This window comes from Pseudophryne corroboree, chromosome 11 (assembly GCF_028390025.1).
Source record: "Pseudophryne corroboree isolate aPseCor3 chromosome 11, aPseCor3.hap2, whole genome shotgun sequence".
Classification (NCBI taxonomy): Eukaryota; Metazoa; Chordata; class Amphibia; order Anura; family Myobatrachidae; genus Pseudophryne; species Pseudophryne corroboree.
Window position 1 is genome coordinate 219,641,675 of NC_086454.1, and position 905,000 is coordinate 220,546,674.

General features: G+C 45.3%; 3 protein-coding genes and 1 pseudogene across 9 annotated transcripts in view; 2 read left to right on the forward strand and 2 right to left on the reverse strand.

Annotated features, from left to right (window-relative positions):
- Nucleotides 1-61,371: 61,371 nt before the first annotated feature.
- LOC134969348 (dipeptidase 2-like) lies at nt 61,372-711,029 on the reverse strand. Of its 5 annotated transcripts, none has more exons than XM_063945260.1 (11): nt 710,970-711,029; nt 493,191-493,363; nt 384,078-384,204; nt 321,161-321,290; nt 247,941-248,082; nt 230,830-230,899; nt 212,615-212,791; nt 175,426-175,510; nt 143,317-143,392; nt 139,850-139,985; nt 61,372-62,633 (listed from the first exon to the last, which is right to left on the reverse strand). In XM_063945260.1, exons 2-11 carry the CDS (start codon nt 493,340-493,342, stop codon nt 62,445-62,447), a joined length of 1,284 nt encoding a protein of 427 aa, XP_063801330.1. In that variant the 5' UTR covers nt 493,343-493,363; nt 710,970-711,029; the 3' UTR covers nt 61,372-62,444. The 5 variants fall into 5 exon arrangements, with proteins under 5 accessions (XP_063801330.1, XP_063801333.1, XP_063801332.1 ...); XM_063945263.1 differs by lacking the exon at nt 710,970-711,029 and adding an exon at nt 616,708-616,794; XM_063945262.1 differs by lacking the exon at nt 710,970-711,029 and adding an exon at nt 616,351-616,454.
- A 7,795-nt stretch (nt 711,030-718,824) lies between these two features.
- Nucleotides 718,825-718,943, forward strand: LOC134971456 (5S ribosomal RNA; annotated as a pseudogene).
- Nucleotides 718,944-772,141: 53,198 nt separating this feature from the next.
- On the forward strand, nt 772,142-806,957 carry LOC134969349 (protein piccolo-like). Of its 3 annotated transcripts, XM_063945266.1 has the most exons (8): nt 772,142-772,208; nt 777,291-777,566; nt 787,814-788,089; nt 789,530-790,016; nt 792,879-793,154; nt 804,927-804,995; nt 805,071-805,283; nt 806,203-806,957. In XM_063945266.1, the coding sequence occupies exons 5-8, from the start codon at nt 793,028-793,030 to the stop codon at nt 806,661-806,663; spliced, it is 870 nt and encodes a 289-aa protein (XP_063801336.1). In that variant the 5' UTR covers nt 772,142-772,208; nt 777,291-777,566; nt 787,814-788,089; nt 789,530-790,016; nt 792,879-793,027; the 3' UTR covers nt 806,664-806,957. The 3 variants fall into 3 exon arrangements, with proteins under 3 accessions (XP_063801336.1, XP_063801335.1, XP_063801337.1); XM_063945265.1 differs by lacking the exon at nt 792,879-793,154; XM_063945267.1 differs by lacking the exon at nt 789,530-790,016.
- A 93,542-nt stretch (nt 806,958-900,499) lies between these two features.
- Nucleotides 900,500-905,000, reverse strand: part of SMCO3 (single-pass membrane protein with coiled-coil domains 3) — an 8,370-nt gene continuing 3,869 nt past the window's right edge. Inside the window, exon 2 of the mRNA XM_063944219.1 lies at nt 900,500-901,560. Coding sequence (XP_063800289.1) covers nt 900,862-901,560 — 699 coding nt within the window. The 3' untranslated portion in view covers nt 900,500-900,861. The remainder of the gene's footprint in view (nt 901,561-905,000) is intronic.

Here is a 905,000-nt window from a genome sequence, read left to right on the forward strand (position 1 = left end):
TACGATAGTGTCCCTTATTCACATTACATCACACAGTAGTACCACTTTACCTTATATACGTTACTCCTCACAGTAGTGCCCCTCATTCACATAACATCATACTGAATTGCTCCTTATACACATTACACCACACCATATTGCTCTTTATTCACATTAGGCCACACCATATTGCTCTTTATTCACATTAGGCCACACAGTAGTGCCCTTTCTATACGTTACGCCACACAGTAGAGCACCTTATACACATAATGCCACACATTGGTAATGCAGCTATACACATAATACCACACAGTGATGCCCCTTACACATATGACACACATTATTAATGTCCTTATAAACATAATGCGCCTTACACATCATGCCAACCCTTATTAATGCCCTTATAAACATAATTTCCCTTACACATATGCCGCACATTGTTAATGCCCTTTTACACATAATGACACACATAATGTCCCTTACACATATGCCGCACATTATTAGTGCCCCTATACACATAATGACACACATAGTGCCCCTTACACATATGTTACACATTATTAATGCCCTTATACACATAATGACACATATAGTTCCTGGCGTGAGTCAACTGGCAGCTCTGCTAACGTCGGGTGCCTATTTTTTATGAAAATGCATCTTATTTGCATTGCTATGTGGCTAGGATGCACAAGCAGCTTCTGCTGATTAAAAGGATATGCGGCGTGCCTATATACTGTGTGCGACTGTGGCTGTATCTGCATACAAAATGCTACACACAGAATATAGGCATGCCGCATATCATTTTAATCAGCAGAAGCTGCTTGTGCCCCTAGGCATACCAGATGCCCTAGGCAATTGCCTAGTTTGCCTATGCCTAGGGCCGGCTCTGGCTGTGAGGACGGAGATGCTGCTGCTGGGTGTATGACGGAGGGGAGCAGCCGGGCACACAGCGGGAGGGGGGAGGAACGGGGGAACCTGGCACACAGGGGGAAGGGGGATGCTGAGCACACTGTGGGGGGGGAAAGCTGTCAGACCTCACCCAGCGCTGCGCAGCTCTGGCTCTCTCCTCCCGCTTCATGGTCCTCAGAGCCTCACACCCAGGGAACCGCTGACTGTCCTCCCGCCGCCTGCAGGTCCGTCTATAAAAGCTCTCCCCATCCTCCACGAGACTCTCTCACTCTCTCTCCTCGTGCCCAACTGCCAGTGTATGGGCTACTAGAGCCTTCCATCAATGACAGAGACAGATGCACAGCATCGGCCATCTTGGTACATCCAACTTCATGAACCTACTCTCTGTACACCCCCTGCTGGCGGCCACTGCGCAGCCGCAACAAATTGAAGAGCCCTATCTTTAAAATGGGGCATATTTTACTAAATTAAAAAAAAATATATAACTTTCTGAACAACCACAACCCCAAAAGGCACTACACTGGGACATACTCTATCTAATAAAACAAACCCCAAGTCTTTCTTTGTCCTCTACCCTGAGTTATGCCTTCCCAAAAAGCTTTCCATAGACTATATGGGAAAACCATCCTCAAAAGCCACACAGGAAGTCGCAGAAAAAAACTGACAGTTGAAACTTTAGGTTACTCCCAATTCCTCATTTTATATTATTTTGGCCTGAAATTGCAGCACCGGGTGATGATTCTACGCGTCCATGCCAAATTTCAGCTCAGTACGTCCAATCACTTTTGAGGTGTAGCCCCTCAAACACCATGCCCCCATCTCAGAAGTTCCCTAAGGGAGAATTCCGATTGTTCGATTCAGCCTTAATATAAGGGCACGACTGTGCCCTTATAATATATATATATATATATATATATATATATATACATACACATACATACATATATACACATACACACACACACACACACACACACACACACACACACATACATACAAAGGGGAGGGATAGGGGTACCGGTGACAAGTGTAGCTAAAACAATATTTTAAAGTGCTAAAAATTTAAAAAATACAGGTAAAATTACTTTTTTCATATAAAAGACCATATGAAAACCATATTAAAAGGATAGGAAATCAAACTTAGCTTAAAGTCAGTAGAGCGTCAGTACAGGAAATCCAACGCGTTTCGTCTCATCAGACTTCAAGGGGTAGGGACAGAATGAAGCTGCATGTCTATTTATACCCCTGGTACTTAATTTATGGGTTGTGACATCATACTAGATCATGTGGTATAATTATGCAATCCATATTATAAAAGTATTATAAAAACTATATATTATAAGGGCACGGTCGTGCCCTTATATTAAGGCTGAATCGAACAAACGGAATGCTCCCATAGGGAACTTCTGAGATGGGGACATGGTGTTTGAGTGGCTACACCTCAAAAGTGATTGGACGTACTGAGCTGAAATTTGGCATGGACGCGTAGAATCGTCACCCGGTGCTGCATGCCAAATTTCAGGGCAAAATAATAAAAAATTAGGAATTGGGAGTAACCTAAAGTTTCAACTGTCAGTTTTTTTCTGCGACTTCCTGGTTGGCCTTTGAGGATGGTTTTCCCATATAGTCTATGGAAAGTTTTTTGGGAAGGCATAACTCAGGATAGAAGACGAATTCAGACTTGGGGTTAGTTTTATTATATAGAGTATGTCCCAGTGTAGTGCCTTTTGGGGTTGTGGTTTTTCAGAAAGTTATAGTTTTTTATTTATTTAGGAAAATATGCCCCATTTTAAAGATAGGGCTTTTCAATTTGTTGCGCCTGCGCAGTGGCCGCCAGCAGGGGGTGTACGCAGAGAGGCTTCATATGGGTATAAAAACATGGCCGACTTTGAAGCCAGCCCAAACCCCTTGGTTAACTTAGACGGAACCCGCAGCCGCCAGCATGCTCAGTTACAGTCTACACAGCGGCAGCTTTCAGACTTGAGGAGCGGAGCGGGGAGAGAAGGTGCACAGAGGGACCCGCAGCCGCCGGCATTCCCTGTTATACTAATGATGATTTAGTGACTCATAGTGCACCGAAGCCAGCCACAGGCAGTAACAATGAGGGAAGTGGAGAAATTAGGCAGCCTGGCCAGTCTCCTCCGGCCATAGTACTGCTTAATTTCTCTGCGTCCCTCATTGTTACTGGCCGCGGCTGGCTTCGGTGCACTATGAGTCACTAAATCATCATTAGTATAACGGGGAATGCCGGCGGCTGCGGGTCCCTCCGTGCACCTTCTCTCAGCTCCGCTCCTCAGGTCTGAAAGCTGCTGTGTCCTCCTGTATGCAGCAGTGGGCGGGCACCTGTTTTCTATAATACAGGCGCTGGTGAGGAATCTGTGTATGGAGTAGTGATGGGAAATCTAGTTCAGTTCGGTGATTAGTTCATTATGATCTAGTTCACTGAAAAGATTAGTTCAGAAGATTAGTTCATCTAGTTCATTTAGTTCATCATTTCACTCACTGACTCTGAGACTGAAAGAAGTGATTAGATTTAGAACTAGTCTAGACTATTACACATAGAGTAGGCATTTCTAATACTAGCTCATTGTAGGAGTTATAATCTTTTTCAAATGATCAGATGTGTGTAATATGTCAGATTTTTTATTTTTAAGAAAAGCAATAAGTTATATAGCAACCTTATACTGACATATGTATCTCTGCAATATTAATCCCATTGTTGGTACTCCTTTTTACTTCATAATAGGCAAGTGAAAGACCCAAATCCAGAGTAATGTCATAAATCACTTTTAGTTTTTTCTGCTTTTAAAATATAGTAATTAAAAGAAAAAGTCCCTTTGCCCCAATGTAACAGACCTTAGAGAGATAAAGTGGAGATGTTGCAAAGCAACCCATCAGCTTCTGTCATTTATGTTCAACAGTATATAAAGTGACAGAAGCTGATTGGTTGCTAGGGGCAACTGCTCAACTTTATGTCACTTGAAGGTTCATAGTACATATACCCCTGTGTCTTGTGTGGAGTAATCATACCCTACAGAAGGCATGTCCAAACTGCGGCCCTCCAGCTGTTGTGAAACTACATATCCCAGCATGCCCTGACACAGTTTTTCCGTCAGAGAATGCTAAAGCTGTGTCAGGGCATGCTGAGATGTGTAGTTTCTCAACAGCTGGAGGGCCGCAGTTTGGACATGCCTGCGCCTACAGGATAGCATGCAGCACTCAGCACTGTGTCTTTAGCTGATTGGGAGTGTAGCTTGTCACCTAATATACTGGAGGAATGAATCATGGCTATATGCAGTTCAGCATCAGCTCCATACAATGCATATGCCTGAGCACAGCAGTGCCACACATGGTAGCTGAGAAGTACTGCACTGACTCGTATGGCTGTATGAGTCATTGAGTCAGTGAACTGATCAGTGAACTGTAATGAATCACTGAACTACTGAACTACTTGCTGAACTACTGAACTACTTGCAAGGAGAATGACTCACGAGTCGTCAGGACAATGCAGTTCAATCAGCTTCATAGAGTCCACCACTGACTCCATGAGCACAGCAGTGACCCCTGTGGCAACTGAGGTAAACTGACTCATGAGAATTCAGTATTCACTCACACACACACACACACACACACACACACACACACACACACACACACACTGGTTGCTATGGGCAACATCACTTCTATAGAACTACCTAAGTATATGTACCATCATATTTTTAATTATTTCAAGACTGAAGGTTCATCAGACAGACATACATATCCCCCTATGTCTTGTGTAGAGTAATCAGTCCCTACAGCAGGCATGTCCAAACTGCGGCCCTCCAGCTGTTGAGAAACTACATATCCCAGCATGCCCTGACACAGCTTTAGCATTCTCTGACATCTGACAGCAAAACTGTGTCAGGGCATGCTGGGATATGTAGTTTCACAACAGCTGGAGGACCGCAGTTTGGACATGCCTGCCCTACAGGATAGCATGCAGCACTCAGAATTTGTCTTTGGTTGATTGGTAGTGACAGTGTACCTTGTGACCACCTAATATGCTAGGTGAATGAATCATGGCTATATGCAGTTCAGTATCAGCTCCATACAATGCATATGCCTGAGCACAGCAGTGCCACACATGGTAGCTGAGAAGTACTGCACTGACTCGTATGGCTGTATGAGTCATTGAGTCAGTGAACTGATCAGTGAACTGTAATGAATCACTGAACTACTGAACTACTTGCTGAACTACTGAACTACTTGCAAGGAGAATGACTCACGAGTCGTCAGGACAATGCAGTTCACTCAGCTCCACAGAGTGAGTCCACTCCATGGCCCTCATTCCGAGTTGTTCGCTCGTTCTTTTTCATCGCATCGCAGTGAAAATCCGCTTAGTACGCATGCGCAAAGTTCGCACTGCGACTGCGCCAAGTAACTTTACTATGAAGAAAGTATTTTTACTCACGGCTTTTTCTTCGCTCCGGCGATCGTAATGTGATTGACAGGAAATGGGTGTTACTGGGCGGAAACACGGCGTTTCAGGGGCGTGTGGCTGAAAACGCTACCGTTTCCGGAAAAAACGCAGGAGTGGCCGGAGAAACGGTGGGAGTGCCTGGGCGAACGCTGGGTGTGTTTGTGACGTCAACCAGGAACGACAAGCACTGAAATGATCGCACAGGCAGAGTAAGTCTGGAGCTACTCTGAAACTGCTAAGTAGTTAGTAATCGCAATATTGCGAATACATCGGTCGCAATTTTAAGAAGCTAAGATTCACTCCCAGTAGGCGGCGGCTTAGCGTGTGTAACTCTGCTAAATTCGCCTTGCGACCGATCAACTCGGAATGAGGGCCCATGTCTGAGCACAGCAGTGACCCCTGTGGCAGCAGAGATGTACTGACTCATGAGTACTGCTGAGTGAGAGCTGAATAAAAACAGTGCTGCAGCAGCACCTACACAACACCCAGCAGAATATTTAGCACAGCAATATGCACAGGAACCAGTAGTACCAGAAGTAGCAGCAAGTGTTTGGACATCTGGACTAATAGGACAGTGATTGTATCACAGAAAGGTGAGCAGCATGACCACACATGCTCACTCACAGACACACATAGGGGTAAATTTACTAAGGTGGGAGATTTTTAGAACTGGTGATGTTGCCCATGGCAACCAATCAAATTCTACTTACCATTTATCTAGCTGCTTCTAGCAGATAATAAATATAATCGGATTGGTTGCTATGGGCGACATCACCAATTCTAAAAAATCTCCCACCTTAGTAAATTTACCCCATACACTTTGGCTAGGCAGTGCAGATGCTATTTTTTATTAGATCTGATTGCTGGGCTGTGTTGTACTTTTAACTTTCATTTCACAGCATCAGATTCAGGAAGTGAAAATCCAGTGAATGAGACAGTGAGAAGCCTAATGCTGGCTCTATTCTGTCTGTGTCTGACTCCTCCTTCCTGATGAACTAATCTTTGCCAAAGCTGTGAACTGAACGAACTAGTTCACTTTGAAGATTAGTTCATTTTGAACTAATCATTCATGAACTACCCATCACTAGTATGGAGGAGCGTGCTTGTTCTGCCTGAAGGGACTGAGGGCATCTGATCATCAGTGTGCCTGTGTTGAAGCCGGCGCTTAGTGTGTCTGGAATTCACTGCAGCGTGGCCGGTCCCCCGACCACCCACCATGCTCAAATGCTGCCGACCGCCGTAAGCTGTGCTGGACAACCGCTGCTATATGATGTAGACACAGGCGCTTCCACTTGATAAAGGCCATTCAGGTCAGTGCCAAATGAGGTGAGAGGGCTAGCAAGGGTTGGGGCTCAGTAATATAGTGACTGACAGACCCTGTGCATAACCCACTGTCACCCCATGTGCATGACCCACCACTGCTACCCAGTGTTCATAACCCACTGTGACCCTATGTACATATGTCCCACTGTCTTACTGTGTGCCCAGCTCCCCCCCCCCCAGTTCTGTGTGCCCGGCTCCCCCCCCCATTCTGTGTGCCCGGCTCCCCACCCATGCTGTGTGTCTGGCTCCCCCACTCCTCCCCGTGCTGTGTGCCCGGCTCCCCTGCTCCTCCCCCACGCTGTGTGCCCGGCTCCACCGCTCCTCCCCCGTGCTGTGTACCTGGCTCCTCCCCCTGTGCTGTGCCTTACTCCCCTGCTCCTCCCCCGTGATATGTGCCCGGCTCCCCCGATCCCCCCCCAACTCCCCCCGTCCTATATGCCTGTCTCCCCCGCTCCTCCCCCTGTGCTGTGTTCTCTGTTCCCCCGTGATGTGTGCCTGGCACCCCTGTGCCTCCCCCGTGCTGTGTGCCCGGCTCCCCCTCCGTTCTGTGTGCCTCGCTCCCACTCCCCCCCCCCCCCCCCGCTGTGTGCCCGGCTTCCCCGCTCTACCCCCCTTCCTGTTCCGTGTGCCCGGCTCCCCCCGTGCTGTTTTCTCGGCTCCCTCACTCCCTCCCGTGCTGTGTGCCTGGCTCCTCCGCTCCACCCCCCCGTGCTGTGTGCTCGGCACACCCGCTCCACCACCCCATGCTGTGTGCTCTGCACCCCCGCTCCACCCCCCATGCTATGTGCTTGGCTCTCCCGCCCCACCCTCGTGCTGTGTGCTTGGCTCCCCTGCTCCACCACCCCCTTTATGTGTGCCTGGCTCCCCCGCTCCACCACCACCCCACCATATCCTGTGCCTTGCGCATCGCTTTCCCACGGCACTGTCCCCTGCGTGCCACCCCCACACACACACGTACAGTCCCCTGCGTCCTGAATGTCACCCTACCCCTGTACAGTCCCTAGTGTGTTGCCCCCCCACCCATACAGAATTCTGTACCCTGCCTGTCACCCCCGTACAGTTCCCTGTGCCCTGCATGTCGCTTTCACCCAGTCCTGTGCCCCCCCAGTTCTGTGTTCCCGCCCCCCCCCCCCATTCTGTGTGCCTGGCTATCCCCCCATTCTGTGTGCTCGGCTCCCCCACTCCTCTCCCGTGCTGTGTGCATGGCTCCCACGCTCCTCCTCGTGCTGTGCCAGCTCCCCCCTCCATACTGTGTGCCCGGCTTCCCCCTCCATTATGTGTGCCTCGCTCCCCCCCTGCTGTGTGCTCAGCTTCCCCGCTCTACCCCCCACCCTGTTCTGTGTGCCCGACTCCCCCACTCCTTCCCCCAACCCCCCCCATTCTGTGTGCCCGGCTCCCCTGCTCCTCCCCCAGTGCTGTGTTCTCTGCTCCCCCGTGTGCCTGGCTCCCCTGCGCCTCCCCCGTGCTGTGTGCCCGGCTCCCCCCTCCATTCTGTGTGCCCGGCTCCCCCGCTCCCCCCTCCGTTCTGTGTGCTTCGCTCCCCCCCTCCTGCTGTGTGCCCGGCTTCCCCGCTCTACTCCCCCCGTTCTGTGTGCCCGGCTACTCCCCCTGTGCATTGTTCTTGGCTCCCCTGCTTCCCCCCGTGCTGTGTGCCTGGTTCCTCCGCTCCACCCCATATGCTGTGTGCCTGGTTCCTCCGCTCCTCCCCCACGTGCTGTGTGCTCAGCACCCCTGCTCCACCCCCCCATGCTGTGTGCTCGGCTCCACCCCCTCGTGCTGTGTGTTTAGCATCCCCGCTCCACCCCCCAGTGCTGTGTGCTCGGCATCCCTGCTCCACCACCCAGTGCTGTGTGTTCGGCACCCCCGCTCCACCCCCCCCCCGTGCTGTGTGCTCCTCCCCGTGCTGTGTGCCAGCTCCCCCCTCCGTTCTGTGTGCCCAGCTCCCCCCTCCATTCTGTGTGCCTCGCTCCCCCCCACTGCTGTGTGGGGCAGGGGGGGGGAGCGAGGCACACAGAATGGAGGGGGGAGCCAGGCACACAGAACGGAGGGGGGAGCTGGCACACAGCACGGGGAGGAGCACACAGCACGGGGGGGGGGGGTGGAGCGGGGGTGCCGAACACACAGCACTGGGTGGTGGAGCAGGGATGCCGAGCACACAGCACTGGGGGGTGGAGCGGGGGTGCCTAACACACAGCACGAGGGGGTGGAGCCTGCCCCACCCCCCGTGTTGTGTGCTCGACACCCCCGCTCCACCCCTCCCCCGTACAGTGTGCTCGGCTCCACCCCCCTGTGCTGTGTGCTCGGCTCCACCCCCCATGCTGTGTGCTCGGCAACCCTGCTCCACCCCCCAGTGCTGTGTGTTCGGCACCCCCGCTCCATCCCCCGTGCTGTGTGCTCCTCCCCGTGCTGTGTGCCAGCATCACCCCTCCGTTTTGTGTGCCTCGCCCCCCCCCTTCCCTCCCGCTGTGTGCCCGGCTTCCCCGCTCTACCCCCCCCCTGTTCTGTGTGCCCGGCTCCCCCGCTCCTCCCCCCATTCTGAGTGCTGTATGCCAGCTCCCGCCCTCCATTCTGTGTGCCCGGCTCCCCCGCTCCCCCCTACGTTCTGTGTGCCTCGATCCTCCCCCACGTGCTGTGTGCTCGGCACTCCCGCTCCACCCCCCCATGCTGTGTACTCGCCAGTCCTTCACCACTCCTGCTCCACCCACCCCCCGTGCTGTGTGCTCGGCTCCACCCCCCGTGCTGTGTGCTTGGCTCTCCCGCTCCACCCCCGTGCTGTGTGCTTGGCTCCCCCGCTCCCCCCGTTCTGTGTGCCTGGCTCCCCCGCTCCACCACCACCCCACCATGTCCCCTGCATGCCACCCCCCTACACGTACAGTCCCCTGCGTCCTGAATGTCACCCTACCCCTGTACAGTCCCCAGCGTGTTGCCCCCCACCCATACAGTACTCTGTACCCTGCCTGTCGCCCCCCGTACAGTCCCCTGTGCCCAGCGTATCGCTTTCCCCTGGTACAGTCCCCTGCGCCCTATGTATGTCACCCCCACCGTACAGACCCCTGCGTCCTGCGCGTTGCCCACCCCTGTACAGACAGTCCCCTGCACCCTGCATGTTGCCCCCTTCAGTACAGTCCCCTGCACACTGTGTGTTGCTTTCCTCCGGTACTGTCCCCTGCGCCCTGCTTGGCACCCCCCCCCCCTGCACAGTACCCTGAACCCTGCGTGTTACCTCCCGTACAGTCCCCCGTGCTCTGCATGTCACCTCCCCGTATAGTCCCCATGTGCCCTGCGTTTCCCCCCTCACTGTAAAATCCCCCGCGCCCTCCGTGTTGCCCCATGTACAGTCTCATGCACCCTGCGTGTCACCCCCCCACACAGTCCCCTGCATGCTGCTCCCCCGTACAGTCGCCCCTTCAGTACAGTCCCCTACACCCTGAGTGTCGCTTTCCCCCGGTACTGTGCCCTCTGTGATGCTTTCCCCTGGGACTGTCCCCTGCACTCTGCGTGTCACCACCCGTCAATCCCCAGCGCCCTGCATGTCGCCCCCTTCAGTACAGTCCCCTGCGTGTTGCTTTACCCCCGGACCCCCGAGCCCTTCAAGTCACACACACACTCCCGTGCAGTCCCATGCATCCTGCATGTCGCCCTACCCCTGTACATTCCCGTGCGTGTTGCCCCCCCCTTCCCCCGTCCGTACAGTCCCCTGCAACCTGCTTGTCGCCCCCGCCTGTACAGTCTTCTCCGCCCTGCATGGTGCCCCACTTACAGTACCCTGTGTGTTGCTCTCACTGTACAGACCCCTGTACCCTGTGTGTCGACCCCTTTAGTACAGTCCCTTGCACCCAGCATGTAGCTTACTCCCGGTACTGTCCCTTGCACCTGTGTGTTGCACCCTGTACAATCCCCTGTGCCCTGCGTGTTGCTCCACTGTACAGTCCCCTGTGCCCTGCATGTCACCCCCTGTACAGTCCCCTGTGCTTTGCGTGTCACCCCCTGTACAGTCCCCTGCGTCCTGCGTGTCGCCCCCTGTACAGTCCCCTGCGTCCTGCGTGTCGCCCCCATACAGTCCCCTGTGCCCCACGTGTTGCTCCCCTGTAAGTCCCCTGCACTTTGCATCTCGCCCCCACTCTTACAGTCCTCTGCGTGTCCCCCCCGTAAGTCACTGCGCCCTACATGTTGCCCCCCGTACAGTACCCTGCCCCTTGCCTGTCTCACCCCTCCCTAACAGTCCCCTGCACCCTGTGTGTCAACCCTTACACAGTCCCCTGCACCCTGTTTGTTGTCCCCCTGTATAGTCCCCTGCGCCTTATGTGTCATCCCCCCGTATAGTCCCGTACCCTGAGTGTCGATCCCCCACACAGTCCTGTGCCCTGCGTGCCGCACCCCCCTGTCCAGTCCCTCCACCTTGCTTGTTGTCCCCTTTAGTACAGTCCCCTGTGCCCTGAATGTTGCTTTCCACTATATATATATTTATATCTATCTATCTATCTATCTATCTATCTATCTCTGACACACACACACACACACACACGCGTACGTACACGCGCGACACCTGACACACACGCGTACGTACACGCGCGACACCTGACACACACGCGTACGTACACGAGCGACACCTGACACACATGCGTACGTACACGCGCGACACCTGACACACATGCGTACGTACACGCGCGACACCTGACACACACGCGCGACACCTGACACACACGCGTACGTACACGCACGGCACTTGACACACACGCGTACGTACACGCGCGACACCTGACACACACACACACGCGTACGTACACGCGGGACACCTGACACACACATGCGTACGTACACGCGGGACGTCTGACACACACACATCTACTTACACGCGCGACACCTGACACACACACACGTCTACGTACACGCGCGACACCTGACTGACACTCACACACACGTCTTCATACACGCGCGACACCTGACACACACGTCTACATACAAGCGCGACACCTTACATACACGCGCGACACCTGACACACACACACACACACACACGTGTACGTACATGCACGACACCTGACAAACACACACACACGTGTGTACGTACACGCGCGACACCTGACTCACACACGTTTACGTACACGCACGACACCTGACTCTCACACACGTTTACGTACACGCGCGACACCTGACTCACACACACGTGTTTATACACGCGCGACACCAGACACACACACGCGCGCGACACCTGACCGCACCCACCCCCACACACAAGTGTACGTACACGCACGTCGCCCCACACACACAGACACACACACACACGTGTACTTACATGCGCGGCACCAGACACACACACACGTGTATGTACATGCACGGCACCTGACACACAAACACGCAGCACCTGACACACACACACAAGCACAGCACCTGACACACACACACACACACACACACACACACACACACAGACACACACACACACACACACAAACACAGCACCTGACACACACAAACACGCAGCACTTGACACATACACAAAAACACGCAGCACCTAACACACACACAAAAACACGCAGCACCTGACACACACACACACAAACACCCAGCACCTGACACACACACATAAACACGCTGCACCTGACACACACACAAACACGCAGCACCTGACACACATACATAAACATGCAGCACCTGACACACACACATACACAGAGCACCTGACACACATATACACGCGGCACCTGACACACACACATATACATGCGGCACAAGACACACACACACATACACGCGGCACCTGATACACACACATATGTACACAGCACCTGACACACACACATACACGCAGCACCTGAAACACACACCCACATAGCATTTACGCAGCACCTGGCACACATGCACTTATACACAGACGTAGCATTTAACAAACACACACACATGTACACGTGCGGCACCTGACACACATGCATGTATGTACATGCGCGGCCCCTGAAACACACATATATACGCGCGGCACCTGACCACACATATATACGCGCGGCACCTGACACACACATAAATAGGCACGGCACCTGACACACACACATAGATACGCGCGGCACCTGACACAGACATATCTATACGCACAGCACCTGACACACACATATATACCCGCGGCACCTGAAACACACACATATATACGCGCGGCACCTGAAACACACACACATATATACATATATATATACATATATATATATATATATATACACGCAGCACCTGACAAGCACATATATATATATATATATATATATATATATATATATATCCACGCAGCACCTGACACACACACATACACGGCTCCTCACACATACACGCAATGCATTTTACACATGCCTCCAGCCTCAGTCACAGGCTGCTGCCGCCTACTCCCTCCCTGCATCATTCGCAAAGGCAGCAAAGTATTTTGACCAAAGTTAAAAGTATAACAATTCTGTTTGGTAAATACAATTATTTTTGCATTTTGCACAGAACAGTGATGTTATACGAACATTTTCATTAAACATTTAAAAAATCAAATGTTTATTCTTACAGTGACATTTTTACATTTCTGAATTTAAAAAAATAAATTGAAAAAAAGCTATGAAATTCCATAGACAAAAAACCTTACGGTTTCACATGTCCCATTGAGGATTCTTACACATGATCTGGCATTTCAGAAACCTGTTGTAACACTTCCACTCAAACTACAAAAAGCAATGAAATTCCGATCATTAAGGCTGACGCCTTAATGGACGTGTTCCTTGCGCAATACATATATGGTATGCCATCACAGCCTGTGGGTAAGTGCAGATTCAGCACTCTCACAGAGTGAGATTGCTGTCACTCACACAATGGTGGAGCTGCTAATTCACAGATTTGTGTGCTCATTGGAATACACACATGCAGTCTATGCAACTGAAGGTCTGAGCAGTTATGTGGTGCTCCCATCACACACAGTGCCCACAACCATCCCTGTTAGGATCTCCTGCTCTGTGCTGCCACTTCGCCATGGCAACCGGGAGGCAAGTGTTAGCGAAGTAACCTGAGCGCAGCTGATACTCCGGTCCGGGTTTTTACTGTGTAGTGGTTACAGGCTCTGTGCACGGCAGGGAATCCGGCGCTGGTTTTGTGCTCACAATCTGTGAGGTCTGAGTGGGGCGTGGACAGCACCTGCTATATAAACCATCCTCTCAGGCTAGGCAAATGCTGCTGAATCTTTGTTTGTTAGTCAGTTCCAGAGAGTTAGCTAGTACTGTGTGACTTTGTATTTACTTGTTGCTTACTGCGAATAGGCCTTGGGATTCGGTACTTCATTCTGCCAATCCGGACCTAGCAGTAAGACTGGAGTCAGTTGTTTGACCTGCTGGGGTTCTTTTGCTATTCTGTGAACCCAGCAGGTTTGCGGCTGTACTCTCAGACCTGCTTGCTTAATCCTCCCTCACTGTGCAGGGCGTCTAGGTGTCAGTTTAGTGGCAGTAAGCTGAACCTGTGCCCTGCAAGTGGGGGTTAGGATTGTGGATACTCTCCTTGTGTCTATATTTCTATCTCTGACCAAGGAGTTTATTCCCACACCCGTTGGTAACCCTTTGGGGTTTTTTCTGTTGCTCTTAGCAACATCATTTCAGGTGCTCCACATGTTAAATCACTACACCTCGCTTCATTGTCCGCTCTATTCCATCTGAGCATTCCTGACACTAGGGAGACACCCAATTCCTGAGCCTTTGGGCTTCTCCGTTCACTTTGTGTTTATTAGTAATTCCATCACCTCCTGTGTATGTTATGTTATACTGTCTGTGAGTTCGTTTGCTTCGCTTCCCTCTCTGTTCATACACCGGTATACTCCTGTTAGCACTGGTGTGCGTAACAATCCCATTCAGTCACCACAACAATCCCACCTTGTTACAACATCCTTCTAACTCCATACATCCATCTCATTTAGTATACACATTAAGCTCCCTCAAACATCTTGGTTAATTGCTAAAACTATAATACCCCATCTACGGTCTATGCATCCACACTTACTTCCCCTATACACCCCCATGCTACTCTGTCTCCCCCAATCCCTACTGCTGTGTTCTCCCATCTGTGCTAGTCTGTACTAACTTATCTGTACCATCTGTCTTTTTCCATCTGTGCCTTGTCTGTACCTCCATTTCCTTCTCTCTGTGCTGCTCAGTGTTTCCCTCTTCAACGTCACTCTGCCTCCTCCAATACATGGCAGACTGTCTTCTCTCCCATCTGCACCAGTTTTCTACCCATCCGTGCCAGTGTTTTCAACCCATCTGCATTGTTTCCCCCATCCGCACCACTGTCTCCCTTCCCATACTTGTTTCTTAATCTACCGCCTATCCACACCACTCTTACCCTATTCATGTAGCTGACATCCTGAAGGTACGTTTTGTGGGTCACTATTGGGTGGGTTGGATAGGGCAACCCCCCTTCCCCCCAAGGATTAGGTCTAGCTGCCACCCCCCAAGGGAAGGTAAAAATACTTATCCCCTCCGATGTTGGGAATGTATTCCCCTCATCCATGCTGCTCTGCCTTCCTCATCCGTGCCATTTCTTTCCATCTGTACTCCTCTTTCCCCCTCATCCACGCGGCACTGTCCACCCATCCACACAGCTCTGTCTCCCCACCATCAGTGCCATTGTCTTTCCCCCATCTGTTGCACTCTGTCTTATCTCCCCCCATCTGTGGTGGTAAAAAAGAGTTGATCGTAGATGTGCTATTCTACGATCATTTACTCTGACATGCGGGGGGACGCACAGGGCTAGTCCGCCCTGCTTGTCAGGCCCTCCCCCCCACAGTTATAAAAGCATTGCACGGCGGCAATGCTTTTGTACCTGACAAGTTGCTCCCTGGCAGCGCAGCTCCTGCGTACTTGGCAGGAAGATAACCGCCGCAGCCCGCCCCTCCAATGATCTGGAAACGCCTCCGTTGTGCAGACCTTGCTCCGCCAACGGCATTCTAACGCCGTTGGCATGCCTCCCTCCTTCCCCGCAACCGCCTCTGCCTGTCAATCAGGCAGGGTGATTGCAGCCAGGGAGATGCTGATAGCATCTCACTGGGCTCCCGGGGTACGCACGCGCAGTGCGGCCATTGCGCATACGCACCCCACAAACTAATTCAGACTGCGATCGCTGCCGCTGCAGTCTGAATTATCCCCTGTGTTTCTTTATCCCCCCATCAGTGCTGCTTAGTGTTCCCTCTATCCACACACTTCTGTTCCCCCATCCACACTGCTCTGTCTTCTCCCTCCAACCAACTCCACTCTTACCTCATCCGAGCAGCTTTATCTTCCACTCAGACCTTCAATTGCATAGACTGCATGTGTGTATTCCAATGAGCACACAAATCTGTGAATTAGCAGCTCCACCATTGTGTGAGTGACAGCAATCTCACTCTGTGAGAGTGCTGAATCTGCACTTACCCACAGGCTGTGATGGCATACCATATCTGTATTGTGCAAGGAGCACGTCCATTAAGGCGTCAGCCTTAATGATTGAATTTCATTGCTTTTAGTAGTTTGAGTAGAAGTGTTACAACAGGTTTCTGAAATGCCAGATCATGTGTAAGAAGCCTTAATGGGACATGTGAACCGTAAGGTTTTTTGTCTATGGCATATATATATATATATATATATATATAGATAGAGAGAGACAGACAGACAGACAGACAGACAGACAGACATCAAAGCTCTGATGGATTTAGAATTAGAATTGCAGCATTGTGGCTAATGAGATTCCAGGTCAGGTGTTACTGTTGTTCATGGCTGAGAAGCAGTTGATTTCAGGCAGTATGCTAAAGAGGTTCCAGGCACAAAGGATCAAGGCTTCTGATGGTGACTAGCATACAGAAGGGAAGGTGGGGACGTTAGGGCCACTGAATCTGTACTAAGGGGAACCTGTACTGCGATGAACTTGTACTGCTATGAACCTGTACTAAAGTAAACCTGCACTGCTATGCTGAAAGATTCCTATGCTGTCCTGCCTAACAAAGAAATAAAGGAACTGGTGGAGTTTATCTGGTCTGTGCGATTACTGTCACATTTGGCACCTGAACAGGGACCCTTGCTGGATGCTACTAGACAGCAAAGGACTCAAGAGAAAGCAAAGTCTGGCAGTAGGAGTAAAATGGCAGTGTTTTGTAGGTTAAACAAGATTACTTTTATTTTTGTTTTGCATATGTGGCTGGAAAGCCAGAAAATGTGTACATTTCTTTATTTATGTTGGAGTGGTCAGTAGAACTGGCACACCAGAATGTGTTAATTAAGCCTGATAAATTTATCCACAGTGTGGAGAAGCAGAGAAAAATTGAAGATTTATTTAAAGTAATGGCTAATTTAGCAGCTGGGCAACTGACTCAGATTGCTGGGCAGCAAACTCTAATTCAGTTAATGCATGCTAGATTAACAGAAATAAGAAAAGGTGGGCAGGAGTGAGAGGTGCTACCTCAGCAGATGACACGGAAGCATATTTGAACACCTTTGAATGCACTGCTGCATGGTAAAAATTAGAGATGAGCGCCGGAAATTTTTCGGGTTTTGTGTTTTGGTTTTGGGTTCGGTTCCGCGGCCGTGTTTTGGGTTCGACCGCGTTTTGGCAAAACCTCACCGAATTTTTTTTGTCGGATTCGGGTGTGTTTTGGATTCGGGTGTTTTTTTAAAAAAACCCTAAAAAACAGCTTAAATCATAGAATTTGGGGGTAATTTTGATCCCAAAGTATTATTAACCTCAAAAAACATAATTTACACTCATTTTCAGCCTATTCTGAACACATCACACCTCACAATATTATTTTTAGTCCTAAAATTTGCACCGAGGTCGCTGTGTGAGTAAGATAAGCGACCCTAGTGGCCGACACAAACACCGGGCCCATCTAGGAGTGGCACTGCAGTGTCACGCAGGATGGCCCTTCCAAAAAACCCTCCCCAAACAGCACATGACGCAAAGAAAAAAAGAGGCGCAATGAGGTAGCTGACTGTGTGAGTAAGATTAGCGACCCTAGTGGCCGACACAAACACCGGGCACATCTAGGAGTGGCACTGCAGTGTCACGCAGGATGTCCCTTCCAAAAAACCCTCCCCAAACAGCACATGACGCAAAGAAAAAAAGAGGCGCAATGAGGTAGCTGTGTGAGTAAGATTAGCGACCCTAGTGGCCGACACAAACACCGGGCCCATCTAGGAGTGGCACTGCAGTGTCACGCAGGATGTCCCTTCCAAAAAACCCTCCCCAATCAGCACATGATGCAAAGAAAAAGAAAAGAAAAAAGAGGTGCAAGATGGAATTATCCTTGGGCCCTCCCACCCACCCTTATGTTGTATAAACAAAACAGGACATGCACACTTTAACCAACCCATCATTTCAGTGACAGGGTCTGCCACACGGCTGTGACTGATATGACGGGTTGGTTTGGACCCCCCCCAAAAAAGAAGCAATTAATCTCTCCTTGCACAAACTGGCTCTACAGAGGCAAGATGTCCACCTCATCTTCACCCTCCGATATATCACCGTGTACATCCCCCTCCTCACAGATTATCAATTCGTCCCCACTGGAATCCACCATCTCAGCTCCCTGTGTACTTTGTGGAGGCAATTGCTGCTGGTCAATGTCTCCGCGGAGGAATTGATTATAATTCATTTTAATGAACATCATCTTCTCCACATTTTCTGGATGTAACCTCGTACGCCGATTGCTGACAAGGTGAGCGGCGGCACTAAACACTCTTTCGGAGTACACACTTGTGGGAGGGCAACTTAGGTAGAATAAAGCCAGTTTGTGCAAGGGCCTCCAAATTGCCTCTTTTTCCTGCCAGTATAAGTACGGACTGTGTGACGTGCCTACTTGGATGCGGTCACTCATATAATCCTCCACCATTCTATCAATGTTGAGAGAATCATATGCAGTGACAGTAGACGACATGTCCGTAATCGTTGTCAGGTCCTTCAGTCCGGACCAGATGTCAGCATCAGCAGTCGCTCCAGACTGCCCTGCATCACCGCCAGCGGGTGGGCTCGGAATTCTGAGCCTTTTCCTCGCACCCCCAGTTGCGGGAGAATGTGAAGGAGGAGATGTTGACAGGTCGCGTTCCGCTTGACTTGACAATTTTGTCACCAGCAGGTCTTTCAACCCCAGCAGACCTGTGTCTGCCGGAAAGAGAGATCCAAGGTAGGCTTTAAATCTAGGATCGAGCACGGTGGCCAAAATGTAGTGCTCTGATTTCAACAGATTGACCACCCGTGAATCCTTGTTAAGCGAATTAAGGGCTGCATCCACAAGTCCCACATGCCTAGCGGAATCGCTCCGTGTTAGCTCCTCCTTCAATGCCTCCAGCTTCTTCTGCAAAAGCCTGATGAGGGGAATGACCTGACTCAGGCTGGCAGTGTCTGAACTGACTTCACGTGTGGCAAGTTCAAAGGGCATCAGAACCTTGCACAACGTTGAAATCATTCTCCACTGCACTTGAGACAGGTGCATTCCACCTACTATATCGTGCTCAATTGTATAGGCTTGAATGGCCTTTTGCTGCTCCTCCAACCTCTGAAGCATATAGAGGGTTGAATTCCACCTCGTTACCACTTCTTGCTTCAGATGATGGCAGGGCAGGTTCAGTAGTTTTTGGTGGTGCTCCAGTTTTCTGTACGTGGTGCCTGTACGCCGAAAGTGTCCCGCAATTCTTCTGGCCACCGACAGCATCTCTTGCACGCCCCTGTCGTTTTTTTAAAAATTCTGCACCACCAAATTCAAGGTATGTGCAAAACATGGGACGTGCTGGAATTGGCCCAGATTTAATGCACACACAATATTGCTGGCGTTGTCCGATGCCACAAATCCACAGGAGAGTCCAATTGGGGTAAGCCATTCCGCGATGATCTTCCTCAGTTGCCGTAAGAGGTTTTCAGCTGTGTGCGTATTCTGGAAAGCGGTGATACAAAGCGTAGCCTGCCTAGGAAAGAGTTGGCGTTTGCGAGATGCTGCTACTGGTGCCGCCGCTGCTGTTCTTGCGGCGGGAGTCCATACATCTACCCAGTGGGCTGTCACAGTCATATAGTCCTGACCCTGCCCTGCTCCACTTGTCCACATGTCCGTGGTTAAGTGGACATTGGGTACAGCTGCATTTTTTAGGACACTGGTGACTCTTTTTCTGAGGTCTGTGTACATTTTCGGTATCGCCTGCCTAGAGAAATGGAACCTAGATGGTATTTGGTACCGGGGACACAGTACCTCCAACAAGTCTCTAGTTGGCTCTGCAGTAATGATGGATACCGGAACCACGTTTCTCACCACCCAGGATGCCAAGGCCTCAGTTATCCGCTTTGCAGTAGGATGACTGCTGTGATATTTCATCTTCCTCGCAAAGGACTGTTGAACAGTCAATTGCTTACTGGAAGTAGTACAAGTGGGCTTACGACTTCCCCTCTGGGATGACCATCGACTCCCAGCGGCAACAACAGCAGCGCCAGCAGCAGTAGGCGTTACACGCAAGGATGCATCGGAGGAATCCCAGGCAGGAGAGGACTCGTCAGACTTGCCAGTGACATGGCCTGCAGGACTATTGGCATTCCAGGGGAAGGAGGAAATTGACACTGAGGGAGTTGGTGGGGTGGTTTGCGTGAGCTTGGTTACAAGAGGAAGGGATTTACTGGTCAGTGGACTGCTTCCGCTGTCACCCAAAGTTTTTGAACTTGTCACTGACTTATTATGAATGCGCTGCAGGTGACGTATAAGGGAGGATGTTCCGAGGTGGTTAACGTCCTTACCCCTACTTATTACAGCTTGACAAAGGGAACACACGGCTTGACACCTGTTGTCCGCATTTCTGGTGAAATACCTCCACACCGAAGAGCTGATTTTTTTGGTATTTTCACCTGGCATGTCAACGGCCATATTCCTCCCACGGACAACAGGTGTCTCCCCGGGTGCCTGACTTAAACAAACCACCTCACCATCAGAATCCTCCTGGTCAATTTCCTCCCCAGCGCCAGCAACACCCATATCCTCCTCATCCTGGTGTACTTCAACACTGACATCTTCAATCTGACTATCAGGAACTGGACTGCGGGTGCTCCTTCCAGCACTTGCAGGGGGCATGCAAATAGTGGAAGGCGCATGCTCTTCACGTCCAGTGTTGGGAAGGTCAGGCATCGCAAACGACACAATTGGACTCTCCTTGTGGATTTGGGATTTCAAAGAACGCACAGTTCTTTGCGGTGCTTTTGCCAGCTTGAGTCTTTTCAGTTTTCTAGCGAGAGGCTGAGTGCTTCCATCCTCATGTGAAGCTGAACCACTAGCCATGAACATAGGCCAGGGCCTCAGCCGTTCCTTGCCACTCCGTGTGGTAAATGGCATATTGGCAAGTTTACGCTTCTCCTCCGACAATTTTATTTTAGGTTTTGGAGTCCTTTTTTTTCTGATATTTGGTGTTTTGGATTTGACATGCTCTGTACTATGACATTGGGCATCGGCCTTGGCAGACGACGTTGCTGGCATTTCATCGTCTCGGCCATGACTAGTGGCAGCAGCTTCAGCACGAGGTGGAAGTGGATCTTGATCTTTCCCTAATTTTGGAACCTCAACTTTTTTGTTCTCCATATTTTATAGGCAGAACTAAAAGGCACCTCAGGTAAACAATGGAGATGGATGGATTGGATACTAGTATACAATTATGGACGGACTGCCACGGTTAGGTGGTATAAAAAAACCACGGTTAGGTGGTATATATTATAATAATAATACAATTATGGATGGACGGACTGCCTGCCGACTGCCGACACAGAGGTAGCCACAGCCGTGAACTACCGCACTGTACACTGGTTGATAGAGAGATAGTAGTATACTCGTAACAACTAGTATGACACTATGACGGTATAAAGAATGAAAAAAAAACCACGGTTAGGTGGTATATATTATAATAATAATACAATTATGGATGGACGGACTGCCTGCCGACTGCCGACACAGAGGTAGCCACAGCCGTGAACTACCGCACTGTACACTGGTTGATAAAGAGATAGTAGTATACTCGTAACAATTAGGATGACACTATGACGGTATAAAGAATGAAAAAAAAACCACGGTTAGGTGGTAGGTATATAATAATAAATAATACAATTCTGGTCGGACGGACTGCCTGCCGTGTGCCGACACAGAGGTAGCCACAGCCGTGAACTACCGCACTGTACACTGGTTGATAAAGAGATAGTAGTATACTCGTAACAATTAGGATGACACTATGACGGTATAAAGAATGAAAAAAAAACCACGGTTAGGTGGTAGGTATATAATAATAAATAATACAATTCTGGTCGGACGGACTGCCTGCCGTGTGCCGACACAGAGGTAGCCACAGCCGTGAACTACCGCACTGTACACTGGTTGATAAAGAGATAGTAGTATACTCGTAACAATTAGGATGACACTATGACGGTATAAAGAATGAAAAAAAAACCACGGTTAGGTGGTAGGTATATAATAATAAATAATACAATTCTGGTCGGACGGACTGCCTGCCGTGTGCCGACACAGAGGTAGCCACAGCCGTGAACTACCGCACTGTACACTGGTTGATAAAGAGATAGTAGTATACTCGTAACAATTAGGATGACACTATGACGGTATAAAGAATGAAAAAAAAACCACGGTTAGGTGGTAGGTATATAATAATAAATAATACAATTCTGGTCGGACGGACTGCCTGCCGTGTGCCGACACAGAGGTAGCCACAGCCGTGAACTACCGCACTGTACACTGGTTGATAAAGAGATAGTAGTATACTCGTAACAATTAGGATGACACTATGACGGTATAAAGAATGAAAAAAAAACCACGGTTAGGTGGTAGGTATATAATAATAAATAATACAATTCTGGTCGGACGGACTGCCTGCCGTGTGCCGACACAGAGGTAGCCACAGCCGTGAACTACCGCACTGTACACTGGTTGATAAAGAGATAGTAGTATACTCGTAACAATTAGGATGACACTATGACGGTATAAAGAATGAAAAAAAAACCACGGTTAGGTGGTAGGTATATAATAATAAATAATACAATTCTGGTCGGACGGACTGCCTGCCGTGTGCCGACACAGAGGTAGCCACAGCCGTGAACTACCGCACTGTACACTGGTTGATAAAGAGATAGTAGTATACTCGTAACAATTAGGATGACACTATGACGGTATAAAGAATGAAAAAAAAACCACGGTTAGGTGGTAGGTATATAATAATAAATAATACAATTCTGGTCGGACGGACTGCCTGCCGTGTGCCGACACAGAGGTAGCCACAGCCGTGAACTACCGCACTGTACACTGGTTGATAAAGAGATAGTAGTATACTCGTAACAATTAGGATGACACTATGACGGTATAAAGAATGAAAAAAAAACCACGGTTAGGTGGTAGGTATATAATAATAAATAATACAATTCTGGTCGGACGGACTGCCTGCCGTGTGCCGACACAGAGGTAGCCACAGCCGTGAACTACCGCACTGTACACTGGTTGATAAAGAGATAGTAGTATACTCGTAACAATTAGGATGACACTATGACGGTATAAAGAATGAAAAAAAAACCACGGTTAGGTGGTAGGTATATAATAATAAATAATACAATTCTGGTCGGACGGACTGCCTGCCGTGTGCCGACACAGAGGTAGCCACAGCCGTGAACTACCGCACTGTACACTGGTTGATAAAGAGATAGTAGTATACTCGTAACAATTAGGATGACACTATGACGGTATAAAGAATGAAAAAAAAAACCACGGTTAGGTGGTAGGTATATAATAATAAATAATACAATTCTGGTCGGACGGACTGCCTGCCGTGTGCCGACACAGAGGTAGCCACAGCCGTGAACTACCGCACTGTACACTGGTTGATAAAGAGATAGTAGTATACTCGTAACAATTAGGATGACACTATGACGGTATAAAGAATGAAAAAAAAACCACGGTTAGGTGGTAGGTATATAATAATAAATAATACAATTCTGGTCGGACGGACTGCCTGCCGTGTGCCGACACAGAGGTAGCCACAGCCGTGAACTACCGCACTGTACACTGGTTGATAAAGAGATAGTAGTATACTCGTAACAATTAGGATGACACTATGACGGTATAAAGAATGAAAAAAAAACCACGGTTAGGTGGTAGGTATATAATAATAAATAATACAATTCTGGTCGGACGGACTGCCTGCCGTGTGCCGACACAGAGGTAGCCACAGCCGTGAACTACCGCACTGTACACTGGTTGATAAAGAGATAGTAGTATACTCGTAACAATTAGGATGACACTATGACGGTATAAAGAATGAAAAAAAAACCACGGTTAGGTGGTAGGTATATAATAATAAATAATACAATTCTGGTCGGACGGACTGCCTGCCGTGTGCCGACACAGAGGTAGCCACAGCCGTGAACTACCGCACTGTACTGTGTCTGCTGCTAATATAGACTGGTTGATATTTAAAGAGATATTAGTAGTATACAACAATACTATACTGGTGGTCAGGCACTGGTCACCACTCCTGCAGCAAAAGTGTGCACTGTTAATTAATATAATTGTACTCCTGGCTCCTGCTAACAACCTGCAGTGCTCCCCAGTCTCCCCCACAATTAATTATAAGCTTTTAATTTATACATTGATGACTGTGCAGCACACTGGGCTGAGCTGAGTGCACACAGACTGAGTCACACTGTGTGACTGACTGTGCTGTGTATCGTTTTTTTTTTCAGGCAGAGAACGGATATAGCAGAGAGAAGTGAACGGATATATTATATTAAATAAAAGTTAACTAGCAACTGCACTGGTCACTGACTGTGGTAAACTAACTCTGTCTGCGACTCTGCACAATCTCTCTCTATCTAATCTATCTATCTCTATTCTAATGGAGAGGACGCCAGACACGTCCTCTCCCTATCAATCTCAATGCACGAGTGAAAATGGCGGCGACGCGCGGCTCCTTATATAGAATCCGAGTCTCGCGATAGAATCCGAGCCTCGCGAGAATCCGACAGCGTCATGATGACGTTCGGGCGCGCTCGGGTTAACCGAGCAAGGCGGGAAGATCCGAGTCGCTCGGACCCGTGGAAAAAAAAGTGAAGTTCGTGCGGGTTCGGATTCAAAGAAACCGAACCCGCTCATCTCTAGTAAAAATGGCCTGAGGAGGAGTGGGCTGTCAGATAGCTCCCTATCTCAAAGGGGAGTCACAGAGAGCCCATGTTGATTGAAAGGTGTCTGGGACCAGCTTCTATTCTTGCTTGAAGGGGGCTATACTCAGAAGGATTGGGGTGATGTACACCAGCAAATCCCAAGAATTTCATGACTGAACATCCAAGGATCCAACTGGCAAAATTGACCAAACTGAGCAAAGTCTGGCAACAACTGGATAAAAACTCTGTTCAGCGGGTATTGTTAGTTTTGGCTCTAGACCAGGCTATATGAGTATTAAACAGTGGTGTACAACACTGAGCCCTGCAGGCTCACCCCCAGACATTTGAGTAATTAGCAGTGGTGATTGAGAGGTTCTTGACCCTGGGAAAACTGAATAAAGCCAAGAAAGAGATACAGCCAGTATCTAAGCCCAATCCCAGGTCCCTGTTGTTTGACTTAACACCCTGCCTCCAGCTGTATGTTTTGAGTGCGGTGAGCCTGGTCATATACTGTATGATGGGACTGCCCAAAGCAGGGTGAGCAGATGGATTGCAGTGCAGGGAAATATGCACAACCTGTAGTCAGCATTGTGGCTGGAAGTATCTCCCCAGCTGAAACCACCCTGTTTCGTCTGATGGTACAGATTGAAGTCCGGGATATATAGGCCTTGGTTGATACTGGTAGTGAATTATCCATCATCTCTGATAACCTTGTTCCTCCTGGGTCTGACCAGGTAAAGATGCTGTATATACATGGGGACATAGACAAATGCCCACGAGTGCACCTGCCAGTGGTGATTAAAGGACAACCAGTAAAAACGGTATCCACAGTAGCATCCAAATCTCCTTTCAGGTAATCCTGGTCCAGGACTTCTCGCTGTAAAAATAGGTGGTTACCTGTCATGTCATTGGCAGACAGAGGCTGAGCTGTCCCAGGGGCGAAGATCTACTGGAGGCCAAGGTTGTATGTCTGTTAAGCTCTCTCTTGCCAGTGAGCAATAGGGAAAAAGAGATATTAAGGCACATTGGTCCCCCATTAGTGAAAGTGTGTCTTTGCATGACTTTGTGCGAGACCAACAGAATGATGGCAACTTATCCAATGCTTTTAAAAACGTGGTATTGGTAAATCGTAACCTGATCTCTGCTTTACCAACTTAATGTGTACCTTATTTTGTGGTGAAAAATTATATGTTGTACCGTGAAACTTATTTGCAAGGTAAAAGGGTAGACCAGTTGCTGGTTCCCTGAAAACACTATCAGCTGGTATTGAGGGCAGCTCACATGTATTTATGAGATGGCAATTTATGGGAGGAGAATACTCTCCAGTGTATCCAGCTACAGATTTTCTGGGAAGGCATTCATGCAGAATTTAGGGCACCCTTGGTTTCCCTCACTATCATTTCCATGCCTTTTGAGTGAATTTGTATGGATCTGATAGGGCGAGTGAAAAAAATCTGCTTATGCGCATCAGTATATACAGTATTGGTGACGGTGGACTATGGCTTCACATACCCGGAGGCTATACCACAACGTAACATGAAATCTAGCACTATTGCCGGGGAGTTATTGATGCTGTATATCCATCTGGGAAAATCAAAAAAGAGGTCCTAATGGACCAGCCTTTTGTGTCTAAATTTATGAAAGACCGGTGTAGTCTGTTAAAGGTGGATAGAATTTCCAGTTCAGTTTACCACCTGCAGACAGACTACTTGGTTGAACGCTTTAACCAAACCATTAAGCAGATGATAAAAAGGGCAGTATCACATGAGAAGCGAGATTGAGATCTACTGTTACCTTATCTAATGTTTGCAGTTCGAGAGGTACCCCAAGCCTCTATGGGGTTTAAGCCCTTCGAACTCCTCTATGGTAGACAAACCAGAGGGAGATCTATTAAAAGAAGGGTGGGAACAGCAAACATCCCAAGAGTTTAACATCGTTCAGCTTGTGTCCCAATTGTATGGCCGTCCATGGCAAATTGTGCCACTTCTGAACGAACATCTGGAAAGGGCTAAACAGCATTAAAAATGCAGTTATGACGTTATCGCTATCAACTAGAGATGAGCGGGTTCGGTTCTCTGAGAACTTCATGTCCCGAGCCCGTATCAGAGTCCGGCTCGGGACTTCCCGCCAGACTCAGAAACCAGAACGAGGCAAAGGGTCATCATCCCGCTGTCGGATTCTCGCGGGTTTTGGATTCCATATAAGGAGCAACGTGTCGCCGCCATTTTCACTCCAGTCCTGGAGAGTGTAGCAAGAGGACGTGTCTCTCTCCTCAGTGTCTGTCTGTGCGGGAAAGTGGTGTGGCGACCTTCTCTTATGTGTCATTCCAGTTCTGTCTTGTGCTGCATCAGTCCAGTCACAGTGGTGTGTCCTGTGCTGCCATAAGTCCAGTGCTGCTGAAAAAGTCCAGTGCAGTGGTGCTGTGTTGTGCTGCATCAGTCCAATAGTGGTGTCCTGTGCTGCCATAAGTCCAGTGGTGGTGTCCTGTGCTGCCATAAGTCCAGTGCTGCTACTGTATAAGTCCAGTCCAGTGGTGGTGTCCTGTGCTGCCATAAGTCCAGTGGTGGTGTCCTGTGCTGCCATAAGTCCAGTGCTGCTGCTGTATAAGTCCAGTGCAGTGATGGTGTCCTGTGCTGCCATAAGTCCAGTGGTGGTGTCCAGTGCTGCCATAAGTCCAGTGCTGCTACTGTATAAGTCCAGTCCAGTAGTGGTGTCCTGTGCTGCCATAAGTCCAGTGGTGGTGTCCTGTGCTGCCATAAGTCCAGTGCTGCTACTGTATAAGTCCAGTCCAGTGGTGGTGTCCTGTGCTGCCATAAGTCCAGTGGTGGTGTCCTGTGCTGCCATAAGTCCAGTGCTGCTGCTGTATAAGTCCAGTGCAGTGATGGTGTACTGTGCTGCCATAAGTCCAGTGGTGGTGTCCTGTGCTGCCATAAGTCCAGTGCTGCTGCCGTATAAGTCCAGGGGTACTGCCGTATAAGTCCAGTCCAGTGGTACTGCCGTATACGTCCAGTGGTACTGCCGTATACGTCCAGTGGTACAGCCGTATATGTCCAGTGGTGCAGCCGTATACGTCCAGTGGTACAGCCGTATATGTCCAGTGGTACAGCCGTATAAGTTCAGGGGTACTGCCATATAAGTTCAAGGGTACTGACGTATAAGTCCAGTGGTACTGCCGTATAAGTCCAGTCCAGTGATGCAGCCGTATAAGTCCAGGGGTACTGCCATATAAGTCCAGTCCAGTGGTACTGCCGTATTCGTCCAGTCCAGTGGTACTGCCGTATACGTCCAGTCCAGTGGTACTGCCGTATACATCCAGGGGTACTTCTGTATACGGCCAGGGGTACAGCCGTATACGTCCAGGGGTACAGCCGTATACGTCCAGGGGTACAGCCGTATACGTCCAGGGGTACAGCCGTATACGTCCAGGGGTACAGCCGTATACGTCCAGGGGTACTGCCATATAAGTCCAGGGGTACTGCCGTATAAGTCCAGTGGTACTGCCGTATAAGTCCAGTCCAGTTGTGCAGCTGTATAAGTCCAGGGGTACTGCTGCATGTCTGTGTCAGTGATCATAGCTGTGCTAAATTTAGCACAGCTACGATCAGGTCAGAATGACCACCATTGTTCTATAACTCCATCCAAATAAAAGGGTTATTATTATCCAAATGATTTTTTACAGGCTTTGCCGTGTGTGTGGTTTAGGGGTACGCTCTTCTGTGCCGCATATTGTTATGTAACTCCTTCCAAATAAAAGGCTTATTATTATCCAAATAATTTTTACAGAATTTGCTGTGTGTGTGTGTGCGTGTGCGTGCGTGCGTGCGTGCGTGCGTGCGTGTGTGTGTGTGTTTTAGGGGTATGCTCTTCTGTGCTGCATATTGTTATTTAACTTCATCCAAATAAAAGGGTTATTATCCAAATTATTTTTACCGGCTTTGCTGTGTGTGTGTGTGGTTTAGGGGTACGCTCTCCTGTGCCACCAATATTGTGCGCGTATTACATCTGTGCAAATTCCTGCACATCCCATGTTTTGCACATACAATTAATTTGGTGGCGTATACTTTTTTGAGAAATGAGAGGGACGTGCAGGAGATGCTGTAGGTGGCCCGAAAAATTGTGGGCCACTTTCGACATTCAGCCACTGCAGTGCCAGGTGTTTGTGCCGCACACTTGTGTCGCTTAGCTTATACATACAGCAACATCGGTGCACCTTTTCTTCTTCTTTGCATCATGTGCTGTTTGAGGACTGGTTTTTTTAAGTGCCATCCTGTCTGACACTGCAGTGCCACTCCTAGATGGGTCAGGTGTTTGTGCCAAACACGTGTGTCACTTAGCCATCCAGCTACCTCATTGCACCTTTTTTTCTTCTTTGCATGATGTGCTGTTTGGGGCCTATTTTTTTAAATCTGCCATCCTGCCTGCCACTGCAGTGCCACGTCTAGATGGTCCAGGTGTTTGTGCTGCCCACTTGGGTCTTTTAGCTTAGTCATCCAGCGACCTCGAAGTTCATGCAAAGAAATAAAAGCAAGAAGACATGTGTAGAACAGTTTCAAAGGACCTAACTTAATTCCTCATCATTTCCATCAAATAAAAGAAAGGGCGTACCCCACTCACACAGAAACAAGTAAGTGGGTACCCATAAAGGTATCTTTACTGACGTCTATGTCAAAATGAGCGGAAAGGGAATGGGTTAATAAGCCCTTTTTAATATTCCTAATGTGTTCCCCTAGATGGACTTTCAATGCTCTAGAGGTACGTCCTATGTAAAATAAATCACAACTGCATTTGATAGCGTATATAACATTTTTACTATCACATGTAATAAAGTCTTTGATACTGGCTGTTTTTCCATTAATTTTCATATTCTCAATTTTGCTTTTTCCTTCACTTTTAATGTATCTGCACCCCATACAGTTGCCACATCTATAAAACCCTTTAGAAACTATCCTTGATGTGGCTTTTACAGAGGGTAACGCGCTAGAAACCAAATAATTTTTTAAATTGGGAGCTTTACGTTAAATGTGAATGGGCCTCTTAGGAACAAGAGTTCCAATCACGGGGTCCTTCCTTACAATGCTCCAATGCTTCTTTAATACTTTTTCAATTTCTTTGTGGTGTTGGTTATATTAAGTTATGAAGGCCCATTCGTAATTATCTGTATTGGTTTTCACTATTTTATTATTTAGAAGTTCCCTACGATCAATAGATCTCACTTCAAGTTGGCTTTTGTCCTTATTATAGCCACATACTTTGTCATTTCTTTAGCCTGAAGTTCAAAAATATTCTCCGTACAGTTCCTTCTTACTCTTTTCAATTGACTAATTGGAATAGAGTTCCTTCAACACGGCAAGTGAGGATTTTAAAAAAGATTGGGAGAATAGTGAATACCATTAATTATTGTTCCCTATCTTTAATGAAACTAGTCATTAAGGAAAGGAAAAGGGAACTTAACAGATTGGATGTCGAGATTGGGGAATATAAATCCCTACCTTCACCCTTTTCCCAATCTGAAGAATATAGAGTTTTGGAAAAGGAAATTGAAATGAAATTAAAATGAGCACAAGAACAACTCATAGAAAAAAGTTACGGACATTTAATAGAGATAAATCTGAACAAACGCCACCCATTGACCGAGAGGATGAAATAAAGGATATCCCTGGAAATTCGAGGGACCCCTCCACTCTGTACAATGAGGTAGTTCAGCAGACAAAACCCGTAAGGAGAAAATTATCAAGTAATCATTTTCTCGATAAAACTAGAAGGAAAGACAGGAATAATAGTATTGCCCCCGTTCCCCCTAGATTTCCCCATCCTCCAAAGGATGGTGGTAGGAGATTTAGGGAAATGACACCAGAATGGAGAGGAGCTCCCCCTAGAGATCTGAGGAATAGATACTCCCATATTGAGAGAACACCTGTATGGTCATAGAACCGGTTCTCTCCATTGGGAGGAGCTAAAGACTCAGAGCATCATTTTTTAGGGAACAGACGATACCCAAATCGATACTGATACATGCTATTTAAGTTTGGAGGGGAAAAAAGAGGTGGAGTTCATAAATCCCATGAACTGAAGGGTTTTATAGATGTGGCAACTGTATGGGGTGCAGATACTGTACATTAAAAGTGTAGGAAAAAGCAAAATTGAGAATACTGTATCAAAATTAATGGAAAAACAGCCAGTATCAAAGACTTTATTACATGTGATAATAAAAATGTTTCATATACGCTATCAAATGCAGTTGTGATTTATAGATCATTGAAAGTCCGTCTAGGGGAACACATTAGGAATATTAAAAAGGGCTTAATTAACCCATTCCCTTTCCGCTCATTTAAATCCCAACATAACAGTTCTGTTTCTGAAATATCAGGTTTCCATGGGATCAAACACATTAAGGGTAACGGACGTAATTAAGACCTTACATCCCAACTTGCTAAATTGAATTGTATTTTTACATATGACACTTTGAGCCCTCAGGTCTTAAATTGTGATTTTGAGCTCAAATGGTTTCTTTTACATATTCGTTGTTGTTTCCATTTACATCTTTGCAGAACTATCATTAAGTGGAATGTTTGGATTTATTCTTTCCTTTCATTGTCATGCCAGTAAAAAACTACCGGGGGAACATGTATTATAATTCATGAAGGAAAAAATCCGTATAATGTTGCCAAGGAAACCATTTAATGAAAGATCACATGTAGCATGGTGCCGTGAGAACCTCTACCAGCGGATTCCGTTTCACTACAAATCCCATGATTCACTGACTCGGAAGTAAGGGTAGCGATACGTCACTTCTGCTGACCCATTCTGAAATGGAACTGATGGCCAGAAGTGATGGGGACGGCGCTGATACGGAGCATCCGGCGGAAACACCATATATGGACACAAGTAGTTCCGAATGGGAACTACAGTTCCCACAATGCTGGACCCGTTTTATTAGTATTGTTGAATTATGTATAGAAAATGTCTTATGCTGCTAGTATCTTTATGTATTGTATTACAGGTGATCTTGGTTTATGTTTGTTGTGATTTTAATATTTAGAAACCGTAATTTTATATTGGGACATTTGCTTTGTTTAATTTACAATGTCATTTCCTGCTACTCACACATTGGATGTTCATACTATAAATATGAAGGCTCCCCACAGTAAAGACAGTTCTTGATAAAGGTCCATTTAAGACTGAAACGCGTCAGACAACTGTACTGTGAGTAGCTTTTTAAAAAGTAGAATTGAGACCATATCCCCTGCTTTTGGATCTTCTTGCCCTTATTGGAATTGTTTTTTTTTTGTTTTTTTTAAATTGCATGTATTTTTTAAATATTTTTTTTATTGGTTTCACCAAATATATATGGTGGCACTTTTTTGCACAATTTGGACTGTTTGGAATAAATTCTTTTATACATATAAAGAAGAAATCAGTTAAATTTTTTCCTGTTTGTTTCGGAGAAAAATATTCTTTTAATTCCAAAGGAAGAAGTATGCAGTTTCATGATAAAGATACCTTTATAGGAGTCATCTAATTTTGATCGAGTGAGTTGGGGTACGCATATGGGGGGTCATTCCGAGTTGTTCGCTCGCAAGCTGCTTTTAGCAGCTTTGCACACGCTAAGCCGCCGCCTACTGGGAGTGAATCTTAGCTTATCAAAATTGCGAACGAAAGATTAGCAGAATTGCGAATAGACACTTCTTAGCAGTTTCTGAGTAGCTCCACACTTACTCGGCATCTGCGATCAGTTCAGTCAGTTTCGTTCCTGGTTTGACGTCACAAACACACCCAGCGTTCGCCCAGACACTCCTCCGTTTCTCCAGCCACTCCCGCGTTTTCCCCAGAAACGGTAGCGTTTTTCGCACACACCCATAAAACGGCCAGTTTCCGCCCAGAAACACCCACTTCCTGTCAATCACATTACGATCACCAGAACGAAGAAAAAACCTTGTAATGCCGTGAGTAAAATACCTAACTGCATAGCAAATTTACTTGGCGCAGTCGCACTGCGGACATTGCGCATGCGCATTAGTGACTAATCGCTCCGTTGCGAGAAAAAAATAACGAGCGAACAACTCGGAATGACCCCCATGATTGTGTTTGCAAAAGATACCTTTATATGAATTTTCCATCCCCTATTTGTGTAAGTTGGGGTATGCATCCAGTTTGGTTTTAAAGATACCTTTATGAGATTTTATCCTCTACACCTTGTGTGAGTTTCGAATATGCACAGTCTTTTAAATCAGAAGAAATTACATAGACGTCAGTAAAGATACCTTTAAGGGTACCCACTTACTTGTTTCTGTGTGAGTGGGGTACGCCCTTTCTTTTATTTGATGGAAATTATGAGGAATTAAGTTAGGTCCTTTGAAACTGTTCTACACATGTCTTCTGGCTTTTCTTTATTTCTTTGCATGAACTTGGAGGAACTCACGATATATTGAGAGGAGATCGTTTCAAATGAAAAATATTGACTCTTGCCTTGCTCTGCAACTAGAGGGAATCATTCATCTTTATTAACAAGGGATGTATTATATTTTAGGTTTCATTTTATGTATGCGCCCTGGACATAGATTAATATCACTTCTCTATTCTGTATATTGTTTTGTAAAAGTGGTGATTTTTACTTTGATATTTTCAGTGGACGGGCAGCTTTGCGCAATATAGGTGAACCTTCCATATCTTCCTTTATCCAGCGACCTCGGTGCAACCTTTTGGCCTAAAAACAATATTTTGAGGTGTTCAGAATAGACTGAAAAGGAGTGGAAAATAAGATTTTAAACCTACCGGTAAATCTATTTCCCCTAGTCCGTAGAGGATGCTGGGGACTCCGTAAGGACCATGGGGTATAGACGGGCTCCGCAGGAGACATGGGCACCTAAAAAGAACTTTGCCTATGGGTGTGCACTGGCTCCTCCCTCTATGCCCCTCCTCCAAACCTCAGTTAGAGAACTGTGCCCAGAGGAGATGGACAATACAAGGCAGGATTTAAAATCCAAGGGCAAGATTCATACCAGCCCACACCAATCATACCATGTAACCTGGAACATACATAACCAGTTAACCGTATGAACAACAACAACAGTGACGGTCCAAGAACGACTCCAACTGTTTTATAACCCTTATGTAAGCAACAACTATATACAAGTCTTGCAGAGTTTCCGCACTGGGACGGGCGCCCAGCATCCTCTACGGACTAGGAGAAATAGAGTTACCGGTAGGTTTAAAATCTTATTTTCTCTTACGTCCTAGAGGATGCTGGGGACTCCGTAAGGACCATGGGGTTTATACCAAAGCTCCCAATTGGGCGGGAGAGTGGGAATGACTCTGCAGCACCGACTGAGCAAAAGCTAGGTCCTCTTCAGCCAGGGTATCAAACTTGTAGAATTTAGCAAAGGTGTTTGACCCCGACCAAGTCGCCGCACGGCAAAGCTGTAATGCCGAGACGCCTCGGGCAGCTGCCCAAGAAGAGCCCACCTTCCTAGTGGAATGGGCCTTAACCGAATTTGGAACCGGCAATCCAGCCGTAGAATGAGCCTGCTGAATCGTATTACAGATCCAGTGAGCAATAGTCTGCTTCGAAGCAGGTGCGCCAATCTTATTAGCAGCATACAGGACAAACAGTGCTTCTGTTTTCCTAATTCTAGCCGTTCTGGCTACATACATTTTCAAAGCCCTGACCACATCCAGGGACCTGGAATCCTCCAAGTCACTCGTAGCCACAGGCACCACGATAGGTTGGTTCAGATGGAATGCAGAAACCACCTTAGGCAAAAATTGAGGGCGTGTCCTCAATTCCGCTCTATCCACATGAAAAATCAAGTAGGGGCTCTTGTGTGACAAGGCCCCCAATTCTGACACTCGCCTTGCCGATGCCAAGGCCAACAACATGACCACCTTTCAGGTAAGAAATTTCAACTCAACCTTGTTAAGTGGTTCAAACCAGTGTGATTTTAGGAACAACAACACCACATTCAGGTCCCACGGTGCCACTGGAGGCACATAAGGAGGCTGGATGTGCAGCACTCCCTTTACAAACGTCTGGACTTCTGGAAGAGAAGACAATTCCTTCTGAAAGAAAATCGAAAGGGCCAAAATCTGTACCTTAACAGAACCTAATTTCAGGCCCATATCCACTCCTGTCTGCAGGAAGTGGAGAAAACGCCCCAAATGAAAATCTTCCGTAGGCGCGTTCTTGGTTTCACACCAAGACACATACTTTCGCCAGATACGGTGATAATGTTTCACGTCACCTCCTTCCTAGCCTTTATTAAAGTAGGGATGACCTCCTCCGGAATCCCCTTTTCCGCTAGGATTCGGCGTTCAACCGCCATGCCGTCAAACGTAACCGCGGTAAGTCCTGGAATATACAGGGCCCCTGTTGCAACAGGTCCTCCCTCAGAGGGAGAGGCCAGGGATCTCCTGTGAGCATCTCTTGAAGATCTGAGTACCAGGCCCTTCGAGGCCAGTCTGGAACAACGAGTATCGTCTGTACTCTTCTTCGCCTTATGATCCTCAACACTTTTGTGATGAGAGGAAGAGGAGGAAACACGTAGACCGAGTGGAACACCCACGGCGTTACCAGGGCGTCTACTGCTACTGCCTGAGGGTCCCGAGACCTGGCACAATACCTCCGAAGCTTTTTGTTGAGGCGTGACGCCATCATGTCTATTTGAGGAATTCCCCAAAGACGTGTTATGTCTGCAAAGACTTCTTGATGAAGTCCCCACTCTCCTGGATGGAGATCGTGTCTGCTGAGGAAGTCTGCTTCCCAGTTGTCCACTCCCGGAATGAAGACAGCCAACAGAGCGCTTACGTGATTTTCTGCCCAGCAAAGAATCCTTGTGGCTTCCGCCATCGCGACTCTGCTTCTTGTCCCGCCTTGGCGGTTCACATGAGCCACTACTGTGACATTGTCTGATTGAATCAGAACTGGTAGGTTTCGAAGAAGAACTCTCCGCTTGTCGAAGGCTATTGTATATGGCCCTGAGTTCCAACACATTGATGTGTAGACAGGACTCCTGGTCTGACCACAGTCCCTGAAAATTTCTTCCTTGGGTGACTGCTCCCCATCCTCCGAGGCTCGCATCTGTGGTTACCAGGATCCAGTCCTGAATTCCGAACCTGCGACCCTCCAGCAGGTGAGCACTTTGCAGCCACCATAGGAGAGACACCCTGGCCCCTGGGGACAGAGTTATTTTCTGATGTAAGTGCAGCTGCGACCCGGACCATTTGTCCAGAAGGTCCCATTGAAACGTCCTTGCATGGAACCTGCTGAAGGGGATGGCCTCGTAGGCCGCCACCATTTTTCCCAGAACTCGAGTGCATTGATGAACTGACACCCTTTTCGGTTTTAGCAGGTCTCTGACCATGTTCTGGATGTCCTGGGCTTTTTCCAACGGGAGAAAAACCTTAATTTGTTCCGTATCCAGTATCATACCTAGGAACATTAGTCGAGTTGTCGGAATCAACTGTGACTTCGGTAGATTCAGAATCCAACTGTGTTGCTGGAGAACTCTCAGAGAGAGCGTTACACTGCTCAGTAATTTCTCTCTTGATCTCGCCTTTATCAGGAGATCGTCCAAGTATGGGATAATTGTGACTCCATGCTTGCGCAGGACAACCATCATTTCCGCCATTATCTTGGTGAAAATCCTTGGGGCCGTGGAAAGCCCAAACGGCAACGTCTGAAATTGGTAATGACAATCCTGTACAGCGAATCTCAGGTACTCCTGATGGGAGGGATATATGGGGACATGAAGGTACGCATCCTTTATGTCCAGTGACACCATAAACTCCCCCTCCTCCATACTGGCTATAATCGCCCTGAGCGATTCCATCTTGAATTTGAATCTTTTCATGTACAGGTTTATGGATTTTAGATTCAAATTAGGTCTTACCGCATCGTCCGGTTTCGGGACCACAAAGAGGGTTGAGTAGTAGTCTCTTCCCTGCTGGTTCAAGGGAACCCTGATAATTACTTGCTGTAGACACAGCGTTTGAATTGCACTACATTCCGTTCTGGTGTAGAAGCTGGTAATGCCGACTTGAAAAATCGGCGCGGGGGCACCTCTTCGAATTCCAGTTTGTAACCCTGGGAAACTATTTCCAACACCCGAAGATTCAGGTCTGAGCTGACCCAGGCCTGGCAAAAAAGTCGAAGACGTGCCCCCACCGGTGTGGACTCCCGCATGGGAACCCCAGCGTCATGCTGAGGGTTTTGTAGTAGCCGGGGAGGACTTTTGTTCCTGGGCACCGGCCGAAGCGGGTGCTCTTTTCCCTCTAGCCTTACCTTTGGCAAGGAAGGAGGACCCTTGACCTCTTCTGGACTTTTGCGACCGAAAGGGCTACATCTGATACGGTGGTATTTTCTTTTGCTGTTGGGGAATAAATGGTAGCTGTGGAAACCAGGTCCGTCAGCCCATCCACAAACAATACGTCTCCCTTATAGGGTGGGACTTCCATATGCTTTTTTGAATCCGCATCACCCGTCCATTGGCGAGTCCATAAGGATCGTCTCACTGAGATAGACATGGCATTGGCTCTGGAAGCCAGCAATCCAATATCCCTTTGAGCATCTCTCATAAACAAGACTGCATCTTTAATATGGGCTAGAATTAACAATACAGTATCTCTATCCATGGTATCCAATTCAGCCGTCAGATCATCTGTCCATGCTGAAATTGCGCTACATACCCATGCCGACGCAGCTCCAGTATGCAAATAAATAGACTTTAAAGTAGTCTCCTGCCTGCGATCCGCAGGATCCTTGAGGGCCGCTGTGTCTGGAGACGGTAGCGCCACTTTCTTGGACAGGCGCGTTAAGGCATTGTCCACAGTGGGAGGTGATTCCCAACGCACCCTGTCCTGTTTAGGGAAGGGGTATGCCATATAAATTCTTTTGGGGATCTGCGGTCTCTTTTCCGGAGTCTCCCAAGCCTTTTCAAAGAACTCATTTAGTTCATGAGATGTGGGAAAATGTATAATCTGTTTCTTTCCCTTAAACATGTGTACCCTCGTGTCAGGAACAGAGGGTTCATCAGCAATATGCAACACATCCCTTATTGCCACAATCATACACTGAATGCTTTTCGTCACCTTAGGGTGCAATTTTACTTCATCATAGTCGACACTGGAATCAGAGTCCGTGTCGGTAGTAGTGTCCACAATTTGTGCTAAGGGACGTTTTTGAGACTGACGGGCCCTGTGAGTCGGTCTTATCCGAGGATTGACCCCCTGATGCCTCCCCTGATTCAGCCTTATCAAGCCTCTTATGTAAAGATGCCACACTTGCATTCAACATATGCCACATGTCCTTCCATTCCTGAGTCGGCACAACTGACGGGGACACACCACTCATTTGCTCCACCCCCTCCTTGGAGAAGCCTTCCGCCTCAGACATGTCGACACACACGTACCGACACCCCACACACACAGGGATAAACCTATAAGGGGACAAGACCCCAACCAGGCCCTTAGGAGAGACAGAGAGAGAGTATGCCAGCACACACCCAGCGCCTAAATAACACTGGAAAAAAATGACCAGATAGCGCTTTTTTATATATACTATCCAAATTCCCACTCACTGCGTTACCAATGTGCCCCCCTCCTTTTTCCAGCCTGTAAAGTGTTCAGCAGGGGAGAGACCGGGGAGCCAGCGTTCTCATGCAGCTTCTGTGGAGAAAATGGCGCTGGTTAGTGCTGAGGATCAAGCTCCGCCCCCCCAACGGCGGGCTTTGGTCCCAGTGCAATTGTAATAAAATGGCGGGGGATCTGTGATTTACTGCCTCCGCAGCCTAATCATACTCTATTGTGCCCAAAATTGAGGATTATTGCTGCCCAGGGCGCCCCCCCTGCGCCCTGCACCCATCAGTGCTGCCTCTGTGTGTTGTGTCTGGGAGCAATGGCGCGCAGCGTACCGCTGCGCGCCTTACCTCATGAAGATCTGAAGTCTTCTGCCGCCTGAGATGTCTTCTATCTTCTCATACTCACCCGGCTTCTATCTTCCGGCATCTGTGAGGAGGACGGCGGCGCGGCTCCGGGACGAACCCCAGGGTGAGACCTGTGTTCCGACTCCCTCTGGAGCTAATGGTGTCCAGTAGCCTAAGAAGCAGAGCCTATCAGTTAAGTAGGTCTGCTTCTCTCCCCGCAGTCCCACGATGCAGGGATCCTGTTGCCAACAGGACTCCCTGAAAATAAAATACCTAACAAAATTATTTTTCTACAGAAAACTCAGGAGAGCTCTCTGCAGTGTACCCTTTCTCCTCTGGGCACAGAATCTAACTGAGGTCTGGAGGAGGGGCATAGAGGGAGGAGCCAGTGCACACCCATAGGAAAAGTTCTTTTTAGGTGCCCATGTCTCCTGCGGAGCCCGTCTATACGCCATGGTCCTTATGGAGTCCCCAGCATCCTCTTGGATGTAAGAGAAATGAATGTTATTGAGGTTAATGATCAAAATTACCCCCAAATTCTGTGATTTTAGCTGTTTGTGTTTTTTTTTTCAAAAATCATCCAGATCCAAAACCAAAACCTGAAAGGGTGGTTTTGGCAAAATTAATCCAGATCCAAAACACGAGTGAGGATTCAGATCCAAAACCAAAACACGAAAAGTGCTCGCCGCACATCTCTACTATCAACCGGACCTTTAATCCGGGTGATAAGGTACTGGTACTCTTACCTACTACTGAAAGTAAACTGTATGCCCAATGACGAGGACCTTATGAGATCATAGAGGTGGTGGGACCTATGAACTATAAGGTAGTAGGGTAGAAGGAAAGGTAGAAGGAAAGGAGGGTAGAAGGAAAGAGGTAGAAGTTTACCATGTTAATTTGTTGAAGCCTTGGAAAGAAAGTGCCAGTCAGCCCTCTTTAGTGGTCGCGAAAACCTTAAAATGTCAGGTACCCATTGAGGTCACCTTGAGTCCTAGCCAGAAACAAGAAGTGGTAAACTTAGTAGCATGGTACCAGGATGTGTTCTCTGCTATCCCAAGGGGAAAACACAAATCATACAGCATGATATTGTTACTCCACCCGGGGCGGTGATAAAACAAAGGCCATATCATATACCTGAAGCCAAATGGGCAGCAGTAACATGGGAAGTGGAAGAAATGCTGCATCTAAGGGTCATAATGGAGTCAAACAGTGAATAGAATAATTCCATTGTTTTAGTTCCCTAGCCTTTGGAAGCTTTTATGGAGCAATTCAATTGTTGCTCCACCTGGGGGCGATGGCCGCTGAAGCCTGCATTTCAGCTTGCAGCTCCCGGGGGTGGCGAGATGAAATACATGAAAAGGGACCCATTTGGGTGTCCAAATGGCACTATTTGCGGTTGTGCCATTGGTTGGGTTTAGCTGTTTTTCAGTGCTAAACCCAACCTTTATGGGTGCAATCAGCGCAAAAAAAAAAAAAAACCCAAATGAATTGTGCCCTTAGATTTTAGATGAATTGTGCCCTTAGGAACTAAAATGAAGTTTCTCAGTTTGATTTCTATCCTATGATCCGGGTTGACAAACTGATAGAAAGTTTAGCAACAAGCCAGTATATCACCATGGCAAATTCCTCTGACAGAAGCTGCCAAAACAAAGACAGCTTTCTTTACCCCAGCAGGTTTGTTCCAGAATAAAGTGCTTCCCTTTGGTTTGCATGGCGCCTCTGCAACTGTCCAGAGAGATATGGATAAATTACTCTGGCCGCACAGGGAATAAGCAGCAGCAAACGTAATTTTTAGCTCTGGCTGGGAGTTGCACCTTTCAGGTGGAGACAGAGTTAAGGTCTCTACAGGCACACGGGTTCACAGCTAACCCAGAGAAGTTTGCCATCAGAATGGTGAAGGCAAAGTATCTGGGGTATATTGTAGGCTGAGGGCAATTAAAACCTCAACCCAGCAAGGTGGAAGCAGTCCTCACATGGCCTAAGCTAAAATGTAAGTCACAACTGAGGACATTCCTTTGTCGGGTAGGCTATTATTGAAGGTTCATACACGATTCTGCCACTAGGACGGCACCTTTAACTGAATGTCTGAGGAAACAGTCCCCAGACAAGATACATTAGTATGGTCGCAGAGACTGCTTGGCAGGATTTAAGGCAAGCTTTGTGCACCGAGCCTGTATTGCAAGTTCCTGATTTCAGATAGCAGTTTGTGTTGCAGACTGATGCCTCTGAGACAGGGTTAGGAGCAGTCCTTCCCCAAGAGGTAGAAGAGGTAGAGAAAGCCATCCTCTATCTTAGCCAGAAATTGCTGCCCAGAAAACGCAAGTGGAGCAGGAGTGCTTGGCGATTAAATGGGCAGTGGAGTCACTGAGATACTATTTGTTGGGGTGAGAATTCCGGCTAGTCACTGGCCATGCACACTTATAGTGGATGAACAGAAACAAGGAGGTGAATTTGAGGTGCAGCATCATCCAGGTAAACAGCACCTCAATGCAGATGCCCTTTTCCAGAAAGTTTATGGGTACTGATCCTCATACAGTAGACCCTGTGGTGAAGATAGGGGAGAAGGAGGAGGGTGAAGAAGGGGATCTGTAGAAGCTAGTTGAGAGGTGTTTTCCCCGAGAAGTGGCACAAATATATGTAGGCAAGGTGGAAAGCTCTCCTGGAAAACTCTTAGCTTCACCAGGGTAGTTGCATCTAAGGGGGGAGGAGTGTGGCAGAGACAGCGCAAATCTGACATGGATTAAGAATTGCAGCATTGCGGCTGATGGGCCTAATTCAGAGTTGATCGCAGCAGCAAATTTGCTAGCAGTTGGGCAAAACCATGTGCACTGCATGGGGGGGGTGATATAACATGTGCAGAGAGAGGTAGATTTGGGTGGGTGTGTTCAAACTGAAATCTAAATTGCAGTGTAAAAATACAGCAGCCAGTATTTACCCTGCACAGAAACAAATTAACCAACCCAAATCTAACTCTCTCTGCAAGTGTTATATCTGCCACACCTGCAGTGCACATGGTTTTGCCACACTGCTAACAAATTTGCTGCTGCGATCAACTCTGAATTACCCCCAATGAGAATCCAGATCAGGTGTTACTGTTGCTCATGGTTGAGAAGCAGATGATTACAGGCACTTATAAGAGTGTGTTAAAAGGGTTCCAGGGACGGGATCCCGACAGGCGGTCAATTGACTACCTCCCCCAGGGGCAAGACTTCTGAGGTTGACTAGCATCTAGAAGGGGGTGTGGGGACGTTAGGACCACTGGACCTGTACTAAGGTAAACCTGTTTCGCTATGAACTTGTACTGTTGTGATCCTTTACTGCTATGAACTTGTACTGATGTGATCCTGTACTGCTATGAACTTGTACTGATGTGATCCTGTACTGCTATGAACTTGTACTGATGTGATCCTGTACTGCTATGAACTTGTACTGATGTGATCCTGTACTGCTATGAACTTGTACTGATGTGATCCTGTACTGCTATGAACTTGTACTGATGTGATCCTGTACTGCTATGAACTTGTACTGATGTGATCCTGTACTGCTATGAACTTGTACTGATGTGATCCTGTACTGCTATGAACTTGTACTGTTGTGATCCTTTACTGCTATGAACTTGTACTGATGTGATCCTGTACTGCTATGAACTTGTACTGATGTGATCCTGTACTGCTATGAACTTGTACTGATGTGATCCTGTACTGCTATGAACTTGTACTGTTGTGATCCTTTACTGCTATGAACTTGTACTGATGTGATCCTGTACTGCTATGAACTTGTACTGATGTGATCCTGTACTGCTATGAACTTGTACTGATGTGATCCTGTACTGCTATGAACTTGTACTGATGTGATCCTGTACTGCTATGAACTTGTACTGATGTGATCCTGTACTGCTATGAACTTGTACTGATGTGATCCTGTACTGCTATGAACTTGTACTGATGTGATCCTGTACTGCTATGAACTTGTACTGATGTGATCCTGTACTGCTATGAACTGGTACTGATGTACTGTAAACCTTCACTGCTATATGGAAGATCACTGTGCTGTCCTGCCTAACAAAGAAATAAAGAAACTGGTGGAGTTTATCCAGTCTATGTGATTCCTGTATATATAAACAGAAAATTATCTGATTCTTAATCTGACCTGTGAGTTGCACATTTGAATAGGAGAGCTGGTTTTGTACATAATGAAGGTTTATTAAAAAAAAGTAAGAATTTACAAAGGGTTCTCCATCTCACTGGAGCAGTTTTCAGTTATTTTGAAGTTATTGCCAAGGCTAACGTAAGGATATAATAATTGCTGCTAACCATTTGGAAGATAAACATATTATTAATTTGGATTTACACATATTTTTATAAACACACTTGAGGAAGTCATTATTGATGAAATGCGTTGTTTGATGTGATATCAAGTGGGCTGAACCAACAAGTCTACCCGTATAAGGGTCAAAAAAATAAGGGTCAAAAAATCTTCAGTGTTGAAATGAACATGACATACTGTACTATGGGGGTAATTCAAACCTGATCGCTAGGCTGCATTTTCATACAGTGGGCGATCAGGTCTAAACTGCACATGTGTATGCACCGCATTGCGCAGGTGCGTGGCACGTGTACAATGCAGCATGCTTACTTGCATGAAAACTGCTAGGTCGGACGGATAGATGAGGACAGGTGAGTATTTTTATTTTTCGACATTATGACTTATTGTTTAATGTTGTAACTGGTGAAGGAGGATGGGGCAATGGTCAGTAAATTGTGGTAGTGGAGGTGGGGTGAAGGTGACATCAGAAAACTCCAATATGAAGGGAGAGTGACATGATGAGTGGGGGCGACTGATTATGTTGTGCCTAGGGGGTGACCCCTATATTCTACCCTGGTTAGGGGGGCAGGTGTAACACATAATCACAGCCACCGTGTAAAATTGTCAGTGCATCTCTTCAGACCCTGCTGCCACTGGGATTATACAGATGTAGAAGCAAATAAAAAAAGCTGGCAACTGGAAAAAAAAACATGTTGCACTGCAGGCGGGGCAGATGAAAAATATGCAAAGATTTAGATTTGGGTGGGGTGTGTCCAGGGGCGGATTGGGATTCCAAACCAGCCCGGGAGACTTCTGAAGGAAGCCCTAAATAGGGGGTGGGGTTAGGGCTTTGAAGAGCGGATATGCATCAAAGTATTGGTGGTGCGTAACCAAATATGAGGAAGCTTGGCCACCACCCTCAATAAAATGTAACATTCCCCATCACCAGCAGCCTGCTCCCCACATGCCCTGTGTGCCCACAGAAATTCCAACATTCCCCTTCACCATGCATCCCCATATGCCTGGTGTGCCCCCAGTCTCCCTGACATTCCCAATCACCCTGCTTCCCCTCATGTGCCCCGGGTCATCCTGATATACCCCATCGCCCTGCTCCCCTCATGCTCCCCTGTGTGCCCCCAGAGTCTCCCTGACATTCCTCATCACCCTGCCTCATGCCATTTGTTTGCCCCAAGAGTCTCTCTGACATTCCCCATCACCCTGCAGCTTCCCCTGATGCCCCCTATTTGACCCTAGCATCTGGGGACAAAAGGAAGAAGAAGTGATCTCAGATAATTAACTGTACAGGCGACACGTGCTGCAGGGGGCCCGTGCTGTAACTAGGCTGTACATGGAGTACAAGTGAAGAGGCATATTAAACTTCTGCGCACCAGGGTCCCTGCCATCACAGGCTGAGGTGAGGTGGGAACTATCAGATGCAGCAATAATAGGCAGCATGGTCTCCACCATGAGCTGAGCTATGGATCTGCCCGTGCGGCTGACATTAGCTCAGTTATTACCACGGCCTTACATACACCGCTGTCTAACCTGACCCTGTGCAGCAGCCAGCAACAGCACACTTGCCTCTCCTCCGGTTGACCAGTCAGAGTCTGGCTGGTGCGCTGTCTGCAGTGTCGGACTGGGGCATGCAGGGCCCACTGGGAAAATGCAGTGGTAGGGGCCCATGTTAGGGGTGTGGCCTGACACCTCATTGGTTTGGCTAACCATTAGAGTGCGCAACGTCTGGTCCCCTTCATAAATATATACAGTAAATTCATCTGCTGCATGCATGATCATTTACCTCATTATAACAGCAATGCATTGTAGAAAATACACCATAGTCCAGTAAAAGGTAACATGTAAAATGTATAACTTAAGTGCACAGTCTAGAACCTGATCCTTTGAGCAGGAGGAGGGCCCCCAGGCAGTGGGGCCCACCGGTGGATTCCCCTGTACCACTGTGGGCCAGTCCAAGCCTGGCTATCTGTCACTCCGTCCTTCCCCTGGAGAACAGGGAGAGGCCCTGCCCTTTCTGCATCAGTGCATAGGTGATGGATGAGGTGGGTGGGCTGAGGCAGGCACCAGACACATTTCCCTCTCCACGGCCCTACTATACTTTCCTACTGCCAGCGCAGCCTAACAGTGAGCCTGCCTGCCCTGGTTGTTGTTCTGTGGACGCTGCAGCCGGGCCAAAGAACACATTAGTAGTGGCGGCACTGGTCACCCCCTGTCTGTGAGGAGAGAGGGAGGGGGTGTCATGGCACAGCAGAGATCTACTCATAAAAGTTGCTGCGAACCCGGTGGAGGAGTGAGTGTAGGCTATTTAAGGGACAATGGACCGGCCAACCAGGGGCTGTACCGGCATCCCGGTGGGCCGATCCACCCCTGGGTTTGTCCAAACTGAAATCTAAATTGCAGTGTAAAAATAAAGCTGTCTGATATTTCTGGGCTACATGCAAAAGCAGCCATAATTACCGTGCACAGAAAAAAAATAGGAATTTAATACCTACCGGTAATTCCTTTTCTCGTAGTCCGTAGTGGATACTGGGGTGACATTAGTACTGTGGGGTATAGATCGGGTCCTTTGGAGTCTAGCACTTTAAGAAATCAATAGTGTTCTGGCTCCTCCCCTCTATGCCCCTTCTGCAGACTCAGTACAGGAAAACTGTGCCTGAGGAGATGGACATACTTTGAGAGAAGGATATAAACACAAACAGTGGTGAGGTATCGGACCAACACAACAATAACAAGATAGGAGAGCTAACCAAAACAGCAGGGCCGGTGTAAGGTTTCCTGGCTCCCTAGGCAAAACTTCAGCTTACCCCCCCCCCCCCCCCTCCCTACACACACAGCAATACCCTCTTTTCAGCCCCTCGCATGAATCGGTGGTTGTGGTGTCTTAGAAGTTCCATAGCCACCATCTGCATTAACTGCAACAAGGGTACCTCTCAGAGACATCCTTCATTTTGTGACAGCCAGACTTGGGGGAACCCCCCAGGATCCCCGCACCCTATGCAACTATGTAAAGCTGCCTAAAGGTGGGATCAGCCCTGGCCTCTATGGATACATCTCTATGACTATGGTGTCAGGAGTCAGTGCTATCCCTGTGCAGACATCTCTATGACTGTGGCGCAAGAATCAGTGCTGTCCCCGTACATACATCTCTATGACTATGTGGCAGAGACCACTGCTGTCACTGTGCATAACACTTTATGACTATGATAGCATGGATTATTGTGTTCCTGTGCATTTTATTACAGAGTCATGCTGCTGTTAGTGACTGGCACACTACTACAGATCTCCTTAAGATAATGGACCACTATGATCCACAGGTGAAACTAATATTTTGTGGGCCCCATTGCAAAATCTTGAAAGTCCCCCCCATCATTGTCTTTACAATGCCCCTTAGGAGAGAGAGAGAGAGAGAGAGAGAGAGAGAGAGAGAGAGAGAGGGAGTGAGAGACAAAGAGGGTATCAGGGGGAGAGAAGGAGAGAGAGGAGCGAGAGAGAGGGTGTCAGGGAGAATGGGGTTGAGAGGGGATAGAGAGAGATGGCATCAGAGAGACAGAGAGAAAGGGGGGAGTGCGAGCGGGAGTGAGAGAGAAAGTGTCAGGAAGGGAGGGAGAGAGAAATAGGGAAGAGAGAGTGAGTTTCAGGGAGAGAAAGAGGTAGAGACAGGGAGTCAGTGAGAGAGACAGTGTCGGAGAGAGAGAGAGAGGAAGAGAGGCAGTGTCAGGGAGAGAGAGAGAGAGAGAGAGAGACAGTGTCGAGGAAAGAGATAGTGTCAGGGAGAGAGAGACAGTGTCAGAGAGAGTCAGGAAGAAAGTGAGGGTGAGAGGGACAGTGTTAGAAAGAGAGAGAGGCACAAGAGATGGATAGATGGATGGGGTGCGTAGATGAACAGACAGAGCACCATATGGGTCATAGACGGACAGACGGACAAGGGGGCATAAACGGACGGACGGAGCACCATATAGGGGCATAGATGGAAAAATGGACAGGGTGGGCATAGACGGACAGAGTACCACATGGGAGCATAGATGGATAGATGAACAGACGGACGAGGGGCTGGCATAGATGGATGGTGGGGGGATCATAGATGGACACAGTACTATATGGGGGCATAGATGGATAGATGGACGTGGGGGCATAGATAAAAAAACCATATGGGGGCATAGATGGATGATAGGCTGGGCATAGACGGACGGTGGTGGTGGTGGTGGTGGGGGGGGGGGGGGTTATAGGTAGATGGACAGATGGAAGTGGGGTGGCATAGACAGAACACCAGAGCATAGACGGACAGACAGATGGGACGGGTGGTAGGGGAGGGGGGCTCACCGTCAGTGATTCTGTGTGGCACTGTCCAAACACAATCTGTCTGTCACCTATGCAGCGCTATTGCAGATACTGTATGCCTCTGGGTTCCCTCAAGCGGCGCCAGTCACACATTGAGGTTAGCTCTGCACCCTGCCTCCCACCCTCCCTTCCAGGAAGTAAACTGCCGAGTCCCGAACCCGATGCGTGGCAGTACTAATTAAAAAAATATATTTTTTCCCCAAAAGGGTGCAGTGGGATCAGGGCCAGATTAAGTCTTTGGGGGGTCTGGGGCACTTAAGATAGGGGGGCCTCTCCCTCATGTCACCACGGCACCCCTGACTGTGCCCACTGTACCACCTCCCCATTTGCAGGAGATTATATATATATATATATATATATATATATATATATAAAACCTGTTCCATGTGTCTGGAACTCGCAAATGGTGACAGGGTTGGTAGACCCAATAGATGCAAAGAGATGACAGGTTGCACTCAGCAGACTTGTTAATAGTTTACAAAAACGATTTTGGGCTTGTGTCCATCATTGGGCACAATATAATGCCTGACAATGGGCGCTAACCCGAACCATAGGAATATAGGACGTTTTTGAAACTATTAACAAGTCAATAGACTGCAACCTGTCACCTCTCTGTACGTATGTTTGTATGTATGTATGTATGTATATGTGTGTGTGTCTCTCTCTTCCCCTTCCCAGCAACTCATCACATCCACCCCTTATATATTTAATGACACCTCGCATCCATTATATATAATCCCCACCTCTTCAATATTTGATGATCACACCTCATCCCCATCTTGTAAATATTAGTTAACTGCGCTCAATTCCACTTTAGAAAATATATTTAACGGCCCGCCCCCCCCCCCCCCCCCCAACCACCAAGCACACACACACACATAACTTTATACACTGACCTCTGCGGGTACAGATATACTGTAGGTGCAGCAGGGCAGGCAGACGATCCAACTGTTCGCTAAGCTCCGCCGTCAGCAACAGCTTCTGCTGCTGCGCTGTTGCTGGGAGGCTGCTGCTGATGTTGAAGCATGAAGAGAAGTTGAACCGTCACTGTACAGCAGCTCCGGCCGGGGGACCCCATTAGAGACTGGGGCCCGGGGTACTCCCCCCCCCCCATCTTAATATTGCTCTGAGTGGGATTGCTTGCTGGCTGGGCAATATAGCAGTTGTTTCCCCTGCACCCTCTCTAGTTTTGCCACTGCATATCCATGCCGCACAGTGCTGCAGACTTTTATCACCTAAGGGAGGGCGTGCCACCACCTGGTTCTTCCTGATACTAGAGCCCTAAGTCAACTGTGATTGCTCAGGTATTATACGCTGATGAGTCATACCCAGAGGCAGAACTCTGGGAGGCAACGGAGTCACTGCCGCCGGGCTCCTGCTTTGAAGGGGGGCACCTCTCCTCCTGTTCCATGTGTTCAGCGACATTAATCAATTAAGTTAATTGACAGCAGCCGGTATCTCTTCCGTAGCTGACTTCCCCACTAGTCACTACACCTTACAAATCACACCCACTTTATTATAGATACACTGGAAGCAGACACCTTACTGATGAAGCTATTTGCTCCTATAAAGGAAGCATGAGAATTCTAACTATATGAAGTTATTTCTCAGACAATTACACGTAACTTCATATAGTTAGAATTCTCACACTTCCTATACAAGAGCAGATATCTCCATCAGTAAGGTGCATGCTTCCAGTGTAAAAGGTTGTGGGTTCTAATCCTGGATGTCACTTGCAGAGAAATAATCAGCATTGGGATTGACTGAGCAGATCTATGTAGGGTGTGGCTGGACCCCTACATAGAACTGCCTAGTTGCAACGGTTTTGTAGTAGCTTCATATAGGGGGTCATTCCGAGTTGTTCGCTCGTTGCCGATTTTCGCTATATTGCGATTAGTCGCTTACTGCGCATGCGCAAGGGTCACAGAGCGTATGCGCTTAGTTATTTTACTCAAAAGTTAGGTATTTTACTCACGGCATAACAAGGATTTTTCATCATTCGGGTGATCGTACTGTAATTGACAGGAAGTGGGTGTTTCTGGGCGGAAACTGGCCGTTTTCTGGGCGTGTGCGAAAAAACGCTGGCGTTTCTGGGAAAAATGTCTGAAGAAACGGGGGAGTGTCTGGGCGAACGCTGGGTGTGTCTGTGACGTCAAACCAGGAACGAAACTGACTGAACTGATCGCAATGTAGGAGTAAGTCTGGAGCTACTCAGAAACTGCTAAGAATTTTCTATTCGCAATTTTGCTAATCTTTCGTTCGCAATTCTGCTATGCTATGATACACTCCCAGAGGGCGGCGGCCTAGCGTGTGCAATGCTGCTAAAAGCAGCTAGCGAGCGAACAACTCGGAATGAGGGCCATAGTTAGAATCTGCAGGCTTGCTATGCAGGAGCAAAGTGTGTGTGTGTGTGTGTGTGTGTGTGTGTGTGTGTGTGTGTGTGTGTGTGTGTGTGTGTGTATATACATATATATATATATACACACACACACACACATATATATATATATATTTATATAGGGGGGCACCAATATTTTCCTTGCCTCCGGGCACCTGGGCCAAACTTACGCCACTGGCATACCTGAGTCTTCTCTGAAATCCATTACCCTATGGAGGTGTTCACTGGATGGTGTTCTCCTGGTCAGAGGCGTCACCTGGACCTGGTGACATCTGGAGCACACCCTATTATCCCCCTTGTGCCGACCACGGGTGGAAAAGGGGGCGTGACCTAAGTTAAAGGGGCGTGGTCTCATTTACACTACTGATTACATCCCTCCCTCCAGCAGCCTGCAGCAGCCCAGCGTCCCTGGAGATTGGGCTCCTCCTGTCACCACTTCCCCTGCTCCTCTTCTTCTGCTGGTACTGGGTTGCACACAGGGCTCTGCTGTCAGACGCATGGCTCTCTGCTGCCACTGCGCTGCTGTACTGCTTCCACAACCTCACACTGCCCCCTTGTGCCCAACACCCCACAGGACAGCCAGCAGCACAACTGATGGGTGTCAGCACTGCCGGTGGTGAGGGTGACAAACAGCGGCGGCTGCAGCTGGCTGGCTGGTCCCGCGCCTCGGCCGCTGCAAGAGCAGCTTAGGAAAACATAATAAAACAGATTCAGTGGGAGCGTGCCGCCCTCCAGTGGCCGGCGCCCATAGGCAGCTGCCTAAAGCTGCCTAATGGTGGCGCCGGCCCGGCAAAACAGGGGAAAGCAACGCTAACTATAATAAAGGATAGCAACGCTAACCAAACATGGAACAGGGACAGCAACAGCAGACCCAACCAAGAATTCTTACTACCAGGTAAGCAGGAGTACAAAACACTGAGGTGGGCGCCCAGTATCCACTATGGACTAGGAGAAAAGGAATTACTGGTAGGTATTAAATTCCTATTTTCTCTAACGTCCTAGTGGATAGTGGGGTGACATTAGTAACGTGGGGAAGTCCCAAAGCTCCCAGAACTGGTGGGAGAGTGCTGAGACCCCTGCAAAACCGCCTGACCAAATTGAAGGTCATCTCTGGCCAAGGTGTGGAACCTGTAGAACTTTACAAACGTGTTCGAACCAGACCAAGTAGCTGCACGGCACAACTGTAAGGCCGAGATGCCCCAGGCAGTTTCCCAGGAAGAACCCACTGCCCTTGTGGAGTGGGCCTGGATAGAACTCGGCAACGGTAAGGCTGCCGAAGAATAGGCTTGCTGAATGGTCAACCTGAGCCAATGAGCAGTGGACTGCTTAGAAGCAGGACGACCAATTTTGATATCGTCATAAAGGACAAAAAGTGAGTCAGATTTTCTATGACGAGCAGTCCTCTTGACGTAAATATTCAAAGCCTTCACCATGTCCAGGGACTTTGGAGCAACTGATCCGTTAGACAACGCTGGAACTACAATTGGTTGATTTACGTGAAAAGCAGACACCACTTTCGGCAAAAACTGTGGTCGAGTCCTGAGTTCCGCCCTAAATTCGTGAAATATCAAGTACAGGCTCTTACAGGATAAGGCACCCAATTCTGATACACGTCTTGCAGAGGCCAAAGCCAGCAACATGACTGTATTCCAAGGGTTCAAACAAGTCTGACTGGAGAAAGGTCAAGACCACATTGAGATCCCACGGAGCCCTGGGAGGGATAAAGTGTGGCGGAAAATGTGAAGAACACCCTTTAGGAAAGTTTGTACTTCTGGTAGTACTGCTAGTTGTTTCTGGAAGAAGATAGAGAGCCAAAACCTGAACTTTAATGTAGCCTAATCGTAGGCTCTTATCCACACCTGCTTGCAGGAAAAGCATAAAACGGCCAAGTCGAAACTCAGCAGGAGGATATTTTCTACCCTTGCACCACAAGACATATTTCTTCCAAGTACGGTGGTAATGTTTGGATGTGACCACCTTATGGACTTGGACCATAATTGAGATAAGCTTGTAATGGAGACCTTTCCTACTTAAAATCTCCCTCTCAACTTCCAAGCCATCAAACATAGCCTCAGTAAGTCTGGATAAACAAACGGTCCTTGTTGAAGAAGGTCCTTGAGTAGTGGCAGAGGCCAGGGTTCCTCCAGAGACATGGTCAGGAGGTCCGCATACCAAGCCCATCGAGGACAATCTGGGGCAATTAGAATTGCCTGAACTCTTTCCCTTTTGAGTCTTTTTAGAACTCTTGGAATGAGAGGGATTGGAGGGAACATGTACACGAACTGGTAAGTCCACTGTGCCATCAGAGCGTCCACCACTGTTGCCTGCGGGTCCCTCATTCTGGCACAGTAAAGACGGAGCTTCTTGTTAAGATGAGAAGCCATCATGTCTATTTGTGGACAGCCCCAACGGTGAACCAGCTGTTGAGGGTAAAAGGCCCCATTCCCTTGGATGAAGGTTGTGCCTGCTGAGGAAGTCCGCTTCCCAGTTGTCCACTCCTGGATTGAATATGGCTGAGATGGTGCTTGCATTGGCTTCCACCCAGAGGAGTATCCTTGACACCTCTCGCATTGTGGCCCTGATTCTTGTTCCTCCCTGTCAGTTGATGTATGCCACCGCCGTGGCATTGTCTGACTACACCTGGATGGCCTGATTCCAACGGAGATAGGAGGCTTGCAGAAGAGCATTGTAAATTGCCCTGAGTTCCAGAACATTTATTGGAAGTGCAGATTCCTGACTCGACCAATTCCCCTGGAACTGGGTCAATTGGGGCACAGCACCCCAACACCGGAGGCTTTCATCCATTGTCAGTAGACTGGGTACTGAAAATCTGACTCTCCACAAGGTGAGAGACTTGCAGCCACCATAACAGGGAGATCCATGCTTTTGGAGAAAGAGTTATACTCTGGTGCATGTACAGGTGAGATCCTGACCACTTGTCCAGCAGATCAAGCTGGAACGGGCGCGCATGAAACTTCCCATACTGTATTGCCTTGTAGAAGGCTACCATCTTGCCCAGCAAGCTGATGCAAAGATGAACTGAGATCGTGCGGGGTATGAGCACCAAGTGGACCATAGCCTGGATAGTCAAGGCCTTGTCCATTGGAAGGAATACATTCTGAGATACCGTATCCATTATCATTCCCAGGAAGTTAGTTCTCTGAGACTGTTCCAGGTGAGACTTCTGGAAATTTAGGATCCATCCATGGTCCGTAAGTAGGCGAGTAGTCAAGTTGATGCTGTGTAGCAGCTGTTCCCTGGACACCACCTTTATCAGTAGATCGTCCAAGTATGGGACTATGTTTACTCCCATCATGCGCAATTGTAGCATCATCTCCACCATGGCTTTTGTGAATACCCTTGGAGCTGTGGAGAGGCCAAATGGTAATGCCTGAAACTGGAAGTGGTGGTCCAGTACATCTGAAGAGGGGGCCATATTGGGATATGTAGGTATGCATCCTTGATGAACAGAAATACCAGGAACTACCCCTCTTCCAGACCGGAGCTCACTGCCCTTAGGGATTCCATCTTGAATTTGAATACTTGAAGATAAGGGTTCAGGGATTTGAGGTTCAAGATGGGCAGTACAGAGCCGTCCGGCTCTGGAACTACAACGAGACTTGAGTAAAATCCCTTTGTCTGTAGCGGAGGAGGTACTGGAACAATAACTCCTGTTGAGAGCAGTTTTTGAATGGCTTCTTGCAAGGTAACTCTTGCTACAGGTGAAGTTGGTAAGCCTGACTTGAAGTATCTGAGAGGAGGTAGTTACTGAAATTCCAGCAGGTATCCTTGGGATATGAGATCCCTCACCCAAGGATCCCGGCAGGACTGTGCCTACATATGAAGTGTTGAAGGTGAGCACCTACCTGGAAGTTGCCTTGCTGCTGGGGCCAACCATCACGCGGAGGGCTTTGTGGATGAGGATCCGGAGGCCTGGTCCAGAGTTCCAGCAGCCGCTGGTTTACGGGACTTACTGCAAGTTCCTCTGGCAGCATTGGAGGCACCTCTGGCTCTGTCTCTGAATCTGGCCACACGAAAGGACTGCAGAGAGCCGTAGCCTGAGATATCCACTTTTTCAGTTCTTCCCCAAACAAGGCCTCCCCTGTAAAAGGAAGGTTCTCTACACCTTTTTTGGAATCAGCATCTGCTGACCATTGTCGCAGCCACAGGTCTCTGCGAGCCGAGACTGCCATAGCAGTTTTACGGCCATTAATGAGACATAATTCCTTAACTGCCTTATTCATAAAATTTGCAGCATCCTGGATATATTGCAGTAGTATAATGATCTCATCCAGAGGTAAAGAGTCAAACCCCTTAATAATATTATCAGACCATTTTACCATGGTTCTTGAAATCCAGCCGCAGGCTATAGTGGGGCGTTGGGCTTCGCCCACTGCAGTATAAATTGATTTGAGTGTAGTCTCAATTTTGCGGTCAGCTGGGTCTTTGAGAGAGAGAGCCCCAGGTACAGGCAGCACAATTTTACGTGGCAGCCTGGACACTGATGTATCCATGGACAGTGGGTATTCAAACTTTCCTATCCTCAGCAGGGAAAGGAAAAGAATTTAGTAACCTTTTAGGAGTAATACATTTCCATACCCTCCTTTTTAATAGGTACAGTACCTTTTTTTGTCATGGTCTGTACCGATTTTTGGCTCTCCAAACTTCCATTGAAAGTATAGGAAAAGGAGCGTGACCACGCCCCCTTTACCCGTGACCACGCCCCTTTTTCGGATTTGTACCGATTTTTCTGTGTAAAATGTTGGAGGGTATGCATTTTTTGTCAGGATTCACCAACACTTCTTTAGAGAGGGAGATTAATTCCTTTGAAATCGGGAAGGTGGCAGGGGATTTTGGTTTCACATTAAAAAACAATGGCCCTCATTCCGAGTTGATCGGTCGCAAGGCGAATTTAGCAGAGTTACACACGCTAAGCCGCCGCCTACTGGGAGTGAATCTTAGCTTCTTAAAATTGCGACCGATGTATTCGCAATATTGCGATTACTAACTACTTAGCAGTTTCAGAGTAGCTCCAGACTTACTCTGCCTGTGCGATCATTTCAGTGCTTGTCGTTCCTGGTTGACGTCACAAACACACCCAGCGTTCGCCCAGGCACTCCCACCGTTTCCCCGGCCACTCCTGCGTTTTTTCCGGAAACGGTAGCGTTTTCAGCCACACGCCCCTGAAACGCCGTGTTTCCGCCCAGTAACACCCATTTCCTGTCAATCACATTACGATCGCCGGAGCGAAGAAAAAGCCGTGAGTAAAAATACTTTCATCATAGTAAAGTTACTTGGCGCAGTCGCAGTGCGAACATTGCGCATGCGTACTAAGCGGATTTTCACTGCGATGCGATGAAAAATACCGAGCGAACAACTCGGAATGAGGGCCAATACCTCTTCTGGCTGTTTCCTTATCCAGTATGTTGAGGACTTTTCTAATAGCATAAATCAGGGCCTCAACCCCTGGGGACAGAGAATTGTCATCTTCCACCTCCAGTTCTCCCTCATCTAGCTCTGGTATTTCAGTATCAGAGTCAGACTGGAGCACCTGTGGGAGCGTACGTTTAAGAGACCACCAGAGGGGGATGAAAAGCCTGTCTGTGGTCAGCAGTCTTAATCAAGAAATCATCCACAGACTGTTTCAGGGTCTGCCTTTCTTGCTTTGTGGTAGCTAACTCTGAATTTATATTAGTAATCATTGTCTTACATTATTCTAGCCACTCAGGTTCCTGCAAGCTACTACCTTGTGAAGGCAGAAAGCACTGGGTACACAGGAGAGACCCTTGTGGAGAAGGTGTAAATTTAGGGGGTCATTCCGAGTTGTTCGCTCGGTAAAAATCTTCGCATCGCAGCGATTTTCCGCTTAATGCGCATGCGCAATGTCCGCACTGCGACTGCGCCAAGTAAATTTGCTATGCACTTAGGAATTTTACTCACGTCTTTTTCTTCGTTCTGGCGATCGTAATGTGATTGACAGGAAATGGGTGTTACTGGGCGGAAACAGGCCGTTTTATGGGCGTGTGGGAAAAAACGCTACCGTTTCCGGAAAAAACGCAGGAGTGGCCGGAGAAACGGGGGAGTGTCTGGGCGAACGCTGGGTGTGTTTGTGACATCAAACCAGGAACGACAAGCACTGAACTGATCGCAGAAGCCGAGTAAGTCTGGAGCTACTCAGAAACTGCTACGAGGTGTGTAATCGCAATATTGCGAATACATCGTTCGCAATTTTAAGATGCTAAGATTCACTCCCAGTAGGCGGCGGCTTAGCATGAGCAAATCTGCTAAAATCCGCTTGCGAGCGTACAACTCGGAATGACCCCCTTAGTGTTACATGAGGGACACACAGACTTTTTCCCAGACATGCTTATAGCAGAAAATACAGAGTTAAATGAGTGCAGTGCAATGTGAACATGTTAGTGAGACAGCACAATAAGCCTAGACATCCCTGAATGGAGTGACACAGAGAGGATTGGGACCAGCACACAATAGCTCAGTTCAGAGCAGCGCTCCGCTGCGTATATTTATATGTGTTTTAACAGCACAGCAGTGTAACCACTGTGTATATGTTCCCCCCTCTCTATAAGATCCCCTGGTACCAGTACAATTGGTGATTCAGTGGGTTCTGTGGAAGAGCAGTCTCAGCGTGCAGCCTGTAGTCAGCAGCAGGAAATGGCACCTTTCAGCTTCTGGTCCCACTCTCAAGGAAGCCCCACCCCTTCAATGGCGTGCGGTCCCACATAGATTATACTGGCTATAAATGTCATAAGAAAAAGGAGATTAAAATCCCCCTTTTTTACGTCAGCGCCAGTTTGGGTCTTCAGCGGGCGCCGCAGCTCGTAGCCCAGTGATCGCTGTGCCCTAATGCCGCCATTGTCACTGGGGACCCGCTAACCAGGACCTCGGTGTAGTAACTCACCGCACAGTGTCTACTTCAGCATCTGTTAGGGGTGGCGGCATGATGCCGGTGTGGGCTTACACCCTGGGGGCATGAGAAACAGTGCCTCAGCAGCTCAGAGTCCGGTCAGCGGGGATACGAACCATTAACTCTATAGGAAGTTGGCTCGGTTCCCCCCCTAAATCCCACAACGCAGGCAGACTGTTTGCCGACAAGTGCTGCCTGAAAATAACAAACTAAATAAAAGAATGAAGAAAACTCTGGAGCTCCAGAGGAATGCACCGGTTCCTTGGGCACATTTTTCTAAACTGAGTCTGCAGGAGGGGTATAGAGAGGAGGAGCCAGCACACACTATTGATTTCTTAAAGTGCTAGGCTCCAATGGACCCGATCTATACCCCTAATGGTACTAATGTCACCCCAGTATCCACTAGGACATTAGAGAAAACCTAAATGTATTTCCTCCCTTTGCATTGCAGAATGGCTTGTCCAGATAAGTTTCATGCTCTCTCTTCCTTGCTTCCAAATCCAAATCAGGCCCACTTTCCCTTGTGTAACCTCTTCTGTCTGCAATCTGTTCTCCAGTTAGCTCTTTGCTTCCATGTGTCTCTCTTCTTTGTCTACTAATATTACTGTACTCTGACTGATGTCACTTTCTGTGTTCCTCTTTATCTCTCTCTGTGCTTACACACCCTCTCTGAATTGTATTCTACCTGCACTGTACTCTGAACGGTTGGCACTCCCCGTATGAATGGACAACTGCTCCGGTGCCTTCCTTTTGGAGATATAATAGGTGGTGAAACAGCATATTGCCTTGAAAAAAGCGCCCTGCGCGGCGCTGATACGTCGGCCATGATATGCCACCTATTTGACTCACTTACTTAATACAACAGCGTTTTCACCAGTCCTTGGAGTGCCGCCTGTTCTTTCACTATTGGGAGTGGGTTGTAGTACACCCCTCTCTAGAAGGTCATTTCTTTTTTTGTATGTATGTATGTATGTATGTATGTATGTATATATATATATATATATATATATATATATAATACAGAGTACATCCACATAAAGTGGAAGACAGATAGCACTCTCCAGACTTGTGTACTTAATGCCGAAAAACAGTTTATTCAAAAAATATGGTTCCTTAGGCTTCCAATCAAAGAAAGAAAAGGAAAGGGCCCCCTTCCTATTTAAGAAATATAGAGAGGGGATTATTTTCATTCATCCCTCTGGGGGAGATAGTGTCCAACCGATGAATCCAATAGCTCTCCTTCTTTTTTAATGCCAGGACTCGGTCACCTCCCCGGGTGAGTGGGGGCACCCAATCGATCAGTTTACACCGAAGGTTGGATACTTGATGTTGATGTGACAGGAAATGTCTCGGTACCGGTTGTTCCGCTGTTTTAGTTGTAATCGCCTGATGCACATTCCAACAAGATCAGCAGTGCCCTCAGGAAGAGGTGGCCTATCATCACATCCGATACTCAACTCAAGATGAAGAATTCAAGACCACCCATGATGGCATACCGGAAAGCTCCCAACCTCAAACAACTACTATTAAGACCTACAGTATGCCCCACTGCACCCATCAAGACCACCTGGTTACAGGAGCAGAAACCGGGTTGTTTCAGATGCAGTGGTTGTACCACATGTAGGAGTATGCTTACCGGCCCCACGTTTCCCCATCCTCACTCGGGACGTCCTATTAAGATTAAGTATAAACTACATTGTTTAATGGACCATGTTATCTATATACTCACCTGCCCTTGCGGACTATACTATGTCGGCATGACCTCTCGACGATTTCGTGACAGGATGGCGAACCACAGAACGAACATCCATCAGGCGATTACAACTAAAACAGCGGAACAACCGGTACCGAGACATTTCCTGTCACATCAACATCAAGTATCCAACCTTCGGTGTAAACTGATCGATTGGGTGCCCACACTCACCCGGGGAGGTGACCGAGTCCTGGCATTAAAAAAGAAGGAGAGCTATTGGATTCATCGGTTGGACACTATTTCCCCCAGAGGGATGAATGAAAATAATCCCCTCTCTATATTTCTTAAATAGGAAGGGGGCCCTCAATTATGACTATTGTGATTTGTATACCCGTGGGTTTGCGGCACTCTGGAGAGGAGGGCACAAGGACAATACACCACCCTCTAGGTGTTATTTATATCATAGTGGACATGCCAGTAGATGTGACATTATAACCACTACCACCTCTATCAAGGGGTGAGATAGTGGCTTAATATGAAAAACTGACACCTTTTCTGTCAACGGACCACATTTATGACCTGGCTCCCCTGAATGTTTTTGTGGGATTCTTTTTGGTCCTTTTTGTTTTTTTCTATTTTTTGGTTGTTTAAATTTTTGTTTATACTCCTATTGTGGCTGTGTCTTTCTATTATGTATGTATCTCTCTGCCTAAATTACTTCTACTTAGTCTGTGGATAAGGTACAGGTCCATACTGTGTTAAATAGATTGCACTTTGTTTCTGTCCCGGGATTACTTTGAGCGCTAACCAGGTCTCCAATATACCACATAGTATACTGGTAAAAATAGGACCGGTATACTATCCATACACGCTGATGCAGCCCCATGTATACAGTGACGTTACCATGGTAACCGCCACTTCCGGTATTACCGGAAGTGACGTAGCGGCCATTGGACGTTGGTATTATGACACCGATGCACTCGTACTGTGTGTGATAACCTAATCATGGGGCATGGATTGCACCGCCTAATGCTTTCTAAGCACATACGATGCGCCTAATGTGTTGAAACGCAGGACGGACTCTGGCGCACGGTTACTTCCGGTCTTGACCGGAAGTGACGCTGCCGGACACGGCTGTCCTAGCTCAGTTGATATTACCGGAAGTGACGTAGCGGCCTTAGGACTCGTTATAATGACATGAATACCGGTGCACTCGCAATGTATGTGATATCATTAATCTAAACATGGGGCATGGATTGCACCACCTAATATTTCCAAAGCACATACGATGCACCTAATGTGTTGGAACACAGGACGGACTCTGACGCACAGTCACTTCCGGTCTTGACCGGAAGTGACGCTGCCGGATGCGGCCGTCCCAGCTCAGTTGATAGAATCAGTAGTGGGTATATATAGGGGACCTGGGAGGCGCATTACAGTGCTCCTGGTTCCTTTTGTGCCTAACTGATGACGCTGTTATTGCATTGGACTTTATACTGATTGGCAACTACCTTGAAAAAGGTCCCGATATGGGACCGAAACGTTGGTGAGCCCTTTCCTTTTCTTTCTTTGATTGGAAGCCTAAGGAACCATATTTTTTGAATAAACTGTTTTTCGGCATTAAGTACACAAGTCTGGAGAGTGCTATCTGTCTTCCACTTTATGTGGATGTACTCTGTATTGTACTATGAGTTTGACCCCTCATTGGGCCAGGCTTTGATTTGCACCCCAGCAACTACCTTTGTTGGGTGAGAGTGTGGAACTTCCATATTTTATATATATACATATATTTATTATAAACCAGACAAAATTATTAAGTACACACACACACTTTATCTCTACCACTCATCCTCAACTTACCTATCACAGGCTTGCCGGAGATGTAGCGGCCTGGTCCCATGTAGCTCCGCCCTCCCCTTTTTGTGTAGCCCTGCCCCCTTTTCATGACCGATATCTGGCACTGTCACAGGAGAGGGGAGAGTACGCTGCAAACTTCTTTTGAAAAGTCTGTGCCAAAATGGGCACCGCCTCAGTGGAGACAGTTATTAAAGATACTAGAGGAGCCTCCTCTAGTATCTTTAATAACTGTCTCCTCTGAGGCGGCGGCCATTTTTGGAGGGACGTTTACAATAGAGGCTTTCAGCATCCTCTCCCCCTCCTTTGACAGCCAGAACTCGGTAATGAAAAGTGGGCGGCGCACGGCCACATGAACGGGCCGGGCACTCTGTTCTTTGTTAGAGAGGCTGGGCCCGGGACATCTGTGCCCGCAGCACCCCCCTGATGGCGGACCTGCTTTCCCATCTACATTATCAGCCAATTATGCCCTACAGCTACCTCCTCTCCCTGGCCCTGTCTTATGATCTCCTTAATTGATCCACATACTGTGCTATTGTCACAGCACTATGCTACTCTGACTCTCACCCACTACTGTGTCCTTACCACTTACCCTGCACTCTATACTGTACCCTTAACCCCTAACCCTGAACCCACTACTATTTGCTTACTACCCCTGTCACTGCACCCAATACGGTGTCCTTACCCCCCAACCCTTCACTCACTACTGTACCCTAACCCCTTAACCCTGTACACACTGCTGTACCCTTATCCCCCTAACCCTGCACACGTTACTGTACCCTTATCACTTATTTTACAACATATTGCATGTTACATTTCAAAAAATTAAACACTGCAGAGATCCATTTCTAAAGGACATATTTGTAGGAGAGTGCAAATTAATACTTTGCAGGGGATACCCTAGACCCAGCCTTGGTTGGTACAGTACATTATCTTTCTCTCTCAAGCTTTGATAAATCTAATGTATGGAATTCACTGACAACATTGTAGACTGTATTATGAAAAACGTTCAAGTAATTCCAACAGTAATGTTGCTTTTTCCAAAAACCTCCAGGAACTAATGATATATTATGTACAGAGGGAGAGAGCATAAATAATGGAGTTCAGTAGTTATTTTGATTTCACACTTTATTAAATCTTTAAAAGACATCACCACAAACATCATTCAATAATTTTTTTTTTTATAATATAGTATCTTCAAATACTTTAAGCTTAGAACATTCCTAGTTTAATAGATTACCTGCTGTCTACAATGCAATGTCAGCAATCTTATCTCCACACTCCCTACTTTCTGATGAGTAATACTGTATGATCATTTTGATGTGAATGAATGTAGTTAGATAATTACGCAAGTTTATACTATATAAATTACTCTAGTTCTCTATATACAGTAGCTGCAGTGTCACTTTCGGTTCAATTCAGTGCATGAGTAGATGTTACTCCCATTTTACGCAACTGACATCCAGATCAGTTATCAGGTCAGCATCGCAGCAGTTGGGATCCTGGCAGTCAGAATACCAACACTGGAATTCCTACTACTCGGAATGCCAGGACGGGCATCCCGAATAGGATCATCAGCCCAGTGCTGGAATCCCAAACGAGTATCCGCCCACCTGCCGGCGAGGTAAGCCATGGAGGGTGGGAAATTAGGTTTAGGCTGAGAGAGGGAGGGTTAGGCTGTGGCTGCGGGGAGGGGGGGTTAGGTTTAGGCACCCCCAGGGAGGGTTAGGCTGCGGGTGCGGGGAGGGGGAGGGTAAGGTTTAAGCTGCTAGAAGGGAGTTTTAGGGTTAGGGGGCCAGTGGGGGAAGGTACAAATACTTATATTACCCTGTCAGAATTCTGATCATTAGGATGCCATTGTTGGTATTCCGACCGCCGGCATCTCAACTGTCGGCATTTCAATCCCATCCCATTGAACCTACTTTCCTACATGTTGTTATTTTCATAGGAGTACATGCTGGAGATGTAATAATACTGAGAACTACTTACCAAAGGCTCAAGCAACATCTAAATAAGCACTGCTATTTGTATTCTAATGTCAGCAGTTATGACTCAATGATTTTCCCTTGGTACCAATGCATACCGTACTATTTGTGCTATCATTTGGATCTTTATACTTAAATATAAAACCTGTTTTAGAATTGTTGAGTATGCATACATAATTCTAAAAATATTTCATGCTATCATAAATGTATGCAGAAGAATATACAGGCTGTCAATATAGGAACTGAAATGCTTCTTTCTTGAATTCCAGATATCGCCATGCTTTTTGGTGGCACAAATTTTCGGAGACTTAAGCGACAAGCAGCACTCAGCTCTTCTTCTGGAATTTCTTCCTCAGACGGTTTCAAGGACAGCTGGTCATCTCTAACCTAAAATATTTAGGCAAATTTACATTAAATAGTGCAGTAACTGCTTAATGCCATTTTAACTTCTATATATAATATATTACTACACGTACATATTTTCTTTATTGGTTTAAATTTACAATGCTTAAAAGTTTATAGGCAGTACTAAACCATGAATATTACTTTGTTTTGCAGGGGTGTGGTCAGAGGCATAACTAAGGGGAGTTGAGCATGGCACGTGCCCTGGGCATCATGGCAGGCGCAGCAGAAGGGGGCGCCACCGGCCAGGGCATCGTTCCTGCTCAAACCTCCTAAGTTACCTCGCGCGCCGTCATTGTGCTGCTGCCATCCGCCCTCCGCACTGCGCTGCCGAGCTAGACCCATGGACGTGGTGCTCGGAGGCGATTGAGCCGCAGCAGCATCCAGTCTCCTGCTGCTGGGAGGGAGCATGACTGCCACCGCTGCTCCGGACTTGCAGACTCCCAGGCTCCCTGGCTCAAGGCTTCCCGGCTCCCAGCTGAAGGTAAGTGGGGGTTGGGGGTAAAATAACACAGACATACAAAGACACACACTCACTCTCTCTCTGAAGGGGGGAGGGGGACACAGAGACACAGGAGAGGTGCCACAGTGATAGTATTACAAGGGGGGGAGGTGACACAAAAGAAGGGGTTAGAAGTGTGTGTGGGGGGGTACACACACAGAGAGAGACACAGTGCAGTGGCGTGCTGAATGATGATGCAGGGGGAGGTGATGGTGTGCTGAGTTACGTCAAAGGAGGGGATAATGGTGTGCTGAGTAATGATGCAGGGGAGATGATGGTGTGCTGAGTAATTACGCAGGGGGAGATGGTGTGCTGAGTGACAACGCAGGGTGGGAGATGATGTGCTGAGAGACAACATATGGGGGAAGGTGACGGTGTGCTGAGAGACATCGCAGGAGGAGGTAATGGTGTGGCTGAGAGATGATGCAGGGGGAGGTGATGGTGTGACTGAGAGATGACACGAGGGGGAGATGATAGTAGCTGAGAGACGCAGGGGGCAGGATGCGAGTCTTGTTGAACCGCTGTTGAATGATGCTGTCCTTGTTAATTTTCCTGCACAAACAGGCATCTTCTGGACAATGGGATCTCCTACATGAATAGCGAATACTGACTGAAGATGCCGTTTGCCTTAGAGGATACAGTTCTTCAGAGGTTCTATATTATGAGAAACCATCATACAGGTAAGGTGCATGCTGATTTGGAAAGAATGATCCCAGTGTGACGTGAAACAGGTGGCGTGTCATGTCGGCACGCCCCATTTTTTGTGGCCACGCCCCTTCATGTATGCAGCCATGCCCATTTTTTGGGCGTGTGCACACGGTTGCTTTATAGGTCGTTTTTTTTTTTTTTTTTTAATGGGGGCGCCATTCCTAATCTTGCCCTGGGCTCCAAAAACCCTAGTTACACCTCTGGGTGTGGTATAGTTAGACTTTCATAGTGTTGACATGCAGAATGTCTACATTGACCACATCTGCCCTAGTGAAATGTTCACATGCTTAGAATGTAAGAAAAAAAAAATAGTTCTTGGTGGTCTAGCAGTGACTTACCTTGTATGGCGGGGACAGCGGCAGCGTTCTAATGACTTCCAGCAGATTGTGCGGTGCTTCCGACAGTGAGTATGCCTAACCCCTAACCTCAACCCTCTCCATAATTACTAACACTAGCCCTCTGCTGCCGTAGCCTAACCTTTACTCCCAGTCGACATTTCACGTGTTGATATTGTGAACATGTTGACATTCTAGAGATGACATTCTAGAGATGCTGACATTTCAACAATGCATACATCGTAACATTGTGAATGTTAAAATTGTAAATGTTAACTTTATTTCTGCATCCCATTTTGCAGTGCTAAATTAGTTTCACTGAACAAATCAGAACCACTGTAATACAGGAGAGTAGATTGTGGTTGTATAGGCATACATGGAACAAAGTAATGTTTAACACACAAATTTACAGATGAGTCCTCATACAATGTGGCTCCATTCGCACCAGTTCATGATGTATTGGCTCCTGCAAGCATCGTTTTCACTCAAAATACAGGTATCACAGAAATAAAACAAGTGGAAACAACAAAACTACTTTGCTAGATTACACTGATCAATTTGTTGTGTAACATTTGTATATTTGTGTCCAAATGAGTCTGAATTTGTGTATAAAGTACTACAATGCAGTGACTGCTGCTTTTTTCCCCACATCATTTTCCATTGTGCTTTATCTGCAAATGTATGTATTTGGTTAAAGTCGCAGCCAAGTGTGTCTAGTACAGTTTTAGTAGTGTTTAGCTGTGTCTGCTAAGCCAATCAGATACAACATTTAAAGAAAAAGATGGTGTGCTATACCTCTTGGGACAGCTCAGTTGCACTGAGTATCTTGCACCATATGGCGTATTGAGGCAAGGTGTATAAGGAGGACATATCTGTAAAGTTCCCCTGAGTTTGGGTAGCACATCTACTGTACATGTCATTTGGAATGGAAATATGGCTGTACAGTCAGCTCTGTTGCCAGTGGAAGCTCTAGAGGTGGAGCTGCAGCACAGTCCAAAGTTCAAATACGTTAGACACACCAACTGCCACCAAATGTCATGCCAAATTGATTCATTGGCAGTTGGTGTGGCTCCCCTATTTGCACTTTATACTGTGCTGCAGCTCCACCTCTGGAGCTTCCACTGGTAACAGAGCTGGCTGTACAGCCGTATTTCCACACCAAATTCTATGTAGATGTGCTACCCTAAGAAAACAGTGACTTACAGTTAAGGACAATACAGGACAAGTACAGGGTACATAAATATATCTGCATCAGCAGGCGACACTGAAATAAGTATCAGGGTGGCAGAAAACTGACAGATTGGGTGCAGTTTATGCAAAAAGAAAGACTCTGTGTTGGGGCACTCTTATTGAAAATTAGTAGACGTTAAAACTTAACTTTTAATGTTTTCTTTAAAATAAATGTGACATCATAAACAAATTGATGAAAAAATTCTTATACTCATTGTATTCATTAATTCATTGTAGTACATATAAAATTGAACTACATAGCGCCTAGGTGAAAATATAATTAAAATATAGTTGTGGGAACCAGTCAGTCTTAATACAATTATTTGACTGGTTATTACTCCCACCAGGAGGTGCCTTTATGTTGGTCCCTAATACAGTATAGAAATGTTGCCTATATTGGTTTGAACACCCTTTGCTCTAATATTGGGCACTGGTGTTACCATAAGGCATTTTACCGCAGTTGCTATTTCATGTGTAGAAAAAGGCAAATACCAGATGTCTGATATTATTACACTTTGGTTAGGTTTTTGAACCTTTATGTTGGTTGGCTTGATCTGTTTAAGCCAAACCACAGATAGAATGCTTGTAAATATGAATATGAAACAGGAATCAGGAGAGTAAACAGTAGAAAAATAAGAATTTACTTACCGATAATTCTATTTCTCGGAGTCCGTAGTGGATGCTGGGGTTCCTGAAAGGACCATGGGGAATAGCGGCTCCGCAGGAGACAGGGCACAAAAGTAAAGCTTTTACAGGTCAGGTGGTGTGTACTGGCTCCTCCCCCTATGACCCTCCTCCAGACTCCAGTTAGGTACTGTGCCCGGACGAGCGTACACAATAAGGGAGGATTTTGAATCCCGGGTAAGACTCATACCAGCCACACCAATCACACCGTACAACTTGTGATCTAAACCCAGTTAACAGTATGATAACAGAGGAGCCTCTGAAAGATGGCTTCCTAAACAATAACCCGAATTAGTTAACAATAACTATGTACAAGTATTGCAGATAATCCGCACTTGGGATGGGCGCCCAGCATCCACTACGGACTCCGAGAAATAGAATTATCGGTAAGTAAATTCTTATTTTCTCTATCGTCCTAAGTGGATGCTGGGGTTCCTGAAAGGACCATGGGGATTATACCAAAGCTCCCAAACGGGCGGGAGAGTGCGGATGACTCTGCAGCACCGAATGAGAGAACTCCAGGTCCTCCTTTGCCAGGGTATCAAATTTGTAAAAATTTACAAACGTGTTCTCCCCTGACCACGTAGCTGCTCGGCAGAGTTGTAATGCCGAGACCCCTCGGGCAGCCGCCCAAGATGAGCCCACCTTCCTTGCGGAATGGGCCTTAACAGATTTAGGCTGTGGCAGGCCTGCCACAGAATGTACAAGTTGAATTTTGTTACAAATCCAACGAGCAATCGACTGCTTAGAAGCAGGTGCACCCAACTTGTTGGGTGCATACAGTATAAACAGCGAGTCAGATTTTCTGACTCCAGCCGTCCTTTAAATGTATATTTTTAAGGCTCTGACAACGTCCAACAACTTGGAGTCCTTCAAGTCGTCTGTAGCCGCAGGCACTACAATAGGCTGGTTCAGGTGAAACGCTGATACCACCTTAGGGAGAAAATGCGGACGCGTCCGCAGCTCTGCCCTATGTCGAATGGAAAATTAAATAAGGGCTTTTATAAAACAAAGCCGCCAGTTCAGATACTCTCCCGGCCGAAGCCAGGGCCAGTAACATAGTCACTTTCCATGTGAGATATTTCAAATCCACATTCTTTAGTGGTTCAAACCAATTGGATTTGAGGAAATCTAAAACTACATTTAGATCCCATGGTGCCACCTTAGGCACCACAGGAGGCTGTATATGCAGTACTCCTTTGATAAAAATCTGGACCTCAGGGACTGAGGCCAATTCTTTTTGGAAGAATATTGATAGGGCCGAAATTTGAACCTTAATAGATCCCAATTTGAGACCCACAGACAATCCTGATTGCAGGAAATGTAGGAAAACGACCCAGTTGAAATTCCTCCATCGGAGCACTCCGCTGCTCGCACCACGCAACATATTTTCGCCAAATACGGCGATAATGCTTCGCGGTGACTTCCTTCCTTGCCTTTATCAAGGTAGGAATGACTTCTTCTGGAATGCCTTTTCCTTTTAGGATCTGGCATTCAAACGCCATGCCGTCAAACGCAGCCGCGGTAAGTCTTGAAAAAGACAAGGACCCTGCTGAAGCAGGTCCCTTCTCAGAAGTAGAGGCCACGGATCGTCCGTGACCATCTCTTGAAGTTCCGGGTACCAAGTCCTTCTTGGCCAATCCGGAGCCACTAGTCTTACTCCTCTTTGCCGTATAATCCTCAATACCTTTGGTATGAGAGGCAGAGGAGGAAAAACATATACCGACTGGTACACCCAAGGTGTTACCAGCGCGTCCACAGCTATTGCCTGCGGATCTCTTGACCTGGCGCAATACCTGTCCAGTGTTTTGTTGAGGCGAGACGCCATCATGTCCACCATTGGTTTTACCCAACGGTTTAATAGCATGTGGAAAACTTCTGGATGAAGTCCCCACTCTCCCGGGTGAAGGTCGTGTCTGCTGAGGAATTCTGCTTCCCAGTTGTCCACGCCCGGGATGAATACTGCTGACAGTGCTATCACGTGATTCTCCGCCCAGCGAAGGATCCTGGCAGCTTCTGCCATTGCCCTCCTGCTTCTTGTGCCGCCCTGTCTGTTTACATGGGCGATTGCCGTGATGTTGTCCGACTGGATCAACACCGGTCTTCCTTGAAGCAGAGGTTCCGCCTGGCTTAGAGCATTGTAGATTGCTCTTAGTTCCAGAATGCTTATGTGAAGAGACTTTTTCAGGCTCGACCACACTCCCTGGAAATTTCTTCCCTGTGTGACTGCTCCCCAGCCTCTCAGGCTGGCATCCGTGGTCACCAGGATCCAATCCTGCATGCCGAATCTGCGGCCCTCCAATAGATGAGCCTCCTGCAACCACCACAGACGGGATACCCTTGTCCTCGGCGACAGGGTTATCCGCAGGTGCATCTGAAGATGCGACCCTGACCATTTGTCCAACAGATCCCTTTGCATGGAATCTGCCGAAAGGGATTGCTTCGTAAGAAGCTACCATTTTTTCCCAGGACTCTTGTGCATTGATGTACAGACACCTTTCCTGGTTTTAGGAGGTTCCTGACCAGGTCAGATAACTCCTTTGCTTTTTCTTCGGGAAGAAAAACCTTTTTCTGAACTGTGTCCAGAATCATCCCCAGGAACAGCAGACGAGTTGTCGGCATTAATTGGGATTTTGGAATATTCAGAATCCATCCGTGCTGCTTTAGCACCTCTTGAGATAGTGCTAAACCCATCTCTAGCTGTTCTCTGGACCTTGCCCTTATTAGGAGATCGTCCAAGTATGGGATAATTAATACGCCTTTTCTTCGAAGAAGAAATATTATCTCGGCCATTACCTTTGTAAAGACCCGAGGTGCCGTGGACAAACCAAACGGCAGCGTCTGAAACTGATAGTGACAGTTTTGTACAACGAACCTGAGGTACCCCTGGTGTGAGGGGTAATTGGAACGTGGAGATACGCATCCTTGATGTCCAAGGATACCATAAAGTCCCCTTCTTCCAGGTTCGCTATCACTGCTCTGAGTGACTCCATCTTGAACTTGAACTTCTTTATGTACAGGTTCAAGGACTTCAGATTTAGAATAGGCCTTACCGAGCCATCCGGCTTCGGTACCACAAAAAGAGTGGAATAATACCCCTTCCCTTGTTGTAGAAGAGGTACCTTGACTATCACCTGCTGAGAATACAGCTTGTGAATGTCTTCCAAAACCGTCTCCCTTTCTGAGGGGGACGTTGGTAAAGCAGACTTCAGGAAACGGCGAGGTGGCTCTGTCTCTAATTTCAACCTGTACCCCTGAGATATTATCTGCAGGATCCAGGGATTTACCTGCGAGTGAGCCCACTGCGCGCTGTAATTCTTGAGACGACCGCCTATCGCCCCCGAGTCCGCTTGCGAAGCCCCAGCGTCATGCTGAGGCTTTTGTAGAAGCCGGGGAGGGCTTCTGTTCCTGGGAAGGAGCTGCCTGTTGCTGTCTCTTCCCTCGTCCTCTGCCTCGTGGCAGATATGAATAGCCCTTTGCTCTCTTATTTTTAAAGGAACGAAAGGGCTGCGGTTGAAAGGTCGGTGCCTTTTTCTGTTGGGGAGTGACTTGAGGTAGAAAGGTGGATTTCCCGGCCGTAGCCGTGGCCACCAAATCCGATAGACCGACCCCAAATAACTCCTCTACGCATCGCCTGTCCACTGTCGTGTCCATAAAGCTCTTCTGGCCGAAATGGACATAGCACTTACCCGTGATGCCAGTGTGCAGATATCTCTCTGTGCATCACGCATATAAAGAAATGCATCCTTTATTTGTTCTAACGACAGTAAAATATTGTCCCTGTCCAGGGTATCAATATTTTCGATCAGGGACTCTGACCAAACTACCCCAGCACTGCACATCCAGGCAGTCGCAATAGCTGGTCGTAGTATAACACCTGCATGTGTGTATATACCTTTTTGGATATTTTCCATCCTCCTATCTGATGGATCTTTAAGTGCGGCCGTCTCAGGAGAGGGTAACGCCACTTGTTTTGATAAGCGTGTTAGCGCTTTGTCCACCCTAGGAGGTGTTTCCCAGCGCTCCCTAACCTCTGGCGGGAAAGGGTATAAAGCCAATAACTTCTTTGAAATTAGCAGTTTTTTATCGGGGCACCCCACGCTTCATCACACACGTCATTTAATTCTTCTGATTCGGTAAAAACTACTGGTAGTTTTTTCACACCCCACATAATACCCTGTTTAGTGGTACCTGTAGTATCAGCTAAATGTAACATCTCCTTTATTGCCAAAATCATATAACGTGTGGCCCTACTGGAAAATACGGTTGATTCGTCACCTTCACCACCGGAATCAGTGCCTGTGTCTGGGTCTGTGTCGACCGACTGAGGCAAGGGGCGTTTTACAGCCCCTGACGGTGTTTGAGGCGCCTGGACAGGCACTAATTGAGTGTCCGGCCGCCTCATGTCGGCAAACGACTGCTTAAGCGAGTTGACGCTATCCCGTAATTCCACAAATAAAGGCATCCATTCTGGTGTCGACCCCCTAGGAGGTGACATCCTCATATTTGGCAATTGCTCCGCCTCCACACCAATAACGTCCTCATACATGTCGACACACACGTACCGACACACAGCAGACACACAGGGAATGCTCTATACGAAGACAGGACCCACTAGCCCTTTGGGGAGACAGAGGGAGAGTCTGCCAGCACACACCAAAAAGCGCTATATATGACAGGGATAGCCTTATGATTAAGTGCTCCCTTATAGCTGCTTTTATATTAATATATTGCCATTTATTTTGCCCCCCCTCTCTGTTATACCCTGTTTCTGTAGTGCAGTGCAGGGGAGAGACCTGGGAGCCTTCCTGACCAGCGGAGCTGTGACAGAAAATGGCGCCGTGTGCTGAGGAGATAGGCCCCGCCCCTTTTTCGGCGGGCTCGTCTCCCGCTATTTAGTACATTTAGGCAGGGGTAAATATCTCCATATAGCCTCTGGGGCTATATGTGAGGTATTTTTAGCCTTTTTAAAGGTTTTCATTTGCCTCCCAGGGCGCCCCCCCCCAGCGCCCTGCACCCTCAGTGACTGCCGTGTGAAGTGTGCTGAGAGGAAAATGGCGCACAGCTGCAGTGCTGTGCGCTACCTTAAGAAGACTGCAGGAGTCTTCAGCCGCCGATTCTGGACCTCTTCTTGCTTCAGCATCTGTGAGGGGGCCGGCGGCGTGGCTCCGGTGACCATCCAGGCTGTACCTGTGATCGTCCCTCTGGAGCTTCATGTCCAGTAGCCAAGAAGCCAATCCATCCTGCACGCAGGTGAGTTCACTTCTTCTCCCCTCTGTCCCTCGTTGCAGTGATCCTGTTGCCAGCAGGAATCACTGTAAAATAAAAAACCTAAGCTAAACTCTCTAAGCAGCTCTTTATGAGAGCCACCTAGAATTGCACCCTTCTCGGCCGGGCACAAAAATCTAACTGGAGTCTGGAGGAGGGTCATAGGGGGAGGAGCCAGTACACACCACCTGACCTGTAAAAGCTTTACTTTTGTGCCCTGTCTCCTGCGGAGCCGCTATTCCCCATGGTCCTTTCAGGAACCCCAGCATCCACTTAGGACGATAGAGAAATAAAGAGATAACTTTCTTCTGCTTTTCAGCTCAATGTTTACTGCACCTGGTATTCATTGACAGTCTCCCAAGCAATTACTAACCAGGCCTACCATTGATTTGCTTCCAAGATCGGACGAGATTGGGCGTACCCTTATGGAGTATGGCAGTAATCTGCTGAATGAGAGAGTACTGGTATCTGGAAATAAGAAATGTGCTTCTGCTGTCCAGGAGAAGGGATATTCTGGTTCCAAGTGGAATTAATTCTGGATGAGAGAGCACATTGATAGAGAAGAAAAGGGTTTGAGCATAGTTAAGGAATATAAAGTTTATAGATAAGCAGATGCGCAGTAAGGTCCGCGGAATAATTGGACTGGTAAGTCAAGTAGATTGTATTTTACAGCAACGGATCAAGATGGTGCTATGCGTTTGATATCCATTCAAAATATAATTATTATGTTAATATACCCTTGATGCCAAACAAAATTATCCTAGCCACTTGAGTTTGTGCCAGAGTACTGCTCGCAGCCTACAGATTGTTATAATTAAATATCAGTGATTAACAATATAGATACATTCGGACAAGATGGTTCTGCCTGTCAACCATAATGAGGATATTATCCTTCCATGTAAAAACCGATGTGTATGTAAATAGCTTCTTTATAAGAATCATCAAACAAAAGGTATTTGCATCAGGCTAAGTAAATGTTTCTCAGTTGTTCAAAATTCTAAATAATAAACTCTTATATGTAAATTATGATATAAAAAGGAGAAAAAAAGGCAGTAAATAGAAATATCAGGCCCAAATGGGCGCTTACTGGACCCGGCTTCCTCCTCCGTGGGTCTGGGCTGCACACGGCCCTGCACCCACACTGACCAAACGGACCGTTTCACCTCTCTGAGGCTTGTTCACTGGTCGAGGTCTATATCCCATAATGGGTATTTCTCTAACGTCCTAGTGGATGCTGGGGACTCCGTAAGGACCATGGGGATAGACGGGCTCCGCAGGAGACATGGGCACTTTAAGAAAGAATTTAGGTTCTGGTGTGCACTGGCTCCTCCCTCTATGCCCCTCCTCCAGACCTCAGTTTGATACTGTGCCCAGACGAGCTGGGTGCTTTTCAGTGAGCTCTCCTGAGTTCGCTGAGAGAAAGTATTTTAATAGGTTTTTTATTTTCAGGGAGCTCTGCTGGCAACAGACTCCCTGCATCGTGGGACAGAGGGGAGAGAAGCAGCCCTACTCTCTGAAGCTAGGTCCTGCTTCTTAGGCTACTGGACACCATTAGCTCCAGAGGGATCGTACGCAGGATCTCACTCTCGCTGTCCGATCCCAGAGCCGCGCCGCCGTCCCCCTCGCAGAGCCGGAAGACAGAAGCCGGGTGAGTATGAGAAGCAAGAAGACTTCAAATCGGCGACAGAAGACTCAGTTCTTCACTGAGGTAACGCACAGCACTGCAGCTGTGCGCCATTGCTCCCACACACCTCACATACTCCGGTCACTGTAAGGGTGCAGGGCGCAGGGGGGGGGGGGGGCGGGGCGCCCTGGGCAGCATTTGGATCCTTTTTTTGGCAAAAGTAAACATATATACAGTTGGGTACTGTATATATGTATGAGCCCCCGCCAAGAAAATGCATATTTATGCGGGACATAAGCCCACCGTCGAGGGGGCGGGGCTTCTTCCTCAGCACTCACCAGCGCCATTTTTTCTCCACAGCTCCGCTGAGAGGAAGCTCCCCAGGCTCTCCCCTGCAGATTCACGGTAGAAGAGGGTAAAAAGAGAGGGGGGGGGCACATAAATTAGGCGCAAAAACACAAATAAACAGCAGCTACTGGGTTAACATTAAGTTACTGTGTTATTCCTGGGTTATAGCGCTGGGGTGTGTGCTGGCATACTCTCTCTCTGGGGTTTATTTACTAAGATTCGTAATTTCCGAAAAAAGGTCAAAGTTCAATCACGAATGACATCGACAGTGTAAAACTGCAACTTTTTGAATGGATTACGACTAATTTACTAAGCTGTCGTATTCGTGTTTTTCTTTGCTTCCGATGTCGATGTCATTCGTGTTTTTTTACCTAATTTAACGGCAGTGATTAGCAAAACACTGCCGTTTTTTTTTACAATCAATCTCGGCCGGATTTGTGTGATCCGTGCTGGGTTTTTTTTTTTTTTTTTTTAAAGTAAACAATGTAATTTTTTCAAAAAAAATGCGTGGGGTCCCCCCTCCTAAGCATAACCAGCCTCGGGCTCTTTGAGCCGATCCTGGTTGCAGAAATATGTGGAAAAAAATGACAGGGGTTCCCCCATATTTAAGCAACCAGCATCGGGCTCTGCGCCTGGTCCTGGTCCCAAAAATACGGGGGACAAAAAGAGTAGGGGTCCCCCGTATTTTTAAAACCAGCACCGGGCTCCACTAGCTGGACAGATAATGCCACAGCCGGGGGTCACTTTTATACTGCGCCCTGCGGCCGTGGCATCAAAAATCCAACTAGTCACCCCTGGCCGGGGTACCCTGGGGGAGTGAGGACCCCTTCAATCAAGGGGTCCCCCCCCCCCAGCCACCCAAGGGCCAGGGGTGAAGCCCGAGGCTGTCCCCCCCCATCCAATGGGCTGCGGATGGGAGGGCTGATAGCCTTTGTTGAAAAATAAAAGATATTGTTTTTAGTAGCAGTACTACAAGTCCCAGCAAGCCTCCCCCGCATGCTGGTACTTGGAGAACCACAAGTACCAGCATGCGGCGGAAAAACTGGCCCGCTGGTACCTGTAGTACTATTACTAAAAAAATACCCAACAAAACACAAGACACACACACCGTGAAAGTATAATTTTATTAAATACATACACACATACATACATACTTACCTTAAGTTCCCACGCAGGTCGGTCCTCTTGTCCAGTAGAATCCAAGGGGTACCTGTTGAAAAAATTATACTCACGAGATCCAGTGGTCCAGGCTCCTCGGCAAATCCAGGGTTAATCCACGTACTTGAATAAAATAAAAAAACGCTGTCACGACCACGAACTGAAAGGTGACCCATGTTTGCACATGGGTCACCTTGCCCCGAATGCCAGAAACCCACTTTGCCTTCTGGCTAAGTGGGTTTCTTCAGCCAATCAGGGAGTGCCACGTTGTAGCACTCTCCTGATCGGCTGTGTGCTCCTGTACTGAGTGACAGGCAGCACACGGCAGTGTTACAATGTAGCGCCTATGCGCTACATTGTAACCAATGATGGGAACTTTCTGCCCTGCGGTTGACCTAAAGTGACGTCACCGCTGAGCAGAAAGTTCCCATCATTGGTTACAATGTAGCGCATAGGCGCTACATTGTAACACTGCCGTGTGCTGCCTGTCAGTGAGGACAGGAGCACACAGCTGATCAGGAGAGTGCTACAACGTGGCACTCCCTGATTGGCTGAAGAAACCCACTTAGCCAGAAGGCAAAGTGGGTTTCTGGCATTCGGGGCAAGGTGACCCATGTGCAAACATGGGTCACCTTTCAGTTCGTGGTCGTGACAGCGTTTTTTTATTTTATTCAAGTACGTGGATTAACCCTGGATTTGCCGAGGAGCCTGGACCACTGGATCTCATGAGTATAATTTTTTCAACAGGTACCCCTTGGATTCTACTGGACAAGAGGACCGACCTGCGTGGGAACTTAAGGTAAGTATGTATGTATGTGTGTATGTAATAAAATTATACTTTCACGGTGTGTGTGTCTTGTGTTTTTTTGGGTATTTTTTTAGTAATAGTACTACAGGTACCAGCGGGCCAGTTTTTCCGCCGCATGCTGGTACTTGTGGTTCTCCAAGTACCAGCATGCGGGGGAGGCTTGCTGGGACTTGTAGTACTGCTACTAAAAACAATATCTTTTATTTTTCAACAAAGGCTATCAGCCCTCCCATCCGCAGCCCATTGGATGGGGGGGGACAGCCTCGGGCTTCACCCCTGGCCCTTGGGTGGCTGGGGGGGGGGGACCCCTTGATTGAAGGGGTCCTCACTCCCCCAGGGTACCCCGGCCAGGGGTGACTAGTTGGATTTTTGATGCCACGGCCGCAGGGCGCAGTATAAAAGTGACCCCCGGCTGTGGCATTATCTGTCCAGCTAGTGGAGCCCGGTGCTGGTTTTAAAAATACGGGGGACCCCTACTCTTTTTGTCCCTCGTATTTTTGGGACCAGGACCAGGCGCAGAGCCCGATGCTGGTTGCTTAAATATGGGGGAACCCCTGTCATTTTTTTCCCCATATTTCTGCAACCAGGATCGGCTCAAAGAGCCCGAGGCTGGTTATGCTTAGGAGGGGGGACCCCACGCAATTTTTTTTAACAACAAAAAACACTTTCCCACCCCTTCCCATTGATATACATGCACGGATCTCATGGATCCCTGCATGCATCTCAAATCACGAATAAAAAAAGCAGGTCTGTTTTTTTTTAGGACTTTTTTGCGAATTGTAATTTTTCACGGCAGTGTTTTGTGTTTTTTTGCTTAGTAAATGACCGAGATTCGTATCTAAACAGGCGTAATTTGACCGATGGTGTATTCATTCGTAATTTTTTACCTGAACTAGCAAAAAATTACGAATGCCCTCATCACTGCCGTGATTAGTGTTTAGTAAATGACCGAGATTGACCGAGATGACACTTTGATGAAAAAACGGCATCTCGGTCAAAATCGGGAGCTTAGTAAATATACCCCTCTGTCTCTCCAAAGGGCCTTGTGGGGGAACTGTCTTCAAAAAGGGCATTCCCTGTGTGTGTGGTGTGTCGGTACGCTTGTGTCGACATGTCTGATGAGGAAGGCTATGTGGAAGCAGAGCGGGAGCAAGTGAATGTGGTGTCTCCGCCGACGGCGCTGACACCTGATTGGATGGATATGTGGAAGGTTTTAAATGATAATGTTAATTCCTTGCATAAGAGGTTAGATAAAGCTGAAGCCTCAGGACAGTCAGGGTCCCAACCCGTGCCTGATCCTATGTCGCAGAGGCCGTCAGGGTCTCAGAAGCGCCCACTATCCCAAATTGTTGACAAAGATACCGACACGGATTCTGACTCCAGTGTCGATTACGATGATGCAAAGTTACAGCCAAAGTTGGCTAAATCACTCCGATATATGATTATAGCAATTAAGGATATTTTGCACATCACAGAGGAAACCCCTGTCCCTGACACAAGGGTTTATATGTATAAGGGAAAGAAAACTGAGGTAACTTTTCCCCCCTCACACGAACTGAATGAGTTATGTGAAAAAGCTTGGGAATTTCCAGATGAAAAAATGCAGATTTCCAAACGGATTCTTATGGCGTATCCTTTCCCACCAATGGACAGGTTACGATGGGAATCCTCCCCTAGGGTGGACAAAGCTTTAACACGCTTATCCAAAAAGGTAGCCCTGCCGTCCCAGGATACGGCTACCCTCAAGGATGCTGCTGATCGCAAACAGGAGGGTACCCTGAAGTCCATTTATACACATTCAGGTACCTTGCTCAGACCGGCAATCGCGTCGGCCTGGGTCTGTAGTGCAGCAGCGGCATGGACTGATACCTTATCAGAGGAGTTGGATACCCTAGATAGGGATACTGTTTTATTGACCCTGGGGCATATTAAAGACGCTGTCCTTTATATGAGAGATGCTCAAAGAGACATTAGTCTACTGGGTTCTAGAATAAATGCTATGTCGATTTCTGCCAGAAGGGTCCTGTGGACTCGGCAATGGACAGGTGATGCCGACTCAAAAAGGCATATGGAGGTTTTACCTTATAAGGGTGAGGAATTGTTTGGGGAGGGTCTCTCGGATCTGGTCTCCACAGCTACTGCTGGAAAGTCAAATTTTTTGCCATATGTTTCCTCACAGCCTAAGAGAGCACCGTATTATCAAATTCAGTCCTTTCGGTCACAGAAAAACAAGAAAGTCCGAGGTGCGTCCTTTCTTGCCAGAGGCAGGGGCAGAGGAAAGAAGCTGCACAACGCAGCTAGTTCCCAGGAACAGAAGTCCTCCCCGGCCTCTACAAAATCCGCCGCATGACGCTGGGGCTCCACAAGCGGGGCTAGGCCCGGTGGGGGCACGTCTTTGAAATTTCAGCCACAAGTGGGTTCACTCCCAGTTGGATCCCTGGGCAATAGAGATTGTGTCTCAGTGATACAAGCTGGAATTCGAGGAAATGCCACCTCACTGATACCTCAAATCAGCCCTGCCAGCTTCCCCCCACGAGAGGGAAGTAGTGTTAACTGCAATTCACAAATTGTATCTTCAACAGGTGGTGGTCAAGGTTCCCCTCCTTCAACAAGGAAGGGGTTATTATTCGACCATGTTTGTAGTCCCGAAACCGGACGGTTCGGTCAGACCCATATTGAATTTAAAATCCCTGAACATATACCTGAAAAGGTTCAAGTTCAAGATGGAATCGCTGAGAGCGGTCATCGCAAGCCTGGAAGGGGGGGGGGGGGTTTATGGTGTCTCTGGACATAAAGGATGCATACCTTCATGTCCCCATTTATCCACCTCATCAGGTGTACCTCAGATTTGTGGTACAGGATTGTCATTACCAATTTCAGACGTTGCCGTTTGGTCTCTCCACGGCACCGAGAATATTTACCAAGGTAATGGCGGAAATGATGGTACTCCTGCGAAAGCAAGGAGTCACAATTATCCCATACTTGGATGATCTCCTCATAAAAGCGAGTTCGAGAGAGCAGTTGCTGATCAGTGTAGCACTTTCTCTGGAAGTGTTACGGCAACACGGCTGGATTCTAAATATTCCAAAGTCGCAGTTGGTTCCTACGACTCGTCTGCCTTTCCTGGGCATGATTCTAGACACAGACCAGAAAAGGGTTTATCTCCCGATGGAGAAAGCTCAGGAACTCATGACACTGGTCAGGAACCTATTAAAACCAAAACAGGTGTCAGTGCATCACTGCACTCAGGTCCTGGGAAAGATGGTGGCATCATACGAGGCCATTCCCTTTGGCAGGTTCCATGCGAGGACCTTTCAATGGGACTTACTGGACAAGTGGTCCGGATCACATCTTCAGATGCATCGGTTAATCACCCTATCCCCCAGGGCCAGGGTGTCACTCCTGTGGTGGCTACAGAGCGCTCACCTTCTCTAGGGCATTCAGGACTGGGTAATGGTGACCACGGACGCAAGCCTCCGATGTTGGGGTGCAGTCGCACAGGGAAGAAATTTCCAAGGTCTGTGGTCATGTCAAGAGACTTGCCTTCACATCAACATCCTGGAACTAAGGCCAAATACAACGCCCTACGTCAAGCGGAGACCCTGCTTCGCGACCAACCGGTTCTGATTCAGTCAGACAACATCACTGCAGTAGCTCATGTAAACCGTCAAGGCGGCACAAGGAGCAGAGTGGCGATGGCGGAAGCCACCAAGATTCTTCGCTGGGTGGAGAATCACGTAAGTGCACTGTCAGCAGTGTTCATCTCGGGAGTGGACAACTGGGAAGCAGACTTCCTCAGCAGACACGACCTACACCCGGGAGAGTGGGGACTTCATTAGGAAGTCTTCGCACAGATTACAAGTCGGTGGGAACTGCCACAGGTGGACATGATGGCATCCCGCCTCAACAAAAAGCTACAGAGGTATTGCGCCAGGTCAAGAGACCCTCAGGCGATAGCTGTAGACGCCCTGGTGACACCGTGGGTGTTCCAGTCGTTCTATGTATTTCCTCCTCTTCCTCTCATACCCAAGGTGCTGAGGATAATAAGAAAAAGAGGAGTGAGAACAATACTCATTGTTCCAGGTTGGCCACGAAGGACTTGGTATCCAGATCTGCAAGAAATGCTCAAAGAGGACCTGTGGCCTCTTCCTCTAAGACAGGACTTGTTGCAACAGGGGCCCTGTCTGTTCCAAGACGTACCGCGGCTGCGTTTGACGGCATGGCGGTTGAACGGCGGATCCTAGCAGAGAAAGGCATTCCGGATGAGGTCATTCCTACGCTGATAAAGGCTAGGAATGACGTGACAGCTCAACATTATCACCGTATATGGCGAAAATATGTTGCTTGGTGTGAGGCCAGGAATGCTCCTACGGAGGAATTCCAGCTGGGCCGTTTCCTTCACTTCCTACAGTCCGGAGTGAATTTGGGACTAAAATTGGGTTCCATTAAGGTCCAGATTTCGGCCCTATCCATTTTCTTTCAAAAAGAGTTGGCTTCTCTACCTGAAGTTCAGACGTTTGTAAAGGGAGTGCTGCATATTCAGCCCCCTTTTGTGCCTCCAGTGGCACCTTGGGATCTTAACATGGTGTTGAGTTTCCTGAAATTCCACTGGTTTGAACCACTCAAAACGGTGGAGTTGAAATATCTCACGTGGAAGGTGGTCATGCTATTAGCCTTGGCTTCGGCTAGGTGTGTGTCAGAGTTGGCGGCTTTGTCACATAAAAGCCCCTATCTGGTTTTCCATGCGGATAGAGCAGAATTGCGGACCTGTCCACAATTCCTACCGAAAGTGGTTTCATCCTTTCATATAAACCAACCTATTGTGGTGCCTGTGGCTACTACTGACTTGGAGGATTACGAGTTACTTGATGTGGTTAGGGCTTTGAAGGTTTATGTAGCCAGAACGGCTAGGGTCAGGAAAACAGAGTCTTTGTTTATCCTGTATGCTTACAACAAGCTTGGTGCTCCTGCTTCAAAGCAAACTATTGCTCGCTGGATCTGTAACACGATTCAGCAGGCGCATTCTGCGGCTGGATTGCTGCTGCCAAAATCAGTTAAGGCCCATTCCACTAGGAATTGGGCTCTTCTTGGGCGGCTGCCCGAGGGGGCATTATCGGCGTGTAGCACGCGCCTCACAGGCATTCACCTCCAGCGATACGTCACGTCCGGATCCACGTCCGGACCTTGGTTGGCAAAATGGCTGCTAACATCAATACGTGCGCCAACCATATCCCGGGGGTGCGCCTCGTACATCCTGGAGGAACACTCTCCGTCCCCTTTGGTTGGCAATGAGCCGCCATGTTTACTTACACATGGTTGGCATAGTTGGTTTATATACCAGGAAAAAAGGGTAGATTTTATTAGTTTATATTGTTTAAAGTATTCATTAGATTAAGTTTAAAAGTTATTTAGAGAAGAAAGTATCTTGTTGGATGAAATGAGTACCTATAGTCTAAAAAATTTAAGACATAATGAGAACAAAGTATTACTAAATAATTAGGGATCTCAGTGATATACATATTGTTCAGACTGGGTGATAGACCTGATTCTTTGGAATTTCTAAAATTCATAGTATTATTATTTTAATTTCTTGTATAAAGGAAACTAGGGGGAGATGGATGAATACAAAGGGATTATATGGATGGGTATACTGTTCGATGCAATTAATTTAGGATAATTGCTGGTTTCATTTATGCCTTTCAAATATTAATTGAGGGTTAAAAATTATTGTTAAGGGTGAATACCCATATCTTAGGACATAGGATCAGAAAAAGGGAGGGGGAGGGGGAAGGGAGAGGGTTTGTGATGGTCAAATGAAGTGAAAAAAACACTGCAACAAACCACACTAACAACAGACTCACTTGGTGAAGGTGAGGGATAAGCTTGAGGTGCAGATATAGTGTATGTGACAGATACATGTATATCTGTGATAAATAGCATGATTAAAAACCAACATATGGTATAGTGTGTGTTGAGACGTAAATAATAAGTGCACCTTGTGTTTTTGGTGGTATATAATTTACATTAATGGGCTTAAATTGTAAAGGACAAGGTCAAAGAGGGGGACTGTGATTGTGATTATTCAGTTAAATAGGGTGTATGACACAGATAGGTATATATCTGTGGTGGATGGCATAGTCGAGAAACCGTATTATGATACAGTGCGTATTGAAGGATGAATAGTGAACGTGCCTAGTATAGATTTAATGTCAATGATCTTAGGACAAAAATAAAGATAATAATAATCATGGAGGTAAATAGTAAAATTAAAATAATTAAGGGGGAGGGCTGAAAAGAGTGACAATGTGATCGTGAAAAGTGGTTGTATATTCCAGAGTAGTTGGGTACCCGTGGTGACTAAAGATAGGTAATAACATTGTCTCATCAGATAAACACCCCAAAATTGATATATTCATTCCTTGGGGTGTTACGCTGTTTAATTGTAAGTCCACTCCGACTCCCTTTTCAAAAGTTTGTGTGTTAAGTCTCCACCTCATATCCCTAATTTCACTTGTTCCAGACCGAATGCCATTAGGTCCTTGGGGTTATTCTCGTGGTGACGATGGAAATGTCTTGCCACTGATGTGAGTTTCCTCATTCTTACGAGGTCAGTTGGAATGTTTCTGATGGTTCCAATGTGTTCCAATATCCATTGTTTGAGGTTCCTTGTTGTCATCCCTACATATTTTTGACCACAGGGGCAGACTAAGCAGTATATTACACCCGCTGAATTACAATTTATAAATTGGTTGATTGTCCTCACATTTCCATATCTGTCTGTGACACTTTTAGTTTTCATCATGTGGGGACATGCTCTGCAGTTTCCACATGGATAGGAACCAGTGATAGCTGGAGGTCGTCTTCGATGTTTGGTGAAATGGCTGGATACTAGTTGGTCTCTTAGGTTATTGCATCTTCGCCAGCTCATTGCTGCCTTAGAATCTAAGTTCTTGGATAAGTCTTCATCTAGTATGAGGACTGGCCAGTGTTTCTGGATTGAGTCATTTATCTCTTGCCATTCTCTACAGAAGGTTCCTACAAACCTCAGTTTGTTTTCCGATGTTTGTTTGGCTTTTCTCTTGTCACTATTTGGAAAGATGAGAGAATCCCTTCCAGTTGCCATTGTTAGTAGTTTGGCCTTTTTGATCAATCGTTGGCTGTAACCTCTCTCACGGAGTCTTAGGGATAGATCCTCGCTTTTCTCCTTGAAGACTGTAGCATCCGAGCAATTCCTCTTGAGACGGAAGAGCTCCCCTTTTGGAATATTTTCCACTGTTGGAGGAAAATGTGCGCTTGTTTGGTGCAATACACTGTTAGAGGCAGTTTCTTTACGGAATAATTCTGTATGTATTACTCCTTTGATGTCCTTGTAAATGGTCAGATCCAGAAATGTGATTGACTATTCGCTGATATCGTATGTCAGTTTCAAGTTGATATTGTTGTGATTAAGTTCTTCAATAAATTTAAGCAGGGATGTTTTATCTCCTTCCCATATTAGCAGAATATCGTCAATATATCTCCACCATGCTGATATGAATTGGGTATATTGTTCATTTTTGGGGCTGTGTACTATTTCCCTCTCCCACCAGCCGAGATAGAGATTGGCGTAGGTGGGTGCGCATGCTGCCCCCATTGCTGTACCTCTAGTTTGCAGAAAGAAGCGATCATCGAATGTAAAATAATTCTTTGTGAGAACAAAAGTTAGAAGTTGGATCAGAAATGTATGAAAATCATCCTGACCTTCCATATCCAAGAAGTATTTGACCGCTTGTATTCCCATGGTGTGATCAATACAAGTATATAATGACTCAACATCCAAGGTTACCAAGAGGTGTTTGTCATCCAATTTCACATCGTGTAACTTTTGTAAGACATCCATGGTGTCCCTAAGGTATGACGGTAGTGTTAGCAGAGGCGTCGGAACTGGGGGGGCAAGGGGGCAGCTCGCCCCCCCCCAAACCCCAAACATAGAGAGGCGCCGATCATTTACAGAAGGAGCGATGTGCGGTCAGGTGAAAGACCGCACATAACATCCTCCGCTCAGCGCTACCCCCCCCACAAGGTCTGCAAAGCAGGGAGGCGCTGTCCCTGCTCTGCTACCTTGCTGATATGCAGTGTTGCTGCCGGAGCTGCGCCTGTCACACTGACAGGCAGCGCGCCGGCAGCATGAGCAGAAGCTCTTCACACTCTGGTCTCCCACCCACTGCACGCTCCTCCCCGCTGCACTAGCCAAAACAGGCAGCAGTGTCGGCCCTCCAGTCCTCCCTCCCCTCCCCACTGAAGACACAGCAGTCTTCAGCAGCACTCACCCCTCCCCTGCTATCAGCGGTGGGTTCACTTACGGGACAGCAATGCACAGACAGGAAGTCATGTGATGTACACCTGACTGGAGGAACCAGCAGCCACAGGAAGAGGAGCAGCCCTGTTAGTGCACTATCTGCCAGCCACACAGAGGGACAAAGACTCCGCAGAGGCTCAGGTACTGTAGTTCTGCTTCAGATAATTAAGGGGAGAGAGGGGAGGAGAGAAACTATCACAATAATGTGTGTTGGGGAGAGGGGGTGTCATAATAATGTGTGCTGGGGAGGGGGGGGGTCATAATAATGTGTGCTGGGGAGGGGGGTCATAATGATGTGTGCTGGGGAAAGGGGGGTGTTATAATAATGTGTGCTCGGGAGGGGGGTCATAATAATGTGTGATGGGGAGGGGAGGGGGGGTCATAATGTGTGCTGGGAAGGGGGGTAGTGTGATATTAATGTGTGCTGGGGAGGAGGGTAGTGTCCTATTAATGTGTGCTGGGAAGGGGGGTAGTGTCATATTAATGTGTGCGAGGGAGGGGGGGTAGTGTCATATAAATTTGTGTTGGGGAGGGGGTAGTGTCATATTAATGTGTGCTAGGGAGGGGGGTTGTGTCATATTAATGCGTGCTGGGGAGGGGGGGTCATATTACGGATTGCTAATGAACATTAAGGGGTGAGAGGGGAGGAGAGAAACTCACATTAATGTGTGTTGGGGGGAGGAGGTGTCATAATAATGTGTGCTGGGGAGGGGGGGGTCATAATAATGTGTGCTGGGGAGGGGGGTCATAATAATGTGTGCTGGGGAGGGGGGTCATAATAATGTGTGCTGGGGAGGGGGGGGGTCATAATGTGTGCTGGGGAGGGGGGTCATAATAATGTGTGCTGGGGAGGGGGGGTCATAATAATGTGTGCTGGGGAAAGGGGGTGTTATAATAATGTGTGCTCGGGAGGGGGATCATAATAATGTGTGATGGGGAGGGGAGGGGGTGTCATAATGTGTGCTGGGAAGGGGGGTAGTGTGATATTAATGTGTGCTGGGGAGGAGGGTAGTGTCATATTAATGTGTGCTGGGAAGGGGGGTAGTGTCATATTAATGTGTGCGAGGGAGGGGGGGTAGTGTCATATAAATTTGTGTTGGGGAGGGGGTAGTGTCATATTAATGTGTGCTAGGGAGGGGGGTTGTGTCATATTAATGCGTGCTGGGGAGGGGGGGTCATATTACGGATTGTTAATGAACAAAAGAAACTGGGTCACTGCGCATATGTAACAGAAACCTAATGCAGCATCTTTCTATTCCACGGAACCTTCACCATGGTTCCAACAACAATTAACCAATAGAAAAAAAGGAGTAATAGAAAATTGCGCAATCATCTCTTACCACACGTTCTCACTTATTAAAATGCATAGAAAAAACATGTAATCACTCTTGTAAATATGTTGTAATTTCCTCATATTGGCCCTCATTCCGAGTTGTTCGCTCTGTAATTTTCTTCGCATCGCAGCGATTTTCCGCTAATTGCGTATGCGCAATGTTCGCACTGCGACTGCGCCAAGTAAATTTGCTAAGAAGTTTGGTATTTTACTCACGGCATTACAAGGTTTTTTCTTCGTTCTGGTGATCGTAGTGTGATTGTCAGGAAGTGGGTGTTTCTGGGCGGAAACTAGCCGTTTTATGGGAGTGTGTGATAAAACGCTGCCGTTTCTGGGAAAAACGCGGGAGTGGCTGGAGAAACGGGGGAGTGTCTGGGCGAACGCTGGGTGTGTTTGTGACGTCAAACCAGGAACGACAAGCACTAAACTGATCGCACTGGAAGAGTAAGTCTCGAGCTACTCAGAAACTGCACAGATAAAGCTTTTCGCAATATTGCGAATCTTTCGTTCGCAATTTTGCAAAGCTAAGATTCACTCCCAGTAGGCGGCGGCTTAGCGTGTGCAATGCTGCTAAAAGCAGCTTGCGAGCGAACAACTCGGAATGAGGGCCATTGTCTGTAAGTTCATAGGATATTGCCAATATAGGGGATCATTCCGACCTGATCGCACACTGCAGTTTTGTCTAACGTCCTAGTGGATGCTGGGGACTCCGTAAGGACCATGGGGAATAGCGGCTCCGCAGGAGACTGGGCACAGCTAAGAAAGAATTAGGACTACCTGGTGTGCACTGGCTCCTCCCACTATGACCCTCCTCCAGACTTCAGTTAGAATCCTGTGCCCGGCCGAGCTGGATGCACACTAGGGGCTCTCCTGAGCTCCTAGAAAGAAAGTATATGTTAGGTTTTTTATTTTACAGTGAGATCTGCTGGCAACAGACTCACTGCAGCGAGGGACTAAGGGGAGAAGAAGCGAACCTACCTAACTGGTGGTAGCTTGGGCTTCTTAGGCTACTGGACACCATTAGCTCCAGAGGGATCGACCGCATGGAACCGGCCATTGGTGTTTGGTCCCAGGGCCGCGCCGCCGGCCCCCTTACAGAGCCAGAAGCAAGAAGAAATCCGGAAAATCGGCGGCAGAAGACATCAGTCTTCACCAAGGTAGCGCACAGCACTGCAGCTGTGCGCCATTGCTCCTCATACACACTTCACACTCCGGTCACTGAGGGTGCAGGGCGCTGGGGGGGGCGCCCTGAGAAGCAATAAATACACCTTGGCTGGCAAATATATCACAATATATAGCCCCAGAGGCTATATATGTGATAAATACCCCTGCCAGAATCCATAAAAAAGCGGGAGAAAAGTCAGCGAAAAAGGGGCGGAGCTATCTCCCTCAGCACAATGGCGCCATTTTCTCTTCACAGTGCAGCTGGAAGACAACTCCCCAGGCTCTCCCCTGTCGTTTTCAGGCTCAAAGGGTTAAAAAGAGAGGGGGGGCACTAAATTTAGGTGCAATATTGTTTATACAAGCAGCTATTGGGGGAAAAATCACTCAGTTATAGTGTTAATCCCTGCATTATATAGCGCTCTGGTGTGTGCTGGCATACTCTCTCTCTGTCTCCCCAAAGGACTTTGTGGGGTCCTGTCCTCAGTCAGAGCATTCCCTGTGTGTGTGCTGTGTGTCGGTACGGCTGTGTCGACATGTGGGATGAGGAAGGTTACGTGGAGGTGGAGCAGAGGCCGATAAATGGGATGTCGTCCCCTGTGGGGCCGACACCAGAGTGGATGGATAGGTGGAAGGTATTAAATGACAATATCAACTCCTTACAAGGCTGGATGACGTAAAACAGCTGTGGGACAGCAGGCTTCTCAGCCCGCGCCTGCCCAGGCGTCTCAAAGGCCATCAGGGGCTCAAAAAAGCGCCCGTTACCTCAGATGGCAGACACAGATGTCGACACGGAGTCTGACATCGACGAGATTGAGACATATACACAATCCACTAGGAACATCCGTTACATGATGTCGGCAATAAAAAATGTGTTACGCATTTCTGACATGAACCCAAGTACCACATAAAAGGGGGTTTTATTTTTGGGGAGAAAAAGCAGCCAGTGTTTTGTTCCCCCATCAGATGAATGAATGAAGTGTGTAAAGTAGCGTGGGTTCCCCCAATAAGAAACTGGTAATTTCCAAAAAGTTACTGATGGCGTACCCTTTCCCGCCAGAGGATAGGTCACGTTGGGAGATATCCCTTAGGGTGGATAAGGCGCTCACACGTTTGTCAAAAAAGGTGGCACTGCCGTCTTAGGGTACAGCCACCTTGAAGGATCCTGCTGATAAAAAGCAGGAGACTATCCTGAAGTCTGTATATACACACTCAGGTTATATACTGAGACCTGCAATCGCCTCAGCATAAATAGTGCTGCTGCAGCGTGGTGTGATACCCTGTCAGATAATATTAATACTCTAAGACAGGGAAAATAGTTTGCTAACATAGAGCATATTAAAGACGTTGTCTTATATATAAAGGATGCACAGAGGGATATTTGCCGGCTGGCATCCAGAATTAATGCAATGTCCATTCTGCCAGGAGGGTATTAGAAACCCGGCAGTGGACAGGTGATGCTGCCTATAAAAGGCACATGGAGACAGGTGCGGTAGGGGCGCGTCTCGGGAACTTCAGGGACCAGTGGGTTTGCCCACAGGTGGATCCCTAGGTTCTGCAAATAGTATCACAGGGATACAGGCTGGAGTTCGAGGCGACTCCCCCTCGCCGTTACCTCACCTCAGCCTTGCCTGCTGCCCTCGGAGAAAGATAGTACTGGCGGCAATTCACAAGCTGCACTTCCAGCAGGTGAAATCTAGGTACCCCTCCTTCAACAAGGCCGGGGTTACTATTCCAAAATGTTGTGGTACCGAAACCAGACGGTTCGGTGAGACCCATTCTAAAATTGAAAGCCTTGAACACTTATATACGAAGGTTCAGGTTCGAAATGGAATCGCTCAGGGCGATTATTGCAAGCCTGGAGGGTATCACTGGACATCAAGGATGCTTACCTGCATGTCCCTATTTACCCTTTTCACCAGGAGTACCTCAAAATTGTGGTACAGGATTGTCATTACCAATTCCAGACGTTGCCGTTGGTCTGTCCCCGGCACCGAGGTATCAAGGTAATGGCCGAAATAATTATCCCGTACTTGGACGATCTCCTTATAAAGGCGAGGTCCATGGAGCAGTTGTTCGGCGGAGTAGCACTATCTCGGGAAGTGCTACAACAGCACGGCTGAATTCTGAATATTCCAAAGTCGCAGCTGGTTCCTACGACGCGTCTACTGTTCCTGAGTATGGTTCTGGACACAGAACAGGATAAAAAGGGTTTCTCCCGGAAGGAGAAGTCCAAGGAGTTGTCGTCTCTAGACAGAGACCTCCTAATACGTATACAGGTGTCGGTGCATCAATGCACGCGAGCCCTGGGAAGGATGGTAGCTTCTTACGAAGAAATTCCATTCGCCAGGTCCCATTCAAGGATTTTCCAGTGGGATCTGTTGGACATGTGGTCCGGGTCGCATCTTCAGATGCATCGGCGGATAACCCTGTCTCCAAGGGCCAGGGTGTCGTTGTTGTGGTGGCTGCAGAGTGCTCATCTTCTAGGGGGCCGCAGATTCGGCATACAGGACTGGGTCCTGGTGACCACGGATGCCAGCCTTCGAGGCTGGGGGGCAGTCACACAGGGAAGAAACTTCCAAGGCTATGGAAAAGTCAGGAGACTTCCCTACACATAAATATTCTGGAACTAAGGGCCTTTTACAATGCCCTAAGTTAGGCTAGACCCCTGCTTCAACACCGGGCGGTGCTGATCCAGTCAGACAACATCACGGCGGTCGCTCATGTACACGACAGGGCGGCACAAGAAGCAGGATGGCGATGGCAGAAGCCACAAGGATTCTCCGATGGGCGGAAAATCATGTGTTAGCACTGTCAGCAGTGTTCATTCGCGAAGTGGACAACTGAGAACCAGACTTTCTCAGAAGACACGACCTCCACCCGGGAGAGTGGGGACTTCATCCAGAAGTCTTCCAAATGATTGTACACCGTTGGGAAAGGCCACAGGTGGACATGATGGCGTCCCGCCTCAACTAAAAGTTACAAAGATATTGCGCCAGGTCAAGGACCCTCAGGCGATAGCTGTGGACGCTCTGGTAACCCCGTGGGTGTACCAGTCGGTGTATGTGTTCCCTTCTCTGCCTCTCTTACCCAGGGTAATGAGAATAATAAGAAGGAGAGGAGTAAGAACTATACTCATTGTTCAGGGTTGGCCAAGAAGAGCTTGGTAACCAGAACTCCAAGAAATGATCTCAGAGGACCTATGGCCTCTGCCGCTCAGACAGGACATGCTGCAGCAGGGGGCCTGTCTGTTTCAAGACGTACCGCGGCTGCGTTGACGGCATGGCGGTTGAACGCCGGATCCTGAAGGATAAGGGAATTCCGGAGGAAGTTATCCCTACGCTATTTAAATCTAGGAAAGAAGTGAACGCTAACCATTATCACCGCATGTGGCGGAAATATGTTGCGTACTGTGAGGCCAGGAAGGCCCCAAAGGAGAAATTTCAGCTAGGTCGATTTCTGCACTTCCTACAGTCAGAGGTGACTATGGGCCTACAATTGGGTTCCATTAAGGTCCAGATTTCGGCTCTATCGATTTTCTTCCAAAATGGAACTGGCTTCACTGCCTGAAGTTCAGACATTGTCAAGGGAGTGCTGCATATTCAGCCTCCTTTTGTGCCTCCAGTGGCACCGTGGGACCTCAGCCCGTTGGGTTTCCTAAAGTCACATTGGTTTGAGCCACTCAAAACCGTGGATTTAAAATATCTCACGTGGAAAGTGGTCATGCTTTTGGCCTTGGCTTCGGCAAGGCGGGTGGCAAAATTGGCGGCTTTGTCATGCAAAAGCCCCTATTGGATTTTCCATATGGATAGGGCAGAATTGAGGACTAGTCCCCAGTTTCTTCCTAAGGTGGTATCAGCTTTTCACTTGAACCAACCTATCGTGGTGCCTGCGGCTACTAGGGACTTGGAGGACTCCAAGTTACTGGACGTAGTCAGGGCCTTGAAAATTTATGTTTCCAGGACGGCTGGAGTCGGGAAGACTGACTCGCTATTTATCCTGTATGCACCAAACAAGATGGGTGCTCCTGCTTCAAAGCAGACTATTGCTCGCTGGATTTATAGCACAATTCAGCTTGCGCATTCTGTGGCTGGCCTGCCGCAGCCTAAAAGCATTCTGTAAAAGCCCATTCCACGAGGAAAGTGGGCTCTTCTTGGGCGGCTGCCCGAGGGGTCTCGGCTTTACAACTTTGCCGAGCTGCTACTTGGTCAGGGGCAAACACGTTTGCAAAATTCTACAAATTTGATACCCTGGCTGAGGAGGACCTTGAGATCTCTCATTCGGTGCTGCAGAGTCATCCGCACTCTCCCGCCCGTTTGGGAGCTTTGGTATAATCCCCATGGTCCTTACGGAGTCCCCAGCATCCACTAGGACGTTAGAGAAAATAAGATTTTACTCACCGGTAAATCTATTTCTCGTAGTCCGTAGTGGATGCTGGGCGCCCGTCCCAAGTGCGGACTGTCTGCAATACTTGTATATAGTTATTGTTAACTAAAAGGGTTATGGTTGAGCCATCTGTTGAGAGGCTCTGTTATGTTCATACTGTTAACTGGGTATAATATCACGAGTTATACGGTGTGATTGGTGTGGCTAGTATGAGTCTTACCTGGGATTCAAAATCCTTTCCTTATTGTGTCAGCTCTTCCGGGCACAGTATCCTTACTGAAGTCTGGAGGAGGGTCATAGTGGGAGGAGCCAGTGCACACCAGGTAGTCCTAATTCTTTCTTAGCTGTGCCCAGTCTCCTGCGGAGCCGCTATTCCCCATGGTCCTTACGGAGTCCCCAGCATCCACTACGGACTACGAGAAATAGATTTACCGGTGAGTAAAATATTATTTTTCGCAGCGCAGCGTTCAGGTCACTACTGCACATGCGTATACACTGCAATGCGCAGGTGCTTTGTACGGGTACAAAGAGGATCATTGCTGAGCAATGGATTTAACAAAGAATCCATTCGCACAGCCGATTGCAAGGAGATTGACAGGAAGAAGGCGTTTGTGGGTGGCAACTGACCGTTTTCTGGGAGTGGTTGGAAAAAGCTGCCGTGTCCAGGCCTTTGCAGGGCGGGTGTCTGACGTCAATTCCAGGACCAGACAGGCTGAAGTGATTGCAGCGGCTGAGTAAGTTCTGACCTACTCAGAAACTGCATAAAATGGGTTTGCTGCGCTCAGCTGCACAGTCGTTCGCACACTTGCAAAGTGAAAATACACTCCCCCGTGGGCGGCGACTATGCGTTTGCACGGCTGCTATAAACAGCTAGCGAGCAATCAACTCGGAATGACCCCCCATAGAGAGATCCTTCAATCCCTTATGTTGTGCAATTCATAAGGTGAATTCACATTTCCACAACATATAGTGATTCTCATAAAAGAGAAAGAAAGACCAGCAGTGTAAATAACTCAAGATTATTGGCTCCAGTGTCTGAATGCGCTTTGTGTTCCAGCGTGCGTTGCACCTATGTGCGCACAACCGGAAGTTAAGTCTTTCCAGGTTCCTTATCATACCAATGGAAAGACTTGACTTCCGGTTATACGCACATAGGTGGAACGCATGCGGGAACGCAAAACGCAATCAGACACCAGAGGCGATCGTACATTCTGCATTGCTTAACACTTTATAATGTTTAAGTGTGAGCACCTGCTCCCCATTAGAAAAGGTATAAAACCTCGATCAATGTCACTAGCCACCAGACGCTTCTGAGGAAGAACCGCAAGGTTTGAAACGCATTAAGCGTGAGTGGCTTCTAACACTGACCAACTGAGTTATACTACCCTGAGCTTGGATACCACGTTTGGGTTGCTGGAGTGTCCGGGCACCTTTTTTTCCTACCGATTACCATTAGGTCCAGTTGGGTTATGAGATGAACCATCGCCAGTCGGGTGTTTTTTACATGCTTGTGTATAATATATGAAATGTGAGTGCTATATACATTAAATTTGTCCAATTACCTTTTAGTTATCTGCACTGCTGGTCTTTTTTTTCCTGTTGTGGAAACTTGTGGAAACGGGAATTCACCTTATGAATTGCGAAACTCATTTTATGGACATTTAAGGATCTCTTTATATTGGCAATATCCTATGAACTTACAGACAATGGGGGTCATTCCGACCCAATCGCACGCTGAGCTTCTTTGCAGCCGTGCGATCGGGTCGGAAATGCGCAGCGACGCCTCCAACAAAGAAAGCTGTTGCAGCGGTGACCGCAAGAAGAATGACAGGAGGAAGGCGGATCCATCAACTCACCGTTTTCGGGGCGTGGAGAGCCGAACGCAGGTGTGTCGAGGCGTTTGGAGGGCGGATGTCTGACGTCAATTCCGGGTCCTGCAACGCTGAAGTGATCGCACAGGGTAAGTAAGTCTTACCCTAGTCTATTTCTGCACAAAACTTTTCTTGCATAGCAGGGCTGCTCAAGCAATCGCAGCCTTGATATACAAAAATCCACTCCCCCCATAGGCGGTGTCTACTTGATCGCACTGGCAGCAAAAAGTTGCAGCATGTGATCAGGTCAGACGTTCCGCTAGACGTTCACGGCGCGCTGTGAGGAAGTCTGCCGGCAGACATCACCATCTCCCCCAGAGAAGGACGATCACCATCAAGGGACATCCGGGCATTCGGAACGCACCACGGAGGAGGTAAGGAATTCATCCAAACCTCACTCTGTACAGAGCAGCTATACGGGTAATACAGTATACCCACACATCATACCAATTGCCACACGGGACTTTTGCCTAATTAAGGACGCGGTTTATACATGGGCTAATCCCACACATTGGGTAATCTAGGGACATCACCTAACCGGTTCAGTAAAGCTTTACCTATTACAACGGCAGATAAGAGTAAGACGCAGCATAGCGCTTCACACTGCCATTCACATAGGTTGTTTGTATATGTTTGTGTTCTGTCTTTGTCTCTGACACTATATGTTTGTTTGTCAAGTGTACCGGGACTAGGATTGTACACTATCATTCCTATTCCCTATATACTTATATAGGAACCACCCATTCATATATCACTTCCATAGCCCCCCATGGCCATTCCAGTAGAACGGGCACATGCTACGGGTACATGAGTACTTTATATTTTATTCCTGTTGGGTAGTGCGCAGGGAGCAACCACCAATGTTTTCCTCCCTCTAACTCCCCTGTCAGCATCCCTGCCCTCACCCTCCCTCTAACTCCACTGTCAGTGCACCCGCCCTCACCCTACCTGTAACTCCCCCCCAGTGCCCCTTCCCTCACCCTCCCTGTAACTCCCCCCTCAGTGCTCCTCACACTCCTTCTAGCTCCCTTTAAGCATCCCTGCCCTCAGCCTCCCTGTAACTCCCCCTCAGCATTCCTTCCCTCACCCTCCCTGTAACTCCCCCTCAGCATTCCTGCCCTCGCCCTCCCTGTAACTCCCCCTCAGCATCCCTGCCCTCACCCTCCCTGTAACTCCCCCTCAGCATCCCTGCAACTCCCTCTCCGCATCCCTGCCCTCGCCCTCCCTGTAACTCCCCCTCAGCATCCCTGCCCTCACCCTCCCTGTAACTCCCCCTCAGCATCCCTGCAACTCCCTCTCCGCATCCCTGCCCTCACTCTCCCTGTAACTCCCCCTCAGCATCCCTGCCCTCACCCTCCCTGTAACTCCCCCTCAGCATCCCTGCCCTCGCCCTCCCTGTAACTCCCACGGCCACTACAATCAGTCACCCCGGCGCCAGCACTGCACTGGTCACTGCTAGTGGTTGATCTACTCTCCCTGCTACATGGGGCATATGGTGGGAAACTAGAGGGACATGGGAGAGCTGAAGTGACATCATACAATCAGACATTCTGGTCTCTAATTACAGATGTTGCCACGATGCATATGCATGGGCATATGCATCGCAGCAAGCTGCAGCGTAGGCTGTGCTGCAACTAGTCACAGCTGGTGATTGCACCATTGAAGTCTATGGCGTGCATGCCATAGATGCGGGAACACTAGCCACGCCATCCATGTCGTGATGAGAAGCGTGGTTACATCTGTACATGAGGCAGCCAAAACAATAGTATGCTTTTCTGGGTGTGGGAATTTAGTGTGGATCTGGCCTTCTCGATGTATTTTATGTGGATCTGGCCTTTAGCGATTCAGCAATGTAGGGGCGCCAAAATGAGATTATATCTTGCCCCCCCCAACCTAAAAACGTTCTGCGCCCCTGAGTGTTAGTACATGTTTCCTTAGGTGGAGATCTAAAAATGAACTTGGTTTCTCCAAGAGGCCTCCTTGGCCAGAAACTATTGGTCTGCCTGGAGGTATGGTGATATTCTTGTGGACTTTTGGTAAAAGATATAATGTTGGTGTCTTCGGATTCTCAGTTTATAATCCAGTTCTTGATTTGTGATTATCCCTTCCGAGAGTGCACTGCTTAGAATCCTCTTCAATTCCACTTTAAAGTTGTTTGTTGGGTTGAAGAGTACGGATTTGTAACACTCTTGGTCTCCCAGTTGTCGCATAGCCTCTGTAGTGTACATTTCAACTGGCCACAATACAATATTTCCACCTTTATCCGATGGCTTAATCACCACGTCACTCCATAGTCTAATTTCTGATAATGTAAGTCTTTCTTATTTGCTTAGGTTGTCGACTGCATGCGGTCTCTTCCTGGATTTGATATGTATGCAATCCAGGTCTCTAGAGACTAGCTCTTGAAACACAACCACCTCTGGACAGATGTTTTCTGTGGGAAAAAAAGGTCGATTTTTTCTTATATATGGGTCTCCCTCCTTGATTGGATTCTTCTGCTTGTAGCTCTTCTAATATTGCTAGAGCTTCTAGATCTTCCATGGTCATATGTTCATCAATGTCTGTCTCCAGAGGTGTGGCATGATCTTGTTTCTTCGCAAATAATTTTTTTAGGCGACACTGAAATAAGTATCAGGGTGGCAGAAAACTGACAGATTGGGTGCCATCAAAGGGAGTGCGAAGTGGAAAATATTTTTAGTAAGAGAAGGAAATGCACATGAGGGAAGAGGGTCCCTGCTCATAAGAGCTTACATACTAAAGGGGAGGGTCAGACAGAGAGGAGTAGACAGTGAGCATGAAACAGAGGGTTAGGATGAGAGTTGGCTGGTTTTGGTGAAGAAGTGGTTCTTCAGAGCCCATTTGAAGTTTTGTAGAGAGATGGAGAGCCTGCGATGGAGAGAATTCCAGAGAAAGGGAGCAGCAAATGAAAAATCTTGGCAGCAGGAGTGGAAGGAAGTAATCAGTAGGCAGGAGAGGCGGTGTGCATTACCAAAGCAAAGAGGATGGGTGGGAGTGTAAAGGGTGATAAGGTCAGAAATGTAAAAGGAAGAAGAGTGGGTGAGGTCTTACAGAATTACAATACATACATGATAACCTAAAAATGTTCACAATTATTAAAAAGCTGATACAAATACTATATACTGTAGCATGATACAGATGTGTTCACATTTGCCTTTGCTCGCAGAATTTATGATTAAACATGCATAGCGTTCCACCAGAGACTTTGTCTCAAAATATGCATCTTATTTGCACCACAAATGTGACAAAAGTACAATGCTAGGGTACACTGCCATTTCAAATTCTTCTGTATGTGACTCTGTATTTTGTCTTTTTACCAAGATTAACTAGTTGCGATACGAGCGGCTGCATCATGCCTTGTGGTCATGTATTGTTATACTTAATGTGTAACTTTAGATCAGTTCCTTTGTCACAAAATACAAAATAACTCATCTAGTGTCCCAGTATACTATAAGTGACTTTGAATGTTTATAGAATACGAATAAGATGCAATATTTAGGAAAATCTATAAATTGCAACCCGTGGCAGAACATCTAAGTCATGCCAAGCCTTCGTACCATATGGAGTAAAAATGATATGTGAATAAGGACACATCTGTACAAGCTAATACTTTCTTAGAGCTGAGCAGGTTCAAAGGTATTATCAGCAGTTTTACGAAGAAAAAGTTCACAGGCAAACTTAGGGCCCCATTTAAAAAGAAAACAAATGGACGCAAGATAGCACCAGGTCTCACTGCCACTTGCAGTGCTGTCTAGGTAACTGCTGTGGATATTTAGCACTACTGTGCCATTGTTAGAAATTAAATAATCACAGTTTAGCAGCTCCTGGTGAGGCTGGCTGTGGTACTGTAGCTTCAATCAGTGTCCTGGCAACCAGTCAGCTGTGCAGACTAGATATCATTGCGCTGGGTTGTGTTCTGACTCTTCATTGCTGCAGCTGACTTCAGAGCGTTGTTTGGTTTCTAGAATTGTGATGATTGGTTATTCAGCCCTGATAGGAATTTCTTTCTGATACAGTGGCAGATCTACTTTACTTTTAAGTGGGGGCCGTTTAAGAATGAATGTGGACTCCTCCCACTTACAGTTCTTTCCCTACCATTTTTAAAAAATATTGAAAAAGTAAAACAAACAGTATATAACATAATTATCCCACACCCACATGTCACCCACTACAGTGTGGCATATTGTGAACTTGGGTTGGGAAGAAGGAGTGGGCCAAAAGTATATTTTTGCATCTGGGCCCACTACTGGTTCCTCCACTGGTGTAGTCAGAGCTTTCAGTACCTTGAGACAATGTAAATTAAGATAATCAGAGCTTTCTTGCAAATGATTTGCTTACCATCACTGTACAGTGATAATAGAGCTCATCTTTTATCTCATGTCACATCTGTTCTTTGAAGAACTTACGGAATATGTGACTGACCCAAAATGCTTGGACAACAGCTTCTAGCCACAACCAGGCTATATTAAATGAACAGCAAAAAACACAACTTATTCAAAGCATGTTATATAACTTTTACTGACAGCAATCTAACAAGATACCTATTTGGAGTCACACTGTGTATCAGCACTGTGACCCTTACAGAGTATAATACACAATACATGTGATGGGAAGCAGTCACAAAATACAGACACTGGATCCCGACTTGTGGCCACTATGCCGACATCAGAATGCCGATGAGGGGGAGAATCATGGCATCAAAATACTGACGCCGAAATCCCGGTTGTCCTCTCACTGGGACACACTGGCGTTCTGCCGCGGGGGTGGGGGGAGGTTAGGTTTAGGCAGGTGAAGGCGGGTTAGGGTTATGGTGCATGGCCGGGAAGGTTAGGGTTAGGGACTGGGAAGGGAGTGTTAGGTTTAGGCACATAGAAGGGAGGTTAAGGTTAGGCACCAAGTGGGGACGGTTAGGTTTAGACAGTGGAGAAGGGAGGGTTAGGTACCCGCAGGGAGGGTTAGGGTTAGGCACCCTCAAGGGAGGGTTAGGGTAGGGGACAGGAGAGGGTCAGTGTCTTAACTACGGGGCTGTCTGGATTTTGATGGCCGGGTTGCCATTGTCAGTATTCTGACCAACGGAATCCCGACCATCTCAATTACATTCTGAAAGCCATGTGATAGTGTTATGGAGCAGTGAGGGTGCCCTTGTGAGCAGAGCTGACAGAACCCGCTCAGCAAAGGGATGCAGTGCAGGGAGGCGCAAGGCAGGAGAGGCACTCTCCCTACTCTGAATCCTTGTGCTGTGCGCTGTTGCTGCCAGCTGCTGCTGCACCTATCACTGTACAAGCAGCGGCAGCTAGCAGCCCGGATTGCGGCTCCTCCAGTCCCCACTCCAGCCATGCCAAAGATGTCATCTCCTCCCGTCCTGTGTCAGTGCAGTGACACTAGCAGGAGGAGGTGTGGGGGCGGGACTGACTCCGGGAGCAGAGAGCTGCAGTAACTGCTGACTGCAGTACTGCCAGGAGTCACTAGATGCCCACATCTCCATGGATGGAGCTATCTCATCACCTGCCAGGACTCAAGAACAATAGAGAGACTGCCCAGGACCAGCACAGAGGAACTAAGTGAGTTTTCTTTTAATGTGTGATTGTCTATCTATCTATCTATCTATCTATCTATCTATGTGTCTATTTTTCTGTTTATCTATCTATCTATTTGTCTATCTATCTATCTATTTATCTATCTATCTATCTGTCTATCATCTATCTATGTGTCTATCTATCTATCTATCTATCTATCTATATGTCTATTATATATCTATCTATCCATGTGTCTGTCTGTCAGACGGACGGATGTACGGAGTCTGTTGCCACAGCACTGGGCTCCAGTCCAGAAGGGAGTACTTCCTCCATTGTCCCCTGTTCCATTTGTACCCATTCTGCAGTTGCTGTAGAAGAGGAGCCACCGAGTGCAGCGTCTATCATTAGCGGCACTAGCTCCTCCTCTGTGACTGTCTCGGTGCTCTAGCCTGCAGACATCATGTGACATCCGACAGCAACCCAGAGTGAGGAGCCAGTGATGTAAGGAGGTCATGGCTAAACCGGAAAGCACCAGGAACACATCGGTGTCCCTTATACATAGGCGTTGCCTGGCTGAGTAGCCCAGGGTCCGGAGGCTGTACACGCAGCCTGCACTGAGCTGGCGTCCCTTCTTCCGGATGTCAGCATCTGGGTTCCTGCTTTCTCCATGCTGTGGTGCGGCCGCATCTCTCACTCCCTCCACACTCCGGGTGAAGTGCCTGTGTGAGGCAGTTACCCTTCTTTGCTGCGAGACCCAAGGGATCGTGCTGCACAGTGAGGAGCCGACCGGGACACCGTGCAGGTGAGCAGTGTGGGGCTGTCACTGACTGGGGAGTGTGCACGGGAATCCAGTCTGCAGTGTTAAGTGTATGTCCTATTGGGGGAGGGGGGAAGGTTGGTTCTATATCGGAGTGGGAGAAGGGACCTTGTGACGTACCTAGGGGAGGAGACACGTCACCAGGGGGAGGAGCTACGGGCAAACAGGGTACCCGAAAAGTACCCTCGCGGGCTCGCTTCGCTCGCCACCTGATTACTAAAGGTAATAGTTGGTGGCGTGGATAGTAGAGGAACTATCCCGCTGGCCTAGCTCCTCCCCCCTTGCATCGTAACTCCTCCCCCTTACGGAAAAGGTCCCTTAGCCCACTTGATTCTAGCATCTGCAGAGGGGGGAATGGAGGGGGGGAGCCAAAATTTGGTGCACACTGTCCCTTTATTAAGTATGGGAGGGAGGGCGCAAATTTATAGTTTACAGGGGGGTGCCAAACACCCTTGCACCGGCCCTGCTTATGAGAAGTCAGACCCCATTTGTATACACAGGCTTTGACCCCAGTCACTGACTGTCCCTCACTCTCCATTGTTACCTGGTGTCTGCCTCCCATTGGCTGCGACCGCTGTCCATCACTCACGCTGCTGCTGTTATGTACTGCTACTGATAACCGAGGTTCTAGGTGCCCAGAACCGTGCAGTGTGCTCTGCGTTGCAGCCTGCCTAGTTACCGGCTCCACGCCAGCGAGTCCCAGCGACAGAGTAATTAGTGGGCAAGGTTTAGGGCTGTGTGTGTATGGGGGCCTCCCAATGGCTATGACCATTGTCTGTCACTCGCCATGCTGCTGACTGTTATGCGCTGCTGGGGGTTCCCGGGTCCATGTATTGTGTTTTGCGCTCCAGCCTGCTTTGTTACTGGTACCACGCCAGTGAGTTCCGATGCCAGAGCATTAAGTGGGCGGGGCTTTGGGCTGTGTGTACGGGGGGCGTTCGCCTTTATCGATCCTCCCCAAGTCCGCCACTGCACTGATACTCCTTTGTGAGTTGTTATGAGTCTGATTCTGTTAGTCCTGGTAACTACATGGATAACAACTCTGTGTTGCTCGGTGTAGTTCACTTATCTTGGAAGATCGTTCAGTATTTCTCCACAGTGCAACTAACTTGGATTATTCAGATCTACCCTGCACCTCTTTACTGGGTAGACCTGGTCGGCATCTCTCTATTGTGCAATTATCTGTGCTATTTGGAAAAACCTGTCACCTGTCAGCATTACTTTATAGTGCAAATTACCTACAGTACTGTAAATTATTTGGAAGATCTGTTCAGCATTTCTCCACAAGTACTATTATCTGTGCTCTTCAGAAAACATGTTACTTGCTAGAATTCTCCACAGTGCAAATAATTAATCTGTTCAAGAGGTCTGTTAGCATTTATATACTGTGCAAATCACCTTTACTATTTGTATCTGCCCAGCATTCCTCTGCAGTGCAACTATCTGTGCGATTTAGAAAATTTGCTAGCATACTCTTCAGTGTCAATTACCAGTTCTATATTGGAGATCTGTTTTGCTCTTTTCTATGTATAGTTTTAGTACTAGTTTGTTGTCATATTAGGAAGTGCATTTTGTTTCATGTGACACCATGTTAAATGGTACATTTACCTAGTACTTTAGGGCTCTATGGGTCTAATTCTGAGTTAATCACAGCAGCAAATTTGTTAGCAGTTGGGCAAAACCATGTGCACTACAGGGGAGACAGATATAACATGTGCAGAGAGAGTTAGATTTGGGTGGGGTGTATTCAAACTGAAATCTTAATTGCAGTGTAAAAATAAAGCAGCCAGTATTTACCCTGCACAGAAATGAAATAACCCACCCAAATCTAACTTTCTCTGCAAATGTTATATCTGCCCCCCTGCAGTGCACATGGGCCCTCATTCCGAGTTGATCGCTCGCAAGGCGATTTTAGCAGAGTTACACACGCTAAGCCGCCGCCTACTGGGAGTGAATCTTAGCTTCTTAAAATTGCGAACGATGTATTCGCAATATTGCGATTACAAACTACTTAGCAGTTTCAGAGTAGCTTCAGACTTACTCGGCATCTGCGATCAGTACAGTGCTTGTCGTTCCTGGTTTGACGTCACAAACACACCCAGCGTTCACCCAGACACTCCCCCGTTTCTCCAGCCACTCCTGCGTTTTTTCCGGAAACGGTAGCGTTTTCATCCACACGCCCATAAAACGCCGTGTTTCCGCCCAGTAACACCCATTTCCTGTCAATCACATTACGTTCGCCGGAGCGAAGAAAAAGCCGTGAGTAAAAAAACTATCTTCATAGCAAAATTACTTGGCGCAGTCGCAGTGCGAACATTGCGCATGCGTACTAAGCAGAAAAACGCTGCGATGCGATGAAATTTACCGAGCGAACAACTCGGAATGAGGGCCATGGTTTTGCCCAATTGCTAACAAACTTGCTGCTGCGATCAACTCATAATTACCCCCAATGTACTAACAGGAGATAAGAGTCCAAAATGAAAAAGGCAGAGAAAATCCCTGTTCACACAGATGTGGCCGTGAGACTCTGATAATGTCAGATGTCTTTCTTGCATATTTTTTTGCATCTTACACACAATACTAGAACACACCAGGATACTATGCTGATTAATTTGATATGCAACACTTGTATATCTGTGTACAACTGAGCCTCTGAATCTGCTTATCAAATGCTATGATGCCGTGGCCATGGCTTTTGCCACACCAAGTTCTGTTGAGCTTTATACACAGACTCAGTTGCACACAGATATACAAGTATTGCATATCAAATTAATGAGCACAGTCTCCTGGTGTTGCTCACTGTGACAGGCATCTCCCACTGGTGTATGGAGGCTAGATGAGGACACATCTGTATCACTTCTCAAAATGTACTAAAGGGTATTTTCTGCCTTTAGCATGCTAGTGCTAATAGCTACAATATTACGCTGACATAAACTCCTATGGCAGCACTAAGTGAGCCAGCTGTTACTAAGATGGAGATACCACTTATCATCTGCTGTCTTCTCCAACGCCATCTTTGTAACATGTACCTGCCGGTATCTGCTTCTTCTCACTGGAGAAGCAGTAAGTGAGCTCTGTCACTTTCACTGGCTGTCAATAAAGTTTGTTTAAAAATATTCTCCCAAACCAATAAATAATTTGCAAACAAATTTCTCCCTACTGCAGCTGTCAGCTGTCTCGGAAGAGAGGTGAGTCACACAGAGTGCCTTGGCAGAATGTATATGTGCAGTCACAGCTGAGGGAGTTATTTTTCATTCACTATCCTTGGTGGTCCTATTTCTGGTTACTATAGCGGTAGCCGCCTCCTGTTTCACACCGATTACAGTTGAAGCAGGAGCTGCATTACCTCCACGCTAGTGATGTGCACCGGACATTTCTCTGACGTCCTAGTGGATGCTGGGAACTCCGTAAGGACCATGGGGAATAGACGGGCTCCGCAGGAGACTGGGCACTCCAAAAGAAAGATTAGGTACTATCTGGTGTGCACTGGCTCCTCCCTCTATGCCCCTCCTCCAGACCCCAGTTAGAATCTGTGCCCGGCCAGAGCTGGGTGCTACTAGTGGGCTCTCCTGAGCTTGCTAGAAAAGAAAGTATTTGTTAGGTTTTTTATTTTCAGTGAGATCTGCTGGCAACAGACTCACTGCTACGTGGGACTGAGGGGAGAGAAGCAGCTAGCTTGTGCTTCTTAGGCTACTGGACACCATTAGCTCCAGAGGGTTCGAACACAGGGCCTGACCTCGATCGTCCGTTCCCGGAGCCGCGCCGCCGTCCCCCTTGCAGAGCCAGAAGACAGAAGAGAACGACGAAAACGGCGGCTGAAGACTCCTGTCTTCATTAAGGTAGCGCACAGCACCGCAGCTGTGCGCCATTGCTCCCACAGCACACCACACACTCCGGTCACTGTAGGGTGCAGGGCGCTGGGGGGGGGGCGCCCTGGGCAGCAATTATAATACCTTTTGGCACTAAATACACATAATACAGTCTGAAAACTGTATATGTGTAAAAACCCCCGCCATTAAGTTATATAAAATGCGGGACAGAAGCCCACCGCTGAGGGGGCGGGGCCTTCTTCCTCAGCACACCAGCGCCATTTTCCCTTCACAGCTCCGCTGGAAGCAGCTCCCCAGGCTCTCCCCTGCAGTATCCTGATACAAGAAGGGTAAAAAAGAGAGGGGGGGCACATAAATTTAGGCGCAAATAAGATAATTAAGCAGCTATTGGGAAAAATCACTCATTATAGTGTAAATCCCTGTGTTATATAGCGCTGTGGTGTGTGCTGGCATACTCTCTCTCTGTCTCCCCAAAGGACTTTGTGGGGTCCTGTCCTCAGTCAGAGCATTCCATGTGTGTGTGCGGTGTGTCGGTACGGCTGTGTCGACATGTTTGATGAGGAGGGTTACGTGGAGGCGGAGCAGGGGCAGATAAGTGTGGTGTCGCCCCCGACGGGGCCGACACCAGATTGGATGGATATGTGGAAGGTCTTAACCGACAGTGTCAACTCCTTACATAAAAGGTTCGATGATGCAGCAGCCTTGGGACAGCCGGGAACTCAGCCCGTGCCTGCCCAGGCGACTCAGAGGCCATCAGGGGCTCATAAACGCCCGCTAGCTCAGATGGTAGACACAGATGTCGACACGGAGTCTGACTCCAGTGTAGATGAGGATGAGACAAATGTACAGTCTACAAAGGCCATCCGATGCATGATTACTGCAATGAAAGATGTATTGCACATTTCTGACGTTAACCCGGTTACTACCAAGAAGGGTATTATGTTTGGGGAGAAAAAGCAGCCAGTACCTTTTCCCCCATCTGATGAATTAAATGAATTGTGTGAAGAAGCGTGGAGTTACCCTGATAAAAAAAACTAGTGATTTCTAAGAGGTTACTGATGGCGTACCCTTTCCCGCTAATGGACAGGTTACGTTGGGAAACATCCCCTAGGGTGGACAAGGCGCTCACACGCTTATCAAAAAGGGTGGCACTGCCGTCTCAGGATACGGCCACCCTAAAGGAGCCTGTGGATAGAAAGCAGGAAGCTATCCTGAAGTCTGTGTATACACACTCGGGTACTATATTGAGACCTGCTATTGCTTCAGCATGGATGTGTAGTGCTGCAGCAGCATGGACTGATACCCTGTCAGACAGCATTGATTCCCTCGACAGGGATACTATTTTGCTAACCATAGAACATATAAAAGACGTCGTCTTATATTTGCGGGATGCACAGAGGGACATTTGCCTGCTGGCATCTAGAATTAATGCAATGTCCATTTCTGCCAGGAGAGTATTATGGACTCGGCAGTGGACAGGTGATGCTGATTCTAAAAAACACATGGAGGTTTTGCCTTATAAGGGTGAGGAATTGTTTGGGGACGGTCTCTCGGACCTCGTATACACAGCAACAGCTGGGAAGTCGACTTTTTTACCTCAGGTTCCCTCACAGCCTAAGAAAGCACCGTATTATCAAATGCAGTCCTTTCGGCCTCAGAAAGGCAAGCGGGTCAGAGGCGCATCCTTTCTGGCCAGAGGCAGGGGTAGAGGAAAGAAGCTGCACCAGGCAGCCAGTTCCCAGGAACAAAAATCCTCCCCCGCTTCCACTAAGTCCACCGCATGACGCTGGGGCTCCACAGGCGGAGCCAGGTGCGGTGGGGCGTGTCTCCGAAACTTCAGCAACCAGTGGGTTCCCTCACAGGTGGATCTCTGGGCTGTACAAATTGTATCTCAGGGATACAAGCTGGAGTTCGAGGCGACTCCCCCTCGCCGTTACCTCAAATCAGCCTTGCCAGCTGCTCCCAGGGAAAGGGAGGTAGTACTGGCGGCAATTCACAAGCTGTACCTCCAGCAGGTTATAATCAAGGTTCCCCTCCTTCAACAGGGACGGGGTTACTATTCCACAATGTTTGTGGTACCGAAACCAGACGGTTCGGTGAGACCCATTCTGAATTTAAAATCCTTGAACACTTATATAAAGAAGTTCAAGTTCAAAATGGAATCGCTCAAGAAGTTCAAGTTTAAGTGCAAAATGGTTATTGCAAGCCTGGAAGAGGGGGATTTTATGGTGTCGCTGGACATCAAGGATGCTTACTTGCATGTCCCCATTTACCCACCTCACCAGGAGTACCTCAGGTTTGTGGTACAGGACTGTCATTACCAATTCCAGACGTTGCCGTTTGGTCTGTCCACGGCACCGAGAGTATTTACCAAGGTAATGGCCGAAATGATGATACTCCTTCGGAAGAAGGGAGTTATAATTATCCCGTACTTGGACGATCTCCTTATAAAGGCGAGGTCCAGAGAGCAGTTGTTGGTCAGCGTAGCACTCTCTCAGGAGATGTTGCAACAGCACGGCTGGATTCTGAATATCCCAAAGTCGCAGCTGATTCCTGCGACGCGTCTGCTTTTCCTGGGCATGATTCTGGACACAGAACAGGACAAGGTGTTTCTCCCGGTGGAGAAGGCCCAGGAATTGTCATCTCTGGTCAGGGACCTCCTGAAACCAAAACAGGTGTCGGTGCATCACTGCACGCGAGTCCTGGGAAAGATGGTGGGCTTCTTACGAAGCAATTCCCTTCGGCAGGTTCCATGCAAGGATCTTTCAGTGGGATCTGTTAGACAAATGGTCCGGATCGCATATTCAGATGCATCGGTTGATCACCCTGTCCCCGAGGGCCAGGGTGTCTCTGCTGTGGTTGCTGCAGAGTGCTCATCTTCTCGAGGGCCGCAGATTCGGCATACAGGACTGGGTCCTGGTGACCACGGATGCAAGCCTCCGAGGATGGGGGGCAGTCACTCAGGGAAGAAACTTCCAAGGACAGTGGTCAAGTCAGGAGACTTCATTACACATAAATATACTGGAACTAAGGGCCATTTACAACGCCCTGAGTCAAGCAGAGCCCCTGCTTCAGAACCAACCAGTGCTGATTCAGTCAGACAACATCACGGCGGTCGCCCATGTAAACCGCCAGGGCGGCACAAGAAGCAGGATGGCGATGGCAGAAGCCACAAGGATTCTTCGATGGGCGGAGAATCACGTGCTAGCACTGTCAGCAGTGTTCATTCCGGGAGTGGACAACTGGGAAGCAGATTTCCTCAGCAGGCACGACCTCCACCCGGGAGAGTGGGGACTTCATCCAGAAGTCTTCACACAGATTGTAAATCATTGGGAACTGCCACAGGTGGACATGATGGCGTCCCGCCTCAACAAAAAGCTAAAAAAAATATTGCGCCAGGTCAAGGGACCCTCAGGCGATAGCGGTGGACGCACTAGTGACACCGTGGTTGTACCAGTCGGTTTATGTGTTCCCTCCTCTTCCTCTCATACCCAAGGTACTGAGGATAGTAAGAAAGAGAGGAGTAAGAACAATACTCATCGTTCCGGATTGGCCAAGAAGAACTTGGTACCCAGAACTACAAGAAATGATCTCAGAGGACCCATGGCCTCTGCCTCTCAGACAGGACCTGTTACAGCAGGGGCCTTGTCTGTTCCAAGACTTACCGTGGCTGCATTTGACGGCATGGCGGTTGAACGCCGGATCCTAACGGAAAAGGGCATTCCAGATGAAGTGATTCCTACGCTGATAAAAGCTAGGAAGGATGTGACAGCAACGCATTATCACCACATATGGCGGAAATATGTTGCTTGGTGTGAGGCCAGGAAGGCCCCAACAGAGGAATTCCAGCTGGGTCGATTTCTGCACTTCCTACAGTCAGGGGTGACTATGGGCCTAAAATTGGGGTCCATAAAGGTCCAGATTTCGGCCCTATCTATTTTCTTTCAAAAAGAACTGGCTTCACTGCCTGAAGTTCAGACGTTTGTTAAGGGAGTGCTGCATATTCAGCCCCCTTTTGTGCCTCCAGTGGCACCTTGGGATCTTAACGTTATGTTGGATTTCCTGAAATCCCACTGGTTTGAGCCACCTAAGACCGTGGAGCTAAAATATCTCACGTGGAAAGTGGTCATGCTATTGGCCTTAGCTTCGGCTAGGCGTGTGTCAGAATTGGCGGCTTTGTCATGTAAAAGCCCTTATCTGATCTTCCATATGGACAGGGCAGAATTGAGGACTCGTCCCCAATTTCTCCCAAAGGTGGTATCAGCGTTTCATTTGAACCAACCTATTGTGGTGCCTGCGGCTACTCTGGACTTGGAGGACTCCAAGTTACTTGATGTAGTCAGGGCTTTGAAGATCTATGTAGCCAGGACGGCTGGAGTCAGGAAAACTGACTCGCTGTTTATCCTGCATGCATCCAACAAGCTGGGTGCTCCTGCTTCAAAGCAAACTATTGCGCGCTGGATCTGTGACACGATTCAGCAAGCTCATTCTGCGGCAGGATTGCCGCATCCGAAATCAGTGAAAGCCCACTCCACAAGGAAGGTGGGTTCTTCTTGGGCGGCTGCCCGAGGGGTCTCGGCTTTACAGCTTTGCCGAGCTGCTACTTGGTCGGGTTCAAACACGTTTGCAAAATTCTACAAGTTTGATACCCTGGCTAAGGAGGACCTTGTGTTTGCCCATTCGGTGCTGCAGAGTCATCCGCACTCTCCCGCCCGTTTGGAGGCTTTGGTATAATCCCCATGGTCCTTACGGAGTTCCCAGCATCCACTAGGACGTCAGAGAAAATAAGAATTTACTCACCGGTAATTCTATTTCTCGTAGTCCGTAGTGGATGCTGGGCGCCCGTCCCAAGTGCGGACTCTCTGCAATACATGTATATAGTTATTGCTTAACTTAAGGGTTATTGTTATGAGCCATCCATTGAATGAGGCTCAGTTATTGTTCATACTGTTAACTGGGTATAGTTATCACAAGTTGTACGGTGTGATTGGTGTGGCTGGTATGAGTCTTACCCTGGATTCCAAATGCTTTCCTTGTAATGTCAGCTCTTCCGGGCACAGTTTCCCTAACTGGGGTCTGGAGGAGGGGCATAGAGGGAGGAGCCAGTGCACACCAGATAGTACCTAATCTTTCTTTTGGAGTGCCCAGTCTCCTGCGGAGCCCGTCTATTCCCCATGGTCCTTACGGAGTTCCCAGCATCCACTACGGACTACGAGAAATAGAATTACCGGTGAGTAAATTCTTATTTTTTCGGGTTTTGTGTTTTGGTTTTGGATTCGGTTCCGCGGCCGTGTTTTGGATTCGGACGCGTTTTGGCAAAACCTCACCGACATTTTTTTGTCGGATTCGGGTGTTTTTTTACAAAAAACCCTAAAAAACAGCTTAAATCATAGAATTCGGGGGTCATTTTGATCCCATAGTATTATTAACCTCAATAACCATAATTTCCACTCATTTCCAGTCTATTCTGAACACCTCACACCTCACAATATTATTTTTAGTCCTAAAATTTGCACCGAGGTCGCTGGATGGCTAAGCTAAGCGACACAAGTGGCCGACACAAACACCTAGCCCATCTAGGAGTGGCACTGCAGTTTCATGCAGGATGGCACTTCAAAAAAATAGTCCCCAAACAGCACATGATGCAAAGAAAAAAAGAGGCGCACCAAGGTCGCTGTGTGACTAAACTAAGCGACACAAGTGGCCGACACAAACACCTGGCCCATCTAGGAGTGGCACTTCAAAAAAATTGTCCCCAAACAGCACATGATGCAAAGAAAAAAAGAGGCGCACCAAGGTCGATGTGTGACTAAGCTTAGCGACACAAGTGGCCGACACAAACACCTGGCCCATCTAGGAGTGGCACTGCAGTGTCAGGCAGGATGGCACTTCAAAAAAATTGTCCCCAAACAGCACATGATGTAAAGAAAAATTAAAGAAAAAAGAGGTGCAAGATGGAATTGTAGATGGAATGTAGATGGATAGTATACTTAATGACGACACAGAGGTAGGTACAGCAGTGGCCTTCCGTACCGTACTGCTATATATATAGTATACTGGTGGTCACTGTGTCAGCAAACTGCAAAACTAAAATGCACCACAGGTATAGAATGTAGATGGATAGTATACTTAATGACGACACAGAGGTAGGTACAGCAGTGGCCTTCCGTACCATACTGCTATATATAGTATACTGGTGGTCACTGTGTCAGCAAACTGCAAAACTAAAATGCACCACAGGTATAGAATGTAGATGGATAGTATACTTAATGACGACACAGAGGTAGGTACAGCAGTGGCCTTCCATACCGTACTGCTATATATAGTATACTGGTGGTCACTGTGTCAGCAAACTGCAAAACTAAAATGCACCACAGGTATAGAATGTAGATGGATAGTATACTTAATGACGACACAGAGGTAGATACAGCAGTGGCCTTCCGTACCGTACTGCTATATATAGTATACTGGTGGTCACTGTGTCAGCAAACTGCAAAACTAAAATGCACCACAGGTATAGAATGTAGATGGATAGTATACTTAATGACGACACAGAGGTAGGTACAGCAGTGGCCTTCCGTACCGTACTGCTATATATAGTATACTGGTGGTCACTGTGTCAGCAAACTGCAAAACTAAAATGCACCACAGGTATAGAATGTAGATGGATAGTATACTTAATGACGACACAGAGGTAGGTACAGCAGTGGCCTTCCGTACCGTACTGCTATATATAGTATACTGGTGGTCACTGTGTCAGCAAACTGCAAAACTAAAATGCACCACAGGTATAGAATGTAGATGGATTATATACTTAATGACGACACAGAGGTAGGTATAGCAGTGGCCTTCCGTACCGTACTGCTATATATAGTATACTGGTAGTCACTGTGTCAGCAAACTGCAAAACTAAAATGCACCACAGGTATAGAATGTAGATGGATAGTATACTTAATGATGACACAGAGGTAGGTACAGCAGTGGCCTTCCGTACCGTACTGCTATATATAGTATACTGGTGGTCACTGTGTCAGCAAACTGCAAAACTAAAATGCACCACAGGTATAGAATGTAGATGGATAGTATACTTAATGACGACACAGAGGTAGGTACAGCAGTGGCCTTCCGTACCGTACTGCTATATATAGTATACTGGTGGTCACTGTGTCAGCAAACTGCAAAACTAAAATGCACCACAGATACAGAATGTAGATGGATAGTATACTTAATGATGACACAGAGGTAGGTACAGCAGTGGCCTTCCGTACCGTACTGCTATATATAGTATACTGGTGGTCACTGTGTCAGCAAACTGCAAAACTAAAATGCACCACAGGTATAGAATGTAGATGGATAGTATACTTAATGACGACACAGAGGTAGGTACAGCAGTGGCCTTCCGTACCGTACTGCTATATATAGTATACTGGTGGTCACTGTGTCAGCAAACTGCAAAACTAAAATGCACCACAGGTATAGAATGTAGATGGATAGTGACGACACAGAGGTAGGTACAGCAGTGGCCTTCCATACCGCACTGCTATATATAGTATACTGGTGGTCACTGTGTCAGCAAACTGCAAAACTAAAATGCACCACAGGTATAGAATGTAGATGGATAGTATACTTAATGATGACACAGAGGTAGGTACAGCAGTGGCCTTCCGTACCGTACTGCTATATATAGTATACTGGTGGTCACTGTGTCAGCAAATTGCAAAACTAAAATGCACCACAGGTATAGAATGTAGATGGATAGTATACTTAATGACGACACAGAGGTAGGTACAGCAGTGGCCTTTCCGTACCGCACTGCTATATATAGTATACTGGTGGTCACTGTGTCAGCAAACTGCAAAACTAAAATGCACCACAGGTATATAATGTAGATGGATAATATACTTAATGACGACACAGAGGTAGGTACAGCAGTGGCCTTCCGTACCGTACTGCTATATATAGTCTACTGGTGGTCACTGTGTCAGCAAACGGCAAAACTAAAATGCACCACAGGTATAGAATGTAGATGGATAGTATACTTAATGACGACACAGAGGTAGGTACAGCAGTGGCCTTCCGTACCGTACTGCTATATATAGTATACTGGTGGTCACTGTGTCAGCAAACTGCAAAACTAAAATGCACCACAGGTATATAATGTAGATGGATAGTATACTTAATGATGACACAGAGGTAGGTACAGCAGTGGCCTTCCATACCGTACTGCTATATATAGTATACTGGTGGTCACTGTGTCAGCAAACGGCAAAACTAAAATGCACCACAGGTATAGAATGTAGATGGATAGTATACTTAATGACGACACAGAGGTAGGTACAGCAGTGGCCTTCCGTACCGTACTGCTATATATAGTATACTGGTGGTCACTGTGTCAGCAAACTGCAAAACTAAAATGCACCACAGGTATAGAATGTAGATGGATAGTATACTTAATGACGACACAGAGGTAGGTACAGCAGTGGCCTTCCGTACCGTACTGCTATATATAGTATACTGGTGGTCACTGTGTCAGCAAACTGCAAAACTAAAATGCACCACAGGTATAGAATGTAGATGGATAGTATACTTAATGATGACACAGAGGTAGGTACAGCAGTGGCCTTCCGTACGGTACTGCTATATATAGTATACTGGTGGTCACTGTGTCTGCAAACTGCAAAACTAAAATGCAACACAGGTATAGAATGTAGATGGATAGTATACTTAATGATGACACAGAGGTAGGTACAGCAGTGGCCTTCCGTACCGTACTGCTATATATAGTATACTGGTGGTCACTGTGTCAGCAAACTGCAAAACTAAAATGCACCACAGGTATAGAATGTAGATGGATAATATACTTAATGACGACACAGAGGTAGGTACAGCAGTGGCCTTCCGTACCGGACTGCGATATATAGTATACTGGTGGTCACTGTGTCAGCAAACTGCAAAACTAAAATGCACCACAGGTATAGAATGTAGATGGATAATATACTTAATGACGACACAGAGGTAGGTACAGCAGTGGCCTTCCGTACCGTACTGCTATATATAGTATACTGGTGGTCACTGTGTCAGCAAACTGCAAAACTAAAATGCACCACAGGTATAGAATGTAGATGGATAGTATACTTAATGACAACACAGAGGTAGGTACAGCAGTGGCCTTCCGTACCGTACTGCTATATATAGTATACTGGTGGTCACTGTGTCAGCAAACTGCAAAACTAAAATGCACCACAGGTATAGAATGTAGATGGATAGTATACTTAATGACGACACAGAGGTAGGTACAGCAGTGGCCTACTGTACCGTAATGCTATATATTGTATACTGGTGGTCACTGGTCAGCAAAACTCTGCACTGTACTCCTCCTATGTAATATTAATTATACTGGTGGTCCCCAGTCCCCACAATAAAGCAGCACACTGAGCACAGATATGGAGTGTTTTTCAGGCAGACAACGTATGCTGGTGGTCACTGTCAGCAAAACTCTGCACTGTACTCCTGCTATATAATACAGCTGCTCCCCAGTCCCCACAATTAAGCAGTGTGAGCACAGATATATGCAGCACACTGAGCACAGATATGGAGCATTTTTTTCAGGCAGAGAACGGATAACTGGTGGTCACTGATCAGCAAAACTCTGCACTGTACTCCTCCTATATTATACAGCTGCTCCCCAGCCCTCCCCACAATTAAGCAATAATGCACAATCAAGTTCAACAATAATGGAGAGGACGCCAGCCACGTCCTCTCCCTAACATTTCCAATGCACGAGTGAAAATGGCGGCGACGCGCGGCTGCTTATATAGAATCCGAATCTCGCGAGAATCCGACAGCGGGATGATGACGTTCGGGCGCGCTCGGGTTAACCGAGCCATACAGGAGAATCCGAGTATGGCTCGGACCCGTGTAAAAAGGGTAAAGTTCAGGGGGGTTCGGTTTCCGAGAAACCGAACCCGCTCATCACTACTCCACGCTAAGAGGCAGTTTAGTACATGGACCACTTCATTTCTTATGCCTTTCAGTCTTTCCAAAGTGCACAAGAAAAAAGGGGGTTGTATCTGTAAGGTGCACACTGTATTTAAAATATCACTTTTATTAATTTCCTTAAAATTCCATCTAGTGGATACTTATACAGTAGTGAAATAATAGAGTTTAAAACCGACTGCAAATTAAACTAATAGTGCTCAGAGATAGAAAAGTGTGAAAGAATAAAAGAAAAAAATGTCTGCTCCCTCTGTTTTATCTTTATTTCTCTACTTTACTTTTTCACTTTGTAATCACAGGGGTACAAAATTCTATTCCCTCGTTGGTATTGTATGTGTGTACATGCCCTTCACAATTTTGTAAACAATGTTCTATCTTACACAACTAAATAAATTGCTATCCCAAATAAAATATGTGTGTTTATTAGGTGTTATCAGTAATTCTATTCACAATAGGTATATAGGTGATGTGAATTACTAAAGATTCTTCCTATCTGTTCAATATTCATATAAAATGTCTGGTGATGTGTAAGAAAACAGAAACTAGACATGTATACGAATACAATGTTTCAAAGTTAAATACTGTTTCCGTTTATTGTAACTTGTTATGGAAGGGTAAACATACTGTATGTTGACCGATTGACACTTTGGGGTATATTCAATTGAATTGGTTCCGACCTATTCAATATAACTCCAAATTATTCGACAAGTCGAGGAATATGACTTGTCAAAAAGCACGTGGATCGCTGGAATAGCTGCCGATCCGCGTGCTTCTGTCGAAAACGGGGCCAAAATCGACAGGTTTTGGCTAGAGATGAGCGGGTTCGGTTTCTCTGAATCCGAACCCACCCGAACTTCATGGTTTTTTTCACGGGTCCGAGCAGACTCGGATCCTCCCGCCTTGCTCGGTTAACCCGAGCGCGCCCGAACGTCATCATGACGCTGTCGGATTCTCGCGAGACTCGGATTCTATATAAGGAGCCGCGCGTCGCCGCCATTTTCACACGTGCATTGAGATTGATAGGGAGAGGACGTGGCTGGCGTCCTCTCCATTTAGATTAGAAGAGAGAGAGAGAGAGATTGACCTGATTTACTGGAGCTTAGGAGTACTGTAGAAGTGTAGAGAGTGCAGAGTTTACTAGTGACTGACCACAGTGACCACCAGACAGTGCAGTTTTATTTAATATATCCGTTCTCTGCCTGAAAAAAACGATACACACAGTGACTCAGTCACATACCATATCTGTGTGCACTGCTCAGCCCAGTGTGCTGCATCATCTATGTATATATATCTGACTGTGCTCAGCTCACACAGCTTATAATTGTGGGGGAGACTGGGGAGCACTGAAGTGCCAGTTATAGGTTATAGCAGGAGCCAGGAGTACATATTATATTAAAATTAAACAGTGCACACTTTTGCTGCAGGAGTGCCACTGCCAGTGTGACTGACCAGTGACCTGACCACACTGACCACCAGTATAGTTAGTAGTATACTATATTGTGATTGCCTGAAAAAGTTAAACACTCGTCGTGTGACTTCACTTGTGTGGTGTTTTTTTTTTTATTCTATAAAAAACTCATTCTGCTGACAGACAGTGTCCAGCAGGTCCGTCATTATATAATATATACCTGTCCGGCTGCAGTAGTGATATATATATATTTTTTATATCATTATTTATCATCCAGTCGCAGCAGACACAGTACGGTAGTTCACGGCTGTAGCTACCTCTGTGTCGGCACTCGGCAGTCCATCCATAATTGTATACCACCTACCCGTGGTTTTTTTTTCTTTCTTCTTTATACATACATACTACTACATCTCTTTATCAACCAGTCTATATTAGCAGCAGACACAGTACAGTACGGTAGTCCACGGCTGTAGCTACCTCTGTGTCGGCACTCGGCAGTCCGTCCATAATTGTATACCACCTACCCGTGGTTTTTTTTTCTTTCTTCTTTATACATACATACTACTACATCTCTTTATCAACCAGTCTATATTAGCAGCAGACACAGTACAGTACGGTAGTTCACGGCTGTAGCTACCTCTGTGTCGGCACTCGGCAGTCCGTCCATAATTGTATACCACCTACCCGTGGTTTTTTTTTCTTTCTTCTTTATACATACATACTACTACATCTCTTTATCAACCAGTCTATATTAGCAGCAGACACAGTACAGTACGGTAGTCCACGGCTGTAGCTACCTCTGTGTCGGCACTCGGCAGTCCATCCATAATTGTATACCACCTACCCGTGTTTTTTTTTTCTTTCTTCTTTATACATACATACTACTACATCTCTTTATCAACCAGTCTATATTAGCAGCAGACACAGTACAGTACGGTAGTTCACGGCTGTAGCTACCTCTGTGTCGGCACTCGGCAGTCCGTCCATAATTGTATACCACCTACCCGAGGTTTTTTTTTCTTTCTTCTTTATACATACATACTACTACATCTCTTTATCAACCAGTCTATATTAGCAGCAGACACAGTACAGTACGGTAGTCCACGGCTGTAGCTACCTCTGTGTCGGCACTCGGCAGTCCGTCCATAATTGTATACCACCTACCCGTGGTTTTTTTTTCTTTCTTCTTTATACATACATACTACTACATCTCTTTATCAACCAGTCTATATTAGCAGCAGACACAGTACAGTACGGTAGTTCACGGCTGTAGCTACCTCTGTGTCGGCACTCGGCAGTCCGTCCATAATTGTATACCACCTACCCGTGTTTTTTTTTTTCTTTCTTCTTTATACATACATACTACTACATCTCTTTATCAACCAGTCTATATTAGCAGCAGACACAGTACAGTACGGTAGTTCACGGCTGTAGCTACCTCTGTGTCGGCACTCAGCAGTCCGTCCATAATTGTATACCACCTACCCGTTTTTTTTTTCTTTCTTCTTTATACATACATACTACTACATCTCTTTATCAACCAGTCTATATTAGCAGCAGACACAGTACAGTACGGTAGTCCACGCCTGTAGCTACCTCTGTGTCGGCACTCGGCAGTCCGTCCATAATTGTATACCACCTACCCGTGGTTTTTTTTCTTTCTTCTTTATACATACATACTACTACATCTCTTTATCAACCAGTCTATATTAGCAGCAGACACAGTACAGTACGGTAGTTCACGGCTGTAGCTACCTCTGTGTCGGCACTCGGCAGTCCGTCCATAATTGTATACCACCTACCCGTGGTTTTTTTTTCTTTCTTCTTTATACATACATACTACTACATCTCTTTATCAACCAGTCTATATTAGCAGCAGACACAGTACAGTACGGTAGTTCACGGCTGTAGCTACCTCTGTGTCGGCACTCGGCAGTCCGTCCATAATTGTATACCACCTACCCGTGGTTTTTTTTTCTTTCTTCTTTATACATACATACTACTACATCTCTTTATCAACCAGTCTATATTAGCAGCAGACACAGTACAGTACGGTAGTCCACGGCTGTAGCTACCTCTGTGTCGGCACTCGGCAGTCCGTCCATAATTGTATACCACCTACCCGTGGTTTTTTTTTCTTTCTTCTTTATACATACATACTACTACATCTCTTTATCAACCAGTCTATATTAGCAGCAGACACAGTACAGTACGGTAGTTCATGGCTGTAGCTACCTCTGTGTCGGCACTCGGCAGTCCGTCCATAATTGTATACCACCTACCCGTGGTTTTTTTTTCTTTCTTCTTTATACATACATACTACTACATCTCTTTATCAACCAGTCTATATTAGCAGCAGACACAGTACAGTACGGTAGTCCACGGCTGTAGCTACCTCTGTGTCGGCACTTGGCAGTCCGTCCATAATTGTATACTAGTATCCATCCATCTCCATTGTTTACCTGAGGTGCCTTTTAGTTGTGCCTATTAAAATATGGAGAACAAAAATGTTGAGGTTCCAAAATTAGGGAAAGATCAAGATCCACTTCCACCTCGTGCTGAAGCTGCTGCCACTAGTCATGGCCGAGACGATGAAATGCCAGCAACGTCGTCTGCCAAGGCCGATGCCCAATGTCATAGTACAGAGCATGTCAAATCCAAAACACCAAATATCAGTAAAAAAAGGACTCCAAAACCTAAAATAAAATTGTCGGAGGAGAAGCGTAAACTTGCCAATATGCCATTTACCACACGGAGTGGCAAGGAACGGCTGAGGCCCTGGCCTATGTTCATGGCTAGTGGTTCAGCTTCACATGAGGATGGAGGCACTCAGCCTCTCGCTAGAAAAATGAAAAGACTCAAGCTGGCAAAAGCAGTAGCACCGCAAAGAACTGTGCGTTCTTCGAAATCCCAAATCCACAAGGAGAGTCCAATTGTGTCGGTTGCGATGCCTGACCTTCCCAACACTGGACGTGAAGAGCATGCGCCTTCCACCATTTGCACGCCCCCTGCAAGTGCTGGAAGGAGCACCCGCAGTCCAGTTCCTGATAGTCAGATTGAAGATGTCAGTGTTGAAGTACATCAGGATGAGGAGGATATGGGTGTTGCTGGCGCTGGGGAGGAAATTGACCAGGAGGATTCTGATGGTGAGGTGGTTTGTTTAAGTCAGGCACCCGGGGAGACACCTGTTGTCCGTGGGAGGAATATGGCCGTTGACATGCCTGGTGAAAATACCAAAAAAATCAGCTCTTCGGTGTGGAGGTATTTCAACAGAAATGCGGACAACAGGTGTCAAGCCGTGTGTTCCCTTTGTCAAGCTGTAATAAGTAGGGGTAAGGACGTTAACCACCTCGGAACATCCTCCCTTATACGTCACCTGCAGCGCATTCATAATAAGTCAGTGACAAGTTCAAAAACTTTGGGTGACAGCGGAAGCAGTCCACTGACCAGTAAATCCCTTCCTCTTGTAACCAAGCTCACGCAAACCACCCCACCAACTCCCTCAGTGTCAATTTCCTCCTTCCCCAGGAATGCCAATAGTCCTGCAGGCCATGTCACTGGCAATTCTGATGATTCCTCTCCTGCCTGGGATTCCTCCGATGCATCCTTGCGTGTAACGCCTACTGCTGCTGGCGCTGCTGTTGTTGCTGCTGGGAGTCGATGGTCATCCCAGAGGGGAAGTCGTAAGACCACTTTTACTACTTCCACCAAGCAATTGACTGTCCAACAGTCCTTTGCGAGGAAGATGAAATATCACAGCAGTCATCCTACTGCAAAGCGGATAACTGAGGCCTTGGCATCCTGGGTGGTGAGAAACGTGGTTCCGGTATCCATCATTACTGCAGAGCCAACTAGAGACTTGTTGGAGGTACTGTGTCCCCGGTACCAAATACCATCTAGGTTCCATTTCTCTAGGCAGGCGATACCGAAAATGTACACAGACCTCAGAAAAAGAGTCACCAGTGTCCTAAAAAATGCAGCTGTACCCAATGTCCACTTAACCACGGACATGTGGACAAGTGGAGCAGGGCAGGGTCAGGACTATATGACTGTGACAGCCCACTGGGTAGATGTATGGACTCCCGCCGCAAGAACAGCAGCGGCGGCACCAGTAGCAGCATCTCGCAAACGCCAACTCTTTCCTAGGCAGGCTACGCTTTGTATCACCGCTTTCCAGAATACGCACACAGCTGAAAACCTCTTACGGCAACTGAGGAAGATCATCGCGGAATGGCTTACCCCAATTGGACTCTCCTGTGGATTTGTGGCATCGGACAACGCCAGCAATATTGTGTGTGCATTAAATATGGGCAAATTCCAGCACGTCCCATGTTTTGCACATACCTTGAATTTGGTGGTGCAGAATTATTTAAAAAACGACAGGGGCGTGCAAGAGATGCTGTCGGTGGCCAGAAGAATTGCGGGACACTTTCGGCGTACAGGCACCACGTACAGAAGACTGGAGCACCACCAAAAACTACTGAACCTGCCCTGCCATCATCTGAAGCAAGAAGTGGTAACGAGGTGGAATTCAACCCTCTATATGCTTCAGAGGTTGGAGGAGCAGCAAAATAGCCTATACAATTGAGCACGATATAGGAGGTGGAATGCACCTGTCTCAAGCGCAGTGGAGAATGATTTCAACGTTGTGCAAGGTTCTGCTGCCCTTTGAACTTGCCACACGTGAAGTCAGTTCAGACACTGCCAGCCTGAGTCAGGTCATTCCCCTCATCAGGCTTTTGCAGAAGAAGCTGGAGACATTGAAGGAGGAGCTAACACGGAGCGATTCCGCTAGGCATGTGGGACTTGTGGATGGAGCCCTTAATTCGCTTAACAAGGATTCACGGGTGGTCAATCTGTTGAAATCAGAGCACTACATTTTGGCCACCATGCTCGATCCTAGATTTAAAGCCTACCTTGGATCTCTCTTTCCGGCAGACACAAGTCTGCTGGGGTTGAAAGACCTGCTGGTGAGAAAATTGTCAAGTCAAGCGGAACGCGACCTGTCAACATCTCCTCCTTCACATTCTCCCGCAACTGGGGGTGCGAGGAAAAGGCTCAGAATTCCGAGCCCACCCGCTGGCGGTGATGCAGGGCAGTCTGGAGCGACTGCTGATGCTGACATCTGGTCCGGACTGAAGGACCTGACAACGATTACGGACATGTCGTCTACTGTCACTGCATATGATTCTCTCACCATTGAAAGAATGGTGGAGGATTATATGAGTGACCGCATCCAAGTAGGCACGTCACACAGTCCATACTTATACTGGCAGGAAAAAGAGGCAATTTGGAGGCCCTTGCACAAACTGGCTTTATTCTACCTAAGTTGCCCTCCCACAAGTGTGTACTCCGAAAGAGTGTTTAGTGCCGCCGCTCACCTTGTCAGCAATCGACGTACGAGGTTACTTCCAGAAAATGTGGAGAAGATGATGTTCATTAAAATGAATTATAATCAATTCCTCCGTGGAGACATTCACCAGCAGCAATTGCCTCCACAAAGTACACAGGGAGCTGAGATGGTGGATTCCAGTGGGGACGAATTGATAATCTGTGAGGAGGGGGATGTACACGGTGATATATCGGAGGATGATGATGAGGTGGACATCTTGCCTCTGTAGAGCCAGTTTGTGCAAGGAGAGATTAATTGCTTCTTTTTTTGGGGGGGTCCAAACCAACCCGTCATATCAGTCACAGTCGTGTGGCAGACCCTGTCACTGAAATGATGGGTTGGTTAAAGTGTGCATGTCCTGTTTTGTTTATACAACATAAGGGTGGGTGGGAGGGCCCAAGGACAATTCCATCTTGCACCTCTTTTTTCTTTTATTTTTCTTTGCGACATGTGCTGTTTGGGGAGGGTTTTTTGGAAGGGACATCCTGCGTGACACTGCAGTGCCACTCCTAAATGGGCCCGGTGTTTGTGTCGGCCACTAGGGTCGCTTATCTTACTCACACAGTCAGCTACCTCATTGCGCCTCTTTTTTTCTTTGCGTCATGTGCTGTTTGGGGAGGGTTTTTTGGAAGGGCCATCCTGCGTGACACTGCAGTGCCACTCCTAGATGGGCCCGGTGTTTGTGTCGGCCACTAGGGTCGCTAATCTTACTCACACAGCTACCTCATTGCGCCTCTTTTTTTCTTTGCGTCATGTGCTGTTTGGGGAGGGTTTTTTGGAAGGGACATCCTGCGTGACACTGCAGTGCCACTCCTAAATGGGCCCGGTGTTTGTGTCGGCCACTACGGTCGCTAATCTTACTCACACAGCTACCTCATTGCGCCTCTTTTTTTCTTTGCGTCATGTGCTGTTTGGGGAGGGTTTTTTGGAAGGGACATCCTACGTGACACTGCAGTGCCACTCCTAGATGGGCCCGGTGTTTGTGTCGGCCACTAGGGTCGCTAATCTTACTCACACAGCTACCTCATTGCGCCTCTTTTTTTCTTTGCGTCATGTGCTGTTTGGGGAGGGTTTTTTGGAAGGGACATCCTGCGTGACACTGCAGTGCCACTCCTAAATGGGCCCGGTGTTTGTGTCGGCCACTACGGTCGCTAATCTTACTCACACAGCTACCCTCATTGCGCCTCTTTTTTTCTTTGCGTCATGTGCTGTTTGGGGAGGGTTTTTTGGAAGGGACATCCTACGTGACACTGCAGTGCCACTCCTAGATGGGCCCGGTGTTTGTGTCGGCCACTAGGGTCGCTAATCTTACTCACACAGCTACCTCATTGCGCCTCTTTTTTTCTTTGCGTCATGTGCTGTTTGGGGAGGGTTTTTTGGAAGGGACATCCTGCGTGACACTGCAGTGCCACTCCTAAATGGGCCCGGTGTTTGTGTCGGCCACTACGGTCGCTAATCTTACTCACACAGCTACCTCATTGCGCCTCTTTTTTTCTTTGCGTCATGTGCTGTTTGGGGAGGGTTTTTTGGAAGGGACATCCTGCGTGACACTGCAGTGCCACTCCTAAATGGGCCCGGTGTTTGTGTCGGCCACTAGGGTCGCTTATCTTACTCACACAGTCAGCTACCTCATTGCGCCTCTTTTTTTCTTTGCGTCATGTGCTGTTTGGGGAGTGTTTTTTGGAAGGGCCATCCTGCGTGACACTGCAGTGCCACTCCTAGATGGGCCCGGTGTTTGTGTCGGCCACTAGGGTCGCTAATCTTACTCACACAGCTACCTCATTGCGCCTCTTTTTTTCTTTGCGTCATGTGCTGTTTGGGGAGGGTTTTTTGGAAGGGACATCCTGCGTGACACTGCAGTGCCACTCCTAAATGGGCCCGGTGTTTGTGTCGGCCACTAGGGTCGCTAATCTTACTCACACAGCTACCTCATTGCGCCTCTTTTTTTCTTTGCGTCATGTGCTGTTTGGGGAGGGTTTTTTGGAAGGGACATCTTGCGTGACACTGCAGTGCCACTCCTAGATGGGCCAGGTGTTTGTGTCGGCCACTAGGGTCGCTTAGCTTAGTCATCCAGCGACCTCGGTGCAAATTTTAGGACTAAAAATAATATTGTGAGGTGTGAGGTATTCAGAATAGACTGAAAATGAGTGGAAATTATGGTTTTTGAGGTTAATAATAATATGGGATCAAAATGACCCCCAAATTCTATGATTTAAGCTGTTTTTTAGGGTTTTTTGAAAAAAACACCCGAATCCAAAACACACCCGAATCCGACAAAAAAAATTCGGTGAGGTTTTGCCAAAACGCGGTCGAACCCAAAACACGGCCGCGGAACGGAACCCAAAACCAAAACACAAAACCCGAAAAATTTCAGGCGCTCATCACTAGTTTTGGCCCCCTTTTTGACCATCTCAATCAAACTTTAAAAGCAGTCGGTTTGAGATGAGGGAGCCGAGAGGAGGAGAGGGGGGAGAGCCTCGGGCAGACGGGGGAGAGCCGCAGGCAGACGGGGAGAGCAGCGCTACAGCAGCGTAGCCGGAGGATGTGTCACAGCCGCCTCTCACAGCAGCGTCCACCCAGCTCCAGCAAGCGAGACCTGCTGGAGCCGGGTGGACGCTGCTGTGAGCGGCGACTGTGACACATCCTCCGGCTACACTACTATAGCCGCTGCTGTAGTGCTGCTCTCCCCCGTTTGCCCGCGGCTCTCCCCCGTCTCAGCTCCCGCATCTCAATTCATCTTTTTTTAAAGTTGAATTGAGATGGCATTAAATAGCCCTTGTCAGATCCATTCCGACAAATGAATGTCGGAATGGATCCGACTTCAATTGAAAATACCCTGTCTCTATGTCTCAAAGTGGTCTCCTTACATTGTTTGTAATTGTTCATATATTGTAGTTGGATTCCTGCTTGACTGATAAGTGTGTATTCACTATATATGGTGGATATTGGGGCTAATTCAGTAAGGATAGCAAATTCTGCTAATCAGCAGAATTTGCTATCCTTTGGATCACATGCTGGGGGCCGCCCATCGCTGGGCAAGGCCGCCCAGCCTCCCCCCTTAATGAAGCAGAAATTGTGAGCGCCTCGCAATTTCTGCTTCATCGTAAAAAAAATCTTGAAGCCTCCTGCCGGTGCAGAAGAGACCCGTCACCATCTTACCCATTACGGCGGCTGCTTGTAACATCACGCAGCTGCCGCGGCCACGACACCCCCCCATTTGCGCTGCACCACCCACTGTTCGTGCCGCCCGCAAAACACTCGGTCTCCTCCCTGGAAACGGAGCATTGCCGCCCCCCCCCCCCCCCCCCCCCCGCGACCACCTCTGCCTGATTGACAAGCAGAGGCGATCGCTTTTTCTGTGGCACCCCCGCAGAACATGCGGGTGCATGCGCAGGACGGGTGCCGCGCATGTGTCCGTGGGGCCACCGTAAAATTCCAGTTGGATCGCTATTTGCGATCCAACCTGAATTAGCCCCATTGTCAGCAAATGCACTTGATTATATTATCCTAGGTTCCCATATCAGTGTTGTCATATATTGATCCTACGTATATTAATGCACTCCTCTCAAGATACTGTATATCCCTATGTTCAAGCTTAACTAGCTTGCTCACACCGGGTGCAATTCATAACAATATTGAGGGTCATTCCGACATGATTGGTGCTGTGCGTTTTCGCACAGCAGCCAATCAGGTTGGAACTGCGTATGCTCCGATCAGGTCAGAACTGCATATGCTCCAGATTGACAGGCAGAGGTGTTCGCTGGGCGGGAGGGGGCGGCACAGTGGCATTTGCCTGCCATTTTGCAGGCGCGGTATGGCCAAAGCAGGCGTGGTCGGACCATGTCGGGGGATCCTCTAGTACAAAAGCATTGCCACTGTGCGATGCTTTTGTACTTGTGCGGGAGGGGGTGACCTGACATGTGGGGTGGACTAGCCCTGTGCTGGGCATCCCCCTGCATATCAGGGAAGATGATCGTAGCTCTGCTAAATTTAGCACAGCTACGATCAGGTCGCAATGACCCCCATTGTACTGACAGTTCAAGCGGATCCACTGCTATGTAGTTTGAACACTGAACAGATATTACAGGTTTTTTAATTAGTTTACTCACACCGGGTATGATTTGAAATACAGTTCTACTGATAGTACAGGCGGATCCACCGCTACGATGTTTGAACACTAAACAGGTATTGCAGGTTTTTTTCTGGTGTGAATTGTATAAATATAAATAACAATTCATATGCAGTTGCATCTTTATTGTTGATTCACTGTGCTCGGTGTAATTGGAAGGTATGTGTGTTACTGGGAACTGATATAATTATGGAAAGATTCCCATCCAGACCACAGTGTCAGGTTTATTGCAGATGTTAAGCATCAAAGCAGTAATTACAAATCTGGCTGCAATACACATGTATATAATAATAATAATAATAATAATAATAATAATAATAACATTTTTAGTTATATAGCGCTCTTTCTCCAATAGGACTTAAGGCGCTTAACAGGTACATAGCATAATATACATAGTACAGAAAATAATGAAGTACAGAACAGCTTTTCATAGAATACAGAAGAATGTAGATACTAAAGGGACATTATGGAAATGTTTGAGTAAACAGGAAAGTCTTGAGTCTATTTTTGAAGGATTCTATAGCTGGGGCCTCTCGCACTATGCGTGGAAGTGAGTTCCATAGAGTCGGAGCCGTATGACTAAAAGCTCGACCCCCAGATGAGTTACGGGAGATTCTAGGTACTGCTAAAAGTCCTTCATCTACAGATCACAGTAATCGAGTGGGGCAGTATGGGGTCAGAAGCTGCTTCAGGTACCTTGGGCCCTGGTCATGTAGTGCTTTGAAACTCAGTAAGCCAATCTTGAAGATGATTTGCCATCTTGCAGGCAGCCAGTGATGGGAGTAGAGGATGGGTGTTATGTAGATAGAGTGGGGCTGGTTGGTTAATGGCCTGGCAGCTGCGTTTTGCACCAGCTGTAAGCAGTGCAATTCTTTTGCTGGGAGACCAAAGTAGAGGGCATTACAGTAGTCTAATCGAGATGATACAAATGCATGGATGACTTTTGGCAGATCATCTGAGGGAATTAAGTGCTTGATTCTGGCTATGTTCCTCAGGTGAAAGAATGAGGATTTGATTGTGGCTGATATCTGATGTTTAAGTGTCAAGCCACCATACAGGACAACGCCAAGATTCCGCACACAATCAGTAGTTTGTTATTCTGAATCCCCAAGTGTAAGTCCAGTTGGTTGGCTATGCTGCAGTCTTGTCCTTTGATGTTGCGGTCCTATCATAAGGACCTCTTCCACTCCTGGAGCTCAGCTAGACAGCCATTTAGGGTTGATATTGGGTTATCAGTGCCTGGAGCAAAGTACAAGTACAGTGACAAGTAGACCAGGCCGTGGCGCCTGATTATTTCACCCAGTGGGAGCATGTATACTGCTAAAAGCATGGGGGATAGTATAGAACCTTGTGGGACGCCACATGGCAATGGCAATGATGGTGATGAGTATACTCCAGACGATACTCTCTGTGACTTGCCTGTGAGAAATGATTTGAACCAGCTTAAGACTGTCCCCCAAATGTATCAGTCGCTCGATCAGAAGCCCATGGTCCATGGCATCCAGAGAGAGATCCAGAAGGATTAATATTGAACAGTCACCTCTGTCTCTTATATGGACCCCTGGCAAACATATACAGTATGTTTGTATCACCAATGTGATCATTTAAGAATCATAGCATTCAACAGTGGTTAATGAGATTGTATGCAGGCAGACTACACAGAAGTCCCCGCTAATCAAGCAGACTCTGCAGTAACCCCCCCCCCATTCACTGTGGGTATTGAATAACAAATACTCATGATGTAATATATTATAAATGCAAATAGAATAAGCAATCATATATAGTGATTGTTTGTAAGGGACACCCGTATGTATGGTATTAAAGAAAACCTGACACTGTGGTCTGGATGGGAATCGTTCGATTATTATATCTGTTCCCAGTAACACACATACCTGCATTACAATTACAATGAGCACAGTGAATCAACAATAAAGATGCAACTGCATATTAATTGATATTAATATTTGTACAAAGCACATCAGACAAAAACCTGCAATACCTGTTTAGTGCTCAAACATCATAGCGGTGGATCTGCCTGTACTATCAGTAGAACTGTATTTTAAGTCATACCCGGTGTGAGTAAACTAATTAAAAAAACCTATATTATCTGTTTAGTGTTCAAACAACATAGCGGTGGATCCGCTTGTACTGTCAGTACAACAGAGTTATGAATTGCACCCGGTTTGAGCCAGCTAATTAAGCTTAAACATACTGTAGGCATATATCTTGAGTGGAGTGCATTAATATATGTAGGATCAATATATGACAACATTGATCTGGGAACCTAAGATAATATAATCAAGTACATTTGCTGACAGTAGCCACCATATATAGTGAATATGCACTTATCAGTCAAGCAGGAATCCAACTATGGGCTTAATTCAGACCTGATCGCTAGGGGGCATTTTTTGCATCCCTGCAATCAGGTAATCGCCGCCTGCAGTACGGATGGTGTAATGGTTAGCATTACTGCCTCACAGCACTGAGGTCATGGGTTTGATTCTCACCATGACCAAACTGTGTGGAGTTTGTATATTCTCCCCGTACTTGCGTGGGTTTCCTCCCACAATCCAAAAATATACTGGTAGGTAATTGGATCCCAACAAAAATTAACCCTAGCGTGAATGTGTGTGTGTGTGTACATGTGGTAGGGAATATAGATTGTAAGCTCCACTGGGGCAGGGATTGATGTGAATGGCCAAATATTCTCTGGAAAGCGCTGCGGAACATGTGTGCGCTATATAAATAACTGGTAATAATAATAATAATACAAGGGGAGGGGGAAATCACTGTGCAGGGGTGCGAACGCATGTGCAGGAGAGCTGCACATACAAAAGTTTGTGCAGTCTCTACACAGCCCAGGACTTACTCAGCAGCTGCGATGATCGGGGCCGGAGATGATGTCAGGAATCCTCCCTCCAAACACCTGGTCCCTCCTACGTTTTTCCAGACATTGCTCAAAAATGGTCAGTTGCCACCCACAAACGCCCTCTTCCTGTCAATCTCCTTGCGTTCGCCGGTGCAATGGGATTTTTCGAACCATCCCGTCTGCGGACTGTCACACCTGCGCATTGCGGTGCATGCGCAGTTCCGACCTGATCGCCCGCTGTGCGAAAACGCACAGCAGTGATCAGGTCTGAATCAGCCCCTATATGAACAACTAAATTATGAACAATGTAAGGAGACCACTTTGAGACATAGGGGTGTATTCAATAAGAGTCGGAAGCTGCCGTCTTGTCGGAAAGATGGCAGCTTGTAACTGATTTAGGTCAGAAGGGGTTCTGACCTACTCAATAGGGGCTGATTTTTTTCGACAAGTCAGGAATTCCTGACTTGTCGGAAAACACGTGGATCGACAGAATTTGACCCCGTTTCCAACAACCGCAATCTGACTTTTCAAAATTGGAATTGAGGTGAGGAGACAGGGGAGCGGGGCGAGGCAGAGAGAGAGTGCTTACCAGCAGGCATGGCTCCCTTCAGCGTCACCCTCCATCGTGTCCCTCCAGCGGCACCTTCCGGCGTTTCCCTTCAGTGTCACCCTCCGGCTTGTCCCTCTGGCGGCTCCCTCCAGCTTGTCCCTCCGGCGTGTCCCTTCAGCGGCTCCCTGAGAAATCACACACGGGGAGCTGCTGACAGCAACAGCAGGGACAGAGCACAGGGAATGGCCAAATCCGACAGTCGGCTTTGACTCAACTCAAATGCATGTCGGAAATGGATCCGACTCTTATTGAATACACCCCATAGAGAAAAAATGTCAATTGTCAACATATGTTTACACTTCCATAACAAGTTACAATAAATGGGAAACCGTATTTAACTTTGAAACATTGTATACGTATCCATGTCTCGTTTCTGTTTTTTTACACATCACCAGACATTTATTGTATGAAATATTGAACATATAAGAAGAATCTTTAGCAAATCACATCACCTATACCTGTATTCCTACTGTGAATAGAATTACTGATAACACCTAATAAACACATATTTTATTTGGGATATCAATTTATCCAGTTGTTTAAAAACATTGATCATGAAATTGTAAAGGGTATATACACACATACAATACCAAAGAGGGAATAGAATTTTGTACCCCTGTGATTACATAGTAAAATAGAAAAATAGAGAAAAAAAGATAAAACAGAGGGAGCAGATTTTTTTTCTTTCTTTTATTCTTTCACACTTTTCAATCTCTGAGCACTATTAGTTTCATTTACAATCGGTTTTAAACTCTATATTTCGCGTAAAAATCCGCTAGATGGTATTTTCAGGAAATTAATAAAAGTTATATTTTAAACACAGTGTGCACCTTACAGATACAACCCCCTTTTCTCATATGTCCTAGAGGATGCTGGGGTCCACTTTAGTACCATAGGGTATAGATGTTTCCGCATGAGCCATGGGCACTTTAAGACTTGTTCAGACTGTGTACTGGCTCCTCCCTCTATGCCCCTCCTCCAGACCTCAGTTTAGAAAACGTGCCCAGGCAGACTGGATGCACACTAGTGGAGCTCTACTGAGCTCTGCTAAAATACTTTATTTAGGGTTTTTATTTTACAGTGAGACTGCTGGCAACAGTCTCCCTGTTTCGTGGGACTTAGGGGGAAGAAGTAGGAACCAACTTCCTAAAGAGTTTCATGAAGGGAACTGATCACTAGCTGCGGCTATGCGCTCACTCCCACAGCACGCCGTCACCCCACTAACGAAGTCAGAAGACTGGTGAGTAGTGTTACTGGAGATTGGCTGAGAGGACCTCCGGTCATCGTGATGGCTTAAGGTACCGCGCAGCTCTTCCCCTGAGGGAGCCATGTTAGGGACACAGAGTTGTAATGTGATGGCGCTGCCGTCGCACCATGAGCCTGAATGGGTGAAAGAATTACGTGATAGTGTGAATCATACCAGTAAGAGATTGGTTAAGTCTGAGTCTCATGCAGAAAACTGGAGAAAATCCGTGGAAGATGTGATTTGTAATAGTTCTGCCTTTTCATCCACAGGGGACCCCTCTAGTTCACAAAAAAGGTCATTTGCACAAGTGGTACAAACTGATACCGACACAGACTCTGATTCCTGTGTCGACACTAGTGATTCCAGGGGAATAGATCCGAAGTTAGCAAAAAACATTCAATACATGATTGTTGCTATAAAGGAGGTGTTAGAAGTTACAGAGCCCCCTCCTATACCTCAGGAGGAGGCTTACTTTAATAAAGAAAATAAATTAATGCAACTTTCCCTCCATCTCATGAACTAAACAGTCTCTTTGAGGGAGTCTGGACAAACGCTGAAAAGAAATTTCAGATTCCCAAAAGAATTCAGGTAGTGTACCCTTTCCCTGCAGAGGACAGGAAAAGGTGGGAGTCACCCCACGTTTTAGACAGTGCCCTGTCACGGTTAACAAAAAGGTGATTCTCCCAGCACCTGGGACAGCTTCATTAAAGGAGCCGGCAGACCGCAAGTTAGAGACTACGTTTAAATCTATGTGGCCATTGCCTGTGCGTGGGTGAGTAGTGCTATTGAAAAGTGGTCAGAAAACCTGTCATCAGACATTGACACAATAGATAGAGACGAGATACTCCTAACGTTAGGTCATATCAAAGACTCTGCTGCATACACGCTGGAAGCCATGAAAGATATTGGTCTCTTGGGATCAAGAGCCGCTACCATGGCGATCTCAGCACGTAGGGCGTTGTGGATTCGCCAGTGAAATGCTGACGCAGATTCCAAAAGGAATATGGAGGCTCTCCCGTATAAAGGCGAGGCCTAGTTTGGAGATGGGCTGGATGCCTTAGTTTCTGCGGCTACCGCAGGTAAGTCGACATTTTTGCCTAATGCCCTGCGCCAGCGAAAAAGACTCATCACTCTCAGATGTAGTCCTTTCGGCCCAATAAATACAAAAAGGGTAAAGGTTCCCCTTTCTTTGGGGAAAAGGAAAAAATCCACAGCCTCTCCTGGATCTCAGGAGCAGAAATCAACCTCTGCTTCTGCCAAATCTTCAGCATGACACTGGGGCTCCCTTGCGGGAGTCTGCTCAAGTGGGGGCACGTCTGAAACTCTTTAGTCAGATTTGGGTTCAATCTGGCCTGGACCCTTGGGTCTTACATGTAGTGTCCCACGGGTACAAGCTAGAGTTTCAAGACATTCCCCCATGTCGATTTTTCAAATCGGCCTTAGCAGCTTCTATCCCAGACAGGGAAGTGGTATCAGCAGCAATACAAAAGTTGTGTCAGGATCAAGTGATTGTCCTGGTTCCCTTGTCGCAACAAGGAGAAGGGTTTTATTCACGCCTTTTTGTTGTTCCAAAACCGGACGGCTCGGTCAGACCAATTCTAAATCTGAAGACACTGAATCTCTACCTGAAAAGGTTCAAATTCAAGATGGAATCTCTGAGGGCAGTGATTTCCAGTCTGGAGGAAATGGACTTCATGGTGTCAGTGGACATAAAAGATGCCTACTTACATGTTCCTATCTATCCTCCACATCAAGCTTATCTGAGATTTGCAGTGCAGGATTGTCATTACCAATTTCAGATGTTGCCATTCGGACTCTCCACGGCACCGAGGGTGTTCACCAAGGTGATGGCGGAGATGATGGTCCTCCTTCGAAGCAAGAAGTCAATATAATTCCGTACCTGGACGATCTCCTGATAAAAGCGAGGTCCAGGGAAAGGTTGATGCAGAACATTGCACTCTCCCTGACAGTACTTCATAAATTTTCCAAAGTCACAGTTGGAACCGATGACAAGATTATCGTTTCTGGGGATGATACTGGACACAAAAGTACAGAGGGTATTTCTTCCAGTAGAAAAGGCTCTGGAAATCCAGAGAATTGGCAAACAAATTCTGAAACCAACAAGTGTGTCGATTCATCAATGCATTCGGTTGTTGGGGAAGATGGTAGCGGTCTACAAGGCCATACAGTTTGGCCAATTCCATGTGAGAGTATTCCAGTGGGACCTATTGGACAAGTGGTCCGGTTCACATCTACACATGCATCAGAGGATAATCCTGTCTTCCAGAGCCAGGATTTCGCTCCTGTGGTGGCTGCACAGTTCTCTCCTCCTGGAAGGATGCAGGTTCGGGATTCAGGACTGGGTCCTAGTAACCACGGTTCAAGTCTGCGAGACTGGGGAGCAGTCACACAGGGGGAAAGCTTCCAAGGAAGATGGTCAAGGCAAGAAGCCTGTCTTCACATAAATGTTCTGGAGTTGAGAGCCAATTACAATGGCCTTCTACAAGCGGTACATCTTCTTCAAGATCAACCCATACAGATCCAGTCGCACAATGTAACGGCAGTAGCGTACATAAACCGTCAGGGCGGAACGAAAAGCAGAGCGGCAATGGCAGAGGTGTCAAAGATCCTCCTCTGGGCAGAAAGACATGCAAAAGCTCTGTCGGCAACTTTCATTCCAGGAGTGGACAACTGGGAAACGGACTTCCTCAGCAGACACGATCTCCATCAAGGAGAGTGGGGCCTCCACCAAGAAGTCTTCGCAGAGGTGACAGGTCTTTGGGGAGTTCCTCAAGTAGACATGATGGCATCTCGTCTCAACAAGAAGCTTCAGAGATATTGTTCCAGGTCGAGAGACCCTCATGCAATAGCAGTGGATGCACTAGTGACCCAGTGGGTGTTTCGGTCGGTGTATGTCTTCCCTCCACTTTCACTGATACCAAAAGTTCTCAAAATCATAAGAAGAACAAGGGTTTGAGCGATCCTCATTGTCCCAGATTGGCCAAGGAGGGCGTGGTATCCAGATCTTCAGAAGTTACTCGTAGAAGACCCTCGGCCTCTTCCTCTTTGCGAGGACCTGCTGCAGCAGGGGCCGTGCGTGTATCAAAACTTACCGCGGCTACGTTTGATGGCATGGCCGTTGAGCGCCGGATACTAGCCCGAAAGGGTATTCCCAAAGAAGTGATTCCCACTTTTATTCAGGCCAGGAAAGGGGTAACATTTAAACATCACCACTGTATTTGGAGAAAATATGTGTCTTGGTGCGAATCCAAGAAAGCTCCAATGAAACATTTTCAGTTAGGACGTTTTCTCCATTTTCTTCAGGCAGGTGTGGATGCTGGTCTACGATTGGGTTCAATCAAGGTCCAGATTTCGGCCTTGTCCGTTTTCTTTCAGAGGCAATTGGCCTCCCTTCCAGAAGTTCAGACGTTCGTGAAAGGGGTACTGCACATCTAACCTCCATTTGTGCCTCCTACGGCACCGTGGGATCTTAACGTGGTATTGCAGTTCCTTCAATCAGATTGGTTTGAACCTCTTCAGGAGGTAGAGTTGAAGTTTCTCACTTGGAAAGTGGTCATGCTGTTGGCCTTGGCATCCACAAGGAGGGTGTCTGAGTTAGCGGCCTAGTCTCACAAGAGGCCTTATTTGATATTCCATGAAGATAGGGCTGAACTAAGAATTCGTCAGCACTTTCTTCCAAAGGTGGTTTCTTCTTTCCACGTAAACCAACCTATTGTGGTGCCAGTGGCTACTGACACCTTCGCTGGTTCGAAGTCTCTGGATGTGGTCAGAGTTTTGAGAATTTATATCGCGAGAACTGCTCGAATATGGAAAACAGAGGCTCTGTTTGTCCTGTATGCTCCCAGATTGGGGGTCCTGCTTCTATGCAGACGAATGCGCGCTGGATCAGAGGTACGATTCAGTACGCTCATTCCACGACAGGGTTTCCGATGCCAAATTCGGTGAATGCCCACTCTACACGGAAGGTGGGGTCATCCTGGGTGGTTACCCGGGGGGTCTCGGCATTACAACTTTACAGAGCAGCCACTTGGTCAGGGACAAACACGTTTGCTAAGTTTTACAAGTTTGACACCTTGGCCGCTGATGACCTAAAGTTTGGTCAATCGGTCCTGCAGCGCCATCCGCACTCTCCCGCCCGTACTGGAGCGTTGGTATAACCCCATGGTACTAAAGTGGACCCCAGCATCCTCTAAGACGTATGAGAAAACAGGATTTTTATACCTACCGGTAAATCCTTTTCTCCTAGTCCGTAGAGCAGAGGTTCTCAAACTCGGTCCTCGTGGGCCCACACAGTGCATGTTTTGCAGGTAACCCAGCAGGTGCACAGGTGTATTAATTACTCACTGACACATTTTAAAAGGTCCACAGGTGGAGCTAATTATTTCACTTGCGATTCTGTGAGGAGACCTGCAAAACATGCACTGTGTGGGCCCACGAGGACCAAGTTTGAGAACCTCTGCCGTAGAGGATGCTGGGCACCCAGCCCAGTGCGTACTTTACCTGCAGTAGTTATTTTGTTATAAGTTTTACACAGGTTGTGTTAAAGATTTTCTTCAGCTCGTTGCTGTAATGTTTATGCTGGTTAGCATGTGTTATGTTGAATGCCATGTTGTGCGGCATGGTTGAAGTGTGAGCTGGTATGAATCTCACCATTAACTTAAAAGTAAATCATTTACTCGAATTGTCCATCTCCCTGGGCACAGTTCCTATACTGAGGTCTGGTGGAGGGGCATAGAGGGAGGAGCCAGTTCACACTGTGAAAAAGTCCTAAAGTGCCCATGGCTCCTGCGGAACTGTCTATACCCCATGGTACTAAAGTGGACCCCAGCATCCTCTACGGACTAGGAGAAAAGGATTTACCTGCAACTGACAAGAGAAGATTCAGCGCAGAGAGCTCAAAGAGGGGGGTGGAGAGGAGGATTACAGCCTACAGAAGCACCAGCAGGCATGCAATGGCTCACAACAGTGAGTCTTTGGTATGCAGTCAATAATGAGGACTCTGTGGCATGAGATGCCAATCCGATGGGGTGCGATCCCTGTATTAAATCCCGGCAGCAGCGAGGTGGTGCTAGGGGGAATCATGGCATGGTCACTGCAGCCATATTCATTGAGCGGTCTGAAAAGAATGAATAGCACTGAGACTGAGCAGATCTATGTAGTGTGTGGCTGAAAGGTATTGGATGTGTGGCTGCTACATAGATCTGCTCAATTGCAATGCTGATTATATTTTTACAAAGTACCAGTAGCTTCATATTGGGTTCATCATTTTTATGAAGGATCAAATAGCTCAACGAATAGGGTGTTTGTTTAGAATTCAACCGGTTATAGGTTTGAATCCTGGGTATGGCATTATATTGAAATGTGTTATTTAATAAAGGGTATTGTAACTGAATAACAACAAGCTCTTAAGTTAAGTGCCTGAATGTGGTAGAAAGAGAATTTGCATCCAAATCCATTTTCTTGAATTGTTCTAAATATATATATATATATATATATATATATATACTGTGTATATGTATAAAATTATATAACTATAAAGTCTGGGATCAATCTTGTCACGCCCCTTCCCCGCGGGGCATGCGCCTTATGTCCCTATTGGAGAAATGGAGGGGGGGGGGGGTTCTCTCTCTGGCACAGTGTTGAAAAACCCAGTATACATACAGAGGCTGGTGTGTATGACTCCTATCAGTATCAGTCCAGGGTTGCTCTGTCATCTGGTGTATCTGACAAGTGGTGCTCTGTCTACCTAGGGGGTGATCTGCATGTCTATCTAGGGGATCAGTACAAAATCCTGCTGAACAGGATCCTGGTGGTCGAAATACCGACACCGGAATCCCAACCAGCACAATCCTGATAGGGGTGGCGAGCGGAACGCAGCCCCTTGTGGGCTCGCTGCGCTCGCCACGCTGCAGGCACGGTGCCTCGCTACACTCGGCACACTATTTTATTCTCCCTCTATGGGTGTCGTGGACACCCACAGAGGGAGAATATGTCGGGATTGTGACGGTTGGGATTCCAGTGTCGGTATTTCGACCACCGGGATTCCGTCCGGCGGGATCTTGACCACATCCCCTACCCAGGAGCTCCGCCCCAGTGTTAAATTAAAATAACAAAAGCTAAAAAGCCTAAAATATAATTATAAAAAATATATATACTTTTTTTTTGTTTGTGCTGTACTATACAAGTTTTATTTTATATTCATAATTACGGTGACACTGACAGACTGCAGTATATTATTATTTTGTACTCATACATGTATTGTGCGACACTGTTGGTGAAATTAGACAGCAGTGTTTGATTACTAATCCTGACTCATACACGTATTGTGTGACACTGTGGATGAAGGTGGTACCACATTAATATATTTTTGTACTCATCGCATACACGTATTGTGCGACACTTGTTGAAGGTGCTACCACAGTAATATATTTTCGTACTCATCTCATACACGTATTTATTGTGCAACACTGTTGGTGAAATGAAACTGCAGTGTTTGATTACTATTCATGACTCATACACGTATTGTGACACTGTAAATGGTACATTTTTTGTACAAATTGCGGTGTGTGCTGTAACCCACTTTGTTCATGTTTGTGGATAGATATGAAGGATAAACAATTAAGAGGAGATCAGGAAGCACATACTAGTGGTGCAGGAGTTGCCACCAGTCATGATGATACAAGTCTGTCAACGTCATCTACTAAGGCTGATGCCCAAGGGCATAGACGGCTTAAGACAGGGCATGTAAAATCAAAGAAGCAATATCATTTTACAGTGGCAAAGAAAAAGACATCAAAAATAAAGTTGCTATAGAGAAAGATAAAATTGGCAATATGCCATTCACCACATGAAGTGGCAAGGAAAGGCTAAGGCCTTGGCCTTTATTTATGAGTGGTGATTTCTTATGATGATCTAAGCCCTTCTCTCTGTAGAAGTGTCAAAAAATGAAACTCGTTAAGGCACAGGAACCAACTGTGTGCTCAGAAAAATCACAAATTCTCAGGAGAGCCTAAGAGGGTAATTTGGACCTGATCACTGCTGTGCAAATTCGCACAGCGGGCGATCAGCGATTAACTCTGCATGCATATGCACCGCAATGCACACGCGTGTTGGCAAGCAACAACAGGCATCACCAAACAGTGACAGGCTAGTGCCAAAATTCTAATCACACTAGCAATTCACATGCTGATTGACAGGAAAGGGTCATTTTTGGGTAGTAACTGACCGTTTTCTGGGCGTGTCAGGGAAAATGCAGGCATTCACAAGCTTTTTCAGGGAGGGTATGTGATGTCAGCTCCAGACCTGATCAGCCTGTTCTCATCACATTGGAGGAGTAAGTCCTGGGCTGCGCACAGACTGCACACACTGGTAAAAACCATTCACTGGTGAGTGTGTTGCGAACAGATTTGCAGCTTCTCACTGACTGAGGGTTTGTTTAGCATTTCGGTGTACACATGCGATCACACACTTGCATGACAAATATACACTCCCCTTGGGTGCCAACTGTCTGATCACCGGACAAGAATTTTAGCAGCCCAGCGATCAGGTCTGAATCACTCCCTAAGTGTGTCCGCTGGTGTAATGTGTGAGCCTTACCTTTCCAATGCTGTACTTGAAGAGGAGGCTCCTTCCACCATTTGTGCTCCTCTACAAATGTGGAGATGAGCAGTATATGCTGACATACAATTTGAGGATGCTACTGTAGAAGAGCACCAGGATGGGAAGTATATTTGTGTGGCTGACGCTAATTAGGATGTTGATGATAAGGATGTTGTTTGTGTAAATCAGGCACCAGTGGAAACAGTTGTTGCCCATGATATGGAAAAGCCCATTGTCATGCCTGGGCAAAAGACAACAAAATCCACCTCTTCCGTGTGGAATTATTTTTATCCAAATCCGGACAACAAGTGTCAAGCTATCTGTAGCCTTTGTAAAGTCATAGTAAGTAGAGGTAAGGACGTTAACCACCTAGGAACATCCTTCCTGTGACGTCACTTGCAGTGCATTCATCAAAAGTTACTGTCAAATTCAATAAACTTTGGCTTAAAAAAAGTGACAGCCAGTCCAGCATCATCTAGTTGCTCCCTTCTACCTGTTAGATCCAAGGACCTGCAATATCCACCACCAACACCTTCATTATCAACATCCGCAGTCAGGATCAGAAGTAGTCCTGCATCCAATCTCATAAGCATGGCTGACTCCTTTCTCATCTGGGCTTCCTCAGAAGCATCCTTTAGTGCTATACCTGCTGTTGTTGCTGCTTCTGTTGTCCGGAATGGGACCAGGAAGACTACTTGTAGTAGTTTAATTAAACAATTGACTGTTAAAATATTAAACACCCAGTTGCACAGCAGATTACTGACACCATAATAACAATGCTGGTATTAGATGTGCATCCAGTATCCACCATTAATGCAGCAGGTTTTAGACAGTTGATTGAGGTACTGTGCCCAGTACCAAATCCCATCTAGATTCCCCATACATAATTAGTGTCTTCAGAAATGCTGTTGTACCCACTGTCCACGTAACCACAGATATGTGCACAAGCGGAACAGGGCAAACTAAAGACTACATGGCTGTAACAGCCCACTGGGTAGATGTGTTGCCTTCAGAAGCACCAACAGCAGCAGCAGCATCTCACAAATGCCAGCTCATTCAGAGGCAAGCTACTCTGTGTATCACCAGTTTCACTAAAAGGCATACTGCCGACAATCTCTTAGAAAAACTCAGGGAAGTAATTGCAAAATGGCTTACCCCACTTGGACTCCTTCGGATTTGTGATATATGACAATGGGGGTCCTTCTGACCCATTCGCTCTCTGCGTTTTAACGCAGCAGAGCGAATGGGTCCCTACTGCACATGCGCCGGCACCGTAGTGCGCCAGCGCATGCCAGTTGGCCGAATGCCGTAGCAGGGATGCGATCGCCTCTGCCTGATTGACAGGCAGAGGCGATCACTGGGCGGGAGGAGGCGGAACGGCAGCGTGTGGCTGCCTTTTCGTGGGTTTGAGCCGGCCAACGCAGGCGTGGCCGGACAGAACGGGGAGGGAGGGGGAGCGATGAGTAGCTCCCGACCAGCACGCTAAAGCTGCGCTAGCCGGGAGCTACTCTTGAAGTGCAAAGGCATTGCCGCTGTGCGATGCCGTTGCACTTCTGCGAGGGGGGGCCGGACTGACATACGGGGCGGGATAGCCCTGTGCTGGGCATCCCCCCGCATGTCAGGGAAGAAGATCGTAGCTGTGCTAAATTGAGCACAGCTACGATCAACTCGGAATAACCCCCAATGCCACCAATATTGTGAGAGCATTACATCTGTGTGAATTACAACACGTCCCATGTTTTCTCACAATTAACTTGGTGGTGCAATTTATTTTTTTAAACAACAGAGGTGTGCAGGAGATACTGTCCGCGGCCCCAAAAACTTTGGGACATTTTTTCCATTCTGCAAGTGTATGTATAAAGAAAGTAGCACTTGCAAGAAATTTTGAATTTGCCCTGCCATCAGCTGAAGCAAGAGGTTGTAACGAAGTGGAATTCAACCCTCTATATGCTTAAGCGTATGGAGAAGCAGCAAAAAGCCATCCAAAGCTACACATTGAACTATGACATAGGGAAAGGAGCAGGAATGCACCTTAGTCAAATGCAATGGAGAATAAAGCTTCTCAAACCCTTCGAAGGTACCACATGTGAAGTCAGTTCAGACACTGCCAGCTTGAGTCAGGTCATTTCTTTTAATAGACTCTTAGAAAAGGAGCTGGACAAATTGAAGGAGGAGCTGAAAGGAAGAGAGTTCGCTAAGCATGTCGGACTTGTAGATCAAGCACTTCATTTGCTTCACCAGGATTTAAGTGTTGTCAATCTCTTGAAATCAGATTGCTATACCACATTGATCCTAGGTTTAAGTCCTAAATTGTATCTTTCTTTCCAATGGACACAAATCTGAAGAGATGCAAAGAGCTGTTGATGAGCAAATTGTCAGATAAAGTGTCACATGACATGGCAACACCTCCCCCTTCATTTTCTCTGGCAACTGCGGCTGTGAGGAAAAAACTCAATTTTCCTAAGAGACACACTGGCAGTGATGCAGATCAGTCAGGAAAACTTTTCACATCTGTTCCAGACTGAAGGCACGGCCTACAATTTCTGAAGACTATTGTCACTGCATATGATCCGGTCACCGTTTAAAGAATGGTTGAAGATTATTTCAGTGATAGCAGCCAAATAGACCTGTCAGACAGTCTGTTTCAATACTGGCAGGAAAAAAGGCAATTTAGAGGCCCTTGCACAAACTGGCTTTGCTCTACTTTAGTTGCCCACCCTCCATTGTGTACTCAGAGAGAGTTTTCAGCGCATCCGGGAACCTTGTCAGGGATCAGCATAGGAGGTTACTTCCCAAAATGTGGAAAAGATGATGTTCATCAAAATTAATTACCAATTCCATGAGGAAGATCTTTACCAGCAATTACATCCACAAAATAAAGATGAACCCAGCAGAGACAAATTAATATTTTGCGAAGATGATGTACACACTGATGGGGATGAGGAATCAGATGCTGATAATGACATCTTGCCTATGAAGAGCCAGTTTGTGCACTATCCATTGCCAGCTTGTTTTGTGGGAGCCCAAACAAACCAAAAATTTCAGCCACAAGTGACAGTCCCTGTCACTGAAATGATTGGTTTGTTAAACTGTGCATGTCCTGATTAATATATACAACATAATGGTGGGTGGGAGTGCCCAAGGACAATTCCATATTGCATCTCTTTTCTTTGCATTATGGGCCTTATTCAGGTTGCATCGCACGCGGGATGCAGCCACAATTTTTGAGATTTCCCTCAGCAGGTCCCATCCTGCACGTGCAGTTAATGTCATTTGCTCGCATTACCTGTGAACGCCTTTGCCTAATTAACAGGCAGAGGCATTCTTGGGGCGGGCGAGGGGCATTTACGGACCAGTGCGGGGGTGGCGTGGGGAAAATGGATGTGGGTCAACCCAAGGACAATTCCGTCTTGCACCTCTTTTCTTTGCATAATGTGCTGTTTGGAGCAATGCTGACAACAAACATTTGTATAGTTTATTAAACTGCCACCCTGTCTTCCACTGCAGTGCCATTCTGTTTCTTAGATGTGCCATGTTGGAAGTTTAAGTGCCACATGTTTGTGCTGCCCACTTCTGTCACTTAGCTTAGTTATCCAGCTACCTTGGTGCAACCTTTTGGCAATATTGTGAGCTGTGAGGTGGTCACAATTGAATGGAAATGAGTGATTGAGGTTATTAATACTATAAGCTTTTTTATGTTTTTTTTTTTTTTAAATACAGATCCAAAACCTGCAAGGGTGGTTTTGGCAAAACCAAAACAGATCAAAAACATGAAGGAGATACAGATACAGATCCAAAACCAATACCCCAAACTCAAGATTTAGGCTGGCGCACATCTCTAATACCATGTTGACATAATGACTGCATACCCATATGACATTTTATCATTCATTCTCTGTTCCACACATAATGTAGTAACCACAATAAATAAATAAACTGGTTTCCACATTTAAAATAATTTTATATACTGTGTATTGTACATTGTTTGTCACTTACATTCTCCACCTCTTTAAATACTCGCAGTAAGTTTTCTCTTAATACTCCTTTTATTTCTGTGTCTTGCCATCCACGGTTTAGCAATTCCTTAATCAGTAGTGGATATTTTGACACATCCTCAAGACCATCAGGAAACCTACAAATCAAAAATATTACGGAACTAAAAATGTAATTGAAAAATGACTACTGTATATGCCATTTTTAATTACTCATCTTCCCATGGATATTCCTCACACTCTCTACCATGTGTTTTATAGATTATTTTTGATAGGGAATAACCCATACTTAGTTTTCCATTTGCTGCTGCCAAGTGAACTCTTTCCGGTTGCCAAATATCGTGCTGAAATACAGTCCCATTAAGTACATAAGACACAAACAGTAAGTTACACAATGTAAGAGCATCACCCCAGTCTTGCAATTTTATTAAAGAATTGTTCTCTAGTATTTGTCACTAGTTGGATAAACCCTTAGGACTGAAAGTTACTATTGGAATAATGTTCCTTTGTGGATATGTAACAATGACCATGGAACCTCCTCTGTGAAGATACTCGACTCAGATCTTGTCCCAATGTGTCACTACCTCACTTCACTGTTATACTTCTTCATGCAAAAACATGCACCATATCAGGTGTATATAGGAACATGAGGTACAGAAATGTAGTTACTCACTGGATAGTACAAGTAGATTTGTGATGTCTGTTCCTCTGTTGTAGCGTGTCCAGGGCCGTCTTTTCGTATGGGCTCAGTGGGCTCTTGCCCAAGGGCCCCAGGAATATAAGGGCCCTAGGCTGATAACTGTGTGTCTGCTCTTTCCAGGATACCAGATTTTTGAAAATCGGACCTGGGGAACCGGAGATATCCGACTTGAAAGCAGTGGTCCCCATCCAAGCCTGTTAATTGCTCTTCCCAGCCAGATATCTTAGGTTCTGCTTGACTTAGAGTTTTCTGAGGGTATACTCCAAAAGCTGGCACTCTCTCCTTTTGGTGGACACTGGCAGCTTGTCTCTACTATGCCCAGAACCAGAGATATCAGCCTTCCAGCAGCCGGTCCCTGCTCCAGCTCCACATGCCTGGGATGCAGTTTTAGATTTTCATTGGTGAATTTCTCTGGCTCCTGAACTCTGATCCCCAAATTCCCAGTATCTCCTGACAGGTGTCCCCAGTACTTCCTGAAAGGTGTCCCCAGTACCTCCTGAAAGTTGTCCCCAGTACCTCCTGAAAGGTGGGACTCTCTAGTGTTTTATCCCATTCAAAGCTAAGAAATATATTTTCAGGAACTTGAGATATTGTCAGTCAAGCAAGCTGCCCTCCCATCAAAAAATGATGAATATTAAGCCCACTCGACTATCCACCCCTCCCATACGTATTAAACACCCCTTCCCACCATGGAAGTTGTGTACCAATGACCGTTCATTCAGCTCAATGTCCCTTCTACAGTTTAGTATTCTCCCTCCTGCCCCATCTCCCACCATCTGTGCAGTAAAGGAGTAATTAGGAGAAATTACTGCTCCAGGTCCTACATGCTGTGCGGAAGATAGAACACCCCCTTCCACCCGCCGGACATCAACGCTGCCGCTGATAGCACCGCCTACCCCTACCGCTGGAGGATGGGTAGGGTACCCAGTGCATTGCTGTGCCCAGGAGCCTACACTGCTGTTAAGATAGCTCTGAGTGTGTCCCTGTGCCTGGGGCCCACACAGCACACCTTTCCTCTATGGAGTCCCACATTCGCACTGCTGCTGCAGCAGAAGTCACTTGGAAAATTATTTGGCTGCCGTTTTCACAAAGGTTTGAGCGTGCACAGTACGGATTTGTGTCTGAGAACATAGCGGGCGCCATGTTTTCAGAGACATGTGTATGCACACTAGAGGTTAGTCTGCCATGTTCTCAGAGTCTATGACATCATAGAGAGGAGGTGGCCCACACAGAGACTGCACACGGGCTCCCTCCTGTCTTAAATTGCCCCTATGGGAAGGAGTATGCAGGGAGATGAGGTGGGAAATGTAGGGAGCAGTGGAGTTATAGAGGGCCTTTTACATGATGTATCTGAAGAAGACAGTGTGATATTCGGTGGAATATGGGAGAACATAAAAGGCTTGATTAAAAGTGGTCGCTGTGGTGGCATCAGCTGATGTTTTACTTTTAAGTCATCACCGGTATGCGGTCATGATGCCGGCTGCCAGAATCTCAGTGCCAGAATCCCGATCATGGCCACAATTGTACGTATGTGGCCCCCCCAGCATCCCGATTGTACGTATGCAGCTTACTGTTAGCATTAGCCTGCGGGAGGGAGGATAGATTTAGGCACCCCTGGGAACAGTTAGGGTTAGGATTCCGGGGAAAAGGAAGGTTATGGTTAGGCTGCGGGGAGGGGTGAAAAGGTTTAAGCACCCCTGTGGAGGTTTCAGTTTAGGCACCAATGGGGAGGGTTAGGGTGAGCCTGTTGGGGGGGGGGGAGTAGGGGGGGTAAGGTTTAGGCTGCGGGGAAGGGAGGGTTAGGGGGTATTGGCAGATGCAAATTTCTCATTAGGCACATGCCTAGGGACAGCACTTGGATGCTTGTGTTGGTACAGTCAGCCTGAAATGTACCAGTAGCTGCAAAGTATTTCCACTGTACTGTACCATCTGCCATCTTGATTAAAAGTGTACATGCACATACTGCCCCTGTAAACTGTTCTATTCAGTAAATACATATACATACAGCAATTAAAAAGAAAAAAATCATAGTGCCTTTTTTATTATTCTATTAAACTGGCTATCATAAAATGAGAGCTAATAATCAGTCAATGGAAATAATAATATTGGAAAGTGGGGGTAGGGGGAGGCTGTTACTGATGTGCCATGTTGTGCCTTGACCCCTAAATCCGCCCCTGGGTATTGGGGAATGGTAAGTACCTGCTCCCTGTTGGGATTCTCTACATTTTGGATGCCGCAGTCTTCCAAAAAGCCGGTAAAGTGTATCACACCCTGTGCCCGAGTCTCACTGTGTATGCGTCTCAAGGTTACTGCATAAAGACTTGCAATTTTGATGGGCATTTCTGGGTGGTTACTAGGGGCATGACAAGCCAGGTGTGGACGTGACATGGTCAGCGACTGCCTCTAAAGATGCAGCAGCATTGGCATCGAAAGTCATGTTCAGATGGATTCTGTGCATCCATATCGCTGGTGCAATCAATGGTGCATCTTAATACACACAGCAACAGGTTAGCACTGCAGCCAGTGGGCATCTCGGAAGAAAGACCATTGGCTACAGTATTAGCCTAACGACACAGTTGCTGCTGCATAAAAAGATGCAGTTGTGATTGCAATTGTGTCCACCTCTAAATCAGGTCTATAGTAACTTGCCATTTTAAGCAAGATTAATAGAGAAAATAAATAAATGTATATGCCGATATTAACTGTTGCTGATGTGGAAGCAAATCACAAAGTTTTCCATGTAAAACTTTTAAATAAATGGGGTAACTCACCCATTTACTCCATCATAGTCTCCTCCAATTCCAACAGACTCTGCACCTGCCAATTTCCTAATGTAGTCAAAATGGTCTGCAGAGAAAAAGTGCATAAGTTCTGTCTAGAATACTTTATTACACTACAAAAATATATTTCCATGAATGCCCTCTCCTGCTGCCTTAATATGTTTATTTTATGAATATGAGTAGCATTTGAAAAAAATGTTAACTACTGTATACTATAATACTGAAACCACGACTGTGTGCATTTTTTGTGCAGTTTTCAATTAGCAATGCTAATAATTTCCAAACACAGATAAACCCTGAAAATGTTTTCCACTACCTGCCAACTGTACAGCGTAATGTGATTATAAATATTGCAAAAGTGGACAAATATCACAAATCATTCTAATAGGTGCTGACATTATAGTGTTTTGTTTACAAATTTTACATTTTGGATAATTTTATATATTTTTTAATGAGGCATTTGTATAAACTGTTATTGGAATATAAAGGTGTATAAATACATAAACGCACATTAAAGAAAAACATGAAGACATCACTCACCATTTCACAATATACTGTACGGTACATAACGGATATTGGGGGTCATTCCGAGTTGATCGCTCGCTGCCGATTTTCACAGCGCAGCGATCAGGTGAAAAATCAGCATTTCTGCGCATGCGTATGGGCGCGTCGTACGGGTTCAAAGTCCGTTGTGGTTGTGCACAGGTTGTTGCGAAGTTTTCAGTCGCATTGACGGCCGCTTGAAGATTGACAGGAAGGGGGCGTTTCTGGATGTCAACTGACCATTTTCAGGGAGTGTTTGCAAAAACGCAGGCGTGTCTGAAAAAATGCAGGCGTGGCTGGGCGTTAGCTGGGCAGGTGTATGAGGTCAAATCCGGATACGAATAGGCTGAAGTGATCGCAAGCGCTGAGTAGGTTCAGAGCTACTCTGAAACTGCACAAACTGTTTTTGCAGAGCTTGGCTACACAAGCGTTCGCACTTTTGCACTCCCCAGTGGGCGGCGGCATAGCGTTTGCATGGCTGCTAAAACTAGCTAGCGAACGATCAACTTAGAATGACCCCCATTGGACCTTATTCAGGTCGCATCGCACACATTCTCCCGCTTTCGAGGCCATTGCGCATGTGCATGTCCCGTTCTGCACGTCTGCAGCCGGGAGAATGCAATTGCATCACACTGCCACGAACGCCTCTGTCTTATTGACAGGCACAGGAGTTTACGGGTGGTGTTGCAGCGTTGGGAGGGTGTGATGTGGGAAACGGGCAGGTTTGGGATGGCCACGTGACATCACACACGCCTGCTGCAACCAGAAAAATGTCTGATCAGCGCCTGTCTTTTCAGCCTGGCTGCGGAGGCAGGGGGGCTTCCACAAATCAGCGATGCCAGATATTTGCATGCTGGGCGGCCATGCCCTGTGCTGGGTGGCCCCCAGCATGAGATTGCAGTCAGTTGCAGTTTTGCTAACCTCCAACTGAAGCTGAATAAGATCCATACTGTAGAAAAAAACATTGACAGAGTAGATTTATAGCATGGCAACAATAATACACATTGCTTGCCAGGACGGTTGCAAATAATATCACAGATATGGTAGCACATACTATTCTAGTCGCCAAGAAAAGGTAGTGCAGAGGATCACCAATAGGTGGCCTTCTACCCAACAGCATAACGATATCAAGCCACTTACACCAAATATTAGATCAAACTTCAACATTATTGTTAACCAATTTAAACCAGTGTTTCATCCTGAGGTCCCTTTCCAGCTATCCATAATCTAGCAATTAATGCCTTGGGCAGCATGAACAATTTAGTGATAGATAACAGCATTGATTTATAGAGCATGTTGTCAAGGTATTCCCCAAACACGCATGTACTGTAGCTCTAGTCTATAACAGTTCTAAAACTCCAGGCCTGCTGATACTATGCCAGGCCTTCTATGATCTCACACCAAAATCTCTGGACTATAGAGCATTGCCATAAAACAGCAGTTTTCAAACTTTTTTTGAATCCCGGCACCATAGAGTATCAGAATTATTTTCACAGCACCCTTATGTCAAAAGTTTTTCAGAAAAAAATATTAAATTAAGTAAATTGTGTTTGTATGTCAGCCTTAGGTTTAATTATGTGGTGATAGACAAGATTTGCTTCTGTTTGTGTACATATTTTATGTCTGACAGCCACAAGCACTGGTTTTGCCTATTATATTGACCATAAATAATTTGACTTGGTCCTGGACTACCAATCCAAGGCTCCCTTGCACATATCCCAGACACACAGTCTGGGAACTACTGCCATAAAAGCTGATTAAATGTGCCAGATACAGATCCACCTAAGGCGCTATGAGAAACATGACTACCACCAAATTTTGCTAAATAGGTGACAGACATGCTGTTAATTATATTGGTTATATTTTTAAGGACAGAGTAAAGTAGCACCTGTATTGGAGTTGCTAAACAAGTAACAATATAAAACTATATAAAACTATATATATATATATATATATATATATATATCTTTGTGATTTAGCTGGCACTCAGTTATCACAGCATATGAACGGGGTGCCCTCCTTCAAGTATGCACAGTCAAAGGCTTGCAATGGTGGGGGACAGATGTCCACTGACCCCGTATCACAAAACCAGGCGGCACTCCACGGATTTAGTGAGAAGCAAAAAAGTTTTATGAATAAAACAACATGAAGGTCCGACGTTTCAACACCGCGACGGGTGTTTTTTTCAAGGACACATGGTGAAGCAAACAGTGATTAAAACATTTCTTACCTTAAGTACTTTACACACGCCACTGCTGCCACACGAGCGCAGGGGGCGGGAGCGTCTCCGGCGATCCCGGGGTCCGGCCACGAAGGATGATGTCACCGTTGCCAGGCAACCGGACAACACTCCGCCCGGCGCATCCCGCAGATGCAGTGGGATGTTCAGCACTAAATGGCAATAAAGTGCAATGTGCATGGAAACTGTGACAGATACATGTGTAACAATTAAATCTCTAAGGGAAACCAAATACCGTTTCCGGAAAGTGGAAGTGAAAGTTAAAACAAGCTGTATCTTACAAACCCTGGGAATAAACTCGATATGCAACCTTATGATAGGATCGCTATAAATCTACATATAATCAAAGCCTACAAGGACACTGATGACACATTGTGAAAAATAATGCTCGCACATCCTGCAACAGTGACCTGTGCTAAACTACACAGTAAATAATGAGAAACCCATAGAGCACTAGACCCATGATATTAAATGACACCCATGTAACATTAAAGAAATATACTCCATGCTACTTTTTCATTAAGTCCGTGCGGCGCTGCAGTGTTCAGCCGGACAATCCACCGTGTTTCACACTGTAACAGTAATTTCTGTCTGTAGCCGCCTCTAGTAGAAATGGGAATGTGGTCCACTATTTGATATTTCAAACTAGATAATGGATGTTGGCAGAGTTTGAAATGGCGTGCGACAGGCTGGTCATTGTCCTTCCCTTCAATGGCGGCCTTAATGGACGATCGGTGGAGGGCCATACGTTCTTTGAACGTTCTGATTGTCTGACCGACGTACAGCAGCCCGCAAGGGCAGATGATAACATAAATGACGTATTGTGAACTGCACAACTTCTGTTGTTGAAGTTTGTTGTGTGGATAGCCTCTAGCTTTGAATTTATCCACCACCTGTGTCAATGCCATGTCCAACTCATCCGGATTGCTGGTGATCCGTGCCACCCTAGTCATCTAGGACTTTGGTAAACCTGCTTTCAAGGCCGGCGGATGGAAGCTTGAATGCTCCAAAAGCGTATTCCGATCAGTTGGTTTATGAAAGACGACGGTATGGATGTGACAGTCTTTGATGGAGATTGAGACATCTAGATAGTGTATCACTTCTGTGCTGTATTGGTATGTGAATCGAATTGGCGACTCAACCAAATTGATGGACGACAGTAGTTGTTTCAAACTCTGCTCATCGCCTGTCCAGAACAGGATCAGGTCATCAATATACCTCTTGTATAGGAAGATGTTCTTGCTGATCAAAGGATTTGAAAAGAATAACTCATGTTCTTTGGCGAACATGTAAACATTTGCCAACGACGGAGCTATACAAGAATCCATCGCACAGCCGGTTATTTGTTCATAATATTTCCCATTGTGCAAGAAATAATTTAGTTGAAGTGTCAATTTGAGCAGCGTGATAAATAAATCAATATCTAATGATTGAAAGTTATTATTCTCTAGGAAGGATTTCATGATGGCCAGCCCTTCCATGTGTGGAATCACAGAGTACAAATTCTTTACATCCATTGTACACATAATTGTGTTAATGGGGAGGTTATCCATGGCTGTAAGTCTATTCAAAAGATCTGTTGTATCTCTCAAGTGTGTAGTTTGCTTAATCACCAAAGGTTGCACCATAAGATCAAGGAACTTAGAAATCGGGTGATATAAGGAGTCCCTGGCAGAAATGATTAGTGATGTGCACCGGAAATTTTTCGGGTTTTGTGTTTTGGTTTTGGGTTCGGTTCCGCGGCCGTGTTTTGGGTTTGGACACGTTTTGGCAAAACCTCACCGGAAATATTTTGTCGGATTCGGGTGTGTTTTGGATTCGGGTGTTTTTTTCAAAAAACACTAAAAAAACAGCTTAAATCATAGAATTTGGGGGTCATTTTGATCCCATAGTATTATTAACCTCAATAACCATAATTTCCACTCATTTTCAGTCTATTCTGAACACCTCACAATATTATTTTTAGTCCTAAAATTTGCACCGAGGTCGCTGGATGGCTAAGCTAAGCGACACAAGTGGCCGATACAAACACCTGGCCCATCTAGGAGTGGCACTGAAGTGTCAGACAGGATGGCTGATTTAAAAAAATAGTCCCCAAACAGCACATGATGCACAGAAAAAAGATGTGCACCAAGGTCGCTGGATAGCTAAGCTAAGCGACACAAGTGGCCGACACAAACTCCTGGCCCATGTAGGAGTGGCACTGCAGTGTCAGGCAGGATGGCACTTAAAAAAAATAGTCTCCAAACAGCACATGATGCAAAGAAAAAAAGAGGCGCAATGAGGTAGCTGTGTGAATAAGCTAAGCGACCCTAGTGGCCAACACAAACACCTGGCCCATCTAGGAGTGGCACTGCAGTGTCAGACAGGATGGCACTTGAAAAAAATAGTCCCCAAACAGCACATGATGCAAAGAAAAAAAGAGGCGCAATGAGGTAGCTGTGTGACTAAGCTAAGCGACCCTAGTGGCCGACACAAACACCTGGCCCATCTAGGAGTGGCACTGCAGTGTCAGACAGGATGGCACTTGAAAAAAACAGTCCCCAAACAGCACATGATGCAAAGAAAAAAAGAGGCGCAATGAGGTAGCTGTGTGACTAAGCTCAGCGACCCAAGTGGCCGACACAAACACCTGGCCCATCTAGGAGTGACACTGCAGTGTCAGGCAGGATGGCCCTTCAAAAAAATACTCCCCAAACAGCACATGATGCAAAGAAAAATGAAAGAAAAAAAGAGGTGCAAGATGGAATTGTCCTTGGGCCCTCCCACCCACCCTTATGTTGTATAAACAGGACATGCACACTTTAACGAACCCATCATTTCAGCGACAGGGTCTGCCACACGACTGTGACTGAAATGACTGGTTGGTTTGGGTCCCCACCAAAAAAGAAGCAATCAATCTCTCCTTGCACAAACTGGCTCTACAGAGGCAAGATGTCCACCACATCATCATCGTCCGATTCATCACCCCTTTCACTGTGTACATCCCCCTCCTCACAGATTATTAATTCGTCCCCACTGGAATCCAGCATCTCAGGTCCCCGTGTACTTTCTGGAGGCAATTGCTGCTGGTGAATGTCTCCATGGAGGAATTGATTATAATTCATTTTAATGAACATCATCTTCTCCACATTTTCTGGAAGTAACCTCTTGCGCCGATTGCTGACAAGGTGAGCGGCTGCACTAAACACTCTTTCGGAGTACACACTGGAGGGAGGGCAACTTAGGTAGAATAAAGCCAGTTTGTGCAAGGGCCTCCAAATTGCCTCTTTTTCCTGCCAGTATACGTATGGACTGTCTGACGTGCCTACTTGGATGCGGTCACTCATATAATCCTCCACCATTCTTTCAATGGTGAGAGAATCATATGCAGGGACAGTAGACGACATGTCAGTAATCGTTGGCAGGTCCTTCAGTCCGGACCAGATGTCAGCACTCGCTCCAGACTGCCCTGCATCACCGCCAGCGGGTGGGCTCGGAATTCTTAGCCTTTTCCTCGCACCCCCAGTTGCGGGAGAATGTGAAGGAGGAGCTGTTGACGGGTCACGTTCCGCTTGACTTGACAATTTTCTCACCAGCAGGTCTTTGAACCCCTCTGTTTTAGCTCCTCCTACAATGTCTCTAGCTTCTTCTGCAAAAGCCTGATGAGGGGAATGACCTGACTCAGGCTGGCAGTGTCTGAACTGACTTCACGTGTGGCAAGTTCAAAGGGTTGCAGAACCTTGCACAACGTTGAAATCATTCTCCACTGCGCTTGAGACAAGTGCATTCCACCTCCTTTGCCTATATCGTGGCCAGATGTATAGGCTTGAATGGCCTTTTGCTGCTCCTCCATCCTCTGAAGCATATAGAGGGTTGAATTCCACCTCGTTACCACCTCTTGCTTCAGATGATGGCAGGGCAGGTTCAGGTATTTTTGGTGGTGCTCCAGTCTTCTGTACGCGGTGCCTGAACTCCGAAAGTGGCCCGCAATTCTTCGGGCCACCGACAGCATATCTTGCACGCCCCTGTCGTTTTTTAAATAATTCTGCACCACCAAATTCAAAGTATGTGCAAAACATGGGACGTGCTGGAATTTGCCCAGATGTAATGCACGTACAATATTGCTGGCGTTGTCCGATGTCACAAATCCCCAGGAGAGTCAAATTGGGGTAAGCCATTCTGCGATGATCTTCCTCAGTTGCCGTAAGAGGTTTTCAGCTGTGCGTATTCTTGAAAGCGGTGATACAAAGCGTAGCCTGCCTAGGAACGAGTTGGCGTTTGCGAGATGCTGCTACTGGTGCCGCTGCTGCTGTTCTTGCAGCGGGAGGCAATACATCTACCCAGTGGGCTGTCACAGTCATATAGTCCTGAGTCTGCCCTGCTCCACTTGTCTACATGTCCGTGGTTAAGTGGACATTGGGTACAACTGCATTTTTTAGGACACTGGTGAGTCTTTTTCTGAGGTCTGTGTACATTTTAGGTATCGCCTGCCTGGAAAAATGGAACCTAGATGGTATTTGGTACCGGGAACACAGTACCTCAATCAAGTCTATAGTTGGCTCTGAATTAACGATGGATACCGGAACTACGTTTCTCACCGCCCAGGCTGCCAAGGCCTCAGTTATCCGCTTTGCAGCAGGATGACTGCTGTGATATTTCATCTTCCTCGCAAAGGACTGTTGCACAGTCAATTGCTTACTGGAAGTAGTACAAGTGGTCTTCCGACTTCCCCTCTGGGATGACGATTGACTCCCAGCAGCAACAACAGCAGCGCCAGCAGCAGTAGGCGTTACACTCAAGGATGCATCGGAGGAATCCCAGGCAGGAGAGGACTCGTCAGACTTGCCAGTGACATGGCCTGCAGGACTATTGGCTTTCCTGGGTAAGGAGGAAATTGACACTGGGAGTTGGTGGTGTGGTTTGCAGGAGCTTGGTTACAAGAGGAAGGGATTTACTGGTCAGTGGACTGCTTCCGCTGTCGCCCAAAGTTTTTGAACTTATCACTGACTTATGATGAATGCGCTGCAGGTGACGTATAAGGGAGGATGTTCCGAGGTGGTTAACGTCCTTACCCCTACTTATTACAGCTTGACAAAGGCAACACACGGCTTGACACCTGTTGTCCGCATTTGTGTTGAAATAATTCCACACCGAAGAGCTGATTTTTTTTGTATTTTGACCAGACATGTCAATGGCCATATTCCTCCCACGGACAACAGGTGTCTCCCCGGGTGCCTGACTTAAACAAACCACCTCACCATCAGAATCCTCCTTGTCAATTTCCTCCCAGGCACCAGCAACACCCATATCCTCATCCTGGTGTACTTCAACACTGACATCTTCAATTTGACTATCAGGAACTGGACTGCGGGTGCTCCTTCCAGCACTTGCAGGGGGCGTGCAAATGGTGGAAGGCGCAAGCTCTTCCCGTCCAGTGTTGGGAAGGTCAGGCATCGCAACCGACACAATTGGACACTCCTTGGGGATTTGTGATTTTGAAGAACGCACAGTTCTTTGCTGTGCTTTTGCCAGCTTAAGTCTTTTCTTTTTTCTAGCGAGAGGATGAGTGCTTCCATCCTCATGTGAAGCTGAACCACTAGCCATGAACATAGGCCAGGGCCTCAGCCGTTCCTTGCCACTCCGTGTCGCAAATGGCATATTGGCAAGTTTACGCTTCTCCTCAGATGCTTTTAATTTTGATTTTTGGGTCATTTTACTGAACTTTTGTGTTTTGGATTTTATATGCTCTGTACTATGACATTCGGCATCGGCCTTGGCAGACGACGACGATGGCATTTCATCGTCTCGGCCATGACTAGTGGCAGCAGCTTCAGCACGAGGTGGAAGTTGATCTTGATCTTTCCCTATTTTTTTTACTTCCACATTTTTGTTCTCCATATTTTAATGTGTGGAATTATATGCCAGTATCAATAGCAATGGCCTACTACTATATATACTGCGCACAACTAAAAGGCACCACAGGTATACAATGTAGATAGATGGATAGAATACTTATTATTGGATGACGAGTGACGACACAGAGGTAGGTACAGCAGTGGCCTACCGTACTGCTATATACAGTATAATAAATGGACCTGGTGGACACTGTCAGCAAACTGCTAAACTAGTGTAAAAAAAAGCCACCACAGGTATACAATGTAGATGGATGGATAGTATACTTATGGATGACGAGTGACGACACAGAGGTAGGTACAGCAGTGGCCTACCGTACTGCTATATACAGTATAATAAATGGATCTGGTGGACACTGTCAGCAAACTGCTAAACTAGTATGAAAAAAGCCACCACAGGTATACAATGTAGATGGATGGATAGTATACTTATGGATGACGAGTGATGACACAGAGGTAGGTACAGCAGTGGCCTACCGTACTGCTATATACAGTATAATAAATGGATCTGGTGGACACTGTCAGCAAACTGCTAAATTAGTATAAAAAAAAGCTGCCACAGGTATTCAATGTAGATGGATGGATAGTATACTTATGGATGACGAGTGACGACACAGAGGTAGGTACAGCAGTGGCCTACCGTACTGCTATATACAGTATAATAAATGGACCTGGTGGACACTGTCAGCAAACTGCTAAACTAGTATAAAAAAAAGCCACCACAGGTATACAATGTAGATGGATGGATTCTATACTTATGGATGACGAGTGACGACACAGAGGTAGGTACAGCAGTGACCTACCGTACTGCTATATACAGTATAATAAATGGACCTGGTGGACACTGTCAGCAAACTTCTAAACTAGTATAAAGAAAAAAAGCCACCACAGGTATACAATGTAGATGGATGGATAGTATACTTATTAATGGATTACGAGTGACGACACAGAGGTAGGTACAGCAATGGCCTACCGTACTGCTATATACAGTATAATAAATGGACCTGGTGGACACTGTCAGCAAACTGCTAAACTAGTATAAAAAAAAAGCCACCACAGGTATACAATGTAGATGGATGGATTGTATACTTATGGATGACGAGTGACGACACAGAGGTAGGTACAGCAGTGACCTACCGTACTGCTATATATAGTATAATAAATGGACCTGGTGGACACTGTCAGCAAACTTCTAAACTAGTATACAGAAAAAAAGCCACCACAGGTATACAATGTAGATGGATGGATAGTATACTTATGGATGACGAGTGACGACACAGAGGTAGGTACAGCAGTGGCCTACCGTACTGCTATATACAGTATAATAAATGGACCTGGTGGACACTGTCAGCAAACTGCTAAACTAGTATAAATAAAAAAAGCCACCACAGGTATACAATGTAGATGGATGGATAGTATACTTATTAATGAATTACGAGTGACGACACAGCGGTAGGTACAGCAGTGGCCTACCGTACTGCTATATACAGTATAATAAATGGACCTGGTGAACAATGTCAGCCAACTGCTAAACTAGTATAAAGAAAAAAAGCCACCACAGGTATACAATGTAGATGGATGGATAGTATACTTATGGATTACGAGTGACGACACAGAGGTAGGTACAGCAGTGGCCTACCGTACTGCTATATACAGTATAATGGACCTGGTGGACACTGTCAGCAAACTGCTAAACTAGTATTAAAAAAAAGCCACCACAGGTGTACAATGTAGATGGATGGATAGTATACTTATTAATGGATGACGAGTGACGACACAGAGGTAGGTACAGCAGTGGCCTACCGTACTGCTATATACAGTATAGTGGACCTGGTGGACACTGTCAGCAAACTGCTAAACTAGTATTTAAAAAAAAGCCACCACAGGTATACAATGTAGAGAGATGGATAGTATACTTATTAATGGATGACGAGTGACAACACAGAGGTAGGTACAGCAGTGGCCTACCGTACTGCTATATACAGTATAATGGACCTGGTGGACACTGTCAGCAAACTGCTAAACTAGTATACAGAAAAAAAAGCCACCACAGGTATACAATGTAGATGGATGGATAGTATACTTATGGATGATGAGTGACGACACAGAGGTAGGTACAGCAGTGGCCTACCGTACTGCTATATACAGTATAATAAATGGACCTGGTGGACACTGTCAGCAAACTGCTAAACTAGTATAAAAAAAGCCACCACAGGTATACAATGTAGATGGATGGATAGAATACTTATGTATGACGAGTGACGACACAGGTAGGTACAGCAGTGGCCTACCGTACTGCTATATACAGTATAATAAATGGACCTGGTGGACACTGTCAGCAAACTGCTAAACTAGTATAAAAAAAAGCCACCACAGGTATACAATGTAGATGGATGGATAGTATACTTATGGATTACGAGTGACGACACAGGTAGGTACAGCAGTGGCCTACCGTACTGCTATATACAGTATAATAAATGGAACCTGGTGGACACTGTCAGCAAACTTCTAAACTAGTATAAAGAAAAAAAGCCACCACAGGTATACAATGTAGATGGATGGATAGTATACTTATGGATGACGAGTGACGACACAGAGGTAGGTACAGCAGTGGCCTACCGTACTGCTATATACAGTATAATAAATGGACCTGGTGGACACTGTCAGCAAACTGCTAAACTAGTATAAAGAAAAAAAGCCACCACAGGTATACACTGTAGATGGATGGATAGTATACTTATTAATGGATTACGAGTGACGACACAGAGGTAGGTACAGCAGTGGCCTACCGTACTGCTATATACAGTATAATAAATGGACCTGGTGGACAATGTCAGCAAACTGCTAAACTAGTATAAAGAAAAAAAGCCACCACAGGTATACAATGTAGATGGATGGATAGTATACTTATTAATGGATTACGAGTGACGACACAGAGGTAGGTACAGCAGTGGCCTACCGTACTGCTATATACAGTATAATAAATGGACCTGGTGGACAATGTCAGCAAACGGCTAAACTAGTATAAAGAAAAAAAGCCACCACAGGTATACAATGTAGATGGATGGATAGTATACTTATGGATTACGAGTGACGACACAGAGGTAGGTACAGCAGTGGCCTACCGTACTGCTATATACAGTATAATGGACCTGGTGGACACTGTCAGCAAACTGCTAAACTAGTATAAAAAAAAAGCCACCACAGGTGAACAATGTAGATGGATGGATGGTATACTTATTAATGGATGACGAGTGATGACACAAAGGTAGGTACAGCAGTGGCCTACCGTACTGCTATATACAGTATAATGGACCTGGTGGACACTGTCAGCAAACTGCTAAACTAGTATAAAAAAAGCCACCACAGGTATACAATGTAGAGAGATGGATAGTATACTTATTAATGGATGACGAGTGACAACACAGAGGTAGGTACAGCAGTGGCCTACCGTACTGCTATATACAGTATAATGGACCTGGTGGACACTGTCAGCAAACTGCTAAACTAGTATAAAGAAAAAAAGCCACCACAGGTATACAATGTAGATGGATGGATAGTATACTTATGGATGATGAGTGACGACACAGAGGTAGGTACAGCAGTGGCCTACCGTACTGCTATATACAGTATAATAAATGGACCTGGTGGACACTGTCAGTAAACTGCTAAACTAGTATAAAAAAAGCCACCACAGGTATACAATGTAGATGGATGGATAGTATACTTATGGATGACGAGTGACGACACAGAGGTAGGTACAGCAGTGGCCTACCGTACTGCTATATACAGTATAATAAAGACCTGGTGGACACTGTCAGCAAACTGCTAAACTAGTATAAAAAAAAAGCCACCACAGGTATACAATGTAGATGGATGGATTGTATACTTATGGATGACGAGTGACGACACAGAGGTAGGTACAGCAGTGACCTACCGTACTGCTATATACAGTATAATAAATGGACCTGGTGGACACTGTCAGCAAACTTCTAAACTAGTATAAAGAAAAAAAGCCACCACAGGTATACAATGTAGATGGATGTATAGTATACTTATGGATGACGAGTGACGACACAGAGGTAGGTACAGCAGTGGCCTACCGTACTGCTATATACAGTATAATAAATGGACCTGGTGGACACTGTCAGCAAACTGCTAAACTAGTATAAAGAAAAAAAGCCACCACAGGTATACAATGTAGATGGATGGATAGTATACTTATTAATGGATTACGAGTGACGACACAGAGGTAGGTACAGCAGTGGCCTACCGTACTGCTATATACAGTATAATAAATGGACCTGGTGGACAATGTCAGCAAACTGCTAAACTAGTATAAAGAAAAAAAGCCACCACAGGTATACAATGTAGATGGATGGATAGTATACTTATGGATTACGAGTGACGACACAGAGGTAGGTACAGCAGTGGCCTACCGTACTGCTATATACAGTATAATGGACCTTGTGGACACTGTCAGCAAACTGCTAAACTAGTATAAAAAAAAGCCACCACAGGTGTACAATGTAGATGGATGGATGGTATACTTATTAATGGATGACGAGTGATGACACAGAGGTAGGTACAGCAGTGGCCTACCGTACTGCTATATACAGTATAATGGACCTGGTGGACACTGTCAGCAAACTGCTAAACTAGTATAAAAAAAAAGCCACCACAGGTATACAGTGTAGATAGATGGATAGTATACTTATTAATGGATGACGAGTGACAACACAGAGGTAGGTAGAGCAGTGGCCTACCGTACTGCTATATACAGTATAATGGACCTGGTGGACACTGTCAGCAAACTGCTAAACTAGTATTAAAAAAAAAGCCACCACAGGTACACAATGTAGATGGATGGATAGTATACTTATTAATGGATGACGAGTGATGACACAGAGGTAAGTACAGCCGTGGCCTACCGTACTGCTATATACAGTATAATGGATCTGGTGGACACTGTCAGCAAACTGCTAAACTACTAGTATAAAAAAAAAAAGCCACCACAGGTATACAATGTAGATGGATGGATAGTATACTTATTAATGGATGACGAGCGACGACACAGAGGTAGGTACAGCAGTGGCCTACCGTACTGCTATATACAGTATAATGGACCTGGTGGACACTGTCAACAAACTGCTAAACTACTAGTATAAAAAAAAGCCACCACAGGAGTGTTTTTCAGGCAGACAAACGTATACTGGTGGTCACTGTCTGCAAAACTGTGCACTGTACTCCTGCTATAGCTGCTCCCCAGTCCCCACAATTATTAATTGTTAAGCAGTGTGAGCACTCAGCACAGATATATCATGCAGCACACTGAGCACAGATATGGTATGGAGCGTTTTTTTCAGGCAGAGAACGGATAAAAAACTGGTGGTCACTTATCAGCAAAACTCTGCACTGTACTCCTCCTAACAGCTGCTCCCCAATCCTCCCCACAATTATAGTAAAATAAAACAAGCAATCAGATCAACCAACTGTCTCGTATTAGTACGGAGAGGACGCCAGCCACGTCCACTCCCTATCAATCTCAATGCACGTGTGAAAATGGCGGCGACGCGCGGCTGCTTATATAGAATCCGAATCTCGCGAGAATCCGACAGCGGGATGATGACGTTCGGGCACGCTCGGGTTAACCGAGCCATACGGGAGAATCCGAGTATGGCTCGGACCCATGTAAAAAGGGTGAAGTTCGGGGGGGTTCGGTTTCTCGGAAACCGAACCCGCTCATCACTAGAAATGATAGGTCTTATCTGCGGTTTTTTGGCATCCTTGTGGATCTTTGGCAAAGAATAGATCACAGGAACCTTGGGAAACTTTTGTATTAAATCATTCTTACTTTTCTCGTCGATTTTGCCTTGGTTATGGGCTAATGAGAGAAGTTTGTCCACTTCCAGTTTATACCGGAATGTCGGATTGCCATGGAGTCTCCTATACGCGGTGTTGTCAGATAGTAAATGATCAAGGTCTTTAATGTACTGTATTTTATCCTGGATGATGATGGCACCGCCTTTGTCGGCTGGACGAACTATGATGGTAGGATCTTCTGATAGTGTTTTTAAAGCAATCTGTTCGCCCATGGGAAGATTTGGAAAAATCTTAGGTTTTGCCATCTCATATCTGTCGACAGCACTATCCAGCAGCCTTGAGAATGACTTGATTGAAGCGTTTGTACTCTGTGGATTGAATGTGGATGTAGATTTGGTGAATGCGACCTTCTGTGGGCCTTCACTGGGCTGATGTTGAAAAAATTCACGCAGTCTTAGTGACCTTTCAAAACGGTACTGTTCAGTGCGCCATTTAAAGGTGTCGTGTTTATTGGTGGGTATAAATGACAGTCCTCTGTTTAACAACCTAGTTTCATCGGAGGATAGCGTTCTAGATGATAAATTAAAATTTAAGTTGGTGTTTTCTTTTTGTTTTTGTTGCCGGCTGGTGGTTTTGTAGATCCTCTGGTTCTGCTGCCCCCTTCGTGTGTTCTGGTGGGAGGGGTGTCGGCTTTTGTCCGGGCTACTGCTCGAGGAGTGGTTCTGTTTGGTGATTTTGCGTCATCCGAATCCTGGACTAAAAAATCACTATCACTGTTGTCTGAGTCCTGTCTTTTGGGATTCTTATATGATTTATTTCTCCAGGACTGTCGTTTGTTCATGAACCTTGGATTCGTGGTTTCTGAGCCATGTAACCAACGGTACACCTTATGTTCTTCATAGTCTGCTAACACAACTTGTAGTTTGTTCTTCTTATACTGAATCAGCTTGCGCTTGTAATTGTTTACTTGAACAATCAGCTTATCCCATTGGGCCTGATATGAAGCGTCATCGAGTAATGATCTATTAGCCGTTTCATATGATGCAATATTGGACAGATACTTGTTGAGTTCCTTCCCCGATTCCTCTATTACGAGGAGCATCAGGTCCATGCTGCATTTGTTTAATATCGAAGTCCATTTCCTACAAAAATCTGTGTTACTGTGACCAATGTTTGGAATGTTTTTAACCCGGAAGCCTTGTGGGATCTTTTTGGCACGATAATAATCAGATAGTGAAGTTCCGTGCCACAAATAATCCGTCTCCTTTTTCTTAAGACGTAGCAGATGATGGTACACTTCATCTGCTGAGATATTATCCTGATTGGTGAGAAAATCTTCTTTAAACAAGATAGCTGAAGCTTCAGCATCTTTGTAACTAAGAACGCGTTCCGAGTCCGGTGTGCTGGTGTGCATAGATTCCAGGGGATCCATGTTGCTCTCTTGGGGGTCGATTCTATTCGGCAACTAATGAATAGCGCCGGGAATTAGCTCCCGACGCTATTCAATTCAGCAACTAATTACTTGCAATTGTCGGGAATTCTTCTCTCATCCCCGGGGGATGAGAAGAGAAACCCGACAAAAGTGCTGCCTCGCGGCCGGCGCGAGGCTGATTCTGTCGGGAATCAGCCTCGCGCCGGGGAGTTAAGTCGGAGAATGCCCGCTCTCCCGACAATTCAACCTGTTTTGTCGGCGAGAACGGGCCATCGCCGACGTAACTAGTTGCTGAATTGAATAGCGTCGGGAGCTAATTCCCGGCGCTATTCATTAGTTGCCGAATAGAATCGACCCCTTGGTATTCCCAAAATGTGGAATGTCACAGCAAGGTAGAAAATAGAAAAACCAATGCTTACTTTGCAATAGTGCAAAAAATAAATAACAGTCAATCCATGTACTAAAAATAAATGATGCGGTGCCACACTTCTTTAGGGCTGGTAGCACAACCCAATTGTATATCTTTGTGGTTTAGCTGGGACTCAGTTATCACAGCATATGAACGGGGTGCCCTCCTTCAAGTATGCACAGTCAAAGGCTTGCAATGGTGGGGGACAGATGTCCACTGACCCCGTATCACAAAACCAGGCGGCACTCCACGGATTTAGTGAGAAGCAAAAAAGTTTTATGAATAAAACAACATGAAGGTCCGACGTTTCAACACCGCGACGGGTGTTTTTTTCAAGGACACATGGTGAAGCAAGCAGTGATTAAAACATTTCTTACCTTAAGTACTTTACACACGCCACTGCTGCCACATGAGCGCAGGGGGCGGGAGCGTCTCCGACGGCCCCAAGGTCCGGCCACGAAGGATGACGTCACAGTTGCCAGGCAACCGGACAACACTCCGCCCGGCGCATCCCGCAGATGCAGAGGGATGTTCAGCACTAAATGGCAATAAAGTGCAATGTGCATGGAAACTGTGACAGATACATGTGTAACAATTAAATCTCTAAGGGAAACCAAATACCATTTCCGGAACGTGTAAGTGAAAGTTAAAACAAGCTGTATCTTACAAACTACGTGGAGTGCCACCTGGTTTTGTGATACGGGGTCAGTGGACATCTGTCCACCACCATTGCAAGCCTTTGACTGTATATATATATTAGCAAATAGAAAACCACAGCACTCGCCACCCCAGAAGCGGGGTGCAGTATCCGCACTTGCCACTAATAGGGTGGGGTGCATGTAGCCCATGGCCACTTACTCAAAAATATAGAAACAAAAAGTTCAGCACTCACCAAAATGAGCTCACTTATCCTCACAACATCAATGAATAAATGAATAAATGATGGGGGTTTAGTTAGTGAATTGGCCAATGCACAGAAGCCTGCATACCGCTCGCCAAGGCACCCCACCTTCATGCAGGTCCTACACTATCACAAAATCATAAAAATTAAAACCTGGCAACTGTATCACATAATATAACTGCAAATATGCCCACTTGGTGTAAGGTGTAGCTGCCATGAACTGCATAGCTTTTAAATGGTACACTAGTCACCTGACACTGGCTGATAAATTACTAAAGGGCAGCTGACACAGGTTTAAGATAATTGGGCTACATGAACAAAGTTTGTGGCCACAGTTAATGAGTTAACCAAGGATTAACCCTGAAATATACAAGCAAATAGAAAACCACAGCACTCGCCACCCCAGAAGCGGGGTGCAGTATCCGCACTCACCACTAATAGGGTGGGGTGCATGTAGCCCATGGCCACCTACTCAAAAATATAGAAACAAAAAGTTCAGCACTCACCAAAATGAGCTCACTTATCCTCACTACATCAATGAATAAATGATGGGGGTTTTATATAGGTGCGCATGTCGCAATGAGGGATGTGGCCTCACAAGGAAGGTGTGTGGCCACACAAAAGTACCCCTAATTCAAAATAATGCCTCACAGTAGCACAATCTTATTCACATTGCCACCCCATATGCTAGTGCCCTTTACATACCCAGTGCCCACAATAGCAGAGCCACTTACACACACAATGCCCACAGCAGTGCCCTCCCCCTCCTAATTTTAGATTTGATTCACAATATAGCAGTACATGTTGAACAACCTTTGCTCACCTCTCTTATGTCTTCTAGTGTATGTGTCCCTTCTGCTTTCTTGTTTCCTTTGTCTATCACTCTCCTCATGTGTCCATATCTTCATCCTAGGTATCCCATACTCCCTATATGCTCTCCTTTGTGTCTAATCATCTGAATCTTTCCTTTTCTTACCCTCTACACCTCTCACTCACTGTGCCTCACTCCCCCATCTCACCCCTGTACGTCTCACTCCCTGCGACCCTTTCAGCCTCTGCTTCTATCTCACCCCTGCTCCTCTCACTCCCCCATCTCACCCCTTGCTTCTCTCACTCCCCCATCTCACCCGCTGTTCCTTTCACTCCCCCATCTCATCCTAGCGCCTCTCACTCCCCCATCTCACCCACTGCTTCTCTCACCCCCTCCCCATCTCACCCTGGTGCCTCTCACTCCCCCATCTCACCCCCTGCTCCTTTCACTCCCCCATCTCACCCCCTGCTTCTTTCACCCCCTCCCCATCTCACCCCCTCCCCCAACTCACCCCATGCTTCTTTCTCACCCCCTGCATCCTGAAAGCCTGGACTCTGGAGCATCGGGTCTCCTGCATCAGTGACTGTGGCCTGGATCATCAGGTCCTGGCTGCGGTGTAAAGCTGGCAGTGGCTGCCAGATAGTCCTGGCTCACGGACCAGCTGCTATTCAAAAGAAGCGAGGCTGCACTTTGAATCTGGCGCCAATTGTGCCCCATTCATGGCTCTCGGACCTCCAGCTAATGAGAAGCTGCCAGTCCACAAGCCGTGATTGGCTCATGCCAGATTTTGAAATAGCCGCCCCTTCTTTTGATTGGTGCTGCAGCTGGTCCGCGAGCCGAGATTGGCTGGCGGCCACTGCCAACTTTACAATGCAGCCGGGACCTGATGTTGTGACTGGGTGGAGGCGGAACTACAATTAGAGGTGACGGAACGCAGTTCCGCCCTATTCCGGACAACTTTAACTACGGTCCCAAAGCATGGTACACAGTTGAGAACCACTGCCCTAGTCACTGCTGCTCCCAGCTCACACTTTATATCAGTTTTGTTTAATTTGTCAGCTAAGCAGATCCATAACCTGACCTAACACACCCCAATCCACCATTCCTTCATTAATACCTCAGCAGCACCCACACTCCTCATTCATTAAAAACACCCCAAAGCACCCACACCCTCATTCATTGATCAAATACCCAGAGCACCCACACCCTCATTCATTAATAAAATCCCCAGAGCACCCAAACACCCTCATTCATTAATAACACCCAAAGCACCCACACTCTCATTCATTAATAAAATCCCCAGAGCATCCAATACCCTCATTCATTAATAATACCCCAAAGCACCTACACCCTCATTCATTAATCAAATACCCAGAGTACCCACACCCTCATTCATTAATAAAATCCCCAGAGCACCCACACCCTTATTCACTAATAACCCTTGAAATCCTCAATGAGTACTAACAACACCCCCCCCCCCCCCCAAAAAAAAAAATTTGAAAAAAAACCCCTAAACCTCGGAATACTATTTAGAGACATGTGATATAAGTAGAACCCCCACCCCCATACCTCCCTTCTCCCTTCAGTATTGACTCACTGTACCTGTGGGCTGCTGTGTGCTCTGTGTGCACCTCCCACAGCCAGAACAGAGTGGGTGCAGCTGCGTGTAAGGTAAGGGCTGCTTGAGTAATCCTATATGCGTACCCGCTCCTAATCTGCGCACCGGCGGCACACTTTCCACCTAGCAAGTCCTCCAGGTCCTCTGCTCTCTCTGTGCAGCTTCGTGCCACTGGGAATGAGACAGACGTCGCTTCATGACGTCACTGCGTCTCATTCCCAACCTGCCATAGGAGGGGGGAGGCGGGCCATGTCACTTTAGTGCCGCCTGCCTCCCTCATCTATTTAGATATGCAGCGCGGCTGATCTCCAGCAGCTGTTCGGGTATAACCAGGGGAAGGTGGGCTGGCGGAGGCGTTAACCCCTGTGTATATCTATATATCTATATATCTATATATCTATATAGTATATTAATGCAAAAGCCCTCACTCACTCACTGACAGACTGACTCATCACTAATTCTCTTCCAGATATGCTAGGAAGCTGAAATCTAACATAGGTATTCTTAAGGTGGTAATAGGAAAACTACTTAATTCAAATTTTAATAAACCTCCCCTAAGGGAATGAAAAGGGGGTTGACATAATGACATCATTACCGATGCATGGCTTGCGTTATGTGAACAATAACGCCCAAATGGCCAATCAGATCCAAATTTGGATTGCACCTCCAGTGTGTAGAATTTAATAAACTACAAAAATGTGAAAGCCCTCACTCACTCACTCACTCACTCACTCGTCACTAATTCTCTTACTTCCACATATTTTAGGAAGATTAAATTTAACATAGGTATTCTGCAGGTGGGAAATAGGGAAATTACTTAATTAGAATTTTAATAAACCTCCCCTAAGGGGTTAAAAAGGGGGTTGACATAATGACATCATTACCGATGCATGTTTTGCATTGCGTGAATGATAATGCCTAAACAGACAATCGGATAAAAATTTGGATTGCACCTCCAGTGTGTAGAATTGAATAAACTACAAAAATGGTCCTGTCACTTTTTACCATATTTGCTCCTCAGGTAATGCCAAGAACCATGGATTAATATTTACTTACATTAAGTAATCTCAAATTTACATCTTTATAGATTTACCAAAGCACTCATATATAACCATGAAAAATCAGAAACTCCCATGCGGAGTACAGATAGAACAGCTAGTATTTTGTAGACCTCATTAAGAAGCCATGGACGAGAACCAAATAAAAGGTGTTGCCTCATTGAAACATTCTGAATTAAATAATACCCCTTTCACACTGCACAAATAACCCAGTAAATTGTCGGGTCGACGGGGGTCAATTTGACGTTGTGAAAGGGTTAAGTTACGAATTCCCAAGTCACTAAACCTGGTATTTCAACCCAGGAATAAAGCAGGGTTATTACTGGGTCAGGTGCAGCGTGAACGGGTTGCCAGGTCGATGCGACCGGGACCTGTTCACAGTATAGGTAAAGTTAGAAGGACAGGTGGTGCTTGGAGATGATCTGATTTCCAGGCGCCACCTCTGCACATGTCACCACTGATGTCACCAACCCGGAAATTTGCTGGGTTGGTGCAACCAGTCTGAAAGGGGTCTCAACTGGGTCGCACCTGGGAAGGACCCATGTACAATTCCTGGGTGCGATCCAGTATAGAGATGGATGTGAAAGCGGTATTAATGTACAGTATACAAAAGTGAAATGTTATCAGCCAAAAGGTTACCAAGCACATTACATTGTTATGTAATAGAAAAACACTGAAACCAGATGACTGCAGAAAATACCACAGTATATATGGCACCAGTGATACTCTAATTTATAACCTTTTTCCACTTCTAATAAAGCTGTAAAAAGTCTATATAGTTCAAAATCTTTCATATTCTTTTATCCTTGTTGTAGTTTTCATGATAAATGTAAATGAGAAGAAAATGATACAATATAGTATTATTGTCACTATGGTAACACTAAATGAATGGAAAAAATTAAAAGTGACCCTAGAAATAAGTTCCTTAGGGTGATCAAGATTCCATACACTTGGTTAAATACAGAAACTACTTGCTTATCGGATAAAGCTGGGGGTATACCTTCTACAGGTATTACTCTTACAAGGCAGCCTGTAATGATCAGCATTAAATAAAAGCTATAAGCCGCAACACTCAATCTTATAATCAAGGCAGACCCTCATTTTCAATTACATAAAATGTAAACAAAAAAAGGTTTCCAGCTGTGTATTACATATAAAATACATGCATGGATTTATTACATGAAATACATAAAAATGGAAGAAATCCTGTTGTATTTAATATTAAAATAATGATTCATATATCACAGCATTACTTTAGATTCACTGCATAATAGAACTTAAAAGAACTACAGTAATGTATATCTGAATAATTTGGTACTCTTCTGGGTTGAAACAAAACCATGTGTCTGAAAAAATACATTGGTTCCTTCATAGTTTTAGCCTTTCCTATACTTTTGGCTACCTTGAATTCCTTATTGGATATTGTATGTTAATTAATATTTCCCAGCATGCGTATTACTTTTAGAATTAATATTTCTTTCTATGGCCCACTGCCAAATGTACAAGGCTTCCATACAAAGGAACATTCAATGATTTCCTGCATGCTGTTTAGGACATAGCTGCCATACTGTCCAAACAGAGAATTGTGTGGCACGTGCATTAAGCCTGGAGAAGTGATAAAGAAGTGATAAGTGAAAGGTGATAACACACCAACCAATCCTAATGGTCATTTTTAAATGACTGGTTGAAATAACTTCCAGTTATTTCTGCTTTATCACTTCTCCAAGCTTAATACATCTGCCCCTGTGTATCTTGGGAGACACAAGAGATTGAATTGATCTATTTTGTTAGCTCTCAGAGCCAAACTCTGTATTACTGTTCATTTCTCTGGAGAAGTCTGGCCCCAATATTCAATGTATGCATAAGAAGGAGGGTTGGACTCACAAAATTCTAACGTTGGTTCTTGGGGTTTATTTGTAAAGCGTTGGGTTGTAAAATCCAGGGTTTCTGATTGAGTTTATGCCTGTAATTAAAAAGGAAAATAATTTACAGATGGAGCCGCATCTAGTGCTGCTCCATCACAGATATGCACTCCCGGTGCCTCGCCCCACTACGAGAGTGCACAGAGATGCTCCCATTGTAGTGAATGGGGCGCGTGCACGTCACGGGCATGCAAGCGCCCCAGACGCTGCGATGGGCGCCAGACACAGACGGAGCCACGATTAGCGTGGTTCCATCTGTAACTGTGTTTTGCTAGTAGCATCATTGACCTTTTAATTTTCAGGCATAAACACTATCAGAAGAGCCGGGTTTTACAACCTATTGCTTTATACATAAACCACTTAATATTTAGGCACTAATTTGAAATACCTAATATAACATATTCTTATACAAAATAATGATTTATTGTATCTAAATCTGTTGCAGTAACCTTTCCATACGTCAATGGATACTTTTTAAAAACCACTTCACTAGTTAAAAATAATGGTGGTGTTGTCATGGCAGAAGATATTGTTTCAACCAAGACATGTATTTAAATAAAATATTAACCATTTCATGACAAAATTACACAAACATATTGAATACACAGTACTGTGTTGAAATCACATTGAAACATTTGGCCTAATTCACGTTTGTATGCAAATGCATTTTGCGATTGTCTTTGCTATGGAACTGCTAATGTTAGCAAGTGAAGCTGCCGTCCAGAAATGAAAAGAGATTCCCACCAGAAAATCATTCTCCATTGTATACACATTTGCAGCCTATACGCAAAAATGAGTGACAACAGGTGAAAGGGTTGGTATATGACTATGCAGAATAGACACAGCAGTAGTGGTACAGGTGACATTTTTTTTTTCTAAAAGAACTTTTTATTAGGCAGATCACAAAAAACATACATCGTATAAATAACAAAAGCAGGGGAACATTGAAATGTAGGCTAATGTTGATGTATTTGCTATAAACATACAATAACATACCATAAATGTGACCCCATTTTGCAAGAAGGAAAGAGAGCAGTGTGTGCCTTCTCAAAGTCACTAACAAAAAGAAGTAAAAGAGAATTGAAAGTGGAGAATGGATAGGAAAGAAGAGTCGTAGGAAAGAGAAAGGAGTAGAACACTTGGGAAGGACCGTGGATAGAGGTTATAGCAGTGAAACCAGGTAAGAAAAATCAGCTACGAAACGGAGATGGGGCATTCTGAGTGGTCAGCCAGGGGCCCCAGACTTTATCAAATGAATTAGAAGAATGGTTAAGTATACTGGTCATATATTCCATTTTATGAACATACCAAATCCGTGACAGAATTGACTGCATGGGTGATGGAATAGGTTTTTTCCAATCTATAGCTATCTGACGTCATGGCGGCAGAGATATGTCGCAGTAGTTTATTTTGGTGCTTGGAGAGGGTGGGGAGGTTAAGAGGAAGTAGAAAAAATCTGGGGTCGGAAGGGATGGGAACCCAGAATAGGTATGAGAGGAGGGCGATGACCTATTTCCATATTGCAGAGATCTGAGGACAGGCCCACCATATTTGTAAGAAGGTGCCTTCTTCTGAGCAACCTCTCCAACACCTATCTGAGATGTCCGGAAACATGGTTTTCAACCTGGAAGGTACATAGTACCACCGGTATAGAAGCTTATAAGTGTTTTCTTTAATTTTAACGCATATGGAGCTGGAAGCAGCATTATCCCATATTTCCGACCATTCCTCAGAATCTAAGTTGGATCCCAGATCCCTCTCCCATGCCAACTCATGGGAATCCCGCGCAGGGGACTCATCTTCAATAAACAATGTATATATCTTAGAGATTAGTCCTCTGGTTGAAGATTGCCCCCAGCAAATAGATTCGAAGGAGGACAAAGGCCTTCTTGTTAATATGGACTTAATCTTGGAATGGAAGTGGCGTATTTGTAAAAACCGGAAAAAATCCCAGCAGAGATTGCTACATGTTCCTGAATATCCGAAAATTGAGGGAAGGTGTCATTGACAGCAATATCATTTAAATACAGAATGTTCCCTGCCTTCCAGAGATTGAAAGATGACTTACACATGCCGGGGGGAAGTCAGGATTATGAAATAGTGGGATAAGGGGAGATGGGCCCACAGACAATTTAAACCGCCTGTTAGTAAAATCCCAGATAGCTAATGAGCGAGAAACTATAGGATGAGAGGACACAGTCTGAGGTTGGCGAGTCCTGGGGAGCCACAGGAGGGAGGAGAGCGTTGATAAGCCCGGCTCCTCAGCCTCAATGTTAACCCAGACCTTCCCCACATCAGAAGCGCACCACTGCACACATTGCGATAGCTGCGCAGCGTAATAGTATTTCCGAAAATCGGAAATACCAAGCCCGCCACCTTGGGAGGGACGCTGAAGCAATTTCAGTTTAATCCGGGGACGTTTATAAGCCCATATATATTGGGAAGATTGGAATTGCAAAAATTTTAAGACATAAGGAGGAATATATATTGGTAAGGTTTGGAATAAATATAATAGCCGGGGAAGTACGTTCATCTTTAAGGAGTTTATTCTACCTATCCAAGAAATAAAATACCCAGACCACAAGTGAAGGTCTGATTTAATGTGGTCCAAAATACGGGGATAGTTGGCTTGAAATAATTGATGGTGTCGGTGAGTTAAATAAATGCCTAGGTACTTAATTTTCTGTTTATGCCATGTTAAGGGGAATGAAGCTTCCAGAGCATGTTTAGATGAAGCAGGGATATAAAAATCCAGTACTTCAGTTTTATTAGTGTTGATTTTATAACCCGAGTATTGGGAGTATAACTCTATCTCGGAGAGGAGAGGTTGTAGAGATCGGGTGGGGTCAGAAAGAGAGATCAGGACATCATCCGCATACAATGCTATTTTGTGTTCAGTGACCTGTTGACACACCCGATATGTGAGTATTACAGCGAATCCGTGCCGCCAAGGGCTCCATAACTAGGGCAAATATCAAGGGCGAAAGAGTGCAACCTTGTCTGGTGCCATTGGTGATTCCGAAAGTAGTGGAGGTAACAGTGTTAACAGATACCCTTGCAGTCGGGGAGCAGTAGAGTGCTGAAATTCCATCATAGAATTTACCAGAGAATCCCATTTTACGGAGGACTTCAAAAATAAAAGGCCACGATATGCGATTGAATGCTTTTTCAGCATCTAGGGCTAGGATAAGAGAAGGGAGTTTCTGTCTATGAATAGAGTTAATATGGTCTATGGCTCTCCTGGTGTTGTCAGAGGCCTGGCGTCCCGGAATGAAACCGACTTGGTCAGGGTGGATTTAACCAGGTAGGAGCAAAGTCAGACGAGAGGCTAGAATTTTGGCATATATTTTCAGGTCCACATTTAATAATGAGATAGGTCTATAGTTGAGGCATTGAGTAGGATCTCTATCGGGTTTTGGAATTACCACTATGTCAGCCAATGTTGTGGCAGGGGCGAAAGACGCACCGTCAAGAATGTCGTTAAAAAGAGAGGTGAGATGTGGTGCTAACTCTTTTGAAAATACTTTATAATATTGGGCTGAAAATCCATCAGGGCCCGGGGCGACAGAGGACCTCATTGATTGTATGACGGCCATAGTCTCCTCCACCGAGATAGACTCATTGAGAGTTAATAACTGGGATTCCGATATACACGGCAAGGGAGTAGATGACAGGTATGAATGCACCTCCCTAAGCCTTGAAGAAGACACCGCAGAATGGGCGGGGAGATTATAAAGGGAGCTATAAAAAGATCTAAATTCCTCAACTATTTCCTCTGGATCGTGAGGGAGTTCAGTTTATGAGAATAGAGTTTGTCCACCATACCCTTAGCTTGTTTCCGTCTGAGCTTGTTTGCCAACATTGAATCGGTTTTATTAGTTTTGTCATAAAAGCGTTGGCGGAGCATCTGCAAAACAAGTGCGGCGCGGTGAGACAAAAGTGTATTCAATTGCCCTTTTAAACATTCAATTTGAGACAGTAGGGAGGGGCAGGGAGATGTCTTGTGTTGGGTAGTCAATACAGAAATCTGTGCCTCGAGAGACAAAATATCCTGTGTAGCTTTTTTCCTAATAGCAGAGGTTTTTTCCATGATGAAACCCCTAATATTGGCATTATGAGCCTCCCAGAGTATACTGGGGGAAATTTCAAGAGATACATTTTCATCAAAGTATTGGGACATTGCTATTTTAATATCACGCAACACCGAGGGGTGTTGCAGGAGAGAATCATCCAGATGCCATTTACGAGTTCTACGAGGGGATTTATAGACATCAATTAAAATATATGTCCCTGCATGATCAGTCCAGGTAAAAGGCGTAATACCAGCATCTTCAATCAGTGAAGAGATGGAAGAGGAAACATGAATCATGTCGATCCTCGAGTAATGTTGGTGCGGGGCTAAATAATGGTTGTAGTCCCTAGTCTGTGGATATTTGAGGCGTAAGGAATCACAAAGGCCATAGTGCTTAAGAGAGGCAATAAGAGTACGGGAGGCCCGAGGGATGCATGTATGGGTGATAGGGGCGGGGTGGGGGGGGGGGGGTTAGAGCTATCCAACTGAGGGTCAATAATAGTGTTAAAGTCCCCACCTAGAATTTTATGTCCCTGCGCCGCCCTGTCTATGTGACGGAACAAAGAATTGGGGTTGGTCTTGATTGGGAGCATATACCGAAATCAGTGTAAAAATTTCAGAACAAAGCGTACCCATTACCATTAAGTAGCGTCCCTTTGGATCCACCACAGTTTTAATGTGAACAAACGGAATGTTGCGGTGAATTAATATAGCAACACCACGTTTCTTGCAATCAACCGATGCAAAGAAGGTCTGAGAAAACTGCCTACCTTGAAGCCGGGAATAGGAACCAGTGAAGTGCGTCTCCTGGAAGAACACAATATCAGCCCTCTCCCTCCTGCAGGCGCCCAGGACAACTGTGCGTTTCTTAGGGCTGTTGAGCCCATTTACATTTACAGATAACAATATAAGGGACATAAGGAAACAGAGAAAAGGACAATATATGCATGATATGAAATGACCCTGGAGAGTATGCAACGTACCGGGCGGTCCAACCAAAGAGAAGAAAGTAGTAGCAGAGAAAGAAGAGTGAAAAAGAGGAAAAATACAAAGAGTGCCCGCGAGGGCAAAAAAACCTTGAGAAATGGGCCCCAATTAGGGTCCGCCAGTGAAACACATAACATAAAAATAAGTACAATCAATAAAGTGAGCATGGGGTAGTGAAGGAACTGAATAACATGGCAAGGGCTGCCTGGGCCCTAAACAAAACCTTGGCATTAGCCAAAATATTTAAAACAAGTCCCAAAAAGTGGGACAATATACCTGTGTGAAATGTATAGTAAAAAGGGAAGGGGGATGAGGAAGAGAGAGAGAGAGAAAAGGGGGGGGGGGGGGGGGTGAAGGCGGTGGTGGAGGGGGAGGAGATGTAAGGAGGAAAAAGGGGGTGGAGAGCAAAGGGAAGTAAATATGAACATAGTGTAACCAGTAACCAGCAAAATTCAGAGCAGTGACCAAATATTACAATAAGTAAATAATCGTCTCTGAAATAAAAACCCAAAAACAATAGAGTAGACGGATCTTCTCAAAACCCACGAAGGGCAGAAGGAGGTGAGAAATCCCAGGTATGGAAAAGCTGTGGGAGACCTACTAGGATCAAGTGGGTCCCCGTCTGCAATCCGACGATGTGGTACCTTAGACCAATCAGGCGAAGGAGGTTTGGAGCGCTGCGAGTCCGAAGTAGAGGCAGCAGGGGGAGCAATGGAAGTCGGAGCAGGAAGGAGATCAAACTTTTCCAGAAGCTCTTGACCTTGGGTAAGGGTTTTGACAATGTGGACAGAGTTATTCAAAAATATTTGGAGCATGAAGGGGAAACCCCATCTATATCGAATTTGACGATTGCACAGAAACCTAGTGACTGGTTGAAGGTCCTTGCGTTTTTGTATCATGGAAGGGGCTAAATCTTGGAAAATTTGTAGGGGCATGTCTTGAAAAGTGGTCACGGGAGAATCTCTAATTGACGACATAATCTTTTCCTTAGAGCGGAAGTAATGAAGGCGGACTATCACATCCCTGGGTGGTTGAGAGGACGGTTTGGACCGAAGTGCCATGTGCACCCTATCACATAGACAGTCCTCATTGGTGAGATCAGGCACAAGGTGTTGAAATAGGTCCTTCAGAAATGAGGGCAGTGAAGAGCTTTGAACCGATTCTGAGATGTGACGAATTCGTAGATTATTTCGATGGGAGCGATTTTCCTGGTCTTCTTGCTTTTCCTTGAGAGTTTCAATTCCGTTGTGGAGTCTAGATAGCTCTTTGTCCAAGCGGTGTTGAGAGCGACAGAGATCATCAGTTTTGGTTTCTAGATCATCCGTTCTAGAGCCAAGAGACGCTATTTCAGATTTAAAGTCAGATACCGCTTTAGACAGTTCTTGTTTTAAAGCAGACTGCACTCCTTCCAAAAGGCCCGCCATCATTGCTTGGATTTTGGGGTCAATGCCCTCATTGGATGTGCAGGGTGAGGAAGGGGATGCAGCTTGTGACATTTGGGAACCTTTGGGTTTATTCCCGAAAAAATTAACGGAGGGTTGTTGAGATTTCTTATTCCTCTGAGACATATTTGGTATATAAATGAAGGGCAGAACAGCAATGGAAACACAGTTGCATAAAAAAAAACCACACAGGAGTCCACGGATAGGTACCAGGCAGAATGCGTAACGTTGTCAGGTCGACATCAGTAGAGCCGGTGCCGCAGAGGGCCCAGTGGCTATCACTGCACCATAAAGGATCCTCCTAAAATGTGGGCAATGAGAGTACACACCACTGCAGCCCGCAATCACACAAAGCACATTAAAATAAGTTGAGCACTTCAGGAAACAATTGTAATGCCCTGTTAAAGTAAAGGGGACAGCCAGACTGTCAATGATCACCAAGTAACAGGGGCAGGCTGAGCTGAGAGACACCCTGCTCCAATGATGCAGCAGCCCCTCACCACTCAGCGCTATCCACATAGGCCACAGGCAGGGATGGCAGAGTAGAGCCCCGCGTTCCCCGCAGAACTGGGAGCTATGCCGTCGGAGCGGGACCCAGCGCTATAGGAGAAGCGGGGAGCAGGTCCAGCCGGACGGGTTATGAGTGAGATTTGAAGGTAAAATGTCCGCCGCCAGTGATTCTGGAGCAGCAGAGAGAGGGCAGTGCTTTCCGCACTTGAGAACAGGCACCAGGTAGCTGCAGGCGTTCCAGACCCCCGCTGACCAGGGGACTCCGTTGGCCGCAGGTAATTGTGGCGGTGTCCATGCCCCGGGTCCCGCCACCTGGACACTGTGATCGCTGCAGCCCCTGACTTCCGGCGATAGAGACCGGGACGCAAACCAGCAGGGTGAGCGCCCGAGTCCCGCGGTCCCTCAGCTGTAGGTCGGATTCAGCCCGTGGACACCAGGCGGGGAGCGCAAGACGCCAGGCGGGAGAAGCGCTGATCGGTTTAAGGAACAGCCGCTGAAGACTTCCGGTCCGGTCCCCGTGGAAATCAAGGCCCCTGCTTTTCACCCGGCGTAGGCCGCAACCCGCACGAGCACTTAGAGTGACCGCCGGCTCTGCAGAGCACACCGGACAGCTGCAGCAGGGCACCAGGGGCGGCAAGAGACTGTCGTGACCCCCAATAGATAGCTCAGGTGAGCGGATGTAGAGATTTAATGCAGGAGTCACGGAACAACACATCTGACCCTGTTCACAGTCAGGCCACACACCCCGACATGTTTTATTTTTAATAGAGTAACATTTTTATTCAAAAATAAGTATCAGATACAGATAACAAGTGTGCAAGTAAGCAATAACCGTATAGAGTACTCATTAATGACACATGGCGTCATACCATCAGTTCAACAACCACAGAATATATATTCTTGGTGTAATAATAAGAACTGCAAACAATATATAATAGCAATAAGAAAATCTGTATACAAGAATATCAGAGACCAACATTTATTTTCTAATACAACCTGGGTAGAAAAAAAAAAGTATAATACAATACAATATAATTTGAGTAAAATAAAGTGCACTGCATATCAGGAGAGAGTGGGCGCAAAGAATAAGCAGTGCAAGGCCAAGCTCTACAGTAAAGGCACACCCCTTGTGATGCCACTGCTCAGAAACACCCCTGCGTGTGACACTGTAGGAGTTGACTTTCAAAAAAACATAAATTGCTGCAATGGCAACACTGGACAAGGGTGATAAATTTAATGCTTTGCATGTGTGAGCTGGGCTAGGTACTTTATGCAGGAATAAGGCAGTATTTTTTTTAAATGACATCTATAAAAGGAACAGTACATGTATTTACACTACATTCATTGATTGAACAGGGAGCATCTATTTCTCTCCCACTCCCAGGATACTGCCAGGCACAGTGCAGTTCCTGCTTCTCCCTGAACCCCTTACACTGGACAAACCAGCAGGAACTGTTCCTGCTCAGCCCCTCTTGTTGGCTCTCACTACTTTCACAATCTCTTTTGTAGAGGAGCTGCCTCTTATGGCTACCTGGAGCTGTTTGTACACACGGATTGCTTGTTACCTCCTGCACTACTCCGCGCTCCTCTCTTGCCAAGCACTGACTCTTCTTTCTTTTCCCATTCACCAGCTCTTGCCAGTGCTGCCATCAGCAGACTGAGATCCCTGCAGCCCACTCCTTACCTCCCAACTGTCCCGAATACAGCAGGACAGTCCCGCTAATTGGACACTGTCCCGCTGTCCCTCTCACGGGTCGCTGTGTCCCCTGCAGTGGGGGAGGCAGACTGGGACAGCCAGTAATCACCGCTGCTCTGCAAAGCAGCCAGTTATCACTGAATAGATGCCGTGCGCATGCACACAGCATCTATCAGTGTGGGGTGGTTTAGCTGGGGGCTATTCAGATGCTCAGGGAGCACTGGGCATGCCCCCAAAATGACAAAAAAGGGGGTTGCCACGCCCCTCCACCCGAGGCCACGGCTACTCCTTCTGAGTCCACGACCCTTTTTTCTGCCACGGTCATGCCTTCGGCACAGCAAGTCCCTCTTCACCTTCGTCAAAATTTGGGAGGTATGCCGCTCTGCTCTTTAAGATGCCATCTCAAGCTGTCAAAGATATCTAATTGCCAGGGCTTGTAGGCCTCAGTGACTGACATTCAACACAGTACTGTTCCTTGTGGCTTCTCAGAGCTGTAGCTATCCACTTTAGTGCTTTAGGCAAGAGAGAGACCCAGCACTCCCCCCTTCTCTCTCCCATCCCCTGTCTCCAGTATGATTGCTACAATTTACTTACTTTCTTATAGTTATGAAAATATCCACCTGAGAATGCTGAATATCCATGTAGCAAAAGTGTATTATCGCACATTCTGGATTTCCTAAAGTTTTACATGATAATTCTGTCTTATGAGAAGGCATGGAAAATAAAAATAATGAAATACAGACCTGCTAATGTAGATATGTTTGCTGTCTTTTTGCATGCAACAAAATCTGAATGAAAATTCACCATTACCAATCCTCTATTCTTTTTCTGAAAACAAACACACAAATATAAAAAGCTAAATTGAATATTATTATTATTATTATTATTATTATTATTATTATTAGTTCGTTTGTTTGTTATTCACGACATCATTTGACCACTGTTAGTTTTTACTTTTTAGAAACAATGTTGGTGTATTCTTCTTAATGCGTATAGTGTTGCATGAAACCTGATAAACATTATTGGAAAAAAAAACTGACTGAAAAATTAATAGTAATATTTATAAAGCATTGTATTATTTGATAGGAATTTGATATCAATGTAAAATAGATACAGTACGTGTATATATCTTCATTGGAGGGTTTGCATTAGTGTTAGGGAAGTGTAGACGGCAATAATATACTGTAGAAAAAGCCTTAATAAAGAAAGGTTTCTATAAGAGATGTGTGCTGTCTTGGTTTTGTATTCATCTAAGTGTTTTGGTTTTGGTTTTACAAAACCACCCTCACATGTTTTGGTTTTGAATCTGTATTATTTTTTTTTAAATTGATAAAAACAACTAAAATTATGTATTGTGAGCCTGTTCCTACAGTATTATTAACTTCAATAACATTAATTCTCAAGAAAAATACAGGTATGACTCCGATCTGTGTCCACGGATGCTGTACATATATAGTAAATATTTGGAAAAAAATTATTATTCTCAATACAATACTTTCCTTTTGTATAAAGTAGGAGGTGCTCCACTTGTTACTGTTTTCTCCAGGTGTTTAGAAAGACTTCATAGGCTCATGTGATATATAGTAATAAAATAGAAGAACCGATGTGTAATAAAGTCTTTTTAGGAAATTAGTAAGAACAATGACTATGGATTTATCAAAGGGTAATTCAGCGTACCCCACTTACACTAAAATAAGCATATAAAATTGTATCAAGGTATCTTATGGGGTGGTCAATTCCCTTATTTCTTAGACCCATTCGCAATAAGGAATGCAGATCAAGATGTTTTGAAGAGTAACGGTAAATTGAAGCATTAGGCATACCCAAAACTCACACAGTAATGTGGATAGAACACACATCAAGGTATCTTTATGTAAAAAAGAAAAACAATCAGCGCATTCCAGGCTTATGTGGTGTGAAGGGGGGTATTGATGGGAGAGATGTGTGCTGAGCGATCTTAACACAGACCGCTCAGCACACATCTCTCCCCCTGCTCAGAACAGCGCGATCTGCTGAGCTAGCGGGGGGCAACTACGGGGGGCCGTTCACTTCACACAGCGCTGAGCGACCCGCTAGATTGAGCCTGCATGCAGGCTCAATCTAGCACTGGCGACAGACCCGCACATCGCTATCGCTGGGGGGCATACACACGGCAGATCCGTGCTTAAAATCTAAGCAATCTAGTCAGATTGCCTAGATTTTAAACACGGATCTCTCCGAGTGTACCCCCCTTGACTCAGGTATGGTAATGAGGCTAATTACTAGTACAACTGAACAACAACACAATAAACTTGGAATTTACATGAAACATTAGCAAAGAATCAATCAACTTTCCAGAACTGACTATTATAACCAGCAACAGTAAAACAGAAACCAGAACCTATATCAAATGCACAGACTGCAATAGCTATCTTAATGCAACCAGCAATCTCCACAAGAACTGGATTAAAAACATCCCGGGGGGACAACTCAGATGGACACTTTTCAGGTTTTGGGGGTCATTCCGACCCATTCGCACGCAGCGTTTTTTCGCTGCGGTGCGAACGGGTGCGGAATGCGCATGTGCAGCGGTCGCTGCGCATGTGCGCGACATTGCCCGGCGACAGCGGTTGCCGGGTTACATCATGGCTTCCAAAAGAAAGCGGTCGCAGTGGTGACCGCTAAGAAGATTGACAGGAAGGAGGCGTGGATGGGCGGCTGTATTTTAGCTTAGCAGGGCTGTACAAGTGATCGCAGCGCTGCTAGCTAAAATACACTCCCCCATAGGCGTGGACCGTTGATCGCAGCAGCAGCTAAAAGTTCCTGGCTGCGATCAACTCGGAATGACCACCTTTGTGTTTTGGTTTTGGATATGGATCTCCGCTCATGTTTTGGATCTGGGTTGGTTTTGCCAAAACCACCCTTTTGGGTTTTGGTTTTGGATCTGGATGTTTTTTGAAAAAAAAAAAAGCTAAAATCACAAAATTTTGTGGGTACTTTTGATCCTGCGGTATTATTAACCTCAATAACATTCATTTCCACTCATTTCCTGTCTATTCTGAATACCTCACACCTCACAATATTGTTTTTAGGCCAAAAGGTTGCACTGAGGTAGCTGGACGACTAAGCTAAGCGACACAAGTGTGCGTCACAAACACCTGGCCCATCTAGGAGTGGCACTGCAGTGGCAGACAAGATGGAAGTTTTAAAAACTAGGCCCCAAAGAGCACTTAATGCAAAGGAAAAAAAAGAGTCGCAAGATGGAATTGTCCTTGAGCTCTCCCACCCACCCTTATATTGTTTAAACAGGACATGCACAGTTTAACAAACCCATCATTTTGGCTACCGGTGGTCCCCCTGGAAAAAGCTTGCCAAGTTCTCCGACTTGTAGCTAGCTACAAATATACCACCTCCATATTTGATGACTTTTCACATTATGAGGAGAGGCAAGAGGAAGAGGACAGTGTCAAGAAGGTGATTAAAAATTAGAGAGGCACACACAATTAGGAACAACACACAGGCTTTCATCTCCACTCCTATATTGGTGTGGAATGGAAAGAACTTCAACCAAGCAAATATATAATTATCACATTACAGGACAAACTGAAAAACTATCGGCCAAAGCTTCCGAATTTGTACCCCCTTCTCCATTTCCAGGGATTAAGATAATCTCGGATGTAATGCTGGGATGCAAATAAACTAGTGTATACCACAGAATCAAGATTGGATATGTTCCCCTCCATAGATTCTGGAGACTTATTTTGTAAAAATCTCATGGGTTACTTTTTTCCATTTTTTTATTGCACTTTTATTTACAGATTTTGTGGCAGATGCCTTATTTTTGTTTTTCACAGCTCCCAGTTAAATGCATGTGAGCATACCTGTGTGTCCCAGTTACACGCATGTGACCATACCTGTGTGTCTTGTTTTTTTTCATTTTAATTTTTAAATAAAGCAGCCCCTTAGATGTTTTTGCAGCCCCTACTGAGCCCCACAGTTGACCCGGATGAAGCAAGTTGAGTTCGGGTGGGTTTGGTACAGTACTAAGCAGGACTGTGCAGTGAATTGTTTTTATTGAGCCCCTGCCTTAGTGGAACTTACCACTCTACAGTCGAAAATCATTTCATAGTATTAGTAGGACTGCGGGAGGAAGCAATGCTAACCTCTGTGCCTACAGCATTCTTCAGCCTGGCAAGCCAGACATCTTCCTGGCTGCAAGCCACCATGAGAATCCATACTAGGCCTTATTCATTAACTGTTTGTGCCTCACAGGAGCTCCATCTAGTGCTGCAGTGCAATGGAAATCTGATGCAATGCAAGATCACTGAAACTCTGTTCTTCTAACACCGCAAGGTCTTGCAATAACCCTACGCATCCCTTGGGAAAAGAACCCTGTACAAAAAATTCGCATCTTGTAAATAACTAATCCCAAAATGTGGAACAGTAATAATTAATCAAAATTAAGGTTGACTAATTGGAGCCATTCATTTGAGTGAGTCTCTAACATGAAATTAGATGTGCGGCTGGCACTTTTCGTGTTTTGTGTTTTGGTTTTGGTTCTAATTCCAATTTCATGTTTTGGTTTTGGCTTGGTTTTGCCAAAATCACCCTTTCGGGTTTTGGTTTTGGATTTGGATGACTTTTGAAAAAACATGAAAACACAGAATCTGAAGGTAATTTTGTGCCTACGGTATTATTAACCTCAATAATATTCATTTCCACTCATTTCCAGTCTATTCTGAACACCTCACACCTCACAATATTGATTTTAGGCCTAAAAGTTCCCCCGAGGAGGCTGTATGACTAAGCTAAGCGACATAAGTGTGTGGCACAAACACCTGGCCCATCTAGGAGTAGCACTGCAGTGGCAGACAAGATGGCACTATTCAAAAACTAGACCCAAACAGCACATGATGCAAAGAAGAAAAAAAGGTGCACCAAGGCTGCTGTATGACTAAGCTAAGTGACACAACCACCTGGCTCATATAGTAGTATCACGCAGTGGCTGAATGTCAGTTGTTTGGTCCACTGACAGCATCTCCAGCACGACCCTGTCATTTTTTTTTTAAATTCTGCAATTGTTGGACTTATACGTAAGTACCACAAAACTAATACAGCAGTACCTCAGGACTTATACGGCAGTGTCAGACAGTATGGCACTTTTCAAAAACTAGCCCCCAAACAGCACCTCATGCAAAGATGTCAAAGAGGTGCAATGAGGTAGCTGTATGACTAAGCCAAGCGACACAAACAATTCCCACTGGAATTATACATCCAAATCACTGGAATTATACATCCAAATCACTGGAATTAAATGGCAAAATCACTGGAATTATACATCCAAATCATTGGAATTAAATGGCAAAATCAATGGAATTAAATAGCAAAATCACTGGAATTATATGTCCAAATCACTGGAATTAAATGGCAAAAATCACTGGAATTATACATCCAAATCACTGGCATTATACGTCCAAATCACTGGAATTAAATGGCAAAAATCACTGGAATTATACGTCCAAATCACTGGGATTATACGTCCAAATCACTGGAATTAAGTAGCAAAATCACTGGAATTATACGTCCAAATCACTGGACTGAAATGGCAAAATCACTGGAATTATACATCCAAATCATTGGAATGAAATGGCAAAATCAATGGAATTCTACATCCAAATAACTGGAATTAAATGGCAAAATCACTGGAATTATACGTCCAAATCACTGGAATTTCACGTCCAAATCACTGGAATTAACTTGCAAAATCACTGGAATTATATGTCCAAATCACTGGAATTAAATGGCAAAATCACTGGAATTATACGTCCAAATCACTGGAATTAAATGGCAAAATCACTGAGATTATACATCCAAATCACTGGAATTAATTTGCAAAAATCATTGGAATTATACGTCCATATCGCTGGAATTAAATGACAAAATCACTGAAATTATACGTCCAAATCACTGGAATTAAATGGCAAAATCACTGGAATTATACGTCCAAATCACTGGTATTAAATGGCAAAAATCATTGGAATTATACGTCCAAATCACTGGAATTAAATGGCAAAATCACTGGAATTAAATGGCAAAATCACTGGAATTATACGTCCAAATCACTGGTATTAGGCCCTCATTCCGAGTTGTTCGCTCGCAAGGCGATTTTAGCAGAGTTGCTCACGCTAAGCCGCCGCCTACTGGGAGTGAATCTTAGCATCTTAAAATTGCGAACGATGTATTCGCAATATTGCGATTACACACCTCGTAGCAGTTTCTGAGTAGCTTCAGACTTACTCGGCATCTGCGATCAGTTCAGTGCTTGTCGTTCCTGGTTTGACGTCACAAACACACCCAGCGTTCGCCCAGACACTCCTCCGTTTCTCCGGCCACTCCTGCGTTTTTTCCGGAAACGGTAGCGTTTTTTCCAACACGCCCATAAAACGGCCTGTTTCCGCCCAGAAACACCCATTTCCTGTCAATCACACTACGATCGCCTGAGCGAAGAAAAAGCCGTGAGTAAAAATCCTAACTTCATAGCAAATTTACTTGGCGCAGTCGCAGTGCGGACATTGCGCATGCGCACTAAGCCGGAAAATCGCTGCGATGCGAAGATTTTTACCGAGCGAACAACTCGGAATGAGGGCCTTAAATGGCAAAAATCATTGGAATTATACGTCCAAATTATTATTATTATTATTATTAAATTTTATTTATAAGGCGCCACATGTGTTTCGCAGCGCCGTACAAAGGACAGTACAGGGGACAAAACATTGCATTACAGTAAATAAATAACAGAAATAGAGTACAGGTAACAGAGCACCACACATTCTCAAGACATAGTACAGCTAAGATGTAAGTATTGAGGGAGTGTTCATCGTACTACTAGAGGCTGGTGATCATAGATGGAGATGAACCTTTACTAGCAGGATAAAAATGGTCGTTGAGTAGGGGAGAGCTGTGAGTGAAATGTGTTGAGACGAGGGCTTAGATAACAAGAGGAAAGAGGGCCCTGCTCTGAAAAGCTAACAATCTATTGGGGAGGGGCGACAGACAGATGACAAGAGGTGCAGGCAAGCGGGAGGTAGCCTGATGGCAGTATGCAAGCAAAGCTGAGATGTTCACGGCATGAGGCAGGGGGTGGAGGCGCGGCTTCAGCTCTGGGTTATGCATTAGAAGGGTACGCTTTGATGAATAGGTGGGTTTTTAGAGCCCGTTTGAAGCTTTGCAAGGTTGGGGAGAGTCTAATGGAGCGGGGGAGTGCGTTCCACATCACTGGAATTAAATGACAAAATCACTGAAATTATACGTCCAAATCACTGGAATTAAATGGCAAAATCACTGGAATTATACATCCAAATCACTGGAATTAAATGGCAAAATCACTGGAATTATACGTCCAAATCACTGGAATTAAAGGGCAAAATCACTGGAATTATACATCCAAATCACTGGAATTAAATGGCAAAAATCATTGGAATTATACGTCCAAATCACTGGAATTATACGTCCAAATCACTGGAATTAAATGGCAAAATCACTGAAATTATACGTCTAAATCACTGGAATTAAATGGCAAAATCACTGGAATTATACGTCCAAATCACTGGAATTAAATGGCAAAATCACTGCAATTATACGTCCAAATCACTGGAATTAAATGGCAGTACCAGTGTCAGACAGGATGGCACTTTAAAAAAAATAGTCCCCAAACAGCACATGAGGATAAGAAAGGTGCAAGATGGAATTGTCCTTGGGCCCTCCCACCCACCCTTATGTTGTATAAACAGGACATGCACACTTTAACAAACCAACCATTTCAGCGACAGGGTCTGCCACACAACTGTGACTGAAATGACTGGTTTGTTCGGGCCCCCACCAAAAAAAGAAGCAATCAATCTCTCCTTGCACAACTGGCTCTACAGAGGCAAGATGTCGACCTCATCCTCCGATTCCTCACCCCTTCACTGTGTACATCCTCACAAAGTATTAATTCGTCCCCACTGGAATCCACCATCACAGGTCCCTCGGTACTGTCTGGAGGCAATTGCTGGTAAAGGTCTTCCTGGAGGAATTTATCATTCATTTTGATGAACATCATCTTCTCCACATTTTGTGGAAGTAACCTCCTACACCGATCGCTGACAAGGTTACCGGCTGTACTAAACACTCTTTCGTAGTACACACTGTAGGAGGGGGGGGGGGGGGATGGCAACTTATGTAGAATAATACCAGTTTGTACAAGGGCATCCAAATTGCCTTTTTTTCCTGCCAGTATACATACAGTCTGTCTGACATGCTTACGTGGATGCTGTTACTCATATAATTCTCCACCATTCTTTCAATGATGACAGAATCATATGCAGTGACAGTAGACATGTCAGTAATCATTGGCAGGTCCTTCAGTCCGACCAGATGTCAGCTTTTACTCCTGACTGCCCTGAATCACCGCCAGCGGGTGAGCTTGGTAATCTTATCCTTTTCCTTGAGCCCCTGTGGCGGGAGAAATTGAAGGAGGAGCTGTTGATGGGTCATGTTCTGCTTGAATTAACAATTTACTCACCAGTAGCTCTTTGCACCTCTGCAGACACGTGTCTGCTGTAAAGAGAGATACAACGTAGGCTTTAAACCTAGGATCGAGCATGGTGGCCAAAATGTAGTGCTCTGATTTAAACAGATTGACCACCCTTAAATCCTGGCAAAGCGAATGAAGGGCTCATCCACAAGTCCCACATTCTTTGCGGAATCGCTCCGTATTAGCTCCTCCTTCAATTTCTCCAGCTGCTTCTGCAAAAGCCTGATGAGGGTAATGACCTGACTCAAGCTGGCAGTGTCTGAACTGACTTCACGTGTGGCAAGTTTAAAGGGTTGGAGAACCTTGCACAAGACAGAAATCATTCTCCCCTGCGCTTGAGTCAGGTGCATTCCCCTTCCTTTGCCTATATCGTAGGTGGATGTATAGGCTTTAATGGCCTTTTGCTGCTTCTCCATTCTCTGAAGCATATAGAGTGTTGAATTCTTCCTCGTTACCACCTCTTGCTTCAGTTGATGGCAGGGCAGGTTCAGGAGTGTTTGCTGTTGCTCCAGTCTTCGGCACGCGGTGGCAGAATTGCAAAAGTGGCCCCCCAATTTTTCGGGCCACCGACAGCATCTCCTGTACGCCCCTGTCATTTAAAAAGAAAATCTGCACCACCAAATTAATTGTATGTGCAAAATATGGGACGTGCTTGAATTTGCCCAGATGTAATGCACGCACAATATTGGTAGTGTTGTCCGATATCACAAATCCCCAGGGGAGTCCAATTTGGTTAAGCCATTGTGCGATGATGTCCCTTAGTTTACGTAAGAGGTTGTCAGCTGTGTGCCTCTTATGGTAAGCTGTGATACATGATACCTTAGTCTGCCCTGTTCCACTTGTACACATGTCCGTGGTTAAGTTGACACTGGATACAACCACATTTTGTAGGACATTGGTGACTTTTTTTCTGACGTCTTTGTACAATCTCGGTATCGCCTGCCTAGAGAAGTGGAACCTAGATGGGATTTGATACCAGGGACACACTATCTCCATCAATTCTCTAAGTCCCACTGAACTAATGGCGGATACCGGACACACGTCTAACACCAACATAAGTGTCAAGGCCTCAGTTATCCGCTTTGCAACATGATGACTGCTGTAATATTTCACCTTCCTCACAAAGGGCTGTTGGACAGTCAATTGCTTACTGGAAGTAGCACAAGTGGTGTTCCGACTTCCCCTCTGGGATGACGATCGACTCCCAGCAGCAACAACAGCAGCAGCAGCAGCAACAACAACAACAGGCATACCATTCAAGGATCCCCTGGAGGAATCCCAGTTAGGAGGGGACTCCTCAGTCTTGACAGTGACATGGCCTGCAGCAATACTGACGTTCCTGACTGAGGAGGAAGTTGACGTTGAGGAAGTTGGTGGTGTGGCTTGCAGGAGCTTGGGTACAGGAGGAAGAAGGGATTTAGGTGTCAGTAGACTGCTTACGCTTTTACCCAAAGTTTCACAACTTGACAATGACTTATGATGAATGCACTGTAGATGACGTATAAGGGAGGATGTTCCTAGATGGTTAACATCCTTACCCCTACTTATTACAGATTGACAGAGGCAACACACGGCTTGACACCTGTTGTCTGGATTTGTGGAGAAATAATTCCACACCGCAGAGGTGACTGTTTTGGTAGTTTGCCCAGGCATCACAATAGGCTTCTTCATCCCATGGACAACAGATGTCTCCCCCAGTGCCCGACTTAAACAAACCACATTACCATCAGAATCCTCATCGTCAACTTCCTCCTCAGCGCCAGCAACACCCATATCCTGGTGACATTTTCAATTTCAATATCCGGAACTGGACTGTGGGTGCTCCTTCCAGCACTTGCCCGGGATGTGCAAATGGTGGAAGGAGCCACCTCTTCCCATCCAGTGTTGGGAAGGTCAGGCATCGCAACCGCTGACACACTTGGACTCTCCTTGGGGATTTGTGATACCATCTCAGAACGCACAGTTCTTTTCTGTGCTTTTTCCAGCTTAACTCTTTTGTTTTTTCTAGCGGGAGGATGAGGGCTTCCATCGTCATGTGTAGCTGAACCACTATTCATGAACATAGGCCAGGGCCTCAGCCGTTCCTTGCCACTCTGTGTCGTAAATGGCATATTGGCAAGTTTACGTTTCCCCTAAGACCATTTAAATTTCTTTTTTTGGGGTCTTTTTACTGAACATTTGCTTTTTGTATTTTACATGCCCTCTACTATCACATTGGGCATTGGCCTTGACAGATGACGTTGATGGCATTTCATCGTCTATGTCATGGCTAGTGGCAGCAGCTTCAGCACTAGGAGTAAGTGGTTTTTGATCTTTCCCTATTTTATCTTCCAAATTTTTGTTCTCCATTATGTTTCTGGAGTTATACAACACAATATGCAGCACAGGAATGGCTGATGGCCAGGACACTGGTCTGATGCAGCACAACACAGCAACACTGTGAGGGACTTGTTATTATTATTATTATTATTATTAATATAATACTGTAGCAGTGGACATATAACAGCAGCGTATACCACTGTGACTGCCTGGTCACTGGAATGACTGATGGCCAGGGTACTAGCACTGGTCTGATGCAGCACAACACAGCAACACTGTAAGGCACTTGTTGTTTTTATTATTATTATTATTATTATTATTATAATACTGTAGCAGTGTACATATAGCAGCAGCGTATACCACTGTGACTGCCTGGTCACTGGAATGACTGATGGCCAGGACACTACCACTGGTCTGATGCAGGACACCACAGCAACACTGTCAGGGACTTATTATACAGCTGCACTGGTCATATGGCAGCAGAGGACACCACCACCACCACCACCACTGTGAATGGTCACTGGATTGACTGATGAACAGGACACTAGCACTGGTCTGATGCAGGACAACACAGATAATTATACAGCAGCACTGGGCATATGGCAGCAGATGACACCACCACTGTGAATGGTCACTGGACTGACTGATGCCCAGGACACTACCACTCGTCTGATGCAGGACAACACAGGACATATGGCAGCAAAGGACATCACCACTGTGACTGATGTAGTTCAACACACCACCACTGAACTGATGCAGCACAACACAGCACCACTGGGCAGCACTGGACATATGGCTGCCCAACACACCACTACTGTGACTGATGCAGCACAACACACCACCACTAAACTGATGCAGCACAACACATCACCACTGGACAGCACTGGACATATGTTAGCAGAGGACACAAGCACTGTGACTGGACAGATTCATTACAAGCCACGGACACTGAGGACACTGAGGGAACGGAGACATGTTCTCTCTGTACACTCTCCAATGCCTGAGTGAAAATGGCGGGGACGCGCAGCTCCTTATATGGAATCCAAATCCCGCGAGATTTCGACAGCGGGATGATTACTTTTTGCCTCGTTCGGGGTTCCGAGTCAGGCGGGAAAACCCCAGCCTGGCTCGGAAACGGACTCGAATGGTAAAGTTCGGTACGGTTCGGTTCTCTGAGAACCGAACCCGCTCATCTCTAGAAATAATTGAGAAGAACCTCTCTCTATTGCTCTGGCAGAAAATCTCTCTTTTACCTCTCCGACAGTTGCGCTGGATTATGATTTTGTCTCTTCTGAGATTGACTGACTTTGTCCACAAATGTGGTCTCATTGGAAAACACTTTCCATTGCAATTTCCATTTCCACCTTTGCGGCTATGTTTTCACAAATCTGTTTGTGATGTTGAAGCATGTTTCATATCTGCTCTAGGTTTTAATTTAAACCAAGTATCAAGTACAGCAGCACCCCTGGAATTATACGGCAGCACACTTGGATTTATACAGCATAGGCAGCACCCCTAGAGAATTACACAGCACAGTAGACAGGCAACAGCACCCCTGGACTTTAACAGCAGTGGGGCATCACCCCTGGACTGATAGGGCAGAGGGGCAGCACCCCTGAAAGGAAGTGGCAAAGAAAAGATGTGCAACATGGAATTGTCTTTGGTCTCTCCCACCTACCCTTATTTTGTATAAACAGGACATATACACTTTAACAAACCAATCATGTTAGCTACAGGGTCTGCCACACGACCATGGCTGAAATTATTGTTTTGTTTGGGCCCCCACCAAAAAAGAAGCAATCAATCTCTCCTGACACAAACTGGCTCTACAGTGGCAAGATATCGTCCTCATCCTCCCCCCCCCCCGTTCAGTGTTTACATCCCCACAGAGAAATAATATTCAAACAAACCACATAATTTAGTTGTCAGTGGACTGCTTACGCTGTTACCCATAGTTTCTGAACTTGACAATGACCAATGACTTATGATGAATGCGCTGCAGGTGACGTATAAGGGAGGATGTTTCTTGGTGGTTAATGTCCTTACCCCATTTTATTATGCATTTACAAAGACAACAGATGGCTTGACACCTGTTGTCCAGATTTGTAGAGAACTAATTCCACACCGAAGAGGTGGCTCTTTTTTTATATTTTGCCCAGGCATGACAATGGGCTTTTTCATCCCATGGACAACAACTGTCTCCACTGGAGCCTTATTCAAGCAAACCACATCCCCATCAGAATCCTCATCGTGAACTTCCTCCTGAGTGCCAGCTATACCCATATCCTCCTCATCCTGGTGTACTTTTACAGTGACATCGTCAATCTCAATATCAGCTACTGGACTGGCGGTGCTCCTCCCAGCACTTGTAGAGGGTGTGCAAATGGTGGTAGGAGCCTTCTTTTCCCATAGAGTGTTGTGAAGGTCAGGCCTAGACATCGCAACCGCGGACAGTGCTAGCACTCCTGTATTTTCACAACACCCCTGTAATTTTACAGCATACAAAACAAGGCCAGTGTACATTTATTTTCTCTGCACCCCTGTATTTTACAGCATACAGGGCAAGTTTACTTTTATTTTAGCAGCAGCACCCCTGTATTTTTTACAGCATACAGGACCAGTGTACTTTTATTTTAACAGCAGCACTCCTGTATTATCACAGCATACAGGATCAGTGTACTTTTATATTAACAGCAGCACCCCTGTATTTGTACATTTGTACAGCATACAGGACCAGTGTACTTTTATTTTAACAGCAGCACCCATGTATTTTTACAGCATACAGGCCAAGTTACTTTTTTAACAGCAGCATTCCCGTATGTTTACAGCATACAGGGCCAGTTAACTTTTATTTTTACAGCAGTACCCCTGTCATTTTTACAACATACAGGACCAGTGTACTTTTATTTTAACAGCAGCACCCCTATACTTTTACAGCATACAGGACCAGTGTACATTTATTTTAACAGCAGCACCCCTGTATTTTTATAGCATACAGAACCAGTGTATTTTTATTTTAACAGCCACACCCCTATATTTTATACAGTATACAGGATCAGTGTACTTTTATTTTAACATCCTAAATCTCATCCTAAACCTCTGTTTCACGCTCTCTATGTACCCCATCTGTCTCACCCCTGTCTGTCTACCCCTCCCCTTTAGAATGTAAGCTCTCACGAGCAGGGCCCTCTTCCCTCATGTGCTTACCCTTTTCTTACTTTAATAATCTTCAGCTGCACCAAATCCATCAGTCTTCTGCCACCTGATACTTATTCCAGTGTCATCTGCTGATGTAGCTATGTTTATTTACCCTGTACTTGTCCTATATTGTCGTCAACTGTAAGTTGCTGTTTTCCTGTTTGATTATTTGTTTATGTACTCTGTAATTGGGCGCTGTGGAACCCTTGTGGTGCCATATAAATAAAGGATAATAATAATAATAACAACAGCAGCACTCCTGCATTTTTACAGCATACAGGACCAATGTACTTTTATTTTAATAGCAGCACCCCTGTATTTTTACAGCAAACAGGACCGGTGTACATTTATTTTCACAGCAGCACCCCAGAATTTTTACAGCATACAAGACAGATCTAGTGTACATTAATTTCTACTGCACCCCAGAATTTGTACAGTATACAAGACAGGGCTAGTGTACATTTATTTTCACAGCAGCACCCCAGAATTTTTACAGCATACAAGACAGGACCAGTCTATATTTATTTTCACTGCACCCCAGAATTTTTACAGCATACAAGACAGGGCCAGTGTACATTTATTTTCACAGCAGAACCCCAGAATTTTTACAGCATACAAGAAAGGGCTAGTGTTCATTTATTTTCACTCTACCTCAGAATTTTTACAGCAGTGTATGCAGAATGTTTACAGCCAGCACCCCTGTATTTTTACTACATACAGGAGGACAGTGCCTCAGCCCTTTTGCACAACACAGTGACAGCCAGGACAGAAACACCCATGTACAGTTGCAGCACCCCTAACAGCACATGAAACACCAGTGATAGCCAGGACAGCACCGATAACAGCATAGGGACACCACAGTGACAGGAACAGCACCCCTACAGAGCACACACTGACTCCAGCTGACGCCACCACCCACAGAGAGAGACAGAGGTCTGTCTCCCTTACTCTCCAAGTCCAGAGTGAAAATGGCGATGATGCACAGCTGTTTATATAGAATTCAAAACCTGCGAGAATCCAACAGCAGGATGATGACATTTTTCCTCATTCTGGTTTCCGAGTCTGGCGGGAAGTCCCAAGCTGGACTCGGATCTGGGCTCGGAGTGTGAAGTCTGGGAGGGGTTCAGTCCTCTAATAAGAAGGAACTGCTCAAGATCAGTGTACTTCGAAGCAAACAGTATGATGGAGAACTTCAAGGAAAAGAATTATGATCTAGAAGATCTCCAAAGGGAAAAATAAAAAACATGGAACATACAGAGAAACGAGCTATGCAAATATAGATATAAAACCATGGAAAACCCAAAAGACATTCAATTTATTTCAGAATACTTGACACAGTACAAACTACTGGAGAAGATCATAAAGAAGCACTGGCACATTCTACAGATGAAGACCTAAATGATATTCTCCCTTAATATCAACAAATGATATATAGAAGAGCACCAACAATCAAAACATCACTGGTAAGGAGCCACCACAGTACACACAGAACAGAACCATGACAAAGGAATTATGGTTTCTTAAGGTAAGGTTTTTGCACAGCATGCAAGAAGATGAGACAAAAATCAACAAAGACAATGGGGGTCATTCCGAGTTGATAGCTAGCTGCCGTTGTTCACAGCGCAGTGATCAGGCTAAAAATCGGCATTTCTGCGCATGCGTATGCACTGCAATGCGCACGCACGACGTACAGGAATAAAGCCCATTGTGGTTGTTCACAGGTTCTAGTGAAGTTTTCAGTTGCACTGACGGCCGCAAGAAGATTTACAGGAAGGGGGCATTTCTGGGTGTCAACTGACCGTTTTCAGGTAGTGTTTGCAAAAACACAGGAGTGTCTGAAAAAACGCAGGCGTGGCTTGGAGTTCACTAGGCGGGTGTATGACGTAAAATCCGGACATGACTAGGCTCAAGTGATTGCAAGCACTGAGTAGGTTCAGAGCTACTCAGAAACTGCACAAACTGTTTTTGCAGAGCTAGGCTGCACATGCGTTCGCACTTCTGCTAAGCTAAAATACACTCCCCATTGGGTGGCGGCATAGCATTTGCATGGCTGCTAAAACTAAAAGTGTCATCACTTCTAGGGGTGGACTATTCCACCCTGGGTAATCCTACGCTGAGCGCCCAAGATGGCTGCCGCACCTGGTACCTTGTGAGGGTGGAATACACAACCCTTGGAAGTTATTACCCAAAATGCCTGCACCAATCCTGCGTTATGCTTTCTGTGGGCTTAAGGTTTTCTTTTATGTCTGTGTTGCTTGTCTATTGTTGTATTACTCAAATCCTCTGTATCATGTGTATTGTTTTTGATGTCTGTAAAGCGCCTTGAGTCCTGTTGGAGAAAGAGAGCTATATAAATAAAATTATTATTATTTATTATTAAAACTAGCCAGCGAGCGATCAACTCGGAATGAGGGCCAAAATAAGAGAACATCTCTTTCACGAATAAGAAGAATTTCTTCATTAAAGAACAAATTGACAGTCATACAGCAGGGGGGGGGGGGGGGGGGGGGGGATCTAAATGCTCTGGTGTCCATGTGAACTACAATATGTAGGAAAAACTTAAAGAAAACTACACATACGGATACAGGAGCACCTGTGCAATATTAAGATTCAGCGAGACAATCACAGTGTACCCATACACATTAAGGAAGAACACATTTGGGACCCAAGCCTTCTACAATATGTTGGTATAAAAAAAAAGTAACAAGACCATGGAAGGGAGGCAATATGGATAACATCCTCTCCAGAGAAGAAACAAAAATTATATATGAATTGGGCACTCTGACACCATGGGGTCTAAATATTGACATAGAAATAACAAAATAAAAGAAATGACAACCAAGAACCCTTAGTCATTACTTTCTGCAATTTTGTTTTTAACCCATTTACGCTATTGATATATATTGTTTATATTTAACAGTGCCATAACTACGTGTGTGCCAGGTGTGCCCTCATGCCAGCATCCACAGCGGCGGCGGCCAGCCAATGCGGAAGGAGAGGGACTGCTGCAGTGGCCCCGCTGTCAATTACAGTGCGCTGCTGTGGCTCCTCCTCCCCCTCCCTCCTCTTCCTTCTCCCCTGCCACCCTGAGCTGCCAGCACCGAGGAGCCTGACTGCCGGAGAGATGGTAAGTATCATCTATTCTATTCTATCTGTCTGTCTGTCTGTCTGTCTGTCTTATCTGTCTGTCTATCTATCTATCTATCTATCTATCTATCTATCTATCTATCTATTTATCGGTCTATCTACCTAATGTGTAAAAGGGGGATGCTGTCTGCCGTAATGTGTAAAAAGGGGACGCTACTTGCCGTAATGTGTAAAAAGAGGACGCTGTCTGCCGTAATGTGTAAAAAGGGGACACATCCTGCCGTAATGTATAAAAAGGGGACACTGTCTGACGTAATGTGTAAAAAGGGGACGCTGTCTGCCGTAATGTGTAAAAAGGGGGACACTGTCTGCCATAATGTGTAAAAAGGGGACGCTGTCTGCCGTAATGTGTAAAAAGGGGGACGCTGTCTGCCGTAATGTGTAAAAAGGGGACGCTCCCTGCTGTAATGTGTAAAAAGGGGGGCGCTGTCTGCCGTAATGTGTAAAAAGGGGGACGCTGTGTGCCGTAATGTGTAAAAAGAGGACGCTGCCTGCTCTAATGTGTAAAAAGGGGACACTGTGTGCCGTAATGTGTAAAAAGGGGGACGCTGTCTGCCGTAATGTGTAAAAAGGGGGACACAGTCTGCCGTAATGTGTAAAAAGGGGAAATGTCTGCTGTAATGTGTAAAAATGGGACGCTGCCTGACGTAATGTGTAAAAAGGGGACGCCACCTACCGTAATGTGTAAAAAGGGGACGCTGTCTGCCGTAATGTGTAAAAAGGTGATGCTGTCTGCTGTAATGTGTAAAAGGGTCTCTACCTGGTGTAGTGGCACTACTGTGCGACATAATTTGAATAATGGAGACTACTATAATATGTAATATGAATTGGTATTATTTTGTGTCCACACCCCTTCCCCTATAATTTTTGTGCGCACTGCCCCTGTTTTACATAGAGGGGAGAGGGGGAGGGCGGGCGCCGATGCCCTATCTTGCACACAGCGCTAAAATGTTTAGTTAAAGCACTGATATATTTTCTACACCATCATCTATATTTATTTATTATCTTTCTGTTGTCCATTATCCTCATCCATTATGGTTCATCTAATTATATCTACATTTTTAAGTCATTTTTTTTGCTGGTTTATTAGCCTTTTGTATGAAAGCAATTATCATTACACTTTTGATCCAATACACTAGTCCAGTGGTTGTTAAATTGTGTGCCGCGGCTCCCTGGTGCCTCAGAGTACTTGCAGGCAGGCCCGGCGCTACCCGCTCAGCGAAGGGATGCAGTGCAGGGAGGCGCTGGGACGGATAGGCGCTCCCCCTGCTCTGCATTCCTTCCCTGCTGCGCCGTCCTGTCCCCCCTGCTGCTGGTGCAGCTGCCAGTGCTGTGTCTGTCACTGTATGACAGGCACTGGCAGCGGGCACCTGCAGCATGAAAAGCCTCCTCCCTCCCCTCACCTGTGGTGTGACACCACCGAGTACGGGACAGAAGGGGGCGGAGCTACACGGGGTGGAAGGGGCGTGGCTAAACGGTTCAGAAGGGGCGGGGCTAAACGGACCAGGCTGCTCATGTACAGAGGGAGACTGGCTTAGGTAAGTGGAGGGTGAGAGAGAAGTGTGTGTGTATATGGTGGGTGTGTATGTGTGTGTATATATGTGTGAAGTGTGTGTGTGTGAGGTATGTCTGTGCACGCGCTTTATGGACGCTACTACTGGGGGGGCATTACGTATAACGACGCTACTACTGGAGGGGGCATTACATGTAAGAACGCTACTACTACTGGGGGGGGTCATTATGTATAAGGACGCTACTGCTACTGGGGGGGCATTACGTATAAGGACGCTACTACTACTGGGGGGGGGGCATTACATGTAAGAACGCTACTACTACTGGGGGGAGGGCATTACGTATAAGGACGCTACTACTACTGGGGGGGGGCATTACGTATAAGGACGATACTACTACTGGGGTGCACTACGTATAAGGACGCTACTACTACTGGGGGGCATTACGTATAAGGACGATACTACTACTGGGGGTGGGGGCGTTACGTATAAGGACGATACTACTACTGGGGGGGCATTACGTATAAGGACGCTACTATTACGGGGGGGGGGCATTACGTATAAGGACGCTATTACTACAGGGGGGGGCATTACGTGTAGCAACGCTACTACTGGGTGGGCCATTACGTGTAAGGACGCTACTACTACTGGGGCTGGGGGCATTACGTATAAGGACGATACTACTACTGGGGTGCACTACGTATAAGGACGCTACTACTACTGGGGGGGGCAATACCTATAAGGACGATACTACTACTTGGGGGCATTATGTATAAGGACGCTACTATTACTGGGAGGGCATTACGTATAACAATGCTACTACTGGGGGGAGGGCATTACGTATAAGGATGCTACTAGTGCGCAGAGCATTATGTATAAGGACGGTACCACTACTGGGGGCGCATTACGTATAAGAACGCTACTACTACTGGGAGGGCATTACGTATAAGGACGCTACTACTACTGGGGGTGCACTACGTATAAGGACGCTACTACTACTGGGGGGTATTACGTATAAGGACGCGTCTACTACTGGGGGTGCACTACGTATAAGGACGCTACTACTACTGGGGGGCATTATGTATAAGGATGCTACTACTACTGGGGGGGCATTATGTATAAGGACGCTACTACTACGGGCGGGGGGCATTATGTATAAGGATGCTACTAATACTGGGGGGGATTATGTGTAAGGATGCTACTACTACTGGGGGGGCATTATGTATAAGGACACTACTACTACTGGGGGGCATTATGTATAAGGATGCTACTACTACTGGGGGGCATTATGTATAAGGATGCTACTACTACTGGGGGGGCATTATGTATAAGGACACTACTACTACTGGGGGGCATTATGTATAAGGATGCTACTATTACTGGGGTGCATTACATATAAGGACGCTACTACTACGGGTGGGGCATTACGTATAAGATTAATAAGATTGTGCTACATTGTGGCGTAATTTTAAATGGGGGTACTATTGTGTGGCCATGCCCCTTACTTGTGAGACCACACCCCTTTTCCCGGCGCGCGCCAAAGGAATATGGGAGGGCGCAAATTTATAGTTTGCAAGGGGCGCCGAACACCCTAGCACCGGCCCTGCTTGCAGGGGTGTCCTGGGTTGGTGGTCCAGGACCAATTCAAATTATTTATGGTCAATGTAATAGGCAAAACTAGTGCTGGTGGCTTCCAATCATTAAATATATATGGACAAACAGAAATGAGTCCTGTCCCTCACCACACAGATAAACATACGGATGACTTATAAACACAATTTACTTAAATTTTTTTCTAAATTTCACAATAAGATGCTTTTGGCCTAGGGGTGCTATAAAAATATTCAGATATTTAAGGGTACCATGACTCAAAGTTTGGGAACCACTGCACTAATCATTAGTTTACTAACAAAGTGTACCGATGGTATAATGGTTAGCATTACTGCCTCACAGCACTGAGGTCATGGGTTCAATTCCCACCATGGCTCTAACTGTGTGGAGTTTGTATATTCTCCCGTACTTGCATGGGTTTCCTCTGGGTACTCTGGTTTCCTCCCACAATCCAAAAATATATGCAGGTAGGTTAATTTGATCCCAACAAAATTAACCCTAGTGTGTGTGTGTACATGTGTTAGAGAATATAGATTGTAAGCTCCACTGGGGCAGGGACTGATGTGAATGGCAAAGTATTCTCTGTAAAGCGCTGCGGAATATGTGTGTGCTATATAAATAACTGATAATAATACATTTTATTTTATGTATGTCTTTATATGTTTGTACAATGTGCCCTAGTACTGCTAAGGGCTAGGATGCAGCAGGAACTATGGAGGTCATTCCGAGTTGTTCGCTCGCAAGGCGATTTTAGCAGAGTTGCTCACGCTAAGCCGCCGCCTACTGGGAGTGAATCTTAGCATCTTAAAATTGCGAACGAAGTAATCGCAATATTGCGATTACACACCTCGTAGCAGTTTCTGAGTAGCTTCAGACTTACTCGGCATCTGCGATCAGTTCAGTGCTTGTCGTTCCTGGTTTGACGTCACAAACACTCCCAGCGTTCGCCCAGACACTCCTCCGTTTCTCCGGCCACTCCTGCGTTTTTTCCGGAAACGGTAGCATTTTTTCCCACACGCCCATAAAACGGCCTGTTTCCGCCTAGTAACACCCATTTCCTGTCAATCACATTACGATCGCCAGAACGATGAAAAAGCCGTGAGTAAAATTACAATGTGCATAGCAAATTTACTTGGCGCAGTCGCAGTGCGGACATTGCACATGCGCATTAAGCGGAAAATCGCTGCGATGCGAAGATTTTTACCGAGCGAACAACTCGGAATGAGGGCCTATCTTTGAAAAGAGTGGATGTTAACATATGCCGCATTTTGAGGCAATATGCGCGAATTGCGGAACATATCGGTCCTGCTCAGTGTCCATGAAGGCACTACTACTGCACTGACGGCAGACTACAGTCATCCCCGCTATACCGGTAAGGAGAGGAAAAGGAAGAACACACTCATCTCACAGACGCGGGAGTCGTGAAGCAGGACACAAGTAAGCTGCTTGTTATTTACCTACTACTCAAATAGGACTGCACCAGTGGGCGGTGATAAACTATAACCCTTGGAGGGACTGGAGCACACACTCTACAGAGACCTGTCTATATTATACTGCACAACATCCAGTGGGATAAAACTCTGAAAGCGAACCAACTGCTAAAAAATTTTGAAGCTACTATATAGGCATGTTATGTTATATGTTTTCTGTCCTTTCTGTATACCGGTATTAGGTTACAATACTCCCATCACACATAGCTGCACACAATATATCAAGCTTTATATATTATATTTGAATTATATTTTATCAAAAAGAAACTTTGTATATTTTAAAATACACTTGGTGTGCAGTTGCATTATTACTTTTATTGTCATCATTGGTATTTATATTGGTACTTGTATTGATTATTATTAGTGATGTGCACCGGAAATTTTTCGGGTTTTGTGTTTTGGTTTTGGGTTCGGTTCCGCGGCCGTGTTTTGGGTTCGAATGCGTTTTGGCAAAACCTCACCAAATTTTTTTTGTCGGATTCGGGTGTGTTTTGGATTCGGGTGTTTTTTTTCAAAAAACCCTAAAAAACAGCTTAAATCATTGAATTTGGGGGTCATTTTGATCCCATAGTATTATTAACCTCAATAACCATAATTTACACTCATTTTCATTCTATTCTGAACACCTCACACCTCACAATATTATTTTTAGTCCTAAAATTTGCACCGAGGTCGCTGGATGGCTAAGCTAAGCGACCCAAGTGGCCGACACAAACACCTGGCCCATCTAGGAGTGGCACTGCAGTGTCACGCAGGATGGCCCTTCCAAAAAATACTCCCCAAACAGCACATGACGCAAAGAAGAAAAAAAAGAGGCGCAATGAGGTAGCTGTGTGAGTAAGCTAAGCGACCCTAGTGGCCGACACAAACACCTGGCCCATCTAGGAGTGGCACTGCAGTGTCAGGCAGGATGGCCCTTCCAAAAAATACTCCCCAAACAGCACATGACGCAAAGAAAAAAAAGAGGCGCAATGAGGTAGCTCTGTGAGTAAGCTAAGCGACCCAAGTGGCCGACACAAACACCTGGCCCATCTAGGAGTGGCACTGCAGTGTCAGGCAGGATGGCCCTTCCAAAAAATACTCCCCAAACAGCACATGACGCAAAGAAGAAAAAAAAGAGGCGCAATGAGGTAGCTGTGTGAGTAAGCTAAGCGACCCTAGTGGCCGACACAAACACCTGGCCCATCTAGGAGTGGCACTGCAGTGTCAGGCAGGATGGCCCTTCCAAAAAATACTCCCCAAACAGCACATGACGCAAAGAAGAAAAAAAAGAGGCGCAATGAGGTAGCTGTGTGAGTAAGCTAAGCGACCCTTGTGGCCGACACAAACACCTGGCCCATCTAGGAGTGTCACTGCAGTGTCACGCAGGATGGCCCTTCCAAAAAATACTCCCCAAACAGCACATGAAAGAAAAATGAAAGAAAAAAGATGTGCAAGATGGAATTGTCCTTGGGCCCTCCCACCCACCCTTATGTTGTATAAACAGGACATGCACACTTTAACCAACCCATCATTTCAGCGACAGGGTCTGCCACACGACTGTGACTGAAATGACTGGTTGGTTTGGGCCCCTATCAAAAAAGAAGCAATCTCTCCTTGCACAAACTGGCTCTACAGAGGCAAGATGTCCACCTCATCATCATCGTCCGATTCATCACCCCTTTCACTGTGTACATCCCCCTCCTCACAGATTATTAATTCATCCCCACTGGAATCCACCATCTCAGATCCCCGTGTACTTTCTGGAGGCAATTGCTGCTGGTGAATGTCTCCATGGAGGAATTGATTATAATTCATTTTAATGAACATCATCTTCTCCACATTTTCTGGAAGTAACCTCGTACGCCGATTGCTGACAAGGTGAGCGGCGGCACTAAACACTCTTTCGGAGTACACACTGGAGGGAGGGCAACTTAGGTAGAATAAAGCCAGTTTGTGCAAGGGCCTCAAAATTGCCTCTTTTTCCTGCCAGTATATGTACGGACTGTCTGACGTGCCTACTTGGATGCGGTCACTCATATAATCCTCCACCATTCTTTCAATGGTGAGAGAATCATATGCAGTGACAGTAGACGACATGTCAGTAATCGTTGGCAGGTCCTTCAGTCCGGACCAGATGTCAGCATCAGCAGTCGCTCCAGACTGCCCTGCATCACCGCCAGCGGGTGGGCTCGGAATTCGTAGCCTTTTCCTCGCACCCCCAGTTGCGGGAGAATGTGAAGGAGGAGATGTTGACAGGTCGCGTTCCGCTTGACTTGACAATTTTCTCACCAGCAGTTCTTTGAACCCCTGCAGACTTGTGTCTGCCGGAAAGAGAGATCCAACGTAGGTTTTAAATCTAGGATCGAGCACGGTGGCCAAAATGTAGTGCTCTGATTTCAACAGATTGACCACACGTGAATCCTGGTTAAGCGAATGAAGGGCTCCATCCACAAGTCCCACATGCCTAGCGGAATCGCTCTGTTTTAGCTCCTCCTTCAATGCCTCCAGCTTCTTCTGCAAAAGCCTGCTGAGGGGAATGACCTGACTCAGGCTGGCAGTGTCTGAACTGACTTCACGTGTGGCAAGTTCAAAGGGCAGCAGAACCTTGCACAACGTTGAAATCATTCTCCACTGCGCTTGAGACAGGTGCATTCCACCTCCTTTGCCTATATCGTGGGCAGATGTATAGGCTTGAATGGCCTTTTGCTGCTCCTCCATCCTCTGAAGCATATAGTTACCACCTCTTGCTTCAGATGATGGCAGGGCAGGTTCAGGTTTTTTTGGTGGTGCTCCAGTCTTCTGTACGCGGTGCCTGCACGCCGAAAGTGGCCCGCAATTCTTCTGGCCACCGACAGCATCTCTTGCACGCCCCTGTCGTTTTTTTAAATAATTCTGCACCACCAAATTCAAGGTATGTGCAAAACATGGGACGTGCTGGAATTTGCCCAGATGTAATGCACGCACAATATTGCTGGCGTTGTCCGATGCCACAAATCCCCAGGAGAGTCCAATTGGGGTAAGCCATTCTGCGATGATCTTCCTCAGTTGCCGTAAGAGGTTTTCAGCTGTGTGCGTATTCTGGAAAGCGGTGATACAAAGCGTAGCCTGCCTAGGAACGAGTTGGCGTTTGCGAGATGCTGCTACTGGTGCAGCCGCTGCTGTTCTTGCAGCGGGAGGCAATACATCTACCCAGTGGGCTGTCACAGTCATGTAGTCCTGAGTCTGCCCTGCTCCACTTGTCCACATGTCCGTGGTTAAGTGGACATTGGGTACAACTGCATTTTTTAGGACACTGGTGAGTCTTTTTCTGACGTCCGTGTACATTCTCGGTATCGCCTGCCTAGAGAAGTGGAACCTAGATGGTATTTGGTAACGGGGGCACACTACCTCAAGAAATTGTCTAGTTCCCTGTGAACTAACGGCGGATACCGGACGCACGTCTAACACCAACATAGTTGTCAAGGCCTCAGTTATCCGCTTTGCAACAGGTTGACTGCTGTGATATTTCATCTTCCTCGCAAAGGACTGTTGGACAGTCAATTGCTTACTGGAAGTAGTACAAGTGGTCTTCCGACTTCCCCTCTGGGATGACGATCGACTCCCAGCAGCAACAACAGCAGCGCCAGCAGCAGTAGGCGTTACACTCAAGGATGCATCGGAGGAATCCCAGGCAGGAGAGGACTCGTCAGACTTGCCAGTGACATGGCCTGCAGGACTATTGGCTTTCCTGGGTAAGGAGGAAATTGACACTGAGGGAGTTGGTGGTGTGGTTTGCGCGAGCTTGGTTACAAGAGGAAGGGATTTACTGGTCATTGGACTGCTTCCGCTGTCGCCCAAAGTTTTTGAACTTGTCACTGACTTATTATGAATGCGCTGCAGGTGACGTATAAGGGAGGATGTTCCGATGTGGTTAACGTCCTTACCCCTACTTATTACAGCTTGACAAAGGCAACACACGGCTTGACACCTGTTGTCCGCATTTCTGTTGAAATACTTCCACACTGAAGAGCTGATTTTTTTGGTATTTTCACCAGGCATGTCAATAGCCATATTCCTCCCACGGACAACAGGTGTCTCCCCGGGTGCCTGACTTAAACAAACCACCTCACCATCAGAATCCTCCTTGTCAATTTCCTCCCCAGCGCCAGCAACACCCATATCCTCATCCTGGTGTACTTCAACATTGACATCTTCAATTTCACTATCAGGAACTGGACTGCGGGTGCTCCTTTCAACACTTGCAGGGGGCGTGCAAATGGTGGAAGGCGCAAGCTCTTCCCGTCCAGTGTTGGGAAGGTCAGGCATCGCTACCGACACAATTGGACTCTCCTTTGGGATTTGTGATTTCGAAGAACGCACAGTTCTTTGCTGTGCTTTTGCCGCAAGTCTTTTCTTTTTTCTAGCGAGAGGATGAGTGCTTCCATCCTCATGTGAAGCTGAACCACTAGCCATGAACATAGGCCAGGGCCTCAGCCGTTCCTTGCCACTCCGTGTCGTAAATGGCATATTGGCAAGTTTACGCTTCTCCTCAGACGCTTTTGATTTTGGGTCATTTTTTTACTGATCTTTTGTGTTTTGGATTTTACATGCTCTGTACTATGACATTGGGCATCGGCCTTGGCAGACGACGTTGATGGCATTTCATCGTCTCGGCCATGACTAGTGGCAGCAGCTTCAGCACGAGGTGGAAGTGGATCTTGATCTTTCCCTATTTTTTTAACCTCCACATTTTTGTTCTCCATATTTTGCGCACAACTAAAAGCCACCACAGGTATACAATGTAGATGGATGGATAGTATAGTATTACTTATACTTATGGACGACGAGTGCACTGACGACACAGAGGTAGGTACAGCCGTGGCCTACCGTACTGCTGCTTAGTGCTTATATATATAATATACTGTATAACGGACCTGGTGGACACTGTCAGCAGACTGCTAAACTAGTATGAAGAAAGAAAAAAAAAACACCACAGGTATACAATGTAGATGGATGGATAGTATAGTATTACTTATACTTATGGACGACGAGTGCACTGACGACACAGAGGTAGGTACAGCCGTGGCCTACCATACTGCTGCTTAGTGCTTATATATATAATATACTGTATAACGGACCTGGTGGACACTGTCAGCAGACTGCTAAACAAACTAGCATGAAGAAAGAGAAAAAAAACACCACAGTGTTTTTCAGGCAGACAAACATATACTGGACTGGTGGTCACTGTCAGCAAAACTGTGCACTGTACTCCTGCTATAACTGCTCCCCAGTCCCCACAATTAGGCAGTGTGAGCAGAGCAGTGCACTCAGCACAGATATATCATGCAGCAGTGCAGCACACTGAGTGAGCACAGCCACAGATATGGTGGAGCGTTTTTTTTCAGGCAGAGAAACAAAGCATTAAAATCACTGGTGGTATAATCAAAACCCTGCACTGTACTCCCTAACAGCTGCTCCCCGTCCCCAATCCTCCCCACAATTATAACAATGTCACTCTTAGTCTTTTCTATTACGGAGAGGACGCCAGCCACGTCCTCTCCCTATCAATCTCAATGCACGTGTGAAAATGGCGGCGACGCGCGGCTCCTTATATAGAATCCGAGTCTCGCGAGAATCCGACAGAGGGATGATGACGTTCGGGCGCGCTCGGGTTAACCGAGCAAGGCGGGAGGATCCGAGTCGCTCGGACCCGTGTAAAAAAAAGGTGAAGTTCGGGCGGGTCGGATTCCGAGGAACCGAACCCGCTCATCACTAATTATTATATACTGTAATCTCAGTACCATACCTGAGTCACACCACATAAGCCTGGAATGCGCTGATTTTTTTATTTTTCATATATATATTCACCTTAGTGGGGCCCTATAGTGCATCCACATGTTTTTCAGCGGCAGCTGGCCTATACAGCTCTACACAGGACTAGCATAGTTCTTTCTGCTTGCCATTTAATCTTTATACGAAAACCTAGCACATAATGGCATATTCAAACTCACACGTGATGTTTTACTGTGACTCCTATAAAGGTATTTGTTTAGACGGCTCCTGGAAGTCTTGTGATTTCACTTAATGGTGGTCATTCCGAGTTGTTCGCTCGCTAGCTGCTTTTAGCAGCATTGCAAACGCTAGGCCGCAGCCCTCTGGGGTGTATCTTAGTTTAGCAGAATAGCGAACGAAAGATTAGCAGAACTGCTACTAAATAATTTTCAGCAGTTTCTGAGTAGCTCCAGACCTACTCCTAGATTGCGATCACCTCAGTCCGTTTAGTTCCTGGTTTGACGTCACAAACACGACCTGCATTCGGCCAGCCACTCCCCCGTTTCTTCTGCCACTCCTGCGTTTTTACCTGGCACGCCTGTGTTTTTTAGCACACTCCCTGAAAACGGCCAGTTTCCGCCCAGAAACACCCACTTCCTGTCGATCACACTACGATCACTCGAGCTTGTGTAAATCTACTAAGTTTTGTGTTAAATTACTAAGCGCATGCGCGCTGCGTACCATGCGCATGCGCATTTTCTACCTAATCGCTTCGTTGCGAAAAGCGGCAATGAGCGAACAACTCGGAATGACCACCAATATCTTTAAATGTGGTATACAAACTTGGAATCCAATCGAGTTTAAAAAAATGTATTCCATAGATCCAAATGGATGTTAAAACACATCAGATTATTACCCCAATGGCAAGGTTCTTTTTTTCCATTAAAAATGAAAAACACAAGATGATAAGAGAGCTAACAAAAAAGAAAAAAAAGAAAGTCTTTTGTAAAAACATATCTCTTGCAACAGATACAGTTTCCATAAGGTTACTCACAGTCCAGGTGTCAACACACTTCTATTTTTCTATGTATCACATAAGCCTATGTAGTCTCACTAAACACCTCGAGAAAACAGACCCTTCCATCATATCAAGTAACAAGTGGAGCACCTCTTACTCTATACAAAGGAACGTATTATATTGAGAATAATTAATTTCCAAATATTTTCTGTATATGTGCAGCACCCTTGGACATATCTAGGTGTCATACCTGTATTTTTGTAATTTGTGTAAATGTAGTGACATTTATTTTTTGATACATGTGGTGTACAGGCAGTGTTGCACCATCTTTGTCTTACCATTAATTGTCAGTCAATTCCAGTCAATTTCGACCACCTCACAGCTCACAATATTGTTAACCTATAATGGTCAAAGGCTGGTTGGCTACATGAAGAAACAGAGCAGTGGCACAAACACATGGCAGTTTAAAAGACTAGAGTGACAAAGTTCTGTGCCAGGACCCCTGTGCCCCACATGGGCCACCATCTTAACTCAGTGCCTATATATAAGCGGTTTGACCTGCCAATTTGTGTTACCATGTTCAAAAAAATAAAATAATTGCTATTTTTTATACAAACTATGTGTGCTGTACTCCCCAGCGCCTTTGTTGACATAATAAATATGAGCATTTTGACTTTCCACTTTGTGCTGTCATTTAAAAAAAATATTGTTTTTATATAAGCTATGTGTGCTGTATGCCACTGTACCATGACATAATAAATATAAGTGCTGTTTTTCACCACTGTGAGTTGTCATTTACACAAAAAGAAAAAATATATTTTTTTTTACAAGCTGTGTGCGCTGTACACCTCTGCACCTTTACTGACATAATCGATATTATCAGTTTGACACCCAGCTTTGAGTTGTCATTTAAAAAAAGAAATAATTGCTTTTTTATATAAGCTGTGTGTGCTGTACCCCACTGCACCTTTGTTGACATAATAATAAATATAAGAATTTTGACTCACCACTTAGTGTTGTCATTTAAAAAAAAATCTCTTTTTATACAAGCTGTGTGCACTGTACATTTTACTGACATAATAAATATGAGCACTGTGATTCTGCGTTGTGAGTTGTCAAGAAAAGTAAAAAAAAATGTATTTTTTTATACAAGCTGTGTGCACTGTACCCCACTGCACCTTTGTTGACATAATAAATGTAAGTGGTGTATCTTGCAGCTGTGAACTGTAATTTTCAAAAAGAAAGTAAAAAATACTTTCTCTTTTTTATACAAGCTGTGTGTGCTGTACCACAAGGCGCCTTTGTTGACATAATAAATATAAGCAGTGTGACTCACCTCTTTGAGTTGACATTTCTAAAAAGGTTAAAAATAATTGCTCTTTTGTTTGCACAACTTGTGTGTGTTGAGTTTATCGATATAGATAACAATCAGTCAAGAGAAGAGCAGCAGCAGCAACCAACTACTAGCACTGCAGCTACTGTCAGTCATAATAGTACAACATCTATTTATGGTGGCCCAGGGGGCATAAAGTTTAGGAAAGGGCACTTGAAAACAAAATTTTTAAAAAGATGTAGAGGTGTCACTTTTAAAAGCAACAAATTAGTGCTAAAAAAAGAACACTAAGGCTCAAACTGTGTTCAGAAATCCCTGAGTAGATGTTATGTTCTCTGTACCTGGAACTGAGAAGACAGGGTGGCAGCAGAGGAGTTCCCAGTACAGAAGCGTGGTGCTGCAGTTCGAGTAGAGATTAGCAGCAATCCCTATAGGAAACCCTGACTCCGTTGTCTCTCCCAAGTGGTCGGTCAACACCTGCGAGACCATGGTTTCTTGGGCCCACGGCAGCCATGTTTGACGGTCGGATTAGGTCTGCCCGACTCCGATTTCCCCAGGCTTAGTGAGTGACAAGACGTTAACCGAGGCCGAGAGAGAACAAGGGGAAAACTAACTAAGACAGGAAAACAAGAAAGGGGAAACTACTGAAAACAAATAACCTAATTTATGTGCAGCGCAGCCGCCAAGAAAAACCTTATCAAAAGTAACGTTGGCCAAACGCTGAACCCGACTTCGTCGCAGCTTGGCGAGGACAACAGTGGTGGAAACCTCTGCAGAAAACACAAAGGCAAGAATGAAAGAATAATACAGCCGAAAGCCGTATGATGCGGCAGAGCCGCTACTCATGACACCGGTAAGGGTGTATGCAGAAGGTACTGGACCCAAAGGCTGTAGATAAAGGGTCACTAGACTGAAGGCTGGATAAGATTCCAAGCATCAGGCTCTGGACACCACGACACAGGACACAGGATACAGGAATGAACTGGCTGCATAGGAACACTCCATAGCCAAGACTCAGCTCCACAGGAAACTGCTGACAGAGACTAGGAACAAGCTAGCAGGAAGCTATCACCGGCAGGGATGGCCTGTCCTGACTCTCATAAAAAGGCCCTGTGGGCCAATGATAAGAGACTTGGCAGCCCAGCACCCTGGATCCTAATTATTCAAACTGTCCCTAGCGCGTGGCGCACCGCATCCCGGCCGCCTAGCAACAGCCGGGATCGCAGTGCAGGACAGCCCCCTGTCATCCCCGCTTGCCAAGCAACCAGCCGTGGATGGAGAGCCTGGGGCGGAAGTGATGCACCGGCCCCACTGCCTAGCAACGGCCATGACCCGGCGCGTCCCGGTGCCTCTAACAGTACCCCCCCTTGAGGAGGGGTTAAGGAACCCCTAAACCCTGGTTTATGAGGAAATTCCTGAAAGAACATCTTCTTTAGTGTAGGGGCATGCAAATCTGTGTCCCGAACCCAAGATCTCTCCTCTGGGCCGTACCCCTTCCAATGGACCAGAAAGTACCGCAGACCATGGGAAAATTCTGAATCCAGAACCTTTTCTACCAGGAATTCCTGTCGGTCCTGAACATCCACAGGACATCTACCCTGGATAATTCTCAGAGAAAATTTTCTGGAACTGACACATGGCTTGAGTAGAGAACAATGAAAGGTCTTTGAAATTCTAAGTGATCTTGGCAATTGCAGCCGAAAAGAAACTGGATTGATTATTTTTGATAATAAGAAATGGCCCGATGAACCCGGGTCCCGATTTAGCCGAAGGTTGTCTGAGTTTGATGTTACATCGACGTCGGAACCTATCCGAAAAAAAATTCTCCCAGAAGGTAGCTTTCTTCAAAGCAAGGTGTACCTTCTTCCAAATAGGTCTGAGGCAGGAAGTTAAGGCCAAGGAAGAAGATGGCCAGTTGGGAGTAAAGGAAGTGGCTCTAGGATGAAAGCCAAGGACCGAAAAGAATGGAGACACCTTGGTGGATGAATTACAGCTGTTATTGTAAGCAAACTCGGCCAGGGGAAGATAATCCAACCAATCGTTCTGAAGCTTGCCCGTATAAAGACGCAAATACTGTTTTAGTGATTAGTTCACAGGCTAAGTCTGCCCATTGGACTGTGGATGGTATCCTGAGGTTAAAGTGAGTCTCATGTTTAACGAGGCACAAAAGAGCTTCCAGAAACGAGCCACAAACTGCGGTCCCCGGTCCGAGACAATATCCACAGGTAATCCATGGAGCCTGAAAACATGGCGGAGTAATAAGACAGCCAAAACCTGAGCGGACGGCAATTGGGGTAAAGCAATGAAATGGGTCATCTTGCTAAAATGATCTACGACCACCCAGATCACCTGAAAACCTGAAGAGAGTGGAAGATCCACCACTAAGCATGAGCTGCCCAATGGGCTGAGACCGGGACACCTTGTGCCCAGCACAATATTGACAAGAGAGAACAAACTCCCTAACATCCTTGGAAAGATTAGGTCACCACACCGAGCGAGAGAATAACTCCAACATTTTAGCAACACCAGGATGGCCAGCAACCTTGCTATCGTGAAACTTGGCAAGGACACTGCCTCTCAAGAACTCTGGGACAAAGAGACGACCAAGAGGAGTGTTACTGGGAGCCTGCTTCTGAAGCAGAACCAACTGTGTGTGTGTATCCTGTGTGAGGCCGGTCTGGATAGACGATGCTGGGATAATGGGAGTAGCGGGAGACTGGTTATCGTGAACAGGAAGAAAATGGGGATGGAGAGCCTGGGGCGGAAGTGTCGCGCCGGCCTCGCTGTCTAGCAACGGCCGGGAGCCGGCGCATCCCAACGCCTCTAACAGAAGAGTCTAGGGCTGTCCATGTTAGCTATGTGTATATGGGTGTACTGTATGATGATATTGATGATGTTGTTTATATAAGTCAGCCACTCGTGGCAGCAGTTCTTTCCATGATAAAAAATAATGCCATTGTGATTCCTGGGCCAAAAAAGCAACCTCTTGGGTGTGGGATTATTTTTACCCAAATCCTGTCAATGTTTGTGAATGCAACTGCTTTATTTGTGATGCCAAATTTAGTGGAGGTAGAGACGTTAAACATCTAGGCACTTCCTCCATGTTGTTATTTGCAGCAAGTTCATGAAATTTATTTTACAAAATTAGAACAATTTGTTGTAATTAACACTTTCATCATCAACCTCCTCTTTAGTGATCAGTAGTAGTACCAAAAAATTGTTTTGTGGGGACCCAAACAAACAAGCACTAAAGCTACAAAAGTGTCAGTCTATGTCACTGAAGTGGTTGAACTGTTAATCTGTGCAATTCATTTTTAACATCCAACATAAGGGTGGGTGGGAAGCCCTAAGGACAATTCCATTTTGCACCACTTTTCTGCCACTGCTGTGTGGCAAAGTTTCATAGGGGTGGTCTTCAGTTTGCTGGAGGCCGAGCTCCCGACGGCCAGCATACCGTCGCCGGAACCCCGACTGCCGGCATACCGACACCTTTTCTCCCTCTTGGGAGTCCATGAACCACCTGGAGGGAGAATAGATATAGTGGCGCTCCACCGTGCCCACAGCATGACGAGCGCAGAGAACCCACAAGGGGCTCATTTGCGCTCACCCTGCTGTCGGTATGCCGGCAGTCGGGATTCCGGCGCCGGTATGCTGGCCGCCGGGAGCCCGGCCGCCGACATACCATAGTACACCCGTTTCATAGATATGCTATAAACTGCCATGTGTTAGTAACTAGAGATGTGCACTGACCCCCGTGTATTGTTTTTGTGATTGGCTCTATATCAACTTTGTGTATTAGATCTGTATTTGATTCTGCTAAAACCACCCTTACGTGTTTTGGTTTTGGATCTGTGATTTTTATTAATGTATTAAAACTGCTAAATCACATAATCTGGGCCTTTTTTGTTCCTACAGTATCATCAGTATTATAAATCTCATTAACATTCATTTTCAGTCATTTCCATTCAATTTTGAACACCTCACAGCTGACGATTTTGTTCACCACCATAGGCCAAAGGCTGGCTGGGTAAACAAAGCAACGGAGCAGTGGCACAAACACAAAGCAGTTATTTCTGTTTAAAAATGTTTGGAAAATTAGTAATGTATTAGCAATAACCAATCGAACTACTTAGCGTTTGCACGGCTGCTAAAAACTGTCAGCGAAAGATCAACCCGGAATGACCCCCATAGTGTGGGATGAATACAGTGCAGGTTGGATATAGAGTTGTTCAGATACAGTGCGGAATAAAGTGTAGGATGAATACAGTGCGGGTTCGATACAATCCGGGTCAGATACAGTGTAAGTTGGATAAAGTGCAGGTTGGAAACAGTGTGGTTTGGATACACCAATAGTGCACTTACTGTGATGGTGGTATCGGCAATGCCAGCGGTGTCCTCAGTGCGGAGAGTGATAGTGGTGTCCTCAGTGCGGAGGGTGATAGCAGTGTCCTCAGTGCAGGAGTGCCATCTGTGTCAGCATAGCGGTGGTGCCGGCAGTGCCGGAGGTGTTGGTGTGTGGGTGCTGGTGGTGTCCTCTGGGGGTGCTGTTGGTGTCCTCAGTGCAGGGTTGCCATTTGTGTCGACAGTGCGGGGTTGCTGACGGTGTGCTTACAGGGGGGCAGTAGTGCAGGGGTGCCTTTAGTGTCCTTCGTTCAGGGTTGCTAGTGATGTCGGCAGTGCAGGGGTGCCGGCAGTGTCAACGTGCCATTGGTATCCTTAGTGCAGGGGTGTCGGCGGTGTTGACATAGTGGGGGTGCTAGTGGTGTCAGAAGATCGGAGATGCGATTAGTGTTGGCATTGCAGAGTTGACATCAGTGTTGGCAGTGTGGGGTTGCTGACGGTGCCCTCACTGCAGGGGGTCAGAAGTGTGGGGGTGCCATCAGTGTCCTTCATGCAGGATTGCCAGTGCTGTCAGCCATGTGGGGTTGCCAGCATTGTCCACAGTTTGGGGGTGTCGGCAGTGTGGGCTGCCAGCAGTGTTGACAGAACAGGGTGCTGCCAGTGTCCTCAGTATGAGGGTGTGGCGGTGTCCTCTGGGTGGGGGTGCCGCATGCATGAGGGGAGGCGCAGCAGCAACTTCAGCAGGGGTGGTGGCGGTGTCTCTGCGGGAGGTCGGGCGGCAGACACTGCACTCTTCCCTTTTTCAAAATCCCATTGAATTTAATGGGTTACCGCTGATTCGCTGAGTGCTGCAACAGACAGCTCTCTCAGCCTAACAGTGGTAAGACTGTTGTATTCAAAGGGACTTTGCAAACTGGCGCCTGAGACAAAACTGCGAGATCCGAAAGCAGGATCTCATGGTTTTGCCTTGGGTAGGGATCCGAGGCAGGCAGAGAGATCTAAGCTGTGTCTTGGATCTCTCCAGATCACGGAAGTTCAGGTGGGCTAGATTCCCAGAGAACTGAGCCCACTCATCTCTATTAGTAACCAGCCAGCTCACTGCAGTCATTGGCCTAAACTGGATGAAAACAATATTGTGAGTTGTGAAGTGGTCAAAATTGAATGGAAATAAGTGGAAATTAATGTTATTGAGATTAATAATACTATTGAAACAAAAAAGGCCCAGATTATGTGATTTTAGCTGTGTTTATTATTTTTTTAAAGAAAAAAAAATACAGATCCAAAACCAAAACGTGAGGGCAATTTTGGCAAAACCAAGACATGCGGCATGATGTACAGGAGCCCAAAATCATCAGAGGTGCAGGATACTGGCAGATCTCGGACATTTTTTTAAAAGGTCAATCACTGACACGGTATGGTTTTGCCTTGTAAATGTTGGCCCATTTAAAATTACGTCCGAGATTGCCGACACCTCCAGCGTTCTCGGACTCCTTTACATCATGCCGATGAAGTTAATACAGACCCAGTCTGAAGTATTACATACACTGCACTTTGCATGCCTGGGGTTCGGTATATTAACTCATCAGTCACCATATCAATATTCATAATGTTGACATGAGATTATCGACACTGATGAAATGTTGACAATGTCGACAAGTCATTTTAAGGTACCCCTAACCCTAAACAATACGCTAATGTCGACATTTTTACTATAATGACATTTTGCCAATGTTGACATTTCAACCATGTGGACATCATAACATTCAACATTTTGATGTCGACAGCCTGATTGCATACTTTTCAGACAAACATAGGGCCTGCAAACACAGTAAGTCATGAGATGCGGCAGTAGGGTCAGCCCGCCAGAGCTGATAGGTGTATTTTTCACGATGTAGGTACAATTCCACAATCAAAGTCTCCTGATGTGCAAAACATTGGAGCATGTCCAAGAGTCTTTATGGAGTGGCACAAGAACCTAGCACCAGCCCAGGACATATACAGTATGTACTGTATGTACACATTGGCCTCCATGTACCTTGGATAGTGTATGTAATATAGTATTAATAAGTAACACTACAGATAGTGTCTAGAATAAGGGAAAGAGTCTAAAAAAAAAGTTTCTGTATGAAACATATTTATCTCATATGAATGGCATAAGTAGTCAGGAAAGGGAGACAGAACTGAGTTTTCTGAGTACACACACCGCACCATTAAAATGACTGTCCTGTCTTGTTGCCTTGTTGCTGTTCTCTGGTTTAGTGTGCTAATTCAGTGCTAAGATTCAACAAACATAGCAGACCAGTCAGGAATATCTGCTGTCATGGGGCATGTGCAGCCGGTCCATTCCGTCCCTTATACTGCATGCTGTGAGGTGACTGCCTGCATTTTCCCTGGATTCATACAGCACTCCACATTTTTATTTAATAAATAGCATTAAACTCACTTTAAATGATATATATATATATATATATATATATATATAATTATCAGTGTTGAACTTGATGTTACGTTATATAAATCAGCAGTATTCAGCGGATGGCTTTCTAGATGTTGTTGAACATTGAGGCATTCTGGGATTTGTATTTCAGCAAATTGAGGTCCACAAGTTGTTTGAGTTTATGTTGTCTACGTATCACATGTTGCAATGGCTGCCAATGCTGTACACATAACCATAAAGCCAATCAACTGCATACTGTATGTAATCACCTGTCCCCAACAGTATAAGGCTGCTGCGTCATACAGTCTCTCTCAGTCTAACCATTCTCCTGGTAGAAGTGGCCAAATCAGAAACGGATCATGGGGGTAATTCCAAGTTGATCGCAGCAGGAAATTTTTTAGCAGTTGGGCAAAACCATGTGCACTGCAGGGGGACCAGATATAACATTTGCAGAGAGAGTTAGATTTGGGTGGGTTATTTTGTTTCTATGCAGGGTAAATACTGGCTGCTTTATTTTTACACTGCAATTTAGATTGCAGATTGAACACACCACACCCAAATCTATCTCTCTCTGCACATGTTATATCTGCCTCCCCTGCAGTGCACATGGGCCCTCATTCCGAGTTGTTCGCTCGGTATTTTTCATCGCATCGCAGTGAAAATCCGCTTAGTACGCATGCGCAATGTTCGCACTGCGACTGCGCCAAGTAACTTTACTATGAAGAAAGTATTTTTACTCACGGCTTTTTCTTCGCTCCGGCGATCGTAATGTGATTGACAGGAAATGGGTGTTACTGGGCGGATACACGGCGTTTCAGGGGCGTGTGGCTGAAAACGCTACCGTTTCCGGAAAAAACGCAGGAGTGGCCGGGGAAACGGTGGGAGTGCCTGGGCGAACGCTGGGTGTGTTTGTGACGTCAACCAGGAACGACAAGCACTGAAATGATCGCACAGGCAGAGTAAGTCTGGAGCTACTCTGAAACTGCTAACTCGTTTGTAATCGCAATATTGCGCGTACGTCGGTCGCAATTTTAAGAAGCTAAGATTCACTCCCAGTAGGCGGCGGCTTAGCGTGTGTAACTCTGCTACATTCGCCTTGCGAGCAAACAACTCGGAATGAGGGCCATGGTTTTGCCCAATTGCTAACAAACTTGAAGCTGCGATCAACTCAGAATTACTCCCCATGTACCAGGATTAGAACAAGCCCCTTTGTTAAAAGAAAATTATCCACAATACTTACAATACTTCTCAGAATATCATCCGGAACATTACGATTTATTGGACACAGAGCAAAGGCAGCTGAGTGACTAAATATAACTGGTGCTTTAGATACTGTTAAGGCTTCTCGAGACGTTCTGAAGGATGTGTGAGAGAGATCAACGATCATTCCTATCCTGTTCATTTCCTTCACCACTTCCTAAAATATAAAAACATTTGGAAAATCTCAGGGTCTTTACTTGATAGTTAATAATGAGACCATATGTTCTGCATTTACAAAGAATAGTCACCAATCGATGGAAGATGAAAATTGTTAAGGCACTTTGAGAACATTGAGTATGGTGGCAGTGGGTCTGGGACTCCAGATCGACACCAAAAAGGTCAACACACTTTAGGTCGATACCAATTGGTCGACACACCTTAGGTCGACACCTGAAATAGGTCGACATGGGCAAAAGGCCGATATGAACAAGGTCAACATGGAAAAAGGTTGACATGAGTTTTTTATGTTTTGCTGGTGTCATTTTCTTCGTACAGTGACTGGGTACCCCAATTAGTGCACCGTGTTCCCTGGCATGGCTCGGTTCGCTCGCCATGCTTCGGGCAAGGTGCCTCTCTCCACTACCACTGCGCTCGGCACAGGTTACCGTTCCCAATTGTAGTCCACGTGGATTGTAAAATATGAAAAAGTTTAAAAAATGGGGAAAAAAATGTGAAAAACTCATGGCGACCTTTTTCCATGTTGACCTTGTTTATGTCGACCTTTTGTCCATGCCGACCTATTTCAGGTGTCGACCTAATGTGTGTCGACCAATTGGTGTTGACCTAAAGTGTGTCGACCCTTTTGGTGTCGACCTGGAGTCCGGATACCAGTGGCAGTATTGGCTATGACTTAAGGGACACCAGCTAAAATCTTGCTTAGGGCACTCAATTTGTCAGGGAAAAGCTCTGTATCCACCTTGCCCGGGCCCCCGACCAAAGTGAGTAACTTGTTCCATCTATGCAGCCACCTCCACCTTGACCCATTCAACAATTACTTGGGAGTGCAAATAAGAACAGTAGCACAAAAAATAAGATTTTGGTAACCTACCGATAAATTATTTTCTCGTAGTCCGTAGAGGATGCTGGGGTCCACATTAGTACCATGGGGTATAGACGGGTCCACCAGGAGCCATTAGCACTTCAAGAGTTTGAGAGTGTGGGCTGGCTCCTCCCTCTATGCCCCTCCTACCAGACTCAGTCTAGAAACTGTGCCTGAGGAGGCAGACATCTTCGAGAGAAGGATTATACACAGATAGTGGCGAGATTCACACCAGCTCACACATACAAGGCACATCAAGCCAACTAGCTTGAAAACTCAGCAACCGGTGAAACATTACTTACCAAGTAACAATGCAGTACGTAACCAAAACAAAGTTGTACTGAACTAGATAAGGATTGCAGGGAAATAAAGCGCTGGCCGGGCGCCTAGCATCCTCTACGGACTACGAGAAAAGGATTTACCGGTAGGTAACCAAAATCCTATTTTCTCTTATGTCCTAGAGGATGCTGGGGTCTACATTATTACCAAGGGGATGCTCCCAGAACGGGAGGGAGAGCACGGAGGCTCCTGCAGAACCGATAGACTAAACTTCAGGTCCTCAGAGGCCAAAGTATCAAACTTGTAGAACTTTGCAAACGTGTTCGACCCAGACCAAGTTGCTGCTTGGCAAAGTTGTAACGCCGAGACACCCCGGGTAGCCGCCCAGGTAGACCCCACCTTACGAGTAGAGTGGGCCTTAACAGACATAGGATACGGCAATCCTGCCGTAGAATACGCATGCTGGATAGTGAACCTGATCCAGCAAGCAATAGTCTGCTTAGAAGCAGGACACCCAAGTTTCTTGGGATCATATAGGACAAATAAAGAGTCCGATTTTCTGTGACGAGCAGTCCTCTTCACATAGATTTTCAGAGCACTTACAACATCCAAGGACTTTGACGAAAATGAGGAGTCAGTAGTAACTGGCACCACAATAGGTTGGTTGATATGAAATGCCAGCACAACCATTGGAAGAAACTGCTGAGGTGTCCTGGAACTCAGCTCTATCTTCATGGAAGATCAAGTATGGGCTTTTACAGGACAAAGCCTCAAACTCCGACACACGTCTAGCAGAAGCTAAAGCCAACAAAGTGACAGCCTTCCACGTACGAAATTTGACCTCAACCTCCTGTATAGGTTCAAACCAGTCAGATTGGAGAAACTGCAACACCACATTAAGATCCCATGGTGCCGTAGGCGGTACAAAGGGAGGTTGGATCTGCAGAACTCCCTTCAAAAAGGTCTGAACCTCAGGGCGGGCAGCCAATTGTTTCTGGAAGAAAATTGATAAGGTCGAAATCTGAACCTTCACAGATCCCAGCCTCGGGCCCATATCCACCCCTGCTTGCAGGAAGAGGAGAAACCATCCCAGTTGAAACTCCACTGTAGGAAACTTCTTGGACTCGCACCAAGACACATATTTTTTCCAAATACGATGGTAATGTTTAGACGTTACTCCTTTCCCAGCCTGTATCAGGGTAGGAATAACTTTGTTCAGAATGCCCTTCCGAGCTAGAATCAGGCGTTCAACCTCCATGCCGTCAAACATAGCCATGGTAAGTCTTGATAGGTGAACGGCCCCTGCTGCAGCAGGTCCTCCTGAAGAGGAAGAGGCCTCAGCTCTACTTGCAGTAGATCCAGAAGGTCCGTGTACCAATCTCTTCTTGGCCAGTCTGGAGCAATGAGGATCTCTTGAACCCTTGTTTTCCTTATGAGCTTTAGAACTCTTGGGATAAGTGGAAGAGGTGGAAACACGTACACCGACTGGAATACCCACGGAGACACCAGGGCGTCCAGTGCCACTGCTTGTGGGTCCCTCGACCTGGAACAATAATGCCAACGTTTCTTGTTGAGAGGAAAGGCCATCATGTCTATTTGGAGTACCCCCCCAAGGGTCTGTTATTTCCTTGAACACCTCCGCATGGAGGCCCCACTCCCCTGGATGGAGATTGTGTCTGCTGAGCAAGTCTGCTTCCCAGTTGTCCACTCCCGGAATAAAGATTGCTGAGAGCGCCAACGTGTGTTTTTCTGCCCAGAGGATGATTCTTGTCACCTCTAACATTGCAGCTCTGCTCTTCATTCTGCCCTGTTGGTTTATGTAAGCCACTGTCGTTACATTGTCCGACTGTACTTGAATGGCCCGATTTCTTAGAAGATGGGCCGCCTGAAGAAGACCGTTATATTTGGCTCTTAGTTCCAGAATGTTGATCGGTAGGCCGGCTTCCAGATTTGACCACCTTCCTTGGAAGGTTTCTCCTTGGGTGACTGCGCCCCAGCCCAAGAGGCTTGCATCCGTCGTTAGAAGGATCCAGTTCCGAATCCCAAACCTGCGGCACTCCAGAAGGTAAGGTAATTGGAGCCAAAAGAGGAGTGAAATCCTGGCCTCTGGTGCATGTGAACATGAGATCCTGACCACTTGTCCAGAATGTCCAGCTGGAAGGACCGAGCATGAAACCTCCCATAAGCTTCGTAAGAGGCCACCATCTTTCCCAGAAGGCGAATGCACTGATGAACCGACACCCGGGATGGCTTCAGGACATCCCGGACCATTGTTTGTATCACCAACGCTTTTTCCTGTGGAAGAAACACCTTCTGTACTTCTGTGTCGAGGATCATTCCCAGAAAGGACAACCTCCTGGTTGGTTCCAAATGTGATTTTGGAAGGTTCAGAATCCAACCATGGACTCTGAGCAGGTGGGTCGTGAGAACAATGGACTGCAACATCTTCTCCTTGGACGATGATTTTATCAGCAGATCGTCCAGATATGGAATGATGTTTACCCCTTGCTTGTGGAGGAGAAACATCATCTCCACCATTACCTTGGTGAATACCCTTGCTGCAGTGGAGAGGCCGAATGGCAGGACCTGGAACTGAAAATGACAGACCAACAATGCGAAGCGGAGATGAGCCTGATGCGCCAGCCAAATCGGAATGTGGAGGTACACATCCTTGATATCCAGGGATACCAGGAATTCCCCCTCTTCCAGAGCTGATATCACTGCCCTTAGAGACTCCATTTTGAACTTGAACTCCTTCAGAAAGGGGTTTAGCGATTTTAGGTTCAGAATGGGCCTGACCGAACCATCCGGTTTCGGTACCATGAAAAGGTTCGAATAGTAATCGTTGTTTTGCATATGAGGTGGTACTGGCACAATTACCTGTGCATCCACCAACTGCTGGAGGGAGATTTTTAAATTCCAGCCTGTACCCTTGGGACACAATATCTCATAGTAACATAGTATCTAAGGTTGAAAAAAGACAATTGTCCATCGAGTTTAACCTATTTGTGGTCTCCTATGCACGATTATTTTGTATAAAATTTTGACTGAAGTTGATGACTGCCGTTACGTTTTACCCCTCTTTTTTATAATAACCATAGTGCGTGACTATGCCCCGTAACCCTGGATATCCTTATCCATTAGGAATTATTCTAACCCATTCTTAAAGGTGTTGACTGAGTCGGCCATTACAACTCCCTCAGGCAGGGAATTCCAAACACGTATCATCCTTACCGTAAAAAAGCCTTTACACCATATTGTGCGGAATCTCCTCTCCTCTAACCTGAGCGAGTGTCCACAAGTTCTCTTTGTTGATCTAACCAAAAACAGGTCCTGCACAAGATCTGTATATTGTCCCCTTATATATTTGTAAATGTTGATCATGTCCCCTCTTAATCTCCTCTTTTCGAGTGTAAACATGCCTAGTCTTGCAAGCCTTTCCTCGTATTCAAGCGTCTCCATACCCTTGATTAGTTTGGTTGACCGCCTTTAAACCTTTTCTAGCTCCAGGATATCCTTTTTGTAGTAAGGTGCCCAGAATTGTACACAGTATTCAAGGTGTGGCCTCACAAGTGATTTATATAACGGGAGTATAATACTCTTGTCCCTAGCATCAATTCCCCGTTTTATGCATGCTAATATCTTATTAGCCTTCTTTGCTGCAGTCCTACTTTGGGTACTACTGCTTAGTTTGCTATCTATGAGGACACCTAAGTCCTTTTCCAGTACAGAATCCCCTAATTTTAACCCATTTAGTAGGTAGGTGTTATTTTTGTTTTTGTTACCACAATGCATTACCTTACACTTGTCTGTATTGAAGCGCATTCTCCATTTTTCTGCCCAAGCTTCTAATTTAACTAAGTCTTTATGAAGCAACTCAGCATCTCCCTCCGCATTTATAACTATGCTCACCATGCTCTCTAGACCTTCTGTTAGGTCGTTAATGAAAATATTGAACACTAGCGATCCTTATACTGAGCCTTGCGGCACACCACTTAGCACTTCAGTCCAAGTTGAAAAAGATCCATTAACCACAACGCGCTGCTCCCTATTATCTAACCAGTTTTTGACCAAAGTGCATATTGTGCTTCCTAGCCCTGTTTCTTGTAGCTTGTAGATAAGTCTCATGTGTGGTACAGTGTCGAATGCTTTGGCAAAATCTAAAAAGATTATATCCACCTCTTTACCCTGATCTAGGTTTGCGCTTACTGTTTCATAAAAGCCAAGTAAGTTGCACCCATGGGTCCAGGCCGGACGACACCCAGACGTGACTGAAATGCCTGAGTATTGCTCCCACCGGCCCCACCTCCGGGGCGTGCAGTCCACCATCATGCGGAGGACTTTGGTGTATCTGAAGCAGGTTTCTGTTCCTGGGAACCTGCAGCAGCAGGTTTCTTGACTTGGGACGACCTCCCCGAAAGAAGGTGTTGGATGGCCTGGCTTTTCTAGGTTTGGCATCCCGAAAGGGCTGTGCAGTAGAAAAAAGTGTTTCTTTGGAGCAGGTGTAGCTGAGGGAAGAAAACGTCCTCGACGAGCGGAGATAGACATGGAAGAAATTCCTGCAGCCATGGAACCCAGGTCTTTCATGGATTCCACCAGAAATCCTGCCGAATCCTGATTGTGACGCAAAAACAATTCAACATCACATTTATCCATAGTATCCAAATCTTCAAGTAACATGCCTGACCACTTTACTATACTGTAGCTTTGGCAATCCAAGCACTGGCAATAGTGGGATGTAGTATTGCCCCTGAAGTTGTGTACATGGATTTGAGCGTATTATCAATTTTACGATCAGCCAGCTCTTTCAAGGCTGTAAATCCTGGAACAGGTAAGACCACCTTTTTTGAGAGTCTGGATACAGACGCATCAACAATGGGTGGGTTTTCCCATTTTTTCCTATCTACCTCAGGGAAAGGAAACGCCACCTGGACCCTTTTAGGGATCTGGAATTTTTTCTCAGGGTTTTCCCAAGCCTTTTCAAAAATAGCATTTAATTCCTTTGACGCAGGGAAGGTTAGCGATGCTGCCCACCGAAACACATCCCCGTCACCTTCCACAGTGTCAGAATCGGTATTCGTGTCATCTTGCATGAGCTGTGCAAGAGCACGTGTTTGGGAATATACAGCGGGGGGACCTGAGGTACCAGAATTGGGCCAGACTGCCATAGAGTTCTGTAAAGCCTGAGTTGCATATTAATTTTGTGCAACCTGTCAAAGTCGAAAAATATTGTAACGCATACACCATGTACTAACCACATACACATGCCCGCTGCGCATGCACTTATTCCGCTGTGCGTGCACATATCCGCAATTTGCGTAGGATCGATCCTGCGATCATGCGCGTGGTATGGGTATTTACGGCTGAGTTTATGAGCGCATAGAGCAGTGTTTCCCAACCGCGGTCCTCAAGGCACACTAACAGTCCTGGTTTTTGTGATATCCAGGCTTGAACACAGGTGACTTAATTAGTACCTCAGTTATTTTGATTTAACCATCTGTGCTGAATCCTGGATATCACTAAAACCTGCACTGTTGGTGTGCCTTGAGGACCGTGGTTGGGAATGCCTGGCATAGAGGGTTATCAGAACATTACATATTTAACCCAAATAGTGCACATTGTACACATAGCCCCCTGCACCACATCAGAAAGAAATAGCAGTTTAAAATGGTTACAGAACAAGGGGATTCACCTTTACAGGATAGGAGGGGACAGAACAAGGTTACAAGGTGGTGTTTGTTATCCAGCTGTAGGGTATTTTAAGGGAAACATTCTGGTGTTGGTTTGAGGAAGATCGCATGTTCTTGAGGATAGTTAGATGCAGAAGCAGAATATAGGTTTAAACTGTATTTACTGTATATTATGTATGCGGGGGGAATCCAGAGGAGACCACCCACAAGAGCAGTTAAGAAAGACATCGCCCACCTATTCAAACAGACCTATGACCTCTCCTGTACTGTAAATGACCATCCCTGTGTCCAATGAACAAAGAGATTACAGTATCCATTGTGTTATGTTTTGTATGAAGTGAATAAAGAGAGCTTGCAGCAGGCTTGGTCACACAAGGCTCTGAACGCTTTCTACCTGATAAGCGGAGGACCGGCCGGGTTGCGCAAGCGAACATTCTCACGTATGTATATTGACTGTAGCGATTATTCTGTTGTAGATTTATCTTGTTAGCCTGTAGTGTATAATTTGTACTGTTTTACCTTTTGAATAATCCACTGTGGCCTTAGAACCCTGTGGTTCAACTACATATCGGTGTTGTGTCCTCATTTCCCTGCTAGGGTTTAAAGCGTATTTAACTGTATAAGGTTTATAAGTATTGATATGGTGTACGCACTGCGGGTACTTTATACCATCAGCGCTACTTAAGGTTTAAGGTATAACATCATTGCAGTGCTTTGCTGCATAAAGGTTTAAAGTGTAACCATATTATTACATTGTATGACTAAAAAAAGGTTTAAAGGTTATCAATTGTGTGTGCGCGCGCTGTGCGTACTCTGTACACTCAGCGCAGCGTGTGTACGCCAAGTACGTTCCACGTACGGGACTCTGTACGCAAATAGCGTACAAAGTGCGTAGCGCGTGTATTCAGTCTAGCGGCCATAGCGGCTCCACGGTAAAAGTGTATCTAGAGGTATAGCTTTATGGTTTAAGATAATATCGACATTATCAATTGGAAAGGTCTCACGGGATATCACGTTCTTAATGATACACTCTACATTACAAATGCAGCTGTAATTGACAGGCTAATGATGGACGCATCGCAATATGCTGACGAAAAAAACATCCACGTTAATGTATTGTTGTGGTATCAGTAAGATGCTGATATGAAATTTAAGGGACAATTCGTTTCTCATAATATTTAAGATGCTAAAAAAATTTTTATTGTTGCAAAACAAGGTTCAAAGGTCATATTGTGTTTGATTCAGATTGGATTGTTTATCTGTTTAAGTAGGTTTAAAAGTATATTTAAAAGTTTGCATAGCTTTGATATAGTTTTATTTTTAACTCAGGCCTAAAATAACTTCAGGGGCTTGCATGGTGTGTGATTTCTTTGTGACAAAGGAAGCTGCATGGTTTGTCCTCCATTTTGGACTAACCACATGGCCTGTCCACCATTTTGTGTAACCCTCATGGATGTGGAAGGGGGAGGAGCAGCGGCCATGTTGGGAAGGTCATTTTTCTAAATGGCTGATTTTCACTGCCCGGAATAATCAGCTCTCCCCGGTCACAATCAATCACCATTTATGAGTTACCAATGCATTTATTTAACCCATGCCAAAGTCAATTACAAATAGTTTCAGATGGGGCTTATTGAAAGTTAATAGTAAGATGAATACTTGATGTAAGAACCACACACATATATATATATATATATATATATACAAAGTTTTTTTTTCTTTTACCTCTAAGATTCAGTTAACTCTGATTGCTATAAGATAGCCATTGAAATGCAAATTAACCTGTGTAACTGCTTTTTCCTAGCAGTGAAAAAAAACCACCTTTACAGGCAGCCAATAGCACATAGCATTCATATGCAAATTAGAAGCACTTAATGGGTAAATGAGTCTCAGGATACCAGTGAATGGTACATATATATACAGGTTGAGTATCCCATATCCATATATTCCGAAATACGGAATATTCCGAAATACGGACTTTTTTGAGTGAGAGTGAGATAGTGAAACCTATGTTTTCTGATGGCTCAATGTACACAAACTTGTTTAATACACAAAGTTATTAAAAATATTGTATTAAATGACCTTTAGGTTGTGTGTATAAGTTGTATATGAAACATAAATGAATTGTGTGAATATAGACACACTTTATTTAATGCACAAAGTTATAAAAAATATTGTCTAAAATTACCTTCAAGCTGTGTGTATAAGGTGTATATGAAACATAAATGCATTCTGTGCTTATATTTAGGTCCCATCACCATGATATCTCATTATGGTATGCAATTATTCCAAAATACGGAAAAATCCCATATCCAAAATACCTCTGGTCCCAGGCATTTTGGATAAGGGATACTCAACCCGTAATATTATAATTATGTGTGTGTTTATATCAATGTATGTTCTGCAAGATAGCTATCCAATCTGAATCATACCATTTGAATTATTGATGATTATTATATTCATTTCGACCTGTGCTGAGAAATTTGTTGCTATTTAGTTAAAACATAGACTAGATATTAAGGGAGTAAAACGTAAAAACACAAATACAGTCTGGCCTAGTTAAACAGTTTTATACAGAAAGATACTGTGTTGTGTTAAGTAAACGATTATAGGTAATATCGCTTACATTTATAGAAGTGTGGGATTTGTACTATTGCGGATGTACGGTCTTTTGTATACGTGTCTCGGACAAAGTACGGGACTGCGTACACAACGTAAAGACGTACGCACGATCGCGTGCTTACGCAACGTGCGTAAGGATACGGCCGCTAAGTACAAATTACACAATAAGCATTGTTTAGTTTAGACGCAAAACGGTAGCCACACGATAATAGCACAAATTGCTCAGTGTCCAAGATTTAGTTTAAACAAAACCTTTTTTACTGCATTACCTCTGGTACTAAGACTGTTCACCTGAATGAAAGTTAATTTTCTGTACAGAAAAAACAAAAAGTGTATTTGAGTGAACGAACGTGAGTGTGCAAACAATAAAGGTTTTGTGGACCCAGGGAATTCGGGATCCCGTAGGAGACCACACCAGGTGAGTGGACACTTGGTGGCGTGAGACTGGCTTGCTCACGTTAACATTGATTAAGGTACAAAGGAGCAAGGTAGCAGATACAGCAGACCTGAAGGTCAGCGAAGGTTTAGAGTACCGCAGACCAAAAGGTCAGCGAGGTTTTGTTTAGGTACCGCAACCAAAAGGGGTTAGCGAAGAAACCCATATAGGCCATTTGATTGAAACGCTCCGGCTGAGGTTTCGCAGCCTGAAAAATGATTCCATTGGTCGTACGGCGGATAAGTAACAGTTACTTATACGCTGTGCGATTGTACCGCGCGTTCGTGAGTGCAATACTTAGCGCAATGTGATACCCTTTTTACGAGCTTTGCGTAAAATCGCGGGATCATTAGCGCTGGGTGTAGCATACGCAAGCGTGATTTGTGTAAAAATTTTTTTTTTGTTTTAAGGGAGTTTCGCTGGTCACTCAGGAAATCTCCAACAACCAATATTTACTGGGAAGTGTAAGTCACTCCAATATACTTCCAGTAAATAGAGGTTACACAGGGGCCCTAGGTTGGGTACTAACTTCGCTGACGACAGCATTTGGTAGTATTGGCCAACGTGGGCGTGAGTGGGTGAGAGCACTCGTTGAACTTTCACCGTTGCCTTATATTGAGTATTTTGTTTTTTTGTAGGAATTAGCTGAGAAGGCAATACCTGCAAAATATGGGGGCCAGTTGCTCAAGTAAGGGACGTTCAACCAGGGTTCAGGTTGATGTTCCGCGGCCCAGAGCGTCAGCGAGGTACATAATGTGTGAGAAGTATGGATCACACACAGAGGTTTTATGCAATGAATGGGAACGTATGACTGCGGAAGATAGGGAACCATTACCTAGGGTAGGCAGTTTTGAACCAGAGGTGTTGCAGAATTTAAGGTTTAGGATATGCCTGATAAAATCCCGAAAACAAAGGGTCAGACACACAAACTGTTTAAATTTATGGCAGCAAGAAGGCGATATGCAAGGGAAATTAACATATGCAGCCGGTTCCAAACCTAGCGGGAATGAGAACACAAACACACCATTGTCGACACAGGTCGAAGGGGAACAGGAGGCTACAGTCAATGATACATCCGTAAATGATAGTAATATGAAAGAGCAATGTATTAACCCTAACTTTTGCAAAATGTATCCTGTTTTGAAGTCTCTCCAAGGTTTTAGGTCACAGGAAGATGAAGGATTCAGCCAAATCGCAGCTCTCCTCCAAGCAGTCATGTTGCAGGAAACTCAGGTGGGACCTGTCCAACCAGGTAGTGCAGTAACAATATTCCCCAATGAAAGAACGGGTGAGGTCAAAGCTACCGGTAAGTATGAGACAGTTCATTGCACAGAAACAACACCACACAGTAAACAGATTAGGAACGGAATGGTAGGATTACACCCTGTCTTGGGAATAGAAGCTCCCAATGGGGAAACCGATAGACAGGAAGTAGTCCTCACCAGGAATAATGCAAGGTATTGCCCGTGGCCCAGAGTTGAGCTGCGATCAATCATTTCAGGATTCCCCGACCCTCGGAAGCATTTAGCCAGATGTCAGAAATTTATCAGAGATCTGGGTAATGTGTATGAACCAACAAACCAACATTGGCGGACATTTTTGAAAGCATGCCTACCCCCTAATATTGACACCCAAAAATTCACCACTGATTGTAGATTACAGTCGGATAGTCCTATGACTGACAGAAACAATCAGGAAAATATAAAACGAATTAATAAGCAACTAGAGTAGTGTTTTCCCACTGAGTGGAGAAGAATTTTCTCCATAAAACAGAGGGAAAATGAAATGACATCTAAATATTTCCACCGAGCACTGCAGGAAATGGACAGCTACATGGGGGTATTAGATGCAGGGAATGATACGAATTACTGGAAGGTAGCTGTGTCTGTGCTAATGGACGGACTCGATAAGACAGTGAGGGACAGAGTACAAACCTCTTTGCCTGGTTGGAGAGGGGTTACAGTAGCTTGCCTTAGAGAGTGCGCAATTGAACACCATAGGAATATTGCTAGGCGTAGAAAACTGCGAGAGGAGAGGCTGAGGATTGAAAGAATGCAGGCTCTTACACCAAAGTCTCATCAGCCCAAACCCCAAAACCCTAGTAGTAACAAAAGACCTAAGATATGTTACATTTGTAAAAATGAAGGACATTTTGCTAGAAATTGTAGGAGTAGTGGAGCACATAGCCAATATAGACCCCTAGACAGAATAAATAAGCCACATTATTAAACACATAGACAGGATCAAGGGACATATAGTAAGGAATCACGATACAGTATAGAAAAACACAGATTCGGTTAATGGGAAGAACAGAATAAATGCAACTTTACCCTTTTGACAGAACATACGGAGATTAGGAGGAGGCTTCTAAACTTCTGCTTCTCTCTCTCTAGCAGAAGTGACCTCTAAGTAATTTAACAGGAGTTTTGTTAGAGATGGTATACATATAGAGTGCTCCCACCCAGGAAGCACAAAATATGTTAAATACCCACGGAGACTAATATTGCATTTCACTGTTTTAGAAGCATGTCCATAACAGGTAGAGGAAATTATCTCAAAGATACCGGGTTCCGAATGGACAAGACACTAGATTGATGGCTGGGATAGTCCCAGTAGAGATATAACACACATAGAATTTTTTTTTAAGGGAGCAGCCTGATTAGGGAATCATTCCCCGTAGTGCCCAATCCAGATGTCAAACTTTGTAAAATCTTCTTTGTTACTAAACTCTGTGAGTTGCCTTCAAAGTTTCCTCTTCATCTCTGATGTTCACCGACAGAATTACAGCTCAAACGTCACATGTCTACTCGGTCTTTTCAGAGGTCTGCCCAAACCCAGTATATCTCATCAGCATCACTGTGCCTGGCCATGCACAAAGGGTGGAGAGTGGAAATACTGGTGAAGGGAGACTGTGCATAGATACTGATAGACATGATGGTGTGACAGCCTGATGGTGAACGCAAATCTGATAAATTTTCTTTTTATTATTCTCTCTCTCTTTTTCACTTTCCACGGATGGTTTACTTCACACAACTGATAATACACAACAGTTAAACACATTGTAATGCAAGATTTATGTTCCCAATAGAAAGGTCGCTGACTCGGAGAGAACATCGTATCACTGGAGTGTCTGTTTCGGGAAGGCTGAGAGGCAGGACTGCGGTCACGGCACCTGAGCGTGGAGAACAACAAGATCAGAGGCGGTTGTCGCACCAGTTTTCTTTTTCCTTTTTATTATTTTCTCCATCTCCCATTACCTTCCTTTCCTCCCCCTTCTTGTTCCCTTTCTCTCCCCTTAACAAGATGGACTTACCCCAAGAGACTGCATTCCGGGTTTTCCTGTTAATCCTGTTGTTGACGAGAACAGTCTGTTTCGGTGAGAGTACCAGAGAGGTCGAGAAAGGATCTGGAATGGGTTCTGATGGCAAGGATGGATTTGTAGAATTCCAAGAGCAACACATCCATTGAGCACAGGGGAGTATCAGAAAACGATCTGGTAGTCTAGAAGCTAGGAGGCAATGTGAAGGGTTATTGGCTGAGGAAGATTGCATTTGTAGGAATTGTGAAAACATAGTTAGAGATGCCAGTCCAGCATTAATATCAACATGGACCGTCATCCATTGAGTGATTACCACTCACTAGTGGGTAAGGTCTTAAACCAGACAGAATGATGGGTGTGCTCACAAGTACCTCAAGGTCAGAGCAAGTCAGGATTAGTACCGTACCCTTTAGCAATAGATGAGGTACTCGAATTACGAGGTGGGAGACCGGTGGACAAGAAATTTAATATTTCTAGGCCCCCTAGTTTGAAGCTCCACCAGTACCATGTAGATATATCCTTAGTATGTTTCAACATTTCCAATTCCCGAAAGCCGGGAAATTGGGAGGTGACATGGAATAACCAAACCATGGCATTTTCGCACAGAGCTGATAGGATACCCGTAGACTCTGAACTTATACGCCAAATAGCCAACAGTGGAAGGTATTTTCGGTATAGGTATACTCAAGGAAGTAAGACCATGCGGGTTGGAGAAGTACCACCAGGGTACTGGGCACATATCATACAGCCTGATACGTGTACTGAACAGATGAGAGAGATAGGGATAGGATTTTTCACTTGGAAAGTTTGCAACATGGTAATGTAATATTCTGTCCCATATGTTCTCCCTGATGATGCTTATTTCATATGTGGGAGGAAGGCGTATAAGTGGCTTACCCCAAACTCAGAGGGATTGTGTTACATTGGAAGAGTGTTGCCAGAGGTTATGACCATAACCCATGATAAGATGAAAGACGTTCACCGCAGTGCTCAAGCTCCTTATACTCATACTCATTATGAACACATCGTTAAGAGACACCTCTTAGATAGGACAGAGCACGTAGCCTCTGATTTGATACACGAATCCACCGGGATTCAATTCCTTCTCGCATTAGATATCACCCGTACTGCCAGAGGAATTATAAATTATAGGTACATCCATGCACTAGCGAACCTGATAGATAATATCACTGAGATGTATGACGACACCTTCAGGTATACGGGAAGGGAGTTGCAAGCTTACAAAACGGAACTGATCCAGCACAGGATGGTCCTCAATTATATCACAGCCGTGACGGGAGGGTACTGTGTCACACTGGCAGCTCAATATGGTGTGAAGTGCTGCACGTATATTACAAACAGCACTGATGACCCAACCGAGACCATCGATCAAAAGATGGACGATATCTTGCAGTTGAAGTGGGAGTTCCGGAGGAGACACAACCTTACGCTGACCTTGTGAGTAATGAACTGACCGGCTGGGTCTCATGGTTGAACCCACGCAATTGGTTCTCAGGTTTAGGAAAATGGGCTCAAAATGTCATTATGAGTATAGGAAAGTTTCTCCTTTGTATCCTGGGAGTCGTCATAATTATTGGCTTGATATTTAGGTGTGTTCGAATTTTAACGTGGCACAAGCGCAGTACAAAAGTGATGAGTTTAAGGAGCAGGAGCATTGGTACAGCAGCAGATTTAATTTATGACACATCTATAGAAACGATGTTGTGATAAGGATTGCAAATGAATTCCACGGCCCGTTTCTTTCACCCGTTTTTTCCTGTGTTTCTCCCTCAGCAAAAATACACCCATCTGGAAGAGACTTCGATCAACACCCAAGAATGATTACGCAAATGTTATGTGAATGTATTGTACATATGTGTCTTATCTTCATCTCTACAACCTTCAGGTAGTGACACACATAGTCGACAGGTGATATCCACATATATAAGCATTCACATATATTCCCCCTCCATGTATCATCATCTAAATGTGCACCCCATTTGTTGGAACAAGAAGCCGAAAAGAGCTCGGCAGTGTTTGTTGGCCCACTTACAGACCCTTAATACAGGATAAGAAGGATTTAATGTATACTTCACAATACCTCGAAGCTTATCTAGAACATATACAGCACGATGATACATGCCCCTCAAACATGGATTCATATATACATGCTTTTACTATCTCACTAGGTCATACATTTCCCACCTACACCTCTCCTCATACCATCCAATCATCTGTAGATATTGTATTGTATATTTTTCTGTTTAATGTTTAGATAGTGGCAGTTATTGTTGACTGCCAAAGGGTGGACTGTCAAAGTCGGAAAATATTGTAACGGATACACCATGTACTAACCCCATACACATGCCCGCTGCGCATGCACTTATTCCACCGTGCGTGCACATATCCGCAATTTGCGTAGAATCGCTCCTGCGATCATGCGAGTGGTATGGGTATTTACGGCGGAGTTTGTGAGCGCATAGAGGGTTATCAGAACATTACATATTTAACCCAAATAGTGCACCTTGTACACATAGCCCCCTGCACCACATCAGAAAGAAATAACTGTTTAAAATGGTTACAGAACAAGGGGATTCACCTTTACAGGATAGGAGGGGACAGAACAAGGTTACAAGGTGGTGTTTGGTATCCAGCTGTTGAGTATTTTAAGGGAAACATTCTGGTGTTGGTTTGAGGAATATCGCATGTTCTTGAGGATAGTTAGATGCAGAGCAGAATATAGGTTTAAACTGTATTTACTGTATATTATGTATGCGGGGGGAATCCAGGGCAGACCACCCACAAGAGCAGTTAAGAAAGACATCGCCCACCTATTCAAACAGACCTATGACCTCTCCTGTACTGTAAATGACCATCCCTGTGTCCAATGAACAAAGAGATTACAGTATCCATTGTGTTATGTTTTGTATGAAGTGAATAAAGAGAGCTTGCTGCAGGCTTGGTCACACAAGACTCTGAATGCTTTCTACCTGATAAGCGGAGGACCGGCCGGGTTGCGCAAGCGAACATTCTCACGTATATGTACATTGACTGTAGCCATTATTCTGTTGTAGATTTATCTTGTTAGCCTGTAGTGTATAATTTGTACTGTTTTACCTTTTGAAATAATCCACTGTGGCCTTAGAACCCTGTGGTTCAACTACATATCAGTGTTGGGTCCTCATTTCCCTGCTAGGGTTTAAAGCGTATTTAACTGTATAAGGTATATAAGTATTGATATGGTGTACGCACTGCGGGTACTTTATACCATCAGCGCTACTTAAGGTTTAAGGTATAACATCATTGCAGTGCTTTGCTGCATAAAGGTTTAAAGTGTAACCATATTATTACATTGTATTACTAAAAAAAGGTTTAAAGGTTATCAATTGTGTGTGCGCGCGCTGTGCGTACTCTGTACACTCAGCGCAGCGTGTGTACGCCAAGTACGTTCCACGTATGGGACTCTGTACGCAAATAGTGTACAAAGTGCGTAGCGCGTGTATTCAGTCTAGCGGCAATAGCGGCTCCACGGTAAAAGTGTATCTAGAGGTATAGCTTTATGGTTTAAGATAATATCGACATTATCAAACCCTATTAGAAATCTGAGAAATCATAGTTTTGATAGAGGATAACCACTCAGGCTCCCTTGCTGGTATCTGTGCTAAACCAGTGCAATCCTGATTACATGGAATGGGATCATCCTGAGAGGACATATCCTCTGCAGCATATGACACAGAGTCCCTGGACATAGCTTAATGGAGACCACAGACACTCCACACACACACAGGGGAGGACAGACAGAGTTTCACCACCAAGAATGGCAAGAGAGACTGGAGACAACCCACACACAGCGCTTTTAAGGTAAAGGGAGATGCCCTACCAGCGCTGACTGTGCACCTTAATAGGTTACACAGTCTTTATGCAGCCTCCCTCCCTTCTACAACCCCCTGGTACCGTGAGAGATAGCTAGAGTTGCTGTAGAGGAACTTGCTCTTCCTGGACAGCGCTGTGCAGGCAGGAAAATGGTGCTGAACGCTTCTGCCCTCTGAGGAGAAGCTCCGCCCCCAAAATGGAACAGTCTTCTCGCTCTTCACAAGGATTATATGGGCCTGAGGAAAATGCTGGCCGAGATCCATGGACCCCGACAGGCTTGCTGACTAGTGCAGGGTACAGGCGCTGGCTCAGGGCGCCCCTCACAGCGCCACACTAAGTACCGCTAAGCCTCCGGAGCGCAGTTAGCCATCTTCACATCGGCCCCCCACTTGCTAGGAGGGTTGGTGACTCACTCGCCACTGATATTCTGGCTCTGTAAGGGGGTGGCGGCATGCTGCTGGGGTGAGCGATCCCCTGTGGTGGGGAAAGATCTATCCCCTCAGGAGCTCAGTGTCCTGTCAGCAGAGATAGTGGCTCAGACCCTGCAGGGCGGACACTACTCCCCCCTTAGTCCCACGAAGCAGGGAGGCTGTTGCCAGCAGCCTCCCTGTAAAATAATAAACTCTAAAAAATCTTTTACTAAAGAAGCTCTGTAGAGCTCCCCTAGCTGTGACCGGCTCCTCCGGGCACATTTTCTAAACTGAGTCTGGTAGGAGGGGCATAGAGGGAGGAGTCAGCCCATACTCTCAAACTCCTAAAGTGATAATGGCTCCTGGTGGACCCGTCTATACCCCATGGATTTAATGTGGACCCCAGCATCCTCTAGGACGTAAGAGAAAGAGTACTTAACATCACCAAACAGCATTTTCAATGCACATCTACTGTATATTTTCTACAGCTTTTAAATCAGGTACTATTGTATACAAAAATATAAACTTACCTTGCCAAAATCTGTCAAGCCTTTTCTTCCTTTGTAATATGTATGGGTCTTTTCATCAGATGTCTCTGCCCTGTAGATGAATAAAACATGCAACAATTTATGATTTCGAATAATTGGACTATTAAATCAATAAAGCATACTGAAGTAGTTAATTCAGCAGAATATTGGTAATTAATAAAAATTTAATTGGGGCAATAGTCTGAATGGACCTCCACAGAGGCAGAACTCTGGGAGGCAATGGAGTCATCTGCCGCCGGGCTCCTGCTCTGAAGGGGGGCACCTCTCCTCCCATTCTGTGACACCATTGAATTAAGTTAATTGATAGCTGTCGCTGTTTTTTCAGTGGCCGACTTTCTCACTGGTCCTTGCACTTTACAAATCACACCCTCTTTATTATACTGAATATACTCATTTTACAAGTATCACACCCAGGATTAGAAGCCACAACCTATTACACTGGAAGCAGACACCTTACTAATGAAGCTATTTGCTCCTGTATAGGAAATATGAGAATTTTAACTATATGAAGATACTTCTCTGACAATTACACATAACTTCATATAGTAAGAATTCTCATGCTTCTTCTACAGGAGCAAATAGCTCCATCAGTAAGGTGTCTGCTGTCAGTGTAACAGGTCATGGGTTCTAATCCTGGGTATGACTGCTAAGAAATGTGTGATATACAATTAAATAATAATATAATAATAATTTTATTTATATAGCGCTCTTTTTCCAATAGGACTCAAGGCGCTTAACAGATACATAGCATGATACAGTACAGAAAATAATGTAGTACAGAACAGATTTTCATAAAATACAGAAGCATGGAGATACTAAAGGGACATTATGGAAATGCTTGAGTAAACAGGAAAGTCTTGAGTCTACTTTTGAAGGATTCTATAGTTGGGGTCTCTCGCACTGTGCGGGGAAGTGAGTTCCATAGAGTCGGAGCCCCATGACTAAAAGCTCTACCCCCAGATGAATTACGGGAGATTCTAGGTACTGCTAAAAGTCCTTCATCTACAGATCGCAGTAACAGAGTGGGGCAGTATGGGGTCAGTAGCTGCTTCAGGTACCTTGTGCAATGGTCATGTAATGCTTTGAAGCTCAGTAAGCCAATAAATGTATAAATACAGTATATAAATTGTTTTCAGAACACTCCATACACACACACACACACACACACACACACACACACACACACACATATATCTACACACGCACACATACATACATATATTTATCTTAATATAGGAAATAGGGGGGCACCAATATTTATCTTGCCTTCGGGCGACTGTGATGAACTTACGCAACTGGACCTCCATATTGGTAGATCTACAGTGGTGATAAGATAAGCAGTGGGCCTGCCTAGGCACAAATCTATATAAGGGGCTTGAATTTTTGTAATTGGTTGAATTTGTTATCTGTTGCTAGGCAGATCAAGGTTTGTAGTGAGTTGTAATTGGTTAGGGCCAGCCTATCAGTGAGTATAGGGGCAGGGATGTTATTGTATGTAAGGAATAGCTTAACAGGACCCTTCCTCTTGTCGGTTTGGAAGGATAAGTTCAGGCTGTGTTACTCCTGTCTGTCTCTTTCATTCATTCTCCTCTTGGGTTTCTTGCTCTTTCCCAGTTTTTTTCCTAATCTACTCCTCTCTATTCTCTTTGTATTCTCTCTTTATTCCCTTTTTCTTAATTTCTCTCTTTTTACCTTGTCCTCCTATCTCCTTCTTAGCTTCTCCTCTACTTTCACTTCCCACCCAACTCCCTGTATTCACAGCCCAGCTGCCATTTGTCCCCCCATTCACTATGCCCAGTCCTAAGAGCTCTGCTTCCCGGCACTGACAGATGCAGGTTCCCCGCCGGGTGCTGTGCGCAGCCGCCGCCCTGATGCTCTCCCCACCAGGCTGGCTTCAGGCTCCGATGCAGGAGTTGCAATGGTGCATGATCCGTCAGTGTCTCGCATCTCTGGGGCTACAGCAGTGCTGGGTGGCTCCGTGCGTCCCACTCCCAGCGGGTCTAACACAGTGGCCACCGGTGCTGGGGGTCAGGTGCTGCACGGTGCGAATTGAGCTCCCCTGGCCGCGCTGATTACTGTTACTTCAGCGCCAGCCGGCTCTGTGTGTCCTGTGGTCAGCGAGACTGACAAATTGGCTGCCGGCGCTGGGATGAGGAGGTCGCATGGCAGGTATTGGGCACCCCCGCCCATGCTGATGACTGGTTTAGGGGCAAGTGCGGGCGCAGCTTTTTTTCCTAGGTATCTCTGAGTTTTACGGCTAACCTGCTTTTATTGGAACTGTTTCTGATAACTGTGGCAATGGAGTTGTGGGCCTCCGAGTTGGCGAACCAGACAATTGTCTTTTAGTGCGACAATTTGGGGGTAGTGCAGGTGGTGAACAATCAAAGTGTATCATCGCCACAGGCTTTGCGGCTGTTGAGATTTTTGGTGTTAAAATGTCTCCGGTTTAACATCAATTTCACGGTGAGGCACATGCCAGGGGTCGAGAACGGCATAGCTGATGCACACTGTCGCGTTTTGACTTTGCAAGGTTTTGCGCACTAGCCTCCAGGGTGGATGCCCTGGGCTTGACATGTCCGCATTATGTCTGACACATTATTGAACAGGCATAGTGGATTTGGCATTAATCTCCTTGGCACCTTCTACCTGTCGGGCATATTCTGCAGCATGGCATGATTGGCAAGTGCACCAGCTTAGGTTTGGAGCCAAGGGTAAGTCAGAGGAAGATGTTTTGTTGGCCTTTGTTTGGGATTGTTACAACAGAAGTAAGTCCAAGGCATCCATGTGTATGGCTTTGATGGGAATTTGCTTGGTTGCAGCATGGGGCTGACCCCACCAATTAGTTTGCTTTATCCATGGAGCTTAGATGCTGGGCAAAGTTAAGTCTGTCCCCGGCAGATATATGCTGGACCCATCCAGCTCCTGCTGAGTCTGTTGTTTCAGCAGGAGCAGCATTGTGGGTGTCCCATTGGATAATACTGCACCTGGGTGGTAATGATGTAGATCACTTTAAGGGTATAGATCTTATCCTTAGGATTAAGGTGGATTTGGGTGAATTTAGCTTGCTTTGGCCTGATGTACATTTAGTTTGGTCTGACATTATTCCTAGGTTTGTTTGGAGGGGATCCCAGAATGTCACAGCACTTGACAAGGTTAGGAAGAAGACTAACTTTCCTGTGTCGTGATTTCTGTTGGCTGCTGGTGGTTTGGCGGTTGGTATCTGCTATTGGTGCTGCAGAGTCCTTTTTATTTTAGGCAAGATGGTGTGCATCTCTCCCATGTTGGGATTGGAATTTTTCTGAGGGGTCTTTTTTCTTGTTTGGATTAGTTTGCCCTGTTTGCACTTAAAGATAGGGGTTGTTCTTGTGAGTTTTTTCTTGTATGTTTAGTTTAGTTTAGTTGGTTTCAATTTTCATATTGGGGTGGCAGGCTGCATTGTAACATTTACACATGAGCTTGTGTAGCCGTCACCAGGTGTCGTGGCCGCTGTGTATTTTAGATAGTGAAATGATACGCTTCTGCAGCATTGCCCTGATTCATGTAGGCCCTGTGTGCATATTTCTATTGAATGTGAGGGTATATTGCAATAGATTTTTTTTTTAAATAAAGGGTCAGGGAAAAAAAGGCATTCGCACTTTAGGAATCGAACCCGGGATTCCGAGCATGGGGAGCGACACACTTCACCACATGGACACAGCGCCTCATGACAGATACACAAGCTCAGTGATCCTGTCCCATTGGTTTTTGATTATGCCCTAATGGCTATGGGACTTGGATGCTCACATACTGTACTGTATCCCTAACTTCAATAGATCATAGCTTTAACATGTTCTTTTGCATCTGTATACACTATTTTTATTTATTGGTTTGTCTACGGGAACTCATTGCCACTGGGTATTTGAAATAGCGAAATATGACGCTCCTACAGCATTGTTCTGATTCATGCAACACTTATGCCAGCGCTTGCTCCATAGCTGTGGGCTTCCACGAAGCACTGGGTCACGAGTGGCAGACATTTTGTGAACCTGCTGTGTGATTGAGTCTGGCCTTCTACAGTACTGTATGTGTACCGTATGGCGCATAGAGCTTGCTTATATCCATAGCCACTGTGTATTTTACGTAGCGGAATGAGACGCTCCTACATCTCTGTGCATATTTTAATTTAATGTGAAGATATATTACAATACTAAAAAAAAATAAAGTGTCAGAAAAAAAAGGCACTTGCACTTTGGGAATCGAAACCTGGGCTCTGAGCATGGGGAGTGACACTCCACCACTCGGACACGACACCTCATGACAGATACACAAGCTCATGTGTAAATATAAGCAGTGATCCCTTCCCATTGGTTTTGAGTCTGCTGTAATAGCTACGGGATTTGGATGCTCACATATCCCTAACATCAATGGACAATAGCTGTAACACGTTCGTTTGTGTCTGTATACACTACTAATTTTATTTGTTGGTTTGTCTGTGGGACTAGGATGCTCACATAACCCTAACGTCAATGGACTATAGCTATATCACGTTCATTTGCGTCTGTGTAGACTGTACTACTTTTATTTATTGGTTTGTCTACGGGACCTAATTGCCTCAATGTATTTGAAATTCTGTAGCGTAATGAGACGCTCCAGTAAAGTAGTTCTTGCACTGTAGTGTACAGTACTGTATTTCAATGGAGACCACACACATGCACAATGGTGATTTTAAAAAGCGACATCTGGTGGATGATCGCAGGTATTACACTCACTGGTAATGACAAACGCCATGCTAAGCTCTGTGCACCTTTCTACGACTAGGCAAGCCTCCTTGCACCCAGGTACGCTGCGAAACCATGATCGCGACTAAAGCCACAGACAGCATAGATGAGTGAGGCTCCATCTGTACACAGGTAACTTCAAGTAAAGAAAAAGACAAAAAAAAACTAACATTCTTATGGTGAGGTCTTAAACAGACAGATGGAAGCACTCCTAGCCTGGAATGCTCTCCCTTAAAGAGTGAACACCTAGCAGTGTGTGCTGCTGGGTCATATAGTATCACAAGCCCCTTCCTTCAGTAACCCCACCCTCCAAGCTGAGCAAGGAAATCCTTTGTTTACACAAGGTTTGCTTAGATTTAAATCTAAGGGGACCAGTACTCATATATCTTTTGGGAGGATTCTGGATTCCTTCACCCCTAATAAGTTTTATGGCAGGAAGACACTCTGATAGCTTGTTTGTCTGTGTCTCTGGCCAGAGCAAGGGCTTCCCCCACTGTGAAAGCAAGGTCACACCTCATCAAGGCTTATAGAATGCAGTCATAGTTGTAACATTAGCAAAACAGAAGTATACATTTTGGGAGCCCACTTATGGTTTCCATACTGTGATAACACATTATCACAGTTTAACTAGGATACACAGAATGCATACAGTCATGTTATGTGACTTTGAGGAATCACTGTAACCCATCGCAATGCCACATCACCCTCCTAAGAATGGCACAGGGAGGTGGTGATCATCCATTACATACTTCCCTGTGACAAGGTGACTACCTCGTCAATAGAGAATTATAAAAAAATGACCATATATTAAAATAAAGTTAATCAGGCACTCCCAACAATATATAAACCCCAAATAATTTATGGGCCACAATAATACTGCAATAGTTAAAATATAGTGGCAGCTCCTATAGGGTCTTCTGGTAACCCCAATTCAAACACTAATTCCTATAATAATATATACATATGAATATACTGTATATTGAGAAGGAGCGCACATAAACTTAAGAAAATGTTTCACAATTTATTTAAAAATACTTTAAGATAGTATCAATTAAAACCGCACATATAAAAAATTCAATATAGTGATCACTTTAGATATATAAATGAATTTTCACATAAAAGTGCATTCATATTCAATTTGAGACACACTTTGTATCTTGTGTGCACAGTATAGAGTTTGTATGTGAGTTCCACTATAATATTGGGAAAAAAAGGTGCTCTAGTATATAAATGAGGCACGGCCACACAGAGTCCTGTTACTGCACACAAAGTAGCTTTCAAAGAAATCGTTGTTGTAACATCTTATATGTCAGCAGTAGAGGTAACTTTGATCTTCCAGAAGCACGTGTTTATGCTACGACCCCCCAGCCACCTCGTTGTTTCGCTCACCACTCTAGTTGAAATTGTCCTGCAATGTCAGATGACTTTGGATGGTGCAATGCTAGTGGGAGCGGCGTGATTTGATGAAACTCCCGGGGAGGGAGGACGCGGCTCAACGCTGATCCGGCAATGCAGGCAGTCTGTGATGCTGGTCGACTTTGTAATAAGCTCAGTTGAAACTTAGTGACAATATAGTTGTTGTGCAATATTGGTGTCACTGTAATGAGCACAGCCGATGGGAACTTACAATAGTGCGGTCAGGATCTCCTTGACACGTTTCTCTGGCGCAGAAAAGCAACGGTTTCCTCAGAAGGTGATCCAGGTAAGTATCCAAAGCAGTATGTAAAAGACTTAATGGCCAATGGGTTTAGTCCATCAATCAAATCATTAGATCTCTAACAGGTGAATATCACCATACTTTCTGTTGTGCGGTTCAGCATATAGAAAACATATCAAAAACATTTGTATTAAAAGAACTTATTTTACTATCCAAAAACGCAAGAAACAACTAAGAAATAAAGGGTTATTTAACCTTTCCTCTCGTATTCTTACAGAGAGTGAAAAGGCAGTAATAGCAAAAGGCCTTAAATTCGCCCCTGCACCAAAACCTGACCTTTTCGGCCAATTTATTGAATTAAACAGATACACTAGGGACTTGTGCAGAAAATTATATTTCGCACAGAAAAACTTGAAGAAACACTATGAAATAGGTACCTTTATCATTCTAGATTCTACAGATATACCTGATCTAAACATGTTATTCGAGTTAGAAAAAGAAAGCAGTATGGTTGAGGCCTACACAATTAAACTCTTTGATTCTAGTAATACTACAGAGAAGAAGGAAATATTTAAGAATACATCAGAATTTTATCCTACACAGTATATGAGTGGAAATATAGAGGCTTTCTATAATATCACTCATAATGATTTTCAATCTCTGTGTGACAAATCTAAATCCAGACACCATAGAAAAGATAATTGACATCCTCGTGAGAGACTGGCTCTTAATAATCTTATTAAAGACAAAGCGATCATTATAAAAGGAGTGGAGAAAGGGGGAGGCACTGTAATGCAAGATCACGATGATTAGTTGATGGAAGCTTACAGACAATTAACAAATACATTGTTTTATACTGTTTTAAGATCAGATCCTACCACTGAATATCAGTTGGAACTTAAGTCAATCTTGGATCTAGCTTTGGTGGATGGAGCAATATCTAAAATGGATCATGCTTTTTGTTTATTAAGTACCCTATAATCCTCACATATTACCACCTTCCTAAAATTCACAAGTCTCTCCAATCACCTCCTGGTCGTCCTATAATTTTGAGTGTTGAGTCCCTCACGTCTAATGTATCTGCGTTTGTTGATTCTTTTTTACAACCTCATGTTATTAAACTGAAGTCTTATATTAGAGACTCTTAACATTTTTTAAATCTGATAAAAAATATAAAATGGACAAATAAATATTTGTTTATGACATGTGATGTCGAATCCTTATACACTAATATACCTCATAAACAAGGTTTAGGAGCAATTGAGTCATATTTGGGGCTAGATGAGTCTCTAAATAATTCATTACATCAATTTATCGCTGATGGTATTCAATTTATTTTGTCTCACAATTATTTTATATTTGCTAATCACTTTTATTTGCAGGGCCTAGGTATGGCGATGGGCACCAGGTATGCCCCCAGTTTTGCCAATCTCTATATGGGCCTACTTGAAGAATCATTGATCTGGTGTGGCCCATTTGGGTCGAACCTGGTGATTTATGGTCGCTACATCAACGACTTGTTTTTTATTTGGGATGGAGACCTTCACTCCACATCATTATTTTTGTCACGTTTGAATTCTAATAAGTTTGGACTACACTTCACTAGCACTACACATGTATCAAATATTATTTTTTTGGATATTGCTCTATCCATCAATAATGATAAAATTGTTACTTCCATCTTCCGTAAAAGGTGGATACAAACAACTTCCTCAACTACCGTAGTTGCCACCATCGCCCATGGCTGAATAATATTCCCAAAAACCATTACTATAGTATCAGTCGTAATTGCTCTCAACTTGAACATTTTGAGATACAGGCTTCTGAGTTAACATTATCGTTTAAAGAACAGGGATATACTGGTAACATTTTAGAGGAAGCCCTACAAGGAGCTCATAATAAGGAAAGAGATTCACTTTTGGTTTCTAAAGGGTCTACTGATCCTCATCATTATAATGATACGCAACAACCTAAGTTTATTACCAAATTTAACACCCATTCAAAAGAATTAAGAAAGATCATTTGTAAAATGTATCCAATTTGAAAACCGATAGAATTTTATCAACTATTCTTGACAAAGACCCGTGTATTACATTTAAGAAAGCTGCAAATTTGAAAAACTACTTAGCATCTAGTCATTATAAATCTTTGGCAGCTAATACTATAGGGAACAAAGGTACTTGGCTACAAAAGTATGAAAAGCATAAGGCTATAAATGTATGAAAAATGGTTGCATTACATGTAATGTTATTATTGACAAGACTAATAAGACACAATCATTCTTTTATGGAACCCATTTTGACATACAAGGGGTGATCGACTGTCATACCACGTATGTTATCTACATTATTAACTGCATATGTGGAGTTCAATATGTGGGTCGGATGACTCGCATGTTACATGTCAGACTTCTCAAGCATAAAAACAACATTCTTAGAGGAACTAGTAGACATGGTCTTGTACAGCATATGATTGATAAACATAAGGGAGATTTGAAGTGTTTAAGATTACACGGTGTTGAATATATCCAGCTCACCAGCAGAGGAGGCGATAGATATAACCTCTTATGTAAACGGGAAGCTTTCTGGATTCACACCCTGAGCCCTTTATTAACAAATGGCCTGAATGATTGTTTCAAAATTAACATCTAATCCTTATTAGTGTATTTAAAGAAGTTCTGTCTAAGGAAAATAATTGTGACCTATTAGATTCTTCTTTGTTAGAAGGTCTAAGAGGAGCGGTTGCATATTTTTTTCCTTTACTTCCTCTGTTTTCTTAACTTCTATTCATTACTTATAATGAGTAGTACAATATCTGGGATTAATTAGAAACTGCTCAATCTTGTAAGTGCTATGTCTGAGCAACAATATTATTGGTGTTCTGAATGGTATTTAAATTATAGAAGACAAATTGTTTGTTCATAAAGATGATATTGTGTGTCATTGTTTTGAGAAAATGTCCAATGGTGTAAAGTTGTTTGGTTGTAACCCCTCTTGAGTTAGGTCATTGTAGAGGTTATCTACTATATAATAGCGAAAATGTGTCCTTTTGTCCTTCTGTCTTTCTATACAAATCTACAGTTTACAAGCTATGATCGTGACATTTTACATACAATTAGAAATCCCTAGCACCACTAGGGGGGAGACAGCAGCACAGAGTATATCAGGAGACAGCATAACGCTGGAATTGTTGGAGCAATATACTCAAAATGTGGGACACATATGCTTTGCAATCTGGAAACATACACTGTGTGTGTCTGTGTGTGTGTGTGTGTGTGTGTGTGTGTGTGTGTGTGTGTGTGTGTGTGGGGGGGGGGGTACACCCCTAGCACCCCTAGGGGTGAGGCCACAGCACTGAGTATTTCAGCAGACAGCATAACTCTGGAATGCCTGCAGCAATTTACAACAAACTTGGTACACATATGACTTACACTCTGGAAACAAACACTGTGGGGGTCAGTCACCCCTAGCAACCCTAGGGGTGGGACTGCAGCACAGAGTATGTGAGCAGAAAGCATAACTGTGGAAGGCCTGGAGCAATTTACACCAAACTTGTTACACATCTGACTTACAATCTGGGAACAAACTCTGTGGGGGTTAGACACCCCTAGTGGTGGGACAGCAGCACAGAATATTTCAGAAGGCAGCGTAACTCCCGCATGCCTGGACCAATTTACAACAAACTTACTACACATATGAATTACAAGCTGGGAATAAACACTGTGCATGTAAGACACCCTTAGCATCCCTAGGGGTGAGGCAGCAGCACAGAGTTTTTCAGCAGATAGCATAACTCTGGAATGCCTGGAGCAATTTACACCAAACTTGCTACACATATGACTTACACCCTGGGAACAAACACTGTTGGGGAAGACACCCATAGCACCCCTAGGGGTGAGGCAGCAGCACAGAGTTTTTCAGCAGGCAGCATAACTGTGGAATGCCTGGAGCAATTTACACCAAACTTGCTACACATATGACTTACACTCTGGGAATAAACACTGTGGGGGTAACACACCACTAGCACCCCTAGGGGTGGGCCAGCACCACAGACTATATCAGGACATGCATGATATATCAGTGATGACAGGGCTGCATGTGACAGGGCCAGTGACATGATGTGAAGAGGGGAATGGAGGTAGCACGAACCCACACACTGACAGTTAGATAGCGGAAGTAGCATGGCCCCCCAGCAGCACAGAGTATATCAGGAGATACATAATGTGCTACGTTATATAAGAAACTAAATAAATCGATAAATTCACAGGGGCACTCACATGATGTGAGGGGGGGTGGGGAATGAAGGCAGCAGAAAGCCACAGACTGAGAGCTGTATAGTGGGAAAAGCAGGGTCCCTTGGGGGAACAAAAAGGGGTCCGGCCACTACACAAAGTGCGTCAGTCAGGGTAGCAAGATATGGCTATATACTAGATCTCCAACCAACGTAAATTAACAAACAACCAACATTCTAATTTACCATCCTCATCCCATAGCGAAGCATGGGTATTCAGATATCTACAATGTTATTTTTACTATGTGTTAAATATTTACATTTATTTTTGTAAACAGACATTCTTAAAATCCTGGGCAATGTCAGGTACTCCAGCTAGTTTTATATATATATATATATATATATATATGTGTGTGTGTGTGTGTGTGTGTGTGTGTGTTATGATCATTAGCTTTAATATTAAAAGTAGACGCTAGGCCTCTGAATAACAAATAGTTTTGAATATGAACCATATTATCATTATTAAATTATCTGAATAATGAAGACATGAGATTTAGTGATTCTTGGTTGTACAGTTTAATATGGAGTAATAGTGGTTAGTTTCCTGGTATTTATATATAGAAATAGTTACAATGAAACCAACAATGAATAAATTAAAATTAAAATAATAAATTAAAAATATATTATGAATCTCACGCCAGACTCGAACCCAGGACTCTTTGTTTAGTTGTCTCTGCTGTTTGTGTGTTGAGTTACAGTAGCACTATCAGTGTAAATTCGTCCGTCTTGAGGAAGTCTCCGGTTGCCTAGGAGACGAAACGCGTTGACGCCCACTCCACGTTGGTTCTCTGTTTGGCTCAATTGGTCTATAGAGCGGTCCTGCTATCCCACACCGCCTCAGCACAAAATTGTATGCTGTACGCAGGGCGCTCCAGCCGGCGATTACCCGTTGAAAACCTTGCAGGAGACTCTGACAGTACACGCCTGCACGCTGCACGCCGGGCGCTCCAGCCGGCGACTACCCGCTGACAACCTCGCTGGTGATTCTGACAGGTGCCCAGAGCCGGCGGCACCCCGCAACGTCTACCGTTAAAAGGCTTACTACTGACATCAAAGCCAGCAGATACCAGCTGATCACTGCTCACGGCCGTTCATAGCCGCCTCAACTACATCCAGGATGCCATCTGCTCACATTGGTTATTCACCGCTGTCCTCCGCTGTGGGGTCTATTGCCTGTGACGTGGAAATAGTTACAGAGGTTTCCTGATAAAGCTAACAATCAGGGTGAGCTTGTGCTGATACCATATTGATTACCTGCATATGTGCATTATTTTACAAAACGGACTCTGTATCTAATTACTCCAGGAACCAGCACATGGGTAATTATATGCTGCAATTTCTGTAAGTTATTTATTAAGAGACTGCATCATTATATTGCGGGACTTTCTTCTATCTAACTGAACACTGGGACGCCAGAGTTTAGTAATTTAATTCCAACCAAACAGAGCCAACTAGTTATTTTTTAAATATATTGTATATTTTTACATTTCTTACCTAGAGAGCAAGTTATTGCTACAAAGTGTTTGTTATATATGTGTGTCTTATTGTGTCAATTTTAACAGACCAAATATAAAAGTGGTTACATAGATCTGAAGTTGTATTGAGTCAATTACTACACATGACAGACTGCACACTATGGTTTTGTAAAGTGTCTTTTGGCGCAGAGTAAATTCTTTTCCTGCTAGGCCTCTGAATAACAAATAGTTTTGAATATGAACCATATTATCATTATTAAATTATCTGAATAATAAAGACATGAGATTTAGTGATTCTTGGTTGTACAGTTTAATATGGAGTAATAGTGGTTAGTTTCCTGGTATTTATATATAGAAATAGTTACAATGAAACCAACAATGAATAAATTAAAATTAAAATAATAAATTAAAAATATATTATGAATCTCACGCCAGACTCGAACCCAGGACTCTTTGTTTAGTTGTCTCTGCTGTTTGTGTGTTGAGTTACAGTAGCACTATGAGTGTAAATTCATCTAAAGATATTTTTGACTCCTTTCTACTCTTTTTTGTAAACAATGCATCTTATCCACCCTCTCTCCGTGATGCCTCATTTCGATTAACTGAATCAATAATGTTTAGTTTGTATATTAAAGGTTTTATATGTCTTTTGTGAGTAAAATAAGTTCTTTTAATACATATGTTTTTGATATGTTTTCCGCACAACAGAAAGTATGGTGATATTCACTGTTAGAGATCTAATGATTTGATTGATGTACTAAACCCATTGGCCATTAAGTCTTTTAAATACTGCTTTGGCTTTGGATACTTACCTCAATCACCTTCTGAGGAAACCATTGCTTTTTTATGCCAGAGAAACGCGTCAAGGAGATCCTGACAGCACTATTGTGAGTTCCCATCGGCTGTGCTCATTATAGTGATGCCAAAATTGCACAACAACTATATTGTCACTAAGTTTCAACTGAGCTAATTACAAAGTTGACCAACATCACAGACCGCCTGCACTGCCGGATCAGCGTTGATCAGCGTTGAGACGCGTCCTCCCTCCCCGGGACTCTCATCAAATCACTGCCGCTCCCACCAGCATTGCACCATCCAAAATCATCCTACAATTTCAACCAGAGTGGTGGTAGAGGACTGGATGCTCATTTCCCTGCCCATCCACTTGACTGAGGACTGCTCCCAGACCATAGTTAGAGGCATCAGTCTGCACAATAAATATACTTTTAAAATCTGGGGCTTGCAGCACAGGCAATTGAGCTAGGGCGGACTTCAGAGCTCTGGAGGCCTGCTCACAACATGCCATCCATGTAACCAGATTCAGATGCTTCTTTTGGGTCAGGTCAGTAAGGGGTTTAATTTACAGTAGTATCCTGCAGTCCCCAAAAATTACCTGACTTGTTTCTTATCCAGAGGGGTAGGACATACTGTGATAGCCTCCATTTTTATCAGTTCTGGGTACCTCTCTGTACACCTTGTCCCAGGTACTGCACCTCACTCATGCCAAGTTGGTATTTTTATGGCTTGATTTTGCTGGCCAAACACAGAAATGTCGAATAGATTCACCACAGCATGTCCGCACTTGCCTTTCAGTAGGTTGTTAACCAGACTCTGGAAAGATTCAGAGGCATTTTTCATCCCAAAGGGCGTGATCAGGAATTCAAAACTGACGAAATGGGGTGATAAATGCAGACTGCTCACAGGCCTCTGGTAACAATGGGATCTACTGAGATCCATGATAGTGATGTAGCATACCTGAGCAAGCTGAACTAGCAATTCATCTATCCTAGGCATAGAAGAGGCATCAAATATAGTGGCATAATTTATCTTTCTATAGTCCACACAGAACCAGGTGCATCCACATTTCTTTGGGACTAGTACTACTGGGGTGACCCAAGTGATATGGGACTCAGGGTCGACACCAATTAGGTCCACACCCATTGGTCGATAGTAGCTAGGTAGACAACAGAAATAGGTTGACACAGCCATTAGGTCGACATATTTTTTTGGTGTAGTTTTGTCCGTCAAGTGACCGGGAACCCCAATTAGTGCACCGCGTCCCCTTGCATGGGCAAGGTGCCTCACTGCACTTGGTGCAGGTTACTGTTTTCAATCTTCGTCCACGTGGATCGCAAAGTATGAAAAAGATCCCCCAAAAAAGTTAAAAACTCATGTCGACCTTTTCCATGTTGACCTTGTTCATGTCGACCTAATTGTCGTGTCAATCTAATTCTAGTGTTGACCTAGCCACTGTAGACTAATAGGTGTCAACCTAAATGGTGTCGACCCAGAGTCCGGATACTAACCCAAGAACTGTTGTACCTCTGAATCATCTCCCGCTGCAGCATCTCATCAATCTTTCTTTTTATAGATGCTAGTACTTCTGGGGAGGTTTGGTAGGCTGCCTGTCGCAAGGGTGTCTGATTGTGTGTGTTCACATGATTTGTCACTAGTTCCATTTTTGACAGGCTTCCCTGTAAAATGTGCCTGATATGGGTGTAGTGTGTCAGCTAGCTGAACTAGCTGTACTGCTGACAGCGTTTCACCTCGTTGCACATCTGTCAGTGCTCCTCCATCCTTGGCAGCCATTGCCAAGTCTACCAAGGGGTCAGATTTGTGTTCATTTTCAGGCAAGCTACACACAGCTGAAACACAAGCTTCCCTGTCATGATACACTTTGAGCATGTTAACGTGGTAGATTTTCTGTCTTTTCAGGCCCGCCTCTTGAGCCACTACATAATTCACATTATTGAGGTACTGCTGTACTGTGGTGTAGAGACCTTGCCAGGCTGCCTGCAACTTGTTAATCCACAGAGGTTTTAGGACCAGTACCCAGAGCCGGCCCTATGCATAGGCAAACTAGGCAACTGCCTAAGGCATCTGGTATGCCTAGGGGCACAAGCAGCTTCTGCTGATTAAAATGATATGCGGCATGATTATATTCTGTGTGTAGCATTTCGTATGCAGATACAGCCACATTTGCACACAGTATATAGGCATGCCGCATATCATTTTAATCAGCAGAAGCAGCTTGTGCATCCTAGCCACATAGCAATGCATATAAGATGCATTTTCATAAAAAATAGGCAACCAACGTTAGCAGAGCTGCCAGTTTACTCACGCCAGGAACTATATGTGTCATTATGTGTATAAGGGCATTAATAATGTGTAACATACAGTATGTGTAAGGGCACTATGTGTGTCATTATGTGTATAAGGGCACTAATAATGTGCGGCATATGTGTAAGGGACATTATGTGTGTCATTATGTGTATAAGGGCATTAACAATGTGTGGCATATGTGTAAGGGAAATTATGTGTATAAGGGCATTAATAAGGGTTGGCATAATGTGTAAGGCACATTATGTTTATAAGGACATTAATAATGTGTGTCATATGTGTAAGGGGCATTACTGTGTGGTGTTATGTGTATAAATGCATTACCAATGTGTGGCATTATGTGTATAAGGTGCTCTACTGTGTGGTGTAACGTGTAGAAAGGGCACCACTGTGTGGTCTAATATGAATAAAGAGCAATATGGTGTAGTATAATGTGAATAAGGAGCAATATGGTGTGGTGTAATGAGAATAAAGAGCAATATGGTGTGGTGTAATGTGAATAAGGAGCAATTCAGTATGATGTTATGTGAATGAGGGGCACTACTGTGTGGTGTAACGTATATAAGGTAAAGTGGTGCTACTGTGTGATGTAATGTGAATAAGGGACACTATCGCATTATAAATCGTGAGTAAAGTTGCACTACTGTGAGGCATAAGTTGAATTGGGGGTACTATTGTGTGGCCATTCCCCTTGCCAGCAAAAACACATACTTTTTGGGCTGTGTGCCGAATGTGCACACTGTTCTTATTTACATTACAGGGGGCAGAAAAAAAAAAAAGGGACTGCTATGGGTGGGGGATGATGGTGCTGGGAAAGGGGTGCAGGGTCAGAGGCAGAACTAGCGGTGGTGGCAGGGGGCACCAGCCAAAATCTTGCCTAGGGCATCATATTGATTAGGGCCGGCTCTGCCAGTACCTTCTGCCCTACCTCAAGTATGTGTTCTCTCGCGTTGTGATTGTACCACCTCTTTTGTTTCACCTGTGCAGTTTTCAAATTATCCTGGCCATCCCCATCAGGGATTGCAGCTTCTCCCTGAACTGTACTACATAGGGGTGGCTAGCTTACCTTCCCACTCTTCTCTGATCAAATCTAAAGAGCCACGCACATGGCGCCTATATAGACGTTCAAATAGTTGCTAATAAGCAAGACGTACAATTATGATATGCATAGTCAACTTTAAGTAAATAAAAATAAAACGTCAGAAAAACCTAACTACAGTATCTTACGCTGAGGTCAGGTCATCTGAGTGGAGGGAGACCACTGGAAAGCAGAAACATGTAAGCACTCCTAGCCTGAAAGCTCTCCCTTGAAGAGTGAACACTCAGCAGTTTATGCTGTTGGGTCATGTAGTTCCACAAGCCCCCTCCCTCAGTAGCCCTCACCCTCCAGGATGATCAAGGAAATCCTTTATTCACATAAGGCTTGTTTTAGATGTTAATTAGGCTGGCCTCTGGGACCACTATTCATATATCTTTTGGGTGGACTCTGTATCCATTAAACCTTAATAGGTTTAATGGCAGGAAGACACTGACAACTTGTCTGTCTGTGTCTCTGACCAGAGCAAGGGCTTCCCCCACACAAAGTATGCATATATGTAATTTTGAGGAATTACAGTAACTCATGGCAACACCACAGACCTATATTACTATCTTGGGATATTAAGGCTACAGATATATCTTTGTTTCCACTGACTGGGAACTTTTTTGATCACAATTAATTTTCTGAATCAATCTGTAAGTTTAAAACTGCAATGCTGTACTCTGAGAAATGTAAAACCCTTCAGTATACATTACCATGGAGTATTGCACGTGTGTGTCAGAGTCATGTATCTGGCTCCAAGATCATAGAACATCCGGAGGGCAGCCAGGCTGCTGTCTATGATGTGACCGCCTTCCAACCCAATTAGACAGGCGATCTTTATGGTGTCCTCAATACCTGAATCATGGAAAAACCAAGTGCAACATTAAATAACAAATCTACAAAATCATAATTTTATTTTATGTACTTATTTATGAAGCACAGACTGTACTGCTATGTATGCAGCGGGATAAAACAAATGAAAAGATGTTTTTTAATTATTTCCTGCTCTCAAACATATGTTTTTTCTATTTTCTATGCATGGTTCACTTTATTTTATTGTTATAAGTCATCTTAGATTTGTCATTTGTATTACACTAGCAATAATTTTTAATAAGTATACAGAGTGCATGTATTTGCATAACAGACCGCTCCCATGACTACATGTTGAAAAAGGGAACATTTATTTCTATCTCATGGTGGGTACACACTATGCGAGACGCTGACATAGTGCATACACACTATGCGATATCGCATAGTGACGTCATGCCGCAGCTGGCCAGAACATGCAGGATCTGACAATATAGGCCCTCATTCTGACCCGATCGCACGCTGCACTTGCTCGCAGCGGTGCGATCGGATCTGGAATGTGCATGCGTGGCATATGCATTGCGCACGCGCTGCGTTGCCCGGCGACAGCGGTCACTGGTCAACGACGCTGACAGCGGGGAAAGCGGTCGCAGTGGCAGGAAGGCGTTCCAGGCCGTCAACTGACCGTTTGAGGCCGTTTTCAGAGAGTGGTAAGAAAAACGCAGGCGTATCCAGGCGAACGAAGGGTGGATGTCTGACGTCAAAGCCGAGCCCATCATCGCTGGATCCATCACACAGGGTAAGTATGTCCAGGGCTGGTCTTGATTTATGTGAAACTCTTTTAGCATAGCAGGTCTGCACAAGCGATCGTAGCCCTGCTATGCTAAAATACACTCCCCCATAGGCGGAGATTAGTTGATCGCACCAGCAGGAAAAAGTTGCTTGGTGTGATCATCACGGAATGAGGGCCATAGTCAGATTGAGCTGCATGTACTGGCGACACAGGGAGCACGCATTGGCCATCGCTGGTAGCATACACACAGGAGGGTAAAAATGATTGTTTACAAAATCCTAGTGTGTACCCACCATTAGTATTTTTTGGATAGTTCCATTTTTTGAAGGCTGATACTGTTTAGGACAGAGAACAAGTACATTCAAAGGCGTATCTATAATGGGTACATAGCAGTGGCGTGCAGTGAGGTCAGTTGTTGGTGAGGCACTGGCTGGTATCAGAACCAGATTTACACACACATATACTATGGACGCGAAAGAGGTACCTTAACGCCAACATTCAATTGGCAGGTTGCCTAAGTACATACATTTTCCTGTATCTCAATAGGATTTACAGCACAGGAATACTCAAAGCCAACAGCACAATAACTAGAAATACATTCACCTGTATATGAACAACACAAGATTTATTGATTTTTGTAATAGGTGGTTATAGTCATGTAAATAATCTAATTTATTCCAGTTAAGAACAAACAGTAAACATATTTAAATGAGCGTACAGGTTTATAAATGCAGTTCCACTATTCATAGTCATTCAACTGAAAAACATACATTGTATGGCCTGACCTTTAATTGTAAATGAAGTCCATTTGCCTATCCTTCTGGATAAAGGTATCAGTGACTTTGTTGTAGAAGTCCTCCCTATTTTCTTTTACTTTTAAAAGTCTCTCCGTCTGAATAGAGATGATTGCCAGGGATGAAAGTCGCTCTTGATCAGTCTTATTCCTAGTGTATGTTTTGAGTAGTTTCAAAGTAGAGAATGATCTTTCAACGGATGCTGTTGTTGCTGGTGTAGTAAGCACCAGTTGGAGTAACTTTGTCACTTCGGGAACTGTTTGCACGAGAATATTCTCGGTCACAAAGCTGAGGAGCTGGGTGGGTGAATTGCATTCGTTCCTCACCATTTCTGAGCTATACTGTGCTGCATCTGTCCAGTGGCAGTGTCCTGTGCATCAGTCATCAGTCATTCCAGTGACCAGGCCGTAACAGTAGTTGTGTCCTCTTGCTGCCATATGTCCATTGCTGCTATGTTGTGCTGCATCAGTTCAGTGGTGGTGTATTGTGCTACATCAGTCCAGTGGTAGTGTCCTGTGCATCAGCCATCAGTCATTCCAGTGACCAGGCAGTCACAGTGGTATACTCTGCTGCCATTTGTCCAGTGCTGCCGTATAAAAATAATAAGTCCCTTACAGTGTTGCTGTGTTGTCCTGCATCAGACCAGTGGTTGTGTCCTGTGCATCAGTCATCAGTCATTCCAGTGACCAGGCAGTCACAGCGATATACTCTGCTGCCATATGTCCAGTGCTGCCGTATAATAATAATAACAAGTCCCTTACAGTGTTGCTGTGTTGTCCTGCATCAGACCAGTGGTAGTGTCCTGTGCACCAGCCATCATTCATTCCAGTGACCAGGCAGTCACAGTGGTATACTCTGCTGCCATTTGTCCTGTGCTGCCGTATAATAATAATAAGTCCCTTACAGTGTTGCTGTGTTGTCCTGCATCAGACAAGTGGTAGTGTCCTGTGCATCAGCCATCAGTTATTCCAGTGACCAGGCAGTCACAGCGGTATACTCTGCTACCATATGTCCAGTGCTGCCGTATAATAATAACAACAAGACCCTTACAGTGTTGCTGTGTTGTCCTGCATCAGACCAGTGGTAGTGTCCTGTGCACCAGCCATCAGTCATTCCAGTCACCAGGCAGTCACAGTGGTATACTCTGCTGCCTTATATCCAGTGCTGCCGTATAATAATAATAACAACAAGGCCCTTACAGTGTTGCTGTGTTGTCCTGCATCAGTCCAGTGGTAGTGTCCTGTGCATCAGCCATCAGTCATTCCAGTGACCAGGCAGTCACAGCGATATACTCTGCTGCCATATGTCCAGTGCTGCCATATAATAATAATAACAAGTCCCTTACAGTGTTGCTGTGTTGTCCTGCATCAGACCAGTGGTAGTGTCCTGTGCACCAGCCATCAGTCATTCCAGTGACCAGGCAGTCACAGTGGTATACTCTGCTGCCATTTGTCCTGTGCTGCCGTATAATAATAATAAGTCCCTTACAGTGTTGCTGTGTTGTCCTGCATCAGACAAGTGGTAGTGTCCTGTGCATCAGCCATCAGTCATTCCAGTGACCAGGCAGTCACAGCGGTATACTCTGCTACCATATGTCCAGTGCTGCCGTATAATAATAACAACAAGACCCTTACAGTGTTGCTGTGTTGTCCTGCATCAGACCAGTGGTAGTGTCCTGTGCACCAGCCATCAGTCATTCCAGTCACCAGGCAGTCACAGTGGTATACTCTGCTGCCTTATATCCAGTGCTGCCGTATAATAATAATAATAACAACAAGGCCCTTACAGTGTTGCTGTGTTGTCCTGCATCAGTCCAGTGGTAGTGTCCTGTGCATCAGCCATCGGTCATTCCAGTGACCAGGCAGTCACAGTGATATACTCTGCTGCCATATGTCCTGTGCTGCTGTATTATAATAATAATAATAATAATAATAATAACAAGTCCCTTACAGTGTTGCTGTGTTGTCCTGCATCAGTCCAGTTGTAGTGTCCTGTGCATCAGTCATCAGTCATTCCTGTGACCAGGCAGTCACAGTGGTTGTGTCCTATTGTTGCCATATGTCCATTGCTGCTGTGTTGTGCTGCATCAGTTCAGTGGTGGTGTATTGTGCTGCATCAGTCCAGTGGCAGTGTCCTGTGCATCAGTCATCAATTATTCCAGTGACAAGGCAATCACAGTGGTTTACTCTGCTGCCATATGTCCATGCTGCTGTATAATAGTAATAACAACAAGGCCCTTACAGTGTTGCTGTGTTGTCCTGCATCAGTCCAGTGGTGGTGTCCTGTGCACCAACCATCAGTCATTCCAGTGACCAGGCAGTCACAGTGGTATACTCTGCTGCCATATGTCCAGTGCTGCTGTATAATAATAATAATAATAATAACAAGTACCTTACAGTGTTGCTGTGTTGTCCTGCATCAGTCCAGTGGTAGTGTCCTGTGCATCAGTCATCAGTCATTCCAGTGACCAGGCAGTCACAGTGGTATACTCTGCTGCCATATGTCCAGTGCTGCCATATAATAATAATAATAATAATAATAATAATAATAATAAAAACAACAACAACAACAAGTCCCTTACAGTGTTGCTGTGTTGTCCTGCATCAGTCCAGTGGTAGTGTCCTGTGCATCAGCCATCAGTCATTCCAGTGACCAGGCAGTCACAGTGATAAACTCTGCTGCCATATGTCCTGTGCTGCTGTATAATAATAATAATAATAGCAACAGGTCCCTTACAGTGTTGCTGTGTTGTCTAGCATCAGTCCAGTGGTAGTGTCCTGTGCATCAGTCATTCCTGTGACCAGGCAGCCACAGTGGTTGTGCCCTATTGCTGCAATATGTCCATTGCTGCTGTGTTGTGCTGCATCAGTTCAGTGGTGGTGTATTGTGCTGCATCAGTCCAGTGGCAGTGTCCTGTGCATCAGCCATCAGTCATTCCAGTGACCAGGCCGTAACAGTAGTTGTGTCCTCTTGCTGCCATATGTCCATTGCTGCTATGTTGTGCTGCATCAGTTCAGTGGTGGTGTATTGTGCTACATCAGTCCAGTGGAAGTGTCCTGTGCATCAGCCATCAGTCATTCCAGTGGCCAGGCAGTCACAGTGGTATACTCCGCTGCCATTTGTCCAGTGCTGCCGTATAATAATAATAAGTCCCTTACTGTGTTGCTGTATTGTCCTGCATCAGACCAGTGGTTGTGTCCTGTGCTTCAGCCATCAGTCATTCCAGTGACCAGGCAGTCACAGCGATATACTCTGCTGCCATATGTCCAGTGCTGCCGTATAATAATAATAATAACAAGTCCCTTACAGTGTTGCTGTGTTGTCCTGCATCAGACCAGTGGTAGTGTCCTGTGCATCAGCCATCAATTATTCCAGTGACCAGGCAATCACAGTGGTTTACTCTGCTGCCATATGTCCATGCTGCTGTATAATAATAATAACAACTAGTCCCTTACAGTGTTGCTGTGTTGTCCTGCATCAGTCCAGTGGTGGTGTCCTGTGCACCAGCCATCAGTCATTCCAGTGACCAGGCAGTCACAGTGGTAAACTCTGCTGCCATATGTCCAGTGCTGCCATATAATAATAATAATAATAATAATAATAATAATAACAACAACAACAACAAGTCCCTTACAGTGTTGCTGTGTTGTCCTGCATCAGTCCAGTGGTAGTGTCCTGTGCATCAGTCATTCCTGTGACCAGGCAGCCACAGTGGTTGTGTCCTATTGCTGCCATATGTCCATTGCTGCTATGTTGTGCTGCATCAGTTCAGTGGTGGTGTATTGTGCTGCATCAGTCCAGTGGCAGTGTCCTGTGCATCAGCCATCAGTCATTCCAGTGACCAGGCCGTAACAGTAGTTGTGTCCTCTTGCTGCCATATGTCCATTGCTGCTATGTTGTGCTGCATCAGTTCAGTGGTGGTGTATTGTGCTACATCAGTCCAGTGGTAGTGTCCTGTGCATCAGCCATCAGTCATTCCAGTGACAAGGCAGTCACAGTGGTATACTCCGCTGCCATTTGTCCAGTGCTGCCGTATAATAATAATAAGTCCCTTACTGTGTTTCTGTATTGTCCTGCATCAGACCAGTGGTTGTGTCCTGTGCATCAGCCATCAGTCATTCCAGTGACCAGGCAGTCACAGCGATATACTCTGCTGCCATATGTCCAGTGCTGCCGTATAATAATAATAACAAGTCCCTTACAGTGTTGCTGTGTTGTACTGCATCAGACCAGTGGTAGTGTCCTGTGCACCAGCCATCAGTCATTCCAGTGACCTGGCAGTCACAGTGGTATACTCTGCTGCCATTTGTCCTGTGCTGCCGTATAATAATAATAAGTCCCTTACAGTGTTGCGGTTGTCCTGCATCAGACAAGTGGTAGTGTCCTGTGCATCAGCCATCAGTCATTCCAGTGACCAGGCAGTCACAGCGGTATACTCTGCTACCATATGTCCAGTGCTGCCATATAATAATAACAACAACAACAAGACCCTTACAGTATTGCTGTGTTGTCCTGCATCAGACCAGTGGTAGTGTCCTGTGCACCAGCCATCAGTCATTCCAGTCACCAGGCAGTCACAGTGGTATACTCTGCTGCCTTATATCCAGTACTGCCGTATAATAATAATAACAACAAGACCCTAACAGTGTTGCTGTGTTGTCCTGCATCAGACCAGTGGTAGTGTCCTGTGCACCAGCCATCAGTCATTCCAGTCACCAGGCAGTCACAGTGGTATACTCTGCTGCCTTATATCCAGTGCTGCCGTATAATAATAATAATAAAAAGTCCCTTACAGTGTTGCTGTGTTGTCCTGCATCAGACCAGTGGTAGTGTCATGTGCACCAGCCATCAGTCATTCCAGTCACCAGGCAGTCACAGTGGTATACTCTGCTGCCATATGTCCTGTGCTGTTGTATAATAATAACAAGTCCCTTACAGTGTTGCTGTGTTGTCCTGCATCAGTCCAGTGGTAGTGTCCTGTGCATCAGCCATCAGTCATTCCTCTGACAAGGCAGTCACAGTGGTTGTGTCCTATTGTTGCCAGATGTCCATTGCTGCTGTGTTGTGCCGCATCAGTTCAGTGGTGGTGTATTGTGCTGCATCAGTCCAGTGGCAGTGTCCTGTGCATGAGCCATCAGTTATTACAGTGACCAGGCAATCACAGTGGTTTACTCTGCTGCCATATGTCCATGCTGCTGTATAATAATAATAACAACAAATCCCTTACAGTGTTGCTGTGTTGTCCTGCATGAGTCCAGTGGTAGTGTCATGTGCATCAGCCATCAGTCATTCCGGTGACTAGGCATTTTCAGTGGTATACTCTGCTGTCATATGTCCAGTGCTGCTGTATAATAATAACAACAAGCCCCTTACAGTGTTGCTGTGTTGTCCTGCATCACTCCAGTGGTAGTGTTCTGTGCTTCAGCCATCAGTCATTCCTGTGACCAGGCAGTCACAGCGGTATACTCTGCTGCCATATGTCCAGTGCTGCCATATGATAATAATAATAACAACAACAACAACAACAGCAAGTCCCTTACAGTGTTGCTGTGTTGTTCTGCATCAGTCCAGTGGTAGTGTCCTGTGCACCAGCCATCAGTCATTCCAGTGACCAGGCAGTCACAGCGGTATACTCTGCTGCCATATGTCCAGTGCTGCCATATAATAATAATAATAATAATAATAATAATAATAATAATAATAATAACAACAACAACAACAACAACATCAAGTCCCTTACAGTGTTGCTGTGTTGTTCTGCATCAGTCCAGTGGTAGTGTCCTGTGCACCAACCATCAGTCATTCCAGTGACCAGGCAGTCACAGTGGTATACTCTGCTGCCATATGTCCAGTGCTGCCATATAATAATAATAATAATAATAATAATAATAATAATAACAACAACAAGTCCCTTACAGTGTTGCTATATTGTCCTGCATCAGTCCAGTGGTAGTGTCCTGTGCACCAACCATCATTCATTCCAGTGACCAGGCAGTCACAGTGGTATACTCTGCTGCCATATGTCCAGTGCTGCCATATAATAATAATAATAATAATAATAATAATAATAATAATAACAACAACAACAACAACAAGTCCCTTACAGGGTTACTGTAATGTCCTGCATCAGTCCAGTGGTAGTGTACTGTGCATCAGCCATCATTCATTCCAGTGACCAGGCAGTCACAGTGATATACTCTGCTGCCATATGTCCTGTGCTGCTGTATAACAATAATAACAACAAGTCCCTTACAGTGTTGCTGTGTTGTCCTGCATCAGTCCAGTGGTAGTGTCCTGTGCATCAGCCATCAGTCATTCCAGTGACCAGGCAGTCACAGTGGTTGTGTCCTCTTGCTGCCATATGTCTATTGCTGCTGTGTTGTGCTGCATCAGTTCAGTGGTGGTGTATTGTGCTACATCAGTCCAGTTGTAGTGTCATGTGCATCAGCCATCAGTCATTCCAGTGACCAGGCCATCACAGTGGTTGTGTCCTCTTGCTGCCATATGTCTATTGCTGCTGTGTTGTGCTGCATCAGTTCAGTGGTGGTGTATTGTGCTACATCAGTCCAATGGTAGTGTCCTGTGCATCAGCCATCAGTCATTCCAGTGACCAGGCAGTCACAATGTTATACTATGCTGCCATTTCTCCAGTGCTGCCGTATAATAATAATAAGTCCCTTACAGTGTTGCTGTGTTGTCCTGCATTAGACCAGTGGTAGTGTCCTGTGCACCATCCACCAGTCATTCCTGTGACCAGGCAGTCACAGTGGTATACTCTGCTGCCATATGTCCAGTGCTGCCGTATAATAATAATAACAACAAGACCCTTACAGTGTTGCTGTGTTGTCCTGCATCAGTCCAGTGGTAGTGTCATGTCCATCAGCCATGAGTCATTCCAGTGACCAGGCAGTCACAGTGATATATTTCTAAAGGTTATTAGTGTAGACCACTAGTGGGTACTACACCAAAAAAAGAGCTTAGTGTGTGGCGCACTTTTTTGAAATGATTATAAATTAATAAAATGTAACTTTTATTTCATAATTTAAAAGGAATCTCTATAGCCAGGCATATTGGTATACATGATTGCTATTGCAATGTTTTTCTCTAATTATCACTACTGTCTTTTCATTTTCAAGCACACTATATTTTAAATCCTTTAGTCATTTTCATATTACCTATGAATACAATGAAATTATCACTCTTTTATTTTCATTCTTATTCTCGATATCACACTATACTACCCATAATGTAACCTTTTTATTTTATAATGACATCTGTTCCGTTATTACAGTTCTTGTGAGACCAATTCTAATCTCACTGCACATATAATATACACTTATGCACTTATATTTCACTTAACGCTTACCTTTGTCTATCCCACATTTCACAATTTAATTTCTTTTTAGTTCCCTCTTATAGGTTTTTATTACTCCTATGCCTTTGATTATCTGCCTTTATATAAATAGCAGGGCTCATACAGATATATAGCATATAGGGATAATAGAATACACATTAGGATGAATTTACTCAAACAATTTCTATTATATATTAAATACACCAGCAGGGTATGAATATAAAGACCTATCCATGTGAGATTAAGTGTCCCACCCCACAATAACAGCTGATAAGGGTGTTTACGGTAATAACACTTGCTTCATATAGGACAATCATCAAATCACTCTAATATGATTCCATCCATTGATAAAAGAAGAATTGCTTACTGAATTAATGGGATAATCAATCATTAATTCTATAATAATCTCCATTCTACCCTTTAGTTTAATCTAATTTTATGTGCATAGAGGACCACAACTATGACACATTTATTAATTCTATAATAATCTCCATTCTACCCTTTAGTTTAATCTAATTTTATGTGCATAGAGGATCACAACTATGACACATTTATTTTGACTGTGTACTAGTTGTGGATGAATTTACTCAAACAATTTCTATTATATATTAAATACACCAGCAGGGTATGAATATAGAGACCTATCCGTGTGAGATTAAGTGTCCCACCCCACAATAACAGTTGATAAGGGTGTTTACGGTAATAACACTTGCTTCATATAGGACAATCATCAAATCACTCTAATATGATTCCATCCATTGATAAAAGAAGAATTGCTTACTGAATTAATGGGATAATCAATAATTAATTCTATAATAATCTCCATTCTACCCTTTAGTTTAATCTAATTTTATGTGCATAGAGGACCACAACTATGACACATTTATTTTGACTGTATACTGGTTGTTAGGGTTAATTTGGTGTGAACACATGTATACAATTAATAACATTAATATTGCCTTTGTTGTTTTATGTGGTGATTAATTGAGGATTATCTCTCTAAATTGAGTGAAATCTAACCAATCAATGTACGGTATCTGCTTTAAATACTGCCCACCTCCATATGGCGTCACTGATGTGACCAAGCTTTATGTGAAACATACGTCATCATTAGCGGGACGAGGACGTACAGAACTCACGGAGGTACGGGAATTACACCCGACGCGGCGTCCTTTAGAAAAATATATTATAACCTTAGCTTAGTGGCGCACCTCCAACCCATTATAATCTTGTTTTATTCAAATAAGAAAGTACCATTAATTTCTCTTATTGGTTGGTTTTCTCTCAATTATATTGATAATTGTGTTGTGACCTGTGCATTGTCCCATAGACTTTTTGTCTTTCCCTAGAGAGTAACAGTGATATACTCTGCTGCCATATGTCCTGTGCTGCTGTATAATAATAATAATAATAATAATAATAATAATAATAATAACAACTAGTCCCTTACAGTGTTGCTGTGTTGTCCTGCATCAGTCCAGTGGTAGTGTCCTGTGCATCAGTCATCAGTCATTCCTGTGCCCAGGCAGTCACAGTGGTTGTGTCCTATTGCTGCCATTTGTCCATTGCTGCTGTGTTGTGCTGCATCAATTCAGTGGTGGTGTATTGTGCTGCATCAGTCCAGTGGCAGTGTCCTGTGCATCAGCCATCAGTCATTCCAGTGACCAGGCAATCACAGTGGTTTACTCTGCTGCCATATGTCCATGCTGCTGTATAATAATAATAACAACAACAACAAGTCCCTTACAGTGTTGCTGTGTTGTCCTGCATCAGTCCAGTGGTAGTGTCATGTGCATCAGCCATCAGTCATTCCGGTGACCAGGCATTTTCAGTGGTATACTCTGCTGTCATACGTCCAGTGCTGCTGTATAATAATAACAAGTCCCTTACAGTGTTGCTGTGTTGTTCTGCATCAGTCCAGTGGTAGTGTCCTGTGCACCAGCCATCAGTCATTCCAGTGACCAGGCAGTCACAGTGGTATACTCTGTTGTCATTTGTCCTGTGCTACCATATAATAATAATAATAATAAGTCCCTTACAGTGTTGCTGTGTTGTCCTGCATCAGTCCAGTGGTAGTGTCCTGTGCATCAGTCATCAGTCATTCCTGTGCCCAGGCAGTCACAGTGGTTGTGTCCTATTGCTGCCATTTGTCCATTGCTGCTGTGTTGTGCTGCATCAATTCAGTGGTGGTGTATTGTGCTGCATCAGTCCAGTGGCAGTGTCCTGTGCATTAGCCATCAGTCATTCCAGTGACCAGGCAATCACAGTGGTTTACTCTGCTGCCATATGACCATGCTGCTGTATAATAAAAATATCAACAAGTCCCTTACAGTGTTGCTGTGTTGTCCTGCATCAGTCCAGTGGTATTGTCATGTGCATCAGCCATCAGTCATTCCGGTGACCAGGCATTCTCAGTGGTATACTCTGCTGTCATATGTCCAGTGCTGCTGTATAATAATAACAAGTCCCTTACAGTGTTGCTGTGTTGTTCTGCATCAGTCCAGTGGTAGTGTCCTGTGCATCAGTCACCAGTCATTCCTGTGACCAGGCAGTCACAGCGGTATACTCTGCTGCCATATGTCAAGTGCTGTCATATGATAATAATAATAATAATAATAATAATAATAATAATAACAACGACATCAAGTCCATTACAGTGTTGCTGTGTTGTTCTGCATCAGTCCAGTGGTAGTGTCCTGTGCACCAGCCATCAGTCATTCCAGTGACCAGGCAGTCACAGTGATATACTCTGCTGCCATATGTCCTGTGCTGCTGTATAATAATAATAACAACAACAAGACCCTTACAGTGTTGCTGTGTTGTCCTGCATCAGTCCAGTGGTAGTGTCCTGTGCATCAGCCATCAGTCATTCCAGTGACCAGGCAGTCACAGTGGTTGTGTCTCATTGCTGCCATATGTCTATTGCTGATGTGTTGTGCTGCATCAATTCAGTGGTGGTGTATTGTGCTGCATCAGTCCAGTGGCAGTGTCCTGTGCATCAGCCATCAGTCATTCCAGTGACCAGGCCATCACAGTGGTTGTGTCCGCTTGCTGCCATATGTCTATTGCTGCTGTGTTGTGCTGCATCAGTTCAGTGGTAGTGTCCTGTGCATCAGCCATCAGTCATTCCAGTGACCAGGCAGTCACAATGGTATACTATGCTGCCATTTCTCCAGTGCTGCCATATAATAATAATAATAATAATAATAATAAGTCCCTTACAGTGTTGCTGTGTTGTCCTGCATCAGACCAGTGGTTGTGTCCTGTGCATCAGCCATCAGTCATTCCAGTGACCAGGCAGTCACAGCGGTATACTCTTCTGCCATATGTCCAGTGCTGCCATATGATAATAATAATAATAATAATAAAAACAACAAGTCCCTTACAGTGTTGCTGTGTTGTTCTGCATCAGTCCAGTGGTAGTGTCCTGTGAACCAGCCATCAGTCATTCCAGTGACCAGGCATTAACAGCAGTATACTCTGCTGCCATATGTCCAGTGTTGCTGTATAATAACAATAATGATAACAACAAGTCCCTTACAGTGTTGCTGTTTTGTCCTACATCAGCCCAGTGGTAGTGTCCTGTGCACCAGCCATCAGTCATTCCAGTGACCAGGCAGTCACAGTGGTATACTCTGCTGTCATTTGTCCTGTGCTGCCGTATAATAATAATAATAAGTCCCTTACAGTGTTGCTGTGTTGTCCTGCATCAGACCAGTGGTAGTGTCCTGTGCATCAGCCATCAGTCATTCCAGTGACCAGGCAGTCACAATGGTATACTCTGCTGCCATTTGTCCAGTGCTGCCGTATAATAATAATAAGTCCCTTACAGTGTTGCTGTGTTGTCCTGCATCAGACCAGTGGTTGTGTCCTGTGCATCAGCCATCAGTCATTCCGGTGACCAGGCATTCTCAGTGGTATACTCTGCTGTCATATGTCCAGTGCTACTGTATAATAATAATAACAACAAGTCCCTTACAGTGTTGCTGTGTTGTTCTGCATCAGTCCAGTGGTAGTGTCCTGTGCATCAGTCACCAGTCATTCCTGTGACCAGGCAGTCACAGCGGTATACTCTGCTGCCATATGTCCAGTGCTGCCATATGATAATAATAATAATAACAACAACAAGTCCCTTACAGTGTTGCTGTGTTGTTCTGCATCAGTCCAGTGGTAGTGTCCTGTGAACCAGCCATCAGTCATTCCAGTGACCAGGCATTAACAGCGGTATACTCTGCTGCCATATGTCCAGTGTTGCTGTATAATAACAATAATGATAACAACAAGCCCCTTACAGTGTTGCTGTTTTGTCCTACATCAGCCCAGTGGTAGTGTCCTGTGCACCAGCCATCAGTCATTCCAGTGACCAGGCAGTCACAGTGGTATACTCTGCTGTCATTTGTCCTGTGCTGCCGTATAATAATAATAATAATAAGTCCCTTACAGTGTTGCTGTGTTGTCCTGCATCAGACCAGTGGTAGTGTCCTGTGCATCAGCCATCAGTCATTCCAGTGACCAGGCAGTCACAGCGGTATACTCTGCTGCCATATGTCCAGTGCTGCCATATAATAATAATAATAATAATAATAACAACAACATCAAGACCCTTACAGTGTTGCTGTGTTGTTCTGCATCAGTCCAGTGGCAGTGTCCTGTGCACCAGCCATCAGTCATTCCAGTGACCAGGCAGTCACTGTGATATACTCTGCTGCCATATGTCCTGTGCTGCTGTATAATAATAATAATAATAACAACAACAACAACAACAACAACAAGACCCTTACAGTGTTGCTGTGTTCTCCTGCATCAGTCCAGTGGTAGTGTCCTGTGCATCAGCCATCAGTCATTCCAGTGACCAGGCAGTCACAGTGGTTGTGTCTCATTGCTGCCATATGTCTATTGCTGATGTGTTGTGCTGCATCAATTCAGTGGTGGTGTATTGTGCTGCATCAGTCCAGTGGCAGTGTCCTGTGCATCAGCCATCAGTCATTCCAGTGACCAGGCCATCACAGTGGTTGTGTCCTCTTGCTGCCATATGTCTATTGCTGCTGTGTTGTGCTGCATCAGTTCAGTGGTGGTGTATTGTGCTACATCAGTCCAGTGGTAGTGTCCTGTGCATCAGCCATCAGTCATTCCAGTGACCAGGCAGTCACAATGGTATACTATGCTGCCATTTCTCCAGTGCTGCCGTATAATAATAATAAGTCCCTTACAGTGTTGCTGTGTTGTCCTGCATCAGACCAATGGTTGTGTCCTGTGCATCAGCCATCAGTCATTCCAGTGACCAGGCAGTCACAGCGGTATACTCTGCTGCCATATGTCCAGTGTTGCTGTATAATAACTATAATGATAACAACAAGCCCCTTACAGTGTTGCTGTTTTGTCCTGCATCAGCCCAGTGGTAGTGTCCTGTGCACCAGCCATCAGTCATTCCAGTGACCAGGCAGTCACAGTGGTATACTCTGCTGTCATTTGTCCTGTGCTGCCGTATAATAATAATAATAAGTCCCTTACAGTGTTGCTGTGTTGTCCTGCATCAGACCAGTGGTTGTGTCCTGTGCATCAGCCATCAGTCATTCCAGTGACCAGGCATTCTCAGTGGTATACTCTGCTGTCATATGTCCAGTGCTGCTGTATAATAATAACAACAAGTCCCTTACAGTGTTGCTGTGTTGTTCTGCATCAGTCCAGTGGTAGTGTCCTGTGCATCAGTCACCAGTCATTCCTGTGACCAGGCAGTCACAGCGATATACTCTGCTGCCATATGTCCAGTGCTGCCATATGATAATAATAATAATAATAATAATAATAATAATAGTAATAATAACAACAACATCAAGTCCATTACAGTGTTGCTGTGTTGTTCTGCATCAGTCCAGTGGTAGTGTCCTGTGCACCAGCCATCAGTCATTCCAGTGACCAGGCAGTCACAGTGATATACTCTGCTGCCATATGTCCTGTGCTGCTGTATAATAATAATAACAACAACAAGACCCTTACAGTGTTGCTGTGTTGTCCTGCATCAGTCCAGTGGCAGTGTCCTGTGCATCAGCCATCAGTCATTCCAGTGACCAGGCAGTCACAGTGGTTGTGTCTCATTGCTGCCATATGTCTATTGCTCATGTGTTGTGCTGCATCAATTCAGTGGTGGTGTATTGTGCTGCATCAGTCCAGTGGCAGTGTCCTGTGCATCAGCCATCAGTCATTCCAGTGACCAGGCCATCACAGTGGTTGTGTCCTCTTGCTGCCATATGTCTATTGCTGCTGTGTTGTGCTGCATCAGTTCAGTGGTGGTGTATATTGCTACATCAGTCCAGTGGTAGTGTCCTGTGCATCAGCCATCAGTCATTCCAGTGACCAGGCAGTCACAATGGTATACTATGCTGCCATTTCTCCAGTGCTGCCGTATAATAATAATAATAATAATAAGTCCATTACAGTGTTGCTGTGTTGTCCTGCATCAGACCAGTGGTTGTGTCCTGTGCATCAGCCATCAGTCATTCCAGTGACCAGGCAGTCACAGCGGTATACTCTGCTGCCATATGTCCAGTGTTGCTGTATAATAACAATAATGATAACAACAAGCCCCTTACAGTGTTGCTGTTTTGTCCTGCATCAGCCCAGTGGTAGTGTCCTGTGCACCAGCCATCAGTCATTCCAGTGAACAGGCAGTCACAGTGGTATACTCTGCTGTCATTTGTCCTGTGCTGCCGTATAATAATAATAATAAGTCCGTTACAGTGTTGCTGTGTTGTCCTGCATCAGACCAGTGGTAGTGTCCTGTGCATCAGCCATCAGTCATTCCAGTGACCAGGCAGTCACAATGGTATACTCTGCTGCCATTTGTCCAGTGCTGCCGTATAATAATAATAAGTCCCTTACAGTGTTGCTGTGTTGTCCTGCATCAGACCAGTGGTTGTGTCCTGTGCATCAGCCATCAGTCATTCCGGTGACCAGGCATTCTCAGTGGTATACTCTGCTGTCAAATGTCCAGTGCTGCTGTATAATAATAACAACAAGTCCCTTACAGTGTGGCTGTGTTGTTCTGCATCAGTCCAGTGGTAGTGTCCTGTGCATCAGTCACCAGTCATTCCTGTGACCAGGCAGTCACAGCGGTATACTCTGCTGCCATATGTCCAGTGCTGCCATATGATAATAATAATAATAATAATAACAACAACAAGTCCCTTACAGTGTTGCTGTGTTGTTCTGCACCAGTCCAGTGGTAGTGTCCTGTGAACCAGCCATCAGTCATTCCAGTGACCAGGCAGTCACAGCGGTATACTCTGCTGCCATATGTCCAGTGCTGCCATATAATAATAATAATAATAATAATAATAACAACAACATCAAGTCCCTTACAGTGTTGCTGTGTTGTTCTGCATCAGTCCAGTGGTAGTGTCCTGTGCACCAGCCATCAGTCATTCCAGTGACCATGCAGTCACAGTGATATACTCTGCTGCCATATGTCCTGTGCTGCTGTATAATAATAATAACAACAACAACAACAAGACCATTACAGTGTTGCTGTGTTGTCCTGCATCAGTCCAGTGGTAGTGTCCTGTGCATCAGCCATCAGTCATTCCAGTGACCAGGCAGTCACAGTGGATGTGTCTCATTGCTGCCATATGCCTATTGTTGATGTGTTGTGCTGCATCAATTCAGTGGTGGTGTATTGTGCTGCATCAGTCCAGTGGCAGTGTCCTGTGCATCAGTCACCAGTCATTCCTGTGACCAGGCAGTCACAGCGATATACTCTGCTGCCATATGTCCAGTGCTGCCATATGATAATAATAATAATAATAATAATAATAATAATAGTAATAATAACAACAACATCAAGTCCATTACAGTGTTGCTGTGTTGTTCTGCATCAGTCCAGTGGTAGTGTCCTGTGCACCAGCCATCAGTCATTCCAGTGACCAGGCAGTCACAGTGATATACTCTGCTGCCATATGTCCTGTGCTGCTGTATAATAATAATAACAACAACAAGACCCTTACAGTGTTGCTGTGTTGTCCTGCATCAGTCCAGTGGCAGTGTCCTGTGCATCAGCCATCAGTCATTCCAGTGACCAGGCAGTCACAGTGGTTGTGTCTCATTGCTGCCATATGTCTATTGCTGATGTGTTGTGCTGCATCAATTCAGTGGTGGTGTATTGTGCTGCATCAGTCCAGTGGCAGTGTCCTGTGCATCAGCCATCAGTCATTCCAGTGACCAGGCCATCACAGTGGTTGTGTCCTCTTGCTGCCATATGTCTATTGCTGCTGTGTTGTGCTGCATCAGTTCAGTGGTGGTGTATATTGCTACATCAGTCCAGTGGTAGTGTCCTGTGCATCAGCCATCAGTCATTCCAGTGACCAGGCAGTCACAATGGTATACTATGCTGCCATTTCTCCAGTGCTGCCGTATAATAATAATAATAATAATAATAATAATAATAAGTCCCTTACAGTGTTGCTGTGTTGTCCTGCATCAGACCAGTGGTTGTGTCCTGTGCATCAGCCATCAGTCATTCCAGTGACCAGGCAGTCACAGCGGTATACTCTGCTGCCATATGTCCAGTGTTGCTGTATAATAACAATAATGATAACAACAAGCCCCTTACAGTGTTGCTGTTTTGTCCTGCATCAGCCCAGTGGTAGTGTCCTGTGCACCAGCCATCAGTCATTCCAGTGAACAGGCAGTCACAGTGGTATACTCTGCTGTCATTTGTCCTGTGCTGCCGTATAATAATAATAATAAGTCCGTTGCAGTGTTGCTGTGTTGTCCTGCATCAGACCAGTGGTAGTGTCCTGTGCATCAGCCATCAGTCATTCCAGTGACCAGGCAGTCACAATGGTATACTCTGCTGCCATTTGTCCAGTGCTGCCGTATAATAATAATAAGTCCCTTACAGTGTTGCTGTGTTGTCCTGCATCAGACCAGTGGTTGTGTCCTGTGCATCAGCCATCAGTCATTCCGGTGACCAGGCATTCTCAGTGGTATACTCTGCTGTCAAATGTCCAGTGCTGCTGTATAATAATAACAACAAGTCCCTTACAGTGTGGCTGTGTTGTTCTGCATCAGTCCAGTGGTAGTGTCCTGTGCATCAGTCACCAGTCATTCCTGTGACCAGGCAGTCACAGCGGTATACTCTGCTGCCATATGTCCAGTGCTGCCATATGATAATAATAATAATAATAATAATAATAATAACAACAACAAGTCCCTTACAGTGTTGCTGTGTTGTTCTGCATCAGTCCAGTGGTAGTGTCCTGTGAACCAGCCATCAGTCATTCCAGTGACCAGGCAGTCACAGCGGTATACTCTGCTGCCATATGTCCAGTGCTGCCATATAATAATAATAATAATAATAATAATAATAATAATAACAACAACAACATCAAGTCCCTTACAGTGTTGCTGTGTTGTTCTGCATCAGTCCAGTGGTAGTGTCCTGTGCACCAGCCATCAGTCATTCCAGTGACCATGCAGTCACAGTGATATACTCTGCTGCCATATGCCCTGTGCTGCTGTATAATAATAATAATAACAACAACAACAAGACCATTACAGTGTTGCTGTGTTGTCCTGCATCAGTCCAGTGGTAGTGTCCTGTGCATCAGCCATCAGTCATTCCAGTGACCAGGCAGTCACAGTGGATGTGTCTCATTGCTGCCATATGCCTATTGCTGATGTGTTGTGCTGCATCAGTTCAGTGGTGGTGTATTGTGCTGCATCAGTCCAGTGGCAGTGTCCTGTGCATCAGCCATCAGTCATTCCAGTGACCAGGCCATCACAGTGGTTGTGTCCTCTTGCTGCCATATGTCTATTGCTGCTGTGTTGTGCTGCATCAGTTCAGTGGTGGTGTATTGTGCTACATCAGTCCAGTGGTAGTGTCCTGTGCATCAGACATCCGTCATTCCAGTGACCAGGCAGTCACAATGGTATACTATGCTGCCATTTCTCCAAAGCTGCCGTATAATAATAATAAGTCCCTTACAGTGTTGCTGTGTTGTCCTGCATCAGACCAGTGGTTGTGTCCTGTGCATCAGCCATCAGTCATTCCAGTGACCAGGCAGTCACAGCGGTATACTCTGCTGCCATATGTCCAGTGTTGCTGTATAATAACAATAATGATAACAACAAGCCCCTTACAGTGTTGCTGTTTTGTCCTGCATCAGCCCAGTGGTAGTGTCCTGTGCACCAGCCATCAGTCATTCCAGTGACCAGGCAGTCACAGTGGTATACTCTGCTGTCATTTGTCCTATGCTGCCGTAAAATAATAATAATAAGTCCCTTACAGTGTTGCTGTGTTGTCCTGCATCAGACCAGTGGTTGTGTCCTGTGCATCAGCCATCAGTCATTCCGGTGACCAGGCATTCTCAGTGGTATACTCTGCTGTCATATGTCCAGTGCTACTGTATAATAATAACAACAAGTCCCTTACAGTGTTGCTGTGTTGTTCTGCATCAGTCCAGTGGTAGTGTCCTGTGCATCAGTCATCAGTCATTCCTGTAACCAGGCAGTCACAGCGGTATACTCTGCTGCCATATGTCCAGTGCTGCCATATGATAATAATAATAATAACAACAACAACAAGTCCCTTACAGTGTTGCTGTGTTGTTCTGCATCAGTCCAGTGGTAGTGTCCTGTGAACCAGCCATCAGTCATTCCAGTGACCAGGCAGTCACAGCGGTATACTCTGCTGCCATATGTCCAATGCTGCCATATAATAATAATAATAATAATAATAATAATAATAACAACAACAACAACAACAACAACATCAAGTCCCTTACAGTGTTGCTGTGTTGTTCTGCATCAGTCCAGTGGTAGTGTCCTGTGCACCAGCCATCAGTCATTCCAGTGACCAGGCAGTCACAGTGATATACTCTGCTGCCATATGTCCTGTGCTCAGGGCCGGTGCAAGGTTTCTCGGCACCCTAGGCAAATCTTAAACCTACCCCCCCCCCCCTCAATTCAGGTTGTGTCACACAGTAGTGCCCCTTATTCACAGTAGAGACCACTAACGCTAAACCACACAGTAGAGCCCATTCACATTCTGGCAGAGCCCATTCATGTCTTGACACACAGTAGGACTGCCCCTTATAACATTATATGTCGTACAGTAATGCCCTTATAACATTTTGCCACACAATAGTAATGCCCTTACACATTATGCCACATCAAAATTGGCTGGCGGTCTGTGAACTCCGATTGGCCCGCGGATGGCTCCAGATTCAAAATTAAGAAGTCACTGTCTATCACATGGCTGAGAGGACGTGTGCCAGCTGTAATCATCTCTACAGAAGTCCGCAATGGGCAAACAGCAGTAGATCAGCACACCACCTCTTAGAGAAGTAGAAAAACAGAGCATTCTTTAATTTGCAACGGTGCAATAACCGAAACGGGCTGTAGGGATAGCCATCTGCCAATATGCTGACTGCATCCATGATATTCAGATGAGTATAAATGCTGCTATGTTTTGTTGAAGGCCTGAAGCTATTAACAAATTAAAGAATGCTATTTTTTTTCTACTTTTCTAATGGGTCCTACACACTGCGTGATCCACCACCGAGCTGCCCGACAGTGGATACGGCCGACGGGCGACCCGGCGGCGGGGGGGCAGTGATGGGGGGAGTGAAGTTTCTTCACTCCCCGCATCACCCGGCTCCATAGCAGTGCAGGCAAATATGGACGAGATCCTCCATATTGGCCTGCATGCACAAGCGACGGGGCACCAGCGATGAACAAGCGCGGGGCCGCGCACCGTTCATCGCTGGTGCCTCCACGCTGAAAGATATGAACGGTATCTCGTTCTTTAATGAACGAGATCGTTCATATCTTTCAGTAATATCGCCCAGTGTGTAGGGCCCATAAGAGGTGGTGTGCTGGTCTACTGCTGTTTGTCCATTGCGGACTTCTGTAGATTACTGGATGTATTTGACTGAGCACCCAGGATTCATTCACTCTAAGTGGGTGCGAACTTGTACTATATATAAATACACCATCATTTCACATATTTTCAAGTCTCCAGAGTGCTGCCTTATTACAAAATGGATATATACAGTGGTCGAAGTGGAAATTTTGAAGTGGGGGTATGCAAAAGTCAAGGACGGCGCGCGCGCTCCAGAAAAGGGGGCGTGGTCACCCAAAAAGGGGGTGTGGACACCCAAAATGGGGCATGTCCAGTGTAGTAGAACCCCTTATACTATCTAGTACTGGTGCCCCTTTCACCCTATAGCACACAGTACGAGCTGAAATTCACCTTATAGCACACGGTATGAGCCAAAATTCACATTATAGCACACGGTACGAGCCAAAATTCACATTGTAGCACATGGTACGAGCCGAAATTCACATTGTAGCACACTGAATGAGCCGAAATTCACATTGTAGCACATTGAATGAGCCGAAATTCACATTGTAGCACACTGAATGAGCCCAAATTCACATTATAGCACACTGAATGAGCAGAAATTCACCTTGTAGCACACTGAATGAGCCGTAATTCACATTGTAACACACTGAATGAGCCGAAATTCACATTGTAGCACACTGAATGAGCCGAAATTCACATTATAGCACACAGAATGAGCCGAAATTCACATTATAGCACACAGAATGAGCCGAAATTCACCTTGTAGCACACTGAATGAGCCGAAATTCACCTTGTAGCACACTGAATGAGCCGAAATTCACCTTGTAGCACACTTAATGAGCCGAAATTCACATTGTAGCACACTGAATGAGCCTAAATTCACATTATAGTACACTGAATGAGCCGAAATTCACATTGTAGCACACTGAATGAGCAGAAATTCACCTTGTAGCACACTGAATGAGCCCACATTCACATTATAGCACACTGAATGATCCCTAATTCACATTGTAGCACACTGAATGAGCCGAAATTCACCTTGTAACACACTGAATTAGCCGAAATTCACATTGTAAGACACTGAATGAGCCGAAATTCACATTGTAGCACACTGAATGAGCCGAAATTGTGACAGCAGGGACAGCCAGAGTGACAACAGGGAGAGAGAGAGTGACGACAGGGAGAGAGAGTGACGACACGGTGAGAGTGACGACAGTGACGACGGAGAGAGAGTGACAACAGTGACGACGGAGAGAGTGACGACAGAGTGGCGACAGTGAGGACATAGTGGCGACAGTGAGAGAGAGTGGCGACAGTGAGAGAGAGTGGCGACAGGGAAGACAGGGAGAGAGAGTGACGACAGGGAGAGAGAGTGACGACAGTGACGACAGGGAGAGAGAGTGACGACGGGGAGAGAGAGTGATGACGGGGAGAGAGAGTGACGACAGGGGCAGAGAGTGACGACAGGGATGACAGGGAGAGAGAGTGACGACAGGGAGAGTGACAACAGTGACGACGGCGAAAGAGTGACGACGGAGAGAGAGAGAGAGTGACGACAGGGAGAGAGAGTGACGACAGGGGAACATTACCTAATTTGTTGCTGGTGGCTGGCAGCGGTGAGCGGTGGGCTGCTGGCGGCGGCGGGCGACTGGTGGCTGGCGGTGTCGGGCGGCTGGCGGTGAGTGGCTGTGAGCTAATACAGCGCTCTACACAGCCGCCGGCCGCCGCGCAGGGACGGGGAGCACAATGTGCAGCAGGATGGCCACTTCCCTCGCCTCCTGCTGCACTTTCAGTTCTGCATTTCTGGGTCAGTGGAAGAAGTGGCGGTATACCATACCGCCGTATACCGCCCCACTTCGACCACTGGATAGATAGATATATATATATATATATATATCTGCCAGTGTATAAGATAGAAAGCAAGAAAGTGCTATTTTAGGTCAAGAGGTCATGTTGCTTCCGGGAAAATTGTGTCCCAAAAGAGACTCCCCCCACAGTGCAGGGCAGCTTTTAAGGGTTAAAGTAGCTGGTATGTAAGGCTGTAAATCTCTTGGTGCAGCGCCTCATACCTTCCAATGTGATTACTGTTCTTTTCAGCAGTCTCCTATCACCAGTGTGCAGGCTCCCTCCTCCTTCGTATTGTGCTGGCATTCCGGAGGCCCGTCAGCTGTCCTGTGGTGATGAAATACACTCCCTCACTGCAGCCTGCCTGCCTGAGATAATGCCCGTGTAGCTGCAGTGGTGAAGGGGAGCCGCAGCTGTTTCTGCTTGCTGCTGGGCCGGCCGGTTGTTTCCGGGAGCAAGTGGAGGGGGGGGGGGGGGGGTGCAGCAAACCCTTTACTTATGCACCCCTGGCTGGGGGTGAAGATGACTGATAATGGTGGTTGCGGCTGGCCAGACCTGCGCCACGACCACTGCTAGGCTAGCATAAATAAATGTTTTAAAGTAAATCTTATTCAGCAGGAGTGTGCCGCCCTCTAGTGGCTGCCGCCCATAGGCAGCTGCCTAAAGCTGCCTAATGGTAGCGCCGGCCCTGCCTGTGCTGCTGTTTAATAATAATAATAACAACAACAACAAGACCCTTACAGTGTTGCTGTGTTGTCCTGCATCAGTCCAGTGGTAGTGTCCTGTGCATCAGCCATCAGTCATTCCAGTGACCAGGCAGTCACAGTGGTTGTGTCTCATTGCTGCCATATGCCTATTGCTGATGTGTTGTGCTGCATCAATTCAGTGGTGGTGTATTGTGCTGCATCAGTCCAGTGGCAGTGTCCTGTGCATCAGCCATCAGTCATTCCAGTGACCAGGCCATCACAGTGGTTGTGTCCTCTTGCTGCCATATGTCTATTGCTGCTGTGTTGTGCTGCATCAGTTCAGTGGTGGTGTATTGTGCTACATCAGTCCAGTGGTAGTGTCCTGTGCATCAGCCATCTGTCATTCCAGTGACCAGGCAGTCACAATGGTATACTCTGCTGCCATTTCTCCAGTGCTGCAGTATAATAATAATAAGTCCCTTACAGTGTTGCTGTGTTGTCCTGCATCAGACCAGTGGTTGTGTCCTGTGCATCAGCCATCAGTCATTCCAGTGACCAGGCAGTCACAGCGGTATACTCTGCTGCCATATGTACAGTGTTGCTGTATAATAACAATAATGATGACAACAAGACCCTTACAGTGTTGCTGTTTTGTCCTGCATCAGCCCAGTGGTAGTGTCCTGTGCACCAGCCATCAGTCATTCCAGTGACCAGGCAGTCACAGCGGTATACTCTGCTGTCATTTGTCCTGTGCTGCCGTATAATAATAATAATAAGTCCCTTACAGTGTTGCTGTGTTATCCTGCATCAGACCAGTGGTAGTGTCCTGTGCATCAGCCATCAGTCATTCCAGTGACCAGGCAGTCACAGCGGTATACTCTGCTGCCATATGTCCAGTGCTGCCGTATAATAACAACAAGACCCTTACAGTGTTGCTGTGTTGGCCTGCATCAGACCAGTGGTAGTGTCCTGTGCACCATCCACCAGTCATTCCTGTGACCAGGCAGTCACAGTGGTATACTCTGCTGCCATATGTCCAGTGCTGCCGTATAATAATAATAATAACAACAACAACAACAACAACAACAACAACAACAACAAGACCCTTACAGTGTTGCTGTGTTGTCCTGCATCAGTTCAGCAGTAGTGTCATGTGCATCTGCCATCAGTCATTCCAGTTACCAGGCAGTCACAGTGATATACTCTGCTTCCATATGTCCTGTGCTGCTGTATAATAATAATAATAATAATAATAATAATAATAATAACAACAACAACAACAAGTCCCTTACAGTGTTGCTGTGTTGTCCTGCATCAGTCCAGTGGTAGTGTCCTGTGCATCAGTCATCAGTCATTCCTGTGCCCAGGCAGTCACAGTGGTTGTGTCCTATTGCTGCCATATGTCCATTGCTGCTGTGTTGTGCTGCATCAGTCCAGTGGCTGTGTCTTGTGCATCAGCCATCAGTCATTCCAGTGACCAGGCAATGACAGTGGTATACCCTGCTGCCATATGTCCATGCTGCCATATAATAATAATAACAAGTCCCTTACAGTGATGCTGTCCTGCATCAGTCCAGTGGTAGTGTCATGTGCATCAGCCATCAGTCATTCCAGTGACCAGGCAGTCTCAGTGGTATACTGTGCTGTCATATGTCCGGTGCTGCTGTATAATAATAACAACAAGCCCCTTACAGTGTTGCTGTGTTGTCCTGCAACAGACCAGTGGTAGTGTCCTGTGCATCATCCATCAGTCATTCTAGTTACCAGGCAGTCACAGTGGTACACTCTGCTGCCACATGTCCAGTGCTGCCGTATTATAATAATAATAATAATAATAATAATAACAAGCCCCTTACAGTGTTGCTGTGTTGTCCTGAATCAGACCAGTGGTAGTGTCCTGTGCATCAGCCATCAGTCATTCCAGTGACCAGGCAGTCTCAGTGGTATACTCTGCTGTCATATGTCCAGTGCTGCTGTATAATAATAACAACAAGCCCCTTACAGTGTTGCTGTGTTGTCCTTCATCAGACCAGTGGTAGTGTCCTGTGCATCATCCATCAGTCATTCCAGTGACCAGGCAGTCACAGTGCTATACTCTGCTGCCATATGTCCAGTGCTGCCATATAATAATAAAAACAACAAGTCCCTTACAGTGTTGCTGTGTTGTCCTGAATCAGACCAGTGGTAGTGTCTTGTGCATCAGCCATCAGTCATTCCTATGACCAGGCAGTCACAATGGTATTTTTGGATGCAAAATTGAAAAAAATCCTACCGCACCCTCTGGATTGCTGCGATGGGTGTGTAGAGGGAGATGTCACACAATCTCCAAGGGGGCAAATGGACAAAGAGAAAGGTACTACCACCTATACGCGCTACCCAACACAAAGGTATACTCTGCTGCCATATGTCCAGTGCTGCTTTATAATAATAACAACAAGTCCCTTACAGTGTTGCTGTGTTGTCCTGCATCAGACCAGTGGTAGTGTCCTGTGCATCAGCCATCAGTCATTCCTGTGCCACATATTGTGTTATATAAGTTCAGAAAAATAATAGAGAACAAAAATTTGGAAGATAAAATAAGGAAAGATCTAGAACCACTTCCTCCTAGTGCTGAAGCTGTTGCCACTAGCCATGACATAGACAATGAAATGCCATCAACGTCGTCTGCAAAGGCCGATGCCCAATGTGATAGTAGAGGGCATATAAAATCCAAAAAGCCAAAGTTCAGTAAAAAGACCCAAAAAAAGAAAGTTAAATGGTCTGAGGAGAAATGTAAACTTGCCAATATGCCATTTACGACACAGAGTGGCAAGGAATGGCTAAGGCCCTGGCCTATGTTCATGACTAGTGGTTCAGCTTCACATAACGATGGAAGCCCTCATCCTCCCGCTAGAAAAATGAAAAGAGTTAAGCTGGAAAAAGCACAGAAAAGAACTGTGCGTTCTAAGATGGTATTACAAATCCCCAAGGAGAATCCAAGTGTGTCGGCGGTTGCGATGCCTGACCTTCCCAACACTGGACAGGAAGAGGTGGCTCCTTCCACCATTTGCACGCCCCCCTGCAAGTGCTGGAAGGAGCACTCACAGTCCAGTTTCTGATATTAAAATTGAAAATGTCACTGTTGAAGTACACCAAGATGAGGATATGGGTGTTGCTGGCGCTGAGGAGGAAGTTGACGATGAGGAGTCTGATGGTGATGTGGTTTGTTTAAATGAAGCACCGGGGGGAGACACCTGTTGTCCGTGGGATGAAGAAGCCCATTGTGATGCCTGGGCAAACTACCAAAAAAGCCACCTCTTCATTGTGGAATTATGTCTGCACAAATCCGGACAGCAGGTGTCATGCTGTGTGTTGCCTGTGTCAAACTGTAATAAGTAGGGGTAAGGATGTTACCCACCTAGTAACATCCTCTTTTATACGTCACCTGCTGCACATTCATCAGAAGTCAGTGTCAATTTGTGAAACTTTGGGTAAGAGCTTAAGCAGTCCACTGGCACCTAAGTCCCCTCTTCCTCTTGTACCCAAGTTCCTGCAAGCCACACCACCAACTCCCTCAATATCAACTTTCTCCTCAGCCATGAACGTCAGTAGTCCTGAAGGCCATGTTCCTGGCAAGACTGACGAGTCCTCTACTAACGGGTATTCCTCGGGAGGATCCTTGAGTGGTATGCCTACTGCTGCTGTTGTGCCGCCACTGCTGTTGTTACTGCTGGGAGTCGATCGTCATCCCAGAGGGGAAGTCGGAAGGCCACTTGTACTACTTCCAGTAAGCAATTGACTGTCCAACAACCCTTTGTGAGGAAGATGAAATATGACAGCAGTCATCCTTTTGAAAAGCAGATAACTGAGGCCTTGACAGCTATGTTGGTGTTAGACGTGCCTCTGGTATCCACCATTAGTTCAGTGGGACTTAGAGAATTGTTTGAGGTACTGTGTCCCCAGTATCAAATCCCATCTAGGTTCCACTTCACAAGGCAGGCGATACCGATAATGTACACAGACGTAAAAAAAAGTTTCCTCAGTGTCCTACAAAATGCAGTTGTACCCACTGTCCACTTAACCACGGACATGTGGACAGTGACAGCCCACTGGGTATATGTATTGCCTCCTGCAGCAACAACAACAGCAGCAGCACCAATAGCAGCATCTCGCAAACGCCATCTCGTTCCTAGGCAGGCTACACTATGTATCACCACTTTCCATAAGAGGCACACAGCTGACAACCTCTTACAGAAACTGAGGGACATCATTGCACATTGGCTTACCCCAATTAGACTCTGCTGGGGATTTGTGATATCGTACAATGCCACCAATATTGTGCATGCAATACATCTTGGCAAAATGCAGTGCATCCCATGTTTTGCACATACTATTAATTTGGTTGTGCAGAATTTTTTTTAAAAATTACAGGGGTGTACACAGGAGATGCTGTCGGTGGCCCGAAAAATTGCGGTCTTCATTTTCGGCATTCGGCCACTGTGTGCCGAAGACTGGAGTGCCATCATACATGCCTGAACCTGCCCTGCCATCACCTGAAGCAAGAGGTGATAACAAGGTGGAATTCAACACTCTACAAGCTTCAGAGGATGGAGGAGCACAGAAGGCCATTCAAGCCTATACATCCACCTACGATATAGGCAAAGGCGGGGGAATGCACATGACTCAAGCGCAGTGGAGAATGATTTCTGTCTTGTGCAAGGTTCTCCAACCCTTCGAACTTGTCACACGTGAAGTCAGTTCAGACACTGCCAGCTTGAGTCAGGTCATTCCCCTCATCAGGCTTTTGCAGAAGCAGCTGGAGAAATTGAAGGAGGAGCTAAGACGGAGCGATTCCGCAAAGTGTGGGACTTGTGGATGGAGCCCTTCATTCGCTTTGCCAGGATTCAAGGGTGGTCAATCTGTTGAAATCATAGCACTACATTTTGGCCACTGTGCTCAATCCTAGGTTTAAAGCCTAAGTTGTATCTCTCTTTCCGCAGAGGTTCAAAGACCTGCTGGTGAGAAAATTGTCAACTCAAGCGGAACGTGACCCGTCAACAGCTCCTCCTTCACTTTCTCGCGCACTTGTGTCGCTTAGCTTAGTCATACAGCTACCTAATTGCACCTCTTTTTCATCTTTGCATGTTTGTGGCCTTTTTTATATCTGCCCTCCTGTCTGACACTGCAGTGCCACTCCTAGATGGGCCAATTGTTTGTGTCGCTTAGCTTAGTCATACAGCTACCTCATTGTACCTCTTTTACTTTTTTGCATAATGTGCTGTTTGTGGCTTAGTTTTTTTAAGTGCCATCCTGTCTGCAACTGAAGTGCCACTCCTAGATGGGCCAGGTGTTTGTGCTGCACACTTGTGTCGCTTAGCTTAGTCATCCAGGTACCTCATTGACCTCTTTTTCTTCTTTGCATCATGTGCTGTTTGGGGACTAGTTTCTGAATAGTGCCATCTTGTTTGCAACTGCAGTGCCACTCCTAAATGGGCCAGGTGTTTATGCCGCACACTTTCGTCGCTTAGCTTAGTCATACAGCCACCTCGGTGCAACTTTTAGGCCTAAAAACAATATTGTGAGGTGTGGAGTGTTCAGAATAGACTGGAAATGAGTGTAAATGAATGTTATTGAGGTTAATAATACCGTAGGAGCAAAATTACCCCCAAATTCTGTGATTTTAGCTGTTTTTATGTTTTTTCCCCAAAAATCATCCAGATCCAAAATCAAAACCAAAACACGAAAGGGTGGTTTTGGCAAAACCAAGCCAAAACCAAAACACGAAAGTGGAATTAGAACCAAAACCAAAACACAGAACACGAAAAGTGCCAGCAGCACATCTCTATCCAGAATATTATAAAACATTATTTTCCTCTCATCTCTAATCACCTGTTACTTCGGGCATTGTCCGTCAGGCCAAGGGTGACACATTTCTGCTTAAATCAGTTATAAAAACTGTCAAACTCTTGTCTCTGGTGTTCTACTGCTCTCATTGTGTCGCGGATTCGTGCACAGCAGAATCCAATGTCCATTATTTTATTCTGCAGCCCACGAAAGAGTGCATCGGTTTCATTGAAAATGCCCTCATATGCCATTATGAAGAAGCATATGGATGCTTTTGACAGCCAGAGATCACATCCATTGGCTATGTACAGAGTGTCATTGTCCCAGTCTCGAGGATTTTCTTTCATAATCTTAAACACAGCACGTATATCAGATTGGGACATGCTGATCGTCTGCACTAGTCTGGAATTTGAGCTCCATCTCGTGGGCACTGCTCTTGGTAAACATCGCTTCACAACATCATTAAGTAGGTGAGTGCACTTGGTTGACTTAATAAAAAATCCAGAAAGTCCCTCAAGTGTTTTTAAAAAAGTGTTACACTGAGGCATGCATTTTGCTGAAGCAAAAGAACCAGATTTAATTTGTGCGCATAACAACAGATACACATAGCTTCAAGTATCTTCTCTTTAATCTTGGCCTGCACCCCATTGAGATCTGATGCCATAACAGAGGCTCCATCATAAGTCTGAGCTACCAGCTTTTTAACACAGTTGTATTTCTCCAACACTCCTAAAAGATATTCAGCAATAGCTGGTGCTCATCTCTCTTCACTCACATCATCGAAACCCAAAAACGCCTCCTTCACCTTATTTTTAGCAACATAACGCAAAATCACAGAGAGCTGGGCTTTGCTTGTGACATCTGTTGTCTCATCTACTTCAACTGCTACAAACGGGGCTGCATTAATCTCTTTCATATCATTTCGGATCACATCACCAATTGCTTCAATTAAATCATTCTGGATTCTGTTTGATAAGCCAGAAAACACTTTGGATGTCTCTAAATGCTTAGCTACCTACTCATTTTCCTCAGCAAAAGCATGTAATAGCTCCACATAGGGAGTCACGCCTGTGCAGCAGAGCGCCTGCAAAAATATTTTGTGCAAAACAAGACCAGCACTGGACTTACTCTTCGTGTGCGTTGATTCTAACGTTGGAGGGACAGCTTTTGACGTCACACACCCGCCCAGCGTTCGCCCAGCTACGCCTGCGTTTTCCCTGGCATGCCTGCGTTTTTCCAAACACTCCCAGAAAACAGTCAGTTGACACCCAGAAACGCCCCCATCCTGTCAATCTTCCTGTGTTGTGCCGTGTGACTGAAAGCTTTGCTAGAACCTGTGCAAAACCACAAAGGATTTTGTACCTGTAAGTCGCGCGTGCGCATTGTGGTGCACACGCATGCGCAGAAATGCTGATTTTTTTGCCTGATCGATGCGCTGCGAACAACAGCAGCTTGCGATCAACTCGGAATGACCCCCATAGTTGCCATGATTAAAAGAGCTTGCACTCTCATCAATTCCACGAAATGCTAACTCCTGTTTGGCTAGGAAACAAGTGGCATTAATAAGGGATTTTAATATCTCCCTGTTTTCCTTTACCTTAGCATTGTGCATGCTATTTAATCTCCGCTGTTCACTCAAAGCCAGATCTATCCTTGAGATTCCAAAAGTCTTTAAGGTAATTTGGCTTTGGATATGAATTACAGACTTTTCATGTTTGCTGAAGCTCCTTGGCAGATTGTTCAAGTTACAAAATCCAGTGTTAGTCCAAACATTGTCGACTGTGGAAAACAGAAGGCAGGGAAAGCAGAAAAGGCAATTCCTCGTAGCACAGCCGCACAACCAGTCTTTTTGTTGGTACCACTCCTCTTGGAATGTCCGTGTTATTTTCTTCCATCCTGCTGTTTGAAGTAGGCCCTTAAACTCAGGCATTGGTCTTCCATTAGTTATCAGTCCCCGTTTTACCTGAAAGTCCAACTTGGAAAACTGTTTAAGGTTTGCTACGATGTCGTTTTCCATTTTTACAAGCTAGCTTGAAGTCAGCTATCAAATCTAACAAAAAGGAGAGAGCGCTGATATAGGACATGTGCATTTACTAGAAAGTTATATAAAAAATAAAAATATACACTATATCCAGAATGAAAAAATTACATGTACGCACACATACATCTATGGGGTCAATCCAAGTAGGTTCAAGTAGCCTTGTATGAGCTGCGATTTTCTCTGAAAATTTGCATTGCAAATTAATTTTGCAATCCAATTAGGAACTTTGCACTTAAGCAGAGTAAACTCACATTTTTTTGTTCACTACCCTGAGGTTTAAAATCTTTATTTCATGGTAAAAATGTCAGGACTTGCTTCAGAACCTCTTGGATACTCCCCTATCCCCATGATTAGTTAGGCATTTTGGAAATATTTAAATTAGCTTAATTGAGCCAGTAATTACATTACAATTTTTAGAATAATAACATGGCCTCAAACCCTTTTTCGTTAAATCATGCACCCACAATTTCATGAAATTATTAAATAAAATAAAAATATCAAACTACCCCAAAAGCATTTTTCCTTTTGGCATTTCCATTTAATGCCTTTATATTTAAAGGAAATTCATTTGCTTTAGATTTTTTCTTAATTTAAAGAAACAAATGCAAAAACTTACACATTTGACACCTTTTAAAAGTGTCCAGTACTTTCCTTATCCCCACTTAAAGACTTCTATATGATTCCACTTTTTTGGGATCTATAAAAGTCTCCCCACTTTTCTCACATCGCATTTGGCATAGTTTGCAAACCCTAGCTGCAGGTGAGCATAATTATGTGAAGGCTGCAAATTATTTGCAGACTCGCACATCAATGGATTGACCCCTATATGGTTTTAACAAAAACTGTGTATGATTTTGAAAACTACTAAGTCAGTCTGCAAAGGAAAGGGGGGGGGGGGCAACATGAGGTATCCCATATTTCCTAATGACCAGCACCAGGCTGAACCAGCCAGGGTGATAATACCATAGCCGTGGGAACACACAGCATAGACGTCCCTTGCTATTACATTAACCAGACCCAAGCTAGTTCCCAGGGCTGGAATTTCCTTAAAAGCGGGGTCTCAACATAGGATCCCCACCTCCCAAGCAATAACCTTTCAGCCGTGTGCTATGCCCCGCACCCCTGGATGGCAGTAGGTAGATGCACGTTTTATGATATAAAAGTGTTAAGGTGGGTACACACCTAGAGATATATCTGCAGATCAATCTGCGGATATATCGGTTGTTGAGGACATTGGAAAATTAATATACAGTATTTGAGTGTGTATGCATGTATACACAGCGAACATATACTGTATAATTGACGAAGTCTGTGACGAAACGCGTTAAGACAGAGTCTGCTGACGCAACTGAGTCTCTGATCCTTGGCGCCCTGGACACCCGATGCTCGGCAGCTGTGATCCTACCTGCAACGGTATCCGAGGCCAGAGTCCGGTAACAGGGTTGAGGTATCCTGCTCTGCTGAGAGGAGTGTTACAGTAATTGCCTTGGTATTATGTGTGGAATCATGTGGTAACCAGCCCACACTGGTTACTTATTGGTACAGGCAATATTATTTGCTTTTAATTGCATTTTTCCATAAAAACTTTAAAATAAAAAGACGGGTTTACACTATACAGCGCATCCTCTATTTGCTTTCTTAACAGATAAATATACCCGGAGGATTACAGATTGGATAAGGAGAGAGCAGCGGCCCAGATATTTAAAAGGGTCTAGTGTTTTTATACACAAAAATGGTGTGTATTTCTCACTTTTCTGAGCCATACATATGCTATTATTTGATGACCGTATCTGTAACAATAAGCGCGGTTTCTGTTGTTATATATATATATATATATATATATACACTGCTCAAAAAAAATAAAGGGAACACTAAAACAACACAATGTAACTCCAAGTCAATCACACTTCTGTGAAATCAAACTGTCCACTTAGGAAGCAACACTGATTGACAATCAATTTCACATGCTGTTGTGCAAATGGAATAGACAACAGGTGCAAATTATAGGCAATTAGCAAGACACCCCAAATAAAGGAGTTGTTCTGCAGGTGGTGACCACAGACCACTTCTCAGCTCCTATGCTTTCTGGCTGATGTTTTGGTCACTTTTGAAAGCTGGCGGTGCTTTCACTCTAGTGGTAGCATGAGACAGAGTCTACAACCCACACAAGTGGCTCAGGTAGTGCAGCTAATCCAGGATGGCACATCAATGTGAGCTGTGGCAAGAAGGTTGGCTGTGTCTGTCAGCGTAGTGTCCAGAGCATGGAGGCGCTACCAGGAGACAGGCCAGTACATCAGGAGACATGGAGGAGGCCGTAGGAGGGCAACAACCCAGCAGCAGGACCGCTACCTCCGCCTCTGTGCAAAGAGGAACAGGAGGAGCACTGCCAGAGCCCTGCAAAATGACCTCCAGCAAGCCACAAATGTGCATGTGTCTACTCAAAGATCAGAAACAGACTCCATGAGGGTGGTATGAGGGCCCGACGCCCACAGGTGGGGGTTGTGCTTACAGCCCAACACCGTGCAGGACATTTGGCATTTGCCAGAGAACACCAAGATTGGCAAATTTGCCACTGGCGCCCTGTGTTCTTCACAGATGAAAGCGGGTTCTCACTGAGCACATGTGACAGACGTGACAGAGTCTGGAGATGCCAAGGAGAATGTTCTGCTGCCTGCAACATCCTCCAGCATGACCGGTTTGGCAGTGGGTCAGTAATGGTGTGGGGTGGCATTTCTTTGGGGGGCCGCACAGCCCTCCATGTGATCGCCAGAGGTAGCCTGACTGCCATTAGGTACCGAGATGAGATCCTCAGACCCCTTGTGAGACCATATGCTGGTGCGGTTGGCCCTAGGTTCCTCCTAATGCAAGACAATGCTAGACCTCATGTGGCTGGAGTGTGTCAGCAGTTCCTGCAAGATGAAGGCATTGATGCTATGGACTGGCCCGCCTGTTCCCCAGACCTGAATCCAATTGAGCACATCTGGGACATCATGTCTCGCTCCATCCACCAATGCCAAGTTACACTACAGACTGTCCAGGAGTTGGCAGATGCTTTAGTCCAGGTCTGGGAGGAGATCCCTCAGGAGACCATCCGCCACCTCATCAGGAGCATGCCCAGGCGTTGTAGGGAGGTCATACAGGCACGTGGAGGCCACACACACTACTGAGCCTCATTTTGACTTGTTTTAAGGACATTACATCAAAGTTGGATTAGCCTGTGGTGTGTTTTTCCACTTTAATTTTGAGTGTGACTCCAAATCCAGACCTCCATGGGTTAATACATTTGATTTCCATTGATAATTTTTGTGTGATTTTGTTGTCAGCACATTCAACTATGTAAAGATCAAAGTATATAATAAGAATATTTCACACATTTTTGGGTGCCCTACTGAGATAATGACATATATATATATATATATATATATATATATATATATACACATTATATATTATGTGTATATATAGATATATTATATAGACATATATTATATACAGTATGTATATGTTTCATTATCTCAGTAGGGGAACCAAAAATGTGTGACTTTTAATTTTGGATAAGCGAAACTCAACCTGTATATACATATTTTTTTTCTATATATATTCGGTGCACATAGCAGCAGCATTCTCAGGTCATTATCATACAAATGAACGGGCTAACATCCCATTGATGCAATGTTTTGGTTTATTTCAACCATCGTCAGGCATTTTTCAACTTTGCATCAATGGGACGTTTGCCTGTTCATTTGTATAATGATCTGAAGAGTGCCGCTGCTCTGTACACCGTATATCCTGCATACTGTATCTTTGCTGCTGAGGGCACTAGGCAAGCTGTAATACTAATTGAATAAGCGGAGTGCTGAGTATATCTTCACTTGGGAATTTTTGAGCCATTCCTGGTTAAAACTACATAAAAAAACAAAACATATAGGGGTCCCCCCTATTTGATGGACCAGCACCGGGCCCTAGGAGCCAGCCTGGTTCTAAAAAAAATGGGGGAAAAAATTGTATGGGTCCCCCATATTTTTAGAACCAGCACCAGGCTCCACCAGCAAGGGAGGGTAATGCCACAGCCAGGGGACACACTTTACGGGGTCCCGTGGCCAAAGCTATCAGGCCCCCCCTAACTAGTCAGCCAAGGCCAGAGGTTCCTAGGGAAGAGGGGACCCCCCCAATACAGGGGTCCCCCTCTCCAGGGTACCCCAGGCCTTTGCTGAAGCCCCAGGGCTATCCCCCACACCCCTGGGTGGTGGGTGCAGGGTTGATTGTGCAAAAAGCAATATTGTCCTTTACAATGGGACTACAAGTCCCAGCAAGCCTACTGGTACTTGGAGAACCACAAGCATGCAATGCATTAAAGGCCCGCTGGTACCTATAGTCCCCCTGTAATGGGAATATTAAAATAAAAACACAACACCAGCTTTTTTAATATTTTATTTATCTGCAGCTTCGCCTGGCAGGTTGGCGGCCATATAGCTCTTTTGCGTGGCCACCAACCCACCAGGGCTTCTGCCGTCTTCGCCTGGGTGGCAGCAGCCTGTAAGCTCTTTTTCATGGCTGCTGCCCACCCCAGGGCTTCTGACGTCTTCTCTTCACCTAGTGGGTGGCAGCCTTTAAGCTCTTTTGCATGGCCACCGCCCACTAGGACTTCAACTCTCTTCTTTCTTCTGGAGCTCTTCTCTGCTCCTACCCGGCCAATGAAATGATTGCCATGGCTCGTGCTAGCTTCTATAAGCCACCCCCGGGGGGGGAAGGAGGGCAATGAGGTGGCGAGCAGTGATTGGCTCGCGGCAGCCATCTTGGATTTAAAAAATTTATTCGCAGCGCCATTTTTGAGATTGGAAATGCCTTCACTGTGGTTCCCTAATGGCTGCAGGGACTGGATCCAGAAGGCCTCCAGAACCACTGACAAATCCCAAGGAGCCAAAGATGGGACATAGGGAGGTTGAATCCGCAACACACCTTGAGTGAATGTAATATCTCGAGATATTAAGTATAGACAGAGTCATTCGAATATTTATTTATTAAGTCAAATATTTTCACCTAGGCAGTTATTCACTACCAATGATAACTCCGATTATGTGGTTTTAATTATGCAAAATAAATTGGTAATTTGCAAATGTACATAAAACAACCCTTTGAAGTAGTGTGCTGTTTAAACTCATTATTTTAATATTGAATTAAAAGTTAAGTTTTACTGTCTGACTACAATCATAAGAGTGCCCCAACACAGAGTTTTTTTCTCTTTCCTTTTTGTTGTGAATGTATGAACATCAGGCAGATTCACAATTTTTCTCTGAAACCAAACCGACAAGGCAGAAATATGAACCAAGCAAAGTAATAATTCCAGACCCTATGATAAATCCGAGCAGAAGACGGTTTCTGGGCCTTCAACATGGTTTGAATGACCGCCTCAGAAAATCCTTTGGCCCTCAGAACTGAAGCTTCAAGAGCCACGCCGTCAAAGCTAGCCGAGCCAAATCCTGGTATACACAAAAGCCCTGAACGAGGAGGTCTGGGCATTGCGGTAGTAGAAGGGGACACTCTATGGAGAGACCCTGTAGGTCGGAGAACCAATGCCGTTTGGGCCACGCTGGGGCGATCAGAAGCAGGATTCCTCCTTCTTGTTTGAACTTCCGTTTCACCCTGGGTAGAAGTGACACTGTAAGGAACACGTACGGCAGCCGAAAGTTCCATTGAATTGCCAGTGTGTCCACAAACGCTGCTTGAGTATCCCTTGTCCTTGCTCCGAAGACTGGAACCTTGTGATTGTGTCGAGATGCCATCAGGTCTACATATGGTAGGCCCCACTTGTCGACTAGTAGTTGAAATACTTCTGGATGGAGGCTCCACTCTCCGGCGTGTACATCCTGATGACTGAGGAAGTCCGCTTCCCAGTTTAGGACCCTCGGAATGAACATTGCCGATATGGCTGGCAGATGGCGTTCTGCCCACTGAAGAATCTTTGACACTTTCATCATTGCCATGCAGCTTTGAGTGCCGCCTTGATGATTTATGTACACCACCGTGGTGGCGTTGTCTAACTGTACTTGAACAGGCCTGTTCTGTATCAGATGCTGGGCCAGGTTCAGAGCATTGAACACTGCCTGCAATTCCAGAATGTTTATCGGGAGGAGAGACTCCTCCTTGGTCCACCGACCCTGAAGGAAGTGTTGCTCCAACACCGCACCCCAACCCCTCAGACTGGGATCTGTCATGAGAAGTACCCAGTTGGAGATTCAGAAGGGACGACCCCTGCTCAATCGTTGGTCCTGGAGCCACCAGTTCAGTGACAGATGAACCTCCGGAGACAATGAGATCATGTGAGACCTGATCCGGTGAGGCAGGCCATCCCACTTGGCAAGAATCAATCAGGAATAAAATTGAGCGTACTCCACCATGTTGAAAGCCGACACCATGAGGCCTAGTACTTGCATCGCTGAGTGAATCGACACTCGTGGACAAGAGAGGAAGCATCGAATTCTGTCCTGAAAGGTTCAGGACCTTCTTCTGAGACAAGAACAACCGCTGGTTGTTAGTGTCCAACAATACCTCTAGGTGCACCATGCTGTGAGCAGGGACCAGGGAAGATTTCTTCCAGCTGATGAGCCACCCGTGGGCTTTCAGAAACTGGACCATCAGATCCAGATGACAGAGGAGAATTTCTGGGGAATTCACCAGGATCAGCAGGTCATCCAGATACGGTAGGATCCTGACACCCTGACGGCGGAGTAAATCCGTCATTACCACGATAACCTTCGTGAAGACTCGCTGAGCCATGGTCAAACCAAAAGATAAAGCCCAAAATTGATAATGGAGGTTGCCAATAGCAAACCGCAGGTACTGCTGATGCAACATTGCAATTGGAATATGGAGGTAAGCAACCTGTATGTCCAGGAAGACCAAATAGTCCCCAGGCTCCAAAGCCAGAACAATAGAGTGAAGAGTTTCCATACGAAACTTGGAGACTCCCACAAATTTGTTCAAGGACTTGAGGTTGAGAATGGGCCATTCGGGTTCGGGACTAGGAACAGCGGTGAATAGTACCCCTTTACTCTCTGAGCCAGAGGTACCTGTGCTACCACTCCTTTGTCCAGGAGGGATTGTACCACCAAATAAAGAGCTTTTGCCTTCACCTGATCCGAAGGGATGTCCTTAAGGAAAAATCAGTGAGGGGGACGATTCTTGAAGGATATGGCGTATCCGTGAGTGACAACTTCCCGTACCCAGGCGTCAGAAGTGGTCTTCAATGATTCCTGGGTAAACCTTAGAAGTCGGCCTCCCACCCTGGGATCCCCCAGTGGGAGGCCCATCCCGTCATGCAGTAGGCTTGTCTGATTTGGAAGCAGGCTGATGGGCAGCCCAGGCACGTTTAGGTTTGGGCTTAGTGGTTTTGGAAGTGCGAGCCTGTTTTGGGTACGCCTGACCCTTTGCTTTACCTGGAGGATGAAAGGATCGAAAGAAGGTACTCTTAACCTTCGGGACAGAAGAAGCAGTACTAGGAAGACACGCCGTCTTAGCAGAAGCTAAGTCAGCCACAATCTTGTTGAGATCCTCACCAAAAAGAATGTCTCCCTTTAAAAGGGAGCACCTCCAGGGTTTTCTTAGAGTCCAGATACACAGACCAGGACCGTAACCAGAGAATCCGACGAGCCAAAATGGACATAGTAGAAGCCTTGGCCGCCAGAATACCAGCATCAGAAGCCGCCTCCTTAATGTAATGAGATTCTGTGACAATATACGAGAGACATTGTCTAGCATTATCAGAAAAATTGGACGGCAGCTCTGCTTCCACCTCCTGAGCCCATGCTTCAATAGCTTCTGCAGCCCAAGTAGCTGCAGTAGTGGGTCGATGCACAGCTCCTGCGAGGGTGTAAATAGCTATTAAGCAACCCTCCACATACTTATCCATCGTTTTTTTCAGAGAGGTGACGGTAGTTACAGGCAGTGCAGAAGACACCACCAGCCGCGCCACTTGCGAATACAAATTCTTAGCGAGCCAGCATCTACTTGTGAGGTGTGAATTTCTTTCCTGGATTTTCCCAGGATTCCTGACGTATGTCAACTAAGTGGTCAGAATGAGGTCAAACTTGTTTAATAACCTTCTGATGTTTAAGTATATCTGGTTTCTTAGAGGTAACAACAGGTTCTGGGTCATAATCAATTTGAAGAATCAGCCTGATAGCTTCCAATAGGTCAGGAACATCACCTGTGAAACAGATCCCCCATCAGAAGCATCTAGATCAGTGTCTGAGGGGTCAGTATATACGCCATCTTCATCAGACGAAGTGTCTGGAATATGGGTGGATTGTGAGGAAGTAATGGCCCACTTAGAGGACCCCTTGGTTTTAGGCGGGCAAAGGTTAGGTTTTTGTTTGTTCAGTGAGTGGTTTAATTGCTGTAACTGAGTGGTGTTGACATATAGGTAATTGTCCGCACTCAATATAATATTAGGGCAATGGATGTTGTCTAAATCAAAATATAATTCATTATAAATAGGCAATGTAACCATAGTGAACAGTATACTGGATATATATAGTAAGGAATAGATATGAAATAAGTTTGAATGTATGAGGTAATGTGTAGCTGATTTAAGAAATTAGGTTTGTATATGTGTTTATATATTTAACTGTATATTTGTGTTTTACTGCAAGATGGTGTAGGGAACAGGTTTATTCTGCTCTAGCCATAAATAAGGCTAGAGAGGTCACAGTAAGATCAGGAGTCATTGTAGAGAAAAGGTATTAGGCCATAAATGATAATAGGTGTGTGACAGAGCTCTGTTGGTCATTGGAATTCACAGGCGTGCTTACAGTAGATCAGAATCAAGATTCGCAATACCTTTAGCAATTATAAAACTGGTTTGTCTATTGTCCAGTAGAGGTTAAAGCTAGGGACCATAAATTAACTACTATGAAAAGAGATCACATCCATTGATAAAACATGGTGTAACCCACCCCAGGAAAACTTGTCAATACAACAGAACTTTGGATGAAAAGACATTCCAGATTTTACAATACTATACTTGCTTAAGGCAGTGTGGACACCACACTTTTATGACACCATGCCTCCGTGAACAGGACACGACAGCCCAGTTCAATGTTTGTTTTATTACACCTTGGAATCTGACAAACCTATAATTACCTATTCCATTGGAAACTATGAGAATATGATAGTTTGAATTGGTAAAATATGGGATAAAAGGAGCAGGCTTTTTAGTTAGGAGTTAGGAGAGGGAAAAAGGAGAAGGAGAGAAGGAAGGAAGTCAGTCAGGAGGAGAAGTCATGGAGAACATGCAGAAGGAATGATTCTTGGGATGGCAATCTTTAACTTGCAAGTATACATTTTATGTTAGCAATTGAAACTGTTTGTGAAACTTATGTCATGTTGTTTTATGTTATATAAGGAAGCATAGCATAGCTTAATATAATAATTAGTATATATATCACTACTGTGTATATCTTATTCTGTACGATTTGATCTGCCTGTAAATAAAGAATCATATAAAAAGAGCGGTAATATTCAAGCTTGAACTCTCTTTAAGGAATCTTAACTTCATAATTTCATAAGTCATATATATAAAAGGACTGCATATATTTATCAGCCAATTAATTAGTAAGCCTGACATAATATATTTGCAGATATATATGATAACGCATATTAATTTAAATATATCCATATATTAATAACCATATATGTTATATTAAATATTAATATTCATAAATATGATTCCATAAATCAATATTGGCGACCACGAATTGGACTTGTTATTACTGAATCTGATTATCTGATTTATAATATTTATGAGGAGTAGCAAATGCTATAAGCTGGCTACCAAATCTGCAGAATCAAGGTGGGGATGTATCTATGAAAATTTATTACCATTGTGTAATGTCAATTTTGTATTCTGTATAACCTAGGATAAATGTGTTAGTGCAATATACGTTATTTTAACTAACATAATATCTATTAGGAAGCAGCACCAATGGCTGTAAGCCTGCTGGCAAAGTACAAGATCACAGTGGAATAGGTTACAAATGAGAATAAAGAATTTAAAGGTCTAGAATAGAAAATGTGCACAGTGGAAATGAGTATTTCCAAATAAATGTATAAATGTACCAGGTATTAGAGTTTAACCTTAAGACACCGGTCAATCTTAAGGAGAGGATACCTTCAGTACTAAAAACAAAGAATATATAAATTTAGCATTGCAATGTTAAATATGCAAAAAGTTGCAGCAGCATTAGGAAAAATGCGCAGAACTGCGGCTTTAGAAGCCAAACAGAAATGTAAAGAAGAATCAGGTTCACGTCTTCGTAAGGCGTGCCTGACCATTAATGCAAAAATGCATTCATTATTTAAGTTCCTTAAACAGGAAAATAAACAGAAAAAGATTAAGTCAAAAGCAAAAAGTCTGGCAGTTTGTAATCAAATTGTCAAGATCTTTCATGAAGAGATAACATCCAGCAAGCAAGCTGAGGTTATGGAAACACCTAACAGAAATAGTGTAGTATGTGAGACACTGTCTACAGGATTCAGAAATGACTTAATCAGTCAAGATCCTAAAATGAATAAAAGTTACATGTTGCAGGACTGCATCAATGTGCAGCGCATGGAGTCTGTTATGGTCACACAGACCACAAGCAGAACAGCCTCTGTGGTAAATGAAGAAAGTAGCAATGTGCCGGATGTGTCTATCATCAGACAGCACATTAATGTAAAGGAGGTAGCAGCAATAGGAGATGTCCCCTATACTGTTTCTACTAAAGGGGAAGATTATTGTAACTCAGATTATGAGTATTCTGCTGAATACACTCTCAGAGTTCCCAATGTAAATGAAGAATTTGTTATGCCCTTAGGCAAAGGTGAATTGTCAGCAGATTTAAACACTGATAGCTGCAGTACAGTGCACACAGGGGTGGAGAAGTTCCCCATGGTGAAAACTCCCATGGCAACCAGAGTTGCAAACCTTGAAATGTATTCACCTGGAAACATGTTTAAAGGGAAAATCCATGAAATTAATTCAGGAATGCATGTTTACAAACAAAGTTCCCAAACTTATGTAACCCCCACCGAGCACTCAGAGACTTCTAGTGATGGTGCAAATGTTTGCATGCTCTCAGAGAGACCACATGCAGAGTGTCATTCTGCAAACCACACACCAATTAACAATGACACAAAGTATCACCAGGATGAGAATCTTTTTATGCCCTGGTGCCATAACTATTTTATTACAGGTGTGGAAAGACAGAAAGCCCTGGGACCTGCAATACATATTTGGCAAAGTCTAACAAGTTTCTCTCCCCACAAGAATATTTTTCAGGAAATACAAGATGCTTCAAGACCAAGAAGCCATGCCAAGCAGCAAACGCTATGGTTGGAGACAGTCTGGGACCAGGCTGCGTCACAAGGGAGTATGGTCACAAGTGAATACGGTAGTATCATTCCTTTACTTGTTAGATCCAATGTAGCCATTGTTTGCTTTGATGTTCAAACAGCCACAGTTTCCAAATTAAACCTGCATCATATCTGCAGCGACAATTGTGCTGTCATTGACACAAAATGTGACAGGAAAGATTGGCACAGGCCAGAAACAATTGTTTGTTTGTTATTCAATCTTTAAAGACACATTTGTAAATTCTGTACCTGATAACATGCAGCAGATAGGACAGAATGCATAGCAAGCTATGTTAAATCACTGTATAAATATCTGTGATATTCATTGTATGTCTTTTTGTTTAATTCATAGTAATCCTAGCAACCTGTATACAGAATGGTGCAAGACTCCAAAAAGACTCTAATTTACAAGGGAAAAGGTCTTCATTAACCCTTTCATCGCTGCTATCCAGCAAAATCTACATAGCATCCCTAAAGACTGATATATGGACAAATCCTCAAGGAGTTTTCCAGTTTCACAAGAAAGGGGAAGGTTTTCATTAACCCTTTCATCACAAGTAATCATTACTTGTCTTTCAAACTACATGTACACCCCCATAACAGTGTACAGCACATCTCATCACTGTGATTATACAGAACTGTCTCATCCCTTCATATACCTTAATCACATATATGTAAACATTTGTCTGATATATATATATATATATATATATATATATTATATCATTGTATTATATACCTTGTAAATATTTTATGTTTTTTTTATATTACACAGTAGATACTACCTATGCTTCCTTCGTAAAAGCTTCAAAAATAATTCAATATCTAATACAGGATGGTATACCGTGTTATAACAAATTGGGCCGAGATTATTAAGTGGGATGAATAATTCTCTTAATAAAGACTGTAACAAGTCTAAGAGAATTATTTGTAGCATAACAGGGTCACTGTATATGCACATGGCTGCATATAAAATAATATTGGATGGAATTAGATATATTTAAAGCCATTCTTAAATGATATTTAATATCTGTTTGAAGCAAAATTATATTCATTTATTGTATTGATAGGATGTTACTATATACACATCAAAAGCATTTTAAATAATTATTAGTCAAAATATAGGTAGGATAGAAAACGCCTTTATATGGGTTAAACTGGTATAAGTTTATTTAAGATTGAGATGTATAAATAGGTTCAAGGTAGAATAAGGAGACTTAAGACTGCATGGTAATTTATTCAGTGAGGAAATACAGTAAACAGAGTAGGTGTACTACTCGCAGCCATTTGTGGTACTATTGCCCGAAGACAATTAAGACCTACTATTAACAAGGAAAGAAAGAAAGAAAGAAAGAAAGAAAGAAAGAAAGAAAGAAAGAAAGAAAGAAAGAAAGAAAGAAAGAAAGAAAGAAAAAAAAAAAGACTGGTTCATACTGTATATGCCTGTTCTATTCAAAATCACAACCTGTTTTGTGCAAAGCAATATGGACACTGGTCACAACTGCGGTATTGGATAAACGCAAAGGAAACAGAACTGCTAAGGACTGTATAAAGACTATTACTATTACCGAGGGTCATCACAAGTACTGAGTTGCAAACTCAAGATCATAGTACGCAAAATACACAGCACTGGACGTACACAGCCCTCTGCCTCAAACAGCGAAATGGCAAGCAAAGGAGCAGCTGCTATGAAGAATTCTACTTCAACTGCCTCCATAATGCAAACGCAAGGCGTCTCCAATTGCAAGCAAACCACGCAGATGACAGTCTTATCCCAGCAAATTGCTATAGCCAAGAACAGCAAAAATGTCCGAACGTACTGATCCAGATACAGAAAAAAAGGTCTACAATTGGGCTATGGTATTCCAAATGTCTGTAGAAATTAGTTTTCCTCATGAATACTGAATAAAAACCTCAGTCTTGTCTGCTTTAGTTAAAAAGTAGAATAAGGTTAGGTAAGCTAAGAATTTTTAGAGATTTTCAAAATCATAATGGTTATTATTATTACACTTATGGTTTATATTATGGTTACAACAAAAGTTATGTTTTGAAGAAATATTTTGAAAGTATTTGGAAGCAATTACGCTAGTTTAATGTGTGGCCAATCAAAATAATTTATCATGGCCACAAGGGGGCGACTGTTGACATATAGGTAATTGTCCGCACTCAATATAATATTAGGGCAATGGATGTTGTCTAAATCAAAATATAATTCATTATAAATAGGCAATGTAACCATAGTGAACAGTATACTGGATATATATAGTAAGGAATAGATATGAAATAAGTTTGAATGTATGAGGTAATGTGTAGCTGATTTAAGAAATTAGGTTTGTATATGTGTTTATATATTTAACTGTATATTTGTGTTTTACTGCAAGATGGTGTAGGGAACAGGTTTATTCTGCTCTAGCCATAAATAAGGCTAAAGAGGTCACAGTAAGATCAGGAGTCATTGTAGAGAAAAGGTATTAGGCCATAAATGATAATAGGTGTGTGACAGAGCTCTGTTGGTCATTGGAATTCACAGGCGTGCTTACAGTAGATCAGAATCAAGATTCGCAATACCTTTAGCAATTATAAAACTGGTTTGTCTATTGTCCAGTAGAGGTTAAAGCTAGGGACCATAAATTAACTACTATGAAAAGAGATCACATCCATTGATAAAACATAGTGTAACCCACCCCAGGAAAACTTGTCAATACAACAGAACTTTGGATGAAAAGACATTCCAGATTTTACAATACTATACTTGCTTAAGGCAGTGTGGACACCACACTTTTATGACACCATGCCTCCGTGAACAGGACACGACAGCCCAGTTCAATGTTTGTTTTATTACACCTTGGAATCTGACAAACCTATAATTACCTATTCCATTGGAAACTATGAGAATATGATAGTTTGAATTGGTAAAATATGGGATAAAAGGAGCAGGCTTTTTAGTTAGGAGTTAGGAGAGGGAAAAAGGAGAAGGAGAGAAGGAAGGAAGTCAGTCAGGAGGAGAAGTCATGGAGAACATGCAGAAGGAATGATTCTTGGGATGGCAATCTTTAACTTGCAAGTATACATTTTATGTTAGCAATTGAAACTGTTTGTGAAACTTATGTCATGTTGTTTTATGTTATATAAGGAAGCATAGCATAGCTTAATATAATAATTAGTATATATATCACTACTGTGTATATCTTATTCTGTACGATTTGATCTGCCTGTAAATAAAGAATCATATAAAAAGAGCGGTAATATTCAAGCTTGAACTCTCTTTAAGGAATCTTAACTTCATAATTTCATAAGTCATATATATATATAAGGACTGCATATATTTATCAGCCAATTAATTAGTAAGCCTGACATAATATATTTGCAGATATATATGATAACGCATATTAATTTAAATATATCCATATATTAATAACCATATATGTTATATTAAATATTAATATTCATAAATATGATTCCATAAATCAATAGTGAACAGAAGATCTGCCCATGGCGGATTAACCGCAGGGACAATATGTGGCTGTACTGGCACGTGAGGTCCCATAGGGGGCGTAAGTCTAGTTACCAGTATATTTAGTAGAGTAGAGAAAGTAGCCCAAGGTGGGTCATTATGGACCCCCATTGCTACAGCCCTACTGGAGGGTAGTGAACCCCCAGAACCTGAACCCTCTGCTGCTATGTTTTCCTCTAATGTGTCTGCAGCATCACCACCATGCATTGTGGGATCAGCCACAGCACCGTCACCCCTTGAAGCTGACATATCTGAAAGCATAAATCACGGGCAACACAGTACAATATCAGCAGTATAATACCTTACCAAGAACCCCCTGTACAGTGTGAAATCACAAACAGAGGATACAAGAGACATACAGTGACTGAAAATCACAGAGAAAAATACACAAAAAGTATATCCTGTGAAACACCTATATCAAATAATGACCCTGACACACTTAGCCCCCTTCAGGGTACAGAATATAGCATACCTCCCAACTTTTCATTTTTGTAAAGAGGGCGTGGCCTAAGAAAAAGGGGCATGGCTTCGCGGGAGGACACGCAATCGCAAGCCATGCCCCCGTTTTCGTCACTGAGGGGGCATGCCCTGCGCTCTGTGAGCCGCTGGCATGCCCCCTCTCCCTCTGACTCCAGTGAATAGACGCTGTGCGCATGTGCACAGCGTCTATTCACTGCTGCTCTGCTAAGCAGGGCAACGGTAGACAGAGCCTCCCAACTGCCCCCCCACCGCGGGACACTGCGGCCCGCGGGTGGGACAGCGGGACAGTCCTCAAAAAACAGGACTGTCCCACGAAAATTGGGACATTTGGGAGGTATGATATAGGGATAGCAATCTGAATGAGATACATGGAGTAGAAATCTCGCAGCAGCTATATGCACACACACACACAGTCACATGTACAATGCAGGAATTATGACGAACAATAAAACTGCACTGGACTAGCATACTAACTAAGTAAAGCTATACATAGTAATAGATATAACATTGCACAGTAAAGACTGGATGTATATCACAGGGTACTAGTACTACATAACTCTGAAGTAATGCATTGTTTCTTAACTAACACTGTCAACAGACATATAGAATACTTAAGTGTCCTGTAAAATGCACAGCGCTGATAATGCAGGCGGCTTTACAGAGGAGGCTTTGCCCAAACAGTCCCAGGATCAGCTCAGCATGTGAAGATGGCGATCAAACGCTGACAGGGAGTGAGGGAGAGAGAGAGTTGCAGCTCCAGGGCGGGAACATTTACTCTAAATGGTGCCCTGTGGCTGGGGGAGGGGCTACAGGTCAGAGTCTTATCCCCTTGCTGGACTTCACCATCAGATACTGTGGGCCATATGAAAACGTTTTTTAGTAGAACCGACATGTGCCCCTGCCCTGGTGGTCTAGTGGGGTCCCTGTACTGACACAGTGTCCATGCCAGCGTGTGCGGGCCTCCTCCTAATGGCTGCACCGGATCGCGATTTTCAGCGGGTCCCGTCTGGGGGACCCTCTTACCTCCTCCCTGAATGCGGCCACGCGATCCCGGAGAGCTGCGGCTGGTGTGTGTGCCTGAAGTAGAGAACCGGAGCCTCTGCTGTAAGTACCCAGCAACCAGGGACACTGGATTATACAACGCCGCTGGGGGAGGTGAGGGAGCTGCAGCAGGAGATTCAAAATGACATCTAGCACAGACACTGTCCTTGAAGTCTTCTATCTTCACTTTTAAAAGCTCTTTTCAGGGCTGCTGGAGCAGCCCTGCCTGTTAGCTACCTGCACTGCAGGCATCAACTTACAAACTGAGCTCCTGTGCATGGAGGCGGGGTTATAGAGGAGGTGGCACTGAGCATCTTGGGAACAGTCAAAGCTTTAGCCTGTTGGTGCCTCGGATCAAGATCCTTCTCTACACCCTGATGTTATCCCTGTGGAACCCAGTGTACCCCGCTGCAGAAACTCATGTTTAGCAGCACATCTAGAGAGGGAAGACTCAGCCTGAAGCATGCTGAGAGATGTAGGATCCAGTCAAGATTCCAGTGGTCGGGATCCCAGCAGTCAAAATACAGACAGTGGAATCCCAACACTACTAGAATTGCTGGCACCAGGATCCTGACAATGATCACTATCTTTCCCGGCCACTGGGATCCCAAGCAAGGATTTGTGGGTGGAAGGTTAGGTTTAGGCTACATGGGGAAGGGGTTAGGGTTAGGCTGGGGGGGAGGGTTAGGGTTAGGCTGCGGGAAGGGAGAGTTAGGCACCCCCGGCAGTGCCGTAACTAGACATTTTAGCGCTGTGTGCAAGATGCAGCATCGGCGCGACCCCTCCCAGTATTTAAAACAAAATAATACCAATTCATATTACTCAGCACATTAGTCTCCATTATTCAAATTACTCCACAGAGTAGCGTCACTTACACACATTACGCCAGGTAGGGCCCCCTTTTACACATTATGACAGGTAAAGCCCCCTTTTACACACTGCGGAAGGCAAAGCCCCATTTACACATTTTGACAGGTAGAGTCCCCTTTTTACACATTATGGCAGCAGAGCCCCCCTTTTTACTCATTACAGCAGCAGAGTCCCCTTTTTACACATTAAGGCAGCAGTCCGCATTTTTACACATTACGACAGCAGATCCACCTTTTTACACATTACAGCAGCAGAGTCCGCTTTTTACACATTACGGCAGCAGTCCCCTTTTTGCACACTACGGCAGGCAGAGTTCCCTCTTTTTGCACATTACGGCAGCAGAGTCCCCCTTATTACACATTACTGCAGCAAAGTCCCCCTTTTTACACATTATGGCAGCAGAGTCCCCTTTTTTGCACATTACGGCAGCAGAGTCCCCCTTGTACACATTATGGCCCTCATTCCGAGTTGTTCGCTCTGTAATTTTCTTCGCATCGCAGCGATTTTCCGCTAATTGCGCATGCGCAATGTTCGCACTGCGACTGCGCCAAGTAAATTTGCTATGAAGATTGGTATTTTACTCACGGCATTACAAGATTTTTTCTTAGTTCTGGAGATCGGAGTGTGATTGACAGGAAGTGGGTGTTTCTGGGCGGAAACTGGACGTTTTATGGGAGTGTGTGAAAAAACGCTACCGTTTCTGGGAAAAACGCGGGAGTGGCTGGAGAAACGGAGGAGTGTCTGGGCGAACGCTGGGTGTGTTTGTGACGTCAAACCAGGAACGACAAGCACTGAACTGATTGCACTGGAAGAGTAAGTCTCGAGCTACTCAGAAACTGCACAGAGAAGTCTTTTCGCAATATTGCGAATCTTTCGTTCGCAATTTTGATAAGCTAAGATTCACTCCCAGTAGGCGGCGGCTTAGCGTGTGCAATGCTGCTAAAAGCAGCTTGCGAGCGAACAACTCGGAATGAGGGCCTATGACAGAGTTACCTTTTTACACATTATGGCAGCAGAGTCCCCCTCTTTACACATTACGGCTGCAGAGTCCCCCTTTTTACACATTACGGCAGCAGACCCTATTTTTACACATTACGGCTTCAGAGTCCCCTTTTTATACATTATGCCAGCAAAGTCCCTCTTTTTACATGTTACAACAGCAGAGTCCCCATTTTTACAAATTATGGCAGCAGAGACCCCTCTTTACACATTACGGCAGCAGAGTCCCCTCTTTACACATTACGGCAGCAGTCCCTATTTTTACACATTACGGTAGCAGAGTCCCCTTTTTACACATAAGACAGCAGAGTCCCCTTTTTTGCACATTATAGCAGCATTGTACCCCTTTTTACACATTGCGGCAGCTGTCCCCATTTTTACATATTACGACAGTAGAGTTGGGGGGAGGGGTAGAGAGAGAATGAGAGTGTGTGTGAGGTGGCACTGTTAAGGACTTAGAAATCACAACTAAAGCAACGAAAGAGCCAGCACACACAGCAGTCAAAGAGAGCCCCCCAATCTGCCAGCCCAGCTACCTGTTTTTCTGGGGTGGGCTGGAGAATATGGTGACCTAGCTCACAGATGATGTCACAGCACGCTCCCCGCTGGGGATCTGATACCACGATCTCTCTTCCTTGGTGGCTGCTGCAGGTCTCAATTGGGAGGAGCCAAGTGTGGGGAGGAAAGGATCCCCCCTCCTCTTCTAGTGCTGGAAATCTTCCTCCGTTCTGTCTTCAGGCTGCGACTATCCACAGCACACTTTAATGACAACTTGAAGCTGGCGGCAGCGGCAGTGCTCCCTGGCAGCGTCGGCGGCTGGCGGGAGTGAGTGTCAGTGTACCAGCGGCCGTGCGGGTGTGCTGCTAGATGGTGCGCCCTCAGTGCATTTGCGCTGTGAGAAAGGCACCATTGGCACACAACTAGTTATGGCCCTGACCCCCAGGTAGGGTTAGGGCTAAGCCACAGGGGAGGGAGGGCTAGGTTTAGGGTGAGGGAAAGGATGGTCTATCTATCTCTTTTTTTAATAGCTCCACCCCAGACCCATAGCTCCTGAACCTATTTGTCCAGAAAAGTAGTACTGCTTACATGATTCTCTACTTTGCGATGCTGGTGTCGGTCATATGACTGCGGCATCGCAACAGCCAAGTCATCTCTGGGCTGATCTGTGCTGCACATCTGATAAACTGGCTGGTCCCCGGGGTGGGACCAGACTACGTGAAGCCCAAAACCTGTCTAATCATGTCAGTGGAGGGGACGGGCCCCCTCCTCTTCTCCTTCCCTGTGTGTGATGGCCCGCGGTGGGGCATACTATACTAGTGACTGGCTTAGCTGTCATCCACCGGCCTACATAATGCCACCAGTCGCAGGTCCCTTCATTGTGGTGGGCCTGGGCCATTTTTCCTTTCAAATAATGCATTTCTATTTTTTTGGTTTAGTGAAAAAATCTTGTTTGTCTACAAAAGTGCTTATTTATAACATACATTTTATATCAGTGAGCCATCAATGATCATTTTGCTAATTTTAAGGCCTTGTTATATATGTATGCTCTCATGCTGCCTGGAGACATTCCATTATTTGCTATTTGTTTTTGGATGATAAAAATGCCTGATATTACAATTTTTAATTGATGGTCATTATTGTGGTATCAAATTAGAGGCCATTTTTATCGGCCGAAAAACGTACACGTTATCGTGTGATAACACATGGGATCTGGGATAAGTTCCCATGCCAAGATATATCACGGATCCAACAGTCGCTTATCGCGGATTATGCTTCGGGTGACTGATACATCTGAAGCATAATCCCTGAAAAGTGCTGTCATTGAGGGGAGGAGTGTTCTACATCAGGGGCTAATTAAATGTGGATACAATGTGGTGTGTATTACATATTGATTTCCTGAATTACTTGGACTGTTGGGAATGTTTTCAAAATCGATATTTTTGCATCTAGTTACAATGTTTTCTTGCATGGAGCAATGCTTTATTCTATACACAGTAAAATAATGATGATATTGTAGAGTTCCCTCAGGAGTACAGATCAGTTATTTTATATAACTACTGTATTGTGACAATTGCATATGTGTGTAAATAAATATATATATATATATATATATATTAGAATAATTTCTTTAGGGGGCACCTAATAATAATAATAATAATAATAATAATAAATAATAGAATTCTTGGTATCAGTGCCCTTTGGATTTATATTAGCAGTACAAACAATTTTTTTCCTTTTAAAAAGCTGTTCAGTGAGTGCAACCACATATAATGTTCTTAAAATACACATATATTTATTAAAATACTTTCTTAAAATGCTTCATAAAAATATTTAATCAAAACAATGAAACCTTAAACCAAGACAAGTATTGTACACATCAGTTTTTCAACAGAATTTTGGTAGATATCTTTCTTTTGTGACTCCAGAGAATAAATCACCCATTAAGGTTAATGGTGCTTGTGCAATTATGTGATATTGTTATGTGTTTGTGATAATACTCTGTGAAATCTGTAATGGTAATTGGAACATTAGACAACCTGTAGTATAGCATTTCTGGTATACATTTGTGGATGGTGATTTATAACAGATTGTAGTGGTTTTATATAGTGTATCTTGCTGAAATATAGAAGTCGACACATACTTCCTTTTGTTACTGTGGTCATGTGCTTGTAGCAATGGCATGCTGGTATTTGTGGTTACTTGGTGATCTGGTCTTGTGATGATTCCTATAACATGGACAGCATGCAATGTTGGTCTTGGAAGGCTGGAATAAGTTAGCATAAAGGAGGATGTGTTTGTCTCAAAGGTACTGACCGGAATTGGTATATAATTACTGTCTACATTATATAGCATAGCAAGCATACAATATGCTCTGGTTATTGAGATACTGTGTTAGCTTGGAATTGTGAAATCAGCACATATGTAATGTTGTTCAAGATGGTTATTGCCATGTGCTTGAACCTGGAAACAAAGGATGGTGGCATTGTTATAGTTTTGTGATGTGATAACTATAACCATATGCTGACATCAGTGTTTTTGGATTGGACATGGAATATAATTAGTTGGATTGAAAAGTGTCTGAATGAGTTAGTTAATTCATACAAAAATGGTTGCTGCCATGCGGCTTATGGCATACCCTTTTGAACCATGTGTTGCAGACTTTGGAGTCATGGGAGTTTTCCCAAAATGGAGTCTAGTTTCTGTCCCATGCGGTCTGTGGACCATGCAGTCACATGCTGCCCCTCCCCGGCATACACTCACGCACACACATACATAAACCAAAACCAATCCCCTTAGATGTTTCTTCAGATAGATATTTTTCCATTATCTATCAATAAATCTAGGGTTTCATTTTATGGAACCTGTGATTTAGCCGAGTGCTTCGAGAAATATCTCCCCAGTAATAAATATACACACACACACACACATACATACATTTCTGCTGCAGGGTACACTGGGCTCCACAAGTCTGGACAATGGGGTGTAGAGTAGGATCTTGATCCGAGGCACCAACAGGCTCAAAGCTTTGACTGTTCCCAGAATGCACAGCGCCGCCTCCTATATCACCCTGCCTCCCAGCACAGGAGCTCAGTTTGTCAGTTGGTGCTGCAGTAAGCAGGCACTTAACAGAGGGGCTGCTCCAAGCAGCCCTGAGAAAAGCTTTTTATGAGGTAAAAAGTGAAGACTTCAAGGGCAGCAGCGGTGGTAAATGTCTTGTGACATTCTCTGCTGCAGCTCCAGCTCTCCCCAGCGGCGCTGTACACTCCCGAGCCCTGGTTGCCGGGTACCTACAGCGGAGGCTCCGGGTTTCTTCATGTTAAACACACACGGCTGGGGCTCTCCAGGATCGCGTGGCCGCGCTTCGGGAGGTGGTAAGTGGGTCCCGCTCGCGGGACCCGGTCTTTATCGCCATCCGGCGTGGTCAGTGGGAGGCGGGCTGCACGCGCTGGCGGTGGACACTGTGGACACAGGGGATCCAACTAGATCACCAGGGCATGGGCGCAGGTCAGGTTTTCTCTTAAAACCGATTTTAATATCTCCCACAGTACCCGGTGGTTTTGCAAGAAAGGGGGATAAGGCTTAGACCTGAAGCCCCTCCCCCAGCCCCAGGGCGCCATTTCCAGCAAGTGTTCCAGCCCTGGAGCTGCATCTCTGTCTTTTCCTCACTCCCTGTCAGTGTCTGCGGCGCCATTACTCCTCAGCTCACTGTTCCTGGGACTGCTTGGGCAAATCCTCCTATGTAAAGCCGCCTGGTTGTCAGCGCTGTGCCTTTACATGACACTTAAGTATTCTACCTGCCTTTTTAGTCAGTGTTAGTAAGAAAGAGTGCATTTAGACAGGGGTTTATAGTACAATTACCCTGTGATATACATCCAGTTTCTTACTGTGTAGTGTTATATCTATTGACTATATAGCTGTGTAAGCTAGTCCAGTGCAGTATTATTGTCTGTAATAACCTCTGCATTGTACAAGCTGTGACTATCTGTGTGTGCATTGATAGCTGAGTGGTGTCCATCTCGTGTCTTTCACTCAACTTGCTATCCCTATATTCTATAACCTGAGGGGGCTTGGTGCGTCAGTTGTTATTTAATATAGGATTTTCACAAAGATATACTGTATTACGTATTTTTCTCTGTGATTTAGTCACCATATCTCTCCTTTATCTCTGCTGATGCTGACTACACTGCGCAGGGGTTTGTGTTTAGGGATATAGTGCTGCTAATAATTGTACTGTGTTACCTCATACTGCAAGTTATATCATGTCTGCTTCTGAGGGTAACGGTTCTGGGACGGAACACACTGCTGGTGTTGCTGAAGCCACAGGCACATATGGGGAGAATATAGCAGCTGTGAGCTCTGGTTCTGGGGGCTCCTTGCCCCCCAGTGGGACTGTGGCAACGGAGGCAAATACTGATCCTCCGTGGGCCGCTTTTTCCATGCTGCTGCATATGCTAGTTCATAAACTAACACCCCCTATGGGACCCCCAATGCCGGTACAACCATATGTGGTCCCCGCAGCTAACCCGCCGTGGGCGGACGATTTATCTGCTCAAATAAAGAAGTTGAACCAGTCTCTGACTACTAAAAAGTTTGACCATCGCTCGCCTAAGTCCAAGAGGTCCTCTAAGCAAGCGCTCGTCTCCTCACAATCCACTGCTGTCACTGACACCTCGTCTGATGAAGACAGCACATACACTGACCCCACAGGTTCTGACTCAGATACGGCTGATGGGGAGGGTAGTTCACATGTGGATGTTCCTGATCTTTTGGAGGCTATTAAGTTAATTCTGCAGATTACGGATGATCCCGAGCCATCCGTTCCTCCTAAGAAACCAGATAGGTTCAAGCATCAGAAGGTGATTAAACAAGTTTTACCTCACTCTGACCACCTAGTGGATATACGTCAGAAACCCTGGCAAAGCGCTGGTACGAAGTTTGTGCCTCAAAAGACGATGCTGGCTCGCCAGAGCTGTCTAAGAATTGGGAAATGCCTCCTCCAGTAGACTCACATGTGGCTAGGATGGTGGTTTCCTTTGCTCTACCTGTCACTACCGTCACGTCTCTAAAAGAGCCTACGGATAAACGTGTCGAGGGTTGTCTAAAAGCAATTTACACCCTCACGGGTGCTGCACAAAGGCCCACTATTGCAGCTACATGGGCGGCAGAGGCTATTGAAGCATGGGCCTTGGAGTTAGAAGCTGAAATCTCCTCTGACCATGCTAGACAATGCTTGTCATATATTGTCACAGCTTCTCACTATATTAAAGAGGCGGCTTCTGATGCCAGTATCCTAGCAGCCAAGGCCTCTACTACGTCAGTCCTGGCTCACAGGATATTGTGGCTGAGATCCTGATCTGTGGATCTGGACTCTAGAAAAACCCTGGAGGTACTCCCTTTCAAGGAGGATATTCTGTTTGGGGAGGACTTAAATAAGATAGTGGCTGACTTGGCTACTGCCAAAACTGCCTGTCTGCCTAATACAGCTCCTTCTGTGTTGAAGGCCAAAGGCACGTCCTTTCGCCCCTTTCGTCCTTCAGGTAAAGCAAAAGGTCAGGCGTACCATAAGCAGGCCAGCACTTCCAAACCTGGTGAGCCGAAGCCCAAAAGAGCCTGGGCTGCCCGTCAGCCAGCAGCCAAGACCGATAAGCCTGCCACATGATGGGGCGGGCCTCCTCCTGGGGGATCCCAGGGTGGGGGGCCGGCTTCTAGGGTATACCCAGGAATGGTTGAAGACCACTTCAGATGCCTGGGTACTGGAAGTCGTCACTCGAGGTTACGCCATAGCCTTCAAAAACCGACCCCCTCATCAATTTTGCCAGACAGACGTCCCGTCGGACCAGACAAAGGCAAACACTCTGCATTCGGTGGTACAGACCCTCCTGGATACAGGAGTCGTAGTACAGGTGCCTCTTGCTCAGAGGGGCCGGGGGTACTATTCTCCGCTGTTTCTAGTCCCGAAACCGAATGGGTCCTCCCGGCCCATTCTCAACCTCAAGGCACTGAACAAGTTTGTGAAGGTTTCCAAGTTCCGTATGGAAACCCTTTGCTCTATAGTTCTGGCCTTGGAACCTGTGGACTACATGGTCTCCCTGGACATACAGGATGCTTACCTGCATATTCCTATAGCAGTGTCACATCAACAATACCTGAGGTTCGATATTGGCAACCTCCATTACCAGTTTCGGGCGTTACCTTTTGGTTTAACAACGGCTCCGCGATGTCACGATCCGGGTATCTGGACGCCATTACTTACCCTTCAGATGCCTCCTAAGGCTGGCTCAGCGTTCCAGGACCGGATCCCGCTGTTCCTGAGTTTCCACATGCAGAATGTCAGAGTGGTGATTTCATCAGCCGCGGCCTCCGCTGTGCCCGCGTGGTTAAATGTGCGCTTGTCAGTCTGGCGTCTCCTGTCTCCTGTGGCCGGCGTCGCCATTACTGTTTCAATTCTCACATGGATTACAAACCAAACTTCCCTCCAAGTGTCTGCATGGGCGCAGCCATCTTGGATTTTGTCATCTGATTATTTCCACCAATCTGCTGTCTGTATTGTTGATTTGCATAATTGCCTAGCCAACCCCTTCCTTGCTGCAGGTATAAGTATGCTGTGCCTGAGCAAGGAAGGCGTCAGTGCTTTGGTTGTCTAACCTAGTTCCAGTTTGTCTCTCTCCTGTGGTTGTCTTCCAGGTTCCAGCTCCTGTCTCCAGACTTCTGCTATAGAGACCCGCACCAGCATTCCATCTGCGGTGTAGCCTGACTCTCCGATCCATTCTGGACTCACCTGTTTCCAACTACAACAATCACCTGCTTCCAGCCCAGCTTCCAGCAGTGTACAGCTTCTCTTAAAGGGCCGGTGTCCTTTCTGCAGTTTACCACTCTCCACCGGTATTATTATTTCACCGCTCTCAAACAATCACCTGCTTCCAGCCCAGCTTCCAGCAGTGTACAGCTTCTCTTAAAGGGCCGGTGTCCTTTTCTGCAGTTTACCACTCTCCACCGGTATTATTATTTCACCGCTCTCAAACAATCACCTGCTTCCAGCCCAGCTTCCAGCAGTGTACAGCTTCTCTTAAAGGGCCGGTGTCCTTTTCTGCAGTTTACCACTCTCCACCGGTATTATTATTTCACCGCTCTCAAACTCCAAACTTCATTATTATTTCATCGCTCTCAAGTTCGTTTATTATTTAACTGGTTCCAGCCAGTATCCACTCCGTACCAACAACAGTCTGGTTCCAGCCAGTATCCACAGCAGCCGTTTTACCTTCAGCAGCCCAGCCTTTCCTGGAACATCAGCTGGTACGATCCTGGGTTCTCTCCATTGCTACAGTCAAGCCTGGTAAGGACTTTCCAACTAGAAGATTATAAGAACTGTCTCACACTACCAGTGCCTGTGGCCCTTGCCACCCTGTAGTACCCAGGAATTGTATTTATCCTCTGTTGACTTTTATGTTTCCTTTTACTGCTGCTGTGTTACGGAGTTTGTCATAATAAACATCATTGACTTTTATCCTGGTTGTCGTGGTCACGCCTTCGGGCAGTTATTCTACATGTTACTTACATGTCTAGGGGTCTGATACAACCTCCCAGGTTCCGTTACATCTCAGCCCCTACAACTGAGGCTGCCTCTCGTCAGCTCAGACCCTCAGTTGTGACAGTAAGCACTGACCTAATGAATCCAGCCGGAGACCAGGATCAAGCGGCCAGGCCGATGCAAGAACTGGCAGCCCGACTTGAACATCAGGAGGCTGCACAGAGCCACATCATCCGCTGTCTCCAGGATCTCTCTACACGGCTGGATGGTATTCAAACGACCCTCCGTGGACCTGGCACGTCCGGTGCGTCCACTACAGTGACACCAGCTGTAACCCCACCCACCTTACCCATTTCCAGTCCACATCTTCATCTTCCAACGCCAGCAAAATTTGATGGATCTCCAAGGTTCTGCAGGGGATTTCTCAATCAATGTGAAATCCACTTTGAGCTTCTACCTGGCAATTTCTTCAGTGACCGTACCAAAATTGCCTATATCATCACCCTTCTCAGTGGCTCAGCCCTTGACTGGGCATCACCTTTATGGGAGAAGTCTGATCCCCTGCTATCCTCCTATACTGACTTTGTAGCTACATTCAGGCGCATCTTCGACGAGCCAGGCCGGATAACATCTGCTTCATCTGAGATTCTCCGTTTACGCCAGGGAACACGTACTGTGGGACAGTATCTTATACAGTTTAAAATCCTGGCATCCAAACTGGCATGGAACGACGAGGCCCTGTATGCTGCATTCTGGCATGGCTTATCAGAACGCATCAAGGATGAGTTAGCTACCAGAGACTTGCCCTCTAAGTTGGATGAGCTAATTTCTCTTTGCACGAAGGTTGATCTACGTTTCAGAGAGAGAGCAACCGAGCGAGGAAGATCATCTACTCCTAAATCTTCTGCTCCTCCTCCTCGTCAACCATCTCCATCCAAGGATGAGCCTATGCAAATTAGTCGTTCCCGTCTATCTCCCGCTGAGCGCCGAAGACGTCTCTCTGAGTCTCTCTGTCTCTACTGTGCAGCTCCGTCGCACACTATCAATGCCTGTCCCAAACGTCCGGGAAACTCCAGATCCTAGCTCGCCAAGGAGAGGGCCGGCTAGGAGTAATGATCTCCTCTCCATCTCCTCATGACTGTAACCTCCCAGTGTCGCTCCAAATTGCTCAACGTTACAGGAACGTCATTGCCCTCCTTGATTCCGGAGCAGCTGGGAATTTCATAACCGAAGCTTATGTTAAACGGTGGCCCCTACCCACCGAGAGACTGTCCTCGTCCATCTCTTTGACTGCCGTGGATGGCAGCAAGATTTTTGATGCAGTCATTTCCTTAAGGACTCTTCCAGTTTGTCTGAGAGTGGGAGTTCTTCATTCTGAGTATATTTCTTTTTTAGTGATTCCAAGAGCCACACATCCAGTGGTTTTAGGCCTTCCATGGCTCCGTCTCCACAACCCATCAATTGACTGGACGACTACGCAAATACTGGCATGGGGTCCCTCCTGTGCTGAGACTTGTTTAGCCAAAGTTCTTCCTGTTTGTTCTTCCTTCCCCAGGTCATCTGATGTTCCGCCTCCTCCATATCAAGACTTCACGGACGTGTTCAGTAAAGCCTCTGCTGATATCCTTCCTCCTCATAGAGAATGGGACTGCCCAATCGACCTCATTCCAGGGAAGGTACCACCGCGAGGCCGAACTTATCCGTTGTCTCTGCCTGAGACACACTCCATGGAAGAGTACATCAAAGAGAACCTGGCGAATGGTTTCATCCGACCATCTTCTTCTCCAGCCGGCGCAGGCTTCTTCTTCGTTAAGAAGAAAGACGGTGGTCTGCGTCCGTGCATCGACTACAGAGGTCTGAACGACATTACCGTCAAGAACCGATACCCTTTACCCCTGATTACCGAGCTCTTTGATAGAGTTAGTGGTGCAACTATTTTCACAAAGCTGGACTTGAGGGGTGCCTACAATCTCATCCGAATCCGTGAGGGTGACGAGTGGAAGACCGCCTTTAACACCCGTGACGGACATTATGAGTACCTCGTCATGCCCTTCGGATTGAGCAATGCTCCAGCAGTCTTCCAGCACTTCGTGAATGAGATTTTCAGGGATATCTTGTACCGCCATGTCGTGGTTTATCTAGACGACATCCTCATCTTTGCTAATAATCTCGAAGATCATCGTTTCTGGGTAAAAGAGGTTCTTTCCCGTCTCCGTGTCAATCACCTCTATTGTAAATTGGAGAAGTGTGTGTTTGAAGTTAAAACCATTCCGTTTCTAGGTTACATTGTGTCCGGTTCCGGACTAGAGATGGATCCTGAGAAACTCCAAGCAATCCAGAATTGGCCTATACCCTTAAGCCTCAAAGGGGTCCAGAGGTTCTTAGGGTTCGCCAATTATTATAGAAAATTTATACGAGACTTTTCCACCATTGTGGCGCCTATCACTGCATTAACCAAGAAAGGTGCTAATCCGCCCAAGTGGTCCGAGGAAGCTACGCAGGCCTTTCACCTTCTGAAGCAACGGTTCATCTCTGCACCAGTTCTGAAACAGCCCGACGCCGACTCTCCTTTTATCTTAGAGGTGGATGCCTCCTCCGTTGGAGTAGGAGCAGTGTTATCCCAGAGGGCCAAAGATGGACATCTACATCCTTGCAGTTTCTTCTCCCGGAAGTTCTCCCCAGCTGAGCGCAACTATGCCATTGGCGATCAGGAGTTGCTAGCCATCAAGCTCGCTCTGGAGGAGTGGAGATACCTGTTGGAGGGAGCTTCCCACTCAATCACCATACTTACCGACCACAAAAATCTTTTATATCTCAAAGGCGCACAATGTCTGAATCCTCGTCAGGCCAGATGGGCACTTTTCTTCTCTAGGTTTGACTTTAAACTCCAGTTCTGTCCGGGTTCTCAGAATCGTAAGGCCGATGCCCTTTCCCGCTCATGGGAGCAAGAAAATGAGTCCGAGTCTGCAGACAAGCATCCTATTATTAATCCGTTGGCATTCTCCACGGTAGGGATGGACTCTACGCCTCCACCAGGGAAAAGTTTTGTTAAGCCAGTTCTAAGGAAGAAGCTCATGCATTGGGCCCATGCTTCCCGTTTTGCTGGACATACAGGCATTCAGAAAACCCTTGAATTTATTTCTAGGTCCTACTGGTGGCCAACTCTGAAGAAGGACGTTATGGAATTTATTGCCTCCTGCCCAAAGTGTGCCCAACACAAAGTCTCCCGCCAGTCGCCTGCGGGGCAACTGGTTCCATTATCTGTTCCCCGTCGACCTTGGACCCATTTGTCGATGGACTTTGTTTCCGATCTACCTATCTGCAACAAGTTTAATACCATCTGGGTGGTAGTTGACCGGTTCACCAAGATGGCACATTTCATCCCTCTCACCGGTCTTCCGTCAGCTTCCAAGTTGGCTCAAGTGTTTATACAAGAGATCTTCCGACTTCACGGTCTTCCTGAAGAGATCATCTCGGATCGTGGAGTACAATTTGTAGCCAAATTTTGGCGAAGTTTGTGTCAAGCCCTCCAAGTCAAGTTAAAGTTTTCCACGGCTTACCATCCTCAGACCAATGGTCAAACCGAGAGGGTGAATCAGGACTTGGAGGCCTTCCTCCGTATATATGTGTCTTCCTCTCAAGATGACTGGGTTCAACTCCTTCCTTGGGCCGAGTTCAGCCACAACAATCAATACCATTCCTCATCTTCTTCTACACCATTCTTCATTAATTATGGATTCCACCCTAAAGTCCCAGAATTCCAACCGCTTCCCGCAACTTCTGTTCCAGCAGTGGATGTCACCGTGCGTCAGTTTTCAAATAACTGGAGGAACGTCCGCGCAGCCCTGCTTAAAGCCTCATTCAGGTATAAGAAGTTTGCCGATAGGAAGCGTAGAGCGGTTCCTGCTCTCAAGGAGGGTGATCGTGTGTGGCTGTCCACGAAGAATTTGAGGTTGAGAGTTCCCAGCATGAAATTTGCACCTCGCTACATCGGACCCTTCAAGATTGAACAAGTCATCAATCCCGTTGCCTACAGGTTACAGTTACCATCCTTCTTGAAAATACCCAGGACATTTCATGTTTCTTTGTTGAAACCGCTGATCCTGAATCGGTTTCATTCCGCACTTCCTCCAGCTCCCAAAGTTCAGACTCAACAGGGAGTCGAGTACGAGGTGGCCAAGATTTTGGACTCACGTTTCCGTTACGGTCAGTTACAATACCTCATTTACTGGAAGGGCTATGGTCCTGAAGAAAGCTCTTGGACCAATGCCTCAGACGTCCATGCTCCTGCCTTGGTCTGAAATTTCCACGCAAAGTTTCCTTTAAAGCCTAAGAAGTGTCCTGGGGCCACTCCTAAAGGGGGGGGGGGTGCTGTCACGATCCGGGTATCTGGACGCCATTACTTACCCTTCAGATGCCTCCTAAGGCTGGCTCAGCGTTCCAGGACCGGATCCCGCTGTTCCTGAGTTTCCACATGCAGAATGTCAGAGTGGTGATTTCATCAGCCGCGGCCTCCGCTGTGCCCGCGTGGTTAAATGTGCGCTTGTCAGTCTGGCGTCTCCTGTCTCCTGTGGCCGGCGTCGCCATTACTGTTTCAATTCTCACATGGATTACAAACCAAACTTCCCTCCAAGTGTCTGCATGGGCGCAGCCATCTTGGATTTTGTCATCTGATTATTTCCACCAATCTGCTGTCTGTATTGTTGATTTGCATAATTGCCTAGCCAACCCCTTCCTTGCTGCAGGTATAAGTATGCTGTGCCTGAGCAAGGAAGGCGTCAGTGCTTTGGTTGTCTAACCTAGTTCCAGTTTGTCTCTCTCCTGTGGTTGTCTTCCAGGTTCCAGCTCCTGTCTCCAGACTTCTGCTATAGAGACCCGCACTAGCATTCCATCTGCGGTGTAGCCTGACTCTCCGATCCATTCTGGACTCACCTGTTTCCAGCTACAACAATCACCTGCTTCCAGCCCAGCTTCCAGCAGTGTACAGCTTCTCTTAAAGGGCCGGTGTCCTTTCTGCAGTTTACCACTCTCCACCGGTATTATTATTTCACCGCTCTCAAACAATCACCTGCTTCCAGCCCAGCTTCCAGCAGTGTACAGCTTCTCTTAAAGGGCCGGTGTCCTTTTCTGCAGTTTACCACTCTCCACCGGTATTATTATTTCACCGCTCTCAAACAATCACCTGCTTCCAGCCCAGCTTCCAGCAGTGTACAGCTTCTCTTAAAGGGCCGGTGTCCTTTTCTGCAGTTTACCACTCTCCACCGGTATTATTATTTCACCGCTCTCAAACTCCAAACTTCATTATTATTTCATCGCTCTCAAGTTCGTTTATTATTTAACTGGTTCCAGCCAGTATCCACTCCGTACCAACAACAGTCTGGTTCCAGCCAGTATCCACAGCAGCCGTTTTACCTTCAGCAGCCCAGCCTTTCCTGGAACATCAGCTGGTATGATCCTGGGTTCTCTCCATTGCTACAGTCAGGCCTGGTAAGGACTTTCCAACTAGAAGATTATAAGAACTGTCTCACACTACCAGTGCCTGTGGCCCTTGCCACCCTGTAGTACCCAGGAATTGTATTTATCCTCTGTTGACTTTTATGTTTCCTTTTACTGCTGCTGTGTTACGGAGTTTGTCATAATAAACATCATTGACTTTTATCCTGGTTGTCGTGGTCACGCCTTCGGGCAGTTATTCTACATGTTACTTACATGTCTAGGGGTCTGATACAACCTCCCAGGTTCCGTTACATCTCAGCCCCTACAACTGAGGCTGCCTCTCGTCAGCTCAGACCCTCAGTTGTGACACGCGAGTCTTCACCAAAGTTATGGCGGTGATGACGGTGGTACTCCGCCGTCAAGGGGTCAGGATACTGCCGTATCTGGACGACTTGTTAATCCTGACAAATTCCCCAGATCTTCCCCTGCGTCATCTGGATATGACGGTCCGGTTTCCACAAGCCCACGGGTGGCTCATCAACTGGAAGAAATCCTCCCTGGTCCCTGCTCAGAGCATGGTGCGCTGTTGGACACTCACAACCAGAGGTTAAACATAGAAACATAGAAACATAGAATTTGACGGCAGATAAGAATCACTTGGCCCATCTAGTCTGCCCCTTTTTTATTTTATCCTTTAGGCAATCTCAACCCTTTTTTAACCTTAATTCTTTGTAAGGATATTCATATGCCAGTCCCAAGCATGTTTAAATTGACCTACAGTCTTAGCCTCTACCACCTCTGATGGGAGGCTATTCCACTTATCCACTACCCTTTCTGTGAAGTAATTTTTCCTTAAATTTCCCCTGAACCTCCCCCCTCCAGTCTCAATGTATGCCCACGAGTTCTAATACTTCTTTTCCTTTGAAGAATGTTTCCCTCCTGAACTTTGTTAAGACCCTTGATATATTTGAAAGTTTCTATCATGTCCCCCCTTTCCCTTCTCTCCTCCAAACTATACATGTTAAGATCTTTTAGCCTTTCCGGGTAAGTTTTGTGATGTAGGCCATGCACCATTTTAGTTGCCCTTCTTTGTACACTCCCTAATGTATTTATATCCTTCTGGAGATAGGGTCTCCACAACTGGACACAGTATTCCAGATGGGGCCGTACCAATGACCTATACAGTGGCATTATCACTTCTCAAGTCACTTGAAATAGTGACTCCTAAATCTCTTTCCTCCTCAGTAGTTTCCATTATAGTACCCTTGATACTATACTTAGCCTTTGGGTTTTTGAGACCCAAGTGCATGATTTTGCATTTTTTAGCATTAAACTGTAGTTGCCACGTTCTTGACCATTTCTCAAGCCTACCTAGGTCATTAATCATTTGTTTGACCCCTCCCGGTGTGTCTACCTGTTGCATATCTTTGTATCATCTGCAAAAAGGCATATCTTCCCTTCAATACCATCTGCAGTGTCACCAACAAAGATATTAAAGAGAACTGGACCAAGTACAGATCCCTGGGGTACTCCACTTTTAACATTTCCCTCCAAAGATTGCACTCCATTAACTACGACTGTCTGTTTCCTATCCTGCAACCAGGTTCTTATCCATTTAACTGATTTATAATCCACCCCCAGGCTTTCAAGTTTATTTAGCAGTCTGCGATGTGGGACAGTGTCAAATGCCTTACTAAAGTCTAGATATGCTACATCTACAGCTCCCCCTTGATCTATTATTTTCATCACAGAGTCAAAAAAGTCAATAAGATTTGTTTGGCATGATCTCCCACCAGTAAATCCATGCTGTTTTGGATCCTGTAAGTTGTTTGATTTAAGATATTCCACTACTCTTTCTTTTAATAGTTTTTCCATTACTTTCCCTACTACTGATGTAAGGCTTACTGGTCTGTAGTTACTTGCTTCTTCCTTGCTTCCACTTTTGTGCAGTGGAACTACATTTGCTCTTTTCCAGTCCTCTGGAATAGCACCTGTATTTAGTGACTGGTTAAATAATTCTGTTAAAGGTGTAACCAGCACATCTTTTAGCTCTTTGAGTATCCTTGGGTGTATCCCATCTGGTCCCATTGATTTATCCACTTTTAGTTTTGAAAGTTCTGTTAGGACCTTCTCCTCTGTAAATGTATTTTCATCTACCTTATTTTTATGAATGTCCTTGCAACTTAACTGTGGCCCCGTCCCTTCTTCTGTAGTAAATACTGAGCAAAAATAATTATTTAGGTGACCTGCTATTGCCTTGTCTCCCTCCACCAAATGCCCACTCTCTGTCTTAAGTCTAATTATTCCTCCATTTGATTTTCTCCTTTCACTTATACACTTAAAAAAAGTTTTGCCCCCTTTATCTACTGACTGGGCCATTTTCTCCTCAGCTTCTGCCTTTGCACGTCTGATCACTTTCTTAGCATCCTTCCGTCTGTCCAGATACACCTCTTTGTCGTTATTATTTTAGGTTGTTCTTGCTCAGGAGAAAGTCCTGAAACTTCAGGACAGGATTAGTTGCTTCCTTTCTCGTCCGCAAGTGTCGATACATTCGGCAATGCCGTGCTGGGTCTCATGGTTTCAGCATTCGACATGGTGGAGTATGCTCAATTCCATTCTCGCCCCCTCCAGAAGCTGACTCTAGCCAAGTGGGACGGCCTGCCTCACCGGATCAGGTCTCAAATGATCTCTTTGACTCCGGAGGTCCGTCTGTCGCTGCTCTGGTGGCTCCAGGACCGACAATTGTGCAGAGGCCGTCCCTTCTGGATATCCAACTGGGTCCTGTTGATGACAGATGCCAGTCTAAGAGGTTGGGGCGCAGTGCTGGAGCAGCGCTCCTTGCAGGGTTGGTGGACCAAGGAGGAATCTTTCCTCTCGATCAACATTCTGGAATTGCGGGCGGTCTTCAATGCGTTGAACCTAGCCCAGCATTTGATTCAGAACTGTCCTGTTCAAGTACAGTCGGACAGCGCCACCACAGTGGCTTACATAAATCATCTAGGCGGCACTCGAAGCCGTTTGGCAATGAAGGAAGCCTCACGGATTCTACGTTGGGCAGAACGCCATCTACCGGCAATATCGGCAATATTCATTCCGAGAGTCCTGAATTGGGAAGCGGACTTTCTCAGTCGTCAGGACGTGCATGCTGGCGAGTAGGGCCTCCATCCAGAAGTGTTTCAACTCCTCGTGGAAAGGTGGGGTCTTCCAGATGTGGATCTGATGGCGTCTCGACAAAATCACAAGGTTCCGGTCTTCGGAGCAAGGACAAGGGATTCTCAAGCAGCATTCGTGGATGCGCTGGCAGTGCCATGGAGGTTTCGGCTGCCGTACGTGTTCCCTCTGGTGTCACTCCTGCCCAGGGTAATTCGGAAGTTCAAGCAAGAAAAAGGAAATCTGCTTCTCATAGCTCCGGCGTGGCCCAGACGGCACTGGTTCTCAGACCTGCAAGGCCTATCGTCAGAGCGTCCACTTCTACTTCCACAACGCCCAGACCTCCTCGTTCAGGGCCCCTGTGTCTACCAGGACCTAGCCCGGCTGTCTTTGACGGCGTGGCTCTTGAAGCTTCCGACTTAAGAGCTAAGGGTTTTTCTGAAGAGGTCATTAAAACTATGTTGCGGGCCCGGAAACCGGCCTCTGCTCTGATTTACCATTGGGTCTGGCATTCCTACTTTGTTAGGTGTGCATCTAACTATTATGACGCTTCCAAGTTTAGTACAGCCAAACTTTTGGCTTTTCTACAGCAGGGCCTAGATTTAGGCCTGTGTCTGGCCTCCCTCAAGGTTCATATTTCTGCCTTGTCGGTGTGGTTTCAGAGAAAAATTGCGACTTTACCTGATGTTCATACTTTCACTGTGTGTTGCGTATCCAACCTCCCTATGTCCCGCCTGTGGCTCCTTGGGACTTGTCGGTGGTTTTGGAGGCATTGCAGGAGCCTCCATTTGAACCTCTTGGTTCAGCTGACCTTAAGTGGCTTTCCCTTAAGGTGGTGTTCTTGCTGGCTATTGCCTCTGCTAGAAGAGTGTCGGATTTGGGTGCCTTGTCTTGTAGTTCCCCATATCTGATTTTTCACCGTGACCGGGCGGTTCTTAGGACTCGTCCCGGATATTACCTAAGGTGGTTTTTTCGTTCCACCTTAATCAGGAAATTGTGGTTCCAGCTTTTGTCTCTCCTGATTTGTCTACCAAAGAGCAGTCTTTGGATGTGGTACGGGCTCTCCGTATCTATGTGAAGAGAACTGCTTCTATTCGAAAGTCTGATTCTCTCTTTGTTTTGTTTGGATTTCACAAACGTGGCTGGCCTGCTCACAAGTAGACCCTGGCCAGGTGGATTAGAGTGGTGATTGCGCATGCTTATGTGAAGGCTGGTCTGTCAGCTCCTGTTCATATTACGGCCCATTCTACTCGGTCTGTTGGACCTTCTTGGGCGGCCCAACGTGGTGCGACCCTTGATCAATTGTGCAAGGCGGCTACGTGGTCCTCCGGGAACACGTTCATAAGGTTCTATGCCTTCGATACTGCCGCTTCCCAGGATGCTTCCTTTGGATGCTGGGTTCTTGTGCCCACTACAGTGCATCCCCTCCCATAAGGAACTGCTTTAGGACATCCCCATTGTCCAGACTTGTGGAGCCCAGTGTACCCCGCAGCAGAAAATGAGTTTTATGGTAAGAACTTACCCTTGTTAAAACTCTTTCTGCGAGGTACACTGGGCTCCACAAGGCGCCCACCCTGACGCACTTAGCTTCTTTGGGTTGATATGGCATTAGCCGCTGACACTTCTCTTGTCGTGAGAGTGTGGTGTATGTGGCTACTAACCGTTGTCGTCTCATTTGCTGCTACTGCATTGGGCTGGTTAACTAAACTGCGCTCCTGTGCTGGGAGGCAGGGTGATATAGGAGGCGGCGCTGTGCATTCTGGGAACAGTCAAAGCTTTGAGCCTGTTGGTGCCTCAGGTCAAGATCCTACTCTACTCCCCATTGTCCAGACTTGTGGAGCCCAGTGTACCTCGCAGAAAGAGTTTTAACAAGGGTAAGTTCTTACCATAAAACTCATTTTCTCATACTTCTTTCATACAATTCTTTTCTTATATAGTTTGAACTTGTGAAAATATTCTATGGTGACTTGCATTGTATTTGACCAATACTGTTTAATGATAAAAGTGAATTCTATGAGTAGCAATTGTTTGTTGAAATACATCCTTACGATTTACATTCTATATGACTATCGTGCATTCTTCCATATATAGAATATTTCTAATGATTTAAAGATATATATGTCTAGATGCAACCTCTGCGGTTTGTTATTAAAAGGTATATAATTAGTGATTAATGATTATCATAAATCACTAAAAGGTTAAAATTATACATTTGCTTCAAAGATATGAAGTATAGTAATATAATACAAACAATTAGGTCAAACAGAGAAAAGGAGTAGGGGATAGAAGAGGAATAAATAACCCATTATCGCAAGTGTAATTTTACTATTTGTCCACTGTATAGTGTCATTTTAATTAAAAAAACTTTTGTGCACTAGGAGCGCCCCCTATATATGCTTTATTGATATATATATATATATATATATAATGTACAGTAGGTCCGACACTCCAATAACCTCATTGTCTAAAGTCCCTGGTGACTTCACGATCCGCAAGGTATAAATGATGAAAGTAAAGTACGGCACTCAGGTGTAGGAGGAATAATGCTACCACAGCAGTAACGCTTTCAACGTTTCAATTTTACTATGAAAATTGTCATCAAGAAATATACAATAATGTAAAAATCTTACCTTATATCCCCCACCATTGTGCAATGTGCGTGTGCTACCCAGTATGTATATTGAAGAGGATTAGTCCCAATGTTGTAACATGTGTAAAAAATGCTTACTAATAGCTGGAAAAACATAAAATAGAACAACAGAAGTCAGGTCCAGAGAGAAAAGAAGAGAGAAGAAGCAAAAAAAGCAAAAAGAAACAATAAAGAGAGCCAAAGGAATACAAATGGAAAATTGCTGAAACATGTTGCCTGTAACACTACAGTTACGTTACAACTATGTGGTATCTGTAATTGTCTCTATTTATCTTGTAAGACTAGATGTCAGCAGCATACAGCACACACATTTGACTGCATTCTATCATACTCTATCCAGGAGTGAGATACCGGGTTACTATGGTGATGGGTCACAGATGACATGCACAGCGCAATACGCAATGACGTCATCACTTTGCACCTCTCTTGCCAGACGAGTCCCGCTGGATACGCGTTGCACATTGCACAATGGTGGGGGATATAAGGTAAGATTTTTACATTTTTGTATACTTCCTGATGACAATTTTCATTTCTAAAATTGAAACGTTGAAGGCGTTACTGCTGTGGTAGCATTATTCCTCCTACACCTGAGTGCCGCACTTTACTTTCATCATATATATATATATATATATATACATACAACAAAAGGTGAGCTGGCGCCTGAGGGTTGAGTCAACACCCTGTGTTACAAAAGGCACTTATGATTCACACCTTTAAGAGTCAAAACATGGTGGCAACATGTTACATCATAAAATTTATTATATATACAGAAAAATAAGTTCAAAGTCCATGAATCATTTGTAAAAGGAGTAATAAGTCGCTCCACACTTAGTGTATTTCCATTTAAGATGTCGAGGACAATAGTAGGTGAATCTCTACAGTCTCCTCTTATTCTTCAGTATATAATCAGAGGTGACATCATAAAGGAAGAACAAGAATACATATACAGGTTGAGTATCCCTTATCCAAAATGCATGGGACCAGAGGTATTTTGGATATTGGATTGTTCCGTATTTTGGAATAATTGCATACCATAATGAGATATCATGGTGATGTGACCCAAGTCTAAGCACAGAATTCATTTATGTTACATATACACCTTATACACACAGGCTGAAGGTCATTTTAGCCAATATTTTTTATAACTTTGTGCATTAAACAAAGTGTATCTACATTCACACAATTCAATTATGTTTCATCTACACCTTATACACACAGCTTGAAGGTCATTTAATACAATATTTTTAATAACTTTGTGTATTAAACAAAGTTTGTGTACATTGAGCCATCAAAAAACAAAGGTTTCACTATCTCACTCTCACTCAAAAAAGTCTGTATTTCGGAATATTCCATATTTAGGAATATTTGGATATGGGATACTCAACCTGTATATATAGTGGGGCAAAAAAGTATTTGGACAGCCACCGATTGTGCAAGTTGACCCACTTAAAAAGATGAGAGAGGTCTGTAATTTCCATTATAGGTACACTTCAACTGTGAGAGACAGAATCTGAAGGGGAAAGAAACAGGAAATCACCTTGTATGATTTTTAAACAATTTATTTGTATATTCTTGCAGAAAATAAATATTTGGACAATCAAAAAGTTTAACTCAATACTTTGTATTATAACCTCGGTTGGCAATTACAAAGGTCAAATGTTTCCTGTAGTTCTTGACCAGGTTTGCACACACTGTAGCAGGTATTTTGGCCCACTCTTCCATGCAGATCTTCTCTAGATCTGTCATGTTTTGGGGCTGTCGCCTGGCAATACGGACTTTCAACTCCCTCCACAGATTTTCTATTGGGTTGAGGTCTGGAGACTGGCTAGGCCACTCCAGGACCTTGAAATGCTTCTTACGGAGCCACTACTTAGTTGCCTGGGTGGTGTGTTTGGGATCATTGTCATGCTGGAAGACCCAGCCACGTTCCATCTTCAATTCTCATACTGAGGGAAGGAGGTTTTTGCCCAAAATCTCACGATACATGGCCCCATTCATCCTCTCCTTAATACGGATCAGTTGTCCTCTCTCCTTTGCAGAAAAGCAGTCCCAAAGCATGATGTTTCCAACCCCATGCTTCACAGTGGGTATGGTGTTCTTGGGATGTGTTACGTTCGCAGTATTTGATACCCAGGGTGGACAAGCCCCAAGCACTGGAATGCAAGCTGCAGTATAAACGGAGCTTGACAGCACCCCCAAGGAGCCCTAACTCCATTGTCTCACCCTCGTTGTCAGCCTATGCCTGTGTGGCTATGGTTTCTTGGGCCCACGGCAGCTGCGTTTGAAGGGCGGATTATGTCTGCCCAACTCCAATGCCCTCCGGTCTTAGTTGGAGAAAAGGCATAGACCGAGATGGGGCGATAACAAGGGGAACGTATTACTAAAGAAGGAAGTACCTAGTTAGGTGTGCTACAGAACTAAAATAAAGTATGTGCGGCGCAGCCGCCAAGACAAAAACTACAACAAAGGCAGTGCTGTTCCCACGCCAACACAACACCGTTGTGTACTGGCGAGGACAGCATACACAGAACCCTCTGCAGAAAATGTAAAGCAAATACGACAGGTAGCTACAGCCTAGGCTGAGGAACGCGGCAAAGCCGCTACTCACGAAACCGGTACGAATACTTGCAAAAGGACAGGAGCCCCCAAAGTAGCAGACACAGGCTCTCAAGAGCGGAGGACAGGCAGAATTCCAACGACAAACCAGTGGACACCAAGAAACAGGCTACTGGATCAGGAACAGGCAAAGCCACAGGACTCCTGGACAGGAACGCTTCAAGGCAGGAAGCAGCTAGACAGAAGCTATCACCGGCGTCTGTGTCAGGTAGTGAGGGAGAATATAACAAGGAATTCCTCCAATCACAGCAGAGACCCTAATTAATTATGTTGTGCAGCTAACCTGCTGCACGACTCCAAACTGACAGGTGCGATTAGTTATATGGCAACGGGGAACGCAGTCAACTGTGGCGTCCCCGTTGACAAGGACCCGGCGGCTCAGTACGCTCAGCGTCCTGGCGCTGCTAGGCGCCGAGCAGGAGAAGGCACGGCAGACGTGATGCGCTGGGACCGTTGCTTAGCAACGGTCGGGCGCTGGTGCGAGCCGACGCGCCTAACAGGATGCCAGTCATCATTCTCCCTCCAAACATGGCGAGTGGAGTTTATACCAAAAAGTTAGATTTTGCTCTCATCTGACCACATTACATTCTCCCAATCCTCATATGGATCATCCAGATGGTCACTGGCAAACTTTAGACGGGCCTGGACATGTGCTGGTTTAAGCAGGGGGATCTTCCCCGGTGCTGCAGGATTTCAATCCATGACGACGTAGTGTGTTACTAATGGTAACCTTTGTGACTGTGGTCCCAGCTCTCTTGAGGTCATTGACCAGGTCCCCCTGTGTAATTCTGTGCTGATTCCTCACCGTTCTCAAGATCATTGATACCCCACGAGGTGAGATCTTGCATGGAGCCCCAGGTCGAGGGAGATTGTCAGTGATCTTGTATTTCTTCCATTTTTTAATAATTGCGCCAACAGTTGATCTCTTCTCACCAAGCTGCTTGCCTATTGTCGAGTAGCTCATCCCAGCCTTGTGCAGCTCTACAGTTTTGTCCCTGGTGTCCTTAGACAGCTCTCTGCTCTTGGCCATGGTGGAGAGTTAGCAGTCTGACTGTTTCAGGGTGTGGACAGGTGTCTTTTATACAGATAACCAGTTCAAACAGGTGCCATTAATACAGGTAACGAGTGGAGGATAGAAGAGCTTCTTAAAGAAGAAATAACAGGTCTGAGAGAGCCAGAAATCTTGCTGCTTGGTAGATGTCCAAATATTTATTTTCCACAAGAAAATTGTTTAAAAATCATACAATGTGATTTCCAGGTTTTTTTTCCTTCAGATTCTGTCTCTCGCAGTTGAAGTGTACCTATGATGGAAATTACAGACCTCTCTCATCTTTTTAAGTGGGTCAACTTGTACAATCGGTGGCTGTCCAAATACTTTTTTGCCCCACTGTGTTTGTAAATATATATATATATATATATATATATATATATATATATATATATATTTTTTTTTATTTATATTTCACTGTTATATGTTAAAAACAATGTCTATGAATGTAGCAAAGCTTTATCATAATATGGAATAAGCTTAGGTTAAAAACACATACAGTACTGTATATGGTAAAATTACTGCTTCAAAGTATATGGTACTGCTACAGTAAATGGTAATAATAAATGCTTCAAAGTGTGAATTGTATCCCACGCATTACCAGAGCAAATTACTTTTTTGCTTGCACCTTTGGCGGGTGCAAGCAAAAATTTAAGCACGCAATATTTTTATATACAGTATTATGTAATTTACATCTAACCTTTTGCTGATGTTACCAATTCCAGTTCCTTATATTTGCTGCACATTCTTTTGATGACATCGATCTGCTCTAAGGCCAGCCTTATGGCATCTTTGTCTTGAGCATTGCACAGAACATATGCAGACCAGAACTAGGGAAAACAAAACATGTTTATAATTTGAAGTATACAATTATGAACATAGGTTCTCAATAGTGTACATGTGATAGATTAAAGGTAAATGTCCAGTATGACATGATTATTACTACCAAATTTTACCAAATGTCTTACAAAGTAGCATAGTATTTGAGGTTGAATAGAGGCAAATTGCCCATCGTGTTCAACCTATTTTAAGTTGTGATGATTCTACATACTTGCTAAATAATGTTTTATGACTAGTTAGCTACTATAACTCATGTTACCCCCGGATTAACCACTGATAATGTCGATATTACCTTAAAACACAAAGCTATACCTTAAATCACACCTTTACCATGGAGCCACTGCGGCCGCTAGACTTAATACTCACGCTACGTACTTCGTATGCTATTTGCGTACAGAGTCCTGCACCGTGTACGTACTTTGCGTACAAACGCTGCGCTGGGGGTACAGAGTACACACAGCGCGTACACACTCAATTGATATACTTTAAACCTTATTAGTAATACAATGCAATGATATGATTACACTTTAAACCTTATGCAGCAAAGCACTGCAATGATGTTACACCTTAAAATCTTATGCAGCGCTGACGGTACAAAGTACCCGCAGCGCGTACACACCTTATCAATACACTTTTAAACCTTATACAGTTAGGTAATGTAATACGCTTTAAACCTTAGCAGGGAAATGAGGACACAACACCGATTTGTAGTTAACCGCTGGGTTCTAACGCCACAGTGGATTATTTGAAAGGGGATAACAATACAAATTATACACTACAAGGCTAACAAGATAAATCTACAACAGAATAATGGCTACAGTCAATGTACATACGTGAGAATATTCACTTGCGCAACCTGGACCAGTCCTCCACTCATCAGGTAGATAGCGTTCAGAGTCTGTGATAGTGACCTGGCCTGCAGCTCGCTCTTTATTCAGTAGATCAAAACATAATACAATAGACACTGTGTGCTCTTCTTCCATTAGTTTGGGGGTGGGACATATCCTGTGCACCGGGGACCATTGGTCAGTTCAAGAAGTGGGCGATGGCTAGGACTTGAGATGTGGTTTCTGTTGTTTACATCTGAGTTCCCGCCCCATGACCAGTTAAACCCATCACATTAAACATACATAAATCTGGTATTATTAATAACTTAATGAGGTAATATATAATAATGTTCTTATTCCCACCAGATTAATGTTTACGTGACTCTGAACAATATGATCCCACACATGATATGATTATCTATTTCAATCCTCAAGATATACATATATCCACATATATCTATATACTCATATATATATATATATATATATATATATATATATATATACACACACACACACACACACACATACTCCTGCTATTACAATTTGTTAGGAATTATATATATACATATATATATATATATATATATATATAAAAACACCCACATCTCCATGAGTTTTAGACTATGAATGTTAATATCTTATATTTCTAACTGTCTGGTCTTGTGTTTTGGTTAGCTATTGTTAATTGATTTTCTTAAACAGCTTCAGTTCCTGGGTATTGTCTCTTCGTTTGTTTTTGCCTTCAGGTGAGACAATGACAATCCAGTACTCATTGTTTAAAATAGAAACTCGGCTCTCCTAGTAAACAAAGGTGTTTGCCTTCATAGAATTTCAAAGCTTAGTGTAAATATGGCCATTGTATTTTAGTCTCTGGGAGTTTTAATTTATGTGTGACTGACCTTCATGCTATTTAGAAGAAAGATCAGACAGTGTGGGATTTTTACAATATATATATTAGATCTATGATATATATTTGTGGCTTTTCCATGAGAGTACAAATTCCACTGTAATTACTCGTACCACTCTCTAATGCGCCGGACCGCGGGTGCGACCATACGCAATTTGCGGATATGTGCACGCATGGCGGAACAAGTGCACGCGCAGTGGGCATGTGTGTGTCGTTTGTACGTGATGTGTGTACTGCAATATTTTTCGACTTTGACAGTCCAACCTTTGGCAGTCAACAATAACTGCCACTATCTAATCACTAAACAGAAAAATATACAATATCTACAAAAGTTTGGATAGTCGGGAGAGAGGAGAAGGTAGGAAATGTATGACCTAGTGGGATAGTAAAAAGAATGTAAGTATGAATCCATGTCTGAGGGGCATGTATCATCATGCCGTATATGTTCTAAATATGCTTCGAGGTATTGCGAAGTATACATTAAATCCTTCTCATCCCGTATTAAGGGTCTGTAAGTGGGCCAACAAACACTACCGAGCTCTTTTCGGCTTCTTGTTCCAACAAATGGGGTGCACATTTAGTTGATGATACATGGAGGGGGAACATATGTGAGTGCTAATATATGTGGATATCACCTGTCGACTATGTGTGTCATTAACTGAAGGTTGTAGAGATGAAGATAAGACACATATCTAAAATACATTCACATAACATTTTCATAATCATTCTTGGGTGTTGATCGAAGTCTTTTCCGGATGGGTGTATTTTTGCTGAGGGGGAAATAATTCATTTGCAATCATGTCTTATCACAACATTGTCTCTATGGATGGGCCGTAAATTAAATCTGCTGCTGTAACAATGCCCCCGCTCCTTAAACTCATCAATTTTGTGCCGTGCTTGCGCCGCGTTAGAATTCGAACACACCTAAATATCAAGCCAATAATTATGACGACTCCCAGGATACAAAGAAGAAACTTTCCTACACTCATAATAACATTTTGAGCCCATTCTCCTAAACCTGAGAACCAATTGCGTGGGTTCAACCATGAGACCCAGCCAGTCAGTTCATTACTTCACAGCATTCAGGGTAAGGTTGTGTCTCCTTCGGAACTCCCACTTCAACTGCAAGATATCGTCCATCTTTTGATCGATGATCTCGGTTGGGTCATCAGTGCTGTTTGTAATATACGTGCAGCACTTCACACCATATTGAGTTGCCAAAGTGACACAGTACCCACCCGTTATGGCTGCGATATAATTGAGGACCATCCTGTGCTGGATCAGTTCCGTTTTGTAAGCTTGCAACTCCCTACCCGTATACCTGAAGGTGTCGTCATACATCTCAGTGATATTATCTATCAGGTTCGCTAGCGCCTGGATATACCTATAGTTTATAATTCCTCTGGCGGTACGGGTGATGTCTAATGCGAGTAGGAATTGAATCCCGGTGGATTCGTGGATCAAATCAGAGGCTACGTGCTCTGTCCTATCTATGAGGTGTCTCTTAACAATGTGTTCATAGTGAGTATGAGTGTAAGGAGCCTGAGCGATGCGGTGAACGTCTTTCATCTTATCATGGGTTATGGTCATGACCTCTGGCAACACTCTTCCAACATAACACAATCCCTCTGAGTTTGGGGCAAGCCACTTATACGCCTTCCTCCCACATATGAAATAGGCATCATCGGGGAGAACATATGGGACAGAATATGACATTACCATATTGCAAACTTTCCAAGTGAAAAACCCAATCCCTAGTTCTCTCATCTGTTCAGTACAAGTATCAGGCTGGATGATATGCGCACAGTACCCTGGTGATACTTCTCAAACCCGCATGGTCTTGCTTCCTAGAGTATACCTATACCGGAAATACCTTCCACTGTTGGCTATTTGGCGTATAAGTTCAGAGTCTACGGGTATCTTATCAGCTCTATGCGAAAAGGCCATGGTTTGGTTATTCCATGTCACCTCTCAATTTCCTGGTTTTCGGGAATTGGAAATGTTGAAACACACTAAGGATCTATTTACATGATACTGGTGGAGCTTCAAACTAGGGAGCCTAGAAATATTAAATTTCTTGTCCACCGGTCTCCCACCCCGTAATTCGAGTACCTCATCTATTGCTAAAGGGTACGGTACCAATCCTGACTTGCTCTGACCTTGAGGTACTTGTGAGCACACCCAGCATTCTGTCTGGTTTAAGACCTTACCCACTAGTGAGTGGTAATCACTCAATGGATGACGGTCCATGTTGATATTAAGGCTGGACTGACATCTCTGGATGCACCCATCCTCAACTATGTTCTCACAATTCTTACAAATGCAATTTTCCTAAGCCAATAACCCTTCACAGTGCCTCCTAGTTCCCTGACTACCAGATCGTTTTCTGATACTCGCCTTTGCTCGAGTGATGTGTTGCTCTTGGAATTCTACAAATCCGTCCATGCCATCAGAACCCATTCCAGATCCTTTCTCGACCTCTCTGGTACTCTCACCGAAACAGACTGCTCTGGTCAACAACAGGGTTAACAGGAAAACCCGGAACGCAGTCTCTTGGGGTAAGTCCATCTTGTTAAGGGGAGAGAAAGGGAACAAGAAGGGGGAGGAAAGGAGGGTAATGGTAGATGGAGAAAATAATAAAAGGGAAAAAGAAAACTGGTGCGACAACCGCCTCTGGTCTTGTTGTTCTCCGCGCTCAGGTGCCGTCTCAACAGTACTGCCTCCCAACCTTCCCGGAACAGACACTCCAGTGATACGATGTTCTTCTCCGAGTCAGCGACCTTTCTAAAGGGAACATAAATCTTACATTACAATGTGTTTAACTGTTGTGTATTATCAGTTGTGTGAAGTAAACCATCCGTGGAAAGTGAAAAAGAGAGAGGAAATAATAAAAAGAAAATTTGTCAGATTTGCGTTCACCATCAGGCTGTCACACCATCATGTCAATCGGTATCTATGCACAGTCTCCTTTCACCAGTATTTCCACTCTCCACCCTTTGTGCATGGCCAGGCACAGTGATGCTGGTGAGATATACTGGGTTTGGGCAGACCTCTGAAAAGACCGAGTAGACATGTGACGTTTGAGCTGTAATTCTGTCGGTGAACGTCAGAGATGAAGAGGAAACTTTGAAGACAAATCACAGAGTTTAGTAACAAAGAAGATTTTACAAAGTTTGACATCTGGATTGGGCACTACGGGGAATGATTCCCTAATCAGGCTGTTCCCTTAAAAAAAATTCTATGTGTGTTATATCTCAACTGGGACTATCCCAGCCATCAATCCAGTGTCTTGTCCATTCTAAGTTCATAGGGAACCCGGTATCTTTGAGATAATTTCCTCTACCTGTGATGGACATGCTTCTAAAACAGTGAAATGCAATATTAGTCTTCTTGGGTATTTTAACATATTTTGTGCTTCCTGGGTGGGAGCACTCTATATGTATACCATCTCTAACAAAACTCCTGTTAAATTACTTAGAGGTCACTTCTGCTAGAGAGAGAGAAGCAGAAGTTTAGAAGCCTCCTCCTAATCTCCGTAAATTCTGTCAAAAGGGTAAAGTTGCATTTATTCTGTTCTTCCCATTAACTGAATCTGTGTTTTTCTATACTGTATCGTGATTCCTTACTATATGTCCCTTGATCCTGTCTATGTGTTTAATAACGTGGCTTATTTATTCTGTCTAGGGGTCTATATTGGCTATGTGCTCTACTACTCTTACAATCTCTAGCAACATGTCCTTCATTTTTACAAATGTAACATATTCTCGATCTTTTGTTACTACTAGGATTTTGGGGGTTGGGCTGATGAGACTTTGGTGTAAGAGCCTGCATACTTTCAATCCTCAGCCTCTCCTCTTGCAGTTTTCTACACCTAGCAATATTCCTATGGTGTTCAATTGCGCACTCTCTAAGGCAAGCTACTGTGACCCCTCTCCAACCAGGCAAAGCGGTTTGTACTCTGTCCCTCACTGTCTTATCGAGTCCGTCCATCAGCGCAGAGACAGCCACCTCTCTGTAATTTTCATCGTTCCCTGCATCCGATACCCCTATGTATCTATCCATTATGTGCAGGGCCCGATGGAAATATTCAGATGCCATTTCATTTCCCCTCTGCTTTATGGAGAAAATTTTCCTCCACTTATCAGTTGTGGGGAAATACAACTCTAGTTGTCTGTTAATTCATTCTATATTTTCCTGATTGTTTCTGTCAGTCATAGGACTGTCCAACTCTAATCTACAATCAGTGATACATTTTTGGGTGTCAATATTAGGGGGTAGGCATGCTTTAAAAAATGTCAGCCAATGTTGGTTTGTCGGTTCATACACATTACCCAGATCTCTGATAAATTTCTGACATCTGGCTAAATGCTTCTGAGGGTCAGGGAATTCTGAAATGATTGATCGCAGCTCATCTCTGGGCCACGGGCAATACATTACATTATTCCTGGTAAGGACTACTTCCTGACTATTGGTTCCCCCATTGGGAGTTACTATTTCCAAGACAGGGAGTAATCCTACTGTTCCGTTCCTAATCTGTTTACTGTGTGGTGTTGTTGTTTCTGTGCTATGAACTGTCTCATACGTACCGGTAGCTGTTACCTCACCAGTTCTTTCATTAGGGAATATTATTACTGCGCTACCTGGTTGGACAGGCCCTACCTGAGTGTTCTGCAAAGTGACTGCTTGGAGGAGAGCTGCGATTTGTCTGAATCCTTCATCTCCCTGTGACCTAAAACCTTGGAGAGACTTCAAACAGGATACATTTAGCAAAAGTTAGGGTTAATACATTACTCTTTCATATTACTATCATTTACGGATGTATCATTGACTGTAGCCTTCTGCTCCCCTTCGACCTGTGTCGACAATGGTGTGTTTGTGTTCTCATTCCCGCTAGGTTTGGAACCTGCATATGTTAATTTCCCTTGCATATCGCCTTCTTGTTGCTATAAATTTAAACAGTTTGTGTGTCTGACCCTTTTCTTTTGGGATTTTATCAGGCATATCCTGACCCTTAAATTCTGCAATACCTCTGGTTCAAAACTGCCTACCTTAGGGAATGGTTCCCTATCTTCCGCAGTCATACGTTCCCATTCATTGCAAGAAACTTCAGTGTGTGATCCATGCTTCTCACACATTATTGTCCTCGCCGACCCCCTGGGCCGCGGAACATCAACCTGAACCCTGGTTGACCGTCCCTTACTTGAGCAACTGGCCCCATATTTTGCTGCGGTACTCTAAAACCTCGCTGACCTTTGGTCTGCGGTACTCTAAACTTCGCTGACCTTCTGGTCTGCGGTATCTGGTACCTTGCTCCTTTGTACTTCAATTTATATTAACATGAGTCAGCTGCCTCACGCCACCGAGCCTCCACTCACTCGGTGTACCACTTCTACGGGATCCCGAATTCCCTGGGTCCACAAAACCTTTATTATGTTTGCACACTCACGTTCGTTCACTCAAATACACTTTGGTTTCTCTGTACAGAAAATTAACTTTCATTCAGATAAACAGCCTTAGTACCAGAGGTAATACAGTAAAAAAAGGTTTTATTTAAACTAAATCTTGGACACTGAGCAATTTGTGCTATTATCGCGTGGCTACCATCCCGCCCCTAAACTAAACAATGCTATTGTGTAATTTGTACTTAGCGGGCGTACCCTTACGCACGTTGCGTAAACACGCGACGTGAGTATGTCTTTACGTTGCGTACGCAGTCCCGTACTTTGTCCGAGACACGTGTACAAAGACCATACATCCGCAGTAGCACAAATCCCACACTTCTATAAATGTAAGCGATATTACCTATAATCGTTTACTTAACACAACACAGTATCTTTCTGTATAAACCTGTTTAACTAGGCCAGACTGTATTTGTGTTTTGCGTTTTACTTCCTTAATATTTAGTCTATGTTTTAACTAAATAGCAACAAATTTCTCAGCACAGGTCAAAATGAATCTAATAATCACTACTTATGGCAGCAACGCGAGCAGGTATACAAAGTACAGGTGTATGCTTGTGTTGTGTGTGCATTTGGCGCCAAATAGAAATTCACAGATTTTTTTAAAATAGCTTTGCGTATTTACCTTCCGGATCCCACCAGCATCCCTACAAACCAGAATGGAGAATGGAGAATGGCAGAATGGAGAACCAAAGTGACTTCTAACACCCATAACAACAGTGGCGCATGTTACTGTATATCTACCAGACATCAACAATTACAATGGATAACATGCAGATATAATTCACAGGAGTTTATAGGTTAACTTGGCTTGTGTTTTATAATAGTGGTAAAAAGCGATCTATTTAGCTTTATACGTTTAACAACCTTACCAGGGATGGATTATATAGTTAAACAGTCCCACTGCCTTGTATAACAAGAACTAGTTTCTCATTGTATACCCATTCAGATAAACCACCAATGCCATATGAAATCTGAAAAGATAGGATTAGAATACAACCCCTATGAACTAAATTTCCAATGCCAGATTTATAGGTAAGCCCTTACCTGTGACATTTGTTATTTTTTTCATGGTTTCCAATACTAATACTGGTAGCAAATTCAAATGGGTCTATCAACATGGAAGATCCCAGAAGGATAAACCACAGTAGTGTGTGGGAGCTGCATATACTATACCACAGCCCTGTGTAGAAAACAAATATTTCATTTTACAGCTAATCTTTTATTAATATTATTAAGTGTTTTGAAAGTAAATAGGGGAAGTCTAAGACGTATGACTAATACCTAAGCCTGCTGAATGCTGGAACTGTTTATCAAAAGCTACCAAGACTGTGCCCTTCCTCTGCATAGAGACAATCGATAATGAGTGTGTTCTACCAGCCGCCTTATTCTCCAGCCTAGAGGAGGCTGGGTACACCAACCTCACAGGGGCACGAAACAGTTTATCCTTCCTGACAAAAGCATAGTGATGCTCTTATCAATGAGTAATACGGAATATTATTATTATTATTATTATTATTATTATTAGCACCAGCACACAGCCTGAAGCCAGTACCCCTCCTTACCCACCCCCAACCCTGGGCATAATATGGTTTCCTGCCCGTATCATCACATGTTTTATCGCTATGGGACACAAACACTAAGATGTACAAACACGGCATAAAGTGGGTGTACTACATTATACCAACACTTGGGATCCCGACATCCAGCATACTGACATCTATTCTCCCTCTTTGGGTGTCCACGACACCCCTGGATGGAGAAAAAATAGTGTGGTATGCAATGCACCGCACCGCGCCCGTGGCATGGCGAGCGCAGCGAGTCCGCAAGGGGCTCTTTTGAGCTCTCCCCGCTGCTGGCAGTCAGGTTTCCAACACTGGTATGCTGAGCGCCGGCATTCTGACAACCGGCCTATCAAATGCCGCTCCATAAAGTTTGAAATTATAGCAACATCTATTCAATAATAAAGGCAAGCTGGGGAGGGGGAGGAAGGGGGTGGTGGTGGTGGAGGGGGGGAGCGGTAGTGTCAGCTCATTTGTGGTCAGTGCCCGTCTGGGTATAAAATACATCAATCTTCTTCTAAGTTGCAAATGTTAGTTACTGCACAACATGATCCATTCAATATTAGTTGTAGTATGGTGTGTAAAGAATATTGGACCTGGATATTAATATATCATATTGGGATAATGTAAACCTCAGACATGTTTAGTATAGGTGTGTAACGTGTGAAATAATGCACATAAAGTTTCAATTATTAATCCTTTAAAAATTGTGGATGCAATCAGCTTCACAAAACAATACCACCCTATGGGTTTTCTTTAAACCCAGCAATGTGTTAACTATCAGTCCGATTTGCTGGTAAATCCCATTTTAAGAATTCTTTGTATGACCAAATACTTCTGCCACTTTACAAATGTATTCTACTAAGCCCACTACTTCAGTTAGCCCTTTCCATTCATTGTACTAATCCTGTACTGGTTTAATTTTACACTAAAATTTATGCGTAGAGGAAAAATACAAGCAAGCTTTCCCACGCATTGGAACAGTCAGGGTAAGGGGAGCAATGCAAGTCATTGTATTGGGACTTCAAATACATTTTCTATCTAGGGGAAGAAAATCCCTTCAGCCAGCAGTGGAGTCTCCTAACAACCTGAGGGTGAGTGAAAAGTTACCCAAAACTCGGAATGTTTAAAAGCCATCATGATATTACACTGGCAGGTTCACAAGCATCCCCACCTCCCACTTTTACATGCCACTGAATGTATGGCCAAGCCAAAGTCTAAACAATCAAGTAACAAGTTTTTAATTACAATAATTTGGTCCCTCTGTTCATTTTTGAAGGATTAATAACCTGGCACTTTAGGTGTCTCCCAAAAATACAAGACAATCTCAAAATATGATCAGACCAAACTATGGGGGTAATTCCAAGGTGATCGCAGCAGGAATTTTTTTAGCAGTTGGGCAAAACCATGTGCACTGCAGGGGGGGCAGATATAACATTTGCAGAGAGGGTTAGATTTGGGTGGGTTATTTTGTTTCTGTGCAGGTTAAATACTGGCTGCTTTATTTTTACACTGCAATTTAGATTGCAGATTGAACTCACCCCACCCAAATCTAACTCTTTCTGCACATGTTGTATCTGCCTCCCCTGCAGTGCACATGGTTGTTTCAATTAAATGTTATTTATTTTTTATTTTACATTTTTTATTCCCCCCCCCACATTGGTTAAACAGAAACGTTGGCTTTTAGCTCCACTCTCAACGCATGTGGCTAGTGCCGCTGCGCTGCTTTGGCAAAATGTTTTGGTTAAATTGCATCTTCTCTACATGATTGGGAATATTTTTTTATGAGTTTTAAAGTCTGCAGTTCAGAGTTTTGGCAAGATTTTTCCTTGCAAACTCGATGTTTAAAAGCTTATTACTGTACATTTTCTTTATTATTATTATATATATATATATATATATATATATATCGGAAACATGTCCAAAAATAACCTTAATTTAAACATGTCATTTGTGATTTTACAACGTCAAAGCTTAAGTTAAGTCAGTTCAAGAACAATAAAAAAAATCCAGGAGGTCTGATGCTATGTATACAAAAATATTTGTTACGCGCTGGTGTATAATATAAATTCGAATTTTCAAAATGCTGTTTAATTCATAATAAAATCAAAATGTCTATGTAGTTTTGCTTGTAATTTCCCAATTCGCAGGGGCAAGTTATATATATATATATATTTATATTATGTATGTGTATACACAGCCTGTCTGTCAATATACATTGTCAGAAAAGTTTGAGAGATAGATTACAAGCGCTCCACAGATAAACCAGTTCACCAATTTCCTCACCACAATAATAGAAAGGGAACAATACTGTCTTTGAAAGATATATTAAATCCACAATTATCTGGTAGTGTTCCAACTTATTTCTTTGCAGGTAATCTGTAACAGGCTTGTGTCCCCTTCATAAGAGAGCCCCTCTAATTCAATAAAAAATATCATAGTGCAATTTACAGTATCATTAAAAGCATATCAGATTTAATAACAGGTTACACTTACAAACATAGAAGATAAAATTGCATGTTCAAAAATCCCTTAAGGCAATAGCAGCAATGGTTTGGAGAAATCCTGAAAGTCACCTGGTGAATCTGGGTCAACTGTACCAAGCTCCGGAACAAGATATGTCCTTCTGATGAAGGACATAATAGTCTGAAACGCGTTAAGCGTTCTGCTCTCCCTATCTTCATCCATCCCGTTGGAAGGCTACTGTTTTGGTAATCCTGCACTGCTATCTTGTTCCGGAGCTTGGTACAGTTGACCCAGATCCACCAGGGGACTTTCAGGATTTCTCCAAACCATTGCTGCTATTGCCTTAAGGGATTTTTGAACATGCGATTTTATCTTCTGTGTTTGTAAGTGTAACCTGTTATTAAATCCGATATGCTTTTAATGATAAATTGCACTATGATATTTTTTATTGTGTTCCCCCTATGAATTAGAGGCGCTCTCTTATGAAGGGGACACAAGCCTGTTACAGATTACCTGCAAAGAAATAAATTGGAACACTACCAGATAATTATGGATTTAATATATCTTTCAAAGACGGTATTGTTCCCTTTCTATTATTGTGGTGAGGTAATTGGTGAACTGGTTTATCTGTGGAGCGCTTGTAATCTATCTCTCAAACTTTTCTGACCTTGTAATCACTTATAGTGCAGTAGGGAAAGCACTATTGGATTTGAATTGTAGCTGCACCACAGATTAGATTGCGCAGATTGTCTCTGGATATTCTTTCCATTTGTCAATATACATTTAAATAATTTTAAAACATGGGGTGGGAAACCTTCAGACCTCCAGCTATTGTTGAACTACACATACCAGCATGCCCTGCAACAGTTTTGCTTCATTGTTGGTGTAAGCATTTTGGTACACTGTATATTCACTAAGCAGGGAGAACCCTACTCAACCAAATTTACCAAAATGGTTAAAACAGAGAAACCATAATATATAATAAACAGTAACTAATATACACCCCATCAATTTGTTAACTAATTATGCACCAGAGGCATGTAGTGCCTCATGGCTCATTGAGGTCATTAGTTCCTAGATCATCTTTAAGACATGGAGTGGGGAACCTTCAGACCTCCAGATGTTGTTTAACTACACATACCAGCATGCCCTGCAACAGTTTTGCTTCATTGTTGGTGTAAGTATTTTGGCATAGATTCACTAAGCAGGGATAACCCTATTCAACCCAATTTACCAAAAGGTAAGAAACCATCTAAGTCAGAGGTTCCCAAACTGTGTGCCGTGGCTCCCTGGGGTGCCTCGGGACACTTGCAGGGGTGCCCTGGGTTGGTGGTCCAGGACCAATTCAAATTATTCATGGTCAATATAATAGGCAAAACCAGTGCTGGTGGCTGCCAGTCATAAAATATGTGGCCAAACAGAAGCAAATCTTGTCCCTCACCACACAACTGACATAGTAACATAGTAACATAGTAACATAGTATCTGAGGTTGAAAAAAGACAATTGTCCATCGAGTTCAACCTATTTGTGGTGTCCTATGCATGATGATTTGACTGAAATTTCTGACTGATGCTGCTGTCAGCCATTGCATTTTATCCCTATTTATAGTAACTATAATGCATGACTATGCACCATACCCCTGGATATCCTTATCCAATAGGAATTTATCTAACCCATTTTTAAAGGTGTTGACAGATTCCGCCATTACAACTCCCTCGGGCAGGGAATTCCAAACACGTATTGTCCTTACCGTGAAAAAGCCTTTACGCCGTATTGTGCGGAATCTCCTCTCCTCTAACCTGAGCGAGTGTCCACGAGTCCTCTGTGTTGATCTAACCAAAAACAGGTCCCGCGCAAGCTCTGTGTATTGTCCCCTTATATATTTGTAGATGTTGATCATATCCCCTCTTAGTCTCCGCTTTTCCAATGTAAACATGCCTAGTCTTTCAAGCCTTTCCTTGTATTCCATCGTCTCCATGCCCTTAATTAGTTTGGTCGCCCTCCTCTGTACCTTTTCAAGCTCCAGGATATCCTTTTTGTAGTACGGTGCCCAGAACTGTACACAGTATTCAAGGTGTGGCCTCACTAGTGATTTATATAACGGGAGTATAATACTCTCGTCCCTAGCATCAATACCCCGTTTTATGCATGCTAATATCTTATTAGCCTTCTTTGCTGCAGTCCTACTTTGGGTACTACTGCTTAGCTTGCTATCTATGAGGACACCTAAGTCCTTTTCCAGTACAGAATCCCCTAATTTTACCCCATTTAGTAGGTAGGTGTAATTTTTGTTCTTGTTACCACAGTGCATTACCTTACACTTGTCTGTGTTGAAGCGCATTCTCCATTTGGCTGCCCATGCTTCTAATTTAACTAAGTCGTTCTGAAGAGACTCGGCATCCTCCTCTGTATTTATAGCCTTACACAATTTGGTATCATCTGCAAAAATTGACACCATGCTCTCTAGACCTTCTGTTAGGTCGTTAATGAAAATATTGAACAATAGCGGTCCTAATACTGAGCCTTGCGGCACACCACTTAGCACTTCAGTCCAAGTTGAAAAAGATCCATTAACCACAACGCGCTGCTTCCTATTATCTAACCAGTTTTTGACCCAAGTGCATATTGTGCTTCCTAGCCCTGATTCTTGTAGCTTGTATATAAGTCTCATGTGTGGTACAGTATCGAACGCTTTGGCAAAGTCTAAAAAGATTACATCCACGTCTTTACCCTGATCTAGGTTTGCGCTTACTGTTTCATAAAAGCCAAGTAAGTTGGTTTGACAGGATCTGTCCTTCATAAACCCATGTTGATTCCTTTTAATGACCTTATTGGTTTCAAGGAACTTCTGAATACTATCTCTTAGAATACCTTCCAATACTTTCCCCACTATAGATGTAAGACTAACTGGTCTATAATTACCTGGTTCAGCTTTACTTCCCTTTTTGAATATAGGCACTACTTCCGCTATACGCCAGTCACCCTAAGGATGACATATAAACGGGATCTACTTAATGTAATATTTCTTTCTAAATTTCTCAATAAGAAATTTGTGGCCTAGGGGTGCCATGAAAAAAATTCTGATATTCTAGGGCGCCGTGATTCAAAAAAGTTGGAAACCACTGATCTAAGTGATATGTTTTAATTGTAATAAACAGTAACTAATATTCACCCCATCAATTTGTTAACTAGTTATGCAACAGAGGCATGTGGTGCCTCATGGCTCATTGAGGTAATTAATTCCTAGATAACTGAAAGGCTGAATTCTTATCAGTACTGGCAAAGCAGAGATAATGGCTGCTGCAGCAAGCAGCAAAGAGGTACAATTTAATAATAAAGAACATGTAATAATAAGCTTTTTAAAAAAACACCAAGTTTGCAAGAAAATATCTTGACAAGACTTTAAACTGCGACTTTAAAAATCATCAATACATGGCCCAAATCTTGAGGAAAAGATCCAATTTAAGTTGCAAATATCTGTGCTCAGTGTGCTGCAAATATCTGTGCTCAGTGTGCAGGGCCGGTTCAAGGCCGCTCTGCGCCCCGGGCAGGAAATGGGGCGTGGCCTAATACAGGGGGCATGGTCAGTTACGCCCCCTGTACATTACTAGCGCCGCTTGAATGCTGAGCGGTGCGCGATGACGTCATCGCGCACCGCACAGCAAAAGGTCCTCTCCACGAAGGGAAACTAGACGCGTAGCGTCTAGTTCCCTTCGTGGAGAGGACCTTGCTGTGCGGTGCGTGATGACGTAATCGCGCTCCGCTCAGCAAAAGTACTCTCCACGAAGGGAAACTAGACGCGTAGCGTCTAGTTCCCTTCACAGGAGACGGAGACACAGCGGGCCGGGCAGCGGGCAGCGGAGGCGGACGGGGGACACAGCGGGCAGCAGTGGCGGATCTTGCCACGGTGCGGCGCCCTCCGGATGGCGCCAGCGCCCTCCGGAAGGCGGCGCCCCGGGCAAAAGTCCTGCTTGCCCGTGGCAAGATCCGCTACTGTCAGTGTGCTTGCAAATATCTGTGCTCAGTGTGCTGAAAATATATACGTTCTCTGCCTGAAAAACGCTCCATATTTGTGCTCAGTGTGCTGCAAATATCTGTGCTCAGTGTGCTAATTGCTTTATTGTGGGGGCTGGGGACCAGCAGTATTATATAGTAGGAGGACAGTGCAGAAATTTGCTGACCACCAGTATAACTATATATATATAGCAGTACGGTACAGTAGTCCACTGCTTTACCTCTGTGTCGTCAAGTATACTATTCCATCCATACCTGTGGTGCATTTCAGATTTGCACAGTTTGCTGACCACCAGTATATAATATATAGCAATATGGTACAGTAGGCCACTGCTCTACCTACCTCTGTGTCGTCAAGTATACTATCCATCCATACCTGTGGTGCATTTCAGTTTTGCACAGTTTGCTGACCACCAGTATATAATATATAGCAGTACGGTACAGTAGGCCACTGCTCTACCTAGCTCTGTGTCGTCAAGTATACTATCCATCCATACCTGTGGTGCATTTCAGTTTTGCACAGTTTGCTGACCACCAGTATATAATATATAGCAGTACGGTACAGTAGGCCACTGCTCTACCTACCTCTGTGTCGTCAAGTATACTATCCATCCATACCTGTGGTGCATTTCAGTTTTGCACAGTTTGCTGACTACCAGTATATTTAATATATAGCAGTACGGTACAGAAGGCCACTGCTCTACCTACCTCTGTGTCGTCAAGTATACTATCCATCCATACATGTGGTGCATTTCAGTTTTGCACAGTTTGCTGACCACCAGTATATAATATATAGCAATACGGTACAGTAGGCCACTGCTCTACCTACCTCTGTGTCGTCAAGTATACTATCCATCCATTCCTGTGGTGCATTTCAGTTTTGCACAGTTTGCTGACCACCAGTATATACTATATAGCAGTACGGTACAGTAGGCCACTGCTATACCTACCTCTGTGTCGTCAAGTATACTATCCATCCATACCTGTGGTGCATTTCAGTTTTGCACAGTTAGCTGACCACCAGTATATACTATATAGCAGTACGGTACAGAAGGCCACTGCTCTACCTACCTCTGTGTCGTCAAGTATACTATCCATCCATACCTGTGGTGCATTTCAGTTTTGCACAGTTTGCTGACCACCAATATATAATATATAGCAGTACAGTACAGTAGGCCACTGCTCTACCTACCTCTGTGTCGTCAAGTATACTATCCATCCATACCTGTGGTGCATTTCAGTTTTGCACAGTTTGCTGACCACCAGTATATAGAATATATAGCAATACGGTACAGTAGGCCACTGCTCTACCTACCTCTGTGTTGTCAAGTATACTATCCATCCATACCTGTGGTGCATTTCAGTTTTGCACAGTTTGCTGACCACCAGTATATAATATATAGCAGTACGGTACAGTAGGCCACTGCTCTACCTACCTCTGTGTCGTCAAGTATACTAGCCATCCATACCTGTGGTGCATTTCAGTTGAGCGCAGTATATATAGTAGTAGGCTATTGCTATTGATATATTACTGGCATATAATTCCACACATTAAAAAATGGAGAACAAAAATGTGGAGGGTAAATAGGGAAAGATCAACATCCACTTCCACCTCGTGCTGAAGCTGCTGCCACTAGACTTGGCCGAGACGATGAAATGCCATCAACGTCGTCTGCCAAGGCCGATGCCCAATGTCATAGTAGAGAGCATGTAAAATCCCAAAAAATAAAGCTCAGTAAAATGACCCAAAAATCTAAATCAAAATCGTCTGAGGAGAAGCGTAAACTTGCCCATGTGCCATTTACTACACGGAGTGGCAAGGAACGGCTGAGGCCCTGGCCTATGTTCAAGGCTAGTGGTTCAGCTTCACCTGAGGATGGAAGCACTCATCCTCCTGCTAGAAAACTTAAAAGAGTTAAGATGGCAAAAGCACAGCAAAGAACTGTGCGTTCTTCTAAATCACAAGTCCCCAAGGAGAGTCCAATTGTGTCGGTTGCGATGCCTGACCTTCCCAAAACTGGACGGGAAGAGGTTGCGCCTTCCACCATTTGTACGCCCCCTGCAAGTGCTGGAAGGAGCACCCGCAGTCCAGTTCCTGATAGTCAAATTGAAGATGTCACTGTTGAAGTACACCAGGATGAGGATATGGGTGTTGCTGGCGCTGGGAAGGAAATTGACAAGGAGGATTCTGATGGTGAGGTGGTTTGTTTAAGTCAGGTACCCGGGAAGACACCTGTTGTCCGTGGGACGAATATGGCCATTGACATGCCTGGTCAAAATACAAAAAAAATCACCTCTTCGGTGTGGAATTATTTCAACAGAAATGCGGACAACTGTTGCCTTTGTCAAGCTGTAATAAGTAGGGGTAAGGACGTTAACCACCTAGGAACATCCTCCCTTATACGTCACCTGGACCGCATTCATCAGAAGTCAGTGACAAGTTCAAAAACTTTGGATGACAGCGGAAGCAGTCCATTGACCACTAAATCCCTTCCTCTTGTAACCAAGCTCCTGCAAACCACACCACCAACTCCCTCAGTGTCAATTTCCTCCTTACACAGGAAAGCCAATAGTCCTGCAGGACATGTCACTGTCAAGTCTGACGAGTCCTCTCTGTCACGATCCGGGTATCTGGACGCCATTACTTGCCTTTCAGATGTCTCCTGAGGCTGGCTCAGCATTCCAAGGCCGGATCTCATCTGTGTCCGCATGCTGCATATCCCTCCTGTCACGCTGAGATGCTGTCACAGCGGCGCCATGTTTGAATCCTGCATGGCGTCTCCCGTCCTCCGCGGCCTCCGCCGCCACTCCTGTGTTATAAGTGCAGGTTGTCAGTGTGGTGTTCCATGCCTGCCGCGGCCTCCGCTGTCATCCACGAGTCTCAGCATACATTATCAGTCTGGCGTCTCCTGTCCTCTGCGGCCGGCGCCGCCATTACAGTTATGTTTCCACATGGATTCCCAAACCAGTTTTCCCTCCAAGTTCTAACATGGGCGCAGCCATGTTGGATCCAATCACATGCTTCAGTTCCTCCAATCCACTGCCTGGAAATCTGCATAATTGCCCAGCCAATACCTGCATTGTTGCAGGTATAAGTATCCTGTGCCTGGGCAAGCAAATCGTCAGTGCTTTGTTTGTCATACCTTGTTCCAGTCTCTCTCCTGTGGTTGTTTCTCCAGGTTCCAGCTCCTGTCTCCAGCATCCACTAAAGAGACCCGCACCTGTCTACCATCCTGCGGTGCAGCCTGACTCTGCAGTCCTCCGTGGCTGATCCAGTTTCCAGCTTCCAGCTAATACATCTGCTTCCAGCAATATCCACTACCACCGGTAACCATCCTTCAACTCCTCTGTTTCCACGCTCCCTAGCATCTTACTATATCCACTCCGTGTTTCATCACCTGGCTGGTTCCACCCAGCATTCACTCAGTGACTTTATCATCTGGCTGATCCCATTCCGCATCCATTCCGTGTCTTACCACCTGGCTGGTTCTATCCAGCAAATACAACAGCTGATTCAAGTTACCAACTTCATCTGTTCCATCTACTGGCATGTTCCTCGGATATCTTCACTACTACAGCCAGGCCTGGTAAGGTTATTCCATCTAAGGACTTTAACAGCTGTTCTTAACCTACCAGTGCCCTGTGAAACCATTTCATGGTCAGAGTGCTCCAGGAATTATATTATTTATCATTGCCATTATTAACCTTGAATGCTGTCTGTTTACACGGAGTCTGCTAATAAACTTTTATTTTGACTTTTACCTGGTTGTCATGGTCACACCTTCGGGTTTCATTTTAACACTTACATGTCCAGGGGTCTGATTAAACCTCCCCGGTTTAAGTTCCTCTCAGCCCCTACAACTGAGGCTTTCTCCTGTCAGCCAAAACCCTCAGTTGTGACAGTAAGCACTGACCATATGAATCCAGCCGGAGACCAGGATCAAGCGGCTAGGCCGATGCAAGAACTGGCAGCCAGACTCGAACATAAAGAGGCTGCACAAGGCCACATCATCCGCTGTCTCCAGGATCTCTCTACGCGGCTGGATGGGATTCAAACGACCCTCCGTGGACCTGGCAGGTCCGGTGCGTCCACTACAGTGACACCAGCTGTAACCCCACCCACCTTACCCATTTCTAGTCCACGTCTTCATCTTCCAACGCCAGCAAAATTTGACGGATCTCCAAGGTTCTGCAGGGGATTGCTCAACCAATGTGAAATCCACTTTGAGCTTCAACCTGGCAATTTCTTCAGTGACCGTACCAAAATTGCCTATATCATCTCCCTTCTCAGTGGCTCAGCCCTTGACTGGGCATCACCTTTATGGGAGAAGTCTGATCCCCTGCTGTCCTCCTATACTGACTTTGTAGCTACATTCAGGCGCATCTTCGACGAGCCAGGCCGGGTAACCTCTGCTTCATCTGAGATTCTCCGTTTACGCCAGGGAACACGTACTGTGGGACAGTATCTTATACAGTTCAAAATCCTGGCATCCGAACTGGCATGGAACGACGAGGCCCTGTATGCTGCATTCTGGCATGGCTTATCAGAACGCATCAAGGACGAGTTAGCTACCAGAGACTTGCCCTCTAAGTTGGATGAGCTAATTTCTCTTTGCACGAAGGTTGATCTACGTTTCAGAGAGAGAGCAACCGAGCGAGGAAGATCATCCACTCCTAAATCTTCTGCTCCTCCTCCTCGTCAACCATCTCCATCCAAGGATGAGCCCATGCAAATTGGTCGTTCCCGTCTATCTCCCGCTGAGCGCCGAAGACGTCTCTCTAAGTCTCTCTGTCTCTACTGTGCAGCTCCGTCTCACACTATCAATGCCTGTCCCAAACGTCCGGGAAACTCCAAATCCTAGCTCGCCAAGGAGAGGGCCGGCTAGGAGTAATGATCTCCTCTCCATCTCCTCATGATTGTAATCTCCCAGTTTCGCTCCAAATTGCTCAACGTTACAGGAACGTCATTGCCCTCCTTGATTCCGGAGCAGCTGGGAATTTCATAACCGAAGCTTATGTTAAACGGTGGTCCCTACCACCGAGAGACTTCCTTCGTCCATCTCCTTAACTGCCGTGGATGGCAGCAAGATTTGTGACGGAGTTATTTCTCTAAGGACTCTACCAGTTCGTCTGAGAGTGGGAGTTCTTCATGCAGAATTTATTTCCTTCCTAGTGATTCCAAGAGCCACACATCCAGTGGTTTTGGGCCTTCCATGGCTCCGTCTCCACAATCCGTCGATTGACTGGACGACTACGCAAATACTAGCATGGGGTCCTTCCTGTGCTGAGACTTGTTTGTCCAAAGTGCTTCATGTTTGTTCTTCTTCCCCCAGGTCGTCTTATGTTCCACCTCCTCCCTATCAAGACTACACGGACGTGTTCAGTAAGGCTTCTGCTGATATCCTTCCTCCTCATAGAGAATGGGACTGCCCAACTGATCTCATTCCAGGGAAGGTTCCACCTCGAGGCCGAACTTACCCGTTGTCTCTGCCTGAGACGCACTCCATGGAGGAGTACATCAAGGAGAACCTGGCGAAAGGTTTTATCCGACCTTCTTCTTCTCCAGCCGGCGCAGGCTTCTTCTTCGTTAAGAAGAAAGGCGGTGGTCTGCGACCATACATCGACTACAGAGGTCTGAATGACATTACCATCAAGAATCGATATCCTTTACCCTTGATTACAGAGCTCTTCGATAGAGTCAGCGGAGCAACCATCTTTACTAAGTTGGATTTGAGGGGTGCCTACAATCTCATCCGGATCCGTGAGGGTGACGAGTGGAAGACCGCCTTTAACACCCGTGATGGACATTATGAGTACCTCGTCATGCCCTTCGGATTGAGTAACGCTCCAGCTGTCTTCCAGCATTTCGTGAATGAGATCTTCAGAGACATCTTATACCGTCATGTCGTAGTATATCTAGACGATATCCTCATCTTTGCCAATAATCTAGAGGAATATCGTTACTTGGTAAAGGAGGTTCTGTCCCGTCTCCGAGTCAATCATCTCTATTGCAAATTGGAGAAATGTGTTTTTGAAGTTAAATCCATTCCGTTTCTAGGTTACATTGTGTCCGGTTCCGGACTAGAGATGGATCCTGAGAAACTACAAGCAATCCAGAATTGGCCGATACCCTTAACCCTCAAAGGGGTCCAGAGGTTCTTAGGGTTCGCCAATTATTACAGAAAGTTTATACGAGACTTTTCCACCATTGTGGCGCCTATCACTGCATTAACCAAGAAGGGTGCTAACCCGTCCAAGTGGTCTGAAGAAGCTACGCAAGCTTTTCATCTTTTAAAGCAACGTTTCATCTCTGCACCAGTTCTGAAACAGCCCGACATCAACTCTCCTTTCATCTTAGAGGTGGATGCCTCCTCCGTTGGAGTAGGAGCGGTGTTATCCCAGAGGGCTAAAGATGGCCATCTACATCCTTGCAGTTTTTTCTCCCGGAAGTTCTCCCCAGCTGAGCGCAACTATGCCATTGGCGACCAGGAGTTGCTAGCCATCAAGCTCGCTCTAGAGGAGTGGAGATATCTGTTGGAGGGAGCTTCTCATTCAATCACTATACTTACCGACCACAAGAATCTTTTATACCTGAAAGGCGCACAATGTCTTAACCCTCGTCAGGCCAGATGTGCACTATTCTTTTCCAGGATCGACTTTAAACTCCAGTTCTGTCCGGGCTCTCAGAATCGCAAGGCCGATGCCCTTTCCCGCTCTTGGGAGCAAGAAAATGAGTCAGAGTCTTCAGACAAGCATCCTATTATTAATCCATTGGCATTCTCCACGGTAGGGATGGACTCTACGCCCCCACCAGGGAAAAGTTTTGTGAAGCCAGTGTTGAGGAAGAAGCTCATGCATTGGGCCCATGCTTCCCATTTTGCCAGACATACAGGCATTCAGAAAACCCTCGAGTTTATCTCTAGGTCCTACTGGTGGCCAACTCTGAAGAAGGTTGTAAAGGAGTTTATTGCCTCTTGCCCAAAGTGTGCCCAACACAAAGTCCCCCGCCAGTCTCCTGCGGGGCAACTGGTTCCATTATCTGTTCCCAGTCGACCGTGGACCCATTTGTCGATGGACTTTGTTACAGATCTGCCTATATGCAACAAGTTTAATACCATCTGGGTGGTAGTTGACCGGTTCACCAAGATGGCACATTTCATACCCCTCACCGGTCTTCCGTCAGCTTCCAAGTTGGCTCAAGTGTTTATCCAAGAGATCTTCCGACTTCACGTTCTTCCTGAAGAGATCATCTCTGATCGTGGAGTACAATTCGTAGCCAAATTCTGGTGAAGTTTGTGTCAAGCCCTCCAAGTCAAGTTAAAGTTTTCTACAGCTTACCATACTCAGACCAATGGTCAAACCGAGAGGGTGAATCAGGACTTGGAGGCCTTCCTCCGCATTTACGTGTCTTCCTCCCAAGATGACTGGGTTCAACTCCTTCCTTGGGCCGAGTTTAGCCACAACAATCAATACCATTCCTCATCTTCTTCAACACCATTCTTCATCAACTACGGATTCCACCCTAAAGTTCCAGAATTCCAACCGCTTCCAGCAACTTCTGTTCCAGCAGTGGATGTCACCTTGCGTCAGTTCTCAAATAACTGGAAGAATGTCCGCGCGGCTCTGCTTAAAGCCTCATTCAGGTACAAGAAGTTTGCAGATAGGAAGCGTAGAGCGGTTCCTGCTCTCAAGGTGGGTGATCGTGTATGGTTGTCCACGAAGAATTTGAGGTTGAGAGTTCCCAGCATGAAATTTGCACCTCATTTCATCGGTCCTTTTAAAATTGAACAGGTCATCAATCCCGTTGCTTACAGGCTTCAGTTACCTCCCTTCTTGAAAATACCCAGGACATTCCATGTTTCCCTGTTGAAACCGCTGATCCTGAATCGGTTTCATTCTGCACTTCCTCCAGCTCCTAAAGTTCAGACTCAACGGGGAGTCGAGTATGAGGTGGCCAAGATTCTGGACTCATGTTTCCATTACGGTCAGTTGCAATATCTTATTGACTGGAAGGGCTATGGTCCTGAAGAACGCTCTTGGACCAATGCGTCAGATGTCCATGCTCCTGCCTTGGTCTGGAATTTCCACTCAAAGTTTCCTCTAAAGCCTAAGAAGTGTCCTGGGGCCACTCCGAAAGGGGGGGGTGCTGTCACGATCCGGGTATCTGGACGCCATTACTTGCCTTTCAGATGTCTCCTGAGGCTGGCTCAGCGTTCCAAGGCCGGATCTCATCTGTGTCCGCATGCTGCATATCCCTCCTGTCACGCTGAGATGCTGTCACAGCGGCGCCATGTTTGAATCCTGCATGGCGTCTCCCGTCCTCCGCGGCCTCCGCCGCTGCTCCTGTGTTATAAGTGCAGGTTGTCAGTGTGGTGTTCCATGCCTGCCGCGGCCTCCGCTGTCATCCACGAGTCTCAGCATACATTATCAGTCTGGCGTCTCCTGTCCTCTGCGGCCGGCGCCGCCATTACAGTTATGTTTCCACATGGATTCCCAAACCAGTTTTCCCTCCAAGTTCTAACATGGGCGCAGCCATGTTGGATCCAATCACATGCTTCAGTTCCTCCAATCCACTGCCTGGAAATCTGCATAATTGCCCAGCCAATACCTGCATTGTTGCAGGTATAAGTATCCTGTGCCTGGGCTAGCAAATCGTCAGTGCTTTGTTTGTCATACCTTGTTCCAGTCTCTCTCCTGTGGTTGTTTCTCCAGGTTCCAGCTCCTGTCTCCAGCATCCACTAAAGAGACCCGCACCTGTCTACCATCCTGCGGTGCAGCCTGACTCTGCAGTCCTCCGTGGCTGATCCAGTTTCCAGCTTCCAGCTATTACATCTGCTTCCAGCAATATCCACTACCACCGGTAACCATCCTTCAACTCCTCTGTTTCCACGCTCCCTAGCATCTTACTATATCCACTCCATGTTTCATCACCTGGCTGGTTCCACCCAGCATTCACTCAGTGACTTTATCATCTGGCTGATCCCATTCCGCATCCACTCCGTGTCTTACCACCTGGCTGGTTCTATCCAGCAAATACAACAGCTGATTCAAGTTACCAACTTCATCTGTTCCATCTACTGGCATGTTCCTCGGATATCTTCACTACTACAGCCAGGCCTGGTAAGGTTATTTCATCTAAGGACTTTAACAGCTGTTCTTAACCTACCAGTGCCCTGTGAAACCATTTCATGGTCAGAGTGCTCCAGGAATTATATTATTTATCATTGCCATTATTAACCTTGAATGCTGTCTGTTTACACGGAGTCTGTTAATAAACTTTTATTTTGACTTTTACCTGGTTGTCATGGTCACACCTTCGGGTTTCATTTTAACACTTACATGTCCAGGGGTCTGATTAAACCTCCCCGGTTTAAGTTCCTCTCAGCCCCTACAACTGAGGATTTCTCCTGTCAGCCAAAACCCTCAGTTGTGACACTCTCCTGCCTGGGATTCCTCCGATGCATCCTTGAGTGTAACGCCTACTGCTGCTGGCGCTGCTGTTGTTGCTGCTGGGAGTCGATCGTCATCCCAAAGGGGAAGTCGGAAGACCACTTGTACTACTTCCAGTAAGCAATTGACTGTCCAACAGTCCTTTGCAAGGAAGATGAAATATCACAGCAGTCATCCTGCTGCAAAGCGGATAACTCAGGCCTTGGCAGCCTGGATGGTGAGAAACATGTTTCCGGTATCCACCGTTAATTCACAGGGAACTAGAGACTTGATTGAGGTACTGTGTCCCCGGTACCAAATACCATCTAGGTTCCATTTCTCTAGGCAGGAGATACCGAAAATGTACACAGACGTCAGAAAAAGAGTCACCAGTGTCCTAAAAAATGCAGTTGTACCCAATGTCCACTTAACCACGGACATGTGGACAAGTGGAGCAGGGGAGACTCAGGACTATATGACTGTGACAGCCCACTGGGTAGATGTATTGCCTCCCGCAGCAAGAACAGCAGCGACGGCACCAGTAGCAGCATCTCGCAAACGCCAACTCGTTCCTAGGCAGGCTACGCTTTGTATCACCGCTTTCCATAAGAGGCACACAGCTGACAACCTCTTACGGAAACTGAGGAACATCATCGCAGAATGGCTTACCCCAATTGGACTCTCCTGGGGATTTGTGACATCGGACAACGCCACCAATATTGTGCGTGCATTACATCTGGGCAAATTCCAGCACGTCCCATGTTTTGCACATACATTGAATTTGGTGGTGCAGAATTTTTTTTAAAAATGACAGGGGCGTGCAAGAGATGCTGTTGGTGGCCCGAAGAATTGTGGGCCACTTTCGGCATTCAGCCACTGCGTGCCGAAGACTGGAGTCCTGAACCTACCCTGCCATCATCTGAAGCAAGAGGTGGTAACGAGGTGGAATTCAACCCTCTATATGCTTCAGAGGATGGAGGAGCAGCAAAAGGCCATTCAAGCCTATACATCTGCCTACGATATAGGCAAAGGAGGGGGAATGCACCTGACTCAAGCGCAGTGGAGAATGATTTCAACATTGTGCAAGGTTCTGCAACCCTTTGAACTTGCCACACGTGAAGTCAGTTCAGACACTGCCAGCCTGAGTCAGGTCATTCCCCTCATCAGGCTTTTGCAGAAGAAGCTGGAGACATTGAAGGAGGAGCTAAAACAGAGCGATTCCGCTAGGCATGTGTGACTTGTGGATGGAGCTCTTAATTCGCTTAACCAGGATTCACGGGTGGTCAATCTGTTGAAATCAGAGCACTACATTTTGGCCACCGTGCTCGATCCTAGATTTAAAACCTACGTTGTATTTTTCTTTCCAGCAGACACAAGTCTGCAGAGGTTCAACAACCTGCTGGTGAGAAAATTGTCAAGTCAAGCGGAACGTGACCCATCAACAGCTCCTCCTTCACATTCTCCCGCAACTGTGGGTGCGAGGAAAAGGCTAAGAATTCCGAGCCCACCCGCTGGCGGTGATGCAGGGCAGTCTGGAGTGAGTGCTGACACCTGGTCCGGACTGAAGGACCTGCCAACGATTACTGACATGTCGTCTACTGTCACTGCATATGATTCTGTCACCATTGAAAGAATGATGGAGGATTATATGAGTGACCGTATCCAAGTAGGCACTTCAGACAGTCCGTACATATACTGGCAGGAAAAAGAGGCAATTTGGAGGCCCTTGCATAAACTGGCTTTATTTTACCTAAGTTGCCCCCCCCTCCAGTGTGTACTCCGAAAGAGTGTTTAGTGCAGCCGCTCACCTTGTCAGCAATCGGCGTACGAGGTTACTTCCAGAAAATGTGGAGAAGATGATGTTCATCAAAATGAATTATAATCAATTCCTCCGTGGAGACGTTCACTAGCAATTGCCTCCAGAAAGTACACAGGGACCTGAGATGGTGGATTCCAGTGGGGACAGGGATGGAGGAGGGGGATCTGTGAGGAGGGGGATGTACACAGTGAAAGGGGTGAGGAATCGGACGATGAGGAGGAGGTGGAGATCTTGCCTCTGTAGAGCCAGTTTGTGCATAGAGAGATTGATTGCTTCTTTTTTGGTGGGGGCCCAAACCAACCAGTAATTTCAGTCACAGTCGTGTGGCAGACCCTGTCGCTGAAATTATGGCTTTGTTAAAGTGTGCATGTCCTGTTTATACAACATAAGGGTGGGTGGGAGGGCCCATGGACAATTCCATCTTGCACCTCTTTTTTCTTTAATTTTTCTTTGCATCGTGTGCTGTTTGGGGACTATTTTTTTGAAGTGCCATCCTGCCTGACACTGCAGTGCCACTCCTAGATGGGACAGGTGTTTGTATCGGCCACTTGTGTCACTTAGGTTAGCCATCCAGCGACCTTGGTGCACCTCTTTTTTTCTTTGCATCATGTGCTGTTTGGGGACTATTTTTTAAATCTGCCATCCTGTCTGACACTGCTGTGCCACTCCTAGATGGGCCAGGTCTTTGTGTCGGCCACTTGGGTCGCTTAGCTTAGCCATCCAGCGACCTTGGTGCACCTCTTTTTTTCTTTGCATCATGTGCTGTTTGGGGACTATTTTTTAAATCTGCCATCCTGTCTGACACTGCAGTGCCACTCCTAGATGGGCCAGGTGTTTGTGTCGGTCACTTGGGTCGCTTAGCTTAGTCACACAGCGACCTCATTGCGCCTCTTTTTTTCTTTGCATCATGTGCTGTTTGGGGACTATTTTTAAAATCTGCCATCCTGTCTGACACTGCAGTGCCACTCCTAGATGGGCCAGGTGTTTGTGTCAGCCACTTGGGTCGCTTAGCTTAGTCACACAGCTACCTCATTGCGCCTTTTTTTTTCTTTGCATCATGTGCTGTTTGGGGACTATTTTTTTGAAGTGCCATCCTGTCTAACACTGCAGTGCCACTCCTAGATGGGCCAGGTGTTTGTGTCGGCCACTTGGGTCGCTTAGCTCAGTCATCCAGCGACCTCTGTGCAAATTTTAGGACTAAAAATAATATTGTGAGGTGTGAGGTTTTCAGAATAGACTGAAAATGAGTGGAAATTATGGTTATTGAGGTTAATAATACTATATCAAAATGACCCCCAAATTCTATGATTTAAGCTGTTTTTGAGTTTTTTTTGTAAAAAAACACCCGAATCCAAAACACACCCGAATCCGACAAAACATTTTCAGGGAGGTTTTGCCAAAACGTGTCCGAATCCAAAACACGGCCTCGGAACCGAATACAAAACCAAAACACAAAACCCGAAAAATTTCCATTGCACATCACTAATTTGTATGAACTAGAAAAACTATAGGAACCATGTTTTAATCAAATTACACATTTTATCAAAACTGGTAATATACTACATACTTCTAATAAAGCCTACATGTGGTTTCACACAATGAGAGCTTTATGGTATCAATTTCATATATTGACCTCTATACTCAAAGATGGATAGATTACTTTGCTAATTAAGTGTCAGGCCTCAGGCCCTATCCCAGGAAACTGACCCCCCGTGACCATTTGCAGCACAAGCTATTCATACACGTTTTTTTTCCTTTAGAAAAAAAAGAAACCTTTCACTATTTTAATTACAGCTACAATTATACGTAACCGGATATTACAACATATGCCAAGCCATTGTTGAAGCACAAATAACTATCTTCTCATCAGATAAACTCAAATCGATTATCATTTGATATCAGTTTTATATCAAACACAATTAAAAAGGGGCGGAAACCATAGGAGTTAAAAAGGGGCGTGTCGACCTGTCAAAATAGTTTGACGAAAAGCTCTTTCTACTATCTTGGCAATCTTATATTATTAGTAAATATATAAAACCGAGGGCTGCTATTTGTCCATATGTGAAATAAGTGTTTGGGCTCTGGTTAATTAAAATCCTAAACAGTATGTACAAATTTACTTCTTTCAAATATAGGCAATATTAGGCAATATACATTGAAAATGCTATCAATCCAATACCAATTAAAACAATTTCATTAAGTCTAATCTCATAGTAGATGTCCCAGTTAAAAGCAATGTACAGTATAATATAGTCTGTCTTGTCAAAATGGGATTATTGTGACGGCACTTACTTAATGTAAGGTATAGTAGTCCCTTGTGAGTACTATGTTGGGTACCATGCTGCTCCAGTGTCCGATGTGGGCCCTCCATTAGTGATCTGGAGGTGGGTGATATGCAAGTGGATCGCTGCAGTCAATGAATGGACTGTTCTCTCACTCCCAGTGCAGCTTCATACTGCACGGCCGCCGTTAACCCTCGATTCGTCCAGGTGACAAGTCTCTCTTTCCTTTCTATTCCCTCTGGGCTGTGTGCCTTTCTTCCCAACTGCATGGGCTCACTGCTCAGCACTGGGGAATAGAGCCGTCCTTCCCCGTGTCTTCCTTGCTCAGGGCCGAATTCAGCATGTATCGTAGATGTGCGAAAAATTGCACATCTACAACCCATTACAATCATAGGCGAAACTAGACATTTGGTAATGGGTGGTTCCAGTGCAATTTTTGTAGAAAAATAGGTTCAGGAACATATTATGCCCCTTACACATTATGCCACATGCCATAATGCCCATTACACATTGTGCCACACCCGTAGTGCCCATTATACATTATGCCACACCCGTAATGCCCATTATACATTATGCCACACAGCATAATGCCAATTACACATTATGCCACACATCGTAATGCCCATTACACATTATGACACACACTGTAATAGGGGTTTCGAGCTCATTGCCAGGGGTCTCATGCTCAGGTCAGGGAAAACATGCTCGTTGCCAGGGGTTTTACACACAACATCGGTGACCCCATATACTACAGACAGCTTTGCTGACTATATACTAGAGGGAGCACAGTAGCAGATTATCCACAGGCTCTGACAGCTGGTGCAGTATGGCCGCAGCCAACGCCTTGCAAGAGGACAGCGCGGGAGGGGGAGGGGCCCTGTTCTTCCTACCTGAGTCACTGGCATTGTGTCACAGCCTGTGATGTGCCAAGACTTTAAAGGAATCAAAACAGTCAGACACATGGGTGGGAGTGGGAATCCAGGGAGGACAGCAGCTTTTCACCAGAGTCACTGGTTCCTGGGCGGCCTGTACTGTTTGTAATGGTCCTGTCCTGGGCAGCCACTAGCTGGTATCTGCACTGCACTTCCGCAGCAGCCAGACAGACATGCGGGCGAAAAGCCGCAGGACTACACTCAAGGAAGATCCCCCTTAGAGGCTCTGGCTTACAGCCAGGCGGGCGAGTGTGGCGTGACATCATCATGTCATGATGCAATAGAATTTAATTGGTTGCTAACACAGGGGCGGGCGGAGCCAGGGAGCTGCAGCATGGGTATCTTTCTCCTAGTCAGCAAATGCATTCCTGACCGGGAGGACACTAATTAAACTAATACATAAATAAATCGGGTTTTCGGCTAATGCACCCCCGGAACAACCCCCAGTATCGCCTATGATTACAATGACATGCGGGAGGACGCCCAGCACGGTGCAAGACTGGCCCGCATGCCAAGTTCTGCTTCTCCCCCTGCAAATATGTGAAAGCATGGCACAACGGCGATGCTTTCGCATGTTTAGGGCTGCCTTTTGCCTACGCAGCCTAGCTGCTAAGGCAGACAGCAACCCGCAATCTTTTGGGTTGCAGCAGCTGCATGTGACACGCAAAATGGTCTGGACACATCTGCTCTGTCTGGACCATGCCCCCTCCAATGCTGCAGCGACACCCCCTCCTGCCCCGTGAACGCCTCTGCCTGTCAATCTGGCAGAGCCATTCGCACATGTGAGATGCCGTTACAACTCACTGTGTGCGCACGCGCAGTGTGGTTTCTGCGCTTACGCACACTGTACCGGGCAGCAGCATGCGAATACTGCCGCAGCAGCAATCCATGCTGAATTAGGCCCTCAGTGCCTTCCTTTCCCGATGTGTGGGTTTGCAGCTTGACACCCAGAGTGCGCACTGTACTGGTGCCTCCAGTTATCTATTAGCCGGCTTTCTGAGAGGCAGGGTGCCGGGTGTTGGTAGGTGAAGCTAACACATTTCTCCCATAGTGGACTTCATCAGGGCATGCCTGGGTTAACAATGGGTTTATTGAGGGTTTATGGCGGCCATGCAGGACAGGGCAGCACTGGGAGTGAGTGAGAGAACAGTCCATTCATTGATTGCAGAGCAAAAACACCTAACTCCAGATCAATAATGGAGGGGCCAGCACCGGACACTCGAGCAGCAAGGTACCCAACATAGCACTCACAAGGGAAAACTGTACCCCATATTAAGTAAGTGCCGGCACTATAATCCCCTTTTAACAAGACAGACTTTATTATATATTGCTTTTAACTGGGACATCTACTATGACATACCCTCCAACTGTACTTTTTTGGCAGGAACAGTACCTTTTTTCTATGGTCCGTATCTGCCAAGAAGGGCTTTGTACCGGTTTTTAATCCTCCAAACTTCTATTGAAAGTAAAGGAAAGGGCTTTCCCTGTGACTATGCCCCCTTTCTTAATTTGTACCGGTTTTTATGTATAAAATGTTGGAGGGTGGGGGCGTGGCCACGGCGGCAAGAGGGTAGGACTCGTGGTGGATGAGCTCCTGGGACAGCGGCAGCCATCCTGTTTAAAGTATCCTGTGCTCGGCTTCCGATCCTATCTCTGCCCACCTGTATTGCCCAGTGTCTGCTGATGTTGGAGGTGCTGCCTGCTGCCCTGCCCGATTGCCGAATCGCCCACTAGCAGCTCCCGGTGCATGCAGCCTGGCTGGTCGAAGGACGCCGCGGCCTCACTTCACTTCTGGCACTGCCCTGCATGGAACGCACTGCCCTGCACGGATCCTCTGCAGCAGCTGGCGGCGGGAGTCTGGGAAGACGAGCGGTGAGTGGAGGTTGTGTGTCCCCACTGTTACACTGCTCCCAGCGCCCAGTCCCTGGTTCCTTGTGATTTGGAAGGGGGGAGACTGAGGGAGCGGTGGCCATCTTTATTTGCAATCTCCTATAGTACACATACAGTAGAAAGTGTTTCTCTGCCCATTTACACAGTGCACATTCCCTATATCACATTTATAGTGCCTTTCACAGTTTCCACTGCCAAATATGGTGAGGCATCACCACCAGTCTGCAGATGCTAAGCTGGAGAAGTTTGCAAGGCACAGTACAGCTCAGGCTCCTGCAACTCATGCTGCTATTAGTAATCCGCCTGATACGGGTGACTTATACCCCTTTCACATCGCACTAAAAACCCGGTATCGACACGGCATATTGCCGTGTCGAAACGGGTCAGTGTGCGATGTGAAAGGTTCTTTTCAGAATTAGCGGGTCGCCTGACCCGGTAATTCAACCCGGTAAAAAAGAAGGGTTCTAACCGGGTTGATTACAGGGTCAGGCGCAGTGTGAATGGGAGCCGTTCCGATGCGACACGGCTCCCATTCACAGCATAGGCAGAGGCGGCGCAGGAGATGAGCTCATCTCCCGGCGCCGCCTCCACCCCCGCCCTCCGCTGCTATGGCAACCGACCCGGTATATTGCCGGGTCGGAAAGCCAGCAACGGAGCGCAAATGCCGGATCCCACCCGGTAAGTACACGTTTCTCTTACCGGGTAGGTTCCGGCATTTGCGATCTGAAAGCGGCATCAGATATTTTGCAAGACTCTGCTCCTACCATTCCACCTCTGCCACAAATATCTCAGTAGCAAGTGCTAGAGGCTATTGCAAACTCAGAGCAGACATTATCCGATAAAATTGAAAAAGTACAGTCAGTGCCGTAACTAGGCATTTTAGCGATGTGTGCAAGAAACGACAGTGGCGCTTCCCCCCCCATGTAAGATAGGGGCAGTGCGCGCCGTCGGCGGGCGTAAAATATATAGGGGCGTGGCCACAAAATAATAGCAATTCATACTACGGTGCACAGTAGTCTACATTATTCAAATTACGCTGCACAGTAGCGCCACTACACCAGATAGAGCCCCTTTTATACATTACAGCAGACAGCGTCCCCTTTTTTACACATTACAGCAGACAGTCCCCCTTTTTACACATTGCGGCAGACAGCGTCCCCTTTTTTACACATTACAGCAGACAGCGTCCCCTTTTTTAACATTACGGCAGACAGCGTCCCCTTTTTACACATTACGGCAGACGGTGTCCCCGTTTTTACACATTACGGCAGACAGTGTCCCCCTTTATACACATTGCGGCAGCCAGTCCCCCTTTTTACACATTGCGGCAGCCAGTCCCCCTTTTTACACATTGCGGCAGCCAGTCCCCATTTTTACACATTGCGGCAGCCAGTCCCCCTTTTTACACATTGCGGCAGCCAGTCCCCATTTTTACACATTGCGGCAGCCAGTCCCCCTTTTTACACTTTGCGGCAGCCAGTCCCCCTTTTTACACATTGCAGCAGCCAGTCCCCCTTTTTACACATTGCGGCAGCCAGTCCCCCTTTTTACACATTGCGGCAGCCAGGCCCCCTTTTACACATTATGGCAGACGGTGTCCCCCAGAGAGAGAGAGAGAGACATACTTACCATCTCCCCGCTGACAGGCTCCTCGTGCAGCTCCCTCGGTGCAGGCAGGTGAGAAGGAGGAGGAGGGAGGGGGACTGGAGTCGCAGCAGCGCTATTTCATTGGTAGTAAGCGCCACTGAAGCATCCCCCTCTCCTTCCATATTGGCTGCCCGGCGCTGCTGTGGATGCTGGGATGGAGGAACCGCATCCCAGCATCCACATCAGCGCCGGGCAGCCAATACGGAAGGAGAGGGGCATGCTGCAGCGGCGCTTACTACCAATGAAATAGCGCTGCTGCGGCTCCAGTCCCCCTCCCTCCTCCTCCTTCTCACCTGCCCGGCGCTGCTGACTTCTCCCTCCACAGCGCGGTGCACGGCGCAGACTTCAGAGGCGGCATGTAATGAGTCAATTTGACTCATTACATGCCGCTGGCCGTGCGCCCTCAGGGCAACACACGTAGTTACGGCCCTGAGTACATTGTGATGTATCTTTGCTACGACAAGATGTGCAATGTATTTGAGAGTGGGTTGGTGAAGCGGAGACACATATTTCTACTATGGAAGACGCATATAACCGGCTAAAATCTTTTTTTTTTCTATCTCAACAAGTTTCTAATATGCAAACTAAGCTTCTAGATATGGAGCGGCGTCTGCGCAGAAACAACGCACGTTTTGTTGGTCTACCGGAAAGGGAGGAAAGTTCCTCTCCAAAAGCATTTCTAGAATCCTGGCTACTTGAAATGTATGTCAAAGACTCCTTTACCCCCCACTTCACTGTGGAGAGGGCCCATAGGATTCCAACTCATCCTTTGCCACCTGGCGCACCCGCTCGCACCTTTATTGCGAAGTTCCTACACTACAAGGACCAAGATACTGTTCTGAGACTCAGCCGCACTAAAGGTCCCCTGATGAAAAATGGGGTGCAGATTTCCACCTTCCCAGATTTTGCCGCTAACGTCCAAAAGGACCAAACTCAGTTTGTTCCGATCGAGCGTAGGCTCCGTGAACTTAATTTGTCATACTCTATGCTATTTCCGTCCAAGCTGTGGGTTGTCACAGATGGTGAGACCAAATTTTCAACACCCCATGGGAGGCGTCTGTATGGTTGGATCGTTTTGCTCCTAGTGGTCACCAATTGGCTCCGGACTGATCCTCATTTCTCTCCGTATAGCTACAGTATAACTGCTCTGTGTTTTTTTTTCTTTATGGCTTTAGTCGATGTACCTCATATTTAGTTCCTCAATGATTGCCACTGCTTACAGCATGGGGAATATGGTGCTCTGTTTGCTATGTTACTGTTCAAGTATTGGGCCACTCTCATATATGACAGGGAACTGGGTAGTTCTTTAAAATTCGCTAACTGTTCCCGGCGAGTTCTCTTGCATTGGTGGTCATACATATCCATTGCCTCTACATTTTTTATGGTTAGCTATTAGTTTGGTTCACAGCTGATATCAGCCGGCTCTCCCTCCAGCACGAGAGCGGCGTGTCCCACCAACACAGAGGACGTCTCCCGCTGCAACCTGTGATTTGCTCCAGTGGATGTGTCGCATGCCCATCTCCATTGTCAGCACACGAGTGGTCATTTCAGTGGACTTCACCTGGGGACGCCAGCCACGAGAGAGGTAAATCCACTCTATTTGCCACCTGCTCCAATGGTTGATTGCCGGGATCTACACCACAATTAGCGGACTATCACTGCTGCCTTTGTACAGTATATAGAGAGAGGAGTTCCTCTGTGATTCACAATTATTTACATACAGAAAGTATCCTCATTTGGGACACATTGTAACCATTATTAGTTACAATGGAAACATATGTTATAGTTGCCAGATTACCAGCTTTTCCATCTACTACAGCACTGAGCCTTTATCAGCAAAGTATCTATCTGGGGATTACATTGTGTACGGACACTATTGTCACTTTACTTTCATGGTGACCCAGTGAATTGTCCATATTTACTTCTGTATATTTCATTACAATTTTTATTCAGGTTTTCTATCAATAATTGATAAATGTGATAATTAATAAATAATTTTAAAGTAACAGTTACGTCAGCTCTCCTATATGGAGAGAGAAATTACTGCATAGGAATGGAAAGAGTTAAACATCCTGTGAGGGGTGGACCTAGCTGTGAGGAAAGTACAGCCTTTGGAAAAGGGGGAGGGTTAATATATATAGGGAATGCTAGGCCAGCTTGGTCTCTCTTGCTGCTGAATTGCCTGGGTGAGTGCTGCATAGCAGAGTCTCCTCATTGTTTGGTCTTTGTACTAATTTAGCATTATTACAAGCCTCTTCCCTACATTACACTCCATTGTTATCATGGCTGCTTCTCGCCCTCGCCGTTCCGCCGGGACCCCAGCCCGTTACCGCTCACCTGGCGGTGGGTCTGGGCCCGAGGATGGGCTGGCTAGCCCTACGGACGGCGTCGCGTCCCCTGGAGCCTACACGGGCTCTGGCATGGGCGGAGAGCGGCGGACTCGGTCATCCTGGCCGCTGGGGGCCGGGCCGGTTTTACCGGCCGGGCGCGGGTGGTGGGGAGGGCCGGGGGTGCAGGCAGGACGCCCGGAGGTGGACGGGCAGCGGCCCTCACCTCCGAGTGCAGCGGGGGAAGCCTCAGTGCCGGGCACCCGCGGGCGCGCACATGCGCGCCATGGTGGGCGGCCGTCGATGGAGCCGGAATCGTCTCCAGTCTCTTCCCCCTCGTCGCGGCCGCGAAGCGGTGCCAGGCGAGGGGGGCTGAGCAGACGGGAGGTGGCGGTTAGCCGGACGAGGCCCATCGCAGGGTCTCGTCCGGTGGATTCACAAGGCGGCACGGGCAGGGGCTTGATGGCGGGAAGAGGCGGGATGCGCCGCTGGTCTCCCTGTCTCCCCAGATCACTCCCTTGCAGCCGGAGTCCGGCGGGGAGCATGGGAGGGGGAGAAACAGAGTGTGGGTCAGGGGCAGCAGTGCTGCTCAGGGCAGGGGGGAGTCACGCCGCGGCACCCTCCCAGCGGGCGGAGGGAGCTCCGGCCTGCGGGGGGAGGGTGCGCGCGGGGAGTTTGAGAGAGGAGGCAGCGCTGGCACCAGAGGGCAGTCCCAAGGGGAGAGCAGAGACTGGTGGAGGACCGGGCCGCTGGTGGTCAGGGGCGCTGCCGGTTCCCCACCGGGCTAGTCTGGGCTCCGGATGTCGGGCGTCGGGCAGGAAGGCGCGCGCCGACACCGGCTGGGGAACCCACGGGGGACGACAACGAGTTTTGGGGTGGTCAGGACCCCTCCGGAACACTGGCGTCGGCCCTGGCAACGGTGGTGGCGGCATTGGGGCCGCTGGCCGCAGCCGCATCCCCGGGGGTGGCAAGCCGTTCCGGCACGCATGCAGTAGCAGGCGGGTCCGGTACGCGGGCGGTGTCGACGGCGCAGCGAGTTGCTCGCGCCTGCCGGGAGCTCGGGGCGGCCGCGGCGCAGCTGGATCATCGTGCCGTGCGGGACGAGCAGGGGCGCGAAGCGGGGACGCCTGCGCCCCGGGGTGCTAGGCATGCGCCGCGATTGTTTTCTGGGTCTTTTGCTCCGTCTTCTTCTTCAGGTGATCGCGGAGAAGTGGAGATGGTGGGGAGCGAGGAAGAGGATGTTGCGTTCGCCACACCGGAGGATTCCATGTCCGAGCAGTCGACGACATCAGGTGAGGTGGAGCAGTCGGGGTTGGGCTCCAGCACGCGCTCTAGTTCTCGCAGCTCTTCCTCTTCTTCTTTTCTGTCGTCGCCGGCATCCGAAGTCAGTAGCACGACTAGGGCAAAAAAGCGCGCGACGAAATACGCCAAGAGGGCGGCGGGTCAGCAGGAGAGACGGAAGAGACGTAAGCGGCTTAGCGAGGACGCTAGCAGGGCCAAGAAGTGCCGCGATTTGCCTGGGGTAGTCCACTGCGATTACACTGCCGTGATGCGGGGACTGAGGGACAGCTGCCTTAGGAAAATCTGCAGGGGGGATTACGTTGATATGTTCGTCTTGACGAAGGACGCAAAGAAGGACTATAAGTCGGCGTCAGCGAAGAAGGGCATCGGGGCCGAGGCTTTCCGTACCTTCGACAACTGGCTGGCCGGTTTTTGTGTCTTCGCGGCTTGTTACCTAGAAGATAGGCCGGACGAACATATGAACGTCATTAGGTACCTGCATTTAATACACGATATGCAGCGCACATCGTCGGGCATCGAATGGCGGATGTATGACGAGAAATTCCGGGAAAAGCAGGACTGCATGCAGGTGATAGACTTTGGATGCAAGGACGTGGAAGTCTGGCTCCAAGTCACCCGGGCTTCTCAACAGGCTAGGGAGCCCCGGAATCCGGGGGCAGATGGGCACCGCGCAGGGTCGTCCGCCCAAGGGACCGGCGCGGACGGCGGATCGGGCAAGACAGGTAGGTCGGCCGTCCGTGGAGGGGGGCAGGCCGCCGCAAAAGGGAAGTGCTTCACGTTTAACAATGCGTCCTGTTCCTTCGGCAAGCAGTGTCGGTTTCGACATTTGTGCTTGCAATGTGGCGGCTCCCACCCAGCCTCTACCTGCTTTAAAGGCAGTCGCCAGGGTGCCCGGGATAAGCAAAATTACCCAAGACCTGGCGCAAGCGGGAGCGCTCCGCAGAGCTTCAACGCCAATTAATTTGGATACAATGCCCAAGTGGTTGGATTGGTATCCAAATAGGGCGGACGCGCAGTTTTTGTTTTACGGTTTTCGGTTTGGTTTTCGCTTGCCTGTTGCGAGCAAGGTGTCGGTTCGGGCCCAACGGAATCTCCTGTCTGCTCGTGCCTTGCCGTCGGTTCTGCGGGAGAAAGTGGATAAGGAGGTTAGGCTGGGTAGGATGGAGGGACCGTTTATCTCACCCCCGGTGGATGACTTGGTCATCTCCCCAGTGGGGGTGGTTCCCAAGAAGACTCCAAGTGCTTTTAGGCTCATTCAGCATCTTTCTTACCCGTCGGGGTCGTCGGTCAACGACGCGATACCGCCGGCTCATTGCTCGGTGGTGTATCAGTCGTTTGACGAGGCGCTAGAGCTGGTCCGTAGTTACGGGCCTGGGGCCCTCATGGCTAAGATAGATGTGGAATCCGCGTTTCGGCTGCTGCCGTTGCATCCGGACTCATTCCGTTTTATGGGTTTTCGGATTGGAGCGGAGTATTTCATCGACAAGTGTTTGCCGATGGGATGTTCCGTTTCCTGCTCGTTTTTCGAACGGTTTAGCACATTCCTACATTGGTGCGTGGAGTCTTCGTCAGGGGGTCACGGGGTCGCCCATTACCTCGATGACTTCCTGTGTGTGGGTCCGGCAAATTCACCACGGTGCGGCGACTTGCTGTTCAGCATCCGAGCTCTGTTTTTTCACTTCGGCGTTCCCGTGGCCGAGGATAAAACAGAGGGACCGGTCTCCTGTTTGTCATTTTTGGGGATAGAAATCGACACGGTGGCGGGATCGTGTCGACTGCCTCCGGACAAGGTTGTGAAGCTCCGCGAGGCTATCTGCCGGTTCGAAAGGTCGCGTAAAGTCACTCTGCGGCAGGCGCAGTCCTTGCTGGGCATTTTGAACTTTGCTTGTCGGGTAATCCCGATGGGCAGGGTTTTCTGCCGGAAGCTGGAAAGGGCGACTGCGGGGTGTGCCAGACCACATAATTTCGTGCGCTTGTCCTCCGAGATTAAGAGGGATTTGGCCGTATGGGCCTCGTTCCTGGAGGACTTCAACGGGGTGTGTATATGGCAGGCCCCAACAGTCGACAGCGCTGGGCTGCAGCTGTTTACCGACGCGACGGGTTCCTCTGGGTTCGGTTGCTATCTGGAGGGATCTTGGTGCGCGGCCTCGTGGCCGGCGGAATGGCATTGCGAGGGTTTAACTATGGACCTTTTGCTGCTGGAGCTTTTCCCCATTATGGTGGCGCTGGAGGTTTGGGGCGATCGTCTGGCGCATCGCAGCATCTTGTTTAGATGTGACAATCTGGGCGTGGTGCATGCGATAAATAACCAAAGGGCGAAGTCGCTGGTGGTCCTGAGGGTGCTGGGGCAGTTGCTGTTGACATGCTTGCATAGGAATGTGTGGTTCCGCGCGCAGCATGTGCCTGGGCTGGAGAACGGAATTGCCGACGCATTGTCACGAGGTCAGTGGGAGAGGTTTTGTTTGTTAGCACCCGAGGCCGATGAGCAAGGTTTTCAATGTCCCGGTTATGTCTGGCAGGTGATCGGGCCGGACTGGAGGGTCTAGCGATGCGGTCAGTCGCTCCGAACACGCTCAAGGCTTACGGACAAGCTTGGAGCGAGTGGGAGGAGTTTGTCCGAGGACGAAGTCAACAAGGTAAGAGCGGGCATCGGATGATGCTTTCTTTTATTTGGCAGCTGTTTGTTACGGGTAGGTCCAGAGCGGTGGTATCCCGGTACTTGGCTGGTATTTCGTTCTTTAGCAAAATCAAGGGTGTCCCTGACGTGACAAAGAGCGGGATTCTGCTTAAGGCGGTGAAGGGATGGGCGCGCGTGGCGCCGATGCCGCCTGATAGGAGGCGGCCCATTGATGCGGCCTTGCTTCCGGCTGTCATCATGGCGGTTGGCGGTATCGCGTCGTCCATGTTTGAGTCGCTGCTGTTCATTTTGGCGTTCTCAATGGCTTATCACGGTGCCTTTCAGGTTTCGGAGCTGGTGGCGCCTTCTAAGCGAGCAGATTCGCGCATGCTTCTCGAGGACGTGGTGGTGGGTGAGAGGTCCTTGCTGTGCAGATTGCGTCGCTCTAAGACGGACCAAGTAGGTAGAGGTCGATGGGTCACCTTGGTTCCGGCGCTCGAGGAGAACATTTGCCCAGTGAGGTTGGCAGTTCAGTATGCGGCAGTACGGCCCGATGGTCGGGGGTCGTGGTTGCTTCATTATGACGGTCTGCCAGTGACGAAATATCAGTTTCGTTGGATGCTGGGTCGCTGTCTGGCGAGCTTGGGCCTTCCACCCGCTGCTTTCGGGACGCATTCCTTTCGCATCGGGGCTGCGATGTCGGCTGCGTCGGCAGGGTTTTCCGTGGCTGAAATCCAGGCGGTGGGGCAATGGAAGTCATCAAGTTACAGACGATATATTCGCCCCGTTGCATGAGATGTTTGCTTGCATGTGGTTTTGTTTATTTGTAGTTGTTATAAGTCATGTTGTACAGTTCAGTACGTCCTTGTGTTGTGTGTCTGTTTGTCTCGGGCTCCCCGGTTTATCCTACTCAGGGATTAGCCACTCGCCGCTGCTGGCAGTGGGGGTCTGGAGTTCTTTTGCGATTTTTTGCCTGACTTAACGGACTGAATTCTAATCCACAATTCGGCTGATCAGTTCTAATCAAAGTCCCTCAGCAGGTTTATACGCTTTCACCTCCAGCTGAGTTCTTACATGTTTTTCCCATTTTATACCCCCCCCCCCCACCCCGTTTAATTTCTTATTTTAATTTTGATTTTCCCATTGTGTGTGGGCAGATCCTTCAGGTTAATGCATTTAATAACACTGCTATAGATACTTAGTAACCAATTTTTACCCCTTTCCTTCTCTTCAGGTTGGGTAGAAGATGATTTGGCTATCTGGGTGGTTGGCCACTCTTATGTGTACTGGGCAGCCAGGTTTTTGGCCTCGGAGGGGGCACAGATGTTTCCGAGGGCCCATGGCGTTCGTTGGCTTGGTTGGCGGGGGATGATGTGGAGAGATCTGAAGAGTAGATTAGTCAGTCAGGCCAGTGAGCATGGAGTCCCTAGGGTGCTGGTTGTCCATTTAGGTGGCAACGACCTGGGGAAGAGGACATCTTTGGAGCTGCGGTGGGCCATGATGAAGGATCTGGCCAGTGTGGCCGCAGCATGGACCAATTGTGTCTTGGTGTTCTCTTTGATGGTGCCAAGGTTGAGTTGGCGAGGTGTGGCGGACGGTCGCCTGATTGATGAGGCCAGGCAAAAGGTGAATGGGGCGGTGGCGAAGTGGGTGTTGTCCCACGGAGGCAAAGTGGTTCGCCACCCTAGGATTCGGTTTCGTGACAGTCACCTTTTTCGGCCTGATGGTGTGCATCTGTCCAATGAGGGGATGATGCTTTTCCTGGAGGATCTGTTTTTGGTGTTGCAGGAGTTAGGTTGAGGTTATGGTGGCGGTGCGAAGACTCTGGGGAGGAGTTGTTCGCTGTTGGCGGAAAAGAACGGCTGGTTGTAGTTTGTCTTGTTAGCTGTAGTGATTTACAGTTTGGTGTGGTTTAGGTGCACTCACCTCCATCGACTTTTAAGGCCACTCGACCACCCGTCCGGGGGCAGCGGCAGGCACCCATCAGGGTGGGTAGTCACCGTGGGGGATGAGTTGGGCACCTATTACCGATTTTATAGTTTGTATTTAAATTAGGATAGTTTTGAATTTTAACATTTTTAAGGTTAGTGTCAGTTCAATAGAGCCGTTTTTTTTTCTGCCACCATATGCCGGCTGAATCGGCATGTTAACAAAATTTTCAATTTACAGGTTTGCTAATGGTTAGGGTACAATAAATAGCTAGCAATTTTCTGCCAAATTCAAGTCTCCGTGTCATTATTTCTTGGTATTAGAGGTAATGAATGCTTTACTTTGAATGAAGGGGTCCACAGAGTATCATTAGGATGTTTAGGAGAGAGAAATGACTGCATAGGAATGGAAAGAGTTAAACATCCTGTGAGGGGTGGACCTAGCTGTGAGGAAAGTACAGCCTTTGGAAAAGGGGGAGGGTTAATATATATAGGGAATGCTAGGCCAGCTTGGTCTCTCTTGCTGCTGAATTGCCTTCCCGCCCGGTTGGTAGAGGTTCTGGCATGGAGTGCCTTGGCGTTGAATTGTTGGCTGTTTTTATCGTTGGCTATTTTGTTGGCGGAAAAGAACGGCAGGTTGTAGTTTGTCTTGTTAGCTGTAGTGATTTACAGTTTGGTGTGGTTTAGGTGCACTCACCTCTATCGACTTTTAAGGCCGCTCGACCACCCATCCGGGGGCAGGTGGCAGGCACCCATCAGGGTGGGTAGTCACCGTGGGGGTTGAGTTGGGCACCTATTACCGATTTTATAGTTTGTATTTAAATTAGGATAGTTTTGAATTTTAACGTTTTTAAGGTTAGCGTCAGTTCAATAGAGCCGTTCTTTTTTCTGCCACCATATGCCGGCTGAATCGGCATGTTAACAAAATTTTCAATTTACAGGTTTGCTAATGGTTAGGGTACAATAAATAGCTAGCAATTTTCTGCCAAATTCAAGTCTCTGTGTCATTATTTCTTGGTATTAGAGGTAATGAATGCTTTACTTTGAATGAAGGGGTCCACAGAGTATCATTAGGAGGTTTAGGAGAGAGAAATGACTGCATAGGAATGGAAAGAGTTAAACATCCTGTGAGGGGTGGACCTAGCTGTGAGGAAAGTACAGCCTTTGGAAAAGGGGGAGGGTTAATATATATAGGGAATGCTAGGCCAGCTTGGTCTCTCTTGCTGCTGAATTGCCTTCCCGCCCGGTTGGTAGAGGTTCTGGCATGGAGTGCCTTGGCGTTGAATTGTTGGCTGTTTTTATCGTTGGCTATTTTGTTGGCGGAAAAGAACGGCAGGTTGTAGTTTGTCTTGTTAGCTGTAGTGATTTACAGTTTGGTGTGGTTTAGGTGCACTCACCTCTATCGACTTTTAAGGCCGCTCGACCACCCATCCGGGGGCAGGTGGCAGGCACCCATCAGGGTGGGTAGTCACCGTGGGGGTTGAGTTGGGCACCTATTACCGATTTTATAGTTTGTATTTAAATTAGGATAGTTTTGAATTTTAACGTTTTTAAGGTTAGCGTCAGTTCAATAGAGCCGTTCTTTTTTCTGCCACCATATGCCGGCTGAATCGGCATGTTAACAAAATTTTCAATTTACAGGTTTGCTAATGGTTAGGGTACAATAAATAGCTAGCAATTTTCTGCCAAATTCAAGTCTCTGTGTCATTATTTCTTGGTATTAGAGGTAATGAATGCTTTACTTTGAATGAAGGGGTCCACAGAGTATCATTAGGAGGTTTAGTGTTTATTCTCATTCCCATGAACGCAGCCTTTTTCTGTTCTCTTTGTCTTGCCTTACGGCAGCCACATGGGAATTAGAATATACTATTTCCTTTTTTTTTTTTACTTAGGAGCTATATAGCAGTAATTTGTTTTAGTTGATTATGCCACTGTTGGGAAAGGTATATGGGGTGGGGGGTAGTGGTGTTTTTTTCATGTTTGTACTTATTTCTTTTTTGTTTTGTTTTTATTTTCTAGATTATCGTATTACTGTTTGGTATTTTTGGTGTGCACAGCTATTGTATTTTAGTAAACGGGGATGCTCTGATGGGGTCGACGCCCATTGCCACTTGATTACAGCTGAGGTATTAATTATTAGGTCCTTTAATATGTTGGGTATTCTGTGTAATTATTTGCATTATGTGGCTATGTTTGCAGGAGATACGGTCATTAGGTCGACAACACTTAGGTCGACAATCATTAGATCGACCACTATTTGGTTGACATGCATTAGGTCAACATGGTCACTAGGTCGACATGGTCACCAGGTCGACATGAGTTTTTCCCTTTTTTTTTTTTTTTACTTTTTCATACTTTACGATCCACATGGACTACAACTGGTGCCGAGCGCAGCAAGGCACCTTGTCCAAAGCATGGCAAGCAAAGTGAGCCATGCGAGGGAACACTGTGCACTAATTGGAGTGTGGTCGACCTAATGACCCATACCCATTTGCAGCTTTGGTTAGCTACTACAGTGTTCCTTACAGCCACGTTATGGTCCCATGCTGTCCGCTATGGACGATTATAGTTTGTTCCTTTTATTTTTCCCATGGCTATATTGTCATTGCTGTTACTCGGCTAATGAGGAGGACCTGTACCCTTATTATCCTACGGAATATTTTTGCCTTCTGGCCTTATGTCTGATTTGAAATTTCTGGCTTGGAATGTCTGTGGCATTAATAGTAAAGTTAAACGCTCTCTAGTTATAAAAATGATTAAGAAATATGACCCAGACATTGCATGTCATAGCGAGATGCATTTGGAAGATAATAGACTATAAACACTCCGTAGACCATGGGTGGGTTGGGCCTACCATGCCTCCCATTCTTCCTTTTCCAGAGGAGTCTCGGTATTGATAGAAAAAAACTGTTCAATTAGAAATGCTCTTGGTTAATACAGACCCGTATGGTGGATATGTATTTATTGACTGCAAACTATGTTTGCAATCCTTTTTTATTTTGATGGTTTACATCCCTCCCTCTTTTACCTATGAGGTTTTGCAAAAAGTTGCTACCTTTATTGCCTCTTCTCCTCACACCCCTGTCATTTGCTTAGGGGATTTTAATAATACTTTAGATGTTTCCTTGGCTAAATGGAGGGCTCCCCTTGTCCCTATGCCTAGCGGCGGCCCCACAAAATTTGCTGATTATGTTGGTAGTTTGGGGTGGGTGCACGCTTGGAGGGATCATCATCTCGCACTCCAACAGTTTTCCTGTTTTTCCAAGACACATGTCTCTTTCTCCAGAATCAACCTAGCCCTAGTGTCCCCTTCCCTTTTACCCAAGCTTACTGATGTTCACTAGGGGTATCTCTGACCACTCCTCCTTGCTTTTGTCGCTAGATGTTAAGTACCAGAGGGGACAGTCTTATTGGAAGCTGCACCCGTCTTGGTTGTCTCAATTGGGCGCTGACCCTGCTTTAGAGAAATAGTGGGAGGATTACTTTGCTATTAATAATGGTTCTGCTCATGTCACTGTACTATGGGATTCATTTAAGGCCTATAGGAGGGGTACGCTCATTAAACCAATAGCCACCCTTAAGCTTTCTCACAGGAAAACTGAGCAAGAATTAGAGCCTGCTTTTTCGACCTTTAGAGTTGCAATTTTTAAAAGATGGATTGCCTACTACCAAAACTGTTGGCTGTTAGCCCAATCTGAGTGGTTAGCTCATCTCTCTGTCAAAAACTCTTGGTCCCTTATGTTTTGTGCTAACAATATGTATATGCAAGCGGATAGACCCGGTAGCCTGTTGGTTCACTTGCTACACTACGATTGCCCTGGGACCGCAGTTATGCAGATAGTTGACCCTGCCGGTACTACCATCGTCACAACACCAAAAATTGCACAGACTTTCAAGCTATCTTATACTGGAGACCCGTTTAACATGTTCAGATCAAGAATTGTTCAGATCATATAGTGAGAATTGTCTCACTATTTGTTGACCATTGCTTTCCCTAAAGTCTCTTCTGAGGCCTGTACCTTTCTGGAGGCACCTATACCTATGGACAAGGTAACAGTGGTTATTAATTTGAACTATACAAACAACACATTAAAACTCTTGCTCCCATGTTACACAAACTGTTCCTAGATCTTTATGAAGAAAATGTACTTCCCCCTTCTATGTCCGAGGCCATTATTTTCATGATACCAAAGCCCGGAAAGGACCCCAGGTTTCTGGCATCCTATAGGCCAATTTCTCTTATCCCCACCGACGCCAAGATCCTGGCAAAAATCTTACCTGTTATGCTCAATGCTGTTATTAAAACTATAATCCACCTGGACCAGTCTGGCTTTATGCCTGGCATGTCCACTTCTGTTCATCTACACCACTTGTACACTGTTCTCCAAGCTCCACATGACCTCCCTTCTGCTTCGGTTGTTGTCTCTTTAGATGCAGCCAAAGCTTTTGACAGTGTAGAGTGGCGTTACTTCTGGGAGGTTATTCATTGCATGGGTTTCGGCTGGAACTACATACACTAGACTAAACTGCTTTATCAACAGCCTAATGCCAGGATCCCGGTGAACGGATATATCTCTTCCTTTTTTTCTCTATCTTGCAGTACTCGTTAGGGCTGTTCTCTCTCTCCTGCGTTGTTTGCTATTGCTATTGAGCCTCTGGTGTGCATCGTCAGGTCACACCCTGGTATAATATGGATAAGTACTGACATTAGATCCGACACAGTTGCCCTCTATGCGGATGACCTGATATTGTTTTTGCAGGATTACGCAGTATCTATGCATGTACTTTTACAAGCGACAGGGGAATTTGGTGGCTTTTCTGGCCTTCGAATCAATTGGTTGAAGTCATTTATAATGCCAGTTGTTGGCCCTCTCCCTGCTTTCCTTAAAATCCCCTACCTCTTTGTTGGACTACCCAATTTAAATATCTACGCATCCAAATTACAAATGATCCATCTGACATTATTCCATTAAACTTAGATCTGTTAATGCAGCTAATTACTCATAAATCCAGGTCTTGGTGTAGGCTCCCACTGACGGTGACCAGCAGGGTCAACCTTATTAAAATATTGTTATTGCCCAAGATTCTCTATATCCTTTTACAGTCTCCAGTTTATATATTTCCTGTATTTTTTAGGAAGCTAAACAGTGTTCTGTCTTCTCTAATTTGGGCTAACAGGCGACCTAGAGTTCAGTTCAATGTTCTCACTAGAACTAGGACAGATGGGTTGGCGCTCCCCAATTTGCAATTATATTATTATGCTGCTCAGATTGTACACATGAGAACTTGGCTGCAGGATACTGATGTGTGCTCCTTGCATAATGTATTTATCCACTGTTACTACCCTGGTTTCTCACCTATGCAGGTTGTGCTTAGTGGTAATATTTCTAAGTTTCCTCCTCCCATTGTTATTCAGGCTGCCAATATTTGGAAGGCACTACGGCAGGAGTGGTTCTAGGCACGGGCAAGCAGGGCGGGCACCCGGGGCACTGTGGCCCGGGGGCACGGCCGCAGTCACCCCGCAGGTGGCCGCCACCCACCCCGCATCCCAAATCCCGCTCCCGAGCTGCAGCAGGCACCGTGGGCTGGATGGGCGACCGCTGCAGCCGGCGCCACTGTCAGACACTAGAGGTCATAATAAACCTCTAGTGCCTGTGCGTCACTGCTATGGAAGGGACGTCATGATGTCTCTCCCATAGAGTTGAGCCAGCGGCCAGAAACGGAGGACAGTACAGCAGCGCAGCAGCAGTCGGGAAGAAGTAGCGGGGCTGGTAAGTATTGTGTTTTTTTTGTGTGTGTTTGTAAGCAGCGTTACTGGGGGCACAGCTACAGGGGGCAAATCTACAGGGGGCACAGCTACTGTGGGCCAGTGCTGTAACTAGGCACGGCGCCCCCCCTACGTGGCTTCATGGGGAAGGGGTGTGGCCACAAAATAATACCAATTCATACTACAGTGCACAGTAGTCTCCATTATTAAAATTATGCTGTACAGTAGCGCCACTACACCAGGTAGAGCCACTTTTTACACATTACGGCAGACAGCGTCCCCCTTTTTACACATTATGGAAGACAGCGTCCCCCTTTTTACACATTACAGCAGACAGCGTCCCCCTTTTTACACATTGTGGAAGACAGTGTCCCCCTTTATACACATTACAGCAGACAGCATCCCCCTTTTTAAACATTATGGCAGACAGTGTCCCCTTTTTACACATTACGGCAGACAGTATCCCCTTTTTACACATTACGGCAGATAGCGTCCCCCTTTTTACACATTACGGCAGACAGCGTCCCCCTTTTTACACATTATGGCAGACAGCGTCCCCCTTTTTACACATTACGGCAGCCAGCGTCCTCCTTTTACACATTATGGCAGCCAGTCCCCCTTTTTACACATTGTGTCAGAAGAGAGAGAGAAAGAGATAAAGAGAGAGATACTTACCATCTCTCCTCGCTGGCAGTCAGGCTCCTCGTGCTGGCAGATCCCGGGCAGCCGCAGGGGAGAAGGAGGAGGAGGGAGGCTGTCTGGAGCTGCAGCAGCGCTGTCATTAGTAGTAGCGCCGCTGCAGAAGCCCCCTCTCCTTCCGCATTGGCTGCCCCCCGCTGTGAATGCTGGGATGAGGGAACTGTATCCCAGCATTCACAGCAGCACCAGGCAGCCAATACGGAAGGAGAGGGGAGTGCTGCAGCCTCGCTACTACCAATGACATAGCGCTGCTGCGGCTCCAGTCCCCCTCCCTCCTCCTCCTTCTTTGCCTCTGGCACCGCTGCTCTCCCCCAGCGCGGCGCACGGCAAAAAAATGGCGGCTTCTAATGAGTCAATTTGACTCATTACAAGCCGCTGGCCGTGCGCCTTCAGGGTAACTGCGCTGTGTGCCAGGCACACCTGGCACACAGATAGTTACGGCGCTGCTGTGGGCACATCTACTGGGGGAAAATCTACTGGGGGCACAGCTACTGGGGTAAATCTACTGGGGGCACATCTACTAAGGGCACAGCTACAGGGGGCACAACTACTGGGGGCATAACTGTGGCCACACCCCTTCCCTATGAAGCCATGCCCCCTTTTTTGTGGGGGGGCAAAGGAAACTTCTTGATCCAGAACCTCCCCTCTGGTACTCTTGTTAGCTTCCTGAACTACAGTCCTTAGACGGACGTCGAGTGTGCTCTCCCAAGTCTGTAGTATCATTATCCCAATTATATTGTGAAGGTACACTGAAATCCTTTCAGAACTTGAAAGACGAGTTTAATATACCCAAATCTTATTTTTATTGTTTCCTCCAACTTAGGCATGCATTGCAGGCACAATTTGGAGACGCACCACCTACACTCCTTCCATATCCTATTAAGTCCTTTGTCATTAACGTGGGCCAAGCCAAAGTGATCCCGGTTGCCTACCTATAACTCCTTGCTGACCCGCTTTCCAGACTTCGTGAGAGGTGGGAGGGTGATCTAGGTCCCAGTGACGAAGAGGAGTGGGATTGTGCTCTGGAATACCCACACACTGTTACACGGTCTATTAAATTCCAACAGATTCAGTTTTTCATATTTCATATTTCATAGGTCTTATGTGACCCTGGCTAGGTTTGTTAAGATAGGGAATAGTAGTTCTGGTATTTGCCTTAAGTGTGCTACTGCTACTGGCACTTTTTGGCATCTCCTTTGAGAATGTCCATCCATACAGGAGTTTTGGTCCCGGGTCCGGTCGGCTCTGGAGAATACTGGTATACCCATGTGTGCACTTACACCACGGCTATGTGTTTTGGGGATAGGGGTTCTGACTCATTAAATGGGAGATGGGAGAAGTTGTACACTCACAACATACAGTAAGTGCTTTGGCCAAGGTATGCATTGCTCGACTGTGGATGGCCCATACAAGCCCTACCTTCCCCATTTTCAAGGCACTAATGAATGATTTTATTTCTAAAGAACATTATGTTTACATGCAAAATAATGCAAGTCACAAATAATGCAAGTCACAAATTTGAAAAACTATGGTCCCCCTGGCTAGGGTCTGTTTATTATTCCTCCCTTGATCTCTCCATATAACACTCCTGTGCTTTATTTTATGTTCCTTTGCACTTCCCTCTACTGCGTAACAGGTCTGCAGGTTGTGTGATCAACGCTTTGCGGATTATACGCACCAGAGTTCGTCTCTGCTGATCCCTTTGTTATCTTAGCTGTGCCTCCCCCCTCCCCCTCCCCCTTATTAGGTTTTCTTTTCTTTTTTTATTATACCCCTTTTCCACTAGCTGTGTACAATCTGTTGTATTTATATAGCGGTTAGGTTAGTTTAGTTAGTAAAGTTAATTATAAAAATATGTAATGATTGATGATGCATTCAACTACAGATTTACAGTATGCTTGTTTATTGATTTGCAAAATTGTGAATACTTTGTACAGATTTGTATTTTTCTTATATATTGGATTGTTAACACTCTGATATATGCTTGCACTTTCATGTACGCACTGTACTTTGATTCCTGCATTTTCTATAATCTGTAATTGTCACTTTTCCTCTTTGAATAAAAATCTACTTTATTAAAAATAAAATGTTGGCGGGTATGCTATGAGATTTGACTTAATGAAATTGTTTTAATTGGCATTGGCTTTATATCATTTTTAATGTATATTGCCTATATTGAAAAGAAGTAAATGGAGAAATATTTTTCAGGATTTTAATTAACCAGAGTCCAAACACTTATTTCACATACGGACACATAGCAGCGCTGAGGTTATATATATTTATATAGACATAGGCCCTCATTCCGAGTCGTTCGCTCTGTATTTTTCATCGCATCGCAGTGAAATTCCGCTTAGTACGCATGCGCAATATTCGCACTGCGACTGCGCCAAGTAATTTTACAATGGAGATAGTATTTTTACTCACTGCTTTTTCATCGCTCCGGCGATCGTAGTGTGATTGACAGGAAATGGGTGTTACTGGGCGGAAACAGGCCGTTTTATGGGCGTGCGGGAAAAAACGCTACCGTTTCCGGAAAAAACGCAGGAGTGGCCGGGGAAACGGGGGAGTGTCTGGGCGAACGCTGGGTGTGTTTGTGACGTCAAACCAGGAACGACAAGCACTGAACTGATCGCAGATGCAGAGTAAGTGTGGAGCTACTCTGAAACTGCTAAGTAGTTGGTAATCGCAATATTGCGAATACATCGTTCGCAATTTTAAGAAGCTAAGATTCACTCCCAGTAGGCGGCGGCTTAGCGTGTGTAACTCTGCTAAAATCGCCTTGCGAGCGAACAACTCGGAATGAGGGCCATTGCTCCTTCTTTTGGGAGGGAACTACCGTTTAAATACCCCACTGACAGCAGCTCTACACAAATTATTAGTTTACAAGGGGAATTCCAGGTTTTCTATATGTATATTTATTTTCTTATTGCTGTGGTAAGAGGAGATCAGAAATTCTGATTCTCGAGTATAAAACCTGGTAATAAATGTGCCCTAAATGTTACCTGCAGCATTTACTGTAACTTAGAATGACTTTGTGTCTGCAACCTTTATGGACATACATTAGGGGGAGATTTATCAAAACTTAGAGATAAAGTGGAGAGAGATGGAGACAGTTCTAACCAATTTGATGTCCTAGCCAAGATTTTTGCTGGTGTCCCCTAACACTGGTACTAGCTCTGCCTATAACCCCCTAGCACTGGTACTAGCTCTGCACCTCTCTTCCAGCACAGCACCCATCACACAGCAGCAAGAAACACCCATCACCCCTCACCCATAACAAGCCTCATCCATAGAGTCATAAGTAAGCATTCTGGTGCCCTGTGCCAGTAAGAGCATTGGCACTGCCATATTTGAAATAAGGATAGCCTTTGGCATGTGCCTCAAAATAGGGGAGTTTTCTTGATGGGAAGGAACATGGCCGCACTAGTACCCCCAATTCAAATTATGCCACACAGTGTTGTAACCTTATTCACATTACATCACATGACAGTGTCCCTTATTCATGTTACATCACACAGTAATGTATGCTACATGACACGTAGTGTGAATACATTACGCCACACAGTAGTGCCCATTATTCACGTTATTTATACACATTATACCTCACCACCGTATTGCTCCTTATTCCCATTACACCATCAAGTAGTACCCTTTATACATGTTACGCCACACAGTTGTGACCGCTGGCATCGTGGCTGTCGACTGCTAATTACATCCCATACAAGATAGCACCTGTAATACATTTATTCTAGATACACAAAATATTTGCACTATTTAACAAACCCTAATTAACATTAGGTCATGTAAAGCTGAGTGTGCATCAAATTGGCAACATATACACATATAAAATATACTGTATATTAGAGATGAGCGGGTTCGGTTTCTCTGAATCCGAACCCGCACGAACTTCATGTTTTTTTTCACGGGTCCGAGCGACTCGGATCTTCCCGCCTTGCTCGGTTAACCCGAGCGCGCCCGAACGTCATCATGACGCTGTCGGATTCTCGCGAGGCTCGGATTCTATCGCGAGACTCGGATTCTATATAAGGAGCCGCGCGTCGCCGCCATTTTCACACGTGCATTGAGATTGATAGGGAGAGGACGTGGCTGGCGTCCTCTCCATTTAGATTAGGAGAGAGAGAGAGAGATTGACCTGAGGCTGATACTGTAGAAGAGAGTGCAGAGTTTAGTGACTGACCACAGTGACCACCAGCAGTGCAGTTGTTTTATTTAATATATCCGTTCTCTGCCTGAAAAAAACGGTACACACAGTGACTCAGTCACATACCATATCTGTGTGCACTGCTCAGCCCAGTGTGCTGCATGCCTGCATCATCTATGTATATATTATATATCTGACTGTGCTCAGCTCACACAGCTTATAATTGTGGGGGAGACTGGGGAGCACTGCAGTGCCAGTTATAGGTTATAGCAGGAGCCAGGAGTACAAGACAGTCACATACCATATCTGTGTGCACTGCTCAGCCCAGTGTGCTGCATCATCTATGTATATATTATATATCTGACTGTGCTCAGCTCACACAGCTTATAATTGTGGGGGAGACTGGGGAGCACTGCAGTGCCAGTTATAGGTTATAGCAGGAGCCAGGAGTACATATTATATTAAAATTAAACAGTGCACACTTTTGCTGCAGGAGTGCCACTGCCAGTGTGACTGACCAGTGACCTGACCACACTGACCACCAGTATAGTTAGTAGTATACTATATTGTGATTGCCTGAAAAAGTTAAACACTCGTCGTGTGACTTCACTTGTGTGGTGTTTTTTTTTTTATTCTATAAAAAACTCATTCTGCTGACAGACAGTGTCCAGCAGGTCCGTCATTATATAATATATATACCTGTCCGGCTGCAGTAGTGATATATATATATTTTTTATATCATTATTTATCATCCAGTCGCAGCAGACACAGTACGGTAGTTCACGGCTGTAGCTACCTCTGTGTCGGCACTCGGCAGTCCATCCATAATTGTATACCACCTACCCGTGGTTTTTTTTTCTTTCTTCTTTATACATACATACTACTACATCTCTTTATCAACCAGTCTATATTAGCAGCAGACACAGTACAGTACGGTAGTTCACGGCTGTGGCTACCTCTGTGTCGGCACTCGGCAGTCCGTCCATAATTGTATACCACCTAACCGTGGTTTTTTTTTCTTTCTTCTTTATACATACATACTACGACATCTCTTTATCAACCAGTCTATATTAGCAGCAGACACAGTACAGTACGGTAGTTCACGGCTGTGGCTACCTCTGTGTCGGCACTCGGCAGTCCGTCCATAATTGTATACCACCTAACCGTGGTTTTTTTTTCTTTCTTCTTCATACATACATACTACGACATCTCTTTATCAACCAGTCTATATTAGCAGCAGACACAGTACAGTACGGTAGTTCACGGCTGTGGCTACCTCTGTGTCGGCACTCGGCAGTCCGTCCATAATTGTATACCACCTACCCGTGGTTTTTTTTTCTATCTTCTTTATACATACATACTACTACATCTCTTTATCAACCAGTCTATATTAGCAGCAGACACAGTACAGTACGGTAGTTCACGGCTGTGGCTACCTCTGTGTCGGCACTCGGCAGTCCGTCCATAATTGTATACCACCTACCCGTGGTTTTTTTTTCTTTCTTCTTCATACATACATACTACGACATCTCTTTATCAACCAGTCTATATTAGCAGCAGACACAGTACGGTAGTTCACGGCTGTGGCTACCTCTGTGTCGGCACTCGGCAGTCCGTCCATAATTGTATACCACCTAACCGTGGTTTTTTTTTCTTTCTTCTTCATACATACATACTACGACATCTCTTTATCAACCAGTCTATATTAGCAGCAGACACAGTACGGTAGTTCACGGCTGTAGCTACCTCTGTGTCGGCACTCGGCAGTCCGTCCATAATTGTATACTAGTATCCATCCATCTCCATTGTTTACCTGAGGTGCCTTTTAGTTGTGCCTATTAAAATATGGAGAACAAAAATGTTGAGGTTCCAAAATTAGGGAAAGATCAAGATCCACTTCCACCTCGTGCTGAAGCTGCTGCCACTAGTCATGGCCAAGACGATGAAATGCCAGCAACGTCGTCTGCCAAGGCGATGCCCAATGTCATAGTACAGAGCATGTCAAATCCAAAACACCAAATATCAGTAAAAAAAGGACTCCAAAACCTAAAATAAAATTGTCGGAGGAGAAGCGTAAACTTGCCAATATGCCATTTACCACACGGAGTGGCAAGGAACGGCTGAGGCCCTGGCCTATGTTCATGGCTAGTGGTTCAGCTTCACATGAGGATGGAGGCACTCAGCCTCTCGCTAGAAAAATGAAAAGACTCAAGCTGGCAAAAGCAGTAGCACCGCAAAGAACTGTGCGTTCTTCGAAATCCCAAATCCACAAGGAGAGTCCAATTGTGTCGGTTGCGATGCCTGACCTTCCCAACACTGGACGTGAAGAGCATGCGCCTTCCACCATTTGCACGCCCCCTGCAAGTGCTGGAAGGAGCACCCGCAGTCCAGTTCCTGATAGTCAGATTGAAGATGTCAGTGTTGAAGTACACCAGGATGAGGAGGATATGGGTGTTGCTGGCGCTGGGGAGGAAATTGACCAGGAGGATTCTGATGGTGAGGTGGTTTGTTTAAGTCAGGCACCCGGGGAGACACCTGTTGTCCGTGGGAGGAATATGGCCGTTGACATGCCTGGTGAAAATACCAAAAAAATCAGCTCTTCGGTGTGGAACTATTTCAACAGAAATGCGGACAACAGGTGTCAAGCCGTGTGTTCCCTTTGTCAAGCTGTAATAAGTAGGGGTAAGGACGTTAACCACCTCGGAACATCCTCCCTTATACGTCACCTGCAGCGCATTCATAATAAGTCAGTGACAAGTTCAAAAACTTTGGGTGACAGCGGAAGCAGTCCACTGACCAGTAAATCCCTTCCTCTTGTAACCAAGCTCACGCAAACCACCCCACCAACTCCCTCAGTGTCAATTTCCTCCTTCCCCAGGAATGCCAATAGTCCTGCAGGCAATGTCACTGGCAATTCTGACGATTCCTCTCCTGCCTGGGATTCCTCCGATGCATCCTTGCGTGTAACGCCTACTGCTGCTGGCGCTGCTGTTGTTGCTGCTGGGAGTCGATGGTCATCCCAGAGGGGAAGTCGTAAGCCCACTTGTACTACTTCCAGTAAGCAATTGACTGTTCAACAGTCCTTTGCGAGGAAGATGAAATATCACAGCAGTCATCCTGCTGCAAAGCGGATAACTGAGGCCTTGACAACTATGTTGGTGTTAGACGTGCGTCCGGTATCCGCCGTTAGTTCACAGGGAACTAGACAATTTATTGAGGCAGTGTGCCCCCGTTACCAAATACCATCTAGGTTCCACTTCTCTAGGCAGGCGATACCGAGAATGTACACGGACGTCAGAAAAAGACTCACCAGTGTCCTAAAAAATGCAGTTGTACCCAATGTCCACTTAACCACGGACATGTGGACAAGTGGAGCAGGGCAGGGTCAGGACTATATGACTGTGACAGTCCACTGGGTAGATGTATGGACTCCCGCCGCAAGAACAGCAGCGGCGGCACCAGTAGCAGCATCTCGCAAACGCCAACTCTTTCCTAGGCAGGCTACGCTTTGTATCACCGGTTTCCAGAATACGCACACAGCTGAAAACCTCTTACGGCAACTGAGGAAGATCATCGCGGAATGGCTTACCCCAATTGGACTCTCCTGTGGATTTGTGGCATCGGACAACGCCAGCAATATTGTGTGTGCATTAAATATGGGCAAATTCCAGCACGTCCCATGTTTTGCACATACCTTGAATTTGGTGGTGCAGAATTATTTAAAAAACGACAGGGGCGTGCAAGAGATGCTGTCGGTGGCCAGAAAAATTGCGGGACACTTTCGGCGTACAGGCACCACGTACAGAAGACTGGAGCACCACCAAAAACTACTGAACCTGCCCTGCCATCATCTGAAGCAAGAAGTGGTAACGAGGTGGAATTCAACCCTCTATATGCTTCAGAGGTTGGAGGAGCAGCAAAAGGCCATTCAAGCCTATACAATTGAGCACGATATAGGAGGTGGAATGCACCTGTCTCAAGCGCAGTGGAGAATGATTTCAACGTTGTGCAAGGTTCTGATGCCCTTTGAACTTGCCACACGTGAAGTCAGTTCAGACACTGCCAGCCTGAGTCAGGTCATTCCCCTCATCAGGCTTTTGCAGAAGAAGCTGGAGACATTGAAGGAGGAGCTAACACGGAGCGATTCCGCTAGGCATGTGGGACTTGTGGATGGAGCCCTTAATTCGCTTAACAAGGATTCACGGGTGGTCAATCTGTTGAAATCAGAGCACTACATTTTGGCCACCGTGCTCGATCCTAGATTTAAAGCCTACCTTGGATCTCTCTTTCCGGCAGACACAAGTCTGCTGGGGTTGAAAGACCTGCTGGTGAGAAAATTGTCAAGTCAAGCGGAACGCGACCTGTCAACATCTCCTCCTTCACATTCTCCCGCAACTGGGGGTGCGAAGAAAAGGCTCAGAATTCCGAGCCCACCCGCTGGCGGTGATGCAGGGCAGTCTGGAGCGACTGCTGATGCTGACATCTGGTCCGGACTGAAGGACCTGACAACGATTACGGACATGTCGTCTACTGTCACTGCATATGATTCTCTCACCATTGAAAGAATGGTGGAGGATTATATGAGTGACCGCATCCAAGTAGGCACGTCACACAGTCCATACTTATACTGGCTGGAAAAAGAGGCAATTTGGAGGCCATTGCACAAACTGGCTTTATTCTACCTAAGTTGCCCTCCCACAAGTGTGTACTCCGAAAGAGTGTTTAGTGCCGCCGCTCACCTTGTCAGCAATCGGCGTACGAGGTTACATCCAGAAAAAGTGGAGAAGATGATGTTCATTAAAATGAATTATAATCAATTCCTCCGCGGAGACATTGACCAGCAGCAATTGCCTCCACAAAGTACACAGGGAGCTGAGATGGTGGATTCCAGTGGGGACGAATTGATAATCTGTGAGGAGGGGGATGTACACGGTGATATATCGGAGGGTGATGATGAGGTGGACATCTTGCCTCTGTAGAGCCAGTTTGTGCAAGGAGAGATTAATTGCTTCTTTTTTTGGGGGGGGTCCAAACCAACCCGTCATATCAGTCACAGTCGTGTGGCAGACCCTGTCACTGAAATGATGGGTTGGTTAAAGTGTGCATGTCCTGTTTTGTTTATACAACATAAGGGTGGGTGGGAGGGCCCAAGGACAATTCCATCTTGCACATCTTTTTTCTTTTCTTTTTCTTTGCGTCATGTGCTGTTTGGGGAGGGTTTTTTGGAAGGGACATCCTGCGTGACACTGCAGTGCCACTCCTAAATGGGCCCGGTGTTTGTGTCGGCCACTAGGGTCGCTAATCTTACTCACACAGTCAGCTACCTCATTGCGCCTCTTTTTTTCTTTGCGTCATGTGCTGATTGGGGAGGGTTTTTTGGAAGGGACATCCTGCGTGACACTGCAGTGCCACTACTAAATGGGCCCGGTGTTTGTGTCGGCCACTAGGGTCGCTAATCTTACTCACACAGTCAGCTACCTCATTGCGCCTCTTTTTTTCTTTGCGTCATGTGCTGATTGGGGAGGGTTTTTTGGAAGGGACATCCTGCGTGACACTGCAGTGCCACTCCTAAATGGGCCCGGTGTTTGTGTCGGCCACTAGGGTCGCTAATCTTACTCACACAGTCAGCTACCTCATTGCGCCTCTTTTTTTCTTTGCGTCATGTGCTGATTGGGGAGGGTTTTTTGGAAGGGACATCCTGCGTGACACTGCAGTGCCACTCCTAAATGGGCCCGGTGTTTGTGTCGGCCACTAGGGTCGCTAATCTTACTCACACAGTCAGCTACCTCATTGCGCCTCTTTTTTTCTTTGCGTCATGTGCTGATTGGGGAGGGTTTTTTGGAAGGGACATCCTGCGTGACACTGCAGTGCCACTCCTAAATGGGCCCGGTGTTTGTGTCGGCCACTAGGGTCGCTTATCTTACTCACACAGTCAGCTACCTCATTGCGCCTCTTTTTTTCTTTGCGTCATGTGCTGATTGGGGAGGGTTTTTTGAAAGGGACATCCTGCGTGACACTGCAGTGCCACTCCTAGATGGGCCAGGTGTTTGTGTCGGCCACTAGTGTCGCTTAGCTTAGTCATCCAGCGACCTTGGTGCAAATTTTAGGACTAAAAATAATATTGTGAGGTGTGAGGTATTCAGAATAGACTGAAAATGAGTGGAAATTATGGTTTTTGAGGTTAATAATAATATGGGATCAAAATGACCCCCAAATTCTATGATTTAAGCTGTTTTTTAGTGTTTTTTTAAAAAAACACCCGAATCCAAAACACACCCGAATCCGACAAAAAAAATTCGGTGAGGTTTTGCCAAAACGCGGTCGAACCCAAAACACGGCCGCGGAACCGAACCCAAAACCAAAACACAAAACCCGAAAAATTTCAGGCGCTCATCTCTACTGTATATGCATACGATATACTGCAAATACAAGGTATATTTTTATTCATGTTATTATAATCTGCCTGGTGCAGAGCTTGGAAAGATATTATATACCCCATACTGCATGATAAATAGGGCTGCAGTAGCCTGCACAGAGCCGGCCTTAGCTATAGGCAGGCTAGGCATTTGCCTAGGGCATTCAAGCATGTCTAGGGGCATCCAAGCATGTCCCTGCAGTATCTCATGCTGAGAGGGACAGTCCGCAAACTAACTGTTACTTTCCAAATGTATTCAATCAGTACTTGTATACACTGCTGTTTACATTTGTCAAAAAAAATGCACACTGTGCCTTAAACTTCCTCTGACATGCTTGAATGCCCCTGACTTGTGAGACCTCAGACAGACAGCAGAAGCCAAGTAACTGCAATTCTTGGACCTGTGACATTCTTACTGACTATATAAGGTTATTACTGGATGGCTTCTTATGATAACACATGTGTATTTTGGAAGACTGCTTCACAGAAACCTGACATCACCTATACTGCTTGTGCACATGGGGGAGGGGGACCCTGCCATCCTGTGTGTGTCCCTTATCCCTGTGCAAACCCCAGGTGTCTGCAGGGACATAACATGGGCAGTGTTCTCCCCACACTTTATTTCCTAGTCAGTCCATACCGTAAAATTCCCCTGCCATCTAGCACTGTAACGTGGTCAGTAAGTTGCGTTGTGCTATTTCTAAACATCAGTGCAGCGTGACTTTTGGACACATCAGACTGGAGAGCAGAACATTTAGCTCCCACAGTATAAAGTAAAGTGCATGCAGTTAACGGGAGTAACAGACACCAGCAAACACACTGAATAGTGAAGAGAATGGACAGTTTCTACATGTTTGATACTGATCTTTTTGTATAACCAGCAAGTGTGGCAGTATCTGTGGCAGTATATGTGTATTATGGGCATTACTAATGTGGGGCATATGTGTAAGGTGCATTACTGTGTGGAATTATGTGTATTATGGGCATTACTAATGTGGGGCATATGTGTAAGGTTCCTTTACTGTGTGGAATTATATGTATTATGGTCATTACTGTGTGGCATTGTGCAGAGTTGAACTGGCCCACAGGGTAACCCCCCGGTGGGCCCCACTACCTGAGCGTTGCAGGTACAGATGCAGAACTAGCGGCGGAGCTAGGGGGCACCAGACAAAATTTTGCCTAGGGCATCAAATTGGCTAGGGCCGGCTCTGAGCCTGCACCATGTAACAGATGTATAATAGATGTGTTTAGCAGTCTGTCAGAGCTGTGTATGATCCCTGGTGGAGGCACCTATAGTAGAGAGCAGGGAAAGGGGGATATTGAACCAGTTGTCTATGGGATGAGATATGCAGAAATTATAATAAGTGTGCACCAGAAGTCAACACATGCTTTCAATTGCTGTAGAACTACAAGCTGTCAATGTGTTTCACTCTCTCAGAGCTTTATCATCCTGGTTCCACCACTGCCCGCTACTAGCTGAGTCGGCCCTAGCATGTCCCTAGGCATTCCAAATGTCCTAGGCATTTGCCTAGTTTCCCTATGCCTAGGGCTGGTTAGAGAGATACAAAGTTCCAACCAATCTGCTACTAATTACCAGAAGCTGATTGGTCCATACTTTATCTCTCTCCACTGTATCTCTCTACAAGTTTTAATAAATCTACCCCTAGGCATTGACTAGAGACACTGGTGTAAATGATAACTTTACCCCATAGCAAGATAGGGACCACTGCTCTGCCCTTACTACTTCTGAGGGCACATTCATTGTTAAAATCACACTGTACCCCAACAATGTGATCCTCATCACTAATACTCAACATGTCAACCCCCCAACATTTCTTTTTGCAGCGATCATGACTGTTACTTTGTGGGGGCATATTACAATATTTAATAATATGCCACAAATTAAGCTGTACATTTTTTGAAAACAGCTAGTGATTCTGTGATATAAAATCACACTGGTAAGGTGTCCAGAGGGGATCCGTTCAGGATACCGGTGTTCGACATCCCAACACTGATTAGATGCTAATTTTGGCATCCCAACATGGATGGAAATTTAGGTGCTGGGATCCCAAATGCTGGAATCTTGATCGAGCTCTGCCAGGACTCCTGCTTGGTAAGCCACAGCGGTCTGTAGGGAGGTTAGGTTTAGGCTGTGGGGGACAGTTTAGGGTTAGGCTACAGGGGGGAAGTTTAGGGTTAGGCAGTGAGGAGGTAGTGTTAGGCTCTCTGGGTAGGGTTAGGGTTAGGCTGCGGGGTGGGAGGTATATGTTTAGGCTGCGGGAAGGGGGGTTAGGTTTATGCACTACTGGGGAAGGTTAGGATTAGGCTGCGGGAAGGGAGGGTTAGGGGGTAGTGGGGTTTGGTAAACATACTTACCTGACCCCTGTCGGGAAACTCTGCTTCGGGATGTCGGTGTCGGTCATATGATTGCCAGCATCCCATCCACTGAGATATTGTATGTATCTTGCCAAGAGTTTTTCTTGTAATTTCTTTCCAAACTCCACTGGCCATACCCCTTAAGTCAGCAGGTCACCTCCCTTTCAGTGATGCACAGTCACACTCCAGCAGGTCTCTACCACTGGATACACCTGGTGTGCCCTGCATGCCCTAGTCTGTCACTAGTAATTTGTTTGTGCTGACATCATACATTTCTATAATTACAGTATTATTTTTAAATTGAAAATTTCACAACTAGAATTTATAGTACTTGAATTTTATGGACCCTTGTCTTTTTTAGATTTCATTATGGGCCTGATTCAAATGTGGTCGGAGCTACACTTATCATCACAATGAACCAATTTTTAATACTTTATGCATGCACAGGACCCCAATCGGTCCTGCAACACAGGATTCACAGCGGCAGCAGACTGTCATTGATTGACAGTCTGCTGCCATCTGGGGGCGGGGAATGGATCACAGCAGTCCCCATTTCTGAAAATTGGAGGCATGTTGCCGCGATTTAAGGGGAGGGAAGAGGCCAGAGATCTCTGTCATAAGACAGAGATTTCCTGGCATCTGCATAGGGCGACTTGCGCAGCATCATAGGTACAAAAAGCCACCTGATCATAAGTCAGGGGTCTGATACTGCAAGCTAGGATGCAGGTTGGATCACTACTGCAGCAGGAAGCATCAGCTCAGGGGCATTATAACAGAGGAAGGGGCCCCTGTGTAGATTATGGGTGTGCCCCCTCCTTTGCACAGCACGGTAGTCTCCAGCATTGTGCCTGAGTCTACTGCATGCGCACGTCTCTGGACACATTGTGCCCACCATGTTCCGGAGACCAATTTCACTACAGCACGTGCACGATGGCCATCTTGGGTGTGATTTTTGCATTTGCTGCCACACCCGATGCGGGACTCTGGAAAGGTAAGTATTAAAATATGGGTGCTGTGCATAGTTGCCTACCCTCCTGCATTCTGCAGAAGACTCCCTGAAAAAGCAGCAAGCTCCCTGACTCCCTGAATAGTCCAGCGATCTCCCTGTTTGCACCTTATACTAATTATGCAGCTGTTACATTCTTGGAAAAAAGAGAAACCAGAGATACACACATTAAAATGGGTTCATCAGTGCCATTTCCCTGCATTGGTTAAAAGGCACAATGATCCCTATGACTACATGCATTTCAAATAAGGTTCCTTGTGGCCACTTATAGTATACAGTATAGAACCTCTTGTAAAACACAATACATAAACAAATCCTGAAAAATGTGTCTTTTCTTCAACAAGTAGATCTTACTAACTCTGGGGCTCATTTACATCTGGATGTAAGTCATTTTTATGACACACTTCTCAGATGTAGCAGTACACGTCCGCACTGATAGGTGTTACTCTCACAATCTCCCTGAAATGCTTTTTCAAAAGTAGGTAAGTATGATGCAGTGTGTGGGAAGTGGGGTGTGGTCCCATTATAGAAATGCCAATGCATCTGCTTGTAATAGCTGTGTAATAGGGTATCCGGTTGATAGATAGACAGTGTCTAGTTAGACAGTCAATAGATAGACCTTTTGTACTTTCTACCTTTTTCATGTCGACCTTTTGACCATGTTGACCTTTTGACCCTGTCGACCTAATGTCTGTCTAACATATGGTGTCTATCTATTGATTGTCTAACTAGACACTATCTATCTTTTATACCACACCCGTGTAATAGATGCCTCTTGCTGCATCACCATACAGCAGTATCACTACTACTGCTTCCAATGAAGCAGCAGTGATAGCAACTCCAAACACATCTCAATTAAGCTTTACATGTTTTATATGTACTACAGTACATCGGTGTGTTATAAAACAGTATTATATGGATTTGCTACAGGGTAGGGTACCTGAGCTCCCACATGACCACTTTGCAGTTTTTTCATATTGGTTCTCGTGTCATTTAAAGTGAACAAGTCAATGTTTGATATCCTGTTATTGTAGAGCCTTCTGAGTTGCAGGGCAAAGTCATTGTGTCTAGAAGAAATGAAATAAAGAATTATAAAACCATAGAAACATAAAATTTGACAGATAAAAACCACTTGGCCATCTAGTCTGCCCCTATTTTACAATATTTTTAACTCAAACCTTATTTGATCCTTATTTATTTGTAAATATATCCTTATGTGTATCCCATGCATGTTTAACTTGCTCTCCTGTCTTAGCCTCTACCGCCTCTGATGGGAGGCTATTCCACTTGTCCACTACCCTTTCTGTGAAGTAATTTTTCCTCAAATTTCCCCTGAACCTACGTCCCCCTAGTTTCAGTGCATGCCCTCATGTTCTAATACTTTTCTTCATTTGACAAATGTTTCCCTCCTGCACTTTGTTAAACCTTGATATATTTGAAAGTTTTCTAGATGAGGCCGTACCAATGACTTATACAGTGGAATTATTACTTCTTTCTTTCTGCTTATCTGACATGAATACTTGTTAAGTGATCTCTCCTGGAATATTTACATTTAATTAAGCAATATAAGGGGTACATTTACTAAAGCTTCTAAAACAGAGAATTGGTAATGTTTTTAGAAAATGATAGCATCTGATTGGTTGCTATGGGCGACATCACCAGTTCTCTGTTTTAGAAGCTTTATTAAATGTACCCATAAGTGTAAGCTCTTTATTGAATACACTGTTTAAGTGCAAAATGTCCTATACATTTTACGTGCGCTAAGTGCCGGCTGCAAATTTAGCTAATTCACGTTCTTGGCCAGGTACAATAACAACAATTCATAGGAAAGGCACAATGGGGACGATGCAATTCAGCACGCTGCTAATAGCACCGGGACGGAGGCCCCAGATCTATTCAATTCCGTGTGCTTTTAAGTCCAACTGCAGGATTTCTGCTCACTCCCCTCCTGAGGTGCAAGCAGAAATCTGACACAACTAATGCCGCAATGCTATTTTGTGCCTTAGCGTGGCACAAATAACATCATGGCAGTGCACTTAAGTCAGAAAATGCCCATTGTCGTGACTAACGCCTTGTTCAAGGTGCGAGTAGAAGCATTCTACGACATAACAGTTTGCTGAATTTCATAGCTCTGGGACCTTCTTCCCAGCGCTATTCACATTGTGCTGAATTGAATCAACCCCATAGAGTTTTTTTCTGTTATGACTGGACTACTGTACTTACAAGATTTAGAGCATGCATGATTAGAGTAGTTCAAAGATCTTGGGGTTTATATACAGTACTAAGCATAGGGGTCAGGGTTGGACTGGCCCACAAGGGTACAGGGGAAATCATGGAGGGCCCCACTGCCTGGAGACCCACTTCCTCCACTAGGGATCAGGTTCCAGGCTGTGCACTTGAATTATTTTAATATGAGCTACAGCAAATTTGAAATACTGCACTGACAAACCCCATAGCATTGTCCTCCTCAGGTGCACTATTCTGCTCTAGCCAAGTGGAGGACAGTCAGGAGACACCGGCCAGTACACAAGCTACCCTTCTGCCCTCACAATTCAGTCCACCATCACCGTTCATATAAACAATGCGGGAAATAGTGGGATGGATTCATCCATGAACAATGACAGCATCAGTGCCACTATAGAGGGGGTAGCTAAAGCAAGCTCCAAGATGGAGCATACAAAACAGACCCTTACACTACATTTTAAAAGTGAGTATAAAATTAGAAAAAAAAAATTTAAATGTAAAAAAAAAACACATTGCACACACACTCAATTCACTAGTGGGGGTTATTCACATTTGTTAGCAAACCAAAAAAGTTAGCAATTGGGCAAAACCATGTGCACTGCAGGTGGGGCAGATGTAACATGTGCAGAGTGATTTAGGTTTGGGTGGGGTGTGTTCATACTGAAATCTAAATTGCAGTGTAGAAATTCAGCAACCACTATTTACCCTGCTGTGCCAGGAGAGGTACTTTGCCACCTGTAAGCTACACACAGGGTCCTGGGGGTGGATGGAAAGTGTGGATGGACCGGGTTCCCATCCATTTGGCCCAGACCAGGTCTTATAGGCTTCTTAGCCCAAGAAGCTGCTATATCAGCCAGCACTCTCCCATGAGTCAGGGCTCCTGGAGGCAGTTAGTGTCCAGGTGATAGGTCTGCTAGGGACAGTGGGATCCGAAGGGGTGGGCCACTAGTGTAAGGATGCCGGGACCTGAAGGGTTCCTTATTTAGTAAGAGGGAGTGAGGCAGGGCCTAACCTCCCTGGTTGTTTATACTAAAGACAGTGATCTTTGTTTTATGTGTATCTTTGTTTTTGAGCAACCTGAATAAAGGGTATCTGTTGCTTTTGCACAAGCCTGGAGTCGGTTGTTGGTGGAATTTTTTGTAGCAGAGTGCATTCTAGCAAGACTCCTGTTACAAATGGCGCCCAACGTGGGGCCCTTCTGCTAGTCGTGTCACATGTGGCGGAGGACACAACAGCCGCAAGGTAGTGGCACACATATCAGCGAACGCCAGACCAAGCTGAACTCGTGGGCATCAGTACCAGACCAAGGGTGTTGTGAGTAGTGGTTAAAACCAACCCCACGGGGTAAAAATAATGATATGTTTTGTTTAAATTGAATGTGTTTGATTTTGGTGCAAAGGTTTGCATTGGCAGCAAAGAGGTTAAACAGTTTGCCTGGACTGTTCTGTTTTCCTGCTTTGCACCATTCATTGAAAGTAGCTGTGTTGATTTGCTCTAAGAGGTTGCAAACAGCTGATAATTTATGACTGAATTTGTTTTCCAAGCTTATATTTACCTATGCCTGCAAAACCTGGTATTGGGAGTCTGGTGTCCCTGTTAATTAGCTCATTAAGACCAATCAAGCAAAGTTGAAACCTTTTATAAATGTGGTTCTAATTAAATAGAGAAATTTTGTGGCACTATGTATCCCAGTAATCCCTGAGTTCTAGTTTTAAGAGCCTGAAGGGAGAAGTTGTTTATTTGCACCAGTGTAAGGTATTTGTGACCACTATGTACATGCTACCTTTCAGTGCTTTGCTAAAAGCTTAATCTGTCCTAAAAAAATAATAATAATAATATTTTTTTATTTCCCCTTTCACTTACAGTTTTCAAAGGTAACAGGGTGAATAAAGACTTCCAGATATACAGCATATTCTGAAGTGTTTCTTCAACTGGGTGACAAAAAGAGAATTCATGCTAAAAATACAAAAGGGGTGACAGCTCTAACACCTCAGGTCAGGAACTTATGTGACCCTATTAAAGCCCCACAGTTGGAGAGTGAAGTGGAGAGTTTATTGGGGAGTAATCCAGATCTTGGGGAAGATATTAGCATGGAACCTTTTTTTTGGTGTCACATGATAAGTGACCTTGAAAGCAATGTCCAATTAAAGGACCAGGAGCAAGTCATGGCTAAGCTAGTTGCAATACAGGAGTCTACTTCCGAAGTCATCCGAGAACCTGCTTCGGAAGGAGTTTCAATCGTGTATGAGGAGGATAAAGTGCAAGATTTCGATCTTGGGATTGTTGCATCCACCACGGGAGGCTCAAGATCTAACTGCTGAACTGGGACAGTTCATAAAGGACACACTAAGTAAGGAGCAAGAACCTGTCTCAGAGGAATCGGTGCAGAGTCCCATTTCTGAGGTTGCTCTACCCAGGGAGAGTTCTTGATATGAGACACAAGAGCTGGAAACTTTGAGGGGAGAGTTCCAAAAGCTGGCCCTAAGTAACAGCCAGCTAAAAGAAACAGTGAAGGAGATTCCTAGACTATAGAGTCGAATAGGGGACCTGGACAAGAGACTCAAAATGGGTTATGTGCCAGTCATAGAACGGCAGGAGTCGGTGACTAGGGTCAAAGATGGGAGATCGGAGAACGAAGCAGTCCTGTTAATGAAGGAAATGTTACCAAAGCTGGAGAGACTGAAGGAAGCACTAAAAGTTCAACAAATGAAATAACTTTCTGAGACTCGGGACCAGTGCCTCACTCTGAGGGAAAAGGTGGGGGCAAAGTTGGACCATGACCTCAGAACAATTAAAGTCAGGGCAGAGACTAGGTGTTACTGGTGCCAAGAGCTTGGCCATAAAAGGTAGAATTATCAATATAGGTCAAGACCAGTGAGGGCTGGGGTGACTACTAGGCCCAGAGTGAACTTAAAAACCTTCCCCAGTTCTTGTCTAGGTGTCATAAACACCTAGACAAGAATGAAGCGACTTCCTTAGTAGCCAGTAAATCTGAGCCCAATAAGGGAAACATCCCTAAAGGTGGAAAGATGAATAGGAGGGGAAGTTTAGTGGGCAACGGGAAGTTGTCCAATAAAACGACCACTTTGGCCACTATGCCAAAGTGGAGGGAAAGGGAAGGTGGCACAGTGGAGTCGGTGCCACCAACCTTTAATGGAAATAGATTCCAAGGCCAGTTAAAATGGTCTCGGATGTGTACTTGGGAGAGGAACTTGGGACCCAGGTGTATGGGCCCAAGTTATGTCCCAAAGATTTGTCAGCCCAAAATAATTGGAAAATGTGAAACCTTGCCATTGTCACATGTCGCTTTTCTGAGCCCTGAGAAGCTGAGGGAAAGAGCATGTGGCAGGAGAGGTACTTTGCCACCTGTAAACTACACACCAGGTTCCCATCCATTTGGCCCAGACCAGGTCTTATAGGCTTCTTAGCCCAAGAAGCTGCTTCATCAGCCAGCACCTGGGTGCTGGGTTTAAAGCAGAGTCTCTCCCAAGAGTCAGGGCTCCTGAAGGCAGTTAGTGTCCAGGTGATAGGCCTGCTAGGGACAGTGGGATCCGGAGGGCTGGGCCACTAGTGTCAGGATGCCGGGGCCTGAAGGGTTCCTTATTTAATAAGAGGGAGTGAGGCAGGGCCTAACCTCCCTGGTTGTTTATACTAAAGACAGTGATCTTTGTTTTATGTGTATCTTTGTTTTTGAGCAACCTGAATAAAAGGTATTTGTTGTTTTTGCACAAACCTAGAGTCGGTCATTGGTGGAATTTTTTGTAGCAGAGTGCATTCTAGCAAGACTCCGTTACACTGCACAGAAACAATATAACCCACCCAAATCTAAAGGTGCATACACATGGTGAGATAAATCTGTAAGATTTTGACCATATAGTCAAAATCTTTTAAGGAAAATTAGTGCATACAGTATCTCAAGGTGTTTGGCAGCTTTTGATCCTGATTCGATCCCGATGCGCGGCCCTAGTATGTCGGTATCGCAAGGATAGATAGACTGTGCAGGCAAGTCTATCTTAACTGCCCCAGAACCCAAATAGCACAAATTTTGACTATATGTACTTTCGATTTTGTCTATATATATACGATTTTGACTAAGTGCCAATTTTGACTATACTTTGTACTAGATAGTACAAAGTATAGTCAAAATTGGCACTTAGTCAAAATCATATATACACAAAATCAAAAGTACAGATAGTACAGATTTTGACTATCGGTACTTTTGATTTTGTATATACATGATTTTGACTAAGTGCCAATTTTGACTATACTTTGTACTAGATAGTATAAAATATAGTTAAAATTAGCACTTCAAAATCATATACAGGTTGAGTATCCCATATCCAAATATTCCGAAATACGGAATATTCCGAAATACGGACTTTTTTGAGGGAGAGTGAGATAGTGAAACCTTTGTTTTTTGATGGCTCAATGTACACAAACTTTGTTTAATACACAAAGTTATTAAAAATATTGTATTAAATGACCTTCAGGCTGTGTGTATAAGGTGTATATGAAACATAAATGAATTGTGTGAATGTAGACACACTTTGTTAAATGCACAAAGTTATAAAAAATATTGGCTAAAATGACCTTCAGGCTTTGTGTATAAGGTGTATATGTAACAAAAATGCATTCTGTGCTTAGATTTAGGTCCCATCACCATGATATCTCATTATGGTATGCAATTATTCCAAAATACGGAAAAATCCCATATCCAAAATACCTCTGGTCCCAAGCATTTTGGATAAGGGAGACTCAACCTGTATACAAAAAATCAAAAGTACTATCTGGGCTCTGGAGGAGTTCAAGGGAAATCAAATCACATAGTCAAAATCGGGCATACTGTAGCAACTATGTCACCGTGTGTATGGACCTTAACTCTCTCTGCACATGTTGCATCTGCCCCACTTGCAGTGCAACATGGTTTTGCCCAAATGCTAACTTTTGTGGTTTGCTAACAAGCCAGAATAACCCCCAGTAACTGTTGCACATTGTTGCTAGCATGCAAGTGGGAGAAGACCACAAGCACATGTACTGTACTAAAACACCACTGCTGTTTTCATACACGTTCCCTGCTTATTCTAATTTGTTTTTTCTCCCATGTGCAGTCTACAACGTACCACCAAGAAAGAAACCAAATAAGTCAGAGTAAGCTGCTAGAGCGATGATGTCCATAATTGTCGAGCATCTGTGAATTGAACTCTGACATGCAGGCCCAGGAGATTGCTTGCATGGAGAGGTTTCTAGAGTCAGAAAGGCAAATGCAGCAGTGATTTATGTTGCAGCTAATGGCTGTGCAGGACAGACAAATGGCCTTTTTGAGCGCATGTTTGGTCTTGCTTCAAGGAACCACACACAACAAATACTCCAGGCCTCAGCCTAATACACGTGGCCAGTAAAGAGTTTGTAATATTACTACAACCCTTGCAATAGTACTACCACACCACCACAATAATCACCAGATTATCAGGGGTATTCAGTAGGCAAAGTAATTGAGATGCTATCGCATCTCCCACTGACCTCCGCAGTGCGCATGCACAGGACCCACTCTGTGCGTGCGCGGGCAGGGAGATGTGGTCGCATCTCAGTTATGCGAAAGCCTCTGCCTGACTGGCAGGCAGAGGTGGATTGCGGGGTGGCGATGTGGCATTGCAGGGGGCGGTGATGAGGCATTGAGTGGCCATGGCGTTGGAAACAGGGCAGGTTTGGGGTGGCCACATGATGTCACACATAGTCGCTGTGACCCGGGGATGGCTGCCCTGCACCTGCCTTCGCAGCCTGGCTGCGGAGGCAGGGGGCATCCACTAATCAGCGATGTGATCACAGTTGAATTGTGACCACATTGGTGCCAGCCATTAAAGAGCCTTGTCCTGTTCTAAGTGGCCCCAGCATGTAATTTTATCATTAGCATTTTTCCTAAGATTGCAAAACTGCTGATTTAATAAACCTGAATGAAGTCCAATGCAATGTATAGGCAATTGCCTTAAACATGTCTGAAAAAAATCCATTAATGGACCTTTATTGTTTTAATATTATATTTTATATTGTTACACTTTGAACAGTTTAAAAAGGAGATTTATGGTAAGAACTTACCTTTGTTAAATCTCTTTCTGCGAGGTACACTGGATTCCACAGGGAATAACATCGGGGGTGTAGAGTTGGAGTTTGATCCAAGGCACCAACAGGCTAAAAGCTTTGCGTGTTCCCAAGATGCATAGTGCCACCTCCTCTATATCCCCGCCTCCAGGCCCTGGATCTCAGTTTTGTTAACCAGTCCAATGCAGTAGCAGGTAAAAGAGACGACAACTATTAGTAGCGCATACATTACATTCTCACGACAGGAGAAGGTACCAGTGGCTAATGCCATACAAACCCAAAGAAGCTAAGTGTGTCAGGGTGGGCGCCCTGTGGAATCCAGTGTACCTTGCAGAAAGAGATTTAATAAAAAGGTAAGTTCTTACCATAAATCTCTTTTTGTGCAGCGGGGTACACTGGTATTCCACAGGGAATAACATCAGGGATGTCCTAAAGCAGTTCCTCATGGCAGGGAACGCACTATAGTGGGCACAAGAGCCCGGCGTCCAAAGGAGGCATCCTGGGAAGTGGAAGTATCGAAGGCATAGAACCTTATGAACGTGTTCACTGAGGACCACGTAGCCGCCTTGCACAATTGTTCAAGGGTCGCACCATGGCGGGCAGACAGACCGAGTAGAATGGGCTTTGATGGTAGCAGGAGCTGGAAGGCCAGCCTCTACATAAGCATGTGCAATCACCATTCTAATCCATCTGGCCAAGGTCTCCTTTTTAGCAGGCCAGCCACGTTTGTGAAAACCAAAGAGAACAAAGAGAGAATCAGATCTCCTAAACGAAGCTGTTCTCTTCACATAAATACGGAGAGCCCGTACCACATCCAAAGAATGCTCTTTGGAGGATAAACCTGGAGCGGTAAAGGCCGGAACCACAATCTCTTGGTTAAGGTGAAAAGACGACACCACCTTAGGTAGATAACCAAGGCGAGTTCTAAGAACCGTACGGTCATGGTGAAAAATCAGAAAGGGTGACCGACAGGACAAGGCACCCAAGTCTGAAACCCATCTAGCAGAGGCAATAGCTAGCAAAAAAAGACCTTAAGAGTAAGCTACTTAAGGTCCACAGACTCAAGAGGTTCAAACGGAGACTCTTGTAATGCATCCAGAACAACCGACAAATCCCAAGGAGCCACAGGAGGAACATAGGGAGATTGAATCCGTAAAACACCCTGAGTGAATGTATGAACATCAGGCAGAGTCGCAATTTTTCTCTGAAACCATATCGACAAGGCAGAAATATGAACCTTGAGGGAGGTCAGACGAAGGCCTAAGTCCAGGCCCTATTGCAGGAAATCCAAAAGTTTAGCAGTACTGAACTTGTATACAGTACAGTACATTATAATTCTTAGCCGCACAGGGTGAAGTCAGAATTCCAGACCCTATGATAAATCTGAGCGGAATCCGGTTTACGGGCCTTTAACGTAGTTTGAATGACCGCCTCAGAAAAGTCTTTGGTCTTCAGAACTGAAGCTTCAAGAGCCACGCCGTCAAAGCCAGTCATGCCAGATCCTGGTAGACACAAGGGCCCTGAATGAGGAGGTCTGGGCTTTGCGGAAGTAGAAGAGGACGCTCTATTGAGAGACTCTGTAGGTCTGAGAACCAATGCCGTCTGGGCCACGCTGAAGTGATTAGAAGTAGTATTCCTCCTTCTTGCTTGAACTTCCGTATTACCCTGGGCAGTAGTGACACCGGAGGGAACACGTATGGCAGCCAAAAGTTCCATGGAATTGCCAGTGCATCCATGAACGCTGCTTAAGGATCCCTTGTTCTTGCTCCAAAGAAAGGAACCTTGTGATTGTGTCAAGACGCCATCAGGTCTACATCTGGAAGGCCCCACTTGTCCACGAGGAGTCGAAAGACCTCCGGATGAAGACTCCACTCTCCGGTGTGTATGTCCTGACGACTGAGGAAGTCCCCTTCCCATTTGAGGACCCCCGGAATGAACACTGCCGATATGGTTGGCAGATAGCATTCTGCCCAAAGAAGAATCTTTGACACTTCCATCATTGCCATGCGGCTTTGAGTGCCGCCTTGATAATTTATGTACGCCACCGTTGTGGTGTTGTCAGACTGTACTTGAACAGGCCTGTTCTGTACCAGAGGCAGGACCAGTTTCAAAGCATTGGACACTGCCCACAACTACAGAATATTTATTGGGAGGAGAGATTCCTCCCTGGTCCACTGACCCTAAAGAGAGTGTTGCTCCAATACCGTGCCCCAACCCCGCAGACTGGCATCCGTCATTAGGAGGACCCAGTTGGAGATCTAGAGACGACGACCCCTGCTCAGTTGCTGGTCCTGTAGCCAACAGGTAAGAGACAAGTGAACCTGGAGGGTTAAGGAGACCATGTGAGTCCTGATCTGGTGAGGTAGGCCATCCCATTTGGATAGGATTAACCTCTGCAGAGGGCGGGAATGAAATTGAGCGTACTCTACCATGTCGAAAGCCGACACCATGAGGCCTAATACTTGCATCGCCGAGTGTATCAACACACGTGGGTTAGACAGGAAGCATCTTATCTTGTCCTGAAGTTTAAGGATCTTCTCTGGAGACAAGAACAACCATTGGTTGTGTGTCCAATAATGCTCCCAGGTGCACTATGCTCTGAGCAGGGACCAGGGAGGATTTTCTCCAGTTGATGAGCTACCCGTGGACTTGCAGAAATTGGACCATCAGTTCCAGATGATGGAGGAGAACCTCTAGAGAGTTCACCAGGATCAAAAAGTTGTCCAGAGATGGCAGGATCCTGATACCCTGATGGCGGAGCAGAGCCGTCATGACCATCATGACCTTAGTGAAGATTCTCGGAGCCGTGGTCAGACCAAAAGGTAAGACCTGGAATTGATAATGTAGGTTGCCAATAGCAAACCGCAGGTATTGCTGATGCGACATGGCAATAGGTATATGAAGGTAAGCATCCTGTATGTCCAGGGATACCATATAGTCCATGGGCTCCAAGGCCAGAACAATAGAGCAAAGAGTTTCCATACGTAATGTGGATACCTTCACAAATTTGTTCAAAAACTTGAGATTGAGAATGGGCAAGGAGGACTCATTTGGTTTTGGGACTAGAAACAACGTTGAATAGTACCCCCTGCCTCTCTGAGACAGAGGCACCGGCACTATCACTCCTGTGTTCAGGAGGGATTGAACCACCAAATGCAGGGTTTTTGCTATTACTGGATCTGAAAGGATGTTTGTTGAGCAAAACTGATGAGGGGGACGTTTCTTGAAAGAGATGACGTATCCGTGAGTGACGACTTCCCTTACCCAGGCGTCTGAAGTGGTCTGTAACCATACCTGACAAACAGAAGAAGTCAGCCTCCCACCCTAGGGTCCCCCAGGGGGAGGTCTGAACTGTCATGCAGCAGGCTTGTCTCTTTTGGAAGCAGGCTTACGAGCAGCCCAGGAACGTTTAGGTTTGGGCTGAGAGGTTTTGGAAGGATGCGCCTGTTTCGGATACGCCTGACCCTTTGCTTTACTTGGAGGTCGAAAAGAATGAAAGGTGGTACTTTTAGCCTTTGGAGCTGAAAGGTTAGTACTAGGCAGACATGCAGTTTTAGTAGATGCTAAGTCAGCAACAAACTTGTTCATATCCACCCCAAAAAGGATGTCTCTCTTAAAGGGGATCACCTCCAAGGTCTTTTTAGAGTCCAGAATCACAGACCAGGACCGCAACCACAGAATCCGTCGAGCAAGAATGGACGTAGTAGATGCATTGGCCGCCAGGACACCGGCATCAGATGCCACCTCCTGAATATAATGAGAAGCTGTAATAATATATGAAAGACACTGTCTGGCATTATCAGAAAAATTAGAAGGTAGCTCTGCTTCAACTTCTTAAACGCAGGCTTCAATAGCTTTTGCAGTCCAGGAAGCCGCAATAGTGGGTCTATGCACAGCACCTGCAAAATGGTAAATAGGCTTCAAGCAACCCTCCACATGCTTATCCGTCGGTTCCTTCAGAGAGGTGACGGTAGTGACAGGCAGAGAAGATGACACCACCAGGCTCGTGACATGTGAGTCCATCGGCGGAGGTGTTTCCCAATTTTTACTGAACTCTGCTGCGAGGGGCTAATGAGCTACAGATGTAGCCTCCGTTATCTTGACTGGCTGAAACGTTAGTCCCGATCGGGCATACGCAGCGTACCGGGGCGCAGGGAGGCGCGCCTAGTCACAGAGAGGCGTGCCCAATCGCACGGAGACAGACAGAGCGTTTGGCATTACCTTTACCTGTAATAACTGCGATCATCCACGAGATGTCGCTTTTTACAATCACCACTGCGCATGCGTATGGTCTCCCGTAAAATACAATATTGAAATATATAGTAAGGACTACTTTACTAATGCGTCTCATTACGCTGCATACAGTAAATATAGCGTCTCATTACGCTGCATTATTTAATACAGTATATACAGTACAGACGCAAATAGTACAGCATATATGATCCATTTACAGTACTTTAGGAATATGTGAGCGTCCAAGTCCCGCAGACAAAGCAACATAAAATCAGTAGTGTACACTGACGCAAATGGACGTGTTAGAAGTTCACTATTACCTATTGAGATTAGGTATATTGTACAGTATGTTAGCGTCCTAATCCTGTAGACATTACAGCATAATCAAAACCAATGGATTAATTCATCTGTCTGTGGCGAAGTGGTGAAGTGTTCCGCTTCCTATACTTGTCCTGGGTTCGATTCCTAAAGTACCAATGCATGTCAGTTTTTTCCAGACACTTTATTATTTTTTTAATTCACATAAACCAGCGCAAAGCTGCAGGAGCGGTTCTACTGTTAAGGTTCTATGCACCGTACAATTCTGTAGCAGGGCAGACTCAATTGAAATGGCTACCATCTGTGACTCCTTGCCCCATGGAGGCCCTCGGCTACGGAGCAAGTAACAGCACAGATTTTGCAGGCTATGGGGCAATGCTGAAGGAGCGTCACAATCCCCTAGCTAAAATAACAGTACACAGAGGCAATGAGGTCCCGTAGAATGATCAATTAATAAATGCTGTATGATGTACAGTATACAGACCCAAAACAAGGAGTTTAAGCAACAGTGTGGTCTATTAAAGTCAGGGATATGGTACAGTACAGTAAGTCAGCGGCCAAGTCCCCTAGCCATTAGGGCTTAATATAAAACCAATGGCAAGGGATCAATGCTTACTGTACATTTAGACATGAGCTTGTGTACAGTATCTGTCATGAGGTGTTTCATTCACTGACAGTATTATTTTTTCTATTGCAATATACAGAGCTGGCAAACTAGCTAAACGGGGCACAATCAGCTTCTGATGAATAAAATGAAATGCTACATGCCTATATTCTGTGTGTGACTGCGGCTCTATGAAATGAAATATGAAAATTGAAATATGAAATGCATTACTAATGTGCGGCATTATGTGTATAAGGTGTACTACAATATTTTCTGACATAACATAAAGAAAGGGCACTACTGCATGGTCTAAGGTGAATAAAGATCAATGTGGTGTGGTGTAATGTGAGTAAGGGGCAATACTGTGAGGAGTAATGTGGTACTATCATATGATGTAACGAGAATAAGAGACACTATTGCATGATATAATGTGAATAAATTTGCAGTACTGTGTTGTGTCATTTCAACTTGGGGAATTATTATGTTGCCATGCCCCTTCCCAGCAAGAACATGCACCGTTTTGGGCTGGCACTAAATGTGCACACTGTTCCTATTTAAAATATAGGGGGTAGGAGCACCAAAATGGGTGATGGTGCTGGGAAAGGGGTGCAGGGTTAGAGGCGGAACTAGCATCTGTGCAAGGGGACATCAGCCAAAATCTAGCCTAGGGCATCATGTTGGTCAGGTACGGCTCCGGTAATACTGTATACTGTACTGTTACTGTACTTTGCATTCAATAGAGATACTGTTTGCACGCAGGTTTTACATAAATCATTGGCAATGCTGCAGGAGTGTCTCATTAGGCAATCTAAAATATACCACGACTATGGGTGGGGATACAGTAGGTAAGTTCTGTCACCATAAGCTGTCTGCTGTGTATAGCAGATTTCCGTCTGGGATGCATTTGTGTGTTTGTAATAAAACGAAAAAAATGACTGTACATTTAGTGTATACAGTATTTCTCCCCCATAACGGCACATCATACTGTACATTTACCACATGTACTGTACCATACCATACTGTATAATGGAAAATTTATTGGAAAAGCATCAATATTGGGTACTCGGATGCTCATACTTGCATTTCAAAAGCACAGTATTTTCCACCGCCTCTCGCTAGCCCATCGCCCTTCCCCCCCTGGGAGCCTGCAAAGGTCATGCAGTAGACAGGGAGGAAGTTCAGGTTATGTACAATACACAAACGTCGAAGATCTACAGTACTGTTTTGCTCAGTCAGAATACATTCCTTTATACTCATTACCGCTGTGTATTTGCATTTAGCGTAAAGAATCGCTCCTGCAGATTTACTCTGATTTATGTGAAACTTGTGTGCATCCTTCCATTGACTGTCTTACAAAGAAAAAAAAATATGTACTGTAAGTGAATGTCACGGGAACACATAAAAAAATGGCACTTCAGGACGCGAACCCTGGACCCCCAGCATGGGAGGTGGGAGCCTTCATCGCTAGCCCACGACGCCTCATGAGAGATTCACAATTTCATGTGTAAAAGTACTGCAAAGAGCGACCCCAACCCATTGGTGTTGGTTTATGCCTTAGGGGACTCGGACACTCATACTTGCATTTCAGAAGCATGGTATTTTCCACCGCCTCCCGCTAGCCCATCGCCCTTCCCCCCTGGGAGCCTGCACAGGTCATGCAGTAGACAGGAAGGGAGTTCAGGTTATGTACAATACACAAACGCAGAAAATCTACAGTACTGTTTTGCTCAGTCAGAATACATTCATTTATACTCATTACCGCTGTGTATTTGCATTTAGCGTAAAGAATCGCTCCTGCAGATTTACTCTGATTTATGTGAAACTTGTTTGCACCCTTCCATTGACTGTCTTACATAGGAAAAAAAATAATATGTACTGTAAGTGAATGTCATGGGAACATATTAAAAAAAAAGGTTGGAATCCCCTCCCCATTGGTGTTGGTTTATGCCTTGGGGGACTCGGACGCTCATACTTGCATTTCAAAAGCACAGTATTTTCAACCGCCTCCCACTAGCCCATCGCCCTTCCCCCCTGGGAGCCTGCACAGGTCATGCAGTAGACAGGGAGGGAGTTCAGGTCATGTGCAATACACAAACGCCGAAAATCTACAGTACTGTTTTGCTCAGTTAGTTGCGTCAGAATACAATCATTTATACTCATTACCACTGTGTATTTGCAGTTAGCGTAAAGAATCGCTCCTGCAGATTTACTCTGATTTATGTGAAACTTGTGTGCACCCTTCCATTGACTGTCTTACAAAGAAAAAAAAATTATATGTACTGTAAGTGAATGTCACGGGAACACATAAAAAAATGGCACTTCAGGACTCGAACCCTGGACCCCCAGCGTGGGAGGTGGGAGTCTTCATCGCTAGCCCACGACGCCTCATGAGAGATTCACAATTTCATGTGTAAAAGTACTGCAAAGAGCGACCCCTCCCCATTGGGGTTGGTTTATGCCTTAGGGGACTCGGACGCTCATACTTGCATTTCAAAAGCACAGTATTTTCCACCATCCCCATTATGCCTTAGGGAACTCAGACGCTCATGTACATGTATTTCAAAAGCACGGTGTTTATGCATTGTACATTCATCCTTTTCCACAATTAGTTGCGTCTCCATACACAAACTTGCATCTGCATACACAAGTGTTTTAACATGTTCGTTTGTGTCTGTATAAACTACAGGATTTACAGTATATTGAAAACTCTCACCGTCTGACCATTGGTCACCATCTATTAACATTACAGTCATCACTGACCAATTGTCAGAGCTGTAGATAAGTCTGCCACTATACGATCGAAAGTACTGGATTAGTGGAGCATTAGCCACCCAGTGGTGGAGATGTGTAATGCATGCTGAGTATCTAGTATCGCCTCAACGCGCCTGCCCGTGATTAAACTCAGCAAGTTAAGCTATCGCCTTAGCGTGACTAAACGTCCGTCTAAGCGGAGAAACAGTCAAGATAACGGAGGCTACATCTGTAGCATCTTCTTAGACAGGGAGAATTTCTTTCCTGGAGAATCACAGGATTCCTGACATATGTCAACGAAATGGTCAGAATGGGGCAAAACTAATTTAGTAACCTTCTGACGCTTAAACTTATCGGGTTTCGTAGATGTACCTGGAGGTTCAGAGTCATCATCATTTTGAAGAACCAGCCTGATAGCCTCCAAGAGGTCAGGAAAATCCACCTGTGTAATAGATTCCCCATCAGAAGCATCTGCATCAGTGTCTGAGGGGTTCAGTGTATACGCCATCTTCATCGGATGAAGTATCTGAAACATGCATTGATTGTGAGGAAGTAATGGCCCGCTTATATGACCCCTTGGTCCTAGGAGGGTTAGGGTTAGGTTTTTGTTTAACCAAAGACTGATTTAATTTCTGTAACTGAGTGGACAGAGTATCTGCCCATGGCAGATTAACTGCAGGGACAATATGTGGCTGCAATGGAACAGGAGGTCCCACAGGGGGCGCAAGTTTTGTTACAAGCGTAGTCAGTAGATTCAAAAAAATAGTCCAAGGTGGGTCCTGATGTGGCACCAGTGCTGCAGACTAATTGAGGGGTATAGAACTCCTGGTACCTGGACCCTCAGCTGCGATATTTTCCTCAGAGAAATCCGTGGCATCAGCACTGCGTGACGCATGATCAGCCACAGATCTACCGCCCTGTGTAGCAGACATTATTTGGAAATGTAGCCATAGGGGCATAATAGTACAATATAGCCAGACAAAGTACCTAACAAAAAACCCCTGTGGAGTGTGACTGCAAATGCAGAGCACAAACAGAGGATTTAAGAGCTAAATACGAAAAGTGGGGGCTAACTGGCGCTGTATGGGATCTGAAGCAAGCCGTGAGGGAGGGTATGGGGGTCCCGTATAAGACTCCCTTGGGAATAGACAATAGCAAAGAGATGTAACCACTCCCTAATAGGCGCTAGATCCGTATAAATATGATATCTCCAATATAGATGTCAAATGAGGTATCAAAATATGATAAAATATTTAAGAAAATGAACATAAAATATGACAAAGATAGAAATATAAAAACACATGTGGTGAATCACAATGAAGGCAGGAAGGTGATCGTACCCTTATATTTGGTGGGAGCCACAGGTGTTGAGAAAGCAGAGTACCCCGGGAAATACCCTGCTATAGGCTCCAGAGATTTAATTCCCAAATGACCGTCCACGTGACCCACAGCATGCAGAGGTTGTCCATCTTGATAATGGAATAAGGCACAGCAGGGCAAGTCCAACGCGTTTTGGGACTATGCTGTCCCTTTTTCAAGGCTGATTGCCCCCTGCGCAGTTTTCCATGCCTTTATCCTGGTGTAGATCCTATCAGAGGTTGCCACATGTGCACTTCCTGCTCACTTCCGGTCTGGAAGTACCGGAACCGGAAGTGACGTCATATGCGTTCCAAAGGGTTGTTTGCGTTCCATTGACAGGAAGTGGCCTGTGTTGCACTTTATAGAAGGCAGTTCACATGTTTATTTTAAAGTTCCATGTTCAAAAAACATTATAATGATGTCCTGAATATGTTGATGGTGATTCCTAATGATGGTAAGTTATTCATATGGGTGTAGCAAAGAAAAGGTACAATCTCACTTTTTGCGCTCCAATTGTCCCTTCACTTGAGTTGTCCTCACACCAATATCAGGGTTTACATGGAACAAAGAATTAAACATATCATAGTGTAATACTGTGTATAAACAAAGTTCTTTCCACTGTGTTGACGAGGAATAAAGTGATGGAAAACAGTCCAAGAAGAGATCAGACGTCCACCTTCTTATAGGGTCACCAAAGTGATGTGATGGGGACTTGACAGATTTCTTACATTCATGCTTACTTGTATCATGTAGTAGAACACCCATAAAGGTTTCTTTAATGAAGATGATGTTCTTCTTAAACCATATGATGCAGATGGATACCACTCATGCAGTATTATGTGAAAATTAAAAAAGGGAGGCCAAGTAGGGCAAACCAAACCCTTTTTATTTCTTAAAAAATACAAACAGACAAACAGTCATACCCAAATTGGGAAACAGAGATGGACTTCAGCTGACAGAGTGCAGTCTCTCACATAGGGTCAGCTGACCCTATGTGAGAGACTGCACGCCAGTGTTAAACACACTGTCTAATATTGATAAAGACTCCGCCGTGCGTCGAAATGCGTTGATACAGTGTTACATTGATGTTTTAATACCAGCATATCCACTGAGGGGAACATATGGCATTGTATTTTCCGGATTTTACTCTGTCAGCTGAAGTCCATCTCTGTTTCCCAATTTGGGTATGACTGTTTGTCTGTTTGTATTTTTTAAGAAATAAAAAGGGTTGGTTTGCCCTAATTGGCCTCCCTTTTTTAATTTTCACATAATACTGCATGAGTGGTATCCATCTGCATCATGTGGGGCTGGTCTCTTCCAAGTGCTGCTGGGATTTCTAAGTGTGAGTTGGAAACAGTAAAAAGGTGAGTTAGAATACAGAAAAAGGTGAGTTCTATAATACACAATCAGGAACACACATTTACAGTACCATTAAACTTCTGGTGAGGCTGCAAGGGGCTGACCTTGTGAGTGAGTGAGAGGGTCTCTTACTTGGAGTAGCAGAGGGGCTGTGATTGTGCGGGTGTGAGGGGCATTTTTTTTTCTTCTTAGCAGGAGCTGGAAGCCGAGTGAAAAGGAGGAGCAGTGAGCTGGAACAACTGCAACTGCTAAGTGGAGTATAGGTGCCGCAGGAGAGAGTACTACGGCTGCATAAAAGTGAAGGACCAAGAACCGCACAAAGATAGATAAGTATAAGCCAGCTTAATTTATTGTATAAGTGATATTGCTTGTCTTCTATTTTTTATTTTTGCTGCTTTTTCTTTGAGTGTAACAGGGAGTTAGACCTTGCAAACAATACGGGAGGGGCTGTGATTGAGGACCTCACTCAGTGCATGTCATGCAAGATGTATGCACACCTGGAGCTACCGGCCCAGTGTGAATACATCTGCACGAGGTGTGTGCGAACGGTTACCCTGGAAGCCCAGGTAACTGATCTAGAGCAAACCGTTACGCGACTGAGGGAGATTCACAATCTCGAGCGTAGTTTAGACAGAACGGTGGAGGAGTTGCGGGAGGAGTCACTGGTAGAAGAGGATGATGATCAGGTAGCCAGTTGGGTCACAGTTAGAAGGAAGAAAAAGAGGGGGAGGCACGACATCTCCGAACTATCAAACCCGAACAAATTTGCCCGATTGGACGAGGAATCGGAGGATGATAGTGAAGAAATGACGGTGCCGGAGGAGACTGCTCCCTCTAGCATCCAGAGGTGCGGTCCCTCTGGCGCGGTTGGGATAAAAGATAGAGAGGTACCTAGTCAAATGGTGGTGGTAGGGGATTCTATCATCAGGAAGGCAGATAGGGCAATCTGCTACCGGGACCGTGATCGCCGTACAGTCTGTTGTCTCCCGGGTGCTCGGGTACGGCACATCGCGGACCGGGTAGATAGATTGTTGGGAGGGGCTGGCAAAGACCCGGCAGTCTTGGTGCACGTTGGCACCAATGACAAAGTTAGTGGAAGGTGGGATGTCCTTAAGAAAGACTATAGGGACTTAGGAAAGAAACTGAAGGCAAGGACATCTAAGGTAATATTCTCGGAATTATTACCCGTGCCACGCGCTAGTCCAGGGAGGCAGAGGGAGATTAGGGAGGTAAATGTGTGGCTTAGGGATTGGTGCAGGAAAGAGGGGTTTGTGTTCCTGGAACACTGGGCGGACTTCTCAGTCAGGCGCCATCTCTTTTGTCGTGACGGATTGCACCTGACTGAGGAGGGGGCAGTGGTGCTGGGGGGAAGGATGGTTAGAAGGTTGGAGGAGATTTTAAACTAGGAGCCTGGGGGGAGGGTTTAGCTAGAAACTACGGGTCATGCAGTGAGAATAGTGGGGATGGCGGTAGTAAACGAAATGGGGGAGAAGTTGGGGGGAGGGTAAGAGCAGGCAGTAAGGTTACTAACATGGGTACTAAAAGGGATTTTACCAAAGCACTAACCAATGACGATTACAGGTCATCCTTGCCACATAAGGTGAAAGATGTCCCTAACGCAAGGGAAAATACTTATCTTAGTTGTATGTATGTAAACGCCAGAAGCATTACTGGTAAAAAGGGTGAACTAGAAATACTTGCAGCAAGCAAACAGTATGATATTATAGGCATTACTGAAACTTGGTGGGATGAATCTCATGATTGGACAGTCAATCTAGAGGGCTATACACTGTTTAGGAGAGACAGACTAAATAAAAAGGGTGGAGGGGTGTGTCTGTACGTAAAGCCGTTTTTAAAACCTAATATATGGGAAGATATTCAGGAGGGGACTGTAGACACTGTTGAGACATTATGGGTAGAAATTGCATGCGGGGAAAAAGGAACAAAAAAGTTCGTATTGGGTGTATGCTATAGGCCGCCTGGTATCAACGCATCTGATGATGAATTGTTACTAAAGCAAATTGAAAAAGCAGTAGGAGTAGGAGACATAGTAGTGATGGGAGATTTTAACTATCCAGAGATAAACTGGAAAAACGATTCATGTGATACTGCTAGGGGCAGTATGTTTTTAAACACACTAAATGATAACTACCTAGTCCAACTAATTGAGGAACCAACTAGGTACAATGCAATCTTAGACCTGGTATTAACAAACAATCAGGATTTGGTATCGGGTATTATAGTAGGGGAACCCATAGGAAACAGCGACCACAATATGGTCACATTCAATATCAGTTTCTACAAACAGCCCTATACTGGCTCAACTAGGACTTTAAACTTTAGCAAAGCAAATTTTGAAAAGATGAGGGTATTTTTCAGGGATATTGAATGGGAAGGTTTGTTTTTAGGAAAAAATACTACGGAGAAATGGGAGGTACTAAAATTCCTGCTAGCTAAAAATACACTCAAATATATTCCTATGAGTAGCAAAAAAAGGAATAAAAATCATAAACCGATGTGGCTTAACAAAAAGATTAAGGAACTTATGGGCAAGAAAAGGCGAGCATTTAAAAAATACAAATCTGACGGGGAAGCAGAGTCATTTCAGCACTATAAGGAATGTAACAAAAATTGCAAAAAGGAAATAAGAGCGGCTAAAGTAGAAACTGAAAAACTAGTAGCAAAGGAAAGCAAAGCGAATCCCAAAAAATTCTTTAAATACATTAATAGCAAGAGATTAAAAAAGGAGAGTATAGGCCCTTTGAAAGACAAGTTGGGAGTCTTAAGCAAAAATGATAATGACATAGCGGACACACTAAATGAGTTTTTTTCAACAGTATTCACTAGAGAGGACCCAATTCAGGGACTGACACACAATCTCAATAATGACAATATCACACTGATAGGTACTTATTTAAGCGAGGAAGTAGTCTGTGACCGATTAAAACATTTAAAGATTAATAAATCACCAAGGCCCGATAGTATTCATCCAAGGGTTCTAATGGAGCTTCACTCTGAACTGGCAAAACCGCTATCTTTGATCTTTGAGGATTCAGTTATATCAGGTATGGTTCCCAAAGACTGGCGTATAGCGGAAGTAGTGCCTATATTCAAAAAGGGAAGTAAAGCTGAACCAGGTAATTATAGACCAGTTAGTCTTACATCTATAGTGGGGAAAGTATTGGAAGGTATTCTAAGAGATAGTATTCAGAAGTTCCTTGAAACCAATAAGGTCATTAAAAGGAATCAACATGGGTTTATGAAGGACAGATCCTGTCAAACCAACTTACTTGGCTTTTATGAAACAGTAAGCGCAAACCTAGATCAGGGTAAAGACGTGGATGTAATCTTTTTAGACTTTGCCAAAGCGTTCGATACTGTACCACACATGAGACTTATATACAAGCTACAAGAATCAGGGCTAGGAAGCACAATATGCACTTGGGTCAAAAACTGGTTAGATAATAGGAAGCAGCGCGTTGTGGTTAATGGATCTTTTTCAACTTGGACTGAAGTGCTAAGTGGTGTGCCGCAAGGCTCAGTATTAGGACCGCTATAGTTCAATATTTTCATTAACGACCTAACAGAAGGTCTAGAGAGCATGGTGTCAATTTTTGCAGATGATACCAAATTGTGTAAGGCTATAAATACAGAGGAGGATGCCGAGTCTCTTCAGAACGACTTAGTTAAATTAGAAGCATGGGCAGCCAAATGGAGACTGCGCTTCAACACAGACAAGTGTAAGGTAATGCACTGTGGTAACAAGAACAAAAATTATACCTACCTACTAAATGGGGTAATATTAGGGGATTCTGTACTGGAAAAGGACTTAGGTGTCCTCATAGATAGCAAGCTAAGCAGTAGTACCCAAAGTAGGACTGCAGCAAAGAAGGCTAATAAGATATTAGCATGCATAAAACGGGGTATTGATGCTAGGGACGAGAGTATTATACTCCCGTTATATAAATCACTAGTGAGGCCACACCTTGAATACTGTGTACAGTTCTGGGCACCGTACTACAAAAAGGATATCCTGGAGCTTGAAAAGGTACAGAGGAGGGCGACCAAACTAATTAAGGGCATGGAGACGATGGAATACAAGGAAAGGCTTGAAAGACTAGGCATGTTTACATTGGAAAAGCGGAGACTAAGAGGGGATATGATCAACATCTACAAATATATAAGGGGACAATACACAGAGCTTGCACGGGACCTGTTTTTGGTTAGATCAACACAGAGGACTCGTGGACACTCGCTCAGGTTAGAGGAAAGGAGATTCCGCACAATACGGCGTAAAGGCTTTTTCACGGTAAGGACAATACGTGTTTGGAATTCCCTGCCCGAGGGAGCTGTAATGGCGGAATCTGTCAACACCTTTAAGAATGGGTTAGATAAATTCCTATTGGATAAGGATATCCAGGGGTATGGTGCATAGTCATGCATTATAGTTACTATAAATAGGGATAAAATGCAATGGCTGACAGCAGCATCAGTCTGAAATTTTAGTCAAATCATCATGCATAGGACACCACAAATAGGTTGAACTCGATGGACAATTGTCTTTTTTCAACCTCAGATACTATGTTACTATGTATGTTACTATGTTACTATGATCTCCTTTTAAAATGTGCCAGTGTTTTGCAAATTATTTTTTCGAAGTGTTTATGAACGGAGTCGTAAGAAGAAAGAAAAGCCCAATTTATATCTTTTTTGGAGATGGAGGCAATGTTCTGTTGTTCAGTGATGAGTTGTTCTCTTTCAATCAATGACGTTTCCTGTATTGCTGTATTTACCGTTTCCATTTTATATCCTTTTTTGAGGAATGATTTTTTGTAGATCTGTATCTGTTCCTCACATATGGTTGGTTCACAGCAGTTCCTTTTAATTCTTTTGAATTGCCTTTTTGGAATCCCTTTTAACCAATTTTGGTGATGTTCACTGTAGGTGGAGATATGATTATGAGTGTCCGTGGGTTTGGAATAGATCTTGGTTTGGAATGTAGAGTCCTTGATATAGATGGTCAAGTCAAGAAAGTTCACTTCTGCTTTACTTATGGTAAATGTCAAATGTATGTTGATGGTATTTAATGATGAACAAAAACAATCGAGGGCCTCTCTTTCTCCTCTCCATATAAAGATGATGTTGTCTATGTATCGTCCCCAGTCTTTCAGCTGTATGCCCCAAGTTACGCCTGTGAAGATGGTTTTTATGTTCCCAGAATGCCATGAACAGGTTGGCGTAACTTGGGGCAAAGTGTGTACCCATCGCTGTACCCTTTTGTTGTAGATAATAATCTCCATTGAAGAAGAAGAAATTGTTAGTAAGTATGAAACTGATGGAATCTATGACGAATATCTTCCTTTCTCCACTCATCTCAGTTTGCTCTAAGAACCATTCTATGGCCTCTAATCTACCCTCATGATCTATTATCGTATACAGTGAGGATACATCGGCTGCAATTATATGGGTATTCAAATCCCATTCAAATCCTTGTATCTTCCTGATGGCGTCTTTTGTATCTTTTAGAAATGCTGGAGTAATGCTGACCAAGGGTTGGAGCAGATGATTGATCAATTCGGATAGATTTGAGGTGAGGCTCCCCGTTCCAGTTATGATGGGTCAGCCTAGGGGGTTAGAAAGGCTTTTATGTACCTTGGGTAGGACATATATGGTCGGGGTAATATGGTCTTCTATGTTTAGAAAGCCAAATTCATTTTCAGTAATTCCTCTTGCCGATAGATGTTTAGTTAGAAGTTTTACAAAATTATTTTTGATACGTGATGATGGATCATTTTTGAGTTTGGAATATGTTTCTGTATCAGCAAGTTGTCTAGATATCTCTGCAATATAGTCTTCTGTGTTTAGAATAGCAATTCTGCCTCCCTTATCACACGGCTTGATAATTATGGATTCATCTTTACTAAGATCTGTGAGTGATTGATGTTCCTTTTTGGCGAGATTGTTTTTGGGTTTTATGTTTTCAAATTTTCGGAAATCTTCTGTCGTTAGTTTCTGGAAAGTGTCAATGAAACTTCCTTTGATGTGAGCAGGGTAGAAAAGGAAAATTCTTTTTGAACCGTGAATTATGTGGATCTCATGGATTCGTGGAGTTTTCTTCAATGGATGGATTGGTGCTTGTAGATGAATTCTTTATTTCAAAAAACTTTCTTAAAGTGATTTTTTTGGGTAAATTTGTGAAGGTCCACGAATTTGTCAAAGGCATTCGAGATGGTAGATGGTGCATATTTAAGGCCTATTTGAGTACTTTTTCCTCTGTTTCTGAAAGGGGTCTTCGGCTCAGATTGAAGATGATTCTTTTTTCTTCTACTTCTTCTATTTCTGTGTTTACTGCAGGAGATGTAGTGAGTTTCTTTTTCGGTTTCTTTCCTGCCCTTTTTCCCCTTTTCCTATATTTCTTAGTTTTTCGGGAAGTGGGTTAGCTGTTAATGTTTTCTTAGGGCTTTCCTTTCTTTCTGAGACGGTGCTTCCTTTGGACCGGTGTGATGTGTTTCCCTGGTAGGGCCGCTTGTAGATGGTCCAGCTTCTTCTGATTGAGCCGCTCTGTAATCTTTCCTCAGAGTCTGGGTGTTCTTGGATGGTGTAGTAGGCCAACGATCAATGGTCCATTCCTTTTCATGTGATGAAGGTCTTCTTCTTGAGGTACTTCTGTAGGCTCTTGTATTTGTTCTCTCTCTGTCTCTATTTCTTAGTGTGTACCTTGTTGTGTGGGTGTTTCTGTCATAACTTCTGTCCCAATGATCTCTTCATGGAAGTCTTCTCCTGTATCATTCTGTTTGAGTAGGTGGGAAATGACTTTCCTTTCTTAAGGTGGTTCTCTTAGTATCATAATGATGGTAATTTCTTATGGGATATGGATTTCTATTTCTCCACATTACTCGTTCGGGTCGATTTCTGTTGAATGTTTCCCTCCAGTTGTGATCTATATTCTTTTTGAATGTAAGATTTCTTTCCTTTGCTTCCCCCATAATATTCTCCATTCCTCTCTTCCATCCTCCTTGATGTTGTCCCATCATTGGGTGGCGCATTGGTCTGTTGTGGTTGTGGCTGTTTGGGTTTCGTGATACCAAACCTGTAGAAATCACAGTCTCTTTGAAGCTTTTTCTGTTTTTTCTTAATAAGTTCTTTAGTGTTCTGTTCCATTTTGATGGATAGATCTTCTTCTAGTTCCTTAAATCTTGAGAGTTTGGTAAACGGTTCTATTATGGTTTGAAAGGACTCAGCCCTTTCCTTTGTGTCTTTGAGTTTATCAGTTCTTTCTTTAATAATGATATCAATGACGGCAAAGGAACAAGTATCGAGTATGGTGATCCATTCTTTCGTAAAGTTTTCTGATGCATCTGAGAAAGGGGTATTTTTCTATTCTTAAACCTTTTGGGATCAGCTGCTCTGTCTTGTATTTTTCCAGGGTGTCTATTTCCCTCCAAAGCCTGTTTTCCTTTAATAGCCAGTCATTAATTGTGTGCATAACAGTTTTGAGATTTTCATTGTTGGTGACAAATTTGTCTTTGGAAAAGTTCACATTGAACGCTTCTTTCAAGTTTTCTTCTGTATTAATGTGTTGCAGCATACTGCAGCCCTAAAGCACCCCAAAATAGGTGAAAGTTCAAACTAAATACGAAAAGTGGGGGCTAACTGGCACTGTATGGGATCTGAAGCAAGCCGTGAGGGAGGGTATGGGGGTCCCCTATAAGACTCCCTTGGGAATAGACAATAGCAAAGAGATGTAACCACTCCCTAATAGGTGCTAGATCCACATAAATATGATATCTCCAATATAGATGTAAAATGAGGTATCAAAATATGATAAAATATTTAATAAAATGAACATAAAATATGACAAAGATAGAAATATAAAAACACATGTGGTGAATCACAATGAAGGCAGGAAGGGGATTGTACCCGTATATTTGGTGGGAGCCGCAGGTGTTGAGAAAGCAGAGTACCCCGGGAAATACCCTGCTATAGGCTCCAGAGATTTCATTCCCAAATGACCGACCACGTGACCCACAGCATGCAGAGGTTGTCCGTCTTGATAATGGAATAAGGCACAGCAGGGCAAGTCCAACGCGTTTCGGGACTATGCTGTCCCTTTTTAAAGGCTGATTGCCCCCTGTGCAGTTGTCCATGCCTTTATCCTGGTGTAGATCCTATCAAAGGTTGCCACATGTGCATTTCCTGCTCACTTCCGGTCCGGAAGTACCGGAAGTGACGTCATATGCGTTCCAAAGGGTTGTTTGGTTTCTGTTGACAGGAAGTGGCCCTTGTTGCACTTTCTAGAAGGCAGTTCACATGTTTATTTTAAAGTTCTATGTTCAAAAAACATTATAATGATGTCCTGAATATGTTGATGGTGATTCCTAATGACGGTAAGTTATTCAGATGGGTGATCCTCAAAGAAAAGAGATAATCGATGAATAATAATGAACACAGAAATAGAAGAAGTGAAGATGATTCTTTTTTCTTCTTCTAATCTGAGTCGAAGACCCCTTTCAGAAACAGAGGAAAAAGTACTCAAAAGGGGCCTTAAATAGGCACCATCTACCACCTCGACTGCCTTTGACAAATTCGTGGACCTTCACAAATTTACCCAAAAAATCACTTTAGGAAAGTTTTTTGAAATAAAGAATTCATCTACAAGCACCAATCCATCCATTGAAGAAAACTCCACCAATCCATGAGATCCACATAATTCACGGTTTAAAAAGAAATCCTTTTAATACCCAGCTCACATCAAAGGAAGTTTCATTGACACTTTCCAGAAACTAAAGACAGAAGATTTCCAAAAATTTTAAAACAAAAAACCCAAAAACAATCTCACCAAAAAGGAATGTCAATCACTCACAGATCTTAGTAAAGATGAATCCATAATTATCAAGCCGTGTTATAAGGGAGGCAGAATTGCTATTCTAAACACAGAAGACTATATTGCAGAGATATCTAGACAACTTGCCGATACAGAAACATATTCCAAAATAAAAAATGATCCATCATCACGTATCAAAAATAATTTTGTAAAACTTCTAACTAAACATCTATCGGCAGGAGGAATTACTGAAAATGAATTTGGCTTTCTAAACATAGAAGACCCTGTTACACCGACCATATATGTCCTACCCAAGGTACATAAAAGCCTTTATAATTGGAAATAGCAAAATGAGGGAAGATCAAAGGCGATACTAGTGTTGAAAAATAATATAAATATACATCACATATGTTAAGAAGTCCCGGATCATATGTTGTTTTTCCTTATATAGCTCAAAGAATTCCCAAATGTGGCATATGAAAAAACAAGAAAATGCACAAAAATGTGTAGAAGAGTTTCAGCACAATAATATAAAGAAAAGTCCTGTGAGTTTTCCTGGAAACAGAGGTGTAGGATTAATCTTGTTAGATCAGGATAGTTTCTCACCACCACTTCACAGTACAAAGCAACGTACCAATAACTCACTTAAGTGAAGCTATCAACATGCATGTAAAGGTATCTTTCATACTCCATATGACCAACAGTATAGACAGAATTTTGGCGTTCAGATGGTGGGTTTCCACATATAAAGGTATCTTTCATACGTTTTATAGCCAACAGCCTAATGAGGAAAGATATAGTGTTCAATTGAACGTACCACACTCACTTCTTAGTGGGTAGAATCCAACACGTAACGGTTTCTTTAAAATCGATGACAGAACTTCTCTCAAAAATGAATTTATTTACAAATGACAAAAACAAATATCATACAATCTAAAAATTCTCATCATCTAATTCCAAAAAAGGGGTACAATGGAGGTGGTAAGTCTGATGGAAAATGACATGCACAGGTGAGTGCCGGATTTTTACCTGTGTGACCAAAAACCCATGTACCTTAGGAATGATGGTGGAGAGAGCAGCTGCTAGATAAAAAGAGAATCACTGTCTGGAAGCACCAACGCCGTTTCGACCAAAGGTCTTTATCAAGGTGTATCCTCAGACAATGAAAGACAGGATATTTATGTCAGTAGACAGGAAGTTGAAAAGCATCATGGGTAAAATTCTATAAAAAGTCATATGAATACTATTTCATCTTCTACAATAAATGCTACACTTTATAAACACTTATAAAACATAATTAATATACATTTGATCATCCTAAAGTCTTATATAATAAGAAAGTCAAGCATGCACCGTGGATGCAGCTTCTTCTACTTCCGCGTTCCACAGAGTCGAAAGTGACGCGCGCCTGTATTATGGTGCGCGTCCTCAGTTCTACAGTGCATCGCGGTCGCTAAATGGAATTAATACCGCGTACCGCAATGTATTTTGGCTCCTAAAGGCGCCTCGTGCGCCTGTATGATAAGGTCTTTTGTTCCTAGATGAAGTGGTTATTATGGGATACATCGTGGTCATGCGGAAGTAAACTTACCATGTTCCACGATGCGTTCCAAAAGCCAGAAATGTTGATTATATCTTTACACTACTGCACTCTTCCCAGCAGAATTTTAACTAGTCCAGAACACAATAAATTACAATACATGAATAAACATAATACTAACTGATAATACTAGATACACAGTATTTCATAAACACCAAGACTGATACATTAAATGAATGAATAAATAATAAAATCGACAAACAGGACTATTTACACACAAGATGAATGTTTACACTTGAAACGGGATTTCGATATCTAGACTCTTACATAAACCATTTAAGCTCGAAATCAGAGTTTAGACCACAGGGGATAAGAGTTTTTAGTTTAAAAATCCACTGCATCTCAGCTTTTGCAAGGTTACTCTCCGTATCTCTATCTCTCCAATTTGGTCTAATCTGTTGGATACCCATAATGGATGAAATTTTGGATGTTGAACAATTATGTTTTTTTGCCAAATGTTCCGAAAGCGAGTGTGTCTGCACACCGTTTTTCACATTTCGTATATGCTCTGCAATCCTGGTCTTTAGGGCCCGCCCTGTCCTGCCCACGTATAACAGACCACAGTCACATTTTATTACATAAATAACATTTGTTGTATGGCAGGTGATAAAAATTTTAATTTCATATTTGATATTAATAACATCAAATATGAAATTAAAAATGTTATCACCTGCCATACAACAAATGTGGTCTCACCTGTGCATGTCATTTTCCATCAGACTTACCACCTCCATTGTACCCCTTTTTTGGAAATAGATGAGGAGAATTTTTAGATTGTATGATATTTGTTTTTGTCAATTATAAATAAGTTCATTTTTGAGAATAGTTCTGTCATCGATTTTAAAGAAACCGTTACGTGTTGGATTCTACCCACTAAGAAGTGAGTGTGGTACGTTCAATTGAACACTATATCTTTCCTCATTAGGCTGTTGGCTATAATACGTATGAAAGATACCTTTATATGTGGAAACACACCATCTATGAAGTGAGTGGGGTACATTCATTTGAACGACAAATTCTGTCTATACTGTTGGTCATAAGGAGTATGAAAGATACCTTTACATGCATGTTGATAGCCTCACTTAAGTGAGTTATTGGTACATTGCTTCGTACTGTGAAGTGGTGGTGAGAAACTATCCTGATCTTCTACCAAGATTAATCCTACACCCAGGGTCTCTGTTTCCAGGAAAACTCACAGGACTTTTCTCTATATTATTGTGTTGAAACTCTTCTACACATTTTTGTGCATTTTCTTGTTTTTTCATATGCCACATTTGGGAGGTCTTTGTGCTACATAAGGAGAAACAGCATCTGACCCGGGACTTCTTAACATATGTGATGTATATTTATATTATTTTTCAACACTAGTATCGCCTTTGATCTTCCCTCATTATGCTATTTCCAATTATTTGTTTTGATCTGATTTTGGGCAGATCAGTTGAGGAGTAAGGTTGGGCTGACACTATTAGTGCACCAGAATCCACACTTATTGTCATATTTTGTCTTGTTTTTTCCCATGCGGTGTGTATTTAGGCAGCAAATATGTTTAGACATCTTAAAGAGAGACAAGAGTCCATAAAAGAAGTGTTCAAATTAGACTGCTGTATAGACAATGAGGAATTGTCTGATGATGACTTATACCCCTTTCACATCGCACAAATAACCCGGTATCGACACGGTATATTGCCGTGTCAAAACGGATCAGTGTGCGATGTGAAAGCACCTTTCCCGAATTAGCGGGTCGCCTAACCCAGTAATTCAACCCGGTTTAAAAGAAGGGTTATTACCGGGTTGAATACCGGGTCAGGTGCAGTGTGAATGGGAGCCGTTCCGATGCGACACGGCTCCCATTCACAGCATAGGGAGAGGCGGTGCAGGAGAGGAGCTCATCTCCCAGCGCCGCCTCCACCCCCACCCCTGCTGCTGCTGCGCCCCCCGCTGCTATGGCAACTGACCCGGTATATTGCCGGGTCGGAAAGCAAGCAGAGGAGAGCAAATGCCGGATCCCACCCGGTAAGGACACGTTTCTCTTACCGGGTAGGATTCGGCATTTGCGATCTGAAAGCAGCATAAGAAACAGCAATGAATAAGCTTGGATCTCTCTTAATAAACGAAAACTCACTATGGTAGGAAGTAGCAACCCTTGAAAAATATCAAGCGGATGATATCATACCGAAAGGGTTGAGAATTAAGAAAGCACCAAGCTTTTCAGACTCCAGTGAACAGTTTAAAAGAGAGTGGGAAAACATTATAGAGACAAGTTGATTATAAAAGAAAGGCGAGATAAATTATTAGATCTCAATGAAAAAAATAAAGACCCTACAAACAATGGTTTAACCGTACCAACAACTACCAGAATTTGTTATATTAGATAAAGAATTGGAATAAAAAATTAGCAAACATGCCAAAGAATTAATAGATAAAAAACAAAAGAAATTAAAAAGGGATCATAAGTTTTATAGAAATGGAGGCAATGATGGAAAGAGAAAAACCAAAAAGAAAAAGGAAAAAGTCAGAGAGTACGTAATTCTTTCTCCTTCCAACTTTAAAGACACAAGAACGAACTGAAAGAAAAAGTTTTCCAGTGATATAGAAGACCATGAAAACCAGGATATACCATTTATGAAGATTATCCTTGACAACAAGAATGATATCTGCCCAGGACCAGGGATGAGGGACAATCCCAGCCGAATAATTGGATATATCCAAGGAGATTCGTTAGAAGAGACTACAGATACAATAGATGGAATAGGAGACCTCCAGTTCACACCAATAATAGGTTTGAAGCATTTCAAAATTATAGAGAAGATCGTGGGCCTTTTTTAGGGCATCGAGACAACAGTGCGAATATGAGATACTGAAACCTAAAAGTCAGGGCAAGAGGGGTGGACAAAAAAAGAGAAGAAAGAAAAAGAAAAAAGAATCAAGTATGATAAAAGATGGAAATGTGGGACATGAAATAAAGATATTTAATCTAAGTTCGAGAACATTAATGGAAGATGAAGAAAGTATTTTGAAGAAGGGATTGAAATTTGCTCCAACATCAAAAACGGATGCGTTTGAGGCTCACATTGATATACAGAAGTTTTCACGAAAATTAACCCTGAAGAAATTCTTTGCTTCCAAGACAGAAATCAAAACTCCTGATAAAGATCCAGCGGACACCACTCCTTTTAAGAAAAAATCCACCTTTTTTCCATCTCATATAAAAGGTTGCATGATTGAAAGTTTCACTAAATCAGTCCTAGAAGATGTCCTAAAAATGAAAACTACTAAAACAAAAAAATTTCATCAGAAACAAAATATCACTAAGAATGAGAGGTTAGCAATAAAATCCCTTAAGGAGGATGAGAATATAATCATTAAACCTTGTGATAAGGGTGGTGGTATAACAATTCAGGATAAGGCCGACTATATTAAAGAAATTATGACACAATTGAATTCAAATGGCACTTATTAAAAATTAAAATCCGACCCAACATCAAGAATTAAGAGTAATTACGTAAAACACATCACTAAATATCTGGAGAAAGGTGTACTGACGAAAAAGGAGTTTAAACTCCTTTATATTGAGCATCCGAAAACCCCCACCATCCTCACTCTCCCAAAAGTTCACAAGAACCCCACACACCCCACTGGACGCCCCATAATCTCTGGTGTGGGGAGTTTAACCACTAATCTTTCAGAGATGATAGATTTCTATCTCCAACCGTTGGTGAAAAAAGGAAAATCTCATTTGAAGGATACAACGGATACCTGTTATGCACACCAGTGCCAGCAGGAATGTACTGGTGTCTGAACGGTGAGGGATGCAAAACAAATGAACTCACAGACAGACTGGGGAATATGACATTACATACACAGAAGGTGATAGGGTAACAAAATAAACACAAAGTGAACAGAAAAGCCCAAAGGCTAAGAAACTGGGTGTCTCCCTAGTATTAGGAATGCTCAGATGGAAAGAAGCGAGATGTAGTGATTTAATACGTAGAGAACCCGAAATGCTGTTGCTAAGGGCAACAGCAAAACCCTAAAGGGTTACCAACGGGTGTGGCAGTAAACTCCTTGGTCAGAGATGGAATAATAGACACAAGGAGAGTCTCCACAATCCTAGTCCTCACTTGCAGTGCACTGGTTCAGCTTACTGCCACTAAACTGACACCTGAACACCTTGCACAGTGAGACAGGATTTTGGCAGGCAAGTCTGAGAATACAGCCGCAAACTTGCTAGGTTCACAGAGTAGCAAAAGAACCCCAGCAGGTTAAACGACTGACTCCAGTCTTACTGCTAGGTCTGGATTGGCAGAGTGTAATACCAAATCCCAAGGCCTATTTGCAGTAAGCAACAAACAAATACAAAGTTTACACAGTACTAGCTAGCTTTCAGGAACTGACTAACCAACAAAGATTCAGCAGCATCTGCCTAACCTGAGAAGAGGGTTTATATAGCAGGTGCTGTCCACGCCCCACTCAGACCTCACAGACTGTGAGCACAAAAACCAGCACCGGATCCCCTGCCGTGCACAGAGCCTGTAACCACTGCACAGCAAAAGACCCGAACCGGAGTATCAGCTACGCTCAGGTTACTCCGCTAGCACTTGTCTCCCGGTTGCCATGACGACGTGGCAGCACAGAGCAGGAGACCCTAACAGTACCCCCCCTCTGACGAGGGGTCAAAGAACCCCTACCACCGGGTTTATCGGGGAACTGCGAGAAGAAAGAGCGTAACAGTCTGGGGGCATGAAGATCACAACTGCGCACCCACGACCGCTCCTCCGGGCCATACCCCTTCCAGTGCACCAAAAATGACAGCCGACCCCGAACCATCTTGGAGTCAAGAATCCTTTCAACAACAAACTCCCTCTGGCCACGTATCAGAAGAGGGGAAGGTCTTCCACTGGAAGAAGGATTACTAATCGCCCGTTTCAAAAGGGAACAATGAAATGTTTTATTGATACCCAAAGAACGGGGTAGATCTAACTGAAATGCCACCGGATTGATAACCCTAGTGATCTTATAAGGACCGATGAACCGGGGGCCTAACTTATGAGATGGCTGTCTCAACTTCAAATTCTTGGTAGACAACCAGACGAAGTCTCCTAATTTGAAGCTGCAGGGTCTTTTCCGCTTATCAAAAACCCTTTTGGTCACTAATGACACAGACACAAGGGCTTTCTTCACTTTCCTCCAAATACCTCTAAGGACTGAAACCACAGAGGAACCACCAGGCGTGGAGTCCAGGGGGTCAAAAGAATTGGCCTTAGGATGATGCCCATACACACAAAGGAAGGGAGAGATCCCTGTAGCAGAGTGAGCCGTGTTGTTATAGGCAAACTCCGCCATGGACAGATGAGCCACCCAGTCAGTCTGACACTTGGAGACATAACACCTGAGGAACTGCTCCAAGGACTGGTTCACCCTTTCAGTCTGCCCATTAGACTGCGGATGGTAGCCTGACGACAAGCTGACAGAAATCTGGAGATCGGAACAAAATGCCCTCCAGAATTTTGCCACAAACTGGGATCCGCGGTCAGAGACCACATCAAGTGGCAACCCGTGGAGGCGCACAACATGCAGCATAAATAATTCAGACAGGCATCTGGCCGATGGCAGCCCAACCAATGGAACGAAGTGCGCCATCTTCGAAAACCTGTCAACGACAACCCAGATGGCTGTCATCCCCGAGGATTTGGGCAAGTCCACCACAAAATCCATTGAAATGTGGGTCCATGGCTTAGATGGAATAGAGAGTGGATGTAATGGGCCAACAGGAACCCCTCTAGGAGTCTTATTTCGGGCACAGATGTCACATGCCCGAACCCACTGATCCACATCCCTAGCCACCGAGGGCCACCACACCGCCCTAGATAGCAACTCCCGAGTTCTGGCAAAACCCGGGTGACCTGCCGACTTCTTGGCATGGAATTCCAGGAACACTCGCTGTCTTAACCTAGGAGGCACAAACAAAAGACCTACCGGAAGGTCTGGAGGAGCCTGCTCCTGTGCTCTAAGGACTAATGACAAGATATCCTGGGTAATGCCCACTTTAATACATGATGGGGACACAATGGGCAATGGCTCCTCGGTAGTCTCCTGGATTGGAGCAAAACTCCGCGAGAGCGCATCAGCCTTGATGTTTTTTGACCCAGGGCGATATGATATCAAAAAATTAAAGCGAGCAAAAAACAAAGCCCATCGTGCCTGCCTGGCATTGAGGCGCTTCGCTGACTCTAAATATGCCAAATTCTTATGGTCGGTGAGAATTGAGACCACAAACTTAGCCCCCTCAAGCCAGTGTCTCCACTCCTCGAGTGCATCCTTAATAGCCAACAATTCCCGGTTACCCACGTCATAATTCATCTCGGCAGGCGGAAATTTATGGGAAAAGTAAGCACAGGGATGAAGGCGATTATCAGACACCCCCATCTGAGAGAGCACTGCCCCAATACCCATCTCAGAGGCATCCACCTCCACCACAAAAGGACGCTCTGGATCTGGGTGTCGCAGCACCTTGGCCAAGACAAATGCCCTTTTGAGACGGGCAAAAGCCGCTTTGGCCTCACAAGACCAGTGAGCAACATCCGTCTCTTTCTTAGTGAGTGCCACCAAGGGCACCACTATAGACGAAAATCCAGCGATAAATCGTCTATAAAAATTTGCAAAGCCCAGAAAACGCTGAAGCGCCTTCAAACTAGTGGGCTGCACCCAATCCAGGACTGCCTGTACCTTGGAACCCTCCATTTGGAAACCTTCTGGGGAGATAATATATCCTAGAAATGCGATTTGCTGAACTTCAAATTCGCACTTCTCCAGCTTCGCCCCAAGCCGGTGGTCTCTGAGTTTCTGGAGGACTAAGCGTACATGCTTCCGATGTTCCTCCAGGGAATGGGAGAAGATTAGGATGTCATCTAAGTATACAACTAAGAATCTATCCAAATATTCCCTGAGCACATCGTTCATGAAGTCCTGGAAGACTGCCGGGGCATTACAGAGCCCAAAAGGCATCACCAAATATTCATAATGCCCTGAGTGGGTATTAAAGGCAGTCTTCCATTCATCCCCCTCTCTTATTCGGATTAGATTGTACGCACCGCGTAGGTCAATCTTAGAAAAAATGGTGGCAGTACGAAGCTGGTCAAACAAGACCGAAATGAGAGGCAGTGGGTATGAGTTTTTAATCGTGATACGGTTCAATTCCCTGAAGTCGATGCAGGGTCGCAACGAACCGTCCTTTTTACCCACGAAGAAGAACCCCGACCCAACTGGAGACTGTGAAGGTCTGATAAATCCCTTAGCCAAGTTCTCCTGAATGTACTCTGCCATAGCCTGAGTCTCAGGACGTGACAGGGAGTACAACCTGCTCTTGGGAAGCTTAGCATTCGGCAACAAATCAATGGCACAGTCATAGGGGCGATGGGGAAGTAGTACCTCTGCAACTCTTTTGGAGAACACGTCCGCAAAATCTGCATAACATCCTGGCAATCCTGGCAAACTTAGCTGCGAAAGCCTGACTGGAAGGCTCAAGCAACTCCTGAAACAATCAGTACCCCAACTAAGAATCTCCCCAGAGACCCAGTCAAATTGAGGCTTGTGGGCCCTTAACCAGGGTAACCCCAACACCAATGGGGCAAAAGTACAGAGAGTCACATAAAAGGACAATTTTTCAGAGTGTGTGGCTCCAATAAACAAAGAAATCTGGCTAGTGCAAGAGGTAATTTTTCCCTGGGATAATGGTTCCCCGTTTAACCCACAAATCTCAATTTCCGATGCCAAGGGTACTAAGGGAACAGAGTGTTTCAGGGCGAATTGGCGGTCCATAAAAACCCCGTCGGCCCCACTGTCCACAAAGGCCTCAGTCTTGACAGTTTGACCGAGGATCTTCAAGGTCACCGGAATGATAAAAGTCTTCTTGGGAAATTCCGACTTCTGACCTGACAGGATATTTCCCATCACCCTCAGGCCCTGAAGTTTTCCGGCTTTTCTGGGCATGATATTACCACATGACCTTTATTCCCACAGTACAAACATAACCCCTGCTGTCTCCTCCGCGTCTTCTCACGCGAGGAGAGGCGGGTAGCCCCAATCTGCATAGGCTCCTCGGAAAATTCCTCAGAGTCTGAGGTTCCCTTAGGAAAGAAGGAAACCTCGGTCTCCCTTTCAAGCCTGCGCTCTCTCAGCCGTCTATCCACCCGAATGGATAACTGCATGAGCTGATCCAAGCTACCAGGCAAGGGATATTGTACCAGTTGGTCTTTTAACTGGTTAGAAAGACCTCTTCGGTACTGGTGTCTCAGGGCTGGGTCATTCCACTGGGTATCATGGGCCAACCTCCAAAACTCCGTACAATAAACCTCAACTGGCCTTCGCCCTTGCTTAAGGATCGAAATCTGAGCCTCGGCTGAGGCCATCTTGTCAGGGTCATCATACAACATGCCCAGTGCCGTAAAAAAAGCATCAACACTTTTAAGCGACGGACAGTCAGGCTGCAACCCATATGCCCAGACCTGTGGGTCTCCTTGTAGCAAGGAAATCACTATGCCCACCCGCTGAATCTCCGACCCAGAAGACTGAGGCCTAAGCTGGAAATATAGCTTGCAGCTCTCCTTGAAACAAAAGAACTGCGAGCGATCTCCAGAAAAACGATCCGGGAGATTTACTTTCGGCTCCTTAACCCCTGAAGGTACTGCTGCTGCGGGAGCTCCGCCAGCGGCCTGCGAGGTGTGCATTTTAATGGAAAAATCATTAAATTGTCAAGTCAGGACCTGCACCTGATCGACCACCTGTTGCAAAGTATTTTGAGGGGTATGCTCCATATTCCCACAAAATTTCAACAGGAGTATTGGGCTGCTGAATATGTTATGCACACCAGTGCCAGCAGGAATGTACTGGTGTCTGAACGGTGAGGGATGCAAAACAAATGAACTCACAGACAGACTGGGGAATATGACATTACATACACAGAAGGTGATAGGGTAACAAAATAAACACAAAGTGAACAGAGAAGCCCAAAGGCTAAGAAACTGGGTGTCTCCCTAGTATTAGGAATGCTCAGATGGAAAGAAGCGAGACGTAGTGATTCAATACGTAGAGAACCCGAAATGCTGTTGCTAAGGGCAACAGCAAAACCCTAAAGGGTTACCAACGGGTGTGGCAGTAAACTCCTTGGTCAGAGATGGAATAATAGACACAAGGAGAGTCTCCACAATCCTAGTCCTCACTTGTAGTGCACTGGTTCAGCTTACTGCCACTAAACTGACACCTGAACACCTTGCACAGTGAGAAAGGATTTTGGCAGGCAAGTCTGAGAATACAGCCGCAAACTTGCTAGGTTCACAGAGTAGCAAAAGAACCCCAGCAGGTTAAACGACTGACTCCAGTCTTACTGCTAGGTCTGGATTGGCAGAGTGTAATACCAAATCCCAAGGCCTATTTGCAGTAAGCAACAAACAAATACAAAGTTTACACAGCACTAGCTAGCTTTCAGGAACTGACTAACCAACAAAGATTCAGCAGCATCTGCCTAACCTGAGAAGAGGGTTTATATAGCAGGTGCTGTCCACGCCCCACTCAGACCTCACAGACTGTGAGCACAAAAACCAGCACCGGATCCCCTGCCGTGCACAGAGCCTGTAACCACTGCACAGCAAAAGACCCGAACCGGAGTATCAGCTACGCTCAGGTTACTCCGCTAGCACTTGTCTCCCGGTTGCCATGACGACGTGGCAGCACAGAGCAGGAGACCCTAACAATACCATTAATAGATTGACCGGAATTGAATGGAAACAAGATGCATTTTTGGTTACAGCCGATGTCACTTCGCTTTATACCATTATTGATCACAATGATGGTCTTAATGCAGTAAAGTGGCATCTGGAAAGGTCTGATTTGAATACTGAAAAAATAGATTTCATTTTGGAGATTATCCAATTTGTGCTTGGGAACAATTTTTTCTTTTTTAATGGAGAGTACTTTCTCCAAAAAATTGGCACAGCCATGGGCACCAAGTTCGCACCGAGCTATGCAAACCTCTTGTCAAGATGGGAGGAAGATTTTGTGTGGAACAACATGCTGGCCGGTGCGGACTTGGTGTCATGGTATAGATACATTGACGATATTGTCTGTATGGAAAGGAGAACGTCAAAATCTGGATGATTTCTTTCCAATCTAAATTCAAATGATAGAAACGTAAAATTAACATTCAGCATAAGCCAAGAAGAAATCAATTTCCTCAACCTAACTATATGTATTAAGGATAACACCATCCATACTAAAGGGTATACGAAACCCACTGATTCAAATAGTTTAATTCCATTCACAAGTCAACATCATCCGCACTGGCTTAGGGGAATTCCAAAGGGGCAATTCCTCAGGCTCAAGAGGAACTGTAGTGAAAATCTTAAGTATCAAGATCAAAAGAAAGTTATGAAAAACAAATTTTTAAATAAAAGATACAAATTGGAGCTTATAGAAAAAGCGAAGGAAGAAGTAGAAAGAATAGATAGGAAAGAGATTTTAAAAAAGGAGATCATAAAATCCACTAACAATCACACAGAAAGGGCCTTTATATCTGGTTTTGGAGCCGATTATAAAAAAACAAGAATGGATCATCAAACAGCACTGGCATCTCCTTTTAAGAGATCCAGTGCTAAAGAACATCATTCCGGGCCCAACCAAAATTCATTTATAGGAGAGGAAGAAATTTAAAAAACTCACTGGTAAAGAGTGCACTGCCTTTCGATTCAAATAACCCTATACGCACGAAGGATTTTCATAGGTGGGCACATGCATTGCTTGCAGAATTATACCATCGGAAACATCTAAAATCACATTTTTTATGGTTAATAACATCAAATATGAAATTAAAAATGTTATGACCTGCCATACAACAAATGTTGTTTATGTAATAAAATGTGACTGTGGTCTGTTATACGTGGGCAGGACAGGGCGGGCCCTAAAGACCAGGATTGCAGAGCATATACGAAATGTGAAAAAAAGGTGTGCAGACACACTTGCTTTCGGAACATTTGGCAAAAAAACATAATTGTTCAACATCCAAAATTTCATCCTTTATGGGTATCCAACAGATTAGACCAAATTGGAGAGATAGAGATACAGAGAGTAACCTTGCAAAAGCTGAGATGCAGTGGATTTTTAAACTAAAAACTCTTATCCCCTGTGGTCTAAACTCTGATTTTGAGCTTAAATGGTTTATGTAAGAGTCTAGATATCGAAATCCCGTTTCAAGTGTAAACATTCATCTTGTGTGTAAATAGTCCTATTTGTCAATTTTATTATTTATTCATTCATTTAATGTATCAGTCTTGGTGTTTATGAAATACTGTGTATCTAGTATTATCAGTTAATATTATGTTTATTCATGTATTGTAATTTATTGTGTTCTGCACTAGTTAAAATTCTGCTGGGAAGAGTGCAGTAGTGTAAAGATATAATCAACATTTCTGGCTTTTGGAACGCATTGTGGAACGCGGTAAGTTTACTTCCGCATGACCACGATGTGTCCCATAATAACCACTACATCTAGGAACAAAAGACCTTATCATACAGGCGCACGAGGCGCCTTTAGGAGCCAAAATACATCGCGGTACGCGGTATTAATTCCATTTAGCGACCGCGATGCACTGTAGAACTGAGGACGCGCACCATAATACAGACGCGCGTCACTTCCGGCTCTGTGGAACGCACTGTGGAACGCGGAAGTAGAAGAAGCTGCGTCCACGGTGCATGCTCGACTTTCTTATTATATAAGACTTTAGGATGATCAAATGTATATTAATTATGTTTTATAAGTGTTTATAAAGTGTAGCATTTATTGTAGAAGATGAAATGGTATTCATATTACTTTTTATAGAATTTTACCCATGATGCTTTTCAACTTCCTGTCTACTGACATAAATATCCTGTCTTTCATTGTCTGAGGATACACCTTGATAAAGACCTTTGGTCGAAACGGCGTTGGTGCTACCAGACAGTGATTCTCTTTTTATCTAGCAGCTGCTCTCTCCACCATCATTCCTAAGGTACACGGGTTTTTGGTCACACAGGTAAAAATCCGGCACTCACCTGTGCATGTCATTTTCCATCAGACTTACCACCTCCATTGTACCCCTTTTTTGGAATTAGATGATGAGAATTTATAGATTGTATGATATTTGTTTTTGTCATTTGTAAATAAATTCATTTTTGAGAGAAGAAGTTCTGTCATCAATTTTAAAGAAACCATTACGTGTTGGATTCTACCCACTAAGAAGTGAGTGTGGTACGTTCAATTGAACACTATATCTTTCCTCATTTGGCTGTTGGCTATAAGACGTATGAAAGATACCTTTATATGTGGAAACCCACCATCTATGAAGTGAGTGGGGTACGTTCATTTGAATGCCAAAATTCTGTCTATACTGTTGGTCATATGGAGTATAAAAGATACCTTTACATGCATATTGATAGTCTCACTTAAGTGAGTTATTGGTACGTTGCTTTGTACTGTGAAGTGGTGGTGAGAAACTATCCTGATCTTCTACCAAGATTAATCCTACACCCAGGGTCTCTGTTTCCAGGAAAACTCACAGGACTTTTCTTTATATTATTGTGTTGAAACTCTTCTACACATTTTTGTGCATTTTCTTATTTTTTCATATGCCACATTTCTCCCATTTCTCTGAGCTACATAAGGAGAAACAACGTCTGACCCGGAACTTCTTAACATATGTAATGTATATTTATATTCTTTTTCAACACTAGTATCGCCTTTGATCTTCCCTCATTTTGCTATTTCCAATTATTTGTTTTGATCTGATTTTGGGCAGATCAGTTGAGGAGTAAGGTTGGGCTGACACTATTAGTACGCCAGAATCCACAATTATTGTCAAAAGCCTTTATAATCCTCCGGGCCGACCCATCATAACTGGAACGGGGAGCCTCACCTCAAATTTATCCGAATTGGTCGATCATCTGCTCCAACCCTTGGTCAGATTGGTCAGCACTACTCCAGCATTTCTAAAAGATACAAGAGATGCCATCAGGAAGATACAAGGATTTGAATGGGATTTGAATACCCATATAATTACAGCCGATGTATCCTCACTGTATATGATAATAGATCACAAGGATGGACTAGAGGCCATAGAATGGTTCTTAGAGCAAACTGAGATTAGTGGAGAAAGGAAGAAATTCGTCATAGATTCCATCAGTTTCATACTTACTAACAATTTCTTCTTCAATGGAGATTATTATCTACAACAAAAGGGTACCGCGATGGGTACATGCTTTGCACAAAGTTATGCCAACCTGTTCATGGCATTCTGGGAACATAAAACCATCTTCACAGGCATAACTTGGGGTATACAGCTGAAAGACTGGGGACATTACATAGACGACATCATCTTTATATGGAGAGGAGAAAGAGAGGACCTCGATCGTTTTTGTTCATCATTAAATGAGAATACCATCAACATATATTTGACATTTACCATCAGTAAAGCAGAAGTGAACTTTCTCGACTTGACCATCTATATCAAGGACTCTACATTCCAAACCAAGATCTATTCCAAACCCACGGACACTCGTAATCATATCTCCACCGACAGTGAACATCACCAAAATTGGTTAAAAGGGATTCCAAAAAGAAAATTCATAAGAATTAAAAGGAACTGCAGTGAACCAACCATATGTGAGGAACAGATACAGAGCTAAAAAAAAATAATTCCTCAAAAAAGTATATGAAATGGAAACGGTAGATACAGCAATACAGGAAACTTCATTGATTGAAAGAGAACAACTCATCACTGAACAACAGAACATTGCCTCCATCTCCAAAAAAAGATACAAAATGGGCTTTTCTTTCTTCTTATAACTCCGATCATAAACACTTCGAAAAAATCATTTGCAAACACTGGAACATTTTAAAAGGAGATCCTATGCTGAAGAACATCATTCCGGATAAACCCCAATTCATATACCGCAAAGCCCCTAATATTAAAAACCGTCTAGTATGCAGTGCCTTACCCATCAAAAGCACCAACCCTATTAGAACAAAGGGCTTCCATCGCTGCGGAATGTGTCTAGGATGCAGACAGATATGAACAAACAAAGTCAAATACACTGAAGTCACTATCAATGGGACCACCTTCAAAATTCATGATTTCATCACCTGTCATACTACTAATGTATATCTAATATCCTGTACTTGTGGCAAATCCTACATTGGCAGGACATCGAGATCAATCAAACCCCGAATTGGGGAGCACTTGCGTAATATCCGCAAAAGGCCTTACGACACACCACCTTTCGTAGCACTTTAGGCAAGAACATCAGTGCTCCACAAGTGCCATCACTGAATTTATGGGACTAAACATAAAAGCTTCCTGGAAAAACAGGAATGTAGAGAAATTGCTGGCCAAAACAGAAATGAAAACCATTTTCAATCTGAAAACCCTTGCTCTCAATGGCCTGAATCAGGATTTTGAAATTAAATGGTTTCTTTAAATACCCCCCTTTTCTCCTCACAATGTGTTCCATATCCACCTTTCATATCAGTCTATATGCCTTATAACAATTTTTACTAAAAAAAATAATTATTTACTAATTTTTTCATTGTATTATTATTCATCGATTGTTATCTCTTTTCTTTGAGGATCACCCATCTGAATAACTTAGGAATCACCATCAACATATTCAGGACATCATTATAATGTTTTTTGAACATGGAACTTTAAAATAAACATGTGAACTGCCTTCTATAAAGTGCATCACAGGCCACTTCCTGTCAATGGAACGCAAACAACCCTTTGGAACGCATATGATGTCACTTCCGGTTACGGTACTTCCGGACCAAAAGTGAGCAGGAAATGCACATGTGGCAACCTCTGATAGGATCTCCACCAGGATAATGTCACGGAAAACTGCACAGGGGGCAATCAGCCTTGAAAAAGGGACAGCATAGTCCCAAAACGTGTTGACCTTGCCCTGCTGTGCCTTATTCCATTATCAAGACGGACAACCTCTGCATGCTGTGGGTCACGTGGACGGTCATTTGGGAATTAAATCACTGGAGCCTATAGCAGGGTATTTCCCGGGGTACTCTGCTTTCTCAACACCTGCGGCTCCCACCAAATATATGGGTACGATTACCTTCCTGCCTTCATTGTGATTCATAGAAACATAAAAACATAGAATTTGATGGCAGATAAGAGCCACTTGGCCCATCTAGTCTGCCCCTTGTCACCACATGTGTTTTTATATTTCTATCTTTGTCATATTTTATGTTCATTTTATTAAATATTTTATCATATTTTGATACCTCATCTGACATCTACTGTATATTGGAGATATCATATTTATACGGATCTAGCGCCTATTAGGGAGTTGTTACATCTCTTTGCTAGAGGATGTAAGAGGTATATGGTGACTGAAATACACAGAGAAAAATACAACTGTAGTATATTTTGTGAAATTCTATATTATGAAAACCCTGACGCACTTAGCCCCCTTCAGGGTAAAAAATATAGGGATAGCAATATGTGTGAGATACATGGAATAGAAACCACACAGCAGCTATGGGCACACACACAGTCACATGTACAATGCAGAAATGATTACAAACAACAATAAAACTGCACTGGACTAGCAATATAAAGTAAAGCTATATATATATATGTGTATATATAAACATGTGTTGAGAGGCACTCTGTAATGCTCTGCAGCTGCCGAGGTGCCGTTCCTACGAGAAATCCACAGCAAATCCCATATGTATGGGAAGGATGGCACTCCACGGGCTTCTTAAATAGAGTATTTGTCCAGCAAGGGGCTACAGGTCAGAACCTTATCCCCTTGCTGGACTTCACCACCGGGTACTGTGGGGCCTATTTGAAATGGATTTTAAGAAATCCAACCTGTGCCCCTTGCCCTGGAGGCCTAGTGAGGTCCCTGTACGGCCACAGTGACCACGCCAGCGACGCGTTCCATCTATGGAGACCACACTGAATCGCAATTTCGGCGGGTCCTGCCTGGGGGACCCTCTTACCTCCTCCCTTGAACATGCGGCCATGCAATCCAGGAGAGCAGCGGCGGTGTGTGCATAAAGTGACCAGAGCGCCTTCACTGTAAGTACCCGGCAACCAGGGCGTGGGAGTATACAGTGCCGCTTGGGGAGGTGAGGGAGCCGCAGCACGAAATGTCAGACTGACATATAGCACTTCTAAGTGCCTGTGCCCTTGAAGTCCTCTTTCTTCTAAAAAAGGTCTTTTCAGGGCTGCCTAGTGCAGTTCTCGCTGTTAGCAGCCTGCACTGCAGACACCAACTGACAAACTCAGCTTCAGTGCCAGGAGGCAGGGATATAGAGGAGATGGCGCTATTCATCCTGGGAACAGTCAAAGCTTTAGCCTGTTGGTGCCTTGGATCAAGATCCAACTCTACACCCCCAATGTTATTCCCTGTGGAATACCAGTGTACTCCGCTGCAGAAATAGTGTTTACTTCATGATGTATGCCACTGGTTCCCAAACTGCATCCTCAAGGCAGCCTAACAGACCAGGTTAAAAGTTTATAAGGTGAATTTAACTGGCAATAACCTGGTCTGTTAGGCCACCATCTAGACCAAGTTATGGTAACCTCTGATTTATGCTTTTTTTAATGTGTTTTTTTTAATGTTGACAAGCAGCTATTCCACAAGAGAAACACAACAGATGCTCCAAAGAGTATTTTTATACTACGCCCTTTTCTACAGTTTTATTGTGTAAAGGCACTTTTTTAATGTTTTATATAGTGTGTGACTAAGCACCATTTCATATTGTGCCCCGGGATCTCCGCCTTGCCTGGCCAAACAATTTTTGGCACTTATGTTTTAATGTTGTCTGTACTTTTTTTTTTATAGTGTGTAGTTTGTAATGTTGTGTGCAGAGATCTGCTTATATCTGCCTACATGATAGTGTTCAGGATGCTGATTAGTGAGGAGGTCATATTTTAATTCTGTTAGGCCTAATTGTAGATAGTATGTACCTCTACAGCAACCGTAGCTCTATATGTTATATCTGGTGCTTAAATACAGATGGGTCCATGGTTATCTTGGCTAGTTTGCTGCACCTAGGCACAACATGGTTTATTAACATAAACCCTTTAGCTATTGTTCTCAGCTGCAATACAATACAGAGAACAATACAGCAGGGGATTAAGTCATTACAGCAGGGGATTAAGTCCAACTGCCCTGGCTCAATTTATCCTATTAAATGTCAAGATATATATGGACCCAGGGCCGGATTAAGCCATGGGGGTGCCCGGGGCACTTTAGACAGGGGGGCCCCTGTGGAGGGAGCAGGGGCTGTATATAATTGTGCATACCTCCCAATAAAACCCATTCCAGGAGAGACAAATGCTCTTTACATGGACTTCCCTCTTAATATATGATTGGTGTCACCTATGTTGAACTACAGTATTTAATTGATAAGAAAGGTGTTTTAACACAGGTATTGCAATCATAACTTAAGAAGGAAGTCCAGGTAGAGAGCACATTATCCCTCCTGGAATGGGTCGTGGTGTGAGGTATGTATTGTGTATATTAAATGTAGCCCAATGGTGTATATTAGATTTTAACTAATAGTTTAATAATGTCAGGGTGCTGTTTATAGCTCCACCTAGTTGAAAGACAACTATTTTATAAAATGTTCTTGTAGTGGAACAAAAACAACTTACACAACCTTAAAACACACATAAAAATAAAATCTATAATTTATCTTGTCACATGAAAGAATAGCAGCAGCCTCTGTACTACTTACACACTGGGACAGGACTCAGGAGGACTCTTTGTGTGTTTCTCTCTAGACCCTCATTAGATAACAAGTTATACAGGACTCAGACACCCAGGTGTGGAGAGAGCTGTAAGTGACACAGGGAGCCCACCCTGTGTCACTTACAGCTCACTCCACCACACTATCTCCCCTCTGTTCATAAAAGTTCCGTCAATAGTTCATGAAATCTGATACTTCTGTGTCTCTACCTGCACTGTATACTGTCCTGCTCACATGCTGTCTGGATTGCTGCTGCATTAGAGGGAAAGCTACTGATGTCAGTGTGCTCTGGGCGGGGCCCTGTCAGAGGGGGGCCCGGGGTACAGTATGCTCTGCATCCCCCCTTAATCTAGCTATGCATGGACCCATCTGTATGTCCCACTCACAATTAGCAACCTGGACCTACAGTGAATGCTACATGATATCAGGCAATCATTATGTTGAGTATTATTGGAATAGACAACATTCTATGAATGTGAGAAACATTTGTATTAGAACAACTATAATATATATATATATATATATATATATATATATATATATATGTATACACTGCTCAAAAAAATAAAGGGGACACTAAAATAACACATCCTAGATCTGAATGAATGAAATATTCTTATTAAATACTTCGTTCTTTACATAGTTGAATGTGCTGACAACAAAATCACACAAAAATTATCAATGGAAATCAAATTTATTAACCCATGGAGGTCTGGATTTGGAGTCACACTCAAAATTAAAGTGGAAAAACACACTACAGGCTGATTCAACTTTGATGTAATGTCCTTTAAAACAAGTCAAAATGAGGCTCAGTAGTGTGTGTGGCCTCCACGTGCCTGTATGACCTCCCTACAATGCCTGGGCATGCTCCTGATGAGGTGGCGAATGGTCTCCTGAGGGATCTCCCCCCAGACCTGGACTAAAGCATCTGCCAACTCCTGGACAGTCTGTGGTGCAACAAGGGTTGATGGATGGAGTGAGACACGATGTTCCAGATGTGCTCAATTGTATTCAGGTCTGGGGAATGGGCGGGCCAGTCCATAGCATCAATGCCTTTGTCTTGCAGGAACTGCTGACACACTCCAGCCACATGAGGTCTAGCATTGTCTTGCATTAGGAGGAACCCAGGGCCAACCGCACCAGCATATGGTCTCACAAGGGGTCAGAGGATCTCATCTCGGTACCTAATGGCAGTCAGGCTACCTCTGGCGAGCACATGGAGGGCTGTGCGGCCCCCCAAAGAAATGCCACCCCACACCATTACTGACCCACTGCCAAACCAGTCATGCTGGAGGATGTTGCAGGCAGCAGAACGTTCTCCTTGGTGTCTCCAGACTCTGTCACATCTGCCACATGTGCTCAGTGAGAACCTGCTTTCATCTGTGAAGAGCACATGGCGCCAGTGGCGAATTTGCCAATCTTGGTGTTTTCTGGCAAATGCCAAACGTCCTGCACGGTGTTGGGCTGTAAGCACAACCCCCACCTGTGGACGTCGGGCCCTCATACCACCCTCATGGAGTCTGTTTCTGATCATTTGAGTAGGCACATGCACATTTGTGGCTTGCAAGAGGTCATTTTGCAGGGCTCTGGCAGTGCTCCTCCTGTTCCTCCTTGCACAAAGGTGGAGGTAGCGGTTCTGCTGCTTGGTTGTTGCCCTCCTACGGCCTCCTCCACGTCTCTTGATGTACTGGCCTGTCTCCTGGTAGCGCCTCCATGCTCTGGACACTACGCTGACAGACACAGCAAACCTTCTTGCCACAGCTTGCATTGATGTGCCATCCTGGATGAGCTGCACTACCTGAGCCACTTGTGTGGGTTGTAGGGAGGTCATACAGGTACATGGAGGCCACACACACTACTGAGCCTCATTTTGACTTGTTTTAAGGACATTACATCAAAGTTGGATCAGCCTGTAGTGTATTTTTCCACTTTAATTTTGAGTGTGACTCCAAATCCAGACCTCCATGGGTTAATAAATTTGATTTCCATTGATAATTTTTGTGTGATTTTGTTGTCAGCACATTCAACTATGTAAAGAACAAAGTATTTAATAAGAATATTTCATTCATTCAGATCTAGGATGTGTTATTTTAGTGTTCCCTTTATTTTTTTGAGCAGTGTATATATATATATATATATATATATATATATATTAAGAGTGCAGTAATTGGAACAACACCACTGTTGTGCTGAATAAAGCTTATGAGTGAACCCATACCATAGAGTAACAATTTCAAAAAGTTACCTCATGTACTTTGCTGGTCCACAAAGAATCACTGACAGAATCCAATATACACATACAATATAAAATAGAATTAAAAAACACATAGTGTAATCCACTTTAAAAACAATGGTATATACAACCAACTGAGTGCCCGTACATCAGAAAAAGAATGAACAGCTTATTTGAATGTCCGCATACAGCACGACACCCATAAAGGGAGAATCACCGACCTCACCAGTATACCGGCAGCGGCATGGTGCCCCAGTCGGGATCCTGGCTTCGGTATTGTGACAGCCGGGATCCCGAAGAGCGGTATGCTGAAATTAGAGAAACTGATTGCCAGAGAAACAAATATCTGGCAGGATGCACACATTTTAGAATAGTACTATATCCTGAAAGGGCTCATCATCAATAAAGCTCCCTCACATTTCAACAACAATTCCACCTTTATGAACAAATCGAAATGTACCCTCACTAACACCCCTTTCACATCACCTGAGGTGGGTTGCACCCAGGAGCCTGACACGGGAGCCCCCAGGGTGGGACCCGCCTCAGGCGTGGGCAGCGCTTGGAGATCACATGATCTCCAAGTGCCGCTTATAGACACCGGTATCATCTTCTATCTGAATTATAACGGGACGATTGCCAACTATCCAGTAATATTGCTGCTTACTTCAGTGATACAGCTAATTATGGGAGAGTCCTAGCCAGAAATGTGGAACTGATATAATAATCCCAAGTGGCATTTTACTTAGTTATCGGCACAGTTACCATGTGGCTTTTTTATGCTTTTTAACTTTTTAGGATTTTTTTTATTGTTATCTCTGATCAATAAAGGTGTTATTATTTACAAGCCATTCTACTGTTTATCAATAATCTACCTGCCAGCACAGGTATTTCTTTCTTTCTTTCTTTCTTTCTTTCTTTCTTTCTTTCTTTCTTTCTTTCTTTCTTTCTTTCTTTCTTTCTTTCTTTATGAAACAGGACATGCCCAGTTTAACAACCCAATCATTTCAGTAACAGGGACTGTCACTTGTGGCTGAAATTATCTGTTTGTTAGTACTCCCACTACTCAATTTTTTAGAAGGACTACCTCTGATAAGTAATGACTCTGAGGATGTTGATGATGAGGTGTTAATTACATTATAATCTTGTACAATAAATTTGATGTCTTCGCCGCAAATGACGTAACATGGAGGAGGTGCCTAGATGGCTAACATTCCTACAGTACCTCTACTAACTTTTGGCCTCACAAATGAAGCAGATGCTTTCACAAACATTGTCAGGATTGGGGTAAAAATAATCCCACATCCAAGAGGTGGCTTTTTAGGTCATGTACCCAGGCATCGAAATGGCTTTCTTTTTATGGTCAACAACTGCAGCCACTGGTGGCTGACTTACACAAACAACATCATCAAAATCCTCAATGTCAGATAGTAGTAGTACACACATATCGCCCTCATCCTGTTGCACTTTCACACACGAATCCTCAATTTCTATTATGTCCTCATCATCATCACCGTCTTTACTTGTACTGCTCCTACATGTGCAGATGGTTCAGTAATGGTGGAAGCAGGTGAAAGGCTTCTCTATGAGGACAGTGTGAGAAATATCACACACATAGCTGATGTTTACACCTCTAAACGTTCCTCAAAAAGGTCTGATGGTTCCGATTTTAAATGCACAGTTTGTCTTACTGCCTCTGAAGCTTACTTTCCTTTTGATGTTTTTTCTTTACCACTGTAAAATTAAATGATTTTACATGCCTGACTTAAGCCCCTGGTCATCTGCCTTAGTAGATGATGCTGATGGACTTGTATCGTCATGACTGGTGGCAGCACCTGCACCACTAGTATGTGCTTTCTGCTTTCCTCTCAACTGTTTGTCCCTTATATCTGTCCACAAACAAGAATGAAGTGGGGTACAGTACACACTACAATTTGTACCAAAAATTTAACACCTTCATTGTCGCAGAATACAAGCATAAGTCAGAAATAGTAATCAAACACTGCAGTTTAATTTCACCAACATAGTCGCAAAAATAGGTGTATGAGTACGAAATAATAATCAAAATCTGCAGTTTAATTTCACCAACAGTGTCGCACAATACGTGTATGAGTAGGAAATAAAATTACTTTGGTAACACCTTCACCCACAGCATCACATAATATGTATGTGCATCAGAAATAGTATTCGAACACTGCGGTTGACCTTCACCAATAGTATCGCACAGTACATGTATGAATGCGAAATAATAATATACTGCGGTCTGATTGGTAGTGTCACAGTACTTATAAAAATTAAAAAAATGTACAGCACACTGGGGAACAGCACAAACCCCCTGAAATTTGTACTGTAGATCGTCGGCGTTAGAGAATCTGTGTTGTACATTATAAGCTGCCACTCTATGTTACAAGCTGTTCGTGCTAATTAGTACACTAGTAGTCTACTAAATAGCACAAACAGCTTGTAACGTAGAGTGGCAGGTTTAATCTTTCTATGTATAATGTAGAGAGATAAAAGCTCCTCCCTAAGTTCCTGGATGCCAAATCACCGTACTTAGTATCTCTGTACAGTATGTTCTATTAGGGTACTAATTAGCTGTTCGTGCTAATTAGTACACTACTAGTGTACTAATTAGCACGGACAGCTTGTAACAAAGAGTGGCAAGTTTAATCTTTCTATGTATAATGGAGAGAGATAAAAGCTCCTCCCTAAGTTCCTGGATGCCAAATCACTGTCCTTAGTATCTCTGTGCAGTATGTTTTATTAAGGTACTAATTAGCTGTTCATGCTAATTAGTACTCTAATAGAAAATACTGTACAGAGATACAAGGACAGTGATTTGGCATCCAAACATCTGGCATCCATACGTTAAAAGCTGTTCGAGCTAATTAGTACACTAATAGAACATACTGTACAGAGATACTAAGGACGGTGATTTGGCATCCAGGAAGTTAGGGAGGAGCTTTTATCTCTCTCCATATTACATAGAAATATTAAACTTGCCACTATGTTACAAGCTGTTCATGCTAATTAGTAGTAGTTTAATCTTTCTATGTATAATGGAGATAAAAGCTCCACCCTAAGTTCCTGGATGCCAACTCACTGTCCTTAGTATCTCTGTACAGTTTTTTCTATTAGAGTACTAATTAGCACGAACAGCTTATAATGTACAACACAGATTCTCCCAACACAGATTCTCTAACGCCGACGATCTACAGTACTGTGTTGCTTGAATAGTTAGTTGCGTCAGAATACACTAATTTATATTTACTGGTATGTCTATAGGTGCTCATTTCCGCTATGTATTTTAGATAGCAAATGAGTCACTCCTGCAGATTTACCCCGATTTGTGTGAAACCTGTGTGCACCCTTCCTTTGAATGTTATACAATGGATTACATAGAAAATAATAATAATAAAGTGAATGTCATGGGAACACACACAAAAAAAAAAAAGATTGACACTTTGGGAATCAAACCCGGGACTCTCAGCGTGGCAGACTGGAGCCTTCATTGTTAGCCCACAGCACTGCATGGAAGATTCTCAAGTTCATGTGTAAAACTACTGCAAAGAGCGATTCCTTCCCATTGGTGTTTGTTTATGCCGTTAGGGGACTCAGACGCTTATTTAGTGCACTGTGCATACTGTAAAGTCAATGAGATACATTATTCCTTTCACACATTAGTTGCATCTGCATACACAAGTGTTCACACATTATTTGTGTCTGCATACACAAGTGTTTTAACACATTCATTTGCATCTGAATAAACTATTTTTTTGTACTCTGTCCGTCTGACCATTGGTCACCATCTGTGTGTACACTATGCAGTACAAGACTGTATATTAACATTACAGGCATCACTGACCATTTGCCAGAGCTTTTACTGTAGATCAATCCGCCGCTATTCAAACTAAAGTACTGGATTAGTGAAGCATTAGCAACCCAGTGGTGGAGATGTGTGTTGCATGATGAGTATCTAGTCATGCCTCAACGTGCCTGTCCGTAATTAAACTCAGCAACCTAAGCTATCACCTAGGCATGACTAAACCTCCGTCTAGGTGCAGAAACATTCAAGATAACGGAGGACCCATCTGTACTTTGAGACAAGTTTGGATTCATCCACTGATACCATCACACAAAGTACACACATCAACAGCTCCAAAACCCACAACTATCTCTCACCCACACACACAGCCACAAAAGCAACTGAAACAAGCAATACACCAATCTACAAAAAACAACAACTCACCTACTGTATCAGCAGTACAAAGTCCAAAATCCACAATGTACAAACCATACCTGCAATCAACACAAAAACTTCAGAACACCCAATTTCGGGTACAGACACCAACTCTGATATTGAAACCTCATTCACAATAAACAACATAGAGGAATAAATAGACATTGTCCATTATGACACCAGAGCTAGATATTCGGTTGTACACGGTTGGATGAACACAGCCAGAAGAACAAAGACTAACCTAAAACCGCCAGCACACCAGTAAATCACTAGCACGCAATCACAGTGACACAAAGACACAGACACAAGGACAATGCGCAGATACAGTTTTAGAAGCCGGAATCTGATCCTGAAAGTAAAAGGGGTTCACACAAAACAGATTGAAATAAAAATTAGACTAATATAAGAGATTGCAAAAGAGACACAAACCCACCACAGCCACAAACCCCAACACCACATCAACAACCAAAGGCATCTTCAACCTCATCAACCACACACTAAAAGAGGGTTACACTTAAGAACTCAAGGGACCCAAACCATAGCCTCAACAAGTTTGAAACTTACTTAGACCTCAACTTATTTGTAAGAAACTCACACTCAAAAGATCCATAGCACAATATCCACCAATAATGACAACAGACACATAAAGACACTACTCCCTGAGACCACCATCACAATTTTCTGGCAGCCACATTAAAGGACACCTCATATATTTGAAAAACTAGTTATGGATGACATCAATAAAATACCAACCCCCAGAAAGCACACAATGAACAACCTCCACGCCAAAGAGCAGGCATCCCTGACCCAACTATATGATAACCACAGCATCATCATTGTCACTATCCTGACCTCTTTCATCCATATACTAAGTGTTCCTTGTTCCTCTCCTCCTTTACTCATCTCAAAATATTTCCCTACCAGACCTCTCCGCTCTGCACAAGATCTGCGTCTCTCATCCACATGTATTACCTGTTCCCACTCAAAATTACAGGACTTTACCCGGGCTTCACCCACTCTGTGGAATGCACTCCCACGCACAATAAGACTCTCCTCTAGTCTCCAAACCTTTAAACGTTCTCTGAAAACTCATCTCTTCAGACAAGCCTACCAAATTTCAGACCCACACACATAACCTTAACAGCTTCCCTATCAAGTTACATCCCCTCTGTACAGTCCACATAAACTCACATTTTGTCTTCCAACATTGCTGGGTGATCATATCATATACAACCCATTAAGAACCTAGAAACCTGGGGAACCATTATGTAACAGGTAGCATCTATCCTTGTGTATCAATGCCTATTTGCCTCTAGATTGTAAGCTTGCGAGCAGGGCCTTCCTACCTCTGTCTGTCTGTCTGTCTTTGCCCAGTTTTGTTCTATAATTGTTGTTCTAATTGTAAAGCGCAATGGAATATGCTGCGCTATATAAGAAACTGCTAAGAAATAAATAAATATTACACAGTATTAAAACTGGGTAGTTTTAGCGGTATTGATAAATATTATGGTTCAGTTAAAAATACATTTAAACGATCTGACGTAAGAAAGTGGTTACAAGAATAAGATGCATACACATTGCACAAACCGGCAAGAAAAAACTATAAAAGGAACATGATTTGTGTATTTGGTATAAATCAACAGTGGCAATGCGATTTGCTTTCACTCATAGATCTGTCAAAATACAACGATGGTATTAAATACATATTAACCGTCATCGATATATTCAGTAAGAGGGCCTGGGCTGAAAGTCTGACTGCTAAGAATGCCGCAACAGTCGCTAATGCTTTTGAAAAAATATTCAAGCAGGGGGAGATGCCGAAGAAACTACAAACCGATAACGATAAAGAGTTTCTAAACGGGATCCTAAAAAATGTATTAGAAAAATACGGTATAAATCATTTCACAACCAATAACGATGTGAAAGTGGCGGTTAAAGAGCACTTCAATAGGACTTTAAAAACACAAATGTTGCGCTATTTCACGGCAAAGAATACCTACAGATATATAGACGTTTTACAAGACTTCATACACAGTTATAATAACACATACCATAGAACGATTAAGCGCGCTCCAAACAATGTGAATGACTCTAACACTTTGAGTGTCTTCAAAGCGACCTACGGTGATTACTTTAGAAGTAAGAAAACACCTGTTAAGGAGTTGGTGACCATGTCCATATTTCTAAATTTAAGGACATATTTCAGAAAGACTACGAATAGAGTTTTTCTGAGGAGATATTTGTAATACGAGGCATGAACACAAAAGGTCTTAAGCCACTTTACATGTTGGAGGATCTCTACGATAAGACTATTACAGGCAGTTTTTATCCTGAAGAGCTTCAAAGCATACCAAAAAACTATAACAGGGTTTACAAAGTGGAAAAGATTTTTAAAAATAAGATGGTCAGAGGTCGGAAATACACGTTAGTCATGTGGCGGGGGTACCCTGCAAAATTTAACAGTTGGGTCGCGGCATCGGAGATAAAAGATATATACACAAAGAGGACGATGGATGATAAATCGTTCTACATAACACTGCTGAGTAATGCCTCAGCAGCCACATTTCCACAGAATAAGATTTCTAACTATACGACAAAGTTGGCTAAACCGATAGACTTAAATGGTGAATGGGAAGTGGCTGTTAAAGAGATACAATACGCTCACACGTGGAATACTTTGGATATACAAGACTGTAGGCTACAAATAACACAGGACGGCACATTTTCCAAGTCAGTTGTGGATTTCACAACCGTGTGCGTTAAACCCAGTATTTATAAAACAATTGATGCGCTACTGGACGTAATCAATGCATAAATTGGGTGGCATAAACTGAATGGTGGATTAAGACTAAGGTACGATCCGCTTGAACGCATTGTAACATGCGACAGTAAGCAGCTGTATCAATTTATAGCCGGTGATAAACTGACAAGGATCCTTAGTTTACAACCTAAAACTAAGATTTCTAAACCATCAGAGGTGGCCAATATACACTGCACGTGCCTGGAGTAGGCAAAACCCCAAGTGAAGAACACAGCGGGCAATAACGGAAAAGAAGTCATCGGACAAGCTACAACGGCCGTTGTGAATAAATTACACGAGGCAAACTAAGCGAAGCAAGATGGTTTCGGATTAATTTATATGTGGAAAGGGGCGGTTAAAAGAAAACGGAACCATTCAACGCAACTTCCACCTTGGTGCATACCCCTTTTAAACAAAAACCAAGGCAGGCGCAACTTAAATAAAAAAAAGGAATCCGAAGCGGACAGTTGGTGATATATTTTAAGCATGTTTTTCATACATAACGAATCCATGGAATGCACAACATCTGAGCTTGATCTTTTTGATGTTTCCCCGACACAAACCAGCGTAGAGAAAAGTCTATACATCGAAGTTCAACCTTTAGCAGCGTTATCTGAGACAGCTCTGCTTGAATTCTATATAGCGGCCAGCAGTGAGCTGTACTACGATCTGAACAACACGCAGCTGTACGTAACCTGTAAGATCATATGTACTGATAACAATCCGATACCGCAAGGGGCACGGGAAGCCCTTACTAATTATCCCATAGCAACTTTATTCAACCAGGTGGATGTTTCTTTGGGCGATAGACTCATATCACAATCCAATAATCTTTACGCTTATAGGGCCTACATAGAGACCATACTGAATTATAGCTCAGATGCATTATCCACAAAACGCACAACAGGATTATTTTACAAAGATGTGACTGGAGAACACAACACCAGGGTGCTGGATGGGCTAAACACCGGATTTATAAAAAGAGCAAACGCAAAGGTGCAAAGTCGAACAGTGTAATTGCTAGGACCACTACACTACAACCTTTTCCATCAACATAAGCTAATCTTAAACGCTGTTGATTTGAAGAAAAAACTCACCAGAAACGAAGACTCATTCTGCTTAATGTCGGCGGAGGCGGACGCCTTTAAAATTCAGATTGTCGCGGTGCCCCTGTTTGTGAAAAGAGTTCAGGTATCACCAGCTGTCCGGATCGGACACGCTCAGGCCTTGTTAAATGGCAATGCAAAATACGTGATTGATCGTGTTGGTATGAAAATATACAGCGTACCAACGGGAAGTAGGGTATTTAATTTAGAAAATCTGTTTTTAGGCCAAGTACCAAAAACAGTTATAGCTGCGCTTGTAGACAACAAAGCGATTTCAGGAGCCTATGACAGGAACCATCTACGTTTTGAACATAAAAACGTAAACTTTGTGTCCCTTTACCTGGATGCCTTTACCTTTACCCGCATTCAGCCAAGCCATTTCAACCCAACTTTGAACACGGTAATGCTGTTCGTGAGTACATGTCATTCATACAGATCACAAATAAGCAGAAATCAGATTCAGGTATACTAATTGACCGTGAAGAGTACCTCGGCGGTTACACGCTATTCGCTTTTGATCTTCCACCTGAACAGGAATGCGCTGAGCACCTCTTGCTAATCAGAATGGGGAATCTACGTGCCAAATTCCGTTTTGCTGAAGCGTTATACCGGACAGTCAATGTGATAATATACACAATATTTGATAATATCATCAAAATTAATCAAAGGTGTGATATGCTGTATGATTATCTATAAATGAAACAAATAATTTTAATATTTATTGCATATTTTAACATATTTATCGCATATTTTAACAAACAGCATTACGCAACAGCAAGATGAACACATTACAGATAAACTGCATACTGTATGCAGATACAATGATGCGACTAATTTTTAAAGGTACCTTTCCATGCGATATGTTACCGACCGGTAAACTGTTGCAATACCCCTGCGCATTTGTAATCAATACGCATAGCAGCAGGCAGCTGGGTGAGCACTGGTTGGCCGTTTATTTTAACGAACAGCGTGAATGTTACTTTTTTGATTCTTACGGGCTAGCCCCTGAGAGCACCCTATTCCCAAAGGCTATAATACAATTTTTAAACTTGAATTCAAAAAATATTTATCACCAAAATATACAGTTGCAAAATTTTAACAGCACCGTTTGCGGGCAATATTGCGTATACTTTATATTTTCCATGTGTAAAAATTACAAATATGCAGATGTACTGGCCCGTTTTAGTGTTGACACAAAACATAATGATCATTTTGTTTAAAATTTTGTAAGATGTCTCCCAAGAAGTCATTGTCTGAGTCATTATGCGGATAGATATATACAGACTTGTGTAACTTGTAACCAACATTGTGTGTGAAGCATTTTATGTACAATGCTGTATTGTTTGTGTAACTTGTAATCAACATTGTGTTTGAAGCGTTTTATGTACAACTTGTCATATCTATGATGCTTTTCTAATAAACAATGTTGTTTATTAAACTTTATATCGCATGATTGAGATTTCTTCCGTGTATATCAATTAGAAACAAAGAACAAAAAGCTGTTTTATAAATCATTAGTATATTTTATTGGTATATGCAAATTATAGTTACAGAAATATAGGCATTGAATAACACGGTAAAAATTCACATTTAAAACATTACATAAAATATTATTGACACAATACAAGTTAAACATTTTGGTGCAAAATACCCACACAAAATACAGTGTATAAAAATAGTATAAATTAGTTATATGTTATAGTTTCAGCCACTGTGGCTCCTGAAATAGATTTACAGGTATATATTCCTAGGTAGTAAGTAGCCGTGCGGCGTTGTTAATCCTGGTGAACTTAAAACATTTATTCGCCTTTTGTTAAAGGTTTGTAGCGACATGTGCAATGTTACAGCGCCATCAGAATTGTCCTGTTTCTCGGCTTTTAAGTGATCTAGGTACATTCTATATACCGCATTGCCAATGATGGTGGAGGGAATATTTAATTCAGACATAGCCTGCATAAATTCAAACCAACCTTTCAGTGTATTACGACTCGACACACCGTGGCTTTGCGTAATGCTTCTTATTAAATCTAACATGTTGGAACCTGGTACAGCGCTGCCTTTATACAGAAACTCCCCTTTACTGTTCCAGTCTGTGATGTGTTTAGAGCGTGTCATTTTACTCAATAGTATTTCACAGTTTTTTTTATACCTAGCATTAACACCGCGCAAAATCTCATGATAAACAGCATCGGTAGCAACCGGCTGTGCCGTGTTATTTGATTCATCAACAGGTTTTACAACTGGGGATAAAAGAGCTAAAGTTTACATTTCACTATCAGCCTGTTTACTCAACGCCAGATACCTCTGCAACAATGCTGTATATCGCTTTGCCTTTTCATATTCTGATAAATCGTTATTCTGTAGTATTTTCACGATCTCTACATCTAGACCGTGCGTGGCTGTTTTACGTATGTCGTCGCTGTTCAGCTTGTTATGTAAATGGTCTATCTGATTCTGAGGCAGATAGATCATTTACATAACAAGCCGAACAGCGACGACATACGTAAAACAGCCACGCTCCATCAGTGATTAGACAATAGTCCTGTAATTAACGGTATAGCAAAACCAAGCAACGAACCGATAAAACCGCTTCACCAACCTCTTCTTTTTTCCAATGGCGCATTTCTTATTACAAAGCGATTTTATAAACGCTCGCTTCTTTTTAAGGTAGTTCAACTGTCATTGAGACAATACCTTTAATACACTGCCAAAAAATAAATGGGGTGATTAAACAACAATATCCGTGAATGAACATAATGAGATCAATGCATTATCTATATTACACCCCCTATCTGTTATAGGTACCAATATCCATTAATAAAAACAATTAATTTGTGTGGTGAATTTATTACAAAAATAAAGATTATTCCTATATCTTGGACATCTAAAATCATCCTTTTAAGTAATAGCAACAAATTGCTTAAAGTGAGGATGTCTATAATCCTCCTTTTAGGTAGAAACAACAAATTGCTTAAAATGACAATAAACTGATTGATAATCAAAGCCAATGTTCCAGAAATATTTTCCAGCATAGAAATTTCTATATTAATCACCGCTACACCATGTATCTATTGCAAGATCTACTGTCTAACATATTTGACAGTTAAATACAGCGTTATTTCATTTAGCATGGTGGGTACAGATAGTGTTTGAAATACAAGTTATACTAACTGTACCCACCATGCTAAATGAAATAACGCTTGTATTTATCTGTCAAATATGCTAGAAAGTAGATTTAACTTTAAGCAATTTGTTGCTATTACTTAAAAGGACGATTATAGACGTCCAAGATATAGGAATAATCTTTATTTTTGTAATAAATTCACCACACAAATTAATAGTTTTTATTAATGGATATTGATACCTATATCAGATAGGGGGTGTAATATAGATAATGCATTGATCTCATTATGTTCATTCGCGGATATTGTTGTTTAATCACCCCATTTATTTTATGGAGGTGTATTAAAGGTTACATTTTATATTAATATAATCATGTCAAATCAATTATACAATTTATTTCAAAAGAGTGCTCCAAAAAAGCAATCTACTTCCTTTGTTGGCTTTTTTCCAACAAGCAATTACTAGTATGTTTAGTTCATGATTGCGAGAGCACCTCCAGCTTTTTGAATTATTACAATCCCGAATCAGGGTATATAATCCTAGCTGGTTTTCTAAAATAGTCTTTGACAAATAATCCAAAATCACTATATGTTCAGTGCACAAAAGTGCATTTATATCCTGCAAAATAATAGGGACTGCAAGAAATAGTTGTGACCCATTTTTATTGCATTTTTATTGCATTGTGTGTTTATGTGTATTTACAAATAAATGTGTGTTTTAAAGTAACATAGTAACATAGTATCTGAGGTTGAAAAAAGACAATTGTCCATCGAGTTCAACCTATTTGTGGTCTCCTATGCATGATGATTTGACTAAAAGTTCTGACTGATGCTGCTGTCAGCCGTTGCATTTTATCCCTATTTATAGTAACTATAATGCATGACTATGCACCATACCCCTGGATATCCTTATCCATTAGGAATTTATCTAACCCATTCTTAAAGGTGTTGACAGATTCCGCCATTACAACTCCCTCGGGCAGGGAATTCCAAACACGAGCAAGTGTCCACGAGTCCTCTGTGTTGATCTAACCAAAAACAGGTCCCGCGCAAGCTCTGTGTATTGTCCCCTTATATATTTGTAGATGTTGATCATATCCCCTCTTAGTCTCCGCTTTTCCAATGTAAACATGCCTAGTCTTTCAAGCCTTTCCTTGTATTCCATCGTCTTGATAAAGCTAAATATTTATCGTATATAATACCCTTTATGAGGTCTAAGAACACTGTACGCTAACTACGTATGAAGTACCGCAAGGGTACGCACGTTGCGTAACGATCGCTTAGCCGTGGTCGAGACGCTCAAGCGTTATGTTCGCTCACGGCCAAGAGATCACTGGCAGGCACGTTATTGGCTGCCGACTACCATAATGATTCGCTATAGCGATGCGACCGCTCGAGACCACGAGGAGATCAACAGCGGCGCATACACTCACAATGTAAAACCTTTATATCTAAACCATAAACAGTGTATTATGCAGTAAACCCTTTGTGTAGTGATATGGTGTAAAGGCAACACAGTATAACCTTACTAGCTTAAAAGCAGTTTGAGCGTCACCGACGCTCTGAGAATACTTAACTCTATAAGAAATACACAGATACCTGGGCTTAGGGTCCAACGCCTAATATATATATATTTTGAATGATATACTTGCAAAAGAATTAATACAAATACAAATCATACACTACAATATAACATAGACTAACTAACCAGGTAACTACACAGTAAATACAATACAATTAAGTTTAAGAGAAGAATGAGAGAAAGAGAAGAGAGAGAAAGATATGGCCCATAATAACAAGAGAGAAACAGTATGATTACGGAGAAAAACTTACGCACAAAGGAAACGATCGCATGCGCCTCTGGACATCCAGCTCCCGATTTTCAGCAATGATAACCGTTGAAGAGTGAGAGCTGGATGTGATCGGCCTTTCTATTTATGCCCCACACACAATGCAATTCAATGGTCCCTACAATCTCATTGTTCATTGGACACAGGAATTCGGCCTTGCATCATAACAAAAGGTCATAAGTTGATTCATACAGGTGGGCTGTGACTATTTCCAACAGCTCAGGTGGGAGGGAAACTGGGTTTCCCGCCGCATGGGTAATAAAGTGCAAATAAAGTAAATGTTCATAAACTTCTTATGTCCATAACTATTCGCACGAGCGATTGATCTGCTTCAAACCAACACCGGAATATTTCTAATTAAATATTCTTCCGATGGATACTAAACACCACTGTATTACTCCTGTCTGACCCTTCGTATCAAACAAAGAGGGATTTCTCTGTTCATGAACATTCTATATTAACCAAACTTTCAGAATCTATCAAAGGGACCATGATCTACAAAATACATTATATAGTGAAAACATGTAACGATTGAGTCGCACGCTATGATCACATAAACTCTACCGTAAATACGCATACCGTGCGCCTGCGGGTGCCCGCGACTGTGAGTATGCGCACGTACGGGAGAGCGTACGCATGCGCAGCACGGACCTGTGTGAGGTGCAAATATGGTAGTGTGCATAGAGATATTTTTCTGACTTTGACAGTCCACCCTTTGGCAGTCAACAATAACTGCCACTTCCTGAAAACATTTCAAAAAGAGAAAAATATATGTTAGGGGTTAATACATTTACATGGTTGGGTAAGGGAGGAGAGGAGATGGTAGGAAAAGGGTATGACCTAGTGAGATAGCAGAAGCATGTGTGTATGAATCCGTGCTTGGGGGTCATGTATCATCGTGCCGTACGTGTTTTAAATCAAGCTTCGAGGTATTGCGAAGTATACATTTGAATTCCTTCTTATCCCGTGGTACGGGTCTGTGGATGGGCTGTCAAACTTTACCGAGCTCTTTTCGGCTTTGGTTGTAACAAAATGGGGGAGCACATTTTAGTTGATGATACATGAATGGGGGAGATATGTGATTGCTGATATCTGTGCCTGTATTCCCTATCGACTATGTGTGTCATTACCTGAGGGTTGTAGAAATGAAGAAAAGACATAATTACGGTAAATGCGGTGGTATTCTATGTCAGGTAAATGTACATTCGTAGATTGAGGTCTTGTTTGGTGTCTGTTGAATGCAGTCTTCTTTGTGCTTTTGCTCATAAGGTGCGAGCAAAGCTGTCAATGTCCATAGATTTACAAAAGTGTTGGGCTAGCGTAATTTTAAAATTTCTAGGGAAACTGGGGATCCATGGCATAGTTCATCAAAAATCTGTGTATCAGGTTGTCAAAACTTCTTCTTTAATCCCTCTGTTGTCTGTATATCGGCTCATCAAATTCCTCGTCCAAGTGGGTCTTGTTACCTTGGAGAAAACGGAAAAACAGGTGAAAGAAACGGACCGTAGAAATCGCATTTTCATCACATCATTGTTTCTACATTTGGGTCATAAATCAAGTCCATTGGAATTACAGTTTCCTCACTCCTTAAACTCATTACCCTAGTACGATGATTGCACTTCATTAAAGCCTGACCGCATCTAAATATCAATCCAATCGATATGACAACACCTAAGATACATAGGAGAAACTTCCCAACATCCATTATGACTCCTTGAGCCCAGTCTCCTAAACCAGAAAACCAATTTCGCGGGTTCAACCATGACACCCAACCAGTCAGCTCATTACCTACAGCAGCAAGAGTGAGATTGTGTCTCCTGCGAAATTCCCACTTCAATTGGAGAATATCGTCCATCTTTTGGTCTATGACCTCGACCGGATCCTCGGTGCTATTCGTAATATATGTGCAACATTTCACGCCGTATTGTGTTGCCAGTGTGACACAATATCCGCCTGTCACTGCTGTGAGGTAATTGAGAACCATTCTATGCTGTACCAGTTCTGTTTTGTAAGCTTGAAGTTCCCTTCCAGTATACCTAAATGTGTCATCATACATTTCAGTGATATTGTCTAACAAATTTGCGAGTGCCGATATGTATTTATAATTCAGCACTCCTCTAGCGGTGCGGGTGAAATCTAACGCGATTAAGAATTGAATCCCGGTGGATTCACTTATCAGATCAGAGGCCGGATGCTCTGTCTTCTCTATCAGGTGCCTTTTAACAACGTGCTCGTAATGGGTGTGAGTATAAGGAGCTTGGGCACCACGGTGTATGTCTTTCATTTTGTCATGTGATACAGTCATTACTTCAGGCAGTACTTTTCCAATATAACACAATCCTTCAGAGTTTGGGGCAAGCCACTTGTACGCCTTTCTCCCGCATATGAAATATGCATCATCGGGGAGAACATATGGGACGGAGTAGGACATAACCATATTACACACCTTCCATGTGAAATCTCCTAACCCTAATTCTTCCATCTGCTTAGTACACGTATCAGGTTGTATGATATGTGCACAGTATCCTGGTGATACCTCTCCAACTCTAGTAATCCTATTTCCTAAGGTATACCTATACCGGAAAGATTTTCCTCTACTGGCTATGTGGCGTACAAGCTCTGTATCTGTAGGCATTCTATCTGCTCTATGCGAAAAGGTCATGGTTTGGTTACTCCATGACACTTCCCAATTTCCCGGCTTTCGGGGATTGGAGATGTTGAAACATAATAGGGACCTATCCACATGGTATTGGTGGAGCTTCAAACTAGGAGGACTGGAGATATTAAACCTTCTGTCCACCGGTCTCCCACCACTTAACTCAAGTACCTCCCCTATCGTTAAAGGAAATGGTACTAGCCCTGATTTGCTATGACCTTGAGGTACTTGAGAGCATACCCAACAATCTGTTTTATTTAACACACTACCCACTAAGGAGTGATAGTCACTCAATGGATGCCGGTCCATATGGATATTAAAACTGGATTGGCATTTCTTTATGCACCCATCCTCAATGACATTGTTACAGAGCCGACAGATACAGTTTTCTTCAGCTAACAATCCTTCACAATTCCTTCTATGGTCAATGCTATCGGATCGTTTTCTGATACTCGCCTTTGCTTGTTGATTATGTTGTTCTCGGAAAACTACGCCTCCATTTCTGTCATCAGAACCCATTCCAGAACCTCTCTCGACCTCCATGGTACTCTCGCCGGAACAGACTGCTCTGGTCAACATCATGGTCAACAGGAAAATCCGGATCACAGTCTCTTGAGGCAAGTCCATCTTAGGAGGAGACGAAGAAGAATGAGAAGGGGGGGGAAATAATTTGAGGGAGAGGGGATGGGAAGTGGAGAAAAACAATAAAAGGGAACAGGGGATCGACAACTGCTTTTGATCTTGTGGTTCTCGATGCTCAGGTGCCGCCTTAGTCCTCCTGGAACAGACACTCTAGTGATACAACCTCTACCGTCTGTTCCTTATCACAGGACTTCTCTGGATCAACGACCTTCTTACAGTGGGACGAATGAACCCAAGTCTCTCTCTCAGCAACCTTCAATGCTGTAGTGCTAGTCAATAAGACCTGGTATGGTCCTTCCCATCTGTCAATAAGGCAACCTGAGCGTAGAAAATTCCGTATCATTACATAATCCCCAGGTTCAATGTCATGACAATTACTATCTGGTAAATCAGGAATCACTAACTTCAGATTATCATTTTGATTCCTTAACTGTTTACTCATGTTAATCAAGTATTTTACACTTCAAATCATCCTGAGGGTTAATCATGACATGCGGTTGTCGACCAAACAAGATTTCAAAGGGAGACAGATTAAGAGGGGACCTGGGAGTGGTTCTGATGCTGTACAGTACAATGGGTAAAGCTTCTGGCCATGTCAATCCTGTCTCTGCCATCACTTTACTCAGTTTATTTTTAATAGTGCTGTTCACTCTTTCCACTTTCGCACTCGCCTGTGGACGGTATGGAGTGTGCAGCTTGCTATCAATTCCCATCAATTTACACATTCCTTGAAAGACATCACCTGTAAAATGGGTACCCCTATCACTTTCGATAATTCTAGGGATACCATATCTACATACAAATTCCTGCACAATTTTCTTAGCAGTAAACATAGCGGTATTTGTGGCCGCCGGAAATGCTTCGACCCAATTTGAGAAAACATCTATACAAACAAGTACATATTTCAAATTTCGACAAGGGGGTAATTGAATAAAGTCAATCTGTATTACCTGGAAAGGGCCGCCGGCAGGTGGGATATGGGATGGTTCTGTAGGTATTGCCTTTCCAATATTCTTTCTCAAACAGGTAAGGCATGACATGGCTCTTTTACTCGCATGAGAGGAGAATCCTGGGGCGCACCAATATGCTCTTACCAACTTGCACATCCCTTCCTTGCCTAGATGAGTAAGCCCGTGAGCTGCTTCAGCCAAACACGGAAGATATGCTCTGGGGGCCACTGGTTTACCATGTCCATCCGTCCAGAGTCCTGAGGACTCCTGGCCATATCCCTTTGCCTTCCAGACTGCCTTTTCCTGTGTGGAACACAAATTTTGCATCTCACACAACTTCTGTGTGTTGATGGTATTAAATACCATCAGTTGTGTGGTGTCTGTCTGTCTGGGGGTAGCAGCTGCTAATTTAGCCGCTTCGTCTGCTCGGCTGTTACCAAGCGATACTGGGTCTTGGCTATATGTATGTGCTTTACATTTGATAACAGCCACTCTGTCGGGTTCCTGTATCGCTGTTAGAAGCCTTTTTATGTGAGCTGCATGCGCTACCGGTGTACCAGCTGCCGTCATGAAATTTCTGAGGCGCCATAGGGCTCCGAAATCATGGACTACCCCGAATGCGTATCTAGAATCGGTGTAGATATTGGCTGATTTTCCCTTAGCCAATTCACATGCTCTGGTTAGGGCGACCAGTTCAGCAACCTGGGCTGAGTGAGGTGGGCCTAGCGGTTCCGCTTCTATGGTGCCTTGGTCATCTACGACTGCGTATCCAGTACACAAGTCTCCCGAGTCTGACTGTCTATGACAACTACCGTCCGTGTAGAACGTAAGTTCTGCATCTTCCAGTGGGTTGTCACTGATGTCAGGCCTTGCGGTAAAATTTTGGGTCAAATATTCCATACAATCATGAGTGTCTTCCTTTGTATTAAATCCTCCTTCCCCACCACTCTCATCCTCCACCCTTTGTGCCTGTCCAGGCACACCTGGGAGATATGTTGCAGGATTTAATGCACTGCATCTCCTTATGGTGATGTTTACGGGGGCCATTAGTGCCAATTCCCATCTTGTAAACCGCGCTGATGAGACGTGCCTGGTTTGGGAAGAATTTAACAAGGCTGACACTGCATGTGGTGTATGAATTGTGAGGTTGTGACCTAGCACGACGTCTTCGCTTTTCGTTACTAGCAATGCTATTGCAGCAACGCTTCGCAAGCATGTGGGGAGGGATCGCGCTACCGTGTCTAGCTGAGCGCTGTAATATGCTACTGGCCTGCTGGCATCACCGTGCTTTTGGGTTAGTACGCCTGCCGCGCAACCAGCACTTTCTGTTCCGTATAGTTCAAAGGGTTTCCCATAGTCCGGCATACCCAATGCTGGTGCCTGCGTTAGGCACTGTTTAAGTCTCTCAAATGCTGCCTCAGACTCGTCTGTATGCGAAATCCGATCAGGTTTGTTTGAGGAGACCATCTCCTGCAAAGGTAACGCTAAAATGGAAAACCCTGGGATCCAATTACGGCAATACCCACACATTCCTAAAAATGTTCTGATCTGTTGCTGGGTTTGTGGCAGAGTCATGTCTCTAATTGCTTGAATTCTATCAGCGGTCAGGTGTCTCAGTCCTTGTGTTAAACAGTGTCCCAAATATTTTACCTTAGTTTGGCATAATTGCAACTTGTCTTTGGAAACCTTGTGTCCTGTGTCTGAAAGATGAAACAGGAGCTGTTTCGTATCCTTCAGGGATGCCTCCAATGAATCAGAACACAGTAGTAGATCGTCCACGTACTGTATTAATACTGATCCACTCACTGGTTGGAAAGACTGCAAACAATCATGCAAAGCCTGAGAAAATATACTTGGGCTATCTATGAATCCTTGTGGTAATCGAGTCCATGTGTATTGGACTCCTCTGTATGTAAATGCAAACAAATATTGACTGTCAGGGTGCAGAGGTACCGAAAAGAAAGCGGAGCAGAGGTCAATAACAGTGAAAAATTTCGCAGTGGGAGGGATTTGCATTAGGATGACAGCTGGATTTGGCACTACGGGGAACTGACTCTCAACTATTTTGTTAATCCCCCTTAGATCCTGCACTAGCCGGTAACCCCTCCCCCCACTCTTTTTAACAGGGAAGATGGGACTATTGGCAGTGCTGGACGTTCTTACCAGAATGCCCTGTTGTAGCAAGCGCTCTATTACTGGGTAAACTCCTAACTCCACCTCTGGCTTCAGAGGGTACTGTGGGATTTTTGGAGCTATCCTACCATCTTTTACTTGTACAACTACCGGAGCTACGTTTGCCATTAATCCAGTGTCCTGTCCATCTTTTGTCCAAAGTGACTCTGGTATCTGAGATGTAATTTCTTCTACTTGGGAGGGAGTCCTATTTGTCATAATGGTATGTGACATTAATTTTGACGGGGAGTCTAACATGTCTCGCACTTCCTGAGCGTGATTCTCAGGTATGTCCAAGAATACACCTTCAGGAGTACAATAAATGACGCACCCCATTTTACACAGTAAGTCTCTTCCCAGGAGATTGGTCGGTGCCGATGCAGCCAGCAAAAAGGAATGCTTGGTATGTAAAGGCCCTATTGTAATCTCTGCTGGTTTGCTAACAGGGTAATGCTGGACTACTCCTGTTACTCCTACGGCTGGAATTGTCCTACCAGTGGTCCTCATGCCCACTGTCGAATTTATCACTGATTTGGCCGCCCCTGTGTCTACAAGAAAGTTTAATGATTTACCAGCTACATTGATTGCAATTTCTGGTTCACTTCCAAGACTTGCAATCAATTTTACTGGCTGCAGATTACAGGTATGGCCACACCCCTATTGGGTATGGTGACCTCCCTGAATCCCGCTGGCAGCAACTACTTGTGAGGGAGTTAGCTGGGAACTACCAGAGGTTTGCCAATCTCTGTTTGGGGGGTATCTTTTTGTTTCCCCTGCATGTGGCTCATAACTCCGTTTCTGCGGACCCTGCTCCCAATGTCGTGTGTCGTGTCGTTGTCTAGGGGGTTGATAAGATTTTTGTACATTTCTCGATCTACAGTCTCGTGCAAAGTGTCCCTGTCTGTGACAAAAATAACATGTTACCACATTTGACTTACCCACAGGGTTTGGTGATGTTAACACAGGCTGTTTTGTGGTCAGGGCCTGTATACTTACTGCCATTAACTTATCACTTTGTTGTTCCCTGTGTCTGGTGATGTTCCTATCGTGATCAATAGCAGCCTCTCTCAAAGTAGCCACAGACAGACCTCGCCAACATGGTTGTGTGGTCTGTACCCTAGTCTTTAATGATTCTTTTAAACCATCCATCAGTACCGATACTGCTACTTCTCGATGGTTTATGTTTGTTTTAATGTCCTCTATGCCTGTGTATTTTGCCATTTCTGATAATGCTCTGTGAAAGTACTCTGCAGCTGTTTCTGACTCCTTCTGTTTAATGGAGAATATTTTGTTCCATCTGACTACCGCTGGGAAATACTCTTTTAACTGTAAGTTTATTCTTTTTACATTATCTTTGTTGTACACATCTGTAAGAGGTACATCCTGATCTAATCCGCAATCAGCTAAAAATTGAGTTGCGTCAACATTGGAGGGTAAACATGCTCTCAGCAATATCTGCCAGTCTTTATTGTTGGGCTCTACAGTGTTACCTAAGTCTCTGATGTATTTTTGACTGGCAACTAAGTCTTTTCTAGGGTCAGGGAATTCAGACACTATGGTCCTTAATTCCATTCTGGAAAATGGACTATACATGGCAATGTTCCTCACAGGGGTGACTCCTGATGTGCCAGTTTTCCCATTTGGAACAGCTATTACCCTAACAGGAGTAACTCTAACAACATCACTCTGTGTGGGTTCTACAGCCTGTGGTGAAATGGCTTCAGCATAGTGTATGGTGCCGTACTTACCTGTAGATACGACCTCACCTATCCCTCCGCTAGGGGCCCTTGTTACTAATCTCGTGGGTGGAGCTGTGCCTACTGTGGTCTCTGCTATGGTGGCTGCTAGAGAGAGCGCTGAAATTGTTGCCGATTCGTCTTCTTGATCACACTCCTGAGGAAAGTTCAAAACAGGGTACAACTTGCACGGGTTAATACTTGCATTGGTTAATTATTATCTTTAACATTTACACAGTTGCTAAGTGTTTGTGTGTTACACCTTAGTGCGTCATTCTCCGCAACCAATTTCTCTCCCGATATATATGGTGGCGGTGGGGCCGTGGCTATCAGTTTTCTGATTGAGCCAGATCCCGCCGCCTGAGCCAATCCTCTCTGTATGTCACCCTCCTGTTGCCACAACTGCAAATAATCATAATGCTTGATTCGTCTCTTTGCTGATTTAATGAGACATATCCTTCTCCTTAAATTCGTTAACACTTCTGTGCTGAAGCTACCTACTCTTGGGAATTTCTCCCCGTCATGTACTGTCATTCTCTCCCATTCATCACATAAAGCTTCTGTGTGACTTCCGTATTTCTCACACATTACATACCTTGCCGACCCAATTGGTCGGTTCACTGAATCAACCCGAACCGAGGTTGATCGCCCCCTACCTGAACAAGTGGCCCCCATAGTTCGAAGGTGTTGCTTTATTCAACCAACCCTTACGCAAACCAAATGTCCAAAATAGGCTGACGGTGGCGGTTTACCGAGTACCCCACTCACTCGCCCACGCCGACCAATACGACCTGATCACACCGATATGGTGCTGGCGTACTCGACCTAGGGCCCCTGCGACCTGAACCTCTATTTACTGGAACCTGTGAGGGTGCTCCGAAGAACACTTACTCTTTCCAGTAACTATTGGTTGCTGGATAGTTCCTGAGTGAGCAGCGAACTTCCCTTAAAATAAAAAAAATTACACAAATCACGTTAGAATGTACAAATAGCGTTTATGACCTTCGTACACAAATAGTACCGGTCAGGTTGACTAATGTACACAATTACGTGCGGTACAGTCGTTCAGCACATAAGCAACTAATCTTATGTACGGAGCGACCAGTGGAATCGAAAATTGCGGCTGCGAATTCCTTCAGCAAGAGCTTGTATGGCCTATATGGGTGTTGCACCAACCCTTTCTTGGTGTTGTGCCTGTGGACTGTATAGCGGACTTCCTTGTCTGCTGTACCTGAACCTGCTGGTCTGCTATGACCTCCTGGTCTGTTACAGTATGACCTCCTGGTCTGCTACACTCTAATGCTCAAATTGTATGTTTTAACCAGGGATGCCTCCCTAGCCACCATGTACGTCACTTACACGCATGTACCTCACGAGAACTCGACTTTTCTTGTGGTTCAACCTGTAAAATTGTATACAACACACTCACTCACCACATGTACACTTTTGTTTCTATTTCTATTTCTGCGCAGAAATTTCTCTTTAGACCAGATGTGTTACAAATTAGGAGAAGGATCTATTAATTTAAATTTCGAATTTAAAAAAAAAATAGATTTGCGCGATTTATCGCCTGGCGTTATTTACCGCGTGGCGCTACTTATCGCGTTGAGAGGAGAGAAAAAAAAAACTTGTGATTTGAGTTACGTGGGCGTACCCGTACGCTCCGTTGCGTAATATACGCTGCGTGCGTCGGCCCTTGGATTGCGTACGCAAGTCTCAGTCTTTTGTTAGAGACACGTGTACGCAAAGCAAAGATCCACCGTAACACAATTTATACGTTTATCAATGTAGATGATCCTTGATCATCTACCGCACACCACACTGACTTCGCCTTATCTCCCAGGCAAAACTGTGTGTTTGTCTATACTTTAACTATGTTACCTTTACTCTTAAACTATAAAATAGTGACAAATCTTTCTTAGCACGTTTATCAACTATAAAACTGGCAAACAGAAGAGTGACATACGAAAATACACAAATGAAAAAGAAATGCAGATGGGGCGTGGCTTGGAGGCTGTAGGAGCAGGCTGCGTTTCTGGTGAGCTCCCAGGGACCTGGGAGTTTCCTTATTAAATCACAGCCTCAACGCTATAATTACTAGCCATAAACACCTGGTATACATCCCTACAGTGTTGGTGTAGGTGGCGAGTACGAGCTGCGGAATCGGGGAGCCGGTTTCCTGGCTCCCGCGGATTGCGGCCTACTCGTCGCCCAGAAGCCGGGGCCTAAATTTTCATGCTGTCCCCCAGCTGAGCGGTCGGCCTGCTGGAGACGTCAGACGGACCTGCTCTCCCCGGTTCTTCACAGGAGCATCGCTACAGGCTCCCCGGGGGTCCCAGCTGGCGGACGGGAGGAGGCCTGAGAGTGGACAGGAGCCGAGAAGCGCGCTCCGGAGTGCGAGCGGCGGCCATCTTAGAAGACGGAGAACGGGAGGAGAGGTGGCGGAGGTTCAGAGGAGACACCCGACGGCCTGCAGAGGTGAGCGGTTTGCAGCGTCCACCCCACTGAAGTGGCTGCTCGTCTCCCCCCCCCCCCCCCCCGAGTGCCGGGAGATCGGCCTGTCCGGAACGTTCGACGGACCGGCCACTATCACACCCCTTGCAAGGGCATCTCGGAGGACTCACCGGAGGTCCCCGCTGGCCGGCGGGAGGAGGCCCAGGCTCAGATAGAAGCCGAGAAGCACATGACGAGATACGAGTGGCGGCCATCTTGGAGACAGGAGAACGGGAGGCAGGACGGCGGAGGCTCGGAGGAGACATCTGGCGGCCCTGGAGGTGAGCGGATAGAAGGGTCCGCTCCATAGCAGTGGCTGTTCGTCTCCCCCCCTTGGTGCCGGGTCCCTTTACCAGCTACCAGCGGCGCACTGCTCCGGACGGGACTCCCCCCTCCACCCCCTGCCTATCAGAAAGTGTGCAGCCAGAATAAAATAAAAGGAGCGCTCTCATTCATCTATGCTCTGGAGGCGCCGGGACATACTCAGCGGTGCGGGTCCCCATTAAGCGACAGACGAAGTCCCCCCCTCACTCACCTCATCAGTGCACACCGAATTTACCTGTGGATACTGGGAGAACCTGTGTGTCCCCGACCCCTCTGCAGATACACCCACGGCTGTGGGTGGCCCATTAGAGGGAACAGGAGGGAGAAGCAGAGTCCTGCGACCCACGGGTCCCTCATATTAGATCCTGGAGCTGTGCAGAGAGTGCTCAGGAAGCACGGCAACTAAATCAGACCAAACCTTACAATACAGCTCAGCAGACGAATCCCCCATCTAACGGGACCTCTCTTTTGCAGCAGTGCCACACTCCTGGCCCTACACTTGGTGCCACCAAGAACCTTCCCTCGGCAAGGTAGTATTATCCGTCCGGGTGGCCTTGGGCTTTATCCTGACCCTCTGCAAATTGCGTCCTAACCCTAAGTGTACCTGGGCGACCTGGAGTGCGGGACAGAAGTTCCCCCCAACGACACATAGGCACAAAGAAGAGGATGGCTAGTTACATAGCCTTGCAAGCCTTGCTCATGCCAATGTAAAGCGAGCAGTACCCCCTACCCTTGCCAATATCTACATGACATCTTGGTAATACCAGAGACAGCAGAGCCTCAACTTTCCATATCTTACGTGATCAGAACTGCCGACCTCTCTTACCCTGGCCTTAGCATGCCTTCCAGACGCAGCAAGCCGTCTAAGCCCGCGCAGCAGCTTTCATTTTTCAAGTCATCCCCTAAGTTGCCGGGCCCTAAACCCACTGGATCCTCTGTTACAGAAACAGTACCGCAAACTCCCCCCTCTCGGGAGATACCTCCGCTTGCTTCCATAGCCGCTACAAGCCTGGATAAAGTTGGAGATGGAGATGCTCTGACTGTGGGCACTATGAAACTCCTTCTATCTCGCTTTAAAGACGAAGTGGCAGCGGAGTTCCGTACCACTTTAACAGCGTGTCAACAATCCATAGATGACCTAGGGGGACGTACTGACCATTTGGAAAATAAAATGGAAGAGGTCGTGGGGTCCCATAACGGCCTACTAGACTCCCATGACGCCTTGGAGGCAGAAGTGAAGATTCTGCGAGACAAAGTCACAGAGCTGGAGGACAGATCACGACGCAGCAACCTTAAATTGCGGGGAGTCCCCGAATCTGTGTCACATAGCAGTCTACACGATTACGCTGTGGCCCTATTCAAAGCTCTATTACCCCAGTCCCCTTCGGCAGATTTCATTATTGACCGAATACACCGATTGCCAAAGGCGAGAGCGGCCCCAGGAGACGCGCCTAGAGATGTCCTGATGAAAATGCACTACTTTCACGTAAAGGAGGCATTACTGAAAGCATCAAGACCGACGTCGGACAACTCTTCAGCCCTTAAGGGACTTCAGCTTTTCGGGGACTTGTCAGCAGCTACTCTTTACAAACGGCGCTCCTTTCACCCCATTACGGCAGCTCTCAGGAAGGCGGATATCCCTTACCGCTGGGGCTTTCCCACCAAGCTACTGGTCCATCGAGATGGCTCCACTGTCTCTATTTCTACAGCGGATGAAGGAGCAAAATTGCTCAAATCCTGGAACATTGCGGAACCCTCAGCGGACTCTTCACCCCGTCGACTTCAGCAGGACTGGTCCGCGGTGAAGTGAGGCGGCATGCTCGGAATCGGACACCGTCCGCAGAGGCTATCTCGGTAACGTAATGACTCTAGTGACTCTCCAGTTATGGGTATTGGAGTTTGAGGTATAAGATGAGTTGCTGGAGAGATCCTAACGACACCTCTGACGGCGGTGCCAGTCTATGTGCCTTGTGTCCAGACTGGACAGTTTTTGTTAAGTAATGTTTGTTCCTCATGTTCTATTTACATGCATAAGTCCCTATATGCCTTAATATTACCGGGATGATTATGTTTCTGTTTATGTTTCTGTTTATGTGTTCAGTATAGAATGCAGTATAAAATATGGCAGCGGGTAGGCGCTACGCCACTAACCCCCCCCCCCCCCCTTAGCCTACACAGCCGCCTTATCATGGCGACTGGTTATGATCTCAAGGGAGATCAATTCAGTTTTGTTTTTTTTGTTTTTTGTCTGTCTGTCCTCCCACCCCCGGAAATGTTTCCCTTCCCCTATCAGGTATATCAGCTTAAGCACGGAAATCGGTCATCGGAACTTTTAGCTCTTTTTGTAAAGGACTATGGTTAACATAGTTTCTATCAATGCCAAAGGGCTCAATTCCCCTCACAAACGAAGAGTTGCCCTAAACTGTTTTTATAAACTTAAAGCACATGTGGTGGCGGTGCAGGAGACACACTTCCAGAGCCAAAATCCCCCCTTATTTACTAACACACGTTACCCCCTCTGTTACATGGCAAATGGGCCCGCCAAGAAAGCTGGCGTGGCTCTCCTTATAGCACAACATTGCTCGTTTGTTCTGTCCGATAAATATGAAGACCCAGACGGGAGATATTTAATCTTAGTGGGTAAATTGGATAATGTAGAGACTACCTTGGTCTCCTGTTATGCGCCTAACGCCAAACAAATCCCATTCCTTAGAACCTTCTGTAGAACTCTCAAAGAACGTATGAAGGGAGCCCTTTTGATTTTAGGGGACTTCAATATGGTACTGGATCCCGTTGTTGACCGCTCCCGTCCGACCCGGGCCCTCCGTAACAGCCCGCCTCAGGACCCCTCAGGCAAATTTGGCCAACTATTGGCTGAGTACGCGCTGTATGATGTCTGGAGGGCTAAACACCCACGAGAACGAGATTACACTTTTTATTCCCATGTCCATAGTTCATACTCTCGTATAGACTTAGCATTAGCGGATAGATGGACATTAGCGTCTATTAGCAAAATAGACATATTACCTATGTCTTGGTCTGACCACTCTCCGATCATTGTTGTTTGGGATATTAGTAAGAGGGTGGTTCCCCACGGCCCATGGAGAATGGGCCAACACCTGTTGGCTCACCCTGAGGCTCACCAGGCCATTCAGCAATATCTGGACCTATATTTGACCACCAATTGCCCCGGAGACACGTCTGTTTTTACCCATTGGTGTTCCCTGAAGGCCGTGATTAGAGGCTCTGCAATTCAAATCGCAGCTAGACTTAAGCGCGAATACAGGAGGAGACACGAATCAGCCGACAGAGAGGCTGCGCGGTTGGAAGCGGCACATAAAATAAACCCCGACAATAAATCTCTTTATAAGCAACTCCTTATTGCTCGAGACAAGGTGAACGCCTTTGCCTTAACCGAAGTACATCGCAACCTGCAGCGGCTAAATCAAAATTATTATAGGCTTGGTAATAGAGCAGGAAGGTTATTGGCGCGCAAATTAAGAGGACGCAGAGCCAAGGAACGCATACATGCTGTCCATACATCTTCAGGAGTCAAAGTAACTGACCCGGTCGAGATAGCGAACGCGTTTGCTGAATACTACTCGCAGCTGTATAACCTCAAAGATGACCCTGACACCCCCCAGCCCACGTTAGCAGACATCAAAGGTTTCTTAGACGGGCTATCGCTCCCCACTATAGACGCCCAGACCCGTGAATCCCTTAGCGCCCCCTGGTTAATTGACGAAGTCATAGCAGCCATAGATTCCTGTCCAATAAATAAGGCCCCTGGCCCAGATGGGTATCCCTCCAACTTCTACAAAACATTTAAACTAACCCTTGCTCCACTCTTATTGTCAGTATACAATGAAGCCTCTGATTCCACATGCTTCCCGAGAGAGATGTTGGAGGCCAGAATAGTCACCATCCCTAAACCAGGAAAATCCCCTACAGTGGTTCAGAACTACCGCCCTATAGCATTGCTGAACACTGACCTTAAATTGTTCGCCAAGATGGTTGCAAATAGGATCGCCCCTCTCCTGCCAAGTTTGATTAACTCAGACCAGGTAGGTTTTGTTCTGGGCAGACAAGCGTCGGATAACACACGTAGAGTTATTAACTTAATTGACCGCTGCCAGGCCCGGAACGAGCCTCTCCTGCTTTTATCTCTGGATGCAGAAAAAGCATTCGATAGGATCCATTGGGACTACCTAAGGGTTACCCTGGGTCATTTTGGATTTGCGGGTAGAATACTCGATTCTATATTGGCTTTGTACTCCTCACCCTCGGCTTCGGTTTTCACCAATGGGTACAACTCCTCCACATTTAATATTACTAATGGGACCCGGCAGGGTTGCCCATTATCACCCCTTATTTTTGTGCTAGCGGTGGAGCCCCTGGCGGAGCAAATTAGGATGTCAGATTCAATTATAGGCCCAGAAGTGGGGGGGATGCCGCATAAAATCTGTCTTTTTGCGGATGATATTCTGGTATGTCTTAGAGAGCCTGAAGCGTCCTTACCCCATCTACATACTCTATTAGACTCATATGCAGTGGTTTCCTACTACAAACTAAACACTACTAAGACCGAGGCCCTCCCCTTGAATATCTCCGACAGCACTCTTAGTCGTCTAAAGAATGATTATAAGTATGCGTGGCAACTTAGATCACTTAAATATCTGGGTGTTCATATATCTAGGGGGCGGGACTTAATAGGATGCAACTATGACCCTCTTTATCGTACGTTTGAATTGATGATTAAAGATTGGATGATGCAGGAGGTCTCCTGGGTCGGACGGGTGGCGGCGGCAAAGATGGTCCTTTTGCCAAAGTTGATGTACCTGTTTCGCACCATCCCAAGAGCTTTCCCCAAAGATGTTTGTAACAGATTCAACCGGCTTTTGACTAAATATATATGGGGGGGCTCGAAGCCGAGAATAGCGAAATCCACATTGACGGCACCTAAATGGGACGGGGGTGTCGCGTATCCAGATCTAGAGAGATACCATATCGCTTGTTTACTTACACAGGCTAAAGACTGGTTCACTCAGAGCAAGTCTAAACCATGGGTGTCCCTGGAGCAAGACGCGATATCCCCCTTCACATTATCAGATTTGTTGTGGTTGCCCACCAACTCAGTTCCAACCAGAGTTGCTGAATGCCCAGCAGTACACACAACCCTGATGGCATGGAAAGAAGTAATTAGATCTCTCCCTCCTGGTGCTATCCCCTCCCCCCAGTTGTCCCTCCACACTATAGCCCTACTGATACCAGATATGCAATTATACCATTGGCAGGACTTCGGTCTCACTACTCTAAAGGATGTCCTCCGGGACGGCACCTTAGTTTCCTTCTCCCTGCTCCAAGAACAGTTTCAGATTCCCAAACAGGACTTTCATAAATATCTACAACTGCGACATTGGCTTCAAAGTTGCTTGCCACATCGAGTTCCACATACTGAGTTCCCTAAACTACTGATGTCACTCCTTACACCCAGCGGAAACAGAGGAGGCATATCACGATGGTACCAGTATCTTGTGACAGAGGCCCATCATGGAGTTTTCCCTGCACAGACCAAATGGGAAAGGGATCTCCCTGCAGCCTTCACTGAAGATGTATGGAGAGATATCTTTAAATCTTGTTTTAGAATTTCTAAATGCGTGAATCATTGTGAAATGTATTACAAATTGGTCCATAGGGTATATCTAACGCCAGATCGCCTGCACAAAATTTGGCCTGATGTCTCCGCTAGTTGCTGGAGAAACTGCGGGATGGTGGGGGATATCCTACATATATTTTGGTTGTGCCCAATAATTCGGGCGCTATGGAGGGAAGTATTTCTACTTATTTCCCACGTACTGGGAGTGGTACTTTTGCCCGAACCTCTCTTGGCGCTTTTCCATTACTATGGGAAGGAAATGTCCAGCGGAGATAGATACCTATTGGGCCATATCCTTATAGCCTCTAAGGCCGCCATCGCCTCCAAATGGAAATCAGCAGCTGTCCCCACTATTTCTATGATAGAAAATAAAGTCCATCAACACTATGTTTTCGAAACAGCACAGGCCAAGTATTCCTCAGGAAATACCTCTATTAGCAAGAAATGGATTAAATGGTCCCTTTACAAGGAGGGTTCGGGCCAGATAGGTGCCCCTTGGGCTTCGATTTCTACTCCAGACCTCTCCGTACTTCGCTCCCCCAGTCCATTCCAGACATTAACAGGGTAAAGTGAAGTAGACCTTTTGTTTTACACTCTACTGTGTTCTCATTGTTACATTATGATACCCCTGATATGTACTTCCCCCCCCAATGTCTTTAATGTCTTTATTAGTTTTGTATTATGTATGTCTCTTCACCCTCATCCAGATTGTTTATACCAATTTACATATACATATTTATGTAATCTGTGTGAAAATTCAATAAAAATTTAATATAAAAAAAAAAAAAAGAAATGCAGATATATATGTGCGTGCGTGTGTACGCAAGACAGAAAAAAAAATAAACAGTTTTAAAAAAAACACTATTGTTTTGTTCTTACCTCCGGTTCCCGGATTCCTTCAGCACCCTTTACTAAGAGAAGCAGACGCTTATCCAAACAGCACTACGAGGAATATGATCTCCCGCCCTTTGCTGCTGGATAATGTCTGCTGAAATTACCTAGTGTAGATATGTGAAGGACAGGACGATCCCGCAATTGATAAAGCTAAATATTTATCGTATATAATACCCTTTATGAGGTCTAAGAACACTGTACGCTAACTACGTATGAAGTACCGCAAGGGTACGCACGTTGCGTAACGATCGCTTAGCCGTGGTCGAGACGCTCAAGCGTTATGTTCGCTCACGGCCAAGAGATCACTGGCAGGCACGTTATTGGCTGCCGACTACCGTAATGATTCGCTATAGCGATGCGACCGCTCGAGACCACGAGGAGATCAACAGCGGCGCATACACTCACAATGTAAAACCTTTATATCTAAACCATAAACAGTGTATTATGCAGTAAACCCTTTGTGTAGTGATATGGTGTAAATGCAACACAGTATAACCTTACTAGCTTAAAAGCAGTTTGAGCGTCACCGACGCTCTGAGAATACTTAACTCTATAAGAAATACACAGATACCTGGGCTTAGGGTCCAACGCCTAATATATATATATTTTGAATGATATACTTGCAAAAGAATTAATACAAATACAAATCATACACTACAATATAACATATAGACTAACTAACCAGGTAACTACACAGTAAATACAATACAATTAAGTTTAAGAGAAGAATGAAAGAGAAGAGAGAGAAAGATATGGCCCATAATAACAAGAGAGAAACAGTATGATTACGGAGAAAAACTTACGCACAAAGGAAACGATCGCATGCGCCTCTGGACATCCAGCTCCCGATTTTCAGCAATGATAACCGTTGAAGAGTGAGAGCTGGATGTGATCGGCCTTTCTATTTATGCCCCACACACAATGCAATTCAATGGTCTCTACAATCTCAATGTTCATTGGACACAGGAATTCGGCCTTGCATCATAACAAAAGGTCATAGGTTGATTCATACAGGTGGGCTGTGACTATTTCCAACAGCTCAGGTGGGAGGGAAACTGGGTTTCCCGCCGCATGGGTAATAAAGTGCAAATAAAGTAAATGTTCATAAACTTCTTATGTCCATAACTATTCGCACGAGCGATTGATCTGCTTCAAACCAACACCGGAATATTTCTAATTAAATATTCTTCCGATGGATACTAAACACCACTGTATTACTCCTGTCTGACCCTTCGTATCAAACAAAGAGGGATTTCTCTGTTCATGAACATTCTATATTAACCAAACTTTCAGAATCTATCAAAGGGACCATGATCTACAAAATACATTATATAGTGAAAACATGTAACGATTGAGTCGCACGCTACGATCACATAAACTCTACCGTAAATACGCATACCGTGTGCCTGCGGGTGCCCGCGACTGTGAGTATGCGCACGTACGGGAGAGCGTACGCATGCGCAGCACGGACCTGTGTGAGGTGCAAATATGGTAGTGTGCATAGAGATATTTTTCTGACTTTGACAGTCTCTATGCCCTTAATTAGTTTGGTCGCCCTCCTCTGTACCTTTTCAAGCTCCAGGATATCCTTTTTGTAGTACGGTGCCCAGAATTGTACACAGTATTCAAGGTGTGGCCTCACTAGGGATTTATATAACGGGAGTATAATACTCTCGTCCCTAGTCTTCCAAATTGTATTGACAAGCACGCAGCCACTTAATATATACATTTATTACAGATTATAAGAAGTGCAGTGTTTTATTGTAATAAACTTTTCCTATTTAGCTGGAGACCCTAACCAAGTCTCTAAACACACACAATTTAATTAAAATTATATAGCGCCGGGAGGGAGGTGCTGGCTCACCACTAGAAAGTCTCTTTCTGTTCTTTGCTTCTTTGTACAGTCTCTAATGTAGATATGGCCTCCAGAACTGAACACAGTATTCGAGATGACACCAGACCAATGATCTATACAGTGGCATTATTCCTTATTTTTCCCTGCTACTGATTCCTCTCCCTAGTACATCACACCAATCACATACACACCCTATAGGGGAAACATGTTTATTTAGGCTACTGAAGAAAGCCACTTTTGTCCCATTATTGTAGTAGAGCTTGGGTGGAGGCACTAAAGGTGAAATCACCCTCCTTAGTGGATAAAAAAGATGGGGGAAGGTTACAATATGAACTGTGAGACTAATACAGTGTGTGTTAGCTTTATATCGGAAGCACAGAGAATATCATGGGGCCTATTGGGATGGTATGGTGGGCACAGATATAGTTTCCACAACAGGGTGAGAACTATCAATGATGTAGTAGGGGCACTGAGGACTAAGGGGCCCACCACTGCCCAGACCAGCAACGAGTTTTCCCATGGTCCACCTAACCATTTTCATCAGTATCGGACCACTGACCCAGCACTGGAAGCAGGATGGGCTCCACCACCTGAGGGACTTGCCCCTTATATGAGGGAGGTGGATCTGATCTTGTCTGTGTGAATCCACCACATCAGTCTGCCATCTGAGCTAGACTGATAAAGGAGTCCTGCTGACTATCAGCATAAATGATCGCTAACGACTATCAGCATTGATGCTTACTGCTGTGTACTGTACTGCTTCTAATTCACAGACTGCTGTCTGTAAATTAGAGACAGCTCATGGCCATTTTAACTGGTGATGCCAGAAGCCTGCCTAAATAAGTGTTGATCTGAGGGAAGCACAGGGGCAGGGCCACCTATCATAGACAGAGCAGAGGCTGCTGTGTTACAGCCCCCACCAAGGTTCTTTGCACTGTGCATGAATGTGTACTTTTACCCATCACCCACTCCCTCTACCTGTCACCCACTGTCTCTCCGTTTCACCCTCTGCCTCTCCACCCTCAGCAATGTGGCATATTACGTACTTAGAGTGGAGCAGTGGAGCAGGGCCCAAAACAGATTTTGTACCACAGGCTCACAGGTTCTGCCACTGTTCCGCTGTTTAGGCACTATCACATCCACACTATAATCATTATAGGGCAATTATTGCCATCACAGAACTAATTTGTCACTGTGCAGCCACTGTAAAATGACTGTGAATACAATGCATAATTACTGTATGCGCACATCTGCTGTAAAGTCACTACTACAAAAAACAACATTGCTGCCATTGTTCTCATACTACTGCATGCATTAATTACAGACTGATAGATCCACTATTTATATACCACTATAACTGCTGAAATACTAATTGCTAAGGCCATGTTTGTATAGCCAGTAAGCAACAGTATGTACTGCGTCACCAATATTTACACACTTATAGTCATTATGCAATTTCAGTACAGCTACTATACATCTACTACCACCTTTGTTGTTTAGACATAATTGCACTAAATGTATAGACAGACACTACTGTATAACCACTATATAAAACCATAGAAAATATGCACCATGATCACTCCAAGTTGTGTTCTAACAGATAACATATTAAAACCATTTAATAATTTACAAATTGCTTTATTCCTTGAACAAAGTATGTTTTAAAGTATGGAAGAATTCTTTTTTAAATATTTAACTTTTTAGTAAATTTTTAGCATTAAACTTTTTTTTTTTACAACCTTAGTGGAAATGAAGGGTTAACCTTTATGGCTTTGTATCATTATCAGTCATATATTTTTGAGACTATACAATTTTTTGCTAGAGGTCTATACAGGTACTAGTATAATAAGAGACCATATATTATTAGTCTTGCAATTAAATAATGTATTTATATATGTATATATCGTAGATTTATTCAAGCTTCTCACGTGGATGGAGAAGTAAAAGCAAAGCAGGCCAACAAGACTACCAGCTGTAAAGCAGTTGGATTGCGGTCAATGACACCTTTGTCAGTGTCTGTGGCTCTTTGTGGTTCTTGAATTGTAAAGCACACCATGTCCTGCCAGAGGTGAAGCCATAGTTTACACAGCTATACAACCAGGAACATGATAAACTTAATGTGGAACTTCAGCTATACTCATGGTACCTAAAACCATCTTTAGAGATGGGTCACTGTTCTTGCACTATGGGTAGGATGTACTAAGCATCGCTTCCGTGATGCGTTACATACCATCACTTATCCGGTACATACCAGCATTATTAATGCCAGTATTTACTGTACATTAAAATCACAAATGACAGCTCTCTCGATAAGAGCTGTCCTTTGCGATAGAGGGACTTCTGGGTTAAGAACCTGGTAGCCCTACTGCACATGCGCAGAAGCATGCCACCAAAGGGGTGGTGGGAGGGATCCAATTTGTTATCACCGTGTAAAGATGGCATTACCCACTGTATCCTAGCTTCAGAATGGATTGCTGGGATTGGTAAAAACTTAATATGGGAATGTGGCCAAAACTCCAGACATTGTATTTTAGGAGTTTTGACCGCATTTTCGGCTTTAGTATATCACACTTTATATGGTATGTGCTCTCCAGGCTAAAATGTAACATTCCTCTCGGGGCAGAGTCCAGCTTGTGCATTGTAGTTGGCTAAATATAGCCTTCCTTGTTCAATTACATGTGTTCTGTTTGCTGGCCACTACCATCTGGCGGCTGCTCACACCCTTCATCTAAGTGTGTGTGTACAAATGGTAAGGATTATAGATTGTAAACACCACTGGGGCAGGCACTGATGTGAAAGGCCAAATATTCTGTAAAGTGCTACGGAATATGTTTGTGCTATATAAATAACGTAAAATTAAATTGTTATATATAATTAAAATAGAAAAAGCATATTTACATTTATTAAAAGTTGCTGTATTACTTGATTGCGATTAGATGAAGACTCATCCATACTATAATCTACCATTTATCTAAGGATATTGTCAGAATGTCAGCAGCTGCACTTAGTGTATTATTGTCTATATCCTGACTGTCAACATTCATAATCAGTGGATTGTGCTGCCAGTGGGCTGCAGTACAGACCACAAATAGAGGCGGGGGGCAGGATAAAACATAAGCCTTTTAGTACCTTTAATGTTGTTTTTGAAACATGCTATGGCTGCCTGTCCCCTGAGACCGATAGCACTCTAGATCAATGCTGCTGCACCCGGGAGGCAGCACTCAGCTTCAGTTTTCCTTCCTGTATAAGCTGGCCACCCAGACTCCTGTGTAAGTAGCCAACGGGAGTCTGGGGGGCAGGCATATACAGGATGGATTACTAAGGCCGGGTACACTTCAGGACAATTTGTTCCCAGCCAATCTGCCAGCTGAAGGGCCAACATATCATGCCACCCATACGCACTGCATGATGCAGTGGTATGACAGTGCTGTATTCGGCAGCATGGCATCATACATAGAGATAAGCAGGCTTGGTTTTCAGAAAACCTAGCCCACCTCAGCTTCAGGGATCCAAGTGAATCTGAGCCGTGGCTCTGATTTTCTTGCAGGCTCAGATTCCAAGAAGAGGCAAAATGTCCTCTTCCTGGGCATCAGATCTCGTGTGTTTTGTATTCAATTAGAGATGAGCGGGTTCGGTTCTCCGAGAACCGAACCCCCCCGAACTCCACATGTTTTACACGGGTCCGAGGCAGGCTCGGTTGTTCCCACCTGACTCGGAAAACCCGAATGAGGGAAAACTTCATCATCCCGCTGTCGGATTCTCGCGAGATTCGAATTCCATATAAAGAGCCGCGCGTCGCCACCATTTTCAATCGTGCATTGTAGAGAGAGCAGAGAGGACGTGGCTATGTTCTCTGAGTGGAAAATCTCAATATCAGTGCTCAGTATCAGTGCTTACTTATTGCTGCTCAGTAATTCTAGTAGTGTGTCTCTCTTGTGTTGCATCTTGCTGCTCAGTGTCAGTTCTCAGTAGTATCCTCATCAGTGCTCAGTATCACTGCTTATTGTCTTGTGCTGCATTGTGGTGTTCAGTAATACTACAGTACATTACTAATATACTAGTCCAGTGTCTTGTGGTGCATCTTGCTGCTCAGTGCAAGTTCTCAGAATTATCATCATCAGTGCTCAGTATCACTGCTCATTGTCTTGTGCTGCGTTGTGGTGCTCAGTAATACTACAGTACATTACTAATATACTAGTCCAGTGTCTTGTGCTGCATCTTGCTGCTCAGTGTCAGTTCTCAGTATCATCATCATCAGTACTCAGTATCACTGCTCATTCTCTTGTGCTGAATTGTGGTGCTCAGTAATTCTACAGTACATTACTAATATACTTGTCCAGTGTCTTGTGCTGCATCTTGCTGCTCAGTGCCAGTTCTCAGTAGTATTCTCATCAGTGCTCAGTATAACTGCTCATTGTCTTGTGCTGCATTGTGGTGCTCAGTAATACTACAGTACATTACTAATATACTAGTCCAGTGTCTTGTGCTGCATCTTGCTGCTCAGTGTCAGTTCTCAGTATCATCATCATCAGTACTCAGTATCACTGCTCATTGTCTTGCGCTGCATTGTGGTGCTCAGTAATACTACAGTACATTACTAATATACTAGTCCAGTGTCTTGTGCTGCATCTTGCTGCTGTAGGGTGCTGTGGTAGTGTCCTGTCACTGTGCATAGGTCATCATCATTCCAGTCACAGTGGTATCTGGTATCTATCTAGTGGTATCTAATTCCAGACATTACCACCGTCTAATTTCAGATATATTACTTGCATATAATTCCACATATTAAAAAATGGAGAACAAAAACGTGGAGGGTAAAATAGGGAAAGATCAAGATCCACTTCCACCTAGTGCTGAAGCTGCTGCCACTAGTCATGGCAGAGACGATGAAATGCCATCCACGTCGTCTGCCAAGGCCGATGCCCAATGGCATAGTAGAGAGCATGTAAAATTCAAAAAGCAAAAGTTCAGTAAAATGACTCAAAAATCTAAATTAAAATCGTCTAAGAAGCGTAAACTCGCAAATATGCCATTTACGACACAGAGTGGCAAAGAACGGCTAAGGCCCTTTCCTATGTTTCTCATGACTAGTGGTTCAGCTTCACATGATGATGGGAGCACTCATCCTCCCGCTAGAAAAATTAAAAGAGTTAAGCTGGCAAAAGCAAAGCAAAGAATTGTGCGTTCTAAATCACAAATCCCCAAGGAGAGTCCAAATGTGTCGGCTGGTGCAATGCCTGACCTTCCCAACACTGGACGGGAAGAGGTGGCTCCTTCCACCATTTGCACGCCCCCTGCAAGTGCTGGAAGGAGCACCCACAGTCCAGTTTTTGATATTCAAATTGAAGATGTCACTGTTGAAGTACAGCAGGATGAGGATATGGGTGTTGCTGGCGCTAAGGAGGAAATTGACGAAGAGGACTCTGATGGTGAGGTGGTTTGTTTAAGACAGGCACTTGAGGAGACACCTGTTGTCTGTGGGATGAATAAGGCCATTGACATGCTTGGTCAAAATACCAAAAAAATCACCTCTTCGGTGTGGAATTATTTCAACAGAAATGCGAGCAACAGGTGTCAAGCCGTGTGTTGCCTTTGTCAAGCTGTAATAAGTAGGGGTAAGGATGTTAACCACCTAGGAACATCCTCCCTTATATGTCACCTGGAGCGCATTCATCAGAAGTCATTGACAAGTTCAAAAACTTTGGGTGACATCGAAAGCAGTCCACTGACAACTAAATCCCTTCTTCCTCTTGTACCCAAGCTCCTGCAAACCACACCACCAACTCCCTCAATGTCAATTTCCTTCTTAGACAGGAACGCCAATAGTCCTGCAGGCCATAGAACTGGGAAGTCTGATGAGTCCTCTCCTAACTGGTATTCCTCCGATGGATCCTTGAGTGTAACACCTACTGCTGCTGGCGCTACTGTTGTTGCTGCTGGTCATCCCAGAGGGGAACTTGGAAGACTACTTGTACTACTTTCAGTAAGCAATTGACTGTCCAGCAGTCCTTTGTGAGGAAGATGAAATATCACAGCAGTCATCCTGTTGCAAAATGGATAACTCAGGCCTTGACAACTATGTTGGTGTTAGACGTGCATCCGGTATCCACCGTTAGTTTACAGGGACTTAGAGAATTGCTTGAGGTAGTGTGTCCCCGGTACCAAATCCCATCTAGGTTCCACTTCTCTGGGCAGGCGATACCAAGAATGTACACAGACATCAGAAAAAGAGTCACAAGTGTCCTATGCAGTTGTACCCACTGTCCACTTAACCACGGACATGTGGACAAGTGGAGCAGGGCAGACTAAGGACTATATGACTGTGACAATCCACTGAATAGATGTATTGTCTCCCGCAGCAACAACAGCGGCGGCACCAGTAGCAGAATCTCGCAAACGCATTCCTAGGCAGGCTATGCTTTGTATCACCGCTTTCCATAAGAGGCACACAGCTGAAAACATCTTACGGAAACTGAGGAACATCATCGCAGATTGGCTTACCACAATTGGACTCTCCTGGTGATTTGTGATATCGGACAACGCCACCAATATTGTGCGTGCATTACATGTTTACAAATTCCAGCACGTCCCATGTTTTGCACATACAATTAATTTGGTGGTGCAGAATTTTTTTTAAAACGACAGGGGGGTGCAGGAGATGCTGTCAGTGGCCTGAAGAATTGCGGGCCACTTTTGGCATTCAGCCACCGCGTGCCAAAGACTGGAGCGCCAGCAAACACTCCTAAACATGCCCTGCCATCAGCTGAAGCAAGAGGTGGTAACGAGGTGCAATTCAACCCTCTGTATGCTTCAGGGGATGGAGGAGCAGCAAAAGGCCATTCAAGCCTATACATCTGCCTACGATATAGGCAAAGGAGGGGAAATGCACCTGACTCAAGCGCAGTGGAGAATGATTTCCATGTTGTGCAAGGTTCTCCAACCCTTTGAACTTGCCACACGTGAAGTCAGTTCAGACACTGCCAGCCTGAGTCAGGTCATTCCCCTCATCAGGCTTTTGCAGAAGCAGCTGGAGAGATTGAAGGGGGAGCTAAAATGGAGCGATTCCGCTAGGCATGTGGGACTTGTGGATGGAGCCCTTCATTCGCTTAACCAGGATTCATGGGTGGTCAATCTGTTGAAATCAGAGCACTATATTTTGGCCACCGTGCTCGATCCTAGGTTTAATGCCTACGTTGTTTCTCTCTTTCCGGCAGACACAAGTCTGCAAATGTTCAAAGACCTGCTTGTGAGACAATTGTCAAGTCAAGCGGAACGTGACCCGCCAACAGCTCCTCCTTCATTTACTACCGCCAATGGAGCTGTCAAGAAAAGGATAAAATTTCCAAAGCCACCCGCTGGCGGTGATGTAGGGCAGTCAGGAGCAAATGCTGACATCTGGTCCGGACTGAAGGACCTCCCAACGATTACTGACATGTCATCTACTGTCACTGCATATGATTCTGTCACCATTAAAAGAATGGTGGAGGATTATATGAGTGACAGCATCACTGTAGGCATGTCAGACAGTCCGTACATATACTGGCAGGAAAAAGAGACAATTTGGAGGCCCTTGCACAAACTGGCTTTATTTTACCTTAGTTGCCCCTCCTCCAGTGTGTACTCCGAAAGAGTGTTTAGTGTAGCCGGTCACCTTGTCAGTGATCGGTGTAGGAGGTTACTTCCAGAAAATGTGAAGAAGATGATGTTCATCAAAATGAATTATAATAAATTCCAGTGTGGAGAAATTTACCAGCAATTGCCTCCAAAAAGTACACATGGACCTGTGATGGTGGATTCCAGTGGGGACTAATTAATACTCTGTGAGGAGGAGGAGGATGTACGATGTACACAGTGAAAGGGGTGAGAAATCGGGGGATGAGGGTGAGGTGGACATCTTGCATCTGTAGAGCCAGTTTGTGCAAGGAGAGATTGATTGCTTCTTTTTTGGTGGGGGCCCAAACCAACCATTCATTTCAGCCACAGTCATGTGGCAGACCCTGTCGTTGAAATGTTGGGTTTGTTAAAGTGTGCATGTCCTGTTTATACAACATAAGGACAATTCCATCTTGCACCTCTTTTTTTGTTTAATTTATCTTTGCATCATGTGCTGTTTGGGGACTATTTTTTTTAAGTGCCATCCTGTCTGACACTGCAGTGCCACTTCTAGATGGGACAGGTGTTTTGTGCCGCCCACTTGGGTCATTTAGCTTAGTTATCCAGCGACCTCAGTGCAAATTTTAGGACTAAAAATAATATTGTGAGGTTTGAGGTGTTCAGAATAGAGTGGAAATTATGGTTATTGAGGTTAATAATACTATAGGATCAAAATTACCCCCAAATTCTATGATTTAGGCTGTGTTTCAGGGTTTTTTGAAAAAAAGACATCCAAAACGCATCCGAATCCAACAAAAATTTGAAAGGGAGGTTTTGCCAAAATGCGTCCAAATCCAAAACACAACCGCAGAAACGAATCCAAAACCAAGACACAAAACCAGAAAAGTGTCCGGTGCACATCTTTAGATTCAATATAAGTCCATCCTGTGGTGAGTCAGGCCCTATTTCATACAGGATACTGGACAAAGAGCACACTAGTCTGCCAGGGCAGCAAATTATCAATTCTGTATACTGGTTCACACAGCCCAGACCTCCTATATAACACAGGACAGCATTTCATTAAGCATCATTAACTCTAACGAGACCAGGACATTTATCTTTTTCACAAAATAATATTAGTACAGTTTTCCTGCAAATGTGTCTTTCTCTTCTCTTTCTTCTTACACGGTACTTCCACCCCACTGTGTGCTATTCCCGTAATGTGTACCTCCATTGGTTGCACACCCTGCCAGCAGTAACCTATGCAGTGCGCCCCACATGGCTGCCTCGGATGGTTCGTCCGTGGGTGGGGTGTGCTTCATTTGGATCTTTCCATGCAGGGTATAGCATACTCCTACAAACGTGTCAGTTCTCCCATACATGCATTTGGCCCCTGTATGGCTCATCTCCCACTGTGTAACCTTTGTAGTGCGCCCAACATGGCTGCCTTATCTGGTGCGCTTGTGGATGGGATGAAAAATGCGTGGACCTGATGTTTTTATTGGAACCCTACTCTGAACTTAAGGACTCTGCAATCTCCCCATTTTGTGTTCTCTTCTAGGGGTGGACTATTCCACCCTGGGTAATCCTACGCAGTTCGCCTAAGATGGCTGCCGCACCTGGTGCCTTGTGAGGGTGGAATACACAACCCCTGGAGGTTATTACTCAAAATGCCTACACCAATCATACATTATTCTTTCTGTGTCTTTGTCTGTGTGGGTTATCTTTTGATGTAATACTTAAATCTTCTGTATTATGTGCATTGTGTGAGTTCTAGTTGGCGCCGCGGATGGCTGCCTCGGTGCTGCTCTGCCAAGCAGCCTTAGTTTTTAGTCTTAAATGTATAATATGTCTACTGTACAGTTGCATATGTGCAGTATGAACTCATATGTGTAATGTTTGTAATGTATGCTACGTTTTTCCTCCTTCATGTTGCTGCTTGGCGATGCATTGTACCACAAAGAATTCCTAGTGTACGTGAGTACACCTGTCCAATAAAGCTGATTCTGATGATTCTTTATTGGTGCACAGACACAGTCACACTAGTGTTGCTGGGCATGTAACTGCCCACGGTGCAGCCCAGAGTTCCTACCGCAGGTCAACACTGACCATTAACTGGGGCACAACTGGTGCAGCCAAGAGCTCCCACAGTGCAGCCCAGAGCTCCATTTTTGTTTTTGTTTTGTACCATTATTACTATAAGAGCAGGGATTCGCAGCAGTGGGTATAAAAATAATTATAAAAAAACTTCAGTGTTAAGGGTCAGGCAGTGGCACTGTGTTACAATAATGCTCAGTAGGTGATGTGCCACCACCTTAATAATATAAGAGCTGTGAGTTGGTATGGATCACAATCAGTCGATAGAAGAGCAGGAACAGCAACCAAGTACTAGTGCTGTGGCTGCTGTCAATCATTATGATCATGATATTAGTACTTCAACATCTGTTAAAGCTGGTGCTCAAGGGCATAGAGATTTTAAAAAAGGGCACCTGAAATCAAAGCAAGATTTTACAATATTAAAGAAAAAAAATCACACCTCCAATACAGAGAAAGTTTACTGCACACCCCCCCCCCCCCAAAAAAAAAAAAAAAAAACACAACAATAAGATTGCTACCATACCATACACCACATGCAATGAAAGGCTTTGTTTGTGATTGGTGGGCCTAGAACTACTGTCAAACAGGCATCTTCAATACCTCAATAAGTCTAGAAGTGGTAGCAAATGTAAAACAGGCAAAGCAGTGCAGAAAAAACCCACTAAAGCTGAAGGACAAACTGTGTGTTCAAAATGTTACAATTCCCTGAGGGGAGTCTAAGGGCGTCCATGTTAGCTATGTGTGAGTCTGACATTTATGATACTAATAGAGAAGCCTCCACCATTTTTGCACCCTCAGCAAATGTGGGGATGAGCAACACAAGTATATCTAATGACATAGAAATTTAGGATGCTACTGTGGAAGTGCAACATGATGAGGGGGATATTTGTGGAGCTTACATAGTTAATGAGGATGTTGATGATGAGGATGATGTTTGTGTAAATCAGGCACTAGTGGCATGATAAAAGGAAGGCCAAAGTCATGCGTGTTCATACGACCAAAAAATCCACCTCATGTAAATTATGCAGATTTCTTTTTACCCATATCCTGACAATTGTCAAGCCACCTGTAGTGTAAGTAAAGCCAACATAAGTAGAGGTAGGGACATTAACCATCAAGGGGGATACCGTCGTTAGGTCGACACAACGTAGGTTGACAGTCATTGGGTCAACCACTGAAAGTCAACATGGGCATTAGGTTGACATGTACTAGGTCGACATGTATTAGGTTGACATGTACTAGGTCGACAGGTCAAAAGGTCGACATGAGTTTTTCACATTTATTTCCACTTTTTGGACTTTTTCATATTTACGATCCACGTGGACTACAGTTGGGAACGGTAACCTGTGCCGAGCACAGCGGTAGCGGAGCAAGGCACCTTGCCCGAAGCATGGCGAGCAAAGTGATCCATGCGAGGGGACAAAGTGCACTATTTGGGGTTCCTCGTCACTTGCATGTGCAAGTCACTGCCAACACTTTAACCATCAATCTCCACATTAATGATCAGATATAGTCGGCTTGCATCCAATTTGGTAAGGCTGAGTCCTCCCCTATCCAGGATTCCTCAGCAGAATCCTTGAGTGCTAGGCCTGCTGCTGCTATTGGGGATGAACATTCATCCCAGAAGGGGACCAAAAAGACTACTAGTAGTTTCAAACAACAATTGACTGTAAAACAATCGTTTGCAAGAGGAAGCAAGTATGAAAGCTGCCATTCAGTTGCACAGCAGATCACTGAAGCCATGACAGCTATGTAGTGGCATCACAAGTGGAGTGCAGGCCGCACCTGGATGTGACTCTTCCAGGATGTAACCCCAAAATGCCAACTCCTCCACATTGACAGGAGCCATGTACTGAAGTGTGACATCAATCTGCAGTACTCAGCTCCCGTCGCTGAGAAGAAGCCAGCGATGCTGGAAAAGTCCCTGGGCAACCTGCATGCCCCTAGAGTGAGGTAATTGGGGGCTTCCTCTGTAGTGATGTAAGCATGGCTCCCACGAGTACATGCCCCCTTTACTTGAAGCCAGGTCCTTATTTGGGTATGCATGCCAAAGACACAGGAGGTCTTTTGGCTGCACCAGGTGTCACGGACCCTGGTGCCACCACTGTGCCTATGCATTAGCGCATCTGGTTTAATATAATTAATTGAGATCCTGTGTCCCCACTACCAAATTCCATCTCTTTTCCATTGTACCCGAAAAGTAATTCCTCACTTATACCAGGATGTTGAAAAGACTCAATCTTGACCTACAAAATATCATTGTACCCACTGCCAATTTAACAACTGATATGTAGACTAGCGGTACTGGTCAGACTAAAGATCACATGACTGTGCAACCCACTGGGTGTATGTAGTGCCTTCAGCAGCAGTATGTGACACAAAGTGCCAGTTCATTCACAGACAGGCTACTCTCTGTATCACCAACTTTCCTAAAAGGCATACCAGTTAGAAAATGTAAGTATGAGTACACATTAGGACGATTTCGTCCCGATGGCCCTGATTTCGATGCATCGTGCAACCGATTGGATGGGAATCGTTGCAGAAATTTACCTTTTCTGCTAACGATTTCGATCCGATGCTCGTACCCGCCGCTCGCACGTCGGATTGGAGATCTTGACTGCTGCAGTTAAGATCACCCGATCCAATGCACAGTGAATACATGTCCCAGTGCATCGGATCGGTATCGGGGGATCCACTCTCTGCTACCCGTGTCCATCGGCAGCGCATCGGGAAGCAGGGAGATCATGGGGGGATCAGACCACGATTATCTAGTGATCGTGGTCTGAGCTGCATCACGCTGATGTGTAGTCACGCTTAGGGATGTCATAGCAAAATGGCTTACCATTTCTGATAATACCAGTAACATTGTGAGAGCATTATAACTGGGTGAATTTTAACATGTCCCATGTTTTGATCATGCAATCAGCTTGGTGGTACAGTATTTTATATTAAAGTTACAGGTGTGTCTATGGGTCATAAAATGTTGGGACATTTTCATCATTCAGCAACAGCATGTAGGAGTTTGCAGCAACTGCAAGAACAGTTCAATTTGCCATACCGCAAACTAAAGCTAGAGTTAGTAACAATGTGGAATTCCATCCTTTATACAGTATGCTTCAGCATATGTAGGATCAGTAACAAGCCATCTAAGCATACACAACAAGTCATGACATACAGTAGGGAGAAGGGTGATGTACCTTAGTCCAGTACAGTGGAGAATACTTTTCATTTTATGCAAGGCACTGAAACTATTCAATGTAGTAACTGATGAAGTGAGTTCAGACACTGACAATATGAGTCTGGTGATTCCCTAAAGGCCCATACACGCTGGGTAATTTTGAGCTGAAAGCAGCTCACTTTTGGTGTTTTAAACAGCTTTCAGCTCAAAACCCCCCAGTGTGTATGCACTGGGCGACGAGCGATGAGTGCTGATGCACGCTCCCGCTTCATTGCCGGCGGCCGCTGTTCATCTGCTGGTATTTAAAGAAAGGGTTTGTCAGTTCCGCACTAGCTGTGTACTGTAAAGCCACAAATAGATATAGTAGAATCTGAAAATAACCAATATAAATAGTGCTAATGCCCAATTCTTTAGATAGCACCTTATCTATTGGTGGTGCTCCCAAAAAAACTTTTGTAGTTTAACTACACATAAAGAGGAAAGGACAAGACAAAAGAAATCCTTTTTGGGAGCACTCTTATTGAAATTAGTAATGATAATCAATCAGTATACAGTGAGATGATGTAATGATGGATGATCTAAAACTTAACTTTTATTCTGTTCCATTAAAATATCAACCTATATGGTCCAAAGTATATTTAAAATGTCTAATTAATTATTCAAATTAGAAATAGAAAGAAAGGTGAAATATAGGATGGGTTGAGAGTAAGCAGAATAGAACTGCTCCACCAGTGTTTAACACATGGAAATATAGGTGATCATCTCGATGATATCCACAGTGCCTGGTATTCCTAAGCGGTCCCCCTTCAAAGTACTAGCCAGGTCTATCCTATCAGCTTCCGAGGTATAGGATCGGGCTACTCTCAGGATAGTACGACCTTGAATGGTAAAGATGATATATGAAGGAAGAGAGAACCCACTTCTGCTGTCTGTACTCTGCCTGTTATACGTCACTAGATGAATTGGCCCCAGGCTTTTCCAGATGAGAGAGTGTTGGAAAGGAGAACTATTACCAGTTTCTAAGTGGAGTAGATCAGAAATTAATTATTCTACTTCCACTTAAGATAAGGCAGAAAAGAGAAAGAAAACACTTCTGCTTTCTGTTGTGACAGCCAAATGTACGCTGATAAGGGCAAACCCCTTGCCAGCACAGCTGTCAGCCAGATGAGAGAGTGCTGAGAAGAGATAAAGTTCCAGTAAAATATGGAAATAAACAGGAATTTAATCTCCTCCTATGCTCCTCTATCAATATGCATAGGGGTATTGAAAATCAATTAGAGTTCACATACTTTAGGTGTGCTAATATCCTGAGTATTATTTAATTAATCAACATATGCTAATATTTTTGTTGAGAAATAATTAAACAGGAATGGTATACTGTAATGATTATATATACAAAAAATCTAATAAAGTTCACACACTTTGGTTATGTTTTATCCTTGATGACTTGACGTCATCAAGGGACGTCGTACGGCCACGCCCCCCGCTTCGATGTCGGGTGGCCGTAGCACCTAACAGTGAGACACGTATGAGTTGTGTGGGGAAAGCAGGAACGGGCTGGGTAGGATATACGGAGATGAAAGAGTAACGCCGGCATCCATAAACTGCTGGAGCGGCGTTTGATTACACTTTGGTTTATATCTAAACAAAGTACCCACGGTCTCCACTTTCCCTTCTCCCCCCCAAGCCCCCCCACCCCCCACCCTTTCCCCTTGCCGTGCGCTGTGTGTTGACGCTTGGGGATTACCAACGGGGATTCTTGTGTACAGGGTGAACGGTACGCGAGGGGAGGTGGGAGCAGGCCGGGTCAGAATTTTGGAGGGGATTGAGTGATGCCGGCATTGAAATCGGGCTGGATATATGACTGATTAATCCTGTTTTATACCTTTAAACAGATTTTTACCACAGCCCTATTCATCACATCTCCCCCTCTCTCCCTTCTCTTCCCCCACCTTATATGATAAACCATTGAGGTGCATGAGTTAAATATCTCATTAACATGTTTTGTTCAGCATCCTCATTATTTTAAATTACTCATTGTTGTCTTCATTTAATGCATAAAAACGAAAGCATTAAAAAGGTGCATTTACTGCATAATAATCTTTGTATGCTTATGAGATACATTGTTGCATTTGATTCATGTGATGTATATTATTTTCAGCTATGTGGTTTATTTTCATGTTTGAACAGCCACAGGTTCAATACATTAATCAATGAGATTTTATAAGTGAATTGGCAGACACCTTGCACGCTTATGCTATCAAAAGACTTTGCTACACCTGATATTCATGCTGCATGACTTTTCTATATATATGTGGATTCTTTACCTTTTATAATTGTTTAAATTAAATTGAACTTGCTGATTTCTTGTATTTCTTGTGTTAGCAAAGGATAACAATTTTTTGGTACCAATTAGTATAACAAAGTTTGATTATACTTTTATTGCAATATTTGGCGATATAATGAATATAAGTGAACTATTTTTGAATTAATTAGTGTATTATAGTGTGCTATTAAAAGAGCCTACATAACTATTCACACTTGGGACCTCTCCTTTTGTTACAAGTTTAGGATGTAGTTCTCTCTCTTTTTTTGCCCCACTGCTGAATTGTTACAAATCTAATATACTCACTAACTGAATTTGTAGATTTACTGCGGGAGAATTTTTCTGCAACATTGTTTCTTTTAATAGTTCCAATGTGAGAGATCAGAAATATGTCTGCTTACACTTATCTTAGATGTTTTAGGTCAGGCATTCCCAACCACGGTCCTCAAGGCACACCAACAGTGCAGGTTTTAGTGATATCCAGGCTGCAGCACAGATGGTTAAATCAAAATAACTGAGCTACTAATTAAGTCACCTGTGCTGAAGCCTGGATATCACTAAAACCTGCACTGTTAGTGTGCCTTGAGGACCGTGGTTGGGAATGCCTGTTTTAGGTGATAATAATCGTGTGAAAACTACCACAATGTGCCATCTCTGTCTCAATAGAATCACTAGTACATGTTGATTGATTAATTAATACTCAGGATAAAACATAACCAAAGTGTGTGAACTTTATTAGATTTTTTGTATATTTAATCATTACAGTATACCATTCCTGTTTAATTATTTCTCAACAAAAATATTAGCATATGTTGATTAATTAAATAATACTCAGGATATTAACACACCTAAAGTATGTGAACTCTAATTGATTTTCAATACCCCTATGCATATTGATAGAGGAGCATAGGAGGAGATTAAATTCCTGTTTATTTCCATATTTTACTGGAACTTTATCTCTTCTCAGCACTCTCTCATCTGGCTGACAGCTGTGCTGGCAAGGGGTTTGCCCTTATCAGCGTACATTTGGCTGTCACAACAGAAAGCAGAAGTGTTTTCTTTCTCTTTTCTGCCTTATCTTAAGTGGAAGTAGAATAATTAATTTCTGATCTACTCCACTTAGAAACTGGTAATAGTTCTCCTTTCCAACACTCTCTCATCTGGAAAAGCCTGGGGCCAATTCATCTAGTGACGTATAACAGGCAGAGTACAGACAGCAGAAGTGGGTTCTCTCTTCCTTCATATATCATCTTTACCATTCAAGGTCGTACTATCCTGAGAGTAGCCCGATCCTATACCTCGGAAGCTGATAGGATAGACCTGGCTAGTACTTTGAAGGGGGACCGCTTAGGAATACCAGGCACTGTGGATATCATCGAGATGATCACCTATATTTCCATGTGTTAAACACTGGTGGAGCAGTTCTATTCTGCTTACTCTCAACCCATCCTATATTTCACCTTTCTTTCTATTTCTAATTTGAATAATTAATTAGACATTTTAAATATACTTTGGACCATATAGGTCGATATTTTAATGGAACAGAATAAAAGTTAAGTTTTAGATCATCCATCATTACATCATCTCACTGTATACTGATTGATTATCATTACTAATTTCAATAAGAGTGCTCCCAAAAAGGATTTCTTTTGTCTTGTCCTTTCCTCTTCATCTGCTGGTATTACCAGCAGATGAACGGCAGGGTCGATGGCTTTCCATAGCGTCCTGCAATGGAAATCCGTTGACCCCCGCTGACATCGCTGGGCAGGGGGGAAAATCACTCAGTGTGTATGCACTGAGCAATTATCAGCCCAGCAATGTCAGCCATCATCACTGTGCATACACGCTGGGCAAAAACGCCCAGTGTGTATGCACCTTTAACTAGACTAAGGAAGAGATTAAACAAAGTGATACCACTAAGTATTGTATATTGGACTTGCAAATCAAGTTCTTTATTCGCTTCTCCATGACTAAAGAGTTTTCAACATCTTGAAATAAGATCATAAAATTTTTGCAACCATAGTTGATCATAGGTTTAAGACATACATAAAGGGGGTTATTCAGAGTTGTTAGCATACAACAAAAATTAGCAATTAGGCAAAACCATGTTGCATTGCAGGTGAGGCAGATGTTACATGTGCAGAGAGATTTCGATTTGGGCACGGGTAAGATGGACATAGAGGCAAAAAGGCAATAGTCTAGTAGTTCTTTTAAAACACACAATTTAATTTACATATTGCACTTGCAACATTAAAAAGAAAGCAAGCAGGATATCAATCCCCAGTGGCACACTGCTCAGTTTACAATCCTCCCTGTTAATCCAAGATGCAAAAGAACAAGTATGTGACCACAGTCCTGGATACCAGAGTCCCCCCAGGTACAACCTCAGCGTTGCCAGTCACTTAAGAGCCCAATCTTACACAGGGAACACTTAATGCGTTTCTGACATCTTTGTCCTTTATCAGAACGTCAAAGTACATGTACAGATGGAGCCTCACTCATTGAGCATGGCTACATGGCAGGCAGCGGTGCCCAGTGTGCCTGGGCACACCTGTGCATAGGCACACTGCCTAGTGCACAGAGATGCTCCCATTCACTTTGAATGGGGCTTGTGCATGTCTACGACGCACGCGCATCCCATTCGTGCCCAGGAGTCTGACTCGCCGGGCGCACACAGTCGCAGATGGAGCCACGATTAGTGTGGCTCCATCTGTACTTCTGTAATGGTGGACTCCAGCAGGTTGAATTAATATTGTGTGATGAAAATGATGATGATGTTAACACTGATGAGGGTGAGGATAAGGATTATAATGATGTCCCACTGTAGAGAAGAAATAATTAACAACTGTAACCCCCATTTACCTCCATAAGGGACTAATCAGTTACTCTTATGACAAGTGCCTCCACCCAAACATATGATAGGTTCTGGTTAGATTGGCTCACTTAGGTAAGCTTAAGCTAAGATCTACTGTACCTGTTATGCAAGTTATATATGACAATTCTATTTTACAGCATACCCTTTGTTTTCTTTTTCGCATTTTCCATTCCCACTATGTCCTACACCTACACCCATATCCAAACCAGGATAGACCACAATACAGTAAAATTTCAGTTGCACCTCAATGCAACTGGTGGTGTTACCATTCTTGACCGCGGTCACATAAACATATCCCCTCTCAGGATAGTACATACTGTATGTATACATTTATCAAAAGTACACTTTCAACATTGAACAATAGAATTCTAATCCAACACTTAAATACTTTACTCAACAAAATATGAGTTAAGGTGCATACACACGGAGCAATATAGCAGAGCGATTTTGACTATATAGTCAAAATCGCTCAGAAAGTTAGTGCATATCGCTCCGTGTGTACACAGGCAGCGATAGCGATGCGCGTCCCCGCCAGGTCGCTATCGCTGGGAAAAATAGACAGTGCAGGCAAGTCAATTTAGACTATGTCGCTGAAAAAGTTAGTTAAAATCGCTCATATTTTGTGTGCACAAGCGATTTTTCCCAGCGATAGCGATCTGTTTCCTTCTAACCGCTCCCCACCGCCCATAGCTCAGTGTGCGGAGACTGAAGAGGGAAGAGCCAGCAGCATTCAGGAGCTCCAGACGTGAGTATGATTACGAGGTGCCTGGCCAATTCCCGCTGCTCTCCTCTGCCTAGCTGCTGCTCCGTGAGGTGGGGAAGGGGGGGAGATGATGGTGGAAGCGCTGTGCGTTTCAAGCTGACAGCCGACAGCCGTTGCAGGTCCGGCGGGCTTTGCGGCGGCGGCCTACTCCTGAGGGCTGCTGACAGCCGGGGGGGGGGGGGCGGCGCTTGGGCAGAGCCCTGTGCACTGTGTCCGTTGCTGGACAGGGGGGGGGGGGGGTGTTAGGCGGCGGCCGGCCGGTGGTGCGCTCTGTCCGTAGCTGCTGTGAGGGGGGGTGCGCTTGGCCAGAGCTGTGTGTTGTGTCCGTGGCTGGCCCTGAGAGATGGTGACAGCTAGTGCGGGGGGGGGGGGGGGAGCAGCTATGTGGTGTGTCCATAGCTGTCCCTGAGGGGGGGGGGAGGGGAGGGAGGAGAGAGCGAGACGGAGATGGTGCTCTGCTGCCTGGCGGGTGGCGGGGCTGCTTGCTGTTGTCCCGGCTGCCGTTGTCCTGCAGGCATGATGGTGGAGTGCGCTGTCTGCCGTAATGTGTACAATGGGTGCGCTGTGTGCCGTAATGTGTAAAATGGGTGCGCTGTCTGCCATAATGTGTAAAATGGGTGCGCTGTCTGCCGTAATGTGTACAATGGGTGCGCTGTCTGCCGTAATGTGTACAATGGGTGCGCTGTCTGCGTTATGTGTAAAATGGGTGCGCTGTCAGCCGTAATGTGTACAATGGGTGCGCTGTCTGCTGTAATGTGTAAAATGGGTGCGCTGTCTGCCGTAATGTGTACAATGGGTGCGCTGTCTGCTGTAATGTGTAAAATGGGTGCGCTGTCTGCCGTAATGTGTACAATGGGTGCGCTGTCTGCTGTAATGTGTAAAATGGGTGCGCTGTCTGCCGTAATGTGTACAATGGGTGCGCTGTCTGCTGTAATATGTAAAATGGGTGCGCTGTCTGCCGTAATGTGTACAATGGGTGCGCTGTCTGCTGTAATGTGTAAAATGGGTGCGCTGTCTGCCGTAATGTGTACAATGGGTGCGCTGTCTGCTGTAATGTGTAAAATGGGTGCGCTGTCTGCCGTAATGTGTACAATGGGTGCGCTGTCTGCTGTAATGTGTAAAACGGGTGCGCTGTCTGCCGTAATGTATACAATGGGTGCGCTGTCTGCTGTAATGTGGAAAATGGGTGCGCTGTCTGCCGTAATGTGTAAAAAGGGGACGCTGTCTGCTGTAATGTGTAAAAAGGGGGGGTGTTGTTTTTTTTTTTACAGGTACCCCTATTGGATTCTACTGGACAAGGGGACGTGATTGGCGGCGTGGGATGTAGGTAAGTATGTGTGAGTGTGTAAGTGTGTTTAAATAAAGTTTTACTTTCACGGTGTGTGAGTTGTGTTTTTATTTGGGTATTTCTTTTGTTGTGGAACTACAGGTACCAGCGGGCCCGTTATTTCCCCGCATGCTGGTACTTGTGGTTCTCCAAGTACCAGCATGCGGGGGAGGCTTGCTGGGACTTGTAGTTCCACAGCAAAAGACAATATTATTTTTATGTCATTTTGAAAGGCTATCAGCCTCCCATCCACCGCCCACGGATGGGGGGGGACAGCCTCGGGCTTGATTTAAGGGGTCCTCACTCCTCCAGTGTACCCCGGCCAGGGGTGACTAGTTGGGGGGGTAATGACACGGCCGCAGGGACCAATATAAAAGTGTCCCCCGGCTGTGACATTATCTCCCTGGCTAGTGGAGCCCGGTGCTGGTTTTAAAAATACGGGGGGACCCCTATGTCTTTTGTCCCCCATATTTTTTAAACCAGGACCGGACGCAGAGCCCGGTGCTGGTTGTCTAAATATGGGGGAACCCTACTCATTTTTTCCTCTGTATTTTAACAACCAGGACTGGCTCAAAGAGCCAGAGGCTGGTTATACATGGGAGGGGGGACCCAACGCAATTTTTTTTTTAAACTTTTAGCTATTTAAATACCAGCCACCCGGTAAAATCGTCCTATATATGACACTCCCCCACTCATCCCCTTATTTAAATGAGATAGTCAAAATCTCCCATAGCCAAAATCTCCCATAGCCAAAATCTCTTGCATAGTTAGACAAAATCTCTGGTAAAGTTAGTCAAAATCTCTGACTGCCAGTTCAAGGGAAATCTCTCAGTCAAAATCTCTCATAGTCAAAATCTCTCCGTGTGTATGCACCTTTAATTATAATAAAACAACTAAAGAAAAAACTATATATTGCACATATTACATTCTAAGTTCTAATTTTTATATTAACTAAATAAATCCTATGTTAAGGCTAGGAAAGTTACGTTCACAACTGTTAGTTATAGCCCTTAGGAGAATCTGTATGAATTAACTAATTTTCCATGTGCTGTAACAAACTAGTAGCAATTCTGCTGTTAGAACTACTTTGTAACCACTGAATCCAGTCTATAAAGTTCCCTGGACTTAAGCAGGTCTGTTTACAGTCATATAGACAAACTACTTTGAGTTGTTAAAATTGTCTTGTCCTATTTCCAATGTCCCACAAATCCGGTGGTTGAATATCTTAAGTAACTTCTATTAAATGCATTTACTAGTCTCTGGCAGGGCCATAGGTCATCTATGTCACCTTATGAAAGATCCATTGCCTGTCAGTAACTGCAGCCAAAGTTCCCATCCAGCTGCCTGATGTGTTCTTGGACACACCTCTAACTCCTCCCTTAAATGCCTCTATTGGTGGTCGGTGGCTGCTGCTCCCTGTCAATCATGCTGGCTGTACTCCTTGTCCTGGCTGCTGGTTTACAGCAATGTTACAGCTGCAGCTTGGGTGGTTCTGAGTGCTGAGCTCTAGCATGGGGACTCCATGGATAGGGGCTTGGCTCCCACCCTGACTCTGGCTTCTGTAGCCAGTGACTCCCACAGACAGACCATGGTGGTCATTCCGATTTGATCACTAGCTGCATTCATTCGCTGTGCAGAGATGAAGAAAAAAAACGGCACTTCTGTGCACCCGTCGTATTATTACAATGACCTATGTAGTTTCACACAGGGTCTAGCGAAGCTTTTCAGTAGCACTGGTGGCCACAGAGTGATTGACATGAAGTGGGTGTTTCTGGGTGTCAACTGACCGTTTTCAGGGAGTGTTCGAAAACACGCAGGCGTGTCAGGAAAAAAGCAGGCGTGGCTGGGCGAATGCAGGGCATGTTTGTAACGTCAAAACAGGAACTATACAGTCTGAAGTGATCGCAAGCGCTGAGTAGGTTTTGAGCTACTCTGAAACTGCACAAAAAAAACTTTGTAGCAGCTCTGCGAACCTTCGTTCGCACTTCTGCTAAGCTAAAATACACTCCCAGTGGGAAGCGGCATAGCGTTTGCACGGCTGCTAAAAACTGCTAGCGAGCGAACAATTCGGAATGACCACCTATGTCAACTCTTTCTCACTTCTGAGACCATCCACCTGGCACTAATAGCCACATACTGCCTGCACGTAATAAGGCACCTGGCCACCCGCAGCTCGCAGCTAATCCTCAATCCTGGCTCCCTCTCTGGCTTTACCCCCTTTGACTGCCCGCTGGTTCACAGCTCTGATATCACAGGTCTGCAATGAAAAAGTTTTTTAACAAATTTATGTGATACTTATAGATTTTTGCTTCTGAACACGAAAATTACTCCCAATTTTACATAATACATCACGTTTTTCTGCAAAAAGTGTATTTATGAATGTCATTTTTTTCATACTCATTAAAGTAATAAATGTATTCTGCCTACATTTATTATAAAACATTGGCGACCATTCCGACCCGATCGCAGTGTGCTTTTCATTTGCACAGCTGCGACTGGATCACTACTGCACACGCGCAACGTTGCCCGGCGTCGGATGTCACCTGGGAATGACGAAGGGAAAGAAGAAAGTGATCGCAGCGACGATGGCTTGAAGATTGACTGGCAGTGGGCATTCCTGGGTGGCAACACAGCGTCTGGAGCCATTTTCAGGGAGTGGTAAGAAAACGCAGGCGTGTTTGAAGAAATGCAGGCGTGTCCAGGGAGGGTGTTTGACGTCAGAGCCAGGACCGAACAGGCTGAAAACATCACAGCTGGTAAATATGTCTAGCCCTACTTACAAACTGCACAAATTTATTCCCCATAGCAGGGCTGCACAAGCGAACGCAGCCTTGCTATGGGGAAAAACCCACCCCCATAGGAGTATAGTTGATCGCATGGATTGCAAAAAGCAGCTTCGTGCGATCAACTCAGAATGAGGGCCATTGTCTTAAATGAATTCAGTCGGTAGTATAGAACATTGCAATTCAGTTCTCGTCATAAAACTTCCCACAACCCAGTGCCGGATTAAGGTCCACATGGGCCTGGAGCTGGAATTTACAAAGGGCCTAAACCCAATACTGTCTAAAGGAACATTGCAAACACACAACAACTACAACTACAAGGTGAGCTGGTGAAGGTGGAACCAAATACAACAGATGCAACGCAGTTTTGCCCTGTGCCGGCTTATTTTAACCCCTGCCTACCACCACATATATACAAACAGTACACACTACAAACATAGACAGTACACACACGCCACATATACACGCACACTTACAGTACACACGGCCACCACCACATATAGCAGTACACACTACACATACATACAGTACACACTTGATACCACATATACACACACCCACACAATACAAACACATCCTCCACTGCCACATATACACAAACACAGGCCCTCATTCCGAGTTGATCGGTCGCAAGGCGAATTTAGCAGAGTTACACACGCTAAGCCGCCGCCTACTGGGAGTGAATCTTAGCTTCTTAAAATTGCGACCGATGTATGCGCAATATTGCGATTACTAACTACTTAGCAGTTTCAGAGTAGCTTCAGACTTACTCTGCCTGTGCGATCAGTTCAGTGCTTGTCGTTCCTGGTTGACGTCACAAACACACCCAGCGTTCGCCCAGGCACTCCCACCGTTTCTCCAGCCACTCCTGCGTTTTTTCCGGAAACGGTAGCGTTTTCAGCCACACGCCCCTGAAACGCCGTGTTTCCGCCCAGTAACACCCATTTCCTGTCAATCACATTACGATCGCCGGAGCGAAGAAAAAGCCGTGAGTAAAAATACTTTCTTCATAGTAAAGTTACTTGGCGCAGTCGCAGTGCGAACTTTGCGCATGCGTACTAAGCGGATTTTCACTGCGATGCGATGAAAAATACCGAGCGAACAACTCGGAATGAGGGCCACAGTACACACTACACACACACAAATTACCACATAAACACACAACATACATACACACACACACACACACACACACACACACACACACGTTGGGAGGTCCGCATGATGGCTAACTACCGCTGGATGATACCCAGAGACGACACAGAAAAAACTTATAAGCGAAAAGCGACAAAATTAATTTTCAAGCCAGAAATACAAGTTAACATTTTTTTCAATAATAATGGCTTTGTTTCTATTATTGTTTGATTCTATTGTTATTTTATTATGTAATTAAGACAGAAACACAGTGATTTCATCTACACTTCTTCATATTTCACAATAAATATGTCAAGAACAATTAAACTTGCTTTTTCTTAAAAATTTATGTAACATGTAAATGTGATGTGGTAATTTTTATTATATACTATTTCTTGATGTACTGTACACACGAGTATAATTAAGAGCATAAAAGTATTATTAAAAAAGCTTTAAATACCTTAAATTTCCGAGACCTGTGTATTTACTGCTTTGGCATGTCAGGTACAGGGGAAGTGAGCACTGGAGGCAGAGCCGGCCATATGCATAGGCAAACTCGGCAAATGCCTACGGGGCACAAGCAGGTTCTGCTGATTAAAATGATATGTGGCATGCCTATATTCTGTTTGTGACTGCGGCTGTATCTGCATAGAAAATACTATGTTACAGTGTATTCCTGGAAATCACTGTAACGTAGCATTTCATATGCAGATACAGCAACAGTCGCACACAGAATATAGGCATGCCGCATATCATTTTAATCAGCAGATGCTGCTTGTGCACCCTAGACATATATTAATGCAAATAAGACACATTTTCATAAAAAAGGCATCCGATGTTAGCAGACCTGCCAGTTGGCTCACACAAGGCATCTCCAGCTGCATGGTGTATTGAGGAAAGATGTATGAGGACACATCTGTATCCAAGCAGCGGCAGAGGTCACAGTGTAGCAGCCATGTGAGTGCTGTGTGCGGGTGGGTTGGTTGTGCAGTAGTGTTCAGTATATGTGTAAGGTGCTGTAAATACCAAATTGCTTTCTAACAAATATTTAAAATGCCCACTCTAATATATACTGCAGACGCCAGGCACATCTTATTACCATATACGATAAAAGTGTGCTGTACATCTCAAAACACTACATCCCTTAAGAGAAAAGAATACACCCACACATTATCTGAGTTCCAAAGCTCATTGATGTATATATTTGTTATTAAAAGGATATGGATTCAATATATTACAATGTACAGTATACATATAGTTACATGGTTACAATTTATACAGTAATCAGTTAATACAAAATACATACAGTTACAGGCCAGCATACAATACCATTCCCTCAATGCATCCTCCTCTTAATATATCTCTCTCTCTCAGCAAATAAATACAGGAGCTGGTCTGGCAACATCTCCTCCATCGTCTGGTACAAAACAGCAACTGGCAACTGTGTGTCTCTGTAATGTGTTATCTAGTTTGGGGGAGGGAACTTTCTCATTCATGATGAGTCACTAGTCTGTTCGTATGCTAAACAGGTTCAGCCTTGAAGACATCAAAAGGGGTTGGCCTGAGCTTCCTGTCCACTACCTGTTTCTGTAAATGTCTATTGTCCTAATAAGAGTGATTTTAGCTTTCATACATTTAATCATAACTCTTTGTTGCAATGTCCTACAACTTAATAACAAGTATCAAATGAATCTACACATTAATCTGCTTGCTTTAATACCAAATATGACAGGTCTCTCTTGCTTCGTTCAAATAATACACATACATGACATTACTTCATTATATAATTTGAAATCATTATGATGTCTGGCGCTTGATATTATTATAGTTATGTACTGTATGAAATAAGTGTCGAATCCATCTCTGTGGCATGTCCGTGTAAATGCGTGTGTTACCATATATTGTTGTGCTCTCTGCGCGTATTTGCAAGTATAGCAACTCATAATGTGTGTAGTCTGTATGTTCTTTCTATGTAATATTTTTGACTTCGACAGTGCATTATGTGTGTCAGGTGTATAAATGCATTAATAATGTAGGGCATATGTGAAAGAGACATTATGTGTTATTATGTGTATAAGGGCATTAATAATGTGTGGCATATGTGTAAGGGACATTATGTGTAAAAGGGCATTAATAAAGGTTGGCATAATGTGTAAGGCGCATTATGTTTATAAGGACATAAATAATGTGTGTTATATGTGTAAGGGGCATTACTGTGTGGTATTATGTGTATAAGTGCATTACTAATGTGTGGCATTATGTGTATAAGGTGCTCTACTGTGTGGCATAACATAGAGAAAGGGCACTACTGTGTGGTCTAATGTGAATAAAGAGCAATATGGTGTGGTGTAATGTGTGTAAGGAGGAATTCAGTGTGATGTAATGTGAATAAGGGGCACTACTGTGAGGAGTAACTTATATAAGGTAAAGTGGTATTACTGTGTGATGTAATGTGAATTAGGGACACTATCACGTGATAAAATGTGAATGAAGTTGCACTACTGTGTGGCATGATTTGAATTGGGGGTACTATTGTGTAGCCATGCCCCTTCCCAGCAAAAACACATGCCTTTTTGGGCTGTGTGCCGAATGTGCACTCTGTTCCTATTTAAAATATAGGGGGTAGGAACACCAAAATGAGGACTGATATGGGTGAGGGGTGATGGTACTGGAAAAGAGGTGCAGGGTCAGAGGCGGAACTAGCGATGGTGCTAGGGGGCACCAGTCAAAATCTTGCCTAGGGCATCATATTGGTTAGGGCCACCTCTGACTGGAGGGAGAGATCTCCAGACTGGCTGGATATGGCTGCTGGTCTCCCTTTCATACTGTGAGGACCCTGTCCGCATGACCCCTCTACTGCCCTGCACAAGGTAGCCATTTTCCACCGGGGGCACGTGACACACTTCTTTTACATCACTGACCACCAATATGTATACATGAATTTTTATTGTAAATACCTTACTTAAATATAAGTTAAAGCCCCTGTCACATTGAATATATATTTAGAAGGTGAATAAATATATTAGGCATTTAGCCTACCTTATATTATAGGATGTAGTGCAATATAATGTGTAAACATATAAATTATAAAGTTGCCTCACTTTTGTCTATTTTTGTTCACATATATATGTTTACCCCTAATCAGGGCTACACAAAACAACACTGGTAGCTGCCTTAAACCAATTAGTAGCTTGTTTTGTGGAGGCCCAAACTAATCAAGCACTTCACCTACAAAAGTGGCAGTCCCTGTCACTGAAGTGCTTGGTTTGTTAAACTGTGCATGTCCTTTTTAATGTCCAATATAAGTATGGATGGGAGGGCCCATGTAAAATTTCATCTTGCACCACTTTTCTTTTCAGCCACTGCTGTGTGGCAATGTTTAATAGATGTGCTATAAACTGAAGATGTGTTGCTGCTCTGTTGCTTATTAACCAGCCAGCTTGCTGCAGCCTTTGCACAAAATTGTTGAAAGCAATATTATGAGCTGTGAGGTGAAAAAATCTGGAGGAACGAACACAGGCCCAAATTATGTGATGTTATCATTTTTTTTTTAAATACTAAAAACAGCTATAATCGTGTAATCTGGGCTTGTTTTTGTTCCTACGGGTATTTTTTTATCTAAACACAAAAATTAATACAGACCCAAAATCAAAACACGGGGGTCAGCTCTAATGATACACAAGATCTTCTGGTTGGCCATGCAGCATGGCCAAAAAGAAGATCTTGTGTAATACCTGCGGGAGTTCGCAATCAGGCATATTAGCCCGCCCCCCCAACCCCTCCCCCTGGAATATGTTGCAGCAGCCACCACTGTTCATAATGTAAACATATTGAACAGGTCAACATTTTGCCAGTGCTATTATTAATCTTGACATGTTACATTTTGACATTCTGCACATGTGGACATCCTGAATGCCCACATTTAGACCATGAAAACATTATGGTGTCTATATTAGATACTGAACCCTTTATATATTAGCCAAATTCTAAAACTGAGTGTATTTGATAGCAATACCCCAATAAATCAATTATTAAGAAAGTACAGACAGTAATTTGTCATACATACCCATCAATCAGTCGGAACGACTTCATTAGATTCTGTGCTTTCTGGAGAAGATCATCATTGGAACATGAAAACATTGGAGTAAAGAAGTAGAGTAGAATATGTATGATGGTCAGTGTGGAATTTAGTGAAGGCACATGCTTGCTCCACGCCATAATAGGTAGCTTTATTGGGTCCTGTAGATAAAAAGATGAAGGTACGAAGTTTAAAGTCTATGTAAAGTGTGAATTAGGGTTTGCTAAAGTATTTGGATACCCCTTACCAAATGATAATTTATTATAATTGACAAGAGGGATGGGTGCATAGGACCAAATTTGTAGATAGAAGCTGATCACTTGTATATCACAACCACTTATGAGTTGCTTCTCTTAGGCCAGGTACTCCCACTACTATTAAGCTTCCTGGTTGATCACAATAATACATTTTGTCAGAAGGTATCTTTAAAACACTACAAAACATCCAAACTGACATTTTAATACTTTTAAACTTTAAGATAAAATACATATATTACCCAGGTATTATACTGCAGCTCTCATTACAATAAAAAAGTTAATGTAATATTACTACTCAGTTACAGACCGTTAAAGACATATGCAAATTATTTAATGTAATGCCCATGTAGAATCTGCTACAGATGAGTAGTGATATTTTTAGCACTGTTCCTGTGTATAAATGCGCACACCTAATTTCTGTAGAGTCTACAAATCTGTCATCCATACTCTATTAGATAGATTGTAAGACAAAGCAGAACCTCCATCCCAACCTGGCAACCTAACTTGCTGTAGAGTAGTGAAAAGTTTTATGATGAACATACAGTATATAGATAAGCTTAACACCTCAGTTCAGTCACAAATGGATTTCAACAATTCTCTGCTAGTAGTTGGGCTTGGATCACAATTGAAAGAGCAGCAGGAGTAGGTGCCACAGTAGTGATGGGAGATTTTAACTATCTAGAGATAAACTGGAAAAACGATTCATGTGATACTGCTAGGGGTAATGGGGGTCATTCCGAGTTGATCGCTCGCTAGCTGTTTTTAGCAGCCATGCAAACGCTATGCCGCCTCCCACTGGGAGTGTATTTTAGCTTAGCAGAAGTGCGAACGAAAGGATCGCACAGCGGCTACAAAATAATTTTGTGCAGTTTCAGAGTAGCTTCAGACCTACTCAGCGCTTGCGATGACTTCAGACTATTCAGTTCCTGTTTTGACGGCATGAACACGTCCTGCGTTCACCCAGCCACGCCTGCGTTTTTCCTGGCATGCCTGCATTTTTTCAAACAATCCCTGAAAACGGTCAGTTGACACCCAGAAACGCCCACTTCCTGTCAATCACTCTGTGACCAGCAGTGCGATTGAAAAGCTTTGCTAGACCCTGTGTGAAACTACATCGGTCGTTGTGAAAGTACGTCGCGCATGCGCATTGCGCCGCATAGGCATGCGTAGCAGTGCCATTATTTTGCATCATCGCTGCGCAGCGAACATTTTCTGCTAGCGATCAACTCGGAATGACCCCCAATATGTTTTTAAACATACTAAATGATAACTACTTAGTTCAACTAATTGAGGTACCAACTAGGTACAATGCAATCTTAGACCTGGTTTTAACAAACAATGGGGAATTGGTATCAGGTATTAGAGTCGGGGAACCCATAGGAAACAGTGACCACAATATGGTCACATTCAATATCAGTTTTCATAAACAATCCTATAATGGCTCAACTAGGACTCTAAACTAAGCCAACTTTGAAATGATGAGGGTATTTTTCAGGGATATTGAATGGGAAGGTTTGTTTCTAGGAAAAAATACTACAGAGAAATGGAATGTACTAAAATCCCTGCTAGCTAAAAATACTCTCAAATTTATTCCTACGAGCAGCAAAAAGAGGAACAAAAATCATAAACCAATGTGGCTTAACAAAAAGATAAAGTAATTTATGAGCAAGAAAAGGCAAGCATTTAAAAAATACAAATCTGACGGGAAAGCGTCTATAAGGACTTTAAGGACTGTAACAAAATACGCAAAAAAGGAAATAAGAGCGGCTAAAGTAGAAACTGAAAAACTAGTAGCAATGGAAAACAAAGCAAATTCCAAAAAAATATTCAAATACATTAATAGCAAGAGATTAAAGAAGGAGAGTATAGGCCCTTTAAAAGACAAGTTGGGAGTCTTAAGCAAAAATGATAATGACATAGCGGACACACTAAATGAGTTTTTTTCAACAGTATTTACTAGAGAGGACCCAATTCAGGGACTAACACACAATCTCAATAATGAGAATATCCCACTGATAGGTACTTATTTAAGCAAGGAGGTAGTCTGTGACCAATTAAAACATTTAAAGATTAACAAGTCCCTTGGAATTCACCCAAGGGTTCTAATGGAGCTTCACTCTGAACTTGCAAAATCGCTATTTTTGATATTTAAGGATTCAGTTATATCAGGTATGGTTCCCAAAGACTGGCGTATAGCGGAAGTAGTGCCTATATTCAAAAAGGGAAGTAAAGCTGTACCAGGTTTTTAAAGACCAGTTAGTCTTACATCTATAGTGGGGAAAGTATTGGAAGGTATTCTAAGGTACAGTATTCAGAAGTTCCTAGAAGCCAATATGGTCATTAAAAGGAATCAACATGGATTTGTGAAGGACAGATCCTGTCAAACCATCTTACTTGGCTTTTATGAAACAGTAAGTGCAAACCTCGATCAGGGTAAAGAGGTGGATGTAATCTTTTTAGACTTTGGCAAAGCTTTCGACACTGTACCACATATGCGACTTATCTACAAACTACAAGAAATAGGGCTAGGAAGCACAATATGCACTTGGGTGAGAAATTGGTTAGATAATAGGGAGCAGCGCGTTGTGGTTAATGGATCTTTTTCAAATTGGACTGAAGTGCTAAGAGGTGTGCCACAAGGCTCGGTATTAGGACCGCTATTGTTCAACGTTGTCATTAACGACCTAACAGAAGGTCTAGAGAGCATGTTATCAATTTTTGCAGATGATACCAAATTGTGTAAGGCTATAAATACGGAGGAGGAGGATGAGTTGCTTCAGAATGACTTAGTTAAATTAGAAGCATGGGCAGCGAAATGGAGAATGTGCTTCAATACAGACAAGTGTAACAAGAATAAAAATAACACCTACATACTAAAAGGGGTAAAATTAGGGGATTCTGTACTGGAAAAGGACTTAGGTGTTCTCATAGATAGCAAGCTAAACAGCAGTACCCAAAGTAGGAATGCAGCAAAGAAGGCTAATAAAATATTAGCATGCATAAAACGGGTGTCACGATCCGGGTATCTGGACGCCATTTCTTACCCATCAGATGCCTCCTAAGGCTGGCTCAGCGCTCCAGGACCGGATCCCATCTGTTATCCTGATGTGTACATTCCTGTATCCTCTCCTGTCACTCTGGGACGCTGTCACAGTAAACGCCATATTACACCTGGCATGGCGTCTCCCGCGGCCTCCGCCGCCGTCCCTGAACTTCTGCATGCAGAGTGTCTGAGTGGCGATTACGTCAGCCGCGGCCTCCGCTGTGTCCGCGTGGTTGGATGTGCATCTGTCAGCCTGGCGCCTCCTGTCTCCGGTGGTCGGCGCCGCCATTACTGTTTTCATTACCACATGGATTACAAACCAAACTTCCCTCCAAGTGTCTGCATGGGCGCAGCCATCTTGGATTCTGTCAGCTGATCATTTCCACCAATCTGTTCTCAGTATTGATAATCTGCATAATTGCCTAGCCAATCCCTTCCTTGCTGCAGGTATAAATACACTGTGCCTGAGCAAGGAAGGCGTCAGTGCTTTGGTTGTCAAACCTAGTTCCTGTTTGTCTCTCTCCTGTGATTGTCTTCCAGGTTCCAGCTCCTGTCTCAAGACTTCCACCATAGAGACCCGCACCAGCATTCCACCTGCGGTGTAGCCTGACTCTCCAATCCATTGTGGATTCATCTGTTTCCAGCTACAACATTACCTGCTTCCAGCTCAGCTTCCAGCAGAGTACAGCTTCCCTTAAAGGGCCGGTGTCCTTTCTACACTTTACCACTCTCCACCGGTATTATTATTTCTCCGCTCTCAAGTTCTACATTTCAGTTCATATTTCATCGCTCCCAAGTTCATTTATTATTTAACTGGTTCCAGCCAGTATCCACTCCGTGCTAACAACAGTCTGGTTCCAGCCAGTATCCACAGCAGCTGTTTTATCTTCAGCAACCCAGCTTTTCCTGGAACACCAGCTGGCACAATCCTGGGTTATCTCCATTGCTACAGTCGGGCCTGGTAAGGACTTTCCATCTAGAAGATCATAAGAACTATCTCACACTACCAGTGCCCTGTGGCTCCTGCCATCCTGTAGTACCCAGGAACTGTATTTATTCTTTACTGACTTTTACGTTTTCTTTTACTGCTGCTGTGTTGCGGAGTTGTCATAATAAACATCATTGACTTTTATCCAAGTTGTCGTGGTCACGCCTTCGGGCAGTTATTATTTATGTTACTTACATGTCCAGGGGTCTGATACAACCTCCCAGGTTCCGGTACATCTCAGCCCCTACAACTGAGGCTGCCTCCCGTCAGCTCAGGCCCTCAATTGTGACAGTAAGCACTGACCTAATGAATCCAGCCGGAGACCAGGATCAAGCGGCCAGGCCGATGCAAGAACTGGCAGCCCGACTAGAACATCAGGAGGCTGCACAGGGCCACATCATCCGCTGTCTCCAGGATCTCTCTACTCGGCTGGATGGGATTCAGACAACTCTCCGTGGATCAGGCGCGTCTGGTGCGTCAACCACAGTGACTCCAGCTATAACCCCACCCACCTTACCCATTTCTGCTCCACGTCTTCATCTTCCAACGCCAGCAAAATTTGACGGATCTCCAAGATTCTGCAGGGGATTTCTCAACCAGTGTGAGATTCAGTTTGAGCTACAACCTGGCAATTTTCCCAGTGACCGTACAAAAATTGCCTACATTATTTCTCTTCTCAGTGGCTCAGCCCTTGATTGGGCATCACCGTTATGGGAGAGGTCCGACACCCTGCTATCTTCCTACACTGCCTTCGTGTCAACATTCAGGCGCATCTTCGACGAGCCAGGCCGGGTAACCTCAGCTTCATCCGAGATTCTCCGTTTACGCCAGGGGTCACGTACTGTAGGACAATATCTGATACAGTTCCAGATCCTGGCGTCCGAACTGGCATGGAACGACGAGGCCCTGTATGCTGCATTCTGGCATGGCTTATCTGAGCGTATTAAAGATGAGTTAGCTACCAGAGACTTACCTTCTAAGTTAGATGAGCTAATCTCACTCTGCACGAAAGTTGATTTACGTTTCAGAGAGAGAGCAACTGAGCGTGGAAGATCATCTGCTCCAAAATCTTCTGCTCCTCCTCCTCGTCAACTGTCACCATCTAAAGATGAGCCCATGCAACTTGGCCGTTCCCGTTTAACTCCTGCTGAGCGCCGAAGACGTCTCTCCGAGTTTCTCTGTCTCTATTGTGCAGCTCCGTCTCACACCATTAATGCCTGTCCCAAACGTCCGGGAAACTCCAAATCCTAGCTCGCCAAGGAGAGGGCCGGCTAGGAGTAATGATCTCCTCTCCATCTTCTCAAGATTGTAATCTCCCAGTCTCGCTTCAAGTTGCTCAACGTTATCGGAACGTCATTGCCCTCCTTGATTCCGGAGCAGCTGGGAACTTTATTACCGAAGCCTATGTTAAACGGTGGTCCCTACCCACCGAGAGACTTCCTTCGTCCATTTCTTTAACTGCCGTGGATGGCAGCAAAATTTTTGATGCAGTTATTTCTTTAAGGACTCTACCAGTTCGTCTGAGAGTGGGAGTTCTTCATTCCGAACTTATTTCTTTTTTAGTGATTCCAAGAGCCACACATCCTGTGGTCCTGGGCCTTCCATGGCTCCGTCTTCACAATCCTACAATTGATTGGACGACTACGCAAATCCTGGCATGGGGTTCCTCCTGTGCTGAGACATGTTTGTTTAAAGTATTGCCTGTCTGTTCTTCCTCCCCCAGGTCGTCTGATGTTCCACCTCCTCCATATCAAGATTTCACGGATGTGTTCAGTAAAGCTTCTGCTGATATCCTTCCTCCTCATAGAGAATGGGACTGTCCGATTGATCTCGTTCCAGGGAAGGTTCCACCTCGAGGCCGAACTTATCCGTTGTCTCTGCCTGAGACGCATTCTATGGAGGAATATATTAAAGAGAACCTAGCAAAGGGGTTCATTCGACCTTCTTCTTCTCCAGCCGGCGCAGGCTTCTTTTTTGTAAAAAAGAAAGATGGTGGTCTGCGGCCGTGCATCGACTACAGAGGTTTGAACGACATTACCATCAAGAACCGTTATCCTTTACCCCTGATTACTGAGCTCTTTGACAGAGTTAGCGGAGCTACCATCTTTACAAAGCTGGACTTGCGAGGTGCATACAATCTCATCCGGATCCGTGAGGGTGACGAGTGGAAGACCGCCTTTAACACCCGTGACGGACATTATGAGTACCTCGTCATGCCCTTCGGATTGAGCAATGCTCCAGCTGTCTTCCAGCATTTTGTCAATGAGATCTTCAGAGACATTCTATACCGTCATGTCGTGGTCTATCTAGACGATATCCTCATTTTTGCCAACGATTTAGAGGAACATCGTTTTTGGGTTAAAGAGGTTCTGTCCCGTCTCCGTGTCAATCATCTCTATTGCAAATTAGAAAAATGCGTCTTTGAAGTCAAGTCCATTCCATTTCTAGGGTACATTGTGTCCGGTTCCGGACTAGAGATGGATCCTGAGAAACTACAAGCAATCCAAAATTGGCCGGTACCCTTAACCCTCAAAGGGGTCCAGAGGTTCTTAGGGTTCGCCAACTATTACCGAAAGTTTATACGAGACTTTTCCACCATTGTGGCGCCTATTACTGCTTTCACTAAGAAGGGTGCTAACCCGTCCAAGTGGTCTGAAGAAGCCATGCAAGCATTTCATCTTTTAAAACAAAGGTTCATCTCTGCGCCTGTTCTGAAACAGCCTGACATCGACTCTCCTTTCATCTTAGAGGTGGATGCCTCCTCCGTTGGAGTAGGAGCGGTGTTATCTCAGAGGGCTAAAGATGGCCATTTACACCCTTGCAGTTTCTTCTCCCGGAAGTTCTCCCCAGCTGAGCGCAACTATGCCATTGGCGACCAGGAGTTGCTAGCCATCAAGCTCGCTCTAGAAGAGTGGAGGTATCTGTTGGAGGGAGCTTCTCATTCAATCACCATACTTACAGACCACAAGAACCTTTTATACCTGAAGGGCGCACAATGTCTCAACCCTCGTCAGGCCAGATGGGCACTTTTCTTTTCCAGGTTCGACTTTAAACTCCAGTTCTGTCCGGGCTCTCAGAATCGCAAGGCCGATGCCCTTTCCCGCTCATGGGAGCAAGAAAATGAGTCAGAGTCTTCAGACAAGCATCCTATTATAAATCCGTTGGCATTCTCCACGGTAGGGATGGACTCTACGCCCCCATCAGGGAAAAGTTTTGTGAAGCCGATGCTAAGGAAGAAGCTCATGCATTGGGCCCATGCTTCCCGTTTTGCCGGACATACAGGTATCCAAAAAACCCTGGAGTTTATCTCTAGGTCCTATTGGTGGCCAACTCTGAAAAAGGACGTCTTGGAGTTTATTGCATCTTGCCCGAAGTGTGCCCAACATAAAGTATCCCGCCAGTCGCCTGCGGGGCAACTGGTTCCACTCTCCGTTCCCCGTCGACCATGGACCCACTTGTCGATGGATTTCATTACAGACTTACCCATGTGCAACAAGTTCAATACCATCTGGGTGGTAGTTGACCGGTTCACCAAGATGGCACACTTCATTCCTCTCACCGGTCTTCCGTCAGCTTCCAAGTTGGCTCAAGTATTCATACAAGAGATCTTCCGACTCCACGGTCTTCCTGAAGAAATTATCTCTGATCGAGGAGTTCAATTCACAGCCAAATTCTGGCGAAGTTTATGTCAAGTCCTCCAAGTCAAGCTAAAGTTTTCCACGGCTTACCATCCTCAGACCAATGGTCAAACCGAGAGGGTGAATCAGGACTTGGAGGCCTTCCTCCGCATCTATGTGTCCTCCTCTCAAGATGACTGGGTTCAATTACTTCCCTGGGCCGAGTTCTGTCATAACAACCAGTATCATTCTTCATCTGCTTCAACACCATTCTTCACTAACTTTGGATTCCACCCTAAAGTCCCTGAGTTCCAACCGCTTCCAGCAACTTCTGTTCCCGCAGTGGATATCACCTTGCATCAGTTTGCCAATATCTGGAAGAGCGTACGATCAGCTCTGCTCAAGGCATCGTTCAGGTACAAGAAGTTTGTGGATAAGAAGCGTCGAGCAGTTCCTGCTCTCAAGGTGGGTGATCGGGTATGGTTATCCACGAAGAATTTGAGGTTAAGAGTTCCCAGTATGAAGTTTGCACCTCGCTATATCGGTCCTTTCAAGATTGAACAAGTCATCAATCCTGTTGCTTACAGACTCCAGTTGCCTCCCTTCTTAAAAATACCCAGGACATTCCATGTTTCCCTGTTGAAACCGCTGATCTTGAATCGGTTTCATTCCTCACTTCCTCCAACTCCGAAAGTCCAAACTCAACGAGGCGTTGAGTATGAAGTGGCCAAGATCCTGGACTCACGTCACCGTTACGGTCAACTACAATATCTTATTGACTGGAAGGGTTATGGTCCTGAGGAACGTTCATGGACCAATGCTTCTGATGTCCATGCTCCTGCCTTGGTCCGGAGATTCCATTCCAAGTTTCCTCAAAAGCCAAAGAAGTGTCCTGGGGCCACTCCTAAAGGGGGGGGGTGCTGTCACGATCCGGGTATCTGGACGCCATTTCTTACCCATCAGATGCCTCCTAAGGCTGGCTCAGCGCTCCAGGACCGGATCCCATCTGTTATCCTGATGTGTACATTCCTGTATCCTCTCCTGTCACTCTGGGACGCTGTCACAGTAAACGCCATATTACACCTGGCATGGCGTCTCCCGCGGCCTCCGCCGCCGTCCCTGAACTTCTGCATGCAGAGTGTCTGAGTGGCGATTACGTCAGCCGCGGCCTCCGCTGTGTCCGCGTGGTTGGATGTGCATCTGTCAGCCTGGCGCCTCCTGTCTCCGGTGGTCGGCGCCGCCATTACTGTTTTCATTACCACATGGATTACAAACCAAACTTCCCTCCAAGTGTCTGCATGGGCGCAGCCATCTTGGATTCTGTCAGCTGATCATTTCCACCAATCTGTTCTCAGTATTGATAATCTGCATAATTGCCTAGCCAATCCCTTCCTTGCTGCAGGTATAAATACACTGTGCCTGAGCAAGGAAGGCGTCAGTGCTTTGGTTGTCAAACCTAGTTCCTGTTTGTCTCTCTCCTGTGATTGTCTTCCAGGTTCCAGCTCCTGTCTCAAGACTTCCACCATAGAGACCCGCACCAGCATTCCACCTGCGGTGTAGCCTGACTCTCCAATCCATTGTGGATTCATCTGTTTCCAGCTACAACATTACCTGCTTCCAGCTCAGCTTCCAGCAGAGTACAGCTTCCCTTAAAGGGCCGGTGTCCTTTCTACACTTTACCACTCTCCACCGGTATTATTATTTCTCCGCTCTCAAGTTCTACATTTCAGTTCATATTTCATCGCTCCCAAGTTCATTTATTATTTAACTGGTTCCAGCCAGTATCCACTCCGTGCTAACAACAGTCTGGTTCCAGCCAGTATCCACAGCAGCTGTTTTATCTTCAGCAACCCAGCTTTTCCTGGAACACCAGCTGGCACAATCCTGGGTTATCTCCATTGCTACAGTCGGGCCTGGTAAGGACTTTCCATCTAGAAGATCATAAGAACTATCTCACACTACCAGTGCCCTGTGGCTCCTGCCATCCTGTAGTACCCAGGAACTGTATTTATTCTTTACTGACTTTTACGTTTTCTTTTACTGCTGCTGTGTTGCGGAGTTGTCATAATAAACATCATTGACTTTTATCCAAGTTGTCGTGGTCACGCCTTCGGGCAGTTATTATTTATGTTACTTACATGTCCAGGGGTCTGATACAACCTCCCAGGTTCCGGTACATCTCAGCCCCTACAACTGAGGCTGCCTCCCGTCAGCTCAGGCCCTCAGTTGTGACAACGGGGAATTGATGCAAGGGACGAGAGTGTTATACTCCCATTATATAAATCACTAGTGAGACCACACCTTGAATACTGTGTACAATTCTGGGCACCATACTACAAAAAGGATATCCTGGAGCTAGAAAAGGTTCAGAGGCAGGCGACCAAACTAATTAAGGGCATGGAGATGCTGGAATACGAGGAAAGGCTTGCAAGACTGGGCATGTTTACACTGGAAAAGAGGAGACTAAGAGGGGACATGATCAACATCTACAAATATATAAGGGGACAATACACAGAGCTTGCGCGGGACCTGTTTTTGGTTAGATCAACACAGAGGACTCGTGGACACTCGTTCAGGTTAGAGGAGAGGAGATTCCGCACAATATGGCGTAAAGGCGTTTTCACGGTAAGTACAATACATGTTTGGAATTCCCTGCCTGAGGGAGTTGTAATGGCGGACTCAGTCAACACCTTTAAGAATGGGTTAGATAAATTCCTAATGGATAAGGATATCCAGGGTTATGGTGCATAGTCAAGCACTATGGTTACTATAAAAAGAGGGATAAAACGCAATGGCTGACATCAGCATCAGTCAAAATTTTAGACCAAAATAATCCTGCATAGGAGACCACAAATAGGATGAACTCGATGGACAATTGTCTTTTTTCAACCTTAGATACTATGTTACTATGTTGCTATGTTACTTTGTCAACACTCTCTCTTACTAAGGAGCCAGCTGTATGTAGTCATATCACACTGTCAACTCCCAGCCTTGTTTGCTGGTAGAAGCTAAGCAGATGTGGGCCTGGCTAATACCTGGATTGGAGACCTACTGGTGATACCAGGCTCCACTTGGTGCCAGATTTTTATATACATTTTTTGTTGTTGCACTATGTGTTTTTGCATTTTGGTACATATTCTTTCTACCGCTTGGCATACCTTGTTATTACTTAACAACATCTAACAGCACATAAAGACCTGTAATTGTATATCAGTCCCTTATTATTGATTGTGTGGCTTCGTCTTATTTTTAAATGGTTATTTGGCCCCTGTCACTTGCTTCACTTTTTCACCTATCATATTTGTGTACACATTATGTCACCTGTACGTTTGGGCCCTGAACATACAAAGCTTTCATTTCCTTGTATGCATGTTGTCATTTGTGACCGTGATTTGTGGTGCTGCTGTTGATTGTCACGTACACTTTAGAACTGTATGTCACAATGTCCTGCACACACGGCCTGAGCCATTGCCTAGTGAGGAGTTGGCTTTGTTTACATGTGCAGCCCTGGCCACGCAGCTAATGGTCAGCCACCAATGAGCTTGCAGACAGCTCAACTACTGCTTTACAGCATAGGTAATGTGTGTCTTCTCTTGGTGCATTAATATGCTATTTAAACAGCTTCCAGACACTGAGCAGTTAGCCCCTGAAGAAAACTACTGTGCTGTGGTTGAAACGGGTTGGGTTTGGGTGACCAGCGGTTGGGATACTGGTGGTCACCATACCGATGCCGGAATCCCGGTGTTGAGATTGCCAGTGGGGTGGGAGTGAGCACAACGAAGCCCCTTACAGGCTCTCTGAACTCGCCACGCAGAAGGCTCCCACAAGATGGAATAGTCCCTGTCAGTCGGCATGTCGACTGTCAGGCTTTCCACCGGGCAGGATTCTAGTATCGGTATAGTGACCGACTGCCAGTCACATAACCGCATCCTGTTGAAACAGCTGTCAAGCTGCAGCTGACATACAGACTTCCATGGATCTGTAAGAATAAAAATAACCTCTTTTTTCATCAAAACGTGAGTGTTGTTTTTTTTTCTTTTACTGTGTGCTGGGAAAACTGAGTGCAGACATGTGTACATGAAAGTATAAAATGGGTGGAGGGGCTCTGATTAGATCATTTGCTAATGAAATGGGTTGCCGGATGGAGCTGACCGAGTTTCAAAAGGGGATCATCGTAGGCTGCTTGATCGGAGGTATGAGTGTGAGAAGCATTGCGGATATTAAGATGTTTTATAAGTCCACTGTGTCTTTTGTCATTAATGAGTGAATAAGATTGGTCTTTGCAGGAATTCACCTCGCCCTGGAAGACCCTCGAAACTACAACCCAGGGACCGGAGATTGCTAACCAGGTAACTTCAAAAGAACAAGAGTTCTCCCATCCATACTATTGCAGACAAGTTCCAAATGGCCACTAATGTTCCAATTTTACCAAGAACACTTTGTAGGGAGGCCCATGACTAGGATATTATGGGCAAGCAGCTGCTCATAAACCTCTTAAATGAATGCAGCCCAGTGCTTATGATAGCGTAAAAGCGCAATAACTGGACAGTGGAAGAATGGTGGCGAGTAGTACGGAGTGATGAATCACGGTTTACACTTTTCAGATCAGATGAACGTGTTTGGGAGGTGAACGTCTGATGTCAGAGTGTACAGTACCTACAAAAGCATGGCGAAGGTGGCATTATGCTGTTGGGCTGTTTCAGTTGGTTTGGCATTGGTCAACTAGTTGTAATGCATGGTCACATTAATTCAAAGAAGTATAGGGATGATTCTGTGCTTCCTACCTTGTGGCAGTTCTAAAGAAATGACAAATGTTTTTATAAGAACAACAATGACATCTGTCATGTTTTCAGGGTGATGCTAGGTTGGTATACAGAAAAATTCGGTAACCTGCATGGACTAGCCAGCTCAGAGTCCAGATCTTAACCCCACTGAGAACCTCTGGGACAAACTGGAATTCATCCCAGAGCTGCATTCAGTTGCATTCAAGGGAGGCATCGCTGCACTAATATGGTAATGCACTAATATGGTAATACAGCGATGCACTAATATGGTAATGCAGCAGGAGGTGTCTGATATAAGTAAATGCAATCTGCATGCATTTCTGAAATGTGCTGCGTCCTAGGATGCAGCGTTATATCACCTGCGACTTTATCGGCTGCAACTTTACCAGCTCCTACAAAGATACTAATAAATATCACCCACTGTCCCCTCCCCCACATCAGTTCCCATTTACTGCTGTCCTCTCACAGTTCCGGGTGTAGTATTGTATGCCGGCGGCCGGGCTCCAGGCAACCAGCATACTGGTACCGGAATCCTGACCGCCAACATATCGACAGCGTGGCGAGCACAAATGAGCGCCTTGCTGGCTCGCTGCGGGCATGGTGATGCGCTACGCGCGCCACACTATTTATTCTCCCTCCAGGGGGGTTGTGGACCCCCAAGAGGGAGAAAAAGTGTTGGTATGCAAGCTGTCGGGATTCCGGCACCGGTATACTGTGCGCTGTAATCCCGACAGCCGGCAAACTGAAGACCATCCCACAGTTCCAAATCCCCCATTCTACACCCTCCTCCACACTTGATCTCCTTTACTGCTTTTTCCCTCACAGCTACAAACTCTCCCCCCTATTTGTGGCATCCCGACTGACCCTGGCCCCCTCGCCATTTCCCATTTACTGTTATCTCTCTATGCTCACAACTCCAAACTCCCCCTCCCCCCATTCATGGTATACCCAACCCCACACTGGTTCCTCTTTCCTGTTCTCGCCTCCCAGCACCACCACCCCTTTGCTTCACCTCTGTCCTCCATCCCCCACACCAGATCCCCTTTACTGCTTTCTCTCCCCTTTAACTCCAAACTGCCCCTCCCCTATTCATAATATCCCCTCTTCCACAATGGTTCCCCCAATCCGGCTCCCTCTCCCCTCTCAGCTCAAACCCCCAATCCCCCCATCTCATTCCCGGCATCCCTATCTACCCCTCTCCCACTCTGGATCCACTTTATTGCTATTTCTTCCCAGCTTTAAAATCTCCCTCAGAATTCACGGCACTCCACTTACTGGCTATCTCTCCTCTCAGCTTCAAACTATTCACCCCTATTTGTGGCAATCCTGACTGCCCCTCTCCCACACTGGTTTCCCTTTTCTGCTCTATCTCCCTTGGCAGCTCCAATCGTTCCCCTCCTCATTCACGGCATCTCCATTACCCCACTTCTCCACATCGGATCATCTTTCTTACTCTCTCTCCACTTACCGCTCCACACACCCCATGTGCGATACCCCCAACCCCCCCTTACTGGTTCTCCTTACTGCTTCTTACCCTCACAGCTCTGTACTCCAACATCCATGCACCCCTAACTCCTCCCATTCCCTCCACTGGATCCTCTTTCCTGCTCTCCCCTCACAGTTCCAAACTTCTCCATCGACATCACCCCTGACACCCCCCTTTTACACCATACTGGTTCCTGCTCATTCTCCCTTCACAGCTCCAAACTCCCCCAACTACCGTACCATTTATGATGTCAACATGTTCATTGAGTCAACATTCAACATTTCGACAGCCATAATGTCAACACATGAATTTAGGGTTAAGATTAGGCTGCAGTTAGGGCTGGACTGTAGTTAGGGCTAAGGTACAGTAGGGTTAGGATTATGCTGCGGATAGGGTTAAACTGCAAGTAGGTTTAGGGTAGGGTTAGCATTATGCTGTGGTTAGGTTATGGTCAGTGTTAGGCTGCTGTTAGGGTTGGCTGTAGTTAGGGATAAGTTTCAGTTAGACTTATACTGCAATTAGAAAGGTGGTTAGGGTGCAGCTTGGGTAAAGGTCCAACTAAAATTGCATTGCTGACAGTTTAGCTGTCGACATTCAAAGTATTAAGTGGTGGAATGCAGCATGTATACGGAGAGCATACCACTCGTCAGGATCCTGGCTGTCTTAATACTGACGCTGGGATCCTGACAGGGTCACCATACCACCACCAGAATACCGCCGAGGAAGGTGATTTCCCCTCTATAGGGAAATCACAACACCGATAAAGTGAGAATAGAACCTGTGGTGAGCTAATAGCATGCCCATTGGGAAGAATGTGTTTGCTCTGGGCACCATGACTCAACACTTTACGTTTGTGTGGCAGTGCTGTAATACTTATCAGAAGCCACCTCTGTACAGATGATGCCCCTGTCTGCAAGATCTCACTGCCACTGAGAGCAAGGGAACGTCTGCAAACTATTTACGACTATACAAGTAGTTTCCAGACTGTCCACTGCTCTCAGCATGAGCAAGTCGGTGACCTTGCACACAGAGGGAGCACCTAGTGTAGTAAGTATTATAGGTGTAATGGGTGTGTGTAGATAAGGTGGTGGTGGGGTGTTGGAGGACCTGTTATCATGTGGTACATTATACTGTACCTTTGCTAGCACAGGTCTTTTATACCTGTGCTGAACTCCAGGTGTTTTTGCTACTACTCCTAACAAGTGTCTCCTATGTGTAGGAACAATCTATTATAAATTAAGAGCACTAAAGTTTACATAATCATCATGTTGACATTTTGAAAGTCAACACCATAATGTTGACATTTGTGATGACAGGGAACGGAGACGCAGGCCCTGGCACAGGGGAGTCTCATGAAACCGCAATCAAGCGGAAACTTCTAATAGCCACAGTGGCAGTGATTTTGTGGTATCTGAATCTGATGATGCCAGGCTTCATTGGAGGGGGATTTTTCAATAGCATCTAGAGAGCAAAAATCTCATATAGCACATATAAAACAGGCTGCAATGTTCTTGGAAGATGCAGCATTGGATATGGGTACTATTGCCTTCAGGGCATCAGCTTAAACAATAGCTGCTCGCAGAGCAGTTTGGCTACGTACGTGGAAAGCTGATTCAGAATCTAAGAAGGTTTTGGAATCTTTGCCCTTTTATGGAAATATTCTTTTTGGTAAAGAAGTGACAAATATTTTGGAGTCAGAAGCAGACACCAAGAAAGTAAAGTTTCCTTCCACATACAATTTCAAACCTAAAGTTCCAGCTTTTCGACCCTTGCAGTCTCAAGGAAAAGCTAAAGGTAAAAGTGATAGCAGGCAGTCCCAATACAACAAGTCTGGTAAGACTAAAAAGCATTGGGCTACCAGAGGACCAGTTGGTAAACAAAAAAGCTATCAGCCTGATGGTGTGGGCCTCCACATGGGGGATCCCAGGGTGGGGGGCCGACTTCTTCAGTTTGCACAGATCTGGCAGCAGTCTACAATTGATGCCTGGGTGCAGGAAACGGTATCTCTAGGTTATGCTTTTGCCTTCAAGAAGCACCCTCCTCAAAGGTTTTTTTGTACCAGCCCATCTCGGGTAGAGACGAAGGCAAGGGCTTTGCAAGAGGTAGTTCAGAAATTGCTTCAGTCAGGAGTAGTCATTCCATTCCTCATGCACAATGAGGACAGGGGTTTTACTCCAACCTGTTTTTAGTTCAGAAGCCAAATGGGTCATTTCGGTCCATTCTCAATCTCAAAGTGCTGAACAAATACATTTGGGTACCTCGGTTTCACATGGAGACTTTACGTTCCATAGTCTTGGCCATGGAGCCAGGGGATTATAGGGTATCCCTGGATATACAGGATGCTTACCTACATGTTCCTATAGCACAGTACTATCTCAGGTTCGCTATCCTCCAACAGCATTTTTAGTTGCAGGCCCTACCTTTTGGGTTAGCCACAGCCCCCAGTGTATTTACCAAGATTATGGTGGTAATGGCAGCTTATCTCCGACAGCGGGGGATAAGAATTTTTCCATACCTTGACAATCTTTTAATCCTGGCACAGTCACAGGAATTGCTCCTATGTCATCTGCAACAGACAATAACATGTTTGCAGAAGCACGGGTGGCTCAGAAGTGGGGCAAAATCGTCTCTGGTTCCGTTACAGCAGATGACTCACTTGGGGGCTGTACTGGATTCAAGTCTTCAGTGAGTAATATTACCTCTGAACAAGATATCCAAGTTTCAGTCAAGGATTCAGGACTTGCTACACAGTCAAAAGGTATCCATTCACACAGCAATGCGTGTGATGGGTTTGATGGTGTCAACATTCGACATGGTGGAGTATGCACAATTTCACTCGAGGCCTCTGCAGCGTCTGATTCTTGCCAAATGGAATGGGTCGCATCAGACTATAAAAACACAGAGTATGGTTCTTACAATAGAAGTAAGAAGGTTATTAGCCTGGTGGCTATAGACATCCAATCTAGACAAGGGGAGACCCTTTTAGATAATAGATTGGGAAATTCTGATGACAGATGCTAGTCTCCAGGGCTGGGGAGCAGTGTCAGGAAGGTTGTGTTTCCAGGGGCAATGGAGCAAGGAAGAAGGTTGCCTGCCAATAAATGTATTGGAACTTTACATGGCACTGGTTCAGGCAAAGGACATTCTTCAGGGAAAACCAGTCCAGAGCCGCTCGGACAATGCGACGCCAGTAGCATACCTCAAACATCAGGGAGTAACTCGCAGCCGAAAAGCGATGAAGGCGGTAAGTCACATACTAAAGTGGGCAGAACTTCATCATCCAGCCTTGTACGCAGTGTTCGTTCCGGGAGTCCTAATCTGGGAAGCAGACTTTCTCAGTCGACATGCCATTCAGGCAAGCGAATGGGCTCTACACCCGGAGGTCTTCCAGACTCTAGTAGACAAGTGGGGGTTGCCAGAGACAGATCTCATGGCATCCCGTCTGAACAACAAAGCTCTTGCTTATGGGTCAAGAACAAAGGATCCCAGAGCGATCTTTGTGAATGCCCTGTCGATGAGATGGGACTTTCATCTGGCTTATGTGTTTCCTCCAATCACCCTATTATCCACGGAGGTGAGAAAGATAAAGCAAGGGAAAGGTGCCGTGATATTAATAGCTCCGGCTTGGCCCAGAAGGCATTGGTACACAGATCTGCAGGGAATGTCGATGGATACTCTAATTCTACTCCCTCAACATCCAGATCTACGGATGCAGGGTCCTTGTTATCACAGACATCTGGATCGACTGTCTTTGATAGCGTGGCTCTTGAAACCTCTATCCTGAAGTCAAGAAGATTCTCACAACAGGTAATTCAAACTATGCTCAGAGCACGGAAACCTTCCTCAGCTTGAATTTATCACTGAATATGGCAAACCTTTATTCATTGGTGCAGTGAACAGAAAATGGACCCGAAGTCTTTCAGAGCCTCCTGGGTCTTAGCATTCCTTCAGGCAGAAATGGATAAAGGTTTTAAGGTGGCTTCCTTGAGAGTGCAAGTGTCAGCACTGACTGTATGGTTCAAAAAGATAATTGCCAACTTACAGGATGTGCATACTTTTTTTCCAGGGAATGCTGCGCATTCAACCTCCTTTTTTTCCTCCTATAGTGCCTTGGGACTTAAGTCTAGTCCTGAAAGCCCTTCAAGTTGCCCCATTTGAACCACTTAATAAAGTGGATCTTAAATGGTTGACAGCTAAAGTTCTCTTTCTACTGGCTATGGCATCAGCTAGAAGAGTATCAGATTTAGGAGCATTATCATGTCATTCTCCATTTCTGATTTTTTTTATCCAGATAGAGCAGTTCTCAGAACTAGGTCTGGGTATCTTCCGAAGGTGGTGTCTAAATTCCACCTTAATGAAGAAATTGTAGTCCTGGCTTTCCAGGTACCGGGCCTTTCTGAGGGAGATGCATCGCTGGACGTGGTCCGTGCATTATGGATCTACGTGGATCGTACCAGTGCCATCAGAAAGACAGATTCGCTTTTCATTCTCTATAAATTTCACAAGAGAGGATGGCCTGCTGATAAGCAGACACTGTCAAGATGGCTTCGGATGATGATTTCAGAAGCATATTCTCAAGCTGATCTCCCTGTTCCGGCTAATGTCTCTGCTCACTCTAGTCGTAAGGTAGGTCCATCATGGGCAGCAAAACGTGGTGCTTCAGCAGAACAGAAATGTAAGGCAGCCACATGGTCTTTCATTAACACATTCATTAGACATTATGCTATGGATACCTTTGCAACTCATGACGCTGAATTCGGGCGAAGGATTCTCCTGTCCAATCAGGAGCGTCCCCACCACTAAATTGCTTTGGGAAATCCCATTGTTATCCTGTGGATAACCTGTGACCCTGCCGGAGAAATATGTTATGGTAAGAACTTACCGTTGATAACGGTATTTCTCCTAAGTCCACAGTATCCACAGGGATCCCACCCTGATGCACCTGATTTGAGGATCCATTTACTCACTAACCTCTTCCTTCTTGTAAGGAAGGGTGTGCATGTGTGTTCTTATCGCTTGATTAGGGCTATCTACGATGCGTCTGCCTTGAGCTTTGGAATACAACGGATTAGCCTGAGCCAGGAGGCAGGGATATATGGGCGGTCCTGTTGCATGCTGGGAGGCCGGAAGGCTTTGACCAATTGGTGCAAATCTGCTGTCGCTTCATCATATCTCATTGTTATCCTGTGGACTTAGGAGAAATACCGTTATCAACGGTAAGTTCTTACCATAGCGTATATTTTAATCTGTATGTAACTAATTTGTGTATAGTTCTTTATGTACACATTCAAATGTTGTTTCCAGTGTTTGTTTATGTTCTATTATTGTCGGGACCTCATATTGTTCTTTGTTCTTACAGTGCGCTGTGGAGTCCGGTTGCTATGGTGACCTCCCAGGGCTGGAGAGCAAGCCATGCGCTGCTATGGTAACATCCAGAAGGCTGCTCCCGGAAGTGCGTCACCTGAGGTGGATCTGCTCTTTTGTTGCGACTGGGAACAGAGGGCGACATGGAGTTCCCGTCAGGGGTATTAATATGGGTAAGTGCTATGTATATGTTGTTTATTCTGGGGAATGCTTGAAGAAGGAGCGGACGCTCCGAAACATAAAATATATACCAGCTTGTCTCATTATATCAAACCTCGTGAGTGCTGTTTATTGACGCTTTTGGACTTGCGTATATCTCAGGATTCAGGCAGAGAGGGAGGCTGCTATTGAGAGACTGAGTACTAGCCGTATTGGAGGATATTATATATATATATATATATATATACAGTGTACATATATATATATATATATATATGTGTGTGTGTATATACATAGAGAGAGAAATGCCTAGTCAGACAGCACCTCATTAAGAACCCCCTGTTAGAATGAGTTCAATACATAGTATAGTAAGATAGGGTAAGAGGGCGCTTAACTAAGTGTTATGAAATACCACCTCATATACATAACAGTATTACACAAAATCAACAAATAAAAACACTTGTTTTTAATAAAAAATTTAGACCTATTATAATGTCATAAAAAAGTATACAAATTCACATACAAGAACAATGTATACATCAAGTTAACAAATTTGTTCCAGTTAAGAGTAAAACTTCAAGTACTTGACCACTCTTAAATGACTTGAAGCCTCCAAGGTGGGAGGGTACAGTAGGTAAAGATAAAACATCCAACGCATTTCGTCAAAGCGACTTCATCAGGGGTAGATCAGAATCATAATATGTATCATAAGGAAAAGACAGTAGTAAGGATAACCAGTGCAAGATTAAGGTCCTCATGGGCCTGGAGCTGAAATTTATGAAGGGCTTATTGTGTGCTGCCACAAGGGGTGTGGCTACTGATATGGGGGTGTGTGTGACCAGTGCTGTTAATATATTTTTGTGTGTATGTGTGTGTATATATGTATGAATATGTTTGAAACCGAGAAATCTCAGCTATTAAATTATTATATTACAATCATTGTTTTATTAAGATGGGAGAAAAAAAGGTGGACGAACAGTGGAAGATGGGAGGAAGATGGGAGGGAGACAGGGAGAAGAATAAGGGCTAGATGGGAGGAAGACGGGAAAGACACAGGGAGAATAACAGGGGCTAGATGGGAAGAAGACAGGAGGGAGACAGAGGGAAGAACAGTAGGAGATGGGAGGGAGATGGGAAGATGGAAAGAACAAAGGAGAGAGACAATTGAAAGAATAGGAAGATGGGAGGAAGAAGGGAAGGAGACAGGTGGAAGAACAGGGGAAGATGGGAGGAAGAAGGGAGAGAGACAGGTGGAAGAATGGGAAGATGGGAGGAAGAAGGGAGGGAGACAGGTGGAAGAACAGGGGAAGATGGGAGGAAGAAGGGAGGGGAGACAAGTGTAAGAAATGGGCAAGAAGGGAGGCACACAGGGGAGATGGGAAGAAGAACATGGGCTAGATGGGAGGAAGACGGGAGGGAGATAGGGCAAGAACAATGGAGGATGGGATGAAGACAGGGTGAAGAACAGTGGGATTCTGTAGGGAGACAGGGGATGATAGTAAGAAGACAGGGAAGAACAGGAGAAGATTTGAGGAAGACAGCAAGGAGATGGGGAAGAACATGGAAAAAGGGAGGCTCCTCCACAACAGTGGTTGGTGACTGTTACATGAAAAAAAAAAACAACTACGGCCTGCATTGAACCCCACGTGGAATGTTTGCTCAGGTGAACAGGGAGAACTGGGAGGAACAGGAAAGACCAAGAGGAGATGGGAGGCACACAGAGGGGGTGTAGTATGTTATACCGGTGCTTGGGATCCCGGCACCCATCATATCGGCGTCAGGATCCAGACCGCCAGCTTGCGGGCAGTGGGGTGAGCACAAAAGAGCCCCTTGTGCCAACGCTATTTATTCTCCCTCCAGGGGTGTCGTGGACACCCCAACAGGGAGAATAGTTGTCGGTATGCTGGCTGTCGGGATTCCGGTATCGGTATGGTGAGCGCTGGGATCCCAACAGCCGGTATATCAAATGACTCCCCACAGTGGGGGGGTTTGGGAGGAACACATGGAGAGTGGCTAAATCCCCTTCAGTTAATTTACCCTTTTACTTCATCATCTACTGGGAATGGTAATCTGCGGCGAGCAAAGTGGAGTGGAGCAAACCACCATGCCTGAAGTGTGGTGAGCGAAGCGAGCCTACAAGGGTACAATTTTCTACTGTTGGTGTCCAGATAACAGAAAAAAAAATTCAATTTGTGTCAAAATAAAAGCGCTTTAACAGCTTGGAACCCCACTTCCACCCTCACTAGACGTCATGTCCGGGTACACTAACTGAACGGACAATATACCCTGGATACGGTAATTAGGTCGACAGCACTTAGGTTGACAGTCATCAGGTCGACCACTATTGGTTGACATGCATTAGGCTAACATGGTCAATAGGTCAACATATAGTAGGTTGACATGGATAAAGGTCGACATGAGTTTTTCACATTTTTCTTAATTTTTTTACTTTTTCATACTTTACGATCCATATGGACTACAATTGGGAACGGTAACCTGTGCCGAGCACAGCGGTAGCAGATCGAGACACCTTGCCCGAAACTCGCGAGCCATGCGAGGGAACACAGTGCACTAATTGGGGTTCCCTGTACCTTTACGAAGAAAATGACACCAAAAACAGTATAAAAAACTCATGTTGACCTTTTTCCATGTCGACCAATTGACCATGTCGACCTAATGACTGTCGACCTAAGTGTGAACGACCTAATGACCCATACTCATAGACCCAACCAGAGAGATACTGTAGGTGGAACACCATGAAAATAACAGCGAGATGAGAGGAAAGGGAATGAAAAAAGTCCAAAATACACTTACAAACATAGGGGGTAATTCTGAGTTGATCGCAGCAGGAACTTTTTGGCCCTCATTCCGAGTTGTTCGCTCGCTAGCTAATTTTAGCAGAAATGCAAACACAAAGCCGCCGCCCTCTGGGAGTGTATTTTAGCATAGCAGAATTGCTAACGAAAGATTAGCAATTGCTAACGAAAGATTAGCAATTCTGCTAATATTAGCAGAATTGCTAACGAAAGCAATTTCCTTGCAGTTTCTGAGTAGCTCCAGACCTCCTCCTAGATTGCGATTACCTCAGTCCGTTTAGTTCCTGGTTTGACGTCGCAAACACGCCCAGCGTCTGACCAGCCACTCTTCCGTTTCTCCAGACACTCCTGCGTTTTTACCTGGCACGCCTGCGTTTTTTAGCACACTCCCTGAAAACGGCCAGTTTCCGCCCAGAAACACCCACTTCCTGTCAATCAGCAGAGCGATTGAAAAGCTTTGCTCGCCTGTGAGTAAAATAGCATAGTTTTGTGTAAATTTGCTTAGCGCGTGCGCCCTGAGATGCATACGCATGCGCAGAACTGCCGGATTTTAGCCTATTAGCAATTCTGCTAAAATTAGCAGCGAGCGAACAACTCGGAATGAGGGCCTTTGTTAGCAGTTGGGCAAAACCATGGGGGTCATTCCGAGTTGTTCGCTCGGTTAATTTCTTCGCATCGCAGCGATTTTCCGCTTATTGCGCATGCGCAATGTTCGCACTGCGACTGCGCCAAGTAAATTTGCTATGCAGTTAGGAAATTTACTCACGGCTTTACAAGGTTTTTTCTTCGTTCTGGTGATCGTAATGTGATTGACAGGAAGTGGGTGTTTCTGGGCGGAAACAGGCCGTTTTATGGGAGTGTGTGAAAAAACGCTACCGTTTCTGGGAAAAACGCGGGAGTGGCTGGAGAAACGGAGGAGTGTCTGGGCGAACGCTGGGTGTGTTTGTGACGTCAAACAAGGAACGACAAGCACTGAACTGATCGCACTGGCAGAGTAAGTCTCGAGCTACTCAGAAACTGCACAGAGAAGTCTTTTCGCAATATTGCGAATCTTTCGTTCGCAATTTTGCTAAGCTAAGATTCACTCCCAGTAGGCGGCGGCTTAGCGTGTGCAAAGCTGCTAAAAGCAGCTTGCGAGCGAACAACTCAGAATGACCCCCCATGTGCACTGCAGGGGAGGCAGATATAACGTGTAGAGAGAGTTAGCTTTGGGTGGGTTATTTTGTTTCTGTGCAGGGTAAATACTGTCTGCTTTATTTTTACACTGCAATTTAGATTGCAGATTGAACACACCCCACCCAAATCTAACTCTCTCTGCACATGTTATATCTGCCTCCCCTGCAGTGCACATGGGGGGGTCATTCCGAGTTGTTTGCTCTTTGCCGATTTTCGCTATGCTGCGATTTGTTGCTAATTGCGCATGCGCAAGGCACGCAGGGCGCATGCGCTTAGTTATTTAACTAAAAACTTAGCAGTTTTGCTGTGGATCCTGCGGCGCTTTTCAGTCGCACTGCTGATCGGTGAATGATTGACAGAAAAGGGGCGTTTCTGGGTGGTAACTGAGCGTTTTTCGGGAGTGTGCTAAAAAACACAGGCGTGTCAGGGAAAAACGCGGGAGTGTCTGGAGAAACGGGGGAGTGGCTGGCCGAACGCAGGACGTGTTTGTGACGTCAAACCAGGAACTAAATGGACTGAGCTGATCGCAATCTGTAAGTAGGTCAGGAGCTACTCAGAAACTGCAAATAATTATTTATTAGCAGTTCTGCTAATCTTTCGTTCGCTATTCTGCTAAGCTAAGATACACTCCCAGAGGGCGGCGGCCTAGCGTGTGTAATGCTGCTAAAAGCAGCTAGCGAGCGAAAAACTCGGAATGAGGGCCATGGTTTTGTCCAACTGCTAACAAAATTCCTGCTGCGAACAACTCAGAATTACCCCCATATAGTAGATACCCAGAATAACAGTGAGTGTCAGAGAAAACCAGTTATGTGTGTGATAGATAGATAGATAGATAGATAGATAGATAGATAGATAGATAGATAGATAGATAGATAGATAGATAGATAGATAGATAGATAGATAGATATGTTATTAAACTTTAATTTTGCACCTGATTTCAAAGCCCTGGAGGGTGGAAACTGCAGATCTTCCTAAATTGCACTTGCATAAATGGGCTAAGAATGTGAACTACTCTTTGATTGATGCCCTGGATTTGATGTTGCAAGGGGCCCTTCTATTGGCTATTCTGGAATATATATCAGTCAGTCGTCGCTCTGCTTTCCAATGGCTGGCCCCTCCCTCTGGACCAGACACAACTGAGCTGTGTTCCTATGAGAGACCATCCCTCCCTTTCTATCTTCGGTCCTCCCTCTGTCCCATCCAGCGTCAGTTTGAGCTTTATTTTTTTGGTAAGCAAATATAGATTTATGTGTCCCTTGATAAGGTAAACTCTTTAAAGGGACAATGTGCACCACAAAATTGTTGTGGTCTCACAAGGAATGGGCATGGCCACACAGTAGTACCCCCAAGAGTACAGGGAGGTAGTGGGTGACAGGGACATAGTAGGTGACTGGGGAGGCAGGGGTGACGGAGATAGTGGGTGACCTGGGGAGGAATGGGTGACAAGGAGATAGTGGGTTAATGGAGGACAGGGGTGACAGGGAGATAGTGGGTGACTGGGGAGGCAGGGGAAACAGGGAGATATTGGGTGAATGGCGAGGCAGGGGTGACAGGAATATGGTAATGTCACTGTCCTATACTCATTTTACTGACCCAACATGCAGCACTGAGGCTTCCCTGTGTGTTGGAAGGGTCACATAGCATGTGTTACTTGTTTGGCTAGCCAGTCCGGCATCTAAAGGGATCCTGGTGACAGGGGGAGGATTAGTCTGGGGAGGGGGATATTAGCCTGGTGACAGGGGGAGGAGGGGGATTAATTTTGTGAGGGGGTAGTTAGCCTGGTGACATAGGGGAGGAGAGGGGTAGTTAGCCTGGTGACAGGGGAATGGGGGGATTAGTTTGGTGAGGGGGGGTAGTTAGCCTGGTGCCCTGGGGAGGAGGAGGGATCAGCCTGTCGAGGGAGGGTGGTTAGCCTGGTGACAGGAGGTGGTGGGGGGATTAGCTTGGTGACTGGGGAGGAGAGGGGATTAATTTGGTGAGTTGGGTAATTAGCATGGTGACAGAGGGGAGGAGGGGTGACTACAGAGCCGGCCCTAACCAATATGATGCTCTAGGCAAGATTTTGGCTGGTGCCCCCTAGCACCACCGCTGGTTCCACCTCTGACCTTGTACCTCTTTCCCAGTACCACCACCCCTCATCCATAGCAAAAAGGGGTGCGTTTTTGCTGGCACGGGGCATAGCCACACAATAGTACCCCCAATTCCAATTACGCCACACAGTACTGCAACTTTATTCACATTTGATCATGCGATAGTGTCCATAATTCATATTACATCCCACAGTAGTATCACTTTATCTTATAAACGTTACTGCTCACAGTAGAGCCCCTTATTCACATTACATCACACTGAATTGCTCTTTATTCATATTACACCACACCCTCTTGCTCTTTATTCACATTAGACGACACAGTAGTGCCCTTTCTATACGCAATGCCACATAGTAGAGCACCTTATACACATAATGCCACACAGTAATGCCCCTTACACATATGAGATACATTATTAATGTCCTTATAAACATAATGCATCTCACACATTATGACAACCTTTATTAATGCCCTTTTACACATAATGTCCCTTACACATATGCTGCACATTATTAATGCCCTTATACACATAATGACACACATAGTGCCCCCTACACATTTGCTGCACATTTTTAGTGCCCCTATACACATAATGACACACATACAGTAGTACCCTGTTACACATATGCCGCACATTATTAATGCCCTTATACACATAATGACACACATAGTGCCCCTTACACATATGTTGCACATTATTAATGCATTTTTACATGACACACATAATACTCCTTACACATATTCCGAACACTACTGCACAATCAACCCACTCACATGCACATAGCACTCACACTGCCACTAACACTGTGACCTCTGCCTCTGCTTGGATACAGATGTGTCCTCCTAAATCTTGCCTCAATGCTAACGATGGGCAAATTTTTTTATGAAAATGCATTTTATTTGCATTGCTATATGGCTAGGATGCACAAGCAGCTTCTGCTGATTAAAATGATATGCAGCATGCCTATATACTGTGTGAGACTGTGGCTGTATCTGCATATGAAATGCTACACACAGAATATAGGCATGCCGCATATCATTTTAATCAGCAAAAGCTGCTGATGCGCCTAGGCACATCAAATGCCCTAGGCAATTGCCTAGTTTGCCTATGCCTATGGCCGGCTCTGGGTGACTAGTTTGGTGAGGGGGTAGTTAGTCTGGTGACCTGTGGAGGAGATTATTCCGGGGAGGGGGAGAGGAGTGGGAACTGCAGGAGGCACTGTCACCTATGCTGGGAAGTGTCTGATGGTGGCTCCAGTAATGCAGACACAGGGGGAAAAGGGATATCTGATCTACCATCACCTGATATACAGAGATAGTAACACAGGAGGCCTTCCACGGCCGCCAATTACAGCACAGCCGCAGCCGCCGACCCGGCATCTAGAAGGGCCGAGGCTGAGAAAGAAATAATGATGGAGCCACCAGAGAATGCACCTGGGCTTCCAGGTAGACTGGGGGCGTGTTCCTGGCTGCCCGGCGGCGCTGGGCCCCTTCTCTTACTGTGGCGCCTTAACAGCCGCAAACACAGTGTAATGGTAGGGCTGGGCCTGGTCCCCTCCCACTCATCCCCCTCGTTTGTACACTTCAGCAGCGGAAGTGCCGGCAGCAATAGAACAGTACTGCTAGGTCCTAGTTCCTAAGGATCCTCCCGGTGCCCTGCAGCTGGCAATTAATAGAGGTGCTGGCAGGGTGGCTCTGTAGATGTGCCCACCAGAAATCAGCAGCATCACAGCTCCCAGCAGGCAATGTTTTTCCTGTTTACAGCAGCACAGTAGTATGCAGTTGCTGTGGGCCTAATTTGCTGATGGGCTTGGAGCTGCGGCTCTATCAGCCCCATTGTTAATCCGGCCCTGAGGATAACCACCGTTAGTAGAACTAAATCGGAACAAGTATACAGAGGAGGATCCTAATTAGATCATCCCCATTGGGGTCCAATAGACTTGAGTCCAAAATCCACAGAGATTAAAATATAAACAAAAGGATTGAATGATTCCGGATTTGTTCCTAGTAACACTCCTGAGGGTGCAACTTTCAACAAGTATCAGTAGCCAGGGACATGTTCTGGAGCTCCCACGAAGTCCAGGACAACTTTTCGCTCCTTTCGTTCGCAGGGAAGAATCAGAGGTCAGGCTTCATCAAGAAATCAAGCCCCTGCTAAAATGTCAAGCAGCCCTGGTCTACTAGATGCCCAGCCCCCAAGCAGACTGACAAGCCTGCTATCTAACGTGGTGGTCCTCCCCCTAGAGGGCTCCAGGGCAGGAGGCCAACTCCTGTCTTTTTCCCTTCAGTGGATGAAAATGAGAGAAGCTTGGTTATGGGACATAATTTCCCAGGGTTATGTTCTGGCATTTCGGAAGCATCCACCCCAGAGGTTTTTCACCACAGCTCTTCCAGGGGACTCTCAGAAGGCAGAAGCCCTGAGGAGGACGGTACACTAGCCTCTAATGTAGTCACCCATGTGCCTCGGGGAGCAAAGAGGACAGGCAGAGCCGGATTAAGGCAGGGGTGACAGGACAGGGGCGGCCATCCCGAGGCCCTCACACATTTAATTTTGAATTGCTCGGGGTAAATGTATGCGGCAGCTATGAGGCAGGAGACCCTGCTGGTGGCAGCACACCAATGGCTCCACCATCCCTGCCGCCAGCAGCGCCAGCTTCTTTCCCAGCCGTGGAGTTGATGCCTTCTAACAGGCAAGAGTAATAGGGTAAGGAGTGGGGCAGGGGCTGGTGGAAGCACGAGTGTTGGGGGCTGACTGCTGGCAGATGGTTGGTTTGGGGCCCCCCATAACCTACATTGTCCTGGGCCCCCACCAGCCTTAATCCAGCCCTGAGGACAGGGTTACTATACCACTCTACTTCTGGTAAAGAAGACGGATGGCTCTTTCCGCCCAGTACTGAATCCGAAGTCTCTCACCAAATATATTTAGGTGCCAAGCAGGGGCGCCTTAAGTGAGGAGGGGGCACGTGTGCATACTCCTGATGAGCTCCCTTCTCTCCACGGCGCTGTAGGCTCCGGCACTGAGTCGGAGGCTACTGTGCATGCGCAGGTCTCCAGAAACATGGCACCCACCATGTTCGGGAGACAAAATTCGTACTGTGCATGCACGGTGGCCATTTTGGAAGGGACTTTCTTCCGTGACGGCTGCGGCTGCAGCATCCAATGCTGGACTCTGGAGAGGTGAGTATTAAAATGTTGGTGCAATGTGTGCTGTGTGGGTCCCCCCTTAGCCCAGGGCCCCGTGTGCATCGCACACGTTACACCCATGATAGAAATGCCTATGGTGCCAAGGTTCTGCATGGAATATTTAAGGCAATTATACTGGCATTGGAACAGGGGGATTTCATGGCATAACTCGACATACAGGATGCTTACTTACACATCCCCAATTGGGTTTGCAGTTCAAGAGCACCAATGTCAATTTCAGGCGTTACCTTTTGGTTTGACGACAGCACCACGAGTATTCACCAAGGTCATGGATGTCATGACAGCACATCTCAGACGCAGGGGGATCACAATACTACCTTATTTGGATGACCACCTCCTCATGGTTCAGTCGAGGGAGACTTTGGAGCATCATATTCAACTGACAGTCAACCTTTTACAATCTCACAGCTGGAAGATAAATTGTCAAAAATCATCACTTCAGCCTGCTGAAGAGATGTTTAATTTAGGGGCATGCCTGGACTCGCGATCACAGAGGGTTAATTTTCCACAGGGCAAGATTCTCAATTTACAGACCAATGAGGATCCTGGGTTTTATGCTAGCTACGTTCGACATGGTGGAGTACGCTCAGTTTCATTAATATCCTCTATAGTTGCAGATTCTTGCACAGTGGAACGGATCATTACCTCACCTCAAGACACAGATTACTATCCTTTCCAGGGAGGTCAACTACTCCCTCACATTGTGGCTTTGTCAGAACAATATGATACAGGATTGTCCATTCTGTGTGGCAGTTTGGACCCTGGTTACAGCAGATGACACACTAAGGGGGTGGGGATCGGTCTGCAACGATCAATCGTTTCAGGGACATTGGTCACTGCAGGAATGCAGGCTCCCTATCAATGTCCTAGAGCTCAGGGACATCTTCAGAGCATATTTAGGTCATACATAAATTAACAGTGCGGCACTTGCATTCGCAGGGCCATGGTAGAGTAAGTCACATCTTGAGGAGGGCAGAGGATCATCTTCCGGCCATCTAGGCAGTATTCTCAATTGGGAAGCAGACTTCCTGAGCCGACAGGATGTACTCTCAGGGGAGTGGGCTCTCCATCCGGAGGTGTTCTAGTTGTTGGTAAACAGATGGGGACTTACAGACATAGATTTGATGGCATCACGTCACAATCATCAGGTACCAGCGTACGGCTGCAAGACGCGAGACCCAGAGGCAAGTCTGGTAGACGCCCTGACATCTCCATGGACATTTCAACTGGTTTACATGCTTCCTTCAATCCAGTTGTTGCTGAGGGTTCTCTGCAAATTCAAGAAAGAAGGAGGCATGTTAATTCTTGTGGCTCCGGAATGGCCATGGCGAGCGTGGTACGCAGATCTACAGGCTCTGTCAGTGGATGTGCCATTACCATTGCCACAACGTTCGGATCTTCTAATACAGGGCCCCTGCCTTCATCTGAATCTGGACCACCTGGCTTTGACGGGGTTGCTACTAAAACATCTGTCTTAAGGAAGAAGGGGTTTTCAAGAAAGGTGATAGAAACCATGCTCAAAGCCAGAAAATCTTCCTCATTGAAAACCTATCACAGAGTATGGAGCAGTTTTTCAGTGGTGTTCGGCAAGAGGATTCAGCCCAACATCCTTTTGACTTTCACATTTGTTGGCTTTTTTGCAGTCAGGTCTGGACCTAGGGCTCCGATTGTCTTCTCTAAAGGTACAGGTCTCGGCACTGTGTGTACTATTTCAGAGACAGCCCAGATGCCAGTTGTTCGTACTTTTTTTCAGGGAGTACTACATGTACAGCCTCCCTTTGTACCTCCTATAGCTTCTTCGTACTTGTTTATAGTCCAAGGGGCAGTGAAGAAGCCTCCTTTTGAGCCTTTGGAAATGGTGGATTTACTTTGGCTCCCCTGGAAGACATGTTTCCTGATGGCAATTGCTTCGGCTCACAGGATTTCAGACCTCAGTGCTTTATCATGCCGCTCTTCGTTCCTGGTTTTTTCACCAGGACCCAGCTACATTATCTCCTTAAGGATGTCCCTAAGTTTCATATTCACTAGTAGAATGTAGTTCCAGTTCTAACTGATTCCTTCCAAACGGAGGTATCAATAAATGTGGTGCAGGCTCTGGGGAGGTCCGCAAATCAGATTCTCTATTTGTTCTGGATGATTATCGCAGATGGGGATGGCCAGCCTCAAAGAAGACATTAGCCCATTGGCTTCGTTTGACTATTTATCAGGCTTACACACCTGCTGAGCTCCATACCCCAGAGGGGGTCAAGGCTCATTCTACTCGCTTGGTAGGAGCATCTTGAGCATGCTCAGCGTGGGGCTTCTGCAGAGCAGCTCTGCAGACCAGCAACGTGGTCTTGATGCTCTGCCTTGGACTCCACACACTCCAGCTGTGCAGCTGCAGTGTCTAGCTGCTCTGCAGCTGCAGGGACCAGCCGGGCTCAGGTATATGCGCTGCTGCTCCTCCTTCTGTCCCTTTCCTCCCGCTGCTGCTCCCAGCATGCCCCCAGCATGGTTGCACAGACATTCTGGGAAAGTTGGATGAGCGGGAAGATGGGATCACTGGCAGCAGCAGCAGCTAGCACTGTGATGTTACTTGCAGATAAAATATAGAGCAAGTGGGGTAATGGTGGGGTGACTGCTGAGCGCCTTCTAACCTTTTGGAATCTAGAGCTCACTGCCACTGGATTCGCCCTCCCTAAGCCCCCTTGGATGGGGTAGTATGAATACTCGCCCGCCCCCAGCACACTCCATAAGAGGAGCATTATCACTGAGCCCATACAGTGAATACACAGCTCACATCCCTTACCAGACAGAGGGGCACACCACCTTCATTCATGTGTTGTTGCTGAACCTGTTCTGCCAATTCTTTCCCTCTCTGCGGATTTTATGAGCAACCTATTCTAGGTTTTGCTCTCACTGCCCTGTCCTGTAATATATATTAGGTTACTTTGGGAAGCACAATACACACACTTATAATGTCATTGTCATACTTGTGACAAGAAGGCAGACACATGCTGTGGCATGTGTCAGAGGATGCTGGAGGCAGAACTGTGGGCTGTCAGTCACAGGCTCTGCAAAGGTCCAAGGGAGGAGCTGCTGCACCTGCTGTAACTGCACATCCGCAGCAGCCCTTCTGTGGCCATTTTCACTTCTGCATACAGATGTATCCTCATACATCGTTGCTGCGTACCGCGTAGCGGGCACCATGCAACTCGCGCCAGCTCCTTGCGCTATACCTCCTGTTATAAGTTGCGTTGTAAATGTGACGTCACGTTATAATTGTAACGGGCATTCTACTTTCTGTCCACCAGATGTCGCTTTTCCTAAACTCTACAGCGCATGCCTCAAATAGTCAACGGACCCTTCATAGCGCCGCCTGCTGATTGGCTGACATTTATTGTTACAATAAAGAACCATTATTCACTTTCCTTAATAGAAAAAAATCCCTTTCCACAAAGTACTGTACAATGCAACGCTGCCGCCCTGTTCACGTAATTTATTTTGTTGTTATATTGGGTACAATTTCCAGGATGTTATAAGCATTAATTTTTTTTTTGTATTTATTTATATGTTATTTTTTTATTAAATAAAGTATTTTGATGTGTTTATTCTTTCCCGCTGAGCTCATTGTATGCCTGCACCACGGTGCCACCCGTTCACTAATTAACATGACTTCAAGGAGGGCTCCATTACTTTTTCTACACCGATGGAGGATAAAATCCATTTAGGGTTTTTGTTTTTTAAAGCAACCAGGTAGAACACATCACATATAGACCCAGAGTGCCTATTTATACCATGGTTGGTTGTGGCATAACAGTTGCAGTGTCCGCTTGCAATCTGTGCACCCTAGGTTCACTTCCCACCTGTGCCCGCAAATTTTTTTGTTGTGTATTTATTTATATGTTATTTTTTAATTACTTAAAGTATTTTGGTGCGGTTATTCTTTCCCGCTGAGCTCATTGTATGCCAGTGAAAAAAGCACCTACCGCGGCTACATTTAGGCCCTCATTCCAAGTTGTTCGCTCCCTAGCTGCTTTTAGCAGCCGTGCAAACGCTAAGCCGCCGCCCTGTGGGAGTGTATCTTAGCTTAGCAGAAGTGCGAACGAAAGGATCGCAGCGCGGCTATAAAAAAAAATTCGAGCAGGTTCTGAGCAGCTCCAGACCTACTCCTAGCTTGCGATCACTTCAGACTATTTAGTCCCTGTTTTGACGTCACGAACACACCCTGCGTTTGGCCAGCCACTCCCCTGTTTCCCCAGGCACGCCTGCGTTTGTAGCTGACACGCCTGTGTTTTTCAGCACACTCCCTGAAAACGGTCAGATACCTCCCAGAAATGCCCCATTCCTGTCAATCACTCAGCGATCAGCAGTGCGACTGAAAAGCGTTGCTCGATCTTGTGTGAAACTGCACTGACTTTTGTGAAAGTACGTCGCGCGTGCGCACTGCGCCGCATACGCATGCGCAGAAGTGCCGATTTTTTGCCTAATCGGTGCGCTGCGAACAACGGCAGCTAGCGATCAACTTGGAATGACCCCTTAGACGCTTACTGTATACACCACAGTACCGTCAGACCTCTATTTCTTACCGTGGCACTACAAGTACCACAATGCCCTGTCACTGCTCCCCATACTGGTAGCACTGTGACCCCCTTCATGCCCCTACCCATGTCTGTCAACACCCCTGGGCACCCCCTATCACCCCTGCTGCACACCTGCTACGCTTCCCCCCTCCCCTCAGTCACCTGTAGACCCTTCTAAACTTAGACGTCGTCACCGTCGCCCCTAGTCACTCTGCTGCCGGCTACATTTAGATGCTTAGATACTGTATACACCACAGTGCCATCAGACCTCTATTTCTTACCGTGGCACTACAAGTACCACAATGCCCTGTCACTGCTCCCCATACTTGTAGCACTGTAACCCCCTTCATGCCCCTACCCGTGTCTGTCAACACCCCTGGGCACCCCCCATCACCCCTGCTGCATACCTGCTATGCATCCCCCCTCCCCTCAGTCACCCGTAGACCCTTCTAAACTTAGTCGTCATCACCATCGCCCCTAGACACTCCACTGCCGGCTACATTTAGACGCTTAGATACTGTATACACCACAGCGCCGGTGTTTTAAGTCTGCTCACGCTTTCCTGCATCAGGTCTGGCGAAAAGTGGTTGCAGATCCGGCTTGGGGCTCGGGGGGGCCTTATGCCGTTTTTTCCTCTCCCCGCTTGTGCATCTTCCCCGAGGGGTTGGTGCCCAAGGACCCCGGGCTGGTGCCACCTTATCCGCCATTTGTCTTATCTTCATGGGGTATTTGTTAGGGTCTACTGCTCTGTGCTGCCACGTCGTCATGGCAACCGGGAGACAAGTGCTAGCGGAGTAACCTGAGCGTAGCTGATACTCCGGTTCGGGTCTTTTGCTGTGCAGTGGTTACAGGCTCTGTGCACGGCAGGGGATCCGGTGCTGGTTTTTGTGCTCACAGTCTGTGAGGTCTGAGTGAGGCGTGGACAGCACCTGCTATATAAACCCTCTTCTCAGGTTAGGCAGATGCTGCTGAATCTTTGTTGGTTAGTCAGTTCCTGAAAGCTAGCTAGTACTGTGTAAACTTTGTATTTGTTTGTTGCTTACTGCAAATAGGCCTTGGGATTTGGTATTACACTCTGCCAATCCAGACCTAGCAGTAAGACTGGAGTCAGTCGTTTAACCTGCTGGGGTTCTTTTGCTACTCTGTGAACCTAGCAAGTTTGCGGCTGTATTCTCAGACTTGCCTGCCAAAATCCTTTCTCACTGTGCAAGGTGTTCAGGTGTCAGTTTAGTGGCAGTAAGCTGAACCAGTGCACTGCAAGTGAGGACTAGGATTGTGGAGACTCTCCTTGTGTCTATTATTCCATCTCTGACCAAGGAGTTTACTGCCACACCCGTTGGTAACCCTTTAGGGTTTTGCGGTTGCCCTTAGCAACAGCATTTCGGGTTCTCTACGTATTAAATCACAACATCTCGCTTCTTTCCATCTGAGCATTCCTAATACTAGGGAGACACCCAGTTTCTTAGCCTTTGGGCTTCTCTGTTCACTTTGTGTTTATTTTGTTACCCTATCACCTTCTATGTATGTAATGTCATATTCCCCAGTCTGTCTGTGAGTTCATTTGTTTTGCATCCCTCTCCGTTCAGACACCAGTACATTCCTGCTGGTACTGGTGTGCATAACATATTCAGCAGCCTAATACTCCTGTTGAAATTTTGTGGGAATATGGAGCATACCCCTCAAAATACTTTGCAACAGGTGGTCGATCAGGTGCAGGTCCTGACTCGACAATTTAATGATTTGTCCATTAAAATGCACACCACGCAGGCCGCTGGCGGAGCTCCCGCAGCAGCAGTGCCTTCAGGGGTTAAGGAGCCGAAAGTAAATCTCCCGGATCGTTTTTCTGGAGATCGTTCGCAGTTCTTTTGTTTCAAGGAGAGCTGCAAGCTATATTTCCAGCTTAGGCCTCAGTCTTCTGGGTCGGAGATTCAGCGGGTGGGCATAGTGATTTCCTTGCTACAAGGAGACCCACAGGTCTGGGCATATAGGTTGCAGCCTGACTGTCCGTCGCTTAAAAGTGTTGATGCTTTTTTTACGGCACTGGGCATGTTGTATGATGACCCTGACAAGACGGCCTCAGCCGAGGCTCAGATTTCGATCCTTAAGCAAGGGCGAAGGCCAGTTGAGGTTTATTGTACGGAGTTTCGGAGGTTGGCCCATGATACCCAGTGGAATGACCCAGCCCTGAGACACCAGTACCGAAGAGGTCTTTCTAACCAGTTAAAGGACCAACTGGTACAATATCCCTTGCCTGATAGCTTGGATCTGCTCATGCAGTTATCCATTCGGGTGGATAGACGGCTGAGAGAGCGCAGGCTTGAAAGGGAGACCGAGGTTTCCTTCTTTCCCAAGGGAACCTCAGACTCTGAGGAATTTTCCGAGGAGCCTATGCAGATTGGGGCTACCCGCCTCTCCTCGCGTGAGAAGACGCGGAGGAGACAGCAGGGGTTATGTTTGTACTGTGGGAATAAAGGTCATGTGGTAGTATCATGCCCAGAAAAGCTGGAAAACTTCAGGGCCTGAGGGTGATGGGAAATATCCTGTCAGGCCAGAAGTCAGAATTTCCCAAGAAGACTTATCATTCCGGTGACCTTGAAGATCCTCGGTCAAACTGTCAAGACTGAGGCCTTTGTGGACAGTGGGGCCGACGGGGTTTTTATGGACCGCCAATTCGCCCTGAAACACTCTGTTCCCTTAGTACCCTTGGCATCGGAAATTGAGATTTGTGGGTTAAACGGGGAACCATTATCCCAGGGTAAAATTACCTCTTGCACTAGCCAGATTTCTTTGTTTATTGGAGCCACACACTCTGAAAAATTGTCCTTTTATGTGACTGTCTGTACTTTTGCCCCATTGGTGTTGGGGTTACCCTGGTTAAGGGCCCACAAGCCTCAATTTGACTGGGTCTCTGGGGAGATTCTTAGTTGGGGTACTGATTGTTTCAGGAGTTGCTTGAGCCTTCCAGTCAGGCTTTCGCAGCTAAGTTTGCCAGGATTGCCAGGATGTTATGCAGATTTTGCGGACGTGTTCTCCAAAAGAGTTGCAGAGGTACTACCTCCCCATCGCCCCTATGACTGTGCCATTGATTTGTTGCCGAATGCTAAGCTTCCCTAGAGCAGGTTGTTCTCCCTGTCACGTTCTGAGACTCAGGCTATGGCAGAGTACATTCAGGAGAACTTGGCTAAGGGATTAATCAGACCTTCACAGTCTCCAGTTGGGTCGGGGTTCTTCTTCGTGGGTAAAAAGGATGGTTCGTTGCGACCCTGCATCGACTTCAGGGAATTGAACCGTATCACGATTAAAAACTCATACCCACTGCCTCTCATTTCGGTCTTGTTTGACCAGCTTCGTACTGCCACCATTTTTTCTAAGATTGACCTACGTGGTGCGTACAATCTAATCCGAATAAGAGAGGGGGATGAATGGAAGACTGCCTTTAATACCCACTCAGGGCATTATGAATATTTGGTGATGCCTTTTGGGCTCTGTAATGCCCCGGCAGTCTTCCAGGACTTCATGAACGATGTGCTCAGGGAATATTTGGATAGATTCTTAGTTGTATACTTAGATGACATCCTAATCTTCTCCCATTCCCTGGAGGAACATCGGAAGCATGTACGCTTAGTCCTCCAGAAACTCAGAGACCACCGGCTTGGGGCGAAGCTGGAGAAGTGCGAATTTGAAGTTCAGCAAATCGCATTTCTAGGATATATTATCTCCCCAGAAGGTTTCCAAATGGAGGGTTCCAAGGTACAGGCAGTCCTGGATTGGGTGCAGCCCACTAGTTTGAAGGCGCTTCAGCGTTTTCTGGGCTTTGCGAATTTTTATAGATGATTTATCGCTGGATTTTCGTCTATAGTGGCGCCCTTGGTGGCACTCACTAAGAAAGGGGCGGATGTTGCTCACTGGTCTTGTGAGGCCAAAGCGGCTTTTGCCCGTCTCAAAAGGGCATTTGTCTCGGCCAAGGTGCTGCGACACCCAGATCCAGAGCGTCCTTTTGTGGTGGAGGTGGATGCCTCTGAGATGGGTATTGGGGCAGTGCTCTCTCAGATGGGGGTGTCTGATAATCGCCTTCATCCCTGTGCTTACTTTTCCCGTAAATTTTCGCCTGCCGAGATGAATTATGACGTGGGTAACCGGGAATTGTTGGCTATTAAGGATGCACTCGAGGAGTGGAGACACTGGCTTGAGGGGGCTAAGTTTGTGGTCTCAATTCTCACCGACCATAAGAATTTGGCATATTTAGAGTCAGCGAAGCGCCTCAATGCCAGGCAGGCACGATGGGCTTTCTTTTTTGCTCGCTTTAATTTTTTGATAACATATCGCCCTGGGTCAAAAAACATCAAGGCTGATGCGCTCTCACAGAGTTTTGCTCCAATCCAGGAGACCACCGAGGAGCCATTGCCCATTGTGTCCCCATCATGTATTAAAGTGGGCATTACCCAAGACCTCTTGTCATTAGTCCTTAGAGCACAGGAGCAGGCTCCTCCAGACCTTCCGGTAGGTCTTTTGTTTGTGCCTCCTAGGTTAAGACAGCGAGTGTTCCTGGAATTCCATGCCAAGAAGTCGGCAGGTCACCCGGGTATTGCCAGAACTCGGGAGTTGCTATCTAGGGCAGTGTGGTGGCCCTCGGTGGCTAGGGATGTGGATCAGTGGGTTCGGGCATGTGACATCTGTGCCCGAAATAAGACTCCTAGAGGGGTTCCTGTTGGCCCATTACATCCACTCTCTATTCCATCTAAGCCATGGACCCACATTTCAATGGATTTTGTGGTGGACTTGCCCAAATCCTCAGGGATAACAGCCATCTGGTTTGTCGTTGACAGGTTTTCGAAGATGGCGCACTTCGTTCCATTGGTTGGGCTGCCATCGGCCAGACGCCTGTCTGAATTATTTATGCTGCATGTTGTGCGCCTCCACGGGTTGCCACTTGATGTGGTCTCTGACCGCGGATCCCAGTTTGTGGCCAAATTCTGGAGGGCATTTTGTTCCGATCTCCAGATTTCTGTCAGCTTGTTGTCAGGCTACCATCCGCAGTCTAATGGGCAGACTGAAAGGGTGAACCAGTCCTTGGAGCAGTTCCTCAGGTGTTATGTCTCCAAGTGTCAGACTGACTGGGTTGCTCATCTGTCCATGGCGGAGTTTGCCTATAACAACGCGGCTCACTCTGCTACAGGGATCTCTCCCTTCCTTTGTGTGTATGGGCATCATCCTAAGGCCAATTCTTTTGACCCCCAGCACTCCACGCCTGGTGGTTCCTCTGTGGTTTCGGTCCTTAGAGGTATTTGGAGGAAAGTGAAGAAAGCCCTTGTGTCTGTGTCATTAGTGACCAAAAGGGTTTTTGATAAGCGGAAAAGACCCTGCAGCTTCAAATTAGGAGACTTCGTTTGGTTGTCTACCAAGAATTTGAAGTTGAGACAGCCATCTCATAAGTTAGGCCCCCGGTTCATCGGTCCTTATAAGATCACTAGGGTTATCAATCCGGTGGCATTTCAGTTAGATCGACCCCGTTCTTTGGGTATCAATAAAACATTTCATTGTTCCCTTTTAAAACGGGCGATTAGTAATCCTTCTTCCAGTGGAAGACCTTCCCCTCTTCTGATACGTGGCCAGAGGGAGTTTGTTGTTGAAAGGATTCTTGACTCCAAGATGGTTCGGGGTCGGCTGTCATTTTTGGTGCACTGAAAGGGGTATGGCCCGGAGGAGCGCTCGTGGGTGCGCAGTTGTGATCTTCATGCCCCCAGACTGTTACGCTCTTTCTTCTCGCAGTTCCCCGATAAACCCGGTGGTAGGGGTTCTTTGACCCCTCGTCAGAGGGGGGGTACTGTTAGGGTCTCCTGCCCTGTGCTGCCACGTCGTCATGGCAACCGGGAGACAAGTGCTAGCGGAGTAACCTGAGCGCAGCTGATACTCCGGTTCGGGTCTTTTGCTGTGCAGTGGTTACAGGCTCTGTGCACGGCAGGGGATCCGGTGCTGGTTTTTGTGCTCACAGTCTGTGAGGTCTGAGTGGGGCGTGGACAGCACCTGCTATATAAACCCTCTTCTCAGGTTAGGCAGATGCTGCTGAATCTTTGTTGGTTAGTCAGTTCCTGAAAGCTAGCTAGTACTGTGTAAACTTTGTATTTGTTTGTTGCTTACTGCAAATAGGCCTTGGGATTTGGTATTATACTCTGCCAATCCAGACCTAGCAGTAAGACTGGAGTCAGTCGTTTAACCTGCTGGGGTTCTTTTGCTACTCTGTGAACCTAGCAAGTTTGCGGCTGTATTCTCAGACTTGCCTGCCAAAATCCTTTCTCACTGTGCAAGGTGTTCAGGTGTCAGTTTAGTGGCAGTAAGATGAACCAGTGCACTGCAAGTGAGGACTAGGATTGTGGAGACTCTCCTTGTGTCTATTATTCCATCTCTGACCAAGGAGTTTACTGCCACACCCGTTGGTAACCCTTTAGGGTTTTGCTGTTGCCCTTAGCAACAGCATTTCGGGTTCTCTACGTATATTAAATCACAACATCTCGCTTCTTTCCATCTGAGCATTCCTAATACTAGGGAGACACCCAGTTTCTTAGCCTTTGGGCTTCTCTGTTCACTTTGTGTTTATTTTGTTACCCTATCACCTTCTATGTATGTAATGTCATATTCCCCAGTCTGTCTGTGAGTTCATTTGTTTTGCATCCCTCTCCGTTCAGACACCAGTACATTCCTGCTGGTACTGGTGTGCATAACAGTTTTCTTCTCATGCTCCATTTCCGAGACAGTGCGCAGGGTGAGTATCGGTCTTTTATGGACTCTGCGTTTTTGTTGCATGCACATGGGCCGGGTTCCTCCTTTTTGGCTAACTTATACATTGGGTCGTGTTTTCTCCTCTTCCCCTGCACCCCCATCCCCGGCAAGTTTTCGGGCCTCGACTAGGTGCCAGTTTTATGCTGACGGGTGGGTGGCCCTGGGTTTTTCTGTCTCCGGTGCCTCTTTTGAGAAATTGGGAGGCATTCGATTTGCTGCTATCCTTCGGTAGGTTGCCGGGTCTTTGTTCCGGGTCCTGGGTGTTTCCGTTGCCCCGGTACGCTGCTTGGGCACTACCGGTTGCCTGAATTTTCAGGGGTCGGTGCTCGGCACAATTGCAGGTTGCTGTCGCCTTTCCGCTGACAAGGTACCGTCACTTTGGGTTTTAGTAACGTCTGCTCGGGGTAACGCGACGTTCGGCTTCATCGGGCGCAGTCGTTGTTAGCTTCTCCCCTTTTGCGAGGTTTATCCCCATGGGTGGCATAGTTTGCAAGAAACCTAAGCGCCCCTGCGGGGTCGGCCAGGTAGCGTACCGCAGTTTCCCTTCCCACGGGATCAGAGATGTTTTGGTGGATTTGGTCTTCATTCCTATAGTTTTTTACGGGGAGGTTTTTTGGGCCTCCTCCTCCTTGTTCCCTACGGTCCCCCCAGGCTTTGCGGCTGTTGCGACATCTGCTTGGCTGGTGGCTGTGCAGTTAACATCCCGCTCCCGGAGTCGGAGTGGGTTTGCGGATGCTTTGTCTCTTTGCAGTTTGATGAGGGCTGTGAGTGGGTTCCGGGGGTGGCGTCATAAGGTTTTCGCATGCCCGTCTTCTGTCGGGCGGATTGTCCAGGTGGGTTGGCTACTTGGACTAGGCACGCGTTGGCTCCTTCCTCGTCTGGGGCGGCGGCTGTGTCCGGGTGTTCTTTCAGTAGGTGGGCTGCAGCGGGTGGGTCCCGGGTAGACGGTTTGATGGTTTTCGTGTTCGAGCGTTATCTGGGAAGTAGGTCCTAGGCTGCCCGGTATCCTGCCCTTGCGGGCATTTCCTACCGTTCTGGGCTGCTCAAGCTGGTGGACCTCGACTGGTGTTTCGCCCCCTTTCGTGAGCGCTTAAGGGTTGGGCTAGGGTGCGCCCCACGCCTGCGGATACCCGTAGGCCTGCTACGTGGCAACTTTTGGCGTAATTGCTGGGTGTGCTGCCTCCTGTCGCCGAGTCGGTGTTGGTGGTGGCCCCTGTTTTAGATTAGCCTTTGCTTTAGCTTTCTTCTGGGTTTTGTGGGTAAGCGAGTAATGGCGAGCAGCACGCATTTTCAGGATTCCGGGGCCTTTTCTGTAACGCGGGTTGCAGGATGGTCGGTTGCTCTGCAGGGTGGTGTGATCGGATCAAGCAGCTGGGGGTCGCTGGGTGTCCTTGGAGGCCCAGGAGGTGGTGGGTGTCTGCCCGCTGCGCCTGGCGCATGAGTTTAGATGGGCCTCCGGGGAGGCGACCAGTTGCTGATAAAGGCGCTCGCTGGTCCTCTCACTAATGTACAGTGTTGCTGCTGTGTTTGGGTTCGGTACCCATTCCTTGCGGAATGGGGCAGATGACCATGCGGCAGCCACAGGGTCCGCCACGGCAGCTGTTCAGGAGCGGAGTCGTTGGGGGTATACTTCTTAGGTCCTATTCGTTGCGGATTGGGGTGGCTACCATGCGGCAGCCACAGGGTCCTCCACGGCTGCTGTTCAGGAGCTGGCCCGTTGGCGGTATACTTCTTAGGTCCTATTCCTTGCGGATTGGGGAAGCTGCCATGCGGCATCCACAGGGGCCTCCACAGCAGCTATTCAGGAGCTGGGCCGTTGGAGATATGCTTCTTAGGGCCTATTCCTTGCGGATTGGGGTGGCTACCTTGCAGCAGCCACGGGGTCCTCCTCGGCAGCTGTTCAGGAGCAGGGCCGTTGGGGGTATGCTTCTTAAAGGTCCTATTCCTTGCGGACTGAGGCGGCTGACATTGCGGCAGCCACAGGGTCTTCCACGGCAGTGGTTCAGGAGCGGGGCCGTTGGGGGTATGCTTCTTGTAGGTCCTATTCCTTGCGGATTGGGGAGGCTACCATGCGGCAGCCACAGGGTCCTCCTCGGCAGCTGTTCCAGTGCTGGGCCATTGGAGGTATACTTCTTAGGTCCTGGTCCTTGCGGATGGGGGAGGCTGCCATGCGGCAGCCACAGGGTCCTCCACGGCGGCTGTTCAGGAGCTGGGGCGTTGGAGGTATACTCCTTGTAGGTCCTATTCCTTGCGGATTGGGGTGGCTGCCGTGCGGCAGTCACAGGGTCCTCCACGGCAGCGGTTCAGGAGCTGGGGCATTGGGGGTATACTTCTTACATCCTATTCCTTGCGGATGGGGGTGGCTACCATGCGGCAGCCACAGGGTCCTCCGCGGCAGCTATTCAGGAGGTGGTCCGTTGGAGGTATACTTTTTAGGTCCTATTCCTTGTGGATGGTGGGGGCTGCCGTGCGGCAGCCATAGGGTCCTCCTCGGCAGCTATTCAAGGGGTGGTACGTTGGAGGTATACTTCATAGGTCCTATTCCATACGGATGGGGGTGGCTACCATGCGGCAGCCACAGGTTCCTCCACGGCGGCTATTCAGGAGGTGCTCCGTGGAGGGATGCTTACTATAAGCCTTCTGCATGTGGGTAATGTTTAGTTGCGCCTGTTGCGCTAACCCAAAAACTTGTTTACCCGTCGGTTTTTGAACGGGTAGCGTTCAGGAATCGAGGGTGTGAAGTGAATTTTTAAATTTTCCTCCGAGGGTGCCTAATTACAATTGTCTCATCAAAGGTCCACGGGAGGTTTTTTGAGTTTTCTCCTTCACTTGGGTTAATTCTATTATCTGTCACTTGGTTTTCCTATGTGATGTATGTCAGTGTGATGATTTTAGGGTGTTTTTCTTTTGCAGCCGTCGATGGTTTGAACAGGAATAGCTGGTTTGGCCACTTTTACATTTTTGGGCGGCAGGGCATTACTTGGCGCGTAGGACAGCTGATGTTTTGGGTTATGGCTTTTAGGTGGTCAGGCATCCTCTGCTTGTACTGCGTCAGCAGCAGTTTCGACAAGGAGGAAGGGGTTCGTCTTCTCTGGCTGGAGTTTTGCAGGTTTTTCTTACCTGGGGTTTTGGTCCTTTCAGTTAGCTTTCTTGTTTTCCTGGTTTTTATTGGTTTGGGTGGCGGGGCGGTTTGTTAAACCTTTGTGGCGGGAAGTCGCTACCAACCAGCGGTCAGATGGGCATAAGTGGTCATTGTGGGGCACCCTCTTTAGAAGGACGGCAGGTGTGTCCTTACCTTGCGGTTGGACATTTAGACGTTCCCCTGCGGGAACCGAACGTTTGTCAGAGAAAAGAGTGGTGAGTCCTGCACAATGCGGGTTATGCAGGGAGGAGGCGGTGTTGTGGTTTAGTCCCCTCCTCAGTTTTTTTGTTTCAATCTAAAGGACTGGCTGGTGTCTGGTAGTGACTTTTCCTTTGCCATCCTCCAATATAAGACCAATTCAATTACAATTAAAGTTCAAAGAACAGGTCAGCGATCAATAAATATCGTCTGACCTTTAACTACAGCTAACCGTGTCCGTGTCGTTATTTTAGTGGTAAGCTAGCTAAAAGAAGTGTTTATGTCGATCGCAATAAAATTATGGGCGCCTTATGCTATCCGGCATTTTGTACACAATGTAACAAAAAAATTAATTGACTGAACAGGGCGGCAGTGTGACATTGTATTTTGTGGAAAGGGATTTTTTTTATAAAGGGAAGAATGTGATTGGCCAGCCTCTCACAGATCACTGCTTACTGCCACAGCATTGTATTCAGCACTGTAGTCTTAACGTGGAGCATTCGCCACCCAGCGGTTAAACTGTGTATAACATGGCGTGGGACACAACGCACGCCATAACGTTATTTCCAACTCGCGACACAGGACCCTAAATAGTGTGCTATGAGCAACAATGTATGAGGATACATCTGTATATTGCCCATTATTGCATGCACAGAAGCTAAAGCTTGGTCTGCTGTGATCGCAGTAACTGCGATTCAGCCAGCGATGTTAGTGACCAGATTGGTGGCCTGGCTAGCAATATAAGCGAGCTGGTCGGGTGGCCTGGCTAGCAGTGTGAGCGGCCCAGCTCGAGGGTATCAAAACCACCCCTGTTAAATAAAACAAGAACCGGCTTCTTTACAGTCGGCATGCTGCAACTGTGCATAGAACGAATGGGATAGTGCTGGCTAATAACACTTGGGCGGCATCCCAGCTCCTCTTCATTTCTGAAACAGCCATAGCACAATTTTACTTCATTTATCGGCGGTGTGCAACTCCCTCCTGTGGCTGGTGTCCCAAGGCACATGCCTAAAGCTGCCTAATGGTGGTGCCGGCACTGGTGATCATGCTGTAATCTGGAGTCTACACCGGTGGACAATCAGTTTGGGAAAATTGCTACAGCAGTAACACAAATGGAATAAAGAAAATGATGATTATTACTGCGCTATTGTTATGTTTGTTTCAGCAGCTCTTATAAATAGATAGTAATAATGAGTGATGCGAGGGAGCGCTTGAATGATGTGTATTCTGTAATGTAAAATATTTATATATGAAAAGGGTATGCAGTAAAAAAAAAAAAATGAATTTAAATAAGTGAAGAAACAAAATAAAAATAATGTAAGTGTGATGTAAATGTGGGATTAATATGTATTGCAATACCTGTAAAAAAGAAAATTTGTTAGAAAATGTTTAAGCTCCTTTGGGTATTTTGTGGTATAGCAGTTCGTATAATGCAGCGGCGGGTCCCGGTAATTGCCGGTGGCTGGAGCCGCAAAGGTAGTTGCTGGGTACAGAGCTCCCTAACTGTCCCTGGCTAACTAACCTTTGTAAGATGTTCTTGATCACTCCAGCCGGCTGGTTCCCTTGATGTCTCTGACAGGATAGTGCTTCACCGCACGCTCGTGGGAGCTGTGGCGGCGGCGCTGTTCTTTGAAGTCATATACATGAACCAAAGAGAACCCCGTTGATCACAGGACTTAGACAAAGGGCTGGACATAGCCCGAAACGCGTTGGACGCCTGGCAAAGCCGTGTATGCAGTGGAGACGGAGGGAAGTGACTTCAAAGAACAGCGCCACAGATGCTTAATCACATTGGAGGCCTTACGCAGACAGAAAATCTGCACCTACTGTAACATGGGGCTGGTGCAAGTATAGATAGTGTGACCCATGGTGATATCTAAGGAAGCATGACTGCTGTGTCTGGAGATACTCAATGTGATTATCTCAGTCCTTGCACATTCATACACACAGATGGACCCAAGGGAAGGGCTTGTACCAGTACAGTATTAGCAGCTGCAGATTAAAGTGCTGTTGCCAGGTGGTGCGATGTCACTTGCCGAAACCACTGTATGTCAGTAGACTTTTACCATTGGAGATTCTCCACAATATAATATACAACTTTCTTTAGGTCAATAAAGAACTACATGCATACCTCCCAACATTTTAAAGGTAAGGAGAGGGACACCTGCGAGCACATAACATGCCCCCATATGAAAAGGGGGCATGGCCTATGGGGAAGGGGTGTGGCTTAGTGGGTGGATCTGCAAATGTGAGCCACGCCCCCATTTTCATCAATGAGGGGGCATGCCCAGCGCTCTGTGAGCTGCTGGCATGTCCCTTCGCCCTCTGTTTCCAGTGATTAGATGTTGTGAGCATGCGCACAGCGTCTATTCTCCGCAGAGCACCAGTGACAGGAGGCTGCTAACTGCCCCCCCACTCCCCCCCCACTGTTGGTGGGACAGCAGGACAGTCCCAAAAAAACTGGACTGTCCCGCTAAAATATGCTATATGGGCCACACTCAGTGTCGGACAGTGGGGACCACTGGTGGTTTCCCCTATACCCATGTGGGCCAGTGCAACCCTGCCCACACTGCTCTGCATTACTGCATAATGATGACTAAAGGTTGTTGATATCAATGTCTGAAACTGCTGTATATGCCACCAGTACACTATATGTCTCGTACAATATCATCGGTACATAGATGATATAATCTTTGTATGGAGAGGAGGTGACAACTCCCTAAAGAGGTTCCAAGAAAGATTAAATGATAATGACTTTGGTGTACGTCTGACCTTTGTGAACAGCGAGACCCAAGTCAATTATTTGGATCTAACAGTATATATAAAAGATTCAGATATATGTACAAAGAATTTCTCCAAACCAAGGGATAGCAACTCCTTCATAGGGAGGGATAGCAATCACCATCCTAGCTGGTTACAGGGTGTCCCAGGCAGTCAATTCAGACGTCATAAGAGGAACTACACCGAAAATGAAGTATACAAAAAACAAGCCCTTACAATGAAAAAACTATTTCTAAACAAGGGTTACAAACAAAGTAATTTGGAGCGAGTTTTAAATGAAGTAGAGATTGTTAATAGAGATAATTTATTGAATGGGTCAAATCAAAGGAAAGAGAATAAGCCCACTATCCCTTTTATAACTACATTTAACAGCGAATACAAGAAGGTTGAAGCTACTTTAAAGAAACATTGGCGAATTCTGAAAACAGACCCCATTTTAGAGAAAATATTACCCGATAATCCACAAGTAATATATAAGCGTGCACCAAATTTGAAAACTCGGTTAGTAAAGAGTGCTACTGCCCCCAAACCTACGATGACCACCAGAGTTAAATCGAAGGGCTTTTACCGATGTGGGTTATGTGTGGGGTGTCGAGGGGTTAAAAGCAAAGAAGGTAATAAAATAGATTAATTTATTTCGAATAGCACCAAGAAGGAATATAAGATCACACAATTTTTGACTTGTGGGAGTAGCAATGTAATATATTTGCTACAATGTAAATGCCATCAGCAATATGTGGGGAGAACCAGTCGCCCATTCAAAATCAGAATGGGTGAGAACCTTAAAAACATTAAGAAAGGTGTAGAGAACAACTGCTTATCTGCACATTGTAAGGAGGCACATAATTGTTCCACAGATAGCATTGATAGTTTCAAAATTATTGACCATGTAAAAGGTAATTGGAGAAGAAATGATGTAGCTTCAGCCTTAGCCAAGAAGGAAATGTGGTGGATACATGAACTAAAAACACTTCAACCAAAGGGTTTGAATGGCAGCTTTGAGTTGAAATGGTTCTTGCATTAAAATCCATCATTAAGTGTACAAAAGAATTCTATCTGTAAGAACATTTGTGTGCCTCAATATACATCTGTTTCTGGAAAAGATGTTTTTTCTATATGGATTGTCTGAGTAAATGTACAATAGTAAATGTGTGCCGTTTACAAGCTATGTGCCCTTAAGAGAACCCAGGTTCATGGATGGATGTACCCAGGAGTGAGTATAACGAATACTCTGTAGGTAGTATAAAGAGAGTGACCAGACCATGTCCACCTGTGCCTTGACAAAGACCCAATTAGGGTAGAAACGCGTCGGCGGCAGCAGGTGGACGTGGTCACTATTCGAGAACAGCAGAAAGCATTCAGGGACGGGAGGAGAGCAGAGCGGTCAGAAGCGCGTGCAGCGCCGGGAGGTTCACAGCCGGAGGACAGCCAGCGGAGGGAACGGCAGTGTATACGGGTAACGCATTTCCCGAGTAGAAAGCCCCCGCTAAGGAGATCGGCGTCCAGCGTATTTGGTGAGCTCCCACCTAGGAACATCCATCTATGCCAGGCCTAACTGCTAAACCGAATGTAACTGAAACTGCTTTACATAAAACAGAAGATAACGTTCATATCAGTGGACTTGGTAAAGAGTGAACTTTTTTAACAGTGGATCTTTTAAAATAAAGTGTGTTTTCCTTTTATATCTGCATTGGAAAATTCGTTATTGAAGTGGACATTTAAATAGACTATCTCTTTCATGAATAACACGGTATGCTCCGGAGAGGGAGTATAAGAGCAATATTGTGAAGTATATCAGAGAAATTGTTTATTTAAAGTGGACGAAATATATGGACTATCTTCAGATACTTTGAAAGTGTGGTATCCCCTAGAGACCCAGTGTAAGAGCAGCGCTGTGAAGTACTTTATTGTTTTGTTTTAGATAAAAGTTTTGTCAAAGCAGTTCTGAGGCTGATCTGCTACATATAAAGTGACACAGCTGCAGCTGAGACAAGCGCTTTTAAAGAGGACTGACATCTTTCTATATGAACCAAAGAGAACCCCGTTGATCACAGGACTTAGATAAAAAGGCTGGACATAGCCCGAAACGCGTTGGACGCCTGGCAAAGCAGTGTATGCAGTGGAGACGGAGGGAAGTGACTTCAAAGAACAGCGCCGCAGATGCTTAATCACATTGGAGGCCTTACGCAGACAGAAAATCTGCACCTACTGTAACATGGGGCTGGTGCAAGTATAGAAAGTGTGATCCATGGTGATATTTAAGGAAGCTTGACTGCTGTGTCTGGAGATACTCAATGTGATTATCTCAGTCCTTGCACATTCATACACACAGATGGACCCAAGGGAAGGGCTTGTACCAGTACAGTATTAGCAGCTGCAGATTAAAGTTCTGTTGCCAGGTGGTGCGATGTCACTTGCCGAAACCACTGTATGTCAGTAGACTTTTACCATTGGAGATTCTCCACAATATAATATACAACTTTCTTTAGGTCAATAAAGAACTACATGCATACCTCCCAACATTTTAAAGGGAAGGAGAGGGACACCTGCGAGCACATAACATGCCCCCATATGAAAAGGGGGCATGGCCTATGGGAAAGGGGTGTGGCTTAGTGGGTGGATCTGCAAATGTGAGCCACGCCCCCATTTTCATCACTGTGAGCTGCTGGCATGTCCCCTCGCCCTCTGTTTCCAGTGAATAGATGTTGTGAGCATGCGCACAGCGTCTATTCTCCGCAGAGCACCAGTGACAGGAGGCTGCCAACTGCCCCCCCACTCCCCCCCCCCCCCACTGTTGGTGGGACAGCGGGACAGTCCCAAAAAAACTGGACTGTCCCGCTAAAATATGCTATATGGGCCACACTCAGTGTCGGACAGTGGGGACCACTGGTGGTTTCCCCTATATCCATGTGGGCCAGTGCAACCCTGCCCACACTGCTCTGCATTCCTGCATAGTGATCACTAAAGGTTGTTGAGAGATACCTCCCTTTCTCGCTTATTTAAATGCATACAAGCTCCAGTTCAAAAAATATGTAAACATTCTAAAATAATACCTCCCAACCATCCTAACTTTGGCAGGGAAATCCCACTTTTCGGGCACTGTCCTGCCATCATGCCCAAAAATGACAGTATCTCACAGGGGAGTTGGGAGGGTACTCTTTCTCACGCAATGCCGTGTGCATCCAAACATTTCAAAGAGAAGTCAGTAGCTTGTTAAGCTTTGCACACCCCCAATGTGATGAAAAATTGTGGAGTGACCTGTGGCTACCAAAATGACACTTAATGGGGACATATGGCCACGTCACCTATTCGGCGTGTGCACAATGTCCCTCCTCCCAGCCATAAACATCATAGATTTTCCTTGCAAGAAAATCTCAGGGATGACAGCTCATACACAGGAACTGAATATGTTTGAAACAATATACAAACAAATATTACTAGCAATATAATTAACTAGTAATTCCAAAACACATGACATTAATATTAAGGAGATCTTTACTTTCACTAAATGTGTACCAATACAATAAAATATATTTTGTTAATATATATTTTACATCTATTTAACAAATATCTATGTATGCTCATACCTACCTGGATCCAGAGTAGTCCTACTGAAAACACTAGGGGGTATATTAACTAAAGCTGGGTACACACAAGAGTGACAGGGATTCATACCGACGTACACACTGGGCCGATGCTAATGAAAGATGGACGAACATGTACCGTCCTTCATTAGCATACTACAAGACACCAATGACAATGCTTGGTTGGACGTACAGCACATCTAACCAAGCGTACATCACTAGCGTCCGTGGGAATGTGCATTCCGCGTACACACTGAGCAATGTAGACAATAGGCGTTCCGAAAAGGCATATTGTGCCGACATCGTTTTAGTATGTACCTGCTACCCATGCCCCCAGGCCCGCTGTCTCACTGGAATAGACCCTGTGCGAATGCGCACAGAGTTTATTCACTTCTGCCCTGAACTAAGCAGAGCAGCAAGTGATAGGGAGACTCCCAACTGCAAACAACCCCCCCCCCCTCCCTCCGCTGCCAGCCACGGGAGGGACTGCAGGACGGACCCAAAAAAAAGGGACTGTCCCACGAAAATAGGGACAGTTGGGAGGTATGAGATTGCAGCCAATTGCAGCTTTGCTCAGTTAGCAAAACTGCAACTGCTGAATAAGATACACAATCTGCAGATTTTCAATGGGTTTTAAACTAACAGATAGTCGCCATGTAGTTCCTTTACAATAAACTTTACTTTGCATATTACAACAAATCCTCCGTCCCTTTTCTCTTCTTGCAAATGTTGATGTCTGTTCATATCCAATGCACACTCTTTCCTGAGTGACTCATCATGCACAAAACATTCTGTACAATATGAACATTTTAACAGCTGATTGTACACAGAGATACTGTATGCTAGCAGAACAGAGCTGGCTATGTTTAATAAATAATAATTTATGTATATTAACATTTTATGTATATTAACATTGACTAGCATGACATATTATAAAACTGTTCTGTGTAATAAGAAATGTATATACAAAACAAATACAAAATGAAGAAAGAATAGCACAAGTCTGAATATGTACATCTAAATATGTATAATGTAAGAAACATCCTTCATTGTAGGCAAAGTAAAATAAAAAAATTTAAAGATGAGTTTAAATGTACAGTACCTGTCGATAGTGCTTAATAAGATTTGATCTGTAAAAGTGAAATCAGATACATAATGCAGTTGGTTCAGAAACTCTCTGCTCACTGCTCTTTCAGTAGAAAAAACTCTTGACTATTAGGAGGAAGTGAATAATATGTGTACAAGTGGAACAAGTAGGAACATTTTAGCAACCATTAACTCTTTATAGTTATGTTAAAATATTCACAGTCATCTGTGGAGTTCATTTACAAACAGCAAAAGAAGTTTAAAACCAGTTTCTCCGTTATCGGCACCAGAATGTCAATAAGATCTGAAGGTCGACATTCAGAATGTGGATGGGGTGTCAACTTGTCATCTGTCGACATACATAATCTTGACAATGACATAATAATGATATTACCAGAATGTCGACATTGTGTTGACAGTGATTTTCTATAGCCTGATCATTTAACGCTAACACAGACTAACTTTAAACGCAACATAACCGTAGCCTAACCCTGGATATATTGGCTGCCAATATTCACAGTTGTAACCCACTCTTTATATAACCAGGCTAATGAGTTACCAGTTTAACGAATGAGCTACCTTTAAAACTAAGTGGCTCCACCCAAGTATTTATTAGTATTTATTTATGATGCGGCCAATTTGGGGAAACCCAACAATGAATATTGTTTATCTTAATACCAAGATACTATGTAAATTACATTAAATATATTCTTACAAGTATAACCACTTGCAATCTCTCGGGTATTTTTGTGAATAGATTTATTAATCTCTTAGCTAAGATTCCTCCATTTCACCAACCCACTGTAAACAGTGAGTGAAAGACAGATTCAACTGTATATATATATATATAGCATTATTTAACAAACTGGACTCCTTAAAATGGTTTCGGATAATGCCTGGTTAATCTCTGTAGATGTATCTAAGTTATATACCATTATACCACACAATGATGGCCTAGCAGCAGTAAAACAACTTCTACTATCCAGTGGACATTTTGATACAGCACGCATTGATATCTTGTTGCAAATGCTAAATTTTATACTCCCATTTTTATTTATTTTTTTATAACAATTTTTTTCTTCAAATACAAGGCTGTGCTATGGGCGCATCGGTAGTGCTGACATACGCCAATACTTATATATTTTCAGTTGAGGATACACTATACTTTAATGATCCGACTACTTCATCCAAGGTATTCTTTTATACCAGGTACATAGATGACATCATGATCATCTGGACAGGTACTGTACATGCCAGGAATTCACTGATTTAATTAAAACCCATAATCAGTCAGTAGCGCCATCAAAATTAACATTTGCTATGAGTCAAGAAACAGTGAATTTCGTCAACATTGGTACAGGTTGAGTATCCCATATCCAAATATTCCGAAATACAGAATATTCCGAAATACGGACTTTTTTGAGTGAGAGTGAGAAAGTGAAACCTTTGTTTTTTGATGGCTCAATGTACACAAACTTTGTTTAATATACAAAGTTATTAATAATATTGTATTAAATGACCTTCAGGCTGTGTATAAGGTGTATATGAAACATAAATGAATTGTGTGAATGTACACACACTTTGTTTAATGCACAAAGTTATAAAAAATATTGGCTAAAATTACCTTCAGGCTGTGTGTTTAGCGTGTATATGTAACATAAATGCATTCTGTGCTTAGATTTAGGTCCCATCATCATAAGATCTCATTATGGTATCTAATTATTCCAAAATACGGAAAAATCCGATATCCAAAATACCTCTGGTCCCAAGCATTTTGGATAAGGGATACTCAACCTGTATACATAATGGTGACATCACTACTACAGTTTTCTCTAAAGAAACTGATAGAAATACCTTACGTTTGAAGAGAAGTCTCCCCTATTCTCAAATGATATGTATTCTATGTATCAATAGAGTCTTGAAAAAGCTATTGCTCAAATTCATGAACAGGGGTTACTCTCACAAACTATTACAGAGTGCTAAGACATCTGCACTATGTCATAATCGTAACTCTTTGCTGCATAATGACAACAACAGATTTTTATCTCAAAAGAAAAAAATCCCGGGGGTAAAAAGGTATAACCATATGTCATCTGAGTTTAACCGCATTGCTAAAGATCATTGGTCTGTGATTTCTTCCAGTCAAGACCTTCAGTTGTCTGATGTTAATCTAATGTGCTGTTATTCAAGATCAAAAAACCTTTGTGATTATCTTGTGAAATCCGACATCTCCAGTAAAAGGGAGCAGGGTCCTTCAATACATTTTTTAAGTACTAAGAAACCAGGATGCTTCAAATGCTCCTGTACAACCTGTAAATTCCTGATTCAGGGTGACACATTTTGTCATCCTCATTCAGGAAAGAAATACTGTATTAAACATCATCTAACATGTGACAGTACTTTTGTAATTTATCAAATAATTTGTCCCTATGGATTGTCATATGTTGGCAAAACCAAATGTAAATTTAAGGAAAAGAATGGCAGCCCACCGCTCTGCAATAAAAGCAGCAATTGAGAATGGGCATAGTGAAAAACTGGTCGGCCGCCACTTCTTTCAAGCACGCCACAGTTTACCTAGTCTACGTTATTGAATGATCAATCATATACCATCTCTTAAAAGAGGAGGTGATCAGGATGCACTAGTAATTAAACGTGAAAATTAGTGGATACATCGTTTGGATGTAATCCATCCTAGAGGGCTTAATGATATGCTCTCACTATCATGTTTTTAATGTATTTTATATTTCTATTTAACAATTTTGTTGTACTAATTACTATTGCTTCTGTCGATTTGCCCGATTCTCCTATTGTATATTATTGGCTACACTGTGCCTAGTACAGATATGCTTATGGCTTAAATTGCGATATACATTGTTATTTTAGTGTGACATTGGGTATCTGGTTGCCATGGTGATGGTAAACAATTGAGGTGAATGTGCATCGTGTTTATGCATGATGACGTCATCTGTGCGGGACGCTGCTGGGATTCCGCCGCGAATGGCGGACCTGCATTCACTCGGTGACGGATACAAGTCATACTTGCCTACCTGACCCTCTCCATGAGGGAGAAAATGCTCTGTTCCTGGACTTTCCTGGTAATGTATGATTGCCATCACCTGTGGTGAGCTAGTTAATTGATAAGAAAGGTGTTTCACCACAGGTGATGGCAATCATACATTACCAGGAAAGTCCAGGAACAGAGCATTTTCTCCCTCATGGAGAGGGTCAGGTAGGCAAGTATGATACAAGTATGGGTGAGTTGTGCTTTTGTACTTGTTTGTTGTATCCTGATGACAATCTTTCAATAGGATTGAACATTGATTTCTCTGACGTCCTAAGTGGATGCTGGGACTCCGTAAGGACCATGGGGAATAGCGGCTCCGCAGGAGACTGGGCACAACTAAAGAAAGCTTTAGGACTACCTGGTGTGCACTGGCTCCTCCCTCTATGACCCTCCTCCAGACCTCAGTTAGAATCTTGTGCCCGGCTGAGCTGGATGCACACTAGGGGCTCTCCTGAGCTCCTAGAAAAGAAAGTATATTTTAGGTTTTTTTATTTTCAGTGAGATCTGCTGGCAACAGACTCACTGCTACGAGGGACTAAGGGGAGAAGAAGTGAACCTACCTGCTTGCAGCTAGCTTGGGCTTCTTAGGCTACTGGACACCATTAGCTCCAGAGGGATCGAACACAGGCCCAACCTCGATCGTCCGGTCCCGGAGCCGCGCCGCCGTCCCCCTGAAAGAGCCAGAAGCAAGAAGATGGTCCTGAAAATCGGCAGCAGAAGACTTCGGTCTTCAACAAGGTAGCGCATAGCACTGCAGCTGTGCGCCATTGCTCCTCATGCACACCTCACACTCCGGTCACTGATGGGTGCAGGGTGCTGGGGGGGGGGCGCCCTGAGCAGCAATATTAACACCTTGGCTGGCAAAAAAATCACAATATATAGTCCTAGAGGCTATATATGTGAAAAATACCCCTGCCAGAGATCCATAAAAAAGCGGGAGAAGTCTGCCGAAAAAGGGGCGGGGCTATCTCCCTCAGCACACTGGCGCCATTTTTCCCTCACAGCTCCGCTGGAAGGATCGCTCCCAGGCTCTCCCCTGCAGTTTCAAGACTACAAAGGGTAAAAAAGAGAGGGGGGGCACTAAATTTAGGCGCAGCAGTATATATATAAGCAGCTATAAGGGAAAATCACTCAGTTATAGTGTTCATCCCTGTGTTATATAGCGCTCTGGTGTGTGCTGGCATACTCTCTCTCCGTCTCCCCAAAGGGCTTTGTGGGGTCCTGTCCTCTGTCAGAGCATTCCCTGTTTGTGTGCGGTGTGTCGGTACGGCTGTGTTGACATGTTTGATGAGGAGGCTTATGTGGAGGCAGCGCAGATGCCGATAAATGTGATGTCACCCCCTGCGGGGCCGACACCTGAGTGGATGGATAGGTGGAAGGTATTAACAGACAGTGTCAACTCCTTACATAAAAGGCTGGATGACGTAACAGCTGTGGGACAGCCGGCTTCTCAGCCCGCGCCTGCCCAGGCGTCTCAAAGGCCATCAGGGGCTCAAAAACGCCCGCTACCTCAGATGGCAGACACAGATGTCGACACGGAGTCTGACTCCAGTGTCGACGAGGTTGAGACATATACACAATCCACTAGGTACATCCGTTGCATGATCTCGGCAATGAAAAATGTGTTACACATTTCTGACATTAACCCAAGTACCACAAAAAAGGGGTTTTATGTTTGGGGAGAAAAAGCAGCCAGTGTTCTTTCCCCCATCAGATGAGTTGAATGAAGTGTGTGAAGAAGCGTGGGCTTCCCCCGATAAGAAACTGGTAATTTCTAAAAAGTTACTGATGGCGTACCCTTTCCCGCCAGAGGATAGTTCACATTGGGAGATATCCCCTAGGGTGGATAAGGCGCTCACACGTTTGTCAAAAAAGGTGGCACTGCCGTCTTAGGATACGGCCACTTTGAAGGAGCCTGCTGATAAAAAGCAGGAGGCTATCCTGAAGTCTGTATATACACACTCAGGTACTATATTGAGACCTGCAATTGCCTCATCAGGGATAGTGCTGCTACAGCGTGGTCTATTACCCTGTCAGGACAGGGATACTATTTTGCTAACCATAGAGCATATTAAAGACGTTGTCTTATATATGAGGGATGCACAGAGGGATATTTGTCGGCTGGCATCCAGAATTAATGCAATGTCCATTCTGCCAGGAGGGTATTAGGGACCCGGCAGTGGACAGGCGATGCTGACTTTAGAAGGCACATGAAGATTCTGACTTATAAGGGTGAGGAATTGTTTGGGGATGGTCTCTGGGACCTCGTATCCACAGCAACAGCTGGGAAAGAAAAATTTTTACCTCAGGTTTCCTCACAGCCTAGGAAAGCACCGTATTATCAGGTACAGTCCTTTCGGCTTCAGAAAAGCAAGCGGGTAAAAGGCGCTTCCTTTCTGCACAGAGACAAGGGAAGAGGGAAAAAGCTGCTCCAGACAGCCAGTTCCCAGGATCAAAAATCTTCCCCCGCTTCCTCTGAGTCCACCGCATGACGCTGGGGCTCCACAGGTGGAGCCAGGTGCGGTGGGGGCGTGTCTCGGGAACTTCAGCGACCAGTGGGCTCGCTCACAGGTGAATCCCTGGGTTCTGCAAGCAGTATCACTGGGATACAAGCTGGAGTTCGAGGCGACTCCCCCTCGCCGTTACCCCAAATCAGCCTTGCCTGCTGCCCTCGAGGGGAGGTAGTATTGGCGGCAATTCACAAGCTGTACTCCAGCAGGTGATAATCAAGGTACCCCTCCTTCAACAAGGCCGGGGGTTACTATTCCACAATGGTTGTGGTACCGAAACCGGACGGTTCGGTGAGACCCATTCTAAAATTGAAATCCTTGAACACTTATATACGAAGGTTCAAGTTCAAAATGGAATCGCTCAGGGCGGTTATTACAAGCCTGGACGAAGGGGATTACATGGTATCACTGGGGATGCTTACCTGCATGTCCCCATTTACCCTCCTCACCAGGAGTACCTCAAAATTGTGGTACAGGACTGTCATTACCAATTCCAGACGTTGCCGTTGGTCTGTCCCCGGCCCCGAGGGTATTTACCAAGGTAATGGCCGAAATGATGATACTCCTTCGAAAAAAGGGAGTTATAATTATCCCGTACTTGGACGATCTCCTTATAAAGGCGAGGTCCAGGGAGCAGTTGTTGGTCGGAGTAGCACTATCTCGTGAAGTGCTACAACAGCACGGCTGGATTCTGAATATTCCAAAGTCGCAGCTGGTTCCTACGACGCGTCTACTGTTCCTGGGGATGGTTCTGGACACAGAACAGGAAAAAGTGTTTCTCCCGGAGGAGAAGGCCAAGGAGTTGTCATCTCTAGTCAGAGACCTCCTAAAACAAATACAGGTGTCGGTGCATCAATGCACGCGAGTCCTGGGAAAGATGGTAGCTTCTTATGAAGAAATTCCATTCGGCAGGTTCCATGCAAGGATCTTCCAGTGGGATCTGTTGGACAAATGGTCCGGGTCGCATCTTCAGATGCATCAGCTGATAGCCCTGTCTCCAAGGGCCAGGGTGTCGCTGTTGTGGTGGCTGCAGAGTGCTCATCTTCTAGAGGGCCGCAGATTCGGCATACAGGACTGGGTCCTGGTGACCACGGATGCCAGCCTCCGAGGCTGGGGGGCAGTCACACAGGGAAGAAACTTCCAAGGACTATGGTCGAGTCAGGAGACTTCCCTACACATAAATATTCTGGAACTAAGGGCCATTCACAATGCCCTAAGTCAGGCTAGACCCCTGCTTCCACACCAGCCGGTGCTGATCCAGTCAGACAACATCACGGCGGTCGCCCATGTAAACCAACAGGGCAGCACAAGAAGCAGGATAGCGATGGCAGAAGCCACAAGGATTTTCCGATGGGCGGAAAATCATGTGTTAGCACTGTCAGCAGTGTTCATTCCCGGAGTGGACAACTGGGAAGCAGACTTTCTTAGCAGGCACGACCTCCGGGAGAGTGGGGACTTCATCCAGAAGTCTTCCAAATGATTGTACACCATTGGGAAAGGCCACAGGTAGACATGATGGCGTCCCGCCTCAATAAAAAGATATTGCGCCAGGTCAAGGGACCCTCAGGCGATAGCTGTGGACGCTCTGGTAACACCGTGGGGGTACAAGTCGGTGTATGTGTTCCCTCCTCTGCCTCTCATACCCAAGGTACTGAGAATAATAAGAAGGAGAGGAGTAAGAACTATACTCGTGGTTCCGGATTGGCCAAGAAGAGCTTGGTACCCAGAACTTAAAAAAATGATCTCAGAGGACCCATGGCCTCTGCCGCTCAGACAGGACCTGCTGCAGCAGGGGCCCTGTCTGTTCCAAGACTTACCGCGTCTGCGTTTGACGGCATGGCGGTTGAACGCCGGATCCTGAAGGAAAAGGGCATTCCGGAGGAAGTCATCCCTACGCTGATTAAAGCTAGGAAAGAAGTGACCGCAAACCATTATCACCGCATATGGCGAAAATATGTTGCGTGGTGTGAGGCCAGGAAGGCCCAATGGAGGAATTTCAGTTGGGCCGTTTTCTGCACTTCCTACAGTCAGGGGTGACTATGGGCCTAAAATTGGGTTCCATTAAGGTCCAGATTTCGGCTCTGTCGATTTTCTTCCAGAAAGAACTGGCTTAACTGACTGATGTTCAGACATTTGTTAAGGGAGTGCTGCATATTCAGCCCCTTTTGTGCCTTCAGTGGCACCTTGGGATCACAACGTGGTGTTGGATTTCCTAAAGTCACATTGGTTTGAGCCACTAAAAACCGTGGATTTGAAATATCTCACGTGGTCATGCTGTTGGCCTTGGCTTCGGCCAGGCGTGTGTCAGAATTGGCGGCTTTGTCATATAAAAGCCCTTATCTGATTTTCCATATGGATAGGGCAGAATTGAGGACTCGTCCCCAGTTTCTCCCAAAGGTGGTATCAGCTTTTCATTTGAACCAACCTATTGTAGTGCCTGCGGCTACTAAGGACTTGGAGGATTCCAAGTTGTTGGACGTAGTCAGGGCCCTGAAAATTGATGTTTCCAGGACAGCTAGTGTCAGGAAAACTGACTCGCTATTTATCCTGTATGCACCCAACAAGCTGGGTGCTCCTGCTTCAAAGCAGACTATTGCTCGCTGGTTTTGTAGTACGATTCAGCTTGCACATTCTGCGGCTGGACTGCCGCATCCTAGATCAGTGAAAGCCCATTCCACGAGGAAGGTGGGCTCTTCTTGGGCGGCTGCCCGAGGGGTCTCGGCTTTACAACTTTGCCGAGCAGCTACTTGGTCGGGGTCAAACACATTGCTAAATTTTACAAGTTTGATACCCTGGCTGAGGAGGACCTAGAGTTTGCTCATTCGGTGCTGCAGAGTCATCCGCACTCTCCCGCCCGTTTGGGAGCTTTGGTATAATCCCCATGGTCCTTACGGAGTCCCAGCATCCACTTAGGACGTCAGAGAAAATAAGATTTTACTCACCGGTAAATCTATTTCTCGTAGTCCGTAGTGGATGCTGGGCGCCCATCCTAAGTGCGGATTGTCTGCAATACTTGTATGTAGTTATTGTTAACTAAAGGGTTATTGTTGAGCCATCCGTTGAGGGGCTCAGTTATATTTCATACTGTTAACTGGGTATAGTATCACGAGTTATACGGTGTGATTGGTGTGGCTGGTATGAGTCTTACCCGGGATTCAAAATCCTTCCTTATTGTGTCAGCTCTTCCGGGCACAGTATCCTAACTGAGGTATGGAGGAGGGTCATAGAGGGAGGAGCCAGTGCACACCAGGTAGTCCTAAAGCTTTCTTTAGTTGTGCCCAGTCTCCTGCGGAGCCGCTATTCCCCATGGTCCTTACGGAGTCCCAGCATCCACTACGGACTACGAGAAATAGATTTACCGGTGAGTAAAATCTTATTATTACACTGGATGTGTGTGTTTTTCCTCAATACAAATTCCTGAGTGCCGCAACTTAGTATTCTATACTCTTTTACCTGTGAAGGCACCAGGAGAAGATTATGCCTACATGAAGTGTTGGTCCAACAGTCGTGTGTGTGTGTGTATATATATATATATATATATATATATATATATATATATATATATAAATATATATATATATATATATATATATATATACAGTGACATGCGGTGTGGTCAGTGGCTAAGGAGGCACACATGGGATGGGTCTGAGGGGTAGTAATAAAGGTCCATACAACAGAGCATTATAGCTTAGCGATTTTCAATATATAGTCAAAAACACTCAGAAAGTTAGTGCATATCGCCAGCAATAGCATATAGCCAGCGATAGCGTCCCCTGCTAAAAACAGACTGTGCAGGATAGGTCGTTGGAAAAGAAAAAGCATCCTTTTGCTTAAATGAGTTAGCCAAAATCGCCCATAGCCAAAATCGCTTGCACACTTAGGGGGACATTTACTAAGCAGTGATAAGAGCGGAGAAGTGAGCCAGTGGAGAAGTTGACCATGGCAACCAATCAGCAGTGAAGTAACATCTATAATTTGCATACTATAAAATGATACAGAGCTGCTGAATGGTTGATTGGGCCACTTCTCCACTGGCTCACTTCTCCACTCTTATCACTGCTTAGTAAATGTCCCCCTTCGTCAAAATCGCTGGAAAAGTTAGTCAAAATCTCCTACTGCCAGTTCAAGGGAAAATGCTAAGTCAAAATCTCTCATAGACAAGGGGGTCATTCCGACCCGTTCGCACGCAGCGGTTCTTCGCTGCGGTGCAAATGGGTTGGAAATGTGCATGCGCGGCGGATGCATTGCGCACGCGTATCATTGCCTGGTGACGCTTGTTGCCGGGCAATGACGCCGCCAGCGAAAAATGTGATCGCAGCAGCGATCGCAAGAAGATGGACAGGTGGGAGGCATTCCGGGGTGGATACTCACCGTGTCCAGCCATTTTCGGGGAGTGGTAAGAAAAACGCAGGTGTGTCCAGGCGAACGGAGGGCGGATGTCTGATGTTAAAGCCGGGACCTGTATCGTTGGATCCGTCGCACAGGGTAAGTAGGTCTAGGGCTAGTCTTGTTTTGTGTGAAACATTTTTTAGCATAGCAGGGCTGCACAAGCGTTCACAGCCCTGCTATGCTAAAATACACTCCCCCATAGGCGGAGATTAGTTGATCGCACCAGCAGCAAAAATTTGTTTGGTGCGATCAACTCGGAATGAGGGCCAAAATCTCTCCGTGTGTATGGACCTTAAGGCACAGCATATAAAATGCTCAAAAGTACTCAATGTTGCCAATTTGATGCTTTGTAGGATTGATATGTATGTATTTGCAACAATTTAAAACTAGTTTATGACTGTATCCTTGCGTCTTAGAACCATAAAATTAGTATACTGTACCTGCGGAGCTCAATCTCCTCACTAAAATAATCCTCCGTCACCAATATGAAAATAATAGCTTAGAACAGTGGTTCTCAAAAGGTCCTTACACACGGAGCGATATAGCTGATCGATTTTGACTATATAGTCAAAATCGCTCAGAAAGTTAGTGCATATCGCTCTGTGTGTATACAGTGAGCGATAGCGATGCGCGTCCCCGCCAGGTCGCTATCGCTGGGAAAAATAGACTGTGCAGGCAAGTCAATTTTGACTAGGTCGCTGCATAAGTTAGTTAAAATCGCTCATGTGTTTTCTCCCCAGCGATTTTTCCCAGCGATAGCGATCTTTAGCCACTCCCCGCCGCCCGTTTTGGTACCTCAGTGCGCTGAAAGTGAGTGCCTGCAGTGTCGTGTCGTGTCCGGTCCGGGGGGGGGTTGGGGGGGGAGGCTGCAGTGTCGTGTCCGGGGTGGGGGAGGCTGCAGTGTCGTGGCAGGGGTTGGAGAGGCTGCAGTGTCATGTCCGGTCCAGTGGGGAGAGGAATGGCCGCTGCTCTGTACTGTCCATCCCCTGGCCGATCTGTAGTGTCCGCGGTCCAGGGGGATGGAGGGGAGGAATGGCCGCTTCATACAGTCAGAGGGGGGGGCGGAGTAATGCCCGCACTGTAGTGTCTGCGGCCCGGGGCGATGGAGAGGGAGTAATTGCCGCTCTGAAGTGTTCGGCCGGGGGAGGGGAAGGACGGGCCGGTGCGGCGCACATAGGGTCACAGTGGGCCGGAGCTCAGGGGAGCAGCTCCTCTGGCTGACGTCCTGTGTGTGTGTGTGGGGGGGAGAGATGGTGATGTTCTGTCTGTCGGGGGGGGGGAGGGGAGGGAGGGGAGAGGGAGAGAAGGTGCTGTTCTGTCTGTCAATGGGGGAAGGGGGGGAGAATGTGATGTTCTGTCTGTCAATGGGGGGGAAGGGGGAGAGAAGGTGCTGTTCTGTCTATGGGGGTGAGGGGTGATGGTACTGTCATGTCTGTCTATTAGGGGGGGTGCCGGCGCTGTGTGTGTGTGTGGAGGGAGGGTGGGGGTGCCGGCGCTATCTGTGTGTGGAGGGAGGGTGTCGGCGCTGTCTGTGTGTGGAGGGAGGGGGTGCTGGCACTGTCTGTGTGTGGAGGGAGGGTGTCGGCGCTGTCTGTGTGTGGAGGGAGGGTGGGGGTGCCGGCGCTATCTGTATGTGGAGGGAGGGCGGGGGTGCCGGCGCTATCTGTGTGTGGAGGGAGGGTGCCGGCATTGTCTGTGTGTGGAGGGAGGGTGGGGGTGCTGGTGCTGTCTGTGTGTGGAGGGAGGGTGAAAGATGCGCTGTCTGTGTGTGAAGGGAGGGTGAAGGTACATGCGCTGTCTGGGGGCTAGATGCATCATCCCTTGGAAAGTGATAAAATGGCGAGTGAAAAAGTACCAGCCAATCAGGTCCTACCTGCCATATCACAGGCTGTGTTTGAAAAATGGTAGTTAGGAGCTGATTGGCTGGCACTTATTCACTTTCTATTTTATCACTTTCCAAGCGATGATGCATCTAGCCCTGGGTGTGGAGGTGCATGCACTGTCTTTTGCGGAGGGAAAGGGGGCTGACCAGGGTGCCTGCGCTGAGTATGGAGGATGTAATATTAAACACTATGTGCGCTGCCTAGCTACAGGGACACACTCAGCACCATCCCACTGTTCAGCCACCCCCCACCCCCAGACCTGACACTACTGGGACGAAGTGGGACGAACTCCATCGGATATGTGAGTATTTTTTTTTTATAGGTACTCCTATTGGATTCTACTGGACAAGGGGAAGTGATTGGCGGCGTGGGATGTAGGTAAGTATGTGTGAGTGTGTAAGTGTGTTTAAATAAAGTTTTACTTTCACGGTGTGTGAGTTGTGTTTTTATTTGGGTATTTCTTTTGTTGTGGAACTACAGGTACCAGCGGGCCCGTTATTTCCCAGCATGCTGGTACTTGTGGTTCTCCAAGTACCAGCATGCGGGGGAGGCTTGCTAGGACTTGTAGTTTCACAGCAAAAGACAATATTCTTTTTATGTCATTTTGAAAGGCTATCAGCCTCCCATCCACCGCCCACGGATGGGGGGGGGGGGGGGACAGCCTCGGGCTTCACCACTGGCCCTTGGGTGGCTGGAGGGGGGGACCCCTTGATTTAAGGGGTCCTCACTCCTCCAGTGTACCCCAGCCAGGGGTGACTAGTTGGGGGGGTAATGGCACGGCCGCAGGGACCAATATAAAAGTGTCCCCCGGCTGTGGCATTATCTCCCTGGCTAGTGGAGCCCGGTGCTGGTTTTAAAAATACGGGGGACCCTTATGTCTTTTGTCCCCTGTATTTTTTAAACCAGGACCGGACGCAGAGCCCGGTGCTGGTTGTCTAAATATGGGGGAACACTACTCATTTTTTCCTCTGTATTTTAACAACCAGGACTGGCTCAAAGAGCCCGAGGCTGGTTATTATACATAGGAGGGGGTATCCCACGCAATTTTTTTTTTAAACTTTTAGCTATTTAAATACCAGCCACCCTGTAAAATCGTCCTATATATGACACTCCCCCACTCATCCCTTTATTTAAATGAGATAGTCAAAATCTCCCATAGCCAAAATCTCTTGCATAGTTAGACAAAATCTCTGGTAAAGTTAGTCAAAATCTCTGACTGCCAGTTCAAGGGAAATCTCTCAGTCAAAATCTCTCATAGCCAAAATCTCTGTGTGTGTATGCACCTAAACTGTGTGCTGTGGCACCCTGGGGTGCCGCGGGATACTTGCAGGGGTGCCCTGGGTTGGTGGTTCAGGACCAGTTCAAATAATTTGAGGTTAATGTAATAGACGAAACTAGTGCTTGTGATGTCCGGTCATAAAATATGTGGACAAACAGAAGCCAATCCCGTCTTTACCATATTAGTGAACCTAAGGATGACATATAAACACAATTTACTTAATTTAATATTTTTTGTGAATTTCTCAATAAGAAACTTTTAGCCTAGAGGCTCTGATACTGATACTCTAGGGCGCTGTGATTAAAAAAAGTTTGGGAACCACTGGCTTAGAATATAGTTCTGAAGTTGTGGCTGTGCTGACCCAAATTTCTCATCATCCCACAATAGGGAGATCTAGGGGACTAGCATGAGCCGCAAAGTGTACCATTGTTAATTGGTATACAGATGATCAACACAAGGAGTGAAAAATTGCAGACCAGCATGGCCAGCATGTTTATAGCTACAGTAGGAATCTGTGCGCCCCTGGCAAAGTAAAGGACTAGCACGCTACCCCCACCCATATTTTCAGTAGAATTAACTCTTCAAAATACTACAACCCCGGCTTTCTGCTGAAACTGTTACACTGCTTGTCAAAGTACTGTATATATTGACAGTATAATTATGCTGATAATATTACCAGTAGGGAGGCCAATCCCTGAATTGGTGGGATCCCAGAATTCTGGCCCAAAAATGCCAGGATTTGAATCCCGGGATTGGAGCCTTGGGATTAGATTGCGCATGTGCAGTGAGGGAGGGTGGCTGTAAGTAGGCGGCAGCAGCCATGGATATACGCTGAATGTGTCGGCGGCTTTTCAAATGTAGCGCCGGCCGCCAGCCAATCAGGGCTGATGGACCGGCAGCCAATCAGGGAAGTGGCCGCACCAGTGTCTCCTGATTGGCTGCCGCTACAATTTGAAAGGCCGCCGGCACATTCAGCGTGTGTCCATGTCTGCCGCCCACCTAAGACTAAGTAGTATTACTTACACCCACCCTCCATCACTGCAGTGCTCCCTACACCCTCCCTCCCACTCCACTACCTATACACACCCTCCTGCGCCGCAACCTATACCCACCCTCCTGCGCTGCTCCCTACACTATACTGACAATGTTAAATTCCTTTGTCGTATAAACAACCCTTATGAAGCTAAGAACACTGTACGCTGTTTACTTAAGAAATACCGTAATGATACGCTATTTGCGTAACGATCGCTCAGCCGTAGGCGAGACGCTCAAGCGTCACGTTCGCTCACGGCCCAGTGATCACAGGACACGTTATTGGTTATGTCTAGGGGAAAGATTCGCTGTAGCGTAGCTTACGCTCGAGACCACGAGGAGGTCACCAGCGATGCAGACGCTCACAACACTATACCTTTATGTTAAAACCTTATACCAATGAAATACACAGAATACCTTAATGTGAATACAGGGTGTAAGTGCAACCTTGTGTAACCTGACTATCTACAAAGCTGCTTGTGCGTCACCGACGCTCAAGTGAACACTTAACACTATAGTAAATACACAGATACTGGTTTAGGTTCCAAGGCCTATTAACTGTATTATATCTAATATACTTGTAAAAGGGGATAACAGTACATATGATACACTACAATATAACAAAGACTTCCTAACCACAGAACTAAACAATAAATACAAAAAGACAATACTACACTGACCTAAATGCAATACAATACTATCTAATACAATACAATACTAGCCTAGTCTAGGGGAGATATGAGAGAACAGATGAGAGAGAGAGAGAGAGATTGGCTCACAGAAAGACAATGATAACATTAAATAAGAGACAACATGGTTGCAGATAAAACTACACATGTGAGAGACAATCGCTGCGCAGTTAGTCAATGCTGAATACAGCATGGGATGGAAGCTAGACTCCATTTCTGAGAAACCTCCACTTGATTCCAAAGACCACACCACATGCCTGAAAGGGGGAGGGGAAGACATCCAGCGGCAGCCATTTTAGATTTGCAGGTCCAAACACATGGCACCACAATCACATAGCAGAAAACACAAGACTCCATTTTATTCCAAAATGTCCAAGCCTCAAAACAATGCATATGTTCTGATTTTACAATTCCAAACCATCTAAAACACCTTTCACAATTTCAAGCAAACACAGTATCTCTATAACCAGAGCATATGAGTTATCACAAGACCAGACCACCAGGTACTCACAAGTATCAGCCTGCCATTGCTACCAGCACATATTCAAAAGTACTGCATGGTGGTATTTATGATTAACAAGATCCCAGCTACCATCACAGATTCCACAGGGCACCAACACTAACACCCAACAATCATCACAGATTCCACAGGGCACCAACACTAACACCCAACAATCATCACAGATTCCACAGGGCACCAACACAAACAAGTTACAATCACACGGCTGCGCAAGCCTCACCATCCCCAAGCCATTTGTTTCACCAAACCAACCACTCTATGCTTACCCATCTTTCCACAACTACCCCACCTCAAACCACACATTTAAAACTACTCTATGCCAATCAGCCATGAGATATTGATTTTATGATACTTAGCCTTTGTTTCGATGGCGAGGATCCAGCCATGCTTCTGAGAGCTCTGTTCTGAGTCCAGCCACATCACATCTGCTCTCTGAGGCAAAACAAGCAACACTGAAAAACTACCTTCCTGTTTGACCAGTCCCTGGGGGAGGGGTCTCTCTAGCTTTTGTATTGAATCACTGTTCTCTTTGTATATGCTAATCAGGTTCAGCCCTGAAAACTTAGTTGATCATCCATTGTTCCCAACAAAGCTGATCTTAACTTTTATACATATAATCATATCTATCCGCTGCAATGTCCCACGACAACACAATAGGTCTCAAACTAAACCACACCTGATTCTGCTTGCTTCAATACCAAACATGATGTGTTTATCTGGTTCGGTTCGAATGATACACATCCATGACATTAATTCATTAGCCAATTCTAAATCTCCATGATGTCTGGTGCTGTTCATTATTATAACCATGTACTGTATGAAACAAGTGCCGAATCCATCTCTGTGCCATGTCCGAGCAAATGCGTGTGTTTCCATATATTGCTGTGCTCGCTGCGCATATTTGCAAGTATAGCGACTTATATGTGTGCAGTTTATATGGTCTCTCTATGTAATATTTTTGACTTTGACAGTCCACCCTTTGGCAGTCACCAATAACTGCCACTTCCTAAAACATTTCAAAAAGAGAAAAATATATGTCAGGGGTTAATACATTTCCATGGTTGGGTAAGGGAGGAGAGAGGAGAAGATGTGAAGAGGGTATGACCTAGTGAGAAAGCAGAAGCATGTGTGTATGAATCCATGTTTGGGGGGTCATGTATCATCGTGCCGTACGTGTTGTACATCAAGCTTCGAGGTATTGCGAAGTATACATTTGAATTCCTTCTTATCCCGTACTAAGGGTCTGTGGATGGGCTGTCAAACTTTACCGAGCTCATTTCGGCTGTGGTTGTAACAAAATGGGGGCGCACATTTTAGTTGATGATACATGAATGGGGGAGGTATGTGGTTGCTGATATCTGTGCCTGTATTCCCTATCGTCTATGTGTGTCATTACCTGAGGGTTGTAGAGATGAAGATAAAGAACACTTATGGAAAATGCAATGATATTCTATGTCAGGGAAATGTACATCTGTCGTCGAAGTTGTTTTCGGTATCTGTTGAGAGTCGTCTTCTTTGCGCTGTATTGCTCCTTAGGCATGAGCAACAAGCTTTGTCTGAGCCATCAGATTTACAAAAATGTTGGGCTAGCGTGAGTTTAAAAATACTAGGGAAACTGGGGATCCATGGCAAAGTTCATCAAGTGTCCATATTTAAAGTTGTCAAATCTTCTTCTTTGGTCCATCCGTTGTCTGTATACATCTCGTTTCGTCAGCTTCCTCGTCCAAGGGGGTCTTTGTATCTGGGAGAAAAGCAGAAAAACAGGTGAAAGAAACGGACCGTATAATCGCATTTTCATCACATTCTGGTTTCTATCATTGGGTCATAAATCAAATCCAGGTTAATTACAGTTTCCTCACTCCTCAAGCTCATCACTTTTGTACTTTGTTTGCACCTCATTAAAGCCTGCCCGCATCTAAATATCAATCCAATCGATATAATGACACCCAAGATACATAGTAGAAACTTTCCAACATCCATTATGACTCCTTGAGCCCAGTCTCCCAAACCGGAGAACCAATTTCGCGGGTTCAACCATGACACCCAACCAGTCAGCTCATTACCTACAGCAGCAAGGGTGAGATTGTGTTTTCGACGAAATTCCCGCTTCAATTGGAGAATATCGTCCATCTTTTGGTCTATGACCTCTACCGGATCCTCGGTACTATTTGTGATATACGTGCAACACTTTATGCCGTACTGTGTTGCCAATGTAACACAATATCCGCCTGTTACTGCTGTAAGATAATTAAGAACCATCCTATGCTGAACTAGTTCTGTTTTGTAAGCTTGAAGTTCTCTTCCAGTGTATCTAAACGTGTCATCATACATTTCAGTGATATTATCTAACAAATTGGCGAGTGCGGAAATGTATTTATAATTCATCACTCCTCGAGCGGTACGAGTGAAATCTAACGCTACCAGAACCTGAATCCCGGTGGATTCATGGATAAGATCAGAGGCCGGATGCTCTAACCTTTCTGACAGTTGTCTTTTAACTCGGTGCTCGTAATGAGTGTGAGTATAAGGAGCTTGGGCACCACGGTGTATGTCCTTCATTTTGTCATGTGTAACAGTCATCACTTCAGGCAATACTTTTCCAATATAACACAATCCTTCAGAGTTTGGGGCTAGCCACTTGTACGCCTTTCTCCCGCATATGAAATATGCGTCATCGGGGAGAACATAAGGGACGGAGAAGGACATGACCATGTTACAAACCTTCCAGGTGAAATCTCCTGACCCTAATTCTTCCATCTGTCTAATGCACGTATCAGTTTGTACGATATGTGCACAGTATCCTGGTGATACCTCTCCAACTCTAGTAATCCTATTTCCTAAGGTATATCGATACCGGAAAGATTTTCCTCTACTGGCTATGTGGCGTACGAGCTCTGTATCTGTAGGCATTCTATCTGCTCTGTGTGAAAAGGTCATGGTAAGGTTGCTCCATGACACTTCCCAATTTCCCGGTTTTCTGGGATTGGAGATGTTAAAACATATGAGGGACCTATCCACATGGTATTGGTGGAGCTTCAAACTAGGAGGGCTGGAGATGTTAAACCTCCGGTCCACCGGTCTCCCACCCTTTAGCTCAAGTACCTCCCCTACCGTTAAAGGAAATGGTACTAGCCCTGATTTACTATGACCCTGAGGTACTTGAGAGCATACCCAACAATCTGTTTGGTTCAACACGTTACCCACTAGAGAGTGATAGTCACTCAATGGATGCCGGTCCATATGGATATTAAAACTAGATTGGCATTTCTTTATAAACCCATCTTCAATGACATTGTTACAAAGCCTACAGATACAGTTTTCTTCAGCTAACAGTGTTTACAAATAACATGGCTGTTAGATCGTTTCCGGTACTCGCCTTTGCTCGGTGCTTGTGTTGCTATTGGAAATTTACACCTCCGTCTCAGTCATCAGGACCTTTCTGGACTCTTTCTCGACCTCACTGATACTCTCACCGAAACAGACTGCTCTGGTCAACATCATGGTCAACGGGAAAATCCATATCACAGTCTCTTGGGGCAAGTCCATCTTACAGGAGGAGAAAAGAAGAAATTTGTAATGGGGTACAAAAAAATTAGTTTGAGGGGGAGAGAACTCGTTACGATAATAAGTTCTCTCGTCTTGTTGTTCTTCTTGTTCTGCTGTCCTCTCAAAGGTGTTGTCTCTCAGTCTTCAAAAACGATCATTCTGGTGATGCAATATTCCTTCCTAACCGACGATCTTTCTGTAAGGAGCAAAAATCTTGCATTACCATTTGTCTAACTGATGTGTGACATACCATCTTTAAACATGAAAACATGAGTGAGAAGAGAGAGGAAAACAAGAACAAAAGAGAGAATAATTCATATGCATATATATATATTTTACATAACTTGACAATAACCATCAATAGGAAAAGAGAAACAAAGCATTTTTAAAACGTTGTCAACATTAAGAAAACATTGTTAGACTATCAGGCTGTCGTATCTACGTGTCTAATGGTCTCCTTGAGCAGTCCCTCCCCACCAGCACTTGCATTATTCCACTGTCTGTATCTGGCCAGAATACATTGTGGTGGATAGGTCATGCTGGGGTTTGGTAGACTTCTGCAAGGACCAAGCGAATATGCAATGTTTGAATTCTTACCAATAATCGTCAGAGATGGGGATAGAGAGAGAAAGAAAAAACATTTTTCACAAATACATTTACAACGTTTAACCTGGTCATTCCTGTGTCTTCAGTGAATGACCTCCCAATTTATTAACCGTTACCTCAGGCTTGCCTCCATTCCTAATAATCACCTTTCCTGCCTATGTGATCCTTGATTATAATGGTGTGTCATAACTTTTGAAGTTCCTCCATGTGCCAATGGCCTGGGGTTTTGGTTGATTTGATGCCTCCTCAAACGCTTGGATGCTCATCACCATCAACCGCTTTCCCTGTACCTACCTGATTCCTTGGATACCATGATTATGTCGTTGTCTAGGGAGTTGATATACCTTCTGTGAATCTTTGATCATACAGTTAGATCTTTCCTAGGATCTGGGTAATCAGACATGATTGATCTCAATTCTGTTCGGGACCAGGGATGGCGCATTGCACTGTCCTTGACGGGAATGGTTCCCTGATCGTCAGTCTTCCCATTGGGGACTGTGATCACCCTGACAGGACTAAACTCAATTACATCACCTTGTTTTGGTCTTATAATATGGGGTACATTTGTTTGTGCGTGATATAAAACATTGTACGTACCTGTGGACACGACCTCACCTGACCCTCCGTTAGGGGGTTTGATTATTGCCTTTACCAATTTGGTCGCGTCCACCTGGATGTCTTGTAGGATGGCTTCTTTAAGAGGTGCCGACATCGTTCTGGGCTCACTTTCTTGTTGGTAATCCTGAGGGAAGTTTAACATGGGGTGCGACTTGCACAGGTTAACATTTGTAATTTTTACACTTTCATTTTCATAAACATTATTACATTTAACACTTTCATTCTTAATACAGTTACTAAGTGCATTTTTATCGTACAACATTGTGCCATTTCTCTGCAACCATAATCCTCTTCAATGCCATGTCTCTCCTCTCAAGATGAAAGTTAGATATGTAAGTTACATTTCTTTGCATTTCACCTTCCTGTTGCCATAACTGCAAACAATCATAATGTTTAACTCGTTGTTTCCAGGATTTTATGAGACAGATCCTCCGCCTTAAATTATGCAACACCTCTAAGTCAAAACTACCTATCCCGGGAAATGGTGCCTTATCCCCCGCAGTCATTCGTGTCCATTCATCACAAAAGGTCTCAGTGTGGGGACCATATTTCCCCCACATTACTAACCGAGCAGACCCTCGGGGTCTGCAAGCCTCTGGAGTCTGAATCCTGACCTCCGACCGTCTCTGTGTTGTGCACTTGGCTGCCATTGTGGACCTTTTTAACACAGAAAAACTTCCTAAAGTGCACCAAACACAGAACTTCGTTGGAAATCCTTAAAGCTCTTCCACTGAACTTCTTCTGCTCCGGGTATCCCCGTTCCGCCTTCTAGCAGACACGTGTAGCCGTTGCAGGCCCTATCTCTAGAGATTTTCCTGAGAAAATTCCCTTCCTTTTTCTTTTACACAAATCACGCTTGCATGTGCTCCCTACAACACGTATGAGGGCAAGATTTACGCATGGATATACGACCTCATATCACGTTGCGTTATTGGTCACACATACAACCGTGCGGTCCAATCGTACCACTTATAGACACTTGTTGCCCATAAATGGTAGGATCATTGGAGTCTCCCTACTGTGCTCCAAAACAGCCAGAGCGTAATACAACGAAAACTTTATCACACTCTGTTGCACGTTTTCACTCAGATCGTGCTCATCACGTTCCACATAGATCACACAAATCACAAAGTCCACAAAGCGGAATTCAATACCGTTTTATCACATAGATCACAAAGTCCACAAAGCGGGATTCAATACACTCATACCGTTTTCAACCCACTATCATTCTTATAGTTTTCTGATCAGAAAAATCATTTCCCGTAGTCTGATAGCTCTCCCCAGAGGCGTTACAGTAAAGTAAGGTATTTAAACTAAATTTTGGAAACTGAACAAATGTGTGCTATTGTCTTGTGGCTTCTGTATCGCCTTACTATAAGCGATATTTCACTATATAAACGCTTACCAAACACCACACAGTATCTTCTATGCTGTGTGCTTGTTTTTTCTCAGCACGTTATCAATGCAAATGGCAAACAGGAAGGTGAGATGTGAAACTTACACAGATGAAAATGCAATTCTAAATTTAATCTAATAACATACATTGATGTAAGCACACGCATATGAAATTACATATAAGTACCAATCACTATTACTTATGATTGACTATGATATAGATTAAATAAATGCATTAAAAAAAAAAAACCTCATTAAATGATGATTTCTTTTTGACAGTGGATGGCTGATTGTTTCCTGAGTCAACTGAAAACCAGCCGCTCAGAAAAAAAAAAAAAAAATTTTTTTGACCTTCCCAAAATGGCCGCTGCTCCTCCCCCTTCCACCTCCATGAGGGTCACACAAAATGGTGGACAGACCATGCGGCCTCTTGTCACAAAGAAAGTCATCATTCAAAACTCCTAAAGTTATTCTAGGCCTGAGTGTGTAGTTGGCACCAAATTGAAATAAAAACCAGATTTTCAAAGACAATAGCGTACTGTTCTTACCTCCGGTTACCGGGTTCCTTCAGCACTCTTTATCTAAGCGAAGCAGACGCTTATCCCGTCAGCACTGTGAGACAACCTCCCACCCTTTGCTGGAGGGATAATGTCTGCTGATCTACCTAGTGCAGATATGAGAAGTATAGGACGAGCCCGCAATTGACAATGTTAAATTCCTTTGTCGTATAAACAACCCTTATGAAGCTAAGAACACTGTACGCTGTTTACTTAAGAAATACCGTAATGATACGCTATTTGCGTAACGATCGCTCAGCCGTAGGCGAGACGCTCAAGCGTCACGTTCGCTCACGGCCCAGTGATCACAGGACACGTTATTGGTTATGTCTAGGGGAAAGATTCGCTGTAGCGTAGCTTACGCTCGAGACCACGAGGAGGTCACCAGCGATGCAGACGCTCACAACACTATACCTTTATGTTAAAACCTTATACCAATGAAATACACAGAATACCTTAATGTGAATACAGGGTGTAAGTGCAACCTTGTGTAACCTGACTATCTACAAAGCTGCTTGTGCGTCACCGACGCTCAAGTGAACACTTAACACTATAGTAAATACACAGATACTGGTTTAGGTTCCAAGGCCTATTAACTGTATTATATCTAATATACTTGTAAAAGGGGATAACAGTACATATGATACACTACAATATAACAAAGACTTCCTAACCACAGAACTAAACAATAAATACAAAAAGACAATACTACACTGACCTAAATGCAATACAATACTATCTAATACAATACAATACTAGCCTAGTCTAGGGGAGATATGAGAGAACAGATGAGAGAGAGAGAGAGAGATTGGCTCACAGAAAGACAATGATAACATTAAATAAGAGACAACATGGTTGCAGATAAAACTACACATGTGAGAGACAATCGCTGCGCAGTTAGTCAATGCTGAATACAGCATGGGATGGAAGCTAGACTCCATTTCTGAGAAACCTCCACTTGATTCCAAAGACCACACCACATGCCTGAAAGGGGGAGGGGAAGACATCCAGCGGCAGCCATTTTAGATTTGCAGGTCCAAACACATGGCACCACAATCACATAGCAGAAAACACAAGACTCCATTTTATTCCAAAATGTCCAAGCCTCAAAACAATGCATATGTTCTGATTTTACAATTCCAAACCATCTAAAACACCTTTCACAATTTCAAGCAAACACAGTATCTCTATAACCAGAGCATATGAGTTATCACAAGACCAGACCACCAGGTACTCACAAGTATCAGCCTGCCATTGCTACCAGCACATATTCAAAAGTACTGCATGGTGGTATTTATGATTAACAAGATCCCAGCTACCATCACAGATTCCACAGGGCACCAACACTAACACCCAACAATCATCACAGATTCCACAGGGCACCAACACTAACACCCAACAATCATCACAGATTCCACAGGGCACCAACACAAACAAGTTACAATCACACGGCTGCGCAAGCCTCACCATCCCCAAGCCATTTGTTTCACCAAACCAACCACTCTATGCTTACCCATCTTTCCACAACTACCCCACCTCAAACCACACATTTAAAACTACTCTATGCCAATCAGCCATGAGATATTGATTTTATGATACTTAGCCTTTGTTTCGATGGCGAGGATCCAGCCATGCTTCTGAGAGCTCTGTTCTGAGTCCAGCCACATCACATCTGCTCTCTGAGGCAAAACAAGCAACACTGAAAAACTACCTTCCTGTTTGACCAGTCCCTGGGGGAGGGGTCTCTCTAGCTTTTGTATTGAATCACTGTTCTCTTTGTATATGCTAATCAGGTTCAGCCCTGAAAACTTAGTTGATCATCCATTGTTCCCAACAAAGCTGATCTTAACTTTTATACATATAATCATATCTATCCGCTGCAATGTCCCACGACAACACAATAGGTCTCAAACTAAACCACACCTGATTCTGCTTGCTTCAATACCAAACATGATGTGTTTATCTGGTTCGGTTCGAATGATACACATCCATGACATTAATTCATTAGCCAATTCTAAATCTCCATGATGTCTGGTGCTGTTCATTATTATAACCATGTACTGTATGAAACAAGTGCCGAATCCATCTCTGTGCCATGTCCGAGCAAATGCGTGTGTTTCCATATATTGCTGTGCTCGCTGCGCATATTTGCAAGTATAGCGACTTATATGTGTGCAGTTTATATGGTCTCTCTATGTAATATTTTTGACTTTGACAATACCCACCAGCACTGCTCCCTACCCTACAACCACACTCCAGCGCTGCTCCCTACAGTCTCCCTGCTTCCTACACCCTTCTCCACTGCCCTCCACTGATCCCTACTGCAATCCCAGGAATCCCAGGACTGAACGTTTTTCAATCCTGAATCCCGGGATTGAAAAAACGGCCCAGGATTGGCCTCCCTAATTACCAGTCCTGTCTGCCCCCCTTGCCCGGCACACCACTTACTTGCCCCTAGGCAGGACATGGCAGGATTTGCCCCCTCCTCTTCCTGCTCCCAGAACAGGGATAGCACCCCCTCTAGCTAGGGTAAAGGGGTCCATTTATCAAAGTATATGTGCGGATATATCCCCGAAAAACACACGTTTCATTAAAGGTATCTCCTGAATGTAAGAAGGAGGGACCACAGCAGGTATCTCAGAGGAGCTAGGGGGTACAAGGTGTCACACACAGGGGTAGGGGTGGTACAGGAGGTCACATACACAGCGTGAGGGGGGTATAGAGGGTCACACACACAGGTAGGGGGTACAGGGGGTAACAAACAGGGCTACCAGGTTACTCACAGCACTGTGTCCAATCATCATCGAGGTGAGCTGCAGGGTGTCACTGAGGGAGGCCGGCAGACCCAGATACCGACCAACGAGGAAGTCAGAGGCAGGAGGATCCAGGTCGAACAAGGTGGCTGGCTGACAGCACAGTACCCAAGGGAGGAGGAGCTGCCGCGTCTGGGTATGTGCAGCAGCCCTCGCTCAGGACCAGCGCCCATATTTGTTAGTGGCAGCAGCTACTCTAGTTTGTTAGCATTAGAAGCAGCCTGTTTTTACTATTGCCAGCCATGCACACGTTCTGGCGCTCCCTGCTGCTGCCGGCTCAGATCAGCTTAGTGAGCTGCCCTGCCAGCGTCTGCCCAAATGGAGCGGTATGCTTATATTATTGCTAGCCGGCCTCTGCATGTGCTACGGCACTAGCACTCCCTTCCGCTGCAGGCTCAACTGAGCTGTGTGAGCTGTCCTGCCTGCTGCTGCCCCGATCTCAGCTCAGACGGGCAGCGCAAATGCAGAGCCGCTGGCGGGAGCCCCTGCCCCACAAACCACCACCAGAGCCGGACCCTAGGCATTGCAATACAAATGCCCTAGGCACTCAGACCACTCCTTAGCTCACACATTACTTTAATCCTGCCAATTAAAGAGCACTGCCCCACCTACCACCGTGACCGCAGCTTGCTGCATGTTGTCAGTCAGTGTGAGTGCTCCGCTCCTCTCAGCGGTAGTCTTCGCCCTGTGCAGGCTCCGTCACCGGCACTTTCGGACTAGCGTAGGCGCAGTCCGCATTTACACAAAGTACAGGTGAAAAACCGTGAGGACCCAGACAATTTGCGGGGTAGCGGGAAGCTCAGTTATAAAACAGGAGCCTCCTGCTGAATGCGGGAGGGTAGGCAAGTATTGTGTTGGGTGGTTCTAAGTATGGGAGAGGGAGGTTTGGAGCTGTGTGGGGAGAGAAAGCAGAAGAGTAGTAAATGTGTGGGAGATCGGGTGCCACAGATGGGAGGGATTTAATAGATGAGAGAGCAGGTGACGGAACCTGTGGGGAGTGCCATGCATGGGGGAGTTTGGAGCTGTGAGGGTAGATAACAGCAAGAGATCAGTAGCTGCATGCGGAGGGAGTGCTGCGGGTAGGGGGGTTGTAAGGAGCTGTGAGGTGACAAAGCATGAGAGGGAACCTGTGTGTTAGAGGTGCCGCGAATGGGGGAATGAGTTAGGAAATGTGAGATGACAGAGCAGGAGAGGGAACCTGTGTGGGGGGGGGGGGGGGGGGGTCGGGAGTGCCATGAATGGGGGGAGTATTTAGGAAGTGTGAGGTGACAGAGCAGGAGAAGGTACCTGTGTGAAATTTTTTTCAATGGGCTTTTCCTGCCTGTGGTTTGGCCCCGCATCAGCCAGTTTACTATAGTCAGCGTGAGGCACCCACTACCACTGACTCCCATTCATATTTAGCTGCAGCTTCACAGCATAAATGATTAAAATAATATAAAGAATATATTTATTAGAGATGAGCGCCTGAAATTTTTCGGGTTTTGTGTTTTGGTTTTGGGTTCGGTTCCGCGGCCGTGTTTTGGGTTCGAACGCGTTTTGGCAAAACCTCACCGAATTATTTTTGTCGGATTCGGGTGTGTTTTGGATTCGGGTGTTTTTTTCAAAAAAACCCTAAAAAACAGCTTAAATCATAGAATTTGGGGGTAATTTTGATCCCAAAGTATTATTAACCTCAAAAAACATAATTTACACTCATTTTCAGCCTATTCTGAACACATCACACCTCACAATATTATTTTTAGTCCTAAAATTTGCACCGAGGTCGCTGTGTGAGTAAGATAAGCGACCCTAGTGGCCGACACAAACACCGGGCCCATCTAGGAGTGGCACTGCAGTGTCACGCAGGATGTCCCTTCCAAAAAACCCTCCCCAAACAGCACATGACGCAAAGAAAAAAAGAGGCGCAATGAGGTAGCTGTGTGAGTAAGATTAGCGACCCTAGTGGCCGACACAAACACCGGGCCCATCTAGGAGTGGCACTGCAGTGTCACGCAGGATGGCCCTTCCAAAAAACCCTCCCCAAACAGCACATGACGCAAAGAAAAAAAGAGGCGCAATGAGGTAGCTGTGTGAGTAAGATTAGCGACCCTAGTGGCCGACACAAACACCGGGACCATCTAGGAGTGGCACTGCAGTGTCACGCAGGATGGCCCTTCCAAAAAACCCTCCCCAAACAGCACATGACGCAAAGAAAAAAAGAGGCGCAATGAGGTAGCTGACTGTGTGAGTAAGATTAGCGACCCTAGTGGCCGACACAAACACCGGGCACATCTAGGAGTGGCACTGCAGTGTCACGCAGGATGTCCCTTCCAAAAAACCCTCCCCAAACAGCACATGACGCAAAGAAAAAAAGAGGCGCAATGAGGTAGCTGTGTGAGTAAGATTAGCGACCCTAGTGGCCGACACAAACACCGGGCCCATCTAGGAGTGGCACTGCAGTGTCACGCAGGATGTCCCTTCCAAAAAACCCTCCCCAATCAGCACATGATGCAAAGAAAAAGAAAAGAAAAAAGAGGTGCAAGATGGAATTATCCTTGGGCCCTCCCACCCACCCTTATGTTGTATAAACAAAACAGGACATGCACACTTTAACCAACCCATCATTTCAGTGACAGGGTCTGCCACACGACTGTGACTGATATGACGGGTTGGTTTGGACCCCCCCCAAAAAAGAAGCAATTAATCTCTCCTTGCACAAACTGGCTCTACAGAGGCAAGATGTCCACCTCATCTTCACCCTCCGATATATCACCGTGTACATCCCCCTCCTCACAGATTATCAATTCGTCCCCACTGGAATCCACCATCTCAGCTCCCTGTGTACTTTGTGGAGGCAATTGCTGCTGGTCAATGTCTCCGCGGAGGAATTGATTATAATTCATTTTAATGAACATCATCTTCTCCACATTTTCTGGATGTAACCTCGTACGCCGATTGCTGACAAGGTGAGCGGCGGCACTAAACACTCTTTCGGAGTACACACTTGTGGGAGGGCAACTTAGGTAGAATAAAGCCAGTTTGTGCAAGGGCCTCCAAATTGCCTCTTTTTCCTGCCAGTATAAGTACGGACTGTGTGACGTGCCTACTTGGATGCGGTCACTCATATAATCCTCCACCATTCTATCAATGTTGAGAGAATCATATGCAGTGACAGTAGACGACATGTCCGTAATCGTTGTCAGGTCCTTCAGTCCGGACCAGATGTCAGCATCAGCAGTCGCTCCAGACTGCCCTGCATCACCGCCAGCGGGTGGGCTCGGAATTCTGAGCCTTTTCCTCGCACCCCCAGTTGCGGGAGAATGTGAAGGAGGAGATGTTGACAGGTCGCGTTCCGCTTGACTTGACAATTTTGTCACCAGCAGGTCTTTCAACCCCAGCAGACCTGTGTCTGCCGGAAAGAGAGATCCAAGGTAGGCTTTAAATCTAGGATCGAGCACGGTGGCCAAAATGTAGTGCTCTGATTTCAACAGATTGACCACCCGTGAATCCTTGTTAAGCGAATTAAGGGCTGCATCCACAAGTCCCACATGCCTAGCGGAATCGCTCCGTGTTAGCTCCTTCTTCAATGCCTCCAGCTTCTTCTGCAAAAGCCTGATGAGGGGAATGACCTGACTCAGGCTGGCAGTGTCTGAACTGACTTCACGTGTGGCAAGTTCAAAGGGCATCAGAACCTTGCACAACGTTGAAATCATTCTCCACTGCACTTGAGACAGGTGCATTCCATCTCCTATATCGTGCTCAATTGTATAGGCTTGAATGGCCTTTTGCTGCTCCTCCAACCTCTGAAGCATATAGAGGGTTGAATTCCACCTCGTTACCACTTCTTGCTTCAGATGATGGCAGGGCAGGTTCAGTAGTTTTTGGTGGTGCTCCAGTCTTCTGTACGTGGTGCCTGTACGCCGAAAGTGTCCCGCAATTTTTCTGGCCACCGACAGCATCTCTTGCACGCCCCTGTCGTTTTTTAAAAAATTCTGCACCACCAAATTCAAGGTATGTGCAAAACATGGGACGTGCTGGAATTTGCCCATATTTAATGCACACACAATATTGCTGGCGTTGTCCGATGCCACAAATCCACAGGAGAGTCCAATTGGGGTAAGCCATTCCGCGATGATCTTCCTCAGTTGCCGTAAGAGGTTTTCAGCTGTGTGCGTATTCTGGAAAGCGGTGATACAAAGCGTAGCCTGCCTAGGAAAGAGTTGGCGTTTGCGAGATGCTGCTACTGGTGCCGCCGCTGCTGTTCTTGCGGCGGGAGTCCATACATCTACCCAGTGGGCTGTCACAGTCATATAGTCCTGACCCTGCCCTGCTCCACTTGTCCACATGTCCGTGGTTAAGTGGACATTGGGTACAACTGCATTTTTTAGGAGACTGGTGAGTCTTTTTCTGACGTCCGTGTACATTCTCGGTATCGCCTGCCTAGAGAAGTGGAACCTAGATGGTATTTGGTAACGGGGGCACACTGCCTCAATAAATTGTCTAGTTCCCTGTGAACTAACGGCGGATACCGGACGCACGTCTAACACCAACATAGTTGTCAAGGACTCAGTTATCCGCTTTGCAGTAGGATGACTGCTGTGATATTTCATCTTCCTCGCAAAGGACTGTTGAACAGTCAATTGCTTACTGGAAGTAGTACAAGTGGGCTTACGACTTCCCCTCTGGGATGACCATCGACTCCCAGCGGCAACAACAGCAGCGCCAGCAGCAGTAGGCGTTACACGCAAGGATGCATCGGAGGAATCCCAGGCAGGAAAGGACTCGTCAGACTTGCCAGTGACATGGCCTGCAGGACTATTGGCATTCCTGGGGAAGGAGTAAATTGACACTGAGGGAGTTGGTGGGGTGGTTTGCGTGAGCTTGGTTACAAGAGGAAGGGATTTACTGGTCAGTGGACTGCTTCCGCTGTCACCCAAAGTTTTTGAACTTGTCACTGACTTATTATGAATGCGCTGCAGGTGACGTATAAGGGAGGATGTTCCGAGGTGGTTAACGTCCTTACCCCTACTTATTACAGCTTGACAAAGGGAACACACGGCTTGACACCTGTTGTCCGCATTTCTGGTGAAATACCTCCACACCGAAGAGCTGATTTTTTTGGTATTTTCACCTGGCATGTCAACGGCCATATTCCTCCCACGGACAACAGGTGTCTCCCCGGGTGCCTGACTTAAACAAACCACCTCACCATCAGAATCCTCCTGGTCAATTTCCTCCCCAGCGCCAGCAACACCCATATCCTCCTCATCCTGGTGTACTTCAACACTGACATCTTCAATCTGACTATCAGGAACTGGACTGCGGGTGCTCCTTCCAGCACTTGCAGGGGGCATGCAAATAGTGGAAGGCGCATGCTCTTCACGTCCAGTGTTGGGAAGGTCAGGCATCGCAAACGACACAATTGGACTCTCCTTGTGGATTTGGGATTTCAAAGAACGCACAGTTCTTTGCGGTGCTTTTGCCAGCTTGAGTCTTTTCAGTTTTCTAGCGAGAGGCTGAGTGCTTCCATCCTCATGTGAAGCTGAACCACTAGCCATGAACATAGGCCAGGGCCTCAGCCGTTCCTTGCCACTCCGTGTGGTAAATGGCATATTGGCAAGTTTACGCTTCTCCTCCGACAATTTTATTTTAGGTTTTGGAGTCCTTTTTTTTCTGATATTTGGTGTTTTGGATTTGACATGCTCTGTACTATGACATTGGGCATCGGCCTTGGCAGACGACGTTGCTGGCATTTCATCGTCTCGGCCATGACTAGTGGCAGCAGCTTCAGCACGAGGTGGAAGTGGATCTTGATCTTTCCCTAATTTTGGAACCTCAACTTTTTTGTTCTCCATATTTTATAGGCAGAACTAAAAGGCACCTCAGGTAAACAATGGAGATGGATGGATTGGATAGTTTACTAGTATACAATTATGGACGGACTGCCACGGTTAGGTGGTATAAAAAAACCACGGTTAGGTGGTATATATTATAATAATAATACAATTATGGATGGACGGACTGCCTGCCGACTGCCGACACAGAGGTAGCCACAGCCGTGAACTACCGCACTGTACACTGGTTGATAAAGAGATAGTAGTATACTCGTAACAACTAGTATGACACTATGACGACGGTATAAAGAATGGAAAAAAAACCACGGTTAGGTGGTATATATTATAATAATAATACAATTATGGATGGACGGACTGCCTGCCGACTGCCGACACAGAGGTAGCCACAGCCGTGAACTACCGCACTGTACACTGGTTGATAAAGAGATAGTAGTATACTCGTAACAACTAGTATGACACTATGACGACGGTATAAAGAATGGAAAAAAAACCACGGTTAGGTGGTATATATTATAATAATAATACAATTATGGATGGACGGACTGCCTGCCGACTGCCGACACAGAGGTAGCCACAGCCGTGAACTACCGCACTGTACACTGGTTGATAAAGAGATAGTAGTATACTCGTAACAACTAGTATGACACTATGACGACGGTATAAAGAATGGAAAAAAAACCACGGTTAGGTGGTATATATTATAATAATAATACAATTATGGATGGACGGACTGCCTGCCGACTGCCGACACAGAGGTAGCCACAGCCGTGAACTACCGCACTGTACACTGGTTGATAAAGAGATAGTAGTATACTCGTAACAACTAGTATGACACTATGACGACGGTATAAAGAATGGAAAAAAAACCACGGTTAGGTGGTATATATTATAATAATAATACAATTATGGATGGACGGACTGCCTGCCGACTGCCGACACAGAGGTAGCCACAGCCGTGAACTACCGCACTGTACACTGGTTGATAAAGAGATAGTAGTATACTCGTAACAACTAGTATGACACTATGACGACGGTATAAAGAATGGAAAAAAAACCACGGTTAGGTGGTATATATTATAATAATAATACAATTATGGATGGACGGACTGCCTGCCGACTGCCGACACAGAGGTAGCCACAGCCGTGAACTACCGCACTGTACACTGGTTGATAAAGAGATAGTAGTATACTCGTAACAACTAGTATGACACTATGACGACGGTATAAAGAATGGAAAAAAAACCACGGTTAGGTGGTATATATTATAATAATAATACAATTATGGATGGACGGACTGCCTGCCGACTGCCGACACAGAGGTAGCCACAGCCGTGAACTACCGCACTGTACACTGGTTGATAAAGAGATAGTAGTATACTCGTAACAACTAGTATGACACTATGACGACGGTATAAAGAATGGAAAAAAAACCACGGTTAGGTGGTATATATTATAATAATAATACAATTATGGATGGACGGACTGCCTGCCGACTGCCGACACAGAGGTAGCCACAGCCGTGAACTACCGCACTGTACACTGGTTGATAAAGAGATAGTAGTATACTCGTAACAACTAGTATGACACTATGACGACGGTATAAAGAATGGAAAAAAAACCACGGTTAGGTGGTATATATTATAATAATAATACAATTATGGATGGACGGACTGCCTGCCGACTGCCGACACAGAGGTAGCCACAGCCGTGAACTACCGCACTGTACACTGGTTGATAAAGAGATAGTAGTATACTCGTAACAACTAGTATGACACTATGACGACGGTATAAAGAATGGAAAAAAAACCACGGTTAGGTGGTATATATTATAATAATAATACAATTATGGATGGACGGACTGCCTGCCGACTGCCGACACAGAGGTAGCCACAGCCGTGAACTACCGCACTGTACACTGGTTGATAAAGAGATAGTAGTATACTCGTAACAACTAGTATGACACTATGACGACGGTATAAAGAAAGAAAAAAAAATACCACGGTTAGGTGGTATATATTGTAATACAATTATGGATGGACGGACTGCCTGCCGAGTTCCGACTGCCGACACAGAGGTAGCCACAGCCGTGAACTACCGCACTGTACTGTGTCTGCTGCTAATATAGACTGGTTGATAAAGAGATAGTATACAATACATACAACAATGAATATACTACTATACTGGTGGTCAGGCACTGGTCACCACTAGTCACACTGGCAGTGGCACTCCTGCAGCAAAAGTGTGCACTGTTTAATTTTAAATTAATATAATATTATGTACTCCTGGGGGCTCCTGCTATAACAACCTGCAGTGCTCCCCAGTCTCCCCCACAATTATTATAAGCTTTGCCTTTTATACATTGATGTGCAGCACACTGGGCTGAGCTGAGTGCACACAGACTGAGTCACACTGTGTGACTGGCTGCTGCTGTGTATCGTTTTTTTTCAGGCAGAGAACGGATATAGCAGAGAACGGATATATATTAAAATAAATAAAAGTTAACTAACAACAACTGCACTGGTCACTGTGGTAAACTCTGTCTGACTCTGCACAATCTCTCTCTCTCTTCTAATCTAATTTCTAATGGAGAGGACGCCAGCCACGTCCTCTCCCTATCAATCTCAATGCACGTGTGAAAATGGCGGCGACGCGCGGCTCCTTATATAGAATCCGAGTCTCGCGAGAATCCGACAGCGTCATGATGACGTTCGGGCGCGCTCGGGTTAACCGAGCAAGGCGGGAGGATCCGAGTCTGCTCGGACCCGTGAAAAAAACATGAAGTTCGTGCGGGTTCGGTTTCAGAGAAACCGAACCCGCTCATCTCTAATATTTATGACACAGAATATGTGTTACAAATATCTCCTTTGTATTATTTTAATCATTATGACAGGGGAGGCATGACTGCACGTCCCTGATATATAAAAACCTTCAGCACAATGAATATACATTTCTTTAAAAATAGGTAGTACTGAGAAAAATAGGTAGTACTGAGGCAATAGAATTATTATGATGCACAATAGTGACCTACATTTACTGGCGTGAATATCGAGGGCGCAGGGGGTGCCGCTGCAATGGGGCCCGGGCTGCTTTGAGGGCCCGCTGCCTCCCCTGCACCACTATGGTCAGTATCATCAGTTAACCCACCCCCAGCTAAGAACGGGAACAACTGCCGCTGATATCACTAACTCCCATGGAGAATGCAGCAAGGGGTGGGGGCGCCAGCTGGCCGGCTCCGAGTCCTGCGATTCGCGGTTATTTAGGGGCCGGAGCCTAATGTTGGGAAATGCCCGCCCCCATCAGAGACCTCTGAAAAAGGTAGGTAGTGCTCGCTCCCCTTCCCTATCTCTCCCTCTCTCCTCCTCTCTATCTAGCTCCTCTCCATCTCTCTATTTCTCTCTCTCTTCGACACCCTCTCTCTCACTGATGTCATCTCTCTCCCCTCTCATCCCTTTCTCTTTCTCCCTGACACCCTCTCTCTCTCACTCCTCTCTCTTTTTCTCTCATTCCCCTCTTTTTTCATGAAACCCTCTCTCTCTCTCTCTCTCTCTCTCCCTGACCCGCCCTCTCTCTTCTTGCTAATATCTTTCTCTCTCTTCCCCTTACACCCTTTCTGTCTCTCTCTCCTGTTCCCCCAAGGGCAGAGCCGGATTAAGAGGGGGCCCCTGGGATAAGTACCCCGGGCCCCCCTTTTTAAAATCTCTAGTCCGATCTGCGGTGCTGCGATCCCGGGAGGCGGCGCGGCGGCTCCACATGCAGGGCACCTGTACAATCTCTGTCTCACTGCATTAAGATGCTGGCGGCAGCAGCGCCGCACGCAGGGAGTGTATACAGGATGGACAGCTGAGCGACGGCTCAGCTGTCCAATCATCTGTGGAGCAGCAGCCTGTGGCTCAGCCATTGGCTGGGCGCGCAGGCTGCAGGGAGGACAGCGTGTGGAGCCAGCCTGCACGGGGTGTCACTCAAAATTCACTGAGCAAAAGGCATAGTCTTTCCTCCATGAGTATATAGAAATCTTGGATAGAGTGCACTCACCAGTCGAATCATATAGTCAATCAGGGTTTGATGTGGCATAGGCATAATCATCACACCGACGTTTCGGTCCTTACTGGACCTTTGACAAAGGTCCAGTAAGGACCGAAACGTCAGTATGATGATTATGCCTATGCCACATTAAACCCTGATTGACTATAAGATTCAACTGGTGAGTGCACTCTATCCAAGATTTCTATGTATGTATGTATGTATGTATGTATGTATGTATGTATGTATGTATGTATATATATATATATATATATATATAGCCCGGCACTCCTCAAATGGTAAATGCGCCCCGGCGCCTCCAGTATATATATATATATATATATATATATATATATATATATATATATATACACACACACACACACACACACACACACACACACACACACATACATACACATATATATATATATATATATATATATATATATATATATATATATATATATATATATATACACACACACACACACACACAGTATCCGGAGGTGCGGCACTCCTGGCAGCTTGGAAAATGACTTTTATTCCGTCATTTTCATCAGGTATGAAAATGACGGAATAAAAGTCTTTGAAACGTTGTCTTCACTTGCTGCTATACAGACTTTTTTCTCTAAGCCACCAGGAGTGCCGCACCTCCGGATACTGTATGTAATATATTGTGAGGGCCCCCGGTGCATTTGACTGTTTATTGGGAGAGCCAGGCAATATGGACATATATAGAGATAGATAGCTATATAGATAGACAGATATATATAGATAGATGTGTGTGTGTGTGTGTGTGTGTGTGTGCGCGCGCGCGCGTGTGTGTGTGTGTGTGTGTGTCCTCCAAATTGGTAGCAATATTTGAAAAGAGACAAGGTGGCACTCAGAGTCTTTGAAGCAATTCACAAAGGTGTATTAAACACTCATCTTATACACCGTTTCCGGGCTTCCCGTGCTGACCCGCCGCCACCCTCAGTCCTCCTCTGCATCTCCGCCTCCAACTCACCATGTCGGCCACAGCCTCCTCATCCACCGCACCACAGACCACAGCATCCTCAGCACCGCCGCTGCTAAATACTGTAGGTAATCTTACCCTGCTGCCTTTCCATCTCCCTAGTCCCTACTGTATGCCCTTGCTGTCCCTCTCTCCATCACTCTCCCTGTCCCTATGTCCCTGCTGTCACTTTCCCTGTCACTTTCCCTGTCCCTGCTGTCACTCTCTGTCCCTATGTCCCTGCTGTCACTTTCCCTGTCCCTCTGTCACTCTCCCTGAATTTTTCCTCATTCCATGTGGCATAATGTGAATTTCGGCTCATTCTTTGTGCTATAATGTGAATTTCGACTCATACCGTGTGCTATATTGTTAAATTTGTCTCATTCTATGTGCTATAATGTGAATTTCAGCTCATACCGTGTGCTATAATGTGAATTTCGGCTCATTCTGTGTGCTATAATGTGAACTTCAGCTCATACTGTGTGGTATAATGTGAATTTCCGTTCATACTGTGCGGTATAATGTGAAAGGGGCATCAGTACTAGGTAGTATAAGGGGTCCTACTATTGTGGTGCATAATATGTATAAGGGGTATATGGTGTTGTAAACTACACGCTTCCTTTTGAGTGGCCATGCCCCCTTCCCTGGAGGCACTTGCATAATTGCAGCCTTCACTTTTCCATACCCCAACTTCAAAATTTCCGCTTCGACCACTGTACATAGGTAAATTATATATATATATATATATATATATATATATATATATATATATATATATATATATATATATACACACATACACACACACGTATATATTATATATATATATATATACATATATATATATATATATATATATATATATACACACACACACACACGTATATATATATATATATATATATATATATATATATACACATGTATATATTATATATACATACATGTATATGAAAGATTCTTTCAAATTTACCACCGAATTATAATTTTCTTTGTAGTAATTAAAGATGTTATGATTTTAATTTTAGATTTTAGGGCCCCACTGTCTTAAGTACCCCCGGGCCCCCCGAAGCCTTAATCCAGCTCTGCCCAAGGGGAATTATAGTGGCAACGGAAGGGGGATACTCTTTCAAGATTTTGCTTTGACACCCTTGAACAAAATGCTTAGGGGTCACCTCAGTAACTCAGTGCTGTCCAATGTGGATAAACCGGTTAAAAGTTTCAGTTAAATATATATCTACGTACAACTATCACATGCATTTACTGCTATGTCTAGTTTACAACATGTTCCATGTTTCCCTTACAAGTTTACAACATTAGGAAGACACATGTTCACTTAATACATATGACATCCTTTGTAGGAGGAATTATCCTAATTTTCTTTCAGTACTGGAGTTACATAAGTTGTAACATTCCTTACCACGTGTCAAACTAATTTTTACTTAGGGGCCTACTTATCATCATCCACATCCAGGATTTGGCCACATCACATCATATATTTGGCCACATCACATTTCTCATTATAAGTATGGGGAATCCGATGTGACTTACTAAAAAAAAGTGAATTAAAGAGTTTGGAGCAGTTTTTCATGAAAACTGCTCCAAATGCCCTTTAATACATTCAGGTGATACTAAAATAATGTGAAATGGGTGTGAAAACACCCTTTTTCACATTATTTTAGTAAAAATAATGTTAATAAATAGACCCCTTAGTCAGTTACTTATAATTGAATTAGTAATTATCATACAGAATGTATTTGGTTCTCAAATACTGTATGAAGTTAGTAGATCATATACCTGTATATGCATATTTAGGGCAGAATTCAATTCATATCCCGCGGGCAGCCACTAGATGGCACCCAAACAGAGCTATTCAATTATAGCTCTATTCAGGCGCGATGGCTGCCAGCGTCTGCATTTCAGCTCACAGTCCCCGGGCAAGCTGAAATGCGTTAAAAGTGAGCTGGTTGGGTGCCCAAACGGCACTTTTCGCGATTGCGGCCATCACTTTTGTCGAGTTTAGCCACTTTATGCGGCTAAACACGACACTAATGGGCGCAATCAGTGTGATAGGGGAAATCAAGTGACTATCGCTCCTGTGATCCCGATTGAAGATTGGGGGGCAAAAACAATTGAATTCTGTCCATATTATGTAAATATTTAATGAGAACTACACTTCCTTTTCTTGAATGAAGTAGGTTATGTGTTAGATGGATTGTAGTCATATGGCTCCTGATGTAATTTTATGTATTCCCAAGGGTTTGTCTTTGGAAATAAGATGTTTCTAATGAAGTTACTGTGTTGTTATATTGGATAAATTAATTTTGCTCAATATACTGTAGATTGTTTGCTTCACTTTATGTGATAACTAGATCAGCTGTTTTCCCTTCTTTACCATATTAGTGTAAGGCAGGGCCGCCATAAGGGGGTGTCTGCGGGGACTGGAGTCCCGGGTCCTGGTAGAGATAGGGCCCGCCCCTACCTATACCTGCTGTTAATATAAAGCACGTTGTCACTGGGAACAGCAGGACCTTCTCTTTACCCCCATCTCCTCCATCACCTTTCCTATCGGTGTCAGCAGCAGCAAGCCCCACCTGTCATTAAAACCACTGCTGCAGTGCAAGTTCCCAGGGCTGTGTCGGGTGGGGTGAGAGGGAGCCGATTGTAACATGCTGTCTATCTCACCATCATCTCCTCATCTGAAGTGAATGGACGGAGGTCACTGCATGGGGAGACCCCGGTGCTCTAGTTACACAATTATACTGGCTGCCCTTCCTCAGTTTTTACTGTGTTTGGCTGTACTCTGCTTGCGGTGCAGCCAGTGTCGGACTGGGCATTAAGGGCCCACCAGGGGAATACAGTGGTAGAGGCCCATGCTTACTATTAGTGAGTACATGGTCTGGATTACTTGATAAATATATATAGTACATACCAATAGCGGATCCACAGGAGGAACTGCAGGTCAGTTAAAATTTCAAATAGGGGAGCCACACCAACTGTCATTTCAAACTGACTTACTGGCAGTTGGTGTGGCTTTCAAGTTCCCTATTTAAATTTTGAAAGGCCCATACACACTGGGCGATTTTGAGCTGAAAGCAGCTCACTTTTGGTGTTTTGAGCTGCTTTCAGCTCAAAGCCACCCAGTGTGTATGCCCCAGCGACGAGCGCTGATGCGTGCTCCTGCATCATCGCCGGCGGACGCCGTTCATCTGCTAGTGTCACCTGTAGATGAATGGCGGGGTGAATGGCTTTCCATAGCATCCTGCTATTCACCCCTGCTGACATCGCTGGGCAGGGAGGATAATCGCTCAGTGTGTATGCACTGAGAGACTTTCAGCCCAGCGATGTTAGCCATCATCGCTGTGCATACACGCTGGGCAAAAACACCCAGTGTGTATTAGAGATGAGCGCCTGAAATTTTTCGGGTTTTGTGTTTTGGTTTTGGGTTCGGTTCCGCGGCCGTGTTTTGGGTTCGAACGCGTTTTGGCAAAACCTCACCGAATTATTTTTGTCGGATTCGGGTGTGTTTTGGATTCGGGTGTTTTTTTCCAAAAACACTAAAAAACAGCTTAAATCATAGAATTTGGGGGTCATTTTGATCCCAAAGTATTATTAACCTCAAAAACCATAATTTACACTCATTTTCAGTCTATTCTGAATACCTCACACCTCACAATATTATTTTTAGTCCTAAAATTTGCACCGAGGTCGCTGTGTGAGTAAGATAAGCGACCCTAGTGGCCGACACAAACACCGGGCCCATCTAGGAGTGGCACTGCAGTGTCACGCAGGATGTCCCTTCCAAAAAACCCTCCCCAAACAGCACATGACGCAAAGAAAAAAAGAGGCGCAATGAGGTAGCTGTGTGAGTAAGATTAGCGACCCTAGTGGCCGACACAAACACCGGGCCCATCTAGGAGTGGCACTGCAGTGTCACGCAGGATGGCCCTTCCAAAAAACCCTCCCCAAACAGCACATGACGCAAAGAAAAAAAGAGGCGCAATGAGGTAGCTGTGTGAGTAAGATTAGCGACCCTAGTGGCCGACACAAACACCGGGCCCATCTAGGAGTGGCACTGCAGTGTCACGCAGGATGGCCCTTCCAAAAAACCCTCCCCAAACAGCACATGACGCAAAGAAAAAAAGAGGCGCAATGAGGTAGCTGACTGTGTGAGTAAGATTAGCGACCCTAGTGGCCGACACAAACACCGGGCCCATCTAGGAGTGGCACTGCAGTGTCACGCAGGATGTCCCTTCCAAAAAACCCTCCCCAAACAGCACATGACGCAAAGAAAAAAAGAGGCGCAATGAGGTAGCTGTGTGAGTAAGATTAGCGACCCTAGTGGCCGACACAAACACCGGGCCCATCTAGGAGTGGCACTGCAGTGTCACGCAGGATGTCCCTTCCAAAAAACCCTCCCCAAACAGCACATGACGCAAAGAAAAAAAGAGGCGCAATGAGGTAGCTGACTGTGTGAGTAAGATTAGCGACCCTAGTGGCCGACACAAACACCGGGCCCATCTAGGAGTGGCACTGCAGTGTCACGCAGGATGTCCCTTCCAAAAAACCCTCCCCAATCAGCACATGATGCAAAGAAAAAGAAAAAAGAGGTGCAAGATGGAATTGTCCTTGGGCCCTCCCACCCACCCTTATGTTGTATAAACAAAACAGGACATGCACACTTTAACCAACCCATCATTTCAGTGACAGGGTCTGCCACACGACTGTGACTGATATGACGGGTTGGTTTGGACCCCCCCCAAAAAAGAAGCAATTAATCTCTCCTTGCACAAACTGGCTCTACAGAGGCAAGATGTCCACCTCATCTTCACCCTCCGATATATCACCGTGTACATCCCCCTCCTCACAGATTATCAATTCGTCCCCACTGGAATCCACCATCTCAGCTCCCTGTGTACTTTGTGGAGGCAATTGCTGCTGGTCAATGTCTCCGCGGAGGAATTGATTATAATTCATTTTAATGAACATCATCTTCTCCACATTTTCTGGATGTAACCTCGTACGCCGATTGCTGACAAGGTGAGCGGCGGCACTAAACACTCTTTCGGAGTACACACTTGTGGGAGGGCAACTTAGGTAGAATAAAGCCAGTTTGTGCAAGGGCCTCCAAATTGCCTCTTTTTCCTGCCAGTATAAGTACGGACTGTGTGACGTGCCTACTTGGATGCGGTCACTCATATAATCCTCCACCATTCTATCAATGTTGAGAGAATCATATGCAGTGACAGTAGATGACATGTCCGTAATCGTTGTCAGGTCCTTCAGTCCGGACCAGATGTCAGCATCAGCAGTCGCTCCAGACTGCCCTGCATCACCGCCAGCGGGTGGGCTCGGAATTCTGAGCCTTTTCCTCGCACCCCCAGTTGCGGGAGAATGTGAAGGAGGAGATGTTGACAGGTCGCGTTCCGCTTGACTTGACAATTTTGTCACCAGCAGGTCTTTCAACCCCAGCAGACCTGTGTCTGCCGGAAAGAGAGATCCAAGGTAGGCTTTAAATCTAGGATCGAGCACGGTGGCCAAAATGTAGTGCTCTGATTTCAACAGATTGACCACCCGTGAATCCTTGTTAAGCGAATTAAGGGCTGCATCCACAAGTCCCACATGCCTAGCGGAATCGCTCCCTTTTAGCTCCTTCTTCAATGCCTCCAGCTTCTTCTGCAAAAGCCTGATGAGGGGAATGACCTGACTCAGGCTGGCAGTGTCTGAACTGACTTCACGTGTGGCAAGTTCAAAGGGCATCAGAACCTTGCACAACGTTGAAATCATTCTCCACTGCACTTGAGACAGGTGCATTCCATCTCCTATATCGTGCTCAATTGTATAGGCTTGAATGGCCTTTTGCTGCTCCTCCAACCTCTGAAGCATATAGAGGGTTGAATTCCACCTCGTTACCACTTCTTGCTTCAGATGATGGCAGGGCAGGTTCAGTAGTTTTTGGTGGTGCTCCAGTCTTCTGTACGTGGTGCCTGTACGCCGAAAGTGTCCCGCAATTTTTCTGGCCACCGACAGCATCTCTTGCACGCCCCTGTCGTTTTTTAAAAAATTCTGCACCACCAAATTCAAGGTATGTGCAAAACATGGGACGTGCTGGAATTTGCCCATATTTAATGCACACACAATATTGCTGGCGTTGTCCGATGCCACAAATCCACAGGAGAGTCCAATTGGGGTAAGCCATTCCGCGATGATCTTCCTCAGTTGCCGTAAGAGGTTTTCAGCTGTGTGCGTATTCTGGAAAGCGGTGATACAAAGCGTAGCCTGCCTAGGAAAGAGTTGGTGTTTGCGAGATGCTGCTACTGGTGCCGCCGCTGCTGTTCTTGCGGCGGGAGTCCATACATCTACCCAGTGGGCTGTCACAGTCATATAGTCCTGACCCTGCCCTGCTCCACTTGTCCACATGTCCGTGGTTAAGTGGACATTGGGTACAACTGCATTTTTTAGGAGACTGGTGAGTCTTTTTCTGACGTCCGTGTACATTCTCGGTATCGCCTGCCTAGAGAAGTGGAACCTAGATGGTATTTGGTAACGGGGGCACACTGCCTCAATAAATTGTCTAGTTCCCTGTGAACTAACGGCGGATACCGGACGCACGTCTAACACCAACATAGTTGTCAAGGACTCAGTTATCCGCTTTGCAGTAGGATGACTGCTGTGATATTTCATCTTCCTCGCAAAGGACTGTTGAACAGTCAATTGCTTACTGGAAGTAGTACAAGTGGGCTTACGACTTCCCCTCTGGGATGACCATCGACTCCCAGCGGCAACAACAGCAGCGCCAGCAGCAGTAGGCGTTACACGCAAGGATGCATCGGAGGAATCCCAGGCAGGAGAGGACTCGTCAGACTTGCCAGTGACATGGCCTGCAGGACTATTGGCATTCCTGGGGAAGGAGGAAATTGACACTGAGGGAGTTGGTGGGGTGGTTTGCGTGAGCTTGGTTACAAGAGGAAGGGATTTACTGGTCAGTGGACTGCTTCCGCTGTCACCCAAAGTTTTTGAACTTGTCACTGACTTATTATGAATGCGCTGCAGGTGACGTATAAGGGAGGATGTTCCAAGGTGGTTAACGTCCTTACCCCTACTTATTACAGCTTGACAAAGGGAACACACGGCTTGACACCTGTTGTCCGCATTTCTGGTGAAATACCTCCACACCGAAGAGCTGATTTTTTTGGTATTTTCACCTGGCATGTCAACGGCCATATTCCTCCCACGGACAACAGGTGTCTCCCCGGGTGCCCGACTTAAACAAACCACCTCACCATCAGAATCCTCCTGGTCAATTTCCTCCCCAGCGCCAGCAACACCCATATCCTCCTCATCCTGGTGTACTTCAACACTGACATCTTCAATCTGACTATCAGGAACTGGACTGCGGGTGCTCCTTCCAGCACTTGCAGGGGGCGTGCAAATGGTGGAAGGCGCATGCTCTTTACGTCCAGTGTTGGGAAGGTCAGGCATCGCAACCGACACAATTGGACTCTCCTTGTGGATTTGGGATTTCAAAGAACGCACAGTTCTTTGCGGTGCTTTTGCCAGCTTGAGTCTTTTCAGTTTTCTAGCGAGAGGCTGAGTGCTTCCATCCTCATGTGAAGCTGAACCACTAGCCATGAACATAGGCCAGGGCCTCAGCCGTTCCTTGCCACTCCGTGTGGTAAATGGCATATTGGCAAGTTTACGCTTCTCCTCCGACAATTTTATTTTAGGTTTTGGAGTCCTTTTTTTACTGATATTTGGTGTTTTGGTTTTGACATGCTCTGTACTATGCCATTGGGCATCGGCCTTGGCAGACGACGTTGCTGGCATTTCATCGTCTCGGCCATGACTAGTGGCAGCAGCTTCAGCACGAGGTGGAAGTGGATCTTGATCTTTCCCTAATTTTGGAACCTCAACATTTTTGTTCTCCATATTTTAATAGGCACAACTAAAAGGCACCTCAGGTAAACAATGGAGATGGATGGATTGGATACTAGTATACAATTATGGACGGGCTGCCGAGTGCCGACACAGAGGTAGCCACAGCCGTGAACTACCGCACTGTACTGTGTCTGCTGCTAATATATAGACTGGTTGATAAAGAGATAGTATACTCGTAACTAGTATGTATGTATAAAGAAAGAAAAAAAAACCACGGTTAGGTGGTATATACAATTATGGACGGGCTGCCGAGTGCCGACACAGAGGTAGCCACAGCCGTGAACTACCGCACTGTACTGTGTCTGCTGCTAATATATAGACTGGTTGATAAAGAGATAGTATACTCGTAACTAGTATGTATGTATAAAGAAAGAAAAAAAAACCACGGTTAGGTGGTATATACAATTATGGACGGGCTGCCGAGTGCCGACACAGAGGTAGCCACAGCCGTGAACTACCGCACTGTACTGTGTCTGCTGCTAATATATAGACTGGTTGATAAAGAGATAGTATACTCGTAACTAGTATGTATGTATAAAGAAAGAAAAAAAAAACACGGTTAGGTGGTATATACAATTATGGACGGGCTGCCGAGTGCCGACACAGAGGTAGCCACAGCCGTGAACTACCGCACTGTACTGTGTCTGCTGCTAATATATAGACTGGTTGATAAAGAGATAGTATACTCGTAACTAGTATGTATGTATAAAGAAAGAAAAAAAAACCACGGTTAGGTGGTATATACAATTATGGACGGGCTGCCGAGTGCCGACACAGAGGTAGCCACAGCCGTGAACTACCGCACTGTACTGTGTCTGCTGCTAATATATAGACTGGTTGATAAAGAGATAGTATACTCGTAACTAGTATGTATGTATAAAGAAAGAAAAAAAAACCACGGTTAGGTGGTATATACAATTATGGACGGGCTGCCGAGTGCCGACACAGAGGTAGCCACAGCCGTGAACTACCGCACTGTACTGTGTCTGCTGCTAATATATAGACTGGTTGATAAAGAGATAGTATACTCGTAACTAGTATGTATGTATAAAGAAAGAAAAAAAAACCACGGTTAGGTCACTGGTATATACAATTATGGACGGGCTGCCGAGTGCCGACACAGAGGTAGCCACAGCCGTGAACTACCGCACTGTACTGTGTCTGCTGCTAATATATAGACTGGTTGATAAAGAGATAGTATACTCGTAACTAGTATGTATGTATAAAGAAAGAAAAAAAAACCACGGTTAGGTCACTGGTATATACAATTATGGACGGGCTGCCGAGTGCCGACACAGAGGTAGCCACAGCCGTGAACTACCGCACTGTACTGTGTCTGCTGCTAATATAGACTGGTTGATAAAGAGATAGTATACTACTAATATTATATACTGGTGGTCAGGTCACTGGTCACTAGTCACACTGGCAGTGGCACTCCTGCAGCAAAAGTGTGCACTGTTTAATTTTAATATAATATTATGTACTCCTGGCTCCTGCTATAACCTATAACTGGCACTGCAGTAGTGCTCCCCAGTCTCCCCCACAATTATAAGCTGTGTGAGCTGAGCAGTCAGACAGATATATAATATATATAGATGATGCAGCACACTGGCCTGAGCCTGAGCAGTGCACACAGATATGGTATGTATGTGACTGAGTCACTGTGTGCTGTGTATCGCTTTTTTCAGGCAGAGAACGGACTATAAATAAAAGTGGTGGTCACTGGTCACTATCAGCAAAACTCTGCACTGTACACTACTGAGTACTCCTAATGCTCCCCAAAATTAGTAAATCAAGTGTCTAAACGGAGAGGACGCCAGCCACGTCCTCTCCCTATCAATCTCAATGCACGTGTGAAAATGGCGGCGACGCGCGGCTCCTTATATAGAATCCGAGTCTCGCGATAGAATCCGAGCCTCGCGAGAATCCGACAGCGTCATGATGACGTTCGGGCGCGCTCGGGTTAACCGAGCAAGGCGGGAAGATCCGAGTCGCTCGGACCCGTGAAAAAAAACATGAAGTTCTGGCGGGTTCGGATTCAGAGAAACCGAACCCGCTCATCTCTAGTGTGTATGCACCTTAACTGAGCTGCAGCTCCACGCCTGGAGCCGCCCCTGGTAAATACTGGCAGTGCATGCATGGTAATGTACCAGATTAATAACAGGAACATATTGTAGAAAATACACCATAGTCCTCGTGCAGTATAAAGTAACATATGTTTAATGTATAATTCAAGTGCTCAGACTGGATCCTGATCCCTAGAGGAGGGGTTGGGCCCCCAGGCAGTGGAGCCCACCGGGGTTTTCCCCTGTAACCCTGTGGCACAGCTCTCTAGCTGTAAAGTCGCACATCACACTTCTGGTGACCGTGCTTGCCCTGTCAGGGGAGTTGCAGCTTCAGTGTACCAGAGACAGGGATCTTTGTGCTGGAGGCAGCAAGAACCCAGCAGCCCACAGGGGGTCAGGACTTCCCTTACTGAGCTGCCGGAGGAGGAGCCAGAGGCAATCGGCAATAAGAGCTGGATTTAGACCTCATGGGGCCCCAGGCAAGATCATGGTTTGAGACCCCCCTCCTTCAAACAATCCATAGCACTATATTTTCATTCCTGATTGCAAGCGGCATCACAAAAGCACCTTGGTGCATGTGTAGTACGATCGCAGCATGTGCACAGACTATCAATAATCGCTCAATTAAATGAACATTGGCACTGCATACAAATCTGAATCAGGCCTTAGGTCTTTTGAAAGTATTCTTGAAACCTGTGTCACATTTAAAGCAAACCGACAGCCCACATACAGTGGATGAAACCATCTTGTGTCTCGAAACATTTCTAACAACATTGTCAATAGTCCTTATAAATTGTTAGGCTGCATTCTCAGGATTATTGGTTCAGGACCTTGTATGTCTTGGACTGGACAGGGTCTAGGTATATAGATGAGTGTGTAAAGGAGACTGCAATTCCACCTTGAAAACGGCATACTCTGGGCCTGGGTCTGTATCTACACATCTGTAAATCCAGGACACATGGCATCCCTACTCTAATTCTGACCCTAACTCATCCCTAACCCCAGACCTCTCCCTAACCTCAACCCTGATTCCTTAATCCAGACCCCAATCTGCTAAACCCTACACAACCCTAATACCTATTCCTAATCGAAACCCCTAAACTAACCCTAATATTGTATCCCAAACCACTACACCAACCCGAATACCTTATCCATAATGCTCTAACCCAAATCCTAAATTAAAACTGATACCCTAACCCTACATTTTTCCCTCTTAGTATTATAAAGGTGGCCTTCTACCCATTACTTCTTACATACAACACACTAATCTAATCTGAGAGTGCTAAGGATTAGAAGATCAATGTGAGGTGGCATCTGTAGGAGGGGGGGGAGCTCGTGGTGTGGTGGGTGCTATGCCTCACCTCAGTAACAGGTTAGGGGCCATTCTCAGGCCAATCGGGGCCATTCAGGTTAGTGGCCTTGACTTAAATTGTACTCAGACCAAGTTCATTCAGCTGCATATCCACTGCAGTCCCGATCTCAGACCATAGTTGCACACTGTTTAAAGTCACTTATGAGACCGAAAAGTTACACCTGCACAATGCAAAAAATCACAACATAGGACAAAAAAAATCACACAATCATACTGACACTAGATGAGGACTTTAGTGAATATTTGATAATTAGACACATATGTAAATGTCTTTTGAGCTTCGGTCTCATTTCTGTATTTTATTTTCATTCAAAATAGTAATAAACTCTTCCAGTAGCAGCCCATTTAGATTTTTAACAACCAGTGGCGTAACCATGGGGGTGCGAGCAGTGTGCCTGCCCTGGGTGTCACGGCAGACACGACAGAGGGAAGCGCCACTAGAGCAACGTATCCACCCAAGTGTTTTTTCCTAGCTCCCAAGCCGCTGGAATACCACCCCCAAACAGACATTGAGCTCAGGCTTCATCAGGGCCGGCGCTACCACAAGGCAGCTTTAGGCAGCTGCCTATGAGCGCCAGCCATTGGAGGGCGGCACACTCCTCCTGAATTAGTTTTACCTAAAAATCATATTGTGCTGGGCTGGCTAGCGGCGGTCGAAGTGCGGGTCTAGCCGGCCGCAGCCACCGCTATCAGTCACCCTCAACCCCAGTCAGGGTGAACTGCATCTGCCGCGCCCCCTCTGCTGGCGGACCCCGGCAACAAGCAGGAACAGCTGCGCGATGCTGCTGTGTCCTAAAGTCCGGGTAGGCAGCATCGTCCTCTCCCTCCACCCCCTGCCGCCGTAGGCGGGAGGGCCGATCGCTGTCCCCAGTCTTTCATGCTCCCTCCGCCGACGCCGTTTGCCACCACCTGCTGGCCGCCCACCTGCTTCAGGCTCCTTCCCTTGTATTTAGCCTGACCCTGGCCGGCTCCACCTCCTGACCCTGCATGCTCAGTGTACAGAGAGGAGCAATGCAGTGCTGCCATGGAACCGCACATCAATGAAAGTCCCAGCCACAGTCAGCAAAAAAAGTATGTGTATGTATCTTGATCTTAAACTACATAAGAGTTAATGGGTATAATGTATATGCAGGAGGGTAGCGAGGGGGAGGGCACCGTATTTAATGGGTGGGGATGATTAACAGAAAATCTATAAAGGGGTTCACAAAATTATGCTATATATAAATTTTTTTATATAATATATATACACACACACACACACACACACACACACTCAAGATCAGAATGTGGGACCCTCAGGTTCACTATCCACGTAGACATGTAATGGGAGTACCAGATTCTGAACTTGAGCATATATAGATATAATTTATATATATAGTATCATTTTGTGGACCCCCTTATATATTTTCTGTTAATCACCCCCACCCCTTATAAAGTATATATTATATATATATATATATATATATTTATTTGTTTATTTATTTAATTTTTTCCTCTGACGTCCTAGTGGATGCTGGGAACTCCGTAAGGACCATGGGGAATAGACGGGCTCCGCAGGAGACGGGGCACTCTAAAAGAAAGATTAGGTACTATCTGGTGTGCACTGGCTCCTCCCTCTATGCCCCTCCTCCAGACCTCAGTTAGAATCTGTGCCCGACCAGAGCTGGGTGCTCCTAGTGGGCTCTCCTGAGCTTGCTAGAAAGAAAGTATTTGTTAGGGTTTTTATTTTCAGCGAGATCTGCTGGCAACAGACTCACTGCTACGTGGGACTGAGGGGAGAGAAGCAAACCTACCTGCGTGCAGCTAGCTTGTGCTTCTTAGGCTACTGGACACCATTAGCTCCAGAGGGTTTGAACACAGGGCCTGACCTCGATCGTCCTTTCCCGGAGCCGCGCCGCCGTCCCCCTTGCAGAGCCAGAAGACAGAAGAAGGAGATGAAATCGGCGGCAGAAGACTCCGGTCTTCATTAAGGTAGCGCACAGCACTGCAGCTGTGCGCCATTGCTCCCACAGCACACCACACACTCCGGTCACTGTAGGGTGCAGGGCGCTGGGGGGGGGGGGGGGGGGCGCCCTGGGCAGCAATTATATTACCTTTTGGCTAAATATATACATAATACAGTCACCTAACTGTATATGTGTAAAAACCCCCGCCATTAAGTTAAAGAAAACGCAGGACAGAAGCCCGCCGCTGAGGGGGCGGGGCCTTCTTCCTCAGCACACCAGCGCCATTTTCCCTTCACAGCTCCGCTGGAAGCACGCTCCCCAGGCTCTCCCCTGCAGTATCCAGGTACAAGACGGGTTAAAAAGAGAGGGGGGGCACATAAATTTAGGCGCAAATCGATACAAACAAGCAGCTATTGGGAAAATCACTTATTAGCAGTGTAAATCCCTGTGTTATATAGCGCTGTGGTGTGTGCTGGCATACTCTCTCTCTGTCTCCCCAAAGGACTTTGTGGGGTCCTGTCCTCAGTCTGAGCATTCCCTGTGTGTTTGCGGTGTGTCGGTACGGCTGTGTCGACATGTTTGATGAGGAGGGTTACGTGGAGGCGGAGCAGGGGCAGATACATGTGGTGTCGCCCCCGACGGGGCCGACACCTGATTGGATGGATATGTGGAAGGTCTTAACCGACAGTGTCAACTCCTTACATAAAAGGTTTGATGACGCAGCAGCCTTGGGACAGCCGGGGTCTCAGCCCGTGCCTGCCCAGGCGACTCAGAAGCCGTCAGGGGCTCATAAACACCCGCTAGCTCTGATGGTAGACACAGATGTCGACACGGAGTCTGACTCCAGTGTGGATGAGGATGAGACAAATGTTCAGTCTGCAAAAGCCATCCGATGCATGATTACTGCAATGAAAGATGTATTGCACATTTCTGATATTAACCCGGTTACCACCAAAAGGGGTATTATGTTTGGGGAGAAAAAGCAGCCAGTGACTTTTCCCCCATCTGATGAATTAAATGATTTGTGTGAAGAAGCGTGGAGTTCCCCTGATAAGAAACTAGTGATTTCTAAGAGGTTACTGATGGCGTACCCTTTCCCGCCAACGGATAGGTTATGTTGGGAAACATCCCCTAGGGTGGACAAGGCGCTAACACGCTTATCTAAAAGGGTGGCACTGCCGTCTCAGGATACGGCCGCCCTAGAGGATCCTGCGGATAGAAGGCAGGAAGCTATCCTGAAGTCTGTGTATACACACTCTGGTACTCTACTGAGACCTGCTATTGCTTCAGCATGGATGTGTAGTGCTGCAGCAGCATGGACTGATACCCTGTCAGACAACATTGATTCCCTCGACAGGGATACTATTTTGCTAACCATCAAACATATAAAAGACGTCGTCTTATATATGCGGGATGCACAGAGGGACATTTGCCTGCTGGCATCTAGAATTAATGCAATGTCCATTTCTGCCAGGAGAGTATTATGGACTCGGCAGTGGACAGGTGATGCAGATTCTAAAAAACACATGGAGGTTTTGCCTTATAAGGGTGAGGAACTATTTGGGGACGGTCTCTCGGACCTCGTATCCACAGCAACTGCTGGGAAGTCGACTTTTTTGCCTCAGGTTCCCTCACAGCCTAAGAAAGCACCGTATTATCAAATGCAGTCCTTTCGGCCTCAGAAAGGCAAGCGGGTCAGAGGAGCATCCTTTCTGGCCAGAGGCAAGGGTAGAGGAAAGAAGCTGCACCAGACAGCCAGTTCCCAGGAACAAAAATCCTCCCCTGCTTCCACTAAGTCCACCGCATGACGTTGGGGGCTCCACAGGCGGAGCCAGGTGCGGTGGGGGCGCGTCTCCGAAACTTCAGCAACCAGTGGGTTCGCTCACAAGTGGATCTATGGGTTGTACAAATTGTATCTCAGGGATACAAGCTGGAGTTCGAGGCGACTCCCCCTCGCCGTTACCTCAAATCAGCCTTGCCAGCTGCTCCCAGGGAAAGGGAGGTAGTACTGGCGGCAATTCACAAGCTGTACCTCCAGCAGGTGATAATCAAGGTCCCCCTCCTTCAACAGGGCAGGGATTACTATTCCACAATGTTTGTGGTACCGAAACCGGACGGTTCGGTGAGACCCATCCTGAATTTAAAATCCTTGAACACTTATATAAAGAAGTTCAAGTTCAAAATGGAATCGCTCAGGGCGGTTATTGCAAGCCTGGAAGAGGGGGATTTTATGGTGTCGCTGGACATCAAGGATGCTTACTTGCATGTCCCCATTTTCCCACCTCACTAGGAGTACCTCAGGTTTGTGGTACAGAACTGTCATTACCAATTCCAGACGTTGCCGTTTGGTCTCTCCACGGCTCCGAGAATATTTACCAAGGTAATGGCCGAAATGATGATACTCCTTCGAACAAAGGGAGTTATAATTATCCCGTACTTGGACGATCTCCTCATAAAGGCGAGGTCCAAAGAGCAGTTGTTGGTCAGCGTAGCACTCTCTCAGGAAGTGTTGCAACAGCACGGCTGGATTCTGAATATCCCAAAGTCGCAGCTGATCCCTACGACGCATCTCCTTTTCCTGGGAATGATTCTGGACACAGAACAGAAGAAGGTGTTTCTCCCGGAGGAGAAGGCCCAGGAATTGTCATCTCTGGTCAGGGACCTCCTGAAACCAAAACAGGTGTCGGTGCATCACTGCACGCGAGTCCTGGGAAAGATGGTGGCTTCTTACGAAGCAATTCCCTTCGGCAGGTTCCATGCAAGGATCTTTCAGTGGGATCTGTTGGACAAATAGTCAGGATCGCATCTTCAGATGCATCGGTTGATCACCCTGTTCCCAAGGGCCAGGGTGTCTCTGCTGTGCTGGCTGCAGAGTGCTCATCTTCTCGAGGGACGCAGGTTCGGCATACAGGACTGGATCCTGGTGACCACGGATGCTAGCCTACGAGGATGGGGGGCAGTAACATAGTAACATAGTATCTGAGGTTGAAAAAAGACAATTGTCCATCGAGTTCAACCTATTTGTGGTCTCCTATGCATGATGATTTGACTAAAATTTCTGACTGATGCTGCTGTCAGCCGTTGCATTTTATCCCTATTTATAGTAACTATAATGCATGACTATGCACCATACCCCTGGATAGCCTTATCCATTAGGAAGTTATCTAACCCATTCTTAAAGGTGTTGACAGATTCCACCATTACAACTCCCTCGGGCAGGGAATTCCAAACACGTATTGTCCTTACCGTGAAAAAGCCTTTACGCCGTATTGTGCGGAATCTCCTCTCCTCTAACCTGAGCGAGTGTCCACGAGTCCTCTGTGTTGATCTTACCAAAAACAGGTCCCGCGCAAGCTCTGTGTATTGTCCCCTTATATATTTGTAGATGTTGATCATATCCCCTCTTAGTCTCCGCTTTTCCAATGTAAACATGCCTAGTCTTTCAAGCCTTTCCTTGTATTCCATCGTCTCCATGCCCTTAATTAGTTTGGTCGCCCTCCTCTGTACCTTTTCAAGATCCAGGATATCCTTTTTGTAGTACGGTGCCCAGAATTGTACACAGTATTCAAGGTGTGGCCTCACTAGTGATTTATATAACGGGAGTATAATACTCTCGTCCCTAGCATCAATACCCCGTTTTATGCATGCTAATAGCTTATTAGCCTTCTTTGCTGCAGTCCTACTTTGGGTACTACTGCTTAGCTTGCTATCTATGAGGACACCTAAGTCTTTTTCCAGTACAGAATCCCCTAATTTTACCCCATTTAGTAGGTAGGTGTAATTTTTGTTCTTGTTACCACAGTGCATTACCTTACACTTGTCTGTGTTGAAGCGCATTCTCCATTTGGCTGCCCATGCTTCTAATTTAACTAAGTCGTTCTGAAGAGACTCGGCATCCTCCTCTGTATTTATAGCCTTACACAATTTGGTATCATCTGCAAAAATTGACACCATGCTCTCTAGACCAGGCATTCCCAACCACGGTCCTCAAGGCACACCAACAGCGCAGGTTTTAGTGATATCCAGGCTTCAGCACAGATGGTTAAATCAAAATAACTAAGGTACTAATTAAGTCACCTGTGTTCAAGCCTGGCTATCACTAAAACCTGCACTGTTGGTATGCCTTGAGGACCGCGGTTGGGAATGCCTGCTCTAGACCTTCTGTTAGGTCGTTAATGAAAATATTGAACTATAGCGGTCCTAATACTGAGGCACACCACTTAGCACTTCAGTCCAAGTTGAAAAAGATCCATTAACCACAACGCGCTGCTCCCTATTATCTAACCAGTTTTTGACCCAAGTGCATATTGTGCTTCCTAGCCCTGATTCTTGTAGCTTGTAGATAAGTCTCATGTGTGGTACAGTATCGAACGCTTTGGCAAAGTCTAAAAAGATTACATCCACGTCTTTACCCTGATCTAGGTTTGCGCTTACTGTTTCATAAAAGCCAAGTAAGTTGGTTTGACAGGATCTGTCCTTCATAAACCCATGTTGATTCCTTTTAATGACCTTATTGGTTTCAAGGAACTTCTGAATACTATCTCTTAGAATACCTTCCAATACTTTCCCCACTATAGATGTAAGACTAACTGGTCTATAATTACCTGGTTCAGCTTTAATTCCCTTTTTGAATATAGGCACTACTTCCGCTATACGCCAGTCTTTTGGAACCATACTTGATATAACTGAATCCTTAAAGATCAAAGATAGCGGTTTTGCCAGTTCAGAGTGAAGCTCCATTAGAACCCTTGGATGAATGCCATCGGGCCCTGGTGATTTATTAATCTTTAAATGTTTTAATCGGTCACAGACTACTTCCTCGCTTAAATAAGTACCTATCAGTGTCATATTCTCATTATTGAGATTGTGTGTCAGTCCCTGAATTGGGTCCTCTCTAGTGAATACTGTTGAAAAAAACTCATTTAGTGTGTCCGCTATGTCATTATCATTTTTGCTTAAGACTCCCAACTTGTCTTTTAAAGGGCCTATACTCTCCTTCTTTAATCTCTTGCTATTAATGTATTTAAATAATTTTTTGGGATTCGCTTTGCTTTCCTTTGCTACTAGTTTTTCAGTTTCTACTTTAGCCGCTCTTATTTCCTTTTTGCAAATTTTGTTACATTCCTTATAGTGCTGAAATGACTCTGCTTCCCCATCAGATTTGTATTTTTTAAATGCTCGCCTTTTCTTGCCCATAAGTTCCTTAATCTTTTTGTTAAGCCACATCGGTTTATGATTTTTATTCCTTTTTTTGCTACTCATAGGAATACATTTGAGTGTATTTTTAGCTAGCAGGAATTTTAGTACCTCCCATTGCTCCGTAGTATTTTTTCCTAAAAACAAACCTTCCCATTCAATATCCCTGAAAAATACTCTCATCTTTTCAAAATTTGCTTTGCTACAGTTTAAAGTCCTAGTTGAGCCAGTATAGGGCTGTTTATAGAAACTGATATTGAATGTGACCATATTGTGGTCGCTGTTTCCTATGGGTTCCCCTACTATAATACCTGATACCAAATCCCCATTGTTTGTTAATACCAGGTCTAAGATTGCATTGTAGCTAGTTGGGTCCTCAATTAGTTGGACTAAGTAGTTATCATTAAGTGTGTTTAAAAACATATTGCCCCTAGCAGTATCACATAAGTCGTTTTTCCAGTTTATCTCTGGATAGTTAAAATCTCCCATCACTACTAGGTCTCCTACTCCTGCTGCTCTTTCAATTTGCTTTAGTAACAATTCATCATCAGATGCGTTGATACCAGGCGGTCTATAGCATACACCCAATACGAACTTTTTTATTCCTTTTTCCCCGCATGCAATTTCTACCCATAATGTCTCAACAGTGTCTACAGTCCCCTCCTGAATATCTTCCCATATATTAGGTTTTAAAAACGGCTTTACGTAAAGACACACCCCTCCACCGTTTTTATTTAGTCTGTTTCTCCTAAACAGTGTATAGCCCTCTAGATTGACTGTCCAATCATGAGATTCATCCCACCAAGTTTCAGTAATGCCTATAATATCATACTGTTTGCTTGCTGCAAGTATTTCTAGTTCACCCTTTTTACCAGTTTTCTGGCGTTTACATACATACATACATACAACTAAGATAAGTATTTTCCCTTGCGTTAGGGACATCTTTCACCTTATGTAGCAAGGATGACCTGTAATCGTCATTGGTTAGTGCTTTGGTAAAATCCCTTTTAGTACCCATGTTAGTAACCTTACCGCCTGCTCTTACCCTCCCCCCAACTTCTCCCCCATTTCGTTTACTACCGCCATCCCCACTATTCTCACTGCATGACCCGTAGTTTCTAGCTAAACCCTCCCCCCAGGCTCCTAGTTTAAAATCTCCTCCAACCTTCTAACCATCCTTCCCCCCAGCACCGCTGCCCCCTCCTCAGTCAGGTGCAATCCGTCACGACAAAAGAGATGGCGCCTGACTGAGAAGTCCGCCCAGTGTTCCAGGAACACAAACCCCTCTTTCCTGCACCAATCCCTAAGCCACACATTTACCTCCCTAATCTCCCTCTGCCTCCCTGGACTAGCGTGTGGCACGGGTAATAATTCCGAGAATATTACCTTCGATATCCTAGCCTTCAGTTTATTTCCTAAGTCCCTATAGTCTTTCTTAAGGACATCACACCTTCCGCTAACTTTGTCATTGGTGCCAACGTGCACCAAGACCGCCGGGTCTTTGCCAGCCCCTCCCAACAATCTATCTACCCGGTCCGCGATGTGCGGTACCCGAGCACCCGGGAGACAACAGACTGTACGGCGATCACGGTCCCGGTAGCAGATTGCCCTATCTGCCTTCCTGATGATAGAATCCCCTACCACCACCATCTGACTAGGTACCTCTCTATCTTTTATCCCAACCGTGCCAGAGGATCCGCACCTCTGGATGGTAGAGGGAGCAGTCTCCTCCGGCACCGTCATTTCTTCACTATCATCCTCCGATTCCTCGTCCAATCGGGCAAATTTGTTCGAGTTGGATAGTTCGGAGATGTCGTGCCTCCCCCTCTTTTTCTTCCTTCTAACTGTGACCCAACTGGCTACCTGATCATCATCCTCTTCTACCAGTGACCCCTCCCGCAACTCCTCCACCGTTCTGTCTAAACTACGCTCGAGATTGTGAATCCCCCTCAGTCGCGTAACGGTTTGCTCTAGATCAGTTACCTGGGCTTCCAGGGCAACCGTTCGCACACACCTCGTGCAGATGTAATCACACTGGGCCGGTAGCTCCAGGTGTGCATACATCTTGCACGACATGCACTGAGTGAGGTCCTCAATCACAGCCCCTCCCATATTGTTTGTAAGGTCTAACTCCCTGTTACACTCACAGAAAAAGCAGCAAAAATACAAAGTAGAAGACAAGCAATCTCACTTATACAATAAATTAAGCTGGCTTATACTTATCTATCTTTGTGTGGTTCTTGGTCCTTCACTTTTATGCAGCCGTAGTACTCTCTCCTGTGGAACCTATACTCCACTTAGCAGTTGCAGTTGTTCCAGCTCACTGCACCTCCTTTTCACTCGGCTTCCAGCTCCTGGAAAAACACAAAAAAAAAAAAACCCACACACGTACAATCACAGCCCCTCTGCTACTCCAAGCTGCTACTCCAAGTAAGAGAGACCCTCTCACTCACTCACAAGGTCAGCCCCTTGCAGCCTCACCGGAAGTTTAATGGTACTGCAAATGTGTGTTCCTGATTGTGTATTATAAAACTCACCTTTTTCTGTATTCTAACTCACCTTTTTGCTGTTTAAAACTCACACTTAGAAATCCAATCAGCACTTGGAAGAGACAAGCCCCACAGAGCGAGCTCCAAGAGTCTAGTCCCTGCTTATATAGGCCCAGCCAGCTGCCTTAAACAGCCCCTTCTCCTCCTGATTACTCCTGATTACTCACACCTGAGTTAACCCCTCTGGCTTTTCACCTCACACTTTTTTTTTTTCCCCTCCAAAAAAACAACAACCCAGTACAGATATATTAAAACAAAAAGAAACAGTATAGATACAAACAATCAGAATCAGATTACTTTCTCTCACAATATTACTATCCCTATATGGATAGACAGATTAATCAGAGTTCACCTTTTTGCTGTTTAAAACTCACACTTAGAAATCCAATCAGCACTTGGAAGAGACAAGCCCCACAGTCACCTCAGGGAAGAAACTTCCAGGGACAGTGGTCAAGTCTGGAGACTTCTCTACACATAAATATATTGGAACTAAGGGCCATCTACAACGCCCTGAGTCAAGCAGAGCCCCTGCTTCAAAACCAATCTGTACTGATTCAGTCAGATGACATCACGGCGGTCGCCCATGTAAACCGCCAGGGCGGCACAAGAAGAAGGATGGCAATGGCAGAAGCCACAAGGATTCTTCGATGGGCGGAGAATCACGTGCTAGCACTGTCAGCAGTGTTCATTCCGGGAGTGGACAACTGGGAAGCAGACTTCCTCAGCAGGCACGACCTCCACCCGGGAGAGTGGGGACTTCATCAAGAAGTCTTCACACAGATTGTAAATCGTTGGGAACTGCCACAGGTGGCATCCCGCCTCAACAAAAAGCTAAAAAATATTGCGCCAGGTCACGGGACCCTCAGGCGATAGCTGTGGACGCACTAGTGACACCGTGGGTGTACCAGTCGGTTTATGTGTTCCCTCCTCTTCCTGTCATACCCAAGGTACTGAGGATAGTAAGAAAGAGAGGAGTAAGAATGATACTCATCGTTCCGGATTGGCCAAGAAGAACTTGGTACCCAGAACTACAAGAAATGATCTCAGAGGACCCATGGCCTCTGCCTCTCAGACAGGACCTGTTACAGCAGGGGCCCTGTCTGTTCCAAGACTTACCGCGGCTGCGTTTGACGGCATGGCGGTTGAACGCCGGATCCTAGCGGAAAAGGGCATTCCAGATGAAGTTATTCCTACGCTGATAAAGGCTAGGAAAGACGTGACAGCAAAACATTATCACCGTATATGGCGTAAATATGTTGCTTGGTGTGAGGCAAGGAAGGCCCCTACAGAGGAATTCCAGCTGGGTCGATTCCTGCACTTCCTACAGTCAGGAGTGACTATGGGCCTAAAATTAGGTTCCATAAAGGTCCAGATTTCGGCCCTATCTATTTTCTTTCAAAAAGAACTGGCTTCACTGCCTGAAGTTCAGACGTTTGTTAAGGGAGTGCTGCATATTCAGCCCCCTTTTGTGCCTCCAGTGGCACCTTGGGATCTTAACATTGTGTTGGATTTCCTGAAATCACACTGGTTTGAGCCACTTAAGACCGTGGAGCTAAAGTATCTCACGTGGAAGGTGGTCATGCTGTTGGCCTTGGCTTCAGCTAGGCGTGTGTCAGAATTGGCGGCTTTGTCATGTAAAAGCTCGTATCTGATCTTCCATATGGACAGGGCAGAATTGAGGACTCGTCCCCAATTTCTCCCAAAGGTGGTATCAGCGTTTCATTTGAACCAACCTATTGTGGTGCCTGCGGCTACTCGGGACTTGGAGGCTTCCAAGTTGCTGGACGTAGTCAGGGCTTTGAAAATCTATGTAGCCAGGACGGCTGGAGTCAGGAAAACTGACTCGCTGTTATCCTGCATGCACCCAACAAACTGGGTGCTCCGGCTTCAAAGCAAACTATTGCGCGCTGGATCTGTAACACGATTCAGCAAGCTCATTCTGCGGCAGGGTTACCGCATCCTAAATCAGTAAAAGCCCATTCCACAAGGAAGGTGGGCTCTTCTTGGGCGGCTGCCCGAGGGGTGTCGGCTTTACAGCTTTGCCGAGCTGCTACTTGGTCGGGTTCAAACACATTTGCTAAGTTCTACAAGTTTGATACCCTGGCTGAGGAGGACCTTGCCTTTGCTCATTCGGTGCTGCAGAGTCATCCGCACTCTCCCGCCCATTTGGGAGCTTTGGTATAATCCCCATGGTCCTTACGGAGTTCCCAGCATCCACTAGGACGTCAGAGAAAATAAGAATTTACTCACTGGTAATTCTATTTCTCGTAGTCCGTAGTGGATGCTGGGCGCCCGTCCCAAGTGCGGACTCTCTGCAATACATGTATATAGTTATTGCTTAACTAAAGGGTTATTGTTATGAGCCATCTGTTACTGAGGCTCAGTTGTTGTTCATACTGTTAACTGGGTATGGTTATCACAAGTTGTACAGTGTGATTGGTGTGGCTGGTATGAGTCTTACCCTGGATTCCAAATCCTTTCCTTGTTGTGTCAGCTCTTCCGGGCACAGTTTCCTTAACTGAGGTCTGGAGGAGGGGCATAGAGGGAGGAGCCAGTGCACACCAGATAGTACCTAAACTTTCTTTTAGAGTGCCCAGTCTCCTGCGAAGCCCGTCTATTCCCCATGGTCCTTACGGAGTTCCCAGCATCCACTACGGACTACGAGAAATAGAATTACCAGTGAGTAAATTCTTATTTTATCATTGTTATAAAAAAAATTCTAGAAATAGGAAAGGGGAAACGTGACACAAAATCAATATATAACACACACACACACACACACACACACACACGTGTAACTAGCAGTCACTTTTCATGAAATGGATTTACTGTATTATGAAAAGGTTGTATATATATCTCCTGTATATTATCCCAGATCTGTGACTTTGTGCCTCATTTGCTAACGCTGGGCGTAGTCACATAGCTGGGCGGAGTCTAGCCATAGATCTTATCTGTGCTAATATATAGGAGATAGCCATAGGAGATCTGCCCTAATATATGTGAGCATTGGATACATAACTGACCGCAGGCTATATCAGAGGGGCCGCGATTGTGCAGAGACAGCAGCACCAGCTTAAGGCTCCGTCGCGGCTCCGCCCCATCCCCCCCTCACCAGCCATTGGTTCAGACTCCGATGCGGCCACCCCCCTCCGACAGCCATTGGTTAAGTCTCCCATTGGTTAAGACTCTGACGCGGCCACCCCTCCCCCTCCCCTCCGCCAGACATTGAGCGTGTTAAGTTCGTTTAACTTACAGGGAAATGCTATACCATACAATGCACTGGTTCGGGCCGCTGCGGCCGCTGAATGCAGATAATACCCCTACGGCATGAATGCACGTAGCGTATGCACGCCAACACGCTATGCACACTATACAGCGATACGTGTGGCGTGATACACCTCTATACCCAAACAAGAATGGAATGCGACACCAGTTGTATATGTCATGTTGTGGTCCAACGCAGCAACAAATATTTAGTAAAAGGGGATATACACAGAAATACAACAATGTCCCAAGAGCTACAACCAATAGTACATACGTTTGTTCGCCTGCGCCTCCCAGATCCAGTCCTCAGTCAGTCTTAGCAAGATGACCTTCAGAGAATAGACTGAGTCAGGCCAGGAGGCCTTGCTTTTATACAATGGTCCAAGACACAATACAAAGGAAACTGTAAGCTGTTCTTTCATAGGTCAAGGGGCTGGTCATTTACAGTACATGAGGGGGTCATAGGTTGGTTTGAATAGGTGGGCGATGCTTGGTCCTTGGTACTTGCAGATGTCCTCCACTGGGTTCCCGCCGAATATCACAAGTACAGTAATTACAGTAAAAAATGAATATTGTATTCCTGCGCATATCTATACGCATGAGCATGCTATAATCTGCAAACTGCAATCGGAATGTAGCCCTTGAAATACTGTACATCTGGTTACCAAACACTATGTCCTAACCTAATTCTGTCCCCTCACATCCTGTAAAGTTGAATATCTCTATTGTTCTATTTCTTAAGTAAATGTAACTTGCTGGTGTAGTGTGTGTAGACTATGTGTAAATTATGCACTAGGTGGATAAAATATCAGATGTGTCTTTGTGGCTTTTCCATGCGAATGCATATGCTACCGTATTTACTCATACCACGCGCTAATACGCAGGGCTTTGCGAGCCAATGTACGCATCGTGCGGGTATGCGCATGCACGGCAGAACAAGTACACGCACGGAGGCCACTCTGTGTGGTGTTTGCACGTGTTGGATGTAGAGATGTGCAGCGGAAATTTTTCGGGTTTTGGTTTTGGATTCAGTTCCGCGACCATGTTTTGGATTCGGACGCGTTTTGTCAAAACCTCCCTGAAAATCTTTTGTTGGATTCGGGTGTGTTTTGGATTCGGGTGTTTTTTTTTTCAAAAAACCCTCAAAAACAGCTTAAATCATAGAATTTGGGGGTAATTTTGATCCTATAGTATTATTAACCTCAATAACCATAATTTCCACTCATTTCCAGTCTATTCTGAACACCTCACACCTCACAATATTATTTTTAGTCCTAAAATTTGCACCAAAGTCGCTGGATGACTAAGCTAAGTGACCCAAGTGGGCGGCACAAACACCTGGCCCATCTAGGAGTGGCACTGCAGTGTCAGACAGGATGGCACTTAAAAAAATTGGCCCCAAACATCACATAATGCAAAGATAAATAATAAAAAAAGAGGTGCAAGATGGAATTGTCATTGGGCCCTCCCACCCACCCGGGCCCTCCCACCCACCCTTATGTTGTATAAACAGGACATGCACACTTTAACAAACCCATCATTTCAGCCACAGGGTCTGCCACACGACTGTGGCTGAAATGACTGGTTTGTTTGGGCCCCCACCAAAAAAAGAAGCAATCAATCTCTCCTTGCTCAAACTGGCTCTACAGAGGCAAGATGTCCACCTCATCATCATCCTCCAATTCCTCACCCCTTTCACTGTGTAAATCCTCCTCCTCACAGAGTATTAATTCGTCCCCACTGGAATCCACCATCTCAGCACAGCATGGAAATATGTAGGACATTTTTATCAACTACACCTTTATAGCTACTGTATTAATTACAATGAACTCACAATAAATGACAAATGAGAGAATATTGCAAATTGCATTTTAATAACTTCACACATCAATAACAAAACACAATACAAGATAAAATAAAATATAGAATAACTTGGTTTAAAAAATGTGTAGTCATGAGTAATGGGAAACAACCATTACAATAGTAGATTGCTAACGCGGCAATATACAATAGATTGCTCACTGAATAATTTAAAATTGCAGGTGAGTTACTCCAATTATATGGAGACACACGGGCTTGCAATTAACGAGGCAGAGATACGAGCAGCTCCAACGGATTAGAACACGTCACTAGATCTGAAAGACCCGCGCCGTCAATTGATTGGAAGCGGACAGAATAAAAGGTTACCTCACCCGCTGCCTCAGATTACCCTGACGAAGCGAGTGCGAAATGTACGTAGGACCTGAGCGTCCTACGTATGTCTCTCATGCCCGATTATACTGTACACACCGTACTCATTATATTTATTAAATAGAGACTGTGCAGCCTTCTAGTAATATACTGTAATTGTGCAGTACAGTGGAATCCAGACTAATAAGGGCGATCGTAGCCAACACAGGGATAGCCCTGTACCGTCTGTACTAAATAAGCTATAAGACTGTGCATAGCTGCCTGGACAGTAGATTTGAGATTAGAAATAAGTGATTTGTCTCACCATCAGCTTTCTGAACCTTCAAACATATATATAAGTGTCCACTTGACAGAGCGGGAGCTGTACAAACATACAGTACCCGTGGATAGTGTGCCGATCACTACAAAAATTGCCTATCAGCTCTTTGAGCTTGCAAATATATATAACTGTTTATCTGACATAATGGGAGCTGCACGAATACATAGTTCCCGTGGAGAGTGTGCTGATCATTATAAAAACTGATTATTAGCTCTATAAGCCCGTGTTATATATAAGTGTTTACCAGACATAGCGGGAGCTATACGTATACTTAGTGCCCGTGGACAACGTGCTGCTCACTATAAAAACTGACATTAGGTTCAGACTATGGGGGTCATTCCGAGTTGTTCGCTCGTTGCCGATTTTCGCAACGGAACGATTAAGGCAAAAATACGCATGCGCATGGTATGCAGTGCACATGCGGTTAGTATTTTAGCACAAAACTTAGTAGATTTACTCACATCCGAATGAAGAATTTTCATTGTTGAAGTGATCGGAGTGTGATTGACAGGAAGTGGGTGTTTCTGGGCGGAAACTGACCATTTTCTGGGAGTGTGCGGAAAAACGCAGGCGTGCCAGGATAAAACGCGGGAGTGTCTGGAGAAACGGGAGAGTGGCTGGCCGAACGCAGGGCGTGTTTGTGACGGCAAACCAGGAACGAAATGGTCTGAGCTGATCGCAATCTGTGAGTAGGTCTGGAGCTACTCAGAAACTGCCAAGAATTTTCTATTCGCAATTCTGCTAATCTTTCGTTCGCTATTCTGCTAAGCTAAGATACACTCCCAGAGGGCGGCAGCCTAGCATGTGCAATGCTGCTAAAATCTGCTAGCGAGCGAACAACTCAGAATGACCCCCTATATCTTATGTATGTTATATGCACAATAGAATCATGTACATGATTTCACACTAAATACTTTTCCATGTCTGACCACACCAATATAAGAGGGGACTATAGACCAGACGTTAGTCCTCTGGAGTGGATATGTATACCACACTCACACAATAAATTGGATAACATCCGAACTGTATCCCCACCTTGTATTTAACAGCATACGTAACCTCCAGAGATCCCTCAGAAGTTACAATAATAGGGGTTACTCTCGGATCACGACTGGTGCCTAGTGGAATATCACGTTCAAAGGGGTAGACCTATACACATCTATTTACATACTAAATAAAATGTATTAAAAGGAACATAAGATGTTTTGTTTCATTTACCATGTATGATACATGTATGAGAATTTCTATTGAATTGAAATAGCACACAGACATATACACGCCTGTTTATTTAAGGTGATCGCACCATGCAAGACATGAGCACGATGCACTTCAGAGAGCATAGCAGCACTTAATAATTTGATCATCTGGATTCACTAATGCTTACAACTGTATGCATACATAGGTATTGTCAAACAACTCCTGCCCAGACGCAAGGTCCCAATAGGGAGTTTCCATTATATACAATATATCTTCCGCATGGAGGGGATGAGCAAGCCATATATTATCTATTAGAAGATTAAATATTATTTATAACAGTAGGATGATATTTGTGAAGGTGAAAGGGAAGATCACACAGTAATTCCCTCTTATATTATGATATGAAGAGGTCTAACACAGACGAGTGAGAGACCTAAAGCAATCAAATTAAATATATAAGGGAAATATAAGTCTCAGATTTTGTGAATGGATTTGAGGCTAGCAAGTGAATAAAATTCATTGGTGATGTTATCATATATCAAAATACTTACCAATCCAGCAATACCTGACACTATATGTGAGAGAAGTATTGTACATCTGACACTATAGGTGAGAGATGATTCACCGATATGCACTGAGGAAATATATACTAGGGACACCTGACACTATAAGTGAGAGGTGACTTGCTATTCTAACTATTACATGATACATCTGACACTATAAGTGAGAGATGATCCATTTACATATACTGTGGAGATATATGTGAAGAATGTCAGAATTCGTTTTGATCTCCCAGTGTGAAAACATATTAGCAGGGACTGAGGTTCACAGAAAATAACTAGTTTATTAAAGCAACGTACAACTGTAAACAATAAATATAAAGCAGGAATAACTAGAGAACACAAAGGGAAAACTGAGGGGACATGGGATGCCAGGAAACTGAGTACATGAGAATGATGTAGACTGTGGTAGAGTATGCACGTACCAGGGTTGCAGGATTGCACTGTAACTGGAACACAGGATGGCACTGATGATTTGTAAACTTGTGAACGGTGACTAAAGGTGCTGATGAGTTAAGGAACTTGTGAATGATGATTTAAGACACTGGTGATTTGCAGACTTGTAAATGGTGACTGAAGATGCTGATGAGTTAAGGAACTTGTGAATGATGATTGAAGACACAGGTGATTTGCAGACTTGTAAATGGTGACTGAAGATGCTGATGATTCCAGGAACTCGAGAATAACAATTAAAGACACTGGTGGTTTGCAGAGTAGTACACGGTGACTGGAGACACTGATGATTCTAGGAACTTGAAAATAATACTTAAAGACTCTGAAGCAGACACTGACTCCCAGCACACTGATGACCGAGACACATTAAAGTCCAGAAGCTGTTTGAGAACGCTGGAAGCTGTGCAGCAGTTAATGCTGGAAGCACCGGAGACACTGGGATAGACTGCGGAGAAACTCGCCGGGAACAAGAGCACTGGCAGTTCTTTGGTCTATTTAGCAGCAGAGATCAGCATGACCAGGACCAGGAGCTGTAACAATCTTGACTCGATGAACTGGCACCAGGGAGCCTGTGTGGCTGGCCTAAGTAGTGAGTACAGGTGCTGCTCACAGCTGTGGTAGCAGCTACTAATCAAGATGCAGATACAGAGCAGAACTCTGAACACCAGAGCAGAGAGCGCCACCCCAGGCATGGAGTAGAAACTACCTGGGATTGTGACAGTACCCCCTCCCTAAGGAGCGGATTCCAGACGCTCAACACATGTCAGAGTCTGAATCAAAAGGTAGAGGGCATATCAGGGTATCCTCATGCTGCAAAGGAAGTCCAACAGAGGCTTTCAACTTAGATTTTCCCTTTTTCTTCTTTCTCCTTTTTGTGGATTTCCCAGTAGGAACAATAGACTGGAGCTGAAGAAAACCAACAGGTAAGCTGATTGCTGGAGTCTCAAAGCTGGCAACAGGATTCTCGGATGAATCAAGATAGATAGGAACCTTGGATGACCCCGGCTGGGCAGGAACCTCAATTGGGACTGAAGACTGGTAAGACCATGAATTAAATTTCTTAATTACCATTTCACTGAAGGCCACAAGATTGAGAAGAACTGGGTCATTGGTCTCAATTAGTGGACTAGCCCAAGCCGCGGCTTCTCCTCTGAAGGTCAGGAATAAAAGTTTAACTATGTTGGATGGAGTAATTCCGAGGGAAAGATCTGTCTCCATCATAGAAACATATCGATTAACTAGTGCGTAGTATTGCGTTAAATCTCCATCAAAGTAATCCAAAAATGGAGCGTTGGATGAATTCTGTGAAGTGGAAACTTGATTTTCTGGAAACACTGGAGATGGATCATCAGGACACTGAGGAGGGGACAGACTTTCAGGAGACTGGTCAGAAATATATGATGATCCTAACTGAACTTTGATTAGAGGCTTGGATGGTACTTTTTGGATTTGGTCCTTCCTGGAAGTCCTGGGGGACTGGGCTGTACCCAAATCGTGAGCCAACAAGTTAGTAGTAGAATTGGAACCCAGGACTACAACAGTGCCTATGTGTCTAGATATATGGCCTGTGTTGTGAGAAACGAGAGTGCTAGATTCTTCTTCTGAGATTGACATAATGCTCAAAACCCCCTCGTCACGAGGCTGAACTAAGGCAAAAGCCCCCTCGTCATGGGGCTGAACTAAGGCAAAAGCCCCCTCGTCACGGGGCTGAACTAAGGCAAAAGCCCCCTCGTCACGGGGCTGAACTAAAGCAAAAGCCCCCTCGTCACGGGGCTGGGCTGAGGCAAGAGCCCCCACTTCCCGGGGCTGGGCTGAGGCAAGAGCCCCCTCTTCCCGGGGCTGGGCTGAGGCAAGAGCCCCCTCTTCCCGGGGCTGGGCTGAGGCAAGAGCCCCCTCTTCCCGGGGCTGGGCTGAGGCAGGAGCCCCCTCTTCCCGGGGCTGGGCTGAGGCAGGAGCCCCCACTTCCCTGGGCTGGGCTGAGGCAGGAGCCCCCACTTCCCTGGGCTGGGCTGAGGCAGGAGCCCCCACTTCCCTGGGCTGGGCTGAGGCAGGAGCCCCCACTTCCCTGGGCTGGGCTGAGGCAGGAGCCCCCACTTCCCTGGGCTGGGCTGGGCAGCACTCTGTAGACTCTCGGGCTGGGCAGCACTCTGTAGACTCTCGGGCTGGGCAGCACTCTGTAGACTCTCGGGCTGGGCAGCACTCTGTAGACTCTCGGGCTGGGCAGCACTCTGTAGACTCTCGGGCTGGGCAGCACTCTGTAGACTCTCGGGCTGGGCAGCACTCTGTAGACTCTCGGGCTGGGCAGCACTCTGTAGACTCTCGGGCTGGGCAGCACTCTGTAGACTCTCGGGCTGGGCAGCACTCTGTAGACTCTCGGGCTGGGCAGCACTCTGTAGACTCTCGGGCTGGGCAGCACTCTGTAGACTCTCGGGCTGGGCAGCACTCTGTAGACTCTCGGGCTGGGCAGCGCTCTGTAGTCTCTTTGGCTGGGCAGCGCTCTGTAGTCTCTCTGGCTGGACCCTCTGAACCCCTCACTGGGGCTGGACGCTCTGAAGAACCCCTCACTGGGGCTGGACGCTCTGAAGAACCCCCTCTTGGGGCTGGACGCTCTGAAGAACCCCCTTTTGGGGCTGGACGCTCTGAAGAACCCCCTCTTGGGGCTGGACACTCTGAAGAACCCCTTCTTGGGGCAAGATACTCTGAAGAACCCCTTCTTGGGGCTGGACACTCTGAAGAACCCCCTCCTGGGGCGACAGGCTTGGAAACTCTAGGTGGAAGACCAGTTTTGTGACAGATGGTATTTAAAGATTGGCGATACACTCTGCCCTCATTTCTTGGTTTTCGAATGGGACAGGTTAAAATAAAATGTCCTTGACCCCCACAATACAGGCAAAGTTTATAGTCTCTACGATACTGGCGTTCTGTTTCAGAGAGGCTAGGTCGAGGGAAACTTTGGAACTTGCCTCTTGTCAGAGGAGGAGAGGTGCCCCTAGCATGCCCAGCCCATGGGTCAGAAGAAAACTCCTTTTCTGGAGCTATTTTACTGGGGTCCACCAGTCTCCCCAGGAATTCAGGAAGAACGCATAGAATACCGGACACTAAAGTCTGTAGCTGGTCTAACTTCTCCTTTAAAACCCCCAGTTGTAACAAATCTAAAGAAGGTGATGTCCAGGGAGCTGAGGGGTTAACGAGCTGTGAGAAAACTCCCTCAGGCAGACTGCAATTATCTCCCCTGCTGTTTGTTTTTGGCCAGTTCATACTGTCAGAATTCGTTTTGATCTCCCAGTGTGAAAACATATTAGCAGGGACTGAGGTTCACAGAAAATAACTAGTTTATTAAAGCAACGTACAACTGTAAACAATAAATATAAAGCAGGAATAACTAGAGAACACAAAGGGAAAACTGAGGGGACATGGGATGCCAGGAAACTGTGAGTACATGAGAATGATGTAGACTGTGGTAGAGTATGCACGTACCAGGGTTGCAGGATTGCACTGTAGCCGGACTGCAGGACTGCACTGTAACTGGAACACAGGATGGCACTGATGATTTGTAAACTTGTGAACGGTGACTGAAGATGCTGATGAGTTAAGGAACTTGTGAATGATGATTGAAGACACAGGTGATTTGCAGACTTGTAAACGGTGACTGAAGATGCTGATGAGTTAAGGAACTTGTGAATGATGATTGAAGACACAGGTGATTTGCAGACTTGTAAACGGTGACTGAAGATGCTGATGAGTTAAGGAACTTGTGAATGATGATTGAAAACACTGGTGATTTGCAGACTTGTAAATGGTGACTGAAGATGCTGATGATTCCAGGAACTCGAGAATAACAATTAAAGACACTGGTGGTTTGCAGAGTAGTACACGGTGACTGGAGACACTGATGATTCTAGGAACTTGAAAATAATACTTAAAGACTCTGAAGCAGACACTGACTCCCAGCACACTGATGACCGAGACACATTAAAGTCCAGAAGCTGCTTGAGAACGCTGGAAGCTGTGCAGCAGTTAATGCTGGAAGCACCGGAGACACTGGGGTAGACTGCGGAGAAACTCGCCGGGAACAAGAGCACTGGCAGTTCTTTGGTCTATTTAGCAGCAGAGATCAGCATGACCAGGACCAGGAGCTGTAACAATCTTGACTCGATGAACTGGCACCAGGGAGCCTGTGTGGCTGGCCTAAGTAGTGAGTACAGGTGCTGCTCACAGCTGTGGTAGCAGCTACTAATCAAGATGCAGATACAGAGCAGAACTCTGAACACCAGAGCAGAGAGCGCCACCCCAGGCATGGAGTAGAAACTACCTGGGATTGTGACAGTACCCCCTCCCTAAGGAGCGGATTCCAGACGCTCAACACATGTCAGAGTCTGAATCAAAAGGTAGAGGGCATATCAGGGTATCCTCATGCTGCAAAGGAAGTCCAACAGAGGCTTTCAACTTAGATTTTCCCTTTTTCTTCTTTCTCCTTTTTGTGGATTTCCCAGTAGGAACAATAGACTGGAGCTGAAGAAAACCAACAGGTAAGCTGTGGTAGCAGCTACTAATCAAGATGCAGATACAGAGCAGAACTCTGAACACCAGAGCAGAGAGCGCCACCCCAGGCATGGAGTAGAAACTACATGGGATTGTGAAAAAGAACACTTGACAATATACTGTATGTGAGAAGTGACCTGTTGACTTAACCTATATCACATAAGTAAATTATTATTATTATTATTATTATTATTATTATCCTTTATTTATATGGCGCCACAAGGGTTCCGCAGCGCCCAATTCCAGAGTACATATGCACATAGTCAAAACAGGAAAACAGTGACTTACAGTTGAAGACAATATAGGACAAGTACAGGGTAACTAAGCATATCTACACCAGTAAACAACATAGAGATAAGTTCCAGGTGGCCAAAAAACTGCAGGATTTGGGCAGTTGAGGATTATTAAAGTAAGAAAAGTATAAGCACATGAGGGAAGAGGGTCCTACTCGTGAGAGCTTACATTCTAAATTATCTTCATATCATAATTGGACTCCGCATATGAATAGTGTCCAGGATTACAGTACACTATATCATAATTATACTCTTGAGAATACGATCAACCCAGAGCCGGCCTTAGGCATAGGCAAACTAGGCAAATGCCTAGGGCATTTGGTATGCTTAGGGGCACCAGCTGCTTCTGCTGATTAAAATGATATGCAGCATGCCTATATTCTGTGTGTGACTGCGGCTGTATCTGCATACGAAATGCTATGTTGCAGTGAATTCCTGGAAGTCACTGTAATGTAGCATTTCGTATGCAAATACAGCTGCAGTCGCACATAGAATATAGGCATGCTGCATATCATTTTAATCAGCAGAAGCTGCTTGTGTATCCTAGCCACATAGTAATGCAAATAAGATACATTTTCATAAACAAAAGGCGCCCGAATTTAGCAGAGCTGCCAGCTGACTCATGCCAGGCATCTCCTGCAGGACTAGCGGTGGTGCAAGGGGGCACCAGCCAAAATCTTGCCTAGGGCATCATATTGGTTAAGGCCGGCTCTGGATCAACCCCTTTCCCTTACTATATTTTCCTACAAGCTAATATACTAAGAGGTTTACCAATCCCCTATTTATTGCATTGATTGGAATCGGAAAATAAGATATACATATCTAGATTACCTTTCACTGCAGAAATCTATGGCATGCAACTGTAGAACATGAATGTTTATTTTCTAACCAAATTCTACACATAAGGGCCCTACACACTGGCCGATCCGCCGCCGAGCTGCCCAACGGCGGATACGGCCGACGAGCGACTCGGCGGCGGGGGGGGGGCAGTGACGGGGGGAGTGAAGTTTCTTCACTTCCCCGTCACGCGGCTCCATTGAAGTGCAGGCAAATATGGACGAGATCGTCCATATTGGCCTGCATGCACAGCCGACGAGGGACCAGCGATGAACGAGCGCGGGGCCGCGCATCGTTCATCGCTGGAGCCTCCACACTGAAAGATATGAACGAGTTCTCGTTCATTTATGAACGAGATCGTTCATATCTTTCAAACAAATCGGCCAGTGTGTAGGGCCTGTAATACTTTGTCTGGGCAGTGAGCCAAGGACTAAAGAAAGTAACAACATTTGACACAGTGTTACTACTTTATAACTGTATCTTTTACAGTTGTATCCAGTGTGTCTGCCAGGCAGCCCATTCAAATCTCCTAAGGAATATACCTTACTAAATATGACATCTAAATACTCAGAAATAATTATATAGAAATAGATAAGGAGCTATTCAGATGTGTACAGAGGCATTAAATTTGGAGAACAGATACGATAGAGACGCTCATCAGTTTTTAAACAATTTTGTCTATTTTCTTTTATTATTCACAGTCTTGTCATGTTGACACATTAAATGTATATGTTTTTTAAAATATTTCGCAGACGTTTCTCAGAAGACATGAAATAGAACATGTCACCATTTATTTTTAAGGAATGAATTAAAAGTTAAATTTTATTAAATTCTTCAGTAAGTGCACCAGAAATAGATCATTTTTCTTTTTCCCTTTCTCATCCCTAATGCCAAGAAGAATGTGCAGCTTTACCATCTGAGAAAATAAAGAGCCTCATCCACAACTACCACAAAAGACTTCAAGCTGTCATTGATGTTAAAGGAGGCAATACACGGCATTAAGAACTGGGGTATGTAAACTTTTGTTCAGGGTCATTTGGGTAGTTTCTGTTGTCATTATGATTTATAAAGAGTAAACACAGTTGTTTGACAATAAATTGCATCACCCAACCACTAACCATGAGTGTAAGAAAAGTTTGTGAGTTATCATTCATATTCTCTGACAAATGGCCAGAAAATCACAAATTCTGCTAGGGTATGAAAACTTATGAGCACAACTGTACCAGTAAAGTGGCAGTTACATACAATGTCCCTAGTGTAGTGCCAGATACACACATAATATACCAAGTATAGTGTCAGATACACAAAATGTCCACAGTATAGGGCCAGATTCACATAATGTTCCCAGTATAGTGGCAGATACACATACTGCCCCTAATAGTGGCAGATACACATACTGCCCCCAATAATTGCAGATATACATACTGCCCCAATAGTGCCTGAGACACAAACTGCCCCCACTAGTGCCAGATACATATTCTGCACCCAATAGTGCCAGATACAAATAATGTCCCCAATAGTGCCAGGATCACATATACCCCCAGCAGTGCTGCTCACCACCACTGCTGCATGGCTCTGCTGCTGCCAGTGCAGGGATCTGCTGCTGCCACTGCTGGGCTCTGCTGCTGCTACTGCCGGGCTCTGCTGCTGTCACTGTGTCCGAGGGCAGGAGAGCACAGTGCATGCCTCTACTGCCCCTTAGTCTGGTCTCCCGTCTTCGGCAGTGTCCATCTCAAATATGGCGATGGTTCATGAGCCAATCAAAGCTTGCAGTCCGGTAGCCAACCAGGAGCCAACAGTGCCGGTCCACGAGCTCTGATTGGCTGATAGCAGGTACCACGTTAGAAATGGCCAGCCCCACTAAATACCCAGGACGCGTCGAACGTGCCTGGAGTTGACACTGACTACACTTACCAGGGTGGCAGAAAGACAGGCTTTACAAAAATTGAAGCAATACTTCTTACAAGGTTACCAGTACTGCTGCTTATATCCCAGTACTCTGTCAGTGGAGCTCCGTTATGTTAGTACCTAGATCGTTTCTTCAATGCTAACAGCTAAAGTATAATTGTAGAGCTAGGCAGCCAAATTCATAGACTCTTACACATCAGAAGCTAGGCAGCCAAATTCATAGACTCTTACACATCAGACAGGGGACAGAAGAGCTAGCCAATTTACTGAACATGTGACTGTTTTCCAAGAAATTGAAAAGACTATAGTTCATTTTATTCACTGTGATGAAAATTGAGCTGTTAAAAAGATCTGCTTGGATGCATTCCAGGAAATATGAAAACTGGATAATTATCAGCAAACCCATTTGGGGAGAAGCTGATGTTGTGTAAGAGAAGATAGGTTGTGCATAACTGGAAGATTAACGTGGGATGTGTCAATTTCCATAAAGTGACTAAGAAGTCTAGCTATATATATATATATATACATATATAAAAATGGATCTATGTGTGTATGTATGTTCTAGCATAACTCTGGAATGCCTGGAGCAATTTACACCAATCTTGGAACACATATGACTTACAATCTGTAAAAACATATTGTGGGGGTAAGACACCCCTAGCAACCCAAGGGGTGGGGGTAGGAAGGGGTGACATGTAAAAATTCATAGTTTTCAGGCATAACTCTGGAATGCCTGGAGCAATTTACTCCAAACTTGGTACACATATGACTTACAATCTGGAAAAAATACTGTGGGGGTAAGACACCGCTAGGGGTGGGGGTCGGAAGGGGATGCCATGTAAAAATCCATAGTTTTCAGGCATAACTCTGGAATGCCTGCAGCAATTTACACATGGATAGGGGCAGAGGCCCCCACGTGTAAGGGCAGAGGCACCCACGGGTAGGGGCAGAAGCACACATGGGCAGGGGCAGAGGCACCCACAGGTAAGGATAGAGGCACACACGGGTAAGTGCAGAGGCACCCACAGGTAAGGATAGAGAAACACACAGGTAGGGGCAGAGGCACACACGGGTGGGGGCATAGGCATATGTGTAGGAGCAGAGACACCTACGAGTAAGGGCAGATGCACACACGGGTAGGGGCAGAGGCACACATGGGTGGGGGTAGAGGCATACTTTAGTTTTGAAGCTAAGCAAGGAGACCTAGGGCCCTTTGACATAGAGTTAGTCTGAAAACCTGACATATTTAACATACAGCGGGCGGAGTATGGCCTGTCGTGAAAGCAATCATTTACACCACTAAGAAAGGCAGCATCAGGGATGGGCAGAGAAGGAGGCGGATTATTCTCCTCAGCACCAGCATTTTGATAGCATCAATCCGAGGAAGCCCAGGGGTGCGGCCTTACAAAGATTGGCATTATTCTTTCAATTCTGTAATGAAGCGCGGGTATTCAGCTAGTAAAATATATAAGTCAAGACCCAAAATTTAAAAAAAAATGTCAGTATCGCTGTCTATTAGGTCAAATGTAATAGATTGCGAGTTCTAAAAAAGTGCAAATTTACCACAAAAACATACATGGGCCTGTATTTACTAAAAATCAGACTTTGCCCGATTTGTGTTTTTTTTCCTAAGTCCCAATCCGGGAATTCACTAAGCACCAATCTCGGCAGTGTTTGGACTATTCGTAATGGTTTGAATGACAACGTTCACAAATACGAATGAATAGACCATCGGTCAAACGCGGCTGTTATTTCATAGAATACGGGCATTCACTATTCATTCGTATTTGGGTGTTAGTTTCTGAGTGCTCAAGAGCGGGTCTGTTTTTTTTCGATTCGTTAAAAAAAGCAGCAATAAAATAGACCTGCTTTTTCCAGTCGAGTTTGGATAACCATGCACGGATCAGTGAGATCTGTGCATGGTTATCTATGGGAAAGGGTCTGTTTAGTGTAAAAACCGGAAAAAATTTGCGTGGGGTCCCCCCTCCTAAGCATAACCAGCCTCGGGCTCTTTGAGCCGGTCCTGGTTGAAAAAATATGGGGGGGGAAATGACAGGGGTCCCCCCATATTTAATCAACCAGCACCGGGCTCTGCGCCTGGTCCTGGTTCCAAAAATACGGGGGACAAAAAGCGTAGGGGTCCCCCGTATTTCGGAAACCAGCACCGGGCTCCACTAACTGGGGAGATAATGCCACAGCCGGGGGACACTTTGATATCGGTCCCTGCGGCTGTCCCATTAAAACCCCAACTAGTCACCCCTGCTCGGGGTACGCTGGAGGAGTGGGGACCCCTTCAATCAAGGGGTCCCCCCCCTCCAGCCACCCAAGGGCCAGGGGTGAAGCCCGAGGCTGTCCCCCCCATCCAAGGGCGGCGGATGGGGGGCTGATAGCCAAGTGTGAAATTGTGAATATTGTTTTTAGTAGCAGTACTACAAGTCCCAGCAAGCCTCCCCCGCAAGCTGGTACTTGGAGAACCACAAGTACCAGCATGCGGTGGAAAACCGGGCCCGCTGGTACCTGTAGTACTACTACTAAAAAAATACCCCAATAAAAACAGGACACACACACCGTGACACTACAACTTTATTACATACATACACACCAACATACACACATACTTACCTATGTTCCCACGAGGCTCGGTCCTCTTCTCCATGTAGAATCCTAGGGGTACCTGTGAAAAAAATTATACTCACATAACCCAGTGAAGAATCCGGCCTTTGAATAATCCACGTACTTGGCAAAATAATAAAACGCAAACCCGACCACGCACTGAAAGGGGTCCCATATTTACACATGGGACCCCTTTCCCCGACTGCCAGGACCCCCCCTGACTCCTGTCAAAGAGGGTCCCTTCAGCCAATCAGGGAGCGCCACGTTGTGGCACCCTCCTGATTGTCTGTGTGCTCCTGTAGTGTCTGTCAGGCAGCACATGGCAGTGATACAATGTAGCGCCTATGCGCTCCATTGTAGCCAATGGTGGGAACTTTGCGGTCAGCGGTTGACCGACAGTAACCTCACCCCGAAAGGGGTCCTCATGTGTAAACATGGGACCCCTTTCAGTGCGTGGTCGGGTTTGCGTTTTTTTTTTTTTTTTTTGCCAAGTACGTGGATTATTCAAAGGCCGGATTCTTCACTGGGTTTTGTGAGTATAATTTTTTTCACAGGTACCCCTAGGATTCTACATGGAGAAGAGGACCGAGCCTCGTGGGAACATAGGTAAGTATGTGTGTATGTTGGTGTGCATGTATGTAATAAAGTTGTACTGTCACGGTGTGTGTGTCCTGTTTTTATTGGGGTATTTTTTAGTAGTAGTACTACAGGTACCAGCGGGCCCGGTTTTCCTCCGCATGCTGGTACTTGTGGTTCTCCAAGTACCAGCTTGCGGGGGAGGCTTGCTGGGACTTGTAGTACTGCTACTAAAAACAATATTCACAATTTCACACTTGGCTATCAGCCCCCCATCCGCCGCCCTTGGATGGGGGGGACAGCCTCGGGCTTCACCCCTGGTTCTTGGGTGGCTGGAGGGGGGGACCCCTTGATTGAAGGGGTCCCCACTCCTCCAGCGTACCCCGGCCAGGGGTGACTAGTTGGGGTTTTAATGACACGGCCGCAGGGACCGATATCAAAGTGTCCCCCGGCTGTGGCATTATCTCCCTAGCTAGTGGAGCCCGGTGCTGGTTTCAGAAATACGGGGGACCCCTACACTTTTTGTCCCCCGTATTTTTGGAACCAGGACCAGGCGCAGAGCCCGGTGCTGGTTGATTAAATATGGGGGGACCCCTGTCATTTTTTTCCCCATATTTTTTCAACCAGGACCGGCTCAAAGAGCCCGAGGCTGGTTGTGCTTAGGAGGGGTGACCCTACGCAATTTTTTACAGATTTTTAAAGACTTTAATCAACTTTTTAAGGTACACAATGAAGCCCTGCACGGATCTCACAGATCCGGCCGGGATTCCTTGTGTTTTTTCAGGCAGTGTTTTACTCATCACTCCCGTAAAACACTGCCTGATATTACGAATCACATCGACATCGGAAAAAACGATTGTGCAAAACTCGGCAGCTTAGTGAATGATCGGATCAGGATTCAAAAAGTTGCAGTAAAATGCACCCGATACCATTCGAGTTCAAACACCCTTCAAAACGGCCAAAACACGAATATTAGTAAATATTGCCCATAGTGTTAGAACTCGCACAATTGAGTAAATGTAATAAGCCATGAGTTTGCTGAGGTCCGGGATTTTCGGATGAGATTGCCCGTATTTTAAAGCGGCAAACATTTTAAAAGGAAAAATTACGTTGGTTTTGTCTTGTAAATGACTGGAGCTTTAAAAATATGGGCAATCTCTGCTGAAACCCCAAACCTTGGCAAACTCGGGCCTTATTACATTTTCCCCAATTTAATAAGGGGGGTCATTCCGATCCGTTCGCGCGCAGCGGTTCATCGCTGCAGTGCGAACGAGTCAGAACTGCGCCTGCGCGGCGCCCACAATGTGCACGTGCGTCATTGCCCGGTGACAGTCATTGCCGGGCAGTGATGCTGCCAGCGGGAAAAGTGATCACAGCAGTGATCGCATGAAGACTGACAGGCATGAGGCATCAACTGACCGTTTTCCAGGCGTGGTGAGGCAAACGCAGGCGTGTCCAGCCGTTTGGAGGGTGGATGTCTGATGTCAATCCCGGGACCTTCGCCGCTGGATCCGTCGCACAGGGTAAGTAGGTCTGACTCTGTTCTTGTTTTGCAGGAAACTTTTTTAGCATAGCAGGGCTGCACAAGCGATCGCTGCCCTGCTATGCTAAAATACACTCCCCCATATGCGGCGTCAAGTTGATCGCACGAGCAGCAAAAAGTTGCTACGTGCGATCAACTCGGAATGACCCCCAGGGTGCGATAACATGCAAAATTGCATGTTTTCCACAAACCTGCAACTTGCACCTTCTAAACTCCCATCCAGATGTTTTCCCATTGTGCACACACAACTCACATAATCAGAATCAGCTTTATTGGCCATGTATACTTGCGTATACTAGGAATTTGTCTTCGGTTTGCTATACAACATCCAAGTGGGTAACAGATAAGCAGGTGGGTGGCAAGTAAAGTCATACAGATAGGTATACCGTAGGGACACAAGTGAGTTATGTACGTCTAGTAAGTCAATGTTCTGGAGTTCAGCAGGCGGACCGCTTGGGGAAAGAAACTTTTGAGGCTTCTGGTGGACGCGGCGGGGACGGCCCTGTAATGCCTACCTGAAGGAAGCAATGTAATATAAGGTGCAAGTTTAAAACTTGCACCTAAAATATGACCAAAAACTCTCAAAAAAATAGACCTGGATCTGCGAGTTGTATCTGACACTGTGGGAAAAATATAATAAAGACAGTGTAAAAGCATATATACATGAAATAAAAATTTCCAAATATGTATCTACCTTTAAAAATACATTTTCAACAATTTCACCACTAAAAAATATTATACCTAATAGTAAGTGTAAAAAGCCCATTACCTATAATGTACCCCGTAAATAGTGTTCCTACTGTACAGTATATGTAAGTGTACCAAGATCCATTTACATTAATTTACCCCCTAAATAGTGTACCTACAGTATATCTACATCTACTGTACATTAAAACATCACATTAGCAAAAACTAAATATCAATTTACAATAAAGAAACACAGACAAAAACATTTTTGAAACACTTTGTTAATCTTAAAAAAACAGAAATAACAGGAATACATGAGCAACATTAAATATAAAAAAAAAAAAATCTCTGTGAGGCAGAACTGTCTCTGCCGGTCCTTTAGGTGCCCTCCTTCCCCCCCTGTGTGTGCAGACACTACACCTCGGGGGACTGAGTGGTGAGGTTGTTTGGTGGCTTGTAGCTTGGGAGCTGCCTGACAAAGTCACTTCCCTAAGCCACTTCCCTAAGGGCTCTTTGGGCCGCCATCTCCCGCTGTAAGTCCATAAAGGCCTGTGTTTGCTCCGATATTGCAGCAGTTTAGTCTCTGGTGGCCTGGGTTGCATACATATGTTGGGTGTGGGTCCCCTGGGCTTCTGAGGCAGTCTGGTTCAGCTTCTGGAGCTGTGAGGTAATGGCATCCATTTGGGTTGTCTGCTGTTCCATAAACCCCATCTAGTGCTTCCGGAAGATGTCCAGAGACAGTGCCAGCTCCTCCACGCTTGGGGTTTGGGGACGAGGCGAGGCCTGTGTGGATGCCTGCTGCTGGGTAGATGGATGAGATGGAGCCTTGTGGGTCTACGGGAATAAGGATGAGTGTGTTCTGACTCTCCCCCTCATCAGAAGAATAGGCTATCAAAAGTGTGACGGGTCCTCTGGCACAGGTTGCATGGTTCGTGGCAGAGCTACCTGAACATGAGATGAACCTGAAAAGGAAAAAAAAACAAATTAAGCATACTTGTACGCTACAAAAAATTAATTTAGTACTAATTTGGGCTACCAAACAATGCATGAGTTAAATGATTTTATGCTTGCGCATTTAACTAATGAAAGCACCACAATATAAGCATGTTTTTAAATGTCCGGTCCCTCTGACAGCAGCAGCGGAGAGAAGTTTATCTTCCCTGACGCTGCTAACACTCTCTATCTGACTGGTCGCATCCTGTGCGACCAGGTCAGATAGAGCACTTGCAGTCATGGTCGCATCTGATGCCACCATGCCAGGCAAGTGGTTAAAGGGATCCCAATTACAGGATGTGCATTCTTAAACTTTTCTCTTGAAGGGTTTTGTTCCTGTATCCGGTCTCTAGGTCTACCACACTTAGGTCGACACTGTCTAGGTCGACCACTATTGGTCGACAGTAAGTAGGTCGACATGGTTTCTAGGTCAACATGGTTTCTAGGTCGACAGGGACTCTAGGTCGACATGTTCTAGGTCGACATGACAAAAGATCGACATGAGGTTTTTTAAAAAAAAAAAACTGTTTTTGGACTTTTTCATACTTTACGATCCACGTGGACTACAACTGGGAAAGGTAACCTGTGCTGAGTGCAGCTGTATCGGAGTGAGGCACCTTGCCTGAAGCATGGCGAGCGAAGCGAGTCATGCGAGGGGACACGGTGCACTAATTGGGGATCCCGATCACTGTATGGAGAAAATTACACCAAAAAAGTGCAAAAACTCATGTCGACCTTCAATCATGTCGACCTAGTACATGTTGAACTGGAGTCCCTGTCGACCTAGAAACCATGTTGACCTACTTAATGTTGACCAATAGTGGTCGACCTAGACATTGTCGACCTAAGTGTGGTCGACCTTACATACCACACCCATTGTTTTTTATGTGTACATGTTTTAAAGACTAATGTTGTTTAATTTTAATGGACCACTTCTCACTGATTTGCGGATACTACAGTTTAAAGGGGGACATTTGTTTACTCACGAGGTCGGATGCCGGGGGGCGGGTGGATGATCTGTGTCCTCTCTATGCACTCCAGACAGGCCCGCAGGTGGGATCAGCTGCTGCTGTTCTTGCTCATACTGTGACTGGTGTAGTGAACAGGAATTTTTTTGGCCTCCTTCCATCCTGAATGACACACGCTGTTCCTCTGCCATTTTTGCCTTTAGTACCAGCTTCACATCATTAAACCGCTTCTTGAATTTCTTAACATCACAGCAGCAGGTACTGACGGCATGATCTTCACATACCCCTCCTTTGAACAGCAGATGTCCAGTGGTCATGTTTCCCAAGGAGCTGAGGAAAAACCCACCATGGCGTGCACCAGCACACACCTTGATAGGAGCAGTGCACATTTCTCCCAGTTCACATCTTGCCTGGCGCCGGAGCAGCAGGCTCCACGTCCTCCTCCTCGCTCTCCTCCTTCCCACTCTCCACCTCCTGCGCCTCCTGCTCCTCACTGTCCTCCTCACTCTCAGCTTGCTCCACATCCTCCTCCTACTGCATCCTCTGCTGACCACTACCTCTTTCCCACTGTCATGCTGCTGCTCCAAAATCACAAATCACTTCTCTCTCTTTCTCTCAAACACACACCTCCTCTGAAAAACTCCTCACTACCTTTCAAATAAAAAATGGAGGATCAAGGTTTATATAGTGTGTGTGATGCTTAAATCCAGGGCCGGATTAACAATGGGGTGGATGGAGCTGCAGCTCCAGGCTCCCCAGTGAAAATAGGCCCATGGACCTGCTGGAGGCTGGCAGCATGTACAGGAAAAAAAAAATCCTGTTACTGCCAGTGCTGAAAGCCATCTGATGTCCTGCGCCCCCTCCAACACCTCCTCCATACACCCTGCTGTCTGGCTAGTATGCAGGAATCACATAGAACCGGCGATCAAAGTCAGTGCTCATCTGCAGTGCACTGACTGACCACTGCTGAATACAGACCACCACCCCCTTCATCGGTATTGGTGTATAGAATGGAGGGCCGGCTCAGGAGACTGCAGGTGCCGCCCACATGTGATGCCACTTGTCACCACCTCTGATACCATACCTGGGCTCCAAAGCTAAGGAGAAGGGTCCGTGAACGAAAGGAGGTGGCGCTGCTCCAGAAACGGGAGGAGGCGGCTTGGAGAATGGGAGGAAGCGGCGCGGCTCCAGAAACGGGAGGAGGCGGCTCCAAGAATGGGAGGAAGCGGCGCGGCTCCAGAAACGGGAGGAGGTGGCGCCGGCTTTAAGAGCGGGAGCAGGCACACTGGGGGCACTGTATCAGGTTCAGGTTCGTGATGCTTTTGTGTAGTGAGCTGAGTCACCCGCTGCCTCACACCCTGTTTGTACTGTATCCTTTTCATCCATCGTTGCTGGTGTTATATCCACCAGCAGCACCTACTCCCAGCTGCATCCCTATAGCACCCACCTCAATGGGGCACTGCCTGTGTGCTGGATGCAGTCGTTCAAGGGTATAACTTTTCTCCTATAACGCTGCCTATTCTGCATGCTAGGGGCAGGTGCACTGGGCACATGCACACTGAGGGAGTGAGGTGCAGCAGGGGTATGAGGAGGAAGGAGGGAGTGAGGTGCAGCGCAGGGGTATGAGGAGGAAGGAGGGAGTGAGGAGGGTATGAGGAGGGAGGTGCATGAGCGAGAAAAGGAAGCAGGGATGTAGTGAGGTTCAGTGCAGGGGTGAGAGATGGAAGGGGGGAGTGAGGTACAGGGGCGAGAGAGGGAAGGAGAGAGTGAAGTGGCAGGGTATGAGAAGAAAGAGGGAGTGAGGTGCTAGAGTATGAGGAGGAAGGAAGAAGTGAGGTGCAGGGGTAAGATATATAGGGTGGGATGTACTAAAGGGAAAATGTGATAAAAAACCCAGCTTTTGGGGGTTTTATCACATTTTTGTATGTACTAACACCCGGCTGCCGCGTTTTTGCCCCCATGAGGGTATCTCCATCTTTGGATGGCGATACCGTATAGAAGCCTATAGGCTTCTTATCGCACAGCCGCCACAACCCGCTGCCTCCGCCGACCCCTTCCGCAGACGCCAAACCACCCCCCACCCCCCCCTTCCCGGCATACCTTCCTCCAGGAAGCCTGGACCCAGAAGGTAAACTCCACCCAGCAACACAGCCGGAGGTCCTTTCCAGCTGCAGGGAGGAGGCGCCAGGGACAGCCTGCTGCCTGCTTCCCGGCAGGTGAGCAGGTGGAGAGCCCAGGGAGGTGACTGAGACCCCCCGCACACCACCTCAGGTATCGCAGGGGGCCTCTGTCACTGCATTGCAATGTTGATCACATATGTTAGTACATAAGCGATCAACATCGCTGCGATGGGCGGTGATGTATGTTAATAAATTCCACCTGGAATGAGGTATAGTGGCCAGTGAAGGAAGAAGAGAGTGAGTGCAGGGGTGAGAGATGGAAGGAGCGCTGTACAGGGATGAGAAAAGGAGGGAGGGAGTGTGGTCCACTGCACTGCAGAGGTGAGAGATAGAAGAGGAATTGGGAATGAGCAACAGTGTCCAGAGAAGGAGGGAGTGAGGTGCAGGGGTGAGAGACAGAAAGGAGAGAGTGAGGTGCAGGGACAAGAGATGGAAGTAGAGAGTGATGTGCAGGGACAAGAGATGGAGGGAGTGAGGTGCAGGGACGAGATGGAAGGAGGGAGTGAGGTGTAGGAACAAGAGATGGAAGGAAGGAGTGAGGTGCAGGGACAAGAGATGGAAGGAGGGAGTGAGGTGCAGGGACAAGAGATGGAAGGAGGGAGTGAGGTGCAGGGACAAGAGATGGAAGGAGGGAGTGAGGTGCAGGGACAAGAGATGGAAGGAGGGAGTGAGGTGCAGGGACAAGAGATGAAAGGAGATAGTGAGGTACAGGGGTGAGAGAAGGAAGGAGGGAGTGAGGTGCAGGTTTGGGAAAAGGAGGGAGTGAGGTGCAGGGGTGAGAAATGGAATGAGATAGCGAGGTGCAGGAGTGAGAGATGGAAGTAGGGAGTGAAAATTGCAGAGCGAAAGAAGGATAGAGGGTATGAGATTTAATTAAGGGAAGGAGGACGTAAGAGTAGCAGGGGAGACATGTGAGACATTAAGAAAAGCTGATATAAAACAGTTACTGTATGGGGAAGAGGATGATGAACATGGGGGATAACTATATAGTATGGTGTTTTTTTTATACTACAGTATATACTGTAGTTTTAAAAAGTATCTAATGTTGATTTACTTTATCATAATCCCTATAGTTTCTTTTTCATCAACTAGGGGTCACTGGAGTACTCTTGGGATATGGACGGCTTCCGTAGGAAACAGGGCACTGAATATTTAAATTTAGAACACTCCACCCCTCCATATCCCAGAATACCTCAGTGTTTTTTCTGTGCTCGGAGTAGCAACAGGTCTGTGGCTTGGTCCACAATTCTTTTGAATATTTTTATTTTTTTTAGTTAATATTTTTTCTTTTTTTAATACACATCCCTTTCCCCCTTCCAAAAGGCAGGGTCAGGGATAGTGCAAGCTGCTACTAGCAGCTGTGGCGTGTCGGTCCTCACTAAATGAGCACCCTCACAGCCATTCAGACCTCCTGCAGACAGGCTGGCCGGCGCTTGCAGAGAAGCCCCGTCGGAGCCTCACCACAGCTGCAGGAGTCAAGGTATGTTTAACAGGGCGGTCAGCTCCCGCTGCCGCCCCGCTGTGTGGGGACAAAGTTTTCTTTAAAACTGATGGCGCTGGGATCCCTCTAAGTCCGCCCGCCCACCGCCGCTGCTCCGGCCGCCACCGCTGCTCCGGCCGCTGCTCAGAGCGCTTTAGGACGCGCTCCCCACTGTCTGTCCCAGCGCGTCCCGCTACCCGGCTCACGCTGGCGGACCCACACGCTGCTCGCTGCCCGCCCCGCACTGCATCCGCAACGGAGCATACAGGGGGGGGCATTACAGGCTGTCAGCAGAGGGTACAATAAGCGGCACGAGAGGGGATAAACTGCAGCAACAGCAGTATGCTAGGCTGCAGGGATGATTACACAGGATTTCATACAGGGATATATATCAGTTTATATGCTTGTAACCTGTACTGTGACTATAATTTTAAGCATGGCAGCCATTTTAACCATGCTTCCTGTGTCTTCCTGCTGCTATTCCAGAACGTTCCTGTCCTACATCTCTACTCCACCGGAGGCGCAGGGGTGTTAGTGGGAATTTGGGATCACATTTCATAGTACTGGCCACGTGTACTGCACTTGGCCAGATATATATATATAGAGACACCTTAGTACTATTTTACTGAGTCGTGCAAGTGTCTGGTTTTTGTGTATTGTATTGTCTGTCTCCATAATGAGTAAGGCACCAGCAAAAATTAAGAAGCATCACTGCAAAGTCTGTAGCAGTGTGTTACCGGATGGATCTACCACATGTCCAGTATGTTTTGTGGATTCAGTTACGAATACAATTTCTGCTCCGGTGTTAAAGCCAGTTTCATCTCCGGACCCTCCATGGGAAATGCTAGCCAATGTATTGGCTGGGTTGCAATCAGAATTGTCCGCCGCTCGACAAGAGCGGAAAGCGGCAAGATCTGAGTCTAGGGTGAGACCGCCAGAACTACCGGAGGCGTCTCAGCCTTGCGAAAGGTCCAAATCCATTTTGGGTAGACGGGATAAATTTCATATGTCTTATGATTTACCAGTTTCTGCTATGTTGCATTCTGACGATTCCATGCCAGACCTCACGGCACAAGATGAGGGTGAGGAGGGCGAAGTGGAGTCAGATTAGTGAGGATTTTAACAGCTCAGGTATTGATAATCTCATCAGAGCAGTGCGTCAGTCTCTGAAGTTTACAGAAAATGAGGAGCCTCTGACAAATGATCAGGTCGTATTTACTAAACGACAGAGAACTCCAATGTGTTTTCCTGTTTCGGAGTCTCTTAATAAGATGTTAGTAGAAACACGACAAACTCCAGATAAACGGTTTTCTATACCTCGCAGATTTAAGTCTAGTTACCCGTTTCCAGACTCTGTGACATGTACATGGGAGAATCCACCAATAGTTGATTCGTCAGTGTCGAAACTTACAAAGAAATTAACCATACCAGTGCCAGCTGCTACTAAGATTAAAGACCCTTCAGATCGCAAAATAGAAACTATGCTAAAGTCCATGTATGTAGCAGCAGGAGTGCTGCTGAGACCTGGCTTGGTTGGCATCTGGGTCACTAAGGCGCTAAAAGTATGGATAACAGAACTCAAGTCTGCCCTACATGACGAACACCTTATACTTCTTGCTGATCAAATGTGTGAGGCTGCGGAGAATCTCTGTACAGCTTCTACTGACGTCTGTCAGCTCACTTCTCGCCTTTCATCGTCGCTAGTTACGGCACGACGAGCACTCTGGCTGCGTTCTTGGCAAGCGGAGGCAGAGGTCAAATGAGGTATAGAGGCGTTACCTTACGGTGGCAAGAAGTTGTTTGGTCCTGAATTGGACACATGGATTTCTGAGGCTACGGGAGGAAAGTCGGTTTTCTTACCATTGCCTCCACCGGTAACAAGACGGAGGTACTCTGGACCTGCGTTCAAATCCTTTAGACCTCAGTCCTTTCGCGGACGTGGCAGAGGAACAGCCACGCCTGGTAGACGTGGTCGTGGACGTGGTTTCCAACAAACCAACACAAGTCGTCAGGACGCTAAGGTTACCGACAAGCCAGTGGTATGACGGGCTACCAGCCCATCTCGGTTCTCCGATTGTGGGAGCATGCCTTCAGACGTTCCATTTGGCGTGGTTCCAGACATCCGCGGATGGGTGGATCCGCAATTTAGTGTTAAGAGGTTACAAAATAGAGTTCGACTGTCTACCGCCACTGCGGTTTTTCAAGATAGGACTGCCTCTGTCGGACGACAAGAGGGCAGTTCTGCAAATTGCCATTCAGTCCCTACTGGATTCAGCAGTTTTGATTCCGGTCCCTGTACACCAACAGGGTCAGGGTTATTATTCCACTCTGTTTGTGGTACCGAAGCCGGATGGCTCAGTCAGGCCAATATTGAACTTAAAGGGTCTCAATCAGTACGTAACTTACTACAGATTCAAGATGGAATCTCTGCGCTCAGTGATTGCATGATTAGAGCCAAAGGAATTCATGATTGCGCTAGATCTCAAGGATGCGTACTTACACATTCCGATTTGGCAGCCTCATCAAAGGTTCTTGCGGTTTGCAATACGCCAAAACCATTACCAGTTTCAGGCTCTACCGTTTGGCCTATCGTCAGCGCCTCGGGTATTCACCAAAGTGATGTCTGTGATGATAGCTCATCTCAGATCCCTGGGAGTGACAATAGTTCCGTATTTAGACGATCTGCTCATCAAAGCCCCGTCTCAACAGATGCTTCTCCAACATGCGCTACTAACGTACAATGTACTAGTTCACCACGGTTGGATTGTCAACTTCAAAAAATCACATTTCATTCCGTCTCAACGCCTTCAATTCCTAGGTATGATTCTCGATACGGTAAATCAAAGAATTTACCTACCACAACAGAAAGTACAGATTATTCGCCATCTAGTACAATTAGTGCTCAAGCCACGCACAGTCTCGGTACATTTGTGCATTCGCCTCTTAGGAACAATGGTGGCGGCTTTCGAATTGCTTCAGTTCGGAAGATTTTACTCACGTCCTTTTCAACTGGATGTGCTCGCACAGTGGTCGGGCTCGCATCTGCAGATTCACCACAGGGTGAGGTTGTCGCCAAGGGCAATGGTGTCTCTACTCTGGTGGCTCAAGGAACACAATTTAACCGCAGGGAAACTATTCGGCGGCTGGAATTGGATAATTCTAATGACGGACGCGAGGCTCAGAGGTTGGGGAGCTGTAGTTCAAAATTGTCAACTCCAGGGTCTCTGGGCTGATCACGAAAGATTGCTGTCTATAAATGTCCTGGAACTCCGCGCAATTTACAATGCACTACGACAAGCAGTACACATGCTTCACTCTCAGACTGTCCAAGTGCAGTCAGACAACGCAACGGCAGTTGCATACATCAACAAACAAGGAGGAACGAGAAGCCGCATGGCAATGCGGGAAGTAGCTCAAATACTCAATTGGGCAGAATACCACCAGGTGATATTGTCGGCAGTGTTCATTCCGGGAGTGGACAACTGGGAGGCGGATTATCTCAGCCGTCGGGATTTTCATCCAGGAGAATGGGCATTAAATCCAGATGTGTTTCACATGTTGGTTCAGCGGTGGGGTTACCCTCAGGTGGACCTGATGGCGTCTCGCCACAATCACCAAACACTCCAGTATGTGTCCAGAACGAGAGATCCAAGGGCAGTGGCGGTGGATGCTCTCACAATCGCGTGGCCATACAGCCTAGTGTATCTGTTTCCACCGTTTCCGCTGCTCCCTCTGGTGCTAAAACGGATCAAAAGAGAGTCTGTCACAGTCATACTAGTGGCTCCTCATTATACTCGAAGATCTTGGTTCTCGGATCTCCACGGACTACTCGCAGACGATCCTTGGCCGCTCCCTCTACGTCCGGACTTGTTACAACAGGGTCCGTTCCTTTACCCCGATTTAGCGCGGCTGCGTTTGACGGGGTGGCTGTTGAGACCGCCCTCTTGAGAAAAGAGGGCATTCCGGAATCTGTTATACCAACCATATTACGTGCTAGGAAGCCAGTTATGGCAGCTCATTATTACAGAATTTGGCGTGCCTATATAGGTTGGTGTGAAACTCGAAAGTTTCCGACATCATCTTTCAAGTTATCCCGTCTTTTGTTATTTCTACAAACGGGGTTAGATGGAGGACTGCGTTTATCTACACTAAAGGTGCAGGTATCTGCTTTGTCAATTTACTTTCAAAGAAGATTGGCTCTATTGCCGTCTATACACACCTTTCTGCAAGGTGTCCTCAGAGTACAGCCTCCATTCATTCCACCTACAGCGCCATGGGACTTGAATCTAGTTTTAGATTTCTTACAGTCTTCATATTTTGAACCCTTACAGCAAGTGGATATAAAGTTTCTCACTTGGAAAACAATTTTTCTTCTAGCCTTAGCTTCGGCAAGGCGTGTTTCAGATTTGGGTGCCTTGTCATGCAAGCCACCGTATTTGGTGTTTCATGATGACAGAGCGGAACTTCGGACGAATCCCGCTTTCTTACCAAAGGTAGTGTAATCTTTTCACATCAATCAACCAATAGTAGTTCCTGTGTTGACAGCACATTCTGGAACTCTGGATGTGGTACGCGCTTTACGCGTTTATGTATCCCGAACGTCTACAGTTCGTAAGACAGATACGTTGTTTGTTCTCTATGATGCTGCCAAGATGGGTTGGCCAGCGTCTAAGCAGACCTTATCCAGATGGATAAAACTGACCATACATCAGGCTTACCTTCATGCTAGGTTACAGCCGCCTACATCAGTAACAGCTCATTCCACACGTTCTGTGGGAACTTCATGGGCAGCTGGTCGTGGAGCTTCTACGACGCAGCTTTGCCGTGCGGCTACATGGTCTTCAGTGCACATTTTTGTGCGCTTTTACAAGTTTGATATGTTTGCGGCATCAGCATCTAGCTTTGGCCGCCTAGTGTTACAGGTGCCAAACAGCTCTCCCGCCCACGGGGGAAGCTTTGGTAAGTCCCAAGAGTACTCCAGTGACCCCTAGTGGATGAAAAAGAAAATTGGATTTTGGTACTTACCAGGTAAATCCTTTTCTTTGAATCCATAGGGGGCACTGGACGCCCACCCAGAGCAGTTTTACCTGGTTTGTGGTGAGTTCAGGGGATCTTAAGGTAACACACTCTCACCGACGTGTTCAAATTATCAAGTGCTGGTTATGGTGTCAACTGTTTAGTTGTCAGTAACGTTATGTGTCAACTTCGTTGTTGTCCGTTATGTTATATGTAATACTCCATTGTCAACCTCTCTATAGCTCCTGTTCGGCTCAGTAAAAAACACTGAGGTACTCTGGGATATGGAGGGGTGGAGTGTTCTAAATTTAAATATTCAGTACCCTGTTTCCTACGGAAGCCGTCCATATCCCAAGAGTACTCCAGTGCCCCCTATGGATTCAAAGAAAAGGATTTACCTGGTAAGTACCAAAATCCTATTTTCTGGGATTCTAGGTGTACCCAGGGGTGGTCTTCTGGTTACCGGCGGCCGGGCTCCCGGCGACCACCATATCGGCGCCGGAATCCCGACCGCCGGCATACTGACATCTTTTCTCCCTCTTGGGGGTCCACGGCCTCCCTGGAGGGAGAATAGATAGCGTGGCACGTGTAGTAGCACGCCACCGTGCCCGCATGTCACTTTTGTGGTTGGCCCCACTTAACCTCGCAGTCTACCGCAGACCGCAAAGTTCCCACCATTGTATATAATGTAGCGCCGCTGCGCTACATTGTATCCACAGTGCGCCGCCTGACTGACAGTGCAGGAGCGCACTGCCAATCAGGAGAGTGTCATAATGTGGCGCTCCCTGATTGGCTGAAGGGACCCTCTTTGACAGCAGTCACGGGGGGTCCCGCCAGTCGGTGAAAGGGGTTCCATGTGTAAACATGGGACCCCTTTCAGTGCGTGGAGCGGGTATTTCATTTTATTTTTTTACCAAGTACGTGGATTATAACTGTTAAGAAGAGGACCGATCTACCCTGGATTCTTTGTAAGTATAATTTTATTTACAGGTACCCCTGGATTCTACTGGAGAAGAGGACCGAGTGCTTCATGTCAACATAGGTAAGTATGTGTGTATGTAAGTGTGCATGTATGTTTAATAAAATTTTACTATCACGGTGTGTGTATTGTTTTTATTTTGGTCTTTTTTTGTAGTAGAACTACAGGTACCAGCGGGCCCATTTCCCCCCGCATGCTGGTACTTGTGGTTCTCCAAGTACCAGCTTGCGGGGGAGGCTTGCTGGGACTTGTAGTTCTGCTACAAAAAACAATACTCTTTTTTTACACAAAAGGCTATCAGCCTCCCATCCACCACCCTTGGATGGGGGGCGACAGCCTCGGGCTTCACCCCTGGTCCTTGGGTGGCTGGAGGGGGGAACCCCTTGATTTAAGGGGTCCCCACTCCTCCAGGGTACCCCGGCCAGGGGTGACTAGTTGGGGATGTAATGCCAGGGCCGCAGGGACCAATATAAAAGTGTCCCCCGGCTGTGGCATTATCTGTCTGACTAGTGGAGCCCGGTGCTGGAGTTAAGAATACGGGGGACCCCTACGCTTTTTGTCCCCCGTATTTTTTTGCACCAGGACCAGGCGCAGAGTCCGGTGCTGGTTGTTTAACTATGGGGGGACCCCTGTCAATTCCCCCCCCCCATATTTTTACAACCAGGACCGGCTCAAAGAGCCAGAGGCTGGTTATGCTTAGGAGGGGGGACCCCACGCAATTTTTTTTACATTTTTTTAACTCTTTCACACCCCTTCCCACTGAAAACATGCACGGATCTCACTGATCCGTGCATGCTTATCAGAATATGGTAAAAAAAAGCAGGTCTATTTGAAAACTGCTTTTTTTTACGATTTGTACTTTTTCCCGGCAGTGTTTGGCTATTGCCGGCAGTGATTGTGAATAAGAATTTTTAGTAAATTACCGAGTTGTATAAAATAACTGGCGTATTTGACCGATGGTGTATTCATTCGTATTTTTTTCTTTGCCTTCAAAAAAAATACGAATGCCCTCATCACTGCCGAGATTTGTGTTTAGTAAATTCCCGAGATGACACTTTGAGGAAAAAACACCAACTCAGTCAAAATCGGGAGCTTAGTAAATATACCCCATATAGTGTAACTCACATAATGAAACTCGTATTCCAGTTAGTCTAAAAATCGCATGCTTTCCGGTGTGAAATTTCATGAGAAATTGCATGTGAGTTACTTTTTTGTCTGAAAACATGCACCTTATTACAATGTGTGAGTTGCGGGACAAATTCGCACAATTAAATGTGCAAGATTATGCAAGTGTGTCCGGCACAAAAAAACCTGCACCTTATTACATTTGGCCCCTTGTGACAATTTGTATGTACTTTTTTTTAATTAGTCAGTTACTGTGATATGGACTTCCAAATAAGCAAGCACAAGCAAAGGCTACTGTATTTCCAGGTTTAATCTCTGCTTCATTAATGTGTTTGCGCAGCCATCGAGTTGCGTATAGTGCAAGTGCTAGTTACTGGGATCCTTGGAATATCTCTCCAAAACAATTACAGAAATTTATAAAGTATAAAATGTGTAACATGGCCAAATTTTTAAAAACTTGGTAATTAAGGATATTTTACAGTCCCCATAGAAAGCTATAGGGACTGCTTTAGCAGGCGACAAGAGTTGAGATGCGCGATTCAGCTCTACAGGAAGCCAAGTCCACCGAAATGTTGTGGATCTGAACTGAACCAAAACCCAGTCTGGATCTCCCAAGGAGATTAGATCCAAACTGAGTCCTGGTTCAGATCAATTTGCGTATCGGTTTTCAGATTTTAAATCTTCATTTTGGGTTTTGGATTGCAAAATTACATGATTTTAGCTTTTTATCCATTTTTCTTTTACGTCCTAGATGATGCTGGGGTCCACATTAGTACCATGGGGTATAGACGGGTCCACCAGGAGCCATTGGCACTCTAAGAGTTTGAGAGTGTGGGCTGGCTCCTCCCTCTATGCCCCTCCTACCAGACTCAGTTTAGAAAATGTGCCCGGAGGAGCCGGTCACAGCTAGGGGAGCTCTCCAGAGCTTTTCTAGTAAAAAGTTATTTTAGAGTTTTTTATTTTACAGGGAGGCTGCTGGCAACAGCCTCCCTGCAGCGTGGGACTAAAGGGGGAGTAGTGTCCGCCCTACGGGGTCTAAACCACTTACTCCGCTGACAGGACACTGAGCTCCTGAAGGGATAGATCGCCAGTGCCGTAATTAGGCATTTTAGCGCTGTGTGCAAGGAACGCCATTGGAGCCCCCCCCGCCCCACCCCCCCCCTCCCCCCCGCACCACCCATGCAAGATAGGGGCAGTGCGCGCCGTAGGCGTGCGAAAAATATATAGGGGTGTGGCTTTGTGGGGAAGGGGCGTGGCCACAAAATGATACCAATTCGTACTACGGTGCACAGTAGTCTCCATTATTCAAATTACGCTGCACAGTAGCGCCACTATACCAGGTAGAGCCCCTTTTACACATTACGGCAGACAGTCCTTTTTACACATTATGGCAGACAGCATCCCCCTTTCACACATTACGGCAGACAGCGCCCCCCTTTTTACACATTACGGCAGACAGCGTCCCCTTTATACACATTACGGCAGACAGCGTCCCCCTTTCACACATTACAGCATACAGCGTCTCCTTTTTACACATTATGGCAGACAGCGTCCCCTTTTTACACATTACGGCAGACAGCATCCCCTTTTTATACATTACGGCAGACAGCATCCCCCTTTTTACACATTACGGCAGACAGCGTCCCCTTTTTACACATTATGGCTGACAGCGTCCCCCTTTTTACACATTACGCCAGACAGCGTCCCCCTTTTTACACATTACGGCAGACAGCGTCCCCTTTTTACACATTACGGCAGACAGAGTCCTCTTTTTACACATTACAGCAGACAGCGTAGATTGCAGAGTAGGGAGCAATGTTGGTGTGTGAGTGAGGGTAACAGACAGAGTGGGTGTAGGGATCAGTGAGGGTGAGAGTAGGGAGCAATGTTGGTGGGTTAGTGAGGGTAACAGAGGTAGTGGGTATAGGGATCAGTGAGGGTGAGAGTAGGGAGCAATGTTGGTGGGTTAGTGAGGGTAACAGAGGTAGTGGGTATAGGGATCAGTGAGGGTGAGAGTAGGGAGTTAGTGAGGGGAGCAGAAAGTGGGTGTAATGAACAGTGAGGGACATCAGTGTGGACTGTGGAGGCGCTGAGCAAAGTGTGTGTTCCCAACTTCCAGCTATAACCCCCCTACCCCCACCCCGCTCTGTGACTCACCGCACGCTGCCTCCGCTTCTGCGCTGGACTCTGGCAGGCAAGGTCGCACAGCAGTTCTCTTAGGGGCGCACTCAGGAAGGGGGGATGCAGCGCCCCGGCATTTGTGGCCACTCCCAACGCCGAGATATGCTGCTCCAGTGAGCTGCTGGCTGCTCCTCTTCTCCATTCTCCCGCTGCCGCTCCCAGAATGCTATGCGCATCCTGGCTTGAAACGCTGGATGGGAGTGCAGCGCCGCACTGCTGTTTCCAAATTTGTCTGACAGCGACGGGGGACGGCGGCGCCTACAGGGTAAATACTAATACCCTGCTTGCCCGCTTCCTGTGTGTGCTAGCGGGTGCGCCCCCAGTGCACATGCACTGTGTGCAACGCACTGCTAGCACACACCTAGTTGCGGCACTGGGTCACACACGCACACAGCTCGGGAGGGGGGGGGAAATGGTGACACACTGGTGGGGCCTGGAGGGTACAGGGTCTCACACACACATGCACACACACACAGCTTGGGAAGGGGGGGAGTGGTGACACACTTGTGGGGCCTGGAGGGTACAGGGTCACACACACAGCTTGAGGAGGGAGGGGGGGGGATGGTGACACACTGGTTGGGGCCTGGAGGGTACAGAGTCTCACACACACACACACACACACACACACACACATAAACAAAGCTTGGGAAGGGGGAGGAGGGGAAATGGTGACACACTGGGGCCTGGAGGTGACAGTGTCGCACACACAGCGTGTGGAGAGTGAGGGGGTATAGTGAAACATATAATGTTTAAAGAAGAGACGTACCATATAGGAGCAGAGGGTACAGCAGCATCTCAGCCTCTATAGAGCAGCCAGCAAGGAGCTTAGAACAGGAGCAGCTTGTCCTCTGAGTACTAACCTCTTAATGGGGCGGGTGCTATCTTTGGCTCCACCCATCCTTTTCTGTCTACACTGCAGTGCCAGCATCCCAGACCCAGTCATTGAGGGTGCAGCAGCGCTGTGGGGAGCGAAGGTACAGGCAGCAGTGTAATCCATCACTGCTAGAGCCTGCCCATACTCTCTATTAGCACTCATGGCTCTCACTCCTCACACCCACCATGCATCCACCCAACATGATCACCATGGTGATTGGATGCACTGCCCCCCTGCCGATGATACGTGCTATTTAGCAGCCGGCGGCGGCGCGCGGGTGCCAGTACTAGATCCCCCCGCTCGCTCTGTAATAAAGGGATGCACTGCCCTGTCCGCCGCTGCTCCCAATGTCTACTCACTGAGCAGCGTAGCTGAGGGGAGAAGGGTGTCTGAGGAGATTTCTCCGCCTCACAGCGCATTGCGCTGTGTGCAATGTCCCTCTCACCCATAGCTAGTTACGGCTCTGTAGATCGCTCCCGCCACAGGGGATCGCTCACCTCAGCAGTCTGCCGCCACCCCCTTACAGAGCTGAAGACTGTGGCGAGTAAGACACCAACGTCCTTAGCAAGCGGGGGGCCGGTGTGAAGATGGAGGCAGCAGGGTAGGAGCACAGAATTAACTGCGCTCCGGGATGGCTCAACGGTACATAGTGCGGCACATTGAGGGGCGCCCTGGGCCAGCGCTTACATCCTACACTGGTCATAAAGCCTGTCGGGGTCCCAGGATCCCAGCCAGCATCAATCCTACGGCCAGTATAATCAGCTGAAGAGCGCGAAGACAGCGCCATTTTGGGGGCGGTGCTTCTCCTCAGAGCGGACCCAGGCGCGTTCAGCACCATTTTCCTGCCTGCACAGCGCTGATCAGGAGAAAGAAGCTCCCTCCACAGCAACTCCAGCTATCTCTCACGGTACCAGGGGGTTGTAGAAGGGGGGGGGGGGGGGGGAGGCTGCAATACAACTGTGTATCCTATTAAGGTGCACAGTCAGCGCTAACAAGGGGTCTCCCCAGGGCCAGTGCAATGTCTCTCTGCACCCTAGGCAAAGTTTCAGCCTAGCGCCCCCCTAATCTGCAACAACCCCCCCCCCCCCCCCCCCCCCCCCCGTCCCCCCTCAGCACTTTCCGGAGGTATCATTATACATAGACAGAGAAAAGAGATGACACTCAAGGACTTTTAAAATGAAAATATATATTGTAATATGTGTAAATTGTAGGTGGCATGTTAGGAATCGAATAGGACACTGAGGTCACTATCACTTTTATGCTGGGTGATATACATCTGGTGGGGATATTTAATTGTATGTGTGTACATACATATATACACACCTACATTTTTATGTTCTTGTGTTTTCTCTAATGTGCTGTGCAAACCCCACCCTCCCCAAACTTCCCCCACCCACCCTCTGTGGTCCCGCAGAAACTCCCATGGGTTACTTACCTTATGTTTTTTTCCCTCATCATTGACATGGTTTCTCTTACAGTCAACAGCAGCATTACAACGATGCTGCTAGGTGCAGACATGTAGTCATGTGCTGCTTGCTGCTGGAGAGACGGGATCCAGGGGCCTGGAGGAGGTGCATCAGGGCTATGAGGAGCGATCGTGGGGGCGCCCCTCAGGAGCCATAGTTACATCATGCCTTCACATGACTTGAGGATACACATGTCGGCACGGAGGAAGCGCTGAGGCACTATGCAGCGCAGCCTCTTAGCGGCAGCTGTACCTGATTAGACCTGCAGCCCCTGCCCGTGCAGTGTAAAAGGAGAATGTCTCGTACAGAGACATCCTTCAAAATATTGCTTGGTGAATTCAGTGGCGCCCTCCAAGGGCCGGCGCCCCTAGGCAGCCGCCTAAAGCTGCCTAATGGAAGAGCCGGCCCTGGGTCTCCGTTTGGTTAAAAGCGTTGTGTGTGGGTTGGCTCAAATCTCTGTGTCTCTCTTGCCATTCTTGGGGGTGAAACTCTGTCTGCCCTCCCCTGTGTGTGTGTGTGGAGTGTTTTGTGGTCCCCTTTAGCTATGTCCAGGGGCACTGTGTCATATGCTGCGGAGGATATGTCCTCTCAGGATGATCCCATTCCATGTAATCAGGATAGCACTGGTTTAGTACAGATTCCAGCAAAGGAACCTGAGTGGTTTTCCTCTATCAAATCTTGGATTTCTCAGATTTCAGATACAGTTGCAAGTAATGAATCCGCAACCCAGGTATTACAGAACTCTATGGCAGTATGGCTCGATTCTGGTACCTCAGGACGCTCCGCTATATACCCCCACAAACGTGCGCTTGTTCATGTCGTGAAAGATAACACGGATACAGATTCTGATACCACAGACGGTACTGGGGATGTGTTGCGGGGGTCTGCCTCTCTTGCAAAGTGGGTGCAATTGATGATAGAGGCTATCAGGGATGTGTTGAATATTAACGATACCACACCTGAGCAGGTTGAGGAGGCTTTTTTCACTGAAAATAAGAAAGCCTCGCTAACCTTCCCTGCGTCAAAGGAATTAAATGCTATATTTGAGAAAGGATGGGAAAACCCTGAGAAAAAATTCCAGATCCCTAAAAGGGTCCAGGTGGCGTGTTCCTTTCCCTGAGGAGGATAGGAAAAAATGGGAAAGCCCACCAATTGTTGATGCATCTGTGTCCAGACTCTCAAAAAAGGTGGTTTTACTTGTTCCAAGATCTACCGCCTTAAAGGAGTCGGCTGATCGTAAAATTGATAATACACTTAAATCAATGTACACGGCTTTGGGGGCCATATTACGTCCCACTATTGCTAGTGCATGGATTGCAAAAGCTATTGTAAAATGGTCAGGCACCTTACTTGAGGATTTGGATACAATAGATAAGGGTGACGTTGAATTGTTTTTGCGTAACATTCACGATTCAGCAGGGTTTCCGGTAGAATCCATGAAAATCCTGGGTTCCATGGCTGCGGGATCTCTTCCATGTCTGTTTCAGCTCATCAGGGACTGTGGCTGCGCCAGTGGTCGGCCGACGTGGAATCCAGGAAAAGTGTGGAGTCCCTACCCTACACAGGTCAGGCTCTCTTTGGGGAAGCTTTGGATGCGTGGATATCCACGGCTACAGCGGGTAAGTCTCCGTTCTTTCCCTCAGCTGCACCTGCTCCGAAGAAATCCTTTTCTTCATCAGATTTACAGTTTTTTTTGGTCTAACAAGCCTAGAAAGGCCAAACCGTCCAATACCTTCTTTAGGAGAGGTCGAGCTAAATCCAAGAAACCTGCTACTGCAGGTTCCCAGAAACTAAGCCTACTTCCAGTACGCCGGAGTCCTCCGCTTGACGGTGGTTCGTGCGGCCTGGTGGTGGGGCGAGTGGGAGTGAGACTCAGACAGTTCAGTCACATCTGGGTATCGTCCGGCCTGGATCCCTGGGTGATAGATATTGTGTCCCATGGATAAAGGCTGGAATTTCAAACTCTCCCTCCTCACCGATTTTTAAAATCAGGCTTGCCAGTTCTGCTAGTGAACAGGACTGTCCTACAAGCAGCGGTCCAGCAGTTGGTGAGGCACGAGTCATTGTGCCAGTACCTTCTCATTTGCAAGCCACGGGTTGCTATTCGAACCTTTTCGTGGCACCGAAACCGGATGGTTCGGTCATGCGCATGCTGAACCTAAAATCACTGAACCCTTTTCTGAAGGAGTTCAAGTTCAAAATGGAGTCTCTCAGGGTGGTGATATTAGATCTGGAAGAGGGTGAATTCCAGGTATCCCTGGATATCAAGGATGCATACCTCCAAATTCCGATTTGGCTACCGCATCAGGCTTATCTCTATTTTGCATGACTGGACTGTCAATTCCAGTTCCAGGTCCTGCCATTCGGCCTCTCTACAGCACCAAGGGTGTTCACGGTGATGGCGGAGATGATGGTTCTACGCTGCAAACTGGGGGTGAACAACATTTCATATCTGAACGATCTACTGATAAGGGCATCATCCAAGGAAGAGTTGTTGTGGTCCATTGTACTTACAACCCACCTACTCAGAGTCCACGGTTAGATTCTGAACCTTCCAAATTCACATTTGGAATCAACCCGTAGGTTGTCTTTTCTGGGGTTGATCCTCGACACGGAAGTGCAGAGGGTGTTTCTTCCGCAGGAAAAGGGTGTTGGTGATACAAACAATGTTCTGGGGTGTCCTGAAGCCAGCCCAGGTGTCGGTTCATCAATGCATTCACCTTTTGGAAAAGATGGTGGCCTCTTTACGAGGCTCTCCACTACGGGAGGTTCCATGCTCGGGCCTTCCAACTGGATCTCCTGGACAAGTGGTCAGGATCTCATCTACACATGCACCAGAGAATTCGTCTGTCGCCAAAGGCCAGGATTTCACTCCTCTGGTGGCTCCAATTGCCTCACCTTCTGGAGGGCCGCGGGTTCGGGATTCAGGACTGGGTCCATCTAACCACGGATGCGAGCCTCCGTGGCTGGGGTGCAGTCACTCAAGGGGAAACCTTTCAAGGAAGGTGGTCAAGTCTGGAAGCAGCCTTCCTCAGGACTCGATCTTCATCTGGGGGAGTAGGGTCTCCATTCGGAGTTGATAAAGGAAATAACAGACCTTTGGGTGTTACCCCAAATAGACATGATGGCCTCTCGTCTCCACAAGAAGCTTCGACGCTGTTGTTCCAGGTTGAGGGACCCACTAGCAGTTGCAGTGGATGCCCTGGTGTCTCCGTGGGTGTTCCAGTCGGTGTACGTGTTTCCTCCACTCCCACTCTTTCCAAGAGTTCTAAAGCTCATAAGGAGAACAGGAGTTCAAGCGATCGTCATTGCTCCAGACTGGCCAAGGCGGGCTTGGTACGTGGATCTTCTGAATCTACTGCTAGAAGAGCCAAAGCCTCTTCCTCTTCAGGAGGACCTGCTGCAGCAGGGGCCATTCACCTATCAAGACTCACCACGGCTACGCAGTGCTGTAACTAGACATTTTAGCACTGTGTGCAAGTAATCTCATTGGCGCCCCCCCCCCCCCACCATATATACAAAACAGGGTTAGTGCACGCTGCAGGCGCGCACCAAAAATATAGAGACATGGCTTCATGGGGAAGGGACACAAAATTTAAATACATATTACGCTGTACAGAAGTCTCCATTATTCAAATTTCAAATTACACCACACAGTAGCCTCACTTACACACATTATGCCAGGTAGAGCCCCTTTTACACATTACGGCAGCACAGTCACCCCTTTTACACATTACGGCAGCACAGTCACCCTTTTTACACATTACGGCAGCACAGTCACCCTTTTTACGCATTACGGCAGCACAGTCACCCCTTTTACACATTACGGCAGCACAGTCAACCTTTTTACACATTACAGTAGCACAGTCACCCCTTTTACACATTACGGCAGCACAGTCACCCTTTTTACACATTACAGCAGCACAGTCACCCCTTTTACACATTACGGCAGCACAGTCACCCTTTTTACACATTACGGCAGCACAGTCACCCCTTTTACACATTACGGCAGCACAGTCACCCCTTTTTACACATTACGGCAGCACAGTCACCCTTTTTACACATTACAGCGCACACACCTAGTTATGGCACTGGGTCCCAGCACTGTGCTGTATGACACACACAGACACTATGCCTTCCAGCACAGTAACATGGAGATGTTATACACGGTCCCTGACATATGCACAGGACAATACACGGCAGTACAGGGAGCAGGGCCATGCATCCCCCTGTCATTGCAGCACTTGGATGCCGCCCAGCTCCACCAGCCCTGTGCCCTGGACTAGGTGACATCCACACCCCACACAGCGCCGCTCTCGCTTTATGACCCTCTTCTCCTCCTCCGCAGCCCAAGCAGCACGAGCTGTTACCTTCAGTCAACAGCCGAGCAGGTCTGAGCGGGCGACGAGGAGGACTCTACCAGCCGCGGCACTTCCAGCTCTGCCTCTGGACGCTGACAGGTGCCGCGCAAGACTCGCACAGCACAGAGAGGCACAGGAGCACTAGACCACCAGGGCTTTGAGGAGTGGAGGAGGAAACTGCCTTGAACGCAACAGCCAGGGTTGGTGCTGCGGCATGGGACGTCACTGCCACACTCGCAGGGTAGGACAGCGACAGCCAATCGGGGAGCCAATGGAGTGCATCTGATGCGCTCCAATCACAAGTGCGCTGTGTGCAATGCACACCTGCGCACACACCTAGTTACGGCACTGCGGCTACGTTTGATGGCATGGAGGTTGAACGCCTGATTCTAGCTCGAAAGGGCATTCCGCACAAAGTTATTCCAACCCTGATACAGGCTAGGTAAGGAGTAACATCTAAACATTACCATCGTATTTGGAAAAAATATGTGTCTTGGTGCGAGTTCAAGAAGTTTCCTACGGTGGAGTTTCAACTGGGATGGTTTCTCCTCTTCCTGCAAGCAGGGGTGGATATGGGCCTGAGGCTGGGATCTGTGAAGGTTCAGATTTTGGCCTTATCCATTTTCTTCCAGATACAATTGGCTGCCCTCCCTGAGGTTCAGACCTTTTTGAAGGGAGTTCCGCACATCCAACCAAATAAAAATAATGTCATCTATATATCTCTTCCAGGACAGATGACATTATTTTTATTTGGAAAGGATGTTCAGAAGATTTAAGAGAATTTTTTAAGTATTTAAATGATAATGATTCAGACATTGTCCTGACTTTTGAAACTAGCCAATTATCAGTTAAGTTCCTGGATCTGAGTATTTATATTGAGGATGGGGTAATAAAGACAAAAAACTATGTTAAACCAACTGATTCCCGTACTTACTGTATATAGATGTAGAGAGCTGTCATCATAAGAGGTGGCTGGAAACAATACCTTTGAGCCAATTTAAGAGAATAAAAAGAAATTGTACAGATAGGGATGTATTTTTAACCCAGGCAAATGAAATGTCATCGAGTTTTAACATGAGCGGATATGATGAGCAAATTATTTCTGATTCCCTTAATAAGGTAGATTCAATGGAAAGGAATGATCTATTGAAGAAAGTTGAAGGAAAAAAAGGGGATCAAGTTGACAAAGATAATTTTAAATGGTCATATATTACAAATTATACCTCTCAGCATCATCAGGTAAAAAAAAGTCTTTAATAAACATTGGAAGATACTTAAGAAGGACCCAGTTATAGGTATGGAACTACCAAATAATCTAAATTATATATTTAGAAGGGCTCCTAATTTAAAAACCAAACTGGTTAAGAGTCTATGTCCATCTTCACTGAAGAATACGAATGTGTTATCCACGGGATTTTTCAGATGTGGGAGTTGTATAGGTTGTAAAAACGTGCCCAATACCTTTGGTAAAAAACTTACAGAGGTGGAGATTATTTGGAAAAAACAACGGATTACTGATTTTTGAACTTGTCATTCCTTTAATGTAATATATGGAAACGAATGTATTTACGGCAAGTTTTATTTAGGTAGAACCAGCAGAGCATTAAAAGTAAGATTGGGGGAACATCTCAGGAACATCTGTAAGGGCTTGGATACACACGCACTGTCAAAGCACTTTAAGGATGTTCATGTATGTGACACTAAATGTATAAAGATTTTTTTGGCCCTGAAAAAGGTTTCTGCTGATGCCAGAGGTGGAGACATTGCCACTAAATTAGCTAAATGTGAGATGTCCATGATATATATTTTTAGTACATTAGCTCCGATGGGCATTAATAAAGACTTTGAGTTAAAATGGTGTTTATAACCATTTTACATTTATTGGGATATTTTAATATGGTTATTTGCATTTTAATATGTTTTCCATATATTATTCATGTTTTAATCTTTTTGTATTTCATTCATTATTTTTTATATACAAAATGCTGCTAAGTCCGAAAAAGATCTTTCCAAAGATGGCCGCGCCGTGCACATTAGGATTTACGATGTACCAGAGACTTTCCCCCTGTCTAAATCCCCAATTATGATTACCGGAAATGACGTTATCGGAAGTGACATCAGTGGAACGCAAATGCGGTGCAGATCACAGGAAGTGAGGTCACTTCCTGTTTAACCACGGAATGTAAGATACTTCCGACAGGCGGGACGGCGTGGCGCCAAAAGTGGACTATATAACATCACTGGAAAATTAGGAATGGAAAAGTGGAATGGACTTTTTTTGTAACTACAAAATGAATGTATTAGATGTTAATCCATGTCTGGAAATAGGCTTTTTTGGGAATGAATTTATGACATCACGAGGGGGTATAAATAGATATTCCTGAGAGGTGAACCATTATGCCTTGAAAAAGATACCGGAGAGTATCTAAACGCGTCGGTTGGGCTTTGTTGGATACAGAGGCGACTGGAACGGATCCATAGAGGGAGTTTCAAGGTGCTGGGGACTCCTGGTTTTATAAAATCATGCCTTGTCTGTCTACTTGTTAAGGTGGACAATCTTTTATGGTGAGAGTCCAGTATTCAATCTGGTTTGTTTGTTCTATGTTTAATAAAAGCGGTATTATACTATACCTGTTTATTCTCTTCATGATATTGGAAAAAACGTGAGGGACGTATAGATGTGGAAGAAGTGGATTTCCAATAAGGATTGACCTTCTCCCATTCATGCGAAAATTGTCTACAAGTTAGTAGACATTTCCCCACGGTACGGATTCTACTTGCAGTGTTAATATAAGAACTTAATTCATATAACAATATCGCACTATTGTTGTTTTTCTCCTTTTTTATTGTTTATATGTTGGAGGATTTTAAAGGGTTGGAGATTCAAGGTTCTCCTGATAAGGAGTATTGTTTCCAATGTGGATCTATCAGCACCTGTGGACAGTTCGGTGATATCTTTTTGTTTAATAGAATCATTGTTTTGGGTGTGTGGTAACACTCTCTTACCATTGAATAGTTCATGTTGGGCAGCTCATTTTTCAGCGCACCAAGCATCTTCACTTTCTTGTATTTTTCACTGATTTCGACCATTTTTGGGTTAGACTTGGCAAATTGAAATTGTCCAACATTCCTTTGCTGAACACAACAACCCAGGCATTGTCAGAATGGGGAATTGTTCCTATTAATGCCTGATGTATGGATGGTTTAATAGTTTGCATTATTGGCTCCCAGCACTGAGGTCATGGGTTTGATTCCCACCACAGCCCTTAATATGTGGAGTTTGTATATTCTCCCCGTGCTTGCTTGGGTTTCCTCCAGGTATTCCAGTTTACCCCCACAATCCAAAAATATACTGGTAGGTCAATTGGTTCTTGACAAAAATTAAACCTAGTGTGTAAGTGTGTGCATGTACAGTGTCTCCAACTAGGGTAGTCTAGATCAGTCAAAAGGTTCTAATCTGCTTTTAAATTCTGTTTCTATGTATGGGCCTGTGAGGAGATCAAGGTAGGAGTGCCCTATCCTGGGGTAGATGGGCACATTGCAACACACACCAGTCAGGAAACAGTACACCAGTCTAGGATTTTCTTGCAATCTAGCCGTAGCTAGTTTAACTGTGCAGTACAGAAAATTGAAAACACAAAAATAAATTCTAGATGTCTGGGCTTTAACTAACAAACAGGTTCCCTCTCTCAAAAGATGGTAGGACCAAGGGTGGAACTAGTGGCAGTGCATCTGGTGTAGTGCACCAAGTCCCACAGCAATAAAGTGTCATGTGGCTGGTGGCGGTGAGACCCTGAGTAAAGTCCTGGCATACCTTATACTGTATCAGCCTCTTACAGGTTTAAGTACTAATTAGCCTGCTCTCAGGCTGAAGACCTAAAATGGGCCAAATCTACAATTTTTTATTCATATTTACAGTATTCTGTATATTATTTGGGAGATCTGTATGCTGCATCAACCCTTAAAGGAGCTACACACCTTTGCGATCACTCAGCTGATCAGGTTAAACGTTCCCGATCACCCAAGTAATGTGGTCTCAGTTTGACCCCTGTGACCCTCTATTTATAGCACAGTGTGTACAGTCTTCTATGGGATCAGGAGGTCAGAATCTGAAATATTAAACAGCAGATAAGATACGATTTCCCATGTCGACAGTTGCAGCAATGTTTTACGCTTTTTAGAATCTATCGCTGCTGCATACCCACCTATACAGTACAATCATCGGCCATATCACCCAATAATGGGTGATCTGGCTGATGATTCTATAGGTGTGTACCCAGCTTAATGCTGTACAGAAGAGCGGATCTAGGCACGGGCAAGCAGGGCGGCCGCAGTCACCTCGCAGGCGATCGCCTCCCACCTGCATTCCGCATCCTGCACTCCGTCTGCAGAAAGCGCAGTGAGCTGCATGGGCACCCGCTGCAGCCGGCGCCATTGTCAGACCCTAGAGGTCTTAATTGACCTCTAGTGTCTGTGCAGCGCTATGGGTGAGATGTCATGATGTCTCTCCCATTGATCCGAGGAGCGGGTGGCCATAAACGGAGCAGCAATGGTCGGTAAGGAGGAGCGGGGCTGGTGAGTATTGTTTATTTGTTTTTGTGTTTGTAAGCGGCGCTACTGGGGAGCATAACTACAGGGACATCTGTACTGGCGGCACATCTACTGGGGGCAAATCTACAGGGGGCATAACTACTGGGGGCACATCTACTGAGGGCAAATCTACAGGGAGCACAAATACAGGGGGCACATCTACAGGGGGCACAACTACTGGGGGCATAACTACAGGGAACACAACTACTGGGGGCACATCTACTGGGGTCAAATCTACTGGGGGCGCAACTACAGGGGCCACGCCCCTTCCCTATGAAGCCACACCCCTATTTTTTCTATGCACACCCTGTTTTGCCTGTCAGGGGGGAGGGGCAACAAAGGAAACTTTCGCCCTGGGCGCCACAAGATCTAGAAATGGCCCTGGCTGTACACTGGATAAAGCTTTCCCTACACAGCAGAACTACTGTCTAAGTGCAAAAAAAAACCAACAACCTGCCAGAATAAAAGAATTTCCTGAAGGTTAAGTTTTCATACGAAGGAAAACATTCATTTTCTGCCTAAACAAATTAATTATCAACATATGGCTAAAGGCCTGGAAATATATGGGGATGGGAAGCATGTCCATATGCTGGAATATTCCATCTTTGTGGGGGTACATGATGTTCATTAAGGGCTGTAATTGGTCACAAAGTACTGCAATATAGCAGTTTCCATTAATTACATGTTCAGATGGACCAGCAGACTCAGCCCATGTTATGTGAACATACCCTACACCAGGCCTGGCCAACCTGTGGCTCTCCAGATGTTGTGAAACTACACATCCCAGCATGCCCTGCCACAGTTTTAGCATTCCCTAATAGCAAAACTGTGGCAAGGCATGATGGGATTTGTAGTTTTACAACAGCTGGAGAGCCACAGGTTGGCCAGGTCTGCCCTACACCATTATGGAACCACCACTAGCCTGCACAGTGCCTTGTTGACAACTGGGGCCCATGGCCAAACAAATGGAAATGTGACTCATCTGACCACACCACTTGTTACCAGTCCCTCAAAGTCCAATTAGTGACTTAACAAGCCAGGTGAGGTGCTGTGTTCGGTGTTGTAGTGTTAACAGGGGCACTCTGGTGGGTCTTCGGCTTCCATATCCCATTTAAGCTAAAGAATGCTGCATTGACATGCTGGATATGCTGGTACGTCCTGCATTGAATGTGGATGTGATTTGAGCCAGTGTCACTTGTCATTTAGCATGGGCAATTCTGGTCAGATGCCGCTGGTCACACTCTTTAAGAACCCACCGTTAGCCAATTGCACTGTCCACGGTGGATGGGGATGCCTTCCATAAGTTATATTCAGTACACATGTGACACCATAGAATGAGGAACATTAAATGTCCACACAGCTTCAGAAATAGAATATTCCATGCATCAGACACCCACAATCATGCCCCATTCAAACTCGGATAATTCACGTTGCCTTGCCATGAGCAGACTAGCTAGTGTTCCAACTGACTCCAATTACAACTGATGCAGGTCTTGCCATTTCCAAGATGTCACAGTATGGTGCCACCACCTACCATCACCTTTACATACTGTGCTGCTATTCCATTACTTTTGGAACTTCAGTGTATAATCTGGGTCTAGGGCCTCCTAAGGCTCTGGGAGCCATATCAGTGGTACCCCCTGCACCCACTATAGCTACTCCCATGTGTATACACCAACATATACTCCCTAGATGGTAAGAAAAGTTGGAAGAGATTACTACTACCACCATGAAGAGGTATGGACTCCTGCTGGGAACGATGTGGAGGACCTATAGTCAGACGTTTTATCCCAGTTTCAACCATTCACAGTCTTCACTGAAGCAGTAGTCACAACTAACAGCACCTTTTTTTCCCTATGTAGGTTGGGTTAGGATATACTGAAAAATCTATTTCAATGCCATTCTGATTTTGTAAACAATTACAATAAAACAGAACTACTTCCTTGGGCATTAAGGGCCTGATTTAAAGTTGCATGCAAATCGACCCGATCTGAGGGCCTAATTCAGATTGGATCATAGATGTACGAAAAATCGACCCATTACACTGACATGCGGAGAGACACATGCCGAGTCCTGACCCCCTCCCCAACTAACATGCAAAAGCATCGCATGACGGTGATGCTTTTGCATTTTTAGGGTTGCCTTCTGCCTACGCAGCCTATCTGCTAAAGCAAATGGCAACCCGCCATCTTTTGCGTTGCATCGGCTGCGTGTAATGCTCCTAAAATGCTGCCGCGATGCCCCCTCCCACCTTGTGAACGACTCTGCCTGTCAATCAGGCAGAGGTATTGTCATATGTGAGAAGTCGTTACATCTCACTGTGTGCGCACGCGCACTGTGGCTTTTAACGTGTGCTCACACTGCGAACGCTGCCGCAGCACCATTCTATGCTGAATTACTGTAAGCCCTGAGTCTGTTTTCCATGCTTGGGAATAGAAATTCACCTGTATTCAGAGTGGATTCCATCTATGCAACTGCACTGCTCCCACCCATCTGCTAGTAAAGTAGACAGACCTCTGCTTATATACAGCCCTATTTTGCTGACAAATCGGTCTACGCACCCATAATATTCTCACTATACACTTATCTTATGTGTGAGCATCCAGATACTGCCCAGTTACACCCTCTGAGTTACAAGTAGAGATGTGCACTGGAAATTTTTCGGGTTTTGTGTTTTGGTTTTGGATTCGGTTCTGCGGCCGTGTTTTGGATTCGGACGCATTTTGGCAAAACCTCCCTGAAAATCTTTTGTCGGATTCGGGTGTGTTTTGGATTCGGGTGTTTTTTTTTTCCAAAAACCCTCAAAAACAGCTTGAATTATAGAATTTGGGGGTAATTTTGATCCTATAGTATTATTAACCTCAATAACCATAATTTCCACTCATTTCCAGTCTATTCTGAACACCTCACACCTCACAATATTATTTTTAGTCCTAAAATTTGCACCGTGGTTGCTGGATGACAAAGCTAAGCGACCCAAGTGGGCGGCACAAACACCTGGCCCATCTAGGAGTGGCACTACAGTGTCAGACAGGATGGCACTTAAAAAAATAGTCCCCAAACAGCACATGATGCAAAGATAGAAAAAAAAAAGAGGTGCAAGATGGAATTGTCCTTGGGCCCTCCCACCCACCCTTATGTTGTATAAACAGGACATGCACACTTTAACAAACCCATCATTTCAGCCACAGGGTCTGCCACACAACTGTGGCTGAAATGACTGGTTGGTTTGGGCCCCCACCAAAAAAAGAAGCAATCAATCTCTCTTTGCTCAAACTGGCTCTACAGAGGCAAGATGTCCACCTCATCATTATCCACTGATTCCTCGTCCCTTTCACTGTGTACATCCCCCTCCTCACAGAGTATTAATTCGTCCCCACTGGAATCTACCATCTCAGGTCCCTGTGTACTTTCTGGAGGCAGTTGATGTGAATGTCTCCACGGAGGAATTGATTATAATTCATTTTGTGGAAGTAACCTTCATCTTCTCCACATTTTGTGGAAGTAACCTTGTACGCCGATCGCTGACAAGGTGACCGGCTGCACTAAACACTCTTTCGGAGTACACACTGGAGGGGGGGTAACTTAGGTAAAATAAAGCCAGTTTGTGCAAGGGCCTCCAAATTGCCTCTTTTTCCTGCGAGTATATGTACGGACTGTCTGATGTGCCTACTTGAATGCGGTCACTCATATAATCCTCCACCATTCTTTCAATGGTGACAGAATCGTATGCAGTGACAGTAGACAACATGTCAGTAATCGTTGGCAGGTCCTTCAGTCCGGACCAGATGTCAGCACTCGCTCCAGACTGCCATGCATCACCACCAGCGGGTGGGCTCGGAATTCTTAGCTTTTTCCTCGCAGCCCCAGTTGCGGGAGAATGTGAAGGAGGAGCTGTTGACGGGTCACGTTCCACTTGAGTTGACAAGTGTCTCACCAGCAGGTCTTTGAACATCTGCAGACTTGTGTCTGCCGGAAAGAGAGATACAACGTAGGCTTTAAACCTAGGATCAAGCACGGTGGCCAAAATGTAGTGCTCTGATTTCAACAGATTGACCACCCGTGAATTCTGGTTAAGCAAATTAAGGACTCCATCCACAAGTCCCACATGCCTAGCGGAATCGCTCCGTTTTAGCTCCTCCTTCAATCTCTCCAGCTGCTCCTGCAAAAGCCTGATGAGGGGAATGACCTGACTCAGGCTGGCAGTGTCTGAACTGACTTTACATGTGGCAAGTTCAAAGGGTTGCAGAACCTTGCACAACGTTGAAATCATTCTCCACTGCGCTTGAGTCAGGTGCATTCCCCCTCCTTTGCCTATATCGTAGGCAGATGTATAGGCTTGAATGGCCTTTTGCTGCTCCTCCATCCTCTGAAGCAAATAGAGCAGTGATGGCTTACCTTGACACTCCAGCTGTCGTTGAACTACATATCCCATCATGCCCTGCATCAGTTTTAGCAAGGCCAAATAGCAAAACTGTAGCAGGGCATGCTGGGATGTGTAGTTCAACAAAAGCTGGAGTGTCAAGGTTAGCCATCACTGATATAGAGGGTTGAATTCCCCCTCGTTACCACCTCTTGCTTCAGATGATGGAGGGGCAGGTTCAGGAGTGTTTGCTGGTGCTCCAGTCTTCGGCACGCGGTGGCTGAATGCCGAAAGTGGCCCGCAATTCTTTGGGACACCGACAACATCTCTTGCACGCCCCTGTCTTTTTTTTTTAAATTCTGCACCACCAAATTCAATGTATGTGCAAAACATGGGACGTGCTGGAATTTGCCGCCCACATGTAATGCACGCACAATATTGGTGGCGTTGTCCGATGTCACAAATCCCCAGGAGAGTCCAATTGGGGTAAGCCATTCTGCGATGATGTTCCTCAGTTTCCGTAAGAGGTTGTCAGCTGTGTGCCTCTTATGGAAAGCGGTGATACAAAGCGTAGCCTGCCTAGGAACGAGTTGGCATTTGCGAGATGCTGCTACTGGTGCCGCTGCTGCTGTTCTTGCTGCAGGAGGCAATACATCTACCCAGTGGGCTGTCACAGTCATATAGTCCTGAGTCTGCCCTGCTCCACTTGTCCACATGTCCGTGGTTAAGTGGACATTGGGTACAACTGCATTTTTTAGGACACTGGTGACTCTTTTTCTGACGTCTGTGTACATTATCGGTATCGCCTGCCTAGAGAAGTGGAACCTAGATGGTATTTGGTACCGGGGACACACTACCTCAAGAAATTCTCTAATTCCCTGTGAATTATCGGTGGATACCGGACACACGTTTAACACCAACACAGCTGCCAAGGCCTGAGTTATCCGCTTTGCAGCAGGATGACTGCTGTGATATTTCATCTTCCTCGCAAAGGACTGTTGGACAGTCAATTGCTTACCGGAAGTAGTACAAGTGGTCTTCCGACTTCCCCTCTGGGATGACGATCGACTCCCAGCAGCAACAACAGCAGCGCCAGCAGCAGTAGGCGTTACGCTCAAGGATTTATCGGATCCAGTTAGGAGAGGACTCATCAGACTTGCCAGTGACATGGCCTGCAGGACTATTGGCGTTCCTGTCTAAGGAGGAAATTGACATTGAGGGAGTTGGTGGTGTGGTTTGCAGGAGCTTGAGTACAAGAGGAAGGGATTTAGTTGTCAGTGGACTGCTTCCGCTGTCACCCAAAGTTTTAGAACTTGTCAATGACTTCTGATGAATGCGCTCCAGGTGACGTATAAGGGAGGATGTTCCTAGGTGGTTAACGTCCTTACCCCTACTTATTACAGCTTGACAAAGGCAACACACGGCTTGACACCTGTTGTATGCATTTCTGTTAAAATAATTCCACACCGAAGAGGTGATTTTTTTTTTGTAATTTGACCAGGCATGTCAATGGCCATATTCATCCCACGGACAACAGGTGTCTCCCCGGGTACCTGACTTAAACCACCTCACCATGAGAATCCCCCTTGTCAATTTCCTCCTCAGCGCCAGCAACACCCATATCCTCATCCTGGTGTACTTCAACAGTGACATCTTCAATTTGACTATCAGGAACTGGAATGTGGGTGCTACTTCCAGCACTTGCAGGGGGCATGCAAATGGTGGAAGGCGCCAACTCTTCCCGTCCAGTGTTGGGAAGGTCAAGCATCGCAACCGACACAATTAGACTCTCCTTGGGGATTTGTGATTTAGAAGAATGCACAGTTCTTTGCTGTGCTTTTGCCAGATTAAGTCTTTTCATTTTTCTAGCGGGAGGAAGAGTGCTTCCATCCTCATGTGAATCTGAACCACTAGCCATGAACATAGGCCAGGGCCTCAGCCGTTCCTTGCCACTCCGTGTAGTAAATGGCATATTGGCAAGTTTACGCTTCTCAGACACTTTTCATTTAGATTTTTGGGTCATTTTACTGAACTTTAGTTTTTTGGATTTTACATGCTCTCTACTATGACATTGGGCATCGGCCTTGGCAGACGACGTTGATGGCATTTCATCATCTCGGCCATGACTAGTGGCAGCAGCTTCAGCACGAGGTGGAAGTAGATCTTGATCTTTCCCTATTTTACCCTCCACATTTTTGTTCTCCATTTTTTAATGTGTGGAATTATATGCCAGTAATATATCAATAGCAATGGCCTACTGTACTGTACTATATGTATACTGCTGGTCACCAAAATGCTGCACTGTCCTAATATATACTGCTCACAATAATGCAGCACAGATATGGATAGTATACTTGACACAGAGCTGCAAGATACAGCAATGGCCTACTGTACTGTACTATATGTAAACTTCTGGTCACCAAAATGCTGCACTGTCCTACTATATACTGCTCACAATAATGCAGCACAGATATGGATAGTATACTTGACACAGAGCTGCAAGATACAGCAATGGCCTACTGTACTGTACTATATATATACTGCTTGTCACCAAAATGCTGCCCTGTCCTACTATATACTGCTCACAATAATGCAGCACAGATATGGATAGTATACTTGACACAGAGCTGCAAGATACAGCAATGGCCTACTGTACTGTACTACTATAATTATATACTGGTGGTCCCCACAATGCAGCACACTGAGCACAGATATTTGCAGCACACTGAGCACAGATATGGAGCATTTTCAGGCAGAGAACATAGATATTTTCAGCACACTGAGCACAGATATTTGCAGCACACTGAGCACAGATATTTGCAGCACGCTGAGCACAGATACGGAGCTTTTCAGGGAGAGAACGCAGCCACGTCCTCTCCGTTCAATCTCCAATGCACGAGTGAAAAAGGTGACGCGCGGCTCTTTATATAGAATACGAATCTCGCGAGAATCCGACAGCGGGATGATGACGTTCGGGCGCGTTCGGGTTAACTGAGCAAGGCGGGACCGTGTAAAATAGGTGAAGTTCGGGGGGGTTCGGATCTCGACGAACCGAACCCGCTCATCTCTAATTACAAGTGGAGTTGTGGCTGAGAAGCACATTACTTTCAATCAACCATAGGGGTTAATTCAGATCTGATCCCAGCAGCAAATTTATTAGCTAAACCATGGGATTCATTCCGAGTTAATCACTAGCTGCAGTTGTTCGTAGCGCAGCGATCAGGCTAAAAAATTGGCATTTCTGTGCATGCGTGTACCCCGCAATGCGCACGCACGAGGTACGGGTAGAAAGCCCGTTGTGGTTGTACACAGGTTCTAGCAAAGTTTTCAGTCACACTGACGGCCGCAAGAAGATTGACAGGAAGGGGGAGTTTCTGGGTGTCAACTGGCCATTTTCAGGGAGTGTTTGCAAAAACACAGGCATGTCTGAAAAAACATAGGCGTGGCTGGGCGTTCGCTGGGCAGGTGTATGACGTCAAATCCGGACACGAATAGGCTGAAGTGATCGCAAGCGCTGAGTAGGTTCAAAGCTATTTAGAAACTGCACAAACTGTTTTTACAGAGCTCAGCTGCACATGCGTTCACACTTCTGCTAAGCTAAAATACACTCCCCAGTGGGCGGCGGCATAGTGTTTACATGGCTGCTAAAACTAGCCAGCGAGCGATCAACTCGGAATGAGGGCCCATGTGCACTGCAGGGGAGGCAGATATAACGTGCAGAGAGAGTTAGATTTGGGTGGGTTATATTGTTTCTGTGCAGGGTAAATACTGGCTGCTTTATTTTTACACTGCAATTTAGATTTCAGTTTGAACACACCCCACCCAAATCTCACTCTCTCTGCACAAGTTATATTTTCCCCACCTGCAGTGCACATGGTTTTGCCCATTAGCTAACAAATTTGCTGATGCATCCATATCTGAATTAGTCCCATAGTTACTCAAAGTATGCAGACTACGATGCATGACAGGTAGAGATGTGCGGCTGGCACTTTTCGTGTTTTGGTTTTGGTTCTAATTCCACTTGTGCATTCCGAGTGACGCTGTAGGTGGTCCCTGCCTTGTTGTACATACAGGGGTCTTCTGCCAATCTAGACGTGCTCTGCACCAGTTATATATTATAGTTAAATAAATAATATATCATTTAAAAAAGAAATTTTAAATAATAAATAAATATATATATATATATATATATGTAGAAGTTTGTTTATAGGTCGGTGCGCTTATCTAGTGTTCAAACGATCCCTTTCCGAAGGAGGGATACACCGAATTGTCTATGTGCTGAGACTCAATTAGTCGTATCCGGGTCCGTATCTTCAACCTTCCAGCGAGGATTCTATACTTAAAAGACACCTCCCAAACCTCTTTGGTGGCAGCTCAGTTCTTCAGTAAATGACCTAGGTCGGTTCAGTCATGCGATTCTGTGGAGGTAGGGAAGAAGAACAAGCGCCATATGGTGTAGTAATTTAGGGCACAAAATAGGACCAAAAGAAGGACAAAATTTGGTAAGTACCGGATGACTTCTTGGAATTAGGCCTGTCAGACTCAGACTTTCACATCGGCTGTCCCCACCTATAAGGAGATAGAAATTGTCGCCGTATAGTGAAGTATCTTTGAAAACAGTTTTGGGTGTTTCCCCCCTATATTAAGCGTACCACATAAATATTCAAATATAGCATGTAGGATATGCTTATATCCAGATGGTTCAGCTAGGTCCGGTAAATGTGCTCCTTCCAAAAATTCCCAGTCACTGCACTGTATAGTTATGCAATGTTTAATAACAAAAATAGATAATAAAAAATACTTAAAACACAATAAATAAATAAATAAATAGTAAGTCTTAGCTTAATGGAACAGGCAGTAAGTAGGTCAGTCAGGTTTCTCAACGCGTTTCGCCTTTTAGGGCTTCCTCAGGAGAATACATGTTAGCACAAGGTGCAGCTTTTTATAGCTGCTTTCAGTTTCACTTTTGCGGTCACTTCCGGTTCACAAGCCTTCCGAAACCGGAAGTGACCTGGCGCAATAGAAATATCTCTATACTTCATAAAAACCAGTGGACTTAGTGTTTATCTACATCATTGGTGGTGCAGTGGTTAGATAGACCGTGCTGTTATATTTTACACCGGACGGGCTGTAAATGCCGCTACTGTCCGTGTATTTGTATTACCGGAAGTGACGAGGCTTGTCCCGGCCGCGTCACTTCCGGTTTCGAGTCCGTGCGTTCCACCGCGTGTGGAGGTTGTTCAGCCAATATCTGTACACTGGGTTTGTTTACATTTGTGGCGGAAGTGACGTATAGGCTGTCACAAACAAATCCTATCCATATCATAGCAAAACAGAGGCATGGTAAAGTTTAGTTACAAAAAATACATGTGTTTAGCTGGTCAGGTGCCCCTCTTAATTTTCATCTAGACAGGGGACTGAGCTACTGGGTAGGAAGCATCCATAATCATACAGGAGGTTTCCTTCAAATATCATCACATTAGTATGTTTAAACAGACACGTATATGGAACTATGTATATGTAATCAATTCATAAATCGAACATATTTCAATGGTTTTAGCCAGTATAAGGCCAGTATATATCCCCATAAGGTGCGACCGTGGTACATATGTATATAATAAATACATGATAAAAAATATATATATATATGATATAAAATGATGATATAAGAAAATATATATATATATATATATTTTCCTGTAGGGAGTTACAGTTAAGAGAACTAGCAGGTAGAGGGAGGGGTAGAGCTCGCAGGAGTGGGACAAACTCATAACCTTTGTTGTGGCCCGGTGGTTCCCCTACTCACTGCATCTGGATATTACACATATACATGTATATAAAAAAAAGACTATATGTACAGATTCAACCCTATTTCCAGAATTTTGACAGTTTTTTAGACAATTTTTAGACAATGTAAAATATTATACAACCTCATAAAGTGCAAAAATTGATACATATGTGTAAAAATTGATAAATATATATAAAATAGAAATATAAATATGGAAATATACAAATTTAAATTCTTTTCGGGAAGGAAGTTTCATACAGCCAATTAAGATTAGAGGAACTAGCTGGTGGAGGGAGAGCTCATAGAAATGGGGCAATTTCATAACCTTCGTTATGGCCATGCGGTTGGAGAGTATTTAACGTAAAAATCCAATACATCTCCCTTTGGGATAGTTTTTTCAATAGGTCGCCCCCTCTGGGTCCCATTCTGACATGTTCAATAGCTCTAAAGGTGAACGACTCCAAGCTTGAGTTATGGACCTCGGTAAAATGTCTTGAGAGGGGGTGACTCTCCACTTTATTTTTTATGTTGCGTACATGCTCCTGAATCCGCAGTTTAAGGAGTCTTTTAGTTTTCCCCACATATTTACGGAGGCATCCGCATTCGATCACATATATTACTGAGGTAGTATTGCAATTAATAAAGTCCTTCATCTTAAACTCCTTTGTGGCATCTGAATTAGAGAAGGATTTCCTATTAGGGTGGATGAACCTACACATGTTGCAATGACCGCACTTATACATGCCTTTACATTTAGGGAAGTTATGAAGTGTGGCCACCTTGTTTTTAATCATGCTTGGTGCTAATACCTCTTTCAAGTTCCTAGATTTTCTGAATAAAACCTGCGGATGTTCCGGTAGAATTTCCTTCAATATTGGGTCCATTCTTAAGATATGCCAGTGCTTGGAGAAAGTTTTTTTAATTTTCATTTCTTCACAATTATATTGAGTGATGAACGGAATAGTTGCGTTATTCTGCACTTTTTTCTTTTTTGGCTGGATGAGGGTTTCTCTCACCAGTTGCTCTCCTTTATCCATAGCTTCTTTAATAACTTTCTCCGGGTATCCTCTTTCTCTAAATCTGCTGGCGTAAATCTGTGATTGTTCTATATAGTTGTCATGGTTACTGCAGTTTCTCCTGATTCTGTGCATTGTAGAAAAAGGGATATTGTTTTTCCATTTTGTGGTATGGCCGCTACCATAATGTAGGTAGCTATTGGTATCTACCGTTTTAATGAAATTTTTAGTGGTTACTTTATCACCATCGCTACTCAGAATAAGATCCAGAAATTCTGCTTGATTTTTATTAATAGTATGTGTGAATTTCAGATTAAAATCATTGTCATTGATGGTTTCCAAAAATTGGTTAAAACTTCCTATGTCCCCGTCCCAGACCATGATGATATCGTCGATGTAGCGTCTATAAAAGCGAATATTGTTGTTAAAAAATGGGTTGTTATAAATAAAACGTTGTTCCCACATCCCCATTAAAATATTCGCATAACTCGGGGCAAAAACTGTCCCCATTGCAGTGCCACAGATTTGTAAAAAGAAGTTGTCTAAAAATTTAAAATAATTATGTGTCAAAATAAAATGGATGAGAGAACAAAGGAATTCACAATGATCTTTAGTGATGTTCGGATCCGATTCCAATTTCTCCCGACATGCTTCAACTCCTTTCTCGTGAGTAATACTGGTATATAGAGCTTGAACATCAATCGTGGTCCATAGGTAGGTATCTTTCCACTTAAAATCATTTAAAAGGCTTAGGATGCTGGTGGTATCTTTCAGAAAAGAGGGTAGATTCTGTACATGGGGTTTTAAAAAAATGTCTACATATTTGGAAAGATTTGCCGTTAAAGAGTCTATACCGGCAATAATTGGTCTTCCTGGTGGGCAATCCAGATTCTTATGTATCTTGGGCAGATGATAAAAAATGGGAACAATGGGGTGGCTATTGTAGAGGTATTGATATTCATCCTTAGTTATGATGTTCTTATACAGTCCTGCTACGAGGATGATTCTTAATTCCTCGATAAATTCCTCTGTAGGATCTTTCGGTTGTTTTTTGTACGATTTATTGTCATTGAGGAGTCTGAGTGCTTCCTTGATGTAATCCTCTCTATTCTGTATGACCAGACCTCCACCTTTGTCCGCCGATCTGAGGATGATCTTATCATTATCCCGGAGTTCTTTTAAAGCATGTTTTTCGGAGTTGTTGAGGTTGCTTTTCTTCTTTTGTGGTTCTTCTTCTTCAATCAGATCTTTTTTTATCAGATCGTAAAAGATGCTTATATAAGAGCTTTTGGATTCAAGCGGGTAGAATTTGGACGTGGGTTTTAGTCCTGATTTCGATGCATTATAATTCGTTTGAATGGATGTGTCCTGCCTGGCAAAATGTCGTTTTAGAGTGAGGTTCCGAACATACTTGTTTAAATCTATGAATACTTGGAACTTGTCTGGTTTCTGTGTAGGCGCGAACGTTGTACCTTTGCTGAGTAAAGAAATTTGTGGCTGCGTTAAAACATGAGAGGACAAGTTAAAGATGCCTTTGTCTTTTGGATCGACTACTTGTTTTATTGCCGGTATAGACTCTTTAACGGCAAATCTTTCCAAATATGTAGACATTTTTTTAAAACCCCATGTACAGAATCTACCCTCTTTTCTGAAAGATACCACCAGCATCCTAAGCCTTTTAAATGATTTTAAGTGGAAAGATACCTACCTATGGACCACGATTGATGTTCAAGCTCTATATACCAGTATTACTCACGAGAAAGGAGTTGAAGCATGTCGGGAGAAATTGGAATCGGATCCGAACATCACTAAAGATCATTGTGAATTCCTTTGTTCTCTCATCCATTTTATTTTGACACATAATTATTTTAAATTTTTAGACAACTTCTTTTTACAAATCTGTGGCACTGCAATGGGGACAGTTTTTGCCCCGAGTTATGCGAATATTTTAATGGGGATGTGGGAACAACGTTTTATTTATAACAACCCATTTTTTAACAACAATATTCGCTTTTATAGACGCTACATCGACGATATCATCATGGTCTGGGACGGGGACATAGGAAGTTTTAACCAATTTTTGGAAACCATCAATGACAATGATTTTAATCTGAAATTCACACATACTATTAATAAAAATCAAGCAGAATTTCTGGATCTTATTCTGAGTAGCGATGGTGATAAAGTAACCACTAAAAATTTCATTAAAACGGTAGATACCAATAGCTACCTACATTATGGTAGCGGCCATACCACAAAATGGAAAAACAATATCCCTTTTTCTACAATGCACAGAATCAGGAGAAACTGCAGTAACCATGACAACTATATAGAACAATCACAGATTTACGCCAGCAGATTTAGAGAAAGAGGATACCCGGAGAAAGTTATTAAAGAAGCTATGGATAAAGGAGAGCAACTGGTGAGAGAAACCCTCATCCAGCCAAAAAAGAAAAAAGTGCAGAATAACGCAACTATTCCGTTCATCACTCAATATAATTGTGAAGAAATGAAAATTAAAAAAACTTTCTCCAAGCACTGGCATATCTTAAGAATGGACCCAATATTGAAGGAAATTCTACCGGAACATCCGCAGGTTTTATTCAGAAAATCTAGGAACTTGAAAGAGGTATTAGCACCAAGCATGATTAAAAACAAGGTGGCCACACTTCATAACTTCCCTAAATGTAAAGGCATGTATAAGTGCGGTCATTGCAACATGTGTAGGTTCATCCACCCTAATAGGAAATCCTTCTCTAATTCAGATGCCACAAAGGAGTTTAAGATGAAGGACTTTATTAATTGCAATACTACCTCAGTAATATATGTGATCGAATGCGGATGCCTCCGTAAATATGTGGGGAAAACTAAAAGACTCCTTAAACTGCGGATTCAGGAGCATGTACGCAACATAAAAAATAAAGTGGAGAGTCACCCCCTCTCAAGACATTTTACCGAGGTCCATAACTCAAGCTTGGAGTCGTTCACCTTTAGAGCTATTGAACATGTCAGAATGGGACCCAGAGGGGGCGACCTATTGAAAAAACTATCCCAAAGGGAGATGTATTGGATTTTTACGTTAAATACTCTCCAACCGCATGGCCATAACGAAGGTTATGAAATTGCCCCATTTCTATGAGCTCTCCCTCCACCAGCTAGTTCCTCTAATCTTAATTGGCTGTATGAAACTTCCTTCCCGAAAAGAATTTAAATTTGTATATTTCCATATTTATATTTCTATTTTATATATATTTATCAATTTTTACACATATGTATCAATTTTTGCACTTTATGAGGTTGTATAATATTTTACATTGTCTAAAAATTGTCTAAAAAACTGTCAAAATTCTGGAAATAGGGTTGAATCTGTACATATAGTCTTTTTTTTATATACATGTATATGTGTAATATCCAGATGCAGTGAGTAGGGGAACCACCGGGCCACAACAAAGGTTATGAGTTTGTCCCACTCCTGCGAGCTCTACCCCTCCCTCTACCTGCTAGTTCTCTTAACTGTAACTCCCTACAGGAAAATATATATATATATATATATTTTCTTATATCATCATTTTATATCATATATATATATATTTTTTATCATGTATTTATTATATACATATGTACCACGGTCGCACCTTATGGGGATATATACTGGCCTTATACTGGCTAAAACCATTGAAATATGTTCGATTTATGAATTGATTACATATACATAGTTCCATATACGTGTCTGTTTAAACATACTAATGTGATGATATTTGAAGGAAACCTCCTGTATGATTATGGATGCTTCCTACCCAGTAGCTCAGTCCCCTGTCTAGATGAAAATTAAGAGGGGCACCTGACCAGCTAAACACATGTATTTTTTGTAACTAAACTTTACCATGCCTCTGTTTTGCTATGATATGGATAGGATTTGTTTGTGACAGCCTATACGTCACTTCCGCCACAAATGTAAACAAACCCAGTGTACAGATATTGGCTGAACAACCTCCACACGCGGTGGAACGCACGGACTCGAAACCGGAAGTGACGCGGCCGGGACAAGCCGCGTCACTTCCGGTAATACAAATACACGGACAGTAGCGGCATTTACAGCCCGTCCGGTGTAAAATATAACAGCACGGTCTATCTAACCACTGCACCACCAATGATGTAGATAAACACTAAGTCCACTGGTTTTTATGAAGTATAGAGATATTTCTATTGCGCCAGGTCACTTCCGGTTTCGGAAGGCTTGTGAACCGGAAGTGACCGCAAAAGTGAAACTGAAAGCAGCTATAAAAAGCTGCACCTTGTGCTAACATGTATTCTCCTGAGGAAGCCCTAAAAGGCGAAACGCGTTGAGAAACCTGACTGACCTACTTACTGCCTGTTCCATTAAGCTAAGACTTACTATTTATTTATTTATTTATTGTGTTTTAAGTATTTTTCATTATCTATTTTTGTTATTAAACATTGCATAACTATACAGTGCAGTGACTGGGAATTTTTGGAAGGAGCACATTTACCGGACCTAGCTGAACCATCTGGATATAAGCATATCCTACATGCTATATTTGAATATTTATGTGGTACGCTTAATATAGGGGGGAAACACCCAAAACTGTTTTCAAAGATACTTCACTATACGGCGACAATTTCTATCTCCTTATAGGTGGGGACAGCCGATGTGAAAGTCTGAGTCTGACAGGCCTAATTCCAAGAAGTCATCCGGTACTTACCAAATTTTGTCCTTCTTTTGGTCCTATTTTGTGCCCTAAATTACTACACCATATGGCGCTTGTTCTTCTTCCCTACCTCCATATATATATATATATATATATATATATATATATATAGTGCCAGGGTCGATCGGCGGCACTCTAAAGCACGACATACAAAACGTACTAGTCCATAGTTCTACGTTTCGGTTTTATTTGTGCAAGACCATCATCAGGAATAAAATAGTACACATCATTCCTACATTAAGTCGTTTTCGGACTTGGAGTATGGTATTGTCTGCGCTAACTCCTCTACAGAAAGACAGATAGAATAGAGAAAGAAAAAAGGAGGAAGAAAGTATGACAAGAGTGACAAACAAAATGATGCAGCCGTAGATTAAACCAGTACCCTCACTGGTTGGAATTAATTACATGCAGAATTCTTGGCGCAACATTTAAAGACAAAGACTGATGTCAGACTGAAAATAACATTTAATATCAAGTTAAAAAATAGTTTAATAAGCATAAAATTAAATTAAAAAATGATAAGTTCATTCAATGGATATAGTCCACTCTGTAATGAACCAATTCAAAATTAAAAGTCAATGCCTCAACGGCAAAAATTGTCCTGAGACCTGGTATCCTTAGCCAAATAGGCTTTATGATGTATTTTATTAAACCAGTCTATAGCAGTATTCCAACGGTACAGCCTCTTGTCTTTCTACACTTTGCTCTGTAAATAGCTTAATCCACATTGGGAACTTTTCCGCAGCATACAGTCATATAGATAACTTTATGGGGGTAAATCCACTATTTTTCTGGTGACACTTTAGCCGATTACAGCGCTCATGTACCTGTTACTGGTAGTATGGTGGATCCACCGTCTCTGCCGTCCTCGTTCCCCTCTGATAATGTCAGCCGCCTCCCAGAGCCGCGGTGATCCGTCGTTCTACACAGCTGGCAGTCTGTGGAACGCACCGCTCTGGCTTCCGGTTTCACGGTTTCCGGCTTCCGGTGACGTTAGCCGGCGTGTGTGTGTGGTCCGTAGAAGATTCGGGCTCGTACTTGCTGTAGAACAGTGGTGCAGCTTCCAACGCGTTTCCCCCCTTAGGGGCTTCGTCAGGGATAGCTGCTTCCAAAATGTAGTCCTCTTTTAAAGGTTACATTAATTGATCCTAATTGCATAATTGCTTTTTTAACTCTTGTATGGCATAAAAAAAATTTCACATGTGTGAAAAAATCCATTCAGTCTGACATGAAAAATAGAAGAAGAGGAAAGAGAGAAGGAAAGTTAAAAAAGGGGGGGGGGGTGGACAAAAGTGCACATGTGCATATATACGTCTGTACTCAGGAAAAATAGGGGTGCAATATTGTAACTGTTTTTATACTTTTTTTTTTTTTTTTATTTATTATAAAAAGGCAGCCAAGTCAAAATCTATATTAAGACCCTTGGGGATGATAGAATCAACTTGATAAATCCACTTTGCTTCCTCCTTAGATATTTCTGTTATTTTGTCGCCACCTCTCCAGTTGTTTTTAATCTTTTTTATCCCCATAAAATTCAATCCTTCAGGGTTGCTATTGTGATAGTTCTTGAAATGTACTGGGACGCTGTGTGTTTCTACATTATTTTTTATATTGCGTATATGTTCTGCAATTCGGCTTTCTAGGGGTCTGATGGTCCTGCCTACATATTGTTGCCCACAAGGGCATTCTAGTAGGTAAATAACCCCCTTTGTATCGCATGTAATTTCATCTTCTATTTTGAATTCCCTTCCATTGGTGTTCGAGGAGAAGGTTTGGATCCCTTTAGTGCTTGTCTTTTTTGAATTTTTACAATTCTGGCATCTCAAACAATGGTGAAATCCCTTTTTTCTTCTTCCCTCGCTCATCCAAGTTTGTGCTTTCTCTGTTATTGCATCAGGTGGTAAAGTGCTTTTTACTAATGAGGATCTAATGTTCTTAGCTCTACGGTATATCATTCGTGGTTTCTTAGGGAGTACTCTACTTAATTTTTCATCTTTTAATAAAATCGGCCAGTATTTGTACAAGATTCTTTCCAAGTTGTGTGATTGAGAACTGTATTGGGTAATAAACGTTACTTCATTGTCCATTTTGTCTTCCTTCTTTTTTGGAGCCAATAACGTTTTTCTATCCACTTTTAGTACTTCCTCATAATTAGATTTTAATTCTGCTTCATCATATCCTTTTTCCATGAATCTCTTCGTCATTTCATCAGCCTGTTTTTCGAAATCTTCCTTTTTTGAGCAATTCCTTTTGAGTCTCTTAAACTGGCCCTTTGGAATATTGCGGAGCCAGTTTGGATGATGGGCGCTGGTTTTCTCAATATAGGTGTTGCAGTCCACTTCTTTAATGTGCGTTCTAGTTTCCAATGTGTTTTTTTCCACATAAATTTCCAAATCCAGAAATATTGCTTTTTCCTTACTGCAATTGGCGGTGAAATGGAGATTTAGTTCATTACGATTCATGTATATGATGAAATTGTCTAGTTCTTCTTGGGTTCCTGACCAAATGAATATAACATCATCTATGAATCTTTTCCATAGCTTGATGTTCTCCCGCATGGGGTTGTTGTTCCAGATATTTCTGTTTTCCCATTCCGCTACGAATAGATTTGCGTATCCCGGCGCGAATTTCGTGCCCATCGCGGTCCCGCGGATTTGCCTGTAATACGTGTTTTCAAACCAAAAGTAATTGTGACCTAAAATGAAATTAATGGACTCAATAATGAAGTTAATCTGGCGGTGATGAATGGTGCTATCCTCACATAGAATTTTTTCCACAAATCTGCATCCTGCATCATGTTCAATTACACTGTATAGAGAGGTTATATCGCAAGTGACCAAAATGTAGCCATCCTTCCATTCGAAGTCCTCTAGACCTTGCAGAATGTCCATTGAATCCCTTAAATGACTTTTTTGTTTGGAAACCAATGGCTGCAGAAATTTATCAATGTATTCGGATAGATTACTCGTAAGGGAATTAATTCCGGCAACTATTGGCCTTCCTGGCGGGTTCTTTTTATCTTTATGTATCTTCGGCAAGATATAGAATACAGGTAATATCGGATGTTCTTGATTGATGTACTCATATTCTTTTTTATTTAAAATTCCAAGGTGTAGTGCTTCCCTTAGCAGATTTTCCAATTCTATTTTATAAAATAGAATTGGAAAATCTGCTAAGGGAAGCACTACACCTTGGAATTTTAAATAAAAAAGAATATGAGTACATCAATCAAGAACATCCGATATTACCTGTATTCTATATCTTGCCGAAGATACATAAAGATAAAAAGAACCCGCCAGGAAGGCCAATAGTTGCCGGAATTAATTCCCTTACGAGAAATCTATCCGAATACATTGATAAATTTCTGCAGCCATTGGTTTCCAAACAAAAAAGTCATTTAAGGGATTCAATGGACATTCTGCAAGGTCTAGAGGACTTCGAATGGAAGGATGGCTACATTTTGGTCACTTGCGATATAACCTCTCTATACAGTGTAATTGAACATGATGCAGGATGCAGATTTGTGGAAAAAATTCTATGTGAGGATAGCACCATTCATCACCGCCAGATTAACTTCATTATTGAGTCCATTAATTTCATTTTAGGTCACAATTACTTTTGGTTTGAAAACACGTATTACAGGCAAATCCGCGGGACCGCGATGGGCACGAAATTCGCGCCGGGATACGCAAATCTATTCGTAGCGGAATGGGAAAACAGAAATATCTGGAACAACAACCCCATGCGGGAGAACATCAAGCTATGGAAAAGATTCATAGATGATGTTATATTCATTTGGTCAGGAACCCAAGAAGAACTAGACAATTTCATCATATACATGAATCGTAATGAACTAAATCTCCATTTCACCGCCAATTGCAGTAAGGAAAAAGCAATATTTCTGGATTTGGAAATTTATGTGGAAAAAAACACATTGGAAACTAGAACGCACATTAAAGAAGTGGACTGCAACACCTATATTGAGAAAACCAGCGCCCATCATCCAAACTGGCTCCGCAATATTCCAAAGGGCCAGTTTAAGAGACTTAAAAGGAATTGCTCAAAAAAGGAAGATTTCGAAAAACAGGCTGATGAAATGACGAAGAGATTCATGGAAAAAGGATATGATGAAGCAGAATTAAAATCTAATTATGAGGAAGTACTAAAAGTGGATAGAAAAACGTTATTGGCTCCAAAAAAGAAGGAAGACAAAATGGACAATGAAGTAGCGTTTATTACCCAATACAGTTCTCAATCACACAACTTGGAAAGAATCTTGTACAAATACTGGCCGATTTTATTAAAAGATGAAAAATTAAGTAGAGTACTCCCTAAGAAACCACGAATGATATACCGTAGAGCTAAGAACATTAGATCCTCATTAGTAAAAAGCACTTTACCACCTGATGCAATAACAGAGAAAGCACAAACTTGGATGAGCGAGGGAAGAAGAAAAAAGGGATTTCACCATTGTTTGAGATGCCAGAATTGTAAAAATTCAAAAAAGACAAGCACTAAAGGGATCCAAACCTTCTCCTCGAACACCAATGGAAGGGAATTCAAAATAGAAGATGAAATTACGTGCGATACAAAGGGGGTTATTTACCTACTAGAATGCCCTTGTGGGCAACAATATGTAGGCAGGACCATCAGACCCCTAAAAAGCCGAATTGCAGAACATATACGCAATATAAAAAATAATGTAGAAACACACAGCGTCCCAGTACATTTCAAGAACTATCACAATAGCAACCCTGAAGGATTGAATTTTATGGGGATAAAAAAGATTAAAAACAACTGGAGAGGTGGCGACAAAATAACAGAAATATCTAAGGAGGAAGCAAAGTGGATTTATCAAGTTGATTCTATCATCCCCAAGGGTCTTAATATAGATTTTGACTTGGCTGCCTTTTTACAATAAATTAAAAAAAAAAAAGTATAAAAACAGTTACAATATTGCACCCCTATTTTTCCTGAGTACAGACGTATATATGCACATGTGCACTTTTGTCCACCCCCCCCCCCTTTTTTAACTTTCCTTCTCTCTTTCCTCTTCTTCTATTTTTCATGTCAGACTGAATGGATTTTTTCACACATGTGAAAAAATGTTTATGCCATACAAGAGTTAAAAAAGCAATTATGCAATTAGGATCAATTAATGTAACCTTTAAAAGAGGACTACATTTTGGAAGCAGCTATCCCTGACGAAGCCCCTAAGGGGGGAAACGCGTTGGAAGCTGCACCACTGTTCTACAGCAAGTACGAGCCCGAATCTTCTACGGACCACACACACACGCCGGCTAACGTCACCGGAAGCCGGAAACCGCGAAACCGGAAGCCAGAGCGGTGCGTTCCACAGACTGCCAGCTGTGTAGAACGACGGATCACCGCGGCTCTGGGAGGCGGCTGACATTATCAGAGGGGAACGAGGACGGCAGAGACGGGGGATCCACCATACTACCAGTAACAGGTACATGAGCGCTGTAATCGGCTAAAGTGTCACCAGAAAAATAGTGGATTTACCCCCATAAAGTTATCTATATGACTGTATGCTGCGGAAAAGTTCCCAATGTGGATTAAGCTATTTACAGAGCAAAGTGTAGAAAGACAAGAGGCTGTACCGTTGGAATACTGCTATAGACTGGTTTAATAAAATACATCATAAAGCCTATTTGGCTAAGGATACCAGGTCTCAGGACAATTTTTGCCGTTGAGGCATTGACTTTTAATTTTGAATTGGTTCATTACAGAGTGGACTATATCCATTGAATGAACTTATCATTTTTTTATTTAATTTTATGCTTATTAAACTATTTTTTAACTTGATATTAAATGTTATTTTCAGTCTGACATCAGTCTTTGTCTTTAAATGTTGCGCCAAGAATTCTGCATGTAATTAATTCCAACCAGTGAGGGTACTGGTTTAATCTACGGCTGCATCATTTTGTTTGTCACTCTTGTCATACTTTCTTCCTCCTTTTTTCTTTTTCTATTCTATCTGTCTTTCTGTAGAGGAGTTAGCGCAGACAATACCATACTCCAAGTCCCATTTCTCAACCCTAAAGATTGTCAGCTGCACTCCAAACCTATTATATATAAAAATGTTGATTCTAAGACAGGAACGAATGGAAAAGTTAAAAAACATTTTTTGTGAAGAAGAACTACCTCAGGAAACAGTTATTCAAACGGACAATGTGTGTACTCTTTTTCTTAGATATGAGAAATTACTCATATCAGAGATAAAGCAATGGTGGGACGCCACCACGCTAACTAAATATTTGGAAAACAAATTAATTCCGAGAGGTCTCAGAATTAATAAGGAAGCTTCATTTGCTTCAACTGATGAGTCATTTGGGATACAATGGAATCAAATTTTGGATGACTGCTCACGTAAACTTATGGAGCTTATTGTCAAAGATAGGCAAAGGAGTCTGAAGGTGATTGAAAAGGAAATTGGGGTAGTTCAAGAAAAACTATCCCCAATTCAACACCTAGAGGAATATAAGAAACTGGAGGATATAACACAACAACACCTCAACTCCGTAGAGGATGAAGTGATTAAAATCAAACAAAAAAAATACAGAAGAGACCTTCAGGACTACAAGGATGGTTACAGAAAGAAAATAAGTAGGGGAACACAGGAAGTGAATCGCCCACAAATTGAACAAGAAGATAGAGAGATTAGGAATCAAAATGAAAATAGGTCAAGGGAGTTAGGCAAAATGCAGTATCAACAGAGGAATTTCCATCAAGATCAGCAATATGGAATGAGAGGAAGACTACACTCCTTCAAAAGAACGGACTATGGAAGATATGGAATCAAGCAGGATTACATCAATCGGGAAAGACAACATACCCCTAGGGGACGAACACAATACAACGAATGGAGGAATGGTGGTGAAGTAAGAAGGAGGAATTTTCCAAGAGATAGAACAACATCCAATCAAAGAATATATGAGGGCAGACAGAAAAACATATCCAACTATGAACATAGGTACTTCAAGGCCATGGAAGGGTACCAAAAGGGAATAAATGAAGCCAAGAGGGAAAGTATTATAACAAAAAAAGAACTGCTCATGAACTTGGAAACCTATACCAAAGGAAGAGATGCCAAAGTGGGCAATAAAAGAGATCAAGAACACGATGGCAGTGCTGACGAAAATATGGATCGTTTTTTAGGATTGGCAGGGTTAACTACGCCAATAAAAAAAGCAGAGCGGAATTCAAACCAAAAAAGAAAGTTAAGACCAAGCGAGGAAAGAGAGGAGGAGTACTTGAAAGGAGCAAGACCAAAAATAAGGAAGTAAAAACAGAGGGGATTTTTAATATTAGTAGTACCATCTTAAGCAAACATCAGGAAGAAGTTTTGAGTAAAGGGTTAAAATACGCACCTCAAAAGAATTTAAATAAATTTGATACCTATATTAGTTTACATCAATTTATACGTAAATTAACACTAAAAAAATACTTTATGAAGACACCTACAGAAAAAATGGAAAACAACATAACCTCCATGTATGAACACACCACTCTTAAAAATCGATCTAAGTTTTTCCCAAGTCACCAAAAGGGTCCCTTTGTGGAGACATTCCAACGCATGGTAGAAAAGGAGATAGAAGACCTTAGTACCAAAAGTAGAAAATATAACTTGTCAAAACAGGAAAAGGAAGCACTAAAAGAACTGGAAACCAATACAAACATATGTATCAAACCAGCGGATAAAGGAGGCGGCCTGGTGGTTATGGATAGGCCACAATATATAAAAGAAGCAAATAAAATATTGGAAGATTCATCCACTTATGAGATACTATCCAAAGACCCCACAGGGGAATATAAAATAGAATTGGAAAATCTGCTAAGGGAAGCACTACACCTTGGAATTTTAAATAAAAAAGAATATGAGTACATCAATCAAGAACATCCGATATTACCTGTATTCTATATCTTGCCGAAGATACATAAAGATAAAAAGAACCCGCCAGGAAGGCCAATAGTTGCCGGAATTAATTCCCTTACGAGTAATCTATCCGAATACATTGATAAATTTCTGCAGCCATTGGTTTCCAAACAAAAAAGTCATTTAAGGGATTCAATGGACATTCTGCAAGGTCTAGAGGACTTCGAATGGAAGGATGGCTACATTTTGGTCACTTGCGATATAACCTCTCTATACAGTGTAATTGAACATGATGCAGGATGCAGATTTGTGGAAAAAATTCTATGTGAGGATAGCACCATTCATCACCGCCAGATTAACTTCATTATTGAGTCCATTAATTTCATTTTAGGTCACAATTACTTTTGGTTTGAAAACACGTATTACAGGCAAATCCGCGGGACCGCGATGGGCACGAAATTCGCGCCGGGATACGCAAATCTATTCGTAGCGGAATGGGAAAACAGAAATATCTGGAACAACAACCCCATGCGGGAGAACATCAAGCTATGGAAAAGATTCATAGATGATGTTATATTCATTTGGTCAGGAACCCAAGAAGAACTAGACAATTTCATCATATACATGAATCGTCATGAACTAAATCTCCATTTCACCACCAATTGCAGTAAGGAAAAAGCAATATTTCTGGATTTGGAAATTTATGTGGAAAAAAACACATTGGAAACTAGAACGCACATTAAAGAAGTGGACTGCAACACCTATATTGAGAAAACCAGCGCCCATCATCCAAACTGGCTCCGCAATATTCCAAAGGGCCAGTTTAAGAGACTCAAAAGGAATTGCTCAAAAAAGGAAGATTTCGAAAAACAGGCTGATGAAATGACGAAGAGATTCATGGAAAAAGGATATGATGAAGCAGAATTAAAATCTAATTATGAGGAAGTACTAAAAGTGGATAGAAAAACGTTATTGGCTCCAAAAAAGAAGGAAGACAAAATGGACAATGAAGTAGCGTTTATTACCCAATACAGTTCTCAATCACACAACTTGGAAAGAATCTTGTACAAATACTGGCCGATTTTATTAAAAGATGAAAAATTAAGTAGAGTACTCCCTAAGAAACCACGAATGATATACCGTAGAGCTAAGAACATTAGATCCTCATTAGTAAAAAGCACTTTACCACCTGATGCAATAACAGAGAAAGCACAAACTTGGATGAGCGAGGGAAGAAGAAAAAAGGGATTTCACCATTGTTTGAGATGCCAGAATTGTAAAAATTCAAAAAAGACAAGCACTAAAGGGATCCAAACCTTCTCCTCGAACACCAATGGAAGGGAATTCAAAATAGAAGATGAAATTACGTGCGATACAAAGGGGGTTATTTACCTACTAGAATGCCCTTGTGGGCAACAATATGTAGGCAGGACCATCAGACCCCTAAAAAGCCGAATTGCAGAACATATACGCAATATAAAAAATAATGTAGAAACACACAGCGTCCCAGTACATTTCAAGAACTATCACAATAGCAACCCTGAAGGATTGAATTTTATGGGGATAAAAAAGATTAAAAACAACTGGAGAGGTGGCGACAAAATAACAGAAATATCTAAGGAGGAAGCAAAGTGGATTTATCAAGTTGATTCTATCATCCCCAAGGGTCTTAATATAGATTTTGACTTGGCTGCCTTTTTATAATAAATTAAAAAAAAAAAAAAAAGTATAAAAACAGTTACAATATTGCACCCCTATTTTTCCTGAGTACAGACGTATATATGCACATGTGCACTTTTGTCCACCCCCCCCCCCCCCCCTTTTTTAACTTTCCTTCTCTCTTTCCTCTTCTTCTATTTTTCATGTCAGACTGAATGGATTTTTTCACACATGTGAAAAAATTTTTATGCCATACAAGAGTTAAAAAAGCAATTATGCAATTAGGATCAATTAATGTAACCTTTAAAAGAGGACTACATTTTGGAAGCAGCTATCCCTGACGAAGCCCCTAAGGGGGGAAACGCGTTGGAAGCTGCACCACTGTTCTACAGCAAGTACGAGCCCGAATCTTCTACGGACCACACACACACGCCGGCTAACGTCACCGGAAGCCGGAAACCGCGAAACCGGAAGCCAGAGCGGTGCGTTCCACAGACTGCCAGCTGTGTAGAACGACGGATCACCGCGGCTCTGGGAGGCGGCTGACATTATCAGAGGGGAACGAGGACGGCAGAGACGGGGGATCCACCATACTACCAGTAACAGGTACATGAGCGCTGTAATCGGCTAAAGTGTCACCAGAAAAATAGTGGATTTACCCCCATAAAGTTATCTATATGACTGTATGCTGCGGAAAAGTTCCCAATGTGGATTAAGCTATTTACAGAGCAAAGTGTAGAAAGACAAGAGGCTGTACCGTTGGAATACTGCTATAGACTGGTTTAATAAAATACATCATAAAGCCTATTTGGCTAAGGATACCAGGTCTCAGGACAATTTTTGCCGTTGAGGCATTGACTTTTAATTTTGAATTGGTTCATTACAGAGTGGACTATATCCATTGAATGAACTTATCATTTTTTAATTTAATTTTATGCTTATTAAACTATTTTTTAACTTGATATTAAATGTTATTTTCAGTCTGACATCAGTCTTTGTCTTTAAATGTTGCGCCAAGAATTCTGCATGTAATTAAGTCGTTTTCAAACACCCAGTGTATTGGTGCCCAAGCGTGCCAATTCCGATCCCCGCTGCCGTCCTCTGTAGCAGACAAATGTCCGCCGCATCTACATCAGCGTCAGTCAAAGAAAAGTGTTTACCCATCACCATGGGGACAATCAGAAAGAGGATTTGGGCTTATTACATTGCTCAGGCTAGCGACCTTAGAACAATAAAGCAAAAGCAAATAATTGGATGCAATGTTCAATAAAAGCATGTTATAAATTGTTACACAAAAGTTACACACTTACTGGAAACACCTAAAAGACAAGTATTCATTTTACCCATTCGGCTGCAATGTATTTAACATGTATATCCACTTGGTCTCTTTCTGAAGCAAGACTTTATCATGGTCACCGCATCTATTATTTTCTGAGACGTGATCTATGATTTTATATTTGAGTTGCCCTAAACTATGTCCAGCTTCCTTAAAATGTTTAGCGACCCTTGTGGATTACACTACATTGGGAAGACCACAAGGTCCTTGCGTGACAGGATGGCCCTGCAATGCTCTTTCTTGTGCTCCGTCTGACCAACCAATGGCCCGGCACTTTTATGAAGCTAAACACTCCCTAGCTGATCTCAAACACATCATCTTTGATCCCATCCCCAAATCTTTACAGGGAGGTGACAGAGCTGGACAGCTATTAACGTCGGAAAGGCTAGTAGATATTCAATCTGAACACTATAAGCCCTGCCGGCCTTAATAAAGAGATCTCATGGAGCATCTTTGGTTGATCAACAGTACCCCCAAAGGACTAAACGGACAGTTTGACTTGCCAATTTGGACTTTACCTTTGCCTTTTATCATGTTTTGGTTTAGTACAGCTCTATGCCTGTGACATGGGGGGTAATTCCAAGTTGATCGCAGCAGGAATTTTTTTTAGCAGTTGGGCACTGCAGGGGGGGGGGGCAGATATAACATGTGCAGAGAGAGATAGATTTGGGTGGGGTGAGTTCAATATGCAATCTAAATTGCAGTGTAAAAATAAAGCAGCCAGTATTTACCCTGCACAGAAACAATATAACCCACCCAAATCTAACTCTCTCTGCAAATGTTATATCTGCCCCCCCCCCCCTGCAGTGCACATGGTTTTGACCAACTGCTAAAAAATTTTCCTGCTGCGATCAACTTGGAATTACCCCCATAATGTAGTTATATGTCCTCTGCATATGCCTCTTGGAACATGTCCCCATAATTATTCTACAGGTTGTTGAATAATGCATGCACTTAGATACCTTATCTCTGATTTACCCTAATGGGCTTTTAGGGCTCTTGATATATGTTCTTCTAACCTTTCCCCCTCAATGTGCATGATGCATCACTATATTTCAATTCTGTACTATCAGTAATTATACTGATGTTCTGGGTTACGTGTCTTGTTCACGTACACCAGGGTTTGCACGCTGTTTATTTATTTTTCTGCACGGAACTCTCCCGTTTAGTACTGCAGTGTTTATAGACATTGCTAGGCAACAAGTTACAGCGGGCGCTCTGACATCATCACTCAGCGGCTGTCCAGAGACGCAGTTGACACGGCTTCCCTCTCCCTTCCCATGGTGGGCTCTTCCTCTATATGTGTAAGTCACTCTTTTTACATTTTACACCTCTCACCTTGACAAACGGGTTCATAACCCCGAAACATTGGTAACTATGTTGTGAGCTTTTTCAATATGCTTTGCCTCTGCAAAAGTCTCTGAGTGCAGCTCACCTCCAGTGTGTAGGGCCCATTATTCTCTCTGCACATGTTATATCTACCCCCCCAGCAGTGCACATGGGGGGTAATTCCAAGTTGATCGCAGCAGGAATTTTGTTAGCAGTTGGGCAAAACCATGTGCACTGCAGGGGAGGCAGATTTAACGTGCAGAGAGAGTTAGATTTGGGTGTGGTGTGTTCAATCTGCAATCTAATTTGCAGTGTAAAAATAAAGCAGCCAGTATTTACCCTGCACAGAAACAAAATAACCCACCCAAATCTAACTCTCTCTGCACGTTAAATCTGCCTCCCCTGCAGTGCACATGGTTTTGCCCAACTGCTAACAAAATTCCTGCTGTGATCAACTTGGAATTACCCCCATGGTTTTGCCAACTGCTAACAAATTTGCTGCTGCGATCAGATCTGAATTACCCTCTATGGTTGATTGAAAGTAATGTGCTTCTCAGCCACAACTCCACTTGTAACTCAGAGGATGTAACTGAGCAGTAACTGGATGCTCACACATAAGATAAGTGTATTGTGAGAATATTATGGGTGCGTAGACCGATTTGTCAGCAATATAGGGCTGTATATAAGCAGAGGTCTGTCTTCTTTACTAGCAGATGGGTGGGAGCAGTGCAGTTGCATAGATGCAATCCACTTAGTCTGAATACAGGTGGATTTCTATTCCCAAGCATGGAAAACAGACTCAGGGCTTACAGTAATTCAGCATAGAACGCTGCTGCGGCAGCGTTCACATGCTGATGCTCAGTGCAGTGTGCGCACGCACGGAAGCTGCAGTGCGCGTGCGCACACAGTGAGATGCAACGACATCTCACATGTGAGAATGCCTCTGTCTGATTGACAGACAGAGTCGTTCGCGGGGTGGGAGGGGGTGTTGCGGCAGCGTTTTAGGAGCCTCACATGCAGCCGATGCAAACCAAAAGATGGCGGGTAGCCATCTGCCTTAACAGATAAGCTGTGTAGGCAGAAGGCAACCCTAAACATGCAAAAGAATCACCGTCATGCGATACTTTCGCATGTTAGTGGGAGGGGGGTCAGGAGGGGTCATTTTGGGAAATGTTGCAAGTATTAATACGAACAGTGCTGCCTGCAATACTAGATTTCTTTTTTGCAACTATTCACTGTGATATTTCTTTTTTTCTCATTAAGCACAGTATATGTGATGCCTAAGCAATAAATTCCAAATACAATTTGTCCTTTTGCTGTATTGTCTTTTTTATGTTTAAATAAAGATTACTAATAGAACATTCCACAGCTCTTAAGTTATCATCAGCCACAGATGCTGAGATAAAAGACACACATCACAAGGGTCAGTCAATCTGTTATCTATCCTGCCGGAGGTCCCACAAGGATTTGCTGAGAGTTGACAGCAAAAGCTGATGAGCCCGGACAGAAGCAAATCACTGTGTTGCCCAGAAATTCCTTGGTAGTTCCTAGGCTGCAGTGAAGAATTCAAAGTATGGGAAAATTAGAGTTATGATGTAGGTCAGCAGGAGATAATAGCTTCAAACCAGGATCCAGGAAGGTAGGACACGCTGCCTTGATGTCAGCAATATTTTAAATGTCCAGACACTTTGTTCTAGTCCAGTCTAGCATGAACTACAGGAGCGTATAAGAAACTGTAGCATAAATAAGGTCTGCATATAGTACTTTCTGAAATAGTTATATATTGTTATATGAAGCTGACAATGGGGGTCATTCCGAGTTGATCGCTCGCTAGCAGTTTTTAGCAGGCGTACAAACTAGAGATGAGCGCCTGAAATTTTTCGGGTTTTGTGTTTTGGTTTTGGGTTCGGTTCCGCGGCCGTGTTTTGGGTTCGAACGCGTTTTGGCAAAACCTCACCGAATTTTTTTTGTCGGATTCGGGTGTGTTTTGGATTCGGGTGTTTTTTTCAAAAAACACTAAAAAACAGCTTAAATCATAGAATTTGGGGGTCATTTTGATCCCAAAGTATTATTAACCTCAAAAACCATAATTTACACTCATTTTCAGTCTATTCTGAATACCTCACACCTCACAATATTATTTTTAGTCCTAAAATTTGCACCGAGGTCGCTGTGTGAGTAAGATAAGCGACCCTAGTGGCCGACACAAACACCGGGCCCATCTAGGAGTGGCACTGCAGTGTCACGCAGGATGTCCCTTCCAAAAAACCCTCCCCAAACAGCACATGACGCAAAGAAAAAAAGAGGCGCAATGAGGTAGCTGTGTGAGTAAGATTAGCGACCCTAGTGGCCGACACAAACACCGGGCCCATCTAGGAGTGGCACTGCAGTGTCACGCAGGATGGCCCTTCCAAAAAACCCTCCCCAAACAGCACATGACGCAAAGAAAAAAAGAGGCGCAATGAGGTAGCTGACTGTGTGAGTAAGATTAGCGACCCTAGTGGCCGAGACAAACACCGGGCACATCTAGGAGTGGCACTGCAGTGTCACGCAGGATGTCCCTTCCAAAAAACCCTCCCCAAACAGCACATGACGCAAAGAAAAAAAGAGGCGCAATGAGGTAGCTGTGTGAGTAAGATTAGCGACCCTAGTGGCCGACACAAACACCGGGCCCATCTAGGAGTGGCACTGCAGTGTCACGCAGGGTGTCCCTTCCAAAAAACCCACCCCAATCAGCACATGATGCAAAGAAAAAGAAAAGAAAAAAGAGGTGCAAGATGGAATTATCCTTGGGCCCTCCCACCCACCCTTATGTTGTATAAACAAAACAGGACATGCACACTTTAACCAACCCATCATTTCAGTGACAGGGTCTGCCACACGACTGTGACTGATATGACGGGTTGGTTTGGACCCCCCCCAAAAAAGAAGCAATTAATCTCTCCTTGCACAAACTGGCTCTACAGAGGCAAGATGTCCACCTCATCTTCACCCTCCGATATATCACCGTGTACATCCCCCTCCTCACAGATTATCAATTCGTCCCCACTGGAATCCACCATCTCAGCTCCCTGTGTACTTTGTGGAGGCAATTGCTGCTGGTCAATGTCTCCGCGGAGGAATTGATTATAATTCATTTTAATGAACATCATCTTCTCCACATTTTCTGGATGTAACCTCGTACGCCGATTGCTGACAAGGTGAGCGGCGGCACTAAACACTCTTTCGGAGTACACACTTGTGGGAGGGCAACTTAGGTAGAATAAAGCCAGTTTGTGCAAGGGCCTCCAAATTGCCTCTTTTTCCTGCCAGTATAAGTACGGACTGTGTGACGTGCCTACTTGGATGCGGTCACTCATATAATCCTCCACCATTCTATCAATGTTGAGAGAATCATATGCAGTGACAGTAGACGACATGTCCGTAATCGTTGTCAGGTCCTTCAGTCCGGACCAGATGTCAGCATCAGCAGTCGCTCCAGACTGCCCTGCATCACCGCCAGCGGGTGGGCTCGGAATTCTGAGCCTTTTCCTCGCACCCCCAGTTGCGGGAGAATGTGAAGGAGGAGATGTTGACAGGTCGCGTTCCGCTTGACTTGACAATTTTGTCACCAGCAGGTCTTTCAACCCCAGCAGACCTGTGTCTGCCGGAAAGAGAGATCCAAGGTAGGCTTTAAATCTAGGATCGAGCACGGTGGCCAAAATGTAGTGCTCTGATTTCAACAGATTGACCACCCGTGAATCCTTGTTAAGCGAATTAAGGGCTGCATCCACAAGTCCCACATGCCTAGCGGAATCGCTCCGTGTTAGCTCCTCCTTCAATGCCTCCAGCTTCTTCTGCAAAAGCCTGATGAGGGGAATGACCTGACTCAGGCTGGCAGTGTCTGAACTGACTTCACGTGTGGCAAGTTCAAAGGGCATCAGAACCTTGCACAACGTTGAAATCATTCTCCACTGCACTTGAGACAGGTGCATTCCACCTACTATATCGTGCTCAATTGTATAGGCTTGAATGGCCTTTTGCTGCTCCTCCAACCTCTGAAGCATATAGAGGGTTGAATTCCACCTCGTTACCACTTCTTGCTTCAGATGATGGCAGGGCAGGTTCAGTAGTTTTTGGTGGTGCTCCAGTTTTCTGTACGTGGTGCCTGTACGCCGAAAGTGTCCCGCAATTCTTCTGGCCACCGACAGCATCTCTTGCACGGCCCTGTCGTTTTTTAAAAAATTCTGCACCACCAAATTCAAGGTATGTGCAAAACATGGGACGTGCTGGAATTGGCCCAGATTTAATGCACACACAATATTGCTGGCGTTGTCCGATGCCACAAGTCCACAGGAGAGTCCAATTGGGGTAAGCCATTCCGCGATGATCTTCCTCAGTTGCCGTAAGAGGTTTTCAGCTGTGTGCGTATTCTGGAAAGCGGTGATACAAAGCGTAGCCTGCCTAGGAAAGAGTTGGCGTTTGCGAGATGCTGCTACTGGTGCCGCCGCTGCTGTTCTTGCGGCGGGAGTCCATACATCTACCCAGTGGGCTGTCACAGTCATATAGTCCTGACCCTGCCCTGCTCCACTTGTCCACATGTCCGTGGTTAAGTGGACATTGGGTACAGCTGCATTTTTTAGGACACTGGTGACTCTTTTTCTGAGGTCTGTGTACATTTTCGGTATCGCCTGCCTAGAGAAATGGAACCTAGATGGTATTTGGTACCGGGGACACAGTACCTCCAACAAGTCTCTAGTTGGCTCTGCAGTAATGATGGATACCGGAACCACGTTTCTCACCACCCAGGATGCCAAGGCCTCAGTTATCCGCTTTGCAGTAGGATGACTGCTGTGATATTTCATCTTCCTCGCAAAGGACTGTTGAACAGTCAATTGCTTACTGGAAGTAGTACAAGTGGGCTTACGACTTCCCCTCTGGGATGACCATCGACTCCCAGCGGCAACAACAGCAGCGCCAGCAGCAGTAGGCGTTACACGCAAGGATGCATCGGAGGAATCCCAGGCAGGAGAGGACTCGTCAGACTTGCCAGTGACATGGCCTGCAGGACTATTGGCATTCCTGGGGAAGGAGGAAATTGACACTGAGGGAGTTGGTGGGGTGGTTTGCGTGAGCTTGGTTACAAGAGGAAGGGATTTACTGGTCAGTGGACTGCTTCCGCTGTCACCCAAAGTTTTTGAACTTGTCACTGACTTATTATGAATGCGCTGCAGGTGACGTATAAGGGAGGATGTTCCGAGGTGGTTAACGTCCTTACCCCTACTTATTACAGCTTGACAAAGGGAACACACGGCTTGACACCTGTTGTCCGCATTTGTGGTGAAATACCTCCACACCGAAGAGCTGATTTTTTTGGTATTTTCACCTGGCATGTCAACGGCCATATTCCTCCCACGGACAACAGGTGTCTCCCCGGGTGCCTGACTTAAACAAACCACCTCACCATCAGAATCCTCCTGGTCAATTTCCTCCCCAGCGCCAGCAACACCCATATCCTCCTCATCCTGGTGTACTTCAACACTGACATCTTCAATCTGACTATCAGGAACTGGACTGCGGGTGCTCCTTCCAGCACTTGCAGGGGGCATGCAAATAGTGGAAGGCGCATGCTCTTCACGTCCAGTGTTGGGAAGGTCAGGCATCGCAAACGACACAATTGGACTCTCCTTGTGGATTTGGGATTTCAAAGAACGCACAGTTCTTTGCGGTGCTTTTGCCAGCTTGAGTCTTTTCAGTTTTCTAGCGAGAGGCTGAGTGCTTCCATCCTCATGTGAAGCTGAACCACTAGCCATGAACATAGGCCAGGGCCTCAGCCGTTCCTTGCCACTCCGTGTGGTAAATGGCATATTGGCAAGTTTACGCTTCTCCTCCGACAATTTTATTTTAGGTTTTGGAGTCCTTTTTTTTCTGATATTTGGTGTTTTGGATTTGACATGCTCTGTACTATGACATTGGGCATCGGCCTTGGCAGACGACGTTGCTGGCATTTCATCGTCTCGGCCATGACTAGTGGCAGCAGCTTCAGCACGAGGTGGAAGTGGATCTTGATCTTTCCCTAATTTTGGAACCTCAACTTTTTTGTTCTCCATATTTTATAGGCAGAACTAAAAGGCACCTCAGGTAAACAATGGAGATGGATGGATTGGATACTAGTATACAATTATGGACGGACTGCCACGGTTAGGTGGTATAAAAAAACCACGGTTAGGTGGTATATATTATAATAATAATACAATTATGGATGGACGGACTGCCTGCCGACTGCCGACACAGAGGTAGCCACAGCCGTGAACTACCGCACTGTACACTGGTTGATAAAGAGATAGTAGTATACTCGTAACAATTAGGATGACACTATGACGGTATAAAGAATGAAAAAAAAACCACGGTTAGGTGGTAGGTATATAATAATAAATAATACAATTCTGGTCGGACGGACTGCCTGCCGTGTGCCGACACAGAGGTAGCCACAGCCGTGAACTACCGCACTGTACACTGGTTGATAAAGAGATAGTAGTATACTCGTAACAATTAGGATGACACTATGACGGTATAAAGAATGAAAAAAAAAACCACGGTTAGGTGGTAGGTATATAATAATAAATAATACAATTCTGGTCGGACGGACTGCCTGCCGTGTGCCGACACAGAGGTAGCCACAGCCGTGAACTACCGCACTGTACACTGGTTGATAAAGAGATAGTAGTATACTCGTAACAATTAGGATGACACTATGACGGTATAAAGAATGGAAAAAAAACCACGGTTAGGTGGTAGGTATATAATAATAAATAATACAATTCTGGTCGGACGGACTGCCTGCCGTGTGCCGACACAGAGGTAGCCACAGCCGTGAACTACCGCACTGTACACTGGTTGATAAAGAGATAGTAGTATACTCGTAACAATTAGGATGACACTATGACGGTATAAAGAATGAAAAAAAAACCACGGTTAGGTGGTAGGTATATAATAATAAATAATACAATTCTGGTCGGACGGACTGCCTGCCGTGTGCCGACACAGAGGTAGCCACAGCCGTGAACTACCGCACTGTACACTGGTTGATAAAGAGATAGTAGTATACTCGTAACAATTAGGATGACACTATGACGGTATAAAGAATGAAAAAAAAACCACGGTTAGGTGGTAGGTATATAATAATAAATAATACAATTCTGGTCGGACGGACTGCCTGCCGTGTGCCGACACAGAGGTAGCCACAGCCGTGAACTACCGCACTGTACACTGGTTGATAAAGAGATAGTAGTATACTCGTAACAATTAGGATGACACTATGACGGTATAAAGAATGAAAAAAAAAACCACGGTTAGGTGGTAGGTATATAATAATAAATAATACAATTCTGGTCGGACGGACTGCCTGCCGTGTGCCGACACAGAGGTAGCCACAGCCGTGAACTACCGCACTGTACACTGGTTGATAAAGAGATAGTAGTATACTCGTAACAATTAGGATGACACTATGACGGTATAAAGAATGAAAAAAAAAACCACGGTTAGGTGGTAGGTATATAATAATAAATAATACAATTCTGGTCGGACGGACTGCCTGCCGTGTGCCGACACAGAGGTAGCCACAGCCGTGAACTACCGCACTGTACACTGGTTGATAAAGAGATAGTAGTATACTCGTAACAATTAGGATGACACTATGACGGTATAAAGAATGAAAAAAAAACCACGGTTAGGTGGTAGGTATATAATAATAAATAATACAATTCTGGTCGGACGGACTGCCTGCCGTGTGCCGACACAGAGGTAGCCACAGCCGTGAACTACCGCACTGTACTGTGTCTGCTGCTAATATAGACTGGTTGATATTTAAAGAGATATTAGTAGTATACAACAATACTATACTGGTGGTCAGGCACTGGTCACCACTCCTGCAGCAAAAGTGTGCACTGTTAATTAATATAATTGTACTCCTGGCTCCTGCTAACAACCTGCAGTGCTCCCCAGTCTCCCCCACAATTAATTATAAGCTTTTAATTTATACATTGATGACTGTGCAGCACACTGGGCTGAGCTGAGTGCACACAGACTGAGTCACACTGTGTGACTGACTGTGCTGTGTATCGTTTTTTTTTTCAGGCAGAGAACGGATATAGCAGAGAGAAGTGAACGGATATATTATATTAAATAAAAGTTAACTAGCAACTGCACTGGTCACTGACTGTGGTAAACTAACTCTGTCTGCGACTCTGCACAATCTCTCTCTCTCTATCTAATCTATCTCTATTCTAATGGAGAGGACGCCAGACACGTCCTCTCCCTATCAATCTCAATGCACGAGTGAAAATGGCGGCGACGCGCGGCTCCTTATATAGAATCCGAGTCTCGCGATAGAATCCGAGCCTCGCGAGAATCCGACAGCGTCATGATGACGTTCGGGCGCGCTCGGGTTAACCGAGCAAGGCGGGAAGATCCGAGTCGCTCGGACCCGTAAAAAAAAACATGAAGTTCGGGCGGGTTCGGATTCCGAGGAACCGAACCCGCTCATCTCTAGTACAAACGCTAAGCCGCCGCCCTCTGGGAGTGTATTTTAGCTTAGCAGAAGTGCGAAAGAAAGGATCGCAGAGCTAAAAAAAAAAATGTGCAGTTTCAGAATAGCTCCAGACCTACTCCTAGCTTGCGATCACTTCAGACTGTTCAGTTCCGGATTTGATGTCACAAACACGCCCTGCATTCGGCCAGCCACGCCTGCGTTTTTCCTGGCACGCCTGCGTTTTTTCAAACACTCCCTGAAAATGGTCAGTTGACACCCAGAAATGCCCCTTTCCTGTCAATCACTCTGTGGCTGGCATTGTGAATGAAAAGTGCCACTAGAACTTGTGTAAAAATACATTGGCCATTGTGAAGTATGTCGCGCGTGTGCACTGCACTACATACGCATGCGCAGAAGTGACGCTTTTGCACTTAATCGCTGCGCTGCGGACATTTTTCACTAGCGATCAACTTGGAATGACCCCCTATGTCTTAATCTAACCACAAAATATTGTCTGTCATTTTAAACACTGATCACATATCATGTTTTTCATTCTACATGACTTTCAATAGGTTATAGTATGTGTATTTCTGTAAATCTAATAGAGGGGGGCTTGGAACACAGCACTTTCTGTTAATTCAGATAAGGTAAGCTTTCTGTGTCAAAGCGGCTACACCCAGTATATCTCACAGAAAAGTTATGTGTTACAACATGCACAGATCAAATTTGATATTAAACAAAAACATAACATTTCTCAATATACTATTGTATACTCCTATTATTACTACTGAATAAGTCCATTTTCTGTCTGTCAGTTTAAATTGCTGCATTGCGTACCTGGAAGTAAATGATTATATTCGCCCTTATACACAACTCTGTGGCTGGATCTGACGTATACATATAATTTCATTGATATCTGTCATCATCCTCAGTCTGCACTTGAACCACCCCTATACTAGGTGCAAATCATATACCTGAAACATGCTTATTTATGCTTATACAGTATTCTGCATAATCCATTGACACATAATTCCGTTGACACATCTTTGAACTTTGCTTTCGAGTGAACTCCCTGTTACAAAATATCACTTGCAAGTGGGTACAGTAGTGAACTGCATATGACTCTGCACATCTCGTACTTGTGGAAAAAGATACACACTGCATATCAACTTGTATTCAACACAACATCAGCCCTACACATACTACCACACAGTAATGCCCCTTTCACATATGACATACATTATTAATGTCCTTATAAACATAATGCACCTTATACATTATGCCAACCTTTATTAATGCCCTTATACACATAATGACACACATAATGCCCCTTACACACCTCGCACATTATTAATGCATTTATACACATGACACACCTAATGCCTGTTACACACATGCCAAACACTATTGCACAACGTACCTACTCACACGGTCGCTAACACTGTTCCCTATGTCTCTGCTTGGATACAGATGTGTCCTCATACATCTTGTCTCAATATGCCATGCAGCTCCCGTCCAGCTCTGCTAATGTTGGGCACCTTTTTTTGCAGAAAATGCATTTTGGAGCAATTCAGTATGAATCACAAGTAGCGATTCATACGGAATTTTTGCTGAGGGGCTGCGGGCGCATGCGCAGCAGTCCCTACTGCGCATGCACCCGCAAATTCTGCGGGGGGGGGTGCAGAAATTGCTATCGCCTCTGCCTGTCAATCAGGCAGAGGCAGTCGCGGGGCGGCAACGCTCCATTTTCTGGGTGGAAACGGAGGGTTGCGGGGGCGTGCCAGCCCAAATGGTGGGCTGGTACGCGCAAACAGGGGCGTGTCGGGGGGTGCAGGCGCAGCAGCTGCGTGATGTCACACGCAGCCGCTGCAACAACAAAAATAGCGCTGGGACTCCTGTGGCCGCAGCTAAGCTGAGCCGGCAGGAGTCATCCTTCATTTCTGCTAACAAGCATATATTGCATGCTGTTCGCAATTTCTGCTTGAAGCAGGGGGGGAGGCAACGATCAGCAAGCTGGACGGCTTTACCCAGTGCTGGGTGGCCCCCAGCATGTGTGCTAATGGTTAACAAATTCTGCTGATTAGCAGAATTTGCTAACCTTACTGAATTGGCCCCTTTATTTGCATCGCTATGTGACTAGTGCAGACAAGCAGCTTCTGCTGATTAAAATGATTTGTAGAATGCCTATATTCTGTGTGCGACTGTGGCTCTATCTGCATATGAAATGCTACATTACAGTGACTTCCAGGAATACTCTGTAATGTAGCATTTCATATGCATATACAGCTGCAGTCACACACAGAATATAGGCATGCCACATATCATTTTAATCAGCAGAATGCCCCATGACATTCCATATGCCCTAGGCATTTGCCTAGCTTGCCTATGCCTAGGGCCAACTCTGATTGTGAGTGACACTGTAGGTGGTCCCTGCTTTGTTGTACATACAAGGGTATTCTGACAATCTAGGCATGCTCTGCACCAGTTACATATTATAGTTAAATAAATAATATATAATTGAAAATTTTATATATATATATATATATATATATATATATATATATATGGGCAGTGGGGGTATGGCGCCACAGGTGTATGTGAGCAGATAAATTAATACAGTAAAATACTTTAGTGAGAGACACTCCTTTGTAGATATAAGGTGTCAGCTAGCCCCTAAATAGTCGGCAGGGATAAGCTGCCTTCAGAGTTTAAAATTTGGAAAAGGGGAGAATAGGGGTATCTGCGACTCGCAGTGTCTAATATATTAATATAAAAATTAAGAATATTGCAGGATACGGTTTATAAAAAATTGCAAAAATATTTATTTATACAATGTAACGCGTTGGGTGTACCTCTACTGACTCTCCATTTTTACAGATAAGCACTACTCTCTTATCTTTAAAACATATATTTTTAGGTTTTTTATTACTTTTTATCCTGGGTTCTAGCTAAATTATACATAGTCATTTAGTCATTTTTATGTACTTTGTAATTTTTTAGGCTTTTACTCTCCATATACTTTTTATCCCATATCATGTTTTACATTGTATAAATAAATATTTTTGCAATTTTTTATAAACCGTCTCCTGCAATATTCTTCATTTTTATATTAATATATTAGACACTGCGAGTCGCAGATACCCCTATTCTCCCCTTTTCCAAAATATATATATATATATATATATATGCTGTATATAGCCAGGGTCGATTGGCGGCACTCTAAGGTACAAAATACAAAACGTACTAGTCCAAAGTTCTATGTTTCAGTTTTATTTGTGCAAGACCATCATCAGAAATGAAATAATACACATACCAGTAGTGCCAGATACACATAATGTCCCCAGTAGTGGCACTTACACATAATGTCCTTATTAGGGGCTGTTACACATAATGTCCCCAGTATAGTGCCAGATACAAATAATGCCCCAAGTATAGTGCTAGTTACACATAATGTTTCAGTATAGTGCCAGATACACATAATGACCCAGTATAGCACCAGTTACTCATAATGCCCCAAGTATAGTGCCAGTTACACATAATGTTCCAGTATATTGCCAGATACACATAATGCCCCCAGTACAGTGTCAGATACACATAATGCCCCCAGTATAGTGCCAGATACACAAAATGTCCCCAGTATAGTGCCAGTTACACATAGTGTTCCAGTGTAGTGCCAGGTACATATAATGCCTGCAGTAGTGCCAGGTACACATAATGCACCCAGTATAGCAGCAGTTACACATAATGTGCCCAGCATAGTGCCAAATACACATTATTCCGCCGGTAGAACCAGGTACACATAATGCACCCAGTATAGTGCCAGATACACATAATGACCACAGTATAGTGCAAGTTACACATAATATCCCTAGTTTAGTGCCAGATACACATAATGTTCCAGTATGGTGCCATTTACACATAATACACCAAATATATTACCAGATACACATACTGCTCCCAGTATAGTGCCATATACATATAATGCCCACAGTAGTACCAGATACACATAATGTCTCCAGTAGTGGCAGTTACACATAATGTCCCTAATAGTGGCTGTTACACATATTGTCCCCAGTATAGTGCCAGATACAAATAATGCCCCAGTATAGTGCCAGTAACACATAATGTTCCAGTATAGAGCCAGATACACAGCATGCCCCAGTACAGTGTCAGATACACATAATGCCCCCAGTATAGTGCCTGTTACACATAATGCCCCCAGTAGTGCCAGGTACATATTATGTTCCAGTATATTGTCAATGCACATAGGCCCTCATTCCGAGTTGTTCGCTCGCAAGCTGCTTTTAGCAGCTTTGCACACGCTAAGCCGCCGCCTACTGGGAGTGAATCTTAGCTTATCAAAATTGTGAACGAAAGATTAGCAGAATTGCGAATAGACACTTCTTAGCAGTGTCTGAGTAGCTCCAGACTTACTCGGCATCTGCAATCAGTTCAGTCAGTTTCGTTCCTGGTTTGACGTCACAAACACACCCAGCGTTCGCCCAGACACTCCCCCGTTTCTTCAGACACTCCCGCGTTTTTCCCAGAAACTGTAGCGTTTTTTCACACACTCCCATAAAACGGCCAGTTTCCGCCCAGAAACACCCACTTCCTGTCAATCACATTACGATCACCAGAACGAAGAAAAAACCTTGTAATGCTGTGAGTAAAATACCTAACTGCATAGCAAATTTACTTGGCGCAGTCGCACTGCGGACATTGCGCATGTGCATTAGCGACTAATTGCTCCGTTGCGAAAAAAAATAACGAGCGATCAACTCGGAATGACCACCATAATGCCCCCAGTATAGAGCAACATACACATACTGCTGGCAGTATAGTGGGGGCATTATGTGTATCTGGCACTATACTGGAACATTATGTGTAACTGGCAGTATACTGGGAACATTATGTGTAACTGGCACTATATTGAGGGCATTTTGTGTATCTGACCCTATACTGGGGACATTATGTGTAACAGACAAAACTGGGGACATTATGTGTAACAGCCACTACTGGGGAAATTATGTGTAACTGCCACTACTGGGTACATTATGTGTATCTGGCAGTACTGTGGGCATTATGTGTAAGGGGCATTACTGTGGGCATTATGTGTAAGGTGTTGCTAACTGTGTGTGCATGTGCGTGCGTGAGTGTGTTTGTGCTTGCGTGTGCGCGTGCGTGTGTGTGTGTGTCGAGGGTGTGCATGATTATATATATATATATATATATATAGTTATAGTTTGATAACATAATATAAAATTGTGACGCCATGCCCACTTTCTAAGGAGCGCGCACAATAGGCACACACATTGAGGAGGAAGCGCTTAAAAAATTCTCTCTCAAGATACTAGTAGGCTTGGAGCTGGCCCTGGTTTCACATGATGGAGAGAGGGATTGGCCGTAAAAGAAACCTTTATGTGCAATGGATGAATGTCTGCATTGGCCAAAGGTAGTATCCCTTCTTCTGTGTCTAACTGATATTATGGATAGCCTATGCTTCATATAAACTCTCTATAACTTGCTTTATGAGAGAGAATAGATTATGAGAATACACATGGATCTACCAAAACACATTTTAAGTACTTGGCTAAGTAATAGAGTTGTAAGTTTGTGCACTTTTATATATATATATATATATATATATATATATATATAAAAAGTACAGGACAGAAATAGAACAATGGTATGATTATAATCAGTACACTATAAAAACAGTCAGGGCCACATACTATATTGAGATTGGGGTAGGGTCAAGTAAAGTTTTTGTATGTAATATTTCACAAATGGTGAAAAACTGAAAGTTGGGAAGAGAATCAGATAAATATAAACATATGTACTGTACTTACTGCACCTAATCTGAAGATTCAATTTGTAACCTATTAGTTAAGTGGCTTAATACTGTATAATGACTGTATAATGACGCCTGTTTTATATATATATATATATATATATATATATATGGTACTAGGAAAGAAGAACAAGCGCCTTATGGTGCAGTAATTTTGTTAATAGTGTATTTACAAACACAAATAATGGAGAGATCCGTACCAGATAGCAACTTGTGTCAAGGCCTATCAATTCCTTATCCAGTCGCTGTTCTCCACCTATATATCAGGAGACATCGAACATCGCCATATAGTGTAGTATCTTAGTGTATCAACCAGGGGTCCCACCCCTATAAATCATGCGTACCAAATCAAATCTTTAACCTGCACGTGTCAGATAAACCTTTATCCAATCCGTATCAAACAATGGAAGACTCCCTTATTAGTCGTATCTGCCTGCTACTCAGTGTGATCTCATGTGCTGCTGGATGGAAGTCCTGATTCCTGCAGTCACTGTGAGGCTATTCGTGATATTTGGAATATCACGAATAGCCTCACAGTGACTGCAGGAGTTTTTTGAGACTTTATAAACCACTAGTGACTGACCCCTAGAGGGAATTTCCGATTGTAGGATAAGCGCACTGACCTATCAAAAACTTCTCATATATATATATATAAACACTATCTCTTATATATATATATATATATATATATATACAGTTCTGGAAGGAACGGCACTCAGAGGCTTTTCTTAAGCAGGTAGCGTGTATTAAAAGTTCAGTAATACATCAATTCAATCAATCAACGTTTCGGTGCCGACACGCACCGTCGTCAGGATATGATGCATAGTACAAAAGACAAACACATACAACAAGGTTGAATTGATTGAATTGATGTATTACTGAACTTTTAATACACGTTACCTGCTTAAGAAAAGCCTCTGAGTGCCGTTCCTTCCAGAACTGTATACCAGCGGTGCACACCGTTTTTGGATCAGGACACCGGGGTAATTGAACTATTTATTGAGTGCCGGACCCAATCGATCTATATATATATATATATATATATATATATATATATAAAAGTACAGAAATGGTGGCACTCACGGGTCTTAAATCAAAATATAACGGACACAGTGGTCTCAAATAAAGATCTTTATTTGAGACCGCTGTGTCTGTTATATTTTGACTGTAAGACCCGTGAGTGCCACCATTTCTGTACTTGTAAATTTGGTTGAGAGACCTGTCTGGGAGGCACCGGGGCAGTGAAGATCTTCAAGGAGTGAGTGCCGGCCATACATTCAGTATATATATATATATATATATATATATGAGAGAGAGATAGGGGTATATTTACTAAGATTTGTAATTGTGGGGATTTGGTGGGAGATTAAACACGAATGACATCGGTAGTGTGAATTTGCAACTTTTTTGTTTTTTTACGCCTCATTTACTATGTTGTCGTATTTTGCATTTTTGTTTTTTCCGATGCCTATGTCATTCGTAATGTCAGGCAGTGTTTTACGGGAGTGATTAGTAAAACACTGCCTGACAAAACACAATGAATCCCGGCCGGATCTGTGAGATCCGTGCAGGGCTTCATTGTGTACAGTATATTATGAGAAGTGAACAAGAATTAAAAATGGAAAAAAATTGTGTGGGCTCTTTGAGCCGGTCCTGGTTGTAAAAATACAGGGGGAAAAAATGACTGGGGTTACCCCATATTTAAACAACCAGCACTGGGCTCTGCACCTGGTCCTGGGGCAAGAAATACGGGGGACAAAAAACTTAGGGGTCCCCCATATTTTTAACACCAGCACCGGGCTCCACTAGTCAGAGAGATAATGCCACAGCCGGGGGACACTTTAATATTGGTCATGAAATCCCCAACTAGTCACCCCTGGCCGGGTTACCCTGGAGGAGTGGGGACCCCTTAAATCAAGGGGTCCCCCCTGCTCCAGCCACCCAAGGACCAGGGGTGAAGCCCGAGGCTGTCCCCCCATCCATGGGCGGTGGATGGGAGGCTGATAGCCTTTTGTGTAAAAAAATAATATTATTTTTTGTAGCAGAACTACAAGTCCCAGCAAGCCTCCCCCGCAAGCTGGTACTTGGAGAACCACAAGTACCAGCATGCTGGGGGAAATGGGCCCGCTGGTACCTGTAGTTCTACTACAAAAAATACCAAAATAAAAACAAAACACAGACACCATGAAAGTAAAAGTTTAATGAACATACATGCACACTTACTTACATACATACATACTTACCTATGTTGACACGGAGCCCCTCGGTCCTCTTCTCCAGTAGAATCCATGGGGGAACCTAGCTCTAGATAATTGTTCAAAAGAACTCATCTCACTGATTATATAGGACAGGAAAAAATCATTGAAGTTGTTGAATGAAAAAATAAAAATCACGGGGAAAAAAAAGTTTGAACCTTTGAAAAAAATGAAAGAATATAATGATTTAATGAAAATGACCATTACAAAAATGGAAAAACTGGAGGAGGAGGAGATCATCCAACAAAAACAGAAGAAATTCCACAGGGATCTCGCAGAAAATAAACACATACATAAAGATGAAAAGAGAACAACAAATCCAAGTTCATATGTGGAAAGAAATAACAAAAAAGCAAATACTTGGAATAACCATTACACGCAACAAAAGGACCCAAGGTTTACATACAGAATGATGACATCGAGGATCACAGAACATTCAAACAGCCGCTAATAAAAAAAAAAACCTATATTGAATCAAAGGAAAGAATATTTGCCATATAATTTAAAGAACTTTAAGAACAAAAATAGAACCACAACTGGAAATATGGTGAAAAATTCATTTAAACTCGGTAGAGAAAGAGCAGAAAATGAAGAGACAACAATATCAAACTCTCATGACAAACATAGAAGCAAGAAAAAACAGAAAAGAGGATGATACTCCATCGAAACAGAGAAAACGCACCTATACAGAAGACTCAGAGGAAGATCTTGAGAATTTTTTAGGATCCCTCATGGAAGAAGAGGAACCCCCAGATTGGAACACATTAGCCAAGAAGAAAAAGATGGAAACTACAGAATCACCAGGAGAACGGGGGTCAGGGGTGGCAAAAACAAGAAGATGAAAATCACCAACACCATAAAGAATGAAGGCATTTTCAACCTTAGTAATAAGCAGCTAACAGAACATCAAATATCAATAATGAAAAAAGGCCTCAAATTTTCGCGACATTCAAACACAAATCAATTCGAGTTATTCATTGACACACAAAAATTCATAAGAAAACTCTGTATAAAAAAATTCTTCAACAGAGAAGAACAAAGTACAAAGACACAAGACAATACAGATCATTTTTTACATAGCCATTTCAAACCAAATTCAACATTCTTTCCGGCACATATTAAAGGTCCGCATATCGAAACATTCCAAAAATTGGTCAAAAATGACATAAGAAAAATTACAGGAAAAGAAAAAAAGAAAATCAACCTGAATAAAGAAGAAATAAAAGCACTAGAAGAACTGAAGAAAGACGATTCCATCATAATAAAGCCAGCAGATAAAGGTGGCGGATTAGTCATATTGGACAAATCACAATATGAGGCAGAAGTTAAAAATTACTATCGGATGAAAATACATATAGAACATTGGAGGGAGATCCCACCAAGATTTAGCAAAAAGAATTGAAGGAACTTTTGGATGAAGGACTGGAACTAGGCATACTGACCCAGAAAGAATTTAATTTCCTTTTCACAGAACATCCATAAACACCTACATTTTATCAACTGCCAAAGTTACACAAGGATCAAAAAAATCCCCCTGGTCGCCCGATCGTTTCTGGAATAGGATCCCTTTCATCTAACCTCTCAAAATACACAGACTTTTTTCTACAGAAACTCGTACAAGCCCAAAAAAGTTATCTTAAGGACACCTTAAGTGTGCTACAACAATTAGCAACAATTGAATGGAAAAAAGAATATACCTTGTGTACAAGTGATGTACGTTCTCTTTACACCTGCATAGATCATGACCTGGGATGTGAAGCAACAAGATACTGTACTTCCTTTCCACAGGCACTTCCTTACCGAATGAACAAATCAATTTTCTTATGAGTTGTATTAGGTACATCCTTCAAAGAAACTATTTCTGGAACCAAGGCAAATACTATATCCAAACAAAAGGGACTGCTATGGGCAGTTCTTTTGCACCAAGTGATGCAAATTTATTTGTGGCGAGATGGGAGGAAGAAAACATTTGGCAACACAATCCGTTCAAGGAACATATTTTACACTGGAGGCGGTACATAGATGACTTGCTGTTCATTTGGACAGGACCAGAAAAACTTCTACAAGAATTTCTCAAATACCTTAACAATAACAGCTATGGCCTTGAATTCATCTCTAACACAAGCAAAGAAAAAATCATATAATTGGATCTAGAAATATTCATCAAGGACAATAAAATACAGACTAAAAACCATGTAAAAGAAGTGGAACCAATACACTGCAGAGAACAAGCAACCATCATCATTTGATATATGCAATTTCGGTTGAATTGCCGCAAAAGCCAAAAAACGGGGCATTTTCGACAAAAAAAACATGTTGAATTGGATTCGACAATGCAATACAGTACTTTTCGACAAAAAAACGGACGTTTCAGATTCGACTTTTTGCAATTCGACATTTTTAAAATTTGACATGTCTGCAGTGGTAAAAATGTGGCTTTTCGACAAAAGTATATTCAATTGAAGAATGTCGATTCGACAACAGTGCTTTTCGACAGTAATTTTGTCAATTTCATTCCGCCTCACTTTGCTGGCGGAATCTATTAAAAAAATTTAAAAACATGTTTTTTGTGTGGTTTTTTTTAATTGCTACTAGCATATCTATTTATATTAGAAGGGATTATGTACTTGGTTTGTCTATTAGGAGACACAAGTATTATTTATATATTTTTTAAAAGAATATTTTTTTTTTAACTGACTAAAATAGAGAGAGCATGATTTTCAGTGGGAAGGGGTGGGAATGGGTTAAAATCAAGAAAAAAAATGTGTGGGGTCCCCCCTCCTAAGCATAACCAGCCTCGGGCTCTTTGAGCCGGTCCTGGTTGTAAAAATACTTGGGGAAAATTGACAGGGGATCCCCCGTATTTTTAGAACCAGCACCGGGCTCTGCGTCCGGTCCTAGTGCAAAAAATATGGGGGACAATAGACGTAGGGGTCCCCCATATTTTTAACACCAGCACCGGGCTCCACTAGCCAGAGAGATAATGCCACAGCCGGGGGACACTTTTATATCGGTCCCTCTGGCCGTGGCATTAAATCCCCAACTAGTCACCCCTGGCCGGGGTACCCTGGAGGAGTGGGGACCCCTTAAATCAAGGGGTCCCCCCTCCAGCCACCCAAGGGCCAGGGGTGAAGCCCGAGGCTGACCCCCCATCCATGGGCTGCGGATGGGGGGCTGATAGCCTTGTGTCAAAGAAAAGAATATTGTTTTTTGCAGCAGAACTACAAGTCCCAGCAAGCCTCCCCCACAAGATGGTACTTGGAGAACCACAAGTACCAGCATGCGGGGGGGAAATGGGCCCGCTGGTACCTGTAGTTCTACTGCAAAAAAAATACCCAAACAAAAACAGTACACGCACACCGTGAAAGTAAAACTTTATTACATACATGCCGACACACACATACTTACCTATGTTCACACGCCGACTCTGTCCACGTCTCCAAGATGAATCCATGGGGTACCTGAAAATAAAATTATACTCACCTAAATCCAGTGTAGCTTGTGTCCAGTTCTTTTTTGTAATCCACGTACTTGGCAAAAAAACAAACCGCATACCCGGACCACGGACTGAAAGGGGTCCCATGTTTACACATGGGACCCCTTTCCCCGAATGCTGAGACCCCCCCGTGACTCCTGTCACAGAGGGTCCCTTCAGCCAATCAGGGAGCGCCACGTCGTGGCACTCTCCTGATTGGCTATGCGCGTCTGAGCTGTCAGACAGCGCATTGCACAGCCACTCCATTATCTTCAATGGTGGGAACTTTGCGGTCAGCAGTGAGGTTACCCGCCACGGCCGCAGGGACCGATATAAAAGTGTCCCCCGGCTGTGGCATTATCTCTCCAGCTAGTGGAGCCTGGTGCTGGTGTTAAAAATACGGGGGACCCCTACGTCTTTGTCTCCCGTATTTTTTGCACCAGGACCAGAGCAGAGCCCGGTACTGGTTCTAAAAATACGGGGGATCCCCTGTCAATTTTTTCCCTGTATTTTTACAACCAGGACCGGCTCAAAGAGCCCGAGGCTGGTTATGCTTAGGAGGGGGGACCCCACGCAATTTTTTTCAGGGTTTTTTAACCATTTTTGTGCCGTCCGAAAAGTTGAATGCAGGACGCACTTATCCGTCAATTGGTCCATTTTTCGACAGCGGGACTGTCGAATCCGTTTTTAATTGAATATGTCGAATTCCAGCACTTGCCGGTCGGGATTTGACGGTCGAATTGTGTCGAATTTAAAAACGGGCGAAAAAAAGGCGCAATTCGTCCGGAATTGCATATACCCCCATAACTGGCTAAAAAATATCCCTGGAGGCCAATTCCGTAGACTCAAAAGAAAGTGCTCTGAAACTGATACTTTCCTGCAACAAAGTAAAGAGATGAAAGACAAGTTCAGACAGAGAGGTTACAAAGAAGAAATATTGCAATCAGAAATTGATACAATATAAAAAAAGAGGTGAACAAAAGAACCAAAATGTTACATTCATCACACAGTTTAACAGCCAACATCATATCCTTGAATCAATTTTAACAAACCATTGGCACATTCTACATCTGGATAAACAATTAAAAGGAATGCATTGAAGAAAAACCAAGAATTATTTATAAAAAAAGCACAGAGCCTAAGACATGAACTGGTGAGGAGTTATATTCCCATAAAAAAAGAAAGAGCACAGGAAAAGTATGGACATTTTAACTGCTTGAACTGTTTACCTTGTAAAACAACAAAGAAAAAAATACAAAGCCAATAACAGACTTTTGTTCAACAGTCACAAACAAAGTGTATAAAATCCGTGAAAAATTACATGCAACACGGAAGGGGTGATTTATTTGCTGGAATGCCACTACGGCTTCCAGTACGTTGGACAAACAAAAAGAAAACTTAAAACCAGGGTTGCAGAGCATATTTTTAACATAAGAAAGGGGCTTCAGACACACAGCCTCTCTAAACACTTCTCTGAAGTTCATAACAAAAAATCCTGCAGATTTAAAATACATGGGAATACAAAAAATTAATCAACACTGGAGAGGAGGTGATTTCTGCAAAGAACTTCGGAGAAGGGAAATGAAGTGGATCTTTTTTTTACAAACACTGCAACCCAATGGGTTAAATATTGATTTCAATCTCAATGCCTTTTTATAGTAAACATAGTCAAACACACCATTATTCATTAATTTTTTATTTTAATTTTACTACTTAATTAGCATATATATTATAAACATTTAAACATATTTATTTTCCTTGCAATACCTGTTTTAGTTTACCTTTTATTTTATTTTTTTTATCTCCATTTTTTAAAGACAAATGGATCATACTGTTTTTTTTACCCAGTAATTAAGCAATTTGGGGCTTAATTAATCTTTTAATTGAAACTAATTAAAGAGACCCCAGATCATGGGCGGTATCCTAGACAAAGGGCTGGAAATAGCTCGAAAAGCGCTGGACGCTCAGAAAGCCGTATCCATTGTGGAGACAGGAGAGGGAAGTGACTTCAAAGACCAGCGCAGCCGCAGTGCCACAGCTTTCAAGTAGTGCGCGGTGAAGCACTCCCCATAAAAACCATCAAGGGAACCAGCCGGCCAGTGAGGAGAAGATCATCCACCAGAGGTTAGTTAGCTAGGGACAGATATAAAGCACTGTTCAAAGCTACTACCTTTGCGGCTCCAGCCGCCGGCAATTACCGGGACCCACCGCTGTCTAACCCACACGGACTGCTATCCTATACAAAGCACTCCAAAAGGAGCTTAAACATTTTAAATGTAACCAATTTTTTTTCTTTACAGGTATTGCATTATATATCTATATATATATTAACATTCCTATCACAGGCATTACACTTACTACATATATATTTATTTAAAGCGCTCCCTACAACTATTTATCATTATTATCTACTTAATAGGAGCTGCTAACATACACTCATTCATAGCACAGTAATAGTCCTTATTTTATAGAATCCATGGGGTACCTGTATACTTACAAACAATCCTACCTATTTACTTACAAACAATCCTGTGTAGATCGGTCCTCTTCTTTCTAGTTGTAATCCACGTATTTGTTAAAATAAAAAAACAAAATACTCTTGTGGGTGGCCCCACTTAACCTCGCAGTCTACCGCAGACCGCAAAGTTCCCACCATTGGATATAATGTAGCGCCGCTACGCTACATTGTATCCACAGTACTACGCCTGACTGACAGTGCAGGAGCGCACAGCCAATCAGGAGAGTGCCATGATGTGGTGCTCCCTGATTGGCTGAAGGGACCCTCTTTGACAGGTGTCACTGGGGTCTCGACATTCGGGGAAAGGGGTTACATGTGTAAACATGGGACCCCTTTCAGTTCGTGGACCGGGTATTTTGTTTTTTTATTTTAACAAGTACGTGGATTACAACTGGAAAGAAGAGGACCGATCTACACAGGATTGTTTGTAAGTATATATTTTATTTACAGGTACCCCATGGATTCTACTGGAGAAGAGAGCCGAGGGGCTCCGTGTCAACATAGGTAAGTATGTATGTATGTAAGTGTGCATGTATGTTTATTAAACTTTTACTTTCATGGTGTCTGTGTTTTGTTTTTATTTGGGTATTATTTTGTAGTAGAACTACAGGTACCAATGGGCCCGTTTCCTCCCCCCCGCGCATGCTGGTACTTGTGGTTCTCCAAGTACCAGCTTGCGGGGGAGGCTTGCTGGGACTTGTAGTTCTGCTACAAAAAATAATATTATTTTTTTACACAAAAGGCTATCAGCCTCCCATCCACCACCCATGGATGGGGGAGAAAGCCTCGGGCTTCACCCCTGGTCCTTGGGTGGCTGGAGCAGGGGGAACCCATTGATTTAAGGGGTCCCCACTCCTCCAGGGTACCCCGGCCAGGGGTGACAAGTTGGGGATGTAATGCCAGGACTGCCGGGACCGGTATAAAAGTGTCCACCGGCTGTGGCATTATCTCTCACACTATACAATGCGGGGACTTGTGTATAAAGGTATCTTTAGAGTGGTCCCACTGGTTCTAGAAGTTCCTGATTCCAAGATCCACTCCTCTCACTTAGTAGGTACCGTCCCAGTCAGTCCCTAGTAGTCCTGGCCCTCACACCAACGCGTTTCGACAGAAAGAGTCTTTTTCAAGGTCTTGAAAATATATAGATACCTTTATACACAAGTCCCCGCATTGTATAGTGTGAGTTGGAACCATAAAGGATCCTGTCTGGAGGAAGAGGAGAAAAACACAGGGATACTAAAGATACCTTTATACAAGGGGTATATCACGTCTCTCACGTGAGTACGGTACGCACTAAGCAGTTGCTACTTTAATTCAAGACCTCCTTAAAAGATACCCTTACGTAAATATTCTCGTCCAATTTCGCGTGAGTTGGGTACGCCCATTTTTTCATCCCCTTTGGCTCACTTACATTATAATCTCCTGAACCACCTATAGTAGTTAAGGACACTTTTTAAGGACACCTTTTTCAACGCGCTTACTACACTATCAGCCGCTATTTCTGTCTCTCTGTCTCCAACTTTTGAGGATAAGAACTATCCTGGTACCCTGGTTGGATGTACAGGAGAAAACACGGAGAACGAATACCAAAGATACCTTTATAGGAGAAGCACATCACGGTCCAACGTGAGTACGGTACGCACGAGGTTATTATTCACCCCAATCTCTCGGATTGGAACTACCCCAAAGGCACCATTACATTTAGGTCCATTCATCATCCCACCACGCACTCCCATAGTAAAAAAGAAAAAAAGGGAATAGACGTTTCTATTTCATTACGAACTTACTACACTATTAGTTGTCTCTTTCCTCTCATCCCCGAGGATATGAATCTATTGAAGAGCCAACTCGGAGATGTGGAAATAAAGACACAAACGAAGCCGTAAAGATATCGTCACAGGAGAGGCCTAACACGTATCAACGACATCACGGGACATATTAAGCCGACAAGCATAAATTTAGGAAAAGGAACTAATAGTAAAGAACTTTCCATACATCAGAGACTGTGCACCATAAACCCAACTCCTCGATGTGCATTATCTTTAGACGAGCGCAGACGTGATCTCTCATTTGTTTTATGTATCCCCTATGGCTTAGGCTCTAAATATATATATATATATATATATATATATATATATATATTGTGGCAGGATAGGTACTTTGCCACCTGTAAGCAACACACAGGGTCCTGGGGGTGAATGGGAAGTATGGATGGATCGAGTTCCCATCCATTTGGCCCAGACCAGGTCTTATAGGCTTCTTAGCCCAAGAAGCTGCTTCATCAGCCAGCACCTGGCGGCTGGGTATAAAGCAGAGTCTCTCCCATTAGTCAGGGCTCCTGAAGGCAGTTAGTTGTACAGGTGATAGGCCTGCTAGGGACAGTGGGATCCGGAGGGCTGGGCACTAGTGTCAGGATGCCGGGACCTGGAGGGTTCCTTATTAAGTAACAGGGAGTGAGGCAGGGCCTAACCTCCCTGGTAGTTTATACTAAAGACAGTGATCTTTGTTTTACTGTATGTATATCTTTGTTTTTGAGCTACCTGAATAAAAGGTATTTGTTGTTTTTGCACAAGCCTGGAGTCGGTCGATGGTGGATTTTTGTAGCAGAGCACATTCTAGCAAGTCTCCTGTTACAAATGGTGCCTGAACAAGGGACCCTTCTGCTAGTCATGTCACACGTGGTAGAGGACCCAACAGCCGTAAGGTAGCGGCACACATACCAGCGAACTCCAGACCAAGCTGAACTCGTGGGCATCAGTACCAGATCAAGGGTGTTGTGAGTAGTGGTTAATCCCAACCCCACGGGGTAAAAATAATTATATGTTTTGTTTAAACTGAATGTGTTTGATTTTGGTGCAATGGTTTGCATTGGCAGCAAAGAGGTTAAACAGGTTGCATGGCCTGTTCTGTCTTATATGCTTTGCACCATTCATTGAAAGTAGCTGTGTTGATTTGCTCTAAGGGGTTGCAAGCATCTAATAATTTATGACTGAATTTTTTTCCCAAGCTTATTATTACCTGTGCCTGCAAAATCTAGTTGTTAATTAGTTCATTAAGACCAATCAAGCAAAGTTGAAACCTTTTATAAATGTGGTTCTATTTAAATAAATAAATTTTGTGGCACTACGTGTCCCAGCAATCCCTGAGTTCTAGTTTTAAGAGCCTGAAGGGAGAAGTTGTTTATTTGCACTACCAGTGTAAGATATTTGGGACCACTATGTACATGCTACATTTCAGTGCTTTGTTAAAAGCTTAATCTGTGCTAAAAAGAAAAAGAAGGAATTTTTATTTTCCCTTTCACTTACAGTTTTCAAAGGTAACAGGGTGAATAAAGATTTTTAGATATAGAGCATATTCTGAAGTCTTTTCAAATGGGTAACAAAAAGAGAATTCATGCTAAAAAAACAAAAAAGGTGACGGCTCTAACACCTCAGGTCAGGTTATGTGACCTTATTAAAACCCAACAGTTGGAGAGTGAAGTGGAGAGCTTATTGGGGAGTAATCCAGATCTTGGGGAAGATATTTGCATTGAACCTTTTTTTTTTTTGGTGTCACACGATAAGTGACCTTGAAAGCAATGTTCAATTAAAGGACCAGGAGCTAGAAGAGCTTAGGGAAAAATGTGATTTCCTTCAAGAGCAGGTGAACACCTTAACGCAAAAGCTGGAGAAGGAATCTCTTTTGTCTGACTCTCTGACCAAATTGGGAAGGAGTAGAGAAGAGATTGCCAAGCTCTTAGGCCAGGTGTCAGAGTTGCAGAAAACCGTGGCAAAGGCTAAACCCAGATCTGAAAACTTTGTAGTACATAGCCAAGGATGATTAGAGGAAATCTCCTGTGACCAGACACGATATGGGAGTTTGGTGCTGGCCAATAAGGCTCTGTCGCAAGACTTAGAGGTGCTTCAGGAGGAGGTTTCTAAGCTAAAACCATTGGCTAGGCCTAGTTTCAGTTCAGACACACCAATTGCTGAAGACATTATGCCAAAGGTTGGGTCAGAGACATTATCAGCTGAAGTGGAGATGCCATCTTCGGGGGAAATGATGCCAATGGTGGTGCAGGCTGTGGAAGAATGGTACCATACTGTATTGGAACCCGGCTATACTGAATTCCCTGTTCCAGCCAGAAGGAACATGAAAGTTGAGCCAGTGCCTAAGGCCCAGAAGGCTCCCTTCTTTGTCACTAGTAAGGCCATCTGCCTGGAAAGTGGAAATGAGGGATGTTCCTCAGAGGTAGAGCATTTACAGGCACTAATGTCCATTCAGTTAGTAATGCCATTCCAGAGCAAGGAGGAGCTGCAGCCATTATTGCGCAGTGCACAGAAAATCCATGGGAATTTTGCAAGCAGCAAGAGAGAGCCACATTAGATGGTGGTGTTTTGTTGTTAACCCCTAGGACGGCAGTGAGAAGTTCCTCCGAAGCAGCACCACCTCATTCTCCAGATAAAGAATGTCGTAGTAGATTGGGTGAAGAGTGGAACAAAGCCCTGAGTTCAGTAGAATCTGTTCAAGATGGAGCGTGGCAGCCACAGGGGCTCACAGAAGATGTGTTTATGGAGTCACGAGATGAGGATGTGTGATGCCCGGCTGCTCCTCAGTTGACAGGGAGTGAGGAGGAACCGGTAATGGAGCTGGGAGAGGTTTACTTGATGTCAAGTGGTCATCCACCTCCAAAACAAGAATCCTCTAATCTGCTGAATCTGTGGCAGAATGATGAACCCCAGGAATCTACCTGGACATATGGCAATTTGATGACTACTCAAGAGCCCATCCTAGAGCAGGAAGTCTTATCTGAGCTAGAGATTGCTTCTGTTGAGGTCTTGGAAACCCAGAATCTGGACATCCAGTGCACATGTGAGACTTTCTTTGACGAATCACAGACAAAGACCGTACCTTTGGAGGTGTCTCGCCCACGTGAACTAGTCATTGCTAAGCTAGTGGCAATACAGGAGTCTACTTCCAAAGTCATCCAGGAACTTGCTTCTGAAGGAGTTCCACTCGTGTATGTGGATGATAAGGAGCAAGAATCTGTCTCAGAGGAATCGGTGCAGAGTCCCATTTCTGAGGTTGCTCTACCCAGGGAGAGTTCTCTATATGAGACACGAGAGCTGAAAACTTGAGGGGAGAGTTCCAAAAGATGGCCCTAAGTAATAGCCAGCTAAAAGAAGTAGTAAAGGAGATTCCTAGACTACGGAGTCAAATAAGAGACCTGGACAAGAGACTTAAAATGGGTTATGTGCCACTCATAGAATGGCAGGAGTCGGTGACTAGGGTCAAAGATGGGAGATCGGAGGACGAAGCAGTCACATTAATGAAGGAAATGTTACCAAAGCTGGAAAGACTGAAGGCTGCACTAAAAGTTCAACAACTGAAAGGACTTTCTGAGACTCTGGACCAGTGCCTCACTCTGAGGGAAAGGGAGGGGGCAAAGTTGGACCATGACCTCAGAACAATTAAAGTCAGGGTAGAGACTAGGTGTTACCGGTGCCAGGAGCTTGGCCATAAAAGGTGGAATTGTCAATATAGGCCAAGACCAGTGAGGGCTGGGGTGACTACTAGGCCCAGAGTGAACTTTTAAAAACCTTCCCCAGTCCAGAGTTGGTTAATGTCAGGTGTCACAAACACCCCGAAAAGAATGAAGCGACTTCCTTAGTAGCCAGTAAATCCAAGCCCGATAAGGGAAACATCCCTAAAGGTGAAGAGAAGGGGAGGTTTAGTGGGCAACAGGAAGTCGTCCATTAAAACGACCACTTTGGCCACTATGCCAAAGTGGAAGGAAAGGGAAGGTGGCACAGTGGAGTTGGTGCCACCAACCTTTAATGGAAATGGATTCCAAGGCCAGTTAAAAGTGCCTCAGGTGTGTACTTGGGAGAAGAACTTGGGACCCAGGTGTATGGGCCCAAGTTATGTCCCAAAGATTTGTCAGCCCAAAGTAATTGGCAAATGTGAAACCTTGCCAATGTCACATGCTGCTTTTCTGAGCCAGGAAAAGCTGAGGGGAAGGGTATGTGGCAGGAGAGGTACTATGCCACCTGTAAGCTACACACAGGGTCCTGGGGGTGGATGGGAAGTATGGATGGACCGGGTTGCCATCCATTTGGCCCAGACCAGGTCTTATAGGCTACTTAGCCCAAGAAGCTGCTTCATCAGCCAGCACCTGGCGGCTGGGTATAAAGCAGAGTCTCTCCCATTAGTCAGGGCTCCTGAAGGCAATTAGTTGTCCAGGTGATAGGCCTGCTAGGGACAGTGGGATCCGGAGGGCTGGGCACTAGTGTCAGGATGCCGGAACATGGAGGGTTCCTTATTAAGTAACAGGGAGTGAGGCAGGGTCTAACCTCCCTGGTAGTTTATACTAAAGACAGTGATCTTTGTTTTATGTATGTCTTTGCTTTTGAGCTACCTGAATAAAAGGTATTTATTGTTTTTGCACAAGCCTGGAGTCGGTCGTTGGGGGATTTTTGTAGCAGAGCACATTCTACTTGGTCTCCTGATACAAAATAAATATATATATATATATTTCATACCCACAGTGTGCAGTATGTATTGTGGTTTTAATACTGATGACACTAATGGTCTAATTTCTTTATACAGGTTGAGTATCCCTTATCCAAAATGCTTGGGTATCGGATTTTTCCGTATTTTGAAATAAATGCATACCATAATGAGATATCATGGTGATGTTACCTAAATCTAAGCACAGAATGCATTTATGTTACATATACACCTTATACACACAGCCTAAAGGTAGTTTTAGCCAATATTTTTTATATCTGTGTGCATTAAACAAAGTGTGTGTACATTCACACAATTCATTTATGTTTCACATACACCTTATACACACAGCCTGAAGGTCATGTAATACAATATTTTTAATAACTTTGTGTATTAAACAAAGTTTGTGTACATTGAGCCATCAAAAAACAAAGGTTTCTCAATCTCACTCTCACTCAAAAAAGTCTGTATTTCGAAATATTCCGTATTTCGGGATATTTGGATATGGGATACTCAGCCTGTAATTGTGTAGACTCTTTGATAACTATCCTTTACTATATATGCCTTGCCTAATACAAATTTAAGTGATTGCTTAACTGAACATTATATATTTTTACATTACATAGTAACATAGTAACATAGTATCTAAGGTTGAAAAAAGACAATTGTCCATCGGGTTCAACCTATTTGTGGTCTCTTATGCACGATTATTTGTATAAAATTTTGACTGAAGTTGCTGACTGCCGTTCTGATTAACCCCTCTTTTTTTATAATAACCATAGTGCCTGACTATGCCCCGTAACCCTGGATATCCTTATCCATTAGGAATTTATCTAACCCATTCTTAAAGGTGTTGAATGAGTTGGCCATTACAGCTCCCTCAGGCAGGGAATTCCAAACACGTATCGTCCTTACCATAAAAAAGCCTTTACGCCGTATTGTGTGGAATCTCCTCTCCTCTAACCTGAGCGAGTGTCCACGAGTTCTCTGTGTTGATCTAACCAAAAACAGGTCCTGCGCAAGATCTGTATATTGTCCCCTTATATATTTGTAAATGTTGATCATGTCCCCTCTTAATCTCCTCTTTTCCAGTGTAAACATGCCTAGTCTTGCAAGCCTTTCCTCGTATTCCAGCGTCTCCATACCCTTAATTAGTTTGGTCGCCCGCCTTTGAACCTTTTCTAGCTCCAAGATATCCTTTTTGTAGTAAGGTGCCCAGAATTGTACACAGTATTCAAGGTGTGGCCTCACAAGTGATTTATATAACGGGAGTATAATACTCTCGTCCCTAGCATCAATTCCCCGTTTTATGCATGCTAATATCTTATTAGCCTTCTTTGCTGCAGTCCTACTTTGCGTACTACTGCTTAGTTTGCTATCTATGAGGACACCTAAGTCCTTTTCCAGTACAGAATACCCTAATTTTACCCCATTTAGTAGGTAGGTGTTATTTTTGTTCTTGTTACCACAGTGCATTACCTTGCACTTGTCTATATTGAAGCGCATTATCCATTTCGCTGCCCAAGCTTCTAATTTAACGAAGTCATTCTGAAGCGACTCAGCATCCCCCTCCGCATTTATAACTTTACACAATTTGGTATCATCTGCAAAAATTGACACCATGCTCTCTAGACCTTCTGTTAGGTCGTTAATGAAAATATTGAACAATAGCGGTCCTAATACTGAGCCTTGCGGCACACCACTTAGCACTTCAGTCCAACTTGAAAAAGATCCATTAACCACAATGCGCTGCTCCCTATTATCTAACCAGTTTTTGACCCAAGTGCATATTGTGCTTCCTAGCCCTGATTCTTGTAGCTTGTAGATAAGTCTCATGTGTAGTACAGTATCGAACGCTTTGGCAAAATCTAAAAAGATTACATCCACCTCTTTACCCTGATCTAGGTTTGCGCTTACTGTTTCATAAAAGCCAAGTAAGTTGGTTTGACAGGATCTGTCCTTCATAAACCCATGTTGATTCCTTTTAATGACCTTATTGACTTCAAGGAACTTCTGAATACTATCTCTTAGAATACCTTCCAATACTTTCCCCACTATAGATGTAAGACTAACTGGTCTATAATTACCTGGTTCAGCTTTACTTCCCTTTTTGAATATAGGCACTACTTCCGCTATACGCCAGTCTTTGGGAACCATACCTGATATTACTGAATCCTTAAAGTTCAAAAATAGCGGTTTTGCAAGTTCAGAATGAAGCTCCATTAGAACCCTTGGGTGAATACCATCGGGATCTGGTGACTTATTAATTTTTAAATGTTTAATCTGTCACAGACTACTTCCTCGCTTAAATAAGTACCTATCAGTGGGATATTCTCATTATTGAGATTATATGTTAGTCCCTGAATTGGGTCCTCTCTAGTAAATACTGTTGAAAAAAACTCATTTAGTGTGTCCGCTATGTCATTATCATTTTTGCTTAAGACTCCCAACTTGTTTTTTAAAGGGCCTATGCTCTCCTTCTTTAATCTCTTGCTATTAATGTATTTAAAGAATTTTTTGGGATTCGCTTTGCTTTCCTTTGCTACTAGTTTTTCAGTTTCTACTTTAGCCGCTCTTATTTCCTTTTTGCAAATTTTGTTACATTCCTTATAGTGCTGAAATGACTCTGCTTCCCCGTCAGATTTGTATTTTTTAAATGCTCGCCTTTTCTTGCCCATAAGTTCCTTAATCTTTTTGTTAAGCCACATCGGTTTATGATTTTTATTCCTTTTTTTGCTGCTCGTAGGAATAAATTTTAGTGTATTTTTAGCTAGCAGGAATTTTAGTACCTCCCATTTCTCCGTAGTATTTTTTCCTAAAAACAAACCTTCCCATTCAATATCCCTGAAAAATACCCTCATCTCATCAAAATTTGCTTTGCTAAAGTTTAGAGTCCTAGTTGAGCCAGTATAGGGCTGTTTATGGAAACTGATATTGAATGTGACCATATTGTGGTCGCTGTTTCCTATGGGTTCCCCTACTATAATATCTGATACCAAATCCCCATTGTTTGTTAATACCGGGTCTAAGATTGCATTGTACCTAGTTCAGGCCCGGCGCTACCCGCTCAGCGAAGGGATGCAGTGCAGGGAGGCGCTGGGACAGAGAGGCGCTTTCCCTGCTCTGAATCCCTTCACTGCTGCGCCGTCCTGTGACTCCTGTCCCCCCTGCTGCTGCTGTGTCTGTCACTGTATGACAGTCACTGGCAGCAGCGTCTGCAGAATCAAAAACCTCCTGCCTCCCCTCCCCGTGTGACAGCGGCTGAGTACGGGACAGACGGGGGCGGAGCTTAACGGGCCGAAAGGGGGCGGGGCTAACCGGGACAGAAGGGGCGGAGCTACACTGGCCAGGCTGCACTGCAGTACAGAGGGAGACTGGCTTAGGTAAGTGGTGTGTGTGTGTGTGTGTGTGTGTGTGTGTGTGTGTGTGTGTGTGTGTGTGTGTGTGTGCATATGGTGGGTGGGTGGGTGTGTATGTGTGTGTATATATGTGTGAATTGTGTGTGTGAGGTATGTCTGCGTACGCGCACTTTATGGACGCTAGTACTGGGGGGGGGCATTACGTATAATGACGCTACTACTGGGGGAGGCCATTACATGCAAGGACGCTACTACTACTGGGGGGGCATTACGTATAAGGACGCTACTACTACAGGGGGGCTTTACGTGAAACTACGCTACTACTGGGGTGGCCATTATTTATAAGGACGATACTACTACTAGGGGGGAATTACGTATAAGGATGTTACTACTACTGTGGGTGCACTACGTATAAGGATGCTACTACTACAGGGGGGGCTTTACGCGTAACAACGCTACTACTGCTGGGGGGGGGCATTACTTATAAGGACGCTACTAGTACTACGGGGGAATTACATATAAGGAGGCTTCTACTGGGGGGTGCATTATGTAAAAGGACGCTACTACTACTGTGGGGCATTACGTATATGGACGATACTACTATTATGGGGAATTACGTATAAGGACGCTTTTACTACTGGGGGTGCACTACGTATAAGGACGCTACTACTGCTGGGGGGGGGGCATTACGTATAAGAACGCTACTACTACTTGGGGGCATTATATATAAGGACGCTACTATTACTCGGGGGCATTACGTATAACAATGCTACCACTACTAGAGGGGCATTACGTATAAGGATGCTACTACTGGGGGGGCATTATGCATAAGGACGCTACTACTACAGGGGGGGGGCATTACATGTAAAGATGCTACTACTGGGGGGGCCATTGCGTATAAGGACGCTACTAGTACTGTGGGGGGGGCATTACGTATAAGGACGCTACTACTACTAGGGGGGAATTACGTACAAGGACGCTTCTACTACTGGGGGGGGGGGCATTACGTATATAAGGACGCATCTACTACTGGGGGTGCACTACGTATAAGGATGCTACTACTACTCTGTGTGCATTATGTATAAGGATGCTACTACTACTGGGGGGGCACTACGTATAAGGATGCTACTACTACTGGGGGGCATTATGTATAAGGATGCTACTACTACTGTGAGTGCATTATGTATAAGGGTGCTACTACTACTGGGGTGCATTACATATAAGGACGCTACTACTACGGGTGGGGCATTACGTATAAGATTAATAAGATTGTGCTACATTGTGGTGTAATTTTAAATGGGGGTACTATTGTGTGGCCATGCCCCTTAGTTGTGAGACCACACCCATTTTCCCGGCGCACGCCAACGGAATATGGGAGGGCGCAATTTTATAGTTTGCAGGGGGGCGCCGAACACCCTAGCACCGGCCCTGACCTAGTTGGTTCCTCAATTAGTTGAACTAAGTAGTTATCATTAAGTGTGTTTAAAAACATATTGCCCCTAGCAGTATCACATGAATCGTTTTTCCAGTTTATCTCTGGATAGTTAAAATCTCCCATCACTACTATGTCTCCTACTCCTGCTGCTCTTTCAATTTGCTTTAATAACAATTCCTCATCAGATGCGTTGATACCAGGCGGCCTATAGCATACACCCAATACTAACTTTTTTATTCCTTTTTCCCCGCATGCAGTCTAACATCAGTCTAAAAAGTAACAATGCTTCAAAATCTTAAAGTACTGTAATCTAAACTATTATAGTAATGCAGTGCACGTTTATCTACTGTAGAGTTCAAATGCAACACAATTTAACTTTTTCTTTGTTTTGTTTTACAAAAAAATAATAATATAGACATACAAGTAGCATACTGAATTGGTGAACTGTTCTTAGAAATAACATATTGTACTGCAATATACAAGAAACAAGTCACATTCCTGTGATTATGAACAAAGCAATATAAAATATTAGTATTGCGTGTATAAGACTCACAAATAGACAGATAGTTATAATGTATATTAATTCTGCTATTATAGATAGATTTATACAAAAAGTGATACACTTACTAATTGGCAGTCCTGTTGCTGTAACTTTAGTCCCTACTGAGTACTGTGAGATAGGCTGATGCACAGCTGTGGAAATTACAGTATTTCGCAATCGTATGACTTCAAGATAACAAACTGTCTACACTTCAAGTTAAATCTTTTATCTATTTTGTACAGCCAAGTAAATAATTTTTTTATAAACAGGAAAAGAAGAGAGGAAACGTTTTATTACAACTGTACTGGATGTAAAATGAATTGTCAAAGGGATGATTTATTTTATTTAATATTCTAATTAATGTAACTTTAGGATCTTAAGATTGGGTTGAGAACTTAGGGAAGTACGGATGGTGTAATGGTTAGCATTACTGCCTCACAGCACTAAGGTCTTGGGTTCAATTCCCACCATGGCCCTAACTGTGCGGAGTTTGTATATTCTCCACGTACTTGCGTGGGTTTCCTCCGGGTACTCCAGCTTCCTCCCACAATCCCAAAAATATACTGGTAGGCTAATTGGCTTCCAACAAAATTAACCCTAGTGTGAATGTGTCTGTGTGTACATGTGATAGGGTATATAGATTGTAAGCTCCACTGGGGCAGGGACTGATATGAATGGGCAAATATTCTCTGCAAAGCGCTGCGGAATATGTGTGCGCTATATAAGTAACTGGTAATAAATAATAATAAATAACTTCACCTGCATTGTTTATGACCTTAAAATACTACTGCTGAATATCTGTAGCTGTACCTCAGATCAAGGACGTATCTATTATAGGTGCAGGGAGAGCAGCTGCTATGGGTCCCAGAGCTGAGAGGGTCCACCTTCCCTGTCACAGTTACATGTGTCATATACATTTTTCACCATTCGGTGATATATAGGGGCCCTTGCAAACATTTGCCTGGAGGTCTACAATATATGTAGTTATGCCTCTGGACCTGCTCATGGAAATGTGTTATAAAATAAACTGGAGGACAATATAATGTTGCATAATATATGCTGGGGCACTGTAATGTGGCAGTATAAAGTGGAGGCACTATCGTGTGACATAATATGAACTGTGGCACAGTAATGTGGCACAATGAACTGGGGACACTATGTTATAATGTAAATTGGAGGTACTGTGTTGCATAATGTGTACCTGCAGCCCTACATTGTGACCTAACATGAACTAGGGTACTACTATGATTCAGAAAAAGAACTATGGCTCTGTTAAGGGGCAAAACATTAACAACTGCTACAGAATTGTGTCTCTATAGAAACACTGGGACAGGTGCCTCTTCAAAATGTTGCTATGGGCCCACAAAGTTCTGGCTATGCCCCTGCGTCAGATTGACTGTGACTTGATTTTAGTTTACACCTAAAGTAAGCAGTTAATATTTGTGCAGTAAAGGGTAAATATTTTATATTCATACTTGCCCTGAAATAGTAGCAATCTCCCTGACTCACTGATTGCATTGTTTTTTCAAATGGGTAGCCATGGAAAGTGGTGAAGCTGTTCTACCAACGGTGGAACTGGAGAAAGTTAACCAGCCCAGCAGTATCCTCTCCCTGGCCCCGGTCAAAGGTCTCCTGAACAAGCCCGGCCCGAGAGCAGCAGCATAGCGATGGTCGGAGCCAGGTTCACTACACCCGCCGCCACCCTAGTTCCCGTACTCTCACCGAACTGGCCAGAGCGGTGACTGAGTACTGAAGGGGACCCGGCAGAGAGGTTATTTTGAATTACATTATTTGTATTATCATGAAGGTGTAAGGGCTAGGGCGTCCCCCGTCACAGTGTATGGTTTGGGGACTGGACAGGAGCAGGATGTACCTTGTCTCAGGATGCCAGCTGATCAGGCTGCACTCACAACAAGCCCTGGTGCACTCTCTAATGCAAAGTCCTTCAGCCCTATAGCTGCCCAATGTCTGTCCATGATGATGGGCCTATTTATGTAATGCGGTGGCTATGTATGTAATGCGATGGCTATGTATGTAATGCGGTGGTTACATACTTTAATGTGGTGCTATTTGTGTAATGAGGTGCTATAGATGTAATGTGGTGCTATTCATGTTATGTGGTGCTATTTGTGTAATGCGGTGCTATACGTGTAGTGCATTGCCATACATGTAATACAGTGCTATATGTGTAATCTGGTGTAATTCCTGTAATAATGTGGTGGCTCTGTATGTAATGTGGTGGCTATGAATGTAATCAGGAGCGGATTGGCCACGGGGACAGATTCCGCTGCGCTGGTAACATAGTAACATAGTATCTGAGGTTGAAAAAAGACAATTGTCCATCGAGTTTAACCTATTTGTGGTCTCCTATGCATGATGATTTGACTAAAATTTCTGACTGATGCTGCTGTCAGCCGTTGCATTTTATCCCTATTTATAGTAACTATAATGCATGACTATGCACCATACCCCTGGATATCCTTATCCACTAGGAATTTATCTAACCCATCCTTAAAGGTGTTGACAGATTCCGCTATTACAACTCCCTCGGGCAGGGAATTCCAAACACGTATTGTCCTTACCGTGAAAAAGCCTTTACGCCGTATTGTGCGGAATCTCCTCTCCTCTAACCTGAGCGAGTGTCCACGAGTCCTCTGTGTTGATCTAACCAAAAACAGGTCCCGCGCAAGCTCTGTGTATTGTCCCCTTATATATTTGTAGATGTTGATCATATCCCCTCTTAGTCTCCGCTTTTCCAATGTAAACATGCCTAGTCTTTCAAGCCTTTCCTTGTATTCCATCGTCTCCATGCCCTTAATTAGTTTGGTCGCCCTCCTCTGTACCTTTTCAAGCTCCAGGATATCCTTTTTGTAGTACGGTGCCGAGAATTGTACACAGTATTCAAGGTGTGGCCTCACTAGTGATTTATATAATGGGAGTATAATACTCTCGTCCCTAGCATCAATACCTCGTTTTATGCATGCTAATATCTTATTAGCCTTCTTTGCTGCAGTCCTACTTTGGGTACTACTGCTTAGCTTGCTATCTATGAGGACACCTAAGTCCTTTTCCAGTACAGAATCCCCTAATTTTACCCCATTTAATAGGTAGGTGTAATTTTTGTTCTTGTTACCACAGTGCATTACCTTACACTTGTCTGTGTTGAAGCGCATTCTCCATTTGGCTGCCCATGCTTCTAATTTAACTAAGTCGTCCTGAAGAGACTCGGCATCCTCCTCTGTATTTATAGCCTTACACAATTTGGTATCATCTGCAAAAATTGATACCATGCTCTCTAGACCTTCTGTTAGGTCGTTAATGAAAATATTGAACAATAGCGGTCCTAATACTGAGCCTTGCGGCACACCACTTAGCACTTGAATCCAAGTTGAAAAAGATCCATTAACCACAACGCGCTGCTCCCTATTATCTAACCATTTTTTGACCCAAGTGCATATTGTGCTTCCTAGCCCTGATTCTTGTAGCTTGTAGATAAGTCTCATGTGTGGTACAGTATCGAACGCTTTGGCAAAGTCTAAAAAGATTACATCCACGTCTTTACCCTGATCTAGGTTTGCGCGTACTGTTTCATAAAAGCCAAGTAAGTTGGTTTGACAGGATCTGTCCTTCATAAACCCATGTTGATTCCTTTTAATGAGCTTATTGACTTCAAGGAACTTCTGAATACTCTCTCTTAGAATACCTTCCAATACTTTCCCCACTATAGATGTAAGACTAACTGGTCTATAATTACCTGGTTCAGCTTTACTTCCCTTTTTGAATATAGGCACTACTTCCGCTATACGCCAGTCTTTGGGAACCATACCTGATATAACTGAATCCTTAAAGATCAAAGATAGCGGTTTTGCCAGTTCAGAGTGAAGCTCCATTAGAACGCTTGGGTGAATACCATCGGGCCCTTGTGATTTATTAATCTTTAAATGTTTTAATCGGTCACAGACTACTTCCTCGCTTAAATAAGTACCTATCAGTGGGATATTCTCATTATTGAGATTGTGTGTCAGTCCCTGAAATGGGTCCGCTCTAGTAAATACTGTTGAAAAAAACTCATTTAGTGTGTCCGCTATGTCATTATCATTTTTGCTTAAGACTCCCAACTTTTCTTTTAAAGGGCCTATACTCTCCTTCTTTAATCTCTTGCTATTAATGTATTTAAATAATTTTTTGGGATTCGCTTTGCTTTCCTTTGCTACTAGCTTTTCAGTTTCTACTTTAGCCACTCTTATTTCCTTTTTGCAAATTTTGTTACATTCCTTATAGTGCTGAAATGACTCTGCTTCCCCGTCAGATTTGTATTTTTTAAATGCTCGCCTTTTCTTGCCCATAAGTTCCTTAATCTTCTTGTTAAGCCACATCGGTTTATGATTTTTATTCCTTTTTTTGCTACTCATAGGAATAAATTTGAGTGTATTTTTAGCTAGCAGGAATTTTAGTACCTCCCATTTCTCCATAGTATTTTTTCCTAAAAACATACCTTCCTATTCAATATCCCTGAAAAATACCCTCATCTTTTCAAAATTTGCTTTGCTAAAGTTTAGAGTCCTAGTTGAGCCAGTATAGGGCTGTTTATGGAAACTGATATTGAATGTGACCATATTGTGGTCGCTGTTTCTTATGGGTTCCCCTACTATAATACCTGATACCAAATCCCCATTGTTTGTTAATACCAGGTCTAAGATTGCATTGTACCTAGTTGGGTCCTCAATTAGTTGGACTAAGTAGTTATCATTAAGTGTGTTTAAAAACATATTGCCCCTAGCAGTATCACATGAATCGTTTTTCCAGTTTATCTCTGGATAGTTAAAATCTCCCATCACTACTATGTCTCCTACTCCTGCTGCTCTTTCAATTTGCTTTAGTAACAATTCCTCATCAGATGCGTTGATACCAGGTGGCCTATAGCATACACCCAATACTAACTTTTTAATTCCTTTTTCCCCGCATGCAATTTCTACCCATAATGTCTCGACAGTGTCTACAGTCCCCTCCTGAATATCTTCCCGTATATCAGGTTTTAAAAACGGCTTTACGTAAAGACACACCCCTCCACCGTTTTTATTTAGTCTATCTCTTTTAAACAGTGTATAGCCCTCTAGATTGACTGTCCAATCATGAGATTCATCCCACCAAGTTTCAGTAATGCCTATAATATCATACTGTTTGCTTGCTGCAAGTATTTCTAGTTCACCCTTTCTACCAGTAATGCTTCTGGCGTTTACATACATACAACTAAGATAAGTATTTTCCCTTGCGTTAGGGACATCTTTCACCTTATGTAGCAATGATTACCTGTAATCGTCATTGGTTAGTGCTTTGGTAAAATCTCTTTTAGTACCCATGTTAGTAAACTTACCGCCTGCTCTTACCCTCCCCTCAACTTCTCCCCCATTTCGTTTACTACCGCCATCCCCACTATTGTCACTGCATAACCCGTAGTTTCTAGCTAAACCCTCCCCCCAGGCTCCTAGTTTAAAATCTCCTCCAACCTTCTAACCATCCTTCCCCCCAGCACCGCTGCCCCCTCCTCAGTCAGGTGCAATCCGTCACGACAAAAGAGATGGCGCCTGACTGAGAAGTCCGCCCAGTGTTCCAGGAACACAAACCCCTCTTTCCTGCACCAATCCCTAAGCCACACATTTACCTCCCTAATCTCCCTCTGCCTCCCTGGACTAGCGCGTGGCACGGGTAATAATTCTGAGAATATTACCTTAGATGTCCTTGCCTTAAGTTTCTTTCCTAAGTCCCTATAGTCTTTCTTAAGGACATCCCACCTTCCGCTAACTTTGTCATTGGTGCCAAAGTGCACCAAGACCGCCGGGTCTTTCCCAGCCCCTCCCAACAATCTACCTGGTCTGCGATGTGCCGTACCCGAGCACCCGGGAGACAACAGACTGTACAGCGATCACGGTCCCGGTAGCAGATTGCCCTATCTGCCTTCCTGATGATAGAATCCCCTACCACCACCATCTGACTAGGTACCTCTCTATCTTTTATCCCAACCGCGCCAGAGGGACCGCTCCTCTGGATGCTAGAGGGAGCAGTATCCTCCGGCACCGTCATTTCTTCACTATCATCCTCCGATTCCTCGTCCAATCTGGCAAATTTGTTCGGGTTTGATAGTTCGGAGATGTCGAGCCTCCCCCTCTTTTTCTTCCTTCTAACTGTGACCCAACTGGCTACCTGATCATCGTCCACTTCTACCAGTGACCCCTCCCGCAACTCCTCCACCGTTCTGTCTAAACTACGCTTGAGATTGTGAATCTCCCTCAGTCGCGTAACGGTTTGCTCTAGATCAGTTACCTGGGCTTCCAGGGCTTACCTGTGTTTGTGTTTCACTACTTGTGTGTGCTCCCTCCCTGTACTATGCTGTATGTAGTGTGTGCTCCCTCCCAGTAGCAGATCTTGCCACGGGCAAGCAGGACTTTTGCCCGGGGCGCCGCCTTCCGGAGGGCACCGGCACCATCCGGAGGGCGCCGCACCATGGCAAGATACCCACATCACAATGTACCCACATAGGGAGTACACACATATGCAATACAGCTCAGCTGGAAATACCAGCAAAATTGTACTCCCTATGTGGGTACATTGTGATACAGACTTGTGATAAGGGTGGGCAATTTGTGGCCCCGCATTCTCTGCGGGCACCCCGCCTGCCTACTTTCCTTGTGGGCACCTTGCCTGTCCGACATTTGAATGGGTGATATTTAATGCCTTACTTATGCCTGTCTGACATTTTGAATGGGTGATATTTATTGCCTTTCTCATTAAGTATTTATGCTTTAGCTGAATATTTCTTGTGCCTCTGAAACAATCTCTGTCACCAATATTGCTGGTACCTCCAGCTGGGCTGCATTGCATATGTGTATACTCCCTATGTGGGTACATTGTGATACAGATTTGTGATAAGGGTGGGCAATTTGTGGCCCCGCATTCCCTACGGGCACCCCGCCTGCCCACTGGTTGAAGAGGTGACACCTAAACCTTTATCTGCTTTATCAGATTAAGCCTTCACGCTTCAGCTAAATATTTAGGTTTTCAGCAAATAATCCTGTTATTCACATTACTGATGTTCCCAGTGTATGAGTACAACATATTCGCCTAATTCTTTGTTTATACACATCAAGAAATATTATTTCTTTATATTCAATGTAACAGGGACAGGTGTTTTGCTTATGACATCAAGGGATATTTTCTCTTTGCATTCAATGTAACAGGGACAGGTGTTGTGTGATCCCGCAGTGAGTCTGCCCTAGACAGTTTCAAGCTGTGTGTATGATGTTTTTGTCCCTCTGAGGGCATGTCACCCAGGGAACTACTTCAGAGGTGACAATCCATCGGTCTCACACATTATTTCATGTCAAATAAGCAACAATTGTTGTTGATGGTAAAATTCTTTGCCACTGTTACTAGTGATTTCTAAGGTTATGTGGTATATCATACAAGTTCGTTGGTTGTAAAATACTACTAGGGTCTGCTATGCACAAGTAACGCCATACCTACTTAGTGAATTGGTACCAATTACAAGAATTTATTATTATTTTCATGGTTATTATTATAAAATATTTTCTTGTCATTTTGGTACCTGCTTGATTATCCGTCACAATTACTAGGATCCATTAGTATTCAAACAACCCAGGTGACCGAAAGGGACCTACTGTATTTAATTCATTGCTTTTTTCAACATCTTTTCTACCCTCAATTATCTTCTTGCTTTTCTTCCTTCTGTGAACTCTCATCCACGATTCTGGTAAGCGTGTCCCCTCAAGGGACCCGTCTCTTCAGTCTAACGTGGACAGCAGATTCACACTTACCCGACTGTGGTCATTCTCCTTCTCAATGAAGTCCTTGTATCCTTTTTCCTGAGGAGGAACCAATCCTTCCGTTTCGGTGCACTCTCATTGGTGGTATAGGGTCAGTTCTTTCTACGACCATACCCCTACGCTCACGCCCAATCTCGTCCGATCTTGGAAGCTAAACGGAGGTGGGCTGGGTCAGTACTTAGACAGGCGACTGCTAGGGAATACCCGGTGAAGTAGGAAGACTCCCTTCCCTATAGAAACAACACCAACAGCAGTATGACCACTTATACTTAATCCTACTACCTCCTGAACCTTATTCGTCACAATTTACCTATCCATAACAGTGGCAAACCAATAGAATTGTTTAGTAGTGTGTGGGCTCTTCCACTCACGTACTTAACCCAATTTAGGGCTGCATTAATACAAACTCAGTTTGTACAGATCTTTGGCAGATGGAGGCAGCATAGTATGTAGCTACTTTCATTATCCAGGCATAATTAAGATCTGAACATTTTACAATTTTTTTGGGAGACACATCTCCCATTTGGCATATCAATGGCTATTTCTGTCTAATTTGTCTTGTTGAGTTTTCACGTATTTTAGAGAGCAGAATCAAAAGACTATACTATTAACCTTTAGGCACTTCATTTATCAACCAACACTTAGATAATTAAACAAGAGTGCGCCCAAACAAGAGTCATACTTTTCTCCTTGTGCATATACTATTGTTTCTCTTCCTTGACTCTGGGCGGTATGATCCACAATTAACATTATGCTACACGGTATGATCCAAAGTTCACAGTATGCCACACGGTATGATCCAAAATTCACATTATGCAACACAGTATGATCCACAATTCACATTATGCCACACGGTATGATCCACAATTCACATTATGCAACATGGTATGATCCACAATTCACATTATGCAACACGGTATGATCCACAAATAAGGGACAGGGAGAGTGACAGCAGGGACATAGGGACAGGGACAGAGAGAGTGACAGAGAGGGTGACAGCAGTGACAGTTACAGAGAGAGTGACAGCTGGGACAGTGACAGAGAGAGTGACAGCAGGGACAGGGAGAGTGACAGGGTGAGGGACAGCAGTGACAGAGGGACATGGGGAACAGTTCCTGTGGTCGGCGGCAGTGCAGAGACTGTAGTCGGCGATGGTGAGGAGGAGAAGGCCCTTGCCAGCGGCGGTGGTGAGGAGGAGAAGGCCCTTGCCAGCGGCGGTGGTGAGAAGACCCGAGGCAGCGTCCACCATGAAATCTGCCGTGGACAAGCAGCCAATCAGGAGTGGCCGCACAGTCGCTCCTGATTGGCTGCCAATTTCAGCGTGGAATTTGAAAGATGGCAGCTACCCGCTCACTGCATGATAGGAAGTCACACAGGAGAGGGCACAGAGGAGACACCCACAGCCTGGCAGGGACAGTGCCCACTGACGCACAGCCCACACACACTTCTACACAGCGCCCAGTGGCCACAGACACTCACCACGCTCTGACACACTTACACAACCATGTTGCTCACCCGCCATGTTGTGCCCCGGGCCACCACCCCGCTACATGGAGTCTGCAGCCTGAGCCATCTCTGCCTGATGCCCGGATGGTTACGCTGTGCCGGCGGGGGTGGGTGTTCTGCTGTCCAGTCCAGCCCCTGCTACACTGAGGCTCTGGCGGCTGCTACCAGGGGCAAACACAGGATTTGTGAAGGGGGTTTCCATGCACACGAGTTTGTGTTACCATCCACATACCTATCACATGTGTACATTTTTACACTGCCTTCTATAAAACACTACAGGTGTAAAGCCAATATGAAACACACACACAGACTGCCCCACCCCTTTACAAACAAGCACACAGTCAGAATGTAGATTACACACACCGACAGCCCTCCTCACACACCCACTCAGACTGTAGACAGACTACACACACACACTCATACTATTCCCTCCCCCACACACACTGGACTGCAAAAATTAACACACAGACTCACACTGTGTCCCCCCCCCACCACTACACACACTCCACCTGCAGAACACACACTGACTGCACTCGCACAGCAGCGCACGCTGCACAGCTCCTCATCCATGGCGCACACACTGACCAGCGCGCCTCCCCTTCCTGCTGAGAGTGCATTCACACACTGCCTCACCTTCGTCCAGTGAGCCACTCCCCCCACCTCCTACTGCTCAGTGGTGCCTCTGCAGTGTCACACTCCTCGAGTCTGCACACTGCACTGCTATTTTAAAAAAAAGACTTCCGGGTTTGTCGAAGTGCCGGTATGCCATACCGCCACATACCAGCCCACTTGGACCACTGTTTGCATAAATATATATACAGTATATATATACACACACTGCTCAAAAAAATAAAGGGAACACTAAAATAACACATCCTAGGTCTGAATGAATGAAATATTCTTCTTAAATACTTTGTTCTTTACATAGTTGAATGTGCTAACAACAAAATCACACAAAAATTATCAATGGAAATCAAATTTAGTAACCAATGGAGGTCTGGATTTGGAGTCATACTCAAAATTAAAGTGGAAAAACACACTATAGGCTGATCCAACTTTGATGTAATGTCCTTAAAACAAGTCAAAATGAGGCTCAGTAGTGTGTGTGGCCTCCACATGCCTGTATGACCTCCTTACAATGCCCGGGCATGCTCCTGATGAGGTGGCAGATGGTCTCCTGAGGGATCTCCTTCCAGACCTGGACTAAAGCATCCGCCAACTCCTGGACAGTCTGTGGTGCAACGTGGCGTTGGTGGATGGAGCGAGACATGATGTACCAGATGTGCTCAATTGGACTCAGGTATGGGGAACGAGCGGGCCAGTCCATAGCATCAATGCCTTCGTCTTGCAGGAACTGCTGACACACTCCAGCCACATGAGGTCTAGCATTGTCTTGCATTTGGAGGAACCCAGGGCCAACTGCACCAGCATATGGTCTCACAAGGGGTCTGAGGATCTCATCTCGGTACCTAATGGCAGTCAGGTTACCTCTGGTGAGCACATGGAGGGCTGTGCGGCCCCCCAAAGAAATGCCACCCCACACCATTACTGACCCACTGCCAAACCGGTCATGCTGGAGGATGTTTCAGGCAGCAGCATGTTCTCCTTGGCGTCTCCAGACTCTGTCACATGTGCTCAGTGAGAACCTGTTTTTATCTGTGAAGAGCACAGGGCGCCAGTGGCGAATTTGCCAATCTTGGTGTTCTCTGGCAAATGCCAAACGTCCTGCACGGTATTGGGCTGTAAGCACAACCCCCACCTGTGGACGTCGGGCCCTCATACCACCCTCATTGAGTCTGTTTCTGATCGTTTGAGTAGACACATGCACATTTGTGGCTTGCTGGAGGTCATTTTCCAGGGCTCTGGCAGTGTTCCTCCTTGCACAAAGGTGGAGGTAGCGGTCCTGCTGCTGGGTTGTTGCCCTCCTACGGCCTCCTCCATGTCTCCTGATGTACTGGCCTGTCTCCTGGTAGCGCCTCCATGCTCTGGACACTACGCTGACAGAGACAGCAAACCTTCTTGCCACAGCTTGCATTGATGTGCCATCCTGAATGAGCTGCACTACTTGAGCCACTTGTGTGGGTTGTAGACTCCGTCTCATGCTACCACTAGAGTGAAAGCACCGCCAGCTTTCAAAAGTGACCAAAACATCAGCCAGAAAGCATATGAGCTGAGAAGTGGTCTGTGGTCACCACCTGCAGAACAGCTCCTTTATTGGGGGTATCTTGCTAATTGCTTATAATTTCCACCTGTTGTCTATTCCATTTGCACAACAGCATGTGAAATTGATTGTCAATCAGTGTTGCTTCCTAAGTGGACAGTTTGATTTCACAGAAGTGCGATTGACTTGGAGTTACATTGTGTTGTTTAAGTGCTCCCTTTATTATTTTGAGCAGTGTATATATATATATATATATATATATATATTTATCAATCTTGGATCCGGCACTCAACCATGGGACTAACAAAGCAGAATACTGGCTCCGGTGCCCTCAGATTCACACTGCACAACGGCAGAGTTACTAACATAAATGTACACTTCAGTGGCACTCAGAAAGAAAGACATTGTAACTGGTCTCCTGGTCAACGTTTCAATGATCAAGTAATTTTCGTCAGGATGAAAATTACTTGATAATTGAAACGTTGACCAGGAGACCAGTTTCACTGTCTTTCTTCCTGAGTGTACATTAATATATATATATATATATATATATAGAGAGAGAGAGAGAGAGAGTCAGAGCAATGTGCGGCACTCAGGTTTACAGAAACAAATAATCACCACTGTCCGTCCGTTCATTTGAACGGACGGACAGTGGTGATTATTTGTTTCTGTAAACCTGAGTGCCGCACATTGCTCTGACTCTATCTACCACTTGGAAAGTGAGGGCACCAGGGACTTAAGCACGTGTTATTGGAGTGCCGGACCATTTGCAGCATATATATATATATATATATATATATATATAAATAAATAAACATATATATATATATATATATATATACCTGTATATACAAACAGAAAGTTCAGCACTCACTATAGCAAGCTCACTTATCCTCACAACATCAATAAATAAATGATGGGGGTTTAGTTAGTGAATTGGCCAATGCACGGAAGCCTGCATACCGCTCGCCAAGGTACCCCACCTTCATGCAGGTCCTACACTATCACAAAGTCTCAAAAATTAAAACCTGGCAACTGTATCACACATAATATACTGCACACCTGCCCACTAGGTTAATGTGTATCTGCCATGCATCTTATGGCTTTTAAAGGTACACTAGTCACCTGACACTGGCTGATAAATTACTAAGGAGCAGCTGACACAGGTTTAGAACAAGTGAGATTACACAGGGGTGCATGAAAAGGCCCGTGACCACGGTTAATAATTGATGTTGTGAGGATAAGTGAGCTTGCTATGGTGCTATGGTGAGTGCTGAACTTTCTGTTTGTATATAATTGGGTTGGTGGCCATGGGCTGCATGCACCCCACCCTATGAGTGGTGAGTGCAGATATTGCACCCCGCTTCTGGGGTGGCGAGTGCTGTGGTTTTCTAGATTTGTTTGTATATATATATGTATATATATATATATATATATACAAAATGGAGTGCAATAGAGCGCCTACTGGTGTTTTGGTATGAAATAATTCCCCTTGATGAAGTCCTTTGCTATAGGATGAAATGCATTGGGACTGGGGCCTGCTGCTTAACCCTGAACTTCCCAGAGTGGACAGATAAGCTGTTTTTATTTGTTTATCCTGTAGGTTTTTTTACCTGCATATGCTTCAGGACTGTTTTTTTAATTGTCATACTTTTTTATGGGACTAGGATTTGCTGCTTAAACCATGAATAGTCCCAGAGTGGACAGATAAGCTGATCTTATATGTTTATCCTGTACGTTTGCTACCTGCATTTGCTTCAGGACTGTATATTAAATTGTCTTGCCTTTTCATTTACCATGCTCTCATTCGGTTTTTGGGACCAGCAAGGTTCCTAATTAGGAGTATTTGGTTTATACAGTATACACTATGTTTCTCTTTTTCCTTTTTATAATTTACATGCATCAAAGTGTCATCAAAATTGAAGACGTGTAGAGAGATAAGTTGTTCTCTGAAATAATTCACACCCTTTCACGTCTCACATGGTGAATTATCACTTATTATTTCATACCAAAACACCAGTAGTAGCTCTATTGCACTCCATTTTGTATATTTGTAACCCACTTTTGGGCAGGAGCTGCCACCCACTGATAGCTGGGGGGTGTTGAATGGTTCTAGGTATATTTATTATACGTATTTGTTTATATTAGGATCATCCAAGGCGCTATTCTTCATTTTATTCATATATATATATATATATATATATATAAAACACAACTTTCAGAATCATGTAGATAGCACTCTCAGCAGGTCTACAAGGACCGGAGCATGCAGTGAATTGACAGGGTTCCAGCTACTCTGTGTGACAACATCCAGTAGGTCAGGGTCAGACTCACAATATTCAGCCATCTGCAGCATGCAGAATCAGCAATGCTTTATAAGATATAACCAATTTGTATGAATGGCCATTGTTTGTTTTCTATGGTTTGGGAGAAAATGGTTAAATGTAATTTGCTCCCATACTGTAGAAATGTAGCCATGCTCATCTCTGCTGTATTGCAGCATGCGCACCATGGTTTGCTACATGTAATTCCAGGTTGCGATTATTTACAGCCAACTGTGAACAGTCACAGCCTGGCATGTCATGCTGCATGCCCTGATACAACATGCCGCATCGCAGTAACATGAACATAGCTACATCTGTACAGTGTCGAAGTCAAAAATATTACATAGAGAGAACATACAGACTACACACATTATGAGTCGCTATGCTTGCAAATACATGCAGCGAACACAGCAATATATGGTAACACACGCATTTACACGGACATGCCACAGAAATGGATTCGACCATTATTTCATACAGCACATAAGTATAACATATCAAGCGCCAGACATCATAATGATTTAAAATTATATAATGGAGTAACGTCATGTATGTGTATTATTGGAGCAGAGCAAGATAGACATGTCATATTTGGTTTTAAAACAACCAGATTAATGTGTAGATTCATTTGATACTTGTTATTAAGTTGTAGGACATTGCAACAAGTAGTTATGATTAAATGTATGAAAGCTAAAATCACTCTTATTAGGACAATGGACATTCCAAACAGGTGGTGGACAGGAAACTCAGCCCAGCCCTTTTGATGTCTTCAAGGCTGAACCTGGTTAGCATACGAACAGACTAGTGACTCATCATGAATGAGAAAGTTCCCTCCCTTAGACTAGATGTGTGCACTCCCCCAAACTAGATAACACATTGCTGATCAGACACACAGGAGTTAGTTGCTGTTTTGTCCCAAACAATGGTGGAGATGTTGCCAGACCAGTTCCTGTATTTATTTGCTGAGAGATAGAGATATATTAAGAGGAGGATGCATTGAGGGAATGGTATTGTATGCTGGCCTGTAACTGTATGTATTTTGTATTAACTGATTACTGTATAAATTCTAACCATTTAACTATATGTATACTGTACATTGTGATATATTGAATACATATCCTTTTAATAACAAATATATACATCAATGAGCTTTGGAACTCAGATAATGTGTGGGTGTATTCTCTTCTCTTAAGGGATGTAGTGTTTTGAGATGTACAGCGCACTTTTATCGTATATGGTAATAAGATGCGCCTGGCGTCTGCAGTATATATTAGAGCGGGCATTTTAAATATTTGTTAGAAAGCAATTTGGTATTTACAGATGGGGGCTCGTCCGGAATATCACGGTCTTAATGATGCACTGTACATTACAAACGCGACGCTGTGGTCGATCAGCTTATGGTGGACGCATTGTGACGCTGAGAAATCATATGTGTGTGTTCTGTTGTGTTATCAGTAAGCCAATGATATGAAAATTCAAGGGACAATGTGTTTCTGATAATATTTAAAATGCTAAAATGTATTTTATTGTTGCAAAACAAAGTTCAACTAAGTCATATTGTGTTTGATTCAGATTGGATTGTTTATCTGTTAAGTAGATTTAAAAGTACATTTAAAAGTTGCTGCATAGCCTTGATATAGTTTTTTTTTTTTTTTTAACTCAGGCCTAAAGTAACTTCTGGTGCTTGTATAATTTGTGATTTCTTTGTGACAAAGGAGCCGCATGGTATGTCCTCCATTTTGGCCTAACCACATGGCCTGTCCACCATCTTGTGTAAACCTCATGGATGTGGAAAGGGGAGGCTCAGTGGCCATTTTAGGAAGGTCACTTTCTAAATAGCTGATTTTCAGTGTGCTCAGAACAATCAGTTTCCTTTGTCACATCAAGCACCATTTATGAGTTACCAATGTATTTATTTAACCCATGCCATACTCAATTACAAATAGTTTAAATTAGGCCTAGTGAGAGTAAATGGTGAGATAAGTGTTTTTTTTTCCTACTTGTCTGTGCGTAATTACTTTACATCAAGTGGGGGGTTGCACACAGATAGAAAAAGGAAAGAAAGAGTTTTGTTTTTGTTTTTTTTCTTTTTCTTCCAAGACTTGTAGAGTTTGCTTACTAGGGAGTATAGCCATTGAAATGCAAATTAACCTGTGTAACTACTTTTTTTTAGCAGCGAAAAGCAAATCTCTTTGATATGCAAATTAGAGGTAAGGTGTCTCAAAGGAGGCCAGTGAATGGTACATATATATAATATTATGATAATTATGTGTATATTTATATCAGTATATGTTCTGCAAGATAGCTATTCAATCTGAATCATATCATTTAAATTATAGATTATTGCAGTCATTATAGATCTGTGTGAAATCAGATACATTTGTTTGCTATACAGATACATTTGAAATAAATGTATTTAAGGGAGTAATTATAGACATGACACGCAGTTCTGGCCTGGTTGTTATACAGAAAACAAAAACAAAAAAAACGGGGTGTTGTGTTAAGTGAGCGATTATAGTTAGTATTGCTCACATTTATAGAGACTGTGTGGTAGAGCGCTCGTAGTGTAAAAGGCACGCTGGTCGCGTGGTTATGCAAGGTTGTGTAGGAATACGGACGTTAAGTACAAAGCACACAATATTTGTTCAATTAAGGTGGTATAGTAGACATTTAATACAATAGCACATAACTATCCGATTTCAAAAGCAGGTTACGCTAAAATTTAGTTTAAAAACTGTAAGCACCTCTTGAATAAAGCTACTGACCTAAAGGGAGTAAAACAATTTTCTGTACAGAAAAACTAGGTGTATTTGAGTGAGTGAAAGCGGAGTGAGTGGATCTTAACCCGGGAATTCGGGATCCCGTTGTGGTACACTGGATTAGTAGAGGCCCAGTGGCATAGGGTTCGCTACCTTACGTGATAAGAACTAGGTGTTCAAATTGAACTAAGTGTTCAAAGTGAACTATGTGTTCACAGTCCCAAGTGAACTAGGTGTTCAAAGTGAACTAGGTGTTCAGGTGGTCTACAGCAATCGTAGGGCATATAGATAACTAGTATCTATAGGCTGTGCGATTAAATTGCACGTCCGTGTGTTCTACACAGCACAACATGATACCATTGTGTCATATGCGCTGTGGAAAGGCATACGCAGACGTGATTGTATAGACAAAGGGGTTTTTCTTTGATAACGTCGGGAAATCTCCCTGGTGGGCTTCCACTGGAAAGGGTGAAGAATAGTTATCTAATTTCTCTGTTTTTCACCCTACAAAAATTCCAGTGGAAAGATACCGAAAAGGAATTTTTCGCTACCTCTCTCAGGAAAATATTCCAACAGAACCTCCACCGAGAGAAATCACAGTCCTGTAAGGTCTTATAGGAGCCTTAAGTGGGGTACATTGCCTTCCGCTATCAACAGTGTATCGCAATACTGGCCAACGTGGGCGAGAGCGAGTGGAAGGCGCTTGGAGATACTTCCACTGTCTGCTTGCATTGAGTATTTTGCTGTTTGTGGGAACGGCCAAGAGGGCATAACCCACAAATTTGGGAGCCAGTTGCTCAAGCGAGAGACGTTTAGCCAGGGTTCAGGCAGGAGAATTGCGGCCCGAGAGGGTCAGCAAGGTTTATAAGAACTAGGTGTTCAAAGGGAACTAGGTGTTCAAAGTGCAATGAATGGGTACGTATGACTGCGGAAGATAGGGCATCATTCCCTAGGGTGGGCAGCTTTGAACCAGAGGTACTGCAGAATGTAGGTATTAAAATATGTCTGATAAAATTCAGAAAACAAAGGGTCAGACATACAAATTGTTTAAACCTGTGGCAGCAAGAGCGGTTGGTGAGTTTGATCCTAAGGTATTGCAGGAAGTATGTCTAACCAAAAGTCATATAAGACAAGAATGGAAATATAAGAACTGTTTTAACTTATAGCAACAATAAACAAGAAGGAAGAAAAAGAGAAAGCAAGAACACCGCCATATGTAGATGTGGAAGCAGTTACAGCCAGCATACAAACTATAGAAAATAATAAAAATATGAAAAATATGACTGTAACCTATATATGTACTAATGAATGTTGAAGTTTTATTTAGGAGGAGAAGGTGACCTGATTGTTTTCAGCCATTTCTCATGCACTCAGAGGAGTATCCAACCGGTAAAAGAAGAGCAGTAGCCTGTGGGGGAAGTGGCTGAGACCAATGGAACTGGTAAGTATGGTATCATTCGTGTACATATATAGTAGTGATGTGCACCGGAAATTTTTCGGGTTTTGTGTTTTGGTTTTGGGTTCGGTTCCGCGGCCGTGTTTTGGGTTCGAACGCGTTTTGTCAAAACCTCACCGAAATTTTTTTGTCGGATTCGGGTGTGTTTTGGATTCGGGTGTTTTTTTCAAAAAACCCTAAAAAACAGCTTAAATCATAGAATTTTGGGGTCATTTTGATCCCATAGTATTATTAACCTCAATAACCATAATTTCCACTCATTTTCAGTCTATTCTGAACACCTCACACCTCACAATATTATTTTTAGTCCTAAAATTTGCACCGAGGTAGCTGTGTGACTAAGCTGAACGACCCAAGTGGCCGACACAAACACCTGGCCCATCTAGGAGTGGCACTGCAGTGTCACGCAGGATGGCCCTTCAAAAAAATACTCCCCAAACAGCACATGACGCAAAGAAAAAAAGAGGCGCAATGAGGTAGCTGTGTGACTAAGATAAGCGACCCAAGTGGCCGACACAAACTCCTGGCCCATCTAGGAGTGGCACTGCAGTGTCACGCAGGATGGCCCTTCAAAAAAATACTCCCCAAACAGCACATGACGCAAAGAAAAAAAGAGGCGCAATGAGGTAGCTGTGTGATTAAGATAAGCGACCCAAGTGGCCGACACAAACACCTGGCCCATCTAGGAGTGGCACTGCAGTGTCAGACAGGATGGCACTTGAAAAAAATACTCCCCAAACAGCACATGACGCAAAGAAAAAAAGAGGCGCAATGAGGTAGCTGTGTGACTAAGATAAGTGACCCAAGTGGCCGACACAAACACCTGGCCCATCTAGGAGTGGCACTGCAGTGTCACACTGGTTGGCCCTTTAAAAAAATACTCCCCAAACAGCACATGACGCAAAGAAAAAGAGAGGCGCAATGAGGTAGCTGTGTGACTAAGATAAGTGACCCAAGTGGCCGACACAAACACCTGGCCCATCTAGGAGTGGCACTGCAGTGTCACGCAGGATGGCCCTTCCAAAAAATACTCCCCAAACAGCACATGACGCAAAGAAAAAAAGAGGCGCAATGAGGTAGCTGTGTGACTAAGATAAGCGACCCAAGTGGCCGACACAAACACCTGGCCCATCTAGGAGTGTCACTGCAGTGTCACGCAGGATGGCCCTTCAAAAAAATATTCCCCAAACAGCACATGACGCAAAGAAAAATGAAAGAAAAAAGAGGTGCAAGATGGAATTGTCCTTGGGCCCTCCCACCCACCCTTATGTTGTATAAACAGGACATGCACACTTTAACGAACCCATCATTTCAGCGACAGGGTCTGCCACACGACTGTGACTGAAATGACTGGTTGGTTTGGGCCCCCACCAAAAAAGAAGCAATCAATCTCTCCTTGCACAAACTGGCTCTACGGAGGCAAGATGTCCACCTCATCATCATCGTCCGATTCATCACCCCTTTCACTGTGTACATCCCCCTCCTCACAGATTATTAATTCGTCCCCACTGGAATCCACCATCTCAGGTCCCCGTGTACTTTCTGGAGGCAATTACTGCTGGTGAATGTCTCCACGGAGGAATTGATTATAATTCATTTTAATGAACATCATCTTCTCCACATTTTCTGGAAGTAACCTCGTACGCCGATTGCTGACAAGGTGAGCGGCGGCACTAAACACTCTTTCGGAGTACACACTGGAGGGAGGGCAACTTAGGTAGAATAAAGCCAGTTTGTGCAAGGGCCTCCAAATTGCCTCTTTTTCCTGCCAGTATAAGTACGGACTGTCTGACGTGCCTACTTGGATGCGGTCACTCATATAATCCTCCACCATTCTTTCAATGGTGAGAGAATCATATGCAGTGACAGTAGACGACATATTAGTAATCGTTGGCAGGTCCTTCAGTCCGGACCAGATGTCAGCACTCGCTCCAGACTGCCCTGCATCACCGCCAGCGGGTGGGCTCGGAATTCGTAGCCTTTTCCTCGCACCCCCAGTTGCAGGAGAATGTGAAGGAGGAGATGTTGACGGGTCACATTCCGCTTGACTTGACAATTTTCTCACCAGCAGGTCTTTGAACCTCTGCAGACTTGTGTCTGCCGGAAAGAGAGATACAACGTAGGTTTTAAATCTAGGATCGAGCACGCTGGCCAAAATGTAGTGCTCTGATTTCAACAGATTGACCACCCGTGAATCCTGGTTAAGCGAATGAAGGGCTCCATCCACAAGTCCCACATGCCTAGCGGAATCGCTCTGTTTTAGCTCCTCCTTCAATGTCTCCAGCTTCTTCTGCAAAAGCCTGATGAGGGGAATGACCTGACTCAGGCTGGCAGTGTCTGAACTGACTTCACGTGTGGCAAGTTCAAAAGGTTGCAGAACCTTGCACAACGTTGAAATCATTCTCCACTGCGCTTGAGTCAGGTGCATTCCACCTCCTTTGCCTATATCGTGGCCAGATGTATAGGCTTGAATGGCCTTTTGCTGCTCCTCCATCCTCTGAAGCATATAGAGGGTTGAAATCCACCTCGTTACCACCTCTTGCTTCAGATGATGGCAGGGCAGGTTCAGGTGTTTTTGGTGGTGCTCCAGTCTTCTGTACGCGGTGCCTGTATGCCGAAAGTGGCCCGCTATTCTTCTGCCCACCGACAGCATCTCTTGTACGCCCCTGTCGTTTTTTAAATAATTCTGCACCACCAAATTCAAGGTATGTGCAAAACATGGGACGTGCTGGAATTTGCCCAGATGTAATGCACGCACAATATTGCTGGCATTGTCCGATGCCACAAATCCCCAGGAGAGTCCAATTGGGGTAAGCCATTCTGCGATGATCTTCCTCAGTTGCCGTAAGAGGTTTTCAGCTGTGTGCGTATTCTGGAAAGCGGTGATACAAAGCGTAGCCTGCCTAGGAACGAGTTGGCGTTTGCGAGATGCTGCTACTGGTGCCGCCGCTGCTGTTCTTGCAGCGGGAGGCAATACATCTACCCAGTGGGCTGTCACAGTCATGTAGTTCTGAGTCTGCCCTGCTCCACTTGTCCACATGTCCGTGGTTAAGTGGACATTGGGTACAACTGCATTTTTTAGGACACTGGTGACTCTTTTTCTAAGGTCTGTGTACATTTTCGGTATCGCCTGCCTAGAAAAATGGAACCTAGATGGTATTTGGTACCGGGGACACAGTACCTCAATCAAGTCTCTAGTTGGCTCTGAATTAACGATGGATACCGGAACCACGTTTCTCACCGCCCAGGCTGCCAAGGCCTCAGTTATCCGCTTTGCAACAGGATGACTGCTGTGATATTTCATCTTCCTCGCAAAGGACTGTTGGACAGTCAATTGCTTACTAGAAGTAGTACAAGTGGTCTTCCGACTTCCCCTCTGGGATGACGATCGACTCCCAGCAGCAACAACAGCAGCGCCAGCAGCAGTAGGCGTTACACTCAAGGATGCATCGGAGGAATCCCAGGCAGGAGAGGACTCGTCAGACTTGCCAGTGACATGGCCTGCAGGACTATTGGCTTTCCTGGGTAAGGAGGAAATTGACACTGAGGGAGTTGGTGGTGTGGTTTGCAGGAGCTTGGTTACAAGAGGAAGGGATTTAGTGGTCAGTGGACTGCTTCCGCTGTCACCCAAAGTTTTTGAACTTGTCACTGACTTATGATGAATGCGCTGCAGGTGACGTATAAGGGAGGATGTTCCGAGGTGGTTAACGTCCTTACCCCTACTTATTACAGCTTGACAAAGGCAACACACGGCTTGACACCTGTTGTCCGCATTTCTGTTGAAATAATTCCACACCGAAGAGCTGATTTTTTTTGTATTTTGACCAGGCAATGGCCATATTCGTCCCACGGACAACAGGTGTCTCCCCGGGTGCCTGACTTAAACAAACCACCTCACCATCAGAATCCTCCTTGTCAATTTCCTCCCCAGCGCCAGCAACTCCCATATCCTCATCCTGGTGTACTTCAACAGTGACATCTTCAATTTGACTATCAGGAACTGGACTGCGGGTGCTCCTTCCAGCACTTGCAGGGGGCGTGCAAATGGTGGAAGGTGCAAGCTCTTCCCGTCCAGTGTTGGGAAGGTCAGGCATCGCAACCGACACAATTGGACTCTCCTTGGGGATTTGTGATTTCGAAGAACGCACAGTTCTTTGCTGTGCTTTTGCCAGCTTAAGTCTTTTCTTTTTTCTAGCGAGAGGATGAGTACTTCCATCCTCATGTGAAGCTGAACCACTAGCCATGAACATAGGCCAGGGCCTCAGCCGTTCCTTGCCACTCCGTGTCGTAAATGGCATATTGGCAAGTTTACGCTTCTCCTCAGACGCTTTTAATTTTGATTTTTGGGTCATTTTTTTACTGATCTTTTGTGTTTTGGATTTTACATGCTCTGTACTATGACATTGGGCATCGGCCTTGGCAGACGACGTTGATGGCATTTCATCGTCTCGGCCATGACTAGTGGCAGCAGTTCAGCACGAGGTGGAAGTGGATCTTGATCTTTCCCTATTTTTTTAACCTCCACATTTTTTTTCTCCATATTTTAATGCGCACAACTAAAAGGCACCACAGGTATACAATGTAGATGGATGGATAGTATACTTTATGTATGACGACGAGTGACTGAAGACACAGAGGTAGGTACAGCAGTGGCCTACCGTACTGCTATATACAGTATAATGGACCTGGTGGACACTGTCAGCAGACTGCGTTTATAGTATAAAGAAAAAAAGACACCACAGGTATACAATGTAGATGGATGGATAGTATACTTTATGTATGACAACGAGTCACTGAAGACACAGAGGTAGGTACAGCAGTGGCCTACCGTACTGCTATATACAGTATAATGGACCTGGTGGACACTGTCAGCAGACTGCGTTTATAGTATAAAGAAAAAAAGACACCACAGGTATACAATGTAGATGGATGGATAGTATACTTTATGTATGACGACGAGTGACTGAAGACACAGAGGTAGGTACAGCAGTGGCCTACCGTACTGCTACATACAGTATAATGGACCTGGTGGACACTGTCAGCAGACTGCGTTTAGAGTATAAAGAAAAAAAGACACCACAGGAGTGTTTTTCAGGCAGACAAACGTATACTGGTGGTCACTGTCAGCAAAACTGTGCACTGTACTCCTGCTATAGCTGCTCCCCAGTCTCCCCCACAATTAAGCAGTGTGAGCACTCAGCACAGTCAGATATATCATGCAGCACACTGAGGCTGAGCACAGATATGGTATGGAGCGTTTTTTTCAGGCAGAGAACGGATAAAAAAAAACTAGCAAAACTCTGCACTGTACTCCTCCTAACAGCTGCTCCCCAATCCCTCCCACAATAAGCTAAGCAGTAGCAATCAGATCAACTAACTATAACTATATAAACGGAGAGGACGCCAGCCACGTCCTCTCCCTATCAATCTCAATGCACGTGTGAAAATGGCGGCGACGCGCGGCTGCTTATATAGAATCCGAATCTCGCGAGAATCCGACAGCAGGATGATGACGTTCGGGCGCGCTCGGGTTAGCCGAGCCATACGGGAGAATCCGAGTATGGCTCGGACCGTGTAAAAAGGTTAAAGTTCGGGGGGGTTCGGTTTCTCGGAAACCGAACCCGCTCATCACTAATATATAGTAAACCCAAAAATAAAATAAAAATCAAGAAAGTAACGTCTGAAATGGATAAAAACCTGTCCGCACTTTAGTATTTGCCAGTAGGAAAGCGGACAGAGACAGGGTAACCCCTGGGTATGTCTTTTAGTTACCATATAAGAAGTATTCATTCCTAGTAATGCCCCTAGTCAAGATGAGCTCGGAAATGTTTGTTGGACCATGTACAGACCATTAATATGGGATGAGAAGGATTGAATGAATACTTTGCATGACCTAGAAGCTTGTTAAATGTTTTCTTTTTGTCTTTTGCAGTAATAGAAAACTCTCTGTCTGGATAAGATCACTGGTAAACACTAATTCGGCAAATGGGAGGTGGCTGCCTCTGTGCTAATGGACGGGCTCAATAAGGCATTGAGGGTCAGGGTGCAGACATCTTTGCCAAATTGGATAGGGGTCACAGTAGCTAATCTTAGAGAGTGTGCTATTGAACATCACAAGTGTAGCCCTGTAAAAATAAATAAATGTTCCCTGAGGATTAAATTATATATATACCTATATACTAGTTATTTAATTCCTATGTAAATATATGAAATATGTTTTATGTACTTTAATGCCTTTGTAAATATATGAACTATATTCAAATTGGTTAATGCAACCCTTGTCATGTATATATATTGAAGGGTTGATAGTGGTGAACAGGGAAAGTGAACTGTGGTGCTGGTAATGGGTGATGTGGTACTCTGGCACGAGCAGGACTCAAGAGAACCTTCCAGGAGATCTCGTGCTGATTATGAGGTGCCTGGATTAAGAGAGCCTGTGAGGGAAGCGCGAGGGGGAAGCGGGAAGGTGAACCGCGAGGGGCAGAGTGAGAGGAGTCTCTCTGTGAGGAGAGCAGCGGAAACCGAGTGGCTGTATCGTCCTGCCACGGACAACTCCCGGACGTGACTATCTGCAAATAGACGGAAAGTGAAGTGACTCACCAGCGGTGCTCGCCTGAAGGGAGCTGAGAGAATCGGAAGGGAGAGGAAAGGAACCGGAGTGATCGGGCTGCAGGGATCAGGTGACCCGTGAGGGGAAATAGACCTGATTCACCCGAAACCCGAGTAACGGGATACTCTGCGGAGGAAGGAGTCGATAAAGGCGTGTGGCAGCGGGAAGAGACCACCGTGGCTGAGACCAGAAGTAGCGCTTCCAGCGTAGCGTTGGGGTAAATGCTTCTATGAGACACTGCATATAGTGCTTCTATGAGACACTGCATATAAAGAGCAGGACGGGAATATGATACCCCCCTTCGGTTCAGTAAAAGTATAGAATTATTGGAGCCTACCTGACTGAGTGGAGAGCAAGGCTCTGTGTGCTGGAGGAGGTATGCCACACAGCTCCGTTAAAGTCTGCAGTGGATGCTGAGGTAATAGCAGCCTGTTGTATTAGTGGGAGTGACTATTAGGGAGAGCATCCAGACAGTGGACTTTGCATTGATATGGGGGAGGAGAGCCCGCATTGGTAGATAGTAGGTGATAATTGAGGAGCAAGATATCCCAGAAATGGACTAAGGTTCACAAGTATTAAATGGGAAACACCGTTGTGACACTTTATTTTAAAGTTCATCTTAAAACAAGTGATTGAGGAGAACTAGTATAAGTGAAGGAGCATACCCTCATAACATATTGACTAGCTGATAATATTGCATCCTACCAAGGTGAACTCCACATGAAGGTTGAGGGACAGAGATATACTCTAACTTGAGGATATATTGAACCTGGCACTAGTTAAATAACCGTCACTATCTCTGGTCTCTCGTTTCTATAACTGAAGTGTCACAACCTAGAGATCCTCCATATATGTGGAATATTATATAGCAGGGACGAGAGTAAAGAATGCTATACAAAAGAAAAGGAACATTATATGGGGACAGCGTTTAGTATGCCAGGGTAATTCCGAGTTTCATAAGAGGCAGATGGGATACTGGTAACCTTTTTCTTTGACTCCCGACAACCTAACCAAAACCCTCAGAGTGAAGCTCAACCATCATCCACTAGGACACTAATATTCTGCCATCAGCAGATGTAGGCAAGTTACTCCTGAGGAACTTGGAAAGCATAGGTGTCACTACAGATAACCCCGTACTCAGGAAAAGGACAAGGATCTGATCTACTCTAATTCGACAAAGGCATATGTAGTATAGAAAGTATATTGGGCCCCAACTGTGCACCAACAATCACCACAGGGTATACCCTAACGGAGAACGGTAGTCTACAGTGGGTAATCTAAGGTTACTGTAGTAAGATTAATAACCTAGCGGTATAACACTCAGTAATAACTCGTTTTTTTTGTATTGCATGCACGGTAATTTTTTATGTATAGGGAAATTATATGGTATAGCCTAGTATAATTATATGTATTGCTTCCGTTAAGTAAAGATTGTCATTCTTGTGAATAAAAACTAATATTTATGTATGAAGTTGCTTCACATTAATGAATACTTACCGGTGAAGTGGAGAACGTCCATGGTAAACGAAAGAACAGCACCTGAAAGACAGCAGGCGGTAACTCGGTAAACAAACAATTCTATCAATCACCCCTCGTGATACAGTATATACATATATATCATTACTGGTAAAGGCAAGCCAAAGGGGGGAATAAATACTGCTTGGGTGGAGGCACTCTGTACGATTGAAATAGTAACCCATTCAGTGCATTATTAGGGTACAAGGGAGGGTTACACAAGAATAGTGCTAGGCGCAGAGAACAACAGGTGGAGAGGTTGAGGACGGTAAGTATACAGGCACATACAGGAAAGATCCATCAGTCCAAACCCCAGATCCCTAATGGTAAGTCAATGTCAATAATATGTTACACTTGTAGGAAGGAAGGACATTTTGGCAGAAATTGTAGGAGTAGTAGGACACATAGGGGGTCATTCCGAGTTGTTCGCACGGTATTTTTCTTCGCATCGCAGCATTTTCCGCTAACTGCGCATGCGCAATGTTCGCACTGTGACTGCGCCAAGTAAATTTGCTATGCAGTTAGGTATTTTACTCACGGCATTACAAGGTTTTTTCTTCATTCTGGTGATCGTAATGTGATTGACAGGAAGTGGGTGTTTCTGGGCGGAAACAGGCCGTTTTATGGGAGTGTATGAAAAAACGCTACCGTTTCTGGGAAAAACGCGGGAGTGGCTGGAGAAACGGAGGAGTGTCTGGGCGAACGCTTGGTGTGTTTATGACGTCAATCCAGGAACGACAAGCACTGAACTGATCGCAGATGCCGAGTAAGTTTGAAGCTACTCAGAAACTGCTAAGAAGTGTCTATTCGCAATTTTGCTAATCTTTCGTTCGCAATTTTGATAAGCTAAGATTCACTCCCAGTAGGCGGCGGCTTAGCGTGTGCAAAGCTGCTAAAAGCAGCTTGCGAGCGAACAACTCGGAATGACCCCCATAGTCAATATAGACCCAAGACAGAGAAAACAAGCCACATTATTAAACACATAGACGGGATCAAGGGACATATAGTAAGGAATCACGAGCCATATAGAAAAAACAGATTCGGTTAATGGGAAGAACGGAATAAATGCAACTTTACCCTTTTGACAAAACTTGCTGGGGTTAAGATGAGGCCTCTAAACTTTTGCTTCTGTCTCTAGCAGAAATGGCCCTTGATTAACTTAACAGGAATTTTGTTCGATATGGTATACATATAGCGTGCTCCCACCCAGGAAGTACAAAGTATGTTGGATACCCACAAAGACTAATGTTACATATCACTGTTCTAGATGCATGTCCATCACAGGTAGAGGAAATTATCTCACAGATACCGGGTTTCCTATGAATTTAGGATTGACAGGACACTGGATTGATGGCTGGGATAGTCCCAGTAGAGATACGACACATAGAATTTTTTTTTAGGGGTGTAGACCTAGTAGAAAAGTTATTCCCCATAGTGCCCAATCCAGTTGTCCAATTTTTGTAATTTCCTCTTTGCCTCTACCAATTTATCTGTTACTAACCTCTATGTGATTTTACTTCAAAGTTTCTGTTATGCACACCAGTGCCTGCAGGAATGTACTGGTGTCTGAACTGTTATGCACACCAGTGCCTGCAGGAATGTACTGGTGTTTGAACTGTTATGCACACCAGTGCCTGCAGGAATGTACTGGTGTCTGAACGGATAGGGATGCAAAACAAATGAACTCACAGACAGACTGGGGAATATGACATTATGTACACAGAAGGTGATAGGGTAACAAAATAAACACAAAGTGAACAGAGAAGCCCAGAGGCTAAGAAACTGGGTGTCTCCCTAGTATTAGTAATGCTCAGATGGAAAAAGCAAGATGTTGTGTTTTAATACGTAGAGAACCCGAAATGCTGTTGCTAAGGGCAACAGCAAAACCCTAAAGGGTTACCAACGGGTGTGGCAGTAAACTCCTTGGTCAGAGATGGAATGATAGACACAAGGAGAGTCTCCACAATCCTAATCCTCACTTGCAGTGCACAGGTTCAACTTACTGCCACTAAACTGACACCTAAACACCTTGCACAGTGAGACAGGATTTAGGCAGGCAAATCTGAGAATACAGCCGCAAACTTGCTAAGTTCACAGAGTAGCAAAAGAACCCCAGCAAGTTAAACGACTGACTCCAGTCTTACTGCTAGGTCTGGATTGGCAGAGTGTAGTACCAAATCCCCAGGCCTATTTGCAGTAAGCAACAACAAATACAAAGCTACACAGTACTGGCTAACTTTCAGGAACTGACTAACCAACAAAGATTCAGCAGCATCTGCTTAACCTGAGAAGAGGCCTTATATAGCAGGTGCTGTCTACGCCCCACTCAGACCTCACAGACTGTGAGCACAAAAACCAGCACCGGATCCCCTGCCGTGCACAGAGCCTGTAACCACTGCACAGCAAAAGACCCGAACCGGAGTATCAGCTGCGCTCAGGTTACTCTGCTAGCACTTGTCTCCCGGTTGCTTTGACGACGTGGCAGCACAGGGCAGGAGACCCTAACAGTACCCCCCCTCTGACGAGGGGTCAAAGAACCCCTACCACCGGGTTTATCGGGGAACTGCGAGAAGAAAGAGCGTATCAGTCTGGGGGCATGAAGATCACAACTGCGCACCCACGACCGCTCCTCCGGGCCATACCCCTTCCAGTGCACCAAAAATGACAGCCGACCCCGAACCATCTTGGAGTCAAGAATCCTTTCAACAACAAACTCCCTCTGGCCATGTATCAGAAGAGGGGAAGGTCTTCCACTGGAAGAAGGATTACTAATCGCCCGTTTTAAAAGGGAACAATGAAATGTTTTATTGATACCCAAAGAACGGGGCAGATCTAACTGAAATGCCACCGAATTGATAACCCTGGTGATCTTATAAGGGCCGATGAACCGGGGGCCTAACTTATGAGATGGCTGTCTCAACTTCAAATTCTTGGTAGACAACCAGACGAAGTCTCCTAATTTGAAGCTGCAGGGTCTTTTCCGCTTATCAAAAACCCTTTTGGCCACTAATGACACAGACACAAGGGCTTTCTTCACTTTCCTCCAAATACCTCTAAGGACCGAAACCACAGAGGAACCACCAGGCGTGGAGTCCAGGGGGTCAAAAGAATTGGCTTTAGGATGATGCCCATACACACAAAGGAAGGGAGAGATCCCTGTAGCAGAGTAAGCCGCGTTGTTATAGGCAAACTCCGCCATGGACAGATGAGCAACCCAGTCAGTCTGACACTTGGAGACATAACACCTGAGGAACTGCTCCAAGGACTGGTTCACCCTTTCAGTCTGCCCATTAGACTGCGGATGGTAGCCTGACGACAAGCTGACAGAAATCTGGAGATCGGAACAAAATGCCTTCCAGAATTTGGCCACAAACTGGGATCCGCGGTCAGAGACCACATCAAGTGGCAACCCGTGGAGACGCACAACATGCAGCATAAATAATTCAGACAGGCGTCTGGCCGATGGCAGCCCAACCAGTGGAACGAAGTGCGCCATCTTCGAAAACCTGTCAACGACAACCCAGATGGCTGTCATCCCCGAGGATTTGGGCAAGTCCACCACAAAATCCATTGAAATGTGGGTCCATGGCTTAGATGGGACAGAGAGTGGATGTAATGGGCCAACAGGAACCCCTCTAGGAGTCTTATTTCGGGCACAGATGTCACATGCCAGAACCCACTGATCCACATCCTTAGCCACCGAGGGCCACCACACCGCCCTAGATAGCAACTCCCGAGTTCTGGCAATACCCGGGTGACCTGCCGACTTCTTGGCATGGAATTCCAGGAACACTCGCTGTCTTAACCTAGGAGGCACAAACAAAAGACCTACCGGAAGGTCTGGAGGAGCCTGCTCCTGTGCTCTAAGGACTAATGATAAGAGGTCCTGGGTAATGCCCACTTTAATACATGATGGGGACACAATGGGCAACGCTTCTCAGTGGTCTCCTGGATTGGAGCAAAACTCCGCAAGAGCGCATCAGCCTTGATGTTTTTTGACCCAGGGCGATATGTTATCAAAAAATTAAAGCGAGCAAAAAACAAAGCCCATCGTGCCTGCCTGGCATTGAGACGCTTCACTGACTCTAAATATGCCAGATTCTTATGGTCGGTGAGAATTGAGACCACAAACTTAGCCCCCTCAAGCCAGTGTCTCCACTCCTCGAGTGCATCCTTAATAGCCAACAATTCCCGGTTACCCACGTCATAATTCATCTCGGCAGGCGAAAATTTACGGGAAAAGTAAGCACAGGGATAAAGGCGATTATCAAACACTCCCATCTGAGAGAGCACTGCCCCAATACCCATCTCAGAGGCATCCACCTCCACCACAAAAGGACGCTCTGGATCTGGGTGTCGCAGCACCTTGGCCGATACAAATGCCCTTTTGAGACGGGCAAAAGCCGCTTTAGCCTCACAAGACCAGTGAGCAACATCCGCCCCTTTCTTAGTGAGTGCCACCAAGGGCGCCACTATAGACAAAAATCCAGCGATAAATCGTCTATAAAAATTTGCAAAGCCCAGGAAACGCTGAAGCGCCTTCAAACTAGTGGGCTGCACCCAATCCAGGACTGCCTTTACCTTGGAACCCTCCATTTGGAAACCTTCTGGGGAGATAATATATCCTAGAAATGCGATTTGCTGAACTTCAAATTCGCACTTCTCCAGCTTCGCCCCAAGCCGGTGGTCTCTGAGTTTCTGGAGGACTAAGCGTACATGCTTCCGATGTTCCTCCAGGGAATGGGAGAAGATTAGGATGTCATCTAAGTATACAACTAAGAATCTATCCAAATATTCCCTGAGTACATCATTCATGAAATCCTGGAAGACTGCCGGGGCATTACAGAGCCCAAAAGGCATCACCAAATATTCATAATGCCCTGAGTGGGTATTAAAGGCAGTCTTCCATTCATCCCCCTCTCTTATTCGGATTAGATTGTACGCACCGCGTAGGTCAATCTTAGAAAAATGGTGGCAGTACGAAGCTGGTCAAACAAGACCGAAATGAGAGGCAGTGGGTATGAGTTTTAAATCGTGATACGGTTCAATTCCCTGAAGTCGATGCAGGGTCGCAACGAACCGTCCTTTTTACCCACGAAGAAGAACCCCGACCCAACTGGAGACTGTGAAGGTCTGATAAATCCCTTAGCCAAGTTCTCCTGAATGTACTCTGCCATAGCCTGAGTCTCAGGACGTGACAGGGAGTACAACCTGCTCTTGGGAAGCTTAGCATTTGGCAACAAATCAATGGCACAGTCATAGGGGCGATGGGGAGGTAGTACCTCTGCAACTTTTTTGGAGAACACGTCCGCAAAATCTGCATAACACCCTGGCAATCCTGGCAAACTTAGCTGCGAGAGCCTGACTGGAAGGCTCAAGCAACTCCTGAAACAATCAGTACCCCAACTAAGAATCTCCCCAGAGACCCAGTCAAATTGAGGATTGTGGGCCCTTAACCAGGGTAACCCCAACACCAATGGGGCAAAAGTACAGACAGTCACATAAAAGGACAATTTTTCAGAGTGTGTGGCTCCAATAAACAAAGATATCTGGCTAGTGCAAGAGGTAATTTTACCTTGGGATAATGGTTCCCCGTTTAACCCACAAATCTGAATTTCCGATGCCAAGGGTACTAAGGTAACAGAGTGTTTCAGGGCGAATTGGCGGTCCATAAAAACCCCGTCGGCCCCACTGTCCACAAAGGCCTCAGTCTTGACAGTTTGACCGAGGATCTTCAAGGTCACCGGAATGATAAAAGTCTTCTTGGGAAATTCTGACTTCTGGCCTGACAGGATATTTCCCATCACCCTCAGGCCCTGAAGTTTTCCGGCTTTTCTGGGCATGATACTACCACATGACCTTTATTCCCACAGTACAAACACAACCCCTGCTGTCTCCTCCGCGTCTTCTCACGCGAGGAGAGGCGGGTAGCCCCAATCTGCATAGGCTCCTCGGAAAATTCCTTAGAGTCTGAGGTTCCCTTGGGAAAGAAGGAAACCTCGGTCTCCCTTTCAAGCCTACGCTCTCTCAGCCGTCTATCCACCCGGATGGATAACTGCATGAGCTGATCCAAGCTATCAGGCAAGGGATATTGTACCAGTTGGTCTTTTATCTGGTTAGAAAGACCTCTTCGGTACTGGTGTCTCAGGGCTGGGTCATTCCACTGGGTATCATGGGCCAACCTCCGAAACTCCGTACAGTAAACCTCAACTGGCCTTCGACCTTGCTTAAGGATCGAAATCTTAGCCTCGGCTGAGGCCGTCTTGTCAGGGTCATCATACAACATGCCCAGGGCCGTAAAAAAAGCATCAACACTTTTAAGCGACGGACAGTCAGGCTGCAACCCATATGCCCAGACCTGTGGGTCTCCTTGTAGCAAGGAAATCACTATGCCCACCCGCTGAATCTCCGACCCAGAAGACTGAGGCCTAAGCCGGAAGTATAGCTCGCAGCTCTCCTTGAAACAAAAGAACTGCAAGCGATCTCCAGAAAAACGATCCGGGAGATTTACTTTCGGCTCCTTAACCCCTGAAGGTGCTGCTGCTGCGGGAGCTCCGCCAGCGGCCTGGGAGGTGTGCATTTTAATGGACAAATCATTAAATTGTCGAGTCAGGACCTGCACCTGATCGACCACCTGTTGCAACGTATTTTGAGGGGTATGCTCCATATTCCCACAAAATTTCAACAGGAGTATTAGGCTGCTGAATATGTTATGCACACCAGTGCCTGCAGGAATGTACTGGTGTCTGAACTGTTATGCACACCAGTGCCTGCAGGAATGTACTGGTGTTTGAACTGTTATGCACACCAGTGCCTGCAGGAATGTACTGGTGTCTGAACGGATAGGGATGCAAAACAAATGAACTCACAGACAGACTGGGGAATATGACATTACGTACACAGAAGGTGATAGGGTAACAAAATAAACACAAAGTGAACAGAGAAGCCCAGAGGCTAAGAAACTGGGTGTCTCCCTAGTATTAGTAATGCTCAGATGGAAAAAGCAAGATGTTGTGCTTTAATACGTAGAGAACCCGAAATGCTGTTGCTAAGGGCAACAGCAAAACCCTAAAGGGTTACCAACGGGTGTGGCAGTAAACTCCTTGGTCAGAGATGGAATGATAGACACAAGGAGAGTCTCCACAATCCTAATCCTCACTTGCAGTGCACAGGTTCAGCTTACTGCCACTAAACTGACACCTAAACACCTTGCACAGTGAGACAGGATTTAGGCAGGCAAATCTGAGAATACAGCCGCAAACTTGCTAAGTTCACAGAGTAGCAAAAGAACCCCAGCAAGTTAAACGACTGACTCCAGTCTTACTGCTAGGTCTGGATTGGCAGAGTGTAGTACCAAATCCCCAGGCCTATTTGCAGTAAGCAACAACAAATACAAAGCTACACAGTACTGGCTAACTTTCAGGAACTGACTAACCAACAAAGATTCAGCAGCATCTGCTTAACCTGAGAAGAGGCCTTATATAGCAGGTGCTGTCCACGCCCCACTCAGACCTCACAGACTGTGAGCACAAAAACCAGCACCGGATCCCCTGCCGTGCACAGAGCCTGTAACCACTGCACAGCAAAAGACCCGAACCGGAGTATCAGCTGCGCTCAGGTTACTCTGCTAGCACTTGTCTCCCGGTTGCCTTGACGACGTGGCAGCACAGGGCAGGAGACCCTAACAGTTTCCTCATCATCTCTAACGTTCAGCGACAGGTGGGTACAATACATGGACCCGATTACAGTTTAAACGCCATATGCCTACTCGGTCCGTCAGAGTTCTGCCCAAATCCAGTATATCTCACCAGCACGATGACACCAGTATTACTGCAATGTGCCTGGTCATACACAAAGGGTGGCGAATGAGAATACTGGTGTAGGGAGACTGTGTACAGACACCGATATGCATGATGGTGTGACAGCCTGTTGGTGAATGGCAAACCTGACATTTTCATTTTCTTCTTCTTTCTCTCCTCTAGAGATTTTTTTTTCTTTTTTTTGAGTTATGCTCATGGTACTCTACCGCTAAGAAAACATTGCGCAGAAATTTGTGTGTAGATAATGGTACCCCTAGAACTAGGAGCAAAGCTTGAAATTGTACTATTGTGATCATAGATACTGCCACTAGTATTATGTAGCATCGGAACCACTCCCAGATCTTCACTTAACGAATCACCCTCTTCGAAATTTGTTTTTGTTTTGGTATTTGTGTCTTTTTTGTTGTTTTTGGAAGACAACCTCATGTCATGATTGATCCGCACAATGATCATAAATACACCAATGAGGTGACAGTACAGTACCTTATTGAGATGAGCCAGCATTTGAGAACTTTACAAAAGTACTTGAAACTGTTGATTGCTGGTATGCCAAATACTAACTGTCTTGATTGTGAACCAAGAGACTGTGTGATTGTTCTTATGCTCAGGTTGCCTAATAGGTGGGAAGGACCGTACCAAGTTTTGTTGACAGCACTATCCCAGTGAAAGTAGCCGAGAGAGAGACTTGGGTCCACAATTCCCATTGCAGGAAAGTCGGTAGTCCGGAAGGAACTCGTAAATGGAGTGAGATCGCAAAAGTATCACCAGAGACTCTGTTCCGTGAACACTGAGAGGCGGCACTGTTGAGCACTACCTGAGCGTACTAAAGGATTGCAGAAAGACCAGTCATTGTAATTGATTTGTTATGAACAAGAGTTGTTTTGTTCTATTTCTCTTTTCTCTCTTTCCCGCTGACAAATATTTTTTTCAGGACATTCTATTTTTGCGAGGTTTTTTTATGAGGAGTCGAGTGTGGGACTGGAACTGGTTCTGGAGGAAGGAGTGATTTCCTTATAGGATCCCAGGATTAGCTGATCAGTTTGTTAAAGCCAGAGAAAAATCAAAGGTCTAGTAGTTATTGAGTTCGGAGGTAATCAGGAACAATCAGACAATGGCTACTCACACATTGCAGATAAAGAGCTCATTAATATATGTGGAAGAAAGGTTTATGAGTGTCTCTCCCCGAACTCCGAAGGTTTATGTTATTTAGGAAGGACACTACTTATAACCCTTGTTCAATTATTAAACAGACCTAGCATACGTTCCAGAAGTGGAAACAATGTTCAGAAAAGGATAGGAATATGTAGATCATGAAAATTTTATATGTCACTTTCACGATTTGTTTGTGTCTTCTTCATCTACCCAGCAGAACCTCAATCGAATCCAAACATCAGTGTACAAAGACATAGGTACATGTATGCGTGAAATGTTCGTCCAAATCAGACATTATAGGCCAAAGCACTGTCCCAGCATACTCTATAGGTTGAATGTTGTCCCACACCCAACCAGTGGTCCCGTGACCGCTGAGTGCATATAGGGGATGTCTTGTGCTCCTCCCTGTCTTCCCCAAATATGGTCAAACATCTGATTTGCGAAATTAATACATACTTGTGTCTAGGTCACCGATTATTGTCTGAAATTTTTTTTTTCCTTATGTTAATAATTGATGGCAGTTATTGTTTACTGCCAAAGGGTGGACTGTCGAACTCAAAAATATTACATAGAGAGAACATACAGACTACACACATTATGAGTCGCTATGCTTGCAAATACACGCAGCGAGCACCGCAATATATGGTAACACACGCATTTACACGGACATGCCACAGAGATGGATTCGACCCTTATTTCATACAGCACATAATTATAACATATCAAGCGCCAGACATCATAATGATTTAAAATTATATAATGGAGTAACGTCATGTATGTGTATTATTGAAGCGGAGCAAGATAGACATGTCATAGTTGGTATTCTAACAACCAGATTAATGTATAGATTCATTTGATACTTGTTATTAAGTTGTAGGATATTGCAACAAGTAGTTATGATTAAATGTATGAAAGCTAAAATCACTCTTATTAGGACAATGGACATTCCAAACAGGTGGTGGACAGGAAACTTAGGCCAGCCCTTTTGATGTCTTCAAGGCTGAACCTGGTTAGCATACGAACAGACCAGTGACTCATCATGAATGAGAAAGTTCCCTCCCTTAGACTAGATGTGTGCACTCCCCCAAACTAGATAACACATTGCTGATCAGACACACAGGAGTTAGTTGCTGTTTTGTCCAAAACGATGGTGGAGATGTTGCCAGACCAGTTCCTGTATTTATTTGCTGAGAGAGAGAGATATATTAAGAGGAGGATGCATTGAGGGAATGGTATTGTATGCTGGCCTGTAACTGTATGTATTTTGTATTAACTGATCACTGTATAAATTGTAACCATGTAACTATATATATACTGTACATTGTGATATATTGAATACATATCCTTTTAGTAACAAATATATACATCAATGAGCTTTGAAACTCAGATAATGTGTGGGTGTATTCTTTTCTCTTAAGGAATGTAGTGTTTTGAGATGTACAGCGCACTTTTATCGTATATGGTAATAAGATGCGCCTGGCGTCTGCAGTATATATTAGAGCGGGCATTTTAAATATTTGTTAGAAAGCAATTTGGTATTTACTACAGTATGGGAGCAAATTACATTAAACCATTTTCTCCCAAACCATCGAAAACAAATAATGGTCATTCAGACAAATTGGTTATATCTGTTGATTTTAAAAAAAAGTATACAATCGTTTTTTTCCATTTTCCTGCATTTGGAAGGAAATTGATGATTTTTATTTGCTTCCATACATTACCAGATATTTATTCCCAGCATACATATTGGATAGATAAATCTTTAGATGTGAACCAAGCCTTTGGCTTTGACCAATTTAATGGCTTCAACATTTACTATATGAGGTTTCACCTGACCCTATCCAACTATGTAACCTACAACTTAGCTTCTCTTAGGGCCAGTGCACATTGCTCAGGGTCAGCCATGAAACCTAACCAGTGAAACCAGTACTGCCTCAAGCTTAGGAAGATGTGATTCCCAGTCTTGAGAGTGATTAACTATATGTTACGAACCGCCTCTGCAGCTCATCTACCCAGCAGGTCCCAGTCATTGCTAAGTGACTAGGACGTCACAGGGCTTTCCGGCCAGTGATCCCCGGCAGTCTCTAAGTGACCAGAATTCCAGATGGCTGCAGGGAATTCTGAAGCTTCTGTTCCTTAGCAGCTGGAAGCACATGTTATGTGCAACACTACAGCTGCAGGAATTTAATCAATTAGGGACCTACTCAGCCTGACTGCCCTGATTGGTGCTTTCCCCTGTGCAAGGCAGTTAGATCTGTATCATTCTGCCGGTTATAGATTGCCGTGCCTGTGTTCCCATATTCAGACTTCATAGTGTACCAACTGCACAGTGTTCATACCATCCGAAAAAGTGCCTGCATTCCATCTCATTGTGCCTTCTGCTTGGGCTAAGATCACAACCCAGTCCTGACCTTAACCATTTGTGCTCCAGTGAGTGAATTTCATGTTCCTCATCTTTGGGCTCTAGCCTATCGTGTGAGCTCCTACTGCTTGAGGTTTCAGTCCAGACGGCAACCTAAGTACCGGTGTGCACATCAAGCACTAAGGGAACAGCGGGGGGCTGTTATTGTTGGAAGACCCTCACGTCAGCTCTAGGGGGTCTCACACATAGTGCTAGAGTTCCATAACATTATCACAGGCCAAACAATACTGGTGCTGGAAGCTCCAAGCCAGCATAAATCCAGTGAAGCAGAATCCTGTCAAAGTTTTGGCCGACCAGATCAAGAATCTTACACAGCACCTGCAGGATTTGTGTTTCTTCCCAAGAAGAGAACGGAAGGACCAGAGCCTCTGCACAGCTGGCTGTGAACGATCCCAAACATTCCCTACCAGACCATGTCTCAGGAGACCAGAAGCAGTTCTTTAATTTCCGTGAGAGCTGCAAGCTGTACTTTAAGTTGAAGATGTACTTATCAGGCTCCAAGTCCCAGCATGTCAGGATAGTCATCTTTCTGCTTCAAGGGGATCCCCAGACCTGGGCATTTGGCTTAAAAGTTGACCATCCAGCCATGTGATCAGTTTATGCCTTCTTTGCTGCGGCTGCCCTCAGCATTTTATACAGTGATCCAGATAGAGTAGCATCCGCAGAAGCCCATTTACGCACCGTGAAGAAGGGATGGAATTCCACTGAAGTATACTGTACCAAATTCCATCGGTGGGCAAATGACAGTGGCTGGAATGATGCCGCATTATGGAGTCAGTTCTGTCTCCACAGACGGTGAAGACTTCATTCCTGGGGTATATCATCTCTTCCAGAGAATTTTCCATGGACCCTAGTAAGTTACAGGCAGTTCTTGATTGGGTCCATTCTACTAACTTAAGAGCTATCCAGCGGTTCCTGGGCTTTATAAATTATTACCACAGATGTATTCACTCCTTTTCCATGATAGTCGCCCCAATCGTAGAATTAATCAAGAAATAAGATGACACCTCTCGTTAATCTCTGTCGGCCCTCCAGGCCTTTGAAAACCTGAAGAAGGCATTAATCTATTCGGCAGTCCTCCGCCATCCAAATACTGAGTTGCCATTTTTGATGGAGGTAGATGCATCTGAAGTGGGGGTCGAAGCAGTACTATCCAAGAGAGATCATAAAGATTCTAAGGTACACCTATGTGCTTTTTTTTTTGTAAATTCTGTTCCTCAGAACCTAATTATGATATTGGCAATCAAGAACTTTTGGCCATCAAGTGGGCATTTGAGGATTGGAGGCACTGCATGCAGGGTGCAAGACATCCTGTCACTGTCTTCACAGACCATAAAAACTGGGCCTACAGTATATTGAATCTGCGAAGAGGCTGAATTCTAGACAGGCACGTTGGGCAATATTCTTTGCTCAGTTTAACTTTAACATCACCTACAGGCCAGGTACCAAGATCATTAAGGCTGATACCTTATCACAAAGTTTCTTGTCTGTCCAGGGTATCGCTAAACCTCAGACTCTGATACTTCCAGCTTCAGGTATTGCTGGTATTACCTAAGATTTAGCTACTCAAATTCAACACTGCAAGCTCAGACGCCCTCTGCAAAACTTTTCGGGTGTCTTTTTGTTCCTGAGAGACTCAGAGGGATAGTTCTTGCTGAGTTTCATTTTAACAAGGTCTCTTGACATCCACATATAACCAGAACGCTGGAACTGCTATCTCGTTTTGTATGGGGGCCAGCCATCTCTCAAAATGTTTGGGATTTTGTCCAGTCCATGTGACACTAGTGCCTGGAATAAATCCCCTTAATTATCTCCTTCTGGGTATCTGTTTTCTCTTCCCATGCCTTCCAAGCCATGGTTACACATCTCAATGGATTTTATCATTGATCTACCAGTATACTTCAGATGTACTACTATCTGGGTAGTAGTGGACCAGTTCAGCAAGATGGCACATTTCATTGCTTTGGCTAAATTGCCCAGTGTTAAAGATCTTTCTACATTTTTTGTTCAGCATGTTTTTAGGTTACATGGATTGCCTCAACATATTGCCTCTGATAGAGCTACCCAGTTTATCGATCGGCTCTGGAGATCTTTTTGTTCAAAGTTGGGGATCAATCTCAGTCTTTCCAAAGGATATCACGTACAATCAAATGGGCAGGCAAAATGAGGAAATCAGTCTCTGGATCAATACCTCCGATGTTATGTATTAAAGTGTCATAATGACTGGGTGGAGCAGCTACAGCTGTCGGAGTTTACCTACAATAATTCCTGTCATTCTTCTTCTACAGTGTCTCCATTTGTATGTGTTTTTGGGTACCATCCCAGGTCAAATGCATTTGACCCCACTCAGCAACATGTTTTTTTTTCATCTGGGTCGGTGCCTCTTCTCTGAATAATCTGGAAAAAAGTGCATCACGCTCTCAGCAAGGCCTCATTCCCCTCAAAAATTTCAGAGAAACATGTACTCTTAAAATAGGTGAAATGAGGGGGGGAGGGGGGGGGTAATTCAGATTTGAGCTTAGCAGCAAATTTGTTAGCAGTCGAGCAAAACCATGTGCACTGCAGGTGTGGCAGATATAAATTTTGCAGAGTTAGATTTGGGTGGGTTATTTTGTTTCTGTGCAGGGTAAATACTGGCTGCTTTATTTTTACACTGCAATTTAGATTTCAGCTAAAACACACTACATCCAAATCTAACTCTCTCTGCACATGTTATATCTGCACCCCCCGCAGTGCACATGGTTTTGCCCATCTGCTAACAAATTTGCTGCTACGATCAAGTCTGAATTATCCCCATGGAATGGCTGTCCACCCGGAATATTAATCATTCATGATATATCATCAGCCTTCTCAGAAACAAGGGCCCTGGTACATTGGTCCATTCAGGATCATTACGCAAATAAATACTGTCGTTTTTCCTTGTTCTCTTTTGAAGCCAGAAGTCTTCTATAAAAGATTCCGAGTCTGTCATCCTAGAAGATCTTCTCCGGTGCTGGTACAAGGTCATCAGGAGTATCTGGTAGAGAAGATCCTGAACTCCAAGTTTGTACAGGGGTAGGTTCATTTTTGGGAGGGCTACGGCCCTGAAGAGAGATCATGGATTCCAGAAAGATTTCTGCATGCACCAAATCTTAAGAGATCATTCTTCAGTGATTTCCCGAATAAACCTGGGACTAAGGGTTCCTTAACCCCTCTCCAAGGGGGGTACTGGTACGAGTCGCCGCTGAGGCTCATCTCTCTGGCAGGTTCTTGTTGTTGCTAAGTGACCAGAACATCACAGGACTTCTGGCCAGCGATACCCAGTAGTTGCTAAGGGACCAGGATGCCAGGAGGCTAAAGAGAATTTTGGGGCTGCTATTCCCTAGCAGCTGGATGCTCACGTTATGTGCGTCACTACAGCTGCAAGAAGTTAATCAACCTCCTCAGCCTGACTGCCATGATTGTTGCTTTTCCCTGTTAAAAGGCAGTCAGATCTGCACTACTCTTAAAGCTTGTGCCTGTAAGCTGTAAGGTACCTACCTGTCTGCAGACCTTGCCTGTCCTGTGGATACTCTGCTAGATTCCTTTACCCATTTATGTCCTGGTCCTTGCCTTGTCTGTGTTCTACCTCCTGTTCCAGTATATTTACCCTCCACCTGACATGTCTGTGTTCCCATATTCAGCCTTCATAGTGTACCAACTGCACAGTGTTCATACCATCCGAAAAGTGTCTGCATTAAAGCACTCTGTACCCTCTGCTTGGGCTGAGATTCCAACACAGTCCTGACCTTAACCCTCTGTGCTCCAATGAGTGAAGTTTCTGTTCATTACCTTTGGTCTCTAGCCTATCATGTGAGCCCCTACTGCTTAAGGTTTAAATCCAGGCAGCAACCTGAGTACCAGTGTGCGCATCAAGCCCTAAGGGAACAGCAGAGTGCTTTTATTGTTGGAAGACTCTTACATCGGCTCTAAGGGTCTCACATGAATAGTGCTATAGTTCCATAACACTATACCATCTAGATAGACTGCCACATAGGCAGTATTTGGTTTCAGAATCTTGTGTATCATCCTTTGGAAAGTGGCTGGTACCCCATACATACCAAAGGATAGGACCTTGTACTGGAAAAAGGTATTCAGGAGTAGAAAAGCAGTCTATTTCCTGGCAACAGGCATAAGAGGAATCTAACAGGAGCCCTTTGAGAGATCACATGTGTTTAAATATTTTCTGCCAGCCAAACTTTTTACCAGTTTATCCACCCATGGCATCAGATAGGCATTTCACTACTACCCCGGGAGGCATGACAATATGATGTTCTATCTAAGCCATGTACCTTGGTATGGAAGAGAACACATACTTGTTCAATTGTACCATCTCTTCCACCTGACGCTTTTGCTCTGTGGACAACCAAGGACCTTTTCATTACTGTATTAAACAACCCTGGCACAAAATCCTCCTTATCCTCTGGTTTTAACATGATATATCTGTTCTTTCTTCCTCTTCCCAGCCTGCTGAACCTTAGGCAGCCTCTATTACCGCATAGGGCCCCTGCAAATGAGTGATGAGCTTACTCTCTTAGGTCAAGACTAGAATGAAAACCTTATCCCCCAGGACAGAAGGACAATTCTATCACAGTACTATCATCATTTTTCTTCTGTCGACCTTGCACTATTTCTAAGTGCTGGACCACTAAAAGGCTTATCTACCTCAACCTCGCGTACATTTGGGAAACAAATTGCACCATGTTTGGTTCTCTAGAAACTTGTTGTTCACAACCCATCTTTAGCATATCCAAAATAGCCCATGGCTGTCTCTCATATAGTAGCTCAAAAGGGCTAAACCCCATTGACACTTGGGGTACCTTTTTGACAGCAATCAACAGGTAAGGAAGATGGATGTCCCAATCCTTCCTTTCCTGTGCCACTGCCTTCCTGATCATATTTTTCAGGTCCTGACTAAACCTCCCCACTAGTCCATCTGTGGGTTGTAAACAGAAGTGCAGAGCATTTTCCCCCATAACAATTGACACATATCCTGCATTAGCCTGCACATGTACAGTATGGCGTACCGTGATCGGTAAGAATTTACATAGGGATTCCCAATTGGGTATACAAGTTAGCCAGCTCTCTAGTTATTTGTCAGCGGTGAGGTCACCCGCGGTCAGCCGCTGACCGCGGGTAACCTCACCGCTGACCGCAAAGTTCCCACCATTGAAGATAATGGAGGAGCTGTGCGATGCGCCTCTGACAGCTCAGATGCGCATAGCCAATCAGGAGAGTGCCACGACGTGGCACTCCCTGATTGGCTGAAGGGACCCTCTGTGACAGCAGTCACGGGGGGTCTCTGCATTCGGGGAAAGGGGTCCCATGTGTAAACATGGGACCCCTTTCAGTCCGTGTGGATCGGGTATGCGTTTTTTTTTTCCAAGTGCGTGGATTACAAATATCACTGGACACTGGATTTAGGTGAGTATAATTTTATTTTCAGGTACCCCGGATTGTCGTCGACATTGGAGTCGGCGTGTCAACATAGGAAAGTATGTATGTGTCGGCATGTATGTAATAAAGTTTTACTTTCAAGGTGTGCGTGTCCTGTTTTTATTTGGGTATTTTTTTTGCCCTTTTTACCCCCCGCATGCTGGTACTTGTGGTTCTCCAAGTACCAGCTTGCGGGGCAGGCTTGCTGGGACTTGTAATTCTTCTGCAAAAAACAATATTCTTTCATTTTCAACAAGGCTATCAGCCCCCCATCCGCAGCCCATGGATGGGGGGGGACAGCCTCGGGCGTCACCCCTGGCCCTTGGGTGGCTGGGGGGGGACCACTTGATTTAAGGGGTCCCCACTCCTACAGAGTACCCCGGCCAGGGGTGACTAGTTGGGTATTTAATGCCACGGCTGCAGGGAGCGGTATAAAAGTGTCCCCCAGCTGTGGCATTAGCTGTCCAGCTAGTGGAGCCCGGTGCTGGTACAAAAAATACGGGGGACCCCTACGCTTTTTGTCCCCCGTTTTTTTGCACCAGGACCAGGCACAGAGCCCGGTGCTGGTTGTTAAAATACGGGGGATCCCCTGTCATTTTTTCCCCGTATTTTTGCAACCAGGACCGGCTCAAAGAGCCCGGGGTTGGTTATGCTTAGGAGGGGGGACCCCACGTTTTTTTTTTCATGATTTTAACCCATTCCCACCCCTTCCCGCTAAAAACCATGCTCTCTCTATTTTAGTCAGTGAAAAAAAAATATTATTTTAAAAAAATCTATAAATAATACTTGTGTCTCCTAATAGACAAACCAAGTACATAATCCCTTCTAATATAAATAGATATGCTATTAGCAATAAAAAAAAACACAAAAAAAAACATGTTTTAAATTTTTTTATTACATTCCGCCAGCAAAGTGAGGCGGAATGAAATTAACGAATTTACTGTCGAAAAGCACTGTTGTCGAATCGACAAACTTCAATTGAATATACTTTTGTCAAAAAGTTGCATTTTTAACAGTGCAGACATGTCGAATTTGAGAAATGTCGAATTTGAAAAAGTCGAATTTGAAACGTCCGTTTTTTGTCGAAAAGTACTGTATTGCATAGTCGAATCCAATTTGACATGTTTTTTTGTCGAAAATTGCCCATTTTTCGACATTTGCGGCAATTAAACCGCAATTGCATGTACCCCTTAGTAGGTAGGTGTTATTTTTGTTTTTGTTACAACAGTGCATTACCTTACACTTGTCTGTATTGAAGTGCATTCTCCATTTCGCTGCCCAAGCTTCTAATTTAACTAAGTCGTTCTGGAGCGACTCAGCATCCCCCTCCGCAGTTATAACTTTACACAATTTGGTATCATCTGCAAAAATTGATACCATGCTCTCTAGACCTTCTGTTAGGTCGTTAATGAAAATATTGAACAATAGCGATCCTAATACTGAGCCTTGCGGCACACCACTTAGCACTTCAGTCCAATTTGAAAAAGATCCATTAACCACAACGCGCTGCTCCCTATTATCTAACCAGTTTTTGACCCAAGTGCATATTGTGCTTCCTAGCCCTGTTTCTTGTAGCTTGTAGATAAGTCTCATGTGTGGTACAGTGTCGATTGCTTTGGCAAAATCTAAAAAGATTACATACACCTCTTTACCCTGATCTAGGTTTGCGCTTACTGTTTCATAAAAGCCAAGTAAGTTGGTTTGACAGCATCTGTCCTTCATAAACCCATGTTGATTCCTTTTAATAACCTTATTGACTTCAAGGAACTTCTGAATACTCTCTCTTAGAATACCTTCCAATACTTTCCCCACTATAGATGTAAGTGTTTACACCTTAGGCGTGCGCAGCTAATTTTATTAGGGGGTGCACCGCCAGAGGGGCATGTCTAGCACCGCCTTTTGGGCGTGTCTAGCACAGCCTTTTGGGCATATCTAGAACCACCTTTTGGGCGTGTCTAGCACCGCCTTTTAGGCATATCTAGAACCACCTTTTGGGCGTGTCTAGCACCGCCTTTTAGGCATATCTAGCACTGCCTTTTGGGCATGTCTAGCACCGCCCAGGGACATGTCTAGCACTATTTTACATTCCCTCAGTAAAATCACATGGCTTAAACTAATTTATTCCTAGTTCCTAATAAAGTAAATATAATACACCCCAGAGAAATACAGTAAAACATAATAGTGCGACCACCAGCTGGTATTGACTGCCCACTGTGGTAGAACCCTTAAGGCCCCCATCCACTAATCAGACTTGTCTGAACTGCGGATCGCATCAGATTTCTCTTGAACTCTCCCGGGAGCGTCCCGGGAGTCAGATCAGACCCTGGCTTTAATTTTCACTACATTCACTTCAGATATATCTGATGCGATCCATCATGTGCCAGATCGCATCAGATATATCTGATATACACATGCTACATGTGATTGATCTGATGCTGCTGCTGCTGCCGCAGCGTCCTGTTGTGGGTGGGAGTGGCCAGGGAGATGCCAAACAAGTGACGCTTCAGATGAATCTGATCAGATACATCTGAAGTAAAAAAAAACACTCCGATGTGCATCTGATTTCTTCAGATTCAGATAAATTGTTGGGGCAGCCACAAAGATCTGTAATTCAGATGTATCTGACACGGTACTGCGCATCGGTTCGGAAGAGCCATCCGATGTGACACTTTTCTTCAGATTTTTCTGTCAAATGCATTGAAATCTGAAGAAAAGTACCCAAATTGGAATAGTGGATGGGGACCTTTAGTCCTAGCTGCTGCTGCACCCTTGTGCTGCTTACACTTCCTCAACCTATCCCTGACCCAGTGATGAAACTAGAGAGTGGTGAGCCTAGGTGCATATACGTCCCCCCACCCCTTGCACTCCCCAGCACCAACACCCTGATTTTGAGTGGGCCACTTTGAAAAGTACGGGAGATTTAAGGGGGGGGGGGGGTCGAACATTTGAGTTTTAATATAACACAAGTAAAGTTTAAAATTTACACATGTGCCATCAGAGCCACATCTGTCTCTTTCTATGCCATCAGACCCCTCCTACGCAGGACACCAGCATTTGTCACACATGTCCCCATGCTCACCAGCTACCCCTTATTCACATTATGCCACACAGTATGAGCCGTATTTTATATTACGCCACACGGTATGAGCGTAAATTCACATTACGCCACACGGTATGAGCGGAAATTTGCATTATGCCACACAGTATGAGCGGAAATTTACATTATGCCATACGGTATGAGCCAAATACACATCAAACCACATGGTATGAGCGGAAATTTGCATTATGCCACACAGTATGAGTGGAAAGTCACATTACACCACACGGTATGAGCGGAAATTCACATTACATCATGCGGTATGAGTGGAAATTTACATTAGGCCACATGGTATGAGTGTAAATTTACATTACGCTACATGGTATGAGCTGAATTCATATTACGCCACATGGTATGCCCCAGCAGTGCCAGATAATATAATATATTTCTATAACCCTTCTTTTCTGTTTTTTTTTTCTTTTCCTGAGTACATTAACAGGTTTAATTATTATTATTTTTTGGAGGGGGTGGGGCAACTTCATGTACAGTATTCTGTATATACAAACAGGAGCAGGCTCAGCTGCAGCACTGCAGTTTACTTACTTTAGTCACTGAATCAGCTAAGCGTGGCTGTTACTTTATCAGTCTCAGCTGAACTGTCTGTTGAGCTGAGTTTGTCCTCCAGGTCCTCTACTCCTCCTTAAAAGAACACTGTGCGGCAATGGTGGCGCCCAGTGGAGGGAGAGAGAGTGCAAGTGCAGGCGAGTGGAAAGGGTGGGTGGGCGGCGTGACACAGCTAAAAGGAGATTTTTACTTCAGTGCACCCACTGCCACCCAGTGCAGCCGCAGGTTAGTCCCAGTCATATCAGTCCGATCTGACTCCTGACTGTGTGGAGGGTGCGGCGGGGACAGGCTCAGCGGGGGAGGGAGGAGGAACAGACATGAGCAGCAGTCGATCACTGTGCTGCAGACGTGCGGGGTGTGCCGGGCATTAGGGGGTGCCTGTGCGCACCAGGCACCCCCCATGCGCACGCCTATGGACTTTACACACTAGGTGAACAGTGTTTGTTCCCAGAGTGTAAGTCATATGTGTACCAAGTTTGTTGTAAATTGCTGCTTTTGGTGTCAATTGCTCCAGGCATTCCAGAGTTATGAGGGCAGCTGAAAAAGTTTGTGCTGCTGCCTCACCCGAGGGATGCTTTGGGTGTCTTACCCCAAGTGTTTGTTACCAGATTATAATTAATATGTGTACCAAGTTTGTTTTACATTGGTTCAGGCATTCGGGAGTTATGCTGTCTCCTGAAATAATCTGTGCTGCTGTCCCACCCCTAGGGGTGCTAGGGTGTCTTACCCCAAGTGTTTGTTTCCAGATTGTAATTTATATGTGTACCAAGTTTGTTTTACATTGGTCCAGGCATTCGGGAGTTATGCTGTCTCCTGAAATTATCTGTGCTGCTGTCTTACCCCTAGGGGTGCTAGGGGTGTCTAACCCCCACAGAGTTTGTTCCCAGATTGTAAGTCAAATGTGTCCAAAGTTTGGTGTAAAGTGTTCCAGGCCTTCCACAGTTATTCTGTACTGACATACTCTGTGCTGATGTTCCCCACCCTAGGGGTGCTAGGGGTGTCTGACCCCCACAGTGTTTGTTCCCAGAGTGTAAGTCATATGTGTACCAAGGTGGTAATTCCGAGTTGTTCGCTTGCTAGCAGATCTTAGCAGCCGTGCAAACTCTATGCCGTCTCCCATTGGGAGTGTATTTTAGCTTAGCAGAAGTGCTAACGAAAGGATCGCAGAGCGGCGGCATAATTTTTTTTGTGCAGTTTTAGAGTAGCTCAATACCTACTCAGCGCTTGCGATGACTTCAGACTGTTCAGTTCCTGTTTTGACGTCACAAACACGCCCTGCGTTCGGCCAGCCACACCTGCGTTTTTCCTGGCATGCCTGCGTTTTTGCGAACACTCCCTGAAAACGATCAGTTGCCACCCAGAAACGCCCACTTCATGTCAATCACTCTGCGGCCAGCAGTGCGACTGAAAAGCTTTGCTAGACCTTGTGTGAAACTACATAGTTCGTTGTAATATTACTTTGCGCGTGCGCATTGCGCCACATACGCATGCGCAGAAGTGTCGGGTTTTTTGCCTCATCGCTGCACAGCGAACGAATGCAGCTAGCGATCAACTCGGAATGACCACCTAAGTTTGTTGTAAATTGCTGCAGGCATTCCAGAGTTATGATGTCTGCTGAAATACTCAGTGCTGCTGCCTCACCCCTAGGGGTGCTAGGGGTGTTTTACCAGAATGTGAGGCATATGTATACCAATTTGTGAGTGCATGGCTCCAGCAATTCCGGAGTTATGCTGTCTCCTAATAAACTCTGTACTGCTGTCTCCCCCCTAGGGGTACTAGGGATTTCTAATTTTTTTAATTGCCTCTGCAGTGTTTTAATACGCTTGTATGTCAAATTTCACGATCTTCAATGTAAACTGTGGATTTGTATAGCAAGACAGAGAGACAAATTTTCACTTTTATATAGTAGATTACATGTTTAAGATTTTTTTGGAGGTTTAAGATAACCAATATAGTGGGTATCCCAATAGGCCACAACCCTGGTAACACCTTGGGTGTCATTCCGAGTTGATCGCTCGCTAGCAGTTTGTAGCAGCCATTCAAGCGCTATGCCGCCTCCCACTGGGAGTGTATTTTAGCTTAGCAGAAGTGCAAACGAAAGGATCGCACAGCGGCTACAAAATAATTTTGTGCAGTTTCAGAGTAGCTTCAGACCTACTCAGCGCTTGCGATCACTTCAGACTGTTCAGTTTCTATTTTGACCTCATGAACACGCCCTGCGTTCGCCCAGCCACGCCTGCATTTTTCCTGGCACGCCTGCGTTTTTCCAAGCATTCCCTGAAAACAGTCAGTTGACAGACAGAAACGCCCACTTCCTGTCAATCACTCTGCGCCAGCAGTGCGACTGAAAAGCTTCGCTAGACCTAGTGTGAAACTACGTCACGCATGCGCAGAAGTGCCGTTTTTTGCATCATCGCTGAGCAGCGAACATTTTCAGCTAGCGATCAACTCAGAATGACCCCTCTTGTTAATAATTTTACACCTGGACCTGCCGCCCTGCTTTGTGTGGTAAAGCAGGGATACATTTCATGAAGAAAAAAACTATCTGGAAAACTACTAATTACGTTTGCTTTCTACTATCCAGCCATGTACCTGAGGTAGTGATCGACTGGTTGAGAGCGCCAAAGATGGTGAAATGGGTTTTCTGGATGAAGGAAGAAAAAGACAATTGAATCTGCTTTCACTATGGTGTACCACAGTGAAACCAGAGCAGGGGAGACTGGGCACCTCTCCGTGATGAGAGTTCAAGTAAAAGTACAGTAGGTTGAGAAGTGTGCAGGATATGCAGCATATGTGGAGAAAATTCAGGGTAGTGTTAGGTCCATGGCACAGGGAATAACTGTGCAGTGAGATGCAACACAATGGATGATTAAATGGTGAGAAAATGGTATTGGTTAGTATGTTGATGTAAAATAACCCAAAAACCTGGCTGTAGATAACGCCGTGTGGTAGGGCTCTTCACACTACAGTATCCTGTATTCCCAGGTGGTCTCCTATCCAGGTACTAGCAGGGCCCAACATCATACTGCTTCCAAGATCGGACAGGATCCGGCATTATCAATGTGGTATGACTGTAGGTGGATGTGCTGTCCGCATGCACGATTAAGAAAGAGTATGTATATTTTGCCCGGGTGTGGGATTGAACTCACTCTAACCCAGGGTTGCGGTCTATTGGGAGACCTACTGTCACAATTTCAGCTCATTCTATTATGTGAATTTTGGCACGTTCAGTGTGCTACAATGTGAATTTCGGCTCATTCAGTGTGCTATAATGTGAATTTTGGCTCATTCAGTGTGCTATAATGTGAATTTTTCGGCTCATTCAGTGTGCTATAATGTGAATTTCGGCTCATTCAGTGAGCTACAATGTGAATTTCAGCTCATTCAGTGTACTACAATGTGAATTTCGGCTCATTCAGTGTGCTATAATGTGAATTTTGGCTCATTCAGTGTGCTATAATGTGAATTTTGGCTCATTCAGTGTGCTATAATGTGAATTTCGGCTCGTACCGTGTGCTATAATGTGAATTTTCGGCTTGTACCGTGTGCTATAATGTGAAAGGGGCACCAGTACTAGATAGTATAAGGGGTTCTACTACACTGGACATGCCCCCTTTGGGGTGACAACGCCCCCTTTTCGGTGCTCGCATAATTGTGTCCTTGACTTTTGCATACCCCCACTTCAAAATTTCCACTTCGACCACTGTATGTATATATATATATATATATATATATATATATATATAAAGTAGCAAGAAGACATGGCGGCACTCAGCAGACTTCTTTCAATCCTTTATTGTGGTCATAGAGCTGACATGTTTCGGGGCTTGTACCCCGTCCTCAGCGCCAGACAGAAATAGAGCAAGTGCACATATCACATTTAAATACCCCCACCAAACTATACACTAAGTAACTAAGTGTACTCACCTGCTCCACGCCGTACTCGCCCGCTCTGGTCCGGCGTCAGTGTCCTGTCCCGGCTTGATGACGTCCGTGGCGCGATTAGCTGTGCCTCTGTCCCCATGGTTACAGCCAAGCACTGGCTGTCGCCCATAGGCTCCGCCGCACGCCTCTCACCGCCCGGCGTCCAATGCCGTTGGTCCTCCTCTGACCCAGCCGATGACGTCACGGCACGTTAGTGTAGCTGGAGTGTCACCATGGCAACCGTGTTCCCCGTAGTGGAACAGCTGCCAGACAAAGATTCTGCATAAAATACAAAAAACATATAAAGCAAAAAGATAAGGAAAACTTTAAAAAGCATGAACTATAAAAATAGTTTCATACTACAAGCAATTGATCCGATAGATAAACATGCAATTAAAAACTGAACATGACGATGATCATCCCTACCTCAGGCATAGACAGAAAGGAAAACTATGTTAAGCTGCGTTAAACTAGTGAGAATGGACCTAAGTTGTAGATCAGTCCATGACTGGTAATATCGTTAATTAGCTATCAATGGGCTACTTTATAAGCTAAAGGAAACATTGTAACCCCAAATTTTCGTTTAGTCCCCCTGGTGACAGTGTACCCAAAGTGTAAATCCACCTAGTCTCCCTCTGGAGCAAAGTCCTAGCCCTATTGCCTCCTCTGAGGGACAACGGTACATGATCTATCAGTATAGCCCTAATGCTAGCTACCCCATGTTTTGCCACTAAACAGTGGCGTGCAAAGGGTTGGTCACTCGTGCCCTTCTCTTGGGCCTTTTTGATGGCGCTTCTATGTAGTGCCATCCTCTCCCGAAACTGTCTAATGGTCTTGCCTACATAGGCAAGACCACAGGGACAGGTGAGGAGGTAAATGACATGGGTGGTAGTGCACGTGAGCCTATGTGCTATTGTCATCTTTTTACCCGAATGGGGGTGGTTAAAGGTAGCACCAGTAATTAGGGTATTACAAGTTGTGCACCCCAAACATTTGTAACAACCTAATTTAGGCTTCAAGAAGTGTGCCTGGGTGTGTCTAGTGAACTTGGTGACATCCAATTTTACTACATTATCTCCTATATTACGGCCTCAAGAAGTGTGCCTGGGTGTGTCTAGTGAACTTGGTGACATCCAATTTTACTACATGATCTCCTATATTACGGCTAGGCATGATCTTAGTGTCCACCAGTGTCGACAAAGCCGCATCTGTTTGTATAATCGGCCACCACTGTTTGACCTTCTTTGTGATACTTGTCGATGCCGTAGTGTATTTATTAACCCAGGGTAGCTTCTTGTCTAAACTCTTTTTGGTAGTAACCCCCAATGTTTGTGCTCGGGTTAATTTAAGCACCTTCTGTTTAGACGCCTCCAATTCTTTAATAGGGTATCCACGCTCTGCGAATTTATAAAGCATCTTTTCTAGAGCTATTAAGGTTTCATCATAATCTGATGTGATGCGTCTAACCCTCAAGAATTGGGAAAAAGGTAACCCCTTTCGAAGAGATAACGGGTGGAAACTTTGATGATTCAATAGAGTGTTTCTATCCGTGGGTTTTACATATATGGAAGTTTTCAAAACCCCGTCTGACCTAGTGATAGTAACATCTAAGAAATTAATGAATGTCTTATCTATCTCATATGTAAATTTCACTACATGCTCTGTCGCATTGTGTGTATCCCATATGGATTTTAAGGTTTCCTCAGAGCCATTCCAAAGTACCAGTAAATCATCTATGCACCTCTTATAGTATACTAGATGACTGGAAATGGTGGTGTCTAATAAAAACATGTGTTTTTCTAGCTGGTACATAAATGCGTTAGCGTACGATGGGGCCACCGCCGACCCCATCGCACAGCCCGCTGTTTGCAAATAGAATTGGCCATTGAAAAGGAAATAGTTCCTACGTAATACCTTATCCAATAGCTGTAGAAAAAAGAAGGGCTCAGGGCCACATAATTCACATTACCCTCTATGAGTGACCTCACCGCCTCTACACCTGCATCATGTGGAATGCAGGTGTAGAGGCTCATGACGTCAGCACTACATAAGAGAAAATCATCAGGCAGAGGATTAAGTTGTTGCAATTGAATTAATAGAGACGTAGTATCCTTCAGATAAGAAAGTAGAGCTTGTACACAGGGGTTCAAGAATGCATCCAGATAGATGGATACAGGTTGATATAGTGACCCCTTCGCCGACACAATTGGTCGGCCAGGTGGATTTACCATAGTTTTGTGTACCTTAGGTACCGTGTAAAACAGTGGCACTCTAGGGTACTTGACTATTAATGCTTTGCTGGTATCCTCTGAGATGATCCCCAGTTGGCTAGCCTGTACTATCATAGTATCTAGCTCCACTTTATATTCCCTGGTGGGATCTTTTACTAGCTTTTGATAAACTGTTGTGTCATTTAATTGACGTAGACATTCATTAATATAAGATGTTGTATCCAGCACTACTATAGATCCCCCCTTATCAGCTTTTCTTATAATGATATCTTCCCTCTCTGAGAGATTTTTAAGGGTTAATCTTTCTTGTTTGGTCAAATTGAAGGGGGCTGTCTCTGTTAGAGCCCTGTTACCCTCATCCTCTACCATTCTAGTAAATGTCCGTATCGAAGGATTTAAAGAAGGGGGGTCAAACTGTGACTTCTGGGCCACTTTACGTAGCTGTGCTGGAAAGTCTGATTTCTTGTCAGGAGCTGGTCTATTGTTAAAAAATTATTTTCTCCTTAAAGTCCTATTCAAACGATGGACTTCTACTTTCCATTCAAGCGGGTCTGGTCGGGTGGTGGGGACGCATGTGAGGCCTTTAGCTAATAGACGGTACTCCAAGTCCGTAAGTGGGGTTGATGACAGGTTGAAAACCAATTCTATCAAGGTCGAGGAGGTCTTGGAGCGTAGGATCCTCTGGTTCTGCCTCATCCTCCTCGTCCTCTTCCTCGGCCTGCTATCGGTGTCCGATTGGAGCGTGTCCGTACCCCTAAAGGGTGTTGCCCCAAAGGGAACTGTTCATCGGCTGATGGTCTCTGGGAAGAGGCATATTCAGAGTCACTTGCAGAGGTGCTGGTGTCTTGTTTCCCCTTCCATCTGCGTGAATACTGGCGTCTATAGGTTGGTCTATGGTCCTGCCCGGACCTGGTATTACCCAACCACGGATATACCTGCCTTTGTTCATAGTCTCTCTTGACTTTGGTTAATTTGTCCTGTTTGAAACGAATCAAGTCTTGGCGATATTGATCCATTTGATTGGTCAACTTAGTGATCCAGTCCGTCTATTTATCTAGACTGAGGGTCTTTTTATGTTGTCCTTCAAAAGAGTTGATTTGTTCTTTCACTAAGTTCAACTCTCTCGTCGATTCCTCCACCACAAGTAGTAAGAGGTCCATAGAACATTTATTGAGGATCGCAACCCACCGACGGCAGAATGGGGCATTATATCTACCTATGGTGGGTGAGTTGCGTATCCGAAAGCCCCTGGGGATCAAGTTGTTTCGGTAATAGTCCGACAGGGAAATGCCATGATATTCAAAGTCGCATTCCCTCTGTTTCATTTTAAGCCAAGACCTGAATAAATCATCATTAGAAGTAATGTTGGGTTCATCTTCCAGACTCCTTCCCACCAATATGGCTTTGGCTTCCGCATCAGAAAAACTTAGTCTCTCACTAGCGTCCTTTTGTATCTGGCCCAGAGCCTCATCCATAAGCAGCTCGGCCTCTGACATCTTTGTCTTATAAGGCTAAGCCTTAATGTCCTATGAGTCCGTCCTGAATGTAGGTAGATCCCTTCAGTTCAATGTTAAAATGGAACATGCAGTAGCCTCTGCGGGCTGTACTACAAAGTGTCCTAGTCTGGTGGCGGTAAACAGTCGAGGGGGTGCCTTGGCTGGGATAATGTTTCTAGGATAGCACACCTGAAGCATAAATCCCAATATCCAAATCACAAAGCTGTGCCCGGCACTCCTGTGTCCCCCAGGGTGTAATGCTGCGGTGCCTTCCCAGTGACGCAAGGTCACTAAACAAAGTAGCAAGAAGACGTGGCGGCACTCAGCAGACTTCTTTCAATCCTTTATTGTGGTCATAGAGCCGACATGTTTCGGGGCTTGTACCCCGTCCTCAGGGCCAGACAGAAATAGAGCAAGTGCACATATCACATTTAAATACCCCCACCAAACTATACACTAAGTAACTAAGTGTACTCACCTGCTCCACGCCGTACTCGCCCGCTCTGGTCCGGCGTCAGTGTCCTGTCCCGGCTTGATGACGTCCGTGGCGCGATTAGCTGTGCCTCTGTCCCCATGGTTACAGCCAAGCACTGGCTGTCGCCCATAGGCTCCGCCGCACGCCTCTCACCGCCCGGCGTCCAATGCCGTTGGTCCTCCTCTGACCCAGCCGATGACGTCACGGCATGTTAGTGTAGCTGGAGTGTCACCATGGCAACCGTGTTCCCCGTAGTGGAACAGCTGCCAGACAAAGATTCTGCATAAAATACAAAAAACATATAAAGCAAAAAGATAAGGAAAACTTTAAAAAGCATGAACTATAAAAATGGTTTCATACTACAAGCAATTGATCCGATAGATAAACATGCAATTAAAAACTGAACATGACGATGATCATCCCTACCTCAGGCATAGACAGAAAGGAAAACGTTGTTAAGCTGCGTTAAACTAGTGAGAATGGACCTAAGTTGTAGATCAGTCCATGACTGGTAATATCGTTAATTAGCTATCAATGGGCTACTTTATAAGCTAAAGGAAACATTGTAACCCCAAATTTTCGTTTAGTCCCCCTGGTGACAGTGTACCCAAAGTGTAAATCCACCTAGTCTCCCTCTGGAGCAAAGTCCTAGCCCTATTGCCTCCTCTGAGGGACAACGGTACATGATCTATCAGTATAGCCCTAATGCTAGCTACCTCATGTTTTGCCACTAAACAGTGGCGTGCAAAGGGTTGGTCACTCGTGCCCTTCTCTTGGGCCTTTTTGATGGCGCTTCTATGTAGTGCCATCCTCTCCCGAAACTGTCTAATGGTCTTGCCTACATAGGCAAGACCACAGGGACAGGTGAGGAGGTAAATGACATGGGTGGTAGTGCACGTGAGCCTATGTGCTATTGTCATCTTTTTACCCGAATGGGGGTGGTTAAAGGTAGCACCAGTAATTAGGGTATTGCAGGTCGTGCACCCCAAACATTTGTAACAACCTAATTTAGGCCTCAAGAAGTGTGCCTGGGTGTGTCTAGTGAACTTGGTGACATCCAATTTTACTACATGATCTCCTATATTACGGCCTCTCGTGTGGCTAGGCATGATCTTAGTGTCCACCAGTGTCGTGATACTTGTCGATGAGTTTAGACAAGAAGCTACCCTGGGTTAATAAATACACTACGGCATCGACAAGTATCACAAAGAAGGTCAAACAGTGGTGGCCGATTATACAAACAGATGCGGCTTTGTCGACACTAAGATCATGCCTAGCCACACGAGAGGCCGTAATATAGGAGATCATGTAGTAAAATTGGATGTCACCAAGTTCACTAGACACACCCAGGCACACTTCTTGAGGCCTAAATTAGGTTGTTACAAATGTTTGGGGTGCACAACCTGTAATACCCTAATTACTGGTGCTACCTTTAACCACCCCCATTCGGGTTAAAAGATGACAATAGCACATAGGCTCACGTGCACTACCACCCATGTCATTTACCTCCTCACCTGTCCCTGTGGTCTTGCCTATGTAGGCAAGACCATTAGACAGTTTCGGGAGAGGATGGCACTACATAGAAGCGCCATCAAAAAGGCCCAAGAGAAGGGCACGAGTGACCAACCCTTTGCACGCCACTGTTTAGTGGCAAAACATGGGGTAGCTAGCATTAGGGCTATACTGATAGATCATGTACCGTTGTCCCTCAGAGGAGGCAATAGGGCTAGGACTTTGCTCCAGAGGGACACTAGGTGGATTTACACTTTGGGTACACTGTCACCAGGGGGACTAAACGAAAATTTGGGGTTACAATGTTTCCTTTAGCTTATAAAGTAGCCCATTGATAGCTAATTAACGATATTACCAGTCATGGACTGATCTACAACTTAGGTCCATTCTCACTAGTTTAACGCAGCTTAACATAGTTTTCCTTTCTGTCTATGCCTGAGGTACTAGGGATGATCATCGTCATGTTCAGTTTTTAATTGCATGTTTATCTATCGGATCAATTGCTTGTAGTATGAAACTATTTTTATAGTTCATGCTTTTTAAAGTTTTCCTTATCTTTTTGCTTTATATGTTTTTTGTATTTTATGCAGAATCTTTGTCTGGCAGCTGTTCCACTACGGGGAACACGGTTGCCATGGTGACACTCCAGCTACACTAACGTGCCGTCACGTCATCGGCTGGGTCAGAGGAGGACCAACGGCATTGGACGCCGGGCGGTGAGAGGCGTGCGGCGGAGCCTATGGGCGACAGCCAGTGCTTGGCTGTAACCATGGGGACAGAGGCACAGCTAATCGCGCCACGGACGTCATCAAGCCGGGACAGGACACTGACGCCGGACCAGAGCGGGCGAGTACGGCGTGGAGCAGGTGAGTACACTTAGTTACTTAGTGTATAGTTTGGTGGGGGTATTTAAATGTGATATGTGCACTTGCTCTATTTCTGTCTGGCCCTGAGGACGGGGTACAAGCCCCGAAACATGTCGGCTCTATGACCACAATAAAGGATTGAAAGAAGTCTGCTGAGTGCCGCCACGTCTTCTTGCTACTTTGTTTAGTGACCTTGCGTTACTGGGAAGGCACCGCAGCATTACACCCTGGGGGACACAGGAGTGCCGGGCACAGCTTTGTGATTTGGATATTGGGATTTATGCTTCAGGTGTGCTATCCTAGAAACATTATCCCAGCCAAGGCACCCCCTCGACTGTTTACCGCCACCAGACTAGGACACTTTGTAGTACAGCCCGCAGAGGCTACTGCATGTTCCATTTTAACATTGAACTGAAGAGATCTACCTACATTCAGGACGGACTCATAGGACATTACGGCTTAGCCTTATAAGACAAAGATGTCAGAGGCCGAGCTGCTTATGGATGAGGCTCTGGGCCAGATACAAAAGGACGCTAGTGAGAGACTAAGTTTTTCTGATGCGGAAGCCAAAGCCATATTGGTGGGAAGGAGTCTGGAAGATGAACCCAACATCACTTCTAATGATGATTTATTCAGGTCTTGGCTTAAAATGAAACATAGGGAATGCGACTTTGAATATCATGGCATTTCCCTGTCGGACTATTACCGAAACAACTTGATCCCCAGGGGCTTTCGGATACGCAACTCACCCACCATAGGTAGATATAATGCCCCATTCTGCCGTCGGTGGGTTGCGATCCTCAATAAATGTTCTTTGGACCTCTTACTACTTGTGGTGGAGGAATCGACGAGAGAGTTGAACTTAGTGAAAGAACAAATCAACTCTTTTGAAGGACAACATAAAAAGACCCTCAGTCTAGATACACAGACGGACTGGATCACTAAGTTGACCAATCAAATGGATCAATATCGTCAAGACTTGATTCGTTTCAAACAGGACAAATTAACCAAAGTCAAGAGAGACTATGAACAAAGGCAGGTATATCCGTGGTTGGGTAATACCAGGTCCGGGCAGGACCATAGACCAACCTATAGACGCCAGTATTCACGCAGATGGAAGGGGAAACAAGACACCAGCACCTCTGCAAGTGACTCTGAATATGCCTCTTCCCAGAGACCATCAGCCGATGAACAGTTCCCTTTGGGGCAACACCCTTTAGGGGTACGGACACGCTCCAATCGGACACCGATAGCAGGCCGAGGAAGAGGACGAGGCGGAAGGGGCAGAACCAGAGGATCCTACGCTCCAAGACCTCCTCGACCTTGAAAGAATTGGTTTTCAACCTGTCATCAACCCCACTTACGGACTTGGAGTACCGTCTATTAGCTAAAGGCCTCACATTCGTCCCCACCACCCGACCAGACCCGCTTGAATGGAAAGTAGAAGTCCATCGTTTGAATAGGACTTTAAGGAGAAAAGAATTTTTTTAACAATAGACCAGCTCCTGACAAGAAATCAGACTTTCCAGCACAGCTACGTAAAGTGGCCCAGAAGTCACAGTTTGACCCCCCTTCTTTAAATCCTTCGATACGGACATTTACTAGAATGGTAGAGGATGAGGGTAACAGGGCTCTAACAGGGACAGCCCCCTTCAATTTGACCAAACAAGAAGGATTAACCCTTAAAAATCTCTCAGAGAGGGAAGATATCATTATAAGAAAAGCTGATAAGGGGGGATCTATAGTAGTGCTGGATACAACATCTTATATTAATGAATGTCTACGTCAATTAAATGACACAACAGTTTATCAAAAGCTAGTAAAAGATCCCACCAGGGAATATAAAGTGGAGCTAGATACTATGATAGTACAGGCTAGCCAACTGGGGATCATCTCAGAGGATACCAGCAAAGCATTAATAGTCGAGTACCCTAGAGTGCCACTGTTTTACACAATACCTAAGGTACATAAAACTATGGTAAATCCACCTGGCCGATCAATTGTGTCGGCGAAGGGGTCACTATATCAACCTGTATCCATCTATCTGGATGCATTCTTGAACCCCTGTGTACAAGCTCTACCTTCTTATCTGAAGGATACTATGTCTCTATTAATTCAATTGCAACAACTTAATCCTCTGCCTGATGATTTTCTCTTATGTAGTGCTGACATCACGAGCCTCTACACCTGCATTCCACATGATGCAGGTGTAGAGGCGGTGAGGTCACTCATAGAGGGTAATGTGAATTATGTGGGCCCTGAGCCCTTCTCTTTTCTACAGCTATTGGATAAGGTATTAAGTAGGAACTATTTCCTTTTCAATGGCCAATTCTATTTGCAAACAGCGGGCTGTGCGATGGGGTCGGCGGTGGCCCCATCGTACGCTAACGCATTTATGTACCAGCTAGAAAAACACATGTTTTTATTAGACACCACCATTTCCAGTCATCTAGTATACTATAAGAGGTACATAGATGATTTACTGGTACTTTGGAATGGCTCTGAGGAAACCTTAAAATCCATATGGGATACACACAATGCGACAGAGCATGTAGTGAAATTTACATATGAGATAGATAAGACATTCATTAATTTCTTAGATGTTACTATCACTAGGTCAGACGGGGTTTTGAAAACTTCCATATATGTAAAACCCACGGATAGAAACACTCTATTGAATCATCAAAGTTTCCACCCGTTATCTCTTCGAAAGGGGTTACCTTTTTCCCAATTCTTGAGGGTTAGACGCATCACATCAGATTATAATGAAACCTTAATAGCTCTAGAAAAGATGCTTTATAAATTCGCAGAGCATGGATACCCTATTAAGGAATTGGAGGCGTCTAAACAGAAGGTGCTTAAATTAACCCGAGCACAAACATTGGGGGTTACTATCAAAAAGAGTTTAGACAAGAAGCTACCCTGGGTTAATAAATACACTACGGCATCGACAAGTATCACAAAGAAGGTCAAACAGTGGTGGCCGATTATACAAACAGATGCGGCTTTGTCGACACTGGTGGACACTAAGATCATGCCTAGCCACACGAGAGGCCGTAATATAGGAGATCATGTAGTAAAATTGGATGTCACCAAGTTCACTAGACACACCCAGGCACACTTCTTGAGGCCTAAATTAGGTTGTTACAAATGTTTGGGGTGCACAACCTGTAATACCCTAATTACTGGTGCTACCTTTAACCACCCCCATTCGGGTAAAAAGATGACAATAGCACATAGGCTCACGTGCACTACCACCCATGTCATTTACCTCCTCACCTGTCCCTGTGGTCTTGCCTATGTAGGCAAAACCATTAGACAGTTTCGGGAGAGGATGGCACTACATAGAAGCGCCATCAAAAAGGCCCAAGAGAAGGGCACGAGTGACCAACCCTTTGCACGCCACTGTTTAGTGGCAAAACATGGGGTAGCTAGCATTAGGGCTATACTGATAGATCATGTACCGTTGTCCCTCAGAGGAGGCAATAGGGCTAGGACTTTGCTCCAGAGGGAGACTAGGTGGATTTACACTTTGGGTACACTGTCACCAGGGGGACTAAACGAAAATTTGGGGTTACAATGTTTCCTTTAGCTTATAAAGTAGCCCATTGATAGCTAATTAACGATATTACCAGTCATGGACTGATCTACAACTTAGGTCCATTCTCACTAGTTTAACGCAGCTTAACATAGTTTTCCTTTCTGTCTATGCCTGAGGTAGGGATGATCATCGTCATGTTCAGTTTTTAATTGCATGTTTATCTATCGGATCAATTGCTTGTAGTATGAAACTATTTTTATAGTTCATGCTTTTTAAAGTTTTCCTTATCTTTTTGCTTTATATGTTTTTTGTATTTTATGCAGAATCTTTGTCTGGCAGCTGTTCCACTACGGGGAACACGGTTGCCATGGTGACACTCCAGCTACACTAACGTGCCGTCACATCATCGGCTGGGTCAGAGGAGGACCAACGGCATTGGACGCCGGGCGGTGAGAGGCGTGCGGCGGAGCCTATGGGCGACAGTCAGTGCTTGGCTGTAACCATGGGGACAGAGGCACAGCTATTCGCGCCACGGACGTCATCAAGCCGGGACAGGACACTGACGCCGGACCAGAGTGGGCGAGTACGGCGTGGAGCAGGTGAGTACACTTAGTTACTTAGTGTATAGTTTGGTGGGGGTATTTAAATGTGATATGTGCACTTGCTCTATTTCTATCTGGCCCTGAGGACGGGGTACAAGCCCCGAAACATGTCGGCTCTATGACCACAATAAAGGATTGAAAGAAGTCTGCTGAGTGCCGCCACGTCTTCTTGCTACTTTGTTTAGTGACCTTGCGTCACTGGGAAGGCACCGCAGCATTACACCCTGGGGGACACAGACTTGATTCGTTTCAAACAGGACAAATTAACCAAAGTCAAGAGAGACTATGAACAAAGGCAGGTATATCCGTGGTTGGGTAATACCAGGTCCGGGCAGGACCATAGACCAACCTATAGACGTCAGTATTCACGCAGATGGAAGGGGAAACAAGACACCAGCACCTAGGGCCGGTGCTAGGGTGTTCGGCGCCCTCCTGCAAACTCTAAATTTTGCGCCCACCTACTCCGCTCTCATCCTACCCACAAGCAGCCACATTGCGCTTGCGACTAGCAACATCCAGTTAGTGGGAGTGCACACACCATGCGATCGTATGGATCACGGGTGTGTGAGAGAGAGGATAGCAGGAGAGAAAGGGTGACGGGTAGAGGGTGAGAGTAAGTGGGTAACAGGAATGTCAGTCGGTGACAGGGAGAGGGTAGCTACAGTGGGAGACGGGCACAGAGTGAAGCTAGGGAGAGGCAGTGGGCAACAGTGAGAACCGGAAGGTGACGATGAGAGGGTGACAAGCAGAGGGTGAAAAAAGAGAATGACGGGGAGAGGGTAAGCATCAGTGGGAGACAGGAGAGAGAGGTGATGGGGAATGGGTGAGCATCAGTGGGTGACAGGGATAGTTCGACAGGAGAGAGAGGTGATGCGGAGAGGGGTGGGTGACAGGGAGAGGGTGACAGGAGAGAGGGGTGGGTGACAGGGAGAGGGTGGCAGGAGATAAAGGTGACGGGGAGAGGGTTGGATGACAGGGAGAGGTTGATAGGAGAAAGAGGCTATGGGGGGGGTGACGGAGAGAGTGACTGGAGAGAGAGGTGACGGGGAGAAGATGAGAGTGAGTGGGTGACAGGAAATAGAGGTGACGGCTGTGGAGAGGCAGCGGGTGGCAGGCAGTGGAGAAACTGCATTTAACATAAATTAAAAAAATAGTAACATTACAAGTCTGGACTTACAGTCCCATGAAGAGAAACACTTCCTATGCTACAGTAAGTCACTGCCACTGCTAGGCAGTCCCTGCAGGTGGCAGATTTTACTGGGGGGATACAGCCCTGTAATCCATAAGTAAAATCTGTCAGTCCTAGTGACCTTACACAACATATGGAGGTATCCTATTACCCACGGTCATTGATCGCGGGTAATTGTGTCTCCAGGGGGCTATTAAATTAGCCCTGATAAGGCTGTGCGAGACATGGTTTATAAGGGATTTTTTTTTTCAACTACGTCCCCACAACGACTAATTAAGCAATTAATCCCCCCTCCCTACACACTACACCACAGCTACCCTGCAGCCCAGTCCCCACACACACTACCACCACCACACATTATATGCCACTTTATCCACCCCACACCCCAGTACACACTAATATTCCACTTTATCCCCCCACTCCAGCACAAAGTAACATACCAGCTTATATCCCCCCCCCCGACCCCAGTACACACTAATATTCCACTATATCCCCCCCACTCCAGCACACAGTAACATACCAGCTTATATCCCCCCCCGACCCCAGTACACAGTAATATTTCAGTTTATCCCCCTCACCCCAGCACACAGTAACATACCAGCCCCCCCCCCCGACCCCAGTGCACAGTAATATTTCACTTTTATCTCCCCCCCCCACCCCAGAACACAGTAACATAACAGCCCCCCCAAGTACACAGTAATATTTCACTTTATCTCTCCCTCCACTACCCCCCTCCCCCCCTCCCCCCCAGTGCACAGTAACATACCACTGTACACACACACTAGTATGCCCTTTCTCCTTACCTGGTCTTCAATCCACTATTGATGAGAGGGGACTCAGGGGAGGGGCGGTGCTGAAGACTGCTGTGAGGGGGGAGGGAAGAGAGGAGGTGGGGGATGATGCTCCTGCCTCCCAGCATGACATGTGCAGCAGGGAGGAGCTAGACGGACAGGGAAGGGGGAGTGATCTGACACAGGAGGAGACCGAGGATCTTTCCTGTGTTCATGCTGCAGCTGCCGGCACCGCTTCTGCATGTCACACTGTGCGACAGGCGCAGGCTGCGCATCAGCAAGGTACAGTAGCAGAGCAGGGAGAGCGCCTTTAGTGCCAGGCGCCTCCCTGCTTTGCGGACCTTGCTGAGCGGCTAGCGCCGGCACTGCCGGCACCTCTGCAAGTGACTCTGAATATGCCTCTTCCCAGAGACCATCAGCCGATGAACAGTTCCCTTTGGGGCAACACCCTTTAGGGGTACGGACACGCTCCAATCGGACACCGATAGCAGGCCGAGGAAGAGGACGAGGAGGAAGGGGCAGAACCAGAGGATCCTACGCTCCAAGACCTCCTCGACCTTGAAAGAATTGGTTTTCAACCTGTCATCAACCCCACTTACGGACTTGGAGTACCGTCTATTAGCTAAAGGCCTCACATTCGTCCCCACCACCCGACCAGACCCGCTTGAATGGAAAGTAGAAGTCCATCGTTTGAATAGGACCCTTAAGGAGAAAATAATTTTTTAACAATAGACCAGCTCCTGACAAGAAATCAGACTTTCCAGCACAGCTACGTAAAGTGGCCCAGAAGTCACAGTTTGACCCCCCTTCTTTAAATCCTTCGATACGGACATTTACTAGAATGGTAGAGGATGAGGGTAACAGGGCTCTAACAGAGACAGCCCCCTTCAATTTGACCAAACAAGAAAGATTAACCCTTAAAAATCTCTCAGAGAGGGAAGATATCATTATAAGAAAAGCTGATAAGGGGGGATCTATAGTAGTGCTGGATACAACATCTTATATTAATGAATGTCTATGTCAATTAAATGACACAACAGTTTATCAAAAGCTAGTAAAAGATCCCACCAGGGAATATAAAGTGGAGCTAGATACTATGATAGTACAGGCTAGCCAACTGGGGATCATCTCAGAGGATACCAGCAAAGCATTAATAGTCGAGTACCCTAGAGTGCCACTGTTTTACACGGTACCTAAGGTACATAAAACTAAGGTAAATCCACCTGGCTGACCAATTGTGTTGGCGAAGGGGTCACTATATCAACCTGTATCCATCTATCTGGATGCATTCTTGAACCCCTGTGTACAAGCTCTACCTTCTTATCTGAAGGATACTATGTCTCTATTAATTCAATTGCAACAACTTAATCCTCTGCCTGATGATTTTCTCTTATGTAGTGCTGACGTCACGAGCCTCTACACCTGCATTCCACATGATGCAGGTGTAGAGGCGGTGAGGTCACTCATAGAGGGTAATGTGAATTATGTGGGCCCTGAGCCCTTCTTTTTTCTACAGCTATTGGATAAGGTATTACGTAGGAACTATTTCCTTTTCAATGGCCAATTCTATTTGCAAACAGCGGGCTGTGCGATGGGGTCGGCGGTGGCCCCATCGTACGCTAACGCATTTATGTACCAGCTAGAAAAACACATGTTTTTATTAGACACCACCATTTCCAGTCATCTAGTATACTATAAGAGGTGCATAGATGATTTACTGGTACTTTGGAATGGCTCTGAGGAAACCTTTAAATCCATATGCGATACACACAATGCGACAGAGCATGTAGTGAAATTTACATATGAGATAGATAAGACATTCATTAATTTCTTAGATGTTACTATCACTAGGTCAGACGGGGTTTTGAAAACTTCCATATATGTAAAACCCACGGATAGAAACACTCTATTGAATCATCAAAGTTTCCACCCGTTATCTCTTCGAAAGGGGTTACCTTTTTCCCAATTCTTGAGGGTTAGACGCATCACATCAGATTATAATGAAACCTTAATAGCTCTAGAAAAGATGCTTTATAAATTCGCAGAGCGTGGATACCCTATTAAAGAATTGGAGGCGTCTAAACAGAAGGTGCTTAAATTAACCCGAGCACAAACATTGGGGGTTACTACCAAAAAGAGTTTAGACAAGAAGCTACCCTGGGTTAATAAATACACTACGGCATCGACAAGTATCACAAAGAAGGTCAAACAGTGGTGGCCGATTATACAAACAGATGCGGCTTTGTCGACACTGGTGGACACTAAGATCATGCCTAGCCACACGAGAGGCCGTAATATAGGAGATCATGTAGTAAAATTGGATGTCACTAAGTTCACTAGACACACCCAGGCACACTTCTTGAGGCCTAAATTAGGTTGTTACAAATGTTTGGGGTGCACAACCTGTAATACCCTAATTACTGGTGCTACCTTTAACCACCCCCATTCGGGTAAAAAGATGACAATAGCACATAGGCTCACGTGCACTACCACCCATGTCATTTATCTCCTCACCTGTCCCTGTGGTTTTGCCTATGTAGGCAAGACCATTAGACAGTTTCGGGAGAGGATGGCACTACATAGAAGCGCCATCAAAAAGGCCCAAGAGAGGGGCACGAGTGACCAACCCTTTGCACGCCACTGTTTAGTGGCAAAACATGGGGTAGCTAGCATTAGGGCTATACTGATAGATCATGTACTGTTGTCCCTCAGAGGAGGCAATAGGGCTAGGACTTTGCTCCAGAGGGAGACTAGGTGGATTTACACTTTGGGTACACTGTCACCAGGGGGACTAAACGAAAATTTGGGGTTACAATGTTTCCTTTAGCTTATAAAGTAGCCCATTGATAACTAATTAACGATATTACCAGTCATGGACTGATCTACAACTTAGGTCCATTCTCACTAGTTTAACGCAGCTTAACATAGTTTTCCTTTCTGTCTATGCCTGAGGTAGGGATGATCATCGTCATGTTCAGTTTTTAATTGCATGTTTATCTATCGGATCAATTGCTTGTAGTATGAAACTATTTTTATAGTTCATGCTTTTTAAAGTTTTCCTTATCTTTTTGCTTTATATGTTTTTTGTATTTTATGCAGAATCTTTGTCTGGCAGCTGTTCCACTACGGGGAACACGGTTGCCATGGTGACACTCCAGCTACACTAACGTGCCGTCACGTCATCGGCTGGGTCAGAGGAGGACCAACGGCATTGGACGCCGGGCGGTGAGAGGCGTGCGGCGGAGCCTATGGGCGACAGCCAGTGCTTGGCTGTAACCATGGGGACAGAGGCACAGCTAATCGCGCCACGGACGTCATCAAGCCGGGACAGGACACTGACGCCGGACCAGAGCGGGCGAGTACGGCGTGGAGCAGGTGAGTACACTTAGTTACTTAGTGTATAGTTTGGTGGGGGTATTTAAATGTGATATGTGCACTTGCTCTATTTCTATCTGGCCCTGAGGACGGGGTACAAGCCCCAAAACATGTCGGCTCTATGACCACAATAAAGGATTGAAAGAAGTCTGCTGAGTGCCGCCACGTCTTCTTGCTACTTTGTTTAGTGACCTTGCGTCACTGGGAAGGCACCGCAGCATTACACCCTGGGGGACACAGACTTGATTCGTTTCAAACAGGACAAATTAACCAAAGTCAAGAGAGACTATGAACAAAGGCAGGTATATCCGTGGTTGGGTAATACCAGGTCCGGGCAGGACCATAGACCAACCTATAGACGCCAGTATTCACGCAGATGGAAGGGGAAACAAGACACCAGCACCTCTGCAAGTGACTCTGAATATGCCTCTTCCCAGAGACCATCAGCCGATGAACAGTTCCCTTTGGGGCAACACCCTTTAGGGGTACGGACACGCTCCAATCGGACACCGATAGCAGGCCGAGGAAGAGGACGAGGAGGAAGGGGCAGAACCAGAGGATCCTACGCTCCAAGACCTCCTCGACCTTGAAAGAATTGGTTTTTAACCTGTCATCAACCCCACTTACGGACTTGGAGTACTGTCTATTAGCTAAAGGCCTCACATTCGTCCCCACCACCCGACCAGACCCGCTTGAATGGAAAGTAGAAGTCCATCGTTTGAATAGGACTTTAAGGAGAAAATAATTTTTTAACAATAGACCAGCTCCTGACAAGAAATCAGACTTTCCAGCACAGCTACGTAAAGTGGCCCAGAAGTCACAGTTTGACCCCCCTTCTTTAAATCCTTCGATACGGACATTTACTAGAATGGTAGAGGATGAGGGTAACAGGGCTCTAACAGAGACAGCCCCCTTCAATTTGACCAAACAAGAAAGATTAACCCTTAAAAATCTCTCAGAGAGGGAAGATATCATTATAAGAAAAGCTGATAAGGGGGGATCTATAGTAGTGTTGGATACAACATCTTATATTAATGAATGTCTACGTCAATTAAATGACACAACAGTTTATCAAAAGCTAGTAAAAGATCCCACCAGGGAATATAAAGTGGAGCTAGATACTATGATAGTACAGGCTAGCCAACTGGGGATCATCTCAGAGGATACCAGCAAAGCATTAATAGTCGAGTACCCTAGAGTGCCACTCTTTTACACGGTACCTAAGGTACATAAAACTATGGTAAATCCAACTGGCCGACCAATTGTGTTGGCGAAGGGGTCACTATATCAACCTGTATCCATCTATCTGGATGCATTCTTGAACCCCTGTGTACAAGCTCTACCTTCTTATCTGAAGGATACTATGTCTCTATTAATTCAATTGCAACAACTTAATCCTCTGCCTGATGATTTTCTCTAATGTAGTGCTGACGTCACGAGCCTCTACACCTGCATTCCACATGATGCAGGTGTAGAGGCGGTGAGGTCACTCATAGAGGGTAATGTGAATTATGTGGGCCCTGAGCCCTTCTTTTTTCTACAGCTATTGGATAAGGTATTACGTAGGAACTATTTCCTTTTCAATGGCCAATTCTATTTGCAAACAGCGGGCTGTGCGATGGGGACGGCGGTGGCCCCATCGTACGCTAACGCATTTATGTACCAGCTAGAAAAACACATGTTTTTATTAGACACCACCATTTCCAGTCATCTAGTATACTATAAGAGGTGCATAGATGATTTACTGGTACTTTGGAATGGCTCTGAGGAAACCTTAAAATCCATATGGGATACACACAATGCGACAGAGCATGTAGTGAAATTTACATATGAGATAGATAAGACATTCATTAATTTCTTAGATGTTACTATCACTAGGTCAGACGGGGTTTTGAAAACTTCCATATATGTAAAACCCACGGATAGAAACACTCTATTGAATCATCAAAGTTTCCACCCGTTATCTCTTCGAAAGGGGTTACCTTTTTCCCAATTCTTGAGGGTTAGACGCATCACATCAGATTATAATGAAACCTGAATAGCTCTAGAAAAGATGCTTTATAAATTCGCAGAGCGTGGATACTAGAGATGAGCGGGTTCGGTTTCTCTGAAACCGAACCCGCACGAACTTCATGTTTTTTTCACGGGTCCGAGCAGACTCGGATCCTCCCGCCTTGCTCGGTTAACCCGAGCGCGCCCGAACGTCATCATGACGCTGTCGGATTCTCGCGAGACTCGGATTCTATATAAGGAGCCGCGCGTCGCCGCCATTTTCACACGTGCATTGAGATTGATAGGGAGAGGACGTGGCTGGCGTCCTCTCCATTAGAAATTAGATTAGAAGAGAGAGAGAGATTGTGCAGAGTCAGACAGAGTTTACCACAGTGACCAGTGCAGTTGTTGTTAGTTAACTTTTATTTATTTTAATATATCCGTTCTCTGCTATATCCGTTCTCTGCCTGAAAAAAAACGATACACAGCAGCAGCCAGTCACACAGTGTGACTCAGTCTGTGTGCACTCAGCTCAGCCCAGTGTGCTGCACATCAATGTATAAAAGGCAAAGCTTATAATAATTGTGGGGGAGACTGGGGAGCACTGCAGGTTGTTATAGCAGGAGCCCCCAGGAGTACATAATATTATATTAATTTAAAATTAAACAGTGCACACTTTTGCTGCAGGAGTGCCACTGCCAGTGTGACTAGTGGTGACCAGTGCCTGACCACCAGTATAGTAGTATATTGTTGTATGTATTGTATACTATCTCTTTATCAACCAGTCTATATTAGCAGCAGACACAGTACAGTGCGGTAGTTCACGGCTGTGGCTACCTCTGTGTCGGCAGTCGGAACTCGGCAGGCAGTCCGTCCATCCATAATTGTATTACAATATATACCACCTAACCGTGGTATTTTTTTTTCTTTCTTTATACCGTCGTCATAGTGTCATACTAGTTGTTACGAGTATACTACTATCTCTTTATCAACCAGTGTACAGTGCGGTAGTTCACGGCTGTGGCTACCTCTGTGTCGGCAGTCGGCAGGCAGTCCGTCCATCCATAATTGTATTATTATTATAATATATACCACCTAACCGTGGTTTTTTTTTCATTCTTTATACCGTCGTCATAGTGTCATACTAGTTGTTACGAGTATACTACTATCTCTTTATCAACCAGTGTACAGTGCGGTAGTTCACGGCTGTGGCTACCTCTGTGTCGGCAGTCGGCAGGCAGTCCGTCCATCCATAATTGTATTATTATTATAATATATACCACCTAACCGTGGTTTTTTTTTCATTCTTTATACCGTCGTCATAGTGTCATACTAGTTGTTACGAGTATACTACTATCTCTTTATCAACCAGTGTACAGTGCGGTAGTTCACGGCTGTGGCTACCTCTGTGTCGGCAGTCGGCAGGCAGTCCGTCCATCCATAATTGTATTATTATTATAATATATACCACCTAACCGTGGTTTTTTTTTCATTCTTTATACCGTCGTCATAGTGTCATACTAGTTGTTACGAGTATACTACTATCTCTTTATCAACCAGTGTACAGTGCGGTAGTTCACGGCTGTGGCTACCTCTGTGTCGGCAGTCGGCAGGCAGTCCGTCCATCCATAATTGTATTATTATTATTATAATATATACCACCTAACCGTGGTTTTTTTTTCATTCTTTATACCGTCGTCATAGTGTCATACTAGTTGTTACGAGTATACTACTATCTCTTTATCAACCAGTGTACAGTGCGGTAGTTCACGGCTGTGGCTACCTCTGTGTCGGCAGTCGGCAGGCAGTCCGTCCATCCATAATTGTATTATTATTATAATATATACCACCTAACCGTGGTTTTTTTTTCATTCTTTATACCGTCGTCATAGTGTCATACTAGTTGTTACGAGTATACTACTATCTCTTTATCAACCAGTGTACAGTGCGGTAGTTCACGGCTGTGGCTACCTCTGTGTCGGCAGTCGGCAGGCAGTCCGTCCATCCATAATTGTATTATTATTATAATATATACCACCTAACCGTGGTTTTTTTTTCATTCTTTATACCGTCGTCATAGTGTCATACTAGTTGTTACGAGTATACTACTATCTCTTTATCAACCAGTGTACAGTGCGGTAGTTCACGGCTGTGGCTACCTCTGTGTCGGCAGTCGGCAGGCAGTCCGTCCATCCATAATTGTATTATTATCATAATATATACCACCTAACCGTGGTTTTTTTTTCATTCTTTATACCGTCGTCATAGTGTCATACTAGTTGTTACGAGTATACTACTATCTCTTTATCAACCAGTGTACAGTGCGGTAGTTTACGGCTGTGGCTACCTCTGTGTCGGCAGTCGGCAGGCAGTCCGTCCATCCATAATTGTATTATTATTATAATATATACCACCTAACCGTGGTTTTTTTTTCATTCTTTATACCGTCGTCATAGTGTCATACTAGTTGTTACGAGTATACTACTATCTCTTTATCAACCAGTGTACAGTGCGGTAGTTCACGGCTGTGGCTACCTCTGTGTCGGCAGTCGGCAGGCAGTCCGTCCATCCATAATTGTATTATTATTATAATATATACCACCTAACCGTGGTTTTTTTTTCATTCTTTATACCGTCGTCATAGTGTCATACTAGTTGTTACGAGTATACTACTATCTCTTTATCAACCAGTGTACAGTGCGGTAGTTCACGGCTGTGGCTACCTCTGTGTCGGCAGTCGGCAGGTATCCAATACTAGTATCCAATCCATCCATCTCCATTGTTTACCTGAGGTGCCTTTTAGTTCTGCCTATAAAATATGGAGAACAAAAAAGTTGAGGTTCCAAAATTAGGGAAAGATCAAGATCCACTTCCACCTCGTGCTGAAGCTGCTGCCACTAGTCATGGCCGAGACGATGAAATGCCAGCAACGTCGTCTGCCAAGGCCGATGCCCAATGTCATAGTACAGAGCATGTCAAATCCAAAACACCAAATATCAGAAAAAAAAGGACTCCAAAACCTAAAATAAAATTGTCGGAGGAGAAGCGTAAACTTGCCAATATGCCATTTACCACACGGAGTGGCAAGGAACGGCTGAGGCCCTGGCCTATGTTCATGGCTAGTGGTTCAGCTTCACATGAGGATGGAAGCACTCAGCCTCTCGCTAGAAAACTGAAAAGACTCAAGCTGGCAAAAGCACCGCAAAGAACTGTGCGTTCTTCGAAATCCCAAATCCACAAGGAGAGTCCAATTGTGTCGGTTGCGATGCCTGACCTTCCCAACACTGGAGGTGAAGAGCATGCGCCTTCCACCATTTGCACGCCCCCTGCAAGTGCTGGAAGGAGCACCCGCAGTCCAGTTCCTGATAGTCAGATTGAAGATGTCAGTGTTGAAGTACACCAGGATGAGGAGGATATGGGTGTTGCTGGCGCTGGGGAGGAAATTGACCAGGAGGATTCTGATGGTGAGGTGGTTTGTTTAAGTCAGGCACCCGGGGAGACACCTGTTGTCCGTGGGAGGAATATGGCCGTTGACATGCCAGGTGAAAATACCAAAAAAATCAGCTCTTCGGTGTGGAGGTATTTCACCAGAAATGCGGACAACAGGTGTCAAGCCGTGTGTTCCCTTTGTCAAGCTGTAATAAGTAGGGGTAAGGACGTTAACCACCTCGGAACATCCTCCCTTATACGTCACCTGCAGCGCATTCATAATAAGTCAGTGACAAGTTCAAAAACTTTGGGTGACAGCGGAAGCAGTCCACTGACCAGTAAATCCCTTCCTCTTGTAACCAAGCTCACGCAAACCACCCCACCAACTCCCTCAGTGTCAATTTCCTCCTTCCCCAGGAATGCCAATAGTCCTGCAGGCCATGTCACTGGCAAGTCTGACGAGTCCTCTCCTGCCTGGGATTCCTCCGATGCATCCTTGCGTGTAACGCCTACTGCTGCTGGCGCTGCTGTTGTTGCCGCTGGGAGTCGATGGTCATCCCAGAGGGGAAGTCGTAAGCCCACTTGTACTACTTCCAGTAAGCAATTGACTGTTCAACAGTCCTTTGCGAGGAAGATGAAATATCACAGCAGTCATCCTACTGCAAAGCGGATAACTGAGGCCTTGGCATCCTGGGTGGTGAGAAACGTGGTTCCGGTATCCATCATTACTGCAGAGCCAACTAGAGACTTGTTGGAGGTACTGTGTCCCCGGTACCAAATACCATCTAGGTTCCATTTCTCTAGGCAGGCGATACCGAAAATGTACACAGACCTCAGAAAAAGAGTCACCAGTGTCCTAAAAAATGCAGCTGTACCCAATGTCCACTTAACCACGGACATGTGGACAAGTGGAGCAGGGCAGGGTCAGGACTATATGACTGTGACAGCCCACTGGGTAGATGTATGGACTCCCGCCGCAAGAACAGCAGCGGCGGCACCAGTAGCAGCATCTCGCAAACGCCAACTCTTTCCTAGGCAGGCTACGCTTTGTATCACCGCTTTCCAGAATACGCACACAGCTGAAAACCTCTTACGGCAACTGAGGAAGATCATCGCGGAATGGCTTACCCCAATTGGACTCTCCTGTGGATTTGTGGCATCGGACAACGCCAGCAATATTGTGTGTGCATTAAATCTGGGCCAATTCCAGCACGTCCCATGTTTTGCACATACCTTGAATTTGGTGGTGCAGAATTTTTTAAAAAACGACAGGGGCGTGCAAGAGATGCTGTCGGTGGCCAGAAGAATTGCGGGACACTTTCGGCGTACAGGCACCACGTACAGAAAACTGGAGCACCACCAAAAACTACTGAACCTGCCCTGCCATCATCTGAAGCAAGAAGTGGTAACGAGGTGGAATTCAACCCTCTATATGCTTCAGAGGTTGGAGGAGCAGCAAAAGGCCATTCAAGCCTATACAATTGAGCACGATATAGTAGGTGGAATGCACCTGTCTCAAGTGCAGTGGAGAATGATTTCAACGTTGTGCAAGGTTCTGATGCCCTTTGAACTTGCCACACGTGAAGTCAGTTCAGACACTGCCAGCCTGAGTCAGGTCATTCCCCTCATCAGGCTTTTGCAGAAGAAGCTGGAGGCATTGAAGAAGGAGCTAACACGGAGCGATTCCGCTAGGCATGTGGGACTTGTGGATGCAGCCCTTAATTCGCTTAACAAGGATTCACGGGTGGTCAATCTGTTGAAATCAGAGCACTACATTTTGGCCACCGTGCTCGATCCTAGATTTAAAGCCTACCTTGGATCTCTCTTTCCGGCAGACACAGGTCTGCTGGGGTTGAAAGACCTGCTGGTGACAAAATTGTCAAGTCAAGCGGAACGCGACCTGTCAACATCTCCTCCTTCACATTCTCCCGCAACTGGGGGTGCGAGGAAAAGGCTCAGAATTCCGAGCCCACCCGCTGGCGGTGATGCAGGGCAGTCTGGAGCGACTGCTGATGCTGACATCTGGTCCGGACTGAAGGACCTGACAACGATTACGGACATGTCGTCTACTGTCACTGCATATGATTCTCTCAACATTGATAGAATGGTGGAGGATTATATGAGTGACCGCATCCAAGTAGGCACGTCACACAGTCCGTACTTATACTGGCAGGAAAAAGAGGCAATTTGGAGGCCCTTGCACAAACTGGCTTTATTCTACCTAAGTTGCCCTCCCACAAGTGTGTACTCCGAAAGAGTGTTTAGTGCCGCCGCTCACCTTGTCAGCAATCGGCGTACGAGGTTACATCCAGAAAATGTGGAGAAGATGATGTTCATTAAAATTAATTATAATCAATTCCTCCGCGGAGACATTGACCAGCAGCAATTGCCTCCACAAAGTACACAGGGAGCTGAGATGGTGGATTCCAGTGGGGACGAATTGATAATCTGTGAGGAGGGGGATGTACACGGTGATATATCGGAGGGTGAAGATGAGGTGGACATCTTGCCTCTGTAGAGCCAGTTTGTGCAAGGAGAGATTAATTGCTTCTTTTTTGGGGGGGGTCCAAACCAACCCGTCATATCAGTCACAGTCGTGTGGCAGACCCTGTCACTGAAATGATGGGTTGGTTAAAGTGTGCATGTCCTGTTTTGTTTATACAACATAAGGGTGGGTGGGAGGGCCCAAGGATAATTCCATCTTGCACCTCTTTTTTCTTTTCTTTTTCTTTGCATCATGTGCTGATTGGGGAGGGTTTTTTGGAAGGGACATCCTGCGTGACACTGCAGTGCCACTCCTAGATGGGCCCGGTGTTTGTGTCGGCCACTAGGGTCGCTAATCTTACTCACACAGCTACCTCATTGCGCCTCTTTTTTTCTTTGCGTCATGTGCTGTTTGGGGAGGGTTTTTTGGAAGGGACATCCTGCGTGACACTGCAGTGCCACTCCTAGATGTGCCCGGTGTTTGTGTCGGCCACTAGGGTCGCTAATCTTACTCACACAGTCAGCTACCTCATTGCGCCTCTTTTTTTCTTTGCGTCATGTGCTGTTTGGGGAGGGTTTTTTGGAAGGGCCATCCTGCGTGACACTGCAGTGCCACTCCTAGATGGGCCCGGTGTTTGTGTCGGCCACTAGGGTCGCTTATCTTTCTCACACAGTCAGCTACCTCATTGCGCCTCTTTTTTTCTTTGCGTCATGTGCTGTTTGGGGAGGGTTTTTTGGAAGGGACATCCTGCGTGACACTGCAGTGCCACTCCTAGATGGGCCCGGTGTTTGTGTCGGCCACTAGGGTCGCTAATCTTACTCACACAGCTACCTCATTGCGCCTCTTTTTTTCTTTGCGTCATGTGCTGTTTGGGGAGGGTTTTTTGGAAGGGACATCCTGCGTGACACTGCAGTGCCACTCCTAGATGGGCCCGGTGTTTGTGTCGGCCACTAGGGTCGCTTATCTTACTCACACAGCGACCTCGGTGCAAATTTTAGGACTAAAAATAATATTGTGAGGTGTGATGTGTTCAGAATAGGCTGAAAATGAGTGTAAATTATGTTTTTTGAGGTTAATAATACTTTGGGATCAAAATTACCCCCAAATTCTATGATTTAAGCTGTTTTTTAGGGTTTTTTGAAAAAAACACCCGAATCCAAAACACACCCGAATCCGACAAAAATAATTCGGTGAGGTTTTGCCAAAACGCGTTCGAACCCAAAACACGGCCGCGGAACCGAACCCAAAACCAAAACACAAAACCCGAAAAATTTCAGGCGCTCATCTCTAGTGGATACCCTATTAAAGAATTGGAGGCGTCTAAACAGAAGGTGCTTAAATTAACCCGAGCACAAACATTGGGGGTTACTACCAAAAAGAGTTTAGACAAGAAGCTACCCTGGGTTAATAAATACACTACGGCATCGACAAGTATCACAAAGAAGGTCAAACAGTGGTGGCCGATTATACAAACAGATGCGGCTTTGTCGACACTGGTGGACACTAAGATCATGCCTAGCCACACGAGAGGCCGTAATATAGGAGATCATGTAGTAAAATTGGATGTCACCAAGTTCACTAGACACACCCAGGCACACTTCTTGAGGCCTAAATTAGGTTGTTACAAATGTTTGGGGTGCACAACCTGTAATACCCTAATTACTGGTGCTACCTTTAACCACCCCCATTCGGGTAAAAAGATGACAATAGCACATAGGCTCACGTGCACTACCACCCATGTCATTTACCTCCTCACCTGTCCCTGTGGTCTTGCCTATGTAGGCAAGACCATTAGACAGTTTCGGGAGAGGATGGCACTACATAGAAGCGCCATCAAAAAGGCCCAAGAGAAGGGCACGAGTGACCAACCCTTTGCACGCCACTGTTTAGTGGCAAAACATGGGGTAGCTAGCATTAGGGCTATACTGATAGATCATGTACCGTTGTCCCTCAGAGGAGGCAATAGGGCTAGGACTTTGCTCCAGAGGGAGACTAGGTGGATTTACACTTTGGGTACACTGTCACCAGGGGGACTAAACGAAAATTTGGGGTTACAATGTTTCCTTTAGCTTATAAAGTAGCCCATTGATAGCTAATTAACGATATTACCAGTCATGGACTGATCTACAACTTAGGTCCATTCTCACTAGTTTAACGCAGCTTAACATAGTTTTCCTTTCTGTCTATGCCTGAGGTAGGGATGATCATCGTCATGTTCAGTTTTTAATTGCATGTTTATCTATCGGATCAATTGCTTGTAGTATGAAACTATTTTTATAGTTCATGCTTTTTAAAGTTTTCCTTATCTTTTTGCTTTATATGTTTTTTGTATTTTATGCAGAATCTTTGTCTGGCAGCTGTTCCACTACGGGGAACACGGTTGCCATGGTGACACTCCAGCTACACTAACGTGCCGTCACATCATCGGCTGGGTCAGAGGAGGACCAACGGCATTGGACGCCGGGCGGTGAGAGGCGTGCGGCGGAGCCTATGGGCGACAGCCAGTGCTTGGCTGTAACCATGGGGACAGAGGCACAGCTAATCGCGCCACGGACGTCATCAAGCCGGGACAGGACACTGACGCCGGACCAGAGCGGGCGAGTACGGCGTGGAGCAGGTGAGTACACTTAGTTACTTAGTGTATAGTTTGGTGGGGGTATTTAAATGTGATATGTGCACTTGCTCTATTTCTATCTGGCCCTGAGGACGGGGTACAAGCCCCAAAACATGTCGGCTCTATGACCACAATAAAGGATTGAAAGAAGTTTGCTGAGTGCCGCCACGTCTTCTTGCTACTTTGTTTAGTGACCTTGCGTCACTGGGAAGGCACCGCAGCATTACACCCTGGGGGACACAGACTTGATTCGTTTCAAACAGGACAAATTAACCAAAGTCAAGAGAGACTATGAACAAAGGCAGGTATATCCGTGGTTGGGTAATACCAGGTTCGGGCAGGACCATAGACCAACCTATAGACGCAAGTATTCACGCAGATGGAAGGGGAAACAAGACACCAGCACCTCTGCAAGTGACTCTGAATATGCCTCTTCCCAGAGACCATCAGCCGATGAACAGTTCCCTTTGGGGCAACACCCTTTAGGGGTACGGACACGCTCCAATCGGACACCGATAGCAGGCTGAGGAAGAGGACGAGGAGGAAGGGGCAGAACCAGAGGATCCTACGCTCCAAGACCTCCTCGACCTTGAAAGAATTGGTTTTCAACCTGTCATCAACCCCACTTACGGACTTGGAGTACCGTCTATTAGCTAAAGGCCTCACATTCGTCCCCACCACCCGACCAGACCCGCTTGAATGGAAAGTAGAAGTCCATCGTTTGAATAGGACTTTAAGGAGAAAATAATTTTTTAACAATAGACCAGCTCCTGACAAGAAATCAGACTTTCCAGCACAGCTACGTAAAGTGGCCCAGAAGTCACAGTTTGACCCCCCTTCTTTAAATCCTTCGATACGGACATTTACTAGAATGGTAGAGGATGAGGGTAACAGGGCTCTAACAGAGACAGCCCCCTTCAATTTGACCAAACAAGAAAGATTAACCCTTAAAAATCTCTCAGAGAGGGAAGATATCATTATAAGAAAAGCTGATAAGGGGGGGATCTATAGTAGTGCTGGATACAACATCTTATATTAATGAATATCTACGTCAATTAAATGACACAACAGTTTATCAAAAGCTAGTAAAAGATCCCACCAGGGAATATAAAGTGGAGCTAGATACTATGATAGTACAGGCTAGCCAACTGGGGATCATCTCAGAGGATACCAGCAAAGCATTAATAGTCGAGTACCCTAGAGTGCCACTGTTTTACACGGTACCTAAGGTACATAAAACTATGGTAAATCCACCTGGCCGACCAATTGTGTCGGCGAAGGGGTCACTATATCTATATCAACCTGTACATTTAAGAGCAATATTATCAAGGCCTGCAGTCAGGACTTGGCCTGCTTGCAATTGTGAAGATTGCAATTGTTAAGAATGTGATATAAGAATGGAGTTAGAACCGGAACTGAAAACCATTTCTCCTCTCTTCACAGGTAAAAACACCATCTTCATGCTTGTATATCTGAGTCTCTCATCTCTCTCTGGCTACACTTTTCACACCCCAAGGAAGTTTGTCTGCAAATGTCTGTGATCCTTCTTCAATGCAAAATAACCTCTGTTAATTAGCTGAACTTCTGATTGCATACCTCCCCCTTTGCCAGCTGATATAGTTGGAGCATTTAAGAGCAATATTATCAAGGCCTGCAGTCAGGACTTGGCCTGCTAAGAATGTGATATAAGAATGGAGTTAGAACCGGAGTTTGAACTGGATTTGGACTACGCTAAAATCACGAATAATACAATTTCCCCAAACACTGCAACTCAGGACCATCATGTGGCCTCTCCTCACCTCTGCCTTGAGAACACCAGGACCAATGCCTACTACTTCTCTGTCCAAGAACATCATGACTGCCCCCAAGACTACCCATCAAGCTGAGCAGGGAACTGAGGGGCGTGCGCATCAGGACCAGATTTTGCTGGGTCAGTTCCACTGGACATTAATGTGCACTCCACATTCTTACACCCACCCGCACTGCTCCCCACACTCTCACACCCACCCGCACTGCTCTCATGAGACCAGGACATTTATCATTTTCACAAATTAATGTTTTCCTGCAAATGTGTCTTTCTCTTCTTTCTTCTTACAGGGTACTTTCCCCCCACTGTGTGCTATTCCTGTAATGTGTACCTCCATTGGTTGCACACCCTGCCAGCAGTAACCTACACAGTGCGCCTCACATGGCTGCCTCGGATGGTTCCTCCATGGGCAGGGTGTGCTTCATTTGGATCTTTCCATGCAGGGTATAGCATACTCCTACACTCGTGTCAGTTTTCCCGTGAATGCATTTGGCCCTTGTATGGCTCATCTCCCACTGTGTAACCTTCGTAGTGCGCCCAACATGGCTGCCTTATCTGGTAAACTTGTGGATGGGATGAAAAATACATGGACCTGATGGTTTTATTGGAACCCTGCTCTGAACCTAAGGACTCTGCAATCTCCCCGTTTTGTGTTCTCTTCTAGGGGTGGACTATTCCACCCTGGGTAATCCTACGCAGAGCGCCTAAGATGGCTGCCGCACCTGGTACCTTGTGAGGGTGGAATACACAACCCCTGGAGGTTATTACCCAAAATGCTTACACCAACCCTGCATTATGCTTTCTGTCTTTATTGTCTGTGTGGTTTATCTTTTGATGTAATACTTAAATCTTCTGTATTATGTGCATTGTTTGAGTTCTAGTTGGCGCCGCGGATGGCTGCCTCGGTGCTGCTCTGCCCAGCAGCCTTTGTGTTTAGTCCTACGTGTATAATATGTCTAATATGTTGAGTCTATTGTACAGTTGCAATGTGCAGTATCAACTCATACGTGTAATGTGTGTAATGTATGCTATGTTCTTCCCCCTTCGTATGCTATGTATTCCCCCTTCATGTTGCTGCTTGGCGATGCATTGTACCACAAAGAATTCCTAGTGTACGTGAGTACACCTGGCCAATAAAGCTGATTCTGATTCTGTATCCATCTATCTGGATGCATTCTTGAACCCCTGTGTACAAGCTCTACCTTCTTATCTGAAGGATACTATGTCTCTATTAATTCAATTGCAACAACTTAATCCTCTGCCTGATGATTTTCTCTTATTTAGTGCTGACGTCACGAGCCTCTACACCTGCATTCCACATGATGCAGGTGTAGAGGCGGTGAGGTCACTCATAGAGGGTAATGTGAATTATGTGGGCCCTGAGCCCTTCTTTTTTCTACAGCTATTGGATAAGGTATTACGTAGGAACTATTTCCTTTTCAATGGCCAATTCTATTTGCAAACAGCGGGCTGTGCGATGGGGTCGGCGGTGGCCCCATCGTACGCTAACGCATTTATGTACCAGCTAGAAAAACACATGTTTTTATTAGACACCACCATTTCCAGTCATCTAGTATACTATAAGAGGTACATAGATGATTTACTGGTACTTTGGAATGGCTCTGAGGAAACCTTAAAATCCATATGGGATACACACAATGCGACAGAGCATGTAGTGAAATTTACATATGAGATAGATAAGACATTCATTAATTTCTTAGATGTTACTATCACTAGGTCAGACGGGGTTTTGAAAACTTCCATATATGTAAAACCCACGGATAGAAACACTCTATTGAATCATCAAAGTTTCCACCTGTTATCTCTTCGAAAGGGGTTACCTTTTTCCCAATTCTTGAGGGTTAGACGCATCACATCAGATTATAATGAAACCTTAATAGCTCTAGAAAAGATGCTTTATAAATTCGCAGAGCGTGGATACCCTATTAAAGAATTGGAGGCGTCTAAACAGAAGGTGCTTAAATTAACCCGAGCACAAACATTGGGGGTTACTACCAAAAAGAGTTTAGACAAGAAGCTACCCTGGGTTAATAAATACACTACGGCATCGACAAGTATCACAAAGAAGGTCAAACAGTGGTGGCCGATTATACAAACAGATGCGGCTTTGTCGACACTGGTGGACACTAAGATCATGCCTAGCCACACGAGAGGCCGTAATATAGGAGATCATGCAGTAAAATTGGATGTCACCAAGTTCACTAGACACACCCAGGCACACTTCTTGAGGCCTAAATTAGGTTGTTACAAATGTTTGGGGTGCACAACCTGTAATACCCTAATTACTGGTGCTACCTTTAACCACCCCCATTCGGGTAAAAAGATGACAATAGCACATAGGCTCACGTGCACTACCACCCATGTCATTTACCTCCTCACCTGTCCCTGTGGTCTTGCCTATGTAGGCAAGACCATTAGACAGTTTTAGGAGAGGATGGCACTACATAGAAGCGCCATAAAAAAGGCCCAAGAGAAGGGCACGAGTGACCAACCCTTTGCACGCCACTGTTTAGTGGCAAAACATGGGGTAGCCAGCATTAGGGCTATACTGATAGATCATGTACCGTTGTCCCTCAGAGGAGGCAATAGGGCTAGGACTTTGCTCCAGAGGGAGACTAGGTGGATTTAAACTTTGGGTACACTGTCACCAGGGGGACTAAATGAAAATTTGGGGTTACAATGTTTCCTTTAGCTTATAAAGTAGCCCATTGATAGCTAATTAACGATATTACCAGTCATGGACTGATCTACAACTTAGGTCCATTCTCACTAGTTTAACGCAGTTTAACATAGTTTTCCTTTCTGTCTATGCCTGAGGTAGGGATGATCATCGTCATGTTCAGTTTTTAATTGCATGTTTATCTATCGGATCAATTGCTTGTAGTATGAAACTATTTTTATAGTTCATGCTTTTTAAAGTTTTCCTTATCTTTTTGCTTTATATGTCTTTTGTATTTTATGCAGAATCTTTGTCTGGCAGCTGTTCCACTACGGGGAACACAGTTGCCATGGTGACACTCCAGCTACACTAACGTGCCGTCACGTCATCGGCTGGGTCAGAGGAGGACCAACGGCATTGGACGCCGGGCGGTGAGAGGCGTGCGGTGGAGCCTATGGGTGACAGCCAGTGCTTGGCTGTAACCATGGGGACAGAGGCACAGCTAATCGCGCCACGGACGTCATCAAGCCGGGACAGGACACTGACGCCGGACCAGAGCGGGCGAGTACGGCGTGGAGCAGGTGAGTACACTTAGTTACTTAGTGTATAGTTTGGTGGGGGTATTTAAATGTGATATGTGCACTTGCTCTATTTCTGTCTGGTCCTGAGGACGGGGTACAAGCCCCGAAACATGCCGGCTCTATGACCACAATAAAGGATTGAAAGAAGTCTGCTGAGTGCCGCCACGTCTTCTTGCTACTTTGTTTAGTGACCTTGCGTCACTGGGAAGGCACCGCAGCATTACACCCTGGGGGACACAGGAGTGCCGGGCACAGCTTTGTGATTTATATATATATATATATATATATATATATATATATATATATAATACAGGAAATCCCACCTGTGTGGGAAAAGATAGCACTCTCCAGACTAAGTATTCAATAAAGCCAAAAGTAAATTTAATGCAAAAGGTAGTCTCACAGTTCATATGAGGTCTCAAACGATCTCCAGCAGTGTCCAACGTTTCGGTCCCTTTGCGGGGCCTTTTTCAAGGAACAAACAGAGTCAACAGTGACAGCAGTGCAACATCAATTCAGCCTTGCAGGAAAACTGGAGACACAGATGGGTCCTCACCGGCCCCTGCTAAATACCATAGTAATTGGCGCTAGCCACGCCCCCAAGATGGCCGCCGGCCGTATGGAACGCAGAGCTGGACCGCATGCCTGTCACCTCCCCCGGAGGTGGGCTGCATCCAGCTAATGATAGTAGCAGTGTAACATCCTTGTTGTTAATGCCAGGGACAGAGCCGCGTGCGAGGTGCCTCGCGTCACTTCCGGTGACGCGATATCACCATAGCAGCGGCTCCGAAACCCGGAAGCCGCCAGCGTCAGTCACTGGACCGCATATGGAACGCACCGCGTCACTTCCGGTGACGCGATGTGCCGAGCAACTGTAGTTTAAACAAAAGACATTAGCGTTAACTGCTGGTGGCGTTGTGTTAGTATGGCTGGCCACACTCAATGGGGATATAGGGCTGCAGTGTGAACATTAGTTTCAGGTCTATATCGCACATTTTGCAGTTGCAACAGAGTAAATACAATAAGATAATATATAATGGTATAGCAAAGGCCAGTGAGTACACTCAGGGGGGTACATACTATGTGCAGTTAGGTGCAAATACGAGGTGCAAGATAGCATGTCATATTCAATAAAAATATAAATATATATATATAAAACAGTGGTTTAAACATGCAGTGGGAAAATTGTCATTAACAAGGTAAACATATAATGAATACATGATGCATGATCCTGTAACAGAACAATGGTCATGTACTGTTATAGCTAATACGGGAATAGGTAATCCAAGCTCTACTTCAGGAAAATTGACAAGGGGTTATTTTCATTCATGCCCCTCGGGGCTATCGTATCAAGTCTATGGATCCACATACTCTCCCTTTTCTTCAATAGTAGGACACGGTCTCCACCCCTGGGTGGTGGCGGTATCCAGTCAATCAGCTTAGATCGTAGGTCAGAGACCTGGTGTTTAGAAGTCATAAAATGCCTAGCTACAGGTAGGACTGACGAACCTGTGGCAATAGCCTGGTGTATAGATGTCCTGTGGTTTGCCATGCGATCCCTAAACCGTCTTGCGGTCATTCCCACGTAGTATAGCCCGCAGGGGCAGGTCAAAATGTAAATCAAATGGTCCATGGCACAGTGAAGTCTGAATTTGATCGCTATGGGGAGGGTCTCCCCATAGCGATCAAATTCAGACTTCACTGTGCCACTCGGGTCGAGTGTGGATGCGGGAAATGTGAACCCGTAAGCATGGCCCTACAGGTTGTGCAGCCAGTGCATCTAAAGCAACCTGGCCGTCTCTCGTGTAGCCAAGTGGCACTTTGTGTCCCTCCTGCGCTGGCCATAGGTCTCAGAAGTAGCTGCTTCAGGTTAGCTGATCTACGATAAGCCATCATAGGTGGCGGGCACCTCTTCAATTTGAGGCGGTCATCAGTGGTGAGAATGGGCCAGTTTCTCCGTATGGTACCCTTGAGTTTATTGGAGACATGATCATAGGTGGTTGTAAAGACCATCCGCTCTGGTGTGTGAATAGGTAGTGTAGGCGTCACAGGTGAGTCAAATTTATTTCTTGCTTTGGCGAGACATCTGAGAACATTCTTCTTCTCATATCCCCGTTCAAGGAACCTTGCAGTCATATCAACCAGTTGGGTCTCCATAGTGCTGCTGTCAGAGTTATTGCGCATAACTCGTAGGAACTGCGAGATCGGGAGATTGTCCTTAAGTGCAGGCGGGTGCTGATTGCTGGGATGGAGAAGTGTGTTCCTATCAGTAGGCTTTCTGTAGAGGCTTGTACTAATACGACCCCCCTCAAAGGAGATCGAAATATCCAGAAAATTGACACTATGCGGGTCAACATGGAATGTAAATTTTACCGGATTCTCCAATCCGTTCAGTGAGGAGATCATCATCTTGAAGGCTTCCTTCGTACCCGTCCACAGCATAAAAATGTCATCTATAAACCTCTTATAGAATAGTATATGTTCTCCGAACTGGGGTAGGATGTGTTGTTGTTCGTATTTAGACATGTAAATATTAGCGTATGCCGGCGCTAGGTTCGATCCCATCGCTGTCCCCTTCTGTTGTAGGTAGTAGCTGCCTTGATACAGAAAGTGGTTCTGTTTGAGAACAAAGCTTGTCAGCTCGAGCAGGAAGTCTGATGGTGGCCCAATCGGTGGTTGTTGTCGCCAAGCATTAGCCAATGCTTGTAATCCCTGATCATGTGGGATAATAGTGTATAAAGAGCAGACGTCCATAGTCACGAGGAGAATATCATCCAACACATCCGGGATGGCTCGGAGCTTCTGTAGGAAGTCTGTGGAATTGCGTAAGTAACTACCTCCCTGTTGTACTATGGGCTGAAGAAAGCTGTCTACATAGATAGCTAACGGTTGTAATAAGGATTTCCTGGACGAAATAATGGGCCTGCCCGGGGGTTGACCCAATGTTTTATGCACTTTTGGAAGAGTGTATATAATTGGACATACTGGGTGTTCAACAGTCAAAAATTCAAGCGTATTTTTGTCAATATAGCGCTCTCTAAGGGCCCTAATATATATATCAGAAATTAGCAGGTTCTGTTCTCAGAGAACCGAACCATACCAAACTTCCCCATTCGAGTCCGGATACGAGCCAGGCTCGGGTTTTCCCGCCTGACTCGGAAACCAGAACGAGGCAAAATTTGGAGAATAAAATAGGAAAAGATCAAGAACCACTTCATCCTAGTGCTAAACCTGCTGCAACTAGCCATGACATAGACAATGAAATGCCATCAACGTCGTCTGCCAAGGCTGATGCCCAATGTGCTAGTAGAAGGCATGTAAAATCCAAAAAGCAAAAGTTCAGTAAAAAGACCCCAAAATTTTTTTTAAGTGGTCTGAGGAGAAACGTAAACTTGCCAATATACCATTTACGACATGGAGTGGCAAGGAACGGCTGAGGCCCTGGCCTATGTTCACGACTAGTGGTTCACATGACGATGGAAGCCCTCATAACTGAGGCCTTGACACTTATGTTGGTGTTAGACATGCGTCCGGTATCCGCCATTAGTGCAGTGGGATTTAGACAATTGATGGATGTTTTGTGTCCCCGGTACCAAATCCCATCTAGATACTACTTCACTAGGCAGGCGATACAAAGATTTTCCAATTTAATTTAGAGATCAGCGGGTTCAGTTCTCAGAGAACCGAACCCTACTGGACTTTGCCTTCCGAGTCCGGATCCGAGCCCGGCTTGGGTTTTCCCGCCTGACTCGGAAACCCGAACGTGGCAAAATGTCATCATCCCGCTGTCGGATTCTTGCTGGATTTGGATTCCATATAAGGAGCCGCGCGTCGTGGCCATTTTCACTCCAGTCTCGGAGAGTGTATAGAGAGGACGGGGTATATTTACTAAAATTCGTATTTGTACCGATTTGGAGTGAGATTCATCACGAATGACATGGAATGTGTAATTGTGCAACTTTTTGAATGTATTACGACTAATTTACTAAGCTGTCGTATTTTTCTTTCTCGTGTTTTCCGATGTCGATGTCATTCGTAGTTTTGTAAGGTAGAATGCGGCCGATTTAGTGGTTTTGCGGCTGTGTTATGTGGGTTTTTTTTTACGACTGCGTCAAATTTTGGTTACGGCAGTGTTTGTCCGTTCACGGCCTCGTTTTTTTCCTAAGTTTCGTTTTTGTCACTTGTCCGTGATTGGTTTGATTCGTGATGGAGGAGTGTCTGTGCACATTACTATAAAAACGCCCCAAACCGTCAGCACCTCGTGGGTTTAGCTAGTGAAGAGGTGAGAGGAAGGTGTGTTAGGAGTTGGAGAGTTGTTTGGAGTTTGTGGAGGATTTGAGGAGGTTTTTTGCGATTGTTGAGTGCTGTACTGTGTGTGTAAGTAGTCTTGTCATACTTGTTGTGTAGTTATTTAAAAGTTTGTTTATTTTTTTTGTCATTGTTTTTTATTTAACGTCTATTGTCATTGTTGTGAGTGAGTGAGTGAGTGAGTGAGTGAGTGAGTGAGTGAGTGAGTGAGTGAGTGAGTGAGTGTGTTTTTGGTGTGTGGTGTGTAGTGGTAGTGGAGGAGTGTGTTTATTGTTTTTTTTCTCAGTGTTATTTGTTGTTTGTCCTGATTATGTCCCAGTCAGAGATGAGTTAGGTGGAGGAGGTGAGTGAGGTGGAGGAGGTGAGTGAGAGGGAGGAGGTGAGTGAGGTGGAGGAGGTGAGTGAGAGGGAGGAGGTGAGTGAGAGGGAGGAGGTGAGTGAGAGGGAGGAGGTGAGTGAGGTGGAGGAGGTTAGTGAGGAGGAGGGGGTGCTGCTGCTGCGGCCTCCAGTGATAGTGATGGTGTTGTGGCTCCGCAGCCACGCACCACTACAAAGACTGGCCGCAATGTCAAATTTAGCTATGCTGAAAATAATAAGAATTTACTTACCGATAATTCTATTTCTCATAGTCCGTAGTGGATGCTGGGGACTCCGAAAGGACCATGGGGAATAGCGGCTCCGCAGGAGACTGGGCACAAAAGTAAAAAGCTTTAGGACTACCTGGTGTGCACTGGCTCCTCCCCCTATGACCCTCCTCCAAGCCTCAGTTAGGATACTGTGCCCGGACGAGCGTACACAATAAGGAAGGATTTTGAATCCCGGGTAAGACTCATACCAGCCACACCAATCACACCGTACAACTTGTGATCTGAACCCAGTTAACAGCATGATAACAGAAGGAGCCTCTGAAAAGATGGCTCACAACAACAATAACCCGATTTTTGTAACAATAACTATGTACAAGTAATGCAGACAATCCGCACTTGGGATGGGCGCCCAGCATCCACTACGGACTATGAGAAATAGAATTATCGGTAAGTAAATTCTTATTTTCTCTAACGTCCTAGTGGATGCTGGGGACTCCGAAAGGACCATGGGGATTATACCAAAGCTCCCAAACGGGCGGGAGAGTGCGGATGACTCTGCTGCACCGAATGAGAGAACTCCAGGTCCTCCTCAGCCAGGGTATCAAATTTGTAGAATTTAGCAAACGTGTTTGCCCCTGACCAAGTAGCTGCTCGGCAAAGTTGTAAAGCCGAGACCCCTCGGGCAGCCGCCCAAGATGAGCCCACTTTCCGTGTGGAATGTGCTTTTACAGATTTTGGCTGTGGCAGGCCTGCCACAGAATGTGCAATCTGAATTGTACTACAAATCCAACGAGCAATCGTCTGCTTAGAAGCAGGAGCACCCAGCTTGTTGGGTGCATACAGGATAAACAGCGAATCAGATTTTCTGACTCCAGCCGTCCTGGAAACATATATTTTCAGGGCCCTGACAACGTCCAGCAACTTGGAATCCTCCAAGTCCCTAGTAGCCGCAGGCACCACAATAGGCTGGTTTAAGTGAAAAGCTGAAACCACCTTAGGGAGAAATTTAGGACGAGTCCTCAATTCTGCCCTGTCCGTATGAAAAATTAGGTAAGGGCTTTTATAGGATAAAGCCGCCAATTCTGAGACACGCCTGGCTGAAGCCAGGGCTAACAGCATTACCACTTTCCATGTGAGATATTTTAAGTCCACAGTGGTGAGTGGTTCAAACCAATGTGATTTTAGGAATCCCAAAACTACATTGAGATCCCAAGGTGCCACTGGAGGCACAAAAGGAGGCTGTATATGCAGTACTCCCTTGACAAACGTCTGAACTTCAGGAACAGAAGCCAGTTCTTTTTGGAAGAATATTGACAGGGCCGAAATTTGAACCTTAATGGACCCTAATTTGAGGCCCATAGACAGTCCTGTTTGCAGGAAATGCAGGAAACGACCCAGTTGAAATTCCTCTGTAGGGGCCTTCCTGGCCTCGCACCACGCAACATATTTACGCCAAATACGGTGATAATGTTGTATGGTTACATCCTTCCTGGCTTTGATCAGGGTAGGGATGACTTCATCCGGAATGCCTTTTTCCTTCAGGATCCGGCGTTCAACCGCCATGCCGTCAAACGCAGCCGCGGTAAGTCTTGGAACAGATATGGTCCCTGCTGGAGCAGGTCCTTTTTTAGAGGTTGAGGCCACGGGTCTTCCGTGAGCATCTCTTGAATTTCCGGGTACACAGTCCTTCTTGGCCAATCCGGAGCCACGAGTATAGTCTTTACTCCTCTCCTTCTTATGATTCTCAGTACTTTTGGTATGAGAGGAAGAGGAGGGAACACATACACTGACTGGTACACCCACGGTGTTACCAGAGTGTCCACAGCTATTGCCTGAGGGTCCCTTGACCTGGCGCAATATCTGTCCAGTTTTTTGTTGAGGCGGGACGCCATCATGTCCACCTTTGGTTTTTCCCAACGGTTCACAATCATGTGGAAGACTTCTGGGTGAAGTCCCCACTCCCCCGGGTGAAGATCGTGTCTGCTGAGGAAGTCTGCTTCCCAGTTGTCCACTCCCGGAATGAACACTGCTGACAGTGCTATCACATGATTCTCCGCCCAGCGAAGAATCCTTGCCACTTCCATCATTGCCCTCCTGCTTCTTGTGCCGCCCTGTCTGTTTACGTGGGCGACTGCCGTGATGTTGTCCGACTGGATCAACACCGGCTGACCCTGAAGCAGAGGTCTTGCCTGACTTAGGGCATTGTAAATGGCCCTTAGTTCCAGGATATTTATGTGAAGTGACGTTTCCATGCTTGACCACAAGCCCTGGAAATTTCTTCCCTGTGTGACTGCTCCCCTGCCTCTCAGGCTGGCATCCGTGGTCACCAGGACCCAATCCTGAATGCCGAATCTGCGGCCCTCTAGGAGATGAGCACTCTGTAACCACCACAGGAGAGACACCCTTGTCCTTGGAGACAGGGTTATCCGCTGATGCATTTGAAGATGCGATCCGGACCATTTGTCCAGCAGATCCCACTGAAAAGTTCTTGCGTGGAATCTGCCAAATGGAATCGCTTCGCAAGAAGCCACCATCTTTCCCAGGACCCTTGTGCATTGATGTACTGACACTTGGCCTGGTCTTAGGAGGTTCCTGACTAGGTCGGATAACTCCTTGGCTTTCTCCTCCGGGAGAAACACCTTTTTCTGTACTGTTTCCAGAATCATCCCTAGGAACAGCAGACGTGTCGTCGGAATCAGCTGCGATTTTGGAATATTTAGAATCCATCCGTGCTGTCGTAGTACTACTTGAGATAGTGCTACTCCGACCTCTAACTGTTCTCTGGACCTTGCCCTTATCAGGAGATCGTCCAAGTAAGGGATAATTAAGACGCCTTTTCTTCGAAGAAGAATCATCATTTCGGCCATTACCTTGGTAAAGACCCGGGGTGCCTTGGACAATCCAAACGGCAGCGTCTGAAACTGATAGTGACAGTTCTGTACCACAAACCTGAGGTACCCTTGGTGAGAAGGGCAAATTGGGACATGGAGGTAAGCATCCTTGATGTCCAGAGACACCATATAGTCCCCTTCTTCCAGGTTCGCTATCACTGCTCTGAGTGACTCCATCTTGAACTTGAACCTTTTTATGTAAGTGTTCAAGGATTTCAGATTTAAAATGGGTCTCACCGAGCCGTCCGGCTTCGGTACCACAAACAGCGTGGAATAATACCCCTTTCCCTGTTGTAGGAGGGGTACCTTGATTATCACCTGCTGGGAATACAGCTTGTGAATGGCTTCCAATACCGCCTCCCTGTCGGGGGGAGACGTTGGTAAAGCAGACTTCAGGAACCGGCGAGGGGGAGACGTCTCGAATTCCAATTTGTACCCCTGAGATACTACCTGCAGGATCCAGGGGTCCACTTGCGAGTGAGCCCACTGCGCGCTGAAATTCTTGAGACGGGCCCCCACCGTGCCTGAGTCCGCTTGTAAGGCCCCAGCGTCATGCTGAGGACTTGGCAGAAGCGGGGGAGGGCTTCTGTTCGTGGGAAGAGGCTGTCTGCTGCAGTCTTTTTCCCCTTCCTCTGCCCCGGGGCAGATATGAGTGGCCTTTTGCCCGCTTGCCCTTATGGGGACGAAAGGACTGAGCCTGAAAAGACGGTATCTTTTTCTGCTGCGAGGTGACTTGGGGTAAAAAGGTGGATTTTCCAGCCGTTGCCGTGGCCACCAGGTCCGATAGACCGACCCCAAATAACTCCTCCCCTTTATACGGCAATACTTCCATATGCCGTTTGGAATCCGCATCCCCTGACCACTGTCGCGTCCATAATCCTCTTCTGGCAGAAATGGACATCGCACTTACTCTTGATGCCAGAGTGCAAATATCCCTCTGTGCATCTCGCATATATAGAAATGCATCCTTTAAATGCTCTATATTTAATAATATATTGTCCCTGTCCAGGGTATCAATATTTTCAGTCAGGGAATCCGACCAAGCCACCCCAGCACTGCACATCCAGGCTGAGGCGATTGCTGGTCGCAGTATAATACCAGTATGTGTGTATATACTTTTAAGGATATTTTCCAGCTTCCTATCAGCTGGTTCCTTGAGGGCGGCCGTATCAGGGGACGGTAACGCCACTTGTTTTGATAAGCGTGTGAGCGCCTTATCTACGCTAGGGGGTGTTTCCCAAAGCGCCCTAACCTCTGGCGGGAAAGGGTATAATGCCAATAACTTTTTAGAAATTAGCAGTTTTTTATCGGGGGAAACCCACGCTTCATCACACACCTCATTTAATTCATCTGATTCGGGAAAAACTACGGGTAGTTTTTTCACACCCCACATAATACCCTTTTTTGTGGTACTTGTAGTATCAGAAATGTTCAAAACCTCCTTCATTGCCGTGATCATGTAACGTGTGGCCCTACTGGAAAATACGTTTGTTTCCTCACCATCGACACTGGAGTCAGTGTCCGTGTCTGTGTCTGTATCGACCTGAGGTAACGGGCGCTTTAGAGCCCCTGACGGTGTTTGAGACGCCTGTACAGGTATTAACTGATTTGCCGGCTGTCTCATGTCGTCAACAGTCTTTTGTAAAGTGCTGACACTATCACGTAATTCTTTCCATAAGACCATCCAGTCAGGTGTCGACTCCCTAGGGGGTGACATCACTAACACAGGCAATTGCTCCGCCTCCACACCATTTTCCTCCTCATACATGTCGACACAACGTACCGACACACAGCACACACACAGGGAATGCTCTGATAGAGGACAGGACCCCACTAGCCCTTTGGGGAGACAGAGGGAGAGTTTGCCAGCACACACCAGAGCGCTATATATATACAGGGATAACCTTATATAAGTGTTTTTCCCTAATATAGCTGCTGTATATATTTATATGCCAATTTAGTGCCCCCCCTCTCTTGTTTTACCCTGTTTCTGTAGTGCAGGACTGCAGGGGAGAGTCAGGGAGCCTTCCTCCAACGGAGCTGTGAGGGAAAATGGCGCCAGTGTGCTGAGGAGATAGGCTCCGCCCCTTTCTCTGCGGCCTTTTCTCCCGTTTTTCAGTGTAATCTGGCAGGGGTTAAAATTCATCCATATAGCCCTGGGGGCTATATGTGATGTATTTTCGCCAGCCAAGGTGTTTTTATTGCTGCTCAGGGCGCCCCCCCCTAGCGCCCAGCACCCTCAGTGACCGAAGTGTGAAGTGTGCTGAGGAGCAATGGCGCACAGCTGCAGTGCTGTGCGCTACCTTAGTGAAGACAGGATGTCTTCTGCCGCCGATTTTCCGGACCTCTTCTTGCTTCTGGCTCTGTAAGGGGGCCGGCGGCGCGGCTCTGGGACCGGACTCCATGGCTGGGCCTGTGTTCGATCCCTCTGGAGCTAATGGTGTCCAGTAGCCTAAGAAGCCCAATCCACTCTGCACGCAGGTGAGTTCGCTTCTTCTCCCCTTAGTCCCTCGGTGCAGTGAGCCTGTTGCCAGCAGGTCTCACTGAAAATAAAAAACCTACTTTAAACTTTTACACTAAGCAGCTCAGGAGAGCCCCTTAGCCTGCACCCGTCTCGTTCGGGCACAAAAATCTAACTGAGGCTTGGAGGGGGGTCATAGGGGGAGGAGCCAGTGCACACCAGGTAGTCCTAAAGCTTTTTACTTTTGTGCCCAGTCTCCTGCGGAGCCGCTATTCCCCATGGTCCTTTCGGAGTCCCCAGCATCCACTAGGACGTTAGAGAAATGGCTTTTGGTGCGGGAGCTGATGAGGCATCGGCAGTTGTTTGGCCATGATGCTGCAAAGGTGTCATCACGCAGGAAGAGTGTTCTGTGGGGGAAGGTCATTGCGGCTGTGAATAGTGAGGGTGTGGTGAGGCGGACCGAGCACACGTGTCGTAAGCGTTTTTACGACATAAAGCGCCGTGTCGAAGGCGAAGATGGCTAAGGAGGCTAAATCGGCCCGCCAAACCGGGGGTGGACACCTTCTGTGCATCTTACCGAGATTGGGAGGAGCCTGTGCGTGCACTCATTCCGCAAGAAGTGGTTGTTGCCACTTATGGCCGGGATTCGGATCGGCCAAGGCAGGATGGTGAGTTATTTGTGTTTTTTTAAAAACAATTTAAGCATGTGTGCTTTGTCCTTAGTAGTCTGAAATGTCTTCTAGCTAATTGTGGTTGTCAGTTTGTTCATTCTTCTAATGTGTTGGTGATGTAGTGCAGGCCTGGGCAACCTGTGGCTCTCCAGCTGTTGTGAAACTACAAGTCCCATCATGCCTTGCCACAGTTTTGCTATTAGGGAATGCTAAAACTGTGGCAGGGCATGCTGGGATGTGTAGTTTCACTACATCTGGAGAGCCACAGGTTGGCCAGGCCTGATGTACTGTTTGTTTGTTTTTTTGTTTGTTTTTTAATTATTACTGGTTGCCTTGGAGTTGTTCTGGTGTTGTAAGTCAAAAGTAAATGTTTGTAGCTGTGCTTTCATGCTTTAAAATTTTACATTTTTAAACTAAGGTTTTTTGTAAATACATTTCATATCATTTATGATTATTGTGTGTTATTATGGGTTGCCCTTTGTGTGCTTGATGTGTTTTTGATTGCATATTTGGTTGTGATGTTTCCAATTTTTATAAGATATTTTTGTTTAGTGTTTTATTATTATTATCCAAAATTGGGACCTTAGCGTGCAATATTGTGGTTGTGTCAAGCTACGACGTTTTGTTTTTAAGTAGTATAATTGTTTGCATTATGCGCCTTTGTGTATTGTATTTTTTGCATAATTTATGCTAATTTAAAGAATACGCACCCAATGACGTCAGGCAGAAATGCATAAGCATCGTTTAGTTTAATTCTCATCAGGTACCACATATGTTTACATCACAATAAGGAATTTGCAAAAACATATCACCAAAATAATATGTTCATAAGGACATTCTTCATATTTCTACAGTACGCCAGAGAAGCAGCACAGCCAGGCCACAGCCAACACTGCCAAGAGATGCAGATGGTGGCAATGCCGGTAAGATTTAACTGTATACACATATTCTGCAAACACATAGAAACACAAAATGTTAATGATTATCTTATCACACAGGTTCTTCTTCGGCAAATCCACCTACACTAAGGCGCCCATCACAGGGCTCGGTTACTGTGGCAACGAGGCCACCCAAGAGACGCCGTCTTGAGGCTCCAGCTCCAGCACCAGCATCACCACCCCAACGGCGCATCTCCGCAGTGTCGGCCGTGCCACCACTAGCTCTATTGGCCAGCCCCCAAAGTGAGGATCCACAATCCCCTCAGTTGTCTGGTGAGTAAACATAACAATTACGTGTAAATAAGTAAATAAACAGTGTTGTTGATTTATTAACCTGGAGAAGGCATAAGGAAGTGAAAAAACACTGATATGTGCAAGGGGATAAAGGCAGCAGTACAAAATAAACACAACTGTTAATGTACATATTGGATCTGTTTGCCTTGTGCCTTTCTCACCTTGCACATATCACTGGTTTTTCACTTCCTTATGCCTTCTCCAGGTTTATACATCTGCCCCACTGTTAGAACATCGAAAATTATAATACACTAATGACCAGTCATCCTTGCAATAATCAACAACAACAAGCAGATGGTGTTAAGGTATTTTCAGATGGATAATTGTCAGATGGGATGTTGGCCATATCAACACATTTTTGACACATCATTTTTGTAGTAAAAAAACAACAGAAATGTTAAGTCTCATCCAATTGTTTTGCATGGCCAACAACACCACTTCTAAACATAGGGCACCGTAATACTTTTTCATCCATTGTTAATGTGTACATTTTAGGCCACTATATTTTTTTTTTTTTTTTCGTTTTTGGCAGACCACTGACTGCCTTCAACAATGTATGAGTGTATTGGCCAACACATTTATTGTATTGTGTGTGTTGTTCCAAAGGAAGCTTCATACCCAACATGTAAATGTAGTACTTTGTATTTGTTAGAGTTCTTCATGTTTAAACAGTAATTATGGCTCAGAATCCTACTATTCCCCAAGAAAAAAAAAATGAGTAGTGAACGTTAGAAGCCACATATTTTTATAAAAAGGTGAGCAACATAGTTAAGTTTATGCCACAATCTATTTAGCAATTACAACATTAATATTAAGAAGTAATGCATGTTGAGGTAAAGCTAAAGTAAGACCAATGCTACATATTTCCTAAATAGTGGCTATCTTCAACCCCATACAGACCCAGCCATCATCACCGAGGATGCCCAGCAGGAACGTGACCAGGAGACCTTCACACTCCACCTGCAGCCCATCGATCTGACTCAGACAACCACGCCGCAGGACATACCCCAACCACCCCAAACATCCCACTGCCCCCAACTGAGCACAACACAAGTTGACACACAAATGGGCCCTGAGTTTTGGAGCCGTTGGTCGTCACAACAGGCGCAATACTGCGCAAGCCTCAACACCCACAGCCAATACCTGTCAAGTCTGCCCCATCATTTGCCTAGACTGAGTCGCAACTCAGGCAGACTTATAGTGCAGGTGGGCCGAATCGCTAACTCCATGGAACAGATGAGGGCAGACAACACCCAAATGCAGTCAAACCTCCAACGCATCTTGGCAGCAACAATCACTTATACAGATCATACAACACAACCAAATGATCAGCGACAACCTCTCACGCATGATAGCTAGCAACACTGCCGCTAACACTCAGCTCAGAGCAAGCTTGAACAATCTAAGTCAAAGCCTTAGTGTGTTGGCATCACACCATGCTACATCTAGTTTTGGGACGACACCAAGCCACACCCCAGTTCATTCCCCAGTCCGATGCTCAAGTCGAACCCGCACCAACGAGCCAGCACAATCCTCGGGACCCAGCACACACAAAAAAAATAATAATAATAATGTTCGGTCAGAATATATTGACCATTACAGTGTTTTTTCTTTAAGATTGGTCTCAAAAAGTTGTGTGTTAAAATTAATAAATTGTGAACACGCAATATGTGTATTGTTTAATTAGCTCCACAAACCACATGCACATTAGTGTCTTGGGCCAGATGTGGATTGTTAGAAATATATTGCCTGCCCCCAGGTATCCTCAGCTCAACATGTGTCTAAGCTATGTCACCCAGCACATTGTCCATGGCCGCAAGATCAGATAAAGCTACCCTGACTGCATACCACTGCGACTCCTGGGTAGGGAAGCAGAGAGAGGCATCTATGTAGCCATCCAAGACATCCAAAACCTGAGTGGCCATTCAAAAATTAAAGGTGAGTGTCATGACCTGTAATCAATACAATACTGTTTTCTATTACATTACAGAAGCACCACTTAGACATAGACCAGGGCCGGTTCAAGCGCTGTTTGCGCCCCGGGCGGGAAGTAGGGGGCGTGGTCTCGTGCAGGGGACGTGGTTAGTTACGCCCCCTGTTCGGAGTAGCGCTGCTGAAACGCTGTGTGGTGCGCGATGATGTCATCGCGCACCGCAAAGCAAAGGTCCTCTCCACGAAGAGAAACTAGACGCGTAGCATCTAGTTCCCTTCGTGGAGAGGACCTTTGCTGGGCGGTGCGCGATGATGTCATCGCGCACCGCACAGTAAAGGTCCTCTCCATGAAGGGAAACTAGACGCTACGCGTCTAGTTCCCTTCGGAGCGGGCAGCGGGTCACAGCGGGCAGCTGGGGGCAGTAGCGGAGGGCAGCTGGGCAGTAGCGGATCTTGCCCTGGTGCGGGGCCCTCCGGAAGGCGCCGGCGCCCTCCGGAAGGCGCCGGCGCCCTCCGGAAGGTGGCTCCCCGGGCAAAAGTCCTGCTTGCCCGTGGCAAGATCCGCTACTGACATAGACGTGTATGTATGTTTTAACTCACCTGAATTAAATATTTTTAAAAGGTGTCCTGTGAGATACTAATTACATTGCCAGTCACAGGCTGGAAGCTGCCGGTAGCCATAAAGTGCAACACATGCAGGAGTTTGTGCAGGCCTGAGACAGAGCGAGAGCGTACTGTCTCAGGGTCTAGGGTCAGTTTGACAAGGTCATACAGAGGGAAAAAAATAATTACATTTAGTCTGAGCATCTGTATAACATGGTCATCAGCAATTTTGTTATAGTTTAAAGTCCCACTAAAAAAACAAGCCATGGCCAGCCTACGCAGAACATGTACAACCTGCTTACCCTGTTGATTTTCCTGGCCTGGGTTTATTGTAGCCTCATGGAGCAGTGTCAGGTATCCCCCAGCAAACAAGACAGCAGTACTACACACAGTAGCAGCGATTTCAGATTGAGAGTGGTGAAAAATGTGCTTGGGTCCCTTTTAAAGGTCCAAAAAGTCAGGTGTGACTAATGTAGAATTGACAACACATGTAAACACGCTTCTCAAAAGCAGGTCTACTTTTTTTTAGGCTTTTTGTACGATTAGTCATTTTTTCCGGCCGCAAATCCATTTTAACGGTAGAGATTTCAAATACGAATGCTTAGTAAATGACCGAGTTCTAGATCTAAACAGCCGCGTTTGACCGATGGTGTATTCATTCGTATTTTTAATACACAGCCGTAATAAAAATACGAATGCCCTCATCACTGCCGAGATTTGTGCTTAGTAAATTCCCGAGATGACACTTTGAAGAAAAAACACCAAATCGGACAAAATCGGGAGCTTAGTAAATATACCCTGAAGTATCCTCAGTGTTCAGTGTCTGTGTGTTGGGGCGGGAAAGTGGGGTGGCAAGTGTTGTCCAGTCCAGTGTAGTCACTCAGTGTACTGTGCTGCATGAGTCCAGGCAGTCACAGTGTTGTTGTTCTCTGCTGTCATATATCCAGTGTAGCTGTATAAGTGGTGCTGTGTTGTGCAGACCAGTCCAGTGTAGTCAGTGTACTGTGCTGCATCAGTCCAGCCATTCACAGTGTTGGTGTTCTCTGCTGCCATATATCCAGTGTAGCTGTATATAATGGTGCTGTGTTGTGCAGACCAGTGGTAGTGTCCTGTGTCATCAGTAATTCCAGTGTAGTCACTCAGTGTACTGTGCTGCATGAGTCCAGGCAGTCACAGTGTTGTTGTTCTCTGCTGTCATATATCCAGTGTAGCTGCATAAGTGGTGCTGTGTTGTGCAGACCAGTCCAGTGTAGTCAGTGCATACCTCCCAACTGTCCCGATTTCGGCGGGACAGTCCCGTTTTTCACGGTCTGTCCCGCTGTCCCACCCGCGGGTCGCAGTGTCCCGCGGGTGGGGGGGCAGTTGGGAGATGCCCCCCTGTCACTCGCTGCTCTGAGCAGAGCAGCGGTGAATAGATGCTGTGCGCATGCGCACAGCGTCTATTCACGGCAGGGAGGGAGAGGGGGCATGACCAGCAGCTCTCACAGCGCTGTTCATGCCCCCATAATGACGAAAACGGGGGCGTGGCTTGCGATCGCGACACTTGCCGTGAGACCACGCCCCTTTCTGTTAGGTCACGCCCCTTAAAATCGGGCGCGCGCCTTCGGCGCGCAGAACTGTCCCTCCTTGGATGACAACAAAGTTGGGAGGTATGGTCAGTGTATTGTGCTGCATCAGTCCAGCCATTCACAGTGTTGGTGTTCTCTGCTACCATATATCCAGTGTAGCTGTATAAGTGGTGCTGTGTTGTGCAGACCAGTCCAGTGTAGTCAGTGTATTGTGCTGCATCAGTCCAGCCATTCACAGTGTTGGTGTTCTCTGCTGCCATATATCCAGTGTAGCTGTAAAATGTGGTGCTCTGTTGTGCAGACCAGTGGTAGTGTCCTGTGTCATCAGTAATTCCAGTGACAATATATGCTGCTGCTATATGTCCACTGCTGCAGTATAATAATTATAACAACAACGTGTTGTGCTGCATCAGACCAGCGGTAGTGTCCTGTGCATCAGCCATCAGTCAATCCAGGACCAGGCAGTCACAGTGGTATACTCTGCAGTCATATGTCCACTGCTGCCATATAATAATAAATTATAATAACAAAAAGTTCCTTACAGTGTTTCTGTGTTGTCCTGCATGAGACCAGTGGTAGTGCCCTGTGTATCAGCCATTAGTCATTCCAGTGACCAGGCAGTCACAGCATACCTCCCAACTGTCCCTATTTTCGCGGGACAGTACCGTTTTTGGGGGACTGTCCCGCTGTCCCACCCGCGGGTCGCAGTGTCCCGCGGTGGGGGGGGACAGTTGGGAGGCTCTGTCTCTCGCTGCCCTGCTTAGCAGAGCAGCGGTGAATAGACGCTGTGCGCATGCGCACAGCGTCTATTCAGTGCAGACAGGGGGAGAGGGGGCATGCCAGCGGCTCACGGAGCGCTGGGCATGCCCCCTCAGTGACGAAATCGGGGGGCGTGGCTCGCGATCGCGGGTCCACCCGCGAAGCCACGCCCCTTTTCCATAGGCAACGCCCCTTTTTCGGGAGCGCTTCGCCGCGCGTATGTCCCTCTTTAAAGCAGCACAAAGTTGGGAGGTATGGTCACAGTGGTATGCTGCTGCTATATGTCCACTGCTGCAGTATAATAATTATAACAACAATGTGTTGTGCTGCATCAGACCAGTGGTAGTGTCCTGTGTCATCGGTAATTCCAGTGATGATATACGCTGCTGCTATATGTCCACTGCTGCAATATAATAATTATAACAACATGTTGTGCTGCATCACACCAGTGGTAGTGTTCTGTGTCATCAGTAATTCCAGTGACGATATACGCTGCTGCTATATGTCCACTGCTGCAGTATAATAATTATAACAACAACAACAACCTGTTGTGCTGCGTCAGACCAGTGGTAGTGTCCTGTATCATCCGTAATTCTAGTGACGATATACACTGCTGCTATATATCCACTGCTTCAGTATAATAATTATAAAAACAACAACGTGTTGTGCTGCATCAGACCAGTGGTAGTGTCCTGTCTCATCAGTAATTCCAGTGATGATATGCGCTGCTGCTATATATCTACTACTGCAGTCAGGGCCGGTGCTAGGGTGTTCGGCGTCCCCCTGCAAACTATAAATTTGCGCCCTCCGCTACTTTACAAAGGGACAGCGCACATAAAGCACCCTATAGAGTGATGCTTATACACACAATGAACCCTGTAGTAGTTACGCTTACACACGTAATGCCTCCTGCAGCACTGATGCTTATACAAGACTCCACCTGTAGTAGTGATGCTTTCACATGTAACATCCCCTGTACCAGTGACGCTTACACACATAACGCTCCTGTACCAGTGATGCTTACACAAGTAATGCCCCTTGTATCAGTGATGTTTACAAATGTAACGCCCCCTGTGCCAGTGACGCTTACACATGTAACGCCCACTGTGCCAGTGATGCTTACACATATTATGTCACATATACACATACTGTACACACACACACACATACATACTGTACATACATTACACACATACACAGTCACATATGCCTATACACAGATGCTGTATACATATACACACACACTTACCTAAAGAAGTCTGGCAGGCCAGAGATGTAGCAGCTCATCCTCCTGTGTAGCAGGGTGCTGCAGCCTGTTCCCATATAGCTCCGACCCCTTTTGGGTCCCTTACTGCACTGTCACAGGGGAGAGGAGGTGAGAGGAGGCTTCATGCTGCAGGCACTACAGTACTTTACAAGTACCTCCCTGAGTCTCTGGCAGCCTGGTGACCATGTAGCTCTGCCCCCTGAAGCTCCACCCACTCGGTTCCGTGAGGCTCCGCCCCCTTTTCTGGCAAACACAATCAAGTGGGGGAGGACGGGAGGCTTGCCTTGAAGCTGCCTGTCACACAGTGTGAAAGGGGCAGCAGCTGGCAGCAGCAGGGGGGGACAGGAGCAGGGACAGGAGCAGCGGCAGCACAGGGATGCAGAGCAGGGAGAGCGCCTCTCCTGCCAGACGCCTCCATGCACTGCATCCCTTTGCTGAGCGGGTAGCGCCGGCCCTGACTGCAGTATAATAATTATAACAACAACGTGTTGTGCTGCATCAGACCAGTGGTAGTGTCCTGTGTCATCAGTAATTCCAGTCATTCCTGTGTCGCATACTGTCTCATATAACTCCCAAAAAATAATGGAGAACAAAAATTTTGAGGAGAAAATAGGGAAAGATCAAGAAGAACCACTTCCTCCTAGTGCTGAAGTTGCTGCCACTAGCCATGACATAGATGATGAAATGCCATCAACGTCGTCTGCCAAGGCAGATGTCCAATGTGATAGTAGAGGGCGTGTAAAATCCAAAAATCCAAATTCAGTAAAAAGAACCAAAAAAATAAATTTAAATCATCTGAAGAGAAATGTAAACTTGCTAATATGCCATTTACGACACGGAGTGGCAAGGAACGGCTGAGGCCCTGGTCTATGTTCATGGCTAGTGTTTCAGCTTCACATGACGACGGAAGCCCTCATCTTCCCGCTAGAAAATTTAAAAGCGTTAAGCTGGAAAGAGCACAGAAAAGAACTGGTATCACAAATCCCCAAGGAGGGTCCAAGTGAGTCGGCGGTTGCGATGTCTGACCTTCCCAACACTGGATGGGAAGAGGTGGCTCCTTCCACCATTTGCACGCCCCCTGCAAGTGCTTGATGGAGCACCCACAGTCCAGTTCCTGATATTCAAATTAAAGATGTCACTGTTGAAGTACACCAGGATGAGGATATGGGTGTTGCTGGCGCTGAGGAGGAAGTTGACGATGAGGATTCTGATGGTGAAGTGGTTTGTTTAAGTCAGGCACCGGGGGAGACACCTGTTGTCCTTGGGACGAAGAAGCCCATTGTGATGCCAACTCTTCGGTGTGGAATTATTTCTCCACAAATCCGGACAACAGGTGGCAAGCCATCTGTTGCCTCTGTCAATCTGTAATAAGTAGGGGTAAGGATGTTAACCACCTAGGAACATCCTCCCTTATACGTCACCTGCTGCGCATTCATCAGAAGTCACTGTCAAGTTCAGAAACTTTGGGTAAGAGCGTAAGCAGTCCACTGACACCTAAATCCCTTCTTCCTCCAGTACCCAAGCTCCTGCAAGCCACACCACCAACTCCCTCAACGTCAACTTCCTACTCAGTCAGGAACATCCGTATTCCTGCAGGCCATGTCACTGTCAAGACTGAGGAGTCCTCTCCTAACCGGGATTCCTCCTTAGGATCCTTGAGTGTTATGCCTGCTGTTGCTGCCACTGCTGTTGTTGCTGCTGGGAGTCGATTGTCATCCCAGAGGGGAAGTCAGAAGACAACTTGTACTACTTTCAGTAAGCAATTGACTGTCCATCAGTCCTTTGTGAGGAAGATGAAATATGACAGCAGTCATCCTTTTGCAAAGTGCATAACTGAGGCCTAGACAGCTATGTTGGTGTTAGAGGTGCATCCGGTATCCACCATTAGTTCAGTGTCACTTAAAGATTTGATGGAGATAGTGTGTCCCCGGTATAAAATCCCATCTATGTTCCACTTCTCTGGGCAGGCAATACCAAGAATGTACACAGACGTCAGAAAAAGAGTCACCAGTGTCCTACAAAATGCGGTTGTATCCAGTGTCCACTTAACCACGGACATGTGGACAAGTGGAACAGGGCAGACTATGGACTATATTACTGTAACAACCCACTGGGTAGATGTTTGGCCTCCCGCAGCGGCACCAGTAGCAGCATCTTGCAAACGCCAACTCATTTCTAGGCAGGCAACGCTATGTATCACCGCTTTCCATAAGAGGCACACAGCTGACAACATCTTACGGAAACTGAGGAACATCATTGCAGAATGTCTTACCCCAATTGGACTCTCCTGGGTATTTGTGATATCGGACAACGCCACAAATATTGTGTGTGCATTACATCTGGGCAAATTCCAGCATGTCCCTTATTTTGCACATACAATTAATTTGGTGATGCAGAATTTTTTGAAAAATGAGAGGGGCGTGTAGGAGATGCTGTTGGTGGCCCAGAAAATTGCGGGACACTTTCGGCATACTGCCACTGCGTGCTGAAGACTGGAGCGCCAGCAAACACTCCTGAACCTTCCCCGCCATCAACTGAAGCAAGAGGTGGTAACGAGGTAGAATTCAACACTCTATATGCTTCAGAGGATGGAGGAGCAGCAAAAGGCCATTCCTAGTGATGTGCACCGGCCATTTTTCGGGTTTTGTGTTTTGGTTTTGGGTTTGGTTCCGCCGCCGTGTTTTGGGTTCGAACGCGTTTTGGCAAAACCTCACCGAATTTTTTTTGTCGGATTCGGGTGTGTTTTGGATTCGGGTGTTTTTTTCAAAAAAACCTAAAAAACAGCTTAAATCATTGAATTTGGGGGTCATTTTGATCCCATAGTATTATTAAACTCAATAACCATAATTTACACTCATTTTCAGTCTATTCTGAACACCTCACACCTCACAATATTATTTTTAGTCCTAAAATTTGCACAGAGGTCGCTGGATGTCTAAGCTAAGCGACCCAAGTGGCCGACACAAACACCTGGCCCATCTAGGAGTGGCACTGCAGTGTCACGCAGGATGGCCCTTCCAAAAAATACTCCCCTCCCCAAACAGCACATGACGCAAAGAAAAAAAGAGGCGCAATGAGGTAGCTGTGTGAGTAAGCTAAGCGACCCTAGTGGCCGACACAAACACCTGGCCCATCTAGGAGTGGCACTGCAGTGTCATGCAGGATGGCCCTTCCAAAAAATACTCCCCAAACAGCACATGACGCAAATAAAAATGAAAGAAAAAAGAGGTGCAAGATGGAATTGTCCTTGGGCCCTCCCACCCACCCTTATGTTGTATAAACAGGACATGCACACTTTAACGAACCCATCATTTCAGTGACAGGGTCTGCCTGAAATGACTGGTTGGTTTGGGCCCCCACCAAAAAAGAAGCAATCAATCTCTCCTTGCACAAACTGGCTCTACGGAGGCAAGATGTCCACCTCATCATCATCGTCCGATTCATCACCCCTTTCACTGTGTACATCCCCCTCCTCACAGATTATTAATTCGTCCCCACTGGAATCCACCATCGCAGATCCCCGTGTACTTTCTGGAGGCAATTGCTGCTGGTGAATGTCTCCATGGAGGAATTGATTATAATTCATTTTAATGAACATCATCTTCTCCACATTTTCTGGAAGTAACCTCGTACGCCGATTGCTGACAAGTTGAGCGGCGGCACTAAACACTCTTTCGGAGTACACACTGGAGGGAGGGCAACTTAGGTAGAATAAAGCCAGTTTGTGAAGGGCCTCCAAATTGCCTCTCTTTCCTGCCAGTATACGTACGGACTGTCTGACGTGCTGTTAGGCGCCGGGGTCCGCTTGTCTGCGCGGCCCGGCGCCTAGCAACTAGAGACGCCGTGCGCGTACAGCCGCCGGCTCCCTAGCAACGCTAGACGCCGGGCGCGCTGAGCCGCACGGACCCTAGCAACGGGGACGCCACTGGCGGACCGCGTTCCCCGTTGCTAGGCTTTAGGAAATTAAGACATTCACCTGCTCTCTGGCCGTGCAGCAAGGCAGCTGCACGGCATTTATTCTAATCAGCCTTTAGCAGCTGATTGGAGGACTCCTTGTTAAATACACTGCCAGGGCTTCTCACAGACGCCGGTAATAGCTTCCTGCATGCTGCCTTTGTTTGCTGAGAGTCTGTTTCCAGTCCTGCTGTATCCGGTCATTCCAGTCCTCAGAAGTCCGGTATTCGGGAGTTGTCATCTCATCCCAAGAGGTCGTTTGGTTCCCTGGAGTCCTGACTGATCACCGTTTTATATCCAGTGGTGTTCGTGAGTTGCGGCTCTGCCGTGTGTGTTGCGGCTCAGCCGCTTTACCTTTTATATTTTGTGTTTGGAGCATTTGCGGAGGGTTCCGCTTCCACAAGTCCTCTCTGGTACTCGGCGGTGCCGGGTAGGAGAATTGGACAAGTGGATATTTTGGTTGTCCTTTTCCCTGGCGGTTTCTCCGCACATATTATAGTTTTGAGTTTGCTTAGCCCCTGGCCTGGTTGTTTAGTTAGAGGGCCTCTTGTTATCACCCTGTCTCGGGTTTCCCTTTGTCTCTCATTAAGACCGGGGGGCATCGAAGTTGGGCAGACATAATCCGCCCTTCAAACGCGGCTGCCAAGGGCTCAAGAAACCATAGTCTCGCAGGGGATTTCTGACAACACGGGTGAGACAACAGAGTTAGGGCGCCAGGGGCTATTTTCCTGTCCTGCTCCCTTCCCCAGCATTCCGTTCCAGTGCCCCGGTCCTTGCCATAAGATCTCCTCTGATCAGAGTGCTGGAATCATAACATTATTACCGGCCATACCAAAACTTAAAATTAAACGGGGTTTAATTTTTTTTCATTCAGTTTTGTGAGAGTTTATCGGCCTCATGAATCCAACAGGTTTAGGGCCAAATCCTGGTCAGCTCTTAGTCAGCCAGATTCAAGAACTTACTCAGATGGTTCAGGATCTTTCTCTTCGGGTGAAGTCGCAGGAAGATCTTTTGCGAGCTTCCCCAAGGGTAGTCCCTGAACCAAAGATGCATTTGCCTGACCGTTTTTCTGGTGATAGAAAAGAGTTTTTTAATTTAAAAGAATCCTGTAAACTTTATTTTCGTTTAAGACCGACTTCCTCGGGTACTGAATCTCAGCGGGTCGGGATTATTATTTCTTTGCTCCAGGGGGATCCTCAGACCTGGGCATTTGGTTTAAGAGCAGAGGATCCGGCATTGTTGTCAGTTGACGCTTTTTTTGAGTCTTTAGGGCTCTTGTATGATGACCCTGATAGAGAGGCGTCCGCTGAAAGTCAGTTGCGCGCCCTCAGACAGGGTAGAAATCCTGCGGAGGTTTATTGTACGGAGTTTCGCAGTTGGTCGAACGACTGTGGCTGGAATAACCCAGCCCTGCGCAGTCAGTTTCTCCTCGGCTTATCAGAGTCTATAAAAGACAGTCTCCTTCAGTACCCCGCTCCTGAGACTCTCGATAAACTCATGGAGCTTTCTATTAAGATTGATCGTCGTCTCAGAGAGCGGAGGGCTGAAAAAGGAGCACCTGTAAGATCAAGTCCGTGTGTATATTCCATTCCTGAAGACGTAGAGGAGCCCATGCAGATGGGTCTCTCCCGGCTGTCTCCTGAAGAAAGAGCCAGAAGGCAAAATTCTGGTCTTTGTCTGTACTGTGGGGGTAAGGGACATTTTGCTCGTAATTGTCCGAACAAGTCGGGAAACGCTTTGACCAGGTGAATTGTGAGGGGGTTCACCTAGGTCTGCAGCTTATCTCCTCGAATAACTCCCTTTTAGTCCCAGTTAAAGTTTCCTTTGGCAGCCTCAGTTCTTCGGTGTCTGCTTTTGTTGACAATGGAGCTGCAGGAAACTTTATGGATTTAACTTGGGCTAAGGCCTTAGGCATTCCTCAGTTACCTTTGGGTAGGTGTGTCACCATGCATGGCTTAGATGGGAGTCCGCTGTCTAATGGGATTATTTCTCTCCATACACCCCCTGTACTACTTACAGTAGGAGCTCTACATTCCGAGAAAATCGAGTTCTTTCTTACACATTGCCCAGCAGTTCCAGTTGTTCTGGGTCACCCTTGGCTGGCCTTTCATAATCCCACCATTGATTGGCGGTCGGGGGAGATTTCACAATGGGGTACTTTTTGTGATAAGGAATGTATCACGTTTCCAGTCAGAGTAGCAGCTATCATTCCAGAACTCATTCCGGTGGAATACCAGGAGTTTGCTGATGTTTTCTCCAAAGGCAATGCGGACATTCTGCCTCCCCATCGGCCTTATGATTGTGCTATTGAGTTAATTCCTGGTGCTGCATTGCCAAAGGGAAGATTATATGCATTATCCGGGCCAGAAACTGCGGCTATGAATGATTATGTAAAGGAGAGCCTTGAGAAAGGATTTATTAGACCATCAAAATCTCCTTTAAGTGCAGGCTTCTTCTTTGTGGAGAAAAAGGATGGCTCGCTTAGACCTTGCATTGATTTTAGAGCCCTGAATAAGATCTCAGTTAAAAACACCTATCCTTTGCCGTTGATTTCTGTACTCTTTGATCAGTTACGTTCTGCTATGATTTTTTCTAAAATTGACCTTAGAGGAGCGTACAACCTCATCCGAATTAAATCTGGAGATGAGTGGAAAACGGCCTTCAGTACTCAGTCGGGTCACTACGAATACCTGGTGATGCCGTTCGGCCTGTCCAATGCTCCGGCAGTTTTTCAAGACCTCATTAACGATGTGCTCCGTGACTTCCTAGGGAAATTCGTGGTCGTTTACTTAGACGACATCCTGATTTTTTCTGAATCAATGGAACAACATGTTACCCAGGTGCGTCTGGTTCTTCAAAAGTTACGTGAGAATCATTTATATGCCAAGTTGGAGAAGTGTGAGTTTCATGTCACGGAAGTATCTTTTTTAGGGTACATAATTTCCCCTCAGGGATTTTCCATGGAACCAAAGAAACTCCAGGCCATCCTTAGTTGGGCGCAACCCACCAATTTAAAAGCAATTCAGCGCTTTTTAGGGTTTGCGAATTATTATAGGAGGTTCATTCATTCTTTTTCTGACCTGGTTGCTCCCATTGTAGCTCTGACAAAGAAAGGAGCGGATCCTACCAACTGGTCGCGTGAAGCTGAGTTGTCCTTCCGGGCCTTGAAACAAGCCTTTGTCTCGGCTCCAGTCCTCAGACATCCTAATCCGGAATTGCCCTTTGTGGTGGAGGTTGATGCCTCGGAGGTTGGAGTGGGGGCTATCCTTTCTCAAAAGGATCCGGAGTCTCTGGAGTTACATCCTTGTGCCTTTATGTCCAGGAAATTCTCCTCCGCTGAATCCAACTATGACGTTGGTAATCGGGAGTTACTGGCGGTAAAGTGGGCTTTCGAGGAGTGGAGGCATTGGCTGGAGGGAGCAAAACATACTATTTCGGTATTGACTGACCATAAGAACCTGCAATACATTGAATCGGCTAAGCGGCTTAATGCCCGGCAGGCACGTTGGGCATTATTTTTTACGCGTTTCAAATTTATAATCACTTTCAGGCCTGGTTCCAAGAATACTAAGGCTGATGCCCTGTCACGTAGCTTTCTTCCGGTTCACAATAACAATCCTGTTACCCCCATACTTCCATCTTCGGTCATCTGGGCGGGCCTCACACAAGATTTATTTACCCAGTTAAAACAGCTTCAACACCAAGCTCCTAGAATTACTCCTGCTGGTCGTCTTTACGTCCCTGAGTTTTTGAGAGCTACTGTTTTAACGGAATTCCATGATAACAAAGTTTCAGGGCATCCAGGAGTCTCTAAGACATTGGAGTTAGTCTCTCGCTCAGTATGGTGGCCTGGTCTTTCTAAAGACGTCAAGGAATTTGTTTATTCATGTCAGGTTTGTGCACAGCATAAGGTTCCCCGTTCCTTGCCCATCGGGCAACTTATGCCCTTAAATGTTCCTCTCAGGCCGTGGTCTCATATTTCCATGGATTTTGTGGTTGACCTTCCCCTTTCAGCCGGATTCCGAGTCATATGGGTGGTAGTGGACCGTTTTAGTAAAATGGCTCATTTTATTGCTCTTCCCCGATTGCCTTCTGCCCAAGGGTTGGCAGTTTTGTTTCTCCGCCATGTATTCAGGCTTCATGGGTTGCCTACTGATATTGTTTCTGATCGGGGTCCACAATTCATCGCACAATTCTGGAAATGTTTTTGTGCCTCATTGAAGATGAAATTGTCGTTAACATCCGGTTACCACCCACAATCCAACGGGCAAACCGAACGAGTTAACCAATCATTGAAACAATATTTGTGCTTGTATTCAGCCAAACTCCAGAATGATTGGTCCGAGTTTCTTCCGTTGGCTGAATTTGCTTACAATAATTCTTGTCATTCCTCCACTAAAGAGTCTCCATTCTTTTCAGTTTTTGGTTTTCACCCCAGAGCTAATTCTTTTTTTCATCATTCCTCAGTCTCCTCGCTATTCTTAACCTCCCATCTCAGAGCCATTTGGAAAAAGGTGCACCTTGCTCTCAGAAAAGCGGCCTTTCGAGAGAAGAAATTTTCTGACAGGCTCCGACGTCATTGCACTTTTAAGGTGGGAGATAGGGTGTGGTTGTCGACTCGCAACATCAGGCTTCGACAATCCTCGGCTAGACTGGGACCCAAATTTATTGGGCCATTTCTTATTATTAAAAGAGTCAACCCAGTTGCCTTTCGGTTACGTTTACCAAGATCTCTCAGGATTGGAAATACGTTTCATTGTTCCCTGTTGAAACAATACGTTTCTTCCAGTAGATTTCCTCGGAAGATCTCTCAGGGTAGATCTCCAGTGGATGTACAGGGACAACAGGAGTTCTTGGTAGAGAAGGTTCTCGATTCCAAATTGTCCCGGGGTCGGCTGTATTTTCTAGTTCACTGGAAAGGCTATGGTCCGGAGGAAAGGTCTTGGGTCCTGGATAAGGATCTTCATGCCCCGAGGCTCAAGAAGGCATTTTTTCAGGAATTTCCTCAGAAACCTGGCTTTAGGGGTTCCTTGACCCCTCCTCAAGGGGGGGGTACTGTTAGGCGCCGGGGTCCGCTTGTCTGCGCGGCCCGGCGCCTAGCAACTAGAGACGCCGTGCGCGTACAGCCGCCGGCTCCCTAGCAATGCTAGACGCCGGGCGCGCTGAGCCGCACGGACCCTAGCAACGGGGACGCCACTGGCGGACCGCGTTCCCCGTTGCTAGGCTTTAGGAAATTAAGACATTCACCTGCTCTCTGGCCGTGCAGCAAGGCAGCTGCATGGCATTTATTCTAATCAGCCTTTAGTAGCTGATTGGAGGACTCCTTGTTAAATACACTCCCAGGGCTTCTCACAGACGCCGGTAATAGCTTCCTGCATGCTGCCTTTGTTTGCTGAGAGTCTGTTTCCAGTCCTGCTGTATCCGGTCATTCCAGTCCTCAGAAGTCCGGTATTCGGGAGTTGTCATCTCATCCCAAGAGGTCGTTTGGTTCCCTGGAGTCCTGACTGATCACCGTTTTATATCCAGTGGTGTTCGTGAGTTGCGGCTCTGCCGTGTGTGTTGCGGCTCAGCCGCTTTACCTTTTATATTTTGTGTTTGGAGCATTTGCGGAGGGTTCCGCTTCCACAAGTCCTCTCTGGTACTCGGCGGTGCCGGGTAGGAGAATTGGACAAGTGGATATTTTGGTTGTCCTTTTCCCTGGCGGTTTCTCCGCACATATTATAGTTTTGAGTTTGCTTAGCCCCTGGCCTGGTTGTTTAGTTAGAGGGCCTCTTGTTATCACCCTGTCTCGGGTTTCCCTTTGTCTCTCATTAAGACCGGGGGGCATCGAAGTTGGGCAGACATAATCCGCCCTTCAAACGCGGCTGCCAAGGGCTCAAGAAACCATAGTCTCGCAGGGGATTTCTGACAACATGGGTAAGACAACAGAGTTAGGGCGCCAGGGGCTATTTTCCTGTCCTGCTCCCTTCCCCAGCATTCCGTTCCAGTGCTCCGGTCCTTGCCATAAGATCTCCTCTGACCAGAGTGCTGGAATCATAACACGTGCCTACTTGGATGCGGTCACTCATATAATCCTCCACCATTCTTTCAATGGTGAGAGAATCATATGCAGTGACAGTAGACGACATGTCAGTAATCGTTGGCAGGTCCTTCAGTCCGGACCAGATGTCAGCATCAGCAGTCACTCCAGACTGCCCTGCATCACCGCCAGCGGGTGGGCTCGGAATTCGTAGCCTTTTCCTCGCACCCCCAGTTGCGGGAGAATGTGAAGGAAGAGATGTTGACAGGTCGCGTTCCGCTTGACTTGACAATTTTCTCACCAGCAGGTCTTTGAACCCCTGCAGAATTGTGTCTGCTGGAAAGAGGGATCCAACGTAGGTTTTAAATCTAGGATCGAGCACGGTGGCCAAAATGTAGTGCTCTGATTTCAACAGATTGACCACACGTGAATCCTGGTTAAGCGAATGAAGGGCTCCATCCACAAGTCCCACATGCCTAGCGGAATCGCTCTGTTTTAGCTCCTCCTTCAATGCCTCCAGCTTCTTCTGCAAAAGCCTGATGAGGGGAATGACCTGACTCAGGCTGGCAGTGTCTGAACTGACTTCACGTGTGGCAAGTTCAAAGGGCAGCAGAACCTTGCACAACGTTGAAATCATTCTCCACTGCGCTTGTGACAGGTGCATTCCACCTCCTTTGCCTATATCGTGGGCAGATGTATAGGCTTGAATGGCTTTTTGCTGCTCCTCCATCCTCTGAAGCATATAGAGGGTTGAATTCCACCTCGTTACCACCTCTTGCTTCAGATGATGGCAGGGCTGGTTCAGGTTTTTTTGGTGGTGCTCCAGTCTTCTATACGCGGTGCCTGTACGCCGAAAGTGGCCCGCAATTCTTCTGGCCACCGACAGCATCTCTTGCACGCCCCTGTCGTTTTTTAAATAATTCTGCACCACCAAATTCAAGGTATGTGCAAAACATGGGACGTGCTGGAATTTGCCCAGATGTAATGCACGCACAATATTGCTGGCGTTGTCCGATGCCACATATCCCCAGGAGAGTCCAATTGGGGTAAGCCATTCTGCGATGATCTTCCTCAGTTGCCGTAAGAGGTTGTCAGCTGTGTGCGTATTCTGGAAAGCGGTGATACACAGCGTAGCCTGCCTAGGAACGAGTTGGCGTTTGCGAGATGCTGCTACTGGTGCCGCCGCTGCTGTTCTTGCAGCGGGAGGCAATACATCTACCCAGTGGGCTGTCACAGTCATGTAGTCCTGAGTCTGCCCTGCTCCACTTGTCCACATGTCCGTGGTTAAATGGACATTGGGTACAACTGCATTTTTTAGGACACTGGTGAGTCTTTTTCTGAATTCCGTGTACATTCTGGGTATCGCCTGCCTAGAGAAGTGGAACCTAGATGGTATTTGGTAACGGAGGCACACTACCTCAAGAAATTGTCTAGTTCCCTGTGAACTAACGGCGGATACCGGACGCACGTCTAACACCAACATAGTTGTCAAGGCCTCAGTTATCCGCTTTGCAACAGGATGACTGCTATGATATTTCATCTTCATCGCAAAGGACTGTTGGACAGTCAATTGCTTACTGGAAGTAGTACAAGTGGTCTTCCGACTTCCCCTCTGGGATGACGATCGACTCCCAGCAGCAACAACAGCAGCGCCAGCAGCAGTAGGCGTTACACTCAAGGATGCATCGGAGGAATCCCAGGCAGGAGAGGACTCGTCAGACTTGCCAGTGACATGGCCTGCAGGACTATTGGCTTTCCTGGGTAAGGAGGAAATTGACACTGAGGGAGTTGGTGGTGTGGTTTGCGCGAGCTTGGTTACAAGAGGAAGGGATTTACTGGTCAGTGGACTGCTTCCGCTGTCGCCCAAAGTTTTTGAACTTGTCACTGACTTATTATGAATGCGCTGCAGGTGACGTATAAGGGAGGATGTTCCGAGGTGGTTAACGTCCTTACCCCTACTTATTACAGCTTGACAAAGGCAACACACGGCTTGACACCTGTTGTCCGCATTTCTGTTGAAATACTTCCACACTGAAGAGCTGATTTTTTTGGTATTTTCACCAGGCATGTCAATGGCCATATTCCTCCCACGGACAACAGGTGTCTCCCCGGGTGCCTGACTTAAACAAACCACCTCACCATCAGAATCCTCCTTGTCAATTTCCTCCCCAGCCCAAGCAACACCCATATCCTCATCCTGGTGTACTTCAACACTGACATCTTCAATTTCACTATCAGGAACTGGACTGCGGGTGCTCCTTTCAACACTTGCAGGGGGCGTGCAAATGGTGGAAGGCGCAAGCTCTTCCCGTCCAGTGTTGGGAAGGTCAGGCATCGCAACCGACACAATTGGACTCTCCTTTGGGATTTGGGATTTCGAAGAACGCACAGTTCTTTGCTGTGCTTTTGCCGCAAGTCTTTTCTTTTTTCTAGCGAGAGGATGAGTGCTTCCATCCTCATGTGAAGCTGAACCACTAGCCATGAACATAGGCCAGGGCCTCAGCCGTTCCTTGCCACTCCGTGTCGTAAATGGCATATTGGCAAGTTTACGCTTCTCCTTAGACGCTTTTAATTTTGATTTTTGGGTCATTTTTTTACTGATCTTTTGTGTTTTGGATTTTACATGCTCTGTACTATGACATTGGGCATCGGCCTTGGCAGACGACGTTGATGGCATTTCATCGTCTCGGCCATGACTAGTGGCAGCAGCTTCAGCACGAGGTGGAAGTGGATCTTGATCTTTCCCTATTTTTTTAACCTCCACATTTTTGTTCTCCATATTTTGCGCACAACTAAAAGCCACCACAGGTATACAATGTAGATGGGTGGATAGTATACTATTATTACTTATACTTATGGACGACGAGTGACGACACAGAGGTAGGTACAGCCGTGGCCTACCGTACTGCTGCTTATATATATATAATATACTGTATAACAGACCTGGTGGACACTCTCAGCAGACTGCTAAACTAGTATGAAGAAAGAAAAAAAAAACACCACAGGTATACAATGTAGATGGGTGGATAGTATACTATTATTACTTATACTTATGGACGACGAGTGACGACACAGAGGTAGGTACAGCCGTGGCCTACCGTACTGCTGCTTATATATATAATATACTGTATAACGGACCTGGTGGACACTGTCAGCAGACTGCTAAACTAGTATGAAGAAAGAAAAAAAAAACACCACAGGTATACAATGTAGATGGGTGGATAGTATACTATTATTACTTATACTTATGGATGACGAGTGACGACACAGAGGTAGGTACAGCCGTGGCCTACCGTACTGCTGCTTATATAAATATAATATACTGTATAACGGACCTGGTGGACACTGTCAGCAGAGTGCTAAACTAGTATGAAGAAAGAAAAAACACCACAGGTATACAATGTAGATGGATGGATAGTATAGTATTACTTATACTTATGGACGACGAGTGACGACACAGAGGTAGGTACAGCCGTAGCCTACCGTACTGCTGCTTATATATATATAATATACTGTATAACGGACCTGGTGGACACTGTCAGCAGACTGCTAAACTAGTATGAAGAAAGAAAAAACACCACAGGTATACAATGTAGATGGATGGATAGTATAGTATTACTTATACTTATGGACGACGAGTGATGACACAGAGGTAGGTACAGCCATGGCCTACCGTACTGCTGCTTATATATATATATATATATATATAAATAATATACTGTATAACGGACCTGGTGGACACTGTCAGCAGACTGCTAAACTAGTATGAAGAAAGAAAAAACACCACAGGTATACAATGTAGATGGATGGATAGTATAGTATTACTTATACTTATGGACGACGAGTGACGACACAGAGGTAGGTACAGCCGTGGCCTACCGTACTGCTGCTTATATATATATAATATACTGTATAACAGACCTGGTGGACACTGTCAGCAGACTGCTAAACTAGTATGAAGAAAGAAAAAACACCACAGGCATACAATGTAGATGGATGGATAGTATAGTATTACTTATACTTATGGACGACGAGTGACGACACAGAGGTAGGTACAGCCGTGGCCTACCGTACTGCTGCTTATATATATATAATATACTGTATAACGGACCTGGTGGACACTGTCAGCAGACTGCTAAACTAGTATGAAGAAAGAAAAAAAAACACCACAGGTATACAATGTAGATGGGTGGATAGTATACTATTATTACTTATACTTATGGACGACGAGTGATGACACAGAGGTAGGTACAGCCGTGGCCTACCGTACTGCTGTTTATATAATATACTGTATAACGGACCTGGTGGACACTGTCAGCAGACTGCTAAACTAGTATGAAGAAAGAAAAAAAAAACACCACAGGTATACAATGTAGATGGGTGGATAGTATACTATTATTACTTATACTTATGGACGACGAGTGATGACACAGAGGTAAGTACAGCCGTGGCCTACCGTAATGCTGCTTATATATATATAATATACTGTATAACGGACCTGGTGGACACTGTCAGCAGACTGCTAAACTAGTATGAAGAAAGAAAAAACACCACAGGTACACAATGTAGATGGATGGATAGTATAGTATTATATTACTTATGGACGACGAGTGCACTGACGACACAGAGGTAGGTACAGACGTGGCCTACCGTACTGCTGCTTATATATATATAATATACTGTATAACGGACCTGGTGGACACTGTCAGCAGACTGCTAAACTAGTATGAAGAAAGAAAAAAAAAACACCACAGGTATACAATGTAGATGGATGGATAGTATAGTATTATATTACTTATGGACGACGAGTGCACTGACGACACAGAGGTAGGTACAGCCGTGGCCTACCGTACTGCTGCTTATATATATATAATATACTGTATAACGGACCTGGTGGACACTGTCAGCAGACTGCTAAACTAGTATGAAGACAGAAAAAAAAACACCACAGGTATACAATGTAGATGGATGGATAGTATAGTATTATATTACTTATGGACGACGAGTGCACTGACGACACAGAGGTAGGTACAGCCGTGGCCTACCGTACTGCTGCTTATATAATATACTGTATAACGGACCTGGTGGACACTGTCAGCAGACTGCTAAACTAGTATGAAGAAAGAAAAAAAAAACACCACAGGTATACAATGTAGATGGATGGATAGTATAGTATTATATTACTTATGGACGACGAATGCACTGACGACACAGAGGTAGGTACAGCCGTGGCCTACCGTACTGCTGCTTATATAATATACTGTATAACGGACCTGGTGGACACTGTCAGCAGACTGCTAAACAAACTAGTATGAAGAAGAAAAAAATACACAGGAGTGTTTTTCAGGCAGACAAACGTATACTGGACTGGTGGTCACTGTCAGCAAAACTGTGCACTGTACTCCTGCTATAACTGCTCCCCAGTCCCCACAATTAGGCAGTGTGAGCAGTGCACTCAGCACAGATATATCATGCAGCAGTGCAGCACACTGAGTGAGCACAGATATGGTGGTCGGAGCGTTTTTTTCAGGCAGAGAAACAAAGGATTAAACGCACTGTACTCCCTAACAGCTGCTCCCCGTCCCCAATCCTCCCCACAATTATAACAATGTCACTCTTAGTCTTTTCTATTACGGAGAGGACGCCAGCCACGTCCTCTCCCTATCAATCTCAATGCACGTGTGAAAATGGCGGCGACGCGCGGCTCCTTATATAGAATCCGAGTCTCGCGAGAATCCGACAGCGGGATGATGATGTTCGGGCGCGCTCGGGTTAACCGAGCAAAGCGTGAGGATCCGAGTCGCTCGGACCCGTGTAAAAAAAAGGTGAAGTTCGGGCGGGTTCGGATTCCGTGGAACCGAACCCGCTCATCACTACTATACATCCACCTACGATACAGGCAAAAGAGGGGTAATGCACCTGACTCAAGCACAGTGGAGAATGATTTAAATCTTGTTTAAGGTTCTCCAACCCTTCGAACTTGCCACACGTGAAGTCAGTTCAGACACTGCCAGCTTGAGTTAGGTCATTCCTCTCATCAGGCTTTTGCAGAAGCAGCTGGATAAATTGAAGGAGGAGCTAAGACGCAGCGATTCCGCAAAGTATGTTGGACTTGTGGATGGAGCCCTTCATTCGCTTTGCCAGGATTCAAGGGTGGTCAGTCTGTTGAAATCAGAGCACTACAATTTGGCCATCGTGCTCGATCCTAGGTTTAAAGCCTACATTGTATCTCTCTTTCCAGCAGACACAAGTGTGCAGAGGTGCAAAGACCTGCTGGTTAGTAAATTGTCAACTCAAGCAGAACGTGACCCGTCAACAGCTCCTCCTTCAATTTCTCCCACCACTGGGGCTGCAAGGAAAAGGATAAAATTTCCTAGCCCACCCGCTGGCGATGATGCAGGGCAGTCAGCAGCGAAAGCTGACATCTGGACCATCCAACGATTACTGACATGTCTACTGTCACTGCATATGATTCTGTCACCATTGAAAGAATGGTGGAGGATTATATGAGTGACAGCATCCAAGTAGGCATGTCAGACAGTCCGTACGTATACTGGCAGGAAAAAGAGGCAATTTGGAGGCCCATGCACAAACTGACTTTATTTTACCTAAGTTGCTCCCCTCCAGTGTGTACTCCGAAAGAGTGTTTAGTGCAGCCGGTAAGCTTGTCAGCGATCGGCGTAGGAGGTTACTTCCACTAAATGTGGAGAAGATGATGTTCATCAAAATGAATTATAAAGTCCTCCGGGAAGACCTTTACCAGCAATTGCCTCCAGAAAGTACAGAGGGACCTGTGATGGTGGATTCCAGTGGGGACGAATTAATACTCAGTGAGGAGGATGTACACGGTGAAAGGGGTGAGGAATCGGAGGATGATGATGAGGTGGATATCTTGCCTCTGTTGAGCCAGTTTGTGCAAGGAGAGATTGATTGCTTCTTTTTTGGTGGTGGCCCAAACAAACCAGTCATTTCAGCCACAGTCGTGTGGCAGACCCTGTCGCTGAAATGATTGGTGTGTTAAAGTGTGCATGTCTTGTTTATACAACATAAGGGTGAGTGGGAGGGCCCAAGGACAATTCCATCTTGCACCTCTTTTTCTTCTTATCATCATGTGCTGTTTGGGGACTAGTTTTTTTTAAGTGCCATCCTATCTGTAACTGAAGTGCACTCCTAGATGGGCCAGGTGTTTGTGCCGCACACTTGTGTCGCTTAGCTTGGCCATCCAGCTACCTCATTGCACCTCTTTTTCTTCTTTGCATCATGTGCTGTTTGGGGCCTATTTTTTAAATCTGCCATCCTGTCTGCCACTGCAGTGCCACTCCTAGATGGGCCAGGTGTTTGTACCGCACAATTGTGACGCTTAGCTTAGTCATACAGCTACCTAATTGCACCTCTGTTTCTTCTTTGCATCATGTGCTGTTTGGGGCCTATTTTTTAAATCTGCCAACCTGTTTGTAACTGCAGTTCCACTCCTAGATGGGCCAGGTGTTTGTGCCGCACACTTGTGTCGCTTAGCTTGACCATCCAGCTACCTAATTGCACCTCTTTATCTTCTTTGCATCATGTGTTGTTTGGGGACTAGTTTTTGAATAGTGCCATCTTGTCTGCAACTGCAGTGCCACTCCTAGATGGGCCAGGTATTTGTGCCGCACACGTGTGTCGCGTAGCTTAGTCATACAGCCACCTCGGCGCAACTTTTAGGCCTAAAAACAATATTGTGAGGTGTTCAGAATAGACTGGAAATGAGTGGAAATGATTGTTATTGAAGATAATAATACTGTAGGAACAAAATTACCCCCAAATTCTGTGATTTTAGCTGTTTTTATGGGGGGTTTTTTCTAAAATCATTCACATCCAAAACCAAACCCAAAACCAAACCACGAAAGGGTGGTTTTGGCAAAACCAAGCCAAAACCAAAACACAAAAATAGAATTAGAACCAAAACCAAAACACAACACACGAAAAGTGCCCGCCGCACATCATTTTAATTCCAGTGATTTGGACATATAATTCCAGTGATTTTGCCATTAAATTCCAGTGATTTGGACGTATAATTCCAGTGATTTTGCCGTATAATTCCAGTGATTTGGACGTATAATTCCAGTGATTTGGACGTATAATTCCAGTGATTTTGCCGTATAATTCCAGTGATTTTGCCATTTAATTCCAGTGATTTGGATGTATAATTCCAGTGATTTGGACGTATAATTCCAGTGATTTTGCCATTTAATTCCAGTTATTTGGACGTATAATTTCAGTGATTTGGACGTATAATTCCAGTTGGAATTGTTTGTGCCGCTTGGCTTAGTCATACAGCTACCTCACTGCACCTCTTCGACATCTTTGCATGAGGTGCTGTTTGGGGCCTAGTTTTTGAAAAGTGCCATCCTGTCTAACACTGCCGTATGAGTCCAGGGGTACTGCTGTATTAGTCCTGGGGTACTGCCGTATAAGTCCACCAATTGCAATTTTGTTTTTAAAAATGACAGGGGAGTGCTGAAGATACTGTCAGTGGACCTGAACAATTGTGACCCACTCACGACATTCAGCCACTGCGTGACACTACTAGATGGGCCAGATGGTTGTGTCGCTTAGCTTAGTTATACAGCAACCTCCGTGCACCTTTTTCTTCTTCTTTGCATCATGTGCTGTTTGGGGCCTTTCTATTATTTCTGCCCTCCTGTCTGCCACTGCAGTGACACTCCTAGATGGGTCATTGTTTGTGTCGCTTGGCTTAGTCATACAGCTACCTTATTGCACCTCTTGTACATCTTTGCATGAGGTGCTGTTTGGGGCCTAGTTTTTGAAAAGTGCCATCCTGTCTGACACTGCAATGCCACTCCTAGATAGGCCAGGTGTTTGCGCCGCACACTTGTGTCGCTTGGCTTAGTCATACAGCAGCCTCGGTGCACCTCTTTTTCTTCTTTGTATCATGTGCTGTTTGGGGCCTTTTTTATATATCTGCCCTCCTGTCTGACACTGTAGTGCCACTCCTAGATGGGCCAGGTGTTTGTGCCACACACTTGTGTCGCTTAGCTTAGTCATACAGCCATCTCGGTGCAACCTTTTGGCCTAAAAACAATATTGTGAGGTGTGAGGTGTTCAGAATAGACTGGAAATGAGTGGAAATTAATGGTATTGAGGTTAATAATACCGTAGGATCAAAATTACCCCCAAATTCTGTGATTTTTATGTTTTTTTCCAAAAATCATCCAGATCCAAAACCAAAACACGAAAGGGTGGCTTTGGCAAAACCAAGCCAAAACCAAAACACAAAAGTGGAATTAGAACCAAAACCAAAACACAAAACACGAAAAGTGCCAGCCGCACATCTCTAAAGCTATCACATAAATTTGACCAACCAGTCACAAAAATGCATTTAACCCGGCATATTCATTTAGCCATCTAGTGGCCAATGTAGCCAATAAATGTATCCATTTACTTTCTAATCGCAATAACTTCTGACCCCTTTTGCCCCCTCTATGATGAGGCGGCATGTGGTCAATGATTTTAGAGCATATACTGGCCACACTATGACCAGCCTGTTGGCAATGTCTTGTCAAAGACTGGTCACTGGTCCCTGTGTCCAAAGCAGATCTGATGGCCAGTCTGTGATTCGCCATTCTCTCCTTAAACTGACATTCTGTCTTGCCCACATAGTACGCATACCAATAAAGTAACTGTGTTTTAAAATGAAAAAAAAATTTGTAAGCATGTCCCAACACCAGAGTCCTTCTTTGTTCTTGTAACCCTGATACCGTACTTTTGACTCTTGGGAGCACCACCAACTCAGCCTATCCACCTTGAATATAAGGTCTCGATAAATGTTGTTCACAGCATAATCCTCTATACATTCAGCTTTTATACTCAGACAAACACTGTGTGGAATTAAACCCTCTCTTGTCATCATTGGGTTCCCCAAGGAGGAACACAGACAATCAGAAGTTCAAATGGTGTGATTTCCATGTCACCTTGCCTGTAGTGACTGAAGCAGCTTCCTACAAAGGCAACTCCATTCTCCTGAGGTGTAGATCTTGCTCTCCCTTGGGCATTTCCATTAAAACTGAAGTTCCATCTGGTGAATCAGTTGCCAGGATGTGTGGTCAGACTTGCTCTAATATCACCTCCTGGAACAATGGAAAGTCACGTCCCAAGATGAGTGGATAGTGCAGCTTAGGAGCTATCACCCACACAGTTCACATGATCTGGCCCCTGAGGGTGACTGAAAGGACGGTTCTCTCATATTCCTCAGATGCCCCATATATGCACAGGACCTTCAATTTTGATGATCGAGGTGCTGGCTCTGCTGGGATCAGCAAACCTGAAACCAGAGTAGTTTCAGTACTGGTGTCAACCAAGGCCAGGACCATATTCTGGTTAACTGTTACCCCAAACATTCATGGTACAGCAACTTTGTTACATTGACCCCGCATCCTGGGCTAGGGAGCAGTCAATAGACTCCTGCATTGTTGGGCATTCCACCTTGATGTGTCCAGGTTCCCCACATTCAAAGCACGTTAATTTAGCCAGCATCCGGGTTCACCTCTTTATCCACAGAGATTTTCCCCTTTAGCCCCAGGCAGTTCCCAGATAACATCGCCGTAACATTATGAACAAAATTTATACACACAGACATTTTAGAGATAGTCATAATGGAGATCCCAGCTCACTCTGTTTGTTAGCAATTGAACATATTGAGGTAACTAAAAGAGGTGGGGATCGATACAAAAATCTGTGTAAACAAGAACTATACTGGATGTTCAAGTGGAATACTATATATCCATTAGGATTAAACGAAGCAGTCGAACTAAACTCAGTATTGTGATTCACTTTTTCCAAATCATTTCATCCCCTTCCACCAACCCCAACCTTCCCCCCCCCCTTTTCCCCGTCGCTCCCCAGTATTTTCCATTATAAACTTCCATAAATTTCTATCCATTGTTTTATTAAAAGTTTGCTCTATATAAATTTATATAAATTGAATATACAGTTATATTGGATTCTGATTTTAATTATGAATATGCGAAATCCTAATTTATTTATTAAGTAGAATATATCCATTGTCTGCTATAAAGCCTTCTGAGTTGGTGATTAACAACCAGTTTGACAACCTGATCAATTGAGTTATATGTAGTCAACAATGTGTATGCCTCCAGGGGATTCTCTTATTAGTAATATTATCACTTTTAAATATTTCGATTATTCACATCCTTTGTATTGTTTCTTCCATCAACATTTACGAGCCAATGTTGATGACATGCGCTGCCCTGGTAATGGATTGGGGCCCGTGGTCGCGCTGGTCTCCCGATGCCGCGTCATCCCCGATGCGCGATCGAGCGCACAAAGTAGATGTATAGGGTACACGTGTCCGGGCGCAGTAGAATGATGCAATGTTTACATATTTCTGCCGCGTCACTATCTGCGTGCGCCCGGGCACGACTTGGTATGATCCGCTATACTGAGGAGCTCAGCTGTATCCTCTTATGGTAACAAGTAGTGGGAATGTCTGGAAAACATGGATTTGTTTACTATCCCTCTTTTCAATATATATAGTAAGCATTAACTAAAGTCCACTCCGTTTTTTTTTAGCTATGCATACATATGTAAGAGAAATAAAGGTCATTTGACCGGATTTCAAACTTTGTTTTTGATACATATTGTAAATTTTAGATTGTTTACTACACATTTAATTTCATATTGGCATAAGGTTTATTATTATTTATGTCTGTCATTATTTGGTCTTTTAATGAGATGAGAAGGTCATAACTCATCACACATGCAAATGAGCAGCCATATTGAAAGGGGTATATAAACCTCCTCCAGCAGGATCAGTAGCACCTTGAAAAAGTTGCGAGAGTGCAACGAAACGCGTTGGTGATATCTGTTGCTTATTGTCTACTCCTACCAACTGATATCTGGAAGATCAAGACCTGGACCAAGTCAATGATTGCTGCCTACCAACTGGACCCCACTCTATGAGGGACTCATCACACCGTACAAATTGGACTAACACCACCGAATAAGGAACTGCCATTTGCAAACACTGCTTCGCTTAAATGCCTTTGAAAGACACTGGTGGTAACTATGCACTTACGGTTGTGATCTACCTTGTCCTTTGTGGAATCTATTGGGACTGTTTAAAACGGAACAGGTCGAGTAAACTTTTTATTTGATCTCCATACCTACAAGTGGGAGTAGTACTCTCTTTCTTATTTCAATGCTTTTATTATTCACATTGTAAACAATTGGATACTATGATGTCTTAATATCTTCTGCTCTCAATATTAAATTGTGTTGTATTATGACTGACCTTTCTCATTGATGACCTATTAGCGCTAAATTTTTTGTTTGTGCCTATCTATTACTGGGATATGACCAACCCCTTGTGTTTAGCTGCTGGGGTGAACCTCTCCATCTAGCGCCAGGAACAGACCACCTTGGAGGTTTCTCCTTTTTGCAGTTCGCAGATAACCCTGGTTTTTATGGTGGCATATGTTTTGGCACAAAGCCAAGGGGCTTGGCTATTTGCTGCAACACCCCAAATCTCTCCACCTGCATAGAAATTCTTTAAGGGTATGGTGGTCTGCCTGCATCACCCACTTTTCAGACCCCAGCCCAAAGTCTGGATGCAGTTTTCAATTGGCAGCAGCTATGACTAGACGTGGTGGAAGTCATGGGCTGCAGCAGCTTGTGACAATATCTTAATGTATCCTGTTTTTGTGCAGCACATTAGACAATTCCTTTCTTCTCCTTGATGCTATCAACCTTTATGAGATTGTGCACCCAGCATGGTTCTCTCTCCTCTGTTTGGCGGGCAGTGTGGCAAGGTGAAAGCCGAAGAGAGGACTCTCCCATAAGTAGAGCCCAGCCAGAGGTGCAGCTGGCTTTCGGTGCTCCAGGTAATTCCCTGTAAGTCCATGCACTGAGCTTCCCATGTTGACAACTTTTCCATTAATTGTGGGTTGATTAATATGTAGGTAAATTTGAAGGATATTTATTGGTGGGGTCATTGTGGTTTCTATTTATAGAGAATACTAGGAGGGGCTTGGCATCGCACAGGACTATGAATTAGGAGATTCCGCTTTTTGGGTTTCTCTGAAAAGACCAACCATACAGTATACCAATTAAACCCTGAGATAGGTACTTAATTTTTTGTGTTGATGGTGCTCTCAGAGTCAGTATTGTCCGTAAGAAGGAGGAAAGAAAAGAAAGACTCTATGTTGGGGCACACTTGGACAATGTAAATTAAATAAAATATAACATTTATTATTACTAGATAAAAATTATTTGACACACAGATAAATGTAACAAAGAACTTCACCTCATGGAAGGCAAGGTTTATTAGTGTTAACTGTATGCGGGTTTCATTAAACCCTAGTTAATCCCTAATCTTGCCTTTTGTGGCATCACACAAATTTGAATGCACCTATGGTGAAAGTATTTAAAACAAAGATATCAGCAGTGGCGTAACTATGGGGGTGCGAGCAGGGTGCCTGCCCTGGGCGCCATGGCATACACGACAGAGGGGGGCGCCACTAGAGCAACGTATCTACTAAAGTCATTTTTCCTAGCTCCCAAGCTTCTGGAATACCATCCCCAAACAGCTCAGGCTTCATACTTGGTGTACAAATTAAAAAAGGGGGCGTGACCACGGGTAAAGGCCTATACTTTCAATGGAAGTTTGGCGAGCCAAAAATTGGTACAGACCATAAAAAAAGGTACTGTAACTGCCAAAAAGGTACAGTTGGAGGGTATGTAGGTATGTGATATGCATGTATGCAGTTCCCTGTGAGGGGGCTTCTAATGGCAGAATCAGTATGATATTCCAGCTGTTGGGATCCCAGCGGTCAGCAGGCCGACGCCGGAATCCCGACAGCCGGAATCCCAGCAGTGAGCGCAGTGTGTCCCCTCGCGGCATCGCTGCTCTCGGGGCCCAGCGACCTTTGGTCCCCACACTAATCTGTTCCCCCTCGGATGGTGGCTTGGACCACCACCCAAGCGGGGATTCAGGTGTCGGGTTTCCGGCATCTGTATCCTGTTCACGGAGATCCTAAAAGCTGACAATGTGATTGCCTCCCCTAATGTCTGTAATAATGTCCTGTGGGGGCAGAGGCGATCGTAGCGGCACAATGGCCGTCCGCCGTCTGGCATGTGCCGGCGCACTGCAGTGCATGTTCTGACCCAATTGCACCGCTGCGATAAACTGCAGCGTGCGATCGGGTCAGAATGACCCCCCCATGTGCGCTGCAGGGGGGCAGATATAACATGTGCAGAGAGAGTTAGATTTGGGTGGGGTGTGTTCAGACTGAAAATCTAAATTGCAGTGTAAAAATAAAGCAGCCAGTATTTACCCTGCACAGAAACAATATAACCCACCCAAATCTAATTCTCTCTGCAAATGTTATATCTGCCACACCTGCAGTGCACATGGGCCCTCATTCCGAGTTGATCGCTCACTAGCTACTTTTAGCAAACGCATTGTCGCCACCCACGAGGGAGTGTATTTTCTCTTTTAAAGTGTGCGATCGCATCTGCAGCCGAGCGGTACAAAAACATTTTGTGCAAAACAAGACCAGCCCTGTAGTTACTTATCCTGTGCAATGATTCTAGCGACAGAGGTCCTGGAATTGACGTCAGATATCTGGCCTGCAAACACCTGGACACGACTGCGTTTGCCCAACCACTCCCAGAAAACGGTCAGTTGACACCCATAAACGCCCTCTTCCTGTCAATCTCCTTGCTATCAGCTGTGTGAATGGATTCATCGCTAGAAGCAGTGCACAGCAACGATGCTCTTTGTACCCGTACGACACGCGTGCGCATTGCGGCGCATACAAATGCGCAGTTTTGCAATTTGTTTTACCTGATCACTGTACAGCAAAAATCGTCAGCGAGCGATCAACTCGGAATGACCCCCATGGTTTTGCACAAATGCTAACAAATTTGCTGCTGTGATCAACTCTGAATTACCCCCCAAGTTGATAGGATAGTGATATATGTCACAGGTTTCCTCAATACTTCTGCTTTTTGTTTTTAATTAAGATATTTTTACTGCACCTGATATTCCAAGGTGGTGTACACACGGTGAGATAAATCTGTGAGATTTTGACTATATAGTCAAAATCTTCTGAAAAGTTAGTGCATATCTCATGGTGTTAGGCAGCTTGCGATACAGATTTGATCCCGATGCACGCTCCCGTGGGGTCGGTATCGTAAGGCTAGATAGACTGTGCAGGCAAGTCAATCTTGACTATCTAAGTGTACAATCTAGTACAAAGTATAGTCAAAATTGGCACTTAGTCAAAATCGTACATAGACAAAATCTCAAGCACAGATAGTCAAAATCTGTACAATCTGTGCTATCTGGGCTCTGGGAGAGTTTAAGGGAAATCGCATAGTCAAAATCGAACACAGCAGGGATCTCACCATGTGTACACACCCTCATTGCTTAGCTTCCAAGATCAAATGAGATTGGGCGTAGCCAGTGAAGTGTGGCAGTATTGATCTGTATGGAACAAATGAGAAAGTGTGGTTTGTGACATAATATCAAAGAAGTACTTCTGCTGTCCAATGAATCTTGCACAATGCCTCTGTTACCAATGTATTGCAGAGAGCTGGTACACTGGCATATGGCTGAGAGAGTACTTGAAAGGTTTGCTGGGTTAAGGAACCTCTACTTCTGCTGTCCACTGTTATATATTGAAAATATAGCGGACAGTGTATGAGGGGTGTAGTACTGCTGACCGGCGGTCAGGAGACCGCTGGTCACCTTACCGACGCCGGGATCCCGGCAGCATACCGACGCCGGGATCCCGGCGGGGAGGGGCGAGTGCAGCAAGCCCCTTGCGGGCTCGGTGCTATTCCCACTCTATGGGTGTCGTGAACACCCACGAGTGGAAATAGTTCCTGTTGGTCGGCATGCCGCCCACCGGGATAGTGAGCCGTCGGGCTGGTGGAGGAGGTCATGTGACTGTCGGTCAGCTGACCGGCGGTCACATGAATACCACCCTGTATGAGAGAGACAAGGGGGGGTCAACTTTTTGCTGCTGGTGCGATCAACTAATCTCCGCCTATGGGGGAGTGTATTTTAGCATAGCAGGGCTGCGTTCGCTTGTGCAGCCCTGCTATGCTGAAAAAGTTTCACTCAAAACAAGACCAGCCCTGCAGCTACTTACCCAGTGTGACGGATCCAGCGATGAAGGTCCCGGCTGTGACGTCAGACATCTGCCCTCCGTTCTCCTGGACATGCCTGCGTTTCTCTTACCACTCCCCGAAAATGGCTGGAAACGGTGAGTATCCGCCCTGGAATGCCTCCCGCCTGTCCATCTTCTTGCGATCGCCGCTGCGATCACATTTGTCGCTGGCGGCGTCATTGCCCAGCGACTATCGTCTCCAGGCAACAACGCGCGTGCACAAAGCGGCTGCCGTGCATGCGCATTTCCGACCTGTTCACACCGCAGCGAAGAACCGCTGCGTGCGAACGGGTCGGAATGACCCCCAAGGTGCGATTGCCTACTGAAGGCGAAAATTAAGCAGTAGGTCTGCTGAGGCAGGTACCCAATTAGTCAATATACATTAACAGGTGTGTGTACTTGAATGTCTAATGGTCAGAGGAAGTAAGTATAAAGCATACATTTAATTCATAGAAAAATTTGTTTGGTGGCTGTCAAACAAACTTCATATTTCATATTCAATGTGCTGAAAAGCTATCCATATTACTTTATCATCAAGTATACATATCACAAATCTGTGCCCTAGTTACATGTGCAGAGACCTGTCCACATATGGGTCAACACATATAGCGTATATTTTTAGTATATATCAGAAATTTGGGCTATTGTAGTGATGATACAATTGATAACTTTTGGTCATATACAGAATAGTACATGCAAAATTAGCTTTTAGAGACAAGAGATAGGCATATATAGTCTCAGCAAATCACATAAGCAACACTAGCTTTTACATGCAAAATTAGCTTTTAGAGGCAAGAAATAGGCATATATAGTCTTGGCAAATCACATAAGCAACAGTAAGAGGGGAGCCCAGATAGGCATGTACAATACCAATTGAGCTTTGTGTGGGTCAGACTGTGCACAGTCTGACGCCACTGGGGGTACAGATGGCTGTTTCGCCAGTAGGTGGCTTGTTCACTGTGGAGTGACACTGAGCAAGAAAGCCCTATTTGTAGCCTGATTAATTTTGGAGGAGGGACACAGCCAAAATCTCTCATTGGTTAATTTTGACTGCGTATACTTCTGGGTTTAGGGAGTCTATCCGGTTATCTCACATGGTCACATGTTGGTTGCCGTTGCCAGGTAACCGCAATGAAATGTGCTCCCTGGTTTATCCAGGTGCATGTCTCGGTTGCCGGGCAACTGGTTGCAGTTGCCGGCCAAACGCGATTACGTGCGCTTCCTGATTTATCCAGGTGCGCCTCTTGGTTGCCTGGCAGCCAGTGTTATTTGGGAGCTGCGTGTGCATCAAAGTTTTTGCCGCTTATGATCGTTGCTGGACTTGGCGTGTTGCATCATTACGTGCAGCTCCATAATATTGAATGGGTCATCGCATACAGCATCTATCTGCTTTCAGCGTCTGGTCACATGTTGGTTGTCGTTGCTGAGTAACCAAGAATGTATGCACTTCCTGGTTTATTTCAGTGCGCGTCTCGGTTGACAGGCAACCAGCATCAGATGGGAGCTGTGCATGCGTTTGACTTTATTGGGTGCTGCGCGTTCAGGATTACTGTGGGTCATTATATCTGGCGTCATCGCACTGAGTGACATCTCACTAAATGTCATCACTGCTGTAATCTCACAGTGTTTGGTGTGCATATCACTGGGCAGTCAGTGTTTATCTCAAAAATAGGATTTTAATTACCTACCAGTAAATCCTTTTCTCGTAGTCCGTAGGGGATACTGGGAATCCATTTAGTACCATGGGAGTATAGATGGGTCCACTAGGAGCCTTGGGCACTATAGAGGTTTGATTAGGGTGTGCTGGCTCCTCCCTCTATGCTCCTCCTACCAGACTCAGTCTAGGAAATTGCGACTGAGGAGACGGACATACTTTGAAAGAAGGATATAGATGAGGAAAGTGGTGAGATGACGAACCAGCACACACAGAAAAAGAGGGAAGTCATGCTAACCAAACATGTAAACAGGAACAGCAACAGCTGAACCAAACAAGAATACTTAAAACCAAGTAACAGTACAGGAAGAATGAAGCACCGGGTGTGCGCCCAGTATCCCCTACGGACTACGAGAAAAGGAGTTACCAGTAGGTAATTAAAATCCCATTTTCTCTTACATCCTAGGGGATACTGGAAATCCATTTAGTATCATGGGGAAGTACCAAAGCTCCCAAACTGGGTGGGAGAGTGCTGAGGTTCCTGCAGAACTGATTGGCCAAACTGAAGGTCCTCAGAGGCCAAAGTATCAAACTTGTAGAACTTAGCAAACGTGTTCGACCCCGACCAAGTAGCTGCTCGGCAGAGCTGTAAAGCCGAGTCACCCCAGGCAGCTTCCCAAGAAGAGCCCACCGACCTAGTAGAGTGGGCTTGTACAGATTTTGGAATCAGCAAACCTGCCGTGCAATAAGCATGCTGGATAACGAGCTTGATCCAGCGCGCAATCGACTGCTTTGAAGCAGGACACCCAATCTTATTGGGATAATAAAGAACAAACAGCGAGTCCTACTTCCTGTGACGAGCTGTACTCTTCACATAAACCTTCAAAGCCCTTACAACATCAAAAGACTTTGAAGTAGCAGAAGCGTCCATAACAACCAGAACCACAATAGGTTGGTTGATGTGAAACGCCGACACCACCTTAGGAAGAAATTGCTGATGAGTCCTGAGTTCAGCTCTGTCCTCATAGAAAATTAGGTAGGGGCTCCTTGAAGCAGGACACCCAATCTTATTGGGATAATAAAGAACAAACAGCGAGTCCTACTTCCTGAGACAAGCTGTACTCTTCACATAAACCTTCAAAGACCTCACAACATCAAAAGACTTTGAAGTAGCAGAAGCGTCCATAACAACCGGAACCACAATAGGTTGGTTGATGTGAAACGCCGACACCACTTTAGGAAGAAATTGCTGATGAGTCCTGAGTTCAGCTCTGTCCTCATAGAAAATAAGGTAGGGGCTCTTGTAAGACAACGCTCCCAGCTCCGACACACGTCTTGCTGAAGCCAAGGCCAACAATGTGACGGTCTTCCATGTAAGATATTTTATGTCTACCTCCTTTAGCGGTTCAAACCAGTCTGATCTGAGGAACTGCAGCACCAAATTGAGATTTCAAGGTGCCGTGGGAGGCACAGAGGGAGGTTGGATGTGCAGAACACCTTTCAAGAATGTCTGGACCTCAGGGAGAGAAGCCAAATGTTTCTCAAAGAAAATAGACAAGGCCGAGATCTGATCTTTTATGGAGCCTAGGCGTAGGCTCACATCCACTCCTGCAGGAAACTTCCCAGATGAAATTCCACCGCAGAATATTGTCTGCTCTCACACCAAGAAACATATTTCTTCCAGATATGATGGTAATGTTTAGATGTTACCCCCTTCCTGGCTTGGATCAAAGTCGGGATGACCTTGTCAGGAATCTCTCACCTGGCTAGAATCAGCTGTTCAACTTCCATGCCATCAAACATAGCCGCAGCAAGTCTTGATAGATGAATGGGCCCCGTTGCAGATGATCCTCTCAAAGAGGCAGAGGCCACGGATCTTCGATCAGCATCTCCAGAAGATCCACATACCAGGCCCTTCTTGGCCAGTCCGGAGCAATGTGGATTGCTTGACCCTTTTCCCTTTTTATTCTTTTTAGAATTATTGGGATCAGAGGAAGTGGAGGAAATATGTACACCAGCTGGTAGTCCCACGGAGTTGTCAAGGCGTCTACTGCCACTGCCTGTGGGTCCCTCGACCTGGAACAATACCGCTTGTGCTTCTTGTTGAGTCGAGAGGCCATCATGTCGATTTGTGGATACCCCCATCGACGTGTCAAGCACCGGAACACCTCCGGGTGAAGGCCCCATTCCCCCGGGTACAGGTCGTGTCTGCTTCCCAGTTGTCTACTCTCGGAATGAAGATCGCCAACAATGCCACGGTGTGTTTTTCCGCGTAGAGGAGAATTCTTGACACCTCTGACATTGCGGCTCTGCTTTTCGTTACGCCCTGTCTGTTTATGAATGTGACCACCGTCACATTATCCGACTGGACCTGGATGTCCTGATTCTGAAGAAGAGATGAGGCCTGCCGAAGGGCGTTGTAGATAGCCCTGAGTTCCTGGATGTTTATTGGAAGGATGACTTCCTGACTTGACCATCTTTCCTGAAACTGAACACCATGGGTGACAGCACCCCAACCTCTGAAGCATCCGTGGTTAGCAAAATCCAATTCTGAATCCTGAACCTCCGACCTTTGACTAGGTGAGAAATCTGTAGCCACCACAGGAGGGAGATCCTGGCTCTTGGCTACAGACGAATCCTCTGGTGCAAGTGAAGATGCGATCTGGGCCATTTGTCCAACAGATCCAGCTGGAAGGGCCATGCATGAAACCTTCCATACTGAATTGCTTTGTAAGAAGCCACTATTTTCCCCAGAAGGCGTACGCAGAGATGTACCAAGATCCGGGGTTGGTTTCAGGACAGCCCGAACCATCGACTGGATTATCATTGCTTTTTCCAAGGGAAGGAAAACTTTCTGGGACTCTGTGTCCAGTATCATTCCCAGGAAATGAAGCTTCTGCGTTGGTTCTAGGTGAGATTTTGGTAGGTTCAGAATCCACCCATGATCCAGGAGTAGTCTGGTTGAGAGCCCAATGTTCTCCAACAACTGCTCCCTGGATGGTGCCTTTATCAGAAGATTGTCCAGGTACAGAATTATGTTCACACCTTGTTTGCGGAGTGGTAACATCATCTCTGCCATCATTTGGTGAACACACTCTGTGCCGTGGAGATACCAGATGGCAGGGCCTGGAACTGGTAGTGACAGTCCTGCAGTGCAAACCGTAGATAAGCCTGATGAGGCGGCCAGATTGGAATATGAAAGTACACATCCTTGATATCCAGAGACACTAGGAATTCCCCCTCCTCCAGACCTGAGATCACAGCTCTCAGAGCATCCATCTTGAATTTGAACACTCGTAAGTACGAGTTCAACAACTTGAGGTTCAGAATCAGTCTTACCGAACCATCCGGCTTTGGTACTACAAACAAGCTGGAATTGTAACCCTTGTTTTGCAGATGAGGTGGAACTGGGACAATGACCTGGGTCTGTAACAGTTTTGAATGGCGTCCTGTAAGGTTATTCTTGCCTCTTGTGAAACTGGTAAGCCTGAGCTGAAGAATCTGTGAGGTGGGAGCTCCTGGATCTCCAGTCTGTAGCCCTGGGATATAAGGTCTATGATCCAGGGGTCCTGGCAGTATCTTGTCCAGGTGTGACTGAATCATTTTAGTTGGGCTCCCACTTGACTGTCTTCCAGGCATCGCGGTCCACCATCATGCAGAAGGTTTTGAGGAAGTAGAGCCTGAGCTCTGTTTCTGTGAACTGGCAGTAGCTGGTTTGCGTGGTTTACCTCTAGCACCTATGGTGGCGGTAGAAGAACCTCTGGTCTCACCACTAAACTTGTCAGTCCAAAAGTACTGTGAATTGGATTCTGAATAGGCCTTCCTAGCTGGGGGAGCTGCAGAAGGTAGGTATGTGAACTTACACACAGTAGCTTTGGAGATCCATTTGCCTAGTTCATCTCCAAATAAGGCCTCACCTGTAAAAGGTAGGCTGTCCACACCTTTCCTGGAGTCCATGTCCGCAGTCCACTGGCGTAGCCATAAGCCCCTGCATGCCGACACTGCCATAGTTGTAGTGCATGCATTAATCAAGCCTATTTCTTTTATAGCTTCCCCCATAAAGTTTGCAGAGTCCTGTATATGTTGCAGGAGCAAAATAATCTCCTCTTGAGGTAAGGTGTCTAACCCTTTAATTAAGTTACCCGACCATTTAGCAATGGCTCGCATAATCCACCAACATGCTATAGTGGGTCTCTGGGCCACCCAGCAGCTGTATATAAAGATTTGAGTGTAGTCTCAATTTTGCGATCAGCCGCGTCTTTTAGAGAGGTTGCACCCAGGACAGGCAATACAAATTTTCGTGACAGCCTGGAGACTGATGCATCCACTATCAGTGAATTTTCATATTTTTTCCTATCCTCAGGAGGAAAAGGAAAGATAACAACCATTTAGTAAGATTCCTTACTCTCCTCTGTCACCTGGTCAAGGATATTGAGGGCAGTCCTAATAGCATCTATGAGAGCGACAGAGTACCATCCCCCACCTCTGAGTCAACCTCAACCTCCTCCATTTCTGACCCCTCATCATCAGAGTCAGAGTGCAGGACATGGGCCAAAGAACATTTTTGCGGACAAATGGCAGGGGACTGAGATGCTGGTCTGGGTACTGAGTCTTTTTTCCATAGACTCTCTTAAGTGTCTCTTTCTCATTCAGAGACAATGTAGTAGAAATGTTGGAAATCATTCCCCTAATGGAGTCCAGCCATGCTGGTTCTGCCCCACTAGCCTGGGAAGGGATACTACACTGAGTACTCATTAGGGAACCCCCTGGAGAAGAGGAACACTGTGCCTTACATGAAACACACTCTTTGCCTGACATACTGTAGCAGAAACACACACACAGGAAAATGTTAAATGCACAACAACCCACAAAGTGCCCTTCCAGAGAGACACAGAGAGAGTATCACACGGTGCCCTTATCGCTAATGCCAAGCTTAGCCGGGTCGCAGACTAAGTACCTAGATTGGTTACTTAGTACACTAATAAATCGCTCCCCCCCCCCCCCCCCCAGGCTATGACCCCCTGTCACCGCTGTGGTAATCTGGAGTCACTCCGGAGGAGCTGCGTGTCCCTGTCAGTCAGAGTCTGTGTCAGCAGCAGTAGGGAAAATGGCACTTGTGAGCAGCTGGATCCTCTCATAGTGAAGCCCTTCAATGGCGCGTGGTCTTCCCACTCTTCTTTATACTGGCTGTATGTGTCTATGTGCATAAAATGGAGTAAACCCCCTATTATGGCTGTGGTGCTAGTCTGGATACTGTGTTCACTGAAGTGTACACAGTCAGGAGACTCAGTCAGCCCCATGTACAAGCCGTGCATCTCCGTACCCTCATGTAGCCATAATGGCCAGCGACCCGCTAACCGGGATGCCGTCTTAGTACTCACCACTCTTCATTCTTCTGGCTCTGATAGGGGTCGGGGTGAGCTGCGGGAATGTACGCTCGCCGTGGTGGGGCTTGCGAATAGTTCCCTCAGGAGATAGCATCCTGTCAGTGGGGGAATGGGACCATTAACCTTGAGAGAGGTTGGACCGTTCCCCTCCCTAAGTCCCACGAAGCAGGCAGGCTGGTGCCATCCAGTCCTGCCTGAAAATAACAAACTTAGAAAATAAATGCGAAGACGTTTGCTATGTTCTACAAGTTTGATACTTTGGCCTCTGAGGACCTTCAGTTTGGTCAATCAGTTCTGCAGGAACCTCAGCACTCTCCCACCCAGTTTGGGAGCTTTGGTACTTCCCCATGGTACTAAATGGATTCCCAGTATCCCCTAGGACGTAAGAGAAAATAGGAATTTAATTACCTACCGGTAAATCCTTTTTGTCGTAGTCCGGGGATACTGGGCGCACGCCCGGTGCTTCATTCTTCCTGTACTGTTACTTGGTTAAGTATTCTTGTTTGGTTCAGCTGTTGCTGTTCCTGTTTGCATGTTTGATTAGCATGACTTTCCTCTTGTTCTGTGTGTGCTGGTTCATCATCTCACCGCTTTCCTCATCTATATCCTTCTTTCAAAGTATGTCTGTCTCCTCGAGCGCAGTTTCCAAGACTGAGTCTGGTAGGAGGAGAATAGAAGGAGGAGCCAGCACACCTAATCAAACTTCTATAGTGCCCAGGGCTCCTAGTGGACCCATCTATACCCCCATGGTACTAAATAAATTTGCAGTATCCCCTAGGACGTAAGAGAAAATAGATATACACAATTGGTGCAATCGGTCCACTCTTCCTCTAGGAGGGCCTGGTGAGGCGAGCGAGCATTAGTGATATAGGTAATTATAGGTGATAGCTAAGTAGAGGATTAGATTGTTAGAGATGATATCCCGTAGTTAGGTATGTACATAAGTTAGCATTTATTGCAGACTATGTTGCTTGGGACAGTGTCCCATATTAAAGAATACAAGGTTAATAATTTTAAGGAGATCAAAAGACAGAGAGGCTGGTAAGTTATGATATTACTACTTAGAAATTAAAATATCTACCACACAGAGGAGCTGTGTGATTGAGACCAACAAGTTTATAGCTACACAGTGGTATTTGTGAGGGGCTGCATTAGAATGTACTTATAAGTAATTTCATTGAATATATCAGAAAGTGTGTGTCCCCACAGGTGGGTGAAGTTGATCAACATCTCATGGTTGAGAGTTTATTGTATTGATTGCAATACTGAAAAAATATGTAGAAAAAGAGTGGTGTGAGGAGGTAAGTGATCCTCAATGACATGAAGTATGTCTTCTATTGGTGTCTAGGGAAATATACCAGTGCAATTGATCCATTTAGTTAGTAGTGATCTCGGATGGGGAGGTTGGGACTGTTCATGCCATCCTATGTAAAATAGTTTGAATTTAATTCCTGGAAATGTTATGATTTAATGGTGAAAATTAGAAATGTGCAGCTGGCACTTTTCGTGTTTTGTGTTTTGGTTTTGGTTCTAATTCCACTTCCGTGTTTTGGTTTTGGCTTGGTTTTGCCAAAACCACCCTTTTGGATCTGGATGATTTTTGAAAAAAACATAAAAACGGCTAAAATCACAGAATTTGGGGGTAATTTTGATCCTATGGTATTATTAACTTCAATAACATTAATTTCCACTCATTTCCAGTTTATTCTAAACACCTCACACCTCACAATATTGTTTTTAGGCCAAAAGGTTGCACCAAGGTGGCTGTATGACTATGCTAAACAACACAAGGGTGCGCCACAAACACCTGGCCCATCTAGGAGTGGCACTGCAGTGTCAGACAGGAGGGCAGATATCTAAAAAAAAGGCCCCAAACAGCACCTCATGCAAAGATGTAGAAGAGGTGCAATGAGGTAGCTGTATGACTAAGCCAAGCGGGACAAACAATTGGCCCATCTAGGAGTGGCACTGCAGTGGCAGAAAGGAGGGCAGATATAAAAAAAAAGGCCCCAAACAGCACATGATGCAAAGAAGAAAAAAAAGGTGCACCGAGGTTGCTGTATGACTAAGCTAAGCGACACAACCACCTGGCCCATCTAGTAGTCATTGGCGGATTTAGGGAGGGGCGATCAGGGCGAACGCCCCCCCTAACATACAGCTCCTTACTATGTGCTGCTGTGTGCCGGAGTCCAGATATCTGCATTTGTCCCTCCCACAGCAATGAGTCACCGCTGAGTGACGGGACTGAGCCTGCAGCACTCGTACAGAGGGATGAGAGCTCTCCTGTGTCCCAGCCAATCGGAGCCATTCCCCCTCCCCTGCTCCTCCTCTCTCTTTTCCCTGGCTTTGTTGTCTTGTGAGCCGCCAGCCTCCTGCATATTTCGGTGAGTTTGTGTCTTGTCTGCGCTGTATCTTCTCACTTCAGCAGCTCAGTCAGTTCAGACTATAGTAAAGTCTGTCAGTGATTATTTATCTCTGCATACCGTGCACTGATGCCACTTAACAAGACACGGTCCACCCGTCCCCTTATCTGTAAACCCTTGGCTTGAATAACGACTCAGGAGGAGCATTCCAATGATCATTCAGCCGTGCATGGCTGATGGTGCTGTGCTGTGATCTGAGGTGTGTGTGTGTGTGGTGGGGAGAGAAGTTGGGTCACGGGTGCGTAATGGAGCTGCAGGATCAGGAAAGTTTTTTCTGAATCCTTCATGCAGCCAGCTCTCACAGCCTAGGTCAGGTCTAAGGGCACACATACACAGCTCTCACAGCCTAGGTCAGGTCTAAGGGCACACATACACAGCTCTCACAGCCTAGGTCAGGTCTAAGGGCACACATACACAGCTCTCACAGCCTAGGTCAGGTCTAAGGGCACACATACACAGCTCTCACAGCCTAGGTCAGGTCTAAGGGCACACATACACAGCTCTCACAGCCTAGGTCAGGTCTAAGGGCACACAGACACAGCTCTTGCACAAGACATGGTATGCTGCAAGTTCAAGAAGCAGCTCAGCTGTAGTTAGCAGAGATGCTGGGCTGTGTGTCCTGCAGTGTGCCAGTGCCAGGCAGCTCTGCTTTTATCATTGAGCCCTAATATTCACTGTGACACCTACAGTTTGCCAGCTTTATAGCACAGAAAAACCTACATTGTGTTCCAGTATTACACACAAAATACCTTAAATAGTGTACCAGTATACTGTAGGTATATTATGTGGAAGTACTGATGCAGTCAATACATGTACAGGATACACACAGATACTATAAGGAAGAGAAGAGTCAAACTACTAAAAAGTGTTTGTTGTAGCAATATGTCAGATATCTCTCTCCCCATAAATGTGTGTGTTACTGTAAGAGTGTGGCACACACCACCTGGGGGTACAGACACACAGTGACTGATGCTCAGCGAGTGGCCCCAGCCTACATACACTCAGCCCCATTTACAGTCCGAGTGCTTCTTTTTTGGCCCCATTATCTCGTGTGGTCACCTTACAGATGTTTTTGTCCATGGATGAACCGCTGATGCAGTGCTGAGCCGCCGCAATCTAGTCATTGGTAACCTGACCCTGACATCTGTGACCTACAATATATGCATTTAGCACACTTTGCATTGTGTATGTACACACACAGTGAATACATAAACATTTACATGTGCCAACACAAAAATTATAAAAAAAAATAGTAAAGTGGAGGAGTTGAGACCAGGAAGAGGAGGTGCCAGGTACGCAAAGAGGAGGGGTCAGGATTAATCACTAAATCGCCCCCCCTAAAAGAACAGTCTAGATCTGCCCCTGCTAGTAGTGTCATGCAGTGGCTGAATGACGAGAGTGTGCCGCAATTGTTCGGTCCACTGACAGCATCTCCAGCACACCCCTGTCATTTTTAAAAAACTCTGCAATTGGTGGACTTATACGGCAGTACCCCAGGACTAATACAGCAGTATCCTGGGACTCATACGGCAGTGTCAGACAGGATGGCACTTTTCAAAAACTAGGCCCAAAACAGCACCTCATGCAAAGATGTCGAAGAGGTGCAATGAGGTAGCTGTATGACTAAGCCAAGCGACACAAACAATTCCAACTGGAATAATAGGTCCAAATCACTGGAATTATATGTCCAAAATACTGGAATTAAATGTCAAAATCACTGGAATTATGCGTCTAAATCACTGGAATTATGCGTCCAAATCACTGGAATTAAAGGGCAAAATCACTGGAATTATACTGCAAAATCACTGGAATTATTCGTCCAAATCACTGGAATTTTATGTCCAAATCACTGGAATTAAATGTCAGTACCAATGGACATATACGGAAGTGTCAGACAGGATGGCACTTTAAAAAAATAGTCCCCAAACAGCACATGATTTGAAGAAAAAAAGGTGCACCGAGGTTACTGTATGACTAAGCTAAGCGACACAACCACCTGGCCCATCTAGTAGTGTCACACAGTGGCTGAATGTTGAGAGTGGGCCGCAATTGTTCGGTGCACTGACAGCATCTCCAGCACGCCCCTGTCATTTTTTTATAAATTCTGCAATTTGTGGACTTATACGCCAGTACCTCAGAACTAATCGAGCAGTACCCCTGGATTCATACAGCAGTGTCATACAGGATGGCACTTTTCAAAAACTAGGCCCCAAACAGCACCTCATGCAGAGATGTCGAGGAGGTGCAATTAGGAAGCTGTATGACTAAGCCAAGCGACACAAACAATTCCAACTGGAATTATACGTCCAAATCAGTGGAATTAAGTGACAAAATTACTGGATTAGTTATACGTCCAAATCACTGGAATTATACGTCCAAATCACTGGAATTAAATGGCAGTACCACTGGACATATACGGAAGTGCCAGATAGGAAGGCACTTTAAAAAAATAGTTCCCAAACAGCACATAATGATAAGAAGAATAAAAGGTGCAAGGTAGAATTATCCTTGGGCCCTCCCACCCACCCTTATGTTGTATAAACAGGACATGCACACTTTAACAAACCAATCATTTCAGCGACAGGGTCTGCCACATGACTGTGGATGAAATGACTGGTTTGTTCGGGCTCCCACCAAAAAAAGAAGCAATCAATCTCTCTTTGCACAAACTGGCTCTACAGAGGCAAGATGTCGACCTCATCCTCATCCTCCGATTCCTCACCCCTTTCACTGTGTACATCCTCCTCCTCACAAAGTATTAATTAATCCCCACTGGAATCCACCATCACAGGTCCCTCTGTACTTTCTGGAGGCAATTGCTGGTAAAGGTCTTCCGGAGGAATTTATAATTCATTTCGATGAACATCATCCTCTTTACATTTTGTGGAAGTAACCTCCTACGCCGATTGCTGAAAAGGTTACCGGGTGCTCTAAACACTCTTTTAGAGTACACACTGGGGGGGGCGGGGGGGGGGGGGCAACTTACATAAAATAAAGCCAGTTTGTGCAATCCAAATTGCCTCTTTTTCCAGCCAGTATACAAACGGACTGTCTGACATGCCCACTTGGATGCTGTCACTCATATAATCCTCCACCATTCTTTCAATGGTGACATAATCATATGCAGTGACAGTAGACATGTCAGTAATCGTTGACAGGTCCTTGAGTCTGGACCAGATGTCAGCTTTCGCTCCTGACTGCCCTGCATCACCGCCAGCGGGTGGACTAGGAAATCTTATCCTTTTCCTTGCAGCCCCAGTGGCGGGAGAAATTGAAGGAGGAACTGTTGAAGGCTCACGTTCCGCTTGAGTTGACAATTTACTCACCAGTAGGTCTTTGCACCTCTGCACACTTGTGTCTGCCGGAAAGAAAGATACAATGTAGGCTTTAAACCTAAGATTGAGCACTGTGTCCAAAATGTAGTGCTCTGATTTCAACAGCTTGACCACCCTTGAATCCTGGCAAAGCAAATGAAGGGCTCCATCCACAAGTCCCACATACTTTGCGTAATCGCTCCATCTTAGCTCCTCTTTCAATCTCTCCAGCTGCTTCTGCAAAAGGCTGATGAGGGGAATGACCTGACTCAAGCTGGCAGTGTCTAAACTGACTTCACATGTGGCAAGTTCAAAGAGTTGGAGAACCTTGCTCAAGATGGAAATCATTCTCCACTGCGCTTGAGTCAGGTGCATTACCCCTCCTTTGCCTATATCGTAGGTGGATGTATAGGCTTTAATGGCCTTTTGCTGCTCCTCCATCTTCAGAAGCATATAGAGGGTTGAATTCCACCTCGTTACCACCTCTTGCTTCAGGTGATGGAAGGGCAGGTTCAGGCGCTCCAGTCTTCGGCACGCGGTGGATGAATGCCGAAAGTGGCCCACAATTTTTCGGGCCACCGACAGCATTACCTTTACGCCCCTGTCATTTAAAAAAAAAATTCTGCACCACCAAATTAATTGTATGTGCAAAACATGGGATGTGCTGGAATTTGCCCAGATGTAATGCACGCACAACATTGGCGTTGTCCGATATCACATATCCCCAGGAGAGTCTAATTGGGGTAAGCCATTCTGCGATGATGTCCCTCAGTTTCCATAACAGATTGTCAGCTGTGTGCCTCTTACAGAAAGCTGTGATACATAGCGTAGCCTGCCTAGGAATGTATTGGCATTTGCGAGATGAGGCTACTGTTGCCACTGCTGTTGCTGCGGGAAGCCATATATCTACCCCGTGGGCTGTCACAGTCTGCCCTGTTCCACTTGTCCACATGTCCATGGTTAAGTGGACACTGGATACAACCACATTTTGTAGGACACTGGTGACTCTTTTTCTGATGTCTTTGTACATTCTTGGTATCGCCTGCCTAGGGAAGTGGAAGCTAGATTGGTTTTGGTACCGGGGACACAATACCTCCATCAGGGCCGTAACTACGTGTGTGCCAAGGGGGTTTGGCACACAGCGCAGTTGCCCTGAGGGCGCAACGGTCAGCGGCATGTAATGAGTCAAATTGACTCATTACATGCCGCCTCTGCTGTGTGCGCCGCCGCCGCGCTGTGGAGGGGAAGACAGAAGCGCCGAGCAGCGGAGAGAAGGAGGAGGAGGGAGGGGGAGCAGGGAGCCGCAGCAGCGCTATTTGATTGGTAGTAAGCGCCGCTGCAGCATCCCCCTCTCCTTCTGTATTGGATGCCCGGCGCTGCTATGGATGCTGGGATGCGGTTCCTTCATCCCAGAATCCACAGCAGCGCCAGGCAGCCAATACAGAAGAAGAGGGGGATGCTGCAGCGGCGCTTACTACCAATCAAATAGCGCTGCTGCGGCTCCCTGCTCCCCCTCCCTCCTCTTCCTTTTCATCTCACTGCCTGCACCGAGGGAGCTGCCAGCACGAGGAGCCTGTCAGGTAAGTATCTCTCTCTCTCTCTCTCTCTCTCTCTCTCTCTCTTTCTTTTAGGGGGACACCGTCTGCCATAATGTGTAAAAAGGGGTCCTGGCTGCCGCATTGTGTAAAAAGGGGTCCTGGCTGCCGCATTGTGTAAAAAGGGGGACTGGCTGCCGCAATGTGTAAAAAGGGGTCCTGGCTGCCGCATTGTGTAAAAAGGGGTCCTGGCTGCCGCATTGTGTAAAAAGGGGGACTGGCTGCCGCAATGTGTAAAAAGGGGGACTGGCTGCCGCATTGTGTAAAAAGGGGGACTGTCTGCCGCAATGTGTAAAAAGGGGGACTGGCTGCTGCAATGTGTAAAAAGGGGGACTGGCTGCCGCAATGTGTAAAAAGGGGGACTGTCTGCCGTAATGTGTAAAAAGGGGGCCTGGCTGCCGCAATGTGTAAAAAGGGGGACTGGCTCCCGTAATGTGTAAAAAGGGGGCCTGGCTGCCGCAATGTGTATAAAGGGGGACACCGTCTGCCGTAATGTGTATAAACGGGGACGCTGTCTGCTGTAATGTGTAAAAAGGGGGACTGTCTGCTGTAATGTGTCAAAAGGGGGACGCTGTCTGCTGTAATGTATAAAAGGGGCTCTACCTGGTGTAGTGGCGCTACTGTGCAGCGTAATTTGAATAATGTAGACTACTGTGCACCGTAGTATGAATTGCTATTATTTTGTGGCCACGCCCCTTCCCCATGAAGCCACGCCCCTCTAAATTTTTTGCGCGCCTACGGCGCACACTGCCCCTGTCTTACATGGGGGGGCGCCACTGTCGTTTCTTGCACACAGCGCTAAAATGCCTAGTTACGGCACTGACCTCCATCAATTGTCTAAATCCCACTGCACTAATGGTGGGTACCAGACGCACGTCTAACACCAACATAAGTGTCAAGGCCTCAGTTATTCGCTTTGCAACAGGATGACCCCTGTCATACTGTATTTCATCTTCCTCAAAAAGGACTGTTGGACAGTCAACTGCTTACTGGAAGTAGTACAAGTGGTCTTCCGACTTCCCCTCTGGGATGATGATCGACAACAGCAGCGGCAGCAACAGCAGCGGTAGGCATAGCACTCAAAGATCCTCCCGAGGAATCCCGGTTAGGAGAGGACTCCTCAGTCTTAACAGTGACATGGCCTTCAGGACTACTGACGTTCATGGCTGAGGTGGAAGTTGATGTTGAGGGACTTGCAGGAGCTTGGTTACAAGAGGAAGAAGGGATTTAGGTGTCAGTAGACTGCTTACGCTCTTTTCCTAAGTTTCACAACTTGAACACTGACTTATGATGAATGTGCTGCAGGTGACGTATAAGGCAGGATGTTCCTAGGTGGTTAACATCCTTACCCCTACTTATTACAGATTGACAGAAGCAACAGATAGCTTAACACCTGTTTTCCGGATTTGTGGAGAAATAATTCCACACTGAAGAGGTTGCTTTTTTGGTAGTTTGCCCAGGCATCACAATGGGCTTCTTCATCCCATGGACAACAGGTGTCTCCCCCGGTGCCTGACTTAAATAAACCACATAACCATCAGAATCCTCATCGTCAACTTCCTCCTCAGCGCCAGCAACACCCATATGCTCATCCTGGTGTACTTCAATAGTGACATCTTCAATTTCAGTATCAGGAACTGGACTATGAGTGCTCCTTCCAGCACTTTCAGGGAGCGTGCAAATGGTGGAAGGTGCCACCTCTTCCCGTCCAGTGTTGGGAAGGTCAGGCATCGCAACCGCCGACACACTTGGACTCTCCTTGGGGATTTGTGATACCATCTTAGAATGCACAGTTCTTTTCTGTGCTTTTTCCAGCTTTACTATTTTAATTTTTCTAGCGGGGGGATGAAGGCTTCCATTGTCATGTGAAGCTGAACCACTAGTCATGAACATAGGCCTGGGCCTCAGCCGTTCCTTGCCACTCCATGTCGTAAATGGCATATTGGCAAGTTTACATTTCTCCTCAGACGATTTAAATGTCTTTTTTTGGGGTCTTTTTACTGAACATTGGCTTTTTGGATTTTACATGCCCTCTACTATCACATTGGGCATCTGCCTTGGCAGACGACGATGGCATTTCATCGTCTATGTCATGGCTAGTGGCAGCAGCTTCAGCACTAGGAGGAAGTGGTTCTTGATCTTTCCCTATTTTATCCTCTAAATTTTTGTTCTCCATTATTTTTCTGGAGTTATATAACACAATATGCGGCACAGGAATGACTGCTGGCTGATGCACAGGACACTACCACTGGTCGGATGCAGGACAACGCAGCAACACTGTAAGGGACTTGTTATCAAAATGTATTATTACATGGCAGCAGTGGACATATGGCTGCAGAGTATACCACTGTGAATGCCTGGTTAGTGGAATGACTGATGGCTGATGCACAGGACAATACCACTGGTCTGATGCAGGACAACACAGCAACACTGTAAGGGACTTGTTATTATAATTTATTATTATACGGCAGCAGTGGACATATGAGTGCAGAGTATACCACTGTGACTGCCTGGTCACTGGAATGACTGATGGCTGATGCACAGGACACTACCACTGGTCTGATTTAGGACAATACAGCAACACTGTAAGAGACCTTTTGTTGTTGTTGTTGTTGTTATTATTATTATTATTATTATTATTATTATTATTGTACGGCAGTAGTGGACATATGGCAGCAGAGTATACCACTGTGACTACCTGGTCACTGGAATGACTGATGGCTGATGCACAGGACACTACCACTAGTCTGATGAAGGACAACACAGCAACACTGTAAGGGACTTGTTGTTATTATTATTATTATTATTATTATTATTATTATTATTATTATTATTATTATTATAGAGATGACATTCATTGATAAAACATGGTGTAACCCACCACAGGAAAACTTGTCAATACAACAGAAATTTGGATGAAAAGACATTCCGGATTTTACAATACTCTCCTTGCTTGAGGCAGAGTGGGCCAAGTTGGGCATGTCACGTTTTATGGCACCATGGCTGCTTGAGCAGAATAATCCAACTTGGAGCAGTACATGTGTTATGACACCTTGGAATGTAAATGGCAAACCTATAATTAGCTATTACGTTGAAAACACTATGAGAATATACCAGCAGATGGTTAACTTATAGGTATATATATATATGAGTTTAGTGGGAGTTGAAGTTAGGAGGAGAAGTAGTCATGAAGAGGAGGAGAAGGAGAGAAGATGCAGAAGGAAAGGATCTGTAAGTTGCAAGTATAAACGGTGTTAGGAATTGTCAACGTTTGTGAAATTGTTTGTGTTTTGTTATGTATGTACAATAGTTAAGGAAGCATAAAATATTATTAGTATATATATATATATATATATCACTACTGTGTTTATCTTATTCTGCATGATTTGATTTTGCCTGTAAATAAAGAATCAGATGATAAGAGCTGTGAATTCCATGTTTGAAATCACTTTGGAATCATAATTTAATCATTCATATGTATGAGAACTGCACATATGTATCAGCTACCTAGTCTGTAAGACTGAGATATTGAAGATATGTATGATAAACGTATATTATAAAATATACATGTATTATTATTGAAGAATCCATATTTCAATAATTGGCACCCCAGACCTTTAATATAAAGATATTAATTCCATAAATATACATTTGGCACCTCAGATGGGACGTGGAGATTCTAGTATCTGATTATCTGATTATAATATTTATAAGGAGTAGCAAACGCAATAATCCAGCTACCAAATCTGCAGAATCACGGTGGGGATATACCTATAAAAATGTATTACCATTGTGTAATCTTATCTTGTATTTCTCTGACGTCCTAGTGGATGCTGGGACTTCTGTAAGGACCATGGGGATTAGCGGCTCCGCAGGAGACTGGGCACAAAAGTAAAAGCTTTAGACTAGCTGGTGTGCACTGGCTCCTCCCCCTATGACCCTCCTCCAAGCCTCAGTTAGATTTTTGTGCCCGAACGAGAAGGGTGCATGCTAGGTGGCTCTCCTGAGCTGCTTAGAAGTAAAAGTTTAAATAGGTTTTTTATTTTCAGTGAGTCCAGCTGGCAACAGGCTCACTGCATCGTGGGACTAAGGGGAGAAGAAGCGAACTCACCTGCGTGCAGAGTGGATTGGGCTTCTTGGCTACTGGACATTAGCTCCAGAGGGACGATCACAGGTTCAGCCTGGATGGGTCCCGGAGCCGCGCCGCCGGCCCCCTTACAGAGCCAGAAGAGCGAAGAGGTCCGGAGAAATCGGCGGCAGAAGACGTTCCTGTCTTCAAATAAGGTAGCGCACAGCACTGCAGCTGTGCGCCATTGCTCTCAGCACACTTCACACTCCAGTCACTGAGGGTGCAGGGCGCTGGGGGGGAGCGCCCTGAGACGCAATAAAACACTGTAAAAACCTTATATGGCTAAAGAAATGCATCACATATAGCTCCTGGGCTATATGGATGCATTTAACCCCTGCCAGTTTTCCTGAAAAAAGCGGGAGAAAAGGCCGCCGTGAAGGGGGCGGAGCCTTTCTCCTCAGCACACAAGCGCCATTTTCTTTCACAGCTCCGCTGGAAGGACGGCTCCCTGACTCTCCCCTGCAGTCCTGCACTACAGAAACAGGGTAAAACAGAGAGGGGGGGCACTATTGGCAGCTAATATATAAATACAGCAGCTATAACAGGGAGTAACACTTATATAAGGTTATCCCTGTATATATATAGCGCTCTGGTGTGTGCTGGCAAACTCTCCCTCTGTCTCCCCAAAGGGCTAGTGGGGTCCTGTCCTCTATCAGAGCATTCCCTGTGTGTGTGCTGGGTGTCGGTACGATTGTGTCGACATGTATGAGGAGGAAAATGATGTGGAAGCAGAGCAATTGCCTGTGTTAGTGATGTCACCCCCTAGGGAGTCGACACCTGACTGGATGGTCGTATTTAAAGAATTACGTGACAATGTCAGCACTTTGCAAAAAACGGTTGACGACATGAGACAGCCGGCAAATCAGTTAGTGCCTGTTCAGGCGTCTCAGACACCGTCAGGGGCGCTAAAACGCCCGTTACCTCAGATGGTCGACACAGACCCAGACACGGATACTGAATCCAGTGTCGACGGTGAGGAGACAAACGTAATGTCCAGTAGGGCCACACGTTACATGATCACGGCAATGAAGGAGGCATTGAACATTTCTGACACTACAAGTACCACAAAAAAGGGTATTATGTGGGGTGTGAAAAAACTACCAGTAGTTTTTCCTGAATCAGAGGAATTAAATGAGGTGTGTGATAAAGCGTGGGTTTCCCCCGATAAAATCTGCTGATTTCTAACAAATTATTGGCACTATACCCTTTCCTGCCAGAGGTTAGGGCACGTTGGGAAACACCCCCTAGGGTAGATAAGGCGCTCACACGCTTATCAAAACAAGTGGCGTTACCGTCTCCTGATACGGCCGCCCTCAGGGAACCAGCTGATAGAAGGCTGGAAAATATCCTAAAAGGTATATACACACATACTGGTGTTATACTGCGACCAGCAATCGCCTCAGCCTGGATGTGCAGTGCTGGAGTGGCTTGGTCGGATTCCCTGACTGAAAATATTGATATCTAAAATCCTTGAACACTTACATAAAAAGGTTCAAATTCAAGATGGAATCACTCAGAGCAGTGATAGCGAACCTGGAAGAAGGGGACTATATGGTATCTCTGGACATCATAGATGCTTATCTCCATGTCCCAATCTTCCCTTCTCACCAGGGGTACCTCAGGTTTGTGGTTCAAAACTGTCATTATCAGTTTCAGACGCTGCCGTTTGGATTGTCCACGGCACCCCGGGTCTTTACCAAGGTAATGGCCGAAATGATGATTCTTCTTCGAAGAAAAGGCGTCTTAATTATCCCTTACTTGGACGATCTCCTGATAAGGGCAAGATCCAGGAAACAGTTAGAGTTCGGAGTAGCACTGTCTCAGGTAGTGCTACGTCAGCACGGGTGGATTCTAAATATCCCAAAATCACAGCTGATTCCAACAACACGTCTACTGTTCCTGGGGATGATTCTGGACACAGTCCAGAAAAAGGTGTTTCTCCCGGAGGAGAAGGCCAGGGAGTTATCCGAGCTAGTCAGGAACCTCCTAAAACCAGGCCAAGTGTCAGTGCATCAATGCACGAGAGTCCTGGGAAAAATGGTGGCTTCTTACGAAGCAATTCCATTCGGAAGATTCCATGCAAGAACTTTTCAGTGGGATCTGCTGGACAAATGGTCCGGATCGCATCTTCAGATGCATCAGCGGATAACCCTATCTCCAAGGATAAATATTCTGGAACTAAGGGCCATTTACAATGCCCTAAGTCAAGCAAGGCCTCTGCTTCAGGGTCAGTCGGTATTGATCCAATCGGACAACATCAAGGCAGTCGCCCACGTCAACAGACAGGGCGGCACAAGAAGCAGGAGGGCAATGGCAGAAGCTGCAAGGATTCTCCGCTGGGCGGAAAATCATGTGGTGGCACTGTCAGCAGTGTTCATTCCGGGAGTGGACAACTGGGAAGCAGACTTCCTCAGCAGACACGACCTCCACCCGGGGGAGTGGGGACTTCACCCAGAAGTCTTCCAAGTGATTGTAAACCGTTGGGAAAAACCAAAGGTGGACATGATGGCGTCCCGTCTCAACAAGGATGCATTACTATATATGCGAGATGCACAGAGGGATATTTGCACCCTGGCATCAAGAGTGAGTACGATGTCCATTTCTGCCAGAAGGGCGTTATGGACGCGACAGTGGTCAGGTGATGCAGATTCCAAACGACATATGGAAGTATTGCCGTATAAAGGGGAGGAGTTATTTGGGGTCGGTCTATCAGACCTGGTGGCCACGGCAACGGCTGGAAAGTCCACCTTTTTACCCCAGGTCACCTCTCAGCAGAAAAAGACACCGTCTTTTCAAACTCAGTCCTTTCGTTCCTATAAGAACAAGCGGGCAAAAGGCCACTCATTTCTGCCCCGGGGCAGAGGAAGGGGAAAAAGACTGCACCAGGCAGCCTCTTCCCATGAGCAGAAGCCCTCCCCCGCTTCTGCCAAGTCTTCAGCATGACGCTGGGGCTTTACAAGCGGACTCAGGCACGGTGGGGGCCCGTCTCAAAAATTTCAACGCGCAGTGGGCTCACTCGCAAGTGGACCCCTGGATCCTGCAGGTAGTATCACAGGGGTACAAATTGGAATTCGAGACGTCTCCCCCTCGCCGATTCCTGAAGTCTGCTCTTCCAACGTCTCCCTCCGACAGGGAGGCAGTATTGGAAGCTATTCACAAGCTGTATTCCCAGCAGGTGATAATCAAGGTACCCCTCCTACAACAGGGAAAGGGGTATTATTCCACGCTGTTTGTGGTACCGAAGCCGGACGGCTCGGTGAGACCAATTTTAAATAAGAAGGAGAGGAGTAAGGACTATACTCGTGGCTCCGGATTGGCCAAGAAGAACTTGGTACCCGGAACTGCAAGAGATGCTCACGGAGGACCCGTGGCCTCTACCTCTAAGAAAGGACCTGCTCCAGCAGGGACCTTGTCTGTTCCAAGACTTACCGCGGCTGCGTTTGACGGCATGGCGGTTGAACGCCGGATCCTGATGGAAAAAGGCATTCCAGATGAAGTCATCCCTACCCTGATCAAAGCCAGGAAGGATGTAACCGCGAAACATTATCACCGCATTTGGCGAAAATATGTTGCGTGGTGTGAGGCCAAGAAGGCCCCCACAGAGGAATTTCAACTGGGTCGTTTCCTGCATTTCCTGCAAGCAGGACTGTCTATGGGCCTAAAATTAGGATCCATTAAGGTTCAGATTTCGGCCCTGTCGATCTTCTTCCAGAAAGAACTGGCTTCAGTGCCTGAAGTTCAGACGTTTGTCAAGGGGGTACTGCATATACAGCCTCCTTTTGTGCCACCAGTGGCACCTTGGGATCGCAATGTAGTTTTAGGGTTCCTAAAATCACATTGGTTTGAACCACTCACCACTGTGGAATTAAGATATCTCACATGGAAGGTGGTCATGCTGTTAGCTCTGGCGTCAGCCAGGCGTGTCTCAGAATTGGCGGCTTTGTCATATAAAAGCCCTTACCTAATTTTTCATTCAGACAGGGCAGAATTGAGGACTCGTCCTCAATTTCTCCCTAAGGTGGTTTCAGCGTTTCACATGAACCAACCTATTGTGGTGCCTGCGGCTACTAGGGACTTGGAGGACTCCAAGTTGTTGGACGTAGTCAGGGCCCTGAAAATATATGTTTCCAGGACGGCTGGAGTCAGAAAATCTGACTCGCTGTTTATCCTGTATGCACCCAACAAGCTGGGTGCTCCTGCTTCTAAACAGACGATTGCTCGTTGGATTTGTAGTACAATTCAGCTTGCACATTCTGTGGCAGGACTGCCACAGCCAAAATCTGTTAAAGCCCATTCCACAAGGAAAGTGGGCTCATCTTGGGCGGCTGCCCGAGGGGTCTCGGCTTTACAACTTTGCCGAGCAGCTACTTGGTCAGGGGCAAACACTTTTGCAAAATTTTACAAATTCGATACCCTGGCTGAGGAGGACCTGGAGTTCTCTCATTCGGTGCTGCAGAGTCATCCGCACTCTCCCGCCCGTTTGGGAGCTTTGGTATAATCCCCATGGTCCTTACGGAAGTCCCAGCATCCACTAGGACGTCAGAGAAAATAAGAATTTACTTACTGATAATTCTATTTCTCATAGTCCGTAGTGGATGCTGGGCGCCCATCCCAAGTGCGGATTGTCTGCAATACTTGTATATAGTTATTGTTACAAAAAAATTGGGTTGTTTATTGTTGTGAGCCATCTTTTCAGAGGCTCCTACGTTTATCATACTGTTAACTGGGTTCAGATCACAGGTTGTACGGTGTGATTGGTGTGGCTGGTATGAGTCTTACCCGGGATTCAAAATCCTTCCTTATTATGTACGCTCGTCCGGGCACAGTATCCTAACTGAGGCTTGGAGGAGGGTCATAGGGGGAGGAGCCAGTGCACACCAGCTAGTCTAAAGCTTTTACTTTTGTGCCCAGTCTCCTGCGGAGCCGCTAATCCCCATGGTCCTTACGGAAGTCCCAGCATCCACTACGGACTATGAGAAATAGAATTATCGGTAAGTAAATTCTTATTTTTGTATAACCTAGGATAAATATGTTAGTGCAATATACACTATTTTAACTAATACAATATTTATTAGGAAGCGGCACAAAGGGCTGTAAGCCTGTCAGAAAATTACAAGATAACAGTGGAATAGGTTACAAATAAAGAATTTAAAGGCCTAGAATAGAAAATGTGCACAGTGGAAATGTCAATGAGTATTCCCAAATAAATGAAAATATGTAGCAGGTATTACATCAACCTTAAGAAACCGGTCAATCTTAAGGAGAGTATATCGTGAGTACTAAAAACAAGGAATATATATAAATTTAGCATTGCAAAATGAGTGCAATGTTAAATATGCAAAAAGTTGCGTTGACATTTAGGAAAATGCACAGAACTGCAACTTTAGAAGCGAAACAGATACATAAAGAGAAATAAGGGTCACGTCTTCGTAAAGTTTGCCTGACTATTAATGCAAAAATGCATTCATTATTTACTTCCCTCCCTTAATAGACAGAAGAAATATAAACAGAAAAAGCATGAAGCAAAAAGCCTGGCAGTTTGTAATCAAATTGTCAAGCTCTCTCATGAAGAGATAACAGAAACACACAGCAAACAAACTAAGATTATGGAAACACCCAACAGAAATAGTGTTGCTGTATATGAGACTCTGGGGGTCATTCCGAGTTGTTCGCTCACTAGCTGCTTTTAGCAGCATTGCACATACTAGGCCGCCGCCCTCTGGGAGTGTATCTTAGCTTAGCAGAATTGCGAACGAAAGGTTAGTAGAACTGCTACTAAATAATTCTTTGCAGTTTCTGAGTAGCTCCAGACCTACTCACAGATTGCGATCAGCTTAGTTCGTTTAGTTCCTGGTTTGACGTCACAAACACGCCCTGCGTTCGGCCAGCCACTCCCCCATTTCTCCAGACACTCCCGTGTTTTTCCTTAACACGCCTGCGTTTTTTAGCACACTCCCGGAAAACGCTCAGTTACCACCCAGAAACGCCCTTTTCCTGTCAATCACTCACCGATCAGCAGCGCGACTGAAAAGCGCCGCACGAACACCAGCAAATCTACTAAGTTTTATGTAAAATAACTTAGCGCATGCGCTCTGCGTACCATGCGCATGCGCAGTTAGTAACAAATCGCAGCATAGCGAAAATCGTCAACTATCGAACAACTCGGAATGACCCCCTCTGTACACAGAGTCTACAGAAGTCAGGAATGACTTAATCAGACAAGATCCTAAAATGAATGAAAGTTACATGTTGCAGGACTGCATCAATGTGCAGCGCATGGAGTCTGTTATGGTCACACAGACCACAAGCAGAACAGTCTTTTTGGTAAAGGAAGAAAATAACAATGTGCAGGATTTATCCATCTTTAAAGAGCACATTAATGCAAAGAAGGTAGCAGCAATAGGAGATGTCCCCTATACTGTTTCTACCAAGGGGGAGTATCATTGTAACTCAGATTATGTGTGTTCTACTCAATGCACTCTCTGATACCCCTTTTACACTCGCATGAAAATCCCGGGATATTGCACGTGAACGCGCATCATCCCGGGATTTTTGTCAGTGTGAAAGGGTACAGGGACAATTTCCCGGGTCGAGCATCCCGGGATTTCAACCCTGGTCTCGACCAGGGTTGGTCCCGGGACCGTCCCGGGAAGCTGTGTAGTGTGAAAGGGCCCGTCCCGGGATTCACTACCCGGGACTGTTAAAAGGCCTCCGATTGGAGCTTTCATGGGCTCAGAAAAGATGATGTCATCTTTCAGAGCCCTGGGGAGCGTCCTGGATGCGTGTGAGGAAGGCAGAATGGCGACCTGTACAGACCAGGAGGTTAGAGAACAAGAAGAATTTTTTTGGGATGTTTGAAATGTGCGCAGGGCAGCTTTAACAAAGTATAAATTGTCTAATGGGATGCCACCACATCCCACAAGAAAACAGAAATTCAATACAACAAAAAGACAATTTTTTCTCAGTATATGCGCCCAATGTGAATATAAGAAAAAAATGAAAATATATACGTCCCTTGAAGATATTCTCAATGGAAGTCCTCAGTGGTTCAGCAGAAGTTCGCAGTAGATATAATTGATATCCAGTTCAAAAAAACATTGGAACATCTTAAAAAAGGATCCAGTTATTGGGACTCTTATTCCGGAGAAACCAATACATATTTATAGAAAAGCACCCAATTTAAAAACCAAATTGGTATCTAGTATGTTATCCACAAAACCAAAAGGTCCTGTAATTAAATCTCAAGGTTTTCATCGCTGTGGTTGTTGCCAAGGGTGTAAGCATATCAAATACACAGGCAACAGCAAGTTTGAAAAAATAGAGATTAATGGAAATGAAGTCAAGATAAAAGACTTCATAACCTGTAATTCGAAAAATATAGTATATGCAATACAGTGCTCGTGTGATAAGTTCTACATTGGCCGGACCTCTAGGCAGTTAAAAATCCGTTTATCTGAACACCTCAGAAATATCAAAAAAGGTCTAGAGACACACGCACTTTCTTGTCATTTCAAAGAGACCCACGAAAGCTCATTTGAACATATCAAAGCCTTTTACGGTATCAGGGCCATTAAGGGGAATATCAGAGGTGGAAGTATCGCTAAAGCATTAGCAAAGCTGGAAATGAATTGCATCTACTCTTATAAAACCCTCATTCCACAAGGCCTGAATAAGGATTTTGAATTGAAATGGTTCCTTTGAATGCCTTTTTTTGTTATGTACAAATTGCAGGTTACCGACCTATAATCTCTTTTCCAGATATCCCACATATCAGATATGTATAAAGAAAGTGTATCCGTGGATTTGACGGAATTCTATGGACTTCATCTTATCTCCACATGTATATACTTCATAATAAGGAAGAAAACACATGTCCTTATCTGTATATTTGTCAAAAGAATATGCTGCATCTGACCTCTCTTTGTATTATTATAAGGGAAAGTCATATTAATGTTATTTTTCTTATGTTTTTATTGTTAATAATGTTGTACATTGCGCCATATGTGTGAGAACAAGTAAGATCTATCAGTAATCTACTGCAGTAATCCATGTCCATATTTGCAGGAGCAGGCACCGCTGTAATCAGCGGTTCACCTTCTCCTGCATCCCGGAAGTCTCGTTGGAACGCACGTCCGCGAGCGGTGGAACGCAAATCGCGGCACCACGTGACTTCCGGTTTCGGCGTGCACTTCCGTTCAGTGGAACGCAAGTGTGCGCCGTAAAGACGTGGAGGACTGTGGAGTGGACTGACACGAGTTTGTCAGCTAAGTGGAACTACTTCCACTTGTACAAATGGCGGGGGACCATTTATATCACTGCACTTCCTCCAGATCCGTTCTGTTATGACACAATACGTTTTAATTAGCTAAATACACATTTAGTATGGAGCTTTTTCGATCATATATGGATTTCTCTATTAGAAATATGTTCTTTTTATTGAAATAATCTACATTTTGGCTAATTTGTTTACCAATCGGTCATCCACCTGTGAGGTCATTTCCTGTTACCTCATTGGCCAGTGCCCAAATAAATAGCATGGGGCTGCACAGTGCCCACATGTCTTGAGGAAGGCTCCTGCTGAGCCGAAACGCGTCGACTACTTTGGGCACTGTGCAACTCTTAAAACCAGCCTTTAAGGTATTCTTATCATTTGATATACCTTTTTATAGCATACAAGACTTTTTAGAATTTTTTCATTTTTTTTGTGTCTGCAATTTCTAGCCTTGTGATTTTTTATTCTCCCGCTGCGGAGTGTTTTTATCTGTATGTACCTTCATCCCAGCTATGGGATTTTGTATCCATTAAAAAGAAAAAAAAATTTGCAAATGGACTGATTGGCACCATTCTCTGTTTGTTTTTGATTCACAACTGCCTAAATACTCACTGGCATTTTGAGACCTGAAATAACTGTGGATCCAAAAGATACCTTGATAGGAACATCTCCACATTTCATTCTGTGAGTGTGGTACGCACCTTTATTCTTGACATAGAAGTACATACAAAAGATACCTTTACACACTTGTCCCATCTTCACGCTAATGTGAGTTTAGGTATGCTCATCTACGCATACTTTCTGGTGGAGGATACACGGAAAGGGTGAAGAGTTTTAAAAGAAACCTTTATGTGCACACATCTGCTTTCTCCAGTGTGAGTTGGGGTACGCACTCTATATAGACCCCCCCAACTTTGTTCACCACCTTCCTGCTCTGTTGATAGGATAAAAGGACTTTTTGTGAATACCATTACAAAAAAACATTAGTACACATTGTATGTTTTTGTTCTTCTTTCATGTAACAATAACTGGATATCAATTATATCTACTGCGAACTTCTGCTGAACCACTGAGGACTTCCATTGAGAATATCTTCAAGGGACGGAGGAGGTTAGAGAGTTGCTGAGCATTAGGGGAGAGGAGGAAATAATGAGGCAGATCACAGGCACAGTTAAAGATGCAGTCATTTATAAAAACATCTCCAAGATGCTGGAAGCCAGGGGAATCATCCGCACACAGCAGCAAGTGTTAAACAAAATGAAAACTCTTAAAAAGCAGTTCCTGAAGGTGCATGACAACAACAGGAAAAAGAGCGGTGTTGGCCGTATCGACTGGCAGTACTATGACATCTGTGCCAATATCTTTGGAAACACAGCTATATGCAGTCCGGTGAGTCTGTCTTCCAGTTCACAGTACACTGCTACAGAAGGCACTCCAGAAGAGACAGAGACAAGCAGTGACATCTGTCCGTCATCACCGTTGTTAATTGACGACACACCTGAGGACAGCGACACATCCTCCCAGCCGTCCATAAACACATCCAGAAACGACAACAGCATAACTGCAACCATTGAAGACGTCGTGGATGCTCAGACCAGTGACAGTGGGACTGTACAAAGTGCCGTCACCGTCACCCCAACTTAACAGAAAAACAGTAAGTACATGTTTAGAAATTAACACTCATAGCACAAATCCACAATTGTTAATCATCCGGTTATGTGTGTAGTATGAGTGGCCAGTGTGGTGGCAGCGTGGCGAGCGCAAATGAGCCCCTTGCAGGATCACTGTGCTCAGCACGCTGCTGGCACCGTGGCACGCTTTGCAATTTCTGCCCCCACCCAGGGGGGCTTTGCATTTTTATAAATAGTTCAATGTTGCAGAGTAGCTAGTGTGTAGGTGGATTAATGCCACAAACACATGTTTGCTAACGCTGCTATTTTTATATACGCTCATTTTGTATTTCTTCTCTTCACAGTTTACACCGTACCGCCTAGAAGGAAGAAACTGAACAGAGCGGAGCAAGTGGCTAAAGCCATGTCAAATGTCCTTGTCGAGCAACTCCAAGAGATGGACGCTACAATGTCCGCACAGGAGGATGCAAGGCTCGACAGGTTTCTAGAGGCAGAACGCCAAATGCATGATGCATTTCTTTCCCAAGTCATGACAATGCAGGAACGCATGAGTAGAGAGCAGTATGACCGCCACAGGGAATTGCACCAAATGAACATGGCGTTCTATGAGCGTATGACCAATACCTCAAGAGCACCAATCCAACACCACAACTCACAATACCCGGAGCAGGGTTTTTCATCATTTAATCCTGGCCCATACTATGCCCCAAATACTGCACCATCTAGTGCGCAAAGCACAGAGTTTACTGTATTGCGCAATTTGCCGTGTTTGTTGTTATTTGTGGTCAGTGTTTATGCACAACTGTTTGTGCCTTCTTTAATTTTTTTTCTATGTTCTGTTTTGTATAGTATCTACATTAAAGCACTTTTTATTTATTTTTTACACAGTAATAATATACTGCAGGGACACTGTGGTTTATGGTGTTGTGTATCTACAAGCCTACCAGTGTTTGTTTTTTTTGTTTTTTTATGCCAATCAAAACTTGATTGCAAATCTATGCATAACATTCCCATTTGTGCGTAACAGTAGACCATGTTTTCAGTGTTTTCTACATTGTTTCTGCATATATACACAGTTGCTGGCAATGTGTTTTTTTTTGGGAAAATCATAAATATTGAAACCAAAGATCAAAGGTGGAATACAAAATAAAAAAATTGTAATTCACCAAACATGTTGTGCTGATTCTTAAACACTATTGTACCAGTGCTGCAAGGTTGGACTTAATAGTGTGGCGTATTTGTTCTGCAGCAGAGTTTGAGGCAGTCCCAAACAAAGCACCTTCCACATGTGGGTTCATAACCTCAGGGTCCTGCACAGTCCACTCAGGAAGGAATAGCTCATTTTTCAGTTCACAGATGTTGTGCAGTATACAGCACGCAGCTACTACATTAGGCATATTCTTTAGGTCCACATCATTGCGCTTCATCAAATAACGCCATCTTCCTTTTAACCTGCCAAAGGCGTTCTCAACCACCATCCTTGCTGAACTCAGGGTGTGAGTATAGGTTTGTTGCTCTGGGGTTAATTGGACCTCTTGGGTGTAGCCTTTCATAATCCAGGGGCGTAAAGGTTATGCAGCATCCCCGATGATGTGGACAGGGATCTCCACCCCATTCACAATCTTTGCACACTCTTTGGGGTACAGCCAGCCTCCCTGCTTCTCCTTTACGATGTCGTACAGGTCAGAATTGGCAAGAACTCGGGAGTCATGAGATCGGCCTGGCCAGCCAATAAACACATCTAGGAAACTAAAGAACAGTAAAATTTTAAAAAAGTTAGAATGTAAAACTCACACATGCAGCTCATCCCACCACCCCAAAAATAAACACTTACCAATATTTGTGGTCCACAACAGCCTGTAATATGATGGAGTGCCAGCCCTTCCTATTAAAATAGTCAGCATGGTTGTCACGTGGGGCAATAATGGGGATGTGTGTCCCATCAATCGCTCCTCCACATTGCGGATAGCTTCGCTTCACAAATCCTTTGATGGTATCCTGTAAACGCTGTCCTTGTGGTAGAGATATGAAGCGCTTGTATAAGGTAGATACAATTGCTTTAGTCACCTGGTGGACTATGACACAGCAGGTGGAGATCGCAACACCGAACAAGCATGACACTGAGCGGTACTCTCCTGGGGTAGCATACCACCACAATGCAATAGCTAATCTCCTGCGTGCCTCGATGGGTCTCCTAAGCCTGGTGGTCTGCATGTCAAGTGCTGGGGTAAGTAATTCCAGGATGTAGATAAAGGTTGCACGAGACACACGGAAGTTAGCCATCCACTCCTCATCCTGGTAAGCTTCCACGGTCCTCATAAAGGCTTCTCCGTGCCGGCGATCTCTGGACCAAAATGAGCGGTTAGGGCCCATACTCACGCTCAGGATGGTACTCACCCTGGATGATATGAGGGCTCTCCTCCTGCGCAAATATTGGCGGCGACTAGCAGCCCTATCCAGCATAAATTGCGCCCTCCTCATAAAATATATGTGCAGTATACTGCACAGTGTGACAAGCTGCATCATGCTCTCACTGGCTGTATGAAACATCTGCAAAGCAGAAAGAATCATGAGCTCAGGCATACACAATGGTACTCCGTCGGCCATGACTGCAGCAATGGTGTGAGCAGGCACCACCCCTCCCTTTGTTGACAACTGTGACCTCATCTATGTGAGCCAGAAAAGGCCATTTCTAATGACATACATATGCATTTGCATGGATATCCCGGGATCAGTGTAAATGGGGCTGTCCCGGGTCGATCCCAGGTCTTAGTGCAGTGTGAAAGGGGTCAGTCCCGGGAAGGCATCCTGGGACGCATCCCGGGAAGCTTCCCGGGAGTGACCTGGGAGTGCGAGTGTAAAAGGGGTATGAGTTCCCAATGTGAATGAAGAATTTGTTGTGCCCTTAGGAAAAAATTAGCACACAGTAGTCTTAAACACACATTGCAGCAGTGAAATGCATACAGGGGTGGAGAAGTTCTCCATGGTGAAAAATCCACTGGTAACCACAGTTGAAAAACCCTGAAATGTATTCACCTGCAAACATATTTAAAGGACTGATCCATAATATTAATTTGGGGGCACATATCCACACGAAACGTTCGTTCCCAAATGTTTGTAACCCCAACCGAGCACTCAGAGACATCTAGTGATGGTGCAAATGATTGGAGGCTCTCAAAGAGACCACATGCAGAGTGTCATTCTGCAAACCACACACCGATTAACAATGACACAAAGTATCACCAGGATGAGAATGTTTTTGTGCACTGGTGCCATAACTATTTATTACAGGTGTGGAAAACAGAATGCCCTGGGACCTACAAAAGATATTTGGCAAAGTCTAACAAGCTTCTCTCCCCATAAGAGTATTTTTCAGGAGCTACAAGATGCTTCAAGACCAAGAAGTCACACTGAACAGCAAATGATGCGATTGAAGAAAGTCTGCATTGAAGAAACCACTTTGCAAGGAAGTATGGTCACAAGTGAAGATGGTAGTATCATTCCTTTACTTGTTAGAGCCAATGTAGCCATTGTTTGCTTTGATGTTCAAACATCCAGTTTCCAACTTGAACCTGCATCATATCTGCAGAAACAATTGTGCTGTCAATGACAGACAATACTACAGAAAGAAAAGAATTGCTAGCTATTAAATCTTTATAACATAGATCTGTAAATTCTGTCCTGATAACATGCTGCAGATGACAGAATGTATAGCAAGCATTGCTAAATCAATATGTAAATATCTGTGATATTCATTGTATTTCTTTGTGTTTAAATTGTAGATTACAAATCCTGCAATGCAGCCGGAATACTGATGAAGGATGCAAGACTCCAAAAAGACTCCAATTTACAATGGAAACGGTCTTCATTAACCCTTTCATCGCTGCAGTGGCGTCATGAGGGGGGTGCGGGGGGTGCGGCCCGCACCCGGGTGTCACCCCTCCATGGGGTGACACCAAATAGAGCAGCCGCACACCCTCATCAGCACATTCTCATCCAGTGTCACGTCCGCGGCAGTGTGCACACCCCGCCTCCCCAGTAGTAAGCGCCGCTCTCAATGCCGGCCCGCTATCAATACACACCCGCCCGGCATCTCCAACCCTGCACAACACCGCCGCGGCCGGGTCTCGGGAAGCGCACACAGCATGATGTGCTATCAATGCACACCCGCCCGGCGCCTCCAACCCTGCAGAACACCGCCGCGGCCGGGTCTCGGGAATCGCACACAGCGTGATGTGATGATGTTATCACGCATGCTAGTGCCGCTTGCCATGCTGGGAGGGAGAAGTGGGAGGGGACTGTGACCTGTAGTAGGAGTGCAGCAGCTTCGTTACAAGAGGGATGATCGGCTCTGCAGTCAAGTGCGCACCTCAGTCTTCAGCAGCAGTCACTCCCTAGATTCTGGCTTCTGCCAGTTCAGTGTGTTCAAAAACGTGATCAAAAGTTAGTATTTACAGTTAGAAAAATACACTGCCGATTAAATATATATATGTATACTCCAAAATGAGGTCCGGCACTCGGGTCAACGTGTGGAAAAATGCAGCGGTGCCCTCCTCGTGGACTATCAAATACCACCAAATATGTAGACAGGCGCAGGCGGTACTCAGCAGGCTGAAATCAGACCGGATATGATAATCACTTTAATGGAAACGGGCCGACATGTTTCGGAGAAACCCTCTCAGTCCTCTGGTCCTGAGGACGGAGAGGGTTTCTCCGAAACATGTCGGCCCGTTGCCATTAAAGTGATTATCATATAAGCTCCGATTTCAGCCTGCTGAGTGCCGCCTGCGCCTGTCTACATATATGTATATATTTTTTCCCCTAAAGAGTGTATTGAAATCAGTACCATTTATTTGTACCAAATAAACTGTTCATTTCAATATAATCCAGTATTACTTTAAGTTAATTATATATATATATATATATATATATACACTGCTCAAAAAAATAAAGGGAACACTAAAATAACACATCCTAGATCTGAATGAATGAAATATTCTTATTAAATACTTTGTTCTTTACATAGTTGAATGTGCTGACAACAAAATCACACAAAAATTATCAATGGAAATCAAATTTATTAACCCATGGAGGTCTGGATTGGAGTCACCCTCAAAATTAAAGTGGAAAAACACACTACAGGCTGATCCAACTTTGATGTAATGTCCTTAAAACAAGTCAAAATGAGGCTCAGTAGTGTGTGTGGCCTCCACGTACCTGTATGACCTCCCTACAACCCACACAAGTGGCTCAGGTAGTGCAGCTCATCCAGGATGGCACATCAATGCGAGCTGTGGCAAGAAGGTTTGCTGTGTCTGTCAGCGTAGTGTCCAGAGCATGGAGGCGCTACCAGGAGACAGGCCAGTACATCAGGAGATGTGGAGGAGGCCGTAGAAGGGCAACAACCCAGCAGCAGGACGGCTACCTCCGCCTTCGTGCAAGGAGGAACAGGAGGAGCACTGCCAGAGCCCTGCAAAATGACCTCCAGCAAGCCACAAATGTGCATGTGTCTACTCAAACGATCAGAAACAGACTCCATGAGGGTGGTATGAGGGCCCGACGCCCACAGGTTGGGGTTGTGCTTACAGCCCAACACCGTGCAGGACGTTTGGCATTTTCCAGAGAACACCAAGATTGGCAAATTTGCCACTGGCGCCCTGTGCTCTTCACAGATGAAAGCAGGTTCTCACTGAGCACATGTGACAGACGTGACAGAGTCTGGAGACGCCAAGGAGAACGTTCTGCTGCCTGCAACATCCTCCAGCATGGCAGGTTTGGCAGTGGGTCAGTAATGGTGTGGGGTGGCATTTCTTTGGGGGGCCGCACAGCCCTCCATGTGCTCGCCAGAGGTAGCCTGACTGCCATTAGGTACCGAGATGAGATCCTCAGACCCCCTGTGAGACCATATGCTGGTGCGGTTGGCCCTGGGTTCCTCCTAATGCAAGACAATGCTAGACCTCATGTGGCTGGAGTGTGTCAGCAGTTCCTGCAACACGAAGGAATTGATGCTATGGACTGGCCCGCCCGTTCCCCAGACCTGAATCCAATTGAGCACATCTGGGACATCATGTCTAACCCCATCCACCAATGCCACGTTGAACCACAGACTGTCCAGGAGTTGGCGGATGCTTTAGTCCAGGTCTGGGAGGAGATCCCTCAGGAGACCATAAGGAGCATGCCCAGGCATTGTAGGGAGGTCATACAGGCACGTGGAGGCCACAGACACTACTGAGCCTCATTTTGACTTGTTTTAAGGACATTACATCAAAGTTGGATCAGCCTGTAGTGTGTTTTTACACTTTAATTTTGAGGGTGACTCCAAATCCAGACCTCCATGGGTTAATAAATTTGATTTTCATTGATAATTTTTGTGTGATTTTGTTGTCAGCACATTCAACTACGTAAAGAACAAAGTATTTAATAAGAATATTTCATTCATTCAGATCTAGGATGTCTTATTTTAGTGTTCCCTTTATTTTTTTGAGCAGTGTATATATATATATATTTATTCTCGTCGGCGCGGCACTCAGCTTCTCAGTATAAAAGATACGGACAAGTACTGCTTATCAACGTTTCAATATATTTTCATATTTTCATCCTGACGAAAATATATGAAGATATATTGAAACGTTGATAAGCAGATCTTGTCCGTATCTTTTATACTGAGAAGCTGAGTGCCGCTGAGAATCTATACTTACATGTTTTACTTTTATTGTTTATCAGTCATCATCTTTATGCCATATTCAGAATCATGGGTAACACACGAAAAAACCTCATTGCATTGCAAGACAGTTTGTGGCCAGAAAGTTATGAAACTGTTGAGTGTAATAATTTAGGCGTTGAGTCTAATTCACCTAACCCATGTAAATGTTATTACATTTAGGCTGTGCATATGATATTGTAATTTAAAGGTATAATATTAATTTTACTAGCTGTTCATGTCACTACTATTGCCATTGCATCCAGTGATATACAGGAATTATGATTTACAAGTACAACTAGTACAAGTACATTACTAAGGGTTCCGTGTGGTGTGATACAGGAGGAGGACTATGGGGGGGGGGGGGGGGGGGGTGACACCATGAGTTATCACACCGGGTGACACCAGCCCTAGTGACGCCTCTGCATCGCTGCAATTCAGCAGAATCCACATAGCAGCCCTAAGGACTGACATATGGACAAATCAAAAGTTTTTCCAGTTTCACGGGAAGGTTTTCATTAACCCTTTTCATCACAGTAATCATTACTTATCTTTCAAAATACATGTACACACCCACAACAGTGTACAGTCCATCTCATCACTGTGATTATGCAGAACTGTCTCATCCCTTCATATACCTTTAATCACATATATGTAACATTTGTCTGATGTATATATTTTATATCATTGTATTATACCTTGTAAATATTTTGTTTTTTATATTACATAGTAGATAATATTTATGCTTCCTTCGTAAAAGCTTCAAAAGTATTTAAATATCTAATAAAGGATGGTATACCCCTTGTAACAAATTGGGCCAAGATTATTAAGTGGGGTGATTAATTCTCTTAATACAGACTGCACAAAGTCTAAAAGAATTAATTGTAGCATAGCAGTATCACTGTATATGCACATGGCTGCATATTTTTTAGGGAGAGACTGGCGCCCAAGATGGCTGCCTCACCTTTTGCATGCTCCTGATCATTTCCATAAAACAGCTTAAATTCACCACAACTGACCTATGAATCATCACAAATATCCAAGAACTTACCTTTAACTTGTACTACTCTACGCGGACATTTCATCAAAACCAACGGATTGCATTCCTGCGCTGAGATACACACTGCATTGAATCCTCTGCATACCTCCACTGAGAAATCCTTCAGTTTAGCAGCTGCTGTACTCTGCATTGGACATTACCCAGATAAGGTACTGTGGATTACAACCTATCTTTGGCTACATCCAGCCCCTCACTTAGACATCATCCACCTCTGTTCTCTGAGCAAAAAATAACTGACTTAATGCATTAATCTATTAATATCAGTATATTCAGGCTCTGAATTGCTGAAGGCTCTCTGTTTCAAATCAGGATCCATTTCCAGGACACGTTATCACTGCCCCCACAAGAAATCTACTTCAAAGGCTTCTCACACTGAGACTTTTCACACCTACACAGTAGGAATTGGCTTCTAACACCTTTCCAAAAGTCTGCCTATCCTAGGATAATTGACTAAATCAGCAGTTATTTTATTTATCAGTTTCTTCAAATATACCCAATAGGTTATAGCAATAACTTTGTTCATAAACCCATTATAATTTTGGATCACATACCGAATTGGGGGAAAACAAAAAAAACCCCACTGCTTTCTGTTATGCACACCAGTGCCAGCAGGAAAGTACTGGTGTCAGAACTGTTATGCACTCCAGTGTCTGCAGGAATGTACTGGTGTTTGAACTGTTATGCAAAACAGATGGACTCACAGACAAACTGGGGGATATGACATAACGTACACAGAAGGTGATAGGGTAACAAAATACACACAAAGTGAACAGAGAAGCCCAAAGGCTAAGGAACTGGGTATCTCCCTTGTATTAGAACTGCTAAGATGGAAAAAGCAAGATGTTGTGTTTTAATACGTAGAGTACCCGAAATGCTGTTGCTAAGGGCAACAGCAAAACCCTAAAGGGTTACCAACGGGTGTGGCAGTAAACTCCTTGGTCAGAGATGGAATGATAGACACAAGGAGAATCTCCACAATCCAAATTCTCACTTGCAGTGCACAGGTTTTAGCTTACTGCCACTAAACTGACCCCTGACACCTAGCACAGTGAGACAGGATTAGACAGGCAAGTCTTAGAATACAGCCGCAAACTTGCTAAGTTCACAGAGTAGTAACAGAACCCCAGCAAGCTAAATGACTGACTCCAGTCTTACTGCTAGGTCTGGATTGGCAGAGTGTAATACCAAATTCCCAGGCCTATTTGCAGTAAGCAACAAACAAATACAAAGCTACACAGTACTGGCTAACGTTCATGAACTGACTAACCAACAAAGATTCAGCAGCATCTGCTTACCCTGAAAAGAGGCCTTATAAAGCAGGTGCTGTCCACGCCCCACTCAGACCTCACAGACTGTGAGCACAAAAACCAGCACCGGATCCCCTGCCGTGCACAGAGCCTATAACCACTGCACAGCAAAAGACCCGAACCGGAGTATCAGCTGCGCTCAGGTTACTCCACTAGCACTTGTCTCCCGGTTGCCATGACGACGTGGCAGCACAGGGCAGGAGACCCTAACAGTACCCCCCCTCTGACGAGGGGTCAAAGAACCCCTACCACCGGGTTTATCGGGGAACTGCGAGAAGAAAGAGCGTATCAGTCTGGGGGCATGAAGATCACAACTGCGCACCCACGACCGCTCCTCCGGGCCATACCCCTTCCAGTGCACCAAAAATGACAGCCGACCCCGAACCACCTTGGAGTCAAGAATCCTTTCAACAACAAACTCCCTCTGGCCACGTATCAGAAGAGGGGAAGGTCTTCCACTGGTAGAAGGATTACTAATCACCCGTTTTAAAAGGGAACAATGAAATGTTTTATTGATACCCAAAGAACGGGGCAGATCTAACTGAAATGCCACCGGATTGATAACCCTGGTGATCTTATAAGGGCCGATGAACCGGGGCCCTAACTTATGAGATGGCTGTCTCAACTTCAAATTCTTGGTAGACAACCAGACGAAGTCTCCTAATTTGAAGCTGCAGGGTCTTTTCCGCTTATCAAAAACCCTTTTGGTCACTAATGACACAGACACAAGGGCTTTCTTCACTTTCCGCCAAATACCTCTAAGGACCGAAACCACAGAGGAACCACCAGGCGTGGAGTCCACGGGGTCAAAAGAATTGGCCTTAGGATGATGCCCATACACACAAAGGAAGGGAGAGATCCCTGTAGCAGAGTGAGCCGCGTTGTTATAGGCAAACTCCGCCATGGACAGATGAGCAACCCAGTCAGTCTGACACTTGGAGACATAACACCTGAGGAACTGCTCCAAGGACTGGTTCACCCTTTCAGTCTGCCCATTAGACTGCGGATGGTAGCCTGACGACAAGCTGACAGAAATCTGGAGATCAGAACAAAATGCCCTCCAGAATTTGGCCACAAACTGGGATCCGCGGTCAGAGACCACATCAAGTGGCAACCCGTGGAGACGCACAACATGCAGCATAAATAATTCAGACAGGCGTCTGGCTGATGGCAGCCCAACCAGTGGAACGAAGTGCGCCATCTTCGAAAACCTGTCAACGACAACCCAGATGGCTGTCATCCCCGAGGATTTGGGCAAGTCCACCACAAAATCCATTGAAATGTGGGTCCATGGCTTAGATGGGATAGAGAGTGGATGTAATGGGCCAACAGGAACCCCTCTAGGAGTCTTATTTCGGGCACAGATGTCACATGCCCGAACCCACTGATCCACATCCTTAGCCACCGAGGGCCACCACACCGCCCTAGATAGCAACTCCCGAGTTCTGGCAATACCCGGGTGACCTGCCGACTTCTTGGCATGGAATTCCAGGAACACTCGCTGTCTTAACCTAGGAGGCACAAACAAAAGACCTACCGGAAGGTCTGGAGGAGCCTGCTCCTGTGCTCTAAGGACTAATGATAAGAGGTCCTGGGTAATGCCCACTTTAATACATGATGGGGAAACAATGGGCAACGGCTCCTCGGTGGTCTCCTGGATTGGAGCAAAACTCCGCGAGAGCGCATCAGCCTTGATGTTTTTTGACCCAGGGCGATATGTTATCAAAAAATTAAAGCGAGCAAAAAACAAAGCCCATCGTGCCTGCCTGGCATTGAGATGCTTCGCTGACTCTAAATATGCCAGATTCTTATGGTCAGTGAGAATTGAGACCACAAACTTAGCCCCCTCAAGCCAGTGTCTCCACTCCTCGAGTGCATCCTTAATAGCCAACAATTCCCGGTTACCCACGTCATAATTCATCTCGGCAGGCGAAAATTTACGGGAAAAGTAAGCACAGGGATGAAGGCGATTATCAGACACTCCCATCTGAGAAAGCACTGCCCCAATACCCATCTCAGAGGCATCCACCTCCACCACAAAAGGACGCTCTGGATCTGGGTGTCGCAGCACCTTGGCCGAAACAAATGCCCTTTTGAGACGGGCAAAAGCCGCTTTAGCCTCACAAGACCAGTGAGCAACATCCGCCCCTTTCTTAGTGAGTGCCACCAAGGGCGCCACTATAGACGAAAATCCAGCGATAAATCGTCTATAAAAATTCGCAAAGCCCAGGAAACGCTGAAGCGCCTTCAAACTAGTGGGCTGCACCCAATCCAGGACTGCCTGTACCTTGGAACCCTCCATTTGGAAACCTTCTGGGGAGATAATATATCCTAGAAATGCGATTTGCTGAACTTCAAATTCGCACTTCTCCAGCTTTGCCCCAAGCCGGTGGTCTCTGAGTTTCTGGAGGACTAAGCGTACATGCTTCCGATGTTCCTCCAGGGAATGGGAGAAGATTAGGATGTCATCTAAGTATACAACTAAGAATCTATCCAAATATTCCCTGAGCACATCATTCATGAAATCCTGGAAGACTGCCGGGGCATTACAGAGCCCAAAAGGCATCACCAAATATTCATAATGCCCTGAGTGGGTATTAAAGGCAGTCTTCCATTCATCCCCCTCTCTTATTCGGATTAGATTGTACGCACCGCGTAGGTCAATCTTAGAAAAAATGGTGGCAGTACGAAGCTGGTCAAACAAGACCGAAATGAGAGGCAGTGGGTATGAGTTTTTAATTGTGATACGGTTCAATTCCCTGAAGTCGATGCAGGGTCGCAACGAACCGTCCTTTTTACCCACGAAGAAGAACCCCGACCCAACTGGAGACTGTGAAGGTCTGATAAATCCCTTAGCCAAGTTCTCCTGAATGTACTCTGCCATAGCCTGAGTCTCAGGACGTGACAGGGAGTACAACCTGCTCTTGGGAAGCTTAGCATTTGGCAACAAATCAATGGCACAGTCATAGGGGCGATGGAGAGGTAGTACCTCTGCAACTTTTTTGGAGAACACGTCCGCAAAATCTGCATAACACCCTGGCAATCCTGGCAAACTTAGCTGCGAGAGCCTGACTGGAAGGCTCAAGCAACTCCTGAAACAATCAGTACCCCAACTAAGAATCTCCCCAGAGACCCAGTCAAATTGAGGATTGTGGGCCCTTAACCAGGCTAAACCCAACACCAATGGGGCAAAAGTACAGACAGTCACATAAAAGGACAATTTTTCAGAGTGTGTGGCTCCAATAAACAAAGAAATCTGGCTAGTGCAAGAGGTAATTTTACCTTGGGATAATGGTTCCCCGTTTAAGCCACAAATCTCAATTTCCGATGCCAAGGGTACTAAGGGAACAGAGTGTTTCAGGGCGAATTGGCGGTCCATAAAAACCCCGTCGGCCCCACTGTCCACAAAGGCCTCAGTCTTGACAGTTTGACCGAGGATCTTCAAGGTCACCGGAATGATAAAAGTCTTCTTGGGAAATTCTGACTTCTGGCCTGACAGGATATTTCCCATCACCCTCAGGCCCTGAAGTTTTCCGGCTTTTCTGGGCATGATACTACCACATGACCTTTATTCCCACAGTACAAACACAACCCCTGCTGTCTCCTCCGCGTCTTCTCACGCGAGGAGAGGCGGGTAGCCCCAATCTGCATAGGCTCCTCAGAAAATTCCTCAGAGTCTGAGGTTCCCTTGGGAAGGAAGGAAATCTCAGTCTCCCTTTCAAGCCTACGCTCTCTCAGCCGTCTATCCACCCGGATGGATAACTGCATGAGCTGATCCAAGCTATCAGGCAAGGGATATTGTACCAGTTGGTCCTTTATCTGGTTAGAAAGACCTCTTCGGTACTGGTGTCTCAGGGCTGGGTCATTCCACTGGGTATCATGGGCCAACCTCCGAAACTCCGTACAGTAAACCTCAACTGGCCTGCGCCCTTGCTTAAGGATCGAAATCTGAGCCTCGGCTGAGGCCGTCTTGTCAGGGTCATCATACAACATGCCCAGTGCCGTAAAAAAAGCATCAACACTTTTAAGCGACGGACAGTCAGGCTGCAACCCATATGCCCAGACCTGTGGGTCTCCTTGTAGCAAGGAAATCACTATGCCCACCCGCTGAATCTCCGACCCAGAAGACTGAGGCCTAAGCCGGAAGTATAGCTTGCAGCTCTCCTTGAAACAAAAGAACTGCGAGCGATCTCCAGAAAAACGATCCGGGAGATTTACTTTCGGCTCCTTAACCCCTGCAGGTGCTGCTGCTGCGGGAGCTCCGCCAGCAGCCTGGGAGGTGTGCATTTTAATGGACAAATCATTAAATTGTCGAGTCAGGACCTGCACCTGATCGACCACCTGTTGCAACGTATTTTGAGGGGTATGCTCCATATTCCCACAAAATTTCAACAGGAGTATTAGGCTGCTGAATATGTTATGCACACCAGTGCCAGCAGGAAAGTACTGGTGTCAGAACTGTTATGCACTCCAGTGTCTGCAGGAATGTACTGGTGTTTGAACTGTTATGCAAAACAGATGGACTCACAGACAAACTGGGGGATATGACATAACGTACACAGAAGGTGATAGGGTAACAAAATACACACAAAGTGAACAGAGAAGCCCAAAGGCTAAGGAACTGGGTATCTCCCTTGTATTAGAACTGCTAAGATGGAAAAAGCAAGATGTTGTGTTTTAATACGTAGAGTACCCGAAATGCTGTTGCTAAGGGCAACAGCAAAACCCTAAAGGGTTACCAACGGGTGTGGCAGTAAACTCCTTGGTCAGAGATGGAATGATAGACACAAGGAGAATCTCCACAATCCAAATTCTCACTTGCAGTGCACAGGTTTTAGCTTACTGCCACTAAACTGACCCCTGACACCTAGCACAGTGAGACAGGATTAGACAGGCAAGTCTTAGAATACAGCCGCAAACTTGCTAAGTTCACAGAGTAGTAACAGAACCCCAGCAAGCTAAATGACTGACTCCAGTCTTACTGCTAGGTCTGGATTGGCAGAGTGTAATACCAAATTCCCAGGCCTATTTGCAGTAAGCAACAAACAAATACAAAGCTACACAGTACTGGCTAACGTTCATGAACTGACTAACCAACAAAGATTCAGCAGCATCTGCTTACCCTGAAAAGAGGCCTTATAAAGCAGGTGCTGTCCACGCCCCACTCAGACCTCACAGACTGTGAGCACAAAAACCAGCACCGGATCCCCTGCCGTGCACAGAGCCTATAACCACTGCACAGCAAAAGACCCGAACCGGAGTATCAGCTGCGCTCAGGTTACTCCACTAGCACTTGTCTCCCGGTTGCCATGACGACGTGGCAGCACAGGGCAGGAGACCCTAACACTTTCTCTCCCTCTCTCATCATCACATGCAGCTCAAACTTATAGTAATCTGTCATTGATGACCAAATGTATACGTATTGCTCCAGCTTCATTCTTTCACTCCGCCCACCATGTTCTGCAGTTCCTATCACACCATCACAGGCTTCTATTCTCCAATCCCTTGGCATTTTAAAGAGAAAACACAGGCGCATTCGTGGGAAGCGAGCAGGCCGGAAATTTATTTCCCCCGATAACCATCTAAGTCCTTTGCCCACCTGCTCACCTCCATATTCAAAGAACAATCAAATAGAAGTGATACCCAAAAGACGGCCCTGTGTTTGGAAGAACAGAACTGTCAACTCTCGCTTTGTGACCCCCATACCCAGAGCTCCTGCACTTAACATAAAGAAAACTGAAGGCCCTCTGGTATGCCCAATCAGGTCAGTCCTTTGTAATGCCAGATCTATAAGAAACAAGACTGCAACAATTGCTGACCTTATTGAATCTGCAGATCTAGCCTGTATTACAGAGACCTGGCTAGATGAAAATGCAGCACCTATATTGGAGGCTGCAATACCAGCAAACTACTCTGTCATCAACAACCCAAACCTGGACCGCAGGGTGGCGGAGTGGCTATCTGCTTCAAAAAAGAACTTAAACTTAGGGTCCACCCTACTGAAATTACTCGCTCATTCGAGTGCAATGCTGCCCGGAGTTCGACAGGATTAGGTTTCAGAGTACTTCTCATTTACCGGCCATCCTGGAGATGGAAAGATATTTCTACAAGAAATTGCAGACACTGTTGCTGGCCTGGTTCTGGAACATCAAAGATGGCTCATCCTCTGGGATTTCAATGCATGGGTGGATGATGAGCTCTTACGCCTTGGCCAAGACCTCCTGTGCACAATGAATGGTCTGGGCTTCACACAGGTCATTCCCTCTGCCACACATAAAAGTGGTCACACTCTCGATCTTGTCATTCAGATTGGATTAGAAGTCACTGACCTAAAAATAAACCCAGTCATCTGGTCAGACCACTACTCCCTTTGGTTCTCAGTTGCAACCCCTCAAATAAGATCTCTGCCCGTGGAGTTGACCAGGTATCGTCCAAGGAGGGGTATGACTCCACAGGCTCTTGCAGCAAATCTGGATCTCTCTGCTATACTGGGTGCCTGTGAGGATCCCTGTTCCTTAGTCCGTTATTATAATAGGGATGTTATGGCTGCAATTGATATTATCGCCCCTGTGCGTATAAGACCTCGTAAACCACAACGTCAAGCTCCATGGTTCGACAACAGTGTTAGTGAGCTCAAAAAAACGGGGCGTAGACTGGAAAGACGATGGAGGAAGACTAACCTAGTGGATGACAAAATAAAACTAATAAAGCATGACGAAGAATATCAATCGACAATCACTCGTAAGAAATCACAGTTCCTGTCAAATGAGATCACAGCAGCAAACAATAGGCCAGCTCAACTTTTCCGCACAGTGGAGATGCTTTGCAAGCCAGCATGCCTGCAGACTGATGAGACCCTCTCCCAGGCAAGATGCAACGAGTTTGCAAACTTCTTTGCAGATAAAATATCCACCATCCGGGCTGGAATCTCCACAGTGCCATCAAAGGAGTGCCAAACTACAAAGCCTGCCAATATAAGCTACCTGCCTTCATGGACCAGCTTTGACCCAGTGGATGTAAAGGACACTGCTGAAATTGCTCGGATTTTGTGTCCCACCACCTGTGATCTGGACCCAGCCTCAACCAAGCTTCTAATAGGTTGTATGGATATAATTGGTCCTGTCTTTGCAAAAATTGTTCAATGCTCTTTGCAGACAGGCATTTTTCCTGGACCCCTAAAGGAAGAAATTGTTAGACCGCTTCTTAAAAAACCTAATTTTGATCACGACTGCATGACCAACTACAGACCGGTATCAAACCTTCCTTTCCTAGGAAAGGTTATTGAGAAAGTGGTTGCAAATCAACTGGAAACCCGCCTGACAACACATGATATTTATGATCCATTTCAATCAGGATTCAGGAGAAGACATAGCACTGAAACAGCCCTGGTGTGTGTGTTAAATGATCTTCTGATGGCAAGAGACTGTTACGATCCTGATGCTCAGGACAGGGGAGATCTTATGTAGTGAGTCCTGAGCACCAAGACGGAATGCTGGGATTGGGAAATGGGAAGGAAATAGACCCTAGCACCCTACCTCCGATGTCTTACCCGTGTTATCAATTCACGCCTGAACGACTATGGTTTCTTGGGCCCATGGCAGCCGCGTTTGAAGGGCGGATTAGGTCTGCCCAACTCCGATGCCCCCTCAGGTCTTAAAGAGAGACAAGGCGTGAACTGAGACAGGGTAATAACAAGGGGACCTCTAACTGAAACAACCACGCTAGGGGCTATAAACTACCTAAAAACTAAACGTATGTGCGGCACGCCGCCAAAGGAAAAGAACTACAAAGAAACCACTGTCCACTCCCCCACACGGCACCGCCGAGTTCCGGGGAGGACAGTGAAAGCGGAAACCTCCGCAAATGCACCAATTCACAGAGAAGTAAACACTAAGCGGCATAGGCCGCAACACGCGGCAGAAGCCGCTACTTACGAAACCGGGCGAGAACCCCAGATGACAGAAACAGGTTCGCAAGGACTAGAAGGATTCCCAGGACCGGCTTTGGACCTCCAAAGTACCAGAGGGCAGGGAGCAAGATCCACCAAACACAGCTGACAGGAACAGAGTTCTGCAAGGCAGGAACAGCATACAAGAAGCTATCACCGGCGGGGCTGCAGTGTGCTGGCTCACATAAAAAGGCCCTGCTGGCCAATAACAGGAGGGCCAGCAGGACCAGCCCCCAGACCCTAATTACTAGTTGCCGTGCAGCTGCCCTGCTGCACGAGCAACCTAATTAACTATTCTTAGCAACGGGGAACGCGGTCCACCTGTGGCGTCCCCGTTGCTATGCACCCGGCGGCCCTGCACGCACAGCATCCTGCGTTGCCAGGGACCCGGCGGCTATCGTGCGCACGGCGTCCTGGCATTGCTAGGCGCCGTGCGAGGGACAGGGAAGGAGAGAGGCGCGGCGGCCGTGACCACTGCTCAGTCAGGGCACGGCCGAAGACCGCCGCGCCTAACAGTACCCCCCCCCCCTTGAGGAGGGGTTAAAGAACCCCTAGAGCCAGGTTTCTGAGGAAACTCCTGAAAGAATATCCTCTTCAGCTTAGGAGCATGTAAATCCTTATCCAACACCAAAGATCTTTCTTCAGGGCCATAACCTTTCCAGTGGACCAAAAAATAGAGCCGACCCCGAGAGAGCTTAGAATCTAAAACCTTCTCCACCAAGAACTCTTGTGGCCCCTGAACATCCACCGGAGATCTACCCTGGGAAGTCCTCCGAGGAAATCTCCTGGAAGAAAAATACTGTTTCAAAAGAGAACAGTGAAAAGTATTGCCAATTTTGAGAGATCTCGGCAAGCGTAGCCGAAAAGCAACTGGGTTGACCTTCTTAATGATAAGGAATGGTCTAATAAATTTGGGTCCCAATCTAGCCGAGGGTTGTCGGAGCTTGATGTTGCGAGTTGACAACCATACCTTATCTCCCACCTTAAAAGTGCAAGGACGTCGGAGCCTATCAGAAAATTTCTTTTCTCGGAAGGCAGCTTTTCTCAAGGCAAGGTGCACCTTTCTCCAAATTGTTCTGAGATGGGATGTTAAGGTCAACGAGGAGACTGGAGAATGAGGAAAAAAAGAGTTGGCTCTAGGATGAAAGCCAAAGACCGAAAAGAATGGGGACTCCTTGGTGGAAGAATGACAAGAGTCATTATAAGCAAATTCGGCTAAAGGAAGAAATTCAGGCCAATCATTCTGGAGTTTGGCCGAATACAACCGTAAATACTGTTTTAATGACTGGTTAACTCGTTCGGTTTGTCCGTTAGATTAGACCCTAGCACCCTACCTCCGTTGTCTTACCCGTGTTATCAATTCACGCCTGAACGACTATGGTTTCTTGGGCCCATGGCAGCCGCGTTTGAAGGGCGGATTAGGTCTGCCCAACTCCGATGCCCCCTCAGGTCTTAAAGAGAGACAAGGCGTGAACTGAGACAGGGTAATAACAAGGGGACCTCTAACTGAAACAACCACGCTAGGGGCTATAAACTACCTAAAAACTAAACGTATGTGCGGCACGCCGCCAAAGGAAAAGAACTACAAAGAAACCACTGTCCACTCCCCCACACGGCACCGCCGAGTTCCGGGGAGGACAGTGAAAGCGGAAACCTCCGCAAATGCACCAATTCACAGAGAAGTAAACACTAAGCGGCATAGGCCGCAACACGCGGCAGAAGCCGCTACTTACGAAACCGGGCGAAAACCCCAGATGACAGAAACAGGTTCGCAAGGACTAGAAGGATTCCCAGGACCGGCTTCGGACCTCCAAAGTACCAGAGGGCAGGGAGCAAGATCCACCAAACACAGCTGACAGGAACAGAGTTCTGTAAGGCAGGAACAGCATACAAGAAGCTATCACCGGCGGGGCTGCAGTGTGCTGGCTCACATAAAAAGGCCCTGCTGGCCAATAACAGGAGGGCCAGCAGGACCAGCCCCCAGACCCTAATTACTAGTTGCCGTGCAGTTGCCCTGCTGCACGAGCAACCTAATTAACTATTCTTAGCAACGGGGAACGCGGTCCACCTGTGGCGTCCCCGTTGCTATGCACCCGGCGGCCCTGCACGCACGGCATCCTGCGTTGCCAGGGACCCGGCGGCTATCGTGCGCACGGCGTCCTGGCGTTGCTATGCGCCGTGCGAGGGACAGGGAAGGAGAGAGGCGCGGCGGCCGTGACCACTGCTCAGTCAGGGCACGGCCGAAGACCGCCGCGCCTAACAGCCCCCCCCCCCCTTGAGGAGGGGTTAAAGAACCCCTAGAGCCAGGTTTCTGAGGAAACTCCTGAAAGAATATCCTCTTAAGCTTAGGAGCATGTAAATCCTTATCCAACACCCAAGATCTTTCTTCAGGGCCATAACCTTTCCAGTGGACCAAAAAATAGAGCCGACCCCGAGAGAGCTTAGAATCTAAAACCTTCTCCACCAAGAACTCTTGTGGCCCCTGAACATCCACCAGAGATCTACCCTGGGAAGTCCTCCAAGGAAATCTCCTGGAAGAAAAATACTGTTTCAAAAGAGAACAGTGAAAAGTATTGCCAATTTTGAGAGATCTCGGCAAGCGTAGCCGAAAAGCAACTGGGTTGACCTTCTTAATGATAAGGAATGGTCCAATAAATTTGGGTCCCAATCTAGCCGAGGGTTGTCGGAGCTTGATGTTGCGAGTTGACAACCATACCTTATCTCCCACCTTAAAAGTGCAAGGACGTCGGAGCCTATCAGAAAATTTCTTTTCTCGGAAGGCAGCTTTTCTCAAGGCAAGGTGCACCTTTCTCCAAATTGTTCTGAGATGGGAGGTTAAGGTCAACGAGGAGACTGGAGAATGAGGAAAAAAAGAGTTGGCTCTAGGATGAAAGCCAAAGACCGAAAAGAATGGGGACTCCTTGGTGGAAGAATGACAAGAGTCATTATAAGCAAATTCGGCTAAAGGAAGAAATTCAGACCAATCATTCTGGAGTTTGGCCGAATACAACCGTAAATACTGTTTTAATGACTGGTTAACTCATTCGGTTTGTCCGTTAGATTGTGGATGGTACCCAGATGTTAAAGAGAGTTTCATATTTAATGAGGCACAAAAACGTTTCCAGAAACGAGCAATGAATTGCGGACCCCGATCAGAGACAATATCCCTGGGCAACCCATGGAGCCTGAACACATGACGGAGAAACAAGACTGCCAACCCTTGAGCAGAGGGTAATCGGGGAAGAGCAATGAAATGAGCCATCTTACTAAAACGATCTACTACCACCCAAATGACTCGAAATCCATCTGAAAGAGGAAGGTCCACCACGAAATCCATGGATATATGTGACCATGGCCTGAGAGGAACGGCTAAAGGTACGAGTTGCCCGATCGGCAATGAACGAGGAACCTTATGCCGTGCACAAACCTGACAGGAATGGACAAATTCCCTTACATCTTTAGAAAGACTAGGCCACCACACCGAGCGAGAGACTAACTCCAAGGTCTTAGTGATACCTGGATGACCAGAGACTTTGTTGTCATGAAACTCAGCTAAAACAGTGCCTCTCAGAAATTCAGGGACAAAGAGACGATCAGCAGGAGTAAGTTTAGGAGCCTGCTGTTGAAGCTGGACTAACTGAGTAAATAAATCCTGTGTGAGGCCTGCCCGGATGACAGATGATGGAACTATGGGGGTAGTAGCAGGATGGTTATTGTGAACCGGAAGAAAACAATGTGACAGGGCATCAGCTTTAGTATTTTTGGAACCGGGCCTGAAGGTGATAATAAACCTGAAACGAGTAAAAAACAATGCCCAACGTGCCGGCCGAGCATTAAGAAGTTTAGCTGACTCAATACACTGCAGGTTCTTATGGTCAGTAAACACTGTAATGGTATGCCTAGCTCCCTGCAGCCAATGCCTCCACTCCTCGAAAGCCCATTTAACTGCCAGCAATTCTCGATTACCAACGTCATAGTTGGATTCTGCGGAGGAGAATTTCCTGGACATGAAGGCACAAGGGTGTAATTCCTGAGACTCCGGATCTTCCTGAGATAGGATAGCCCCCACTCCAACCTCTGAGGCATCTACCTCGACTATAAAGGGGAGCTCCGGGTTAGGGTGCCTGAGAACAGGAGCCGAGACAAAGGCCTGCTTTAAGCCCAGAAAGGCAGACTCGGCTGCAGGCGACCAATTGGAAGGGTCCGCTCCTTTTTTAGTCAATGCTACTATAGGAGCGACCAAATCAGAAAAGGTATGAATGAACCGCCTATAATAGTTTGCAAACCCTAAAAAGCGCTGAATTGCTTTTAAATTTGTGGGTTGCGCCCAATTAAGGATGGCCTGGAGTTTTTTCGGTTCCATGAAAAATCCCTGGGGAGAAATAATATACCCCAAGAAGGACACTTCCGTGATGTGAAAATCACATTTCTCTAGTTTTGCGTATAAATGATTCTCCCGTAGTTTTTGAAGAACCAGACGCATATGGGTAATATGTTGTTCCATAGACTCAGAATAAATCAAAATGTCGTCTAAATAAACGACAACGAACTTTCCAAGAAAGTCACGAAGAACATCATTGATGAGGTCTTGAAATACCGCAGGAGCATTTGACAGCCCAAAGGGCATCACCAGGTATACATAATGACCCGACTGTGTGCTGAAAGCCGTCTTCCACTCATCCCCAGATCTTATTCGGATGAGATTGTAAGCTCCTCTAAGATCGATTTTTGAGAAGATAACGGCAGAGCGTAACTGATCAAAAAGTACTGAAATCAAAGGCAAAGGGTAGGTGTTTTTAACAGAAATTTTATTCAGAGCCCGAAAATCAATACATGGTCTGAGCGACCCATCTTTTTTCTCAACAAAAAAGAATCCTGCACTCAAAGGAGATTTCGAGGGCCTAATGAAGCCTTTTTTCAGGCTTTCCTGGATATAATTATCCATAGCCGTGGTTTCTGGCCCGGAGAGGGCATATAATCTCCCCTTAGGTAAAGTGGCCCCGGGAACTAAATCTATAGCGCAGTCATAGGACCGATGGGAAGGCAGAACGTCCGCATTACCCTTGGAGAAAACATCAGCAAAATCCTGATATTCCAAAGGAATAAGTTTTGGGGTAACTGCCGCTACCCGGACTAGATGGGAAATACACTTCTTAACACAAAAAGGACCCCATTGGGAAATCTCCCCAGACCGCCAGTCTATGGTGGGAATATGAAAGGCAAGCCAGGGGTGACCCAAAACTACTGGAACTGCCGGACAAAGGTAAAATTCAATTTCTTCTGAATGTAGGGCCCCCACTGTCAGCAATACTGGTGGTGTGCGGTGAGTAATAACCCCATTGGAAAGCGGACCCCCATCCAAGCCGTGCATGGTGATACGTCTATCTAAGGGTATCTGTGTAACGCCTAAAGCCTTAGCCCAAGCTAAATCCATAAAATTTCCTGCAGCTCCACTGTCGACGAAGGCCGACACCAAAGAACTGAGGCTGCCAAAGGAAATCTTTACCGGAACTAATAGAGAGTTATTAGAGGAGATTAACTGCAGACCCAAGTGAACCCCCTCACAATTCACTTGGTCAGAGCGTTTCCCGGTTTGTTCGGGCAGTTACGTGCGATATGTCCCTTTACCACCACAATACAAACAAAGACCAGAACTTAACCTTCTGGTTCTTTCCTCTGGGGACAGCCGGGAGAGACCCATTTGCATGGGCTCCTCGACGTCCTCAGGAAAAGTATATACACATGGATTAGGCCTAAAAGTTGTTCCTCTTTCAGCCCTCCGCTCTCGGAGACGACGATCAATTTTAATAGCGAGCTCCATGAGTTTGTCTAGAGTCTCAGGAGCGGGGTACTGAAGGAGACTGTCTTTAATAACTTCCGACAAACCGAGGCGAAACTGACTGCGCAGGGCCGGGTCATTCCAGCCACAGTCGTTCGACCAACGGCGAAATTCGGTACAATACACCTCTGCTGGATTTTTGCCTTTCTTAAGGGCACGCAGTTGACTCTCAGCTGATGCTTCTCTATCTGGGTCGTCATATAAGAGGCCTAAGGATTTAAAAAAGGCGTCTACTGATAACAAAGCAGCATCATCCGCTCTTAGCCCAAACGCCCAGGTCTGTGGATCACCCTGAAGTAGAGACATCACAATCCCGACCCGCTGAGACTCAGTACCAGAGGAACGGGGCCTTAAACGAAAATAAAGCTTACAAGCTTCCTTAAAATTAAAAAAATCCTTTCAGTTACCCGAAAAACGGTCAGGTAAATGCATCTTTGGTTCTGGAACCATACTCGGGGAGGCTCGCAAAAGATCTTCCTGCGATCTCACCCGAAGAGTAAGGTCCTGAACCATCTGAGTTAATTCCTGTATTTGGTTAACCAAAAGCTGACTGGGGTTTGGCCCTAAACCTGCCGGATTCATGAGGCCGAATTTCTAGGCCCATCAATACAACGGAAAAAATTAAACCCCCTTTTTTTTGTGTGGGCCGGTGATAATGTTACGATCCTGATGCTCAGGACAGGGGAGATCTTATGTAGTGAGTCCTGAGCACCAAGACGGAATGCTGGGATTGGGAAATGGGAAGGAAATAGCCCCTAGCACCCTACCTCCGTTGTCTTACCCCTGTTATCAATTCACGCCTGAACGACTATGGTTTCTTGGGCCCATGGCAGCCACGTTTGAAGGGCGGATTAGGTCTGCCCAACTCCGATGCCTCCTCAGGTCTTAAAGAGAGACAAGGCGTGAACTGAGACAGGGTAATAACAAGGGGACCTCTAACTGAAACAACCACGCTAGGGGCTATAAACTACCTAAAAACTAAACGTATGTGCGGCAAAGAAACCACTGTCCACTCCCCCACACGGCACCGCCGAGTTCCGGGGAGGACAGTGAAAGCGGAAACCTCCGCAAATGCACCAATTCATAGAGAAGTAAACACTAAGCGGCATAGGCCGCAACACGCGGCAGAAGCCGCTACTCACGAAACCGGGCGAAAACCCCAGATGACAGAAACAGGTTCGCAAGGACTAGAAGGATTCCCAGGACCGGCTTTGGACCTCCAAAGTACCAGAGGATAGGGAGCAAGATCCACCAAACACAGCTGACAGGAACAGAGTTCTGCAAGGCAGGAACAGCATACAAGAAGCTATCACCTGCGAGGCTGCAGTGTGCTGGCTCACATAAAAAGGCCCTGCTGGCCAATAACAGGAGGGCCAGCAGGACCAGCCCCCAGACCCTAATTACTAGTTGCCGTGCAGCTGCCCTGCTGCACGAGCAACCTAATTAACTATTCTTAGCAACGGGGAACGCGGTCCACCTGTGGCGTCCCCGTTGCTATGCACCCGGCGGCCCTGCACGCACGGCGTCCTGCGTTGCCAGGGACCCAGCGGCTATCGTGCGCACGGCGTCCTGGCGTTGCTAGGCGCCGTGCGGGGGACAGGGAAGGAGAGAGGCGCGGCGGCCGTGACCGCTGCTCAGTCAGGGCACGGCCGAAGACCGCCGCGCCTAACAGAGACAGAGGTGACTGTTCAATATTAATCCTTCTAGATCTCTCGGCAGCATTTGATACCGTGGACCATGGGCTTCTGATTGAGCGACTGATACATTTCTGTGGTCTGGATGGCACAGTCCTAAACTGGTTCAAATCATTTCTCACAGGCAGGTCACAGAGAGTATCATCTGGATTATACTCATCACCACCAGTGCCATTGCCATGTGGTGTCCCACAAAGGGAAGAAGGAAAAGGCTGTGTTGTCGGTGCACATAAGGGAGACTAGATCTGGTTATCACATCTGCCTATATTTATTTAAAATGTAACTTTTATTGATATCTATTTAAAACTAATGTACATTACTTACACAAAACCATGAGTATAAGCAAAACATAGAGGTTAAAAATTATGACGTAGACAAAACATACACAGTGTAAATGAAATAAAGTTGATTTAAGGATTAAAATGTGTGTCCACGTGTCTTATTCCAATGTCCAAATATGTATACTCTATTAGTGGTCGTTTTTAATTCTTAAAATATTGCTTCTTATAATATTTGGAAGCCTAATTTTATGCAATAAATTTCTGTTTTTTTAATCTAATTATGCAGATGTGACATTTCATCAACAAAAGCGCTGCTATATACATTGTTTGTTTGTATTTTCTGTTTGAGGGATTGACTATCACTGTTTTCAGCAGCAGCTTTATTTGTCATAGCAGGTTGTGACAAAGTGCTGAATATATATATATATATATATATATAGATACTTTACGGTATACTATATATACATTATACATTTTTTTCCCGACTCCCAGAACCTGCATTACCTCTGCTGCCGACCACAATGTGTCCCACATAGCCGCACAGCACCGCGCCGGCAACAGACAGACCCCAGAACCCACAGCGGTGAGTGATCGGTTCGTGACACAAGGATAGGGATTAATTAGGGTTTACTGAAAAACGCATACAGTTAACACTAATAAACCTTGCCTTCCCTTAGGTGAAGTTCTTTGTTTCAATAAGTTTTATCTAGTAATAATAAAAGTTGTATTTTAATTCATTTTCATTGTCTAAGTGTGCCCCAACATAGAGTCTTTCTTTGGTTTCTATTTATTTAAGGTAAGGTGATAGGACTATTAATTTAATTCTGAGCTGGTTTAGGTGCTGTCACTTAAACGTGGCGTCAAATTGTGGGAGAAGAATGAATATTTACTAAATGTGAATGCTGTTAACTTAAGAAAGGAATTCCAATTATTAAAGATGACTGCTATTGATTTCATATCAGATCTGGTAGGGGAGAGTTGCCTAGTTTGCTTTGACTAGCAAAGGAAAGCAAAGCAAATCCCCCCCCCCAAAAAAATTCAATACATCAACAGCAAGAGATTAAAGAAGCAGAGTATAGGCCCTCTAAAAGACAAGTTGGGAGTCTCAAGCAAAAATGATAATGACATAGCAAACAAACTAAATTAGTTTTTTTCAATGGTATTTACTAGAGAGTACCAAATGCAGGGACTAACACACAATCACAACAAAGATAATGTCCCACTGATAAGTGCTTATTTAAGTGAGGAGGTAGTCTGTGACCGATTAAAAATTTTAAAGATTAATATGTCACCTGGTCCTGATGGAATTCACCCAAGGGTTCTTATGGAGCTTCACTCTGAACTAGCAAGACCACTATTTTAGATCTTCAAAGATTCAGTTATATCAGATATGTTTCCCAAGGACTGGCGTATAGCGAAGGTAGTGCCAATATTCAAAAAGGGAAGTAAAGATGAACCTGGTAATTATAGATCAGTAAGTCGTACATCTATAGTGGGGAAAGTATTGGAAGGTATTCTAAGGGATAGTATTCAGAAGTTCCTTGAAGCCAATAAGGTTATTATAAGGAACCAACATGGTTTTGTGAAGGACACATCATGTCAAACCAACTTACTTGGCTTATATGAAACAGTAAGTGCAAACCTTGATCAGGGTAAGGAGGTGGATGCAAACTCTTTAGATTTTGCCAAAGCTTTTGACACAGTACCACACATGTGACTTACCTATAAGCTACAAGCAATAGGGCTAGGATGCACAATATGCTCATGGGTCAGAAATTGGTTAGATAATAGGGAGCAGCGCGCTGTGGTTAATGGATTATTTTCAAATTGGACTGAAGTGCTAAGTGGTGTGCCACAAGGGTCTGTAGTTGGACCACTATTGTTCAACATTTTCATTAACGACCTAACAGTAGTTCTAGAGAGCATGGTGTAAATTTTTGCAGACAATACCAAATTGTGTAAGGTTATAAATACGGAGGGGGATGCCGAGTAATGACTTAGCTAAACTAGAAGCATAGCCAGCAAAATGGAGAATGAGATTCAATACAGACAAGTGTAAGGTAATGCACTGTGGTAGTAAGAACAAAAATAATACCTACATACTAAATGGGGTAATATTATGGAATTCTGTACTGGAAAAAGACTAAGGTGTTCACATAGATAGCAAACTAAGCAGTAGTACCCAAAGTAGGATTGCAGCAAAGAAGGCTAATAAGATATTAGCATGCATAAAATGGGGAATTGATGCAAGGGACGAGAATGTTATACACCTATTATATAAATCACTAGGGAGGCCACATCATGAATACTGTGTACAATTTTGGGCACCATACTAGAAAAAAGATATCCTGGAGCTAGAAAAGATTCGGAGGCGGACGACCAAACTAATTAAGGGCATGGAGACGCTGGAATATGAGGAAAGGCTTGCAAGGCTAGGCATGTTTATACTGGAAAAGATATCTACAAATATATAAGGGGACCATACATAGAGCTTGAGCGGGACCTGTTTTTGATAAGATCAGCACAGAGGACACATGGACACTCGCTTAGGTTAGAGGAGATTTCACACAATGCGGCGAAAAGGTTTTTTCACAGTAAGGACAATACGTGTTTGGAATTCCCTGCCTGAGAAAGTAGTAATGGCAGACTCAGTCAATACATTTAAGAATGGGTTAGATAAATTCCTTTTTGATAAGGATATTCGGGATTATGGTGCATAGTCATGCACTATAGTTATTAAAACACAACAGCTGACATTAAAACACAACGGCTGACATCAGCATCACGCAAAATTAGTCCTAAAATAAAACTGCATAGGAGACCACAAATAGGTTGAACGCGATGGACAAATTGTCTTTTTTCAACCTTAGATATATGTTACTATGTTACGTCTAGTACTTGAACGGTAATAATTTAATTTCAAACAGAGCACCCACATTCCAGGATTCAGTCAAGCATTGCATTCCCAGTTTTTGGGTAAAGTTTTAAATTATTGGTGTTCAATTAGAATTATAATGCTACTTCATCACCAGCAATGCTCTGTGAGGAATTTAATTGCTGAGCAAACATAGCCTGCTTCCTGGAGTTATTGAAGCGCCCAGAGGAAAGCTGCCATCTTCTAGGGAATTGAACATGGCAAAGTTGCTTAGCTCAGGAATCATATACAGTACCTTAACAGATGTAAATTAACATTGCAGGAGAAAACATCCTTTCTGTCCTCATAGTGACAATCACACTAATTTAATGGCTCAAAAAAACTCAATAATCCTAGATATACTAATACTGTACATACCATTTCATGTATAAAAGTAATTTTACAAAACTCTTAATACTTAATGTGTCACTACAACTGCTGTTGCAAATATTGATCTACTGTAATTGTGTTAGGGTCTCCTGCTCTGTGCTGCCACGTCGTCATGGCAACCGGGAGACAAGTGCTAGCGGAGTAACCTGAGCGTAGCTGATACTCCGGTTCGGGTCTTTTGCTGTGCGGTGGTTACAGGCTCTGTGCACGGCAGGGGATCCGGTGCTGGTTTTTGTGCTCACAGTCTGTGAGGTCTGAGTGGGGCGTGGACAGCACCTGCTATATAAACCCTCTTCTCAGGTTAGGCAGATGCTGCTGAATCTTTGTTGGTTAGTCAGTTCCTGAAAGCTAGCTAGTACTGTGTAAACTTTGTATTTGTTTGTTGCTTACTGCAAATAGGCCTTGGGATTTGGTATTACACTCTGCCAATCCAGACCTAGCAGTAAGACTGGAGTCAGTCGTTTAACCTGCTGGGGTTCTTTTGCTACTCTGTGAACCTAGCAAGTTTGCGGCTGTATTCTCAGACTTGCCTGCCAAAATCCTTTCTCACTGTGCAAGGTGTTCAGGTGTCAGTTTAGTGGCAGTAAGTTGAACCAGTGCACTGCAAGTGAGGACTAGGATTGTGGAGACTCTCCTTGTGTCTATTATTCCATCTCTGACCAAGGAGTTTACTGCCACACCCGTTGGTAACCCTTTAGGGTTTTGCTGTAGCCCTTAGCAACAGCATTTCGGGTTCTCTACGTATTAAATCACTACATCTCGCTTCTTTCCATCTGAGCATTCCTAATACAAGGGATACACCCAGTTTCTTAGCCTTTGGGCTTCTCTGTTCACTTTGTGTTTATTTTGTTACCCTATCACCTTCTGTGTATGTAATGTCATATTCCCCAGTCTGTCTGTGAGTTCATTTGTTTTGCATCCCTCACCGTTCAGACACCAGTACATTCCTGCTGGCACTGGTGTGCATAACATATTCAGCAGCCTAATACTCCTGTTGCAATTTTGTGGGAATATGGAGCATACCCCTCAAAATACTATGCAACAGGTGGTCGATCAGGTGCAGGTCCTGACTCGACAATTTAATGATTTGTCCATTAAAATGCACACCTCGCAGGCCGCTGGCGGAGCTCCCGCAGCAGCAGTACCTTCAGGGGTTAAGGAGCCGAAAGTAAATCTCCCGGATCGTTTTTCTGGAGATCGCTCGCAGTTCTTTTGTTTCAAGGAGAGCTGCAAGCTAAATTTCCAGCTTAGGCCTCAGTCTTCTGGGTCGGAGATTCAGCGGGTGGGCATAGTGATTTCCATGCTACAAGGAGACCCACAGGTCTGGGCATATGGGTTGCAGCCTGACTGTCCGTCGCTTAAAAGTGTTGATGCTTTTTTTACGGCACTGGGCATGTTGTATGATGACCCTGACAAGACGGCCTCAGCCGAGGCTCAGATTTCGATCCTTAAGCAAGGGCGAAGGCCAGTTGAGGTTTATTGTACGGAGTTTCGGAGGTTGGCCCATGATACTCAGTGGAATGACCCAGCCCTGAGACACCAGTACCGAAGAGGTCTTTCTAACCAGTTAAAAGACCAACTGGTACAATATCCCTTGCCTGATAGCTTGGATCAGCTCATGCAGTTATCCATTCAGGTGGATAGACGGCTGAGAGAGCGCAGGCTTGAAAGGGAGACCGAGGTTTCCTTCTTTCCCAAGGGAACCTCAGACTCTGAGGAATTTTCCGAGGAGCCTATGCAGATTGGGGCTACCCGCCTCTCCTCGCGTGAGAAGACGCGGAGGAGACAGCAGGGGTTATGTTTGTACTGTGGGAATAAAGGTCATGTGGTAGTATCATGCCCAGAAAAGCCGGAAAACTTCAGGGCCTGAGGGTGATATCCTGTCAGGCCAGAAGTCAGAATTTCCCAAGAAGACTTTTATCATTCCGGTGACCTTGAAGATCCTCGGTCAAACTGTCAAGACTGAGGCCTTTGTGGACAGTGGGGCCGACGGGGTTTTTATGGACCGCCAATTCGCCCTGAAACACTCTGTTCCCTTAGTACCCTTGGCATCGGAAATTGAGATTTGTGGGTTAAACGGGGAACCATTATCCCAGGGTAAAATTACCTCTTGCACTAGCCAGATTTCTTTGTTTATTGGAGCCACACACTCTGAAAAATTGTCCTTTTATGTGACTGTCTGTACTTTTGCCCCATTGGTGTTGGGGTTACCCTGGTTAAGGGTCCACAATCCTCAATTTGACTGGGTCTCTGGGGAGATTCTTAGTTGGGGTACTAATTGTTTCAGGAGTTGTTTGAGTCTTCCAGTCAGGCTTTCGCAGCTAAGTTTGCCAGGATTGCCAGGATGTTATGCAGATTTTGCGGATGTGTTCTCCAAAAGAGTTGCAGAGGTACTACCTCCCCATCGTCCCTATGACTGTGCCATTGATTTGTTGCCGAATGCTAAGCTTTCCAAGAGCAGGTTGTACTCCCTGTCACGTCCTGAGACTCAGGCTATGGCAGAGTACATTCAGGAGAACTTGGCTAAGGGATTTATCAGACCTTCACAGTCTCCAGTTGGGTCGGGGTTCTTCTTCGTGGGTAAAAAGGACGGTTCGTTGCGACCCTGCATCGACTTCAGGGAATTGAACCGTATCACGATTAAAAACTCATACCCACTGCCTCTCATTTCGGTCTTGTTTGACCAGCTGCGTACTGCCACCATTTTTTCTAAGATTGACCTACGCGGTGCGTACAATCTAATCCGAATAAGAGAGGGGGATGAATGGAAGACTGCCTTTAATACCCACTCAGGGCATTATGAATATTTGGTGATGCCATTTGGGCTCTGTAATGCCCCGGCAGTCTTCCAGGACTTCATGAACGATGTGCTCAGGGAATATTTGGATAGATTCTTAGTTGTATACTTAGATGACATCCTAATCTTCTCCCATTCCCTGGAGGAACATCGGAAGCATGTACGCTTAGTCCTCCAGAAACTCAGAGACCACCGGCTTGGGGCGAAGCTGGAGAAGTGCGAATTTGAAGTTCAGCAAATCGCATTTCTAGGATATATTATCTCCCCAGAAGGTTTCCAAATGGAGGGTTCCAAGGTACAGGCAGTCCTGGATTGGGTGCAGCCCACTAGTTTGAAGGCGCTTCAGCGTTTTCTGGGCTTTGCGAATTTTTATAGACGATTTATCGCTGGATTTTCGTCTATAGTGGCGCCCTTGGTGGCACTCACTAAGAAAGGGGCGGATGTTGCTCACTGGTCTTGTGAGGCCAAAGCGGCTTTTGCCCGTCTCAAAAGGGCATTTGTCTCGGCCACGGTGCTGCGACACCCAGATCCAGAGCGTCCTTTTGTGGTGGAGGTGGATGCCTCTGAGATGGGTATTGGGGCAGTGCTCTCTCAGATGGGGATGTCTGATAATCGCCATCATCCCTGTGCTTACTTTTCCCGTAAATTTTCGCCTGCCGAGATGAATTATGACGTGGGTAACCGGGAATTGTTGGCTATTAAGGATGCACTCGAGGAGTGGAGACACTGGCTTGAGGGGGCTAAGTTTGTGGTCTCAATTCTCACCGACCATAAGAATTTGGCATATTTAGAGTCAGCGAAGCGCCTCAATGCCAGGCAGGCACGATGGGCTTTGTTTTTTGCTCGCTTTAATTTTTTGATAACATATCGCCCTGGGTCAAAAAACATCAAGGCTGATGCGCTCTCGCAGAGTTTTGCTCCAATCCAGGAGACCACCGAGGAGCCATTGCCCATTGTGTCCCCATCATGTATTAAAGTGGGCATTACCCAGGACCTCTTGTCATTAGTCCTTAGAGCACAGGAGCAGGCTCCTCCAGACCTTCCGGTAGGTCTTTTGTTTGTGCCTCCTAGGTTAAGACAGCGAGTGTTCCTGGAATTCCATGCCAAGATGTCGGTAGGTCACCCGGGTATTGCCAGAACTCGGGAGTTGCTATCTAGGGCGGTGTGGTGGCCCTCGGTGGCTAGGGATGTGGATCAGTGGGTTCGGGCATGTGACATCTGTGCCCGAAATAAGACTCCTAGAGGGGTTCCTGTTGGCCCATTACATCCACTCTCTATTCCATCTAAGCCATGGACCCACATTTCAATGGATTTTGTGGTGGACTTGCCCAAATCCTCGGGGATGACAGCCATCTGGGTTGTCGTTGACAGGTTTTCGAAGATGGCGCACTTCGTTCCATTGGTTGGGCTGCCATCGGCCAGACGCCTGTCTGAATTATTTATGCTGCATGTTGTGCGCCTCCACGGGTTGCCACTTGCTGTGGTCTCTGACCGCGGATCCCAGTTTGTGGCCAAATTCTGGAGGGCATTTTGTTCCGATCTCCAGATTTCTGTCAGCTTGTCGTCAGGCTACCATCCGCAGTCTAATGGGCAGACTGAAAGGGTGAACCAGTCCTTGGAGCAGTTCCTCAGGTGTTATGTCTCCAAGTGTCAGACTGACTGGGTTGCTCATCTGTCCATGGCGGAGTTTGCCTATAACAACGCGGCTCACTCTGCTACAGGGATCTCTCCCTTCCTTTGTGTGTATGGGCATCATCCTAAGGCCAATTTTTTTTATCCCCTGGACTCCACGCCTGGTGGTTCCTCTGTGGTTTCGGTCCTTAGAGGTATTTGGAGGAAAGTGAAGAAAGCCCTTGTGTCTGTGTCATTAGTGACCAAAAGGGTTTTTGATAAGCGGAAAAGACCCTGCAGCTTCAAATTAGGAGACTTCGTCTGGTTGTCTACCAAGAATTTGAAGTTGAGACAGCCATCTCATAAGTTAGGCCCCCGGTTCATTGGTCCTTATAAGATCACTAGGGTTATCAATCCGGTGGCATTTCAGTTAGATCTACCCCGTTCTTTGGGTATCAATAAAACATTTCATTGTTCCCTTTTAAAACGGGCGATTAGTAATCCTTCTTTCAGTGGAAGACCTTTCCCTCTTCTGATACGTGGCCAGAGGGAGTTTGTTGTTGAAAGGATTCTTGACTCCAAGATGGTTCGGGGTCGGCTGTCATTTTTGGTGCACTGGAAGGGGTATGGCCCGGAGGAGCGGTCGTGGGTGCGCAGTTGTGATCTTCATGCCCCCAGACTGTTACGCTCTTTCTTCTCGCAGTTCCCCGATAAACCCGGTGGTAGGGGTTCTTTGACCCCTCGTCAGAGGAGGGGTACTGTTAGGGTCTCCTGCTCTGTGCTGCCACGTCGTCATGGCAACCGGGAGACAAGTGCTAGCGGAGTAACCTGAGCGTAGCTGATACTCCGGTTCGGGTCTTTTGCTGTGCGGTGGTTACAGGCTCTGTGCACGGCAGGGGATCCGGTGCTGGTTTTTGTGCTCACAGTCTGTGAGGTCTGAGTGGGGCGTGGACAGCACCTGCTATATAAACCCTCTTCTCAGGTTAGGCAGATGCTGCTGAATCTTTGTTGGTTAGTCAGTTCCTGAAAGCTAGCTAGTACTGTGTAAACTTTGTATTTGTTTGTTGCTTACTGCAAATAGGCCTTGGGATTTGGTATTACACTCTGCCAATCCAGACCTAGCAGTAAGACTGGAGTCAGTCGTTTAACCTGCTGGGGTTCTTTTGCTACTCTGTGAACCTAGCAAGTTTGCGGCTGTATTCTCAGACTTGCCTGCCAAAATCCTTTCTCACTGTGCAAGGTGTTCAGGTGTCTGTTTAGTGGCAGTAAGCCGAACCAGTGCACTGCAAGTGAGGACTAGGATTGTGGAGACTCTCCTTGTGTCTATTATTCCATCTCTGACCAAGGAGTTTACTGCCACACCCGTTGGTAACCCTTTAGGGTTTTGCTGTAGCCCATAGCAACAGCATTTCGGGTTCTCTACGTATTAAATCACTACATCTCGCTTCTTTCCATCTGAGCATTCCTAATACTAGGGAGACACCCAGTTTCTTAGCCTTTGGGCTTCTCTGTTCACTTTGTGTTTATTTTGTTACCCTATCACCTTCTGTGTATGTAATGTCATATTCCCCAGTCTGTCTGTGAGTTCATTTGTTTTGCATCCCTCACCGTTCAGACACCAGTACATTCCTGCTGGCACTGGTGTGCATAACAAATTGTGGGGAAATTCTCACAAACATTTTGCTATTGGAATGGAAATGATATTGAGTTTAGAACTGAAAACATAATTAAGTTTTCTCTGTGAATGCTCCCATGCATGCTCAATAGGGTCAATGTAGTTACTGGACTGTCATCGTTGGGTCCTCATCAACTACTTGCCCCGTAGTCCACTCATCCATTCTGTACACACTTTTACACATGAATCTCCACTAATAAGTTTCAAGCAAGCATTCTGGATAAAATATGTCAAAACAGCAATTTATTATTAATTAGCAGATATACATATATACAGGGATGCCAAGAAGGGGGAGAGGGAGGCAGGACTGTATAGAAGCTCATTGGGGGCCTGTCTGGATGGCATAACCAAGCCCCTAAGATAGCATGACTACACAGAACTCTTGGAAGCACTGTGTGTGTAAATGTTTAAATAATTATTAATTGTATGAAAATGTTCAGGTCTTTACCACCGTCCATGATCCCCTTTGAAAGTAAATTGTATTTAGAATTGTGAATAGATCCTTGCCAATGGAACATCTGTAGGAGTAATTTGTAATTGGTTACAGACTCTCATGAAATCACAATAGCTCTTGTTGGGTTCTTGTACTGCATCTCTGTAAATTGTCCTTCTGGTCAGAATGTATTTTGATAAGGAGACAATCACTCAGGCTGAAACATATTTTCTAACTTTGAAGTCACACACAAAATTGCGTCTTGATAGGACTCAGATGCTGGCTTGAACTCAGCTAGGTACATTTCGTATTCTTTTACTGAGCGTTCAAGTTGGTCTCTCTCAACAGCTCCCAGAATGGCACCAATGATTACATCAATTCCTAGTCCAAGAACAGCAATGCCAACTGCTCCAAGCACAGAGGCACCTATTTCAGCCAACAGAGTAATCAATTTATTAGCCAAAACGGTTGTGATATTGGAGCTGATCAACTTAACAATGAAAGCAGTGGTTGAAGCTGTGGCCTTACTTAAAATAATAGAGACAACCTTCTGGGCAATCTCTATTTTACTTGATTCTGACTCCTTGATGTCATGAAGTTTCTCATATAGAGTAGGTTCCAGGAGGATCTTCAGCTGGTTATCAATCTTTTGCACTTCATCCTGGATGTCAGTCATATTTTTTATAAAGTTGTGACAATTCTCTTTTATGCTTGCATTGTCTTTAATCTCTGGAATTCTCAATTGGCAACCAAAATGTTTGTTGAGAATCAAAATTAGTTTTTTGGTTAGCTGGAAGTTTCTTCTCATACAGTGGAGAAGTTCACAGTGCAGTCTAGCTATTTCCTCTCTCTTCTTAGGGTTGTTCGGATAGATAAGGTCTTTGAGGGTCATTTTGAGAGACAAAATCTGAAAGGAAGATATAAAAATACACTGTTCATATATTTATAGAGCAATGGGAAACAACGCTTGTTAGGGATATCATCAAGATAATGAGGGGTAGAAAATACTGAGGGGGACAGGGAGGAATGAAATGTGCATAAACAATGTAGACAAATTCATACTCAACAATGTGTTATATTGGCCTTAAGCAAGTCACAGTGGTCGCCAGAGAAGAGAAAGCAGAGAAAGAAAGAAAGAAAGAAAGAAAGAAAGAAAGAAAGAAAGAAAGAAAGAAAGAAAGAAAGAAAGAAAGAAAGAAAGAAAGAAAGAAAGAAAGAAAGAAAGAAAATGTCTGTTGAAGGTGGGAGTGGAGGAAGGGGAGGAGAGAAAAAATACTTTATTATGATTATATTCACACTTTATATCATAGACAGGGCTAGACCGATCTCCCCCTCTACCTGTCCCGCCCTCTGTTTATAACATCACAGTTTCTTCTGTCCCTCATGTCAGCTGCATTGGTGACATCCTTGACTCACTCTATGCTTCACATACTCACAGTCAGGCCACCAGTCCTGACACTTTAAACTCTGTAGCATCTCCAGTATTCAGCCCTCCCTCACCTCAGATACTATCAAAACTCTCATCCATGCACTCCACAAATTCTCCAACCCTGACTACTGTAATATCCCTCAATGTTGCCTTTCCACTTCAATCTGATCTTCTCATTTTCCACTCTTCCCATATGACTTCTGCCACCCTGAGGCTAAAAAAATAATTTGACCATATATTCTGTCCTTTCATGTTTCACACTCTATACTAAGTGATATTCTCCATTTTATATCATAACACATCTGCAATGATAAACAGAAAAAAAGGAAAATGCAGGTGCACACTCTAAGTCCTAAAATCACAGGTAATCAATACAATTATAATAAGCTACCTATCATAGTGCACATTCGGGATGTGGTGAATATACCAACTGGCATCCTGTCTGCCGGTAACCCGTACATATTCTGCCCATTGTAATATGTAGACAGTAAACATACTACAGTAAAGGAAAAGGGAAGGGAATTACTGTTGCACAAAAGAAATGTCTTTAGTTATGGGTAGACTATTCAAAAATAACCCCTGGTTATTATTGATCATCATCATATATTGATTGAAATATTGGGGGTGCTACCATAGATCATGTCATTGTGTAAAGAAAACAAAGGAGAGGAAAATAATCTGTTTCCGGTGCACTAAAGATTTAAAATGTAACCTTTATTAATTAATGAAAATAGAAAATGTCTAAAGTATTAAGTATTAAGTATTAAAGCCATATATAGAAAAAATTTGAAAGTTTGACAACACTGCGAATAGCAAGAGAGAAGAATAAAGAATACACTGAATATTTAAAAACAGCTGAGCATCTTTCTTGTGTTTGCTTTTCTTGAGTCACTGTGTTTATATGAATAAGTGATACAAAATATCTTGTTTCAAACAGTGTTTCATTTATACCTGAAATATAATCCAAATGTTGCCTTTTAGCTCATCCATTCTAAGGCCCCTGCGTGTTTCTGTGGTCCTGGACAGTGGAACCGCTGCTACATCTGCAACAGCCAGACACGGAGAAGCTGTCCTTTCTAATTCAGTGGCTGCCTATCCAGGACTGCAGCTACCAGGTACCCACCGCTAGTATGGTCCAGAAGGTACAGTGTTGCACCGGCAGGCCGGACAGCGGCGCATACAGAGGGGGCTCAGAGATGGAGACAACTGTGTCTCCGTCCCAATCTCAATATGAACCGCAACCGCGATCAGCTGCTACTGCAGCGAGCTCTATTTGGAAGAGCTCTCTCGACACCACTCCTCATATTCAATCTGTGTTGACCTGGTAACCTGTCTCCTCCTTTCAGCTGGCCCCCGGGTATGTGTGTGTCTGTGTATATTTGTATATATGTACGTATGTGTGTGGTGTGCAATGTATGTGTGTGCAGTGTGTGTGTGTGTGTGTGTGTGTGTGTGTGTGTGTGTGTGTGTGTGTGTGTGAGAGAGAGAGAGAGAGAGAGAGAGAGAGAGACATGGAGATGCAGTATATATTTTTTAAACACACAAAAAAATGATATATATATATATATATATATATATATAATATATGTATCAGTTTTATATATATATATATATATATATATAGAAAGAAGGTGAAAACAGCGCCTACTAGTGCAGTATATTAGGATCCTTCAAATGAAAACCTCCACCAGTTCAATAACACCCTTAGAAAAACGCAAGTACAATCATGAGTGGAGTTAACCACTTCATTAAAACGCACGCTCTCAAAATGGGAATTCCCAAACTGGATAGATTTCTCCCTTCAGCTCCAGAACCTCATGGTACTTCTAATGCTCAATGATCACCAATGAAAAGAAAGAAGGTAGCCGAAATAGTGTAATAAAGTTTTATCACCAGTTTAATTGTTAAAAAACCAAGCAAATATCCGTACATCAAAATAATGTAAAAATAGCTTATCTGATGTGTAGTAGATACAGTTCAGTCCAGAGGCGGAACTACCGGCAGTGCAAGCAGTGCGTTGCATTGGGGCCCGCCTCTGTCCAGGGGCCCAAGCATGTAATGAGTCAAACTGACTCATCACATGCCGCTGTGCGCTGCGGGCAACCGCTGCCCGCAGCGCACAGCCGCCCGGAGAGGAGAGGAGCAGCGGCACGGACGGGGGAAGGAGGAGGACGGAGGTGAAGGAGGGAGCAGCGAGAACAGCCTATAGTGAAGCAGAGGGGCAGCAGCGCCTCCACCAGTAACAAAGCGCTGCTGCGGCTCCCTCCTTCACCTCCGCCCTCCTCCTTCTCTACTGCCCGGGAATCGTGACCAGAAGCTGCACCGAGGAGCCTGAGCCAGCGGAGAGGGTAAGTATAATTCTTCTTTCTTTCTTTCTTTCTTTCTTTCTTTCTTTCTTTCTTGGTACTGCCTGCCGCTATGTGTAAAAATGGGGGACTGCCTGCCGCTATGTGTAAAAATGGGGGACTGCCTGCCGCTATGTGTAAAAATGGTCAATCTGCCTGCCGCTATGTGTAAAAAAGGGGGAATCTGCCTGCCGCAATGTGTAAAAAGGGGTAATCTGCCTGCCGCAATGTGTAAAACTGGGGAATCTGCCTGCCGCAATGTGTAAAAATGGGGACTCTGCCTGCCGTAATGTGTAAAAAGGGGGGACTGCCTGACGTAATGTGTAAAAATGGGGAATCTGCCTGCCGCAATGTGTAAAAAGGGGGGACTGCCTGACGTAATGTGTAAAAATGGGGAATCTGCCTGCCGCTATGTGTAAAAAGGGGGACTCTGCCTGCCGCAATGTGTAAAAAGGGGAGACTGCCTGCCGCTATGTGTAAAAAGGGGGAATCTGCCTGCCGTAATGTGTAAAAAGGGGGACGCTGTCTGCCGTAATGTGTAACAAGGGCACGCTGTCTGCCGTTATGTGTACA

Bases quoted from the DNA above. Each gene is read 5' to 3' on its own strand.
- LOC134969348 (XM_063945260.1), bottom strand. From the start codon at position 493,342: ATGGCGTGGAGCAAGCATGTGCCTTCACTAAATTCCACACTGACCATC. The intron at 248,083-321,160 runs GTTAGATGTAAA...TCCATGATTCAG, and splicing joins ATTGGTAACATCAGCAAAAG to GTATTGAGGACACCATAAAG. The intron at 230,900-247,940 runs GTAATGTATACT...ATTCATCTACAG, and splicing joins CACACGTGCAATACTCCATG to GGCAGAGACATCTGATGAAA.
- LOC134969349 (XM_063945265.1), top strand. From the start codon at position 789,869: ATGTGGCCTCTCCTCACCTCTGCCTTGAGAACACCAGGACCAATGCCT. The intron at 804,996-805,070 runs GTAAGATTTAAC...CTTATCACACAG, and splicing joins TGCAGATGGTGGCAATGCCG to GTTCTTCTTCGGCAAATCCA. The intron at 805,284-806,202 runs GTGAGTAAACAT...AACCCCATACAG, and splicing joins ACAATCCCCTCAGTTGTCTG to ACCCAGCCATCATCACCGAG.